This window comes from Eurosta solidaginis, chromosome 5 (assembly GCF_040869045.1).
Source record: "Eurosta solidaginis isolate ZX-2024a chromosome 5, ASM4086904v1, whole genome shotgun sequence".
Lineage (NCBI taxonomy): Eukaryota > Metazoa > Arthropoda > Insecta > Diptera > Tephritidae > Eurosta > Eurosta solidaginis.
In genome coordinates this window covers 235,689,184-236,664,358 of record NC_090323.1, presented here as the reverse complement: position 1 = coordinate 236,664,358, position 975,175 = coordinate 235,689,184, and the positions used below count along the sequence as shown (strand labels likewise).

The 975,175-nt window shown below is 37.8% G+C and overlaps 14 protein-coding genes and 3 long non-coding RNA genes across 35 annotated transcripts; 9 read left to right on the top strand and 8 right to left on the bottom strand.

Annotated features, from left to right (window-relative positions):
• Nucleotides 1-7,196: 7,196 nt before the first annotated feature.
• Tmc (Transmembrane channel-like) lies at nucleotides 7,197-142,429 on the top strand. The gene is made up of 19 exons (XM_067757311.1): nucleotides 7,197-7,296; nucleotides 68,252-68,412; nucleotides 69,794-69,855; nucleotides 82,502-82,753; nucleotides 88,274-88,401; nucleotides 90,524-90,628; nucleotides 100,074-100,262; nucleotides 100,481-100,611; nucleotides 104,487-104,597; nucleotides 118,514-118,608; nucleotides 118,763-118,859; nucleotides 120,197-120,289; nucleotides 120,468-120,623; nucleotides 123,511-125,086; nucleotides 139,218-139,322; nucleotides 139,435-139,616; nucleotides 139,684-139,860; nucleotides 139,923-140,245; nucleotides 140,308-142,429. The coding sequence occupies exons 1-19, from the start codon at nucleotides 7,294-7,296 to the stop codon at nucleotides 142,023-142,025; spliced, it is 5,664 nt and encodes a 1,887-aa protein (XP_067613412.1). The 5' UTR covers nucleotides 7,197-7,293; the 3' UTR covers nucleotides 142,026-142,429.
• An 18,924-nt stretch (nucleotides 142,430-161,353) lies between these two features.
• LanB2 (laminin subunit gamma-1) lies at nucleotides 161,354-231,528 on the top strand. Of its 2 annotated transcripts, none has more exons than XM_067788965.1 (16): nucleotides 161,354-161,483; nucleotides 180,428-180,720; nucleotides 215,416-215,549; nucleotides 215,661-215,788; nucleotides 215,857-216,161; nucleotides 216,305-216,614; nucleotides 219,056-219,467; nucleotides 219,530-221,806; nucleotides 223,453-223,660; nucleotides 223,738-223,841; nucleotides 223,906-224,039; nucleotides 224,105-224,220; nucleotides 224,291-224,377; nucleotides 230,442-230,612; nucleotides 230,678-230,807; nucleotides 230,875-231,528. In XM_067788965.1, exons 2-16 carry the CDS (start codon nucleotides 180,553-180,555, stop codon nucleotides 231,084-231,086), a joined length of 4,896 nt encoding a protein of 1,631 aa, XP_067645066.1. In that variant the 5' UTR covers nucleotides 161,354-161,483; nucleotides 180,428-180,552; the 3' UTR covers nucleotides 231,087-231,528. The 2 variants fall into 2 exon arrangements, with proteins under 2 accessions (XP_067645066.1, XP_067645067.1); XM_067788966.1 differs by having other exon boundaries at nucleotides 161,375-161,515.
• A 5,311-nt stretch (nucleotides 231,529-236,839) lies between these two features.
• Cyp40 (Cyclophilin 40) lies at nucleotides 236,840-242,763 on the top strand. Of its 3 annotated transcripts, none has more exons than XM_067788956.1 (6): nucleotides 236,840-237,032; nucleotides 237,094-237,338; nucleotides 237,399-237,587; nucleotides 239,678-239,806; nucleotides 239,892-240,170; nucleotides 240,263-242,763. In XM_067788956.1, exons 1-6 carry the CDS (start codon nucleotides 236,957-236,959, stop codon nucleotides 240,479-240,481), a joined length of 1,137 nt encoding a protein of 378 aa, XP_067645057.1. In that variant the 5' UTR covers nucleotides 236,840-236,956; the 3' UTR covers nucleotides 240,482-242,763. The 3 variants fall into 3 exon arrangements, with proteins under 3 accessions (XP_067645057.1, XP_067645061.1, XP_067645058.1); XM_067788960.1 differs by having other exon boundaries at nucleotides 236,864-236,998; nucleotides 237,059-237,338; XM_067788957.1 differs by having other exon boundaries at nucleotides 236,898-237,032; nucleotides 237,083-237,338.
• On the bottom strand, nucleotides 242,046-712,144 carry fry (Protein furry). Of its 10 annotated transcripts, none has more exons than XM_067788943.1 (39): nucleotides 711,921-712,144; nucleotides 666,498-668,107; nucleotides 666,294-666,431; nucleotides 658,954-659,294; nucleotides 658,758-658,896; nucleotides 653,071-654,213; nucleotides 650,463-650,589; nucleotides 649,444-649,657; nucleotides 649,184-649,366; nucleotides 643,871-644,014; nucleotides 611,573-611,740; nucleotides 593,972-594,121; nucleotides 588,788-588,957; nucleotides 583,736-583,890; nucleotides 579,844-579,954; nucleotides 579,543-579,697; nucleotides 573,811-573,971; nucleotides 300,425-300,547; nucleotides 290,848-290,981; nucleotides 287,022-287,120; nucleotides 284,047-284,181; nucleotides 281,632-281,803; nucleotides 278,936-279,041; nucleotides 268,761-268,902; nucleotides 267,116-267,261; nucleotides 266,867-267,032; nucleotides 265,315-265,438; nucleotides 264,428-264,934; nucleotides 260,564-261,109; nucleotides 258,108-258,244; nucleotides 257,834-258,049; nucleotides 255,472-255,978; nucleotides 254,786-255,400; nucleotides 254,269-254,298; nucleotides 251,941-251,991; nucleotides 250,738-251,703; nucleotides 247,749-247,994; nucleotides 247,305-247,671; nucleotides 242,046-246,450 (listed from the first exon to the last, which is right to left on the bottom strand). In XM_067788943.1, exons 1-39 carry the CDS (start codon nucleotides 711,964-711,966, stop codon nucleotides 246,254-246,256), a joined length of 10,887 nt encoding a protein of 3,628 aa, XP_067645044.1. In that variant the 5' UTR covers nucleotides 711,967-712,144; the 3' UTR covers nucleotides 242,046-246,253. The 10 variants fall into 10 exon arrangements, with proteins under 10 accessions (XP_067645044.1, XP_067645045.1, XP_067645046.1 ...); XM_067788944.1 differs by having other exon boundaries at nucleotides 300,425-300,544; XM_067788945.1 differs by lacking the exon at nucleotides 254,269-254,298.
• CNMaR (CNMamide Receptor) lies at nucleotides 310,927-550,707 on the top strand. Of its 2 annotated transcripts, none has more exons than XM_067788955.1 (8): nucleotides 310,927-311,075; nucleotides 379,717-380,761; nucleotides 414,539-414,681; nucleotides 421,535-421,683; nucleotides 437,828-437,946; nucleotides 465,454-465,572; nucleotides 473,266-473,336; nucleotides 548,604-550,707. In XM_067788955.1, the coding sequence occupies exons 2-8, from the start codon at nucleotides 379,973-379,975 to the stop codon at nucleotides 548,708-548,710; spliced, it is 1,497 nt and encodes a 498-aa protein (XP_067645056.1). In that variant the 5' UTR covers nucleotides 310,927-311,075; nucleotides 379,717-379,972; the 3' UTR covers nucleotides 548,711-550,707. The 2 variants fall into 2 exon arrangements, with proteins under 2 accessions (XP_067645056.1, XP_067645055.1); XM_067788954.1 differs by having other exon boundaries at nucleotides 310,927-311,245.
• On the bottom strand, nucleotides 329,127-359,894 carry LOC137252858 (collagenase-like). Of its 2 annotated transcripts, none has more exons than XM_067788963.1 (2): nucleotides 359,710-359,894; nucleotides 329,127-329,741 (listed from the first exon to the last, which is right to left on the bottom strand). In XM_067788963.1, the coding sequence occupies exons 1-2, from the start codon at nucleotides 359,880-359,882 to the stop codon at nucleotides 329,177-329,179; spliced, it is 738 nt and encodes a 245-aa protein (XP_067645064.1). In that variant the 5' UTR covers nucleotides 359,883-359,894; the 3' UTR covers nucleotides 329,127-329,176. The 2 variants fall into 2 exon arrangements, with proteins under 2 accessions (XP_067645064.1, XP_067645063.1); XM_067788962.1 differs by lacking the exon at nucleotides 359,710-359,894 and adding an exon at nucleotides 329,874-330,152.
• On the bottom strand, nucleotides 338,700-339,907 carry LOC137252857 (collagenase-like). Its single transcript, XM_067788961.1, has 2 exons — nucleotides 339,628-339,907; nucleotides 338,700-339,496 (listed from the first exon to the last, which is right to left on the bottom strand). The coding sequence occupies exons 1-2, from the start codon at nucleotides 339,894-339,896 to the stop codon at nucleotides 338,932-338,934; spliced, it is 834 nt and encodes a 277-aa protein (XP_067645062.1). The 5' UTR covers nucleotides 339,897-339,907; the 3' UTR covers nucleotides 338,700-338,931.
• Nucleotides 343,859-345,914, bottom strand: LOC137233835 (collagenase-like). The gene is made up of 2 exons (XM_067757309.1): nucleotides 345,643-345,914; nucleotides 343,859-345,510 (listed from the first exon to the last, which is right to left on the bottom strand). Exons 1-2 carry the CDS (start codon nucleotides 345,909-345,911, stop codon nucleotides 344,943-344,945), a joined length of 837 nt encoding a protein of 278 aa, XP_067613410.1. The 5' UTR covers nucleotides 345,912-345,914; the 3' UTR covers nucleotides 343,859-344,942.
• Nucleotides 712,145-726,601: 14,457 nt separating the features above from the next.
• On the top strand, nucleotides 726,602-728,847 carry LOC137233825 (uncharacterized). The gene is made up of 3 exons (XR_010947570.1): nucleotides 726,602-726,746; nucleotides 726,809-726,912; nucleotides 726,970-728,847. It is a non-coding gene; the product is annotated as an uncharacterized lncRNA (long non-coding RNA).
• A 6,731-nt stretch (nucleotides 728,848-735,578) lies between these two features.
• On the top strand, nucleotides 735,579-738,006 carry LOC137252844 (uncharacterized). The gene is made up of 3 exons (XR_010953672.1): nucleotides 735,579-735,709; nucleotides 735,780-735,928; nucleotides 737,179-738,006. It is a non-coding gene; the product is annotated as an uncharacterized lncRNA (long non-coding RNA).
• Nucleotides 738,007-744,022: 6,016 nt separating this feature from the next.
• LOC137252843 (RNA guanine-N7 methyltransferase activating subunit) lies at nucleotides 744,023-744,737 on the top strand. Its single transcript, XM_067788934.1, has one exon. It carries the CDS (start codon nucleotides 744,163-744,165, stop codon nucleotides 744,604-744,606), a length of 444 nt encoding a protein of 147 aa, XP_067645035.1. The 5' UTR covers nucleotides 744,023-744,162; the 3' UTR covers nucleotides 744,607-744,737.
• ecd (ecdysoneless) lies at nucleotides 744,711-747,559 on the bottom strand. Its single transcript, XM_067788933.1, has 4 exons — nucleotides 746,968-747,559; nucleotides 746,683-746,891; nucleotides 745,830-746,603; nucleotides 744,711-745,773 (listed from the first exon to the last, which is right to left on the bottom strand). The coding sequence occupies exons 1-4, from the start codon at nucleotides 747,269-747,271 to the stop codon at nucleotides 744,925-744,927; spliced, it is 2,136 nt and encodes a 711-aa protein (XP_067645034.1). The 5' UTR covers nucleotides 747,272-747,559; the 3' UTR covers nucleotides 744,711-744,924.
• A 17,310-nt stretch (nucleotides 747,560-764,869) lies between these two features.
• On the top strand, nucleotides 764,870-770,605 carry oxt (Xylosyltransferase oxt). The gene is made up of 3 exons (XM_067788932.1): nucleotides 764,870-766,005; nucleotides 766,285-766,448; nucleotides 767,168-770,605. Exons 1-3 carry the CDS (start codon nucleotides 765,198-765,200, stop codon nucleotides 768,983-768,985), a joined length of 2,790 nt encoding a protein of 929 aa, XP_067645033.1. The 5' UTR covers nucleotides 764,870-765,197; the 3' UTR covers nucleotides 768,986-770,605.
• Nucleotides 770,606-784,035: 13,430 nt separating this feature from the next.
• Nucleotides 784,036-785,083, bottom strand: Elp5 (Elongator complex protein 5). Its single transcript, XM_067757284.1, has 3 exons — nucleotides 784,964-785,083; nucleotides 784,298-784,904; nucleotides 784,036-784,224 (listed from the first exon to the last, which is right to left on the bottom strand). Exons 1-3 carry the CDS (start codon nucleotides 785,010-785,012, stop codon nucleotides 784,125-784,127), a joined length of 756 nt encoding a protein of 251 aa, XP_067613385.1. The 5' UTR covers nucleotides 785,013-785,083; the 3' UTR covers nucleotides 784,036-784,124.
• Nucleotides 785,084-799,929: 14,846 nt separating this feature from the next.
• LOC137252838 (uncharacterized) lies at nucleotides 799,930-803,200 on the bottom strand. 2 transcript variants are annotated; one of them, XR_010953671.1, is made up of 3 exons: nucleotides 803,103-803,200; nucleotides 801,139-801,353; nucleotides 799,930-801,059 (listed from the first exon to the last, which is right to left on the bottom strand). It is a non-coding gene; the product is annotated as an uncharacterized lncRNA (long non-coding RNA). The 2 variants fall into 2 exon arrangements; XR_010953670.1 differs by having other exon boundaries at nucleotides 801,139-803,036; nucleotides 803,103-803,169.
• On the top strand, nucleotides 802,510-887,438 carry LOC137252837 (plasma membrane ascorbate-dependent reductase CYBRD1). 4 transcript variants are annotated; one of them, XM_067788929.1, is made up of 4 exons: nucleotides 802,510-802,863; nucleotides 873,005-873,208; nucleotides 880,239-880,602; nucleotides 885,252-887,438. In XM_067788929.1, exons 2-4 carry the CDS (start codon nucleotides 873,010-873,012, stop codon nucleotides 885,412-885,414), a joined length of 726 nt encoding a protein of 241 aa, XP_067645030.1. In that variant the 5' UTR covers nucleotides 802,510-802,863; nucleotides 873,005-873,009; the 3' UTR covers nucleotides 885,415-887,438. The 4 variants fall into 4 exon arrangements, with proteins under 4 accessions (XP_067645030.1, XP_067645029.1, XP_067645032.1 ...); XM_067788928.1 differs by lacking the exon at nucleotides 802,510-802,863 and adding an exon at nucleotides 811,573-811,864; XM_067788931.1 differs by lacking the exon at nucleotides 802,510-802,863 and adding an exon at nucleotides 811,585-811,689.
• A 5,774-nt stretch (nucleotides 887,439-893,212) lies between these two features.
• ACXD (Adenylyl cyclase X D) lies at nucleotides 893,213-916,067 on the bottom strand. Its single transcript, XM_067792021.1, has 21 exons — nucleotides 915,867-916,067; nucleotides 912,856-913,189; nucleotides 912,656-912,802; nucleotides 912,430-912,589; nucleotides 911,992-912,362; nucleotides 911,803-911,927; nucleotides 906,228-906,266; nucleotides 904,577-904,721; nucleotides 904,372-904,508; nucleotides 904,012-904,303; nucleotides 903,866-903,937; nucleotides 903,679-903,803; nucleotides 900,326-900,544; nucleotides 899,998-900,244; nucleotides 897,784-897,873; nucleotides 897,444-897,712; nucleotides 896,924-897,018; nucleotides 896,703-896,854; nucleotides 893,935-894,097; nucleotides 893,614-893,874; nucleotides 893,213-893,535 (listed from the first exon to the last, which is right to left on the bottom strand). Exons 2-21 carry the CDS (start codon nucleotides 912,958-912,960, stop codon nucleotides 893,213-893,215), a joined length of 3,537 nt encoding a protein of 1,178 aa, XP_067648122.1. The 5' UTR covers nucleotides 912,961-913,189; nucleotides 915,867-916,067.
• Between the last annotated feature and the right edge of the window lie 59,108 nt (nucleotides 916,068-975,175).

The window sequence follows — 975,175 nt, the reverse complement described above, 5'->3', positions numbered from 1 at the left end:
ATCCCATCGTCCTTTTTCATCTAAGAAAACAAAGATTCCCTCTATAGCTAACGTACGCTGTCAGGTCATTCGTTGTTATTATACCCAATTGAGCAGAGCTCACAGAGTATACTAACTTTGATTGGATACCGGTTGGTTGTACAGGTATAAAGGAATCGAGTTACATATAGACTTCCATATATCAAAATCATCAGGATCGAAAAAAAAATTTGATTGAGCCATGTCCGTCCGTCCGTTAACACCATAACTTAAGTAAATTTGGAGGTATATTGATGAAATTTGGTATGTAGGTTCCTGAGCACTCATCTCAGATCGCTATTTAAAATGAACGAAATCGGACTATAACCACGCCCACTTTTTCGATATTGAAAATTTCGAAAAACCGAAAAACTGCGATAATTCACTACCAAAGACGGATAAAGCGATGTAACTTGGTAGGTGCGTTGAACTTATGACGCAGAATAGAAAATTAATAAAATTTTGGACAACGGGCGTGGCATCGCCCACTTTTAAAAGAACGTAATTTAAAAGTTTTTCAAGCTGTAATTTCGCAGTCGTTGGAGATATCATGATGAAATTTGGCAGGAACGTTACTCCTATTACTATATGTATGCCTAATAAAAATTAGCAAAATCAGAGAACGACCACACCCACTTTAAAAAAAAATTTTTTTTAAGTCATATTTTAACAAAAAATTTAATATCTTTACAGTATATAAGTAAATTATGCCAAGATTCAACTCCAGTAATGATATGGTGCAACAAAATACAAAAATAAAAGAAAATTTCAAAATGGGCGTGGCTCCGCCCTTTTTCGTTTAATTTGTCTAGGATAATTTTAATGCCGTAAGTCGAACAAAAATTTACCAATCCATGTGAAATTTGGTAAGGGATTAGATTCTAGGACGATAACTTATTTCTGTGAAAAAGAGCGAAATCGGTTGAAGCCACGCCCAGTTTTTATAGACAGTAGACCGTCTGTCCTTCCGTTCGGCCATTAACACGATAAGTTGAGCAAAAATCGATGTATCTTTACTAAACTCACTTCACGTACTTATCTGAACTCACTTTGCATTGGTATAAAAAATGGGTGGACGACGGCCACTTTTTCGATATCGAAAATTACGAAAAATGAAAAAAATGCCATAATTCTATACCAAATACGAAAAAAGGGATGAAACGTGGTGATTGGATTGGTTTATTGACGCAAAATATAACTTTAGAAAAAAACTTTGTAAAATGGGTGTGACACCAACCATGTAAAGTAGAAGAAAATGAAAAAGTTCTGCATGGCGAAATAAAAAAGCCTTGAAATCTTGGCAGGAATACTGTTCGTGGTATTACATATTTAATAAATAAATTGGCGGTATCCGACAGATGATGTTCTGGGTCACCCTGGTCCACCTTTATGGCGATATATCGAAAAGGCGTCCACCCATAGAACTAAGGCCCACTCCCTTTTAAAATTCTCATTAACACCTTTCATTTGATACCCATATCGTACAAACAAATTCTATAGTCAGCCCTGGTCCACCTTTATGGCGATATCCCTAAATGGCGTCCACCTATAGAACTTTAGCCCACTCCCTCGTAAAATACTCTTTAATACCTTTCATTTGATACTCATGTCATACACACACATTCCAGGGTTACCCTCGGTTCACTTTCCTACATGGTTATTTTCCCTTATGTTGTCACCATAGCTCTCAACTGAGTATGTAATGTTCGGTTACACCCGAACTTAGCCTTCCTTACTTGTTTTTAACTAGTATCGACCTTTGCAAATTCCATCTAAAATCAGAGTTAGCCGAGACTTACATACTTTCGTCTAGTTCTGGCAAAAGTGTTTCAATCATGCATGAAAATATGATGATATCATCATCCACGCAGCTGCAGAAGAAGGGACTAATCAAACATTTTTGTGACGTACCGCAGGGATTCTCATTGATATGTGACTTGGGAGGACCCGAATCCCCAAGAATGTAATAGACTTGATGAGCCCAATGTTTTTGGCAGACTGCCTGCCTACGGATCTGAACAGAAAACTTCTTCATATCCTGCAAAGTTAGTGTCTGCACATAGTTTGCAGAAGTTGACTCGAGACTCAGCTGTGCAGAAGCAAACCACAGGTGGCCAGAGGGACTTCGAATACCCGACAGACCTAGATATCCGGTTCAGTTGTGTCTACGCGGATTAAGAGTTTTGAATGCTAGTTTTCCGAGAGATCGGTATCCCAGAATATTTCGAGGCAATTGCGAGGAAGCTAATTGTAGGTTTCAAAGTATCTAACTATAGTAGCACTGGATATCATCCCACTCACCGCATACGTAATCGCGACTACCCCAGATTGCAACAAGATGCAGTATTGCTCCCTTCCAACTTCAACCCTTCCCTGAAAGAGCTGATCATTCCAAGGAATGACTGTGTTGAAGCTTGCACTGGAGACAGGCGTCGCCACACAATATTCTGTCTTGCCTGAGATCAAGTGGACAGTGGTAAGAATGCTGTGATGCACGAAATCAGAAAAGCCCTAGTGCTAACATTACATTTTAAAAAAGTCACTCACGTCTCCAGGCGTTTATCTTTATGGACTTCAGCAGTTAAGTTAGACTCACCGTATTCAGTGCGTTTCACCAGAGGGTCCTCGTCGACTCGATGGTCCTTAAAGCAGTAAAAGACAACCTGATCTTCACAACGGTTTTCACACATTCGAAGGAGGCCTGAAAGCGGGAACCTTACATATATATCTCAGTTTGTTTAACTTGAGTTTTTGGAGCAATAACCACAGATGACATCAAGGATACGGCAGTCCTTGATGTTGCATTAGCAACTGAGTTTCACGATCTTTTAGTAAGGAACTGGGAACTGTCGAAAAAATCTCATGTATTATCATCGTAAAACTCTTCATATAGACAGGTCTACCGTATCACTTAAGTCTCTAGAAAAATTCATACTAGCGTACAAAGCTGTCTAATATCAAAGAGTAGAAAAATGTTTCCTTCGTAGAGGGATACAAACTTTGGCGCCCTGTAATGGAATTGACAGTTCGTCTAAAGATCTCTTTTAGAACCTCTATGAGAGAATATTTTAAAAAAGCTTACGCGTTGCAAAGACAAAAATTCATCAATATCATGTAAGTCAATTAAAGCTCCCAGAACTTAATACGGTTTGTGGGGATTGAGGCCAAGAAACATGCAAATAAGGTTCTTGTTAAGCACATTGTTCGAAGGATCAGCAGCTGAGCCTTGAAAATTGATATAGATTCTACTTCCCGATCGGTCCTGGAAGGGCAGCGCAAGCAGGAGAAACGACGCCATGTGCTGCGCGCTAATGAAGAAAATATTAGCCAAAGAAAAGGTTACCTGAGTACTAGATATTTTTTTCCGCACGAGTCTCCGAGATTAGATTGTTCTTATGCTGAAGAATTGTCGCCACGCCTAGGTTAAACAATTGCGTTGAAGAAGTAGTAAATATCGCTAGCATCCCCTTGAAAAATTTCCTGAACACAACATCTTCAATCAGCGAGTCTAGGTGCTGAACAGCTGCACAACAAGGTAATAGCAGTGTCCTTCTTGTTAACATACTTTGTTCTGAGAAGGAGTTTTAATCTCCTAAATAGAAGTTGAAAAATAAAGTCCTCTCTTGGCAAACGAAAATCATACTCTACAAGTCACTTACTGTACCCGTCCTGCTATATGGTGCAGAAGCATGGACCATGACAACATCAGATGAAGCGGCTCTGTGAGTGTTCGAGAGAAAAGTTCTTCGAAACATTTATGGACCTCTACGCGTTTGCGATGGCAAGTACCGAAGAAGATTTAACAATGAGCTGTACGAGCTCTACGCCAACATCAACATAGTGCAGGGAATTAAAACGCAGCGGCTGCGCTGGCTAGGCTATGTTATGCGAATGAAAGATGACGCTCCGACCAAGAAAGGGTTTCTATCGGAACACGCCCATTGAAGCAGAAGTAGAGGACGTCCCCCACTGCGCTGGAAGGACCAGGTGAAAAAGGATTAAACTCCCTTGGTGCGTCGGCAGAGAGAAAAAGAGATTGGCGCGCCTTGTTGGAAGGTCGTAACCATTTAAACGGTTAAACACCAATTAAGTAAGTAAGTTTCTGTACTGCGTTACTCCTTACTATTACCTAAGTAGGAACAGCAGGGAAGTGAAGCACGATCATTGGTAAAGGCATACGAAACTACACCGTCAGCTTCAAGGTAGACTCAGTTTTGGTGGCAAGTATCTATTCGGAGTATCTATTATAACATAATAGCTATAGGTAAAAAGGGCTCCGGATAATACCGGAATCGGATGAAGGTTATTAGTAAGAAAGTAGTCGTATAACAGACGGAAATGCGGGAATAATAAACTTGTCCAAAGATTTTTTCACAGTCAATCGCAACACCTTACTTCAAGACCTGGAAAGGTGCAACCTTCCGCCAACGTGGACCGCAAATTGTTTAGGTAGACGACAGGTATTAGTCTAGGTCACAAGCGTAGCATCAAAACAAAAAAGAACTAAACATGGGATGCCTCATGTCTGTGTGCTATTCCCATTTTTGTAAAATTTTTATATTACGAAGATCCCTCTCCCACCATAAAGAGTTGCCATTTTTCCCTTTCACGAGGACTTTACGATAATGGTAACAGGTTCTGGCCGCTACATTGACGAGCTTTGCTGTATAATAAGCAAGCATAATTTTACCAATTACCGACCAACCCCTCGTCGACCTTATTTACAAAGTGGATAAAGCAAATGTCAGTAATTCACTACCGGCTCTCTGGTACCCAAAAATACAGCGAGTGACTTTCGGTTATGACCTGTATTTCGGTTGCATGAACCGCAACTGCATCCAAAGTTTAGAGCCATAAACAAAACCTCAAGTATCTCGCTGGCAGCACTTAGGGCAAAGACAAAAAAACGAGCAGTTGGCCAGACACTTATGCCACCAGTCTCCGATATGGTCGTCGAGCTTAAAAGAAACAAACTGTAGAATTCTGCAGACTTATGCTCTTAACTGCGACAATATGTCTTTTTATTTCATTATTTATAGTGGGGCGGGGAGACCCCCCCCCCCGCCCCATAAAGGGAATGCTGAACAAATAGCTCCCGTTAGATGCTCAGCTACGTGGGCATCCTAAAAGGCATTGGATTGAAATGACACCGCTGCCCAGGAACATAAAAGGCATATCTGATAGCATTACGAAGAAATCCGACACACATAAATCTAGTATTTTGAACCAAAAACGGCCCTTAGAGTTATCCACAAAGAGTCGGCCAATAAATGGCCGGCGAACCGCGCCCTCAATATCAAATACCCGGAAATCGCAGTTCAGGAAAGCAGACTTCCAAGGAAGACATGCCCCACTCCGGCACAACTTCACCTGGATACTGTAATAGGTTAAACGCTTACTTCTCCAGAATCAACCCTGACATACGCAATATATGTCCTGCATATAACACCAACAATTTCTTCAACTACAGTGTGGAACCAACGGTTTTAATATCGATATCTGTTTAGTTCAATTTAAGTTTCCTTGGACTTTCGTTACAGAATATCGATGAAAACTTGTACGTTAGGTTAAAATGAACTGGCCGGTCAATAGAGACCTCACATAGACTGAATTTGTCCATAGTGTTACCAGAATTTGTTTGACGACCAAACGGAAGAACCCCAGTCAGGAACCAGGACTTATGTTACAGAACAACTCCGTCCTCTTGGCAAATACTAGAAGTTTTCTAGGACCTAGATTAATTGCTGCCTCGAGATCTGGCAGCTTTGCCGCCCTAACAACTGAAGCCTTCTGCTACAATTTCAATAATACTCCTTTTTATTTTCCCTACAAATTTGCGGAATCGGACCTTTATGTATTATGCCGACTCTGAGCGGTATTTGCAAGGCAGATGAATTTTCACTGAAAAGGTTTCTATGGCAGAAATACATTCCGAGTGCATGCCAAATCACTTCCGAAGGCCGACTCCGATTAGAAAAACTTGTTTCTGAATTATTGATGTTACTTTGCCCGGTAGCTGAATCCAGGATCCTCGTTGTAGTGGCGGGGAGCACGTACCACGACGACGGCCAGCTTTCGAATAGATACGGGTTTTGCAATGAAATCTTGAAAAAAGTTATTGTCTGAAAATAATTTAATTTTCGTGATCATCGATTAAGTAGCTTTTGTTAATTTTTATACTCAGCTGAGAAGAGCTCACAGAGTATATTAATTTTGTTCGCATAACGGTACCCCCCAACGGCATAAACTAATCGAGATATATATAGATTTCTATATATCAAAATGATAGGGGCGAAAAAAGAAATTTTTTAGCCATGTCCGTCCGTCTGTCCGTAAACACGATAACTTGAGTAAATTGTGAGGTATCTTAATGAAATTTGGTATGTAACTCCTGGGCACTTATCTCGGATCGCTATTTAAATTAACGAAATCGGACTACAACCACGCCCACTTTTTCGATATCGAAAATTTCGAAAAACCGAAAAAGTGCTAATTCATTACCAAAGACGGATAAAGCGATGAAACTTGGTAGGTGGGTTGACCTTATGACGCAGAATAGAAAATTAGTAAAATGTAGGACAATGGGCGTGGCACCGCCCACTTTTAAAAGAAGGTAATTTAAAAGTTTTGCAAGCTGTAATTTGGCAGCTGAGTATGTAATGTTCGGTTACACCCGAACTTAGCCTTCCTTACTTGTTTAACTTGTTGCTATTTGGCTAAGCGTTTTTGGAATCAAAGCTAGACCCAGTATAAGTCATTGCTATAGCCACTGTGCATTTTCCATTCTTTGCAAGTTTTTTGTTACCATATTTTATATCTAATTAATGGGTCTATGTAAAACTATAACACACCCATCCACTTGCTTGTGCTAATAAAATGTAGTAGCGTCCTTATTAAACGCGATAAAATCCTCGTTTTTATGCACGTGTTCTGTTTATGTGTAGATATGTATGTATATATGCATCTAACATTTAAACAAACTCGCACATAAACAAAGTTAATTGAAATTCATTTGAAAACATGCACATCGAACAAGAATGTAAAACATTCAGAAAATTGCATTTCCAATAACGGTTCATTACAACGCCAGCACAATTCGTATTGATATTCCTATTTGAAAACAGTGCAGTTTGAATTCGCATCGTTGTGGTCAGATATCAATGGCACGGATGGCTTAGCCGGAATACGCGAATTTGCATTTATGTACGTACATCGCTGAAAGTGAAATTTCATATTAATTCAAAGGCGAGGAAAAATTGTGAATGCAGTTTGAAAATGGTAAAAAATTGTTGCTCTACTATAAATTATTTATGAAAAAATCAGTGCTGAACACTGACATGGTGAACGTTGTGGGTACTTAAAATGTTTTGTTAACAAGCAAGGAAGTCCAAGTTCGGGGGAAACCGAACATTATATATACAGCTCTGTGATACCACATATACTTATATTTAAGATATATTCAATTACAAGAGGTTTGCTCGGCTGACAAATTTTTTGACAATTTCAGCCATTTTGCTCCCAAATCGAATTGATATCCGTTAACCATGATACAAAAAATGGAGGTAGTTCCATTCAGTGTAACGTTAGCCACTTGACTTTTGCGGGGACAATGACAATTTCACCAAAAACGAGCTACCAGATTGAAAAATGTTACGAATTTTTCTAATTTTGATGGATACCATATTAACGGATACGACTAAATTACTTTCATAATTATTTTAAATAAAAAAGAAAGGGAATATAGCCTTATTAAGTGTCCGTACATATGCTCAGAACATGTTGACAAAATTTACACGTTTGTGAATTGATTGCACAAAGTAGGTCCTTATAAACCGAAACCGCAATTTCTAAAGAGTTTAGCATACGTAAACGCATGAAATTGAAATTGAATAAATTGGATACAAGTCCACATGCTCTGTAGCTCTGCAGGTTACCACTAGTTATGAGAGTTCTTTTGCGCGTTGTACCAGGGGTCACTTTGGGGAAAGCCCCTCCTATACACATTATGTGCCCTTTTAGCATTAACATGGATGTGGAATCCCACAAACGTAACAAATTAATTACCTACCACTCCCTGCAGACTTTGGAGGTACACTTTTTCTCAACATGACTTGAGAAATATCCACTGTAGAGGTATAATAATAGAGCCATGCTAGAACAACAGGATTTTTCGTGTATTTTTTCTGTCTAGGGGTCAAGCTGCCATAAAGATATGAGTCATTATCCACAATTTTTCAATAAAATTGTATGTTTTACTGATTCTCAATAGATATGTATGCACATAAATCGTGCTAAAGCATATTATTATTGTCTCAGATGACCATTGCGTTTTCATGCTGAAGGAAATTTCTATCCCGAAAATCCACAATTTCGACTTAAACAGTAATGGTATGGCAACGCTTCTAGCGAAAGAACAAACATTATGAAACTTCAAAAATCCCCAAATACGTCAAAAAATTTTGAGTGAAACTACCTTCTTTTTTATACCATGCCGTTAACTGTGTTGTTTGCGATTTTTCGAAATATAATAGTAGTAGAAACAGGAAGCACTCAGTTTACAAATACATGATAAGTACTGAACTGCATAATTCCTTACACTGAAAGAAATGGTGCTAGTAAAATCAAAAAATATATTCTGTTGTTTTTGACTTAACGGAGATTCGGTGAAATTGATCGAATTACGGTAAATTCGACCGAGTTCTTTGTCAAACGAACAAATTAGTTTAGTCATTTGAACAGAACAGAAATTGTCGCTCTTAAGTTAACAAAATTCTGTAAAATTGACAGATTCCTAATCAATCTAACTGATTTTTTTGTTAACACAACTGATCTCACTGGTCATTTCAACAGCGATCAACAGTCAATACATGAACAAATTTCAAAGAGAATTTTACGCTCACTGCGCTCTCTACTTTGTACTTATGACAATAGTGCCACTTGTTAAAAAAAAAAAAAAAAACACCAAAATAAGAAAACCATCAAATCGAAAAAACACACAAAATGGAAAAAAAATTATAATTTTTCAGTTATCAATACAAAACGAAAAGCCCTTTTTTGAATTTACTGTGCAAAAAATTATGATATACCGGGACACCTATTTATCGGGTACAAGTTTGCAACTTCACCTCCTAGCGAAATGCAAAATTGTGCCCTCTTGTTGCAAAAGTTTTGTTTGAACGAACAAGATTTTTCCAAAGTTAGTAACATTTTGTTCAAGTTTTTACGAATTTTCACTCACGCGAACGTATCTAATAAGATAATAAAAAACGTCCTTTTTTAATGTTGATGTTTCAGACAACATAAAAGTTTGAGTTGTTTTGCAATCGTTTCAACTTAAAGTGTTACGAAAATTAAACTTGCCGAATTACATGTAAGGTTACTCCAGTGGTGAATTACATTCCTGCGATTTGATTTTTTACTTTTATATAACTTACAAGTTCTCTATTAAAATGTTACGTCAAACATTTATACTAAAAGTTTTGTTGGAAACAATCAAGTGTGGCAACTACATGCGAGAGAGGATATTGAGAATGAGCTAAGCTGCAACTGAAAGAATTGAGAAACAGTTTTGTGACTACTATTTCCATTTCTATTTGCAAAGCGAAGTTCAAACCTATAAATTAAATAAATTATAAAATATAAAATTTGGTGCAAGTATGTTTAATAAAACAAAATAATAAAGTGTATAATGTGTGCCAGCATATTTGATGTAAGCCCAATTGTAGTTCGTTTAGTAAGTGCCACCGTGGTGTGATGGTAGCGTGCTCCGCCTACCACAACGAATGCTCTGGGTTCGCACCCCGGGAAAAGCAACATCAAAATTTTAGAAATAAGATTTTTCAATTGAAGACAATTTTTCTAAGCGGAGTCGCCCCTCGGCAGTGTTTGGCAAGCACACCGAGTGTATTTTTGCCATGAAAAGCTGTCAGTGAAAACTCATCTGCCTCGCAGATGCCGCTCGGAGTCGGCATAAAACAAGTAGGTCCCGTCCCCCCAATTTCTAGTAAAAATTAAAAAGGAGCAAGACGCAAATTGGATCGGCCTTAGATATCTTCGGAGGTTATCGCGCCTTACATTTATTATTTTTTTTTTTTTTGTCGGAACAATTTTTTTTTGTTCATTTGACTACTAAAACGGTCAATTACGAATCAACGATTTGTGCGCAGTTGATTCAACATCTTGTTGCGATGGATAAAGATTGACAGAAATTTCGGTTGAATTGACACGTATTTCGTTTGATTTTACTAGTCTTTTTCTTTAAGTGTAGAACAATTCTTTTTTTTAATTTTATGGTGAATTTATTACCTATGCCATTGTCTATTAGTGTGGCTGAACAAAGATTTTATGAAAAGTACTGACAACAAGAAATCGTGCACATTCGTAAACCTATAAACATACGAAACCTAAACCAATTCAAAATTCAGCGTTCAACGTCAAAAACTCCACAAGTGAATCGATTTACGTAAAAATGTCATTAGTAAATAAAGAGAGTGCCATACCGGAATGCACTCAATGAGCATGTTAACTTATTCATTCCTTATGTTCGGAATATTCGTCTCCCTTTAAGAATTTGGGGAATCGGTTTATTTTTGGAACTTTATGTATACAATTATTTGATATATTCGGACCTCGTAAGGTAGTATCAAACGAACGTGTTCCGAATATTCTAAATTAACGGTTTATCCGTAATTTTTTCATGAATACTTAACGGGAAAAAGCTTTCTGAAATTTCAAAATAAAAAGGTGAATACTCCCTGTGTAGCAGGACCGCACAAAAACTTAACCCTTCTGTCAAATTCAAGGAACGAATATAAAGTTCTAAGACAATAAGCCATTTTCTTTTATTTTTTATTTGGCAGTTCATTGCGGATGCTGACTAGATTATCACCCAATATCGGCTGCCTGTTCAAAATCATCCTATGTCAAAATATTTTTCAAAAATTTCCATTTCAGGATTTGTCACAAAAACGCCCTATACGAGAATTAGATTGAAGAACGTCTTATCTCAGAATACTTTTCATTAACGCCCTCTGATGTCAAAATGCATTGAACTTATACCCAGATAGGGATTTTTTGAAACAAATTTTGAGATAGCGTGTTTTTGAGAAAAATTCTACCGTACCGCATTCTTCAAACATATTCTGAAAGAATGACCAAACCAACATAACTCTTTATCATTTCACGAAATATTGAGTTGTGAACTATTTCCCCCAAACCCTGTTGGCATTTACATGTTATCTCTACTAATAGACTACTAAAGGTACTTTTCTACTACAATTTTCACTGAAGGGGATTGAATTATTCCCCGTTTTCCTTAATTCCTAAAATCAACCCATCCAGATTTTTCAATTTGGGAGTGTCAAACCTCTGTCATCATTGGAGAACAAACCTTTATAAATTGAATCATGGTCAAGAACTCTCAATAATATCAAAGCTGAAATATGCGAAAAAATATATTTTTAAGCGATTTTATTTAACTTGACTTGGCAGGCCGGCCGCATGGCCGGCTGCACGGCCGTTGTGAACGAATTTTGTAATTGAAATTAAAGTAACTTCCCGATAAGCTACAACCTTGAAACTTGGAATATAGTTCACTACCCGATGACAATGCAATAACAAGAAAAAAAACTCCAATAAGTGGCGCATGGATCGAAATATTTAAAAAAATCGTTTTTGTGGTCTGATTTGGTTCATATTTGAAACACATAATATATACATGGATCTAAAGAGAGCTATGAAAAAAAAACGCCGTTAGGTGGCCCAAGTTACATGAATTAATAATAATACACTGAAAGAAAAAGACTGGTAAAATCAACCGAAATACGGGTCAATTCAATTTCTGTCAATTTTCATCCATCGCAACAAGCTGTTGAATCAACTGCCCACAAATCATTGATTCGTAATTGACCGATTTAGTAATCGAATGAAAAAAAAAAGTTGTTGCGACAGCTTTGTATGAAAGCACCTATGTTGCCATATAAATAAATAAATGTAAGGCGCGATAACCTCCGAAGAGATTTTAGGCCGATTGGCGGGACGCGATCTACTTGCTTTGTGCCGACTCCGGACGGCATCTGCAAGGCATATTAGTTTTCACTGAGAGCATTTCATGGCAGAAATACACTCGGAGTGCTTGCCGAACACTGTCGAGGAGCGACTCCGCTTAGAAAATGTTTCTTCTATCTGAAAAAGCTTCTTTCTAAAATTTTTATGCTGCTTTTCCCGGGGTGTGAACCCAGGGTCTTTGTTGTGGTAGGCGGAGCACGCTCCGATCACACCACGGCGGCCGCCATAAAAATACGTAAATATGTGAATACATAAATTCGCATGCTTGCTACATATACATACATATGAATATAGAAATGAAAATAGTAGTCACAAAACTGATTTTCAGTTCTTTCAGTTGCAGCTCGGCTCATTCTCAATTTCTTCTCTCGCATGTAGTTGCCACACTTGATTGTTTCGAACAAAACTTTTAGTATAAATATTTGACATAACATTTTAAAAAGAGAACTTGGAAGTTATAGTAAAGTAAAGAATCAAATCGCAGGAAGGTAATTCACCAATGGAGTAACTTTACATGTAATTCGGCAAGTTTAATTTTCGCAAGACTTTAAGTTGAAACTTTTATTTTGTTGGAAACATCAACATTAAAAAAGGATTTTTTTTATTATCTTATTAGATTCGTTCGTGTGAGTGAAAATTTATAAAAACTTGAAATAAATGTTACTAACTTTGGAAAAATCCTGTTCGTTCAAGCAAAACTTTTGCAACAAGAGGGCGCAATTTTGCATTTCGCTTGGAAGAGAAGTTGCAAAATTGTACCCGATAAATAGGTGTCCCGGTATCTCATAATTTTTTGCACAGTTAATTCAAAAAAGGGTTTTTTCGTTTTGTATTGCTTTCCCATTTTGAGTGTTTTTTCGATTTGATGGTTTTCTTATTTTTGTGTTTTTTTTTAACAAGTAGCACCATAAGTACAAAGTAGAGAGCGCAGTGAGCATACAACTCTCTTTGAAATTTACTCACGTATTGACAGTTGATCGCTGTTGAAATGTTCTGTAAGACAGTTGTGTTAAGAGAAAAAGCAGTTAGGTTGATTGGGAATCTGTGTAATTTACAGAATTTTTTTAACTTAAGAGTGACAATTTCTCTTCTGTTGAAATGACTAAACTAATTTATTCGCTTAACAAAGAACTCGGTCGAATCAACCATAATTCGATCAATTTCACCGAATTTCCGTTAAGTAAAAAACAACAGAACCGATTTGTTGATTTTACTAGCACCATTTCTTTCAGTGTACGAAAAGCTAGAAAATAATTAAATAGGTCCTAGGTACTAGTCATCACACTCCTCATCAATCTATCAGACAATTAAATAAAAGCGTTGAACGCATCAAATTTCTATCGATAGTCATATATAAGACCAACTGAACCTTATTCAGGTTATGCTACGCCCCACATTTTTAGAAATTTCACGCATCCAACGCTTTTATTTAATTGTGTGATCAACGGTCTAGATTGCTGAGGAGTGTGATGACTAGTAACTAGGACATATCTAATTATTTTCTAGCTTTTAATATTATTAATACTTAATGTAAGAATTGTTTTCATTAAAACTGTTTAAACAATTTTTTATAATTATTTTATCTTCAAGTTTTTAATCTTTATTTAATTGCCTATTATTTCTCCTCCTATTTAGTTCATTTAGTGACTCATTGTTACTAGGACTCTTTCCTGACAATTTGTTACAATTTTGGTCCTCAATACATAATCCTTCCAAAGACTCTACTCGACTCGGTGCCGCGTATGGTTGTCCTCCTCGAAATGCAAAATATTTTGATGTCAATTCTACCGGACTGTATGGAATATTTGTTCCAAATATGAGCCAAATCGGACCACAAATACAAGTATTTTTAATACCTCGATCCTTTCCGCACCTAGCGGGATTTTTTTTCGTACGTCGCTTTCTATTCATGTATGTAATATGTGTTCCACATATGACCCTAATCGGACCAGAAATATGATTTTTTTGAATATCTTGATCATTGCGCCACCTATCGGAGTTTTTTTATACTCAGTTGAGCAGAGCTCACAGAGTATATTAAGTTTGATTGGATAACGGTTGGTTGTACATATATAAAGGAATCGAGATAGATATAGACTTCCATATATCAAAATAATCAGGATCGAAAAAAAATTTGATTGAGCCATGTCCGTCCGTCCGTCCGTCCGTCCGTCCGTTAACACGATAACTTGAGTAAATTTTGAGGTATCTTGATGAAATTTGGTATGTAGGTTCCTGAGCACTCATCTCAGATCGCTATTTAAAATGAACGATATCAGACTATAACCACGCCCACTTTTTCGATATCGAAAATTTCGAAAAACCGAAAAAGGGCGATAACTCATTACAAAAGACAGATAAAGCGACGAAACCTGGTAGATGGGTTGACGTTATCACGCAGAATAGAAAATTAGTAAGATTTTGGACAATGGGCGTGGCACCGCCCACTTTTACAAGAAGGTAATTTAAAAGTTTTGCAAGCTGTAATTTGGCAGTCGTTGAAGATATCATGATGAAATTTGGCAGGAACGTTACTACTATTACTCTATATGTATATGTATATAAAAATTAGCAAAATTGGATGAAGAACACGCCCACTTTATAAAAAAAAATTTTTTAAATTCAAATTTTAACAAAAAATTTAATATCTTTACTGTATATAAGTAAATTAAGTCAAAATTCAACTCCAGTAATGATATGATGCAACAAAATACAAAAATAAAAGAAAATTTCAAAATGGGCGTGGCTCCGCCCATTTTCATTTAGTTTGTCTAGAATACTTTTATTGCCATAAGTCGAACAAAAATTTACCAATCCTTCTCAAATTTGGTAGGAGCATAGATTCTATGACGGTAACTGTTCTCTGTGAAAATGGGCGAAATCGGTGGAAGCCACGCCCAGTTTTTATACACAGTCCACCGTCTGTCCTTCCGCTCGGCCATTAACACAATAACTTGAGCAAAATCCGATATATCTTTACTAAACTTAGCCCACGTACTTAACTGAGCTCACTTTTTCTTGGTATAAAAAATGGGCGAAATCTGACCATAACCACGCCCACTTTATCGATATCGAAAATTACGAAAAATGAAAAAAATGCCATAATTCTATACCAAATATGAAAAAAGTGATGAAACATGGTAACTGGATTGGTTTATTGACGCAAAATATAACTTTGGAAAAAACTTTGTAAATTGGGTGTGACACCTACCATATTAAGTAGAAGAAAATGAAAAAGTTCTACAAGGCGAAATCAACAGCCCTTGGAATCTTGGCAGGAATACTGTTAGTGGTATTGCATATATAAATAAATTAGCAGTACCCGACAGATGATTTTCTGGATCACCTGGTCCACATTTTGGTCGATATCGCGAGAACGCCTTCACATATACATCTAAGGGCCACTCGCTTTTAAAACCCTCATTAATATCTTTAATTTGATATCCATATCGTACAAAAACATACCAGAGTCACCCCTGTCCCACCCTAATGGCGATATCTCGAAAAGGCATCCACCTATAGACCTAATGCCCCCTCCCTCTTAAAATGCTCAGTAACACCTTTCGTTTGATACCCATATCGTACAAACATTCTAGAGTCACCCCTGGCCCACCCTAATGGCGATATCTCGAAAAAGCGTCCACCTATAGACCTAGTGTCCACTCCCTCTTAAAATGCTCAGTAACACCTTTCGTTTGATACCCATATCGTACAAACATTCTAGAGTCACCCCTGGCCCACCCTAATGGCGATATCTCGAAAAGGCGTCCACCTATAGACCTAATGCCCACTCCCTCTTAAAATGCTCAGTAACAGCTTTCGTTTGATACCCATATCGTACAAACATTCTAGAGTCACACCTGGCCCACCCTAATGGCGATATTTCGAAAAGGCGTCCACCTATAGAACTAAGGATTACTCCCTTTTAAAATACTCATTACCACCTTTCATTTGATACCCATATCGTACAAACACATTCTAGAGTCACCCTGGCCCACCCTAATGGCGATATCTCGAAAAGGCGTCCACCTATAGACCTAATGTCCACTCCCTCTTAAAATGCTCAGTAACACCTTTCGTTTGATACCCATATCGTACAAACATTCTAGAGTCACCCCTGGCCCACCCTAATGGCGATATCTCGAAAAGGCGTCCACCTATAGACCTAATGTCCACTCCCTCTTAAACTGCTCAGTAACACCTTTCGTTTGATACCCATATCGTACAAACATTCTAGAGTCACCCCTGTCCCACCCTAATGGCGATATCTCGAAAAGGCGTCCACCTATAGACCTAATGCCCACTCCCTCTTAAAATGCTCAGTAACACCTTTCGTTTGATACCCATATCGTACAAACATTCTAGAGTCACACCTGGCCCACCCTAATGGCGATATCTCGAAAAGGCGTCCACCTATAGAACTAAGGATTACTCCCTTTTAAAATACTCATTACCACCTTTCATTTGATACCCATATCGTACAAACACATTCTAGAGTCACCCTGGCCCACCCTAATGGCGATATCTCGAAAAGGCGTCCACCTATAGACATAATGCCCACTCCCTCTTAAAATGCTCAGTAACACCTTTCGTTTGATACCCATACCGTACAAACATTCTAGAGTCACCCTTGGTCCAGCTTTATGGCGATATCTCGAAAAGGCGTCCACCTATAGAACTAAGGATGACTCCCTTTTAAAATACTCCTTACCACCTTTCATTTGATACCCATATCGTACAAACACATTCTAGAGTCACCCCTGGCCCAACCTAATGGCGATATCTCGAAAAGGCGTCCACCTATAGACCTAATGTCCACTCCCTCTTAAACTGCTCAGTAACACCTTTCGTTTGATACCCATATCGTACAAACATTCTAGAGTCACCCCTGTCCCACCCTAATGGCGATATCTCGAAAAGGCGTCCACCTATAGACCTAATGCCCACTCCCTCTTAAAATGCTCAGTAACACCTTTCGTTTGATACCCATATCGTACAAACATTCTAGAGTCACACCTGGCCCACCCTAATGGCGATATCTCGAAAAGGCGTCCACCTATAGAACTAAGGATTACTCCCTTTTAAAATACTCATTACCACCTTTCATTTGATACCCATATCGTACAAACACATTCTAGAGTCACCCTGGCCCACCCTAATGGCGATATCTCGAAAAGGCGTCCACCTATAGACATAATGCCCACTCCCTCTTAAAATGCTCAGTAACACCTTTCGTTTGATACCCATATCGTACAAACATTCTAGAGTCACACCTGGCCCACCCTAATGGCGATATCTCGAAAAGGCGTCCACCTATAGAACTAAGGATTACTCCCTTTTAAAATACTCATTACCACCTTTCATTTGATACCCATATCGTACAAACACATTCTAGAGTCACCCTGGCCCACCCTAATGGCGATATCTCGAAAAGGCGTCCACCTATAGACCTAATGCCCACTCCCTCTTAAAATGCTCAGTAACACCTTTCGTTTGATACCCATATCGTACAAACATTCTAGAGTCACCCTTGGTCCACCTTTATGGCGATATCTCGAAAAGGCGTCCACCTATAGAACTAAGGATTACTCCCTTTTAAAATACTCCTTACCACCTTTCATTTGATACCCATATCGTACAAACACATTCTAGAGTCACCCCTGGCCCAACCTAATGGCGATATCTCGAAAAGGCGTCCACCTATAGACCTAATGCCCACTCCCTCTTAAAATGCTCAGTAACACCTTTCGTTTGATGCACATATCGTACAAACACATTCTAGAGTCACCCCTGGCCCACCCTAATGACGATATCTCGAAAAGGCGTCCACCTATAGACCTCATGCCCACTCCCTCTTAAAATGCTCAGTAACACCTTTCGTTTGATACCCATACCGTACAAACATTCTAGAGTCACCCCTGGCCCACCCTAATGGCGATATCTCGAAAAGGCGTCCACCTATAGACCTAATACCCACTCCCTCTTAAAATGCTCAGTAACACCTTTCATTTGATTCCCATATCGTACAAACACATTCTAGAGACACCCCTGGTCCACCTTTATGGCGATATCTCGAAACGGCGTCCACCTATGGAACTAAGGATCACTCCTTTTCAAAATACTCATTAACAGCTTTCATTTGATACCCATATCGTGCAAACACATTATAGAATCACCCCTGGTCCACCTTAATGGGGACATCTCGAAAAGGCGTCCACCGATAGACCTAAGGCCCACTCCCTCTTAAAATGCTCAGTAACACTTTTCATTTGATACCCATATCGTACAAACAAATTCTAGAGTCAGCCCTGGTCTACCTTTATGGCGATATCCCTAAATGGCGTTCATCCATAGATCTATGGCCTACTCTCTCTTAAAATACTCTTTAATACCTTTCATTTGATACACATATTATACAACCACATTGCAGGGTTACCCCAGATTGATTTTCCTTATTTTGTCTCCATAGCTCTCAACTGAGTATATTATGTTCGGTTACACCCGAACTTAGCCTTCCTTACTTGTTTCATATTAGTTTCAAGCTTGTAGCTTATCGGAAAGTTACTTAAATTTTAATTACAAAATTCGTTGACAATGCTGGCCTGCTGGCCGGCCGCTGCACAGAGTCAAGATAAATAAAGCCGTTTAATAGCTATCTCGGTACGAGTATCTGACCAGGCAAAATAAGTAATTTCAAACAAATTTACGCATTTTATTGGAACTTTAAATCATAAAATAATATTATTCTAATAAATGTGGGCAACGTCACGCCCATTTTCCAAAATTTTCCAATTTCTATTTCGCACTATAAAGTTAATTCACTCGCCAAGTTTCGTTACTTTACCAATATTTGTTATGAATACAATGTTGCGTTTTTCGAAGTTTTCGATATCGAAAAAGTAGGCGCAGCTATTATATAATTTGAATAATTTTTCATACTAATATATTTTGAGCTCAAATAAATCCGTGTACTAAATTTGGTGAAGATATCCCAATTTTTGCTCAAGTTGTCGTATCAACTGGGGCATGGCCCAATCAAAATCTATATCGATGCTGATAAACTGTTCCGTTATCCAATCAAACTTTAAAAAACTATCTGCAACATCAGATAACTTTATACAAATGTCATAAATAAAAATCAAAAATAAATCATATACGAAATACTCATATAATACTACAATCATATGCTAGCAATTAGTTTTCAAATCGAAGTCAAAGCAAAATTTTCGTAATTGTCATTTAGAGGTTTTAATTTTTGATTTAAAAACAGGTTATTGAAGTTTCTGTTGATGACAATATTTATCTTCCCGTTGTTCAATTAAATGTTTGTAAGAGATAGTAATTTCGAAGTGTAATTGGGAGTGTTTTACAATATGCCTATATTAGAAGTTTATAGTATTGTAACGAATTTTGGAAAATTCTGTTATTTGGCACCTTCCTCGTTCGAATCGATGAACTGTCGAATAAATAACTCAAATATTCAGTATAGCAATATCTCCTTTATTTACAGCTCTACTTTAGTAGTAGTACTTCACAATTACAATACACGCGTCATTCACTAAAAGCGGGCAAACGACAAACTGATTAATTATTCATCAGCTTGCGCTGCTTGTATACTCTCGGTTACCTCGTTGGCCCATTTCTATTAAGGTATATAACTTCACGAACAGCTGCTTATTTATTTCTCCTTTATATATCTAGTACTCACTTTATGCTTGTATATGTGTGAGTAAATACCCTGCAAAAAATGCGATTAGTGTAGGAAGAATCCGTGATGAGTCGCAAAGGAGTATGCGCCCAATGCCAGTTTTGATCTCTTTCTATGAGTTGAACTGTTTTGTTTGAATATGTCCTATGAAGAGACTAATTGTACTCAGTTATACCAAAAAGGATAGGATCGATAGGACCAATCCACTTTGTACATCTGTATATGGGAACATATGAAGACTAAGCCATTTTCTTATCTATAAGGACTCAAATAGAGATCACTCGCATTTCTAACCCCAATGGTAAAATAATGATACCCTAATGATAGTGGAGGCTTTCCTGTGTCAAAAGACGCGTATTGACCCCGAGAACAATAATCCGAAGGCGGAAAAGAAAAATTGTACCTGGTGTGGTGATAAAATATTTTGCCCGATCCAAGAAGATTAGTGAATATATCACTAATGCTTACATTAGTTTGAACATTAAAACATCTCCGAAATAAAAACTAATAATAGATGACAAAGAATGTAAGGAGAGATGTCAAGCTGAGCCCATGATTTGAACGCTGAAGCGCCGTAAAACAATTGTTAATAAGCCGCCGCAAAATGTTAAGGCAGCAGAGATAGTGAAGGAACTTATAAAACAAACAAAAATTTTTAATGAGGATTCCTTTTTGATTTTTACAATTTCTGCGATAGCCTTTAGCATGGCTACTGAACCTTCTGCTTTGGAATACTCCTGTTCGATGCCTCATAAACCTCTGAGGTTTATTGCTCGCTTTTGCATTACCAGTCGAAGGCTTGAGTGTGAATTGTTAGCAAGATGCGTTTGGTTCCAACAAAACTTTATCGTACTTGACCATAGTTTACCAACGCCGCTAAAGACGCCTGAGCAGGGGCTGTCGGACAAGGCCTATTTGTACCCCTATGGGTAATTTCGGGCAGGTCCTCTCTGTACCCCTACGGGTACTGGCGTACAGATAATTTTTCTACTCTGATTTATACCCTTAAAGTGTAGTATTCGATGGTCCCCTGGCTATATGTTTGCATGTGAAATATTCTCTTCTTAAATGTATGTGTGGCTGCTTGCTTTGATATTTACATGTACGAATGTGTGGCTTCCTGTTTACTGTTGTTGTGCATTTATGTAGTAATATAGTGATATATCGAAATGTTTATATTCTCTACAATATTATTAGTACTTTAGTTCACAGGTTTTTATTTTAAAACAAGTAAAGGTGTCTAAGCTCGGATGTAACCAAACATTATATAGCAGGCATGCTTAACCAACGAACAGATATAATTTCGTTACGATAATTAACGTTAATAAACGAAGCAAAGTCATTTCGTTTCGTTTATTAACGTTAAGAACGACAAATTAACGAAATGATTTTGTTTCGTTTTCTGCCATATCAAAACGAAATCAAATCGTTTATGTTGATTATTAATTTCAAACTATGCTGGCAAAGCTGATTGATGGCGGAGTCATTAAAGGTGAAAGCATTAGCCGAGCTGATTGCAACTTTTCTCATGAATTTTGACAGTACGAACATTCCTCAGAGTATTTTTGACATTACCACCAACGAATTACACAAACAAATTACATGGAGTTTGTGTGTATGCCCGCTAGTCGTTACCACCTTATGGCTTCACCATGGCTATAGCATTGCCAGCACAATTCAAACATAAATTATCACGTTTTTATTAACGTTTTTAACGTTAACGAAAGCTTTTCGTTTCGGTTAAAAACGAAATACAATTTATCTTGATAATTTCTTTATCGATAATATTTCGAAGTGTTTCAACGGAAACGGTGGAAGTCTTTTGATAAACGATTAGCTTAACGTTAAGGTGCATCCCTGTTATATACTCAGCGTGAGCTCCAATTGCACATTTCATTTCAGATAAATTACTTTTCTACACAACACCTGGCACCGCCCGTTTGAAAAAAATTTCTCAACGTTTCCTCTTACAATAAGTGAAATATCATTGATTCAAAACAATTTATTGCTAAGTTATAGCTTATCATTCTACTCGGCGACCCTTTTAAACGTATTTTATATCTAAGTTGCCGTGGCCTTTAACGGATCCCGTCCATTTTTACCAGAAATATTTTCTACTATAGGGAAAATTCGTGTACCAAATTTTATTACGATCCGTTAATTTTTCTTCGAGTTATCATAAAAGGGGCGGTGCCACGCCCCTTTTTTAAAATTAGAAGTTTAACCTATTTATTGTTATAAATCCACTTGGGAAATGAAATACCATTGATATAAAGCTCTTTTTTGCAAAGATATAGCTTATTTTATTCGTCCACGACCCTTTCAAAAATCCTTTATATAAAAGTGGGCGTGGTCCTTAACCGATTTCGTTAATTTTCAAAGCATTCCTCATAGTAAAGGCAGCCTCTCTGCCGAATTTTGTTACGATAGGTTTATCGATTTTTGATTTATGATTAATAATATTTGTAAAATTGATTTTATCACAAGTGGGTGGTGTCACGCCTATTTTAAAAAATGTTTTCAAATTATTATCAAGAGTTTCAATATCAGTCCACATGTCAAATTTCAAGATCTTAGGTGTATTATTTACTAAATAATCAGGTTTTTTGTGTTTTCCAAAATGTTATATATATATAAATTGAGCGTGGTTTTCATCCGATTCAATATCAATCTATTCTGTGTCCAGATAAGCTCCTGTACCAAGTTTGGTGAAGATATCTCAATATTTACTCAAGTTATCGTGTTAACGGGCAGACGGACGGACATGGCTAAATCAAATTTTTTTTCGACACTGATGATTTTGATATATGATAGTTTATATCTATCTCGATTCATTTATACCTGTACAACCAACCGTTATCCAATCAAAGTTAATATAATCTGTGTGTAAAGCACGCTGAGTATATTGATGTCTTCAAAGATAAAGAAGAGGATATTACAAATAAACACTATTTTTGTTCTCCCTATTTTTCAAATTCAAATGTATTTACAAAATGTTCAAAAATAGTTGTAATTTTACAGCTTTTGAATCCTATTTCCTGTCGCGTCTTGTTACAGGATATTGACCTAGATTCAGTGAGACACCAGTTTCACAAAGCGCTCAAACTAAATTTCGGGGGCATATGAAGAGGCCTCCGTATAAGATTAGCGGATTGTAGTGTCAGAATTGAAGTTTGCAAGTTCATTGGAATCGTTTGGTGATGTTCCTAAGAATTGTAGCTTACTTCTTATGACGACTAATAAAGTGACGAAAAATTTTCTTTCACCTAACCTAATACGACCTGCCGTTTCATGGTTAAAGCACTAAAATATCAAAGTTTAAGATTATGGTATGTTAATACAAAACCACCTTCAGATACAGCTTTAAAGCTAAAGTGAAGCCAAAATTTCGAGTATTTTTTTAGTTTACGGCCACTACCAGCGATACTTACAGGTCTTTAATAGGATGAGCAGAAAAATGTCGGGTTTCGCGGCTTTCAATAGTAAACCACAATTAATGAGCTGCACTTTCAAGAGCTCACCGTCAAGATTTCAGAAATTTTAAGAGAGCAAAAAAATTGCATTAATTTTTCAAATAATATATATATGAACGACTTTTTTTTTTTGTAACGGGTAGGGTAGCACGACCGATAACTGACAGTGGAATTACCCTCTTTCTTGTACCATAGTAGCAACCACGGTTGCCACAGCCGGTTTTCATTTGGGACCAAAATTTGTCGAAAAATAGGACCAAATTTCAAAAAAAAGCACCAAAATTAGTTTTCATTTAGTGGTAAACAAAGAATGTAATAATCAATAACTTAACAAGTACAAAACAACACGACGTTACAAACAAACAAAATGTGCTTCAATTAAAATTGATGATAATTATTGATGATGATAATTAAATACATTTTATCACATATGGGCATATTTTCCAGTCTTATACACATATCAATGTGTATATATTTAAAAACTTAAGGCATATATGTTTATAATATATTCTGGGCTACATCGAAAAAAACGTATAATAAAAACAGTTTTATATAGCTCATTGTATAATTTTTCTAGGACCAGCCTATGTCTTTCACCGACCAAACGTAATGAGGACCTGGGTTTTGCGTATAAATTTCTTTGGCTAACATTATGTGGTTGATTGAAATAAACTCCAATTTATTGCGCAATTTGGTTTTAGTAAGAGAAAATTCAAAAAATGTTCGCTCTGCGGCCGCCGAACTATGTGGCACACTCAGTAAATCATATACAAAACCAAGCAATTCTTCAAAACAATTTTCGTTCATGCCATTTCTATTAAAGCTTACCTTTTCCCAAAAAGCTAAAACGTCTATATCAGGCTTAAAATCACAATTTAACAGTCTTAAAAGCTTACATTGTGTAACAATGGTATCTTGATCGCTCTTTATCAAGTACGTAAAGTTATTTATTAACGGTATTATAGAAGTTTCGGTTACTGCTAATACCTTGTCGGGAGTAATTGGACATAAAACTTGTATATCACATCTAGAAAAATTAAAGCGTTTTTGCATTTGCTTTAAGAGTTCAATATCCCTACAAGAAACGCTGATAGTTTTACTAATACACTCACACTTGTAATTGACAATGCTGATCCTGCGATGACGTAAACATTGATACTCAAATTTATGTATGTTCCTTTGTTCGCTCACGCATGTCCGCATGTTCCCAAAGACAGCCTATAATCATGAAAAAGGAATCAAACTGGGAAAGCTTCGGACACCTGGTACAGAACAAAAGAACATACAGCAGATACCATTATGCATGTGAGACAGATACATAATTCTCAAAGGAATTTTATGTATGCGAGAACAGTTAATCCGATTTAATCATGTTGTCACTACTGACTGTCATATGACAATCAAATGAATATTACTGTTGTTTTGTTATTTTTTAAATTCCGCCATTTTCAACCGCCGAAAACCATATAAAAAATAAGTTTAAAAAATGAAAAAGGGAGCATTTCAAAGCTCCATGCTAAAAGAAAAAAATCGAAAATAATATTAAAAAATACCAACAGCTGTCGGAATGTATGGGGCGCACTCAAAAAATTGTTTTGTTATTTTCTGAATTTAAATTGAACATTCTGAACTCGAATTCTTATAAAACTATTTATTTTAAACAAATAAAAAACACATATGCTTTTATCACGTACAAAATTAAAAACGTAATGAAATAAAGTAAATAAAAAGCAAAAAGCCTTGTTTCATTTTTGGCGGAATATAACAATGGTCATTTATGATAGTATAACAGTCAAACTTGATATCTACAGTAAACTATCATTTATGACACTTTTTGATAGTTAGAGTGTCAGCGCTGATCCAGGAAAAGGAATGAGAGTGAGCAGTACGGCTATATACTTAATCAGTAGGCCATGTTGGTGTATAAGAAGGAGACCAAAACTCACACGTACACAGTTGTTTACATCACATTTGCGCAAGTCCCCTTAAGTTCGTGATAGAAAGTTTGTATGAGGCGCTGATCGTTAGGTTGACATTGCTGACAATCAGATGATAGTCATATGATAGTCAGTATTCTTGTAGGGATATAATATAAAATATTTTTTTTTACCGCAAGTCGTTGTACATCTGTAAAGTTATCGCTTTCAAGAAATATCGCTTTCAAGAAATTCCAACAAAAATATTTTTTTAATTCAAGATAGTAAGTTTTATCACTTAAATCAAAATTGTTTAAGCATGCAATAAGGGAGTGTAGTAGTTTTAAACAAAACGCCAAAATATTATACCATATACACATAAAAACCCGTAGTTTATTTTTTCAATTTTGAATAGCAAATTAACAACTGTCAAAACAAAACAAAATATGCAAAAAAAAAAAATTTAAAACGAAAAAAAGTTGTTCAGGATCCGTAGCTTTCATTTGCAATAGCGACGTCTCCAACACCAAAATTCTGAACTCCCTTATTTTTTATGTACTCATTATGCATGAAGTTGCTCACGATAAGCTTGAAGTGTGCTTCAATTTGATGGTATAGGAATGCCAGACGAATCTTTTCTGATTGGAACTCTTTATTTAAGGTATTTATAATTTTATGAATATAGGCGAGCATCAGCATATGTCACCTGGAATCATGAAACGACCCTATTGTGCGAAAATACCGTTGTTCACTTTTTGATTGATTCTTATAGGAAAAATCGCATTTATAGCCAAATCGGACCACAAATAAGATTTTTTGAAATATTTCGATCCATGCGCCAGCTATCGGAGATTTTTTTCTTTCTTTATTTTAATTACAAAATTCGTTCACAACGGCCGGCCGCTACACAGAGTCAAGCTAAACAAAAACTTTAAACGCGTTTTTCTCGAAAACTTGTTTTCGCACAAAAGGGTCGTTTCATGATTCCAGGTCACATATACGCTTTTATTTCGAGATCTGACATTACATTTCCTAATTGTATTGCGCTAATACTGTTTTCACACAGAAACTTTATGATCTCATTTCACCTTCTAATGAAATCGTAAATTTTTTGCTTTCACACAGAAGTAACTGCTCGATTAGTATGAAGGATGAAATGTCAAGCGAATAAAATGACAATGCTATATGACAGACAATCATGGCGAAACGATACAAGGTGGCAGCATGGTGACATACCTGCAAACATAAAAATTCCATGTACTTGTAAATTCGATGGACAAATGTCAAAATCGCACTGCGCCGGTAGTTGATGTATCAAATCAAATAAAAAAGGTTATAATCAGCTGTTCGATGCGGCCACCTTGTATCGTTCCACCATGTAGACAATGACATTTACTTTGACAAATGACATTTTTAAGCACTGAACACACCAAAAACTAAGAAGGGGAAGGCTGCCAACAGAGTTGCATTGTGCTTTTGACTTCATTAGGCATTCGATTAGCTACTAATGAAATAATTATAGATTCGAATTTTGTAGGGAAGATTGAGCTCAATAAGCGTCTTAATGTAGAAAATTGCCTTTATTATTCAATAAGCCGTCTACGCCACTTACTTCGAGACACGCACAATGTTACACGACAAAGCGTTTTATGCAGTGCACGGACTTTACCACTTTATTGGTAGATCTGCCAACTTTTTGGCCCATTTTCATTTTCTACCACTTCTACCATCAAAGTCCAAAAATCTACCAAGATTTCAATATGTTCGCATTGAAACCAAATACTGCGATCATTAGGTAAACGTATTTAATTGCCGAGGACACCCAAATAACATTAAGAGGTGACACTAACGAAACCAACCAATTTTGAAAAATTTGTGCACAAATTCAGACAAGAAATAAATTTTTTTATGAAATAAATGTAGTAATGCGCACGTAAATATTTTGCTGCGCTATTTTCATCAGTTTTTGTAAACGAAATGACGAAAATAAAAAAAAATTTTAAGTAAGCGATAACATGCCGAAGTCGGTTATTTTGTGTCAGTATTTATTTATTTTTACGTAAATTTTCGTCAGCATTTCAAGCTCGAAATACAGGAAAAAAGCAAGTAGGCATAAGCTATATATATATAAATGTTTTGTTTTGTTTACATGTTTTTTTAAAAGTGTCATTTCTGTGAAATGTGCTTTGTTTTACAATAAACTTTGAATTGTTTTGTACAAATAGAAACTGTAGCTATTGTTTTCTTGGAAAAAAAATCGACCAATTTCTAACACTATTTTCATTTTTCGTCTATCAACATTCTCTTTTTAAAAGTACGCGCACTGGTTCTCACCAATAGCTATCGTTTCTGCTGGTGAGAGTTACTGAAAATCGATTACCATTCACAGGGTGTTCAAACAAGCAAATTTTTATCAGCGTTGCGTATTGTTATGAAAGTAAAAAAATTCAAAAGTCAAGTTCAAAGTACCAAAATCGTGACGGCTCGCCCAAAAAGGACCAAAATTGAAAAAAAGGACCAGCGGACCAAACGGGGTTGGAGCGGACCAAATTTGGTTCAAATGGACCCAAAGTGGCAACCGTGGTAGCAACATAAGTTTGACAAGAAAAAACCGGAAATTCTAATTAACTGAATGTAGCGAAAAAAAAAAATGTGTGCTCAGTAGCTGGACGTAAAATCCAAACTATAGAATGTACCAAAAAAAACTCAACACAGTTGTGTTTGCTGAAAGCTCTCTTTATTAAACATTATGTGATGTTATCATTTTTGTTTGCAGCACGCATGACATTTCTTAACGTAACAAAAATAAAATGACATTACTTAACGGTAGCAACAGAAATTTATAAAATTGACTTTAAGAACACTCCTTGATAAATTAGCGTTTCAAGTTTTTCTATGCCAAACATTAATTATGAAGTCACGAAATAAGAGATAGAGGTAGGTTGACTAAGAAAACGGAAGAAAGAAAAATAATCAAATTGGCATAGGTGCAATAAGGTAGATATGTATGTGCGGATCTTTGTGCACATTACGTGATTTTGAAAAGTCAATTGTCACGTTTTTTTTTTTAAGTACCATTGAAGAAAGCATTTTTAACAATTTTGTTGTTATTGAATTAGCACTAACAATAATGTTTTGTTTTTTAATTTTTTATATATTTTTTACGAATTGAAAAACATTATTGTTAATCTTGCAAATTAATAGGCCTTTAAAACAATATTGTTATAATTATCCATCAGGAAGTGGTGAAATGGCACAATGGCATTATGGCCAAAGTTCACAATGGGCAAATGTCGAATGTGTTCGGGCCTGTTTTCGGGCCTGTTTTCGGAATATGTTACGTTCCTGAAAAATATATGATACTAACTGTAATGACAAGCAAATTTTTTCATGATCTTGGAAATGCTTTACCCATAATGATGCGACACATACCCTTCGAGAAATAATTCATTAAATGTGTTCACTTTCTTTTCGGAACAGCCCTTAAGGAGTAAATACTTTTTTCGCTCTAATTTTTTGGTGTACTATTGGTATAGGTAAAATTCTCTGTGGCAAAAGTATCTTCTCATGTTTTAAAATAAATCAAAGCAATAGAAAAACTATCAAATATGGACGAAACAATAGAATTTCGTAAACATGAATATTAAATTTGCAACATCTGCTTTCATATATGTATGTACATATATTCCACATCCTTCAAAGGCAACTACCAACTTGCACAAATATTTGTTGTAAAAAATAGAAGTTAAAGTGTGTCAAATGTAACTGTGAGTATGTACAAACACTTAAATGGCTGAGTATTTGTTGTGTCATTGCTGGCAGCTTTATTGGTCAAAATGGTATTTTACTGTACCCATCATAAATTTTGCAATTTTGAATAAGGCTATAAGAATAGCTCATATATCTAGCTCCTACATCACGTTATATGAACGAAAAATCTCCTGTTCCAAATCACCAAATGAATTTTGCAGCGGAGAAATATAGAGTCTCACAGACTAAGAAACGAAATATGAAGCAGTAATCGATCTCCTATGGTGAGATATCTCAAAGCAGAATAAATTGGCTAACTCTATTGCGTCTATTCGTTTCGTCAAAAGACCTATACTAAAACGTTTAACAGTCCTTATTCCACGCGATTGTTTATATGATTTTTTGTTGGGTATTTTTACCCACAAATACATGTATATGTATGTAGTTATATGGATGTATAGAATATTTGCCTCTAACCTCACGAAAGTTACTGCAGACAAGCATTTCGAGGTGTTGGTCAACGCATATTTTTTTGTCTTGTTTGAATGCCATAAAAATTTACGGATAGCGCAATTCCAATACAAGCCTATGCCAACAAACACCCGCCAAAAAATGTAGAAGGTAGATTTCATTGACTCCAAATGCTTACAATAGTTGCGTTCCAATGAAGCGTGATCCAGATACGGATAGAAACTTAACATACAAATGCAACAACAACACTGTGATCCTGACATCTATCTGGGTCAGTTTCGGATCAACAGGGTGGCTATGTTGATTTGGTTTTTTATGGACAATTTTTGATAGCATACCCTCGTTTTTGGTAGCACTTACAGTCATATGCACTAGGATATCCGATATTTCACATATTTTTTCCACTCCAAAATCCATACATTTAAACTTAAAGTCTGAAAACTAATTATTAAGGCCATAAAATAATTACATTACATACATTTTAAATCATGATAAAAAACTATACATTTTTTGTATCAAAAATACAAGAACCACAACGTAATGGCAACTGCTTTTTGCACAAAGCTCTTGACAGAAGTAAAATTTTGAATATCAGCCTTAGGACGAAAGTTATTTAGTTCAAAGCATTTCTTTTGGTACCTCTCCCGACAGTTCTGGACGTGTTTCCGCTTTCGACCTCTTTGTTAATCATTAGTACTCTAGCTTTAACCCTCCGATTAGCGGTGAATAAATTCAAAATATCTTAGCGTTGTTGTCTGGCCAGACGAAATTTGACACTTTGAAATTTCTCTACAATTATTTGAATTTTTATTAAAATTTTGAAGAAAACTCGTCGCACACTGTGATTACCCAGAAATAAGTTTGAATTTTTATTGATAAATTTTGAAATGAATACGAAGTATTAGGTCTGATAGGCTCAAAAATATGTTCGTCTAGCCGGACGACAACGCTAAAATGTGGCGTAGTCAGCTTTGGTACAAAAAAAAAGAAAAAAATTAAAAGAAAAAAATTAAAAGAAAAAAATATCGGTTTCCGAATTATTATAAAGACCGCCTCTAAGCTTAAAAAGTCACTAAAGCTTTTCATGATCGGGTGGGTAGAAGTTAAGTTATTATCGAAAATAAAGCCTTCTTGTTTGGCCACACGCCACAATCTATCGGAGGGTTAAGTGTAAAATCCCATTCAATTTTATATGGAAAATATATAGCATTTGTAGCATTTTTTAAAGAACTAATAATACTAGTTATTAGTTTGATAATTTGTTTTAGCTTTTTATGTAAAATTTTATCGAGCGATTCGGGGAAAAATAGTTGAAAATAACAGGCACCCTATTATATGTACACATTCGTTGAGTGCTGCCAACTCTCATAGTACTGAACCTGTCCTTCAAAAAACGTCAAAAAATGCGAGTACTCCATAAATAGTATAAGGAATACTCCTTTAAGATTATAGGAGTGCTCCAAAACTAAGGAGAGGAGTAGGTGATCCCATTCTCGCTTTGTTTGTAAGTATTCCATAGGGTACATACGTGAGACTACTTTCCAAAGTACTTTCACTGTAATACTTCATGGAACACCCACAGAGGATCATATGCCAAAGTACTCCAACAAAACTACTGTATGGAGTATCTGCGTAACAGTACTCTCTAAACTGCTCCTGAAATATTACTCCATGGAGTACAGACAAGAGATTACTTGCGAAACTGCTCTCAACACATTACTCCTTGGAATACCAGCAAAAGAGTACTCGTTAAACTACCCTCGATGGATTACCTAATGGAGTACCTACAAGAGATTACTTAAGAAAGTAATCTCAAAGCATTACTCCTTGGAGTATATGGAAGAGTACTTTTAAAACCATCGCTAGAGAAGAAGCCACCCAAAATAAAACATAAAATTTATAAAAAATCATATTAATTTCTTTATTCACGCAAAAGCTAAAAAACATAAGAATATTCGTAGTAGCTAGGAGAGCTGACCAATTCCTTAACCTCTGATCCTGCGGCATAATTTAGAGTTTCAACTTGGAACGTCGCATTTTCCCTCTCCATTTTCGGAATACGCCTTTTGTGACGTGCGCTGTATTCCATATTTTACCTTTATATATTTGGTTATAATTATTTTATTTATTTTATTTTTCACTAATAAAATTGTTTGTCTTTTAAATTAAATTCACTCCGATAATTCTTTCCGACACAATTCCTCTTTGAATATTTCTCTATACTATAGTAGGTATACATAAAACCAGTTGCGCGGTTGCATTTTATCAGAGTTGCCATACCAAAATTTTTTTATCAGTTATTTGTATGCAATATTTTACTTTTGGCAACTCTGTTCGATCGTCATCGTGTCGTGATCGGTCATTAAAACACGAGCAATGATCGGCTGATTTTTGCAGGGTGGTCGTTCCAATGAGATTTGATCGTGATCCAGAACTCGATGACTCAATGGAACATTACTAATTTGAGGACACAGCTGAAGACGGAAAGAAATTACTCTAGTAAAATCACAAATTTGGGTTTATTGTTCTAGAATTAACACACGTTCGGTAAAATGTATCGCATTTTGGTAAATTCAACTGAGTTTTTTGTCAATAAAGCAAATTTGTTAGGCATTTTAACAGTAGAGAAACTGTTGTCTCAACATTCTGTAAAAATTACGGATTATCAATCAATCTAACTGATTTTTATATTAGAACAACTGGTTTCATGAGTAATTACAATAGTGAACTGTCAATATTATGCAAATACATCAGCTTTTAATTGAAGCTTAGGCCCACCGCATTCATCATTTTGTTGCCGCAGAAATCTTTGTCATATAAACATCCTTCCCTGTTATTCTTACATTGACTAAAATAAGTTAACAGTTTTCATTTGTATTCTTAGGGCGACAGTAGTAATTTTTCTAATGAAAAGAGCTTTGGCTTACGTGTGATTAAACTACTTTTTGTTAATTTGATCGTTGAAGTAGTGAACTCAGAATCAACAATTTGTTCGAAGTTGATTCAACAGCTGTTTGGATTAGTAAAAAAATTTCAGTTGAATTGCTCAGTTATTGAGTGGATTTTACCATTGTATACAATAATCCTTATCCACCTTATTATCAGACATTCGGTTTACTTTAATGGTTACTTTATATATGGCAGTTAAGCCAAGTATGTTTAGAAAGGCTTGACTAAAAGGCGATTTAATACCTACTGCTTGTACTGCAAATATAACAAAAATAAAACAATTGAATACAATAAACTAAAAATAAGGACTATGGCGCTAAAGTGCTGTTTCGTTTTATTTTCAGTTATTTCTTAATGAAATGATTTTTTGGTGGGTATTCAATTCAGATAAAGTGGTTAATATAAAATATGTTGTCTGTAACTGTTTTTCTTGGCTTTGTCTATGAAATACGGCAGAGTGTGTTGGATTAAAGGAAAATGATAAAGCAGAATGTAATCGAAACAAGTAAGGATGGGATGGGCTGTGCCGGCGACCTCATACCTTTCATGAATTTAGCAGAACAATAATTTGTTGAAATTTAATTTCATAATTAAAATCTGAACAATCAGTTGACCGATATTGACGATTTTTTTAGACAATAACTTAAGACATGTGTGTAAGCATCTTGTGAGATGCCATACCAGAAGTGATAGACGCAGTCAGAAACGGCGAGACAATGTGCCTCAGAGCAATACCGAAAGCCTTGCTGGTCATTCTGTACTCAAAAAAAGCTTTTAACTCAGTCAGGTCGGATGCTTGAGATACTCGCTCTATGAAGGTACGTCACTATCTGTCAGAATTTTGAAGCTGCGAGCTTGTACAGCTTTAATTAAACTGGCTGATCATGGTCTTCAATTAGCAACAGTAAAAAGGAAGGTTGTCTTCCTCACGAAGAGGCGGTTTCCAACTATAAGTAGTATGAAGGTTGGGGCTGGCATATAAAGACTCGAATCATTTCATTCGAGGAGCCTGCGAAAGGGCTGCACACTTAAGGAAGCATAAGGAAGCTACTTATATTAGCCTGAGACTCTTCACTCTTATAAAACAAAAAAAATTAAGGTGCGATAACCTCCGAAGAGATTTTAAGCCGAGCTTGTTTTCCAATTGGCGTAGTGCTCTTTTTAATTTTTTCAACAAATTGGCGGCACTGGGCCCACATGTTTTATGCCGACGTCGGACAGCATCTGCAAGGCACATAAGTTTTCACTGAGAAGCTTTCCATGGCAGAAATACACTCGAAGCGCTTGCCAAATCACTGCCGAGGGGCGACCCAGTTAAGAAAAACTTTCTTCTAATTGAAAAAACTTGTTCCTACAATTTTGACATTCGAACTTTTGTAATACCCCACCTACGCATACGGACGTTCTTGTAACTGCTCCTTGTCTTTTTGGTTGACCTAGTTCTTCTAGAATGGAAAACATAATGGAACATTACATCTGTTTATGGCAATAAATAATTATATGTGTACATTAGGGTGGTTCAGAAAACCTACATATTCAAAAATTTCATTTATGCTCACTCATAGAAATGTTACTTTTAATTATGAACTCTTGCCTTTAACTAAAAAAAATAGTATTCAAACATAATTTGATACAAATTCTATGAATATAGCTAACGCTTTGTATTAATTGGGTACAAAATTATTGACATCGAAATTACCTCAAACTGACCTGCTCGTAATATGATGTCAAGTGTGTTTCTACTAAGTCACATATACGACTAAAAGTCTATACTTTCTATGAACATAGCTAATATTTTGTTTTAAAAAATATAAAATAAATGTAATCAGCGATAGCCTTCGAAAATATTTGATACTATTTGCATTGTGCTTCTATTAATTTTTCCTACAAATTGACGAGACAGGACCTACATATTTTATGCCGACTCCGAACGGCATCTACAAGCAAATGAGTTTTCACTGAGAGCTTTTCATGGTAGAAATACACTCGGAGTTCTGCCAAATCACTGCTGAAGGTCGACACTGCTTAGAAAAACTATTTTCTGAATGAAACAACTTTTTTCTTAAATTTCCTTGTTGCTTTGCCCTGCCCGGAGCATGAACTCAGGATCTCGGCTGTGATAGGGTGGATTGCGCTTCCACTACACCACGGTGGCCGCCACTTGGTAAACGTTGGGTCTTAATGACCGTCATCAAAAATTGACTCCAATCGACCCGCTGGTCATTCGTTGTCAAATGCGTTTTTCTTATGTCAATTAAGCAGTGTGTGGTCAAAACCTGACCTAAAATTTTGTATCCATTTATTACAAAAGTCATTTTATCATTTCATCCTGTTTCACATATAGGACGCCAGTTGGCAAACGAAAAAATTTCCAAAACTTTTGCAAATGAAATTTATATGTCAAATTTGCCATACCGGTGGGCAGTTGCCATTTTCACTTATTTGCCATTTTTATTGTCACTTCGAAATCAAAGCTGACGGCATTAGCAATTGATGCTCCATGTCAAGACGTTGTGTATGTTATGAAAATATTTGCGGTCAAAGGACTGGTTCAAATTTGTCCTTTGCGTCATTTTGCGACTTGGGTTGCGCCAACAGCTGACTTTGAGCACAAACGTCCTAACTGCCGTGTTCTCAACACAATGGCAACGTCAAAGCAACACAAGAATTTTTCAAACACTTACATTTCTGCTTGCGTTGTCATTCTATTTTTTATACTCAGCTGAGCAGACTTCGTAGAGTATATTTTGTTCGCATAACGGTACCCCTTAACGGCATAAACTAATCGAGATATATATAGTCTTCTATATATCAAAATTATTTATGCGAAACAAGATATTCATTTACCCATGTCCGTCCGTCCGTTCGTCCGTCTGTCCGTAAACACGATAACTTGAGTAAATTTTGTGGTATCTTAATTGAAATTAGTTATGTAAGGTTCTGGGCACTCATCTCAGATCGCTATTTAAAATGAACGAAATCGGACTATAACCATGCCCACTTTTTCCATATCGAAATTTTCGAAAAACAGAAAAAGTGCGATAATTCATTACCAAAGACGGACAAAGCGATCAAATTGGTAGGTGTGTTGACCTTATGACGCAGAATAGAAAATTTGTAAAATTGTGGACAATGGGCGTGGGACCGCCCACTTTTAAAAGAAGGCAGTTTAAAAGTTTTGCAAGCTGTAATGCCAGCCAGCTGAATATGTAATGTTCGTTTACACCCGAACTTAACCTTCCTTACTGGTTTGTCTTCAGTTTGAAAAACATCTTTTTTTCGAATTAAATAAAGTTATTATTTAAATTTTTTAACACGATTTCTTATTTTTTCGTGCTTTGTGGAAATAAAACTTTTAGATCACGTTATTTCAAACGATTAAGATCGCTGAAGCGACATAAAGTTTCATAGGTAAATAAAACCACTCTAATGTTTGTTTACTACATAGATGTGAAGCTTTAGAAAAATAGCTAAACAAAATACATAAAATATTAATATGAGGTTCTTATTTAAAAGTAACATGCCAACGAAATCTTCTGCAGATGTCACCTGCCATTCAAAGGCCTAAACAAAGGCATTGATATCGGAATTTTCTGTTGTCCTTTAGTACACGACACACGCGTGACTCCACACATATGCATTTAGTTAATACATTTATACCCCGCAGGGAAACCAAAAACTAAACAGGCATAATCATAGCTCTGGGCTAGAGCGTACTTCACTTACTATGTTTATCATAGTATCCGATTAATATCGAGCTCTAACTACAGTTAAATTCAAGCTAACTTCTATTAATTTTCACAAGATCTATTACTTAGTCCTCTCATACTACTGCTCTTGATGTTTAGTTAGCTAACGACTTACTTGCTGTTATTTAGTTGGTGGTTAGTAGTGTTGCAGTTCCATTGCAACTAGGTCCTTAGGGGTTCGAGCACCGGAAAATTTGGAGTTACCATTGGTAGCAGTTTTTGATGCTGACATGTCAATGTATGCTATTTAATTAAAACGAGCCGGACCGCTGCGCATCTTGCGCAACCAATATAAAAATCTCTTCAAATATCAACAGAAATCAGCTGTTCTCTCAATTAGTAAAAATTTACAGCTTGCGCTGCCATCTGGGGTATGTTCGCAACTGTCGGTAAAGCAGTGCAAATATTCACAATAATGCCATAGTACAAACAGGGGGCCTACTCTGTATTGCGATGCGAAAGGCAGTGCGATGCGAAAATAAATTGCGATGCGAAAGGTAATTGGAACTCTGTAGCGCTATCGCATCGCTAACAATGTCGCTTTTTTATTTTTCGCTAATTTTTTGCTTGAGTATGCATCACTGACCAAACTCAAAGAAAGAGAACAAAAGAAACAAGGCGATTACAATTTCGGCAAACGATTAATTTTTGTTGAAAAAATTAAAAAAAGGATTCTGTAGCATTATGGAACGATTTAAATGAAGAAAGGATTGATTTAAATGAAGAAATCTTCCCAGTTCAGAAATTGAACTGGAAGAAGTGAACGTGATAAATACAGAAAACGTGGAAAATCATAGAATGGGAAATATTGCTAGTTGTATCAGAGAACAAATAAAAAATTACATGATTTCAAATAGAAATGCTTTATAAAAAAGTGGTTTCGATTTAATTGTTATTTATTTATATATTTTAAGTCCACTAGGATTACAAATTGTTGCTTTTGTGTTTGTTTTGTTTTTTGAGTTGTCCTATATATTTTTAAATGAATATAAAGATATAAATTTATAAAATCATCAATCAATACTTACATATTTGAACAATGCGAATGCCTATTACTTGTAGCAAGAAAAATGCGAAAATTAATGCTGTTTGACATTCGCTTTCGCTTTACAGAGTGCCGGCAATGCGAAAAGGGAGAAAAATTGCAAATGGGCAAAATGTGAATGCGAAAGTCAAAATATACATGCGAATGTCAAGATACAGAGTACCGATTTTGCGATTTCGCGTATTTTTTCTTTCGCATCGCAATACAGAGTAGGCCCCCAGGTTTCTTTGTGTGCTCACAATCGTTTATTTTTAACAAATTATTTTAATGAAATATAGCTAAACAAAAGCACTACAACCAAAAATGTCCAAAGCTCGCTAATAGCCGGAAACTCATTCTTTAGAACCAAAACTTTATTTATATATTTGGATTCCAAATAAGAGCGAAAAAGGGACCCATACATAAAAACCGCAATTAGAAATAATATATATGATGATGATTATATTAAATTAATTAATTTTTTCTAACCGTTGAAATGGTTATGGTCATCCAACGAGGCATGCCAGCGCTTCTTTGTTGGGTTAACTGGCGCCCATTTGGTCTCACCAAGGGAATTTAAATTATTTTCCTTCTGGTCCTTCCACCGGAGTGGGGCCGCCTTCTACATCTGCTTCTGTAATCGGGTTCGGACTAAAATACTTTCTTAGTCGGGGCATCGTATTTTAAACGCATATCATGACCTGACCAGCGTAGCTGCTGCGTTTTAATTTGCTGGACTATGTTGATGTATGCGTTTTGCTCGTACAGCTCATCATGGAATCTTCCTTTTTACTCGCCACCGCGAACACGTAGAGGTCCATAAATCTTTCGAAGAACTTTTCTCTCTTCTGTTGTCACTGTCCGTGCTTTTGCACCATATCGCAGGACGGGTACGATAAGTGACTTGTAAAGCATGGTTTTCGTTTGCCGAGAAGAGACTTTTCTTTTCAATTGCCTAGCTAGCCCGGAGTAGCGATTGTTGGCAGAAGTAATTCTACAAAAAATTACAGAGCTGGTGTTCTTGTTGTTTGTGCTAATGCTGGTTCCCAAATAAACGAAGTCTTTTGATTCTTCTAATATAAATCCTAATAAGAGTTAAAAATATTTTGAGCAATACGTATTGTAACGAATTTAGGGAAATCCTGGTTACTATGCACCTTCTGCTAATGTTCGAATCGCTGAACTGTCGAATAAATAACTCCAATATTACAAACTAGTCTTTATTTAGAATACTTTGGGAGTAGTTCACACTTATAATTCACTTCAAAACTAATAGCGTGTTTAAATAAAACTGATTAGGTTTTCCTCAGCTTGCGCTGCTTTTATACTCTCTGTTGCCTCGCCGCATATTGCTCCTAAGGACTAAACGTTTCATCTCCTAGAACTGTTGTATATCCTGCTTGGTAATTTAGATAAATGCATGTGTATGTGTGAGTAACAACTTCGGCTCCTCTGATAACTACATATGTCTATGTGAGATAATTTCTTTGTTTTAAGCCTCTGCTTATGTGTGTGAAATATTCTTCATCGGCTTGTATGTGTAAATGTACATAAGTTTGGCTGCTTGCTGTATTTACTAACAGCATAATGATGCTAATATTCGCCACAGTATCTTTAAAACTTTGTTTAAGTAATTATATTCTGAACTTATTATGTAATAAATAAATAATCGCGAAGTGATAATAAATTAGTCCTAAAATAGTTTCCAAAATTTCCCGAAACGTTTTAGAAGTTTTCCCGTAATGATACCTAAATAATCCTGAAATGATTGTGAAATTCTTCCAAATAAGAACCGAAAAAGTCTCAAAATGGTTACGAAAATCATCCAGAAGTGATACTTTATTTGCCTAATAATTGGATCGAAATAGTTTTAAAATGACTCTAAAATAATTCCGAAGTGATCCCGAAGTAGTCTCGAAGTAATTCCATCCTCTACAAAGTGTAAATGACGTTCGTCAATCCGTTCAAAAGTGACACTAAGCTCCGTGATGAGTCCCCGTTTTATTATATGAATTGATGGGCCTTAATTTTTATGGAAATAATATATAGTACCCGCTTTTGCTGCCCATTTTTTTCTTTTACCGCACTTTCACGGATATGGTTACAAATTTTGCTTTTAAGATCGCGATAATAATTATTTTATCATTATTATTGTTATGATAAATTTTTTTCTTAATTGAAAAAATTAATCATAGCAATTATAATGATAAAATAATTATTGTTAAGCTTTGAGCTCGATTCGAACCCGCGATCTTACAAATCAGTAGGCCGATATAACAACAAAAATTGTAAATTTTTTTTTATTCAGTTTTAATATACATAAATCCCGTTTTACGGCCGACCGTTAAGTAGTTTTCATAGCAGTTTTTTGGCGACTTATCTAGTAATAAGTAGACGCCAGTTGGCAGAGCGGAGAGGCGACTGATGCGCGTTGTTCGACGGCCATAACCGTTTAAACGGTTAAGCACCAATTAAGTAAGTAGGTAGACGAAATTTGGCGACATAGTGGGAAAAAACATTGATAACTCTGGTAACAATACCGCGCCAAACATCCAAACTTTTAATTTGGATCCAAGCAAAGGGCAATGCGGTGGACATACCCTACAGGGTATGCACAAAATCACACATAAAAATGCCCGCATATGTTTGAAACTGTGTGCTCTAATTTAATGGTGATAAACTTTGAACAGAAATAAAATATTTGTATTTTTCTACTGTCTTTTTATCCTTTGGTTTTGCCATTTAACTTTTTTTAAGCATTTAATCGAAAGAAATCAATCATGGCCTTTATTCTTTATTCTTTAATCACACACAACTGCCAATAGTTATATGCATGATATCTTACACACTAACATTTTAAATAAAAGCTTATAATATTGAAACCTATTCATGTAGGCCTTCATATCGAGTTACCTGGTTATTAAGTGATAATTTTACACAACACATAAAAATACTCAAAAATAAAATAATCCTTAACCAGTTAAGTAGATAACTAAGCTGAAGTTTATAACCAGATAATATTTGAAGAAAAACAATATTCGGAGTACTTATAATAGGTAAAAAACATATACAGTGAAGAAATAGAGAGAGAGGTATACAAATCATTTGGCAAAGTGTTGCATAACTTCGTGTTTGAACCGGGTTGTGGTTTTCAAACCTCTAATCGCTATTGGTAGATTATTCCAAAGGCGAATTGTGAAAACGTAAAACTGTCGCTCGGTAACCGAGCAAGTATATTTCGTGCTACAGATAGCGAGTGATCGAGAGGATCTCATGAAACTAAAACGCTCCTTCAAATAATCTGGCTCATATGTAACTATGACTTTATGTAATAATATTAAGTATCTGAGTTTTAAGAGATTTTCAAGTGAGATGGAAAATATTTTTAGAGCAAAAGTTGAAATGTGATCATAACGTTTAACACTGTAAATTTACCTAGCCACGTTGTTGTATAGGATATTAAGTTTCCTCCTACCCATGATATCACAGCTATATAGCAATGTCGGTATAAGATACGCTTTAGCTAGGAGTAGGCGAATTTTAGGTTGTGTGGATTGCTGGACACTCCATAGTGATCTCAGCATTCCATACACGTGGCCTACATTAGCGATTATTTGGTTGTTCCATGTTAGCGTTCTATTGAAAATCACACCCAGATTTTTTATAGTGTCTAAATTTATTATTGCAGTGTTATTCAACTTTATCTCGTGAAAATTTTTGAGGTTAATACGTTTTTTATATATTGCGATACATTGGGACTTGTTCAAGACTAGGGCATTATAACAGGCCCAAGTGTAGATCTGATCTAGGTCGATGTTTATGTTCCCAATGCAAGCTTTTATGGAATCTAAGGGACAACCAAGATAAAGTTGAACGTCATCTGCATAGATATGAATGTTACAATGCTTTATAACATCCACGATATCATTTATATAAAGCACAAATAAAAGTGGACCGAGAACTGATCCTTGAGGGACACCTTTTGTTACATTCAAAAGTTTCGATGTTGAGTCTCCCATACTTACGGCTTGTGAACGACCGAAAAGGTAAGTTTGAACTAGTCTCACTGACGATGAAGAGAAATTATACAATTTATTGAGTTTTATGCATAAAAGTATGTGATCTACAGAGTCGAAAGCTGTGGAGTCATCAAGTAGAGTAGAAATGTTACGTCATTTTTGTCTATATTTGATCTTTTATCATCAGTGATCTTTAGAAGAGCTGTGGTACAGCTCCTGTTAGGTCTAAATCCAGATTGATACTGGCTAAGCAGAAAGTTATTATTAATGAAGTAACAGATTTGATTGTGCATTAGTCGTTCAAGAACCTTAGATAAGAGTAGTAAGATGGCAATTGGCCTAAAGTCGCCATTTGGTTTCCTACCCGAAATGATTTTAGATTTTTTCCAGCAGTCTGGAAAACTCGACGTAAATAAAATTGTGTTGAAAGCGTAAGTAAGGTATGGTAAGATCTTTGGGACTAAGCACTTCAAAAACTTCGGGTGAATCCCGCCTTTTGGCTACTAAATATGTTGAATGAATAAATTTTTACAATGGTTATTCAATATCTTCATGATTAACGTCATTCTTTTTCTATCGACAAAGGACAATTATATTGCGACCGGCAAGGACGACCTTAAAGTAATGAATTTTACAATTTGTATTCCTCGGACTAAGTACAACAAACCATTGGTGCATCTGATTTATTTCTCCCGTAGATATGAGCGATATGGGCAAAGGCCTTGTGTGAATTCTTTATGAAAGCACCAAACAGTCGGACTTTAGTGTCGGAAAGGTCCCGAACTTAATCTGTATTCTGAAGTTTACGATCCTAATTGGCTTTGCGTGCGTGTATTTTCTTGTCAAGAGAGTATCGCTTTCACATTTTCACTAACCAATTCAAGCGGATTGGTATATAAGGACTGCGTTTGCAAAAATTGTCACTCACGAAATTCGAAATAAGGCAGTTGGCCTTTTTTTTTAACCAGTACTTCATTCCTCTTTTCTGTCACCTCCTATATAAAGAATTTAATGATATTTTTTAAGGCTTTGCAGCCTGCTGAATGTATCGAGTTCTTGACTGCCTTCTTTTTTACATCAATTTTGCGTTTTGAGCAATGTAGAGTTTTATTCAATTGAACAGCGCTCTGTACAGCTTAGCGGATTTGCTCCTTGAAGCATCAAAAGCTCACATTCCTTTGGATAACATTTTAGGGCAATTTTTTTGTAAAAGCATGGACAAAGGTCTAGCCAGAAAAAGGAGAAACTTTGGTTTACCAATCTCATGGCGTTTTATTTTCTTAAATGCTGGCCTGTAGATTTTTCTAATCTCTCCCCCTTGGGTTTATGTGTTCCTTTTACAAAAAATGTTCCACTGAATAAGAAAAGGGGTATCATTACCTACAAATAGACCCATTTTGCATAGCGCTAGGTGACCTAGCTGAAGTGTTATAATTTAAGATTGCAACATGAGCGTAATATTTTTTCCAGAAAAAAAAATTCCATTAGAAAAGTCTGAACACCTATCTAAAGCAATACTTCTTTACCATTGGAAGTTTATACGTGTTCCTTTGGCTTGAAAAATTGTTTTCTTTCGCTAGACTAACTGATTGCCTGCAGCAAAATGGATTTCGGAAGAAGTTTTGGCTGTATTTTTTATATACTGAAACTTACTGCCTAAATTTTCGAGAGAGTTTTTGAAAGTAAAAATGTTGACCTTGACCTAGACACCACCTACACAATGAGGTGAGAGTGCTCCACATTAGGAAGATAAATCAAATGCTGAACAAACAGTTTCTGTTGAATACCAAGAAACCTGGGCATCCCATCAGATATCTGACTGAAGAGGCCACACCTCCTATGGGCTTAAGAGGGCATCCCCGTAAGCATTATGAGGAAAAACAGCACCTGAAAAGAAGCCCTATGAAGCAAAAAAACATAAACAGGTCCTCAGTGATATCCACAAAGAGGCGTTCTTAAAGAAAAAGAACCTGAACTAGGAAAACGCGCGTCACTCCAGCCCAACTTCGATCTGGGTATTGTTACAGTTTAACCTATTACCTATACAGATTCAATCCCGACATATATAGTGTATGCTCTGCATGCAATGTGTCCCCACATATCACAAACCACCTCTTCAATTGCAAAGCGAAACCAAGATTGGCATGCAAGACTTTCGGTTTCCCTTTTTTGTTTCTTAAATAAAGTTGTGTTATATAACTTTCCTCATTCAAACTTCCAAAAGTCGTGAACTATCTTATAGGAATTATTTTTTAAGAAATCATTCACAAGACATATACCCTTTTTGGTTTGGCCATCCAAAAAGATGTATACATACGCAGATATACATACATATTTATTTAAACGTTTTCCATGCTCAATAAAATATAAAGAGACGTGCGGCATGTGGGTATAGAAGCAATTCACTCCTTTTCTTAGAAGGTACAAAATATGCTGGTCAACTTTTTTTGTATTTATGAATCGATGCTCCAACTAAACAGGAAATTGCTTGGTTATAACTTTTCGAACACATTGAATATATGCCATGTATGTGTATGCGTTCACAGGATGTGAGGATATGAAATTGTTGTATATAAACTTTACTAAAAGCATTTGCTTGTCCTTTTGTAAAATGACTTTAGTTTGAATAAATTTAGTTAAATGGGAAATCCAAATGATTTTCCAGCAGTTGCGTAATAAATTTATATTGGAAATGCTTAGGAATGTGCAGAATCGCATATCTTAATATATAAAAAACACGTGTCATACAATTGAGGCCAATGGACTCCTAAACTACTGAACCGATTTTGAATTTGTTTTGCACCCTGTGTGTAGTTTGATCTAACTTTAAATATAGGATAGGTGACTGGGTGACTAGTGTCTCGAGATATAGGCCAAAAAGTGGATCCGGGTACCCCTATAATGTGTTTATAGAATATTGATATCAAATGAAAGCTGTTGGTGAGTGCTTTAGTACAGAGTAATATATTATCCAGAGACGGACTAGGACTGTGATTAGGAGTGTGAGACTCGGAATGGGACTGGGACTGGGACTGGAATAAAATACATACCACCTTCTGGGACAGGCAATAAGGGATGCAGAAGAATGAGAAGACGAAGTTGGAGATAGATGAAGCGAAAAAAACGGAGGGAGGAGTGAATAAAAGGATTGGGAAAAAGTGAAGAGGGGGGAGGGCAGAGTCAGGCGGAAAAAGCTTATTAAAATATATGCAGATTGGTCAAATTTAGGGCAGGACAACGTCTGCCGGGTCTTCTAGTAAATAAATAAAAATAAACAAATACTTGGCGCAATATACCTCCGAAGAGATTTAGGCCGAGCTTCTCTTCCAATTTGCGTCGTGCTCCTTTTCATTTTCCCTACAGATTAGCGGTAAGGGACCAACATGTTTTATGCCGATTCCAAACGGAATTTGCAAAGTGGATGAGTTTTCACTGATAAGCTTTTATGGCAGAAATACACTCGGAGTGTTTGCCAAAATAATTCCGAAGGTCGACGCCGATTAGAAATGTTTTTCTCTCATTGAAAAAAACTGTTTTCTAAATTTTGATGTTCAGGAGTTGAACCCAGGACCATCTGTCTGATAAATGGAACACACTATCACCACATTACGGCGGTTGCCAACCTCATGTATGCAGGTCTTCAAAAAAAATCCCACAAGAAACTTCAAAAAAGGCTCAAGTGATGTTATCGCTTTTGTAATATGGGGAATGTTGAATACGCAGTTTGCACCTTAACTGTTATTGGTATTTTCTGCTGACGACCGTTGCAATCGTTTAAGAACTATTATTTAAGGTCTAGCGCCAGCAATGTCTGGCCGCATTCAAGAGAAGGAACTACTCAGCGGCTAATTGTTGCCCTTGTGGATGCAAACGACAAGTTTAGGTTAAGTTCAAGTGGCTGTCGCGGAGGCACACATACGCCGGTGTTAGCAGTCCTGTTAAAATAAACCATTACCTCTCCTCCGCGAAGCATTTGGAGGATCAGATAAAGGCTACCAAGTTCTTGATATCATTCTCCAAGGACTGGCGTAGATTATCCAGAAAGAAAGCTATCAGGCAGCGCTGTCTAGCACTACTCAACGCTTTCTTCCCTTCGTCATCCTCACAGAATAAATGGCAGCGCACTCGTAGCATTAAACGTGACAGGATTTTCTAAGATCCCAATTTAGACAGGAATGCTAAGATGTTCGGCACTATGTGGTACGTAGCCATCTATCGTTGTCTTGACGGTAGATATAGCCCTTTAACATAAGCTTGCATGTGGAAAAGGGTACTTCTAAGCGATCCTTGTCGGGAATAATCTGCTTGGTCCTCCCTCGCAAGTTCATCTGAAATCAAGTCTCCCTCAATTCCTTTGTGTCCGAACACCCATCTCTTGAAGAGAACGGCGACAGTTTAGTGTTACTTCAGAATTTGATGAGTAAGAGTTAAGAGATTCCATTGTAGGTTCGTTCTCACCAAAAATATTCTTGCTGATAGTGCGTTTTCCTATCCAAATCATAAATTCCATGATAGCAGATACTTTTGTCTGGAAGACACTACACGAGTTAGGTAGTGCCAAAGACAATTGGACGTCTCGGCCTTTTGAAAATGCCCCTCCTCCAAACCTACAATTAAGCTAAGATTCATCTTCGGACCTCGCCACTACACCAGACTTCAGACTGCTTCCCTACTAAGCACAGGGAAAAAACGAAAGACGAGCGATAATTTAATGAACTTCAAGTGGGTTGGCAAACAACGCTATATAAAAATGACTTTGTAAGTACAATAAAAGACAATATGGGGCTTCTATATAAATAAATAAATAAATGTAAGTTGCGATAACTTCCGAAGAGATTTTAGGCCAACCTTCTCTTCCAATTTGCGTGGTACTCCTTTTAATTTTGCCTACAAATTGGCGGGACGGAACCTACTTGTTTTATGCCGTCTCCGAACGACATCTGCAAGGCAGATGAGTTTTCACTGAGAAGCTTTTCATGGCAGAAATACACTCGGAGTGCTTTCCAAACACTGCCGAAGGGCGACCTCGCTTAGAAAAATGTTCTTCTAATTGAAAGAATTTGATGCTAAAATTTTGTTGTTGCTTTGCCTGGGGCGTGAATCTTCGGTGTGGTAGGCGGAGCACGCTACCATAGACCACAGGTGGCCAGCAGAATTTCGAAATCGCTACAGCCATCTTCACCCGATTCAATTGTACCGATACGGGCTAACAGATCCGCTTGACATTGGCCGGGGATATTACTATGACCCCGGACCCATATAATCGTAATCAAAAAATAGTTCAATGCAATCGCAAGTGACGTCAGGCACTCCCAGAGCACGCTCGATCACACTATGGTTGCAGTAAAGGCCTTGATAACAGATCGGCTATCAGAGTAGATGTAAAATTCCCTTACCGTAGTAGCACTGCATAGCATTTCATCCACCGCACCCTTAATCGCAGTAACTTCCACTTAGAAAATACTGCAGTGTTCAGCTAACTTAAACTTGTATCTTATATTTGGATCTTGATAAAAGATCACTCACCAACCTTTCCGTCCAACGTCGACCCATCCGTGAAGAAGTTAACTAGTTACCTGCCCCAGATGAGTCCCTATCTCCGTACTTTTCTCGGCGGAATGACTGTTGTGATCATGTTGCATATGGAGCAGTTATCGGCAGACAATCTTTTCGAGGGATAATGTCGAACCTGGTTAGAAGGCTAGACTTGCCGAAGACAGAAAGCCCATAGCCCGTATCACGAAGCCTGACCAATGACCGGGCCGCGGTCGCCTTTCTAATCTAATATCAGCTCGATGTATGTTCAACATGACATTTAATGCCAAGTTAGGTGTTGTTCTAAGAGCACCGTTGATACCAACCAGCGCCGTCCGTAGAATAGGCATCGAATGAATTTAAATTTAAAACATAAAAATATTTAGCTTTACATTTTCATGATTGAAATTCTCACCGCCCTTCCTCAAACTGAAAATAAAATATAACAAGATTATTATAGCAGATTGTGCATGAATTAATCATTTCCCAACAACTCTCAACATATCATAATATTCTGCAATTTTATTTATTTCCATAACGCACCGACGTCAAACAAAAATCCTACATTCATCTCAAATAAAAAAGCATAAAATTCAGTAAATTCACCACCACAGATAATCGTTATTTGGCAAATTTCAATATTTAGCCTCAAGCCCTTTGTTTGCTTTGTCTTCTTGTAATGCGTTTATTATACTCGTTTAACAATTACCCGAGGCTAAAAGAACACTTTGGGCAAAAACGGATATTACAGTCCATTGAATTTCAATTGAAATAAATCTCCATGTATGTTGTACACGAGATAGGATATCCTTACAAAAAAATGTATTTTCCCTCCCATTTACATAATAATAAATTTGTATAATAAATCGTTTGAAAAATGAGTGCCAACAATGAGTAGTCAACAAGGACGAACATTCTTAATCCGATAAGCAGTTCAAGTACTTATCAACATTTTATGCTGGTACCAATATTCGACATTTCACACATGAATGCTTTATTTAAGAATGGAATTTGAAAATTCGTTAAACAAAATTTAAATTCATACAAAGCCTGCATCATTTTAAAAAAGTAATCCTTCTTAAAGTCTACTTTTTCATTGTACGCAACAAGCACCATAGGAAAATTCATCCTCAACGATACACCATTTACCAACGGGTTGAGGTAGATCAAATTCGTGCCGACCCCCAACTTGATAACTTTTTCTAATGAGCTCTAGCGTATAAAGATCCACAAAGTCAGTTTGTTTTTAACACGCTTTTTTAGCTTGGCCTGTATGTAACGGAATCTTTGAGCTTAATTTTCACCAGTTTCTAGAAGTCTGATTAATTTCAAACTTTGCATACGTATCAGGGATCGATGACAATGCATTAATGTGATGGTGCGGTGACATAAGGTCAACGGCCATAAGGTCAATGGCCTTATTACCACTTTGAATGGCCATAAGTTTGATTTGAACTTTGCACACGTGTCAAGGCTCGATGACAATGCATTAATGTGATGGTGTGATGACATAAGGTCAACGGCCATAAGGTCAATTGGCCTTATTACCACTTTGAATGGCCATAAGTTTGATTGAAACTTTGCACACGTATCAGGGCTCGATGACAATGCATTAATGTGATGGTGTGGTGACATAAGGTCAACGTCCATAAGGTCAATTGGCCTTATAACCACTTTGAATGGCCATAAGTTTGAATGAAACTTTGCACAGGTATCAAGGCTCGATGACAATGCAATAACGTGATGGTGGGGTGACATAAGGTTAACGGACATAAGGTCAATTGGCCTTATTACCACTTTGAATGGCCATAAGTTTGATTGAAACTTTGCACACGTATCAAGGCTGAATGACAATGCAATAATGTAATGGTGGGATGACAAAGGTTAACGGACATAAGGTCAATTGACCACCGAAATGGCCATAGATTTGAAACCTTGCACATAATGCGAAAAACGCACTACTACCTTGAGGCGCGCGCCCGGATATACCACCCCAATCAGCGTGACGGCGGCCCTATAGAGGTTTACCGACCTGGCGTTGTCACAGGCAATTAGCTTGACATTGCCCTGGAACCACCCTGCATCGGTGTAATATGGCAGTGGACCAGGGTTGTCTTTCTTAATCTTAACCGCCACCGTAGCGGGCGTGGCCTCGATCCTGGCGGCTTGGATCCTGCCATCTTCGCTGCTCTCATCTATAATGCCAATGATCTGCAGACCCTTGGCAATTTCGGCGAAAGGCCGCGTCCAGCCCCCTGCTTCTTGGCCCTTTTCGGTGCCGTGCGGTTGGATTCATCCATGGACCGCTGGCGTTTCGAGGTTTCATCACTCTCGACTAAAACTTTTAAAATTACCTGAACTAAAAAATTAAAAATAAATAATAGTTTAAAAAACATGAAAAAACACGCTTTTATAGCAAACCGAACTAAAAAATAGAAAATAATTTTCAATTAAAAAGAGTTTATATAACAGTAGTAGAAGGTCAAACAATCGTTTATAGTTAATCACCTCAAAATAAAATTATAATAAAATTTTAGTTATTAACTGAGTAATTTAATTCACAGTAAAAAGTGTGGGGTGCTTGATATTGAATGTTACAATCATTCTATTGGCAACTATCTGAGAGGAAAGTTATGAAATGTAGTCAAATGCACCCCATGCTTTTTACTGTGAATTAAACTATTCTTTTAATAACTTAAATTTTATTATAATTTTATTTTGCGGTGATTAACTATAAATGATTGTTTGACCTTCTACTACTGTTATATAAACTCTTTTTAATTGAAAATTATTTTCTATATTTTAGTTCGGTTAGCTATAAAAGCGTGTTTTTTTATTTTTTTAAACTATTATTTATTTTCCTTATCAAAGACCTTAGTCTTTATACTCAAACCATTACCTTAGGGCCGTCAAGATGCGCATCGTGGTTGACATAGAAAAATTTTCATTCATGGACCTACTTCCTGTAAAGACTGTAACCTTACTTTACAGCAACGCAGTAGAAATAGACCAGCAGTGCAACAGACAACGAATATCAGGTGACCAAAAACTTACAATGGCAATTCACTGATGTTTAAAGTAGCTATTGTATTACGCTGCCGTGTCTGAACGAACGGTACATACACACGACGAACTTGCTGTTAGAACAGCAGAGCTCACAGCTGGACATATCAGCATTCACTGAGATAAGCATTACAAGACAAATGCCTATCGATCGACTAAGTGATAAAGGCCTTGCGGAAGAGTGAAACAACAATCTCAGTAGGCCTTCCTTTAAAGCCGCCATTCCCCTTTTATCGTAATTTATTCGAAGAAATGCGCGAGCGCTTTTTGCCGACAATTTATAGTGCATTCTTCAGTAGACAAGGCCAGACTTCGTGCAAAAAGACGGGCAAATAAACACTAAAACGACGTACCCATTACCATCACCCCCACAGAGGTTGAAGAAGATATACACAAGGCCAAGCCCTCTAAATCAATAGGCCAACACGGAATAAACTGCCTAACGCTGAAGTCCTTTGTAATTCCCAAACAATGGAAAATTGAAAGGATAATTCCACTACTAAAGCCTGGAAAACCAGCTAAGTGCGGCGGGTCATATCGTCCGATATCACTCTTTTCGCCAGTATGGAAGACATTTGAAATCGTCTTGCTCCCTCATTTCGCCGCGATATAAGATAAATTACGGACTAATTCTGGAAAACACCACTCAGAGAATGGTGCTCGCGGCACTTAACCTGTCAAAAGGTTTTGACACAGTCAATCACGTCACGCTACCCCAAGACATAGAAAAATGATCGACCGCAAATTATGTGAATGGTCTGCAAGCGTCGGCTCTTTTTAGGAACGAAATCTCAAAGCTTAGGCAAATAAAACAGGGGGTATCACAGGGTGGTGTCCTATCCCCGCTTCTGTTTTAGTTTTATAAATCAAAACTTTCTTCCGCACCTGAAAGAATTACAATCGTTTCCTATGCCGACGACTGCACCATTATGGCAACGGGATCTTCCCGGTCTTTTTAGTTTCATCACCTAACGTAACCTGGCATTACCACCAACAAAAGCCACGGACACTTTGTGTACGACTTTGAAGGAACAGATGATGAAAATATTTGACGTTCACGTCGATAGTAGCGCTACCGGCTATCAGTCACCCAAAAATCTTTGAGGTAATCTTCGATAACGGCCACCGTGGTGTGATTGTAGCGTGCTCCGCCTACCACACCGTATGCCCTGGTTTCACGCCCCGGGAAAAGCAACATCAAAATTTTAGAAATAAGGTTATTCAATTAGAAGAAAATTTTTCTAAGCGGGGTAGCCGCTCGGCAGTGTTTGGCAAGCGCTCCGGGTGTATTTCTGCCATGAAAAGCTCTCAGTGAAAACTCATCTGCCTTGGAGATGCCGTTCGGAGTCGGCATAAAACATGTAGGTCCCGTCCGGCCAATTTGTAAGGAAAATCAAGAGGAGCACGATGCAAATTGGAATACGGGCACCAGTTTGGTCGCTTGACCTTAAAAACACATACTTGAATAGCCTTACAGGCCTGTCGAAATGCTGCAATCAGAACTACAACGAGAGGTTTCCTTATGATCCCCGAACACCACCTACATAGTGAGGCCAAAGAGCTCAACATTGAAGATTATAACGAAGTTCTTTGCTAAACTGCCAAAACCAGGACATCCTCGCAGGTACATACTTAATCTAGCCCTACATCCACGGAGGTCAGAGGAACATTTCCATAAGCACAATGACGAAATCCGGCACCTGCCAACAAAGTTATTTGATCCAGACAAGCATAAGGAAGCCCTAAGCAAAATCCACACAGAATCGGTAAACGCTTTTGCCAGGATGCGCCCGGTGAACCGTGTTACACTATCCTACTCTTGCAGAAAAAGAAAGCATATTAGCAAGGCAGACTCAAGTCACCCTGGCCCAACTTCTTTGTGGATCCTGTAACTGGTTAAACTCTAACTTATCCAGAATCAATCCCGACATAAGTAATGTATGTCCTGCATGCGATGTGTCCCCACATGACACCAAACACCTTGTCAATTGTAATGTGGATCATACGCCTCTACCACCAATCTCCTAACTGTCCTTGTTTAAATTGCCAGTTTCGTTGGACTCCCATTAGAGGACTTTCCTGCCAATTTGTGAGTATTCGTGCCCATTGACTGGCGCGAAGCACTGTTAACACAACAACCACGAGTACATCTGTTTTTCTTTTAGAATAGTTGACCCGACTGTTTTTTTAAGTACTATGTTAAATATAGGTATAATCCTTAAGAACAGTTTATTTACCAACTCAAAATCAAAAGAGTGAAAGACATTACAAATGAGTCATTGGCACGTGCGACCTCAGTTCAAATACTTGAGCTCACACTCATACACTGCAAGCTTTTATTAATTTTCTTCATGCCTTTTATAATTATGTTTTTAATTAAATAAATGAAGCCGCCTAAACCACAAACATTTGTTTTCACTTTTACGTGTTTCAAATTCCTTAGAATTATTAGTCGCGTTTTTAAGCTGTCTGTGGCAAAGAGGCTTGCTTTTCATATTCCAAATAAATTGCTAGTCTCATATACCACATTTATGTATTATAAACCTCAGCTACATAGCACTGAAACCAAAAAAAGGCGCTAGTTCTGAGGAGTTGCCGAAATATATGAGCAATAGGGTCTGTCTTTATGTGTTAAGCATTGATGGTATATAGCGAAAGTTCGTTGGCAGCCAGCCTTTACCAGAAGCAGTTTAACACCACAAAACCTCACTCACGACGCCAGCGACGCCAATACGAATTAAGATAGTGGGTTTGTGGTCTTTTTTCATCAACCCTTGCGTGTTTGATTTTCATTAACATGCTGCTACCAATGACTAGCGTAATAAACTCCGTTAGTTGCCTCTACAGATATTCATATTGTTATTGCTATCCGAAGCGACTTGGGAAGTCCAGATGTGTGGAATGAAAAGATATTTGAAAATGTATCTATACCAAAGGCATTTACCGCATGTTGTGTGTTCGATGAGCTGCTCTTTAAAATATGTGTAAGGTGCACACTCATGACGGCATGCGAGCTTATCTGAAAACGTATTCGCATCATTTCATACATCTACATAGATACGGAATGACCCAATATGAGTTCGCTTGGATAACAAGAAAAATACCAAAAAATATTTTTTTTATCTTAGACGTTCAATGGGTTATGTTCTCCTTTTCAAAGGAACATTGAGAGCAACGGGAAAGCATTGAAACTTACAAAGAGAGTGCGCTGGTTGATACGAGGACATCAATATGCATCTTCCACTCACACCAATCAAAATTAATATAAATAGCAGATTCCAAGAGATAGCCGTCTCCCGCTATTACTCCTCACACAACTGCAAGATAACCACGCAAACTTAGCCGACTTACGATAGTAGGTGAACAAAAGATCTGCTAAATAGGTTCAGAAAAGAAATATTTAGGACCACTGCAAAGATTACGGGACAGCGGTCGTTTTGGCCTGATGAGGAGGGAAAGAAAAAGTCACTCACCAGATAAACAAATAACTTTGATTTACTTGTCTCCTTAGTCTGTTACTTAATTACTTACTTATTTGTGGCTTAACCGTTTAGTCGATTACTGTCGTTCCACAAACGCGTTAGTTGCTTCAGCGCAGGCGCCATTTGGTAACACCAAGGCAATTTAAATCGTTTTCCATCTGGCCCTTCCATTTTGGACGAAATATAATCTTTATTAGCGTAACATGAGCTAGCTACCTTAGCAGCTGTGTTTTAATTCGCTGCACTATATGATGTCTACATAAAGCTGGTACAGCTCATCATAAGAACTTTACTCTAGAATACTCCTAGAGGCGCCTCATCTAATGTTGTCATGGTCTTTATTTCAGCAGCATATAGCAGGACGTCTTAAGTTCAATAGTTTCCGCTGTAGTTTGAGTGAAATTTTAGTATATTATTTCGTAGGCTACCGAATTTGAGCAATAGCCTGTAGACTAAAGCACTCCATACCATAGCTGGCATGATAAAGCACTTACGTTTTATTTTGAATAACTTGGAAAAATGTCCGATCTTTTCCTGAATCATTTTAAAACTATCTCCGTATAGTTCTCGATTGTTTTTAAATAACTTCGGAATTCTTTGGAGATAATTTGTGGCTATCTCCTGAACAATTCAATATAATTTTTGAAACAGTTTCGATATTGTTGGCGTCCTTTAAACGATCAAATCGAACCTGTTCTTGTTATAGCGATAAAGATACTCCTCAAAGGTTTTGTAGAGTTTTATCGATGTTGATAGTCCTTTGCCCGATATAGATCCTGTCGATCCGGTAACAACCACTATTGCGGGACAAGCCCCGATCTCGGAAACGTTTTTGTATGACCACATTGAACTTTCTAGATATTCCCTAGCCCCACCCTCAAGTTCTGTTGAACTTAGGGTCACCAAAGCCTCGGCTGCTAATGAAGCAGGATTCGCCATGGGTAGGTGAGGTTGACAATTGGGTTGTAGAAGCTATATAATGCGCTTGCAACCCCTTTAAAGGCTTTCACTACACAACCCCTTGAACCATTTGGGTATTTTAGTCGCCTCTTACGACAGGTATATTCTAAGCCCTCTTACCCGCTGGGGTATCGAATTGGGTATATTTGGGGATGGTTTCTAGATTATTTACAGGAACGTTGTGGCAGTACATTCGGACCATTATGGCATAATTTTGGCTGTTTCGGGACTATTTTCTGGATAAATTTGTTTATTGCGAATTATTGTTGAAAATATAAGAAATACGACTGCATATAAATGGAATTTAATTTTTCAATTTAAGCAAATTTTATGTTTTTTGCTACGCGAGGATGGAGCTGCGGGTAAAGGCTACATAAAGAACTAAAATTCCATCAACTTTAAAACACCACCGAGGAAATGGTAGGGCAGGCGTGTTGATCTTCCAGATTAATGCTACATCTATAAGGAAATACATTGCTACCATATCCACAACCAGCAGAAAGGGTAAAATCCAGAAAGTTTCCAACATTGGCCAAGAGACTGATCTAATTTATAACATTAATCATGGTTCTTAATAGGGTATAGTAGACGAAAACCCTTCTGGTAGTTCTATAGACATGTTGAGTCTTTTTGATGGAAAAAGTTGACTTCAAATATTGTGCAACAATCAGCAAATAGGCGAACTTTTATTAAACTCATCGCAAATCCATTACAAGCATGTCATATAATACTCATACGCCATGGTATACGCAATCATTCCAACGCATTTTCAACTCTTACACAACCCGACGAACTTGGCACTCATACATGCAAACATAAAAAAAATTGGATGTTTCGTACAAATTTTGTTGTTTTAATACACAACCAACCGCAATTCAAATCGACTAGAGACGGCTCAACATTCATCAGATTCATACACAAAATGATAACGGTCTTACCATTAATATCAAAGAAAAGCAACACCAATCCCATTCCATTAAATTGGCATTGAAGTGTCATAGCTTTGAATAAGAGTTAACTTTGCTGCAGACAGCGCTGTCGACGTCGCCCTAAATGGCTTTTGCGATACTACAGCTCATTCGTCTTCTTTCTTGCCTTTAAATGAATAAAAATATTATTTGTATGATTGTATGTATGCAATTTCTTCGTTTATGATTTTGTTTTTGTTGTTGTTGTTGTTATTATTATTATTATTGTGTTCACTTCGTAACTGTCTAAGCATGTAAGTTGATTATCCTTTATCTGGGCGCGTATACATTTTTTTATTTTCCTTATTTGAATACTTATAATAAACACCTTAATCAACTCACACACACACACACACACACTACACACTCAACAACATTCCAATTGTGCGAGTTTTGCGACTTTTGTAAAATTGTCAGAATCAGAATTTGCATATGTAGTGGTGTGTTGTATAAAGAAGGTAGCAAATTTGATTGGCGGTTGTTGACTCGCGCTGTCCTCTTTGGGTGTGTGTGTGTGTGGTATTTTAGCTGAGATAGTTAAATTCATATTCATTTACATTTGTTTTTGTTATTAGACAAATTTAATTCAATGTTGTTGGTTTGATTGTAACTAGAAAAAAAAAATTTATCAGAAAAAGCAAATTTGAATCGCAGCTCTGCCCTGTTTGCTTACGTCGATTGGCATGTTATGGTGTGCCCACCGATCTGTTGTGGAATATTCTTTGTATAAGCTTGAATTTGGTATTCAGTCTGCGCAGTCAAGTGTTAGCGACCACTTCAAATCGTATTCGAACTGAAAAGCAATCGGAAACGGAAATTGAATTTATAGACATTGGTGATTTTATAACTCTTTTTTTTACTACACATACGTACATACATATATGTTATACATAAGGCTAACGTGAACAAATTTTTTACATTTTTAAATTGCTAAAATAAAAATTGAAAAAAGAAAATAACAAATTGAAAAATCAAAGAGAAATTATGAACATACAAATTTAAAGTGATTAATAAAGTATTAAGAAATTTTAACTTTAAGTGATGAAATGGAACTGAAAATTTTAAACTTGACAATTCGAAAACTAATAAATGGAAATTATTCGACGAAATATTAATTCAAGTATTTTTTAAGGCTTACATAATTATGCAATTAATTGAAAGTTGAAATAAACTGAAAATAAAGCAGACGAATTTAAAGTAAGGTAATCTACAAACATAAAAATTCCAATTTATTGTCATATACTTGCAAAAGGATTGAGGCCAATATTCTTTGCTAATCTGCGCAGTGCCATTTTTTAATTTTGCTGACAAAATTACGGGCTATTCCTGTTTTATTTCGACTTTGAACAAAATCTGTAAAGACGATGAAATTTTACTAAATGCTTTTTATTGCAGAAGCACTCGGAGTGCTTGCGAACCGCTGCCGAGAAGCGACCCCGCTTAGAAAAATTTGTTCTTATACAATAACTTTTTTGAAAATATATTGATGATGCCTTTCCTAGGAATTGAACACAGCACGTGTAGGCGAGCATAATATTTTACAACAAAAAGGTTCACTGCTAGGGATCAAGTCCCAAAAATCTCACGATTATTGGACTTCAGTCATGGGATTGTTGAAAACATCGTTTTAATATCCATTTAAATAATTTAAAACTTGTTCCACAAATATTCCAAAATATGAAAATAAGCAAAGCAAGCACTGGGTGACAAAAAATATAATAAAACGGTGGCAAGTTTTTTTGTTATTTTATTTATTATAAGGTTTTTTTCTGCTATATTAACGACGAAAATCCAAATAATTTTTATAACTAAAACAAAACACCACTATACTTTTTCGAAGGTTTCGACGTGATGAACTTGAGTCTGAGTCAAAACAGTTCCAGCATTACAAGGTTTGCAGATATCCGACCCTAAAAGCTCAAAAACCTCAAAAAATATAATAAAGATAACTTTTCTCCGGACAGACCTACTCATACTCTGCGAAATACAGCTTTAAGAAACTCTATATTTGCTTATGATAGTTCGTCGTCAACGTGTTGCAATTCGTTAAGGAGTTGCAATTTTCGTCAAAACCCATTAAGAAATCTATACAGGCTAGGTTTCGCGACAATCCCGGGGGATCCCGGTATTGATTTTTCAGAATCCGAAAATACCGGGAGGCAGTAAATCCAAAAATGTTCATCACTTATTTATAATAATGCCGTTTCCTTTTAACTCACATTCAAAAGTTAGCGCTGGAAGAGATCTCAACACTTTTAGAAAAAACAAGTAAGGAAGGCTAAGTTCGGGTGTAACCGAACATTGCATACTCAGCTGAGAGCTTTGGAGACAAAATAAGGGGAAATCACCATGTAGCAAAATGAATCTAGGGTAACCCTGGAATGTGTTTGTATGACATGGGTATCAAATGGAAGGTATTAGAGAGTATTTTTTGAAATGGAGTGGGCCAAAGTTCTATGGGTGGTCGCCTTTTCGAGATATCGCCAAAAAACTGAACCAGGGGTGACTCCAGAATGTGTTTGTACGATATGGGTATCAAATTAAAAGTATAATTAAGGTTTTAAAAGGGCCACTCCGTTAGTTGTATATGTGAAGGCGTTTTCGAGATATCGAACGAAATGTGGATCAGGGTGACCCAGATCATCATCTGTCGTGTATCGCTAATTTATTTATATATGTAATACCACGAACAGTTATCCTTCCAAGATTCCAAGGGCTTTTGATTTCGCCCTGCAGAACTTTTTTATTTTCTTCTACTTAATATGGTAGATGTCACACCCATTTTACAAAGTTTTTCTAAAGTTACATTCTGCGTCAAAAAACCAATCCAATTACCATGTTTCATCTCTTTTTTCATATTTGGTACAGAATTATGGCATTTTTTCATTTTTCGTAATTTTCGATATCGAAAAAGTGGGCGTGGTCATAGTCGGATTTCGGCTATTTTTTATAGCAAGATAAAGTCAGTTCAAATAAGTACATGAACTAAGTTTAGTAAAGATATATCGATTTTTGCTCAAGTTATCATGTTAACGGCCGAGCGGAAGGACAGACGATCAACTTTGTATAAAACTGGGCGTGGCTTCAACCGATTTCGCCCATTTTCACAGAAAACAAGTATCGTCATAGAAGATATTCCCTTACCAAATTTCACAAGGATTGGTAAACTTTTGTTCGACTTATGGCATTAAAAGTATTCTGGACAAATTAAATGAAAAAGGGCGGAGCCACGCCTATTTTGTAATTTTCTTTTATTTTTGTATTTTGTTGCACCATATCATTACTGGAGTTGAAGTTTGACATAATTTACTTATATACTGTAAAGATATTAAATTTTTGGTTAAAATTTGACTTTAAAAAAAAATTTTTTAAAAAGTGGGCGTGTTCTTTATCCGATTTTGCTAATTTCTATTTAGCACATATGTAGTGATAGTAGTAATGTTCGCGCCAAATTTCGTCATAATATCTTCAACGACTGCCAAATTACAGCTTGCAAAACTTTTCAACTACCTTCTCTTAAAAGTGGGCGGTGCCACTCCCATTGTCCAAAATTTTACTAATGCGTCATAAGGTCAACCTACCTCTCAAGTTTCATCGCCTTATCCGTCTTTGGTAATGAATTATCGCATTTTTTTTGGTTTTTCGAATTTTTCGATATCGAAAGTGGGCATGGTTATAGTCCGATATCGTTCGATTTAAATAGCGATCTGAGATGAGTGCCCAAGAACCTACATACCAAATTTCATTAAGATACCTCAAAATTTACTCAAGTTATCGTGTTAACGGACAGACGGACGGACGGACGGACATGGCTCAATAAAATTTTTTTTCGATACTAATGATTTTGATATATGGAAGTCTATATCTATCTCGATTCCTTTATACCTGTACAACCAACCGTTATCCAATCAAAGTTAATATACTCTAAAGCACGCTGACTATAAAAAAAAAAAACAAGTAAGAAAGTTTAAGTTCAGGTGAAACCGAACATTATATACACAGCTGTGTAGTTGAAACAATGTTGTTGTTTATGATTTCGGTAATTTTCAAAGCAAACAGTTGTCGCTGTGAAAAAATGTGTATGCAAAATTTCATTCGGATTGGGAGATTATTGTTCGCCTTATCGCATTAAAAGTAATTTGGAACGAGTAGCAAAAAAAGGGGTGGGTTCTTAGCTCAACTATATCACTACTGAGGTAGAGTATCAGCCCAATGTAGTTAAATATCACAGAGTTATTGGAAAATTTGTTAAGGTTAGACCTTTAGGAAAAGTAGGCGTCGTCTTTAACTGAAATCGGTTACCTTTACTTAGTCTAGATAATTTGGCAAGGCTAGTGTCTCTGCCAAATTTCAATGTCATATCTTTAACAGCTTTTGATTAACGGTTTGTTAAACTTCCAAATTTTCTTCTTCTAAATGTGGATGGTACGACGCTCATATTCCAAAATTTGTTGGAATATATGTTTTGCTTCATAGAACTAATCTAACTACCAAATTTCATTAGCTTAGTGGTATTCGTTTTTGAATTATTTCATTTTTTCCATTTTTCTAAATTTGAAATTCGTTTTGAATACCAATCTATTTTGGGTCCAAATAAGCCCGCATACCCAATTTGGTGAAGATATCTCAATATTTGCTCAAGTTATCGAGTTAATAGATGGACAGACGGATAGACAGACAGACGGAAATTTTTTTTTGATGCTGATGACTCATCAAAACCCTATCAAAAAACAGGACCTATGTTATAATATAAAAAAATTAAGCACTGCCTTTATATAAATGGACAAAGATCTGCGAAAAATGTCTCCTTACATAAAGACATATTCTTGCTTAACTTTGATTTTGACATTTTTTTTTTCTCGTACGTTGTGGCAGCGCACTGCCCTCAAGTGGCCCGATGAAACCAGGCTAATCCTGTTTTTTTGTTTTTTTTTAATTCATACATACTTTTTTTTTTTTTTTTTTTTTTGTATCCTAATTTTTTTGTTACCGAGTCTTTGAGAGGCAGTGGCTTCTTAAGTGCCGAGATCTAAAACCGCTCAGCTACAGAGAAACTCATCAGCTGAGAAATATAGATTCACAAAATACAATACACTAAAAGTATAAATATAATTTTTTAATTTTTTTATGGCAAAGAGCGAGTCCGAAACATCAAATGCAAGGTAATTAGTAACGATTGCTTCGAAAAGCTAAGGGATAGCGGAGAGCTTTGCTATTCCGCGATAGTTTTCAATAGACGACTTGCTTCCTTTTTTATGGAGTGGGATAAGAAGAGATTCCTTCCAAGCTGTCGGGAAAATGCCATTTTTTAAAGAGAGGTTAAACAGATCAGTAAGGTGCTGGTAAATGTATTCTGCACATTTTTTAAGAAAACATGTTGGGATCAAATCAGGACCGTATTTGAAGGATTCTTTTAGGGTCTTTAGATGTAGTAGAACATCTTCAGGCAGCAAATGTGGGGCATATATTGAGTTACTAGAATGGAGCTCATACGGATAATTTGTAGGTGATGAATCAACCACAGCAGAGTAATTAGAGTGAAAGAATTGAGCGAAGAAGTTTGCAATCTCTTGATCGTCGCTGGAAATGCTATTTCTAAACTTCATGGCAGAAGGAAATCCGTTAGTTCTGCGTTTAGAATTTACGAAATCATAAAAAGGCTTCGGGTGGCAAATAATGTTTCTTTTAATTTTACATATGTAAGCTTTATAACACTTTTTATTAAGTTCAAAATACTTATAACGGAAAATAGCGTACTGTGCATAATGAGAATGTAAACCGGTTCTCTTATATAATTTGAATAAACGTGATTTCTTCTTTTTTAAAGCTTTTAAATCTTTAGTAAACCAGGCTTGCACTGGTTCAATGTACGAGCATTTGCTTTTGGGCACATGTTTTTCAAATAAAGTATAAATGGTTTTATTAAAATGTAAAACGTTTTCCTCTACGTCCTCTTTATATCGAGGCCACGTTATATCAGAAAGTTCTTTATTTAAATTGTTGAAATTAGTTTTGGAATAATTAGAGCATCTGGTAGAGACACGTGTTTTGTTAGTGCAGCCGATTTCGTTGCTTATGATTTCGTAAGTTATCTCAAGAGAAGGATGGTAAACGTCTTCTGGCAAAACAAGAGGTTCACACCGATTTATAGAAAATTTAGATATGTCGTCAACAAATGCTAAGTCTAAGAATTTTCTGTACTTATTCGGAAAGAAGTTGATCTGATTAAGGTAAAGATCAGTAATTCTATCCAAAAAGTCATTGTTAGAAATTGCAAAAATATTTATGAGAATTAAAAATATAAAGGTGGAGCGCAATTGATTGACTAATAATATCTTCTTTCCTACCAACTTTCCAATAAAAGTAATATGCGCTCCCCTTTTATATTTTTACTTCTCATATATATTTTTTTAATTTCTATGTCAAAATTTAAAAACCAAAGTTTAGCAAGAATATGTCTTTATATAAGGAGACATTTTTCACTGATTTTTGTCCATTTATATAAAGGAAGTGCTTAAATTTTTTTTATTTTATTTTCATTTGTTATTAATACAATTTAGATTAAATTTTTAGAAAAGATTTTGTCAGCACTTCTTAAGGATGAAATTCACTTTTATGTGGTTTTTATACATAAATACGTTTTGGATAACCCTTTAACGTGATATCTCTGTAACTTAAAAAGGCATATCGCCAATATTCAATAGAAAAGGCTTACGCAACGCCAACCTAGGCCTTCCATATCTTTTCTAAAAGCTTTGTGTTGTCTTTCGATAGTGATATCTCGAGAACGGTTAAAGATATAGTGATAAAACTTGGTACACATCTTTGCTGTCCAAAAGAGAATTTTCCAATATAAAATTTAAAAAAAGCGTCAAAATCTGTTTATAACCACATTCAAAATCTTATATTACTATGTCGCCCATGCGTATTTGTTATTTTTTAACCAGAACCTACGATTTCCCGAACATATTCGAGAAGAGATTTCTTGCGAGTCTCGCTTTCTCGCGAGATTCTCGAATCTCGATTTACTCGTAAGGCTCGCAAGATTTTGGAGTCTCGAATTACTCGTCAGGCTCGCTAGCTTCTCGACATTCAACTTAATCGATTCATTGGCTGTTTTATATAGAGCTTACGATTTCTTCTGCAAAACCAGAAGTAAAAACCCCGAAATGTGCAGAATATTGCCAATGCAGCGACTGAATTGTAAGTCGAGAAGATCGCGAGTATTACGAGTAATTCGAGATTCGAGAATCTCGCGAGAAGGTGAGACTCGCAAGAAATCTCTTCTCGAACATGTTCGAGACATCGTAGGTTCTGGTTAAAAAATAACAAATACGCATGGGCGACATAGTAATGTAAGATTTTGAATGTGGTTATAAACAGATTTTGACGCTTTTTTTTAATTTTATATTTAAAAATTCTCTTTTTGACAGCAAAGAGAGATATTCGAGAATTTTTACGAGAAGCCGTAATCTTGGTGTTTCGTTGAAAGATAAAATATTGCAAACGAACTTTATGCATAATAAATATGTTTTGAGTTAAATGTCATAGGAAGCAATATAATCAACAAAAAAGTCACAATAAAAAAAACCAATTGTATAAATACTGTCCATAAAGCGATTAAGTAAAAATGTCGAGAAGCTCGCGAGATTTACGAGTACTTCGAGACACGAGAATCTCGCGAGAAGTTGAGTTCTCGATTTCTCGGGTCTCGAAAATCTCGCTTGTGTTCGAGAAGAAATCGTAAGCTCTATTTTTAAACAGCGTTTACTTGTACACAAGAATGTTGTAACTTTGATGGAATAACGGTTTTGCGTAATGGGGTAAAGCAATCGAGATCATAAATTGTTGATCGAACCATGTACGTTCGTCGTTAACATGATAGCTTTTGTAAACATTTAGACATCTTTACGAAATTTGATATAATTATTCGTGCCCATAATAAATCGGAATTAAAAATCCGTGAAATCGAGCGATAGCCACGCCCACTTTTTCGATAATGAAAATTTCGAAAAATATAATAAATTTATTGATTCAAGGTTCGATTTGAGCTCAAGGCCAGAACAATAATTTTTTTCTAATGATAATAATTCTTATTTTTTTAATTTTTCTAAATTTGAAAAACTGTCTTTTGTTTTTGGAATAGTAAGTAGAAAATTTTTTTCTCGTTGATAAAAAGGAATAGAAGTAGCAAATTTGCCAGTCAAACAAACCACCGCTGTATAGCTAAATGCATAAAGCGTACTGATGATGAAGGCTTAGCACCCTTCGAAATGGATCTATCTGCGCAGCTATGGCAGGTTGTCTGAAAAATTTTCTACTTACTATTCCAAAAACAAAATACAATTTTTCAAATTTAGAAAAATTTTAAAAATAACAATAATTATCATTAGAAAAAAATTATTGTTCTGGCCTTGAGCTCGAATCGAACCTTGAATCATTTATCAATAGGCCGATAAAAACAAAAACAATTATAATAAATTTCATTACCAATTACCGATAAAATTATCAAACTTAACGGTGAGTTGATTTAATGGAAAATGGACGTGGCACCGCCCTGAACTAGAAGCAGACATTTTAAAAGTTGCTCAAGCTGTAGATCACAAGCCGTTTAAGATATCATGTTTAAATTTGGCTTTCAGGTAGTCCTTTCCATTATATGAGCACTTTTAAAATAAACAAAAAGACTTTGCGACTACGGTATATATCTAACAGTTTCTTGTAAAAATGGATGAAACCGGTCGCCTTTTATACCCAGCCGTGCGTCTGTATTTCACGATAAAGTGACCAAAAATTTTATTATCCTTACCAAATCTAGTACATAGGCTTCTAAACCCAAAATATGTTTACATTGAAAATAGTTGAAATCAGATAATCAGTACGCTTACTTTTTCGATATCGAAATTTTCGAAAACTGGTAGAGTGATGAAACTTGGCGAGTGGAATAACTTTATGACGCAATGTGAAAATTTAATGAATTGTTGGAAAATGAGCCTCGAACATTAAATTGGAGATAAACAAGTAAGGAATGTTAAGTTCGGGTGTAACCGAACATTACATACTCAGTTGAGAGCTATGGTGACAACATAAGGGAAAATAACCATGTAGGAAAATTAACCGAGGGTAACCCTGGAATGTGTTTGTATGATATGTGTATCAAATCTAAGCTGTTAATGAGTATTTTAAAAGGGCGTAGGTCTTAGTTCTATAGGTGGACGCCTTGTTGAGATATCGCCATAAAGGTGGACCAGGGGTGACTCTAGAATTTGTTTATATGATATGGCTATCAAATGAAAGGTGTTAATGAGTACTTTAAAAGGGAGTGGGCCTTAGTTCTATAGGTGGAAGCCTTGTTGAGATATCGCCATAAAGGTGGACCAGGGGAGACTCTAGAATTTGTTTGTACGATATGGGTATCAAATGAAAGGTGTCAATGAGTATTTTAAACGGGCGTGGGCCTTATTTCTATAGGTGGACGCCTTTTCGAGATATCGCCATAAAGGTGGACCAGGGGCTACTCTAGAATTTGGTTGTACGATATGGGTATCAAATGAAAGGTGTCAATGAGTATTTTAAAAGAGCGTGGGCCTTAGTTCTATAGGTGGGAACCTTGTTGAGATATCGCCATAAAGGTGGACCAGGGGCGACTCTAGAATTTGTTTGTACGATATGGGTATCAAATGAAAAGTGTTAATGAATATTTTAAAAGGCAGTGGGCCTTAGTTCTATAGGTGGACGCCTTTTCGAGATATCGCCATAAAGGTGGACCAGGGGTGACTCTAGAATGTGTTTGTACGATATGGGTATCAAATGAAAGGTGTTAGTGAGTATTTTAAAAGGGAGTGGGCCTTAGTTCTATAGGTGGTCGCCTTGTTGAGATATCGCCATAAAGGTGGACCAGGGGCGACTCTAGAATTTGTTTGTACGATATGGGTAACAAATGAAAGGTGTTAATGGGTATTTTAAAAGGGCATGGGCCTTAGTTCTATAGGTGGACGCCTTTTCGAGATATTGCCATAAAGGTGAACCAGGGGTGACTCTAGAATTTGTTTGTACAATATGTGTATCAAACGAAAGGTGTTAATGAATACTTTAAAAGGGAATGGTGGTAGTTGTATATGTGAAGACGTTTTCGAGATATTGACCAAAATGTGGACCAGGGTGACCCAGAACATCATCTGTCGTGTACCGCTAATTTATTTATATATGTAATACCACGAACAGTATTTCTGCTAAGATTGCAAGGGCTTTTGATTTCGCCCTGCAGACCTTTTTCATTTTCTTCCACTTAATATGGTAGGTGTTTTGCAAAGTTTTTTTCTAAAGTTATATTTTGCGTCATTATATCAATCAAATTACCATGTTTAATCCCTTTTTTCGTATTTGGTATAGAAATATGGCATTTTTTTTATTTTTCTTAACTTTCGACATCGAAAAAGTGGGCGTGGTCATATTCGGATTTCGGCCATTTTTTACACCAATACAAAGTGAGTTCAGATAAGTAAAGATAACGGAGCCACGCCCATTTTGAAAATTTATTTTATTTTTGTATTTTATTGCACAATATCATTACTGGAGTCGCATGTTGACATAATTTACTTATATACTGTAAAGATATAGGATTTTTTGGTAAAATTTTACTTTAAAAATAAAAATTTTTTAAAGTGGGCGTGGTCGTACTCCGATTTTGCTAATTTTTATTAAGCATAGATATAGTAATAGGAGTAACGTTTCTGCCAAATTTCATCATGATATCTTCAACGACTGCCAAATTACAGCTTGCAAAACTTTTAAATTACCTTCTTTTAAAAGTGGGCGGTGCCACGCCGGTTGTCCAAAATTTTACTGATTTTCTATTCTGCGTCATAAGGTCAACCCACCTACCAAGTTTCATCGCCTTCTCTGTCTTTGGAAATGAATTATCGCATTTTTTCTGTTTTTCAAAATTTTCGATATCGAAAAAGTGGGCGTGGTTATATTCCGATATCGTTCATTTTAAATAGCGATCTGAGATGAGTGCCCAGGAACCTACATACCAAATTTCATCAAGATACCTCGAAATTTACTCAAGTTATTGTGTTAACGGACAGACGGACGGACGGACGGACGGACGGACATGGCTCAATAAAATTTTTTTTCGATACTAATGATTTTGATATATGGAAGTCTATATCTATCTCGATTCCTTTATACCTGTACAACCAACCGTTATCCAATCAAAGTTAATATACTCTGTGAGCCCTGCTCAACTGAGTATAAAATTCAAAAGCCCTTGATATCAAAAGGGCCTACGGAGACGAGTCGGTCCGTCATCACACCTTACTCGTAAAAAAACGTAATATGCTTGTGTGTTAAACACAGTAAATTGAGAACCTCATACGACTCATACGTTTTTAGTACTAGTACAATATCATCACCTAATTACGACTATCGTACAACAATATCTTCAGTTTTTCTCATTTACGATAGTAATTTTTAAGGCCCAAACACATTCGACTTTTGCGTCGTTCTTACGCTGCGTCAACATCTGACTTTGAACACGCTTGTTGTTGTTGTTGTAGCTGTGCTTCGCTCCATCCAATAGGCATGACCGATCACAAATTTTCATCAATATCCTTTAACGGGGGTCCAAGGAAACTTGCAGTTTCAACAGGGGTTAAACATAGTGAGAGGAGTATTAGGGACGTTGGTACAACATTGCAATGGAACCATCTCAGGTTGATGTCACGGAACCATCTCTTGTTGGGGTCACATTGCAAGCAGGACATACATTTGGTATGTCGGGGTTGACTTTGGATAGGTAAGAGTTTAACCTGTTAAAATACTCAGATGAAAGTTGAGATAGAGTGACGCGCGTTTCCCTGAGAGGGTGCGTTCCTCTTATGCTAGTTCCGGATATTTTTCTTTAAGTACTGGATTCGCCGGGCAATTCCTGTCATAGACGTCGGACCCCTGTTTATGAATATCGCTGAGGATCTGCTAGTGTTTTAGTTTGATACGACTGTGTTCGCAGGTGCCGTACTTCCTCATAATGCTTACAGAGATGACCTCTTAAGCTCCTGGTAGGTGTGGCCTCTTCAATCAGATGTCTATTGGGATGCCCAGGTTTCGGGGTATTTAACAGAAACTGTTTTTCAGCATTTCATTTCTATCCCTACTGGGGAGTACTCGTGCCTCATTTTGTAGATGCTGTTGTAAGTGGTAGTGACCGTTTATTTGTCTTTACCCCAAGTGATGCCGGCAAGAAATATGAGGATTTACTACCGCTCTGGATTTTAGATACAATTCTGATTGCATTCTCGGCAAAAAGTAGATCCTAATCGAATTGGGTGTGACCAATATTTTTGGATGTAGGATAGCCGGTAGCGTAATTCCATCGACTTGGATGTCTAATATGGTCACCAACTCATACGGCTGGACTAAGAGTCTGTTTCCCTGACCTACTCTTATGCTAATGACGGAAAGAGCGGTAGAAAAAGATGTGGACAGGAGCTGCTGCTCGGTAGTGACGGAAAGAGGGGTAGAAAAAGACAGAGACGTGTCCTGTTCTCCCTCAATTCAAGCGTAGTCAACCATAACTTACCCCCAGAGTGACGACGTTTTCCCCATCGACGCAAAAGACGAATGGGTTCGGGCCTTTAGTTTGATATGTTTTTCTGTGAGATCGTGGGGTTATTTTAAAACTTATTTTTAAGTAATATGGTTAAGTATCTTCAAAAGTCGGTATTGGTGTGGTGATGGTGCTTCGAGTGCTTCCTCAAGTGCGCCTAAAGGATCTTTGCTTGATAGTTCCAAATTTGTTTGTAATAACAAGATTTTACAGTTATAATATCAAACATTTGTATTGAAGTAAAGTTGAGATCATTTCAAATAGAGCCGTTGGTTCGCTTGGCATATTTATTCACTCCCAAAGTTATAAGAGAGCATAAATTATAAAAGATCGTTGCTGTTAGGGAAATTGTTCGGTGGTGCATTTTAAACTTTTCCAAAAGATCTAATAATCTTCCGAAAGAAGTTTAACATTTACAAATCAAAATTAATGCATTGTTGTGGGTTTATCCGTTTATATCTTATTATTTAAAAAGAGTTTGTTTTTTAAGGATATCACATCTCCAACTGGCGGCACTAACTCGCCCCATCAGCTATCTGTTACCTGGGCCACACCGCCTTACGATATCAGCGAAACCGAAAGGAGACAAATATCAACACATCAATACGTTGATACAGGAGATGGAAACATTTTTAATGGCAGACTAAGGGGGTGAGTACAAATTTTTTGAAAGAGCGACGACGATAGTTTATGTTTATAAGACCACAGCCTTTACTAGGATTTTCGCGTGTTGTGTAAAGAAGTTTTCAAAGAAATTTTCGTAAAATTTTATTGTGCGCCGCTTTCGTAGATAGTGTATCAGAACTAATTGCTTCCGATTAAAATAGAACCCACAGCGTTTGAGAACAAGACGGGGAAATTACTCCTTTTTTCTTCCCCCCTTCTTCTGTCATTCTTTATTTGAATGAGTGATTGTATCACGTTTTTTGTATCCCCCATATCCGACATGTTTCAGTGTCTTAGATCTCACGCTATCAAGGGTAGAGGATGCGCCGTATTTAGAAAACAGAAAGTTATCTGACAAATCTTCCCTCTTAGACGAGAAATGGATTTGGTGGACCAACTAGAACTAGATAAAATAGTGGAGTTCAAGCACACTTAAATAACATCCAGTAACAAATCCATCTAGAATAATGTGCTTTAGAAAGATATTTCCACCCTGGCGGAACGGGAAATTCCAAAGGCTTAGAACAGCATTAAGTAAAAGATTTAAGTAGTGTGGCAACCATAGAAGGAGAAGCACAAAAACTTCAAAAGAGCTGTAAGCATTAATAATCCAGAAAGAGACTAAGAAAGAGAAAGAGCTAGACGAAGATAGAGATATAGGGATATATGGAAAAGAGGAGGGAGAAGGAGAGGGAGCTAGATAGAAAAACAGGGATAGAAAAAGTGCTGAGATAGAAAGGACGAAGAGAGAGGAGTGAATAAAAGGATAAAGAAAATGGGGAGAGAAGGATGGAGAATTAGAAACAAAAACTTATTTAAAAGTTTTGCAGCTAGACAAATGCAGAACAACGTCTGTCGGATATGCTAGTATTTCTATGTACATAGGTTTTGATAAAATGACTACAGTAGTAACAGTATTAAACTGTTATTTATTCTGAAAATATGTTTCGCCATTTTCTTACATAGATCTAAAGCTCTTATAAAAGCAGTATTATGAAAACGAACATTGGACCCCCACCACCCATCTCACTTAAAAGTACGCTGATACTAAAATGTTTACCAACTTTTAACCTTAAATTTTCAATTCAAAATTGATACGTTTTAAAGTAATTTGTGTATATGTAACTACATACATATGTTTACTTATTTAATTTATATAGATGGATGTCTGGTATGACTTTTTGACCTTTTTCACCCAAATGAAGTTTGAATATGTGAATAACAAATTTTTACTTGCCGATTGTCATGTCAACGCTACAATATTTTATCTCAAACCATTTTTCTAAATTTATTTCTTTTCAAAACCAACCCGGATGCATGTAAACACGCACAAAACATTTTTGGCCGACAAACGGAAATCGCATAGATTTAGCTCACAAGAAGAAAAACCATACGATTTGTCTGGCAGTTTATCAATTGATGGTTTCGGTAAGTTGTTGAAATTTAATCGAGCTTAAATTTTATATGTTTTATACTACATACCCATTAGGCTCACAAACGAGAAAGGAGAAGTAAAGACGTGAAAGTAAAATTTATCGGAATAACATAAAAACTTGAGCACAATTGTAGAGATGAAAATTTTCATCGATATTCAGACAGTAACATTCATTTTTTATACCCAGCTGCACTTGTATACAGGGTATTATAACTTTGATTGGATAACGGTTGGTTGCACGCGTATAAAGCAATCGAGATAGATACAGACTTCCATATATCAAAATCATCAGTATCGAAAAAAAATTTGATTGAACCATATCGGCCGGTCCGTCCGTCCGTCTGTCCGTTAACACGATAACTTGAGTAAATATCTTCACCAAATTTGGTACACGAGCTTATCTGGACCCAGAATAGATTGGTATGGAAAATGAGCGAAATCGGATGATAACCACGCCCACTTTTTATATATATAAAATTTTAGAAAACTCAAAAAACCTAATTATTTAGTAAATAATACACCTAGAATGTTAAAATTTGACATGTGGATTGATATTGAGACTTTTGATAAAAATTTGGAAAAAAATGTTTAAAATGGGCGTGGCACCACCCACTTGTGATAAAATAAATTTTACAAATATTATTAATCATAAATCACAAATCGTTAAACCTATCGTAACAAAATTCGGCAAATAGGTTGCCTTTACTATAAGGAATGTTTTGAAGAAAAATTAAAGAAATCGGTTATGGACCACGCCCACTTTTATATAAAAGTTTTATAAAAGGATCCTCGGCGAATAAATTAAGATATATCTTTACAAAAAAAGAGCTTTATATCAATGGTATTTCATTTCCCAAGTGGATTTATAACAATAAACAGGAAGAGCTTCAAATTTTAAAAAATGGGCGTCGCACCGCCCCTTTTATGACTAAGCAATTTTCTATGTTCCGGGAGCCATAAGTCGAAGAAAAATTAGTTCACAATAGAACCATATGTATGTATATGGGGTATTCCATCCCATTTCGACCAATTTTGAACCCGACCCCTTTAAAATTGGCTGAAAGTTTTTGTTCTTTTTCTAGCTTACGAAAGACGTTTTTCAGAATTTTTTCAAATTTTTTCATCCAACTCAAAAAAAGTTATGAATTTAAAAAAAACACCGTTTTTGTTTTCAAAATGCTATAACTTTTTCAAAAATTGACCGTTTGGGATCTTTGTTATTTTTAAATTTATTTTTAATTGTACTTTTCGGAAAAAATAAAAAAAAATTTTTAAAGTTTTTTTTTCAAAAATTTCAGTTTTTCGAGATTTTTCGAATTTCACCATTTTTTTTCTCATAAAAACTTCAATCAATTCTGCAATCATCCCCACTAATCCCGGAGTGGACCGAGTTTTTTTATATTTTTTTTTATTTAATTGAAAAAAAATTTCAAAAATAAAATTTTTTTTATCAATTTTTTTTATATATCAAAAAAATATAAGAAAATGATTTTTAAGTATTCTTTTCTTTATATATTATGATAATCTACGATTAAAATAACCAGGATTAATGACTGATACAGTAAATATGTAAGTTTTCTAAAAATAAGGTAACATGTATAAAGAAAAGAATACTTAAAAATCATTTTCTTACATTTTTTGTTATATAAATGAAATTGATAAAAAAAAATTTCAAAAATAAAAATTTTTTTTCAATTAATTTTTTCAATTAAATAAAAAAAAATATAAAAAAAAATCGGCCCACTCCGGGATTAGTGGGGATGATTGCAGAATTGATTGAAAAAAAAATGGCGAAATTCGAAAAATCTCGAAAAACTGAAAAATTTGAAAAAAAAAACTATAAAAATTTTTTTGTATTTTTTCCGAAAAGTACATTTAAAAATAAATTTAAAAAAACAAACATCCCAAACGGTCAATTTTTGAAAAAGTTATAGCATTTTGAAAACAAAAACTGTGTTTTTTTAAAAATTCATAACTTTTTTTGAGTTGGATGAAAAAATTTGAAAAAATTCTGAAAAACGTCTTTCGTAAGCTAGAAAAAGAAGAAAAACTTTCAGCCAATTCTAAGGGGGTAGGGTTCAAAATTGGTCGAAATGGGATGGAATACCCCATATGTATTATTGCGCAGCCTTGTAACACATTAAGCACACACAACAAACAACAACAGCATTTCAAGTGTAAAGCTGGGTATGTAAAAGGGTGGGTCAATTTGTATGGACGAAAGTTAACCGATATCATGTCATCGATTTCTCGATAGGATTTTGGGTTCAGAAAAAATATCCACCACGCATACCCAAAAAATAATAATTTTCGAACCTGCGAAATTTCATTTTTTTGACTTTTTTCGACTTAATGTTTAAGGTTTTTTTCATGACCTACTAAAAAAATGTTGATATGATATGCTAAAGAAATTCTAATTCCTGAAGCTGAAGAAATCGAATTTCTTTGTGTTCATACCAAACTCTTATCTATGCATTTGTACATTACTATTAGCTACGTTCCTCCGCAATCTGACCTACAGTTATACAACAAACACGCTTCGATTATAATGTCTGTGACTTCTTTGGCTACTTCTTCTGACTTGATTATAGCTCTTGGTGATTTTATCTACCATGTGTAACGTAGAATGTGATTGATGGTTGCTTGGTTCCCTGTTCTTCTCGAGAAATCTTTAACGAGTTCTTAAACAACCTTGCAGATAGTGGGCTTTTTCAGGTTAACGGCATTCTGAATAAGTTTGGTAAATGCGTGGACCTAATATATGTCAGTGATAATTCTAGATTCTGTTTAGTCCGAACTGACCCGTTGGTACTGCTTGAAGATGTATATCACCCTGCATTGGAGTTAATTGCTGAAACCTTTAGTCTTCCAAAACAACGTAATACCTATAATAATTCGTCTTCTGCTAGGTTTTATTTAGGAAAACTACCTTCAGGAAGTTAAGAAGTGAGCATTCCGTTATGGTTTGGCCCGACTATAGTGGAGATGTTGACGAGAGCGTTCATAATTTTACTAGTGCTTTACACCTGATATTCCGTAAATACTGATTGGCGCACCAAGGAACTAAACTGCTCAGAAAATCAGAAAACGCGATGTTTTAAGAGATATAAAAAATCTTTATTTTCAAATGACTATAGCAGATATTCTATTCTACGTCATAAATATAACTCTTTGAACAAAGAGTGTTACAAAGACTACATTAATAAGTTGAAGCTGCAACTTTCCTCTAATCCCAAGTTGTTCTTCAATTTTGTTAACACTAAACGCAAGACTACTGGTTTCCCATCCGTCGTGAAATTTAAAAACTTGGTTTGAAGTGACGATGCAACAGTTGTCGATATGTTTGCTGTTTTCTTTAAATCAAAATTACGTGCCAGTCCAGCCGAATGTTCTTTTCAGCTCGCCACTGCTTTGCGGTGTACGAGCCCCTTCGATATCCTGTAACGACGAGTTTTTACACCAAGAAAACCTAAAATCTTCTTATGCTAGTAGTCCCGACATCATTCCTTCTGTTGTTCTAAAAAGTTGCGCAGAATATTTTTATCGTCCCTTAACGAATATTTTTAATGCTTCTCTAAAGCAAGGTGTATTTCCCTGTTTCTGGAAAGAGTCTTTTATTATACCACTGCACAAAAATGGCAGTAAATCATGTATTGCAAACTATAGAGGCATTGCAAAACTTAGCGAAATACCTAAATTTTCGAAGCCATTATAACTAAGCAACTAGCACATTCAGTTTCTCCTATCATTAACCCAGCTCAGCATGGCTTCTGCAAAGGAAAGTCAACTGAGTCGAACCTGTTGGAATTGACTACTCATGTCTCCAGAAACTTTAGAAATAACCTACATACCGATGTAATTTACAGGGATTTCAGCAAAGCTTTCGATAAGTTTCCAACACTATTCTCACCTATAAACTTAATGGTTTGGGGTTTCCATTTCAACTTCTGAGTTTGATTACCTCTTACTTAAAAGGAAAGAAACAAAAGGTGTTATTTAAAAACAGCGAATCTCTATTCATTAGGGTTACTTCTGGCGTACCGCAAGGTTGTCACATTGGTCCTTTGCTATTTTTGCTATTTATTAATGATCTTCCAAGCGCGTTAACTCATTCCAAGATTTTGATGTATGCTGACGATGTAAAGCTTTTTAAACCTATACTCACTCCGGAAGACAGAGCGCTCCTTCAAGAAGATCTCGATAGTTTAGTCAAGTGGTGCAAAATTAGTTATGAGCCTCAACCTAAATAAATGTAAATTCATGAGTTTTGGTAGAAAATAATTTCAAGTGCACAATTACAGAGTTGGTGACTACCGGCTGGAGCAAGTCACTAGATTTATTGACCTGGGTGTTATAATGGACCCAAAAGTTGACTTTAAACTTTATTTTGAAACTTGTGTGACCCGATCGAATGGAGTTCTTGCTTTTGTTAAACGATGGTCTAAGGAATTTAATGACCCCTACGTTACAAAATCTCTCTTAACTGCTTTAGTGAGACCTATATTAGAGTATGCATCAATCGTTTGGAACCCGCGGTATCAAATCCATCGTGACAAGCTTGAATCGGTTCAAAAACAATTCCTACTTTTTGCTTTGAGTCATTTGGCGTGGGATCCAACAAGAAATCTTCCCTCTTACAACAGTCTGTTAAAGCTTACAATCCTACCTTCTCTCGATACTCACAGGGAAATGCTTGGTGTGTTGTTTAAGGTGAAATTATTGAGATGAACGGTGAATAGCCTGTTTTTACTTACTTAGCGAGATCAAATTTAATGTTCCCATGAGGCTTTCAAGGCATTTCCATCCGCTTTTTTTGAGCACATGTAGGTCGAATTTCGAAATGCGCGAAGCTCTTCGTTGTTTGTGCCTGGATTTTAACAAGCATTATAGTAATTTTGATACGTCGGACTCGCTTTTCAAAATAAAGAGGTGTATTTTATTTGAGTTAAATTAGTATATATGTATACATATTTCAAATATCTAACAAGTAAGAACGGAACTGTCTTCGGCTGTGCCGAAGACTTCATACCTTTCATGAATGGGGCTGAACAATAATTTTATCCCGCTCGTAATCTCCGAATAATCGGATGTATAAGATAAGAAATATATAGTGAACAGATCTACATACCTTAACGATTTTTAAGATAAATATAAAATAAAAAATAGGTAGGTAATCTGTGTGAGGATGCAAAGCTTCACGTTTTTTGTGGTCTGCATGTAAAAACTATGAGTACGAATCACGTCTTTCAAAAATATATGACGTAAACGTAACTATTTGATGAAATTTGATGAATTTTGAAGCCTCTAGCCGTAAAAAAGGGGCAAAAATGACAGTTTATATGAAGTATATAATATATATACCACCGATCTCTATGATTTTTTCAGACAACAATATATGCTATATACGTAAGCAATCGGTGAAATTTGAAGCTTATAGCTGTTAAAATGGGGTAGAAATTGCGTAAAGTTTCTTATCTGAACAATCGGTTGTATGAGATATATACTATATATACAACCGATCTCTATGATTTTTTCAGACAACAATATATGCTATATACGTAAGCAATCTGTGAAATTTGAAGCTTATAGCTGTTAAAATGGGGTAGAAATTGCGTAAAGTTTCTTATCTGAACAATCGGTTGTATGAGATATATACTATATATACAACCGATCTCTATGATTTTTTCAGACAACAATATATGCTATATACGTAAGCAATCTGTGAAATTTGAAGCTTATAGCTGTTAAAATGGGGTAGAAATTGTGTAAAGTTTCTTATCTGTACAATCGGTTGTATGAGATATATACTATATATACAACCGATCTCTATGATTTTTTCAGACAACAATATATGCTATATACGTAAGCCATCGGTGAAATTTGAAGCTTATAGCTGTTAAAATGGGGTAGAAATTGCGAAAAGTTTCTTAACTGAACAATCGGTTGTATGAGATATATACTATATACAACCGATCTCTATGATTTTTGCAGACAACAATATATGCTATATATGTACGTAAGCAATCGGTGAAATTTGAAGCTTATAGCTGTTAAAATGGGGTAGAAATTGCGAAAAGTTTCTTATCTGAACAATCGGTTGAATGAAATATATACTATATATACAACCGATCTCTATGATTTTTTCAGACAACAATATATGCTATATACGTAAGTATTCGGTGAAATTTGAAGCTTCTAGCTGTTAAAATGGGGCTAAAATTTGCGAAAATATATATATATACTATATATATATACTATATATACCACCATATATATACTATATATACCACCGATTTTATGATTTTTTCAGACAACAATATATGCTATATACGTAAGCATTCGTTGAAATTTGAAGCCTCTAGCTCTTAAAATAGGGCAGTAATTACGAAAAGTTCCTTATCTGAACAATCGGTTGTGGGGGATATATACTATATATACGACCGATCTCATCAATTTTTTCAGGCAACAATACGTGCAATATACAAAAGTATATGGTGAAGTTTGAAGCTTCAATCTGTTAAATTGGGTAAGATATTACAAAAATCCTCTTTTTCTGAAAAATCGGTTGTATGGAGGATATATGCTATAGTGGTCCGATCCGGTCGGTTCCGACAAATGTCGAATCGGACACCCAAATACACCCGCTCACCAAATTTTATCAAGATATCTCAAAAATTGAGGGTTTAGTTTGCATACAAACAGACAGACGGACAGACGGACATGGCTAAATCAACTCAGCTCTTCAACCTGATTATTTCGGTATACTTAATGGTGGGTCTACCTATTTTCCTTTAAGGACTTACAATTTTCGGTTTCGTGACGAAATTAATATACCATTTCATTTTCATGAAAGGTATAATTATATCTTACTGTTACTCCATTTTATGTATATATAATATAGCAGCTCTTTCTGAGCGGTTCGCGTCAGCTCCCTTCTGAGCACCTCTCGTTTGCCCCCTACTGGGCATATGTATACAAAACTCATACCCTATTGTAAAGTTAAGTTATTTATTTAAATTATCGCTCATATAATTATACATGTCACTTCTTATTATCAAATATGTAACTATAACTCTTAAGATCGTTTATTTAATGTGCAGTGTATTCGTTTTGTATAAGACATACTAATTTTAAATGTACTGCTATTTGCTTTTAGTCTGTTTAAATTGCTCAAATTGTAGACTATTAAATAAATAAATAAATATATAATACCCTGTCCGACCCAAAAATGTCCGCTAAAACCCTTGTCGATAACAATTTAAAAAAAAAACAATACATGAAAATTTTACAATGAAATGAAAATTTTTTAGTAGGTCATGAAAAACCCCTTAAAAATCAAAGTCGAAAAACGTCAAAAAAATTAAATTTCGCAGGCTCGAAAATTATTTTTTCGGGTACGCGTGTTGGAACTTTTTTTCCTGAGCCCAAATCCTATCGAAAAATTGATGGCGCGATATCGGTTAAAAATCGACCCAGTCTAGTAAGTAATGTTCGGTTTCATCCGAACTTAGACTTCCTTACTTGTTTTTATTTTAAGTTGTTGCAGCGTGAATCGATATTCCTCGTCGTCGCGCTCTATTTGTTCAAGTCCTACATTTGTTCAAGGACTATGAAAAATATTCAATCTTACAGTTGTATAACAATAAAGTCTCTAAATAAATGGGTCTCATATCATACCAAAGGTGTATCTATGTGGAATATATGTAGATGCTATCTGTGCTTGAAGATTCATAAATTCCCAAGGGAAGGCCCTTACAGTGTTCATAACACACCCAAGCCTTCATCAAGGCTCCAAGAGGAACACCCTGCACGACTTTTTGTTTGAGGAGCAGCTTGGCTCAAGTGAGCTCATTCGAGTGCTAAGCGTGTCCACACCGTTTCTAAGAGCAGAACCTCAAAGACCATGGAAAGTTACTTCTAAGCGCTTTATCTTCTAATTTTAATTGAACACCGCAAGAAAGTCAACACATTTTTCTCCCAACTCTCTCCCCAACTGCATAAACATAGTATAGCGAATAATACTTCTAGGTCCAGAGCATAATTCTTCATTCACATAATAAGGATTAGCACAGAAAGTTCTTCAAATTTAGAACTCTCCATAAGATTGATTGTTCTGCCAAAGTTCACTTTCAATAAAGTGTTTCACAATGTTAGGTTAGGTTGAACTGGCCGATACGTAGACTGAATGAGTCCGTAGTGTTACCACAAGTTTGTTCTAACGACCAAACTGAAAAACCAGGACCTATGTTATAAAATAACTCCGTCCTCTTGGCAAATAATAGAAGCTTCCGAAGACTTAAGCCACTTGCTGCTTCGAGATCTGACAGCTGTATCACTCCTAATAACTGGAGTCTTAGCCTGGCAAGCGTCCACAATGTTAGTTACAAAAAGTCGGCAAACCGCACAGGATCACCCTAAGACACTGCCAGAAGATTTTGCGTTTAAAGGCAGGTGGCCTAATGAGGAACAGCCGGACAACTCAGTAGATTTCCAGTTGGATAATAATAATGTCACACGAATTAATCAAGGAATTGACAATAAAACGTACAATAAGAAAAATGTCCATAACAAAGTGAGAAACGGGCGTCAAAAAACATTTCCTTTGCTCTGGTACTGAGTTTTCCCGCTTATAGTTTGGAGAGCACATTGCTAATTCGGAAAATTCCATCCAGATAGAAAACTTTGGCAAAAGGTACTGGCTTGGCAGGCTAGCTGTAAATGCGGGCATTAAACAGAGCCACTCTTTACGATTGGATCCGTCAACGCAGAAATTTACGTGAAACAGTAGCTTCAAAAACGCCTTCTGTTATTCCTAAGTTGTCATAATAGTCCTATACTTTGGCCGGAATTGGGCATACCTATCGATAATAAAGCAATAAGTAGCCGATTACTCGGCGATAACAATCTGATAACAAAAGGATAACCTGACGATAAATCGATAATAAGCCATCAATAAAACAATAGCTTGTCATAATCGGTTGTTACCAATAAGAAGCTGGCCAAGCTCTTCACGAAAAAATATGGAAAAAAACTGTAGTTCAAAATTAACCCCTGGGCAAGCTTTAATTAATTTAAAACATGCCCACACCTTTTTTAGGTTATCTTGTGCACCTTTTTTTCGCACAAAAATGGCCGAGACACACTGAAGTTTTTCATATAGATCGCAATCGCCAGTAACAACGCCAAAATCGCGCAAGATGTTGTGTTTGTAAATATGAAGGAACTTCAGACTTAACAACTGAATGTTTTTTTTTTCGCCTAACCCATTCACACGCAAAATTTCGCGAAGCACTGTTATAAACATTCTTCCTATACAAGAAATATACTTGCTAACATATTTTCTGTTCTATTGATTTATTTAATTACAGTTTTTATTTGTGAAAAATGTTAGAAAAGTTATCAACGAGTGGGAAAAATAATTGCACTTACAAAGTGTGCCAGCACCCTTAGCCAAAGAAAATGTCAAATTCTTCTTCTTATGCTTTGCTTGCAACAAAAGTTGCAAGTTGGCTACTTTTTCATGTCCGATGGCGCCAGTGTCGCTCAATCTACCGTTCTCCATAATAATACGTGCAATCTACTCATAATGCATAAGATTGAGTTAAACGCATCTATATTGTAACAAATTTAGTTCAATTCCGCTTATTTGCAACCTTCTACTAACGTTCGAATCACTAAACTGTTGAATAAATAACTCCACTATTCAATAATGCAAAATGGCCTTTTTTCAAGTACTTCGCCATAACACTACTACTTCTCGGCAGATAGCGTGCTTAAATCAAACTGAGTCCATGATTGCTCAGATTGCGCTCTTTTATACTAGGCGTTTCCAGAATTTACTTAGTTACCAGCTATAAAATTATAACTACAGATGCACGTGTATAGCTTCTCATATGCGCGTGTATATGTGAGTGATACTTGCACAAATTATTGCCTACTTTTGGGAGTATCTCACATATATTCATGTGTTTGTGCGTTGCTCTCCGCTGCTTGTTATGTGTAGACATAATGATTAATTTGGTTATGTGCATACAAGTCACTGCTCAGTATCGGCTTAGAGATGATAGTATCCCTTAGTGTTGCTAGTATTCGTCACAATATGAAAAACTGCGTATGTGACGCAGCTTAAAGAGTTGTTAACCCCATCGGCTGCATCATCTTTTAGGCACGTTACACCACATCTATCAAGTTTTTCAGCGCACGTCCTTAAATAAAAGCTTTGGTGCATTTACCCAAGTGCTCACTCAATAAAACAAACACAATTTTAGACACACTACTGTCGGCTGTGCCGAAAATTTCATACCTTTCATGAATAGGGCTGAACAATAATCTTATTCCATTCGCAATATCCAAATAATCGACTGATAAGATAAGAATAAGAAATATATAGATAAGTATAATATAAAACAAGTACATGTGTCTAAGTTCGGATGTAACCGAACATTATATACTCAGCGTGAGCTTAAATTGTACATTTCATTTCAGATAAATTACTTTTCTACATAACACGTGGCACCGCCCTTTAAAAAAAAATGTCTCCCCATTTCCTCTTACAGTAAAACTTGATAAGTTAAATATCATTGATTCAAAACTATTTTTTGCTAAGTTATAGCTTATTTTTCTAGTCTACGACACTTTTAAATTTGTTTTATATCTAATTTGCCGTGGTCTTTAACCGATCCCGTCCATTTTTACTAGAAATATATTCTGCTATAAGGAAAATATATGTATCCAATTTTATTACAACCCGTTAATTTTTCTTCGAGTTATGGCTCCCGAAACATAGAAAATTGTTTAGTCATAAAAGGGGCGGCGCCACGCCCATTTTTTTAAATTTGAAATTTTTCCTATTTATTGTTATAAATCCACTTGGAAAATGAAATACCATTGATATAAAGTTCTTTTTTGCAAAGATATAGCTTAATTTTTTCGTCCACGACCCTTTTAAAAATCTTGTATATAAAAGTGGGCGTGGTCTTTTACCGATTTCGTTAACTTTTCTTCAAAGCATTCCTTATAGTAAAGGCAACCTCTCTGCTGAATTTTGTTACAATAGGTTTTACGATTTTTGATTTATGATTAATAATATTTGTAAAATTGATTTTATCGCAAGTGGGCGGTGGCACGCCCATTCTAAACAAATTTTTCAAATTTTTATCAAAGGTCTCAATATCACTCCACATGTCAAGCTTCAACATTTTTGGTGTATATACTAAATAATCAGGTTTTTGTGTTTTCCAAAATGTTATATATATAAAAAGTGGGCGTGGTTATCATCCGATTTCGCTCATTTTCAATACTAATCTCATTATTCGCTCAAGTTATCGTATTAACGGACGGACAGACATGGCTCAATACAATTTTTTTCGATACTGATGATTTTGATATATGGAAATATATCTCGATTCCTTTATACCTGTACAACCAGCCGTTATCCAATCAAAGTTAATATTCTCTGTGTGCAAAGCAGGCTGAGTATAAAAATAAGACTTTGTGTGTGGATGTAAGGTTTCAAGTTTTTGTGGTCTGCATTTAAAAACTATGACCACGAATTATTACAACAGTATATGACGTAAGCGTAAGTATCGATGAAACTTGAAGCTTCTAGCCCTAAAAAATGGGACATAATGGCAGTTTATACGGGTTATATACTATATATACCACCGATCGCTATGATTTTTTCGGACAACAACATATGCTATATACGTAAGCATTTGGTGAAATTTGAAGCTTAACTAGCTGTTAAAATGGGGCAGAAATTACGAAAAGTTTCTCATCTGAACAATCGGTCGTATGAGATATATACTATATATACCACCGATCTATACAATTTTTTCGAACAGCAATATGTGCAATATACGAAATAATATGGTGAAGTTTGAAGCTGCTATCTGATATGACAATAATTCTCTTTTATGAAAAACCGGTTATGTGGGGGATATATGCTATAGTGGTCCGATCCTGCCGGTTCCGAAAAATGAATCGGACACATAAATATACCCGCTCACCAAATTTTATCAAGATATCTCGAAAATTTAGGGACTAGTCTGCATACAAACTGACAGACAGACAGACGGGCATGGCTAAATCAACTCAGCTCTTCATCCTGATCATTTCGGTATACTTATTGTTGGGTCTATCTATTTTCCTTTAAGGACTTACAATTTTGAGATTTGTGATGAAGTTAATATACCATTTCATTTTCATAAAAGGTATGAAAACCAACCAAGACGATAAAATATATCCGTAGGTGGTAGACTTCGCCTCGAGTGTAAGACAAACATAATACCCAATGTATGTATGATAATGATATGTCACAAAATACACGATTTTCTACTTACGTGTATAGATTTTTTATTACGTATTTCCTTTCAGTTATTTGTTTTATCTCGCAATGTCTGTTTAGGCACACAAATGTCTCAGCACGCCAAAACTTTAGCTAACGCGCAAACCATGAATATCGACATATTTAAATTCATACTTTAATGCCTTTCCCGTCTACACACTCCCATCTGAGACACCGACCCTAACTTATTTCCCTTCCTAGTTTTATAATGCTAACAGATACGAATATCCAATCTAAACGTAATTACATATTGTCACGAATACCTATTATTTACTCTCCTTATTTACTTACAGACTCATCACCACAAGGTCAAGTGAATGACAATTACATAGTCAACGAAAGTAATAACAACAATCATAGCGATGCTGAAGACGATGAAGAGGATTATTCGCAGTCCGTTACGGCTATAATTCAACGACGCGCCAGTGTACGTGGTTACAGGGGTAAGCGGGGTAGTCGTTATTCGCGCAGAGCTTCCAGTCCAATGGATCATCTGATGGATACTGTTGAGCGGCGACGCTCCAGTATCTATACATCAAGTTCAGGCAAGTGGGCAGTGATGCGCAAATAAGTCTTTTGTTTTTTGCTTTATCTTTTTCCGCTTGATTTGCTGCATTATTTTTTTTTCTCATTTGTATTTACTGCATAAAACGTACAACTTTATAATCTCTACCATCTTACATCTGCACTTCCCATATACAAATATATCCTGACTATTTTACGACCAAAAGTGTATTACAATCTCATTTCTTTTTGCTCACGCAAAACAAATCGTAAAAAGTTAAACCGCAAATTAGGCCTATAAATAAACAGAAATACATGAAACAAGTAAGGAAGGCCAAGTTCGGGAGTAACCGAAAATTACATACTCAGCTGAGAGTTATGGAGACAAAATAAGGGAAAATCACCATGTAGGAAACTGAACCTAGGGTAACTCTGGTATGTGTTTGTATGACATGTGTATCAAATGGAAGGTATTAAAGAGTATTTTAAGAGGCAGAAGGCCATAGTTCAATGGATGGACGCCATTTAGGGATATCGCCATAAAGGTGGATCAGGGCTGACTCTAGAATTTATTTGTACGATACGGGTATCAAATGAAAGGTGTTAATGAGTAGTTTAAAAAGGAGTGGTGGTAGTTGTATATGTGAAGGGGTTTTCGAGATATTGACCAAAATGTGGACCAGGGTAACCCAGAATATCATCTGTCGGGTACCGCTAATTTATTTATATATGTAATAACACGAACAGTATTCCTTCCAAGATTCCAAGGGCTTTTCATTTCGGTCTGCAGAGCTTTTTCATTTTCTTCTACTTAATATGGTAGGTGTCACACCCATTTTTCAAAGTTTATTTCTAAAGTTATATTTTGCGTCAATAAACCAATGCAATTATCATATTTCATCCCTTTTTCATATTTGGTATAGAATTATGGCATTTTTTTCATTTTTCGTAACTTTCGATATCGAAAAAGTGGGCGTGCTCATAGTCGGATTTCAGCCATTTTTTACACCAATACAAAGTGAGTTCAGATAAGTACATGAACTGAGTTAAGTAAAGATATAAGCAAACATCGAGCTCAAGTTATCGTGTAAACGGCTGAGCGGAAGGACAGACGGTAGACTGTGTATAAAAACTGGGCGAGCCTTCAACCGATTTCGCCCTTTTTCACAGAAAACGGTTATCGTACTAGTATCTAAGTCCATATCAAATTTCACAAGGATTGGTAAATTTTTGTTGGACTTATGGCATTAAAAGTATCCTAGACAAATTAAATGAAAAAGGGCGGAGCCACGCACATTTTGAAATTTTCTTCTATGTTTGTATTTTATTGCGACATATCATTACTGGAGTCGAATGTTGACATAATTTACTTGTATGCTGTAAAGATATTAAATTTTTTCAAAGTGGGCTTGGTCGTTCTCCGACTTTGCAAATTTTTATTAAGCATACATATAGTAATAGCAGTAACGTTCCTGCCAAATTTCATCATGATATCTTGAACGACTGCCAAATTACAGCTTGCAAAACTTTTAAATTACCTTCTTTTAAAAGTGGGCGGTGCCACGCCCATTGTCCAAAATTTTACTACTTTTCTATTCTGCGTCATAAGTTCAACTCACCTACCAAGTTTCATCGCTTTATCCGTCTTTGGTAATGAATTATCACACTTTTTCGGTTTTTCGAAATTTTCGATATCGAAAAAGGGGGCGTGGTTACAGTCCGATATCGTTCATTTTAAATAGCGAACGGTGGCCACCGTGGTGGGATCGTAGCGTGCTTCGCCTACCACACCGTATGCCCCAGGTTCACACCCCGGGCAAAGCAACATCAAAATTTTAGAAATAAGGTTTTTCAATTAGAAGAAAATTTGTCTAAGCGGGGTCGCCCCTCGACAGTGTTTGGCAAACGCTCCGGGTGTATTTCTGCCATGAACAGCTCTCAGTGAAAACTCATATGCCTTGCAGATGCCGTTCGAAGTCGGCATAAAACATGTAGGTCCCGTCCGGCCAAAGAGAAGCTCGACCTTAGATCTCTTCGGAGGTTATCGCGCATTATATTTTTTTTTTTTTATTAAATAGCGATCTGAGATGAGTGCCCAGGAAACTACACACCAAATTTCATCAAGATACCTCAAAATTTACTCAAGTTATCGTGTTAACGGACAGACGGGCGGACGGACATGGTTCAATCAAATTTTTTTTCGATACTGATGATTTTGATATATGGAAATCTATATCTATCTCAATTCCTTTATACCTGTACAACCAACCGTCATCCAATCAAAGCTAATATACTCTGTGAGCTCTGCTCAACTGAGTATAAAAATAAATATTCCGATCTCATTTATTGTTATGCAAGTTAAATGCTCATATACGAGTGAAGGTTCGTCTGTTTGTTTGTCCTTAAAAATTTATTAGGTTCGAAACCTACATGTATAAATGTCGGAAATCTTTGACAACGCACGGCAGCCGTAAGAAACCAGTCCCGACAAAAAAAATTGGTACGTGACCCATATTTTATACCTTTCATAAGTGTTAGTATCAGAAAAATATTATAAAGACCCCCCAATAAGTGTAATGAAAACCATTAGCTTTTACTGGTTCTTTGCTTTCGTTGAATGCAATCTTAATCTGAATACAATTTTAAAAGCAATGAGTATAAACAGGCCCTCAGCCTAACGCAAAAGGGGTGAGCAAAATCGTATGACGGTAAATTTTCGATGTTCCGAAGAAGAGGCGCGTCACTCTGGCATAACTTCGAAGAAGACGAGGTTGTATTTTGTTTATCTACTACACAGTTGTTGGAAACAACAGAAGCTTTTAATTATACCATTAGAACAGATAAGTATTTCCCTACATAATCTAAATGTTATCAGGACATCGATGACATGGTCGCCGTTTTCGTTCTTAAAAGAGTTTGCTCGAACTTAAAACCTTCCCCCCGTAGCGGAATTTTTTGGCAAAATTCGCAGACCTTATACCTTATGGTTAGCAGCTCAAGCTCCTCATACTCACGCCTTACTATTTATTTCTTCCTGTAAAGGCGTCTTGCTATCCTTTTGGAACTTCCCCCTGCGGGCTAGGGGCCAAGAAGTTACCGGCGGCAGGTATACCGATCGTAAAAGGCGATTATAATACCATAGCTCTCTGCACTGTTATTTAAATTAGTTTATGTTGATCATTTAAGATCTTCATGTTCTAAACTAACTGTGCACCCTAACCTTAACAAATTGACGTCATCTTATTAGTGACAAAATAATAGGCGAACCAATCCGGGATGTTTACTCGAAAAGGAGCAGAGTGGAAGCGGTGTACCGCCTGCGCGAGCCTATGATGGTCGTTGAAAACTGTGTCATTTGTAATCTGATAAAATGTATCGTATGATGTTTGTACTCAGGTTCGAACTCCTACCTTGAGAATTCGGATTAATCGTGGGGGTTGTGGTTTAATGTCGTATTTTGGATTCCTTTGGTCCATCCTGAATATGACAGATTAACTTTCGTTGAAGTTGACAATAAAGCATACTTAATGAAGCTATGCAGCCGCTTCTTCGTTGGAGTCCGCAGTAAAGTATTCTGGTCGGAGTTATGCGGTCGCTTCAGCCTTTGAATTAGAAAATAAAGCATTCTCTTCGGAGTAATGCAGTCTTATTCGATGGAAGGTTGGCATGTACTTTACTAGTGGTATTTCCACGTATGTAAACTGTCTCAATACTCATTCTTTTCTAAGCACAAAAATGTCAAAGACTCTTTTGCGGAAGGTCACAGAAAAGGCTGATCACATCCCAAAATTGTGCATGGAGTTTAAAAACGCTGTTTGAAAATTGGGTGTTACAAAGACGTATAAGCGTATGACTATTGTCCGAAGAGATCTAAGGCCGAGCCTCTCTTCCAATTTTCGTCGTGCTCCTCTTGATTTTCCCTACAAATTGGCCGCACGGGACATACATGTTTTATGCCGACTCCGAACGGTATCTGCAAGGCAGATGAGTTTTCACTGAGAGCTTTTCATGGCAGAAATACATCCGGAGCGGTCACCAAACATTGCCGAGGGGCGACCCCGCTTAGAAAAATTTTCTTCTAACTCAAAATCCTTATTTCTAAAATTTTGATGTTGCTTTGCCCGGGGTGTGAACCCAGGGCATACGGTTTGGTAGGCGGAGTACGCTACCATCACACCACGGTGGCCGTGTTTGTTGATTACAGTTGATAATTGTAAGACTGGGTCTGTGCCCCCATTTGATCTTAAGTAATTGTACTATTACCTGTGATTAATGAAGATGTATCTTGCGAGTAAGCGTGTTAAGTACTTGTGATTAATCATGATCTGATGACTTGATCGTCACTTGACTTGATGGTCATGGTGGAGTTTCCTTACAACCGGATGGCGGGAGCTTGATAGACTCCATATCATACCAAGGTAAAAAATTGTGACTGAAACATCCGATTACAAGTTAAGTTGGTACCAATGATTCGGCCAAGAAGTGTTGAGGAGGGCAACATGGAGCCAATAATTGGGCCGCTGATCATGCGATTAGATTCATGTCTGACACCGTGGGATTGAGTCATCAACTGACAGGTACTCACGTTAAGCACCTATCGTAATATCCTTTTGGACTCGCGGTAACGTTCGCTCTCTCTTTTTGCTGCGTTCGATTTTTACGTATCTTTTCTTTCGGCTGCAATGCGGCATTCTTCATCGTACCACTTGTTTTCCGATGTTTGCCGGTATCTAATTTTTTCTATAGTTGCCAATAGCTGTTCGTCCCTTTGCATAGCTCCTTAATATTGTGACGAATACTAGCAACACTAAGGGGTACTATCATCTCTAAGCCGATACTGAGCAGTGACTTGTATGCACATAACCAAATTAATCATTATGTCTACACATATGTCCATAAAAGCAGCAGTAAGCAACGCACAAATACATGCATATATCTGAGATACTCCCAAAAGTATGCATTCATTTATGCAAGTATCACTCACATATACACGCGCATGTGCTATGAGAGAAGCTACAAAATCGTGCATCTGTATTTATAGCTGCGAAATTTATAGCTGATAACTAACTACTAAATTCTGGAAATAGAAGCGCCTAGAAATATGTCGGCGAGGAAACCAGACAGTATAAAAGCGGCAACAGTTGAGGCACGAAAAGTCAGTTTGATTTAAGCACGCTATCTATCGAGCAATAGAGGTATTATTTTGAAAGTAGTCTAATAATTAATTATTCTTACCTACATACAAGTCAAAAATTCAATCAGAATATAGATTATAGATATTTAAGGAAAGTGCAAAGTCATCTGCACAGCCGAAAACAGTGCCGTCCTTACGTGTTTTCCTTTCACTTTTGTTAAATGTGAGTCGTACATTTAATGTTAGGCTTTCGTTTTTATTTCTCCTCCGTATGCGGTGTAGACAAAAAAACAAAGAACCGCCTACGACCATTTAGGGCGTTTTTTATGTGACGATTTATTTTCTTTTCCGTGCCCGTACTACGAAGTACACTTATAAATAAATCATGAGAAGATAAAGAAAATTAACAACAAAATATATATTACAGATGAGGGCACAAATCAAGAGTCAACTCAAGAGCAAATATTTGAGAATATTCGTTTACATAAAGAAGTTATACAATCAGTAAAACTACAACCATGGCCGATGAGGAAAAAACTCAAATTAGTGCGACAGGTAAGTGAACACAAAAACAAAAAAAAAAAAAAATAGTAGCACAGGTCTTTTTGTTATATTAAACCTGTATAGTTGAGGAAATTTTCAGCACAATATATTTTCCATACATCTTTAAAGAAGACTAAAAATGTAAGGCTTTGTTTAGAATATTTTTATAGATGCCAATCACGTCTGATCAGCACATTTTATCGAATTTTTTCATTGGCTGCTTAATATATTTCCATCACGTCAAACTGGAAAGAGGAGACTGACTTTACGACAAAAGAAGTTTGGCTCATTTATTGTCATGACGCCTTGCAACCGCCCTTGGGGAGTGTTATTGATGTTGATGATCCTTTTCCGGATACAAATTCTGTACGTTTTGGCAACAAGCACCATAAAGCTACTAGCCCGACCATCTCGGGAACGATTTGGTATGACCACATGAAACCTTTTAGGCCATACTGCACTCCCACGCCCTAGATCCTTGAGGAACTTTGGGTCGCCAGAGCCTCGGCTGTTAAAGAAACAGGATTCGCCACGGGTAGATGAGGTTGACAATTGGGTTGGAGAAGCTATAATTGCACTGGAAACAACTTGAAATGGTTGCGCTAAACAACCCGTTAAATCAATTTGATATTTCAGCCGCCTCTTACGAGAGGGATACCTGCCGCGGTATATTCTAAGCCCCTAACCCACTGGGGACACCTCCCTGGTCTTCTTTTGGGGTGTGTATGGGATATAAAAGGCCGGAAATGAAAAAGAGAATCAAAACAAACTTATAAATATGTTCGTAAAAACGAAGTACAAAGAAAAATGGGTGCTTGCACTGATGTACTTCTTAGGTACTAAAAAGTAGTTTTTAATTGAGTGATAATAATTAATTATAATCATCATTGCTGAAATTAGAGAAAATAAAAGCTTATTTTTAACAAGCACAAAGAATATAGGCCTCCCTGCCTCTCCATGCACCAATGTATTGAAATTTCCCGTCCCGTCTTTCCACCGTTACTTCTCAGCCACTAGTCCTGGACCATACCTACTCCGCCTTGTTCAAGTCAGAGCAAGAAATTAGCTGAAGCAGCCTCAGTGTGCTGAGGACTGAATTGACCTATAACCATCATCTTCCCATCATTTTTTGAGAGCTTCTCAGCTACTGTTTTTTTTTTTTTTTTTAATAAAATTTTTATTTATATATACTCGTAAAGGCATGACGAGTATGGGGGGAAATAGGTCAGCTGGAACATATCCCCCAATATCCCAGAAAGACTAATTACAACTAAAGGGCGGCAGATATCTGGAGGTCCCCTTATAAGACACACTAAGGTAGTACTATTCATCCTATGAGCGATGAGAATATGAGAATAACACACGGAATTACGGGTTTTATCGAGTTGCCGTCCTTATATCCGCCATATTCGACAAAAAAAAAGCTTGGCGCACCTAATGCAGGATGTGGCTCTTCGTCACGTATAGATGATCTTGGACTAAATAATAGAACAATCCCTGCTCCATGAGGAACATGGCCCTAAATGAAAGTGGATAGGGGTACCGGTGGAAGCTGGGACAAGAAGGGGAATCAGGTTATACGGGGAGAAAAAGTCGCCGCGTAAGTTTTACCACGTGTCATCACGCGGAAGCTCCAACCCAACATGGGGAGGAGGGTGCAAGCACCTACCAGTTGATTTATTGTGATGACCCCGGCGTGAGCGAGGTATCCCCATCAAATACACCCTGTGAGGCCCTCACGTACCGGCCAATTCAATCCAGCCTAAGCAAATTTAATTTATGCCTGCTTTTATTTAGTTTAGAGCGACTTGACATATTGAATAAATACAAACTTTTGTAATTCACACCCTAAGGACAATAAGTATTTGTAGTGTTTAAGTATTACCAATTCAATGTAATTTTCCAACTTTTATCAAAATTTAGAATTCACGCAAACAAAAGTGTACAAAATTCAAATGTCATTCAAATGTCAAATGCAGCTGGACCCTTCGAGCTCATGATTAACGCTTACTTTAATATTCTAAACAAATAATTCTGAGAACAAAATAAATATTTTAACTTTTTCACTTTTCATCTGTGGCCTCTTACTTACAAAACACTTGGGAATATGGTGAAATGTGCGGTTAAATTTTAGGCCAAAACATATGTGGCCCGTCACGAAGGAGCGCTGCAAGAACGTTTCGCTATGTCGCGTAGTACAAAGGATTTATGGGCGAGGTTTAAAATTTTAATGGCTGCGGTAAGTGTTTTTCTTTATCAATCACGCATACACGCACACACATAAACTCTAGACATCCGGCACTTTGCCGAGTTGAAATGCGTCAGTAGCACATAAAGTAATTTAGGTTATGTTACGTTTTTGCACATTACCTTCACACTTTTATTATGTTGTTTATTGTTTTTAGTTTTGTTTGTCTACATTAGAATTTGCAAACGCATATGTTTACATACGTGTGCGTTGTTATGTTAGTGTGTGTTACGTGAGCATGAATATCCGCAAACTTGTCAACAACCCGGTAACACGCAAACGGTTTTAAAGTGCGCTTCACTCACCGGCACTTAAAGTGTGTCACGTGCCACATATGGCACCTTGCATATATACATACATATGTAGGCAAAGCTCTACAATTTCCCCCTTTCTTATTTGCTCGTTACTTCCAATGCAAATTATGACTGAATTTCCTTTATTCTATCACAATGTTGCAATTTCCCTCCAGCTGTTGCAAATTCATTCAAAAGCGTGCTGTTACATACACATACACCCGCTATTTAAAAATATAAATTTTTTTTATATACACTCAGCCAACAAATGGGCAAACCTCAACATTAACGTTTTTGCATTCACTTCCTGACGTTAGGGGTTTTTTGACTGTCACCAATGCACACTAGGGTTATGATTATACTCAGTTGAGCAGAGCTCACAGAGTATATTAAGTTTGATTGGATAACGGTTGGTTGTACATATATAAAGGAATCGAGATAGATATAGACTTCCATATATCAAAATAATCAGGATCGAAAAAAAATTTGATTGAGCCATGTCCGTCCGTCCGTCCGTCCGTCCGTCCGTTAACACGATAACTTGAGTAAATTTTGAGGAATATTGATGAAATTTGGTATGTAGGTTCCTGAGCACTCATCTCAGATCGCTATTTAAAATGAACGATATCGGACTATAACCACGCCCACTTTTTCGATATCGAAAATTTCGAAAAACCGAAAAAGTGCGATAATTCATTACAAAAGACCGATAAAGCGACGAAACTTGGTAGATGAGTTGAACTTATGACGCAAAATAGAAAATTAGTAAAATTTTGGACAATGGGCGTGGCACCGCCCACTTTTAAAAGAAGGTAATTTAAAACTTTTGCAAGCTGTAATTTGGCAGTCGTTGAAGATATCATGATGAAATTTGGCAGGAACGTTACTCTTATTACTATATGTACGCTTAATAAAAATTAGCAAAAACGGAGAAGGACCACGCCCACTTTCCAAAAAAAATTTTTTTTTAAGTAAAATTTTAACAAAAAATTTAATATCTTTACAGTATATAAGTAAATTATGTCAAGATTCAACTCCAGTAATTATATGGTGCAACAAAATACAAAAATAAAAGAAAGTTTAAAAATGGGCGCGGCTCCGCCCTTTTTCATTTAATTTGTCTAGGATACTTTTAACGCCATAAGTCGAACAAAAATTAACCAATCCTTGTGAAATTTGATAGGGGCATAGATTTTTTTTTTTTTTATAACTGTTTTCTGTGAAAATGGGCGAAATCGGTTGATGCCACGCCCAGTTTTTATACACAGTCGTCCGTCTGTCCTTCCGCATGGCCGTTAACACGATAACTTGAGCAAAAATCGATATATCTTTACTAAACTCAGTTCACGTACTTATCTGAACTGACTTTATCTTGGTATGAAAAATGAACGAAATCCGACTATGACCACGCCCACTTTTTCCATATCGAAAATTACGAAAAATGAAAAAAATGCCATAATTCTATACCAAATACGAAAAACGGGATGAAATATGGTAAGGTAATTGCATTGTTTTATTGACGCGAAATATAACTTTAGAAAAAACTTTATAAAATGATTGTGACACCTACCATATTAAGTAGAAGAAAATGAAAAAGTTCTGCAAGGCGAAATAAAAACCCTTAAAATCTTGGCAGGTATTACATATATAAATAAATTAGCGGTATCCAACAGATGATGTTCTGGGTCACCCTGGTCCACATTTTGGTCGATATCTGGAAAACGCCTTCACATATAGAACTACCACCACTCCCTTTTAAAACTCTCATTAATACCTTTAATTTGATACCCATATCGTACAAACTCATTCTAGAGTCACCCCTGGTCCACCTTTATGGCGATATCTCGAAACGGCGTCCACCTATGGAACTAAGGATTACTCCCTTTTAAAATACTCATTAACACCTTTCATTTGATACCCATATCGTACAAACGCATTCTAGAGTCACACCTGGTCCATCTTTATGGCGATATCTCGAAAAGGCGTCCACCTATAGAACTAAGGCCCACTCCCTCTTAAAATACTCATTAACTCCTTTCGTTTGATACCCATATTGCACAAACGAATTCTAGAGTCACCCCTGGTCCACCTTTATGGCGATATCTCGAAAAGGGGTCCACCTATAGAACTAAGCCCCACGCCCTTTTAAAATAATCATTAACACCTTTCATTTGATATTCATATCATACAAACAAATTCTAAAGTCACCCCTGGTCCACCTTTATGGCGATATCTCGAAAAGGCGTCCATCTATAGTACTTAGGTCCACGCCCTTTTAAAATACTCATTAATATCTTTCATTTGATACCCATATCGTACAAACGCATTCTAGAGTCAACCCTGATCCACCTTTATGGCTATATCCCTAAATGGCGTCCACCTATAGAACTATGGCCCACTCCCTCATAAAATACTCTTTAATGCCTTTAATTTGATACACATGCCATACAAACACATTCCAGGGTTTCCCTCGGTTCATTTTCCTACATGGTTATTTTCCCTTATGTTGTCACCATAGCTCTCAACTGAGTATGTAATGTTCGGTTACACCCGAACTTAACCTTCCTTACTTGTTTTTTTTTAGATTTAAACGCTGTTGTGGCAAACGATGAACTTTTGTATAAAAATCACGAAAATAACATTAATTTCAATAAATTCTAAAAAAAAACGTTACGCGCACTTCGAAATTTGTATCAGTATGAGGAAAATTTGCATATAATTTATTCTGTACTGCATATGGTTTACAATATTCAACTTTTCGTTACCTTAAATTTCTAAATTACTGTTTATGAACTTGTAATTGAGATATTTATCCGTTTTGCAAGTGCTGTGAATCTCTTCCATCAGTTTTACAGCTCGTTCAGCCACCATATTTGAACGAGGAATATCGAGCACAGAAGGTTACGCTTTCCAATGAGTAGTAAAAGACTTCAAAGCCTTAGCACATTTCAGTTTAGCGACAGCAGCATGTAACTCGTCGTATATTTCCTCTGAATAATGCTGATTTGAAGACCATGCCTTTGCCCATGCATTTGCTATAAAGTCACAGATAAATTTGAGCTGATATCTCCACTTTGGAATGAGAAAATAAGCAATCAATGCAAATATTTCTCGTGAATTCCACCTAGCACTATGAAGGGACGGTAGCTTTCGCCATTTGAGTAAAGGCCATTCTTTTTTCTTCTGGTAGTAATTATACCCCTCACAGAGGTCGAAAAAAAACTTGAAATCATCTCTCCATCCCGGGTTTTTAACTGATAATGTAACTTGTATGCCCACATAGTTATTTTGAATGTTATCATATTCTGCCAACACGCCTTCAACGAATTGATAATTGATGCTGGGTGACACCGATGTTGTTGGAAACAAAAAATCCATTAGGTGACGCAGAACAAGGTCGAGAATGTGATGTTGACAGCCTATGAACTGAGGTGCCTCTTGCCCGATTTTTCGGAACTCTGTTTGAAGTTTGAAAACTGTCCCATTCTTGCTTCCGGTATTTACTACAGTTGTGTCAGATATACTCATTTTGATATTTCTCCATGCATTATACTCATCCAACAAGGAACGCAAAGGAATAAAGATGTCCTTAGCTGATCCGCTGTTGCAAGGCAAAATTCCAAACTGTATAGTTCTTTTAGAATTTTTGAGACAAACCACCTGATATTCCCTATTTTGTATTCTTTTTCTATCAAAGTGCAGACAAAATTTCTCTTCAGAGAGAAGCTCTTTAATTCGGACTTTTACATTTTCTGCATCCTTGATCACTCGACGCCAAATACACGATTGCGACGGTTTTGGAACTTTTATTTCGTCTTTAGCTAATTTTTGAAGAACTGTTGCCACTTTTCTTGTTCACACATGCAATTCTGATACTACCTTCGCTGCAGATTTTGTTGGTTCATACTTCCGTTTCATGGGGACGCACTCTTCCACATCGTTCCAATCGGTACTGTTAATATCTTCTTCAGAACTATCATGGTCGGTTGTAAAATAAGTACTTGGTTTGTTGACTTATCGGATTTCCTAGTTCGTTTAGATGGATGAATTGTTTTCTTTGAGGCCTCTTTCTCAGTTGTGTAACCTACTCGGCCGAATGATCCGATTTGCTTTTGATAAAGCTCTTTGTCTTCCCTGCACAGCCAATTTCCGGTCACTTTCGTAATATCAAAAAGAGTTTTCAAGTTTTCTCAAATTTTTCGCTCTTTCGCTTTCTATGAGCTTAAAACGATTTTATTAACTTGCCAACCTTAGTATAAACCTGTGGTCTTGAGAGAGAAGGGAAATTGAGCTTCTGCCAAAGCTTCAACAATTCTTTTGCTATTTTTCTTACTCGATTTTCTCGGCCCTTTTCTTCATCGAACAAGCCTAAAAATCTACCTACGCTATGATTTCTTAAAGGCATTTTACACATAACCCCATCCAAATCTTTTTTGACTTCAGGTATCATGGGACAGCGCTTTGTAGTTAATTTTAAATTTTTTTTCCATATTTCTGCTCCTGATTCCACTAATGAGTTTGGCTGTTTATTCTTGAACATGTTTTAAATCTAAAAATATAAAAAATATGATGATAAATATATTTTAAGAATTTTGTAAAAAAGGAATTTTGAGAAATTTTCGTAAAAAGGCACTATTTTAGGTGCAGAAATCTATTATTTCAGAATGTTTTTACTAAGAACTTTTTTTCTATGTTATTACAGTAAAACATATTTGTGCCTTTAAGCTGATTTGCATCGTTTTTAGTATAAAAATTGTAGACAAGGAGCTCTTTCGGTAGATTGATATACTAGGTATTGCCTTGCAGCCGCCTTGTAAAAGAAAAATAGTTTGCCCGTAACGTTTTTTCACAATCTAACAAAAATGTTACCAATAATGTAATGATTAGACAAAAGTTCATCGCATGCTACCACAGCACTTTGGAAATTCAGAAAAAGGTGCCAAAAATCATAACCCTAATGCACACAGCAAACACAGCAACTGCAGCCAATTGCTACTTGTTGTTGTGGAATCAAGTTGGTCACATAAATGCTTTAAACTTTTAAGTCATCATAAATGCAGTGAAATTGTCACGACATGGCATGGGTGATGTTGCAAATTTTATGGTATTTGCAACAAGTTCAACACAAAGAATGGAGAGCGAGCTTGTAAATGTCAGTAAAAATTGTGTATCGGGAGTGGTGGACATAAAAATGTAAACACTTACATAGTATTTAGTCACTTGTTCGCTTGTTTAATTGGTCTGATGAATTTTGTTTTACACAATTAAGGGGCATATTATGTATAACGCAATGAGTCATATTTCCACGTGTGTACTAAAATTCGTAACATATAAGAGCAGTTATTCACTACAGTGAATGACAGTAAACCTTTGTGAAATTTTTGGTATTATATAGTGGTTAATGTGAATGCCAGTGACTACGACGCAAAGTGTCACGGCGTCATACATAATGTGGCCATTAGTCGCAAAATTCGAAAGTAGTTTTGAAGTACCTTGATGGCATTCAGACAGGATTGGTCTTCACATTCTATGGCCATAAGAACTGCGAAACATTGAGCATGTCCGTTTGACTTCGGGTTTTGCAAAATGTTTAGTATCATGGTAAAATCTTAATTCAATGGTTAATTTGAAAAACGTTGTTAGCGACAAAATTTTAAGTTTTTAAGAAGAGGAGAGAGCCGGCTCTAAGCCAAACGGTAGAGTTGGAGGTGGAGTATACTCAAGGGAGCTTGAGCTCCAGCACTCCTTCATACTACCCGACCACTGCAGCGTATTCCACGCAGAAGTTTCAGCCGTTCTGGAAGCCGCAGTTAGGATAGGGACACACATTGTCAACAAAGAAATCTTTACTTTCAGCGACATCCAGGCTGCCATAAAATCTCTTGGCTCCTACTCGTTCAATTCTGGACTAACACTAAACTGTCACTTGTCGCTTCAAGAGAAAAGAAAGGTTGAAGCCCATAGTAAATCGGCTGATGGAACTTTATCAGTGTGGCTTCAAGCAAAATTAATCTACCATCGACCAGATTTTCACTATGCATCAAATCTTGGAAAAAAGAGTTGGCACACCTCTTCGTCGATTTAAGAGCACGAAAAGGAGCTGCCTACATGCCGCTATGTCTGAGTTTGTTTTCTTCACACAGCTGTGCAAAAGACGTTGAGCAACACCATCAGCTCAGGCAGAATTGGGAAGGAACTCTCTGAGCCGTTCTAAACTAAACGAGGTTTTAAACAGTGTGACTCCCTATCGTGCGGTTTCTTTAATTTGATGCTGGAGAAAACAATATAATAAATGCTGACGATATTGATATCATCGGCCTGGGCACGTAAGTTCTGCTTACTGCAAACTGGAAAAAGAAACGGTAAAGATGGGTTTGTTGTTGAATGAGGCAAAACGAAGTACCAGCTATCATCGAGCAAAGATCCAGAAGCGACTGACGCGCCTTGTTGCGCGGCCATAACCGTTTAAACGGTTAAGCGCCAATTAAGTAAGTATGTATGTAAAGGACCCGGTATTAATACAAACAACAATGTCAGTCTAGAAATCCATCGAAAACCTACGCTTGTCAATAAATGCTACTTTCGATTTGGTATGCAATTGAAACGTTAAATCTTCTCTCAGCAAACGAAAGTTAAGCTCTACAAATCACTCACTTATCGTGCGAGTCCTGATACATATATGGTACAGAAGCATGGATCATGGCAACATTAGATGAAGCGACTCTGGGAGTGTTCGAGAGAAAAACTCTTCAAAAGATTTACGTACCACTGCGCCTTGGCGACGGCGAGTAAGGAAGAAGATTTCAGTGGCTGCGCTGGCTTGGCCATGTTACGCGAATGATTAATCGGAACCCGTCTACGGAAGCAGAGGTAGAGAGCAGCCCCTACTCCGCTGGAAGGACTAGGTGGAAAATGATTTAAATTCCGTATATTGTAACGATTTTCCGTCATCCATTGTCAAATTTGGTTTTGAGCCAAACCGGTTTCGGCGTTGTGCCATCATCAGTGTCGATTTTCGTTCTGATCTGTTGCTGTCATTTGTCCTGTATTTATAGTTCGTAGGTACATGAGCAGCTATTGTAAAATTGATGCTTGTGTATATTTAGTTTTGTGTATGTGCTGTGTGTTCATTAAGAACCGAGGGTGGTTTTTACTGATCGTTTTGTGTGGCTGACTGAGGCAGGTAAAATTCCGTAATTTTAGTCGTTTGACCCTCTTTGTGAGTTTGTTGTTTTGGTGCGTTAATTGTTTTGGGTTTATTTGTTGTTGTGTGTTTGTCTGTTTTGATTACTTTGTTTCTTGTAAACAAGTTTTAAAGGCTCGAATATTGTGTCAGAAATTGTGTTTATCAGCTCGTTTATTATTCTACTCTCGAATGTTTTCTGTTTGTAGATTTCATGTTTTCGAGTACGTTGAGACGTCGACCTTTTGCTTGTATGTAAATAACCCTAACTGTTTTATTGATGTTTGCTGGGGAACATTCATTCTCGACCATGTGATTCGCGAAGTTAGACTCTGGTATAATATTTGGATTCCGTATTTTTTTGTTGTAATCTCTAATATGTTCTCTGAACCTCGTTCTTATTTGCCGTCCTCTTTGTCCTATGTAAGATATATATTGGTGTGACCAATTGGCGCACAAGCGACTGGCGTGTCTTGTTGCGCGGCCATAACCGTTTAAACTGTTAAGCGCCAATTAAGTAAGTAAGTGAGTAACCAGTCGAAAACATCATTATTTGAAACGTCCCGTATGTGTGCATACATCCGTATTTTCGTTCAAATAATTACGAGCCGTACCCGCGCGCATCTTGCGCAACCAATATAAAAGTTTCTTATCAAATATCAACAGAAATCAGTTTTTCTATCAATCAATTAAAACATACAGCTTGCGCTGCCATCTGGCGTATGGGAGCAACTGCCGGTAATGCAGTGCAAATATTCAAAATAGTGCCATAGTATAAATAGATTTCTTTGTGTGCTCACAATCGTTTATTTTTAACAAATTATTTTAATAAAATATAGCTAAACAAAAGCACTATGGCCAAAATTGACCAAAGCTCGCTAATAGCCCGAATCTCCATCTTTACAACCAAAACTTTATTTATAGATTTGGATTCCAAATAAGAGCGAAAAAGGGACCCGTACATAAAAACAGCAATTAGAAATAATATATATTGTTACAAATATTAGCAAAACTAAGGGGTGCTGTTATCTCTAAGCCGATGCTAAACAGTGATATCACCATAGATCAATCATTACGTATCTACATAAACGAAACAATAATTGCGTCTACACATATGTACCATGTACGTATACGAGCAGCAGAGAAGCAATGCACAAACACATGCATATATCTGAGATACTCCTGAAAGTATGCAATGAGAGAAGCTATAAAATCGTGCAATTGTAGTTACAGCTGAGAAATTTGGGAGCTGATGGCAACTAGTAGATTCTGGAAATGGAAGCGCCTAGAAGATGCAAACGTTGAAATCAGAGAGTATAAAAGGCAGCAAATGTAGAGGCGCTGGAATTCAGTTTGAGTTGAGCTATCAAGCAGTTATTGATTAAGCACGCAATCTGTCGGGCAATAGTAGAGTTTCATTTAGGATATCAGTCAGTTTGGTTATTAAGCAAGCTAGTTGCAAAGTATAAATGTTATTATGAAGTACTTTAATAAGGGCCATTTTTCCATTATTCAATATTGGAGTTATTTATTCAACAGTTTAGTGATTCGAACTTAGCAGAAGGGCAAATAAGAGGATTTGCAATAAATTCGTTACAATATGAATATGTATAAATTTATTGATTGTGAGGTTATGTTCAACCACTGCGATATGACGCTGTGCCAATCAATGTCAACACATTTTACGTTTGGCGAACCTTTTCATAGAATCGCATGAACACAAAATATGAGTTTTACTTCATAAATGTAAAAACTTTTGTAAAGTTATAGGTTTAACACACGTATACATATATATTTGCTCGTGCTATTTACTTATATACTAGTTCTATAAAAAAATAAAATAAATACTAACATATCGAGCCTTTACCGCCAAATTGGTGTAAGGGACATATTATGACCTGTGATATATTCACTAGAGCAATTTTTAATTATTTATTATACTTTCGCCTTATTTTTGCAGCGTTGGTTGCATTGGAAACGCGAAACCGTCAGCTTTCTCACCGTTTTGATTCCATGGGAGTTGCGCATCAAAGAGATCGAATCGCATTTCGGCTCCGGCGTTGCATCACATTTCACCTTCCTCCGCTGGTTAATGTGGGTGAATACAATGATGGCCATACCGTTAGTGGCATTCGTAATTGGACCCGAGGTAAGATTTTAAGCACTTCCTTACGCACTGAAAAATTTCAATATTCACATTAATGTCGAGTTTTCGCTTTATGCCATCAAATTTATATTCCTCTTTGTATTTCTGTTAGCTATAAATATAAACTTGCTACTCATCGTATTTAGCTCGTCAATGTCGTCTACTTACTGAGTCGTTGTTCATTTATCAAAAAACAGGTTTTTTCTTTTACATTTTCACAGTATTTTGCAACGAAAAAGGACGAAACAGATCCACGCAAACGTATGACCGAACATGAGTTCAAAGTGGCTGGCAATTTTTTCACATACTGGGAGTTCGAAGGTTATATTAAATATTCGCCAATGTTTTATGGGTAAATATTGTACATCCGTATATAGAAATGAATATTCATTCATAATATTCTGCAATACTAATTGTATAAAATAAATAAATGTAAGACGCGAAGAGATTTTAGGTCGAGCTTTTCTTCCTATTTGCATCGTGCTCCTTTTTAATTTTTCCTACAAATTGGTGGGACGGAACCTACTTTTATGCCGACTCCGAACGGCATCTGCAATACATATAAGTTTTCACAGAGAGCTTTTCATGACTGAAATACACTCGGAGTGCTTGCCAAACATTGCCGAGGGGCGACCCAGCTTAGATACATTTTCTTCTTATTTGAAAAATTTGTTTCTAAAATGTTTGATATAGCTTTGAGCGGGGCGTGAACCCAGGATCTTCGGTGTGGTAGGCAGAGCACGCTACCATTACTACAGGGTGGCCACAATTGTATCACAGCAGGAAATTTTAATAGGTAAGGTTATAGGATTTACGGAATCACATGACTTTTGTCCGTCCAGAGACCGTTCAACACAGGCCATTCAACAAGGCTAAACAAGCGCTGGAGTGGTACTACCTCCTGTCAAGTAGTACCCTGTCTGGTTGATGTGCTGCCCCAAACCCAAGCCTTACCGCGTCCTTCCTGTGCACTCCGTCCCCTATCAGATCCGCTTTTGAAGATAACTAGACCTAATGACGCCTGTCATAACTAAGCGCTAGCGTGTGGTAATCAGACGGCGGAGCCACACCGGGAAGCATTCTAAATCAGATCCAACCCCTTCGAATAAGCTGAAGTTTTACGTGTGCAAGGACCAAAGGTAGTTGGTTTAGGAGCACATTAGGTGGATCAGTTGGACAGGACTTTGGGGCACCTTTTAACTTTCGGAAGGCTGGTCTCTATTCATATTTTTGATATTGTACTTTTTGTACATGACCGCTCACCATACTATAGCCCCATGTGTTAGTGATGTTCCGACTACGTCTGTGTATATATAAATTGTTTCTGCTGACAAATATTTTACATAAGTTGAAGACTATATACGCCAAATTGACCCTTTGAGTGTGTGAGGGTCGTACTATTTAGAGAGAGTAGTCGAAACTGTAGTATTTTTAACCGACTTCATGTTAGCTAGTACTTCCTTATTTTCCAACTTTTATTCTATATTGTAAAAGGCTTCCTCTATATCTATAAAAGCTGCAAGAATATCTTCTTTAGGGATCCATTTGTGGTAACCATGAGATCATGGTGGGCAGTTTTGGTAGAGTTTTACTTCATGTATTCATATTGTGCTATAGAAAGCTTGGATCCATTAGAGGCGGACCCTATGTAGATGTCTAAGAGACTTTGAAAAATCTTTAGCATGAAGGAGGTAAGACTTATGAATTCATGTGTTCTTCTTCACCATGCTTTGGTTAAGAAAATGACTTTAACCCTTTGAGAAATGTAGGATAAAATTATGCCCGAATGTGTACCATTCCAGCCAGACAATTATATGCTCACCAAGTTTCTGTAGCAGGGACCGGTGATTTGAATGCGAGAAACTTTTGATAAAGAGTCTTGCTTTTCCCCTTTCAATGACGGAGCCCAGCAGTCTTTTCGAAGGAAGCCGTAGGTTCTGCATTAGCTGAGAAACAACCCCATCCCCCCCCCCCCTCAAGCGAAGTTACTGTGTTGATGTGCGATTACCGCAGGTACTAGGTCCCACCCAAGTTCATTTATACATGTACGTTGAATTGGTAACAGGACAATACCCAATGGAAGTATATATCATGCGACCAAATTTTTTGCACGATTCCCGCCGCTTATTGGCAACGACGGCGTTTCCGACTTTATCCAATCTCTATCCCATGCTTTTCTGGAACTTTTTCCGGCTCTCTGGCTCAAACATCTAGCTCTTCTTCTTCTTCTTGTAGCGCTAATACACTACCGCAAGATTTTGGGAAGTGTTATCGATTTTGATGTTCCTTTGCCATTAAGGTACTTGTTTGCCTTCTTACCAGGCTCGACTTTATGCCTGACAGTACAGACTATTGTGTACCGATAACTGCTCCCTGTGCAACCTTCACTCCAATCATTCCTCCGAAGGAGTAATGGAGAAAGGGACTCATATGGGAAAGGGGACCAGTTAACTTGTTCACCGAAGTTGAACGGAAAGGTTGGTGGGGGGTTTTTGCCAAGAGCTAAATGTAAGCCGCAAGTTTAAATTGTCGGATCACTGCAGCGTCTTCTAAACGGAAGTTTCTGCGTTTAAAGATGCTACTGGATGAAATGCTATCCAGTGCTACTATGATTAGCGAATTTAATATTTACTCTGATATCCAAGCCGTGGTCTGGGAGTGCCTGAACTCGCTTGCGATTGCATCGAACTCGTTAATCATTAAGATTATCTGGGTCCCGGGCCATAGTGATATCCCGGGCAACTTTCAAGCTTATCTTTTTGAACGCATCGGTACAATTTATACCGGATGAATTTGGCTGCATAATTTAAACCGGATTTTGGGATTCCGCTGGCCACTTGTCTCAGCTCCTGCATGAATGGTACGTCTAAATATACTGAAAACACCATCTTGCTCCAGCTGTATGGATGATGATGAAGTGGAATCATCGAGGCACTTTATGTTTGATTGCCCAGCAATTGCCAGAACTAGACGAAAAAAATTCCGTTGCGACTCACTTGAATCTCTGGAGGATTTACCCAAGTTTGAGACTGGTCTCATTAGAAACTATATCGGTGCTACCCGCAATGATTTTCTAAGTAGCTAAAGCTACGTTGCCGTTATTTTATGTGGTCCTTTATACAGACCTTCACGCTGTCCTAGTTGGCAGCTAGCACCTAAGCTAAGCAAGTACCTTACCCAAAAATCAAACAGCGATCTTGACGATTTTTTCAGACAACCGGCTATGCCCAATACGTAAACTTGTGGTAAAATTTGATGTTGCTAGCTGTTAAAATGAGGCAGAAATGGGGTAGAAATGGCGAAAACCCTCTTATTGAACAATCGGTTGTATGGGAGATATATGCTATAGTGGTCCGATCCGGTCGATTCCGACAAATGTCAAATTTCTCATCAAAATATGCCTGCTTACCAAATTTCATCAAGATATCTCAAAAATTGAGGGACTAGTTTGTGTTCAAACAAACGGACAGACGGACGGCCGGACGGACAGACGGGCATGGCTAAATCAACTCAGCTCGTCCCCTGATCATTTTGGTATACTTATTGGTGGGTCTAACGGAAACATATACATAAAAAATGATTTGGAGCCTTGAAAATGAAAAAAATCGATTTCAACCAAAACAAGTCCCAAAAACCAAAAAAAAAAAATTTTTAAAAACTGTTAATGCCAACGCTTTTATCGCATAATTTTAAGTGGGATAGGAACCATGAGACAAATTCGTTTTATTTGGTAACACTTTTGCACGTTTCTGAAAAACCTTTAAAAAAAAGCCGAAAAAATAAATTGTTTCACCAAAACACTCCTCAAAACCAAAAAAATATTTTTTTTTTTTTTTTCAAAAAAGTGTTATCGCCAAAGTTTTTAGCGGACAATTTTGAGTCGGACAGGGTATACATGAAAATTTTAAAATCAAATGAAAATTTTTTAAGTAGGTCATGAAAAAAACCTTAAAAATCAAAGAAAAAAAGTCAAACAACTCAAATTTTGCAGGCTCGAAAATTATTTTTTTGGGTATGCTTAGTGAAACTTTTTTTCCTGAGCCCAAAACCTATCGAAAAATCGATGGCGCGATATGGGTTAACTTTCGTCAATGAAAATCAACCCAGCTTAATACATATGATTACTCGCTTAAAGTTTTCCTGCATGGCTGCATTTGTCATAATCAAAGTCTTCATTTGTTTGCAAAATTTCAACATTTTTCAACTTTTTTCTTTCCTTCTTTGCAGTTATTACTCAAATATATCTGGAGCCAGCACGCTGGGCTACAAATTACCAATGGCGTACTTTTTGACAGCTGTTGTTGTTTATATTTACAGCTTTGTTGCTACGTTAAGAAAGTGAGTATTGCAGTAATATGTATAAGAATTTAAATTACGAATAAAAGTAAATAGTTACAGTGTTCCTTATTTCGTCAAGCTTCTTTTGAGAGGAATATCACTTTACCACGGGTGCGTGCCGTTTCGGAAAAGCCGTACCTTAGCTCATTTTTGAGAAAATGCTCTACCTTAACATTGTATTGAATAACGGCATACTGCAGTCACTATTCGGTTGAACAGCGTAGTATCACAGAAAAAACCCCTGAGCATAAATTCAATACTATTTGATCTCGGACAGGGCCTTTTTCAATCGAATTCTTAAATTGGGAGTTACTAAATAAAATTATTCATCCAAATTCTCAGCTAAGACATTTTCAAAAAAAATATTTGATAGGGCTTTTTTCAAACAATTTTCAAATCAAATTTTAGTTGGCTAAAGGTTTTGTTGTTGTTGTAACGAAAAGGACACTTCCCGAAGGTCTTGGGAAGTGTTATCGATGTTGATGGTCATTTGCCGGATGCAGGTCCCGTACGTTCCGCTACCAAGTCCGACCACCTCGGGGACGATTTGTTACGACGACATGCGACCTTCATGGCCATAACGCCATCCCACCCCCTAGATTCATAAGGAGTTTGGGGTCGCCAGAGCCTCGACTGTTAACGAAAAAGGATTCGCCACGGATAGGTGAGGTTGACAATTGGGTTTGGACAAGATATATATTGCGCTGGCGCCCTGAAAAGATTGCGCTACACAACCCATTAAATCTATTTGGTATTCTAGTCGCCTCTTACGACACGCATACCTACCGCGGATATATTCTAACCCCCTAAACCGCTGGGGGCAAGTTGGCTAATGACTGAAAACTCTGAATTCTTCTAGAATATCAGATTCTTCTTCCTTCTTACGTTCAATGTGGAAGTAAGATCTATGTAGAACTTACTGAATATATTCATAGTGTTGCAGGAATATCTAATGGTAAAAACATTCTAAAATGCATCGAATGTATTTAAATTTGTTGCATAGCATTATGTAGGAATGGGATGCCATCCTCGAATTAAGTGACACGGCATCCACACATATACCGTATTCATTACAAGTCACTAAGGATTTCCCTCGGACGCTCACCATGAACCTAACCTTTTAGTTATGTCATCAACATTAATAAGGAACGCCATCTATCACTGTTTCGCGATAACTGGTGACAATTGGGAGCTCCAAGGAAGACAAATTCTTCATCTAGCTGACTCTTCCAATCTCAACGGAGATCTAGTCCTCTGCCTCTTAATTCGGATGTTCACAGAAATACCTTCTTAACCGAACGCATTCGTCCACTCGCATAATATTACCTCGCGGGGGAAAGCTTTGGGGGTTTATTCTAGGACACTATAAGAGCAATTTCATCTTCTCTGGACACCATTCCTGATTCCAAGCCATACTTCAAGACAGGTAGTGATGAGCAACTAGTTGACCGTGATTTTTGTTCGTCGAGAGAGAACTTTACTTTTCACTCGCTTACTAATCAAAGTAGCACTTGTTGCAAGGAGTTATTCTCCGTTTCACCTATAAGCGGGCAGTGCATTTGCTGTTAATACTGGGGCCAAATCGTAACATCCGTGATCGTATAACTCGTCACGTAAAAACATGATTTTTGGATTATTACTACTTCGGTCGTAATTTTGAATCGCAACATACGTGACGAGTGATTGAACGTACACGTTACGTTCCACTTTCATTCGAGCACAAACTGGCGATCGTATACACACACAAATTTTATTGAAAATGTAAGAAAATTTTTAAAATATTTGAATAAAAAAAAATATAATAAATTTCAATGTTATTACATATTAACAAAGGTGGGATTCAAACAAGCTTAATCCAAGCCAAAAGAAAATATTGCCGGAATTCATGGCGAGACGCCCGCTTTGCTATCGGCTTACTTCAAATTTAACTTCTCCAGAAAGTAACTAAAAGCTTCGTAAGTTAAGCGAAATCTCTTCCAGAAACTGCAATAATTTTTTGTTACAAAGGAATAATACATAAATGACATGCTTACGCTTTGTTCGATAAGTCCAAATGGTTACATTGGGTCCACAGCAGTTATTTACTTTTTTTATACTTTTGGCAACCAATTTGACAGTTCAAAATCTATTGTGAGCTAAAAATACAATCCAAACTAATGTGGATCGTAAAATTTATTGTGAATTCAAAAGAAATTACGTTCCGTTTGCTATCGTATGTTATAATCCCATTTTGTGTATACGTTTGACTTATCACGTAATTTTCTTTCGTATGTTTTCCGATCCGTGATCGTATTGTCACGGATATTAACATCACTAAGTTATACCATCACTAAGGCGATACCAAGGCCACGATAAGCAGTATTTACGTCAATAATGAAATCATGTATACACATATATATGGCAGCCGAAAGATGTCACACACAGATGCATTTACTTATACGCCTATGTATGCGAGAGAGACTGTAAACTACATACATTCACATCAATAATTCAATCATTATGTATCTACATAAACGAATAAATAATTGCGTCTACCCATATGTACGTATACGAGCAGCGGAGCGGCAATGCACAAACACATGCATATATCTTATCTGAGTTGTCACAAAGAGAGCAATAATTTGTGCACGTAGTTGTGGCTGGCGATTTTGTAGCCGAAACTAACTAGTAACTTCTGGAAATCGAAGAGCCTAGAAGTATGCAGCGTAAACTATAAAAGCGGGGCAGGCGAGTAAGAAGTAATTCAGTTTGATTTGAGTTGTCAAGCAGTTACGTCTAAAACGATATCTAGCGAGCAATAGCAGTATTATTTTGAAAGTCAGTTTCATTTAAGCTATCAGTTTGGTTATTAAGCTATTCGTTGCACAGTTTGAGTGTTATTGTGAAGTATTTTAATAAAGGCCATTTTTTCCATTATTCAATATTGGAGTTATTTATTCAACAGTTTAGCGATACGAACCTAGCAAAAGGGCAAATAAGAAGATTTGCAGCAAATTCGTTACAATTGGTGTCAGAAGAGGAATTGTTGAATAAATTCTAGGGGACAACAAGGACATGGCAAAGTTAAGTGAATTGAAGATCCCGCAACTGAAGAAGGAGTTGGAGAACCGTGGATTGAATACAACTGGCATTAAACTCGAACTTCAGGCACGACTACGAGAGGCAATGGAATTAGAAGGAATTGACGTGGAAGAGTATGTCTTTCATCTTGATGGCGATGAGACAACAAAATTGGAGGAGGAAAATGAAACACCGCAGACAATGGCGAACACAGACTTGAAGATGATATTGGCTGCAATATCGGCACAAATGTCCGAAATGTCATCACAAATATCCACCAACATGTCATCTCAACTGGAATCGCAAAAGACAGATATAATATCTAAGATGGAAACACAACTAGAAGAACAGAAAACGTATATGTCATCACAGATGGAATCCCAAGAGACACGTATAACATCAAAGATTGAAGCACAAGAAACGCGTATTTCGGAAATGTCAGCACAAATTTCAGCACAGATATCATCTCAGATCTCCACACAACAGGAAGCCCGTATATCATCTAAACTGGAAGCGCATATGGAAGAAAAACTAACCCAGTTTCATGAAGGCTTCAGTGGTCGACAGGATAAAATCGAGGCCGAGGTGGATGCTTTGAGAGGGCGTATCGAGCAGTTACAACTAAATCGTCCAGCAGTTTCAGCGAGTAATCCAAAGGTAAAAACACCATCCTTTGACGGTTCTGTTCCTTTCCAGGTCTTTAAGCTACAGTTTGAGAAGACCGCAGCGGTGAACAACTGGAATGTGGAAGATAAAGTTGCCGCACTCTTCGTGGCATTGAAGGGGCCAGCAGCGGAAATCCTACAGACGATTCCCGAAGGAGAGCGGAACAATTATGAAGCATTGATGGCTGCTGTAGAACGACGTTATGGAAGCGAGCATAGAAAACAGATATTCCAAATTGAGTTGCAAAACCGCTACCAAAAAGTAAATGAGACATTGCAGGAGTTTGCTTCAGATGTTGAAAGATTGGCTCATCTCGCAAATGCGGACGCACCCGTGGAATACACCGAGAGGGTAAAAATCCAGAGTTTTATAAATGGTATACGAGACGTGGAAGCGAAGCGAGCTACATACGTAAACCCAAAACTGACATTTGCTGAAACGGTATCACATGCATTGACCCAGGAAACGGCCTCACTATTGAGTAAACCAGCATACAAAGCTCATCGTGTGGAAGTGGAAAGACCAGATTGGGTAGACACAATTTTGGAAGCACTGAAAGGATTACAACAGAAAAATGCCGGAGTGATTAAATGTTTCGTGCGTCAACCCAGGTCATATTGCACGACATTGCAGCACCGGTTCCAATAGCTCCAACAATGTGGGTGGCCGTAAACGCAGAGCTGAAGGAGATGAGCAAATCTCCAAGTCCACTCAATCGTTAAACTAAAGCGAGTCAGCCGCAAGGGGCGACAGCTGGCTCCCTCAATTGAATGCCCCATAATCTCTATCTCACAAATTGGAAGAAGGTCAAACAATCTTACTGTCGGAAGACATGTGGATGGAAAGGAACATTTACTGACTGTAGATACGGGTGCATCTCATTCCATCATTCGAGCGGATTTAGTCAACAAGAAGATAACACCATTGCATGGAGCAAGATTGCATACAGCCACTGGAGAAGACAGCACGGTTCTAGGAGAAGTATCATGTGAAGTCGCAATTGGGAACGTCACGGTAGTACACAATTTTATAGTGGCGGAGATTGTTGATGAAATCATAATTGGAGTGGACTTCTTTATCGACCAGGGCATCAAGATCGACATGCAAAGCAAGACGATGCGATATGAGAACATGGATGCACCACTTAATTTCGGCTACGAGAGAGGCTACAGCAGTAAACGAGTACTGGTGGAAGAGAGTCTGCGAATACCACCAAAATCCGAAGCAGTCATCTGGGCAAAGGTTGATGGAGATTGTGGGACAAACAAATTGTGGGTTGTCGATGCAGCAAACAAATCAGCACTGAACATACTTTTAGGAAAAAACCTGGCTATGACAAAACAAGATGGACGTATTCCGGTAAGAGTACTCAATGAGTTCAATTCACCACTCAAACTGACTAAAGGAGCTATTTTGGGAAGATGCCAAGAGGCTGAAGTAGTTATTAACTGTGAACGGCTCCAGGAACACATTTCAGCTAGTAATACTAATCTTTCAAATGACATCACGGCATGTACGCAGGGGCTAGAGGAAGCATATCAGAGTAAGGCAAAACAACTGCTCCTAAAGTACGCGAACATATTTGACCAGGATGGTTCTAAACCAGGCCGCACCAACGTTGTGAAACATCAAATTGACACTGGAGATGCGAGGCCGATCCGTCAAGCTCCACGTAGTGTTCCACTGGCGAAGCGGGAATTTGTGAGTCAAATTATACAAGAAATGAGCGACAGCGGCGTCATGGAACCATCAGCTAGTCCCTGGAGCTCACCGGTAGTACTTGTAAAGAAGAAGGATGGAAAAATGAGGTTTTGCGTGGACTACCGGAAGTTGAATGACGTTACGAAAAAGGATAGCTACCCATTGCCAAGAATTGACGATACTCTGGACTCGCTCTCTGGTACGAAATGGTTTTCCACACTGGACTTGAAAAGCGGCTACTGGCAAGTGGAGGTAAAGGAGGAAGACAAAGGGCAAACAGCCTTCAGCGTCGGAGATGGTCTTTGGCAATTTACAGTAATGCCCTTTGGACTATTTAATGCACCAGCTACTTTCGAGAGACTCATGGATCAGGTATTGAAAGGACTACATTGGAAAACATGCTTGGTGTACCTGGACGACATCATCGTATTGGGCAAGAATTTCGATGAACATCTTAAGAACTTGGAGGAAGTTTTCAAAAGAATAGCTGGCGCTGGTTTGAAGTTAAGTCCCAAAAAAGTGTGCGCTGTTTAAAAAGGAAGTAAATTATTTGGGTCACAAGGTAACGAAAGAGGGCATCTGCACTGCGAACGAAAAGATAGAGGCTGTAAAGGATTGGCCAAGACCACAGAACCTACATGAATTAAGAAGTTTCCTTGGGCTGTGCACATATTACCGCCGATTTGTACAAAATTTTTCCAGCGTATCCCATAGCCTCCATGAGCTTACAAGAAAAAATAAAGCTTTTGAATGGAAGAAGGAGCAAGAAGTGGCTTTCCAAACATTGAAGGAGCGTTTGTGCACTGCCCCTATGTTAGCATATCCGATTCCAGGAGCAACATTTATTCTAGATACAGATGCGAGTGGATATGCTATAGAAGGCATTTTATCACAACTGGTCGATAGACAGGAGAAGGTAGTTGCATATTACAGCCGTTCGATTGGAAAACCAGAGAGGAACTACTGCGTTACGCGGAGAGAGCTGTTGGCATTGGTAGAGTGCGTTAAACATTTTCACAAATACCTCTACGGCCAGCGATTCCGTGTCAGGACAGATCACGCAGCTATAAAATGGCTACTGCAATTCCGTAATCCGGAAGGATAATTGGCACGGTAGATCGAGCGACTACAAAGCTATGACTTTTCCATTGAGCATCGAAAAGGTAGTACCCATGGAAATGCCGATGCAATGTCACGAAGACCATGTAGTTTGGAATGCAAGCACTGTTCAAAAGCCGAGGCTAAAGAAGACATTATAGATGTCCGGCTAATGACTATAACATGTACAGATGAATGGGACAAGGAACAGCTAAGAAAGTGCCAGCTAGAAGATGCAGATCTGTCACGTGTTATGCAAGGGCTCGAACGAAATGAAAGACCAAACAGAGAAGAGATGTCAGCAGAGAGTCCCATTGCGAAGTCATATTGGGCACAGTGGAACAGTTTAGAATTGATATCTGGTTGCCTTCATCGAGTATGGGAGAGTGAGGATGGTAAATACAAGAATAAACTGATAGTTGTTCCCAGAAAGAGGATTCCTGATGTGCTCAGCGAGCTGCATAATGGTCCAAGCGGAGGTCATCTTGGAATCACGAAGACGCTCGAGAAGATTAAACAGAGATTCTATTGGGTTGGTTGCCGTCAGTCGGTCACTGAGTGGATTGCGAACTGCGAGGTTTGCAGCAGAGCGAAAGGGCCCAGAACACGAAGTCATGGCCAGATGAAGCAATATAACTCAGGTGCGCCATTTGAAAGGATCGCTATGGATGTTGCCGGTCCTTTTCCTACTAGCAACGGCGGAAACAAATATGTACTGGTAGTTATGGATTATTTCAGCAAATGGCCAGAGGTATACCCAATCCCAAATCAAGAAGCGGAAACGGTAGCAGAAGTGTTTATAAACAATTGGGTTGCAAGGTTTGGTGTACCAATGGAGTTACATTCTGACCAAGGCAGGAATTTCGAATCAGCTGTGTTCCAGGAAATGTGTAAGTCATTGGGCATTCGAAAAACACGAACAACTGCATTGCATCCTCAATCCGATGGTATGGTAGCACGATTCAATAGAACATTGGAGGAGCACTTAAGGAAAGTAGTGGACAAGTACCATAAAGAATGGGATACCCGCATACCATTATTCTTGATGGCTTACCGATCAGCAGTGCATGAGACAACGGGCCAAACCCCTGCAAAAGTAATTTTTGGCAATGACCTTAGACTGCCAGCTGATTTGAAGTTTGGGATAGATGCCAATGCGGAGAAAAATGCCAGGAAATCCACTAGTGATTTGGAAGAAGAGCTAAGAGAAATACATGATCTGATAAGGCAACGAACAAAGATTATGAGTGACAAGATGAAAGCCAGATATGATAAAGCAATTAATTCAGAAGGTTTTCAGGAAGGAGATTTGGTGCTGTTATACAACCCGCAACGAAAAAAAGGTTTGTCCCCGAAATTGCAGTGTAATTGGGAAGGCCCATACAAAGTTGTAAAACGGATCAACGATGTAGTGTACCGCATACAAACCATCGGTAAACCACGAACCAAAATGAAAGTGGTCCATTTGGAAAAGCTGGCAACGTTTAGATCGGGAGATTTGTCTGATCGGGACGATCAGACTTAGGTGGAGGGCAGTGTCACGGATATTAACATCACTAAGTTATACCATCACTAAGGCGATGCCAAAGCCACGATAAGCAGTATTTACGTCAATAATCAAATCATGTATACACATTTATAAGGCAGCCGAAAGATGTCACACACAGATGCATTTACTTATACGCCTATGTATGCGTGAGAGACTGTAAACTACAAACATTCACATCAGTAATTCAATCATTATGTATCTACATAAACGAATAAATAATTGCGTCTACACATACATATGTACGTATACGAGCAGCGGAGCGGCAATGCACAAACACATGCATATATCTTATCTGAGTTGTCACAAAGAGAGCAATAATTTGTGCACGTAGTTGTGGCTGGCGATTTTGTAGCCGAAACTAACTAGTAACTTCTGGAAATCGAAGAGCCTAGAAGTATGCAGTGTAAACTATAAAAGCGGGGCAGGCGAGTAAGAAGTAATTCAGTTTGATTTGAGTTGTCAAGCAGTTACGACTAAGACGATATCTAGCGAGCAATAGCAGTATTATTTTGAAAGTCAGTTTCATCAATTTGGTTATTAAGCTATTCGTTGCACAATTTGAGTGTTATTGTGAAGTATTTTAATAAAGGCCATTTTTTCCATTATTCAATATTGGAGTTATTTATTCAACAGTTTAGCGATATGAACCTAGCAAAAGGGCAAATAAGAAGATTTGCAGCAAATTCGTTACAGTATGTTACGATTCGAGCCCTGGTTCCCAGATAGACGAAGTCTTTCACAATATCGAATTTGTGTCCTCCGCGTGTGTTTCTGCCATGAAAATCTCCTCAGTGAAAACTCATTTGCCTTCCTGATGCTATTCGGTATCGGAGTTAAACAACGTCCAGCCAATTTTTAGGAAAAACTAATAGAGGCACCATATAAATTGGAAGAGAAGCTGGGCCTAAATTCTCCTCGGAAGTATATTGTGCCTTGCATTTATATACACATACAATTGTGCACAATCGTTTAAATAAAAAAAAGAATATACATATCTTCTTTATTAAATATGATAATATCGCAAGATCTTGCGTCATTTGTCTTGAAAAGCCCCATTCCTCCTGGATTAAAGCATTTATTTTACTTCTTCGGGCTTTTTATGTACAACAAAGCAGTAAGTGCACAAACAAAAATTTATTATTAAAGATGATAAAAAAATTTTAAGGACTACCTTTATATAAATGGACAAAAAAATAGAAGGCAATTTTTCCTTTAATACAGACATAGTCTTGTTGAATTTTGACTAAAAAACTTTAACAATAGCTCCTGTAAAAGAATTTTGGGATTTAAAACTATAAATGTGGAGCGCAGTCTTTCAATTTAAGGCAAACCATGTGCTTGGGATTAACTAATTGATTATTTAAAATTTAAACACGCGCTCTACCTTTTTAAATTTTCAATCCCAAAATACTTTTACAAGAGCTATTGTTAAAGTTTTTTAGTCAAAGTTCAACAAGATCATGCCTATATTAAAGGAAAAAATGCCGTCTATTTTTTGGTCCATTTATGTATATAAAGGTAGTCCTTAAAATTTTTTTATCATCTTTTTATTTTAAATTTTTTAGTACTGCCTACAAAAAAGGCAATTGCAACTTTGATTAGTAATATAAGTAATTCCTAAGTGAAAATTCTTATTTTTATTTATTTGTTCAAAATAGCAAGATTTAAGAGAATTACAGCCTGATTTTAATGTGGTAGCAACTTTCTTCACCACGGCTACTTTCTTCATGTGGTAACTTTTGTACCCTTTTGGTATTCTGCCCGCGAAAGTAGCCGGATAATTGTTTAACCACTAAAATAGGTGGTAACATCGATGTAACCACACAAAAGCTGTTGTTTAGAAAAAGGCAATACTGAAAAATAAAGAATTGTGAGCGCAAATAAGTAAACATAATAGTAAAAAAGTGTTGCCTCTTGCTATACATATCTGTTTCCATGTACTTTCACAGTATATATTACAATATAGCTATGTAAAAACGTATGGATGTATGCACATATGTATATATACATCGTCCCGTTTATTCGTTAACATCGTATCTATGAGTGACACATTTTCGGTAAAGCCATGGCGGAACCATACACGGTAGCAACATGGTGACATACCTACAAACATAAATAAAAATTCCATGTACTTCGTTTTTGTAAATTCGATGGACAAATGTCAAAATCGTACTGCAACGGAAGTTGATGTATCAAATTAAATAAAAAAATTTATGACTTATCTTGTTTGGTTGATTTTCCGACAGGGTGAGACATGTCTCAAAACCAAATTTTACAAGGGATGATGGAAAATCGTTCCAATATACATCAAAAATGTTTATATTCAGCTGTCCCATGCTGCCACCTTGTATCATTCCGCCATGGGTAAAGCGAAGAAAACCAACTTTTAAATTTCACCACAGACATTGGTGAGTTTTTCGGTGATGACAGCATTACCACTTTGGCCAGAATTGCGAATAAAGGAACTGGTAACGATTTTCGGTTACATAATGTTCTGGGTACTATTTTACCGGTAACGCTAAGAATCGGGCCGTTAGTGGAATTTTCGCTGACAACACTGGCGAAAACAACAGAATTCCACATCGCATCATAACAAGAGATTTCCACCTCGTTTGCACAGATGAAAATCGTGGTGAAATACGCATACGCCTGAAAGTCTAAAAGAATCGTGGTGAAAGTCGCGTATGCCTAAAAGTATGCAAGGACGTGCATTGAGTGCCTTCAACGAGGTGGAATTCTACAACGCCTGCAACACTCAGGAGGCTAGCCAGGAAGGTATGGCTTAATCTTCTAAATAGTTCGACCTGTGCGTTACGTAGCTCAAATTTTTTGATCAAACATTGCACTGTCACCGAGTTTTAAACTACATTTCAAGTTTCAAGTTGCAAATCGATTGCACGATTCCCAATTTAAAATTAGTTTTCTCAATATCTCGATCCATGCACCACCTAGCGGAATTTTGTTGATAAAATATTGCATTGTCAAAATTTTCCGAAACCCTCTCAACATAATCTTCAAATTTAGGGGCGAACATTGGCAACTTTTTTTCGACCCAGTCTAGTGTGTAAGCAGCAATGCTTTGTGTAGGTATATTTAAATGTGTTATGAATAAATAAGTTAATATATTGTAACGAATTTACTTGCAAATCCTCTTATTTGCAATCCTCTGCTAAGTTCGAATCACTAAACTGTTGAATAAATAACTCCAATATTGAATAATGGAAAAATGGCCTTTATTAAAGTACTTCACAATAACACTTATACTTTGCTACTCGCTGGCTTAATAATCAAACTGAATGATAGCTCAACTCAAACTGAATTTCTTCTTACTCGCCTGCACCGCTTTTATAGTTTACGCTGCATACTTCTAGGCTCTTCGATTTCCAGAACTTACTAGTTGTTTCGGCTACAAAATCGCCAGCCACAACTACGTGCACAAATTATTGCTCTCTCTTGTGACAACTCAGATATGATATATGCATGTGTTTGTGCATTGCCGCTCCGCTGCTCGTATACGTACATATGTGTAGACGCAATTATTTATTCGTTTATGTAGATACATAAAGATTGAATTATTGATGTGAATGTTTGTAGTTTACAGTCTCTCGCGCGCACATAGGCATATAAGTAAATGCATCTGTGTGTGACATCTCTCTGGGCTGCCTTATATATGTGTATACTTGATTTGATTATTAACGTAAATACTGCTTGGCATGGCCTTAGCATCGCCTTAGTGATGGGATAATTTAGTGATGCTAATATCCGTGACAATATGTATATATGTATAATTAACTTCAAAAAAAGTTACAAATTTCGGAAGATCCAGGAAGTTGAAAGAGTACAGACACAAATTGTAAATATGAACTTTTCAAGTTTAATAAATGTAATAATTAGTTTCTTACGAAAGATGTTTTTTATAAATAGTCCACACATATCTTTTTGTAGCAGTGCCATACATACATATCATATCTTTAGTGTAAGTGGCATCATCGACTTTCGTGTTCACTGTGAAATTCTACGTACATATGTATGAATTTACAATATTCGCGAACGAGAAGAGAGAAAGAACTAAAAGAACAAATAGAACCGAAATCGAAGATCTAGTTCACTTGTTCAGTTGAGAGACCCGGTCAATTGAACAAGTTCAGAACGAAATGACCCAACTCTACTACCAATTAAAACCTAACGTCCCACGGCCCGCGCAAATCCCCGTACCTGAGACCGCGTTTAGCATTTTTCGTGTACGGGTGCGCGCTACGTGAGCTCCGTGGCTACTCTCACGCTAATGGGCTAGGCATTCGTCTTCTCGTTTACTGATAAATATATGCCTCACATATGTGTTGACCGTATCCCATCTGTCGCTTCGGCAGGTCATGTTATTGGTGGCACTGCCCGGGGATAGGTCGCCAATTACCTGTTCAACCTTCCTTCCCTGATCAGAGAAGTGTCCGCATTAGAAGAACGTGCGGAGTACATTGTCTATTTTCCCACAGTACAGGCAGTTCGGGTTATCAACCTTGCCCATTCTGTGCACATATTTGCGGAAGTAATCGTGTCCGGTTTAGAAACTGAGTCAGGTAAAAGTCTATTTCTCCGTGTGGTCGCTTCAACCATGGACTCAGTTCAGGGATTAGTTCCATGTAGTAGCTCATCAACAAGCCTTCTCCGGCTTAGTTTGCCTTGGATAAAGCTAATCACTATTGAGTTGAGTTTTAGCCTTTGCAACAGAAAGTGCGGCTCTAAAAATGCTGCAACTCCAGATCCAGGGACATGGTTCAGCTTTTGTGAATTACACAGGTAGCACATTCCAATTTTTCCACTGGATTGCTCGTTTTGGTTCGCCCTGAGTACTTAATTTCCCCAGTACCTCTCGTCTTTTGGGAAGCATTCTCGGTAGGGGACCGTTACCACAGCGGGGCTAATCACATGAGTATCGGGACAGTTGCTAGCTACACTTGTAAAAACAGCGCTGAAGTCTGAGCTTAATAATTATAAATTAATTACTCAAAGGTAGCGGCTAATTCAGAACAACCTACCACTTACATGGATAAGTTCGCGTTCAAGAGGTCTGCAAATAGGGAAAACGTAGGACACAGATGCGGTATCATGCCCCTGATATTTTTTAGAACTATCATGTAGGGCGGACTTCATGACGTCTTCCCTGAGCTTCTCCCATTTTTGTTTTTTGCCTTTCATGATAGCTGTTTTTAACTATGTTCATCTTATAACCCCCAGCAGTTTAGGGAGCTTAGAATATACCCGCGGCAGGCATGCCCGTCGAATAAGGCAATTAAAATGCCAAATTAATTCATGAGGTTGTGTAGCGCAACCTTTTCAAGGTGTTGCCAGCGCAAAATATAGCTTATCCAACACAATTTTCAACCTCACCTACCCGCAGCGAATTATGTTACTTTAACAACCGAGGCTCTGGCGACCCCAGGTTCCTCATGGATCTAGGGGATGGGAGGGCAGGATGCCCTTGCAGGTTTCATGTGGTCATACTAACTCATTCACGAGATGGTCGGTCTGGTGCCTTAATGGTGTTTGTTACCGGAAAGTATCGGAAAAGGACCATCAACATCGATAACACTCCCCAAGGCCTTCGGGGAGTGTCCTTATTGCTACAACAACAACAACGTTCATCTTTTTTTGTATACCTCTGCTTCGACGTTTGCTTATTGCATGCGCCCTAAAAATTCATTAAATACCGCAACTAGTCTGGCTATTACCTTTCATTTCCATGTTATATCTTCGACTGCAATATTACCGTTTGAAAGTGTGAGACCGAAAGGACAACCCTAATGTAGATTCTCATTATATGATATCTCATCCTTTTTTGTAGAATGGCGGAAAATTCTAGAAATTCCAAACTTTCGCTAAAGGATGATGAATGTCAATTTACTTGGAAACTTTTCACCGGCTGGGATTTCATGATTGGTAAGTTGGATAAATATCAAGTTTGACTCTCCTTCTCTCTCTTCTTGTTGACAGTACATTTTGGATGTGTTATTATCTATTAATTTATGTAAAAGCACACTTGCGCCTACTTGAGCTCTGTATTGCTTTAACATTATTTTATTTAATATTTTAGGTCACGCTGAAACGGCGCACAATCGAATTGCATCCGTCGTAGTAGGTTTCAAAGAAGTACTACTTGAAGAAGCGGAAAAGAAGAAGGATAACCGCAAGTGAGTCGTTAACTTAATTAGTTAAACACGCGCAGTATATTTCTCTCGTTTCAAATAGCAAAGCAAATTTCTTATTTCGCAGTCAGCGTTAGGCCCAGTTTTTCAGTACAAGTTCAACTCAGTTTGTCAGTTAAACTACGATTAAACATATTCTGCAGTTTTTCAGTCTACTTTAACTGAAGTTTGAGCTGAGCTTAAGCGGCCGATCTGGCAGGGTTAAACTCTAGTTAACCTGCCATTTATTTGCGTTCATTTGAAATGGCGTCGAATATACCCAACAAGCATTTAGGCTTGAGTGCCATTAGAGCTCGTATTGATAACTAGGCATACTTCTAAAATCTCAAGAGTTGTTTCGAAACAGTGGCTCTACTCGAGAATCATAGCATACTCAGCAAAAGAGAGAATTTTTCATAAAGCAAAAAATGCTATTATTAAGTTTAAAAAATTTAATTCCCAACTTGTATATAATTTATATAATTTATTTTTGACTAATTATGCGTCATTATTGCTATCAACCAGGTGTTTATTTCTCTCAATAAACAGCTGTTGGTTTTGGTGGTACCACCTTGGAGATTTTTTTCAACTCCACTTCAACTCGATATCCAGTGTAGGATATAGACTGGAGAAATGTGTTGAATATTCCTTTAAAAACTGTACATTTCTCAAAATCTCTCGAAAGTTGGATATTAATTGGAAAATATTAATGACGTTGGAGATGAACTCGAAAATTCTAAATTTTAAAAAATTTCTCAAAGGTTGGTAGTGATTGGAGAATGAAGTTGGATATCAACTCGAGAACTTTCTGGTTTAAAAATAATTAGATAGATATTTCGCTGCAGAAATTAGTTTTCCATGTTTGTTGGGTAAACAAAATCCAGCTGTTGTCGTATCTATAAATTATTTAAAAACAAAAAGGCACCTCTTGGAGACCAATTGTACAGCGAACAACGGGACATTCATATGGCTTAGCAGCTAAAGGCTTGCACTGATATGAATGTTGGAGATTCGAGTTCAACGCTCAGCTCCCGAAAAGCTAGCTGATGAAGAAGTGAAATTCAGAAACATGTCCTAGTAACCATCGCCGTTTGTAAACTTACAATTTTTCTCTAATATCAATTATAAATTATTTAGATAATAAAAAAACCAATGTTGCCGCATAAAAAGCCAACCCCAAAGACGGCATTAAACTGTTACTGAAAAACTGCTGAGTAGTTCAACTGGAGTTTAAATTTGACTAGAGTTTAAGCAAACTTAGTTTAAGCTAACTACCTAAAAACCGGGCCTTAAAACGCTAAATGTACATACATACATATTTCCTTGTTTCCTTAAATTCCCAGTTGGCGTATAATCCTACAACGTATTTTGGTAAATTTAGTGGTGATGGGTCTTTTGGCTGCTTCCGCTTACACTGTCGTCACGCTGGTTAATAAGTGAGTATGGCATTTGCTGTTTTATCTGCCTACCGATTTTTGTATCGTATAGATTTTCTTTTTATGCAACATGCGTACGATATTTATTGCAAATTGAATTTTTCATAGCTACATATACATGTGTATATTTAGGAAATGTCAACTTTTTTTGGTTTGTTGTTGCTTTTTTGTCACACAGCTCGGAGCAACTGGCGCGTAATGGCAATATGTTGAGTCGGAATGCGGTTAACATCACCATTACACTTTTGGCATTTTTCATGCCGATGATATTCGACGCTCTGGGACTATTTGAGAATTGGCATCCACGACAACAGTTGCGTTTGCAGTTGGCACGGTGAGCTATATAAATAAATATATATATTTTTTTTAGGGTTGTTAAGGTGCTGCAAACTGCGCATTCGAATAATGGGACCGTCTGATTGATTTTGAATCGAAGTTATAACGAAAGCTGATATGCTGATATCTAGGTATGTGGGCAAAATCTTCAACGTAAAATAAATCGGATTATATTGAACATTGCGGACTGCGCTGTTCGGTTGCATCAAAGATGTACTCTATTTAAAAAATAAAAGCTCTGAGACAAGCGAAAAGAACATACAGAAACTTTTATACTGTCGTTCGAAAGTATAGACAACACAGCAAGGCTACGACGACAGGAGCTCCGAGCTATATGCGAACACCTGATAGTATATGGACTAGCACAGAAGGGTAATATTTGAGCGTTGCTCCTGGATAAAATTTTTTCGGAAAACCTGCATAACCCACATGCACATACAACAAACCTAGCTGTAAAGTTATGTGGGCAACAAGAGCTTCCAATCTTTCAAGGCTGCTGGATCAGACGCGATTGTCTTCGCATAGCTGAACTCTTTAGAGATAACAGCTAACTGACTTCTGCATATTCACTACACCTGTTTGGCTCTCAACTATAGTTCGTGTGCGTGTCTGAGGGTTATTTTCGCACCCAGCGGTTGGGGGGTTAGAATATACACGCGGTAGATATATCGTAAGAGGCGACTAAAATACCAAATATATTCAAGGGGTTGTATAGCGCAACCCTTTCCGGTTGCCAGCGCAATATATAGCTTCTCCAAACCCAATTGTCAACCTCACCTATCCGTTGCGAATCCTGTTTCATTAACAGCCGAGGCTCTGGCAACCCCGAGCTCCTAACGGATCTAGGAGGTGGGAGTGCGGGATGGCCTAGAATGTCGCATGTGGTCATCACAATTCGTTCCCGAGTTTGTCGGGCTTGGTACCGGAACGTGCCGGATCTGGATCTGGCAAAGGAACATCAACATCGATAGCACTCCCCAAGGCCTTCGAACAGTATCGTTATCGCTGCAACAACAACAACATGGTTGTTTTCATTCCTAAGGCTGGGAAAGGCTCTGATTAGAAGCCAAACAAATACAGACCAGTCAGCTTTCGGTCTGCGTACTCAAGACGCTTGATAGGATAGTTAGCAACCTTCTCATACAACTATCTATGGAAGCTGCGCTTTGCAGCTTCGTTAATATTACAGACACATTATTGTCTTTTGACCTATCTAGTCATTGAAGTTGCATTCAAAAAATATAAGCCTAAACGCCGTTAACAACATCCCAATGAATCTGAGTGTAATTAGTTCCCTAGTGGCGCTGATTGATCAACAACTCAAGGGAAAGAAAATACTTACATCATTGGGAAGTCTGATATAACACGCTAGGCACCTAAAAAAGCAAGTTCGTTCTCTCTGATGCAGGTAGTATTATGAAAAGTTTCCTTGTGGGCCTTCCCAGGCATGCTCAGCGTCGATTTCAATCAAATCGAGTTTATTTTCTACACTAGACGGTACGAAATACCCCTCTTAAACGTAGCGGAACTAAATGGTGAGCGCCTAAATCTGGCTAATATGCTGAACTGGTAGAACAGATTCGGTCAGCGTGAAAAGTAAGCGTATTTCCTCTTAATAAATGTAGATGAAATTACACAGCGAATATTCGATCCATGTTCCTGAGCATGACGTCAAAACGAAATTTTCGGGGAAAAGTGCACAGATTTTGTGTGAACTAAGGAATCGTCGTCGTACCCTTGGTTGTAGCACTATACCGTGCAGTGGAAAGTTCAGCCTTGCATCGTTCGGGTCGTTCAATTTAATTACGAAAACCAACGGAAACTCTAGTATACCAACCAATTAAAATGTTCTTCCCCAAGGCGCAGACCGCCCAACATTTCCGGACAGCAACTTTATGGTAAAAATTCCTAAACTAACACTAAACTGTCACCGATCTCTTCAGCGAATGGCCCAACAGAACCGTATACAACTCACATGGTTCCCGGGACACTGGGAGAAACTGTATCGCATATGAATTTGTTAAGCCGTGCCCTGCAAAGCAGATTATTCTTGATAAAGAATACTAAGGTATACCCTTTGCCACATGCAAATATGGCGACGAGACCCAGGGTGTCGAACATCTTAGAAAACCAGACAAAATGGGATATGAGGAGACCCGGCATGCTTAAATATTAAGTAGTGGTAAAATTTATACACTTCTAGGAGTAGTAACTGGGCACTGCCTCATTAGTAGGCGTGCAGAAAGGCTAGGAGTTTCGCATCGTTGTTGTTGTAGGAGTTGTACAGGTGAAGAAGAGGAGGAAATAGTGCATATACAACTGTCCGGCGTAAAGTGGTTCCAAATAGCACTGCATGGAGCTCCCTATCTGTATAATCTTCACCAAGTCACCACATCGTGGATTTAGTAGCCTTTATGAGGTCCTCGAAGTGATTCAAAGAGGATAGATAATGGTGTCTTTTTTTTTGGTATCACAACCGGCCACTTGATATCGGCTTATGTGTGCCTCAGCGTTAGCCATATTGAGCTAACCTCAATAATAATAACAAGGCGCGATTAGGCTGCTTACAAGGGGATTAAGGACGATTCTCTTCCCATTTGTTTTGAGAACGCTAAGTACCTCAAGTGTTTCTCAAGTCGTCATCCAACATTCGAGTTTTGAGAACAAGGGTAGTTCTCTAATCTTCGTTTTCTAACTTCAGTATTTCTTGGGTTATCTTTTGGATGTGTTATATTTAAGTAATAAGTATGTAAGGTATTTCGACTGCTGAGTGAAATATCATCCTATATCCTTAGCATAAGCTCTCAATCATTTATGTTAAACATGAGGGATGTACATGCCACATGTATCAATTAAACTAAAATTTCATTTTATTTTCCTTCCAGCATCATGATACTCAATATGCTCAACTTGTATTCGCTGATGTTCTCCTTCATCTACAACATCAACAGCAAAGAAGGACCATTGCAAATGCTCAAGGAGCGTTATGATAACTCAACCAGCGAAATGAATGAGTTAACGCAACTAATTGATGGTCTTAAATATAACAGTAATAACGCCACAACGATTGGTCTGGCGCTCACAGATTTCAATACGACATCCAGCAGCGCAGTTATTAGCAGTACCACAGCTGCTACAACGACACTTTATGGCTTTGCCACGCGTTTGATTTGCCGCAATATAACGGTGAAATGCTCAAAACCAACACGTATCAACAATAGAAATTTTACAACAGCAACAACATTATTGCTACTCAACTTAACCACATCTTCACTTATACCACAAACAACTAACGAGCCGAGTACTTGGCCCACATGGAGCACCACGGATGCCAACTTGTATCCTTCCACTATTGAAATCGATACAGCACTGCCAACAACACAGCGGGATTGGCGTACGACATACTTCAGTACAACGAATACGGCAGCCAACACCACCCCCTCAACCGCAGATATAACATTGACCGCAATAATAGATTACACCGAAAGCTCAATGCAAACAGAAACAGAAATTACAGATTTAACTACGACATCACAGACCACATCAACTACAACCACAGCACCAGGTAGTGATGATTTCTTTGATTACATGGACTATTTTGTGGGTATGCCACTTGAGCTCAAGGAACCGTTGGATGTAACAACTGAAAATGTGCGAGATTCGATAAATGAAAAAAACATGCAAGCATACAGGCGCAAGCCTAGACAAGCTGTGCCAGCAACAACTGCGGATAAGACAACACAAAATTCGACGCAAGACGTAGTAAGAGACGAAGACGACAGACGCATTAAGGCACTGGTCATACGAGCCAGTGATGCAAACAATAAAAACTACATTAATGACAGTTCAGCAATTTCTGATACCTCTACAATGCCCGCTACTACAAGAATTGAGTATGTCAGCTATCCAAGTACAGTGGTAGTTAAGCCGCCGGAACAATACGAGCTCTCCGATACGTCACGGAATGATTCATTACTAACGTTGCATGTAAATACGAAATTATTGGATGAAGTGCTGGCTTATTTTACAAGCTCAACATCGACTACTGAGCCACGTACGACAAAGTTAGTTACCACGACCACCACAACAGCTGCTCCAACTACAACCACCACCTCACCCACAACGGAATATGCAAGCAGTAGCACGACGCCATACTTTATAGCCGAAGACGATATAATAGACGAATCCACTGACACCATCAATTTAGATGCAAACGAGTTTGATGAAGATAATTTTGAATTTTGCATACGCACTATATGTGAGCCAGAGGATGCTTTTAGTACCACCGAAATAGACTTAACTTCTACATTACCTACAACAACACTAACACCCTTGGAAAGTTATGAATTGAAATTGGTTGAAGTAAAGCTCGATATGCAGGAGGTGCAACGAAATTTGACAAGCATGTGCTGGGAGACGTCATTGGGTCAAGAGCTTGCAAAGGTTATCGTATCGGATGGGGTAAGTATTCGGAAACTCTCTTCTTTCATGGAAGTGAAAAGCAATTACATTAGTTCATACATATTAATATAAATTTAGTTCTACGGAGTAAAAAAGTGGATGTGGGATGAATTAGTAGTCATCGGGTAAAAGTTATCCCATAATTGTTCCAATAGACAATTAGGCTTCACTCGCATTAGGACTAAAGTTGAAAACAAAATTCGTCTGCAAGGATGGACGAAACGAAGTGCGTGGATGAGCATCGGTTTTGAATGAGGGGGAAGACGTTCGGCGAATACTACGCATTAACCAAGCACCAAGAGAAAAGCGGTGATGCGTGGAGCGGCTTTCCTATATGGGGTACTTACTACCAGTTATGGTGACTCTGCTTGCCCGCCAGAAGTAATAAAGCAGTTGTGCGCAGGAAATCTCTGCGTGAGAACCTGGCTGAGAACATAATGGCGTACTTAGTTGCTAAGGATGTTTTCTCGAATTCTGAAGTGGATCCCAGGTAGAGCTTTCCGTTTTAGTTCTGGAAGGGTATTTATTTCAGGCTGGTCCAGAGCATAATTTTTTATCGGCTAAGATTTTGTGGAGGGGGGTTGAATAACTGGCTCTGTGGATCGGCAATTTGGATTCTGCTTTAATTAATGTCGAGCACCAATATATAATGAAAAGCATTGTTCAATTTACACCCCAGTAGTTGGTTTGATTCCAGAATCAGTTGAAATGAAAATTCTAATGTAAAGTTTTCCTTCAGCAGTTATCGGCCGCCTAACTTTGCAATTGCTGCTCGAAGTTGGAGTATTTCATTTCATTTTTTTGTGGGTAGGAATTTAAGTGCAGGAAACCTCAAATAATGGAAGGAGCTGGGTCAAAAACTCTTGGGGGCAAAATTCGCCACGAACCATTGTTATAAGTATTTAAAGTCATCAGCACCCTGACTGGCAATCTACAGTAGGTTTAAGCGACGAACTCGATGTCAGAATATCGTAATGAATTTAATCGCTAAAGTTGTAGGTATCAAGGATTGCGTTGAGGAAGATGAGACCTCTGCCGCTGTTGTTGTTGTTGTTGTAGCGATAAGGACACTCCCCGAAGACCTTGGAGAGTGTTATCGAGTTGATGGTCCTTTGCCGCTGTGTGATTGGGTGATGTTCGCGTGAGAGTAAATGTCACATCATTATCCTATGAAAAGTACAATAAATGGGGTTCGTCTAAAGACTATTAGGTCTAGCCAAATGTATTACGGTAATCATATAAAGTAAGGAAAGTCTAATTGCGATATAAGATTTGTGTTCGGAAAAAAACTAGCCATGTGGGTATTTCGGCTCACGCCTGTATACGAGCATCTCGCCGTGATTCTGCTTTAAGCTACAGACAGAAAATGATGCAGATAAACACTCATTCTATGAAAATCGAGGTAAAGCAGGCGATTTCTATTAACATAAGGGTGTGTCCTAACGATATTCATGCCAAGGGAAAGAGGAATGGGCCTCAACGTTACCAAATTCATACTCTACGATATATCTCCGCCCAGTTAGAAGATATTAACTGACTTCCTCGCTCCCGAAATATGGTCATTGATAATATCAGGTATCAACATAAAGTGACCAACCTATTTCAGCATCTTGTGATCGACTGCGGTCATAGATTTAGCGTTGTCCTGGATATTTAAAGTTTTTTTTCTATACCCTCTTGGGCAAGGTCAGATAAGGATAGGAGTACTCTTCAGTCATGCCTAGTTATATGATGCTCACAATTCAATGTTACATGAAGCACATTACTTTTCGAGCTCCCAATATCGGTTCTGACCACTATCTCCCAGGCCAACATCCGCACACACCTGCGGTGAGCGAAAATCGTTGGAAATGTGTTCAACTGACCGGTCAATAAAGATCGTACATGAACTGAAAGTGTCCATAGTATAATGGAACTGGGCACTATATGCATATTTCTAACTAAATCCATACCAACACTGTCGTCACTCTAGGCAAAGAGGATAAATTAACAAGAGACATCACTTAACATGTTTGCTTCGAACCCAAACTACTTGCTGATTTAGATTGAGGTTATAGACATTTCTTTTTATGGCTGTTCGCAAAACCACGGCGAAAACCACGGTTGCCACTTCGGACTCTGTTTGGTGCGTTGGAACCTTTTTGTAAATTTTGGTGCTTTTTAGTAGCCACGATTTTGATATTTTTGTCTTTTTCACTACTGCACAGACTCAAAAATCGTTCAATCATTTAATTGTAGCAGAACAAAGGCAATTCCGGCACATAAAGAAGTAATGTTGGATTTTCCAAAAAACAAATTTTGTAGATAGTTGATGAAACAACGGACTTATCAGAACGAGAAGTCAAGTTTTGGTGGTTAGATATTTCGATCGATTAACAAACAAATTTCGTCATGGATTTTAGTCACTAGTTGAGCCTAATAAAAGTGATACAACACTGAATTAAAAATTTATTTCAAAATCACGTTGCCTCTTGGTAATTTTATAAAGCTTGCCATTGATGGACCCAATAACATGGCCAGCGAAAAAATTAATTGAAAACAAAATTTTACATTTAGTGCATTCAGGCGAATCGACTTGAACTAGGTAACATGCCACTCTGTAAAATGGCTGAGATTGTACCCCTTTTCTTATTGTGTACGAAATAATGCCCCGATTTTGTTATGCCCCGATTTGTATCCTGCCACGACTTTGTTATAAGAAATGATCTCATTAATTCTCATACATCAGATGATGAATAGCACTGTGATATTGAAATATTTTGATACTTATTTATGTATATGGCGGCCGCCGTGGTGTGATGGTAGCGTGCTCCGACTACCACACTGTATGCCTTGGGTTCACACCCAGCGCAAAGCAACATCAAAATTTTAGAAATAAGGTTTTTCAATTAGAATACAATTTTTCTCAGCGGGGTCGCCCCTCGACAGTGTTTGGCAAGCGCTCCGAGTGTATTTCTGCCATGAAAAGCTCTCAGCGAAAACACATCTGCCTTGCAGATGCCGTTCGGAGTCGGCATAAAACATGTAGGTCCCGTCCTGCCAATTTGTAGGGAAAATCAAGAGAAGCTCGGCCTTAGATCTCTTCGGAGGTTATCGCGCCTTACACTTATTTATGTATATGGGCAAATCTGGGTTTCTGACGCGACATTTTCATGCATTTTATGAGAATCTTCGCGAAGCTTAGGCGAAATTTTACTTTCCTTAGACGAGAGGCTGATGCTCGTAGATTAACGAATGCGAAAATGTTAACTCAATTAACAACACTATATGACATTGAAAATATATTCTTTTCAAGATATACCTCAAGTTTTAGGTCTAGTTTAGTATACAAATCTGCATACTTGGATCATATACGCCCTCAAAATCCCGAGTTGGGGTCCAAAAACCCCTTCTAATAAGCGGAGACATCTACTGTCATATAACTTTCCATCTGTTTATTCTTCCATGTATTTTTACGTCATTGAGATGAGTAAATTTTTTGTAACGATGCAGAAATGTAGGTTTAATTGGCAGAAATATAGGAGAAACAGTATAAAATAAACCCAAAATTTGAATTTTTGCATTTTGAGTAACCGTTTCATTTACTATTTTGGTTGTCACTAATCGACAAATATTTTCACTGCATTCATACACTACATTCAAAAGAAAAATGCTAGGTAATTTGACTGCTTCCTTTTGTTTGTGCATATGCAATTGCTGAATACACCAACCTCAAGTAATCTTTGAAACATTCATCCTAGACTAATCGCATTTTTTGCAGAGCTGTTATGGTTTTTATAAAAAAAATTAGTAAAACTCTTGAAAAGTTGCCTTTAACTTTTAGCTTTTATTCTTAGCTTTAAAAAAATTTATTTCGCTTCTTTTAACATTTAATTTTTGTTCATAAAGCTTTTTTCTCCAAAGAAATTGTAGCAACACTGCTCTAGTGATTTGACATGCGGCGAAAATTGAAACGAAAAGTGGGAAGCAACTGTCAGAAACCCCAATCTCTTGTAGCGAGTGTTTGATATCAAACATACGAACTGACGTCTCTTGTTATGTATGCTCTTTGCTTTAGGTTCCGAAGAGCAACTTGTATGATGTAGAAGCTGTTTAACGAATGCTGCAAGTTTCTACTACCTGCTATCTCACGTTCAGGAATTAGTGTATCATGATAAAATTCGGTACATTTATATAGCTTATAAGTATTTGTAATAAAAGTGGGCGAAATCAGTAAATAACTGCAGTGTCAAGAAGTTCAAACTCAATCCACTATACGACAGCTGAGTATATAATATGCGATTACTACCGAACTATGCAACTCTTACTTGATTTTCTATAATTTAAAACCACTTAGATGTAAAAAATCTCAAGTTTGTAAGTGTAATTCCGCTGCATACAACACGTCCGCATAGTAAAAGCAAATTCACCCAATAAAACTTTTCGAAAGTCATCAAAACTCGATCAGCTAAGGAAAATGACTGACAATAATGGACAAAATATGAAATTCAATTTAGAAATTTCTGTTGATTTGCAAATCACAAAGCTATGCATAAAAGCCTGTCAATCGTAGATGACATTCAATATTCCTTTAACTTACAACTCAAGTTCAAAGTTCACGAATGTCCATAAACATTGAGGAAAAGTTGAGCTGGCAAAGAGTTTGAGTATGCTAATGTTGTAAATTGAATGGCTTTTGTGACAAAGTTTTGGCGGCAATTTTAAAGTTAATTGTAACCTACATACATATATTTCCTTTTCACAACACACTGTTGTGATAATTTTTTTTTTATAATTATCGATCATTAAAGCTTTACGCATTTGGCAATAAACATTTACCGAAAGTTTAAATGTTGGTATAGGATGTAGTTTTTAAAGTAAACTAGAAGACCAGGCAAACGTTGTTCTGCCCTAAATTTGGCCTATCTGCATACATTTTAATAAGCATTTTCCGTCTGACTCTGCCCTCCCCCCTCTTCACTTTTTCCTAGTCCTTCTATTCACTCCTCCCTCCGTCTTTTTCGCTTTATCTATCTCCATCTTTGTCTCGTTCTATCTCTTTCTCAATCTCCTTCTCTCTTTTCTCTTCTGTCAATTTCTTCTCATCCTTCTGCATCCCTTATTGCCTATCCCAGAGGGTGGTATGTATTTTATTGCAGTCCCAGTCCCAGTCGCACTCCGAGTCTCGGATGATGTGCTATACTTGATATCATTTGCTATAATATTTTTTATTGATAAGCACGTTGTTTAATTAAACACCAACCAATTACACGGAAGTATATCCGCACCACCTGAAAATGTGAGTGCCGGTGCGTATACGTAACATTTTATTATTACGTATAAACAAATAAAAAAATTTGCAATAAAATAATATTGCGACTATAAACTGAGATATATGTATATAACCTATCCTATATTTCAAGTTAAATCAAACTACACAAGGGGTGCAAAGCAAATTCAAAATCGGTTCAATAGTTTAGGAATCCATCGGGAACAAACATAGTGACACGTGATTTTTATATATTAAGATGAGAAAATACTTATTATTTAAGAATTCATGAGCTTAACACCGGCTTATAATAATTGAATATTCAATTATTATGTTTTCTAAGAGAACCTGAGAAGAAAGAAAGAAACATTTACTGGCATATTGCGATGGTACCATTTCAAAAACCGCCACGAATTCATCATCAGGAAATTTCGTAATGTTATCAAAGGTTTCCCGGAGATTCGAACCGCGAATCACACGGTGAAACTGCAGTTGCCTTAACCACTAAGTAAATGAGTGGCGGCCACCGTGGTGTGATGGTAGCGTGCTCCGCCTATCACACCGTATGCCCTGGGTTCAACTCCCGGGCAAAGCAACATCAAAATTTTAGAAATAAGGTTTTTCAATTAGAAGAAAATTTTTCTAAGCGGGGTCGCCCCTCGGCAGTGACTGGCAAGCGCTCCGGGTGTATTTCTGCGATGAAATGCTCTCAGTGAAAACTCATCTGCCTTGCAGATGCCGTTCGGAGTCGGCATAAAACATGTAGGTCCCGTCCGGCCAATTTGTAGGTAAAATCAGGAGGAGCACGACGCAAATTGGAAGAGAAGCTCGGCCTTAGATCTCTTCGGAGGTTATCGCGCCTTACATTTATTTTTTTTTTTTTAAATGAGAAAAGTGAGCGGGTTACAAAAGAAGCTAGCTAGATAGAAAGAAAGAAAGTGTTCCAGTACAAAATGGAAACTCAGAAAGCAAGTTAATGATGTTAGATGTAGATAGCTTCTCTGCAATGGTGACCATGTCAGCTTGCAGCGCCCCTTTTCCTTCTAATGCCCAACGAGGGGAAGGATAGTTTCTCAAAAGCATCGATTCGCCTTCGGGTGGCTTTGCACCTACTAAAATACCAGACATTTTTCCAAACTTACATCAGCCCTTGAACATGATAATGTGCAATATTTTTAGCCAACAAATCACAAATCTCCATAGGCTTTTATGTGGAGTACAAACAGCTGCTCGATTATCATGGGATATGCAAACCTGGATACCAAACATGGACGATTTACGTCATATCTTTTGAAGGACAGCACCAAGTGATGAGCTATTATGTTAACGCATAAATCGGAAAACATCAAAGCAATTTTTGGTATCACCAGCACCAAGTCCTCCAATATCATAAGCTTTCACAACATCACTATTGCTCACTGTACTAAAACTCATTGTCTTTGAGGAGATTGGCTAATAAAAGCATTTTTCAGGCCCATTCTGTCCACATTATCTATTCCCGAAATAAGAAAAAGATACCCTTCCTGAAACGTACGAAACCAGATAGCTATCCTATATTCTTAATGTCAGAGGTCAAATACTAGAAAAATTAAATATCGGAGCCACTAACAAACAAACTATAGATGTAGCAACGTCTTGTTAGAGTTCCATCCCCACAATTGTTTGATTTCTACAACACAAAACTCTTATTCCCACCAGAAATCATATCCGTAGCTTATACGAACGATAGTATCAAAGACCATCTATGTATGCTTTAAAACAAGCATGCGTGTCCTGTGAATATCAAGTATCGAATTCCCGTCCATCCTATACACACTGAACTGCAATTGCCGACGAAGAACTGAGCCGCAACAAGTTAAGTCACTTGCAGGTCGCACCTATGGAAAATTTTCAGAAACATTGCTAGAAAGGCAATCGTCGTGCGAACCGCGCACTCGTGAATTCAGAGCAATGCCGTCCTGTGATGTTTGAGCATCATTTACACAGCTAGACAGTGCAGTCACTAATCGGCATATCTCAGTAGAGAACTGCTTCCCGCAGATCCGCCTCTGTGGTGTGTAATGGAACACCACCTAAAGGACTATGGTGAGATCCAGCAACATATAACGCCAATTTCTATATGGGATGAGTGAATGCTTTAAGCTCTAGTCCGGAGATTGCTGTAATCAGAGAGAGAGAGAGAGAGAGTGCCACCTAAGCAAAAAGCAAAACACCACTCTGGGTGATATGGTATCTGTGTGTTAGATTAAACTGGAAAAAATTTTACATATTCCTTCCCAGTCTAAAAGCTGATATATCTGATGTACACTCCCCATGAGAGGTGTCCCCACACGATACAAGCCATTGAATCATTTGCTTTGAGGGATGAACTTTTCTTAGTCTGGCTTGTTATAAATAAAATAAATATAAGGCGCGATAACCTCCGAAGAGATTTTATGCCGAGCTTCTCTTCCAATTCGCGTTGTGCTCTCTTTAATTTTTTTTTACAAATTTGAGGGACAGGACCTACTTGTTTTATGCCGACTCCGAATGGCATCTGCAAGGTAGATGAGTTTTCGCTGAGAGCTTTTCATGGCAGAAATACATTCGGAGTACTTGCCAAACACTGCCGAGGGACGACTTTGTTTAGATAATGTCCTTCTAATTGAAAAAAATTGTTTCTAAAATTTTGATGTTGCTTTGCCCGGGCGAGTACCCAGGAACTTCGGTGTGGTAGGGGAAGCACGCTATCATTACATCACGGCGGCCGCCGATTCGTTTCCGTTTGTTCAGCCTTGCCTTAGCGGAACTTGATGGCAATGTTCTGAGCGAACATACCGAAACAAACCGAAGCACTGTTATTGTTTTAGGATTTGCTTGTTTCCGACAGCCGTGGTGTGGAGGAAGCGTGTCGCCAACCACACCGACGGTTCTGGATTCAAGTCCTGTGGAAATCAATAACAAAATATTTAATAACAACTTTTTTTAAGCCGGTCGCCTCTAGGCACTGGTTTGGCATACATTCTAGGTCTAAATACCTCACTGGTCCCAGTCTCCGCAACGAGTTACAGCTTGACTCACAGCTCTGCTGAGCACATATGTATGCTAGCCCTCTGACTATTTCCGGTGAACTGATTCGACTGACAAGCATAATATCTACATCGTGCATAAGAGAAGAACAATATATTATATTTAAAGCATCTTCAAAGCACAATGTCTTTTGGTTAGAATTGATCTCAGCAAGCAAGTGCAAGTCAACCTTCACCTATTGCTCCCTACTTAATGGAAGTCTCTCCCTTCATCTGTTGCCAAATAGGGGTATCGGGAATAATTTTTTTTTTGGGTGGCCAGAACACATCCGTTCTGCACAACATAACCTAGCCTGAGAACATTATGTTCATATCTCGATACACGCCGTTAGCATCAGTGAAATGATCTTATGTTTTTAAACCGTTTTCCTCAACTCCTTTAAGGCTTTCCCATCTTCTCCTGATGACGTCCATAATTCCGAAAGACTTCAGTAGTGTAACTTGGAGGATTAGGATCCTTTACACGCGACGACCTACATGGACAAAGAGATACAAAGTCTCGATTCTTTTATCGTGGATCTTCAGTCTAGGTATAATGAACAATTATTCGGTCACAGGTCAGAAGCCACAGTGTTAAGATCCAATCAGTTTGTCGACTTTGTTATGGACGTCTTTCGATTCAGTCAGTTCACTACTAGGTATTCCAGTACGAGAGTTATTCTTGACGGCACCCACCTGCACAAGCAGAAGAAGATGGAAGCCTTATTTCATTGAAAGCATTTAGGAAATTCGATTTAAACGATCATAGTGTTTCTAACTGGCGCGCTTTTTTGGACGGCTTAAATCCTAAAGCGTTAACTAAGGTAGTAAGTAAGATTATTGCTGCTTCAATCTTTCAATCTGCATGCACATAACCAACACTTCGCCTCTGTCTTTTAACACAGTCCTTTTGCCATCTTTTTACATTTTTGAACATATGGTCGTATATTCATCTTCATGGATTGGAGTATCAAAGTAGTTATCCCCTCGTTTTTCAGCAGCAGTTCCGTCCATAAATTAAGCGCATACTCTACGTCGGCAGTAGGCAGTTTTCCGGTCTTGCTGGAAACCTATGGTCTTCGCAGCGGCGGTATATAGTAAGTGAGGAATATACTTGTACTGCTCGGTGACATAGTCAAAACTACACTCGGAGAGTACATGTGCAGCTTCTCGAGGGTTCCTTTTTTTACTGCACAGCGTCGTTAGCATTAAGGAAAATGCCACAAACGAACGACCCTAATTACCATAATGCCACTAGAAAACATTGGAACCATTCAAATTAAACAATTGTCAAAGGAATTTTAGGGACACTTCTTCATTATGGGGTATTTGCTGATTAACTTCATTTTGTAAACTCGGCATTATTCTTTTTCTAGTAGCGATAAAAAACTCCCCGCAGGTTTTGTGAACTTTTATCGAAGTTGGTGGTCCTTTGCCCGATATAGATTCTGTACGCTACAGAAAATATCACGATAAAGATAATATACCGATCATCTTGGGAACGACATTAGCTCTGCATTGTTAAAATGTTGCGAAGTTACTTATTAGAGCCAATGGGCTCAGGACTTTATGGTAAATTTTTTTATATTGCATTCCTACACATTAATTGGGACTTATTAAGCCCTGACCATAACAACACATATAGGGGAACTTTCCCTGGAATTTGTACTGGCTCTGGACGCTCCGTATCCTGCACTGTTTGCCTGACTGGTTGGTATTTCACCTAGTTTGTTGTTTTCCGGCATGGTAGCTATTTGTTGTTGTATAAATATTGTGAGGAATACTAGCAACACTGAGGGATAATCGTTATGTCTACACATATGTCTATACAAGAAGCGGAGAGCAACGCACAAACACATGCATATATCTGAGATACTCCCAAAATTAGGCAATTATTTGTGCAAGTATCACTCACATATACACGCGCATCTGTAGTTATAATTTTATAGCTGGTAACTAAGTAAATTCCAGAAACGCCTAGAAGTATGGAACGAAGAAATCGAAGAGTATAAAAGAGCGCTATCTGAACAATCATGCAAGCAGTTTTATTTAAGTACGCTATCTGTCGAGAAGTAGTAGTGTTTTTGTGAAGTACTTGAATAAAGGTCATTTTGCATTATTGAATGGTGGAGTTATTTATTCAAGAGTTTAGTGATTCAAACGTTGGTAGAAGGTTGCAAATAAGAGGAATTTCAGTAAATTCGTTACAAATATGGATACACTTTTTACTGAATAGATTTGCCATAATGATAATTAAAACACATTTCCAGCTAAGTCAAGTACTTGTACGAGTGCTTCACGCTTGGGCGCTTATAAGTACATATTATGCTTTTGCATAATTAGCTACTTAACTTCACCTTTCACATCCTCATTTCGAGCGTAAATGCAGAAGCCTATTAAATTAAACTTGTTTACATTCAGTGTTGCAATTTAAGGCATTCTGAGGGAAAAAGGATTCAGGAAGCAGGATTCTAAATATAGATATGAGGTTGCAGGTAAGGGATATCGCAGACCTGTATCTAAAGCAAGTAAACTAAGAAATCATGAATTTTAAGGCAATCAAAAATAGCTAGTTTCTTAATTTTTTACCGACTGCCTGGTATAATCGATTTAATAAATGGTCCACTTCTCAATACGAAAATGAATATTAAAACACGTTATCGCATATGGGAAGGACGTGTAGTTTTGTAGCATTTTGCTCAGTCGATCGCTCCAGAGAATTGGGAATTTGCAATCTATATCCTTGTTCAGTGAACTACATCTGGGTCGATTTGATTCATTTTGTTTGCCGTTTCAGTGTAGGTTAGGTTAGGTTGGACTGGCCGGTTAATAAAGACCTCATATAGACTGAATGTGTCCATAGTGTTTCCAGAATGTGTTTGACGACCAGACGGCACCAAATAAGGTGCCAGAACATATTGTAACGAATTTTAGGAAATTCCGCTTATTTGCAACCTTCTACTAACGTTCGAATAACTAAACTGTTGAATAAATAACTCCACTATTCAATAATGCAAAATGGCCTTTAATGAAGTACTTCACAACAACACTTCAAACTCCTTCGTCATGCCTCAGCTGCTGCTTTTATACTCTTTGGTTTCCTCGTTGACATATTTCTAGGCGTTTCTATTTCTAGAACTTGTTACTTGTTTACCAGCTATACAATTACCAGCTATAACTACAGATGCACGCGTATATGTGAGTGACACTTCCACCGATGATTTCCTACTTTTGGGAGTATCTCAGATATATGCATGTGTTTGTGTTGTTCTCTCCGCTGCTTGTATGGACATATGTGTAGACATAATGATTAATTTGGCGGACACCGTGCTGTGATGGTAGCGTGCTCCGCCTGCCACACCGTATGCCCTGGGTTCGCACCCTGGGCAAAGCAACATCAAAATTTTAGAAATAAGTTTTTTCAATTAGAAGAAAATTTTTCTAAGCTGGGTCGCCCCTCGGCAGTGTTTGGCAAGCGCTCCGGGTGTATTTCTGCCATGAAAAGCTCTCAGTGAAAAGTCATCTGCCTTGCAGATGCCGTTCGGAGTCGGCATAAAACATGTAGGTCCCGTCCGGCCAATTTGTAGGGAAAATCAAGAGGAGCACGACGCAAATTGGAAGAGAAGCTCGGCCTTAGATCTCTTCGGAGGTTATCGCGCCTTACATTTATTTTTTTATTTAATGATTAATTTGTTTATGTACATACAAGTGTGGCAGCTTGCTTTATTGTTGTGGTGGCGTCATTCACTTAGTTTCAGATTAGTGATGTGAGTATCACTTAGTGTCACTAATATTCGTCACAATATGTTATATAATAACTCCGTCCTCTTGGCAAATATTAAAAGTTTTCTAGGACCCAGCTTAATTGCTGCCTCAAGATTTGGCTACTCTGCTGCCCCCAATTGACCTGGCGAGCACAGGACATGAACACAGAACGTGCTCAACCGTTTCTTCTTGCATTTCACACTTCCTACACTTGCTGTTACTGACGAGGCCTAACTTATAAGCATGTGACGCCAGAAGGCAGCATCCAGTCAGTATGCCCATCGTGAGCCTTAAGTCTTCTCTCTTAAGAAATATAAGCCACCTTGTGAGTGTAATATCGTCTACCCAAAAGATTGCAGCTGCAACATACACACTAATACGCTTGTTTTTGAAAACTGCAATTAGTCTGGGCATGTCCCTTCTTTTTGTCTTAGAAAAGGCTGAAGGCCGCATATAGTTGTATAAAAGCTACAGACTTCGACTTTGATAACACTTAGAAACGCAAGCTGTACCTCCGCTCTAAGCAAGCTCACCGATAATATAATTTTCCCTTATGTATAATTTTCAAAAACACGCAGAAGTGAAAGCAGCTAGCTAATAAAGCGTTGGACTTTGCCGGCTGGTAACTGCTGAGCCAAGACTCGAAGGCTCTCCGATAAAATAACCAAGCACGCCCTATTTCGTCTACTGACCGCAACCAGCGTGGCCTTGCATATTTCTTGAATATGCAAGATCTCAGATAGGGAATTCACATAGATGTATGCAAAAGCAAAATTATTCCAAAAATTCTACTGCACAGCCCAATTGGAGTTAACAATGTAAACTTAAATGTTGAATACCTGTACGAGACCACTATTTTCCTTATTTTTCCTAATATCACAGACTATCCTGTTGTTAGAAGAGAATACTGTCACAGAACAGATGTAGTTCATGGGATAAAGGGGGCTGTGCAGCGCAACCCTTTCCCCCTCGCCTACCCAATACGAATTCTATTCATTTAGCAGGCGAAGCTCTGGTGACGCCAGGTTCCTCCGCGATAGAGGCGTTGGGTGACCTAAAAAATTCCACGTGGTCGAATCAAATCGTTCCCTCGATGGTCAGGCCAGTACCTTATTGGTGCTATTTTCCAGAACGCACCGGATCAATATCAGGCAAAAGACCATCAACATCTATAAAACTATCCGAAAACTCCGGGAAGTCCCCTTATCACTACAAGAAGAAGAATTATATGTAGTTCATTTTGGTTTTTCTACTCTTGTCTTTATACATGAGCTGAATAGAACCTTGCCTACCATTGTACTTTCGGTTGAGTTACCGATTTGTATAAAACATGGCCGCAGACCTGATTTTTTCCTACCATTATTTTGGTGGCATACGAACCGAATCGTCTCCGTATATGGAATTGTATTCACCATCCGGAAAGTTATGCAACGCCTAATGATACTACAGTCCTCAAAGGAATACATGATCCTGCTACCAACAGAACTTATCTTAATACTATCTAACTGCGAGTCTGTGTCAACGGTCAGAAATTTGATATTATTGAGCGCATTCTTTGAATGAACGGTGACCTTTGCTTACTCAGTTCTCTACTTACTGAAGTTGGTTCTGTTTGACGGCTTTTACTTGTGTTGCAAATATGAAGCATTCTTCTTTGTTCTTCTTATACATCCTAGGAGGGACTCCAACAGAACACTTTCCATAAAGTCGTAGTAGATAGAGGATATAGTAGGAGCGTGTATGTGCAATCACATAATATGACCTACCTAGCAAAGACTTTGGAAGTTCATTAGCTGCACTATCCTCATATCAGCGTAGAGCTCATACAGCCCGCTCTTTCGATACCCGCCTTTGGAATCACCAGCTAGATGATAGATCTTCCGGAGTACTTTTCTCTCGAGCACTACAAGAGCTATCTTATACTCTCCCTATACCGTCTATAATATTTTTTCGGGCGAAGCCGCGTGTTTAGTCTAGTTTTTAATAAGTTAGGTCTCACAAGTCAAAGCCATCGAAAATTCGTGTCCTCACTCAAAATATTAATGCAATTTATATATTTATTCTCACGCAGCTATTGTCTCTCTTTGCTCCCCTCTGCGTCGACTTTCTGCGCGCACTCTTCGTTCGTTATCTTAACAAACATTGGTGCTGGGACATGGAGAAAACATTCCCGCAGGTAAAAGGCCTCGAATATACAAAATTTTAATGCAGCTGATTTACAAACTTATAATTTGGTATCTATAACTTTTTATAATGTAAATACTCTCTCTTTCTCATTCGATCTATAGTATGGAGATTTCAAGATCGCTGAGAACATTTTAAATTTGATCATCAATCAAGGGCAAGTATGGATGGGTATTTTCTTTTCACCCGGTTTGGTGCTGATAAGTTTGGTCAAGTTAATGATATTAATGTATTTCCGTTCGTGGATCGTACTGACGTGCAACGTACCACACGAAGTTGTTTTCAAGTGAGTAAAAGTCGAGTACTTTAGCGTTCGCCGCAGAATCCTACACTAAAACCTCTTTTTTGCACAGAGCATCCAAGTCAAACAATTTCTACCTCGCACTGCTGCTAACTATGCTCTTCCTATGTGTACTGCCCGTGAGTTATGCGATTGTATGGTTGCGTCCCTCATGGCACTGTGGTCCTTTTTCGAACTACAATCGTATATCAGAATTTGTAACAAACGCGACAAGGGAAGCTCTGCCTAAGTAAGTTAAAAAAAAATATTTCCACTACACGTCTTGATAATATTTGTAAAATTCCCATTTAGGGAGCTCCATCGTCCCCTAAGCTATTTAACTTCAGCGAGCACAGTGATACCATTACTACTACTACTCATCCTAATCATTTATTACCTAGTCTCACTAACGGGCGCATTGCGAGAGGCTAATCAAGATTTGAGAACCCAACTGCAAAAGGAGCGTGAAGAGGAACGCAAAAAAATTTTCAAAGTGCCTGAGGCAAAACCGTCCGAGAATAGTGCAGCAGCATTAAGCAATAGATGGCGTAAAGTGCTTGAAGCTTCATCGCCGGTCACGCCTACGCCACCACCAGATTTCGAGAGTGAAGAGTACAAAAACAGAGCTAGAAAAGGTTAGCTTATGAGATTAGGAACTTAAATCAGTTCTAAATCTTCTTTTTTTTACTTTTTCTAGAACTAATTTCACGCATAATGAAAGAAGCGCTACGCAAAGGATCAGCAACCTCAGACGATGATTCGGTGAATAGACATGGACGGGATGATGACGATACGGATACTGAACATCATGAATCATTGCCGCATGACGAAGATGGCAATGATAAAAGTATTAGTTCAACAAAATTGCAACAAATACGACGAACACGTAAGCCTTCGCTGGTAGACATCGTACAAATTACACGAAGCGAAAGAGAACGTGAGCAGAGAGCGTCTATGTCAATGAAGGGAAGAAGCAGGAGTGTAAAAAGAGACAGAGACATGGAAAGAGAAAGAAGCAAGGACAGAGAAAGAGATAAGAAAACTGAGGAAGATAAAAGTAAATTTAATGAACTAGAAAATGATAGAGATAGAGACAAAAATATGAAAGCAGTTAACGAATTAGAAAATGGAAAGGAACAAGGTAAAGTAAGCGAACGGATGAAGGAGAAAAGTATTATGCGTGGAAAGAGTAAAAGTATGCACAGGGGTAGGCATCAAAATCGTGAATTTAAGAGAGACAACGCTACCGGTGAGCGTGATTGCGAAAGCAAAGTCATTCCACCTAAAAACGATATAGATACCGACAACGATCCCGATACTAATACACGTATAGTTAACGAAAGAAGGCAAAGTTTGCTGCGCAAAAGGCACGAAGACGAGAAGAAACCGAAAAAACTCGGCTCTCCTCCACCCTACAAGAGTGCGAGTTCAGAAGAGCAAACTACACAAACCCCACCTACTAGCGCCGATCCAAAGAAAAGTAATTTCCAGATTATCAACGAGAAGAAATCGTCATCTAATGAAAAAGATCAACAAACACCATGGCGCCGCGCCTTCAGCGTACGTGGTGGCACTTTCAAATTTCGTCGTCCAAAACTCAAACCTATTGGTTCACCCACAGAGCCCAATATATTCAATTTTGATGAAAACACGCTAGAAACTACAAACAATGGCAAAGTTGATAGAGCAATAGTTCGGCCAAGAAGTGCATCTCCGTACCGATTTGGTGATGGTCTGACAACACCCACATTTGTTAATCCCGAAAAGCTTTTAAATCTTTCACGTCAAGGGCGTAAGAAGATTGGTACACTTTTTGCGTTTGTGCGTGAAACCGTTAACACGAAATGGAATGAGGAAGAGCAGCAAACGCCGGATGGTAGCGGTGGTCCGAACACGCCAAAGTTTCCACTTTCTATTGAGTCACCTCCAACAGACAATAACAATGACAACAACACAATAGCAATCGAAATACCACCATCTCCTGAGATAGAAGCGATAGCTAAACCTAGTTTTCCTACAATCCATGAAATCGCTGTAATAGCAAAAGATAGCGAGCCAAGTAAAGGTTTTTCAATAAAAAATATCTCTTTAGAAGATGTGGAAAAGGTAGATAAGCCGACTCCCATCAACTATCCACCACTGAGTGCATTTCAACGTCGCAAACCTTTCGAACGAAAGCAGGCAACACGTCAGGACTCACAAAACTCAGTGTGGTCAGATAATATACCAACAATAACAATAAGTACAACGGGAAGTGATGAGTGTATTGATGAAGCAGATACGGAGAAGAAATTAGTACCAGTAGCTGCAGTCACACCGCAAAAGGAGAGCGTCGTTATGACGGTGACAACTTCAGCACCATCGACTCCTGATCCCAATGTCAAAATTAATCATATTAATATAGATGACAAATAAATTTTTGTAGTTTATAGGATTTTTGAAAGCTCCTGAGTGCCTTAGCACGGAATTCGTACTAAAGCTAATGCTTGATGATTTTAATAGCGCTTTCGGGAATACTCGTGCTTCCCGAAGTAATAATATGTAGGCATTTATTGTAATTTTGTATGGCACATAGTCAAACTAATCTTCCGAAATAATATTGATACTTAATTTAGTTATATATACAGATGTTTCTTTCTTTCCACGTGCTTCGGTTTTGTCAATTGGCTTGTCCTCTCGACTTGGCTCACCAGTCAATCAACTTGAAAAAATGCAAGGTTGTTATTATAAAGGTGAAATTTTCACAAGGCAGGCTTAGTTGTAATCAATACACGGTACGACACTTGACAAGAATAAGAACTTAAGAGACTTGTCGAGCTTTGAAGACAGCTCAAAAATTTCCGGCGGCGTTGTGCTGTCAATAATTGTTGGAAGACGACTTTCGTTAAATGTAGATAAAGCTCGAACTAACTTCCCAGCTAACAGAACGATTGGAAATTGGAAGCAAATGTACTTTCAAAGCAATACATTTAATAAGCGCTCTGAATTGAAAGTTAGAGTGGAAACCTTCACATCATAATCAGCACCTTAAGGCAGTGATGACAAAGCTGCACCCGAGGCCATATAGCTAGGTACATCAAAACTTTTGCGTTTGTGCAAGTTGTAGCATTTCGTACCGAACATTTGTGCGTTAGTTCTGCGATTGTTCGAAACTAGAGCGAATTGCTGCCGGGAACATCGGTATACTTTATGTAGCCACCATATATATGTATATGGTGTATTCACCATTCACTAAAGTGCATTCACCACGCAAGAGTTGAATTTTTCTAAGAGTGCATTCACCTTCAGTAAGGTTTTCGACTTGACTTAGCAGTGGAGAATTCTGCGGGAACCCAGTAGGAAATTACAATTAACTTTATGTAGTAATAACTTGAAGAATTAACATCTAAGACTGCTTTGCGCTGAAAATTTTGTAGACAAATCAGAAATATATAGCATAACGTCGAAACTGTAGTACAGTAGTCGCTCACAAATTAGAACCTTTAGTAATCAGAATGTCCAGAAATTATAATCAACTTTTTCAATACATTACACGATCTGAAATTAGGATCGAAAATTCAAATTTCTGAGCGTATTTTGCTTTTTGTTGCAAAATAGATAAAAAAAGGTGAATCCCCAATTTGTTCATCTTACGCTCGGTAGTCGTTGGATTTTATTCACGGTTATGTACAGTTTTTGTTAGTTTTTGTGTGAAATTTGATGCGCGTGCATAGAGTTTTTGTTTGTGTAAAAGTAAGAGTAATTCGCTGAAATGCCAAATAAACGTAAGAAAAATACTTTGTCCTTGGAAACCAAAGTTCAGATCTTGGAAAAACTTAACAAAGGTGTTCAAGGGAAGCGGTTAGCCCTAGAACTTGACGTGACGCCATCTGCAATCAGCTATATCAACTCGAATAAACCATTCATTTTAAACGTTGTTTCTAATACCTATCATGAGGCTAACAAAAAATCATTGCACATCGCTGAATATTAGTTATGAAGTTTTTTTTTGTTTTTTTTTTTGGCTTTTTTAATGTGTTTCGATAGATCTTTTATGTATTTTTAATGAAAAAATATATTTATTGTAATTGGAATTTTTGTTTTTTGGACCTTTTTTGCTTTAGCATATAAAAAAACATGTGATATGTATTGTACTGGATTGTTATCTTATGTTTTCTCGCTTTTATGAATAAAATTAAATAAGACAAAATTTCATTGTAGTTTTTTAATGCAAATTGACTTAATTTTTAAGGTTTTATACAAATAAAAAAACGTCCAGGAATTAGAATTTTTCAGAAATCAGAATCACCCTAAAAACAAAGTGGTTCTAATTTGTGAGCGTCTACTGTAGAGAAATTATCATTTATTATACTGGACAACAAAATTAAACTCTTTTTGCTGATGATTGACTTTCGAAACATCACTTGTTCAGTTTTATGCTGCTAATTCCTAAAGCGGGAGTCATTGGTGCCGTATGTCGTATCGCTGTAGTCGTATCCCTAACGTAATCAGCTGTTTATCGTTACGACGGTAAACCAAAAGCAATTGGTATCATAGCCAACCTTACGACCTTAGCAGCACCAATAATCGATTGCATTTATTCCCATAAGGTTGGTCGAATCAGCTGTTATAAGGTTACCGATACGGTTACCGATAAAGCACCAATGTCTGCAGATTAAGGCCGTTTACGGAAGTATGTTAAGTACGCCTTGCAGGGTGAACAAAAGTCAGCTGTTATGTTGGCTTTCGTATCTATTTCACAAAAGGTTTTTAAGATTTGTTTTACATGAGTCGATACATATCAAACCTGCCTAAAGGGCTAAATAATGGTGACTTATAAGTTATAACCATAAAGCCATAACCAGATAAAACAGCTGATCGAACCTACCTTATGGAAATGTAATCGATTAATGGTGCCATACCATAACGCTAACGCCATAACCATACCATAGCCAACCAATTGGTTTTTGGTTTTTCGGCATATCCATAACCTAAAAATATTTGAGTTGCTGTATTTATTAACTTTTTGTATATTTTATTTCTTGTTTTGGATACGTTTTGACTAAGAGACTTATTTTTTGTGGAATATGTTTGTAATTTTTTGCGTTTTCTTCATTTCTGTGAAATTTTAACGATTTTTAGGTTAAGGCACCATTAATCGACCATATTGGAGATGGATATGGATACGGGTATGGTTACGACTATAGCGTTAGGGTTAAGGAAGTTTAATTTGGCCTTAAGGCCGCCCCTATTATGAGACAAATTCGATCTTCGACTGTGATCGAAAGCGCTGATCGAACGAATTTTCATTCGGTATTAAGACACTCATTCGATAAAAACTAGTGTCATTGTTAGATGATTCGATATATACAACCGTTCAGAAAATCACATTCCCATCAGCTGTCAAATAAAATAGAAGCAAAATTATTTATCATGAAGAAAACAGCTTAAGAACTGGAACTAGCCAGAAGTAGAAAACGGCTGAAATGAATGTAAACGCGCAACTGTAGTTACCTAAGCATTGCAACTTTCTAAATATGTTGTTATATGTGTTAAAAACTAAACTTCATACTGACCATAGAAGCGTTCATGGACTTGCTATCCAGTAAAGATGAATGGCTGCAACAATGCACAAGAGCCATTTTGCACTAGGAATTGCCTGTATGAACACCACTCAATTTAAATCGAAATTGCCTCAATTTATTTTTCTATTTGAACATAGTATTAGGTAGCAAAAAAGTAGAAGATAAACACAAGAAATTTACATTTCAAACAATTTTCTTCTAGTTCAATCGATCGTCGACAACAAACTTCTATTCGATTAAAAATTAGATACACAACGAAAATTTCGACAGCAATGAGTTCGATTTTCGATGTTGGGTAGCCAACGTAGATCGAAGATCGAAACGTGCTCATAACAAGTCCACCATAAGCCAATTTTGGAAACCGACGGATCTTTCTGTCTGCGTAATATAATTTATGTAGCTATTGAAAAATTGTATAATGTTTACTTCATAAATATTAAAACCATTTAGCGAAAAAAAAAAATAAAAAACAAGTTAGGACGGGAATGTCTTCGGCTGTGCCGAAGACTTCACACCCTTCATGAATGGGGTTGAAAAATAATCTTATCCCGTTCGTAATCTCCAAATAATCGGATGTATAAGATAAGAAATATATAGTGAACAGATGTACATACCTAAACGATTTTTAAGATAAATATAATATAAAAAATGGCAAAAAACCCCATTATCTTGAACGATCGGTTGTATGGTATATATATTATATATAGCTCCGATCGAAATGATTTTTACAGGAAATCTTCTATGATGTTGTTACGAATATTAGCAACACTAAAGGGTACTGTAATCTCTAAGCCGATGCTAAGCAGTGACTGTATGCACATCAATAATTCAATCATTATGTCTGCACATATGTACGTACACGCAGCGGAGAAGCAACGCACAAACACATGCAGATATGTTATCTGAGATATGCAATTATAATTGTCGAAGTGTCGCTCACAAATACACGCGCATATGAGAGCCATTTTGCATTATTAAATATTGGAGTTATTTATTCAACAGTTTAGCGATACGAACGTTAGTAGAAGGTTGCGAATAAGAGGATTTGCAGTAAAATCGTTACAATATATAAGAATAAATATCACCAAGTTTAACGTTTTTATATTGGAAATTAAGGGTGAAATTGCCAAAAATCTTTCTATCTGAACGATCGATTGTATGGGATATATACTATATTTAGCTCCGATCAAAGTGATTTTTTCAGGATATCTTCTATGATATATTAGAATATATATCACCGAGTTTCACGTTTATACTTTCTAAAGGAAATGGAAAAGGCAGGAATGACCAAAATCGTCTTAACTGAACGATCGGTTGTATGGGAGATATATGTTATAGTGGTCCGATCCTACCGGATCCGACAAATGTCTAATATAATACAAAAATGCATACTTGCGCCAAATTTCATTGAGATATCTCAAAATTTGAGGGACTAGCTTGCGTTCAAACAGAGAGACGGGCGGACAGACGGACATGGCTATATCAAATCAGTTCGTCGCTCTGATCAATTCGGTATACTTAATGGTGAGTCTATCTTCTATATTTCTCAACGTTACAAACATCGGACCAAAGTTAATATACCATTTCATGTTCATGAAAGGTATAATTAAGCCGTGTTTGAAATAAAGCACTTTTAACGTTAGATTTAAGCGCGTTTGAAATAAACCGTATGGACTTAGTTGATTTTGAAAGAAAATTGATCTGGAGTTAAGGTGTTTTGAAAAGTGTATTATTAATTGAAAGGTAGCAAATAAATATTATCTTCTTTTTTGCTTTATTCGAAGGCAAAAATTGAATACAATCGCCATTTTCATCCATTTTTCTTTAAACGCACTTACTTTTTAACCGTTCAGCTCTAAACAATTCGTAAATTATGTCACAAGATACAATAACAGAGCGCACTACTTACTATTGGCTTAAATGCACTTATGTAATTTTCATTCACAGGTACGGTAGGACTTAGTCAGCTTTGACATAAATGGCTTAACTATAATACATTTTTAGTCTAATCAATATGACTTGGTCATATAAAATCTCGAAATATGTAATATGTGGACTTAGGCAGTTTTGATATGTATCGACTCACAAAGTTTTCACAATTTTCGATTCAACTGTGTCGAAATTTTCTGAAGGATTGCTATCCTCCAGTTAAATCCTGACTTTATTAGAGATGGTGAGTACATATCTTCAAGAAGCCTATGTCTGAATTATCTGAGCCAGTTTTATCACTTCCACTTACAAGTCAAAGCCCAAGCCAATAAAGGCGGATTTACATAAAAGCTGGCAAGGCTGATTCGCTTTGCCCCTTTGACGCTTTGTAGATCATATCTCGACAAACAATAAAAGTGATTGTGCTATTGCACAATTGTAAATCTGCCCAATGCTTTTTTCCAAAAACGCTGGAGAGGCCAAACAGGGCATCTGAAGATGGCCCTTCACAAAGACGTGACCCTTTTCGAGAAATCACCGAGCTGCAAGCAGTGACGCCCAGGACTCTATAGTGCAGTGGATGACTCGGTATTCTAGTAGTAGAGTAGTTTTATAATATGATGACATATATACTGATCACAGCTGAATTTCTTCTTCTGATGTTAATTACCGAGCAGAGTAACTGCCTGGTCCTTTTCCCGAGGAAAAAAATATCGTCCTTCAACTTGTCCGAACTGACTGATACAAAGAAATATATCTCCTTAGAAATCAAATATCGACACCAATCTTAGCTGGATAAAGTTATGACAGGTATTACGCAAAGGACCTTTTTGAAGAACTGGAATTTGTTGCCGTAAATCATTCATGGTATACTAACATATGCTGCTTCCTGGTACAGGCTTAGTCAAAAAGAGTATGCAATTGAACGTTGGAGATGTGCAATGATCTCATGTTGGCACAATATGTGGACTATTAAACGGTATCCAAACTGACAAAACTCTGACATGGACTAATAATGTTAGTTGGTAAGTTCCATGCATATAATAAATAGAAAATTTCACACGAGGAATGGGAGATGAGATTTGTGAGTGACAGGAAAAAGTCTAGATTGAAAGCTCTAAAACGAAAAGGAAGCTTCTGCTGGACTTTACACAATATTACTGATTTCGCTACACCTGTGTGGTCTATACCAAGGAAACACTACCTGCTGTTAAAAAAAATAGGATATGTGTTGACAGCCAAGTTAAGGTATAACGATGTTAGCATCCACACTGAGCTAATCGAAACCTGTACGGAAGTGTCGATCAACACTCTATAGTAGTTAATATTGCAAAAAATTGCAGATAAGATGGACACGAAAGGGTCCGAGACAAACATAAACTTGCCCGACAACTCTTTACGGCCACCATTGGGCGATCTCATTGGGAAAATTGAGGAAAACACTGTTAGGGCAAATAACTTTTTATATACCAACGCGGATGATAGAGAGGTCTTAAGGTCCCTATTATCATGTGTGGATAGGAATAGGACAAACGTAATTCGCAAACGAGAGTTTTCTGTCGAACTGTTGTACATACGTACGCATATGTATTCCATGGATAACGAGCGGCTATCTTACAAAGAAAAGTAAAACAAAAGGATACGTACAGTAACCAAGTGGCAGAAGTGCTGGTTAAGTTTTCCCAGCTCTAAATGGCTCTAAACTTTAAATTGTATTGGTACACTCCCCGAAGGTTTTGGGGAGTGCTATCGATGTTGTTAGTTCCTTTGCCGGATATAGACCCGGCACGTTTCGGTAACCAGTACAATTAAAGTACTGTCCACACCATCTAGGGAGAGCTTTTATATGTGTAGGATACATTCATACTTATTTGTTACGGAATTTGCCGTGAGTAGGTGAGATCGCTCACTGGGTTTGAGAAGCTGTGAAGCTATAAAGTTTTGTATTGCGCTAAACACACACTTTGAATCCCTCAAAGAACCTAATCGTAGAATGAAAATTATTTTCGGCACCCGTGCGAATATTTGTTCGTATCTGGCGGTGACATCATTTAAAGTTCCCTGGATCGTCTATACCTAATATAATTTCCACTTTTTATAGAACATCTTGAAAGTGAAACAGAAGTGTCTTAAACTGAATATTTGGAATGCGTAAGATGGCACAACGAACTCTTATCAGTGCTTCTAATGTTTGTCATCCGATAACCTTTAATACCCTCTTTAAATAAAGCGCCGAATTCGAATGAGAGCCGAAAAATAGAATAACGCATTTTCACGTAATTGATTCACTTTAAAATTTTCATTCATACTACATACATATACTCAAGTACATACCTTCGTAGATATTAGACTGGCTCTAAAATAAGTTGCAAATGACCACACATAAATTTTAAACTACATACTTATATTGTATTTTTGTGTAACTTCGTTATTAATTTGGCCGCATACATACTGCGTGTTCGAGAGAAAAGTTCATCGAAAGGTTTATGGACCTCTACGCGTTGGCAATGGCGAGTACCGAAGAAGTTTTAACGATGAGCGGTACGAGCTTTACGCAGACATCAACATAGTCCAGCGAATTAAAATGAAATGGCTAGGTCATGTTATCCGTATGAAAGATGACGCTCTGGCTAAAAAAGTATTTTTATCGGAACCCGCTTATGGAAGCAGAGGAAGAGGGCGGCCCAGCTAGAAGGACCAGGTGGAAAACGATTTAAACACCCTTGGTGTGACCAATTGGCGCCAGCTGGCATAGCAAAGAAGCAACTGGCGTGCATTATTGGTAGTGAGTCCTTCCACTTACTCATATTCACATTTAACACTATATAATACCAAATTATTCACAAGGGCACTGCCCTGTTGTCCTAGCAGTAGCAAGATACCCAAATCGACAAACATTTTTTCATAGGCCTATAGCCACGCCCATAGTCAAGCCTTTTCGTTTGATACTTCTCAATGCATTTAGTTTACAATTTAGGAAATGTTGGGAAAACGTATATCCTAAAGTCTGCAGTGTGTGGAAGGGAGCTTTTGCTGTAAAGTCAGGTTTGATATTTCTCAATGCCTTTAGTTTGCTACGGATAGAAGGACGCCACCTCGAAATATCATAATTAGTGGCAGACCTGCATAACCAAAGGGTAATGTTTACTGACACTCACTGACGTGAGTAAACGCTCTTATGTTATAAGAGTTTCGGTTGAAAGAAGAAAACATGACCATTTATCTCTCAAGACCCTCTCACATAGTTTTGTCTTAAACACAACTTACAGCACCTGAAAGTATGCTTCTTGTTTCGCAAACTAGGAATATAACTCGGATCGGCTCAGTCTAATACATTAGTGTTAAGTTAGCTAGTCTTTTACAAAGTCACTACATAACTAATTGATAATTGCCATAACCAACGATCGCCGAGCAAAAACCTGGCTGATTAATGCTTTGTTGCTAAGAATTTTTTTTGATATAAATAAAAACAAAACAAAATTTTAAATAAACTCCGATTGAAGATCAAGCTTAAAAGCTTAGGTAATTGACAACATACATTGTTTATTGCCAAGCAAAAATTAAGTATATGTGCTGTCTCAATTGTTTACTTCATAAACTTGATGTGATTGCTGTGTTTAAAACTCTGAGTACTATTTAAATAGTCGATTATTGAACGCAAATAAATCATAGTACGGGTATAAAGTGGTGCAACTCGTCAGGACGCCAAATCGGGGGCGCCAATGGAGATCAAATATTCCTCCACTTGTCCCTATTAACTCAGTGGATTTCTCCTCCTTCCTCTGTTTCCAAATAATTACGGATAGAGGTGCTTCGGAGAGTTTTGTTCCCACCGACACCGACTGTGACATCGAGTCATGCATCAGGACAGACATGATGGGAGCGTGGCTTTTGTTTTTCTATAGGGGACTAAATTTTTCAATTGCCTACCCTTCCCAAAGTAGCAGTTGTTGGTAAGAGTTATTCCCTATTAGATTTCTAAGCTGCCATTGTTTTCACCGTTAATGCTGGTTGTAAGAGAGGCGAAGTACTTCTTACTTACTTACTTAATTGGCGCTTAACCGTCTAAACGGTTATGGCCGTCCAACAAGGCGCGCCAGTCGCTCCTTCGCTCCGCCAACCGGCGCCAATTGGTCACACCAAGGGAGTTTAAATCGTTTTCCACCTGGTACTTCCAACGGAGTGGGGGCCGCCCTCTACCTCTGCTTCCATAGGCGGGTTCCGATAGAAACACTTTCTTGGCCGGAGCATCATCTTTCATTCGCATAACATGGCCTAGTCAGCGCAGCCGCTGCGTTTTAATTCGCTGGACTATGTTGATGTCTGCGAAGTACTTCATGGTTTCGAATTTGAACGTGACGTTGCGGTGGCCGTGCTATGAAAGTAGCATGCTCGCCTACCTTAACGAAAGTTCAGGGTTCAAGTACCGGGAAAAACAATATAAAAACACTTTTTGAAAAGCCGAAAATCATCTGCCTTGCATATATCGTTCGGAGTCGGCACAAAAAGAACTAGGTTCAGTCTCATAAAATTTCTAGGTAGAACTTAATAGAATCACGTCACAAATTGCAAGAAAAGCTTTGCTTAAATCTTCTCGGAGGTACTTATGTATATCGGGCCAACTACTATTAACAACACTTTTTCACCTTTTTGCCAACCCAGAGAAGGTACAACTTACGGCGCTTTTATTAAAGCCAATTATATCAATATCGTCGGCATACCGGGAGAAGTTAGCTACGTGATCGCTGAGCTTAACAGAAACAAACTGGAGGAGGCTGCAGACCCGCTAAATTACCGCGCTTCAAACTTCTTCTTATAAGGTCATAACCTCGTCTACAGAATGAGTCAGGAACACTCTCCATAAAAGTGAAAAGCGAAATGTTGAACAAACAGTTTCTGCTGAGTTTCTTGAAATGCAACAGACAACTGATTGAGGCGCTCCGTCTAGGAATATAAAGGGACATATTTGCATCGTAGAGATCCGGTACAAAATAATACAGCAATTTGAACCAGAAGAACATAAAAAGACCTCATCCACAAAAAGTTGACGAAGTATGTTGCGTGGTCCTAAAAATTGCAGCAGACTTCCCAGGGAGACGCACGTCCCTCTGGCCCAGCGTCGATCAGTTTACTGTAATAGTTTAAGCTCATATATATCTAGAACCAACTCTAAAAATCGCCAAATATGTAATACAGCATACAAAAAAACGTCTGTCGAATGCCACTTTCGAAGTTGGCATGCATCAATCGCGTCATCACTGGAAACGCCATTTTACTCACCGCAGTCCAACATTGTATGTCTTTGCACACTATGGGAACAAAACTCCAAAGAGCTTAGAGCAGAGTGTATAAGCAGTCTGTCGAATGCCACTTTCGAAGTTGGCATGCATCAATCGCGTCATCACTGGAAACGCCATTTTACTCACCGCAGTCCAACATTGTATGTCTTTGCACACTATGGGAACAAAACTCCAAAGAGCTTAGAGCAGAGTGTATAAGCAGTCTCTGGAGAGAATCGAGACAGGGAGAAGCATACATCTATATTGGGTCCCAGGGCATATGGGAATAGATGGAAATGAAAAAGTGGATGAAGTAACTAAAAAGGGCGCATCCCTTGAAGCTTGCTCCGTAGACGTCCCAATTAGATTGGGCGAGATTAAGCGAAGGCTAGATGTGCACATGATCGACTAGGCGGGAAAGGCGTGCGTTTGCGCGTGCGGGCTGTAAAGTGTCGAAGATTATGTGTAGGTCTTACACCCTTAGACTAACAAAGTTGTTTCTATCATTAAAAGAAGACGACTGTAGACTCATGACGGTTATTCTGACTGGCCACTGCCTTCTGGCATCACATGACTTTAAATTAGGCTTGGTCAGTGATGGCAGATGTAGTAAGTGGGTTTGGGGGAGGAAAGCAGCAAGTGACTTTAGTCCTACGAAGCTGCTAATATTTGCCAAGAGGACGGAGTTATTTTATAACATAGGTCCTGAGCAGAAAGGATCCTCTTCTTTCCTACGCTTATCTAGATACTCCTTGAAACCGTCGTGTACACTCAATAACTGCGTGAGGTGGTAGTTTAGTTTGCCGTGCTTCCGCTAGTACCATTCTAGTATATTCCGAAATAACATGAAGGTCCAGCGCCCTTTCCTCTATTCTCCCCACTATTCTTGCCACCTAACTGATGTTCATGACTTTGCGTTTTTCATGGCATCTTCAGATGGTCAGCCGATTCCAATGCCATATAGACTGGTCAATTCATTTAACAGTAAATCTGCTGGGACTTTTCGAGATAAAAGCAGGTCGCATCGTCGGACACCGTCCGATACGCAGATGCTGTATGTATAGCCGTAACACGGTAGGCTGCTGTATCTCTTTTTGGTGGATCATTTCAGATCCGTGTAATACTGGTGCTGCATATAACATTGTCAAGCTGGTTACGTTGGATAAAGTTGACAGGCAGCTTCGCCTGCGCCGCTGATGTTGGCCATTATTCTCGTTAGGGCTCCACTAACTCTAGATACTTCCTTTCCCTTCGCCCTAAAGTGCTCCTTAAAAGTTAAGTTTGAGTCACTGTTTACTCCTATTTCAAGAAAGGCTTTGACTTTATTTAATAAACTTCTATAGTTAGGACAACCTCATCCACAGTTCCCTTTGAGTTAATCAACACCACTTCTGTCTTATTGCTTGTCTGTTCCAGTCCCATGTTCGTCAGCCATTCCTTTATTCTTCCCACGGTGTCATTACATAATGCTTGGAGCAGATCCAGCTTCTTCGTCACTGCTACTATAACAATATCATCTTCATAAAGTGCTTTCGACGCCTTCTTCACTCTCTCCTGCGCGTTGAGCTTCCACTATAACTTTTGTCTAAGATATTTGGTACAAGGTTTGACCTGTAGAGTCACACCTTCTAGCTGAACTTTTTCGGGATCTGGCATTAGCGCTCAACCAGACATTAGATGCACAAGTATGAATATCCCAAATCGCCCGATCCCTCAAAGAGCTAATCATTGGAAGTCACTTTCCACATATGTGAACTGCAACGTCGTCTGCGTACGCCGTAAGTTTGCGGGTCCCACATCCAACCGCATGGGCAGCTGGTTGATGCCCAGCGTCAAAAGAAGAGGTGACAATACTCCGCCCTATGGCATGCCATTGTGGCCTCATACAATCCCCACTGCCAAGTAATCTTCCTGCAATTAAGCATGCAGCCGATCCATCTGGTAAGGGCTTGATGTACTTCTATGTACTTAAGACCGTCGATGAATGCCTGTTTATAGACATTGTATAAAGCCCCGACAAGGCCTTAGTAGGCTCCTATGGAGTACTTCTTGTATTCCAACACTTTCCCTATGTTCATAAACACCCTATGCAGTCCGTGTCTTCCGACTTGTCTTCGGTGTACGCTTGTTGGGTATTGGAGAACAGTTTTTCAACAAGGCTGGACTTTATACTCACATCTATCAGCCTCTCAAAGGTTTTGAGTAGAAATGATGTTAAGCTGTAGACCTTGAGATACATATGGCTGATATTTCCCGGCTTTATCGTCCATATGTACTCGGACGAACTTTTTCAAAGTTCATACTTTTTTATACTCAGCTGAGCAGAGGTCACAGGGTATAATTTTTTTATTCGCATAAGAAATTCATTTAGCCATGTACGTCCATCCGTCTGTCCGTAAACACGATAACTTGAGTACATTTTGAGGTATCTTAATGAAATTTGGTATGTAAGTTTCTGGGAACTCATCTCAGATCACTATTTAAAATGAACGAAATCGGACTATAACCAAGCCAACTTTTTCGATATCGAAAATTTCGAAAAACCGAAAAAGTGCGATAAGTCATTACCAAAGACGGATAAAGCAATGAAACTTGGTAGGTGGGTTGACTTTATGACGCAGAATAGAAAATTGGTAACATTTTGGATAAGGGGCGTGGTACCGCCCACTTTTAAAAGAAGGTAATTTAAAAGTTTTGCAAGCTGTAATTTGGCAGTTGTTGAAGATATCATGATGAAATTTGGCAAGAACGTTACTCCTGTTACTATATGTGTGCTAAATAAAAATTAGCAAAATCTGATGACAAACACGCCCACTTAAAAAAAAATTTTTTTTAAAGTCAAATTTTTACAAAAAATTTAATATCTTTAAAGTATACAAGTAAATTATGTCAACATTCAACTCCAGTAATGATATAGGCAACAAAATACAAAAATAAAAGAAAATTTCAAAATGGGCGTGGCTCCGCCCTTTTTCATTTAATTTGTCTAGAATACTTTTAATCCATAAGTCGAACAAAAATTTACCAATCCTTGTGAAATTTGGTAGGGGCATAGCTTCTACGACGTTAACTGTTTTCTGTCAAAAAGCGCGAAATCGGTTGAAGCCACGCCCAGTTTTTACTAAACGTAGTTCACGTACTTATCAGAACTCACTTTATCTTGGTATTAAAAATCGGCGAAATCCGATTATGACGATGCCCACTTTTTCGATATCGAAAATTTCGAAAAATGAAAAAAATGCCATAATTCTATACCAAATACAACAAGTAAGGAAGGTTATGGAGACAAAATAAGGGAAAATCACCATGTAGGAAAATGAACCTAGGGTAACCCTGGAATGTGTTGTTCGTACGATATGGGTATCAAATGAAAGGTGTTAATGAATATTTTAAAAGGCCGTGGGCCTTAGTTCTATAGGTGGACGCCTTTTCGAGATATCGCCATAAAGGTGGACCAGGGGTGTCTCTAGAATTTGTTTGTACGGTATGGGTATCAAAAGAAAGGTGTTAATGAGTTTTTAAAAGGGCGTTGGCCTCAGTTCTATAGGTGGACGCCTTTTCGAGATATCGCCATAAAAGTGGACCAGGGATGACTCTAGAATGCGTTTATACAATATGGGTATCAAACGAAAGGTGTTAATGTGTATTTTAAAAGGGAGTGGGCCTTAGTTCTATGGGTAGACGCCTTTTCGAAATATCGATATAAAGGTGGACCAGGGGTGACTTTAGAATTTGTTTACGATATGGGTACCAAATGAAAGGTGTTAATGAGTATTTTAAAAGGGAGTGGGCCTTAGTTCTATAGGTGGACGCCTTTTCGATATATCGCCATAAAGGTGAACCAGGGGAGACTCTATAATGTGTTTGTACGATATGGGTATCAAATTAAAGGTATTAATGAGGGTTTTAAAAGGGAGTGGTGGTAGTTGTATATGCGAAGGCCTTTTCGAGATTTCGACCAAAATGTGACCAGGGTGACCCAGAACATCATCCGTCGGGTACCGCTAATTTATTTATATATGTAATACAACGAACAGTATTCCTGCCATGATTCCAAGGGCTTTCGATTTCGCCCTGCAGAACTTTTTCATTTTCTTTTACTTAATATGGTAGGTGTTACACCCATTTTACAAAGTTTTTTTCTAAAGTTATATTTTGCGTCAATACACCAATGCAATTACCATGTTTCATCCCTTTTTTCGTATTTGGTATAGAATTATGGGGTTTTTTTTCATTTTTCGTAATTTTCGAAATCGAAAAAGTGAGCGTGGTCACAGTCGGATTTCGGCCATTTTCTATACCAATACAAAGTGAACTGAGTTTAGTAAAGATATATCGATTTTTGCTCAAGTTATCGTGTTAACGGCCGAGCGGAAGGACAGACGATCTACTGTGTATAAAAACTGGGCGTGACTTCAAACGATTTCGCCCCTTTTCACAGAAAACAGTTATCGTCCTAGAATCTAAGCGCCTACCAAATTTCACAAGGATTGGTAAATATTTGTTCGACTTATGGCATTAAATGTATCCTAGACAAATGAAATGAAAAAGAGCGGAGGCACGCCCATTTTGAAATTTTCTTTTGTTTTTGTATTTTGTTGCACAAAATCATTACTGGAGTTGAATGTTGGCATAATTTACTTATATACTGTAAAGATATTAAATTTTTTGTAAAAATTTGGCTTTAAAAAAAAATTTTTTTTAAGTGGGCGTGGTCGTTCTCCGATTTTGCTAGTTTTTACTAAGCATACATATAGTAATACAAGTAACGTTCCTGCCAAATTTCATCATATCTTCAACGACTGCCAAATTACAGCTTGCAAAGCTTCTAAATTACCTTCTTTTAAAAGTGGGCGGTGCCACTCCCATTGTCCACAATTTTACTTATTTTCTATTCTGCGTCATAAGTTCAACCCACCTACCAAGTTTCATCGCTTTATCCGTGTTTGGTAATGAATTATCGCACTTTTTCGATTTTTCGAAATTTTCGATATCGAAAAAGTGGGCGTGGTTATAGTCCGATATCGTTCATTTTAAATAGCGATCTGAGATGAGTGCCCTGGAACCTACATACCAAATTTCGTCAAGATACCTCAAAATTTACTCAAGTTATCGTGTTAACGGACGGACGGATGGACGGGCGGACATAGCTCAATCTAATTTTTTTTCGATACTGATGATTTTGATATATGGAAGTCTATATCTATCTCGATTCCTTTATACCTGTACAACCAACCGTTATCCAATCAAAGTTAATATACTCTGTGAGCTCTGCTCAACTGAGTATAAAAAAGGGATGAAACATGGTGATTGGATTGGTTTTTTGACGCAAAATATAACTTTAGAAAAAACTTTGTGGGTGTAACACCTACCATATTAAGTAGAAGAAAGTCACCCCTGGTCCACCTTTATGGCGATATCTCGAAAAGGCGTCCACCTATAGAACTAAGGCCACTCCCTTTTAAAATACTCATTAAAACCTTTCATTTGATACCCATATCGTACAAACACATTCTAGAGTCACCCCTGGTCCACCTTTATGGCGATTTCTCGAAAAGACGTCCACCGCTAGAACTATGGCCCACTCCCTTTTAAAATACTCTTTAATGCCTTCCATTTGATGCCCATGTCATACAAACACATTCCAGGGTTACCCTAGGTTCATTTTCCTATATGGTGACTTTCCCGTATTTTGTCACCAAATCTCTCAACTGAGTATGTAATGTTCGGTTACACACGAACTTAGTCTTTCTTACTTATTTGGTCTACAAAAATATTTCGTAACTCTAATGCGCTACATAAGTTTTGTTTATACAGTTGAAGATATGAGTAAACATACATTTTCTTTATTATTATTTAAACAATAAAAATCTGTATGTACAATGATCATTTTAGTCTTCGCCAGATTCATGAGCTAAGTTATTTTAGTTTGCGTTTATGAATGTTTTGATAAGCGCTTGCTGTGGGAGAGGAAGTAAGATCTCGTATGTATGTACATATTCAGATTTTTTAGCTAAGAAATAAGCACTTTATATAAAAGAAAAAAAATCGGGCTGTATTTATATAATTGTAAACTTTGTGTGCAATACCATAAATGAGACTTTACGCCAGTGTCGAGTTGCCATTTGTACAGCATCAAGAAATAAGATCACCAAAGCAATTTCATTACGATATATACAAAATATGTACATACCTTGCGAATGAGGGCAATAACAACAAAAATGCTTACTAGGCATATAATGTAGCTCGTAAAAAATGTCTATTAGCTAAGCATTTTTCAATGCAACAAAATAATATTAGACTATGCTAGACTAATAAATGCTGAGCTCTGCAAAAAAAGCTAAAAGCTGATATGATAGAGCATGCAGTCTAGAAATGCACCAGGACCTGATAGATAACCCGCAGAAGCAAAAAGATGGAAACAAAGACCTTCACCGTAAGATTGCAGATAGCGCACGGCGTGCCAATATCGCAAACCAAAGAAGACTTCGACTCCCATCGTCATTTCGGTGAGTATGCATGCTTGGATAGCTGGAAAAGTTAAACAAAGACTGATGACCGGCATTGAGTAGAGGTGCGATTTGACTTATTGGTACGCTTGTTGTTGTTGTAGCGATAAAACTAATCATTGCAGGTTTTGGGGAGTGTTATCGATGTTCATGGTACTTTGATGGATATAGATCCCGTACGTTGTGGTAACAAAGCATCATTAAGTTACAAGCCCGACCATCTCGAGAACAATTCAATATGATCACGTTCAACCTTCTAGGCTATCCAGCTCCCATCCCCTACTTCCTTAAGAAACTTGGGGTCACCAAAGCAAAGCTGCTCAAGAAACAGTATTCGCCTCCGTTAGGCGAGGTTGACAATTGGGCTGGATAAGTTATGAATTACGCTACACAGCCCCTTGAATCATTTCAATATTTTAGTCGCCTCTTACGACAGGCATACTTGCATCGGGTATATTCTTAGCCGCCAAACCCGCATTGTTCACGCTGGACATAAGAAATACCTTCAACTAAAGCACTCTTGCAAGATATCTCCATATATACTTCTTGTATAAAGAAAGTACCTAAAAGATCGTTAGATCACGTGAAAGGTGAAAATAAAATGCGGTGCAGCTCCTGGAGAAATTAGAAATACGTATCTCTGCTGCATACCTTGGAGTGAGACAAGATAGCATGGTCACTACCAAGGGGCATGCGAAAACACAGCCCACATCAGTTGGGCAAAGGCCGTTTATAAAAAAGCTTCTTGCATCTCATTTGGTCTCTTTACTTTTGTAAACTACTACGATTAGCTACAGCTTACCGCCCTGTTTCTACAGATGCCATTCTGATCGTTTCGAGTACACTTTCTCGCTGTGGAAAGCAAAGCAAGCTAAAGAAGCAGCTCTAAGATGTTGCAGCCACGCAGGCGCTAGAGGAATTTCTACATTTTAGGCAAAGTGGAAACCTCGATCTGCCTAATCTGTGGACATAAATATAACGTATACCAAACCTTCTGCGAATGTGGTACTAGTTGCGGAAAGTGGTCATGTTATGGAATGTTTGGTTTTTGTGCATAGTCCTGCAAGAGAAGATTGTAGTGTCACATTCGGAGAGCGTCGCTGCTTTCTAGGAATTGCCTTTTCAGCACGAAAGCGCCATGGATCATACCGTAGGTAAGTTCAGTTAGCATATCAGTCTAAAGATTCCACTTCTTGATAAGTGCTAAATAGCTACAAATATAACAGATGTGGAATGCTTCCCTAGCGATAGAATATTTGAAAGGCAGTAGAACTGTCTTGAAACGAAAACACCATGCCTAAAATCTATTTTATTTTTCTTGTTTGTTTGTTTGAAGAGTTTGAAAATTATCTGCACTGATATTGGATTAAGGGACCTCCTTTTTGAAAGGCAAGCACACGACCCGATATACCACAGTTGAAACTGAAGACTCCGTTATCTGAGACTGGAGTATCAGGTCCTTCATTTCCCCATTTTTATTTGCCTCATAAATGAAGTAGACTCTGAAAATCACTTACCTGGTTCAAGTTGTAATACCCCTGCAACTGAATCCCAATGTCTCAAGCATTGCATTTCCTTTACCAATCTGGTGCTGCAAACTAAATATTTCGAACTGTTGGAAAGTTAAACAGTTGTATCATATCATACGAATATCTCGAACGTATGTTCAAGGATATCTCTCCTCGGAGGTAGCTAGTTCAATTTCGTCGCAGGGTACAATACTTGCACGTCTACTTTTAGCACTCTCAAAGGGAATAATACTTCGCCTCCGTAGAGAAGTAAGCTCATATAAAGTATATTCTACTAATTAGCAGAAAACACTTCATGCCGTTGGGGTGGGTCATCTCATTGTAACACTTGTCACACGAATCCAAGGTAAAGCTTGTGAACAGCCATTTGCTTCAAGACCCCCGGTAGCCATGAACTTGGACTATGGTGTCTCACGGTACCACACCACTGGATTATCGCATCCCGTTTATGTATTGGTCAAGTTGACTACAGTAAAGTATATATTCAGACCACTTTCATAACTCTTGAGTTTCACTGTTTCAGTTAAGATTGAATTAAGTATTCAAAAGTACAAAAACTCATTCTAGAGCTGGCAACCATATGCATGTTTATACTCATAAATACATATTTTTGTGTGTATGTTTGTACATATGTATGTTACTAAGTCCATGCCGCCAACACACAAAACCAACTCAAAACTCATTTATCTACAAACTATACCAAAAACAACATATACTCGATCGACCATATGTATGTACGTTCGCACCGGATGGATTTTGTGAGACGTCACAATCAAAGTATACACTGAGATGCGGCATGGGGCGAGACAAAATGCCTCAGTGAGCCAGAAACGTCTCAGCAACGCTGCGCAACAAGCCAACCAACCAAGCCCAAGATACTATAGCACGGCGAAGTACATAGTTTGCTAGAGATCTTGCAGAGTTTCATTGAGTTCGACAGCGAGTAGTACAATTTAGTTGAGCATTGGACGTCGAAGTAAACGGACGAATTATTTTGGAACGGAAAGGATTGCACAACGGGACGGTTCGGTGTGTTGGGAGTGAAGTGAAATAAGAAAAAAAGGTTTTGTGAAACTGATATCTTCAAAGAATTATGTATGTATGTGTGCATATGTGTGTGTGCGGGTGAATTTGATTGTCGGTCTTTGACTGTCTGATTGACAGCGGATACTCGTACGGGCAAACTGTGAACCACATTTTAATGAAGTTCATGTAAAAGAACAAACGAAGCTATTGTTGATCTCGAGTTAAAGACATAAAAATTAGTTCAACAAAAAGAGTTCTGAGCACTAAAATCGCTGGAATAAAATTGAAATAATTTTTCTTGGATGTAAAATTTTGGTGAAATTCAGTACTTGGAGCATGTGAAAATTGTTTATAAAAAATCCTAAAAAAATTATTTTTCACACGAATTATGGGCATTGAATGTAACTGCAATTGTGAAAAAATTTTCAATTCCATACAAATTTATGTGCCATGTGTGTGAATGCATTCATTTTATGGAAAGATATTAAAAAATGTCTACAATTACACGGCAATAAGCTCGTGGAACCGAAATTCTATTCAACCCAAACCGAAAAAAGACCGAAAAATCGAAATCCAAAAAAAAAAAAACAAATAAGCGAAAAAATAAGTGCACGTTCCGTAAGACTGCAGTAAAGCAACAACAATACAATTACAGCTGCGAGCATAAAACATGATCTTTTATTTTTATCTTTTCTTTTATTTTTTGTTTTAGGCATCTTGCAAGTCGAAATTAGCTGGCGAATGTACTGCATACCTCAGTGCATTGCGTCTCTCGATGCATTTTTCCCTGCATTGCTAATGAGCGTGACGAGCGAAATGAGAAGTTAAAGCGAGTTAGGGCTGAATAGTGTTGTGATCGTGTTGTCTGTGCAACTATCTCCAAAACGTGTCTGCTACCTGTGTAGCTCAGAGAGGCCAATACACGCCAATTGGTGAAGGTGCTCAATTGAAAAATATCTCAATACGGTGAAAAATAAGTAACGATAAGTTACAAATGTGTTGACCAAAACAAAATATACAATAAACATGTGGATAAACAGAAGTTATGACGAAAAACAAACCGGAAATTTTATTTGAAGTGGGCAGTGTGTGTGGATTCGTCAATGCATTTTGGAAATAAAAAATTTTATATTTACCACGCCGTGTGAAAAATTCAAAAATTTCACTTAACCTTTAAGCACTCGATCTAAAATCCCAAATATAAAATAACCTAAGCTTACTTTTAATTTTGCCAATTATAAGATGAAGTATTCAGATTTCAAATTTGGTGTAGAACTGACTTAAAATTAATGTCTAAAATCTCTTCTTTTTTTTTGTCTGAGGAGTTGGAAAGATCCCTGGCACTTCCGTTTTGAAAGGCAAGCACACATCAAACATACATTTGGCACAGGAGAATATTTTGAGACTCCGCATAGACTAGGCTAGATTGAACTGGCCGGTTAATAAAGACCTTACAGTGTGACTGATTGTGTCCATAGTGCTGCCAGAATTTGTTTGACTACCAAACATAAAAAACCCCAACTAGGTACAAGGACTTATGCTATGAAATAACTTTGTCCTCTTGGCGAATGCTAAAAGTTGTCTAGGATCTAGCTTAATAGCTGACAATGTGGCCCAATAAAACCAAGCTAATCCTGTTCAAGTGTCCGCACCCCGTGGGAACGCCATTAGGCATAACGTCACGGGGGGAAAGGCGATTTAGCCGCCACTACCTCGTATGCGCATTTCTCTGCGCTCCCTTTCAGCATGCATCAATTTCGTTACTACAATAAAGGCCATCTTGCTCACAGCAGTCCAACAGTCTATTTGTCCGCACATTCGTGGAACTAAATTCCTAATGGAAGGCTCCTCTCCAAAAACTTTGTGTACAGACAGTCTTTCGCCGTGAACACGAGGGCAGTGAAACATTACATGTTCTGCGCTTTCCCATTTGGAGGGACAGAAAGGATCCTCCTCTATCACACGCTTATGTAGATATTCCTTGAAGCCGCCGTGCCCGCTCAATATCTGTGTGATGTGGTAATTTAGTTCACCGTGTTTTCGCTCGTACCATTCCGCTATATTTTAGACTAGCATGCGCCAGCGCCCTTTTCTCGAATCTTCCCACCGTTCTTGCCACCTAACTATTGTTCGTGACCTTACGCTTTTCTTAGCATCTTCAGATGGTCGGCCATTTCACTTGAGATTAGATCTACTGGGATTTTCCTGGATAAAACATGGATCGCGTCATCGGACACCTACCAATAAGCACATGCTTCGTATAGCAGTAATGCGGTAGGCTGCTAATATATCTTTTTGGTGGACAATTTTAGATCCGTGCCATACTGGTGCTGCATATAATATTATAGAGCTGGTTACGTTGGATAATAGCTGACGGGTAGCTTCGCATGGGCCGCCGATGTTGGGCATTATTCGCGTTAGGGCTCCACTAACTCCAAAAACTTTCTCCCCCATTGCTCCTTAAAAGTTAGTTTTGAGTCAATGATTACTCCTAAATATTTCAAGGAAGACTTTGTATTTATTTGATAGTCTCCTATGGTTAGGACCAACTCATCCACAGTCCGCTTTGAGCTCACCAGAACCCCTTCTGTCTTATTGCTAGCCATCTCCATCCCCAAGTTTGTCAGCCATTCCTTTATTCCTCCCACGGCGTCATTACATAATGCTTGGAGCAGATCAAGTTTCTTGGCCACTGGCGAATACTAAAATTTTTCTAGTAGCTAGAGTCTTGCTCGCACTTCCTACATCTGCTGTTACTGATGAGGCCCTACTTATAAGCATGTGACGCCAGAAAGCAGTCTATTTAGTATGCTCATCGTGAGCCTTGAATCTTCTCTCTTCAGATATATGAGACTTAGCTGAAATTATTTAGCACTTTTCTTCGAATAAGAGCCCATTTACATTGAAGGAAGGAACAAGACTCCATTAAGAGCCACATGCGCTCATTTATAACAAAATTTCCCTCAGAAATTAGCCCTTTTCATAACTCTTAACGGGAAACAAATCTTTCTATGCAGACACACTCTAAGGAGTCATAAAAAAGTGTCCGAAGTGACTTCGAAGCCGATGAATCTTTATATTTGTACTCTGGTGCGACATTGCATTCCTTTTTTCTGAACGTTTTATGAAGCTTTATAGACAATTTTTTACCAAATTTTCCATGTTTCATTATAAAGAAAAAATAGCCGATCTGTGATGACCTCGCATAGACTGAATGAGTCCATAGTGTTACCAGAAGTTCACTCAACAACCAAACTGGAAACCCAGAAACAACTCCGTCCTACCAGCCGCTTCTAAATCTTGTAGCTGTGACACTGCTAATAACCGTAGTACAGACCTTGGGTACGCAGAGCACGAGCACAGTAAGTGCTCGATCGTTTCTCCCTTCAAGCCGCAGTTCTTACATATGCTATCACGGACGAGGCCAAATTGAAAACCTTGTGACTGCAAAGGGCATAGTCCAGCTATCATAAACCTACTGTCCTCTCTTCTTAGTGATAGGATAAGTCTAAGATCGTAAGGCCTGTAAGTGATCTTCGACACTTTGAAGCCCCGTTCTCGGGTCCACGAACTCCCTGCTTCGTCGAGCATATCCAACTCTCGCCTTGTTGAGTTTTGTCCAATCCGGTTGGGACGTACACGTTACAGACATTGAGGAAAGCACTCTTTTCGGCTAGCACATCAGCTTTTTCATTTTTGTTGCCCGGGGACTCAATTAAATGTATTTTTCTGTTTATCCAGACTCTTTCTAGGGATTGCTTACACTAAAATACACTTTTAAGTATTGTGATATGCGAGATTATTGCCTTAAATGCTGCTTTTTAATATAAAAGCTGTAGCGGCTGTAGATTTTACAATTTTCCTTCAGTGTCTCTACCACTTTTGTCACGGCTAGTACTTCCAACTAAATAGTAATCTGGCAGGTTGTAGAATCTGTTTATTTCCGGATCAGCACAGTAAACCGCGGACCATTTCCATTACTTTGGAAACATCGGTGTTCACGATTTTTTTTTTTTTCGTTACGCCAATCCCAAAGCCTCTATTTATTCAGTAGCCTTTTCCGAAGCAGTACGATATTACCTTTGATCTCCCTTGTTTTCAACGGCTCGCTTATAATAAAAATTTTCTCAGCATGGAAGAATAGTTAATGAGACTAAAAAAGAAACGAAATCAGATGTGAGAGCCTAATGAAGCATCCACTAGCTTTCTGTGCCAACAATCCTATTTAAAAATTTCCTTACTACCTTGTCTAATTTTTCCGTCTGTATGTTCAAATACAACTTCCCGCATCACACTGTCGTTAGTGCGTATATGTCATTGCCCATAGAAGAAGCATTTGGTCGCATTCATCCTCGCTGCCGTATAAGCATGGTAGCGCAGAAACGCTTTATGATGAAATGTAGTTCAAAGTAGTGACCACAAAGATTTGACGGGGTAATATCTTCCACCATTAATTAAACTGCATAGCTCGGACTTTAGAAATGCGAGTGCAATGGGCTTCTACTTCTTATTCTTGTAGCGATAAAGACACTCCATAAACGGGGTAGCTTTATCTATGTTGATGGGTCTTTGCCAGAATGGACTGCGGTGCGCTGCGATACAAACCCGACCAACTCTGCAATTCACCCCTCCGTACGCGAGGAACTTGGGTCGCCAGTAAACACATATATGATACATTCATATTTGGGACAGTATTAGACTTGCTCTGGCAAACCGTTGAAGTGGCCGCGCTACAAAACACTGAATCCCTGCAGTAGTCATCGCATATACCTAAAGATTGTTTGTTTTTTTCCAGTTCGTTGAAATTTTTTGTTACATCCATCCACCTTCACAGTAAACTTTAGTAAACCATAATTAAGTTTACTCTTCATCCGCCATGGCACAAGGTTTCGCAGGGAATAGCTATCATGCCTTAAACTCAGCGTTGCCATATATATTTTTTCCAAGTCGTCAAACGCCGCCCAAAAAATCGTCAAAAATCGTCATATCTATGGCAACAACCAAAGTCGATTTAGGACGAAAATGGGTTATTACCAGGTGTCGTACGACGAGATCGCCGGTTTCATTCCACAATATTATCTTTAAAAGCGCTTTCCTGAAAATTGTCTTTGGTTGTTATTTCTTGTTGCTATATATAACATATAAAAGTCTTTTTAATTTATTTCGTTTTATTTTATAAATGACAAAAACGTCTTAAAAGATAAAGATAATTTGCGGTTCAATATTATGACAGGAAAAGTTATTTAATTTTAAATAATCTTTAGCTCCAGGCTAACAATAATTATTTTGTCTTATTATTGTTATGATACATTTTTTTTCCTTCTTCTATTATAATTTAATTAAAATATGTTTTCATTTAAGAAAAAATTTATCATAACAATGATAAGATAAAATAATTATTGTTAGGCCTTGAGCTCGATTCGAACAAGCGATTTTACAAGTCTGTAGGCCGATATAACAACAAAAATTGTAATCTTGAGCTTTTAATGTATCAGTTTCCAGACGGTTTCGGATTTTTATTTTGTTTAAATTTATTTTAGAAAAATTCGTTCTACATTTGCTGATGAGTATGACAATCACATTACATCTGCAACGAATGCAGCGTATGTAGTGTCAGATCTTTTGGTAATAGAAATAGTTTTCCAGAAAACTTCTGGGGGAACCTTAGAAATGTCTTCAAAATATGTCTTAAATTCTAAAAACTTCAATTACCTATACTCGCTATCAATATCCTGAACAATTTTCTGATCTATTGTGTATGATGAATGTTCAAGACCAGATGCAAAGAACAACTTTTTTGGGATCCATGAAACTTAAGTTTTGTAGTACAACGTTGTTAAAATAAAAACGCTTTTTAATTTGATCATACAGTTCACTATAAAAATAACACAATCTTGTTTAAATTTGACTTTGTCTTGCTCGGAAATGTTAGAGGCAGTCTTAAATCGTCATTTTTCATTACAAAATCGTCCAAGCGTCGTTCTAGTTGAAAATCGTCAAAATACGACGGCGTCGTCAATCTGTCAACACTGCTTGAACTGCAGGAAGTTCATACTCGGGATTGAGCTAAGTAGTGCAATTTTAACTGCTTGTTGCACAACCACACCAATATTGTGTATGTTCGTATGTGACACTGCAGCATACACATGTAGTTCTGTACATTTACAAGCACAAGTCACATCATAAGGCTTATCTTAAAAGGAACTGAGTCGTGCCGCTGTAGAAAGCAAAAGTAATAAAAGCAATCAATTTCAAAATGAAAACACAAAATCTGAAATAACCCAACAGCGGATGTGCGTTCTGAATGAATCGCCGCCTCATTATTTCTTATACTTCCAACTTAATCTGCCAGCGAATTTAATAATGACTGCATTACTTAATAACTATGTTAGATTTGTGAGATGTTATCAGTTCTAAAGTTTGTTCCATATAACCCCTTTTTTCTTCCACATGAAATGAAAAGTGCATAGTTTATTCGAGATATGAAAGTATTAAGGTGACTTAACCTTGTAGGGAAATAAAACGGAGTAAAAATCGCGAACATACTTAAATATTCGTTATCTTTACTCAATTGGGATGTACAAAGGATAACTAAGTTAAAAATGAACTATGTAGTTGATGAATAAGTAGGTGGAATCACCTTGCTTTTTGTTGTGTAGTACCCCATTTCTTAGGACATTACTTTAGTAACGACTAATTAAGTTCAAACATACTTACTGCGCGTTACCCTGCGCATTCCTCAGCCAAACTTGCCTGCTACAGATATGTTGTGTTGATGATGTTGCTGTTTTATTAGAAAATCCATTCCATGATGGTTTTGGGGAGTAGCCGCCAGAAACTTCGGGTCCTGTACTAGAAACTTTAGGTATTAATGTTTAGGATCGATACTACTAAGGTCGTCTCACCATTTTACTATGTGCCAAGGTGATATACCTATCTACATATATCACTGTACTAAGATCGAGGGAGGCAGTGAAATGAAAGCGAGGAGGATGTAACCAGAATAACCCTCTGACTATAGTCACGGTAGGTATGCCTGCCGTAAGAGGCGACTAAAATACCAAATTGATTCAAAGGGTTGTCTAGCGCAAACCTCTCAACCCAATTGTCAACCTCACGTACCCGTGGCGAATCCTGTTTCATTACCAGCCGAGGCTCTGGCGACTCCGCACTCCTTTTGGATCTAGGAGTGGAAGGGCGTTATGGCCTAGAAGGTTGCATGTGGTCATACGAAATCGTTTCCAAGATGGTCGGGCTTGTACCTTTATGGTGCTTGTTCCCGGAACGTACCGGACCTTCATTCGGCAAAGGACCATCAACATCGATAACACTCCCCAAGGCCTTCGGGGAGTGTCCTTATCGCTACAACAACAACACCACAATGTGGTTGTGGGCTAAAAAAGAAAAATGTGGCACTTCTTAGTATCTTTACGAGTATATTCAAAAAAATTAGCAATATTGTCTTGAATAGCGATGATATCATCTGTTTTAGTGTGGCGGAAATGCACAAAATACCTTGCAAGCTGAAATGCATTAATCTGTACACTCAGAGAAAAATGGTTGTAAATCGAAACAAAACAACTCTAAAACAAAGAAAACCCGTGGAAGAAAATCTGTTAAAGAGGGGTTTTCGTAAGCATTAACCACGGTCTGGTTTGAGAACATATTTGTCATATACATCGTTCGCATTCTACGAATAGTCTGGTCTTGATAAACGTGTGTTTCTTTTTTTTTTGAAATTTTTTTAATTATAAAAAAAAAAAATATTAAATAACAAATTAAAATTGAAAATCCAACTTTTTAACCCACAATTATAACATTTCGTAAAGTGGTTGAGAGTTACCTGTACATGAACGATAAAATGAAGTAAATGAAAAGTATATTTTCGTACCTATGCTGCCTTTATAAGAACTATAAGAACCGATGGTTGATATTTCAAAAAAAAAGTTCGGTTTCTAAGGCGAAGTAAAAATAATAAAGGATGAAGAGAAAAATACTAAAGTTTGGTGAGGTTCGAACTCGTGATCCTGCCATCGAAATCTCACCATCATAGCCTCTAGGCTACTACAGTTGCTTAGCAAGGATTCAACAAATATGAATGTATCATACAAATATTTAGCAGGCAAGGCTCTGGCAACCCAAAGTTCCTTATATAGTTAGAGCATGGACAGAACGCCACTTTTCTCTCAGTGTACATATATTTATTCTGGTGTATTTTTTGTTCATATTACTAAACATTGCACTTGAGCGTTGCAATGTTGAACTAATTAAAGTATTTAAAAATATTTTTAAATTAAAGATTAAAATGTTGGAATTCTCTATCTAGTATATGGTACAAGTTCATGCAAATGCTTAAAAGCATATCCACATATTTATGACAGTATATTACCACCAGTGATGTCATGATGCTGTTACGTTGATTATGTAATTTTTATGTACTTCTTCCTAGAACCAATTATGGCTGATTGCTGTAGACTGCTCGAAACTCCGTTCGAACCATTTGGTTCTGCAGAGGGATATGTTGATATCGTTTACCGAGCACCTTGCAATTTCCTGAAGTTCTAACAGTATATAACTACAAATAGATTCAAACCTTATGTGTGCTAAAGCTGATCGTCCCCAAAGGGAAACGTGAATGTTTCTTAGCAACAATTGCCGCAACTCCTACGGTTAGTGTCCCGTGACTGGGTAGCAATTCTAAAAATTTATTTTCTTGCCCAATTAAGCAAGTCAGAGGACGTGTATCCGTCACCACGTCTCCCCCCTCCCCCCAGGCTCTTTTAAAGGGAATATCACCTTATAAAACCTGTCAAAACTCAACTAGGATACATGAAAGTCTGATTTCAGAGGATCACCCGGAAACCTACTAAAAATACGGCTTAGGCTATACTGCCTCGAGTGGGACTTATCCAGTTTATCTACCGTTGCAGCTTCGTATGTGTTAAAATACAAACACAACTGTTTAAATAGCACGTTTACTGGTCCTAGGAATATCTGAAAGCTGCTCGCTGTACTGTGATTGGTGCTGGCCACCACATCATTCTCCCATATTTTAGAATGGTTCTGATGACGGCCATATCACGAGTTTGAGCTTAAGACCCTAGTTTCCGGCGAATATTTTTTGACACGAGTACATTGTCTAGCTAAGCGCGCTGCCTATCTCTAAGGGCAAATATCTAACTCTCGCCGTGGAGAATGAGAGGGCATTACCGTTAGAGAGATATCGCGAGGTTGCCAAATTTAGCGGTTTCGTGGAATTTATTTTCTTAAAGCTGAGAATGGGCACAGTTCTAGGAAATACGGTCACTGTGAAAAAGCGTGAAAGTCGCTGTCTTCAGCTTTTAATAGTCCCAGTGACTCACAAACATTGTGAAAAACATTTTTATAGGGTCTTTCATTCACATTAGTTTGCATTTTAGTAAAATAAAGTTGGCTTGACGTCCCTCGATATTGCAGCTTGAGGAGAAGTTGAACTAGTTGTTTCATGAAAACCTATCTTGAGGATAGCTTTCATACAATTTTTATGTGACGTTTTAGATGATAAAGAACAAATGTCCGAGTATTTAGGGTGTTCAATTCTCAATAGTTAATTAATGTGTATCTGTAAAGCGGAAAAAATTCGTAAAAATTGTGTTTTAACAAAGAATATAAAGTGAAACATGCCACTTTGAAAATCTTTTTAGAGGTCAAGCTAATTATTGTATTGAAATGAAGCATTATTTTCCGATTTCTGCAATCATCAAAATTCCCCCACCCTAATTCTTTTGTTTCTTTTAGTTAACCACTTTTTAGCAAATAATTGAAAAGAATTAAAGGTAATTGAAAGTATTTGAAATAGTTGGACATGAATTGGAAAAAGGTGTATTGATTACAAAGTACCAGTAAAAAGTAATTGTACTGATAGTTAAATTTTTAAATTACTAAATATTTGCAAATTACCAATTTTTATTACCAAGAAAATTCATTACTGCACAGCCTGCTATATACCTATACATATATCCACAGGTCAGTGATTTGCTTTGATAATCGGACTCTTAAAACCTGAACATTTTTTTATACTAAAAACCGTTCAACACAATCGGGTTTTATGGAAAATACCCTACGAAAATATTACATGTCCTTTGTTTCATATAATAACACTGGTTTACAGCCCAAATGCACCACAGACGCCATTATGAAATTCCTATGTAAAATCACCCCCTGATTTCGAAAATCAAGGTTATTTTTAATTCTATGGTAACGTTTTTGAAAATGTGATAAAAATGTGTACTTTGCGAGGAAGGATCTCGAAAACTTTTTATTTTTTTGCAGATTTGTTTTTTCTCTCTAAGTTCTGTTTTATTACAAAAAAAAAATAAGCTTTCATTCAACAAAATCTATGGACAAATACAAAAATTATAAGCATTCATGTAAATATTCCCATTTAATACTTAAGTACCCTACTGGTACGTATGTGCGAGTATTCGTATAACAGTTTGTTAGTTTTTGCAGATTTTTTTATTTTCTCTCTAAGCTCTGTTTTATTACAAAGAAAATAAGCTTTTACCCTACTGGTACATATGTGTTAGTATTCGTATATCAGTTAGTTAGCGAATATTAACACATATGTACCAGTAGGGTACTTAAGTATTAAATGGATATATTTACTTGAATGCTTATAACTTTTGTATTAGTCCATCGACTTTATTAAATGAAAGCTTTTTTTTTTGTAATAATACAGAGCTTAGAGAGAAAAAAACAAATCTGGAAAAAAAGAAAAACTTTTCGAGATCCTTCCTCGCAAAGTACAAATTTTTTTATATTTATACAAAAAAAAAAATGGAAAAAATCCGTAATGATTGTTCGTTATCTTTGAATCTGCAGGGCCTAGCAAAAAGTGTTGTATGCACAGTTTATAGCAAATTTTATTGCTTTTTAAAAGCTCAACCCGTTTTGGAATTGCTCAATTCTTTCTTGATATATATATGATTTAGTGGACCAAAATTTTTTTTTTTGGAAAAAACCGTTATTCGTAAATATATCAAAAACGTTACCATAGAATTAAAAATAACGTTGATTTTCGAAATCAGGGGGTAATTTTACATAGGAATTTCATAATGGCGTCTCTGGTGCAGAAAAAAATTGGAATTTGTGATCCAGTGCAATTAGACCTGTGGCCCGTTTTTCAGAACATACAAGTAATACAAGAGAACTTCTTCAAAGAAAAATTTGTTGGAACGGGCCCCTTTTGGAATCAGGTATAGTATACGAATTTTACTCGCTTTACATTAGTCTACATTTTTTGTTTGTCCACATATAATTTTGCTAAGTTTATCCCGTAATTGGTCTACTTCGTCATCATAACAATACTGACTATCATATTGAGGCACTGATCACGTCACTGCAGTCCACTAGCTATAACATCATTATACCAAAAATGTTCAAACATTTCAATTCAATATTTACTCATTTACTTGTTTGTACTTTTAATAAGAATATTTTCAATTCATAACGCGCTCCGCCGGTGGATTTTATGTTTGTCTGTTTGATTTGATAATTTGCAGTCAGTCAATCAAAAACGGCATGAAGAGATGAAATCATCAACATACGCTAGGGTATGTGCTCATGTGGTATACTAGGGTGTTCCTTATCTGGGCGAGAAAATATATTGTTTTATTCACGTAATTTTGGCTTCATAGCCGGTACGGTAAGATTTAACTTGCAGTGCATCGCACTATCGCAGAACTATTTTATTAAGAGGCGGTTCTTAGTTTGTCCCCCGCTTAGATTTAAGGGCTGTGGGTACAACTACGGTAGCCAACTATTCCGTTGTGCATCCGATTAGCACCATTTAGAATGTAGCGATTAAATATGTAGGCGAAACTGTCGTTTTGCGAAAGTATCTAGCATATTTTTCGGCATTTTTGAGCTACAGAGGTAAACAAAACCCAAGTTCACTTTTTAATAGCAAATTTAACTAAAAACAGCCCAGTTGCAAAGCGGCAAATTATCTTTCTCATCAATCAGGTTACAAGCTTTGGTAGGTTGCTTTCAATAGCGGCAGCTCGTGACTTCTCGGCATTATTCGGAAGTCACAGATCGCTTCGGAACCTATTTTTATTGACGTAGGTACAACTTCCCGGATCAGTTCGGATATCTTTGCATATATCTGAAGCTTTTTGGAACTGTTTTTGTTTGGGAGCTTTGCGGATTACCGTCGAGAATATTTTAGGTCCAATTTGCTATAATTTCTAGGCTATTTTAAGGAAGAGGTTCATTGGCTTGTTATCGGTTACAACCGATTACTACGAGTTACCAGTTGCTTATCGGCTTGTTATTGAAGTGTAGTTGACTGTTATCGATAACAATGCTATCGACGATTTGTACGCTTGTTATCGGCTATAAATTAGCTACGAAATATCGGTTTCTTATCAATAATTTATCGACTTGTTTTTGATTCGTTATCGCCGCTTCATCAACCAAGAAATTGTGTTTTGGGTTTGTTTAAACACAGGACACTGCAGCATCTTTTTGAATTCGATTCCCAGATCTTATATGTACACTAGGTAATTTGTAGATAGAATTAACAAGTAAAGGTGTCTAAATTCGGGTGTAACCGAACTTTATATACTCAGCGTAAGCTTCAACTGAACATTTCATTTCAAATAAATTACTTTTCTACATAACACGTGGCACCGCCCCTTTAAAAAAATGTCTCCACATTTCCTCTTACAATACAATTTGATAAGTGAAATATCATTGATTCAAAACTATTTTTTGCTAAGTTATAGCTTATTAGCTAGTCCACGACCCTTTTAAACTTGTTTTATATCTCAGTTGCTGTAGTCTTTAACCGATTCCGTCTATTTTTACTAGAAATATTTTCTGGTATAAGGAAAATATGTGTACACAATTTCATTACGATATGTTAATGTTTCTTCGAGTTATGGCTCCCGAAACATAGAAAATTGTTTAGTCATAAAAGGGGAGCGCCACGCCCATTTTTTAAATTTGAAGTTTTTCCTATTTATTGTTATAAGTCCACTTGGAAAATGAAATACCATTGATATAAAGCTCTTTTTTTGCAAAGATATAGCTTATTTTATTCGTCCACGACCGTTTTAAAAATCTTTTATATAAAAGTGGGTCCATAACCGATTTCGTTAATTTTTCTTCAAAGCATTCCGTATAGTAAAGGCAACCTCTCTGCCGAATTCTGTTACGATAGGTTTAACGGTTTTTGATTTATGATTAATAATATTTGTAAAATTGATTTTATCACAAATGGGCTGTGCCACTCCCAAATGTTTCCAAATTTTGATCAAGAGTCTCAATATCAGTCCACGTGTCAAATTTCTACATTCTAGACGTATTATTTACTAAATTATCAGGTTTTTTGTGTTTTCCAATATCATGGGATGATGCTGGACAAACTCGTTTATTTGATCTAAATGGACCACCGTAATGTCATTAGGAGCCCGCACATATGGTCTTAAGTCTGCATTGCCATATGGACATTAATATATATACTTGGACATATGAGTGCGTCGTAACCGGGCGAGAATAAGTCCATTTGTTTATGTATGTATGCACATTTGTTTATGTATGTATGTACACATATATCTAAGAGTGCGCCACCCATTTTCAGATGTGGGTATATATACAATGAAAATTACCCTCTACTAAAGCACTTATCAACAGCTTTCATTTGATATCCATATTCTATAAACACACTCTAGGGGTACCCGGGTCCATATCTTGAAAACGCCTTCACATATACAACTAAGGGCAACTCCCTTTTAAAACCCTCATTAATACCTTTAATTTGATACCCATATCGTACAAACAAATCCTTTAGTCACCCCTGGTCCACTTTTATGGCGATATCTCAAAAAGGCGTCCACCTATAGAACTAAGGCCCACTTTCTTTTAAAATACCCATTAACAGCTTTCATTTGATTCCCATATCGTACAAACACATTCTAGAGTCAGCCCTGGTCCACCTTTATGGCGATATCTCGAAAAGGCGTCCACCTATAGAACTTAGGCCCACTTCCTTTTAAAATTATCATTAACACATTTCATTTGATACCCATATCGTACAAACAAATTCAAGAGTCAGGCCTGGTCCACCTTTATGGCGATATCCCGAAATGGCGTCCACCTATAGAACTATGGCCCACCCCCTTTTAAAATACTCTTTAATACCTTCCATTTGATAGACATGTCATACAAACACATCCCAGGGTTACCCTAGGTTCATTTTCCTACATGGTGATTTTCCCTTATTTTGTCTCAAAAGCTCTCAGCTGAGTATGTAATGTTCGGTTACACCCGAACTTAGCCTTCTTTACTTGTTATTACTACCTTTATATTAAGTCCCTTTCATGTTTGTCCGCTCATATCCATACGAATTTTTTACCCACGGAACAGTCTTTTTCGGTAACTTCCCGTTGAACTAGACACTTGATACTTAGAACATAGTTAAGATCTGGGGAACATTACAATGCAAGTGAAAAAAATCAGCTAGGTGGCGCATGGATCGAGATATACAGAAAACTAATTTTAAAATGGAAATATTGCGATCGACTTTTAACTAACTTCTCGGTGAACCAGAGACTTGAAACTTAGCACATAGTTTGCGAGTCGATGTCACTACAATTCGTGGAGGTATGCCCCCCCCCCAAAAAAAAGGTCAAGAGATCCGAATTTGGTTCAGAAATTAAAATATACACTTATTATTATTTTATTACTAGCAGACCCGGCAGCCGTTGTTCCGCCCTAAATTTGGTGTATTTGCATACATTTTAATAAGCTTTTTCCGTCTAAATCTGCCCCCCCCCCCCTCTACACTTTCTCCTAATCTTTGCAGTCACTCCTCCCTCCGTATTTTTCGCTTCATCTATCTCCATCTTCGTCTCATTCTATCTCTCTCTCAGTCTCCTTCTCTCTTTTCTCTTCTCTCACGTTTTTCTCATTCTTCTTCATTTCTTATTGCCAGTCCCAGAGGGTAGTATGTATTTTGTTCCAGTCCCACTCCGAATCTCAGTCTCAGAGTCAATCTCAGCCCTAGTCCTAATTCCAGTCCCAGTCCGTCTCTGTCTACTTCCCGGAAAAAGGCATCGTAAATACTAATATAGGCAAATTTATATACCAAATTTCAGGCAAATCGAATAGGACGTATGCAAATAGGTATGTGGGTATTATTAATTCATGTCTTTATGTCGGCTTCGCATGCATATTTATCAGTTTTGACAGGTTGATGGGACTAAATCGAATATCACAATGAAAATTACTTTAAAGCTCTCAGCAACAGCTTTCATTTGATATCCATAATACACACACATTGGAAGGGTATCCGGGTCCATGTTTTGGCCTATATCTCGCGACCGTAGTCACCCAGCGGTGTAAAACTTACTCTGTACTAAAGCACACATCAACAGCTTCAATTTTATACCCATAATGTAAAAACACATCCTAGTGTTAACCTGATCCACGTTTTGGCCTACATTTCGGGACCCTAGTCACAAGGGGTATGAAAATTACCCTCTACTAAAGTACTCATCAATAGCTTTCATTTGTTATCCATATTCTATAAATACATTCCAGGGGTACCCGGGTCAACGTTTTGGCCTATATCTCGAGACCCTAGCGCCCCCAGGGGTATGAAAATTACCATCTACTAAAGCACTCATCAACAGCTTTCATTTGATATCCATATTCTATAAACACATTCTAGGAGTACCCGGGTCCACGTTTTGGCCTATATCTCGAGACCCTGTGCGTCGATCGCAACCAAACCTATGTGCAAACCACCGCATTAGGCATACGTAACTTATCTTCAAGTCCAAGGTGTGCAAATAATACTGGCAAGGAAATCTTTATTTTCAAGGATAGCCAAGCGGCAATAAAATCCATTGGTTCCTATTCATTCAACTCCGAATTGACACTAAACTGTAGCCGATCTCTTCAGGAGATGGCCCAACAGAACCGTGTACACCTCACATGGGTCCCTGGACACAGGGATATAGAGAGAAACTGCGCGGCAGACAAACTTGTTAGGCAGGGTACGACCAGACAGATTCTTCCTGACAAAGAACGCCTAGGTATGCCTTTTGCCACTTGCAAGCTAATGCTAAAAGAGTATACCTACAGTCAAGCCAACGAAAGATGGCTACTAACCCCGGGGTGTAGAACATCAAAGCAATCCTGGCCTAAATGGGATACTAAGAGATCCCGTCACGTATACACCCTAAGCAGGGACAAAATCTCCTCACTTGTAGGAGTTCTGACTGGGCACTACCTCATCGGACGGCATGCGGAAAGGCTAGAAGCGCCCTTTCGACGATGCTGCAGAAGTTGTAAAGAAGACGAGGAAGAGGAAACGGTGATGCACCTTATCTGCAACTGCCCGGCGTTAAGTGGCCCCAGACAACGCTGTCTGGGAGCTCCCTTCCTGAGCAATCTCCGCCAGGTCTGGGAGCATGATATAAGGGACTTGGTAGCTTTTATCAGGTCCTCGAAATGGATCGAAGAGGAGGGCTAACGGTGTCTTTCTATGGTACCACAACGGGCCAACTGATACTGGCCTATGTGTGCCCATGGGGCAGCCACTACTACCTAACCTAACCGAACCTAACCTAGGTATACATACATACTTTCGAAAATACTTAGAAATCGAAAGCTTACATTTTGGTAATATTAAGCGCTGTACGGAAATCAAAAGCAAACATTCAAGAAAAATTTAGCATTTTTCTTGAGAATGAAAATAGCAGTAGGCACAAAATTTTGGCATTTCACGATGCATGGTAATTTATACATGAATACCGCTTTTATAAAAATAAAACAAAATTTATGAAATTTTTTGATACCAAAGAAGTCCTTGCCCATGATTTACTCACAAGAGGTTTGCTCGACGGACAAATTTGTTGACAATCGCAGCCATTTTGCTCCCAAATCGAATTGACATCCATTAACTGAGTTGTTTCTTTGTGATTTTTCGAAAAATATTAGTAGTAGAAATAGGAAGCAATCAGTTTACAAATACCCGATAAGTACTGAATTGCATAGTTCATAAGAACATTTTTTTAAATTTTATCATGAATTTATTAACTATGGCATAATCTATTAATGTGGCTGATCATAGGTTTTATGAAAAGTACGGACACTTTCGTAAACCTATGAACATACGAAACCTAAACCATTCAAAATTCATCGTTCAACGTGAAAAACTCGACAAATAAATCGATTCACGTAAAATTGTTATTAGTAAATAATGGAGATGCCAAATGTCTCATTGAGCATGTTAACTTATTCATTCCGTATGTTCGCAACCTTCGTCTCCATTTAAGAATTTGGGGAATCGGTTTATATATGGAATATTATGTATATACTTATTTGATATATTCGGACTTCGTGAGGTAGTATAAAACGAACGTGTTCCAAATATTCTAAATGAATGGTTTATCCGGAACACTTCCATGAATACTTAACGGAAACGATATTTCAGAATAAAGAGATGAATACTTCCTGTGTAGCAGGACCGCACAAAAGCTTAACTCTTCTGTCAAAGTCAAGACCGGCATATAAAGTTCTAAGGCCCGGCTTTTCAGTGTGAGTTTAAACTCCAGTTAAAGTTGACTATAGTTTAACCCTGCCACTTCGGCCGCTTAAGCTGAGATGAGCAGCAAAATTTATTGTTATCGAACAAAGTGGCAAGGTTAAACCCTAGTCAACTTTAACTGGAGTTTAAACTCACACTGAAAACCCTAGCCTAAGACAATAAGCAATTTTCTTATATATTTTTTTTGTCAGTTCATTGGGGCTGCTGAGTAGAGTATCACCCCATGTCGGCGCCCTAGCTAACATAACTATTTATAAATTCACGAAATATTTAGTAGAAAATTAATTATATCCCCTAAAACCAGTTGGCATTTACCAATTTATAATCACTTCTAATATACTACTAAAGGTACTTTTTTACTACAATTTTCGCTGAAGGGGATTGAATTATTCGCCGTTTTTCTTAGATCGTAAAAGCAACCAGTCGAGATTTTTCAACTTGGGAGTGTCAAAGCTATGCCATCATTGGAGAACAAACCTCTAGTAATTGAATCATGGTCCTTGCCAACTCGCACTTGACACAAAATAAAATTATTGACGTTTTTCGAAATTTACTTAAGTTTTAAATTATTCATAGCTCAATTATGTATATGGTTGGCTCATCTCATCGGCTGATTTTATTTTTTTCCTTTCACTGGTATAGGGATTGTAAAAAGAGGATGGCAAACGCAAAATGTAACCAACACATTGACAATTATTTTTTGTCGTAAAAATGTTGTGTGAGTTTTTTACAGGCTTCAAAATTCCAGAACTACTTAACCGATATAAATTATTCCTTTACGTATTGTTTCCCGTAGTCCCGGGATCATTTTTAGCGACAAAAAAATTAGATGATGCCTAATATCTATCTACTTGGCCGCTTGTGATCTCAACCTTTAAATGTAAATATACAAACAACTAAGACGTGCTAAAAATTGCTGCTGCACAGTGTTGTGCTTGCTTTGTTTTAAGTTTTTATTTTCTTTCATGATCTTGCTCTTTGTTTGATTTGGAGGGATTTTATTTAATTTTTTTTTTCGGCTCAACTTCAAAATAAATCTGTATGCCTACATATGTGTGTACCTATCCATGTGTATGGGCAGTTTAAATGTGAAATTGTATAAATGAATTATTATAAACAATGAACAGACGGTCCGGTCAATTTATAAATACGATTTTTAAAAATCTAAACAAAATTTGTAAAAATTAAAAGCAATGTTATGTGTGTATAGAGTTTGACTGGTCCAAATACATACATATATACATAGAAATAAACATATAAGAAAATTTTTATTGTAAATTGAATGAGTGAGCAACGTTGAGTTTTTTGAAAAGCATAGCAACAGTCTCCAATGCTCTATTGCTTAAGTTGTGCTTAAAATTAAAAACATTTATTTTCAGTGCATATCTTCGTCGCCATGTGTTAAAAAAAAATTGTAAAAAAAATATAATTGAGTGATCAAATATTTTCGAAAATAATAACTAAGTGTTAATCATAAGATTGTGTAAAATTGCAAAAGTTCGAAATGAGACTTAACAAATGGTGTTCGTTCGCTAAGCGGAGACAACTTTTAAGTGCCACTGTATTTCTGTGCCTATTCTTACAACATGCACCAACTTCAATGGCTGCAAGTCACGGCGCCACCACATTCATGCCCGCTTTGGAATGCTACGATCATTATGGTCGACCGCAGGTAAGTTTGATTTAGTCTTTTTTAAATAAGGTTTTTTTTTTTTTATTTTATTTTGATAACCGGTATAGGAGTTAAACGGCTTGTCCATCTAAGCCGATAAGATATATAAGGTCCGATAGCCTTTGCCCCCATAACTATCACTTTCCGTTTCACCATCATATTTTGGTTCCACGCGTTCCAGAAAAATTAATCAGGATTTGCTTTCCATGTAAAGTGGTCATTCTAAATCGTTCCCGAGATGGTCGGGCTAGTACCTTAATGAAGCTTATTACCGGAACGTACCAAATCTGCATCCGGCAAGTGACCATCAACAACGATAAAACGCCCCAAAACCTTCGAGAGTGTCTTTGTTGCTACAACAACACCAACAACTGCATCTCATTGCGAAGTTATAGCAAGCATCAGTAAAATGTGTCAAAAAATTTGCTCATAAAACAACAAAATGCAACTAAAGAATATGAAAACAATTGCTTAATCGTTTCTTTAGCGAGCAAGAAAAAGCGAGTCCCCCTTATGCACTACTTTTGTACACCCAAAAAAAAAAAATTAAAACTTCCTTAGAAAACGGAAAATGGGATTGATTTTTGCCATTGAAATTTTTCCTCAATTGATTATGCGAATCTTTTTATAATGACGAAAATATCGATCGAGTATATAAGTTTTTTCTAAATTCCTATGGTGCAAAATCACTCCCATTTAAGAGAAAAAGTTTTTTGTGTGTACGGATGTTAATGTTTTCCTACTTTCGCTATGTCCCTTATTTTAGCGGCGAAAGGTTGGCGGAATAAGTTGAAAATTTTACATAATTAGTAGCTAACTAAATGCAAATTAAATGCGAGAAAAAAAAATTTATAGCTTTACAAATTTTTTTTTTATGACATTCTGCGCTAAAATAAGACTGAAGTTAGCGAAACCAATCGGCGAAAGGTTGGCGGAATAAGTTGAAAATTTTACACAATGAGTACCTAATTTAGTGCAAATTAGCAGTGAGAAAAAAAAATGTATAGCTGTACAAATTTTTTTTTTAATGACATTCTGCGCAGAAATAAGACTGAAGTTAGCGAAACCAATCGGCGAAAGGTTGGAGGAATAAGTTGAAAATTTTACATAATGAGTACCTAATTTAGTGCAAATTAACTGCGAGAAAAAAAATTTATAGCTTTACAAATTTTCTTTTTATGACATTCTGCGCTGAAATAAGACTGAAGTTAGCGAAACCAATCGGCGAAAGGTTGGCGGAAGAAGTTGAAAATTTTACACGTATGAGCAAGAGGATAAATATAATAAGAGCCGTCACTCGTTATTTTTGAGGCATTTACTCGATGTAAACTGTGAGGTAGTCGCTACTTTTTTTTTGGGCGAGATGTTTATAATTGTCTTCTACATATTTTCATGGGGTATTTGTGTTTATTTTTCCGACTGTATTTAATTAGTTATTTAATTCTCTTTCCAAAAAACACGTTTGCATAAAGTGACAACACCGCATGGATAAATGGAAGACAATTCAAAAATGTCCCTCATAAAACAAAAGTAGCGACTACCTCACAGTTTACATCGAGTAAATTCCTAATAAATAACGAGTGGCGGCTCTTATTATATTTATCCTCTTTGGTACGAGTAGGCGGCCATCGCCGTGCGTTAGTCATGGAGAAAAGTCGTTGAAGTTGTATAGCCTCACAGGTGAAATGTTAGGTTGAAAGTATTGATACTTGGCAGCTTCAGCGGCTTACTGGGATGTCACACAGTAATTCATAAGAAATTAGTCATTTGCGCGGCGGCGCCATGACGTATGTATGTTTATACCATATACATAGATCTAAATCAATCAATTCCACGGACGGCGCCTTGGAACATACATGTGGGCACTTCCATGGTAACTCACGTTACATCAGAGACAAAATTGTCCGCGCTTAATTTGCACTTACTTAGCTATTAATTATATCAAATTTTCAACTTCTTCCGCCAACCTTTCGCCGATTGGTTTTGCTAACTTCAGTCTTATTTCAGCGCAGAATGTCATAAAAAGAAAATTTGTAAAGCTAAAAATTTTTTTTTTCTCGCAGTTAATTTGCACTAAATTAGGTACTCATTGTGTAAAATTTTCAACTTATTCCGCCAACCTTTCGCCGATTGGTTTGGCTAAGTTCAGTCTTATTTTAGCGCAGAATGTCAAAAAAAATTTGTAAAGCTGTACAGTTTTTTTCTCGCAGTTAATTTGCACTAAATTAGGTACTCATCATGTAAAATTTTCAACTTATTCCGCCAACCTTTCGCCGATTGGTTTCGCTAACTTCAGTCTTATTTTAGCGCAGAATGTCAAAAAAAATTTGTAAAGCTGTACAGTTTTTTTCTCGCAGTTAATTTGCACTAAATTAGGTACTCAATTATGTAAAATTGTCAACTTATTCCGCAACCTTTTCGCCGATTGGTTTCGTTAACTTCAGTCTTATTTCAGCGCAGAATGTCATTAAAAAAAAATTTGTACAGCTATACATTTTTTTTTTCTCGCAGTTAATTTGCAATAAATTAGGTACTCATTATGTAAAATTTTCAACTTATTCCGCCAACCTTTCGCCTATTGGTTTCGCTAAGTTCAGTCTTATTTTAGCGCAGAATGTCATAAAAAGAAAATTTGTAAAGCTATAAATTTCTTTTCTCGCAGTTAATTTGCAATAAATTAGGTACTCATTATGTAAAATTTTCAACTTCTTCCGCCAACCTTCCGCCGATTGGTTTCGCTAACTTCAGTCTTATTTTAGCGCAGAATGTAATAAAAAAAAAAATTTGTAAAGCTTACATTTTTTTTTTCTCGCAGTTAATTTGCACTAAATTAGGTACTCATTATGTAAAATTTTCAACTTATTCCGCCAACCTTTCGCCGATTGGTTTCGCTAACTTCAGTCTTATTTTAGCGCAGAATGTAATAAAAAAAAAAATTTGTAAAGCTTAAATTTTTTTTCTCGCAGTTAATTTGCACTAAATTAGGTACTCATTATGTAAAATTTTCAACTTATTCCGCCAACCTTTCGCCGATTGGTTTCGCTAACTTCAGTCTTATTTTAGCGCAGAATGTAATAAAAAAAAAAAATTTGTAAAGCTTACATTTTTTTTCTCGCAGTTAATTTGCACTAAATTAGGTACTCATTATGTAAAATTTTCAACTTATTCCGCCAACCTTTCGCCGCTAAAATAAGGGACGTACTTTCGCTCTCTGATGGATGAGGCATCAGAATATATTTGTATAGGTAACTTAACCTAGATTAATCTAGGCTTGTTCCATTAGGAAGTATGAGATTCCCAACTGGCCCACTCCATATGAAGGAGACGGATAATCTCCACGGCACTTTACGCATGTAAAATAAATCGGGGGGCACTTGAATGATATCACCTTCTTCCTTTCACTCTGTATTTACGGCGGAGGTCAGGTCCATCCTTTAATATGGGATCCTTGTTTGCTGAACAACCAATCAAACATGTACATATATTAAACAATTTATGGAAGTATGCAGCTCTTCAATGTTAAGCTTGATGGGGGACCTGAAAACTATCGCGACAGCAGCACTAAATGGCATACCATACATCCCATCCGCAGAGCAAGTGGCCAAGTCAGCTTGAGGCCCGCCCACGTGCGTAAAGCTGGCAGACCCAAGTGCTCAAAAATAAGTTTAAGTTGTTTGAGAATTAAGTGCATTTTAGGTGCAATTTAGGGCCACAAAAGATAATTTAGGTGCTCATTTGGTTTTCGAGATATTCGCAAAAAAGTGTGGGTCTGCTAGGTTAACGTCAAGCTAGCAGACCCACAACTTAAATTTCATTTTATTTTAAAAAAAAATATATCAAAATTAGGAGCTATTTAGGTGCTTTTTAGGGCCACAAAAGATAATTTAGGTTTTCATTTCGTTTTCGAGATATTCGCAAAAAGGTGTGGGTCTGCTAGGTTAACGTCAAGCTAGCAGACCCAAAATTTAAATTTAATTTTTTTTAAATAAAAAGTATATCAAAATTAGGAGCTATTTAGGTGCTTTTTAGGGCCACAAAAGATAATTTAGGTTTTCATTTCGTTTTCGAGATATTCGCAAAAAGGTGTGGGTCTGCTAGGTTAACGTCAAGCTAGCAGACCCAAAATTTAAATTTCATTTTATTTTAAATAAAAAATATATCAAAATTAGGAGCTACTTAGGTGCTTTTTAGGGCCACAAAAGATAATTTAGGTTTTCATTTCGTTTTCGAGATATTCGCAAAAAGGTGTGGGTCTGCTAGGTTAACGTCAAGCTAGCAGACCCAAAATTTAAATTTCATTTTATTTTAAATAAAAAACATATCAAAATTAGGAGCTATTTAGGTGCTTTTTAGGGCCACAAAAGATAATTTAGGTTTTCATTTCGTTTTCGAGATATTCGCAAAAAGGTGTGGGTCTGCTAGGTTAACGTCAAGCTAGCAGACCCAAAATTTAAATTTCACTTTTTTTAAATAAAAAGTATATCAAATTTAGGAGCTATTTAGGTGCTTTTTAGGGCCACAAAAGATAATTTAGGTTTTCATTTCGTTTTCGAGATATTCGCAAAAAGGTGTGGGTCTGCTAGGTTAACGTCAAGCTAGCAGACCCAAAATTTAAATTTCATTTTTTTAATTTCACTTTTTTTAAATAAAAAGTATATCAAAATTAGGAGCTATTTAGGTGCTTTTTAGGGCCACAAAAGATAATTTACGTTTTCATTTCGTTTTCGAGATATTCGCAAAAAGGTGTGGGTCTGCTAGGTTAACATCAAGCTAGCAGACCCACAACTTAAATTTCATTTTATTTTAAATAAAAAACATATCAATATTAGGAGCTATTTAGGTGCTTTTTAGGGCCACAAAAGATAATTTAGGTTTTCATTTCGTTTTCGAGATATTCGCAAAAACGTGTGGGTCTGCTAGGTTAACGTCAAGCTAGCAGACCCACAACTTAATTTTCATTTTATTTTAAATAAACAGTATATCAAAATTAGGAGCTATTTAGGTGCTTTTTAGGGCCACAAAAGATAATTTAGGTTTTCATTTCGTTTTCGAGATATTCGCAAAAAGGTGTGGGTCTGCTAGGTAACCGTCAAGCTAGCAGACCCAAAATTTAAATTTCATTTTTTTTAAATAAAAAGTATATTAAAATTAGGAGCTATTTAGGTGCTTTTTAGGGCCACAAAAGATAATTTAGGTTTTCATTTCGTTTTCGAGATATTCGGAAAAAGGTGTGGGTCTGCTAGGTTAACGTCAAGCTAGCAGACCCAAAATTTAAATTTCACTTTTTTTAAATAAAAAGTATATCAAAATTAGGAGCTATTTAGGTGCTTTTTAGGGCCACAAAAGATAATTTAGGTTTTCATTTCGTTTTCGAGATATTCGCAAAACTTTTTATTTAAAAAAAAATGAAATTTAAATTTTGGGTCTGCTAGCTTGACGTTAACCTAGCAGACCCACACCTTTTTGCGAATATCTCGAAAACGAAATGAAAACCTAAATTATCTTTTGTGGCCCTAAAAAGCACCTAAATAGCTCCTAATTTTGATATACTTTTTATTTAAAAAAAGTGAAATTTAAATTTTGGGTCTGCTAGCTTGACGTTAACCTAGCAGACCCACACCTTTTTGCGAATATCTCGAAAACGAAATGAAAACCTAAATTATCTTTTGTGGCCCTAAAAAGCACCTAAATAGCTCCTAATTTTGATATGTTTTTTATTTAAAATAAAATGAAATTTAAATTTTGGGTCTGCTAGCTTGACGTTAACCTAGCATACCCACACCTTTTTGCGAATATCTCGAAAACGAAATGAAAACCTAAATTATCTTTTGTGGCCCTAAAAAGCACCTAAATAGCTCCTAATTTTGATATATTTTTTATTTAAAAAAAAATGAAATTTAAATTTTGGGTCTGCTAGCTTGACGTTAACCTAGCAGACCCACACCTTTTTGCGAATATCTCGAAAGCGAAATGAAAACCTAAATTATCTTTTGTGGCCCTAAAAAGCACCTAAATAGCTCCTAATTTTGATATATTTTTTATTTAAAATAAAATGAAATTTAAATTTTGGGTCTGCTAGCTTGACGTTAACCTAGCAGACCCACACCTTTTTGCGAATATCTCGAAAACGAAATGAAAACCTAAATTATTTTTTGTGGCCCTAAAAAGCACCTAAATAGCTCCTAATTTTGATATACTTTTTATTTAAAAACAAGTAAGGAAGGCTAAGTTCGGGTGTAACCGAACATAACATACTCAGTTGAGAGCTATGGAGACAAAATAAGGAAAATCAATCTGGGGTAACCCTGGAATGTGGTTGTATAACATGTGTATCAAATGAAAGGTATTAAAGAGTATTTTAAGAGAGAATAGGCCATAGTTCTATGGATGAACGCCATTTAGGGATATCGCCATAAAGGTAGACCAGGGCTGACTCTAGAATTTGTTTGTACGATATGGGTATCAAATGAAAGGTGTTACTGAGCATTTTAAGAGGCAGTGGGCCTTAGGTTTATCGGTGGACGCCTTTTCGAGATGTCCCCATTAAGGTGGACCAGGGGTGATTCTATAATGTGTTTGTACGATATGGGTATCAAATGAAAGCTGTTAATGAGTATTTTGAAAAGGAGTGATCCTTAGTTCCATAGGTGGACGCCGTTTCGAGATATCGCCATAAAGGTGGACCAGGGGTGTCTCTAGAATGTGTTTGTACGATATGGGAATCAAATGAAAGGTGTTACTGAGCATTTTAAGAGGGAGTGGGCATTAGGTCTATAGGTGGACGCCTTTTCGAGATATCGCCATTAGGGTGGGCCAGGGGTGACTCTAGAATGTGTTTGTACGATATGTGCATCAAACGAAAGGTGTTACTGAGCATTTTAAGAGGGAGTGGGCATTAGGTCTATAGGTGGACGCCCTTTCGAGATATCGCCATTAGGGTGGGCCAGGGGTGACTCTAGAATGTTTGTACGATATGGGTATCAAACGAAAGGTGTTACTGAGCATTTTAAGAGGGAGTGGGCATTAGGTCTATAGGTGGACGCCTTTTCGAGATATCGCCATTAGGGTGGGCCAGGGTGACTCTAGAATGTGTTTGTACGATATGGGTATCAAATGAAAGGTGGTAATGAGTATTTTAAAAGGGAGTAATCCTTAGTTCTATAGGTGGACGCCTTTTCGAGATATCGCCATAAAGGTGGACCAAGGGTGACTCTAGAATGTTTGTACGATATGGGTATCAAACGAAAGGTGTTACTGAGCATTTTAAGAGGGAGTGGGCATTAGGTCTATAGGTGGACGCCTTTTCGAGATATCGCCATTAGGGTGGGCCAGGGTGACTCTAGAATGTGTTTGTACGATATGGGTATCAAATGAAAGGTGGTAATGAGTATTTTAAAAGGGAGTAATCCTTAGTTCTATAGGTGGACGCCTTTTCGAGATATCGCCATAAAGCTGGACCAAGGGTGACTCTAGAATGTTTGTACGATATGGGTATCAAACGAAAGGTGTTACTGAGCATTTTAAGAGGGAGTGGGCATTAGGTCTATAGGTGGACGCCTTTTCGAGATATCGCCATTAGGGTGGGCCAGGGTGACTCTAGAATGTGTTTGTACGATATGGGTATCAAATGAAAGGTGGTAATGAGTATTTTAAAAGGGAGTAATCCTTAGTTCTATAGGTGGACGCCTTTTCGAGATATCGCCATAAAGCTGGACCAAGGGTGACTCTAGAATGTTTGTACGGTATGGGTATCAAACGAAAGGTGTTACTGAGCATTTTAAGAGGGAGTGGGCATTAGGTCTATAGGTGGACGCCTTTTCGAGGTATCGCCATTAGGGTGGGCCAGGGTGACTCTAGAATGTGTTTGTAAGATATGGGTATCAAATGAAAGGTGGTAATGAGTATTTTAAAAGGGAGTAATCCTTAGTTCTATAGGTGGACGCCTTTTCGAGATATCGCCATTAGGGTGGGCCAGGTGTGACTCTAGAATGTTTGTACGATATGGGTATCAAACGAAAGGTGTTACTGAGCATTTTAAGAGGGAGTGGGCATTAGGTCTATAGGTGGACGCCTTTTCGAGATATCGCCATTAGGGTGGGACAGGGGTGACTCTAGAATGTTTGTATGATATGGGTATCAAACGAAAGGTGTTACTGAGCATTTTAAGAGGGAGTGTACATTAGGTCTATAGGTGGACGCCTTTTCGAGATATCGCCATTAGGGTGGGCCAGGGGTGACTCTAGAATGTTTGTACGATATGGGTATCAAACGAAAAGTGTTACTGAGCATTTTAAGAGGGAGTGGACATTAGGTCTATAGGTGGACGCCTTTTCGAGATATCGCCATTAGGGTGGGCCAGGGTGACTCTAGAATGTGTTTGTACGATATGGGTATCAAATGAAAGGTGGTAATGAGTATTTTAAAAAGGAGTAATCCTTAGTTCTATAGGTGGACGCCTTTTCGAAATATCGCCATTAGGGTGGGCCAGGTGTGACTCTAGAATGTTTGTACGATATGGGTATCAAACGAAAGCTGTTACTGAGCATTTTAAGAGGGAGTGGGCATTAGGTCTATAGGTGGACGCCTTTTTTAGATATAGCCATTAGAGTGGGCCAGGGGTGACTCTAGAATGTTTGTACGATATGGGTATCAAACGAAAGGTGTTACTGAGCATTTTAAGAGGGAGTGGACACTAGGTCTATAGGTGGACGCCTTTTCGAGATATCGCCATTAGGGTGGGCCAGGGGTTACTCTAGAATGTTTGTACGATATGGGTATCAAACGAAAGGTGTTACTGAGCATTTTAAGAGAGAGGGGGCATTAGTTCTATAGGTGGACGCCTTTTCGAGATATCGCCATTAGGGTGGGACAGGGGTGACTCTGGTATGTTTTTGTACGATATGGATATCAAATTAAAGGTATTAATGAGGGTTTTAAAAGCGAGTGGCCCTTAGATGTATATGTGAAGGCGTTCTCGTGATATCCACCAAAATGTGGACCAGGTGATCCAGAAAATCATCTGTCGGGTACTGCTAATTTATTTATATATGCAATACCACTAACAGTATTCCTGCCAAGATTCCAAGGGCTGTTGATTTCGCCTTGTAGAACTTTTTCATTTTCTTCTACTTAATATGGTAGGTGTCACACCCATTTTACAAAGATTTTTCCAAAGTTATATTTTGCGTCAACAAACCAATCCAGTTACCATGTTTCATCCCTTTTTTCGTATTTGGTATAGAATTATGGCATTTTTTTCATTTTTCGTAATTTTCGATATCGATAAAGTGGGCGTGGTTATGGTCAGATTTCGCCCATTTTTTATACCAAGAAAAAGTGAGCTCAGGTAAGTACGTGGGCTAAGTTTAGTAAAGATATATCGGATTTTGCTCAAGTTATTGTGTTAATGGCCGAGCGGAAGGACAGACGGTGGACTGTGTATAAAAACTGGGCGTGGCTTCCACCGATTTCGCCCATTTTCACAGAGAACAGTTACCGTCATAGAATCTATGCTCCTACCAAATTTGAGAAGGATTGGTAAATTTTTGTTCGACTTATGGCAATAAAAGTATTCTAGACAAACTAAATGAAAATGGGCGGAGCCACGCCCATTTTGAAATTTTCTTTTATTTTTGTATTTTGTTGCATCATATCATTACTGGAGTTGAATTTTGACTTAATTTACTTATATACAGTAAAGATATTAAATTTTTTGTTAAAATTTGAATTTAAAAAAATTTTTTTTTAAAAAGTGGGCGTGTTCTTAATCCAATTTTGCTAATTTTTATTTAGCACATATAGAGTAATAGTAGTAACGTTCCTGCCAAATTTCATCATGATATCTTCAACGACTGCCAAATTACAGCTTGCAAAACTTTTAAATTACCTTCTTGTAAAAGTGGGCGGGGCCACGCCCATTGTTCAAAATCTTACTAATTTTCTATTCTGCGTCATAACATCAACCCATCTACCAAGTTTCGTCGCTTTATCTGTCTTTTGTAATGAGTTATCGCACTTTTTCGGTTTTTCGAAATTTTCGATATCGAAAAAGTGGGCGTGGTTATAGTCCGATATCGTTCATTTTAAATAGCGATCTGAGATGAGTGCTCAGGAACCTACATACCAAATTTCATCAAGATACCTAAAAATTTACTCAAGTTATCGTGTTAACGGACGGACGGACGGACGGACGGACGGACGGACATGGCTCAATCAAATTTTTTTTCGATCCTGATTATTTTGATATATGGAAGTCTATATCTATCTCGATTCCTTTATATATGTACAACCAACCGTTATCCAATCAAACTTAATATACTCTGTGAGCTCTGCTCAACTGAGTATAAAAAAATGAAATTTAAATTTTGGGTCTGCTAGCTTGACGTTAACCTAGCAGACCCACACCTTTTTGTGAATATCTCGAAAACGAAATGAAAACCTAAATTATCTTTTGTGGCCCTAAAAAGCACCTAAATAGCTCCTAATTTTGATATACTTTTTATTTAAAAAAAGTGAAATTTAAATTTTGGGTCTGCTAGCTTGACGTTAACCTAGCAGACCCACACCTTTTTGCGAATATCTCGAAAACGAAATGAAAACCTAAATTATCTTTTGTGGCCCTAAAAAGCACCTAAATAGCTCCTAATTTTGATATACTTTTTATTTAAAAAAAATGAAATTTAAATTTTGGGTCTGCTAGGTTAACGTCAAGCTAGCAGACCCAAAATTTAAATTTCATTTTTTTTAAATAAAAAGTATATCAAAATTAGGAGCTATTTAGGTGCTTTTTAGGGCCACAAAAGATAATTTAGGTTTTCATTTCGTTTTCGAGATATTCGCAAAAAGGTGTGGGTCTGCTAGGTTAACGTCAAGCTAGCAGACCCAAAATTTAAATTTCACTTTTTTTAAATAAAAAGTATATCAAAATTAGGAGCTATTTAGGTGCTTTTTAGGGCCACAAAAGATAATTTAGGTTTTCATTTCGTTTTCGAGATATGCGCAAGGGTCTGCTAGGTTAACGTCAAGCTAGCAGACCCAAAATTTAAATTTCATTTTTTTTTTAAATAAAAAGTATATCAAAATTAGGAGCTATTTAGGTGCTTTTTAGGGCCACAAAAGATAATTTAGGTTTTCATTTCGTTTTCGAGATATTCGCAAAAAGGTGTGGGTCTGCTAGGTTAACGTCAAGCTAGCAGACCCAAAATTTAAATTTCATTTTATTTTAAATAAAAAATATATCAAAATTAGGAGCTATTTAGGTGCTTTTTAGGGCCACAAAAGATAATTTAGGTTTTCATTTCGCTTTCGAGATATTCGCAAAAAGGTGTGGGTCTGCTAGGTTAACGTCAAGCTAGCAGACCCAAAATTTAAATTTCATTTTTTTTTAAATAAAAAATATATCAAAATTAGGAGCTATTTAGGTGCTTTTTAGGGCCACAAAAGATAATTTAGGTTTTCATTTCGTTTTCGAGATATTCGCAAAAAGGTGTGGGTATGCTAGGTTAACGTCAAGCTAGCAGACCCAAAATTTAAATTTCATTTTATTTTAAATAAAAAACATATCAAAATTAGGAGCTATTTAGGTGCTTTTTAGGGCCACAAAAGATAATTTAGGTTTTCATTTCGTTTTCGAGATATTCGCAAAAAGGTGTGGGTCTGCTAGGTTAACGTCAAGCTAGCAGACCCAAAATTTAAATTTCACTTTTTTTAAATAAAAAGTATATCAAAATTAGGAGCTATTTAGGTGCTTTTTAGGGCCACAAAAGATAATTTAGGTTTTCATTTCGTTTTCGAGATATTCGCAAAAAGGTGTGGGTCTGCTAGGTTAACGTCAAGCTAGCAGACCCAAAATTTAAATTTCATTTTTTTTTAAATAAAAAGTATATCAAAATTAGGAGCTATTTAGGTGCTTTTTAGGGCCACAAAAGATAATTTAGGTTTTCATTTCGTTTTCGAGATATTCGCAAAAAGGTGTGGGTCTGCTAGGTTAACGTCAAGCTAGCAGACCCACAACTTAAATTTCATTTTATTTTAAATAAAAAACATATCAAAATTAGGAGCTATTTAGGTGCTTTTTAGGGCCACAAAAGATAATTTAGGTTTTCATTTCGTTTTCGAGATATTCGCAAAAAGGTGTGGGTCTGCTAGGTTAACGTCAAGCTAGCAGACCCACAACTTAATTTTCATTTTATTTTAAATAAAAAGTATATCAAAATTAGGAGCTATTTAGGTGCTTTTTAGGGCCACAAAAGATAATTTAGGTTTTCATTTCGTTTTCGAGATATTAGCAAAAAGGTGTGGGTCTGCTAGGTTAACGTCAAGCTAGCAGACCCAAAATTTAAATTTCATTTTTTTTAAATAAAAAGTATATCAAAATTAGGAGCTATTTAGTGCTTTTTAGGGCCACAAAAGATAATTTAGGTTTTCATTTCGTTTTCGAGATATTCGCAAAAAGGTGTGGGTCTGCTAGGTTAACGCCAAGCTAGCAGACCCAAAATTTAAATTTCATTTTTTTTAAATAAAAGGTATATCAAAATAAGGAGCTATTTAGGTGCCTTTTAGGGCCACAAAAGATAATTTAAGTGCTCATTTAGTTTTCGAGATATTCGCAAAAAATAAAATGTTTGGTTTTTTTATTATAAGTATACCGTGCAGCAGCGCACACTTGAGGGACATAAATACATATGTATGTACATATAATTTTAAATGGAAGGAATGTTGCAACTCAACATGAGAATAGATTTTCTTGTGCTTATTAGGTAGATAAGTAAAAACACTTGATGCAGTAGCGATCATAACGGAACAGTTTTTTGTGCAACAGTTAGGGATATCAACACAAGCGGCGGCGCCGGCGCCTTGTTTTGTACAAATGGCTCTGTGTGCTTACATACAATCAAATTTCAATGTGTACCCAACAAGCATTTCTGCAAATCTTTAAAAAAAAAACTTACAAGTAAGATTACTATGACAAAAGATATGCTTATAAGCGCTTTAAGTATTAAATGTTTTTTAAGTATACTTTTATAAGCGTTGAGAGCAAATCTTAATTGATCAGTCATCCTTAAAATTAATACGCGCAAATGTTTACATAAAAGCCAGAAAAAACTATTCGTCAATGATTTCCAACTCGAACAAACTATGTATTTTCATAAACGATTGTACGTGAGAGAGAATGTGTGCATGTAAACCGCTTCTTCGATTTGCTATTTTGTTATTTTTAAAAACATTAATAAGAATGCTTGTTGGGCTATTATTTTATATTTATTTTTCTTTGAAATAATTTTTTTCCAACACATATGTAGCCGGCAAGATTTTTTGTCAAACTGGTTAGTCCTATCGCTTGAATTGTCGCAATTCAAATTTTGCCGCTGACAGAAGCGAAAAAAATGAGAAAAGCCAGGTAAAAAACACATTTTTGGGAAAGCCCAAAAATGTTAAAGGACATACATACATGCAGCGTTGCCATAAGTGAAGATTTATCCATGAACTAAAGATTTGTTTAGCCGTTTATGGTAAGAAATCTTCAAATTAAGATTTTTTTTAGATTTCCAGAAATAGCACTGAAAAAAATTGTCACAATAAATATTTTTATATTCGCCAAAAGATTTTTCTTTTCGACTAATTATAGGCTAACTTCCTTCTGGCCTCTACTTTTCTTGAAAACGCTTTCTATTTTTATCTAAACACTATCAGACCCGGCAGACGTTGTTCTGCCCTAAATTTGGCCTATCTGCATACATTTTAATAAGCTCTTTCCGTCTAACTCTGCCCTACCCCTCTAGGGGTACCCGGTTCCACGTTTTGGGCTATATCTCGAGACCCTAGCCTCCCAGTTGTATGAAAATTATCTTGTACTATAGCACTCAACAACAGTTTTCATTTGATATCCATATTGTATAATCACATTCTAGGGGTACCCGGGTCCACGTTTTGGGCTATATCTCGAGACCCTAGCCTCCCAGTTGTATGAAAATTATCCTGTACTATAGCACTCATCAACAGTTTTCATTTGATATCCATATTGTATAATTACATTCTAGGAGTACCCGGGTCCACGTTTTGGGATATATCTCGAGACCCTAGCCTCCCAGTTGTATGAAAATTCCTGTACTATAGCACTCATCAGCAGTTTTCATTTGATATCCATATTGTATAATCACATTCTAGGGGTACCCGGGTCCACGTTTTAGGCTATATCTGGAGACCCTAGCCTCCCAGTTGTATGAAAATGATCCTGTACTATAGCACTCATCAACAGCTTTCATTTGATATCCATATTGTATAAACACATTTTAGGGTACCCGGGTATACGTTTTGATCTCAAGACCCTAGGCACGTAGCGAAAAAAAGGTAGACGTTGGCCGATTCTCAGACCTACCCAATATGCTCACAAAATTTCATGAGAATCGGTTCAGCGGTTTCGGAGGAGTTTAGCCTCTAAAACCGTGACAGAAGAATTTTATATATTAGATTTAATGTAAATTTGGTCGCAATAAAAAAAACTGAAGATTTATAGTGAACTTCATCTGGCAACGCTGCATATATGACAGACCAGTAAGTGACCAATTTGTTACTCTGATTATAATACTTAAGTGTGAAGAGTATAGAGATTGCTACATTGCATCTTGTACGTAATTTACACAGTTTATTGCACAAGTGCGGCATAATTTTTTTTGGAAGGGTTGAAATTGTTAAGATGCATTGCAAACAATAGCCTAGTGTTTACAACAAGTACCGATATGAACCCCAAATATATGTCCCTCAAGTGTGCGCTGCTGTACGGTATACTTTAGTATGTTGTAGGTACATATGTCGTGAAAATGGTCAGTGAAATTCAAATGGTCCACCATACAAAGAAAATCGAAATTGCGTTACTTAATTTACTATCGTATCATCCTTTGATCTAGACGGTTCAGTTAAAAAGTGCATGCAAATTTTATTCTATTTGATATATTAAAAATACATATGGACTCTGAGTTTTATTCTTTATTTAAATCCTAATATCTATTTGAACAATGGCTTCACGTTCCCGCGGTAAGCTGTGAACACGAAAATAGCAATGGAAATTACTAACGTTATTTTTATTTTTTTTTTTTTTCGCTAATTTTAGAAAAAAAAAACTTTAATGAATTGTATAACCAAAAACATGTAAACTAATTTCGAAAACATTCAAAAATTCGAAGGGTATTAAAAAATCTTCAAGAAAATTTCGTACTTTTTATTTAATAATTCTTTTTATTCCCTCTTTGTATGGAAGATTTCAATAATCAATGCGAATTTTGAGAGACTTCAAGTTTGCACTTTATCGGACTAAAATTGATTGGACTACAAAACTGCATATTTAAAAATATTCTGAAATTCTAAATAAAAAATTCGCGATTTCCATGAAGATTTCTTAACACCTTTCGAATTTTTGCAATTCTCCGAAAATGTTTGCGAAATTACTTTACATGTGTTTGGTTATACAATTCATTAAAGTGTATTCCAAAATTAACGAAAATAAAAAAATTTTAAAAATTAAACCTTAGTAATTTCCACTCCTATTTTCGTGTTAACAGTTGTATTACACTGGCACATAAAAAAAGTGGTTTGTAAATTTGACTAAACCCTTGTATATATGTATAAGTATTTCGGGCGCTGATTCCGAATTTTAGTCAAATTTATCAATACACCACCAAAATCTTGAGATAATTATAAAAAGTGATAAGTGCATAAAATCCGGTTATGAAAAAAATTCGATTAAAGTAAACAATCGTGTTTAAATGAATCCTCTAGGAAGGCCCCTTGTGACAGATCTCGCAGTGTTACACGAAATACTGATCGAAAATAAAAAAAAGATAGTGAAAGATAATGGAACAATTGTCGGTCGATTTCATGAAGCGTGGATGGAGATCGCTGAACCTTATCGCGACTTCCTCACAAAACAAAATTCTAGTAAACAAGCAAAGACTCCAACAGCGATCTACACATACGTTTCGTGCAATAAAAATAATATTAAAGACTGCTTAGGCGTCAATCAACGAATCGATGGTGACGATGACGTGAATGACATGAGTGAAATTGTTGAAAGGACTACGGGCGATTCAACATTTAACTCGATCGAATGTCAAAGTGATGCTTTTCAATTTTTAATACATGTCCCTGGAACTGAATTTGATAAAGTTACCGAAGTCCGAAAAATTAAAGACCGATTACGAAAAAACACCATCAGGAATCGCATTAAATTGAAAAAAGGTAAGTTCGTCAATCATAACTACAGTAAATAACTTTAATATTTGGTTTTTTCATTCACATGCCTTTGATACCTATTGTATATTTTTCTGAATTATTTCGAAAGTGTGCTCTTTTTTCGCATCCTACTTTAAAGTGTGCATTAACATGATATTGCGAAGATACAGCTGAACGCGGACACGGAAGGAAAAACTAAAAAAATTAAAAATTTCACTTAACTTTAATAATTTAATTTTTTGTATACTCCAGCCAAACATTGGGAAAAAATCTCACCGAATCTGAAAGATTAATAGGAACTCCAAAGATGTGGTTTTTAATAGGCCATCTAAATCTTTGGGTACATAATTTTACAGTATTTATATTACCCAGTTCCCGTTCATTATCCCTACAATTTTTCTTTTTTTCTCTTCTGGGTAAATTGGTCTTTAATGGGAAACTTCTTCAATATGTTTCACAAATAATAGTAAAGCGTCGAAACAGCAGCGCTTTATATCGACAATAATGCATAAACTCTGGTATGCAATGGTTTGGGGTGTATTTTATCAAAGAAACAACAAATTTAACTTTTTATGAAAATGCTAAGAATGAGGACGGTCATTTTGTACTGTACTGTAATAAGATAACTATTGAATGAAAAAAGTTGATATATTGGGAAAGTATATCGTTGGCTTCCTGAGCAAAAGTGCTAAGTCCACTTTTTATGAAAATTTAGATTTTAAAGCAGTAAGATAGCAAAGCTTAAAATACATCATTTACAAAAAAGAAGTTAGCGAAATGTTTTTCTTACTTGCTGTATAAATATGCTAAGGCCAAAAAAAAATGTTTTTAATAAGAAAACGTGATAAGTCCGGGCGAAAACTACGTTATTCAGTTTATTTAATAGAATTTAATAATATTTTTACTATACCGCATTTATTACCTTGACTTATATCTGTAACATTATAAACCTATCTTGCCGACCAGATATGTCGGCAAAATATGTATGTATATATGTTGTTGTTGCTGTTACAACAGTACTTCGCCCCGTTTGATAGACACTAGCAGTCATCGGAATCGTCTTACGGCAGCTCAAAGAATCTAGCAACTTCAACAGGGTTGGACCACAAAGAAACTGCTGTTATATGCGTTAGAGTCACATCGCAGTAGATAAAATGGATTATGTCATGTGGGGACACATCGTATGCAGGACATATATTGCGTATGTCAGGGTTGAGTCCGGATAAGTAAGAGTTTAACCTGTTACATTACTCGGATGGAAGTTGAGCCGGAGTGAGAAGCGTGTCTCTGGGAGTCTGCTTTGCTCTTCTACAAATATTTGGTTCTTTTCTCGGATAACGGGGTTAACCGGGCGTGACTAGTTAAAGGAATTTACCTACTCTGTACTCACTTTCCTTCACAGGCTCATTCCATTTCAAGACACCCGGTCCCCACAGGACATGATTTTTGGTTTCGATGAAATTTTAATATGTTGTACTTTGGTCAAAATAATGAAACACGTGTTTTTTTTTTGCCTCAAAAATTTTTTTTTTCGGATTTATCGGCAATTGATTTCCATAAAATGCAATCGGTATTTTATTTACCTATTTCTTCAACTGTCAAAAACTTTGTCAAAAATTAAAGATTTTTTCTTTGAAATGTTCGTTATTATATTTACTTTTATATAACTTTATAAACAATAGCATATAATTAAAAAAAATTTTTTTTTAGTATTTAGTAAAAATTTATGACTTTCCAAAAATTTTTTTTCTCAAAAAATGTTATTTTTTTTTTGTTTAAACTTTTCTATATTGAGCGAACAGTGCATATTTCAACTTGGCTGGATGCCTATTAGCCGAAACTCGTTTAAACAAAAAAGAAATAACCGTTTTTTTGAAATATTAATTTTTGAAAAAAAGTTATAAATTTTTACTAAATACTAAAAAAATAATAAAATTAAAAGTAATAGCGAACATTTCAAATAAAAAATCATGAGAATCGGTTAATTTTTGACAAAGTTATTGACAGTTGAAAAAATAGGTAAATAAAATACCGATTGCATTTAATGGAATTCAATTGCCGATAAATCCGAAAAAAAAAATTTTTGAGGCAAAAAAAACACGTGTTTCATTATTTTGACCAAAGAACAACAATTAAAATTTCATCGAAATCAAAAATTATGTCCTGTTGTTGTTGTTGTAGCGATAAGGTTGCTCCCCGAAGGCTTTGGGGAGTGTTATCGATGTGATGGTCCTTTGCCGGATAAAGATCCGGTACGCTCCGGTACCACAGCACCATTAAGGTGCTAGCCCGACCATCTTGGGAACGATTTATGTGGCTACATTAAACCTTCAGGCCATTCCCCCCTTCCCACCCCCAAGTTCCATGAGGAGCTTGTGGTCGCCAGAGCCTCGTCTGTTAGTGAAACAGGATTCGCCGCGGATGGGTGAGGTTGACAATTGGGTTCGGAGAAGCTATATATTGCGCTGGCAACCTGAAGGGTTGCGTTACACAACCCCTTGAATCTGGTATTTTAGTCGCCTCTTACGACAGGCATACCTACCGCGGGTATATTCTGATCCCCTAACCCGCTGGGGCAAAATCATGTCCTGCCCGGACCGGGTGTCTTGAAACGGAATGAGCCCACACAAAACAGCCAAAGTATGAGCTACGGAGAAGTCTCCCTATTCTCCTAGGAGGCGGAGCCGCATCAAACAGTTGTCGGTTCAGCAGGAACCGCTTGTGCAGCATTTCTTATGATTTTTAATCTGGAGGCAGTTGCTAATGCATATGTGTTGAAGCAGATACTACTATCGAGCGTCGCACATTGGACTTTTAGCTGGTTGACAGTCAGTAGCGTAATGTCATCGACGTGGATGTCCAATTGTTGTATCATTTGCTTAGATGTATGTGTAAAAGATACAGAAGAGATTACAAATTAAAAAAGTGGACTTAGCACGTTTCCTAACGAAGCCAACGATACGATACATATTTCAGAAAAATATAAAATATCTAAGGCGTGTCAATGAAAAAATCGTATATTAAAGTTATTCCTTGTAGTAAAATCTGTCTATTATGTTTAATAATCTTTTAATAATGACGCTGAATCTGCGCGCGGGGAAATATTTTATCATATCTCATACCTATTTAAATGAATAAATAAGCGATTGTCTTTGCATGTGTGGGTAATCAGGACATAGCAAATTAAGTGTAGAAGAAACTTTCAAAGGACATATCAATACAATTCCCTGCAAAAAACGTGAGTACTCTATAAACCGTGTAAAGAATATTCCTCAAGGAGTATAAGAGTACTCCACAACTTATCCTCATTCATGTAAAAAATGTGGTCCAATTTACATTGCGATGTCCTAGGCCAGGATCACCAACTCTCGGAGTAGTAGTAATATATATTGTAATCCCATATGACAAAAATGGAGCACGTGATCCAACGTTTTTTGCAGGGTTATAGCTGTCATAATAGAAACTACGGCGCTCTAGCGGAGGGCCCGATTTTTTTGACGGCACGGAAGCTTCGAAATGTTTTTCGTTTGACTAGAGTTCTAACGTTCTAAAACCGCCCACGGCTTGTGTGTTCTATTTTTTCCCTTACAAATTTACATGGTTATTTACATGTTTTGTATAAAAAGATGGAGATGCAAGCGATGGGTTTTTTTTATTGAAATTTCGTTTATAATGTCAGCCCATTTAAATCTAAGTGATATGTTTTATTATTACTTTTACATAGATGAATGGCCAAGATGGATTAATGAGCGTATTTTTAATCACACACGGAGGCGGTGTGCGTATTATTTTAAATACCAATATTTGAATGCTGAAGGTGATAAAGGCCATTTACAAGGCAGTTGCGACTGCGGAACAAGCATTGATGTTTTTCTTCGCCGCAATACTGAAAATGTGATGACTTTGCAATGCTGCATTGTTGGTGGATCGGGAGAAGGATGTGGTAAGGTATATTTGAGAGGCGAAGAGAGGAAACGAATTGCCAAAGAGTTAAATCATAAGTCCGCGAAAATTTATCGAACAGAACAAGCGGAGAAACTGATGAACGAAAGAGAGATAGAGCCAGCTACAATTCCGAAGGGTCCAGTTTTGCGGACTGCAAGGTCCAAATATATTGCCACAACACATCTCAATCCCGATCCACTAACGTCGCTGTATTTATTAAAATCAAGAGAGCTCAAGGACAGCATATATAATATCTCCTATTCACCGTTTTACATACATTACTCGACAAAACACCAGGACACTGTTTATCGCAATCTGTGTCGGAAAGAAGAGTTCTCCATAGCAATCGATGCGACAGGATCGTTGGTCCATCCAATTAGCTTTCCGGACAAACAAAAATCTGCCCCAATTTTTTTATATCTTATTGTTGGCCGAACGCCTGAAGGCTCCACACCTATTGCTCAAATGTTGAGTGAGCGTCACGATACCAACATGATTCATCACTGGTTGCGGGAGTGGATTACGAACAGTGGTTTAGACTATCCTCCCGAGGTAATTTGCGATGGAGCGAGAGCACTTTTAGGAGCAGCAGTACAAACATTCACTCGTTCATTTACTTTAAACGAGTACGCTGAGTCCATGATCGATGCCAACAATATGCCGCAGTGCTATAATCGCTATGACGTAGCTCATTTTATCAAAAAATATGCCAACTTTTGTGCCGAAAAGAGGAAAGAAATCAAGCAATTTTATCTTGCATGTATAGGGAAATTAATTCTATCTCGAACTCTACAAGAAGCAAAGAGAATATTTTATGCAATTTTAACGGTGGCATCTAGTGATTATGGCGGCAATGAAAAGTGTGCTATTGAAAAACCGAAGCCGTCAGCATGCAAAGAGCAATTTGATTATTTAGCAGCAATTTTGAGTAAATCAACTAAAGATGATTGTTTATCTAAAATTCTCGAGAATGAAAATATTATAAAAAGCACACATGGCGAGCCAGAGATTGAGGAAACTGGAACGAATTGGTGGCATTCTTGGGCTTTTGCAATACAAAACGACGTAGAGTCGGCTATCTTTAAGTCTCCAGGAAGCGAACTCAACGCGTATACATATTCAGACTTCGTGAAGTATCTAATGAAAGATATGCCAACATTTCCAATGTGGTCTTGCATCGTACGTGATGATTTTGGATACGGGCGAGTGCCTGCATCAAGCGCCCACGTCGAATCAGAAATAAAGAACGTGAAAACGCTCCTTTTTCAGCAAGAGAGATTGCCAGTTAGAGTTGACACGTTTGTCCAAAAACATATTAAATATGTCAGTGGCACGACAAAGCTGTATGATAGTCAAATGCAGACACATCATCAAGAAAAATCCCACTCTAATAGTTCGGAAGTGGACAGTATCGACAGCGAGAGTTTAAGAGGGCAAACGGTAAATGATGATGTGGAAATGAATGAGATAAACAGCAATGAGTGTGTGGTAATGATTTCAATAATTAATTTTCATATACATATCTGCGTGCGATTACCTAACTAATGAAATCCTATATTCAGGTATGCCACGAGATGTTGGAATGTGGTAGTCGGGAGAAAATCATGTGTATAGGATGCTCTGGCTTGATAAATAAATATATTGACGGCAAGAACAATTTCGACTCCTGTGAAAAATCAGTCAGTTCTATTTCTAAAAAGCCTTTGGGCGACCTGATAATTGATTGCAATACACAACTTAATGCAATTGATTGCCCTGCCTGCAAGAACGGCCATTTTCCTAGTGGCGCTCATCGATGTATCGTAAGTTTTTAGTTTCATCATTGATGTTATGAGAAATATTGGTTTGAACTGTCACTAAAACCACTTTTCTTGGGAATTTTGAGTCCCAGAAATTGGCTGCACATTGTTTTAACAAAATGTTAGTCCATCTGTCCGCCTATGAAATATGAAAAAAGCGCTCATAAATAATTCTTTAACTATGAGGGTAAAGAAAAAGTATTATAAAAGTTCTTCGAAGAAAATTTAATTCTCTAAAAAAATCTTGCATGTAATTTTTCATATCTTGCTTAGTTTTTAATATATAGTGAAAATGAAAAAGCGGAAAGACATTTTGCTTAACCCATCTAATCGTAAAAACGGAACATAATTTAAAAATTATATTACCAATGTTTTGCAGATTTGTAAAACAGCAGTTCATGCACTCACTGAATGTTCTCAACCATATGGTGATGAAGAAGGTCACGGTGAAGCACGAATTTGTAGGAATTGTGTACAAAGTAAAAATAATGAGCACATCCTACAGTCGAGACTTGTAGAAAATTGGGGAGGTCAAATTTTAAAAGACAAAAATTCAAGGTCAAAAAAACCTGACGAAAAACAAAGACGCAACTTATATTTACAAAGCACATTTCCTTTACAAAGATTGCAAGAAAAGGCAATTATTGCGAAACTGCCAATTATCAGGAACGGAAATGATAAACGCTTGCGTGCGATCAAGTCTAACAAAGAAAACATAGATGTTATTAATACATGTGCTTTTGATGCTTTGTTTCAATTATTTATCTCCGCATCGTTCGACTCGGATATGTTTTACGAAGAGATTGTGGAGAAATATGCAGAGACCAATTTATTTTTTAAACTAGTCCAAGAAACAAGGCTACGAAAAATTACTCCTGCCACATACAAACTACGCCAGCAAATTCTGACTGAATTGTTTCACAAAGAAACTAACAAAGTCTCACAGTGTTCCGTCGTTGATTGTAACACCACAACGACTGCACTGTGTAGAAGAATGTTAAACTTTGTTCCGTGCTTTGCTGAGACCAAAATATGTTCCGCTGAATGCAAACAACAAAAATCAACAAACACAATATTAATGGTATCAGATAAGTGTCTGCTTGCACACAATTCCAATAACTCCATTGAAGAATACATCAGCTTACAACCAACGGTATGTCCAAAATGCGGAAAACAACAAATAAGCAATATGGAGATTACAGGTAACTTATTTAATACATTTTATTTTATAATTAAGTAGAGCTACATTTTGTTTCTTTTTTTCAGCGGGCATGGTGTTTTTTGAGGTCATCAAAGAATACGACTCGGACTTGACAGATCTTGATCCCCTGATCATTTTAAAAAACATACCGAAAACCTTGAAATTATCGTATATGAAAAAGGCAATGGAATTGCGTGGAGTAGTGCATTGGATTCCACCAGTCCTAAATACGAGAAAGTCGAACGATTTGTCAGCGATTGGACATTACATTGCTTATTGTTACCGGAACGGCTCATGGACAGAGTGCGACAAAAAAGAAATAAAGAAATCCGATCAGAAAAAAGTTACGCCACAATTATTAATGTATTCTCTATAATAAGTTGAGAGACACAAAATTTTGTTAATTAAGATATTAACATATATTTTATATATCATCCCTATATACTGGTATATATATGGGGTATTCCATCCCATTTCGACCAATTTTGAACCAGACCTCTTTAGAATTGGCTGAAAGTTTTTCTTCTTTTTCTAGCTTACGAAAGACGTTTTTCAGAAGTTTTTCAAATTTTTTCATCCAACTCAAAAAAAGTTATGAATTAAAAAAAAAAACACCGTTTTTGTTTTCAAAATGCTATAACTTTTTCAAAAACTGACCGTTTGGGATCTTTTTTTTTTTAATTTGTTTTTAAATGTACTTTTCGGAAAAAATTCAAAAACATTTTTAAAGTTTTTTTTTTGTAATTTTTCAGTTTTTCGAGATTTTTCGAATTTCGCCCTTTTTTCTCATAAAAAACTTCAATCAATTCTGCAATCATCCCCACTAATTGAAAAAAAAAACTTAAAATTTTTTTTGTATTTTTTCCGAAAAGTACATTTAAAACAAGTTTGTAAAAAAAAGATCCCAAACGGTCAATTTTTGAAAAAGTTATAGCATTTTGAAAACAAAAACGGTGTTTTTTTTTTAATTCATAACTTTTTTTGAGTTGGATGAAAAAATTTGAAAAAATTCTGAAAAACGTCTTTCGTAAGCTAGAAAAAGAAGAAAAACTGTCAGCCAATTCTAAAGGGGTCGGGTTCAAAATTGGTCGAAATGGGATGGAATACCCCATATATATATATTAAGGTGATTCAAAACAAATTTTCATTGCTCTTTTTTAACTCTTACTCTGTAAAATGTTTCTATTTCATGCAAAAAATCCTCACGAAACATGAACCCTAGGGCTCAACTCTTCGGGGTCGATACCTTTATTTTAGTTTCCCATATAATTAACATGGAAAAAAAATATTTTTTGGTTTAAATTGAACTTACACATAATTTACGCAATTTTTTTACAAAAGACTATTTATTTCCCCAAAACTGATTCTTTAAGGTTTACAAAATTTTAAGACAAAATATGATTATCTTTTCAAAAATACTAGTTGCAGCAATTTAAAAATTAGTTATTACTTAAAATTTGGTTATTTTTAAATGACTATAACTATTATTTTTGTAAAGATAATCATACTTTGTCTTAGAGATTGGTAAAGCTCAAAGACTCAACAAAACTGCGTAAAGTATGTGTAAATTCTATTTTAAACAAAAAAGAATTTTGCCCATGTAAATTATATGGGAAACTAAAATAAAAGTAGCGACCCATAAGAGATGAGCTATAGGATTCATGTTTGATGAGGATTTTTTTACATCACATAGAAAAAATTTAGAGAGTAAGAGTTAGAAAACAGAACTCAACGACTTTTTTTAAGCACCCTAATGTATACTTTATTTCGCGTTTTATAGAAAATAATTATCTACGTTTAAAACTCTCAAGTTTATTTATAAAATAAACAATTACAGCCTTCAAAAGGTGAAAACATCAAAAAAATTTTGAACTGTATCTTTCTTATTTCAAAAATAAATTATGGCGGGCGCATTTTCTTTTGCAGTGGTATAAATATTACAAGGAAAACCGATGAGAGCCGAAATGACGTCAAAAAAAAAAATTTTAAATTCTCACTGCTCTCACATTTTTATTTTTTTATACTCAATTGAGCAGAGCTCACAGAGTATATTAACTTTGATTGGATAACGGTTGGTTGTACAGGTATAAAGGAATCGAGATAGATATAGACTTCCATATATCAAAATCATCAGGATTTAAAAAATTTAAAATGAACGATATCGGACTATAACCACGCCCACTTTTTCGATATCGAAAATTTCCAAAAACCGAAAAAGTGCGATAATTCATTACCAAAGACGGATACAGCGATGAAACTTGGTAGGTGAGTTGAACTTATGACGCAGAATAGAAAATTAGTAAAATTTTGGACAATGGGCGTGGCATCGCCCACTTTTAAAAGAAGGTAATTTAAAAGTTTTGCAAGCTGTAATTTGGCAGTCGTTGAAGATATCATGATGAAATTTGGCAGACACGTTACTCCTATGTATGCTTAATAAAAATTAGCAAAATCGGAGAACTTGACGTTAAGCTAGCAGACCCACACTTTTTGCGGATATCTCGAAAACTAAACGAAAACCTAAATTATCTTTTGTGGCCCTAAAAAGCACCTAAATAACTTCTAATTTTGATATACTTTTTATTTAAAAAAAAATGAAATTTAAATTGTGGGCCTGCTAGCTTGACGTTAACCTAGCAGACCCGCACCTTTTTGCGAATATCTCGAAAACGAAATGAAAACCTAAATTATCTTTTGTGGCCCTAAAAAGCTCCTAATTTTGATATACTTTTTATTTAAAAAAAAAATGAAATTTAAATTGTGGGTCTGCTAGCTTGACGCTAACCTAGCAGACCCACACCTTTTTGCGAATATCTCGAAAACGAAATGAAAACCTAAATTATCTTCTGTGGCCCTAAAAAGCACCTAAAAAGCTCCTAATTTTGATATATTTTTTATTTAAAATAAAATGAAATTTAAGTTGTGGGTCTGCTAGCTTGACGTTAACCTAGCAGACCCACACCTTTTTGCGAATATCTCGAAAACGAAATGAAAACCTAAATTATCTTTTGTGGCCCTAAAAAGCACCTAAATAGCTCCTAATTTTGATATGTTTTTTATTTAAAATAAAATGAAATTTAAGTTGTGGGTCTGCTAGCTTGACGTTAACCTATCAGACCCACACCTTTTTGCGAATATCTCGAAAACGAAATGGAAACCTAAATTATCTTTTGTGGCCCTAAAAAGCACCTAAATAGCTCCTAATTTTGATATACTTTTTATTTAAAATAAAATCAAAATTAAGTTGTGGGTCTGCTAGCTTGACGTTAACCTAGCAGACCCACACCTTTTTGCGAATATCTCGAAAACGAAATGAAAACCTAAATTATCTTTCGTGGCCCTAAAAAGCACCTAAATAGCTCCTAATTTTGATATACTTTTTATTTAAAATAAAATAAAAATTAAGTTGTGGGTCTGCTAGCTTGACGTTAACCTAGCAGACCCACACCTTTTTGCGAATATCTCGAAAACGAAATGAAAACCTAAATTATCTTTTGTGGCCCTAAAAAGCACCTAAATAGCTCCTAATTTTGATATATTTTTTATTTAAAATAAAATGAAATTTAAGTTGTGGGTCTGCTAGCTTGACGTTAACCTAGCAGACCCACACTTTTTTGCGAATATCTCGAAAACCAAATGAGCACCTAAATTATCTTTTGTGGCCCTAAATTGCACCTAAAATGCACTTAATTCTCAAACAACTTAAACTTATTTTTGAGCACTTGGGTCTGCCAGCTTTACGCACGTGGCCCGCCCGTATGGTCATAGTAGTATAGCGGGAAAACATACTTCATGGTTACGTTGCTGAGCTTATAAGAGCTCGAGATGGAGGGTTGCGCAAGCTTACGGAAATGGCAAAACAAAGATACACGTGTACCAATGAAACGAAAGGGGTTAGCTCTTCTGTGTACTGTGCCAATCTAGAAGTTAGGATATTCTACAAACTGCCATATCATTTTATTGCAATTCAGGACTGTAAGCCGTAAAGGTTGTGTAAATACTGAAAAAGGTGTGCTTAAATAACTTTCGCCTGAATATTTAGTTACTAACAGCAAGGCGGCTATAAATGCAATAATACTACATACACATCTTTACTGTGCTCCTGGTCAGATGAGCTTACGTGTTAATATAAGGACGGAGGATCTGGCAAAGGAGAGAGCATAACTCGAAACTTTTACGTAGACGTCCTATTCAGATTGTACTTCTATCTATCTTCTATTGGTCCTGATCCAAACCGGTTAAGGGATGTCGCACAATGGTTAAAGTTCATAATTTAATATATTCAGTCTTCATAGCGTAATCTGAGCTTGGAACCCTGTGCAGCACGCCCGAATTATTTCGAGTATTGACTAAAACTTATATGTGATATTTTTTGACCATCATATTACCGCTTAAATGGTATACATATTAGTAAGTGACTGAAAATGTAGTAAATAATATCAGTTCCTGCTACAAAGGTAGTTTTTGGACTGTGAAAAGTGAAAGGTCAACGGAATCATCAGACCGTAGTGCAACATATACTGGCTTTGGCTTTTAAAGATTCTATCAGATAATCGGATTAAGGCTTAAGTTTAGGCTCACCGACCACTGAGACATCTTGAAAGGGAGTTTTACATCCACTCAGATATTGAGACGGCTAGTAAAACAGCGGGCTACAAAACTGTGCGGCAGAATGTAGGCGGCGAGTACTCCAACTCGCTCTCAGTGGCATCGGGCTACTTGTTTATGAAGAGGAAGATCTTAGGCAAAGGATATCGATAGAGACTTTGAAACACTTATAGGCGCATGTAGATTGCTTTTGAAGAATTGGCCGATCTCGAGACAGCCAAGCAAGCACACGATCCCTCTGAAATTTGTTTGATGTCTTGCACTCAACAGAATCACTTCTGTTCACTAAACTCAATCTCTCAGTGTTGATTGGAGCATTGATGGGAAACGTCCCGATGGAAATCCATACCCTGTGGATAACTATTCTGGACAACCCAATCTGTGTGTTTTTTACATGCATGCTTGATTGTCCAGGTTTTGCAGGGAAAATGCGTATATATGTCAGTGTGAATGTATACGTATCCCCAGAGGAAATATCGAGAATTCAACGTTTGCCTTTTCCACAAGACTAATATTGCTACCCAGAAATTCATTTAAAGATAAAAAAAACCGGTGTAAGTATTCAAGTGAGCAGCTTTCACCTAGTTGGGACAGCGGCCATCCAACTAACCTAACTTAATAAGAATAATAAGAAAATAATTTGTTTCGATAGAAGTAATTTCTCTCTACAGTGCAGTGTATGAGGCTATTCTTAGTAAACTAACACAAACAAAGTAATCATCACTGTACTGTTCACAAAATTGTTTAATTAATTTAAATTATTATGACTCATACAATCTAATTTAATACGAGTATATCAATTGACATTGTTGGTCATTCGCGCAGCAAAATAATCAAAGTGTTTTCAAAATATCAGCTTAAAAGAATCAAATTCCTTCAACGACACATATGTGATGATTGCAATTCGAAAGACCGTGGGGGAAGTAGCTGCCTTTTCGACAACCAAATTGTGGAATACTGCTAATATCACTCCTTGCCTTTCCCATGCTGTCCGTTTCTGTTCATAGACAAACCTTCTGTTGCGATATCTATGATAACAGTACATAAGTACTTTTTTATGTCCTCGTTCACAGAAAGGCTTACTTTTCTAACCCCTGCTCAAATGGGATAGTCCCTTGGCAGGGGTTTAGCAAGCATTCCGAGTGTAATTCTACCATGAAACGCTTCTCAATAAAAAAACTACATCTAGGTCCGCCAATTTGTACGAAAAAATTAAAGGAAGGACGCCATCAATTGGAAGAGAAGCTCGGTCTTAATTTTCTTGGAAGTGTGTCATGCCAAAATTATTATTATTAATATTCATCATCCTCATCATTAATTGGCACCAGCTATGCATTTTTCGCTATTACTGACGCCAGCTCAGCGGAGAGCTTCCCTTTCCGCTGTTTCCATGTACGAGTTTGGATAACATGACCTAGCCAGCGAAAGTTTTGGGTTTTTATTCGTTGCACTCTGTTCATATCGCGAACGATTTGATATACCTACTGTGAGCCTTCTTGGTCACCGTTAGAAATTTGAAGTCGCCGGAGCCTTGTCCGCTAAATTCATTCATATACGTATGTAAATGGATTTTCCTTGGGTAGGTGAGACTTATAACTAGGTTAGATACACAGCTTATCTATAAAGCTATATCGTGTCCTTTGAAACTCAAACACAAACCCTTGAATCCCTTCAAGCAGCTTCAGTCTTTCGAGGCTGATTGCGAGATAAAGTATATTTGTAAGATCGCATTTATTTTGAAAGAAAGCGAGGTAAACTTAAGTTCCAATTGGATTATAATAGACCCTAGTCGTTTTTGCGATGCTTATTTAGCAAAGTAGAACAATTACTCAAAGAGATGCAGAAGGAACTATTGCGGCAACGACATAGCCCGAAAGCAAAATGTTTAACTGTGTATTGCCGCAAGAGCTATTTCCTAGCACAATCGTTACGTTGCTTACTTATTTCATTAGCGCTTGACCGTCTAAATAGTCTTTCTACATTGGGATGACTGGCGCATATTGGTAACACCAAAGGAATTTAAATCGCTGAGTGGAGGTCGCCCACTTCCTCTGTTTCTATAGGCGGTTTCCTATAAGAATGTTTTTTTTCAGGCGGAGCAGCATCTTTCATTCGCATAACATGCCCCAGTGTAGCCGCTGCGTGCTAATTCGCTAGACTATGTTAGTATCTGCGTCATGGTCGGTGCTTCTGCACCATATAAAAGGACGGGTAGGACAAGTCTCTTGTAGAGCACTAAGTATTATCGTTTGCCAAGAGAGGACTTGACTTTTCATTTGCCGACTTAGTCCATTTATTGGCTAGAGTGATTCTTGGCACCCAGCACTTGTGTAGTTGCCAAGGTGCAAATGCGCTGTCTCTTTGCTTGCCCGGGTATTTCGGCCGATTATGTCAATGTCGGCAGCATACGTCAGTAATTGCGAGCTCTTTTAGAATATTGTTCCAGAGCGGTTAAGAGTTGCAGCATCAAATTAAATAAATCGCACCTAGTTTGGTTTCAAACGTCTCGTAGAGGTCCTTCCCACTTCAGACTGAGCTGGTGTTGTGGCTCAAGGTCATTTTGCACAACCGTACAAATTCAGACGTAGCTGCATATATGCGATATACAGAGGCTGATTCTGCCATAGTGGACGCAGTTTACAGGCTACCCCTTCTTGTGGACTGGGCAAAGAACACATAGATGCCAACCGTCGGGTATGCACTCCTTCGACCATGTTTTGCTTAGAAGTTGATACATGCGCCTTACCAACTTCTCGCTGCCGTATTTGGGAAGCTCAGCAGGAAATACATCAGCGCCCGCAGCCTAGTTGTTCTTTAATCTGGTTACTGCTATTAGTCCTTCGCCGAAGGCGGAAGGAAAACATTTATTACATCATCATCGGTTGCGGGCTCGAGTTCATAATTTTCCCAGGGGCGTCTAAGAGCTCTCTCCATTTAGGAGGACAGGGAAATGCTCCCACCAGAATCTAAGCCCCAACCATTAGGTTACCGAGGTTTCGATATCGAAAATTTCGAAAAACCGAAAAAGTGCGATAATTAATTACCAAAGATGGATAAAGCGGTGAAACTTGGTAGGTGGGTTGACCTTATTACGAATCTTAATAAATAAAAACAAATTAAAAAAAAAAAGATCCCAAACGGTCAATTTTATAAATTTATAGCATTTTGAAAACAAAAACGGTGTTTTTTTTTAAATTCATAACTTTTTTTGAGTTGGATGAAAAAATTTGAAAAAATTCTGAAAAACGTCTTTCGTAAGCTAGAAAAAGAAGAAAAGTTTTCAGCTAATTCTAAAGGGGTTCAAAATTGGTCGAAATGGGATGGAAAGACTCTTCTGTATTAAAAAAAATGTCATAGTACCTCTAAATCGCGCGCCCAACGCTTTTATTTAATTGTCTGATCAACGCCCTAAGTTGATAAGGAGTGTGATGACTAGTACCTAGGACCTACCTAATTATTTTCTAGCTTTTCGTATTATTATTATTTCATGTAAGTATTGTTTTCAATAAAACAGTTTAACTTAAAATTTTTTTTTAAATTATTTTATTTAATTTTTCTGTTTTTCGCCATTTTTTTTTTTTTTCTCATAAAAAACTTCAATAAATTCTGCAATCATCCCCACTAATCCCGGAGTGGGCCGATTTTTTTTTTATATATTTTTTTATTTAATTGAAAAAAAAAATTTCAAAAATAAAAATTTTTTTTTATCAATTTTATTTATATAACAAAAAAATGGAAGAAAATGATTTTTAAGTATTCTTTTCTTTATATATTATTACATTATTTTTAGAAAACTTACATGTTTACTATGTCAGTCATTAATCCTGGTTATTTTAATCGTAGATTACCATAATATATAAAGAAAAGAATACTTAAAAATCATTTTCTTACATTTTTTTTTGTTATATAAATAAAATTGATAAAAAAAATTTTATTTTTGAAAATTTTTTTCAATTAAACAAAACAAAATAAAAAAAAAAAAAAAAATCGGCCCACTCCGGGATTAGCGGGGATGATTGCAGAATTGATTGAAGTTTTTTAAGAGAAAAAAAATGGCGAAATTCGAAAAATCTCGAAAAACTGAAAAATTAAAAAACAAACTTTAAAAAAAAAAAGATCCCAAACGGTCAATTTTTGAAAAAGTTATAACATTTTGAAAACAAAAACGGCGTTTTTTAAAAATTCATAACTTTTTTTGAGTTGGATGAAAAAATTTGAAAAAATTCTGAAAAACGTCTTTCGTAAGCTAGAAAAAGAAGAAAACCTTTCAGCCAATTCTAAAGGGATCGGGTTCAAAATTGGTCGAAATGGGATGGAATACTCCATATATAAAAAGAAAGGTTAAAATGTGTGTTAGTTGGTCGCCGGTGTTTGAAGAGATGCATCCGTCGATTTTGTTCAAACTTTCACACAAGTTGCGTAAACCTCACGCGGTGGTTACTAAAGGTACAGGGTCTCGAGATATAGGCCAAAGCGTGGGCCATTGAATGCCTAGACAGTGTTTATACAATATGGATATCAAATGAAAGCTGTTGATGAGTGATTTGGTACAGATTAATATATTATACAGAGACGGACTGGGACTGGGATTAGGACAAGGACTGGGACTCGGAGTGGGACTGGGACTGGGACTGGAATAAAATACATACCACCCTCTGGGACAGGCAATAAGGGATGCAGAAGGAATTGAGAGAAGAGAAAAGAGAGAAGGAGAAGGAGATTGAGAAAGAGATAGAATGAGACGAAGATGGAGATAGATGAAGCGAAAAAGACGGAGGGAAGAGTGAATAAAAGGATTAGGAAAAAGTGAAGAGGGGGGAGGGCAGAGTCAGACGGAAAAAGCTTATTAAAATGTATGCAGATAGGCCAAATTCAGGGCAGGACAACGTCTGCCGGGTCTTCTAGTAGAATTATGAAAATAGAAAATTAGTAAATTTTTGGAAAATGGGCGTGCACCGTAATTTAAAAGTTTTGCAAGCTGTTATTTGGCAGTCGTTAAAGATATCACGATGAAATTTGGCCGAAACGTTACTCCTATTACTATATGTGTTCTAAATAAAAATTAGCAAAATCGGATGACGAACACGCCCACTTAAAAAAAAATTTTAAGTCAAATTTTAACAAAAAATTAAATATCTTTACAGTTTATAAGTAAATTATGTCAACATTCAACTCCAGTAATGATATGGTGCAACAAAATGCAAAAACAAAAGAAAATTTCGAAATGGGCGTGGCTCCGCCCTTTTTCATTTAATTTGTTTAGAATACTTTTAATGCCATAAGTCGAACAAAAATTTACAAATCCTTGTGAAATTTGGTAAGGTCTATGGCGATAACTGTTCTGTGACAATGGGCGAAATCGGTTGAAGCCACGCCAAGTTTTTATACATAGTCGACCGTCTTGATAACTTGAGCAAAAATCGATATATCTTTACTAAACTTAGTTCACGTACTTATCTGAACTGTCTTTATCTTGGTATTAAGGATGGGCGAAATCCGGCCATGATCACGCCCATTTCTTCGATATCGAAAATTTCGAAAAATTAAAAAAATGCCATAATTCTATACCAAATACGAAAAACAGGATGAAACATGGTGATTGGATTGGTTTTTTGACGCAAAATATAACTTTAGAAAAATCTGTGGAAAACTAGAAGAAAATGAAAAAGTTCTGCAGGGCGAAATAAAAAGCCCTTGGAATCATGGCAGGAAGACTATTCGTGGTATCATATATATATATATAAATTAGCGGTACCCGACAGACGATGTTCTGGGTCACCCTGGTCCACATTTTGGTCGATATCTCGAAAACGCCTTCACATATACAACTAAAGGCTACTCCCTTTTAAAACCCTGTTGTTGTTATTGTTGTAGCGATAAGGCTACTCCCCTAAGGCCTTGGGGAGTGTTATCGATGTGATGGTCCTTTGCCGGATACAGATCCGGTACGCTCCGGTAACACAGCACCATTAAGGTGCTAGCCCGACCATCTCGTAAACGATTTATATGGCCATATTAAACCTTAAGGTCATCCCTCCCTCCCCACTCCCAAGATCCATGAGGAGCTTGGGGTCACCAGAGCCTCGTCTGTTAGTGAAACAGGTTTCGCCGCGGATAGGTGAGGTTGACAATTGGGTTTGGAGAAGCTATATATTGCGCTGGCAACCTAAAGGATTGCGCTACTTTAATCTGCTATAATCGCCCTTTACGACAGGCATACCTACCGCGGGTATATTCTGCCCTCCTAACCCGCTGGGGACTTTTAAAACCCTCACTAATACCTTTAATTTGATACCCATATTGTACAAAGACATTATAGAGTCACTCCTGGTCCACCTTTATGGCGATATCTCGAAAAGGCGTCCACCTATAGAAATAAGGCCCACTGCCTTTTAAAATACTCATGAACACCTTTCATTTGATACCCTAGGTTCATTTTCCTACATGGTGACTTTCCCTTATTTGACAAAGAATGAAGGAAAATAGTTCCAAAAAACGTCACCCTTGGTCTACAATTTGGTCGATATTTCCCAAACGTATGTGATATGGAATTAACAACACCATCTACGAAACGCTACGAAACCAACGCAGCTAAGCTCTCAGCTGAGTATGTAATGTTCGGTTACACCCGAACTTAGCATTGTTTTAGTTAGTTTATTTTTTAACTCAATAAGAACTATTATTTTGGATTTAGAAAAAAATTAAAGAATTCTCAAAATGAAAAGATAACTGCTATATATGTATTTGTAAACAAAAATTAAGTTAGTAAAAGTGTTAGATACTATCGTTGATTTCGTATATAAAAAATTCTTAAATAATAATAACATACTTAACGATTTCTTTATATAACTTATAATTATTATTATGACTGCATATTTTTATACAATCGTATGTTTTTTTCTTTTAATTTTGCAGAAATGTATGCCGGAGTTCATAAATGCCGCTTACCAACTCCGGATCGAGGCAACAAACACCTGTGGCGAAAATGGTGACAATCATTTCTGTATACAAACTATGAATCCTAATCATAAAAACTGCGAGTTCTGCAGGTATGTTGTAATTGTTACTGCAAACATTGTCTTTATAAAACATACCTAAACATATTTACGAATTGCCACAGAAATATTTTCACTGCAATCTTAAAATGACAAATTTTCCAGGTATGAAGAGCACAGCCCAATTTATCTAACAGATCTGCACGATCCACAAAATCCCACATGGTGGCAGTCCGAAACAATGTTTGAGGGTATTCAACATCCCAATCATGTGAACTTGACACTGCATTTAGGTACGTCACTAAAGCTGACGACATTATCACTTATCCTACGTAAATATTTGTGCTTCATTTGCTTACAGGCAAATCATATGATATCACTTATGTGCGCATACTCTTCCGTTCACCACGCCCCGAATCATTCACCATATACAAACGTACCTCGGAAACCGGCGAATGGATACCCTACCAATACTACAGTGCAACATGTCGTGACACATATTCAATGCCTGATTCGCGTGTCATTTTGAAGGGCGAAGTCGAAGCGCATGCGCTTTGTACCAGTGAATATAGTGATATATCACCGTTGCGTGACGGTGAAATCGCCTTCTCCACACTTGAGGGACGACCAAGTGGTATCATATTTGAACGTAGTGCAGAATTACAGGTAAGAAATGCAAACACAGCAAATAATTTTAGGTTTGTTTTACGAGGAAAATTCGAACTGCTGTAAAACAGTCACACACAATCAAAATTATCACTCATTACTCGCTGTCTCTACATTACTCTTTCTCTTTATTGTTCTCGTAGGAATGGGTTACAGCTACCGATATACGCATCACCTTGGATCGCCTCAATTCATTCGGTGATGAGCTCTTTGGCGATGCACAAGTACTCAAATCATATTTCTATGCCATTTCTGATATTGCCGTTGGCGCACGTTGCAAGTGTAACGGTCATGCGAGTAAATGTGTTGCCAGTACCGGCATGCATGGTGAACGCACGTTGGTTTGCGAATGTCGTCACAATACTGATGGACCGGATTGTGAAAAATGTTTGCCATTGTACAATAACGTCAAATGGAAAAGGGCAACATCAACTGAAGTCAACGAATGTAAAGGTAAATTGAGTTGAGATGAGTTGGACGAGGGGTACGAAATAACAAGACATGCGGTGCATGTGCAATGTGTGTGAGTAAACAGGATTATTTAGTTACCATAATTGGAGTGGTAGTAAATAATGCAGTAGCTATCCATTGACTTATGACCCGCAAATAATTTATTGTAATAATTTATCTTTCTTTTCTATTTCTAAAACAAATAATACCCAACTGTGAAAACAATTTAAAGAAACCTATGTTCTAAGTAGGTAGGGCTATGATCTACATTTTTAGAAAAAGTGTCCTTATGATTAGCTTTGGCTTAAAAAAAAACAAAAATGTAAGGCGCGATAACCTCCAAAGACATTTGAGGCCGAGCTTCTCTTTCAATTTGCGTAGGGCTCCTTTTAATTTTTCCTACAAATTGGCGGAACAGGACCTACTTGTTTTATGCCAACTCCGAACTGCATCCGCAAAGAAGATGTGTTTTCACTGAGAGCTTTTCATGTCAGATATACGCTCGGAGTGCTTGCCAAACACTGCCGAGGGGCGACTCCGCTTCGACAAATATTCTTCTAATTGAAAAAACTTGTTTCTAAAATTTTGATGTTGCTTTTCCCGGGACATGAACCCAGGCTCTTGGGTGTGGATGGCTTTGCACGCTACCATCAGACCACGGCGGCCGCAATTGTGCTTATAGCACTGTACAAAAATACAGCACTTTCCAGCTATAAACCCTTGAGCTACTAAAGCGTGTGCGAATTACTACGTTTGAATAAAGCTGTCGAGCCTTCTGCTGATGTCGTTCCCTACATTCTGTACATTCCAATGAATTCCTCTTATCTTGTTTATCTAACGGAGATCTTTTACCTGTCTTTGTCCACTTCGTCATTACTGAAACCTGTCTTTGTCCACTTTGTCATTGGAAACAGATCAGATTGGTACTTCCTGGGAAACGAAATAATAAACTAGATATCTTTTCTTTCGCCTGTCAGAAAATATTGAAGACCGTAATGCTCGCTTACTACACCAATAATCTGTAGAACTCAAACAAAGGTCATCTATGTCGAGTAGGATCAAAACAGAGGTGCTACCGAATTTTTATTTCCTTAATATCAAAACTTTCTTCATGCTATAAAGACTGATTGATCACTTACCTTGCTTTTTCGTATGACTCATAAGATTGCATTGACCTCTGGTTTGATCTTCAGATTACGTTGGGAGTTGGTACTTACCGCGTTTTCCAGACACAGCCCTGCAATTTGACTGCAGAACTGCTTTCTCAGCCTTGAATTTAATAACAATTTTTTTTTTTTTTCAAAAATTAATGCTCGGTCGAAGTACGAATATTTCCGCCTACACGGTTGTTCTTCACATTCGGCAAAAGTCTGCAAAATGTTGCATGGACGGAACAGCCGATAATGTAACTAAAAGTTACACCTAACGTGAAGAAATAGTACGTTGGGGGAACATGGAAGGCCCATACTCGCAAATCAGTCACACCTTTTGATACGCCATGGATGTTCTCCCAAGGTCCAAAGGTACTTTCAGCGCTTTTAAAACTATTCTTCTTGATCGATTCATGTCAACTGGTTATATTTTTTAAATTTCTCAAATAATTTTTGGAATCCATATATTCTCCTCCTTTTCAGCTATTATCTCGTCAGAAAGCCCCTTTCATTGATGTATCACTGTCGCTTGGATAATTTAAGCACTTACCAACCTAAGCCCTCTCCCTTGATCCTTGGCTGTTTTTTAGAGTGTTATTTCTCTTAAAAATGGTCTATACCTTGTTGTTGTTATTATAAAAGCTAAACTGTTTTCGAAGTAGCAGTCCTTCGTAAGATATAGGCCCAGTTCATTCCGGTATATAGACGCGACTGCTGTAACAACGTTCATTTCACTTCTTCGATATTTACATCAAGAATGTCATTAGTAAGAAAGCATTTTGATCAATGTTATGTGGTCCAGATCCGGAACTAATCCAAGACCTAAGCTTTGTACGTCAAAAATTAAGATCTAATTATACCCTGTTTTCATATGTAACACATTTCTTAGAACCTGCATTATATATTTCGTCAATTCTCTACATCGGACTTATTTCAATGGATGGACACTGTACATATCATAGATCACTGGTAAATGCCGTTAATCTGAGTTATTGGGTGGTTACTGCGTATAATAAATGTAGCACAAAAGCAATAGCTTATCAACTAGACAACGGAAAAGTTTAAGATGCGTAAAAACTTCCTTTTACTCGCCTTAATACTGACCTGGCTAAGAGCATTTGCGGTTTGGGTTCATCCAAGGAATCAATATCATTGGGACTATTCGCTAGAAACCAATCGTTTTAATTTCCATACCACGAATTGGTATTTTGTAAATTGTAATAAGCAGACGCCTCGAATAGATCGTAATAGACATGAAAGTTTAAAACTGTTACTATTTTTTCACCTTTCTAGCTTGCAACTGCAACGGTTTTGCTGATAAATGCTTCTTCGATGCACATCTTTTCAATGTAACGGGACATGGAGGTCACTGCTTGGACTGTCGTGAGAACCGTGATGGCCCTAATTGTGAACGTTGCAAGGAGAACTTTTACATGCGTGAAGATGGTTATTGTATTAACTGTAATTGTGATCCCGTTGGCTCACGCTCACTGCAATGCAACAGTCAAGGCAAGTGTCAGTGCAAACCTGGTGTAACTGGCGAGAAGTGCGATCGTTGTGATAATAACTATTACCAGTTTGGACAGCATGGTTGTCAGCCCTGTGGCTGTGATCCACGTGGCTCTGCAGAAAATGTGCCTTCATGCAATGCGGATACAGGCATTTGCCATTGCAAAGAAAACGTGGAGGGTAAACGTTGTAATGAGTAAGTACCTTCCGAAACTTTAGATGCTTACTGCAGTAACAACAACAACTTTTTCCTTACAGATGCAAACCTGGCTTCTTCAACTTGGATCTTACAAATCGTTTCGGCTGCACACCCTGCTTCTGCTATGGTCACACATCTGAGTGTCAAACCGCTCCCGGTTACTCTGCTGTTTCTGTTACCTCAAACTTCAATAAACACAAAGAGCGCTGGACAGCCATTGATCTTTACAATCGCGATGTGGATATCAAATATAATCAGTACAGTCGCAGTATTGGTACAACGGCACAGGGCAACGAATATATTTACTTCCTGGCACCCGAACGCTTCCTTGGTGATCAACGCGCTTCATATAATCGTGACTTGAAGTTCAAATTGCAATTGGTTGGCCAAATTGCTCCGAGCACCAGCGCTAGTGATGTTATTTTGGAAGGCGCCGGTACTAAAATTTCTCTACCAATCTTTGCGCAAGGTAATGGATTGCCCGATCAAACTGTGAAGGAGTACTCTTTCCGCTTGCACGAACACCGCGACTATCAGTGGCAACCAAGCCAATCATCCCGTGGTTTCCTATCCATACTTTCGAATTTGACAGCGATTAAGATACGAGCCACCTACGCGGTGCAAGGTGAAGCCATTTTAGATGATGTTGAATTGCAGACAGCACATCGTGGAGCTGCCGGACAACCAGCTACTTGGATCGAACAGTGCACATGTCCAGAGGGTTATTTGGGACAGTTTTGTGAGTCTTGCGCGCCAGGTTATAGACATAGTCCCGCACGTGGTGGTCCGTTTATGCCTTGCATACCATGTGACTGTAATGGACATGCTGAGATTTGTGACTCGGAGACGGGACGTTGCATTTGTCAACATAATACAGCGGGTGATAATTGCGATCAGTGTGCGCGTGGTTACTATGGTAACGCTTTGGGTGGTACGCCCTATGACTGCAAACGCTGCCCCTGTCCAAATGATGGCGCCTGTATGCAAATAAATGGCGATACTGTAATATGTACTGAGTGTCCGATTGGCTACTATGGGGCACGTTGTGAAATGTGTTCGGACGGTTTCTACGGTGATCCTACAGGTCTCTATGGCACAGTACAGACGTGCAAAGCTTGCGATTGTAATGGAAATGTAGATCCGAATGCTGTGGGTAATTGCAACCGCACCACAGGCGAATGTCTTAAGTGTATACACAATACTGCGGGCAAACACTGTGACCAATGCTTACCAGGCCACTTTGGTGATCCCTTGGCGCTACCACATGGGCAGTGTGACCGTTGTAGGTGCTACCCGCCAGGCACGGAGCAAAACCAAGATGGTATTACACAGTGCGATCCGGTCACTGGGCAATGTCATTGCAAGCCGAATGTAATTGGACGTGAATGTGACGAATGCCAGCCAGGCTATTTCAATATTATGTCTGGCAATGGTTGCGAGAACTGTATGTGCGATCCCGTTGGTAGTTACAACTCTACCTGCGATAAGTTGACCGGGCAATGCTTCTGCAAGCCAGGCGTTGTTGGACTGCATTGTGATCAATGCGAAGTATATCATTATGGATTCTCCACCGACGGTTGCAAGCCATGTCAGTGTGATGAAAGTGGCTCCAAAGGTTTCCAGTGTGATCAATATGGTCAATGTCCTTGCAATGACAACGTTGAGGGTCGTCGTTGCGATCGTTGTAAAGAAAATAAATACGATCGTCATTTGGGTTGTATCGATTGTCCCGATTGCTATAATCTCGTCCAAGATGCGGCCAATGAACATCGCGCTAAATTGAGAAACCTTAGCTCGACTTTGGATGAAATTGCGCGTACGCCGGTAACTAACGACGAAGAGTTTGAGGCAAAACTGAAGACGGTCCAAGAAAAAGTTGATATTCTTTTGACAGATGCCAAGTATGGTGCTGGTGAAAGTGGCCAAACATACGCCGAGGTTCTTGATGATTTACATAAACGTTTGAGCAATATACGCACTCATCTTGTTAGCGCCGATGAATTGCAGGATAAGGCCAATGATGAAATTGAAAAGGCAAGACAGAATTACACCAATGCTCATGATATTATAGAGGCTGCCAAAAACGAACTGCAGAACGCTTTGAATTTGCTAAATGATGATGGCGCACAGGCTCTGGCTAAAGCTAAGAACAAATCTGTGGAGTTTGGCGTGCAATCTGATCAAATATCGGATATATCGCGTGAGGCTCGCGCTTTAGCGGATCGTTTAGAGTCGGAAGCGCAAGTCGATTTGAAGAATGCTAAAGATGCCAATGAAGCGGTGGAGAAGGCTTATGAACTGGCAAAAAGTGCAATCAATCTGCAGCAGAAAGTTAGGTAAGTAGCCAAATAGTCCGAAGCGTAGTCGAATTAGGGCGAAATGGGTTTTAGAACTTATAAAACTTTCTACAAATACCAGACCAGCTCTATGTCTGTCGGGGTCACGTTGCTGTATTTTGATAGTCCCGCGGCATAGGTAAAGATGTACTTGACAGCTGCGAATTCTACGAATATTTGGAAACATACCTTACAGTGCTTGTGGCATATTTTTTACACGGGCTGTGCGTTCGACTACTTGCATTGTAGGGCTTTATGTAAATTTTTTTTTTTGCATTGTAGGGCTTTATGTAATTTTTTTTTTATAATTTTCCCACAATACGTATCGACGGATTTCCTCCCCATATAGGTACTTCCCCCGGTTGGAGAGGCCTTGTCTCCAATCCGTGTCTAAAGCCTGGTTACATGTGAGACTACCGCGTTTGTTTACATTCCTAATTTCTACAGTTGGAGAGGCCTTGTCTCCAATCCCTATGTTTGCCGTTACCTGTATGTTCACTACCTCGGGCCACACGGTTGAAGAGGCCTTGTCTCCAATCCGTGCTTTATTCCTTCACCTGGGGCCGTTTTCGAATGGTTGAAGAGGCCTTGTCTCTGATCCGTCGCCTGGTTTACTATTATATTACCTATATTCCGGTCTTTTCTTGTTTTATCATTCTGTCGGCCAAATGCAGCACTTCATCCTCCTCATAAAAAAAATAAATAAATGCAAGGCTCGATAACCCCCGAAGAGATAAGGATAAGCGTTTTTCCAATTTCCAAATTTTGATGTTGCTTTGACCGGGGCTTAGATCCAGGATCTTCGGTGTGGTAGGTGAGGCACGCTACCACCACACCATGGGGACCTGAAGTTTTCACTTTTGTGAATCGGAGAACAAACTCCGCTTTTCAATGCAGAACTCTAGTGGCTGTGAGTCTGCTTATACTTCACTAGCATCCATGCCGAGTTCAAGAAGTTTTCGAAATTTGGCTGATGTACTAAGCTCAAAAATTAAATTCAGCTGATCCAACCTTATCCCTCAAGATGCTGGGTATCGCTCTGTATTCTTTGTGGGTTGCTTTCTAGCAGTCTAAGCAAGTGATTACCAATAATGCTGGATCTAACCTTATTGTAATTGTCTATTGAGTGGAAAATATCTTTAATCCGAAGAGTTATCTAAATCCCCCAGGCAGGGACTCCCGGGTTGTCCTGTTTAAGCAAGAGCTGTTGTTCTTATTGTTTCCGCCCATTTTAATGTCCATGTCGTACAGTCTTCCTACCAAATTTTTTGTCGTTCGTTTTCTTTTAGTCCGTTTGTTCTTGTTTTAGTAGCCGTTTCGGCTTCGACCAGCAAGACAAGTGTTAGTTCAAATTCGGCTTGCATAGAGAAGGCAATCGCTGTTCACCATCCAACCCTCGTCATGGGCAATCCAACATCGAATTCATATAAAATATAAGGCTTCATCTGAGTTCAAGTAGGACATTAAAACCCCGCTCGCAAGTACCCCCAACCTCTATTCAAGAGTTTCAAATACAATACCCAACCTATTTCGCCAGGAGAAGAATAATGATACAGCTATAAATATGACTGCACTTCCAGCTTCCGATTTATCAAACTGTTTTGTTATTTTATTAAATATTCATTTTTGTATCCTTACTTACCTAGCGACGAACTACGTTCCGAGGTACGACTGGAGCTGAATACTGTGAAACAATCGCTAACAAATGTAGCACAAACGACCAAGGAAGCTCTACGGAAAGCGAACGAAGTTTACGACGCCGCATTAACCTTACTAACCGGTGTTAATGGATTGACTGCACCAGAAATAGATATTAAAAAGCTCAAGAAGGATGCTTTAGCCGCAAATGAAGAGGTATGTAGGCTGATATAGATCTATGTATGTACGTATGTTTCGAGTGTCGATGAGTATTTTATACATTGTTTATTTAGGCCGATCGCTTACTGAAGCGGGTAAATGATGTTTCCAATAGTAACGGTAATATATTTGCTGACTTCGATGAAGAATATGAGCTCGCCGATCTTCTAGTTCAAAGGTATATTTCATACTAACCCATTAAAATGTAAGAGCTCACAAAAAATGCATTGTTTTCTTTAAAGAGCAAACGAACAAAAGGAAGATGATATTAAATTATTGAAGGACGCTCAGGACGCATTCGACAAGGCTACAAAAGCTGTAGATCAAGGGGACAATACACTCAAAGAGGCCAACAACACCTATCACACGCTTGCTGGTAAATTCATTATTCGTCTTACCTTTATATTAAGATAGGTATATTACCTAAAATTTCGATTTCAGGCTTCCAGGCCGATGTACAGATGTCATCCGAAAAGGCTAATTTGGCATTAAGAACTGTACCAAGCATAGAACAGGAAATCGAAAATGCTGAACAGCTAATTAGACAAGCAGGAGAGGTAAAGTATCTGCAGCTTAAATATAAATATTGAAATTATATTAAAGCAGTTTATCTCATCCTATATTTAGGCTTTGATGGGTGCAAATAGAAATGCTCTTGAAGCTAAGACCAACGCTCAACAGGCGCAAGAGAAATATGCCGAACAAGCATCCAAGGTAAATCAATTTGTTTTTACGCCCGACATTTAAGATCTCGCGCTTGTTGTGGTTGTTATAAGCGTAATAGCAACTCCGGTAGGTTTACGGGAATTGGACCGATTAGGGCAGTATTTTGCGGTCTTTTGTATATGTATATTTACTCAGTTTATTTAATATGAGTGGATATGAATATTACAATATAAAATGTGTTGAGTTAATACTAAAGAATAAAAAAGAACGAAAAAGAATAAGCAAAACAGAGTTGCCAAAATGATAGTAAATTAATTCAGTGTGTGGCGTTACCACTTCGTTTCATACATAACATTTTTCCTTCCTCTGCAGGAGTTAAGGTGAGAATGGGACTCTCGGTTTCCTTAGTCTGGTCGACCGCCGGGGGGCTGCCGGCGTCTCGCTTAGTTCCGGATCTCTTTCCGGTGTCGCCTGCCGTGCTGGTGTTGAATGCGATAGCGGTGTATCGTCCTGTATTATTGTCGTGTTGGGAGTAGAGAACCCTTCCAAATCTTCTTCTGATCCCAAAGATATATTTTGTGGTGATTCTATGGGTGCTTCGACTTCTTCGTGGTTTTCTACTATACCCGATGCAGCTGTGCCGTTCTCTTTAGCTGCAACTCTCGTTTCATGATAATTCACTTCCGGTGTTGCTTTATCGGGCCCCGCGTGTGACTTCCGTATTTGGTCTACATGTCTTTTTATCATTTTCCCATTGAATTGTATTTGATAGTGAAGATCCCCTAGACGGGCGTGTATTGTTCCTTTGAGCCACTTAGAAATTCGCGGGTTACCCGACAGGAAGTATACATTTTGATTTACCTTGAACCTTGGGCCATGTTCTCGATATCATTGTCAATGCCCGGCCAGTATATGAATGAGCGGGTGATTCCTTTCATCTTGACAATCCCTAGGTGTGATGTGTGTAAATTGTCAAGCAGTTTGGCTCTGTACTTTGGTGGAATGACGACGCGATGCTCGAACATCAAACATCCTGATGATAGCTTGTAACCCACTTCTGGGGACTTGTATCCTGTCCTCTTCAAGCATTGACCTGTTTCCAGCAGTTTAATTATTTTACCCAGTCGCTCGTCTTTTCTGGATTCGTTTGCAGTTTTGTCGGGTCTTAATGGTAATTAGTTGATTTGGCGAATCACAAAGTTGTCGAACTCGTCGTATTCGTCTGGATTATCCGTATATGCCTGCCGCACCTGTCCCACCTGTAATGTTTGCTGTCGTAGAGGATGGGCCCGTGAAAGATAGTCGGCGTTAGCGTTTGCCTTTGAATTTTTATACACCACTTCGAAATCAAATCTTCTCAGAAAGTCTGCGTAATTAGCCATTCTGCTAATGCAAAGTACTGGTAGAGATTTGTCTGGTTGTAAAATTTGTGACAACGGTTTATGATCTGTGATTAGCGTGAAATGACGCGCGTATAAATATTTGAAAAATTTCTGAACTGCCCATACTATTGCCAGTGCCTCTTTGTCCATCTGTGGGTATAGCTGTTTTGCAGTATTCAGTGTTCGACTTGCGTATGCAATGGGTCGTTCAGTTCCGTTCTCTAAGCGATGTGATAGCACCGCTCCCAACCCTGTTTGACTCGCGTCCGTCGCTAGTAGAACCGGTAGTGCCGGGTTGTAGGGTATCAAGACTTGTGGAGAAACCAGCGCCTGTTTTAGATACTCAAAGGCTGAATTTGCTTCTTTGGACCAGTGAAATTTTTCGCTTTTCAGCATATCGCGCAATGGTCGCGCTCTCGTCGCCAGGTCTGGGATAAATGCACTATAGTAAGTAGCTTTTCCTAAAAACAGCTGTAGCTCCTCCACATTCGTTGGTTTGGGGCTATTCAGTACAGCTTCAATGTGTTTGTCAGATTTATGCACCCCCTGTTCGTCGATGCGATGGCCTAAAAACTCCACCGATGGAGTAGCAAAAACACACTTTGACTTATTTAAGCGTAGACCATTGCATTTGATGCGATTTAGCGTTGTCGCCAAAACCCTCAGCAGCTCTTCAAAATTTTCCGCGAACACCAAGATGTCATCAAAGAAATTTAAAACGTTTGGCACTCCTTACAGGAGCGTCTCCATTTTTCTTTGCCAAATAGCTGGAATATTTGCTGCCCCATATACCGCACGAGTCGCTCGTACTAATGCGTGTGTAGCTGTGTTTAATGTCAAAACATGTGCGAAATATCGTCGATCGTAAGGTGTGTATATGCGTCGGTTATATCCAAGTGACAAAATATCGCCGCTTTTTCAATAATCATTCTTGGATTAACCGTTGGCTTGTAATTGCCAGTGATGCGAATATCTCCATTTTTTTTCGCGACTACTTGTGTTGCTGAAGCCCATTCCGAATGCTCTACTCTCACGTAAAAGCCAGACTGGATTTTGTGATATATTTCCTTGGCATACGCCTCTCTCAATGCCATTGGTATTTCGCGTGCTCGTGCGAACACTGGTGTGGCTCCCGCCTTCAGCTTCACTTTTGCAGGCGCCCCTCTCAACTTACCCGCTGTCGTGTCAAAGACTTCTTCGTAACTTGCAGTGAGATGTTGCAGCCGTTCTCGTTGGTTTTCTGAAAGTTTTTGCGCGGTTGAACTTATAGAGTTAATTTGCCTGGCTGACGAAAATAGCTCCGAAAGGTTAATTTCACGTGCGAATTGTGAGATCCATTCTCTGCCGCAAAGTGTATCGAAATCTTCTTGGACAACATACTGATTCAGGCGCCGCTTAGTCGTCCCCATTGATGCGGTTACTACAACCCTACCCATGCAGTTCACTCTATGCCCCGTGTAGCTTGTAAATCGTCTATCTGTTTTTAATAATCTGAAATTCGGTTTTATAGTGCGAAGAGTTTTATAATTAATAATGGCGCATGGGGCACCCGTATCAAGCTCCATCTGTATTTGCTTTCCATCGATATTTACGTGAAGCATTTTTCTGTCTACTGCTTTACATACATTAATGCTGTTCAGCTGCTGAACTGGTTCGAGCTCATCCTCTGAAATCTGATCTAGTTTTGCCTTGCACACTTTTACAATGTGGCCCAATTTTCCACACGAAAAACATTTGGAGCTATTGAATTTGCAGTCTTTTCTGCTGTGTTGGCCCCCACATCCGTAACAATTTGCGGATTTTTCTTTTGGCTTCTTGGTCAACTTTTCAGCATTTGCATTTCTTTTTGTTTTGACTGGTTCGTATCCCAGTTTAAACGTTGGTTCACTTGGTTGTTCCCACTCTGTACACTTCAGATCTGTTGTTGCACTTTGTGTTAGTTCGATTGTGTGCGCAATTTCGTATGCCTCAGTAAAATTGTTTGGTTTTTTACTTATAACCTCATTGCAAATATAGCGTGACTCCACGCCATACAGTAACTGCTCTGTTAACATCCTATCCAAAAAGTCGCCATATTCACAATATGCAGCGTCCTTTTTTAAACGAAGTGCGTACTCGGCAATCGATTCGCCTTTTTCTTGCTTACTTTGTCTAAATTTGATAATTTCAGCATACTTGTTCCGTGAGCCATCAAAATGGCGAATTAACACAGTTTTTATTTCATTGTATTTCAGCGAGTCTGGCGTCTTTGGGCTAACAAGTATTTTTAGTGCGGCGTTCAGCTCTGCCCCATATGCACGAGTACGAATTTGTGTTGTTCCTCTTCTGGAACTTTGCTCAGCTGTAAGGCCCGATCTACGTGTGTGAAAAAATCCTGCACTGAGGATTTGTCTTCTGACTTGTATTCTGCAATACTAAACGGTGGCGGTTTAGTTGCTGCCCGCTGATTTGCATCTGCCCCAGCACTGTGGGACGCCCCCTCTACAGCCTCGCGAATTGCCCCTGCCAATGCATCCATTACCCTCTTCAAATCTTCCGGTGTGAGGCTCATCTTTTTAATCCCACTTTTGACACCACTTTTGTATATGTATATTTACTCAGTTTATTTAATATGAGTGGATATGAATATTACAATATAAAATGTGTTGAGTTAATACTAAAGAATAAAAAAGAACGAAAAAGAATAAGCAAAACAGAGTTGCCAAAATGATAGTAAATTAATTCAGTGTGTAGCGTTACCACTTCGTTTCATACATAACACGGTCAGAGGCGAAACACTGATAACACAACACCAACATAGCGTCAAAACGCCCAAAGCGAAACTCAAAAGGTCGGATGTGCTTTAGAATTAAACTTCTCAGCTATTCTCCGGTGGGTTTTTAGCAGGCATGCTTAACGAACGAAACGATATCATTTCGTTACGATAATCAACGCTAATAAACGAAACGAAGTCACTTCGTTTCGTTTATTAACGTTAAGATCGTCAGATTAACGTTAATTTGACGTTCTTAACGTTAATAAACGAAACGAAGTGACTTCGTTTCGTTTATTAGCGTTGATTATCGTAACGAAATGATATCGTTTCGTTCGTTAAGCATGCCTGGTTTTTAGCGCGAATTCGAATTGAGGTACCTTTTTCTGAGGTTGTATTTGTTGTTCTGGTAGCCGCCAAAAGTCTTAAGTGGCAGTCCTTTGTCTTTGCTTTCTGGCACGGAGAGGCAAGCACTGACCATTTAATGCTTGTTCTGTGGTAAAAAAATTGGGCATCGTTCTAAGTAGATCCAAAAAAGTGTGCCGGTGTACACAACCATGATTGGGATCAAAGCTAACCTCATCATATATAAGTAAAACAATATGCCAAGCTAAAGACTAATCTAAACTCAATCTTTCGTGTGCAATACGACTAATGAAACCAAAATTAATGTAAAGTAAGACAGTGATATTTCATTGAAAGATGTAGGTCACGGTAATGTGATAAGTTATGCGTGATGGTAACGCGATAAGTTACGCGAAAAGGGTAGTGTTCTGTTGGAAGCCCAGTCAAAAACTCGTGGAAATTGAAATGTAAAACATGGATCGAAATATTCTACCTATTTTTCATTGTACTACTATTGAGAGTTCCAATGAAGATCTTCGAAAAGAAGTTCTGAAAATTTATAACTGCCACAGGGTTGCGGGTGTCAGAGTTTAATTCATGGCGCAGACAAGGGGATTGTTTGTAACAGATAAAGTAAAGATACTTCATATGCGGGACATTTTTGCATTGGGTGTGTCTGCGTCCAGTAGGGATACTCAAGTTGCATGCGTACTTCGATCTGAATAAACTTACCTATTGCGATTGAAAGCGGGCATACCCAATATTCATATTCTCCACATGTGAAGTACCTCATATCATCATCTTTGGTAGGTCTCACCAAAACCTTCGGGGAGTATCCTTCTTCTTATTCATGTACCGATGAAGACACTCCCCGAAGATTTTGGAGAGTATTATCGATGAGGGTCCTTTGACGCATATTGATCTGGAACCTTCTGGATATTAGCATCGTTATTATAATAGCTCAACCACATCGGGAACGATTTGATAATTATAAGCCCCTTACTCAACCCCTGTGGTCACACCTTCTAGTGTCATATTTTTCTACTAGGCCTCTATAGGCAGTTGCTTCATACCCTTTTTCTGCCCAGAAGATATAGAACTCAGCGGGTTATGGGGCTTATTATATAACCGCGCCGGGAATGCCTGTCCTATGAGGCGACTAAAATACCAAATTAATTCAAGGGGTCGTGTAACACAACTCTTTCAAGGGCTTGCATGCACAATTTATAGCTTCTACAACCCAATTGTCAACATCACCTACCCGTGGTGAATCCTACTTCTTTAGCAGCTGAGGCTCTGGCGACCCCAAGTTCCTCCTGGATCTAGGGAGGGCGGGATAGCCTAGAAGGTTTCATGTGGTCATACTCAATCGTTCCCGAGATGGTCGGGCTAGTACCTTAATGGTGGTTGTTACCGGAACATAACCTTCGGGGAATGTCCTTATCGTTACAAGAACAACTACATGAATCTTGAGAATTCTCATTAGTTACTCCGTACGGTATATTTCGTGAGCACTGATAAAGCCACCGCTTTCTTGTCACCAATATAACTTGCATTGAGATATCAAAGAGCTAAAGAATATTATACGAAAACTAATTTTGAAAACATTGTTTTTCGTCTTCTTATCGTTTAGGATGCCGAAATAATTCGTAAAAAAGCAAATGATACCAAAGTCAACGCCCGAAAGCTGCGTGATGAAGCTGATCAACTCAATCATCGTGTTCAAATTACTGAGAGCAGTATTGCAAAATTGGATGAATCGACAAATAAAGATGATAGCCTCGTAGACGATGCTAAACGAAAGGTGAGAGAAAGAATATGAAAAGAAAAATAGCATAGCCCATCAATTTTTCTCTATCCCTATTTCAGGTTGGACAAGCAAAGGCTGGCACCCAAGAGGCACAAGGTCAAATTGATAAGTCCATACAAGAACTGGACGATATCAAAGAAGAACTCGAGAATCTTAAAGATATCAACGTCGAAGATTTAGATAAACTTGGTGAGCACCCTTAACTTTCAATCTCATTTTACCAACTCCAATATTTATTCTCTGTATTCTCACACAGAAAATCGACTCGATCAAGTTGAGCTCGAACTAAATCGCGTAAACTTGACTGGACGTATCGAGAAGTTCCGCGATTTACGTAATGCGCAAAAGAAGTGGATCGATAAATATGAAAAGGATTTGTATGATTTGCAGGAGCAAGTGGCAAATGTACATGCCATAGCTCAAGCACTTCCAAATGATTGCTATTCACGTAGTCGTCTAGAGCCATAAACGTTCTGTGGGACGAACAATCACTGCCCAAGTAATCTTACAGCCAAACACCGTAACAAAATAGAATCGAATAGATTTTACAAACTCTCAATACAAAAGAGTATCTTCAAATGAAGCCTTTGTGGAATGAACAGTTGAAAATCCAAATAATTTTTAGTATCTAATATGAAAATATTTTAGTAAAAAAGAAACTAAGTTAAGCTTTAAAGTATGTTTAAATTTTTATTATAATTTTTTTCTATGCACAACTTTTACTTTTTAAGTTTGTTATTCTCAGTACGAACAACAAAATATACCTTCAAATATTTTTACATGATCGTATTCATTCGTTATAATATTCGATTAAATTTGTATAATGTATTTTACTAACACCCTGTACTAATTGATACCTATTAAATAAGCCATACGAATAATAAATAAAGGGTGTATCAAAATGACTCGAATTTTGATTTGCGCGAAACTTTAAAAAGAAAATAAAAATGTAGGGTTTCGAGTGATTTAGATTTAGTTGCAAGGGAGCCCAGATATGTATTTTGACCCGGTTCTCAAGTACTCGTTAAATAAGATGAGTTAACATAATAATATTATTTAGATATCACTCAAAATGATAGTTAAACTTAACTGCTACCACCACTATAACCGTAAAGCCTTAATACATGAAGATTTTCCCGCGTTTCTTGGCTTTGATGGTAATGAAACGTGTTATCACTTTCTTCGCTACAAACCGCTCTATGTAAATCTGGTTTGAAGGTGTTATAGTCAGCGAGAACGTCATCAAATCCTTGGCCGTGAATGTACGGTACCCGTAACTGTACCACGACTTTGCCTATTTACTCATTTAATGCTTAATCGACTATGTTACAAATCACGCCTGTCACTTCTATTTTTTGCTAGTTAGCACAAATTTTAGATTCTAAAGAGATCTTATATCCTTCGTTCTTTCTAACGGAGTGTAGCCTAAGATAAGTGTAGCTTCTTGGCCGCATCATTTGCACAACGTACAAAACAACCACTAGTTATTGATTAGTTTTATTATTTTGATTGTTGTGTAGAGCTCATACAGCTAATCGTAAAATCCCACTTCGGTAATTACCGTCGCCAACGTATAGGGGCTGTAAATCTTTAGAAACCCTTTTATCTCGAAAACTTCCAGTACCGTCTAATTTGTGGTGGTCAGCGCCTATGCTTCTGCTCTTATAGCGCGCAATGGGTACGATAAGGGACTTGCAGAGCTCAATTTGCACTTCAATTGTCAGCTCAATCGAAAGTAGCATTTGTTGGTAGAATTCATTTTAGGCTGGACTTCTAGAATTATGGATAAACGGAGCCCTTCACTATTTCGAAATTCAGACTGCAAACAGTGACGCGGCTGCTGAGACGTAAATACGCTTAATCTTTGCATTATGATTGCAGGAACCCAAACCAATCTTTCCCGCTTGGAGTAAGCGGAACTTATCGCGTTCGTGTTAAAGCCGATTATGTTTATGTGAACAAAATATGCCAATAATTGCACAGGCTCGGAGAGGCCGCTCCTATTTCTGACTAAGCATTAGAAGTTACTCAAGCATTAGAAGTTACTCAACGTATAGGCGCTGTCGCAAAATTTAATTTAAAACGAAAGAAGAAGATATGATTTATGTACGGCTTTTTTCGAGTACTTGGCGCATAGCTCTGATAAGGTCCAATCAGCCCGTTTAAAGTGGGCTTCTATCTTTTACACAGTATGCTTGATAGTACTTTGTATGCGATATTGATATAATTGATTCCGCCACAGTCAGCTGGGGAATAATACAACGCCGCGAGCTTCACCATGACAATAACTGTAACTGTAGCCATAACCGTACAAGTAATCGTTACCGTAATAGCAAAAACATACTAATAGCCTTTATTAGACCCGGATTTCGGTTTAATTGACGCTGGTTCCCCACCAAGACTGATTTTCTACGGGGTTCGGTAGGTATGGGAGCTGTCTTCGGTATGATAAGAAAATTGTTCCAGGCGAATTTAATGCTTGAACGATCAAGGTAGACGTCTTTATTCCACCTAGTCACAAGTTCAACATCAACGACTTCCCAATGTTATGAGGCTCATTGACTTTTCCTGGGCACTAAACCTTACCAGGGGGCAGTTATAACTCCATCAATTGTTTTACCTGTTCACTAACCTGGAATATAGGTACTTATTACCAACTTAAATCACTAGGACAGAAAGCACTCATTTGTATTCCGAAGTTTGTCCACCCATTATTTCAGGGCAGGTTTTCGCCCTCATAGTAAAGTGGCTTGGAGCGTTGTCTTGTGTAAAGGTATTGTTAACATTTTTTGTGCTACTAAATACCATTCCTCTAAGCAAGAATAAATAATTTTGTTTGTTCAATAACTAGCAGCCCCCTGAAGAAGAAAAATTGTGTTTTGGCATCTAGCAGGATTGCTTAAATTAGCCTTATTTTATCTATTCTTAAAACTTGATGCACTAGTGGAAAATTTTTCCCACATTTATTAAAATTTTGCTGCTAGGCAGTACACAGTTGTTAATACCTTAGCAACTGAATATTTTTAAATTTAAATAAATCGGAAAACTGTGAACGCACTGTAAGGAAACCAAAACATCGACTAATCGATTTCAGGTTTAACAAATCTTTCGATAAACAAATGCTGTCACCACTAGAGTTGGACTCGAATCGATTTTTTAGAGAATCGGTTTTTCCGATTCGATTCTCAAAAAAATCGATCTAATCGATTAAATCGAGCTGAAAAAACGTTGATTGCTGCTCAATTGTTTACCAAGGTTGTACCTCTAAATAAAGCTCGCCAGTTTCTTTTTCTTTTCGTTGACTGAAGCTCTTTGGCAACATCAGGGAGTGCCACAGGGTTATTCACTTGACTTATTTTCTTTTTTTTTGTTCGACACTGATGATGGCACAACGCCGAAACCCGTTTGTCTCAAAACCAAATTTGACAAGGGATGACGGAAAATCGTTCTAATATAAATCGTTATTCACTTGTTGCTCCTATCAGAGTGAGATTAATAGTGTATTTGATACATACTTTCTGTGTTTTTTCCAGATATTCCAATTTTGTGCTCAGGCATTTCTTCATTTAGTTCTGCCTTCTCTGAAATATTAGCTTAGAAATCAAAAGGAGAACAACTTTTGGCTATAACCTTCTATTAATCTCTCATCATAGCTGCCGTATCGAGAGTCGATGGCATATCTCTTTGAAGTGTTCAAGAGAAAAGCCATGTATATGAATTATGGTCATCTCCGTTGAACCAGCCAATAGGTCTTGTTATGGGAATGCATGAAGAAGTTTCGACACAGCAAGTATTTCTATCGGCACTCGTATTTGGAAACAGATGAAGCGGAAGACCTCCGCCAAGAAGACTTGATCCCCCTTGGTGTTCGCAAGCCGGGATAGGTACGCTGACTTGCGCAACTTAGGCAATGTCAAAATCTCCTAGGCGGGCAGCGCTAATTGCTGGAGATGATAGAATTTCTTCATATTTCTCCTTTTACGTTATAGTTCATGGTTTTTAAAAAAGTCGAACCTTTTGAATATTTAAACACTACTTTATTTGGTCGGTGAACATGCGCCAATAAAGCTAAATTTATAAAAAAATCACGTTTTTATAAAATAAATATGAAATTGTACCTATTGTTGATTAAAGTGATAAAGACTTCGAAGGCTAAAAAAATCGAACGATTCTAAAAAGAAAATCGATTTTTCATTTCTTAAAAAAAGATCGATTGAATCGATTAAAAATCGAATCGAAATCCAGCTCTAGTCACCACTGTAGTTATCATCCGGTGGCAAAATCATGAGCCAGATAAACAATTTTGCATGTAAATGCAACAACAACGATTTGAGCCAGATAAATCCAGATAGAAGTCTGGTTCAAGTTGTGAGCCAGATAATTTGTTAATTACTTCTTTTTAAGTTGGAAACGCGGCCTTTAATATACCTACCTTTTCAAAAATAGATGTCGCTGCTTAGCCTTGCGCCGTATGAGTTAAATGACAAACAGCGGCGACATCTGCCTATCACATTTAACGTCTGCGAAAATTTCACGACATCTGCTTTTCAAGTCTCTCAATGATCCAGAGCATTCCCGTGAGAATTGAGCGTGAGCCGGAGCTGTAAAACTCACTGAAAGACGGCATGTGTTTACCTGTAGAACAGTGTAGTGGTGGGTAATGACACTATTTTTTTAGTGTTAACACAGTAGCACAGGCACACTTTGCAGTGTTAACACATTGTGTTGACACAATTTTGTTATAACTGATTATCGAAAGTCGATATGAGTGTAGGCACAATATCAGAGCACAGTACTGTGTTACTTACCTCTAACGCCACGTTCGACGCCCGCCATGTAGAAGAGTAAATCATGGCAACATTTATCTTCTTTCATACTCCAATTTTTCAAAGTCATATCATCTGATCAAGAGGATAGTAAGTGCCCCTATGGACACCATTTTTCTATGAAAAAATCAAAATAAAATAAAAATTATGAGAGCGCAGTGATAATTTTAAAATCTTTTTAAATGTCATTATCCTCTCACCGGTTTTATCTTGTAATATTTGTATCATGTGTATAAATAAGTTTTGAGTGAAGTGTCAATGGAAAGCAATACAATCAACACACACGCACAATGGACTATGTATGTATGTGCACTTCCGATCTGAGTGTCATTCTCTGTGCTATAGAGCGTGTTACTGTGTTATGAGCATTTACCAGTTTGAGCGGCATTGCACAGTCAGCTTTGTGCCATCGAGTGTGCCACTGTGTTATAAATTAAGCCGGAGTCATTGGTGCCGCTTGTCGTATCGCTGTAGTCGTATCCCTAACGTAATCAGCTGTTTATCGTTACGACGGTAAACCAAAACCCAATTGGTTGGCTACGATACGGTTACGACTTTAGCGGCACCAATAATCGATTGCATTGATTCTCATAAGATTGGTCGAATCAGCTGTTATAAGGTACCGATACGGTTACCGATAAAGCACCATTGTCTGCAGCTGTATGTCGTATCGCTGTATCCGTATCCCTAAAGCTGGAGACATTGGTGCTTTATCGGTAACCGTATCGGTAACCTTTTAACAGCTGATTCGACCAACCTTATGAGAATCAATGCAATCGATTATTGGTGCCGCTAAAGTCGTAACCGTATCGTAGCCAACCAATTGGGTTTTGGTTTAAGCCGGAATCATTGGTGCCGTATGTCGTATCTCTGTATCCGTAACCCTAACGTAATCAGCTGTTTATCGTTACGACGGTAAACCAAAACCCAATTGGTTGGCTACGATACGGTTACGACTTTAGCGGCACCAATAATCGATTGCATTGATTCTCATAAGGTTGGTCGAATCAGCTGTTATAAGGTTACCGATACGGTTACCGATAAAGCACCAATGTCTCCAGCTTTACCGTCGTAACGATAAACAGCTGATTACGTTAAGGATACGGATACAGCGATACGACATACGGCACCAATGAATCCAGCTTAACGTAATCAGCTGTTTATCGTTACGACGGTAAACCAAAACCCAATTGGTTGGCTACGATACGGTTACGACCTTAGCGGCACCAATAATCGATTGCATTGATTTTCATAAGTTTGGTCGATTCAGCTGTTAAAAGGTTACCGATACGGTTACCGATAAAGCACCAATGTCTCCAGCTTTAATCGATGTGTGCGTGTGCGTGCCGCACATTACTGAGTGTTAACACTATAACACAGCACAGTGCTGTGTTACTCAGCCTTAGAACAGTGGTGTAGGACTTTTGCTGTCACTACCATTTCAATTGAGCTATTCACGCTAATTTAGGAACAAAGTTGATTGGTAAAGTGCTCGTTTTTGCGTTCGAAGTCATGAATACTTTATTGCAGCCAGTTTGTGATACAAATCCCTTGGTATTCTTAGACATAACAATCGGCAACGAATTTGGTAATTTGTGCCTCCCTAATTTATAGGTAATTTTCTCTAAACCTCAATAGTTTTCCGGCAGCTGGACGAATGATAATTGAGTTACGCAAAGATGTTGTACCCAAATCAGCAGAGAATTTCCGTGCGCTCTGCACCGGAGAAAAGGGTACTGGGAAAATGGGCAAACCATTGCATTATAAAGGAATACGTTTTCATAAAGTTACACGAGTGTATGTGGCACAAAGTGGTGACGTAGTTAACAATGATGGGAGCAGTGGTGAGAGTATTTATGGGCCTGTTTTTGAGGATGAAAATTTCAATTTGCCGGTGAGTGGAATTGCGGTAATGTGCTAAAGGCGTATTGTGTTAACGTATTCTTATTAACAGCACGATGAAGGAGCCATAAGCATGGCAAACTATGGTGAACCACACTCAAACAATTCACAGTTCTTTATTGTTTCGGTATCCTGCAATAATCTCGATGGCACAAATGTTGTTGTCGGCAAAGTATTACGTGGTTTGTCCATCATCTCTGATATGGAGCTGGTCGCTGATGATGATGGTTCACCCAGTGAGGTAAGCATTATCTTTACAAGAATTACATATTAGTTTGGATATTGCTGGTAAAAAGTTAACTTCGGTTATTATAATGGCATAGAAGTCAACGACTGGGTAATACTATACGACAACACGACACTCCTAATACACGTCCAAAAAAGAAATAGAGGTATCAAAAGACTCGTTTTGCATCCAGAATCGCGAATCCGAAGCGGAAGTCAAAAATGTTGGGTATATCAAAATTCAAGAGATATTCGCAAAAGAAATTGAAAATTTTCATGTGGTTGTTATATTTTTGTTGTACCCACCCAGGGTAATTTTTTATGAGCGCGGCCGAAAGCCGCCAATGCATAAAGGTGTTATACACAAAAATACTATGGATTCCAGTTTCGGAACAGTCCGGGGTCATTTTTCGGATTTTCTTTAAGTCAATATCTTTTGAACGAGCAAAAATTTTTATTTTGCGCCTTCGGATTATTGTTTTCGAGGTCAATACACGTCTTTTGACACCTATCTCGGTATTCTTGGACGCGTATTAGCAGTGTCATGCTGTCGTATAGAATTTACCAACGATTGTTGTTAGTGTATATACCGGTAAATTAAAAAACTGGTCCTATTCGTTCAAAAAATCTGTTTGCTTTTGGCTTTTTTCTTGTTTTACCTATTTTTGTTTTTTTTTTTTTTCATTTTACATTTTATTCTGGATGATAATAAAAAATTACGGAAGAATAGCCACATCCCTGTCCATTTCCAAATTAAACTCTATCAAACACTCGCAGTTGAAACTCCCAAGGTAGCCGCGCGTCACTCTAGCTCTCCACTTTGATCTGGATACTGTAATAGTTTAAATTCTTATGCAGAATCAACATGCTGTTATTGTAGCAGTGCTTCGCCCCACCCAATAGGTGCGACCGATCACAAATTGTCATCATTATCCTCTAACGGCAGTCCAAGGAAACTTGCTGCTTCAACAGGGGTGGACCATAATGTGAGGGGTGTTAGAGGCGCTAGTTCCACATTACAATTAAAGAGATGGTTGGTGTCATGTGGGGACACATTGCAAGCAGGGCATACATATTGTATGTCGGGGTTGATTCTGGATAGGTAAGAGTTTAACCTGTTACAGTATCCAGATCGGAGTTGAGCTAGTGACTCGCGTTTACCTGGGGAGTGTGCGTTTTACTTCCGCAAGTTTTGGGTACTGGATTCACCGGGCAATTCCTGGCATAAAGGTCCGACGCCTGTTTGTGGAGTTCACTGAGGACCTGCTTGTGTTTTTTTTTTGCTTCATACGGCTGAGGTCTCAGGTGCCGTATTTCCTCATAATGCTTACGGAGATGACTCCTTAAGCCCCTAGGCGGTGTTGGCTCATCAATCAGATGTCTGTTGGGATGCCCAGGTTTCTGGGTATTCAACATCGACTCACCCATAGTGAAACCAACGCTTCTAACACCATTACTGGTCCAACCCTGAAAGTTTCCTCGGGTTCAAGTAAGAGGATAAGGATATGGGGGCGGGGGCGTAACAAATTAAATGGGATTACACTGAAATGACAGCCCTCGGTCGGAAAAATCCCGAGTCGCTCCGGTACATAGAGCCGGCTGCCTTGGCATGCGGTAACTACGTGCAGAAGAGGAAAGCGTTCTCCCTAGGGAGAAGCGCGTCACTCTAGCTGAACTTCGATCTGCATACTGTCAACAGAATAAGCTCTTACATATCTAGAATCAACCCCGACATACATAATGTGAGTAGTGCTTGCAACGTTTTCCCACATGATAACACCTCTCTCACTCTGGTCCACCCCTGTGGAAACTGCAAGTTTCCTTGGACTCCGGTAAGAGGATATTGATGACAATTTGTTCACGGTCGCACCTATTGGATGGGGCGAAGCACTAATACAACAACAACAACATAAATAAGACTTTAAAACCTACGGGTAATGTCTATATCTATAAAAATAAAAACATTAAGAAGGAAGAATAAGTTTAATTATTTTTGCAAAAGCAGTTTGCTTGTGAGAAATATTGTAGATTACATAGTCAATTGACTTTACTTAAACTTCGCAGAGGTAAAACGATATAAGTATGTACAATATGTATATTTTATAGGAAATTGTTATAACTGATTGCGGAGAAATACAGCCTGGAGAGGATTGGGGATATCACGATAATGATGAGACGAATGATAAGCTCCCCCCTTACCCTCGAGATTGGGACAAAAAATTTGACGTTTTTACTGTGAGTAATCAAGTCTAGCACTGAGTTAAAAATTCATTACAAATTAAATTTATATTGCCAAATACATCTATGTGCCTCTTAAAAGGCGCACGAAATGGTAGACTTGCTAACTAGCATACGTTCTGCTGGTAATCATTTTTTCATGCAACAGCGATATCATGAAGCGCGTAGAAAATATCGCAAAGCGAACCACTATTACAATTTACTGCGTACACGATTTGAAAAGCCAGAGTTTAAGCATCTTTCTTGCAACGAAGAGGATCTGAAAAAGTTAGATGCCTTCTCAGTACTCAATCAAATTAATATGGCTGCTGCTGAATTAAAATTGGAGAAATATAATGGTGCAAAATATGCATGCACAGAAGTACGTGTTGAACATTAAATTAAACATCCCATTTATGTCTTCCATTTAATATATATTCGCTTTTCTCTCTTTCTTTTATACATATTCTAAAGGCGCTGCGTCTTGATAGTGAATGCAGTAAAGCATACTTCCGTCGTGGTCAAGCAAATTTAGCTTTAAAAAATTATGAAGTTGCTATAACTGATTTGAAAAAGGCGAATGAATTAATGCCTGGTACTAAATCCATTCTAAACGAGTTAGCTAGAGCCAAACAGCTACTCGCCAACTACAATCGTTCACAAATGAAAGCTTTGGAAAATCTCTTTAACTAAACTGATACTGGCCTTACTTAAAAGCAGATGCTGCTAAACTTTTAACATATATATAAGAAGCTATATAGTTTTTAGATGTGTGTACAACTATGTTACATTTTTTTTACTTTTTATACGAATTATTTAGCTGGAAGCTAATATAGATAGATAGATAGTTAATTGAGGATAGCACTGCGACCATTGGTCTATTGTGCCCTCTTCTGCTTCACAACACCTCATCCAAGCCGACATCTCTGATGAACCCTAGCAGTTCACCTGGCTTGAGGAGGAGAGCTAATATAAGCACATGTTAAATGTGATGCATGCTATATGTTTCTACATGCACAATGTAAATGCCAAAGTTAGATTATTGTATTCTATTCCAAAAAAATATTAACGAATTTGTGTTACTAAGAGCTTAGTAACATAATGAGTGGTGCAGTTTGTAAATAAAAGAGTTATATAAATTTAAGAAGCTATTGATAACTACATTATTCCCAGAATGTTAATTAAATGTTGGTTCATAACGTTCTCTAACTTCCCTTCCGTGATTCATTGCGACGTTGGCTTAAAATGTTAGAATACGCGCTTTGGATTAAGTCAAGAAGTCGTCAGGCTGGTACCAGCACCATGTTCTTGACACTCTTCTAAAATTTAGGGGAGTGTATTTGCGGCTACAGCAACAACAATTAAACATAAAACCAACATATCAAATTTTATCTCTATTACACAACCCTACTTTTATTGCAACATGAATGGATTGAGCGATGTTTTACATCACCTGCTGCAACAAGAACTCAACTTTTTGTATAAACACGTTCAGTTGAGAACGTGCCAACAAAGGTTCGTAAAAGTCATGATTATATTTAATGATACTAATGAAAGCGGTACGAAGTAAAGCCTTAAAATTGAAAATTCAAATTCGTTAAGAATGGAAACGAGCAAACATTAAAATTTTAATATTGGCACAAAGTCGGTAAGCATTTCGCCTTTGACGGGCATATTTTGAAGTTGAAGTTTATAAAATAAAATATAAATATGGTTAGTTTAATTTACAAGGTCCTTAACCAACAAATTTAAAACTTGATGGGAGTAAAAATCGTTTTATGCATGCAGACATAGATTTTCAAAAGTGGAACTACTCCGTTGTTATTGAAACTAATACCTTAATATTTTTAGGGAAGTTATATTTTAATATACCACAAAAAAATCTGTGTAAAAGACACTTTCGAGAAAACAGTTAGTGAACAAATTTAACGTTATTTAGAAAGTTAATGATTTAGAGAAAACATAATCTTCACGGGTTTTATATTATATGTTGATCTTGCCATCTCGGCAGGAAAATCATTTTGTATTTCTTTGCGGCATTTAGCTTCCGGCTTTTCTATTTGTAAAGCTTGATTCAGGGTCCGTGGCCGGAAACAATTTTGTTTACATTTTATTAATTCTTCAACTATCTTTCGGTTAATATGCCTTAACAGCGTTCGTACAACAACGGATTTTTGAAGTAAGTAAATTAAACAGATATTTCTCTTTCTTAGTTACTTACTCTGCTCTCATCCATTTTTAATCAAACTCATCTAAGTAACTTGCTACTTGTCTACAACTTTTTTATTAGCAAAGTGATTACTACCATTCACCCCTATTCTGCATTTCGATTACATTCCTGTTCTTCGCTCCGCTCTAATCGAAGTTAGGTATACTGCATTACGACGGAATCGTAACGAGAAGAGGAAGAGCAAATGATTTTTCGAAAGCACCTGTTTGTACGGAATGTGTGAACATTGGAACAAAATAAATTTAAGAAAATTTGTAAAAAACACTGAAAAACGTTTATATTTTAGCAGCTTGCTTTGGCATATAACTGGACCTAATGAACAGACAAATTGTAGCTGTCTATTATAATGGAATCTATAGCCGCGGCATTATTTGGGGAGTTGGAAAGCAACGCATACGAAAATGGCCAGGTGAGAATGCAAAGACAAATATTGCGAGATTTGTGTAATCCATTTGAGGTGAGTGACTAATTCTAAGAAATTGAACTTAAAAGTGGTAAAGTTTAATGACTTATTTTCTTATTTAAGCTAAAAAAAACTTTCGACTTAATAAGGATGCTTTGAAGTATGTGTTAGATAATTTTGCGGGGCAAATACGTCCAAGGATTTCGACATCGACATGTTTTTTTTTTTGACCTGGAAAAATATAAAAAACAATCATCATCAAGCCTTCTACGTTTCTTAACAAATTTTACTTACATTTTTGTTAAAATTCTGTTATAAATTAATAAAAAAATAAAAAGAAAATATTTTTCCGCCAACTAATTTGTAACTTAGAAAAACGGAACTACGATCGGAATGCAGAATAAACAAAATCGAACGATTCGAAGATGGATCGAAAGAGATTGAAACATAGAATACCAAAATTGACAAATCGAAAAAATTCCAATCCAAGTCGAAATGCAGAACAGGGTTGATTAAATTTAGGAAATTTCAATCCAATTTAAAAAATAATAATATATTTTTTTTAATATGCAAATATTTTTTTTAAATTAAATTGTTATATAAACTCAAAAAAAAAAAGAAGATTAAATCGCTTTACATAATTTCTCTTCTCCGCTCAGAAATCGTTTGTTTGCTTTTTAGAAAAAATGTTTACCACATATAATTAGAAATTCAATAATAATTCCTTTTAACAAAAACTAATTCTGCAACTAAATTATTTTACATGTTATATACTAAAAATAGTAAACCACTTGCGTTCACGGTTGCCTACACTTATATGTACACCTACATCGCAATAATAGCAGTAATAATTTAAAAACAAATTTATACTTTTTGTTTTGCATAAATTTTTGATGGCACAACCTATATGCCTGTTTAGTGAACCCAAATTCACGAAAAACAAATAAAGTGTTTATTAGGATGGTCCTTATTTTTTGACTTTTAATAAATTAACGGGCACCCTGTAAAATCATTATTTACTCAACAAGTAAGGAAGGCTAAGTTCGGGTGTAACCGAACTTTACATACTCAGCTGCCAAATTACAGCTTGCAAAACTTTTAAATTACCTTTTAAAAGTGAGCGGTGCCACGTCCCTTGTCCAGAATTTTACTAATTTTCTATTCTGCGTCATAAGGTCAACCAACATATCAAGTTTCAACGCTTTTTCCGTCTTTGGTAATGAATTATCGCAATTTTTCGGCGTGGTTATAGTCCGATTTTGTTCATTTTAAATAGCGATCTGAGATAAGTGCCCAGGAACTTACATACCAAATTTCATTAAGATACCTCAAAATTTCCTCAAGTTATCGTGTTTACGGACAAACCAAGATCATTTTGGTATATAGCAGTATATATCTATCTCGATTAGTTTATGCCGTTACGGGGTACCGTTATATTCAGCTGAAAATACTGATGGCGTATATATATTTTTTTAAGGTGTTTAGAGGTCGCTACCGAAGGTCAAACTTAGAAAAATCATTGTTATGATATAATGGACAGAAAAAAAACGGAAATTAAGTTTTTAATGTAGGTTTTCAAAATTGTCTGCTTGTAACCTTAAGGATTATCTAAGTTATTTTGGAACAAAAAAATCGTTGATATTTACTAGAAAATGTAAAATAGTAAATAGTACCGTAAAATAACCATGCGCGAACCGAAATTCAATCCTCGGATATTCTTAAAAAAAAAAATTTTGAGAAAAATACTGAAATAGTTTCGCAGGATAGAGAACCAACTGAGATGGTGCCCTGCACAAAAAAAAATAATAATAAAAAAAATTTTCGCCTGTATAAGAACCAACCTAATGGTAATTTGAAATATTCTTTATTTGATTTTTATTACTTAAGTATTCAATTCATAAATTACAATTTAGATTGTCTAAGAGTCAACGCTAATTTTGGGAAAAATTTGAACTTGTACTTTACAAAATTTACAATCTATATGCCAACAAAAAATTTTGAGCACATTTTGAGAAAAATTTCTAATTCTTTTGAAAATAGCTTTGAAAGTGATTTACATATGAGGTTTTTTTTCTAAAGCTTCAACATTTTTTCTGCACGCTTATTTGATATTTTTTTCTAAGCGAGTAAACAAATTTTGAAGCTTTAGAAAAAAAGCCCATAACTTCCGTTCTATAATTCATTCATTTCTTTTTTCTAAGGTTAACAAATATAAATAGATTTAATATAAAAAAAACCTTCATAAAATTCTTCCAAATTTTCGAATTTATTTCAAGTTGCTTTTATAGTTGATTTACATAGGCCTTGTTTTATAATTCATTGGCTTTTTTACCAAAATTAACAAAAGTAAATAAATGAAAAAAAAAAACGATAAAATTTGTTTCCTTTATTATTGCGCGCGCGGGTTTAGGTATGTACATTAGACTGGGTCGATTTATTAACCGATATCGAGTCATCGATTTTTCGATAGGACTTGGGCTAAGGAAAAAAATTCCACTACGCATTCCCAAAAAAATAATTTTCGAGCCTGCGAAATTTCATTTTTTTGCTTTTTCGACTTTGATTTTTAAGCTTTTTTTCATAACTTTCTAAACAAATTTTCATTTGATTGTAAAATTTTCATGTATACCCTATCTGACCCAAAAATGTCCGCTAAAAACGTTGGCGATAACAGTTTTTTGAAAAAAAAAATATTTTCTAGTAAGTCATGAAAAAAACCTTAAAAATCAAAGTCGAAAAAAAGTCAAAAAAATTCAATTTCGCAGGCTCGAAAATTATTTTTTTGGGTAAGCGTAGTGGAACTTTTTTTTCTGAGCCCATATCCTATCGAAAAATCGATGGCGCGATATCGGGTAACTTTCGTCCATACATATCGACCCACCCTAATGTGCATATACATATATACAGCTGCGAACATGAAAATAGCACTAAAAATTTGTTTTGGTTAAGTGAGAGAAACATTTCGGTGAATTGTGTAACCAAAACAATGAAATCCATCTTAAAAACGTTCTCAAAAAGATTCCAATGTTCAAGAAATATTTTAAAATGCATGTAAATTTCAAAAAAAAAAAAAAATATGCGTTCTTATGGAATTAAAACGAAATAACTCTCCGTAAAAACCGTCAAAAATTAATGTGAATTTTGAGAGACTTATAACTAAAGTAAAAGTAAGACTAAAATTAATTGGGTTACAAAACTACATACACATCAAAAAAATAAAAATAAAATAGATGACAAATTCTAAATTTTTATGTCATTTAAAAACCATCATTCATCATTTCGAACTTTTCGAAAACATTTTTGAAAATTGCTGTGCATAGTTTAAGTTACACAGTTTACCGAATTCTTTTCTTAAATTCAAAAAAATAAATGGTAAAATAATTATTACTGCTATTTTCGGTGTTTGCAACTTTAATTGATTAATGCACACTCATGGATAATAAAATAGGTTAAAAATAAGAATATAGCTTTTGCAAGTTATCTGTCTATTTTATTTTTGTTGACATTAATTAAAGTTATAATTTGCATTTAAATTTAAATTGAAAAAGATGTCACGCGACGAATGTATGAAATTTAAAATGAAGGTTACTGAAATTTAAATTTTGATCCTGTTTTATTGTTCATGAGCGTATGTACAAACTTTCGTGGAGCATAAAATTTCCATTCTTTTTATTAATTCAACTTAACAATGTCACGAACTTTTGCTCTTATTTATATTAAAAATTTTCTTATTTAATTAAATTTATTTCAAATATTTTTTCGATTTTTTGATTCATATTAAAATGTATTAATACTAAAATGGAAACATTTATTCTGCGAGAAATGGTGATCTTCATAGATTTGTTACAGTATCAGTGCTCTCTGCTCTATTCGCCGCAATGGCAGCTGCCGCCGCTGCTGAACTATTTGAGTAGCTTTTCATATTGATTTCCATGGTGGTGAGTGCGCTGGATACATGATACAAATTCTCTGATAATATTGCATAAACCTCGAATAACTCAGAATCAGATTTGGAAACGACGAAAGCCTCTGTTAAAAGAATATACAAAAAAGGCAAATCAGTAAATAAAAATAAAAAAATTGTATATGAAAATGCTTCAGAAAGTTGCCGGAGTAACCACCAATTCACGAAAGCTTTAAAAGTTAAACTACACTCTCATGACTGCGTGAGAGGAAGTCCCATCTCGCAGTTTAGTATAAGAATGCCCAGCTGAGGTAGAGCGTTATTTACCTGTATTCTGAATAACGATAAGGTGTTTTTAAATAGGCTATTCTTTCTTTTGGAGAATGGATAAGGAAACCGAAATCAGAAAGGGAAACAGAACCTGAACCCAAAAGCCAAAACCAGGCCGAAATAAAACCAAAATCGAATATTAAAATGGACCGTTTGCTATTCTGTATTTTTCTCGCTTTTATTAATGGCAGAAATCGAGAAGTTTGACTTTCCGTACATTCGGTTTATAATAAGAAGTATGTTTGACGTCTTTAAACGGTTATATGAGCAACTTAACCAAATATTGTACAAAAGTAATGACTTGTACAAAAAAATATAATATATCGATAACATTTTGTGAACGAATTCGCTTCAATGGACTACAACTTACGACTACCATGAGCAGGCGAATCCCGTTTCACTAACAGACAAGGTTCTGGCGACCCCTCCTCATGGAACTTGGGTGTGGGGAGGGAGGCATGGCCTGAATGTTTAGTGTGGCCATATAAATCGTTCCCGAGATGGTCGGGCTAGCACCTTAATGGTGTTGTGTTACCGGAGCGTACCGGATCTGTATCCGGTAAAGGACCATCACATCGATAACACTCTCCAAAGCCTTCGGGGAGTAACTTTATAGCTACAACAACAACAACAACATGAGCATACTTACCAGTTCGATCTTTCATTATACTATAGGCATAAGCATTCAAAATAATAGACATTTCATCAAATTTCAAACGACTATCCAAATTATTATAGCTAAAGATGGTCAAGTTGGGATTTGATGCTGTCATTTGTGAGATGCGCTTATATTGACGCACGTGCGTTATGGCTGCAGACCATTTCTGTAATTCGATTAGTTCCTGCAATGCTGCTTCGAATTCCTCACTAGTCATGGGTATGCCTGGTGAGGGGGTGGGTGTGTGTTCGCCTTCGGTGGATGTAGATGCTGCTTCGAAGCATTCGAGCTCTGATTCGCTGACACTGCGTACTAAAGCATCGCGTACTAGAGCATACAAATCGGATATGTCATTCATCTGTAAATGGATGAAAGGACAATCAAAGAATTAAAGGCGTCGCATGTGATTTTTAAAACGTAAATAATGCTACTTACATTTTCGTTAATTCTGAAATGATTTACGACATTCGATGAGATTTTATGATTTGATTCGATGAGCAATAAAAGTTGAAACATTAATTTATATAAAGCGCGTCCCAAGTCTAAAACCACCTCAGAGGAGGCTGGATCGAAAGTCATATAACCGATATTCGTGCTCGTTGCCAACTCCATGCTAGACGCAGCCATATCTGCTTCATTGAAGAGTGATAACTTACACGACGATTTCACCGCATCCAGGCACTAAAAAAGCAACAAGTAATATAATTGGGTAAGTGCGGATGTACTGAATTAATAGCCGGTTTTTTTACGTGCATATACATATACACTTGAACTTTATATGGACCACTCCACTTCCGATTTTGGTATGCATTATACGCAATGACCGTAAAAGGTTATGTGTCCACTATTTCACTATAAACTACTACTATGTGTAATTGCCGATGAGAGTTTTTGTTTAGTCGCAAACACAGATGTATATGCAGGTAAAAAATACATGGGCAATGTTTCATCTTATATCATTTAACTATTTTTAATCGTTATAGCTCTTAAGTATGTATATTGACCAGTGATATTGAGTATATTTGGGGTTTCTAAGTCAAAGTTAAGAATTTTTTGAAAAGAGGATAGTGCAACTCGCCTCCCACGAAGACAACGTCAGTTTATATTTCATGTTCAGATTGTTTAGCTTTAAGACCATGTCAATTCTATCCCGTCCCGTTAGTGCGACAACTTTTCGAATGTTTTGAGATCGATACGGAACTTTTTTGAAGCACTTCGATTATTCGGAATCGCCTCCGGGACTATTTAGAGATCGTTAAGGAAGCATGTTGGGACTATCTCCGGATCTTTTTCGGGCTATTTTTGAAAATTTCGTGATTGTATTCGGACTATTTTAACTCTGTTTAAGCGACTTAAACTATGAACATTTTTCGTTCGTTTGTTTCAGTAGCCATTGAGTGTGCTTGTAATTCTCAACTGGTTAGTGAAATATTCTAAAGACATAGTTTGAGTTTTTTAATTAAAATCGAGGTTCTTCGGATGGTGTGCTAATACATCAGAGCCCAGTGCTCGCCTCCATATCACACTTTGAAGGGGTTCTTCAAATAGAAGATGAGGTGGCTCATTAGAGCGAAACCTCAGAGTGCCCAACGCTCGCCCCAAATTAAATAAATAGAGGTTCTTCGGATGGTGTGCTAATACATCAGAGCCCAGTGCTCGCCTCCATATCACACTTTGAAGGGGTTCTTCAAATAGAAGATGAGGTGGCTCATTAGAGCGAAACCTCAGAGTGCCCAACGCTCGCCCCAAATTAAATAAATAGAGGTTTTTCTTGTAGAAAATGGGGTGCCAATACCTCAGAGCCGTCCCGTGCTCGCCTCCATATCACATTTTAAAGGGTTCTTTAAATAGAGGAGGAGGTGGCTCAGTAGAGCGAAGCCTCAGAGCCCCCAGTGCTCGCCCCCAAATTAAATAAATAAAAGGTGTACTGATGCTATGCATACTCCCATGACTTAAACACACCAATAACACTAAAACTACCCAACTTAATAAACTGAATCCCTTAAAATAAACACAAATAAATAAATAAAGGTGTACTGATGCTATGCATCCTCCCATGTCTTAAATACACCAATAACACTAAAACTACCCAACTCAATAAATGGAATACATTAAATCAAAAACCCCATAAACTCAATACAGTCCATTAATAATAATAATTTATAAATTTAAAAAAAAGGAATGCTTGGTGGGAGTTGAACCCGCAACCCCGGGCGTTTGGTTGGGTACGTCAGCCACTGTGCCACGACTCATACGCTTACAAGCACATAAAATTACTCATTTATAACTCTTATTAAACTGCTCGCCCTCAATTGCCCAAAGCTTAGACAAACTCTATTTCTGGATCATTTCGGGCTTAGTTCCTGATCAATGGGAACTATTTGAGGATAGGGTCCGGGTATTTCCTGGATAATTTCGAGGATTACAGGATTTTTTCGGGATCAAATGGGAAGTATTTAAGATTTATTCGGGATTCGGCACTATTTGTGAGCATCATTTCGGAATACTCGAGACAATGGGATAATTTGGAACCATTTCGGAGTGTTTTAGGGTTATCGAGGGACTATTTCGGACCTAATTCCGGGCCATATGGAACTATTGCGGACCATTCATTCATTAATTAATTGACGCCAATTTTTATCTCGCTTGGTAACAAGTCAAGCTAGCTATCCCTTACCCCGATAACTGACGCGAATTGGGGGGTCCAAGGGCAATCAAGTCTTCTTTCTCCTGCCATCTTACCGCCAAGCCTCTCCTAACTCTGCTTCCAAATACGGGTGTCTATAGAAATACTTTGTTGGCTGGAGCATGTTCGTTCATTAGCATGACGTGACGTGGCCAGCGACGTCTTAATGCTTTTATCCGTTGCACCATCTTCAGTTCCTTCGATACTTGCCTTCGGCACCACGGATAGACCCACACATTTTTCAGAGAACTAGTTGACTTCGCAATCATCTATCTATCTATCTTCAAATTTAACTTGATATGTGGGTCAGTTTTGTGACGAAAAATATAAATTTTGTGAAATTTTCAAGATTTACAAGCCGTAAATCAAAAGCCGTTGCTATATATAGACTTAGCTAAATCGGTTGAGGACCAAGTCCACTTTTTAAAATAAAACCTGCATACAGTTTTAACCATAATCAACTTGACAAGGCATGTAACTTCATAACCATTATGAATGTGTTAGTGCAAAGCACGGAAATTAGGGAAGGGGTGCGAAGACCTGGAAGTTACCACGTATCAAGTTCACACGACAGTTTGGGACCTGGTTAGTTTCAAGGTCTTTTTTTACAATTTTCCTAAGTTTTAACATTGGATAAGGAAAAGGGAGGCATGATCCGATTTTAGATTGGCCAAGCATAAATAACTGGTATATATGTCTATCTGCTAAAAACTATTTCTTCTCTACATTACAACTTACCTCCAGCACTTGATCTTTACGGTCGAAGAACGTTTCCAAATGCTCTTGCACCTCCAATACATTAAAGCGCAGTGTTTCGAAGAGACGTGGCGTTGTCGTCTGTGTATCACTACACCAAACGCGTGGCGGATCAGCACGCGAGCTGAGCAAATCGGTAAAAAGTGAGATGCGATTGCCGAGCTGCGAACCAATTCCCGTGAAATATTTCTTTGCCTCCTTCGAAATACTAATCGTTTTGAAGGTAAGCTCTTTAATAAGACGATATAATTGCATCAACAACTCGGATGTATGCGCTGACGGTTGATTAATCAACATCGATTGTAATTGCTTGCGCCAATTCTCCTCAGCCTCATCACGTATGGGAGCGCTAAAACGTATAATACCTGGTAAATGAGGCGAAGCATTACAGGGCGTAATATCGCCCAAATCACCAGCACTTGAACCGCTTGTATCGCTGCGTGAAACCGAATTCCGACGACGACGTTCACGTAAACTTAATGAGGTAGGCGGTCCAGCATTGTAGGCCGATTTCATGAATGATTGACGATGATCTTCATCGATAGGTGACTCTGATTCGCCATCTTCATCTGAGGAGTCGTCGGCAGTTTGGCGACGACGCTTACTCAAAATTGGCGTCTTCTCGCTAAAACTGTCCTCTAATGCAGACGAATGCCCACCCTTAATTGAACTACCACCACCGATGCCACTACCGCACGTCAAACGCTCCTCGTCGCCCTCGAAGAGTTGATGACGTCGTACGCCCCAATTGAAATTGTCCGTCGACTCGCCAGCAATACTATCCTCGTATTCGAGAAAATCAAAGTCTTTGAAAACGGTGAAGTCGGGTTGGCCATCATCACGTCGCGAACCACTACTGAGATCACCTTGTGGACCAGAAGTTTCCTCGGTAGAGGATGCAGCAGACGAATGGCGCTCCATCAAGTCGGAGGATTGACTGAAGATTACCTACACGGGAAGACAATAGAATAGAGTAAGAGATTGTTTGTGCCAAATTTCGTTAAGTTGCACAACAGACAAAACTCGGTAAATGCAAATACAAATACGGTGGTGTATTTTCATGTGTGCGTTTTTTTTTTAAACATCCGTTGCATAGTTAAACAAAAGAGATCTTAAATAACGCTATGAAAACGAGTAAAAGACAAACAGTTGAAAACAATGTATGAATGTAAAAAGAAAGCTTACGCTGTGTCGTGCTGCTATGGATCCAGTTAAGATCGATGGACTCAGCGATTGCTTCCAACAGTCGAAGCGCAGAAATTGTAAGTAAGTGAAGATTAAAGTAACAAAAACGGTAATATTGAAATCATATTTTAATTCAGTTTTAAATAAAGCAAAGCGATTTGCGAGCGGGTGCATATTAAAAAACAACGCAATGAAGCCTACAAACTGGAGCATAACTTATACCAATATATGAATGTATTTATGCAGCCAAACTTCTCCTATTGCAAATTTCCACGAGACCAGAAAGTTGCTCATTATAAAGAACTGATGATATTTCATTTTAAATAAACCGATGGCATCAGCTAAGGCTGATTAATTTGGCTGATATGCTCATCATGAATACCGATGGTAGTGAAGGTACAAGTTTTATAAAATTGATGAAAAATATGTATTTTTGTGTTAGTTGTTCCAACACATGAGCAACACAACCAGAGGCTCTCCAAGCCGTTCCAAACTGCGAACGGAGTGCATCGAAGGCGATTGATTCGATGAGCTGTATGAGGCTCACCCAGACAGGAACGTGCAATGATTAAACGCCCAAAGGTTTTGTTGGCTAAATGACGTTTTGGGAATGGACGGAAATGCTCCGGTCCAGATTGTATTCCTTTAAACACCCGTTTTTTGTGGAGAACTTGACAGAGTGTCAAGAGACAGGTGAAAGGAGATTGGTCACCTTTGGTGCTCTCAATTCACGTCAATTATTCCCGAAACATGGATAGCTAATGTGGCTTAATACGCAACAACCAAAATCTTGAAGACGGAGCACCAATTAATGAATTGCACTAAAAGGATGTATATACGCTCCCGGGTATATTTGCTGCACCATACTGTCAAGACGCTCACCCAACAATACTGGGCACTCCAATACTTGCTTTGAATCTCCCCGGCCACACTGCCAAACAATACAGCTAAACTGTAACGGCTTAACTGGGGACATGACCGAGAAAGTCGATTTCATGACAAAGCATAACATCCGCATTGCTGTGGCGGCTTAAGAGATGACCATCTAATCTGCAACGGCTCTTTATTCCCGCTAGAATAATTCCGTAAAGCCTAACGGAGATTGACAGGAGACCGTGAACCTATAAGACAGCAGTAAACTGGGCGACCCTCACAACGCTACAGATGCGCACATAAACATAAACACAATGCCAACTACCATCAAGTAGTTGGGTGGTCCCGTTAGTAAAGCCTGGTAGACAGTAGCTAAGATACTTGAATCCGTCCTGTTGCCTTATTTTACCACAAAGTTACATAGCACTACCACCGTACAAAATGCCATTACCACTCAAATAAATTACCAACTGAATCAAAATCATCACTTTAGAAGAGTACTTGTAGCGCTAGACTTAAAAAGCCAAGCCTTTGACAAAGTCAATCGTAGTCTTGAAATGTAGAATGCAAACTATTTCAATGTCGGCTGGCATCACCTCAGGTTAGGAACGAAACATCCAAATCAAGAAGAAATAAAAAAACATCCCAGGGTGGTATTCTATACATACTTTATTTCATTTCCCTCCCTCACTAGAAGGAGTCGCCATTGTTCCATATGCCGATGACTGCACGATAATGGCAAACGAGGTTTTGCCATTCCATAGATAAGCTATGCTTGTCTTTTTAGTTTCTTCATGTTGTGTAACTTGGCATTATCTCTGGGCGGCCTTATTTACGACATGGAGGATGCAAATGTCGATAGTATTGGAAATCCACGTCTATAGCATTACGCTACCGACTGTCAGGTAGACAAAAATACAGGACGTGACGGTCGATAGTGACCTACAATTCCATGAGCATTAGGGTGGGTCGATTTGTATGGACGAAAGTTAACCGATATCGCGTCGTCGATTTTTCGATAGGATTTGGGCTCAGGAAAAAAAGTTCCACTACGCATACCCAAAAAAATAATTTTCGAGCCTGCGAAATTTTATTTTTTTGACTTTGATTTTTCAGGTTTTTTCATGACCTACTAAAAAAATTGTCATTTGTATACCCTGTCCGACCCAAAATGTCCGCTAAAAACGTTGTCGATGACAGTTTTTAAAAAAAAAAAATATCCGACCAAAAAAAAATTTTTTTTTTTTCAAAAAACTGTTATCGACAACGTTTTTAGCGAACGTTTTTAGTATACTAGTATAATAAAAGCAAAAGCAAACAAAATATAGAACAAACAAAGAGCGAAAAAAGCTTTTACAAGCTTAATACACAACAAAAAAGCTACACAAACTAATTGCAACAAATTTGTGTTAGAATAGGCTACCATATTCGAAGAAGTTTGGTTCATACTCCTACCTTTGAGCAAATAGAGTTAATGAAATCATCCTGAAACAATTTTGATATGGAGCAATTATGGTTTGTATGTAGGTATGTATATATATCACGATAGGAATTTAACATGGAAATAAAATAAGAAATGGTAAGCGGATTTACAAGTTAATAATAATTTATGAACAATCAAATAGGATATATGTCAGTATGTATGAATATTGAAATGATTTTCGAAGAAAGGGAATTAAAAAAAAATTAACAAAATTAGCTAGATTATAAAAATATAAGAAATATTACCATGCAAGTTCAAATAAGTAAAGGAGTAAACAAGTTTAAAACATCTCCAGCTGGTGACTAAATGAAAGCTATCATAATAACATAAAAAATTAAACTGTTCAAAGAAATAGCTGACTATAATGCTAAACAGCAATAGCGCAGCAAGTCGGTGCATAGTAAGCAACCGAGCACTTTTACTTAGCTTCGAATTAGTTGAAAGTTGCATTAGATTAAGCGGCGTTAAACTTAGGCTAAATATACTTACCGATGGCGATTTTGGCAATCCCACACGCTGACCACACGTGGTCAATAGATTTACCAGACATTCGCGCACTCTTCCTTGCGACATCCACGGACGCTTCCAACCGCTTAGTGAAGCTGAGTCGGCTGGTGATAAACTAGCGCTACGACGCGGTGAATTTGGTGTACCCACTGCGCTATTATTATGTTGCAAGTGTCCACCACCACCGGAGGCGCCATAATTGCCCTGCCCACTGGCAGTTATACCCCCAGCATTATTACGCGTTTGTGCACTAATAGGTCCAGCATTATTCAGAACTGTAGCACTACTTGCCGTTGTTACAGTAGTATTTGTTGAGGCATTCGATGAGTTAGTGCCTCCACCTATTATGGTGGGATTATCATCAGTCTTAAGTAGGATCCGTCGTCCAATTAGTGGTGTTTGTGATACATCGAAAGTAAACTCCATCGTGCGTCCAGCAAGTTCCTTTTTACAGAACATATCCGAGTCCGGATATGCGCCATAGAAAGAGAACGATAAACCGACGCTACAACCTTCACTTGGCGGCACCACTTGTAGTGATGAACTGCGCGTCACAATCAATTTGAGTATCTTTAGCGCATCCTTCCAATTCATGGTCTGCAAAAAAGTTGGCATGCACAAATTATGTGAATTGCTATATAATACTAGAAAGTTGTATTCGAACTTACATCCAAATATTTGCCAATAGCGCGCAGCAAATCGCTATTAATCTGTTGCGCTTGCGGCGCGGAGAGATCAACATAATGCAGCATACAATGTATTACATTTAACACCGGCACCTGTATTTGTTGTGGTCCCTTCTCTAGCACCTCAATCAGAAAGGCTAGCATATGTAAGCCCATATGCGCGTATGTATCATGTAGATATTTCACCACACATTTTGTCCATTGAAATGATTCTTTGCAAAACGTCTTGCGGCTATAGAGTGTCATCACAGTACCGAGATTCTCCAATTTGGCTCCAAGTTCTGAGGATACATGTGCAATATTTTCAGCACTACGTATACAAATCTCATTGGCATCCTCGTAGTGCAACAACATGTATGGCAGTAAGGATATGACATTCATGGGGAAAGCACAGCTTTGTGTTGGATCGCATACTGGTAAGTTGAGTAGCGGCGCGAATTGGGAGAGCAATGTGATGGTGGGTTCGTACGTTGAGGTGTGAGTGCAGCCCTAAAAGAAAGAAGAACCAAACTTGGAGTTATTGGATTCCAACTTGTTGTGTAGCCCAACTCAGCCGACACATTGATTACAGATATTGTCATCAGAACCATTTAAAGCGATTATCTAAAATATCTGGTTTCGACAGACGGACATTACAGAATATAGAATAAACTAGTGCTAATATGTAGCGCCGGTAGCTAATGATTGTGGTTCAATAACGGTGTTAATAGCCCAACCAGTCACATATTTTTCAGCTCCAAACACCTGAAGCTTGCTGTAACGATCAAAGCCGCTGTTCAGACAAATTTGCTACAACGCGCTACCTATACCCAGCGACTATATTGGCGATGCTTAGTTCAAAACAGTGTCAAGTTTTAGGCTTGCTTTTGTTTGTGAAAATAAGATATTGTAACTTTTGAGGGTTTGAGAGTGTTAACAAAGTGTTGTTTTACCTCCACCCAGAAGTGTTAGCCGTTTAATTTAAGGAATGGTTCACAATTTAACTTACAATTGTACAATCAACTGAATATGCGAATATTTTGACTACTTCAGGTAAGGGAGAGAGCTTCGATTTGTAGAGGGGATAAGACTCTGAAGCTCTTCTAAGTTTTGCGTGTCAACCCCTCAGGTAGTTCGCCGACAACTTTTTCAACTTCGACAAGCGAAATTCCGCGGGTTTGGGCCTATCGACTTCTGAGTGGCATATATCTCGACTGATAGCTCTATAATGCCTTATATCCAAATATTTTTTATCAATGTTCTATATCGGAATTCGGCTGAAGAAAGCCCTATCTAGGGCGTTGATTCTATCACACGTGAAAATGTATTGAATTTAGGCTCAAATAGAGCGCTTTTTGTAACAAACTATGAGATAGGAAGTTTTGAATGAAATTCTGCAGTAGAAAGTTCTTCAACTAAAATTATGAAATAGGGCGGTTCCGGTGATTTTCATGATCCCTGCAGTATCAGTTTTGGTTTGGTCTCAATTGTGGTTTCAGGCCAGCTTTGGTTTAGGTTTGGGTTCCGCCTTCGTTTTCACTCCCGGCTTGTGTCGATTTTCGATTCGGGTTTCGGTCCAGCTTAAGTTCCAGATTCGGTGACGGTTTCGGTCCAGTTTAAGCTCCGGACTCAGTGGCGATTTCGGACCTGGTATAGGCCTCGATTTCGATCCGGTTCGGTCCATTTTCGATCCTTATCCCTGTTACGCTTTACGTTTTAGTTCAATTACATTTTCGGTACCGAGTTAGTTTCTGGTTTCGGTTGCGGATTTGGTTCAGTATCAGTTCCGGATACGGATTCTTCTTCCTTTTCTTTCCTCTCCTTTCCTATTCCCTTTATTTACTGAATTTTCCTTCTTTCCATTTCATTAACTCCTTTCTTTTTTTTAACTTTGTTCCTTTTTAATAAAATTACTACGAGCAATGATGTTTACAAATAAAAAGGCTGAGCTGTGCCGAGCGATCTCGAATTAACCCCAAGTGAACCGGCATCGGGATAATGTTCTTTTTTTATAAGGGGCGAGGTTCGTCATTGTGTAACTATTCCAACATGGGTGCTAATTAATAGAGAAAATTCATTATAATATGGGACTTAGGGTGAAAAGCATTAATCTCGACCTATTTGCATGCTCGACTCAACCTCAAATCTCTTAGATGAGATATATCCTTTACTATTAAAATGTCGATGTTGTCAATATTGGCGATATCTTGTGAGGTTTTTCACATAAAAACACGATTTTTTCCAAAACTTTAGTTACGCGGTTAATGCAGAAATGCGAATATGAACGATATATATCCCAAATCACAAATTTATAATGTATTTCCCTAGTATCACCTTTCCTAAAAAAGTTTGAGATTTAATTTACCTTCAATAAAAGCGCATGCACTCCCGGATAACCAGCCCATTTAAGTTGTTGTTGGAGTTTCTCAACTTTATCACGAGCATCAGGACGATCCAGCGGTAAACGATGTAGAACTCTTGTCAATAAGCGCACAGCCAAAAGAAACTCATATTCATAGTCACTCTCCAATAATGAGACGGAAAGCCAAAAAAGTTGTGCCAATATGGTCATTTTATCATCCTGTGGAAAAGCAGATGTTTTAATTCAACAGTAACAATAAAATATTTAGGTACATTACCTGTGTAGCGCTATCGCCCAACATCTTTAAACTTTGAGCACTACGTGAACGTGAAAGTGCAGATCCACCAAACTTTGCAGCATTCCGTTCTATTTCCGACATACCCGACATGCAGGAGGCACGATTACGTAATTCAACTGCAAATAAATAGATTTTATTGTAATAATGATTATGCGAACTGAAGAGGGCGGTATTATTCCAATTGGGCATGAAAATGCTACCTAAACACAGATTAGAGCTTCGCTAGATTTTAAATCCATTAAGCATGCACTGGCCAGTTTTTGTGAGAGTTCTTCGTCATTCTCAATTTCCATACTCATCGTCATCATCATTAAGTGACACTTAACTACCTAGACGAATTTGGGCCGAAGTTTTTTTTACCCATTTGCGTAACGCGACCTAACCGCCCATGCCTTGAAGACTTTATTCGCTGCTGTTCATGTCCTCTTGTTGCGATGAGGAGACCCCCGAAGGTTTTGGATACAGGAACGTAGCACTCGTTAGCAAGAATGATTACCCGTTGGATTCATAGACTGACATTGTTTTCGCAGAGCCGTGAATGACAATACACGGCGGCTAAGTCTCATCCACAACACATACCCGATACTACTATTCGCCTGCATTACCATGCTTAAAAGCTACGACAGAAACCATTTGGAAAGGTCATATTGAATTAATATCTCATGAGCAGGGCTAGGCCGATGTAGATAGACATGGCATTGAGTGATGTTGTATAAAAGCAACCACCTTCAGTAGATTCAGTAGTCTATCAACTGAAGCCAAGAGCGTTATCTATATAGATCTGAAGCCTTCATCTATTTCCTCGGAAACCGATGCCAACTCTGAACACCAAAACGTTCCTAGCACGATCATTGGCGCTTAACGTTTAAAAATATTTTGACGTTCCAACAAATCGGTTTGCCACTTGTCGTAATTAGAGATTTAAAGAGATTTTAGCTCGCTCTCCTTTTGGTAGCTCCAACTAAGTGGAGCCTTCGCCACTCTTTGCTTTCCTAAGCGAGGCCCGATCAGAATACCCTCTAGAGCATTTTCGTGCATTATTTTATTACAAAGTCACACTAGAGGCTACGTGGACTCGTAATAGCAACCATCGGCTGGCACCGATGTTTGTTTTTCTTGTTTGGTAGCGATTAAGACGCTTCTCCAATGCTTTGTAGAGTTGAAAGTAATCGGCCGGATATGCTCCTTTGTAGGCATCATCTAGGTAACTTTTCGCATATGGAATCTTGTATTTGTTGTAGCAGTGCTTCGCCCATCCAATAGGTGCGCCCGATCACAAATTGTCATCAATATCCTCTAACGGGAGTCCAAGGAAACTTGCTGTTTCAACAGGGGTGGACCATAATGAGAGGGGTGTTAAGGGCGTTGGTTCCACAATACAGTTAAAGAGATAGTTGGTGTCATGTGGGGACACATTACACATTTGGAATCTTACTCATTTCCGCTAACGCAAACAATCATGCGCCTTCATAAGTTGGTGGTGGCGCAGTGTTCTATATTCCCCAGAGATGGCCCCGGCCTGCCTCTATCTAATACGACACTAGTTGTGAAATTATTTTTCTTTCTCTTGATACTTTCACTGCTATCCACACCCGCCAGCAAGAGAACCATCGACTTTACCGGTTCTTAACCGTGGTTGGTGTTCTTTAACTGCAAACATGTTTCTCGTTGCCTTAGGTAAATAAAAAAATAAATGTAAGGCGCGATAACCTCCGAAGAGATCTAAGGCCGAGCTTCTCTTCCAATTTGCGTCGTGCTCCTCTTGATTTTTCCCTACAAATTGGCCGGACGGGACCTACATGTTTTATGCCGACTCCGAACGGCATCTGCAAGGCAGATGAGTTTTCACTGAGAGCTTTTCATGGCAGAAATACAATCGGAGCGCTTGCCAGACACTGCCGAGGGGCGACCCCGCTTAGAAAAATTTTCTTCTAATTGAAAAATCTTATTTCTAAAATTTTGATGTTGCTTTGCCCGGGAGTTGAACCCAGGGCATACGGTGTGATATGCGGAGCACGCTACCATCACACCACGGTGGCCGCCGTTGCCTTAGGTAGCGTTACGAATATGAGCTGTCCTTTGCCGGGTTGATTGCGGGCTAGTATCAGCCCGCTCATTGAGAGCAATTTTTTTGATACTTCGAAGGTTAGGGTCTGGATTTAGTCGCCTCTTACTATACTTACGATAAGCATAACTTTATTGGTTTCTATGGCTGCTAGAAAAGTTCCTGTTTTTAGCAGTCATCCCATGAATGGCGCCTGTTTTAGGTGTCGACTTTAAAGGCCTTCGGTGTAAGCAGGTTGCACTTTTCCACAGTCCAAATTTTGCTTTTACAGTAAGTGCTTAAAGGTTTGGTCGAACTGGAGGAGCTTTAACACTACATACTAAGGCAAAATAGTTCCGCCTGAAAATACAATAGCTCTAAGAAGGCTTACCTTGTTTATCGCATGGTGAATTGGTGCTCTTTCGTGCACAATACGTCACTGAATAGCTGGTGCTGCGTGCATGGCTGGGCATCGAGAAATTCGGAGATTGTGGTGCAATACCGCCGGAAGGTGATTTTTTTCCAGGTAAGATTGAGTTCGGTCCACCATCTTTATTGTTCAAATTAGGTGTACTTTTAAAAATATCTTTCATCACATCCAGCGGACGAAAGTCCGAATCTAAACTATCTACAGCCGCCTCCAATGTTAACAGTAATTCAGTTACATAGCCTTGCATATCTTCACCCTGTTCGGCAACAGTTTCGACCAAACGAGATAATATATCCGATAGCATACGCGAATTTATGGGCACATTTAGAGCGCGAAATATTTGCAAACAACGACCAGCATAATGACGTGACGAGCAAGATAAGCCCAATTGTAGTGCAGTTTGTGCCCAGCGCTCCGCAATGCGCGCCTGTGGATAACTATCGGCAAATACTTTAACCATATGCTTAAGGAAGCAACTAAGCTGTTCGGCTGACTTCACCATCCACACTGCAAAATTTGAGCAAAAGTAAGAAGTGTAAGCATTTGCAAAGTGAAAATTATGTGAGAAACGTACATGGGCATATTGCACTACATGTAAGGATGACGAAAAAAGAAAATTTTAGCGATATGAAGACGAATCGCATTTGCAATATTCTACAAAATTTGATTTTTTTAAGGGCCCTGGCATATTTTGACTGGATCATATCTATTTCCATCGATTATTCGTGCCTTAACATTAAAAATTTTTGTAATTTTATAAAAAAGAAAAAAGTGAAAAAAATTCTCTTAGCATGTGGTTATGACTAGATCGTTACGGTGTCAATAATTATCGACTGCTTTGTTTTCCATAAGGTTGGTTTGACCAGCTGTTTTATATGGATATGGATGGGGCAAGTATGTCAGGGCCTTAACCAAAAAAAATATTCCTGATCAGTAATCTATTTTATTTCGACTGACAGCATAATTTTATCTTGGAATTTAAAAGCTTTCGGAAAATCGACATCGTAAGTTTTTACAGTAATGTGACATCGACTGCCGGCAAAAATATCAGTAGGAGATAATGTAATCTCACTTGAATTACCAATAAAATATTGTTTCCATTTTTTAGTAATACAAATCAACTAAAAGTAAAAACTCATAAATCAGAGTTTACTAAAAATGATTACTATATAAAAAAAAATTTTTGTAAGAAGTAATGCGGTTTCTTTGCATTATCAGTGAAGAATATTGCATACGCATATTGAAAAAATACAGTAGAGTAATTATATTACGAATGTGTAAAACTTAACTGAAAGTGAAACTTTATTTAATTTAATTCAAATTATTTCGAAAGTTTTACAATTTATTGAAGAAAGGTGAAAAATAAAATTGGTACTTAGGCATAAGTTTCATTACATAAACATTTTACTACTAACAGTAAATATTTGACTAGCAATTACATCAATTTCTTTACATTATCAGCAAACTGTTTCGATTGTCGGAAAAAATTTCAGTGGGACATAATGCGATTTCATTCGAATTATTATTTTAACTTGAATCTTATTTGCATTACTTGAAAAATTTTACTTATGGGTGTAGACTAAAAAACCTTCTATAAGCAATATTGCACTCTTATTCCATTAGCAGTGGAAAATGTTGCATACGCTATATTAACCGATAAATTGCTATATGAAGTACACAATTTTCATGATTCAAGCAAAGTTTTACTAGATTTAAAAGTTAAGATAGTGCAATTTGATTTGCATTACTAGTTAAGTTGTATCTCTTATCTAAAAAAAACTAATCCAATTTAATTTAAATTACCTGTATAATTTTACTGTAAAAGTATTAATGACAGCATAATTTGATATGCGTCAGCAATATTTACTGACCTTTTTTAAATCTATATATATAAAAATCAAATTCTGTGTGTATGTTCGCTATAGAAACGTATTGCCCACACTTCAATCATCACCAAATTTTGGTTATAGGTTCCTTCGATCAACGGGAAGGTTTTATGCTAAAAATAATTTCGATATATAAAAGGGGCGTGGCACCTCCCATACAAATGGAATCTTTGGTACGGCATAACTTTGAAGGTATACATGCCAGAACATTGAAATTCAGTGAGGAGTTATATGAGGCCAATCCCTAACACCAACAAGAAAATGTGGAATTGGGAAAAAGGGGGCGTGGCACCTCCCATACAAATGGAATATATCATACTGCATATCTCTGGATGTAGTAATGGTAAGATAATGAAAATTGGTAGGGAGCTATATGACGTTAAGTCCTAACACCTCCAGTAAAATTTGGAATTGGGAAAAAAGGGGCGTGGCACCTTCCCTACAAATGGGATTTTTCAGAACTATGGCTGCCGTACAAACTTAGGTTATTTTAACACCTAAAGTTTGACTGCATTGTTGAGTTTGGCTGTTATTCCTTTTGGACGTTTAGTAATCTGTCGCCGTTAAAAAAATTTGTTAGCTTCAGTCTATCTACATATTCTATAAAAATAAAATTCTGTGTGTGTTCCCTATGGAAACGTATTTCCCACACTTCAATCATTATCAAATTTTGGATATGGGTTCCTTCGATCAAGACGAAGGTTTTTCATATTTCAGAATTAAGAATTTTAAATACAATTTTTTTTGTGGCTATGGGTACGAGCAATCAATCTTAGCTCCCAAAATTGATCATGTAATCAATGATCGCGTTCAAAACTAAATTCCTGGTGAAGTGACGAAATATAAATAGATCGACACAATTACAGATGAAGATCAAATTGTGAATTATCCAATTGAATTTTTAAACTCTTTAGAACCACCTGGAATGCCTGCGCATATATTAACTTTGAAAATTGGCTCACCAATCATGCTTCTTAGGAATTTAGACCCAACAAAATTGTCCAATGGAACCAGACTTTGCGTTAAGAAATTAATGCCGAATGTAATCGGCCACCGTGGTGTGATCGTAGCCTGCTCCGCCTATCACACCGTATGCCCTGGGTTCAACTCCCGGGCAAAGCAACATCAAAATTTTAGAAATAAGATTTTTCAATTAGAAGAAAATTTTTCTAAGCGGGGTCGCCCCTCGGCAGTGTCTGGCAAGCGCTCCGATTGTATTTCTGCCATGAAAAGCTCTCAGTGAAAACTCATCTGCCTTGCAGATGCCGTTCGGAGTCGGCATAAAACATGTAGGTCCCGTCCGGCCAATTTGTAGGGAAAAATCAAGAGGAGCACGACGCAAATTGGAAGAGAAGCTCGGCCTTAGATCTCTTCGGAGGTTATCGCGCCTTACATTTATTTTTTTTTTTTTTTATTTATTGACAAGTTTGACTGTAGCTGTGTTTTACTGCATTTTTTTTTTTTGTTTTTTTGCATTACAACAGAAATTGACTGAAAATGCCGATTACAAACTTTAAATGTTAAATGGACTTTAAACTGACTTAAGATTGGTTTTACCAGCTTTTTTTTAATTGTTAAATTTGACAAAGTATTACAGCTTACCAAATTTATCACAAATGAAACCACATTGCCAATTAAACATTATTTTTACTAGAAGTTATTCGGAATACAATATAATTTTACTGGTAAATAAAAATATTTCCCAGTAAGTCATTAAGAAAGCACTAAACATTTGCACGCAAAGCAAAATTTAATGCATTATCTACAAGCATTATACGTGAAGCATAAACCACCAACTGAAATCTATGTCTATTACCCAAACAATTTTATAAGTAATGCAAATTAACTTTCATTATCAGCAAAATTGTATTGCAAATGGAAGAGCATCAACTTTGCGTTGCATTATGCCCATGTATGATGCGAAAATTTACAAACATACCTTTAGCAGTGATATCCTCATAGTTCCACAACGGCTGGCAGGCATCTTGCGCCAGAAACTTAAGTAAACTTTTGATTACATGCGAAATTAGCATGGTCGGACCTGGTTGTGGTGGTGTATTCTCATCGGTTATTATCAATGGAACTTCTGAGTTTTCTGACGTATTCGGATTTATTTGTAAGTTTCCAACATTTAAGATAACTTGATGATGTTGACCTGATTGTTGATTTTGTTGTTGTTGCTGCTGTTGCTGTTGTTGGTTTTGTTGTGCTGGCGTCTGTAGTTGGGTATTAAGTGGCGGTGGCTGTTGCAAGTTTGTATGTTGCACCTGTTGCTGCTGCGTTTGTTGTGTTGTTGTATAATATGTTGCATGCACAGCTGTTATTGTTCCAGCCATTGCTGCAGCGCTCACATTGTGGCTGATGGCATGAATAACACTTGAATTCGAGACAGGCAAAGTGCTTGGACTTACGTTGTATAAATAACTATCGAATTCTTGATGAGATTCTAATTGAAAGTGTAAAAAGAGTGAAAGTTTCACTTTAATAATATTTTTTTACATCAGCAAGATTTTAAGTGTGTTAAAATTAAAGAAAGTTATGCTGGCATGTTCTGCCGTTTACTTTTGAGTGTAATTCCTCCTATCTAGATTTGCGGGTTACAGCTAGCGAATTCGAGTAAAAGCGAAATGCATAAGACGTTGGATAAAATCAAGAGAAATGGTTGCACTAACTTACACTTTCATCTCGGTTCTATTTTGTAAATAAAATAGCAGATACCCGAACTCAAAGTTTACAACGCCACGTGGTATGGTGTAGAGTTGTGGCCTTAAGTTGGTCCTCAACTTGTACAATCAATAATAATAAAAATAGTATAACTATAAATACCTGTAAACACATTGTCTATTACGGGCAATGATGGCACCGATAAGCCCAAGTCAAGCTTTGTTGTTTCGCTATTCAATAAAATCCGAGCGACAGTCAGATGATCATTATGTTCAGCTAAAACGATCTAGAAAGACAACAAAGTAGAAACGTTGGTAATTTGGGACATCAATGCGAATTGAAGCATATTTTTTGTCAGAAAATTGATCCCAATTATTTTGTTCCACATAGTCCCTCTCTTCCTGTTCTCATTCCTCTACTGCATGCTCTAGCTCACCATATCCCTTTCCTCCTGCGTTTCCTCCTCACTTTTCCAATTCAACTTCGATTCCCTCTCAGACCCTATTCGACCTTTCTTGTTTACTTACTTAATTGGCGCTTAACCGTTTAAACGATTATGTCCGCCCAACAAGGCGCGCCAGTCGCTTCTTCGCTCTACTAACTGACGCCTCTTAACGGAGCGTCATCTTTCATTCGCATAACATGGCCTGAAAGCAACTGAGGTAATTTCAGTTTTGTGTTATCGTGATTTCGAAATGGTTCCGAAAGGCTGTTGTTGTTGCCGTGTTAACGATAAAGACACTCCCCGAAGGTTTTTGGGAGTGTTATCGATGTTGATGGACCTCTGCCGGATATAGGTCCAAGATAACAAGCCCATTAAGGTACTAGCCCGACCATCTCGGGAACGATTAAAATGACCACATTAAAACTTCTAAGGAATTCCGCCCCACCTGCTTGTTCCATGAGTAACTCAGGGTCAGCTCCTCGCGTGCGAAATATATGTATGATACATTCATATTTGTCACAAGATTCCACTCGCTTAGGAGGGGTTGACAATTGGGTTGCGGAAGCTCTGAAGCTATAAAGCTTTGTTTTGCGCAAATGAACCCCTTGAATTCTGTTCCAAAATCCTCTCATAATTTTACAATGCGACCCCGAAAAACAACCAATAGTTTTCCGAAACGAGCTCAAGTAAAAAGTTACGAAGCTTTATTCGATCCAGCATTTGCCACGAACCGAGAATACTTCCGAGCTACTACCATAACACTCTACGGTACGTGTTACTGGCAGGAGTAAGTGGATAAACTGTATTTAATATGGACAATACTGTAATCACACGATGCTGCGATACTACGTGGTTAAAATGACGTCTATAAAACATGTACTCGTTGTTGTAGCGATTAAGACACTCCCTGAAGTTTTGGGGGAGTGTTATCGATATTATGCTGATGGACCTTTGCCGCATATAGATCCAAGATAACAAGCATCATTAAGGTACTAGCCCGACCATCTCTGGAACGATTAATATGACCACATTAAAACTTCTAGGGAATCCCGCCCCCACCCCCTAGTTCCATGAGGAACTTGGGGTCACCAGAACCGCGGCTGTTATTTTTGTTTTTTTTTCAATTCCTTTTGGAAAACTCTTCATAGAAAATATAAGGGTTCTTGAAACTGGCTAAGCACATAAAATTCTACTTTTTGTAGTCACACATATGTAAGTACATCTTCAACTTAACAAGTAGACATAAGAATAAAAAAGCAAACAACTTACCAACAAATTAATACAAAGCTGCTTACAATGATCCCGCACAATCACGCGCATATGATCAAGACCCAAAAATAAAATATGCAACATCAATGGTAAATGTAAGGTCCAATCAATACCAGGAATACCATCGACCACAATGTCTGTTAACAACATGACGGCAACGTTACAGCTAAAGGAATATAAATATATACATACAAAGGTTATTTGCAAATAAAGAAATATAGCGGAAAGTATACGAAAGTTGCTACTAACCGATGAAAACCGCTAATTGGCAGGCTGACGTCTGGTAGAAATTCAGTAAGCGGCGCAAAATACCCACCATACTCAGGCATCGGTAAGGGATGTGGGGCCAATGGTGCGTCTGCTGAACGCAACTCAACGTTCTCCTCCTGACGCAACTGTTAATAAGAAGATATTACGTCAGCTATGCAAACATATTTACATGCGTATGTATATATGTACATATATGGGGCTTTCCAGTGCTACTTGTACAAACGATGGATTTTGCGTTACCGAGGTCGCTGAAACTTATATCCTTTGTAGGTACACAATTTATATGATTTATTTAAAAAAATTATTTGTGCTAATGTGAATATAAGAGTTAACGAAAGTCGTGATTTTTTTCTTTTAATATTTTTTTTAGAGCTTGGCAAAAAATTAAAAAAAAAAATCACCATCATATTACGAGGTCAGACCTTTAATTTATGTTTCTGGGAGTGGTATCTTTGATCCCGAAATAGTCCCGAAATTATCTTGACGGGATCCCGAAAACCATCCAGAAATGATCCGGGAAGGATCCCCAAATGATCCCCGAATACTACAAAAAAATAACTCTGACAGTATCCCGGACGCATCCCGAAAACTATTCAGAAATGATCCCGGAAGGGTCCCAAAATGATCCCAAAATAGTCCCGAAATTACCCTGACGGATCCCGAAAATCATCCAGAAATGATACCGGAAGGGTTCCCAAATGATCCCGAATGACCCTCACGACATCCCGGATGAATCCCGAAAACTATCCAGAAATGATGCCGGAAGGGTCCCCAAATGATCCCAAAATAGTCTCGAAATGACCCTGACGGGCTCCAGAAATGATCCCAGAAGGATACCGAGAATGTCCGGAAATCCTCTCGGTTCATCCGTTCTTGAGTTATAAATAGTGTAACTAACACCACTTTCTATTATTATATAGTAAGTATGTATATTAGACTGGGTCGATTTATTAACCGGCGTCATCGATTTTTCGATAGGATTTGGGCTCAGGAAAAAGGTTGCACTACGCATACCTAAAAAAATAATTTTCGAGCCTGCGAAATTTCATTTTTTTTTTTACTTTTTTTCGGCTTTGATTTTTAAGGTTTTTTTCATGACCTACTAAAAAAATTTTCATGTATACCCATACGAAAAGTCGATTGTATGGGAGATATATGCTTCGGTGGTTCGATCCGGTCGGCACCGACAAATGTCTAATCGGATACCAAAATATACCAGCTCCCCAAAGTTTAGCAAGATATCTCAAAAATTGGGGACTATTTTGCGTTCAAACAGACAGACGAACATGGCTAAATAAACTCAGTTTGTCATTCTGATCATTTCGATCTGTCTCTTCTCCTTTAAGGACTTACATTTCTCGATTTCGGACCAAACTAAATATAGTCTTTCATTTTCATGAAAAAAACTAGTCTTATTTGTCAACAAGAATCGAAGTGTGAGAAAAGTTATTCAAATTCCAGCGAAATGGTGAATGCAAAATAAATCTGTAGGGTAAGTTTGCATGAAATTGCCCATATGTGAATATGTATTTGTGCATATAAAATTGATGAAAAAATATATATATATTCTTCTTAAGGCAAACAAAATCTTAATTAATATTTTTTCTTATTTGATTATTCTTACCTCAGCATCATTAATGAGGATGTCTTCGGGTCGCGGTAATATTGATGGTCCAGACGCTGCACGTATTTTATCAGCACCGCGAGGTGGACGATTGTTTGTGGTTTGTGTAAAGGCGCGTATTCCGCTATCGGATTTACATGTGCTGCAGGAAAGAACAAAAGTAATGCAAACGATAAGATTTATGGCACAAAATCACGGCGGTAAAAATAAACAAATCAAATTTATTATAAATAACTTTGTCGACAGACGGGCAGAGCACGAAATTGTATTATTTTAGATCCATCCCCAATAAATATTCGAAATGCATTTTGATTATTTCGAAAAGGCTGCAGTTTGTAGAAAATTGCCAAAAACATTACAAAATTCAAGTTAATTATAAAAGTTTAGGTGATTTAGTTTGCACTCCCGGATTAACGTTTGCGTTCCTGAGATGAAGATTGATACCCTGCCGAAATAGTGTAAGACAACTACTCTAAGAAACAGTTTCGCACTACAGGTTTAATGACTACCACCAAAGTGGTGCAAAACGGTGTAGATTTGGGGTTATTTGCAGTAAGTGTGAGTTTTAAAGTGTACACTTTTTCTTCATATAATTTGTATGAAAGAAAAGTGTACATTTCAAAACTGACACTGAAAGCACCCTCTGGGCAGTTGGTAGCCAACATTGTAGCGACAGCGCTTGAGTCTGAGCTAAACGTATTTGAACGAAATACTCAAAGTTTCCGATTATTTCAGAACCACCTGGCTGAAACAGTTAGGAACGCGTTAAAAAGGTCTACAAAAAGTGACATTATAATGTTAAAAGTTTCAGTTGAAAGCACTGTGAGGGATAGAATTAAAACTAATACCGCCTCTTAATGCGGTAGTTCTGCCCTAGCTCGGAACTAGTTTCGCGTCAGCGTATTTAAAAAATGTGATTGTAACCTTGGTATATAAAACCATTTATTTCTTTAATTTTTTTATTTATGTATTTATTTATTTACTACGGCTTTCCTAAGCCTAACTTAAATCTATTTTACATGTTTATAATTGTCTTCTGGACTATGCAATCTAGAATAGTTACATCTATGTCCTACCTTGGAGTACTATGGATGGGAGACTTCCAGATCATGCGAACAAAGTGTTGTGCTTGTGTAGTATGTAGGCATTTTACGCATGTTAGTAAAGCGCGAAGGCAACATCTGCACGGTGATGCGTTTCAGTATGTGCTTCGGCAACCTTTTTTGTATGCGTACAAGAGCTTGGAAGTCTTGGCCCTACATAGCAGTATAGTTTCGCTGCACTTCTATCGATGCTATGGAAGTCCGCCTGTCCAGCACTAAATTGGTAGTGTTCTGCAATAATTGTACAATTTTTGTTTAAATATTTTGGAATGACATGATTTAATATCATTCGGTAGTTCATTATAGGAGTTAAGACCTTTATAATACAGATTACATTTGTCTGCTTCAGTTTTATAAGCCGGCAGATTAAAATCATTTTTATTACGAGTATTTACAGAGTGCATATCTCTTACATATTTTATATTAGTCCTCAAATACGATGGCAAAGTTCCTTCTATTATGTTTTTAATAAATTTTATGGTATAATAAAAAAGTGGCTGTCTAATGCTAAGCCAATAAGAGAGCATAGCATGTCTCTGATAGGTGTGTCATACCGTTTTTTGAGAATGAATCTCATAGCTCGGTTCTGTTGCTTTTGTAGCTTGTATATCTGACTATCTCGCATGATGAAAAATATAGTTGGGCAATAAATAAAATAAGGTTCGATTATAGATCTGTAGACGATGATTTTATACCTTCTATTTAAATATTTGCAGGTTCGTTGTGTAAAATATAACTTTTTCGCAATTTTTCCTACCGTATAATCCACATGCTCGTTGAAATTCAGCTTATCATCTATTTTTATTCCCAAGTATTTTATGGTGATGACTTTTTCAATTAGTTCGTTATTTATATTTAAGTTTTGTAGCTCACTGTTTTGAAAATTGCGTCTAGATATAACCATAAATTTCGTTTTATTGACATTCACTTTTAGTCTGTTTACGCATAACCAACCATATACGCTGTTAAGATCTTCTTGCAGCTTAGCATATATTTCAGTAATATTGTTCCCACTTATCATCAACAATGTATCATCAGCAAACAATTTTATTTCACAGTGCTTAATGGAGCTAGTTATATCATTAATATATATATTGAACAGTATGGGTGCCAGCACAGACCCTTGAGGTAGACCAACAGGTACCTCCCTTTTATCCGATACGGACGTTCCAATCACTGTTCTTTGGTATCTGTTAATTAGGAAGTCTTGAAACCATTTTAGTTCTATACCAGAAACGCCAATGTAAGAAAGCTTTTTCAGCATTAAGTTTTGGTCGATCGTCTCGAATGCACGTTTTAAATCCAAAAACACAGCTAATATGTGTTTTTTTCCTGCTTAAGTCTTCTTTCCAGTTAGCTACAACCAAATTCAAAGCACTTTCACAGGAATGTTTCTTTCGAAAACCAGATTGTTGAGGTATAGTAATTACATTATCTTCTAAATATTTTACCAGCTGATTTTTTACCACTGTTTCCAAAATTTTTTCATCACATTGTAACGTGTTAATAGGTCTTATCTCCTCAGCTTTGATGGTATTTTTAACTTTCTCTAATGGCACAACTATAGAAGATTTCCATACTCTAGCAACAAGACCTTTATCTAAGCTCTCATTAACAAGTTTAGAATAGAAAAAACCTGTATACGTTATGGAGTCTTTAATGACTCCTTCCGACACAAGTTTCTTCCCTCCAATTTTATTTTTAAACTTACTTACTATATCAACTATTTCTGAAGTGGATACTTTCTGAAACTTAAAAACATTAGGGCCATTTTGCTCATCTATAGTACCTTCATTACTAAAAGAAGTAGGAATATTCATACTATCAATGAAATAGTTATTCAAAGACTGCGCTATTTCATTTTCCTCTGTGTAGAGTTGTTCGTTTATTTTAATTTTTTAATACCATTGTTTTCTTTAGCCATGCTTATGAAATTTTTCAAGTTTTTCCACATAACCTTACTATCACCAGCACTATGGTTCATTTTGTTTTCCATGTACTTGGCTTTTTTTATCGTAATTAGCCGTTTGTATTGGCGTTTCGCACTATAATATTCACTCCATTCTCCAGTGGATAGGCTGATCTTGTAAAGATTTAGCTTACGTTTATTTAAGTTAGCCAGCTCAAAATCATACCACTTGTTCATAAGTTTGACACTGACTTCTTTAGAGTATGTCAGGGTGGTCACTGCGCTTGATAGCGTATTATATAGGAATGTTGCCTTATTTTCGATGCTCAGATTTTCAAAGTCAGTGTAGTTAAGCTGTCGTAATTCATTAACAAGGCTGTCGCTTGTATAATTTTCCCAGGAAATTATTGTTCTCTTCGTTCTCATCTCAAATAGTTTATGTAATTTGATTTTGAATTTAATCGTTTCATGATCTGAAATCTGAAACTCTTCTAATTTTAAACATGATATAGAGCTACTATCTATAAATAACAAGTCGATCTGTCTTATCGCCTTTTCGTGTATAAAAATCTATTTTTTGCTCCATAGCAAAGGATCGAAATAAGTCAACTAACTGTTTACTATAAGTTGTGCTCTTGTAAAGGTTTATATTGAAATCGCCCACAAAGATAATATTATCCTGTGTTACGCTGTTATTATTTAAAATGTCGTATAAGTACGTTATAAATTCTGCATCACTCGAGCTCGGTGAGCTATTTGATATTTGGGGAAAATATTTTTAACGTTTAGTATAATACACCAGATGTTCTTGTTTAATGTTCTGTTGTAACTCATTGAGTATTCAATTGTTTCATTTATATATATTAGCACACCGCCTGTGTGCCTGCTGTGGGAATCGCACCGTACAAGTTTATATGTTTGTATCTGTAGCTCTTGATTCGTTATTTCTTCAGTCGAACAAGTCTCCAAACAAATTATTAAATGTGGTTTATGTACATCTATCAGACGCTCTAGTTCAGCTTTATTGGCGACGATACTGCTAATATTTAAATATATACAATTTAACTCCTCTGGTATTCGTTGCTAAACTCGTGCCTTATTTCTTGGCTGCGAATATTTTTTATACTCCGGACAATCTTTGCTGAAAGCGTAATGACTAACATCGACGTCAATAACTTTTTTTTGAACAAGATCGCTACAGTTTACACATTTAACAATGTTAGATGTGCACTCTTTGCTATCATGGGGTCCAGCCCATTTGCTGCAAGCTACTTTATTCGTGCACTCAGCTGCTTTGTGCTTATATCCCAGACATTTAAAACACCTCAAAACACTTATATGCTCGTAAGCGACGCAAGTATCCCACTCTATATATAGTTTCTTTTGTTGCAACACATTATCGAATGTTACTGCATCTGTTTCCACTAACGCAATGTAGCTTACTTCTCTACGATTGGTATTTTCATACAGTTTTAACACTTTAAAATCCTTTCCGTTACATGAGTCATTTTGCTTAGTTAAGCATTCTACCAAACGCTCATTGCTAACTTTTTCAGTTAAACCAACAATTTTTATTTTCTTTTTTATTTCATCCTTATTTTTTGTTTTCTCTGCTTCGTAATCGTTTCCAATACCTTCTCTTACCTTTAGCTGGACTTTTTCACAGGCGTCTTTATTTTTACATTCTACAATAATGGCACCACTATTTACTTCTTTAACATTTTTAACAAGGCCTTCGGTAGGTTCGACAACTTTTTTTAGAGCTTCCTTGGTTTCCTTAGCTTTTTTGCCCTTCTTTTTCGGTTTAATGACAATTTTATTCTCATTTACTGAAGCGACCTGAGCATAAGATAGTTCTTCTGGCTGATCATTTGCCACGCGTAAATCGTTAAGCAATTCATTGCTCTTTTTTAATTCATAAATCTTTTACTATCTCATTCTTCATTGCAATCAATTTTACTTCTATGTTATGCTCTAAAAGGGAGTTGAAGTCCGTAATAATGCTATTTTTAATCTGGGAGAATTTATTACAAAATATCTACTCGACTATCTGTTTAATATCAACGGCTTTCATTTTTGTTTCTTCGCATTTATTAATCAAATATTTGATTTCCACAAATTTAGTATTGGTATCCGATAATGCACATATATTACAGAACCATTTTATGTTCATATTATCTTCTATTATCTTTTTTTCATTTCTTTTAATATTACTGCATTTCAAGCAGAAACTATAGCCACACCCACCAGAGCATGCTACTATGTCATCTACCTGAAGCAGTTTCGCAGTACATTCTTTGCACTCTGCTGGCATTGTAAATGTATATCTTTATAAGCAAATGTAAAGGATATGCAACTTTAAATATTCGCAAGACTGGTTTGAAAAATATACTAAAAAATATGTATAAATATATATTTTTCTACCGTGATGGCAGCCCTGTTTTAAGGGCGAATTAATGGTGACTTATAACCATAAAGCCATAACCAGATAAATCAGCTGATCGAACCTACCTTATGAAAAGGAATGTAATCGATTAATGGTGCCATACCATAACGCTAACGCGATAGCCAATCAATTGGTTTTTGGTTTCTCGCCACATCCATAACCTAAAAATATTTGAGTTGGTGAATTTAATAACCTTTTTTAGATTTTCTTCATTGTTTTGGATACGTTATGACTAAGATACTTATTTTTTGTGGAATATGTTTGTAATTTTTTGCGTTTTCATCATTTTTATGAAATTTTCACGATTTTTAGGTTAAGGCACCATTAATCGATCACATTGAGATGGTTATGGATATGGGTATGGTTACGACTATGGCGTTAGGGTTAAGGAAGTTTAATTTGGCTTTTAGGCTGACACGTTTCACTCTTTTATGTCTTCCACTTGCCCTTTCTATCATTCACCTTTGTAAACAAATTCAGTGCTTATCGGGCGCTAACAGTTTTTGGTGTGGTGAAAGTGACCTACTAGAATTTTGTTACGCTCCGCTGCTTTCCACCGAAGTTCGCGCATGCAATATCTTTATATTCAAAAATTTTTGACAGCATATAGCTTTTGCAAATTACTAACCACCTAAATACTCCACTCTCCCAAACTATGTTTTTAGATTTGTCCACTTGAATACAGCTTCCCGCACCTGTTGTTAGATGTTGTACGTTTTTTTTAGCGCTTTTGTATGTTGTTTACTATTTTTTTGTTTAATAAAAACACGGAGCACGTATCAAAACGACCGTCTTGTTCTTCTCTTCTACCTACGTATGGTATACCTACCATAACTATTCATCATTTATACTTACAATAGCATATGATTTCAATCGAAATACCTCATAAAACAGCGTTTCAGAAGTCCCATAGGAGTCAGTGTACGCCTAACACCTGCTCTTTGAGCGCAATGCAACTCTCCGCCACCATCGTTGTTGCGAGATCGTAGAACGAAAGAGCCTGCCTACAGTTGCTAACTGATAGAAATAATGCCTGAACATTTTAGCAAGATCGCCTTCATTTCATATGTATTTTATATGGCAAACTTATAGCAAAATAGCGAAGTAGATTAGAAACCAAATGATATGAAACTATTTTGGGATTGTTTCGGGACCATGTCAGGATAATTTCGGGACCATTTACTGTCTTAGGACGATTTCGGGACTATGTCGGAATTGTTTTAGATAATTTGGGGATTATACTCCCGATTTTATTACAATTTTAATTATTTTGGGATACTAAGTATTTAGGAATAATCTCGGTACTATTTCGAGATTAGATCAAGGAACATTTCGGGTGGTTTTTGGGATTTGCATCACAACCATTTTTGTTTTAAACTGTTCATCATACCTCTTAAAATAGTTATAACCCTGGATTAATTTGGCCTTGACCAATAATATTTCTTAAATGCGTCATATAGGTATATTAGAGTGATCCTCAAACATCGAATAAACGTTTTTCAGTCTTAACCCTTAAATTGTAATACTCCATACATGCATGCATGGAGTACTCGCAATTTTTGCATGGGTGTAGTGATTACTTACTTACTTACTTAATTGGCGCTTAACCGTCTAAACGGTTATGGCCGTCCAACAAGGCGCGCCAGTCGCTCCTTCGCTCCGCCAACCGGCGCCAATTGGTCACACCAAGGGAGTTTAAATCGTCTTCCACCTGGTCCTTCCAACGGAGTGGGGGCCGCCCTCTACCTCTGCTTCCATAGGCTGGTTCCGATAGAAACACTTTCTTGGTCGGAGCATCATCTTTCATTCGCATAACATGGCCTAGCCAGCGCAGCCGCTGCGTTTTAATTCGCTGGACTATGTTGATGTCTGCGTATAGCTCGCACAGCTCATCATTAAATCTTCTTCGGTACTCGCCATCGCCAACGCGTAGAGGTCCATAAATCTTTCGAAGAACTTTTCTCTCGAACACTCCCAAAGCCGCTTCATCTGCTGTTGTTATGGTCCATGCTTCTGCCCCATATAGCAGGACGGGTACGATAAGTGACTTGTAGAGTATGATTTTCGTTCGCCGAGAGAGGACTTTACTTTTCAATTGCCTACCTAGTCCAAAGTAGCATTTATTGGCAAGATTGATTCTTCGCTAGATTTCAGTGCTGATGTTCTTGCTAGTGTTGATACTGGTTCCCAAATAAACGAAGTCTTTTACTATTTCAAAATTATGGCTGCCAACAGTAGCGTGGTTGCCAAGGCGCGTATGCGCTGACTCTTTGCTGGATGACAGCAGGTACTTCGTTTTGTCCTCATTCACCATCAAACCCATCTTTACCGCTTCTGTTTCCAGTTTGGAGTAAGCAGAACTAACAGCGCGGGTGTTTAGGCCGATGATATCAATGTCATCAGTATATGCCAGTAATTGCACGCTTTTATAGTATATTGTTCCAGTGCGGTTAAGTTCTGCAGCTAGTATAATTTTCTCCAGCATCAAATTAAAGAAATCGCACGATAGGGGGTCACCCTGTCTGAAACCTCGTTTAGTTTCGAACGGCTCGGAGAGGTCCTTCCCAATTCTGACTGAGCTGATGGTGTTGCTCAACATCATTTTGCACAGCCGTATAAGTTTTGCGGGGAAACCAAATTCAGACATAGCGGCATATAGGCAGCTCCTTTTCGTGCTGTCGAAGGCGGCTTTAAAGTCGACGAAGAGGTGATGTGTGTCGATTCTCTTTTCACGGGTTTTTCCAAGATTTGGCGCATTGTGAAAATCTGGTCGATGGTAGATTTACCAGGTCTGAAGCCGCACTGATAAGGTCCAATCAGCCGGTTCACGGTGGGCTTCAATCTTTCGCACAATACACTTGAAAGGACCTTATATGCGATATTAAGAAGGCTGATTCCAACCGTCGGGCATGCACTCGTCCGCCCATATTTTGCTAAGAAGGTGTAGTGATTACAATCGTTAAAAACGAGCAATGATCGGCTTACAATATGTTCGTGTAGAAACATGAGTTGGTCCATTGCTGCATTACAGTGGAGTATAATGATAAGTACTCCAGTGAACCACATGATCCGACGATTTTTGCAGGGATATATATACATCTGTTAATGTCTCTAGGAGTTTGAGCAGAAAAGATGTCAAACTAATAGGCCTGTAATCTTCCGAGTGCATATGACCGGTTCTTCTCACTTTCGGTACGAGGATTACTCGAACCGTTCTCCAAGATTGCGGGACGTAGTTCATCTACATGCATCCCTCAAATATTGTTCTAGGCCATTATACATTCGTTGGAATATCCCATCTGGACCGAGTGATTTTAAAATATTGACATACGTTTTTTATAGCCCATTCCATTTTGGTATTTGATGGATATCAACTTGAGAACTACGAGATGTTTTTTCGGTGTACCTGTGATTTTGTCACAGCTACTGAAATATCACAGTACATTTCAGCGACAGTTTAGAAGGAATAACTGTGACAGATTGCCTGTCACAGCATTTATATCCCGTTACCAATCACGTTTACAAATAAACTCAATCATAGACTAAAATAAAGCTATGATCACAGGAACAAATCGCTTCTATGCTATGAACCAATACAATGAGCGTATTATTTAAGCTGCGACTGAATAACAGTACATGTCCCAGAAAATGATACAGTGGCGGCTATAGAAACACCCCCGCAACAGAATATAACCACTGTAAAATCGATGGTCGCAGTAATAGTAATGTTAGGTATGTATATATATGCTACTAGTGAGTGCGTTAGTAGAGGCTGTTCCTTAGAGTTTTTCTGTGACATCTGCTACTTATTCGCAACACAATCCGTAAGGAAAAATATAAATTCATTTCCTCTGTGGTTTTTGTTTTGATTCAGTCACAGTAACGAGTAAAAACCGCTGTGACTGAGAGGTCACAATCACATATAACGTTGTTCCTCAAAAAACAGGGGATCGGCCAACATTAATTTGCGGAAATATGGATAATGAAACCATCACATGGGACATCGACATAATTAAGCGATTAGAAATTCATTATGCCAGCAACACAGTTTATTATATTCGCAACATAGTTATTTTGTTTTTGTAGAAACTAGGAAACAGCTGAAGTAGGCAAGGAAACAAATACAAGCAGTTTGGCCTAGTGGTTAGTTGCTCTAGATTTCATGTCGAGTTATTCTTGGTTCAAATTTCGGTAAAACTTGGAATAGTACACATTACAAAATTGTCTGTCATTGATTACGTGGCGGTTTTCGAAATAGTGCCATCACAATATGCCAGTGATACTTACATATATGACACTATTTTATTTTTTCTTGGATTCCAAGCTTAAAATACTATCATCGGAAAGTTAAAATGCAAAAGCAATTTCTAAAGAGAGCAAGAGAGACCAATATTGCCCACAAAATGAATAAGTTTGACATCATGGTTCAAATAGTATATGGTTGGCTCATCTCTACAACATCATACCTTTGCTCAGATTGCCAAATATCAATGCGTGTTGGTCTTAGACGAATGGGTATGGAAAGAAAACATAAAACCTTGCAATTCTTGTGTGTAGTAAGAAAATATTGTCAATGTGTTGGTTGCATTTTGCGTTTGCCATCTCTTTTTGACAATCCCAACTCCAGTGAAATAAAAAAAAATAAAATCAGCTGATGAGATGACCCAGCCATATGGTTGAGACATGGTTTGACATGTTATTGTTGAGACAAACTTACCCCGTTTTTATAGGATCTTCACCACTATGACGTTTAGTATGAATTGTACCTTTTTCTACGATCAAATCCTGTATACGTGAGTCATTGATACCACCAACTGCTTGCCCTAAAAGAAATAAAAACCCAGTTGGAAATGTATGTATAAAACATCAATATTTCAGGCAAAAATGTGAAACTGAAACATTGTACTACAGGTTCTGATCTACAAAAAAAGGACTAATTTTAATAGAATCAAAATAAAAGTTGTGTTTGTGGGACTGTCCGAAGAGATATCCACCAATTTCCAAATAGTATACATCTTTCCAAAAAAGATTGGGGGGGGGGGGGGGGGGGGGCTAAAGTGTTAATGCTGATTTTGAAGGAATATGATGAGTTACTTTTGTAAACACCAACTCGGTCCCTCTCTAGACAATAGGCTCTACCAACTTTAGAGCCACAGTCTACGGCGACTTTTAGAGATGGTTCTTAACCTGATGGAAATGTGGGGAGGGATATTTTTTAAAAGTATCCTCCAGCCATTAGTATCACTATGACCCAGTCGGCCTAACTATTAGACTGGGTCGATTTATTAACCGATACCGCGCCATCGATTTTTCGATAGGATTTGGGCTCGGGAAAAAAAGTTCCACTACGCATACCCAAAAAATAATAATTTTCGAGCCTGCGAAATTTTTTTGGGGAAATTATTCAATTTCTATTAAATATTTAGTGAATTCGTAAAGTTATGTTGGTTTGGCCATTCTTTCAGAAATTGTTTGAAGAATGCCGAACGTTAGAATTTTATTCAAAAATACACTATCTCAAAATTTGTTTCAAAAAGTCCCTATATGAGCATAAATTCAATGCATTTTGCAATAAGGGGGAGTTAATAAAAGCATTCTGAGATGAAGCATTCTTCAATCTAACTCTGATATAGGGCGGTTTTGTGACAAATCCTGAATTGAGAAATTTTTGAAAAATATTTTGAGATAGCATGATTTTGAGCAGGCAGCCGACATGGTATGATACGCTATTCAGCAGCCGCAATGAGCTGACAAAAACAAAAATAAAAGAAAATGGCTTATTGTCTTAGAACTTTATATTCATACCATGACTTTGACAGAAGAGTTAAGCTTTTGTGCGGCCCTGCTATACAGGGAGTATTCATCTTTTTATTCTGAAATTTCGGAAAGCTCTTTACCGTTAAGTAGTGGAAGCGTTCCGCATAAACCGTTAATTTAGAATATTCGGAATACGTTCATTTGATACTACCTCACGAGGTCCGAATATGCATAATATTCCAAATATAAACCAATTCTCCAAATTCTTAAATGGAGACAAATGTTCCGAACATACGGAATTAATAGAACAGACGGCCGACTTTTAATACGCCACCCCCCTATATCGAGAGAAGTGGCAAAAACGCGTATTGACCTCGATAACAATATTTCGAGGGCGGAAATGAAAATTTTAGCTCGTTCAAAAGATATTGACGAAAAACCGAAAATGGCCCCGGGTTGCGTTGGCGGCTTTCAGCCGAGCTTATAAAAATTACGCCGGCCGGTCCACCAATGAGGTGGGATCAGAATTAAATGCGTGCAAAATCCCTTTGTACACAAAATCTTTTTCAGCGCACAAAAACATTACAACAACCACATGAAAATTGCTAAATTTTACTCCAAATATCTCCGGACAAAGATACAATTTTTCTTTTCCGCCATAGGATTATTGTTGTCGAGGTCACCTCTCTCGATATTTTTGGACGCGTATTAGCAGTAGACTCCTGTTCTAGACTTTTACCTGAATAAGTTAACATGCCCAATGAGTACATTTCGTTATGGCATCTCCACTATTTACTAATGACATTTTTACGTGAATCGATTTAATAGTCGAGGTTTTGACGTTGAACGATGAATTTTGAATTGGTTTAGTTTTCGAATATTCATAGTTTTACGAAAGTGCACGATTCCTTGGTGTCCGTACTTTTCATAAAATTACCTATGTCCAGGCACACTAATGGATCATAGCATAGTTAATAAATTCTTCATAAAATTAAAATAAATGTTCTAAGGAATTATGCAGTTAAGTACTTATCGGGTATTTGTAAACGGATTGCTTCCTATTTCTACTACTAATATTCTTCGAAAATTCGCAAAGAATCAACACAGTTAACGGATGTCAATTCGATTTGGGAGCAAAATGGCTGCAATTGTCAAAAAATGTGTCTGTCGAGCAAACCTCTTGTGATTGAATCATGGGCTCGAAATTTATTTTTTTGGGTATGCGTATGTCCCAAATCCTATCGAAAAATCGATGGCGCGATATCGGTTAACTTTCGTCCATACCAATCGACCCACCCTACTAACTATGCCCCTTTGCTTTTCGTAGAGCAACTATATATGAAGCGTAAAATCTTTAAACCAAATTAGATGTGCTTTGTTAGATTCGGTGTTTCACCTAAAAATAATATCCCACTTACAAAGGAACTTATTAAATCCAAGAGTCAACAATCGCAAAAAAATTTTCAAATGAAATGGCAAGGTAAATTGTGGCGACAAGTACACACAACTAAGCGTACATTAATTTGTGAGAAAATTGAGTATTTCACCCACATTATAATCATGAACGACATACATACTTATAAATTTAAATTCCTATAATAGATATGTTTATACAACACTTGAGGCTGAATGTAAATTATGACTTCTTGCGCTTACCGTCAGCGGAATGACTGGAAGCTTTCCGCATGCTTGTTAACCGATAAAATGGCGGTGTCTCGGTGCGTTCAATTAAACAATTAAGCGTTTCCACAGTTTGTAGTTCTACCATCAGTTCATCCAGCAGGCGATCGGGGCAGGTGCGGGCAAGATATAAAGCAACTCGTTTCGCCTATTTGTATTGTAAATATGCACACGTACAACAATGTGGTAAATTATAAAATAGCTCACATAATTAAACAATAAGGGAGTTCAGGATTTTGTACAAATGGTCTTGCATCATAGCATTGGAGAATGGTGGAGCATATTTTTTACAATAACATAACAAAATACACGGCAATACACTTGCTACGTAATTGCAAATACGCTACATCAAAATCCGTAGTTTATTTTTTCAATATTCAATAGCCAATCAGCACTTTCAATACAAAACGAAATGTGGAAAGAAAAAAGTTTAAATGAAACAAGTAAGGAAGGCTAAGTTCGGGTGTAACCGAACATTACATACTCAGCTGAGAGCTTTGGAGATAAAATAAGGGAAAATCGCCATGTAGGCAAATGAACCTATGGTAACCCTGGAATGTGTTTGTATGACATGGGTATCAAATGGAAGATGGTAATGAGTATCTCAAAATCAAATGGAAGGTGGTAATGAGTATTTTAAAAGTGAGTGGGCCATAGTTCTGTAGGTGGACTCCTTTTCGAGAAATCGCCATAGAGGTGGACCAGGGGTTACTCTAGAATGTGTTTGTACGATATGGGTATCAAATGAAAGGTGGTAATGAGCGTTTTAAAAGGGAGTGGGCCTTAGTTCTATAGGTGGACGCGTTTTCGAGATATCGCCATAAAGGTGGACAGGAGTGACTCTAGAATGTCTTTGTACGATATGGGTATTAAATTGAAGGTATTAATAAGGTTTTTAAAAGGGAGTGGCCCTTACTTGTATATATGAAGCCGTTTTCGAGATATCGACCAAAATGTGGACCAGGGTGACCCAGGACATCATCTGTTGGGTACCGCTAATTTATTTATATATGTAATACCACGAACAATATTGCTGCCATGATTCCAAGGGCTTTTGATTTCGCCCTGCAGAACTTTTTCATTTTCTTCTACTTAATATGGTAGGTGTCACACCCATTTTACAAAGTTTTTTCTAAAGTTATATTTTGCGTCAAATAACCAATTTAATTATCATGTTTTATCCATTTTTTCGTATTTGGTATCGAACTATCGCATTTTTTTAATTTTTCGAAATTTTAGATACCGAAAAAGTGGGCGTGGTCATAGTGGGAGTTCGCCCATTTTTATTACCAAGATAAAGTGACTTCAGATAAGTACGTGAAATAAGTTTAGTAAAGATATATCGATTTTTCTTCAAGTTATCGTGAAAACGGCCGAGCGGAAGGACAGACGGTCGACTGTGTATAAAAACTGGGCGTGGCTTCAACCGATTTCGCCCGTTTTCACAGGAAACAGCTAGCGCCATAGAAGCAATGCCCTTACCAAATTTCACAAAGATTGGTAACTTTTTGTTGGACTTATGGCATTAAAAGTATCCTAGACAAATTAAATGAAAAAGGGCGCAGCCACGCCCATTTTGAAATCCGATTTTGCAAATTTTTATTAAACACGCATATAGTAATAGGAGTAACGTTCCTGCCAATTTTCATAATGATATCTTCAACGACTGCCAAATTACAGAAAAACTTTTAAATTACCTTCTTTTAAAAGTGGTCGGTGCCACGCCCATTGCCCAAAATTTTACAAATTTTCATACGGTCAACCAACCTAACAAGCTTCATCGCTTTATCCGTCTTTGGTAATGAATTATCGCACTTTTTCGGTTTTTCGAAATTTTCGATATCGAAATATCGAATATCGTTATTGTCCGATTTCGTTCATTTTAAATAGCGATCTGAGATGAGTGCCCAGGAACTTACGCACCAAATTTCATTACGATACCTCAAAATGTACTCAAGTTAAGGTGTTTACGGACGGACGGACGGACATTGCTAAATGAATTTCTTTTTTCGCCCAGATCATTTTGATATATAGAAGTCTATATCTATCTCGATTAGTTTAGGCCGTTACGGATTACCGTTACGCGAACAAAATTAATATACTCTGTGAGCTCTGCTCAGCTGAGTATAAAAAGTTGCTCACGATCCGTAGCTTACATTTGCTACAACGTTTCCAGCGTCAAATACACAAAATTCTGAACTCCCTTAATGCCGTTAACTATGCAATAATATGTAAAATGCGCCGAAAAAGCTTATTTGAAATCTTGAATGCAACTACACACAAACAATTGAATTGACTTCTGTATGAAATTGCAAATTAGAGTAAAAGTAATTGCTTAAATAATTAAAATACATAAATGGTAGCAAACATTTTCATATGAATTCCACTTACATATGGCAGAAGTTCATTTGGAGCCATGCCACTCATTATAACCAAATATCGTAATATGACCTTGAGATTGTTTGGCCAGAATTGGCAGAGTGTACCCCATAGTTCTTCAATGTCACGTGGATGGGTATCAGAAAACTGAAAAAAAAAATTTGAATATGGAGCGTTAATTGTGCTACTAAGAAGTATGTACACTAGACTGGGTCGATTTATTATGCGATATCGCGCCATCAATTTTTCGATAGGATTTGTGCTCAGGAAAAAAAAAGTTCCACTACGCATACCCAAAAAAAAAATTTTCGAGCCTGCGAAAAAAAAATGGCGAAAGGGTAAATTTTTCGACCAAAACACTCTCCAAAACCCAAAAAATATTTAATACTGTTATCGCCAACGTTTTTACACACAGTTTTTTTTGGGAAAAAAAATATTTTTTGCGCTTTGGGGAGTGTTTTGGTCGAAAAATTTATCCATTCGTCATTTTTTTTTCGCAGGCTCGAAAATTATTTTTTTGGGTATGAGTAGTGGTACTTTTCTCCTGAGCTCAAATCCTATCGAAAAATCGATGGCGCGATATCGGTTAACTTTCGGCCATACAAATCGACCCAGGTTAATATACACTAGTGTGCCCTAAATATTTAATTAAACGTCACAGCAAATCGAGGGCTGAGTAGAATTTTACCCTATCTCGGCAGCCAGTTCGAAAACGAACAATTTCAGAATTCGGTTAAAGAATGCCCTATCTCAGATTTTCTTCATAAATGGCCCAGCAGTCGTATTGAATTTATGCTCAGATAGGGCGTTTTTGAAATAAATTCTAAAATAGCCCGCTATTCAAACGTTTTCTCAAATAGGGTATTTCCGAAAGGGCAGCCGAGGTAGGGTGATATTCAAAGCAGCAGTCGAAATGATCAAACTAATAGAGGTAATTGATAAGTGTTTTAAATTGTGCCTTAAAATGATACATTTCAAACATAAAAATAATATGAAATTAGTTCCTTTTCTAATCTACCAACCCTCTATTCCAGGGTGTTATGCGGTCCGAGCATATTGGATGGGTAACAGCCTTATACCGCCGATTCTTTATACACACACTTTACATCACACAGCTGAGCCCACATTGATGGGCAGATGGTTTACGACCAAGATAACCTCAATAATTTCAACAGGTAAGAAGGATGAGGAAAAGAGGAAATAGTGTCGCAAGCCGGTGAAGAAGAAATCACGATAAGTGATGATTCAAACGCGGATAAAAAGGAATGTGTGCAGTCAGTGTGCTTGGTAAAGGTCTGCTAGCCTGGACAAAGAACAACAATAAGGACGGTAACGAGACTATGAGTTTAAGATAGCCCTTTCACATACCAAACTGCATTAAGAATTATGCAGCGTTTGGGCGCTGTGGTCGACTCAACCGACCGCAATGCGAGCGCTTGGCATAAGCCCGGGAGACAGTGGAAACAGCCCGAAAGCAGCGCACTGACAAAGACTTGGATATGAACAATTCTCGATTCTGCATCCATATTGAGGGGATTCTTCCTTTAGAAGGAAGACCCAGAAGAGGGAGGGCATACACCCTAGTCGCAGCACTACGAGGCAAGCCATCTGGAATAACAGGACCTACACGTTTAGGACTAAAAGACAAAGGGAAGGTCTTAGTATCTAAAAACCAAACTAAGAAAAGACGAATAGGTTATTAAACGGTGGCAACGACGAGGCTCCACGCTGCTCACGGGTTTTATCGATAAGATGATGAACAAATTTGCGAAGCAGTCTCTGATCGTAGAGCTAATATATTGCAGCAACCCCAAAGGGCAAATTTCTTTTAATTAAGCGACCTTAAAATTACTGAAGATAGTTGCCCCATACCTTCAAAACCAAGAAGGCGCATGGTTAAAGGTGGTGGATAGAGCACTTGTCAACACCATACCAAATGCCAAGGTTATGATACAACGACCGGGGAAGCCCGAGGACGGGGTATTCTCTTTATGCAGTTTCAAAACCTGTATATATATACAAACACAATGTATCCCCCTGCAGAGGGGAGCATGCATTTTTCAAATAAACAAGGAATCGGATGTGTTATGGAAAAGAACCTGCAAAACGAAAAAAAAAACACAAAAACAAATCAATGAGAGTTAAGTAGCATCGATCGAGCTCATCCTGACTCTTGTAGAGGGTTTGCTTGATGTGGGGCTGATGCAGGAGCCATGGTTCTCATCTTGAGTAAAGGATTTTAGACTCAGCACGCACGGAAGTTCTTGTGGTAATAGCAACATAGCGGAAAAAGAACAGCCCGTGGATCGAAGAGCTGAAAAGGTTGGTGGACCGGGATGGGATAACGACATGCCATAGGCGTGGATGCGAATGCGCGTCACAGCGTTTGGGGTGGGGACGATAATAATTATATAGGTGAGTCCCTCTTTAGTTACATTCCACCAAAAAGTCTTTACATATTTTGAACTAACGCCAGGAATTTGCTTGATATCATATTAAGTTCTAAGCATAATGTATGACACGAGGGTCCTTGACATGCCGCCTCTCTCAGAACTAGTATATTTCAGATTCAGCATTTTCCTAAAGAGGATGAAAAAGGGGAAACCATATCGAAACCGCAGGGATAAGGCCTTGGTGAAAATCACAGAAATATGTACCGGCAAGTCCTGGGCAACTCAAAGAGGTTGCCATCGTCGAAGAGCTGGTGGAATCTAGAGACCATATACGAAAGGCGCTGACAACTGGGCATAACACAGTCTGTCCTCTAAGAAGATTCAAGGTGGGATAGAGATTTCAGTCTTCTTGGTGGGCAGGTAAGGTAAAATCCGTGACAAAAGTCGCGGAAAAGCGAGGTACGACATATCATGTTGCTTCAGCCTGAACACTTATTTTTAGAGCGAAAGCTATTAATTATGGGATTTTAGCAAAAAGCTTAATTAGAAAATACCGGTCACCATAATACGCATTTAAATACTTTTTTAACTTACCTTAACTGTTATATAGAAAAGATTATTTAATATCATTTCAGTAGCCTCCGTAGATCCAGTGCCTTCTCTACGTCCTTGTGTACCAGAATCCGGGAAATACTGAAATAAATTTGATTAAATATTAAATACCGATAGAATGGTTACACTTATCCTCATTCAAGCCGACAGTTAATGCAAGTGATATCATCAGTTATGTATCAAAAAAATGCGAATATTTCCCCATCTCTTATTCATTGTTATACGCTAGTAAAGACAAATACAAATTCTAGCTCCTTAGTAAGATGCAGTTTTAAACGTGGGGTTTCGACTTCAATCTATAGTAAATTACTAGACTCTTCTATATGGCCAACCGATGTTAAAGTAAAGCCGTTTCGTTTTTTTCAAAAGGGCAAAGGCCACACACTCAACCCCTAGTAAATAATCCGGAAAATTCAATTTTTAATAATATAAATATTTACTACCAAAATATCTCGGGATGAGAACTATGGTTAAAGTCATACATGATAAACAGAATTTTATTTGTTGAAATCGAGAATATTAGGTCCTATGAGTTCTTGGCAACCTTTGGGGTGCCACAAGGTAATATTCTCGGTCCAATCTTGTTTGTTATTTTCACTAATGACGTCGCTTATATTTAAAGCATTCAAATTATTTACTTTATGCTGATGATTTGAAACTGTTTAGGCGTATCACCACTGTATCTGATGCATTACTCCTACAGAGAGATTTGGATGCACTTAATGTGTGGGCTCTTAATAATCATCTGAGAGTTAACAGTAGTAAATGTTGGTATATCACGTTTTCTAGATCTACTAGTGCGCTTTCGTCAACATACTATATCGCTAGTACATATCTTCCCTCGGTCAAAGAATTTCGTGATCTTGGTGTCATTTTCGACTCTTCGTTCACTTTCGTTAACCATGTTAACTATCTTATACCAAAAGCTTATGCTAACTTAGCTTTTTTACGGCGTTATGCGAAGGATTTTAAGGACCCATACACTAAGAGTGTATTGTATAATTCATTAGTGCGATCTAAATTAGAGCACGCCTCTATCATATGGAATCCCATTTACAGCACATACTGTGCTAGAATTGAAAGGGTTCAACGTAAATTCATTCGATTTTCCCCCCTACCCCTTCATTTTGTTAATTCCCTACCACCCTATATAAACATGTGCATGCTTATAAACGTTATGCCACTGCATGCCAGACGTTCAGTACAACATTTAGTGTTTATTTACGATATTATCTCTGGTTGATTGCTCAGCTCTTTTGGGACAGTTAACTTTTCTTGTTCCTAGTAGATCTCCACGCACTCATAATATATTCTACGGTGCAGTTCTGAGAACCAATTACCTTAGCTTTGCCCCTCTCATAAGAGGCCTCGAAGAGTTTAATAAAATTTCTAGAAGGCTAAATCTTGACTTTGCAATGCCCAGGCCTTTGTTTAAGTTACATATTGAGTCTTACTATCGAGAAAATTTATCTCATCCTTGAAATAATTTTAGTTATTTAGTTTTAAGTTAATTTGCAAACTTGTGAATCTAGTCAGTAAGGTTTCGGCCATTGAATCAATAAATATGAATATGAATATATATGAATAACACAGTTTTCTATTAAATTTTCAGGGGATCGAGACACCCGAGATTGTATCGTAAGCACTAGTTTATAGTAAGTATGAATATAATAGGGCGGAACAGGCTAAACCATAAGTTGCTGATAACTTAAAGAAATGAAAGGTTCTTGAAGAAAAATCGGCATTTACAAGGTCTGCCCGGGGCCCTGTTGAAGGTATATTACGCTGTCACTGCTTTCTATGACCTATTCTCTAAATTCTTTTTTAATTTAATTTGGAGTCGAGAATTAACTCAAGTTTTTTGCATTTAAAAAGACTTGTCGTTATGCCGTTCAGTTTCGGCGAGTGGAATGAGCCAATTTTTGTTTTTCTAATGAAAAGAACAAGCTTCGTCTTTGTGGGCGACAGGACGCCTCTTTGAGGGGTGTCTCTGATGTTAAGTTACATTGATTACCGTATTCCTGAGCATAGAGTCAACGTATGCAACTGTAGAACTTTGGGTTACAGGTTCAGATGACCTTCGTTTTAACTTTATTGAAGAATATGCCTTGTCGACGAAGCCTTTCAGAGAAGAGATATCTCGATGACGCTAGCTATCTTGTGAGGAGCGCTATATATTATGATGCTATATATTATTTCAAGCCATACAAATCGCCCCGGACTAACAAACGTGTATACCAATGGCTCCAAATTTGCGGAAGGGGTCCAGTCCTCTATTTCCTGTGCCAGAAATACGTAGATTCTACAGGCTTTCAGTTTCCTTTAGTGTCTTTCACCGTGAAAAAAGCAGCAGAAATTCTGAACAAAGCGCGCTTAAGCTACAGTCGCGTCAATATACGTATGTATATATTTATGGTTAAGCGTTCATTAAAGCAATAATGTAACCCAGCACTTCATTCTGAGGTTTCCCGAAATGCAAACAAGACAGACTTTGCTCAGGCCGCAACGTACATCTACACTGGGTTCCCGCTTATAAAAGGAAAGAAGTTAACGAAAGGGCCGCTGTGTTGGTAAAGCAGGGTGCAGCACTCGACGAATAAACGGCAGACGAACCAATCCGCTTGGGAGAAATCTAATGCAGATACGAGCATTATATTATCAGTCAAGCAGGAAAGGCATGGATCGATGCGCGGGGCTGTAAAGTTTCGATGATCATGTACATACGAGAAAGTTGCTGGTATCTCTAAAGAGCGAACAAGAAGGCACTGCCTTTTGGCGTCACATGCTTATAAATCAGACCTGTTGTTGTTGTTGTTGTTGTAGCGATAAGGTTGCTCCCCGAAGGCTTTGGGGAGTGTTATCGATGTGATGGTCCTTTGCCGGATACAGATCCGGTACGCTCCGGTAACACAACACCATTAAGGTGCTAGCCCGACCATCTCGGGAACGATTTATATGGCCACGTTAAACATTCAGGCCATCCCTCCCTCCCCACCCCCAACTTCAATGAGGAGCTTGAGGTAGCCAGAGCCTCGGATAGATGAGGTTGACAATTTGCTTTGGAGAAGCTATATATTGCGCTGGCAACCTGAAGGGTTGCGTTACACAGCCCCTTGAATTTGGCATTTTAGTCGACAGGCATACCTACCGCGTGTATATTCTGACCCCCTAATCCGCTGGGGATATAAATCAGACCTTGTCAGTTACAATAGATGTAGAAAGTGCTGCAGAAAGAAACGTTTGATCCCGTGTTGTGTTCATGCCCTGTGCTTGATTGGTCAAGGCTCTAGCTACTAAGCTAGCTCCTAGAAACTGTCTAGCATTTGCCAAGAGGGCGACATTTTGTTTGATTTACATTAGCCATGGTACCTACCTAATTGGATTTTTCCGTTTGGTGGTCAAATAAATTTTGGTAACACTATGGACAAATTCAGTCTATTTGAGGTCTTTATTGATCGCGCAGTTCAACCTTACCTAAGGCCTATTTTTCGTTGGTACTTCTAGTCTGGAGTCATTAAATGCAAACACTGCAATGAAGCATTTAGTTTACTCAAAAAAGTAACCTTCGTTAAATATAGAAATAATTTCTTTGGTGAAAAATTATTTGAACTTTCCTTTAGAGAGGCATTTTTTTGTTGAGTGTAACTTCACAATTTGTAAGCAATGAATGGCTTTAGCTGTCATACCCATGGCCATACCAATTTTAGCACTCTTAATATTCGCATTTGCTTTTATCAAATATATGCCATTCGTAAGAACCACGATGCCTACATAAATATTAAAATCTTTTTACCCTTAACACACTTACCATAATGTAAGATAACGGTGTTGCGGGTGGCACACTAGTCGCAACCAGCTCCATATTATGTAACCATGGCAACAGACATTGTATTAGCAAAGCACGAACATCTTCTCTCGCCGTTTGGAAGCGATGTGTTATTTCTACAAATATATATTGAAACAGAAATAATACAAAACAAGTAAGGAAGGCTAAGTTCGGGTGTAACCGAACATAACATACTCAGTTGAGAGCTATGGAGACAAAATAAGGAAAATCAATCTGGGGTAATCCTGGAATGTGGTTGTATAACATGTGTATCAAATGAAAGGTATTAAAGAATATTTTAAGAGAGAGTAGGCCATAGTTCTATGGATGAACGCCATTTAGGGATATCGCCATAAAGGTAGACCAGGGCTGACTCTAGAATTTGTTTGTACGATATGGATATCAAATGAAAGGTGTTACTGAGCATTTTAAGAGGGAGTGGGCCTTAGGTCTATCGGTGGACGCCTTTTCGAGATGTCCCCATTAAGGTGGACCAGGGGTGATTCTATAATGTGTTTGTACGATATGGGTATCAAATGAAAGCTGTTAATGAGTATTTTGAAAAGGAGTGATCCTTAGTTCCATAGGTGGACGCCGTTTCGAGATATCGCCATAAAGGTGGACCAGGGTTGTCTCTAGAATGTGTTTGTACGATATGGGAATCAAATGAAAGGTGTTACTGAGCATTTTAAGAGGGAGTGGGCATTAGGTCTATAGGTGGACGCCTTTTCGAGATATCGCCATTAGGGTGGGCCAGGGGTGACTCTAGAATGTTTGTATGGTATGGGTATCAAACGAAAGGTGTTACTGAGCATTTTAAGAGGGAGTGGGCATGAGGTCTATAGGTGGACGCCTTTTCGAGATATCGTCATTAGGGTGGGCCAGGGGTGACTCTAGAATGTGTTTGTACGATATGTGCATCAAACGAAAGGTGTTACTGAGCATTTTAAGAGGGAGTGGGCATTAGGTCTATAGGTGGACGCCCTTTCGAGATATCGCCATTAGGGTGGGCCAGTGGTGACTCTAGAATGTTTGTACGATATGGGTATCAAACGAAAGGTGTTACTGAGCATTTTAAGAGGGAGTGGGCATTAGGTCTATAGGTGGACGCCTTTTCGAGATATCGCCATTAGGGTGGGCCAGGGGTGACTCTAGAATGTGTTTGTACGATATGGGTATCAAATGAAAGGTGGTAAGGAGTATTTTAAAAGGAGTAATCCTTAGTTCTATAGGTGGACGCCTTTTCGAGATATCGCCATAAAGGTGGACCAAGGGTGACTCTAGAATGTTTGTACGATATGGGTATCAAACGAAAGGTGTTACTGAGCATTTTAAGAGGGAGTGGGCATTAGGTCTATAGGTGGACGCCATTTCGAGATATCGCCATTAGGGTGGGCCAGGGTGACTCTAGAATGTGTTTGTACGATATGGGTATCAAATGAAAGGTGGTAATGAGTATTTTAAAAGGGAGTAATCCTTAGTTCTATAGGTGGACGCCTTTTCGAGATATCGCCATTAGGGTGGGCCAGGTGTGACTCTAGAATGTTTGTACGATATGGGTATCAAACGAAAGCTGTTACTGAGCATTTTAAGAGGGAGTGGGCATTAGGTCTATAGGTGGACGCCTTTTCGAGATATCGCCATTAGGGTGGGCCAGGGGTGACTCTAGAATGTTTGTACGATATGGGTATGAAACGAAAGGTGTTACTGAGCATTTTAAGAGGGAGTGGACATTAGGTCTATAGGTGGACGCCTTTTCGAGATATCACCATTAGGGTGGGCCAGGGTGACTCTAGAATGTGTTTGTACGATATGGGTATCAAATGAAAGGTGGTAATGAGTATTTTAAAAGGGAGTAATCCTTAGTTCTATAGGTGGACGCCTTTTCGAAATATCGCCATTAGGGTGGGCCAGGTGTGACTCTAGAATGTTTGTACGATATGGGTATCAAACGAAAGCTGTTACTGAGCATTTTAAGAGGGAGTGGGCATTAGGTCTATAGGTGGACGCCTTTTCGAGATATCGCCATTAGGGTGGGCCAGGGGTGACTCTAGAATGTTTGTACGATATGGGTATCAAACGAAAGGTGTTACTGAGCATTTTAAGAGGGAGTGGACACTAGGTCTATAGGTGGACGCCTTTTCGAGATATCGCCATTAGGGTGGGCCAGGGGTGACTCTAGAATGTTTGTACGATATGGGTATCAAACGAAAGGTGTTACTGAGCATTTTAAGAGGGAGGGGGCATTAGGTCTATAGGTGGACGCCTTTTCGAGATATCGCCATTAGGGTGGGACAGGGGTGACTCTGGTATGTTTTTGTACGATATGGATATCAAATTAAAGGTATTAATGAGGGTTTTAAAAGCGAGTGGCCCTTAGATGTATATGTGAAGGCGTTCTCGCGATATCGACCAAAATGTGGACCAGGTGATCCAGAAAATCATCTGTCGGGTACTGCTAATTTATTTATATATGCAATACCACTAACAGTATTCCTGCCAAGATTCCAAGGGCTGTTGATTTCGCCTTGTAGAACTTTTTCATTTTCTTCTACTTAATATGGTAGGTGTCACACCCATTTTACAAAGTTTTTTCCAAAGTTATATTTTGCGTCAATAAACCAATCCAGTTACCATGTTTCATCCCTTTTTTCGTATTTGGTATAGAATTATGGCATTTTTTTCATTTTTCGTAATTTTCGATATCGATAAAGTGGGCGTGGTTATGGTCAGATTTCGCCCATTTTTTATACCAAGAAAAAGTGAGCTCAGGTAAGTACGTGGGCTAAGTTTAGTAAAGATATATCGGATTTTGCTCAAGTTATTGTGTTAATGGCCGAGCGGAAGGACAGACGGTGGACTGTGTATAAAAACTGGGCGTGGCTTCCACCGATTTCGCCCATTTTCACAGAGAACAGTTACCGTCATAGAATCTATGCTCCTACCAAATTTGAGAAGGATTGGTAAATTTTTGTTCGACTTATGGCAATAAAAGTATTCTAGACAAACTAAATGAAAATGGGCGGAGCCACGCCCATTTTGAAATTTTCTTTTATTTTTGTATTTGGTTGCATCATATCATTACTGGAGTTGAATTTTGACTTAATTTACTTATATACAGTAAAGATATTAAATTTTTTGTTAAAATTTGAATTTAAAAAAATTTTTTTTTAAAAAGTGGGCGTGTTCTTCATCCAATTTTGCTAATTTTTATTTAGCAAATATAGAGTAATAGTAGTAACGTTCCTGCCAAATTTCATCATGATATCTTCAACGACTGCCAAATTACAGCTTGCAAAACTTTTAAATTACCTTCTTGTAAAAGTGGGCGGTGCCACGCCCATTGTCCAAAATCTTACTAATTTTCTATTCTGCGTCATAACGTCAACCCATATACCAAGTTTCGTCGCTTTATCTGTCTTTTGTAATGAGTTATCGCACTTTTTCGGTTTTTCGAAATTTTCGATATCGAAAAAGTGGGCGTGGTTATAGTCCGATATCGTTCATTTTAAATAGCGATCTGAGATGAGTGCTCAGGAACCTACATACCAAATTTCATCAAGATACCTCAAAATTTACTCAAGTTATCGTGTTAACGGACGGACGGACGGACGGACGGACGGACGGACATGGCTCAATCAAATTTTTTTTCGATCCTGATTATTTTGATATATGGAAGTCTATATCTATCTCGATTCCTTTATATATGTACAACCAACCGTTATCCAATCAAACTTAATATACTCTGTGAGCTCTGCTCAACTGAGTATAAATACATTTAAGTGCAACGGTTAAACTATTTATATTAATGCTGGAAATGTGTGTAATAGGCTTAGCACTCATCTAAGTTAATGTAAACAAGTAAGGTATGCCATCGGATGGAATATTAAAGTCTTCATTTACTAAATGTAAAGTATGTTTAATAGAAAAGTTTGAAAAATTTAAATTTGCTGTACCTAATTTTACCTAAAGTAGACACTGAATTAGAAGTGACACCGGTAATGTTAATAATGTCGTTTGTATTTACGGAAATGTTACTGTCTATACATGATATTTTTATTAAAGAAATGTCTGCTTGAGTGTCTACTAAGAAAGAACAAAATTTTTGTGAATCGCTAAGTTGTAATTCTATGAAATCTGAATAATTTAGGTTTAAACAATAGATGCCTATTGGTGAGGGAAATTCGATTACTCGGTTCGTTCGTCCTCCCCCAGTGTTCGCTCCTGAGGGGCACTGGCTTTTAAAGCGCGAACGTTTGCGTTTCTACCTCTACCGTTGGATGATCTCGAACTGTTACCTCTATTGTTACTATTGTTTGAATTAGGATTTGTATTTGAACGCGTATTATTATTCTTATTATTCTGGTATCTATTTCCGTTATAATTCCTATATCTTTGATTAATGTTGCAGTTATAATTACTATTGTATGAAAATGAACTATTATTATTTCTATAACCAGTATAGCCGCGATTTGGGTAAAAACCTCGATAACTACCACGTGAATTTCTAAATGTGTTGTTACCACGTGATCGAAAAACTAAAACCTGGCGTTCAGTTACTTCGTTGTTTTGTTCTACAATTAATTTCGCTACTACGTCTTTCGGATAAGTAAATGCCGTTGAGGCTAAAATGGTTTTGACCAAATTGGATTTTGCGTTTAAACGACACACGTTAACAGTTTGTTCGACTGCCATTTCATGAGCTTTCGCTTGAGTGATCCCTTCAATAATAAGAGACCGCTCAAGTGAGTCAGCTAAATCTTCAACTTTTTTTTGCAAAATCTGTGTAATTGTTATTGCTAACGTGCAACGCTGCAATTCTCCCTGCTACAACTTTCGAGTTGTCTGGTTTGATCCTACTACGTAGAGCTGTTTTAATTTCATTAACTGAATTTACTTGTCTTGGTATTGCTTCACGGTCTTTACCCTCTAGTTTTGATTTTAAGAACGCTATAAAAGTATCAGTTAAATCTGCAGTAGCGAATTGTTCAAGTAATGCCATTTTGTCTATAAAAGAATCAAGTGCTAGAGGATCACCACTGTAGTTTTCTCTAATAGAATTAGCACATCTGTTAATGAAAATTCTCTTTTCCTCAGGTGTTGCCATGGTTTGATTGTTAAGATCTGGAGCTGAATTAGCAGAAGGTGAGGCCACGTTTGTACTATTTGGATCGTTAAGATCTGATTTAAAAGTAAAAGAAGTTGAAGGTTGGTTTGCACTATTTGAATCGTTAAGATTTGAATCTAAATTAGAAGTTGAATTTTTAATGGAAGAATTTTCGAAGCCTGGAAAACCTGTTTACAAAGAAAATCAATTTTCCTGGTTTGAGACTTCTTCGGTCGAGGATGAAGCTAAACTTTCGTAGCTTGAGGCTGAATTATCGGAATCGGATTCTGAGTCTGAATTTTTTTTTCACTTGCTTACCACTTCTAAGGTACATATGTAGTTATCAGAATAGCACAAATAATTCAGTTCAAACTATGAAATTAATGAAGTACTTATTTGAATGTCTGAATTCTTTGAAGTTGAAATGTTGAGGAAAAAGAAAAATAAATTTTGTATAAGAGAACTGATTTGCAGGTGAATAGTCACTAAAGAAGTATTTAACAATTTATTGGAAGAATTAATTAAAACTGCAGTAAACTTGTATGAAAATCTGTAAAGGTAATTGAATTTAAAATTTGCACAAAAGTATATAGGTATTAATTGGTAAAAATCTCAAATTGTGATAAACTTGTTCAAAAATCCATTTATATTCACGCTTTGTTCAAAAAAAAAGATCATATATTTTCACGGACGCACCGCTTTATAAAAAAATCTCACTTCGCTTTTCACGGGACTACCGCATATATCGAAAAAGTTAATTGGTTTTTAACAACCCACCGTTTATATAAAAAAATTCAATTGGTTTTTCACAAACCACCGTTATGTCAAAAATCCAAAATTTATATAAAATGCGAAATTATTTTAATTGAAATGCGAAGGCACCGAATTTAATAAAAAAAAATTTAAAATTTTAATATACATACATATATACGTTTAAAAAGAAAAAAATGTTAAATACATATATATACATATATATAATATATTGTACTGCTTCGCTGCCGCTAAAATTATGGCTGCCGCTGATGCCACCAATGCTACTGCTGCCGGCGTTGTTTCTGCTGCCGAAGTCGCTGCTGGTTTCTCTGCTGCTGATGTTGCTGCTGGCGGTGGTGGTGGTGTTTAAAAATGGCGATGTTTTACTGTTGGCTAGTGGTCTCGGAGGGCGCCGCCTCCACACCGTGGTTGTTTTCCCCAGAATTTTCCGCAGGAGCTTAGCGTGGCGGTCGCTTCTCGCCACGATCCGTTTTAATGAAAAACACCTAATTTGGTTTTCAATGCTATAAGCACTTTTATTAATTTAATTTTTCTTATTTACGCTGGACAACACGTCCGGTCACTTCTGTTGTAAAAATTTATCTTGTCTGTATAACATTTTTCTGTCAGTGACGTGGGCTGCAGCTGCATTTGACATGCGCGTTGCCAACTGCCCGCGCCTGTCAAATGCAACTAAAGCTCCCCACACATAGCTTATGTTATATAACGGATGTGAGTTTACTTTATCCTTACACAGGACTGTCTTCGGCTGTGCCGAAGACTTCATAGCTTTCATGAATGGGTCTGAACAATAATCGTATCCCATTCGTAACCTCCAAATAATCGGCTGTATAACATAAAAAATATATAGTGAACAGATGTACATACCTAAGAGATATTTAAGATAAATATAAAATAAAACAAGTAAATGTATCTAAGTTCGGGTGTAACCGAACATTATATACTCAGCGCGAGCTTCAATTGAACATTTCATTTCAGATAAATTACTTTTCTACACGTGGCACCGCCAGTTTTAAAAAAATGTCTCCCCATTTCCTCTTACAACAAAACTTGATAAGTGAAATATCATTGCTTCAAAACTATTTTTTGCTAAGTTATAGCTTATTATTCTAGTCTAAGGCCCTTTTAAACTTATTTTATATCTCAGTTGCCGTGGTCCTTTAAACGATCCCGTCCATTTTTACTAGAAATATTTTCTGCTGTAAGGAAAATATGTGTACCCAATTGTGTTACGATATGCTAATTTTTCTGCGAGTTATGGCTTAAGAAACATAGAAAATTGCTTAGTCATAAAAGGGGCGGTGACACACCCATTTAACAAAATTTTTGTGTTTTCCAATTTAATGTTGTATTTCAATTTAGAAAGTAAAATTCTATTGACACAAAGCTCTTTTTTGCAAATATATAGCTTATTTTATTTGTCAACGACCCTTTTAAAAATCTTTTATATAAAAGTGGGCATTAGGGGTTAAGCACCCGATTTCGTAAATTTTTCTTCAAAGCATTCCTCTTAGTAAAGGCAACCTCTCTGCCGAATTTTGTTACGAAAGGTTTAACTGTTTTTGATTTGTGATTAATAATGTTTGTAAAATTGATTTTATCACAAGTGGGCGGTGCCAAGCCCATTTTAAAAATTTGTTCAAATTTTTTTCATGACTCTCAATATCAGTCATTTCAGCATTCTAGGTGTATTATTTACTAAATAATCAGGTTTTTGTGTACCTAAATTTTATATATACAAAAAGTGGGCGTGGTTATCATCCGATTTCGCCCATTTTCAATACCAATCTATTCTGGGTCCAGATAAGCTCGTGTACCAAATTTGGTGAAGATATCTTAATATTTACTCAAGTTATCGTGTTAACGGACAGACGGACGGACATGGCTCAATCAAATTTTTTTTCGATACCGATGATTTTTATATATGGAAGTCTATATCTATCTTGATTCCTTTATATCTGTACAACCAACCGTTATCCAATCAAAGTTAATATACTCTGTGTGCAAAGCACGCTGAGTATAAAAACAGGTAGGTACTTGGTGTGAGGATGCAAATTTCACGTTTTTTGTGGTCTGCATGTAAAAACTATGAATACGAATCACGTATTTCAACAATATATGACGTAAACGTAAGTATATGATGAAATTTGATGAAATTTTAAGCTTCTAGCCGTAAAAAAGGGCAAAAATGACAGCTTATATGGGGTATATAATATATATAACACCGATCCCCATGATTTTTTCAGACAACAATATATGCTATATACGTAAGTATTTGGTGAAATTTGAAGCTTCTAGCTGTTAAAATGGGCAGAAATTGCGAAAAGTTTCTTATCTGAACAATCGGTTGTATGATATATATACTATATATACCACCGATATCGAAAAAGTGGGCGTGGTCATAGTCGGTTTTCGGCCATTTTTTATACCAAGATAAAGTGAGTTCAGATAAGTACGTGAACTAAGCTTAGTAAAGATATATCGATTTTTGCTCAAGTTATCGTGTTAACGGCCGAGCGGAAGGACAGGTGGTCGACTGTATGAAAAAAACAGGGCGTGGCTTCAACCGATTTCGCCCATTTTCACAGAAAAGAGTTATCGTCATAGAATCTATGCCCCTACCAAATTTCACAAGGATTGGTAAATTTTTGTTCGACTTATGGCATTAAAAGTATTCTAGACAAATTAAATGAAAAAGGGCGGAGTTGAATGTTGACATAATTTACTTATATACTGTAAAGATATTAAATTTTTTGTTAAAATTTTACTTAAAAGAATTTTTTTTTTTTAAGTGGGCGTGTTCTTCATCCGATGTTGCTAATTTTCATTTAGTACATATATAGTAATTATAGTAACGTTCCTGCCAAATTTCATCATGATATCTTCAACGACTGCCAAATTACAACTTGCAAAACTTTTAAATTACCTTCTTTTAAAAGTGGGCGGTGCCATGACCATTGTACAAAATTTTACTAATTTTCTATTTTTCGTCATAAGATCAACCCACCTACCAAATTTCATCGCTCTATCCGTCTTTGGAAATGAATTATGGCATTTTTTCGGTTTTTCGAAATTTTCGATATCGAAAAAGTGAGCGTGGTTATAGTCCGATATCGTTCATTTTAAATAGCGATCTGAGACGAGTATCCAGGAACCTAGTTACCAAATTTCATCAAGATACCTCAAAATTTACTCAAGTTATCGTGTTAACGGACAGATGGACGGACGGACATGGTTCAATTAAATTTTTGTTCGATCCTGATGATTTTGATATATGGAAGTTTATATCTATCTCGATTCCTTTATACTTGTACAACCAACCGTTATCCAATCAAAGTTAATATACTCTGTGTGCAAAGCACGCTGAGTATAAAAAACCATTATGGCCGCCGAGAAGAGACATTTTTACTTTCTTATAGTTTTATCATGATAAAGCTGATCGACAAATAAATTTATCAAATATTACTAGTTGTGTTCATATAGCAGTGTGTGTAAACGGATATAATTTTACACATTATAAATTGATATGCTTTAATTAATCCCCTTATTGTTATTTTCCATGTGTGTATACTTTCTTTTGATACTGACTGTATATGGCGTGTTTTATGTACACTTGAGTATAAATACCACAATACTTAGGCGAAGGTTTATTTCAACACTTTCTTTTCGTTTACTTACCAGAAAACATTGACATTGTTAATTCAGGACGCAGTTGAGCCAATTGTTTTGAGAGGAAACGCTGCGAACGACAGTAAGCGCTACTAAGTAATGTGTCCAAAGTGCCCACTTTGTTGTCATCTTCTGAAAGAAAATCAAATAGAAAAAAAATATTAGCTCATAAAGCAAATAGAGACTTACGCGCCCATATGCCGGCCCTGAGTGAATGACAATCTTCATAGAAAATTTCAATTGTTCATATAATTCATAATTTCAGAGAAAACAAAACTATAAAAATTGTCAGTCAGTCACCGAACGCCAGAATATGAGAGTTAATTTAATTTAAAAAAAGTAGTGCGTATGTATATAATGAAATATACAAAGTATGCACCTAATTTCGTAGTCATTGATAAAAATGTAAAGCTGACCAAAGGACGAAAAAATAGATTTTCGTATAAAATTATGCTGAGGCACGTCCGCGTATTTTGGTGCTTTGAACGATGGTAGCGGCGCGACTGGTTACGATAACAATTCAAACGGCATTGCTAGCATTGCTTCATTAAAGCTTTCATGGAAAGTCATATCGTATGGCATATCGTAAGAGTCCTTCTGGACCGAGTGCAAGATGACCGAGAGAATTTGTGATATCATATTTTCCTATGCAATCATTCATTTTTATTACTAATTCGGCGCCAATTTAACTTTGTATTGCAAAGATATTCTGTGAGGAATTTTTAAAAGCCGCAATCATTTCTTGTTCCGAGTTTTCTAATGCATCAACCTTGACCGTCATTTCTACAGTGCATAGTATATGTACATATGTATGTACTGAAGAAATAACATATTTTCTTACTATGAGCTTACTTTAAACATTTTACCTGCTCTTGGCTTTAGTATTAAAGAACTATTCAAGATACGTTTAGACCTTGAACAAAGCATATTTTCGGGAAAAATAATTCAGTATTTCACCAACAGGTAAAAGGAGAACGTGAGACTTCAATTTCATTGCTTTTGTTAGCTAGAGATGCATTAAGCGTGTAAGATGGGTTTCGTCGAAGGCTGGAGTAGCAATCCAGAGGCAAGAAGGCCCTGTTGTAGTTGTTGTTGCTGTAGTGATAAGGTTACTCCGCTTTGGGGAGTGTTATTGATGTGATGGTCCTTTGCCAGATACAGATCTGGTACGCTCCGGTAACACAGCACCATTAAGGTGCTAGCCCGACCATCTCGGGAACGATTTATATGGCCACATTAAACCTTCAGGCCATCCCTCCCTCCCCACCACCAAGTTCCATGATGATTTTGCTAATTTTTATTTAGCACACATATGGTAACAGGAGTAACGTTCCTGCCAAATTTCATCATATCTTCAACGAGTGCCAAATTGCAGTTTGTGAAACTTCTTTTAAAAGTGAAGGGTGCCACGCCCATTGTCCAAAATTTTACTAATTTTCTACTCTGCGTCATAAGGTCAACCCACGTACCAAGTTTCATCGCTTTACCCGTCTTTGGTAATGAATTATCGCACTTTTTCGGTTTTTCGAAATTTTCGATATCGACAAAATGGGCCGATTTCATTCGTTTTACTGGGTAGCGTTATGCGAAAAAAATTAATATACTCTGTGAGCTCTGCTCAACTGAGTATAAAAATAATAACTACCCCGACCACCTTATACACGAATTAATCAACCAGGAAACCATGAAAAACAGCAACCAACACAACATACCAACCAACATACATACCGAAATTTAGTGCAAGCATCGATCACAATATACTCGAACAACAAAACATCACACTAGCCTACAGGTCCAACAATACATTATCCAAAATATACACAAGAACAAAATCTCCAATAGACAAGCAACAACAAAACAACGTCATATATAAAATTGAATGCATGGGAAAAGAAAACCAGCAATGCGATAAAGCATACATTGGGACGACAAAGCGCGCACTAGGTATTCGCATTGCCGAACACGAAGCAGACATAAAAAAACAAAAACCCACTACAGCCCTATCACAACATATGATTAGCAACGGCCATACAGCAGATTTTACCAACACGACAATTATTGATAGGAGAAAAGAGAAATGACGAGATATACCTTGGAAAGCTTGCACATTTTAGAAAACAGAGAAAGGACCATGAACAATAAGGAAGATAGCAATAATATTGCCGCAGCATACATGCTTTGTCTAAACAGAAAACAAATTAGTTATGACAAGACTACCACACAAGGTGGTACTGATAAGTAAATGTTAATATTGTCCGATATTGTTGTAAATGTAGAATTTTTGTTTACTTTAAAACTACTGTGTTAATTTATATGTATGTGCTTTTCAACATAAAATATTTTTGTTTGTTTATTTAATTTGAAAATAAATAGTGTTGCCCCTGAGGATGCTGAAATATTCAGCGAAACGTCGGGCGTAAGGTGAATTAATCGTTTTATTTGCACCAGCATAAATTAGATCAGACTAGCCTACAAATCATAAAAAATAAAAATTATTGAACTGATCGCAAAAAATCCAACAAGAAAAATATTTAAATCAGTAAACTAGGCAGCTCTGGAATAAAAACTCAGAGATTTTTCTGCGACAATTTATTCTAAATAAAAAATTAATTCAACTAATACTTATCTTATTTCTATCTTATGCTCGTGGGAGTTGTATCACAGCAATTTTTTCCGCTATGTTTTCCGCTGCGGATATATGTCAAAAATTCTTCCTAAAATCCCTGAATTAGTGTCGTTAAAAAAACTCAAAATTAGCAGTATATGACGCCAATAAGGCTCATATATAATATCGGAATGAGGCCTGTATAAGACTGAACATATGTTAGAGGAAAAATATGAGCGTGCTAGAAGTCATATAGCATTCGCTTCAGGCTCCTAAATGAGCTCATAACGAGTGCAAGCAATTCAAAGTTTGGACTCTTTCAGACTAATTGTTGACTCCGAGTGTTTGCTGAGTTGTTTGTTTAAAATCAAAACGAATTTTTTTTAATTTCAAATGACGTATAAATTTAATTGCTGAATTGTAATTCCAAGCAGCCTCAATTCAAATGATTTTTAAATACCCAAAAAAAGATAAAACGAAGGAATATTCCGGGTATTTTCCTGGTATTTACCAGAGCTGTAAAAAGATTGAATCAATTGAGTGTGCATTCTCTCAGCATTCTTTTCAAATTTGTGATTTTTTGGTTGTATATTATTAATCTCCATTCATGAATGGCTTAAAATACTTTCAACTCAAAGCCAAAGTGTGTGTTATTGAATGGTAAAATATAATTCAATATAGAGTGTGAATGTACGAACCATTCCCAATCTTTATTGAATGTAAACTTTAAATGAATGCACACTTTTTTCCATTCAGTACTAAATACTTTTTCGCCAAGGTTATTTTTTGGTATACTTTCATTGCCATCAGATATGTTAAATCAATTTAGGAGTTGGGTGCAAAAAAGGCGTAAAATTTATCAATAGAAATAATAGCCCCTTCTAATTATTCAAGTAGTTTAATATTTAAGAATTCATGAGCTTAATACCGGCTTATAATAATTGAATATTCAATCATTATTTTTGAAAAGAAAGAAACATTTACTGGCATACTGCGATTTTAACATTTCATTAACATAATCATAATCAGTCAATTTCCAATGTTATCAAAGGTTTCACCGAGATTCGAACCGCGAATCACACGGTGAAACTGCAGTTGCCTTAAATCATCGCAATATGCAAGTAAATGTTTTTTTTTCAGTTTTCTTAAACTTCGTAAAGACAATCTATTGATTTCTTGCTATATGTCAAAATGGTTCCATATGTCCCAATAGAGTAAATTGTGGATATTTTTTGTCGATAATATAACAAAAACAGATCTTTGAGTTTAAGTCATTTAAATTTAAATACATCATAGTACATAGGTCTATCGGCGATTTCGTTGGAGCTTCCTAATTCCGACAATTTCGATAAATATATGTCTAATTCCATGGCATCGTCCTACAGCGATTCAGGCTTCTTCTATTCATCTGAGTCACCTTCCCAGTTTTCCTTCATATGTGCCACAAAAAAAATGCTTCATTGGCAGAACTCTTCAGAGGTTATTAATTTCCCTCCCCACAAAGAGACAGACTGGCTCCATCGGACTACAGTTTTTTACAGCTGATGTTTTCACAGTGTTTGACGGAATATAAATATAGGACCCAAGTGATTGAGAAGGACCATTAGTCTCTCTGCCTATTTGCATGGCATTTGTAGGTTGAATTCTATCTTACTTGAGCAGATGTTTATTCAAAGTTAATTTTCTTTGCTATTAAAAAGCTACAACTACCTACCTACTATTTGACCATAAACCGCTAGGAAGAATATATGAAGGAATTTAAGAGCTTTTATAATATATAACTATCAATTATTTAATCAACAATTGAGGCCGTTCAAATGTAGATTAGTACTTTTTCATGCAAGCATTTTATATGGCACATTGGCAACACCTTTTTAGAACGATGACAATTTTCGGAACAGGGATGTTGAAATCTTTGTCATTTGCTTTTTTTTTTATTAAATTTTTAGGAAAATTTCAATAAGAATACTTTTCCAGTTAAATTCATTGTGCTTTATTACCATTTAAATATCGGTCATAATTGGTCATTACGGACAATAATTAAATTTTTGTGTAGATATTTTGAAGTGGCTTTAATTAAATGCAACCATGTGATATTTGAGCGGGTTTTGTGCATGTACGACATTTTTCATAATTGATTGGTACTGGAAAAGTGTGTGCAGACTCAGCAAAGGTTGCATTCATTTGAATGCTTATTCTGTGTTGAAAAATGTTTGTGTTTCATTCAATTACTTCATTCTTTCTTCGAATGAGTTCAGGAGTGCATTCTTTTTTTCCACTACTGAATGAAGAATGGGTTAACTTTTAAGGAATGAATGAATGAAGCGCAAACATTTTTAAATCAATGATTTAAAATTTCAAATGATTGCACAGTTTTACAGCTCTGGTATTTACCCATAAAAATGGTAAATATCCGGTAGAATCCCAACTCTAACTATATGAAACACAAAAGCATAATTTACACGCACTCTTTAAATGATTCTCAAAAATATTCTTACGACAAATAAAATTTTTTACACGTGTTGGCTAGATGTTAATTCCGCATTGTCATATCAATTTTTAAAAATAAATAAAATTAAGGCAGCAGAAAAAAACAGGAACAAAAATATATTCTTCGCTGAACATCTAAAAAAATTCTTCACTCTTACAATAACTCTGTTAACACAAATAAATATTGAATAGAGGTCAAAGTAAAAACAGATTACTGGAAATCAATTGTAGAAGACCGAATAGCAACATATTTGACATTTCAACTGAGCTAATGATGGCAACCGTACAAATATTTGAATTAATTATTCACGCATCAGCGCACCAAATAAAGAATCAAATTTTTCGTTATTATAATAGGCTTTGAGCTGCGTGGGAACCATGGCTGCTAAACATTAACATTATAGTAATAAATTGGCTTCAAATCTTATACATACATAGATCTAAAGATATTCGTAATATTCATAACTAGGTATTGGTAGTGAGCTCCCAGGTACTAGAAACCTGAACAGAAAACTTGACTTTGTAGTAAAGTCACAGTTGTCAAAAAATTCGCCAAGGTCATCAGAAGAGTTTTTTAAAAAATTTCTATATTGATAAAAATATTTTTTCTAGAATCTCGCAGGTCTCGCAAAAGCTTCCTTTATTAATGTTGAGCTTGTTATCCATAACTTAAGTTATGACCATGCAAATTTGACGTCAAAAGCTTTAGGCAAAAACATCACAAAAACCCTGGTATTTGAATTTGTAGATAAGAAAATGATTGAATGAATGTTGGCGAGAGCAAATAATGGAAATTTAAAAATCAAACTCACGCATACAATATATATATGTATATGTACGTACATATGTGCAATGTATGTGCATACATAGCAAAAATACATATTCCCGAAACCAATCCTTATTTGGAAACAAATGGTGATGATACCTGTTGATGCGTTCTTGTATTGACATAAAGGTCGGGTGATGCATGGATACATAACCACATTTGTACATTAGACCGGTTCAATCCACATATAAAATATATTGTAACGAATTTACTGCAAATCCTCTTATTTGCAATCTTCTGCTAAGTTCGAATCACTAAACTGTTGAATAAATAACTCCAATATTGAATAATGGAAAAATGGCCTTTATTAAAGTACTTCACAATAACACTTATACTTTGCAACTAGCTTGCTTAATAACCAAACTGACTGATAGCTTAAATGAAACTGATCTATTGCCCGACAGATAGCGTGCTTAACTGAAACTGCCCATAGCGCCTCTACCACTGATGCTTTTATACTCTGTGATTTCCTCGTGGCATCTTCTAGGCGCTTCCAGAATTTACTTGATTAGTTATAAATTTCTCAGCTACAACTACAGATGTATAATTTTTATAGCTTTCTCATACCCTATGCGCTTGTATGTATGAGCGAAACTTCCCAATCACAATTGCATACCTTTAGGATCATTTCAGATAATATATCTGCATGTAATTGTGCGTTGCTCTCAGCTGCGTGTACATACATATGTGTAGACATAATGATTGATTCGTTTATGTAGATACATAATGATTGATCTATGGATGTGCATGCAAGGCGCTGCTTAGCATCGGCTTAGAGATGGCAGCACCCCTTAGTTTTGCTAATATTCGTAACAATATTAAAATTAAATACTTGATGCGATTTACCTCCAGCGAAATTTAGGTCGAGCTTATCTTCCCATTCGCGTCGTGCTCCTTTTTAGTTTTTCCTACACATTTGCGTGTCCCATTTTGTATGCCTACTGCGAGTAGCAGCTGCAAGGCAGACGAGTTTTCACTTAGCTTTTCATGAGGGAATTACACTCGGAGTGTTTGCGAAACCAAGGTAAAAAAAAGCTCTTTTCTAAAGATTTTGATACTGCTTTCTAAGGCCTTGACCCCACCACATCACTGTGATCGCCATAATATATAAGAGTTTTAAAAAACAAAAAACAAAATATTTTAAACTCGTAGGTAAAGTTAGATTGAGGTGGCTGGTCAGTGGAGACCTCACAAACCCTAAACGAGTCCATGGTGTAACCAAAAGTGTGCTCAATGGCCAAACTGAAAAATGCTATCCCAAACCAGGACCTATGTTATAAAATAACATGCTGCTTCTAGGTATGTAGGCAGTGCCACCATTAATAGCTGGAGTCTTAGCCTTGCGAACGCAGGTCACGAGCACAAATTGTGCTCGATCCTCCTTCAACCCGCACTTCCTACGGATCCAAGCACTGACAAGGATAACCTTTAAAGTATGTGACAGCATGAGGCAGTGTCAAGTCAGAATACCTAACGCCTACGGTATAAACTTTGATGCACCCTTTTTAGTTAACTCATCCGTTTTTTAATTTCCATTCATTCCCATAAGCCCAGAGACTCAATATAGATGTATATTTTACCCTCCTCTTGATCCCTTTCAGGGATTTTTTACACGCTAACACACTTTTAGATGTTGTGCTATGAGAGATATATATAAAGATAGGTTTAATTGCTGCCTGGCTGTCAATGAATGAATTAACGCGGATGTAGTTTAAGCTATTTTCCTCCAGTGTTTATACTGCTTTATTCGCGGCTACAACTTCCACCTGAAAAACACTACAGTGGTCTTGCTTGTTTATTTACAGATCTGCGCAGTATACCGCAGACCCTACTCCTACCATTAGCAAGTTGAGAACTAAATAGTCTTTCAGGGCTCTCGTTATGCTAAGCTTTAACAGCCTACATACCCCTTCTAGTTGGTTTAAGGTACTTTTTTTTATGAGTGACCTCCAACCATACAGGAACTCCTTAGTATAGGATGGGCTTAACAAGCGCTGTAAATATTCAATGAGAGAGATAGAGTGCGACAGGCCTCACATGCACCTCAGCATTCTCTTATTTCGAAACACTCTCCACGTTGAGCATCCACGACGATTTGGTGTCTAGAATCATACCAAGACATTTGGTACAAGATTTCTTCTGCAGGGTCATACCTCCTAGCTTAGGCCTAGACCAATTCGGGATCTTATACCTCCTAGTATATAAGACCACATCCATTTTCTCCGCGTTGGCGCCTAATCCGGCATTTGATGCCCAGGTATGTATATCCCGAAGCGCCCTATCCATAAAATAGCTAATTGTTAATATGCACTTTCCACTTATGCTATGTTTGACGGGTCCCACATAAAACCGCCTGAGCAGTTGGTCGATGACCAACGTCGATAGCAAAGGTGACAATACTCCGCTCTGTGACGTGACCCTAACCACCAATTTTGTGGCCCCACACAGCCCCCATTGTAAAGTAACCTTCCTGCAATTAAGAATGCAGTCGATCCATCTGGGTGAGGCTGGACGTACTACAATGTACTTAAGACCCCCATGATCGCCTGTTTAGAGACATTGTTAAAAGCCCCGGCAATGTTTAAGCAGACTCCTAAAGAGTACTCTTTGTATTCCAAGGCTTTTGTTTATGTTTATAACCAGTGCAGTGACTATCGACTCGGTTTTGTTGTACTCATCTTTTGTTGGAGAACAGTTTTCCTTCCATAATGAACTTTATATATATGTACATCTATCAGCCTCCCAAAGGATTTAGCAAAAATAATGTTAAGGTAATGGGACTGTAGTTTTTGGGATACATACAAAGGACACGAGCAGTTCTCCAAGAGTTGGGTACATGATTCAGTCTCATACACCTGTCGAATATTGTTTTAAGCTATTCCATATTTTCAAGCCATGGCAGGTAAAATGCCATCTGGGCCAGCGTTTTTAACATAGAAATAATCTTCACTGCCAATTCGATCTTGACAACAGTCTGCTGGCTTTTTTATATCATCTCCCGATTGGAAATGAGCGTCGAAAAGCTCTTTAACGTACTCTTCGTTACTAAATGGTCATTCCCCACACAAACATTTTTCAATGAGGCTCTTCGCCTTGTGTATTTCGCGCTTCGACCCGTCCTTTTCCTAGGTTGTCAACCTGGAGCACGTCTTAATATGATATCATTCGTTAAATGTATTATACCAATGAACTCCATGGAGACGCTTGAAAGGGCGGACAGCTCAAGAACATTGCAAGTTTGTTAGCACAAAAGCTGATGTTCGCAATCAAAACAGACACCCGACGTTGGGCGCCAAATTGCATGTTGGTTTATTTGGAAGTGTTAGTGATATCTGAGCAACAGCTATGCAATCGGAGAGCGATTTGGGCTACCATATGGCATCTATTCAATTTACTAACTTATATAACGCCGGAATAGATAAATCTTAAATATTCATATTTTCAACTTAAAAACAAAAGTAGCACGGTGGCTGCAGTGGTGTGGTGGTAGCGTGCTCCGCCTACCACACTGAAGATCCTTGGTTCACGCCCCGGGGCAAAGCAACATCAACGTTATAGAAACAATTTTTTTTCAATAGAAAAAATTTTTCTAAGCGAGATCGCCCCTCGGCAGTGTTTGGCAAGCACTCCGAGTGTATTTGTGCCATGACAAGCTTCTCAGTGAAGCCTCATCTGCCTTTCAGATGTCGTGCGGAGGCGGCATAAAACAAGTAAGTCCCGTTCCGCCAATTTGTAGGAAAAATTAAAAGGAGCACGAAGCAAACTGGAATAGAAGCTCGGCCGAAAATCTTTTCGGAGGCTATCGCGCCTTACATTTATTTATTTATTTATTTACCGTTTGAAAGTTAGTGAGCCTAAATGCATGACTTTTTACGCAAAATTTGTTTAAGTTCAGTCCCTCTCTTTAATCAGAGCAGCTAACTCTGAGCTAATAAGATAACTTACTGTTTGCAACATTGATATATTATAAAATACAATGTTGCAGCTTAAGTCCATCACATCTTCGTTGGGTATATAGAGCATTTCCGAACACATTTTTAAAAAGTTCGCTTCTCAGGCATCGGCTGATAGATGACGTTTACGATATGGTAGGCGTAAACTGTAGACTCAGCCGTCGACCGTTGTTTGATGTACAAGGACTTTATGCCGGCTACTTTGATAAACACTTCAACAATAACAATAACAATGCCGGTAGGCAAATAAGTGAAATTCAAAATACTATAACACAGATATATGTATACATATATATGTATGCATGTGTGTAGTTACCTACTTATAGAAATAAACAAACTGTGCCATTATCCTTGTAGCAGAAATTACCAAATTATGAATGAATTACAATGAAGTGATTATGCGCAGGCGCAAAGAGAGCATAGAAATATTGCGATTTAGCGCGATGGTTATGGTAAGAAAATACGAAAATGCTTTTACGATATTCCCAATGAGCTCCACTATGCAATTCAATCATGCATAGCGGCGAGGATATATAAATTGACTACAAAATTCGTAGTATTTCGCAAAATTGCTTCAGTTCGATTTGATAAGGCGGTTGGCATGTATTAGAAGCCAAAAGCGGGTGAACGCGCGGACTTTTACTTAAATACGATATGCAAATTATTGTTACACTTGACCTGTGTGAAATTGTGATAAATAATAGAAGTTAAAAAAATAAACACATTTTTTTTTAAACTACCAACTACACACAAATATATCCGTACCATCTGTGAAGACGGGCACCGGTGCGTATACGTAACATTTTTTTATTATTTGGTACAAACATATAAGTGAAACGAGAAAATTGTACTGAAACGATCACAAATTTCTTTGATGCAATATAAAAATTAAAAAAAAAAAAAACAAAGTTCATTGCAAAACCAGCTGCTTCCCAAATTGTATGCATTTAGAAATGGTTTGTGTGATTTCATTTTAGTTTTTAAAAGCAAAATATTTTAAAGGACAAAAATCTAATAAAGTATACCTTAAATTTTTAATTGTAATATAATCAAGTGAAAAAAAATTAAAAAAAAAAAAAATCCACAATAAATTAAAAAAACAGTTCTTAAAAGTTGAAACCTTAGCGTAAAGTGCTTAAAATTTTAATGTTAGAAAATATTATTTAAAATATCTATCAAAAATCATTGCGAATTTTGCGACATTTCAAACTGCTTTGTCTGCCAAAAAGTAAATGGACTGCAAACTCAAAAAGTTACTTAAATTTCTAAATAGAGATTTTGAAATATTCGTAAATACATATTTAACCGGTTTAAATGTTTTTGATATTCAATCTGCTAATCAGTAATGTGACTTGCAAATAATATTTGCTGCTATTTTTTCAAAAACGTGCTATTTCAGCAAACTTTTAAAAAACGCACTGTCTCGGAGTTTTACTAAGGGCCGGTTTCTTAACTTAGTTAAGTCATATTTTAAAATTTTTCTGTTTCACCACCAATGCTTAGCTAAGTCACAAATTAGCCTACCTGTCAGCTGGCTCATTCTCGACTTTCAACAGTGTTGCTGTAGTACAAATTTTGAGTCGAATTAAATGGCAGTATTTATACTTATTTTATGATGCAAATATAGCAACCACGATATTATAAGCAACTGACAACCGTAACTGACAATATTTCAAATTCACTGGGTGGCGTGTAATAAAACCGTAGCCAAAAATACTACTATGTATAAAACAGCTGATATGGTTTTTGTATGTCAAATGAGTTTAGTAGCTAAGTTGGTGAAACCGAAAAAAACTTAGCCTCAAATCTGGGCTAACTTATGTTGCAACTAAGTTTTAGCCTAAGTCAAGTTGGTGAAATCGGCCGTAAATGGCGCCCTATTTCAGAATTCGGTACAAGACGTCCTATTTCATTATGAATTCAATACGGTTTAAGCTGAGATAGGATGTTTATGAAAAAAGGCTATCTTCAATCAAATTATGAGATAAGGCGTTTTTAAAACAAATTCTGTGATGTTTTCGAAGAAGCAGCCGAGGCTGCGTAATGTTTTATTCAGGTTTCGACAATTAAGACTAAGCTAGGGCGCTCGTTCGCAATTTCGAGAATAATCGTTTTGAAATACAAATTTTATTTATGTACATACTTTTCCTTAATAACACTGAAATCAAAGTGGAAAACTCAAACCTTTACAAAATTTAAATTTATCAGGCTTGCTTTGGAAATCCGCTTTAGTTAAATTTTCGTTTTCTGGAAAACGAACTTTAAGTTATAGTCTGATGTGTGCGATAAGCGATATCTATTCTCATCTGTTAATGGGATAACATGCTGATTGACAAGTTTCATATGAGCTTCCATGGGAGATCCTAAGCGGGTTGTGCGCTGAAATTGGGACCCGCCACGTAAAATCAAACTCCAATTAAAGACTCGTATAAAGAGAGAACCCTTTTTTGTTTTGCCATTTAAATCATAGACCTGCAATATCCGTTTCATTAATGGGATTGGCGACAATTCCCGGCTGGGCAATGTCAGTGAAAGCAAAATTTGACATTACCGCCATTCAATAAATGCGACGGACGAAGCAAGAAAAAATACATCTAAATGCCGTGACAACTACGGGAGTGGCTATGCAAATAAGATCAGTTTCAGTGTTGTATTTGTGGTGGGAAAGAGTAAAAGTAAATCTACCAACGACAAAGTGTTCACACTATACGCCGGAGAAAACCTGCGATAAAATAATTGACACACATCACTTCTTCGTCGATTATAAAGTCACCTTCGACAGCACGAAAATGAGCTGCCTCTATGCCGCTATGTCTGAATTTCGTGTCCCCGCAAAACCTTACCGGTTACGCATTATGATGGCACGTAATGGTTGGCATGTCGTGTTTGGGTTATGTGCCCATCTTTTTGCACGACGCACGGTGGGGAATTTGATCATTCTAGCTGGCCAAATTAAAGTAGCATTTATTTCTGTTAAAAAAGTGGTTACCTCACTTCAATGTTATGAAAGGAAATATTATACAGAAGATTAAAGGTGTGCCGCGCAGAATTACTATGGATCGAGCCCCGGTTTCGGAGGGACCAGGGGTAATTTTTTGGCATTACATGAGATATGTATGTCAGTATGGGTATCAAACGAAAGATATTTTACTCCCCATTTCTATTGACATTTTTAAGTAGGGTTCCCACTTAGGGTTGCCACCGCACCTTCTTTTTTATAATTCTTTGTATATCCACTATCATCTCGGAAACGGCTTAACCGATTTGAATCAAATTTGGTACATCGATATAGTTTAAAATTTGGAGGATGTTTCCACAAGGTTGCCACCATTTTTAAGTTAAAAAAATTGCATCAAATATGCCAATAATGGTATCAGTCTCTTACAAAATTGATTAGCACTCAAAAAATCGCGGGTATGCGCAGCCGTTCTTGTTATTAAACTTTGGAACAAACACAAGCTTATGTATCGCCAAAAAATTACTGACATGATATGCCATGGAAAAAATATACATATATATTTTTGTTTGCAAGGTTTTTAAAGAAAACAAGTAAGGAAGGCTAAGTTCGGGTATAACCGAACATTGCATACTCAGCTGAGAGCTTTGGAGACAAAATAAGGGAAAATCACCATTTAGCAAAATGAACCTAGGGCAACCCTGGAATGTATGTGTATGGCATGGGTATCAAATAGAAGGTATTAAAGAGTATTTTAGAAGGGAGTTGGCCATAGTTCTATAGGTGGACGCCTTTTCGAGATATCGCCGTAAAGGTGGACCAGGGGTGACCCTAGAATGTGTTTGCACGATATGGGTATAAAATTAAAGGTGCTAATGATGGTTTTAAAAGGGCCCTTAGTTGTATATGTGAAGGCGTTTTCAAGATATCGACTAAAATGTGGACAAGGGTGACCCAGAACATCATCTGTCGGGTGCCGCTAATTTATTTATATATGTAATACCACGAACAGTATTCCTGCCATGATTCCAAGGGCTTTTGATTTCGCCCTGCATAAATTTTTCACTTTCTTCTACGACGTGGTTTCAACCGATTTCGCCCATTTTAAATTTTTGTTCGACTTATGGCATTAAAAGTATTCTAGACAAATTAAATGAAAAAGAGCGGATCCACGTCCATTTTTTTTATTTATTTTTACATTTTGTTGCACCATATCATTACTGGAGTTGAATGTTGACATAATTTACTTATATACTGTAAAGATATTAAAATTGTTTGTTAAAATTTGACTTTTAAAATTTTTTTTTAAATGTTGGCGTGTTCGTCATTTTTTTTTATATAGCACACATATAGTAATAGAAGTAACATTCCTGCCAAATTTCGAATTGATATCTTCAACGACTGCCAAATTACAGCTTGCAAAACTTTTAAATTACCTTCTTTTAAAAGTGGGCGGTGCCACGCCCATTATCCAAAATTTTACTAATTTTCTATTCTGCGTCATAAGTTCAACCCACTTACCAAGTGTTATTGCTTTGGCCGTCCTAGAAATAAATTATCGCACTTCTTCGGTTTTTCGAAATTTTCGATATCGATTTCGTTCATTTTAAATAGCGATCTGAAATGCGTGCCCAGGTACTTACATACCAAATTTCATTAAGATACCTCAAAATTTACTGAAGTTATCGTGTTTACGGACGGACGGCTATGGCTAAATGAATTTATTTTTTATCTCGACTAGTTTATGCTGTTACGGATTACCGTTATGCGAACAAATTTAATATACTCTATGAGCTCTGCTCAGCTGAGTATAATAATATTGAGAAATGGTAGTATTACAAGTAGAATAACTCAGTTAAAACATGCGGTATAAAAAATCTAACAAATGAATTAAAAACATATTTACCTGTCCTAAAACAAAATGTAACTAGATTTGATTAAGTCTAAACAAGAGAACAAGTATTTAGGTTAGAAGTGTATATTGCTTTTTAATCCAAAAATACATCGAACTCCATACAATTTTTATACAACTTTAGACGTGCGCGGCCAGCTCCGTTAACGTTGCAGACGGCTTTTGGGTTATGTATACTATTCAGTGGACATCTAGAAACGCTAAGGAGTATATTTAAAAAAAAATTGGAATATTTTGAAAATCGAGTTTTGGCCAGCTAGATTGATCAAATACCCCACCGAGCGACGTCAAGCCTTGTGTACTAAAAGATGCATTACAAATTGCCGATAAAAAGCGCTCGCTTGACAATTTTGTTCTTTTTTTAGATTCCCTATGACAAGGGTAGCAAGTTTCCCGAGTTTTGTGATGTAAGTTATCATCCATTTTTGATTTTTAAGCAATAATATTGCAAAATTGATTTTTTGAATCTGCATTATTTGCTGTATAATCACGCTATTGGCGTCAAACGTGGGCCTAGTTATCGTTCCATTTCGCTCATTTTAATTAGCGATGGGAATTTACAAATAAATATTGAGATATCTCAAAATTTACTCAAGCTGTCGTCTTTGCAGTTGGATGAACGGATGTACGTGGCTTAGTGAATTTTTTTGCCATGGTCACTTACATCAAATTAACGTTAATTTGACGTTCTTAACGTTAATAAACGAAACGAAATGACTTCGTTTCGTTTATTAACGTTGATTATCGTAACGAAATGATATCGTTTCGTTCGTTAAGCATGCCTGACTTACATACATACATAACATGTATCTATCTCAAAAGTGAGCAAACCATTAAACGCGTGTGAGAGCTTTATTGAGCTTTATCACATACAGCCTCACACAGCCATTAAAAAAGCTCATTTACATGCAAATAAATTTCGCTTGCTCGAATAATAATTTGTTCGACGTTCAGCATCTAAGCAAACACGAAAAGCATTTTCAGTCCATGCTGGGCCAAAAAATTTCTAATATCATGTGCAAATCCTACGACGTTAGATTCACATAGGTGCTCATATCTCTAAGGAGACAAGACCTAAGGCTCAGGATTGGCATACTCAGCAAATAAGTTAGGCCTCGTCAGTAAAAGCAGATGTAAGAAGGATGCACTGCAGGAAGAAACAATTGAGCACGTTCTGTGTTCGGGTAATGCGCTCGAGAGATCAAGGTGCCAGCTACTAGAGGCGACAGAGTTGCCAGATCTTGAAGCAACAATTAAGCTGAGTCCTAGAAATTTTTAGTATTTTCCAAAGGGATGGAGTTATTCCTTAGAATAAGTCCTTTTGCCTAATTTTGGGTTTTCCGTTTGGTCGTCAAACAAATTCTGGTAACACTATAGACACTTTCAGTCTATGATGGGTTTTTATTGACCGGCCAGTTCACCCTAACCTAACCAGCGTTTAAGCCAGAAAGTAAGTTGTTAAATAAAAAGAAATAAATGTAAGGCGCGATAACCTCCGAAGAGAACTAAGGTCGAACTTCTCTTCCAATTTGCGTCGTGCTCCTCTTGATTTTTCCTACAAATTGGCCGGATGGGACCTACATGTTTTATGCCGACTCCGATCGCTTAGAAAAATGTTCTTCTAATTGAAAAACCTTTTCCCTAAAAGTTTGATGTTGCTTTGCCCAGGGTGTGAACCCAGGGCATACGGTGTGGTAGGCGGAGCACGCTACCATCACACCACGGTGGCCGTTGTTGCTGCTGGAGTAAGTTGTTGCCGCTGCTTTAATCGCTGGACAGTTGTTTATGTATCAGCCTGGCGGTGTTTTTGTTCTTCTTGTATCGAACTTACCTATTCAGTCTTAAATGGTAAAGTTAAAGTCGTTATTTCAAATCCCAAAACATTTCGGTATTAAGAATTCAAAGGTTTTCAGGTATGGCGAACGTTTTACCACATTCTCATTTTGTAAATGTATATGTGTGCTCATCACTGATCTACCTCGATAAGTTACTGCCATAAGAAGCTACCATTATGGAGACAAAATGTTTATACTCTGAAAGCTTTTCTCAACTGAGTATAAAAACAAGTAAGGAACTCTAAGTTCGGGTGAAGCCGAACATTACATACCCAGTTGTACACTTGAAATGCTGTTGTTGTTTGTTTTGTGTGCTTAATAGTGTTACAAGGCTGCGAAATAATATATATACATATGGTTCTATTTAAACTAATTTTTCCTCGAGTTATGGCTCCCGAAACATTGAAAATTACTTAGACAAAAAAGGGACGGTGTCACACCCATTTTAAAAATTTTAGTGTTTTCCAATTTAATGTTATAGCTCAATTTAGGAAGTAAAATTCTATTGATACAAAGCTCTTTTTCGCTAATATATAGCTTATGATTTTCATCCACGACCCTTTTAAAAATATTTTATATAAAAGTGGGCGTGGTCTTTAACCGATCTCATCCATTTTTTCTAGAAATATTTCCTGCTGTAGGGAAAATTAGTGTACCCAATTTTATTACGATCCGTTAATTTTTCCTCGAGTTATGGCTCCCGAAACAGAAAATTGCTTAGTCGTAAAAGTGGCGGTGCCACGCCCATTTTTTTAAATTTGAAGTTTTTCCTATTTATTGTTATAAATCCACTTGGGAAATGAAACACCATTGATATAAAGCTATTTTTTGCAAAGATATAGCTTCTTTTATACGACCCTTTTAAAAATCTTTTATATAAAAGTGGGCGTGGTCCTTAACCGATTTCGTAAATTTTTCTTCAAAGCATTCCTTACAGTAAAGGCAACCTCTCTGCCGAATTTTGTTACGATAGGTTTAACGATTTTTGATTTATGATTAATAATATTTGTAAAATTGATTTTATAAGTGGGCGGTGCCACGCCTATTTAAAAAAAATTTCCAAATTTTTATCAAGAGTCTCAATATCAGTCTAAACGTCAAATTTCAACATTCTAGGTGTATTATTTACTATATAATCAGGTTTTTTGTGTTTTCGAAAATGTTATATATGTATATAAAAAGTGGGCGTGGTTATCATCCGATTTCGCTCATTTTCAATACCAATCTATTCTGGGTCCAGGTAAGCTCGTGTACCAAATTTTTTTTTTCGTGTTAACGGACAGACAGACGGACGGACATAGCTCAATCAAAATTTTTTGCGACACTGATGATTTTGATATATGGAAGTTTATATCTATCTACATTCCTTTATACCTGTACAATCAACCGTTATCCAATCAAAGTTATAATACCCTGTGTACAGGTATAGCTGGGTATAATAATCAAAATAAGATATTCAGAACCCTGTAGCCCTGCAGGTCTGCGCTAGACATGAGAATTCTCATATCCGCTATTGCAGGGGCAGACCCCGTCAATACACATTATATGCCCTTTCTACACGTTATTTGAGGTGGCGTCCAGTATAAAACTAAAGACCTTGAGAAATATCACGGCCTTGCGCTTGCAATAAGGTCATCCAGCGGCACACTACGACTTGATAAGTGGCATGGTAAAAAGAACATGAGAAAATGCTTGTCTAACTGGGTGTCTTGTCAGTGTTCAAACGACTAGGAAATGTTTTTGGTATGTGAAACATGTGAAAATAAACGTGTTTCTTGTATGTCTAAAAATTTTATAAAAAGTTCAAACTAGTGACGTGGTCTTACTTAGTATTTCTTTCCGTATTAATAAATAAAATAATAAAAAAAAAATTGTTTAGTTAAACGGTTTTATTTAAAACAATACTTACATGAAGTAATAAAATACTAAAAGATAGAAACTAATTAGGTAGGTCCTAGGTATAGTCATCACACTCCTCATCAATCTAGGGCGTTACTCAGACAATTAAATAAACGCGTGAGGCGTAACATAACCTGATTAAGGTTCAGTTGGTATTTTATATATGACTATTAATAGAAATTTGACGCATCCAACGCTTTTATTCAATTGTCTGAGCAACGCCCTAGATTGATGAGGAGTATGATGAGTGGTACCTAGGACCTACTTAATTATTTTATAGCTTTTAGTATTATTATTACTTCATGTAAGTATTGTTTTCAATAAAACCGTTTAACTTAAAAATTTTGTTTTCAAATTATTTTCTTTAAAAGTTTTTAATTGCCTATTATTTTTCATTCTATTTATTTCATTTAGTGACTCATTATTACAAGGACTCTTTCCTGACAATTTGTTACAATCTAGGTCCTCAATACATAATCCTTGCAAAGACTTTACTCGACTCTGAGCTACGCATGCTTGTCCCTCCTCCAACTCCAAAATATTTTGATGTCACTTCTACCGGACTGTATGTAATATTTGTTCCAAATATGAGCCAAAGGACATCATGGGTCGCTTTCTATTCATGTATGTATTATGTGTTCCAAATATGGACCAAATCGGACCACAAACACGATTTTTGTGAATCCTTGCGCCACCTAGCGGCGATTCTTTTTCTTATTATGTATTGCATTGTCATCGGGTTCTGAACTACATTCCAAGTTTCAAGCTTGTAGCTTATCGGGAAGTTACTTAAATTTCAATTACAAAATTCGCGCCAGCCAGCTAACCAGCCAGTCAACTAACCAGCCTGTCAAGTCAAGCTAAATAAAACCGTTTAAAAAACAAGTACGGGCGGGACTGTATTCGGCTATGCCATAGCTAATGGAGCTGAACAATAATATGTTGAATTTTAAAAAATTCATAAAATCTATACAATCATTTGAATGGCATATACACTGTAACGAATTTAGGGACATTTCGCTTATTTGCAACCTTCTGCAAAAGTTCGCATCGCTAAATTGTTGAATAAATAACTCCAATATTCAATAATGCAAAATGATCTTTATTAGACTACTTTGAGGGTACTTCACAATAACACTTATACTTCACAACCAATAGCGTGCTTAAATCAAAACTGATTAGCGATGCCTCAGCTTGCGCTGCTTTTATACTCTCGGTTCCCTCGTTCACCCATTTCTCCTAAGGTCTATTAATTTCGTGAACTTCATGCTTGGTTACCAGCCATATACGTGTATATTTGTAGTTTGTAACTATATGCGTGTGTATATGTGAGTACTACTTCGGCTGATGATGGCATGCGTTTGTGAGTATCACTCCGCTGCCTTGTATGCATGTGTATAAATGATGATTGATTTATTTACGTACATACGAATGGCTGCTTAGTGTCGGCTTAGTGATGCAAGTATCGCTTAGTGATGCTAATATTCGTCACAATACTATATATATGACTGATCTCAACGATTTTTTCGGACCACAATGTATGCCTTATTGTAAACATCCTGAGAAATTTCAAGCTTCTAAGTCTTTAAAATGAGGAAGGAATTACATAAAACCTCCTATCTGAACAATCGGTTGTGTGAGATATATATTATATGTATGACCGATCTAACACATTTAAAAAAAAAATGTATGTGTTGCAAATTTATAGAAATACCTTATGAAACAAAGCAAGTTAATGTAAATTTTTAGAAACTTAGAGATCTATTGTAAAACATTCATTCAATAAAAAATATTAGATAAAGCAAGAGCAAACGATAAATTTACTACAATTTTCAGAAGTGGGATGGACACGCCTAATTGTGATATTTTAAATAATTTAAAATCTTATACAGTCGCGCAATTGAAGACAATGCTGCGCAAATTTGGAGAAGAGACTAGTGGAACAAAAAATGAATTGATGATTCGTTTGGCTAGTTTGCCAAATTTAGGTGAATTTCTGCCTGTAGAAAACATTGAAATCAGTAGAGCAAATAGTCACGCATACGATGTCGAAAGTATTAATACAGGCGATGCAAGTGCTAACAATCATACCGTAGTGTGTGAGGATGATGAGCGTTACGTGTGTGCTGATGCATGTGATGCGGGACGTGATCGTAATCAAGAAAGGGAAAATATGGAAGAAAATGGATTACGTAGTCAGAAAAATGAGTGGGAGTTATTTAAAAGAGAAATAGAACTGATGAAACGCGAAAATGAGTTACAGAAAAAGGAAAACGAGTTGCGAACGAAATATTGAGAAAGGCTAATTGCGAACAAAGTCAAAATGATTGTGGAATAAAAGCAAGTTTAGGAGCAGGTTTTGCCAGTACGAACAATTTTATGTTAGTAAAAGAAATAATCCCTGAATTTTCCGGAAACGGTGATTATTTCCAGCAATGGGAAGCTCAGTTAATGAGTGTTCAGAAGGCATACAATTTGAACGAAAATAATATGAAAGCACTCATTTCCATTAAGTTGAAGGGTCGAGCTTTAAAATGGTTTTATTCGCGATCTGATATAATGTCAATGAGTGTTGCAAACTTACTAATAGAAATGCAGTTATTATTTGAAGATCGCTCAAGCCGGTTAGTCTTAATGAAAGAGTTTGAAACAAGGAAATGGCAGAGTAATGAGTCATTTCAGGAATTTTTCAACGAAAAGTTGATTTTATCTAACAAATTTACAATTAATGATGCTGATTTAATAGAACACATTGTAGAGGGAATTCCTGATTATTTTTTGCGATCGCAAGCAAAAATGCAACGTTTTAAAAATAAGCAAAGTTTACTTCAAGCTTTTCAAGGACTTAAACTACCTAATAAAAACGAGTAGATGATAATTTAAATAACAATACTAATACAAGTCAACAATCAAAGCTGAGTAGATGTTTCAACTGTAATTCCCTGGGACATTTGGCAGCCGAATGCCGCAAGCCAAAACGCGAAAAAGGAGCATGTCATGTGTGTGCACAAATGGGCCATTATGCAGTTGAATGTCCTAAAAAGAAGATCCATCATGTTGACAATCAAGATAACAAAGATCCTGATGATTATGTAAGATATATAAATTATAGTTTTATTAGGGATGGATATAATTTTTGTTCAACATTAGGTACCTTAATTGACACTGGTAGTCCCATCAGCTTTATTCGACAACAGTTCGTGCCTTATGTTCTTCTTTTAAAAAATTTTAATTCTGAAGCGCAATTTTTCGGAGTAAATAAAAGTCAACTTCAAATAGTTGGCAAACTAAAATGTATCATTTCGTATAATGAAAAAGATGTAGATTTTTTTTTGTATGTCGTTCCGGATGACACAATGACATATCCGGTAATTTTAGGAAGAGATTACTTGAAAATTACTAAATGCGAATTAAAAATTTATCCAAATATATGTAAAAAAAAAAAGAATATAATTATGAAAATGAGTGTTATAATTTAATGAAAATAAGCATTGAGGAAAAGGATACATGTATTGATAATGATGAGATAAGTTATGATACGAAAAGGAAACTTGATAAAATATTTAAAGAATGCTATTTGTGCTGTGAACGCCCTGATGAACCGGAAACTACATGTGAAATGAAAATTTTTTTGAATAATGAGAAGCCTTTCCATATCCCTCCACGAATACTAGCTTATAATGAAAAGGAAAAACTTCAAGAAATATTAGATAACTTATTGCAGAAAAATGTGATTAGGCCTAGTAGATCGGAATACTGTTCACCAATTGTATTAGTGCGGAAAAAAACTGGTGAAATACGGCTCTGTGTAGATTACAGAACTTTAAACAAAAATACATTGAAAGATAACTATCCGATACCATTAATTGACGATCTTTTAGATAGATTAGTTAATAAAAAAGTATTTTCTCTATTAGATTTAAAGAGTGCATTTTACCATGTACGAATGAACGAAGATTCTATAAAATACACCTCGTTTGTATCTCCTTTGGGCCAATACGAATTTTGTAGGATGCCATTTGGGCTTAAGAATGCCCCTTCCACTTTTCAGCGTTTTGTAAATTATGTATTTGATGATCTCATACGCGCGGGAAAAGTTGACATTTATTTGGACGATATAATGGTTGCAACAAGTACTGAAAATGATCATTTAGAGATTATGAAGGAAGTATTCGATAGATTGGTGAGAAACAAATTGGAACTAAGAATTGATAAGTGTAAATTTATGAAATCGGAATTGAGATATTTAGGTTATTGGATTACAAAAGATGGTATTAGGGCCGATAAAAATAACGTAGATGCAGTTAAGAATTTCCCTATTCCAAGAAATAGTAAAGATGTGTATAGCTTTTTAGGACTCTGTTCATATTTTAGGAGGTTTATTAAAGGGTTTTCAATTGAAGCCATTGTGTAACTTAATACGAAAAGATGTTAGTTTTAAGTTTGGTGAAAAAGAATTGGAATGTTTCGAAAAATTAAAGATAAAATTGATGGAAGCACCTACATACATTATGTATATATGATCCAAAGGATGAGACTGAATTGCATTGCGATGCAAGCTCTCGAGGGTTTGGCGCTATTATTTTGCAAAAGAAAAGGGATGGGAAATTCCACCCAATTTTTTACTTTTCAAAACGTACTACTGATGCAGAAACCAAGTATCACAGTTTCGAATTAGAAACTTTGGCGATAATTTACGCATTAAGGAGGTTTATAATATATTTACAAGGGTTAAAATTTTGCATTGTTACTGATTGCAATTCATTAACGTTAACGTTAAACAAAAGGGAAGTGAATCCTAGGATTGCGCGATGGGCTCTGGAGCTTGAAAATTTTAACTACAAATTAGAGCACCGTAGTGGTACAAGGACGCGACATGTGGATGCGTTGAGTAGGATTTCTAATGTCTTAGTTTTAGAAGAAAATACTTTTGAGCAGAATTTATCAATTTGTCAGAATAGAGACAAGATAATTTTACAAATTATGAAAGAGTTCGAGAAGAAGGAAAGTAAGATATTTGAAATGAGAAATGGCCTTATTTATCGCAAAGTAGGTAAGGAAATTTTATTTTATGTACCACAAGAAATGGAAGGAAACATTCTACGACTTTATCATGATGAAATGGACATTTAGGATGTGATAAAGTTTTCCATGCAATATCTAAAACCTATTGGTTTCCTAAATTGAAAGAGAAAATTCAAACACATATGCGAAATTGTTTAAAGTGTATTACATTCTCTAACAAAAATGGTTCTCGCGAAGGACTCTTACACAATATCCCGAAAGGGAATGTACCTTTTGAAATGATACATATAGATCACTTTGGTCCAATATTGTTAAAGAATTGTAAAAAAAAAAAATGCATATTTCTAGTGGTCGATGGTTTCTCAAAATTTTCAAAGCTCTTTGGAGTACGAACTACAGGGGCTAGTGAAGTTAAAAGTTGTCTAATGTCATATTTCCATGCATATAGTAGACCGAAATCTTTAATATCGGATAGAGGAAGTGCCTTTACTTCAAAAGAATTTCAATTATTTATGGACACAAATAATATAAAACATATTAAAATAGCTACGGGATCTCCACAAGCTAATGGACAAGTAGAGCGAGTAAATCGTATTATAGCTCCAATGATTTCCAAAATTACTAATGCTGGAAATGCATATAGTTTGGATAAAGTCCTGCCGAACATTGAATTTGTTTTGAATAACACTTTTCATCGAAGCATAGGAACAACACCTAGTATTATATTATTTGGTATACCACAAAAAGGAGCAGTAATAGATTTTATAAAAGAAAAACTCGAAGAGTTTTATATAAACGAGGAAGAGAGAGATTTAGAAGAGATACGGTTTAGAGCAGCAAAAAAATATAGAAAAGTGTCAGAAGTATAATAAATCTCAAAAAGATCGGGGTAGGATTTTAAAAGCTTACCACGAAGGAGATTATGTCATGGTGAAGAATTACATAAATATTTCAGGGGCATGTAAAAAAATGGCTCCAAAATTTAAAGGACCTTATAGAGTAGCGAAAGTTCTGCCAAATGACCGATAGTTGTTAAAGGATGTTGAAGGATTTCAAGTTAGCCAGGTTCCATATGAAGGGATATGGGAAGTAGCAAATATGAAGTCTTGGTTATTAAATAAAAATCAGGAAAGAATCAGGGCGATTGCATGTCAGGATGGCCGAACTGTTGCAAATTTATAGAAATACCTTATGAAACAAAGCAAGTTAATGTAAATTTTTAGAAACTTAGAGATCTATTGTAAAACATTCATTCAATAAAAAATATTAGATAAAGCAAGAGCAAACGAAAAATTTACTACATATGCTTTATATGTAAACATTCTGTGAAGCTTTAGTCTTCTAGCAGTTAAAAAGAGAAATAAATGACAAAACCCTATTATTCACAAAACCGGTTGTATGGGGGATGATATATGCTATAGTGGTCCTATCTGGTCACACTTACTCCGCCAAATGATTAACTGGTCACCCAAATATACCAGCTCACCAAATTTCATCGAGATATCTCAAAAACTGAGGGACGAGTTTGTGTTCAAACAGACAAACAGACGGACAGACAACAGGGCTAAATGAACTCAGGTCGTCATCCTGATCATCTCGGTATACTTATGGATGGGTCTATCAAGTCTTTGTTATGGACTTACAATTTTGAGATTCGTTACAAACTAAATATACCAATTCATTTTCATAAAAGGTATAAAAACGTGAAAGAAAATGGAGACAGTGTAGATTCAAATATAAGGTTTATAAAATCTTTAACTCATGAAACTTGCAAATGTAGACATAATTTTAACAATTAATAACAGTCACTTGAACTCGGAAAAATATTTACTTAAGCACAGCTAAAACTTAGACAGTGGTATATTGTACAAATTTGCCTTAAACAAATAATAAATGATATGAAAGTGTTATTTTTGCAATTCTGCGTCAGATTGTTAAGATCTGATCACAAGCTTGAAATTTATCAAATAATTAGGTATATATCATATATAGTATAGATAAGTAGCTATGACCATGAAAGCTGTGGCATGCACACAACGAAAAACGTAGATTAGCATTTTTTCCTTGTTTTATATTTATCGAAAATGTCGCTTACGTAAATCTCTTCTCTATATATTACACATCTTATACAACTGAATATTCGTATATAACGAATGAGATAAGATCATTACTCTATTCATTACAGCTCCATTCATAAAAGGTATGAAGTCTTCGGGACAGCCGAAGACGGTCCCGTCCTTACTTGTTAGTATTTAGATCCAACTTATTGATTTGTCATATGTGAACAGCAAGTCGCTGTTGTGTGGTGATAGCATGATGAGCCTTTCACACCGAATGTTGAGGGTTTAGGACTCGGCAGACGTAACTTTGGTCTATCTGCATGACTTTTAAGAAGTTTTTACCTCTTACTCTCCTTCTCAATCTCTCCCCTTCTTATTATCCTTTTATTCAATCCCCTCCCTGCGTCTCTTTCTCCGTCTCAGTCTTTTCCATCCCTTCTCCCGCTCTATCTATACCTATATCTCTATCTTCGTCTGATTCTATTACTTTCTCAGCTATTTCTACTTCCTTCGTTTTTCTTCTCTTAGTTCTTTTAATTCTTCTATTTCTCAAAAAAAAAAAAATAAACAAAGTTGTGTATAGAAAAAAACTTAAGTGTTGGACCACCCTTACCCTTTTGGGGTAAGAAAAATAGGTAAGATACAATTCTAAAACTCACTCAATATGGTCACAAAATTTCATTAGAATCGGCCGTTTCGAAGGAGTTCAACAACAAAATAGCTTTTCAGCAGTTCTTGCGGATAAAATTCACACTGTTTTGTTTTTACGAGTAATGTAGAACAACACCACAAAGTGCTGTTTTCAAACCAAAACTTTTTTGAGTATATCCCTTTCAGACCCATGAGCAAACTACTTCCGCGATTTTTAAAATTGTTGGTTATATTCCTGTTTCTGTACTCCAGAAATGGAAATAACTAATTTCAGAAGTTAGTCCTATGTCCTTCCTTTACCCTAAGGACTCGCATGATGCATGTGGGCCCATCTTGCATTAAAAAAACGTGATTATTCAACATTGCTGATTTCGGAAAAATATTTATTTGTCAAAGTAATATTCTTTGAAACAATTTTTAGGCTTGGAGAAGCATAAAAAAATATTACATTTTTCACATCTAGTGCGTGTACACTTTAAGACTACACATTTTTGCGGAATTTGAGTCCTCCTCGGGTGCCCAATGATGAAATCCATCTGGACGTTTTTCGTTATATCGATGCTCTACAGGAGGCAAAACTTCTTCTTCATTTTCGTTATCTGATTCAGAAAACCATTCCATGTTCTTGTTTTTTTCGATGCAAACGGGTGCTTCGGCTACAGAAAGCCGAAAAGCTAAGAGGTCTAATGTATCTTTCGAAAGAGTTTGAATTTTAGGACAGTCTTGGCAATACTCCATCCATGCGTTACAACTAGCCAAATCAATAAAATGAATTATGACTTTTAGTGGCCACTTCCTCGTTTTAAAAAAGGTACGATATTCCATTAGATGGTCGCAGATCTCAACACCGCCCATCGATATATTATACACTCTAACAACGCTTGGGCATGCAACTTGTATACATTTCTTTTCTTTTTTGCACCATCGCTTAACATCACAACTGGACTACATCCAAATGCAGAAGACACTAATAATATAGATTTAGAATCCTTCCATTGCACGTTAGCATGTTTATCATCCTCCATGTCTCCTCTTTTCATTTTTCTTTCTTCAGTTATAGTGATACACTTAACTCTATTTTTCACAATCGTTCCAGTAGCGAATATTCCCCTCGCCAAAACTCGATCTAAAAGAGGCAGAGTTGTAAAATACCTATCAAAAAATACTTTGGAACCTTTAGGAAGAGTTTGTATAAGTCGCAAACTCCTAGATCTTCTTCTGTAATTGACGTGGTTTTGTCTTGATATATCCTAAAATTCAGCACTGTCCCTTCTGATGTTGGGAGCTTTTCAGTTTTCAGTCCGATACATTTTAGTTTGTTTGGTAGGCTTTGTTTAACCGGGCAACGGCCCGTATATAGAATCATTTGTTCGTCAATTGAATACCAAATATGCTCGTTCCTAGGAATAGGGTTCGCAGTTATCTCCGTCAGTGCTTTCACACGGCAAATAAATTTTGTCCAGCAGCTCGTCATCACTGCTGAAATCTTCCAAATCGGAATCTAATAAAGCTTCAAGAATATCTTCCTCTGTCAATATTTCTAAAAAAAATGTATATACTTTAAATGACATGAGGCCCAATGAGCACAATTGATGCGCGTCAAAAAGTTATGATCGAAAACTTCACTATTAGATTAAAAAATTGAACATTCTTTTTTAATACTAAAATTTAGTATATGTTTAGCTAACTAATGCATAATTCACTTTAAAAACACCGCTAGTTGATTTTTAATTAATATTACAAATTAGTTGAGCGGCTCATATTCACGAATGACGAAATCACAATTACCACGATGCAATTTGCGAGCCAGCGGTCCCTTACTGGACAGAGCAGTTTTAATAAATAATAAATATAAATGATTCTTTCAAGGTCTCTAATTGCAATAAAAGATCTTATTCAGGTCATAAATGTGGAGCAGAGATTGAGTTACTTGGATGCAGTTTATAGGGATATTTCCCAGGCGAAGCAGTCTCTACGGAATAGTAAGAAATGTTTTCTTTAAACTTCATAGCGCAAGGGAAATCCTTTATCGTACGTTTAGAATTTACAAACCATAAAACGCATCCTAAATAATTTTCTTTTTCATTTTACAGAAGTAAGCTTTATAGCACTTTTTATTAAGTTCTAAATACTTATGACGCAGTTTAGCATAACGAACGTAATCCCAATGTAAATCAGTCTTCTTATATAATTTGAAGTAACATGACTTTTTGTAATGAAAGGATTTTAGTTCTTTAGTGATCCAGGATGGCACTGGTTCATCGTGTGAACAAATACGTTTGGAAACATACTTTTCATATAAAGTATAAATGATAGTATTAAAATATAAAATGTTCTAATCGACGTCTGCATTATGTTGAGGTCAAGTTATTTTAGAAGCTATCACGCACTAAGTAATTCAATTTCGAGAAAAACGTGACTTTTTCGATTATGCCGAGAGGGTGCCGTGATGACTCAACCCTGTCAGATTAACTATTTTTTATAATTTATACTTTTTATTATAATTTTTTTTATTTATAATTTTTAGGAATACAATCACATTCTATTATTTAAAGCGTAAGCCCCGTATTGTTTCGAATCCAATCCAAGTAGGAAGTGACACGAGTATATAAAGCTGGTGAATCACTTTCACATCCTTTGCTTGAACAAAGCGACATAATACCGATTTGAAGCTTTGAAGATGCCAACACCAATGGGCCACCAGAATCACCACTACAAACTCCAATACGATTGGCAGTTGCAGTACATATTTTTTCGTTATCGATCGTAGTTGAACCATATTCTTCAGCACATACTTCGTTCGTGACCACTTTAAAAGTGGCAAACTGTAAAACAGGTGAATACACTGTGGATCTATCAGAGGTAACACCCCATCCAGAAGCCACTACAGTTTCACCAATGTAAGTGGAATAGCTTGAATCACATTTTTGTAGGGACACCGGTTGAATGGCATCTGAATAAATTACAGCTGGAATTTTGATCAAAGCTATATCATTTCTAGCAGGTTTCCTATTGAATGCGGGATGAACTTTAATGTCACTTTTGTCTACCTTCATGCGTACAATGGCATCTAAATGAGTTATGCTGCCTAAGTATACGATCACCTTCACAGCACTGAAATTAAAAGGATTGACTAAATCTGATTGCGTATAAAAAGTACGTTATTGGGTGATTAGCTTATTTATTTTTCTTTTCGCCAATTTTCTCAAACCCTACAGCATACAGTACATATAATTCAAAACTTACATTGAAGTACAATGAGCAGCCGTCAGCACCCATTCATGGCTTATTAGAGATCCACCACAAGAGTAAAAATTTGTACCATCATAGAACAACAAACCAGCTTGATAAGGAAATTTATTAGCAGCAGCCGTTTGACCATTTGCTATACGTGAACTTAGAACTACCTTTTTCACCATAGACCCCAAGCGTTCACGTTGTGTATTTCTAGATCCCCGAATTTCAAACGCCGAGGCGATGCATAATAGAAGCGACAAAGCTATCAACGATTTCATGTTGCTGCTGTTCAAGCAAATTCAGACTGACTAAAGCATTGAGTATTTTGGTTTATTTATAGTATAGTTAAGTGGCGTACTATGGAATTATTTACATAGTTTTGCCACAAAAGTATGTATTCCGAAAAGGCACAGCACAGTATTTGCTGGATATAAGTACCATTAAAAATGCATGAGATGCAGTAGTAATAAGCGGAAACTGCTTATATAAAAACCGACTTTTAAGCACAGACTATGCTTGTACTGATATTCTCGTTAACTCGCATTTTTTTAAGGCCGTTTTCGTCATCTTCGGCTAAGGCTAACTGAAACTTTATTTGACAAAAATCGTAAGTAGATCTGTCAGAAAAAGTACAAGTTAGCATTAACTGGAGCCGGTAAATAATCCGTTAGCACGCAAAATTGTATGCGCTCATTAAGCTTTTGTTTAGAAAGAAAAACCAACAAAATATGTATCCATTTTAGAATACAAGAACTTAAAAACAATACTAGCACTTGTTTACAAAATTTCATAAATATTTTTATCTAAAGCCCGGGTTTTCAGTACAAGTTCAACACAGTTTGTCAGTTAAACTACGCTTTAAGCTTATTCTACAGTTTTTCAGTATACTTTAAATGAAGTTTAACCTGAGCTTAAACGGCCGATCTGGCAAGGTTAAATAAACTACACGTCATCAAATATACGTCATCATCACACGTTTTTTTTTGTTGCAATAGCTGTCATTTAAAGAAATGTACTGTAATGGAATTCAACACACTACTTTTTCTAACCTCGCCTAATACTCCTGTAAAACTAAATGCTATTTGAAAATAAAATAGAATTCTGTAACAATTCAATACTTTACACTGCTCAAATTTTATATGATCAACTTCATAAGGTTGACCTAAAAACTGTATTTGACAATCTTGAAAATTGTAACGGCGACGCCTACTAAGGTCACTCGAAAATCTTTGCATCGTCTTCAAAAACGCTTGAAGCTGTTGTGATATTATTTATACTTTACTTTTCAAGGGACCGCGGCCACCGCGGTGTGATGGTAGCGTGCTCCGCCTACCACACCGAATGCCCTGGGTTCACACCCCGAGAAAAGCAACATCAAAATTTTAGAAATAAGGTTTTTCAATTAGAAGGAAAATTTTTATAAGCGGGGTCGCCCCTTGGCAGCCCTCACTAGGGTAGGCACCTTGTCGTTGGAATGAGGGCTTAGCCGAACTCCATAGCGCCCGACTATGAGGCGGAGCTGTTTAGGACTGACATCTACGCCGTTTCGCCTCATAGGAGGGCGGCGGGATGTCGGTGACCAAGAACTGCCAACCCCCTAGTCCAGGGTGTTATGTGGACCGTGCCTATTGGACGATTTGCAGCCAGGGGATAAATACAGCTGTATTCGAACGGAGCCTTCCCGATACCGGGCCACCTCGGGAAGTATTAATGGCCTTACCACAGTAAGGGGCGCTGCTGTGGCGGACGGTTCTTTCCCCGTATATATTACTGGACCGCTGAGCCCGCCTTGTCGGGCAGGTGGTCGTACGACCAAGATGAACGACTCATTACCTGATTGTAATAAGGACGATGTAAAGAGGAGAACTGAGTCGCAATCCAAGGACGACACATACGACTCGGGGAGCGAGAGTAGTGCTGATTCAATGAACACCGTGTTGGAGAAGCACACAAATGAAAACGGAGTAGAAGAGTGGAGAAGGGTACGGAGCAGTGGAAGCAAACAAGCTCTCTCGCAGTACCGTGCAGCACTAAGAATTGTACAACGCTTGGGAGCAGTGGTCGACGCAACAGAAGTGGAGATCGAGCGCTTGGAATGGGCCCATGAAGCAGTAGAAGTAGGTCGAAGGCAGTTCAAAAGGTTTGCTGCGACAAACCCTCGGTTCTGCAACTGGTACGAGGAGGAAGAAACGTCGAATGGCAGAATGAAGAGGCAACGTTCGGCGGAAGGCGACAAGCCTGCTTTCAAGAGGCAGAAAGGACCCAGGCCCTAGAGCCGCGAGGCAGGGCAGTCGCATAAACAAGACAAGTAGGCCCAAAGTTGTAAGACAGATGGGCTCCAATAGCGAGGTAGCAACTACCTCGAAAGCTGCGAGTCATAGGGAATTTCCAATTACGGAAGTAGGAGATAAGCCAAAGGGAGATAACGCTAAGACTCCGGCTTTCTCGGAGGCGCTAAAGGGAGTTAACGCTAAGACTCCGGCTTTCTCGGAGGTGCCAAAGGGAGATAACACTAAGACTCCTGCTTTTCCCGAGAAGATGAGTGATGTGGCAAAGCAGTCACTGACTGTGGCGCTGGTTGATCGTAGCAGTCCTTTCGGACAAATGACTACTGAACGGTAGAGATCTGTGAAAAGGGAGCTTATTAGCTTAATGCTTAAGCTGATGCGGGAACAACCAAGTAAGCCCCTTCCAACCTTTGATTCGGGGGGATGGTATGATGGTGTGAAGATGATAGCGTGCGACAACATACCGAGCTTGCGGTGGCTGGAGGAAGTGGTTCCAAACCTCCAAAGGCAAGGCACGAACGCGCGGTTTGAGGTGGTGGATAAAGCACAAATCCCCACGGTACCAAAAGTTAAGGTATAGATACCATGCGTTATGAAGTCGGAGGATACACTGCGACTTCTGCAGAATCAGAATCCGAACATACCGACATAGGATTGGAAGGTACTTACTGTATCTCGGCCTACCGAGGATGGTCAGTTCTACATCTTCCAAATAAACAAGCAGTCGGAGGATATTTTGTACACGCAGCTTGGCAAAATGTCCTTTGGCACTGGCAAAATCTAGATGCGACTCAGGAAAAGAAGTCCCGAGGATAAAAACCCTAACACGCTAGAGGTGGTCCTCAAAAGCCTAAGGGAAAAAAGACAGGTGGAGGTCCCCGACGTCACCACGAACATGCTAGAAGAGGACCAACCGCTAAATGGTGCTGTGACTCGCACAGAGGAACACCCGGCACAACAGTCACGAGAGGCTGAAGGGGGCCTCGAATACTCTAAACCAAAAGGGCAAGGGGAGGACGACGACGTCAAGACGAAGGTGCTGGAGTGAGACAAACAGCCTAATGGTGCTGCGAGTCCTACAGATAAGCCTCCAACACAGTAAAGTGACGTCGAACGAACTCCTCCTAACCCTTGAGAAGGGTTCGTTTGACATGGCGCTGATCCAGGAGCCGTGGATCTCATGGGGCGGAAAGGTTTCTGGACTTAGCGCGCGGGTTTGGCGTTTACTACGCGCAAACGGAAGGACGGGTGCGAGCTGTAGTAATGGTAAGGAAACAGCTGTATTCATATATACTGCCTAATTACACCACTGAAGATATCGTAGCGGTGGCCGTTGAGCAAAAGAATAAGCAGGCATTTATCCTGGCGTCCTGCTACATGGCCCATGCTGCGGAGGTTCCACCGATGGAGTGCAAAAGGCTAGTACAGGAGGAACGGCGCAATGGGCGGTTGGTCATAGGCGCAGATGCAAATGCGCACCACAATGCAAGGGGAGGAGCAGATACGAACGAGAGAGGCGAATCTCTGTTTTGTTACATCCTGCAAACCAATTTGTAGATAGCCAACAGGGGAAATCTCCCTACATACATTGGTCCAACATCCAGCAATGTTCTGGATATTACATTGAGCTCCGAGCGTGATATATCAAGGTATGATTGGATGGTTCTTGATAGACCATCCTTCTCCGACTATGCGTATATCAGCTTCAGCATCCCCCTAAAGAGGGCAGAGAAGGGAGGAACCTTTAGAAACCCTAGGTCAACGAACTGGACTAAATTCCAGGAACACTTGGAAAAAAAACTGGGACAGCCCAAAGAGGTTGCTAATGTAGAGGAACTGGAGGAGTCGAATGAATTATTAAAAAGGACGCTTATGAGTGCGTATAACAAAGATTGCCCTCTAAGAAGATTCAGAGGAAAAGCAAAGCCGCCATGGTGGAGCAATGAAAAGAGATTTCTCGCGAGTCTCACCTTCTCGCCAGATTCTCGAATCTCGAATTACGCGTAAGGCTTGTGAGATTCTCGAATTACTCGTAAGGCTCGCGAGCTTCTCGGCATTCAACTTAATCGATTCATTGCTGTTTTATATAGAGCTTACGATTTCTTCTGGAGCACAAGCCAAAATGTCCGCAAAACCACAAATAAAAAACCCCGAAATGTATAGAATATTGCCAATGCAGCGACTGAATTGAAAGTCGAGAAGATCGCGAGTATTACGAGTAATTCGAGATTCGAGAATCTCGCGAGCCTTACGAGAAATTCGAGATTCGAGAATTTCGCGAGCCTTACGAGTAATTCGAGATTCGAGAATCTCGCGAGAAGCCGTCTTCTTGATGTCTCGTTGAAAAATAAAATATTGCGAACAAAATTATATGTATAATAAATATGTTTTGAGTTAAATGTAATTGAAGCAATATAATCAACAAAAATGTTACAAGTAAAAAAAAAACAAGTGTATAAATACTGTCCATACAACGATTAAGAAGATTTACGAGGACTTCGAGACGCGAGAATCTCGCGAGAAGTCGACTTCTCGATTTCTCGGGTCTCGAAAATCTCGCTTGTGTTCGAGAAGAAATCGTAAGCTCCAGTTATTACTGAGCTTACGCTGCTTTTATACTCTCGGTTTCCTCGTTCACCCACTTCTCCAAAGGTCTAGTAATTTCGCGAACAGTTGTAGCTCATGCTTGGTTACCAGCTATATACGTGTATATTTGTAGTTTATAGCCATATACGTGTGTATGTGTGAGTAACTACTTCGGCTGATGACTACATGTGTGTGTGTGTGTGATATCTCTTCACTTCGAACTTCTGGTTATGTGTGCATGTACATAAGTTGGGTTCCCAAAATTCGAACTGTGGCTGTGTGAGTAAAACTAAAATCATCTTATTGGTAGTGGTTTCGTTGTTGATGAAAAATCAATGAAGTGTTGTTGTTGTTGTTGTAGCAGTGCTTCGTTCCATCCAATAGGTGCGGCCGAGTATGCGTTCCTCTTCTGCAAGTTTTGGGTTTTGGTCTTTGAGTACAGGATTCACCGGACAATTCCTGGCACAGAGGTCCGACGCCTGTTTGTGGAGTTCACTGAGGACCTGCTTGTATTTTTTGGCTTCATACGGCTGTGTTCTCAGGTGCCGTATTTCCTCATAATGCTTACGAAAATGACTCCTTAAGCCCCTGGGCGGTGTTGGACCATCAAACAGATGTCTGCTGGGATGCCCAGGTTTCTGGGTATTCAACAGGAACTGTTTTGTTAGCATTTCATTTCTCTCCCTGATGGGGATTATTCTCGCCTCATTGTGTATATGGTGTTCTGGGGAAATAAGAAGACAACCCGTGGCGGTTCTGAGGGCAGTATTTTGGCAGGCCTGTAGCTTCTTCCAGTTTTAGGCTTGGCAACCATATCGGGGACGCGTAGCATGCAATCGGCTGGCCAATTGCTTTGTAAGTAGTAATGAGCGTTTCTTTATCTTTTCCCCAAGTACTGTTAGCAAGATATTTAGGGTTTTATTACGGCTCTGGATTTTCGGTACAATTGCGGCTGCATGCTCACCAAAATTTAGATCCTGATCAAACGTCACACCCAAGATTTTGGGGTGTAGGACAGTCGGTAGCGTAGTGCCATCGACGTGGATGTTCAAAATGGTCGACATTTGGGACGTCCATGTTGTAAATAAGGTCGCGGAGGATTTAGTCGGTGATAAAGCCAGGTTCCGCGAGACGAAAAAAATGGAGAAATCAGAAAGGTAGCCGGTTATTTTGTTGCAAAGCTCATCGATCTGTGGGCCCGGGCCTGTGGTCATTATTGTGCAGTCATCGGCGTAGGAAACGATAGTAACTCCTTCTAGAAGTTAAGCAAAAGTGGGAATAGGGCACCACCCTGTGGCACCCCTTTTTAATTATTCTTGGTTTTGATGTTGCGTTTCTAAATTGCACCGATGCCTGCCGACCACCCACATAACTTGCGGTCCACCTTTTAAGACTTGGGGGAAGGGTGGACCCTACCAGGTCTTGCAGTAACGTGCCATGGTTGACCGTATACTGTTTTATGGTGGGGGTTTTGGTTTAAACCGCAATTTATCTGTATCATGAGGTAGGACGTATGCACGCATGTTTGTTAACACTCAAAAAGTAATTCGTAAATATGCCATATAAATACTTCTTTATTGCTTGAGTCTGAGGACAAATTTACACAAAATAAATTGTTAACATGAAACTATTAAAACATTCGGCGCATGAGCGTTTGTTTCTTTTCTTGTTTTTATCTTTTCGTAAATGCGCAAACAAACAATAGCCTTACGCGATGTTGCTACTCTGCCGGTTCAGCGACAACTAAAGCCGAATAAAGGCGAAAGAGAATAATAATACGTGTGAAGTGGCGCCTATAATTATTCAACTAAATGGTCACCGCAGGCTTACTGTATTTGTTGTTGTTGATTATTTACTAACAGCTTAGTGATGTCAACATTCGCCACAGTATAATAAAAATGTTGCTAAGGAGTTTTGGAGAACTATTTGATTTTTCAATTAAATTTGCTATACCAATTTTATTTTTTAATTTGATTTCTTTCAAGCTAATACTAATTATAAATTCTTCCACTTAAGTACACATTTCAAATATATTAGCATTGAAAATTAATAAGGCTTGGATTAACGATCTTCCATGGAATGCCCGTACTATTAAATTTTCATTGTTTTTCATTCGCCACGCGTAAGCAAAATACGTTCAAGCACCAGCGATCGTGGCTGCCAACGTGCCAAATATGAAATAAACGCGCAAAAAATACTTTCTCAGAAGATAAACATTGGAGGGACTTTTAGCAATAGGAAAAGACATTTTTGCTCAATGCATGATACGAATTTTTACAATAAATAAATAAATAAGTGCAAGGCGCGATAACCTCCGGAGAGATTTTGGTCCGAGCTTGTCTTCCAATTTGCGTGGTGCTCCTTTTTAAGTTTCCTACAAATTGGTCGGAATTTTTATAATGAAGAAAATGTCCATGTATATTAGAAAGGGGTTTCTTTTGTTTTTAGAAAAATTTTATTGTTTTTGAGAGGAAACTCCTAGTGCTAAAAAAAATTCCCCTTGAATCCATAGTACAGGTATACAAGTAGGATATGTAGCAGCACGCACATACACAGCCATGCTCACCTGATAAAATGCTTGTTCTTGTTCATTTTTTTTGTGGATGCTATTTGGCACTGTTGTACTTCTTAGGTCCAATAAAATTGTAGTAGCTGCTAACGAAAACTGCGTAATATTTTTATCGTAAAATAACAAAGAAATGCCCTTATTTACTTTCAAACGAGCACTTAATTACATCCCTATTTAAAATCCATATGTTTTGGAGAATTTTAATTAACAAATTGTGATACTTTATTACCGGGGACGATTGCTAAAACACGACCAAACCCGTCGGGGGAGGTATTAATAGACGCGTTTTTGCCTCGCTTCCAATAATTCCAATACTTTTTCGCCTTTGGACTATTGATAACAGGACAAAACGCGTCTTTTCATTTATCTTTCCACATTTTTGGACGGGTTATTCCGGTCAACCTCGGTTTCAAACTGTTTTTCGCGGAGAACTTTTGAACGGGTAGAAAAACTTAACACCCGTGTTTGTATTCTTAATACTGGAATAACTACGAGTCCTCAGATATCCCAATTCAAGACTTTTGTATAATTTTCTGTAGGACCCATATAGGTGCACTACATTTTCATACTAAATTCGTTCAACAAATTTACCATCATAGCAACGCATATCTGATATTCCGCTCCTTTTTTTGTTTCCCTGTGTTGCTTCCAACGACAGCAACCCCGGCAATTTTGACACTTCGTTCAATGTCAAACGCATGTTCCACGCTGGTTCCACTAAGTTCCACAATAGTTTGACACTGACCGAAGTGTCAAACTGCAATGTGTTAGAAAGAGAAAGGAATTGCTTCCTCCTCATACATATCATACTTGTAAACCTGTACTATACTTGAATCATTTACTTGGATGCAGTTTATAAGGATATTTCCCAGGCTAAGCAGTCTCTACGGAATAGCAAGGAATGTTATCTTTAAATTTCTTAGCGTAAGGGTAACCCTTTGGCGGCCACTGTGGTGTGATGGTAGCGTGCTCCGCCTACCACACCGGATGCCCTGGGTTCAAACCCCGGGCAAAGCAACATCAAAAATTTTAGAAATAAGGTTTTTCAATTAGAAGAAAATTTTCCTAAGCGGGGTCGCCCCTCGGAAGTATTTGGCAAGCGCTCCGGGTGTATTTCTGCTATGAAAAGCTCTCAGTGAAAACTCATCTGCCTTGCAGATGCCGTTCGGAGTCGGCATAAAATCATGTAGGTCAAGTCCGGCCAATTTGTAGGGAAAATCAAGAGGAGCACGACGCAAATTGGAAGAGAAGCTCGGCCTTAGATCTTTTCGGAGGTTATCGCGCCTTACATTTATTTTTTTTTAAGGGTAACCCTTTATCCTATGTTTAGAATTTACAAACCATAAAAGGCGTTCCAATAATTTTTATCATTTTACAGAAATAAACTTTATAACACTTTTTATTAAGTTCTATATACTTATAACGCATTTAGCATAACGAACGTAATTCGAATGTAAACAAGTCTTCTTATATAATTTGAAGTAACATGACTTTTTGTAATGCAAGGATTTTCGAGAAAAACGTGACTTTTTAGATTATGCCGAGAGGGTGCCGTGATGACTCAACCCTGTCAGATTAATTATATGTTATAATATTTTTTAGAAATACAAGCACTTTCTATTATTTAAAGCGTAAGCCCCGTATTTGCTTGAATCCAATCCAAGTAGGAAGTGATACGAGTATGTAAAGATGGTGCACCACTTTCACATCCTTTGCGTGAACCAATAGACACAATACCAATTTGAAGCTTTGAAGATGCCAACACCAATGGGTCACCAGAATCACCACTACAAAGTCCAATACGATTGACAGTGGCAGTACATATTTTTTCGTTATCGATCGTAGTTGAACCATATTCTTCAGCACATACTTCGTTCGTGACCACTCTAAAAGTGGCAAACTGTAAAACAGGTGAATACACTGTGGATCTATCAGAGGTAACACCCCATCCAGAAGCCACTACAGTTTCACCAATGTAAGTGGGATAGCTTGCAGCACATTTTGGTAGGGACACCGGTTGAATGGCATCTGAATAAATTACAGCTGGAATTTTGATCAAAGCTATATCATTTCTAGCAGGTTTCCTATTGAATGCGGGATGAACTTTAATGTCACATTTGTCTACCTTCATGCGTACAATGGCATCTAAATGAGTTATGCTGCCTAAGTATACGATCACCTGCACAGCACTGCAATTGAAAGGATTGACTAAATCTGATTGCGTATCAAAAGTACGTTATTGGGTGATTAACTCATTAATTTTTCTTTTCACATTTGTCTCAAACCCTACAGCATACAGTACATATAATTCAAAACTTACGTAGAAGTACAATGAGCAGCCGTCAGCACCCATTCATGGCTTATTAGAGATCCACCACAAGAGTAAAAATGTTTACCATTATTTAACAACAAACCAGCTTGATAAGGAAATTCATTAGCAGCAGCCGTTTGACCATTTGCTATACGTGAACTTAGAACTACCTTTTTCACCATAGACCCCAAGCGTTCACGTTGTGTATTTCTAGGTCCCCGAATTTCAAACGCCGTGGTGATGCATAATAGGAGCGCCAAAGCTATCAACGATTTCATGTTGCTGCTGTTCAAGCAAATTCAGACTGACTAAAGCATTGACTTTTTTGGTTTATTTATAGTACAGTTCAATGGCTTACTATGGGATAGTATGCAATATTTTGTCATAAATAAATATATTTCGGTAATTCACAATAAATAGGTATTTCGTTGGGCAACAATCGAGATTTTTATTTTATTTCGATTACGGATACTTCGTATAGATTTTAACCTTTCACCTTAACTCCAAAGTTTCAATCGCGCAAGAAAGAACAGAACAGTGATACTAAGAGCAAGAGTTAAGCTACAAAGAAAGGCGAGAGACAGATTGAGCGAAGGCCAAGAAAGAAGAGAACGGTGACAGTAAGGGCAAGAGTTAGACTACATAACAATGCAGAGATATATTTAGGGAAATAGGCACAGGGAAGTATAACTATAGTTTATTTCGGAATAATTTTTATATTAGAATTAAACGTAGTAAGGCAACGGACGTTATGCTAGTGAAATTAAAAATACATTTTAATTAGTTTTATGTATATTATATGAAAATTTTATTTTAATTATATTTTCAAACTTTAAGACCTGTGTTGCCCTTAAAACAATCTAAGTAGTGATGAGCACGAGTATATCCATTTAGTAATTCAACATCGAATCCCGCGGCTGTGTTATATTGTAACAAATATTAGCAGCATCAAGGGATACTGTCATCTCTAAGCCGATGCTAAGCAGTGACTTGTATGCACATCAATAATTCAATCATTATGTCTACACATATGTACGTACACGCAGCGGAGAAGCAACGGCCAAACACATGCAGATATCTTATCTGAGATGCTCCCAAAAGTATGCAATTATAATTGTGGAAGTGTCGCTCACAAATACACGAGCATATGAGAGCTATACACGTACATCTGTAGTTATAATTATATAGCAATAGCTAAGTAAATTCTGGAAGAGCCTAGAAGTATGCAAACGAGGAATCACAAGTATAAAAAGCCGCCACAGTAGAGGCGCGACAATCAGTTTGATTTCTATCTGTCGAGTAGTAGCAGTGTTATTTTTTTGAAAGTACTTTAATAAAGGCCATTTTGCATTATTGAATAGTGGTGTTATTTATTCAACAGTTTAGTGATTCGAACGTTAGAAGAAGATTACAAATAAGAGGGTTTGCACTAAAATTCGTTACAATATGATGCAATACCAACTAGAATATTTGAAGATGTCAGCACCAATGTACCACCAGAATCACCAGCACTAACACATACACAACTGGGAGTAGCAGTACAAGTGCTACCTATATGAAAGATTCACCATAGGCAGCTATACATGCCTCGTTCGAGATTACTTTAAAATTTGCAAACTGTAAAGTCTGAGAACCAGCGGTTGCATTAGAAATTGTACGGCACCATCCAGCAGTAACAACCGTCTCGCCCTCTTAGTTAGGATTACAGGAGCGACAAAGCTATGATCGATTTAATATTTCTTTAGTTCAAGACTGATAAAAGTAATGGTAATTTTTTCTTATTTATAGTATAGTTAAGTGGCGTACTATGGAGTTATTTGCATACTTAGTTTTGTCACAAAAGTATGTATTGCGAAAAGGCACAGCACAGTATTTGCTGGATATAAGTACCATTAAAAATGCATGAGATGCAGTAGTAATAAGCGGAAACTGCTTATATAAAAACCGACTTTTAAGCACAGACTATGCTTGTACTGATATTCTCGTTTACTCGCATGTTTTTAAGGCCGTTTTCGTCATCTTCGGCTAAGGCTAACTGAAACTTTATTTGACAAAAATCGTAAGTAGATCTATCAGAAAAAGTGCAAGTTGGCGTTAACTGAAGCCGGTGAAAAAATCCCTTGGCACGCAAAATTGCACGCGCTCAATAACATTTGGTTTGAAAAGAAAAACCAACAACATATGTATCCATTTTAGAATACAAGAACTTAAAAACAATACAGCACTTGTTTACACAAATTTTCGTAAATATTTTTATCTTAACCCCAGTTTTTCAGTACAAGTTCAACTCGGTTTGTCAGTTAATCTACGGTTAAACTTTTTCTACAGCTTTTCAGTATACTTTAACTGAAGTTTAAACTGAGCTTAAGCGGCCGATCTAGCAAGGTTGAAGTACACGTCATCAAATACACGTCATCATCACACGGTTTTTTTGTTGCAATAGCTGTCATTTAAAGAAATGTATTCTAATGAAATTCAACACACTACTATTTCCGACCTCGACTAATACTCCTGTAAAAAATAAATACTGCTATGGTTCATCGACTTCGCTATTTCCCGAAATATTTTCATATCCAGCTCAAAGTTTAAAATTTAAAAATCCATAAAGCTGCATGGCAGTCATCCGATCGAAAAATACGGAAGGTTTCAAACCCGGGTCAAATTTCTGCCAGAACGAAAAGGGCGATCTGGCAACTAATGTTCAGGGAGTGCGCAGATTCTCTACGTCTTCTTAAAGAGAGGCAGCGTTGTAGCACCTAGGGATGTTGATAATAATTGCTACTGGATCATTCCACCGTTGGTACGGGACAAATCGTACACATTTTTTTCATTTTTAGGTGTTAACTAAAGAAAAACTATAACTTTTTCACACAACGTTTTTAGTGACTTAGGATTGTATGGTACACGTGCAAATAAAAATAGAAACCTGCTCTTCAAATATTTCTATATGTGCATAAAAAATCGCAAAAGCATCCGTTTGTACGGGACACCAGTAAGTCAGGTGAAACTGCAGCGAAATTATTAATATTAACAAAAATTAAAAGCAAACATATTTGCTAGTAGTTGTATCAAGATTTGTTAAAACAACAAACAAAATTTAAAAATGTTTATACGAAAAAAAAATTGTGTTTACAAATAAATTGTTTTTACGCGTCACATGTGCACTTTTCAAATTCGATTTCCCCCTACACTTATATGTCGTAGCGTGCTCCACCTCCTCCAAAAATTCTGGGTTCAAACTACAGGCAAAGTAACTTCAAATATTCAGAAACAAGTTTTCTCAATTAGAAAACTTTTTCTAACCAGAGTCGCCACTCGGCAGTGATTTCGAGTGGATTTCAGCAATAAAAAATTTCTCAGTGAAAGTTCATCTCACCAATTTGTAGGAAAAATTAAAAGGAGCACGACGTAAATTAGAAGAGAAACTAGGCCTAAATTCTCTTCTGGAAATTTACTCCTGTTTACTTATATTCACATACATATGTATTTCAGGTACAGGCTTAGTCCATGTAGAGAAACAAAATGTTCATTTGTTCAGCTGATTAATATTAAGGTATAACAAAAAGGTTGCTAATGAGTTTTAGAGAACTATTTGATTTTCAATTAAATTTGCTATACAATTTTTTTTTAATTTCATTCCTTTCAAGCTAATACAAATTATAAATTCTTCCACTTAAGTACACATTTCAAATATATTAACATTGAAAATTTATAAGGCGAGGATTAACGATCTTCCATGGAATGCCCGTACCATTGAATTGTCATTGTTTTTCTTTCGCCACGCGTAAGCAAAATACGTTCAAGCACCAGCGATCGTGGCTGCCAACGTGCCAAATATGAAATAAACGGGCAAAAAATACTTTCTCAGAATATAAACATTGGAGGGACTTTTAGCAATAGGCAAAGACATTTTTGCTCAATGTATGATACGAATTTTTAATTAAATAAATAAATAAGTGCAAGGCGCGATAACCTCCGGAGAGATTTTGGTCCGAGCTTGTCTTCCAATTTGCGTGGTGCTCCTTTTTAATTTTCCTACAAATTGGTCGGAATTTTTATAATGAAGAAAATGTCCATGTATATTAAAAAGGGGTTTCTTTTGTTTTTAGAAAAATGTTATTGTTTTGAGAAGAAATTCCTAGTGCGAAAAATCCAGAAAAAACCCGTTCCCAGATCAGTAACCCAATAAAGACGAATCGAATTCTAATGCATTTCTCTAAGGTTTCATTATATCAAATACTTTTATTTGGTTATAAGCTTATCTGTTAAGAATGAACATATTTCAAAGGCTTTTTTTATTATAATAAATTAAAACCGTACTTAAAATTTGAGCTCAGCGTTGGTTTGAGGTACGGATGACGAAGCGTTTTCTTCATGCCATACAAATAGCACTTCAATAGTCTATTCGCTTTCCTTTTCTAAGTTTTTTTCTACCTTTATATTAAGTCGCTTTCATGTTTGTCCCCTCATTTCCATACGATTTTTTGACCCACGGAAAAGTCGTTTTCGGTAATTTCCCGTTGAGCTTGACACTTGATACTTAGAACCTAGTTTAGATCTGACAGACTTTACAATGCAAGTGAAAAAATATCCGCTAGGTGGCGCATGGATCGATATTTTAAGAAAATTAATTTTGATTTGGGAATCTTTCAATCCTATAGACTTGTAACTTAGCACATAGTTCGACACCCGGTGACAATACAATTTATAGAAAACAAAGTTCCGCTAGGTGGCGTGCTAGTCAAGATAACTGCACATCCTTTAAAAACAGAGGGAATCTTGGGATCGATTTTCGAGTAACTTTCCGATGAGCTAGAGCCATGAGACTTGGGCCGTAAGTCAGAACCCGTTGACAGTGCAATATTTTATCAAAAAAAAAAATCCGCTAACTTCCTGGATATCTAGAGACTTGAAACCTGAAATGTAGTTTAAAACTCGGTGACAGTGCAATGTTTGATCGAAAAATTTGAGCTACGTAACGCACAAGTCGAACTATTTAGAAGATTAGGCCGTACCTTCATGGTTAGCCTCCTGAGTGTTGCAGGCGTTGTAGAATTCCACCTCGTTGTAGGCCCAACTCAATGCACGTCCTTGCATACTTTTAGACATATGCGACTTTCACCACGATTCTTTTAAACTTTCAGGCGTATGCGAATTTCACCACGATTTTCAGCTGTGCAAATTAAGTAGCTGACAAACGAGGTGGAAATCTCTAGTTATGATGCGAGGTTGTTTTCGCCAGGGGTTATCAGCGAAAATTCTACTAAGTCTATTAAATCTTGCTATTTTGAACAAATAATTTTTAGGAATACAAGCACTTTCTATTATTTAAAGCCTAAGCCCGTATTTGCTCGAATCCAATCCAAGTAGGAAGTGACACGAGTATGTAAAGCTGGTGCACCAGTTTCACATCCCTTGCTTGAACCAGTAGACACAATACCAATTTGAAGCTTTGAAGATGCCAACATCAATGGGCCACCAGAATCACCAGTACAAATTCCAATACGATTTACAGTGGCAGTACAAATTTGTTCGTTATCGATCAGAGATGAACTATATTCATCAGTACATACTTCGTTCGTGACCACTCTAAAATTGGCAAACTGTAAAACAGGTGAATACAATTTGGATCTATCAGAGGTACAGCCCCATCCAGAAGCCACCACAGTTTCACCAATGTAAGTGGGATAGCTTGCAGCACATTTTGGTAGGGACACCGGTTGAATGGCATCTGAATAAATTACAAATGGAATTTTGATCAAAGCTATATCATTTCTACCAGTTTTCATATCGAATGCGTAATGAACTTTAATGTCACATTTGTCTACCTCCATGGGTACAATGGGATATAAGTGAGTGATGCTGCCTAAGTATATGAACACCTTCACAGCACTGAAATAGAAAGGATTGACTAGATGTGATTGCGTATCGAAAGTACGTTATTGGGTGATCAACTTATTAATTTTTCTTTTCGCCAATTGTCTCACACCCTAAAACATACAGTACATATAATTCAAAACTTACGTTGAAGTACAATGAGCAGCCGTCAGCACCCATTCATTGCTTATTAGAGATCCACCACAAAAGTAAAAATGTTCACCATTATTTAACAACAAACCAGCTTGATAAGGAAATTCATTAGCAGCAGCCGTTTGACCATTTGCTATACGTGAACTTAGAACTACCTTTTTCACCATAGACCCCAAGCGTTCACGTTGTGTATTTCTAGGTCCCCGAATTTCAAACGCCGTGGTGATGCATAATAGGAGCGCCAAAGCTATCAACGATTTCATGTTGCTGCTGTTCAAGCAAATTCAGACTGAATAAAGCATTGACTATTTTGGTTTATTTACAGTACAGTTCATTGGCTTACTATGGGATAGTATGCAATATTTTGTCATAAATAAATATATTTCGGTAATTCACAATAAATAGGTATTTCGTTGCGCAACAATCGAGATTTTTATTTTATTTCGATTACGGATACTTCGTATAGATTTTAACCTTTCACCTTAACTCCAAAGTTTCAATCGGGCAAGCAGGAACAGAACAGTGAGACTAAGAGCAACAGTTAAGTTACAAAGAAAGGCGAGAGACAGATTGAGGGAAAGTCAAGAAAGAAGAGAACGGTGAGAGTAAGGGTAAGAGTTATGCCCCTATTACAGATTACAACTCAACTTGTCAAACAAAAAATGTCGGTTTGTGGCATTACCCTTTACAGATTTGTGTTGGTGTAGTTGTCAAAGACATCAAAATCTGACAACTGATTACTAGCAGTTGTCTCATACAATTTTGCAGTTGTTTGGAAAAAAGGTAACGTTTTACAAGACGGTTCACCACCTAATTTTTAACAAAAATTTTCAAAGTTGATACCAAAAGAAACGTTTCGACTTCTGTTTTTAGAATCCGAAAGCAAGAATTAAAAATTTTATTTCTGTCATATCATTTCGGCTCACATTTTCATATGGTTGCTGTATTTTTCCAGCTTTACACACCAATGCAGAAAGGTGTTGGACCCACCCAGGGTTATTTTTACAAATCGCGACCGAAGGCCGCCAACGCAGAAAGATTTTTTGTGCAAAAAAAGCTATGGATCGGGCCTCATATTTTGGACCCTCTCGGGCCATTTTATGGGTTTTTGAAAATATCTTTCGATAGAAATAAAATTTTTAATTTGCGTTTTCAGATTCTTAAAACGGATGTCGAAATGTGCCTTTTGATACCACCTTTGATAGTTTTTGAAAAAAATTAGATGAGGCACCTTCTTGTAAAACGTTGCCGAAAAAAAATTAAAAAAAAAAATGGGAAGAGAGTAATTAAACCTTTTTTAAATTAATTTAAACAAACTTTATAATCACCAATTTTGTACACATAAATAAAAAAATAAATGTAAGGCGCGATAACCTCCGAAAAGATCTAAGGCCGAGCTTCTCTTCCAATTTGCGTCGTGCTCCTATTTCTTTTCCCTACAAATTGGCCGAATGATGAGTTTTCACTGAGAGCTTTTCATGGCAGAAATACACCCGGAGCGCTTGCCAAACACTGTCGAGGGGCGACCCCGCTTAGAAAAATTTTCTTCTAATTGAAAAACCTTATTTCTAAAATTTTTGATGTTATTTGCCCGGGATTTGAACCCAGGGTATCCGGTGTGGTTTTTGACCTTCTGGAGCGACATACCGAAGTTTGACGAGGCAGGGCGCAGTTCGGATGTAGCCGAAATATGGTAAATTATGCGAACGTAAGTCCCATCGATACTACCCACTACTCCTGGGAATCCTGTTTTAGAGTAAAATGCGGTTTTTGTAGCGCTTTGCTCTGGAGTCATATGGGTTTTAATCCACTTCGCACAAATATGCTTCTCAATATCTAAAACCTCTTTATTAACTGTAGATGTTGTCCAGTCCAACACTAAAATCATTTCCACAGCATTTTTGAAATCTGCCGTCAGCAAGGAGTGTAGTTTTAAAAAAGGGGTACAGCCGTCCCTCGAGCAATATTCTTCCTTACTTAACCGAAAATAACTTACAAATCTGCAAAATAACTTCATTAGAAGCTCATCATTTGTCACTTAAACGTTTTCTTACTTGGTGCTTGGTAGTTCCAAGTGATTGGAGTGATCATGCGAATTATTTCCGTTTTCGCGACATGTCACCAAAATTTTCGTCGTTATAAAATAAATTTAATATTATTTAATTGATATCCATTTTGCTATTAATAAAAAAATCACTTTTGCAAGTTGAGTTGTAAACCGTAACAGGGGCAATAAGCTACACAAAAAATGCAGAGACATATTTAGGGAAATAGGCGCAAGGAAGTATAACTAGCTTATTTCGGAGTAATTTTTATATTAGATTTAAAGGTAGTGAGGCATCGGACGTTATGCTAGTAAAATTAAAAATACATTTTAATTAGTTTTATGTATTGTGGCGAATATTAGCAACACTAAGGGATACTATCATCTCTAAGCCGATACTAAGCAGTGATTTGTATCTACATAAACAAATCAATCATTATGTCTATACATATGTACATAGCGCAGAGATGCTCACAAAAGTATGCAATCATCAGCAAAGTAGTTCTCACACATACACATGCATATATCTGAGATGCTCACAAAAGTATGCAATCATCGGTGGAGGTGTCACTCACATATACACGCGCATATGAAAAGCTATAAACGTGCATCTGTACTTTATAGCTGGTGAGTTTATACATAGCTGGTAAACAAGTAGTAAATTCTAGAAGAAGAAACGCCTAGATGTATGGGAACGAGGAAACCGAAGAGTAGAAAAGCAGCACCAGCTGAGGCATGAGCATTCAGTTTTGATTTAAGCACACTATTGGTTGCGAAGTATAAGTGTTATTGTGAAGTACTATAATAAAGACCATTTTGCATTATTGAATATTGGAATTATTTATTCAACAGTTTAGCGATACGAACGTTAGTAGAAGGTTGCAAATAAGCGGAATTGCACTAAATTCGTTACAGTATATTATTTGAAAATTTTATTTTAATTATATTTTCAAACATTAAGACCTGTGTTGCCCTTAATCCAATCTACATAAGTAGTGAGGAACACGAGTATATCCATTTAGTAATTCAACATCGCATCCTTCGGCTGTATTATATGATGAAATACCAACTTAAATGTTTGAAGATGTCAACACCAATGCACCACCAGAATCACCAGCACTAATAGATACACAACTGGGAGTAGCAGTACAAATTCTACTAGCATATATGAAAGATTCACAACAGGTAGCTGTACATGCTTCGTTCAAGATTGCTTTAAAATTTGCAAACTGTAAAGTCTGAGAACCAGCGATTGCATTATAGCTCCCACACATAAGCACTTTTTCATATAGATGAGTTTAACACAAGTTTATGCATTATGAGTAGATTGCACTCATTTTTATGGAGAATGGTAGAATGGGTAGCCATCTCCCAAATTTTGTTCCAAGCAAATCATAAGAAGAAGAATTTGACATTTGGTTTGGCTAAGGGTGTTGGCACACTTTGCAAGTGAAATTATTTTATTAAAAACTGCAATATAACAATCGATCACGACACAAAATATGTTAGCAAGTATTTTTGCTGAATAGGGAGAATGTTTACAACAGTGTTTCGCGAAATTTTGTATGTGAATGAGCAAGACGTAATAAACTTCAACTGCTAAGTCTGTAGTTCCTTCATATTTACAAACGCAACATCTTGGTTGATTGTGGCGATGTTATTGGAATGCATAAGCTTGTGTTAAATGCATCTTTATGAAAAATGTCATTGTACCGCGGTACCATCCAGCAGTAACAACCGTCTCGGTCTCTTATGTAGGATGACAGGAGCGACAAAGCTATGATCGATTTCATATTGCTGCTGTTCAAGAAAATTTAGACTGATAAAAGTAATGGTAATTTTTTGCTTATTTACGGCCCGATTCTTAGCGTTACCGGTAAAATAGTACCCAGAACATTATGTAACCGAAAATCGTTACCAGTTGTTTTATTCGCGATTCTGGCCAAAGTGGTAACGCTGTCATCACCGAAAAACGTCTGTGGTGAAATTTAAAAGTTGGGTTTCTTCGCTTTACCCATGGCGGAACGATACAAGGTGGCAGCATTGGACAGCTGAATAAAAACTTTTTTTATTTAATTTGATACATCAACTTCGGCGCAGTACGATTTTGACATTTGTCCATCGAATTTACAAAAACGAAGTACATGGAATTTTTATTTATGTTTGTAGGTATGTCACCATGGTGCTACTGTGTATGGTTCCGCCACGGCTTTTCCGACGATGTGTCACTCGTAGATACGATGTTAACGAATAAACGGGACGATGTGTATATACATATGTGCATACATGAATACGTTTTTACATAGCTATATTGTAATATATACTGTGAAAGTACATGGAAACAAATATGTATAGCAAGAGGCAACACTTTTTTACTATTATGTTTACTTATTTGCGCTCACAATTCTTTATTTTTCAGTATTGCCTTTTTCTAAACAACAGCTTTTGTGTGGTTACATCGATGTTACCACCTATTTTAGTGGGTAAACAATTATCCGGCTACTTTCGTGGGCAGAATACCAAAAGGGTACAACAGTTACCACATGAAGAAAGTTGCCGTGGTGAAGAAAGTTGTTACCACATTAGAATCAGGCTGTTATAGTATAGTTAAGTGGCGTACTATGGAGTTATTTGTATAGTTTTCTCACAAAAGTATGTATTTAGGCAAACCGCAGCACAGTATTTGCTGGATATAAGTACTATGCATGAGCTGCAGTAGTTATAAGCGGAAAGTGCTTACATAAAAGCCAGCTTTTAAGCACAGACTATGCTTGTACTGATATTCTCGTTAACTCGCATGTTTGTAAGGCCGTTTTCGTCATCCTCGGCTAAAGCTAACACTTTATTTAACAAAAATCGTAAGTAGATCTGTCAGAAAAAGCACAAGTTAGCGTTAACTGGAGCCGGTAAATAATCCCTTAGTACGCAAAATTGCACGCGCTTAATAACACTTTGTTTGAAAAAAACAACACATGTATCCATTTTAGAATACAAGAAATTAAAAACAATACTAGCACTTAAACCTTTTATAGCCGGTTGATTGGCTATTAATTAATACTAGCACTTGTTTACACAAAATTTCGTTAATATTTTTATCTTAAGCCCGGGTTTTCAGTACAAGTTCAACTCAGTTTGTCAGTTAAACTACGCTTAAACTTATTCTAACTGAAGTTTAAGCTGAGCTTAAGCGGCCGATCTGGCAAGGTTGAAGTACACGTCATCAAATACACGTCATCATCACACGTTTTTTTTGCAATAACTGTCATTTAAAGAAATGTATTCTAATGAAATTCAACATACTACTTTTTCTGACCTCGACTAATACTCCTGTAAAAAATAAATACTATTGGAAAATAAAATATAATTCTGTGACAATTCAATACTTTACAAGAGATTTCCGTCATTTATAAGGCTACACTGCTCAAAGTTTATATGATCAACTTCATAAGGTTGACTTAAAAACTGTATTTGACAATTTTGAAAAAAGTCATGGCGACGCCTACTAAGGTCACTCGAAAATCTTTGTTGCATCGTCTTCAAAAAGGGTTGAAGATGTTGTGATATTATGTATACTTTACTTTTCAAAAGAGAGTTGCCCTAGACAAGAGTCACAAAATCGGTTTTCACGCCTACTTTCTATATAAAAATTAAAAATACACATATAGAACACACATACAAATCTGTAGTCTGTACCGCTTCTGTCCATGTATTAGGCGATGTAGAAATTTATATTGTTCACAAAAATACATTTAAACAGCGATTTCAGATAATAATAAATGGAATGTGGTTCATCGACTTCGCTATTTCCCGAAATATTTTCATATCCAGCTCAAAGTTTAAAATTTAAAAATCCATAAAGCTGCATGGCAGTCACCCGATCGAAAAAACGGAAGGTTTCAAACTCGGGTCATATTTCTGCCATAACGAAAAGGGCGATCTGGTAACTAATGTTGAGGCAGTGCGCAGATTCTATAGGGAAGTTATCTACGTCTTCTTAAAGAGAGGCAGCGTTGTAGCACCTAGCGATGTTGATAATATTAAAGCCGCTCTTCACAATAATTGCTACAGAGCATTCCACGGTTGGTACGGGACAAAATCGTAAACATTTTTTCATTTTTAGGTGTCAACTAAAGAAAAACTATAACTTTTTCACACAAAGTTTTTAGTGACTTAGGATTGTATGGTACACGTGCAAATAAAAATAGAAACCTGCTCTTCAAATATTTCTATATGTGCATAAAAAATCGCAAAAGCATCCGTTTGTACGGGACACCAGTAAGTCAGGTGAAACTGCAGCGAAATTATTAATATTAACAAAAATCAAAAGCAAACATATTTGCAAGTAGTTGTATCAAGATTTGTTAAAACAACAAACAACATTTAAAAACGTTTATTCGAAAAAAAAATTGTGTTTACAAATAAATTGTTTTTACGCGTCACATGTGCACTTTTCAAATTTCGATTTCCCCCTACACTTATATGTCGTAGCGTGCTCCACCTCCTCCAAAAATTCTGGGTTCAAACCACAGACAAAGTAACTTCAAAAATTCAGAAAACCTTTTCTAACCAGAGCCGCCACTCGGCAGTGATTTTGAGTGGATTTCAGCAATAAAAAATTTCTCAGTGAAAGTTCATCTGTAGGATCAGTCCCACCAATTTGTAGGAAAAATTAAAGGGAGCACGACGTAAATTAGAAGAGAAACTAGGCCTAAATTCTCTTCTGGAAATTTACTCCTGTTTACTTATATTCACATACATATGTATTTCAGGTACAGGATTAGCGGATCGCTATTTAAAATGAACCAAATCGTACTATAACCACGCCCATTTTTCGATATCGAAAATTTCGAAAAACCGAAAAAGGGCGATAATTCATTACCAAAGACGGATAAAGCGATGAATCTTGGTAGGCGCGTTAAACTTATGACGCAAAATCGAAAATTAGTAAAATTTTGGACACCGCCCACTTTTCAAAGAAGGTAATTTAAAAGTTCTGCAAGCTGTAATTTGGCAATCGTTAAATATATCATGATGAAATTTGGCAAGAACGTTACTCGTATTACTATATGTGTGCTAAAAATTAGCAAAATCGGATGACGAACACGCCCACTTTTTAAAAAAAATGTCTAAAGTCAAATTTTAACAAAAAATTGAACATCTTTACAGTATAAAAGTAGATTATGTCAACATTCAACTGCAGTAATGATATGGTGCAACAAAATACAAAAAAAAAAAAAACATTCAAAATGGGCGTGGCTCCGCCCTTTTTCGTTTAATTCGTCTAGAATACTTTTAAGGCCATAAGTCGAACGAAAATTTACCAATCCTTGTGAAATTTGGTAGGTGATTAGATTCTATGACGATAACTGTTTTCTGTGAAAATGGGCGAAATCGGTTGAAGCCACGGCCAGTTTTTATACACAGTCGACCGTATGTCCTCCTGCATGGCCTTTAACACGATAACTTGAGCAAAAATCGACATATCTTTAATGAACTTAGTTCACGTACTTATCTGAACTCACTTTATCTTGGTATAAAAAATGGCCGAAATCCGACTATGACCGCGCCCACTTTTTCGAAATCAAAAATTACGAAAAATGCCATAATTCTGTAACAAATATGAAAAAAGAGATGAAACATGGTAATTGGATTGGTTTATTGACGCAAAATATAACTTTAGAAAAACCTTTGTAAAATGGGTGTGACACCTACCATATTAAGTAGAAGAAAATGAAAAACTTCTGCAGGACGAAATCAATCTTACAAAATCGATCTTACAAATCAGTAGGCCGATATAACAACACAAATTTTTAATACATCCCAGAGCACGGGGAAAAAGTGTCAATAAAATATGACACTATGGCAGCATTGCCATCAAACAAGTCCAATTTTCACATCCATTCTACAACAGATGTCGCAGTGTTGTGAATATCAATTGGCACGAACCAGAATAGAAGTAGGATTAATGAAGACAAACAAAAAACCGCTGTGATGGCTGAATGGTTATAGCAGCGGCGCCTAAACGTTGCCGATGAAGGAATTTAGCAGTTCCCGAAATGGATCTATACAACGAGCTTTGGCAGTTGTCTAAATTTTTTCTTTCTTCTATTCTAATTTAAAAATTTTTTCAATTAAGAAAAAATTTATCATAACAATAATAATGATAAAAAATTATTGTTAGGCCTTGAGCTCGATTCGAACCCGCGACCGAAATCAAAAGCCTTTGGAATCTTGGCAGGAATGCTGTTGACTATGACATATATAAATAAATTAGCGGTACACTCAGAGAAAAACGGCGTTCTAAAATCCAGCACCACCGGACTCAATTAAAGATTTTCATGTTCTTACTTTTTTGTTCTTGAAACACGACCAACCTGTTCTCAAAACAACAACCTTGTTCTTGAACTGACAACCATTTTCTTGAAAAGAGAACGGCTGGTGTTAAAATATGAACAAATGTTCTATTAATGAGAACAATGTTCTTAAATTAAGAACAATATTCTTAAATTAAGTTCAAGTAAAAAGAAGCGGTAAAATTCATGTGTACTACAATGTTAAATGCAACATTTGGCGCAAGCTAGTAAGCAGTCGTAGTGGCCCAGCGGTTATGATGCATATTATGCATTTTTTCTTAAATTTTTTATTTATGACAAAAAAATTAGTATTAATAAAAAATAAATGGGTACCTATTGAAAAAAAATACTTGCCCCTCCCATCAATGATCAAGCCCAAACCGTTCTTGAATTGAGAACGAAAACTGTTAAATCGACCGCAAGTCGTTCTCGAAGCGTGAGAGCGAAAAACCTTATTTTAAGCACAAATAGTGCTTGAAATGAGCACAGAAGGTTCACACATCAATACCAAAATGGTCATAAAATACTAACGGTGTGCTTGAAAAAACTGTTCTTAAAACAAGCCCATCGGTCACGAGTTAAGAAAAAACGTACTTAACAGACTTTTGTCAACGAATGTTCTTAACTTTGAACTTGTTTCGTTCCTTTTAGAACGATTTATTCTCTGAGTGTACCCGACAGATGATGTTCTGGGTCACCCTGATCCATATTTTGGTCGATATCTCGAAAACGCCTTCACATATACAACTAAGAGCCACTCCCTTTTAAACCCCTCATTAATACCTTTAATTTGATACCCATATCGTACAAACACACATTCTAGAGTCACCCCTGGTCCACCTTTATGTCGATATCCCGAAATGGCGTCCACCTACAGAACTATGGCGCACTAAAATACTCTTTAATACCTTCCATTTGAAACCCATGTTATACAAACATATTCCAGGGTTACCCTAGGTTCATTTTGCTAAATGGTGATTTTCCCTTATTTTGTCTCCAAAGCTCTCAGCTGTGTATGTAATGTTCGGTTGAACTTAGCATTCCTTACTTGTGCTTTGCACACAGAGTATATTAACTTTGATTGGATAACGGTTGGTTGTACAGGTATAAAGGAATCCAGGTAGATATAGACTTCCATATATCAAAATCATCAGTATCGAAAAAAAATTTTATTGAGCCATGTCCATCCGTCTGTCCGTTAACACGATAACTTGAGAAAATATTGAGATATCTTCACCAAATTTGGTACACTAGCTTATTTGGACTCAGAATAGATTGGTATTGAAAATGAGCGAAATCGGATGATAACCAAGCCCACTTTTTATATATATAAAATTTTAGAACACAAAAAACCTGATTATTTAGTAAATAATACACCTAGGATGTTGAAATTTGACATGTGGACTGATATTGCGACTCTTGATAAAAATTTGAGAAAATTTTTGAAAATTGGCGTGGCACCGCCCACTTATAAAATCAATTTTACAAATATTATTAATCATAAATAAAAAATCGTTAAACCTATCGTAACAAAATTCGGTAGAGATGTTGCCTTTAGTATAAGGAATGCTTTGAAGAAAAATTAACGAAATCGGGTGCTTAACCCCTAATGCCCACTTTTATATAAACGATTTTTAAAAGGGTCGTAGACGAAAATATCTTAGCGAAAAAGGGCTGTGTGTCAATAGAATTTTACTTTCTAAATTGAATTATAACATTAAATTGGAAAACACTAAAATTTTTGAAAATGGGTGTGGTACCGCCTCTTGTATGACTAAGCAATTTTCTATGTTTCGGGAGCCATAACTCGAAGAAAAATTAACATATAGTAATGAAATTAATTACATATATTTTCCTTATAGCAGAAAATATTTCTAGTAAAAATGGACGGGATCGGTTAAAGACCACGGCAACTTAGATATAAAACAAGTTTAAAAGGGTCGTAGACTAGAATAATAAGCTATAACTTAGCAAGAAATAGTTTTGAATCAATGATATTTCACTTATCAAGTTTTGTTGTAAGAGGAAATGGGGAGACATTATTTTTAAACGGGCGGGGTCACGTGTTATGTAGAAACGTTATTTATCTGAAATGAAACGTAAAATTGAAGCTCACGCTGAGTATATAATGTTCGGTTACACCCGAACTTAGACACCTTTACTTGTTAACTAAAAGTTCGTGTTTTTTTGAATTATGACACTATTGAAGTAAATGAGTGATATATGTACATATATGTACGGGTGGTATAGGCCTACTGGGGAACCGAGCACCCAAAACTAACTTCGGTAGCGCGCCAACGGGGACCTCCCGAGTGGTGTGGAAAAAGCTATTTTTCAATTCAATTTAAAGTAATTTCACCATAATTCTATGTCAATTTCATTTAATTTTACATATTTTTTATATATTTTATTTTTATATATTTTATATATTTTTATATAGGAGCTCCATACCAAAACGTTATAAATACATTTGAAAAGTTTGTAGAAAATTTAAGAAAATTCAATCAAAAAGTACAACGTCTTAGATCAAATTCAAAATTTTAATGAAAAATTTAAGTAAGTTAGACCAGTTTGTTATATTTCCACTCACTGCTTAACTATTAACGCATTATTGCACTAGCCCCAACACTGGATGCATATACTGAGTTGAAAAAAATACAAGTTAATCGAATTTCGCCCACAGGCGATACTAGTTGAACATTAATAAGGTGAGCAGTACGAAAATCGGCGAGAATTAACGATTTTCCATAGAATGGCCGTACTATTGACATTGTCATTGTACTTCTAAGCCAGATTTTTATTCGCCACACGGAAGGAAAATACGTTTAAGCACTAGCACTTTCTCATAAAATAAACATTGGAGGAATTTCCTGCAATAGCAAAAGACATTTTTGCTTAATTTATGATATGAATTTTTACAATAAATAAATAAGTGCAAGGCGCGATAACCTCCAGAGAGATTTTGGTCTGAGCTTGTCTTCCAATTTGCGTGGTGCTCCTTTGGACTTTGCCCCAGTTCCACCAACCTCCCCAGCCCCTCAACCGTGGATACACCACTGGTTTAAGGAGAAGTTAAACAGATCAGTACGAAGCTGGTAGATATATTCTGCAAACCTTTTGGAATTAAATCAGAGCCGTATGCTAAAGATTCTTTTAAGGTCTCTAGTTGCAATAAAACATCTTCAGGTCATAAATGTGGAGCAGAGATTGATTTACTTGGATGCAGTTTATAGGGATATGTCCCAGACGAAGCAGTCTCTACGGAATAGTAAGAAAGGTTATCTTTAAACTTCAAAGCGTAAAGAAAACCCTTTTTCCTACGTTTAGAATTTGTAAGCCATAAAACGCATCCCAAATAATTTTCTTTTTTATTTTACAGAAATAAGCTTTCTAGCACTTTTTATTAAGTTCTAAATACTTATGACGCAGTTTAGCATAACGAACGTAATCCGAATTTAAACCAGTCTTCTTATATAATTTGAAGTAGCATGACTTTTTGTAATGCAACGATTTTAGTTCTTTAGTGATCCAGGATGGCATTGGTTCATCGTGTGAACAAATACGTTTGGACACATACTTTTCATATAAAATATGAATGATACTATTAAAACATAAAATGTTCTAATCGACGTCCGCATTATGTTGAGGTCAAGTTATTTTAGAATCTATCGCGCACTAAGTAATTTAATTTCGATAAAAACGTGACTTTTTCGATTCTGCCGATAAGCCAGATATATATGGGGTATTCCATCCCATTTCGACCAATTTTGAACCCGACCCCTTTAGAATTGGCTGAAAGTTTTTCTTCTTTTTCTAGCTTACGAAAGACGTTTTTCAGAATTTTTTCAAATTTTTTCATCCAATTCAAAAAAAGTTATGAATTTTTAAAAAAACACGGTTTTTGTTTTCAAAATGCTATAACATTTTCAAAAATTGATCCTTTGGGATCTTTTTTTTTTTAAATTTGTTTTTAAATGTACTTTTCGGAAAAAATATAAAAAAAAATGTTAAAAGTTTTTTTTTAATTTTTCAGTTTTTCGAGATTTTTCGAATTTCGCCATTTTTTTTTTCTCATAAAAAACTTCAATCAATTCAGCAATCAACTCCACTAATCCCGGAGTAGGCCGATTTTTTTTATATTTTTTTTATTTAATTGAAAAAAAATTTTCAAAAATAAAAATTTTTTTTTTATCAATTTTATTTATATACAAAAAAATGTAAGAAAATGATTTTTAAGTATTCTTTTCTTTATATATGTTACATTATTTTTAGAAAACTTACATGTTTACTGTGTCAGTCATTAATCCTGGTTATTTTAATCGTAGATTACCATAATATATATAAAAAAAGAACACTTAAAAATCATTTTCTTACATTTTTATGTATATAAATAAAATTGATAAAAAAAAATTTTATTTTTGAAAATTTTTTTTTCAATTAAATAAAAAAAAATATAAAAAATAATCGGCCCACTCCGGGATTAGTGGGTATGATTGCAGAATTAATTGAAGTTTTTTATGAGAAAAAAAATAAAAAATGGCGAAATTCGAAAAATCTCGAAAAACTGAAAAATTAAAAAAAAAACTTTAAAAATTTTTTTGTTTTTTTTCCGAAAAGTACATTTAAAAACAAATTTAAAAAAAAAAAAAGATCCCAAACGGTCAATTTTTGAAAAAGTTATAGCATTTTGAAAACAAAAACGGTGTTTTTTTAAAAATTCATAACTTTTTTTGAGTTGGATGAAAAAATTCTGAAAAACGTCTTTCGTAAGCTAGAAAAAGAAGAACAACTTTCAGCCAATTCTAAAGGGGTCGGGTTCAAAACTGATCGAAATGGGATGGAATACCCCATATACAAGGCTGCCGTGATGGCTCAACCCTGTCAGATTAATTATTTTTTATAATTTATACTTTTTATTATAATTTTTTTTTATTTATAATTTTTAGGAATACAAGCACATTCTATTATTTGAAGCGTAAGCCCGTATTTGCTCGAATCTAATCCAAGTAGGAAGTGACACGAGTATGTAAAGCTGGTGCATCACTTTCACATCCTTTGCGTGAACCAATAGACACAATACCAATTTGAAGCTTTGAAGATGCCAACACCAATGGGCCACCAGAATCACCATTACAAAGTCCAATACGATTGACAGTGGCAGTACAAATTTGTTCGTTATCGATCAGAGATGAACTATATTCATCAGTACATACTTCGTTCATGACCACTCTAAAATTGGCAAACTGTAAAACAGGTGAACACACTGTGGATCTATCAGAGGTAACACCCCATCCAGAAGCCACTACAGTTTCACCAATGTAAGTGGGATAGCTTGCAGCACATTTTGGTAGGGACACCGGTGGAATGGCAGCTGAATAAATTACAGCTGGAATTTTGATCAAAGCTATATCATTTCTAACAGTTTTCATATCGAATGCGGGATGAACTTTAATGTCACATTTGTCTACCTTCATGCGTACAATGGCAGCTAAGTGAGTGATGCTGCCTAAGTATATGAACACCTTCACATCACTGAAATTGAAAGGATTGACTAGATCTGATTGCTTATCTATAGTACGTTATTAGGTGATTAACTTGTTAATTTTTCTTTTCGCCTATTGTCTCACATTCCAAAATATACAGTACATATAATTCAAAACTTACTTTAAAGTACAATGAGCAACCGGCAGCACCCATTCATTGCTTATTAAAGATCCACCACAAAAGTAAAATCTTTCACCATAATTTAACAACAAGCCAGCTTGATAAGGAAATCGATTAGGAGCAGTCGTTCGACCATTTGCTATACGTGAACTTAGAAATACCTTTTGCACCATAGACCCCAAGCGTTCACGTTGTGTATTTCTAGGTCCCCGAATTTCAAACGCCGAGGCGATGCATAATAAGAGCGACAAAGCTACGATTTCATGTTGCTGCTGTTTAAGCAAATTTAGACTGAATAAAGCATTGACTATTTTGGTTTATTTATAGAATAGTTAAGTGGCGTACTATGGAGCTATTTGCTTTATTTTTGTCACAAACGTATGTATTTCGGCAAGCCGCAGTATTTGCTGGATATAAGCACCATTAAAAAGGCATGAGATGCAGTAGTAATAAGCGGAAAGTGCTTACATAGAAAGCGGCTTTTAAGCACAGACTAGGCTTATACTGATATTCTCGTTAACTCGAATGTTTTTAAGGCCGTTTTCGTTATCTTCTGCTAAGGCTAACTAACACTTTATTTGACAAAAATCGTAAGTAGATCTGTCAGAAAAAGTACAAGTTAGCGCTAACTGGAGCCGGTAAATAATCCGTTAGTACGCAAAATTTTACGCGCTCATTAAGCTTTTGTTTAAAACGAAAAACCAACAAAATATGTATCCATTTTAGAATACAAGAACTTAAAAACAATACTAGCACTTGTTTACAAAATTTCATAAATATTTTGATCTTAACCCCAGTTTTTCAGTAGAAGTGCAACTCAGTTTGTCAGTTAAACTACGCTTAAACTTATTCTACAGTTTTTAAGTATACTTTAACTGAAGTTTAAGCTGAGCTTTAACGGCGCCCCTGCTGTACTTCACGTACCAGTTATTTGTGTTCGTTCGGACTACCTGCTCATTGCAGCGACTTCCAAGCAGAAGTAGCAGCTAGCATGGAAGACGCGACTCAAATACACAAAATACCGGCAAGGAAATCTTTATTTTCAGCGATAGCCAAGCGACAATAAAATCCTTTGGTGCTCCTATTCATTCAACTGCGAATTGGCATTAAACTGTCGCCGATCTCTTCAGGAAATGGCTCAACAGAACCGTGTACACCCCACATTGGTCCCGGGACACAGGGACATAGAGGGTAACTGCGCTGCAGACGAACTTACTAGGCAGGGTACGACCAGACAGATTCTTCCTGACAAAGAACGCCTAGGTATGCCTTTTGCCACTAGCGAGTTAATGCTAAAAGGGTATACCTACATTCAAGCCAACTAAAGATGGCTACTAATCCCGGGGTGTAGAACATCAAAGCAATCCTGGCCTTAATGGGATACTAAGAGATCCCGTCACGTATACACCCTAAGCAGGGACAAAATCTCCTCATTTGTAGGAGTTATGACTGGGCACTGCCTTATAGGACGGCATGCGGAAAGGCTAGGGGCGCCCTTTCGACGATGCTGCAGAAGTTATAGAGAAGACGAGGAACAGGAGACGGTGATGCACCTCATCCACAACTGCCCGGCGTTAAGCGGCCCGCTGACAAGGCTGTCTGGGAGGTCCCTGATGATCCCATGATATAAGGGACTTGGTAGCTTTTATCAGGTCCTCGAAATGGTTCGAAGAGGAGGGCTAATGGTGTCTTTCTGTGATACCACAACGGGCCAACTGATACTGGCCTATGTGTGCCCATGGGGCAGCCACTACTACCTAACCTAACCTACCTGTGTTCGTTCGAAATGGTGTCGAATATACTCAACAAGCATTTGGGCTTGAATACCATTAGAGCTCATGTTGATAACTAAGCATACTTCTAATAGCCCACGAGTTGTTTCAAAACAGTGGCTCAACTAGAGAATCATAGCGTACTCAGCAAACGAGGGAACTTTTATAAATCAAAAAATGCTATTATTAAAGTTGAAAAAATTTAAAACCCCCACTTGTGGTTCTTTGACTGGATTTAAATTTAAGATTCCATACTACAGTATTTTCATGAAAATAAAATAATATATATGTGACCCGGTCTATGAAAAGGTGGCTTATGACTCAAAAAAAAAAACAGCTGTTTCTCGCAATTTCTTTTTAGAGCCACCTTTTCATAGACCGGGTAACATATATATATATAATTTATTTTTGATTAATTATGCTATTACTGCTATCAACCAGGTGTTTATTTCTTACAGTAAACAGCTGCTGGTTTAGGTGGTACCACCTTGGAGATTTTTTTTCAACTCCACCTCAACTCGATATCCAATGTGGGATATCAACTGAAGAAATGTGTTGGGTATTCATTTGAGAACTGTACATTTCCCCAAATCTCTCAAAGGTTCGATAATAATTTGGTAATGATAATAACGTTGGAGATCATCTCGAGAACTATCTGGTTTAGGAATAATTAAATTATGATGTTGGATATCACCTCCGGAGTTAGATATATATTTCGCTGGAGAAATATTTTTTCCATGTTTGTTGTGTAAACAAAATCCAGCTGTTGCCGTATCTACAAATTATCTAGATAATAAAAATGTTGCCGTACAAAAAAGTCTACCACAAAGGCGGCCTTAAACTGTGACTGAAAAACTGGTCAGCAGGTTAACTGGAGTTCAAATTTTACTAGAGTTTAAGCAAACTTAGTTTAAGCTTAGCTTAATCAACTACTCAAAAACCGGGTCTTATACTCAAATGCGTATATTAAGAATATAAATATTATATATATTCTTGAAATTATAGCTGTTGGGCACAGAAACACGACTCTATGAACTTCTGACGATTTTGTAAATGTAAATTTAACATTACACATTTTCGGGCAACGTTTTCATAGAATAAATTGTGCATGGGAGAAAATTAAAATTTAAATTTTATTTGCAGCCTAATTCTAAATATTTACTCAGAGTTTTATTTTCGCTGATTTTTTTCTATTACCGCGGAAAAATTCCTCCAATTGTTTCTCCAAGAGAGAATTAATATTGTGGATTAGGAATTTGGAATTTTGTTCAAGAAATTGAAAAGTTTAATCATTGTGGCGAATTCCTTTATGCAGTTCTTAAGAAGCCCATATAAAATGACGGTCAAGAAGTGCTTAAGAAAAATTTCGCCGATCTTTAGCAGTACGCGGGTCTAAAGAAATTTCTATAATTATTTTCTGAAGATTTTTAGGAACAAATTCACATGCCAACTCTGGTTTTGCTAAGAAATAATCGATTATGCATTGTTTCGTAAAGAAAAAGTCACATTTCAGAAGGTAAACAAAGTAAAATATTTACTAAAATCAATTGAAATTCACCATTCTACACACAGAATGAAACAAGTTCAATTTGAATCTTATCTTTTCCATTTCTTTCCTTGTTTTTCCAGTTCAAAATTAAAAACATTCGTTGACAAAAGTCTGTCAAAAGTCTTAACTGGTGACGGATGGGCTTGTTTTAGGAACAGTTTTTCCAAGCACACCGTTAGTATTTTATGACCAGTTTGGTATTGATGTGTGAACCTTCTGTGCTCATTTCAAGCAACATTTGTGTTTGATTTAAGATTTTTCGTTCTTAATTCAAGAACGGTTTGATTTTGTAGCGAATTCTGCGGATTTCTAATAATTATGCACCTTCTGCTAACGTTTGTATCGCTGAACTGTCGAATAAATAACTCCAATATTCAGTATTACAGTATTGGACTTTATTTAGATTACTTTGGGAGTACTTCACAACAAAACAAAATAAGTCAGTTACTTCACAATTATATTTCACTTCACAGCTAATAGCGTGTTTATATCAAACTCATTACTGATTCCCCAGCTCGCGCTGCTTATATACTCTCGGTTTTCTCCTTCACCCATTTCTCCTAAGGTTTAGTCATTTCGCGAAAATTTGTTCGAGAACAATTGCATCTCATGCTTGGTTACCAGCTATATACATGTGTATTTGTAGTTTATGCCTTTCTACTAGCCATATGCGTGTGCATGTGTGAATAACCACTTCGGCTGATAACTACATGTGTGTGTGTGTGAGATATCTACTTCGAGCTACTTTGGCAGCTTACTGTATTTGCTGTTGTGATTATTTACTAACAGCATAGTGATGCTAATAATCGTCACAATATATTTCTCTTATTCTTATTTGATGATGTTATCTGCGTATATACAAAAAAAATTCACAATAAGTTTGAGAACTACCTGTGCATATATAAATGGAAATCGAATTAAACGAAAAATAGGAGTTAAAAAAGAGATAAATGAATTGTTTTAAAAAATTTAAGAGATTGACGGTGATCGAACTCGCGCCACGCGACCGCAACCGCAACATCATAACCACTGGCAAAGAGGATAAAAATATATTATTTATTATTTTGCCACTGAGCCACTACGAATCCTTGACAGCTTGTGCCGAATGTTGCATTTAACATTGTAGTGCATACGAATTGTACCGTTTCTTTTTTCTTAAACTTAATTTAAGAACATTGTTCTCATTAATAGAAGATTTGTTCATATTTTAAGACCAGCCGCTCTCTTTTCAAGAAAATAGTGTCAGTTCAAGCACAAGGTTGTTGTTTTAAGAACTGGCTGTTAGTTTTTCAAGAGCAAAAGAGTAAGAACATGAAAAGCTTGAATTGAGTCCGGTGGTACAGGATTTTAGAACGATGTTTTTCTCTGAGTGTATGTGTATGGTGCGTGAATCACCATGCCTCGTCAAACGTCAACATTTCTTGGCTGCTCCTATTTCCTTGCGAAAGAAAAAAATCAGCTTTTACTTTAAGACACGTCGGAGCCATACAAGATGGCATCACGGTGACATGCGTACAAACGTAAATATAAATTCCATTTACTTTGTTTTTGTTAATCGATGGACTAATGTCAAGATCGTGCTGCGCCAGAAGTTGAAGTGTTAAATCATGTTAAAAAAGTACAAATCAGCTGATTTCCGGCTGTCACTGTTCCTGGTTCCGCCATGCTTTAAAGCCGCGTAGAGCAGAGTTGGATTTCTATTCGATTTAGAATCGATTCAATCGATCTTATTTGGGAGTGAAGAGTCGATTTTTTTAGAATCGTTCGATTTATTACGGCTTCGAAGTTTGGATCATCTTACATTAAAAAAAGGCACAATTACATATATATTTATAAAAATGTGCAGAAAACATACTTTTTTGTGATCTTAAACAAAAAAATTCTCGTGTCACAGTATTTGTGGTTGAAATCCCTCGAAACGACGCGACGATTCTCATGAAGTTTTGTGAACAGCGAGCTCTTAATTTTTTTGTTTACAAAACTTTTTATACCTACAACCCTCTGGGGCTGGAACTAACAATGGAACTTGGGCTGGGACTGGGACTAGTACCCTGACTGGGACAGGGAATAAGGGATGGAGAAGAATAAAAGGAGCTAGAGAGAAGAGAAACGAGGGAAAGAGAAAGAGACTGAGAAATAGATAGAGCTAGATGAAGTTAGAAAGGTGGAGATAGATGGAGCGAGGGAAGAAGGACAGCGAGAAAAAGGATGAAAAAGACGATAAGAAAGAAAGAGACGCAGAGAGAGGAGTGAATAAAAGGATAAATATAAGGTGGAGAGAGTGGGAGGGAGTTAGGTTAGGTTGAACTGGCCGGTCCATAGACTGAATGAGTCCGTAGTGTTGCTAAAGTTAATTTACGACCAAACTGAAAAACTCTATCAAAAACCAGGACCTATGTTATAAATTAACTCCGTCCTCTTCGCAAATACTAGAAACTTTCTAGGACTTATTCCACTTGCTGCTTCTGGACTGATAGCTGTATCACTCCTAATAGCTAGAGTCTTAACCAGGCAAGCGCATGGCACGAGTACAGAACGTGCTCGCTCGTTTCGTCCTCCAACCCGCACTTTCTACATCTGCTTTCACTGACCAGGACTAATTTAAAGGCATGTGACGCCAGAAGGCAGTGTCCAGTCAGAATACCCTCATGAGTCTACAGTCCTCTCTTTTTAATGATAGAAGCAACTTCGTTAGTCTAAGGTTTTAAGACCTGCACATAATCTTCGACACTTTACAGCCCCGCGATCATGTGCACCTCTCGCCTTCTCTTAATCTCACCCAATCTAATCGGGGCGTCTACAGAACAAGCTTTAGGGGATGCGCCCTTTTTAGCTAGTTCATCCGATTTTTTCATTCCCATCTATTCCCATATGCCCTGGGACACAATATAGATTACCAGTCCCGATTCTTTCCAGAGCTTATTGCCTTAATTGCTGTTTGGATGTCATTATGAAAGTTAACACGGCTGCAGTTTAAGCTTTTCTCCTCCAGTGTTTCTACTGCTTTGTTACCGCTAATATTTCCGCTAGATCTGGCAGATTGTAGGATCTGTTTACTTCCTTATTTCCGGATTAGCACAGTATACCGCAGACCCTACAGGTTCCACTACTTTGGGACCACCTGTGTACACATGTATCGCCCGTCCGCCATTTGAGCACCCTTGCGCCAACCATCGACCTCTAAGAGACTCCTCGAATTGCAGATAGGTAATCATGTAGTCTGTTCGTCATGTAATTGATGACGCTATGCTACTATGGCTGCATGATCTGTGTCCAAACTGCCCCGAGGCAAGGAGCCTCGATGCAGTTGTTAACGCTGTGTTCTTTGGTACCAGGTCTACAGGTGGAATGTGCAGAATGGCATACAGAGCAGCCGTCGGGATTGTTTTTAGTGCTCCTGTAATGCTAAGCACTGATAGCCTGTATACCACCTACAATTTTTTGACGTAGGTTCTTTTTTGTGTGGCTTTACACCAAAGAAGGACTCCATAGTATAGATTAGGGCTTACAATCGCTGTAAATACCCAATGAGAAAGAGAGATAAACCCCACGTACACCGCAGCATTCTTTTACATGCATAAAATGCCGTCGAAGCCTTCTTCCACGTTGAGCTTCCACGACAGCCTACTGTCTAGGAGGATTCTTAGATATTTTGTGCAAGGTTTCTGCTGCAGAGTCACCCTTCCTAACTTAGGTCTGGTCCAAATCCAATTCGACCTCTTAGTAAACAAGACCATATCCGTCTTCTCTGGGGTGGCTGTCAACCCGTCATTAGATGCACAGGTGTGAATATCCCGAAGCGCCCGATCCATCAAAGAGCTAATCGTTGTAAGGCACTTTCCACTTATGACAATTTCAACGTCATCTGCGTAAGTTTTACAGGTCCCTCATTGCACCGCCTGAGTAGTTGGTTTATGAACAGCGTCCACAGCAGAGGTGATAGCACCTCTTGCTGCAATTTAACATGCAGCCGATTCATCTGATTAAGGCTGGATATACGTTAATGTAATTAAGCCCATCCATGATCGCCCATTTAGCAACATTGTTGAAAGCCTCAGCTATATCTAAGAAGACTGCTAAAGCATACTCCTTATATTCCAGGGCTTTCTCTATGCTTATTACCACCCTATGCAGTGCGGTGTCTGCCGACTAGCCTTTGCTGTGCGCATGTTGAGTTGCGTAGAGCAGCTTTTCATCCACGTTGGACTTTATGTACACATCTATCAGTCTCTCAAAGCTTTTGAGCAGAAATGATGTTAAGCTAATGGGCCTGTAGTCTTTGGGATACATAGCTACACGAGCAGTTCTCCAAGAGTGCGGTACATGATTCTGTCTTATGCACCCATCGAATATTATTTTAAGCCATTCCATGAACGCTCCACTTGAAACTTGTAGCATGCCCGGTGATATAAACTTAGCGAACTTCTTCACCGCCCAATCGTTCTTGGTATCAGTCACCAAGCCCTACTACACGCTCTGTGTTCGAAGTGTGAATGCTCTCTGCTGGGTACAAACCTCTCGAATTTTTTTGTCATGCAGTTCATACAATATTTTGTTTTAAATGATGCAGACGAATTGACGAAGGAACTAAGTGATAAAATTTGATAATAAAATTTGCTACTCTTTATGTATTTTATTTTTATTTTTTTTACGAGGAGGAAGCATCGAAAGCCTCATAGTCAGTGTGGGACTTTAACCGCACTAAACCTCCTACCGTCTGAGTACCATTTACCCCCGGTACTACCGTCAAGTATTCCGTCGGGAGGTAGATTAAGCACTAAGCTCTACGTCTGTCGGGGTCACGTTGCTGTAGTTAGATAGTGCCGCGGTATGGTTAACGCTGGGACTGCCACGCCCTGCTTACTACCTGAATGTGCTTGACGCATACCACTTCTACGAATATTTCCAAGCCTACCTTGAACACTGTGCATATAGTGCTTGTGGCATGCTTGTGCGTTCGACTACTTGTATTGTAGGGTTTTATTTTTTATATATGTATATATGTGTATATAACTTATATATGTATAAATAGAAATTTTTTTATTTTTTTTTTTTTTTTATTTCAATAGGTTGTTCCGTTTTTCATTTAATTTTTTTTTTCCAGAATACGTAACGGGGCTTTCCTCGTACTTCCACCGGTTGGAGAGGCCTTCTCTCCAATCCGAGTATAAACTCTGATTACATGTGAGACGTTTTCCCTCATACTCGTTGTTTCTACAGTTGTCTCCAATCCGTAGGTTTGTCGTTGCGTGTATGTTGACTGCTTTTGGTAGCACGGTTGAAGAGGCCGTGTCTCCAATCCGTGCTTTATTCCTTCACCTGGGGCAGTATTCGAACGGTTGAATAGGCCTTGTCTCCAATCCGTCGCCTGGTTTACTATTACATTACCTACATATATTACGGTATTTTCTTATTTTATCATTCTCACGCCGCTAATTGTACGGAGGCCTTGCATCCAATACGTGCTCAGCTCGATCCCCTCCACCTTAGCAATTTGTTATCCACCCACACAACTCGACTGTTCAATGTTCGCTGCTGCGCCGTAGCCTTTCAAGACTTCGTAGACACTTCATTATTTCCGCTATTACATCGCATGCCGCGGACCATTTTACCTTGCTTTGTAGCATGCATCCAACAATTGTTTCAGGAGTGTAATCCTCTCCAAATACTCTTTATGTAATCACATTTGTATGTATTAAATGAAAATATGTATGTACATCTTACTTACACTTGCCGAGAACGCTTCCAAGAACTACAAACTTCAAATAAAGCCTCTTTATTGCTTTTTAATATGCTTTTAACAATATTTATATAGCATTTAATTTATCATTTGAATTTCGTGAGTGCCGGTCTTTCTCGATAATAAGCTTACGCTTTTAGACTCACAAACATTTATTCATAGTTTTGAAGCAAACATTTTGTTTTTGTTCAAGCAGCTCATGTGCATTAAATTATCTTCAGTGCATCCTTTAAGGGAGGACATATTTGTAAAAGTAATTAATTATTTATTAGATAAAAAAAAGTTGAAACGTTTTCGCAGGCGCACAAAGAACTTGACACTTCCATAGAATATAAAAGGTACGCCTTAGGCGTCTTCTTAAACATTGCCGGGTCTTCCAACAAAGTCCCCGAACGGGCGAACAGGTATGGGTATGCCATAGGTTACCAGATTTCTGTGGAGTTTTTCAGGCCGTGACCAAAGCAGTAGAAACACTAAAGAAAAATAGCGTAACTGCATGAAATGCAGACGCGTGAACTTTGATGATTTTAACAAGTAAGGAAGGCTAAGTTCGGGTATAACCGAACATTACATACTCAGCTGAGAGCTTAGCTGCGTTGGTTTCGTAGGGTTTCGTAGATGGTTTGTAAGTGGTTTTTAATTCCATATCATATACGTTTGGGAAATATCGACCAAATTGTAGACCAAGGGTGACGTTTTTTAGGAACGATTTTTCTTCATCCTTTGTCAGATAAGGGAAAATCACCATGTAGGAAAATGAACCTAGGGTAACCCTGGAATGTGTTTGTATGACATGGGTATCAAATGAAAGGTATTAAAGAGTATTTTAAAAGGGAGTGGACCTTAGTTCTATAGGTGGACGCCTTTGCGAGATATCACCATAAAGGTGGACCAGGGGTGACTCTATAATGGGTTTGTACGATATGAGTATCAAATTAAAGGTATTAATGAGGGTTTTAAAAGGGATTGGCCCTTAGTTGTATATGTGAAGCCGTTTTCGAGACAACGGACAAAATGTGGACGAGGGTGACCCAGAACATCATCTGTCGGGTACCGCTAATTTATTTATATATGTAATACCACGAACAATATTCCTGCCATGTTTCCAAGGGCTTTTGATTTCACCCTCCAGAACTTTTTCATTTTCTTCTACTTAATATGGTAGGTGTCACAACTATTTTACAAAGTTTATTATAAAGTTATATTTTGCGTCAAAAAACCAATCCAACACCATGTTTCATCCCGTTTTTCGTATTTGGTATAGACTTATGGCATTTTTTTCATTTTCCGAGATTTTCGATATCGAAAAAGTGAGCGTGGTCATAGTCGGATTTCGCCCACTTTTATTACCAAGATAAAGTGAGTTCAGATAAGTACGTGAACTAAGTTTAGTAAAGATATATCGATTTTTGCTCAAGTTATCGTGTTAACGGCCGAGCGGAAGGACAGACGGTCAACTGTGTATAAAAACTGGGCGTGGCTTCAACCAATTTCGCCCATTTTTGCAGAAAACAGTTATCGTCCTAGAATCTAAGCCCCTACCAAATTTCACAAAGATTGGTAAATTGTTGTTCGACTTATGGCATTAAAGTATTCTGGACAAATTAAATGAAAAAGGGCGGAGCCAAGCCTATTTTGAAATTTTCTTTTAGTTTTGTATTTTGTTGCACCATATCATTACTGGAGTTGAATGTTGACATAATTTACTTATATACTGTAAATATATTAAATTTTTTGTTAAAATTTGACTTTTAAAATTTCTTTTTTTTAAGTGGGCGTGTTCGTCATCCGATTTTGCTAATTTTTAGTTAGAACACGTATAGTAATAGGAGTAACGTTCCTGCCAAATTTCATCATTATACCTTCAACGCCTGCCAAAGTATGCAAATTACAGCTTGCAAAACTTTTAAATTATCTTCTTTTAAAAGTGGGCAGTGCCCCGCCCATTGTCCAAAATTTTACTAATTTTCTATTCTGCGTCATAAGGTCAACCCACCTACCAATTTTCATCGCTTCATCCGTCTTTGGTAATGAATTATCGCACTTTTTCGTTTTTTCTACATTTTCGATATCGAAAAAGTTGGCGTGGTTATAGTCCGATTTCGTTCAATAGCGATCTGAGATGAGTACCCAGGAACTTACATACCAAATTTCATTATGATACCTCAAAATGTACTCAAGTTAAGGTGTTTACGGACGGACGGACGGACATGGCTAAATGAATTTCTTTTTTCGCCCAGATCATTTTGATATATAGAAGTCTATATCTATCTCGATTAATTTATGCAATTACGGGGTATGATTGTGCGAACAAAATGAATATCCTCTGTGAGCTCTGTTCAGCTGAGTATAAAAAGCACTCGGAATAAGGAAAAGTATACATCATGGGACCGTGGGTCATATTGGAAACTGATGAAAATCAAAAAGCGGATAAGCTAGCTAAAAAGTGCGCATTCCTCCTTGAGAAAATTGGGCGAGATTATAAGAAAACGAAAGTCCTACATGATCGACAAAGCAAGAAACGCGTGGAACCAAGCGTTAGGCTGCAAAGTGTCTCATGTGTACGTCTTATGACCTTAGACTAGCAAAGTTAATCTTATTATTTACTTAACAAATCAAGATGGGTATTCTGACGGGGAAATGCCTTTTAAATTAGACATCGTCTTTGATAGCAGCCGTAGAAAGTGCAGGTCGCAGAAGGACTCGCTAGACTAAGACTTAAGCTATTAAAAGTAACATAGGTATCAGATCTAGAAGCAGCAAGAAGCATAGGTCCAGAAGTCTACTAGTATTTGCCAGCTACGCCAGCTATTGTATAACATAGGTACTGGCCCTCGACAGGGTTTTTCAGTTTGAACGTTGTATATGTGAGTATATGTCAGTTCTTCACGAAAGGGCCGGTCCAACCTAACCAAACCTAGACACATTTCTCAGCGTGGCTAGAACGCAACAGCTAACACAACACATAATTTGTTCATAAACAAAGAGTGTCTCACGGTACTTAAGGTTTTAACACTTTCGCAATAGTCATTAATAATAATCTATGAAATATATTTATGAATACTTGTAGAACTTACTTTCCCGAAACTTGCCAATAAATAAATTGTTTATAATGCCTTTTGTTAAAATTTCAAAACAAAATTTCCCAAGCATCTCTTTATTCATGGACACATCTCCATGGATTTTGCATCGCCAATATCATTAATTCAGACGGCTTTTCGCATCCTTCGAACAATTTTAAATTAGCAGCTCGCAGTACATGACAATTTAAATTGCTTAACTTTTTAATTCCCATGGAGAAATAAATTGTTTACTTTTTAACCTTGTTGTGTTTTTGTTACATATAAAAGTACAGCAGCGAACACGAAAATAGTAGCGGAAATTCGTCAATTAAATTTGTCTATTTTCGATAAATTAAGAAAAGAAAGTATGAATTTTGTGACGAAACTGTGCAAAACAATCTTTAGAGGTTTTCGAAAAAATAAAATTCGAGAAAAATTTACGAAAATTTTGAACTTTTTATGTAGAATGAGTGACTTTAAATTTGTTTGCAGCTTTTTTCCCAATTAATTTTAGTCTTACAACCTTAGACTAACCAATTTGCTTCTATCATTAAAAAGAGAGCACTGCAGACTCATAACGGATATTCTTACTAGACACTGCCTTCTGGCGTCACATGCCTTGAAAGTAGGCTTGGTCAGTGATAGCAGATGTAGGAAGTGCGGGCTGGAGGATGAAACGATCGAGCACGTTCTGTGCTCTTGGCTTGCGCTTGCCAGGCTAAGACTCCAGCTATTAGGAGTGATACGGCTGTCAGAACTAGAAGCAGCAAGTGGCTTAAGTCCTAGGAAGTTTATAGTATTTACCAAGAGGACGGAGTTATTTTGTAACATAGGTCCTGGTTTTTGATAGGGGTTTTCAGTTTGGTCGTTAAAACAAACTTCTGGTAACACTACGGAATCATTCAGTCTATGTAAGGTCCTCAAGGGCCGACCAGTTCCACCTAACCTAGCCTCAGTCATACAAAGTACATGTTGTAGATCTCTCCAAACTCGAACTGAATTTTGAAAATTTTTCTTTTTCGATGTCTATATATTTTTTTCATACGCATTTTTCATTTTTCAAAGCCATCCGGCTTTATTTTTCATATGGAATAGAATCTGCATCACACTTCGGAACAAAATAGTTTTAGAATGTTATGCCGCCTTCGGTAGCATCATCACCCCACATTCATATAATAACGACTACATACGGCTCAACTGTAACAGCGATCAGCAAGCGAATGAGAATGCACAGATAAAATGCAATTAATCACTTGTAAACATTTTAATCGCGCGACAGTCGCCTACACGCGAGTGCGCAGACTTCTCAGACTGTTTATAAAGACTTATACTTAGGCTAGGTTGAACTGGCCATCCATGAGGACCTCACACAGACTGAATGATTCCGTAGTATTAACAGAAGTTTGTTTTAACGACCAAACTGAAAACCCCTATCAAAAACCAGGACCTATGTTATAAAATAACTCCGTCCTCTTGGTAAATACTAGAAGCTTCCTAGGACTTAAGCCACTTGCTGCTTCTAGATCTGACAGCTTTATCACTCCTAATAGCTGGAGTCGTAGCCTGGCAAATGCAGGGAACGAGCATAGAACGTGCTCGATCGTTTCCTCCTCCTACATATGCTATCAATGACCAAGCCTAATTTAAAGGCATGTGACGCTAGAAGGCAGTGTCCAGTCAGAAAGACTTATCATTAAGTAGATATAATTTGCATTTGATAGATCATCAAAGGCGCGACCTACGATAAGGGAAGTCTATAACGCATATACTTAGCGTGAATAGATGAAATTGCCTTATCTTGCACAGATCCGCCACTTTTGATATGTAGATGACCTCGGTCAGCCACTGATTTTCGGTGTGTCCGGAGATCAGGCGTGAAGGAGCCTAGCTCCTACCTACTACTTCTCCCACACACAGGTGCGTCCACCGCCATCTTACATACGAGCCAGTACATAAATTCACTACTTATCATCGATTTCACGAACCATCGGTTGCTTGAAAATCGAGCCACAACTTCGTTGCCTTGGAACTTTCTGGACAACGATTTCAGCAACTTTAAGTAGTTACGAAGTTAATTCACAGTTTCGTCATCTACAACTAGCGGGTTATCGATTTCACCAGCAACCATTTGCTTGGAAATTGATCAAATAATTCATCATCTGCGCATAGCTGATTCACCACTCCTGTCATCCGATTCGCCATATATTACTGGCAGGACATACATTTCTCCAGCCACCGGTTGCTTGGAAATCGATCAACTGATTCGTCATCTTATCCACCTACATTCTCCTATTCGCCATCTACGCCTCGCCGGACATGGATTCCACCATCCACCGATTGCTTGGAAATCGATTAACCGATTCATCATCTGTCCCTCGCCGTCTTACCAATTCTATTCACCGACAATCCACCAATCACCAATTCGTCATATATGACTCGCCGGGTATCGATTCCAACAGCCACCGATTGCTCCATTTGTCATCGCCGATTCACCTATTCTATCTCTCTGCCACGGTATCTATGTGTACGTCTGAGCTAAATACTACCAAAAGTATGGTATATTCATTTAGAAGGAAAAAGGGTGCCTGCCTTTTCGACTCTAGATTGCTTAAGTGCTACCGGCTTCGACGAAAGCAGCTTTACAAGAACTTTTTACTTTGTTAGGCTAAAACTTATCGGGCTAAAAAAACTGCGTACTCAAAAGTATTTAGAAAACTGAATATGATGTTCGAGGTTATATTGGTTTTTCGATTTTATTCGGAGACATTCTTGAGATTGGTTAGCACAGAGTCAGTTACAAATTTCATAAAAGTTTTTTTCTTGAATTATTGAAAATAAGGAATTCATTTCATGAAATTTTCTAAAAAAATTCTCACTGCTATTTTTGTGCTCGCAGCTACACATAAGTACGTTAAGTAGAAAATCACTGTTTTTGACTATTTCAAATTTAACTACAAACATAAACTCAATTAAATTGCGCTTGATAACTTTTTTTTATTATGGTAATAGGATTAGTTTAGATTATGTACAGAATTGTAAGTGCCTAAGTTATATAAATGGTCATTTAAATAAAAGCATTAAATGGTTCAATCATTTGTGCAACACGAAGATAACAAACCAAAAATAAGTAGCTGTCAAAAAGATTCAAAGTTTTAAAGCAACAGCCAACAAACCGACGAAAGAACGGAACAATTTAAATAAAAAAATAAGAAGTAAAGGTGTCTAAGTTCGGGTGTAACCGAACATTATATACTCAGCGTGAACTTTAATTGCACATTTCATTTCAGATAAATTACTTTTCTACATAACACGGGGCACCGTCCGTTTAAAAAATAATGCCTCCCCATTTCCTCTTACAATAAAACTTGATAAGTGAAATATCATTGATTCAAAACTATTTTTTGCTAAGTTATAGCTTATTATTCAACCCTACGACTAAATTTGTTTTATATCTAAGTTGCCGTGGTCTTTAACCGATCCCGTCTATTTTTACTAGAAATATTGTACACGAAAGGAAAATATGTGTACACAATTTTATAACGATCCGTTAATTTTTCTTCGAGTTATAGCTCCCGAAACATAGAAAATTGCTTAGTCATAAAAGGGGCGGTGCCACACCCATTTTTTTAAATTTTAATTTTTTCCTATTTATTGTTATAAATCCACTTGGGAAATGAAATACCATTGATATAAAGCTCTTTTTTGCAAAGATATAGCTTATTTTATTCGTCCACGATCCTTTTGAAAATATTTTATATAAAAGTGGGGGTGGTCCTTAACCGATTGCGTTAATTTTTCTTCAAAGCATTCCTTATAGTAAAGGCAACCTCTCTGCCGAATTTTGTTACGATAGGTTGAACCATTTTTGATTTACGAAAAATTGATTTTATCAGAAGTGGGCGGTGTCACGCCCATTTTAAAAATTTTATTTACCACATGTCAAATTTCAACATTCTAGGTGCATTATTTACTAAATAATCAGGTTTTTTGTGTTTTCCAAAATGTTATATACATATAAAAAAGTGGGCGTGCTTATCGTCCGATTTCGCTCATTTTCAATACCAATCTATTCTGGGTCCAGATAAGCTCGTGTACCAAATTTTGTGAAGATATCTCAATATTTACTCAAGTTATCGTATTAAAGGACGGACAGACGGACGGACGGACATGGCTCAATCAAATTTTTTTCGACACTGGTGATTTTGATATATGGAAGTCTATATCTATATCGATTCCTTTATATCTGTACAACCAACCGTTATCCAATCAAAGTTAATATACTCTGTGTGCAAGGCACTCTGAGTATAAAAAGTGGGCGTGGTTATCATCCGATTTCGCTCATTTTCAATACCAATCTATTACGGGTCCAGATAACCTCGTGTACCAAATTTGGTGAAGATATCTCAATTTTTACTCAAGTTATCGTGTTAGGGACAGACAGACGGACGGACAGACGGACGGACGGACATGGCTCAATCAAAAGTTTCTTCGACACTGGTGATTTTGATATATGGAAGTCTATATCCATCTCGTTTCCTTTATACCTGTACAACCAATCGTTATCCAATCAAAGTTATAATACCCTGTGTAAAAGTACAGCTGGGTATAAAAATGAATGGAAAGTGAGTGACGACAAAACGAGCGCATTACTTCCAACTTCATGCTGTGGGTGGAGCGGCCTGGGCAGTGAAAAAGTGTGTGCGGAAAAGGTAAACAAAATATGAATTAAGTGCAGTGTAGGAAAAACTAACGAAGTCAGGCCCTTGAGCAATAGCAACAAGTTTGTTAAAAAACCAACGGATGTGTTACAATGAAGTTTATAGTGCTTCATAGGCATAGTTGCCTGACGCTTTTGTGCATCCATTTAGTAAGCCACATGCGAAGGTACGCAGCCTAAAAAACATATCGCGAATGAAATTACCTAAAATATACTTTTAAAATATATGTATATATTTCTTTCTTAAATCAATGAGATATGTGCGTCTAATCTTAATACATAGAATTTTCGTGTCACGTTGTTTGACCGCGATGGACTCCCAAACTACTTAACCGATTTTAATCAAATTTGCACACCGTTTGCAGTTTGATCCAACTTGAAAGATAGGATAGCGTTTCTGTGAAGTTTCTTTTCGGGAAGTGGACCAGGAACCGATCAATTCAAACAAATTCTATTCATAATATGATTTGTCTCAGAGTTGGTATATAGGTAGCCCTTTGCCTAGATAAGTATTTTCGAGACTTTTTCCGGGAAATGGAACAAGAACTGACTGGGACTGGGACTGGGACTGGAAACAAGGGTTGGGGAAGAACTAGAGAAATCCCCAGCGAGTAAGGGGCTTAGAATATACCCGCGGCAGGTATACCTGTCGTAAGAGGCGACTAAAATACCAAACTGATTCAAGGGGTTTTAAAGCGCAACGCTTTCAAGGGATTGTCTATATATAGCTTATCCAACCCAATTTTCAACCTCTCCTACCCGTGGCGAACTCTGCTTCTTTAACAGCCGAGGCTCTGGCGATCCCAAATTCATCACGGATGTAGGTGGTGGGACGACGGTATGGCCTAGAAGGTTTCATGTGATCATACCAAATCGTTCCCGAAATGGTCGGGCTAGTATCTTCATGGTGGTTGTTACCGGAACGTACCGGATCTGCATCCAGCGAAGGACCATCAACATCGATAACACACCCAAGGTTTTCGGGGAGTGTCCTAATCCCTACAACAACAACAACAATAACTAGAGAGAAAAGAAAATAGGGAAGGAGAAAGGGATAGAGTTAGAGTTAGATGAAGATAGAGATATAGGTATAGATGGAGCAAAAAAGAAGTGAAATACGGAGGGAGAAAGAGACGCAGAAAAGAAGAAAGGCAGAGGGGGGAGTGAATAAAAATATAACGAAAAGGGGAGAGAGGGGAAGGGAGAGTAAGATATAAAAACTGCTTAAAAGTTATGCAGATAGATCAAAGCTAGAGCAGAACAATGTCAACAAAATAAAGAAATAAAAATAAATAAAAACTTTGGCTTCTTTTACGTCCAAGCTAAAATAAAAATGTGTAGACAATTATATATGTATAGATAGGTTTTCTCAAGTAGTAGTGAAGGCCATTACAAAAAATAAATATAATATCAATCTGATAACGTTACGTGTGTTTGCATAGCATCATGTTGTTATGTTGGGAAAACCAATTGGCCTCAAAAGAACTGAGTATTACTCGGATTTTATTTCGCGAGCAAATGAACGAAGAGAGTTGTATAGCGCGAGAATCAGCAAATATGAGTTCGTAAAAACGCTGTTGAGTTATTGCAAGCCATTTACAGCTCACACATTTCGCACTTTATATCTTTGAAACTTTCAGGAACTAGAAAAAATTTCATACGTACCACGTTCTGTGTTCATGTCCTGCGCTCGCCACGTCAAGGCTGCAGCTGTTAGACTCGGCAGAGTTGCTAGATCTCGAGGCAGGAATTAAACTTGATCCTAGAAAACTTCTGGTATTTGCCAAGAGGAACCAGTTATTCTCTAACACAAGTTCTGGCACCTGATTCGAGGTTCTACGTTTGGTCGTCAAACAAATTCTGGTAACACTATGGACACATTTAGTCTATGAGAGGTCTTTATTGACCGGCCAGGTCAACCTAACCTAACCTAACCGCTCTTGAAACTCATTTTGCAGCACATTATTTATATTTCATTACAAAAATATACAATTAACGAAATGTATTGAGTTTATTAATTTTTTAATGACAAAAGACCAGCCAGTTCAACCTAACCTAATATTAACATTGTAAAACTATTGGTTCAGAAAAAAGCGTTAGCAAATGACAAAAGCACAGAAATGGTCTCGTACCGTACTTCTAAGAATCAACTACTTAAGTGAAGGTTCTCACTTTTGTATTAAAGTTGTTTTTAACAAAGCCAAACTTAGCGCACGGGATGAGATATTTAGAAACGGAATTTTGGGATTGATTTTTATGTAAGTTCGCATTGAGCTACAACTGTAAAACTTCAGAGATAGGATAAGGCGCCGAGAAAATTTAAGATAAGGAGAAAAAATTCCGTTAGGTGGCGCAAGGATCAAAATTTTTAGATAAGATTTTGGAAATTTGGTGTTTTGAGATCGGTTTTAAAGTAACTTCTCATTGAGCTACAAATATGAAACCTCAGAGACAGGTTAAGACACCGTGAAAAGGAGTGAAAAGGAGAAAAATTCCGTTAGGAGGCGCACGGATTGCAAAAATTTGATAATAATTTGGAAATTTGAAACCGGGTTTTAAGTAACTTCTCGATGAGCTAGAGCCTAAAAATTTAGAGCTTAGTTCAGAGGTCGATGACAGCCGATGACACAATACAAAAAGTTTCGCTAGGGGGCGCACGGGCTGAGATATTTAGAAAAATCAAACGGGACGGAGGGAATTTTGGGATTGATTTTTATGTAAGTTCTCATTGAGCTACAAGCGTAAAACTTAAAATATAGGTTAAGACACCGAGAAAATGTAAGAAAAGGAGAAAATAAAAATAGAATAAAAAAATTTTAAGCACCTTCCTTTATATAAATGGACAAAAATCAGCGAAAATTTTCTCCTTATATAAAGGCAGGACAACTTTAATTTTAAAATTTTGACATAGAAAATGCAAAAAAGGTGGAGCGCAATTGATTGACTAATAATATCTCCTTTCCTACCAACTTTCCAATCCAAGTAATGTGTGCTCCACTTTTATATTTCATAAATATTTTTGCAATTTCTATGTCAAAAATTAAAAATCAAAGTTTAGCAAGAATATGTCTTTATATAAGGTGACATTTTTCGCTGATTTTTGTCCATTTATATAAACGAAGTATTTACAATTTTTTTATTTTATGTTTATTCTTCTTTATATTCAGAATTCACGCATCAATGCAAAATGCAAAAAAAAAGAATTGACAAAGCCCAGACTTTTTAAAAATTGTGCTATCAAATTAACTTTGCAAAAACAAATCATTGCTGAAAATAACACTAACGAAAATGATAAAAAAAATTGAAACCGATAGAAATCTGTCAAATTCACCACAGTGATAAAAACATATTTCGACAATGAAACCAACGAAATTTGTGATAATTAGTAAAATTCGAAACAGTGAAAAATATTAGCAAAGAATAATGGAAACGCCGGTACCACGAATCGAGTGGATGGACGCTGTAACGTTGAACTATTTTGGAGTGACAACTGAACAAAGCTTATACAATGAATATCACCAACGAGTACAACCTACACCAACAGCAACAACATCGTCTCCAACTGTATCAATATTTGACGCTTTTATGCTACCCAACAACACGCACAGCAATGGCACTACTAATCTTACGAATATTATCAACATTGGCACAATACCCACAATCAATAATAGCAGTATTTTTAGCATCACCTTCGATGACAACGATGAAATGTTAGCCGTTTTCGAAAAAGTCGGCATTTTACTGAATTACTATTATGTACCTTTCCTAGTTCTAACCGGCAGTTTGGGTAATATTCTATCCGTTTTTGTTTTCTTCAAAACTAATTTACGCAAATTATCATCGAGCTTTTATTTGGCTGCACTGGCTGTTAGCGATACATGTTTCCTGCTGGGTCTTTTTATGCAGTGGCTTAACTTTGTTGACATTGACATTTACAATCGTGATTTTTTCTGCCAATTCTTTACATTCTTCAGCAATTTGGCATCTTTTTGTTCGGCATGGTTTGTCGTTGCATTCACCGTTGAACGTTTTATCGCTGTCGGTTATCCGCTGAGGCGGCAGACAATGTGTACGGTGAGGCGTGCAAAAATTGTACTTTTCGCATTGACAACTGTGGGTTGTATACATTGTACGCCCTATTGGCTATCATCGGCCTCACTTTATTCACCCAAGTTGGAGACAGTTTTATGTGATATGAATCCAGAATTTAAGGTAAGTTGAGGCAACAAAAAACAATATGAATGTTTAGGTGTATTTGCGTTGGAAATTTTATCACACTACATAAACACGATTTTGATTAACATTTACGGGCCGTACCCGTGCGCATCTTGCGCAACCAATCTAAAAGTCTCTTATTAAATATCAACAGAAATAAGCTGTTCTATCAATCAATTAAATCTTACAGCTTGCGCTGCCATCTGACGTATTAGAGGAACCGCCGGTAGGTAGGTAGGTTGAACTGGCCGGTCCATGAGGACCTCACATAGACTGATTCGAGTCCGTAGTGTTACCAGAAGTTTGTTTTAACGACCAAACTGAAAAACCCTATCAAAAACCAGGACCTATGTTATAAAATAACTCCGTCCTCTTGGCAAATACTAGAAGCTTCCTAGGACTTAAGCCACTTGCTGCTTCTAGATCTGACAGCTGTATCACTCCTAATAGCTGGAGTCTTAGCCTGGCAAATGCAGGGCACGAGCACAGAAAGTGCTCGATCGTTTCCTCCTCCAACCCGCACTTCCTACACCTGCTATCACTGACCAAGCCTAATTTAAAGGCATGTGACGCCAGAAGGTAGTGTCCAGTAAGAATACCCGTTATGAGTCTACAGTCCTCTCTTTTTAATGATAGAAGCAACTGTGTTAGTCTAATCTTCGACACTTTACAGCCCCGCGCTTGAACCCACGCCTTTTCTGCTTGGTGGATCATGTGCACCTCTCGCCTTCGCTTAATCTCGCCCAATCTAATTGGGACGTCTACGGAGCAAGCTTCAAGGGATGCGCCCTTTTTAGCTAATTCGTCCGCTTTTTCATTCCCATCTATTCCCATATGCCCTGGGAGCCAATATAGATGTATGCTTCTCCCTGTCCCGATTCTCTCCAGAGACTGCTTACACTCTAACACGCATTTAGATGCTGTGCTATGAGAGATTATTGCCTTAATTGCTGCTTGACTGTCAATTAAAAGTTAACACGGTTGCAGCTTAAGCTATTCTCTTCCAGGGTTTCTACTGCTTTGGTTACGGCTAATATTTCCGCTTGGAAAACGCTACAGTAATCCGGCAGCCTGTAGGATCTGCTTAATTCCGGATCAGCGCAGTATACCGCAGACCCTACTCCTTCCACTATTTTGGAACCATCGGTGTACACATGTATCGCCTCGTCCGCCATTTGCGCACCCTTGCGCCAACCGTCCACCTCTATTGTGGCCTTGAGATCTCCCTCAAAGTGCAGGTAGGGAATCATGTAGTCTGTTCGTCTTGTGACTGAGGACGCTATACTACTATGGCCATATGGTCGGCGCTCAAGCTGCCCCGAAGCATCGAGCCTGGTTGCGGTCGTTAACGCTTTGTTCTTTGCTACCAGGTCTACAGGTGGAATGTGCAGAATGGCATACAGTGCAGCCGTCGGGGTTGTTTTCAGGGCTCCCGTAATGCAAAGCATCGATAGTCTGCATACCCCCTCTAATTTTTTTAGGTATGTTGTTTTTTGTGTGGCTTTCCACCAAACAAGAACTCCATAGTATAGAATAGGGCTTACAATCGTTGTAAAAACCCAATGAGAAAGAGAGGGCGATAGGCCCCACGTACACCACAGCATTCTTTTACATGCATAGAGTGCCGTTGAGGCCTTCTTGACCCTCTCCTCCACGTTGAGCTTCCATGACAGCTTACTGTCTAGGATGATTCCTAGATATTTTGTGCAAGGTTTCTCCTGTAAGGTCACCGCTCCTAACTTAGGCCTGGTCCAATTTGGGACCTTGTACCTCTTTGTAAACAAGACCATATCCGTCTTCTCCGCATTGACTTTCAGCCCGACATTAGATGCCCAGGTATGAATATCCCGAAGCGCCCGATCCATCAAAGAACTAATCGTTGGAAGGCATTTTCCACTTATGACAATTGCAACGTCATCTGCGTAAGCCGTAAGTTTTACGGGTCCCTCATCGAATTTCCTGAGCAGTTGGTTGATGACCAGTGTCCACAGCAGAGGTGATAGCACCCCTCCCTGCGGCGTGCCCTGTCCACTGATTTCGTGGCCTCGTACAATCCCCATTGTGATGTAATCTTTCTGCAATTTAACATGCAGCCGATCCATCTGATTAAGGCAGGATGTACTTTAATGTAATTAAGACCATCCATAATCGCCCATTTTGCAACATTATTGAAAGCCACGGCAATGTCCAAGAAGACTCGTAGAGCATACTCCTTATATTCCAAGGATTTCTCTATGCTTATTACCACCCTATGCAATGCGGTGTCTACCGACTTGCCTTTGGTGTACGCATGCTGTGTTGTGGAGAGCAGCTTTTCATCCACGTTGGACTTTATGTACACATCTATCAGCCTCTCAAAGGTTTTGAGCAGAAATGATGTTAAACTAATGGGTCTATAGTCTTTGGGATACACGTGACCGATCTTCCCCGCCTTTGGTAGAAAAGCTACACGAGCAGTTCTCCAAGAGTGCGGTACATGATTCAGTCTTATGCACCCATCGAATATTATTTTAAGCCATTCCACGACCGCCCTACTTGAGACTTGTAGCATGGCCGGAATTATACCATCTGGGCCCGGCGATTTAAACTTAGAAAACGTCTTCACTGCCCACTCGATCTTGGTATCGGTCACCAAGCCCGGCACCACTAGCTCCGTGATCGAAGTGTGAGTGATGTCTGCTGGTTCTTCTAAACCGTCTCCCGATGGGAAATGTGTATCGAGAAGCACCTCAAGGGATTCCTCACTATCACGTGACCATTCCCCGTTCTCTTTCTTTATTAGTCCCTGGACTATGTTTCCCTTTGCTAGGACTTTTTTCAACCGTGCTGTTTCACTGGAGCACTCCATGTCCGTACAGAAACTTTTCCATGAGTTTCTCTTCGCCCTGGTAATTTCACGCTTGTAGATCCTCAGTAGATCCCTGTACTCGTCCCGACACGCTTCGCTTTCCGCGGTCTTTGCGAGTTTAAACATTTCTTTTACCTGTCTTCTTAGAAGACTCAGCTCATTGCTCCACCATGGCGCCTTTGCTTTTCCTCTGAATCTTCTTAGAGGGCAAGCTTTGTTATACGCAGTCATAAGCGTCCTTGTTAGGAATTCATTCGACTCCTCCAGTTCCTCTACATTAGCAACCTCTTTGGGTTGTCCCAGTTTCGTTTCTACATGTTTCTGGAACCGCCGGTAATGCAATGCAAATATTCACAATAGTGCCATAGTACAAATAGATTTCTTTGTGTGCTCACAATTGTTTATTTTTAACAAATTATTTTAATAAAATATAATAATGCCCAAAGCTCGCTAATAGCATGAATCCCCATCTTTACAACCAAAAAATTATTTATACATTTGGATCCCAAATAAGAGCGAAAAAGGGAGCTGTACACAAAAACAGCAATTAGAAATAATATATAACATGATTATCGGTTAATGACCGAAACATTGAGACAATTGTTCTGAAATAAGACATTTTTTAAATCAATGCGATATTTAAAGCTAAATTTTGAATCTCGTCTACAGTGTTTAGCAACCATGGCTGTGGATTTCTGTAACGTCGGCAGTAAATTGAGTCAAAAAAAGTTGTAAAATCCCACCCTCAATTTTAAGCTTATATCATAATTTTCGTCTTGAGAAGCTCTATATTTTTTTTGACTATTCTTTTGAGCTCTTATGCCATTTATATATAGTTTTATCCATTAAACCAGTTGTAGCCCGTTAAAGCTAAAAATTGACCTTCTGGAGGCAAGCAAATTGTCGGCTATGCGATGACATAGTCGTAGTAGCAGTGGCCTAGAAAATGGGTCTGCTTTAAGCATTACGTAGTGATGTCGTAGGAAGAATAAAGGAGTGACTGACGAACATGGGGGTGGAGATGTCTAGCAATAAGACAGAAGTGGTTTTGGTGAGTCTAAGGCGAACTGTGCGTATGAGTAAGTCCTAACCAAAGGAGCTTATCAAATAAATTTAAAGCATTGCTTGCAATATTTGGGAGTAAACATTGACTTAAAACTAGCTTTTAAGGAGTACTTCGGGGCGGTGGGAGTGCAGCCCTAACGCGAATAATGCCCCACCTCAGCGGGCCCGGCGAATCTACCCGTAAGCAATTATCTAAGGTAACCAGCGCCAGTAAGGCACGGATCTAAAATGAACCACCAAAAAGATATACTAGCAGCCTACCGTATTACTGCTATACGAATAGCATGTGCTTTTCCGACGGAGTCCTACGACGCGATCCTTGTTTTATCTCGGAACATCACAGTAGATCTACTGTCAAGTCGAATAGTCGATCTGTATGGCATTGGAATCGGCCGAACATCTGAAGATGCTAAGAAAAGCGCAAGAACACAAACAATAGTTAAGTGGCAAGAACGGCGGGAAGAATAGAGAAAAGTACGCTGGACCTTCTTGTTAGTTCGAAATATATTAGAATTATACGAGTGGAAGTACGGCGAACTAAACTACCACCTCACGCGAAATTGAGTGCACACGGCGGTTTCAAGAAATATCTACATAAACGGGGGTCAGAGGAGGATCCTTTCTGTCCACACTGTTTCAACGAATTGGAAAACGCAGAACACGTAATGTTTCATTGTCCTCGTTTTCGCGGCGAAAGATTTTCTGTACACAAAGTTTTTGGAGAAGGGCGTTTCATACATTGTTAGACTGCTGTGAGTAAAAGGGCGTTTCTAGTGATGATTGATTGCCGAAAAGGGGAGCAGAGAAATGCGCATGCAAAGAAGTGGCGATTAAATCTCTTGTGTGGATGGTCCTTTGCCGGCTATAGATCCGTTACGTTCCGGTAACAAAGCACCATAAAGGTTCTAATAAAAATTAATATGACCTCATTAAACCTTCAAGGCCAATCCAGAAACAATCTAAATATTATCCAGATTTTCAATGAAATCCGAGGAAACAGCGGTAAATAATGGAGTCCTGAAATCTTAGCTAAACGGCTTGCAGATCGACATACGTATTTAGAGAATTCTTGAGACATTAGAATGCATTGTGGTCGGCTTTTACGAAACTTCACGATGAGCTAGATATTTGAAACTTGAAACATAGTTCAGAGATAGAGGAAAATAATGCATTCAGAATAACCATTACAATTGCTAGGTAATCCTTAATCTATTAATTTAAACTTTCAATTGAAAGATGATCATAGTTACTACGTTCCTGGGATGAAAGCAACTTAAAGACTGTGACGAACAAATCTCAATAAATACATTGCGTAGGGTCGATCTATTGTCTATGATATTGATAATGTGCTAACTTATTAAGGGGGGATAATTGGTAGTCGTTCCGGGTGTGTAGACGCACTGGAGGGTTTGTCAGTGAAACTCTCACTACACGTACGGTACGATCACTTCAAAAAAGGGTCTTTGAAACAGATTTATAGCTTTAGTATGGCAGATGTTTGCAATTATCTTTATTCTATTCTAACTAAAACAATTTGTCAACTACGAAGAAATTGATTGCAATCACATAAGTTATTGTTGAAGCTTTTCGAATAAATTTTCTCCTGTTATGTTTACTAAAATAATTATATTAGATCTTCGATTAAATGGTTGAAATGGCTCATTCATAACTTGGCTAACTCGACCCCGTCTACAAATTTTCGATGAGGCAATTGAATTAAGTAACTGTTAAAATGCTAATCAATGAAAATAAATTTAAATTGATTAGTTCAGATTATATGCAATAACATAAAATGAAAGTGAAAGCCTCAATGTAAATATAAATTGGTTTTTCTTCTTTGTTTTGTGGTTGCATTAATGGATGCATTAAGCTGGGTCGATTTATTAACCTATATCGCGCCATCGCTAATTTTCGAGCCTGCAAAATTTGAGTTTTTTGAGTTTTTTTCTTTGATTTTAAAGGTTTTTTTCATGACCTACTTAAAAAATTTTTATTTGATTTTAAATTGTTCATGTATACCCTGTCCGACTCAAAATTGTTCGCTAAAAACTTTGGCAATAACAGTTTTTTGAAAAAAATAAAAATATGTTTTGGGTTTTGAGGAGTGTTTTGGTGAAAAATTTATTTTCTCGCCATTTTTTTTAAGGGTTTCTTCAGAAACTTGCAAAAGTGTTGCCGATGAAAACGAATTTGTCTCATAGTTCCTGTCCCACTTAAAATTATGCGATGAAAATGTTGGCATTAACAGTTTAAAAAAAAATTTTTTTTTTTTGTTTTTGGGACTTGTTTTGGTCGAAATCGATTTTTTTCATTTTCAAGGCTCCAAACCATTTTTGGACAAGCTGAGTTCATTTAGCCATGTCCGTCTGTCCATCCGTCTGTCCATCTGTCCGTTTTTTCACCAAAACACTTCTCAAAACCCAAAAAATATTCTTTTTTTTTTTTCAAAAAACTGCGGACAATTTTAAGTCGGACAGGGTATACATGAAAATTTTAAAATCAAATGAAAATTTTTTAAGTAGGTCATGAAAAAAACCTTAAAAATCAAAGAAAAAAAGTCAAAAAACTCAAATTTTGCAGGCTCGAAAATTATTTGTTTGGGTATGCTTAGTGGAACTTTTTTTCCTGAGCCCAAAACCTATCGAAAAATCGATGGCGCGATATGGGTTAACTTTCGTCCATGCAAATCAACCCAGCTTAGTATGCATGCTTCAGTTTTCTTTTCAATTTAAATTGTACTCTCGCAGACAAAAGAGATTTTGGTGAGATGATGACGTAAGCACTTGCAGTCAAATTATCCTTTTGTTGCACACACACATGTGCAGGTACGTATGTTTGTACAGCCGCAAACGCGAAAATAGTAGTGATAACCCTTAGCAAGTTTTATGAAGTCTTCTTCTCTTTTGTTTATTTTCGTTTTGTAACATAACCAATTTAAATACAAAAAACATGCAAGTTATCATCTGACATTTCTTAATATGATATAATAATATTCGAATTTTCAAACTTTTAGGAATTGTTTTTCAGATTAATTAGCATAGTTTCATTTGAACAATTCATTGAAGTTTTTTCTAAAATTTCAAAATTGCCGTGCAGATTTTTAACATTCCGAGTTTTCGATTTTTTTTTAACATTTTTGAGATTCTGTAGTATAGTTTTAGTTTTTTCTAAAATTTTAAATGTTCATGCAGATTGTTAAACAATGCGAATTTTCGAAATATTTCGAAAACATTTTAATATTAATTTGCATAGTGTTAGTAACACAAATCGTTTTTTATACTCAGTTGAGCAGAGCTCACAGAGTATATTAACTTTGATTGGATAACGGTTGGTTGTACAGGTATAAAGGAATCGAGATAGATATAGACTTCCATATATCAAAATCATCAGGTTCGAAAAAAAATTTGATTGAGCCATGTCCGTCCGTCCGTCCATCCGTCTGTCCGTTAACACGATAACTTGAGTAAATTTTGAGGCATCTTGATGAAATTTGGTATGTAGGTTCCTGAGCAGTCATCTCAGATCGCTATTTAAAATGAACGATATCGGACTATAACCACGACCACTTTTTCGATACCGAAAATTTCGAAAAACCGAAAAAGTGCGATAATTCATTACCAAAGAGGGATAAAGCGATGAAACTTGGTAGGTGGGTTGAAATTATGACGCAGAATAGAAAATTTGTAAAATTTTGGACAATGGGCGTGGCACCGCCCACTTTTAAAAGAACGTAATTTAAAAGTTTTGCAAGCTGTAATTTCGCAGTCGTTGGAGATATCATGATGAAATTTGGCAGGAACGTTACTCCTATTACTATATGTATCCCTTATAAAAATCAGCAAAATCAGAGAACGACCACGCCCACTTAAAAAAAATTTTTTTTTTAAAGTCCAATTTTAACAAAAAATTTAATATCTTTACAGTATATAAGTAAATTATGTCAAGATTTAACTCCAGTAATGATATGGTGCAACAAAATACAAAAATAAAAGAAAATTTCAAAATGGGCGTGGCTCCGCCCTTTTTCATTTAATTTGTCTATGATAATTTTAATGCCATAAGTCGAACAAAAATTTACCAATCCTTGTGAAATTTGGTAAGGGCTTAGCTTCTAGGACGATAACTTATTTCTGTGAAAAAGAGCGAAATCGTTGAAGCCACGCCCAGTTTTTATACACAGTCGACCGTCTGTCCTTCCGCTCGGCCATTAACACGATAGCTTGAGCAAAAACCGATATATCTTTACTAAACTCAGTTCACGTACTTATCTGAACTCACTTTGTATTGGTATAAAAAATGGCCGAAATCGGACTATGACCACGCCCACTTTTTCGATATCGAAAGTTACGAAAAATGAAAAAATGCCATAATTCTAAACCAAATACGAAAAAAGGGGTGAAACATGATAATTGGATTGGTTTAAATATAAATTTAGAAAAAAACTTTGTAAACTGGGTGGGACACCTACCATATTAAGTAGAGGAAAATGAAAAAGTTCTGCAGGGCGAAATAAAAAACCCCTGAAATCTTGGCAGGAATACTGTTCGTGGTATTACATATTTAATAAATAAATTAGCGGTATCCGACAGACGATGTTCTGGGTCACCCTGGTCCACATTTTGGTCGATATTTGGAAAACGGCTTCACATATACAACTACAACCACTCCCTTTTAAAACCCTCATTAATACCTTTAATTTGATACCCATATCGCACAAACACATTCTAGAGTCACCCCTGGTCTACCTCCATGGCGATATCTCGAAAAGGCGAACACTCATAGAACTAAGGCCCACTCCCTTTTAAAAAGACTCATTAACACCTTTCATTTGATACACATGTCATACAAACACATTCCAGGGTTTCCCTCGGTTCATTTTCCTACATGGTTATTTTCCCTTATGTTGTCACCATAGCTCTCAACTGAGTATGTAATGTTCGGTTACACCCGAACTTAGCCTACCTTACTTGAAAATATTTTTAAAGCTTCTCGAATTTTGGATTTTTTCGAAAATGTGTTTGACATTAATATGCTATGTTTCAGTTCCAGTTGCACAATTCATTGACTTTCAAACAGTTTCGAATTTTTGAGTTTCTTCGAAAACGTTCTCGAGATTAAGATTATTTTAAAAACATTTTAAAAGTGTCAGTTAAAACAATTTATTGAAGTTACAAACTTTTGAAAAATGTTAGAATTTTTTAGAAAACGGTTTTTAGATTTATTTGTATTTAATTTTTTTTAAGGCTTAGGCCTAATCGCGGGCTGTCAAGGCTCAAAGATAAGATCGTGTGTATGTCTTACAACTCTAAACTAATAAAGTTAATCCTATTATTAAAAAGACAGGACTGTAGACTGATAACGGAAATTCTAACTGAACTCTGCCTTCTGACGTCACATGCCTTTAAATGAGGTTTGATCAGTGATGGCGGATTTAGGAAGTGCGGGTTGGAGTGGGAAACGGTCGAGCACGTTTTATGCTCGTGCCCTGCACTTGTCAGGGCAAGACTGCAGCTATTAGGAGTGATACAGCTGTCAGATCTAGAAAGAGCAAGTGGCATAGGTTCTAGAAAGCTTCTAATATTTGCCAAGAGGACGGAGCTATTTTTTTGAAACCACTCAAATCTAAAAATTTTACATAAATATCACACTCTTGTCAATTGCCATTTATGTTAAAAAGATAACCTGCCCTTTCAGTACGGCACTATACATAAATATTCCAAAAAAAGGTTTCAAAAGAATTCACACAACACATTCGCTATACTTTTTATGTCCTATCCCTTATTCCATCTTTTTTTTGCACAAAAGGATGCGACAGCCGCACATTTTTAACGAATTATATAATTAGGCAATTAACTTTAAATTTTGAAGCTTAAACATAATTCATTTTAACAATTCTCGACACATCTAACGCAAAATTAAAGACGTGTTAAGAAATATGTAAATTAGAAATAGGGTTAATATAATTTTTAATCCCTTCAAACGAGCTGTAATTGAAGACATAGCATGCTTTTTAGGCAATCGCGATTCGTGGAATTTATGCTTGACATTGCGAAAAAGCTCAACGGCGTAATTGAACTTGGCACATAAATTATGTGTAAGCATATGAGTTCTTTAGCCACAAACATGAGTACACTCAAACAAGTAAGGAAGGCTAAGTTCGGGTGTAACCGAACATTACATACTCAGCTGAGAGCTTTGGAGACAAAATAAGGGAAAATCACCATGTAGGAAAATGAATCTAGGTTAACCCTGCAATGTGTTTGTATGACATGGGTATCAAATGAAAGGTATTAAAGAGTATTTTAAAAGGGAGTGGGCCATAGTTCTATAGGTGGACGTCGTTTCGGGATATCGCCATAAAGGTGGACCAGGGGTGACTCTAGAATGTGTTTGTACGATATGGGTATCAAATTAAAAGTATTAATGAGGGTTTTAGAAAAGAGTGGCCCCTAGTTGTATATGTCAAGGCCTTTTTGGAGATATCGACCAAAACGTGGCCCATGGGACCCAGAACATCATCTGTCGGGTACCGCTAATTTATTTATATATGTAATACCACGAACAGTATTCCTGCCAAAATTCCAAGGGCTTTTGATTTCGCCCTGCAGAAATTTTTCATTTTATTTTACTTAATATGAAAGGTGTCGGACCCATTTTCAAAGTTTTTTCTAAAGTTATATTTTGCGTCAATAAACCAATCCAATTACAATGTTTCATCCCTTTTTTCATATTTGGTATAGAATTATGGCATTTTTTTTTTCATTTTTCGTAATTTTCGATATCGAAAAAGTGGGCGTGGTCATAGTCCAAAATAAAGTGAGCTCAGATAAGTACGTGAACTAAGGTTAATAAAGATATATCGATTTTTGCTCAAGTTATCGTGTTAAGGGCCGAGCGGAAAGACAGACGGTCGACTGTGCATAAAAACTGGGAGTGGCTTCAACCGATTTCGCCCATTTTCACAGAAAACAGTTATCGTCATAGAATCTATGCTCCTACCAAATTTCATAAGTATTGGTTAATTTTTGTTCGACGTATGCCATTAAAAGTATTCTAGACAAATTAAATGAAAAAGGGCGCAGCCACGTCCATTTTGAAATTTTCTTTTATTTTTGTATTTTCTTGCACCATATCATTACTGGAGTTGAATGTTGACATAATTTACTTATATAAAGATATTCAATTTTTTGTTATAATTTGACTTAAAAAAAATTTTTTTTTTAAGTGGGCGTGTCCGTCATCCGATTTTGCTAATTTTTATTTAGCACATATATAGGAATAGGAGTAACGCTCTTGCCAAATTTCATCATGATATCTTCAACGAATGCCAAATTACGGCTTGCAAAACTTTCAAGTTTCCTTCTTTCAAAAGTGGGCGGTGCCACGCCCATTGCCCAAAATTTTACTAATTTTCTATTCTACGTCATAAGGTCAACCCACCTACCAAGTTTCATCGCACTTTTTGTGTTTTTCGAAATTTTCGATATCGAAAAAATGGGCGTGGTTATAGTCCGATTTCGTTCATTTTAAATAGCGGCCTGAGATGAGTGCCCAGGAACCTACATACGCAAATTTCATCAAGATACCTCAAAATTTACTCAAGTTATCGTGCTTACGGACGGACGGACATGGCTAAATACATTTTGTTTTTCGCCCAGATCATTTTGATATATAGAAGTCTATCTATCTCGATTAGTTTATGCCGTTACGGATTACCGTTATGCGAACAAAGTTAATATAATATGTGAGCTCTGCTCAGCTGAGTATAAAAATAGAAAGAAAAAAAACGAGTGTACTTATATACGCGTGTGAGAACTTATACTTCTTTGGCATCATTAAATAAAACTGGTCTGCTCCGCGGAAAAAACAAGTACCGCTTTTCTAGGAGAAACTTAAGGCCGAAAGGAGGGTGGTTTGGAGGTTATAATATTGGCCGGTAGGACGAATAAGAGACACTTCATGTCCAATATTGCAAATCTGGTAAACGAAGTACAGAGAGTGCATAAACTATGGATTCGGCTCTCCCTCTAAAGATGAAATACTGAAGCAGATGCCGCATTCGAGTCAAATACGACCTAAAAACCTTGAGAAATGGTGAATTACTCGAAGTAATATTTGAACATAAGGCGAACAATTGGTATACGAAACAAATTAAGACGGCCTTACGACACGTACTACAGGCTAACTCTTTAGGAAGACCATTTCAGAGCAGAAAGCGAGCTTACAAGAGCGTAGCAGCTATGTGGAAAATCACTGGTTGGGTTAGGTTGAGCTGGCTGGTACATGGGAACCTCCCATAGACTGAATGAGTCCATAGTGTTACAAGAAATTTGCAACTGGGTAGTGTGTCGGTCCAATATTTAACGATATCGTATACTACTAAGACCGTATGGTATGTATGTGCTCAAGCTGCCTCGAGGCCTTGAGTCTCGTTGCAGTTGTTAGTGCTATGTACTTCGCTACCAGGTCTACAGGTGGATGTGCAAAATGGCATGCAGTGCAGCCATCGGGGTTGCAGTGCAATAACGGGGTCCCGTTATGTTAAGCATTAATAGTCTGCTACAACAACAATAACAACAACAGCCTGTATAGCCTTTCAAATTTTTTGAGGTACGCTCAATCCGACTTATGATACCCAGGTGTGTATCTCCCGAAGCGCTCAATCCATCAAAGGACAGAGTCACTAACAGCTTCACTATGATTCGGAAGAACTTCGCGACAGGTTCAATACTAAATCAAATCGTTTTACTTCCGCTTTTTATACCTTTCATGAAAATGAAATAGTATATCAATTTTGTCCCGAATGTCAAAATTGTAAGTCCTTAAAGGAAAAGAGATGGACCCACCAATAAGTATACCGAAATGGTCAGGTTGAAGAGCTGACTTGATTTAGCCATGTCCGTCTGTCTGTTTGTATGCAAACTAGTCCCTAAATTTTTGAGATATCTTGATAAAATTTGGTGAGCGGGTTTATTTAGGTGTAAGATTAGACATTTGTCGGAACCGGTCGGATAGGACCAGTATTGCATATATCCCCTATACAACCGATTTTTCACAAGAGCATTTTTGTCATATCTTCCTCAATTTATCAGATTTATCAGATATCAGATTGAAGCTTCACACTTCACCATATGCTTTCGTTTATTATACATATTGTTGTCTGAAGAAATCATAAAGATCGGTCCGATTGTTCAGATAAGAAACATTTTCTATGCCATTTTAACAGCTAGAATCTTAAAATTTCACCAAATACTTACGTGTTCGGCATATATTGTTGAGATAAGTGATTCGTGGTCAAAGCTATTTCATTCAGACCGCAAAAAACGTGTAACTTTGCATCCTCACACAAAGTACCAACCTATTTATACTCAGCTGAGCAGAGCTCACAGAGTATATTAACTATGTTCGCAAACTGGTAGTCCGTAACGGCATAAACTAATCGAGATAGATATAGACTTCTATATATCAAAATGATCTGGGCGAAAAAAAGAAATTCATTTAGCCATGTCCGTCCGTCCGTCCGTAGACACGATAACTTGAGTAAATTTTGAGGTATCTCGATGAAATTTGGTTTGTAGGTTCCTGGGCGCTCATCTGAGATCGCTATTTAAAATGAACGAAATCGGACTACAACCTCGCCCACTTTTTCGATATCGAAAATTTCGAAGAACCGAAAAACTGAGATAATTCATTACCAAAGACGGATAAAGCGATGAAACTTGTAGGTGCGTTGATCTTATGATGCAAAATAGGAAATTAGTAAAATTGTGGACAATGGGCGTGGCACCGCCCACTTTTAAAAGAAGGTAATTTAAAACTTTTGCAAGCTGTAATTTCGCAGTCGTTGAAGATATCATGATGAAATTTGGCATGCACGTTACTCCTATTACTATATATGTGCTAAATAAAAATCAGCAAAATCGGATGACGAACATGTCCACTTTTAAAAAAAAAATTTTTTAAGTCAAATTTTAACAAAAAATTTAATATCTTTACAGCATATAAGAAAATAATGTCAACATTCAAATCCAGTAATGATATGGTGCACCAAAATTCAAAAAAAAAAAAAATTTTAAATGGGCGTGGCTCCGCCCTTTTTCATTTAATTCATCTAGAATACTTTTAAGGTCATAAATCGAACAAAAATTGGCCAATCCTTGTGAAATTTGGTAGGTGCATAGATTCTATGACGATAACTGTGTTCTGTGAAAATGGGCGAAGCCACGCCCAGTTTTTATACACAGTCGACCGTCTGTCCTTCCGCTCGGCCGTTAATTTGAGCAAAAATCGATATATCTTTACTAAACTTAGTTCACGTACTTATCTGAACTCAATTATTCTTGCTATAAAAATAGCCGAAATCCGACTATGACCACGCCCACTTTTTCGATATCGAAAATTACGAAAAATGAAAAAAATGCGTAATTCTTTACCAAATATGAAAAAGGAGATGAAATATGATGTATATTAGAACGATTTTCCGTCATCCATTGTCAAATTTGGTTTTGAGACAAACCGGTTTCGGCGTTGTGCCATCATCAGTGTCGATTTCGAACGAAAACCAAATTTGACAAGGGATGACGGAAAATCGTTCCAATATACATCATTTATCCACCCTGTCGGAAAGTCAATCAAACAAGATAAGTCAGATGAAATATGGTAATTGGATTTGTCTATTGATGCAAAATATAAGTTTAGAAAAACTTTGTAAAATGGGTGTGACACCTACCATATTAAGTAGAAGAAAATGAAAAAGTTCTGCAGGACGAAATCAAAAGCCCTTGGAATCTTGGCAGGAATACTGTTCGTGGTATGACATATGTATATAAATAAATTAGCGGTACCCGACAGGTGATGCTCTGGGTCACCCTGATCCACATTTTGGTCGATATCTCGAAAACGCCTTCAGATATACAACTAAGGGCCACTCCCTATTAAAACCCTCATTAATACCTTTAATTTGATACCCATATCGTACAAACACATTCTAGGTTCACCCCTGGTCCACCTTTATGGCGATATCCCGAAATGGCGTCCACCTATAAAACTATGGCGCACTCCCTTTTAAAATAATCTTTACTACCTTCCATTTGAAAACCATGTCATACAAACACATTCCAGGGTTACCCTAGGTTCATTTTGCTAAATGGTGATTTACCCTTATTTTGTCTCCAAAGCTCTCAGCTGAGTATGTAATGTTCGGTTACACCCGAACTTAGCCTTCCTTATTTGTTTTTATTTATCTTAAAAATCGCTTAGGTATGTACATCTCTTCATTATATATTTCTTACCCTATACAGCCGATTATTTGGATATTACGAATAAAACTTATTCCATTATCCTTATTATTGTTCATGAAAGGTATGAAGTACCAGCCCCGTCTTGTTTTGCTACACCATACGCTTGTGCATTGGCTTGTTATGCTTGCCTGCAGTTTTGTTTCATTTCATAATCTTCTCTTAGCGTTAATAAAATCTTAATTAACCTTATTCGTATGTTCTTTGAAGATAAAATGTGCGAACATTCATATTCAGTGTATTTCTTTACTTTTAAGATATATCCTTTAGAAATAATGCTCTAAAGTACTTTCATTTGAATACTTCAATTATTACAAATATTCCACCAAAAACCGCAAATTATTTGTAAGGCAGGGAAAGCATTTACATACTCAGCTTTAATTTACCCATTTTAAAGTTACTAAACTATGTAAATTGCTATTAACTAAAGAATTAAAATGAAATTTATAACTTTTACTTTGTTAATGGTTTAGCAAACAATATGAATATTTATTTTAGTAGTTATGCCGGCACATAAATATTTAGAAGGTTGCAAAATTTTATGAGCGATCACAGATTCCTCGTCATATTAGAGGAGTTTCCTTGAATAAAAACTTAAATTTGTATGCACCAATAAAAATAAGAATTCAAGCAATGCTGTGCTCTTATGCCATGAACGTTCTGATAACTAATACGCACATTCTTGTACTTAAGTGCGTCTTTGTCTGAGCTATTTACACTAATTTACATAGATAGAACTTATACAAACTTATACAGCAACGAACTCGAAAATAGGACTGCCAATTATTATAAAATTTCGTCAAGTAAATTTTTTTATAGTTTGAGATAAAACTTCCGTAGTTTGTAACTGAAACTATGCCAACCAATCTGAAAAACATTTTCGAAAAATACTATCAAAAAGCAATGGGAATTTTAAGCGACCAATAACTTGCACTATATTGGACTAAAAACAAGTAGGGACGGGACTTCATACCGTTCATGAATGGGGGAACAATAATCTTATCCCATTCGTAATATCCAAATAATTCGATGCTATAAGATATGAAATATATAGTGAACATATGTACATACCTAAAGGATTTTTAAGATAAATATAAAATAAAATATAAAATAGGTAGGTACTTTGTGTGAGGATTCAAAGCTTCACGTTTTTTGTGGTCTGAATGAAATAGCTATGACAATGAATCACCTATCTCAACAATATATGACGTAAACGTAAGTATTTGATGAAATTTGAAGCTTTTAGCCGTTAAAAAGGGGCAGAAGTGACAGTTTATAGGGGTATATATTATATATACCGCCGATCTCTATAATTTTTTCAGACAACAATATATGCCTTTTACAGGTTAACAATGTTCCAAATAGTAGAAATAAAATGCTGGATTTAGTTTAGATTTATCCCTTACTCAAATCCCACCTTTATCCCTTCCAGAAGACCCTCTGCACCCTACGCTTGATATACCACTTGATATTAGCCTATCCCATAAGATTCAAGTACAACCTCGTCCCCGATCTAAATGTTTCTACAAAGCGAATTTCATTTTGCTCACTGATCTGTTGGCTTCCAATGATTGGTCGGATCTCTATGCCTGCACTGATGTCGATTCGGCAATCTCTATATTTTACAGTACGCTTGATGGCTTCTTTGATACGTGCATTCCTACTCGCTATACCCTGTGTTGCCCCCTTGGTTTTCAAGGCAATTTATCAGACTTAGTAACATTAAATCTAGGCTTTATAGGACCACTATGTTTTTGAGTGGACTATAATTTTAAATAAACAAATGAATAAATATTCGTAAGCATTCAGTGAAATTTAAATGCTCTAGCTGTTAAAATGGGGAACTAATTACGAAAAGCTTCTTATATGAAAAATCGGTTGTGAGGGAAATATTCTATATACGACCGATCCATTTTTCAGACAAAGATATATGCAATATACGGAAGCATATGGTGACGTTTAAAGCTTCAATCTGATAAATTAAGGAAGATATGACAAAAACCCCCTTTTCTAAAAAATCGGTTGTATGGGCGATTTATGCTATAGCGGCCCGATACGGCCGTTTCCGAAAAATCTCTAATCGGACACCTAAATATATCCGCTCACAAATTTATCAAGATATCTCAAAAATTGAGGGACTAGGTTGAATACAAACCGACGAACACGGCTAAATCAACTCAGCGCTTCATCCTGATTATTTCGGTATACTCAATGGCGGATCTATCTATTTTCCTTTAAGGACTTACAATTTTGAGATTCGTGACAAATTTAATATACCATTTCATTTACATGAAAGTTATAATGATGATGATTGATATCCAGAAAACTTCAAATAAAAATTAAGAATTTTCGAAAATTTTTCTAATATTTTCGAAATAGTTTTTGACATTTGTTTGCTGTATTTCAGTTACAAAGTTTATAGAAATATTTTCCTTAATTATTTAAAAATAAAAAAATATATAAATTTAATTGACGCAATTTGCTAAATCTGCTAGTGCTATATATTAGCGTGTTTGCTGCTGTATGTATGTATAATTGACCGTGAGAGAGTCGCTTATTTAGCACAAATATAAATGGCTCCTTTTCAAGGGTTTACGTTAGGACTGCTATTTTTCAGCTTTTCCGTATGGCAATCCCGGAATCTTAAAACTGACGTGTTCATTAATTTTAAACAACTCATTCTTCAAAAGCGAATTCAAAATTTAATGAACATGAACAACCCAAAAAATAAAGCAAGGTCTCTTTTCATACGGAGGTTATGGTAGTATTCATCCCGAAGCCTGGGAGAAAAATTAGTTTTGAACTGGGAAGGAGAACTAGGCGATGCTATGAAGGAGGTGTACTTTCTCCACTCTTGTGTATTTAGTCATAGATGATCTCATCCAGTTACTACAACCCAATATATTTGACATAAAAGGGTATACAGATGGCTTAGAAATCTGTATCACAGAGATGCCGAGAAAACAATATAAAATCGCATGTCACAAACCCAACGCATCATGGAAAGGTGGTGTGATACCAAAGGATAGGCTAAAGGATAGATTCCACCCAAGTTTATGTGCAAAGGTACAGCTTCCCGCCTTATTATAAAGTTTGGAGCCGTCAGTATATATGTATATGAAGCCCAATGCTCAGGTTTGGTCAAGGGACCTTCTATTAATTCTAACAAAACTGTCCTATTGCCTCTTGTCCAGAGAAGAAACTATCGATGCCAGAACCATTCCAGGGTGGCACCAGAATCCGCTGCTCAATGGAAGGGGTGTCTCCGGACTGCAAGCAAAGCAACAGGAGCGTTCTTTCCCTGCACTCGACTCGATGGCAAAACATGGTGGGCTTTTCCCAAAATGGTATACTGGACGTTCAATATAGGTGTAAAGGACAGCAATAACAAAATCAAGCAAACTGCATCCCTGCTGATGCACTAAGTGCCTTAGTGGTAATACATACCTTCCTTCCCTATCCTAACGTCGAAAAGGGCGACACTTGCAGCACTAAGACTTCAAAATATCTCTGAGCTAAAGAGCAGAAGTATGACAGTGCATATGAAAGTAATAGGAAAATGCATATGAAATCCCAAATTACAATTACGCGATGCATAGCCTCTAGGCTCAGAATACCACGCAATTTTGAGATGTCCATTGTGGACAGAAGCTTTTAGGAAACGTGTAATCTATATACTGACCCTGACTGAGAGGTCGGGTTCACAAATCAAAATAATGTTGGAAAAGCGAAAGCTGGCATCTCTAGGCCGCACCTCAAGAAACCGATTCCAATGGAATTCTACCGCACTATATTTCACTCATAGAACTCATTGAAACTGAAGAAGTTTGCAATTGAGAATGTGTACGAAGATTCTTATCTTCGAGGAGTGTCTTCAGCCAGACAGCTTTAAAAACCTTGCAGTCTTACACAACTACTTCTAAGCTAGTGAATGAATGCATTGATCTAGGAGCCAAAAACAAAGTTTTAATAGAATGGATTCCCAGGAATCAGGGACATGAAAGTAGTGAGTAAACAGACTGCCTAACCAATCAGGTAGTCATAACAGCAGTGTATGCTCCAGAGCCCTCCTGTGTACGCAAACACATACTGAAGGAAATCGTAAGTTACTGGGTAACTGAGCACTTCAGACAACACTAAATTGGATGCCCAGAGGAAAAAAGCCTAGTTATTTATATTTCCAGTAACACAGAATTTTCGGGACTTAAAAACACAGAGCCTCAGGATTGTCATCCCCAGCTTTATTGATTTGCTTTGACAAATACAAATGAATCGGAAATTAAATTTGCTTGCACTTCAGACAATTAGAAAATGAGAAATCTAAAAAAAATTATCTACGTCGCAATCAGTTCCTCAATTGATACATTTTTGTAATATCAACAAGTACAGAAGCTTAACATATTGTGGGGTATATGATTACGTTTTTCATTTTTAGAAAATAAGGAAAGCAAAGGAGAGGACAAAGGAAAGGCATAGAAGCAAAGAAATATATGGGAGGGAAAAGTCAAAAAGAAATTGGGGGAGAGAAAGGAATGGTTAGAGGTCGAAAGTCTTTCGAAGAACTTTTCTCTCGAACGCTCACAGAGCTGCTTCATCTGATGTTGTCATGGTCCATGCTTCGGCACCGTATAGCCGTAGGCGTACAATAAGTGACTTGTAGAGCATGATTTTCGTTTGCCGAGACTTACTTTTCCGTTGCCTACACAGTCCCAAGTAGCATTTAGTGCCAAGAGTGATTATTCGCTTGATTTCAAAGCTGATGTTATTGTTTGTGTTAGTGCTCGTTTCCCAAATAAACGAAGTCTTTTACTTTTTCGAAATTATGGCTGCCAACAGTGGCGTGGTAGCCAAGTCGCATATAGGCTAACTCTTTGCTCGATGACAGCAGATACTTCGTTTCGTCCTCAGTCACCGTCAGAACTCATCCTTTCCGCTTCTTTTTACAGTTTGGAGCAAGCAGCACTTACGGTATAGGTGTTCAGGCAGTTGATATCAATGTCATCAGCATAAGCCAGTTATTGCACGCTCGCATGATAGGCGGTCACCCTGTATGAAACCTCGTTTAGTTTCGAGCGGCTCAGAGAGGTCCTGACTGAGCTGATGGTGTTGGTCAACGTAATTTTACACAGCCGTATTAGTTTTGCGAGGAAATCGAACTCTAACATAGCGTCATCTGGTCGCTAGTAGATTTACCAGGTTTAAAGCCGCACTGATAAGTTCCAATCAGCCGATTCACGGTGGTCTTCAATCTTTCGCACAACACGCTCGACTTGGCACCATGGCGGTCGGCTATCGATACTCAACAACAACTTGTCGCGTCGGTTGTTATCGTTAAGAAGCTGACACGGCACTTCTCTAAAAAGTCCGAAATAATTTTTTTCTGGCAAAGTTACCTCTGTTGTGGGTTAACTTTAATCCCTGCGAGAGCTCAAGTTAATTTTTCAAGCTTCACGAGTACTTGGTAATCACGCTTTATTTTATAAGCTCAGAGTCATCTGATTTGGTGGAAACTCTAGCACACAACTTATACACAATTGGGTTCGCTGGAATCACTACAAAACGAGTTAACTTTTTGGTTTATAATTAATCAGTTTGACAAGACTGCATCACAAAATTGAAATGCAACATGGCCTGTTGAACGGTCTGCTTTTATATTGGTATTTAATTACTAGGCTGTGCTGATAGTTTCCAATTGGTGTCAGTTATCGTAAGGAGAGACGGAACATCACCGCTCCTCATTTATTGCAAGGTTAGGGTCATTCTAGCTTTTATTTCACAAGTTTACTCCTACTCACTGAAGTGAGTAAATGCTGTTATATATTACGAGCCGGACCCCTGCGCATCTTGCGCAACCAATATTAAAGTCTCTTATCAAATATTGGCAAAAATCAGCTGTTCTATTAATATTTAACTTACAGCTTGCGCTTCCATCTGGCGTTTGGTAGCAACTGCCGGTAATACAGTGCAAATATTCACAATATTTCCAGAGTACAAATAAATTTCTTTGTGTGCTCACAATCGTTAATTTTTAACAAATTATTTTAGTAAGATATAGCAAAACAAAAGCATTACGACCAAAATTGCCCAAAGCTCGCTAATAGCCTGAATCTCAATTTTTACAACCAACACTTTATTTATAGATTTGGATTCCAAATAAGAGCGAAAAGGGGCCCGTACATAAAAACAGCAATTAAAAAAATATATATTGTTACGAATATTAGCAACACTAAGGGGTACTGTCATCTCTAAGCTGATGCTAAGAATGACTTGTATGCACATCCATAAATTAATAATCATTATGTATCTATATAAACGAATCAATCATTATGCCTACACATATGTACGTACACGCAGCGGAGAAGCAACGCACAAACACATGCAGATATCTTATCTGAGATATGCAATTATAATTGGAAGTGTCGCTCACAAACACACGCGCATATGAGAAGCTATAAAAATTGTGCATCTGTAGTTATAGCTGAGAAACTTATAGCAGATAACCAACTAGTAGATTCTAGAACAGAACCGCCTAGAAATGTCAACGAGGAAACCAAACACTATAAAAGGCAGTAACAGTAGAGGCGCGGGAATCAGTTTGATTTAGGAAGCCACCTGGCGAGCAATAGTAGTGTTGTGAAGTACGTTATATTGTGCAGAACTTTAATAAAGGCCATTTTGCATTATTGAATAGTGGAGTTATTTATTCAACAGTTCAGTGATTCGAACGTTAGCAGAAGATTGCAAATAAGGAGAATTGTAGTAAATTCGTTACAATACGATAATACGATTTTTGGTTTACATGGGATAGAAGTGACTCGTTAAAATAAATAAATGTAAGGCGCGATAGCCTCCGAAGAGATTTTTGGCCTGGCTTCTCTTCCAATTTGCGTCGTGCTCCTTTTGATTTTCCCTACAAATTGGCGGGACGGGAACTACTTGTTTTATGCCGACTCCGAATGGCACCTGCAAAGTAGATTAGTTTGCACTGAGAAGCTTTTCATGGCAGAAATACACTCGGAGTGTTTTCCAAATAACTGCCATTGGCGACCCGCCTTAGAAAAACTTGCTTCTAATTGAAAAAACGTTTTTCTAAATTTTTTATGTTGCTTTGGCCGGGAGTTGAGCCCCAAAGGGAAATTTAATGGTTAAACAGAGCTCACATTTTGCTTCATTGTAACTTGAAAGTTTTTTGAAGTAAATTTTTAATACAAATGTGCCACCACCCTATTCTATCTATGTAACTTCTCTTATAATTCTGAGCAAATCAAAATTGACGAAATTGTACATAAATAGGTGACAATTTATTTTGATGGGAGTTTGCACGTGGGCGTTCGTGTGTCAGAGGAAATGGCAATTGAACCATTGTGTTTTTTATTTTTAGCCTGTAATCGACATAGAATTTTTCGAAAAATTTCGAACTGTTTACTAATTTTTTTGAATTTTTTCGTGTATGCAGTTTTGTGGCCCAATCAAAAAACAAAAGTCTTTCTGCACAAATATTCTTTCGCAAGACAAAAATCATCCTTTGACTATGGGCCATTCAGTCTTTCGCAAGGCAGTTTGTATTAGAGATATACGCCGCCGCCGCACAGTGGTCGGTCTTATATGGAGTTGGTGGCCAAAAATACTTCCAGTAGAGATATCAACGTGAAACTTTGGTCAAGGCTTTACAAATATGTGAGAAATATTTTTTCATAAAATTGGTGCGGGTGATACCTTCATATACCGACCCACAACCACCCACTTTCACCGCATGAATACAAAAAGTGAGTAGATGTGGGGCGAAAAGTGGTAAGACATTTCTATCGCAAATATAATGTTTAATAGGATTAAATAAAGAAATTAAAGTTGTTGAAAGATCTTGCATACATAACAATAATAAAACAACAAACACACACAAAAGTTTACATTTGCATATCATTGACTGAATAAAATAATATCGTATGTCACCTGTGAGCACATATAACATACGACAATAATTTATCAGACGCTATCAGAAAATTGTCGCAAAACATAGTCAGTGGCAGAAAGTGGCAGCTGATATTAACACTTCAGAATCTTAAGACTTTGACTAATAATAAGATATTAGTCCCAACGTGAAGATCGGTGAGGAACCCAACTAAAACTTTTGCGGAAATTGAAATATTTTTGCAAATAAACACTAATAAAGGCGCTGGTGAAATTTTAAATAACAAAAAACACAACAATCTAAATACACTAAAATTATTTCGAAATGAAGTAAATACCTTTGACTTCAATATTAATTTTTATTTGTTTCCACATATATGTTTTTTAACTAGCTTAAACTTGCACTTTACTTTTAACTTGCTCACACTGCAAAAACCAACTAATACCATAACCTCACTTTTGTAGCTATTCTTAAGGAGTACAGTTCGTATACAACAAAAACAAATATACCTTTTAGAAGGCTGTTCTAACAAGATACTTCAAACTGTTCTAATAACGACACATTTCGTCACAAACTTTTCACTTTGATTTTTATACTCAGTTGAGCAGAGCTCACAGAGTATATTAAGTTTGATTGGATAACGGTTGGTTGTACATATACAAAGGAATCGAGATAGATATAGACTTCTATATATCAAAATAATCAGGATCGAAAAAAAATTTGATTGAGCCATGTCCGTCCGTCCGTCCGTCCGTCCGTTAACACGATAACTTGAGTAAATTTTGAGGTATCTTGATGAAATTTGATATGCAGGTTCCTGAGTACACATCTCAGATCGCTATTTAAAATGAACGATATCGGACTATAACCACGCCCACTTTTTCGATATCGAAAATTTCGAAAAACCGAAAAAGTGCGATAATTCATTTCAAAAGACAGCTAAAGCGACGAAACTTCGTAGATGAGTTGAACTTGTGACGCAGAATGGAAAATTAGTAAAATTTTGGACAATGGGACTTTTAAAAGAAGGTAATTTAAAAGTTTTGCAAGCTGTAATTTCGCAGTCGTTGAAGATATCTTGATGAAATTAGGCAGGAACGTTACTTCTATTACTATATGTACGCCTAATAAAAATTAGCAAAATCGGAGAAGGACCACGCCCACTTTTAAAAAAAAAAATTTTTTAAAGTAAAATTTTAACAAAAAATTTAATATCTTTACAGTATATAAGTAAATTATGTCAACATTCAACTCTAGTAATGATATGGTGCAACAAAATACAAAAATAAAAGAAAATTTCAAAATGGGCGTGGCTCCGCCCTTTTTCATTTAATTTGTCTAGGATACTTTTAACGCCATAAGTCGAACAAAAATTAACCAATCCTTTTGAAATTTGGTAGGGGCATAGATTTTATGACATTAACTGTTTTCTGTGAAAATGGGCGAAATCGGTTGATGCCACGCCCAGTTTTTATACACAGGCGTCCGTCTGTCCTTCCGCATGGCCGTTAACACGATAACTTGGGCAAAAATCGACATATCTTTAATGAACTTAGTTCACGTACTTACTTGAACTCACTTTATCTTGGTATGAAAAATGAACGAAATCCGACTATGACCACGCCCACTTTTTCGATATCGAAAATTACGAAAAATGAAAAAATGCCATAATTCTATACCAAATACGAAAAAAAGCATGAAACATGGTAAGGTAATTGGACTGTTTTATTGACGCGAAATATAACTTTAGAAAAAACTTTATAAAATGGTTGTGACACCTACCATATTAAGTAGAAGAAAATGAAAAAGTTCTACATGGCGAAATAAAAAACCCTTAAAATCTTGGCAGGTATTACATATATAAATAAATTAGCTGTATCCAACAGATGATGTTCTGGGTCACCCTGGTCCACATTTTGGTCGATATCTGGAAAACGCCTTCACACCACTCCCTTTTAAAACTCTCATTAATACCTTTAATTTGATACCCATATCGTACAAACTCATTCTAGAGTCACCCCTGGTCCACCTTTATGGCGATATCTCGAAAAGGCGTCCACCTATAGAACTAAGCCCCACGCCCTTTTAAAATACTCATTAACACCTTTCATTTGATACCCATATCGTAAAAACATATTCTAAAGTCACCCCTGGTCCACCTTTATGGCGATATCTCGAAAAGGCGAACACCTATAGAACGAAGGCCCACTCCCTTTTAAAATACTCATTAACACCTTTCTTTTGATACCCATATTGTACAAACAAATTCTAGGGTCACCCCTGCTCCACCTTTATGGCGATATCTCGAAACGGCGTCCACATATGGAACTAAGGATTACTCCCTTTTAAAATACTCATAAACACCTTTCTTTTGATACCCATATTGTACAAACAAATTCTAGGGTTACCCCTGGTCCACCTTTATGGCGATATATCGAAACGGCGTCCACCTATGGAACTAAGGATTACTCCCTTTTAAAATACTCATTAGCACCTTTCATTTGATACCCATATCGTGCAAACATATTCTAGAGTCACCCCTGGTCCACCTTTAGGGCGATATTTCGAAACGGCGTCCACCTATAGAACTAAAGCCCACTCCCTTTTAAAATACTCATTAACACCTTTCGTTTGATGCCCACATTGTACAAACAAATTCTAGGGTCACCCCTGGTCCACCTTATGGCGATATCTCGAAACGGCGTCCACCTATGGAACTAAGGATTACTCCCTTTTAAAATACTCATTAACACCTTTTTTTTGATACCCATATTGTACAAACAAATTCTAGGGTCACCCCTGGTCCACCTTTGTGGCGATATCTCGAAATGGCGTCCACCTATGGAACTAAGGATTACTCCCTTTTAAAATACTCATTAACACCTTTCATTTGAAACCCATATCGTACAAACGCATTCTAGAGTCAACCCTGATCCACCTTTATGGCTATATCCCTAAATGGCATCCACCTATAGAACTATGGCCCACTCCCTCATAAAATACTCTTTAACGCCTTTCATTTGATACACATTCCAGGGTTTCCCTCGGTTCATTTTCCTACATGGTTATTTTCCCTTATGTTGTCACCATAGCTCTCAACTGAGTATGTAATGTTCGGTTACACCCGAAGTTAACCTTCCTTACTTGTTTTTTTTTATTTTTGGCCTATGGAACCGACCACTGTGCGCCGAATATAAAAAATTCTGGCGCGGCGGCGGTGTTGGCGCGTTACTATATTTTCTACTCTTTTAAGACTGTTTAGGCCATTTATTGTTCATCTCGTAAATTGGTCCGATATGGTCAAAAGAGGTATCAGGGGATGCGCATCACTGCCAGTTATAAAAATGCAATTGCGAAGTTTAACACTTTCTAACCGTTCAAGAGTTATTTGAGAAAACAGGCGATTTCAATGCCAGCTTAACACGGATTTCGTATCACCGAATTCACCAAGTTATTAAAACAAAACACTAAAAGAAAAGTTATATAATAAATTTAAATGATCACTTCGCATAATTCTTTTAATAAATTAATATAGTACAATAAATTTAAATAAAATGTCCCAGGTTAGGTTAGGTTGAACTGGCCGGTCCATGAGGACCTCACATAGACTGATTGAGTCCGTAGTGTTACCATTAGTTTGTTTTAACGACCAAACTGAAAAACCCTATCAAAACCAGGACCTATGTAATAAAATAGCTCCGTCCTCTTGGCAAATACTAGAAGCTTCCTAGGACTTAAGCCACTTGCTGCTTCTAGATCTGACAGCTGTATCACTCCTAATAGCTGGGGTCTTAGCCTGGCAAGTGCAGGCCACGAGCACAAAACGTGCTCGATCGTTTCCTCCTCCAACCCGCACTTCCTACATCTGCTATCACTGACCAAGCCTAGTTTAAAGGCATGTGACGCCAGAAGGCAGCGTCCAGTCAGAATACCCGTCATGAGTCTACAGTCCTCTCTTTTTAATGATAGAAGCAACTGTGTTAGTCTAAGGTTGTAAGACCAACACATAATTTTCGACACTTTACAGTCCCGCGTTTGAACCCACGCCTTTCCCGCTTGGTCGATCATGTGCACATCTCGCCTTCGCTTAATCTCACCCAGTCTAGTTGGGTCGTCTACGGAGCAAGCTTCAAGGGATGCGCCCTTTTTAGCTAGTTTGTCCGCTTTTTCATTCCCATCTATTCCCATATGCCCTGGACCCAATATAGATGTATGCTTCTCCCTGTCCCGATTCTCTCCAGAGACTGCTTACACACTAACATGCATTTAGATGCTGTGCTATGCGAGATTATTTCCTTAATTGCTGCTTGACTGTCAATATAAAAGTTACCACAGTTGCAGCTTAAGCTATTCTCTTCCAGGGTTTCTACTGCTTTGGTTACGGCTAATATTTCCGCTTGCAAAACGCTACAGTAATCCGGCAGACTGTAGGATCTGCTTATTTCCGGATCAGCACAGTATACCACAGAGCCTACTCCTTCCACTACTTTGGAGCCATCTGTGTACACATTTATCGCCTCGTCCGCCATTTGCGCACCCTTGCGCCAACCGTCCGCCTCTATTGTGGCCTTAAGATCTCCCTCAAAGCGCAGATAGGGAATCAGGTAGTCTGTGCGTCTTGCGATTGATGACGCTATACTACTATGGCCATATGGTCGGCGCTCAAGCTGCCCCGAGGCACCGAGCCTGGTTCCGGTTGTTAATGCCATGTTCTTTGCTACCAGGTCTACAGGTGAAATGTGCAGAATGACATACAGTGCAACCGTCGATGTTGTTTTCATGGCTCCCGTAATGCTAAGCATCGATAGTCTGCATACCCCTCTAATTTTTTGTGGTATGTTGTTTTTTGTGTGGCTTTCCACCAAACAAGAACTCCATAATATAGAATAGGGCCTACAATCTCTGTAAAAACCCAATGAGAAAGATAAGCAGCACGTACACCCCCGTTGAGGCCTTCTTCACACTCTCCTCCACGTTGAGCTTCCATGACAGCTTACTGTCTAAGATGACCCCTAGATATTTTGTGCAGGGTTTCTCCTGTAAGACCACCCCTCCTAAATTGGTCCAATTTAGGACCTTGTACCTCTTTGTAATTAAGACCATATCCGTCTTCTCCGCATTGACTTTCAATCCGACATTAGATGCCCAGGTATGAATATCGCGAAGCGCCCGATCCATCAAAGAACTAATCGTTGGAAGGCACTTTCCACTTATGACAATTGCAACGTCATCTGCGTAAGCCGTAAGTTTTACGGGTTCCTCATCGAATCGCCTGAGCAGTTGGTTGATCACCAGCGTCCACAGCAGAGGTTATAGCACCCCTCCCTGCGGCGTGCCCCTGTCCACTGATTTAGTGCCCTCGTACAATCCCCATTGTGATGTAATCTTCCTGCAATTTTACATGCAGCCGATCCATCTGATTAAGGCGGGATGTACTTTAATGTAATTAAGACCATCCATAATCGCCCATTTAGAAACATTATTGAAAGCCCCGGTAATGTCCAAGAAGACTCCTAGAGCATACTCCTTATATTCCAGGGATTTCTCTATGCTTATTACCACCCTATGCAATGCGGTGTCTACCGACTTGCCTTTGGTGTACGCATGCTGTGTTGTGGAGAGTAGCTTTTCATCCACGTTGGACTTTATGTACACATCTATCAGAAGTGTGAGTGATGTCTGCTGGCTCCTTTAAACCGTTTCCCGATGGGAAATGTGTGTCGAGAAGCACCTCAAGGGATTCCCCACTATTACGTGATCATTCCCCGTCCTCTTTCTTGATTAGTCCCTGGACGATGTTTCCCCTTGCTACGACTGTTTTCAACCGTGCTGTTTCGCTGGAGCACTCTATGTCCGTACAGAAAATTTTCCATGAGATTCTCTTCGCCCTCGAAATTTCACGTTTGTAGATCCTCAGTAGATTCCTGTACTCGTCCCGACACGCTTCGCTTTCCGCGGTCTTTGCGAGCTTAAACATTTCTTTTAACTGTCTTCTTAGAAGACTCAGCTCATTGCTCCACCATGGCGGCTTTGCTTTTCCTCTGAATCTTCTTACAGGGCAAGCTTTGTTATACGCAGTCATAAGCGTCCTTGTTAGGAATTTATTCGACTCCTCCAGTTCCTCCACATTGGCAGCCTCTTTGGGTTGTCCCAGTTTTGTTTCTACATGTTTCTGGAATTTAGTCCAGTTCGTTGACCTAGGGTTTCTAAAGGTTCTTCCCTTCCCTACCCTCTTTAGGGGGATGCTGAAGCTAATATACGCATGGTCGGAGAAGGATGGTCTATCAAGAACCAGCCAATCATACCTTGATATATAATGCTCGGATGTAGGGACATTTCCCCTGTTGGCTATCTCCATGTAACTAAATAGAGATTCGCCTCTCTCGTTCGCATCTGCTCCTCCCATGCATTGTGGTGCGCATTTGCATATGTGCCTATGACCAACCGCCCTTTGCGCTCTTCCTTCTGTATTAGCCTTTTGCACTCCCAAGTCGAACATATCTTCAAATTGTCCGCAAGTTGTTAAAAAAGCAAATTACCCGAAAAAAGGGCCGAATTTTATATCCCTTGGCTGAAAGAATAAGCGAAATCAGTGATGCGAATTCTTTTAGTAGGCTCCATTGGTTTAAATTCTCCTTTGAAATGATTCTCAGCTCATACTCAAGTTGCATATACATATCTTCAACACGTATGAGAAGGGTTTGAAAAATCACTTCATTTGCTTAACTATAAAATAGCGCCTGAAATCTTAAATTTGATTTTCACACTTCGTCATTCAACAACCAAGTCTCCCGGTTTGACATTTCCTAAAGTTGGCTGCCCTATCCCCAGCTAGTCCCTTGGAGTGAATCACATTGTATACAGCCTATCAACCATGTTTAAATAGGACCTACACGTGACGGTTCATATTACAAATGTGAATACGTAGGCACATTTTTTAACCAGATTAGGCTTCTTCCTTCGCAACAACACTCAAAGTGGTGAAGCAAAAGCTTTCTCAAGACAGTCGAACAAATTACCGGGTGTTCTACTAACCTAACGTGGGGGATAGTCGAACTTGTCTGAAAACTGAAGGCGGTCATCCATAATGAGCTCTTATATCATAAGGCAGGAAACGAAGACTATTGAGGTCAATGTATCGAACACAAACGTCTGCAAATTTTGGTCTACATTTTTAAACATTTATCCAAGGTCCTTGTACAATTTTAATTATGTAGATGCGCCAAGGTTTATACGATTTTCATCCATGAGTTACATAATGATATCCACTTAGACTGCTTATGATTTCGAGGGCGGCGTACTTGACCGAATAGTTACTCCCTAACGTTTCGAGGTGTTTTTTTTTGGTGTAACCCGAAAGCATAGCGCGACAAGAACATCCGTCAGAAACTCTTCGGAGCTACACCTAGAGCTTCTAGAAACCTGAAGTCGACGAAGGTATGAGTTCGAAATCGCAGTCCTATGGTTTCCGTGCTAGCATACGGTATAAGGGCCAGGATGCGTGGTAGCGACTGGTGGTCGGGATTCCTACTGTTCGCACGTCGGGAATTGTAGCTCTTAAAAACAGCCGAAAAAACTGAAGCCGCCCTTTGGCGCGATCAACAATAAGCTAGCATTGATGCTAATCATTAATACTGTGCTACGAGAGTCATGACTATTAGTAGATAAATGATAGCAACCGTATGTCGCCTTTGTGCGTGACCAGCAAGGGGCCACAAATGATTTAAAGAAATCGTGGCGACGACGGGTAATAGATTTAGCCCAGAACAACTCCATCGGTGAACCTTCGCCACAAAAGTTTGACCATTTTAAGTATTTCTCCCTCTCTCTGCGAGGAGCTACTCCCGAAATTTTTTGAACAATCCACGAGATTTTGAGTCAAAAGTCGCTAATCTTTCCGAAATGGCCGAAACGTCGACTTCCTTAAATACATATAAACATATTTTTTTTTAAATTTTCGCTTTACAAGACTCCCAGATATTCATCCGCAAGTTAATAATATTGTTCCAGATCGTCAAAAATATTATTGACGTCAGCAGTATGTTTCCACATTCATTATGTGATACTCTGAAGTCCAGCCATTCAATTCAGAGGTTTACGCCGATCACTTTGTCGGCGCGCAGCCAGGATGCCGCCGCCGGTATATAATAGAGCCTATTAAGCCGATTAAGTGACCGGCGTAAACCCCTAGTTTGTATGATATGCTACTAAGACGGTCTTAACTATGCAATCCTAGCAGTTTCTCTTGCAATTATATATAAAAAAAATAATTATTAATTGAATATAATAATATTATTGAAAAACATGGAACAAATAACCGGACTAAGCAACAATAAAACTTAAAAATAGAGATAAAAATTAAATATTTTAAAAATATATAGCAACGTTATAAGGAGGTCCTGCTTGCAAAACCTAGCTAAAAAGTCTAAGATTATAATATTGTAGTGAACCTTGGTTAATTTTTGATTATTTTACACTTTCTGTTATCGTTCGAATCGTTGAACGGTCGAATAAATCTCTCAAAAATTCAGCATAGCAAAATGTCCATTATTTACAACACCACTATGGTAGTTGTACTTCACAATTAAATTACTCGCGTACTCCACTTATAGCATGTTAAAATCAAAACAGATTCCATAATTTTGACTGCGCTGCTTTTATACTCTCATATCGTCTCGTTCACCTATTTCTCACAGGGTCTATACTTTTCGCGAACAGCCGTCTCGAAAAAGTGCTTATATATTTCTCGTTTCTGTATCTCATAGCGCCTTATTTCTTGTTTCAGTCTTCTATACATATATGGGTGTATATGTGTCAGTAGTATTGCGCTCATTATGGCTGTTTACATTTCTGTATATCATATTCACTGTTGCCGTCTATTTACATATGATTAGTATGTGCAGTAATCGCTAGATCTCATATTCTCTTTTGCTTCCTATGTATATGTGTCTGGCTGTTTGGCATAGTGAAATATTGAAACTGCTTATATTCGCCACAATATATTTTTTGTAAAAAAAAAATTTCAACCAATACATAGTTGAAGCCGTTATGTTACAAAATAACTCCGTCCTCTTGTCAATAGAAGTCTATGCTAATTGCTGCCGCAAGACTAATTCACTAAGACCCTGAAAATGTTTTTGTTAAGTCCCGGGAGAGACATCATCAATGTCTTAGAAAAATTTGTTCCTCAAGTCTTTTGGCAAACACTCCGAATCTATTTCTGCCATTAAAAAATGCTTCTCAGCGAAAATACATCTGCATTATAGATTCGGTTCGGAGTCGGCATAAAAAACATGTAGATTCCGTAGGAAAAATTCGAAACGAACACGACGCAAATTGCGGAGGTATATTGCGCCCTGTATATATTGTCACGAATATTAGAATCACTAAGTGATACTCACATCTCATCGCTAGGGTGATTCTAAGCAGTATGTGCGTAAATAAATAAATCATTATGTACACATTACGACAAGCAACATTTACATACACGCAGTGGGGAAATTCACATAAACACATTAACCGTCGTTTACCCACATGCATACAAGGCAGCGAAGAGATAACTCACATACAGATGAACATAGTCAGTCAACAGTCAGAGTATTACTCACATATATACACGCATATGCCTATGGGAGAGTCTATAAACTACAAATAGGTATACATATATGTAGCTCAATTACTAAACAAGTAGAACATTCTACAAGGAGAAACATCTGGAATATCCCAACGATGCAGAAAAGAGTATAAAAGCGGCAAAAGCGGCAAAAGCGGAGTAGTCTGACTTGAGTTTGATTTAAACACGATAACAGTTGTGAAGTATAAATGTTATTCAAAATAGTCTAATAAAGACCGTTTTGCATTATTAAATATTTGATTTATTTATTCGACAATGTAGCGATACGAACGTAAGAAGCAAGTTGAAAATAAGCGGAGTTACAGCAAATTCGTTACAATATTTTATTTTTGCTAACCCTTGTTGTTGTTGTTTTGCTAGCAATACATACACGCAATCGAAGAGGATTTTGAGGAGTGCTATCGATGCTGGTGTGATATTTATTAGCTACGTTCCGTGGAACTAGCACCATTAACGTCCTATATTGGGATCGAATTGATAAACCACATTGAACTTTTTAGGTCATCCCACCCGCACCTCCTTCTCGTGTAGGTGAGCTTGCCAATTAGGTTGAAGAAACTGAATCTTATTTTCCTCGATACGGAAGCCTTTCATAAATTGATTCGATGAGAATATTCCTTTTCACGACAGAATTTTGACAGCTATTAAGAAAACGAATATTCTCTGCTCTTGCTGTTTTACAGAGTCTAGTCTTTACACGACTTAGGTACGAAACTTTGTTAGTCCGTCCATATTCATTAATTATTTGACGTTAAATCGATTTTGTTCTTTGGGTAGCAAGTACATCATTCACGTTACGACGTGATAAGTGACGCTAAATTGAAGCAGTAAGGGTGAGCATGGCTTGCTGCACTTGTCTCTGCTAGTATGAGTGGAGGTGGTCTTCCCCTTCGTCGGCTGCCAAATAATGCGTGAAATTTGACTCATTAAAATTGTCTCACTTGGGTATGCACACAAACACACATCTACATTTGCATTTATCTATAGCATTCTAATTGCAATTTCAAACATTTATTTTCAGGTACTCATGACATATTGGAACTACTGGGATACAGTAACGGTATTTACAGTGCCATTTGCAATTATTTTTGTGTTGAACACAATCACTGGTTGTAGAGTATGGAAATTTGCAACCGTCCGACGTTCACTCACAGTGCAAAAGAGGTAATTACAACTTAATTTATATATTTTACAATAATGTCTACATTAAGGCGGATCTGCTTAGCAAATACTTGAATTTACAGTAGCCTACAGAAAAATATCAGTGAACATTTTTATCAAATTTTTTCAATTAAATTATTAATTTTTTCGACATTTTATGAAAAAACTTCTATCGATTTTGTAACTGAAAGAATGCAAACCAATCTTAAAATCGTATTCGAAAAAATTTCTAAAATCGATAAAATTTTAGGAAATGTCTTAAATTTTATTTGGAATTTTCTAAATTTTTTTAGCACCCAGTTTTTAGCTAAATCAATTTTAGTCTAACAAAGTACATGTTATTTTTGCCGAAGGGTGCTTAAATTTTTCTTCCATATGAAAACAAGTTTTTTATTTACACTTTGTTAGGAGGGAAATTTAAAGCACTCTTCGAAAAAAGACTGCCAAAACAATGCGAATTTGGTTTGCCCTATAACTTATTTGTTCGACTTGTTTTTTCGAAGACAACTTTTTCAGTTAAAAAGTGAAGAGAAAATTTCCTTAAAATATCGACATTAAATGAAACAAGTAAGGAAGGCTAAGTTCGGGTGTAACCGAACATTACATACTCAGCTGAGAGCTTTGGAGAAAAAATAAGGGAAAATCACCATGTGGGAAAATGAACCTAGGGTAACCCTGGAATGTGTTTGTATGACATGGGTATCAAATTGAAGGTATTAAAGAGTATTTTAAAAGGGATTCGGCCATAGTTCTAAACGTGGGCCAGGGGTGACTCTAGAATGTGTTTGTACGATATGGGTATTAAATTAAAAGTATTAATGAGGGTTTTAAAAGGAAGTGGCCCTTAGATGTATATGTGAAGGCGTTTTCGAGATATCGACCAAAATGTGGACCAGGGTGACCCAGAACATCATCTGTCGGGTACCGCTAATTTATTTATATATGTAATACCACGAACAGTATTCCTGCCAAGATTCCAAGGGCTCTTGATTGCGCCCTGCAGAACTTTTTCATTTTTTTCTACTTAATATGGTAGGTGTCACACCCATTTTACAAAGTTTTTCTAAAGTTATTTTTTGCGTCAATAAACCAATGAAATTACCATGTTTCATCTTTTTTTTTCCTATTTGTTACAGAATTATGGCATTTTTTCATTTTTCGTAATTTTCGATATCGAAAAAGTGGGCGTGGTCATGGTCGGATTTCGGCTATTTTTTATACCAAGATAAAGGGAGTACAGATAAGTACGTGAACTAAGTTTAGTAAAGATATATCGATTTTTGTTCAAGTTATCGTGTTAACGGCCATGCGGAAGGACAGACGGTCGACTGTGTATAAAAACTGGGCGTGGCTTCAACCGATTTCGCCCATTTTCACAGAAAACAGTTACCGTCATAGAGTCTATGCCTCTACCAAATTTCAGAAGGATTGGTAAATTTTTCTTCGACTTATGGCATTAAAAGTATTCTAGACAAACTAAATGAAAAAGGGCGGAACAACGCCCATTTTGAAATTTTCTTTTATTTTTGTATTTTGTTGCACCATATCATTACTGGGGTTGAATGTTGACATAATTTACCTATATACAGTAAAGATATTCAATTTTTTGTTAAAATTTGACTTTTAAAAAACATTTTTTTTAAAAATGGGCGTGTTCTTCATTCGATTTTTCTAATTTTTATTTAGCACATATATAGTAATCGTAGTAACGTTCCTGCCAAATTTTATCATGATATCTTCAATGACTGCCAAATACAGCTTGCAAAACATTTAAATTACCTTCTTTTAAAAGTGGGCGGTGCCACGCCCATTGTCCAAATTTTTACTAATTTTCTATTCTGCGTCATAAGGTCAACACACCTACCAAGTTTCATCTCTTTATCCGTCTTTGGCAATGAATTATCGCATTTTTTCGGTTTTTCGAAATTTTCGATATCGAAAAAGATACCTCAAAATTTCCTCAAGTTATCGTGTTAACGGACAGACGGACGGACATGGCTCAATAAAAATTTTTTTCGATACTGATGATTTTGATATATGGAAGTCTATATCTATTTCGATTCTTTTATACCTGTACAACCAACCGTTATCCAATCTAAGTTAATATACTCTGTGAGCTCTGCTCAACTAAGTATAAAATACTCTCACTGACAAAATTCTATAAATAGTTTCAATTATTTTTTTCTGCTCGCTGCTGTATAACGCGATATTAGTGAAAAATTTACAACAAAAGTTTGAGCAAGAACGGAGTTGGTGGAAGAAAGGGGGCTTCAATACTTTGAATGCTCATGTTGTTATTGTTGTCGTTGTTCTTTTCGAAAAATATTCCGCGAAGGAAAATTGCGGATGTGCACAGTCTCTGTTCCGGATATGAATCCGGTACCCACCGTTTGGTACCACCCTCACTGCCTATGCAGATTTTCATCACCCCCTACATCCCTTGGTGCTGTGGATTTTAGTCGGCTTTAAATGCCAATAGATTGTTATATCGTTGGATTGCATTGTGCGCCACGAAGCCAACGCAATTCAAAGAATGCTGTGATAATTTTGTTCATCAAAAATTTGTTTTATTTTTACTTCATAAAAAATAGGAGCACCCTAATCTAAGCGAGTATATGCGTTCCTTGTACCATTTCAAAAATTTATTAAAAATTTGGTACAAAATTCAATTTTATGAAATATACAGATAATTATGTGCATGTGCGACTAGAAGAATTCACATACATTCATACACATCTTCCCTTCGCACACGACCTTTAAAGCTCAATAAATTCTAAATAGAATAGACTAAATTATCTACATACCAGCAGCCACTGCAGAATATGCTGTACCAATGATTCCTCTCACAAAGGTGGCAGCGCTAGAATGTATTGCCTTAAGACAACAAAGGATGAATGCAGACAATTAGTTAGTGCAACCCGACCTGAATACTAAAATTTGAAAATGAACTGAAAGCAGTTCACCAATCATTCTCCAGTCTTGATATGTGACGTAAGTTTTGAAACACCTGGGAATGTTAAGTGTTTCTTCATATGATTTTCCCAACTCAGAAGGGTCTTCTCTTTCTTCTGCTGGCCGCTGAGTTGTTGAAGTACTTTCTGCACAGGAGCTTGCTAGTCAACACCAAACACGCAGACTGACCAGTAATCACTCGAAGGTCTATCTCATTTCCCATTGTTCTCTCTCATGTGTTCAACGAGGTTTCTGCTTCTCACGTGCTTAAGCCAACGTAGCTCTTTCTATAAAGGGTGCTTGTCGAATTTCCAGACTACTTCAGGCTACTTTTTTTGGACCAATTATCTAGCACTTAGGAGCTGAGCGGCTTGGGTCTGTATCTTCTCCATAATCAAGTTACGGAACCACGAACAGGTCAAGTGGTGTTGCTCAATGCCATTTGGCACACCCGCATAAAGTTAGTAGGAAGCCAAAATATCAAGAGCTTCATTTTGGTCATCAAACGTTTTTGATCGGAATACCGATTATATATGGTCGACTATTTTAAGAAAGATAATAGAAATTCTGAGAATGGCTCGGTACCTCAAAAGTTTAGCGGGAACAAAATAAACGGTTCTCGCTAAAGACGCCCTGGTATCAGTATCCAATCCATGTCTGACAAACATCGGTACACCCGTTTATGCATTTTCGGGTGAATTTGCCGTTAATGTAGCAACAAGATGAGGTCTTAAGAGCAGCTCAGATAATAAAAGTTCGTTTTATAATGGAACCGAAACTTCGTTCTATCAATCAGCAGTCTGCGACAGGATCGGAGCGCACTTATTAAAACAGGAAAGCCAGAGGCTTCCACTCCGCCGTGAGGACCAGGTGTTATCTCTTCAGGTTGCCAATTTTATCAGGAAGCAAAAAGTGATTATGTTGGACGTCAAAAGTCGATAAGCGCCCTGTAAAAAAATGTGGGACAGTCCACACAAACGACTATTTCGCGTTACAGGTAAAATAACTACCACATAAGCGGGTAAGCGGGACAGTTGGTAGCAACACTTATGTATACCAACTGCGCATAAGTCTGAGCTATATGTCTGTTCCTTAATATGATAGTTCTGCCCTAGTTCAGAGCTTGTGAGATTCGCTGCAGGGAAGTAAACTGAAACTTTCCAACATGGAATAGTGGTAAGGGGTTTGTCTACCTTAAAGAAAGGTGTTCGTATATGATGTTAAGTAAATCTTACCGACTTCCTGACTCAAGCAATGTCTTTTAGGCGAAGTTGTATGCCATTTTTTTATATACTATTGGACGTTGGGGTAGCGTACTACCCTCAAGTGGCCCAATGAAACCAGGCTAATCCTGTTCATGTGTCCACCCATTTAGTCATAACGTCGCGTGGAGGAAAGGCGATTTAGTCGCCACTACTTCATATGCTCCCTTTCAGAATACATCAATTTCGTCATAACTACAAAGGCCATCTTCCTCACAGCAGTCCAACAATATATTTATCCGCACATTCGAGGAATTAAATTCCTAATGGAAGGCTCCTCTCCAAAAACCAACCAGTATGCCATAGTCTTAGAGATATACCTTTGTTACAGCCATGGTACATCAAAGGCATTGGAACCTGATCTGATAAAATCTCATATTGCACGAATGTGTTGAACCTCCATGGTGTCGAGAGATCACCTTAATGTTTGTTAGGTCCCCGGCCCAGTAATATTGAAGGGAATAAATTTGCTGATGAGACGGATAAGAAAGATTCTGAGAAGGATTTTAAAGCGTCAGAGAGCTCGAAGTGACCTCTGAAGGATTTTCTGCTAAAAAAAACTAGCTTACTGCGCACTATTTGCCAAAGTTATGAGATCTACGGGTCCTTATGGCCATGTTTTCCTCTAAAATCTGCAGTGTGAGTCTTGAAAGGCGTCATCACAGCTCACTGAGCTATCCAACCGATGGTTCCATGATGATTTATACCAACAAGCTTCCTCTGCAGAAGCTGTCAGGGTTGAGGAGAGGAAAAAAACGAGATTAGCCGCTCTGACGGACAGCAGTCAGGATGACACAAATTTCTGAGTGAACCATTTTGCGGGAAAGGAAGGCTAGATATTTTGCTCCCACTTAAGTTCATTTAAGTTGGTTAAAAATATTTGCGAGAGAAAGTGTGGGAAGTTCCTACATATGTACGCGTAATCAAAGGTGATCTTTGTTAACTCGTATTTCTCTTGAACTATATCCATATGGCACACTATTGAGGTTCGAAGTAATTCGGTACTTTGCGTGCATTGCTCGTCCAAACGGTGTCAATTGGCATTAATTCGCTTTTGAAAGAGACCTAATGTCAATATTAATAGTTTCAAATCCGAAAGATAATTAATTTTATAAATATGTTGCAATCAACATCACTGGCATTAATTCTCTTTACAAAAGCGACGAATTAATGTCAGAACTTCTTATGCACCGCACCGCCGTATTATGATACGATATTCAAATATTTTTTCGAATTAATTTTAGACACAAAAATTTTGTTTTTGTTTTTTTCTTTTCAAAATTGTCCTTATTTTGGAAATTAATGCTTATACGTGTCTCGTATCATAATAAATAAAAATTTGGAATTAAAAATCGCGCGATTTTTTATATTCATAGAGATTAAAGCGAAAGAAAATAAGTAAGGAAGTCTAAGTTTGGGTGAAACCGAATATTACATACCCAGCTGTACACTTGAAATGCTGGTGTTGTTTGTCTCGTGTGCTTACATAGAAAATTGCCTAGTCATAAAAGGGGCGGTGCCACGCCCATTTTTTTAAATTTGATGTTTTTCATATTTATTGTTATAAATCCACTTGGGAAATGAAATACCATTGATATAGAGCTCTTTTTTGCAAATATATAGCTTATTTTATTTGTCCACGACCCTTTCAAAAATCTTTTATATAAAAGTGAGTGTGGTCCTTAACCGATTTCGTTAACTTTTCTTCAAAGCATTCCTTATAGTAAAGGCAACCTCTCTGCCGAATTTTTTTTTTTTTATTAAGTTTGGCGATTTTTGATTTTTGATTAATATTTGTAAAATTGATTTTATCACAAGTGGGCGGTGCCACGCCCATTTTAAAAAATTTTAACGTTCTAAATAATCAGGTTTTTTGTGCTTTCCAAAATGTTATATATATAAAAAGTGGGGTGGTTATCATCCGATTCGCTCATTTTCAATACCAATCTATTCTGGGCCCAGATAAGCTCGTATACCAAACTTTGGACGGACGGACATGGCCCAATGAAATATTTTTTCGATACTGATGATTTTGATATATGGAAGTCTATACCTATCTCGATTCCTTTATACCTGTACAACCAACCGTTATCTAATCAAAGTTATAATACCCTGTATACAAGTACAGCTGGGTATAAAAATACTAAAGATTTGAACGGCTAAAAACCGCAACGCAATTCACAGTCGTGTTTCTCTCAGCTCATTGTTGCGTGGGCGGCGTTAGATAGTCTCAAAGCGAACCTACATAAGTCAATTCACATTAGTTCCCTTTCGGATTTGGAATTAATGTCAAAAAGACAGCCCACACAATTTTTGTGATTGTAGCAGCATAAGCGTGCCAAGAATAAAATGAAATTCAGAAACATTCGATTATTGAATACAAAAACAAAAACATTCAAACAGTAATACATCGGCTCTCTGATGTTGGTGAGTGTACTTTGCTTGTAGTAGCAATTACATATGTACATATAAGCATTAGCACAATGTTAGTATTTGCTTTGCTTTATGATTCTCAAGAGAGCATAGGCCACCATGTCGTATGAGTAATATTTAAATTTAACATCAGACAGCATATTTCAGAATAACGTAGTAGTGAATCCCATAATAGCTAATTAATTATTTTATAATTATTAACTTTATAGAAGAACGCCACATATACCAAGAGATACTCGGATATTATCAGCATGCAATTCATCATCGCTAAGACGACAAAGATCAACAACACCTTCATATTCCACGACACACAGCAATGAGCAACAGCCGGAAGTGAAAGTGCTTAGACGAAAATCAGGTGAGTAAATGTAGGGAATAATTTAAGGTTTTTTAATCACTAGCGTTTGTGAACTCTCATGAACTTTTTAAGAAAGTATTAACTAATTAGACTCAAGCTTAGACAGCTAAAATATGAATATCGAACTGCGGTAAAATATAATCGTCATGGAATTCTACTAGTTAAACTCTGTAACGGTATATTGCAGGCATGTTATACACCTGCGTGACGAAAAACATTAGTGGCAACTTTTATCGAATCTGGTCAATTAAATTCTTTTTTTTATTTTCGCTTTTTGAAACTATGCATACCATTCTCAAAAAAGTGTTCGAATATATTCGAAAATTTACGAAAATTTCGAAGTTTTTATTTCAAGTTCTCCAAATTTTTTGAGTATGCGATTTTATAGCCTAGTCAACTTTAGACTAACGAATAGGTCGCTTAAAATCGCATTGGTTTCGGAATTGTGTCCATATTTTCTTTCATATAAAAAATGCAAATTTTATATGAAGAAAAATTTAACACACCTTTCGCTAAACAAAAACTGTCAAAAATCAATGCGAATATTGAGTGACCCATAATTTGATTATGAATGATTTGCAAACTGAATGCTCAAAAAATATTAGAGCACCCCGAAGCTTTCGCGATTCTTCGAATTTTTTCGAAAAAGGTTTTTGAGGATGGTTGGCATAAATTCAGTTACAAGATTTATTGAAGAATTTTCTTAAAATACCGAAAAAAATTAGATGAATTTATACTTAATATTTAAGAATTCATGGTTGGCGGCCACCGTGGTGTGATGGTAGCATGCTCCGCCTACCACACCGTATGCCCTGGGTTCACACCCCGGGCAAAGCAACATCAAAAATTTTAGAAATAAGGTTTTTCAATTAGAAGAAAATTGTTCTAAGCGGGGTAGCCCCTCGGCAGTGTTTGGCAAGCGCTCCGGGTGTATTTCTGCCATGAAAAGTTCTCAGTGAAAACTCATCTGCCTTTCAGATGTCGTTCGGAGTCGGCATAAAACATGTAGGTCCCGTCCAGCCAATTTGTAGGGAAAATCAAGAGGAGCACGACGCAAATTGGGAGAGAAGCTCGACCTTAGATCTCTTCGGAGGTTGTCGCGCCTTACATTTATTTATTTTTTATTTAAGAATTCATGAGCTTAACACCAGCTTACAATAATTGAATATTCATGATGAATTTAATTGACGGAATTAGATGAAAATTGCCATTAATTTTCTGTTTGCTGCTATTGATTTTGCATTTGAGTACCGACATACCTTTCGACTTAGGCGGTTGATATCGATTTGAAATCAATCTGCAATGACCTCGCGTGAAAGCTTCACGTTTTCTACTACCCTTCCCACCTGCTCTTTTGAGTAATCTTGGACTTAGAAATCTAACTAAGAAACCGGAGCCTATTGTGCGCTCATCAAGTGAGATTATGAAAACAGAATTTTAGCAATCCCGAAAGAACAGCTTTACGACGAGGAGTATGGATTTGCCTCGTTTAGGCAATATATGAAGGGCTTAGAACTAAAAGGGTCTAAGTAACATCGACGTTGAATTGAGATAATTAAGGTTAAAGTAAATTACTTATTGTAAATTCTGGGTAAATGCGTTTGAAATGATTGCTGTCTAAATGGATGCAGGTTAATCAACTAATTCAAAGGATGTATACTGCAGATGGAAAATAACTGTAAATTTCCAAAAATGATTGCAAAAATTTCCAAAAATTATTGCAAAAATTTCCAAAAATTATTGCAATAAAATTTCGAACGTTGATTGCTCGGCCAAAATAACATGCAGAATTTTTTCGAGTATGCAGTCTTGTAGCCCGTTTAGTTTTAGCATAATAAAGTGCTAAACTTAAGTTCGTAGGAAGTCTCGCTGATTTTTGGCAATTTTTTTTTCTGGACCCAAGCGCACTTAGACCCTTTTGGCTCCAAAAATTGTTGCAATAAAATTTCGAACGTTTATTGCTCGGCCAAAATAACATGCAGAATTTTTTCGAGTATGCAGTTCTGTTGTTTAGCACTTTATTATACTAAAATTAAACGGGCTACAAGACTGCATACTCGAAAAAATTCTACATGTTCTTTTGGCCGAGCCATTAAATTTTATTTCTTGGAGGAGCGCGCTTAGATCCTTTTGGCTCCAATCATTAATGCAATAAAATATAGTACGTTTTTGGCCTGGCAAATATATGGCACTAAAATGTCCAAAATGGCTTTGATCGCATTGTCAACAGATAGACACTATATTAAATATACAAATATGGGTGTAACTCAATTTTTAAAAAAATGTCACTTAGATCCTTTTGGTTCTGAGCCCTTCATATGTAGTTATGATCTGAAATTTAGTGTGCTGCCAATGCCAATATTAGTCTTAAAATCTCGCATGAACCATCATTTGAATGTTTTAGATATGAAACGTGCAAGTGCAATGACCTTTTCTGATCCCTACGATACGAATCTTATTACTAAAATTTAATAGGGGTACTCATGAAAGCATATAAACTTATAAGGTGTAAAATTACGTCCATTTACACACGCTGTGATATGAACGCCCCTAGTAATATTCTTGATAAACTTAATTGTTTATCAGCTGTATTATTGGCAAACAAAATGTTTTGATTGTTATACAAATTAAAAAATGCCAAGATTAAGTGAAAAATCAAAACTAAAACGTCTTTACTAAGATATACTTGTAAATGACTTGCTGATGTTGGAGATTTCTGATGAAAATGCCTGCTGTAATGTCTGCAGGGTTGCATTCCTTTGAGTTTACCGCGTTTACACAATGAAATGTGCGCGTAAATTTATACAAATTGTGTAAATGATTTTTCATACAAAATTTGACAGCTCGTTTACCCACTAGATAAATTTATACGTTTACACACTTTATAAGGCATTTATAAGGTTACATGAGTCCCCCTAATATATATGAGGGTGTCCTTCATGGGCTTACGACGCTCTCAATCGGGTAGATTTATGATCACTGGGTCATACAAATGCTGTTTTGCACACATAGTTTTTGAAAAGTGAGTGGTGCCAAGGTCCAGGGCAATAAAATGTTGAATGTGTTTGGAAATTCCCTATAAGCGATTTTAAAAAGGATTTTTGTTTAACTTGTCGGGACTATTAAGGCCATTTTGTGACTGGCCTTTATATTATTGCGATTTGAACGGGCGGGTGTGGATTATAAATTTCATCCTTTTGTATTTTTTAAGTCTTGATTATGATATACACGTAACAAGCTCAGTTTGCCATATGTGTCCAGCTATTTAAATCAGGAGTGGGTTAGAGTGGGAGGTGATGATAGACAGAGAAAGCGTAGGAAGGAAATGGAGAAGGGAAAGATGCGACCGGGAGGGAAACAGATAAGAAAATTAATAGTAATAAGAAGAATAGGAAGAAGTTGTGCAACAGGTAGAGAAAAGCAAACTTGAACTGTGCAGGGGAAAAAGAAGGTAGAGATAAGGGATGGCTGGTACAATTTTTTAAACGTAGGAAACCAATTTTCTGGCAAGACAACTTTTGCTGCTACTATAGTGATTTAAAACAAGTTTCAAGAAGCGTTGACTTTATGTTTTTCGTTCTCGCCTAGTTCCAGTATAAAAGGGCTGTGTGTAGCTTTGAGTGCTGTTTCTTAAAAAAATAAGAACAAAAAAAAGTTATGGAGTATTTACCATTTCGGGGTATGAAAGAGAAATAAGAGTCGATTCTCAAGCCTACAAAAATTCATAAGAATCGTTCGAGCCGTTTCGAAGGAGTTCAACCACAAACACTGTAACACGATAATTTTATATATAAGATTCTTTGCCTATATCTCGTAAAGGGGTTGAGATATCGCAAAAAAGGTTTGATTTCGTATATAACCACTCATCAGCAGCTTTCATTTGTTATCCACAAATACATTTGAAGAATACCTGGGTCCATGTTTGGGGTTTCGATACCCTAGTGGTCTAGTGATCGGAACCACGTTGTTAACATTACCTAGGTAACAATAAATAATCATGCGAGTGGTATTTACATATACATAGATTTTTAAAAAGAAGAATTCAAACGCACCAACTTTATGTAGGTATGGGGGTAGGGGTAAGGCCTCCTAATAGAGTTTATACGCTTTTGTTATCACGTACAAATAATGTATTAATCCATTAGTTGATTAACGCATCATCTGTACTTTTATAAATACATAATATGCATCGTATTCACATATAATTTGTAAATAATTAAGTTACCAATGACTTTTATAAAGTTCTTATTTATGGTGACCAACTGGCCAGAAAAAAAAATTGTGAGAATAAACTTTTCCTTCTGCGCTTCGAGGGCGATCTTATGGCCACAATAGAGGTGGACTGTTGGCGCAAGGGTGCTCAAATGGCGGACGAGGCGATACATGTGTACACAGATGGTTCCAAAGTAGTGGAAGGAGTAGGATCTGCGGTATACTGTGCTGATCCGGAAATAAACAGATCCTACAGGCTGCCGGATTACTATAGCGTTTTCCAAGCGGAAATAGTAGCCGTAACCAAAGCAGTAGAAATCTTGGAAGACAATAGCCCAAGCTGCAATCGTGTTAACTTTTATATTGACAGTCACGCAGCAATTAAGGCTATAATCTCGCATAGCACAGCGCCTAAATGCGTGTTAGAGTGTAAGCAGTCCCTGGAGAGAATCGCGACAAGGAGAAGCATACATCTATATTGGATCTCAGGGCATATGGGAATAGATGGGAATGAAAAAGCGGATGAACTAGCTAAAAAAGGCGCGTCCCTTGAAGCTTGCTCCGTAGACGTCCCAATGAGACTGGCCGAAATTACGCGAAGGCGAGAGGTGCACATGATCGATCAAGCAGGAAAGGCGTGGGTTCGAGCGCGGGGCTGTAAAGTGTCGAAGATTATGTGTAGGTCTTACAACCTTAGACTAACAAAGTTGCTTCTATCATTAAAAAGAGAGGACTGTAGACTCATGACGGGTATTCTGACTGGACACTGCCTTCTGGCGTTACATGCCTTTAAATTAGGCTTGGTCAGTGATAGCAGATGTAGGAATTGCGGGCTGGAGGAGGAAACGATCCAGCACGACCTGTGCTCTTGCCCTGCGCTTTCCAGGCTAAGACTCCAGCTATTAGGAGTGATACAGCTGTCAGATCAAGAAGCAGCAAGTGGCTTAAATCCTAGGAAGCTTCTAGTATTTGCCAAGAGGGCGGAGTTATATTATAAAATATGTCCTGGTTTTTGATAGGGTTTTCCAGTTTGGTCGTTAAAACAAACTTATGGTAACACTACGGACTTATTCAGTCTATGTGAGGTCCTCATTGTGGTTATATGAAAATATGTTGTTTAGACTTCCCGTGTAACCACTAGGCGTATACGCGACTTTCTCGTATTGAATATACAGATCTGACTAAATTAATAAATTTCTATTTAATATATATTATTTTATAAAATGTAATTTTTATTTTGATAGATATTTATCTTTTATTAAGTTTATATTCAACACAATTTCTTTTTGTAATGAAAATTTTTGATAATCACAAAATCAATATTGAATATTAAAAATTGGTAAAACATTTCAAAATTACAAAATTCAAAGTAACTTAAACACAAAGTTAAATGAAAATAATAAGAATCCTACATGACTCCCCCTTCCAGAGAATTAACATTAAATAAATTAAATGTGACTTTCTTTTTTGTTTTAATGTTATTGTGATGAGTGTTAGGGTTGTTAGACAACGTTTCAATAATCGCTGGTTTTAACCTGTCAATCGGGATAGTTTTGATTTCATTATCAATTTCTATTTTAAAATACTTTTTGTTTTTTTTTCAAGTACCTTGTATGGACCTTCATACAGTTGTTGTAAAGAACGCTTATTAATTAAACGAACAAAAACAAATTTACATGGATTTTCAGATGTTGGAACAATAAGTTCACCGGGTAATCGTAAATTTTGTCCAAGAACCATTTCAGCCGGTGTAGCCGAAATATCTTCTTGAAATGTTGATCGCAAGCCCAACAGTATTAGAGGTAGCTCTCCATACCAATCCCTGGTTCCATTTGTAGCCATTAAAGAAGATTTCAATGCCTATGAAATCGCTCTACCATGCCATTCGCTTGAGGATGATAAGCTGACGTTGTAATTTGATGACTGCCTAATAACTTTGTTAATTCTGTAAACAATTTTGAAGTAAATTGAGCACCCTGATCAGTAGTTATTTCTAGAGGTACACCAAACCGAGATATATATTCACGTAAAAATTTATTTGCAATTGTTTCTGCAGAAATTTCTCTTAATCCGTATGGTTCTGGCCAACATGTGAACCTATCGATAATAGTCAAAATATAGCGATGTCCCTTTGAAATAGGTAAAGGTCCTACAATATCTAAATGAAAATGTTCGAATCTTTTGTTCGGTATTGAAATTTTACTAACTGGTGATTTCGTATGTCGATAAACTTTAGATTTTTGACAACTAATACATTCTTTGGACCGTCTATTAATTTCTTTATTCATGTTTGGCCAAAAATATTTTTTTGTAATTAGACGTCGAGTGGCTTTAGTACCCGGATGTACTATTCCATGTAACTTATCAAATACTGTTTTTCGTAAATTATTTGGAACGAACGGTCTAGGATAATCTCCAGATGATTCACACCATATATTGAAATTTAAAACAGGAATTTTAACTAATTTTAAATTTTGAAATGATTGTTGAGATACAAGGTTGTTTAGTTCATCATCTTGTTGTTGTTCCTTTTCTAAAATTTTAAAATTAAGTTCTGATTTTTGAATTGTTTCTATTTCAAATGCCCTAGATAAAGTATCGGCTACCACATTTGCTTGTCCAGTAATATGCTGGATATCACTTGTAAATTGTGCAATAAATTCAAGATATCTGGTTTGTCGTGGACTACGTTCAGTTTTTGAATTTAGAGCGAAAATTAAAGGCTTGTGGTCAGTAAACACAGTGAATTCTCTTCCTTCTAACAGGTATCGAAAATGCTTAATATTAAGATAAATTGCTAATAGCCCTCTATCAAAAGCACTATATTTCATTTCAGCTGGAGAAAGTTTCTTCGAATAGAATGCGAGAGGCTCAGATTTATTGTTAAAATTTTGTTGTAGAACACCACCGACAGCCGTATTGGATGCATCTACAGTTAAAGTCAATTTTGCATCTTTGCTAAAATGATTTAACAAGATCTTAGATGCAAATTTATCTTTAATGCAATCAAACGCTTTAATAGATTTATCATCCCAAACTAGAATTTTGTCTCTTTTTTTACTTGATTTGTTAATTAAATCATATATAACTCCAGTAAATTCTGCTAATTGTGAAATATATCTATGGTAATAATTAACCATACCAATAAACTTTTGCGTTTGTTTAATGGATTTTGGTAGTTCAAAATCTCGAATAGCTTTTATTCTATCTTCAGATGGACGTATTCCTAACTCAGAGATAGTATGCCCTAGAAAATCAATTCTAGTAACACCAAAAATACATTTATTTGGTTTAACATTCAAACCATATTCAGACAAACGTTCAAAAAGTATACGTAGATCTTTAAAATGTTGCTCTTCACTCTCACTTGCAACTAAAAGATCATCAATGTACGTGAAAACAAAATCTAATTAACCTACAACTTCATTTATGAATCTTTGAAAAGTTTGTGCTGAGTTCCTCAAGCCGAAAGGCATTCGAATGAACTCGAACATACCAAAAGGAGTAGTAATCGCTGTTTTGTAAATATCTTCTTCTGCCATTGGTATTTGGTGATACGCTCTAACAAGATCCAACTTTGAAAATATCTTTTTATTTCTTAGATTCATATTAAAATCTTGAATATGTGGTAAAGATAGCGGTTAGGAACAGTAACAGTATTAAGTCTTCTAAAATCACCACAGGGACGCCAATCATTACTCTCTTTTTTTGGTACTAAATGAAGTGGTGATGCTACAGAGGAATTTGATGGTCTACAAATTCCAGTTTTTACAAGAAAATCAAATTCAGTTTTAGCTACCTTAAATTTGATTGGGTGTAAACGTCTGGGTTTTGAGAAAGGAAGATTACCTCCTGTAACTAATCTATGAACTGTGGTATGTTTAACTGGTTTTGAATAATTTGGCTCTTCTATAAGAGAAGGAAATTCTTTCAACAATTTTGTGTATTGATTTTCTACTGAACAAAATTTTGTTAGAGAGATGTTACAATAGTACGAAATTGTGTTAACTGATAAATTTGTTAAAGGATCTATTAAACGTTTGTTTTTAATATCAATAAGAAGTCCATATTTGCATAAAAAATCTGCACCTATAATTGGTTTTGCTATATCAGCGATCAAAAACACAAAAGGAAATTCTCTCCTTAAACCTAAATTAACATTTATAAGTTTTTTTCCATATGTAAAAATCGTTGAGCCATTAGCTGCTGTTAAGATAATATCAGAAAATTTTTTTGTACACGAGAATTTTGAAACTGGAAGCACTGAAATTTCTGCTCCACTATCAATCAAAAAATTTAATTTATTTTCTTTGTCAAATATAAATAAACGACGAGTTGATACTTCTGAAATTCCATTATTCGTCGCTGCAACAACGGAACATTTTAGTTTTTTGGAGTACTATTTTTCACAAACGCACACGGTTCTTCACATCTCCTAGCTTTATTTCCGAATTTGTAGTGATATCTACATAACCAGTTGGGATTATCACGAGATTTTTACGATATCTAACAGGACTTCTATAACTATTTCTACTTGTTGAATGTGATCTTGAATAATTCTGATTAATTTCTTTCCTAATTTCACTTAATTCCAAAGATAATTTTTGAAAATTTTCACAAATTAAAGATGTTGTCTTAACCAAATTAGTAATAATAGCATTTTCTCCTTTAGAATTTTGAGAATTGTTTATCAAAGCAACTTCATTTTTACTGATAACTTCCCAAACGTTATCAGCTAATTTGGTTAGATCATTTATGTCATTGGAATTTGAACTTGGTAAAATTACATTCAAGTTTTTGGGTAATTTTCGCATCCAAAGTTTCTTTAAAACTTCTTGGCTAAAATTAGAACCAGAAAGTAGAACTAAAGATCGGTAAAATTCCGAAGGTTTGCGATCACCCATTTCAGAATCGGACAACACTTTATCTAATTTCGCATTCTCACTTATGGAATGCCTTTCAATCAAAATTTGTTTTAATGCAGAATATTTATTTGTTTCTGGTGGATTTTGAATAAAATCTAAAATGGTCATTATGACTTCCTGACGTAATGCAGTAATAATATACTCATATTTAGTTGTTTCTTGAGTAATTTTTTTGGTATTAAACTGCATTTCAGCATGTATTAACCATGCTTCAGGACAATTTGTCCAAAATTGAGGAAGTTTTACTGAAGTAGAAAAAATTTCATTATTGTTTTGATTCGCATACGGATTTATTAGATCATTTTGTGAAGAACCATCTTCTAAATTGATAAGCGTATCGTTTATTTGTTGTGTTGATGTAGATGAATGTCTGTGGTGTGTTGGTGTATGATACATAATAAATTATATTAATTGAAATAAAATCTCAGAAATAGATGTTATTGATGATAATTAAAAATAATATTTAAGATCTCTGGAAAAGAGCGTTTACAATTTAAAAATTTTTACCAGATAAAAATAAATAAATCTTTATTATTGACCAAAAGAAAAATTAATAGTATGTAAATTTATATCTGAGTAATTGAATTACGCAGAAGTGATATTAAATTAGAAAAAGAATAACATTAATACATAAATGATATTATAAAACAATATTAAATATGACTACCAACGTTTCACTACCACCAATCTTTTACGCAAACAACGTTCAATGTTTGTGTTTCTTTTTCTGTGTTATATGTATTTGCGTTATTTTGATTTAACACTTGTCAACTACATACAATCCAAGATTCGATAATGACGTTGCAATTGTGTAAAAAGCATTATTGGTAATGTTCTGATGCTTTTATTGCTTTTTTTACACTTAAATAGAACACAAAAACGGCAAAGTAGTTCCAAAGGAAGTTCACTGCGTTAGGCTAACGTTTCCGTTTTTGTTATACAAGAACTATTTGTATTTCAACTTGTTAGAACTTTATCAGTTATGGTGTCACTATCTTTTCAGCTCTGATGTGGCAAAATGTGCTCTAGATTTTAATTGAATTGAATGTCCGTTTGTAATATTAGTACTTCTATGTTATCTTTTCAGCTCTAGTGTGGCAAATCGAATTGAACATCCGTCTGTAATATTAGTACTTCTATGTATCTGCAACTGAACTCGACAAAAGGCGGGATCGCCAATTGTGGTTATATGAAAATATGTTGTTTAGACTTTCCGTGTAACCACTAGGCGTATACGCGACTTTCTCGTATTGAATATACAGATCTGACTAAATTAATAAATTTCTATTTAATATATATTATTTTATAAAATGTAATTTTTATTTTGATAGATATTTATCTTTTATTAAGTTTATATTCAACACAATTTCTTTTTGTAATGAAAATTTTTGATAATCACAAAATCAATATTGAATATTAAAAATTGGTAAAACATTTCAAAATTACAAAATTCAAAGTAACTTAAACACAAAGTTAAATGAAAATAATAAGAATCCTACACTCATGGACCGGCCAGTTCAACCTAACCTAAACTTTTCCTTGATGCTAATGCTACGGTGACCATAAACATGTTTTGAAAATGGTCTTAGAGGAGTTACAACACAAAATAGAAGTACAAAATAGGAGTACAAAATAAATATCCAAATTGCAAGTCTCCTAAATGCTTTCCAGTTCTACAAGTGAAGCGTAGCTCTACTGATGAAAGAATTATTGCAATTAGAATAAGTTGGATGTTTTTAGAAATGTCAACTTAGGGGCACATTATGTATGGCGCAACGAGTCGTATTTTCTTGTGTGAACCAAAATTAGTATGATATAAGAGTATTCATTCGCCTTTGTGAAATTTTTGGTATTATATAGTGGTGAATGCGAATGCCAGTGACAGCGACGCAAAGTTTCAAGGCGTCATACATAATCTAACCCTTAATTTCCATTTAAAAAAACCTAACAAATCTTATTTACATTTTATAGTGAAAAGCGCCATAAAGCAAATAATAAAAATAATGGTCACCGCACCCACCCGTGCATTTGTATGTATGTTAAAATAAACGATGAATGTCCCGCTATGTTCACACACATGTCGTTAAATATTATGGAAAACTTATTGGCATATCCATATAAATAAAAATTCTGAAATTTCTTATTAAGCGCAAATGACAAACAAACAAGCGTCCATACAAATACTTGATAAAGAACTTTGTAAAAGAAAAATAGAAAAAACAAACTCGCATTTATAATACACTCATTCAAGACTCATTCGAGACCAGCACACTGAATTGGGTTGGAAAAATTGCGTGTTCATTCGCTGATTGGTGATGTCGTACTGTCAATACATTTCTAATGAAAATTTCCAATGAAATAGCTAATAACATTACAAATATGTGTGTATATGGAGTATCAGGGGCGTAGCGACGGGGGGGGGGTTACCCCCCTTGCCTCAGGATCATTGGAGTTTTTAGGGCGTTACAATTCAAATATTTGATGTTTTTACGTCTATGTTAATAAATTTCTTTATAATTCTGCTACGTATTTACTTTGTTGGTGATATTATATTTTTAATATGCAAGCATATATATGTACGAAGTCAACACTTATATTTTAATCATATTCTATTTCATAATAATTCTGCAATTTATTAAATATACAAATGTACATCTTAACTTTTACTATAATTTCATAAAGAGGTTTCCTTGTAAATTTGCCTAACGACCATCTACATATATATCAGAGAACAGCAAAAATCGGACACAACAACGTTCGATTACATTCGGCAACATGATCGTGTTCAATGATCCAACTTGCTTAAACGAACATAATCGACACTGATTTAAAATCAACCAACCTATTGCATGCGTGAATATAATCAATTCAGGCGTTTGCTCGTTTGCCTCAACCGCGATTACATTCATCGGAATGAAAAGGCAAATATGAAAACTCTATGCGTCTGAATATTTGCATGATTCTTCTGCCCTTACGTCACGGCGACAAGCTACATATAAACATACATATAAACATTGCTTACGGTGCTATTTGTTTGCCGAAATGAACGATACTGCTCTGATTTTATTCTCCACATTTAAATAATATTAAATTTACAGCATTTTTTCGAAGTACACATTTCCTATTTTGAAATATAATGCAAATTTGACATTATTTTCCATGTGGAAAACACATTATTATAATGTAATATCTACATTTTTTTCATATCAAAAACACACTTCAAAAACGTAAAATTCAAATTATTTGATAAATGAAAAACTAATGTGTTTTTCACATTTTAAAATGTAAAAACACATTAGTGTTTTTTCCGTGTAGATATGACTTTTTTAGATTAAATTTTTTTCTATTCGATCAGTTTCTTTCTTTTGAATTTTATATACGTATACGTTAGATCTCATGCATAGGCTCAAAAAGCATGAATTCTACTTATTCCTAAAGGAGGTACCTCGGTTTTTTTTATCAATTTATCTATGATTAATATTACAGGAATGCGATTCTTTGGCTTTTCCTAATGTTCACATGTTGTTGAAAATCTTGTATACGCTTCCAGTAACAACGGCAACGAACGAGAGATCTTTTTCAACTCTTAGGCTGATTAAAAACTATTTGAGAAACACGATGGGTAAAAATCGATTGAATGGCTGTGCATCACTAAGCATCCACCGTGATCAAATTGTTACCGTTGATGAAGTTTTAGATGAAATGGCAAAGAAAAGCCGACGCATGTGCTTGAGTTTTTAATGTAACCTTTTTCATATCATATTCTAAATACACGTACTTTAATGTTAAAGCTAAAGACAATTTTGTTTTATTTATTTAACTAAAAAAAAAAAATGTTAACCCCCCAGGCAATTTTCTGGCTACGCCCCTGTGGAGTGTGTCTTTACCACCAGTTTGTCTGCTTTAAGCAATAAGTTGCCAGGAAATCAGAAAGAAATTTTGTCATCTCAGTTGCACTATATTATAAAAGATGTTTAATTTGCACTAAAAACGAATAAATAGCTATTAAAATAATTAAAAACGCGTGAATCTCAAATACTCGTGAAGTTTGATGCGTACATTTACAGATGTGCGTCTAGAAAACTAGTGTTTTGACGCTAACTAGAGCTAGGAAGTCTAAGTTCGGGTGAAACCGAACATTACATGCCCAGCTGCACACTCGAAATGCTGTTGTTGTTTGTTTGTGTTTTGTGTGCTTACTAGTGTTAAAAGGCTGCGCAATAATACATATTAACTTGGGTCGATTTGTATGGACCAAAGTTAACCGATATCGCGCCATCGATTTTTCGATAGGATTTTTTCTTTCCTTTTCATTCCATTCGATTTCGTTTCGTTCAGTTTTATTTTGTTTTGTTTCATTTCCTTTCCAGGACTATCACCATTTTTCATCACTAATTTGCGTTTTACCACCTGGGCTATGGAAGTTATGGAAATCACCCCATCTTCGCGATCACTGCCGGTGATGTCCGTATCAACAAAAAATAGATCAAGCCTCCATATGCCTCTCTCAACTCAGTGGCAAATATACTCCTTGATCTGCTATTAAACACGATTATCGATAGGGCTATAGCATCCTCTACGTTAGACCTCATCTTATGTCCAAAGACAATTTCCTCACTAACCCACAAGCGTCACATTACTTTTCTTAATATCGTATAAGGAATATATCGCGCAACGCTCTTCTATCTGGCTGGGTGTGAAGGAGAAACAATAGTTGCGTTCCAATGAAGCGTGATCCAGACACGGATAGAATTTTTACATGCAAATGATGTGATCCTGATATATATCTGGATCGATTCCGGGTCAACAGTGTGATTTTATGTGCAAAATATTTGACAGCACATGCACTCTGTACTTTGTAGCACTTACAAACATATGCACTAGGGCATCTGATATTTAACATATTGTTACGAATATTAGCAAAACTAGGGGTGCTGCCATCTCTAGGCCGATGCTAAGCAGTGACGTGAATTCACATCAATAATTCAATCATTATGTATATACATAAACGAAACAATAATTGCGTCTACACATATGTACCATGTACGTATACGAGCAGCGGAGAATCAGTGCACAAACACATGCATATATCTGAGATACTGCTGAAAGTATGCAATGAGAGAAGCTATAAAATCGTGCAATTGTAGTTACAGCTGAGAAGTTTGAGAGTTGATGGCAACTAGTAGATTCTGGAAATGGAAGCGCCTAGAAGATGCGAACGTTGAAATCAGAAAGTATAAAAGGCAGCAAATGTAGAGGCGCTGGAATTCAGTTTGATTTGAGCTATCAAGCAGTTTCGATTAAGACGCTATCTAGCGAGCCATAGCAGTATTATTTTGAAAGTCAGTTTCATTTAAGCTATCAGTTTGGTTATTAAGCCAGCTAGTTGCAAAGTATAAGTGTTATTTTGAAGTACTTTAATAAAAGCCATTTTTCCATTATTCAATATTGGAGTTATTTATTCAACAGTTTAGTGATACGATCTTAGCAAAAGGGCAAATAAGAGGATTTGCAAGTAAATTCGTTACAATATTTTTTCCACTCGACAACCCATAAATTTTAACTTTAAGTCTGTAAACATATTATTAAGGCCATAAAATAATTACATCACATTCAATTTAAATCATGATAGAAAAACTATACATTTTTTTAATTGACAAATACAAGAACCACAACATTATGTGAAATTGATTTTTGCACAAAGCTCCTCACAGAAGTAATTTTTAATATCAGCCTTGGAATGATAGTTATTTAGTTCAAAACGCTTCATTTGGTAATTCTCCCGACATTTTTGGACGTATTTTAACTGTTTTTAAGTGCACAATCCCATACAATTTATATATGGAATAAAATAATTTTAAAAAAATTGTTGAGTTAGACGGTTTTATTTAAAACAATACTTACATTAAGTAATAACAATACTAAAAGCTAGAAAATAATTAGGTAGGTCCTAGGTCATCAGCCTCCTCATCAATCTAGGGCGTTGATCAGGCATTAAGTAAAGGCGTTGGAAGCGTAAAATTTCAATTGATAGTCATAAATAAGACCAACTGAACCTTAATCAGGTTATGCTACGACCCACATTTTTAGAAATTTCACGCGCCCAGTGCTTTTTTTAATTTTCTGACCAATGCCCTAGATTGGTGAGGATGGTGATGACTAGTACCTAGGACCTACCTAATTATTTTTTAGTTTTTAGTATTATTATTGTATTATTATTACTTAATGTAAGTATTGTTTTCAATAAAACCGTTTAACTTAAACATTTTTTTTAAACTATTTTATTTTCAACTTTTTAATCTTAATTGGCTATTATTTCTCATTCTATTTAGTTCATTTAGTGACTCATTATTACAAGGACTCTTTCCTGATAATTTGTTACAATCTAAGTCCTCGAACTCTTAAAGTATTTTGATGTCACTTCTCCCGGACTGTAGAACTTGCACCTTATAATGTGTGCACATTCGTTGAGTGCTGCCAACTCTCATAGTACTAATCCTGAGATTTTATCGCGATCCAGAGCTCGAAGACCTAATAGAATGCTACTAATGATTTTTGGCGGCGCCGTATCTCTTCTATCAAAAATTAACAACTTTTTGTAAGTTAAAATTAATTGCTTAGGAAAATTGTTCTGCACTCTGGCTGCGAAATTAAACATCCACTGGAAGAAGTTCACGAAAGTTATGTTTACACATGATAAATGAAAATATGTAACTTTGCTACTCATTGCGCTTTCAAAAGTTGGAAATTTAAATATGAACATCCGAAAAGTGCTTTTTAAAAGTTTTTCTACACGTTTCGGTTACTAATTTACTATACTAAGTCATACAAAACTTTTACAGGATTTGTTAAAGGGCGCACGTGTTAAACTTTAGATTACCGGCGTCCATAAGCAAACAAAGCATATAAAACACACAATACATTTTTTAGTACTTCTACGTATATATAAATCCATATGTGTCAACTCTTTTTATGTTTTTTGTTTTCCATTCATTTTCTACTTACAGAACGACGAATTTCCAATTCATCGCAACTGAAAGTAACAAAGATGCTTTTGATTGTCTCCACAGTTTTTGTGTGCCTAAATTTGCCGAGCTGTGTGATGCGCATTAAAACCTACTTGGAGGTAAGTACTAACAACAATACAAACGCTATCAATAAAAATTCAATCAAGGAATGTATGCAGGGTTGCCACATATATTTTTTCGTTGTGAAAAAGGACTCAATTAAATTATTAGGAAATTTTAAAATAACATCGACTTACTTACTTCCATCTACTTACATCGACACACAAAATAAAAAAGATATCTGCACACTGAAAGAAATGGTGCTAGTAAAATTAACAAATCGGTCCTGTTGTTCTTGACTTAACGGAGATTCGGTGAAATTGATCGAATTATGGTTAATTCGACCGAGTTCTTTGTCCAGCGAACAAATTAGTTTAGTCATTTCAACAGAAGAGAAATTGTCGCTCTTAAGTTAACAAAATTTTGTAAAATTGACAGATTCCTAATCAATCTAACTGATTTTTCTGTTAACACAACTGAACTTACAGGAGATTTCAACAGCGATCAACTGTCAATACGTGAGCAAATTTCAAAGAGAGGTGTACGCTCACTGCGCTCTCTACCATCAAATCGAAAAACACACAAAATGGGAAAACAACAGAAAACTAGTTTTTCAGTTATCAATACAAAACGAAAAAACCCTTTTTTTTTTGAATTTACTGTGAAAAAAATTATGAGATACCGGGACACCTATTTATCGGGTACAATTTTGCTACTTCCCGTCCAAGTGAAATGCAAAATTGTGCCCTCTTGTTGCAAAAGTTTTGCTTGAACGAACAGGATTTTTCCAAAATTAAGTAGTAACATTTTGTTCAAGTTTTTATAAATTTTCACTCACGCGAACGAATCTAATAAGATAATAAAAAAAGATCCTTTTTTAATGTTGATGCTTCCGACAAAATAAAAGTTTGAGTTGTTTTGGAATCGTTTCAACTTAAAGTGTTACGAAAATTAAACTTGCCGAATTACATGTAAAGTTACTCCAGTGGTGAATTACCTTCCTGCGGTTTGATTCTTTACTTTTCTATAACTTACAAGTTCTCTTTTTAAAATGTTACGTCAAAAATTTATACTACAAGTTTTGTTCGAAACAATCAAGTGTGGCAACTACATGCGAGGGAAGAAATTGAGAATGAGCTGGACTGCAACTGAAAGAATGGAGAATCAGTTTTGTGACTACTATTTTCATTTCTATATTCATATATATGTATATGTAGCAAGCATGCGTATTTATGTATTCACATATTTACGTACGGGCAAAGCAACATCAAAATTTTAGAAACAAGCTTTTTCAATTATAAGAAAAATTTTCTAAACGGGGTCTCCCCTTGGCAGTATTCGGCAAGCACTCCGAGTGTATTTCTGCCATGAAATGGTCTCAGTAAAAACGTATATGCCTTGCAGATACCGATCGGAGTCGGCATAAAACCATAAGGTCCCGTCCCGCCAATTTGTAAGAAAAATTAAAAAGGAGCACGACGAAAATTGGGAGAGAAGTTCGGCCTAAAAACTCTTCTGAGGTTATCGCGCCTAACATTTATTTATTTATATGGAAACATAGGTACTTTCATACAAAGCTGTCGCAACAACTTTTTTTGTTCATTTGACTACTAACAATTACGAATCAACGAGTGCGCAGTTGATTCAAAATCTTGTTGCGATGGATAAAAATTGACAGAAATTCCGGTTGAATTGACGCGTATTTCGGTTGATTTTACGAGTCTTCTTCTTTCAGTGTAAGCCTGGCTTTACACATGCGAGGTGTAGCAATTTATATATCGCGGAATTTTGCAATAAAAAAATAAGAAAAAGAAGTTTTAGGAAAAATGTTACTAGCTTCACAATATTCTTCCTCCAAATCTATAAATTGATTCCAACCTTTCGCCCATGATTCGAAGCACCTTTGGTAGTCCTCCGAAGTAACCCCGTTTAGCACCACGGTTTTAGCTGCTTGGAGCTACGGAACGCCGCCATAATGAGTTCCTTTGAGGTGCGACTTTATCGGTGTGAATTATACGCAAGGTTGGGACGCCTTTTTCTTAAAAAAAACCTCTTAAACTCCGAACGAGGAATGGACCGGTGCATTGTCGTGGTGCAAGATCCAGTCATCCTTGGCGAGTTCGGATCGGACGATAGCACTTGTTCGAGACAAGATTATCAACATCTCCTTCCTCGATCAGTGCACCTTATTCCAGCACCCCTATATATGCAAGAATGCGACCTAGACTCAACGCACTTCATGTCTGGGTCGATGCCGCTTTAATAGATAATAACGGCTTAGTAACGAAATTTCTGCAACACCGACTAAAACTGCGTCAGGACTACGACCGTACACGCTATCAACAGGCATTTGTGTGCCCACGCGGTCCTCGTTCACAGAGTGACTCGCTTCTCCACGGAGCTGAAATTTATCAACAATGTAACATACGTTTCGTAACTATACCGGATACTAAGCTGACGGAAATAGGACCTCTGAACTTGCATAGGCTAAAATCTACATCATAGGAAAGTATGTGAGAGGAAACAAGGGCGGCCTAGAATTTATCACACTTCTATCATAAGGGCACTACCCCAAACTGTCAAAGTTAAACTATCCGAGTAGGCGATATCTAACTCGAAATTATTTAGATTTACACACCTTGTCTCATCTTTAATCGGAGTGGATAACGCCCAACATAAGTGCGTACCACACCGGCGAAAATCACGTAATCCTTGACAACTTGAACGCACAGTATGACCTCTGACATTGAAATTTGCCAGCCTATAGTAGGGGCCAGAATGTTGGAGAACAAATCGATGATACGCCCTTTAGCGCGGATAATGGTTAATGGACAGTTCGCCAAATATATACATCTTAAGCGAGGAGCTCATAAACTGGTCGCCCGCTCTGCACCTACATTAACTTTGTAAAAGGTAAATGGGATAACCTCGCAGCTGAAGCTGAAGCCCTAATGAAGGAACATAATCTTGCGCAACGGCCAAACACATGTGGCCCTCATATAAGGGAGCTAGCTGCTTATCACTTAAACTGAAAATTCGCTCCTGGTGATGATGATTTTATTCCTGACACCTAGTACGACTCTGATCCAGGTAGCTTCCCACTCAAAACCTTCCCCTCGTATATTGGTGAGGAACTCCGAAAAGAAAAGAGAGATTGCATAAAAAATAAGCTCTATCGATATCTTCTACCTGGTCGTCCTTTAGGTCGATATCAGTAGAAATAAGGAAATTGAAATAGAAAACGAGCTATGTTAATACCTTTGTTAATACGTTCCATTTGGTACCCGCAACGCGAAAAGTCATCCAGCAATACAGAAGAGTAGTACCAAAAGCGTTAATAAAGAGTACTACGGTTGTTTCAAATTGAATGAAGCGGCAACTCTGGAAATATCAACATTCCATGTCTTTGCATAAACACCATTGTGTGCATGTGTGCTGAACAAATTTTATGCCTTGATTGTTTACTAAAACCAATGGCAGTTATCATTCGCGAATTAAGGGAGGGTTTAGTTTAGGGGTTAAATACGCCTTTTGGAGTGAGATCTTTTGCTTTTTTACGTTCAAAGCTCGAACCTTATTAGAGATAAAAAATATTACAAATTTTTTCGTGGAGTAACGGTGTCTAAAAATCCAATCTTTCTTTTCCGCGATTCGCGAGACATTACAAAAAAAGGAGACAAAATTTTCGCTTCATGTCGCACCGGTCGAAAATTCATAGAGACTTGATATATGGAAAATCGTACTCATCCGATTAAATTGTGCGTTAAATTTTTGAGAGACTTTCCATTGCGCTAAAAACTTGATGCCTTAGACGTAGTTGAGAGTTCGATGACAATGCTTTGAGGGGGAAATTCCAATAGGTGGCGCTCGGGCGAGATATTTAGAAACTTTTGCTTTTGATTTTTTTTACCAGTTCAAGAGTTAGAATGATTTTTGTCTGGAGACATAGAATTTTGGAAACTTTGCTTCCAATATGAGATTATTTCCATCAAGTTTTAAAAAACTTCTGATTGAGCTACAGAATTGAAATCTCACGAGTAGTTCTGAAGGCCAACACACTGCAACAAATGACGAAAACATTACGCTAGGTGGCGTACGGTTCGAGATAAAACAATGCATACGGGAATTGGAATCTTTCGATCGATTTTTATGTAACATCCTAGGCTACAAGTTGCTGGAAATTTTAAGAGTATTTTAGTACCTAAAGGGACAGCTATACCTAACACTAAAATTTGCGCTAGGAGGCCCAGGGATCGAGGTATTAAGGAAAATAGTACGGAAGGAGAGTGGCAATCTTGCAATCAACTTTAAAGCCACTTGCCCTTGAACTGCAAATTTAAAATTCCATATATAGTTCAGAAGCGGCAGCCGTGTGATGGTAGCGTGCTCCGCCTGCCACACCGAAGAGTCTGGGTTCACGCCCCGAGAAAAGCAACATCAAAATTTTAGAAACCAGTTTTTTCAGTTAGAAGAAAAATTTTCTATGCGGGGTCGACCCTCGCCAGTGTTTGGCAAGCACTCCGAGTGTATTTCTACCATGAAAAGCTGCCGTTCGAAGTCGGCATAAAACAAGCAGGTCCCGCCCCGCCAATTTGTAGTAAAAAGTTATAGGAGCAGGACGAAAAGTGGAAGAGAAGTTCGGCATAAAATCTCTTCGGAGGTTGTCGCGCCTTACATTAATTTTTTTTGTTTTATATAGTTCAGAGCACCGATATAAACCCACATCGGGTTAGGGGGCTTAGAATATAGCCGCGGCAGATATGCCTGTTGTGTAGCGAAACCCTTTAAAGGGGATGTCAGCGCAATTTATAGCTTCTCCAGCCCAATTGTCAACCTCACCTATCCATGGCGTTTCTTGTTTCTTCAGCAGCCGAGGCTATGGCGTTCCCAAGTTCCTCCTCGAAGTTGTGGGTGGGGGCCGGTATGGCCTTGAAGATTCAGTATGGTCTTATTTAACTATTCGCGAGATGGCTGGGCTTATAACTTAATAGGTTTTGTAACCGGAACATGCCCAATCTATATCCAGCTAAGGATCATCAACATCGATAACACGCCACAAAGCCTTCGGGCAGTGTATTTATCGCTACAACAACCACAACAATAACAACCGACACAAGGCAATAAAAGGGGAGAATAAAAGGGAGATATAATAATGCGGGAATGTACTTTTTGTATGATCACCAGTTGAAAGCGATTTTAAGGGTTCGGGTTGCTGTAAAATAACATTAATTTTCAGATTTTCGTGATAGCAACGGATGCCTTTTGATTCATCTTTGAATTCCAGACCGGAACAATATGGACACACAACGGGCATGTTGTCTAAGGCAATGGCAGGATCATTTGCATACATCCAACGCGGCAAAAAGAGTTCCAATAGCTCTTCTCTCATTTAACCTTCGCTTAGGACGCATATTCGAATGTATTACCGCCAACCGTGGACCGTTTCTTGTGCTGACACCTACATGAATGGAATTTGCGTCTTGTCATTTTGATGTGGCTTACGGACGCCATCAACATACAACATACATTTGTCGTATTATTCTAGTAAAGTACAATTTTTATACAATTAAAAATCTTTTCTGTGTTAAATTGATTGTCAGAAAGGAAATCTGTGAATGAAAACATTAAAAGCGCGAAATCAAACAAAAGTTTGAATTATCATGTGAAAAACAAACCCAAATAAACACAGCTTGGGCCAAATGCATTTGCATATACAAAAGAGAAGTCATTTGAACTCGACACTGAGTTCACCTCTTTGTTTTCGTCACGGTTCACCTTTCTTTCTCATTTTGTTATTTAGCTTTTATCTACTAGAATAGGTTTTAGATGCTCAAATTATGATGAAATCAACAACGCACGCGGCAAACCAATTTGCTAGCCCACTAAGCGAAAGGCAGTGATTTACGAGTCACACAATCACAATTCTTGCCGCTATAGCATTGAATACGTTCATGGGCGAGACACAATCTACTTTTTCATTATGCGTGCAACGCGATCTTATGCGTGGCAGTAACATCGGCACAATCACGCAAGATGTTGGTTGCGTTTGTAAATATAGAGGAACTTCAGCAATTGAAACTTATTTCGCCTTGCCCATTCATATACAAAATTTCGCATAGCACTAATACTTGCTAACATATTTTGTCTCCCATTCTTTTGTTAAAATGCAGTTTTTTATTGTGAAGAACATTAGAAAGTACTAAAGAAAGGGAAAAATAATTTCGCTTGCCAAGTGTGAAAGCACTCTTAGCCAAAGCAAATGTCGAATTTTTCTTCTTATACTTTACATATAGCAAGAGTTGAAGATTGTCAACTTTTGAATGCCAGATGGCGCTAGCGTCGCTTGATCTGCAGCTCTTCTTAAAAATACGTGCGATCTATTCATCATACATAAGATTGCGTTGAACGCACATATATCAAAAAATATACTGTGACGCGACCATCATACGCCTTGCGTAGGGTAAAAAATCTCAAAACTTAATTCGTAAACATTTCAAAAAGGGTGGGCTAGCTTTTATTTGAAGTAGCTTTCTTTATAGAGCCAAATATAGGATATTTTTTAATAACAGTTACAGCCCAATACGTTCATTAGCATTCGAGATTGGTTTTTCCAAAATTTAAAATTGGATTTATAATATTTAAAGAAATGTGAAAAAAAATGTATTAATATTCTACTTCAGTCATAAAATGAAAATCCACTCCCCATACCAAAATTCTATATTCGCCACTGGTAATTCTACTTTCAGTAATCCTCTAATGTCCTATCAAAGTGACTTAATTAAGACCGCGATCAATATGTAACAAGCATTATTGGCGTCAATCCTATTTGCGGAAGCGTAATTAGTGAAATAACTACATGCACGTAATCAAAGTATTAGTGTATTCGTCAGTATACACGCTATAACACTTGGTTTTTATCATTAACTGTCATAGGTGTGTGTGCATGCATTAGTGTGGCCTTGAAATTCATTTGAGATAGGTCGCAGTATGCCTATTTATTCATTCCAACAAGTGGATTCGTAGTTTCGATGTCCTGCATGCCATACAAATCGCCATTTTCCATTATAAATACGCCTACATCTCCGTTTTAATATATATTTCATATTTCTCCCCCATCTCCCACCTTTCCCAATAGTTAAAAATAATGCTCTCTCTCGTCTTACCGCTTTCGCAGGCACCAAGACAGATGAAGTCCTAGAACACGTGTTTTTTTGTTTAGCTCAGTGGACGGAGGCCCTCGCGACATGGATATGATGGCAGCGCAGAAATCATGTGAACCACTGAATGTGTGCGGCAATCACTGCTTCAATTCCGAAATGTCTGTTTAACGATTTTTCTTAGATATCAATAAACTACTTTTCACATTTAATTTGCTCTTCGCTCTCGTTATTGGTATTTATTTCATTAAACTAATTTGAAGTACTTCGAGTACCAACTGCTATTATTTTTTATTATATTGTCCTGGCAACATTTTTACCGATATAATAGAAAGGGAGTAACAAAAGTATGATGGGATAGTAAAATATGACCCAGCAAAATATTTAGTACACTAGCATAAGCTGAAAGATCGGCACATTGTTACAAACTTGATCCTAAATTTTAAAGTATTAATGAGCTTAAGCAATTGTTCAGGCTTTTTTGGCCTAAACTGGAAGTCTCAATTTACTACCGCGTTGTTTTTTTTTTTTAATCTTGTTCGGTTTAAATTTTAAGCTTAACTGAACAATAAGATTGGTTTTGAAACAAAACTAATATTATTAAAAAATCTAAAAGGAAAAACTTTTAGACACTTCTATATTTAAAAGAAAACTAAAAACTTCAAAGATTTTGTTGAAAATAAAAAAATTGAGAAAAGCAGGGCGCCATTTTTAAATGTTACATCCTTTTTTTCCAATTCGTTTAAAAAATTAAATTTCTAAAAATGTGAGGCTCAGTTGGTCTTACTATAGAAATTTGAAGCGTCCAACGCTTTTATTTGTTTAACCAACGCCCTAGATTGATGAGGAGTGTGATGACTAGTACCTAGGACCTACCTAATTATTTTCTAGCTTTTAGTATAATACTAAATACTTAATGTAAGTATTGTTTTCAATAAAACCTTTTAACTTAAATTTTTTTTTCAATTTTTTGTTTTCGTGATTTTAGTCTTTATTTAATTGCCTATTATTTCTCATTCTATTTAGTTCATTTAGTGACTCATTATTACAAGGACTCTTTACTGACAATTTCTTACAATCTAAGTCCTCAATAATAATCCTGTCCCTCCTGGAACTCAAAAATATTTTGATGTCACTTCTTCCGGACTGTATGTAATATTTGTTCCAAATATGAGCCAAATCGGACATCGTTCGTCGCTTTCTATTGATGTATGTAATATGTGTTCCAAATATGAGCCAAATCGCACCACAAATACGATTTTTTTAATATCTCGGTTCTTGCGCCACCTGGCGGAGATTGTTTTTCATATGTCGAATTCTATTCACATATGTGTTCCAAATATGAGCCTGTGGTCCGACCACATATACGGTTTTTTTTGAATATCTCGGTACCTATGCCACCTAGCGGCGATTTTCTTAGGCCGCTTTCTATTCATGTACGTATTATGTGTTCCAAATATTAGCCAAATCGGACCACAAATATGATTTTTTTAATATCTCGATCCACCTGGCGGATATTTTTTTTGTCATAGTCGCTTTCTATTAATGTATGTATTATGTGTTCCAAATATGAGCCAAATCGGACCAGAAATACGACTTTTTTTTAATATCTCGATCCTTGCGCCACCTGGCGGAGATTTTTTCTCATGTGTCGTATTTTATTCATTTATGTAATTGTGTTACAAATATGAGCCTAATCGGACCACAAATAAGATTTTTTTAATATCACGATACCTGCGCCACCTAGCGGCGATTTTTTCATAGGGCGCTTTCTATTCATGTATGGATTAAAAAAATAAATAAATGTAAGGCGCGATAACCTCCGAAGAGATCTAAGGTCGAGCTTCTCTTCCAATTTGCGTCGTGCTCCTCTTGATTTTCCGTACAAATAGGCTGGACAGGACCTACATGTTTTATGCCGACTCCGAACGGCATCTGCAAGGCAGACGAGTTTTCACTGAGAGCTTTTCATGGCAGAAATACACACGGAGCGCTTGCCAAACACTGCCGAGGGGCGACCCCGCTTAGAAAAATTTTCTTCTAATTGAAAAACCTTATTTCTAAAATTTTGATGTAGCTTTGCCCGGGGTGTGAACCCAGGGCATACGGTGTGGTAGGCGGAGCATGCTACCATCACACCACGGTGGCCGCCAGGAGGTCATGAAAAAAACCTTAAAAATTAAAGTCGAAAAAAAGGAAAAAAATGAAATTTTGCAGGCTCGAAAATTATTTTTTTGGGTATGCGTAGTGGAACTTTTTTTCATGAGCCCAAATCCTATCATCCTATCGAAAAATCGATGGCACGATATCGGTTAATAAATCGACCCAGTCTAATGTACATACATCCATAAGTATGTGTTAAATAAAGGAATTATTAGAAAATGTGTTGATCAAAGAAATTCAATGACCCTTACTTTACCAAAACGCTTTTCACCTCATTTGTTATCAGATTCAATGTTATAAATTGGAATTGGTTCAAAAACAGGTAGATCCGCTAAGGAAGCTTCCTCCCTACCACAGCTGCTTAAAACTTATATATTTATGGTAAAACTTGCAAGCGGGTTGGCAAGTAGCCCGTTCTTGCTTGGGGAGATTATGTTTAAGATTCCCTTCAGGCCGTCGAGACATTTCCAGCCACTTTTCTTAAACACATGCAGATCAATTTTTGAATGGAACGAACCTTTCCATTGCTTATGCGAAGATTTTAATTTTACATTTTTACAATTTTAAATCCTCTGACTCGCTCTTCCTAATTAAAAATCATAAAATTGTTGCCTTCAATAAAAAAAAAAACAGTTTTTAGAGTTGGTGGCTTGGAAACGCGTCCTTTCCAACCTCTGATACAGCGCATCCAAAATTTCTATTTGAAAGTTGTACTCTGCTGCTCGTTATCACGTCCATTCCGACAACTACCATTTGCAACCCAACTTCATAGAAAAAAAAGTTTTTCAAATTATTTGAAATCACCGGTAGCCTTTAGCCGTATAAAACTTGCACTTTATAATATAATTAAAAATTATTATAGAGTTAAAATTAAACCTTGGATAAATAACCCATGAAACAAAATGCTAATCAGGAAAAATATGAAAAAGCAGTTTTCTATTTTCCACGTTCAACCTTTTTCTGCTCTTGAGCCACTGTGGACATTCATGAAAAACAATTTCTATCTTTGATCTGACGAAACCATGTTGCCAACTATTCACTAATATCAGTTCTGTATGCGCCAATGCTGGCTGCATACGAGACAGCCCAACGCATCAATCTTGCATCAGCCAATTGTAAATTTCATTGTTAGTGCACATTATGATTTGTACTGTGAAAATGGTACTAAGTATCTGATGTATGAGCGATTACAATAGAAAGACAAACGGACAAAAAGGAAATTTTCTTTGGCTTTAAAAATCATAGAGGAACCTCATTCCCCTTGAAAAACTATGACAAGACACTTATGTACATACTACAAGAGTTGTCGCCCATATTTTTCAGCTGACATCACTAGCAATATATTGACAAAATGTTTTTGAAGAAATAACACATCATGTGTTACCAGTATTTAACTATAATTACAAAATTATTACTTCCAACTCTCTAATGGGCTTACGCAACCACATAATTTTCCTTAATTAACTTGCTGTTTTAATAACTTTCACACTTGGTGACTTCAAGTGCAAATTAAAAAAAAAAAGCATGTGTCTGGTATGAGACATGAACTGCAATCTCAGTTCAAATGTAAGTAATAGGCAGTAGGGACCTTCAATGTTATGGTTTTTATAAGAATTTAATAAATTTTCGTAAGGAAAGCTTGCCGTTGAGAGGTTACCCTGAACCCACAGGGTTCTCAGATTAGTTTTCTGAGCTTTTGTTAATAAATAAAAAACACAAACAGAATCTAATCTTATAGTGTACGTAGACAAGACGAACTGCTTTCTGTCACCGCACTTTCGCCGTGTCAATCATATCACTTTTAATGGCTGGAGATTTAAAACCGCAGAGGACTTAGTCTGGGCTCTTTCGCAGCTAGCACTTACACCAAAAATAATGTGGGCCTTGAAATGTTATGCAGATTTACGCATGCCAAGCGGTAATACTTCACAAGAAATATTTTACAATTCTGTTCAACTTGGGGTTGGGTTGGTAAGGTGATTTTCACTCTCCAGCGTCGCAAAATTTTGTATGACATAGGTTAGGTTGAACTGGACCTCACATAGATTGAATGTGTTCGTAGTGTTGGACGACCAAACAGAAAAACCCCAATTAGGTGTGACGACTTATGTAATAGAATAACATTTGTCCTCTTGGCAATACTAGAAGTTTTCTGCCTCGTGATCTAGCAACTCTGCCGCCCATAATAGCTGGAGTCTTGATCTGGCCAGCGCAAGACATGAGCGCAGAACGTGCTCAACCTCTTCTTGCTGCAGCTCGCACTTTCTACTTTTGCTGTTACTGAGGAGACCTAACTTATAAGCATATACTGCCTGTGTCCAGTTAGTATGCCCATCATGAGCCTTATGTATTTTCTCTACAGAGATATGAGCCAATTTGTGAGTATAATACCGTAGGATTCGCATATTATCTTAGGCATTTTGCAGCGCCGAGTTTATGTCCACGCCTTTCCTGCTTCATGTATCATATGCAACTCCTGTCTCATTTTGGTTTCTTCCTAACGGATTGGGACGTCTACCGCAGATTCAGCGAGTGCTGCACCCTCCTTTGCCAACTCATCGGCCTTTCCGTTACCTTCCATCTCTTCATGACCGGAAACCCATTATCTATAGATGTATAGTCCCGCCTGAGCGAAGTTTTTTCCATGCTTATTTGCATTCCAGGAGACTTCTCGACCAAGAACTGCGTGAGATTGTTAGCTTAATCGCCGCCTGACTATCAATATATATATTGATGCGACTACAGCTTAAGCACGCTTCTTCCAAAATTGCTGCTGTTTTCTTCACGGCCGAAAGGCACTGCACTAATCTTTGTATGACATAAATGTTGATTCCTATGTTAAGGTATTTCTCAAATTGAAACCTAAATAAATCTATACAGTGAAACAACAGTTGGATAGTGACCGTCGACGTTCTAGAAATCACGATTTATATTTTAAAAATATTCGCGCGACGTTGTTTTTTTTTTTGTTTTTCGTTAAGACGGAGTAGGCAATTGATAAGTTAAGGCCTCACTCGATTAAAACCTATGGGAGACATACAGAAAATACTCTGGCGTTTAATACATATTTTTCGATACGTCACGGTATCAAAAACCAAACTTGGTAGAGGCTTCTGCTTCGTTATGAGGGTCCAATGAGGACACAACTTTATGGCGACCGTGGTGGTGCTAGCGCGCCCCTCCTGCCTTCAGTGAGGTCTGCGGTTCAAGTACTATGCAAAGCTACATCAAAAAACCTTGCAGCTGCCAACCGTATTCTGCACAAAACATGTCCCTTCTCCTCGGAGGTACATATATCGCGCCAAGTATTTATTTTAAATTATGGTATTAAAGAAGGATTGGCTAGCTTGCTTTTTAGGTTAGTTCTGATTCTTAAAAAATTCAATTCGTATCAATATAAAAGTGTGTAAAACAATACTTACTTATTTGGTACTACTTTTATAGCGAAGTGAATATTGTTGGCGTAACATACCTGAAAAGAAAGGAAAAGGGTTAGCACCAGTTAAATTTTTTGATATAAAAGAAAAAAAGTTAATTAAGTAGATTCACAAACCGATTTCACAAGGTATTAATACAGAGATAAAAATGGATGGAAGATGATGTGGAAGAAGCAAAGGAGTAAGTGGGGTGAGAGGAGAGAATGAGTAAAAGTGAAGGATAGAAACTTCTTGAAGGCCTTTTAAAAGTATGCTTAAGAGGCTTTTAAAAGTCACAGGGAAGAGAGAGAGAGGAGGAGGAAGAGGGAGGAGGAAGAGGGAGGGGAGTGAGAGTGAGGAACAAAGAGAGAAGAAGCAAGAAAGAGGGAAGGGGAAGAAGTGAGAGGGGCGGGAGAGGAAGGAAAGATGAATAGGGAGCAGCATTCGAACCCACACTCTTTAAAATTTTTTCAAGATATGAACGATGTGGCTTTGTTTAAATTTCGTACCTTACATGAAAATTAAATGGTTAGCTAAGTTTGTCACGAATATCAAAATTAAAGGTGAAGATATGGACCTCCCAATAAGTATATTGGAATGTCTGCTTTTCTGATATAATGTAGATACGCCTTGAGGGTACAAATTGTCGTTGGCATTCTCTATCGGAAATGCTATTGCAAGGATTTTGGCCTGAAATATAAAAGGGTAGCATCCCATTGGTATCAATTTTTTTAAGTTCCCCCAAAGATATCATAAAAATCTATACCATCAACAAATTTCGATCCATCCGTGAGCCAAACCACTGAGTCAGAGTCCATACATGGATTACCTGTTTCCCAGCGAACACTGGACACAAAAAACAGCTGAAAGTTCAGTAGGATCATATTGTAGAACAGGGAAGGGAGGTATTCCAACTTAGCCACTTAATGCATTAGCGGGGTACAATCTCATAACACCGCTTAGGTCGCCTAGTAGCTGTTGTTGTTGCTGTTGTTGTAGCAGTGTTTCGCCCCATCCAATAGGTACTACCGATCACAAATTGTCATCAATATCCTCTAACGGAAGTCAAAGGAAACTTACTGTTTCAATAGGGGTGGACCATAATGAGAGGGATGTTAGAGGCGTTTGTTCCACATTACAATTAAAGAGATGGTTGGTGTCATGTGGGACAAATTGCAAGCAGGGCATACATTTTGTATGTCAAGGTTGATTCTGGATAGGTAAGAGTTTAACCTGTTACAGTATCCAGATCGAAGTTGCGTTAGACTGACTCGCGTTTCCCTGGGGAGTGTGCGTTCCTCTTCCGCAAGTTTTGGGTACTTTTCTTTGAGTACTGGATTCACCGGGCAATTCCTGGCATAAAGGTCCGACGCCTGTTTGTGGAGTTCACTGATGACCTGCTGTGTTTTTGGCTTCATACAGCTGAGTTCTCAGGTGCCGTATTTCCTCATAATGCTTACGGAGATGACTCCTTAAGCTCTGGGCGGTGTTGGCTTATCAATCAGATGCCTGTTGGGATACCCAGGTTTCTGGGTATTCAACAGGAACTGTGTGGTTAGCATCTCATTTCTCTCCCTGATGGGCAGTATTCTCGCCTCTGCTTCCCAAGGTAGTCGGTTCTATGTACCAGAGCGACTCAGGATTTTTCCCGACCAAGGACTGTCATTTCAGTGTAACCCCATTTAACCCCCACTAGTACCTGTTATTTGTTTAATTTGTTAAATACACTTCATTCCGTGGTCTACGGCCACCATTACAAGCAACCGTAAATGAAAATTGGCTTCATAGCAGTATTAAATGACCACTATTAAGCTTTGCCTCCATGCCTTGCCATAAAGTTGGGTGCAGGCGAAGAAAGCCTTTGTTGTTTTGGCCAGGGTTGCCTAAAGATGAGCATTTTGCGTGAGGCTTATATACAGTCTAATTCCTGCTATTTTGCTTCTGTTGGAAAACTAAAGCCGATTTCACTGCAAACCCGCTATCCTGCAGCACTCTACTTCGCAATAATGTTTGATAGCTTCGCACAGAAGTACTCCATATATGAAAAGATGTGGAAAAATTTGTAATAAATTCTTTAGTTTGCACACAGTTTTTTTTTTGTTTTTTGTTTCTCAAGCTCTCGATAACATTTTACCCCAGCGTAATTAGTATAAATAAACAAATGCCTGATCTTTAATTAAGTGTTCACCATGGCGAAACCAACCAGGTGACGACCGGATATTGGTACTTTTTTAATATGCTTTGAAACTTCAACTTGCGGCGCAGTACGTTTTTGACATTATTCCATCGAATTGCAAAAACAAAGTGAACGTAGTTTTTATTTATGTTTGTTTGTATGTCGTTCTGCCGGTACCTTGTTTGGTTTCGTCATGGTGTTGACATTACTGTCATCACATGCTGAGGTCATTGTAAAGGTTTACAAGTAAAATATGTATCAGCTGTTCGTTCACAGCTGCGCTCACCTGACCATAATGTTTGTTCTATCTCATATTTTGTGGAGGTTATTCGGCAGCGTTGTACTACTCTGGTACAAAATAGTGTTTTCTACAGGTAGTGTAGTTGTGTGTGTAGTAGCTGTATTACTGTTTTTCGCAGATAAACTTTGAACGGGGCGAACAACTTGACTTCCGTGTTTGGACTCTTAATGGTGATATAACTACGCGTCTTTGGATACCCTATTCTACGACTTCTGTAGGTCTCATATAATGCACTATATATATTTCATACTAAATATGTCTAACACAATTTACCATCACAGCAACCCATTTCTGAAATTCCACTCCTTTTTTCGCAAGTTATTGCATCCCTGCGTCGATACCGATGGCAGCAACCACGGCAATTTTGACACTTCGTTCAGTGTCAAACGCACGTTCCACACTGTTTTAACACTTCGGTCAGTGTCAAACGGCGTAGTGTTAGAAAGCGAATTAAGCAAACATATCTTCTTGTAAACCTTTACAATGGATGGCGTAAAGCAGGGATGGGCCCATTTTCGGCTCCTAAATCATTTGTAGTGCCAGCGAGTGCTAGGTGAGACGTTTGTGTGTTTTGGGGTGTTAGGGGAGTAAAAAAATACATTGGAAATATTGTACGCTTCGTCTTAAACGGTATTCATCGCAAGAAGGTTGCGGAAACACTAAAAAACTGAAATGAAAATATTCTCTCTCAACCTCGAAAACCAATTCCCAAACAGTTTTGCAATAGTACGAAAACAAAAACATACATTTTTTGGCAAGAAATACGCAAAACGGAATAACCACAGAATGAAGTCGACTTTATGTTAAGCAGCGTATTATTGACATTCATTTCGGCTTCACATACATTTAATTATATGCAAGCCGATTCATTTTGCGATATATACATAAAAGTATTTAAAAAAGTATTTTTAAAGTAGTAGCATTAGAGGAAGTAGTAGTAGAAAAACGTACTAATGCACGTTTCGTATACAATCGTGGGAAAACGAAACCCTTTTCAAACTTGTTGGCAGTGTTGCCGTGAGTATAGAAAAAACTGTGTCAGTTTACAAATAAAAAAAAGGTACCAGTCGCATAAGCAACGACTAATTTTACCAGTTTTATTATAAACATAACTGCTTTCATTTATAAATTTCAAATTATGGAGGAATTTTCAAATCTCTTCAGCTCACATACGTATATCGTTAAATCCACACTGCAAAAATTGTTGGAGCATGTGTTGCATGTGTGTTTAATTTATGGTGACCATTTTTCTAACTTGCTTCTTTATGATATGAATTATAAAGGAACTTTTAAAATTACAACTGAAAATTCAGTTCGAGTTGTGAATCACAAAAGCGACATTAAATATTTGTGGCCTTTAGTGCGAGCGAAGCCGCCGGTAAAGGCTAGTTTATCCTAAAACGCTTAATAATTTGAACATAATAAGAGCGGTGGCAGCTCTATTTTCTCACTTTATCAATCTTATGTGTGTTTGTATATTATTCTCTTTCTGTGTTCTTCGCCCCACATACCTGCACTTGATCGTCCCTCACCTAGCACTTAAATGTGCAAAGCGTGCCCGTATGAGCAAAAGGCTCATACGAGCCGTTTTACCCATCGCTGGTGTAAAGCTTTGGAGAAGTTTATAAAACATGTGTGCGCTAAATTTCAATCGGTCGGTTTCACTATTATATGAGTTCATATATACAGAAGAGAACATGAAAATAGCAGTGGAAAATTTCCACAAATTACGTCAATCGTCCTTCTTTTCATATTTTCGAAAATATAAGCACAAATCTTCTATGCATTTTTTAGCTGAAATTGTGCAAAGCAGTGTCAAAAACGTTTTCGAAATTTCGAGAAAATTTCTCGAAAAGTTTGAATTTTTTATTTGCAATTTTCTGCTTTTTTGAGCATACACTTTTGTAGTCTTCAATTTTAGCCCCATAAAGTACAAGTTATATGTAGGTCTTTTAAAACTCGCACTGTTTTTTGGTTTTTTTTTTTTTTTCAAAAGACTGCTTCAAATTTTCTTTCACATAAAACACAAAGACATGGAAGAAAATATAAATTAAAAATTTTTTTAAAACGGTCTTTAGATTGGTTTGCATAGTTTCAGTTACAAAATTCATAAACGTTTTTTATTTAAATTATCGAGAATAAAAAAGGAGTTCAGTTGACGACTTTGATAAAAATTTTCACTGCTATTTTCGTCCCTGCTGCTGTATAATCTAATTTGTTAAATTTATTTGGATACTTAGTTCATAAATGATTTTGGTCAAAAGCGCAAACCGTAAAAGAGCATCATAAAATATGCAACAAAGGAAAGGAAAAGTAATAGATTTGCAAATATTTCCCATTAGGTGTGTCCACGTCTATATTAGTCGGTCGTAAAATTTTCCATTTACCCTAAAATATTTTTTGATTGAATGATTTACGTGGGTCAAAGATAAAAGAAATTTACTTATGTGATCACCCTTGAAATTGATAAACTTAAAGAAATGTTTGTTAAATTTCATGCACATGTGGGTTTGGTTTATTAATTCATAAAAAATTTAAAATTAGGCTATTTACGCAGATATCTTTACTCGCTTATATACGCACGTACATACACTGCGTAGGTATACTAATCTGTCAAGTAGGTAGGTAGGTTGAACTGGCCGGTCCATGAGGACCTCACATAGACTGATTGAGTCCGTAGTGTTACCAGAAGTTTGTTTTAACGACCGAAATGAAAAACCCTATCAAAAACCAGGACCTATGTTATAAAATAACTCCGTCCTCTTGGCAAATACTAGAAGCTTCCTAGGACTTAAGCCACTTGCTGCTTCTAGATCTGACAGCTATATCACTCCTAATAGCTGGAGTCTTAGCCTGGCAAGCGCAGGGCAAGAGCACAGAACGTGCTGGATCGTTTCCTCCTCCAGCCCGCAATTCCTACATCTGCTATCACTGACCAAGCCTAATTTAAAGGCATGTGACGCCAGAAGGCAGTGTCCAGTCACAATACCCGTCATGAGTCTACAGTCCTCTCTTTTTAGTGATAGAAGCAAGTTTGTTAGTCTAAGGTTGTAAGACCTGCACATAATCTTCCACACTTCACAGCCCCGCGCTTGAACCCACGCCTTTCCTGCTTGGTCGATCATGTGCACCTCTCGCCTTCGCGTAATTTCGGCCAGTCTAATTGGGATGTCTAAGGAGCAAGCTTCAAGGGATGCGCCCTATTTAGCTACTTCGTCCGCTTTTTCATTCCCATCTATTCCCATATGCCCTGGGACCCAATATAGATGTATGCTTCTCCCTGTCCCGATTCCCTCCAGAGACTGCTTACACTCTAACACGCATTTAGATGCTGTGCTATGCGAGATTATTGCCTTAATTACTGCTTGACTGTCAATATAAAAGTTAACACGGTTGCAGCTTAAGCTATTCTCCTCCAGGGTTTCTACTGCTTTGGTTACGGCTAATATTTCCGCTTGGAAAACGCTACAGTAATCCGGCAGCCTCTAGGATCTGCTTATTTCCTCATCAGCGCAGTATACCGCAGACCCTACTCCTTCCACTAATTTGGAACCTTCGGTGTACACATGTATCGCCTCGTCCGCCATTTGCGCACCCTTCCGCCAACCGTCCACCTCTATTGTGGCCTTAAGATCTCCCTCAAAGCGCAGATAGGGAATCATGTAGTCTGCTCGTCTTGTGATTGATGACGCTATACTACTATGGCCATATGGTCGGCGCTCAAACTGCCCCGAAGCACCGAGCCTGGTTGCGGTCGTTAACGCTTTGTTCTTTGCTACCAGGTCTACAGGTGGGATGTGCATAATGGCATACAGTGCAGCCGTCGAGGTTGTTTTCAAGGCTCCCGTAATGCTAAGCATCGATAGTCTGCATACCCCCTCTAATTTTTTGAGGTATGTTGTTTTTTGTGTGGCTTTCCACCAAACAAGAACTCCATAGTATAGAATAGGGCTTACAATCGCTGTAAAAACCCAATGAGAAAGAGAGGGCGATAGGCCCCACGTACACCGCAGCATTCTTTTACATGCATAGAGTGCCGTTGAGGCCTTCTTGACCCCCTCCTCCACGTTGAGCTTCCATGACAGCTTACTGTCTAGGATGATTCCTAGATATTTTGTGCACGGTTTCTCCTGTAAGGTCACCCCTCCTAACTTAGGCCTGGTCCAATTCGGGACCTTGTACCTCTTTGTAAATAAGACCATATCCGTCTTCTTCGCATTGACTTTCAACCCGACATTAGATGCCCAGGTATGAATATCCCGAAGCGCCCGATTCATCCAAGAACTAATCGTTGGAAGGCACTTTCCACTTATGACAATTGCAACGTCAGCTGCGTAAGCCGTAAGTTTTACGGGTCCCTCATCGAATTGCCTGAGCAGTTGGTTGATGACCAGCGTCCACAGCAGAGGTGATAGCACCCCTCCCTGCGGCGTGCCCCTGTCCATTGATTTCGTGGCCTCGTGCAATCCCCATTGTGATGTAATCTTTCTGCAATTTAACATGCAGCCGATCCACCTGATTAAGGCAGGATGTACTTTAATGTAATTAAGACCATCCATAATCGCCCATTTTGCAACATTATTGAAAGCCCCGGCAATGTCCAAGAAGACTCCTAGAGCATACTTCTTATATTCCAGGGATTTCTCTATGCTTATTACCACCCTATGCAATGCAGTGTCTACCGACTTGCCTTTGGCGTACGCATGCTGTGTTGTGGAGAGCAGCTTTTCATCCACGTTGGACTTTATGTACACATCTATCAGCCTCTCAAAGGTTTTGAGCAGAAATGATGTTAAGCTAATGGGTCTATAGTCTTTGGGATCCACGTGACCGATCTTCCCCGCCTTTGGTAGAAAAGCTACACGAGCAGTTCTCCAAGAGTGCGGTACATGATTCAGCCTTATGCACCCATCGAATATTATTTTAAGCCATTCCACGACCGCCCTACTTGAGACTTGTAGCATGGCCGGGAATATACCATCTGGGCCCGGCGATTTAAACTTAGAAAACGTCTTCACTGCCTACTCGATCTTGGTATCGGCCACCAAGCCCGTCACTACTAGCTCCGTGATCAAAGTGTGAGTGATGTTTGCTGGCTCTTCTAAACCGTCTTCCGATGGGAAATGTGTATCGAGAAGCACCTCAAGGGATTCCTCACTATTACGTGACCATTCCCCATTCTCTTTCTTTATTAGTCCCTGGACTATGTTTCCCTTTGCTAGGACTTTTTTCAACCGTGCTGTTTCGCTGGAGCACTCTATGTCCGTACAGAAAATTTTCCATGAGTTGCTCTTCGCCCTAGTAATTTCACGCTTGTAGATCCTCAGTAGATCCCTGTACTCGTCCCGACACGCTTCGCTTTCCGCGGTCTTTGCGAGCTTAAACATTTCTTTTACCTGTCTTCTTAGAAGACTCAGCTCATTGCTCCACCATGGCGGCTTTGCTTTTCCTCTGAATCTTCTTAGAGGGCAAGCTTTGTTATACGCAGTCAAAAGCGTCCTTGTTAGGAATTCATTCGACTCCTCCATTTCCTCTACATTAGCAACCTCTTTGGGTTCTCCCAGTTTTTTTTCTTCATGTTTCTGGAATTTAGTCCAGTTCGATGACCTAGGGTTTCTAAAGGTTCCTCCCTTCTCTACCCTCTTTAGGGGGATGCTGAAGCTGATATACGCATGATCGGAGAAGGATGGTCTATCAAGAACCATTCAATCATACCTTGATATATCACGCTCGGAGCTTAACGTAATATCCAGAAAATTGCTGGATGTTGGACCAATGTATGTAGGGACATTTCCCCTTTTGGCTATCTGCAAATTGGTTTGCAGGATGTAACAAAATAGAGATTCGCCTCTCTCGTTCGTATCTGCTCCTCCCCACGCATTGTGGTGCGTATTTGCATCTGCGCCTATGACCAAACCTTTGGCCCTTCCTCCTGTACTAGCCTTTTGCACTCTATCGGTGGAACCTCCGCAACATGGGCCATGCAGCAGGACGCCAGGATAAATGCCTGCTTATTCTTTTGTTCAACGGCCACCGCTAAGAGATCCTCAGTGGTATAATTAGGCAGCATATATGAATGCAGCTGTTTCCTTACCATTACTACAGCTCGCACCCGTCCTTCCGTTTGCGCGTAGTAAACGCCAAACCCGCGCGCGCTAAGTACAGAAAATTTTCCTCACGATGAGAGCCACGGCTCCTGGATCAGCGTCGTCAAGGGTTAGGAGGAGTTCGCTCGACGCCACTTTACTGTGTTGGAGGTTTATCTGTAGGACTCGCAGCACTATTGGGCTGTTTGACCCCCTCCAGCACCTTCGTCTTGACTTCGTCGTCCTACCCTGGCCCTTTTGGTTTAAAGTATTCGAGGCCCCCTTCAGCCTCTCGTGACTGTTGTGCGGGTGTTTCTCTGTGTGAGTCACAGCACCATTTAGCGGTTGGTCCTCTTCTAGCACGTTCGTGGTGACGTCGGGGACCTCCACCTGTCTTTTTTCCCTTAGGCTTTTGAGGCCCACCTCTAGCGTGTTAGGATTTTTATCCTCGAGACTTCTTTTCCTGAGTCGCATGTAGATTTTACCAGTGCCAAAGGACATTTTGCCAAGCTGCGTGTACAAAATATTTTCCGCCTGCTTGTTTATTTGGAAGATGTAGAACTGACCATCCTCGGTAGGCCGAGATAAAGTAAGTACCTTTCAATCCTGTGTCGGTATGTTCGGATTCTGATTCTGCAGAAGTCGCAGTGTATCCTCCGACTTCATCACGCATGGTATCCATACCTTAACTTTTGGTACCGTGGGGATTTGCGCTGTATCCACCACCTCAAACCGCGCGTTCGTGTCTTGCCTTTGGAGGTTTGGAACCACTTCCTCCAGCCACCGCAAGCTCGCTATGTTGTCACACGCTATCATTTTCACACCATTATACCATCCCCCCGAACCAAAGGTTGGAAGGGGCTTACTTGGTTGTTGCCGCATCATCTTAAGCATTAAGCTAATAAGCTCCCTTTCCACAGGTCTCCACTTTTCAGTAGTCATTTGTCCGAAAGGACTGCTACGATCAACCAGCGCCACAGTCAGTGACTGCTTTGCCACATCACTCATCTCCTCGGGAAAAGCAGGAGTCTTAATGTTATCTCCCTTTGGCACCTCCGAGAAAGCCGGAGTCTTAGCGTTATCTCCCTTTAGCTTATCTCCTACTGTCGTAATTGGAACTTCCCTCTGACTCGCAGCTTTCGAGGTAGTTGCTACCTCGCTATTGGAGCCCATCTTTTTTACAGCTTTGGGCCTACTTGTCTTGTCTATGCGACTGCCCTGCCTCGCGGCTCTAGGACTGGTTCCTTTCTGCCTCTTGAAAGCAGGCTTGTCGCCTTCCGCCGAACATTGCCTCTTCATTCTGCCATTCGACGCTTCTTCCTCCTCGTACCGGTTGCAGAACCGAGGGTTTCTCGCAGCAAACCTTTTGAACTGCCTTCGACCTACTTCTACCGCTTCATGGGCCCATTCCAAGCGCTCGATCTCTACTTCTGTTGGGTCGACCACTGCTCCCAAGCGTTGTACAATTCTTAGTGCTGGACGGTACTGCGAGAGAACTCTTCTTCTTCCTCTGCTCCGTACCCTTCTCCACTCTTCTACTCCGTTTTCATTTGTGTGCTTCTCCAACACGGAGTTCATTGAATCAGCACTACTCTCGCTCCCCGAGTCCGACGCATCGCTTAATTCGTATTTGTCGTCCTTGGATTGCGACTCTGTTCTCCTCTTTACATCGTCCTTATTACAATCAGGTAATGAGTCGTTCATCTTGGTCGTACGACCACTGTCAATCTGTCAAGTAAATTTGAGCAAATTTTTTTTCATATTTTAGAAACGCCAAGAACTTGTTTGCTTCGATATATTTTAGTTTTTTGACGATTTGCAATCAGTCATTTTACACAACGCTTTAAGCATGTGGTGACAATTGACCCAAAGGGGACTAGTGGGTAAAACGGTCAGCAACTTTTAAGAAACTTTGTACTTGTATGAAACATTTTCCCAAAGTTCTATGCATCAATTACCAGACTACCTGATTCCATATCTGAGCTTCGAGGAGCCACAATGGAGGTGGATGGTTGGCGCAAGGATGCTAAAATGGCGGACGAGGCTATATATGTGTACACATATGATTCGAGAGTAGTGGAAGGAGTAGGGTCTGTGGTATACTGTGCTGATCCGGAAATAAACAGACCATGTAGCGTATTCCAAGCGGAAGTATTGGCCGTAACCAAAGCAGTAGAAACACTTAAAAAAATTAGCTAAAACTGCAACCCTGTTAACTTTTATATTGACAGCCAAGCAGCAATTAAGGCAATAATCTCGCATAGCACAGCATCTAAAAGTGCTATAGTGTAAGCAGTCTGTGGAAAGAATCGAGACGGAGAGAAGCATACATCTATATTGGGTACCAGGGCATATGGGAATAGATGGGAATGAAAAAGCAGATGAACTAGCCAAAAACGGCGCATGCCTTGAAGCTGGCTCCGTAAACGTCCCAATTAGATTGGGCGCGATTAAGAGAAGGCGAGAGGTACACACGATCGGCCAAGCGGGAAAGGCGTGAGTTCAAGCACGTGGCTGTAAAGTATCGAAGATTATGTGTAGCTCTTACAAACTTAGACTAACAAAGTTGGTGATGTCATTCAAAGGAGAGGACTGTAGACTCTTAACGGGTATTCTGACCGGGCGCTGCCTTCTGGCGTCATATGCCTTTAAATTAGGCTTTGTCAGTGATAGTTGATGTAGGAAGTGCGGGTTGGAGGAGGAAACGGTCCAGCACGTTTTATGCTCGTGCCCTGCGCTTGCCAGGCTAAGACTCCCGCTATAAGGAGTGATACAGCTGTAAGCTCTAGAAGCAGCAAGAGGCATTAGTCCTATAAAGCTTTTGGTATTTGCCAAGAGAACCGAGTTATTTTATAACATAGGTCCTGGTTTTTGATAGGGTGTTTCAGTTTGGTCATTAAAAAAAAATATGTCTACGGACTCATTCAGTTTACGTGAGGTCCTCATGGACCGGCCAGTTTAACCTAACCTAACATATGCAAAAATTTGGAAAATTTATCGAATTTAGTTTTGTTCATGTTCTTACAAAAATTTATAAGAAAAGAAAGTTATCGAAGACTTCAACAAGATCTCAAGGTTTTTAATAGTTTTCGCTTGTACAGTTAAAATAACTCTGAAATAAAACGACAACTCATGATAAGCAGCAAATGTTTAGCAAAGCCCTAGATTGCACAAATCTAGAAAACTCATACGGGCAATTTTCGGAGGTTAAGAAACCGGATAGTCGCCGATTAATGGTAAATAAAAAAGACTAGCAACAAAGCTCGCCACTGTCAAGCGAGTGCAATAAGTTTTATATACTTTTAGCCCATTTAAGTCACCAGGACCGGATAGGATTTACCATTGTCTGTTACAGAAGGGAATAAAGTATAAAACCCCAGCTTTATCTATGTAATATAAGGTATCTATCTTGCTCAGCTACATTCCAAACAGTTGGACAGAGGTTAATGTAGTATTTATACCAAAGCCAAGAAAACCCGAGCAACTGCTATCGTTGTATGAACCAATAAGCCTCAGTTCGTTTCTCCTAAAGGGAATGGAAAATATTGTGGATCAGCACATTAGAGAGGTTCAACAAAACAAACTCCTTCTGTGTAGGAATCAATTTGCCTATCAATCCGAAAAACCCACGTAGACGGCTAATCAATGCGTTACGGAAAAAATTTAAAAGGTTTTGCAGTCTAGAAATATATCCCTATGCGCCTGTATTGACATTCCAGGGGCTTTTGATAACATGAAAAGCAATCAAGCCATCGAACAAGCTATGATAGGCAGAGATATAAGCCCAAAGAGTATTCACTGGGTGCTATCCATGCTAAAGATAAAAATCAGCCTGCAGCTGGAGCGACAACTAAGTCAATTGTAACCACTAGGGGATACCCCCAAGGGGATTTACTCTCTCTTCTCTTGTGAATCCTAATCACAGATGATCTCCTTCAGTTACTGAAATGCAAAGACTTTGACACAGAAGAGTATGAAGATGCCTTAGTAATCTGCATTAAAGAATGTACGAAGAAGCAATATCCAATCGCTTACAACAAGCCCTGCGCATCATTGAAAGGTGGTGTGATACCGAAGGACTGCCTATTAATCTTAGCAAAACTGTTCTAGTGCGTTTTACACGGAAAAAATCTATCCATGTTAGAGCCATGCCTGGGAGGCACCAAAATACGACTTTCAATGGGGTTACACTGAACAGAACCCCCACGAGGAATGCTCACCTAGATGCTACCTTGAATAAAGCAACAAGAGCCTTCTTTGCCTGCACTCGACTCTATGACGAAACATTGGACTATCTCCCAACCAGGTAGACTGTATATTTAATACTGTTGTGAAGCCATAAGACACCCATGTCTTCTTAATTTGATGGCCGAAGATCACACAGAGAACAATAGCAAAATTAAGCAAACTGGTGCGATGACAACATCCCCTGCTGACGCACTTGTGGCTTGGAGGAAATACCTACCTTCCCTACTCTAATAGAGAAAGAGGCAACACTTGCTGCACTATGACTTCAAAATATTTCTGAGCTATAGAGCGGAGACATGACAGGACATCTAAAGGTAATAAAAAAATTAATAGGCCCATACGCTCAGAATCTCTCGTGGCTTTGAGTTGTTTATTGTGGCTAAAGCTCTTTGGGAAACATGGTATCCATATACTGACACTGATTTAGAGGATTGATTCTCGGATGGATCAAATTTTGATGACGGCAAAACAGGAGCTAGTATCTTAGGTCCGAACTTCAAGAAATCTATACTAATGGGAAGCTAATACAAAATTTTTAATGCAGAAATGAACACAATAGCAGCTTGCGATAGAGAGTCTCTAGAAAGAGGCTTATCCTCGAGGGGTATTACATTATTTCAGACAGCCAGATAGTCTTGAGTTCCTTGCTGTCCTACAAAATTACTTCTAAGCAATTGGATGAGTTCATCAGGGGCATGAAAGTAATGAATGGGCAGACTACTTTATCCAGAGTTCCACCCTGGCACTTGGGCTTTACATAAAATTCTCAATTCAAATGGCCAAAGTTAAGAAAAATAAACCCGCCTTGCTTAATGAGCCATGTAAATTTTTCTGTATGCAGCTTACTAAAATTGGCGTTAACAAATTGCTAGACATACAGTAGCGGGCACTAAAATAGCAGTGGCAATTTTAATCAAATTTCGACAACCAAATTCTTTTTCTAATTTTCGATGATTTAAGAAAAATATTCAGTGAATTTTTGTCTGAAACCATGGAAATCAATCTCAAAAATCTTTTCGAAAATAATCGAAAAGAAAAATAAGCTGAACTTTTTATTTAAAATGTTTTAAATTAAGCAATTGTGTAGCCCAATCAATTTTAATCTATCAAAGTGACACTTATAGGTCTCAAAATTAGAACAGATTTAAAAAAAGAATCAGAAAGATCTTTCAGATTTTATTGCAGGTAAAAAATAAAGTATGGAAAATATCTTAAGCACCCTTCCAAAAAAAAAAAAAAAAATGTATCAAAAATCAATACGATTTTTGAGAGCTATAACTTTGATGGTCCAAAAAGTGTCGGGCTACAAAACTATATACTCAAAAATATTCCGAAAACTAAAAAGTTCATTAAATTTCATTAAATTGTTTTGAATTTTTTTTTGAAAACGTCTTTGAAATTTATTTGCATAGTTTCAGTTACAAAATTTAAAGATATATTTTCCTAAATTATCGAAATTAGATAGAAATGGTCACTGCTTTTTTCCTGTGAACTACTGTAGGTGAAATTGTGATACTTTGAAGAACAACCGAAGGACTAATTTATTTTATAATTTCTCAACACATGCGAGCTTTGACATTTACATTTGTTAAAATAAAATAAATGCAAGGCGCGATAATCTCCGAAGAGATTTTAGGCCGAACTTCTCTTTCAATTTGCGTAGTGCTCCTTTTTACTTTTTCCTACAAATTGGCGGAACGGGACCTACATGTTTTATGCATCTGAAAAACAGATGAGTTTTCTCTGATAAGCTTTTCATGGCAAAAATATGCCCAGAGTGTTTACCAAATCACTGCCGAGAGGCGACCATGCTTAGAAAAACTTTTTTTCTAATTGTAAATTTTTTTTCTAAATTTTCGATGTTGCTTTGAACTCACGATCTTCGGTGTGGTAGGCGGAGCACGCTACCACCACACTACGGCGGCATTAATAATTCGAAAAAAAAAATTTATTTAAGCATGTGTGCTGTAACTTGTTCTTAATAATTTTTTGGTACTAAATTCATTGTTTTTTTTTTAGACGCAAACATCAACCAACGCAAAGACAACAGTGATTCTGCAATATATTTTCCAGCTGCTTTTCTTCACAAATTTCGGCATTAACTTTGTGCTCTATTGTGTGAGCGGGCAAAACTTTCGGTAAGTAAATATGAATTTATAATATAAACATACATACATACAATGCGTTTCACTCCAGCCTACGAGTTTGCAAATGATAGCTTTATACTCTTGATACCAGCTTGGCCTATTTCTTTAGAGTCTATCTACCAAAGCAAAATTTCTTTGTTGCTTACTTTAAATTAAGTCAATTCATGATCAATAATTTGTGGAATTATTTTTGTAAGAAATGGAAGGTGAAATTCAAAGTTTTCTGAAACTTACATTTGGGGATAACTATTTCAATAATTTGGCGGCCGCCGTGGTGTGATGGTAGCGTGCTCCGCCTACCACACCGAAGATCCTGGGTTCACGGCCCGGGCAAAGCAACATCAAAATTTTAGAAAAACGACTTTTCAATTTGAAGACAATTTTTCTAAACGGGGTCGTCCCTTGGCAGTGTTTGGCAAGCACTCCGAGTGTATTTCTGCCATCTCAGTGAAAACTCATTTGCCTTGCAGATGTCGTTCGGAGTCGGCATAAAACGAGTAGGTGCCGTCCAGCCAATTTGTAGGAAAAATTATAAAGGAGCACGACGCAAATTGAAAGAGAATCTCGGCCTAAAATCTCTTCGGAGGTTATCGCGCCTTGCATTTATTTTATTTTAATAAATGTAAATGTGAAAGCTCACATGTGTTGAGAAACTATAAAATAAATTAACCCTTCGGTTGTTCTTCAAAGTCTCACAGTAGTTAACAGGACAATAGTAGTGGCCACTTCTATCAAATTTCGATAATTTAGGAAAACACATCTTTAAATTTTGTAACTGAAACTTTGCAAATCAATTTCAAAGACGTTTTCAAACAAATTTACAAAATTTGCAAAAAACGGGAAAATATAACGAAAATTTCTTTTTATCTAGAGTTTTCGGAATATTTTTGAGTATACAATTTTGTAGCCCCAGTTATAGGTCTCAAAAATGGTATTGATTTTGGACATTTTTTTTTTTTTGAAGGGTGCTTAAGATATTTTTCCATACGAAGAGCGCATAATTTTATTTTCTACCTGCAAGAAAATCTGAAAGACCTTCCGAATTTTTTTTTAATCTATCCTAATTTTGAGACCTATAAGTGTCACTTTGATAGATTAGCATTGATTGGGCTATAAGATTGCATAATTTTAAATAAAAAGTTCAGCTTATTTTTCTTTTCGATTATTTTCGAAAAGATTTTTAAGATTTATTTCCACGGTTTCAGACAAAAAATTGACTGAATATTTTTCTTAAATCATCCAAAATTAGAAAAAGAATTTTGTTGTCGAAATTTGATTAAAATTGCCACTGCTATTTTAGTGCCCACTACTGTATTTCTAGCAATTTGTTAATTTTAATATTTATTTTTTTTTTACACAGCTGAGCAGAGCTCACAGAGTATATTAACTTTGTTCGCATAACGGTAATCCGTAACGACATAAACCAATCGAGATAGATATAGACTTCTATATATCAAAATGATCTGCGCGAAAAAAAAATTCATTTAGCCATGTCCGTCCGTCCGTCCGTAAACACGATAACTTGAGTAAATCTTGATGAAATTTGGTTTGTAGGTTCCTGGGCGCTCATCTCAGATCGTTATTTAAATAAAAATTCCTTGCGAGTTTTTTCACTTCTCCCTTTCCTCCTAATCTGAACAATGTTCGAAAAAGCGGAAACCGGTTATGGGAGAAAAGTAGGTATTATGAATGAGAGTGAGAGGGAGCTTTCTCTGCCATATCTTAGGAGTTTTTTCACTTGCTAAATTAAAGGGAATGCATCAAAATAGTTAAAGGAAATTGGTTCTTTTAAGAAAGAACACTTGTTTGTACAAATTTGTGCTAAAATATGTATGTACATTCTACCACAATATTCTCACTGTTAATACAACAACAACAACAACCACAATATTCTTTATTTTAAGTCGAAAAGTATATCATAAGCATCGGAAGAGCTCTTGGTATATTTGATGTAGCCATCCAGAAATTGCGGAAGGATTTTTTAAAAAGGCTTAAATAGATTTTCACGAAAGGCGAATTTAACTCGACTTGACCGCCAGAAAATTGCTTTGCTGAATGAAAGTGGGAAACTCCGGCGGATTTGTGTTATCCCGCCGTCTTCTTATGCTCCTCTGTTGATGTTGCTGTGGCACCAATTCATTACTCATTTCAGTGAATAGCCCATGAAATGCAATAATGTGCATTGTTTATACTTTATTTCTTAATTTCAAACAAATTCGCGAGAATAATTAAACTTTTCAATTTTTTAAACAAAATAAGAAATGCGCAACGAATTGTTTCAATTGAAAAAACATATGACTTCGAAAATTCGAAATTCCTATTCCCCAATTAGTCTTCTCCCTAGGAGAAAAGAATTGGAGGAATTTTTCCGCGGGAATAAAAAAATCCGCGAGAACAAAATTCCGCGAGAATATTTAGCATTGGTTTGAAAATGAACGCAATCGGAGTACAACCACGCCCACTTTGTCGATATCGAAAATTTCGAAAAACCGGAAAAGTGCGATAATTCATTACCGAAGACGGATAAAGCGATGAAACTTGGTAGGTGCGTTGACCTTGTGACGCAAAATAGAAAATTGGTAAAATTTTAGACAACGGGCGTGGCACCGCCCACTTTTAAAAGAAGGTAAATTAAAAGTTTTGCAAGCTGAAATTTGGCAGTCGTTGAAGATATCATGATGAAATTTGGCAGGAACGTTACTTCTATTACTATATGTATGCTTAATAAAAATTAGCAAAATCGGATGACGAACACGCCCACTTTAAAAAAAAAAATTTTTTTAAGTCAAATTTTAACAAAAAATTTAATATCTTCACAATATATAAGTAAATTATGTCAACATTCAACTCCAGTAATGATATGGTGCAACAAAATACAAAAATAAAAGAAAATTTCAAAATGGGCGTGGCTCCGGCCTTTTTCAATTAATTCGTCTAGAATACTTTTAAGGCCATAAGTTGTACAAAAATTTACCAATCCTTGTGAAATTTGGTAGCTGCATAGATTTTATGGCGATAACTGTTTTCTATGAAAATGGGTGAAATAGGTTGAAGCCACGCCCAGTTTATATACACAGTCGACCGTCTGCCCTTCCGCTCGTCCGTTAACACGATAACTTGAGCTCAAATCGATATATCTTTACTAAACTTAGTTCACGTACTTATCTGAACTCACTTCATCTTGGTATAAAAAATAGCCAAAATCCGACTATGACCACGCCCACTTTTTCGATATCGAAAATTACGAAAAATGAAAAAAATGCCATAATTCTGTACCAAATATGACAAAAGAGATGAAACATGGTAATTGGATTGGTTTATTACTTTAGAAGAAACTTTGTAAAATGGGTGTGACACCTACCATATTAAGTAGAAGAATATGAAAAAGTTCTGCAGAACGAAATCAAAAGCCCTTGGAATCTTGGCAGGAATACTGTTCGTGATATGACATATATAAATAAATTAGCGGTACCCGACAGATGATGTTCTGGGTCACCCTGGTCCACATTTCGGTCGATATCTCGTAAGCGCCTTCATATAGGCCAAGGGGCTACTCCCTTTTAAAACCCTCATTAATACCTTTAATTTGATACCCATATCGTACAAACACATTCTAGAGTCACCCCTGGTTGACCTTTATGGCGATATCAGGAAATGACGTCCACCTATAGAACTATGGCCCACTCCCTTCTAAAATACTCTTTAATACCTTCCATTTGATACCCATGTCATACAAACACATTCCAAGGTTACCCTAGGTTCATTTTCCTACATGGTGATTTTCCCTAATTTTGTCTCCAAAGCTCTCAGCTGAGTATGTAATGTTCGGTTACACCCGAACTTAGCCTTCCTTAGTTGTTTTTTTTTTTCAACCCACATATGCAATTTCGTATATTGGGCCGCATCACTTATTGAATAATCACGTTTTAAGTTTTTAAAAAATTTTGTCTATAACATAGAGCACCTGGCAGACTTTGCTCTGTACGAAAATTTGTTGGCCTACATTTCGAAAGTGAGCCTCGCTTATCTTCTTCACTCTGCCAAATATTGTGGTGATTGAAGCATGTCAAATTCTCTATCACATTCTACTTTTTCTTCTATTTTATTCTTGTCCGTATTCCACTAAACTTCTCCCACTCATACTTCCCCACCCAATCTTACTCCAACACTCACTTATAATCCCACTTCTAATCCCCCACTTGCACTCTCTGTATATCTAATATAGAACATCTGCTTCACATGGCCGATTTCAATATCTTTATATCTATATACCACAACGAAGCTATATGGCACTAGCATAGGTAAAATTTTTAAAATCGCAATCATCTCTACTTATATCTTTCCCTTCCTTTATATTAGGTCGGTTGAATGATTGTCCGCTTTTCATACAAATCTTGTAATCGATTTTTAAGTAACTTCTCATTGAGCTACAAACGCGAAACTTTACACAAAGGTTAGAACACCGTGACAATGCACCAAAAGAAAAAAGATCCGCTAGGAGGCGCACGCATCGAAATAATTAGATAAGAATTTGAAAATTTTCAAACCAGCTTTTAACTAACTTCTCGATGAGCTAGAGACTTGAAATTTCAAACTTAATTCAGAGGTCGATGACACGAAACAAAAAGATTCGCTAGGGGGCGCACGGGATGAGATATTTAGAAAAATCGTACGAAACGGAGGGAATTTTGGGATTGATTTTTATGTAAGTTCACATTGAGCTACAACTGTAAAACCTCACAGATAGGATAAGGCGCAGAGAAAATTTAAGAAAAGGAGAAAAAAAATAAAAATAAATATTTTAAGCACTTCCTTTATATAAATGGATAAAAATCAGCGAAAAATGTCTCCTTATGTAAGACATATTCTTGCTAAAATTTGAGTTTTAAATTTTCACATAGAAATTGCAAAAATATTTATGAGAGGTAAAAATATAAAAGTGGAGCTTGGATTGGAAAGTTGGTAGGAAAGGAGATATCAATCAATTGCGCTCCACCTTTATATTTTTACTTCTCATAAATGTTTTTATGTCAAAATTTAAAAATCAAAGTTTATTTTATTTTTATTACATCTGTAAATCAACTCAATCAGAATGCGACATCTTTGTTTTCATGCTGATATTACGATTTTAGTAAACATAGAGAAGGGTGGATTTAATTTTGATTCGCACTATGCTTGGATAATATAATAAAATTCAGACACGTGCCAAATATTTTGGTGATTGAAGCATGTCAAATGGCTTAAGAAATTGTGTGTGAATAGATTAGAAACAAAACACCAACAAATATATGCATTAATATATATATGTACGCATAACATGTTTAGAACATTTTTTCGCAGTCATTATCTTAAGTGGTTCTTATATCTGTCTGGTTATATGTAAATAATTGAGTTAAGAGAAATAATATGAACTACATACAGTATTACATGAGAAAGATGTCAGGAAGGTACTTTATGTTGGGTGTAGCAAGTCATGACAGATATAGTCTTCCGCTTCCTATCTCTCCCAACGAAGTGGTTGTCTCCCTCTCTCTCTCTCCCTCTCTGCTCCCAAATGTGGATGCCGATAGGAAAACTTTCTGGGGCTGGATCGTATTCATCCGTTTGCATGACGTGACATAAAGCTCCCAATAGTCCTTTCCGAATGCTCAAAGGGCTATGACATCCTCTCGCGACAACGTTAACGAATACGATCCATACATCAGGAGAAGCAATTGAGACACATTAAGAGTATGTTGTTTTTGCTCGAAAGAGAACTTTTATCTTTAATTTCCACTCAATTCCAAGTAAGATTAGCAGTTAAGGAACCTCTTCCTTTCACTTCTATGACGCCGGATGCCCTAGAAGGTTTACTGTGGTCATATACTGTGCTCTTATTTTGTTAGGGTTCGTGACACCTCCACTTGATCCTGGATTGACAGATTGCTCTTCAGCTTTCGACAAAACTCACCTCATAGATTAACACTAAACTTAAGAAGCTCAAAGTAAATAGGCAGACCTTATTTTTAGAAACCTTAAACGATTTTAAAAGGCAAACACAACTCGTCTGCTGAAATCTCCCCCTTGGCACTCGCCACCATAAAAACGTTGTTTTGAATGAAAAGTGATATAAGCAGCTTTATCTGCGGTGACGATGAAATGTTCTTAAGTTAAGGCCATACATACACAAGTACGTGCATTAGAGTGTACATTTTTTTAATAAAGCGTTCAGCTTGAAATTCGCCCAAATTTTGAAAATTTCAAAAATAATTTTATATCGACTGCTGAGCAGAATATCAGCCTATCAATGCTGCCGTTTCAGAAAAAGCCAATTTCAGAATAACGCAATCTCTCAGAATCCGTTTTAAAAACGAGCATGAATTCCATACATTCTGGCATAAGAATGGGCGTTTACGAAAATTATTCTGATATGGCGTGATATTCTAGGTGTATTGATATAAAGCCGTTGTTACAACCATTTTACAAGGCTAAAAGATCTATTGGCTGTATGACCACTTCAAATGGTCACAAGGTTAATTGACTTTAAACCATTCTTAACTTGAATTTAAAGCCCTTTCGCAGATTTTCCCTTTAGCTTTTAAGCATTTCAAGAAAAAACCATAACCATAACTGCAATTCAGCAGCTGTTGATATTGCAATACGCGGAGATGCGAAACAAAATAATTGAGCTTTTACCACTTGAGAACAAACAAGTAAAGGTGTCTAAGTCCGGGTGTAACCGAATATTATATACTCAGCGTGAGCTTCAATTGTACATTTCATTTAAATTACTTTTCTACATAACACGTGGCACCTCCCATTTAAAAAAAATGTCTCCCCATTTGCTCTTACAATAAAACTTGATAAGTGAAATATCATTGATTCAAAACTATTTTTCGCTAAGTTATAGCTTATTATTATAGTCTACGGCCCTTTTAAACTTGTTTTATATCTAAGTTGCCGTGGTCCTTAAGCGATCCCGTCCATTTTTACTGGAAATATTTTCTGCTATAAGGAAAATATGTGTACACAATTTCATTACGATCCGTAAATTTTTTTTCGAGTTATGGCTCCCGAAACATAAAAAATTACTTATTCATAAAAGGGCGGTGCCACACCGATTTAAAAAAATTTTAGTGTTTTCCAATTTAATGTTATAATTCAATTTAGAAAGTAAAATTCTATTGATACAAAGCTCTTTTTCGCTAAGTTATAGCTTATTATTTTCGCCTACGACCCTTTTAAAAATCTTTGATATAAAAGTGGGCGTGGTTTTACCGATATCGACCATTTTTTCTAGAAATATTTCCTGCTATAGGGAAAATTTCTGTACCCAATTTTATTATGATCCGTTAATTTTTCTTCGAGTTATGGCTCCCGAAACATAGAAAATTGGTTAGTCATAAAAGGGGCGGTGCCACGTCCATTTTTTAAAAATTGAAGTTTTTCCTATTTATTGTTATAAATCCACTTGGTAAATGAAATACCATTGAAAGATATAACTTATTTTATTCGCCCACGATCCTTTCAAAAATCTTTTATATAAAAGTGGGCGTGGTCCTTAACCGATTTCGTAAATATCTTGTTAAATAACGGTCACCCTAATGTGCATTTTCATTCAATACTATCAAATTTTATTACATACTCCCACATACCTATTCGATATTACTTAAGCCTTAATTTTCTCACTACATCTCTCTTTCAGAAAAGCAGTTATTAGCATGTTTCGGCGAGTTTCATCGTCAACACAAAGAGAAGGCATCACTCAAGTAACAGGTGGGTTTCCGCAAAATACTGGCTAGTGTTACCTCTTATTAGCCCACGAACAATTCTAGAATGAAATTCTTAATGATCCTTCATTGTCTTGCTGTAGATAGGTATGTATATTGTGACGAATATTAGCATTACTAAGCTGTTAGTAAATAATCACGCAACAACAAAAAATGAAGCAGCCACTCTTAGGTACATGTACACATTAAGCTAACAAAACTTATGTAGAAATCGACGAAGAGCTATCTCACATACACAGATGTAGTCATCAGCCGAAGTAGTTACTCACGCATACGCACGCATATGGCTATAAACTACAAATATACATGAACTTATATAGCTGGTAATCAAGCTTGAGGTAAAACTGTTCGCGAAATTACTAGAACTTAGGAGAAATGGGTGAGTGAGGAAACCGAGAGTATACAAGCAGCGCATTCTGAGTAATAATGAATTAGTTTTATTAATACGCGCTATTTCGAAGTACGTGATATTGAAGTATAATTGTACTACTCCCAAGGTAATCTAATAAAGACCAGTTTGCAATACTGAATATTGCAGTGATTTATTCAACAGTTTAGCGATTCGAACGTTAGCAGAAGGTTTGAAATAAGCGGAATTTCCCAGAATTCGTTACAATATATAAACAGTTGCAAACACGGAAATTTCAGTAGCAATTTTTATCAAAATTAATCAATTCATTTTTTTTTTCATTAGTTAAATTTTTAAGTAAAACTATTCTAATCGATCTTATACAGTTTTCGGCCACGAACTTCGAACTTTCTTGTAAAAACGGCGAACTGATGACCGATGTCCAAAGGGCTTGGATTATTGAGGGAATACTTCTCTAAGCCCTTTATTGGAGAGAGCAATGAAAAACCCGCAACCGATGATTATGGAATAAATGTTCCCCTCTCGGCTATGTTGAACACAGAATAGACATAACCAGATTAAACAAGGAAGGAAGGCTAAGTTCGGGTGTAACCGAACATTACATACTCAGTTGAGAGCTATGGAGACAAAATAAGGAAAATCACCATGTAGGAAAATGAACCTAGGGTAACCCTGGAATGTGGTTGTATGACATGTGTATCAAATGGAAGGTATTAAAGAGTATTTTAAGAGAGAGTAGGCCATAGTTCTATGGATGGACGCCATTTAGGGATATCGCCATAAAGGTGGACCAGGGGTGACTCTAGAATATGTTTGTACGATATGGGTATCAAATGAAAGCTGTTAATGAGTATTTTGAAAAGCAGCGATCCTTAGTTCCATAGGTGGACGCCGTTTCGAGATATCGCCATAAAGGTGGACCAGGGGTGTCTCTAGTTGTACGATATGGGAATCAAATGAAAGGTGTTACTGAGCATTTTAAGAGGGAGTGGGCATTAGGTCTATAGGTGCACGCCTTTTCGAAATGTCGCCATTAGGGTGGGCCAGGGGTGACTCTAGAATGTGTTTGTATGATATGGGTATCAAATGAAAGATGGTAATGAGTATTTTAAAAGGGAGTAATCCTTAGTTCTATAGGTGGACGCCTTTTCGAGATATCGCCATAAAGGTGGACCAAGGGTGACTCTAGAATGTTTGTACGATATGGGTATCAAACGAAAGGTGCTACTGAGCATTTTAAGAGGAAGTGGGCATTAGGTCTATAGGTGGACGCCTTTTCGAGGTATCGTCATTAGGGTGGGCCAGGGGTGACTCTAGAATGTGTTTGTACGATATGGGTATCAAACGAAAGGTGTTACTGATCATTTTAAGAGGGAGTGGGCATTAGGTCTATAGGTGGACGCCTTTTCGAGATATCGCCATTAGGGTGGGCCAGGGGTGACTCTAGAATGTTTGTACGATATGGGTATCAAACGAAAGGTGTTACTGATCATTTTAATAGGGAGTGGGCATTAGGTCTATAGGTGCACGCCTTTTCGAGATATCGCCATTAGGGTGGGCCAGGGGTGACTCTAGAATGTTTTTGTACGATATGGGTATCAAATTAAAGGTGGTAATGAGTATTTTAAAAGGGAGTAATCCTTAGTTCTATAGGTGGACGCCTTTTCGAGATATCGCCATAAAGGTGGACCAAGGGTGACTCTAGAATGTTTGTACGATATGGATATCAAACGAAAGGTGTTACTGAGCATTTTAAGAGGGAGTGGGCATTAGGTCTATAGGTGGACGCCTTTTCGAGATATCACCATTAGGGTGGGCCAGGGTGACTCTAGAATGTTTGTACGATATGGGTATCAAATGAAAGGTGTTACTGAGCATTTTAAGAGGGAGTGGGCATTAGGTCTATAGGTGGACGCCTTTTCGAGATATCGCCATTAGGGTGGGCCAGGGTGACTCTAGAATGTGTTTGTACGATATGGGTATCAAATGAAAGGTGGTAATGAGTATTTTAAAAGCGAGTAATCCTTAGTTCTATAGGTGGACGCCTTTTCGATATATCGCCATAAAGGTGGACCAAGGGTGACTCTAGAATGTTTGTACGATATGGGTATCAAACGAAAGGTGTTACTGAGCATTTTAAGAGGGAGTGGGCATTAGGTTTATATGTGGACGCCTTTTCGAGATATCGCCATTAGGGTGGGCCAGGGGTGACTCTAGAATGTTTGTACGATATGGGTATCAAACGAAAGGTGTTACTGAGCATTTTAAGAGGGAGTGGGCGTTAGGTCTATAGGTGGACGCCTTTTCGAGATATCGCCATTAGGGTGGGCCAGGGGTGACTCTAGAATGTTTGTACGATATGGGTATCAAACGAAAGGTGTTACTGAGCATTTTAAGAGGGAGTGGACATTAGGTATATAGGTGGTCGCCTTTTCGAGATATCGCCATTAGGGTGGGCCAGGGGTGACTCTTGAATGTTTGTACGATATGGGTATCAAACGAAAGGTGTTACTGAGCATTTTAAGAGGGAGTGGGCATTAGGTCTATAGGTGGACGCCTTTTCGAGATATCGCCATTAGGGTGGGCCAGGGTGATTCTAGAATGTGTTTGTACGATATGGATATCAAATTAAAAGTATTAATGAGGGTTTTAAAAGCGAGTGGCCCTTAGATGTATATGTGAAGGCGTTCTCGCGATATCGACCAAAATGTGGACCAGGTGATCCAGAAAATCATCTGTCGGGTACTGCTAATTTATTTATATATGCAATACCACTAACAGTATTCCTGCCAAGATTCCAAGGGCTGTTGATTTCGCCTTGTAGAACTTTTTCATTTTCTTCTACTTAATATGGTAGGTGTCACACCCATTTTACAAAGTTTTTTCCAAAGTTATATTTTGCGTCAATAAACCAATCCAGTTACCATGTTTCATCCCTTTTTTCGTAGTTGGTATAGAATTATGGCATTTTTTTCATTTTTCGTAATTTTCGATATCGATAAAGTGGGCGTGGTTATGGTCGGCTTTCGGCCATTTTTTATACCAAGATAAAGTGAGTTCAGGTAAGTACGTGGGCTAAGTTTAGTAAAGATATATCGATTTTTGCTCAAGTTATTGTGTTAACGGCCGAGCGGAAGGACAGACGGTGGACTGTGTATAAAAACTGGGCGTGGCTTCCACCGATTTCGCCCATTTTCACAGAGAACAGTTACCGTCACAGGATCTATGCTCCTACCAAATTTGAGAAGGATTGGTATATTTTTGTTCGACTTATGGCATTAAAAGTATTCTAGACAAACTAAATGAAAATGGGCGGAGCCACGCCCATTTTGAAATTTTCTTTTATTTTTGGATTTTGTTGCATCATATCATTACTGGAGTTGAATTTTGACTTAATTTACTTATATACAGTAAAGATATTAACTTTTTTGTTAAAATTTGAATTTAAAAAAAATTTTTTTTAAAAAGGGGCGTGTTCTTCATCCAATTTTGCTAATTTTTATTTAGCACATATGTAGTAATAGTAGTAACGTTCCTGCCAAATTTCATCATGATATCTTCAACGACTGCCAAATTACAGCTTGCAAAACTTTTAAATTACCTTCTTGTAAAAGTGGGCGGTGCCACGCCCATTGTCCAAAATCTTACTAGTTTTCTATTCTGCGTCATAACGTCAACCCATCTACCAAGTTTCATCGCTTTAGCCACCTTTGGCAATGAATTATCGCATTTTTTCGGTTTTTCGAAATTTTCGATATCGAAAAAGTGGGCGTGGTTATAGTCCGATATCGTTCATTTTAAATAGCGATCTGAGATGAGTGCTCAGGAACCTACATACTAAATTTCATCAAGATACCTCAAAATTTACTCAAGTTATCGTGTTAACGGACGGACGGACGGACATGGCTCAATCAAATTTTTTTTCGATCTTGATTATTTTGATATATGGAAGTCTATATCTATCTCGATTCCTTTATATATGTACAACCAACCGTTATCCAATCAAACTTAATATACTCTGTGAGCTCTGCTCAACTGAGTATAAAAACAATAAGACCTCCGGCGTTGTTGAATTGGCTGCGAAGCTATTCAAATATGGTGTCGAAGAGATTTTAGACGCATGCATCAACTTCTATGCAAAATATGTTCGGAAGAATGCATGCCCCGCTATTGGATTCTAAACGTTCTTCATCAAGTCCACAAGAAGGGGATCATGAAAACTGCGCCAACTACCCGACGACATTGATATAATCGGCCGAGCACCCTGCATACTGGAAAACAAAGCAGAAAAGATGGGTTGAATAGGGACAAAATCTAGAAACTGCTATCATCAAGAAAAGGGTCAGCGCATTTACGTCTTGGCAACAACGTCACTGTTGGCTCCTATAATTGAGAAGATCAAGCTCTACAAGTCAAAGCCTGTCCTGCTGTATGATGCAGCAACATCTGCATTAACAACATCAGATGAGGCGGCTGTATGGGCCTCCAGGTGTCGGCGACGGCGAGTGCCGAAGAAACTTCAAACAAAGCGGCTACGATAACTAAACCATGATATGCGAATGAAAGATGATACTCCGGCTAAGAAAGTATTTTTGTCGGAACCCGCCTAAGAAGGCAAAGGGACAGGGCGGCCCCCACTCTGCTTGGAAGACCAGGTGGAAAACAATTTAACTTTCCCTGCAATTACAGATTGGCGCCAAGTAGCTCAATCGTGACGAAAGTGAAAATTAACATAAATAAGAGGCGTAAAGCATTTTCGCGCTGACTAGGAAACTGGCGCTTAAATTTCGAAAATGACAAATTAAAAATACGTTCGACCATATGGAACATTTGGTGACCGCATGTGCTTGGCTTTTGTTATAATCAGTTGAGCAGAGCTCACAGAGTATATTAACTTTGATTGCATAACGGTTGGTTGTACAGGTATAAAGGAATCGAGATAGATATAGACTTCCATATATCAAAATCATCAGTATTGAAAAAAAATTCGATTGAGCCATGTCCGTCCGTCCGTCCGTCCTTTAACACGATAACTTGAGTAAATTTTGAGGTATCTTGATGAAATTTGGTATGTAAGTTCCTGAGCACTCATCTCAGATCGCTATTTAAAATGAACGATATCGGACTATAGCCACGCCCACCTTTTCGATATCGGAAATTTCGAAAAACCGAAAAAGTGCGATAATTCATTACAAAAGACCGATAAAGCGACGAAACTCGGTAGATGAGTTGAACTTATGACGCAGAATAGAAAATTAGTAAAATTTTGGACAATGGGCGTGGCACCGCCCACTTTTAAAAGAAGGTAATTTAAAACTTTTACAAGCTGTAATTTGGCAGTCGTTGAAGATATCATGATGAAATTTGGCAGGAACGTTACTCCTATTACTATATGTACGCTTAATAAAAATTAGCAAAATCGGAGAAGGACCACGCCCACTTTAAAAAAAAAAATTTTTAAAGTAAAATTTTAACAAAAAATTTAATATCTTTACAGTATATAAGTAAATTATGTCAACATTCAACTCCAGTAATGATATGGTGCAACAAAATACAAAAATAAAAGAAAATTTCAAAATGGACGTGGCTCCGCCCTTTTTCATTTAATTTGTCTACGACACTTTTAACGCCATAAGTCGAACAAAAATTAACCAATCCTTTTGAAATATGGTAGGGGCATAGATTTTATGACGTTAACTGTTTTCTGTGAAAATATGCGAAATCGGTTGATGCCATGCCCAGTTTTTATACACAGTCGTCCGTTTGTCCTTCCGCATGGCCGTTAACACGATAACGTGCGCAAAAAACGATACACTAAACTTAATTCACGTACTTATCTGAAGTCACTTTATCTTGGTATAAAATATAGCCGAAATCCGACTATGACCACGCCCACTTTTTCGATATCGAAAATTACGAAAAATGAAAAAAATGCCATAATTCTATACCAAATACGAAAAAAGGAATGAAACATGGTAAGGTAATTGGATTGTTTTATTGACGCGAAATATAACTTTAGAAAAAACTTTATAAAATGGTTGTGACTTCTACCATATTAAGTAGAAGAAAATGAAAAAGTTCTTCAGGGCGAAATAAAAAGCCCTTAAAATCTTGGCAGGTATTACATATATAAATAAATTAGCGGTATCCAACAGATGATGTTTTGGGTCACCCTGGTCCACATTTTGGTCGATATCTGGAAAACGCCTTCACATATACAACTACCACCACTCCCTTTTAAAACTCTCATTAATATCTTTAATTTGATACCCATATCGTACAAACTCATTCTAGAGTCACCCCTGGTCCACCTTTATGGCGATATCTCGAAAAGGCGTCCACCTATAGAACTAAGCCTCACGCCCTTTTAAAATACTCATTAACACCTTTCATTTGATACCCATATCGTACAAACTCATTCTAGAGTCACCCCTGGTCCACCTTTATGGCGATATCTCGAAAAGGCGTCCACCTATAGAACTAAGGCCCACTCCCTTTTAAAATACTCATTAACTCCTTTCGTTTGATACCCATATTGCACAAACGAATTCTAGAGTCACCATGGCCCACCTTTATGGCGATATCTCGATACGGCGTCCACCTATGGAACTAAGGACTACTCCCTTTTAAAATACTCATTAACACCTTTCATTTGATACCCATATCGTACAAACGCATTCTAGAGTCACCCCTGGTCCACCTTTATGGCGATATCTCGAAAAGGCGACCACCTATACAACAACCACCACTCCCTTTTAAAACCCTCATTAATACCTTTAATTTGATACCCATATCGTACAAACACATTCTAGAGTCACCCCTGGTCCACCTTTATGGCGATATTTCGAAACGGCATCCACCTATATAACTAAGGCCCACTCCCTTTTAAAATACTCATTAACACCATTCGTTTGATGCCCATATCGTACAAACGCATTCTAGAGTCAACCCTGATCCACCTTTATGGCGATATCCTTAACTAAACTATGGCCCACTCCCTCATAAAATACTCTTTAATGCCTTTCATTTGATACACATGTCATACAAACACATTCCATGGTTTCCCTCGGTTCATTTTCCTACATGGTTATTTTCCCTTATGTTGTCACCATAGCTCTCAACTGAGTATGTAATGTTCGGTTACACCCGAACTTAACCTTCCTTACTTGTTTTATACTCAGTTGAGCAGAGCTCACAGAGTATATTAAGTTTGATTGGATAACGGTTGGTTGTACAGTTATAAAGGAATCGAGATAGATATAGACTTCCATATATCAAAATCATCAGGATCGAAAAAAATTTGATTGAGCCATGTCCGTCCGTCCGTCCATAAACACGATAACTTGAGTAAATTTTGAGGTATCTTGATGAAATTTGGTATGTAGGTTCCTGAGCACTCATCTCAGATCGCTATTTAAAATGAACGATATCGGTCTATAACCACGCCCACTTTTTCGATAACGAAAATTTCGAAAAACCGAAAAAGTGCAATAATTCATTACCAAAGACAGATAAAGCGGTGAAACTTGGTAGGTGAGTTGAACTTATGCCGCAGAATAGAAAATTAGTAAAATTTTGGACAATGGGCGTGGCACCGCCCACTTTTAAAAGAAGGTAGTTTAAAACTTTTGCAAGCTGTAGTTTGGCAGTCGTTGAAGATATCATGATGAAATTTTGCAGAAACGTTACTGCTATTACTATATGTACGCTTAATAAAAATTTGCAAAATCGGAGAAGGACCACGCCCACTTTTAAAAAAAATTTTTTTAAAGTAAAATTTTAACAAAAAATTTGATATCTTTACAGTATATAAGTAAATTATGTCAACATCCAACTCCAGTAATGATATGGTACAACAAAATACAAAAATAAAAGAAAATTTCAAAATGGGCGTGGCTCCGCCATTTTTCATTTAATTTGTCTAGGATACTTTTAATGCCATAAGTCGAACAAAAATTTACCAATCCTTTTGAAATTTGGTAGGGGCATAGATTTTATGACGTTAACTGTTTTCTGTGAAAATGGGCGAAATCGGTTGAAGCCACGCCCAGTTTTTATACACAGTCGTCCGTCTGCCCTTCCGCATGGCCGTTAACACGATAACTAGAGCAAAAATCGACATATCTTTACTGAACTTAGTTCACGTACTTATCTGAACTCACTTTATCTTGGTATAAAAAATGAACGAATTCCGACTATGACCACGCCCACTTTTTCGATATCGAAAATTACGAGAAATGAAAAAAATGCCATAATTCTATACCAAATACGAAAAAGGGAATGAAACATGGTAAGGTAATTGGATTGTTTTATTGACGCGAAATATAACTTTAGAAAAAACTTTGTAAAATGGTTGTGACACCTACCATACTAAGTAGAAGAAAATGAAAAAGTTCTGCAGGGCGAAATAAAAAACCCTTGAAATCTTGGCAGGTATTACATATATAAATAAATTAGCGGTATCCAACAGATGATGTTCTGGGTCACCCTGGTCCAGATTTTGGTCGATATCTGGAAAACGCCTTCACATATACAACTACCACCACTCCCTTTTAAAACTCTCATTAATACCTTTAATTTGATACCAATATCGTACAAACACATTCTAGAGTCACCCCTGGTCCACCTTTATGGTGATCTCTCGAAAAGGCGTCCACCTATAGAACTAATCCCCACGCCCTTTTAAAATACTCATTAACACCTTTCATTTGATACCCATATCGTACAAACATATTCTAGAGTCACCCCTGGTCCACCTTTATGGCGATATCTTGAAACGGCGTCCACCTATAGAACTAAGGCCCACTCCCTTTTAAAATAATCATTAACACCTTTCGTTTGATACCCATATTGTACAAACGCATTCTAGAGTCACCCCTGGTCCACCTTTATGGCGATATCTCAAAAAGGCGACCACCTATACAACTACCACCACTCCCTTTTAAAACCCTCATTAATACCTTTCTTTTGATACCCATATTGTACAAACAAATTCTAGGGTCACCCCTGGTCCACCTTTATGGAGATATCTCGAAACGGCGTCCACCTATAGAACTAAGGCCCACTCCCTTTTCAAATACTCATTAACACCTTTCGTTTGATACCCATATTGTACAAACGCATTCTAGAGTCACCCCTGGTCCACCTTTATGGCGATATCTCGAAAACGCGACCACCTATACAACTACCACCATTCCCTTTTAAAACCCTCATTAATACCTTTAATTTGATACCCATATCGTACAAACAAATTCTACAGTCAACCCTGATCCACCTTTATGGCGATATCCCTAAATGGCGTCCACCTAGAGAACTATGGCCCACTCCCTCATAAAATACCCTTTAATGCCTTTCATTTGATACACATTTCATACAAACACATTCCAGGGATACCCTAGGTTCATTTTACTACGAGGTGATTTTCCCTTATTTTGCTCCATAGCTCTCAACTGAGTATGTAATGTTCGGTTACACCCGAACTTAACCTTCCTTACTTGTTTTTTTTTTCGACTTTGATTTTTAAGGTTTTTTCATGACCTATCGGACAGGGTATACATATGAACATTTTTTAGTAGGTCATGAAAAAAACCTTAAAAATCAAAGACGAAAACAAGTCAAAAAAATTAAATTTCGCAGGCTCGAAAAAGATACAGATAATATAATTGAAATAGGGTAGAACATGATAGCAGATTGCGCCTATTGGCCCCATTACTGATACTTAGCATAGACTTGACTTGACTTGGCGTAAACTCGGCAACTTAGCCTTGATTATACTCCACTTAGCGCATACAATCTGGCATCATAATCAATAAATGACAATTTGTATGACAAAATGTCAAAATGAAATGGAAACAAACAAATCAAACGTCACTTAGAACTTACATACATAGAAAATCAAAATTCAACAGACTTCTAAGTCAAGTTAAGTGTTGCTAAGTTTTGAGTAATCAGTAACATGCAATGTTCATTTAACAGAACTGTGACAGTTCTCAAGCCAATTCAAGTCTATGCTAAGTATCAGTAATGGGGCCTTAAGGGTGCGCAAGTCTACCTCCACCTGCTACTTTCAACCTCTGAACTCAGTGCGGGTCTTATTTACTTACTTAACTGGCGTAAGGTGCGTCAGTCGCTTCAACGTTGTGCTGGCTGGTGTAAATCTCCTGCTTCCAAATAAAGGTGTGGAAAGCAGTACTTTCTGGACTGGAGTATTTTAATCGACTAGCATAAATTACATAATCTCTAACATCTTTAATCAGTGCGCCATGTTCTAATCCGCCTTCTGCTACCTCTCTCGATATATGTATGTCGCCGGCATCACATTTATCGCGAATATTCCCTCCCATCATAAATAGGGGTGAAAATCAGCAGCTAGAATTATGGTCTCTAGTATTCCGTCAAATAACTCTCACGATAGGAAGCCATCTTGTCTGAAGCATCGCTTATCTTCGAATGGCTGGGAGAGGTCCTCCCCCAGCCTTATGTAGCTTCTGGCCTTGCACTACATTCAAGCAACGCTGCTGTTGTTGTAGCAGTGCTTCGCCCCATCCAAAAGATGCCACCGCACACATATTTTCATCAATATCCTCTGGTGGGAGATCAAGAAAACTTGCAGTTTCAACAGAGATGGACCAGAATGAGAGGGTAGTTAAAGGCGTTGGTTCCACATTGCAATTAAAGAGATGGTTGGTCCCATGTATGGGCACATTGCAAACAGGGCATACATTATATATGTCGGGGTTGATTATGGATAGGTATCTAGATCGAAGTTCACTTAGAGTGCACGTCTTCCTACCGAGAATGCTTTCAGACAAGCAACACTGGCAAAAGCTGCTTTGAAGTCGACATAAAGATGCTGCGTGTCGATTCTCTTATCGATGCACTACTTCAGAATTTTGCGTATTGCACTTATCTGATCGACAGAAAATATACAAGATCTAAAGTCGCACTCATGCGGTTCAATCCGATCGTCGAATTTATAGGCGATAATAAGCACAATTACTCGGCGGAAAACGGCTCATCTGCGTCATCGTCCCTGCGAATCGGGTAGAGCACGCTTAAATTCCAATCTAAAGACATGCCCTCGTATGACCATATTTTTATTTTGGAGTTGAAGTATGCGTTTAATCAGCTATTCGCCTTCGCGTTTAAACAGCTCGGCGGAAAATTAGTTTTTACCCAACGACTAATTATTCTTTAGCCGACATATTGTCACGCTTACTTCGTCATAGTAGCGTGGCAGAAGGTATATATGTTCTGCTACCAGAGATTCTAAAATAGGTTTCGTCAGCTCTCCCGCTAAATAGTAATAAGGAGTTGTGTTCCCTCAATCACGTCACGTTGGTTACCGTCGTGATTGAGGTACTACTATTCCGAATGGAACTTGCTAGATCTTGAAATCTTCCTGCATCTGTCTTAAATTTTAGAGCATATCGCACTCAAGGCGATCGGCCTCACGTTTCTATCTGTTAACAGGCTTACATTTTCCCATGTGAAATTAATCTCCTTAAGGACTTACAATTTTCCAGGATCGGACCAAACTTAACATATCATTTCATTTTCATGAAAGGAATAAAAAGGGTGCGTGGCGGTCTGCCCAATTTATTTCGGTTTTGGTTTTGGGGAATTTTTAAGTTGGGGATTTTTTATATGGGAATTTCGGTACACCGACGTGCATGGCACCTCCCATACAAACCAACTTTTAACATTACTCATATTTTCGAAACCATTTGTAACTACTACTGCGAAACTTTTTATCCGATTTGCTCGAAGAATCAGACCTCATTCCTTGATTTTATAGGACAATATTTTTTTTCTGGAAATGAGCTATATACCGATCTATGAAGATAATGTTATATATGATTCGATTCGCTTGAAATTTGGCGCTTGGGTAGCCTCTGTTATTATTTGCGATGCCTATTTTTTGAGAAACGACCAGGGCCGCACGGTTTAATAATATATTTTTTAAGACGCGGTTTTCTTCTTTTCTCAATATTTACTAACTTGAAACAATTTTATTTATGATTAATGAAGGGGAGGGGTGCAGGTAGATTTACATTGGGAGAGATGAGGAAGCTAAAAATAAAATAAGATTGGAAGGGGATAGAGACGCGGAGGGACAAAGACGCAAGAGTGACAGGAAACGGCAGGGATAGAACCAGATTGAAAAAGCAACAGTGGGAGGGAGGAGGTGGGGAAGAGGGAGAAGGAGAGGAAGAGGAAGGCGAGGAAGAGGAAGACGAGGGAAAGGAAATTGATAAGAGAGAGGCATAAGTTTAGTTTAAGAAGAAAAAATGAAGTGGGATAAAGGTAAGTGGAAGTGGGGAGTAGGAGTGATACATGTAAGAATTCACAAATACCAACATCTAAGCAAAATTGCCTTTCCAAAAATAGCTAACATCATGTAATATGTATATAAAAATACTTTTGAATTTTCTCCCAACAAAGTGCGCAGCAATCAAATATTAAACTCAGTTGAGCAGAGCTCACAGAGAATATTAACTTTGATTGGATAACGGTTGGTTGTACAGGTATAAAGGAATCTAGACAGATATAGACTTCCATATATCAAAATCATCAGGATCGAAAAAATGTGATTGAGCCATGTCCGTCCGTCCGTCCGTCTATCCGTTAACACGATAACTTGAGTAAATTTTGAGGTATCTTGATGAAATTTGGTATGTGGGTTCCTGGGCATTCATCTCAGATCGCTATTTAAAATGAACGAAATCGGACTATAACCACGCCCTCTTTTTCGATATCGAAAATTTCTAAAAACCGAAAAAATGCGATAATTCACTGCCAAAGACGGATAAAGCGATGAAACTTGGTAGGGGGTTGACCTTATGACGCAGAATAGAAAATTAGTAAAATTTTGGACAACGGGCTTGGCACCGCACACTTTTAAAAGAAGGTAATTTAAAAGTTTTGCAATCTGTAATTTGGCAGTCGTTGAAGATATCATGATGACATTTGGCAGGAATGTTACTACTATTACTATATATGTGCTAAATAAAAATTAGCAAAATCGGATGAAGAACACGCCCACTTTTAAAAAAAAAAAATTGTTTAAGTAAAATTTTAACAAAAAATTTAATATCTTTACAGTATATAAGTAAATTATGTCAACATTCAACTCCATGAATGATATGGTGCAACAAAATACAAAAATAAAAGAAAATTTCAAAATGGGCATGGCTCCGCCCTTTTTCATTTAATTTGTCTAGGATACTTTTAATGCCATAAGTCGAACAAAAAATTACCAATTCTTTTGAAATTTGATAGGGGCATAGATTTTATGACGTTAACTATTTTCTGTGAAAATGGGCGAAATCGGTTGAAGCCACGCCCAGTTTTTATACACAGTCGCCCGTCTGTCCCTCCGCATGGCCGTTAACACGATAACTAGAGCAAAAATCGACACATCTTTACTGAACTTAGTTCACGTACTTATCTGAACGCACTTTATCTTGGTATAAAAAATGAACGAAATCCGACTATGACCAGGCCCACTTTTTCGATATCGAAAATTACGAAAAATGCCATAATTCTATACCAAATACGAAAAAAGGGATGAAACATAGTAATTGGATTGGTTTATTGACGCGAAATATAACTTTAGAAAAAACTTTGTAAAATGGTTGTGACACCTACCATACTAAGTAGAAGAAAATGAAAAAGTTCTGCAGGGCGAAATAAAAAGCCCTTAAAATCTTGGCAGGTATTACATATATAAATAAATTAGCGGTATCCAACAGATGATGTTCTGGGTCACCCTGGTCCACATTTTGGTCGATATCTGGAAAACGCCTTCTCATATACAACTACCACCACTCCCTTTTAAAACTCTCATTAATACCTTTAATTTGATAACAATATCGTACAAACATATTATAGAGTCACCCCTGGTCCACCTTTATGGCGATATCTCGAAAAGGCGTCCACCTATAGAACTAAGCCACACGCCCTTTAAAAATACTCATTAACACCTTTCATTTGATACCCATATCGTACAAACATATTCTAGAGTCACCCCTGGTCCACCTTTATGGCGGTATCTCGAAAAGGCGACCACCTATAGAACGAAGGCTCACTCCCTTTTAAAAATACTCATAAGACCTTTCATTTGATACCCATATCGTACAAACAAAGTCTAGAGTCACCCCTGGTCCACCTTTATTGCGATACCTCGAATAGGCGTCCACCTATAGAACTAAGGCCCACTCCCTTTTAAAATACTCATTAGCACCTTTCGTTTGATACCCATATCGTACAAACAAATTCTAGAGTCAACCCTGATCCACCTTTATGGCCTAAATGGCGTCCACCTATAGAACTATGGCCCACTCCCTCATAAAATACTCTTTAGTGCCTTTCATTTGATACACATGTCATACAAACACATTCCAGGATTTCCCTCGGTTCATTTTCCTACATGGTTATTTTCCCTTATGTTGACACCATAGCTCTCAACTGAGTATGTAATGTTCGGTTACACCCGAACTTAACCTTCCTTACTTGTTATTGAGAATACATGAACCAATTTTATTTATGATTAATGAAGGAGGGGTGCAGGTAGATTTGCATTGAGAGAGATCAGAGAGCTAAAAATAAAGAAGATTGGAAGGTGACAGAGACACGGAGAGTGACAAAGACGGAAGAGTGACAGGGAACGGCAGTGATTGAACCATATTGAAAAAACAACAGTGGGAGGGAGGAGGTGGGGAAGAGGGTAAGAATTCACCAATAGCAACAGCTTGCATTTCCAAAAATAGCTAATATGAATATAAAAAAAAAATACTTTTGAATTTTCTCCCAACAAAGTGCGCAGTAATCAAATATTTGCTTTTTACTTATTCTTGGAAAATATATCTTTCTTCCATAGTACAAATAATTTATAAAATATTGCCTTTAATGAACGCACAGAAGAGTATTGACCAACTAGGCGTATGAGTAATTTAAAATATGTACCTATGCATTATTAGGGTGTAGCAAAACAAAATTTTCTTTCGCTCTCACCCGAAAGTTTCACAGAATTTATCCAAACAAAAGTACTGTTAGAGGCGAAAACTAGAATTTCTAACACTATTTTTGATTAGCTAAAGATATTTAAGAATTAGTGAGCTCAACACCGTTAAATAATAATTGTTATTCAATTATTATTTTATAATAATTGTTATTCAATTATATTTGTTATTCAATTATTATTTTTGTTATTTTTGTTTATTGGGAAAACTGAACAGAAGGAAACATTTACTGGCATATTGCGATGTTACCATTTCGAAAACCGCCACGCCATCATCGTCAAGCAATTTCGTAAAGTTTTTATTTATTCCACGAGGTTTCACAGGGGATGGAACCACGGTCAAACTGTTGAAATCACAATCGCCTAGCCATTGGGCTATTGCGTTGTATTTGCTTTCTTTACTAATTTCAGTTTTATCTCATATTCACGCTGTCGCACAATTTGAGATATTCCTGCCTGGCGACCGCCGTGGTGTGATGGTAGCCGTGCTCCGCCAATCGCACCGAAGATCCTGGTTTCACGCCCCAGTCAAAGCAACATCAAAATTTTAAAAACAAGTTTCTTCAATTAGAAGACAATTTTTCTAAACGGGGACGCCCCTCGGCAGTATTTGGCAAACACTCCAAGTGTATTTCTGCCATGAAAAGCAGCCGAAATATTTGTGTGAGACTTTCGTGTCTGCCTTCAAAAGAACATCAAAATTGCTATTCAACTTTTTTTCTATTTGCAATAGTTTAGTTGAAAAATACAAATGTTCAGTTTCAAAGATCTGTAGAAATTTCATTATCGAGGATAAAATATTTTGTTCAGAATTTATTAATTTTATCAAAAAAAAAGTTCTTAATACTTTTCAGGACAAAATAATTACAAAAAACCCTAGTTCACATGTTATTTATATGGCAAAACTTCAACTCCCGTGGGAGACCTTTAAAATTAAAACTAAGAACTCCGCCTCCAACAGATTTTTGTTATTACATAATCTCCGATATTTTCGGGTGAGAGCGAAAAAAACTATTATAATTTTTGGCACACCCTAAAGCATTGATATGTATGTGCATTACAACACCCACAGAATGTATGGGATATGCAAAAGTATCAAATTATTTCCCTCCCCACACATTTGCTGAAAGAATGTGGATAAAAAATAAGATCTGTAAAAAAAACTGGTCATCTGTAGTAAAAAATTCCATGGAAATTTAACCTAAAGGCTAAAAATGCACTAAAAAATTGTATATGTCTTAATTGGCTAATATCCATAAACCAGTAATTTTAGGAGAAATAATGACTTTTATTTAGATTGGAGTCAGGAGTAAATTGCCCATATAACTATTGTACCTGCGAGTGCCCTTTCAAGGACTTTTAATAAGTCGAAGTTATTTTTTTTTTTTTTTTTTTTTTTTTTTTTGTAATGGTCAAATAAAATACATGTAAAATAATAGATAGATAAGCTATACACCGTTTGGTAGGATATTAACCACATTTTAACATTGCATTTTAATTTTATTAACATTTTTGCAATGGTGGCATGGCGTAAAACTAAGTAAAAACGGTTTTTAAATTTCTAAAAATATACAGAATGAGATAATTCAGGGGTAAAGTTCTAATCCTCTTCACTCCTCCTCCACTAATCCATTACACAAGTTTACAAATTCAGGTCAACTTTTGGATCTGAGCAGATAAGAGCGATTCTTAACTATATTTGATATGCTGAATTCGAATCTGCATTCAGTTTTTCAAGATTGATTCTAGTTTCCGAGATCTCGCATGATAGCACCATTGTGCTGTTATAGCAGCTTTTAAATCGTGGCACTGCTTGATAAGTAAGTAAAAATGGCAGAATGTTCATAAAAGTATGAACATATAACTACGCCGCTCTAAAATAAGTAAATTTATACAGTCCAATAGAATTTAAGATAATATTGTCATACATACATACTTACAAAACAAACAGGATAAAGTACCTAAACCTATCACACATACACACACATATGTACACACATACAGTCCACTTGAGGAAAGATAAGTATAAACAACCCTCATACAAAACAGATGGTTTCTTAATATTCAAGCAATTCCCTTGAACAAACAAACAATAGAATCAATAGAACAATAGAAGCAAACAATAGAATAAACTAAGAAGACATTAAAATTAGTCCTTTGTCTAACATTAGATACACAAACGCACTTACAAGTATAGTTACGTTTAGGAACATAGTTTTAAGATTTAATATATAAGCAAATGTAAAATAGTTTAAGACTCAGAATTAAAATATATTCTAAACCATCAACACCATTATATAAAAATAAAAATGCAGAGACAGTGTTGCAAAGTTGATCCAAAGTGTTTTTGTTACATTTGTGGTGGTTATATGATTAAAAAAAGTGGCAAAATAATAACAAATGCGCTCAAAGATGCGTATCTGCACTACTTTGGTTTCAGCGTAGCAGACACTCGTAAGTCATGGAGGCCGAAATTTATTTGTAACGCATGCAAAACAAAGCTGTATAAGTGGTCATCGGGAGAACGTGAGTACTTTTCCTTTTCAATGCCAGCGCTCTGGAGAGAACCTAAAAACCACAAAGATGATTGCTACTTTTGTTTGATGAAAGTTACGGGTATAAATGCAAAAAAATTAGCAAAATATAATTATCCTGATCTATCATCAGTATCCAAGCCAGTTCCACGTACTGCTAATGATCCATTGCCAGTTTATCGAAGTATAAGTGCAAACGTCCTGGAAACTTTAACTCCATCACCCCCGAGCAGTGAAAGCGACTTTGTCATGGAAGGGCCACATTTAATTTTGCAAGATGAACTAAGCGATTTGATTCGTAATTTGAATTTGTCCAAACAAAAAGCAGAGTTGCTATATACAGAAACACTGTATATACAGAAACAGAAATGAGGCACTTCGACCGTTCTTCAAAAAAGAAGACAACATAAGTTTCTGTAACGATATTAATGGTTTATTTAATGAAACGAATGCACCCTACGATCGAAACCAATGGCGTTTATTCATTGATGGTTCCAAATACAGCCTAAAAGCTGCTCTTCTCCACAACGGGAATAACAAACCATCTATTCCGATTGCTCATGCAGTACAAACGAAGGAATGCTACGAAACAATGCGGAAGATCCTGTGCTTCATCAAATACAATGATCATAAATGGAAAATATGTGGTGATCTAAAGGTATAAACATTAATTCCAATTAAATCGAAAACATTTATTTTAATATTATTTCAACAGGTTATTGGCATCTTAACTGGGATGCAATCTGGATTCACCAAATTTTGTTGTTTCTTATGCTTGTGGGATAGCCGCGCAACTGAACATCATTATGTGAGGAAAGAAAGGCAAAGTCGTACTCAATATGAGCCTGGACAGCAAAACGTCTCCGCTGAACCACTTGTAAATCCACAAGATATTTTCCTGCTACCTCTTCATATTAAACTTGGTCTTATAAAGAACTTCGTCAAAGCATTAAACCGTGAAGGACCGGCTTTTCAGTACTTAGTCAAGTTGTTTCCTAAATTGTCATATGCAAAAATCAAAGAAGGAATATTTGTCGGACCTGATATTAGAAAACTAATGGCTGATAAAGAATTTACAAAATGTTTAACGCCCGATGAAGCAGCCGCGTGGGCATCTTTTCAAAATATCGTTCACCACTTTCTTGGTAATCACAAATCCCCTAATTTTGAGGAAATTATTGGCGATATGTTGGAAAATTATCGCAAGATTGGAGCTCGGATGTCTCTAAAGATGCATTTTCTGCATTCCCATCTCGATTTTTTTCCCGAAAACTTGGGTGATACGAGCGACGAACAGGGAGAGCCGTTACACCAAGATCTAGCCAACATTGAAAGACGATACCAAGGATTTTGGGATGAAGGCATGATGAGCGACTATTGTTGGACTCTAATACGCGAAACAGATACTAAACAATACAAAAGGCAAAGTTTCACCAATCTTCATTTCTGATTTGTTACTTTTAAGTTAATAAAATGAATATTATTTGACAAAAATCTTAAAAAATGAATTTATTGACTATATTAAAAACTAGAATCAATCTTAAAAAACGGAATGCAGATTCGGATTCAGCGTCATAAATTGACTTAAAAACCACTTTTAGTTGCCCAGATCCAAAACCGTGTATACTTGTGTTATTTTGCATGTATTTTATTTGACCATTGCAAAAAAATAAAAAATAAAAAATTAACTTCGACTTATTTAAAGTCCTTGAAAGGGCACTCGCAGGTACAACATTTATATGGGCAATTTACTCCTGACTCCAATCTAAATAAAAGTCCTTATGTCATTATTTCTCCTAAAATTACTGGTTTATATATATTAGCCAATTAAGACATATACAATTTTTTAGTGCATGTTTAGCCTTTAGGTCAAATTTCCATGAAATTTTTTCACTACAGATGGGCAGATTTTTTTACAGATCTTATTTTTTATCCCCATTCTTTCAGAAAATGTGTGAGGAGCGAAGAAAATTAGCACTTAATTTCTGTGGGTGTTCTAATGTGCATACATCCAAACGAAGAAGTTACTCATACGCCTAGTCGTACTAAAAATGTTTACATCGCATGCTAGCTTAACATTTGCTCATTGAGAAAACCTCTTACGAGTGCCTAACTCAAATAGTCGTCGAATATTGTGACTTAAAAGTGATAACAACTAAACACGGTCACGTAATAGTAACACATCTTTAAAGTGTTAGTAATAAGAAGGGTGGGTAACAACAACTTTTCATTTAGGCTTATGTACGCTAATCGGGTTTGTTCCATTTTATGTTATAGCAGTAATGAAGGTTCAAATCGCTAGGGAACTGTATGCCTAAATACATGTAGACTGCTGCCTACATAATTTGTTATTCATTTTGCAAATGTTTTTATACTCAGCGCTCTTTGCACACAGAGTATATTAACTTTGATTGGATGACGGTTGGTTGTACAGGTATAAAGTAATCGAGATAGATATAGACTTCTATATATCAAAATCATCAGTATCGAAAAAAAATTTGATTGAGCCATGACCGTCCGTCCGTCCGTCCGTCCGGTAGCACGATAACTTGAGTAAATATTGAGATATCTTCACAAATTTGGTATACTAGCTTATCTGGACCCAGCATAGATTGGTATTGAAAATGAGCGAAATCGGATGATAACCACGCCCACTTTATATATATATAAAATTTAGGAAAACACAAAAAACTTGATAATTTAGTAAATAATACACATAGAATGTTGAAATTTGACATGTGGACTGATATTGAGACTCTTGATAAAAATTTGGAAACATTTTTTAAAATGGGCGTGGCACCGCCCACTTGTGATAAAATCAATTTTACAAATATTATTAATCAAACACCGTTAAACCCTTCGTAACAAAATTCGGCAGAGAGGTTGCCTTTACTATAAGGACTGCTTTGAAGAAAAATTAATGAAATCGGTTAAGGACCACGCCCACTTTTATATAAAAGATTTTTGAAAGGTTCGTGGACGAATAAAATAAGCTATATCTTTAAATGGTATTTCATTCCACAAGTGCATTTATAACAATAAATAGGAAAAACTTCAATTTTTAAAAAATGTGCGTGGCACCGCCCCTTTTATGACTAAGAAATTTTCTATGTTTCGGGAGCCATAATTCGAAGAAAAATTAACGGATCGTAATAAAATTGGGTACACAAATTTTCCCCATAGCAGGAAATATTTCTAGGAAAAATGGACGAGATCGGTTAAAGACCACGGCAACCTAGATAAAAAACAAGTTTAAAAGGGTCGTAGACTAGAATAATAAGCTATAACTTAGCAAAAAATAGTTGTAAGTCAATGATATTTCACTTATCAAGTTTTATTGTAAGAGGAAATGGGAAAACATTTCTTTTTTAAGCGGCGGTGCCACGTGTTATGTAGAAAAGTAATTTATCTGAAATGAAATGTACAATTGAAGCTCACGCTGAGTATATAATGTTTGGTTACACACGCACTTAGACACCTTTACTTGTTTGCTATAATAACTACATTTTATATCATTATTTGAGTTTATACGATTGCCATAGACTCATTAGACCGTTGAATTTCTGATATTCTACGTAAGCAATAACAATGAAGACAATCACGCTATGAATGACAATTTGTCGCCTATTAAATTGCTGCCTCGGTATGGGTACTGGTACATCAGTAGTGCTAGTAGTGTTTGCCAGCTGACATCATATCGGCTTGGATAACAAACACTGTAATGCAAACATATTTTGGGCCATACTTTAAACAGCCCCTTTAAATTACTGTACATTCGTATTACATACACACAACATGTTCTGCAATTGACCTATTGGTGAACCGTGTAAAGTTAGCTAAACATTACAACAACGCGTGCAGAATGACTCTTCTGGATTAGCACTAAAATAAATCTGAAAAAATGTTGGTTTATTTGGCTGAAGAGGAACAAGACTACCTGCCATATGCTATACTTGCCCTTGCACTTAAAAAGTAGACATGAAGCATCGCTCAGTCACTTGATTGCTCCTAAAAGATGGCATGAAACGCATTCTGTGCCGAAAAAAGTTTTACTTTATTGATTATAGAGAAAAGTTATAAAAGTTACACATGGCGATGGTTACTAGGACATGTTGCTGAATTTCGCTTCTTCATCAGCTACATAGCATTACGGGAGCTGAGTATATTTTTTTTTTTTATCCAATCAAAAATGTTTTCTGTTTTATTTAATAAATTGGGAAAAAATTAAAAAAACGTGACGTCTTGACGGACAAGGCGACAGCTGTTTCGATTATACCTTGTAAGTCTCTTCAAAGCCTTTTCTCCCGGGAGTGGGATTTGAACTCGCACTCCTGCGATGGTTGAAGTGTTACAAACGCATTCAGCCACGTCATGCCTTAGTTGCTGTAAACTTTATCCCAATTACCTTTCTTGTATATTTTATTATTTACAGAATCCTAGATCTATTTGGCCAATGTACCCCAAAAACTGCAATCGATGACTAACATTTTTTTTATGTGTTCTGTATATAGCCGTATTAAGATTTTTTTAATTAAGGTTTCTCTGGTCGAGTAATCACCCGCAACGAATTATTCAATCGCATGAAAGCATCAGATGCGGAAAGTATTAACGAGCAATTAAACAGTTTAGACAAAGCTTGGGACCTTATTCAAAAAAAGATACCGTTGAAACTCGAAAGAGACATACGTCGTTTGAAATCCAAGATGATGACCTGCCTGATGAGCCCTAAAGAATGATAACTAACCATGTGACTGGACTTCTGTTACAAATAACAGTGTATCGGATTGGGATACGAGTTTTAGCTTTAGTATTGATTATTTACTAGTCAGGTAATACCGCACATGTAAGCCATGTATAGAAATTCACTATTTCTCCGCAGGCTTAAATTTTTTTTGATAATTACTTAATAAATTGTGTTAGAATTCTCGATGCCAGGCATATAAAAATAAATGCCAAAAATCAGCGAAACGTGCGATCTGCTTGTAAGTTGTACATTATTATACTAGAATGAATTATTATAATAGAATGTCCGTAGACTTTTTTGGACCACTGTATATAATATAACTGAAATCACCATGAGTAACATAAATAAACTATTTAAAGCCGAAAAATAATTTTGGCAGCCCAGATTGCTCAAATACCTATATGTGCAACGTTGTGTATTTGTATGAATGTTTTTTTGTTTTCATTGGCTCTCAAATCGGCAATTTACTGAAAAGTAAAGAATTGCAAAGTTTACAAACGCCGAAGGTTACTAGGACTTGTTTCTGAATTTCGCTTCTTCACCAGCTAGCTTCTCGGTAGTTGAGTATTGAACTCGAAATCTCCAACATTCATGTTGTTGTTGTTGTTGTTGTAGCGATACGGTTGATCCCCGAAGGCTTAGGGAGTGATCGATGTGATGGTCCTTTGCCGTTTACAGATCCGGTACGCTCCGGTAACACAGCATCATTAAGGTGCTGGCCCGACCATCTCGGGAACGATTTATATGGCCACATTAAACCTTCCGGCCAATCCGGTATTTTAGTCGCCTCTTACGACAGGCATACCTACCGCGGGTATATTCTAACCCCCTGACCCGCTGGGGTCTCCAACATTCATACTTTATGCTAGTGTAAAGGCTAATAATAGTGAACAGCAAAAAGGGTCTATAAATGCATTTGTTGTGCCAAATAAAAAATATATGTGACCCGGTCTATGAAAAGGTGGTTTATGACTAAAAAAAATGTTTCCACTTTTTTTCTGGTTTCGATAGTCTTTGAGACGCTCTTTCACGTGGTGACAACTAGAAAGTCAGAAACTGGTTTGTGCTTTGCCTTTTGGGCATGACTGTTCATAATGCAAAAGAAAAACTACTAAAAAACTGAAGAAATGCATTGTTTATCTTTAACAGCTGTTTCTCGCAATTTCTTTTTTGAGTCATAAGCCACCTTTTCATAGGCCGGGTCACATATGTTGTTAGTGTATCAGTGTATTTTTTATTTGACAAACTTATTTTTTAGTCCATAAAGGAAACGGAAGAAAAATCATTTTAAGCGTCTATAAATATTCCACACAATTAGGCTTAAAAAGCATATAGAATTAGTATGTACCTAAAGCGAGCGGTGGGGAAGTCATATGGCTGAGGGGTTAAAGGCACTAGTATAAAGTATGAATGTTGGAGATTTCGAGTTCAATACTCAGCTCCCGAGAAGCTAGCTGATGAAGAAGTGAAATTCAAAAAAATGTCCTACTAACCATCGCCATTTGTAAACTTTGCAAAAAAAAAACAAACTAAAACAAAAACATCTTCCAGTACAAGCAACTCATTAACTGAATTAAAAAAAGAGCAGTTGATTTACGACTCACACAATTACACTCCTATACCGCTGCAGCACTGATTTTGAGTTCGTTCCTAGCAATGCTGCGCGTAGTGTAATTTTTTTAAACCTAATTCTTAAATACTTTAGAAATAGGTGGGCTAATTATTATTTTAAGTACCTACACTGAAAGAAAATAGCGGAGAAAACAAACCGAGTTACGAGTCAACTCAACAGATATTTCTATCAATTTTTAATCGTTGCAAATCTATTGAATCAACTTTGAGCAAATTGTTGATTCTGAATTGAGTATTTCAACAGTCACATCAAAATCAAAAAAAAAAACCTTCACCAAATGAAAGCCACACCTCTGTAAAAAAAAATACAAAATTTGCAGGGTTAAGCCGTTTTTAAAAACCGGGGAATAGCCCGAAGGTGGTGAGTGGCGCTAAGGGCGTTTGTCTTCTTTCTTTTTGACCAAAGCAGTGAAAAAGCGTTTCTAAATTAACTTTCTGCACTGAAATCCGCGCCGCGATCAGGCCAAGTTTTTCTCGCAAAATATCAACTATTACTTTATTGGGCAAAATGTATTCAATAAAGAGTGATCCATCGAATTGCGTAATTTGCAATTAGCAGGGTTTGTGTGACGTATTAATGACCAACAATAATCGCCGAACATACCCTCATCCCAAAAACATTAATGGTTTTTTTCGATTCTTTGTAAATCCTGGTTAATTCCGTCTCAGTTTTCATGGTTAGGCTCGCACAACCTATCAGTGAAGGAACTCAGATGCGAATGAAGGAAGTAAAATTTAAACGAGTCTTGCGGCTATGTTACGGCAATCCTTCCAGAGATCTACGATAATTTGTTCGTAGTCGACACTTTTGAGGAGCAACCAATGCAGCCTCTTCCGTGGAAGTCAAAGATTTTCGTCAGTGATCACTTTCCTGATAGCTGATCCCACAAAAACTCCTCTGATTTTCGCTTAAGAAACAGCTTGATCAGATACTGGTAGATCGCCTTGACCTGATACTTCACAAACGTTCACAAACAAAATACTCTGCACTGACTTTACAGGAATTTTGGCGTTTTTAAATTAGTCACCATACGGTGAATTTTCCAGCTGCGTTCCACGCTCAATCGTTACGGGAACGCTCTCGATCATTGAGAGACTTCAGAAGCAGAGTTCCTGATATTTTTGTACGTATGAGTTGTGATAGGCAGATGGCGTGTTTATGCTTTATTTTGAACATAATAGTCAAGCAGCTACATCTATTTTTGAAAGATTCGGTTTATAAAAGGTAGCGTGACCAAACATAACAAATTATCTGGCCCACAAATTAAACCAGACATCTATCTTGCTTAACTCATGTTGCTCTGTTTACATGCAAAACTGTTTATGTTGCCAATTTTAAGAAATTCTCTATAAATCTTTGCCTCCGTTATCGTGCGAATCACTGAACTGTCAAATAAATACACTCCAATATTTCGTATATCACATACTCGTGAGTGCCTGCTCGGGCGCCGGTTAACAAACCCATGTGCTCAAAATTTGTAAATTCAGAAATAAAACAATGCAATTCAGCGCTAATTCAAATATTTATCAGTATGCAGTCATTCTTAAACAAAGCGAAAATTTTAGAGCAAATGTCAATAAGCACTTCTTTTACCTTTACTTCAACAAAAAAAATCCCATGTTGAGCTACTATGTTAAGGCAATTAATGTATTTGCTAAAGTAATATATGAAAATATGTAATCAAATAATAAACGTTTATTATCACAAATAAAACATTCAAGGAGAAGATACTCGTCAAGATTTTGGTAAAACTCCAGAGCTTTTGTCAAAAACCAAATATTTGAGAATTTAGACTATGAAAAGGCCAAACAATGGCAAAGTACTGACAAACTAAATGCACACAAGAATGCGCATATACTAGCGTACACAAATATACATTAGGGTGGCCCTTATAAATCCAATTTTGTTCTCCGTTAGTAGCGATTAAGCGAAAGATTTATTTTTAATATATTGCGTCTTCATAGGGTAATCTCATGAATGTGATATTATTGGGTATTCCGTTAATCTGAGAAAAAATGGTTGGTTTGGGTTATATGGGCACCCTAATATACAGCAGCGAACACAAAAATAGCAGTGGCACTTTTCGTTAAATAAAATTTTATTTTCATTTTCGATAGTTGAAGAAAAAACTGCTATGCATTTTGTTATTGAAACTGTGCAAACCTTTCTCAAAAACGTTTTCGAACAAATTTGAAAATTCGAGAAAATCTAACGAAAATGTCACACTTTTAATTAGGAGTTTTCTGGATTTTTTTAGTATACAGTTTTGTAGCTCAATCAATTTTAATCTCAAAAAGTACAAGTAATAGGTCTCTCAAAAGTGGTATTGATTTTTGGCAATATTTTTCAGAACGGTGCCCCATGTTTACTTCTTTGGGAAGGGCGCTTAGCTTTATTTTTTTGTAAGCAAGAAAACCTGAAACACCCTTCGGATAAAAAATCTTCAAAACTCTATACTCAAAAAGTTCAGAAAAATCTAAGTAAAAAGTTCGAAATTTTCCTAAAACTGTCTCGTATGTTCGACCTTTTTCAAAAACGGGTTTGTCATTGCTCTGCATAGTTTTAAATGAGAGAAAATAAAAAAAGAATTTAATTGACGAAATTTGATTAAATCGCCGCTACTGTACATAAGTAGATACATAGCAAATATTACGGTCAGCTATAATTTTGCAATTTTTTCTTTAAAAAAATCCAAAAATGGCTTCCTACATCGAATTTCTGCCACTTCTTATCGACACCTTTAAACTGAATATGAAAAACCACATTGGTGAAAATTGATGATCGGCGGCTATAAATTTTGGAACTACACGTAGATTTTATATAATAATTGTTTTGCAAGTTAGGCCCAATGAGCCGGGCGTGCAACATCCGCTATGCTCAAAAATTAGTTCCAGTATCATTTTAGAAAAAATGGGTAAGTAAACTTCGGGCAAGACATGAAGCGAACCACTATGAAAACGGACATAAGCTGATAGTCCAAATGGGTGATAGTACTCCAGCATTCAGCCTGATGTGAGAGAGAAAAATTATTTAAAAAGCGAGACACCATATAAGAATTGCTTTGCGAAAATTACCATCTATATCTGAGCAGAGCTCACAGAGTATACTAACTTTGTCCGCATAACGGTACCCCGTAACGGCATAAACAAATCGAGATAGGTATAGACTTCTATATATCAAAATGATCTGGGCGAAAAAAGAAATTCATTTAGCCATGTCCGTCCGTCCGTCCATCTGTCCATAAACACGATAACTTGAGTAAATTTTGAGGTATCTTAATGAAATTCGGTATGTAGGTTCCCGGACACTCATCGCAGATCGCTGTTTAAAATGAACGAAATCGGACTATAACCACGCCCACTTTTTCGATGTCGAAATTTTCGAATAACCGAAAAAGTGCGATAATTCATTACCAAAGAAGGATAAAGCGATGAAACTAGAGCAGAATAGAAAATTAGTAAAATTTTGGAAAAATTTTGGCGGCCACCGTGGTGTGATGGTAGCGTGCTCCGCCTACCACACCGTATGCCCTGGGTTCACACCGCGGGCAAAGCAACATCAAAATTTTAGAAATAATGTTTTTCAATTAGAAGAAATTTTTTCTAAGCGGGGCCGCCCCTCGGCAGTGTTTGGCAAGCGCTCCGGTGTATTTCTGCCATGAAAAGCTTTCAGTGAAAACCCATCTGCCTTGCAGATGCCGTTCGGAGTCGGCATAAAACATGTAAGTCCCGTCCGGCCGATTTGTAGGGAAAATCAATAGGAGCACGACGCAAATTGGAAGAGAAGCTCGGCCTTAGATCTCTTCGGAGGTTATCGCGCCTTACATTTGTTTTATTTTTATTTTTTATTTAAAAGTTTAGTAAGCTGTAATTTGGCAGTCGTTGAAGACATTATGATGCAATTTGGCAGGAACGTTACTCCTATATGTGTGCTAAATAAAAATTGACAAAATCGGATAACGAACACGCCCACTTTTAAAAAAATAATTTTAAAAGTAAAATTTTTACAAAAAATTTAATAAATTTACAGCATATAAGTAAATTATGTCAACATTCAACTCCCGTAATGATGCGGTGCCACAAAATACAAAAATAAAAGAAAATTTCAAAATGGGCGTGGCTCCGCCCTTTTTCATTTAATTTGTCTAGAATACTTTTAATGTCATAACTCGAACAAAAATTTACCAATCCCTGTGAAATTTGGTAAGGACATAGCTTCTATGACGATAACTGTTTTCTGTGAAAATGGGCGAAATCGGTTGAAGCCACGCGCAGTTTTTATACACAGTCGACCGTATGTCCTTCCGCTCGGCCGTTAACACGATAACTTGAGCAAAAATCGATATATCTTTACTAAAGTTAATTCACGTACTTACCTGAACTCACTTTATCTTGGTAATAAAAATGGGCGCAATCCGACTATGACCACGCCCACTTTTTCGATATCAAAAATTTCGAAAAATGCCATAATTCTATACCAAATATGAAGAAAGGTATGAAACATTGTATATGGATTGGTTTATTGACGTAAAATATAACATTATAAAAAACTTTGTAAAATGGGTGTGACACCTACCATATTAAGTAGAACAATATGAAAAAGTTCTGCAGGGCGAAATCAAAAGCCCTTTGAATCATGGAAGGAATACTGTTCGCGGTATTACATATATAAATAAATTAGCGGTACCCGACAGATGATGTTTTGGGTCACCCTGGTCCACATTTTGGTCGACATCTCGAAAACGCCTTCACATATACAACTAAGGGCCACTCTTTTCTAAAACCCTTATTAATATCTTTGATTTGATACCCATGCCGTACAAACACATTATAGAGTCACCCCTGGTCCACCTTTATGGCGTTTTCTCGAAAAGCGTCCTCCTATAGAACTATGGCCCACTCCCTTTTAAAATACTCTTTAATACCTTCCATTTGATACACAAGTCATACAAACACATTCCAGGGTTACCCTAGGTTCATTTTCCTACATGGTTATTTTCCCTTATTTTGTCTCCAAAGCTTTCAGCTGAGTATGTAATGTTCGATTACACCCGAACTTAGCCTTCCTTACTTGTTTCCTTTCAATTTACTCAATTTGGAAAATTTTTTCAGAATACGATTGGAAATACCTGCCAGAAATTAATCATGTTAACATCTTTCCGCTAGACGTTTTTATTTATTAAAAATGAAAAACTAACTTAAGCTTGTTGCTTGTAAAATTACTGTATTTGAGAAATTTTTAGTACGACTCCAAATTTCTGTTATAAAAACTGCCTGGAAACCAAAGCTGGCCAAAAACTCAGCTCCAGGAGGGATCACAAAATTCGATAATGAATAGGTCGTTACTTGGAAGCTTGATTCCGGTAGAAAAATAGCTATCAGTGGCCAAAACAACAAAAAAAAACGTTGCCGTTTTTCACAAAAAACCCAACTATTTGAGAAGAAAGCTCACGCAGAGAGTGACTTTTTGCTAGCCTTTTGCAGCTTACACAGCGAGGTGGTTAGTATTAAGGCCTTCAATCTGAAGAGAGCTCCAGATGAACTATCTGCAAACCGCACGGAGCCCAAGTAAAGTGTCAAGAACTATGCACTTTTTTTTCGAAAACTCTTCTTTGGTTTCTCCTACTTTTCACAGCATTCAAGTCTAGTGGTTTATTTAAAAAAAAAAATTCTTCCCTAATCCCACTTGCACCTGCGAAGGAATATATTTTGAAGCCATAAACTTCCAAAAATAACGAAGAAGTGCTTGGAGAACGTATGAAGCATTTTTGTAAGATACTCCAAGGTTTCTTCTTTTATCTGGCTGGGGCTTTGTCTTAGGTGAACTGGCCGGTCAATAAAGGCCTCGACTGAATATTATAGTGTTATCTACTTTGTACTCTTTACTTTAATTTTTAAAATAATTTTAATTGAGTTTTCGTGTTAACTTAAAATTTTGAATAACTTCAAAAAAAGAAAATTCTAATTAGTTGGAAAATATCTAAACTCAAAAATAAACAAAAATAATATTTTATACTTCAAATAAATAACATAATATTTTTAAAAAAATAAATATTTAAATATTTGGTTAACCACCAAATATATTGGCGATTCTACCAACGGACCTAAATGTTTATATAAGTCTATATGTGATACAATCACTGAATGTCACGCTTTACGTATCACAAAGCTATTGACCAATAAAATACCGCAAATAAAAGTGCAACTAAGTGACGTGCTACCAAAGAAAATTTGTTTAAAGTTACCTGGACCAATTACAAGCTATCTACCGGTTTCAGCAAATGTACACACGGTCCTGCTCCGAATCAACACATCCTTGAATGCTGTTTAATATAAATTTTAAAAGTATATTCAGTGCATTTTCATACAACAAGAACAACCATTAAAATTTAAATAAAAAAATCAATAACCGAAATTAACAGGATGAAATACGCATCCATCTACCCTCAACATTTGTGCGGTACATCTGTTAACACTAGTGAAGAAATCAACAATTAAAACAAATATCGAACAGGATGAGTACCGTTATGTGATATAGAAGAAAGAATAAAAAAAAACCGCTGGAACTAAACAAAAATAACTTTGATAGAAATAATAAAATAGTTAAAAATGCAACAAAAAATTGTGAAATAATTAAAAAATTTAATTTTTGAGTGATTTTTCGCAACACATTGCAACATATTTTTAAGTTACGCAATATAAAACGCTTAAAACGAGAAGTGTAAATACGCTAAAACTCATTTTTAAAAATAAATGCCAGATCAAAACAATACTGTCACTGTTTTAAATACAACCACAGCTGTAGAAAATTGATCCAGCATTACTCAGGAAGTTTCATCTACAAAATAGTGTCACTAACCTCTCCCTACATTTCATTCGTATATCCAAGTATTTTAACATTCAACAAGCAACATCGTCATATAGTGTACCGTTTATTGGAACCATTCATGATCTTTAACGTCCTCTACACAAATAAGAGCATCATTATATTTTAAAGCCATTGCATATTTAAATTTATCAATCAACTCTTCCATAGTAATAAATCGTAAATATAAATTTTAAATAATTTTAACTTTTTCTAAATACAATTTTTATTTTAATATTAAATTAAAATTTCAAATTTATTTTAAGATTTTTTTTTATATCTTAAAAATTTTAATATAAGTTATTTAAATTTATTTATTTTTTATATAAAATTAAATATTGTATTTAAATTGTTAACTCCCTTTCCAAAAAATTCTTAAATATTTTCTTATTTTCAAATTTTTCATTTAAATTTCTTTTCATATGGTTCTACGTTCACCAATACGAACTCGTAATTTTACAAATTCAGAAAATCAAAATATCAACCATACAAATAACATCATGACTCACAATACAACTCAAAATTCTAACATTAATACAACACAAAACAACATCTCTAAAACAACACAAAATACTTCAACACAAGATAACTTTACAAATTTTCCTTCTACTAAATCTATTAAATTACCACAATTTTGGCAAGATTGTCCTGATGCCTGGTTTTTGCTTGTTGAAGGACAATTTGAAATTAACAATATCAATGATGACAATTTAAAATTTCAAAATGTTCTAATTACTCTTCAACGAGATACTATATCTAAAATTTTAGATGTTATTAACCCTCCTCCTCTTTTTAATAAATATGATACAATCAAAAAAGTTCTATGTGAAAGATTTTCTCTTAGCGAAGAAAAACGATTAGAACAATTATTTTCAAAAACTGAACTTGGTGATCGTTCACCATCTGAATTATTCAGATTTATGAAATCACTTATAGGTTCTGCCTCCATAGTTAGTCAAGAATTACTCTTTAAATTGTGGATTCGTAAATTACCACAAGAAATACAAATTCATTTGACTTCCAATAATAATCAAAACAGAGATGAAATTATTATTTTAGCTGACAAACTTTTTGATTTAATCAATAAACCTCATTCTTCCAAATCTCCTGTAGTCTCAAGTATAAATAATAATATTTTAGAACAATGCGTTAAAAATTTAACTGAATTAACCACGGCTATTTTTCAAAATTTAAATAAAATTTCTAATGATATTAATCAATTACAAATCCGTTCAAGATCTAAAGATAGAAATAGATCTAAATCTCGAAATTTTTCAGGATCAAGAAATTTTTCAAACAATCGTAATTTTACTTCACAAACAAATATTTGTTGGTATCACAAAAAATTTAAGAATAACGCTCTTAAATGTATACCCCCATGCAATTTTAATCAAAATCACAATTCAAATTCCGAACAAAATTTAAACTGAAACGATCCATTATGACGGTGACGGATAATGGAACTATTATTAAACCTACTCGTCGCCTATTCATATTTGATAAATTCAATAAACTTAATTTTCTTATCGATACAGGTGCAGTTGTATCAGTTATTCCTTTTTCTAAATTTAAAATTTATAAAAGAAATTCGGATCTTACTTTGACTGCAGCAAACGGTTCTTCAATTGAAACTTTCGGTACAAAACTACTTAAAATTGATTTAGGTTTAAGAAGAGATTTTGAATTTCCATTCATTATTGCGAATATTGATACACCAATTTTAGGAGCAAACTTTTTAGAAAAATTCGGAATTATTGTCAATATTAAAAATAAAGAAATAATGGATTCTACTACAAAAATTAAAGTTACTGGATCTTCTGGATTTTCTGATATTTTCTCACTAAAAATTCCTATTGTCGAAAATAAGTTTTCAAAATTACTTAATGAATTTCCATCTATTACCTGTGAACCAGATTATACTAAAAAAGTTAAACACCATACGGTTCACAGGATAGAAACAAAAGGTATTTTACCATTTTCGAAACCCAGACGTCTTGATCCAATCAAACTTAAAATTGCTAAAGCTGAATTTGAATTTTTAGTTAAAACGGGTATATGCAGACCCTCAAATTCTCCTATTGCATCTCCACTTCATCTCGTTCCTAAAAAAGAACCAAATGATTGGAGACCTTGCGGAGACTATCGAAGACTTAATTTTATTACTACACCAGATCGGTATCCTTTACCACATATTCACGATTTAACAATTGATTTAAAAAACAAACAATTTTTTTCCAAAATTGATCTTGTGCGTGCTTACCACCAAATTCCAATGGCAGAAGAAGACATTCATAAAACTGCAATAACTACCCCTTTTGGAATGTTTGAATTCGTAAGAATGCCTTTCGGTTTACGAAACAGTGCTCAAACTTTCCAACGCTTTATTAATGAAGTATTTTCTGATTTCGATTTTGTATTTACATACATTGATGACATTCTTATTGCCAGTGATAATGAAGATCAACATATAAATCATTTAAAATCAGTTTTCAAAAGACTTGAAGAATATAATTTAAATATTAAACCTTCAAAATGTACTCTCGGTGTAAATAAATTAAATTTCTTAAGTTACGAAATTTCAGGCGAAGGTATTAAACCATCTTTAGATAGAATTGAAATCATAACAAATTTTGAAAAACCAATTTCTATAAATAAATTACAAAAATTTTTAGGTATGATAAATTACTATCACAGATATATTAAAATGTTAGCAACAGAACTTAGTCCTCTGCATGAAATGTTAACACATGCAATTAAAAACAAACTCAAACAATTAAATTGGACAAATGAAACCACAACAGCTTTCGAAAATGTTAAAAAACTTTTTACCAAAAATACTTTACTTACACATTTCGACAAAAATGGTACTTTATCATTAGCAGTAGATGCATCAAATGTTGCTATTGGAGCAGTTCTTCAACAAACTAGCAATAATATACTAGAACCCTTAGCTTATTTTTCAAGAAAACTAACTACAACAGAAACTAAATATTCAACATTTGATCGTGAACTTTTGGCAATTTATAATTCAATTAAACATTTTAAACATTTTCTTGAAGGTAGAACTTTTACAATTTATACTGATCATAAACCTTTAATTCATGTTCTAAATTCTAAAGTAGATAGATCTCCTCGTCAACTACGTCATCTTGAATATATTGCTCAATTTACAAATGATATTCAATATATACGTGGAAAAGACAACATAGTTGCCGACACACTTTCCCGTATTCCAGAAATAAATGCAATTTCAACTCAAGATATAAATTTAGAAACTTTATATAAAGAACAGCAAACTGATACATTTTTACAAAAAACCATTTCTGATCCAAATTCTAAAAATAATTTAAAAGAAATTCATATTCCAATTATTAATTTAAACATATGGTGTGATGTTTCTCTACAACCTTTTCGACCTTATGTTCCACATTCTATGAGAAGAATTATATTTGACAAAATTCACTCATTATCTCATCCAAGTATAAGAACAACTAGAAAATTAATTCAAAATAAATATTATTGGCCTAACATGCGTAAAGAGATTAACGATTGGACTTCATCTTGCATCAATTGTCAAAAATCCAAAATTTCAAGACACACTAAATCTCCTATCCAAAAAATTCAAATACCATCAGGCCGTTTTGAACATATTCATATGGATATTGTTGGACCTCTTCCAGTTTCAAATGGAAATTGTTATATTTTAACAATTATTGACAGATTTTCACGTTGGCCTGAAGCTTATCCGCTTAAAGATATTTCAACAAATACTATAGTAAAAACTTTTATTCAAAATTATATACCACGATTTGGTATACCATTAAATATTACAGTAGATCAAGGTTCACAATTCACCTCAAAATTTTTTACAGAATTAACTAAACTTTTAGGTTCTCATAAAATTCATACATCTCCTTACCATCCCCAAGCAAATGGCATGATAGAGAGATTTCATCGAACTTTAAAAGCAGCAATTATAGCATCAAACGACTCGGTTCATTGGTCTGATATTTTACCATTCATTCTACTTGGTTTACGAACTTCTATTAAAGAAGATTTAAAATGTTCATCTGCTGAACTTGTTTATGGCCAAACACTTAGAATACCTGGTGAATTAATTATTTCAAATAGTAATAAAGAACATGATTTTTCTAATGACGCTCTTCATAAAATAAGAGAATATTTTTCGCTTGTTCGTTCTAAAGTGTTTCATCACAATAAAGAAAATTTTTTCGTTCCTAAACAATTAGAAAATTGTGAATATGTTTTTGTTAAAGTTCTTCGTAAATCTAATTTAGAATCACCTTATGAAGGACCTTTTAAAGTTATCTCTAAGAAAAATAAAACATTTACAATTCAATACAAAAATACTATTAAAAATATTTCAATTGATTTACTTAAACCAGCAAACATACTTATTAACACTAATTTAAATACAAATACATTAAACAACAAAAAACAAAAAAAGGTTACTTTTAATATTAATTAATAATTTGTTTGTTTCAAATTTTCTTGGAGGGGGAGTAAATATAGTGTTATCTACTTTGTACTCTTTACTTTAATTTTTAAAATAATTTTAATTGAGTTTTCGTGTTAACTTAAAATTTTGAATAACTTCAAAAAAAGAAAATTCTAATTAGTTGGAAAATATCTAAACTCAAAAATAAACAAAAATAATATTTTATACTTCAAATAAATAACATAATATTTTTAAAAAAATAAATATTTAAATATTTGGTTAACCACCAAAAATATGTTCACAGTACTACGAGAATTTATTTAACGACCAAATGGAAGAACCCCAATCAGTAACCAGGACTTATGTTATAGAATAACTCCGTCCTCTTAGAAAATACTAGAAGATTTCTAGGACATACATAGCTTAACTTCTGTTTCGCGATCTGCCGCCCCTAGTAGCTGGAGCCTTGACCTAGCCAGCGCAGGACATGCTCACAGAACTAACTCCTTCGCATGTGAACCAAGTTAGTATGCCAATCGTGAGCTTAATGTATTCTTTCTTTAAAGATATGAGTATTCATTGAGAAGATGAGTTTTCACTGAAAAGTTTTTCATAGCGTGGAAAACTTGTATCTAATTAAAACATTTTTTTCCAAATTTTGTTGCTGCTTTACCCGGGAGTTGAGCCCAGGATCTTCGGTGCAGTAGGGGCAGCAAGCTACTACCACGGCACGGTGACCGCCTATAAGCAAATACAAGTAAAGTAGAATTCCTAAATTCATCAAAAACAACAAACAGTTTAATTGAATTAAAAAAATGTAATAAAAAGGCAAGCACCTCGTGCAAATAAGCAGAAAGCAAATGTTAACAAGGATAACAGTTTCTTTCGTATGTGACTCTTCACTTTCAATTTTAGCCTTTTTTTCCTTACTTGGACTGCATGTAACACAGCAACAAATGAAAATCAAAAAAGTACTTGAAATCTGCGATGTGGTTCGAATAGCAATAGAAATGCGATTTTTGTTTGAAAATTAAATTCTAAGTGTTGTAGGCAAATAAACTTAGATATATAAATTTATCTTCTATAAATTCTACAGATTAAGTATGAGGTAGCTAGCAAAGGTAACGTTGAACTGAATACCCAATTCATACACAAGGACCAGCCAGCTATTTGATAAAAAAGCATGAATGGTAATATCAGCAGTTAAAAAATGTCTTCTATTTTATTTTGGAAGATCGGTCTTTGATAAGGTTTTTCAGAATGACTGTTATCCCTCCAAACCCGGCAATCTCCGGAAGCGATGCCTCGCTTAATGCACAACTGCGGCATCGCAGTGATAATGAAGGTCCTCTAGAAACTAGTGAGATTCCTCACCACTCGTCGCTTACCTTCTATTTAGATCTCCCAGCTATTCTAATAGAAAAGGACTTCTCGAGAGGATGATTCTGGGATTCAAGGCGCTCTAACTGCGATTAAAGTGCTTTACAGCTTTCACAACTCATTTGCCAACCTTTCCTTTCCAAATTCCTCATGGATCTAGAAGGTTGTTGCTGTTTTGGCAGTGCTTCGCCCCACTACTCACAAATTGTCATCAATATACGCTAACGGGAGTCCGAGGAAACATGCAGTTTCAACAGAGTTCGAAGTTGAGCTAAGACGTCTGTCTCCCTGGGGAGGTTGCTTTCCTCGACTGTTGGTTTAGGGTATTCCATTTTGTGCCGAATCTCTTCATAGTGATTGCGGAGATGACTCCTTGAGTACATGGGAGGCAAGCCCTATTCAATCTTATGACTGGTGGGATGCCTACGTTTCTGGGTATTTTAGGCTCGGCGGCCATATCGGAGGGGAATAGCATACAAGCGGCTGGCTAATTGCTTTATTAGTGGATATGAGCGTTTTCCAAAGTGCTTACAGCGATAGACTTGAGGATTTTTATACGGGTCTTAACTTTAGGTACAATTGCGGCTGCATGCCCGCCAAAGTCTGACCGAACGTCACAACCCAGTATTTTTTGGTGTAGGACAGTCTGTAGCATAATACTATCATGGTGGCTGCCCAATATTGCCAACTTTTCCGATTTTCTCTAGCACCTTTGGCCTTTTGTCCAATACATTTGATTACCACAGAGCCTCCCATACAAAAAGAGCACATTTCGCTCATCGAGGACGGACATATCCCGCGTGCTCCCTGTGGCGGGTGCTTTCCTCGACTACGAGTTTAGGGTATTTCACTTTGTGCCGAATCTCTTCATATTGATTGCGGAGATGACTCCTTAAGTTCATGGGAGTCAAGCCCTATTCAATCTTATGACTGGTGGGATGCCTAGGTTTCTGGGTATTTTAGGCTCAGCGGCCATATCGGAGACGAGTAGAATACAAGCGGCAGGCCAATTGCTTTATTAGTGGATATGGCCATTTTCCAAAGTGCTTACAGCGACAGACTTGAGGATTTTTATGCGGCTCTTAACTTTAGGGACAATTGCGGCTGCATGCTCACCAAAGTCTGACCGTACGTCACAACCCAGTATTTTTGGGTGTAGTACAGTCTGTAACACAATACCATCGTGGTGGCTGCCCAATATTGCCAACTTTTGCGCTTTTCTCTAGCACATTTGCCCTTTTGTCCAATACATTTGACTACCACAGAGCCTCCCATACAATCAGAGCACAATTCGCTCATTGGAGGACGGACATATCCCGAATGCATCGTGAACGACGAACACAACTCTGATTCTTTTGTATTTGTCACCTCTTAAAAGAAGTTTTTTCTTGGGTTCACAAATACCTCCGCGGGAGTATATTTACCCTCTGAAAAAACACGGCACTTCGGTTACCTTTCTGTTTCACTGCTGGATTGCATCGTTCTGTCTACGACTACACTTCTAGACTTGTTAAAATAAAACCCAATTATATAAAATCCTTAGTTGTACATCAAATTATATTGTGACGAATATTAGTGTTTCTAACATCACAATACTGTTAGTAAATAAACACAACGACAGTAAGCCATAGAAGGCAACGAAAAATATTTCACATACATAACCAGCAGCTTGAAACTAAGAGATTATTTCACATATACATAGTAGTAGTCAGCAGATAAGAGCGAAGAAGAAAGGAAAACAATCACACATCATGGTATCATCAGCTAAGAGCAGAAGCTGTTACTCACACATACACACGCATACAGCTAGAAGAAAAACATAAACTACAGCTATACATGTATAAAGCTAAATAACCAAGTATGAGATTCAACTGTTCCAGAACGCATGTTCGTGAAAAGTCTAGACCTTAGGAGAAATAGGTAAGCGAGGCTAACTGAGAGTATAAAAGCAGCGCAAGCTGATGAATCAGAAATCAGTTTGATTTTAACACGCTTTAGTAAAGTACTCGATAATTGTAATTGTGAAGTAGTACTCCTAAAGTAGTATAAATAAAGAACGTATTGTTATATTGAATATTTGAGTTATTTATTTGTTCAAGGATTCGAACTACAATAGATGGTGATAGATAATCAGAATTTCCCAAAATTCGTTAGTTATATTTATTTGCTAAGTTAAATTTTACACGATCCCAGAGGTCTCGTTTATATAACACGATCCTAACATTTCTTATTTGCTTCTCGATTGGCATATGCCGAATTCTACTGCTAAAAGTAACAGTAAAACTAATACATACCAGTATTTATTGGTACTTTTCGTGGTAAAAAAAAAAAGATAGAATCCGCAGAAATAACTCTGTGTGTATGTAGCTTTCTTCGTTGCTATGTACGGTTTTAACAAATTAAACATATATGTAGATATGCACATTAGGATAGGTCGATTTAGTATTACGAAGCCAAATATTTGCAAATAATTAAAAGTTTCAATATGATTGCACTGTATTTTGAGCAAATACAGAGAAAAAGTGTTCTTCAAAACAAATTCTGAAAAACGACGATTTTGAAGAGTATTCTGAAATGGCGGCAAACGGAGTTAGGGCGAGACCGGATACTGAGCACCTTTGTAGGAGTTTAATAATATAGTTATGTATAGAAGGATACACATATGAGCTTATGTTAGAAGTAGTATTAAGTTCTCTTAATTTAGTATTAAGAGAGAAGTTAACTTTAATTAGTTATAAGGATACCGTTATTCGAAATTGTTAACTCTTTGAACATTGGCATAAGCTCCATTCGAATTTCGGTTTAGATCAGATGTAAAGTGAAGCTCGTGAAATAAAGATCATTTTAATCGACTTTCCGTCTACATCATTATTGGCGCAGTCAACGGTTGAACTTACGGCTCGTGGAAAATTAGTTATTAATAAACCACATGTATTTAAATTTCGGAAAGAAATAAAGTATATTTTAATTGCAAAAGTGCTGTTGGTTATTTGAACAAAAAAAAAAAAAAACTTTAACGAAACCAAACGTATGATTTTGAAATACAGACTGAAATGAGAAAAACAAAAGAAGTGTATAAGTTTGTGGCTCATTTAACTTTATATAATTTCAAACATTGATTTTAACAAAAAGCTGCGAAAAAAAAAAAAAAAAAAAATTCAGAAAAATTAACGTTAATAATAACCCGTATAGCGAAGTAGCGTTTTAAATCGAAAAACAAGAAACAAAAGCTACAACAAAATTTAAAGGACAGTCCAAAGTTCAGTGAATTGATCATTTAAAGTCATTTAAAGGTCAAAGGAATTTTAACAGAAGTTCGAAAATAGTCAAAGATTTAAAAGGCACAAAGTCGTTTAGAGGGAAAACTCATCAGTCAATCCAGCTAAAGTAAATCAGAGCAGAGAACTTCCTTTTCCAATCAAACAACAACAAGCAAGCATAGGTAGAGAGAAGCCAATTATATTGAGAAGCAGCAACATCTACAACATAGACTTATGAGAAGTACACGAAAAACTTGAATTTCGAAGGGCAAGAAGCTGCAAGAAACCGAAAATGGAAGGCCTGGACATAAATGTTAGATTTAAGTTAATAACAGCAAATATTAATAACATTTCAAGTTTCAATGGCGATAGAGATGCGCTCCTAATTTTCCTACAGAGAATAGATTCGATGGTTCCAATTCTCGATTCGTTTCCATTAGATTATCGTTGTTTAATTATGGGTAGCGTTAAAGATAAAATTGTAGGTGATGCAAGGAGATCTTTGTTGGTCAATGGAAATGCGGATAATTGGCCAGATATTAAACAAATTTTAATTGACAATCACGGCGAAAAAGATTCCGTAGATGACCTTATTGATAAAATTAGAACTTGCCGTTGTGATTCAACAATCGAAAATTTTTACAAAAAATTAAATACATTATTATGTAGGTTAAACAATGCTTTATATTTTAGCAACGAAAATAATCCAGTAATAAATAGTAACAGCAATGCCAGAATTGCTTTACATACATTTAAACATGGTTTACCAGAGCCAGTTAAGAGCATTATAATTAGCAGGAATCCATCAAACCTTAAAGAAGCTTTTGATGTTATAAAAAAAAATGGTTATTTAATGTACACAACCAACAGTCATTATTCTGTTAGTAACAGAGCACAGCACGTAGGTAATGTACAAAGCGCAGATAGGAACGTGGAACATAACAGAAGTAGACAACAGCACAGGCAAGACAGCAATAGGTATTTTAATGATATCGGAAGCAGAGCAAATGTACGAAACAATTTGGAAGGTAACAGACACCAACAACACATGCAAGACAACAGGTATTTTAATGAGTATCCAAGCAGAGGAAATGAAATCGAAAACGGAAATGGACGTGAATTGAGACAAAATCCAAATACACAAACATCTATGCAGTCAAGGAGAGCGCATAATTCTAATATGCAAGCAGTGAATGGTAACAGAAACGTGGGTAGGTATACATTTGGACACACAAATAATTCACAAAATTCATACATAAATAATACTCAACATCGCAATGATAACGAGTCTATGGAAATAGGTACAAATGAAATGATGCAAAATTTTCAAGCACTAAGCCTAGAAGATTACCCTATATAATAATTAATACAAAGATAAGAAAACTTAAATTTATTATTGATACGGGTGCAGAATTCAGTGTCATAAACCCTAAAGTTTGTAGCCCTAAATGGAAAATGGACTCACCGGATTTCACACTAAAAGTATTAAATAAAAAAGTCAGTACTAATACTTTATATAGGATACCACTATTTAAAGAATTCAATAAACCAAATACTTTTGTTCAATTCTTGGAAGTACCATTTCACACATACTTTGATGGCATAATTGGAAATAATATTCTGTTTGATCTTAATATAATATTTGATTATAAAAAGAGAATGTTGTTAACAGACAGTGCAAGTGTGCCAATTTATTTCAACGAAGAAGAAGAATCTTCTTATGATAAATATTTAAATAATGAATTGGTACAGGTTTTTACATGCGAGGAAGAAAAAAATGAAAAGTCCTTAAATAGTTTATTTTCTGAACACTTAAATTCGAAAGATAAGGCGATGCTAAAATCTGTTTTAAATAAATACACTGATCTTTTTTATAAGGAAGGCGAGAATTTGACCTTCACAAACGAGATTAAGCACAGGATTATCACAAAAACAGATGTCCCGATATACAGCAAACTTTATAAATATCCTGCTGTACACAGAGCAGAAGTCGATAGGCAAATTAAAGATATGCTAAATCAAAAGATAATAGTTCATAGTAATAGCCCGTACAACGCGCCTCTTTGGGTTGTACCAAAAAAAATCGATAGCAGCGGAACTCCAAAGTGGCGAATCGTTATTGATTATCGAAAGCTAAATGAGCAAACGGTAGATGATAGGTTTCCTATTCCGAATATGGAAAACATATTCGATAAATTAGGTAAATGTAATTATTTTAGTACAATTGATCTCGCGAAAGGGTATCACCAAATTGAAGTTCATCCAGATGATAGGGCAAAAACTGCGTTTTCAACCGCTGATGGTCACTATGAGTTCAATCGCATGCCATTTGGGTTGAAAACTGCTCCAGCCACCTTTCAGAGGCTAATAAACTACGTATTGAGGGAATACATAAATAAAATTTGCGTAGTATATTTAGACGATATATTAATCTTTTCTACTGGATTTCAAGAGCATATCGACTCTATACAAAAAGTTCTAAATCAGCTACGCAAATCAAATTTAAAAATACAGTTTGACAAATGCCATTTTGCTGCAATATCAACGAAATTCTTAGGTCATATCATTTCTGTTGAAGGAATCAAACCCGATCCTTCCAAAATTGAGGCAATTAGTTCCATGAAATTACCGCAAACTGAGAAAGAAATTAAACAATTTTTAGGTATAACCGGCTATTATCGGAAATTTATTCGCGATTATGCGAAAGTAGCATTACCGATGACTAAATTTTTAAAGCAAAATGCAGTAATTGACGTTAAAAATAAAGACTATATTAGTTCATTTGAATCTTTAAAAAAATTATTGACTAGTGATCCAGTTTTACAGCCACCTGATTTCGCGGAAAAATTTATTTTGACCACGGATGCGTCCCAATTTGCCATAGGTGCTGTATTGAGTCAGAAAAATCATCCAGTTTGTTATGCCTCGCGCACCTTAGCTGAACATGAAATACGATATTCAACCATTGAAAAGGAACTTCTAGCTGTAATTTGGGCTGTGAAATATTTTAGGACGTATTTGTATGGACGAAAATTTCTAATCCAAACAGACCACAAGCCTTTGACATGGTTACATAATATTAGAGAACCTAATATGAAATTACAAAGGTGGAAAATTTTTCTAAATGAATATAATTTTGATATTTGCTATATTAAAGGCAAAGATAATAAGGTTGCTGACGCATTAAGCAGATATTTAAGAAAATCAAACGACGACAATAGCGTTGACATTTTTAATAACGAGCAAATTGATTTTGCTGATACTAACATAGATATTCGCTCTACAGATGCAACTGTCCACAGTGGTATTGAGGATAATTTAAAATACATTTTTATTACGGAAAAAAGTGTAAATTATTACAAAAACCAACTTTATCTTAGTTACGGTGATACAGAAAATATTTTTACAGAAACTGTTAATAAAAAAAGTCATACTTTTGTCGTCATTAACGAGTCTTCTGATTTAGTAAATATATTTAGTAAAATACTTTTGAAAAAGGGCATAATGTGTATATATTGCGAAGATGATGATCTTTTCATAAAGTTTCAAGATATTTATATTAATAATTTTCAAAACAGCAGCTTAATTTTGTACAGATCAGTTACTAAGTTAGTAGAAATTACAGACAAAGACGAGATTTTAAGTTTAATTGAAAACGAACATATTCGAAACAATCACAGAGGAATTAAAGAAGTTTTTTACGAATTAAAAGATCGGTATTTTTATCCCAAACTTTATAAATTGATCACAATAGTAATTAATAATTGCAAAACTTGTCAGCTCGCTAAACACGATAGAAAACCACTAAAAATTCCGTATCAAGTTACGAAAAATCCAACTCACTTTAATGATATTGTGCACATTGACATTTGGTATCCAAATAGAAATTGTATGTTTTTAACCACAATAGACAAATTTTCCAAATATGCAACTTTTCACAAGTTAAATGATAGGAATTGGATAGCGATATTGGACGCTTTAAGACAGCGTATACAGTTTTTAGGAAGAATGAATACAATTGTTTTTGATAACGAAAGATGTATGTTACACAGTGCTGTCGCTTTGTTCTTGAAAGAAAATAATATCGAAGTTCATAAAACTACGCCATACCTTAAAACAGGCAATGCCGATATCGAAAGGTTGCATGGTACATTAAATGAGCACCTGAGAATAATGAACGTGGATAAAAAGAAGAAAGGTTTAGAGTTAGAGGAGAAGCTTTTTCAAATATTTAATATTTACAATAATACAACTCACACTACAACAAATAAACGTCCTATCGATTTTATAATTAAAAATTTTGACAAAGATTACATTCAAGACTTATGTAAAAAATATCAAGATGAGAAGGCTAAACGAATAAATAAGCTTAACGAAAATAGAAATCAACCAACTGACCAACAAGATAACCTTGTTAAAACCAGAAAAATTGCAAAAGCTGAACCAAAATATAAAGAACTTGATAACTATGTTAAGGAAGGGAATTATGTTTTGGATACATCTACTAAGCAAAATAAGAAATATTATAAATCACAATTGAAAAGAAAATATAATTATCAAACCACTAGTTAAAGAAACAAGAGAATTTTGAAATATTAACAATGTTTTAAAATATATGTAACTAAAATTATTATTTTTTTTAATATCTTACCATTGTCGAATTGTTTTTAACATTTCTTTTCTTAAATAAGAAGACTGTGTTAACATTTTTAATTTTTATTGATAACGTTTGCAGAGACGCAAACATCTTAGGGTGGAGGAGTTATGTATAGAAGGATACACATATGAGCTTATGTTAGAAGTAGTATTAAGTTCTCTTAATTTAGTATTAAGAGAGAAGTTAACTTTAATTAGTTATAAGGATACCGTTATTCGAAATTGTTAACTCTTTGAACATTGGCATAAGCTCCATTCGAATTTCGGTTTAGATCAGATGTAAAGTGAAGCTCGTGAAATAAAGATCATTTTAATCGACTTTCCGTCTACATCATTATTATATGCTCGGAAAGAATATTTTTCAATTATCATACCCTTTTCGTAGCTGAAAACTCATAAGATGCAGGTTATAGCATACGTCATTTGTTTTAATTTTAATTTCAATGTTAAAATCGTCAGTACATTACTGACTTTGTTGTCGAAATGGACGCGGTGCCTATCAATTTTGAATCTTGTTTAACTGATTAATAATGCTGTCGGTATGGACGTGATTTCGAGCCGCAGGTGTACAATTATCACAGAACAATTAGGGCTGCACTATTATTGCCTCTACTGGGGACGATCGTCATCAACCAACTGGTAAGACAGTTTTATGAGGCACCCGTCAAACTTACGGCTTACGCAGATGACGTCGCAATTGTCACAAGTGGAAAGTGCCTTCCAGCAACTAGCGCTTTGAAGTATCAGGCGCTTCGAGATATACATACCTGACCATCTATTGCAGGGTTGTTGGCCAATGCGGAGAGGTACAAAGTCCCAAATTGGACCAGGCCTTACTCGGAGCCTGCAGGAGAGACATTGCACAAAATATCTAGGAATCATTAAAGATAGGAAGTTGTCGTGGAAGCTCAACGTGGAGGAGAGAGTAAAGGTCTCGACGGCACTTTATGCATTTAAAAGAATGCTGAGGTGTACGTGGCGTCTAACGCCTCTCTGTATACTATGCAGTCCTTGTTTGGTGGACAGCCACACAAAAAGGAAGCTACATAAAAAAAATTTTAACGATGCTCAGTGCTTCGTAGCAGCTTGAGCGGTGATTATACCGCCATAGTAGTATAGCGTAAGCAATTACAGGATGAACAGACTACCTGATTCCGTATCTGCGCTTCAAAGGGCTTCTTAGACTAAAAATACATGTGGACGGTCAGCACAAGGGTGCTCAAATGACGGACGAGGAGATACACGTGTTCACTGCTAATCCGGAAATAAACAGATCCAACAAGGTGCCAGATCACTGTAGCGTTTTTCAGGAGGAACTAATAGCTGTAACCAAAGCAGTTGAAACACTGGAAGAAAAAAGCTTAAACTGCAGCAGCGTCAACTTTTATATTTACAGCCATCGCATAGCACAGCATCTTTTTTAGAGTGTAAGCAATCCGTGGAAAGAATCGGTATATGGAGAAGCATACATCTATATTGGGACCCAAGGCATATAGGAATACATAGATGGCATTGAAAAAGCGGATAAACTAGCTAAAAATGGTGCATCCCTCGAAGCTTGCCACGTAGACGTCCCAATTAGATTGGGCCACATTAAAAGAAGGCGAGAGTTGCACATTATCGACCAAGCTGGAAAGGCGTGGACCCAACACATTCTTGTTGATGACACGTTGCTTTAGAAGACAAGAGGATTGAAATGTTAACAAAAGTGCTTGAGTATACATATATGTATGTATTTATATTAGAACTTACGATTTCTCGAACATGTTCGAGAAGAGATTTCTCGCGAGTCTCGCCTTCTCGCGAGATTCTCGAATCTCGAATTACTCAAGAATGTCGAGAAGCTCGCGAGATTAACGAGTACTTCTAGACACGAGAATCTCGCGAGAACTCGAGTTCTCGGGTATCGAAAATCTCGCTTGCGTTCGAGAATAAATCGTAAGCTCTAATATATATATGTCCATCCTAAGGCAGAATCAACTTTTCACATCGGACTAATTCGCAACTTAAACGTATTCACAATATTGTTAATTTGACAAAGCCCGACGTCTGCGATATCATTTCAAAAGACATTGGCAAGAGCCTGAGGAGATCCAGGAAATAAAAAGATATCGATAATGTTGCTGTGTTGACCTGCCTGCTGAAAAAACGTTAAAAAAGTAAACGCGATTTTAAGGATTAATGGGAAATATGCGGTGCCAGTATTGTTAAGTCAAAGTAAATTTCAAAACAGGGCAGTGTTACTCTTTATAATAGGTTATTTTTTCACCTTAATACTCATAAATACATATCTATGAAAGTATGTATCATGTGTATGAACAAACAATAAACCAAATTTAGAAAGATTCAATCAACATAAAAGGGCAAATAATTGCCACTTTGGGGCGATAAAGTTAGATAAGATGAAAAGAAAATTTTTGTTTGCTTCAATAAAGTTAAGACGTGGCCCCACTTAACATAATTTCACATAGTACGTGCAAATACTCAAACATTTTTTATGCAAGACATACAATATATGTGACCCGGTCTATGAAAAGGTGGCTTATGATTCAAAAAAGAAATAACGAGAAACAGCTGTTAACAGCTGTTTTTTTTTGAGTCATAAGCCACCTTTTCATAGACCGGGTCACATATGTTGATGAATGTGAATACTATCTGTACAATACAAATCGAATTTTTATTTGAACTAATTACTAACTGCAGAGTTTGCTTACATTAATGATGTATTTTATCTTGATAAACTCTGTCTAAATGTACTAACAAATAAATATGTTTTTACAGCTAAACACACCTAAAAATGACATGACCTTGAAACATTTACTACATAAATACTTAAGTATGTAAGTGTATACCCAGAAACCTGGGCATCCAAACAGACATCTGCTTGATGAGGCTACACCGCCCAGGGGCTTAAGGGGTCAACTCCGTAAGTATTATGAGGAAATACGGCACCTGAGAATACAGCCGTATGAAGCAAAAAGCAAAAACAGGTCCTCAGTGATATCCACAAGCAGGCGTCGGACCTCTACGCCGGGAATCCGGTACTTAAAGAAAAATACTCAGAACTAGCAGAGGAGGAACGCACTCTCCCTAGGGAAACTCCCGTCACTCTTGCTCAACTTCGTTCTGGGTTCTGTAACAGGCTAAACTCTTAACTATCCAGAATCCACCCCTACACTGAAAGAAATGGTGCTAGTAAAATCAACAAATCGGTTACGTTGTTCTTGACTTATCGGAGATTCGGTGAAATTGATCGAATTATGGTTAATTCGACCGAGTTCTTTGTCAAGCGAACAAATTAGTTTAGTCATTTCAACAGAAGAGAAATTGTCCCTTTTAAGTTAACAAAATTCTGTAAAATTGACAGATTACTAATCAATCTAACTGATTTTTTGTTAACACATCTGATCTCACTGGTCATTTCAACAGCGATCAACAGTCAATAGATGAGCAAATTTCAAAGAGAATTTTACGTTCACTGCGCTCTCTACTTTTTACTTATGTATGCTGTGTACTATATGTATGCACATATTTACGTATGTATATGGTGGCCGCCGTGGTGTGATGGTAGCGTGCCCCGCCTACCACACCGAAGACCCTGGGTTCACACCCCGGGCAAAGCAATATAAAAATTTTAGAAATAAGGTTTTTCAATTAGAAGAAAATTTTCCAAAGCGGGGTCGCCACTCGGCACTGTTCGGCAAGCTTACTTACTTAATTGGCGCTTAACCGTCTAAACGGTTATGACCGTCCAACAAGGCGCGCCAGTCACTTCTTCGCTTCGCCAACCGGCGCCAATTGGTCACACCAAGGGAGTTTAAATCATTTTCCACTCGGTGCTTCCAACGGAGTGGGGGCTTCCATAGGCGGGTTCCGATAGAGACACTTTCTTGGCCGGAGCATCATCTTTCATTCGCACAACATGGCCTAGCCAGCGCAGCCGCTGCGTTCTAATTCGCTGCACTATGTTGATGTCTGCGTATAGCTCGTACAGCTCATCATTAAATCTTCTTCGGTACTCGCCATCGCCAACGCGTAGAGGTCCATAAATCTTTCGAAGAACTTTTCTCTCGAACACTCCCAAAGGCGCTTCATCTGCTGTTGTCATGTCCATGCTTCTGTCCCATATAGCAGGACGGGTACGATAAGTACCTTGTAGAGTATGATTTTCGTTCGCAGAGACAGGACTTTACTTTTCAATTGCCTACCTAGTCCAAAGAAGCATTTATTGGCAAGATTGCTTCTTCGCTGGATTTCAGTGCTGATGTTGTTGCTAGTGTTGATGCTGGTTCCCAAATAAACGAAGTCTTTTACTATTTCGAAATTTGGCTGCCAACAGTAGCGTGGTTGCCAAGACGCAGGTACTTCGTTTTGTCCTCATTCACCATCAAACCCATCTTTACCGCTTCTTTTTCCAGCTTGGAGTAAGCAGAACTAACAGCGCGGGTGTTTAGGCCGATGATATCAATGTCATCAGCATATTCCAGTAATTGCACGCTTTTATAGTATATTGTTCCAGTGCGGTTAAGTTCTGCAGCTAGTATAATTTTCTCCAGCATCAAATTAAATAAATCGCATGATAGGGGGTCACCCCGTCTGAAACCTCGTTTAGTTTCTAACGGCTCGGAGAGGTCCTTCCCAATTCTGACTGAGCTGATGGTGTTACTCAACGTCATTTTGCACAGCCTTATAAGTTTTGCGGGGAAACCAAAGTCCAAATTCGTTCGGCAAGCACTCCAAGTGTATTTCTGCCATGAAAAGATCTCAGTGAAAACTCATCTACCTTGCAAATGCCGCAACACAGGTACTTTCGTACAAAGCTGTCGCAATGACTTTTTTGTTCATTTGGCTACTAAAACGGTCAATTATGAATCAACGATTTATGCGCAGTTGATTCAACATCTTCATGCGATGAACAAAAATTGACAGAAATTTCGGTTGAATTGACCCGTATTTCGGTTGATTTTACCAGTATTTTTCTTTCAGTGTACATACAAAATATATGCCCTGCTTGCAATGTGTCCCCACATAACACCAACCATCTCTTCAATTGTAATGTAGAACCAGCTCCTCTAATACGCCTCTCATTATGGTCCACCCCTGTTGAAACAGCAAATTTCCTTGGACTCCCATTAGAGGACATTGATGACAACTTGTGATTGGTCGCACCTATTGGACGGGGAGAAGCACTGCTACAACAACAAGACATGCTGATATAGTCTCGCTAATAAAATACAGATACTTATATAATTTTCGAAATATTTCAAAAAAAAAATGCTTAGAAATTTGTTCAAAGCGTTATACAATTCATTCAAATGTTTTTTCTTAATGTATTTGCTAGATTTTGGTGCACACATATGTGCACACATACACGTATTTATTTACGAATTCATAATTACGTATTTACTAATATGTATTTTTGTACATATTAATATCTCTAATTGTTCTCGAGGTTGAATTTATTAGAGCATGAAAGGGATAAAAATCAAAAAGCAGCTATTAGCTAACAAACCTTATGCGGATTTTAATTAAAACATTTGGGTGTTATCAATGCTACGGTTCAGTAACTTTCTTATTATTCAAGTGTGACATATACAAACAGAAAAGCACAAAGCATTCACAAATGTTTTAGGAAACAGCTCCCCCTACTTTTGAATGGACTGATTTGATTGGGAGGAAATTACAAAAATAACGTTACTCGAAGGGAGTCGTCTGGTAAGAGGAAACGTGAAACCGAAAATGTGAGTGCAAGCTCATAAATTCGACCAGAGGAACCAGCAAGTGAGGGAATGTTTTATAATATTTTAACACATTTAGGGAAATTCCGCTTATTCCAAATCTTCTGCTAACGTTCGAATCACTAAACTGTTGAATAAATAACTCCAATATTCAATAATGCAAAATGGCCTTTATTAAAGTACTTCACAATAACACTGATACTTCACAACCAATAGCTTGTTTAAATCAAACTGATTCGTCGTGCCTCAGCTGGTGCTACTTTTATACTCTTCAGTTTCCTCGTTGGCATATTTCTAGGCGTTTCTAGAATTTACTACTTGTTTACCAGCTATAAACTCACCAGCTATAACTACAGGTGCACGTTTATAGCTTCTCATATGCGCGTGTATATGTGAGTGATACTTGCACAAATGATTGCCTACTTTTGTGGGCATCTCAGATATATGCATGTGTATGTGTGAGAAATACTTTGCTGATGATTGCATACTTTTGTGAGCATCTCTCCGCTGCTGGCATGTACATATGTGTAGACATAATGATTGATTTGTTTATGTACATACAAGTCACTGCTTAGTATCGGCTTAGAGATGATAGTATCCCTTAGTGTTGCTAATATTCGTCACAATATATAATATAAAGCTAACAATAGCGCAGTAGAAATGTATATTTTATTGTATGTTCACTGTTTAAAGTTAATAACAATAAAAATAATGATGGTGAAGCAATAACGACAAATGAATGTGAGGATAACAGGCAAAACAGCCCCGGGATAGGTGTTAGGTCCCGACATCTGGAATTCTACTTACGATAGCATCCTCTTGCATATGCCGGAAAGAACTTTTCGTGTTGCTTTCGCAAACGCCATGGCTGGCATAATCACAGCGCGGAATTGCGAGCTGGCACAATTTAGATAGATGAATCAATGCCCATGGTCTTCAGCTTGCTACTGCGAAAAATGATGTCGTGGTTCTTGAAGAGATAAGTTGCCACCTTAGTCAACATGATGGTTTTGAACCAGCAAGTGGGAATGATCTGCACGAAATACTTTGAGTCGAGCCTAGGTAGCAAGATAACCACTTTTAAGAGATCTGCGAGAAGACTGCGCAGATCATTGAGATTATAAATCGATTAATAGCAAACAGGCAAGCCAAGGCCACGGATAAGATAGCTGTGTCGTGCTCTATACTTTTATATACTGCCGAAGTGTATTTTTTTCTAAGATAGTTTGATGTTTTTTCCCGGGAATTTTGAATGAATTTTTTTTCGCCGGAAAAATTCAAGTCCCGCGAAAACAACATCAAACTATCTTAGACTTGAACTCAGGGCCATCGATGTGGAAGAGATCACGCTACCTCCATACCATAACGGCCGCCTCAGTTTGCAATTTTCTTATAGCGCGTTAAAATCGATCTAATTGTACTTAATGTCATACTTTCTAGCCGCCCTTTTATTGTCTGGTAAATGGATAAGCTATAGTAACAGTTTTCACACCTAGATGGCACTGCTCGTCCGTATAATAAATTAACACTTTAATATAAATTCAACGCAATCGACTTAAAAAAAATAAATAAATTTAAGGCGCGATAACCTCCGAAAAGATTTTAGGTCGAGCTTATCTTCCAATTTGCGTCGTGCTATTCTTGATTTCCCCTACAAATTGGCCGGACGGGACCTACATGTTTTATGCCGACTCCGAACGGCATCTGCAAGGCAGATGAGTTTTCACTGAGAGCTTTACATGGCAGAAATACACTCGGAGCGCTTGCCAAACACTGCCGAGAGGCGACCCCGCTTAGAAAAATTTTCTTCTAATTGAAAAACCTTATTTCTAAAATTTTGATGTTGCTTTGCCCGGGGTGTGAATCCAGGGCATACGGTGTGGTAGGCGAAGCACACTACCATCACATTACGGTGGGTGTCCTTTTATAGTCGGGTAGAGTAAAAGCTTTTGGGTTTGTCCACCTGTCTCTGGATTGTTTGCGTATCCTGTTCAAGAACTTTTGTTATAACCATTTGGGCTTCGACTTTTCCTCATATTCCTGTACACGTGTATACATATGCGCAGTTTTCTTCGTTATCCCTCTTCTGCTCACTTTTTCGATGTTGTTGAAGCAGCATTTATATTGGTGGGTGGAATTCTTGATTTATGCTTTGAGTAGGCAGGTATTTATAGTCTTCTTAGAATATTCCAATTGCAACCAATTCCTTTTAACTGATGATTGCCTAATTTGTGTAACTGTTTTGTACATATTTCATTGCATTACAATGGTAAAGATAAATGGCCATACAATACTCGCATTTGTTAGTGAAATGTGGCAAGTAAATAAATCCTTCTAATTAAAACATTGTTAATGATAAATGACGGTAGCTCTTCTTGGTGGCTCAGACATAGTTAATACAAACATTCCACAAGACAAAACCTTCAACATATGGATTACGATTTATTTTCGTATGATTAAGATAGAGTTACATAAGTGTCTGTGGAAAGATTATGAGATGAAATATAGTTACTGTAACGAACTTTAGGAATTTGCTGATACACCTTCTGCTAACGTTTGAATCGCTTAACTGTCGAATAAATAACTCCAACATTCAGTATTGCAAAATGGTCTTTATTTAGACTACTTTCGGCGTAGTACTTCACAATTATACTTCACAACTAATAGCGTGTTTAAATCAAACTAATGCTTCGGCTTGCGCTGCTTTTATACTCTCGGTTACCTCGCTATAACGATAAATGGGCATCCTTAAGTCTAGACGTTTCACGTTCTTGCCTTCTAGAACAGTTGTATCTCATGCCGGGTTATAGCCATATGCGTGTGTATATGTGAGTAGCAACTTCTGCTTTTAGCTGATGACTACATGAGATAATCTCTTCACTATGAGCTGCTGGTTGGCTGCTTTGTGGCATTCTTCGTTGTGGTGTGTGTGGCTGCTTGCTTTAATGTGTACATGTACATAAGTGTGACTGCTTGCTGTTTTTGTTGTTCTGATTATTTATGCATAGTGATGCTAATATTCACAATAAATTTCTATTCCCTTTAAACACTCTAGGAGCGCTCATAATTTAGTAATCCTATATGAACTTCAGAAATATGTTCATATAAAAATCTTGAATGACTCGGATATGATGAAAAGTGTTAGCCTTATGCCAAAAGTGTTCAGAAAATAACGCAACTTCAGAACGAATTCTCATATTTTTTTTGGAAAAAATTTCGTTCAAATTTAATTTTAATATAATCATAGCGTTTTTTGTTCTCTTTTAAAATAGGGATGGACACTTTTTCTTTCATGGACGCTTTGCGCAGTAATTTCTTAATAATTCGCATATTAACAATGTTTGTTAGTATTTTGGAATTTTTTGATTGCAGCAACACTTGCTTCCGCAGTGTGTCGATCTTTCGTATGTCTTAAGTATACCCCACCTTTAAGGTTCGCCATTCCAAATTTCGTACTTTCCGTCAAGGCTTTCCAAAAGACTATACCCTTTTCCATTCCCAGAGGTAGAAAGCCAGCCACTCTTAGTCCCTTACGTAATACATAAAAATTATTCCGAAAAGAGTAATATAAAAAGTAAATTATGAGCATAATTGGAGTCTGGTCGAACTTTTATTTAGGAGTCTGATCGATAACTATTTAGGAGTCTGATCCAAATCCTAGTTACGCTGACATAATTTATGAAATAAGGCTCACACCGGGCGACCATGGTATAGTCACTAATTTCGGGCTCTTGAATGAGCTCATAAATAGTGCAAGTGCTCCGATTTAGATGTCTTCTTTGACACATTTTTAACTACGAATGTTTACTGGGTTGAAGTATGTTATATGCATTAGGGTGATTTAAAAAAATGGTTTTGTTGTTCGTATGTCGAAACTGGTATCTAAAAATATGAGCCCTTAATATTGAATCAAACGTTATGAAGTGCATTGGAAAAACTGCGCTCAAGCCGGACCGTACATTTTTACTGGGTTCCCGTTTAGAAAGGAAACGAAAAGGCCGATGTGTTGGTAAAGGAGGATGCAGCACTCGCTGAATCGACGGTTTACTTCCCAATCCTTTTGGGAGATATCTAAGGGGGATAAAAGTTGCATGTGATCCACTAAGCAGGAACGGCGTGGACAGAAGCGCGGGGTTTCCAAATTTTTAAGATCGTATACAAATCCCACGATATAAGACTCACAGAGTTGTTCTTATCTTTAAAGATAGACGACTTAAGGCTCAAGATGGGCATACTAACTAGGCCATGCTTTCTGCCATCACATGCTTGTAAGTTAGGCCTTGTCAGTAACAGCAGATGTTAGAAGAGCGAGCTGCAGGAAGAAACAATTGAGCACAATATGTGTTCACTCCCACAATTGAGCACAATATGTGTTCACTCCCTGCGCTCGCGATTTCAAGGTTCCAGCTGCCAGATGACGAGGTAGGAAACAACCTGGTTCTATAAGATTTCTGGGACTTACAAGAGGACGAAGGTATTCTGTAACATAAGTCCTAATACCTTATTGGTATTTTTCCTTTTGGTCGTCAGGTCGTAAAAAACTTCTGGTAACATCATGAACACATTTAGTCTATGTTAGATCTTTATTGACCGGCCAGTTCAAACTAGCTTAACCTTCCGCATGAATAGGAACAGCCTTAATATAAAACGCTCAGACTTTCCCAAGCCTTTTTGGGCATTTAAGCGAAGTTTTTAAAGAATAAAGAAGAAAATTTTTCAACACCCCTATAAATATTTTGGAATTTGCAAGCAATTTGAATATTATTTAAAATTTGCTAACTTCGAGGTCAAAACGGCCTACACAATCGAGTACACTAACAATTAATAGAGACAAACAAACAAACCATAATAACGTATTAATTAAATTTTTCGCCTATTTCGTCTTTCGTAAGTATTCTACTCTGCTCCTCGCACATGTATGCAACAGGAGGGTCGTATTGTCAAGCCACAAACCAGTGTATTTGAGTTCAAAGAATTTAAATATATAATATGATTGGATTTTAAAAAATAAAACGCATAAACGTGCTTGGGTGAACTTGTGAAACGCTTCTCAAAAAAAATTTTTTAAATTTTTTTCAATTTCGTTGCTTAATTTCATCTTTTTTCAACATCGATATTTTAAGATAAAACGTTCAGGAATTTTGTAACTAATACAATGCGAACAGATTTTAGAAACATTTCCGAATATATTCGAAAATTCGAGATAAATTTTCGAAAATTTTAAACTTTCTTAGGGGTTTCCATATTATTCTTTTTTTTTCTTAGTATGTAGTTTTGAAGTTCAATCAAATTTAGTCTTCCAAACTTCAACTACTTTTTCTATACAAAATCTGAATTATAATTTTGATGATTTCGGGATGGACGGAATTCCACGCATTACAGTACAAATACGTTGGTAGGTTTGAGAGCATATGTTTCCAAGCTACTTATCTCCTTTCTTGTTTACGAAAATGAAAAATCCTCAAATTAATTTTTGTAAACGTTTTGTATATCATTGCATATGTTGTCGGAATGTATGCGGTCCAGAGCACCACCGAATCTCGCCGGTGCAATAAATAGACAGCAGAAGTTCACTGAGTTGAGTATCGGCAGGGACGTGACTCAGACCAGCTGATCACATCAATAAACAAAAATTTAGCTGCGGTGCCTGGGCAACTGTAAGGAACGCGCTTTCAAGCCAACGGCTCGAATCATTGGCTTCTATTATTTAAGATAACAAGTGTTTGCCTTTTAATCAAGAATGAAAAGCAAGTCAAAGGAATCTAAATACATAAGTGAAACATTTTTTGAAAACCGGCTACTAGCAATATAATGGTTTGTGCGAATCAAAATAAAGTATATATATTATTAAATCTGCTACTTTTTCCACATAAAATTTAAATTATAATATGGATGGCGTTGGGATGGGCGGTATTTCGAGCGCAACCGTACAAATGTCTTTGCAGGTTTCAAATAATTAATTTACAAACTATTTATCTTGATTTTCAAAAACTGAAAATGCTATAATTGATAATTTTTTGAAACGTTTTATGGATAATTTTTTGAAACGGAATGGATGCGATCCTGAATCACACTAGTATGATAAACGGACAAGTAAATTTCACTCGAGTTGAGTATAATTTATGACGCTGTCGGCAAAAACGTGAGTCGGAGCAACACACCACAACTATCAAAAAACATTTGAGATACGTTGCATGAGAGGTTGAAAAGGACGCGTTTTCAAGCCATGAGCTCGAATCATTGGTTCCTAAAGTTGAAGTCTTGGTTATCGGTGTTTAGTAGTGAATTATCGCATTTTATCGATTATCGAATATTCGAGATCGAAAACGTGGGGTAGTTGTCATTCGATATACCTATTTTCAATTACAATCTATGTATTCTGTGCCAAGATAAGCCAGTACTTATATCAAATTTCTTAATAAAAAGATGATAAAAAAATTTTAAGGACTACCTTTATATAAATGGACCAAAAAATAGAAGGCAATTTTTCCTTTAATACAGACATAGTCTTGTTGAATTTTGACTAAAAAACTTTAACAATAGCTCTGGTAAAAAAGTTGTGGGATTTAAAATTATAAAGGTGGAGCGCAATCTTTCAATTTAAGGCAAACCATGTACTGGGGATTAAATAATTGATTATTTAAAATTTAAACACGCGCTCTACCTTTATAATTTTAAATTCCACAACTCTTTTACAAGAGCTATTGTTAAAGTTTTTTAGTCAAAATTCAACAAGACTATGTCTGTATTAAAGAAAAAATTTCCTTCAATTTTTTGGTCCATTTATATAAAGGTAGTCCTTAATTTTTTTTGATCATCTTTTTATTTTCAATTTTTTAGTGCTGCCTACAAAAAGGCACTTGCAACTTTGATTAGTAATTTAAGTAATTCCTAAGTGAAAATTCTTATCTTTATTTATTTGTTCAAAATAGCAAGATTTAAGAGAATTAGGGGAATTTTCGCTGACAACACTGGCGAAAACAACAGAATTCCACCTTGCATCATAATAAGAGAATTCCATCTCGTTTATCAGCTACTTAATTTGCACAGCCGAAAATCGTGGTGAAATTCGCATACGCCTCAAAGTCTAAAAGAATCGTGGTGAAAGTCGTGTACGCCTAAAGGTATGCAAGGACGTGCATTGAGTTGGGCCTTCAACGAGGTGGAATTCTACAACGCCGGCAACACTCAGGAGACTAGCCATGGAGCTATGGCCTAGTCTTCTAAATAGTTCGACTTGTGCGTTACGTAGCTCAAATTTTTTGATCAAACATTGCACTGTCACCGAGTTTTAAACTATATTTCAGGTTTCAAGTCTCTAGATATCCAGGAAGTTAGTTAAAAATTGATTGCAGGATTCCCAATTTAAAACTAGCTTTCTCAATATCTCGATCCATGCGCCACCTTGCGGAATTTTTTCGAAAAATATTGCATTGTCACCGGGCTCTGACTTACGGCTCAAGTTTCATATCTCCAGCTCACCGGCAAGTTACTCAAAAATCGAATGCAATATTTCCCTCGTTTTTCAAGAAATTGTAGTTATCTCTCTTAGCGCGCCACCTTGTGGAATTTTGTTTTCTGTAGATTGTATTGTCGCCAAGCCTCGAACTGTGCGCCAAGTTTCAAGTCTCTAGGTCATCGGGAAGTTAGTTAAAAATGGGTTGAAAGATTCCCAAATCAAAATTAATTTTCTTAACATCTCGATCCATGCGCCACCTAGCGGAATATTTTTGATCAAATATTGCATGGTCATCGGGTTCTGACTTACAGCCCAAGTTTCATGTCTCTAGCTCATCGGGAAGTTACTCGAAAATCGATCGTAAGATTCCCCCCGTTTTTAAAGGATTTGTAGTAATCTTGACTAGCGCGCCACCTAGTTGAACTTTGTTTTCTATAAGTTGTATTGTCACCAGGCATCTAACTAAGTGCCGAATTTCAAGTCTCTAGGTAACCGGGAAGTTAGTTAAAAATTGATTGAAAGATTCCCAAATTAAAATTTGTTTTCTTACTATCTCGATCTATGCGCCACCTAGCGGAATTTTTTTGATAAAATGTTCTGGTTCTGACCCACGGCCCAAGTTTCAAGTCTCTAGCTCACCGGCAAGTTACTCAAAAATCGATCGCAAGATTCCCTCCGTTTCTCACTGATTTCTGGTTAACTCATTTAGCATGCCACCTAGAGGAATTCTGTTTTCTGTTTTCTGTCACCAAGCCTCGAACCGTGCGCCAAGTTTCAAGTCTCTAGGTCACCGAGAAGTTAGTTAAAAATGGATTGAAAGATTCCCAAATCAAAACTCATTTTCTTAATATCTCAATCCATGCGCCACCTAGCGAAATTTTTTGATCAAATATTGCATTGTCACCGGGTTCTGACTCACGGGCCAAGTTTCAAGTCTCTAGTTCAAAGGGAAGTTACTTAAAAATCGATCGCAAGATTCCCTGCGTTTTTTCAGGGATTTTCAGGGATTTTCGTTTATCTCGATTCGTCTGTCACCTGGCGGCATTTTGTTTTCCACGAAATGTAGTGCCATCGACTCGCAAACTATGTGCTAAGTTTCAAGTCTCTGGATCACCGAGAAGTTAGTTAAAAGTCGCAAAATTTCCATTTTAAAATTAATTATCTGTATATCTCGATTCATGCGCCACCTAGCGGATTTTTTTCACTTGCGTTGTAATGTCTCCAAGATCTGAACTATGTTCTAAGTATCAAGTGTCTAGCTCAACGGGAAGTTATCGAAAAAGACTTTTCCGTAGGTCAAAAATTGGTATGGAAATGAGGGGACAAACATGAAAGTGACTTAATATAAAGGTAATAAAATATCTCAATTTTTACTCAACTTATCCTGTTACAGGGCGGACATGGCTTAATCAATATAGTTTCCGATGCTGATAACTGATGTAAGGAAGTCTATATCTATATCGATATCTTTATGCCATTACGTACAATCGTACCCGTCTTGTACACAAATCGATATATTGATTAAGCCATGTCCGTCCTATAACAGGATAAGTTGAGTAAAGATTGAGATATCTTTAAGAAATTTGATATAAGTACTGGCTTACCTCACTGAGTATAAAAGAGTTTAAATTTGCATGCGGTTTTCGAACAACTTCTAGAATTTTAAAACTTTTTAAACTTATTTTTCATAGCTTTACGATAGTTTAAGAAAAACTTCCATGAATTTCGTAATTATACAAACCAATCAACCAATCTCAAATTTTCAATGATTTTTTACAATATTTTTTCCGAAGGATATTTTAGATTTGCATTCATACTAAGAGTATGGAAAAATCAATACGAATTTTGAGAGACTTATAACCTGGCCTTTGTGAGGCTAAAATCCACAAAGCTGCATACTCAAAAAAAATATAACAAATTAAATTAAAAAAAAAATAAAAATATTCAGAAAACTAAACTATATGATCGAAATTTTCGTAAATTTTTCATAAAAGTGTTTTCTTACAATGTGAAATTTTAAAAGAAGAACCACAAAATTTGATTCAAATTTACACTGTTATGTTGTTGTTGTTGTGGTTGTAGCGTTAAGGACACTCCCCGAAGGCCTTGGGGAGTGTTATCGATGTTGATGGTCCTTTCCCGGATGCAGATCCGGTATGTTTCGGTAACAAGCACCATTAAGGTACTAGCCCGACCATCTCGGGAACGATTTGGTATGACCACATGAAACCTTTCAGGCCATAACGCCCTCCCACCCCCTAGATCCATAAGGAACTTGGGATCGCCAGAGCCTTGGCTGTCAAAGAAACAGGATTCGTCACTAGTAGGTGAGGTTCATAAATAGGTTGCAGAAGCTATATATTGGCTGGCAACCCCTTGAAAGGGTTGCGCTACACAACCCTGAATCAATTTGGTATTTTAGTCGCCTTTTACGACAGGCATTCCTGCCGCGGGTATATTCTAAGCCCCCTAGTCCGCTGGGGTGGACTCGTACTCATTCACCTTTCTTTTGTTTCTTTACGCGTATTTTGGCAACTTGAATGGCTGAAATATTTATTTTTATTGCTTCAATTTGATAAATTACATTACTCCAAAGAATTCCACATCAAAAAAAGTCCATGAATGGATGGTACAATTACTGCCATTTTTTATATATTTTTTGCTGCTTCTCCCCGCATGATACGAAAATGTGTTCCTGTATGAACATTGAAGCGAAAAATATTTGAAATTTCTTCACCTCTTCCTACACACATTGTGAATATTTATTAATTCCATACATTCACCTTTCTTTTGTTTTGTTTTGTTGTTGTTTTTTGCATCTCTAAAAGCCGTGTCCCGCCGTGTTTTTTTTTTTTTTTTTAATTTTATTATTCAAAAGAATTTCTCTTCAAACAAAGTCTTAATTAAACTCATGGTTCAACTATATGGTTGGCTCATCTGTAAAGCAAGAAAATATGTCTGTTCAAATTGTCGAAATCTGTGTACTGGTGTTGGTGCGAATGGTATGCAATGGAAACATAAAACTTAGCAGATTTTGTATGTGTAAGAAAATGTTGCCAATGTGTTGGTTTCATTTTGAGTTTGCCATCTCCTTTTGACAACCCCATCGGCTATGCAATGAAATAAATAAAATCAGCTGACGAGATGAGCCAACCATATAATTGAACCATGATTAAACTCAAACGTTTAGCAACTACAATGACTGCTATGTTTGTAAAAAAAATGTCCTTTTCTATTATTTGAATAGAGCCACCTTTATACATATTTTTGCACATAAATATCTTTTTTCATTTGAAAATAACACCTAAATTTGTGGAAATTTTTCAAGGGATATGTCCACATTTGTGTCATAGACATTTTTATTGATCTATAAATTGGCGGCCGGCATTAGCCACAGCAGATAAATTTTTGATAGCGAGGTGATATGGAAAACTACTCTTGAGGATGAGCAGGAAAATAGCAGGAAAAAATATAACCAAATTTAACCAATTACACAAAACAATTTCAAAAAGTAAGGAAGGCTAAGTTCGGGTGTAGCCGAACATTACATACTCAGCTGAGAGCTTTGGAGACAAAATAATGGAAAATCACCATGTAGGAAAATGAACCTAGAGAAACCCTGGAATGTGTTTGTATGACATGGGTATCAAATGGAAGGTATCAAAGAGTATTTTAAAAGGGAGTGGGAAATAGTTCTATAGGTGGGCGCCATTTCGGGATATCGCCATAAAGGTAGACTAGGGGTGACTCTAGAATGTGTTTGTACGATATGGGTATCAAATTAAAGGTATTAATGAGGGTTTTAAAAGGGAGTGGCCCTTAGTTGTATATTTGAAGGCGTTTTCGAGATATCGACCTAAATGTGGACCAGGGTGACCCAGAAATTACTCTGTCGGGACCGCCAATTTATTCATACCACGAACAGTATTCCTGCCAAGATTCCAAGGGATTTTGATTTCGCCCTGCAGAACTTTTTCATTTTCTTCTACTTAATATGGCAGGTGTCACACCCATTTTACAAAGTTTTTTCTAAAGTTATATTTTGCGTCAATAAACCAATCCAATTACAATGTTTCATCCCTTTTTTCATATTTGGTACAGAATAATGGCATTTTTTCATTTTTCGTAATTTTCGATATCGAAAAAGTGGGCGTGGTCATAGTCGGAATTCGGTCATTTTTTATACCAAGATAAAGTGAGTTCAGATAAGTACGTGAACTAAGTTTAGTAAAGATATATCGATTTTTGCTCAAGTTATCGTGTTAACGGCCGAACGGAAGGACAGACGGTCGACTGTGTATAAAACTGGGCGTGGCCTCAACCGATTTCGTCCATTTTCACAGAAAACAGTTATCGTCATAGAATCTATGCCCCTACCACAATTGTTTATAACGCTAACGAATTTAAAAGTGTTTGCATTTCATACAACAGAGGGTATTACACTATTACCTTCGTAGCAGAAAAAATAGATGACATATCTATGTGTATCTCTTCTTTTAAACGATACCCAAATAGCAAAAATTCAATAGATTTACTTTTTGCGGCGTAACGAAGTAAGCCGGGTACTTGCTAGTATAAATATAAAGCTAATATAACAGGAAATTTCAATTGAATTGTCATTTTAAAAAGCTGTATAAATATTTTGTATTTTTCCTCATTAAGGCCATTGAAATTTTAATTAGGCACTTCAAGCCAAAAACTAACTCGAGGTCGAGTAAAAAAACATAATAGCATTTCGGAAACAAATAAAACGAATTAAGTTTACGCTTTGTTCTTTTTATAAAAATATAAAGCTAATATACATAATAAGAAATTTCTATAGAAATGTCATTTGAAAAAGCTGTATAAATATTTTGTATTTTTCATTTGAAATTTTTCATTGAAATTTTAATTAGGCACTTCCAACCAAAAATTTACTCAAGGTAGAGTAAACAAAAATGCCTCTGTATTAATTGGTTTAACTTAAATATACAAGTATTTTTATTTTTCAAATCTAGAAGGAAACGGGTTTGCTTATTTTTTGTTTACACGACCCAATTAGGTATAAATAGCGCCCACAAAATTGATATCGGTGTACTTTATATTTAAAAAGTGGTTGAAATAGTATTAAAATAAAATGTATATACGCAATTACGCACTTTTGGTTATCATATTTAGCGGCAGTTTGTCTTTTACTAGTTCGGAATTTCGCATTGTAGGGGGCTCTCCTTGGACCATAGAGCAGAGCCCTTACCTGGTATCAATATGGTATGAGGACAGAAATCGTTGCGTAGGTTCATTGATCACTTTGGACAAGGTGTTAACAGCTGCGAATTGCGTGGCAAAATTAAATAAGGACAAATTTACTGTTGCAGCTGGGGTAACGAATTTATGTCATATATTATCAACTGGACAAAGTCGCAGTGTGGCCAGGATAATTGTTCCAGATCATTATAATTCCGAAACAAAAGATATGGATATAGCTTTGATGATATTGTGTTCGCCGTTTGACAGGAGTAATACAATAGATACAATAACATATTGCCTAGATGTTTTAAGTGCTAAAACGCTAATGCAAATTAGTGGATGGGGTTGGTCAACTCCAAACAATGGGATAACTACGGATATACTCCAAGCTACTAACTTGACTACAATAACACAGAGGGCGTGTAACAATCGTTATAAGGTGACAGGTAAACGTATAAAAGCATCAATGATTTGTGCTGCTGCGAAAGAATCTGATGCGTGCAATGAAGATGCTGGGGGACCGGGCGTTGTGAATAAACAAGTTTATGCGGTGGTATCACATAATATGGGTTGTTTGCAATCCAATTTACCGACTGTTTTAACAGTTTTCAGTAATCCAAGAGTTCAGGGATTTTTAGATATGGCACTGGCCCAGACGGCTTAATGTTGAAATACAACTCTGTTCACAATTCACATATTCATGCAACCTTGTAAGATGTCAAATTTCTATTCAACATCTTTTCTTCTTCTCTTGACTTTCAACAAATAAACTTCGTATTATATTTCGTGTTCAATAGAACTACTTTGTATTAAACTTAAACATGTGTATATTGATTTTGCTTGGTGCAGAGGAAACTTCCACAGTGCTAAGTATACCATAAACTACAAAAGTTCAACACTTTATAAATGCAGGGTTTTGTTATAACTCGACTCCTGAATGTAAGATCACCCTAACTCGGTTGAGTACCCCATTTCAGAACTCTTTTTTCATAAACGCTGCAGGTCGCTTCAAAATATATAGAATTATGCTAAGATAGCTCTTTTCGAAACGGTAGCTGAGGTATGGAGATATTTCAATCAGCAGTAGAAATTACGATATTTCTTTTTGTGTTATATATAAATAAATGTTTATAATAGCGATTTAAAAAAACAAGCATTTTTTTTATTGTATGCAACGAAAGTGTGACACATGCAAATGCTTTAGGTTGTAAGATCAAACTTTATTCTTAGCTTTAAAGTTCCCTCTTTAATGAATAGAACATGAGATAAGAAGAAAATTGCGGAATAAGTACTTCAAGGCCCTGGCAAATTCGTATAAAACAGCTGCTGCAAACAACTTTATGGAAATCAATGTATTATGTTATTGACGCCATAGCATGATAACCATACCGTAGCTAAGCAATTTGTTTTTGGTTGAAGTGCATAGCTGAGCCTAGCCTAGCAGTTCATCATTAATTAACTAATTTCTTTCAAAAGTCAAAAAATCGCTTAAAATAGGGTCAAATATGAAAAGATGTTTGGAATATTTGCTGCTTTTAAAATTTGTTTATGAAGGAAAAATTTGAAAAGTTGGAGCAGTATCGTGCATTGAACGTCTGATTACAAGGAACAAAGCTATACCAAAAAAAATTCCTACTCTTTACGAAACTTCACTGGGGTTGATTTTCTTTCCACTGCACGTCACTAATCGTACGTATTTTATCGTACATGGCATGACCACATTCATGAAAGATTAAGATTAAACAGTTCTACATTTGCAATTATACTGTGACTTTAAAAGACCATACAATCTATGTTTTGTCCTAAAAAGCAATATCAGTTCCAAATAAATTATTTATTTACATCTATAGACGTTTACGCTTACACTTTATGTGGACTGCTAAGCGTCAAACTTTAAATACACCTCTGAAATTGCTGCGCATAAAATTAGTACTACTAAATTTCAATACACATTATACTCAGATGTAACTGAAATATGTGTCTATGTTTCATCTCTACACTAATTCTATGTATCACCTCTTAAAATGGTGCGTCTCCACTATTCGTCGCAATTGATTCAGCTATATGTTATACATTATGGCCACCAGAGGTTTGTGTCTCCGATTTTAGGTACACCCTGTTCTGTAGCTAGTTATTTAACCACTGCCGCTAGATGGGTCTCCTAAGCATTATCTAAGCGAGTATAAGCGTTTTTTTTTACGCGCAAATGTAAACGTATACGCTTGTAACAAAAAAAAAAAACACGGCTATTATAAGTGTAGATAAAGTTATGCACTTAGCAGTCCATATAAAGATTAAGTGTATATGTATATACATGTACAAAAAACCCTAGCTAATACTATCAAAATTTAAACATACAGTTTTAGAAAACCATTTTTCATTTGTAATGTTAAAGTAATATGTAATAATAATTGCACATAGCCATATTCAAAAAAAAAGTGCTAAAGTTACTTGCAGTTTCTTCGAAAATATAAAGAAACTGCAACTAACACGGGCGCTATTTTTTTCCTCCAATTACAACACGACAATATCTTAGAGCGGTCTACCTCCGAAGAGATTATAGTCGAGAGTGTTGCCTTTTCATTCTTCCTACAAATTGGTGGACCTACCCTGCAAAAATTGCCTATTAAAATTAAATGAAAAAAAAAAGAAAAAAAAGTTGTTTATTTATATACTAGCTTTACCAGGCGCACGTTGTAACGCCCGAGATCGAATGGATGTTGCGTTATTTTTTCTGTTTTGTTTGTTGATAATTTAATTTATTGTTCTGTAAATTTAGTTGAATTTTGTACGCATATTTGATGAAATTTTCTGCTAAAACATTTTATTCTTGTATCTTATTGTATCTTATTTTATATTATTGTATTGCTTTTACCGCTGATGATTGTTGCTTTGATTACATTCCGAAGAAGCATGACTGGTGAGCCAATTTTCAAAGTTGATATATGCGCAGGCATTCCTTTTGGTTCTAAGGATAATTCACAATTTTGTCTTCATCTGTAACTGTGTCGATCGATTTATATTTCATCACTTCACCAGGAAATTGATTTTGAAAGCGATCATTGATTTTGTTAACATGATCATTTTTGGGAGCTAAGATAGTTCTTTCGCATAGCCAAAAAACAAAAACATTTAAATTTAAAATTCTTAATTCTGAAATATGAAAAACTTTCGTCTTGATCGAAGGAACCTCGAGCCAAAATTTGGTGATTATCGAAGTATAGCAAACTCGTTTTCATAGGGAACACACACAGAATTTGATTTTTATAGAAGATGTAGATAGACTGAAGCTAAACAATCTTTTTAACAGCGGCAGATTACTAAACGTCCAAAAGGCATAACAGCTAAACTCAACAATGCAGTCAAACTTTTGGTGTTAAATTAACTTAAGTTTGTACGGCAGCCATAGTTTTTCCCCATTTTACTGGAGGTTTTAGGACTTAACGTCACATAGCTCATTACCAATTTCAATTATCCTACCATTACGACATCCAGATATATGCAGTATAATATATTCCATTTGTATGGGAGGTGCCACGCCCCCTTTTTCCCAATTCCATATTTTCTTGGTGGTGTTAAGGATTGACCTCATATAACTCCTTACTGAATTTCAATGTTCTGGCATGTATACCTTCAAAGTTATGCAGTACCAAAGATTCCATTTGAATGGGAGGTTCCACGCCCCCTTTTTCCCAATTCCGCATTTTCTTGGTGGTGTTAGGGATTGACCTCATATAACTTCTTACTGAATTTCAATGTTCTGGCATGTATACCTTCAAAGTTATGCAGTACCAAAGATTCCATTTGAATGGGAGGTTCCACGCCCCCTTTTTCCCAATTCCGCCTTTTTTTGGGGTGTTAGGGATTGACCTCATATAACTCCTTACTGAATTTCAATGTTCTAGCATGTATACCTTCAAAGTTATGCATTACTAAAGATTCCATTTGTATGGGAGGTGCCACGCTCCCTTTCTCCAAATTCCGCATTTTCTTGGTGGTGTTAGGGATTGACCTCATATAACTCCTCATTGAATTTCAATGTCCTGGCACGTATACCTTCAAAGGTATGCAGTACCAAAGATTCCATTTGTATGGGAGGTGCCACGCCCCTTTTATATATCGAAATTATTTTTAGCCTAAAACCTTCCCGTTGATCGAAGGAACACATAACCAAAATTTGGTTATGATTGATGTGTGGCAAATACGTTTCCATAGCGAACACACACACACAGAATTTAATTTTTATATATATACTAGCAGACCCGTCAGACGTTGTTCTGCCCTAAATTTGGTCTATCTCCATACATTTTAATAAGCTTTTGCCGTCTAGCTCTGCCCCCCCCCCCCCCCTCATCACTTTTTCTTAATCCTTTTTTTCACTCCTCCCTCCGTATTTTTGCTACATCTATCTCTATTTTCGTCTCACTCTATCTCTTTCTCAGTCTCCTTTTCTCTTTTCTCTTCTCTAGAGTTTTTCCCATTCTTCTTCATCCCTTATTGCCAAGCAAATCGAATAGAACGTATTTAATTAGTTATGTGGGTATTATTAATTCATGTCTTTATTTTGACTTCGCATGCACATTTATCAGTTTTGCCAGGTTAATACAACTAAATCGAATATCACGATGACAATTACTCTATAGCACTCATCAACAGCTTTAATTTGATACCCATAATGTAAAAACACATCGTAGTGTTACCCTGATCGACGTTTTGGCCTATATCTCGAGACCCTTCACAAATAGGTATGAAAACTACCCTGTACTAAAGCACTCATCAACAGCTTTCATTCGTTATCCATATTCTATAAACACATTCTAGGGGTACCCGCGTCCACGTTTTCGCTTATATCTCGAGACCCTAGTTACCCGCGGGTACGAAAAATACCCCGTATCAAAGTACTCATTCGCTACCCATATTGTACAAACATATCCCAGGATTACCCACGTCCACGTTTTGATCTCACGACCCTATCCAGAACGGGATAAAAATTAGCCTATGCCTGTCTCCTGGTTCTAAGCTACCCCTCCACCAATTTTCAGCCAAATATGTTCATCCGTTACTTCCTCTTCAATCACTCTTTATCTATTAAAAAAAAGCGCATCAAAATCCGTTGCGTATTTTTAAAGGTTTAAGCATTCAAAGGGACATAGGGACAGAAAAAGCCACTTTGTTTTATACTATGTAGTTTCAAGCCTCACTCAAAAGCAATTAGCGCGGACAGTTCACAGCGAACAAACACACATACGCATTTTTTGATAAAAATGTTACATTTGTTTAAACAATTTGGCTGATATAGGAAAGGAATCAAGTATTTTTTTGATGCAGATCGAAGGTAAATATTTCAAAGTTTTAGTGAAAGGTAGAATTTTACAAATCCATCTTTCCGTTTATGAGTTATAGCTGTGTAAACAAAAATTTTATGATTTTTTACTACATTTTGGCAATTTGCTACCCCGCTATAATATATCCCTTCAAATTATATCAACTGTACCATCTCACGTAGCTAAGCTTTCAAATGCAAAAAACCGTTTTAAAATCGGAGCATTCTGTGCGAAGTTATGTGCATACATGGCATTTAGCGACTTTATTTTATATAGATGGCTAAACCGATTTGGGATTTCAAAATCAACTAACCATCATCTCTCCTTCCAGTATCTTTCCTAAAAATATCATGGCAATCTGTCGGGCCGTTCTCGAGTTATGGAGTGACAATCAAAATGTACACTTCTTTTTATATATATAGATATACATATGTATATAAAAAGTTCACAAGGATTGGTAAAATTTTGTTCGACTTATGGCATTAAAAGTATTCTAGATAAATTAATTGAGAAAGGGCGGAGCCACGCCCATTTTGTAATTTTGTTTTATTTTTGTATTTTGTTGCACCATATCATTACTGGAGTTGAATGTTGACATAATTTACTTATATACTGTAAAGATATTAAATTTTTTGTTAAAATTTTACTTTAAAAATTTTTTTTTTAAAAAGTGGGCGTGTTCGTCATCCGATTTTGCAAATTTTTCTTTAGCACACATATAGTAATAGGAGTAACGTTCCTGCCAAATTTCATCATGATATCTTCAACGACTGCCAAATTACAGCTTGCAAAAATTTTAAATTACCTTCTTTTAAAAGTGGGCGGTGCCACGCCTATTGTCCAAAATTTTACTAGTTTTCTATTCTACGTCATAAGGTCAACCCACCTACCAAGCTTCATTGCTTTATCCGTCTGGTAATGAATTAATGGTAATGAATTATCGCACTTTTTCGGTTTTTCGAAATTTTCGATATCGAAAAAGTGGGCGTGGTTATAGTCCGATTTCGTTCATTTGAAATAGCAATCTGAGATGAGTGCCCAGAAACCTACCTACCAAATTTCATCAAGATACCTTAAAACTGACGCAAGTTATCGTGTTTACGGACGGACGAACGGACAAGGCTAAATAAATTTCTTTTTTCGCCCAGATCATTTTGATATATAGAAGTCTATATCTATCTCGATTAGTTTATGCCGTTACGGATCACCGTTATGCGAACAAAGTTAATATACTCCGTGAGCTCTGCTCAGCTGAGTATAAAAACGGCCTCGAAATAATACAAAATTCAAAGCTAGCTTGGAGCGACTTCAACTAAATGTATTACCCTACAAAACTGCACACTCCTAAGTTTCTAATGGCCGTTTTTAGCATCTTCAGTTAGTCAATTATATATAACTTATCGAAATTTTCGATTTCTTCCTGCTAATTGAAGCTTCGGCTGTCAGTTAGAATCAAGGAAAAAGTGTAAACAAAAGTCAGCGGTTTTGCTGATTTTCGTGTAATCACAATAGATGTTTGCGATATGTTTTACAAAATATTCACAATTATTGGTTTAACTGGCGGTTGGTCACCCTGTGGTGGTGGTGAAATGGAAATTGTCAAATAAAGCTCTCAATAGGCTACTATCCTGCAGTTAAATCTTAATTTAACGAGGAATGCTGAAAAAGACCCTGAGTTAAATTTTATATTTAGGGCCCGGTTTTTCAGTAAAAGTTCAACTCAGTTTGTCAGTTAAACTATGCTTAAACTTATTCTGCAGTTTTTCAGTCTACTTTAACTGAAGTTTAAGATGAGCTTAAGCGGCCGATCAAGCAGGGTTAAACTCTAGTTAACCTAACATTTATTTGCGTTCGTTCGAAATGGCGTCGAATATACCCAACAAGCATTTGGCTTTAGTACCATTAGAGCTCATGCTGATAACTAGGCATACTTCTAAAATCTCAAGAGTTGTTTCGAACCAGTGGCTCAAGTCAAGAATCATAGCATACTCACCAAAAGAGGGAATTTTTGTAAAGTAAAAAATGCTATTACTAAAGTTGAAAAAATTTAATTAACAACTTGTGGTTCTCTAACTGGACTCAAATGTAAGATTCCATACTACAGTATTTTCACGAAAATAAAATGAAATTATATAATTTAAAAAATAAATAAATGTTAGGCGCGATAACCTCCGAAGAGATTTTATGCCGAGCTTCTCTTCCAAATTGCGGCTTGCTCCTTTTAATATTTCCTACAATTTGGCGGGACGGGGCCTACTTGCTTTATTCCAACTCCGAACGGCATCTGCAAGGCAGATAAATTTTCGCTGATAGCTTTTCATGGCAAAAATACAGTCGGAGTGCTTGCCAAACACTGCCGAGGAGTGACCCCACTTAAAAAAAAATTTGTACTAATTGAAAAACCTGTGTGAACCCAGGATCTTCGGTGTGGTAGGCAGAGCACGCTACCACCACGGTGGCCGCCTATATAATTTATTTTTGATAAATTACGCTTCATTACTACTATCAATCTCGTGTATATTTCTCACAATAAAAAGCTGTTGGTTTTGGTGGTACCACCTTGGAGATTTTTTTCAACTCAATCTCAACTCGATATGCAATGTAGGATATCAACTGAAGAAATGTGTTGAATATTCATTTGAGAACTGTACATTTGCCTAAATCTATCAAAATTAGGATAATAATTGGAAAATATTAATGACGTTGGAGATCAAATCGAAAACTTTTAATTTTACAAAATTTCTCAAAGGTTGGATAGTGATTGGAGAATGAAGTTGGATATCAACTCGAGAACTATCTGGTTTAAGAACAATTAAATAATGATGTTGGATATCACTTCCGGAACTAGATATATATTTCGCTGGAGAAATTTTTTCCATGTTTGTTGGGTAAACGAAATCCAACTGTTGTCGTATCTACAAATTATCTAGATAATTAAAAAACCAATGTTGCTGCACAAAAAGCATTCCCCAAAGGCGGCCTTAAACTGTGACTGAAAGAGCTTAAGCAAACTTAGTTTAAACTTGGCTTAACCGACTACTAATAAACCGGGCCTAAATTGATTAAATTGATCTTATAACCATCGGAAGTTGACCTTATTCCCTTGGCCTAATGTCACGCTACCCATACAACCACATTCTAGCGAAGATCACATTGTCATAAGCCAATAAAATGTTGCAATTTTATTTGTTGTACTTAAAAGCAAATATGACACGTATAGGTGGATTGTAAGTGGAATTGAAGCTGTGTTAAGGCAGTTTGAAAAAATTATGTGGAAATTTGCATGAATTAAGCGTGTATTATTGCCCTAATTGCTTTAAATGTATGAAAACATTTATTTGAAGCAATTTTTATTTTATAATTTATTTAATAATTTGGGAAAATTTTAAAGAACGTGACATCAGGACGGACAAGGCGACAGCTGTTTCAATTATACCTTGTAAATCTCTTCAAAGCCTTTTCTTCCGGGAGTGGGATTTGAACCCGCACTTCTACGATGGTTGAAGTGTTACAAATGCATTCAGCCACGTCATGCCTTTAAATAAATTATTTGGAAATGTTAGGTTCAAAGTATAGATAGATTGAGAGACATGCCAATCCATTACACTGTATGACACCAAAAAAATACCTGGGAAGTCATACCATTTTTCTAGTAAATCTCGAAGAGCTAAGAATTACTGCATATAAGATTTTCCCCGGACACCCCCAAAACCATGAATTATGGGCAAAATACCTATTTCGTACCTTTGGTCTCTTGCGAGACAATAACTTTGTTGGCTATAACCCGATTTTCAGATTTAGAACTCTGCAATGGCATATTTGTCAACTAGGAAAACATAACACAACTGTGAAAATTTCGCCAATTAATTTCAATTTCAATTTATTAATTACACTATGCGACAAAAACAACTTTTTTTCTGGGTATTGGACCAAATCAACTGTTTTGAGGAGATTGCGGCTTAAGTATATATATATAAAGTTCGAAACTCTACATTTCGAAATTTTTTTTTTTTTGTTAACGCGTTCAGCAAATTAAAAAGGTAAAAATGTGGTCGTGGTCCGCTCTTTTCCCTTATATGAAGGGTTGAATACTTTTTTGAGAAATTTAGTATAACAGCTGTTATACGAGGTCAAAAGTCAGATAGTCCCATGATAGTGGCTACTACTTTCATGTCTGCACTGGAATTGATCGTACAGTAATTTTTCAAAAAAAGAATTCAGCCCTGCAAATAAAAGTAAAAGGCGGACCACATTTTTACTTCTTTAATTTGCTGAACGCGTTAACAAAAAAAATAAAATTTCGAATTGTAGAATTTCGAACTTCGAACTTCGAAAGCCCACATATAATTTTTGGATGCTAACTTCGAAAAACGGAGATAGTACTTTGTCTACATAAACCTCAATCCCTACAAAAAAGTGTGTTTGGTCCAATACCCAGCCGGCTGTTGCACAGTGTTATTTGACATTAGCGCATTACGAATATCGTTATAAAGGTGGACCAGGGTTGACTCTAGAATGCGTTTGTACAATATGGGTATCAAACGAAAGGTGATAATGAGTATTTTAAAAGGGAGTGGGCCTTAGTTCTATAGGTGGACGCCTTTTCGAGATATCGCCATACAGGTGGACCAGGGGTGACTAGAATTTGTTAAACGGGCGTGGGCCTTAGTTGTATATGTGAAGGCGTTTTTGAGATATCGACCAAAAATGTGGACCAGGGTGATCCAGAACATCATGTCGGGTACCGCTAATTTATTTATATATGTAATACCACGAACAGTATTCCTTCCAAGATTCCAAGGGCTTTTGATTTCGCCCTGCAAAACTTTTTCATTTTCTTCTACTTAATATGGCAGGTGCCACACCCATTTTACCAAGTTTTTTTCTAAAGTTATATTTTGCGTCAATTGACCAATACAATTACCATGTTTCATCCCTTTTTTCATATTTGGTATATAATTATGGCATTTTTTTCATTTTCCGTAATTTTCGATATCGAAAAAGTGAGCGTGGTCATAGTCGGATTCCGGCCATTTTTTACACCAATACAAAGTGAGTTCAGATAAGTACGTGAACTGAGTTTAGTAAAGATATATCGATGTTTGCTCAAGTTATCGTGTTAACGGCCGAGCGGAAGGACAGACGGTCGACTGTGTATAAAAACTGGGCGTGGCTTCAACCGATTTCGCCCTTTTTCACAGAAAACAGTTATCGTCCTAGAATCTAAGCCTCTACCAAATTTCACAAGGATTGGTAAATTTTTGTTCGACTTATTGCATTAAAAGTATCCTAGACAAATTAAATGAAAAAGGGCGGAGCCACGCCCATTTTGAAATTTTCTTTTATTTTTGTATTTGGTTGCACCATATCATTACTGGAGTTGAATGTTGACATAATTTACTTATATACTGTAAAGATATTAACTTTTCTTTTAAAATTTGAATTAAAAATTTTTTTTTTTTAAAGTGGGCGTGGTCGGTGTCCGATTTTGCTAATTTTTGTTGAGCAGACATATAGTAATAAGAGTAACGTTCCTGCCAAATTTCATCATGAAATCTTCAACGACTGCCAAATTACAGCTTGCAAAACTTCTAAATTACCTTCTTTTAAAAGTGGGCGGTGCTACGCCCATTGTCCAAAATTTTACTAGTTTTCAGTTCTGCGTCATAAGTTCAACTCACCTACCAAGTTTCATCGCTTAATCCGTCTTTGGTAATGAATTATCGCACTTTTTCGATTTTTCGAAATTTTCGATATCGAAAAAGTGGGCGTGGTTATTGTCCGATATCGTTCATTTTAAATAGCGATCTGAGATGAGTGCCCAGGAACCTACATACCAAATTTCATCAAGATACCTCAAAATTTACTCAAGTTATCGTGTTAACGGACAGACGGACGGACGGACGGACGGACATGGCTCAATCGAATTTTTTTTTCGATACTGATGATTTTGATATATGGAAGTCTATATCTATCTCGATTCCTTTATACCTGTACAACCAACCGTTATCCAATCAAAGTTAGTATACTCTGTGAGCTCTGCTCAACTGAGTATAATAATAAAAGCTAGAAAATAATTAGGTAGGTCCTAGGTACTAGTCATCACACTCCTCATCAATCTATGGCGTTGATCAGACAATTAAATAAAAGCCTTGGGCGCGTGAAATTTCTAAAAATGTGAGGCGTAGCATAACCTGAGTAAGTTTCGGTTGGTCTTACTTATGACTATCAATAGAAATTTCACGTGTCCAATGCTTTTATTTAATTATCTGATTAACGCCCTAGATTGATGAGGACTGTGATGACTAGTACCTAGGACATACCTAATTATTTTCTAGCTTTTATCATTTTTTTACTTAATGTAAGTATTGTTTTCAATAAAACCGTATAACTTAAAACATTTTTTAAATTATTATTTATTTTTTTTTTTAATATTTTGATATAGAGTATTAGCTGGGGTAGCGTGATATTCCACCCAGTCATCGTCGATTAAATAAACAAAGACTTCTATAGTTTATAATAACAAGTTCTCAATTAATCCATTTTACTTATAAGCAAAATGTTTATGTGTTTTTTATTTGCAGTGTCCGAATATTGTCGTAATAGTGGTAGAGCAAGCGCTTCCACGCGCCGGCGAGTTGTGGCACAACAATACTGGAATGAGATACACGAACTTAATTCACTCAAATAAATTTTAAGCTTAAATAGTAAGAAGTTGTGAATTCATATTTCTATGGCTTTCCGGCATAGCCAAAAAAGTCACTCACAGCTGTTTTCGAGAAAATCGTCCTTAAAATTTTTAGAGTACACTTGCCCGTGCAGCTGTTTGGTTGATGTTATGAACTGAATGTAGGATATTCCAGTGTAAATTGATATTTTCTGGAACGGCCAACAGTTACAGATATCGAATCCCGTACTAAATCAACATCAAGAAAAATTTGACTTTTCCGGTTATGCAGGCAAGCCACAAATTTAGTAAGGGCTATAAGCCTTCAATGTGAAAATAAATTATAATAAGTTGGATTGGAACTCTTGTAAGCTTTTTCAACATATTGAGGAAACAATTTTAAATATCATGTAAATTCTTTTAAGAAATAAAGAAATTTCTAATATTCACTTTGACCCGAGATTTATGTACCTATATAGAATAGAGTTGTTAACTTTTAGATAAATAAAAATGTAATAAGTACAAATTTAATACTACATACAGCAACGAACAGGGGGATTAAAAGAAGCACGACGCGAATCGGAAGAGAAGCTTCACCTAAAATTTCTTCGGAGATTATCGCACCAGCACAAAATCTGTGCTAAAACATCCTATAAAAGCCTGTACAGAGTATGACTTCGAAATGGGTCGAATCGAAAACTACCCCTGAGTCCTTTACCTCGTTATTAGTTGAGAGTGGAGATGCGTCCATGCGATTTGGAAGGGGTTACATGAAAGCATTTACCAACATTTAGCGGCGAATCATTCGCACTACACCAGGCGGCGATGGTGTCCAGATTCGGCTGAATCTTATCCTCGGCAGAGGAATTTGAAATTGTATTGAGAAACTTTAGCCATCTGCGTATAACAGAAAGTTGGCGTGGTGGAATCAAGTGGAAATGTCGTTTACGAAAATTACAGACGGTAATGACCCCAGGAAGCTACATTGTGGCACACCCGAAATGACCGTAAACGAATTAGAGTTAGTAAAGGTGTGACCTTATCCAACATAAAAAACAGGCCAATTTATAAAGCAGGATTAATGGCTTACTCTATCAAATGTTTTTGAGATAATTGCAAAAGACCCGAACACATGCGGCTTTTGCGTCGCTTTGCCGCTGGCGTCACTTTGAAAGAACGCACGTTGAAAGTTTTCCTGCCACAGTGAACGCTAAAAGAAAACTATAATTTTGATTTTTCGTCATTCAAAAAATGTATGTATGTAAATAACAAATATGTTAGTTTAAAAAAGAAAATATTTGTGTAAATTGAATCCAATTGATTGAAAATGGAATAAAATCAAGCAAAATTATAAGACTACAATGACATTGACTAACAACGATAGCACAACGTAATTTTTTTAATCCCTTCTGCGTTACTTTGGTGTTGCCGTTGCGTTGTTTGCGGATTACGAACAAAGCCATGGAGACGTTTGTGTTCAAAATCAGCTGCTGTTGCAGCGAAAGAGCCAAAACGACGTAAACATCGAATGTGTTTGGGCCTTAAGTTAGTCACACTGAATCGAATCTACCGGACATGAAGCCATGCTTGTCAAGATTAGACGCCTGACAGCAAAATATGTAAATTTTTTTGTTTCACAATATGCTCATATAATTTTGAAACAGTAGGCAATTTTATTCGTATTAGCGCTCTTTACATTTGATTTTATGTTTTGTTTGACAACTGTCAATAATATTGTTATTCATTTGAAAACCTGTAAATAATTAAAAAAAAAAAATGTAAGGCGCGATAACCTCCGAAGAGATCTAAGGCCGAGCTTCTCTTCCAATTTGCGTCGTGCTCCTCTTGATTTTTCCCTACAAATTGGCCGGACGGGACCTACATGTTTTATGCCGACTCCGAACGGCATCTGCAAGGCAGATGAGTTTTCACTGAGAGCTTTTCATGGCAGATATACAATCGGAGCGCTTGCCAGACACTGCCGAGGGGCGACCCCGCTTAGAAAAATTTTCTTCTAATTGAAAAATCTTATTTCTAAAATTTTGATGTTGCTTTGCCCGGGAGTTGAACCCAGGGCATAAGGTGTGATAGGCGGAGCACGCTACCATTACACCACGGTGGCACCTGTAAATAATTAATGTTAATTAAATGTCATGATGAAATTAATATTCAAGTGTTCTCATCCCGTTGACGTTTTCCCTTATTCTGACAAGTTCCGCATGCATAATTTAGAGGGTTGTCTATCATACATAACTGCCTTTGAATTCTACTACGATCGGAGTGGATTTTACTATACGTTTTGAAATATAATAACTATGTACATAAGCCACTACCAGAATTTTTTAGACATAAACATAAACATAACTTTGTATTCCCCAAAAGAGTATAGACAGAAAACTTAATTTTTTGAGGAAATTTGTACGAAAAATTTAGTACTTTTGTCGTACAAGTAAGTACTGGCAAATATAGCTGCCGAAAAAGTGAGGTTATGTTGCTGACATCACCTTTATAATTTGATCATGATTAAATGTAATTACATAAATGTCAATTTTCATTTAGATTAAATAAAATATGTAATTTCAAATTTGTACAGTGCAGAAAAGTAGAATTGGATGTTTTAATTTAAATGGGACATACATATTTACGGTAATGTATAGAAGCACATAGGACTTTGTGGAGCTTTCAATTCAAAATGGATGAATTAGTTCACCACTATAGCTTCCAAGCGGTCTAGTTGGGGATTTAAAGGGTTGTTAAACGCCATATGAAGCTTAAAGCGTTTACAGCTTCCCCAGCCCAATTGTCAACCTCACCTACCCGAGGCAAATCCTGCTACAAATGTGAATGTATCATACACATGGTTAACTGGCGACCTCGAATTCTTCATGGATCTAGGTTGTGGACCCCTGGAATGTTCAATGAAGTCATATTAAATTATTTCCGTGATGATCGGGCTAGCACCTTAATGCTGCTTGTTTCCTGGAAGTACCGAATCTACAATCCGGCAAAGAACCATCAATATCGATAACACTCTCCAAAAATTTTCGGTGAACGTATTTACCGCTACAAGAAGAAGAAGCGGTAAGGGGGGCAGCAAAATACTTTTCATATTCCGTTACAATACCACATCATACTTTTAGTTGGATATCATGCCATAAATTTGCGCTCGAAAAAGGTTAAATTATCGAAAGCATCGAACAGTTTACTATTTTTTATTTTATTTAATAATTTGGGAAACATTTAAACAACGTGACATCAGGACGGACAAGGCGACAGCTGTTTCGATTATACCTTGTAAATCCCTTTTCTTACGGGAGTGGGATTTGAATCCGCACTCCTACGCTTGTACTATTTTTTATCGATTAGGTATCGACGTGTTATCAATTATTCATCAAAAAGTTATCGATACGATATCAGCCCGTTATCGAAAAGCTGCCGATTTGGTAGCGAAGAGTTATAGATTTGCTATCAAGGAAGTATAGGAAAGTTAGGCAATTTGTTATCGATTATGTATGGAAGATTTATCGAAAACGTATCGATATGTAATAAAAACGTTAAAAAAATTGTATCAAAAACTAGTTATCGAGCTGTTACCAATTTTTTATCAGCGTGTTAACGATTACTTGGCGATTTGTTGTCGAAAAAGTTTGTTATTTATATGCTAACGAGGACTCATCGGTTTGTTATGTAATAGATACCGATAAAGGGGAGGGTGGGGCCGTGTGTAGAAGTCCACGAAAGTGGGGAAAGCTTCTGACCGCCATTCACCTGGGAATGGCCAGAGCGATTCTTTTGCATGCGGTTCAAGCAGCTCACTACTGCCGGTCGCTTGCGGCCAAGTATCCTCTGGGTAGCCGCTAAACACCCGTTCAGCGGTGAGCTAATGTGAGAAGGCGACAACCTGGCTAGGCCACTCTGACATAATCGGTTTAAGGGCTAGCCGGGGGAGATTTCATCGGCAGCGTCTGTACACCTCTAGGTGCGGCTGCAAGCGGGCGTCTGTCTTGGAGCAAGCGGCTCGCTATATAAACGTGCCAAGTAATATTTTCACCCCCGCTGAGCGGGTTGTGCGCTGGGCTTGGGACCCGCCACGTAAAACCATACTCCAATGAAATATAACAACAAGCCTCGGATAAATACACTCTCTATTGATGACGACCATGGCAAATGTTTGAAGGACAATGAATTGAGGGCATGCACCTGGAACGTCCGCTCCCTGAATGGGATTGGTGCAGATGCCCGGCTGGTTGATGTCCTCGTCAAAGCAAAATCTGACATCACCGCCATCCAAGAAATGCGTTGGACGAAGCAAGGAAGAAAGAAGATCAAAAATTGTGACATATATTGGAGTGGCCATGCGAATAAGCGCAGTTTCGGCGTCGGATTCGTGGTGGGAGAGAGACTTTGTCGCCAAGTGCTGGCGTTCACGCCTGTGGACGAGCGTCTCGCCGCTATTCGAATAAAAGCAAAATTTTTTAATATATCATTCATCTGCGCCCATGCGCCGACAGAGGAGAAAGACGATGAGGTGAAAGACACTTTTTATGAACAATTAGAACGCACATACGAGCGCTGCCCCCGTCATGATATAAAAGTCGTGCTTGGCGACTTTAACGCCAGGGTGGGCAAAGAAGGTGTTTTTGGCCCTACAGTCGGAAAGTTCAGCCTACACAATGAAACTTCTCCTAACGGACTGAGGCTGATTGACTTTGCCGGTGCTCGAAACATGGTCATATCAAGCACGAGGTTCATGCATAAAAAGATACATCAAGCTACATGGCTGTCTCCTGATCGAAATACTCGCAATCAGATCGATCACGTTGTGATAGACGGACGGCATGCCTCCAGTGTTTTAGATGTGCGAACGATCCGAGGACCTAACATCGATTCGGACCATTATCTCGTTGCAGCCAAAATACGCACCCGCCTCAACGCGGCTAAAAACAAGGAACAAAAAACACAAGGAAAGCTAGACGTCGAAAAGCTTCAATCACAACAGACGGCCAATGATTTCGCAACTCGACTCTCACACCTGCTCTCTGAGGGCACAACTCATCCTGAAGGAATACAGGAGCAGTGGGAGCATATCTCCAAAGCACTTCATACTGCCGCCGAGGAAAAAATTGGTTACCGGCGGCCACGAAAAAACAACTGGTATGATGAAGAATGCCGCGTTGCAACCGAAAGAAAAGACGCTGCCTACAGGGCTACGTTAAAAGCGAGCGCGACAAGAGGAGTGTGTGAACGCTATCGTGAGTTGAAAAGGGAAGCGAGACGCCTTTTCAGGAAGAAAAAAGCAGAAGCAGAAAGGCGTGAGTGCGAGGAGCTTGAGCTGCTAGCCACCAGGAATAACGCCCGAAAATTCTACCAAAAAATACGGCGACAGACGGAAGGTTTTAAGACCGGGGCAAACTCCTGTAGGAATGAAAACGGCGACCTTGTAACTGATGTCCAGAGAGTGCTTAGATTATGGAGGGAACACCTCTCTGCTCTCCTAAATGGAGGCAGCAATCCACCGCGCAGAGATGAAGAACCCGATCCCGCAATCGATGATGATGGAATATATGTCCCCCCGCCCGATTATGACGAAGTTAGAATAGCAATAACCAGATTGAAAAACAACAAGGCCGTGGGCGCTGATGGATTGCCTGCGGAGCTATTCAAGTTCGGCGGCGAGGAGTTGGTAAGGCGCATGCAGCAGCTTCTTAGCAAAATATGGGCGGACGAAAGCATGCCCGACGGTTGGAATCTAAGTGTTCTTTGCCCAGTCCACAAGAAGGGGGATACTGCAAAATGCACCAACTATCGTGGAATCAGCCTTCTTAATATCGCATATAAGGTCCTTTCAAGTGTATTGTGCGAAAGATTGAAGCCCACCGTGAACCGGCTGATTGGACCTTATCAGTGCGGCTTCAGACCTGGTAAATCTACCATCGACCAGATTTTCACAATGCGCCAAATCTTGGAAAAAACCCGTGAAAAGAGAATCGACACACATCACCTCTTCGTCGACTTTAAAGCCGCCTTCGACAGCACGATAAGGAGCTGCCTATATGCCGCTATGTCTGAATTTGGTTTCCCCGCAAAACTTATACGGCTGTGCAAAATGACGTTGAGCAACACCATCAGCTCAGTCAGAATTGGGAAGGACCTCTCCGAGCCGTTCGAAACTAAACGAGGTTTCAGACAGGGTGACCCCCTATCGTGCGATTTCTTTAATTTGATGCTGGAGAAAATTATACTAGCTGCAGAACTTAACCGCACTGGAACAATATACTATAAAAGCGTGCAATTACTGGCATATGCTGATGACATTGATATCATCGGCCTAAACACCCGCGCTGTTAGTTCTGCTTACTCCAAACTGGAAAAAGAAGCGGTAAAGATGGGTTTGATGGTGAATGAGGACAAAACGAAGTACCTGCTGTCATCGAGCAAAGAGTCAGCGCATATGCGCCTTGGCAACCACGCTACTGTTGGCAGCCATAATTTCGAAATAGTAAAAGACTTAGTTTATTTGGGAACCAGCATCAACATTAGCAACAACATCAGCACTGAAATCCAGCGAAGAATCAATCTTGCCAATAAATGCTACTTTGGACTAGGTAGGCAATTGAAAAGTAAAGTCCTCTCTCGGCGAACGAAAATCATACTCTACAAGTCACTTATCGTACCCGTCCTGCTATATGGGGCAGAAGCATGGACCATGACAACAGCAGATGAAGCCGCTTTGGGAGTGTTCGAGAGAAAAGTTCTTCGAAAGATTTATGGACCTCTACGCGTTGGCGATGGCGAGTACCGAAGAAGATTTAATGATGAGCTGTACGAGCTATACGCAGACATCAACATAGTCCAGCGAATTAAAACGCAGCGGCTGCGCTGGCTAGGCCATGTTATGCGAATGAAAGATGATGCTCCGGCCAAGAAAGTGTTTCTATCGGAACCCGCCTATGGAAGCAGAGGTAGAGGGCGGCCCCCACTCCGTTGGAAGGACCAGGTGGAAAACGATTTAAACTCCCTTGGTGTGACCAATTGGCGCCGGTTGGCGGAGCGAAGGAGCGACTGGCGCGCCTTGTTGGACGGCCATAACCGTTTAGACGGTTAAGCGCCAATTAAGTAAGTAAGTAAGATACCGATAAAACTTCAATATAAAATCGGTGACACATCTGTAGGACGTCGATAACAAACCGATAGGAAGTCAATAAGAAGCCGTGACGATAACAATCTGATAATAATCCATGGCCGTGGTGTGATGGTGGCGTGCTGCGCCATCCACATCGAAGATCCTGGGTTCACGCAACATCAAAATTTTAGAAACAAGTTTTTTTAATTAGAAGAAAATTCTGCTAAGCGGTATCGCCCATCGGCAGTGTTTGGCAAGTACTCCGAGTGTGTCTGCCAGTAAAAGATCTCAGTGAAAACTCATCTGCCTTACAGATGTCGTTCGGGGTGGGCATAAAAACAAGTAGGTCCTGTCCCGCCAATTTGTTGGAAAAATTAAAAGATGGAAGAGAACGTCGGCCTAAAATCTCTTCGGATGTTATCGGGCCTCACATTTATTTAGATTTTTTAGATAATAAGCCGATGGTAAAACAATAACTTGTCGGTATCAGTTGTAAGCGATAATAAACCCACTAAACTCTACACAAAAAGCCAACATTTTATTTGTTTCTGGTAAAGTTTCCTCTGCTATGGTTTATCTTCAAGCCCTGAGCGAAAGCGTCGTTTGGAAATGAGACAGGGTCAGATGTAAATACGAAAGCTTCATATGGAAATGAGAATAGACAAGTGTAAATGTGAAAGCATAAACTGAATTTGCGAAAGTGTCACTTGTAATTGCAAAAGGCTTGTACATTAATTTATTCGGTGTGGTATCAGTGTCTGGAGGGCTGTCGATAGACCGAAAAAGAGGTCCGTTTAGCATGAGCACATGCGCGAACAATTTAAACGACTCAGTTTTGGTGTACGAGTACGGACCATGCCATAGCGGTAACTGATGCTTAAAATGCCCAAACGGAAGTGCTGCATTTAGCACCACATTTAACTGATCCCCACCGAGACTCTCTAAGTAAAAGTAAAAACGTAAGTGCGGGACACATGACAATACCGACGACAAACGTCGTTTTTATGTAGAGCAACACCTGCAATGTTCATGTATGGAGAGTAATCGGTAAACGGAACGAAGAGATCAGCAACTGAAGGAGGCAGCACGAGAGCATTCCAGCATGCAACATTGTTTCATGGAAACGCTCTCTCACTCCAAGATATGCCAGTCGGAACACAGGCCATTTCCCCTTAATTGTTATTATCCTTAGACGCTTTCGCAATTATATCTGCAGCTTTCTCATTTATATCTGACGCTTTTTTCATTTACAACTGAAAATGATGTATATCAAAACTCTAAATTTTAATACTAGTTCGGAACTATCGAAATAGTACCAACAAACGAACTAGATCTATACTAAAAATGTATTAGTTAGTTGGGAAACTATCGAAAAAGTGCCAATAAAAGAGCTAGTTCCAAAGTGGAAATATGTATCTAGTTCGGAGCTACAGAAAAGGTAAAGCAGCGGGGACCGTTTCTACCGCCTAGAACAGCGCCATGTTAAATCCACCTGTTGAAAGCATGTAAAAGAGATAGATGAAGAACTAGTAGTGGTTCAGAATGCACTAGAAGCGCACTAGTCTTGATCTAGAGATTTCTCGTACAGGGATGATGTACGAGTATGAACTTTGATTTATTGTGTCTCTTCTATCACACTTAACGCAAGCAGAATATACACTAATTTAATAAAGTGCTGAAATATGATAATATTGACGAGACAAACAAACCTATGATATCTTATTTAGCGCGGCAATTGAGAATAAATTGATTGAGAACAAATTTCAAAGCTTACAAACCTGCTCAATATTAGCCAATCACTAAATGAAACTTGAGACTCGCTTGCAAAAACGCATATACATATGTACATATCGTTAGCTTAATTCACAAAGGCCCTTACCAACAAATTATAAATTTCATCGGACAAGCAAAAAAAAAAAACAAATCGTTTAATTTTCACATTCACCACATGTAGATATGGCTTTTATAGTGTCGTAGCTCCTTTTTCGTTGGTTGTAACGCCTTCACAATGTTACATAGGGTGAATTTTGATATATCATACTAAAATCTATGGAAAAATCTGTTGCTTAGAGCTTTTGTGTATTAAGCTAACGATGCACCGAAAGAAATGAAATTAGTAAAATCAACAAATCAGGTTTGTTGTTCTTGAATAAACAGTTATTATATTGATGGCAACGGAGTCCTTTTTCAAGAGGAAAAACTTGTATGATAATTTCAACAGAAGAAAAACTTTTGATCTCAAGTGAACAATATTCTGTAAATATTTGTAGATTCTCAATCAATCTAACTGATGTTTCTGTTAAAAGAACTGCTTTCGTTGGCCACTTCAACAGCGATGCAAATGCATAAGATAATTTTCAAGAGAAACTTACTCTCACGGCGCTACTCTGTCCTTATGCCTATCGGGCCACAGAAATCTCTGTCATAGCAATAGCCACTGTTATATTTTAACAGATTATATTGCTATTTTTTGGGAGACGGTAACAATTGTTAGTTAACAGACCAGAACTAGGTGGTCACTAGACTGGGTCGAAAAAAAAGTTGCTAATGTCCGCCCCTAAATTTAAAGATTATGTTGCGAGGGTTTCGGAAAAAAATTTTTAAATTTTTTTTGATACTTCGAAATACAGCCGAAAAGGTTTTTTCGTTGTAACTTGGTTATTTGACGTCCGATTTTTAAAATTGATATGTCATTATTTTGGCCTTGAGAAGCTTCACATTTCCGTTTAATGTCCTTTTAAGCTATGAAGTCGTTTTCACATGATTAGGTCACCTAACAAAGTTGTACCCCCCTAATGTATCCTTTTTTCCTTACCAAACAAAAGTACTTAAAAATTCAAGAAAATGTTGCTTTGAAACCATATTAGTAAAAGATTTAATTAAACAAAGTACTATCTCCTTTTTTCGAATTTAGCCTCCGAAACATAGATATCGGCTTTTGAAGTTCGAAGTTTTAAATTTTTTGTTAACGCGTTCAGCAAATTGAAAAAGTAAAAATGTGGGCGTGGTCCGCTCTTTTCCCTTATTTGAAGGGCTGAATTCCTTTTTTGAGAAATTTAGTATAACAGCTGTTATACGATGTGAAAAGTCAGAAGTCAGAGTCTTACTGTATTCAGAAGTCAAAAAAAAATAGGTGAATTTGTCGCATAGTGTTATTATTGTAACGAATTTAGTGCAATTCCTCTTATTTTCAACCTTCTACTAACGTTCGAATCACTAAACTATTGAATAAATAACTCCACTATTCAATAATGCAAAATGGCCTTTATTCAAGTACTTCACAATAACACTACTACTTCTCGACAGATAGCGTGCTTAAATCAAACTGATTCCCTCGCGCCTCGGCTGCTGCTGCTTTTATACTTTTTTGGTTTCCTCGTTGACATATTTCTAAGCGTTTCTATCTTTAAAATTACCAGCTATAACATAACTACAGATGCACGTTATAGCTTCTCATATGCGCGTGTATGTGTGAGTGATACTTCCACAGATAATAGCCTACTTTTGGGAGCATATCAGATAAGATATATGCATGTGTTTGTGCGTCTCTCTCCGTTGCGTGTACGTACATATGTGTAGACATAATGATTGATTCGTTTATTTAGATACAAGTGACTTCCTGCTTTATTGTTGTTGTGGCTTCATTTACTTAGCATCAGACTAGTGATGTGAGTATCACTTACTGTCACTAATATTCGTCACATTATTATAAATACGAAACAACAGGTTTGACTCACTTATTTACTTTGACACTTCCCCTATTCGTGATATTTTTCCTTCAAAAATATCATTAGTTTCAGGGCTAACTATACTAAGAATCAGGTAAAAAATAACAGTTGCAATAAAAATTGAAAATGCTATAACTTCTTTGTTTATTATTTTAGTAATATGGTTTCAAAGCAACATTTTTTTGAATTTTTAAGGACTTTCGTTTGGTAAGAAAAAAAGGATACATTAGGGGGTACAACTTTGTTAGCTGACCTAATCATGTGAAAACGACTTCATAGCTTAAAAGGACATTAAACGGAATCGGAAGCTTCTCAAGGCCAAAATAGTGACATATCAATTTTAAAAATCGGACGTCAAATAACCAATTTACAACGAAAAAACCTTTTCGGCTGTATTTCGAAGGAACAAAAAAAATAAATAATAAAAATTTCGGAAACCCTATCAACATAATTTTCAAATTTAGGGGCGGACATTGGCAACTTTTTTTTTGTATGGGGACCAACCCAGCCTAGCGGTCACCGTGGTGTGATGGTAGCGAACTTTGCGTACCACATCGAAAATCCTGTGTTCAAGGCCTAGAAAAAGCAACATCAAAATCTGTAGACAAGAGTTTTTTTATGTTTTGTATTAAAATTTTTTTAACAAAGCTGTGGCTTATATTTGATGATATTTTGTTTGTTCATTTTACTTTTTAAAGCTCAATCCAGAATCAGCCATTTGTGCGATGTTGATTCAACAGCTTTTTGCGATGCATACAAATTGACATAAATATCAGTTGAATTGACCCGTAATTCGGTTGATCGCACCAGTTTTTTCTTTCAATGTAAGTATATACACATATGGGTTTATATATTTAAGTAGTAATAAAATACCTAAGCTAAACGGCCATCGATTATATTAGAAAGTTTCTAATTACATCGTTCAGCCGTGAAAGTGTAAGCAAACATTGCGCAATAAAACAATTACTAAAGAACAGTGAGTCGAATCGAGTGCTATGATGTGAAGTGAAACGTGAGGTTTGAAGAAAGTTTTCAACTTTAAGACTGACACATTTAATTTTCTGATGTGTAAACATCTTCCTTCATGGTAATGCAAGCTGAAGCGGAGTGTTTGGAGGTGGTATGCTACAAATATGGGAGAAATTGGAATGTGAACGTAAATGTTTTACTACAATGTAGCGTAATGTGGGAACAATAAGAGCAAAATGAGGCAACAAATCAATTAATGGAAATTAATGAAGGCGGAAAAACAAAACTGATTTATAAAGAAGAAAGTGAAACGAAAAACTAAAAGAAGTAAATGTGAACAAGATGAGAAGAAGAAGAGGGAAAAGAAAAAGAGAAGTACAATAACACTGACAGTAATGATGTGCATGATTGTGACGATGCTTGCCGTCATCGTCACGGTTGCGAAGCAAATGCATGGCCAGAAAAGGCGAGGAAAGGAAGAGAACGGCACTGGAAAGAAAGAAAAAAAAGAAAGAGAAAACAGAGGAAAATAAATATTAGAAGACAAAACCTATGCCTGAACTGAAACTAGCGCGCGCGTTTTCATCGATAAGCTATCGGTATGTTATCGACAGGATATGAGCGTGTTATCCATTTCTTACAAACGAGTTCTCGGTTAGTTGTCAGTGTTTATCGACGAGGTATAGACAAATCAAAATTGTTATTAATTTGCTATTGACATTTTTACCGAAAAGTTATCGATATTTCATTAAAACGTCAACCATTTGTTTTCGAAAATTAAGCGCTTTGTTACCGATTTATTAACGAAAAGATATAGACTTGTTTACGAAAAGTTATCGATTCTTTATAGAAAACGGTTAGATTTGCTATCGTACTGGTACCAATTTGTTATCGGCGTGTTATAGATTTGTTATCGATTAGATACCGATAAAGCTTCAATATAAAACCCATGGCACATATGTAACCCGTCGAAAACAAAACGAGAAAAAAAACAAAATGAAACCGATGCCTGAGCTATAGCAATCCGATAACACGACGATAATTTGGCTATCGATAGTAAAACAGTAACCTGTTGTTATCGACTGTTACTGCAAAGAAGCCGACGAAGCTCTTCTCAAAAAGCGCGTAGTTATTTGTTTCTGCTAAAGTTATCTCCGCTATGCCTTAATTTCAATCCCTAAGCGAGCTATAGTTAATTTGAAAACATTAGTTTTCACCTGCATATTTACGCCTCAAACATCACGAGGACTTGTAACTCACTCCCTTTTTCTTATTCTTTTTGAGAGACTCGTTTGAGTTATGTCCCGAAACAGTACCGAAGATAATGCCGAAATGATTTTAGGGTTATCCTTCAAAATTTTTCCAAAATCTATCTGGGAACGATTCCGAAAATGTACCGTATTAATATTGAAAAGCTATTGCGAAATTAATAAATAAAATTATCTCGAAGTATTTCCGTAACCCATATTCGCATATCTAATTACATATTTAAATAGTGTAAATAAGTGGCAGGTTTAAAATGTTTACCTAAGTAAGAAAGTTAATATCGGTCATACGGGTTTTTATATATAAAAGAAATAATGGGCATTGGTGGTTAAGATTGGGTAGACCCGTTCGTTTTCATCTTTCTATCTTTGATTTTGCTTGTATTGTTGGGAGTTTCTCACACCTTAAGTTTTCTCGTACTAAAGCTCATATTCTACGTAGCCTAACTTAACTTTTTTTCCTTTCCTTTCTTTTATTTTTTCTCTCTTTTTTTACCATTTTTGTTCTTTATTTGTAACAGTCAGGTACCCATACCCACCGTCACCATTATACACATGATTATCGTCATCATAATTATCATGCCTCATCTTCTCTTCCATCTTCTGAATAATTCGTTTTTCCTTTCCTTATTCACATATTGTGCGTCAATTTTGCAATTAGTCAGCAATTTAACGGCATAAGCAACGCGGTCGTGCAGGTAGCGTTTTTATTTTTCAAGATAGCGCGACAGTTATCGTCGTACCAGTTATTGTTCCGGGCTCGCTGAAACCCTATTGTGTCCACTGAGACATTTCTGCTAAAATTTCAGGTTTCGATAGTTGGGGTGATGATTGCTCTCAGTGAGCAGGTATGTGAGCCGAGTGCAGTAATTATCAGCTATCGTGAGTAAATTCTCAACACCAAACTTTCAGTGTAGCACAGCGCACACCTTCATCGGCCCTATGGTAATCTTTGTTGCCACAATGTAATGGTCCGTTCTGATATTTGTGCCGCGATATTCGTGCCTAAAGCCGACTGGTGCTAGGCTTGCCGTGAATGACAGTACTTGGTGAAGAAGTCTCTTCTTTTTCCTGCTTTTCCCCATCTATCGCGTTTCCGGTTCAGCGGTGATATCTTCACGGGGAATCATCCGATCAGGCATCAATAGCTTCGTTTGAGTCTCTGGACATTTCAAGTGCATACACTTAAATAATCTTTGCTCAAACGTTTGCCTTGGTCACCATCCGAAAAAAAGGATATAACAACACGTTTTATTTTTCTGTTATCGTGTTCATAATTAATTTCACGCGATGATCGAAGCGAAATAGAAAATAAGGTGGGATTCTGTATTACAGAGCTTTTAATGCCCTAGTTAGATCACAAAGAATAATAGGAAAATTTGTATGCGCGCAAATTTACAACCCATTCAATTCTCATTTAAAAACCTCAGTTTTGTAAAGCCACAGCATATTGCTTGTATTCATGAAACACAAATATTTGAAATATTTTTTGGGTAGTGTGAATAAAACGCAAACAAGAGTTTTTCCTTCAATATTTCAGTAAATTTACATGATTTTATTCGAAGAGAACTTCAAATTCTATGAAGCAGAGGGCATTTGCTTTTATTCACTCGGCCTAAGGAAAACGCAGCCGCTTATAAAAAAACATGGCGCACATGTGTATGTACAGCAGCGAACACAAAAAAAGGTGTGGCAACTTTTATCAAGTTTCTATAATTTAATTCTTCTTTTTTAGTTCCGACAATATAAGAAAAAATGTTTATGAATTTTGTAACTGAAACTACTTAACTAAGCAATCTCAAAAACGTTTTCGAGGCAATTCGAAAAGCTGAGAACATTTCGAACATTTTATTTCAATTTTTTCAGTATGCAGTTTTGTAGCTTAATCAATTGTATACCAATTTTACACAGAAACTCATTTCAGTCAAGGTTTGGTTTAATGAAATCATTAAGCTTTCCCTTTCACGCAGGGCCGCTTACTTCATTAAAGACTTGGTTTCCCCCAAAAGCGGTGCCGCTATTTTACGACAGCTCTAAGAGCTGCCAATATACTCACGGTTTTCAGTGGCACCGCTTTGTTGGAAACTACGAACAGTTACGGCAGACGATTTACAAAACTTAATTTTTCATTTTTGCGCATTTTTTTTACCTTTATGTTAAGTCGCTTTCATGTTTGTCCCCTCATATCCATACGAATTTTTGACCCACGGAAAAGTCTTTTTCGATAACTTCCCGTTGAGCTAGACACTTGATACTTAGAACACATGTAGTTCAGATCTGAGAGAAAAAATCCGCTAGGTGGCGCACGGATCGAGATATACAGAAAATTAATTTTAAAATGGAAATTTTGCGATCGACTTTTAACTAACTTCTCGGTGATCCAGAGACATGAAACTTAGCACATAGTTTGCGAGTCGATGGCACTACAATTCTTGGAAAACAAGATGCCGCCAAGTGGCAGACGAATCGAGATAAACGAAAATCCCTGAAAAAACGCAGGGAATCTTGCAAACGATTTTTGAGGAAAATTAATTTTAATTTGGGAATCTTTCAATGCGATTTTTACCTAACTTCCCGGTTACCTAGAGCCTTGTAACTTAGCACATAGTTCGACACCCGGTGTCAATACAATTTACAGAAAACAAAGTTACGCTAGGTGGCGCGTTAAGTGAGATAACTACAAATCCTTGAAAAACGAGGGGAATCTTGCAATCGATTTTTGAGTAACTTCCCGGTGAGCTGGAGATATGAAACTTGAGCCATAAGTCAGAACCCGGTGACAATGCAACATTTGATCAAAAAAAATCGCTAGGTGGCACGCGGATCGAGATAGTAAGAAAACAAATTTTAATTTGGGAATCTTTCAATCAATTTTTAACTAACTTCCCGGTTACCTAGAGACTTGTAACTTATCACATAGTTCGAGATCCGGTGACAATACACTTTATAGAAAACAAAGTTCAGCTAGGTGGCGTGCTAATTGAGGTAACTACAAATCCCTTTAAAACGAAAGGAATCTTGCGATCGATTTTTGAGTAACTTGCCGGTGAGCTAGAGACTTGAAACTTGGGCCGTGAGTCAGAAACCGGTGACAATGCAACATTTGATTACAAAAAAAATCGCTAGGTGGCACGCGGATCGAGATAGTAAGAAAACAAATTTTTATTTGGGAATCTTTCAATCCATTTTTAACTAACTTCCTTCCCGGTTACCTAGAGACACTTAGTTAGATGCCTGGTGACAATACAACTTATAGAAAACAAAGTTCCGCTAGGTGACGCGCTAGTCAAGATAACTGCAAATCCTTTAAAAACAGGGGGAATCTTGCGATCGATTTTCGAGTAACTTCCCGATGAGCTAGAGACATGAAACTTGGGCCGTAGGTCAGAACCCGGTGACAATGCAATATTTTATCAAAAAAATTCCGCTAGGTGGCGCATGGATCGAGATATTGAGAAAACTAGTTTTAAATTGGGAATCTTGCAATCGACTAACTTCCTGAATATCTAGAGACTTGAAACCTGAAATATAGTTTAAAACTCGGTGACAGTGCAACGTTTGATCAAAAAACTTGAGCTACGTTACGCAAAAGTCGAACTTTTTAGAAGATTAGGCAATACCTTCATGGCTAGCCTCCTGAGTGTTCCAGGCGTTGTAGAATTCCACCTCGTTGAAGGTCCAACTCAATGCACGTCCTTGCCTTCTTTTAGGCGTACGCGACTTTCACCACGAACTCAATGCACGTCCTTGCATACTTTTAGGCGTACGCGACTTTCACCACGATTCTTTTAATTTCACCACGATTTTCAGCTGTGCAAATTAAGTAGCTGACAAACGAGGTGAAATTCTCTTGTTATGATGCGAGGGGGAATTCTGTTGTTTTCGCCAGTGTTGTCAGCGCAATACCTCTAATTCTATTAAATCTTGCTATTTTGAACAAATAAATAAGATAAGAATTCTCACTTAGGAATTACTTAAATTACTAATCAAAGTTGCAATTGCCTTTTGTAGGCAGTACTAAAAAATTAAAAATAAAAAGATAATACAAAAATTTTAAGGACTACCTTTATATAAATGGACCAAAAAATAGAAGGCAATTTTTCCTTTAATACAGACATAGTCTTGTTGAATTTTGACTAAAAAACTTTAACAATAGCTCTTGTAAGAGAATTTTGGGATTTTAAATTATAAAGGTAAAGTGCGTGTTTAAATTTTAAATAATCAATTAGTTAATCCCAAGTACATGGTTTGCCTTAAATTGAAAGATTGCGCTCCACCTTTATAATTTTAAATCCCACAACTTTTTTACCAGAGCTATTGTTAAAGTTTTTTAGTCTAAATTCAACAAGACTATGTCTGTATTAAAGGAAAAATTGCCTTCTATTTTTTGGTCCATTTATATAAAAGTAGTCCTTAAAATTTTTGTATCATCTTTTTATTTTTAGTTTTTTTTTTTATTATTTATTTTAAGTGAACGTACAAGAAAAAAATTTGTAATTCAAAAATGTTTTTTTTTTTCACAAATCATATATTATTTCTAATTGCTGTTTTTATGTAGGATTCCTTTTTCTCTCTTATTTAGAATTCAAATCTATAAATAAAGTTTTGGTTGTAAATTTGGAGATTCGGGCTATTAGCGAGCTTTGGGCAATTTTGGTCGTAGTGCTTTTGTTTAGATATATTTTATTAAAATAATTTGTTAAAAATTAACGATTGTGAACACACAAAGAAATCTATTTGTACTATGGCACTATTGTGAATATTTTCACTGCCACCGGCAGTTGCTACCATACGCAAGATGGCAGCACAAGCTGTAAGTTTTAATTAATTTATAGAACAGCTGATTTCTGTTGATATTTGGTAAGAGACTTTTATATTGGTTGCCCAAGATGCGCACGGGTCCGGCTAGTAATTTCAATTATTTGTTCACCATTTTGACAATAGCGGTGGCAAAAAACGGCCATGAACGAGCTTCTACCGTCATTTCAGCAGTAATATTTTATGCCCTGGCGCAAACTTACGTTACGGTGAACCTCCCCGTCTTCTTAGTTTCCACATAATTATTTTCTACAACAAACTTTACCACTCTACCGCTATATAGCGGCACCACTTTCGAGGAAACCAAGCCTTAAGCGAAAATCTGTCAGCTGGTCCAAAAATATTGCACTGTTACAAAAAATAGTTAAAATGGATAGCTACTGTTTCCTCCTTAACTATAACAAGTAAGGAAGGCTAAGTTCGGGTGTAATCGAACATTACACACTCAGCTGAGAGCTTTGGAGACAAAATAAGGGAAAATCACCATGTAGGAAAATTAACCTAGGGTAACCCTGGAATGTGTTTGTATGACTTGGGTATCAAATGGAAGGTGTTAGTGAGTATTCTAAAAGGCAATGGGCCTTAGTTCTATAGGTGGACGCCATTTCGGGATAACCAGGGGTGACGCTAGAATGCGTTTGTACGATATGGTATCAAATGAAAGGTGTTAATGAGTATTTTAAAAGGGAGTGGGCCTTTTCGAGATAACGCCATAAAGGAGGACCAGGGGTGACTCTCGAATGCGTTTGTACGAATGGGTATCAAATTAATGGTATTAATCAGGGGTTTAAAAGGGAGTGGTCCTTAGTTGTATATGTGAAGGCGTTTTCAAGACATCGACCAAAATGTGGACCAGGGTAACCCAGAACATCATCTGTCGCTGCCGCTAATTTATTTATATATGTAATACCACAAACAGTATTCCTTCCAAGATTCCAAGGGCTTTTGATTTCGCCCTACAGAACTTTTTCATTTTCTTCTACTTAATATGGCAGGTGTCACACCCGTTTTACAAAGTTTTTTCTAAGGTTATATTTTGCGTCAATAAACCAATCCAATTACCATGTTTCATCCCTTTTTTCATATTTGGTATAAAATTATGGCATTTTTTTCATTTTTCGTAATTTTCGATATTGAAAAAGTGGGCGTGGTCATATTCGGATTTCGGCCATTTTTTATACCAAGATAAAGTGAGTTCAGATAAGTACGTGAACTAAGTTTAGTAAAGATATATCGATTTTTGCTCAAGTTATTATGCTAACGGCCGAACGGAAGGACAGACGGTCGACTGTGTATAAAAAATGGGCGTGGCTTCAACCGATTTCACCCATTTTCACAGAAAACAGTTATCATCGTAGAATTTATGCCCCTAAAAAATTTCACAAGAATTGGTAAATTTTTGTTCGACTTATGACATTAAAAGTATTCTAGACAAATTAAATGAAAAAGGGCGGAGCCACGCCCATTTTGAAATTTTCTTTTATTTTTGCATCTTGTTGCACCATATCATTACTGGGGTTGAATGTTGACATAATTTACGCATATACTGTAAAGATATGAAATTTTTTGTTAAAATTTGGCTTAAAACAAATTTTTTTTAAAAAGTGGGCTTGTTCGTCATCCGATGTTGCTAGTTTTTATTTAACTCACATATAGTAATAGGAGTAACGTTCCTGCAAAATTTCATCATGATATCTTCAACGACTGCCAAATTACAGCTTGCAAAACTTTTAAATTACTTTCTTTTAAAAGTGGACGGTGCCACGCCCATGGTCCAAAATTTTACTAATTTTCTATTTTGCGTCATAAGGTGAGCCCACCTACCAAGTTTCATCGCTTTATCCGTCTTTGGTAATGAATTATCACACTTTTTCGGCTTTTCGAAATTTTCGATATCGAAAAAGTGGGCGTGGTTGTAGTCCGATTTCGTTCATTTTAAATAGCGATTCGAAATGAGTGCCCAGGAACCTACGTACCAAATTTCATCAAGGTACCTCAAAATTTACTCAAGTTATCTTGTTAACGGACAGACGGACGGACGGACGGAAGGACATGGATCAAATTTTTTTTCGATACTGGTTATTTTGATATATGGAAGTCCATATCTATCTCGATTTCTTTATACCTGTACAATAGGGCGGGTCGATTTAAAAATCGCTCATTGCTCTGTGAAAATCGTATTCTAGGGATCAAAATAAGAAACTTTGCCGAAGGAACCATACCTCTAAAACGAATTCTGATGCCCCCCCCCCCCCCCTTTGGGTCGAACTTTTGGGTGGGGGCAATTTCAGTTCTACCTGCTGTGTCTTGTGGTGGCTTAAAAAAACAACAAAAGCAATTTTACGATCTACAATTGTGTCACAGTGATACCTTCATTTTTTTAAACGGTTGAATAAAAAACTCACACAACTATGTCTACGACATGCAAATACATCACAGTGATGCCTTGGTTTTAAAAGGCGGTTGTAAAAACGCTAATTTCTAATAATTTTTTTTAATTTCTTTTCTATTACTAAGTTAAATTCATTTTTTCATTTACATATGTTCTGACTAAATAAATTTCTAAATAAACTCCAAAAAGAAAAAACATAGGCATTTCAAAGTGGGATTTTTCAAAATTTGCCCCTACGACCAAAAGGGGGGGACATCAGAATTCGTTTTAGAGGTATGATTCCTTCGGCAAAGTTTCTTATTTTGATCCCTAGGATATGATTTTCACAGAGCAATGGGCGATTTTTTTGCCTCCCCACAAATCGACCCGGCCTACTGTACAACCAACCGTTATCCAATCAAAGTGAATATACTCTGTGTGCAAAGCACGCTGAGTATAAAGACCACAAAATTCCCAAGTCCTCATTAATGTTGCATCTAACCAAAGATGTGTCTATTTTTGAAAAAGCTATATTATATTTTGTGCAAATGCGCTGAAAATAAAATCTCTTTGTGTTTCTCTATTTTTCGTTGATTATTTATATTATTAATTTTTGATTAGAAAAAACTTTCAAAAATCAATACGAGTTTTGAGACATTTAAAATTTGCACTTTTCAAACTAAAACCGTTTTCACACAGAAACTTAATCGAATCACAATTCTATTTAATGAAATAATTAAGTTTCCCTTTTCATACAGGGCCTTTGCCTTCATTAAGCGAACATCTGTCAGCAGCCCCAAAAAAAATATTTCGTTTTTACAAAAAATATTTATAATAGAAAGCAGCCGTGTCGTTTTTAATTATAAATGCAATCAAAATAAAATGCATGCGCAACTACCCATAGATGTTGCACCTAACCAAATACGTGCCTATTTTCGAAAAAGCCATATTATCTATTGCAGCGAAAATTAAATTTTGAATTTTTTCTTGTTTTTCTATTTTTCGTAAATTATTGAAAATTATTTATTTTTGATTGTCATTTGCTGCAAAGCACCAAGCAAAGCCCACTGAATTTTTTACTCGATTAGGCATTCAATAAAGGATTAATGAGATAATTAACAATATATATTTTGCATGGAAGATTGAGTACAATAAGGACTTTAACGTAGAAAACTTGACTAATTATTTCATTAAGCCTCCGTGTGAAATGTTTCACTGGATTAGGCATTCAATAAAGCAATAATGAGATAATTAAGAATTTGTATTTTGTATGGAAGATTGAGCAAAATTAGGGCTTTAACGTAGAAAACTCGACTAATTATTTCATTAAGCCTCTGTATGAAATTTTTCACTCCATTAAGCATTCAATAAAGCAATAATGAGATAATTAAGAATATATATATTTTGCATGGAAGATTGAGTACAAAAGGACTTTAGCGTAGAAAACTTGACTAATTATTTCATTAAGCCTCTGTGTGAAATTTTTCACTCGATTAAGCATTCAATGAAGCAATCTTGAGATAATTAAGAATATATATTTTGCATGGAATATTGAGTACAAAAGGACTTTAGCGTAGACAACTTGACTAATTATTTCATTAAGCCTCTGTGTGAAATTTTTCACTCGATTAAGCATTCAATGAAGCAATCTGGAGATAATTAAGAATATATATTTTGCATGGAAGATTGAGTACAATAAGGGCTTTAACGTAGAAAACTTGACTAATTATTTAATTAAGCCTCTGTGTGAAATTTTTCACTCGATTAGGCATTCAATAAAGCAATAATGAGATAATTAAGAATATATATTTTGCATGGAAGATTGAGTACAATAAGGGCTTTAACGTAGAAAACTTGACTAATTTTTTCATTAAGCCTCTGTGTGAAATTGGCATAAAATTGATTGGAGTACAAAGCATATACTCCCAAAAAAATCATAAAACTTGTAATTAGAATGTTTGAAATGTTCGTAAAATTTTCTCGGATTTTAAAATTTTTTCGAAAACGTTTTTGAAATTGGTTTGCATAGTTTAAGTTACAAAAATCATGAACGTTTTTTCATAAGTAATAAAAATAAAAATTATTTAAATGATAAAATTTGATAAAAAATGACACTGCTATTTACGTGTTCGCTGCTGTAAATATAGTAATACAATGAATTGGATGTGTGACAGTTTGTAAAAGAAAGTTTTGTTTTTTAGAAATTCTTGTAGACTGCTTTGATACAAGTTTTGATTTTGGAGGCCAATTACCTTGTTCTTGTTTCTGTTAGGGCTATTTTAACTACAATGGCAAAATTTACATAAATACACACACAGGTAAAGTTTCTTTTCACTGTCTCAAATTGTCATAACCCTGCAAAAAATCGTGCAATTAATCCCTAAAGAGATTGGTCTCCGACTGATCTCTTTTGTCTACATTTGGGCATAATTGATCCCCTTTAGTCCCTTTCGGGTACAGTTGGGATTAGTCAGGTTGAAAGCTATGTAGCCCATTTTAAGAAATATTGAAAAAAAAGGCAACGAAATGAGTAAAATAAATAAGATTACAGGTGATTGAATCGAATTATTTAATATAACCGAACCTTACGACTACGCCGGAGTTAGGGTTACATTTTCGAAGAATATTTTTTATTCAGTTTTGAAAAGCGGGCAAACAACTTGCATCAAATAGATTTGGTGGTTTGGCAAATCCTTCGACTGTGTCTCTCATGGCAGAAATTTCGACTGGACCCTATTTGTGTTCTTATGAACAGAAAAGGGTTCCCACATGGGTACAAAGGGGATTAGTTCTATCGTTCCCTTTCGAGTATAAATGGGTACAATTAGTCTCTTCATAGGACATGCTCAAACAAAAGTTCAACTCATACAAAGTGAACAAAACTGACATTGGTCGCATACTCCTTTGCGACTCATCCCTGATGACGCTTCCCAAGGCAGCCGGTTCTATGTACCGGAGCGACTCGGAACTTTTTCCGACCAAGGGCTGTCATTTCAGTGTAACCCCATTTCGTTGTTTGATGGGCCAATGTTTATTATGTTTGGGTTATTTTATATAAAAGCTATTAGGCCGGTGGTTTTTAAGCGAAAAACTAAGTTTTCCTTTATCCTCCTACGCGTTTCGGTACATTTTGTACCTTCCTCAGGGAGATCTGTTTTTATTAATAACATAAAACAATTATTTTCAACAACATTGAGAATTTCACTTACATTACATTCAATTAAATTTTAAAAAAATGTTTGTTTTCAAAACTATATAAATCTATTCGCGCTGCATCCTTTTCGTTGCTCATCTCATCACACTGTTTGCTTTTTGATTGCTGTGAAGTAAGCACAGTTGATATTGTCTACGTCCTCTTTGAAGTTCACACAGTCTTTTATTCTTTGTTGTATTCGCAAGCCCTCTAGTGTTAGCCTTGTTTTTGTTCTTCTTTCTGTGTCCAATATACGCGCATTCGAAAAATCAGCTGAGTGATTGTGTATTGATAGGTGTTGCGAAAGTGCCGTAGAGGTCTTTTTGTTTCTTGCGTCTGCTTTGTGTTCGCTTATTCGTATTCCTAATGATCTTTTTGTTGCCCCTATATAAATTTTGTTGCAGTCTTCGCCAGCTTTTCCCTTGCATTTGATTTCGTATATCACATTATGTTGTTGCTCCTTTTCGATTGTGTATTTTGTTCGTGTAAAAAACAAAAAATTTTTATACAAAATTATACAAAATTTATATATGGACAACAAAAAGATCATTAGGAATACGAATAAGCGAACACAAAGCAGACGCAAGAAACAAAAAGACCTCTACGGCACTTTCGCAACACCTATCAATACACAATCACTCAGCTGATTTTTCGAATGCGCGTATATTGGACATAGAAAGAAGAACAAAAACAAGGCTAACACTAGAGGGCTTGCGAATACAACAAAGAATAAAAGACTGTGTGAACTTCAAAGAGGACGTAGACAATATCAACTGTGTTTACTTCACAGCAATCAAAAAGCAAACAGTGTGATGAGATGAGCAACGAAAAGGATGCAGCGCGAATAGATTTATATAGTTTTGAAAAAAAAAAATTTTTTAATTGAATTGAATGTAATGTAAGTGAAATTCTCAATGTTGTGTAAAATGTTTCTTTTGAAAATAATTGTTTTATGTTATTAATAAAAACAGATCTCCCTGAGGAAGGTATAAAATGTACCGAAACGCGTAGGAGGATAAAGGAAAACTTTGCTTTTCGCTTAAAAATCACCGGCCTAACAGCTCTTATATAAAGTAACCCCATTTAATTTGTTGCTTCCTTGGTCGCACCTATTGGATGGGGCGAAGCACTGCTACACCAACAACAACAACAACGCATCCCTGATTCATCCTAGACTAATCGCATTTTTGCAGGGAACCATCACACATTTATACATATACATACATATGTGTGTATGCATATATGAATAAAATGACCGTTACCCTTTTTTGAGGACACATAATTTTGCACTTCGCTGTGGTTTTTTATAAAAAGGAAATAGTTGTTTGGCAGACAAAAATTTAAGGAACATTAATTCACGTTTAAACCTTGATGATACCATCTCATTTTTAAATTATGCAATAAATTCTCACTTAATTCATGTCGTAATCATATCTACAACGTTTGCATGTAAGGTAGTCTCGTTTACACACGATATCACTTAATAACATTTTATTACACTTGCACATTTATTTACATTGTTGTTATGTATTTTTGTTGTTGAAAGCCCATGTAAACGATACCTTAAAGAGCAAACGAGTATCTCATGTGCCACCACTACTCACGCGATTAGATAATACATTAGCTTACTTCAAGGACGGGAGTGTGTCAAACATACCTTTTTCATTATCATTGTGTAGCGAAGCAACACTGCCAAAGAATCGTTTATCCAAAATTTGTAGTAATTGCAAAGCTGTAGAATGCACTTCAACACGCGGACAACCTGTCATTAAGAGTGTAACTGTGATGACAGATGTGTAGTGGTCACACGGATATTCCCTGAAAATGAAACAAAGAATAATAAAAACAAATTATAAAAACCGTAGGTGTTTAAAAGAATTGTATTATTTCACACTAAGGAAATTAGTTACGTGCGAGTGGAAATTGCAGATTTGAGGCAGATTTAGGCAAAAAGGTCTGTTATTGTTCGCTTCTTAAACAAACAACAGATGTTTAGCTGTGTAGAAATGGAAGGGACAGGAATGAAAAACATAAACATTTTTGTTGTTGCTCTTGTTGTGTTAACAACGCTTCGCCCCGTGCAATAGGTGCGACCACTCACAAATTTTCATCAAAGTTCTTTAACGGAGTTCAGGAACGCTAGCAGTTTCCACAGGGGTTGACCATAGGGAAGTTGCTGTAAGAGGTGTAGGTTACAAATTACTATTGGTATATCGTAGATAGATTTCGTATGTCAGGGTTGATGCTGGACAAGAAAGAATTATAACTGTTACAGTATCCAAAATGAAGCTGGACAGAGCGATTCCTATCTCTATTGGTAGTCAGCTTTCTTCGTATGCAAAGATTGGATAGTGTATGTTGATGACGGGATTTAAGGATGCGACCTAGCAAAGGCGTTTACCGAATCTGTGTGGTTAGCCTTAGGGCCTCCTCGTGCTTGTCTGGTCCAAACGGTTACGTAGGCAGGTGCAGATGTCTTATCGTTGTGCTTACGGAGATGTTTCCTTATCCCTCTTGTAGGCGGGGCTAGATCAAACAGATGTTTGCTGCGATGTCCTGGTTTGTGACATTTTAGCAAGAGCTGTCTGTGCAGCCGCCGTGGTGTGATGGTAGCGTTCTCCGCCTACCACACCAAAGATCCGGGGTTCACGCCCCGAGAAAAGCAACATCAAAAACTTTAGAAACGAGTCTTTTCAATTAGAAGAAATTTTTTCTAAGCGGGGTCGCCCCTCGACAGTGTTTGGCAAGCACTTCGAGTGTATTTCTGCCATGAAAAGCTCTCAGTGAAAACTCATCTGCCTTGCAGATGCCGTTCGGAGTCAGCATAAAACAAGTAGGTCCCATCCCGCCAATTTGTAGTAAAAAAGAAATATTAGCACGACGCAAATTGGAAGAGAAGCTCGGCCTTAGATCTCTTCGGAGGTTATCGCGCCTTAGACGTGAGGCATACATACCTAGGCAGCTCTGAGTGTAGGATTTGGGCAGGCCTGCAGCCTTTTCCAGTGTTTATATTTTTGTTTCATCATATTTTCCCGAAGTGCTGTCGGCAAGCGATTTTGTTTTTTTTTTTTTTTTTGCGGCTTCGTACTTCAGATACAATTTCTGAGGCAAGTGCCTTGAAGATAAGATTGTTATCGAACGTTACCCCAATATTTGCGTCATCTGTTTCTTCCACGTCCTCAACAGAGTGGCCGCGGATTTGGTCGGTGATATAAGACAGCCATTTATTTTAGAAACTATTTCCTCTATTGAAGTGCCAGATCCTGTTGCCATTATAGTGCAGTCGTCGACATAGGAAATGATAATAACTCCTTCTGTTGGGGAAGTATGTTTTTGTATGTAGAAATTATGGAACATCACCCTGTGGCTCCTCCTGTTTAATTCTTCTAGGCTGTAAGGTTTCGTTCCTAAATTTAACCGACATTTGCCGACCATTCAGATAATTTGCGGTCCATGTTGTTAAACAATGGGAAAGAGATGAACTTTCTTTGCCATGAAGTAGTGTGCCGTGATTGACTGTGTCAATAGCTATTGACTGGTCAAATACCAAGTACCGTTCTATGATGGGGTTTTTGCTGGTTCAGTTCGTAATTTATCTAGGTGTTTATGGCGTTTAGAACGGTTTTGCGGAAGCTATGCTGATGAGTTGCTAAGCGAATATTTCCAGTAAAATGAGGGAGCGGGACAACATAGAACTTCAACGACAAGTTGAAAGCGTGCTTCAGGTAGCTTACTCCTCCTCTTCTTGTTGTTGTTGTAGCGATAAAGATACTCCCCGAAGGCTTTGGTCAAGTATCGAACGATGATTTGCTTCAAGAATACAAAAAAATTTCGGTGTGAACGCTGTTGTTCTAGAAGTGGCAAGCTAACACATTTGAGAAAAAGTGTACCCTTTACCATGAAGTACGTGGCTGGACGCCCTTGATGTCAGCGCTAAGGTGGGATATTTCTCAAAGCCTTTAGTTTGCTATATGTGGTAGGACGCTGCCTCCACATAACGTGTATGTGCGGAGGTTGTCCCTGCCACAACGGATATACGAGTTCATATGCCTAGTGGGAGAGCTGCAGAACTACAGGAATGTTTGACAGTTGGGTGACGGGTGGTGAATTGTGTATGGTCAGTCGGAGGATTTCGGAGCTGGTGAATTGCAGATGATTGATAAGGGTCTAAGTAGAATGGTTTACAATGAAAATTTGAGGTTCGGTCGGTGCATGGTAAAACAGTAAGTGGTTGTTGATTAGTGCCAAAACAACCGGTGCAAACAGATCGGTTGTAAAATAATTAGTGGATCGGTGAATGATGAGCTAATATCCAAACAGCCGATGAATAAATGAAATGGAAGTTCAAATTTATTCGGTTTCGGTTACAATCCTTAGGTCGCTTATCAAACAAAATAGTTGGTAACCCAAGTTACCACCAGAAGTAAATATTGAGACCAACAGATTTGTGTAGGAAAAGGTAGAAATGGTATGCACTGCACAAGATTACAGACCTAAATAGCGAAACCGCATCCTGGGTTCAAATCTCGAGCAAAGCAGCAGCGACAATTTAGAAAAAAAAATTGTTCCAATTAGAAAACAGTATTTCTAAACGCGGCCGCCCCTTGGCAGTGATTTGGCAAACAATCCGAGTGCATTTCTCTCACGAAAGGCTTTCAGTGAAAATTAACGGCATCTGCAGTTCGAAGTCAGCATAAAACAGACGTCGGCAAATAGTGGAACAATTGGGCACACTCAATTCGCACGTATTCTTATTCTCTTTAGTTTAGTAGTCCCTGAGCTTTTGGCACAGTAACATCGATTGTGTGCGCCGTTCGCAATGTTGACGAATGTTGTCCATATGTATATTAGGAGTACATATTTTGTAAAGACAAATATGTATTAGGGGTGTTTATTGTGCAAAAAACTGTATCTTAGGATAAACCTTTATTTTACTGATTGGAATTGGCAAAATAGAAAAAAAAACATAACAAACGATTTTGTCTTTTTGCTTGCTAATAAGCGAATGAACAACGCAAAACGATGCCTCAAGTGATGTGCGCGATCATCGAGCTCTCACTAACACATCTACATTTTCATTTTGCTGACGTCTGACATAAAACATGTAGGTAAATTTGCAAGAGAAATTAATAAATATCACGACGCCAAGTGGAATCGCCAAGTACTTAATAAATTATACTTATATATTAGTCATAATTAAATGTTTGAGAAGTTTACACATTCGAGGTAAGCGTTTGTCTAACGAATGAAGTGCATTGTGCATTTATATTGTATATCTTGCAGATCGTTAATTACGGTGGGAGTGTATATTATGTTAACAAGAGGTATGATTGCTTGTAATGCTCATTGATATATACATATACATATTTCTTGTTTTTTTTTGGGAGTGCCACGAAATCCCCCCAAAAAAATACCCACCCAAACACAAAATCCCCAAAGAAAAAAAAATACCCAAACACATAATCCCCAAATTCAAAATCCCCAAAACCAAACTCCCCAAACACAAAATCCCAGTGCTATGATAAACATCAAGACCGTGTAAAAAATAGCAATATCTCTTTCCTCTTTCATTCATATTTATGTATGTATAACTATATATTATTATTTTTACTTATCCATATATAGGACTTCTAGTCGCTCTAATTCGAACAAGCTAACAGAAGCGTGTACTACGCAGAAGGATATCACCGTGCCACGGTTATACCACACACCCGGACTTGGCATGGCGTAGCCCAGGGTTATTTTTTATAAACGCGGCCGAAGGCCGCCTATGCAGAAAGTTGGTATGGAAAATTAGCCTTTTTTGGTCGCGACGATTTTAAACCTAATTTGAATTTATTTCACACATAAAATGGGGATTTTGTGTTGGGGATTATGAGTTTGGGGATTTTGATTTTGGGGATTTTGATTTTGGGGATTTTGATTTGGGGATTTTGTTTTGGGGATTTTGATTTTGGGGATAACGTGGTAGACCCTTTTTTTTTGTATAATTTGTTTATTTGCAATCTATTTTACAATAATAAGCAAATTATATAACAAATGACTAAGAAAAGTGACTTATATTATTGAACTCCATTGAGGTCAATAATAATATATGTGCTTACAATTATGCAACTTACATAAATGTATGCTTATATCCAGACATCTAATTTTAATATTTTAGTTTTACATTTAGTTATTAAAAGCTAAAGGGAAGGTCTAATACATGATGATATATACATATAATTATAAAGTAATCAAAAAAATTTCGTTTCATTTCTACTCTTTTTCTGCGTCTTTCATTTCTCTGTAGTTTTACTCTTCTTGCTCCCTCTATTTATTTCTCCTTCAATAGCCTTCTTCATCGTACTCTCTAAGCCTTCTTTCTGTATTCTTCTCTCGCCCCTTGTTTCTTAAATTTCACCCTCTATTGCTAGTTTCTTCGCTCGCTTATTTTCCACACTTCTACCACTCCTTCTCGTTTTTCGTTCCCCTTTTCCATTCACTCTCTCTACCTCTTCGGCCCGCCACGCTTTCCAACGCCCTCACATGCTCCCTTCCTTTTTCCTCTTCCATACCACCTCCCCGTTACTTTTCTACTAATTTACACTTGCTATTTACTTATTTTTTTTTTGTTACTATTCGCCTTTCCGTACTCTCTTCCTCTCATCTCCTTTTCCTTACCGCTCCTCTTATTTTTCGTCCTCCTCTCCCACGTCCTATTTTGTTCCTTTCCATATTTTTCACTTTCCTAACGTTTTTCACACTCTGATACTTTTTTTTCTTTTTCTGTATCGTACTCCCACACTTTCTATTCACTGATCTTTTTCTTTTTCTATGTATTTTCTTTACCTTTGTATTTCCCTATCTCCTCTAAATTGCAAATCTACCTCCTTATCCCCCAGTTTCCTCCCTTTACCTCTTCTCTTGCATCGACTTTCCGTTCCATCTCCTCTTCTCATACATTTCCTTCACATATAGGATCACTATGCAATGAATTGAATATCTACTTCAAATAGTTGTGGAAATATGATGCAACTTGGTTTTACTTCAAAAGGGGGCAAGGCACTGCCCACTTTCGCAAAATTGGATGCTATTTAATCTCTAATAAGCTATGGCTGATCATTTACTTGTCTACTTACATACTTTATTCGATTCTTCAGCAACCTAGTTCCATTTCTCTTCCGTATCCTCCTAGCACTCATCCCTCTCATATATAGGGAAACTATACCTACCCGAATTAAATAAAAACCGTTGGATCAGCTCGGAGAACACCGCCCACATAGTTAAAACCAAAAATGAGACAAACGACTTTTCATAAATTCCAGATCTGGAGGGCAGGACGTTCCCACTCCATCTCAAAATTACAGCACAATATACGTGTAATAATCGTTTTTGGAAAAAACTTACCTTGCGCTAAATATCGATGCCAGTGCCAAGAAACAAGCGTCTGCTTCACGAGATGTTGATGTATAGCAACGATCTATGACCCACTCTAATAACACACCACTATCTGGATTTGATTCAAGTAACAAAACAACTGTATCACGAGCTAATAGATAGATCTGTCAAAAGAGAAAGAAACAGAACGAGCGGTTCATTGTTACGTAATGGATATATTAAAAAGGAAAGAACTGGAAATTTTTAAAGTATTCAAATAAAGAAACTAACTACAGTTAAGTGTAAAAGCTAATCAATTATATCAGCTTACCTTTTCATCTTTAGATGTCAGCAACATGTCCAGCCATTCATAAATTATACCATAATCCGAAAGGTATGGCGGATGAAATATATGCCCACAGCAAAGTAAAGCGGATAGTGCCTGCACAAAGAAAGTGTTAAATAAAATAATTTTTAAAAAAAATGTTTAAGTTAAACGGTTTAAGGCTACAATAGAGGCGGACGGTTGGCGCAAGGGTGCGCAAATGGCGGACGTGGCGATACATGTGTACACCGATGGTTCCAAAGTAGTGGAAGGAGTAGGGTCTGCGGTATACTGCGCTGATCCGGAAATAAGCAGATCCTACAGGCTTCCGGATTACTATAGCGTTTTCCAAGCGGAAATATTAGCCGTACCCAAAGCAGTAGAAACCCTGGAAGAGAATAGCTTAAGCTGCAACCGTGTTAACTTTTATATTGACAGTCAAGCAGCAATTAAGGCAATAATCACGCATAGCACAGTATCTAAGTGCGTGTTAGTGTGTAAGCAGTCTCTGGAGAGAATCGGGATAGGGAGAAGCACCCATCTATATTGGGTCCCAGGGCATATGGGAATAGATGGGAATGAAAAAGCGGACGAACTGGCTAAAATGGGTGCATCACTTGAAGCTTGCTCCGTAGACGTCCCAATTAGATTGGGCGAGATTAAGCGAAGGCGAGAGGTGCACATGATCGACCAAGCGGGAAAGGTGTGGGTTCAAACGCGGGGCTGTAAAGTGTCGAAGATTATGTGTAGGTCTTTCAACCTTAGACTAGCACAGTTGCTTCTATCATTAAAAAGAGAGGACTGTAGACTCATGACGGGTAATCTGACTGGACACTGCCTTCTGGCGTCACATGCCTTTAAATTAGGCTTGGTCAGTGATAGCAGATGTAGGAAGTGCGGGTTGAGGAGGAAACGATCGAGCACGTTCTGTGCTCGTTCCCTGCACTTGCCAGGCTAAGACTCCAGCTATTAGGAGTGATACAGCTGTCAGATCTAGAAGCAGCAAGTGGCTTCTGTCCAAGAAGCTTCTAGTATTTGCCAAGAGGACGGAGTTATTTTATAACATAGGTCCTGGTTTTTGATAGGATTTTTCAGTTTGGTCGTTAAAACAAACTTCTGGTAACACTACGGACTCAATCAGTCTACGTGAGGTCCTCATGGACCGGCCAGTTCAACCTAATCTAACCTAAACGGTTTTATTGAAAACAATACTAACATTAAGTAATAATAATGCTAAAATCTACAAAATAATTTGGCAGGTCCTCGGTACTAGTCATCACACTACTGATCAATCTAGCACGTCGATCACACAGGCAAATAAAAGCATGGGGTCGAATGCTAATACGCGTCCAAAAATATCGAGAGAGGTGTCAAAAGACGATTAACTTCGACAGCAATAATCCGAAGGCGGAAAATGAAAATTTAGAAGTTGGAAATTTTCATTCGGTTGTTGTAATGTTGTTGTGCACAGAAAAAACTTTGTGTATGAAGGGATTTTGCACGCATTTAATTTTGACCCCACCCCATTGCTGAACCGGCCAGTGCAATTTTTTTTAAGCGCGGCGGAAGGCCGCCAATGCGAAAGGTATTCTGCGCAAAAACACTATGGATCCCTCCCCCGGTTTCAAAGAGACCCGTCGTTTTTCGGTTTTTCGTTAATATCTTTTGAACCCGTATTAGCAGCCGACCTCTGTTCTACACTATTACCCAAATTTCTATTGAGCGTCACTCATAACTTTAAAAATGATATTTTCATGTGTGTATAAGTAAGACCAACTGAACCTTAATCAGGTTATGCTACGCCTCACGCTTTTAAAAATTTCATGCGCCAAACGCTTTTATTTATCTGTCTGATAAACACCCTAGATTGATGAGGAGTGTGATGGCTAGTACCTAGGACCTACTAATTATTTTCTAGCTTTTAGTATTACGAGCCGGACCCGTGGCATCTTGCGCAACCAATATAAAAGTCCCTTATCAAATATCAACAGAAATCAGCTGTTCTATCAATTAAAACTTACACCTTGCTCTGCCATCTGGCGTATGGTAGCGACTGCCGGTAACGCAGTGCAAATATTCACAATAGTACCATAGTACAAATAGATGTCTTTATGTGCTCACAATCGTTTATTTTTAAGAAATTATTTTTATAAAATATAGCTAAATAAAAGCACTACGACCAAAATAGCCCAAAGCTCGCTAATAGCCCGAATCTCTATCTTTACAACCAAAACTTTACTTATAGATTTGAATTCCAAATAAGAGCGAAAAAGGGACCCGTACATAAAAACAGCAATTAGAAATAATATATATGATTATTACGTAATGTAAGTATTGTTTTCAATAAAACCGTTTAACTTAAACAATTTTTGTATGTTTGTTTTAATGGTGTGTTCAGTTTATACTTAAATATATTAAAAATTCATGACTTTAAAACCGGCTTATAATAATTGAATTAGAAAACATAATAATTGAAATTCAATTATTATAAGCCGGTGTTAATCTCATGAATTCTTAAACGATTTTTTTTTTAATTATTTTATTTTCAAGTGTTTATCTTTTATTTAAATGCTTATTATATCTCATTCTATTAAGTTCATTTAGTGCCTCATTATTACAAGGACTCTCTCCTGACAATTTGTTACAAACTAACTACTCAATACATAACCCTTCCAAAGACTTTACTCGACTCAGCGCCATGTATGCTTGTCGCTCCTCGAACAATTTTGAATGTTGTTGTTGTTGTAGCGATAAGGATACTCCTCGAAGCTTGGAAAGTATTATAGATGTTGATGGTCCTTTGCCGGATGTAGATCCGGTACGTTCCGGTAACAAGCACCATTAATATACTAGCCCGTTCATCTCGGGAACGATTTGGTATGACCAAATGAAACCTTCTAGGCCATTCCGCCCTCCGACTCCCTAGATCCATAAGGAACTTGTGGTCGCCAGGTAGGGTAGGTGTCGATATGAGCTGACGATACATCTGTTTGATACATTTGAGTTCAACAAATTCAGTAATGCATCCGATTGCGCCGTTCACCAATACTTTCGATACATCAATATTGGACCGCAACATAACTTTTGATCCTACAAATATTTCAAGTTTAGCTGGTAAGTCTTGGTTATATCTGCTGGTATTATATTAGCTGAATTCAAGTTATCTGTAGTTCGGGTGGCGTCTATTAGCTGGCACTGAGCTTTTCTTTTATTTCATAAAATGATTTCTAATTTCTGTATGTAATATGTGTTCCAAATACGGCCAAATCGGACCAGAAATACGATTTTTTGAATACCCCGATCCTTGCGCCATCCTGCGGGGACTTTTTTATAACTCACTTTCTATTTCTGTGTGTAATATGTGTTCCAAATATGAGCCAAATCGGACCACATATACGATTTATTAAAGTATCCCGATCCTTGCGTCACCTAGCGGAGTTTTTTTTTCTTTTTATGCATTGTCATCGGGTTCTGAACTATATTCAAGTTTCAAGCTTGAAGCTTATCGGCAAGTTACTTAAATTTCAATTAAAAAATTCGCCAGCCGCCTTCCACAACGTAGATCCTGGGTTCACGCCCCGGGCAAAAGCAACATCAAAATTTTAGAAAAAAGTTTTTTCAATTAGAAAAAAATTTGTCTAATGGTGTCGCCCATCGGCAGTGTTTGGCAAGCACCCCGAACGTGCTTCTGTCATGAAAAGCTCTCAGTGAAAACTCATCTGCCTTGCAGATGCTGTTCGGAGTCGGCATAAACCTCTCTTCGGAGGCTATCGCGCCTGACATTTATTTTTTATTTATTTAATAATAAAAACAACACTATTAGCATGTAACACAGTTATACCTCCTCATATGTATATTTTTTTATGTTTTAAAAATGTATGTATATGTAATTAATTACCTGCAAAGCACTAAATTGTAATTTTTCCTCGTCTGGCGTCTGGCCAATTTGCGAAGTAAATCCGAGTGGTTTTGAAAACGATCCACACCATGTAGCAAATAAATTGAAGAGATTTCTTTTTAACTCGCGTGTTAGAAGTGTGCCACACGACTCCACTAAAATAAGAAAACATTTTGAAGTTAATAGAAAGTTTCGATAAGAGCTCCGTGAATATATACGGCGTCCTCCCAAGAAATGCCTTAAACACAAAAAAATCCTAGCCATACTAAATAAACAGTGACTTAGTTAAAACCGAAGTTCACTGAGTTTTCATAGAGGGAATTAGTGAACAGTATTCAGATCGCGTTGGCAAATTTTATGAGAGGGTGGGAAAAAAGGTGTCTTTGGCGCAACAATCAGGAAATTGAGCTTGAACAATTAGACTATACTCAAAGTTCATCTCAAAAAATGTGTAATGAACACGAAGATATGGGTCAGTCCTTAAGATATTATAAATTGGCTTGATTTACCCGAGCTCTTTGACTACTCATCTTTTCGCTAGGCAAACATCTTAGAGCCACGTAAATGCTCTTCCACGGTTTTAATGCAGACAGAAGCCCAAAGTCAACGAACTGATTGGAACTTATCAGTGCCGCTTTATACGTAGTAAGTCTATTCGATCAGATTTTTACGATATGCCAGGCCCTGTAGAATACTTATGGTACGTGCCATCTTTTTGTTGACTTCAGGAGTTGCTTGTTAATGCTTTGTCTGCATTAAAGTTCTCTGCAGAGCTAATAAAGCATTGCTGAAGACTTTGACCATATCCATAAGGAATGTGAACTGTCCGAGCCATTCGAAATCGAACTTGCCTTCAGTCAAGCCGACTCCCTTTTGTGCGATTTTTTAAGCTAATGTTGTAGTTACCAAATGCGCCATAAGATCTGTCTTCTCTAGCTTGGATAAAGAGGCAAAGAAGTGGGTCTTGATATGAGTGACGACAATAAGAAGTACTTAATGTTCTCGAACAAATAATCGCGGCGTTGGCGCCTTAGCAGTCGCGCCCCTTTTGACTGATAGAAACCAAACGCTTGACAACTCTTGCCAACAAAAGTTACTTTGAACTAAGTAGGCAACTTAAAAACGAAGTACTCTCTTGTAGAAAAAAATCACGCTCTATAAGTCTCTCATTGTTTCTGTCCTGATGTATGGAATCCTGAACGGTGTCGAGAGATGATGGGATGGTTCTTGCAGTGCTCGAGAGAAAAGCTCTCAGCAAGATTTATGGTCCTATCGGTGACCATGCCCAAAGCAGGCAGAGGAAAACATGAATTCGCTAAAGGCTACATATCCATAAGTCGTACCCTCTTCATGCTAAGGTTCTGAAAAGGCTCTTAGATAGCTTTCTATGGCAGAAAATGCATACATGAAGGGCAGGTCTACTGAAACTGCCTTCCATGATCTCATTATATATTATAGTACCCTTTTTAAATATAGAAAGAGCCTTTCACAATGTAGAGCGATGTTACCAATGCCCTGGGTATAGTTCGCTTAAGCAACCATATCTGCCAATGGACGCAATCAGTGCTGAAAGATTCGGTAATACAAGCTGCCTATAGCTTCAATGGAAGCAGATTTATGGCTACAGCGTGCCCGTTATATTAGTATTCTCTCTTCTCGCGACTGGTGTGTTTACTTTTTATTTTGACTATTTAACTTGTTCAGGAGGTACCCTTTGTACCGGGCCGAAGCGTGGTATCGCCTTTCGGCGCCGCATTGTGGACCAAGTCTCGCCAATGGGTGTTTGTAGAGTTTTCATATTTCCTGTCGCTACTGAATAGTACGTACCACTCAGCGTCTCTTCAAGTTGAGTTTTGCCGTTCTGTATACCCACGACACACTTTTTAGGTTAGCTGCAGCAATCTGCACAGTACACAGCATCATCCTTATATAGTCGAAGGGATCGCCTTGTTTTTTCGTTCTAAGTCCAGCACCATGCATGGGGTTGTAGACGCACCATTTTTAGCTCTTAGCAGTCCATAGGTGGAACGGGAACCCACTATATTCTCTCGGGGTGTCCCTTCCTGCCTTCTGCGTTGAGTATCATACTTCAAGGATGATAGAGCAGCCTGTTCCGCCAATACCATGCTGGCGTGTTTAACTACACTACCGTTCTTACCATCATTGCTATTTAGGTTTATAGCACCTTATGACATTATTTACGGCAAAGATTATGACTATATACTCTAATTCCATACTTTATTGTTTAACTGGACAAACAAAATGAAGTTTTAGCTTTTATTTTTGACTTAAAATACATCAAATAACAAAAAGATAAAATGTTTCTATTTGTCTTGTCAATGGAATTTACGCAAAATAAAAATTGTTCTTGAAACCTGCTTATCCATTATTTCAGAAATAATTCGATATCGTAACACCTACTTTGCCCTACTATACTACTATATATTTGTGAAAGTATGTCTGTATGTATGTTTGGACTTGCAGCCTAAACCGCAGAATGGAATCGAACGAAATTTTGCCACGACATACCCTGAATGCGTCAATCTATGGTAGGCTATATAAAAAAAAAGTTTTCGACAAGGGGGCGTGGCACCTCCCATACAACTGGAATTTTTCGTAGTCAATATATTTGAAAGTATTAAGGCTAGACGAATGAAATTAGGTGAGTGGTTATATGAGACCAATCCCTACCCCATCCAGAAAAACTGGGTATAACGAAAAAGGGGGCGTGGCACCTCCCATACAACGGGAATTTTTCGTTGTCAGTATATCTGAAAGTATTAAAGCTTGACGACAGAAATTAGGTGAGGAGGTATATAAGACTAATCCCTACCCCCTCGGGGAAAATTGGGGATAGCGAAAAAGGGGCGTGGCATCTCCCATACAAATGGGGGTTGGGATTAGTCTAATATATTAGTCTATATAGAACTGCTTTTATTTATACCCGAACGACGTCGGGTACTCTGCTAGTAAAAAATAAAAATAGACGTTGGCCTACAAAATGGGGTGTACATACATAAATTTAAGGGAACACATGGGCTTTATTTGGAGCAACATTCTAAAAAAATCAAACCAACCAATACGAACCGATTTCGATCTTTTTACTGTTGCTTAGGCCCGATTTTTCAGTAGTTGGTTAAGCTTAAATTAAGTTTGCTTAAACTCTAGTCAAATTTAAACTCCAGTTGAACTACTGAGCAGTTTTTCAGTTTCAGTTTTCACCTTTCAGGGCCGCCTTTGGGGTAGGCTCTTTTGTAAGGCAACACTATTTTTTTATTATCTAGATAATTGTAGGTACGGCAACAGCTGGATTATGTTTACCCAACAAACATGGAAAAAATATTTCTCCAACCTCAGAAAATATATATCTAGTTCCGAAGCTGATATCTAACATCATGCTCCAATTATTCTTAAACCAGATAGTTATCAAGTTGATATTCAACTTCATTCTCCATCACTATCCAAACTTTGAGAAATCTTGTAAAATGTATAGTTCTCAAGTTAATCTCCAACGTCATTCTCAAATTATTTTCTGACCATTGAGAGATTTTAAGAAATGCACAGCTTCCAAATACATATCCAACACATTTCTCCAGTTCATATCCTACTTTAGATATCGAGTTGAGGTGGGTTGAAAAAAAATCTTCCCCGAAGTGGTAACACCAACGCCAACAGCTGTTTATTGTGAGAAATAAACACCTGGTTGATATGCTAGGAAGCGCTATTAATTAAAAATAAGTTATACATAATTTATTTTATATTCGTGAAAATACTGTAGCATTGTAATCTTATATTTGAGTCCAGTGAGAGAACCACACATACATAAATACATTTTGGGAACTATCTTTTTTTCACCTTAAGTAATAGCATTTTTTGCTTTATAAAAAATTTCCTCTTTTGCTCAGAACGTTATGATTCTCAAGTTGAGTCAGTGTTTCGAAACAACTTTTGAGATTTTAGAAGCATGCCTTGTTATCAATATGAGCTGTAGTGGTACTGAAGCCCAAAATTCGTGTTGGGTATATCCGACGCCATTTCGAACGAAGGCAAATAACTGATAGGTTAACTAGAATTTAACCCTGCCAGATCGGCCGCTTAAGCTCAGCTTAAACTTCAGTTAAGATAGACTGAAAAACTGCCGAATAAGTTTGAGCGTAGATTAACTCACAAACTGAGTTGAACTTGTAGTGAAAAACTGGGCCTTAAATAAATAGTATTTACTGCCCTACAAAAGCAATATATAACTGTGTATGTATTGTAACTGTGTATGTAGTGTAAATCTTAAACACATATTACCCTGTAAAAAATCGTGCAATTAATCCCTAAAGAGATTGGTCTCCGATTGCTCTCTTTTGTTTACATTTGGTCATAATTGATCCCCCTTAGCCCTTTCGGGTACAGTTGGGATTAGTCAGTTTGAAATCTATGTAGCACATTTTAAGAAATATTAAAAAAAACGGTAACGAAGTTAGAAAAACGAAAAAGATTACAGGTGATTGAATCGAATTATTTAACAAAAATGCGGAGCCCTATACCAAACCTAAATTACTAGGACTTAACGACTACGCCGGAGTTAGGGTTAAATTTTGTAAGAATATTTTTTATTCCTTTTTGAAAAGCTGGCGAACAACTTACATAAAATAGATTTGTTGGCTTCGCAAACCCTTCGATTGTGTTTCTGCCATGAAAAATGCGATTGGACCATATTTGAGTCTTTGTTCTCATATGGGTACAAAGGGGATTGATCCTATCGATCCCTTTCGAGTATAAATGGGTACAATTAGTCTCTTCATAGGACATGCTCAAACAAAAGGGAACAGTTCAACTCATATAAAGAGATCAAAACTGGCATTGGTTGAATATTCTTTTGCGACTCATCCCGGATTCATCCTAGACTAATCGCATTTTTTGCAGGGAAGTTACAAGCAAACTTATATGCCAAGAAATAATCATAAAAACCTATATGAATTCTGCCTGGATTGTCTACATTTTACTGCTTACTTTTGGAAATTCTGTTAGCTTTTTACAAACAACATACATATAAAAACTTACGTGAGAAATTCTTGATCATTTTACGTATGAAATTGCAAAAATGCGCTTTTACTTCACGAATACTGGTATTGTCTTTATCGGTTTCGGCCAATAAATATTGAATTGCTCCCTCAATATATTCCACAAATGTAGGGTGTAAGGACATCGTATCTCGTTCCAGAACACATGTACTATTATATATCAAAGTACATAAAAGGAGTTAAAAAAACAAATAAATAAGTATAAAAGTTTATAATTTTATAACTTTGTAGAAAATATACAAACAAAAACACATTCACGAGATATTCCATCAATTATAAAAAATATGCGCAACTAGTCTACAAATGCACGACTGTAAAACTAACAAAACAATGCAAGCGATTCGGTTCCCCAGAATTCCAAGCTGTCGGAACTTCCGACCCCTGTATTTGGGATCAAAGCTTCGCAGCATCTCTAATTCATATTGCGCTATCTATACGTATAAATGTACCTATACTGACAGAAAAGGGATTTTTTTGTGTCGTTTTCAACAAAAATTTCGAAAAAAAATATCGAATTCAAAACAGTAAATTTTCAAAATTTTCACTACGAATTTTTTAGAAATTTTCAGAGTATATAATTTTTTAGCTCATTGAATTTTTGTGAAATAAAGTGCTTTAAGGAGCATTTTCTTGTTTTAAAAAAGTTACGTTCAAGAGTTTATATGGAAGAAACTGCCCAGCTCTGCTGTCAAAAAAAAAATTACAAAATACCGAAAACCGTTTAGGCGATTAAGATTAACACTTTATTGCATGAGCTACGAAACCGCATTTTCAGAAAAATTCTCAAAGTTTTGGGTGAAAATTTTAAAATTTTACTTAAGATTCTTATTTTGATTTTGGAATTTATCGTAAGATCTTAAACTTTAACTTATATTGATTTTATTGCATATTTGTACATCTATCTATCTATATATCAATAATCTATATCAATCTGGCTGATGAAGAAGTGAAATTAAGAAACATGTTCTAGTAACCATCGCCGTTTGGAAAATTTGCAATTTTTCTCTAATATCAATAACAAGAACAATTGTATAAAACAATATGATCTATATCTATAAATCTTCTAAAATAAAATCGCTAAATATGGTTGTTCGCTCATCACTTCACAGAGAATGCTCCGATTTTAAGGGGTTTTTTGTATTTGAAAGCTTAGCTACGTTAGATGAACATTTTCAATATAATTTGAAAGTGTATATTATAGGGGAGTGGCAAATTGCCAAAATTTTGTAAATTATTGTTTACACACCTATCAGGCATTTATCCTGGCGTCCTGCTACATGGCCCATGCTGCGGAGGTTCCACCGATGGAGTGCAAAAGGCTAGTACGGGAGGAAGGGCGCAAAGGGCGGTTGGTCATAGGCGCAGATGCAAATGCGCACCACAATGCGTGGGGAGGAGCAGATACGAACGAGAGAGGCGAATCTCTATTTTGTTACATCCTGCAAACCAATTTGCAGATAGCCAACAGGGGAAATGTTCCTACATACATTGGTCCAACATCCAGCAATGTTCTGGATATTACATTGAGCTCCGAGCGTGATATATCAAGGTATGATTGGATGGTTCTCGATAGACCATCCTTCTCCGACCATGCGTATATAAGCTTCAGCATCCCACTAAAGAGGGTAGAGAAGGGAGGAACCTTTAGAAACCCTAGGGCAACGAATTGGACTAAATTCCAGAAACATGTAGAAACGAAACTGGGACAACCCAAAGAGGTTGCTAATGTAGAGGAACTGGAGGAGTCGAATGAATTCCTAACAAGGACGCTTATGACTGCGTATAACAAAGCTTGCCCTCTAAGAAGATTCAGAGGAAAAGCAAAGCCGCCATGGTGGAGCAATGAGCTGAGTCTTCTAAGAAGACAGGAAAAAGAAATGTTTAAACACGCAAAGACCGCGGAAAGCGAAGCGTGTCGGGACGAGTACAGGGATCTACTGAGGATCTACAAGCGTGTAATTACCAGGGCGAAGAGAAACTCATGGAAAAGTTTCTGTACGGACATAGAGTGCTCCAGTGAAACAGCACGGTTAAAAAAAGTCCTAGCAAAGGGAAACATAGTCCAGGGACTAATAAATAAAGAGAACGGGGAATGGTCACGTGATAGTGAGGAATCCCTTGAGGTGCTTCTCGATACACATTTCCCATCGGGAGACGGTTTAGAAGAACCAGCAGACATCACTCACACTTCGATCACGGAGCTAGTGGTGCCGGGCTTGGTGACCGATACCAAGATCGAGTGGGCAGTGAAGACGTTTTCTAAGTTTAAATCGCCGGGCCCAGATGGTATATTCCCGGCCATGCTACAAGTCTCAAGTAGGGCGGTCGTGGAATGGCTTAAAATAATATTCGATGGGTGCATAAGACTGAATCATGTACCGCACTCTTGGAGAACTGCTCGTGTAGCTTTTCTACCAAAGGCGGGGAAGATCGGTCACGTGTATCCCAAAGACTATAGACCCATTAGCTTAACATCATTTCTGCTCAAAACCTTTGAGAGGCTGATAGATGTGTACATAAAGTCCAACGTGGATGAAAAGCTGCTCTCCACAACACAGCATGCGTACACCAAAGGCAAGTCGGTAGACACCGCATTGCATAGGGTGGTAATAAGCATAGAGAAATCCTTGGAATATAAGGAGTATGCTCTAGGAGTCTTCTTGGACATTGCCGGGGCTTTCAATAATGTTGCAAAATGGGCGATTATGGATGGTCTTAATTACATTAAAGTACATCCTGCCTTAATCAGATGGATCGGCTGCATGTTAAATTGCAGAAAGATTACATCACAATGGGGATTGTACGAGGCCACGAAATCAGTGGACAGGGGCACGCCGCAGGGAGGGGTGCTATCACCTCTGCTGTGGACACTGGTCATCAACCAACTGCTCAGGCAATTCGATGAGGGACCCGTAAAACTTACGGCTTACGCAGATGACGTTGCAATTGTCATAAGTGGAAAATGCCTTCCAACGATTAGTTCTTTGATGGATCGGGCGCTTCGGGATATTCATACCTGGGCATCTAATGTCGGGCTGAAAGTCAATGCGGAGAAGACGGATATGGTCTTGTTTACAAAGAGGTACAAGGTCCCAAATTGGACCAGGCCTAAGTTAGGAGCGGTGACCTTACAGGAGAAACCTTGCACAAAATATCTAGGAATCATCCTAGACAGTAAGCTGTCATGGAAGCTCAACGTGGAGGAGAGGGTCAAGAAGGCCTCAACGGCACTCTATGCATGTAAAAGAATGCTGGGGTGTACGTGGGGCCTATCGCCCTCTCTTTCTCATTGGGTTTTTACAGCGATTGTAAGCCCTATTCTATACTATGGAGTTCTTGTTTGGTGGAAAGCCACACAAAAAACAACATACCTCAAAAAATTAGAGGGGGTATGCAGACTATCGATGCTTTGCATTACGGGAGCCCTGAAAACAACCCCAACGGCTGCACTGTATGCCATTCTGCACATTCCACCTGTAGACCTGGTAGCAAAGAACAAAGCGTTAACGACCGCAACCAGGCTCGATGCTTCGGGGCAGCTTGAGCGCCGACCATATGGCCATAGTAGTATAGCGTCCTCAGTCAGAAGACGAACAGACTACATGATTCCCTACCTGCACTTTGAGGGAGATCTCAAGGCCACAATAGAGGTGGACGGTTGGCGCAAGGGTGCGCAAATGGCGGACGAGGCGATACATGTGTACACCGATGGTTCCAAAATAGTGGAAGGAGTAGGGTCTGCGGTATACTGCGCTGATCCGGAATTAAGCAGATCCTACAGGCTGCCGGATTACTGTAGCGTTTTCCAAGCGGAAATATTAGCCGTAACCAAAGCAGTAGAAACCCTGGAAGAGAATAGCTTAAGCTGCAACCGTGTTAACTTTTATATTGACAGTCAAGCAGCAATTAAGGCAATAATCTCGCATAGCACAGCATCTAAATGCGTGTTAGAGTGTAAGCAGTATCTGGAGAGAATCGGGACAGGGAGAAGCATACATCTATATTGGGTCCCAGGGCATATGGGAATAGATGGGAATGAAAAAGCGGACGAATTAGCTAAAAAGAGCGCATCCCTTGAAGCTTTCTCCGTAGACGTCCCAATTAGATTGGGCGAGATTAAGCGAAGGCGAGAGGTGCACATGATCCACCAAGCAGAAAAGGCGTGGGTTCAAGCGCGTGGCTGTAAAGTGTCGAAGATTATGTGTAGGTCTTACAACCTTAGACTAACACAGTTGCTTCTATCATTAAAAAGAGAGGACTGTAGACTCATGACGGGTATTCTGACTGGACACTGCCTTCTGGCGTCACATGCCTTTAAATTAGGCTTGGCCAGTGATAGCAGGTGTAGGAAGTGCGGGTTGGAGGAGGAAACGATCGAGCACATTCTGTGCTCGTGCCCTGCACTTGCCAGATGTCAGATCTAGAAGCAGCAAGTGGCTTAAGTCCTAGGAAGCTTCTAGTATTTGCCAAGAGGACGGAGTTATTTTATAACATAGGTCCTGGTTTTTGATAGGGTTTTTCAGGTTGGTCGTTAAAACAAACTTCTGGTAACACTACGGACTCAATCAGTCTATGTGAGGTCCTCATGGACCGGCCAGTTCAACCTACCTATAATTTCAAAACGGATGGATCGATTTTAACATTTCTTCCTTGAAATATTTATATTCGTTCTGCATAAAAAAGTAAATGGTTCCTTTCTAATATAAGCAAAATTGTTTAAACAAAAGTTAAATTTTTTTCAAAAAAGCAAATATGTTTGTTCGCTGTACGAGCAAACTTGCTTTGAGTGGGACAGCGTCACATATGAACATACATACATACATGTTGAATTAGATCGAATGATGAAACAAAGTTAAGGCAGAACAACGTCTGACGGGTCTGCTAGTATTTTTGTTAGAAAATTTCGAAATATATTTTGCTTTAGCAAAACTATGTGAAAACAGTCCTTGTGTCAATACTTATTTCCGTAAGTGTATATATTTCCAAACACACTGTCTGAATATTCTTAATGAGTTCCATAATAAAATCATCCAAATTAGATAAGCATACATATAAATAAATGTCCTTAAAAGCTACTCACATTTTCTACTATTAGCAGCTACTCATTCTACTCTCTTGAGATTTACTTACATGCGTACGTATGTACATGTGTGTGCATACTTACCTAACACCAAATGTTCCATTTTCGGCAATTTTTTCCAATACACGAACCAATTGCAAACGCAAAGCATCACGACGACGTCGACGCCGCATATTTTCTTGCTTTCTATCGACAGCTTCACGTATATAAACAACTAACTCCTCCATTAAATCTCTAAAAGGAAAACAAAAATCAAAAGGTTGAGTGCAAGCAATGAATGGTTGACATACATATTAGGGTGGGTCGATTTGTATGGACGAAAGTCAACCGATATTGCGCCATCGATTTTTCGATAGAATTTGGGCTCAGAAAAAAGTTCCACTACGCATACCCAAAAAATAATAATTTTCGAGACTGCGAAATTTCATTTTTTGACTTTTTTTCGACTTTGATTTGTAAGGTTTTTTCTTACTAATAAAATTTTCAAAAAAAAATTTTTTTCAAAAAACCGTTATCGCCAACGTTTTAGCGGACATTTTTGAGTCGGACAGGGTATACATGAAAATTTTACAATCAAATAAAAATTTGTTTAGTAGGTCATGATAAAAACTTTAAAAATCAAAGCCGAAAAAAAGTCAAAAAATTAAATTTCGCAGGCTCGAAAATTATTTTTTTGGGTATGCGTAGTGGAACCTTTTTCCTGAGCCCAAATCCTATCTAAAAATCGATGGCGCGATATCGTTTAACAAATCGACCCAGTCTAATACATATATTTTTATTATATTCAACTGAGCAAAGCTAGGCCGTAACGGCATAAACTAATCGATATAGATATAGACTTCTATATATAAAAATGATCTGGGCGAAAAAAGAAATTCATTTAGCCATGTCCGTCCGTCCGTCTGCCCGTAAACACGATAACTTGAGTAAATTTTGAGGTATCTTAATGAAACTTGGTATGTAAGTTCCTGGGCACTCATCTCAGATCGCTATTTAAAATGAACGAAATCCGGCTATAACCACGCCCAATATTTCGTTAACGAAAATTTGGAAAACACGAAAAAGTGCGATAATTCATTACCAAATACGGATAATGCGATGAAACTTGATAGGTGGGTTGACCTTATTACGCAAAATAGAAAATTAGTAAAATTTTAGACAATGGGCGTGGCAACGCCCACCTTTAAATAAGGTAATTTAGAAGTTTTGCAAACTGTAATTTGGCAGCTGAGCATATACTGTTCGGTCACACCCGAACTTAGCCTTCCTTACTTGTTCATCTAATAAACAACAAAAACAAAAAACAAAGAAAAGTGAAAAAGGTTGTCTCACACTCTTCTCAACAGTTTTTTTCTTTTTGTTCACTTTTATAAGCAGTTGGGAAGCATTTGCAATCGATTCCACGCCGGTAATGTTTGAGATGGGTTCAAAAACATATTTCTCACTTTGAGAACAAATTCTTCGCAAACTAAAGTTTAAATAAAAATAAAATAAAAAAAAATTTTAGCACTTCCTTTACATAAATGGACAAAAATCAGCGAAAAATGTCTCCTTATATAAAGACATATTCTTGCTAAACTTTGATTTTTAAATTTGGCATAGAAATTGCAAAAATATTTATGAGAATTTAAAATATAAAAGTGGGGCGCACATTACTTGCATTGGAAAGTTGGTAGGAAAGGAGATATTATTAGTCAATAAAGTGCGCTCCACCTTTATATTTTTACTTCTCATAAATATTTTGCACTATGTCCAAATTTTAAAATCAAAGTTTAGCAAAAATATGTCTTTATATAAGGAGAAATTTTTCCCTGATTTTTGTCCATTTATATAAAGGAAGTGCTTAAAAATTTTTATACTCAGTTGAGCAGAGCTCACAGAGTATATTAAGTTTGATTGGATAACGGTTGGTTGTACATATATAAAGGAATCGAGATAGATATAGACTTCCATATATCAAAATAATCAGGATCGAAAAAAAATTTTATTGAGCCATGTCCGTCCGTCCGTACGTCCGTTAACACGATAACTTGAGTAAATTTTGAGGTATCTTGATGAAATTTGGTATGTAGGTTCCTGAGCACTCATCTCAGATCACTATTTAAATTGAACGATATCGGACTATAACCACGCCCACTTTTTCGATATCGAAAATTTCGAAAAACCGAAAAAGTGCGATAATTCATTACAAAAGACCGATAAAGCGACGAAACTTGGTAGATGAGTTGAACTTATGACGCAAAATAGAAAATTAGTAAAATTTTGGACAAAGGGCGTGGCACCGCCCACTTTTAAAAGAAGGAAATTTAAAATTTTGCAAGCTGTAATTTGGCAGTCGTTGAAGATATCATGATGAAATTTGGCAGGAACGTTACTCTTATTACTATATGTACGCTTAATAAAAATTAGCAAAATCGGAGAAGGACCACGCCCACTTTTAAAAACAAAAATTTTTTTAAAGTAAAATTTTAACAAAAAATTTAATATCTTTACAGTATATAAGTAAATTATGTCAAGATTCCACTCCAGTAATGATATGATGCAACAAAATACAAAAATAAAAGAAAATTTAAAAATGGGCGTGGCTCCGCCCCTTTTCATTTAATTTGTCTAGGATACTTTTAACGCCATAAGTCGAACAAAAATTAACCAATCCTTTTGAAATTTGGTAGGGGCATAGATTTTATGGCGTTAACTGTTTTCTGTGAAAATGGGCGAAATCGGTTGATGTCACGCCCAGTTTTTATACACAGTCGTCCGTCTGTCCTTCCGCATGGCCGTTAACACGATAACTTGAGCAAAAATCGATATATCTTTACTAAACTCAGTTCACGTACTTATCTGAACTCAATTTATCTTGGTATGAAAAATGAACGAAATCCGACGATGACCACGCCCACTTTTTCGATATCGAAAATTACGAAAAATGAAAAAAATGCCATAATTCTATACCAAATACGAAAAAAGGGATGAAACATGCTAAGGTAATAATTGGATTGTTTTATTGACGCGAAATATAACTTTAGAAAAAACTTTATAAAATGGTTGTGACACCTACCATATTAAGTAGAAGAAAATGAAAAAGTTCTGCAGGGCGAAATAAAAAACCCTTAAAATCTTGGCAGGTATTACATATATAAATAAATTAGCGGTATCCAACAGATGATGTTCTGGGTCACCCTGGTCCACATTTTGGTCGATATCTGGAAAACGCCTTCACATATACAACTACCACCACTCCCTTTTAAAACTCTCATTAATACCTTTAATTTGATACCCATATCGTACAAACAAAGTCTAGAGTCACCCCTGGTCCAGAAAGGCCCACTCCCTCTTAAAATACTCATTAACTCCTTTCGTTTGATACCCATATTGCACAAACGAATTCTAGAGTCACCCCTGGCCCACCTTTATGGCGATATCTCGAAACGGCGTCCACCTATGGAACTAAGGATTACTCCCTTTTAAAATACTCATTAACACCTTTCATTTGATACCCATATCGTACAAACGCATTCTAGAGTCACACGTGGTCCATCTTTATGGCGATATATCGAAAAGGCGAACACCTATAAAACGAAGGCCCACTCCCTTTTAAAAATACTCATTAACACCTTTTATTTGATACCCATATCGTACAAAGAAAGTCTAGAGTCACCCCTGGTCCACCTTTATTGCGATACCTCGAAAATACGTCCACCTGTAGAACTAAGGCCCACTCCCTCTTAAAATACTCATTAACTCCTTTCGTTTGATACCCATATTGCACAAACGAATTCTAGAGTCACCCCTGGTCCACCTTTATGGCGATATCTCGAAAAGGGGTCCACCTATAGAACTCAGCCCCACGCCCTTTTAAAATAATCATTAACACCTTTCATTTGATACCCATATCATACAAACAAATTCTAAAGTCACCCCTGGTCCACCTTTATGGCGATATATCGAAAAGGCGAACACCTATAAAACGAAGGCCCACTCCCTTTTAAAAATACTCATTAACACCTTTTATTTGATACCCATATCGTACAAAGAAAGTCTAGAGTCACCCCTGGTCCACCTTTATTGCGATACCTCGAAAATACGTCCACCTGTAGAACTAAGGCCCACTCCCTCTTAAAATACCCATATCGTACAAAGAAAGTCTAGAGTCACCCCTGGTCCACCTTTATTGCGATACCTCGAAAATACGTCCACCTGTAGAACTAAGGCCCACTCCCTCTTAAAATACTCATTAACTCCTTTCGTTTGATACCCATATTGCACAAACGAATTCTAGAGTCACCCCTGGCCCACCTTTATGGCGATATCTCGAAAAGGCGTCCACCTATAGAACTAAGGCCCACTCCCTCTTAAAATACTCATTAACTCCTTTCGTTTGATACCCATATTGCACAAACGAATTCTAGAGTCACCCCTGGTCCACCTTTATGGCGATATCTCGAAAAGGGGTCCACCTATAAAACTCAGCCCCACGCCCTTTTAAAATAATCATTAACACCTTTCATTTGATACCCATATCATACAAACAAATTCTAAAGTCACCCCTGGTCCACCTTTATGGCGATATATCGAAAAGGCGAACACCTATAAAACGAAGGCCCACTCCCTTTTAAAAATACTCATTAACACCTTTTATTTGATACCCATATCGTACAAAGAAAGTCTAGAGTCACCCCTGGTCCACCTTTATTGCGATACCTCGAAAATACGTCCACCTGTAGAACTAAGGCCCACTCCCTCTTAAAATACTCATTAACTCCTTTCGTTTGATACCCATATTGCACAAACGAATTCTAGAGTCACCCCTGGCCCACCTTTATGGCGATATCTCGAAACGGCGTCCACCTATAGAACTAAGGCCACTCCCTTTTAAAATACTCATTAACACCTTTCGTTTGATGCCAAATTGTGCAAACAAATTCTAGGGTCACCCCTGGTCCACCTTTATGGCGATATCTCGAAACGGCGTCCACCTATGGAACTAAGGATTACTCCCTTTTAAAATGCTCATTAACACCTTTCATTTGATACCCATATCGTACAAACGCATTCTAGAGTCACCCCTGGCCCACCTTTATGGCGATATCTCGAAACGGCGTCCACCTATAGAACTAAGGCCACTCCCTTTTAAAATACTCATTAACACCTTTCGTTTGATGCCAAATTGTGCAAACAAATTCTAGGGTCACCCCTGGTCCACCTTTATGGCGATATCTCGAAACGGCGTCCACCTATGGAACTAAGGATTACTCCCTTTTAAAATGCTCATTAACACCTTTCATTTGATACCCATATCGTACACACGCATTCTAGAGTCAACCCTGATCCACCTTTATGGCTTTATCCCTAAACGGCGTCGACCTATAGAACTATGGCCCACTCCCTCATAAAATACTCTTTAATGCCTTTCATTTGATACACATGTCATACAAACACATTCCAGGGTTTCCCTCGGTTCATTTTCCTACATGGTTATTTTCCCTTATGTTGTCACCATAGCTCTCAACTGAGTATGTAATGTTCGGTTACACGCGAACTTAACCTTCCTTACTTGATTGATTTTATTTTTATTTTCTCCTTTTCTTACATTTTCTCGGTGTTTTATCCTATCTGTGAAGTTTTACAGTTGTACCTCAATGAGAACTTACATAAAAATCAATCCCAAAATTTCCTCCGTTTCGTACGATTTTTCTAAATATCTCATCCCGTGCGCCCCCTAGCGAATCTTTTTCTCTCGTGTCATCGGCAGTCATCGTCCTCTGAATTAAGTTTGAAATTTCAAGTCTCTAGCTCATCGCGAAGTTACTTAAAACCCGGATTCAAATTTTCAAATTCTCATCTAATTATTTCGATACGTGCGCCACCTAACGGATTTTTTTCTTTTGCTGCATTGTCACGGTGTCTAACCTATGCGTAAAGTTTTACGTCTGTAGCTCAATGAGAAGTTACTTAAAAATCGATTGCAAGATTTGTATGAAAAGCAGACAAACCTTAAACCGACCTAATATAAAGGAAGTAAAAAAGGATTTAAAAAAAGTGTTAAGCACTTTGTATAAATGGATCAAAAGGTGGCAGAAAATGTGTTCTTCAGCACAGACATAATGTTGCTTAATTTTGATTTTGAAATTTTGTCTATAGCTATTAGCCGCTTTCAGCGAACGCTATTTTTATTGATACGTTGCAAACATGTTTCTGTCAGTTGAGTAACAGAAAATGTGTTCATTGCCAAATGCAATAATTATCCTTAAATTTTAAGGAAAAGGACTTCTTAAATAACACTGGTTTACAGCCAAAATCCACCAGAGACGCCATTATGAAATTCCTATGTAAAATTACCCCCTGATTTCGAAAATCAGGGTTATTTTTAATTATATGGTAACGTTTTTGAGATATTTACGAATAACGGTTTAAAAAAAAAAAATGGGTCGACTTAATCATATATATCTCAAGAACGAATTGAGCACTTCCAAAACGGTTTGAAGCTTTTAGAAGGTAATAAAATTTTCCATAAACTGTGCATACAATACTTTTTGCTAGGCCCTGCAGATTCAAAGATAACGAACAATCATTACGGATTTTTTCCATTTTTTTTGTAAAGATATAAAAAAAATTTGTACTTTGCGAGGAAGGATCTCGAAAACTTTTTATTTTTTTGCAGATTTGTTTTTTCCCCTCTAAGCTCTGTTTTATTACAAAAAAGATAAGCTTTCATTCAACAAAATCTATGGACTAATACAAAAGTTATAAGCATTCATGTAAATATTCCCATTTAATACTTAAGTACCCTACTGGTACATATGTGATCCAGTGTAACTTCCACACATCACTATTATAATAACAGGATCAATTTTATACATAATTCATAACCAACACTTTAAAATGTCAAAGAGCTGTTAGATAGCCGAATAAACACGCTGAGTGAATTGTGAGAGTTAAAGCCCCGTCACATAAGCAGTTTTTCATACAGAAGCGTTTATGCATTATGAGTAGATTGCATATATGTTTATGGAGAACGGCAGATCGAGCGACACTAGCGACATCTGACATGAAAAAGTAGCCATCTTCCAACTTTTGTTGCAAACAAAGCATAAGAAGAAGAATTTGACGACACTTTGGAAGTGGAATTATTTTTCGCACTTCTTGGTACATTTCTAAAAGTTTTCACAGTTAAAATCTGCAAATTAATAGAGCACAAAATATGTAAGCAGGTATTTTTCTTGTATAGTGTGAATGTTTATTACAGTGCTTCCCGAAATTTTGTATGTGAATGGGCAAGGCGAAATAAACATCAATTGCAAGACTGAAGTTCCCTTATATTTACAAGCGCAACATCTTGCGTGATTGTGGCGATTGCGTTGAACGCAGCTATGAATATGAAAAAACTTCTTTGTGGCTCAGCCATTAAAGCAGTGAACGTAGAGCGCGATTTGCCGAACTCAAGGAAACAATTACTTCAAGACCATCTACATTCGAAACTTGGCACTAAAGAAGATATTAAAAGTCTTTAAACCAGAAATCGCAAATAACAGTTCGTTATTTAATAAACACTCTTTAAATAACTATTAAATTCCTACTACTTCTGGTTAAAATTTCTCACAGAGAAAGACTGTTTTGTAAGCAAAATAAAGGGAATGTTCAGTGAACGAGAAAAACCGATAACCGAAAATATATAAATCATGCTCTGTTAATACGTAGTACATACTAGGGCTGGAACTATCCGCATATTGGAATATCCGTTGACACGCATAAAATCCGGACGGCATGGATATCCGGTTAACACTCGTATTTGAAACTATCCGGATATCCGGATTTATGAATATCCGGTTAATAACCGTATTTTTGGATATCCAGTGGAAGCAACAAATTGATGTACCATATATGTTTATTTAACATTAATAAAAATAAATTCGTGGGTCATGTAAATCAATTAATGGTATTTTTTCACAATATAAACAAATGGCACTGTTCTTATTTTCACTTGTTTGTAAAATTGTAGCTTTTTAATTTTTGAGGTTTATTTAATAATCTACCATGGTTCAACTATATGGTTGGCAAATCTGTGCAATAACAAAATATGTCTGTTCAAATTGTCAAAATCTGTGTATTGGTGTTGGTGCGAATGGTATGGAATGGAAACATAAAACTTTGCAGTTTTTGTATGTGTAAGAAAATGTTGCCAATGTGTTGGTTTCATTTTGAGTTTGACATCTCCTTTTGACAATCTCATCGACCATGCAATGAAATAAATAAAATCAGCTGATGAGATGAGCCAACCATATAATTGAGCCATGATAATCTACAAACATATTTTGTGAATAATTTTTCGATGTTTGCTTCGTTCAATTCTGATATGCCGATATTCAACTTTTATATTCCACTATCCGGACATACGGATATCCGGATTTTCCATTTATGAATCCGGACATACATACATACATATATGTTAGCTTACGGAGTAGCTGTAAACGAATAACATACTCATGAATTATTTATGTGCTTTCGCAAATACGGCATACATTTATTCAGGTGTAAATGATATATGTAAATGTAAAGGAAGGAAAAGAAAATAAAAAGAATAGCGAAAAGGAAAGGATAAAAAGCATTATCGATGAGTTATTGGATTGTTAGCCACGGTTCATGGGCATTTTCTGCGTTTATTTATATATCATTTATTATCGGTCCATTATCGGCGAGCTATAGACGATATATTTGTTATAGAAGAGTTATAAATTTGTTATCGAAATCAAATGTTATTAACGACTTATGGGTTAAATATCGACACTTTATCGAGAACATATCGATACGATTTGGAAAAATTATCTATTTTTCGTCAGCAATTCGTTATCAATACTATCGGCGTTTATCGAAGAGTTATCAGTATATTGCCGCTGAATTTTTTATAGCAAAAACGTCGATTTGTTTTTGAAAAACTATTGATTTGTTAAAAAACAAATATCAATTTATTGTGACGAATATGAGTGACACTAAGTGATACTCACATCCCTAGTCTGATGCTAAGTAAATAAAGTCACAACAACAATAAAGCAGACAGTCACTTGTATCTAAATAAATGAATCAATCATTATGTCTACACATACGTACGTATACGCAGCTGAGAAGCAATGCACAAACACATGCAGATATCTTATCTGAGATGCTCCCAAAAGTATGCAATTGTAATTGTGGAAGTGTCGCTCACAAATACACGCATATGAGAAGCTATATACGTGCATCTGTAGTTAAAATTAAATGGCGGTAACTAAGTAAATTCTGGAAGCGCCTAGAAGATGCCACGAGGAAATCACAGAGTATAAAAGCACCAGCGGTAGAGGCGCTGCAATCAGTTTTCATTCAAGCACGCTTTCTGTCGGGCAATAAATCAGTTTCATTTAAGCTATCAGTCAGTTTGGTTATTAAGCAAGCTAGTTGCAAAGTATAGGTGTTATTGTGAAGTACTTTAATAAAGGCCATTTTTCCATTATTCAATATTGGAGTTATTTATTCAACAGTTTAGTGATTCGAACTTAGCAGAAGGTTGCAAATAAGAGGATTTGCATTTGCAGTAAATTCGTTACATTATTACCGAAAGGTTACCAAAAAACAGCTATTTCGAAATCAAACCGATATTTTTGCTATAAGAAATTCACCTACGATATACTGATAACTCTTCGATAACAGTTTTTATAGATAACAAGTCATATCACGTCAGTAATATGCAAATGACAATTCAACAACAATAACAACCCTATCACTTTTCGTATTCATAAATGAATTATTTCTAACCACGGTTGCCACTTTGGTACATTTGAACCAAAAAAAAGTCGCGCCCAACCCCATTTAGTCCGCTGGTCCCTTTTTTACAATTTTAGTCCTTTTTTGGCAGTAGCCACGATTTTGGTACTTTTCATTCCTAATCACTGGTATAAAAATGCACAACACTGCCCACAAAATCTGCCACAGTTTCAGTAACCCATATTCATACAAAACTCTTAATTTACTTCAATCGAATTCTAACCACAAAAAATTTTCCCACTGTCGGATCAATAAAATGTAAAAGAACAATGGCTTTTCACCTAGGAGATAATTTAGACAAGGCATAACAAAAAAGTGTTACATCTTGTAGCAATACATTGTCGTTAATTTTTCGTTATACAACAGACTTATCAGAAAGAAGTCTTATTTTGGTGGCTACATATTTCGGTCGGTTATTAAACACTTTTCGTGACAGATTTTCGTCAGTTGTAGAGCTCAAAAAATGTGTTTCAAATGCACGTATGCCTTCAAGAAAATTGGCAGTGCTTGCCAGTAATGGAGCCGTTACGATGACCGGCCAGTTAAATGAAATGAAAACTCAATTTAAGAATGGAACTAATTTGTTTTATATTAAGTTTACTTGCCTCTCGCTCTTGTGAAGTAATAACTAAAAAGTAACACTTGAAAAATTGTTTCCAAAGAAGTCCGATATAAGAATTTAAGGACTTCCAGGACTATTGTGGTATTAGAAATATTGCCAAAAAAAACGCCAAGTTTTCTAAAGTTATATTTTGCGTCAATAAACCAATCCAATTACCATGTTTCATCCCTTTTTTCATATTTGATATAGAATTATGGCATTTTTCTCTTTTTCGTAATTTTCGATATCGAAAAAGTGGGTGAGGTCATATTCCGATTTCGGCCATTTTTTATACCAATACAAAGTGAGTTCAGATAAGTACGTGTAATAAGTTTAGTAAAGATATATCGATTTTTGCTCAAGTTATCGTGTTAACGGCCAAGCGGAAGGACAGACGGTCGACTGTGTATAAAAACTGGGCGTGGCTTCAACCGATTTCGCCCATTTTCAAAGAAAATAGTTATCGTCATAGAATCTATGACCCTACCAAATTTCACAAGGAGTGGTAAATTTTTGTTCGACTTATGGCATTAAAGTATTCTAGACGAATTAAATGAAAAAGTGCGGAGCCACGCCCATTTTGAAATTTTCTTTTGTTTTTGTATTTTGTTGCACAAAATCATTACTGGAGTTGAATGTTGGCATAATTTACTTATATACTGTAAAGATATTAAATTTTTTGTTAAAATTTAACTTTAAGAATAATTTTTTTTTAAAAAGTGAGCGTGTTCGCTATCCCTCTTTGCCACGCCCATTGTCCAAAATTTTACTAATTTTCCATTCTGCGTCATAAGGTCAAGCCACCTACCAAGTTTCATCGCTTTATCCGTCTTTGGTAATGAATTATCGCACTTTTTCGGCTTTCCGAAATTTTCGATATCGAAAAAGTGGGCGTGGTTGTAGTCCGATTTCGTTCATTTTAAATAGCGATCTGAGATGAGCGCCCAGGAACCTACATACCAAATTTCATCAAGATATCTCAAAATTTACTCAGGTTATCGTGTTTACGGACGGACGGACGGACATGTCTAAATTAATTTCTTTTTTCGCCCAGATCATTTTGATATATAGAAGTCTATATCTATCTCGATTAGTTTATGCCTTTACGGATTACCGTTATGCCAACAAAGTTAATATAATCTGTGAGCTCTGCGCAGCTGAGTATAAAAAATCATCGAAACGTTATAAAATTTTTAATTAAAATTTGTGCTTTTATTTGAGATTTGGTACTTTTTTCAATGTATTTTGGTCCCAAATAAAAACGTGGTGCGGCAACCGTGTTCCTAACCCTGCTAAATGCTTCAAAAATAGTCCCAAAATGATCTCGAAGTAGGTGCTAACTTAATCCCAAAACTATCGCGAAATGGAACCGCTCCTCAAATCAAAGTTTGTTGATACTAGTGTTTGTATTTTCTACTCCAGAGCAGCAGTAGCAGCACAAATATGCTCTACTACTGCTCCAGCTCTTAGCATGAACGGGGCATAGAGCACGGTTGCCACACCATGTTTTCATTTGGGACCAAAATTCATCGAAAAAAATTACCAAATCTCAAAGCATGGACCAAATTTTTGTAGTTTTAATTAGCTTCCAAACAATACGGTAATTCACGAAAGTGTCGAAGTTTTTGTAAAATCTTTGATTTTAGGTTTTGGTAAAGTACAAAGTCACACACACTTTCATTCTAACAAAAAGTCTTATATAAATAATTGTTTTAACGAAAAAAATTAGAGCAAACCCGTACCGCAAGCCAAACTAGGTCTGTTTTATTTACATAAAAATCTTATTTTTAAACTGAATTACTCCAGGGCTCGGTTGCATCAATTTTATAATAAAATCAGACAAAAAGTTAAAAAAAAATTGTTTCCAATAGCTGGGTGCTGCAAGTTTCTTAAATTTGATTATTTACTCTTCCGTTTACCAGTGCACCCTCACGCTTCAATTTTCCCATCTATGGCCTAGATTCAGTAAGTGCGGGTTTTGAAATGTACATTACTTCCATATAATTTGTGGTAGAGAAAAATGTTCATTTCAAAACTCACATAAATTGAATCTAGCCACAGTCCTCAGATTTACTATTGAAAAGTATTAAAAGTTTGAACTGTGTAGTAATGGTCGAATTTTCCTTTGACGAAGTACGAGAAATTAGTTATTATTAACAATGTTATTATTAAAGTTTCTGTGGTTCTGCTCTCCAACGGGAATAATTTGGCACAAAGCGTTTATATCAGATCTACGTTGGAAATTTGTAGAGTTATCGCTTTCAAAAAATATTTCTACCTTACTACCAATAAAAATATTCCTTGGGTTAAGATACTCAGTATTCTAAATGATGTACATTGACATTTTTTAAATATCCAATATTTTGATTATATCATTGCACCTAAATTTACTCATTTTGATGGAATAATATCAGCAGACTAAATTTTTCTGATTGAACTCTTTAGCGCAGGTCGGAAATATATAGAAACTTTTAATTCTGTAACTGATATTGAATTTGACGGTTGTATAGCAAAAATGCTACTAACTTCCAGACACAAAAAATGAAAATATAGCCGCATCGCAGTGTGAAGAACATAATATTCCAACCTAAAACTCATCAATTTGTTTTGTGCTGTGTGATAAAAATTTGAACATAAAACGTTGGTAAGTGCACTTAATGTAAAACAAATTAGTCTCATTAATTTATTTAGTTTTCAATACAAGAATGTCTTCATCAGTGGAAAACTCCGTCAAATTACTTTGAGATATACGTGCGTTTGCAAAAACTTTTTTTAAGCTAAAACAGTGACAAAAGTTTATCACGAAAAGTTTTTGAAAACCAATCAAAATATCTAGCCACCAAAACAAGATTTCTGATTGACCGCTTGTTTCATCAACAATTAACGAAAATTGGTTTGGTTCAAGATCCAACACTTTTCTAAACTATCTGCTAGGTGAAGTGTCATTGTTCTGCTACATTTTGTTGACATCAATTTTTTTTGTAATAAATCCATTGAGGTAAATTATAAACTATATAAGGGTTAATGAAGGTGTGAAAAATTTAGTGGGCAGTGTTGAACACTTTTTCCTCAGTGAAAACAAAAAATCTTGATTACAGCCTAAAAAGGACCAGAATTGGAAAAAAGAGACCAGCGGACCAAATGGGGTTGGAAAGGACCATTTTGGTCCAGATGGACCAAAAGTGGCATCCGTGCCATAGAGTAGAGCCGTAGCATAAAAAAGTGATACAATTTCTTATGCTCTGCTACGAGCTACGTCGTGTTTTGGAGCGGAGTAAATAGCAGAATAAAAACTCCAAACGAAATGCTATTTGTAGGGGAGAGAGATCAAAAGTGTGTGTTTTGTTGATGGAGCTGATGAAGCGTTGTGATCTTCTTGACTTTGTACTTGTGGTTTTGTTTGTCGGTCTTTAAGTTGTTGTTGTAGCTTCTTGTTTTTGTTGTTATTACATTTCATTCTGATACTCACCTCTGTTCCCACGCCGCATTTCATGTTGTTATATATAAAGTAACGCGAGAAAAGGCAAAGTTTTGCATAACTATTCCCAACAAAAGGCAATAAACTTTTTTTTGCTCCCGCTCCACTACCAATAGCATTTCGTTTGGAGTGTTCACTCAACTATAAGCTCCGCTCTAAAACACAACGCTCGTAGCAGAGCATAAGAAATGCTATTACTTTTTTATACTACGGCGCTGCTCCATGCTCTGTTTATGTTCAGAGCCGGAACAATAGCAAAAAAAGAAAAAAGTCTACAGTAATATAACATTTTCAATTACTTACTTAAGTATTATGGAAATTGCAACCCTTGTAACTTAACGTGTCATTTCCTAAAGTTAACATGCTTGGCATGCACGATTGTATATTTCATAGCAATATACATAAATACATTAGACCGATCGACATAAGGCCTTCTTAAACCTTCCATGAAAATGAAATGGTATATAAAGTTTTTCACGAATCTCAAAATAGTAAGCCCTTAAAAAAGAAGAGATAGGCCCACCAATAATTATACCTCAAATGATCGCGATGATGACTATGTTGTTGTTTTTGTTGCAGCGATAATGACTGGTCTCAGCGACGGGAACCCTCCGACGGGTTTAATCGCACGTCCAGTCCCAGGGCCACAACAGCACTTGCGTCCTGGCCTCCGTCAAATCAGGTGCACTTCAAAATACTGCAGTTAAACTGTAATGGGTTAACTGCGAACATCACGGAGATAGTCGATTTTATGAAGCGGAACAACATACATGCTTTGCAGACCTGCCCTGGGTATAACGTCCACAGAAAAGATCGCGCGAGTGAAAATGGAAGCGGTCTCGCATTTATCACCCACCACCCAGTGCAATATAATCTATTTAATCCCGCATCGGCCGCAGGAACAGTGTCCTGGAACGTCAAGATATATCTGTCCGCTCAGGCGAAATCATCAACATCTACATCCCTCTTGTCACCTGTTGCCCCAGTTAATACTGCCCTGACATCAGCGCACTACTCACTGGCGATAACCGCATTATCTCAGGCGTTTTCAATGCCCACCACGATCTATGCCATTCTAACTTACAGGCGGACAGCAGGGGCGAAATCGAATAGAAGAAACGACGTTCTGCACCATAAACAGATACGCCCCCATTTGTATGGTAGGAAGTTGTCACAGTTCGCCAGATATATCAATCGTGAGCGCAGGACTAGTAAACTGCGTCAACTGGCAGCCGATGGTAACATTGGCATCCGACCACCTACCGATACGCCTTTCGCGCCAGCGTTCTGTCGACTTCATCACCACTGAAAAACGCACTTTCATCAATTTTAAGAAAGGAAAGTGGGATGATTGCAAAACTTATACTGGCAATCGTTTTGCTGCCTTTCCTATCCCGACTGATGCCCTACAAGGGGAGCGTGCTTTCCGCGGTCATTGAATCCGCTTCGGCTCGTTTTATTCCCGCCGGAAAAATCCCGGAAATCCGGCCACATTTTCCATCGGAGGCGGCAACTCTAACGAGAGAACGTGACCTTATAAGACATCATGACCCCAGAGACCTCCAAATAAGATATTTAAACTAACGCATCAGATTGCTTGTGGATGAACACAAGCGGGCGAAATGGGAGGATCACTTAAAAACGTGTAACTTCACTGCTGGTGTAGATATGCATGGTAAAGCCCCTATCGAACCCGACGAAGCGATAATGTGCTGTCGAGAGCTGTCACTGTCCACCTTCGTCATCCCCGAAAAATGGAAAATAGCCAGGGTGGTTCCGCTATTAAAGCGATTGGAGAATCTTATCATCCCATATCTCTCCTATCGCCAATAACCAAGACACTGGAAGCCATTCTGCTTCCCTGTTTCACTGCAAATTTGCGTCTTGCCAATCATCAACATGGCTTTCGAAAACTACATACAGTACCACCGCGCTAAACGCCATTAACACGCAAATAAATTGCGGATTAAATCAAAACCCCCACCATAGTACATGTTACGTTAGACTTGTCAAACGCTTTTGATACGGTCAACCACGGCACGTTACTGCAAGATCTGGAAGAGTCCTTTCCGCAAGTCTCAAAAGGTGGGCCGCAAATTATCTTGTCTAAGCCAAGAAGAATTAAACAAGGGGTGCCACAGGGTGGTGTCCTATCCCCACTTTTGTTTAGCTTCTATATATCAAAGCAACCTTCACCACCAGAAGGAGTTACTATCGTTTCCTACGCCGATGACTGCACAATAATGGCCACAGGCCCAGGCCCACAGATCGATGAGCTTTGTAAGAAAATAAACAACTATCTCCCTGATTTCTCCAGTTTCTTCGCCTGGCGAAACCTGACAATGTCACCGACCAAATCATCGGCGACCTTATTTACAACATGGACACTGCCAATGTCGACCATATTGGACATCCGTGTCAATGGCATTACGCCTCCGACTGTCTTACACCCAAAATTTTTAGGTGTGACGGTCGATCAGGATCTACATTTTAGAGAACATGCAACCGCAATTGTACCTAAAATCCAGAGCCGAAATAAAATCCTCCAAGCTCTTGCCGGCAGCACTTGGAGTAAAGACAAAGAAACACTATTTACCACTTTCAAAGCGATATGGTCGCCAAGCCTAAAGGTTACCCACTGGAAGAGAATACAGACCTGCCAAAACACTGCCCTCCAACCGCTACGGGCTGTCTTGTTATAACCACAGTACACCACCTACACAATGAGGCGAGAATACTTCCCATTAAGGAGAAAAATGAAATTCTGAACAAACAGTTTCTGTTGAATACCCCGAAAGCTGGGCATCACAACAGACATCTGATTGATGAGGCCACACCTCCCAGGGGCTTTGGAGGTTATCTCTGTAAACATTATGAAGTAATAGGGCACATGAGAACACAGCTGTATGAAACAAAAAAGCACAAGCAGGTTCTCAGTGATATCCACAAACAGACGTCGGTCCTCTATGCCGTGAATTGCCCGGCGAAGCAAGTACTTAAAAAAATACCCAGAACTCACAGAAGAGGAACGCATTCTCCCTAGGGAAACTCCCGTCACTCTAGCTCAACTTCGCTCTAGTTACTGTAACAGGCTAAACTCTTACCTATCCAGAATCAACCCCGACATGCAAAATGTATGTCCTGCTTGCAATGTGTCCCCACATGACGCCAACCATCTCTTCAAATACAATGTTGAACCAACGCCTCTAACAACACTCCTCTCACTATGGTCCACCCCAGTTAAAACTGCAAGTTTCCTTGACTACCGTTAGAGGACATTGATAACAATCTGTGATCGGCTGTGCCTATTGAAGAGGCGAAGCACTGCTACTACAACAACAACAACATGACGAGCTGAGTTGATTTAGCTTTGCCTGTCTATCCTTCTGTCTGGTTGAACGCAAACTAGTCCCCCAATTTTTTAGATATCTTGATGCAATACGGTGAGCGGGTATATTTGGTTGTCCGATCAATCAATCAGAAACGACCGGATCGGATCATTATATCATATAGCTCCTAAAAAAACCGATTTTTTGGATAAGAGGGCGTTCGTCATTTCTTTTTCATTTTGCTCGCTAGAAGCTTGAAATTTCACAGGCTGGGAACATATAAGGCATACATTTTTGTCTGAAAAATTTCTTATGATCGCTCATATACATAATATATATGTCATGCAACCGATTGTTCAGATAAGAGGTCTTATGTAATTTCTTCCTCACTTCGGTAAAAATTTTTGCCACCGGCCAAAAAAAAATTTTAAACGAACGGTTTAATACAAATATCAATCAAATTAATATTAGATTTTACTTACTTTAGGGCTTCGTGATTTATCATGCCAAGCGCATTAACGGCCGCATCACGCACATCAACCACCTCACAACGCAGCAAAGGTACAACCAGCTTATAAAGTGCTTGAGGTGATGCTGAACCCATCACGGATTTATCACTTCGATCTGCATTTAAAGAGTCAGGAGACGAGCTAAAAAGAACGCATATGGAATATATTAAATTATTAGAACGATTTTTAATTGCACTTGATATGTACTTATGTATGTGTGGTGTAAAAATTTATTTTATAATATTTACAGTTGTGGTCAAAATTTTAGTAGTGCTTATACAAATTTTATTTAAGTGGCCAACTTTTTTTATAACAAAAATTTTTCGATATTCACTGTAAAATACATTAGACTGAGAAGTTGGCTTCAAAACATGCAATAAATTGTTAAATTCGTATGAAATTTTAATTGCAACGGCTTTTTAGTCACTCAAAATCTTAGTGCGAGAAGAGGTGTATAAAAACTTGAAATATTATCGCGACTTACTTTATGAAAAATTTAAAAGGAACGGTGAGTTTAGTTTACTTAATTGATATTATACAAATAATGACCAAATTTTTATTACTCTTTATTCAGTAATGTCCAAAAAGAAAAATTGCACATCTGAGCAGCGCGCCCTCATAAACAAAATTTATTGCTGATGGCAAAATTTATGTGGAAGTGCAAAATATTGTAACGAATATTAATATCACTCAGCGATACTACCATCGCTAAGCCGATACTAAGCAGTATGTACGTAAACAAATCAATCATCATCTACACACATACATACAAGGCAACGGAGAGATACTCATAAATACATGTAATCATCAGCGGAAGTAGTACTCACATATACACACGCATATGCCTATGCGAGAGGCTATAAACCAGTGAGCTGCAATTATTCATCTTTTAAGGTTATTAATGGACTAACCAAAAAATGAGTATTAGTACGTATACAAACAACGAATATCAAGCACTTATATCAGACATCGGCGTTTCATAGATCAATTGATCAGACAAACAGGTTACGCTCTTCACACAGACAGGTTGCGCTCTTTGCTTACCAAATGATTTAGTCGTCGCTGAACAAGTGGCGTAGCAACATCGTGTGTGGCTATCGCATGTTTGCGCTTTGCATATTGCGCATCAATAAAATGGGAGCCTTTGTTAGTTGCTGTCTAACAAGTGACTGACATGAAAACCAATTCGTTAGCGCGATCAATGCGCTCTCACGTACCTATACACTTGCATTTACAAATCTGCCTGCGCTTGACTTATATCCACTAATACACATTTACATAGTCATGCTTCGTAAAATGAATAACCGCTCATAAGCCACGAAGCAGTTCAGTACTCAATTGTCTTATTGAGCAAGAAAGTCAACTGTGTTTTACGGAAACACTAATTGGAATAAGTAAGATTAACAGTGCAATAAAATGAATAGTCGTATCAGTCTTCTGACGCTAGCAACACAACGATGTATGTACACGAAACTAAACTGAACACAGCGCTAAAGAAAAACCGATAATAAACGAAGTATACAATGTATTACACACGAAACCAACGTGCTACTGAGTTAAAGCGACTATGATTTCAGTTTATACTGAACAATGTCATATATGTATGGGACATATGTGTTGCACTCGTATGTATTTTCTTTTTTATGTGCTAATCGCTCATAGTATTTTTCTGTACTTGACTAAGTACACATTTAGATACAATTTTTTGGCTCATGACTAAGTGCATTAATTTTATTAGTTCTCAAAGCAGATCTCTGCTATAAACTACAAATACACATATGTACATATAGCTGGTAACCAGGTAGAAGATTCTAGAAGGAGAAACGTCTAGGCATTTGGAGAAATATGCGGACTAGGCAACAGAGAGTATAAAAGCAGAGCAAGCTGAGTAGTCAGTAATCAGTTTGATTTAAACACGCTATCAATTGCGAAGTGAAGTTTAATGTGAAGTATAATTGTACTACTCCATAAGTAGACTAATAAAGACCATTTTGCAATACAGAATATTGGAGTGATTTATTCGACAGTTTAGCGATTCGACCGTTAGTAGAAGGTTGGAAATAAGCAGAATATCACAAAAATCGTTACAATATCATTGGTTGCTCACCAAAAATGGTACGTAATTCCATCAAATACCAACCAAGTGGCCAAAAGCGTAGAAGAAAGCCAACAATATCAGTAAGAGAAGTTAAGTCCGTTTATACTCGAAGCAGTTTAAAGTAAGATTAAAGATGCTTTTAAAGTGTCTTCAAACGTTAAGGCTGTTCGTCGGCGTTCGCGTGAGCACGAACTGGGTGCCCACAGTCGAAGAAAAGTACCGTTGTACCAAGGGCTGCCATTTCAGTGTAACCCCATTTAAATTCTTGCGCCCCTCCCACAAAATTTCATACTCGGAACAGCTCATTGCAAGCGGTACCACTCCATACCCTCCTGCTCCGGGAAGGTATTGAACCTAACCCCGGTCCCAGGCTGTGGTTCAGCTGCATATGAAGGAGTTACAATAATTTCCTCTGCCGACGATTGCACGATTAGGGCAATGGGACCTAGCCCTTCAATTGATGAATTAGTTTCTAAAATAAACAGCTATCTCCCCGATCTTTCTAGTTTCGCGCAACCTGGCATTATCGCCGACAAAATCCATGGCCACTCTGTTTACGACGTAGAAGGAACAGATGCCGCAAAGATTGGACGCTCACGTAGATGGTATCACACTACCGACTGTCAGTCAATCGAAGATCTTAGGTGTAACATTCGATAATACTTTAACCTTCAAGGCTCATGCTACCGAAATTGTATCTAAAGTACAAAGCCGCAGCAAAATGCTCAAGTCGCTTGCCGGTAGCATTTGGGGAAGATATAATTACTAACTACTTACAAAGCAATTGGCCGGCCGCCACCTCCATAGTGAGGCCAAATTTTCGCAAACCACGACACCCTAGCAAAGAACTGCTTGATCTAGCCCCGCCTCCACGGGGGTTAAGGGAACATCTCCATAAACACCATGTCGACCTGCCAACACAGCCGTTTGATCCAGAAATCTAGACAAGCATAAGCAGGCCCTATATCCACACAGAATCGGTAATAGCCTTTGCCAGGACGCGCCCCGTGAACCCTGTTATTAATATGCAATATCCTACCCTTGCAGAAGAAGGAAGCACACTATTGAGGGATACACGAGGTACCTTAACCCAACTTCGTTCTGGATACTGTAACAGGTTAAACTCTTACTTGTCCACAATCATTCTCGACATACGTAATGTATGCCCCACATGACACCAACCATCTTTTCAATTGTAGTGTGGAACCTACGCCTCTAGCACCAATCTCCCTAATGACCGCCCCTGTTGAAACTGCCAGTTTCCTTGGACTGCCGTTAGAGTACTTTGATAACAATTTGTGAGTGGTCATGCCCATTTAATGAGGCGAAGCACTGTTAACACAACAACAACAGACTTCGATTTGCGAAAGAACATTTCGATTCTTGACTTGACTTGACTTGACTTAATTGGCGCTTAACCGTCTAAACGGTTATGGCCGTCCAACAAGGCGCGCCAGTCGCTCCTTCGCTCCGCCAACCGGCGCCAATTGGTCACACCAAGGGAGTTTAAATCGTTTTCCACCTGGTCCTTCCAACGGAGTGGGGGCCGCCCTCTACCTCTGCTTCCATAGGCGGGTTCCGATAGAAACACTTTCTTGGCCGGAGCATCATCTTTCATTCGCATAACATGGCCTAGCCAGCGCAGCCGCTGCGTTTTAATTCGCTGGACTATGTTGATGTCTGCGTATAGCTCGTACAGCTCATCATTAAATCTTCTTCGGTACTCGCCATCGCCAACGCGTAGAGGTCCATAAATCTTTCGAAGAACTTTTCTCTCGAACACTCCCAAAGCCGCTTCATCTGCTGTTGTCATGGTCCATGCTTCTGCCCCATATAGCAGGACGGGTACGATAAGTGACTTGTAGAGTATGATTTTCGTTCGCCGAGAGAGGACTTTACTTTTCAATTGCCTACCTAGTCCAAAGTAGCATTTATTGGCAAGATTGATTCTTCGCTGGATTTCAGTGCTGATGTTGTTGCTAATGTTGATGCTGGTTCCCAAATAAACGAAGTCTTTTACTATTTCGAAATTATGGCTGCCAACAGTAGCGTGGTTGCCAAGGCGCATATGCGCTGACTCTTTGCTCGATGACAGCAGCTACTTCGTTTTGTCCTCATTCACCATCAAACCCATCTTTACCGCTTCTTTTTCCAGCTTGGAGTAAGCAGAACTAACAGCGCGGGTGTTTAGGCCGATGATATCAATGTCATCAGCATATGCCAGTAATTGCACGCTTTTATAGTATATTGTTCCAGTGCGGTTAAGTTCTGCAGCTAGTATAATTTTCTCCAGCATCAAATTAAAGAAATCGCACGATAGGGGGTCACCCTGTCTGAAACCTCGTTTAGTTTCGAACGGCTCGGAGAGGTCCTTCCCAATTCTGACTGAGCTGATGGTGTTGCTCAACGTCATTTTGCACAGCCGTATAAGTTTTGCGGGGAAACCAAATTCAGACATAGCGGCATATAGGCAGCTCCTTTTCGTGCTGTCGAAGGCGGCTTTAAAGTCGACGAAGAGGTGATGTGTGTCGATTCTCTTTTCACGGGTTTTTTCCAAGATTTGGCGCATTGTGAAAATCTGGTCGATGGTAGATTTACCAGGTCTGAAGCCGCACTGATAAGGTCCAATCAGCCGGTTCACGGTGGGCTTCAATCTTTCGCACAATACACTTGAAAGGACCTTATATGCGATATTAAGAAGGCTGATTCCACGATAGTTGGTGCATTTTGCAGTATCCCCCTTCTTGTGGACTGGGCAAAGAACACTTAGATTCCAACCGTCGGGCATGCTTTCGTCCGCCCATATTTTGCTAAGAAGCTGCTGCATGCGCCTTACCAACTCCTCGCCGCCGAACTTGAATAGCTCCGCAGGCAATCCATCAGCGCCCACGGCCTTGTTGTTTTTCAATCTGGTTATTGCTATTCTAACTTCATCATAATCGGGCGGGGGGACATATATTCCATCTTCATCGATTGCGGGATCGGGTTCTTCATCTCTGCGCGGTGAATTGCTGCCTCCATTTAGGAGAGCAGAGAAGTGTTCCCTCCATAATCTAAGCACTCTCTGGACATCAGTTACAAGGTCGCCGTTTTCATTCCTACAGGAGTTTGCCCCGGTCTTAAAACCTTCCGTCTGTCGCCGTATTTTTTGGTAGAATTTTCGGGCGTTATTCCTGGTGGCTAGCAGCTCAAGCTCCTCGCACTCACGCCTTTCTGCTTCTGCTTTTTTCTTCCTGAAAAGGCGTCTCGCTTCCCTTTTCAACTCACGATAGCGTTCACACACTCCTCTTGTCGCGCTCGCTTTTAACGTAGCCCTGTAGGCAGCGTCTTTTCTTTCGGTTGCAACGCGGCATTCTTCATCATACCAGTTGTTTTTTCGTGGCCGCCGGTAACCAATTTTTTCCTCGGCGGCAGTATGAAGTGCTTTGGAGATATGCTCCCACTGCTCCTGTATTCCTTCAGGATGAGTTGTGCCCTCAGAGAGCAGGTGTGAGAGTCGAGTTGCGAAATCATTGGCAGTCTGTTGTGATTGAAGCTTTTCGACGTCTAGCTTTCCTTGTGTTTTTTGTTCCTTGTTTTTAGCCGCGTTGAGGCGGGTGCGTATTTTGGCTGCAACGAGATAATGGTCCGAATCGATGTTAGGTCCTCGGATCGTTCGCACATCTAAAACACTGGAGGCATGCCGTCCGTCTATCACAACGTGATCGATCTGATTGCGAGTATTTCGATCAGGAGACAGCCATGTAGCTTGATGTATCTTTTTATGCATGAACCTCGTGCTTCATGATATGACCATGTTTCGAGCACCGGCAAAGTCAATCAGCCTCAGTCCGTTAGGAGAAGTTTCATTGTGTAGGCTGAACTTTCCGACTGTAGGGCCAAAAACACCTTCTTTGCCCACCCTGGCGTTAAAGTCGCCAAGCACGACTTTTATATCATGACGGGGGCAGCGCTCGTATGTGCGTTCTAATTGTTCATAAAAAGTGTCTTTCACCTCATCGTCTTTCTCCTCTGTCGGCGCATGGGCGCAGATGAATGATATATTAAAAAATTTTGCTTTTATTCGAATAGCGGCGAGACGCTCGTCCACAGGCGTGAACGCCAGCACTTGGCGACAAAGTCTCTCTCCCACCACGAATCCGACGCCGAAACTGCGCTTATTCGCATGGCCACTCCAATATATGTCACAATTTTTGATCTTCTTTTTTTTTTCGATTCGCCTTCGGCTAAATGATGCAACATTTTATGGTCGGACGAGTCGAACATTGTCATGTATGGTGGAAAAGGATCACGCCGATATGAAAGCCGGCCACCTAACAACAAAAACCGTAAAGCACGGGGGCTCCAGTATTATTGTCTGGGCATGTTTTTCTTGGCTACGCATGGGATCCATTCATTGGGTTAAGAAAATTATGAGTAGCGCTTCACTCTAGGACATCATGCTGCCAGATGCCAGACACGAAATACCGCTTGTTTGGATCTTCCAGCAAGACAATGACCCGAAATATATGAGCAAAGTAGCAAAAAGATGGTTTCAGACTTGAGCTAAATAAACGTCATGTAATGGTCGCCACAATCACAAGATATAAACCCCATTGAAAATTTGTGGGTTGTTGTCAAGGCGGCAGTACCCCAACGCAAGCCAACATCGAAAACGCAACGATGGGAAGCTGTAAAAAGCGCATAAGAGTCGATTTCGGATGAAATATGCCAATTACTTATTGACTCCATGCCACGTCGCTGTGCTGCAATTATTTGGGCTATAAGAGGAAGCAATTGATTTTTTTTTATGGAGGCGATTACAGGTACTTCTTTAATCCCTTCTTTTTTAAGTATGTCCACTACTAAGATTTTGAACACAACTGTATGTATTTCTACTTGAGTATTTCTTTTTTTTATCAGTCAATAAAAATCATCTCAAATGTTGTTATTAAAAGGATATTCCTGATAACCAACGTGCATACAACTAAAAGCACATCGAGAAGTATATTTAACTTAACAATTCCACTGAGCTTAACAAAATGTGAAATGATAGCAATTAAAATAATTGTAATAATAACACAAGAATAATACCAAAATAATCAGATATTCAAAACGCAATAAAATTGTTTGCCCCTAAAGCGTGTATTGATAATGTACTTAATGGCCCGTAATCATAGTCGCTGACTAAAATACTGTTTAGTTAAAATTTTGCCTAAATTAAAAATGAGATTTAAAATTTTGACCTGTCATAGTCATATTAAACACAGTTTTCAGCTAAAATAAGCATGGACAGGGTATCCGCATGAAAAAAAGGCATTGATTGGCGCTATGAAGAAATTTTTTTAGAAGTTCTAAAAGTTCACCCTATTCCTTACAACCGTGGTTACTTGACTCCACATATAAAAAATGTTAATTTGTTACTTGACAAGAAGTCTCAAAATACCACAAAATTTGTCAAAGGAGTACCTGAAGACGCGTTTTGATGCCAGGAATCATAATCCGGTGGCGGATAATTACACTGGATCACGAATTCCAATTTTTTTCTGCACCAGAGGCGCCATTATGAAATTCCTATGTAAAATCACCCCCTGATTCCGAAAATCAAGGTTATTTTTAATTCTATGGTACCGTTTTTGAAATATTTACGAATAACGGGTTTTTCCAAAAAAAAAAAAATTGGGTCCACTTAATCATATATATCTCAAGAACGAATTGAGCAATTCCAAAACGGTTTGAAGCTTTTAAAAGGTAATACTTTTGTATTAGTCCATCGATTTTGTTGAATTAAAGCTTATTATTTTGTAATAATACAGAGCTTAGAGAGAAAAAAACAAATCTGCAAAAAAATAAAAATTTTCGAGATCCTTCCTCGCAAATTACAAATTTTTTTATATTTTTACAAAAAAAAATGGAAAAAATCCGTAATGATTGTTCGTTATTTTTAAATCAGCAGGGCCTAGCAAACAGTGTTGTATGCACAGTTTATAGCACAGTTTATTACCTTTTAAAAGCTTTAAACCGTTTGGGAATTGCTCAATTCGTTCTTGAGATATATATGATTAAGTGGACCCAATTTTTTTATTTGGAAAACACCGATATTCGTAAATATCTCAAAAATGTTACCATGGAATTAAAAATAACCTTGATTTTCGAAATCAGGGGGTGATTTTACATAGGAATTTCATAATGGCGTCTCTGGTGCATTTTGGTTGTAAACCAGTGTTATCATTCAATTCTATTTAAAGGTTATTAGCAAACGTTTTGTAAAAATTAGCTGTTTTCTATTAGCCGCCTATTTAAAATTGGGAGCGCACTCTGTTATTTGAACATGAACATACTTATTTAAAGATTATTTCAGGCATGCTTAACGAACGAAACGATATCATTTCGTTACGATAATCAACGTTAATAAACGAAACGAAGTCATTTCGTTTCGTTTATTAACGTTAAGAACGCCAAATTAACGTTTCGTTCGTTAAGCATGCCTGGATTATTTATATAATTTCGTTCTTAAACAATTATTTAAATCTCGCAACAGAAAGGAAAGGTAGTTAAAGCGGATTTGGGCTCCTTAAAGCACAGAAATTGACAAGGCGACTCACTCATGCAATCGTATTAATGTTGAATAATTTTTCCTAATGCATCATGTCACAGAAGTGATATCCGCAAAATGGGGATGAAGGCACAAAATTCGTTATCAATTCAATTTGTACGCTGTTTAAAAATTGACGTAGTTGTACATGACGCACCTTCAAAGTTTGGTTGCTACAATGAACTTAATAATCTGTTACCGATTACAAAAATATAAAATTGAATATTTGTATGTATCTCAAAAGAAAATTTGCTTTCAAATTGTATGAAAAAGAAAGTGACAGATTTTTTATAAAATTTAACGTTGCTGTTGCGTTGTATCCTAGAACGTCGTAAAGAAAAGTTCTTTGCATTAGGACAGTGTGACGGCCAAAATGATGCAAGCCTTAAATGTAAGTTGGCCCTAACCGTTAAAGCCGTTTAACTTAATAGACCCGAAACCAAATAGGGATATAGCTAACCTCGATGTTTTATACTAAGTATGCAGAAAGTTCAATGATAATCAAGTTAAATCAAATTTAGGTTTGTCTTCGCAAAATAAGCATAAATAAAGGGAGTTTAGTATAGTTTTCTATGGGAAAGAAGTAGAATGTTGAGCCATTGTACATGGACCTGCAGAGTGTAAGTCCTTTTCACATTAGAAATTCATTGAACTCAAGTCGATCATGACATAGACTAAGAGGTGAAAAAGGACGGAAGTAGTCTTAAAACTTTTTGTTGTTAGCTCTTGTAGTATTTCATGTTTTATTTCACGATTTCTTTTAAGAGGAATTGGCAAATCTAAGGGGAATAGATGACACAAAAGGAAATGCCAGCAGAATTGAATTCAAGAATTCTGTAATGTAATTCAATCATCAGAAGTCGGAAATAAGAAATTGTTCTTTTATTAGTAGATATTCACAAAAAGCCGAAGAATTACCCTCAAACGGCTGCGAAACTGGTTGAATTTGTGTCCGCGCAAAACGCCTTTTTAGTTAATTCCTTTCTGTGTACAACAATATCACCAAAATTACACCTACCACATGAAAGTCTTGAACTTTTTTTTTTTGCAAAAATCTCTTGACAGTAAAAATATTACTTTGCCGCCTTCGGATTATTGCTTCCGAAATTAAAACGCGTCATCTGACACCTCTCCCAAAATGTTTGGACATATATTAAAAATCGACGTCTGTGGTAAATAATTCCTTCCATTGAATACTTCATTGAATACTTATTTCTATATTTAATGCCAAAATCAATATAGGATGCTACTTTTTCCTCAAAAGATACTAAAATATCAAAACTCACAAATAGGAATGAATGCGGAATAATCTTAATTGAAGATTTCGCATATGTGGAGCCAAGTAACCATCGCACATTTTAAAATTGTGTAATTTTCGTCACAAATATAATAATACGCATTCTAGCGATAATAAATTAGTTGCTGACGTATATTTGCTTGTCGGGGAAGCCTTGTTCCAATTCCATTTAAGTTCATCGCGTTTAAATAGCAAATTGTTTATTTTCTAGCAACTTTTGACAGCAGACCGCCAACTTAAAATCTATTTTAAAAAATTAAAATCGCTCTCATGTCATTTTAAATTTAAAATACTTTTTCAGAGATAAAATAGTGTTTAAGTGGATTATAACAGACTTGGAATGATACTTAATTTAGAACCATTATTAAACCAATAAAACTCTATTTTATTTCGTCTATGACTACGAGCCAATGAAATCGTTGGTGACCCATAAGGCATAACAACGTAATGGGAATTACTGTTTGTTATTTGAAGTCAAAGCAAAATTATAAAAATTTTAAGTTCAAGTAGGAGAAAACTAATTCGAAATTGTGTAAAATAAAAAACAATAAGGAAGTTCAGAATTTTGTGTATTTGGTGTTGGAAACGTGGCTACAGCAAATGAAAGCTACGGATCGTGAACAACTTATATTCGTTTTAAATTTTTAAATTTTAATTTGTTTTGTTTTGACAGTTGTTAGTTCGCTATTCAAAATTGAAAAAATAAACTACTGCTCTCAATGTTGCGTATTTGCCATGATGTAGCAAATATATAGCCGTATAATTTGTCGGCGTTTTGTGTAAAAATACTACACCAGTTTGCGAATACAATCATGCTAAACCATTTGCACAAAATTCTGAACTCCCCTAATATTTTTGTTTGGTAATTTAATAAGCATGCATTAGCAAATAGTGCATGCTAATAAATGAAGTCTAGCAATAACTATAAAATATTGCAACGAATTTACTGTAATTCTGCTTATTAGCAACCTCCTACTAGCGTTCGAATCACTAAACTGTTGTATAAATAACTCCACTATTTAATAATGCAAAATGGCCTTTATTAAAGTATTTCACAATAACACTTATACTTCGCAACTCATAGCTTGCTTAAATCAAACTGATATTCGTGCCTCAACTGTTGCTGCTTTTTATACTGTTTGGTTGTTGACATATTTCTAGGCGCTTCTATTTCTAGAATTTACTAGTTAGTTAGCTATAAAATTTTCAGCTATAACTACGTTTATAGCTTCTCATATGCGCGTGTATATGTGAGTGATACTTGCACAAATTATTGTCTACTTTTGGGAGTATCTCAGATATATTCATGTGTTTGTGCGTTGTTCTCCGCTGCTTGTATGGACATATGTATAGACATAATGATTGATTTATTGATGTGCATACAAGTCACTGCTTAGCATCGGCTTAGAGATGATAGTATCCCTTAGTGTTGCTAATATTCGTCATAATATTATAAAAGGAAACACTACACCAGAGGCCTTAACACATCAAAGACAAGAGCTTTACTGCCTCATTCTGTTTGACGATATCGTCTGCAAAACGATCATCGTTCGTGTGTTTGTATTATGAATTGCAATACGATAGACAAAACGATAACAGCTGACTTTTACGTAACGATAGTGCTCGATTGGTATCTGTATCTGGTTGAAAATGAGCGGCACGAACAAAAAAAGTGAGTATTATTAATTAATTAGTTACTATTTTATAAAAAAACTTGTATTTTATATTAGAAGATTCAAAAAAGACCACAAAATTTCTTAGCGCCTTACCATAGACTCAACCAAATAGTCCGAATACAGTACATGTAATTTAACTGTACTATAACACTGGTGGAAAAATAGCACTTTTTGTCTATTGCATGGAGTTTTTCTTTTGTTTTTCATTAATTTTGGGTCGCTCATTTCAAATCGACTCGAGTTTTTAGAATATGGGTATCAAACAAAAAAATACAGTAAGGACGGTACTGTCTTCGGCTGTGCGGAAACTTCATACCTTTCATGAATGGGGCTGAACAATAATCTTATCCCGTTCGTAATCTCCAAATAATCGGACGTATAAGATAAGAAATATATAGTGAACAGATGTACATACCTAAACGATTTTTCAGATAAATATAAAATAAATAAAAAGATGATAAAAAATGTTTACCTTTATATAAATGGACAAAAAAATAGAAGGAAAATTTTCCTTTAATACAGACATGGTCTTGTTGAATTTTGACTAAAAAACTTTAACAAAAGCTCTTGTAAAAGAATTTTGGGATTTAAAACTATAAAGGTGGAGCGCAATTTTTCAATTTAACGCAAACCATGTACTTGGGCTTAACTAATTGATTATTTAAAATTTAATCACGCGCTCTACCTTTATAATTTTAAATCCCAAAATTCTTTTACAAGAGCTATTGTTAAAGTTTTTTAGTCAAAATTTAACAAGACTATTTCTGTATTAAAGGAAAAATTGCCTTCTAATTTTTGGTCCATCTATATAAAGGTAGTCCTTAAACTTTTTTTATCATCTTTTTATTTTCAATTTTTTAGTACTGCTTTCAAAAAGGCAATTGCAACTTTGTTTAGTAATTTAAGTAATTCCTATGTGAAAATTCTTATCATGATTTATTTATTCAAAATAGCAAGATTTAAGAGAATTAGTGGAATTTTCTCTGACAACACTGGCGAAAACAACAGAATTCCACCTCACATCATGACAAGGGAATTCCACCTCGTTTGCACAGCTGAAAATCGTGGTGAAAGTCTAAAAGAATCGTGGTGAAAGTCGCGTACACCTAAAAGTATGCAAGGACGTGCATTGAGTTGGGCCTACAACGAGGTGGAATTCTACAACGCCTGCAACACTCAGGAGGCTAACCATGAAGGTACGGCCTAATCTTCTAAATAGTTCGACTTGTGCATTACGTAGGTCAAATGTTTTGATCAAACATTGCACTGTCACCGAGTTTTAAACTATATTTCAGGTTTCAAGTCTCTATATATCCAGGAAGTTAGTTAAAAGTCGATTGCAAGATTCCAATTTAAAACTAGTTTTCTCAATATCTCGATCCATGCGCCACCTAGCGGATTTTTTGATAAATTATTGCATTGCCACCGGGTTCTGACTTAAGGCCCAAGTCCCATGTCTCTAGCTCATCGGGAAGTTACTCGAAAATCGATCGCAAGATTCCCCCCGCTTTTAAAGGATTTGCAGTTATCTTGACTAGCGCGCCACCTAGCGGAACTTTTTTCTATACTTTGTATTGTCCCCAGGCCTCTAACCAAGAGCCAAGTTTCAAATCTCTAAGTAACCGGGAAGTTAGTTAAAAAATGGATTGAAAGATTCTCAAATTAAAATTTGTTTTCTTACTATCTCGATCCGCGTGCCACCAGCCGATTTTTTTTATCAAATGTTGCACTGTCACCGGGTTCTGACCCACGGCCCAAGTTTCAAGTCTCTAGCTCACCGGCAAATTACTCAAAAATCGATCGCAAGATTCTCCTCGTTTTTCAGGGATTTGTAGTTATCTCAATTAGCACGCCACCTAGCGGAACTTTGTTTTCTATAAATTGTATTGTCACCGGGTCTCGAACTATGTGCTAAGTTACAAGTCTCTAGGTAACCGGGAAGTTAGTTTAAAACGGATTGAAAAATTCCCCAATTAAAATTCATTTTCCTAATATCTCGATCCATGCGCCAGCTAGCGGAATTTTTTAATAAAATATTGGATTGTCACCGGGGTCTGACTTACGGGTCAAGTTTCATATCTCCATCTCACCGGGAAGTTACTCAAAGATCGATTGCAAGATTCCCTGCGTTTTTTCAGGGATTTTTATCTCGATACGTCTGCCACCTGGCGGCATTTTGTTTTCCACGAATTGTAGTGCCATCGACTCGCAAACTATGTGCTAAGATTCAAGTCTCTGGATCACCGAGAAGTTAGTTAAAAGTCGATCGCAAAATTTCCATTTTAAAATTAATTTTCTGTATATCTCGATCCGTGCGCCACCTAGCGGATTTTTTTCACTTGCATTGTAATGTCTCTCAGATCTGAACTATGTTCTAAGTATCAAGTGTCTATCTCAACGGGAAGTTACCGAAAAAGACTTTTCCGTGGGTCATAAATTCGTATGGAAATGAGGGGACAAACATGAAAGCGACTTAATATAAAGGTATAAAATAGGTAGGTACTTTGTGTGAGGATGCAAAGTTTCACGTTTTTTGTGGTCTGCATGTAAAAACTATGACTACGAACCACGTATTTCAACAATATATGACGTAAGCGTAAGTATTTGATGAAATTTGATGAAATTTGAAGCTTCAAGCCGTAAAAAAGGGGCAAAAATGACAGTTTATATGAGGTATATAATATATAACACCGATCTCTGTGATTTTTTCAGACAACAATATATGCTATATACGGAAGAATTTGGTGGAATTTGAAGCTTCTAGCTGTTAAAATGGGGTTGAAATTGCGAATATATATATATCCTAAATTCGATCATTTATTTTTATGAACAATTAGAACGCACATACGAGCGCTGCCCTCGTCATGATATAAAAGTCGTGCTTGCCGACTTTAACGCCAGGGTGGGCAAAGAAGGTGTTTTTGGCCCTACAGTCGGAAAGTTCAGCCTACACAATGAAACTTCTCCTAACGGACTGAGGCTGATTGACTTTGCCGGTGCTCGAAACATGGTCATATCCAGCACGAGGTTCATGCATAAAAAGATACATCAAGCTGCATGGCTGTCTCCTGATCGAAATACTCGCAATCAGATAGATCACGTTGTGATAGACGGACGGCATGCCTCCAGTGTTTTAGATGTGCGCACGATCCGAGGACCTAACATCGACTCGGACCATTATCTCGTTGCAGCCAAAATACGCACCCGCCTCAGAGCGGCTAAAACCAAGGAACAAAAAACACAAGGAAAGCTAGACGTCGAAAAGCTTCAATCACAACAGACTGCCAATGATTTCGCAACTCGACTCTCACACCTACTCTATGAGAGCACAACTCATCCTAAAGGAATACAGGAGCAGTGGGAACATATCTCCAAAGCACTTCTTACTGCCGCCGAGGAAAAAAGTGGTTACCGGCGGCCACGAAAAAACAACTGGTACGACGAAGAATACCGCGTTGCAACCGAAAAAAAAGACGCTGCCTACAGGGCTACGTTAAAAGCGAGCGCAACAAGAGGAGTGTGTGAACGCTATCGTGAGTTGAAAAGGGAAGCGAGATGCCTTTTCAGGAAGAAAAAAGCAGAAGCAGAAAGGCGTGAGTGCTAGCCACCAGGAATAACGCCCGAAAATTTTACCAAAAAATACGGCGACAGACGGAAGGTTTTAAGACCGGGGCAAACTCCTGTAGGAACGAAAACGGCGACCTTGTAACTGATGTCCAGAGAGTGCTTAGATTATGGAGGGAACACTTCTCTGCTCTCCTAAATGGAGGCAGCGATTCGCCGCGCAGAGATGACGAACCCGATCCCGCAATCGATGATGATGGAATATATGTCCCCCCGCCCGATTATGACGAAGTTAGAATAGCAATAACCAGATTGAAAAACAACAAGGCTGTGGGCGCTGATGGATTGCCTGCGGAGCTATTCAAGCAAAATATGGGCGGACGAGTGCATGCCCGACGATTGGGATCTAAGTGTTCTTTGCCCAGTTTACAAGAAGGGGGATACTGGAAAATGCACCAACTAGCGTGGAATCAGCCTTCTTAGTATCGCATATAAGGTCCTTTCAAGTGTATCGTGCGAAAGATTGAAGCCCACCGTGAACCGGCTGATTGGACCTTATCAGTGCGGCTTCATACCTGGTAAATCTACCATCGACCAGATTTTCACAATGCGCCAAATCTTGGAAAAAACCCGTGAAAAGAGAATCGACATACATCACCTCTTCGTCGACTTTAAAGCCGCCTTGGACAGCACGAAAAGAAGCTGCCGCTATGTCTGAATTTGGTTTCCCCGCAAAACTTATACGGCTGTGCAAAATGACGTTGAGCAACACCATCAGCTCAGTCAGAATTGGGAAGGACCTCTCCAAGCCGTTCGAAACTAAACGAGGTTTCAGACAGGGTGACCCCCTATCGTGCGATTTCTTTACTTTGATGCTGGAGAAAATTATACTAGCTGCAGAACTTAACCGCACTGGAACAATATTCTATAAAAGCGTGCAATTACTGGCATATGCTGATGACATTGATATCATCGGCCTTAGCACCCGCGCTTTTGGTTCTGCTTACTCCAAACTGGAAAAAGAAGCGGTAGAGATGGGTTGGATGGTGAATGAGAACAAAACGAAGTACCTGCTGTCATCGAGCAAAGAGTCAGCGCAAACGCGCCTTGGCAACCACGCTACTGTTGGCAGCCATAATTTCGAAATAGTAAAAGACTTCGTTTATTTGGGAATCAGCATCAACACTAGCAACAACATCAGCTCTGAAATCCACCGAAGAATCAATCTTGCCAATAAATGCTACTTTGGACTAGGTGGGCAATTGAAAAGTAAAGTCCTCTCTCGGCGAACGAAAATCATACTCTACAAGTCACTTATCGTACCCGTCCTGCTATATGGGCAAAAGCATGGACCATGACAACAGCATATGAAGCGGCTTTGGGAGTGTTCGAGAGAAAAGTTCTTCGAAAGATTTATGGACCTGTTGGCGATGGCGAGTACCGAAGAAGATTTAATGATGAGCTGTACGAGCTATACGCAGACATCAACATAGTCCAGCGAATTAAAACGCAGCGGCTGCGCTGGATAGGCCATGTTATGCGAATGAAAGATGATGCTCCGGCCAAGAAAGTGTTTCTATCGGAACCCGCCTATGGAAGCAGAGGTAGAGGGCTGCCCTCACTCCGTTGAGAATCAAAATTCTTTAGCTAAGTCTTGCTGTATCTATGCAAGCATCCCAGCAGTCTACTACTACTAAGCTTATTAGTGATAATACTCCATCTCGATTCGTTAAGGGTCCTAGTACTGGTCGTATGACTTTAAACTCAAATTTGTCCTCCAATGGATTGGACCACTCACTTGATTTGTCGTCTACTATTCGTACTATTCCAAATGCTCCAACACATACTGCTTCTTATGTTTCCGAATGGAAAACTAATAATAAATCTAAACGAAAGCCTCGTAAACAGCCTTTACTTGTTGGATCCAGCCACAGTCAGCATCTTGGTGTCGTACGATCGATGAAGTGGCTCCACATATCCTCGTTCTTGCCTAGTGTAACTTCCGACAATATTATATCTTATGTTTCTAAAGATGCCTCAATTGAGAAGCGGTTTCTAGTGTTCGCTAAGCTCGTGAAGAAGGATGTTATTGAAGGTGATCTAAAGAAAGTCAACTTTAAAATGGGTGTTGAAGATTGGTGCTATGAGAGGGTGTTAAATGCCAACATTTTACAGAAATCGCGCTTCTTCAAATTATTCAAAAGGTCGGGCTCTCACTCCGATTACTTGCAGTACTCTATTCTGCGTCATAAATATTTTGAATCAAACAAAAAGTGCTATAATACATACATCTGCAAGATGAAAAGGAAAATAACTTGCAATCCGAAAGCCTTCTATGGTTTCGTGAACTCCAAACGAAGGGTTAAAGGGTTTCCGTCTGCTTTAAAATACCAGGAAGATTTGTCTAGCGAAGACCAAGATATTGCTAATTTCTCTGCACAATTTTTCAAGTCCAACTATTCCGCTGAACTTAACTATTTTTCAAATGAATATCCATTTCAACTTAACTCACTTAAGACAGCTAATATTCCAGCAATATTTCCTCATGAAGTGTTTTCATATTTAACGTCTTTGAAGAAATTTTACAAGTACGGTCCTGATTTAGTTCCCACTTGCTTTCTTAAAAAATGCGCTGAATACATTTATCAACCCCTAACTGATTTATTCAACCTGTCCCTAAAACATGGATTTTTTCCTTCTGCTTGGAAGGTATCTTTTCTCATACCCCTCCACAAAAGTGGCAGTAGGTCGCGTGTAGAAAACTACCGAGAAATTGCAAAGTTGTCGGCCATGCCAAGGTTATTTGAAGCTATAGTTACCAACCAGCTAACTTTTTCCATTTCTACTGTGATTGTAGAACAGCAACATGGATTCTGTAAAGGCAAATCTACCACTACTAATCTACTTGAATTCACAACTCATGTTTCTAATGGATTTAAAGAAAATCTTCACACCGATGTTATTTATACCGATTTCAGTAAAGCATTTGACAAAGTATCCCACTCCTTACTTATCTACAAGCTTAATCGGCTTGGTTTCCAACCTGGTCTCACCCAGTGGATCTCGTCGTATCTCTGCGGTCGAACGCAAAAAGTTATTTTTAAAAATGCTCTTTCTAATGTCATTGATGTTTCTTCTGGCGTCCCACAGGGCAGTCAGCTAGGTTCAATTCTGTTCTTGCTATTTATTAATGATATTTGTACCACAATAAAATATTCAAAAATCCTAATGTATGGCGATGATGTAAAACTTTTTAGGTCTCATGCGTCTACCGAAGAACATCCCTTGCTTCGAGAGGATTTAAACTGCCTAGTTACCTGGTGCAACGTGAATTCAATGCCGCTTAACCTCAATAAATGTAAATTCATGTCCCTCTCTCGAAGATCTTTGTCAGCAGCCTCTTATGTAATTAATAATTTTTTTCTTTCATCAATAAACTATTTTGTGGACTTGGGAGTCACGATAGATACTAAACTTAGTTTCAACCTTCATATTAATGGTACTGTCAATAAGGCTAGAGGTGTTCTTTCATTCGTGATACGGTGGTCCAAGGAATATAGTGACCCTTATGTAACTAAAGCACTTTTCACCACTTTAGTTAGACCAATATTAGAATACGGATCAATTGTCTGGAATCCTAAATATCCAGTTCATGCAGATAGACTTGAATCAGTACAAAAGCAATTTGTACTTTTCTCTTTAAGAAATTTTCAGTGGGACTCTGCGTATAATCTTCCCCCTTATACTAGTCGGTTGAAGCTTATCAATCTTCCAACTCTTGCAAGTCGTAGAGAAATGCTAGGCGTAATATTTATGGCTAAACTACTGAATGGATTGATTTCTAGCCCAATTCTCTTAAACGAAGTAAACTTTAACGTCCCATCACGAGTGTCAAGACATTACAAACCTCTTCTTTTGAGGCAGTGAGAACTAATTTCGAATTAAATGAACCTTTTCGGTGTTTGTGTCATGATTTCAACACTCATTCTAGCTCATTTGATATAACGGATTCACTTTTTACCATACAGAAAACTGGCCTATCCTATCTTAACTCGTAACAAAAAAAAAAAATAAAAAAAAATAAAAATTTTACGTACTAAAATGTTCACTTACTTAACAATGTAGTATATGCATAATTTCTAACTGTTTTTATAATACTCAGCTGATGATTTTTATTATGTAGCTGAGCAGTTTAAGATATCAACGCTTAACAAACCTCCGCCTATCAACAACTCGGCAAAAGCAAAAACAAATCCGCGCGTCATGCGGATGCGCCCCTCGCGTCGGTTGGGCGGGCTTTGAAGGGTATTCATCCGTTGGGTATTATTATTATTATTATTATTATTATTATTATTATTATTATTATTATTTGGCCTGCGAATGTTAAACTTCGTCCCTTCCAGTTTTTTCGAAAGGAGGTGGTGTCACCACTCAAACCATAACGGCCCAGTCTCCGGTCATAATGCGCAATAAGCCCTTGAAAATATATTTTCATAACGTGTCTGGTTTAAGAACAAAATCTAAAGTACTCTTCGATTTGAGCTCTCACTCGGACTATGATATTTTGGTTCTTATTGAGAGCTGGCTCAATGAAAGCTTTTTTAGCAACGAATTCTTCGATCCTAAGCTCTATAATGTTTTTAGGAAGGACAGAGACTTCGCGAAAACCAAGACTTCAAGAGGTGGAGGTGTACTCATTGCATTTTCCACAAAATATCGCTGTTCATTGGTTCCCTTGGCAAATGGGGACTCGCTCTTAGATCAACTTTGTGTATCAATTTGCGGCAGCTCTAAACTTCTAATCTGATCATCGTAGATTCCGCTGTCTAGTGCTGATGGACTTTATAAAGCACATATTGATAATATTTTAGCTTTATTTACTAAGCATTCTAACAGTAATTACTGTATTCTTGGTGATTTAAACCTGTGCAATATAAGCTGGAATAGACTAGATGATAGTTTTTCTTTGTTTCCTAATAATGTTACTAGTTTCGCTGACTCATAAGTTATTGATAATTTGTTAAGTCTTAATCTTGTCCAGGTTAATAGTTTCATTAACAGACTTAAAAAATTTGGATGTTATATTTATTAGCGATAATATTAACTTTTCATTAAATGAGTGCCTGACCCTTTGTCGGCTGCAAATCAACATCATGTTCCACTAGTGTGGAATTTTATAATTTTAACTCTATTTGTGAAGATAACCATTCTACTAGTATTTGTTTTAAAATTGCGATTTTGATTCTGTCAACTCTGAAATGTCCTCTTTAGACTGGGATTGTGTTCTTTTTAAATTTAAAGTTAACAGCATCTGCAAGAGCATTATTCCTATTAATAAAAAAAGATCTTATAAAAGTCCATGGTATACTAAAGACTTAAAGAAACTAAAAAATTTAAGAAACAAATTTTATAAAAAAGTAGAAGACCCGGCAGACGTTTTCCTGCCCTAAATTTGGCCTATCTGCATACATTTTAATAAGCTTTTTCCGTCTGACTCTGCCCTCTGCCCCTCTGCCCCCCCCCCCCCCCAATCACTTTTTCCTAATCCTTTTATTCACTCTTCCCTCCGTCTTTTTCGCTTCATCTATCTCTCATCTTCGTCTCATTCTATCTCAATCTCCTTCTCTCTTTTCTCTCCTCTCAATTTGTTCTCTTTCTTCTGCATCCCTTATTGCCTGTCCCAAAGGATGGTATGTATTTTATTCCAGTCCCAGTCCCAGTCCCACTCCGAGTCTTAGTCCCAGTCCCACCGAGTCTCAGTCCCAGTCCTAGCCCTAATCCCAGTCCCAGTCCGTCTCTGGATAATATATTACTCTGTACTAAAGCACTCATCAACAGCTTTAATTTGATATCCATATTGTATAAACACTGTCTAGGTATTCACTGGCCCACGTTTTGGCCTATATCTCGAGACCCTAGTCACCCAGGGGTATGAAAATTACCCTCTTCACAACTAAAGACTCTCCTGAATTAAAAAAATGTCATAGTACCTCTAAATCGCGGGCCCCCTCAGAAAAATTTGCAATAAAATAATATTGCGACTATAAACTGAGATATAACCTATCCTATCTCTCAAGCTAGATCAAACTACACACGGGGTGCAAAACAAATTCAAAACCGGTTCAGTAGTTTAAGAGTCCATCGCGGCTAAAAATGTTGTGACACGTGTTTTTTATATGTTAAGATTTAAGTCTTCGGGCTCTTCTTCCCATAGAGATCTATATCTGCGTTACTCGAGGGAGTTTAAATCCATGAGTAAGGTGCTACATAAAAATTATGTTCAGAAATATGAAACTGAAATCAAAACGAACCCTAAAGCGTATTGGCTTTATGTTAAGTCTAAAAAGTCGTGTTCTATTATTCCGTCTGATGTATTCTATAAAGAAACCATTGCTTCGACCTCCTATTAGGCTGCAAATCTTTTTGCGAACTTTTTCAGTTCCAACTTTGAGTCTGACATTGAAGAAACTGATAACCAGGGCCCAGTCGTTGACTCTGCTATCATATAATATAATAATTGATGACGTAACAGATGGCATTAGGAATATTAGTTACACAACACAGACTGATGTCGATGGTTTATCGGCCTGCCTATTTAAAAATTGTCCAGCTTTTGCTTACCCTCTTTTAATTTTACTCAATAAATCGCTTGGTAGTGGCGAATTTATCAATGCTTGGAAGATTACTTCTATTACACCTATTTTTAAAAGCGGTAACAAGAATGATATTTCCAATTACAGACCCATCTCTAAATTATCTATGGCTTCTAAATTATTTGAGTACATCGTTAAACAGAAAATGTGGTTTGCCGTGAAGAGCTTGATATCACCTAATCAGCATGGCTTCCTGCCAGGAAGATCTACCACGACAAATGTAGCTAAATTTTCAGAATTCTGTTTATCAGCTTTTGGTAACCGTTGTCAAGTTGACACCATCTATACGGACTTTTCGAAAGCTTTTGATAAAGTTAGTCACTTGCTTTTATTATCCAAACTAGGCAGTTTGGGATTTCACTCAATTTTTTTATCGTGGATAAATGACAATACTTCATCACGTTCTTTTATTGACTCCTCTGGTGTTCCCCTGGGTAGTATTTTGGGTCCGGTGCTCTTTATTATTTTTATAAATGAAATATCAAGCTGCTTTCGACACTCAAGATTTCTGTTATATACTGATGACCTGAAAATATTTACGGCTATCACCAGTCACCTGGACTATGTTAAGTTACAAGAGGATCTTAATAACGTTGTAGCCTGGTGTAATAGTAACCGATTACGTTTGAACATAAAAAAGTGTTTTCATATTTCGTTCTCAAAATCTCGTTCTCCTATTCCCACCTCATACTTTATCGAGGACTCTCAACTTTGCTCCTTTAGAAAAACTTTGGATCTCGGTGTTGTCTTTGACTCCAACTTCTTATTTCTTTTCTTCTTCATTTATTCGCCGTTTTGGCTCAGATTTTTAGGACCCTTATACACTGAAATTATTGTATACGAGTTTGGTACGTTCAAAGTTAGAATATGCTGTCTTTATCTGGAGACCTTATTATGATTGTCATATCAATAGGATTGAACGTATTCAAAAATCCTTTATTCTATTCGCTCTTCGGTCGATTGGATTCATGGATCCGTTACCTTCGTACACTGCTAGATGCCAGCTAATTAACTTAAAATTGTTATACTCCAGAAGAATCATTCTGTCACTTTCTTTTGTTTATGACATAGTTCGTGGAACTATTGATTCCTCTGCCTTGCTAGAACGCATTTCATTTTCATATCCCAGCCCGAAGCTTGAGGAGTAATGACATATTTTTTATTGATCGAGTTAGAACAATGCATGCCTTTAATTCTCCTATTCTAAGAGCATTAAGAGAATTTAATTTGTTGTCAAGTGTACATGATGTTGATTTCTCTCTACCAAAAACTAAATTTAAATTGTTATTAAATAGGATCGTTAATTAATTTGTAATTTAATGTTTTTATTCTACTTAGTCTGTATGAAAATGTATATTTTCTAGATGTCTTAAATAAATATATATATAAATATATACAAATATATAAATATATATACAAAAAAAATGCATATTCCACCGATCTCTATGATTTTTTCAGACAACAATATATGCTAAATACGTAAGCATTCGTTGAAATTTGAAGCCTCTAGCTCTTAAAATGGGGCAATAATTACTAAGTTTCTTGTCTGAACAATCGGTTGTGGGGGATATATACTATATATAGACCGATATCATCCATTTTTTCAGACAACAATATGTGCAATATACGAAAGCATATGGTGACGTTTAAAGCTTCAATCTGATAAATTGAGGAAGTATGACAAAAATCCTCTTTTGCTGAAAAATCGGTTGTATGGAGGATATATGTTATAGTGGTCCGATCCGGCCGGTTCCGACAAATGTCTAATCGGACACCTAAATACACCCGCTCACCAAATTTTATCAAGATATCTCAAAAGTTGAGGGACTAGTTTGCATACAAACAGTCAGACGGACAGACGGACATGGCTAAATCAACTCAGCTCTTCATCCTGTGGCGTTGCGGTTCATCAGCTGCGGTGAACTGTATGGGGGTAGCGGCTTACCAATAGTATCCAAATAAATAAACGAATGCTGACTCGAAACGATATTCATTAATTGTATAAACTAACAATATGTATTTATTTATATTAAAATGGTTTAGAACACAATGAATTCTGCTGGCGGTAGTTGCAAGGATAAGTCAGTAAGTAAGTAATAACAACGAAAAAGATATAAAGTAAATGTCAAACATATGATTGTTATGCTTGCGCATTAACCCTTTATAAACTAAAGTATAATATTATAAATATTGTGATTATGAACTCAACATACCGCCGCCCTTGAACTATCTAAATATAAGCAAGATACGTTCAAAATTAAGATTACAATGCAGAGTTAGAAAAAAAAATATTGGAAATATGCAAAAAATAAAGTTGAAAATTTTTGATTTCATGATGACGATTCTTTCTCTTCGCAAAATAGATCTGCCTTTGTTGGGAGGAGGCATAATTTAGCAATCGGCCGAACGTATTCTCCGTTAGCAGTCTTTACTGTCACGACTCGCACGCGACCATCAGCTCCAGGATGACATCGTGTTACCCTAGCGAGTATCCACTTTGTGGGGGGAGTAGTTTCACTAAATACAGCTACAACATCTCCTTCTTCGAAATTGCGTGAAGGACGATGCCACTTGGTGCGGCGCTGCAAACTGACGAGATACTCGTCTCTCCAACGACGCCAGAAATGCTGTCTTGTGGCAGATATTACCTGCCATCTCTGACCCTCAGGTTCTGGGATTGACTTGAGCGGTTCACCAATGATGAAATGACCAGGAGTTAAGACTTCCAAGTCGCCAGCGGTTGTAGTGTTGTCACAAAGGGGTCGAGAATTTACGCACGCTTCGATGTCAGTCAATAGAGTGTTGAATTCCTCGTAGGAAAGCAGAGTTTCCCTTAATGCGCGCTTTAAGTGATATTTTACTCGTTTTATGCCGGTTCCCCAATAACCGCCCATGTGTGGTGCAGATGGTGGATTGAAACGCCACTAGATGTTTGAATCGGCAAAGAACGATTGTAATCTGGTATCAGCCATACACTGCTGAAATGCGGTTCGCAGTTCCTTTTCAGCACCAACGAAATTTGTGCCATTGTCTGACGACATGTGCTTGCAGTAGCCTCTGCGGTTGATTTAGCGATGTCCGTCTGTACGTTTGTCTGTTTGTATGCAAACTAGTCCCTCAATTTTTGAGATATATTGATGAAATTTGGTGAGCGGGTATATTTAGGTGTCCGATTAGACATTTGTCGGTACCGCCCGGATCGGACCACTATAGCATATATCCCCCATACAACCGACTTTTCAGAAAAGAGGATTTTTGTCAAATCTTCCTCAATTTATCACATTGAGGCTTCGAACTTCACCATATGCTTTGGTATATTGCACATATTGTTGTCTGAAAAAATGGATGAGATCAGTCGTATATATAGCATATATCCCCCACAACCGTTTGTTCAGATAAGAAGCTTTTTTTAATTACTGCCCATTTCACCAGCTTGAACCTTCAAATTTCACCGAATGCTTACGTATATAGCAAATATTGTAGTCTGAAAAAATCATAGAGATCGGGGGAATATATCGTATGTATCCCATACAACCGATTGTTCAGATAAGAAACTTTTCGTAATTTCTGTCCCATTTTAAAAGCTAGAAGCTTAAAATTCCACCAAATGCTTACGTATATAGCATATATTGTTGCCGTATATATGGTATGTATATGGTATATGCCACAGCCGAAGACAATCCCGCGCCTTGTTGGACGGCCATAACCGTTTAAACGGTTAAGCGCCAATTAAGTAAGTAAGTAAGAACACAATCCCATCCTTACTTTTTTATTATAAGTTCACAAGCACAAAGAATTCAAAGAGTTTTGTTTTATTTGTGGCGCGTACATATTCAAGGAATTTCATATGAATCCGCCAGACCTAGTGAAGCGGGCTTATATGGACTTATTCGATTCCCCAAATGAAATTGATAACAAACCCTGGATTCCAAGTTTGTATTAAAAGTTTTGTTGAGTCATTACGCTTATGGGCAAACAAAAAGGCCTTTTTTTAACTCCGGGACCATTACAGCGACTGTTATTTCTGTGTGGTAAACATAACAGGCATACAAATCAGAAATCACTCTAAATGGATTTATACCAACCTACTGACTGTTGGCGTGTAATATTACCACTGCAAATCAAATTTGGTCTTATGAAACAATATGTAAAGGCCTTAGGATAAAGTGGTGAATGTTTCATCGCATTTCTAAATCATTTCCAAAACTGAGTTCTGAAAAGGTGAAAGCTGGGATTTTTTGTGAAAACTAATTTGTGACCCAGAGTTCAATAGCCCTATGAAACCATTTGAAAAACCTGCATGGGACATCAGTATCTCCATAGCCATTAGGACCATTCTCAGTGAAAAACAGGGGGAGCGTTTTCACTTGGACCTCCGCACTATGGGAGAGCGATACCAAGAAGAATACTGCTGCAGCATTCAGAACAGTGTTCACGAATCAACTCATAAACGAAAATCTTTTAAAATAATTACTCACTGTAATTAATAATAATAAAGTTTATTTATTAAAAAAAAAATATTTTTATTAAAAACCTTATTATTAAATATTTGGGAATATTAGAGCTGCTAGAGAAAAACGGCTTCTACATTTGAAATTAGGGTAAAAAGTACTTTTACAAGCATGCATAATCTCCAGTGCAACAGAGCCTGTGTTAAAATATTTTTAGTTAAAATAACAGCAACAGTTTGCTTTCTATTTTACTTCCTTATATTAAGGCCTTTTAATATTTGTCCGCAAATTTCAGTACAATCGGGGAATCTTGCAATCCATTTTGGAGTAACTTCTCGTGGGCTTAAAACTTGGAACATAAGTACTTCAGAGCCCAACGACAATGCAACATGAAATTAAAAAAAAAACTTTCGCTTGGAAATTTTACTTTTGAGCTAGAGACTTGAAAACTTGCAACATAGCTTAAGAGTTCTATTGGAATACATTAGTTAGGATAATAAAATCTACTAGATGGAGCAGCAAACGGGATATTTAAAGATCTTTAGAAGTATCTTAGGAGCATGTGGAACATTGTGAACGATTTTTAAGCAGCTTCTCATTAAGCTAGAAACTTGAAACCTTACTTATGAAAACGAGCACCGTGAGAATGCAACAAAATAAAAAAGATGGCGCACGGGTCGAGATAAATAGAAAATTCATACAAGACTAGGAATTCCGGGATAGGTTTTTAAATAACTTCACAATGAGGGTTGGGATTTGAAACTTGGATTATGGGTTAGAGTTCTATCAAAATTCAATATTTAGTACACAAAATTTTACTGGAAGGGGCAGGGATCTAGAAGATCTCTAAATGATCTTTATAGAGAGCACGTGGATTCTTGCGGTCGGTTTTTAAGTAACTTCTCATTTAGCTAGAGACTTGAAACCTTTACAATGCGCAAGGGTCGAGATAATTAGGAAATTCTTACGAAATTTTAAAGATTGGAATCGGTTTTTAAAGAACTCTCTGTTGAGCTAGACGCTTGAAGCTTTATGCAATATAAAAATCCTATTGAGGTACAGATTTGGAACTCACAGGTACTTAAGATGACCGAGGCAAGATGCAAAAGTTTGCATTATTTTTTACGTGAATCTAGAATTATTCTAATACAAATTTTGCAAGCGAAACCCCGACATTGTCGCTGCCGTCCATTTTCCATGTTTTACCTCATGCTTTGCATCTCTTGGAGGCGTTTTTAGTGCAAACTCAATGTCAATACGCCGCACTATGGGATAAATTGGAAAAAGTTGTCTCAAAATCAAATTTCTACACAACAGTTAAAGTACGAACAATCGAACAAAAAAGGTTGAAAGGCCAATTTTATGCCAATGTGGAAAAATCAGATATTGATTGAATTTTTAAAACTGAACATTGCAAAATGCTTTACAAAAAAAATGTTATTATTAGAAATAATGTTAAAGCTGTTTTTTCTCACAAATCAATCTTACTATTGATTTTGAGATGCAGAACTCGAGTATATAAAAAAAGCATAGATTACAACACAGATTTTCCCTTTAAAGACTGCCAAAGTTCATGACATTTATAGGTTTTTATTGCATTTTATATGAGCTAACATTTAACTCGTTGCAAATTAACTCGAAATTTCAAGAAATTCTCCGTTAAGCAAAATGTTTTTTATTTACAACTCTACTGTGGTAGTCCAAATCGATTAAAAATGTATGTTATAGTATATGAATCCAAGGCGAATTCAGTACCAGGTGTTGTTATCCCAACAGCTGATTGCTTCTTCTTGATTATTTTCCATACATCGCCCTGTAATTTAATATGTCAGTTAATCGAAATCAATGAAATTTTCTTTGACTCGACATTCTTCTGAATTCGCTTTGCCACCACCTGGTGCATAAGAATGTCAAGTCAAACAAATTTTTTCACTGATTTCGATTAACTGACATCTTGTTGTACAAAGCATGGTAAAGAAAATGATCAAGAAGAAGTAATCAGCTGTTGGGATAGCAACACCTGGTACTGAATTCGCCTTGGTATGAATAAAAAACTCAAATAATTCATATGAAAAAACAAGGCGAATTCAGTACCAGGTGTTGTTATCCCAACAGTTGATTGCTTCTTCTTGATAATTTCCCATACAACGCCCTGTACTTTAATTAGCCAGTTAATCGAAATCAATGAAAATTTACTTTTGACTTGACATTCTTCTGTACGGCGAATTGGTTGAACTCGCTTTGCCACCACCTGGTATGGATTCGCCTTGTAAAAAATGGTCAAATATATAATATTAAAAGCAAATAGTTTAGTGAAGGTAGAACTTTCGTAGTTAACTACATATTTTACCCAAATGTAACATTTTAATTTACCAGCTTGCGCTATTTCCTTTTAACAGTTGCCCTACTCTTCTCTGCCCTGACCTGCTCAGCACTTATATTGGGTTCGATAAACGGACCTATGATTTAAAGGAAAAAAGTAGATTTCGTTTTTCTTTTTTATTAAAAAAAAGTGGGTAAAAAATTAAATAAAAATGTTTTTTGCAAAAACGTTTTTCAAAGTTTAAATTTTTTCATATCAGCGGAAAATTGGCCTTTCGGGCGCTTTTTGTTTGCTGGAAAATTTGATTTTGAGAAAACTTGTTTCAACTTACCCCGCATTGTGGCGTAGATGTAAGCCGCTAAACCGCTAACCCACTTAGTAGGACGCTATGGAGTTCGGCTAAACCCTCATACTATCGACAAGGTTCCTACCCTAGTGTGGGAGTTTCGCATCAAACATATGCAGCCCAATCCTAAATATTCCCTCGGAATTTTGTTCTACCGAATTTTTTTATTCCCGCAGAAAGATTCCTCCAATTTTTTTCTCCTAGGAAGAACAATAATTGGGGAATAGAAATTTCGAATTTTCGAAGTCAGCTGTTTTGTCAATTGAAATTTCGTTGCGCATTTCTTATTTTGTTTAAAAAATTGAATAGATTAATTATTGATGCGAATTTGTTTGAAATTAAAAAATTAAGTATAAACAGTATTGTATTTCATACGGTATTCGCTGAAATGAGTAATGAATTGGTGCCACAGCAACATCAACAGAGGAGCATAAGAAGAAGAAGATGGCGGGATAACACAAATCCGCTGGAGTTGCCTGCTTCCATTCAGCAAAGCAATTTTCTTGCGGCCAAGTCGAGTTGAATTCGTCTTTCGTCATATGCAAAAATCTATTTAAGCCTTCTTTAAAAATCCCTGCGCAATATCTGCATGGCTGCATCATATATACCAAGAGATCTTCTACTTTAACTTTTTTGGTGCATTCCCTTTAATTTAACAAGTGAAAAAACTACTAAGAAATGGCAGAGAAATCTCCCTCTCGCTCTCATTCATAATTCCTACTTTTCCCCCATAACCGATTTTTGCTTTTTCGAACATTGTTCAGAATGAGAGGAAAGGGAGAAGTGAAAAAACTCACGGAATTTTTATTTAGAATACGAGGAATGGGAGATGGGTAGACATGGGAAAGAGGTATATACCCAAAATGGTAAATACCCGGTAAATTGGTTATATATGGTAAAAATGGGTAAATACCCAAATATTTACCCAAAAGAAGGGTAAAAATAATTTTTTTGAAAATATGGGAAACAAACACACAAATTCAATCCAAAACGTACCCAATTTGTCCTATATTGGTGGGTAGGTATCCATTACGCTATTGGTTGGATTAGTTTTAATCTGTAATCCAGCTTTTTTGAAAAATATTTAGCCAATAATACATGCCGTTGGAAAAATTTTAGTTTACCCAGTAAACATTTTAGGTTAAAAAAGAGTCGGAAAAATATCTAAATTGGAGCGGTTACAGTCGGTATATGCTCATTTGGGAGGCCGAAACCAAAGTATTTCCTTCTTGCAATGGTCGTCCTATATGAGCCTATTAACGTATATCATTTGAGCCTAAATAAGAGTTCGACATAAGTCTTAAAAGGCATTTAAACAGCTCATATTATACTCTACTGGAACTCTCCGACGTCATTTTTAACTCTAATAAACTCTGATTATCTGATGATCTGGCCTATTTATTAGGCATCGTCAGCGCTTATTGGGGTCATATATAGTTCGACACACCTGGACAGAGCATGGCAGCTTTGTCACATTAAAAATGTCGAGAACCGTCGATGAGCGGAAAAACGTCGATGCTTATACAAAAAAAGAATAGCAAGGTAACAATAATGTACAAATGTAATTCATTTTGTATTTAAATGAAAAATTGTCGTAACAAAGTTTCAAAATTTGTTCCAAACTCGCTGTGACGAACATAAATAGTTGGTAAATGATAATTTTTGCATGCCAGGTTATGAGCTTTTAAGCCGTTAAATAAAAGGTAAGAATTAAATTTTCTTTTACCCTCCTAAGCGTTTCGACGCTTTTCTGATTCCTACATTGCTCACTTATTTTTTACTCGTTTCGGATTCTTAAATTATGAGCGCCGTGAGCATGTTTGAGGGGTAGCTTTGTTTGCGTAAATATTGTACCATATAAACATTCTCTTAGAGTTTTGGAGTTCAATATGGGTCCGAAAAATATCAGCTTCAAAAATACTATCACCTTAGGGCCTATTATGACTCCAATTTGATGAAATTATGAACAAACGAAAAATATTTAAATCAGTAAACTAGGCAGCTCCGGAATAAAAACTCAAACATTTTTCTGCAACAATTTATTCTAAATAAATAATTAATTCAACTAATACTTATTTTATTTCTATCTTATCCTCATGGGAGTTTTATCACAACAATTTTCTCCCCTATGTTTTCCGCTTCGGATATGTGCAAAAATTCTTCCTAAAAGCCCTCATTAAAGAACTCAAAATTAGCAGTATATGAGGCCAATAAGGCTCATATATGATATCGGAAGAGGCCTGTATAAGATTTATGTTAGAGGCTCCTAAATGAGTTCATAACGAGTGCAAACGATCCAAAGTTTGGACTCCTTTCGGACTAATTGTTGCCTCGGAGTGTTTGCTGGGTTGTTTGTTTAAAATCAAAACGGAAATTTTTTAATTTCAAATGACGTATAAACTTAATTGCTGAATTGTAATTCCAAACAGCCTCGATTCAAATGATTTTTAAATACACAAAAGAGATACAAAAAAGGAATATTCCGGGTATTTTCCTGGTATTTACCCATAAAAATGGTAAATACCCGGTACAATCCCAACTCTAGAGATGGCAAAAAAATCGCAAGGATTTTTTGTTTAGAATTGGGCTGATGGTATTTTTGTTTCTGCATAGTTCTAATGTTCGAACTCTCCTCAAGCTGTGCAAAAAATTATCTTATCCCGGCCAACGGTTCAAAAACGCGTTATCGCATGAAAATGTTTGAAGAATAACTTTTCAGCAGATAAAGGACGTTTTGGAACAAATATTGGGATACATCGTGCTTGAACTGCTTTCGAAAATGGAACGTTCGTTCAATAAATTCTAAAAGAGGGCAATTTCGAACTGAGAGTCGTTATATGGTATTCTTATTTTCAACTTGTGTATTGTACATAAATCTTAGTTCTACAACATATCGTAAGCTTAACTCGCAAAGGCTTTAATCAACAGGAGAAGCAAAAAACATTTTATTTTCACATTCACTACAAGCGAGAATGGCATAACTCTGTAGTTACTTTTACTAAGGGTGTAATCTAAGATATCATACCAAAATCTGTGAAAAACAAAATTTCGAAAAATCTGTTGTTTAGGCCTTTTGTGAATTAAACTAACGTTATGTATGTCAGTAACAACTTACTATGAATAACGTTGTGCATAAAAGCTCTATTAAATTTCTAAATTACTAAGCATTAAGTAACTACAAATTTAATGTGCCCAATAAAACTACATAAAAAAAACCTCTTGTAAAAGTGTTAAATATGTATAAGATTCTGTTGAAGCTTTTTTTTTTTTTTACTTTTTTTTTCATTACCCAAGTCTTTTCTGTCGTGCCTCCTTACGGCCATAAGATAGCGGCAGCGTAAAGCGTGTAACAATGCCTTCGGGTCCAAATACGTTCGACGGTATATTATCCAAGGAATCGGATAGAGAACGTGAGTCCGATTGATCTTGTAAACTAAAATTATTAATTAATTGATTTGTGGATGGATAGTTTTGTTGTTGTTTACATTAACAAGAAACTGGCTACACAACGCTTGGCATGTAATGAAAACTTTTTGCGGAAATGCGATGACGACATCTCTTTTAAAGTGAGTAGGGGGGACATTGGTTCATGATACGGATGGTTTCATGTATCGTATAACATTCGTGTTTTTTTTTAACGTATGCATATGTATGTGTGTTCGTTCGTGTTTTTTTAGTGGTATGAAACGTCTTGTTTAGTATCACATTTAATATCGAATGATGTAATGACTGAAGAAGCTAACTAAATGATAATTGAGAGTAAAATAATATACATATATATGTACGTGCGTAGATATTTACTTTGATTTGCCAAATTCCAACATTTAATAAAGGCGTGTTGATTTGTTATTAGATATAGTAGATAGATACAAACATGCATACACCATAGTAAATTTTTGGACAAATATACCCTAAACGGTCTATACGATGATGGTTGAGATAGATCGAACAATCATTAGCAAAATTTCAGTTGCAATAATGAGAATACATAGATTTAGATCTGCAACTGAGGTACAGCCGTTTTATTCAATTTGAAAAATGCGACAGAAGATGAAACTACACACAACCCGCTTTCAAGGGATGATAGAAAATCGTTTCAATACACATGCAGCCATTAGGTTATAGTTGTAACAATAATCAATATCCTTACTTACAACGTGCTGGCTCAAGGACTCCTAAATAAAGGCTATACAGAGCTGGCAACAAGGGTAATCTCCGTACTTGTATATCGGCTGAAGCAGATCGTAATGGTATATTTGTACCGATATTTGATTATGATAATATTACAGCGATTAGGATGCTTTTATCTGGATCACAATCACCAGGATATAATACCATCCAAGAGATACAGACAGTTTCAAATCAGCGGATCGCAGTTCTAGTTGTCGGAGATCACGCAAATGCCGGCTATAACAGCGATATACCTCCGATCAGGCCGATACGGTACCTACATGTTTTATGTCGACTTATGAGTTATCGCTGAGAAGCAGTTTTCACTCGGGAGTGTTTACCAAAACAGGCGTGCTCCGCTTTGAAACTCAGTTTTCTTATCTAAAATACTCTCAAATTGTTGCTATTCCGGGGACTTGAACACAGGCCATTCGGTGTGGTAGGTGAGCACGCCTTTATTATAAGAATCCGAGACAGGTACTTTTCCTCACCCCATTGACTTTTTTATTCAGCGACCTTATTGTTTCTGTGATGGTTTTAAAATACTCCTTCTCTGACCCATGTCCAACGCCTAAATACATACTGCAACGAATTTTCCGAATCTCTGATTATTATGCACCTTCTGTTAACGTTCGAACAGCTGAACTGTCGAATAAATAACTCCAAAATTCAGTATGGCAAAATGGTCTTTATTTACAACTCTACGTCACATTTACAATTATAGCTTACTTCACTGATAGCGTGTTTAAATCAAATAGATTCATTATTCCTCAGCTTGTGCTGCTTTTATAATCTCTGCCTCGTTCACATATCTCTGCAAAGGTCTAGACGAACAAACTTCTCGAAAAGCTGCTTATTTATTTCTCCTTTATGTATGTGGTATGTCTTTTAATTATATGCGTGCATGTGTGAGTAATAACTTCTGCTCTTAGGTGATGAGTACATGTATGTATGTGAAATAGTCTCTTCGCTCTTAGCTTCCCTGTTTGCTTGCATGTGTGGTTGTTTACTTTTCTGTTGTGCATTTATTTACTAGCAGCACAGTGACACATCGAAATTGCTAACATTCGACACAATACAATATATCTGGAAGACGATCAGGGGTACTACCAGAAACTTATTTTCAAGAATTTAACGGGAAAGGCGACCATATTGGAGACGCGTAGCATACAAGCGACCGGTCAATTGTTTTATAAGTGGATATGGGCGTTTTTTTATCTTTGCCCCAAGTGCTGCCGGCAAGAGAATAGAGGATTTTGTTACGGCTCTGAACTGTAAATACAATTGTGGCTACATGCTCGCGAGATTGAAGGTTCGGGTCGAACGTGACCCCCAGTATATTTGGGTCTAGAACAGTCGATAGCGTAATGCCATCGACGTGAATGTCCAATATGGGCAGCATAAGCTTTGTAAATAAAGTCGCCAAAGATTTGGTCGTTGACATTGCTAGATTTCACGAGGTGAAAAAACTGAAAAGTACTAGGGAGATAGCTGTTAATTGTAAAGCATAGCAAATCAATGGATATGCCGGGACCTATTGTCATTATCGTGGCGTACGAAAAAATGGTGACTCCTCGATATGTAAAAATTAAACAAAAGGGGGATAGGACATCCCCCTGTGGCACCTTTAGTTTGATTTTTCTGGCTTTTGCTGTTACGTTTCTGAACTGCATCAATGCCTACCGACCACACAGATAATTGAAATGTATTTGTGCGTGATGACGTTTAACTATCGGAAGCCATGCTGATGATTAGCAACTCGCAGGTTTGCAGTTAAATAAGGGAGAAGGGCGGGTTCCAGTGTCCTGGCTACTGGCGGTAGGAGAGTTTTGGGCGATATGAGTCTCCTAAGTTAGACGGTTTTAAGTTTTGCTATTGCTTTGCTCGAGACATGCGATGAACAAAAATATAAAAACTTATAATAAAAACAAACTTATAATAAAAAAAAATTTTAATTGCTTACAAAAAAATACGTGAACGTATTTGAAAAGCAAATGGACAATCCCCGCTTTGCAATTACAACCAACAATCATGGTTAGTTGTTGTTGCTCCTACTGAACAAAAGAAAATGTTTTCCGGTTATTCTTGACAATTTTTTTTCGACGAGTGTTTTAGAACTCCTCCAATGCAAGAGATTTTTATTTAAGATGTTTAAGAATTAATGAGGATAACACCGGTAATTAATTATTTATACTCAATTGTTATTCAATTATTATTTTCTTTTTTTTTTTGGGAAACCTGAAAAGAAGGAAACATTTACTGGCACATTGTGATGGTACATTTCGAAAACCGCACGTTATCATCGTCAGAAAATATTAAGTAAAATTAAACACACCATTAAAAATACAAACATATTTACTTTATGAATATGGATATGGAAGAAAATCTTAAACACCTTTCGAGTCGAAAAAAAAATTGTCAAAAATCACTGCGTATTCTGAGAGACCAATAACTTGGACTATATTAGACTCGAACTGAGTGGGCTATAAAGCTGCATACTCGAAAAAATTTAGAGACCTCTAAATAAAAAGTTTAAAATGTTCGTAAAATTTCTAGAATATTCTAATGTTTTGGAAAACGTTTTTGAGATTGTTTTGCATAGTTTCAGTAAAAAAAATTCAAAGCTTTTCCTTCAAATGTCGAAAGTAAAATTACAAGTATTCAGTTGGCGAAATTTGATTAAAGTTGCCACTGCTATTTTCTGTTCGCTGCTCTAAGTGTAAAATCAAAATTGTGGGCCATGAGCATGTTAATTTATATTACTATTGGGTCTTGGAAGAAGGCACTTATTTATTGCCTGCAGCAAAAGTTTATGTGTTATATATCGACCCATCTTTATAAGTCGTAACTTAAAAGTTTAACGAGGTCCTTCCTTCAACGTACTTTTGTTAACGATGCAGCGACCTTTAATAACAAAACTAACAAGTAAAGGTGTCTAAGTTCGGGTGTAACCGAACACTATATACTCAGCGTGAGTTTCAATTGTACATTTCATTTCAGATAAATTACTTTTCTACATAACGTGGCACCGCCCGTTAAAAAAAAAACTGTCCCACATTTCCTCTTACAATAAAACTTGATAAGTGATTGATTGATTCAAAACTATTTTCGCTAAGATATAGCTTATTATTTTCGTCTACGACCTTTTTAAAAATCTTTTATATAAAAGTGGGCGTGGTCTTTAACCGATCTGGTCCATTTTTTTCTAGAAATATTTCCTGCTATAGGGAAAATTTGTGTACCCATTTTATTACGATCCTTTAATTCTTCTTCGAGTTATGGCTCCCGAAACATAGAAAATGGCTTAGTCGTAAAAGGGGCGCTGCCACGCCTATTTTTTAAAATTTGAAGTTTTTCATATTTACTGTTATAAATCCACTTGGGAAATGAAATACCATTGATATAAAGCTCTTTTTTGAAAAGATATAGCTTATTTTATTCGTTCATGACCCTTTTAAAAATCTTTTATATAAAAGTGGGCGTGGTCCTTAACCGATTACGTTAATTTTTCTTCAAAGTATTCCTTAAGTAAAGGCAACCTCTCTGTCGAATTTTGGTACGATAGGTTTAACGATTTTTGGTTTATGATTCATAATATTTGTAAAATTTGATTTTATCACAAGTGGGCGCTGCCATGCCCATTTAAAAAAAATGTTTGTGTTTTCCAAAATGTTATATATATAAAAGGTGGGCGTGGTTATCATCCGATTTCGCTCATTTTCAATACCAATCTCTTCTGGGTATAGATAAGCTCGTGTACCAAATTTGGTGAAGATATCTCAATATTTACTCAAGTTATCGTGTTAACGGACAGACGGACGGGCATGGCTCAATCAAATTTTTTCTTCGATACCGATGATTTTGATATATGGAAGTCTATATCTATCTCGATTACTTTATACCTGTACAACCAACCGTTATCCAATCAAAGTTAATATACTCTGTGTGTAAAGCACGCTGAGTATAAAAATGTTTACAATACACTTAATGAATAGAATTATAATACACTAAGCTAATTATGTACCTACACTATGTAACTATGTTCAGTGAACATAAAGTGGGGAGATTGTTATCAAAATGTATATATGTATATTGATTTATAATAAATATAACAATATAAATAAAATACAACGATATTGCGTGCTCATAAAATTAAGAGAAATAAAAAAAACTAAGTTTTATTCGTATGTAGTTTAAATATACCCTACACCATTTACAGATAATGTTTATGTAACTTGGTATAAATCAAATAAAAAATGTATGCAAACTAAAAATAAAATTAAAATACCAAAATTAAAAGCAACAACTTAATAAAATGTAACGAGAGTCGATCGATAATTATTTGATTATGTTATGAGGATTTTGTTATGGGTTTTACTATTGATTATCTTTAAGCAAAATAATTACATATAATGATATATTGACAACTCACCTTAAACTCAAATCAGGTGAAGCACAACGTACCGCTACGCTGGGTATTTGTGGCACTAAACGCATAGCACACGCCACTTGATTACGCCATAATTTCAAATAGAGATCTTTTTGAGTTTCGGTTGGCACTTTTTTTGCTGGTGCTGAGCCGCGCAGTAAAGATGCGCGATTATCACTCACGGGTCTGCGAGTAACAGTAAATCAAGATTAAATTATTTTCATAAAAATTGAAACACTACAATAGTTAAGGTATGAACATACGTTGGATCAATTACACTATAAAGTGTTGTTACACGTGAATAGCAAATAGGCCAAGCTTGCGCAGCAGCAGATGGACATTGCTGTAGAATACGATTACGTTCCAAGAAACCAAACAAAACGACAGACCACGGATCGAATTGTTGTTGTTGATGTGTTGTACTGCCTTGTGATAAATTAAGCGTTGATGTAGAGGACTTTGATGTATCTAAGGAAACTAAAAGATCATTTAATAAGTTAGAGTTGAGCAATTTTAAAATAAATTTAATTTATACTTATTATTTAAGAATTCATGAGCTTAACACCGGCTCATAATAATTGAATATTATAATACTTGAACATTCAATTATTATGTTTTCTTAGAGACACTGAAAAGAAAGAAAAAATCATTTACTAGCATATTGCGATAGTACCATTTCAAAAACCGCCACGTAATCATCATCAGGCAATTTCGTAATGTTATCAAATGTTTCACCGAGATTCGAACCCTGAATCACACTGTGAAACTGCAGTTGCTAGTGGTTAAGGCAAATGCAGTTTCACCGGTTCGAATCTCGGTGAAACCTTTGATAATATTACGAAATTGCGTGATGATTAATACGTGGAGGTTTTCGAAATGGTACCATCGCAATATGCCAGTAAATGTTTCTTTATTTTATAATTTTTTTAATAATTTGGGAAAAATTTAAACAACGTGACATCAGGACGGACAATGCGACAGCTGTTTCGATTACATATAGTGTAAGTCTCTTCAAAGCCTTTTCTCCCGAGAGTGGGAGTCGAACCCGCTTTCCTACGATAATTGAAATGGTTTTAAACGCATTCAGCCTTAGTTGTTGTAAAGTTTTTCCCAATGTTTCTTTATTTCTTTTCAGTTTCTCTTAGAAAAACATAATACTTGAATATTCAATTATTATAATTGAATATTCAATTATTATAAGTCGGTGTTAAGCTCATGAATTCTTAAATAATAAGTATAAATTGAACACACCATTAAACAAACAAACATAAATTTAATTTACCATCTGTAAGTCCAGCCATCCAAACGCCACTCGTACGTTCGGAAATCCATTGCAAATCGATAGCGTTAGCATTGAGTATAGCAGTTTTCTCCGAAGGTGGTAAATGTGGTAGGCATTTTTCTAAGACCTGAAAGGATTATATTTGTGAGTGTGGTGTTTACAAATACGTTAGCAAACACAAAAGGCTTTGCACATGCATTTTTTTTTTATAAGTTTGTATTTTCAGTTAGGGTAGGGTGAACAAGGCCGAAACCGAGTTAATTTGAAGCCAAAAATTACAATGTATCACGGAAAAACGTGCCAAAATAGTCCTTAAATTATTCCACTTCGTCAGCCTCAGTGACGCAGCTGAAAGTTGGTAGATTCTGCAATTTTCGAGCAACAACGTGATTTGCAAATTTGACTTCTCAGTCGTAGTGATTTTTCTTTCCACTTACTATGTAGTGATAGAAGAGCAATATGATCTAAATAGCAATTAAAAATCACGCTTACAATATGAAACAATGAATTTTTAATTTGTTGTTTTTGTTGCAACAGTATTTCGCTCTGCTTACCCGATACGTCCTCCGGCGGCCCCCATGGTGTGATGGTAGCGTGCACCGCCTACCACACCGAAGATCCTGGGCTCAAGCCCCGGGCAAAGCAACATCAAAATTTAAAAAAAGAAACAAGTTTTTTCAGAAGAAGAAAATTTTTTCAATCTGGGTCCCCCTCTGCAGTGTTTGGTAAACACTATGTGTGTATTTCTGCCATGAAAAGCTTCTCAGTGAAAACTCATCTGCGTTGCAGATGCTGTTCGGAGTCGGCGGTTAACAAGTAGGTCCTGTCCCATCAATTCTGGCACTAGCATCCCTTGACTTTCCGCAGCATGCGCTGGTCATTAGAACTATATAGGTATTAGGGATGTGAACTGCATCCGAATTTTTTAACTATCCGGATAAACCGGATATTGGAATAACCGGATAGCTAAGCAAAAAATCCGGCTATCCGGATATCCGAATTCGTAAAGCTGCTAAGCTCCCGAAAAGCTAGCTGATGAAGAAGTGAAATTCAGAAACATGTCCTAGTAACCTTCGCCGTTTGTAAACTTACATTTTTTTGTTTGTTATTAATGTTAAATATACATATGCATATGGTACATAAATTTGTTGCTTTCACCGTATATCCAAAAATACGGTTATTAACCGGATCTTCATAAATCCGGATATCCGGATAGTTTCACAAACGAATATTAACCGGATATCCACGCCGTCCTAATTTTATCCGTGTCAACGGATATCCGGATATTCGAATAGGCAGATAGTACCAGCCCTAATAGGTATGTTTGCGACTATTCAGCACTTTCTGTCTAAATGTTTGGCTTTAGGCGGAACATTTTAGTATCGCGTGGAATTCACCTCACTTCAAACACGCTTAACATTACAAACATTCGTTCATTGACCCAGATAACTACTATGAGTTCATTCGCGTTTGCCAAGTCGCCTAATGCATTAATGCGTCATACCCAAATTGCTCAAGTAGGAATCATATTGACAATATGTAGGGTAATATAATAATTCGCTGACAAAGCATTTCTCACTATTAAGTCATGCACCTCTAGTATGTAAATATTAATGTAAGAATGTATATATGTATAGGTTAAGAACTTTTGTATAAATAGGAAAGAATTTATTCAATAAAAAAGATATATCATTCTGACGCTAAACTTCAGCGCTTCAATTTTATTATTATTCGGAAATATTACAACATTCCTAAGAACCTTCGGAAGCCCTGGAAAGTCTAGAGACTCGGAAATCGAGATTTCAAATGGTCTTGATTTTATTAACAACTTTGGTTATTTGTTGCAATTCCTCGGCATAGATTTAAAACCTGCTCAGCGCCATGAAAAATTCTACGTAGTAGGCAAAAAGGTATTCAAATGTTTCATTGAAATCATAGAAGGAAAGCTAAACATAAACTTGGGTAACTTCGGTAGGAGCTACTTCATAGTGTTACTGTTTTGCCTGATTGATGTGGTATCTCCTGCTCCACCAAACTGCATCAAAAAGTACAAAAATGGAGCTTACGGAGAATGTTAACATTCTTAGCAGACTGTATGCTCGTTATTGCTAGTTTCGAAGAGTAAAAGGACTATCAATATCAATAACACTTCCCAAAACCTTCGGAGCTATGATCTTTACAACAACAACGTATCCACGCTCCGCGAACCGCACATAAAAGTACTAACACGATCACCACGGGAACGGTTTGAACTTTTTAAGTCACCAGACCCTCGTCATCTAAATTTTTCTTAGCTTACATTCATATTTGTAACGGGGGGAAGCTACATATATATTGTGCTTAGACAACCCCTATTGCGTATCTACAATTGGTCAGCTTCATTTCTTCTATTGGTCTCTACATCTGGCCATACTTAAAAGCTTGCGCACAGTTTTCGTTATTACCAAAAATTCATTCAAAATAAATACTACTCATCACATATGCTCTTAAGCAAGCCCTCCTTCAAGAATATCCATTTAACAGAACTGCATACAGTTCATACCTTTCGCTTATAGATACAGTTTGGACAGCATCTGTATGAACTTGAAATAGTATCTAATTCACTTACCTGTGGGCAGCATTTGTCTATTACATCGATCACAGGAGGCTCCGTCTCTGGTATACCAAGAGCTTTCATCAAATTCTTTACTTCCTTCAGAATCATTGCTGCCAACTTGCGCAAGAATGGCCGGTAATTACAAAGCAGCACCAGAGCGAATCCTTCCACGAAATGTAGAGTTGTTATCAACGGAATTTCATTCTTCTTCGCTGCATCACTAACATTTACCACAGTCGCTTGTGTTATGCTAGACATACCGCTTGATGTTATGCTCGACGCGCTACTTGAATTGGTATTCACGCTCTTGACATTACTGGCACTCGATAGTTGACTAGTTGCAGTATCTTTACCACCTGCAACCACACCAGTTAATGCACCTGTTGCTGCTACTGTAACACCACCGGCAGTAGCACGACCAGTTGTAACATTTGTAGGAGCATTTGCAGCACCACCAACAGTGCTAATTGTAGTTTTGAGTGTATTAACGCTCGTATTGCCATTACCATTGACATTTATTGCACAACGCCAAATATTTAAAAATACAAATAGCATACGCGTACAATTTTCTAATAATTGCGGATAAGTGTCGGTGACATCGCGCACTAGAAACTGTGTGTAACCGTGCACGACATCCTGACGCCAATCCGGAAAGTCCATAACCAGAGTTTGTAATGATTGATGTGTTAGTATGCGTAACTCCTCATCCATATGTACCGTTAGACGCGATAAAAGATCCACTAGCTCTTGCGCAGTCATTGTTTCTGGTATAAGGCGTGGTACAGCTGCAACGCATGTACGAAAGAGATCTATTCGCGGTTTACGTTCACCCGAAAGCATTTCATCGGGTTCTTTATTTTGATTTTGTGTATTGGTCATCATTAAGGGGCGTCCATAGTGTACATCTAACGCACGTAAAATGTCTACGAAAACTCGACGCACATGTGGAAAGTATGTCGACATACCAATACTACGCGCTGTATCATCTGTCAGCATTTTGTTAAGGTATGTCTTCTTAACACGCAATGTATTACCGGAGGGTAAAACGGGCACAGTACGTGGCATAGGAGGTTCACCGTCCTTTTGTTGTAAGGAATCAGCTACTACAAGAAATGCGCGTAGACCAATGCTCATGCGTTCGGGATTCAAAATTAACTGAAAGAAGAAAAGGTTAAATTAATTAAGTTTTTTATTTAAAAGAGCACCCTGTAGTTTTGCAGGTCAGTTATTGGGCTTGATAATTCGTATACCCGTTGTAGCAGAGGTAACCTACGCCTATACACATTCTATGGTTTTTTAACATAGGCATGCCATTAGAGGTGACGTCCTTCCACACATAGCCAAGCTTAATACCTTGAGAAATATCACACACATGCCCTTACAGCGAGAGCGCCGTGCCAAAAACTGCAGACTTTAGGGTACACCTTTATGTTGAGAACATATTGGAAGCTAAATGTCTTGAGAAATATCCACCGAAGAGACTAGGCAATGGGCATTGTTATTGGGCCATGACAAAGTGCTTGTCGATTGGGGTAACTTACCACTGCTGGAAACAAGGGCAGGTTGTTGTTGTAGCAGTGCTTCGCCCTATCCAATAGGTGCGACCACTTACTAATGCTCATCAATGTCGTATATTGGAACGATTTTCGGTCATCCCTTGTCAAATTTGGTTTCGAGACAAACCGAACGAACGAAAATCGACACTGATGATAGCACAACACCGAAACCGGTTTGTCTCGAAACCAAATTTGACAAGGGATGACGGAAAATCGTTCCAATATACATCATTTATCCACCCTGTCGGAAAATCAACAAAACCTAATAAGTCATGAATGTCCCCTTACGGGAGTTCGAAGAAACATGCAGTTTCAACAGATTAGAACCAGAGAGATAGGGGTGTTAGAGGCGTTGGTTCCACATTTCCATTGAAAATATGATTGGTGTCATGTGGTGACACATTACAATTGGGAAATACATTGGGTATATCGAGATTGATTCTGCATAAGAAAGAGTTTAAAGGGGGAGGAGGTTGCTTTCTCTAGCTGCTAGTTTAGGGTATTTGTCTTAAAGAACTTGGTTCACCGAGCAGCCTCTGGCATAGAAGTCCGACGCAATTTCATGGAGGTTTCTAAGGCCTTATCATAGTGCTTATGACCTCCTAAGTTCCTGGGAGGTATGGTCTCTTCAATCAGACCTCTGTTGGGATGCAAAGGGTTCTGGGTATTCAGCAGAAACTGTTTCTTCAGCATTTTGTTTCCATCCTTTAGGGGGAGTATTCTCGCCTCATTGTGTAGGCTCGACGACCATACAAGCACAGCATACAAGCGGACGGTGAATTACTTTACCGGTGGTTATGACAGTTTCTTTATCTTTGCCCGAAGTGCTGCAGGCAAGAGACTTGAGGATTTTGTTGCGGCTCTGGACTTTAGGTACAATTGCGGCTGCATGCTCGCCAAAATGTAGATTCTAATCGAATCTCACACCCAGTATTTTTAGACTATATATTTCCGAAGGATTTTGATGCGATGAATCGAAATCTGGGCTCAAAATTGCTCTATCAGCTCTGATTTTCGAGACATCCTAACCTAAAAGTGCAAAAACCACAGTTTGAAGTTATGTAGCCTTGCAGATGTTTTCTTCCAACAAAATTAAAGAATGGCATTTTTTCTTCTTCTTTCAAACGACGTTGAGTTTATATATGTATTTTTAGAGGAATTTTCCTTTTTCCATAGGCTAATCCGATCTAACCGCTGATTAGTGCAAATGAAACATTCCACTATATTTCCCGACGTTTCGCTAAAACTTTTTTAGCATCTTCAGGGGCATTTCCATTTTATTTTCTGGTGAAAAAAAAGAAATTACAGATATGAGTTTTAATTTAAGAGGCCATTACAAACATATCTACTTGGTAATCACGCGCAGATACATACATACACATTCGCGTAGATACATACACAGACATATAACATAGTCAATAGACTCACAATATATAATTTACATTAGAAATTGCACAATTTTACATTAAACAACTACACTTATTAAACGTGAAAAACATAGAAATAAAAATATCGGTACCAGCTCTTGTGGTAGTGTTGTCAATACTAAAGTCTAAATTCTTTTTGTTTATCATGTAAACATAAAACATATGACGAAGCTATTTGATCCGTATCTTCCTTCTTATTTATTGTTTTCTCTCTTTTTTGCAGTATCCTAAGGCTTTCCAGTGTGTACCTAGTTTTTTCCCTCTTTTCTTTGTCTAAAAATCTTGTGTTGGCAAAATCAGCTGTGTGTCTGTTATATGTTGCGATAGGGCGGCGCTGTTTTTTTGTTTTTTGATGTCCGCTTTATGTTCTGCTAACCTGGTACCCAAGGCTCGCTTTGTCGTTCCAATGTACACTTTGTCGCAGCTTTCGTTTTCTTTTCCCTTACATTGTATTTGGTAAACAACATTGCTCTGTTGTTGGATATCGATGGCACTTTTTGTTTTTGTATAGACTGACGACAAAGTGTTGTTGGATTTGTATGCGAATACGATGTTCTCGTCTTTCTTAAATTTGTGGTCAATGTTTTCGCTCAGCTTAGGTATGTAAGTGACGCTATAGTATTGTTTGACAGTGTTAGCTGTATCTTTGGTTTCTTTGTTATGTCTTTGCCCATTTATTTTCGCAAGTTTCGTTTCTATTAATTCGCTTATTAAGTGTTCGGGATAGTTGTTATTCTTCAGGATCACTCTGATGTTCTTTATGTTCGCCTGGTGAAATTGCTTTTATTGTTAATATTTTGTCTATTAGATTGTTGGCAGTATTTATTTTATATTTTTTGGGCTGTGATGAAAGATAATTTATGAGCCGTTCAGAGGAAGTTGGTTTGGAGTACCAGTCTAGGAGGAGTTCTTGGTGTTTTCTATAGATGCGTACGTCCAGAAAAGGGATGCTTTCATTTTCTTCCATTTAAAAGGTGAATTGGAGTTTAGTATGGTACTTGTTTAGCGTTTTTAGGATTATGTCCACGTCATTTCGTTTGATGATTGCCAAAATGTCGTCAACATATTTTGCTATGAATTTAATGTCAATATTGTGTTTGGATTTCAGCTCCGAGAGGGTATTGTCCAGTAGATCGTCCATCACGCAGTCAGCTATTGTTGGGGAAAGGGGGTTTCCCATGGGCATTCCGAAGATCTGGGAGTAGAGCTTATTATCATACATAAAGTAGTTATTGTCTTTTAGGCAAAAATCAAGCATGTCTTGAAATTTATTTTTTGGGATATTTGTCATATTTTTAATCTTGTCCCATTTGTTCATTATGATCCTGGTTGCTAAATTCGTTGGTAAATTGGTAAACAGAGACACTACATCAAACGAAACTAGTACATCATCTTCACACACACACATGTTCAATAATTTTTCTTTAAGCTAAAACGAATTTTTGATGTTGTATTCCTTGGATATTGTTGTTTTGATAATGTCACCGACATATTTTGAAAGTTTGTAGCAAGGGACTTGGACAGACGAAACAATTGGACGTAAAGGGGTTTCTGGCTTATGTATCTTCGGCAAGCCATACAACCTTGGTGCCGTCGCTGCATTGCTGGTTAGTTGATACTTTTCTCGTATAGTGATATGTTTGTTTTTGTGGAGATCGTCCACTATGTTGTTGTTTTTCCTGTCAAGTGCGTTTGTTGGATCATTCCTCATTGATTTATATGTGTTTCTGTCCTCCAGAATTTTGTTCATTTTTCCGTGTATTCTGATTTGTATATTGCAACTGTTTTATTGCCTTTGTCGGCGTCAGTAATGATGATGTTGTTTTTGTGTGTTTTGAGCAGGGCTTTCGTTTTCTCCAATGCTTGCAGTATGAATTTTTCCGCTGCGTTGTTCTTGATGTTCCGTTTGAACATAAGTATCCTAGTGCTTAGTTCGTTTCTCGCTATTTCTTTTTCTTTTTCATCACTCAAGGTCTGTATAGTTTGCTCAAATATCATTTTTTTCGCTGAGATATCGCATTTTGAAATTTTCATGTTTCTAAATTTTCCTACACCCGAAAATCGATTGCTTGCGGTAATGATAGGGGTGGTTTCTAGGGGTTAGGGTTGTGTGTGGTTTGGGAGCCGAGGTTAGATAGTGTAGGGGTGTGGTGAGTTAGCACACTTATGGTGTGAGACAAAATTTTAAGAAAAATAAGACTCAATTCAAGAAAATTAGTAATCAACTATATCATGTCTATGTCATCTCAATCGATTTTCAGGTGTAGGAAAATTTGGAAACATGAAAATTTTAAAATGGGATATCTCAGCGAAAAAAAAATGATATTTGAGCAAACTCAATGCCATTTAAAGGAAGACTTGTGTTTAAAGATGTCATCGTTTAATTTTGGTGAAAGAAAACATCTGCAAGGCTACATAACCTCAAATACGGGCAAACATTTTTGCACTTTCAGGTTAGGACATCTCGAAAACCAGAGCTGATAGAGCAATTCTAATACCAGATTTGGCTTCAGCGCATCATAAACCTAGTCTAGTTTCTTGGTCTGAATGTTGGTTAAATTTTCTTGGCCTGTGTTATTGTTAGCTCTACAGAGATTACAGTTGTTGAAGTAGAGGGATTGAACCACGAAAGTCTATGACTAACAGAAAATGTATGAAGGTTTCTTCTGGAGAGTAAGGGGTCAGCAACTCAAAATTTTTTTAATCATTTACGTACCTTAATTGATCGTCCAACACAAAGCAGATCGTAAACAATTTCACGCATAGCAAAATCCAAGCGCTCTTGCGCTATGAATTGTATTATTTTCACAAAAATATTGAGTGGAGTATCGCGTGGCACAACACCTTTCGAACCTCTGCAAAATGATGAAATAATTGAAATAAATAATGCTTTCTGAACTCTAATTACTTACTTTGGGAACAGCGAATTAACAATACTTTGTAGTCGTGAATGTGTTGCCGAATTGGATTCGCATTTAATACGTATCATATAAACCCACAAAAGGCGATAGAGTGACTCAAGCGCTACTCGACTCATTTTTGAATCACGATTTTTCAAATTACTTAAACACATTGCCAAAAAGTAATGCCAATTTGAAAGGAAAAACGTTTTTTGTGAAACACATAGCAGACAAGTTACTAAGGGAAACAAAGCCAAACGATGTTTGGATTTTGTTGAAGCGTCCAATGTTTGTACATACAACAGCTCCACGAAATTTTTTACGCAAGGAACATTTACCTCATTTTTCACAGCCTACAAAGAAAAAATTAAAAACGTTAGTAAGTAATTGATAAGTTAGACAACAAGTTCCTCATGGAACTAGGGGGTGGGGGCGGGATGGCCTAGATGGTTTAATGTGGTGATATAAATCGTTCCCGAGATGGTCGGGCTAGTACCTTAATGGTGCTTTGTTACCGGAACGTACCGTATCTATATCCCGCAAAGGACCATCAACATCGATAGATAGATAGATAGATAATTAATTGCGGATCGCACTGCGCCTTTTGGTATATTGTGCCCTCAGCTACTTCACAGCACCTCATCCAAGCAGACATCTCTGTTGAACCCTAGCAGTTCACCTGGCTTGAGGGATCTGATGTGAGAATGCTCTGCCATGGTGAGCCCATAAACTTAGCCGTACGTCTTGAGATTGCGTCACACTCCAGGAGGATATGGTACGCCGTCTCCGCTGATCGATCACAAAATCGGCATGTGGTTTTCGATATTATACCCAGCTTTTGCATGTGACTCTTCAGTCTACAGTGTCCTGTAAGAATAGCCGTTAAGATTCTTAAGTTATCTTTCGAAAGGCCTATTAATGCCCTATATCGAGTTGTACTGTAACCCCCTAACAGTAACTTAGATTGTCTTAGGCCTGGCATAGTGCGCCAGTGTTCTTCCCTCTTTTCCCTTTCTTCTAATAATAGATGCCTCCTAATTTCCTGCGGGCCTACTGGCAGGAACGGCTCGGGACCATCGTGTCGTTGCTGCCTGTCTTGCCAGGCTCGTTACCCTCAACTCCCCTGCGGCTAGGAACCCAAGCCAGCAGTAGTTCGTTGTGTGCTCCTAGTTGATTTAGCTTTACAACGCACTCAAGGACCAGTGCTGATTTTATTTCAAACGCTGAGATTGCTTTTAGGGCGGCCTGACTGTCACTGAGTATGGCAATTGTTTCATTGGAGTATTCGCGCTGAAGGTTCAGGTCGGTGCACTGGATTATGGCGAATGCTTCCGCTTGAAAAGTGCTCAGGTATGCTCCCATGGGTGTTGATATCTTGGCTCTGGGCCCAACGACTCCAGATCCAATCAACATCGACTCCCTAAAACCTTCGGGGAGTGTCTTTATCGTTAATACAACATCAACACCAAGCAATTGATAATCCTGCTGACGTTAATAGGGCAAATGTTTAGCATTGTTTTGAATATATTTGTGAATAAAACGTAATTAAAATATTTGGAACCTGATTTCTAAACACAGTGCATACATATGTGGCATTCCATAGTGACTCAAACTTAAACTTTACATAATATCTCAGTAAATAGTATTTATAAAAGTTTTGCAATTTTGTTACTTAAAGGCGAGTACCATTGGAATATGGTGACCTTTGACTTAGTCGGTACTGTGACGAAAAGATGACAGGCAGGAAAATCTTAGGCGTTTATAGTGTAAAGTAGAGCTAACACTTTAGGGAAATCATATTAATACACTGGGCTCAAAACGCGCGGAAGAACTTTCACTATGGGATGCGATGTGAGTCACGTGGTTGAACGAGTTGTCTTTCTCGTAGTATCTGACCTGGCGAAAGCTGTAGACATGGTCAACCACCCTACGGTACTCCAAGGCAGTGTCTAAAGAGGTGGATAGCAACTGATTTGAATGGTCTGCGAAATTCAGGAACCGAAATTAACAAGGATTATGCATCAGGTCACATAGGATAGAGGCACCATCCCTGCAACAAATTCTTGTATGCTTCAATATACATGCTATCATATAACTTGCATTAAAACGGGCGAATTTTAAGTTAAATTACTCCAGTGGAGAAATATCCATTCGCGGTGGTGTTTTACTGTAATTCCGTTCTTTCACTGTTGTTGTTGTTATGTTTAACACTCAAAAATTGTCATCAAAGTCACAGGAGTCCAAGACCACAGAGAAGTTACTGTTAGGGGCAAAGGTTTCACATTACAATTGAAAAGAAGGTTGGTCTCACGTTTGGACACATCGCATACGCATCCCGTATGTCGTGGTTAATTCTGGACAAGTAAAAGAGTTAAACCAACATCAGAACGAAGTTGTGCCAGTGTGACTCATGTCCCCCTTAGTGGTGTGCTTTCTTCTTCTACAATGTTAGGATAGTGTATATTGATAACGGTCTTCACTAGGCGCGTCCTAGCAAAGACGTTTATCGATTCTGTTTGGATTTTGTCTATGGCTTGCTTATGCTTGTTTAGATCAAACGGCTGTGTAGGCAGATACCGGATCTCCTTGAAGGCTGGGCTATATCAAACAGTTGTTTACTAGGGTGTCACGGTTTGTGACAGTTTAGCAAGAACTTGTGTTCAGCATTTCGTTATGCTCCTTAATGTTGAGGTCTATGGCCTCATTATGTTGATGTTGTTTAGGGGTAATAAGAAGACATCCCGTGGCAGTTCTGAGTGCAGCATTTTTGCAGGTCTGCAAACTTTTCCATAGTATGTTTTTCAGACCAGAGGCCAAATCGTAACATACGATCCGTGATCGAATGCCGTTTTTTAAATAACAATAGCTCCGAAATGGTGTATCGGATTAATGAAATATGTGAACTATGAACAACGCGTACTCACTATATCCATAAAATATTATTATTTTTCCAGATAGTTGGATAGCTTAATTTTTATTGCTCGAGTGAATATAGTTTTCGATCCGTAATCATATGTTACGATTCCATAGCAGGTGACCAGACTGGTGACGCGTAGCACGTAAGTCGTTAGAAGCGCTTCTTTACCTTTTCCCCAAATGCTGCCGGCTTGAGGATTTTGTTGGGACTTTGTACTTTGGATACAGTTGCGGAGGCATGCACTTTGAAGGTGAGTGTGTTATCGAATATTACCCTTAAGATCTTTCAGTAAGTGACAGACGGTAGCGTAACACCATCAACGTGAAAGTCCAATATTTGCGTCATTCGTTCCTTCCATGTCGTAAACAGAGTAGCAGTGGATTTGGTCGTTGATAGTAACACGAATTCTTATTCTAGAAACAAAATCATCTTTTCAAGGGCCAGGTCGTGCAGTCGTCGGCGTAGGAAATAATAATAACTCCTTCTGGTGTGAAAGGTAGCTTTGATATGTAGAAATTAAACAAAAGTGGGGAGAGAGTACCACCCTGTGGTACCACCTGCTTAATTCTCCTAGGTTTTGAGGTTTATTTCCTAAGTTGATAATTTGCGTTCCATTCTTAGACAAGGAGGAAGGGGTGAAACTTTTATGTCTTATAGTAGCGTGCCGGGGTTGACTGTGTCAAAAGCTTTTGACAGGTCAAGTGCCACGAGCACTGTCCTATGATGTGGTTTTCCTGGTTTCCGTAATTTATCTGGGTGTTTATGGCGTTAAGCGCGGTGGTAGTACTATACATTTTGGGGAAGCCATGCTGGGGGTGGATAAGCGATGATTCAGAGTGAAATGAGGGAACAGGACAGTTTCCAATGTTGTCACCACTGGCGTGAAATTTATAAAATTATTCTCAAATTCTTGCACAGTGTTATATAAACTTCCATTACTAACGAGTTTCAAAAACAGCTCTATATCCGTTTGATTGGCGACCACCAATCGTCCTGGCTTCAGGAAATAGTAACATCGAAAATTTAGAAAAAAATGTTTTCCATTAGAAACAAAAATTTCTAAGTGGGATGGCCCCTCGGCAGTGGTTTGGCAAGCACTCCAAGTGTATTTCTACCATGAAAAGCTTCTCAGTGAAAATTCATCCACATTGCAGCTGCCGTTCGCAGTCGTCCCGCCAATTTGTAGTAAAAACAAAAAAGAGGACGACGCACATTGGAAGCGAAGCTCGGCCTAGATTTCCTCGGAGGAAAATCGCGCCAAATATTTTTTTTATCTATTTTGATTGTATCCGTTGCGCTAATTACACTGAACAGCAGCCGAATTATATTTTCTGTGGAATAAATATAATATGTCAACTTTATCTAATTTTATTTTTTTTATTTTTTCAACAGTTGTTTCTATGTGCTCCTGTCGCTATTTTGAAAGGCTATTCAAACCATGATACAAAAACTGGAGGTAGTTCCATTTAGTGTGACGTTAGCCACTTGACTTTTGCGGGGACAATGACAAGTTCACCAAAAACAACCTACCAGATTGAAAAATGTTATGAATTTTTCTAATTTTCATGGATTTTATATTAACGGATACGACTAAATTACTTTCAGACTTATCTTAAATAAAACAGAAAAAAATTACCCGCATGCGGTAGAAATATTTTAATATGAAATATCAGCCTAGAAAAGAAGGTTTTTAATAAGTTTTTCGAGCTCCCGAAAATTTCTTTGCTGGAAGAAACATGGATCGAAGTATACAAATCAAGCCTTCTTGAGTGTTCGTACGTTTGCTAAGGACATGTTAATAAAACATACACGTTTGTCAATTGATTGGCCAAAGGAGGTCCTTATGAACCGACACCGCAATTTCTAAAGAGTTTATTTAGCATACTTAAACACTATTTTTATGAAATTTAATGGTTATAAATTGGCGACAAGTCGACATTATTTATTTAATATATAATTCAAGCGTAGCGCTTGAGGAGGAAATTGTTAAACCAGGGAAGAACATTTCCCTGTAGCTCTGCAGGTTAGCCTAAACACATGTTCCCCTTTAGCATTGACATGGATGCGGCGTCCTACAAACGTAACATATTAACCACCTACCACTCACTGCAGACTTTGGAGGTAAACTTTTTCTCAACATGTCTTGAGAAATATCCACTATAGAGGCATGCATAATAGGGCCTTGCTAGAACAGGATTTTTCGTGTATTTATTTCTGTCTAGGGGCAAGCTGCCATAAAGATATGAGTCATTAACCAATGTATGAGTCATTATCCACTATTTTTCAATAAAATTGCATGTTTACTGTATTCTCAATCGATATGTATGCACATAAATCGTGCTAAAGCATATTATTATTGTCTCAGATAACCAATGTGTTTTCATTCTGAAGGAAATTTCCATCCCGAAAAACCACAATTTCGTCTTAAACAGTAACGATATGGCAACGCTTCTAGCAAAACAACAAACATTATGAAACTTCAAAAATCACCAAATACGTCAAAAAATTTTGAGTGGGACTGCCTTCTTTTTTATACCATGATTCAAACGAAACATCCCAGCCAGCATTTTTTGAAAATTTTCATCAAAAAATATTTAAATATCATACCCCAAGATGATTAAAAACGTTCAAATTTAAAAGCATTTTCTGTTCGAAAATTAATGTATCGTCAGGAGAAAAATGTAGCTTAAATGTGATTATTCTTAAATAATCATTTATGATTCCTATTTCGAAACGCTTTTTATTCATATTTGATATCATTGTAAAATTTAGCTGTAATTGTTTTAGAGTAATATTTGACTGCTTTTCACAGTAATTTTCTGATCATATTCGTGAACATATTTCAATCGTTTTGGCTGAGATTTTTTAACGATGCATTTATTCTTCATATCTCATTCAAAATAAGATACTACATAATAAACTTATTTCATCAGGGAATGCAGAAGTGAGCTATTTGAATCCAGGTCAATCGCAAACAAACTTGACCGATATATACCTGCAACTACAACATCCAACATCAGCTATGATCGTCCATATCTTAAAATACGATACGGTACGGGATGTTGAAGACATATCCAGGTACATATGTCAAGAGAGTTTCACTTACCTGGAGTTCAAATAGCTCACAACATTTGTATTGTCCAACTATTATGCATTTTCTGGGAAGCCGTAGGTGGAGAAATGGTTGGGGAAATCTTCGGTCACGAGCGGCATTTGCATTATATTGTCTTGAAGAATATCTTAATAATAAAATTTTTATATACATATTGTAACGAATTTACTTGCAAATCCTCTTATTTGCAATCTTCTGCTAAGTTCGAATCACTAAACTGTTGAATAGATAACTCCAATTTGTAATAATGCAAAATAGCCTTTATTAAAGTACTTTACAATAACACTCAAACTGTGCAACGAATAGCTTGCTTAATAACCAAACCGATTGATAGCTCAAATGAAACTCTACTATTCAAAATAATACTACTCTTGCTCGCTAGATAGCGTCTTAGTTGAAACTGCTTGACAACTCAAATCAAACTTAATTCCAGCGCCTCTACAATTGCCGCCTTTTATATTCTTTGATTTCAGCCTTCGCATCTTCTAGGCGCTTCCAGAATCTACTAGTCAGCAGCTCTCAAACTTCTCAGCTGTAACTACAATTGCACAATTTTATAGTTTTTCTCATTGCATACTTATAGGAGTATCTCAGATATATGCATGTGTTTGTGCATTGACTCTCCGCTGCTCGTGTACGTACATGGTACATATGTGTAGACGCAATTATTGTTTCGTTTATGTAGATACATAATGATTGATCTATGGATGTGAATTCACGTCACTGCTTAGCATCGGCTTAGAGACGATAGCATCGCTCAGTGCTGCTAACATTCGTTAAAATATGTATATATTTTTTCTGTACTTCATGATTGAAAAAATGTGTGTATGTGAAGAAAATAAGATTTTCAATGAAAAGAAAATGTTAACAAGTATAAAATTCATTATTCAGTCAACAAATATAGTCAGATAAGGTTCAGAAAGCTGAATTAAAAATGATTATAAATTTTTAATCACCTAAAGTAAACACATTTGATTCAAATATGATTCCAAAATGTGATTGAAAAGCTATATTTAGTTTTTGATCATCAAGGGTAAGCATATTTGATTATTCTTTCTGTTGGTTTTTATGAAATATTAAAATTAATTCATCAAAGGAATTCAAAAATGATTCTAAAAAGCGATCAAAAAATGATTTTCAGTTTTTGATCGCCAAGAGTATTCATATTTGATTATTCCTTTTGTTCAGTTGTATGATAACTCATTATTTAGTCAGAAGGAGTAATCAAATTGTATTGATATGTAGGGAAATTCAACATTTAAGCGCCTAAATGCTGAGTGGGTTATATAAGCATCAATTACAACTAATTGAGTTGATACTTACCGCTGCTACTGGAACTAAAATCTCTACAAAAAGACCAGCCAGCGCATGTTTGATGTCCTTATCCTTAACTTCAAGAAAATACTGACCACATTCGTGCATAAATTGAAAAGAGGCCTCGAACTCCTCAATTGGCACCATCTGCATATAAATATTGGAAGAATTGAATAAAAACTTACAAACATACAAATCCACAAACCAATTTACCTTAACACGAAAGAATTTCATACCCATCAGCAGACTTATTATACTCTGCGTTGTCGTATTGGAAGCCTCTTTGCCGCGCAACTCCTTCAATTCGCTCATAAAACGTTTTCGCACCGACGAGAAACGACTCTGTGCCAAAACGCCAATAACCTCAGCATACAAATCAGCAATCATATGGATATTGTGCGCATTTGGATTATTTTGTAAACCTTCTTTGTACTTGAAATGTTTGAAAGCTAAATTTTCTATATTGCGTATGAGATCCTCATGACCCGGGTGAAATGGTAATTGTTTGAGTATTTCAATAAGCGCTAAACAAAATATGAACTCCACGGCAGCTTCACGCCGTTGTAATTGAAATTCTAAATCGATTGTGGTGGGTGGTTTTGGGGTGGGTGCATTCGTATTCCTCTCCAAACGTTTGAGATCATTTTTTATTTCACCATCTGAAAGTTGACGACGATGCCAAGCCAAGAGTGTTTGCAATAATGAGGGTAAACAATGTTCTGCAACTGAACCGAGTGCCGATAGTAATTGATCGAATTGTTGATCTTCGCCACGCTGCAACAATTTGGATAAATGTTTATCAGCACTTTCGAGCATAACCAATTCGATTTTCTTTTCTGCTTGCACTGTGAAATCGCTAAATAAATTACGCATCACAATTTCGCCGGGACGTGGTGGTGGTGCGGGCATTTCGTTGCTGCCACCTACGCCCACAGGCATTTGTGCGCCACCACTTTGCATTAATGGCATTTCCACTAAACTTTGTGTATACGATGGTATGACGTTGATGATGGATGTGCGTGAGTGTGGACCCCAGGGAAGGAGCGCTTGTCGCGGTGGTATAATAATTGCTACTGAATTTCCAAGTGTGGTAGTGTTGGCACTACTGCTGCCGCCGCCACTTGCTATTGTCGGCGCTGTCACTGATGGTGTTGAAGTTACAATTGTTGCTGTGTTTTGTGGTGTTCGACCAGCTCCGCCGCTGCCACCGCTAACGGTGCTACTATCATTACCAATGTGACTAATGCCAATAGTACTTCCGTTGTTGGTGCTATTTATACCACTGCTATTATTTGTTGCTGTCTTATTATCTTTAACATAAATGCTACCACCATCTGTGATGATATGCTCTTGTGACTCTGTTATGACACTACAATCAATATTGAAATGTTGTGTTGTTGTTGGTATGTTTGTCTCATCATCAATCGTCTGATTGCTGGCAGTGTTTATTGGTGAGTTCGCACCTCCACTGCCGCCGCCCCCAGCGACTACTCCTCCTCCGCCGGTGCCCTCTCCCCCACTTGTACGTGAAGATTTTGGAGTTGATGTATATTCGTTTGCTGTTGTTGTTGTTGCTTGTCGTTGTGGTTGAGTGCTGATATTGACTCCACATCCAACTCCGCTTGCGCTTTGATGTGTGTTACTGTTATCGCTTGCTGTTTGCTGTATATGCTGTTGTTGTTGTTGCAGATAACCATCGTCGTTGTGGTGGTGAGTTGGTGTAACAGCGGTTGGACTGTGATTCGGTGAATTTAGGATTCCAATAACATTTTGTTGTGGTGCTGACGTCAAAGTTACATTTTCATTTGAATCTTGATTCCCACCTAAAGGGAATAAGAAAAAAAATGAAATGCTTGTTTGCAGTGAATTAAGAATCCTTACTTAAATATTTAAATCTGGTTATTCTTGTGAAATCATTAATCTTGTTAGGGTTTTTTACCAATGAGCAATTTGCTTTGTACCACCTTTAGGTTCTTCAATAAAAATGTGAGGGGGCAATTTGTTTTAGCGGAGGAGAGACACGTTCTAATACTTTAAATGGGTCGGAGAAGTTGGAACGCTTGGTCGATCATGTGCAACTCTATTCTCTTAATCTCGCCCAGTCTAATCGGGACGTTGTTATTGTTGTTGTTGTAGCAATAAGAACACTCCCCGAAGGCCTTGGGGAGTTTTATCGAGTTGATGGTCCTTTGCCGGATTCAGATCCGGTACGTTCCGGTAACAAGCACCATAAAGGTACTAGCCCGACCATCCCGGGAACGATTTGTTATGACCACATGCGACCTTCTAGGCCATTCCATCCTCCCACCCCCTAGATCCATGAGGAGTTCGGGCTCGCCAGAGCCTCGGCTGTTACTGAAACATGATTTACCACGGATAGATGAGGTTGACAATTGGGTTTGGAAAAGCTATGTATTGCGCTGGCAACCTGAAAGAGCTGCGCTAGACAAACCCCTTGAACCCGGTATTTTAGTCGCCTCTTACGATAGGCATACCTACCGCGGCTATATTCTAACCTCCTAACCCGCTGGGGCCTAATCTTAATTGCTTCTAATCAGGACGCCACCCTTTTTAGCTAGCTCATCCACTTTTTCATTCCCATATAGTCCCATGTGCCCACGGACCCAATGCCCTCTCTCTGCTTTGGTTACGGCTACAGTGATATGACAGCTTGTAGTATCTGTTTATTTCCGAACCGGCACATAATACCGCAGGTTTTATTCCTTCCATTACTTTGGAACCATCGGTGTACACGTGCATCGCCTCCTTTGCTATTAGGACTGCCTTGCTCCAACCATCTACGTCTATTGTGGCTCTAGGAACCCCTTCGAAGTGCAGGTATGGAATTAAGTATGTTCTTTGCCACCAAGTCTACAGGTGTAATGTGCAGAATGGCGTACAGTGCAGCCGTTGGGGTTGTTTCCAGGCTGCCTTAATGCTAAGCATTTATAGCCTGCATATACCCACCCCCCCCCCCCCCCCTGATTTTTTGATGTACGTTCTTCTTTCTGTGGCTGTCTACAAAAACGACACCATAGTAAGGAATATGCTTTACAATTACTGTAAATACCCAATGAGAAAAAGAGGGCGGCAGACCCCACGTACACCACAGCATTCTTTTACATGCATAAAATGCCGTCGAAGCCTTCTTCACCCTCTCCACCACGTTGAGCTTCCACAACAACTTACTTTAAAGAATTATTCATAGATATTTTTTACAAAGGTTTATCCTGCACTGTCATTCCTCCTAGCTTAGGCCTGGTCATATTCGGAACCATGTATATCATAATAAACAAGAACATACAAGTATTCTCAGGTATGAATATCCCAAAGCGCTCAATTCATCACAGAGCTTATTGTCAGAAGGCGCTTTTCAGTTGCGACAGCTGCAACATCATCTGCATACGCCGTAAGTTTGACAGGTCCCTCGTCGAACCGCCTGAGCAGTTTGTTGATGAACAGCCTGCACAACAGCAGAGGTGATAATACACCACTCCGCGGCGTTCCCCTGTGCACTGATTTCGTTCCCTCATACAAACCTCATTGTAAAGTAATCTTCTTGCTCGTACTGATTGTAGTTAAGACCATTCATCCACTATCGCCCGTTTACGGAATATACCATCTGGGCCGGGAGTCTTCACCGCCCATTCGATCTTGAAGGTCACTTAGCCCGGCAATACCCGCTCCGTGATCGGAGTGTAAGTGCTATGTGCTGGTAAAAAGCGTATCTGAACTCTTTGACAACGCACTGGACATTAGTAAAACTCAATAGAAGTGAAATAAAGGTAAGTCGTATCGCAGTATGACGACGGAGTTTTAATAGCCGCATCAAAACTGTTACCCCCACATTAAGCGAAATCCTAGAAGTCATGACTTGGAGCTTTCAGGCCGGTGAAAGTGTGCTCAGTCTAGAAAATCTTACAATTTGAACTACCTTCGCTAAAGGGCACCGAGCTGTCCCTTTTCCCAAAGGTGAAATACCTCGTCGTCTGAGTAGATAAACGTACATCGCATTCTACTCCTACAAAAGAATATTCAGCTGGAACTGTATCCTAAAACCAAACCTTAGGTAATCGTTCTACGATTCTTACTTAAATACGGGGCGACAGTATGGTGGTCTGCTCTAGCAAGGCAGTACAATATGAAAAGGTTAAACAAGATACAACGGACCGGTCGTGTCCGACAGACATCACATAATCTCGCACAATTCCCGGTGGAATTTTACGCTTGACATTGTAACAGGATAAGCCGTAAGTTTTGGGGAGTTTGGGTGCTGAAACGGGAAGTTGTTGAGTCCCAGTTGTAGCTTGAACGGGTTTTATAGGAGCAGATACTTCTCGCCTTTTCTGGAGTTTTACAGAAAGTTTGAGGCGCGTTTCCTCTTCCAATTTTCACTATCCTATCATTACTACATCCAGAGATATGCAGGATGATATATTCCATTTGTATAGGAGGTGCCACGCCCCCTTTTTCCCAATTCCACATTTTCTTGGTGGTGTTAGGGATTGACCTCATATAACTCCTTACTGAATTTCAATGTTCTGGGATTTATACTGTAACGAATTTACTTGCAATTTCCCTTATTTGCAATCTTCTACTAAGGTTCGAATCACTAAACTGTTGAATAAATAACTCCAATATTGAATAATGGAAAAATGGCCTTTATTAAGGTACTTCACAATAACACTTATAGCTTGCTTAATTAAATCGAACTGATTGATAGCTTAAACGAAACTGATTTTTTTCCTCCACTGTTGCCGCCCTTTTATACTGTCCGACCTCCTCATTGCATATTTCTAGGCTTTTCTAATTCCAGAACTTACTAGTTAGTTATAAATTTCTCAGCTACAACTACAGATGTATAATTTGTATAGCTTCTCTCATACCCCATGCGCTTGTATGTGTGAGCGACACTTCCACAATCACAATTGCATACCTTTAGGAGCATCTCAGATAAGATATCTGCATGTGTTTGTGCATCTCTTCTCCGCTGCGTGTACAGAATTATTAAATTATTGATGTTCATTCACGTCACTGCTTAGCATCGGCATAGAGATGGCAGTACCCCTTAGTGTTGCTAACATTCGTAACAATACCTTCAGAGTTATACCGTACCAAATTTTTCATTTGTATGGGAGGTGCCACGCCCCTTTCATATATCCAAATTATTTTTAGCCTAAAACCTTGCCGTTGATCGAAGGAACCTATAGCCAAAATTTGCGGATGATTGAAGTGTGGAACATACGTTTACATAGGTAACACACACACAGAATTTGATTTATATATATATATATTTTATCCAGCATATCTCTTGTAACTAGTATTCGAGCACAGAAATTCTAGTTATTTACGCTTTATTGCTAAGCTATATATATGAGGTTTAAAGCGGTAGTGCGAGTTTGAGTGGAAATGGTAATGCGAAAAAAGGGTAGGCCAGAGGCGTGGTTGCTTGATTGGCTGCTGTGCCGCCCATATTTCTCCTGAAACCAATTGCTGCTATTTTAGTGTGGCTAGTCGGTACTCCGTTCGAACCATTTCGTCCGAACAATGAATCTGCTGATATTTTTTTACAGAGCATTTAGCTACTTCCTTAACTTCCGGCGGTATACAACTGCCCATATGTAGTTAGAAACTTGGTGTGCGATAGAGCTGGGTATTCACAGAGGTAGTGCGCGGCGTTTTTGCTGCCCTCCTCACCGCGGATCCTGCAAATGTTGTTAATTGGGGTCCCCAATAATGGCATGCAGGCCAAGCTGCCAGTGTGCCGTGATTGTGGCAGTGATCCAAAAGATTTCTTTCTTTGGCCTATTTAGTAGGTCCTGTGTTCTCCTACTATTGGGATTCGTCCTGTTTTGGTTGGTTGTCTTATAGGTGTCTGGTGAGTACCAGTTGGAGACTGCTAACACCTTGAATCTGCTATGTGTGCTTCTTTTGATTGATGTAAGTGAGACAAGAGACACCCTGCAGTCATCCAATAATAACCCCGAAGTGATCCTCGAAGGACGACCAAATTACCCCGGAAGGACCCTCAAACAGTTCCCAAAATCATCATGAAAAGGCCCGAGACACCCCCAAGAGATTCCCGGAAATCATCCCGAAATCACCACCGGATCACCCCGGGAGGACCCCAAAAACGTGCCGAAATTACCTCGAAATCATTCTCAAATGACTCCGGGAGACCCCCTGAGTATCCCCTAAATCATCGAGAAATCGCCACCAAATGGTACCGGGAGGACACCACAATTTTCCCGAATTACCTCCAAATTACCCCCAAAGGAACCCGGGAGGACCCCGAGGGAGTCTCCGAAATTATCGCGAAATTACCCCCAAATGATCCTGAAATGGCCCCTAGAGTCACTAAAGTCTTCCCGAAATGAACCCTAAGTGATCCCGAAACTACATCCAAATGACCACGGGACGGTTCAGATTGAGTCCCTAAAATCGTTTCGAAATTTCATCATTCGCCTAGGCAAATATCATTAGATTTATAACGATTTAAAAATAGTTAAATAGAACTATATGTGCGCCTCTTTCTCAGATAGGTATAACAAGCAGATCTTTCCAGAATATTAGCTATCTTTGTGTCAAATTTGTTTCCAATCTGTGCAGCCCATTTGGCCGTGCTTATGTTACAAAGGAATCTAAACATCTCATAGACTTAAAAAATAAATTTATTGTAATAGAAACCATCACTAAACGACCCTAACGAACTACCCATCTGTTGCGAATATATCAGTTGAAACTGTCGATACTCTATTTAAAAGTTTACTTATTTAAAAATTTTAGCACTCAAGTGAAAGCGTGTTAATTTTAATAATATTGTAACGAATTTGCTTGTAAATCCTCTTATTTGCAATCCTCTGCTAAGTTCGAATCACTAAACTGTTGAATAAATAACTCCAATTTGTAATAATGTAAAATGGCCTTTATTAAAGTACTTCACAATAACAAACTGTGCAACGAATAGCTTGCTTAATAACCACACTGATTGATAGCTCAATGAAACTCTACTATTCAAAATAACACTGCTATTGCTCGCTAGATATCGTCTTAATCAAACTGCTTGACAACTCAAATCAAACTGAATTACTTCTTACTCGCTTGCCCCGCTTTTATAGTTTACGCTGCATACTTCTAGGCTCTTCGATTTCCAGAACTTACTAGTTGTTTCGGCTACAAAATCGCCATCCACAACTACGTGCACAAATTATTTATCTCTCTTGTGACAACTCAGATAAGATATATGCATGTATTTGTGCATTGCCGCTCCGATGTTCGTATACGTACATATGTGTAGACGCAATTATTTATTCGTTTATGTAGATACATAATGATCGAATTATTGATGTGCATTCACGTCGCTGGTTAGCATCGGCTTAGAGACGATAGCATCGCTCAGTGCTGCTAACATTCGTTACACTGCCCTCCACCTAAGTCTGATCGTCCCGATCAGACAAATCTCTCAATCTAAACGCTGCTAGCATCGCCAAATGTACCACTCTTCTATTTCGTGGTTTCCCAATTGCTTGTATGCGGTAGATGATATCACTTATCTTCTTCACAACCTTGTACGGGCCTTCCCAACTGCACCGAAATTTGGATGGAACACCTTTCCGCCGGTGAGGGTTGTATAACAGTACCAAATTTCCCTCCCGGAAACCTTGCGAATTATTTTCCTTGTCGTACCTGTGTTTCATCTTACTACTCATTATCCTCGATCGTTCCCTCGCACTCTGTTGCTCGGCCAATGAAGAACTACTTCGCAGAGCTTGCGCTGGACGGATTTGCTTTGCATAATCAGTATCGTTCCGACGCTTCACAAGAGTAGTGTGCCTTGGCTTGAAACCACCATTCCATTCTTTCTTCGTTTTAGTACGTCCGTTAGGGCTTTTCAATGCCAGTGTTTCTCTCACAGGTACCTTCGGTTTTGATTTGTTTGGCCCATTTGTTCCATCAACCTTTACCTTTGAATTTCGTGGCCTTCGTCGAGTCTTCTCCACCAGTACCCGATTACTGCTGAACCCTTTTTCCAAACTAAAGTTAAGTGGCACATCTTGGTTCTCATAACGCATCACCCTTCTCTGCATATCGATCTTGATGTCATGGTCAACCAAGAAATCCACTCCCAATATAACTTCATCAACAATCTCCGCCACAACAAATTTGTGTAGAACCATGACCTTCCCAATCAATACTTCACATATCACTTCTCCCTGAACTTGGTTATACTCGCCAGTGACCGTACGCAACTTTGCTCCAGGTAACGGTTTTACTCTCCTGTTGACCAAGTCAGATCGGATCAAGGAATGAGATGCGCCCGTATCTACAGTCAGTATTCGTTCGTTGCCATCCACATTCCCTCTGACGGTAAGACTGCTCGATTTTCTACTAATTTGCGACACAGATATCACAGGCCATTCAATAGCCGGGACAAGTTTTCGTTCTTTACATCCGACACGCTCTTGCTCATTTCCGCCAGCTTTGCGTTTACGGCCACCCACATTGTTGGAACTATTAGGACCAAGATAGCAATGCCGTGCAATGTGACCTGGGTTGCCGCACTTGAAACATTTAATAACTCCGGCATTTTTCTGTTGTGATCCCTTCAGTGCTTCCAAAATTGTGTCTACCCATTCTGGCCTTTCTACTTCTACACGATGAGCCTTATATGCTGGTTTACTTAATAGGGAGGCAGTTTCCTGAGTCAATGCATGTGATACCGTTTCAGCAAATGTCAGTTTTGGGTTCGCGTATGTAGCTCGCTTCGTTTCCACGTCTCGTATGCCATTTATAAAACTCTGGATTTTTACCCTCTCGGTGTATTCCACGGGTGCGTCCGCATTTGCGAGATGAGCCAACCTTTCAACATCTGAAGCAAACTCCTGCAATGTCTCATTTGCTTTTTGGTAGCGGTTTTGCAACTCAATTTGGAATATCTGTTTTCTATGCTCGCTTCCATAACGTCGTTCTACAGCAGCCATCAATGCGTCATAACTGTTCCGTTCGTACTCTGGAATAGTCTGTAAGATTTCGGCAGCTGGTCCTTTCAATGCTACGAAGAGCGCGGCAACTTTATCTTCCACATTCCAGTTGTTCACTGCTGCGGTCTTCTCAAACTGTAGCTTAAAGACCTGAAAAGGAACAGAACTGTTAAAGGATGGTATTTTTACCTTTGGATTACTCGCTGAAACTGCTGGACGATTTAATTGTAACTGCTCCATATGACCCTTCAAATCATCGACTTCTGCCTGAAATTGAGCGATTTTTGCATCCTGCGCTTCCAGCTTTGATGTTACCCTTGCTTCCTGTGCTTCTAACTGTGAAGACATTTGTGCCACCTGTAATGATAAGCGCTCTTCTTGTTCTTCCATCTTTGATGTTATGCGTGTCTCCTGCGATTCCAGTTGGGATGCCATATATGTCTTCTGTTTTTCCAATTGCGTTTCCATCTTGGATGTTATACGGGTTTCCTGCGACTCCAGTTGTGAAGAAATTTGTGTCGACATTTCTGAAATACGTGTTTCTTGTGCTTCAATCTTCGATGTTATTCGTGTATCTTGGGATTCCATCTGTGATGACATATACGTTTTCTGTTCTTCTAGTTGAGATGCCAGTTGAGATGTTATATCTGTCTTTTGCGATTCCAGTTGAGAAGCCACTGTCGATGCTTGAGCAGATATTGCAGCCGAAATCATGTTCAAGTCTGTGCTGGTAACCGTCTGCGATGTTTCGTTTTTCTCTTCAATTTTTGTTGTCTCCTCGCCATCAAGGTGAAAGACATACTCTTCCACATCAATTCCTTCTGCTTCCATTGCCTCTCGTAGCCGTGCCTGAAGTTCAAGTTTAACGCCGCTTGTATTCAATCCACGGGTCTCCAACTCCTTCTTTAGTTGCTGGATCTTCAATTCACCGAACTTTGCCATGTCCTTGTTGTCCTTTGGAATTTATTCAACAATTCCTCTTCTGATACCAATTGTGACGAATTTGCTTGTAAATCCTCTTATTTGCAATCCTCTGCTAAGTTCGAATCACTAAACTGTTGAATAAATAACTCCAATTTGTAATAATGTAAAATGGCCTTTATTAAAGTACTTCACAATAACAAACTGTGCAACGAATAGCTTGCTTAATAACCACACTGATTGATAGCTCAATGAAACTCTACTATTCAAAATAACACTGCTATTGCTCGCTAGATATCGTCTTAATCAAACTGCTTGACAACTCAAATCAAACTGAATTACTTCTTACTCGCTTGCCCCGCTTTTATAGTTTACGCTGCATACTTCTAGGCTCTTCGATTTCCAGAACTTACTAGTTGTTTCGGCTACAAAATCGCCAGCCACAACTACGTGCACAAATTATTGCTCTCTCTTGTGACAACTCAGATAAGATATATGCATGTATTTGTGCATTGCCGCTCCGATGTTCGTATACGTACATATGTGTAGACGCAATTATTTATTCGTTTATGTAGATACATAATGATTGAATTATTGATGTGCATTCACGTCGCTGGTTAGCATCGGCTTAGAGACGATAGCATCGCTCAGTGCTGCTAACATTCGTTACAATATAATGAGAAATTTAAGAATGTCTATATGTATTTGTTTTTGTAATTAAAATTAAAAACAAAAAATCGAATACCTACACAAATAAAAGAAAATTTCGTTAGTAGATGAAGTTTATTTTGAATTATCTTTACTTTTATATATGTTTACATTAAATCATTCACCTCTCACTAACAAATTGGTTTCAGAAAGAGCTGTGAACGAGCCGTTTTTCCCGATCAGAGGTTAGAGGCGTTGGTTCCACATTACAATTGAAGAGATGGTTGGTGTCATGTGGGAACACATTGCAAGCAGGACATACATTTTGTATGTCGGGGTTGATTCTCGACAGATGAGAGTCGAATCGAATCAAATCGAAGCTGAGCCAAAGTGACGCGCGTTTCCCTAAGGAGAGTGCGTCCCTCTTCTGCTAGTTCTGGGTATTTTTCTTTAAGTACTGGATTCGCCGGACACAAACTATTATAACGAATTTCTGGAAATTCCGCTTATTCCAAACCTTCTGCTAACGTTCGAAACGCTAAACTGTTGAATAAATAACTCCAATATTCAATAATGTAAAAAATAGTTTTTATTAGACTACTTTGAAAGTACTTCACAATAACACTTATACTTCACAACCAATAGCGTGCTTAAATCAATACTGATTACTGACTACTCAGCTTGTGCTGCTTTTATACTCTCTGTTGCCTTGTCCGCGTATCTCTCCAAATGTCTGGACGTAACTCCTTCTAGAATCTACTACTTGGTTACCAGCTATATGCATGTGTATTTGTAGTTTATAGCCTCTCGCATAGCCATATGCGTATGTATATGTGAGTACTACTTCGGCTGATGATTACATGTGTTTATGAGTATCTCTCCGTTGCCTTGTATGTAGATGATGATTAATGTGTTTATGTAGCTTGCTTTAATGTTTTTGGTGTTGTGCATTTATTTAGTGATGTGAAAATTCGCCACATTATATAGTCCGAAACAGTCCACAAACTATATAGAAAATATACCGAGGTAGCCTTGAAACGATTCCGTTTTACGTATGATGGATTAAAACACAAAGTACGTTTTTCGCTTCAAGGGTTTATCCTTCGTATTATGTTGTCTGAAATAGGATCTTCAAAACATGTCCAATGTACAATGCCTAAATTTATGAAAACTGAAATGTAATGACATAACCATTACTGGTTTGAAAAACACTTTCGAATATAAAATTTCTAACCACATATACCTATGTATTATAAATATACAAAACAAGAGGTAAAAATAAATCAAAACGAATATGAACCCCCAGCCGATAAGGGGGCCTAGAATATACCCGCGGGAGGTATGCTTTTCGTAAGAGGTGATTCAAGGAGTTGTAGAGCGAAACCCTTTCAAAGGGATACCAGCGCAATTTATAGGTTCTCCAACTCAATTGTTAACCCCACCTAACCGTAGGGGCGGCCTAGAAGATTCAATGTGGTCATATTAAATCGTTCCCGAGATGGTCGGGCGTATACTTTAATTGTGCTTGCTGCCGTAACTTCCAACATCTACATATATCCAGCAAAGGGCCAACAACATCCATAGCACTCCCCAAAACCTTCGGGGAGTATATTTATCGCTACAACAACAACAACACTGAAGATGGCACAGCGCCAAAGCCGATTTGTTTCCAAACCAAATTTGACCAGGTATGACGGAAAATCGTTCCAATATAGGATAAATTAACCGTCCTGGCGGAAAATCAACCAAAATTAATCAAATATGAGCCATCAATATGCTGTTTTAATTTTGAGATTTGAGAATAAAGTTTGTTTTCAATGGCCCTCGATTTGAAATTTATGAAAAATGTTAACTGGGTTACATTTACGACGTTACCATGACGTTAATTAAAAATTATCTAATTTTACCTCAAATACACTTCCAGGTTTTTTTTTTAGTTTCTTTTATTTTTCTTTCTCGATAGTCTTTCACATTTTATCAAAAGCAAAGCAGATCAAAAAACTTTAGCATTCTTTATTTGCTGGGTGTGACAACAAAACAAAAATGTATTAATTAGCATCGCAAGCGCACGCTGAATTGAATGAAACGCGAAGATTTTGCTGCGTGTCGTTGTTTTACAAACAAAACAAAAATTATGAGCTCAGCAAATGACAAAAATATGACGCATTTTACCACACACCGGAGCACCCGCTATTGATTTGGATTTCGTAGCATTCAAAAGTTGCGATAGGCTATTACATTAGATACATACAAACACACACATATAAATGTACACTGGTGTGCAAAACAAAATCAGCAAATAACTATTTAAAAAATGACACTTTCTTTCACCTTACTCTTTGGAAATTGTCTAGTATGCGCTTTCGTGTCCGTAAAAAGTCGGATCAACATACCGGATTGACTAAGGTTTTACTCAGCCATGGGCTGTTATTTCGGTATATACCTCTTATACTATCGCATTTTGGTATTTGTTGTTGTTGTTGTTGTTGTTCTAGCGATAAGGACACTCCCCGAAGGCCTTGGGGAGTGTAATCGATGTTGATGGTCCTTTGCCGGATGCAGAGCCGGTACGTTCCGGTACTAAGCCCGACCATCTCTGGAACTATTTGTTATGACCACATGCGACCTTCTAGGCAATAGCGCCCTCCCACCTCCTAGATCCATGAGGAGTTAGGGGTCGCCAGAGCCTCGGCTGTCAATGAAACAGGATTCGCCACGGATAGGTGAGGTTGACAATTGGGTTTGGAGAAGCTATATATTGCGCTGGCAACCTGAAACGGTTGCGCTAAACAACCCCTTGAATCTGGTATTTTAGTCGCCTCTTACGACAGGCATACCTACCGCGGGTGTATTCTAAACCCCTAACCCGCGGAGGTATACTATCGCATCTCATCCTTGCTTGAAGTTTATGAAAAAGCACAGCCACAACAACGCACTTTTTTAATTTTTCAAGGTGTGTCAACCCTAGACTTCGATTTCACTCTCGGTATCACTCCAGCTTGTAAATTATCCAATCTTCTATATAAAATTCTCGTGTCACAGTATTTTTCGGTGAACTCCTGAAATTTTGTGAGCATATGGGGTAGGTGTAAGTATCGCCCAACATCTATTTTTCATGCCTCTAAATATTAAGGGTGTTCCAGCCTTTAATTTTTAACTAACCACAATTTTTTATGAACAGCATTCAATACTGGGACTGGGAACAAGGGATGGCGAAGAATAAAAAGAACTAGAGAGAAGAAAAACGAGGGAAAAAGAAAGAGACTGAGAAAGAGATAAAGTTAGACGAAGGTAGAGAGATACATATAGATGGAGCAGGGGAGGGAGAAGGAGAGGGAGCTACGTAGTATACGTAGATAGACAACGGGACGCCTAGAAAGAGAAAGGCAGAGGGTGGAGTGAATAAAGGATAAGGAAAAGGGGGAGAGTGGGGAGGGAGAGTAAGAGGTAAAAACATCTTAAAATTTATGTAGCTAGATCAAAGTTAGGGCAGAACAGCGTTTGCGGGTTCCGCTAGTAAACCAACAAAACTGTGAAGCTTTTCGTTCTTTTTAACACGCTTATATTAGATTCGCTTGTATGTATGCTTATTTGTAATTCTATAGGCTTGTATGGATGTTGTGCTTTATAGCGGATACACGAACCTCTGTGCTACGGCATGTTTTTTTAGTTTTTTTAAACTATATTTATTTATTTAAATTCTTATGGCAACAGTGTTAGTTTTCTACGCGCCATTTAAATAATGTAAATGCATATACCAGTGGTGCACTCGAGAGCTTCGGAAAACTATTCGGCGTTCACCTACCAGTCGTGTGAGCTCAGCAACAGAGATTCAGTGAAGCAAGCAGTCAATCAGTTTTAGTTTGTACTTGATGGCCTGATATGAAACATTCATTCTCTCTCAGTTCGTTTCCAGGAATGGGTCTTAAATATCAGCTGTCGGTTCGTTCGATTGTAAACAATTGTTCGTTTCCAAGAATGCGTCTTAGATATCAGATGGCTACAGAGTTGCCTAAAATTCCCCCAAAAAACTCCAAGAAATCCGTTCGGTTTCATTATTTTTGAATAAATCAGCAAGTAAGCTGATAAAAACTTATTGAAATTTATAAAGAAGGAAAAGTTTTGTAAAAATATTTTGCGGTAGATAAGTGAAAAAATATGCAATAATATATTTCGATCGCGTTGCTTTGCTTTGATGCTCTGGCAACGCCATAAGATAACAATGAACGGTTAGCCCCTGTCTTCGAAGCGACCAAAACGTATATGTATATCCACATACAATAAATAAAATAATAAAAAAAATATAATTTAAACGGTTTTATTGAAAACAATACTTACATGAAGTAAAAATATATAAGCTAGAAAATAATTAGGTAGGTCCTAGGTACTAGTCATCACATTCCTTACCAATCTAGGGCGTTGATCAGACAATTAAATAAAAGCGTTGCACGCGTCAAATTTCTAAAAATGTGAGGTTTAGCATAGCCTTATTAAGGTTCAGTTAGTCTTATATAGTACTATCAATAGAAATTTGACGCGTCCAACGCTTTTATTTAATTGTCTGATTAGCGCCCTAGATTGATGAGGAATGTGATGACTAGTACCTAGGACCTACCTAATTATTTTCTAGCTTTTAGTATTATTATTACTTCTTGTAAGTATTGTTTTCAATAAAACCGTTCAACTTAAAAAATCTGTTTTAATTATTTTATTTTAAAGTTTTTACTCTTTATTTAATTGCCTATTATTTCTCATTCTATTTAGTTCATTTAGTGACTCATTATTAGAAGTACTCTTTCCTGACAATTTGTTACAATCTAAGTCCTCAATACATAATCCTTCCAAAGACTTTACTCGACTCTGCGCCACGTATGCTTGTCCCTCCTCCAACTCCAAAATATTTTGATGTCACTTCTACCGGACTATATGTAATATTTGTTGCAAATATGAGCCAAATCGGACCACAAAAACGATTTTTTTGAATATCTCGATCCTTGCGCTACCTAGCGGCGATTTTTTCATACGTAGCTTTCTATTCATGTATATATTATGAGTTCCAAATATGTTACTTAAATTTCAATTACAAAATTTGTGCCGGCCAGCCAGTCAAGTCAAGCTAAATAAAACCGTTTAAAAACGCAAAAGATTTATAAGAAATTACGAAATAAGATCCACTTTTATTTTAACGAACGCAAAAAGATAAAACTTGGTGAAGTATCTGCGTTGTCGTCCGCATAAAGCAGTAAATGAAACATGTTGCGTTAACCTAAATGTCAAAAATGGAATGTCTCAACGCGCCACAAAAACAGGGCCTTTATCCATCCACTTACATCAATGCGAAGACTAAGAGGACACATTTTTCACCAATCGAAATTTGCTACCAAAACCCGTTTCGTGTGCACCCCTCGGAGAAAGGTGTTGTCACAGATAAATTTTCCACGTGTGAAAGAGAGTTATTTTTTCTTCGGATTTGTAATCCTGACATAAATTAGAGTTTTTTGATATACCATTTGACAAGTTTGAGTAAATTTTCGGTGAAAATCATAAATTAAACCTTTACCATGTTAAATACCCCAAAGTTATTCTGAAATGGCCGATTTTGATTTTGAGGATGATGGCATCTATGGCCAATATTATTAAAATGAAATTTTCACGCGCTCTCAGAGAGCGATGAGCTTCATATCAGGTCAGGCTTCGGCATTTAGTGGCACAATTGTGCACACTCAATTCACACGTATTCTTACTCTCTTTAGTTTAGTAGTCACTGAGCATTTGGCGCAGCAATATCGATTGTGTGCGTCGCTCGCTATGTTGACGAATGTTATTAGCAAGCAACGATCGTTTGTTAATGTTTTCAATGTGCACAAGCGAAAACTATTTAATGTTGACCAACCCTTTTGCGCAAATACAATGGCGCATAATCATAGTCAAACTCAAATAGGTTTCAAATTTAGTTTCAGCTTTTTTGACAGATAGCTTATAGAAAATTATGTCAAAAAGTTCCTTTCTAATAAGAGAATGAACTACGGAAAACGATGCATCAAGTGATGTGCGCTATCATCGCGCTCTCACGAACACATCTGCATTTGCAATTTGCCGACGCCTGGTTTAGGTGGAGCATAAACTCACGCATGAGATGTTTACTGCTTGAAGCACTGATGACCTGATACAGGCGTCGTCAAATTGGAAATGCAGATGTGTTAGTGAGAGCGCGATGATAGCGCACATCACTTGATGCATCGTTTTCCGTAGTTCATTCGCTTATTAGAAAGGAACTTTTTGACATAATTTTCTATAAGCTATCTGTCAAAAAAGCTGAAACTAAATTTGAAACCTATTTGAGTTTGACTATGATTATGCGCCATTGTATTTGCGCAAAAGGTCAACATTAAATATTTTTCGCTTGTGCACATTGAAAACATTAACAAACGATCGTTGCTTGCTAATAACATTCGTCAACATAGCGAGCGACGCACACAATCGATGTTGCTGCGCCAAATGCTCAGTGACTACTAAACTAAAGAGAGTAAGAATACCTGTGAATTGAGTGTGCACAATTGTGGCACTAAATGCCGAAGCCTGACCTAAACACAACATCCTACTACAAAAACATTTGCGTGTGTTCGAAGCTCTGTCGGCGTTGTGCAGCACTGGCTTATACGATTGTGCACGAAACCGGCCATAACAAAGAAAACACAAAACCCTAAAATCGAATGATCATTACCAGAATAATAATAGCAAATTTTCAAGATATGCTTGTCTAAAAAATACCTTGCGAATGTGAATTAAACACACTTTGCGTCACAAATCTTCTGATATAGTTAGGCACATCTAAACATACCATTGTATGTAACTAGAAGTGTAAGTACTACAGATGTACTAGGTGCGGAAATTACGCATTTGCGGAAATAGGTATATTGGAGCATACGTGCATATTGATGTAACTATTATCATTAAGGTGTGCTATTTTAGTTTTTCTCATGGTCCCACATGAGTCTTAAGAAATTATAGACTTGGCAAAATCAAAAATTCAATTTCTCATTCTCAAGGTCCCACATGAAATCTATTCCCATATGCCTGGGACCCAATATAGACGTATGCTTCTCCCTGTGCCGATTCTCTCCAGGGACTGCTTACACTCTAACACGCATTTAGATGCTGCGCTATGCGAGATTATTGCCTTAATTGCTGCTTGACTGTCAATATAAAAGTTAACACGATTGCAGCTTGGGCTATTTTCTTCCAGGGTTTATACTGCTTTGGTTACGGCTACTATTTCCGCTGGGAAAACACTACAGTAATCCGGCAGCCTGTAGGATCTGTTTATTTCCGGATCAGCACAGTATACCGCAGAACCTATCCTTCCACTACTTTGGAACCATCTGTGTACACATATATCGCCTCGTCCGCACCCTTGCGCCAAACGTCCACCTCTATTGTGGCCTTAAGATCGCCCTCGAAGCGCAGATAGGGAATCAGATAGTCCCAGTTATCCCTAAGTATCACAAACACCAAGGCGAGATGACCAGATACAGTACCGAAATGAACCTAGGTTAGGTTAGGTCGAACTGGCGGGTTCATGCGGACCTCACATAGTCTGAATGAGTGCGTAGTTTTACCAGAAGTTTGTTAAATGACCAAACTGAAAAAAACCTATCAAAAACCAGGACCTATGTATGTTATAAAATAACTCCATCCTCTTGGCAGATACTAGAAGCTGTCTAAGACCTATGCCACTTGCTGCTTCTAGATCTGACAGCTGTTACACTTCTAATAGTTGAAGGCTTAGCCTGGCAAGTGCAGGGCACGAGCACAAAACGTGCTCGATCGTTTCCTCCTCCAACCCGCACTTCCTACATCTGCTATAACTGACCAAGCTTAATTTAAAAGCATGTTAGGCCAAAAAGCAGTGCCCAGTCAGAACACCCTTCATGAAACTACATTCTTCTCTTTTTAATGAAACGAGCAGCTTTGTTAGTCTAAGGTTTTAAATTTTTCACATAATCTTCGACACTTTACAGCCCGGTGCTTGGACTCACGCCTTTCCCGCTTGGTCGATCATGTGCACCTCTCGCCTTCTCTTAATCTTCCCCGATCTAATTGTGACGTCTGCGGTGCAAGCTTCAAGAGATGTGCCCTTTTTAGCTTGTTCATCCACTTTTTCATTCCCATCTATTCGCATATGCCCAGGGACCCAATATAGATGTATGTTTTTCCCTGCCCCGATTCTTTCCATGGATATCTTACACTATAACACACTGTAAGATGCTGTGCTATGCGAGATTATTGGCTTAATTGCTGCTTGGATGTCAATATAAAAGTTAACACTGCTGCAGTTTAAGCTATTTTCCTTCCGTGTTTTTACTGCTATGGTTACGGCTAGTGAAATGAACCTAACAGAATCCCAAAATATTCCCGAAATTATATCGAAAACAATCCCGTAATAGTCCGAAGTGATCCGGAAACAAACAAAATAGTTCCGAAATGGTTTCAAAAACAAACTCGAATTTCTCTAAGCTAATCTGGAATCTGTCCCGATATAGTATCTAAATGTTCCAGAAAACAATCTCGAACTAGTCCCGAAATTATGCCGAAAATATTCCAGAAATAATTCCTTAAACGATAAACGTTTCTAAAGTGAAACCGAAAATAGTCCCAAAAACAAAATCTGAACAGAACCAAAATATTCTCGAAATTATCCGCAGTTAGTCCAGAAATGATCCCAAAGTAGAACAATTAAATAAAATAACAAGTAAGGAAGGCTAAGTTCGGGTGTAACCGAACATTACATACTCAGCTGAGAGCTTAGTTGGGTTGGTTTCGTGAGGTTTCGTAGATGGTTTATAAGTGGTTTTTAATTCCATATCACATTCGCTTGGGAAATATCGACCAAATTGTAGACCAAGGGTGACGTTTTTTGGAACGATTTTCCTTCATCCTTTGTCAAATAAGGGAAAATCACCATGTAGGAAAATGAACCTAGCGCAACCCTGGAATATGTTTATATACCCATCTCATATCATATCAAATTAAAGGTGTTAGTCAGTATTTTAAAAGGGAGTGGGCCTTAGTTCTATAGGAAGCCTTTTCGAGATGTCGCCATAAAGGTGGACCAGGGGTGACTCTATAATGTGTTTGTACGATATGGATATCAAATTAAAGGTATTAAATGAGGGTTTTAAAAGGGAGAGGCCCTTAGCTGTATACGTGAAGGCGTTTTCGAGATATCGAAATGTGGACCAGGGTGACCCAGAACATTATCTGTCGGGTACAGCTAATTTATTTATATATGTAATACCACGAACAGTATTCCTGCCATGATTCCAAGTGCTTTTGATTTCGCCCTGTAGAACTTTTTCATTTTCTTCTGCTTATATGGTAGGTGTCACGCCCATTTTACAAAGCTTTTTCTAAAGTTATATTTTGTGTCAAAAAATCACTCCAATCACCATTTTTGATCCATTTTTTCGTATTTGGTATAGAATTACGGCATTTTTCGAAATTTTCGATATAGCAAAAGTGGGCGTGGTCATAGTTGGATTTCGCCCATTTTTAATACCAAGATAAAGTGAGTTCAAATAAGTAAGTGAACTAAGTTTAGTAAAGATATATCGTTTTTGCGCAAGTTATCGTGTTAACGGCCGAGCGGAAGGACAGACGGTCGACTGTGTATAAAAACTGGGCGTGGCTTCAGCCGATTTCGCCCATTTTCACAGAAAACAATTATCGTCATAGAATCTATGTCCCTACTAAAATTCACAAGGATTGGTAAATTTTTGTTCGGCTTATGGCATTAAAAGTATTCTAGACGAAGTAAATGAAAAAGGGCGGAGCTACGCCCATTTTGAAATTTTCTTTTATTTTTGTATTTTGTTGCACCATATCATTACTGGAGTCGAATGTTGACATAATTTAATTTTATACTGTAAAGATATTAAATTTTTTTTTTAAATTTGAATTTAAAAAAAAAATGTTTAAAAGTGGGCGTGTTCGTCATCCGATTTCGCTAATTTTTATTTAGCACACATATAGTAATAGGTGTAACGTGCCTACAAATGTCATCATGATATCTTCAACGACTGCCAAATTACAGCTTGCAAAACTTTTAAATTACCTTCTTTTAGTGGGCGGTGCCACGCCCGTTGTCCAAAATTTTTCTAATTTTCTATTTTGCGTCATAAGGTCATTGCACCTACCAAGTTTCATCGCTTTATCCGTCTTTGGTAACGAATTATCGCACTTTTTCGGTTTTTCGAAATTTTCGATATCGAAAAAGTGGGCGTGGTTTAGTCCGATTTCGGTCATTTTAAATAGCGATATGAGATGAGCGCCCAGGAACCTACATACCAAATTTCATCAAGATACCTAAAAATGTACTCAAGTTATCGTGTTTACAGACGGACGGACAGACGGACGGACATGGCTAAATGAATTTCTTTTTTCACCCAGATCATTTTGATATATAGAAGTCTATATCTATCTCGATTAGTTTATGCCATTACGGATTACCGTTATGCAAACAAAGTTAATATACTCGAGCTCTGCTCAGCTGAGTATAAAAATTTAAGGCGCAATAGCCTCCTCGTGCTCCTTTTAATTTTTCCAACAAATTGGCGGGACGGGACCTACTTGTTTTTATGCCGATAGATCTTTTCATAGCAGAAGTAGACTCGAAGTACAATTATGATGCCGAATGATCCCAAAATTATCACGAGATATATCCTCGAAATAATCGCACAAACTATTCGCAATCATCGCGCATTTTTACAAGGACAGTACCACAACTATCCCGAGATATTTCCAATATGCTTCTTAAAGCTTCATAAATGATCCCAAAGCAGTATCGAAATGATTCTTCATCCTTCTCCGAAATTGCTTGGACCGCGACCTATATTACCCATACACTTAATATTTTTGGTCAAGGTCAAGATATTTACGAGTTATGACGATGAAAAAAATATCTAAAGAGTTAAAGTAGATCCTTCAAAACTATTGGCTGTCAATACTTGGTGGAACCCGTGTGGTGGCACTCACCTTCTTCGTAATCTGTTATTACGAAAGTTTTAATGCTTCTTGCAAAAAAATGTTTCTCGTAAACGAGTCACACCAATATACATACATGTTATATTTGTAAATACGGAAACAACCCAAAGGATTGAAAAGCATGCGGCAAAACACGGAAAGCTTTAAATTTTCACTACCTTCTTTTACACTTTGTAACAATCAAATTAGTCACTTTTTTCTGCACACAAATTGTGTAATAAATGTGTAATTTTATTATGATTTTGCAACCTTTTTGGTAAATTTGAATATTTGCAAATCTTTTGCAACACAAATTTTGAACTCAATCCGCTTCAATATTACATTTGTATATATTAGTATAAATGAACTTATATATTTAATCTGGTTATGTACCGTGGATATTATTAAAATTTTTGTCGGAATAAATTGTTCGATGAGAATAAAAAATGTTAAATATTGTACAATGTATGTATGTAGGTATGTAGCATACGAAAACCGACCGTTCAAGACATGCAAATGGGACCGCAGCTAATCATAAACTATTGCCGCTAAAATAAACGTTGAAAAATAAAGGCAAACCTTTGGAGGAACAAAAACAAAAACAATAAACGAAAACAAATTAAGAACAAAAGATCGGGTAAAACTGAACATTATATACCCAGCTGTAGGCTTATCGCAATTATAGCAAATATTAAATACTGTGGCGAATATGTGCAATTTCGATACATCACTATGCTGCTCGTAAACAAATGCCACACAACAGTTAGCCGTACACACACATACATAGAAGACAACGAAGAATATTTCTCACACATAACCAGCTGCTAGAAGCGAAGCGAATATTTCATACACACATAACCAGCAGCTAACAGCGAAGACGCAGTAAATTGCCCCCAACGGGTTAGGGGATTAGAATATACCCGCGTCAGGCATGCCTGTCGTAAGAGGCGACTAAAATAGCAGATTGATTCAAGGGGAATATAGTGCAACCCTTTCAGGGCGTTGCCAGCACAAAATATAGCTTCTCCAACCCAATTGTCAACGACACCTACCCGTGGCGAATGCTGTTACTTTAACAGCCGAGGCTCTGGCGATCCCAAGTTCTTCATGGATCTAGGGGTGGGAGGGCGGTGTGGCATTGAAGGTTGTTACCGAAACGTACCGGGTCTGCATCCGGCAAAATACCATCCACATCGATAACACTCCCCAAGGCCTACGTGGAGTGCCCTTACCGCTACAACTACAACATCGCAATAAATTGCGCATATGGCCCTACATAACAGATACATTAACCAGAATTAAATAAGCAACTATTCGAAACGGCTGTTCGTGAAAAGTCTAGACCTTGGGAGAAATAGGTTAACGAGGCGAACTGAGAATATAAAGACAGTACAGTGCATGCGATGGTCAGTCAGTTTGATTTTAACACGCCATAATTGAAGTACGCGAGTAGTTTAATTGTGAAGTACTACTACCAAAATAGTGTAAATAAAGAATTTGTTTACAATACTGATGATCTGCTATTTATTCGACATTCAGAGATTTGAACGATAATAAAAGGGCAGAATAATCAAGAATTTCCTAAAATTCGTTACAATACCATGCAGGGAGACAAAATTCCAAAGTAGAAGTCGGCTTCTTTGAAATTGCAAATATTGCGCTGAGAACACAGCACGATCATTGGCATTGTTTTCGAACTCCTTTCTTACTTTGAATGTGCCCGTTTAAACAATTAAGCACCAATTAAGTAAGTAAGTAATGGAAAATAAATCCCATATCGTCATTACGGAGACCTTTTATGATTCATATATGAAATGATGTTTTCTCTTGGGTACTGCTTGTCTGTATTTATTATAATTCCAATTCAAAAAAAGTATGGGTGTCCTTAGTAGGGATGAAACGATATCATGACAATAGCATGGAAAAAAGTATCGATACCTAATAAATATGTGACAGAATGTATCGATTCATACCTACTTTGTTACTTTTTTTGTAATACATAACTTACAACATGGGTTGACTGCTAAAGACGTACAAAACATAAGGAGCCTTAAAAGACCGGTTTTGGCAGCGCTTTCAATAATCCAAAGGCGGAAATCAAAAATTTTACTTCTGGCAAGAGATATTTGTTAAAAACAATGGAAATTTCCAATGTGTTTATTGTATTTTTCATGCTTTTATTAAGCACACATATGCCTCTTGAAGAAAAACTGTGAAGAAAATCTGTGGATCACCTATATCGGTGTTAGGCCCATTCGGGGCTATTGTTTAAAGTGCGGCCGCGCTTTTAAAGCTGTCGGGCATTTTTTATTTATTATTATTTTTTTGTTTTGCTATTGAATTCAAGTCCCAGTGTTAAGGCAGTTTTTAATAAATTTAATAAATTATAATTAAATTAACTTATGCGGGAGTATCGCGGGTTTACCACGAAAGAAATGTGGTTAATCGTATTTCGACCGATACCTACTCAGCGCAAAAGTCTCGACTACAAACTGTCTTGCTATCGGATCAAAAGTATCGATACCTACTTGTATTTACTACTCTTAGGTCCGGTTTTTCAGTACAAGTTCAACTCAGTTTGTCAGTTAAGCTACGCTTGAACTTATTCTGCAGTTTTCAGTCTACTTAAATGAAGTTTAAGCTGAGCTTAAGGGCCCGATCTGGCGGGGTTAAACTCTAGTTAACCTATCGGTGATTTGGGCTCGTTCGAGTACAATTAGAGCTTATGTTGATAACTATCATGCTTCTAAAATCTCAAGAGCTGTTTCGAAACAGTGGCTAAACTTGAGAATCATAGTGTAGTCAGAAAAGAGAGAATATTTTATAAAGTGAAAAATGCTATTACTTAAAACTTGTGGTTATTTAACTGAACTCAAGTGTAAGATTCCAATACTACAGTATTTTCCCGAAAATAAAATAAAATGTAATAAAATTTATTTTTGACCAATTACCCTTCATTTCTGCTGTCAACCAGGTGTATATTTTTCACAGTAAACTGCTGCTGGTTTTGGTGGTACCACCTTGGAGATTTTTTGTCAACTTCACCTCAACTCGATATCCAATGTAGAATATCAACTGGACAAACGTGTTGAATATACATTTGAGAACTGGAAAAAAAATTCCACTACGCATACCCAAAAAAATAATTTTCGAGCCTGCGAAAAAAAAATGGCGAAAGGGGTAATTTTTGGACCGCGTAGTGGAATTTTTTTTCCTGAGCCGAAATCCTATCGAAAAATCGATGGCGCGATATCGGTTAATAAATCGACCCAGTCTATTGGATAGTGATTTGAGAATGAAGTTGCATATCAACTTGAGAACTATCTGGTTTAAGAATAACTGATGTTGGACTTCACCTCCGGAACTAAATATATATTTCGCTGGAGAAATATCTTTTAAATGTTTGTTGGGTAAACAAAATCCAGCTGTTACCGTATCTACAAATTACCTAGGCAATAGAGGGTGGGGCCGTGTGTAGAAGTCCACGAAAGTGGGGAAAGCTTCTGACCGCCATTCACCTGGGAATGGCCAGAGCGATTCTTTTGCATGCGGTTCAAGCAGCTCACTACTGCCGGTCGCTTGCGGCCAAGTATCCTCTGGGTAGCCGCTAAACACCCGTTTAGCGGTGAGCTAATGTGAGAAGGCGACAACCTGGCTAGGCCACTCTGACATAATCGGTTTAAGGGCTAGCCGGGGGAGATTTCATCGGCAGCGTCTGTACACCTCTAGGTGCGGCTGCAAGCGGGCGTCTGTCTTGGAGCAAGCGGCTCGCTATATAAACGTGCCAAGTAATATTTTCACCTCCGTTGAGCGGGTTGTGCGCTGGGCTTGGGACCCGCCACGTAAAACCATACTCCAATGAAATATAACAACAAGCCTCGGATAAATACACTCTCTATTGATGACGACCATGGCAAACGTTTGAAGGACAATGAATTGAGGGCATGCACCTGGAACGTCCGCTCCCTGAATGGGATTGGTGCAGATGCCCGGCTGGTTGATGTCCTCGTCAAAGCAAAATCTGACATCACCGCCATCCAAGAAATGCGTTGGACGAAGCAAGGAAGAAAGAAGATCAAAAATTGTGACATATATTGGAGTGGCCATGCGAATAAGCGCAGTTTCGGCGTCGGATTCGTGGTGGGAGAGAGACTTTGTCGCCAAGTGCTGGCGTTCACGCCTGTGGACGAGCGTCTCGCCGCTATTCGAATAAAAGCAAAATTTTTAATATATCATTCATCTGCGCCCATGCGCCGACAGAGGAGAAAGACGATGAGGTGAAAGACACTTTTTATGAACAATTAGAACGCACATACGAGCGCTGCCCCCGTCATGATATAAAAGTCGTGCTTGGCGACTTTAACGCCAGGGTGGGCAAAGAAGGTGTTTTTGGCCCTACAGTCGGAAAGTTCAGCCTACACAATGAAACTTCTCCTAACGGACTGAGGCTGATTGACTTTGCCGGTGCTCGAAACATGGTCATATCAAGCACGAGGTTCATGCATAAAAAGATACATCAAGCTACATGGCTGTCTCCTGATCGAAATACTCGCAATCAGATCGATCACGTTGTGATAGACGGACGGCATGCCTCCAGTGTTTTAGATGTGCGAACGATCCGAGGACCTAACATCGATTCGGACCATTATCTCGTTGCAGCCAAAATACGCACCCGCCTCAACGCGGCTAAAAACAAGGAACAAAAAACACAAGGAAAGCTAGACGTCGAAAAGCTTCAATCACAACAGACTGCCAATGATTTCGCAACTCGACTCTCACACCTGCTCTCTGAGGGCACAACTCATCCTGAAGGAATACAGGAGCAGTGGGAGCATATCTCCAAAGCACTTCATACTGCCGCCGAGGAAAAAATTGGTTACCGGCGGCCACGAAAAAACAGCTGGTATGATGAAGAATGCCGCGTTGCAACCGAAAGAAAAGACGCTGCCTACAGGGCTACGTTAAAAGCGAGCGCGACAAGAGGAGTGTGTGAACGCTATCGTGAGTTGTAAAGGGAAGCGAGACGCCTTTTCAGGAAGAAAAAAGCAGAAGCAGAAAGGCGTGAGTGCGAGGAGCTTGAGCTGCTAGCCACCAGGAATAACGCCCGAAAATTCTACCAAAAAATACGGCGACAGACGGAAGGTTTTAAGACCGGGGCAAACTCCTGTAGGAATGAAAACGGCGACCTCGTAACTGATGTCCAGAGAGTGCTTAGATTATGGAGGGAACACTTCTCTGCTCTCCTAAATGGAGGCAGCAATTCACCGCGCAGAGATGAAGAACCCGATCCCGCAATCGATGATGATGGAATATATGTCCCCCCGCCCGATTATGACGAAGTTAGAATAGCAATAACCAGATTGAAAAACAACAAGGCCGTGGGCGCTGATGGATTGCCTGCGGAGCTATTCAAGTTCGGCGGCGAGGAGTTGGTAAGGCGCATGCAGCAGCTTCTTAGCAAAATATGGGCGGACGAAAGCATGCCCGACGGTTGGAATCTAAGTGTTCTTTGCCCAGTCCACAAGAAGGGGGATACTGCAAAATGCACCAACTATCGTGGAATCAGCCTTCTTAATATCGCATATAAGGTCCTTTCAAGTGTATTGTGCGAAAGATTGAAGCCCACCGTGAACCGGCTGATTGGACCTTATCAGTGCGGCTTCAGACCTGGTAAATCTACCATCGACCAGATTTTCACAATGCGCCAAGTCTTGGAAAAAACCCGTGAAAAGAGAATCGACACACATCACCTCTTCGTCGACTTTAAAGCCGCCTTCGACAGCACGAAAAGGAGCTGCCTATATGCCGCTATGTCTGAATTTGGTTTCCCCGCAAAACTTATACGGCTGTGCAAAATGACGTTGAGCAACACCATCAGCTCAGTCAGAATTGGGAAGGACCTCTCCGAGCCGTTCGAAACTAAACGAGGTTTCAGACAGGGTGACCCCCTATCGTGCGATTTCTTTAATTTGATGCTGGAGAAAATTATACTAGCTGCAGAACTTAACCGCACTGGAACAATATACTATAAAAGCGTGCAATTACTGGCATATGCTGATGACATTGATATCATCGGCCTAAACACCCGCGCTGTTAGTTCTGCTTACTCCAAGCTGGAAAAAGAAGCGGTAAAGATGGGTTTGATGGTGAATGAGGACAAAACGAAGTACCTGCTGTCATCGAGCAAAGAGTCAGCGCATATGCGCCTTGGCAACCACGCTACTGTTGGCAGCCATAATTTCGAAATAGTAAAAGACTTCGTTTATTTGGGAACCAGCATCAACATTAGCAACAACATCAGCACTGAAATCCAGCGAAGAATCAATCTTGCCAATAAATGCTACTTTGGACTAGGTAGGCAATTGAAAAGTAAAGTCCTCTCTCGGCGAACGAAAATCATACTCTACAAGTCACTTATCGTACCCGTCCTCCTATATGGGGCAGAAGCATGGACCATGACAACAGCAGATGAAGCGGCTTTGGGAGTGTTCGAGAGAAAAGTTCTTCGAAAGATTTATGGACCTCTACGCGTTGGCGATGGCGAGTACCGAAGAAGATTTAATGATGAGCTGTACGAGCTATACGCAGACATCAACATAGTCCAGCGAATTAAAACGCAGCGGCTGCGCTGGCTAGGCCATGTTATGCGAATGAAAGATGATGCTCCGGCCAAGAAAGTGTTTCTATCGGAACCCGCCTATGGAAGCAGAGGTAGAGGGCGGCCCCCACTCCGTTGGAAGGACCAGGTGGAAAAAGATTTAAACTCCCTTGGTGTGACCAATTGGCGCCGGTTGGCGGAGCGAAGGAGCGACTGGCGCGCCTTGTTGGACGGCCATAACCGTTTAGACGGTTAAGCGCCAATTAAGTAAGTAAGTAAGTAAGTAAGTAAGTAATAAAAAAACCAATGTTGCCGCACAAAAAAGAATACCCCAAAGGCGACCCTAAACTGTGACTAAAAAACTGCTCAGTAGTTTAACTGGAGTTTAAATTTGACTACAGTTTAAGCAAACTTAGTTTAAGCTTAGCCTAACCAACTACTGAAAACCGGGCCGTACTAATCCGTCGTCGTATAAGATGGAAAGCTTTGCATGAAAAAAAATCCATTTTGTGCGAACATGGGTCACTTTGAGCGATTAAAGGAACAGACCCAAAAATAGAATGTCCTCGTGTTCCAGTGAAACGTGAACCAGATACGGATAGAGATTTACAATGCAAATGCAACAACAATGTCATCCATATGGTTCACATTGTTGTTGCATTTGCATGTTAAATCTCTACCCGTATCTGGTCCATGTTTCATTGGAACACGAGGTGTGTTAATGGTAAGTAAACTGTAGCTATGTTAAAGGGCTTCAAATTTTTAAAACCATTATGAGGCACTATTTCGTCATGTCTTTTGTCAATTCTGGTTTAGAGACAGACCGTTTCAGCTTTTTGCCATCTTCGGTGGCCTTTTTCGTTTTGTAATTTATACGCGAAATTTTCTTGACTTCTGTTATAACATTTTCATGTGGTTTTAAAAATGTGTTGTAAAAGATTTCTATTATCCAATTGGCCTTTTCTGTCCTCCATGAAATAATCGGCGCATTCGCGCCATGGAAGCCACGTCACTGTTGACAGATATAAATTCGAGACTGTGAACAATTTCGTATATTTAGGAACCAGCATTAACAGCAACAACAATGCCAGCTTAGAAATCAAGCGGAAAATATGTAGCTCTTGCCAACAAGTGCTACTTTGAACTGAGAAGGCAATAGAAAATGGCTGCTCCATCGATTAACAAAAATCGCGCTCTACAAGTCGCTTATCATACCTTTTCTGATGTATGATTGTAAGATGAGATGGCTGTCGGAGGGTTCCGAGAAAAAAAGTTTTCCGGAAGATGTATGGTCTTGTCCGTGTTGCCGACGACGAGTATCGAAGTAGGTATAATGACGAGCTGTATGAGCTTTACGAAGATATGACGGTAGTGCAGTGAATAAAAACACAAAGGCTTCGCTGCCTAGGCCATGTAATGAGAATGGACGAAGACGCTCCGGCCAAGAAAGTATTTCAGTTCACATCGCTGTTTAAGGAAGGCGGACTACTACACTAAGTTGGGAGAGGCAGGTGGCAGAAGACTTGACCTCCCTTGGTGCCCTCAATTGGCGTCAAACGGTCAAAATCGCGTAGGCGGTTAAGCGCCAAATAATGATGATGATGAATTGGCCCTTTCTAAAATCCAACTGCGAATTGTGTAGTGCAGCAGAGTATATAAGAGTTGAATAAAGCGATAAAAACGAAGGCTGGCAAAAATCAGAAAACAAAACAGCAATCAAAAAATTATTTCAAAACGAGCTAACACAAAAACAAAACACACAATTACTACACTATACACGCTAAAAACACCACAACGTTGAAAACGACGCGCGCAAAAACAAAAAGACAACAGAAAAGAAAATAAATTATAATATGTAGAGAAGAAAGAAGCATTCAAAACAAAGTGAAGGCAAAAAGTGTCGATTTAGAATTATTATTAACACTAGCGAGCTAGACCTACAACCAATCAAATCAGTACGCAGCGCAATCACAAACTCACAACCATTGGCGTATGCGAAAGTCAAATAGCAAGCATTTTATTTCCAACATTTTTGTGAGACTCATACACCACACCGCACTTACTTACTCATCACCTGATTATCGTAATAAGCCGGCACTTTTATTTATCCGGCATACAATTTAAAATTGCTTTTAAGCGTAAAAAATGTGGAAGAGGGCTAAAGAGAAAGTTTACATGCTCAGATGTTTTAGTTTAATTTTACGGTCAATTGTTGTAGTACCGCGTTACTTTCAAATTCTCATAGTCCGGTACTAACTTGCTAAGGATTTCTATTTCCCGACTTGTTCTCAGAGTTCAATAACCGAAACTTGCAGTTGAGGAAAGCAGAATCTCCAGAGATTCACTCTGGCACAACAGCGATCTGGATACTATATTATGCTCAGCTCTTTCTTATCTAAAAGCAACCCCGACATACGCGATGTATGTCCTGAATGTTATATGCCTACATGTTTGTCAATTCTCAGTTTGAGATACATTTGAGAATCATTCCAGTTCTCACATTTCAAACGTTAGTTTTCAAATGTATTTCAAATAACCGTTGATAGCATTCCCAAGCTAAAAGGTTCATTTTTACTATGGAATTTTTCTTTATTTTGAAATTGAGAATTTTTGGATTCTCAAATTTTTCTCAAACGAGAATAAAGCGAAATGGAATCCACTGTTTTGCCACTTTCGGTAAGCAAATTTATTATTTGCCTCACTCCACTTTTAACTCGTTTAGATTTATACATAATGTAGTACAATATCACTTAATATTATTAAAATGTATAAATACTGACTTATTTTTTCACTTTATATCCAACTAAACTATCCAAGTATGCAAATTAGAGATCGACGAATTATCAACGGCACTATCGGCGACACTATCGATAGCATTAATGTAAATTAAGCATGTTGTACTATGTTTTATTTTATTTTAGGATTTCATGAACACTTATTATGTACTTTAAAATTTAGACACATTGGCGCAAAAAGTATTCACATTATTATTTTCGAAAATATTCCATGATATCGATGGTTTTCAACCAGAATGGAACGAAATGCAAGTATATATCAAATCATTCTAGTTGAAGAACAACGTTTGAGAAAAAGTTGAGAAAATATTTATTTTCAAATGATTAATAATGCTGAATATCAAACTGAGAATTGATGTTTTCTCAAACATATGAGAGAAAAAAATGTTCAAGTATGTCTCAAATTATTCTAAAGTTGAAGATCGACTTTTGAGAAATAGTCCAGAAAATATTTTGTTTCAAATGATAAAAAATGTTGAATATCAAACTTAGAATCAATGTTTTTCTCAAACATTTGAGATTTTTGGTTTTTGTTATTGATATTAGAGAAAATTTGTAAGTTTACAACGGCGATGGTTACTAGGACATGTTTCTGAATTTCACTTCTTCATCAGCTAGCTTTTCGGGAGCTGAACATTGAACTCGAATCTCCAACATTCATATCAGTGCAAAGGCACTGACATATGAATGTCCCGTTGTTCGCTGTACAATTGGTCTCTAAGAATTGCCTTTTTGTTTCTATTCCTTTTGTTCACCATGTAGGCACATACATTGAAGATGTGAAATTCACAAACATGTCCTAGTAACCATCGCCGTTGTAAACTTACAATTTTTCTCTAATATCAATAACAAAAACCATTGTATAAAGCAATATGAGCAAAGCTCGCTAATTAAATACATTTGAGATTTTTGTTTTCAGTGTTTGTTGGGTATGCACCGTTTATTGCTGTGTACATGTATATGTGTGTGTGTGTGTATGGTCTCTTTCTTCTTCGCTCGTAGCCACGGTTGCCACTTTGATCCATTTGGACATGGACCTTTCTCAATTTTGGTCCTTTTTAGGCTATAACCAAGATTGTGCTACTTTTGTTTATTTTTCACTGAGGTAAAAATGTACAACGCTGTCCCTTATATAATTTTCAATTTACCTCAATGGATTTCTTACGAAAAAAATAACTGTCATTAAAGTGTGGTAGAAGAATGGCACTTCATCCAGGATATAGTTTAGAAAAGTTTTGGATCTTGAAGCAAACAAATTTTCGTTAATTGTTAATGAAACCAACGACCAATGAGAAAATTTTGTTTTGGTGGCTAGATATTTTGATTGGTTTTCAAATACTTTTTGTGATAGATTTTTGTCACTGTTTGAGCTTAAAAAAAGTTATTGCGAATGCTCGTGCACCTCAAAGAAATTTGATGGTGTTTTGCCACTGATGAAGCCATTCTCGAATTGAAGTGCACTTGCCACTCCCTTAATTTATGTTCAATTTATGCATGCAAGCATACCGATAGATATTGAGAGTTTGTGAAGCCAAAACGTACCCAAGAAAAAGTGACCCTTAACAAATTTTTACAAAGAAATCCTATGTAAAAATTTTGAGAGTGTTACTTTTCGCTTGATGTGTCGTTCCTTTTTTTTATCTTTGTGTCTGAAAGTTAATGGCGTTTCTGCCATACCACGGTCTAATTCAGTATCAGTTACAGAATGAAAAATTTCTATGTATTTATTTCCGGCCTGCACTAAAGAGTTCAATCAGAAGAAGTTCGTCTACCGACATTATACCATCAATATAAAGCACGTTTTGAGTAAAATAGGGTACAATGATTATATTGTGGCGAATTTTAACATCACTAAATAAATGCGCGACAAAAAAACATTAAAGCAAGCTACATAAACACATTAATCATCATTTACACAAATACTGACGCACACACATGTAGTCGTCAGCAGAAGTAGTTATTCACCCATACACACGCATATGGCTATAAGAGAAATATAAACTACAAATAGATATACATGTATATATCTAATAACCAAGCAAGGGATACAATTGTTCTGGAATACAGTTTCGCGAAATGACTAGACCTTAGGAGAAATGGATGAACGAGAAAACTGAGAGTATACAAGCAGCGCTAGCTGAGGAATCAGTAATCAGTTTGATTTAAACACGCAATTATTTATGAAGTATAAGTGTTATTGTGAAGTACTCTCAAAGTAGTCTAATAAAGACCATTTTTCATTACTGAATATTGGTGTTATTTATTCGACAATTTAGCGATTCGAACGTTAGCAAAAGGTTTCAAATAAGCGGAATTTCTCTAAATTTGTTTAATATGAAAATATTGGAGATTTAAAAAATTTCAGTAAACGCAATGGCAATAATCAATATTAATATCTTTATTGGAGGTAAGGCAGATACATATTTTGGAAGCGATTACTTTACTAATGCTCAACGTACACCTGATATAAACGCTTTGTGCCAAATTATTCCCATTCATCATTACACATTTGAAACTTTTCAATGGTTAATCTGAGGACTGTTACTGGATTCAATTAATGTGAGTTTTGAAATGTATAAAACGAATTATATGGAAAAAAGTGTACATTTCAAAACTCGCACTTACTAAATATAGGCCATAGATGGTAAAATTGACGCGCGAGCGAAGAGTATTGGTAAGCGGAAGAGTAAAGAATTAAATTTGCATGTCATTAATTCAAAAATTGGAACTCCCGGCTATTGGAAACTATTTTTATAGGACTGTTTTTATGATAAAATTGATACAACCGATATCTGGAGAAATTTAGTTTAAAAAAAAAATTTATGTAAATAAACTGAACTAGTTGGGATTTCGGCATGGGTTTTCTTTAAGGTTTTTCGTTAAAATATATATTTATATAAGGCTTTTTGTTAAAACGAAAAAGTGAGTGAGTGAGAGTACTGTACCACAAACTGAAACTAAAGATTTTACAACGACCGCACCTGTCACTTTGGACTACACTTTAGACAAGAAAGACATGTAAGCGACAATAAGACGCCAACTCCGTTCAAAATCGAAACATTACTGGCTTATTTATAATCACTACCGCTACACACTTGTCAATAGAGACTTCGCAGCCCCCAATACCCATCTGGCCTATGGAAAAAGCAAATACAAAACTTTTCACGTTTACGACTGGGTCACACAGCTGTAACACATGAACACCTCTTGAAAGGCGAACCTCCGCCATAATGCCAACTATGTGCAGACAACCTCTCTCTACAACATATATTCTCACAATACCCTGCTCTAGAAACAGCCAGGAATCAACACTTCAACACCAATTGGATTGATCTCCTCAAGACACCTACTAAAGAGAACATACAAAAAATAAACAATTTCATCAACCACATCACTAAACTAAATCACTGAACAAAACTTTTCAATTTGTCCTAGATCACTTATAATCCACCGTGGCCACCATGGTGTGGTGGTAGTGTGCTCCGCCTACCACACCGTATGCCCTGGGTTCACACCCGGGCAAAGCAACATCAAAAATTTAGAAATAAGGTTTTTCAATTAGAAGAAAATTTTTCTAAGCGGGGTCGCCCCTCGGCAGTGTTTGGCAAGCGCTCCGGGTGTATTTCTGCCATGAAAAGCTCTCAGTGAAAACTTATCTGCCTTGCAGATGCCGTTCGGAGTCGGCATAAAACATGTAGGTCCCGTCCGACCAATTTGTAGGGAAAATCAAGAGGACCACGACGCAAATTGGAAGAGAAGCTCGGCCTTAGATCTTACGGAGGTTATCGCGCCTTACATTTATTTTTATTTATTTTTTTAATTATAACTTCTAGTTTTATAATAAACTTTACCTAAACATTATTAAATAGAGCTTATAGCCCTGGCAGCTAATGCTCATTATGTGTTAGCCAATTAATTAATTTAATTAGTTTATAAATAATAATAATAATAATACAACGAATTCGACACATTTTTGAATTGCCGAATTGTTTGTAAGCCAATTAAAGAATACAAAAATTTGATCCATTTCTTTGAGATTTGGTCCTTTTTTCGATGAATTTTGGTCACAAATGAAAACATGGTGTGGCAACCGTGCTCGTAGCTTTGCTGTTTCCATGTGTGTGTGGCTGCTTATTTCGCTGCTTTTGGGTATTTATTTACTAGCAGCATAGTGACTTACTGAAGCTGTTAATATTCGCCACAATACATATATTTCTTCTGTACGTGTGTTTGTGACTGAACTCGTCCTAAACGACTGGACCGATTTGAGATAAGTTGTATGCGATTCATGGCGCGATTTCCTTGAAGTTTGCTACAGAGGTACTTGCTTGACTAGTCTACTATTTGAGAAACTTTATTTCCGGAAAGTGAACGAGTGCTCGACCTTTATAACAGTATAACAGTATTTATGTTGCAATTTGTTTAAGATTTGGTACAGAGGTCTAGCTAAATATTTGAGCGACTTTTTAAAAAATCTGATTTTTTGTGGCATTGGCTTGAAACTTAGTAGATGGATTCTTATTCGACAAGCTAAATATTTGGAAAACTTTCTTTCCAGCATGTGGACCAGGGACCAACATATTCCAAAAAAAAATAATTTTGGTGCGATTTGTTGAAATTTTGTGTAAAAGATACAATCAGGACTGTCATGAAATCCAATTGTCGGAATCGGATTTAAAACCGACAAAATAACTACTTTGGTGTCATGAAATCCAATGTTATCGGTTTAATGTTCGAATTGGAATTAGTGTCGGTTTTAGGTGTCTCAGAATCCGATAATATCGATTTTGCTATTGGAAACAATCCAATCAGTTAAATGCTGTTGGATTTCATTTTTTCCTAGTTGTACTTCTCTTGCAGTTGAGTATTTTCTAAAAATGTAAGTAAATAAAGGTTTATTTTATAAAAATAAATGTAAGTTTACATATACTTTCATTCTTAATAGGGGAACACATAAAAATTCAATGCAAAACAGTATTTTGACTGAATTTATGGAGAAACATCCAGATATTGCAAAGGGCTTCACGAAGCCCTCATCTAAAATCGTTGACTCATGTTAGAGTCCTTGCTAACTGATCTTTGATAGGATCCTTCAGCTAAAAAAAGCACATAGCAGCTAGTTGCAGCACTGGCAGAACTGACAGAAGCGAGTTAAGTCTCCTTCAATGGTGTTCAATACCATTCGGAAAGCCTCTTTGTTTATGCGATAGTATGCAATGTAACTGCAAATACACTAGAAATATTTAGAAACTCACATTAAGAAATATTTTTAATTACGCTCTCTCTTGAATTGCTGCGATCTCTCAAAATTTTCCTTTTCACCTTCTCGCAACTTTCTTCTTCCAATAATATAAATGCTACAACTGCTGATGCCATTTTGATGTCAATAAATTTGTTTATTGCTGTTTAAATGCACAAAACAACTATTTTATAAAATTTTGCCAAAAGAATTAACATCAAAATTGCCGGTGCATCGCAAAACAGCTGATTTGAACATCGCTTTTATTTACATTCGAAAAGAGCAAAACCAATACAGTTTTATGACACCAATTTAAATCAATATTGGATTGTAATTCCAACAAAACGCAAAACCGACTTGGGTTCCATGACAGCCCTGAATATGAAAAATTGCTTTGTTTACTTGGAGAGTAGTAGCATCGCAACAAGCAATGTTATCGGGCAGGAGAACGGGTCAATTATCCATCTATATCTTATAAATCTGCGTTATTTTCATATAGTTTCGTGGTGTTGTATGCAAACAAATATATTGAAGCAGGTATTTGGTATAGAGATTCCATATATGAGGAAATTGTGGTGAGATAGAGTGGGAGTGGGAGAGCGAGAATGGAAGTGGGAGTGATAGTGGTAGTGGGAACGGCAGTGGGAGTGAGACTGAGAATATGTTTGGGAGTGGAAGGTAAAGAAATGGAATAAGGGATGGACAAGAATAATAAGAACAAGTATGGAAGGTTAAGTTCGGTTGTAACAGAACATTACATACTCAGTTGAGAGCTATGGTGACAACATAAGGGAAAATAACCATGTAGGAAAATGAACCGAGGGTAACCCTGGAATGTGTTTGTATGACATGTGTATCAAATGAAAGGTATTAAAGAATATTTTATGAGGGAGTGAGCCATAGTTCTATAGGTGGACGCCATTTAGGGATATCGCCATAGAACTTGTTTGTACGGTATGGGTATCAAATGAAAGATGTTTATGAGAATTTTAAAAGGCGTGGGCTTAGTTCTATAGGTGGACGCCTTTTTAAGATATCGCCATAGAGGTGAACCAGGGGTGACTCTAGAATTTGTTTGTACGATATGGGTATCAAATTAAAGGTATTAATGAGGGTTTTAAAAGGGAGTGGTGGTAGTTGTATATGTGAAGGCGTTTTCCAGATATCGACCAAAATGTGGACCAGAGTGACCCAGAACATCATCTGTCGGGTACCGCTAATTTATTTATATATGTAATACCACGAACAGTATTCATGCCAATATTTCAAGGGTTTTTTATTTCGCCCTGCAGAAATTTTTCATTTTCTTCTACTTAGTATGGTAGGTGTCACACCCATTTTACAAAGTTTTTTTTCTAAAGTTATATTTTGAGTCAATAAACCAATCCAGTTACCATGCTTCATCCTTTTTTTGTATTTGGTATAGAATTATGGCATTTTTGTCATTTTTCGTAATTTTCTATTTCGAAAAAGTGGGCGTGGTCATAGTCGGATTTCGACCATTTTTAATACCAATACAAAGTGAGTTCAGATAAGTACGTGAACTGAGTTTAGTAAAGATATATAGATTTTTGCTCAAGTTATCGTGTTAACGGCCGAGGGGAAGGACAGACGGTCGACTGTGTATTAAAACTGGGCGTGGCTTCAACCGATTTCGCCCTTTTTCACAGAAATAAGTTATCGTCCTAGAATATAAGCCCCTACCAAATTTCACAAGGATTTGTACATTTTTGTTCGACTTATGGCATTAAAAGTATTCTAGACAAATTAAATGAAAAAGGGCGGAGCCACGCCCATTTTGAAATTTTCTTTTATTTTTGTATTTTGCTGCACCGTATCATTCCTGGAGTTGAATGTTGACATAATTTACTTATATACTGTAAAGATATTAAATTTTTTGTTAAAATTTGACTTAAAAAAAAAAATTTTTTTTTAAAACTGGGCGTGGTCGTTCTCCGATTTTGCTAATTTTTATTAAGCATGCATATGGTAATAGGAGTAACGTTCCTGCCAAATTTCATCATGATATTATCACTATGACAGTTTTGGATGACCAACTTTATTGAATTCAGTTTAACGAATGACTTCATTTACATTTCATAAAATGATACAACTTAAGCTCAGAACAATATTTGAGTACAAAGCAAAGAGAGAACGAATATATAGAATGAATGAGTAGATAATAATAGAAGTGAGAGGACAGGGCTGCCAATGAACATGAAAGTGCACGATGACAATATCTTCAACGACTGCCAAATTACAGCTTGCAAAAGTTTTAAATTACCTTCTTTTAAAAGTGGGCGGTGCCACGCCCATTGTCCAAAATTTTACTAATTTTCTATTCTGCGTCATAAGTTCAACTCACCTACCAAGTTCCATCGCTTTATCCGTCTTTGGTAATGAATTATGGCACTTTTTCGGTTTTTCGAAATTTTAGATATCGAAAAAGTGGGCGTGGTTATAGTCCGATATTGTTCATTTTATATAGCGATCTGAGATGAGAGGAACATACATACCAAATTTCATGAAGATACCTCAAAATTTACTCAAGCTATCGTGTTAACGGACGGACGGACGGACGGACATGGCTCAATCAAATTTTTTTTCGATCCTGATGATTTTGATATATGGAACTCTATATCTATCTCGATTCCTTTATACCTGTACAACCAACTGTTATCCAATCAAAGTTAATATACTCTGTGAACTCTGCTCAACTGAGTATAAAAATTAAAGATAAGGTAGAAGAGAATTGGATAGGTAGTAAAAAGGGGAAGCTCAATTTCTAAATATAGGCAAATCAATTTTCGAACAGAACAAAGTCGGCCGGCTACTCTAGTTTCTTTATAAATTTTTTTGAAGCAGATTGTCTTCTATCTTAGTGGTGAAGTTGAAATGAATTTAGCTTAAATTCATGCAATTTTCCAAATAATTTTGCGAATTTATAATAAAATTTGAATAAAATAGGTTACTTCGATCAAGACGAAGGTTTGTCATATTTCAAAATTTTAAATTAAAAAATTTTTTTTGGCTATGCGAACGAGCAATCTTAGCTCCCAAAAATCATCAAGTTAACGAAATCAATGATCGCATTTAAAACCAAATTCCTTGTGAAGTGACGAAATATAAATTGATCAACACAGTCACAGATGAAGATCAAATTGTGAATTATCCAATTGAATTTCTAAACTCTTTAAAACCACCTGGAATGCCTGCGCATATATTAACTTTGAAAATTGGCTCACCATGCTGCTTCGGAATTTAGACCCACCAAAGTTTTGCAATGGAACCAGACTTTGCGTTAAGAAATTAGTGACGAATGTAATCGAAGCAACAACCATCAGCAGTAAAAGCGACGGTGAAGATGTGCTCATTCCAAGGATCCCAATGATTCCTACAGTTTTTCCATTCAGTTTTAAGCTCTGACAGGTGCCTGTACGCCTTGCTTTTGCAATTACAATCAACAAAGCACAAGGAAAATTGCTCACTGTTGCAGGATAAAATTTAGAGAGTCCGTGCTTTTCCCATGGCCAGCTATATGTTGCTTGCTCTAGTTGGAACGCGAAAAAATTTGCTCATTTTGAACCGAACGAAAAAACCAAAAATATTGTGTATCCACATGCATTAGAATAAGATACAATAATAAAATGTTTTAAACGAAAATTTCACCAAATATGCATACAAAATTCAAATCAATTTACAGAACAATAAACTAAATTATCAACAAACAGAAAAAGTAACGCAACATTCATTCGATCTCGGGCGTTACAACGTACGCCGGGTAAAGCTAGTGATCATATAGGAGTCTTTTATGAATCCGATATGATATTGGTTAGCAAACAAAGCAACTTTGGAACAAATTTTCACATTTTATTTTGAAAAAAATTTGTTTTATATTCAATTTGAATCATTGTTTACTAAGATTTACAATGATTTGAATAAAATTATAGTTTCTAATGTGTCTTACTGTTCCTATTATAAATTGGCATGGACGCTTCTATCTAATCATCTCCGTAATGATCAGCATATTAACAATGTAAGTATTTAGAGCAAAACTGCCTACGAGGTATGCGTGGTTGGTATGTCGAGGCTGTCTTTAGTTAGGGCTGACGTCGTTATCGTCCAAAATCCGCCCTGATCTATCACGATACGAATTGGGAGTTTTTTTAATTACTCCGGATGTTTACTGGGCTATAATTTGAATGAAAAATTCGAAAAGTTTTTCCCTGCCATGTAAATTTTTTTTGCCACTTAGCAAGTTTTTACTATAAATCGACGATATAAAATTTGGTCCCGATAGGAAACAGTTAGGAGGTGACGCGCATGGGTCAAAGTTAAAACTGCTCTATGGACATTAAGATTTAATTCGAATTTTAATACCCTAAATGGAAAATATACCGATTCTGTGTGGATTTTGCCTAGTGCCTTCATATACTGGTCTGGACCAAACGGCTGTGCTGGCAGGTGCTGGATCTCATCATAGTAGTTATGGAGATGTTAGCTTAACCCTCTTAGAGGTGGGCCTAGATCAAGCAGTTGTTTGCTATGGTGGCCAGGTTTGTGACAACTAAGCAAAAACTGTCCAGCATTTCGTTGTTGTTGTAGCAGTGCTTCACCCCACCCAATAGGTGCGACCGATCACAGATTGTCATCAATATCCTCTAACGGCAGTCCAACAGGAGTGGACCATAATGAAAGGGGTGTTAAGAGGCGTTGGTTCCACATTACAATTGAAGAGATGGTTGGTGTCATGTGGGGATACATTGCAAGCGGGGCATACATTTTGTATGTGGGGGTTGATTCTGGATAGGTAAGAGTTTAGCCTGTTACAGTATCCAGAACGAAGTTGAGCTAGAGGGACTCGCGTTTCACTGGAGAGTATGCGTTCCTCTTCCGCAAGTTTTGTGTACTGTTCTTTGAGTACTGGATTCACCGGGCAATTCCTGGCATAAAGGTCCGACGCCTGTTTGTGGAGTTCACTGAGGACCTGCATTTGTTTTTTTGCTTCATACGGCTGAGTTCTCGGTGCCGTATTTCCTCATAATGCTTACGGAGATGACTCCTTAAGCCCCTAGGCGGTGTTGGCTCATCAATCAGATGTCTGTTGGGATGCCCAGATTCTGGGTACTGAACAGGAACTGTTTGGTTAGCATCTCATTTCTTTCCCTGATGGGGAGTATTCTCGCCTCATTATGTAGATGGTGTTCTGGGGGCATAAGGAGACAGCCCGTGACAGTTCTGATAACACTCCACACAACCTACGGGGAGTGTTATTATCGCTATAACAACAACAAAAACAACCAGAACAACCTCGACCATCTTAGGAACGATTAAGTATGACCCTATTGAAACTTTATAAGCTATCCCGGCCTCCTACCCCCAGATCCATGAGGAACTTGGGGTCGCCAGAGCATTGTCTGCTAAAGAACCAAGATTCGCTACTGGTATGTGAGGTTGACAATCGGGTTGGAGAAGCTATTATTGCACTGGCAACTAGAGATATACGCCGCCGATAAACGCCGCCGCCGCCGATTTTGGTCGTGTTTCGCACGCCGCCGCAGAATGTCAAAAATATCGGCGCGGCGGCGCGGCGTCCGGCGCGTTACTATATTTTCTACTCGTTTAAGACTGTTTAGGCCATTTATTGTTTATGTCGAAAATTGGTCGGATATGGTCGAAAGTGGTATCAACGGATGCGCATCACTGCCAGTTATAAGAAACTAATTGCGAAATTTAACTCTTTATAACTATTTAAAAGTTATTTAAAATAACAGGCGCTTTCGATGTCAGCTTAACACGGACTTTGCATCACCCAATTCAACAAGTTATTAAAACAAAACACTAAAAGAAATGTTATATAATAAATTTATATGCTCACTTTGCATTTTTGAAAAAATTAATAATGAACAATTAATTCAAATAAAATGACCCAAGGCGAACATGTTTTTAAATTGTCCTCAAGAATAAGCGAAATCAGTGATGCATAATCCTTTAGTAGGTTCTAGGGGCATAAACACTCCTTTGAAATTATTCTTACCTCATTCTTAAGTTGAGGATATATATAATTATGAGAACGGTTTGAAAAATCACTAAGTCTTGCATTCAAACATCTGTTGTTTATTTGCGAAACTATACAATAGCGTCTGAAATGTTAATTTTGATTTTCACACTTCATCCTTCAACACCCAAGTCTCCCGGTTTCATATTTCCTAAAGTTGGCGGCCCTATCAAAAACTAGTCCCTTGGAGTGAATCACATTGATTATAGCCTATCAACCAAGTTTAAATATCACCTACACGTTACGGCTCCTTTTACAAATGTGAATACGTAGGCACATATATCTACCAGGTGAGGCTTTGTCCTTCGCAAGAACACTCAAAGTGGTGAAGCAAAAGCTTTCCCAAGACAGTGGAACTAATGACCGTGTGTGATACTACCCTAACGTAGTGGACAGTCGAATTTGTCTGAAAACTGAAGCTACGCTGTCATCCATAATGAGCTCCTATATCGTAAGGCCGGAAAACAGTAGTTAACAACTTTCAACTTAAAATCCGTCGACTTTCATTCTAAATTTGATTTAACAAAGACTATTGAAATCAATGTTGTGAATACAAACGTCTGCAATCTTTGGTCTACATTTTAAAAATTTTATCCAGGGTCCTTGTAAAATTTTAATCATGTAGATGCACCGAGGCTTATGCGATTTTCACCCATGACGCAATGACATCCACTTAGACTGCTTATGATTTTGAGGGCGGCATCCTTGGACGAATAGTCACTCCCTAACGTTTCAAGGTGTTTCTATTGTGTAGCTCGGCAGCATAGCGCGACAAAAGCATCCGTTGTAAAGTCTTCGGAGCTACACCTAGAGCTTCTAGGAAAGTGACGTCGACGAAGGTATGAGTTCGAAGTCGCAGTCCTATAGCTCCTGTACTGACATATGGTGTGAGGCTCAGGTGGTGTGGTAGCGACTGGTGGTAGGGATTCCTACTGTTCGCACATCGGGAATTGAAGCTCTTAAAAACAGCCGAAAAAACTGGAGGCGCCACGAGAGTCATGAGTATTAATAGACCATTAATAGCAACCCTAAGTCGCCTTTATGCGTGACCGCCAAGGAGCGACAAATGATTTAAAGAAAGTGTGTTCGCGACGATTATTAGGAGTTAACCCTAGGTGAAACTACGCTTTGCACGAGATATACAAGCAAAAGTGTGACTATTTTATGTATCTCTATTTCTTTTCAGCAGACGTAGCAGTACCAATTCCAAAGACCGGGGTTAGGTTCAAAGCCTCTCTGGAGCAAGCGAACGAGGGACAATCCCTTCGCAAAGAGCTACTCCTGAAAATTTTTGAACGGTCTGCGAAGTTTTGATGAAAAACCCCGGATCTTCCCGAAATGTCCAACACGTTGATTTCCTTAAATACATATAAACAAAACCTTTCCTAAATATTATTTTTTTAAATAGAAAAATCAAGCTTTTAAGGTAAGAACACCGGCGTACGCCGGCGCGCCGCCTCCGCCGTCGCCGCCGGTATATAATAGAGCCTACGCCGCCGCCGCCGATAAAGTGATCGGCGTAAACCTCTACTGGCAACCCCTTGAAAGGGTTACCCCACACATCACCTTGAACCAATTTGGTATTTTTGTCGCCTCTTACGACAGGCATACCAGCCGCGAGTATATTGTAAGCCCCCTAACCCGCTGGAGTGGGCTAATTCCTTAAAGTGCTTGTTACCGAATCTACGTCAGACAAAGGACCATCGACATCCATAACACTCACCAGTACCTTCGGGGAATGTCCTTATCGCCACAAGAACAATAACAGGTTCGCTAGGTATGTAAGTGGTGTTCACTGGTCATAAGGAGTTGGCAGTTCTGATTGCAGCATTTTGTCAAGCCCAGTATGTATTTTTAAGACCGTGCGACCAAACTGGTGACGCGTAGCACAAGGGCGGCCGGCCAGTTGCACAATGTTTAATACTCCTTGGCTTTCAGGTTACGTTCCTAAATTGAACCGACGCTTTCCGACCATTCAGATAATTACCGGTCCATGTTTCTAGACAAGGGTGGACGGGTGATCCTTCTATCCCCGAAGGCCTTGGGCAGTGTTATCGATGTTGATGGTCCCTTGCCGTATGCAGGTCCGGTACGTTCCGCTAACAGGCACCATAAAGGTACTAGCCTGACCATCTCGGGAAGGATTCTGTATGACCACATGAAACCTTCTAGGCCATCCTGCCCTTCCACTCCGTAGATCCATCAGGAGTTTGGAGCGCCAGTGCATCGGCTGTTAATGAAACAGGTTTGGCCACGGGTAGGCGAGACTGAAAATTGGGTTGGAGAAGCTATATATTGCGCTGGCAACCCATTGCGAGGATTGCGCTACACAACCGCTGGAATCAATTCGGTGTTTTATAGCGGAAGGAGTGATATCGGTGCACATGACTCGCTTTCAATAGCTGGTTTTCCACGTATTAGCAGTGTAATTTCCCATTGTTCTAGAATGATAAAGGACTTAAACGAAAACTTGAAAACGTACGTTGAAGTCCGGTTTTATTTTGTGTTATTTGAACAATGCTTTTGAGAATAAATCTGCTCGACATACATATGTACTTGAGGGAAGCAGTTAGGAAACCAGCCAAGAGAAAAAATGCTATAACCCAAGCACCACTTCCTAAAAATTTTAGGTTGATTTGTTGCAATTTCACTAACAATAATTAGCATCAATTATAATACATATATATGTGGCTACGCGCTTGCAAGTATAATGAATCATTTCTTAATCAACCATTTTGCATTTAAGTAAGTTTGGCTTTATAAGCATATGCCATTCAATTTTCCTCCCCACAGCGGGTTAGGGGGTCAGAATATACCAGCGGTAGGTATGCCTGTCGTAAGAGGCGACTAAAATACCAGATTCCAGGGACTGTGTAGCGCAACCCTTCAGGTTGCCAGCGCAATATATAGCTTATCCAAACCCAATTGTCAACCTCACCTATCCGCGGCGAATCCTGTTTCACTAACAGACGAGGCTCGGGCGACCCCAGGCTCCTCATGGAACTTAGGGGTGGGGAGGGAGGGAGGGCCCAAAGGTTTGATGTGGCCATATAAATCGTTCCCGATATGATCGGGCTACCACCTTGATGGTGCTGTGTTACCGGAACGTACCGGATCTGTATCCGGCAAAGGACCATCACATCGATAACACTCCCCAAAGCCTTCGGGGCGCAACCTTATCGCTACAACAACAACAACCAATTTTCCTGTGAAAAAATGGGGGCGGTGTCACATGCGACTTCCATTGTTTAAATGCATTATGCGCTATTTTAATTAAGTTTCGTGTATTTCTAGACTTTGTTGAAAGATCAAGTTTTGGTTTGCATGCAATTACGTTTGTTACAAATAAAATATTGCACACAAAAGCCACCTACCACAAATTACTCGGTCTTCTTCGAGAAATGCTTCAGTGCCATCCATTCTACTTTTTGTAGTTTTTTATTATTTCACACACTCACTTTAATATTTGAGAGAATACGCGTATTTAAATTAGCAAATATAATTCGTGTATTTGATGTTTTTCGCAAACTACCCAAAGTTATTTATAAAGGATTTGCAAATTTGTCTGTCTCGGAAGTTCAACTACAAAAGCAACCATTTTTTGTTCTTCATACTTTGACAGTTCACAAATTTTTCGCTGTCAGCTTTTTGTTTCTCTTCTTGCATTGTGAATTCGTCTTTTTCTTTGTTATAACGAATAAGATCACAACAAAATATGGGAGAAAAGATTATTTTTTCAACAAAGAAGACAAGATTTGCTTTCTTATATTTGTTATGGTAACGCATCTACAGTGGAATCAGTAAGGAAGGCGGTCGGCATGATGTGTTGGTGCACAGTGGCTAGTCATTGTCGGCTGGGGCGGGTCCTTGCCAACCTTACTGTTCCTGCGCCATAAGCAGAAAAATGTTCCTATCATGCCTATCAAAACGAGCAGCTGTCAAATTCAAAAAAAACCTGGCAGAAGCGCAGAGACCGACTCAAAACGCTTATCAATACAAAATAAAACAACATCCGGCTGAACCGGATGTCACGGACAGACCGTTAACATTCCAAAAATTTAAATTCAAATTCAAAAAAAAAACTGACGCAAAAATACTACCGAACCGGACATGGCCGGTTACTAACGCTGAAAATCAAATTCAAAAAAAAAACCGCTGAAAAACCAAACAATAACAAAAAAGCTGAAAAATTTAAAAATAAAAAGAAAAGGGCCGAATATACATAGGGGGCGCCGCGGGTGGTGTTGCGACGCCCGGTGCTTTATCCCACCCTCAAATAACCATGGCCACCGACGCACCTAAATTTTCGGTGGCCCCTTACCTGTATACCTTAGGTGCCCTCTAAAAGAAAGGAGACCTCAGCATTCCCATTTACAATTTAGATTTATTGACAGTTCATACTAATTAATAACTTATGCATTAAATTTTTAGGATTCTATCGAGAATTTCTAAGTTTCACATGTGATGCTAGAGTTTACGTTTATTCCGAATTACATTTACATCGCATACAATTATTCGGATTCAACTCCTTATATGTCTTACAGCCTAGTGGTTTCGTATATAGTGTAGAAAATATTTTGAATGTACTAAATATCTTTTGGTTTTTAATTACTAGTGCAATTACATTAAATTCATTTTTATGTATTTCATTTAATTTGGGGAATTCTTCCTCTTCTTCCTTTTTTTTTTTTGTGCAAGGGTTCATTCGCGACGTTATTTGAAAATACAAAAAAAAACGTCTGAAACGAGTTTATTGTTCCAGGTTCAAAAGGACATCACTCCCCAACCCTTGTTGCATCTCGGTTATAACTCTCGCAGAAAGGCCTATGTCGCTAATGTGTAATGCATTACCCATTTACATGGCTTTCGCAGGTAAGTATATAAAAAAAATTTATGGTTCCGAGTGACACATTCAAATATGTAAGGTACTATATATACTAGTGACACTATTCTGTAACTCGACTGGAATAAAATTATTTGATTCAAATATGTAAGGTACTATATATACTAGTGACACTATTCTGTAACTCGACTGGAATAAAATTATTTGCAGAACTCAAACTTTCATAATTTTGGTTTTCTATTTCTTGACTGTATTGACCTTTCACAAGCTTTACAGAACAATGGTTCTTATTCGCAAGATTGCAGAACGGGTTTTACATTGCACTTATCCGACGGGTCAACAGAGTTAAGAGCACCAAAGTGTCCGAATGCATATACCGTACGTTCGAATCGAGTTACAGAAAGGGGTCTTTAGGTTCATTAAGCGTGCTTGGAATGAATTACAAAAATTTGAAACGATAATCTGTAAGTGACGAATTTTATCACTTCACATAGATACATAATACAATTTCACCGAGTTGGAACGGACTCACCCAGTTTCAAACGTTGTTGTTGTAGTTGGTGTTGGTACTGTTGTTGTTGCTGTTGCTGCTGCTGAACCTGCTGCTGCTGAGTGTGCGTATGTTGCTCAGATGTTGCTGGCTGGCGTTGATGAGGTGTGATTATCGTGCCATTAGGTAGAATGTTATAGGGCAATGCTTGACCATTGGACACCACCCAATATTTGCTCAGCTCGTTTAGATGATGGTTTTGCGTTTGTTGTTGCAATTGTAATTGTTGCAATTGTTGTGTATCATTAATATGTTGCTGTGGTGAATGGCGCTGTGTTTGTTGATATGTCACTCTAGGAGTGGTACGTCTGGCGTCTTGGCATATGACGGTGCCGGGGTCACTGGATATGGTTGGTGCTATTGCAGTTGGTGTGGATGGAAATGACACCGCTAAGCCAACACCACTATTGCTAAGTTGAGGAACCGTGTATATTACGTGGCAATCGTTGGGAATATTCCAACATTCCCGCGCTCCTCGCATACGCGGAGAAGGCAACGCCGATGCCTTCCAATTACTATTTATTAGTATTCACGATGTTCGGGAATTTAGCACGTCCTGAGAGTAGGTTAAAACGGTTTCAACGTGGCCACCGGCTAGCTTACTTCGTTTTTAATTGAATTCACTCATTTCGGAGACAATTTTCGGGTTAAAACGTTAAAATGTAAACTTCCCGTATGTAGCTCCTTAGCCTTTCAAAATTTGGCTATGTATATAAGCACGGCTTTGAGGAATTCCGAAAATACGATGAACATATGTAGAGGAGTGTTTTACGATTGCTATAAACCGCCCAAATTTTGATGGTGAACTATCTGTATTTGAGAACGCGCTCGTCAGTTCCACCAACTATATGTGGATGCACTTAAGTATCCTGTAATTTTTCACTTGACCACTTTTTGGTCACGAGGGTTGTGTGCTCTACCGCTTCAGACCGCCAGCAAAAAGGAAAAGGGAGTTTTTTCTTCCTCGGAAACTCGTGGTGGTTTTTTCTTCTTTTTTTCTCCCCGTCTTCTAGTGATGGCCGGTCTGTCTGTTCCCTTCTTTTCGATATTTTTCTTTTTATCGCCACTTTCACCACATCGCTAGGTGTGTTCGCGTGAACACGCTCCCAAGGGGATCATGGCCGTAGACCGCAGCAGCAGACCGTAACAAACCTGCTTCGCTTTGAAGACCTGACGATGAAGCGAACAGGGAACCGGATCATCTGTGGGAAGCCATTGCCAGGGATCTCCGACGACAAGCAACGTGGGGCACGACTCACCCCTGAGATAAGAGTCTCAAAGTCCTACTACGGAGCTAGCCGGGCAACATAGGTCTGTCAAAAAAAAAAATTAAGTCAAGTTGGGAATAATTTCTGTTTCCTAGTTATAAGGGCTTTGCGGCAATTAGACATTTGTTATGGAGAACTCGTCAAAACTCCGAAAGGTTTTAGTGGTTATCGCCCCCACAAAAGGCAAGACAAAAAAAAATAGACATTTTGATATGGAGAACTCGTCCAAACTCCGAAAGGCTAGTCCGACCTAAGCGGGACTGCCAGGGTGTTCACGGTCCTCGGTGAGTACGCGCGTGAACATCCTATGAGGTCAGTGCTCGGGGAGAATACTGGGCGAGATGTCCCCGACCGCCAAAACGCCCAGACAAAAAAAAAAGGTCCAATTGGTGGGTGTATAAAAAAAATCAAATTGTAAATTGGCAAAAGAAACGTTTTCTAGTTCATTGCGGGCGAATGTCCGACGCGTGAAAGCGACCTATCAATTTCCCGTTTAGGTCCTCGAGATCATACAATGCGTTGCCTATTTTTCGAAGCACGCGACACTTCAGGTATTTGGGTAGGAATTTGGCATTAATGCCCTGTTTAAAATTACTTAAGGCAAAGTTTCTCCGAAAAACTTCCTGACCTTCCTTATAGTTGACGTGTCTAGAGCGCTTGTTATAGGTGGTTACTCCCCTATCTTTGGCCTGATCTAAATTTCTACGGATCTGCTCACGAATATTAGTCAACTTGTCAGCTCGGCTTACTACCTTGACCTGGTCTTCTCGAAGGCTGCCGAGTTTCCCTAAAATGTTGTACGTTGAGGCATGTTGGACCATGTTTTGGCCATATAATGCAAAGTATGGAGAACACTGAATCGCCGTATGAAAATCACTTCTTAAAACTGATAAAATTTCGGGTATATGCTTATCCCAATTAGTGTGGTCAGGTTTATCCTTCAGGAAAATCCTAATCTTAGAAACAATTTCTCTATTGACGCGTTCGGATGCGTTCGCTTGGGGAGAATATAGCCCCGTCCTCACGTGCGTCACCCCGTAATTTACTAAAAATTGGTTCATTTCCTTCGAAATAAACTGTTTACCATTGTCACTGTGAATAAACTCAGGGACCCCTACAGCCGGAAAAATTTCTGAAGCGAAGTAATTTATAACGTTAACAGTGGTAGCTCTCTGCATGGGCTTTAGCCAAACGTATTTTGAAAAATGGTCTAGTACTATGAAAAGAAATTGATTTCGCCGCTTAGATCTCGGATACGGCCCTAGAAAGTCGCAATACAACCGCTGAAATGGCCTTTCGGATTCAAAGGCACTCCCTATAGGTGGTCTCGACTGCTGGTTGGTGGGTTTTACCGTTTTGCAGGTGTCACAACGCTGGACGTAGTCCCTGACGTCCTTAGCCTGCTGCGGCCAGAAGTACTTCTGCCTAACACGTTCTAAGGTTTTCAGCCATCCGCCATGGTAACTCCGGTTAGCGTCATGTGCTAATCTCACTGCTTCCTCAGTCAACCCTTTTGGCAACCATAAACGCCACAGCGAGTCTTCTTCCCCTTCCATCCCCTTACGAAACTTAACTCTTTTGAAAATTACACCGTCCACCACTCGTAAATCCGGAAGTGATTCCTCGTTTTCGGTGACGGTCCGAATTAAGTCTAAATACTCCTTGCTGGCGAATTCGGGAGAGACTAAGTCTATTTCTCCGGGTGTGGTAGTGAAAGTTAACTCGTCAACGTCAAAACGCGACAGCGCGTCTGGTACTACATTCAGGGTGCCCTTACGATGTTCCATTCTAAAATCGTATCTTTGCAGTAAGAGTGACCATCTCGCCAACCTCCCGCTCAAGTCTTTTTGTGTCATCAACCACTTGAGACTGGAGTGGTCCGTAACAATCCGAAAAGGTAATCCTTCGACATAGGGTCGGAAACGCTTCACGCTAATTATGGCTGCAAGACATTCCAGCTCGGTTACTGTGTAATTGCGTTGAGCATTATTCAGCTTTTTCGACACGAATGCGATTGGATGCTCAGCGCCATCATCATCGACCTGAAACAATACTCCGCCAACACCTATTTTGGAAGCGTCACATTGTATCACGAATTCCCTTGAAAAGTCTGGTTGGGCCAAGACAGGCGCCGAACTCAAGGCTACTTTTAGTTTTTCGAACGCCTCTATAGCTTCAGGAGTGAGTTTAAACGGGCCTGCTGACTTGCGGAGACAGTCGGTCAAGGGACCTGCCAAGTCCGCAAAATTGGTAATAAATGCTCGGTACCAATTCGCCATGCCCACAAACCTACGCACTTGCCGAGGGGATTTAGGGATCGGGAAGTTTTGTATTGCTTCTACTTTTCCCGGATCCACCTTCAGACACCCGCTGCCTATCAAATACCCTAAGTAGCGTATTTCTTTCTGACAAAATTTACTTTTTTCCACATTTATTGTCAGACCTGCATCTCTCAAACAGTTCGCCACTTCTGCTAGCAATTTTAGATGATCCTCAAAATTAGTGCTACATACCATCAGATCGTCCAGGTAGACAAAGACGTTCTCTCGCAGACGCGAAGGGATCGCCTTGTCCATCAGCCTACTCATAGTCTGCGGTCCATTGCACAGACCAAATGGCATCATCTTGAAGTGGTACAGAGGCCTCCCCGGAACTGCGAATGCTGTTTTTTCCTTCGAGGACTCTGTCAATTTGATCTGGAAGAACGCGTCTTTCAGATCAATGCCACTAATAAAATGCGTATCTTTCAGTCTGCTCAATAAGCCGTTGATATGAGGCAGGGGGTACGAATCCTTCTTAGTCACCGCGTTGACCTTTCTCGAATCTATACACAGCCTGACTTTGCCTGGTTTCCGGACCAGTACTACAGGACTACACCACGGGGAGTTGGATTCTTCTATAACTCCTAACTGTAGTAACCTGTCTAGTTCTCTAAAAGCTTCGGCTTGCCTCGGCGGCGAAAGAGGAAAATGCTTGCTTTTTATAGGCACAGCATCACCGGTGTCGATGTGATGCTCCACTAATTTAGTTTGCCCTAGGCCTAACTTCTCGTACGAAGGAAACGTCTCGATGACTTTTCGCAATTCTGATTTCTGTTCTGGTGACAATTCATGGAGGTTAAGTTCCTCTTCCTTTTCAAGCCTAGTCTCTAAACACTCTACGCTCGGGAATATTTCGGGAGCTAACGCAAATGCTCTCCAAAAATCGACCCCGAAGTATGCTTCTTGGAGCAACGAGGGAACAAGGTAAAAACGAATAATCTTTGTGATATTTTTAAAAGTGACCGGTAGGGATACTGAGCCTAAAATTTTTTGCTTGTTGCCGCCCGCGGTATATACGAACGCATGTAAGGGCTGATATTCGAAGCCGTTATCCTCTAGGAATTCTACTCCATTTTTCCCTAAGATGGAGACGTTGGCTCCCGAGTCTAACAACCCTACAAGAAAACTATTTTTAATTCTAGCCTTTACTAAAGGCCTTTCGTCCTCTGTAAGCGTTAACGTGGTGGCTTGCAGCAGTCTACGCTCCTGTACTCTCCGGTGGTATCTCTTCCTACACTTCAAAATATTGTCCGATACCGGATATTGGTCAAAAATGGTATGTCTCATTTGTTCATACCTATCCTCCCTTTCTTTTAGGGTTGGGAAAAGTTGCGTTTGGCACGCGACATCCCTATGCTGGCGTCGCAGGATTTTGATTTGCTCGCCCATCGTGAAAGAGGACGTTCGACTCTCGGATTCAGAACTATTCGAATCGTCAGTACTATCGGGGAAGGTTATTATTACAGTCGAGGGTTCTTCTGCCAGGGTACTACTGCACCTCGGAAGCTCACCACCTCCATGCAGAGATTCGCCCTCTGGTTCAGCGCACGGGACGACGCCTCGAGCACTGGCTGATGTGGGAGCTATGAAGCCGAACGAGGTTCCCCCATCTTCTCGCTCGGGTACTGGTTTCCCTGCCTGCGATGGTCCCTAGGGCATTTAGGAGTGAATACACCCTTATACCCACATTTAAAACAAAAAGGACTTTTTATGGGTTCCTCGCAATATATATAGGAGTGCCCCATTCCCTGGCAATTCCAGCACTGGATTCCCGAGTAGTCCGGTCTTCTGCTGCGTCTATATTCCAGCGCCTCTATCTGGGGATCTATCTCACCGTCCTCGCCGTCCATCTTCGCGTCCGGGGTTGTCACGCGTGCTTCGCTTACATGCCGTCCTGGGTAAATGGCTCCCAGCAGCTTGCTCTCTTTCAGCACTTGTTCACCTCGGCGTGCTACATCGCGCAGATCATGGAGGTTCCTTACGTCCGCATTAAAAAGCATTAGCTTAAGGCTACTGTTGACGTTCCTTTTTATTATGTCAATCAGTAGAAGCTCTGACATCGGCTCCCTTAAGCGCGCGTTCAAGGAGATTATGTCCGCGTGAAACACGTCATAACACTCACTTGCCTTTTGCTTGCGCATGGAGATCTCCATCATGATCTCGTGGTCCGTTTTCAAGGTGCCAAACTCTCTTTTTAAGGAGTAGCACAAAAAGGCATATGTCGCATTTGGGTTTTGTTTTGTGAACAGCCAGTACCATTCTTCGGCTCGTCCCGAAAGGAATAAGTGGAAACTGGCCATTATTTGTTCGTCAGGGCATTGTGTGCGCTCACACAAAGTGTTTAATTTGAAGAGGAAATCGCTTACACTCCCAGTGCCGTCGAATGCGATTTTCCACTCCTGCGGTTTTACTGTTATGCTGCTTGGAGTCGGGTACATTGGCGGTACTACCGATGGCAATGGGTTACGGTCCATCCTGCTTGCGTTCCTGTGTTGCTGGTGTGCTTGCTGCGTGGATTCGAGAGCGGCGTTGAGCTGGGCCATGTTGGCTCTAATTGAGCCCATCTCTCTCCGCATTTCCTCCTGCGAAGCCTGGAACAGTTGGTGTAGCACGTCCACCCACGAGCCTCCACGAGTGGCTTCGTCCTGCATTCCTAGGAGGTTCGCCTGATCGCTGGTAGCGTCCCCAAAATTTCCAACCTCTTGATTTGGTGGTAAGGCACCCGCTCCATCTGGTGCATAGTTCGACACATTGGTCATTATCCCCGAGATGTTGTGTGTGTTTAGCAGCGATGCATTTAAATTGCTGGTGCTTACAGGTATGTCCAGTTTGTCGCGGTCGTCGTTCGGGCCCGAGCCTATATGAGTCCCCGCGGGATTTCCGTATTGCCCCCCTACTGGGGTATGCACCACCAAAGGACGCTTGGCCTTGGAGGTAGCCCCCCTATTACCGACCCGGTTTTGGTTTCCCCGGAACCCTCCAGCACTCCCGAACGGAGTATTTCGCCCCGGTTGGCCGAACGATTGCTCGCGTGACATAATCAAAAATAATTATATAAAAAAAAATGTAGCTCGTTACGTAGTAGTTAAAAAAACTTTTGCCGCGTAGCGCAGTTAGGGGTCAACAAAAAAAAATCAGAATTCCCCCCTTTTACCTTATATTTTAGGCGATGCCTTGAGAAAAAAAAATGTGCATATAAAAATTACGCGAGGAGTTGAGAAAACTTGGTAGCAATTGTAATGGGAACGCTGACATCCCATTCCCAGAAGGCACTTGGGCTACAGGTTGAGAAAAAAAAAAAAATTTACTACAAACACATTCATACTTGGCCCTAGTGCTCCCAACCGCAGTGCGAGGGGGTCTTAAGGCCCCCCTCCGAGACTGGTTTGAGGCCACTAGGGTCACTCCAGGCACACACGGGTTGGTCTCAACACGCCCAGCCGCAACGCAGGGGCAGTCTCCAGGGGCTTGCCCCTGGGACTGGTTGGGGGTGTTGAGGCCTCCCGTTCATTTTTACTGGACACCCCTCCTGCCTCCGCCGCAATGGGTGGAGCGGTTTCGGAACCGCTCCCCCAGTCTGGTGGGACAGGAAGGAGTGCCACTCTGAATCCCAGCTCAACCCGTCACAATCCAGGTGGCACTATGTGTTGCCACCTGAGACGTGGGATGAGCTGGGGTCCTACAACACATACACTCACACACTCATACCAAAACGATACAAAATTCGGCAAGGAAAAGAGAAAAAAAAAAATTTTACATTACAAAAAAAAAACCCAATTAGCGGACATATAATTTTCCATAGCCGACTGCGGACAACATTCCGGAAACACAAAAACCCACTTACAAAAAAAATCAAGTGCGTTTAGCACTACCTCACTGGGTGAAATACAAAAGTCCGGAGGACAAGACGTTCAGTCCGTGGCTCCTTCCGCTACTGCCCCCGATGACCAGCCCGGACAACCTGATCCGTCTAACCATCCCACCGCAACGTAGGTGGCAGCTCTGTGGCTGCTCACTCGGACTGGTGGGATGGTCAACTTCACAGGTTGACCCGACTGACCCCCGCGGTCAGCGCTTCAGGCGCCACGTTGGGCGCCATCTGTTATGGTAACGCATCTACAGTGGAATCAGTAAGGAAGGCGGTCGGCATGATGTGTTGGTGCACAGTGGCTAGTCATTGTCGGCTGGGGCGGGTCCTTGCCAACCTTACTGTTCCTGCGCCATAAGCAGAAAAATGTTCCTATCATGCCTATCAAAACGAGCAGCTGTCAAATTCAAAAAAAACCTGGCAGAAGCGCAGAGACCGACTCAAAACGCTTATCAATACAAAATAAAACAACATCCGGCTGAACCGGATGTCACGGACAGACCGTTAACATTCCAAAAATTTAAATTCAAATTCAAAAAAAAAACTGACGCAAAAATACTACCGAACCGGACATGGCCGGTTACTAACGCTGAAAATCAAATTCAAAAAAAAAACCGCTGAAAAACCAAACAATAACAAAAAAGCTGAAAAATTTAAAAATAAAAAGAAAAGGGCCGAATATACATAGGGGGCGCCGCGGGTGGTGTTGCGACGCCCGGTGCTTTATCCCACCCTCAAATAACCATGGCCACCGACGCACCTAAATTTTCGGTGGCCCCTTACCTGTATACCTTAGGTGCCCTCTAAAAGAAAGGAGACCTCAGCATTCCCATTTACAATTTAGATTTATTGACAGTTCATACTAATTAATAACTTATGCATTAAATTTTTAGGATTCTATCGAGAATTTCTAAGTTTCACATGTGATGCTAGAGTTTACGTTTATTCCGAATTACATTTACATCGCATACAATTATTCGGATTCAACTCCTTATATGTCTTACAGCCTAGTGGTTTCGTATATAGTGTAGAAAATATTTTGAATGTACTAAATATCTTTTGGTTTTTAATTACTAGTGCAATTACATTAAATTCATTTTTATGTATTTCATTTAATTTGGGGAATTCTTCCTCTTCTTCCTTTTTTTTTTTTGTGCAAGGGTTCATTCGCGACGTTATTTGAAAATACAAAAAAAAACGTCTGAAACGAGTTTATTGTTCCAGGTTCAAAAGGACATCACTCCCCAACCCTTGTTGCATCTCGGTTATAACTCTCGCAGAAAGGCCTATGTCGCTAATGTGTAATGCATTACCCATTTACATGGCTTTCGCAGGTAAGTATATAAAAAAAATTTATGGTTCCGAGTGACACATTCAAATATGTAAGGTACTATATATACTAGTGACACTATTCTGTAACTCGACTGGAATAAAATTATTTGATTCAAATATGTAAGGTACTATATATACTAGTGACACTATTCTGTAACTCGACTGGAATAAAATTATTTGCAGAACTCAAACTTTCATAATTTTGGTTTTCTATTTCTTGACTGTATTGACCTTTCACAAGCTTTACAGAACAATGGTTCTTATTCGCAAGATTGCAGAACGGGTTTTACATTGCACTTATCCGACGGGTCAACAGAGTTAAGAGCACCAAAGTGTCCGAATGCATATACCGTACGTTCGAATCGAGTTACAGAAAGGGGTCTTTAGGTTCATTAAGCGTGCTTGGAATGAATTACAAAAATTTGAAACGATAATCTGTAAGTGACGAATTTTATCACTTCACATAGATACATAATACAATTTCACCGAGTTGGAACGGACTCACCCAGTTTCAAACGTTGTTGTTGTAGTTGGTGTTGGTACTGTTGTTGTTGCTGTTGCTGCTGCTGAACCTGCTGCTGCTGAGTGTGCGTATGTTGCTCAGATGTTGCTGGCTGGCGTTGATGAGGTGTGATTATCGTGCCATTAGGTAGAATGTTATAGGGCAATGCTTGACCATTGGACACCACCCAATATTTGCTCAGCTCGTTTAGATGATGGTTTTGCGTTTGTTGTTGCAATTGTAATTGTTGCAATTGTTGTGTATCATTAATATGTTGCTGTGGTGAATGGCGCTGTGTTTGTTGATATGTCACTCTAGGAGTGGTACGTCTGGCGTCTTGGCATATGACGGTGCCGGGGTCACTGGATATGGTTGGTGCTATTGCAGTTGGTGTGGATGGAAATGACACCGCTAAGCCAACACCACTATTGCTAAGTTGAGGAACCGTGTATATTACGTGGCAATCGTTGGGAATATTCCAACATTCCCGCGCTCCTCGCATACGCGGAGAAGGCAACGCCGATGCCTTCCAATTACTATTTATTAGTATTCACGATGTTCGGGAATTTAGCACGTCCTGAGAGTAGGTTAAAACGGTTTCAACGTGGCCACCGGCTAGCTTACTTCGTTTTTAATTGAATTCACTCATTTCGGAGACAATTTTCGGGTTAAAACGTTAAAATGTAAACTTCCCGTATGTAGCTCCTTAGCCTTTCAAAATTTGGCTATGTATATAAGCACGGCTTTGAGGAATTCCGAAAATACGATGAACATATGTAGAGGAGTGTTTTACGATTGCTATAAACCGCCCAAATTTTGATGGTGAACTATCTGTATTTGAGAACGCGCTCGTCAGTTCCACCAACTATATGTGGATGCACTTAAGTATCCTGTAATTTTTCACTTGACCACTTTTTGGTCACGAGGGTTGTGTGCTCTACCGCTTCAGACCGCCAGCAAAAAGGAAAAGGGAGTTTTTTCTTCCTCGGAAACTCGTGGTGGTTTTTTCTTCTTTTTTTCTCCCCGTCTTCTAGTGATGGCCGGTCTGTCTGTTCCCTTCTTTTCGATATTTTTCTTTTTATCGCCACTTTCACCACATCGCTAGGTGTGTTCGCGTGAACACGCTCCCAAGGGGATCATGGCCGTAGACCGCAGCAGCAGACCGTAACATATTTTTATAAATAGGATATTAACATCGTTATAATTTTACTTTGACCACGATAAAAAGAATTTACTGACAATGATGTTAATTATTTTTGTGGTAAATTTTAGTTGTTACCACGTTTAAAGGCAATTAAAAGGATCAGAGAAGGTCGATTTTCTCTGCAAGGACGTATTCTGTTGTTCTGTTGCTTTTCTTATTCGTAAATATTTACGAATAGTGCAAGACTGGAAAGCGCATTGACAACAAATTCACAATGGCCGCAGGTTTGTTCTTTTTTAATTAATATTCACAATTTTGCAGTGCTGTGGTTCTCTCGTGAGTCTCTCTGAATTCAAAGTCGGTGTTTACAAACGAATATTTTTTTTGCTGATTATCGGTAAATTTTCCCTTGCTGTTGTGCATCCCAAACACATTTAAGGCCAATTAATGTTCACTTATTACCGTATAACCATAACGAGATAAAACAGTTGATCGAACCTACCTTATGGAAATCAATGTAATCGTTTAATGGTGCCATACCATACGGAAACGCCATAACCATATCATAGCCAACCAATGGGTTTTTGTTATCTCGCCATATCCATAACCTAAAAATATTTGAGTTAGTGAATTTAATAACTTTTTGTAGATCTCATTCATTGTTTTGGATACGTTATGACTAAGACACTTTTTTTTTGTGGAATATGTTTATAATTGTTTGCGTTTTCTTCATTTTTATAAAATTTTTAAGATTTTTAGGTTAAGGCACCCTTAATCGATCACATTGGATATGGTTATGGATATGGGTATGGTTACGACTATGGCGTTAGGGTTAAGGAAGTGTTTTCAACAAAGTGTGATTAAATTCGACAGTTCTCTCCTTACGAACAGTACTATAATGTCAATTTGAAACTAGTATTATACCTATATGACAGTACTTTATTTTAATGTATTTTTTCTTGTATTTTATCTTGAATTTTTTGTCGCACTCCCTCCTAATACGGCTGCAGTAGTGGTGTAAGTGTGTAAGCTATATTCCAAAAAACAAAGAAAATACACGAAAAATATAATCTAGTTTGTTCAAAAGAAACGAGTCAATTTGTATTTCGTTAGGTTTTTTGACATTCAGTTGTTTTTTCTAATTTTTTCTGACAAATCAAAATTTTTGCGTAATCATAGTCGCTGATTAATATACTGTTTATTTAAAATTTTGTCTAAATGAAAAATGGGATTTAAAATTTTGATCTGTCATAGTCATGCGTAATCTACAATAAATCGTCAATAGATATTCTGCGTGTTTACATATTCTATCCTAAGGAACTATCAAATGTTCACGTTTCCCTTTTATTTTGTGTATCCAATTAGATATTGCACTCTTGATGTGGAACTTTTTCAATAAAAAAATCCGCATCTCTAAATTTTTACTTTCAGCCCAATTCAAAACAAAAATTCCATGTGAGTTTTTCTCCCCTCCGCAGCAAAAATATAGTCAAATTGATAAGGACGCATATGCTATTATTTTCGGTGTTTACAAATTTTACCAGTACTTGTATGGTAAACGTTTTATACTAGTAACGGACAATAAACCGATTTCACAAATATTTTCACCGCATAAGGGCTTGCCCCAGTTGTCAGCCACAAGAATGCAGGGCCCGAATCGCCACATACGATCACGGATCGAAAACTATACGAAAGACAATTACGTGATACGTCAGACGTATGGGTCGATTGGCATTACCACATACGAAAGCTATCGTATCGTAATTCATTCTTAGTTCACAATCTATTTTAAGATCCACATCACTGTGGATTTTATTTTTATGTCACAATAGATGTGGAAATGTCAAAATATTTAAAAATTTTAATAAACAAACGAAATTTCAAAATGGATGTGCACTTACTTTTCTATATAAGTTCAAGTGATAGTGAGGAAGATGAAACAGTAGCACGGAGGCTACTTAGAGATAAAAGTGATCCTTTAGCTTTACCACAAACTGCGTAAGTATGTGTCAAATAAAGTTTTACAAGTATACAAAAATGTGTGTTTTGCAGATTCTTGAAACGATTTAGATTATCTAAAGAGGCTTTCCAGTTTGTACTTGATGCCTTAAATTTGAAGCAGTCGGATGCAAAAGCGGTGCCTCCAGTTCTACAACTAGCTGCCACACTTTCTCTTCTAGGAAATGGCGGGTATCAGCATTGTGTCGGCAGTGATTATTTGGTTGGAATGTGCCAGAGCACTGTGTCAAAGATAACATCCCAAGTTATTCTCGAAATGGAGAACAAGTTGTGTCCACAAAATATACAATTTCATTTAAACGAAACTTCGGAATGCAAGCAATGGTTTATGGATAAATACAAAATACCTTGAGGTAGGCAAACGTTCAATTCCATTTATTAAATAAGTTATTTAATTGAATATCTACTTTTACAGTCATCGGTTGCATTGATGGCACACACATCGGCTTGCAAAGACCATCTGTGGATGAGCATATGTACTTTAATAGGAAAGGATACCATAGTATCAACGCCATGATAGTGAGTTGTTGCTCATTTTCTTTATTCTTTGTACTAACTATATAAATATTTTGGCAGATGTGCGATCACACCTATAAAGTTTTGGCAATCAACTGTCAGTACGGTGGTGCGGCTCATGATTCCTTCGTTTGGAGGCATTCAGATCAACGACGAGTATTGCTCTCTTATATTTGTATTAAATTTTTGTATATTTATATATTTGTACTCGCTTTCGGTTGCCGGTTTGTAATCGAATAACAATACGAACGATCGAGTGCAATTGTCTCTCGTTCACGATTGTCGCGATACCGATTTACGATCCACAAAGTACGTTCACGTATGTAGTAATCCAAAAAAGTGACATTTTACATGACGGATCGTACGATCACGTATGTCATAATCCGAAAAACAAGTTTTTACGTGACGAGTTATAGGATCACGTATGTGTCGATTCGGGCCCAGCACTACGCAATATTTCTGGCACATTTCGATTTTGAAATTCGATTAAAACGATCCAAGGATAATGCTAATGCGGATGCAATGTCGCGATTACCGATTTCTGAGATTAATGGAAAGATGGAAGAGGTAGACATGGTTGAGCAGGAGATGATAGATAATCTACTGGTTACAACCAACGAGTTAAGAAAAAACTGAAGAGGACGGCGAAGTGAAGATTCTGCTACAATGTCTGAAATTGGGAAAAGATGCGGACCCAAAACATCGTTTTGGAATCACTCAAACAGAATTCAGTCTACAACACGGTTGCTTGATGCGAGGTTTACGAGTGTATATAACAGCACCCTTACGAAAGAAAACTCTGGACGAGTTACATTGTGCGCATTTTGGAATTAGCAGGATGAAGAGCCTGGCAAGAGCATACTGCTGGTGGAACAGAATGGACAAGCACATTGAGGACCTTATCTCGAATTGTTCAGAGTGCCAACTTTCTAGACCAAACGCAAAGCTAGTAAAGCCGGTTCACAGCTCGGTGGTCCTAATGAAACCGTTTGAAAGAGTGCACGCCTATTTTGCAGGACCATTCATGGGTAAATACCTTTTCATTTTAATCGACGCTCTCAGTAAATGGCCTGAAGTACACGTTGTACCGAACATGACAACGAGTACAATGATTCAGAAATGTCGAGAAATATTTTCCACGTTTGGAATCCCCGACGTTTTTGTTAGCGATCACGGAACGCAATTCGTTTCCAGTAAATTCGAAAAGTTTTTGAAACTGAATGGGATTATCCACAAGATGGGAGCTCCATTCCATCCCGCAACTAACGGGTGGGCGGAAAGGGTTGTCCAAACGATAAAAAACAAACTTATAGCCTCGAAATGCAACGCGACAGACATGAATTGCGAATTGACATAGATCCTACTTGCATATAGAAGGGCAGTTCATCCAGCTACACAGTCACCATCCATGCTTATGTTGGGTCGACAAATAAAATCGCGCATAGATTTACTACTTCCACAAAACGCAGGAAACCCTAGCGAACGTAAAATTGTAGAAGCAAAATTTTCGATCGGAGAGAGAGTGGCGGCACGCGAGTACCTGGAAATGGAAAAATGGCGTTTTGGAAGGTTATGGAGGTGTTAGAAGAGTTGCGTTGCAGTATTCGATTAGACGATGTTCGTATTTGGAAGATACACCTTAATCAGTTAAGAAAAATCGGTAGTAAGACGAGCTTGGAAGTAGAGGACGACCAAATATCTGCTTCGAAACCTACAAAATCTCGGTTTGTATATCCTAATCCTAACCAAGATAAATATTTCATTCTAGGTTCGAGCCAGATACCGAAATCACAGCCCTTATTGATCAATGAGTCGTCGCCACCAAAGCCGACAACATAAGGAGCGTCAAACTCTGAAGGGGAAGCCAATAAAGAAGTCGAAATAAGAGAGGCAGTAGAGACTCTAGTAAACATTGAAGGTGACAATTTACGCCGACAATCAAAACGAACACTGAACATGCCACTGCGTTTCCGACAATCATAATTCCAAATATAAAATACAAAATAGTCATAAATTTCATTTGTTCCATTTTCCATGTCAATGTAAATGTACTCAGATTTATAAGCAAGGAAGCTTAATCCTTACACTAATGCCATATGAACTAATAAATAAGGGAGGGATTAAGGAGGGGGAGAAGTGTCATATATAGGGTATAAAAATGTGCGTATAAGAACGTAACAAAATGCAACCCTTTAAGAGTAGAAGTCAAGATGTAATTAGTAATAAGAGTAATGTACGAAAACAATGAATAAGTGGTCAGTCACTATCCAGAAAGCAAACTACCACCCTATTATGAGCTCATACGATACACGATAAACGCTTGCAATCTGTTCTACCGTATTATGAAATAAATTCTAGCGTGTGAAACCCGAGTGTTAGCGTTTATCGTGGTATTGCCATACGCTAACTATCGCATATGCTGTTCAATTTTCTACGCTAGCTATCGTTGATAAATTTTTCCACTATACGTTGGGAACTATTTAAATAAAAGTAAATATAAAATTATTACATAATCCAAAAGAATCCAACTATTGCCTCATTCCCAACACTCTGTTGCAACACCCTGGGCAAGAAACCTTAAAGTGGCACAAACCTTTAAAATATTTGGGATGGGTGACCTATTTTTACGGGCGCGCAAACTACCTTCTATCTCTGTTAAGACATAAGGGCGCATTACTGATACTCAGCATAGACTTGACTTGGCTTGAGAACTGTCACTTACACCCCTATTATGAACTCATACGATACACGATAAACGCTTGCAATCTGTTATACCATATTATGAAATAACTGCTAGCGTGTGAAACCCGATCGTTAGCGTTTATCGTTTATCGTGGTATTGCCATACGCTAACTATCGCATCAACTGCACAATTTTCTACGCTAGCCATCGTTGATAAATTTTTGCACGATACGTTGGGAGCTATTTAAATAGAAGTAAATATAAAATTATTACAAAATCCAAAGGACCCAACTAAAACCTCATTCCCAACACTCTGTTGCAACACTCTGGGCAAGAAGCCTTAAAGTGACACAAACCTTCAAAATATTTGGGATGGATGCCCTATTTTTATGGGCGCGCAAACTGACTTCTACCACTGTTAAGACATACTCTGAAGTCTACTTTGTTTATTACATTTTTTTTACTCTTAGTATGTCAAGTACTTACAGTGTAGAGTTTATTTCAAGAAGATTGGAAGCATCTCTCAATTTTCTTTTTTCTATGGCTTTATGCAAATTTCGTCAATTTGTTCATTTGAGTTTATATAAAAGCAACATACATACATAGATAGCAGAAAACATTTTATTATTACAGCCTTTAAAAACTTTTACCACTTTTACGTACAAGCCAATTGAATTGTTAGTATTTACGTTTTGTTTTGCTATCTGTTTCGTATAGATTCACAAAAATTTGTAAACAAAACTCTGCCCTAATTCACAATAGTACATCTATCGGGCGTGTGGAAATCGCAATATGAAAGCTGATTTTTTACGATACGCTAGCAAGCGTTTATCGTCTATCGTATGAAAATTCATAATAGGGGTGTAACAGTTCTTTTAAATGAACATTGCATGTTACTAATTACTCAAAACTTGGCAACACTTAACTTGACTTAGAAGTCTGTTGAATTTTGATTTTCTATGTAACACCCCTATTATGAACTCATACAATACACGATAAACGCTTGCAATCTGTTATACCGTATTATGAAATAAATTCTAGCGTGTAAAACCCGATCGTTAGTGTTTATTGTTTATCGTGGTATTGCCATACGCATCAACTGTTCGATTTTCTAGGCTAGCTATCGTTGATAAATTTTTGCACGATACGTTGGGAGCTATTTAAACAAAAGTAAATGTAAAATTATTACAAAATCCCAAGGACCCAACTAAAGCCTCATTCCCAACACTCTGTTGCAACACCCTGGGCAAGAAGCCTTGAAGTGGCACAAACCTTCAAAATATTTGGGACCGATGCCCTATTTTTATGGGCGCGCAAACTGACTTCTACCACTGTTAAGACATACTCTGAAATCTATTTTGTTTATTAAACTTTTTTTACTCTTAGTATGTCAAGTACTTACAGTGTAGAGTTTATTTCAAGAAGATTGGAAGCATCTCTCAATTTTCTTTTTTCTATGGCTTTATGCAAGTTTCGTCAATTTGTTCATTTGAGTTTATATAAAAGCAACATACATACATAGGTAGCAGAAAACATTTTATTATTACAGCTTTTAAAAACTTTTGCCACTTTTACGTACAAGGCAATTGAATTGTTAGTATTTACGTTTTGTTTTGCTATCTGTTTCGTATAGATTCACAAAAATTTGTAAACAAAACTCTGCCGTCATTCACAATAGTACATCTATCGGGCGTGTGGAAATCGCAATATGAAAGCTGATTTTTTACGATACGCTAGCAAGCGTTTATCGTCTATCGTATGAAAATTCATAATAGGGGTGTAAGTTCTAAGTGACCCATGGTTCAATTATGTACAGGTTGGCTCATCTCATCAGCTGATTTTGTTTATGTCATTGCATGGTCGAAGGGATTGTCAAAAGGAGATGGCAAACTCAAAATGAAACCAACACATTGGCAACATTTTACTTACACATACAAAAACTGCTAAGTTTTATGTTTCCATTCCATACCATTCGCACCAACACCAATACACAGATTTTGACAATTTGAACAGACATATTTTGTTGCTTTACAGATGAGCCAACCTGTATATAGTTGAACCATGAAGTGACCTTTACATTTTGAGATACCATTTGTTTGTTTCCATTTCATTTTGACATTTTGTCATACAAATTGACATTTATTTAAAAATAAATTTCAACGCTGATTATGATGCCAGGTTGTATGCGCCAAGTGGATTATAATCGTGGCTAAGTTGCCAAGTTTACGCCAAGTCAAGTCAAGTCTATGCTAAGTATCAGTAATGGGGGCTATACTCTGGCATCAATTTTGTTTATTCAACTTTTTCTTTACTTTTAGTATGTCAAGTACTTACAGTGTAGAGCATGATTCAATCACAAGAGGTTTGCTCGACAGACACATTTTTTGACAATTGCAGCCATTTTGCTCCCAAATCGAATTGACATCCGTTAACTGTGTTGTTTCTTTGGGAATTTTTGAAAAATAATAGTAGTAGAAATAGGAAGCAATTAGTTTACAAATACCCGATAAGTACTTAACTGCATAATTCCTTACAACATTTTTTTTAATTTTATGATGAATTTATTAACTATGCCATGATCTATTAGTGTGGCTGAACATCGGTTTTATGAAAATTACGGACACCAAGGAATCGTGCATTTTCGTATACCTATGAACATACAAACCTAAACTAATTCAAAACTCATCGTTCAACGTCAAAACCTCGACTATTAAATCGATTCACGTAAAAATGTCATTAGTAAACAATGGAGATGCCATAACGAAATGTACTCATTGGGCATGTTAACTTATTCAGGTAAAAGTCTAGAACAGGAGTCTACTGCTAATACGCGTCCAAAAATATCGAGAGAGGTGACCTCGACAACAATAATCCTAATCCTAATGCGAAAGAGAAAAATTGTATCTCTGTCCGGAGATATTTGCAGTTGAAGTTGGCAATTTTCATGTGGTTGTTGTAATGTTTTTGTGCACTGAAAGAGATTTTGTGTACAAAGGCATATTGTACGCATTTATTTTGATCCGACCGCATTAGTGGACCGACCAGGGTAATTTTTTATAAGCTCGGCTGAAGGCCGCAACCCGGGGTCATTTTTCGGTTTTTCGTCAATATCTTTTGAACGAGCTAAAATTTTAATTTCCGCCTTAGAATTATTGTTATCGAGGTCAATACGTGTCTTTTGACACTTCCCTCGATATTTTTGGGCGTTTATTAAAAGTCGACCTTCTGTTCTATTAATTCCGTATGTTCGGAACATTCGTCTTCATTTTAGAATTTGGATAATCGGATTATATTTGGAATATTATGCATATTCGGACCTCGTGAGGTAGTATCAAATGAACGTATTCCGAATATTCTAAATTAACGGTTTATCCGGAACGCTTCCATGAATACTTAACGGAAAAGAGCTTTCCGAAATTTCAGAATAAAAAGGTGAATACTCCCTGTGTAGCAGGACCGAACAAAAGCTTAACTCTTCTGTGAAAGTCAAGGTAGGTATAAAGTTCTAAGACAATAAGCCATTTGCTTTTATTTTTGTTTTTGTCAGTTCATTGCGGCTACTGAGTAGCATATCTCCCAATGTCGGCTGCCTGTTCAAAATCATGCTATCTCAAAATATTTTTCAAAATTTTCCCAATTCAGGATTTGTCACAAAATCGCCCTATATTAGAGTTAGATTGAAGAACGATTCATCACAGAATACTTTTCATTAACTACCTGTTATGACAAAATGCATTCAACTTATGCTCATGTAGGGAGTTCTGGAAACAAATTTTGAGATAGTGCATTTTTGAATAAACTTCTAACGTACGGCATTCTTCAAACAATTTCTGAAAGAAGGACCAAACCAACATAACACGAAATATTTAGACAAAAATGTATTATTTCCCCAAAATCTTTTGGCATTTATAAATTTATTATCACTACTAATATACTACCAAAGATACTTGTCTACTACAATTTCACTGAAGGGGATTGAATTATTCCCCGTTTTCCTTACTTCGTAAAAGCAACCCGTCCAGATTTTTCAATTTGGGAGTGTCAAAGATCTGTCATCATTGAAGAACAAACCTCTAGTAATTGAATCATGAGTGTAGAGTTCATTTCAAGAAGATTGGACGCATCTCTCAATTTTCTTCTTTTTGTGGCTTCTATGCAAGTTTCGTCAATTTGTTCATTTGAGTTTATATAAAAGGTAACAGAGGTTGCATAAAACATTTTATTATTACAGCTCTTAAAAACTTTTGCCACTTTTACGTACAAGACAAATGAATTGTTAGTATTTATGTTTTATTTTGCTATCTGTTTCGTATAGATTCAGAAAAATGTGTAAACAAAACTCTGCCGTCAATCACAATAGTACATCTATCGGGCGTGTGGAAATCGCAATATGAAAGCTGATTTTTTACAATACCCCTGCAAAAATTGTTGGATTACGTGTTCCATTTTCTTCATGTTGGAGTACTCTAACAATACTCCTTTGCAATGCGTTTGCGGACTACCATCAGCCGATCCGTGATCACGACCGTGATCACGACACGATGACGATCGAACAGAGTTGCCAAAAGTAAAATATTGCATACAAATAACTGATAATAAAATTTTACTATGGCAACTCTGATAAAATGCAACTGGTTTTATGTATACATACTATAGTACAGAGAAATATTAGTTTCTTTATTCACGCAAATGCTTAATAACATAAGAATATTCGTAGTAAAAAATATAAAAGTTGTATTGCCCCTCTTCATTTACCTTCATTTTAAATTAAATTCACTCCGATAATTCTTTCCGACACAATTCCTCTTTAGTACTTTGGCATATGATCCTCTGTGGGTGCTCCATGGAATACTACAGTGAAAGTACTTTGGAAAGTACTCTCACGTATGTACTCTATGGAATACTCACAAACAAAGCGAGAGTGGGATCACCTACTCCTCTCCTAGGACATCGCAATGTTAATTGGAGCACATTTTTTGTATGAATACAGATTAATTTTGGAACACTCCTATACTCCCAAAGGAGTATTCCTTACATTATTTATGGAGTACTCGCGTTTTTTGAAGGGACGTTATCAAGCGTTTATCGTCTATCGTATGAAAATTCATAATAGGGGTGTATATTATTTTGAAAATGAAGTTCAAGCTGTTTAAAAAGTTTATATTTAGCTTCAGTTGATAAATTTTTTATATTAGCCGTGTTTTTAAACACGCGTATATCCGTTTACGCTTAAACTTTATATGGACTGCTAAGCGACAAACTTTAAATACACCTCTGAAATTGCTGCGCATAAATTTTGTCCTACTAAATTTCAATACGCATTATACTCAGATGTAACTGAAATATGTGTCTTTGTTTCACCCTCTACACTAATTCTATGTATTTTATGTGTGTCCACAATTCATCGCAACTGATTCAGCTATATGTTATACCCTATGGCCATCAGAGCGTTGTGTCTCCGCTTTTCGGTACAACCTGTTGCTGTAGCTAGATGGGTCTCCTAAGTATTATCTAAGCGAGGATAGGCGTTTTTTTCACGCGCAAACGAAACGTATACGCGTGTAAAAAAACACGGCTATTATCATACGTAATTTTATCAGCCCCACCTGCCGTGGATTTCTTTTACTCTAAATGTGTAATAAAATTGTCAAACGATAACTCTAATTGATCAGTAGAGATTTGTGTATCCACTAATGGAACAATATCATTCATACACTGAATCGATTGATTTTTCAACAAGCGTAAATAATTGTAATTATTTTCATCATTCCAAATATCAAATTTATTTCCTTCTCTGCCATTAATATTTGATATAAATCTCAACGATTCTTTACTATTTGGATTATAATTTACTTCCTCAATTTTGCTTAAAAAATTTTTCCTTTTCTCCTCTTTAACAGCTACTTTCCATTCATCAATTGCCTTTACTGCATCTTGTATGTCAACTATTCTATTTGAAAGATTCGCTTTTTTCCTTTTAGCTAACAAAACTCTATATAATGTACTAAGTTTTTCACACCACCAGGTTTTCGGAGTTCGTTTTACTTTGTTAAAATCAATAGTACATTTTTTCCTAGCACCACAAAAGGCTTTTTGAAAAGACTCCAAGTCAGTGAAGGTTAATTCATTTAATACTTTTTTAAATTTATGTTGAGATATAAAGTACTTTGGTTTCCTTTCTATATTAGGTATTTCTATAACAATTGGACGATGTCTACTTCCACCAACATAAGCATGATGACAATACCACCCTACATATGTATCTATTCATATTAGAATGATAGATCCAAAACCGATCCACCACTGGGAAAAGTCTTAGATCCATCATACAAACATCGTAAGTTAACTTTATCAACTTCATTAGCCAAAATTTTACCTTTTGAATATGTAAAATTACCACCCCATCTAGAGTTACGCGGATTAAAATCTCCCATTAAAAATACATTTTCCTGGCTACTTAGAAAATTCAGTAATTTATTAATTTCTTTTTCAAAGCTGTTCACCGTTGTTTGAGGATTTAAGTAAATGGTACATGTAGTTATATTTTCTTTCAAATTCATAGTTTTGGCAATAATAATATCTAAATGCGTTCTATAACTAATTCTTTTATATTTAATGTCCTTTTTAAAGCCAATAGCCACACCTGCATATCCATCAGATCTTGTTTTTTTAATTATTTTAAAGTTTATAAGATTATGATTAATAACTTGTTCATCATGCGAGAAAATTTCTTGCAGACAAACAATGTATATGTCATACTTGTTATTAAATATATCAACATAACTTTTATTAGCTTTAAGACTTTGAATATTATACTGGATAATCTTTATCGTGACTGCCATTATTAACAAAAGAAAGTCTACTATTAACATCCTGCTTACAAATGTTTGAAATTAGCTTAACCAATGGTTCATCTTCATTTATTTTGAATTTTTTAATTAGCAAAGTTATAAGTTTTCAATTTCATCAACTCTGTTCCAATTAGTTGTTTTGAAAACAGTTTGAGATGACTCTATTTTCTTTCTATCTGAGATTTCTAATATTTGTACATTTTGTTAGATAATTCTATGTATTTCTTATTTATTAATGATTTGTTTAAAGTTCCATCAAAATTTTGAATATTAGAATCTATATAGTTAAGATCCTCCAATACTGAAAGTTGACTGATATTTTTTATTGCATGTCCATATGTTTCATTTGCTTCTCTCCTTGAAATTCTTTTACAAGTCATTATTTTCATAATTTTCTGCTCATTAAGCCGTTTTTGACAATTTCTGTTATTTAACGCATTGTGTCCCTCCCCTCCACATAAGATGCATTTATTTGTATCATTATTGCATATGTTTTCACATCCTCCTATCTTCCCACAAATGATGCATCTCTTCTGAGATTTACACGCTAACTTTGTGTGCCCCAACCTACCACAATTATAGCATTGGCGCTCTTTCGGGATATAATGTTGACTCTTCAGAATAACACAAATAATTTTAATGAATTGCGGCAACTCGCTGCCTTCAAAAATAATCTTTACAGCATACTTTAGTAAAAATTGCTCTGATTTATTTGGATCTCTCCTTGTAATTCTAGAAATCTCCATAACTTTAAGTTCTGATTCAATATTTTCCATGATATCAGTATTCGTAAATTATTTTACAAAAAATTAATAATAAAACAACAACAGAGGAATACAAAATAAAGAAAACACATCAATTACAAAAACTTAACATCTGACAACTCATACTGTTTTTGGTTACCCTGGCCATACGGGTGGATTGCTCGGCCACACAAAGTGGAAAAAAAGAGATACTAACTATTTAACTACAAATAACACCTGTAAAATTATGGACACATGCTGATATATACATTGAAATCACGGATACAAACATATATTATTTGGCAACTTATACTGTTTTGATTACCCTGGCCATATGGGTAGATTGCCCGGCCATACAAATTGAACACCAAAAAAAAAAATATATATTATTCTAAAGCGGTGACATTTTTCTTCAACATCAAATTATAGAAATCCCACAATATGTGGCCATCCTATTTAAAGTCTCGGCTTACAGATGGGAAATGGAGCTCAATGACACCTCAAGAGCAACTTCTTTTCACGCTATTGAAGGCGGCCTTAGATTCAGCAAAGAGGGAATTGTGGTCAGTTCCTCTTTCAAAAGTTTTGTACAAGATTCAACTCAAGGTTTAAACCAAGATGGGCTGCAAAGGTTCACACAATATAGTATCAATTGTATATGGTAGCGAAGGTCAACTGCTGACACACGTCCAAAAATTTCGGCAGAGGTATCAAAAGGCACGCTTTGGCCCCAGCATCAGTAACCCTATCAAATGATATTAGCAAAAACCAAAAAATGCACCCAATATCTCCAAAGCAATAGAATTTTTAAACGGAACACCTTTTTCGCACTTCTAACACATGACGTAAATGCCGCCAGAATATCAAGAGACGCGCCTTGACTTCATCAATAGCATCAATAACCCTATATCATGAAATTAATAAAACCCGAAAAATTTCCCCGATCTATTCGAAATGGGAGGTGGAAGCTAAATGCTGAACACCCTTTTACATTGGGCAGAGCTGTAAAACTGTGCAATCATTTGAAATCATTGATTTAAGAATGCTTGATCTTCATTCATTTCTTGTTAAGGAATGTGGCTTAAAAGTTAACCCATTCTTCATACAGTAGTGGAATAAAAGAATGAACTCCTGAACTCATTCGAAGAAAGAATGAAGTAATTTGATGAAACACAAACATTTTTCAACACAGATAAGCATTCAAATGAATGCAGCCTTTGCTAAGTGGTCACACACTTTTCTAGTACCAATCACAAATCACACACAGAAGATTCCGCATTCACGAATTCAAAATTGCTTCGTTCTGCGCATCTACGTCACACTTCACTGCTTGAGCGAATGAAAGAAAGAAAGAGAAAAAAAGAGCTAAAGGAAACTGACGTAAAAATTGCTTATAAAAACAGCTGATCTTTTGTTTACATGCGCAATTTTGTGTGTGTGATTTGTGAGTACCAATCAGTTATGAAAAATGTCGTTCATACACAAAACCCGCTCAAATATCACTTGTTTGCATTTAATTAAAGCCACTTCAAAATATCTACACAAAAATTTAATTATTGTCCGTAATGACCAGTTTTTTCGATATTTAAATTGTAATAAAGCACAAAGAAGTTAACTGGAAATGTATTCTTATTGAAATTTTCCTAAAGATTTAATAATAAAAAAAGCAAATGACAACGATTTCAACATCCCTGTTCTGAAAATTGTCATCGTTCTAAATAAGTGTTGCCAATGTGCCATATAAAAGGCTGGCATGAAAAAGTACTAATCTACATTTGAACGCCCTCAGTTGTTGATTAAACAACTGAAAGTCATATATTGTAACGAATGTTAGCAGCACTGAGCGATTCTATCGTCTCTAAGCCGATGCTAAGCAGTGACGTGAATTCACATCCATAGATCAATCATTATGTATCTACATAAACGAAACAATAATTGCGTCTACACATATGTACCATGTACGTATACGGGCAGCGGAGAGTCAATGCACAAACACATGCATATATCTGAGATACTCCTATAAGTATGCAATGAGAAAAACTATAAAATTGTGCAATTGTAGTTACAGCTGAGAAGTTTGAGAGCTGCTGGACTAGTAGATTCTGGAAGTGCCTAGAAGATGCGAAGGTTGAAATCAAAGAGTATAAAAGGCGGCAATTTGTCGAGTCTTCTCCACCAGTACCCGATTACTGCTGAACCCTTTTTCCAAACTAAAGTTAAGTGGTATGTCCTGGTTCTTATAGCGCATAATTTTTCTCCGCATATCGATCCTGATGTCATGGTCAACCAAAAAGTCCACTCCCAATATGACTTTATCAACGATCTCTGCCACAACGAATTTGTGTAAAACCATGACCTTCCCAATTAAGACTTCACATATCACTTCTCCCTGGACTTGGTTATACTCACCTGTGACCGTACGCAACCTTGTTCCAGGTAATAGTCTTATCTTCTTGTTGACTAAATCCGCTCGAATAATGGAATGGGATGCACCCGTATCTACAGTCAGTAAACGTTCCTTTCCATCCACATGTCCTCCGACAGTAAGATTGTTTGACCTTCTTCCAATTTGTGAGATAGAGATTATGGGGCATTCAATTTAGGGAGCCAGCTGTCGCCCATTGCGGCTGACTCGCTTTAGTTTAACGATTGAGTGGACTTGGAGATTTGCTCATCTCCTTCAGCTCTGCGTTTACGGCCACCCACATTGTTGGAGCTATTGACCCCGGTGATGCAATGTCGTGCAATATGACCTGGGTTGCCGCACTTGAAACATTTAATAACTCCGGCATGTTTCTGTTGTGATCCCTTCAGTGCTTCCAAAATTGTGTCTACCCAATCTGGTCTTTCCACTTCCACACGATGAGCTTTGTATGCTGGTTTACTCAATAGTGAGGCCGTTTCCCGAGTCAATGCATGTGATACCGTTTCAGCAAATGTCAGCTTTGGGTTTGTAGCTCGCTTCGTTTCCACGTCCGGTATGCCATTTATAAAACTCTGGATTTGTACTCTCTCGGTGTATTCCACGGTTGCGTCCGCATTTGCGAGATGAGCCAACCTTTCAACATCCGAGGCAAACTCCTGCAAAGTCTCATTCGCTCTTTGGTGACGGTTTTGCAACTCAATTTGGAATATCTGTTTCCTATGCACGCTTCCATAACGTCGTTCTACAGCAGCCATCAATGCTTCATAAATGTTCCGTTCGTACTCTGGAATCGTCTGTAAGATTTCCGCTGTAGGCCCTTTCAATGCCACGAACAGTGCAGCAACTTTATCTTCCGCATTCCAGTTGTTCACTGCTGCGGTCTTCTCAAACTGTAGCTTGAAGACCTGGAAAGGAACAGAACCGTCAAATGATGGTGTTTTTACCTTTGGATTGCTTGCTGAAACAGCTGGGCGGTTTAGGTGTAACTGCTCCATACGACCTTTTAACGCTTCTATTTCGGCATCAATTTTTTCCTCGAGTTGTAAAATTTTTGCATCCTGCTCTTCCAGTTTCACAAAGAGCTGCGATGATACCTGTTCCGAAATTTGTGCCGACATTTCAGATATACGTGCCTCTTGTGCTTCCAGTTGAGATGCCAAATATGTCTTCTGTTCTTCCAATTGTGATGTTATACGGGTTTCCTGCGATTCCAGTTGGGATACCATATACGTCTTCTGTTCTTCCAGTTGTGAAGAAATTTGTGTTTCCTGTGCTTCAATCTTCGATGTTATTCGTGTCTCTTGGGATTCCATCTGTGATGACATATACGTTTTCTGTTCTTCTAGTTGAGATAACATATACGATGTTTGAGCAGATATTGCAGCCAAAATTATGTTTAGGTCTGTGTTCGCCATTGTCTGCGGTGTTTCTTCCATTTTTGTTATTTCCTCGCCATCAAGATGAAAGTCATACTCTTCCACATCAATTCCTTTTGCTTCCATTACCTCTCGTAGCCGTGCCTGAAGTTCAAGTTTAACGCCGCTTGTATTCAATCCACGGCTCTCCAACTCCTTCTTCAGTTGCTGGATCTTCAATTCTTTGAACTTTGCCATTTCCTTGTTGTCCTATGGAATTTTGTCAACAATTCCTCTTCTGACACCAATTGTAACGAATTTACTTACAAATCCTCTTATTTGCCCTTCTGCTAAGTTCGAATCACTAAACTGTTGAATAAATAACTCCAATATGTAATAATACAAAATGGCCTTTATTAAAGTACTTCACAATAACACTCAAACTGTGCAACGAATAGCTTGCTTAATAACCACACTGATTGATAGCTCAATGAAACTCTACTATTCAAAGTAATACTGCTCTTGCTCGCTAGATAGCGTCTTAATCCAAATCTGAAATCAAACTGAATTCCAGCGCCTCTACAATTGCCGCCTTTTATACTCTTTGATTTCAACCTTCACATCTTCGAGGCGCTTCCAGAATCTACTAGTTCAGCAGCTCTCCAACTTCTCAGCTGTAACTACAATTGCACAATTTTATAGTTTTTCTCATTGCATACTTATAGGAGTATCTCAGATATATGCATGTGTTTGTGCATTGACTCTCCGCTGCCCGTATACGTACATGGTACATATGTGTAGACGCAATTATTGTTTCGTTTATGTACATACATACAGGCCTGTTCTGGATTCCGATTCCGATCAATTTTTTCGGAATCGAAATGGATTGGTGTTCTCAATTTCGATTCCGACCAAAAATTATCGGTTTGAAAAGTATTGCCTCTGAGCAGTCGGAATGAAAATTAATTGGCAGATTATACACAAATGTTGCGATATTTGTCTTTCAAATAATTTTTTTTAAATTCTTCATTTTATTTGGAAGAGTTGTGTGTATTTTTGGTTTAAATTTGAGTTAAATTGGCATAATAAATCTTTCTTTAAAAACTTCTATCAAGAAATCTATTAGGCAAACAAATCGATGCTGATCGAAATGAAGTCGACCTGTTCTGAATTCCGATCCAGCGCATTTTTACGATTCGCACGCACAACAGCACGTATTCTTGCGTCTGCGCATCAAAAACCATATCTGCAGGCATTTTTTAATTAAAATAAAATTCTATGATACTTAAACCAAAACACATAAACAAAAACAGCTGATTAAACTGGTTACCGAATCGGAATGAAAACGATTCGAAATCGACTTCGAATCGATTTTTTACAATCGGAATTGAGAACACCAAATAGAAACCGAGTCGGAATCAATGTCGTTTTACTTTTCATTCCGAGTCGGAATTCAGAACAGGCCTGATAATGATTGATCTATGGATGTGAATTCACGTCACTGCTTAGCATCGGCTTAGAGACGATAACATCGCTCAGTGCTGCTAACATTCGTTACAATATAATATATATTCCATACAACCGATCGTTTTTTGCCATTTTTTATTTTATGTTTATTTTAAAAATCGTTTAGGTAGGTACATCTGTTCACTATATATTTCTTATTTTATGCATCCGATTATTTGGAGATTACGAACGGGATAAGATTATTGTTCAGCCCCATTCATGAAAGGTATGAAGTCTGCGGACCAGCCGAAGACAGTCCCGTCCTTACTTGTTTTTTTTTTTGTGACATATGTAGGAAAACTAGGAAGGTGACCCAGGTGAATAGAAAGTGTGAATCGAAATCGCCGATAGACCTATGTACTTTGATGTATTTAAATATAAATTACTTAAACTCAAGTATCTGGTGCCCTATTCAGTAACTGTGAGTTTTAAAATGTACACTTTTTCTTCACATAATTTGTATGAAAGAAAAATGTACATTTCAAAACTCATAGTTACTGAATAGGGCCTCTGTTTTCTTGTATTATCGACAAAAAAAACATCCACAATTTACTCTATTTGTGTTAATTTACAAAATCCATTTTACTACAATAACAAAATAAGTAGTATAGAACCATTTTGACATATAGCAAGAAAGCAATAGATTGCCTTTGCGAAGTTTAAGAGAAGCTGAAAAGAAAGAAACATTTACTGGCATATTGCGATGATTTAATGCAACTGCAGTTTCACCGTGTGAGTCGCGGTTCGAATCTCGGTGAAGCCTTTGACAGCATTCGAAATTGACTGATGATGATTATGTGGCGGTTTTCTAAATGTTAAAATCGCAGTATGCCAGTAAATGTTTCTTTCTTTTCAAAAATAATGATTGAATATTCAATTATTATAAGCCTGTGTTAAGTTCATGAATTCTTAAGTATTAAACTACTTGAATAATTATAAGGGGCAATTATTTCTATTGATAAATTTTACGCCATTTTTGCACCCAACTCCTAAATTTATTTAACATATCTTATGGCAATAAAAGTATACCAAAAAATAACCTTGGGGAAAAAGTATTTAGTACTGAATGGAAAAAAAAAGCGTGATTCATTTCAAGATTACATTCATTAAAGATTGGGAATGGTTCCTACATTCACACTCTATACTGAATTATACTTTACCATTCAATTACACACACACACTTCAGGTTTGAGTTCAAGTATTTTGAGCCATTCAGGAATGGAGATTTATAATATGCAACCAAAAAATTACAATTTTTTAAAAGAATGCTGAGAGAATGAACACTCAATTGATTGAATCTTTTTACAGCTCTGGCATTGGGGCCTTCTTCCACACATCGAGAAAATTGTGCATGTGTGGCCGTCAACATCAAATATCAAAATCTTCATGAACGGATTGTGTCCAAAGCAATTTTTCTTTACGCCTCACGTATATAACGTTTTGTACGTGATTAGACCATAACAGTTCAGCTGTTGGGAGTTCACAATGTATTTGTTTATGTACATTGATTGTGACCAGGCAAATTTGTTTTTCAATTGTTTGTTGTGAATGGATAACAGCTGCTTTTGACGTTCTCCATTGCTGTTCAACTATATCAGTGATTGGAAATATTTTATTTAGCTGTTGTGACTTGGCCGAAAACCTTTTTAATATAGTTTTTAATTTTTTTACTAACGCATGCAATAGTAAATATGGTTGACCCAAATCGCAAGATCAATCGTCTCACAGAGAAAGATATCGAATTTTTAGACGAATGCCAGGAAGAATTCGAAAATCGTTTTACTAAGCATGATGAGGAATTCGCTTTGCACTGCTCTAAACCACTACCAGATCCACCCATTATAGAAAATTGGGGGTTTTCAGGAACAGGTAACAGCTATCGCGGTGGCGGACAACGTAATAATTATGGTGGCAACCGATATACACGGGGTGGCTGGAATAAACGTGGTCGTGATCGTGGATATCGTGGTGGCGGAGGTGGCAATCAGTCCTACCGAAACAATTACAGACATTTCAACAATAGAAACCCCTATGATAGGAACCAACGTAGAGAAAACGAACAGGAAGAGCCTAAACGTGAACCAATCAATATACGACGTGACTATGGAAATTTTGTACGTGCATCTAAAGAATAATTATTGACTTCTAGTGTTATTATGTTTTAAAAATGCTTTTGCCCTTGTTTCAAATATTTTATATGTCATGTTCTTTTGTAACAAAATTAAGATAAAACTTCATATATGAAAGATTGCAGAAACACATTTATTTTCGTGCTGGGGCGAGATTTTCAAAGTGATGGGTGACTTCTTACAATTAAGTGAATGGGATAGAAAATTTTAAGGTAAATATCTAGAAGCCAATGGCTTTAAATTAAGTAAGCATTAATTTTGTAAATACTAAAGTGTAATGAAAAACCAACATGCGAAGAATTTTCTTGCACGCTTGGTCTTGGTTTATACACGTGATTCTCTCAAATCGTCGGGCGCTTCATCATCACTATCAAGTGCTGCTACTGCTGTGGACATACCTGATCCCATAGCGCTTAATAAATTTGTAACTGGACCAGGTCCACCCAATTGTGATTTGTAACTACCAACAATATTTTTTAGGGTATTCACATTAATATTAATCGGTTGAAAGGTTTCGATATCATCGAAATCATCATCATCTATGCCCTTAGCTGCATTTAAAGAGGTCTTCTTTTCAACAAATGTTTGACCAATAGTGGTATTAGCAAGTTCTTTATCCATTTGATCCATATATTTCTTAATATGAATATCTACACTTTTGTTCGAATTTGTCATTGTTTCGAAATGGTGTTCCATATTATCATCTTCATAATCGCTCATTTCCGAATTGGAATCCCATTTATCTTCAGGTATAAATAAATCCAAAAAGTTTCGTAAATGCGTGCTATTGTCGTCAGATAGTTGTGCATTTATCGTTTTTTGTTTGGAATTATTTGCTTTGTCTGTTTCGAGTATGAGCGAGTTACGATTGCATGCTTTACGCATAGAATAATTTTTCTTAAGTTTTGTTTTCATATCAACATTATTTGCATTTTGTGTCTTGCTAGTACCCGGTTCGTTTTCATCTGTATCTGAGTCAGCGTCGTCACCATCGTCGTTATCAATACCTTCATAAGTTGATTCTTTGTCCAAAAAATCAGCAATATTTTTTGTAAATTCCTCTGCATTGATACCACCATTCGGTTTGTAAAGTTTTTTCGGACCATAACGCTCTAGAAGAATGGCATCCAATTGATCAGAGCTGATATTTAACCAATCATCAGAGTCGCTTGGCTAAGAAGGAACGATTAAAAATAATATCAATATACTTCAATAGAAAACATGAATACCTCTAAATTATTTTCTGCCTCACGCAAGTGATCTGCGTTTGTGTTTATATTTTTCAGCAAGTTTAATATTTCATTTCCCACCAATGGTGCAGTGCGAAACCTTAGGTTATTTTGATGGAAATATATCCAGGCATCATTTGAAAGCTTTTTGTATTCCAAAGAGCCTTCTAAAGTATCACGAAAATAGCCTTTCGATGTCAGACTTTTGACATAAGCCCGCCAGCTAGGTTCATTCTCTTCACGTGCGGCACTTTTAGCTTGTGAAGCTAAAATTTCAAAACCGCATGCAATTTTTATACCAATAATTTGTTCTTTATATTCTTCTGTATTCGTAGATGTCGTCAATGTCCAACCAACTTTTCTATCAGGTTTGTAATTGGTGTGCATAAGCATAGCATAAAGACACCGTGTAAATCGAACATTGGTTCGTATGCATTGTTCAGGGGGAAAATAACGCATAGAGCGGCAAACTTTTAGATCAATCGTATCACGTTCACAAAAAGCTCGCACGGCTGGTGCGATCAATGATGGCATCTCTTTGAGTAGCGCTGCGACACCCACAGGCAAACGAACTATTTGACGATGAATTGCTGAGTTGGTATTCTTACTAAAATCTTGTATACGTTTGTCTATGCATTCTTGAATTTCTTTAGACACACAGTATAGTGTAGAGCTTTGCCTGATTTTTTCTATGGCTACATTGACTGGCAACGGTTTAGTAGAATTTGATGGCGAATTTTGTACCAACTGCAAATGACCATCAGCTATATAAACCTGTAAAGTTTTGATTTTTGTTTTTTTTTTTAACGAAATCTTTTTATATATAGGTGCATATAAGTAAAAGTTTACAAACCCTTTGTTCACAACTATCTGGGTTGGCCCATTGCGGTAGTGCTTCTGCAGCTTCAATCAGAAGAAACTCGCCATCCGCATCTACAACACGTGCAATGCAACAGGCTATCCCACGTGTAAGCTCATATAGAAGATATACGATAAACCATTCATCCTCAATGTTTTCGCCATAATGCGTAACGCCATGCAGGTGCGGGGGCAGTGGTAGAGCTAATTGTGTTTATGAAACAAATATGAAAACAATTATTAATAGTTTGTATTATGCGATTAATTGTGCACTTCGCACCTGCTGGTGCACCATTATTGCTTTCGTTGTGCTCGTCATTCAGTAGTCTTTCTTGCGCACACTCTGTGCGCATTTGTAAATAAAATTCATCTTTGTGCCAAATATAGCCATATTTTTCAACGCGTTTCTTCACAATTTCCATGCATTGCGTTTCAAATGAAGCTAAATGTGTTGTGAGCTCCATCAAATATGCACTATCCTCTTGTGCAAAAGATAATTTATCAGGCAATTGTGGGAATAGAAAATATTCCACATAATCGTCATCACGGACGAATTCCAATTTGCATTCAGGCAACTTCGCCATGATTTCAATTTGTAACTACTCCTTTGAAGCACCGTAAGCTTGGTTCAATTAAGTGTAAACTTGTATGGCTCAAATCACCAAATTTATTTATTTATTTATTTTATAACCACATATCCCAAGGAACTGCAAACTTTTGTATCCTTTGTGTTTTGTGGATTCCATAGTGTACCTATACCAAGTGTGTTCACTAAGCGATAAACGTCAAAACTACAAACAGCCTCGCTCACCTGATGGAAATATCAGGTCTAGAGTCGCATTTTTGGTCTCAACGACAACATTTTTGTCTACCAATCGTCTCGACTTTTTCAATTTTTCAATCGTTCGGAGCATTCGGTAATGGTATCCATTTAGAATTCGCTGTCATTCCGAATCCAGCGAGTGCCTGTCAGAATGCTTGACAGATAAGTCAACACACTTGTACTTGTACAATGGTGGATTCATAATTCACTTTGCCACCACATTCACATAACAATCATTGTGAATTCCTACAAGTTTTTTGAAAATAACATTCTCAATAGTCAAAAGGATTGTGAATTCACAATGGTAAAAAGCCTGGATCACCTTCACAAATCACCTACCCTTTGCGATTTGTGGATCACCTCATGGCTCCATATTATTTCATATTTCATATTTCTTTATTTCAGTCTATGGCATTTAAAGCCCTTACAGACTAGATAACAATGTTAAATTAAAACTAGATAATTATTTAATAGTATAGTACATAAGTTGGGTATAGACACAATAAAACTTACATGCTATGAAGAGATTGACCAGCACATTTATCTGTTTGAAAAGATATCAGTAAGTATTGTTTTAAAAGTAAACTTAGAAAGAGCAAAATCAATAGCTGAAGAATCAGAGATGCGATTAAAGTCAGTCATAGCTCTAAGCAAAGGTGCGTTTGAGGCATAGAGGGTTCGGACACAATCCGTATAGAAAATAGGTATATTACGAAGAGGCCTTATATGGATATGGAATCGGAGACTCCTGAGGCGACAAGGTGCATCAACTACACCATTAATGATGTCATAAACAAACGTGAGCGATATGACAGTTCTTCTGCATTCCAGGGACTCTAATTTGATAAGTGAGCACCTGGATTTATAAGATAGAATCGGTTCAGAAAAGTTCATCGAGCGCAGCGCGAACCGAACAAACGCTTTCTGTACACGTTCAAGCCTAACAATATGGCATTCATGATACGGCCTCCAAATAAAACAGGCATATTCCAGCTTCGAACGAACTAGTGCAGTGAACAATAACTTGAGGGTGTAGGGATCCGTGAAGTCTGTGCAGGAACGCCTAATAAAAGCCAGAAGTGGATACGCCTTAGCAATAGTAGAATTTATATGGTTGGCTCATCTCATCAGCTGATTTTTTTTTTAATTTAGCTGGTATAGGGATTGTCAAAAGGAGATGGCAAACGAGTAATGCGACCATCACATGGACAATTATTTTCTGCCATGGGGTAAATTTTTTATAAAAAAATTGTTTCATATCACTTTAAGTTATTTTTTTAGTGAATGCATTTAATTTATTTTCCCACAACATACAAGATTTGCAAAGATGCGCCTAAAACCAACACACAGTTTTTGACAATCTGAACAAAGGTATGCTTTTGCTGTAGAGATGAGCCAATCATAGTTGAACCATGGATCACCTGTTAAATTGCCGTTGCATAACTTAAATCATATTTGTAGTCGACTGGTATATTGCATTATATAAACAAACAAAATTTTCTATATTTGTATGTAGTCAAATTTTCTGTAGACACATGTAAAAGAAAAGTTGGTGTGAAACACAAACGGGCAATCCCATGATTCAATTACCAGAGGTATTTTCTCCAATGATGACAGATCTTTGACACTCCCAAGTTGAAAAATCTGGACGGGTTGCTTTTACGAAGTACTGAAAACGGGGTATAATTCAATACCCTTCAGTGAAAACTGTAGTAGAAAAGTATCTTTCGTAGTATATTAGTAGATAGATAATAATAATTAGTAGTGATAATAAATTTGTATATGCCAAAAGTTTTTGGGGAAATAATTCGTTTTCTTCTAAATATTTCGTGAATTAATAATGGTTTGGTCGTTCTTTCAGAAATTGTTTGAAGAATGCCGTTCGTTAGAATTTTATTCAAAAATGCACTATCTCAAAATTTGTTTCAAAAACTCCCTATATCAGCATAAGTTCAATGCATTTTGTCATAAGAGGGATTTAATGAAAAGCATTCTGAGATGAAGCGTTCTTCAATCTGACTCTAATATACGGCGGTTTTGTGGCAAATCCTGAATTGGGAAATTTTTGAAAAATATTTTGAGATAGCAGAATTTTGAACAGGCAGTCGACATGGGGTGATACGCTACTCAGCAGCCGCAATGAACTGACAAAAACAAAAATAAAAGAAAATGGCTTATTGTCTTAGAACTTTATATTCCTACCTTGACTTTGACAGAAGAGTTAAGCATTTGTTCGGTCCTGCTACACAGGGAGTATTCACCTTTTTCGGAAAGCTCTTTTCCGTTAAGTATTCATGAAAGCGCCCCGGATAAACCGTTAATTAAGAATATTCGGAATACGTTCATTTGATACTACCTCACGAGGACCGAATAGATTAAATAAGTATATACATATTTCAAATATAAACCGATTCCCCAAATTCTTAAATGGAGATAATGTTCCGAACATACGGAATTAATAGAACAGAGTGTCGACTTTTACTAGGGTGCCCAAAAACATTCAGAGAAGTGTCAAAGAACGCGTATTGACCTCGATAACATTAATTCGAAGGCGAAAAAAATTGTTTAACTCGTTCAAAAGATATTGACGAAAAAACGAAAAATTACCCTGGTTGCGTTGGCGGCTTCAGCCGAACTTAAAAAAAACAAGTAAGGAAGGCTAAGTTCGGGTGTAACCGAACATTACATACTCAGTTGAGAGCTATGGAGACAAAATAAGGAAAATCACCATGTAGGAAAATGAACCTAGGGTAACCTTGGAATGTGGTTGTATGACATGTGTATCAAATGGAAGGTATTAAAGAGTATTTTAAGAGAGAGTAGGCCATAGTTCTATGGATGGACGCCATTTAGGAATATCGCCATAAAGGTGGACCAGGGCTGACTCTAGAATTTGTTTGTACGATATGGGTATCAAATGAAAGGTGTTACTGAGCATTTTAAGAGGGAGTGGGCCTTAGGTCTATCGGTGGACGCCCTTTCGAGATATCGCCATTAAGGTGGACCAGGGGTGACTCTAGAATGTGTTTGTAGGATATGGGTATCAAATGAAAGGTGGTAATGAGTATTTTAAAAGGGAATGGGCTTTAGTTCTATAGGTGAACGCCTTTTCGAGAAATCGCCATAAAGGTGGACCAGGGGTGACTCTAGAATATGTTTGTACGATATGGGTATCAAAGGAAAGCTGTTAATGAGTATTTTGAAAAGGAGTGATCCTTAGTCCATAGGTGGCCGCCGTTTCGAGATATCGCCATAAAGGTGGACCAGGGGTGTCTCTAGAATGTGTTTGTACGATATGGGAATCAAATGAAAGGTGTTACTGAGCATTTTAAGAGGGAGTGGGCATTAGGTCTATAGGTGGACGCCTTTTCGAGATATTGCCATTAGGGTGGGCCAGGGGTGACTCTAGAATGCTTGTACGATATGGGTATAAAACGAAAAGTGTTACTGAGCATTTTAAGAGGGAGTGGGCAATAGGTCTATAGGTGGACGCCTTTTCGAAATGTCGCCATTAGGGTGGGCCAGGGGTGACTCTAGAATGTGTTTGTATGATATGGGTATCAAATGAAAGATGGTAATGAGTATCTTAAAAGGGAGTAATCCTTAGTTCTATAGGTGGACGCCTTTTCGATATATCGCCATAAAGGTGGACCAAGGGTGACTCTAGAATGTTTGTACGATATGGGTATCAAACGAAAGGTGTTACTGAGCATTTTAAGAGGGAGTGGGCATTAGGTCTATAAGTGGACGCCTTTTCGAGATATCGTCATTAGGGTGGGCCAGGGGTGACTCTAGAATGTGTTTGTACGATATGGGTATCAAACGAAAGGTGTTACTGAGCATTTTAAGAGGGAGTGGGCATTAGATCTATAGGTGGACTTCTTTTCGAGATATCGCCATTAGTGTGGGCCAGGGGTGACTCTATAATGTTTGTGCGATATGGGTATCAAACGAAAGGTGTTACTGAGCATTTTAAGAGGGAGTGGGCATTAGGTCTATAGGTGGACGCCTTTTCGAGATATCGCCATTAGGGTGGGCCAGGGGTGACTCTAGAATGTGTTTGTACGATATGGGTATCAAATGAAAGGTGGTAATGAGTATTTTAAAAGGGAGTAATCCTTAGTTCTATATGTGGACGCCTTTTCGAGATATCGCCATAAAGGTGGACCAAGGGTGACTCTAGAATGTTTGTACGATATGGGTATCAAACGAAAGGTGTTACTGAGCATTTTAAGAGGGAGTGGGCATTAGGTCTATAGGTGGACGCCTTTTCGAGATATCGCCATAAAGGTGGACCAAGGGTGACTATAGAATGTTTGTACGATATGGGTATCAAACGAAAGGTGTGACTGAGCATTTTAAGAGGGAGTGGGCATTAGGTCTATAGGTGGACGCCTTTTCGAGATATCGCCATTAGGGTGGGCCAGGGGGACTCTAGAATATTTGTACGATATGGGTATCAAACGAAATGTGTTACTGAGAATTTTAAGAGGGAGTGGGCATTAGGTCTATAGGTGGCCTTTTCGAGACATCGCCAATAGGGTGGGCCAGGGGTGACTCTAGAATGTTTGTACGATATTGGTATCAAACGAAAGGTGTTACTGAGCATTTTAAGAGGGAGTGGACATTAGGTCTATAGGTGGACGCCTTTTCGAGATATCGCCATTAGGGTGGGCCAGAGGTGACTCTAGAATGTTTGTACGATATGGGTATCAAACGAAAGGTGTTACTGAGCATTTTAAGAGGGAGTGGGCATTAGGTCTATAGGTGGACGCCTTTTCGAGATATCGCCATTAGGGTGGGCCAGGGGTGACTCTAGAATGTGTTTGTACGATATGGATATCAAATTAAAGGTATTAATGAGGGTTTTAAAAGCGAGTGGCCCTTAGATGTATATGTGAAGGTGTTCTCGCCATATCGACCAAAATGTGGACCAGGTGATCCAGAAAATCATCTGTCGGGTACTGCTAATTTATTTATATATGCAATACCACTAACAGTATTCCTGCCAAGATTCCAAGGGCTGTTGATTTTGCCTTGTAGAACTTTTTCATATTCTTCTACTTAATATGGTAGGTGTCACACCCATTTTACAAAATTTTTTCCAAAGTTATATTTTGCGTCAATAAACCAATCCAGTTACCATGTTTCATCCCTTTTTTCGTATTTGGTATAGAGTTATGGCATTTTTTTCATTTTTCGTAATTTTCGATATCGATAAAGTGGGCGTGGTTATGGTCGGATTTCGGCTATTTTTTATACCGAGATAAAGTGAGTTCAGATAAGTAGGTGGGTTAAGTTTAGTAAAGATATATCGGTTTTTGCTCAATTTATTGTGTTAACAGCCGAGCGGAAGGACAGACGGTGGACTGTGTATAAAAACTGGGCGTGGCTTCCACCGATTTCAGCCATTTTCACAGAGAACAGTTACCGTCATAGAATCTATGTACCTACCAAATTTGAGAAGGATTGGTAAATTTTTGTTCGACTTATGGCATTAAAAGTATTCTAGACAAACTAAATGAAAATGGGCTGAGCCACTCCCATTTTGAAATGTTCTTTTATTTTTGTATTTTGTTGCACCATATCATTACAGGAGTTGAATTTTGACTTAATTTACTTATATACAGTAAAGATATTAAATTTTTTGTTAAAATTTGAATTAAAAAATTTTTTTTTTAAAAAGTGGGCGTGTTCTTCATCCAATTTTGCTAATTTTTATTTAGCACATATATAGTAATAGTAGCAGCGTTCCTGCCAAATTTCATCATGATATATTCAACGACTGCCAAATTACAGCTTGCAAAACTTTTAAATTACCTTCTTGTAAAAGTGGACGGTGCCACGCCCATTGTCCAAAATCTTACTAATTTTCTATTCTGCGTCATAACGTCAACCCATCTGCCAAGTTTCATCGCTTTAATTGCCTTTGGCAATGAATTATCGCATTTTTTCGGTTTTTCGAAATTTTCGATATCGAAAAAGTGGGCGTGGTTATAGTCCGATATCGTTCATTTTAAATAGCGATCTGAGATGAGTGCCCAGGAATCTACATACCAAATTTCATCAAGATAGCTCAAAATTTACTCAAGTTATCGTGTTAACGGACGGACGGACGGACGGACGGACGGACGGACATGGCTCAATCAAATTTTTTTTCGATCCTGATTATTTTGATATATGGAAGTCTATATCTATCTCGATTCCTTTATATATGTACAACCAACCGTTATCCAATCAAACTTAATATACTCTGTGAGCTCTGCTCAACTGAGTATAAAAATTACCTTGGCCGGTCCACCAATGAGGTGTGATCAAAATTAAATGCATGCAAAACCTTTGTACACAAAATCTTTTTCAGTGCAAAAAACCTTACAACAACCACATGAAAATTGCCAACTTCAACTGCAAAAATCTCCGGATAAAGATAAAATTTTTCTTTGCCGCCTGCGGATTATTGATTATATTATCGAGGTCACCTCTCTCGATATTTTTAGATGCGTATTAGCAGTAAGCTCCTGTTCTAGACTTTTACCTGAATAAGTTAACATACACAATGTGTAAATTTCGTTTTGGCATCTCCAATATTTACAAAGACATTTTTACGTGAATCGAATTAATAGTGGAGGTTTTGACGTTGAAAGATGAATTTTGAATTGATTTAGGTTTGGTATATTCATAGGTTTACGAAAGTGCACGATTTCTTGGCGTCCTCACTACATAAAATTACCTATGTTCAATATTCAGCCATACTTATAGATCGAGGCATAATTAATAAATTCACTTGTAACGAAGCTTTTTCGTGCCCCGTTGCTTCTTTGATATTTGCTGGGGTATACTCGCCGTGCCCAGGGTTCGTTTACAATAAATTTGTATTAAAGGGGCACCTTGCAAATCGATTTAATATAAAAAACTTCACTCTCTTTACTGGTTCTAAATTCTATAATATAAAATAAAACGTGATTGTATACTTCATTTTCAATTTCACTTGGATTATCTTGCGGTATCCTTGATTGCGGTGGCGGGCCTTAGCGGTCCGGCCGTATTCCGTTAGCTGGGTCCCGTTAGTATGTGGCGTCAGTGCCTTGACGCGCCTTATGACGGCGTCTCTCTCTGCTGCGGTGCTCTGTCGCGCCTTACGTCGGCGTCTACTTGTATTGCTGAGGCGATGCTCTGTCGCCGTGTTCCGTTAGACGGATCCCGTTAGTATGTGGCGTCGGTGCCTCGACACGCCTTATGTCGGCGTTTACTTGTATTACTCTGCTGCGCCTTGCGTCGGCGTCTATTTGTATTGCTGGTTGCTGAGTGATTCTCTGCCACGCCTTGCGTCGGCGTCTATTCGTATTTGCTGGGCGATACTCTGTCGCGCCCTACGTCGGCGTTTACTTGTATTGCTGAGGCGCTGCTCTGTCGTGCCCTACGTCGGCGCTTACTTGTATTACTCTATCGGTGTACCTCTGTTGCGCTCTGCCGCCGCGCTTGGCGCTGCCTTACCCTGGCTGTGCTATGCGTCGCCGCGTTGACGTGACCTCTGTCGGCGTACCTCTGCTGCCGCGGTTCGCGCTGGCTTACCCTGGTTACGTTGTGCGTCGGCGGACCTCTGCTGCGCTTTGCTGCCGCGCTCTGCGCTGGTTTACGTGCGTTGCCGCTCTGTTGCAGCCTCTGCCGGCGTACTTCTACTGACGGAGGTGAGCGGGTGTCACCTGTCGCGGTTGCGCGTTACTGTGGCGGGGCCTTTGGTCTCTGGGGGTGATGCGTAGAGAAGATCAACCGCAATCACCATTCCACGACTCGCTCCTATGAAGTGGATTCCTATTGCATAGAGAAGGTCAACTGCAATAGGAATATACTTCGCTAGTAGCTCTGGTCACGACCACAGCTCCGTGCTGACTGACTGCTGGTTTACGTGCGTTGCCGCTCTGTTGCGGCCTCTGCCGGCGTACTTCTACTGACAGAGGTGAGCGGGTGTCACCTGTCGCGGTTGCGCGTTACTGTGGCGGGGATTTTGGTCTCTGGGGGTGATGCGTAGAGAAGGTCAACCGCAATCACCATTCCACGACTCGCTCCTATGAAGTGGATTCCTATTGCATAGAGAAGGTCAACTGCAATAGAGATATACTTCGCTAGTAGCTCTGGTCACGACCACAGCTCCGTGCTGACTGACTGCTGTGCTGCTGTGTCGCTCCTTTTATGGCTGTTGTGTTTGGTGTTGCTATCTCAAATGGTTGCGTTGCCATGGTCACCGTGTTGCTGTTGAATGTTGCGAGCGCTCGTTGTGTTGCTGAGATTTGTTGGTTGGCCATGTTGCTGTTAAATGTTGCGACCGCTCGTTGTGTTGCTGAGACTGGTTGGTTGATCGTGTTGCTAGAGCCTTTTGTGGCCACTTGTTGTGTTAATGTCGTGTCAAATATGTTGTGGGGTCGTTTTGTGTGGGCCAAATTAATGAGGATTTATTTGGTCCTCACACTCCCCCCCACTTCAGAAATTTAGCCCTCGGTGCCCAGTATTCGTATGCGGGCCCTGCCTTTTACCACCGTGATGGTGTATCTCCGTGTGCGAAAACTTACGCGGGAGCGTCCTTTGCCTTTGGCGATGCGTCGGAAAATGTCTCGCACGCTTTCTGCAATTTTCGGGAATTGGTTTAGCGTTGGTCCATCCGCGTCGTGGGCCTCGATTATCACCTCTTGGTGGCCTGCTGTTGTTTAGTTTGGCGTTATGGCTCTCCATCTTGGGTTGTTGGTTTTTTTTTTTTTTTTTTTGGAAAAGAAATTCGTAGCAAAAGAACGTGTTGTCACCTCGGTGGTTTGCGATAGAATGACCGGTGCTTGCTTATCCTCCCATCCTTGATATTAATTAGATTATTTTCCCTGAATTTATTTTAATTTCCCGCGATGGTCTCTGCTGCATAATATGGCTTTAGCTCCCCAATATTGACCGTTTTCTCCTTCCCGCCGTTGGTTTTTCGTACTTTGAGTATCACTGGTGATACATATTCTAGGATCTGGTAGGGTCCGTCATATTTGGGGGCCAACTTTGCCGCGAAATTTTCGCCGGCCTTGGAGAGATGGTGTTCCTTTGCGAGCACTACTTCGCCGACTACGGGGGTCCATTTTCTCCGCCGTAAATTGTAGTGCCGTGCTTGATCTGCCGCCGCTCGTTCCATGTTCTGCCTCACTGTTCTGAATGCCTCTTGCATTCTGTCAGATTTCCCTTCTGCCGTTGTGGTAGCTGTGCCCGTCCCCAGGTTGACCTCGTCAAACAATGCCCCTGGTAGTCGCGGTTCCCGTCCTTGTACGAGGAAGGCTGGACTGTATCCTGTGGACGCGGTCACACTGGTGTTGATGGCCAGCTCGATTTCTGGGAGACGGTCGTCCCATCTGTTGTGCTGTGATCTGGTGAGTTGTGCTATGATTCTCTTCATTGTCCTGTTCGCCCGTTCCGTCGGGTTTTCTTGCGGGGTGTAGGGCGCCGTGAATTGTTGTCGTATCCCCATTTCCCTGAGGTAACGCTGCCACATTGTGCTGGTGAACTGGACACCGTTGTCCGATATCAGTATCTTGGGAGCACCAAATCTTGTGAGGATGCGTTCTCTGAACGCACGGCGTAGGCCTTCTGCTGTCGCACGCCTCATGGGGACCAGTTCCACCCATTTGCTGAAGCGGTCGAAAAATACTAGTAGCATCGTGTTCCCGTGTTTGGATCGTGGGAGTGGTCCAACGAAATCGACGCATACCGTGGCGAATGGTTCTTGGGCCACTTGTGTGAGCATCTTTCCGGCCGGCTTTTGCTGTGTTTCCTTGTACTTCTGGCAAGACTCGCACTGTCGTACGTATCGACTGATGTCCCGAAACATGCCGGGCCAGTAGTACCGGTTGGCAATCCGCGCTACTGTCCGGCGGATGCCCATGTGTCCAGCGCTTGGTATATTGTGATTTTCTTCTAATACTCGTTGTCGCAGTGGTGTGGGTACACAAAGTTTCCAAGGTACCGCTTCCTCATCTTGTGTCCGGCAGGGAATATGGCGGTACAGTTGTCCATCTTGTATCATGTAGTCAGAATATTTCTCGGGGTTAGTGCGTACTTCGCCTACGCGCTTGTGCCACCACTTGCATTGTGGCTCTGTTGTCGTTGCTAGGCGTAGGGTCTCCAGTGGCTGCCGTGATAGTGCGTCCGCTACCAGGTTCAGCTTCCCTTTCCTGTACTCGATGTCGAAAGTGTGTTGTTGGAGCTCCAAGGCCCATCGTGCTATACGGCCTGAAGGGCTTTCGATGGAGTTTAACCACTTTAGAGACATATGGTCCGTGATTACCTTGAATCGGTATCCTTCCAAGTATGGCCTCATCTTGCGTATTCCCCAGACTATCGCGAGGCACTCCTTCTCGGTGGGCGAGTAGTTGGTTTCCGCCTTGTTGAGTTTCCTGCTGGCGTAGGCGATCACGCGTTCTCCGCCTTCCAGGTCCTGTGTCAATACGGCACCCAGCCCGAAATTGCTGGCGTCCGTTTGTAAGGTGAAGGTTTTGGTGAAGTCCGGGCAGGCAAGTATCATTGCTTCCGTGAGCTTTTGCTTTAAGACTTCGAAGGCCTCCTGTTGTTCGGCCCCCCACTTCCAGTGTTTGCCCTTTTTCAGCAGGGTTGTGAGTGGTTGGCTGATCGTGGCGAAGTCGGGTACGAAACGTCGGTACCAGGATGCTATACCGAGATATTGGCGTACCTCTTTCACGTTCGTTGGTGGCTTCAAGTCTTTGATGGCTGCGACTTTCTCGGGGTCGGTGTGAATTCCCTTGTCGCTTACTAGGTGTCCTAGGTATCGGATTTCCTTCTTGAAGAATTCGCATTTCTCCGGATTTATTCTGAGGTTGGCGCGCTGTAGTCGTAGCATTACTTCTCTCAGATTACGATTGTGCTCCTCCACAGTGGATCCTATGACGATTATGTCATCGAGGTATGCGAAGGCGTGGGTTCCATTTCGGGCCCAATAACCTGATCTAGTGCTCTTTGAAACGTTGCGGGTGCAGAGTGTAGGCCGAAAGGCATAACGCGCCACTGGAATAATCCGCGTCCCGGTACTGTGAAAGCTGTGTAGGGCCGGCTCTTGGGCTCCAGTGGTATTTGCCAGTAGCCGTTCTTCAAGTCCAAGCTGCTGATGTATTTCGCTCGTCGTAGTTTGTCCAGGATGTGTTGTATTCTGGGTAAGGGTTATGCGTCGGGTACGGATCGGGCGTTGAGCTGCCGATAGTCCACGCATAACCTCCACTTCCCGTTTTTCTTCTTGGCCAGTACGATCGGTGCGCTGTGTGGGCTACAGGATGGCTCGATGCATCCTTTCTGGAGCAATTCGTCAACTTCGCTGTTGATGATTGTCTGCATGGCTGGGTTGCGTGGGAAGTAACGTTGCTTGATGGGGCGTTCGTCCGTCAGGACAATCTTGTGCTCGGCTATTGTCGTCACTCCACTCATGCTCTCGAATTTTCGGAGTTCCTTTGCTAGAAAACCGCGCACTCGTTCCGCTTCTTCTTGTATGCCGTCGTCGTTGTTTTGCATAATGCCGTCGTGCTTGAAGTTACTGCTGCTCGGTGCTGTTATACTCTGAATGGTTCCAGATGAGGCTCCAGGGGTGTCGTACCCGGCGTTATCAGTTCTTGATGATGTTGAATTTTGAATAGTCCCATGGCTGTCGTACCTGGCGATATCCGTTCTGGCTGATGGTGTACTTTGAATAGTCCCAGGGCTGTCGTACCTGGCGATATCCTTTCTTGATGATATTGAACTTGGAATAGTCCCAGGGCTGTCGTACCTGGCGATATTCGTACTTGCTGGTGTTGTTCTCTGAATAATATCTGGCGCGGCTCCAGGATTCGGTGTGTGCTGGGCAAGGGGTCTGGTTAGTACGAGGTGGCCTTCTCCACATGATATGGTGGCTCCCATGCTTCCTAGCGTATCTAGGCCCAGTATGATGTCGTCGAACGCTCTGGGCATGACGTGTAAAACTGTGTGGAGTGACGCTTCTCCGAGGCGTACCTCAGTCCTTATGGCGTCGAAGATGGTAGTGCTAGTCCCATTTGCCATCGTTATTTTGATGGCCACTCTCACCATTTCTCCGCTTCCCGAGTTCACCACACGTTCTGCTAAGCTGATCGAGACGAAACTTCTTGATGCCCCTGTGTCGATGACCGCCTCGGCTGATTCCGCGCCGAGCTTGGCTACGGCGTAGAGGCGACCATGCTCTTGGTACATTGTTACCGCCGTTTCAGCGCTGGGTTCCTTGGGAATCGTTACTGCCGTTTCGGCGCTAGGTCCCTGACGTCGGCGGCAGCATTCGATGGTTCGTATATCGTTGCGGCCATATTCCCAGCAAAACATTTTCTGTGGGTTTCGGCACCTATTGGTGTCATGTCCTCGTTCGCCGCATCTCCTGCATACGCCGTTGGGGTCGTATCTCTGATTGCCTGGAGGCGTGCGGTTCGTTAGATTCGGTGGTGGTGGTGGTTGTGTTGCAGGTTTTGATGGTGACATCCGGGTTGTGTCACTGGCGATGTGTCGCGTAACTTCGCGGTGATGTCCGCCTGATGATCTTCGATAGTCCTCGCGTATGTTCTCGTATTCTTCGGCAAGTGTCAGGAGCTCTGCGAGATTAGTGAAGTCCCTCCGACGGATGTAAAGTTGGTAATCGGGGTGGCTGTTACGGAAGATTCGTTCCAGCCGCTGTTCGCTGGTGTATCCTGCGTGTCTCATCAAGCTCTGGATTCCTAGTACGTAGTCCTTATACCTCTCCTTGTTGTGCTGCCTTCGTTGGCGTATGTCGTCGTCGAGCCGCTCGAAGTACCTGGCTGGTAGGAAGAAACGTAAAAAATCCTTTTTGAAGCTTGTCCACTCTCCCCAGTGCGCATTGTTATTGCGGTACCATTGTAGCGCGGCGCCCCCTAGTAGCTCGGGCATGGTTTTTGGCAGGAGGTCCACGTTTAGCGCGTATACTTCGGCTAACTCCTCTAACCGTTCGATGAACGCTAACGGGTCCCGTCCCCCTTCATACTTTACGGACCACTTTCTTACCTGGTCGATGATGGGCGCGAACACCACGGTCGGTGCTTGAGTTACCTGGCATGTATAGTTCATGGCTGGTGCCGTCATTCCCGCTGGTAAGTACGGTTGCGTGGGTTGATGGTGCCGTAATTTATGATGGTACGTGCTGTTGTGTGGGTACTGTACTCCTGGGAGGAAACGCGAATTGAGGTTGTTCTACTGTTGTAACGGCGACCTTCGGTGTGCCTCCTCCGTTCGACGGAGTCGGTGTCTTAACCTCATTTACGTCGCTCATGTGCGTAGTTTCCTTGTAGATGGTTTGTAGGGATAAAAATTGTTCGTGGATTGCCGATTCCGTATTTGCCTTTGAGGCCAGTGCTGCTATGCGCTTTCGGATTACTCGGGTGGTACCTGTCTGCTCAATACCCAATTCCTGTGTGATGGATATCAGCTGCTCCTTTGAAATTGTGTCTAACCAGGTGGTATCGATCTGGTCGACCATTTTGTGGTTAGGTTTCTCGTCAGGAATGTTCCTTCTGACGTGGTAACGATTTGCAGGGTCCCTGCTCGGGCGCCAATTGTAACGAAGCTTTTTCGTGCCCCGTTGCTTCTTTGATATTTGCTGGGGTATACTCGCCGTGTCCAGGGTTCGTTTACAATAAATTTGTATTAAAGGGGCACCTTGCAAATCGATTTAATATAAAAAACTTCACTCTCTTTATTGGTTATAAATTCTATAATATAAAATAAAACGTGTTTGTATACTTCATTTTCAATTTCACTTGGATTATCTTGCGGTATCCTTGATTGCGGTGGCGGGCCTTAGCGGTCCGGCCGTATTCCGTTAGCTGGGTCCCGTTAGTATGTGGCGTCAGTGCCTTGACGCGCCTTATGACGGCGTCTCTCTCTGCTGCGATGCTCTGTCGCGCCTTATGTCGGCGTCTACTTGTATTGCTGAGGCGATGCTCTGTCGCCGTGTTCCGTTAGACGGATCCCGTTAGTATCTGGCGTCGGTGCCTTGACGCGCCTTATGTCGGCGTTTACTTGTATTACTCTGTGATTCTCTGCCACGCCTTGCGTTGGCGTCTACTCGTATTTGCTGGGCGATACTCTGTCGCGCCCTACGTCGGCGTTTACTTGTATTGCTGAGGCGATGCTCTGTCGCGCCCTACGTCGGCGCTTACTTGTATTACTCTGTCGGTGTACCTCTGTTGCGCTCTGCCGCCGCGCTTGGCGCTGGCTTACCCTGGCTGCGCTATGCGTCGCCGCGTTGACGTGACCTCTGTCGGCGTACCTCTGCTGCCGCGGTTCGCGCTGGCTTACCCTGGTTACGTTGTGCGTCGGCGGACCTCTGCTGCGCTTTGCTGCCGCTCTCTGCGCTGGTTTACGTGCGTTGCCGCTCTGTTGCGGCCTCTGCTGGCGTACTTCTACTGACGGAGGTGAGCGGGTGTCACCTGTCGCGGTTGCGCGTTACTGTGGCGGGGCCTTTGGTCTCTGGGGGTGATGCGTAGAGAAGATCAACCGCAATCACCATTCCACGACTCGCTCCTATGAAGTGGATTCCTATTGCATAGAGAAGGTCAACTGCAATAGGGATATACTTCGCTAGTAGCTCTGGTCACGACCACAGCTCCGTGCTGACTGACTTTGCTGCCGCGCTCTGCTCTGGTCTACGTGCGTTGCGGCTCTGTTGCGGCCTCTGCCGGCGTACTTCTACTGACGGAGGTGAGCTGGTGTCACCTGTCGCGGTTGCGCGTTACTGTGGCGGGGCCTTTGGTCTCTGGGGGTGATGCGTAGAGAAGATCAACCGCAATCACCATTCCACGACTCGCTCCTATGAAGTGGATTCCTATTGCATAGAGAAGATCAACTGCAATAAGGATAAACTTCGCTAGTAGCTCTGGTCACGACCACAGCTCCTTGCTGACTGACTGCTGGTTTACGTGCGTTGCCGCTCTGTTACGGCCTCTGCCGGCGTACTTATACTGACGGAGGTGAGCGGGTGTCACCTGTCGCGGTTGCGCGTTACTGTGGCGGGGCTTTTGGTCTCTGGGGGTGATGCGTAGAGAAGGTCAACCGCAATCACCATTCCACGACTCGCTCCTATGAAGTGGATTCCTATTGCATAGAGAAGGTGAACTGCAATAGGGATATACTTCGCTAGTAGCTCTGGTCACGACCACAGCTCCGTGCTGACTGACTGCTGTGCTGCTGTGTCGCTCCTTTTATGGCTGTTGTGTTTGGTGTTGCTAGCTCAAATGGTTGCGTTCCCATGGTCACCGTGTTGCTGTTGAATGTTGCGAGCGCTCGTTGTGTTGCTGAGATTTGTTGGTTGGCCATGTTGCTGTTAAATGTTGCGACCGCTCGTTGTGTTGCTGAGACTGGTTGGTTGATCGTGTTGCTAGAGCCTTTTGTGGCCACTTGTTGTGTTAATGTCGTGTCAAATATGTTGTGGGGTCGTTTTGTGTGGGCCAAATTAATGAGGATTTATTTGGTCCTCACACACTATAACATTAAAAAAAATGTTCTAAAGAATTATGCAGTTAAGTACTTATCGGGTATTTGTAAACTAATTGCTTCCTACTTCTACAACTAATATTTTTCGAAAATTCATAAAGAAACAACTCAGTTAACGGATGTCAATTCGATTTGGGAGCAAAATGGCTGCAATTGTCAAAAAATGTGTCTGTCGAGCAAACCTCTTCTGATTGAATCATTGGGCAATCTTTAGCACTACAATTTATTAACCGCGAACAAAAAAACAAACCTTTCGTCCTTTGGTATGACAATAGATTTTAAGAAATATTTTCCTTTTGGAGGAATTGACACTGATAGAAATAGGAAATACCAAAGACTTTTATATTCATAAGGGACACTAGTTTGTTTGTTTTGCGAAATTCATGTCAAATATCCAATATGGCAGGTATTGAAAAATTGCCTTCTGCACATATTTGTGGACTTTATATATTGTGATTGTAGGAAATAGGATGACTAAATATTAATTTAGGCAATTCTTCTAACAGACCTAAATACCCCATAAAAATATATAGATGCAATTTCAAAATACCCGTAGACGTGAATTTCGCAAAACATGTCTTTGCCAAAACTTCACAATAGCTCGCTTAGCCGTGTTTTTATGTTTGCGCGTAAAAAAAACGATTATCCTCGCTTAGATAATGCTTAGGGACCCATATAGCGGCAGTGGTTAAATAACTAGCTACAGAACAGGGTGTACCTAAAATCGGAGACATAAAGCTCTGTTGGGCATAATGTATAACATATAGCTGAATCGGTTGCGATGAATAGTGGATACACACCACAAATCACCTACCCAGATTGCGTATTCACGAGTTCAAAATTGCTTCGTTCTGCACATCTACATCACAGTTGACTGCTTAAGCGAATAAAAGAAAGAGAGAAAAAACAAGAGGTAAAGGAAAACGACGTATGAATTGCCCATAAAAAACAGCTGATCTTTGAACATAGAATTAGTGTTGACGTGAAACATAGACACATATTTCAGTTACATCTGAGTATAATGCGTGTTGAAATTTAGTAGGACTAATTTTATGCGCAGCAATTTCAGAGGTGTATTTAAAGTTTGACGCTTATATAAAGTTTAAGCGTAAACGTCTATAGATGTAAAAAAAAATACATCTATCATTGACGATAATATTGTAACGAATTTAGTGCAATTCCTCTTATTTGTAACCTTCTGCTAACGTTCGTATCGCTAAACTGTTGAATAAATAACTCCACTATTCAATAATGCAAAATGGCCTTTGTTAGACTACTTTCAAAATAACACTTCTATTGCTCGCCAGATAGCGTCTTAAATCAAACTGATTGTCGTGCCTCTACTGTTTCTGCCTTTTATACTGTCTGGTTTGCTCGTTGCATGTTTCTATGCTTTTCTATTTCCAGAACTTACTAGTTAGTTATCAGCTATAAAGTTACTCAGCTGTAATTACAGATGCATGATTTTATAGCTTCTTTCATCCCCCATGCGCGTGTATATGTGAGCAACACTTGCACAACCATTGCATACTTTCGGGAGTATCTCAGATATATGCATGTGGTTGTGCGTTGTTTCTCCGCTGCGTGTACGTATATATGTGTAGACATAATGATTGAATTATTGATGTGCATACAAGTCACTGCTTAGCATCGGCTTAGAGATGATAGTATCCCTTAGTGCTGCTAATATTCTTCACAATATTTTAATTTCGCTGTCGCAAACTCCACGTCTTCTACATCTGCACAAACATATTTGGGAACATCTGAATCTTAAGACTATTGTGAATGAATTTTCAGTCATGATTGACATTTCTGGAATCACCAGTTGTCCAAAAAGTGCTTTTTCCTTCTTCATATTGCAAAATAGGATGTTATTAAAAAAATGTGAAAATTGTAAAGAAACTTTTATTGAAAGAGTACTTATCAACAGGAAGTTCCGACTAAGCTACCCCGCAGTAAATCGTCGGATTACTTTCGATATCATTGAAACGGCCATACCACTGTCATGTCTTATGCATTATATGCACCTACCACTAGCACCTCCGTCAAATTTGTTTTATTAAAATATCCTTTAAAGGCTACTACCAGCGCATCGGTGCATCCAAAAACTTTACAACTGACACACAAATTAGTAATGCTCTGTGACTAAAATGTCTGACTACATAGCATTCCGGTGGTTTCGGCGCTATAAACTTTTCTTCCTGTTAGGTGTTCTCATTTTGGGAGTGCAAGTGTTTCTAGCATACAAATCGCTAAATATATCTAACTCCAATGGAATCATGACCACGAAAAATTCATATTTAGAAGCCAATGCTGCGGCGCTGGCGCATGCCAATAATCAAGCAAATAAACGATCGTTTGATAATGACTTTGGAAATGAGCGGGCTGTTAACTATAAACAAGATAAAGCTGCACTTAAGCTAAAACAAACATCATCATCAATGGGAAACAACCGCATTAACGATGCTAGTCAACTCATAATTAATACTGCACGTTTTGAAATTAAAATAAATTGTAATATTACTGCCAAGGAAGCGATGTCGGCAATGCAACGCGCGCGAAGTCTAGAATGTCGAAAACAAATTGCTCAAACTGCATGTGCTATTCAATTGGGAAATTTTTATGCGAAAAAATTACCCAACCACTGTCCCACTGGCAATCATTCAGCGAATACTGCGCTCGGTTGCTATCAAGATGACAAGGAGTTTCGCCTACTTTCTGGTTATTTTATCAATTATAAAACCACGAACACGCCACAAAAATGCATACAACTTTGTCTACAATCGGGGTTTCCATATGCGGGTGTACAATATGCTAGCGAATGTTTCTGTGGTGCTGATTTGCCATCTGCGTCAGCGAAATTGCCAGACTCTAGTTGTAACATGAAATGCTCGGGGGATCCACGTGCGCTGTGCGGTGGTTTTTTTAGTATTAATATTTACGCAACTGGGATTACAAGTAAGTGGCTTCTATGTTGTTCTTTAAAGTTTTAATGTGACACAGCTTATATTTGTATCAAAGGACATATACTTATGCAAGCATGTTTTTAACCAATTAATTACCTTTTCAATTTATTTTTTTTTTGTACAATTTCATTCAGTTCATAAATCAATTTGAGCTCACTGCTTTTAAGCATTTCTGCTATTCTCTTCGTCCCTCGTCACCCCTCACTAATTATGCATTGTCGTCTCTGCATAACAAATAAATCAAGTAACTCGTTTGTTTGTTAATTTACAGAGTTTATGCCGCAGAACGCCGAAAACAGAAATTCGCGCACACAGACTGAGGGTGTACGAATTGCATTTTTGTTGACGCTTAACGGACGTGCTTTGCGCCAAGTGTATCGTTTAATTAAATCACTTTATTCGCCATATCATGTATTCTATATACACGTAGATGCGGTAAGTAAGATAACAAAGCTCATTTATGCAATGCATTTCCTTAAATATTTTTTTTTTTCAATTTCGTAAACTTTTTTTTTCAATTAGCGTGAAGCTAATTTCAGATTTTAGATCTGAAAATATCATCGCTACGATATGCGCATAAAACATAGCGATTTCCTTTGGGAAATAGGCCCCTGGATATTCTCCCTCCAATCGGGAAAATCGGAGAGAATAGTTGACAATCAACAAGTGTAGAGAGGATCTAAGAGCATGCTACTTCTCTCCAAGAGTGCGAGCAAATTTTAGAAACTGTTAAAACCTTTTCTACTAATTCAAAGCTGTCTGCTTGATACATATGTATCTTAAATGGTGGGAAGGTCTTTTAAAGGGACCTTATTTTGTTTTTCTATTCATGGAAAACCGCATTGTTTGGCAAGCACTCCATGTGTATTTCTGCCATGAAATGCTTCTCCGTGATAACTCATCTGCCTATATCAGAATTCCGGTGCGGACGTGTTATCTCAGTAGTAAATGTGAGCTTATATTGAGTTATTATCGAATTTTTGCAAACAACATTTTATAGAGTGCTCTTCAAACAAATTCAGATATAGTGTCTTCAATTGTTTTCTTAGATTGGATGTTGTTGAGCAGAGTGGCAATATGGTTCAATCTTCAACATAGCCCACGATTTGTATTAAATATGTATCAAACTCTTTGTTTTATATCTCTCTCTTTAGCGCCAGTCATACCTCTACCGCAAATTGATGGAATTGGAATCGAAATTTCCAAACATTCGGTTAGGCCGAAAACGTTTCTCAACAATCTGGGGTGGTGCATCTTTACTGACAATGTTGTTGCAATGCATGGAGGATCTCTTAGCTTCTAAGTGGCAATGGGATTTTGTTATAAATTTAAGTGAGAGTGATTATCCAGTTAAAACTATAGATAAACTCGTGAGTTTTCTAACCGCTAACAAAAATCACAATTTTGTAAAGAGTCATGGACGTGAAACACAACGTTTTGTACAAAAACAAGGCTTAGATAAAACCTTCGTCGAATGCGACACACATATGTGGCGCATTGGAGATCGACAACTACCCGAGGGCATACAAATCGATGGCGGTAGTGATTGGGTAGCACTATCACGACCATTTGTACAATACATTATTACCGAATCCAAAAATGATACGCTTTTGCATGGACTTTTAACAATCTTTCGACACACTCTACTGCCGGCTGAATCGTTTTTTCACACGGTATTACGTAATTCACGTTTTTGTAATTCTTATATAGATAATAATTTACATGTGACGAATTGGAAGCGTAAACTTGGCTGTAAGTGTCAATATAAACATGTAGTGGATTGGTGCGGTTGCAGCCCGAACGATTTCAAACCCGAAGATTGGCCAAGACTGCAGGGAACTGAAAATAAAATGTTATTTTTTGCACGAAAATTCGAACCAATAATTAATCAGGCTGTACTGTTACAATTGGAAGAATGGCTTTATGGAGCGCACAATAAAGAAATGTTGAATTTGCAGAGTTATTGGCAATCCTTTTACAATGCAGCTGATCCTCATACAACATCAGCCGATGACGTAATACAGACAATTGGTAATAGTTTGATACGTATAATAGGACGTCATGTACAATTGCAACCTGGACAACTCGACGAGCTTACGCATTATTTATACAAAGACGAGTATAAAGGCTTCCTGATGCGTTATCGAATGCTAGACACTGTACAAAATCACACGTACGCATTTGAGACACGCATAAGACCAGCTGTATATGTGAAATATGCAAAAAATTCAAAGTTGGCTAAACGCTTACGCTATTTCGAGGTCGCGTCTGATTTCGATCTGAAAGAACAAGTATCACGCAATTTCGCCAAAATGCTGGGCCCATTTACTGAGCTTGTTATAAGTTTTACATTAAACGGTGCTGCAGCGGCAGCGACACCAAATGACGCAGCACATTCGTATAATCTTACATTGTTATGGATTGATCCGTTAGGGCGTTTGCAAGATTACAACGAACTTCATATAGAAGATTCACAAACGGATGCAATTAATTACTCGAAAGCTTTGCTAAAACATCCAATAATGCCAGGAATTTGGACAGCTAAGCTAATTGGACGTTCTGCTATTTATGCGCAAACGAAATTTCTTGTCACTCCTTTAACTTTAGCAGGCGGCAAACCTATTAAGCCAGAGCGCGCTAAGATCGTGAATGGGGGCGATGGCGCCGACACTTCATTACCCAACGATTTTGTAATGCCAATTGAGTGGCGTCAACATTTACCTATGTCATTGGATGCGCAAAGGCTTAAGAAGGAGCTGTCGAAAGCTCAACGCAGTGGCGTAGAGCTGCAGTTATGGGTAGATGATTTAGTGGCGAAATTCTTTTTTGTACGCGAATCTTGTGCTGTTGAAGAAAATGGTGTACATGTGAAATTTGCTGCTCAATCACCTTTGCATTTGTGTGGTGAGACACCGTGGAGTTCGTTGGCGCCGGATCCAAAGAGTGATGTTTACGCTTTGCTCAAAAGTTGATGAATGCTTTGGTTTATATAGTTGGTTTTTATATGTAAATTAATTTTAGTATGTGTGTAAATATGTATTAAGTATATTGCATTTTAATAAGTTCTATAATTTATATATATGTATATAAACTATTTATATTTCGGTGGCTGGGCGTACACTTGTATTAAGTTAAAATTTTGATATGCGCATATTTTTTTTTTTTTTTGACGCCAATAGTTTGTGCATCTGTGGTAATATCGAAGAGAGACCCATCTTGTACAAAAGCCTTGATTATTTTGTGCAAACAATTTAAGGCTTATCTAGCTACCCATTTGGTCAAAATAACAGACCCATCTGGCGTGTTTGAGCCCTTTTCAAACCTTACTTTGGATATGATAAGTTACTTTTAGTACAAAACTATAGGGTTGGTCTAGCACAACCAACTTATAATAGTGTTAAAAACGTTAAATAAGTTTTCGAAAAAAATGCACTTACCACAAGTGTGTATTTAGCCATCTATAGGTACACTAGCAGTTTCTAAACCATAAAGCCATACTACATATTTGTAATTCTTTTCAAATATCTTTCAAAAATACTTCATATTGTGGGGATGCAGCGAACTTTTTTACGTTATAATGTACGTATTAATAAGTGTATATGTATTTATAAATATTTTTAAGCCATTGCGTCAAACGTTATATATATTTTTTCATTTTATAATTTAACTTTAGTACATACACGTGTGTACATATAAATGTGTATATGCTCTATGTAGTGAAAAACATCAAAAAATAAAAAATATTGTAAACATAGTTATTTAAAAAATATTAGAAATTTTTTAAACTCAAAGCGCATAGAAAATTAAATAAAAAATTTAGTATTAAGATATTAATCATGTTATTATTATATGAAACGAAATTTCTCAAGTGTACCAACATTAGTTCATAACTAAAACTTCGAAAATAATATAAATTTGGCAAAATTTCCAAACTTCGTTTTTAGCATATTGTCGTATATATGTAGATAAAAAGACCTTTCTACCTAAAAAGCTCAATCATCGAATGTTGTTAGAATTGAAAAATTTTATCTCATATACATTTCACGTACCTATCAGCGATTAAGTTGAAGAACACCCTACAGCGCCTATCCTGTCGAAAACGCCCTATATTAGAATTCGGTTGAAACAAGACCTACCTCAGGATAGATTTCAAAAACTGAGAAAATGTGTATCGGTATGAAAATGAGAATTCAGTGATTGGGTGGTTTCTAATAAATTTTAAGTTAAAAAAATTCTGAAATAGATGTTCCTTCTTCGAGGTGACATCTGTGATAAGACGATATTCCACTCAGTCGTCGATATATACAAATGGTGTCATAGGTAAAAACTTAGAAACCAGAGTTTTTAAATTTTAAATTTTTTGTAAATTGTTTTTATTTATTTTATTTACATGCATACTTATGTTTTGTGATACAAAGTGGAACAAACAATTATTTAAGTTTATTCAGGGAGCGAGTTTTGTAACTAATACGTAATTAAAAAAAAAAAAAAAACTAATGAGCACTAACTTTTAATCATTATTTATAAGTTGTAATAAAACTATTAACTTTAATTTCTCTGAAACCAATAATAAATATATATATATAAAAGCAGGTAAAGGTGTATATGTTCGGATGTAATCGAACATTATATAATCAGCGTGAGCTTCAATTGTACATTTCATTTCAGATAAATTACTTTTCTACTTAACACGTGGCACCGCCCGTTTAAAAGAAAAATGTCTCCCCATTTCCTCTTACAATAAAACTTGATAAGTGAAATATCATTGATTCAAAACTATTTTTTGCTAAGTTATAGCTTATTATCCTAGTCTACGACCCTTTTATACTTGTTTTATATAAAAGTGGGCGTGGTCCTTAACCGATTTCGTTAATTTTTTTTTTCAAAGCATTTACAGTAAAGGCAACCTCTGCCGAATTTTGTTACGATAGGTTAAACGATTTTTGATTTATGATTAATAGTATTTTTAAAATTTATTTAATCACAAGTGGGCGGTGCCACGCCCATTTTAAAAAATGTTTTAAAATTTTTATCGGTAATAGTCTAGTTGAGGGGTCGACTGCTAATACGATACCAAAAATATCGAGAGAGGTGTCAAAAGACGCGTATTAATCTCGAGAACACTAATCCGATGGCGGAAAAGAAAAATTTTATCTCTGTCCGGAGATATTTGCAGTTGAAGTTGGCGATTTGCATGTGGTTGTTGTTGTGTTTGTACCCACAAAAAAAATTGTGCATCACCGTGGCGGTAGCCACGGTTATACCACACACCCGGACTTGGCATGGCGTAGCCCAGGGTTATTTTTTATAAGCGCGGCCGAAGGCCGCCAACGCGGAAAGGTGTTCTGCGCAAAAATACTATGGATCCGACCCCCGGTTTCGGAGGTACCCGCGGGTCTTTTTTCGGTTTTTCGTTAATATCTTTTGAACGAGTTAATATTTTTATTTTCCGCCATCGGATTATTAATACTGATGACAATACGCGTCGTTTGACACCTCTCTCGATATTTTTGGTAGCGTATTAGCAGTCGACCCCTCAACTAGACTATTACCTTTTTATCAAGAGTCTCAATATCAGTCCACACATCAAATTTCAACATTCTAGGTGTATTATTTACTAAATAATCAGGGTTTTTGTGTTTTCCAAAATGTTATATGTATAAAAAGTTATCCGATTTCGCTCATGTTCAATATTTTATTTATTTATTTCTTACAGCTTATCTAAGCCTAGCTTATACCTATATATAGTAATTAACATATAATCTAATTAAATTTATTTATCTGCATCTATTGACTGCACAAATGGAGTGAGAGATGGGTAGCTGACGAACGACACCAATGCAAGGATTTTACCAGTTGTATCTGACGCTGTTAACGTATTTAAAGTGCGAAGGCAACATCTGAACGGCGATGCACTTACTAGGATGAGTGATGCGTTACAGTATGAGCTTCGGCTACTTTTTCATACGTGGGAAAGCTTCCTTGTGCCAGCGTAGAGTAATCGGGATGTATGCAATGCTATTGATGATTCCAAAGTTTGCCCATCTTGCACTAGAATGGCAGTGTTCTACAGTAATTGTACAATTTGCGTTTAAATTCCCTTATGTTACTAAATTTAACATCATTTGGTAATTCATTGTAGAATTTTAATCCTTTATAGTACAAATTATATTTGTTTGCTTCTGTTCTATAAGCAGGTAGACTAAAATCATTTCTTCTTCTTGTATTTATGGAATGAAGATTTCTTACATATTTTATGTTACTTTTCAAATAATCAGGCAAGTTGCCTTCTATTATGTTTCTAATAAAATTCATCGTATGATAAAACATTACCTGTTTAATGCTTAGCCAATTTAGAGTGGCGAGCATATCTCTGATAGGTGTGTCATAGCGTTTCCTAAGAATAAATCGCTTCCCAAGGCAGTCGATTCATTTCAGTGTGACCCCATTTAATTTGTTGCGTCCCTCCCACAAATTGTCATCCTCCCAGCAGCTCCTTACAGCAGGACTGCACCATATTCTCTTACTCCGGGAAGGCATCGAATCCAATCCGGGTCCGTCTCCTGACCCCGGTCCTGAGAAATGGTTTTGCTGCATCTGCCGGAAAAGAATCTTTTTAGGACGGTCATACTCTGTTCAGTGTGTCTCGTGCAAGGGATGGTTGCATCGGACAGGTTGTTCTGGGCTTGATCCCAAAACCCGACGTCCACGTAACTTTTAAAAATCTTGTGTGGCTCCTTGCTGTTCACGCCCAAGGGCGTCCCGTAGTCTACGCCTAAGCGGCCCCTCTACCTTCCAGCAGCCCCGCTGCTCAGCAAGCCACAACAAGTACCCGCTGCTGCTCGCGCCCCACGGCGCCAACAATTCAAACAGCTGATACCACTCATAACTAGTACCTTCGTAGTAGAGTTGGTAGCAATGCTGAGCATCAGCCCCTGCCCCCGTCTTCTCCCCCCTCTTCCGGCAGCAATCGTGCAGGTCAGGGAAACAGACTCTTAGCCCCTACCTCCGTTTGCACCGTCTGCCAGCGCAGAATATATAGGTTTGCGACATCCGCCCAATGCAGCTCCTGCCTTGGGTGGTGACACTTTACTAGATGTTGTGGTCTCCGCGACGGCAACCCCCCGACGGGTTTCATCGCGCCATGTTGCCAGGTCGCAAACCCAAATCATCCGGGTACCCCAATGCTTGCCCAAGGACGCCCAGTCCCAGGGCCACAACAGCATTTGCGTCCTGGCCTTCCACAACCCAGGCGTAGTCACCCGTCACTCACCCCCAGAGTGGCGGCGTCTCCCCTTATGTACTTCAGAATTCTGCAGTTAAACTGTAATGGACTAACTGGGAAGATTGCGGATATAGTCGATTTCATGAAGCGGCACAACATCCGCATTGCTGCGATTCAAGAGACTAAACTCACAGCAAGATCTGCACTGGGTATAATGTCCACAGGAAAGACCGCGAGAGCGTAAATGGAGGCGGCCTCGCGTTTATCATACACCACTCTGTGCAATATTATATATTTGATCCTGGCATCGACCGCAGGGACAATGTCTTAGAACGTCAAGGCCTATCTGTCCGGTCAGGCGATGCAAACCTAGAAATCATCAACATCTACATCCCTCCTTCCACCTGTTGCCCCAGTGGATACCGCCCTAATATCAGGGCCTTACTCACTGGCAACAATCGCATTATCTTAGGCGATTTCAATGCTCATCATGATCTATGGCATTCAAACTTGCGGGCGGACAGTAGGGGTGAGATGTTGGCGGATCAAATATAAGAAACGACGTTCTGCACAATAAACGGAGACGCCCCCCCCACGTATGGTAGGAAGCTGTTACAGCTCGCCAGATATCTCACTCGTGAGCGCAGAACTCGTAAACTGCGTCAACTGGCAGCCGATGGTAACATTGGCATCCGACCACCTGCCCATACTGATTTCGCTCGAGCGTACCGCCGACTTCATCGTCACCGAAAAACGCACTTTCATAAACTTCAAAAAAGGAAAGTGGGAAGAATATAAATCTCTTACAGACAACTGCTTTGCTGCCCTCCCTATCCCGACTGATGCCCGTCAAGGGCAGCGTGCCTTCCGCAAGGTCATTGAATCCGCCTCGGCACGTTTCATTCCCGCCGGGAGAATTCCCGAAATCCGGCCCCACTTCCCACTTATAAGACAGCTTGATCCAGGCGACCCCCAAATAAGGGATATAAACCAACGCATCAGATTGCTTGTGGACGAACACGAAATGGGAGGAGCACCTAAGAGGTTGTAACCTCTCTACCGGTGTGGGTAAACTTTGGCCCACCGTAAAGTCCCTATCGAATCCGACTAAGCACAAAGACAAAGTTTCCATCGCCTTTGGCGACAAAGTGCTGTCGGATGCGAAAAAATGCGCGAGCGCTTTCTGCCGACAATTTATAATACATCCTATGGTCGACAAAGATACACGGAGAGCCAATAGACACGCACATAAACACAAATTCAGCCAGCCACCAATCACCATCACCGCTAAAGAGGTTGAAGACGCCATTGGTCGCGCTAAACTATCCAAAGCAGTGGGCCCAGACGGCATCATGCCGATGCTTAAAAGCTTAGGGGAAGAGGGTTTCAAATATTTAGTGCATGTCTTCAACCTGTCTCTTTCCACCTTTGTCATTCCCGAGAAATGGAAAATGGCCAAGGTGGTCCCGCTACTAAAGCCTGGGAAACCAGCTAACATAGGTGAGTCGTATTGTCCGATATCTCTCCTATCGCCAGTGGCAAAGACGCTTGAAGCTATTTTGCTCCCTTATTTCCAAGCAAATTTGCAGCTAGCCCCTCATAAGCATGGCTTCAGAAAACTCCATAGCACTACCACCGCGCTAAATGCCATTAGCACCCAGATAAATTGCGGTTTGAATCAATACCCCCACCATAGAACAGTAGCGCTAGACCTATCAAAAGCTTTTGATACGGTCAACCATGGCTCGTTACTGCAAGACCTGGAAGGGTCTACCCTTCCCCCATGTCTTAAAAGGTGGACCGCAAATTATCTGGGTGGTCGGCCGGCATCGGTGCAATTTAGAAACGAAACATCAAAACCAAGGAGAATTAAACAAGGGGTGCCACAGGGTGGTGTCCTATCCCCACTTTTGTTTAATTTCTACATATCTAAGCTACCTTCACCACCGGAAGGAGTCACAATCGTTTCCTACGCCGATGACTACACAATAATGGCCACAGGACCAGGCCCAAAGATCGATGCGCTATGCAATAAAATAAACGGCTACCTCCCTGATCTCCAGTTTTTTCGCCTCGCGAAACCTGGCATTATCACCGACTAAATCTTCCGCGACCTTATTTACAACATGGACGTCCCAAATGTCGACCATTTTGAACATCCACGTCGATGGCACTACGCTACCGACTGTCCAACACCCCAAAATCTTGGGTGTGACGTTTGATCAGGATCTACATTTTGGTGAGCACGCAGCCGCAATCGTTCCGAGAATTCAGAGCCGTAACAAAATCCTCAAATCCCTCGCTGGCAGTACCTGGGGAAAAGATAAAGAAACGCTCATGACTACATACAAAGCAATTAGCCAGCCGATTACGTGCTACGCGTCACCCATATGGTCGCCAAGCCTAAAAATTACCCACTGGAAGAAACTACAGGCCTGCCAAAATACTGCTCTCAGAATCGCCACGGGCTGTCTTCTTATGTCCCCAGAACACCATCTGCATAATGAGGCGACAATACTCCTGTAGGGTTTTCTACTTGAGTTAAATATACTTTATTTTTGTAAATTATTTTTGAATTATTTTATTTTGTATATTATTTCAAAATGAAAATTTTATTGATAGTTATTTTAAAAATTTAAAAATGTAAAGATATTTAATTTAAGTAATAATTAAAGATTTATTAAAATATATAGTTAAGGTTTTCTACTTGAGTTAAATATACTTTATTTTTGTAAATTATTTTTGAATTATTTTATTTTGTATATTATTTCAAAATGAAAATTTTATTGATAGTTATTTTAAAAATTTAAAAATGTAAAGATATTTAATTTAAGTAATAATTAAAGATTTATTAAAATATATAGTTATTACTATATAACTCCCCATCAGGGAGAGAAATGAGATGCTGACCAAACAGTTCCTGTTGAATACCCAGAAACCTGAGCATCCCAACAGACATCTGATTGATGAACCAGCACCGCCTAGGGGCTTAAGGAGTCATCTCCGTAAGCATTTTGAGGAAATACGGCACCTGAGAACCCAGCCGTATGAAGCAGAAAAACACAAGCAGGTCCTTGGTGAACTCCATAAACAGGCGTCTGACCTTTATGCCGGGAATTGCCCGGTGAATCCAGTACTTAAAGAAAAGTATCCAAAACTCGCGGAAGAGGAACGCATACTCCCCAGGGAAACGCGTGTCACTCTTGCTCAACTTCGTTCTGGATACTGTAACAGGTTAAACTCTTACCTATCCAGAATCAACCCCGACATACAAAATGTATGCCCCGCTTGCAATGTGTTCCCACATGACACCAACCATCTCTTTAATTGTAATGTGGCACCAACGCCTCTAACACCCCTTTCCTTATGGTCCACCCCTGTTGCAACGGCAAGTTTCCTTGGACTCCCGTTAGAGGATATTGATGACAATTTGTGATCGGTCGCGGCTATTAGGTGGGGCGAGCATTGCTACAACAATAACAACAACAATCAATCGCATAGCTCGGTTTCGTTGCTTTTGCAATTTGTAAATTTGGTTATCTCTCATAATGAAGAATAATATTGGACAATATATGAATTGAGGTTCGATTATCGATCTGTAAACCATTACCTTGTACCGTCTACTTAAGTACTTGCAGGTTCTTTGCATGAAATATATCTTTTTGGCTATTTTCCCAACCGTGTAATCGATGTGCTCACTAAAGTTGAGTTTATCATCGATTTTGATTCCTAAGTACTTGATAGTACTGACTTTGTCAGTAGCTTCGTTGTTTATATTTAGAAGTGGTAACTCATTGTTTTGAAAATTCCTTCTTGAAATAACCATAAATTTTGTTTTGCTTATATTGAGTCTCAATCTATTCGAGCATAACCAATCATATACTCTATTTAAGTCTTCTTGTAATTTTATATATATTTCAGCAAAAAGTTTAATATCACAGTACTTTAGAGAATTGGTTATATCATTAATATAGATATTAAACAATATAGTTACCAGGACAGACCCTTGCGGAAGTTCAACAGGCACCTCTCTTTTTTCAGACAGGGATGATCCAATTACAGTTCTTTGACTTCTCTTCATGATAAAGTCTATTATGGGTCCAGATAAGCTCATGTAGAAAATTTGGTGAAGATATCTCAATATTCACTCAAGATAACAATATGTGAAAATTAAACCAAGCATACCAGAAATGATATCATCACTGGGTTGTACAAAAGATTCTTAGTAAAGTTCCAGAAGCGCTTGGATCTTTAGTAAAGTTAAAATGTTATGAATGGTTAAATACAATCACTCGCTTCCAGTACCCGAGCTTATCAGCATTTTGAATGAAACTAAGTGTGATATCTTCTGCATAGACGTCAAAATTCCAAAGTGATTGGATCACCTGATTTGTAATTGACTATCGCTGTCTCATTCTGTATCTCTTTCAATCACCCGCTGAAGATAGGCGGCCCTATAAATAAAATAATAAAAAACTAAATGTAAGGCGAGATAACCTCCGAAGAGATCTAAGGCCGAGCTTCTCTTCCAATTTGCGTCGTGCTCCTCTTGATTTTCCCTACAAATTGGCCGGACGGGACCTACATGTTTTGTGCCGACTCCGAACGGCATCTGCAAGGCAGATGAGTTTTCACTGAGAGCTTTTCATGGCAGAAATACACCCGGAGAGCTTGCCAAACACTGCCGAGGGGCGACCACGCTTAGAAAAATTTTCTTCTAATTTAAAAACCTTATTTCTAAAATTTTGATAATGCTTTGTCCGGGGTGCGAACCCAGGGCATACGGTGTGGTAGGCGGAGCACGCTACCATCACACCACGGTGGCCCTATGCGCCGCCATATTGAACACCCTGTCAAAACGCTAAAAAGTAGCCATATTGAATATCCTGTCAGGCAGTTGACAGATATCACACTTAGTTTCATTCACAATGCTTATCAGGGGATTCAAGGGGTTGTATAGCGCAATATATAGCTTCTCCAACCCAATTGTCAACCTCACCTTCGAGCGGCGAATCCCGTTTCACTAACAGACGAGGCCCTGGCGACCCCAAGCTCCTCATGGAACTTGGCGGTGGCGAGGGAGGGATGGCCTGAAGGTTTAATGTGGCTATATAAATCGTTCCCGAGATGGTCGGGCTAGCACCTTAATGGTGCTGTGTTACCGGAGCGTACCGGATCTGTATCGGGCAAAGGACCATCACATCGACAACACTCCCCAAAGCCTTCGGGGAGTAACCTTATCGCTACAACAACAACAGCTTATCAGAAAAATACTCATATATATTCCTGACGCTTATAAAAACAACAGGTTTTTGCGCAACCGGTTTAGGAAAAGTTGAAATTAAGTTATCGGGCGATGTGAACAATCGGTCCAAGCTAATGTGAAACAAAATCAATGTAATGCTCATAAGCATTGGTTTAGAATCCGTTTAGCGCAGCTCTGTGGACGTTCTTACAAGAACTGCTTTTGCTTTCACAGCAAGTGGTGCTCATTTCATATGACAACGGAATGTAACGAGCTACTGAGCGGAATCGTAAATATTCTTTCCTCGAGGTGAATCCCGTAAAACATGGCGATAGCAAGATACTTTTAAAAGAATGGCTCATATTAAATCCTTTCTGAGTTAGCATATAAAGGTGTCAGTTGGCGAGCGTACTGGACAAAATTAAAATGAATAAAAATGCAAAAGGTTTTGCTTCACAAAATAGGTTAAACGAAGTTACCATACCACTTTTGGAAACCACACTGGAATTTTAAAATAGCAGATAAAAACACTTGGCGCTATTTACTACCGAGGAGAGTTGAGTACTCTCTACTCTACTTTTTATACTCAGTTGAGCAGAGCTCACAGAGTATATTAACTTTGATTGGATAACGGTTGGTTGTACAGGTATAAAGGAATCGAGATAGATATAGACTTCCATATATCAAAATCATCAGTATCGAAAAAAAATTTGATTGAGCCATGTCCGTCCGTCCGTCAACACGATAACTTGAGTAAATTTTGAGGTATTTTGATGAAATTTGGTATGTAGGTTCCTGGGCACTCATCTCAGATCGCTATTTAAAATGGACGACATCGGACTATAACCACGTCCACTTTTTCGATATCGAAAATTTCGAAAAACCGAAAAAGTGCGATAATTCATTACCAAAGACGGATAAAGCGATGAAACTTGGTAGATGAGTTGAACTTATGACGCAGAATAGAAAATTGGTAAAATTTTGGTCAATGGGCGTGGCACCGCCCACTTTTAAAAGAAGGTAATTTAAAAGTTTTGCAAGCTGTAAGTTGGTAGTCGTTGAAGATATCAAGATCAAATGTGGCAGGAACGTTACTCCTACTATATGTATGCTTAAAAACATTTTTTTAAAGTCAATTTTAACAAAAAATTTAATATTTTTACAGTATATAAGTAAATCATGTCAACATTCAAATCCAGTAATGATATGGTGCAACAAAATACAAAAATAAAAGAAAATTTCAAAATGGGCGTGGCTCCGCCCTTTTTCATTTACTTTGTCTAGGATACTTTTAATGCCACAAGTCGAACAAAAATTTACCAATCCTTGTGAAATTTGGTAGGGGCTTAGATTCTAGCACGTTAACTGTTTTTTGTGAAAAAGGGCGAAATCGGTTGAAGTCACGCCCAGTTTTTATACACAGTCGACCGTCTGTCCTTCCGCTCGGCCGTTAACGCGATAACTTGAGCAAACATCGATATATCTTTACTAAACTTAGTTCACGTACTTATCTGAACTCACTTTATCTATATAATAATATATAAAATGGCTGAAATCCGACTATGACAACGCCCATTTTTTCGATATCGAAAATTACGAAAAATTTAAAAATGCTATAATTTTACATCAAATATGAAAAAAGGGATGAAACATGGTAATTGGATTGGTTTATTGACGCAAAATATAACTTTGGAAAAAACTTTGTAAGATGGGTGTGACACCTACCATATTAAGTAGAAGAAAATGAAAATGTTCTGCAGGGCGAAATCAAAAGCCCTTGGAATCTTGGCAGGAATACTATTCGTGGTATTACATATGTATATAAATAAATTAGCGGTATCCGAGAGATGATGTTCTGGGTAACCCTGGTCCACATTTTGGTCTATATCTCGAAAACGCCTTCACATATACAACTACCACCACTGCCTTTTACAACCCTCATTAATACCTTTATTTTGATATCCATATCGTACAAACACATTATAGAGTCACCCCTGGTCCACCTTTATGGCGATATCTCGAAAAGGCGTCGACCTATAGAACTAAGGCCCACTCACTTTTAAAATACTCATTAACACCTTTCATTTGATACCCATATCGTACAAACGCATTCTAGAGTCACCCCGGTCCACCTTTATGGCGATATCCCGAAAAGGCGTCCACCTATAGAACTATGGCCCACTGCCTTTTAAAATACTCATTAAGACCTTTCATTTGATACCCATATCGTACAAACAAATTCTGGTCACCGCTGGTTCACCTTTATGGCGATATCTCGAAAAGGCGTCGACCTAAGGAACTAAGGCCTACTCCCTTTTAAAATACTCATTAACACCTTTCATTTGATACCCATATCGTACAAACGCATTCTAGAGTCACCCCTGGTCCACCTTTATGGCGATATCCATATCCCGAAAAGGCGTCCACCTATAGAACTATGGCCCACTCCCTTTTAAAATACTCATTAACACCTTTCATTTGATACCTATATCGTACAAACAAATTCTAGTCACCCCTGGTTCACCTTTATGGCGATATCTCGAAAAGGCGTCCACCTATAGAACTAAGCCCACGCCCTTTTAAAATACTCATTAACACCTTTCATTTGATACCCATATCGTACAAACAAATTCTAGTCACCCCTGGTTCACCTTTATTGCGATATCTCGAAACGGCGTCCACCTATAGAACTAAGGCCCACTCACTTTTAAAATACTCATTAACACCTTTCATTTGATACCCATATCGTACAAACGCATTCTAGAGTCACCCCTGGTCCACCTTTATGGCGATATCCCGAAAAGGCGTCCACCTATAGAACTATGGCCCACTCCCTTTTAAAATACTCATTAACACCTTTCATTTGATACCTATATCGTACAAACAAATAATAGTCACCCCTGGTTCACCTTTATGGCGATATCTCGAAAAGGCGTCCACCTATAGAACTAAGCCCACGCCCTTTTAAAATACTCATTAACACCTTTCATTTAATACCCATATCGTACAAACAAATTCTAGAGCCACCCCTGGTCCACCTTTATGGCGATATCCCGAAAAGGCGTCTACATATAGAACTAAGGCCCACTCCCTTTAAAATACTCATTAACACCTTTCATTTGATACCCATATCGTACAAACAAATTCTAGAGTCAGCCCTAGTCCACCTTCATGGCGATATCCCTAAATGGCGTCCACCTATAGAACTAAGCCCACGCTCTTTTAAAATACTCATTAACACCTTTCATTTAATACCCATATCGTACAAACAAATTCTAGAGTCACCCCTGGTCCACCTTTATGGCGTTATCCCGAAAAGGCGTCTACATATAGAACTAACGCACACTCCCTGAACTAAGCCCACGCCCTTTTAAAATACTCATTAACACCTTTCATTTAATACCCATATCGTACAAACAAATTCTAGAGCCACCTCTGGTCCACCTTTATGGCGATATCCCGAAAAGGCGTCTACATATAGAACTAAGGCCCACTCCCTTTAAAATACTCATTAACACCTTTCATTTGATACCCATATCGTACAAACAAATTCTAGAGTCAGCCCTAGTCCACCTTTATGGCGATATCCCTAAATGGCGTCCACCTATAGAACTATGGCCCACTCCCTCTTAAAATACTCTTTAATACCTTTCATTTGATACACATGTCATACAAACACATTCCAGGGTTACCCCAGGTTCAATTTCCTACATGGTTGTTGTTGTTGTAGCGATAAGGTTGCCACCCGAGGGGTTTGGGGAGTGTTATCGATGTGATGGTCCTTTTCCGGATACAGATCCGGTACGCTCCGGTACCACAGCACCATTAAGGTGCTAGCCCGATCATCTCGGGAACGATTTATGTGGCCACATTAAACCTTCAGGCCATCCCCTCCCTCCCCACCCTCAAGTTCCATGAGGAGCTTGGGGTCGCCAGAGCCTCGTCTGTTAGTGAAACAGGATTCGCCGCGGATAGGTGAGGTTGACAATTGGGTTTGGAGAAGCTATATATTGCGCTGGCAACCTGAAGGGTTGTGCTACACCCCTTGAATCTGGTATTTTAGTCGCCTCTTACGACAGGCATACCTACCGCGGGTATATTCTGACCCCCTTACCCGCTGGGGTGATTTCCCTTATTTGGTCTCCATAGCTCTCAGCTGAGTATGTAATGTTCGGTTACACCCGAACTTAGCCTCCTTACTTGTTCCTACATAATTTATGCTGACTCTGAACCGCTTTTGCATTTTAGCAAAGCTTTTCACGACAGAAATACACTACATTCCGCAGTTGGGCCTGAGTATTTTCCAAACCACTGCCGAGGTTGGATCCCCCTTTTTGTAACTGAAACATTTTTTTCTAAAGATTTTGATGCTGCGTTTCCCAGGCCTTGAACACAGGAGTATCTGTCCGGTATGCAAGCACTTTACACCACACTACACAGTGGCCTACATTGATCTCCGCCCTATCAATGCTTTGGGAGTCTTTATTGCTTATTGAATGGATATTAAAATACAGTCTTACGAAGTTTTCCCAGCAGGTAAGACATATGTACATGCTTTAGTTGAAAAATTTTTTTAGTATATTTAAGTTAGATATGTTGTGAGGTTAAGCACTGCGACCTATTGGCCTATTCTCTCCACAACACCTCGTCCAAACATAGTTCTCTGAGAAAATCCAGAATGGTTCTCGGCTTCAAAGAGTGTATGTGACTACTTTCTAATTTTGGTGATCTTAGAATCCTAAGTCGTCCATCACGATGCGTTCTGCAGTCTCATCTTCGCGATCACAGATGCGACAGAGGCTACTACCCCAGCGGGTTAGGGGATCAGAATATACCCGCGGTAGGTATGCCTGTCGTAAGAGGCGACTAAAATACCAGATTCAAAGGGCTGTGTAGCGCAACCTTTTAGGTTGCCAGCGCAATATATAGCTTCTCCAAACCCAATTGTCAACCTCACCTATCCGCGGCGAATCCTGTTTCACTAACAGACGAGGCTCTGGCGACCCCAAGCTCCTCATGGAACTTGGGGGTAGGGAGGGAGGGAATGGCCTGAAGGTTTAATGTGGCCACATAAATCGTTCCCGAGATGGTCGGGCTAGCACCTTAATGGTGCTATGGTACCGGAGCGTACCGGATTTGTATCCGGCAAAGGACCATCACATCGATAACACTCCCCAAAGCTTTCGGGGAGCAACCTTATCGCTACAACAACAACAACAACAACAACACAGAGGCTACTAGACGATATCCCCAATTTATGCATGTGGCTCTTTAGCCTGCAGTGACCTGTGAGTATGCCTGTTAAAATTCTAAGGCTACTTTTTGGGAGGTTAATCATGGCTTTATATCGCTTAGAATTGCACCCTCCTATTAGTGCTTTGCCTGCCGAAGTCCTGGACTTTCGCGCCAGTGTTGTTCTCTTCTTGCCTGAACTCGACCCTTATTGCGTGTATAATATACTATAGTGTCTTCATGGTGCTATTGTATCTTCAACAATTTTTCTTAGAATCATCTGTAGATTACGTTTTTGCTATACTTCTGATGGAAAACAGTTTTACCCGCTCTAGTGTATAGATATTTAAGTTACTCATAATTTTTTTTCTAACATATTTAATGACTAAGAAATTATGTTAGGAACATTTTAAATACAAAGATCGTCATCTGGATCTTCCTCTTCTTCATCAAAGTCATCGGCAGCATCGGGAGTGTATATAATTGAGCTTTCTTTTGCTTCGGATGTTCTATAAAATAAAGAGCAACAAAACAAAAAAAAAACATGGCATTGATATGCAGTGTGTCAATAACTTAACTTACTTTTCGTAAGGTAATTTTAGTGTATTTCGTGCCACAATTTCCTCTTCATTCAATTCTATTTTAAATGTCGCTGCAACTGTATTCGCTATTGGTGAAGAAGCTCGGGCCTGCGGCCTCTGCAATGCATTCTGTTGGGCGTCAATTAGAAATTCATTTTTTGTTTTTGTATAAAGGTAACGTTTCCTGCTGACACTACCACCACTTTTTCGCGTTAAAACACTTAACGTATTGGGTGTCTCCAGATGTAGCATAATATCAGCCAAATATTCAAAAGCAGCTAATAAATATTCCTTGCGTGGATGCATAACATTGGCTGGTGTCAGCCATATAAATACACGATCCACTTGCTCGCAAAGGCGTAGTTTATGTATAAATTGTATGATGTTTTCAAGACTCTGATGGCACAGTAGATCTGCAAGTGGTGGCAATATGACATTACATTTATCTTTTGAATTTATACATTTTCTGCCGAAATCTGCAAGTGTAGACCAATTTCTTAGCGCCGGACTGAAAGGCAGTGTTTTTACGGTTAGTTTTTCATCGTATCCTTGCTCTCGTAAGAGTTGGCACAAAATACGATTTGAAATTTTCTCTTGGCCGGTTTCATCTGAAATAATTATTGGTTAATAAATAAGTATAATTGCATAAATAGTAATATTAGTTTACCAATAATAAGAACAACACGTTGACTCGTTATTATCAAATTTGAAAGCATATTTTTGGCTAAAATTCAGAAATCGAAGTATTGATAAAGCATCAGCATGCTAATTTAGAGCTGGATTTCCATTCGATTTTTAATCGATTCAATCGATCTTTTTTTAAGAAATGAAGAATCGATTTTCTTTTTAGAATAGTTCGATTTTTTTAGCCTTCGGAGTTTTGATCATCTTTCAGCAACTGTACCTATTTCATATTTATTGATAAAAACCTGCAAGAAATTTATTTGTTGTAATTTTTTTTATAAATTTAGCTTTATTAGCGCTTATTCACAGACCAAATAAAATAGCGTTTAAATTTTCAAAAAGCTCGACTTTTTTAAAAACCATGAACTATGACCAGGAGCGTGCGCAGGAATTGTCTAGGGGGGTGGGGGGAGGGGGTGGTGGGTCTGAACATATGGAAGCTCATAAAGTTCATTTAAAAATATACATATAAAGATACAAAATTGCATACTTCTTTACTTTTGAATGAAATAAAAAAAGCAAAAAATAACATATTTATTGGTTATCAGTCAACAAACGGCCTCGTCCATCTACCAGTTTTAATGAGAAAAATTCAGTCGTTGTAAGCCCTGGGGGGAGGGTGCCATCGACTCTCGATACCACAGCTATGATGAGAGATTAATAGAGGGTTATAGCAAAAGGTGTTTTCTTTGTGATTTCTAAGCTAACATTTCAGAGAAGGCAGAACTAACTGAAGAAATGTCTGCGCACAAAATTGGAATATCTGGAAAAAATACAGAAAGCATGATATTTAAGTATCGAGTACACTATCAATCTCACTTCTATGGGAGGAAGCAATGAATAACCCTGTGGTGCTCATTGATGTTGCTAAAGAGCCTCAGTCAACGAAACGATAAAGAAACTGCCGAGCTTTTTTAGCGGTACAACCTTGGTAAACAATTGAGCAGAGTCAACTATTTTCAGCTCGATTTAATAGATTAAATCGATTTTTTTAGAATCGAATCGAAAAAATCGATTCTCCAAAAAATCGAATCGAATCCAGCTCCAGCTAATTTATTTATATATTTACACAACCGCAATTGTCTTCTTCTTTGTGTTGTTAGCATTCACCGTAATTTTGTCCTGAAAGGGCCCAATTGGAAAAGAAAATTTGTTTGCAATCAAAGGGTGGCTACACTTCTACCGTACCTCGGTAAAAGTCTAGAACAGCGGCCGACATGTAAGAATTGAAGAAGATTATGGTCAGCGCAAACCTAACCCCAGCGGTTTAGGGGGCTTAGAATAAACCCGCGGTAAGTATGCCTGTCGTAAGAGGAGACTAAAATACCAAATTGATTCAAGGGGTTGTATAGCGCAAGCCGCCCAAGAGGTTGCCAGTGCAATATATATCTTCTACAACCCAATTGTCACCCTCACCTACCCATGGCGAATCCTGTTTCATTAACAGAAAGGGCGGGATGGTCTAGAAGGTTTCATGTGGTCATACCAAATCGTTTCCGAGATGATCCGGCTAGTACCTATATGGTGCTTGTTACCGTAACCTATCGGATCTGCATCCGGCAAAAGACCATCAACATTGATAACACTCCCCAAGGTCTTCCTGCACTGTCCTTATCGCTACAACAACAACAACAACAGGGGCTATCTGGGAGGGGTATTTAAGCGCTATTCAAAGCTTTATAGATTCATAGGGTAAACGTCTAGAACAGCGGTCGACTGCTAAAAAGCTTCCAAAAATTTTGGAAGAGGTGGCAATAGAAGTGTTTCGACCTCAGTGTAAAAATGCGAAGGCCGAGCAAAATTGGTAAAAGCCTAGAACAGGGGTCAGTAGAGATGTCAAACGACGTGTCTTGACAACAGTATTTATAATCCGAAGGGGGAAAATAGATATTTTTACACCTTTCTGCGATGGCGGCCTTACGCCGGGCCCCTCCTAAAGCGGGGGTGGGTACCATAGTTTTCTAACTCTTTCAGAAGATATTACGAAAAACGGATGGGATCTTTAGTATTTTTTCGCAGAACATCTTTCTGCGTTGGCGGCCTTACGCCGGGCCACTCCTAAAGCGGGGGTGGGAACCATAGTTTTTTGTGCAGAATACCTTTATATCTTAGCGGGCTTCGGCCGCGTTTATAAAAAATTGCCATGGCCGGCCCACAAACAGTGTGGGATCAAAATGAATTTTGTACTGTGTACAACGAAATTACAACAACCACACGAAAAGTGTCAGCTTCAATAGAAAATATCTCCTGACAGGGTTAACATTATTATTTTCCGCCGTCGGATTATTATAGATAATGAGGTCAAAATGTGTCTTTTGACACCTCTCACGATATTTTGAGTTTTCCTTTTCACAACACCCGCAACTAAATTGTTAACCTCGCCTACCCTAGGGGAATCTCGTAACGAGGCTCTGGCGACCCCGAGTTCCTCATGGAACTGCCATGGCCTAGAAAGTTCAATGTGGTCTATCAAGGAAAAGTCCATCAACATCGATATCACTCCCAACAATTTTAGGGGAGTTTCTTTATCGCTACAACAACAGCAACAGCTGTCTACTGCTAGTAGGCGTTCACGGCCACGAAGTCCATCATGGTATGCAAACGTCTAGCAGAAAATCGTGGAGATGCAGCCCACCGGTCCTGAAATGGATGTAAACCATGATAACCTATGGCTCGATAGCCTGGGCATCAAGAACAACTCGAGCTAAACCGCTGATAAAACTTCAACGATTGGTGTGATTGGGGGTACTCCAACGAAACAATCGCTATACTGAGAATTAATGTCAGCACTGGACCTTGAGTGCAAGGAAAACCTAAATCAATTAGAAGTACGCAACGCAGTACTGTTGGCCTGCTTTCCAAGGCAAGGGAGGGCAATGTGCTGGCGGACAGCCTGGCCTATCGACCTATAGGTCCTGACCCGCTTCTGCCAGTCGGCCCACAAGAAATTAGAAAAAAGGGAAATCTAAGTTACTGCTAGGAGGTTATAGTAAAGTTCGCAATAGGGCAATAATGGTCCTCTCGAAAAATAACCTAAGAATTCTAACAGCTATTCTTATAGGACACTGTAGACTTAACAGCCATATGCAGAAACTGGGCATACAATCGAATAACACATGTCGATTTTGTGGTCGATCAGCGGAGGCGGCTGAATATTTCCTTTTGGAATGGGACGCAATCTCAAACACATGGCTAAGTTTTTGGGCTCACCATTGCCAGAACATTCCCACATTCAATCCCTCAAGCCAAGATAACTATAGGTTTCATAAAGGAAGTCGGCTTGGATGAGGCGCTGGGAAGGAGATGAGGGCACAATGGACCAATGGTAGCAGTGCAATCCTCAATAAATTATCTATCTACCTCAATATCAATAACCCCAAAGCGAAAAAAATTTTGCTTTGCTCAAAAAATATTCACGAAAAGCGGAGAAGTGAGCCCGGACCTTTCCTAAACCGGGGCTGCGCTCAATAGTATTTTCGTTCTGCGTGAAAACAATCGGGGTCATCGGTCGCGCCTATATAAAATTACCCTGGGCGGGTCCAACAGCGGTTTGGGATCAAAATAAAATCCGTGTAAAACACTTTTATCACAATTGTTTTTCTGGGTTGATTGTATTTCTTTTTTTTTCAAAAAACTGTTATCGCCAACGTTTTCAGCGGGTCGGACAGGGTATACATATGAAAATTTTTTTAGTTGGTCATGAAAAAAACCTTAAAAATCAAAGTCAAAAAAATGAAATTTCGCAGGCTCGAAAATTATTTTTTTGGGTATGCGTAGTGGAACTTTTTTTTTCTGAGCCCAAATCCTATCCACAATACTATATATATGGCGGCCACCGTGGTGTGATGGTAGCGTGCTCTGCCTATCACACCGTATGCCCTGCGTTCGCACCCCGGGCAAAGCAAATTCAAAATTTTTGAAATAAGGTTTTTCAATTAGAAGAAAATTTTTCTAAGCGGGGTCGCCCCTCGGTAGTGTTTGGCATGCGCTCCGGGTAAATTTCTGCCATGAAAAGCTCTCAGTGAAAACTCATCTGCCTTGCAGATGCCGTTCGGAGTCGGCATAAAACATATAGGTCCCGTCCGGCCAATTTGTAGGGAAAATCAAGAGGAGCACGACGCAAATTGGAAGAGAAGCTCGGCCTTAGATCTCTTCGGAGGTTATCGCGTCTTACATTTATTTATTTATACTATATATATGTATTAAATAACATATGCCACGAGTGATTCCGGCCGAGTAAGATTTTAACCTGTTACAATATCCAGAAAGAAGTTCAGTCGGCTCAGAAACAGCTTGTTCCGCATGTCCTTACGATCTTTACTATTGCGCACTTCCTCGTTGTGTAAATGGTGAACAGACATCATAAGGGGTCATCCCGCGGCTGTTCCGAGTACAGAACTGAGAAAGGTCTGCTACTTTCTGTGGTGGGTACTTTGTAGTTGAGAGCCTATAATGGGATGTGTAACAAAATAACCTCCAGCAAATTGCTTTGTATACCATCAACAGTGGTTCTATGTCTTTTTTCCAAGTGTTCCTAGGAAGCGACGGATGTTTTTGTTGGAACTCTGCACTTTCTATGCCGTCAACGCCGAGGTGGGAAAACTAGAGAATATATCTCTTTTATTTGGTGTACAGCTAATCTATCGAAAGGCCATGGTCAGTCAGCAAATTGGTTGTCTGTATAAAAAAATCTATCGTGACTTCTTCTAGAAATTGCAGTTTGCATATGTGGTAAACACAAAGTTGGTGCGTATTGTGTGAAATGTTGAAGCTCGTGAATCGGATGATTGGACCTTAACAGGGACTTTTCAGGCCTGGTAAATCCGTCGTCGACCAGAGTTTCACTATGCGCCAAATCTTGGAAAAAACTCGAAAAAAAAAGAATTGGAACACATCACATCATCGTCGATGTAAACAAAAAGAGGTGCCTATATGCCGCTGTCTGAATTTGGTTCCTCCGCAAAACTTATACGGCTGTGCAACATCAATAGTTCAGTCAAAATTGTGATAGACCTCTGTGAAAGAAACTGGAAAAAGAAGAGGGGGAGATAGGTTTGATGGTGAATGAATACAAAACGAAGTACCTGCTTTCGCCTTGACAATCACCACTCTGTTGGCAGCAGTAATCTCAATACTTCCTTTATTCGAGAAGCATTAACACAAACAACAAAATCAGCTTTGAAATTCAAGGAAAAGTCTCTGGTCAATAAAGATTATTTTGGACTAGGTAGGCAATTGAAAAGTAACGACCTCCTTCGGCAAACTTAAAACATGTTCTACAAGTCACCTATCGTACCCGTCCTGCTATAAGGAAGTGTTTGACTGACAAGTTTTTCGAAAGATTTACGGACCTCTACGCTTTGGCGACGGCGAGTACCGAACAAGGTTTGATGATGAGCTGTACGGGCTTTATGCAGACATCAAAATAGTCCAGCGAATTAAAACACAGCGGCTACGATGGCTAGGCCATGTTATGAGAATGAGAGCTAAAAAAGTATTTTGGGCTAAAAAAGTATACTTATCGGAGCACGCTTATGGGAGCAGAGAAAGAGAGAGGCCAATTGGCGCCAGTTAGCAGAGCGAAGCAATGACTGGCCCGCCTTGTTGGACAGCCATAACCATTTAAACACCAATTAAGTAAGTAAGTAAGTAAACAAAAGTGGGAAAAGGATGTGACACCCCCAATTTAATCCTTCTTGACTAAGATGTTTCGTTTCTAAAGTATTCAGACGCCTGTCTGGTATTCAGATAGTTGGCACCTCTTTACACAAGGGGGGGGGGGGGGGGGGGGGATGACAGATCTGTCTTAGAGTATGGTGCCAAGGCTGACGGGTTCAGAAGCTATTGAGAGTTCAAGTACTGCCCGGTCGATTGGTTTTCATTAAGTTCATTGTTTATCGACCTTGTCAACTAAGCGATCTATCACAAAAATGTGTCGCCAAAAGCGAGTAATGATATGGTCGTAATATTTTGACAAGTTTGTCGAAGCTTTCGCGGTTGATTTGAGATTGGAAACACCTGCAGTCTTGGAAATAAAGTTGTCGCCAAGATGGCATTCCATCGCTAAGGTAGTAGGCTGTATTACATTCCTACCAATACTTAGAGAGCCGCGAATAGACTTTCTGGAGATGTTAAAGGTAGCGATGTAGATGGGTGATCCATCGAACGAATCAGAATCACAAGGCCAGTGTGCTCGGATTCAGCCTACTTAATTGCGCATATGAGGTTCTGTGTAGCGACAAAATAATTGGACCTTATAAGTGTGACTGACGACATGGTAAAACTACCATCATCAGATATCCAAAGGGTTGATAGGGAAGATCACCTAGAAGGTTCAATGTGGTCATATTAAATCGTTATTGATATGGACGGGCTAGTACCTTAATGGTGCTTGTTACAGAAACGTACCGGAGCTACATATATCCGACAAAGGACCATCAATATAGATAGTACTCCCCAAATTTTCGGAGAGTGTCTTTATCGCTACAACAACAACAGCGAGATCTTCACAATAAGCCGAATCGTGGAAAACTCTCAAGATAAGAGTCAGCAGGCACCATCGCTATCTATGTTGACTTCAAAGCGGCTGTTGACGTCGATACTGGGAACATTCTACAATTGTGCGAAACTCGCGAAAAATTAATTTCAACTTTCATTCTCAATAAAATTTCGATTAAGTATAACGTAAACAACAGACCCTATATAAATATTATTTTCACATCATTAGGTAGTCTCTTGTTACTCTTTCTGAAAATCCATTAATTATGAAAATTGGCTTTATAGCGGAAACTTGGTGGCACACTTGACGTGGCATGACTCAATATACAAATGTACGCAATTAGATAGATACCTGTTGCTTCAGATATGTAGCTCAAGAGAACTACTGACAACATAAGATATAGTTCTCAAAAATCATGCGCAATATGCGTTAATATCTCTTAAAAATGTTTGTGAATTAAATACAATTGTTCTTATTTAAGGAAATTTATACTGTACATATCGAGCCCTTCCCGCAATTTAAGTGTAACCAACAAAAAGTAAATTTTACAGTAGAAGGTTTTTTGTAATTATCTTCTGACAAAAAATAGCTACTATAATGAAATTTGGTATGTGTATAAAATATTTCTTGAGCCTACAATTAAGACTTCGGTTTTGGCCCACACTGTACCGAAAGTCCTGTTATCTGTACTTACGTTTTTTTTGCTGTCATGTTGGCTCACATTCCAAACACTATTTTGTTGGTTACCTTAAATTTTAAGTTATTCAATTATATTTTTCAGATTACATAGGGGCACATTAAAGGCGTATTTATTGTAATTTTTTAGTACATACATACATTTGAAATTAAAGGGAACTTATACAATTCCAAATTTGAACACAATATATTAAACAGTATTGTTGTAAACAAAATAATTCAGTCATCTTCGTCTGTCTCAGGCAATATATCTATTATCTTTCCAGTATGGGATAAGCTAATATATTCATAGTGAAATTGTTTTGGTATGATATTCTTTTCGCAAAGAGCTTTTAGGTCGTTATATTTTGAAGATGAAATGTGTAAGAAGTGATCATACAAGGTAACAGGACCCTTACTAAGTATGAAAGAATTTCGTCTTAACCGCACAATTGTACTGAGATCGTATACCTTTTAACCTTTTTTTAAATAACCATAGGGTAGTTTAACCAATGGAGAATTTTTTTCGAAGATAGCGCAACGCAAAGACGTAAATGACATTTTAACTGAAGCTGGAAGCAAAGCTTTAGAAAAGGTTTTCCAATCTTTAAAATCCGAATTATGAATTGAAATGCATGTATAATGTTCTGGTATAGTTCTTGCGTTCGAAATAAGTGTATACCATTCGCTTGGAGCCCAAAAATTTCTATCGCGAATAAAAGACTCAATAGTGCTATGTATGGAGTCCACGGGCATCATGGCATGCCCAGGCAACAGGTAAGTTAATTTAATATGTTTTATGTTAGCAGCCTTCTCTAAGAAATATACTACCATTGCTTGCATAGCTCTGTTCCTGTTCTGCCCAACACAACTATCACAATATAGACTTATATCAGAATGAGTCCCCCTTTCATCCGCCCTATTTAAGTATTAGAAAATTGCACTGGAAATTTCGTTACATCCACGTTTTCCATCCGATTCACCCCATTAAAAGCAATTACCGTTTCTTGTGCCGTTTTCGTAAACGCTTTCATTATAAAAAGCATATTTTCTTGAATAGAAAAAGTTTACGCTTTTTCCGTGTGGTGTATTTAATACTTTCTGAAGGTCGAATCTGGCGCAGATATACGTCCCATTCTCTTTGATTTTTCTTTGGTCCTCTAAGAAAATTTCTTTTGATTTATCTCTGTCCCGTATGTGCATATAGGATTTGGGCTCAGGAAAAAAGTTCCACTAGCATATACAAAAAAATAATTTTCGAGGCTGTGAAAAAAGGACGAAAGGGTAAATTTTTCGACCAAAACACTCCCCAAAACCCAAAAAATATTTTTGTTTTTAAACTGTTATCGCCAACGTTGTTACAAATTTTTTGAAAAAAAAAAATATTTTTTGGGTTTTTGGGAATATTTTGGTCGAAAAATTGACCCTTTCGACATTTTTTTTTTCGCAGGCCTGAATATTATTTTTTTTGGGTATGCGTAGTGGAACTTTTTTTTTTTTTTCCTGAGCCCAAATCCTATCGAAAAATCGATGGCGCGATATCGGTTAACTTTCGTTCATACAAATCGACCCAAGTTAATGCATATACCAGATTTTTTGCATACACACAGACCCTGGCAAAGTTGACAAGTCCTATTACCTTAGTCATAACCGGTTACTTATTGGTGCTTTAAACTAAATAAGGATGTTAAAAATGCGATAGTTTCATAAAAAAACAAGAAAAAGCCAAAAATTAAAAGCAAATTAGTTGTGCCATTAGTCAATCAGTCAACACGTATCCAAAACAATAAAAATACCCCCCTATTGTGAGTGTCGAACGTCGTCCTACCACTGAGCGATAATCTTCATACTGGACAAAAATTATGTTATATACTTCGAAATATAAAACAACATCAAAACCTGTTTCGTATAAGATTACAGTTTATAATGGTTTAAAGATTTGGCGATTAACCTCCATAGTAAAAAAATTAAAGGGAAAATATGGAATCGACAAATAGTTGATTCTATTGTATTTTTGTAGGATAATATTTAAAAAGTTAATAAATTCAAGAACTCTATGGCCTGGCAATCTTGTCATATCCATGTCCATATCCATATAAAACAGCCGATCCAAACAAACTTATGGAAATCAATGGTAATAGTCAATGGTACCATACACCCAGAGAAAAAAGCATGAAATTCTAAATATTTTCACTTAGATTTAACTATTTCTACCAATAGTTTTGCATTAAATTGTAATTTCGTCAATCTAACTATGTATGCACTTAAAATATCTTTTGATCATCAACATTGTGTTTTCAAGGATGAAAATACTTGAACCAAATTAGACAACATATTTGACTTAAAGTGTTCTCATATTTAACCCAAGTATAATTCTACCATTATTAAATATTTACGTATTAGTTTTAGGTATTTTCATACTATTTTAGCAGAATAAATATGTATTTTTTTAATTTAAGGTGTTTGGTATTCAAACTTACAGCTTCTCATATTTACATAAAGCAAAGTTAAAATGAATAGGAAAGTATTTAATTTTCTAAGACGGTTTTTATCTGGGTGTAGCATAATGCCCTAGCCATAACCATACCATAGCTAACCAATTGGTTTGGTTCACGTTCACGTTCAAAAAGAAGTGTATGGATGGCTTAAGGGGGTTTCAGTCGTTAAACGTATATTGCGTTGTTAAGGATTGGTGTATTGTTTTCGTCATCTCCTGAGAAGAGCTTCCTTCAGATACCTATTACCTGCGCCTATCAACAACTCGGCCAAAACAAAACCCGTGCATTATGCGGACGCAACCCTCGTAGAGCTTTGGAGGGTACTAATCCGTTGGGTTTGTTATAATAATTATTATTATTTTGTTATAAAGGCCAATGTAGTATAGACCCGGGTTTTTATTTGTTTACTGTGTACATAAAGCTCGTAGGAGCGCATGTTGTCCTATGTTTGTAGAAAAAATGCTGCATCCACTCTGGGGGAACATAAGATATAAAGTAAACGTATCATATTTTCGATGGTTTCGTGCCATAATAATATATGTGTATATATCGTTGGAAAGATAAAGAGAATAGTGAATTCCTACAAATGAAGAGCCTTTCTATTCCTCGATTGCCATACCTACCTGCCAAATAAAGCTGACAGGGAGAACAGCTGCCGGGAATTGCCAGGTTTGCCTGTTTGCTCGCGGTAAATAAATTGAATTGCCATGAACTGCCCATTTGTGTTTCAAACCGACTTTTCTTTTAAATGTGTCTATAGAAAGTCAGACTACATATTAATATTTATTTATTTAATCTAGTCAATAGAGAATATATGAGCAGCCAGTTAAGCAAACATTTTAAAATATGTAAATAATGCAATATAACAGTCTTTTACAAACATTTTTGAAAACCCCTATAGAGCAAATGATTTAAGTAATCGAACAGCGATTTAACAAGTGATGCAGGCTGTCTACGTTTTTCAAACATTCGCCACTTGTATGAATTCACAATATAAAAGAGTAAGTTTCTTTTTTAGCTTACAGACAAAATTCTAAAATTGTGTGTTTTCAAGAAAAATAAGAAATTAAAATAAAAAATATTCGATGAAATTTTTTTTCCACTTTCATTGGAAACGTAAAACATTAGATTAGTTTTGAGCTAAAATAAAATAATTAAACAAATTTTTTTTAAGTTAAACGGTTTTTTTTGAAAACAATACTTGCATGAAGTTATAATAATACTAAAAGCTAGAAAATAATTAGGTAGGTCCTAGGTACTAGTCATCAAACTCCTCATCAATCTAGGGTGTTGATCAGACAATTAAATAAAAGCGTTGGGCGCGTGAAATTTCTGAAAATGTGAGGCGTAGCCATGACAAGAAAAAATTAAAATTTAGGTACATTCTATTATTGAATACAAAAACAAAAACGTTCAATCAGTAATATATCGGCACTCTGGTATTTGGGAATGTACCTAGCCTTTTGTAGCAATATAGGAGTATTACATATATGGGCGTAGCATAACCTTATTAAGGTTCAGTTGGTCTTATATATGACTATCAATAGAAATTTGACACGTCCAACGCTTTAATTTAATTGTCTGATGACTAGTATCTACCTAGGACCTACCTAATTATTTTCTAGCTTTTAGTATTATTATTATTTCATGTAAGTATTGTTTTCAATAAAACCGTTTAACTTAAATAATTTTTTTTAATTATTTTATTTTCAAGTTTTTATTCTTTATTTAATTGCCTATTATTTCTCACTCTATTTAGTTCATTTAGTGACTCATTATTACACGAACTCTTTCTTGACAATTTGTTACAATCTAAGTCCTCAATGCATATATAATCCTTCCAAAGACTTTACTCGACTCTGCGCCACGTATGCTTGTCCCTCCTCGAACTCCAAAATATTTTGATGTCACTTCTACCGGACTATATGTAATATGTATTTGTTCCAAATATGAGCCAAATCGGACATCATAGGTCGCTTTCCATTCATGTATGTATTAGGTGTTCCAAATAAGAGCCAAATCGGACCACAAATACGATTTTTTGAATATCTCGATGCTTGCGCCACCTAGCGGCGATTTTTTTCATAGCTCGCTTTCTATTCATGTATGTGTTATGTGTTCCAAATATGAACCAAATCGGACCACAAATACGATTTTTTGAATATCTCGATCCTTGCGCCATCTAGCGGCGATTTTTTTCATAGCTCGCTTTCTATTCATGTATGTATTATGTGTTCAAAATATGAACCAAATCGGACCACAAATACGATTTTTTGAAATATTTCGATCCATGCGCCACCTATCGGAGCTTTTATTTCTTATTATTGCATTGTCATCGGGTTCTGAACTATATTCCAAGTATCAAGCTTGTACCTTATCGGGAAGTTACTTAAATTTCAATTACAAAATTCTTTCACAACAGCCGTGCAGCCGTGCGGCCGGCCTGTCAAGTCAAGCTAAATGAAACCGTTTAAAAAGAGCAAGTTTCTTTTTTAGCTTACAAAAAAAGTACTAAAATTGTGTGTTTTCAAGAAAAATAAGAAATTAAAATAAAAAATATTCGATGAAATTTGTTTTCCACCTTCATTGGAAACGTAAAAAATTCGCTTAGTTTTGCGCTAAAAAAATATTAAGTTTGCTGTTATCGAAAAAAAAAAAAATTTAATAATATTTGAAGTTTTCCTATAGAAAAATATTTTGGAGAAATAAAAAATTTCGGGTGGCACACTTGCGAAATTTTTCCCGATGTATATATGTACATATATACAATGAAGTTTTTTACAAGCCATGCAGATAAAGTTAAAAAAATTAATAATATTTTTAATGTGTGGGGATTATTTGTATTTGTAAAATTTGCAAAGTAAATGCACTCATTGTTTCTTATATTACAGAACAATTTGTATACAAATTTATTGAATAATCTCGCATGACATCATATAAAGCTGAAAACATACCACAAGAGTGTAAACAATAAAATACAAAGATATGTGGATCTTCTTAGTAGAATTTTATAAAAATTTAAATATACATATGTACATATGCTTATACCTAAATATACCAAAAGGTATATACTGATAAACATACTTAGCACGTTTATGTATGTAGTACAATATTTGCAAAGATTTGCAGGCAGAGACGTAGCAACTCATTTTTGTTAGGAGGCCCGCAAAGAAACGAAATCCATTGACATCAATTAAAAATGAAAAAAACTCTCGCGACACACCTTAGAGGAATTTTCGGCTGATCTTTTTTTCAATTTGCGTCGTGCAACATTTAAATTTTTCCTACGAAATAGCAGGACGGGATCTAAAAGTTTTATGCCGACAACGAACAGCTTACTGAGAAGTTCTTCATGGCAGAAATGCAAGCGAAGTGTTTACCAAACCACTGCCGTAGGGCAACCCCGGGGTGGCTTTCCGTAATTCGATATCGAGCAGAAACGAGTATCGAAGTATCGTTTTTGCTTTCAATAACAAAAAATATCGTCGCGTTGTATCGAAATTTCGATATAAACAGCTCGACGCCACTTTTGATTTCGTTTTTCTTTTTCGCAGCTATTAACCGCATCAAAATGTAAGTTAAATTTTTAATATTTTTGTGATTTAAAATATTTGATATTTATTTACATAGGAGCGAACAAACAAACGTTGCTCAACTGAAGCTACTAGTTGAATTTATGGAAAAACATAATGCGTTAACTAAAAATTGCTTACAAAAGACTAATAACGGTCGCGCGAAGAAAAAACAGTTATGGAGCAAATTAACGGACCTGCTAAATAGTAACGGTACTCCTCTAAAGGCGACGCAGGCATGACAGAAAGTGGATTGTGGCATTAGAAATTACACAAATTCTCTTTGAAAATGTATTGTTTGCGGTAACAACATACCTTTATTTCTTCTAGGTATGGACTGACTACAAATATAATACGAAACGCAATCTAACACAACGCATGAACAGTTTGAAAAGAACGTGCGATGGTTCATATGATGCAGTTTCTTTAAACAACACGGAAGAACGGATAATTGCCGTAGCAAAAATAAATGAACATTTGTTAGGAGTTCTAGGCGCTACGTCACATGGAAGCAATACAGATCGTCCTTTCTCTTCTAAGCAGTCGGAGGAAGCATTCATAAACGACTGCTTTACAGCAATTTCAAGCGCAGATAATTCCTCTAGCAACGACGAGAATAAAGCGCCAAGTGAGTCGCCAAGAGAAAATATAAGTTCAGGATCAGAAAGCGATAACGAGCCACCACAAAGTTCCAGAGCAAGAAAACTTACAGATCCAAAAATGAAAATTATTGGATAAGAAATTGATAATCAGGAAAAATTTCAAATTGAAATGTTAAGGCTCTTAAAAGAAAGCAACGAAATTATTTATGGCACACAGTTTTTGACAGGCACAAATCACTTTTCAAACACTTCCCAAAATATGAGAACGAGAGTGCCTTTGTCGAAATACGGAAACCAAAACGGCCTCGTCAAGGGTTCGATATCGAATTAGAGTATCGTACCGACGATTGTCGACCATCGAATTACGGAAACCCACCCCCGTATTTTCTTTTTTAATTTAATTGGTTTTTATAAATTTTTTGCATGGAAATGTAGTTAAGACCCAATTCGTAGACAAACCTTTTGTTCGTTCCAACAAGAGGCATCATAATTTCAACGGCAAAGTGCATATGTATGAAGTATGTGTAGATCGACTCAGCAAGAGTTTAGTTATTAGGTCCATTGTAAAGGTTTACAAATGATTAGGTCAATCCATAACACCTCCAAAATAGGAACCGAAGCAACTGCTATACATAGTTATGTGGCATATTTTTTACAATACACTAACAAAATACACGGATATTTATTTCTGACGTCAAGGCAAATAAACACGCAACATCAAAAACCGTAGTTTTTTTTCAATATTGAATAGCAAACCAACAACTGTCAAAACAAACCAAAATATGCAAACAAAAATTGAAAAAGTGGTTCTCGATTCGTAGCTTTCATATTCAGCTATATCAACGTTTCCAACATCAAATATGAAGCAGACAAAAAAATATTTTTCATGGTAATTTTGAAAGCTTAAAAGCCGTAGGTAAAATAAAACACAATTTCATTGGTTTTTAATTTGTCGATATTTCGGCTTCAATATGAAGCCATCTTCAGGAAGATGTGATAATCCTTGATTGACGACAAATTAAAAGTCAATGCAATTTTAAAAATTGTGTTTTTTTATAAAATTAATACAAAATATTTTTTATGTTTACTAAAAGAAAAAAAGTTTTTCTTTTCTTGTTTATTTATTATTTTAATAAAGAACAAAATAATTTATTCGTCACTCAAATAAAATTTCTTTAAATAAAAAAAAAAATATCTGTATTAGTAAATTTTTTGCCAACTGTATACATAGAATATCTACATCTAACAAATTTGTGGATTTTTTAAAAGTAATTCATAGTTAATTAAACTAAATAAACTTGATGGGCATGGATGGATTGCTCTCAGTAGTACATCCATATTTTGAAGAATTTATTAATACAACTTAATAAACTTGGTGGGCATGGATGGATTGCTCTCAGTAATGCATCCATTTTTTTTAGAATTCATCAGTGCTGAAGATCTGTGATTGTCTTTCTTTTCAGGCGCGTGAAATTAGTTGGTCTTGCTGAAAGGGCTAGAATGAATGGTTTGGGGTGAGTTAGAAGCTTCGTGTTCTATGAAACAGCATACTTTTTGATTTCTTCGGCTATTGTTGGAACCTTTAGATCCCGGTGTAGCTGGTTGTTAGTCATATAGTAGGGTGCGTTTACAATCATTCTAAGGGTTTTCGATTGGAATCTTTGGAGAATTTCTATGTTTGAGTTTACTACAGTTCCCCACATTTGTATTCCATATGTCCAAATGGGTTTTATGATGGCTGAGTAAAGCAGGACTTTGCTATCAACTGATAATTGTGAATTTCGGTTCATAAGCCAATACAGATTTCTTAGTTTGATACCAAGGGTTTTTCTTTTGTTGAATATGTGGGTCCTCCAGGTTAATTTTCTGTCGAGGTGCATACCAAGGTACTTTGTTTCGTCGCTTTGTGGTATATTAATATCGTTGAGTTTAACGGGTGGGCAAGTGTTACGTCTCGTGGTAAACGTCACTTGAACGGATTTTGATTCATTGGGTTTGATCCTCCATTCTTTCAGCCAATGGGTAATTTTATTTAAACTTCCTCGGAGCTTGAATGAAGCCACGCTAGGGTTAGGGTCAACGGCCCGAACCGCAGTATCATCAGCAAACGTGCCCATAGTGACGCCTTCTGCTATTGGGAGGTAATACGTGTAAAGTAGATAGAGTATTGAGCCCATTACACTGCCTTGCGGGATGCCTGCTAAGCACTTATAAAGGGCAGTCTGCTCCACACCTTGTTTTACAAAGAAAAAACGATATTTTAGATATGATGGTATAAATAAGAAGTAGTTTATAGGGAGGGTGTATTTTACTTTATAGAGTAGTCCGTCATGTCATACGCGATCAAAAGCTTGTGAAATATCTAGAAAAGCAGCTGTGCAGTATTTTTTCTTCTCAAAAGCGTCGTATATTTGCTCGGTGAGTCTGCAGATACGTAAGGAATATACTCCCCATGACACAGGAAGACGAGCTTACCTTGAGAGTATCCACAGAGCTTACGTAGAGCGTTTCGGTGAGATAAAATATACTGAAAGTGAGGTAAAATGCATGAGTAGTGGAAAAATGGGTTATAGTGTGTAGGTTGATCTTCACAAGAAACTATTTCAATACTTAGGCTGTGTGCGAGTTTGCCTAAATTACTACCTAAATACAGAAAAAACCTAAATCACTGGAAACTGTCGACAAGGCAGTGCAAAAGAAAAAATTTAGAATTTTTTTGAGCATACTTTTCAACTTAAATTTATATGTCAAATTTCAAAAGAAACAATTTTTCATTTTTCGTTTTGTTTTGTTTTTAAAATTTTGTATGCAAATAAAAAATGTTTGTCCATTCATTAAAAGTACCAGATATATCAGAGGACGAGGATTCATGCTGCAGTTAATGTCCGATCGTTTGTTGAAGATGAAGAAGTGGTGGTCTCGAATGGATTCGTGCTGATATGAGCGGCACAAGAATCAAATTATTATTATCAAATATGGATCGCAATCTGCACATACATATTTGGCAGAAGTGTATACTAATTGGTCCAATTGGCTTTCATTCAACAAAAGCGATGGTTATTGGTGGCATGTATAATCGTAGTTAGATCCACTTCAAAAGTTGGCAAACGTCCCTGTCCCTGGAATCTGCTCCACGCCACGACGGTAGGCAAAAACACCCATATAAGCCGGAGCGAATGCCTTTGTCTTGATATCCAGTAAGACTAACCGTAGATCTCCCTTGACCGCTGGCCTGTCTAAGTATGCAAAACCACTGCAAACACAATAAAGTTAAATATTTGAAATTTTTCCCCGCATAAACAAACAATTTATATCGTCAAATAAACTCGCACAGTTTTGACAATTTTTTCCTAAATTCTTGCAGTGCTGGAAAGTTCCAGTGGAATATTAGTTTAGGTACCTAAAATTTAGGCGAACTCGCACCCAGCCTTAATAGATTTATACTAAAATATCTCTATCAGAGAGTAAACAACCCGATTAGTGCGTAAAACATCCACTCCTTCAACGTAATTAAAAACAGTGCATGGGGTCAACCACCCGCTTGCCCGGTAGCGACATCATTGTTATTCGCTCGAATAAAAACAAGTAAAACCTTCTCAGCGCCAACCAAAGAGCTGTCGGTGGTTTCTGCTTCCATTACACCAACATCTGTATCTTTCAATGCTTTGCTTTAGTTGCGCGCGTCTACCAGCTGACAGCACGTTCGTCAGAACAATTTAGTAGTTCTCGCTTCACGTGAAATCAGTCTCTCCCAAATTGCGTTCCGTTTATAATAGAATTTAATTCATTGCTTTTTTCAATTTGCGATCGTTTAGTTTAGTTAATATAGCAAACTTTTCAGAATTTATGCAATTTTATCGGAATTACGTGATTTACATTTTTCCCAACGTTTTTATAAAAACATAAACAAATAATAACAAAAGATATTTATTAGTTTTAACAAACAGGCTGTGAAAAAGTTTGTGGTTAGCAGATAGAAGATAGCGTAAAAGTGTAAAAGATACATTGCTAGTATTCTATAGAAATTTAGATTTGAGGTAAGTTGTAAATAAAGCTGTGATTCCCATGACAGCGATCTTATTACATTTAAGCCACGTCAATTACGTTTAAGCCGAGGTAGATCGCGAACTGAGCTTGTGGTTTGCAAGCTTAATTGCCTGGAAACGCTTTAGTTGTGTTTGTATGGATGCAAATGTGTACGTGGATAGTGCTGCGCGATTAATCGTTAATATAAATACCAATTTGTATTGATGTGTTAACAAATAACTTTGCTTACCTTTTAAGCATGAAATTTGCAAATTGTAAGCTTGTATTGTAAACTGTGAGGTGGAGTTAATATATACATATGTAAGGGAGATACTCAGTAAGTGACATACTAAACCAGAAAAACAAAAACACCGGAAACTGTTTTTGTTTTTTTTTTTTTTAACAAAGAGAGGGGGAGACCTACGCACAGTTGCATTTTTGCTTGGTTTAGACGGGAAAAAGTAAAAATTTAACTAACTGATATACGAATACTAAAACATATGTACCAGTAGGGTACTTAAATATTAAATGGGAATATTTACATGAATGCTTATAACTTTTGTATTAGTCCATCGCTTTTGTTGAATGAAAGCCTATTTTTTTTGTAATAAAACAGAGCTTAGAGGGGAAAAAACAAATATGCAAAAAAAAAAAAAAATAAAAAGTTTTCGAGGTTCTTCCTCGCAAAGTACAAATTTTTTTTTATATTTTTACAAAAAAAATGGAAAAAATCCCTAATGATAGTTCGTTATCTTTGAATCTGCAGGGCCTAGCAAAAAGTGTTGTATGCGCAGTTTATAGAAAATTTTATTACCTTTTAAAAGCTTCAAACCGTTTTCGAATTGCTCAATTCGTTCTTGAGATATATATGACTAAGTGGACCCAATTTTTTTTTTTTCATAATGGCGTCTCTGGTTGTTGTTGTTGTTGTTGTTGTAGCAATGCTCGCCCCACCTAATAGCCGCGACCGATCACAAATTGTCATCAATATCCTCTAACGGGAGTCCAAGGAAACTTGCCGTTTCAACAGGGGTGGACCATAAGGAAAGGGGTGTTAGAGGCGTTGGTTCCACATTACAATTAAAGAGATGGTTGGTGTCATGTGGGGAGATATTGCAAGCGGGGCATACATTTTGTATGTCGGGGTTGATTCTGGATAGGTAAGAGTTTAACCTGTTACAGTATCCAGAACGAAGTTGAGCAAGAGTGACACGCGTTTCCCTGGGGAGTATGCGTTCCTCTTCTGCGAGTTCTGGATATTTTTCTTCAAGTACTGGATTCACCGGGCAATTCCCGACATAAAGGTCCGACGCCTGTCTATGGAGTTCACCAAGGACCTGTTTGTGTTTTTTCGCTTCATACGGCTGGGTTCTCAGGTGCCGTATTTCCTCAAAATGCTCACGGAGATGACTCCTTAGGCCCCTAGGCGGTGCTGGTTCGTCAATCAGATGTCTGTTGGGATGCCCAGGTTTCTGGGTATTCAACAGAAACTGTTTGGTCAGCATCTCATTTCTCTCCCTGATGGGGAGTATTCTCGCCTCATTATGCAGATGGTGTTCTGGGGGCATAAGAAGACAGCCCGTGGCGATTCTGAGAGCAGTATTTTGGCAGGCCTGTAGTTTCTTCGAGTGGGTGGTTTTTAGGCTTGGCGACCATATGGGTGACGCGTAGCACGTAATCGGCTGGCTAATTGCTTTGTATGTGGTCAAGAGCGTTTCTTTATCTTTTCCCCAGGTACTGCCAGCAAGGGATTTGAGGATTTTATTACGGCTCTGAATTCTTGGAACAATTGCGGTTGCGTGCGCACCAAAATGTAGATCCTGATCAAACGTCACACCCAAGATTTTGGGGTGTAGGACAGTCGGTAGCGTAGTGCCATCGACGTGGATGTTCAATATGGTCGACATTTGGGGCGTCCATGTTGTAAATAAGGTCGCGGAAGATTTAGTCGGTGACAATGCCAGGTTTCGCGAGGCGAAAAAACTGGAGAGATCAGGGAGATAGCCGTCTCTGGTGCATTTTGGCTGTAAACCAGTGTTATTGTTCTTCATTGCATAATCTGCTGTCAAGCTGTGAGTTGTTGATGACGCGCTACGTAGAGCAATTTACAGAAGTGAAATAACGCGTGATTTAAAATTAAATAAAGCTTTGTGGTGAAACAAAAGCTAAAATATTTTTTAGTTATTTAAAATCTACGCGTAATTATTTAATTTTGCAAGTGTTTAAAGTTTTTTGGTTGAGTATTTTTTACGAAATTATGAGTATTTTAATGTGTATTATTTTTGTTCTGAAAATATATAAAACCGTGAAAGGAAAAGCCTGCCAAAAGTTTGAACCACGCTGAACCATAATAATTTTTGTATTTTACAATAACTCAGTAATATTACATACTAGCAGACCCGGCAGACGTTGTTCTGCCCTAAATTTGGTCTATCTGCATACGTTTTAATAAGCTTATTCCGTCTAACTCTGCCCTCGCCCCCCTTACTTTTTCCTAATCTTTGTATTCACACCTCCCTCCGTATTTTTCGCTTCATCTATCTCCATCTTCCTCTCATTCTATTTCTTTCTCAGTCTCCTTCTCCTTCTCTCTTTTCTCCTCTCTCAAGTTTTTCTCATTCTTCTTCATATCTTATTGACAGTCCCAGAGGGTGGTATGTATTTTGTTCCAGTCCCATTCTGAGTCTCAGTCCCAGTCCCACTCCGAGTCTCAGTCTCAGTCTCAGTCCCAGTCCTAGTCCTAATCCCAGTTCCAGTACCATGCGTTTGATAGGCATATTTTATAAACGGATTTTACTATTGCCCCTCTTCACATTTTGTGTGAAATCTCCGAAATAATTTGAGATATTGAAATAGATTTCACATCACAATGTAGTACTAATTTCTACCTTTCGCTTGACACCCATGTTGGAAAAACTAATTTTGGGTCACATTTGGGTAAATAACTCTGGAACCGGATAAGATATCCTGATGAAAGATGTCTTAAATTTTAGGATAGACGTCTAATAATATAATAGTGAAGGTCATTCAATTCAATGGAGCAGTTTTTGTGTGTGGTGGGCATATTGAAAAAAAAAAAAAAACATTTTGGTTACCCTTGGTTCACATTTTGGGCAATAACTCGGGAACTGGGTGAGACATCCAAATGAAGGTTATCCTAAGTTTTAAGTTAGATGTCATGTGATAGAATGGTGAAGTTTCATGCAATTCTAACCAGTAGTTTTAACGTGATGTACGGACATACAGACAGACAGACAGACAAAAATTCTAAAAATTGTAGATTTGGGTTCCGTTGGTCCAACAACGACCTCTCCTCTAAGTTTTTCTGGAATATCTTCAATGTACAGACATCAACCTGTTACAATTTTATTATATGTAGAGATAATTCAAATGATTCTTCATCCCCGTAGGTCCTCGTTTTGATATAATGACGATAACAAAGAGGGATTGCAGAACGTGGCCAAAAGTAGAATGTGGGTTGCAGAACGTGGCCAAAAGCAAAAGGATAAAGCCGTTTTAGACCACGTGTGTACTGTTTTAGAGGAGGAATAAATAGAGACGAGGGATTGTATGATGAATGCTGCAGTAAAGTTAGCATTTTTTTTATCAAAGCTTCATATGAGATGGAATTACACCAAAGTTAATTTTCTGGGAAAGTTTGCTTCATGGCTTGAAGAAAATAAGAAATTAAAATATAGGTATGTTCAATTGTGAACAAAAGAACGAGATAAGGCTATAAGAAAGTTTTTGTTTGGTGTAAATTCGAAATTTTGGGAGGGGGTCCTACCCCCAAACCCTCTACCCCCTTCGCCTATCCTCACTGAAGGGGGGTAAGGCATTCAAACATCTAAACTTGGTTTAAATAAAATATATTAATTTTTCGCGTCTAAATCATGTAAAAATGCCACTGTGCTACGCTGACTTGGTAATGGTGGAGGAAGAATTAATCTCTGTTGGTGCTCTTGATAAACGCGAAACATAACTTGCGAAGTTTATAATAACGATGAGAATACTTATGGCTAATAGTTTATATCTAAGTTGCCGTGCTCTTTAACCGATCCCGTCCATTTTCACTAGAAATATTTCCTGCTATAGGTAAAATTTGTGTACCCAATTTATTACGATCCGTTAATTTTTCTTCGAGTTATGGCTCCCGAAACACAAAAAATTCCTAGTCATAAAAGGGGCGGTGCCACGCCCATTTTTTGAAATTTGAAGTTTTTCCTACTTATTGTTATAAATCCACATGGGATATTAAATACCATTGATATAAAGCTCTTTTTTGCTAAGATATAGATTATTTTATTCGTCCACGCCCCTTTTAAAAATCTTTTATATAAAAGTGGTCGTGGTCCTTAACTGCTTTCGTTAATTTTTCTTCAAAGCATTCCTTGTAGTAAAGGCAACCTCTGCCGAATTTTGTTACGATAGGTTTAACGATTTTTAATTTATGATTAATAATATTTGTAAAATTGATTTCATCACAAGTGGGCGGTGCCACGCCCATTAAAAATTTTTTTTAAAATTTTTATCAAGAGTCTCAATATCAGTCCACACGTCAAATTTCAATATTCTAGGTGTATTATTTACTAAATAATCAGGTTTTTTGTGTTTTCCAAAATGTTATATATATAACGTGGCGTGGCTATAATCCGATTTCGCCCATTTTCAATGCCAATTTATTCTGGGTCTAGATAAGCTCGTGTACCAAATTTGGTGAAGATATCTCAATATTTACTCAAATTATCGTGTTAACGGACATACGGACGGACGGACATGGCTCAATCAATTTTCTTTTTTCGATACTGATGATTTTGATATATGGAAATCTATATCTATCTCGATTCCTTTTTACCTGTACTACCAACCGTTATCCAATCCAAAGTTAATATACTCTGTGTGCAAAGCACGCTGAGTATAAAACACTCTTCACCGCAACAACCACCGCCACTGTGTAGATGACGGTAAATCTTTCGAAGAACTTTTATTTCGAAAACTCTTAATGTTGTCCCATTTGTTACTGTCGGCGTCAATGTTTTGGCGCTATATAGCAGGACAAGTACGATCAGTAAATCTTTATTTTGGTTTATCGAGAGAGGCCTTTACTTAACAATTGCTCACCTTTTTAGCATTGGTGCTTGTATATAGTTGGTTTCCGAGGAAACAAAGGCCTGTACTTTTTCGAATTTCAAGTGCTGACTTTTCGCCTGATTACAGCAGACACTTCGCTTCGTCCTCGTTCACCAATGAGCTCATCACATGCTAAAAATTCGTGAAGCAACGGAAATAAATTGTCACGATCAGCTGAATTAGCAGAGCTACACTTCCACACCGTAATTTCTGTGGCAATTTGAAAAAAAAAACAACCTATTTCGAATTCGGATAATGACGATACATAGACCTATATCTGAAAGGCTAGCCGCAATTCACCATTGTGACTTCCTACATTTTGTAGCAGCCATTTGGCGCTAGGGCTATGAGTAAGTAACTCAGGAAGATCTGTAACGGATTTCTGTTATGAAGCCAGAATATCACTTTTATCCTAACTCGAAATATGTTGTTTTTTTTTTCAAATTGCCACAGATTTTATGCAGGGTAAAAGTGTAACGCTTTTACGTTGAGAGCAGGGAACAATTTTCACAAAAGAACGAAATACCCCGTAAAGAGTTGCCTATTTTTTAGAATGGAACAAAATATATTTTCAACCCTTGCGCAACGCTTTTGCTCAAAGATGAAAGCACGGTTGCCACACGAAATTTCCGGTTAGGACCAAAATGCATCGAAAAAAGAACCAAATCTCAAAATATAGGAATTTTTCTTATTAATATTCAATAAAAAAAAAAAATAAATGTAAGGCGCGATAACCTCCGAAGAGATCTAAGGCCGAGCTTCTCTTCCAATTTGCGTCGTGCTCCTCTTGATTTTCCCTACAAATTGGCCGGACGGGACCTACATGTTTTATGCCGACTCCGAACGGCATCTGAAAAGCAGATGAGTTTTCACTGAGAGCTTTTCATGGCAGAAATACACCCGGAGTGCTTGCCAAACACTGTCGAGGGGCGATTTTGATGTTGCTTTGCCGAAAATTTTGATGTTGCTTTGCCCGGGAGTTGAACCCAGGGCATACGGTGTGATAGGCGGAGCACGCTACCCATCACACCACGGTTAATAATAATAATAAAACCAGTTTTGCATTGTTCAGTGTATTGTATCATGGCTCAAAGGTTGAAGACCTTTTTATGCATTGTTGTTTGAAATAAATTCAAACTTATAGCACGGCTTGATTTTAACAAGATGCGCTTGATATGTTTTTGGGCTATGTTACGCCGAACTATGTAGCGGACTTAATCATAAATTAAGTTAAGCAATTATATCGTATAGTACAATACAGTACAGTTCAATAGTTTTAAGATTTTCGAGTTGAACTTTTTCTGTTTGGAACTATTTATCTGCGGTATGAGCAACGTCACTTGCTTACAGGTACGAGGAAGGAATAAAGCCGAATTTCCTGCCACTGGTTCTCAATGCGTGAGTCGACAAGTAACAGAAATGCAAAATATTAGTATGGCATAACACCACAATAATCATGAAATTCTTTGAACTAGTATGTGAGAAAAATATGTATGCGAGAAAAATTTACATATCGACGTATAACACGATATTTAATGAATTGTCCGGTGGATTCTCAATCAGAAATCTAGCCTGATGATGAATAAAGGCTTCTCATCTCTCCAGTGGGGCCTGATCAACATAGTCAAGCTGTGCAGCATGATCGGCTAAGAGGACTTCTGACTTAAGGGATCAGGTATGACACGGCCAAAGAGCTTGTCAAGGAGTATATGCTTTAGTGTTCCGATCTGGTCGGTTCCGACAAAATTTCATCAAGGTATCTTAAAAATTGCGTTCAAACAGACGGAGGGACAGGCGGACAGTGCTAAATTAACTCAGATCGTCTTTCGATCATATCGCTAATCTCATATTCTCCTCTTAGAAGTTACAATTTTGAGACTCAGACCAAACTTTATATTCTATTTTATTTTCATTAAAGGTATAACAAGTTTATTCGATTTGGTTGAAGAATCAAATTACAAATATAAAGTATCTTAGATTTGGCTGGAGGTTCAAATCACAAATATAAAGTACTAGCTTATGCCCGTGCGTTTTACCCCACGTTTCTATAAAAATATGCAGGCTACGCGTAACTGGCCGTGGGTAAAACATGAGTTGGTAAGATTGACTTCTGCTACAGCTAATGACTTCTTGTATGATATATTTATATTTGTAACAGGATTCCCCTCGCGTAGGTGAGGTTGATAATTGAGTTGCAGAATATATAGCTCCTTACCAATTTTCACTATCCTACCATTACTACATCCAGAGGTAAGCATTATGATATATTCCATTTGTATGGGAGGTGCCACGCCCCCTTCTCCCTCACCCCACATTTTCTTGGGGTGTTAGGGATTGACCTCATATAACTCCTTACTGAATTTCAATCTTCTAGCATGAATACCTTTAGAGTTATGCATTATCAAAAATTCAATTTGTATGGCAGGTGCCACGCCCCTTATATATATCGAAATTATTTTTAGCCTATGACCATCTCTGGAAGGTTTCTAGTAGGTTGTTCAAATTTGTTGTAATCGGTCTATCCGTTTAGGACGCAACTCGATCTATACCTACATACATACATATATAATTTGAATTTTATATATATAGATAGATAGATAGAAGATGAGGATAGACTGAAGTTAACAAAAAAATTTAACGGCGAAAGATTACTAAACATCCAAAAGGAATAACAGCCAATCAATTCTGTAGTCAAACTTTAGCTGTTATAATAACCTAAGTTTGTACGGCAGCCATAGTTCTGAAAAGTCCCATTTTAAGAAGGTGCCACGCCCCCTTCTCTCCCAACCCAAATTTTCCTGGGGTGTGGGGGTTTGATCTCATATAACTACTTACTGAATTTCAATGTTCTAGCATGAACCTTCAGAGTTATGTAGTACCAAATATTTATTTTGCATGGGAGGTGCCACGCCCCTTTTCTGTATCGATATTATTTTTAGCCAATGACCATCCTTGGAAGGTTTCTAGTGGGTTGTGCAAATTTGGTTGTGATCGGTCGATCCGTTTAGGACGCAACTCGATCTATATCTACATACATAATTTGAATTATATATATATATAGATTTTGATTTGAACGAAGAATCCAATCGTAAATATATTTGGTTTGTGATTTAAAGATGGATTTTATATCAAACAGGATATAGAATCACGCACACCTGATTAACACGATGCGCAATGAGGCAAGTTTGGATCCGTGGGTTGCATTTTTACCGTAATAAAAAAAAGTACCAAAGTCGTGGCTTCTTGCCTTAAAAAGCTCAAAATTGACGAAATGGGACCAGCGAAACAATCGGGGTTGGAAAGTACTATTTTTGATCCAAATGGACCAAAGTGGCAACCGTGAATGAAAGTGCAAACAAAAGAGAGCACAGCTGGGTAGGAAAGTTGCTATCGATTACTAAGCTCTCTTTGCCTCATTAATATTTGAGGGTGCAACTCCACAATTTTTGGGGGAGCTTAGCGAGTGTAACCAACATATGTTTGGAAAATTGTGAAGGCGATGCAGACATTTGTTTTTGGCGAAAGTCATTGCAGGTCCTCTGAGATAATTTTTTTTACGTATCCTTTTAGTTGAGCGCAGAAGCATTGCGTCATTAGTCGAAGAAAGTTAAACCATTTTTATGTAACAAGCGCAAATATTGCCTGTTGCTGATAAAGCTCAATATTGACAAAAAAAAAAAGTATATAAGATTTTATCATTTGATTGTGTGAGTTTTTTTAATTAAACTGTGTAGCTGTAAGCATATGGAAGGGCAGTGTATTTGGCACTTATGTATTCAGCCATTTTTTTGAATTATAAGTTTCCACAGTAAAAAGCGAGATTTATCAAGTAGTGAGACAAAATAAAAATTTCAACCATGAAAATTCCAATTTTCGTTATCGGTAAGTGAAATTATTTTTTTTAGATTTTTTAATAAATGTTGCTTGAAAAGGGTGTGAGAAACGGGGTGTGTGGGCAAATTTGTTCCGATACCACCTTCTACTCGATAACTGTACTAATTTCAAAGAATCGCGGAAAGTAATCGATGCCAAAAAATGTATCGAAGGAAAGTACCCGATACTTACTCGAATCGTAGTCATTGAAAAACTCAGTAAAACTATTGAGAATTATATCGTTACTTCGATATTAAAGCAACTCACTCAAACTAGCAATTACCTCGTTAATAATTGCATGAAAACCTCGCAAATTAAACGTTTTTACGAGTTTACTTGAGCTGCCCTAACATTGGATTATGGCGAAAAAATTCGGTAAACTCTATGGAAAATATATGGTTCATTTCCTCATAAGTTTAGGACGGTCAAAATAAGTTACGTTCTAGATTCTTAATCCTCAATACGCTTCTCTAGAAACCCCATCAAAAAAGGAGGCCCACTTTTCAGGTCAAATAAGCAAAAAGCTTATTTATGAGTGAAAGGCAATATTCTCAAAATATATCGTTTTAAAGTAGCATTTCTTAATGTGATATACTGAAGTCCAAAGCCGACGGACGGAACGGAACTTATCAGTACCGCTTTGGACGTAGTAAGTCTACTTTGGACCAGTTCTTTACGACCCACGGTAAGATATCGATACGTGCCATCTTCTTGTTGACTTCAAAGCAACTCTCGATAGCTCGATAAGGAGTTGCTTTGTCTGTATTTAAGTTCCCTGCAGAGCTAATAAAGCATTGCCAAAGACTTTGAGCCAATCGAAAACAAACAAGACTTCAGACAAAGCGACACCGTATCATGCGACTCCTTTAAAATTATGCTGTACTTACCAAACGCGTCATAAGTTCAGTTTTCTCTGAACTGGATAAAGAAGACAAAAAGTGGGTCTTTAGGCGAATCAGGACAAGACGAAGTACTTGTCGTTTTTGAAGAAATAATCGGCGCGTTGGCGCCTTACCAGTCACGTCCCGCTTGACTGATAGCAAACAAACGCAGAACAACTCTTGCCAGCAAGTGCTATTGTGAATTGCGTAGTCAACTGAAAACTAAAATCCTCTCTTGAAGAAGAACACCACGCCCTATAAATCTCTCTCTCTGAACCTGCCCGGCTGTATGAAATCATGGACGGTGCCGAGAGATAATGGCTTGGTTCTTGGAGTGCTCGAGAGAAAAGCTCTCAGCAAAGATTAATGGTCATGTTGGTGATATCGACGGCAAGTATGGAAAGACGGTTAATGACAAGCTGTGTGAGCATAAGGCAACAGTAAGCAACTGCATGGAAACGCTTTGCAGAAGCAGATGACTTTTTGATTGAATTTTTATGCAAAGGACATAATTTCCCAGTTGGTTATGATGATAAGTTCTTCACGAGAACAAAAACTTCCCAAATGCGGGGCATTTTCATAGAGGAGCCAAAAGTTGCCAAATTTCGCAATAAAATCAAAACAAAATTTAAAATACCGGAGGCGTTATTCGACATGAGTAATCGATACCTCGAGACTGTGCTCACATACTCGTAAAAGGAAATCGAATACGAAGAATACTTGATACTTCAGCAAAGTGCTATTTACTCGTAGTTAGATAGATAGATAGATAATTAATTGAGGATCGCACTGCGACCATTGGTCTATAATGCCCTCAGCTGCTTCACAGCACCTCATCCAAGCCGACATCTTTGATAAACCCTAGCAGTTCACCTGGCTTCAGGGATTTGATGTGAGAATACTCTGGCCATGGTGAGCCCATAAACTTAGATTTACGTTTTGAGATTGCGTCACACTCCAGGAGTATATGGTCCGCCGTCTCCGCTGATCGATCACAAAATCGGCTTGTGTTGCTCGATATTATACCAGGCTTTTCCATGACTGTTCAGTCTACAGTGTCCTGTAAGAATAGCTGTTAAGATTCTTAGGTTATCTTTCATACATATGAGAACGAGAACAAATACAAAGTTAAACGAATATAGGGAAAAGCTATTTAAATATTGAAATAAATAACAAAAAAATTTGCAGACTCACACATTTGTACATTTATGTTTGGTATACAAAATTTATTCCAGCACAGCAAAAATGCCGGGTGCATATGCCCTTGTGCTAATATATTTTGAACAGTGAATATTAGGTAAAACAATTACAACGCATTTAAAACAGAAAAATATAATAAAAATTATAAGCAAATCGTGTTCGTCGTCCGTCTGACAGCACGATAACATTACTTAAACAAAAATTGCCCATTGCACTCAATGACGACTGAATATGCGCAAAACACCCGTTTGAGTAGCATGTCGATTGCATTACCTCAACGTTGTCCCCTTTAAGGCGAGGTTCACTAAACTCTCACAATGCAAAGCTAAAACAATGTACCTCTTAAGTGACGGGTTTGCGGGGAGCCAACAAGGCCTAAAAAGCTGCATTTACTTATTTTTATGGTTTTACGCCTCTTCTGCTAGGCGGAGTATATTAATTTTGTTCGCATAACGGTACCCCGAAACGGCGTAAACTAATCGAGATAGATATAAACTTCTTTCTATATATCAAAATAATCTGGGCGAAAAAAGAAATTCATTAGCCATGCCCGTCTGTCCGTTTTTCGTAAACACGATAACTTGAGTAAATTTTGAGATATCTTGATGAAATCTGGTATGTACGTCCCTGAGCACTCATCTCAGATCGCTATTTAAAATGAACGAAATCGGACTATAATCACGCCGACTTTTTCGATATCGAAAATTTCGAAAGCGATGAAACTTGGTAGGTGGGTTGTAGAGGTTTACGCCGATCACTTTATCGGCGGCGGCGTGGGCGGCGCGCCGGCGTACGCCGGTCTTCTGCTTTTTCTATTTAAAAAAAATTGTATTTAGGAAAGATTTTGTTTGTATGTATTTAAGGAAATCAATGTGTTGGCCATTTCGGAAAGATCCGTGGTTTTTACCTCCAGATCTCGCAGACAATTCAAAAATTTTCAGGAGTAGCTCCTTGCGGAGGGATTGTCCCTCGTTCACTTACTCCAGAGAGGCTTCGGCGACTTACGGTTGCTATTAATGGTCTATTAATACTCATGACTCTCGTGGCACAGGGCGCCTCCAGTTTTTTTCGGCTGTTTTTAAGAGCTACAATTCCCGATGTGCGAACAGTAGCAATCCCGACCACCAGTCGCTACCACGCCTCCTGAACCTCACACGATATGCCAGCACAGAATCTATAGGACTGCGACTTCGAACTCATACCTTCGTCGACGTCATTTTCCTAGAAGCTCTAGGTGTAGCTCCGAAGACTTTCCAACGGATGCTTTTGTCGCGCTATGCTGCCGAGCTAAACCAGAGAAACACCTTGAAACGTTAGAGAGTGACCATTATGGATGACCGCGTAGCTTCAGTTTTCAGACTGGTTCGACTGTCCACTACGTTAGGGTAGTAGCACACGCGGTCATTATTTCGACTGTCTTGGGAAAGCTTTTGCTTCACCACTTTGAGTGTTCTTGCGAAGGACAAATCCTCACCTGGTAAATATATATATGTGCCTACGTATTCACATTTGTAAAAGAAGCCGTAACGTGTAGGTGATATTTAAACTTGGTTGATAGGCTATAATCAATGTGATTCACTCCAAGGGACTAGTTTTGGATAGGGCCGCCATCTTTATGTCAAACCGGGAGACTTGTGTGTTGAAGGATGAAGTGTGAAAATTAAAATTAACATTTCAGGCGCTATTATATAGTTTCGCAAATAAACAACAGATTTTTGAATGTAAGCCCAAATGATTTTTCAAAACCTTCTCATACGTACATATATCCTCAACTTAAGTATGAGGTAAGTATTATTTCAAAGGAGTGTTTATGCCCCTAGAACCTACTAAAGGATTTTGCGTCACTGATTTCGCTTATTCTTTCAGCCAATCGCAATATAAAATTTTTTAAAAAATCGGCACTTTTACCTTGGGTAATTTTATTTGAATTCATTGTTCATTATTTTTTGGAAAAAATATGCACAGTGAGCATATAAATTTATCATATAACTTTTCTTTTAGTGTTTTGTTTTAATAACTTGGTGAATTGGGTGATGCAAAGTCCGTGACATCGAAAACGTCTGTTTTTTTTAAATAACTTTTGAACAGTTAGAAAGAGTTAAATTTCGTAATTAGTTTCTTATAACTGGTAGTGATGCGCATCCGCTGATACCACTTTCGATCATATCCGACCAATTTTCGACATGAACAATAAATGGCCTAAACAGTCTTAAACGAGTAGAAAATATATTAACGCGGCGGACGCCGCCGCCGCCGCGCCGATATTTTTGACATTCGGCGGCGGCGTACGAAAAACGACCCTAATCGGCGGTGGCGGCGGCGTTTATCTCTAGTGGGTTGACCTTATGACGCAGAATAGAAAATTAGTAATATTTTGGACAATGGGCGTGGAACCGCCCACTTTTAAAAGAAGGTAATTTAAAAGTTTAGCAAGCTGTGATTTAGCAGTAGTTGAAGATATCATGATGAAAATTGGGAGGAACGTTATATGTGTTAAATAAAAAGTAGCAAAATCGGATAACGAACACGCCCAATTTTAACAAAAAATTTAATATCTTTACAGCATATAAGTAAATTATGTCAACACTCAACTCCAGTAATAATATGGTGCAACAATATACAAAAATAAAAGAAAATTTCAAAATGGGTGTGGTTCCGCCCTTTTTCATTTAATTTGTCTAGAACACTCTTAATGCCATAAGTCGAACAAAAATTTACCCATCCTTGTGAAATTTGGTAAGGGCATAGCTTCTATGACGATAACAATTTTTTGTGAAATTGGGCGAAATCGGTTTAAAGCCACGCCCAGATTTTATACACAGTCGACCTCCTGTCCTTCCGCTCGGCCGTTAACACGATGACTTGGGCAAAAATCGATATATCTTTACTAAACTTTGTTCACGTACTTATATGAACTCAATTTATCTTGGTATTGAAAATGGGCGAACTCCGACTAAGACCACACCCACTTTTTCGATATCGAAGCTTTCGAAAAATTTAAAAAATGCTATAACTCTATACCAAATACGAAAAAAGGGATGAAACATGGTGATTGGATTGGTTTTTTGATACCAAAATATAACTTTAGAAAATACTTTGTAAAATGGGTGTGACACCTACCATATTAAGTAGAAGAAAATGAAAAAGTTCTGCCGGGCGAAATCAAAAGCCCTTGGAGTCATGGCAGGAATACTGTTCGTGTTTTACATATACATATAAATAAATTAGCGGTACCCGATAGATGATGTTCTGGGTTATCCTGATCCACATTTTGGTCGATATTTTGAAAACGCCTTCACATATACAACTAAAGGCCACTCCCTTTTAAAACTCTCATTAATACCTTTAATTTGATAGCCATATTGTACAAACACATTATAGAGTCACCCCTGGTCCAACTTCATGGCGATATCTCTAAAAGGCATCCACCTATAGAACTAAGGCGACTCCCTTTTAAAACACTTTTTAATACCTTTCATTTGATACCCATGTAATACAAATAATTTCCAGGGTTACCCCAGGTTAATTTTCCTACATGGTGATTTTCCCTTATTTTGTCTCCAAAGCTCTCAGTTGAGTATGTAATGTTCGGTTACACCCGAACTTAGCCTTCCTTACTTGTTATTACTCATTTGCTTTACACAATTTCTTTGTAGCAATAGAGATGGAAGGTAGGCGCAAAAGCACACAAATGGCATACGAGACTATACACGTGTATACCGAAGGTTCCGAAGTAATAGAAGACCCTACTCCTGTGGTGTGCTGCCAGATCACTGTAGTGCTTCTTAAGCCGAAGATGTAGAGGTGACTAAAGCAGCAGAAATACTAGAGGAAAATAGTTTAAAATACAAACCCGTAAATTTTTATATTCACAGCCAAGCAGTTAATAAGGCTCATTGCCTTAGAGTACAAGCAATCCGTGAAAAGAACCGGGATAGGAAATCAATGAGCTAACTAAACAGGGCGCATCACTCGAAGCTTGTTCCGAAAACGTTTCAATCAGATAGGGCGCCAATGAAAAAAGGCGAGAAGGCTACACATGATTGACCAAAAGTGGAACCAGGCGCGGAAGTGTCGAAGATCATGTGAAGGTCTCACAACATTTGATGAATAACATTACTGTTATCATTGAGAAGAGGTGACTGTAGGCTCATGATGGATATTTTGACTGGACAGTTCATTCTGGCGTCACTATTAAAACAGGCCTGCTCAAGGGGAGGAAACGATGGAGCACGTTTTGAGCTCGTGTCCTGCGCTCACAAGGTTACGACCCCAGCTATTAGCAGTTGCCGCCGTGGTGTGGTGGTGGCGTGCTCTCGCGTCTACCACACCAAAGATCATGGGTTAAAGCCTCGGCAAAGCAGTATCAAAAATATAGAATAAAAGTTTGTTTTTAATTAGAAAACGTTTTTTTAAGCGGCAAGTCCTAGGACGTACTTCTGCAATGAAAAGCTTCTCAGTGAAAACTCATATGCCTTGCAGATATCGTTCGGAGTCGGCATAAAACATGTAAAAAGGAGCACGACGCAACTGGGAAGAGAAGCTCGGCCTAAAATCTCTTCGGAGATTATTCGCGTCTCACATTTATTTTTTTACTCATATCATTGAAAAGAGGGGATTGTAGGGACTCACAATGGGTATTTTGACTGGACACTGCCTTCTGGCGTCACATGCTTTTAGATCCCGCCTAGTCATGAGGAGGAACAAACGTTTTGAGCTCGTGTCCTGCGCTCACAAATTTAAGACCCCAGCTATTAGGTCTTGCCGCCGTGGTGTAGTGGTAGCGTGCTCCGTCTACCAAGCCGAAGATCCTGGGTTCAAGCAACATCAAAAATTTAGAATACAAGTTTTTTAATTAGAAAAAGTTTTTCTACGCGGCAATTTCTCCGAGTGTGTTTCTGCCATGAAAAGCTTCTCAGTTAAAACTGAAAACGTCGTTCAGAATCGGCGTAAAACATGTAGGCCCGTCCCGACAATTTAAAGGAAAAATTAAAAGGAGTACGACGCTATTTCGAAGAGAAGCTCGGCTTAAATCTGTTTGGAGGTTATCGAATTTATTTTATGAGAAAAATAAAAATTAAAGGAACGGAGTAGGTTCTCGTTTCTGAGAGGGCTTTTCAGTTTGGTCGTTGAACAAACTACTGGAAACATCATGGACATTCAGTCTATAAGATGTACTCACGGATCAGACAGTTCAACCTAAACGAAACCAGTAATCGAACCCGAAACCCATTTAAGTACCACGGCAGAAATAAAATGTATGCATACGGATAACACCCCTCCCTATTGTGTCCGGTTTTTGCAGTGCATACTTTAAATGCAGTTGAAGTTGAGCTCAGTTTAATTTGGGCGCAAGCAAGGTCAAAACTTTACCCGTTTCGACAGTTTCGGATAGCGTGTATCCACTGTCTTATATATCTTTGTCTTAGACCTGGTTTGTTAATTTCATTGTGTTAAAGAATATTTGTTGTTTAATGCTCATCCAATTTAAACTTAGAAGCATGTCTTTTATAGGAGTATCATAACGTTTGCTTAAAATAAAAAAATTGCATGTGAAGAGACTATCTTCATTTTTATTCTTAACTCCATATCGGTAATTAAATAACTAGATTTCCCATATAAATTTCTCACTTCGATAATCGATAGTTATGGATAAGTTTCAGAAATGGTGATTTGTGATATCGATGGTGCTACTACCATCTCTAAGGTGTAATATCTAAATGGAAGCACGAAATAAAAGAGAAACGTGAAAATTTGGCAGGTAATAATCTTACTTACTTAATTGGTCACACCAAGGGAGTTTAAATCGTTCTCCACCTTGTCCTTCCAGCGGAGTTGGGGCCGCCCTCTACCTCTGCTTCCATAGGCGGGTTCCGATAGAAACAGTTTTCTTGGGCGGAGCGTCACCTTTCATTCGCAGTTAATTAACAGTTAATAATATAGTTCCTAGATTAACCAACAAACTTAAAATTGTACAAGAGAAGTAAAAAACATTTTATTTTTAAATTCACTACAAGTAAGTGTAGCCTTTTAAGAGCAGCATGACTTCCTTATTGTTGGTTTTTACGCTTTTAAATTTTTACAGGGGATATACTTTTATATATCATAACAAAATCAATAAAAACATGTAGTTTCGAAATAATTGTTGGGTAGGACCTCTGCGAATTAAGCTAACAAACCCCGCGTCCTAATCCAGATCAGGTAGAAATTTACATGTTAAAATTGTGTCGGGATCTGGATCACGGTCCATTGGAACGCGGGGAATATGTAGATGTACATATGTATATTGTATGAAAGAAAACGATCGTAGGGTCTGTTAGCAATGCTATTGCACAAGTACGGATAAATATTGGAACACAAGCAAATTTTCATATGCAGGTTTTTACACAAAGCCATATTTATATAGTGTGTGAAGGGGACTAAAGCCTCTTCAGATATAAAAAAAAAATCAGGGAGGAGCAGTTTCTTAGTGCACTTGTGCAAAGCAATATGGTTTGCTGGCCAACATAATCCTTGCGCATTAAGATGTATGAAGATTACTTTAGATTACATAGGCTCCACGTCACTGAGTACATGGAAAAGAATGCTGGGGTGTACGAGATGGGAAGCTCTTGTGAGATAACAAAGGAAGATGAAAATATTAACCAAATTAGGAAACCGGATTGCCTGAAGTATATTTCCACAAGACATCAAGAAAAACTGCAGCATTAAGTGCAAGTGGAACACAATTTCAAGGGCTTTGAAGCGTGTAGGCTTGTAGACTAAGATTAAGGGGGTAGCTAAACGAGCCACTGCACTTTATATACTCTCAAATAAAGAGGTACTTAACAGCCGAAGCTCTGGTGACACCGCACTCCTCATGGAGCTATGGTGTGGGAGTGCGGTATGACCTAGAAGGTCGCATGCGGTCATAACAAATCGTTCCCGAGATGTTCGGACTTGGTACCGGAACGTACCGGATCTGCATCCGGCAAAGGACCGTCAACTCGATAACACTCCCCAAGGCCTTCGGGGAGTGTCCTTATCGCTACAACAACAACAACAACAGGACAGCTAGTAAAGTTGGCTTAACGTCAAACTTCGATTTCTAAAACAAAATTTAAAACTAGAAAGTAAGTAAAGGTACATTTTTTGTCGACTTGGGACGTACGTTAACGGACGGCGACGTAAACTTATTTGGGAAGGTTAATCCAAGTTTTATCACATTAGCAATATTCGCTAACGAATTATCTAATTTATTCGAAATTTTCCATATCGAATAAATGGGCGTGAGTAGAGAACGATTTCGCACATTTTCACTACCAATCGACTCTGGGCCCAGATAAGCCTATCTTCAACTTTCGTCATCTCCAATCGTGCTCAAGTTACATTGTTATTGGACGGACAGACGACATCTAATTTATTAAGTGGACTTCGCACGTTCAATAGTTTTTATACCTTACATGAAAATGAAATGATATATTAAGTTTGTCACGAGCCTCAAAACTGTAGAAAGGTTTTTTTTGTCATATCTTGCTTAATTTGTCAGATAAAAGCTTACAATTTCACCAAAGGGTTTCATATCTCACACACATTATTGTTTGAAACAAGTAAGAAGGCTAAGTTCGGGTGTAACCGAACATTACATACTCAGCTGAGAGCTTTGGAGACAAAATAAGGGAAAATCACCATGTAGGAAAATGAACCAAGGGTAACCCTGGAATGTGTTTGTATGACATGGGTATCAAATGGAAGGTATTAAAGAGTATTTTAAAAGGGAGTGGGCCATAGTTCTATAGGTGGACGCATTTTCGAGATTTCGCCGTAAAAGTGGACCAGAGGTGACTCTATAATGTGTTTGTACGATATGGGTATCAAATAAAAGGTGTTAAAGAGTATTTTAAAAGGGAGTGGGCCTTAGTTCTATAGGTGGATGCCTTTTCGAGATATCGCCGTAAAGGTGGACCAGGGGTGACTCTATAACCAATAAACCAATCCAATCACCATGCTTCATGGTGGTCATGGGCGTGGTCATAGTTGGATTTCGCCCATTTTTAATACCAAGATAAAGTGAGTTCAAATAAGTAAGTGAACTAAGTTTAGTAAAGATATATCGGTTTTTGCTCAAATTATAGTGTTAACGGCCAAGAGGAAGGACAGACGGTCGACTGTGTATAAAAACTAGGCGTGGTTCAACCGATTTCGCCCATTTTCACAGAAAACAGTTAGCGGCATGGAAGCTATGGCCCTACCAAATTTCACAAGGATTGGTAAATTTTTTCGACTTATGGCATTAAAAGTATTCTAGACATATTAAATGAAAAAGGGCGGAGCCACGCCCATTTTGAAATTTTCTTTTATTTTTGTATTTTGTTGCACCATATTATTACTGCAGTTGAGTGTTGACATTATTTACTTATATATATACTGTAAAGATATTCAATTTTTTGTTAAAATTTCACTTTATAATTTTTTTTTTAAATGTGGGCGTGTTGGTGATCCGATTTTGCTAATTTTTATTTAGCACACATATATAATAACACGAGTAACGTTCCTGTCAAATTTCATCACGATATCTTTAACGACTGCCAAATTACAGCATGCAAAACTTTTAAGTTACCTTCTTTTAAAAGTGGGCGGCGCTACGCCAATTGTCCAAAATTTTACTAATTTTCTATTCAGCGTCATAAGGTCAACCCACCTACCAAGTTTCATCGCTTTATCCGTCTTTGGTAATGAATTATCGCACTTTTTCGGTTTTTCGAAATTTTCGATATCGAAAAACTGGGCGCGGTTATAGTCCGATTTTGTTTATTTTAAATAGTGATCTGAGATGAGTGCCCAGGAACTTACATCCCAAATTTCATTAAGATACCTCAAAATTTACTCAAGTTATCGTGTTTAGGGAGGGACGGACGGACGGACATGGCTAAGTGAATTTCTTTTTTCGCCCAGATCATTTTGATATATAGAAGTCTATATCTATCTCGATTAGTTTATGTCGTTACGCATTACCGTTATGCGAACAAAATTAATATATTCTGTGGGCTCTGCTCAGCTGAGTATACAAATCGTAGAGATCGGTAGAATATATAGCATATATCTCATACAACAGATTGTTCAGATAAGATGGTTATCGTAATTTCTTCCTCATTTTGAAGATAGAAGTTTCAAATTCCACAAAATGTTTCCATTTCTTGTTGTACGGGAAAATCGTAGAGATCATCCTTATATAGAGTAAATACCGACTATTCAGATTAAAAGTTTTTCGTAATTTCTGCCACATTTTAGCAGCCAGAAGCTCCAAATTTCACTACATGCTTACATATATGGCATATATTGTTCTCTAGAAAACCGTAGAGATCGGTCAAATATAGAGCATATGTATGTATATCCCATACAACCTATTTTTCAGATAAGAGCTTCACTGTCATAGCTTTTTCATGTTGACAACAAGAAAGGTGAAACTTTGTGTTAGGATTACCGATCTATTTATGTAGCTTAAGTACGTACATCTGTTCTCTATATATTATATAAGTATGTGTCTTATACAGCTGAGAGGCGTGTAAAGCGTTAATGGTTATCAATGGTAACGGTTCTCGGGGCCCTCGGGTCAGAGACGATATCAGCAATCCTGGTTGGGCAGTGTAGGGAGATCGCCATGATTCTGGCGAGCCGGCAGATCGTTACCCTGATATGGGTGCCGTGGCATCGAAACATACAGGGTAACAAGATGGCGGATGAGCTGGCATGGCGTGGAGCGGCTCTTGATGTCTCAGGAGCGAAGGAGGCCCTTGCACCCCTGGGACTCATCAAGGATCGCATCTCACAACGATCAATAGCTGTCCTTAATGTCCTGAAGATAAACAGAAGGGAGATAACCAGAGTAGTTGTGGTGCTCACGGTTCATTGGACAATTGGGGTACACACGGCACAGATGGGACTGGAACACAATACCTCGTGTCGCAGTTGCAAGCGTCCGAAGGCGGAGGAAACGGTTGAGCATCTGCTGTGCGAATGCCCAGCACACTGTCGAAGCAGAATAAATTTCTTGGAAAGCCGTTTCACCAGAACTCAAGGATGTTAGGCCGGGAGAGCTTCTCTAATTTATAAACTCCATGGGACGGGTTTCCCTAAGGCGCTTGAAAATGTTTATTAGTCTTCTTAAAACACCCTTTCATTGGTCAACTCACGAGTTTGTGGTATTAAAACGGCGCATGAGCGCTACTTGGAGCCAATTGGGACTCGCCACTCCAACCAACCAACAATCTTATACAGCCGATTATTCGGATGTTACGAATGGGATAAGCTATTTGCTCGGCTCCCTTCATCAAAGGTATAAGCTTTCGGCAGAGCTGAAGACAGTTCCGTCCTTACTTGCTTTACTTATTTTGCATTCCTCTCCAATTTTCTTTTCTCGTGTTATAGCAGAGACGGAGGACTTACTCCCGAATAACATTTTTTTTATTTGCGCTTAGTAGCAATTTTAAACAGCTGCAATGATTTGTTGATCTCCCCGCCTAATTTACATTTGGAGCAAAGTTACGCAATTTAGTCGGTTCACCAATAACCAGGCATCTGCTGGCTTCTCCGATATTTATGTCTCATAGACGCATCAAAACTATTATTCGGTAAAGTTTAGTAAGTGTTTTTGCTAATGGTGGAAAGTCGAAGTTCGTTTTGATAGTTGAAGCACAATTTTAAGGCTTTAGTCCAGTACCATACTCTAAGGTGTCAATATCTCCACTGATATATACATTCTTTGTTTACATATTTACTTTAATCTGTTACCAGAACACTCAAATTTTCAATTTGTTATCAATTTCGTTTGGATTCTATGTAAACATATTTCTGTATGATATGTTTGTTTCTCAGAATATTTGTTTATCAATATGGATGGTATATTGACTTTCAAGGTGGATCCACTCAACATTTTTAAGGCCGGTCCACTTTTGTTATACATTTTTAAAACTGCTAAATTTTGTTTTGATTTTCAATGCGGAAAAAGTAGAGTTTACATTTGAAAAGCAGGTGGTACGAAAGGTACACACACGAACGCTGTTGATTTTACATATCAGCTGAATCTTTTGATTAAACAGAGACTGACGGATGAGAGCCCCATATGCTAAAAATATCTGAACCCTGTTTGCAAATCTTGACTGAAAGTGAAGCGGGCAATACCGAAGTGGCTTTTTTTCAAGTCAATTTTAACCTCTCGACAGGTGTAAAAGAGATACATTCATTAACTGTTATCCAAAATCTTATAAGTGGAAATGACATCACAAATATTTAGAGAACGCGCTTTCTTTGCGGAGGTGATTATATTTTGCCCGACCTTCTCACAAAATTAACGTCCGCTATATGGCTCCTAACCAAGGTAATAGTCCAGAGTGTTAGTTTTGAAACTAATCAAATGACCCGTACTATCCTTACTGGGAGCTTGCGGCATACCTTTACGTTCTACAATTTTTGTGTAGGAAGACTGCACTTGACCATACATTGAACTCATCTATCAAAGTGAAGCACTGTGCAAAGGTTTTTATATAAATCGGCCTTTAGTTATTTCGCCTCAATACAATTTTTTCGTTTCGGTATTGACTATTTGGCTTTCTTAACTTTAATTCTTATTATTAACAGAACATTTTTTCTAATCTAATAATCACCAAAAATAATACTTAAGTACATATCGGCCATCTAACTTAATTGAGATATGTTATGGGTTTTTTATACCTTTCATGAAAATGAAATGGTATATAAATTTCGTCGCGAATCCCAAAATTTTAAGTCCTTAAAGGAAAATAGATAGACCGTAAATATACCGAAATAATCAGGATGAAGAGCTGAGTTGATTTAGCCATGTCCGTCTGTCCGTCTGTCTGTTTGTATGCAAGCTAGTCCCTCAATTTTTGAGATATCTTGATAAAATTTGGTGAGCGGGTGTATTAGGATGTCCGATTAGACATTTGTTGGAACCGGCCGGATCGGACCACCATAGCATATAGCCTCCATACAACCGATTTTTCAGAAAAAGGGGATTTTTGTCATATCTTCCTCAATTTATCAGATTGAAGCTTCAAACTTCACCATATCCTTTCGTATATTGCACATATTGTTGTCTGAAAAAATTGATAAGATTGGTCGTATATATAGTATATATCACCACAACCGATTTTTCAGATAAGAAACTTTTCGTAATTACTGCCCTATTTTAAGAGCTAGAGGCTTCAAATTTCAACGAATGCTTACGTATATAGCATATATTGTTGTCTGAAAAAATCATTGAGATCGGTGGTATATATATTATATACCCCATATAAACTGTCATTTTTGGCCCTTTTTTACGGCTAGAAGCTTCAAAATTCATCAAATTTCATCAAATCAGGGGCGCAGCGACGGGGGGGTTTGGGGTTTATTTTTTTATTTATTTAACTGAAAAAAAATTTTTTGATACCCATATCGTACAAACAAATTCTAGAGTTAGCCCTGGTCCACCTTTATGGCGATATCCCTAAATTGCGTCCACCTATAGAACTATGGCCCACTCCCTCATAAAATACTCTTTAATACCTTTCATTTGATACACATGTCATACAAACACATTCCAGGGTTACCCTCGGTTCATTTTCCTACATGGTTATTTTCCCTTATTTTGTCTCAAAAGCTCTCAGCTGAGTATGTAATGTTCGGTTACACCCGAAATTAACCTTCCTTACTTGTTTATTTTATATTTATCTTAAAAATAGTTTAGGTATGTACATCTGTTCACTATATATTTCTTATCTTATACATCCGATTATTTGGAGATTACGAACGGGATAAGATTATTGTTCAGATATTCGGCACAGCCGAACACAGTCCCGTCCTTACTTGTTTTTATTTTGATTTGATTGGTGAGTAATATAATTTAGTGACGAAGCGACAATTTCGTAATGGCCCTGATTGTATGCGCGTTATGTTCAACATTTTATTGTTTTCCCTTTATTAATAAATAAAAATGAGATTTTGTTTTGACTCAACTATAGATATGTATCTATAGAAGAAACTTGGTGCGTACTTCCTTATCACACTAATTTTTACAATGGCCACACTACACCTCTAATTCGTGATTTACTCTGCCTTTTGTCATTAAGACGCCAATTTCCAGCGATCCACGTCAAATTCTAAACATAATTTTGAGTGGTAACATTTATGAAATTCTGTAAATCTCTTCCCCTAACTGATTTAAGGCCTTATCTCAAATGCATTATATAAAGTTAAGCGTTTCTGGTCAAGTAATTAATACATCGTATCCTCAGGGACGGGCAAGTTCAACGTAACCTAATCAATACATATTATCTCTTTCCGATCCCATAACTTATCTTAGAATTCATTTATAATTACTTTTTTGTATTATTAAACAACTTTTAGGCTTCACATATTTTCAAAAAATTTTAAACACATATAAAAGTTAATATTAATATTATTATCAGGCATGTTCTGCGAATCGTTTCCGGTTAATATTTTAGGATTGTTTTGTAATCGTTCGCCGTGTTCTGTGAATCGAACGTTTTGGTCTTTTCATTTGAACACGGGCAAGCTGGGTTTTTAACCAGTTTTGTAATAGGCCACATACGTGGCAGAACAGGAAGAAACTGACAACTGAGTGCGCTGTGTTTATTTCAATTATGCAGAAACGCTATATTGGCAACGTATACGTTGTCGAATCCGTCGTACTCTGACTGTTATTCTCTTTTAATGTAAGTTAAGATAATATTAGTTTATCTGATGCTGCTTGATTACATGAAATAATTAAACAAAATACTTGTATAGTTTTTGGGAATAACCGTAGTTAAGATTTTTTGTGAAGAATATATTTCCAAAAAATTGCATAAAAGGAGAAATGAATTTATGTTGAAGGGAGTTTCTCAAATATTTGCAATATTGAAATGTGGTTTGTTGATATAAATTAAAAAGAAAATTACATTTTTCTTATTTGTACAACAGCCACCTTACATACTATGATACACTCCAGTTCTTCGCCATTGCGTACGCGTTTCAGAAAAATTGATGTTCAAAGCTACGTAATGGTACTAATTAATATTGATACCACATTTTTGGCAAATAAAATTGTTTACGGCAGTTTTTATGTGTTTCTGTCTATGCGACGTACCGGTGTCAGTCGAAAGAGAGGTACGTTTTAACGGTGACGGAGAGTATCTCCCGAGCCTTTAAACGACCGTTTAAACTTGACGTATCCATATTCATATAAAACAGCTGATCCAACCAACTTTATGGAAATCAATGCAATTGCTCAATGGTGCCATACCATAACTTACTTACTTTTACTATTTTCACACAGGCGGCTTATTGAATAATAAAGGCAGTTTTCTACATTAAGACGCTTATTGAGCTCAATCTTCCGTACAAAATTCGAATCTATAAGTATTTCATTAGTAGCTAATCGAATGCCTAATGAAGTCAAAAGCACAATGCAACTCTGTTGGCCGCGTTCCGCTTCTTAGTTTTTGGTGTGTTCAGTGCTTAAAAATGTCATTTGTCAAAGTAAATGTCATTGTCTGCATGGCGGAACGATACAAGGGGGCAGCATAGTGACATACCTACAAACAAACAAAATTCCATGTACTTGTAAATTCGATGGACAAATGTCAAAATCGTACTGCGCCGGTAGTTGATGTATCGAATCAAATAAAAAAGGTTATAATCAGCTGTTCCATGCGGCCACCATGTCATGATTGTCTGTCATATAGCATTGTCATTTTATTCGCTTGACATTTCATCCTTCATACTAAGCGAGCAGTTACTTCTGTGTGAAAGCAAACAATTTACGATTTCATTAGAAGGTGAAATGAGATCATTAAGTTTCTGTGTGAAAACAGTATTACTTACTTACTTAATTGGCGCTTAACCGTCTAAACGGTTATGGCCGTCCAACAAGACGCGCCAGTCGCTCCTTCGCTCCGCCAACCGGCGCCAATTGGTTACACCAAGGGAGTTTAAATCGTTTTCCACCTGGTCCTTCCAACGGAGTGGGGGCCCCCCTCTACTTCTGCTTCCATAGGCGGGTTCCGATAGAAACACTTTCTTGGCCGGAGCATCATCTTTCATTCGCATAACATGGCCTAGCCAGCGCAGCCGCTGCGTTTTAATTCGCTGGACTATGTTGATGTCTGCGTATAGCTCGTACAGCTCATCATTAAATCTTCTTCGGTACTCGCCATCGCCAACGCGTAGAGGTCCATAAATCTTTCGAAGAACTTTTCTCTCGAACACTCCCAAAGCCGCTTCATCTGCTGTTGTCATGGTCCATGCTTCTGTCCCATATAGCAGGACGGGTACGATAAGTGACTTGTAGAGTATGATTTTCGTTCGCCGAGAGAGGACTTTACTTTTCAATTGCCTACGTAGTCCAAAGTAGCATTTATTGGCAAGATTGATTCTTCGCTGGATTTCAGTGCTGATGTTGTTGCTAGTGTTGATGCTGGTTCCCAAATAAACGAAGTCATTTACTATTTCGAAATTATGGCTGCCAACAGTAGCGTGGTTGCCAAGGCGCATATGCGCTGACTCTTTGCTCGATGACAGCAGGTACTTCGTTTTGTCCTCATTCACCATCACACCCATCTTTACCGCTTCTTTTTCCAGTTTGGAGTAGGCCGATGATATCAAAGTTATCAGCATATGCCAGTAATTGCACGACTTTATAGAATGTTGTTCCAGAGCGGTTAAGTTCTGCAGCTAGTATAATTTTCTCCAGCATCAAATTAAAGAAATCGCACGGTAGGGGGTCACCCTCTCGTAAACCTCGTTTAGTTTGGAACGGATCGGAGAGGTCCTTCCCAATTCTGACTGAGCTGATGGTGTTGCTCAACGTCATTTTGCACAGCCGTATAAGTTTTGCGGGGAAACCAATTCAGACATAGCGGCATATAGGCAGCTCCTTTTCGTGCTTTAAAGTCGACGAAGAGGTGATGTGTGTCGATTCCTTTTTCACGGGTTTTTTCCAAGATTTGGCGCATTGTGAAAATCTGGTCGATGGTAGATTTACCAAGTCTGAATCCGCACTGATAAGGTCCAATCAGCCGGTTTACGGTGGGCTTCAATCTTTCGCACAATACTCTTGAAAGGACCTTATATGCGATATTGAGAAGGCTGATTCCACGATAGTTGGTGCATTTTGCAGTATCCCCCTTCTTGTGGACTGGGCAAAGAACACTTAGATTCCAACCGTCGGGCATGCACTCTTCCGCCCATATTTTGCTAAGAAGCTGCTGCATGCGCATTACCAACTCCTCGCCGCCGTACTTGAATAGCTCCGCAGGCAATCCATCAGCGCCCACGGCCTTGTTGTTTTTCAATCTGGTTATTTCTATTCTAACTTCGTCATAATCGTTTTACCATAACGCCCTAGCTATAACCATACCATAGGCAACCAATTGCTTTTTGGTTTTTCGCCATATCCATAACCTAAAAATATTTGAGTTGGAGATTTTAATAAATTTTTGTAGATTTTATTTATTGGTTTGGACGTTTTGACTAAGAGACTTATTTTTTGTGGTATATGTTTGTAATTTTTTGGGATTTTTTTTTTAATGAAAATTTCACGATTTTTAGGTTAAGGCACAAATAACTGATGCCAATTGATATGGATAAGTACAAATATAGTTATGACTATGGCGTTATGACTATGTCAACTTTGCCACACCTTTAAGGGTTATCGTTTTCTGTTTTGTTAAGAGCCAGTTACTTGAGTGCCAATGTTTTAGCAAAAGCTGGCAAACTTACCCAGTTCTATGCCCAACTATGATATGTGACGCTAACAGCGGGAAAACGGCCTAACCCCATACAGAATTCTGGATTAGGCCGAATATTCGTATCATATGTTGACGAAATTATTTCAGACAAAAATATACCACTAGCTCCATCTTTCGAGTAGTAAAAGAGTATGGTGTATGCTGTTTAGGATAGCATATGTTTATGCCTAGGAAACAAGTTAGGAAACAGTTTTTAGCAAAATTTGTGTTTGTGTTTTGGCAGCATGTTGCAATTATTGTACCCGTCGAAACGCTGTCGTTGCTAAACCGAGAACAACTAAGTATCCCATTTAATTTGATACGTGCCTCTCCATTCCGTGTAGTGAATGTCACCCGATCATTCCTTCATACGCATCCCAGTTAACGCGTTTTCTCGTCCAATTTGTTCACACCATTTCCCTACACAGCGAATATAAATAACTGCGTCTTCTACGCACTAAGTGTTGAATCCCGAGGATCAAAAACATAATCCGCCTCGTCACCCACAATTCCAAAACCCGCACGATATTCCCCAAACGGTCTCACACCCAACTTATGAAAAATCTTCCCTCGTACTCTTTCGAAATACTCTTATCAAACCTTCACCTGGCATTTTATACAAACAGCCGCTCCTCATATGGGCGGACTGCGTTGTGTCAAAAGTTTCAAAATATCAAGTACATGTATGTAGATAATTAATGTAGCTAGCTAATCTAACATACTTATTGATTTCATAAATATTTACCTCTCCTTAGAGCAAATTTCCATAACTCTAAACTATTTTTATATTAAAATATAATAAATCTTAATATCTACATAAACATATATTAAAGTATATATTAAAGGTCAATTAAGAACTAAGTTAATATTCTGAAATTTTGAACTAATGCGTGCTATCTGGCTTTCTAATTGAATACTCATCGGTTTGCAGCACCTACTAAAATTTCTATTATCTTATATGAGGGTGTGAATCCCCCTCCCCCAGCGGGTTAGGAGGTCAGAATATACCAGCGGTAAGTATGCCTGTCGTAAGAGGCGACTAAAATACCAGATTCAAGGGGCTGTGTAGCGCAACCCTTCAGGTTGCCAGCACAATATATAGCTTCTCCAAACCCAATTGTCAACCTCACCTATCCGCGGCGAATCCTGTTTCACTAACAGACGAGGCTCTGGCGACCCCAAGCTCCTCATGGAACTTGAGGGTGGGGAGCGGGGGATGGCCTGAAGGTTTAATGTGGCCACATAAATCGTTCCCGAGATGGTCGGGCTAGCACCTTAATGGCGCTGTGTTAGCGGAGCGTACCGGATCTGTATCCGGCAAAGGACCATCACATCGATAACACTCCCCAAAGCCTTCGGGAGCAACCTTATCGCTACAACAACAACAACAACAACAACAACAACAACAACAGAGTGTCAATCAGTTCTCCGCGTTATCTACACATTGTGATAATTTGCTTTAATCGCCAGTTAGATAAAGGTATGTGATCTATCCATGGTCATAAGCGAGAACAACCTATGTCGACTGCCTGGCTATGTAGACCAAATATTAATAGCAAACTCAAAACTTTGCGAATTTCATCGAACAATTTTAAATTTTTTTTGACTTCGAATCACATGCAGCTTTATAATGAAAATCGGCAGTAAAACTTTTGCAATTTGGAAGTTCTTTAAGTACACTTAGGCTGTTATCGCTTGTGACCACAGATATATACATACATAATTGCATTTATTAAAATATGTACTATTAAGTAGTACATATCCATTTGCGCATTAAACTACATTTTTACATATGTATGTACATTTGTATGTTTGTATTTCTGATAACACTCCCCCACATCTAAAGTACACCACCCCAGCAGTAAAGCAAATATTACCGACTATCTCACAACTAGTATGAATTCCACAAGATGGTCGTCCGAGTTTATATTGGGAAAATCAAGGTTTGCCTCGTCCATCGCGTTATGTAGTCATTAAACCATTTACCATGGTTATCGTCAGAAAAGCTCGATACGCTTTTGAATTCTTAAACTTTGATCGAACCCATTTTTTCTAGTACCTAAACCATTCCCAAATCATTCCTAAAATAAACCCGAAACAAATTTAAAAACACTCCCGAACTGCTTCGGCAATACTTAAAACAATAGCGAAAAGGTCTTCAAACTGTACCGATAGAGTCCGGGAATAGTTCTAAAGGGCAAACATAGTACCGAAATGGTCGCGAAATAGTATCGGACTGATACATGTAACAATTCCGAAATGATCCCGGAAAGTTTTCTAAATAAATGATCACGGAATGATTCCGATACAACATCAAATTATTCTCATATACAATCCTGAAACGATCCCAAGATAGTACCGAAATAATCCTAAAATAACCTTCAAATGAGCCCGAAAACAATCCCGAAATGAGTGGAACTAGCTCCGAAATTTTTTTGAAATGGTTACAAAATAGTGTGAAGCGATTCCGAAATTATTTTGAAATTTTCCGAAACTTTACTGAAATTGAAATTTTCAATTCAAATTTCGAAAGCGCCAACTGGATTTCGGTAAATGAAAAATAAAAACTATGTATATTCACGCTGTCAAATCCAATTGCCTGTTATTATTATAAGAGCGTACAATTACTGGCGTATGCTGACGATATTGATAATATTGGCCTTAGTAAATGAGCCGTGAGCTCTGCCTTCTCCGGATGAGATGAAGAGGCAAAAACATGGGTCTTGCGGTTAATGAGGAGAAGACGAAGTACTTGCTGTCACCCAAGAAAGAATCGGTGTACTCACACCTTCGCAGCCACGTTAATGTTGATGGATATAAATTGGAGACTGTCAAGGACTTCATAAATCTGGGAACTTACATTAACAGAGAAATAAAATGTGGGTTGAGGGAGGCAAGTGGAGGAAGACTTGACCTCTCTTGGTGCTCTAAACTGTCGTCAGTTATCGCGAAACAGGGAAAGTTGCTTAAGCGGTTAAGGATCAATTAATGATGATGATGAATTGTCTGTTCTTCACTATTTCAAATTGATTTTAAAAAACTCGAAAGTTATTTTGGAAAGGATGAATGATTTTAGAAAAGATATAATTTGATCTTTTTAACGTTTTCTAAAATCCAACTGACGTTTTCTAAAACCCCATGAACTATTCTCAATTCCAATTTAGCCTTTCTAAAATCTGAGAATGATGTAGATACAATTCTGAAATGCCCACACTCAATGCAAGCAGTAGGATCAGCCAGAACACACCGACCAAACCTTGGAGGCTGCAAAAATAACTTTGAAAAGTTGTTTCTTTTTGGAACTATTTCCATTTCAGTTACAAATCTTGTTGCTGACTAGTTTTTGTTGGGGCCAGAGTGGTTTTTTACCGCAGAGATGAGAGACGAAAGAGTGACACAAATTGACTAATATTTAAATCGGTTAATTGTATATGCATGTCATTTTTGTTTACACCTGACTCTCAAACCTCTCAAATCTCATAAATAATTAATATCGCTTGCGATAATAGTAGCTAGCTAAAAAATATCGCATGCAAGTTTTTTTTTGTATGCTTATTGTTTGTTAGCCCTTCTAATTACAGTATGTGGGCATATAAATAGTGCCTTCTTGTTTTTTGGGAAATCGTCTCATGTGAACAGAAGAGCTTGTAATAGTGCAAGGAGCCAAGAAACGGCAGATGGTGTTAAGTGTAGGGCAGCGAGTCCCGAAGATCTTTTGTAGCCCCGGGACTTCGGGCTTTGAAAATGACAAGCCCCGATATCCCGGGATTTGTCAGAATTAACAAACACTCATATCACAATGTTTCAAAAATAATTCAATACCAATTTTATAAACACATAAAATATTATTTACGTTTTAAACGAAAATGAATAAATTGTGTTGTACAGCTTGTGTTACATATGAAAGTTCAGCCAAACACTCCATTTTAAAAGAAGTAAGGAAGTCTAAGTTCGGGTGACACCGAACATTGCATACCCAGCTGTACACTTGAAATGCTGTTGTTGTTTGTTTTGTATGCTTAATAGTGTTACAAGGCTGCGCAATAATTCATATACATATGGTTCTATTCTGTACTAAGTTTTCTTCGAGTTATGGCTCCCGAAACATAGAAAACTGCTTAGTCACACAAGGGGCGGTGCCACACCCATTTTTTTAAATTTTAAGTTTTTCCTATTTATTGTTATAAATCCACTTGGGAAATGAAATACTATTGATATAAAGCTCTTTTTTGCAAAGATATAGCTTATTTTATTCGTCCACAACCCTTTTAAAATCTTTTGTATAAAAGTGGGCGTGGCCCTTAACCGATTTCGTTAATTTTTCTTCAAAGCATTTCTTATAGTGAAGGCAACCTCTCTGCCGTACTTTGCTACGATATGTTTAACGATTTTTGATTTACGATTAATAATATTTGTAAAATTGATTTTATCATAAGTGGGCGGTGCTACCCCATTTAAATTTTTTTTTTTAATTTTTATCAAGAGTCTCAATGTCCAGTCCACACGTCAAATTTCAACACTCTAGGTGTATTATTTACTAAATAATAATTTGTTTGTGTTTTCCAAAATATTATATATATATATATAAAGTGGGCGTGGTTATCATCCGATTTCGCTCACGAATCTATTCTGGGTCTAGATAAGCTCGTGTACAAAATTTGGTGAAAATATCTCAATATTTACTCAAGTTATCGTGCTAACGGACAGACGGACGGACGGACATGGCTCAATGAATTTTTTTCAATACTGATGATTTTGATATATGGAAGTTTATATCTATCTAGATCCCTTTATACCTGTACAACCAACCGTTATCCAATCAAAGTTATAATACTCTGTGTACAAGTACAGATGGGTATAAAAACATATCAGAGCATCTAAAGTATAATTTGAAAGGCTAGATACTAACTTGTTACACATACAACAGGCAGTTGAGAAACATCTTTCAGACTCCACACTAGTAGAGGAATTTGTTGATACACCACGAGATCGCCCGGATAAAGAAATGCCTATTTCCTTTGAAATTAGATCACTGATATTTGCTAGGTATAAAGATGGTGGCCGCCGAGGGTTCAGGGTTCAACTCACGGGAAAGAAACACCGAAAATTTAAAAAGGTTAGTTATAACTGTGTTTTTTATTACGTGCATATACATATGCACTTAAATTGTGTATGGGGTTCTAAGTACACAACTTTGTCCACACTTATAAAATAGGTGTTTATGAAATCAGGGTCCGTATCGTGTGTTACGATTCTTATGGAAATCAAGTTTTCACCCAAACATTAAGTCAAAATAGCTCTGAAATCGTAAGTCCGAATAACGGCATATGTGAACTAGAGACTTCGCGTACTACTTAGATTTATAATTTATCATAATTTGTATAAATAGTTTGGCAGTTTCATATTTATAAATTGAGTTAAGAATGGATTACGTAACGAATCGTAACACACGTTACGGACTCAGTACTTCCAAGTTTCATTATGTAGTTTTTTAAACTTTTTTAATGTTATACTATCCCTAATTAAAAAACTAAATGTTGACAGAGGAAATGTAAGTAATGGGCGCTTTCAGCGAACATAAATGTTGATCCATCGTTGAGTGATAATTTTCTGAAAGCACCGTTGAGTATTTTTTGCCCACTCAACATTCGCTCTATCTCGGCTACGTAACAGTGCTTTAAAATTGTATAGTATTGGGTATGAATACAACTTTTCCTCTTAATATTATACTGAAGTGTGAAAAATAATTTTAAAAACCCTTTTCCTTAAAATTTAATGGTGACTATTTTATTTGGCAGTTGGTTGTTCGGAGAACAAATTTTCTATTGCTCAAAGGCGGTGCCACAATGACATTTTTCATATAGATGCGTTTAACACAAGCTTATGCATTCCAATAACATCGCCACAATCAACCAAGGTGTTGCGTTTGTAAATATGAAGGAACTTCAGACGCGGCAATTGAAGTTTATTACGCCTTGCCCATTCACATACAAAATTTCTCGAAGCACTGGTATAAACATTATTCCCTTACAAAAAAGATACTTGCTAACATATCTTGTGTCGTATTCATTTGTTATATTACAGTTTTTACCTGCGAAAAATGTTAAAAAATTTACCAACCAGTGGGAAAAATAATTTCACTTGCAAAGTGTGTCAACACCCTTAACCAAAACAAATGTCACATTCTTCTTCTTATGCTTTGCTTGTAACAAAATTTGGGAGATGGCTACTTTTCAATATCAGATGGCGCCAGTGTCGCTCATTCTACCGTTCTCCATAAAAATGCGTGCAATCTACTCATAATGCATAAGCTTGTGTTAAAGTCATCTATATGAAAAAGTGCTTATGTGTCGGGGCTTCAACTGACATGTCCGCAATGTATCAAAAAATCTTGTTCGCTGAAATAGCCCAATGTAGTTCTATTGTTTTGACATTTACGGGGTAGTGCTGCCAAGTGTTTTATTGAACTATGCGTAATTATCGATGAGCTTTTTTTATACTCAGCTGAGCAGAGCTCACAGAGTATATTAATTTTGTTCGCATAACGGTAATCCGTAACGGCCTAAACTAATCGAGATAGATATAGACTTCTATATATCAAAATGATCTGGGCGAAAAAAGAAATTCATTTAGCCATGTCCGTCCGTCCGTAAACACGATAACTTGAGTTAATTTTGAGGTATCTTAATGAAATTTGGTATGTAAGTTTCTGGGCGCTCATCCCAGATCCATATATATAATACTTCTATATCAATACCTTCCTATCTTCCTAATGTGCAAATTTTCTGTCAATCATTATTTGCTGAAACTGTGCAAATGTATATTCTGCGCATGCGCGGGCTTAGTTAGTGTTAGTGAATTGTAGTAGCGTGTAAAAAAGGTATTAAATGGGAGACAACGGGTCATTATCTCCTTTACCCAACTTCTGCATACTAATTGTTACAAAATCTCAGTTTAGTCGATTAAACAATGAAAAGGTCAACAAATACAATACAAGGCTTCATGTATTTATTATTTAAACATGGGCTGCAGCCATTCAAAGTACATTATTTACATAAATAGTAAAAAAAAAAAAAAACAAGGCAAAGAATTAAAATTTTTGAAATGAACAAACGATATATAAACGTTTTCAAAATTTTACTTATTTTGAGTTTTTTAATGAAGTAAATTTTTGATAAAGTAAACAAAATATGAGTACTGGGCTGGCTGCTATTGGGGTTGAAAAAATATCAATTTTGTAAATTTTTTTCTAACATACTCTTTTTCGTCCGTGCTTTTTTTCGTTTCAAAAAACAAACGAATATCCAAATAAAAACGTATTACTTCCTTACACAGCTGCGTCCGGTGATTATTAAAGATGTCATTGCTAAATAAATTTTCGATGGCCATGATACTATTTGAGAATGCATCACTTGTCTTAAAGTTTTCTCTGACACTATACAAATATTACATATGTCCACAGATGATGCGACAAACGGACCTTTATTTGTGTGCGCTGAAAGTAAAAGCATTTATTCACCTATCAATTTCCCTTGACATGTGGAACATTTTATTTTCTTTTGTACCTTCCAAGCAACACAGCCAGCAATATAACGAACAACATTGTCCACATATACAGACAATCCCCACATCGTATTAACATAAACATTTGCTAACTCGAATCTATTACCTCGCTATTTTTTTTAAGAATACTAGTAGACACTGATGATACCTCTAGAATGGATACGCCGTCGAAGGTACAATTCCCACTTTCAATCGCACTAAACTCGTGCCTTACTAAGAGTCATCTATATGCACTTTTAAATTGAACTGCATTGGGATTGTTGTTGAAACCCCCTCTTGCCCTAACTGCACCAAAAGAGGTTTCCAGGAAGTCTTGTGAAAGCTTATAAGTTAAAAGGTATGTCATGCCAAAATGTTTAAGCTTCTCAAATAGTGGAAAAATATTTCTTTAAGCAACGATCATACCAACAAATCTTGTTTTCCGGCCAGATTGAACCAGAAGAGTGCCATTAGCATCTCGTAATGAAGAGATATAATCCTCGAATCCCTGCGCGTGCGTCTTTAAGTTGCAATATAACTCGTCTGAATTCATGCTTAGAAAAATAATTTTTGCAATTGAGTATATCGGTGATAGATGGCATACATATATATATATATATACTAGGGCGGGTCGATTTAAAAATCGCTCGTTGCTCTGTGAAAATTGTATTCTAGGGATCAAAATAAGAAACTTTGCCGAAGGAACCATATCTCTAAAACGAATTCAGATGTCCCCCCTTTGGGTCGAACTTTTGGGTAGGGGAAATTTCAATTCTACCTGCTGTGTCTTGTGGTGGCTTAAAAAAAACAACACAAGCAATTTTACGATCTGCAATTGTGTCACAGTGATACCTTCATTTTTTAAAACGGTTGAATAAAAAACCCACACAACTATGTTTACGACATGCAAATGCATCACAGTGATGCCTTGGTTTTAAAAGGGGGTTGTAAAAACGCTAATTTCTAATAATTTTTTTTAATTTCTTTTCTATTACTAAGTTAAATTCATTTTTTCATTTACATATGTTCTGACTAAATAAATTTCTAAAGAGAAAAATAAACTCCAAAAAGAAAAAAACATAAGCATTTCAGAGTGGGATTTTTCAAAATTTGGCCCTACGACCCAAAGGGGGGGGCATCATAATTCGTTTTAGAGGTATGGTTCATTCATTACCAAAAACGGATAAAGCGATGAAACTTGGTAGGTGGGTTGACCTTATGACGCAGAGTAGAAAATTAGTAAAATTTTGGACAATGGGCGTGGCACCGCCCCCTTTTAAAAGAAGGTAATTTAAAAGTTTTGCAAGCTGTAATTTGGCAGTCGTTGAAGATATCATGATGAAATTTCGCAGGAACATTACTCCTATTACTATATATGTGCTAAATAAAAATTAGCAAACTCGGATGACGAAAAAAAAAATTTGTTTAAAGTCAAATTTTAACAAAAAATTGAATATCTTTACAATGTATTAATAAATTATGTCAAAATTCAACTCCAGTAATGATATGGTGCAACAAAATACAAAAATAAAAGAAATATTTCAAAATGGGCGTTGCTCCGCCCTTTTTCATTTAATTTGTTTAGAATACTTTTAATGCCATAAGTCGAACACAAATTTACCAATCTTTGTAAAATTTGGTAAGGGCATAGTATCTATGCTGGTAACTGTCTTCTGTGAAAATGGGCGAAATCGGTTGAAGCCACGCCCAGTTTTTATACACGATAACTTGAGCAAAAATCGATATATCTTTACTAAACTTAGTTCACGTACTTATCTGAACTCACTTTATCTTATTTATTTATTTATTAGTCTACAAATTTTACAATTAATCAGACTAAATATAATTACGGATTACAGAATAAATTACAGAAACATACAAATTGAACAAAGTTATATTAAAGAAGTAAGGAAGGTTAAGTTCGGGTGTAACCGAACATTTCATACTCAGTTGAGAGCTTTGGAGACAAAATAAGGGAAAATCACCATGTAGGAAAATGAACCGAGGGAAACCCTGGAATGTGTTTGTATGACATGTGTATCAAGTGAAAGGCATTAAAGAGTATTTTATGAGGGAGAGGGCCATAGTTCTACAGGTGGACGCCATTTAGGGATATCGCCATAAAGGTGGATCAGGGTTGACTCTAGAATTTGTTTGTACGATATGGGTATCAAATGAAAGGTGTTAATGAGTATTTTAAAAGGGAGTGATCCTTAGTTCCATAGGTGGACACCGTTTCGAATATCGCCATAAAGGTGGACCAGGAGTGACCCTAGAATTTGTTTGTACGATATGGGTATCAAATTAAAGGTATTAATGAGGGTTTTAAAAGGGAGTGGTGGTAGTTGTATAGGTGGTCGCTTTTTCGAGATATCGCCATAAAGGTGGACCAGGGGTCACTCTAGAATGCGTTTGTACAATATGGGTATCAAACGAAAGGTGTTAATGACTATTTTAAAAGGGAGTGGGCCTTAGTTCTATAGGTGGACACCGTTTCGAAATATCGCCATAAAGGTGACTCTAGACTTTGTTTGTACGATATGGGTATCAAATGAAAGGTGTTAATGAGTATTTTAAAAGGGAGTGATCCTTAGTTCCATAGGTGGTCGCCTTTTCGAGATATCGCCATAAAGGTGGACCAGAGGTGACTCTAGAATACGTTTGTACAATATGGGTATCAAACGAAAGGTGTTAATGAGTATTTTAAAAGGGAGTGGGCCTTAGTTCTATAGGTGGACGCCTTTTCGAGGTATCGCAATAAAGGTGGGCCAGGGGTGACTCTAGACTTTGTTTGTACGATATGGGTATCAAATTAAAGGTATTAATGAGAGTTTTAAAAGGGAGTAGTGGTAGTTGTATATGTGAAGGCGTTTACCAGATATCGACCAAAATGTGGACCAGGGTGACCCAGAACATCATCTGTTGGATACCGCTAATTTATTTATATATGTAATACCTGCAAAGATTTCAAGGTTTTTTTATTTCGCCCTGCAGAACTTTTTCATTTTCTTCTACTTAATATGGTAGGCGTCACAACCATTTTACAAAGTTTTTCCCAAAGTTATATTTCGTGTCAATAAACCAATCCAATTACCATGTTTCATCCTTTTTTCGTATTTGGTATAGAATTATGGCATTTTTTTAATTTTTTGTAATTTTCGATATCGAAAACGTGGGCGTTCCGAATATGACGGATTTCGTTCATTTTTTATACCAAGATAAAGTGCGTTCAGATAAGTACGTGAACTAAGTTCAGTAAAGATATGTCGATTTTTGCTCAAGTTATCATGTTAACGGCCATGCGGAAGGACAGACGGATGACTGTATATAAAAACTGGGCGTGGCTTCAACCGATTTCGCCCATTTTCACAGAAAACATTTAACGTCATATAATCTATGCCCATACCAAATTTCAAAAGGATTGTTAAATTTTTATTCGACTTATAACATTAAAAGTATCCTAGACAAATTAAATGAAAAAGGGCGGAGCCACGCCCATTTTGAAATTTTCTTTTATTTTTGTATTTTGTTTCACCATATCATTACTGGAGTTGAATGTTGACATAATTTACTTATATACTGTAAAGATATTATATTTTTTGTTAAAATTTTACTTTAAAAAAATTTTTTTTTAAAAGTGGGCGTGGTCCTTCTCCGATTTTGCTAATTTTTATTAAGCGTACATATAGTAATAGGAGTAACGTTCCTGCGAAATTTCATCATGATATCTTCAACGACTGCCAAATTACAGCTTGCAAAACTTTTCAATTACATTCTTTTAAAAGTGGGCGGTGCCACGCCCATTGTCCAAAATTTTACTAATTTTCTATTCTGCGTCATAAGTTCAACTCACCTACCAAATTTTCTTCGCTTTATCTGTCTCTGGTAATGAATTATTGCACTTTTTCGGTTTTTCGAAATTTTCGATATGGGCAGTGGGCGTGGGCGTGGAAAGTGGGCGTGGTTATAGTCCGATAGCGTTCATTTTAAATAGCGATCTGAGATGAGTGCTCAGGAACTTACATACCAAATTTCATCAAGATATCTCAAAATTTACTCAAGTTATCGTGTTATCGGACGGACATGGATGGCTCAATCAAATTTTTTTTCGATCCTGATGATTTTGATATATGGAAGTCTATATCTATCTCGATTCCTTTATACCTGTACAACCAACCGTTATGCAATCAAACTTAATATACACTGTGAGCTCTGCTCAACTGAGTATAAAAATATGTATATATATTTTTAATTCAGTTGTCGGGATGGACTGTGATGCCGAGCAACGGAATTGATTATTAGTGCTGTCGGAATGGACCTGATTTCGAGCAGCTGATGTATATTTAACACACAATAAGTAGGGCTGCGATACGTTTCAAAAATGGGCAAAATCCGACTATGACCCCGCCCACTTTTTCGTTATCGAAAATTTCGAAAAATGAAAAAATTGCCATAATTCTATACCAAATACGAAAAAAGGGATGAAATATGGTGATTGGATTGGTTTTTTAACTTGGGGAAAACTTTGTAAAATGGGTGTGACACCTACCATATTAAGTAGAAGAAAATGAAAAAGTTCTGCAGGACGAAATCAAAAGCCCTTAGAATCATGGCAGGAATACTGTTCGTACATACATATATAAATAAATTAGCGGTACCCCCAGATGATGTTCTAGAGTCAGCCCTGGTCCACCTTTATGGCGATATCTCGAAAAGGCGTCCACCTATAGAACTATGGCCCAATCTCTTCTAAAATACTCTTTAATACCTTCCATTTGATACTCATGTCATACAAACACATTCCAGGGTTACCCAAGGTTCATTTTGCTACAAGGTGATTTTCCCTTCTCAGCTATGTAATGTTCGGTTACACCCGAACTTAGCCTTCCTTACTTTTTTAGTCGCAAATGTAGATGTATATACATACATGATAAAAAAAAACGCGGCTAATGTTTCTTAATGAATGACTGTATATATCATTTATCGTTGATACATTTTTGTTTAGTGTTTCTATATCTCCGACGTTAGACTGTAGTTGCCATAGGTGGAGAGCGACTAGACGACAAGTACCTGCATAGTTTACGCTATTAACGGCTATCGCGTTTGGCTGGTGTGACGGGGTTCATGCCCAAACAGCAACAGCCAGGCGATTCAGTTGCAAGAAAGTCGTTAAAACGTTTTGTTGGTGCGCGTTGTTGTTAGCATTTGGAAGTAGATTTTTAGTAATGGTTTGTTTTTTTTAATAAAAACGCATTAAATGAACGCGAAATAAACTTGAAATATCAAATCGATTGCTGGCATTGCGAATGCATAAGTAGACGATTTATTTGCGTTTGGTTTTTTTCCTTAACAAACAAGCGAAGCGAAATTGCAAAATTATACCACACGAAAAAACATAAAATAAATTACAAAAAATTTAGTAATTAAGTAAAACAGAAGGCGCATTAATTGCCCAGTCAATTGTTGTTATTTTATTTTAAATATTTATTGTTGGCAGTTGGTTGGTTAGTTTGCAGTGTTGAGTTGCGTGCGACATACGAAGCCAAACGTTGCACAAAACGTTAAAGAAAATAGAAACCAACAAAAAAATTAAATATCTATAGTACATATATACAAAAAAAAAAAAAAAAAAAAAACAATAAACGAACAAAAAGTTTAATAAATCGAATTAAGTGGAAATTATAGAAATCATGCCGTCCAAAAACGCAAACGATATTGAAATCGGCAGCAAAGTAGAAAATGCTGGTGCCAACGAAAATGTGGAAAACGTTAGCGGTGATACGACCGATAATGCCGCACCTCCATCAACAACCGCAGCACCCACTGCAGTTGTAGTTGTTGCCGCTGCCAAGTCAACGCCGTCCGCCGATTCGGCAAATACAATGGCAACGAATGGCAATTCAAATGCGAAAAATGCAACAAGCAGCGATACAACTTCTCAATTGCAAGAGCAACCGAAACAAGAATCAACTGTCATGCAAGCAAATATACAGCCAATGCAGCAATCCATTGCAGGTAAAAAGTGCACTCACTTACATGTTAACTTTGTAGTAGCTAATCTGCAAAAAATCGTGCGCGTAATCCCTGAAGAGAGTGGTTTGCGATTGTTCTCTTTTGTCCTCTTTAGGTAAGGTTTGACTTAGTCGGTTTGAAATTTATGTAGCCAATTTTAAGAAGCAATAAAAAAACGGCAGTGAAAGGCGTAAAATGAATAAAAATAAAATAAAACAAGTAAGGAAGGCTAAGTTCGGGTGTAACCGAACATTACATACTCAGCTGAGAGCTTTGAAGACAAAATAAGGGAAAATCACCATGTAGGAAAATGAACTTAGAGTAACCCTGGAATATGTTTGTACGATACGGGTATAAAATGAAAGGTGTTAATGAATATTTTAAAAGGGTTTTTAGTTTTATAGGTGGACGCCTTTTCGAGATATCGCCATAAAGGTGGGCCAGGGGTGACTCTAGAATGTGTTTGTATGACATGGGTATCAAATGGAAGGTATTAAAGTGTATTTTAAAAGGGAGTGGGCCTTAGTTATCTGACTCTATAATGTGTTTGTACGACATGGGTATCAAATTAAAGGTATTAATGAGATATCGACCAAAATGTGGACCAGGGTCATACAGAACATCATCTGTCGGGTACCGCTAATTTATTTATAAATAATACTAACTGTATTCCTGCCATGATTCCAAGGACTTTCGATTTCGTTCTGCAGAACTTTTTCATTTTCTTCTATTTAATACGGTAGGTGTCACACCCATTTTACAAAGTTTTTTCCAAAGTTATATTTTGCGTTAAAAAACCAATCCAATCACCATTTTTCATCCCTTTTTTCGTATTTGGTATAGAATTATGGCATTTTTCTCATTTTTCGAAATTTTCGATATCGAAAAAGTGGGCGTGGTCACAGTCGGATTTCGGCCATTTTTTATACCAGGATAAAATGAGTTCAGATAAGTACGTGAACTAAGTTTAGTAAAGATATATCGATTTTTGCTCAAGTTATCGTGTTAACGGCCAAGAGGAAGGAGAGGTGGTCGACTGTGTATAAAAACTGCGCGTGGCTTCAACCGATTTCGCCAATTTTCACAGAAAACTGTTATTGTCACAGAATCTATGCCTCTACCAAATTTCACAAGGATTGGTAAATTTTTCGAAATGGGCGTGGCTCCGCCCTTTTTCATTTAATTTGTCTAGAATACTTTTAATGCCATAAGTCGAACAAAAATTTACCAATCCTTGTGAAATTTGGTAGAGGCATAGATTCTGTGACAATAACAGTTTTCTGTGAAAATTGGCGAAATCGGTTGAAGCCACGCCCAGTTTTTATACACAGTCGACCGTTTGTCCTTCCGCTCGGCCGTTGACACGATGACTTGAGCAACAATCGATATATCTTTACTAAACTTAGTTCACGTACTTATCTGAACTCATTTTATCCTGGTATAAAAAATGGCCGATATCCGACTATGACCACGCCCACTTTTTCGATATCGAAAATAAAGAAAATTTAAAAAACTGCCACAATTCTGTACCAAATACGAAAAAAGAGATGAGATATGGTAATTCGATTGGTTTATTGACGCAAAATGTAACTTTAGAAAAAACTTTGTAAAATGGGTGTGACACCTACCATATTAAGTAGAAGAAAATGAAAAAGTTCTACAGCGCGAAATCAAAAGCCTTTGGAATCTTGGCAGGAATACTGTTCGTGGTATTACGTATATAAATAAATTAGCGGTACCCGACAGATGACGTTCTGGGTCACCCTGGTCCACACTTTGGTCGATATCTCGAAAACGCCTTCACATATACAACTAAGGGTCACTCCCTCTTAAAACCCTCATTAAATTGATACCCATATCGTACAAACACCTTATAGAGTCATCCCTGGTCCACCTTGATGGCGATATCTCGAAAAGGCGTCCACCTATATAACTAAGGATTACTCTTTTTTAAAATACTCATTAGCACCTTTCATTTGATACCCATATCGTACAAACACTTTTTAGAGCCACATCTGGCCCGCCATTATGGCAATATCTCGAAAAGGTGTCCACCTATAGAACTAAGGATCACTCCCTTTTAAAATACTCATTACCACCTTTCATTTGATACCCATATTGTACGAACACATTCTAGAGTCACCCCTGGTCTACCTTTATGGCGTTATCCCGAAATGGCGTCCACCTATAGAACTATGGCCCACTCCCTTTTAAATTACTCTTTAATACCTTCTATTTGATACCCATATCATACAAACACAGGGTTACCCTAGGTTCATTTTCCTACATGGTTATTTTTCCTTATTTTGTCTCCAAAGCTCTCAGCTGAGTATGTAATATTTGTTTACACCCGAATTTAGCCTTACTTACTTGTTTGTATTTTTCTACAATACAAAAAAAAAAATCAAAAATATTGTATTCGAATTTGAAAAAAATATGAATCGGTAAAAATTCACTTCCGGGTAGAAAAAGAACTTATCCGCCACTCACTACCCACAGGGGTACCAAGAGGAACCTCGTAAAGTACATGTAGAGGTATACAAATTACTATAAAAACGATCTGTCCGACAGGACCTGTAGGGGTATAAAGAGGACCTGTCGAAAAATCCATGTAAAAGTAAAAAAGAGAGTGAAATGTGATATAATGAGGACCAGTCGTACACTACATGGATATCATCGGCTTAAACACCCGCGCTGTTAGTTCTGCTTACTCAAAACTGGAAAAAGAAGCGCTAAGGATGGGTTTGATGGTGAATGAGGATAAAATGAAGTACCTGCTGTCATCGAGCAAAGAGTCAGCGCATACGCGCCTTGGCAACCACGCTACTGTTGGCATCCATAATTTCGAAATAGTAAAAGACTTCGTTTATTTTGGAACCAGCATCAACAGTAGCAACAACATCAGCACTGAAAACCAGCGAAGAATCAATCTTGCCAATTAATGCTACTTTGGACTAGGTAGGCAATTGAAAAGTAAAGTCCTCTCTCGGCGAACGAAAATCATACTCTACAAGTCACTTATCGTACCCGTCCTGCTATATGGGGCAGAAGCATGGACCATGACAACAGCAGATGAAGCGGCTTTGGGAGTGTTCGAGAGAAAAGTTCTTCGAAAGATTTATGGACCTCTACGCGTTGGCGATGGCGAGTACCGAAGAAGATTTAATGATGAGCTGTACGAGCTATACGCAGACATCAACATAGTCCAGCGAATTAAAACGCAGCGGCTGCGCTAGGCCATGTTATGCGAATGAAAGATGATGCTCCGGCCAAGAAAGTGTTTCTATCGGAACCCGCCTATGGAAGCAGAGGTAGAGGGCGCCCCCACTCCGTTGGAAGGACCAGGTGGAAAACGATTTAAACTCCCTTGCTGCGACCAATTGGCGCCGGTTGGCGGAACGAAGGAGCGACTGGCGCGCCTTGTGGAATGGCCATAACCGTTTAGACGGTTAAGCGCCAATTAAGTAAGTAAGTAAGTAAGTAAGTCGTACACTACCCGTTCAGGCATAACCAAGTACAATTGATCTCTCCATAGGACATGCTGGACCCTTTGCAACTTATACGGTATTCATTCTAGACTAGTCTCGTTTTTTCAGGGTAGTTACATATATACTACTCGTCGACGTAGAGTGTTGCGCCATCGCACAAGTTTTGGTCAAATGAATATTTTGTTTAAATGCATGTTTGACTAGCTAGGTCCCATGTGGCATAAAAAGTTATCGGATCTCTTCTTTTCATTATAATGCTCTCTTGAGCTCAGCAGTCGTTTTTTCATAGTTTGGTTAAACGATAAGCATAGTTCAAGGTACTAAAACTCGATTAGGAAATAAAATTATGTGAAACACACTTAAGAAACGAAAGTGACTTTGGCATGATGTATAGAACTCTTCAAGCCCAAACTAATGAGATCAGTTTTCGAAATCGGATGTAAAAAACCAAAACAAGCTAGGCAGGTGAAGTCAGTAGGTAGGAAAAAAGCGTTGACCGAAATTTTCGAGTGAAAAGTAACAGTTAAACGTTTTAATAAAACGGAAATGGAATTTTCAAACAATTCATTAGATATTCTTGAGCGAAGGACCATAAAAATTTATGACAGATTTTTTTTTAAGAATAAAGGAGGTGATTTGAAATTAATAACATATTTATGCAGGTCATAGTTGGGCACATTGCACTGAATTTTCATTTCCCCTACCACTAAATTGTTTCACTACTAAATTTTTTCCACAGCTAAATTTCCAATACCCACTGCCATTAAAAATTTAGCGCTGGATCATTATGTTTTCTTCCAACTCGGCAACGACATCTGTCAAACATAGTTGGTGGTAGTGAAATTGAAAATTTATTGCACTGTGCCAAACTATGATGTAGGTACATAATTCAATATTAAAGTTAATTTGCACTTTGGGCTGGTACTTTGCGCAAATATGAAATAAAGGTGAAACGCAAAAGCACTACGAAGTATGGTAAAAACAACGCGGGATGATTAAAGAAAATGTGCAGAAGTTGCCACAGCTTCAGTGATTCACTCTTAAACAGAGGTGCAAAAACAATTGGCAATATTGTAGATATTCTAATAGTTAAGAGTCATTAAAAAGTGTCTAGCAGGTAAATAACACCGTGCTCGCTACCGTGGTACCTTTAAGAGCTTGTAAGGTTTGTTGATCAATTAAGACCTCACATACATTGAATGTGTCCAGAGTGTTGCCAGAATGTAATTGGCGACCAAATGAGACAACCCAATTAATCATAATGACTTATGTCATAAAACAATTACATCCAAATACTGGCAGAAATTGTAAAGGACCTAACTTAATTGCTTCCTCGAGGTCTAGTAAAATTGTCTTCTCTCTCTAGGGATAGGAGCAGCTTTATTGATCTAATATCATAAGATTCTACACATGATCTTAGAGCTCCGCACTTGAAACGGCGCCTCTTCTGCTAGTTTGATCATATGAAACTCCGGTCTTCTTTTGATATCTTCCAAACGAATTGTGTCGTCTACCGCATATACATACATATATGTATACTCATCGGGCTGTTCATTACCAGGGCACTGTTTGATGAAATGCTATGTAAGATTATTGCCTTAAGGACCACTGGATATCAATACCCATATATATATACCTACGCGATTGTAGAAACAGTATAAAACCCCTTTTAATAATTTGGCACCATTGATCGACACGTATTTTTTATTTTAGCATCCTTGCGCCAACCCTCTAGATTTCGTTCGAAACTTCAGAACAGGACTATTAAGTCAGTTCTACCTGTGTTAAATGGCGGTATATTTTCATGGCCTTATGACTCGTACTCACGCTGCTTAGCCTTTTTGCAGTTTTTAACGCTATATTCTTTCATTGTTATTCCTCGACAGCAAAAATTGAATTCGTGCCTCAAGGTCACCTAAGCACAAAACATACCCTTTAAACAAAGAGCCCCACTGAAGGGGCTTCTTAGTGAATGTCGTATGTTGAAAGACATTTTCGCTAGAAAAATTGTCCACTGGGCAATCTAGAACCTTGTATATGACCATTCAAGTTTTGAGGTTAATATAAAAATTGAACATTTTATATACGGTTTAGCACAGTGTAATTACTTTGGCAACGAATAGATAAAGTAACGGTTGTACCTAGATTTGATCTATTTCGCACGACTGCTATCTGAATATTAGATATAAAAATTGGGTTTGATGAAATTCTAATCGCAGAACTGTCAATATGAACAACGAAAATTGAGATAAAATGTTATTTTCGTGTGTTTAGAGTTCAGTCGTTTTTGAAGTGTTCACACTTGAATAGCTAAATTTTAGTGAAACAAAAGCATACAACTGGAAGTGGTGAAGCTATTTTCTGAGGCTCGTGGTTAGTAAGAATAGAAAGAACTCGTCAAGTATCAATATAACATCTGTTTGTGTGAATGTATATGAGAGTCCTATATACGCACGTAAAATAAAGTTAAAAACTTAAAAATTATACCAATCTGAGACCGGTTTAAATGATTTTTCTTATGCTTTGAAAGTAGGCTGACCATAAATTGTACAATCCTCAGAAGGACTCGTGTATATCTGTGAAAGTTTCATTGACGTCGCGCAATTTGGTTTCCGGAATTAACTCGAACCTGCGTGCCGGGTTTCATTCTATTCCAATTAGCAGGGGCGATATGTGTTATGCCAACAGATGCAGTTTTACTGAAAAGCTTTATCCCTTGACATGAATTTGGGACCTTCGATTTGGTAGACGAACACACTACCTTCATACCATGGCGTCAGCTGCATATATAGTACAGAGAGTTGCTTTGCCTGTATGTTTCCATCCGCATCACTCAAAAGTAGATGAGGGGGTCTCTGCCTTGCCTGAGCGACGCATTATCAGGAAATGTGAATCGAACTGTCTGACATAATGAGGGTACTCCTCGAGAATAAGCCTCTATGCATACACATATGTGACCTGGAATCATGAAAGGGACCTATTGTGTGAAAACCAGTTTTCGAGAAAAACGCGTTTAAAGTTTTTGCTTAGCTTGACTCTGTGTAGCGGCCGGCCATTGTGAACGGATTTTGTAATTAAAATTTAAGTAACTTCCCGATAAGCTACAAGCCATAAGCTGGAATATAGCTCACAACCCGATGACAATGCAATAATAAGAAAAAAAAAAAAATATTCGATAGGTGGCGCATGGATCGAAATATTTCAAAAAATCGTATTTGTGGTCCGATTTGGCTTTAAATGCGATTTGTGGAAAGAGCGTTAAATTTCCTATAAGAATCACTCAAAAAGTGATCAACGGTATTTTCGCACAATAGGTCCCTTTCATGATTCCAGGTCACATATATATTTAACAAAAATTTTAAATTCCGATGTCATTACGCCATAGATATAGATATGAGAGAAAACTAATATTTAAGAAGCCAATTCAACAATTTTAAGAAGTTTTGTATACATATCTGTTTGTAAGTTCTACATGTTACTCAATGCAATGTATTGTTAGAAGTTCATCTTAAAATATAGGATCCAATTTATGGAATGCTCTACATTTACTCTTTTGACAGTTTTTATTAAGATGCGCCGCGAAGCCTCAGACAGTCACGTGCATCTACTTATATGTAAATAAATTTAAATCTTTTTAATCAGAGTTCCTAGAAAAAATATGACTTTGAAATGTGTTCATCAATCAAAGTGTCACATAAATATTCGCATTGCTCTACTGTGCCTCGCCGTCTCCATTGTTACCGCCCTCCTCTGACACTTGGCTGTTAGTTACTGCAACAAGTAGTTTTAACGGCTGCTGCGCCGCAGTAAAAGTTGTTTTGCCGGCTTGCAAGAGCACATTTCTACAAATATACCCATGTATTTAGTATGTATGAGTGAAGTCTAGCGCATGCACACAATTAATATTTTTTCTACTTAAAGTGAACATTTGTTTTAAAAGTTTAACATGTAAAGTTGTAGTTACACATCAAAAAATGTGTAAGTAGTTGTAAGCATAAAGGAATGTTTGAAAGCAGCCTTTATTTTATTTGACACGGACGACATACTACTTCCTACAAAAGCAAGTCCACTTAAATTGCCTGGCACTATTTGGCATCTTAGTTGACGGCTGACGATTATCTGGAGACGTTGGAAACGGCTCTAAAATGACTTATGTACGGAGTCAGCCCTACACAGGCATGTCTCCAATAAACTGTAGAGAGAGAGAGAGTTAAACCTCATGCCAGAGGACATGAATCAGTGCACGGACTTTACCATAGTATTGATAGATCTGTCAACTTTTTTGTTGTATTTTAGTTTCCTCCATTTCTCTTGCCAAAGGTAAAAAATCTATCAAATACTTTTCGGAAACAAAAATTCTCAAAGGTTCATTCTCAATTTGATTTCCAGCAAATGATTGTACAAACTCTTCTCCAACGTCCATTTTCAACTCGAGTAGAACTTGTGCAACACTTGAGAAGGATATTTCGATTTATTTTCGTTATGGCCATATTTGGGATGGGTTCTAGAATAAGCATGGTCAAACAATTTGGCTAACAGAGCCAAACAATATCAATAAAAATTACAACAACTTCCCTCTCGGACTACCAACAAATGATTCTAATAAAATTATAAGAGCAGCATGTGCAGGAGATCGATGTTCTTGCTGTTCGTGTGATTGCGTGGCATACCGCCACCAACGCAATTATAAGTTGTGAATTTAATTTGAATTTTAAAGTATACTGTGATAATTTTGCGTTTTTTTCTACTGGAATCAAGTTTGTTGTTGTTGGGAGCCAAAGTGAATGAATGTCAATCGATGGACTTGTCGCTCATTTGAATTTTAAATTATGTTGTATGCTTTTCCACGGAAATCGATTTGGTTGTTGTTGGGAGCCATATAGAGCCAAAAGAGCCATTGCGAGAGCACCCTTTCTTCAAGGGCATGCTATAATTGTTTTCTGTGTTATTTTACTACAAACGATCTGGTTGTTGTTGAGAGGCAGCCGGAGCCAAAAATTGCTTAAAAACCCTTGCTTTGGATTTTAAAATTTCTCAAATTGCGAAGTATTATAACAAGTTGAGTTATAAAAATAAGGACAGTTCCTATAAGTTGAACAGAATAGCTTATTGTTCAGGTCTTCGGTTAGTTTCTTATCTGTAGGTAGGTAGGTTGAACTGGCCGGTCCATGAGGACCTCACATAGACTGATTGAGTCCGTAGTGTTACCAGAAGTTTGTTTTAACGACCAAACTGAAAAACCCTATCAAAAACCAGGACCTATGTTATAAAATAACTTCGTCCTCTTGGCAAATACTAGAAGCTTCCTAGGACTTAAGCCACTTGCTGCTTCTAGATCTGACAGCTGTATCACTCCTAATAGCTGGATTCTTAGCCTGGCAAGTGCAGGGCACGAGCACAGAACGTGCTCGATCGTTTCCTCCTCCAACCCGCACTTCCTACACCTGCTATCACTGACCAAGCCTAATTTAAAGGCATGTGACGCCAGAAGGCAGTGTCCAGTCAGAATACCCGTCATGAGTCTACAGTCCTCTCTTTTTAATGATAGAAGCAACTGTGTTAGTCTAAGGTTGTAAGACCTACACATAATCTTCGACACTTTACAGCCCCGCGCTTGAACCCACGCCTTTTCTGCTTGGTCGATCATGTGCACCTCTCGCCTTCGCTTAATCTCGCCCAATCTAATTGGGACGTCTACGGAGCAAGCTTCAAGGGATGCGCCCTTTTTAGCTAATTCGTCCGCTTTTTCATTCCCATCTATTCCCATATGCCCTGGGACCCAATATAGATGTATGCTTCTCCCTGTCCCGATTCTCTCCAGAGACTGCTTACACTCTAACACGCATTTAGATGCTGTGCTATGCGAGATTATTGCCTTAATTGCTGCTTGACTGTCAATATAAAAGTTAACACGGTTGCAGCTTAAGCTATTCTCTTCCAGGGTTTCTACTGCTTTGGTTACGGCTAATATTTCCGCTTGGAAAACGCTACAGTAATCCGGCAGCCTGTAGGATCTGCTTAATTCCGGATCAGCGCAGTATACCGCAGACCCTACTCCTTCCACTATTTTGGAACCATCGGTGTACACATGTATCGCCTCGTCCGCCATTTGCGCACCCTTGCGCAAACCGTCCACCTCTATTGTGGCCTTAAGATCTCCCTCAAAGTGCAGGTAGGGAATCATGTAGTCTGTTCGTCTTGTGACTGAAGACGCTATACTACTATGGCCATATGGTCGGCGCTCAAGCTGCCCCGAAGCACCGAGCCTGGTTGCGGTCGTTAATGCTTTCTTCTTTGCTACCAGGTCTACAGGTGGAATGTGCAGAATGGCATACAGTGCAGCCGTCGGGGTTGTTTTCAGGGCTCCCGTAATGCAAAGCATCGATAGTCTGCATACCCCCTCTAATTTTTTGAGGTATGTTGTTTTTTGTGTGGCTTTCCACCAAACAAGAACTCCATAGTATAGAATAGGGCTTACAATCGCTGTAAAAACCCAATGAGAAAGAGAGGGCGATAGGCCCCACGTACACCCCAGCATTCTTTTACATGCATAGAGTGCCGTTGAGGCCTTCTTGACCCTCTCCTCCACGTTGAGCTTCCATGACAGCTTACTGTCTAGGATGATTCCTAGATATTTTGTGCAAGGTTTCTCCTGTAAGGTCACCGCTCCTAACTTAGGCCTGGTCCAATTTGGGACCTTGTACCTCTTTGTAAACAAGACCATATCCGTCTTCTCCGCATTGACTTTCAGCCCGACATTAGATGCCCAGGTATGAATATCCCGAAGCGCCCGATCCATCAAAGAACTAATCGTTGGAAGGCATTTTCCACTTATGACAATTGCAACGTCATCTGCGTAAGCCGTAAGTTTTACGGGTCCCTCATCGAATTGCCTGAGCAGTTGGTTGATGACCAGTGTCCCTGCGGCGTGCCCCTGTCCACTGATTTCGTGGCCTCGTACAATCCCCATTGTGATGTAATCTTTCTGCAATTTAACATGCAGCCGATCCATCTGATTAAGGCAGGATGTACTTTAATGTAATTAAGACCATCCATAATCGCCCATTTTGCAACATTATTGAAAGCCCCTTATCTGTAAGTTATCGAAATTCTCGTTTTCCTCATGCCAACTGAAGCGTCAACTGTCAGTTAAGTGTAAAGAAGTGTTCTGGTTTTTCATACGACTTCTGGTAATATTTTGAACTCCGTCTTTCAGAGAAGGCCGGCAAGGTCAACCTAACCTAACCTACAATATTCAAACAAAATATAGCTTGCATTTAATAATAACACAATTGACGGTTTACGTAAAAAAATATATTTATTTTATTGTTATTTATGTTCTTAACATTGTACCTATCTTATAAAAGTTTAAACACGTTTCGAAGATTTTTGAAAAACGTTTAAAACTTTAAAATTAGAAACCCATAACGCAGCTCTGTAGTCCATTAAATTTAAGGTTAGCCAGGTCCATATTTTAAGTAGTTTAAAAGTAGCCCTCAGTTTTAGAATCCTTTTTTCTGAAGGCAGTTGCACTTATCTCCCTCCACCCTCTTCGAATGTACTTCAGAAACTATTAATGTTGTTCAGAAACGGTAAAATATTATTCAGAATAATCGTTTGTAATTGAGAAACGCTAAATTTGACTTCAGGGTAGTAAAATATATTTCAGAAGTCGTACAATGTACTTCAGAGTAGTCAAGTGTACATCAGAAAACGTAATATGAATTTCAGAATAATCAATTTCAACTCAGAATAGTAAACTGAACTGCAGAAATCGTAAATGTTTCTATAGAATCCACTTAATGTGCTTCAACTGCACTTCAAAAGTTTTGTTACTGTACTTCAAAATCAGAAAATGCTATTCAGTGAACGGCAAACCAATTTTTTGATGAGCTGTAGGTTGATTTTGAAACACATTTTACGGTTTCTGAAGTACAACTAACTTTTATGAGGAACAATTTACGGGGTCTGAAGTACAATTTCCCATTTAGGAAATACAGCTGACTATTCTGAAGTGTACCTTTTACCCGCTTATTTTGAAATCAATTTTACTGTTTCTGAAGTACAATTGATTATTCTGAAGTACACAATGCTTAGAACTTAGATTTGTATTGAAATATTGAAATTAAAGTTTCTAAAGAGCGGTTCGGGGTGTACGAACTAACCGTAGTAAACACTACTTAATATAACAAAAGGTATCTTTAAAAGCTCATTTTAAAATGCGTATGGCATATAAAAACATTTTTATTTTTGAATTTTGCATAATTGAGAATGTTGGCTCATTTTCACCAAGAAAAAATCGACAGAGACAGAACAAATAGCTGAAGGCAAAAATGAGCAGACATCATTCCTGGGCATTCAAAATGAGCTCCAACTACCTCGACTGTGCTAAAATTCCCACATTAGCACACTGGAATATTTTATACCGATATTCCTGGACTGGGTCTTTCGTTTTTTAAACGGTTTTATTTAGCTTGGTTGGCCGGCACGAATTTTGTAATTGAAATTTAAGTAACTTCCCGATAAGCTACAAGCTTGAAACTTTGAATATAGTTCAGAACCTGATGACAATGCAATAATAAGAAAAAAACTCCGATAGGTGGCGCAAGGATCGATATATAAAAAAAAAAATGTGTGGCCAGATTTGGTCCATATTTGGAACACATTATACATACATGAATTGAAAGCGACGTATGATGTCCGATTTGGCTCATATTTGGAACAAATATTACATACAGTCCGGTAGAAGTGACGTCAAAATATTTTGTAGTTTGAGGAGGGACAAGCATACGTGGCGCATAGTCGAGTGAAGTCTTTGGAAGGATTATGTATAGAGGACTTAGATTGTAACAAATTGTCAGGAAAGAGTCCGTGTAATAATGAGTCACTAAATAAACTAAATAGAATGAAAAATAATAGGCAATTAAATAAAGAATAAAAATTTGAAAATAAAATAATTAAAGAAAAATGTTTAAGTAAACGGTTTTATTGCAAACAATAATTACATGAAGTAATAATAATATTAAAAGCTAGAAAATAATTAGGTAGGTCCTAGGTACTAGTCATCACACTCCTCATCAATCTAGGGCGTTGATCAGACAATTAAATAAAAGCGTTGGACGCGTCAAATTTCTATTGATAGTCATAAGTAAGACCAACTGAACCTTAATCAGGTTATGATACGCCTCACATTTTTAGAAATTCGTTGTTTTCAATAAAACCATTTAACTTAACAATTTTTTGAAAATGTTTTTTTTTTTGATACTTGAAAATACAGCCGAAATTGTTTTTTTTTTTTATAACTTTATTTTATTTTTCTGAGATACTCTCAATATAAGCTTCAAATTTGGGGGTGAACTATTACAACTTTTTTATGCCGTATTGGGACTAACCCAGTCTGGGTATTCTCATGCAAAGTAGTGGTAGTAGTCAAAATTTTAATATTTTTAAGGTGACAATTTTTTGGCGGGTAACTAAATTTTTGTATGAATTGTTTGAGATAGATTAAATGCGGTTAGGCGCGTTTGCCTCTGAAACGTCGATGTTCGCGTTATTTTGCGTTCAATTTCACTTTTCTCACTTTTGGTACAAAAATTTACAAGTTGTTCGTGTTGTTATTGTTGTAACAGCTGCATATTGAAGTTTCCATTATTTTACAATGTTAATTTTGCCAGCTCAGCATTGCTTCGAGCTTGTTCATTGTTGTTATCTCAAGTAAAAGTAATGAGAGTCTGTCGGTCCGTAGCCCGTAATCGTATTTCCTTTAGTTGTATGCATGTATGTTTTTTTATTAATTAAAGTCTATAAATTAATAGCAAATATTTGATGTGTCATGCACATATTATGTATGTATGTATGTATATTTACAAATAAATATGTTTATATGTATTAGCGCACATGCTAGCATGACCACGCCCATGTTACTTTGCATACTCCCATTAATGCATATTTCCAAATGTACTTACATATGCACATACGAACATACGTGCACTGTATGGATACAAATATTGGGTGTAAATATGTATGACTACGACATTCTGGGAAAAGTTAAGTAAACATAATATCATATTATGTACTTTAATAAGTAAAAGTACTACATTTAGTTTGTTAATGTTTTTTTTTTTTTTTTTTGGTAACGTCTAAATAAAAAATAGTTACATAAGTTTTCACAGAGGGCGCTAAGTTCCCAAAATGTTTCACAAATTAATGTAAAATTTTAATGGTTCTCCCATTCATTTGTCACTCAATTGTTTGTGACACCTTTGGCACTTATTGACTAACCGCATTTCAATAAAGAACTTTGCACTCGCTGTGTGACCCAGAAGTAAATATAAATTTTTTATTAATGGCAGCTAACTGCAAGTAATTCGGTACTTATTTAGGTATTTTCATGGGCGTAGTCCAATCAAAAGTAAGATTCCCCTAATTTTATAAGTATTACTGCTATGCCACACCAGAAATAATTGCGTTTACTTTATCCAAATTGTTTTTTTATAAAACGTAGTATCTTATCATGTCCCTGTCGAAATGTTACGGAAAATATTAAAAATGTAAATTGGAAATATCATAGGGCTAACGTCTATAATTAGTTGCTTAGCATTTGGAATAATATAGGCAATCTCCATATGGTGCCTTCGCCGAACTTTCTATCCGGGAATCAACTAGAGAGAGTTTATTGAGATTGTAAATGACTACAAGTATCTGGGAGTTCTCTTGAATTACAAACTATCCCTTACAAAGCACCTCGAGGCAAAACTAGCTCAGATTAAAACAGCGATAAATGCTACCCGGTCAAAATACATAAATAACTCTCGCATTTGTATCTCAAATAAGATGCAAATTTTAGAGGCAGCATGTAGGTCCACTATGTTTTATGGTGCGCAAGTCTGGGGTGTTGATAAGTTTGAATGCGTAGAGAAACTACTTCGCTTCTTTTTAAAAAAGTAAATTTTTTTTTACCAGCTAATACACTAAACTCTATGTTACACCTTGAATAAGGTTTATTGTCGTTATTCAGTCACACCTTACGCATTCACATGCTTTATATTGCGCGATGTTTAAGTTTGCCAGCAAATAGACTGCCCCGAGTTGTAGCTGAGGAGACAGTGATACAAGGGTCGTACTGGGTCAAAAAGTGGAGACACGTTTATGAAAGTGTCGAGCTTAATATGAGCATACCAAGTTTACTAGAGAAATTGATTCAAAAAGAGTTTGCAGACTATGCCGATAGTTCTTTTCAGTCGTCACATGATCTTTACTCCGACTTGCTCCCTATGTACTCTACTTATTTTAACGATGAGTATTCTGCATACGCCATAAGTCTGATTTTCCGAGCAAGGGGTGGCTTGCTAAATCTTAATGCTCGATGTTTTAAAAATGTTTTTTCCAAAAACTGTTCTATGTGCAATTTATGTGTAGCTGAAGACACCTATCACTTCATTGGGATATGCCCTATATATAAAGACATACGGTTCAATTGTTTTGGTGAGAAGGTTTTAGAACTGCAGAAGCTGGTAAATATCCTAAGGGTTATAACTATAATTCACTCTTGTTTATAAAAGAAATTGCCTTAAGTATAGAGAACTTATTGTCAACGAATTTTCATAAATTGGTTGTTTAGTTATAAGTGATATTAAGACACACAACATTTATTGTTATTGTCTGGAATCTTTATTTATTTTATTTTTATATATTTATAGTTTAATTCATTTTGCTTTACTTTTGTAATTACTAGTCGAAAGAAAATAAATAAATCACTACTATTACTACTACTCAACTAGAAAAAATTGCTTAGCTTAGGTTGAACTGGCCGGTCAATAAATACCCCACAGAGACAGAATGTGTCCATGGTGTTACCAGAAGTTGTTTGACGCCCAAACGAAATCTCCGAATACTTATTTTCCAGGACTGACTTACTTAATTAATTAGCGCTAAAGCGTTTAAACGGGTACACTAGCGCCAATTGCTTAAACTAAGGGAATTTAAATCGTTTTCCACCTGGCCCTTCCAGCAGAGTGTTGGCCGCGCTCTTCCTCTGCTGCCGTAGGTGGTAAAAAATAGGTACTTCCTTAGCCAGAGCGTATTTTTTCATTCCCATAACATGGCCGACGCTGCGTTTTAATTCACTGGACTATATTGATGTATGCATAACGCTCGTACAGTTCATCATTCAATCTTCTTTGGTACTGACCTTCGCCAACGCGAAGAGGTCCGTAAATCTTTCGAAAAACTTTTCCCTCGAACACACCCAGAGCCGCCTCATCTAATGTTGTCATGGTCAATGTTTCTGTACCATAAAGCAGGACGGGTAAGATAAGTGACTTGTAGGGAATGCTTTTCATTTTCCAAGAGACGACTTTACCTTTCCATTGCCTACCTAGCTAAAAGCAGTATTTATATCCAAGAGTTTTTTTACTCTCTTTTTAATGTTGGTTCCCAAATAAAAGAAGCGAAAATGCGATGTCTCTTTGCTTGATGACAGCAGGTACTTCATTTTGTCCTCATTTACCATACAAATACATGCAAAAGAGTCGCCCTGGCCATTCCCTGGTAGTGGCGATCAGAAGCTTTCCCCACTTACATAGGGCTGTCCCCCATTTCTTTAATTGATTTCGCAATGACACAACTCATTCCCCGGTGACTTTTTAAAGTGGGAAGATGTATGAGTTTCAGACGTTTAGAATAGGGAGTAAGCTTCCGTCCACACTCCAATTTATCACAACGAACCTGATAACTTGAGTGTCCTAGAAAAGCATAAGGACGTGGATTTCCGTAGGTTGAGTGATAGGGCATTCACAGAGCACAATAAATAAATAAATGTAAGGCGCGATAACCTCCGAACTGATTTTATGCCGAGCTTCTCTTCCAATTTGCGTCGTGCTCCTTTTTAATTTTTCCTACAAATTGGCGGGACGGGACCTACTTGTTTTATGCCGACTCCGAACGGCATCTGCGAGGCAGATGATTTTTCACTGAGAGCTTTTCATGGCAGAAATACACTCGGAGTGCTTGCCAAACACTGCCGAAGGGCGACCCCGGTTAGAAAAATTTTCTTCTAATTGAAAAACCTTATTTCTAAAATTTTGGTGTTGCTTTGGCCTGGGTGCGAACCCAGGGCATTCGGTGTCGTAGACGGAGCACGCTACCATCACACCACGGTGGCCGTCAAGAGCACAAGTCAACCTGATAATTTAGGTCGGCCTGAAGGCGTCATCTATCCTCTTGTGTTTGGATAGGCATCATCAATTTAAAATCATCGGCGTGCATAAGCTGTTAAATTTGACTGAAGATTCTATGCAACAGATTTGAAGAAATCAACCAAACAAGATAAGTCAGATTTGAAGCGCCTAAAATCGATTAAAGGTTACTCATTAGACTGGGTCGATTTATTAACCGATATCGCGCCATCGATTTTTCGATAGGATTTGTGCTCAGGAAAAAAAGTTCCACTACGCATACACAAAAAAATAATTTTCGAGCCTGCGAAAAAAAAATGGCGAAAGGGTAAATTTTTCGACCAAAACACTCCCCAAAACCCAAAAAATATTTTTTTTTTTCAAAAAAATGTTATCGCCACCGTCTTTACAACAGTTTTAAAAAAAAAAAAAATATTTTTTTTTTGGGTTTTGGGGAGTGTTTTGGTCGAAAAATTTACGCTTTCGCCATTTTTTTTACGTTGGCTCGAAAATTATTATTTTGGGTATGCGTAGTGAACTCTTGTTTCCTGAGCCCAAATCCTATCGAAAACTCGATGGCGCGATATCTGTTAACTTTCGTCTATACATATGGACCCATGTTAATTCTCATACGGCAAGTGGAGCTGTCTTCACAAGAAAATAAAAAAAAGTTTTGAGACAAGCAAACTTTAAACGGGCGTATGGAACTACTCTAGCTTTGGTCTTTTATCAAACTTATTTTTGGTTCATAACTTTCGATTTCATTTTCTGTGAAACAAAGTATATACATAAATATATAGACTAATACATATACTATGTATTATTGTATATCTATTATTTTAGCAAAAATACGTGCCATGTTATTTAGAACATAACAACTTAGTTTCTGAATATTTTGCAAAGTTATATTGATTGACAATAGCCCTGAAGAGCATGACAATAGAAAACATGAAAAAATTATTCCCACACGCTTGAAACTGGGTACGCAATAACCTTGAAATCTTGAATATTTGGCAGCTTAAAGGTAGGTAAATAAAATCTAAAAACTAAAAGCGAGTACACCTTCATGACGCCTATGTAATTGCGCTGTTGGTATTTACATGGGTTCATTTTCCTTTATGAGTATTTTGTCTACTTACATACATTTAAGTGCATACTTACATACTTACATATATACATAGGTATGTAGAATATTGGCATACACACATATCTACATATTCATACAGACAGGTGCTACCTGCTGAATAATAATATCTTCATTATTCAATTGTTAGTTAACATTCCCATATTTATTGTTTTGTTGTTGACTTAGTAAAATCACAATTATGCATGCATACTTTATAAAGCAAAAGGAAAAACAAAACAATTTAAAAACTTAGTTATATATGGTAAACAAAAGCATATCAGCGTATATATACTGTACGTATCCGTTGTACCCGATATTAGGCAGTGAACTCATAATCGACGAAACTACTCTACAAACAGAGACATAGTCGCTTCAAACGACACACGACAGTCGTGACAATGGTGATTGTTGACAATGTCGAAATATGTGCATAATTGAACAATTTGCTAGGGATTTAGTTTAGATTTTAGTTAAGTTTATTCAGTCTATCGCTTGCCAATAAATGCTCCTCCCTAGACGAACAAAAATTACGCTCTACAAGTCATTCATCATACCTGCCCTGATGTAGGGCTCGAAATCGTGGACGGTGTCAAGAGAAAATGCGGTAGCTCTTGGAGTGTTCGAGAGAAATGTTCTCCGGAAGAATTATGGTCCTGTCCGTGGTGCCGACGCCAACTATCGAAGGTGGTATAATGATGAGTTGTATGAGCTCATGATCAGTATGAACTCATGACGATAGTACAGAGAATAAAAACCCAAAGGCTTCACTGCCCAGGTCATGATTCGCGAATGGACGAAGCCGCTTCACCCAAGAAAGTTTTTCAGTGGACACTGTAGTGTAGAAGCAGAGGAAGAGGGAGACCTTTACTGAGTTGGGAGAGGCAGGTGGGGGAAGACCTGACCTCCCTTGTTGCTCTCAATTGGCGTCAGCTATCGCGAAATAGGTATAGCTGTCGTGACTTGTTACGAAACGTCCAAAATCGCTTAGGCGAATAAGCGCCAATTAATGATGAAATGATTATTTAGTGTTATATACATCTGTATTTAGAACGTCAGAGATCCTTTTTCTTTGGGACAAATATCAGTTTCCTCTTACATTGACCATCCTCTTCCTATATTCAATGCAAGCAACCGTATATCATTTGTGCCAATTAACTTTCTGGATTATGAAACTGCAGGAGAAATTTCAACGCTGCATGCTCTGTCCCGAAGCATGAACGCTGCCCATAGAGGTACTTGTGAAAATGTTTAATGGACTCTACCAGTGCCAACAGCTCACCGTGTAATGCAATAGTTCCTCTCTGGTTTTGCAATTGATCGGCTGGAATAGGCAACTACCTTCTCCTGTTCTTCGACCACCTGTGACAAAACGCCTTCTATAGTATATCCACTCGCATCTGTAGGCAGAATTTTGTGGCGCTTAATTTCGGACCAGCATAAGGTTTTCTTTGGAAAATTTCCTTCAACGTTTTTAGGGTGTACCTCCAAACTCTTTTCTAATACGATTATGCCGCCTAGGTACACCAAGCATGTTTTCCAGTGTAGTGCTCTCAGTACTTGTAATTTTGAGCAATTGCCTAGGTTAGGTTAGGTTGGGTGGTAGCTTCCCTGATAGGGGAAGCTCACTTGGACAACATGACGGTCCGTTGTGATACCACAGCAATTGCCTAATTTTAAATGCATTAAAGTCGAAGATCTTTAGAAGACCACAATAACACATATTTATACTCAGCGGAGCAGAGCTCACAGAGTATATTAATTTTGTTCGCATAACGGTACCTCGTAACGGCATAAACTAATCGAGATAGATATAGACTTCTATATATCAAAATGATCTGGGCGAAAAAAGAAATTCATTTAACCATGGCCGTTCGTCCGTCTGTCCGTAAACACCATAACTTGAGTAAATTTGAGGTATCTTAATGAAATTTGGTATGTAAGTTCCTGGGCACTCATCTCAGACCGCTGTTTAAAATGAATAAAATCGGACTATAACCACGCCCACTTTTTCGACATCGAAAATTTCGAAAAACTGAAAAAGTGCGATAATTCATTACCAAAGACGGATTAAGCGATGAAACTTGGTAGGTGGGTTAACCTTATAACGCAGAATAGAAAATGAGTAAAATTTTGGACAATAGGCGAGGCACCGCCCAATTTTAAAAGAAGGTAATTTAAAAGTTTTGCAAGCTGTAATTTGGCAGCTGAGTATGTAATGTTCGGCTACATCCGAACTTAGCCTTCCTTACTTGTTTTAGCTAATTAGCGTCATTATTAGGGATAACAACCTTTCCAATAATTCTCGCTGAATTTCAATCAAATCACTTAGGTTCATCCTTCTTATAGCCCATATATTGGTAATGACAAACGCCTCTTCACTAATTATTATTATATTAGCGTTACGTTTGCAATAATAAAAAAATAGAAAGTAAATTGATGATAATAAACTTGTATCAGTTCAACGTGTCAACTGTCGCAACATTTCGGTACTGGTGACTAAAAAAAGCCACAAAAATAAAAAATTTTTATATGTATATAAGACTGGGTCGATTTATATGGACGAAAGTTAACCGATATCGCGCCATCGATTTTTCGATAGGAATTGGGCTCAGGAAAAAAAGTTCCACTACGCATACCAAAAATATAATTTTCGAGCCTGCGACATTTTATTTTTTTTTTTACTTTTTTCGACTTTGATTTTTAAGGGTTTTTTCATGACCTACTAAAAAAATTTTCATATGTATACCCTTTTTTTTCCAAGAAACTGTTATCGCCAACGTCTTTAGCGGACATTTTTGGGTCAGACAGGGTATACATGAAAATTTTACAATCAAATGAAATTTTTTTAGTAGGTCATAAAAACAAACCTTAAAAATCAAAATCGAAAAAAAGTTAAAAAAATGAATTTTCGCAGGCTCGAAAATTATATTTTTGGTATGCGTAGTGGAACTTTTTTTCCTGAGCCTAAATCCTATCGAAAAATTGATGGCGCGATATCGGTTAATAAATCGACCCAGTCTAATGTATATAGAAATAGACCCCTAATTTTATCAGCTACTGGGTTTCAACATTGACATATCCCATTTGAAAAAATACACGAAACAAAGTATGAATTACATATGCGCAAAAACAAAGGTAATAAAATTTGATAACAAAAATTATGTAGATATAATTTATTTATTAGGTACCGGCAGATGGAGCATTCCACGGTTGGCACGGGACAAATCGTACGCACTTTTACAGTTTTCGTCCTTAAAGACAAACCATATATGTATATATTGATAAGTTAGAATCTTTATTGTATCAATATTGAGAAATAAGAACTTGCTTTTGAAATATTTGTGCAAAATCCAAAATAAGCATGTAGGAGACAGCAAAAACTCACATCCTTCCTGGTATTAGTAATACAGGTTGTAAAGACAGCTTTTTTTTCTCGGACGTTGTGGCAGCGCACTGCCCTCAAGTGGCCCGATGAAACCAGGCTAATCCTCTTAATTTTTTTTAATACATAATTATACTCAGCTGAGCAGAGCTCACAGAGTATATTAATTTTGTTTTCAATTATACTCAGTTGAGCAGAGCTCACAGAGTATATTAAGTTGGATTGGATAACGGTTGGTTGTACAGGTATAAAGGAATCGAGATAGATATAGACTTCCATATATCAAAATCATCAGGATCGAAAAAAAATTTGATTGAGCCATATCCGTCCGTCCGTTCGTCCGTCCGTCCGTCCGTTAACACGATAACTTGAGTAAATTTTGAGGTATCTTGATGAAATTTGGTAAGTAGGTTCCTGAGCACTCATCTCAGATCGCTATTTAAAATGAACGATATCGGACTATAACCACGCCCACTTTTTCGATATCGAAAATTTCGAAAAACAGAAAATGTGCAATAATTCATTACCAAAGAAGGATAAAGCGATCAAACTTGGTAGGTGAGTTGAATTTATGACGCAAAATAGAAAATTAGTAAAATTTTGGACAATGGGCGTGGCACCGCCCACTTTTAAAAGAAGGTAATTTAAAATTTTGCAAGCTGTAATTTGGCAGTCGTTGAAGATATCATGATGAAATTTGGCAGGAACGTTACTCCTATTACTATATGTGCCCCTAAAAAAATTTACAAAATCGGAGAAGGACCACGCCCACTATAAATAATTTTTTTTTTAAAGAAAAATTTTAACAAAAAATTTAATATCTGTACAGTATATAAGTAAATTATGTCAACATTCAACTCCAGTAATGATATGGTGTAACAAAATACAAAAATAAAAGAAAATTTCAAAATGGACGTAGCTCCGCCCTTTTTCATTTAATTTGTCTAGGATACTTTTAATGCCATAAGTCGAACAAAAATTTACCAATCCTTTTGAAATTTGGTAGGGGTATAGCTTTTATGACGTTAAATGTTTTCTGTGAAAATGGGCGAAATCGATTTGAAGCCACGCCCACTTTTTATATACAGTCGTCCGTCTGTCCTTCCGCATGGCCGTTAACACGATAACTAAAGTTCTGCAGGGCGAAATAAAAAACCCTTGAAATCTTGGCAGGTATTACATTATAAATAAATTAGCGGTATCCAACAGATGATGTTCTGGGTCACCCTGGTCCACATTTTGGTCGATATCTGGAAAACGCCTTCACAAATACAACTACCACCACTCCCTTTTAAAATACTCATTAATACCTTTAATTTGATACCAATATCGTACAAACGTATTCTAGAGTCACCCCTGGTCCACCTTTATGGCGATATATCGAAAAGGCGACCACCTATAAAACTATGGCACACTCCCTCATAAAATACTCTTTACTGCCTTTCGTTTGATACACATGTCATACAAACACATTCCAGGGTTTCCCTCGGTTCATTTTCCTACATGGTTATTTTCCCTTATGTTGTCACCATAGCTCTCAACTGAGTATGTAATGTTCGGTTACACCCGAACTTAACCTTCCTTACTTGTTTTTATTTATGTACATATGTTTTTGTAATTTTTAATTTTTATTGTTACCGAGTCTTTGCGGCAGTGGCTTCTAAAGCGTCGAGATCTAAAACTGCTCAGCTAGAGAGAAGCTCATCAGCTGAGAAATGTAGATACACAAAATACAATAGATTAAAAGTATATATATGATATTTTAATTATTAAGAGAAGATAGAACAGTTTTTTTATGGCAATTATTCTCGAGTAAGAGTTATAATCTTCATACAAACACAGAGAAGGAACGTTTAGTTGGAAATGGGTTCTGCATTGTTTAAGAGTTATAGGTTTATAATGCCTTGAAACCCGGCATGGAACATTCAAGTTTACTTCGTTCAAAAGAAATGGGCTTGAAATCGATCCATTTAATAGTTTAGCCATAAATATTACTCCTAGCATTTCTTTTCGACTTGCAAGGGTAGGACAATCTATTAGTTTTAACAGATTAGTGTAACGAGGAAGATTATACGAGGAGTCCCATTGAAGATATCTCAAGGCGAAAAGTAAAAACCTGTTTTTGAATTGATTTCAGTCTATCCACATGAACTTGATAACGCGAGTTCCAAATTATCGATCCATATTCTAATATCGGTCTAAGCAATGCTGTAAAAAGGGTTTTTGTAACGTAAGGATCTCTAAACTCTTTTGACCGTCTTTTCACAAATGCAAAAACTCCTCTCGCTTTATTGACTGTGGCATTAATATGAGGGTTGAAAGGAAGTTTGGAATTCATTGTAACTCCCAAGTCGACAAAAACATCAACGCTTTCCAGAGTTTGGCTATTAATTGTGTAAGAAGCTGGCTGTACGTTTCCACGTGAAAAATACATGATTAACATTTTTCTATGTTGAGCGGCATATAATTCGCATTACACCAAGTACCTAAACATTTAAAATCCGACTGGAGCACAGAACGTTCTTCAACCGACGCGTATAACTTAAAAGGTTTTACGTCGTCGGCATACATTAAAATTTTAGAATATTTTACAGTATTGGAAAAATTGTTTATAAAGAGGGTACATCGATGACATTCGAACAAATGTTTTTAAAAATTACTCTCTGAGTTCTGCCGCAAAGATAGGTGGAGATCCAGCGAGTTAGGCCAGGTTGAAAGCCAACCAATTGGAGTTTATAGACAACTAGAAGACCCGGCAGACGTTGTCCTGCCCTAAATTTGGCATATCTGCATACATTTTAATAAGCTTTTTCCGTCTGACTCTGCCAATAGCATAGGGATATGGAGAGTTTTGCTATTCCATTCTAGTTTTCAATAGACGACTTACTTCCTTTTTTTATGGAGTGGGATAAAAATAGATACCTTTCAAGCCGTCTGGAAAATGCTTCTTGGCAATAGGAATACCGTTGTCGTCATAGCGTTCTTACACTTGTCACGGCAACGGGAGTATGCTACGGATTAAAGGTGATGACTGTGTGTGATGATATTTTGCTTGCGTGTTGCAGTGCAGACGGCATTGCGGCCCCACGTTGGGCTCCAATTACAATATTTTAATTTCAACTAAATAAAATACGTTGCGAACTTTTACCAACCATTTTGTTTTAGCTTTTTTGGAATTAAAATATTTTATTATTTGAAATAAAGCTACCTTTAGTAGTACTTGTGTAAAGATTTAAAATGATAAAAAAATGTAAATATGATAATTCCAAAAAAAATTATAGACTAAAATCTGTACTGTTTTTACGGGACACGCGTATTTGTACGAGACATGTAGGAAATTTATTTTTCAAACTTTGATTTCCTCATATCCGGAATATAGAAAAATTGTTGCTGGGGTTATATAAAGCATTGCTAATACGTGTTAATTTGCTTCTATTACTCCAAGATAGTAAGTTCCCAGATATCAGTGTAACGATCTTTGTCGACCGCATTCGAATTCAACGTGATAAAACCATATATCGTGTCTCTTTTTCCCGGGTCGCTGGGTACAGCGATATTTAATTGAATGCATTTGCAGATAAGATGGCTAGGAAAGGTTCCGAACTAGACATAAGCGAGGTGAACAGCTCCGTACGACCACCGCTGCGCGCCACCATTCTTTTCAAGCTAAAAAAAATCTGCAGTGAAAGTATTAATGCGTGTAATCACAGGTCATTGCACTATTGCACCAAAGCGCCAACGGTGGTACATACTAACTAGCTTCATCTGCAGAAACTGAAGGGGAGTCGATTCATCACTTTCTCTACCAATGTCCAGGACTACAAACAAGAGGACTCAGATTTCTGGTCGCACGGTTTTCCGACAGCCTGGCAGGTTGGGAAGGTGGATCTTTTACGTCTACTCAAGTTCATCAGCGAAAGCAAGTGCTTCTTTGAGAACCATTAGAAAATAATCTAGAAGGGCATTCTAAATGGACAAAAAACGCCGTCTTAGCCGAACCTAGCCCAACCTTTTACCATTTATTTATTATACGTGCAATTAACATATTCCAGGTATAGGTTTAGGGTCCGTTTCCAGAAATGAACATTCTGATTTTGTTCGGCTATTTAATATTCAGAAAAAAATGGCTGCTAAAGAAACTAAAGTTTGTGCGTATGTGGGGTTTTTCTACACCGTTTTTTTATTATTTTTTTAATTTCATGATAAACTTTAATTATTCTTCATCTGCACACTGAAGTGTGATATATTTAAAATATATTTTTTATTTAAAAATTAACAATGAGAGAAATATGAAAATGGACCAAAATTTACGGTTTTCTATGGAACGCTCGATGGGAAAACCAAAATACAACACTAGAACGAAATTTGATTATTTAATTAAATTAATGGGAAACAAATTTTAGCTAAATATTTATAAATGCACCACAAATGTTTATATCCACACGTACACTGCATTCAAAAATTGTAACAAAAACTTCGTGATTGCGAAAATTTTTGACCTCTTAACTGACCTTCAAAAATAGTGTGCTTTAATATATTCCTGTCCAAATTATGAATGCTATTGTTAAAATTTCGAATCAAAATTCATCGACACTCTCTTAAGCTAAGAACTAATTTTCTGCTGCTTCGTTCCATTCATGTAGAGGTGTTAAAAATTTATTTTGTCATATTTTCACTTTTTCTAGTATGACCTTTAAAACCGTGCCCCACCTATCAGAATATTTTATCTCCCATCCTGCACTGCCTCTGGGCTCTGAAAGGTGTTTGAGTTAAAAGTTTCTAACTTTCCGGTTGCTACAAAATCCATTAATGGATTCTAAATTTTTTGATCTGGGTTTATTATCGGAAATATGGATTTCAAATATTCTTGATTTTATAAAAAACTAGCAGACCCGACAGACGTTGTTCTGCCCTAAATTTCGTCTATCTGCATACATTTCAATAAACTTTTTCCGTTTAAATCTGCCCTCCCCTCTTCACCTTTTCCTAATCCTATTATTCACTCCTACCGCCGTCTTTTTCGCTTCATATATCTCCATCTTCGTTTCGTTCTATCTCTTTCTCAGTCTTCTTCTCCTTCTCTCTTTTCTCTTCTTTCAAGTTCTTCTCATTCTTCTTCATCCCTTATTGCCAGTTCCAGAGGGTGGTATGTATTTTGTTCCAGTCCCACTACGAGTCTCAGTCCCAGCCCTAGTCCTAATCGCAGTCCCAGTCCGTAAGGATCGTAAATACTAATATAGGCAAATTTATATACCAAATTTCAGGCAAATCGAATAGGTCGTATGTAAATAGGTATGTGGGTATTAATAATTCATGTCTATATTTGGGCTTCGCATGCACATTTATCAGTTTTGCCAGGTTGATGCGACTAAATGAATATCACAATGAAAATTACTTTAAAGCTCTCAGCAACAGCGTCCATTTGATATCCATATTACACACACATTCTAAGGGTATCCGGGTCCACGTTTTGGCCTATATCTCGAGACCCTGTGCGTCGATCGCAACCAAACACCTGTAATAACAACCGCTTGAGGTATACGCAACTTGTGTGAAAGTTTGAACAAAATCGACCGACGCATTTCTTCAAACACCGGCGACCAACTAACACACATTTTAGCCTTTATTTTTATATATATAGATTCGGGCTGTGTAGTACATATCCGATGTAGCACTGAGTTCAATTTTTTATAAAATCAAGAATATTTGAAATCCAACTTCCGATAATCTACCCAGATTTTCCAAAAAGGGCCTTCGAAGGTCCTCAAATGTGTTCTAGCTAGAGCCAGGCATTTGCATAGAAAATGCTCAACAGTCTCTTTTGCAGTTTCGTCATTAAAACTTCTGCAGTGGTCACTATGCGGAAAACTGAAAATAGAAGCAAGGGAAAGGGGGGAAAGGGCAAACACTCCACCAACCGCCCACTTCTAGGATGTTCTTCCAACATGACGGAGCTTGAGATCTGATTGTTAGCACGACGAATTTAGGTCTAATTTATCCGGTTGGGACAAACAGCCTTTTCGTATAGATGGCACTTAAATGTTTTCTGCAGCAGAGGAAGGAACCTTTACTTAGCTATCTTTAGTTGGAGATATTTATAGAGCATGCAATCAAACACATCTCGATCAGCAACGTTTTATCTCAGCTAACCACAGAAATCCAGAGTGCACGTGTGGACTGATATTGAGACTCTTGGTAAAAATTTGGAAAACATTTTTTAAAATGGGCGTGGCACCGCCCACTTGTGATAATATCAATTTTAGAAATATTATTAATCAAAAATCGTTAAACCTATCGTAACAAAATTCGACAGAGAGGTTGCCTTTACTATAAGGAATGCTGTGAAGAAAAATTTACGAAATCGGTTAAGGGCCATGCCCACTTTTATATAAAATATTTTTAAAAGGGTCGTGGACGAATAAAATAAGCTATATCTTTGCAAAAAAGAGCTTTATATCCATGGTATTTCATTTCCCCAGTGGATTTATAACAATAAATAGGAAAAATTTCAAATTTTTAAAAATGGGCGTGGCACCGCCCCTTTTATGACTAAGCAATTTTCTATGTTTCGGGAGCCATAACTCGAAGAAAAATTAGTTCAGAATAGGCCGATATTGTGACGAATACTAGCAACACTAAGTGGTATTTTAATCATTTCTAAGCCGATACTAAGCAGTGACTCGTATGCACATCAACAAATCAATCATTATGTCTACACATATGTACGTAAACGCAGCGGAGAAGAGACGTATAAACACATGCATATATCTTATCTGAGATGCTCCGAAAAGTAGGCAATTATCTGTGGAAGTGTCACTCACATATACACGCGCATATGAGAAGCTATACACGTGCATCTGTAGTTATAATTTTATAGAAGTAATTAAGTAAATTCTGGAAGCGCCTAGAAGTATGCGAACGAGAAATCAAAGATTATAAAAGGCAGCAACAGTAGAGGCACGACAATCAGTTTGATTAAGCACGCCATCTGTCGAGCAATAGAAGTGTTATTTTGAAAGTAGTCTAATAAAGACCCTTTTTGCATTATCGAATATTGGAGTTGTTTATTCAACAGTTTAGTGATTCGAACGATAGCAGAAGGTTGCAAATAAGCGGAACTGCAGTAAATTCGTTAAAATATGTACATATATGTATTATTGCGCAGCCTTGTAACACTATTAAGCACACAAAACAAACAACAACAGCATTTCAAGTGTACAGCTGGGTATGTAATGTTCGGTTTCACCCGAAGTTAGACTTCCTTACTTATTCTTTATATATATACATATGTTAACATATTCACTTTGTGCTAAGTATGTATGTTATGTTTAGACTGCATTGCTCCAATTTTACCAACTGAGTATAAGTTTATAAGTGCGAGCATATAACTCTTATAATTACTAACAATTGTTTAGTTCTATTGATACAATTTGATATACCTATGTATGTAAAGATGTCATGTAAACAAATAAATATTTATAATACACACTATTGTATTATTGAATTGCTTGTAGTAGCTCAGTACATACATAAATACCTACGAATACTTATACATTACTCTTCTTTAATTACAGGAAAAATGGATGATGACGCCACGCTGACAAACTTCAAAGTTTTATATTTGATTGCACAATTATGCGGCATAACGATGATCATTTTGGTTATAAGTTTGGTTAGCATACATTTTGGTGGCGTGGGCTGGACTGCCAATCCCAGACTTGAATTCAATTGGCATCCAATATGTATGACAATCGGCCTAATATTCTTATATGGCAATTGTAAGTAAACGAAAATAACTGTTTTGTGTTTAATATTCAATAAAGCTAAGCGTATTAGATATAAATGTGCAACGAATTGAGCAAGTTTTGCCTAAGCACTTACCGTTTTTATTTGGCTTAAACAGTAGTGCATACAATCATGTAAAGGGTGCTCAATTTAGAGGTATATAACTTGAGATTCAAATAGAAGGTTTGGAGAAACCACTTTAGGCTCCAACCCCACAACCCAACTTTTTATTTAGTACTTGTAGGGTAATATTTTTGTAATCTTAACAAACGTTAACAAGCGAAATGTAGATCAGCAATAAAAGCAAATTTATGAATATCTTCTTATTATAAACAAGTGTACCCGGAAGACTTTGTCCTGCCCAAATATTCGTTTGCCTCGCTTCTCCTCTTCACCCTCTTAACCATTTCCATCTACTTTATCTTCAACTTGTACATCTCCTCTCATTACCACTCCCTTTTCCACTTCCACTCTAATCTCACTCTCACCCCACCTCAATTTCCTAATATATTGAATACCTGCTTCAAATAATTGCAGAGATTCAGCGAATTTAATGTTTCCTAACTTTTCACTTTTCCAATTATTTTTATACTCAGCTGACCAGAGCTCATAGAGTATATTAATTTTGTTCGCATAACGGTAATCCGTAAAGGCATAAACTAATCGAGATAGATATAGACTTCTATATATCAAAATGATCTGGGCGAAAAAAGAAATTCATTTAGCCATGTCCGTCCGTCCGTCCGTCCCTAAACACGATAACTTGAGTAAATTTTGAGGTATCTTGATGAAATTTAGTATGTAGGTTCCTGGGCACACATATCAGATCGCTATTTAAAATGAACGAAATCGGACTATAACCACGCCCACTTTTTCGATATCGAAAATTTCGAAAAACAGAAAAAGTGCGATAATTCATTACCAAAGACGGGTAAAGCGATGAAACTTGGTGCGTGGGTTGAAATTATGACGCAGAATATGAAATTAATAAAATTTTGGACATTGGGCGTGGCACCGCCCACTTTTAAAAGAATGTAATTTAAAAGTTTTGCGAGCTGTAATTTGGCAATCGTTGAAGATATCATAATGAAACTTGGTAGGAACGTTACTCCTATTACTATATGTGCGCTAAATAAAATATAGCAAATCGTATGCCGAACACGCCCACTTAAAAAAATTTTTTTTTTAAGTCAAATTATAACAAAAAATTTAGTATCTTTACAGTATATAAGTAAATTATGTCAACATTCAACTCCAGTAATGATAAGGTGCAACAAAATACAAAAATGAAAGAAAATTTCAAAATAGGCGTGGTTCCGCCCTTTTTCATTTAATTTGGCTAGAATACTTTTAACGCCGTAAGTCGAACAAAAATTTACCAATCCTTGTGAAATTTGGTAGGGGCATAGATCCTATGGCGGTAACTGTTTTCTGTGAAAATGGGCGAAATCTGTTTGAATTCACGCCCAGTTTTTATACACAGTCGACCGTCTGTCCTTCCGCTCGGCCATTGACACGATAACTTGAGCACAAATCGATATATCTTTACTAAACTTAGTTCACGTACTTATCTGAACTAACTTTATCTTGGTATAAAAAATGGCCGAAATCCGACTATGACCATGCCCACTTTTTCGATATCGAAAATTTCGAAAAATGAAAAAAAAAAATGCCATAATTCTATACCAAATACGAAAAAGGGGATGAAACATGGTGATTGGATTGGTTTTTTGACTCAAAATATAACTTTGGAAAAAACTTTGTAAAATGGGTGTGACAACTAACATATTAAGTAGAAGAAAATGAAAAAGTTCTGCAGAGCGAAATCGAAAGCCTTTGGAATCATGGCAGGAATACTGATTGTGGTATTACATATATAAATAAATTAGTGGTACCCGACAGATGATGTTCTGGGTCACCCTGGCCCACATTTTGGTCGATATCTCGAAAACGCCTTCACATACACAACTAAGGCCCAGTCCCTTTTCAAACCCTCATTAATACCTTTAATTTGATGCCCATATCGTACAAATTCCAGAGTCACCCTGGTTCACCTTTATGGCGATATCTCGAAAAGGCGTCCACCTATAGAACTATGACCCACTCCCTTCTAAAATACTTTTTAATACCTTCCATCTGATACCCATGTCATACAAACACACTCCAGGGTTACCCTAGGTTCATTTTCCTACATGGTTATTTTCCCTTATTTTGTCTCCAAATCTCTCAGCTGAGTATGTAATGTTCGGTTACAACCGAACTTAGCCTTCCTTACTTGTTCTTAACTATCCTTGAATCATAACAAACGAAACAAAAACAAAAAACATCGAAATCGGTCAAGACGTTTTTGAGTTTCATTGAGGCTAACGCACAGTAATTCATTTTTATATAGGGGGAGGTCCTACGACCCCTGAGAACATTTACTTTGAATAATTTGTTAACCGTTTTATGGCGCTTTTTCGCCAGTTGGGTGGTGCTGGTTTTGCGCCCCTTGGGAACAGTAACTTTTAATTATTTTTATCCGTTATAACTTGGCAAGCAATTGAAAAGTACTGACCTCTCTCGGCAAACGAAAATCATGCTCTACAAGTCATTTATCGTAGGCGTTCTGCTATATGGTGTAGATGTATGAACCATGACAACATCAGGGGAGTCGGCTCTTTACGCGTTGTATCGCAGAAGACTGCGAATGAAAAATGATCCGGCTACGAAAGTATTTGTATCGGAACTCGCCTACGGAATAAGAGAAAGAGGGCGGCCCCACTGCGGGAAGAAACAGATGGTAAACAATTTAAGGTCCCTTAGTGGTATCAATTAGAGCCAGTTAGCACAGCGAAGAAGCGACCGGTCCGGTTTTTTCTACGGCCAGAACCATTTAAACGGTTATTGATTTTAAACAGTGATATTAAGTCTACTGGTTTTAGCAAAGTCGTGCTGTTACTCTCGTATTCAATTTGGAACTATTTACAGATTTTCGGGACTTCTTGGTTACAATTTCGCAGTAATTTCGGGATTGTTTTTGTCATCACTTTAGATTGTTTTCTGAATCGATTCAGAACTCTTTCGAAGTGAATTCGATCATTTCGAAACTATATCCGGATTATTATGCGCTTATTTTCGGGATCGTTCGATATAATTTCAAGACCCTCCCGATTTCGAGGCTACTTGGGAATCATATCGGAGGGATTGCTATGATGCGAGTTTGCTTACGGAACAGTTTCAAGACCGTTTAGGGGCCATTTCACAAAAAAGTGTATCAGGGGAGTACTAGACCAATCATTTTAAAAACCACAACATATCTTCCTTAAATGGGCTCTCTCGGAACCGTTTTCACGATCATTTCGAGAGGATATCGCAATAATTCTATGTTGTATGTATTTTCTTCATTCGGACTAGGTATAGGCTAGTGTAATAGAAAGTTTTTAATGAAAAATTGGAATATGATAAGTTTCTAATAATATATTACTTACTTCCTTAATTGGCGCTTAACCGTCTAAACGGTTATGGGCGTCCAACAAGGCGCGCCAGTCACTCCTTCGCTCCGCCAACCGGCGCCAATTGGTCACACCAAGGGAGTTTAAATCGTTTTCCACCTGGTCCTTCCAACGGAGTGGGGGCCGCCCTCTACCTCTGCTTCCATAGGCGGGTTCCGATAGAAACACTTTCTTGGCCGGAGCATCATCTTTCATTCGCATAACATGGCCTAGCCAGCGCAGCCGCTGCGTTTTAATTCGCTGGACTATGTTGATGTCTGCGTATAGCTCGTACAGCTCATCATTAAATCTTCTTCGATACTCGCCATCGCCAACGCGTAGAGGTCCATAAATCTTTCGAAGAACTTTTCTCTCGAACACTCCCAAAGCCGCTTCATCTGCTGTTGTCATGGTCCATGCTTCTGCCCCATATAGCAGGACGGGTACGATAAGTGACTTGTAGAGTATGATTTTCGTTCGCCGAGAGAGGACTTTACTTTTCAATTGCCTACCTAGTCCAAAGTAGCATTTATATATATATTATTGTGATGATTATCTGCAGTCGTGGTGGCAAGCAGAGGCACCATGTGTCGGAGGCATGTGCTATGCAGAACTTTACTTACTTTAGTATTTATCATGCTTCACCTTTTTAAACGGTTTTATTTAGGTTGACAGGCTGGCTGGTTGGCTGGTTAGATGGCTGGCACGAATTTTGTAATTGAATTTTAAGTAACTTCCCGATAAGCTACAAGCTTGAAACATGGAATATAGTTCAGAACCCGGTGACAATGCAATAATAAGAAAAAAATTGCCGCTAGGTGGCGCAAGGAGCGAGATATCCACAAAAATCGTATTTGTGATCCGATTTGGCTCATATTTGGAACACGTAATGCATACAAGAATAGAAAGCGACCTATGAAAAAAATCGCCGCTAGGTGGCGCATAGATCGAGATATTCAAAAAAATCGTATTTGTGGTCCGATTTGGTCGATATTTGGAACACATAATACATACATGAATAGAAAGCGACCTATGATGTCCGATTTGGCTCATATTTGGAACGAATATTACATACAGTCCGGTAGAAGTGACGTCAAAATATTTTGGAGTTGGAGGAGGGACAAGCATACGTGGCGCAGAGTCGAATAAAGTCTTTGGAAGGATTATGTATAGAGGACTTAGATTGTAACAAATTGTCAGGAAAGAGTCCGTGTAATAATGAGCCACTAAATGAACTAAATAGAATGAAAAATAATAGGCAATTAAATAAAGACTAAAAACTTGAAAATAAAATAATTAAAAAAAATTTTTAAGTTAAACGGTTTTATTAAAAACAATACTTACATGAAATAATAATAATACTAAAAGCTAGAAAATAATTAGGTAGGTCCTAGGTACTAGTCATCAAACTCCTCATCAATCTAGGGTGTTGATCAGACAATTAAATAAAAGCGTTGGACGCGTCAAATTTCTATTGATAGTCATATATAAGATCAACTGAACCCTAATAAGATTATGCTACGCCTCACATTTTTAGAAATTTCACGCGCCCAAGGCTTTTATTTAATTGTCTGATCAACGCCTTAGATTGATGATGAGTATGATGACTAGTACCTAGGACCTAACTAATTATTTTTTAGCTTTTGGTATTATTATTATTTCATGTAATTATTGTTTTTAATAAAACCGTTTAACTTAAAGTTTTTTTTTAATTATTTTTTTCTGTTACTATTCTGCTTTTATTATAAATGTGAAAGTGTGTTTGTTTGTAAAGTTTTTAATCAATTACCCAAAGGAATTGTCATTAAGCTTTGCACTCGTATGAGTCATGAATAGATTAAAACAATACACTATTTATTATTTTGGAAAAAAAGACAGTGCCAGGCCCCTGAAGATGACAACCCTAGTATCTGACCACTTGCCCATTATTATTGTTAGGGCTCAATGCCCTGCGGCTTTTATTTAGATCTACTACGCTTAATATTTCAGTATTCAAAATTTTAATTCAATTTATTATCACAGTCACGCCACCTAGATGGCAGAGTCTTTGCCTTGACAGAGCGACACATTCGCAGAGAACGTGAACGGCGTTTCATCCTCCAGCTCACAAAAACGACAGATTTGTGTGTCCGATAGACATAACTTACTAAGGTGATATCGTAGACTACAGTGACTAGAGTGAGAGTTCGTAGGACCTCTCTGTTCAGATTAATGAGTGTGGCTAATAATCTAGTTGCTGGGACTATAAACAATTGAGCTTATCTTTACTCTGGGAATTCAATCCCATATTGTCTGAACTGCTTTGTTCCACAGCTACTTATGGTTTCCTTAGTATGTATCTTTGTGAGTCCGCAGAAGAGCTCTGTACCATAGAATGCTGCTATAGTATCCTGCTTGGCTAGGTAGCCTGCCTGTTCATTACTTTAATGTCCCTGATGTCCGGGAATTCATACAAACAACTTTTTTTTTTTGCTCCTAGATCATTTCAGACTCAAGTGCATTCATCCACTAGCTTAGAAATAATTGTGCAAGACTGCAAAGCACTTTGGATTGCCTGGTTGGCTGACATAGTGAGGATACTCCTTGAAGACAAGCCTCTCCGTAGTTATTCTCTGCTGAAAACTTCAATTGAAGGGGTTGATAAGCGCAATACAGAGCTTCATAGCTTCAGAGCTTCCGTAGCCCAATTGTCACCTACGCGAGGGGAATCCTGTTACAAATATGAATGTATTATACACATATTTAGCAGGCGACCTCAAGCTCCTCATGGAACTAGGGGTGGGTGGGTGTTGGAGTGCTATGGCTTAGAAGGTTTAATGTGGTCATATTAATCGGACTGGTGTGATGGTAGCGTGCTCCGCCTACCACGCAGAAGATCCTGGGTTAACCTCAAGGGCAAAGCAGCATCAAAATTTTAGAAGCAAGTTTTTCAATTAGAAGAAAATTTTTCTAAACGGGGTCGCTTGCCAAACACTGCCGAGGGGATTTCTGCCATGAAAAGCTCTCAGTGAAAACTCATCTGCCTTGCAGATGCCGCCCGGAGTCGGCATAAAGCAAGTAGGTCCCGTCCCGCCAATTTGTAGGAAAAAGTAAAAAGGAGCACGACAGAAATTGGAAGAGAAGCTCGGCCAAAAATCTCTTCGGAGGTTATCGCGCCTTACATTTATTTCTTATTTTTAAGATGATCGGGCTAGCACCTTAATGGTGCTTATCACCGGAGTGTACCGGATCTTTATTCGGCGAAGGACCATCAACATCGATAAATATGTACATACACTCCCCAAAACCTTCGGTTCGTTAATACAACAACAACTGCAAACTTCTATTGCATGGTTTTTGCCTGGAAAATAGTGGTGTAGCATCTTAGTGGTATCGATTTCTACCGTTTTCCGTCGTCATATTTTGATCCATCCATAAACCAGACAAGAGTTTAAACATTTCCTTTCTGCTTTCAAAGGCCACCAACTTTCACGTGTTCTTGATCCATCTGCTTTTAACTTTTAAGAAAAATTTTGGTACTAACTATATTATATTTTGTATCATCCTCTAGCTATACTCGTATATCGTGGCTTCCGTAATGTGAACAAGAAGACACTCAAGCAAACGCATGCTGCCATTCACTTGAGCGCGTTTGTCTTCACCGTTTTTGCTCTAATCACTGTTTTCGATTCGCACAATTTGGCTACACCACCAACTCCAAATATGTACTCTCTGCATTCGTGGCTGGGAATGGGTACTGTTATTGTATTCGGCTTACAATATGTGGCAGGATTTACAGCTTATCTAGCACCCGAATGGCGTCAATCGCTCAAGGTCGCCTACATGCCGTTACACATTTATTTTGGACTATTCGGTTTCGTTTTGGCCATTGCAAGTGCATTGATGGGCATCACCGAAAAGGCTTTGTGGGCTATGTAAGTATATCATTGTATTTAGAAAATTACGGATTGCAAACATTTCAACTCAACATGAAAGATCCAGACCTATATGGTAAAACCCTAAAATCACTTAAATATATTACCAGGTTAAATATTTTTTATAACTTCTTTTTTTAAATAGTAACTTTTGACGTGAATGAAATTTACATTCTTGATACTTCAAACAAATGGCTATTTTGGAGCGGAACATACAAAAAACATATCGTTAGGAGCTAGTTTTTAAGCCTTAGCTAAAAAAAGAACCTCAAAGAAGACAGTTTGTTGTTGAGGTGTAAGATGTAAGGCCCCCTGGCCATTTAGGAACACCTTCCACAAATGTTTCTTACTCTTTCACTTTTCTACTTTAGGATGGATCCTCGAAAAAGCAGGCGTGGCGGTGAATTAGAGTAAGACAAAGTACTTGTGGTCCTAAAAGAAATAATCGCTGCGAACCTCTATTGAAGGATATACATTTGAAACGTCTATCTGAGAACTAGCATTAACAGTGAAAATAAAGACAGCCTAGAAAACGAGTGCTACTTTTGACTGAGTGGACGATTGAAAAGTGAAGTCTTTTCTTGACGTACAAAAATCGTGCCCTATAGATCTCTCTCTCTTTCCTGATATAATTCTCGAAATCATAAACGGCGTCAAGACTAGATAGTCGGGTGTTGGAATGTATATTTCGTCATCAATGATTGGTTTATCGAAGAGATCAAAAGGAAGCTGCTGCTTTCCACATTACTGAACGGCTTCGAGCTATTGGCACTTCAGAAGAGAACACGTCACATTTGTACAGCGTACACCGGTTCTAAATGTAGCCTTCGATTATAGCACTGCATCTGGACCAGCCGTTTAAATAATCAGCGGAGCAATATCCATCGACCTTTTAGCTCTGGAAAAAAGAAGGTTATCGGGAGCATGGAAGCAGACGGATAAAAACCGGTGGAAAAATGAAGACGTAGTCAGATGAAAAGCGAAACTGATCACTGATGCCAAACCATGCAGAGCCAGAAGCTTTTGCGAGGTAAACTATTGGGTTACTCAAATGCTCTCCTCACATGCGTGGTGAGACGGACGCTCGTTTATAGCCGTGAATGACAGTATTTGGCAGCGAAGTATTTTTTTCACCGCAAAATCAATACTGGGCCTAAGAATTATTTTCCCTTTCCATGACCACTACAATAGAAGCCGCAATACCTTGGGCATGATAGGCGCTACCACCACACCACGGCATATGCACATAGTGCAGCGAACAAAAGCCCGCAGCCTTCGATTGCAAGGTCAAATTATGCCAAACGCTGAAGAGGATCCATCCAGCCCAGCAAGTATTTTTACTTACCGGCACACATATTTGGAATACGGGACGACCTTAACTAAGTGAATAAACAGCCTTTGGCGACACTTTATGCATGTAAAAGAATGCTGGGGTGTACGTGGGGCTTATCGCTCTTTCTCTCTCTCTCTCTCTCTTGGATACCATAGCGATTGTAAAGCCTATCATATACCATGGAGTCCTGATTTGCTGTGTTAACAACTGCAACGAAGCTTTAGCGCAACTTGATCGCAGACCATACTAACATAGTGTATACACTGAAAGAAATGGTGCTAGCAAAATCAACAAATCGGTTCTGTTGTTCTCGACTTAATGGAGATTCGGTGAAATTGATCGAATTATGGTTAATTCGACCGAGTTCTTTGTCAAGCGAACAAATTAGTTTAGTCATTTCAACAGAAGAGAAATTGTCGCTCTTAAGTTAACAAAATTCTGTAAAATTTACAGATTCCTAATCAATCTAACTGCTTTTTTGTTAACACAACTGATCTCAATGGTCATTTCAACAGCGATCAACAGTCAATACATGAGCAAATTTCAAAGAGAATTTTACTACGCTCACTGCGCTCTCTACTTTGTACTTATGTATGCTGTGTACTATATGTATGCACATATTTACGCATGTATATGGCAGCCGCCGTGGTGTGATGGTAGCGTGCTCCGCCTACCACACCGAAGACCCTGGGTTCACACCCCGGGGAAAGCAACATACAAATTTTAGAAATAAGGTTTTTTAATTAGAACAAAGTTTTCCTAAGCGGGGTCGCCCCTCGGCACTGTTCAGCAAGCACTCCGAGTGTATTTCTGCCATGAAAAGATCTCAGTGAAAAATCATCTGCCTTGCAAATGCCGCAACATAGGTACTTTCGTACAAAGCAGTCGCAACAACTTTTTTTGTTCATTTGACTACTAAAATGGTCAATTACGAATCAACGATTTGTGCGCAGTTGATTCAACATCTTGTTGCGATGGATAAAAATTTACGGAAATTTCGGTTCAATTGACCCGTATTTCGGTGATTTTACCAGTCTTTTTTTTCAGTGTAGCATCATCAAATGTTGTACGAACATTATACCCTATTCCATATCTGCGCTTCGTTTGATCGATTGGAGCCACCGTAGATGTGGAAAGTAATGGATGGAGTGGGGTTTGCGGTATACTGCACTTCTTCGGATATAAACAGAACCCCCAGCTGCCTGCTCGCTGTAGTGTTTTTCAGGTGGAAGTAGTAGCCGTGACTAAAGCAGTAGAAACACTGGGGGGAATAGCTTAAACTATAGCCGCTTGAATTTTGACGTTGGCAACCAAACAGCAATTAAGGAAATAATCTACCATGGCATAACATGAAAAGAATCCGAATTGTGGAGATGCATACATTTCTATTGGGACCCATATGAGAATAGATAAAAATTAAATGCTATACAAGGTGGATCCCTCGAAGCTTTTACTATAGACTTCCCAATCAGATTGGGAGAGATTAAAAGAAGGCAAGAGTTGCACATGATCAACCAACCAGAAAATATTTTATAACATAGTTCCTGGTTTTTGATAGGCTTTTTCAGTTTGGTCGTTGAGGGAACTACTCGTAACATTATGGATTCATTCAGTCACGAACCGGCCTGTTCAACCTAATCTAACCTTCACTAAGTTTAAACAAGTAAAGGTGTCTAAGTTCGGGTGTAACCGAACATTATATACTCAGCGTGAGCTTCAGTTGTACATTTCATTTCAGATAAATTACTTTTCTACATAACACGTGGCACAGCCCGTTTAAAAGAAAAATGTCTCCCCATTACCTCTTACAATAAAACTTGATAAGTGAAATATCATTGATTCAAAACTATTTTTTGCTAAGTTATAGCTTCTAGTCTACGACCCTTTTAAACTTGTTTTATATCTAAGTTGCCGTGGTCTTCAACCGATCCCGTCCATTTTTAATATAAATATTTTCTGCTATAAGGAAAATATGTGTACACAATTTTATTACGATATGTTAATTTTTCTTCGAGCTATGGCTCCCGAAACATAGAAAATTGCTTAGTCACAAAGCGGGCGGTGCCACACCCATTTTCAAAAATGTTAATGTTTTCCAAGTTAATGTTATAATTCAATTTAGAAAGTAAAATTCTATTGATACAAAGCTTTTTTTTGCTAAGATATAGCTTATTATTTTCGTCTACGACCCTTTTAAAAATTTTGTATATAAAAGTGGGCGCAGTCTTTAACCGATCTCGTTCATTTTTTTTAGAAATATTTCCTGCTATAGGAAAAATTTTTGTACCAAATTTTATTACGATCCATTAATTTTATTCATAAAAGGGGCGGTGCCGCACCCGTTTTTTAAATTTGAAGTTTTTCCAATTTATTGTTATAAATATTCTTGAGAAATGAAATACCATTGATATAAAGCTCTTTTTTGTAAGGACATAGCTTATTTTATTCGTCCACTACCCTTTTAAAAATCTTTTATATAAAAGTGGGCGTGGTCCTTAACCGATTTCGTAAATCTTTCCGCAAAGCATTCCTTATAGTAAAGGCAACCTCTCTGCCGAAGTTTGTTACGATAGGTTTAACGGTTTTTGATTTATGATTAATAATATTTATAAAATTTATTTTATCACAAGTGGGCGGTGCCACGCCCATTTTAAAAAAATTTTCAAATTTTTATCAAGAGTAAAATATATGTCCACGCGTCAAATTTCAACTTTCTAGGTTATTATTTACTAAATAACAAGGTTTTTTGTGTTTTCCAAAATATTATATATATAAAAAGTGGGCGTGGTTATCATCCGATTTGGCTCATTTTCAATACCAATCTATTCTGGGTCCAGATAAGCTCATGTGCCAAATTTGGTGAAGATATCTCAATATTTACTCAAATTAGCGTGTTAACGGACAGACGGATGGACGGACGGACATGGCTCAATACAATTTTTTTTCGATACTGATGATTTTGATATATGGAAGTCTATATCTATCTCGATTCCTTTATACCTGTACAACCAACCGTTATCCAATCAAAGTTAATATACTCTGTGTGCAAAGAACGCTGGGTATAAAAACAGATGGGGTAAGACATGATCTCCCTTGGTGCTCCCAATTCGCATCCGTTAATGCTGCATAATCATGAGTTTAAAAAATTTAAAATGGCCAAAGCAAAAAGATATTTGAAGATTTCAGCGTGTCACATGGTCTTTCAAACCGAATTGAAATCATTTTGTTAACATAAAACTATATATTATTTGCAATTATTTCCTATACAAACTAAATTAACTATTAATTCTTTTTTCTTTACATACTTCTTCAACAGTCCTGATTACTCCGGATTTTCAAGTGCTGGTGTTTTGGCCAACTGTCTTGGTTGCTTATATGTAATTTTCGGTGCTTTGGTTGTATATTTGGTTACTGAGTCATCATACAAACGGAAGCCATTACCGGAGGATACAATTTTGTTGACGGGATCAAATCAGTAAATATTGGAAAAGCGAGTAATTTCGAATGAGGGGGGCGTATGGGGTAATGACTGGAATGCAAAATAGTTGAAATGCTCTTCCTGTTTTTACGTTTTTCATCGTTTACGTATTTCTATTTGAGCAGTGTTAAGAAAACGAGACAAATTCACATAAGGAATGAAGATGAATGTTACAAAATGTTTTTTTTAGAAACGCACATAAAGAAATACCATGATTCAATCAGAAGAGGTTTACTCGACAGACAAATTTTTTGACAATTGCAGCCATTTTGCTCCCAAATCGAATTGACATCCGTTAACTGTGTTGTTTCTTTGCGATTTTTCGAAAAACATTAGTAGTAGAAATAGAAAGCAATCAGTTTACAAATACCCTTTAAGTACTGAACTGCATAATTCCTTAGAATATTTATTTTAATTTTATGATTAATTTATTGACTATGCCATGATCTATTAGTGTGGCTGCACATAGGTTTTATGAAAAGTACGGACACCAAGGAGTCGTGCACTTTCATAAACCTATGAACATACGAAACCTAAACCACTTCAAAATGCATCGTTCAACGTCAAAAACTCGACTAGTAAATCGATTCGAGTAAAAATGTTAGTAAATAATGGAGATGCCATAACGAAATATTGGTACATTGAGCATGTTAACTTATTAATTCCGTGTGTTCGGAACATTCGTCTCCATTTAAGAATTTGGAGAATCGGTTTATATTTTGAATATTATGTATATTCGGACCTCGTGCGGTAGTATGAAACGAATGTGTTCCGAATATTCTAAATTAACGTTTTATCCGGAACACTTCCATAAATAGTAACGTAAAGGAGCTTTCCGAAATGTCAGAATTAAATACTCCCTGTGTAGCAGGACCGCATAAAAGCTGAACTCTTCTGTCAAAGTCAAGACCGAAATATAAAGTTCTAAGACAATAAGCCATTTTCTTTTATTTTTTTTTATTATGTCGGCTGCGTTTTCAATATCTCAAAATATTTTTCAAAAACTTCCCATTATTAGAATTAGATTGAAGAACGCCTCACAATGCTTTTCATTAACTCCCTCTTATATCAAAATGCATTGAACTTATGCTCATATAGGGAGTTTTTGAAACAAATTTTGATATAGTGTATTTTTGAGTAAAATTCTAAAGCAACATAGCTCTTTATCAATTCACGAAATATTTAGTAGAAAATGAATTATTTCCTCCAAAACCTGTTGGCATTTACAAATTTATTATCAGTACTAATATACCACTAAAAGTACTTTTCTACTACAATTTTCGCTAAAAGGGATTTAATTATTACCCGTTTTCCTTACTTCGTAATATCAACCCGTCCAGATTTTTTAATTTGGGAGTGTCAAAGCTGTGCCGTCATTGAAGAACAAACCTCGAGTAATTGAATCATGAAGAAATACATACAAACAAATATTAGGTGCTTCTTCTAAGTTCAAAACGTCGGTGCTTAACTTAAGTATTTTTTACGTTTTTTTTTAAGTTTATTTAAATATATACACACATATTTATATACATACGCATTAACATACATACAGTTCAATCTAATTTATTAAAATAAATACGGGCTTGTGATTGCCAATTCTATGTAGCACAAAATCTGTGGTGCTTTTCTAAATACAAATTGCATTGCATACAAATATTCGCATGAAAAAACATATGAATAAATATATAATTAAATTTCGAAAGCGCCGTGTATCATTTATAACAAATAAAAATTTTCTCAAACTGAAGGAAAGCTTGAAAGCTATATGTCTGATATACTGAGCTTTAAAGTCTTAAAACGGTTAGAATTGAATTTTTATATATCTTTTTTATTTAATTTTGAGTACATGCATTTTGATACCTTACACAACTATGTACATACAAATATATACAAATTTACCTATGTGTAGATAATATATACAAAATAAAAAGTCCAAGGTGTTGTTGGATGTATTCATGAATTACTTATGTAGACACTTTTATGTATATGAAAATATAATAAATAAATATATTGTATAATGAATTATGTATATTGTTTCCTTTCTTTTTGGATCCTTTGAGTTTTCCTCGTCGTTTTACTCCTGGCGGTTGGAAGTCTTTTGTTTCGCAAAAAAATTGGTTTGATACATTTTAAAATTAAGCCTCGCAAAAGGGAATCTCTAACTTTCCCATTCTTTCCTACTTTATCTTCAATTTTTCTAATTATTTTGTCTATCTCTTTTTCCATTTATCTCCCTACCACTACCACTGCCATTCTCACTTCCACTCCCACCCTATCCCACTCTCACACCCACTCCCATTCCTGCTCACGGTGCTTCCCCGCCTTAGCGATTTTGGCCGTTTCGTAACAAGTCCCGCAAATATCCCTATTTTGCGATCACTGACGCCAATTGAGAACACCAAGGGAGGTGAAATCGTCCTCCACCTGCCTCTCTCAACTCAGTGGAGGTCTCCCCGTTTTCAAATTGCTTCCAAATAGCGGTGTCGGCTGAGATACTTTCTTGGCCGGAGCGTCTTCGTTAATTCATAAAACATGACCTGGCCAGCGAAGCCTTTCAGATTTTATACGCTGCACTAGGGTCATATATGCGTAAAGCTCTTCCAGCTCATCATTATACCTTATTCGATACACGCCGCCAGTATTTCGGACAGTACCATAAATTTTCCAGACAACTTTTCTCTCGAACACCCCAAAAGCCATTTCATCTTCTCTCGATGCCGTCCATGACTTCCAGCACAAGTATGATGAGCGACTTATAAAACGTGATTTTTGTTTGTCGAGAGAGGACTTTACTTTTCAATTACCTACTCAGTTCAAGGTAGCACTTGTTGGCGAAAGTTATTCTCTGTTTGATTTACAAGTTGACATTGTTTTTGGTGTTAATGCTGGCTCCCAAATAGAAAAAATCCTTCGCAGTCTTGAATTTATATTCGTCAACGGTGACGTGGCTGCCAAGGTGCAACAGCAAGTACTTCGTCTTTTACTTATTTACCGCAACACTCACTATACTCGCTCCTACTCCCACTAAACATCCTACTTCCACTTCTAATCCTACTCCCACAACAACTATTTTACCAACTCCTTTCCCTTTCTCAGCTAAATTTCCTCATCTATGGAATATACATAGCTTATATCCAATACATTCTTCACCTGAGCGACCGATTTCAATATCTTTGTTTATATAAACAAATACGAAACTATGTGAAACTAACGCAGGTAAAATTTCTAAAATCGCGTTTATTTTTATACACAAGATATATGTAGAGAGATAGTTGTTCTCCTGCCCGACAATATTCCTCTTTGCGATGTAAGTACTCTCCCAGTAAACAGAGGCATTTGTCATAATATAGCCTATGCAAAAACAAATTTTTATCTTCTTTCCTCTACCTCCTCTCCGTGTTTGATTCCGGTCTTCCCTAGGCATATTCTCCCTTTCAGATTCTCGATTTTTTTCTCTCCCAGTTCCTTATCTCTCCCTCAGCCACCCTCTATTTTTTTCATCTCCTTCCTTTTTACTGCTTCGTCCTGTATCAATTCTCTTTATTGCCCTCTCCAATTTCCACTCCTATCTCTTATTTTCCCTTTTCGAAAGGCTTCCTAAATAATACATACGCCATTAATAGGATAATTTACAATATCTCCGATCCTGGTCCACTTTCTGGAAAGATATGTTCCTCAATAATTAACTTGGTCAAAGAGGTATCCCTGCACCGCATTTCAAGCAAATAGCAACATAAATTAGATTTTTGGAAGAGGTCGGTCTCTGGTCCACTTCCGGGAAAGAAAAGTTTCTCAAACAATAAGCAAGTCAAGGCGGGAGGTATCCCTTTGCCAAATCTTAGGCAAAAAGTAGCATACATAAATATTATTTATCACAATGGGAGAGGCCTGGTCCGGAAAGAAAATTTTCTCAAATAATAAGCTAATCAAGGATGTATACCTGCACCGTATTTCAAGGAAATTTCATCAAAATTGATTCAGTCATTTCGAAGGAGTTCAGCTACAAACACACGTACAGAAAAAATATATCCCTGCAAAAATCCGATTAGCTTAGGATGAATCCGGGATGAGTCGCAAACGAGCATGCTACTAATTCCAATTTTGATCTCTTTGTATGTTGAACCTTTTGTTTGAGCATGTCATATGCAGAGACTAATTGTACCCATTTATACCCGGACGGGAACGATGGGACCAATTCTCTTTGTAGCCATATGGGAACAAATGAAAACTAATCCCTTTTATCATCCACTAGATTTCGTTTTCATATGGTACGGGGTGAACTACATTTTAAATGCTATATTAAAACCTGCAAAATGGGCTACATGGTTTTAAAACTGACTAATACCAACTGTACCCAGAAGGGACTAGAGGGGATCAATTATGCCCCAATGTAGACGAAAAAGATCAATCGGGGAACACTCTCTTTAGGGATCAATCGCACGATTTTTAGCAGGTAAAATACATTGTCAAAAAATAGCTATTATATCAGGTGCGCCTAAAAGCATGCCGCATTACTTTTATGGCCGCCACAAACATATATTACTATACTCATTTGAGCAGCGCTCACAGAGTATATTAAGTTTGATTGGATAACGGTTGGTTGTACAGGTATAAAGGAATCGAGATAGATATAGACTTCCATATATCAAAATTATCAGGATCGAAAAAAAATTTGATTGAGCCCTGTCCGTCCGTCCGTCCGCCCGTCCGTTAACACGATAACTTGAGTAAATTTTGAGGTATCTTGATGAAATTTGGTATGTAGGTTCCTGAGCACTCATCTCAGATCGCTGTTTAAAATGAACGATATCGGACTATAACCACGCCCACTTTTTCGATATCGAAAATTTCGAAAAACCGAAAAAGTGCGATAATTCATTACCAAAGATAGATAAAGCAATGAAACTTGGTAGGTGAGTTGAACTTATGACGCAGAATAGAAAATTAGTAAAATTTTGGACAATGGGCGTGGCACCGCCCACTTTTAAAAGAAGGTAATTTAAAAGTTTTGCGAACTGTAATTTAGCAGTCGTTGTAGATATCATGATGAAGTTTGGCAGGAACGTTACTCCTATCACCTTATGTGTGATAAATAAAAATTAGAATCAAAAAATTTTTTAAAGTAAAATTTTAACAAAAAATTTTATATCTTTACAGTATATAAGTAATTTATGTCAACATTCAACTCCAGTAATGATATGGTGCAATAAAATACAAAAATAAAAGAAAATTTCAAAATGGGCGTGGTTCCGCCCTTTTTCATTTAATTTGTCTAGGATACTTTTAATGCCATAAGTCGAACAAAAATGTACCAATCGTTGCGAAATTTTTTAGGAGCATTGCTTCTATGACGATAACTGTTTTCTGTGAAAATGGGTGAAATCGGTTGAAGCCACGCACAATTTTTATACACAGTCGGCCGTCTGTACTTCCGCTCGGCCGTTAACACGATAACTTGAGCAAGAATCAATATATCTTTACTAAACTCAGTTCACGTACTTATCTGAACTCACTTTGTATTGGTATAAAAAATTGCCGAAATCCCACTATGACCACGCCCATTTTTTCGATATCGAAAATTGCGAAAAATAAAAAAAATGCCATAATTCCATACCAAATACGAAAAAAGGGATGAAACATGGTAATTGGATTGGTTTATTGACGCAAAATATAACTTTAGAAAAAACTTTGTAAAATAGGTGTGACACCTACCATATGAGGTAGAAGAAAATGAAAAAGTAGTGCAGGGCGAAATAAAATACCCTTGAAATCTTGGCAGGATAACTGTTCGTGGTATTACATATATAAATAAATTAGCGGTATCCAACAGATGATGTTCTGGGTCACCCTGGTCCACATTTTGGTTGATATCTGGAAAACGCCTTCACATATACATCTACCACCACTCCCTTTTAAAACCCTCATTAACACCTTTAATTTGATACCCATATCGTTCAAACACATTCTAGAGTCACCCCTGGTCCACCTTTATGGCGATATCTCGGAAAGGGGTCCACCTATAGAACTAAGGCCCACTCACTTTTAAAATACGCATTTACCCCTTTCATTTGATACCCATATCGTACAAACAAATTCTAGGGTCAGCCCTGGTCCACCTTTATGGCGATATCCCTAAATGGCGTCCACCTATAGAACTGTGGCCCACTCCCTCATAAAATACTCTTTAATACCTTCTATTTGATACCCATGTCATACAAACACATTCCATGGTTACCCTCGGTTCATTTTCCTTCATAGTTATTTTCCCTTATGTTGTCACCATAGCTCTCAACTGAGTATATAATGTTCGGTTACACCCGAACTTAACCTTCCTTACTTGTTTTTTTTTTTTCGTTCCAGGCGAATCGCAGATGACGAATCAGTGGATTGGTGGATGTCGGTGAATATTACCATCATCATATATATTATTTCTAATTGCTGTTTTATGTACGGGTCCCTTTTTCGCTCTTATTTGGAATCCAAATCTATAAATAAAGTTTTGGTTGTAAAGGTGGGGATTCGGGATATTAGCGAGCTTTGGGCAATTTTGGTCGTTGTGCTTTTGTTCAGCTATATTTTATTAAAATAATTTGCTAAAAATAAACGATTGTGAGCATACAAAGAAATCTATTTGTACTATGGCACTATTGTGAATATTTGCACTGCATTACCGCCAGTTTCTATTGTACGCTAGATGGCAGCGCAAGCTGTATTATACGCTAGATGGCAGCGCAAGCTGTATTGTACGCTAGATGACAGCGCAAGCTGTAAGTTAATAGAAGAGCTGATTTCTGTTGATATTTGATAAGATACTTTTATATTGGTTGCGCAAGATCCGCACGGGCCAGGCTCGTTATATATATTGGTCAATTGACACTGCGCAGGTGAATCGGTTGACCGATTTCCAAGCAACCATCGATGTGCAGCGAATCGCAGCTGAGCAATTGTCTAAGTATTATATGTAGAGTATGTCACCAGAAAAAGTTGAGTTTATTCCATTCAATTTGTTTTTCTTTAAAGGCAAAATTTATGAGCGATTCGTATATACTTTAATCCTTCGAACGCAAAACCTATTTGAAATGCCTGCCTTTAAGAGCTTAAAAACCCGACGTTGACTGAATTTGTTCATAGTGCTCTTTAACCCGCATATATTTGGAAGTACTTATAGCTTTATGTGGTAGTATAGTTTGGTTTTTATAAGACTTTCGGAAACAACTTGCTTTCTCATATATTTGCATACCGTGAAAGCTAAATGAAATGGAAATGGCTATTAAAATTTGCTCAGTAGTTCAGAAGAGCAATTTTTAATCTCCCAAATTTGTCCTCTCCTATCGTCCCTTTGCTCACTTGGCTTTTAAGTGTGACCTCAGCTTGAAAGTAAATATCGGAAACGACTTCGTCGAACATGACCCAGATCTGGGGTTCAAGGGGTTGATAAGCGCAATTTATGGCTTCCGCGACCCAATTGTCAACCACACCTGAGAGAGGCGAATCCTGTCACGAAATGTATGTATCATACATATATTTAGCAGGCGATGATCTGGTGACCTCAAGTTCCTCATGGCATATAAGATTCATGGCGTATAAGGTCATATTAAATCATTCCCGAGATGGTCGAGAACGTGCCCGATCTTATCCGGCAAAAGACCGCCAACATCTACAACACTCCACAAAACCTTCGGAGAGTGTCTTTATGGCTACATCAATAACAATAAAATGATCCAGATCTTTAAATGTATTTAGTTTTTATTCATAATTTATTTCAGCTTAAATATCGAAATAACTTAATATCTAAATTTTTAACATACAGTCGTCTCTTCTTCTTTTATCGTATCTATAACCATAGAAGACTCTTCACGAATTTTTACAAAATTTAAAGATTCATCTACATTCACAAAATATGTCGGAATATGACCACGCCCCTTAACGTATGTTAGCCCACGATATGTACATTTAACATTATAGGATTGTAATATTTCAGCTGTAGCTTGTGTGACTTGAATGCAGCCTGCTATACCCGTAGAGTCCATACGTGACGCCATATTTACTGCATTACCCCAAATATCATAATGAGGTTTATAAGAGCCTACAACACCCGCCATCATGGGACCATTCGAAATACCTAAAGGGAAAGAGTGTAAAATTTAAATAACAAGCTTTCAATAGCTATATCCGCATTTTATAGATATTAAAATATTACCAATACGCAAAGCTCCTCTATCCTCCTCGGTATCTTCACATTGCAGGTTTTCAATGTTAAACGACCGCATTGTACGCATAAGATCCAATGCGAATTGGAGCATCACAAATACAACATCATTATATTCTTCAGATTTATTGATAGTCTTCTGGTGACCTTCGTATTCTTGCAGTCGTATGTTTTGTACTTTGGCCTGAGCACTGGTTGTAGGCATGTCATCTTGGATTTGTGTTTCCTCCTCAATGTCAAGTTGCCTGCTTGCTTTATTTGAATATATTTAAAAATCATACACTTATAATTGTTATGTTAAACTCTACTTACAATAGTGGCTTCTCCGTCCATTTGGTAGCAGCGAAGAACTTCGGTAGGCACTTTGAGTTTTCCGGTGCTCCGAACGTTTTGGATCCAAGCCACATGCTGCCATGTAAGTCCAACCGGCAACTTTAATTTTTTCTACTTTTCTTGTACCTCTATAAGTGCTTAGCTGAAATTGAAGAAGTAACCAGATAAAGCTGTAGACTAAAGTATCGTGTAATGAACTCCCAATCACTCCATAAAAGTCAAAAAAGAAGAGATCTACATATATGTATATACAAAACGAAATAATGTTTGGTTGATGTTACTGAAACAGCCGGCAGATAGGAATACGGTACGTTCGGATTCTGGAACCCGACTTTCGTTGGAACTGAAGTGTTTGGTTATTGAACAGGACTCGCTGGAAGACCATATTTGAAATCTTTGTTAAAGGCTAAGCATATGCCCTCTTGACACCTGAAATACAACTATGCAGACCGTTGGAAAACTATTTACTAACTATAAGGAAACGAGTTTGCAAAAGAGAAGTTCTCTCACCGGATCATGGAGTCTTACTCTGAACTCGCTTTTTAATCGTGCGAACAACTTTTTGTTGTTATTTAACCAAAAAAAGACTTTTCGAAGGTTCAGGGAGTATTATCGATATGGGCAGTCATCGGCCGCATATGAAACCGGTACCTTTAGCTAATAGAACCTTCTGGTACTGACCCGTCTGCCGCGGGAACAGTTTTTTTGCACCTCGAACCTTCCCACCTACTGATTTCAGTGGCCTTGTACAACGTGCATACCGCGTAAATATTTCTGGTTTCTAAGCTGGATCGGCGAAGGAAAGATGTTGTAGTTGTTGCAACCGTAAAATACTCCCCATGTTTACCGGTTAGCCCCCTTTAACCCTTAGTAGTGTGAGTTTTAGTTGCCTCTAACGACAGAAACGCCTACGGAGGGAACGCTCTTATCACCCGTATCCGATGTGGACGTATGCTTGAGCGCCGGAAAGATCGTTCCATAGATTTTTTAACACTTTATAAATGAGATTGTTATATTTTATTTGGTATTACAACAGACCTTCATGTTGTCCAAGTTAGCTTCCCCTACCAGATCAACGCCACCTAACCTACATATTGTATATCTGCGGCAGTATCACTTGACGCTTTTTTAATCGTTCAGCACAATAGATTTCAGATCTGCTCAGGATCTGTGGTGGTTATAGGGACCAGAGAAAATATTGCATCACAAATAAACTTGCAACACAAGTCACTACCAAGGCCTAAGTAGGAACATCCTATAGAGCACCTTCCACAGTCCGGCTCATAGTAAAATAAAACATCGTAGGTTAAATGTGGCCTTCCAGATAGGATTGTTGAGGTTGACGTGATGAATGAACTCCGCTTCATAAGGTTTTTTGGTTGATTCAATAAGAGAAAATAAATCTTCGAGAATTGTCGAGAACAGTCGTAGGCTGGGGTAGCAGAGCCACATGGAGGAGGAAGCGGACGTACAATCGGTGGAAAATGTCCAAGCTGCTGCTTGAATTGGAAATCTGATGGCGGATGCCAAACGGACAATGAAAGGGGTAAGCTTTTGTTCCGTTGACGGACTTCCCAGAACTACGGGTAGAATCAGTGACTATATCAGCATCTGGCTGGTGTCCATGGGAAAGATTTATAAATTGTGGTAGACTATGACGGCGGGATTGGTGGAAGGTGTATGGTTAAGCGAGTAGCGATATCAGAACAACCGCTGTGCCAGTGACCTACGCGTCCAGACAACCAATGGATGTATGGTTAAACAATCGACCAGTGAATGGTGAGTCTGTAAGCCTATGCCTAAAAACTGGTGGGGGGTGAATCTAGATATATTCAGTGGTATTGCCCCGTACGACACCGCTGCACCAACGCACTGCGGAAGCGAAAGTACGAGCCGTAGGTTTCGAATGCTCCCGTTTCTTTCACCTACCAAATCTAGTTTGTCTCAGTTAAGTACAAGGAAAGAATGTAAACAAAAGTCAGCTGTTAGTTTATTTTTTGTGTATTCATAATAGATTTTTCATCATTTAATTTTTTGTTCTACAAAATATTCACAATTAGCAATTTAACCGGGGGTTGGTCACCCTGTGTTGGTAAAAACGAAAATGTCAAATGAAGCTATCTGATAGATTGCTATCCTCTAGGTAAAATCTAGCGTAACTGAAGATGGTGAAACCGGCACTAAACCTTATCAAATAGCGCTTTCGATAATTTCTCAATCGCATAATGTGCATACTTAAATTAAGGTATAACATTATTGAGAAGTTTGCGTATTCGAGGTTGGCGATTGTTTCCTCAGCCAGTGGGTGCGTTTGTTGTTTTGACTAGAGGTTTGTTGCTACTGTAGCAGTCTAGCGGCTCGGGGTGTAATTCCTCGTTATGCTTTTGAAAGTGGCATTACTAACTTTTTATTGAGTTGCACTGTGTGCCGCTTGTGCCACTCCTACCTGCCTATTTGAGTTAAATAGTGTTTACAAATGGATCTGAAATACTAAAGCTGAAAGGAGTATAACAAACCTGACCTAAATTATAACATCCACGCACTCAAGGTAGCGAACTGACCGGTTAAGACCATCTGCCACAAAACTACCAAGTTCGTTTCTCCACTTGATCTTTGCGATCATGTGGCAGTCATTGCAGAGCCGCTGCTTCATTTAGACGATTTGATGCAGCCGCTCAACTTAGATCAGCTAAACTCTCTGGATCGATTTCTATATGAGTATCTCAAAGTATATATTACGAGCTTACCACTTCATCAAAGTCACAAATAATTTCATTCAAGACTCGAATTCCCACTTGTTCTGTATCATAATTACGTATTGTTGCAAAGATAACGGCCACATTATCATAAACCTCATAGTAGAGTTCGTTCGTCATTTGTCGGGACATATATATATCAGCTGAAATTATATAAACATCAATTCAATTTTACTTTAGTTCTTATGAGACTCAAATGAAATATTTCATACCAACATGAGATGGTAAAATATTATTGATGAGAATGGAAATGGTTTCATTTGTAAATTTTGCATCATACTGCTTCTCTAGCAATTGACGTTTCCAACTGAAATTTAAAAACAAGTTCCAATATTCTCAATCGATCCGTTGAATGTTTGTCAATCTCATATTTTGTAGGGTCTACGCACAGAAAGTCAAAGTCGAGAGTCAGTTCCGATGTGTTAGTGAAAATATTTAAGTTAATAATTTGGAAAAAATTTAAACAACGTGACATCAGAACGGACAAGGCGACAGCTGTTTCGATTATACCTTGTAAATCTCTTCAAAGCCTTTTCTCCCGGGAGTGGGATTTCACCCGCACTTCTACGATGGTAAGTGTTACAAACGCATTCAGCCACGTCACGCCTTATGAAATATTATAGTATTAGTCAGTCTGGCTGACTCGTGAAAATCAAAATGACGGCGCGTCAACACATACACAGCTGACTCGCGAGTCAGACGCACCGTTTGTAGGCCGTCCCTGTTACTCACTTGTAATCAACTTTTGCAATAAATTCTGTTTGCCTATCCATCAGATGAAATATACCCAATGTGACACACATTACAAATATATGAGAGTACTCTGGATACAGATGATCGTTCGTGCTCAAACTCTGACCGTATATAGAATTATATGATAGGGTTACCACAAATGTATAAAAAATCAATATAATAATGCCAACACTGAATTTGAAGACAAAAGGGATGCGGGTAAATAAGAAGGCTATGCATGTGCTCAATATAAAGCATTCGGTGACGGCCTAAAATAAATAAATTCGATAAAAAATAATTCAAGAATGATCTAGAAAATTATTTAAAAACTTTAACATACCCAAGCATTAAAACTGGATATCCTATTCCGGACCCCACCGTAAGGTTGTTCAATCGCATCCTTCACTTCTGCATAATTACCAGAATCTAACTGTAAAAGTAAACATTTATATTGATCTCTATCGACTTCTTAGGAGAGTAGTCTTCAAATAGCCGTGTAAGCTATCAGTTGTTACATAGTAAATGGGTTGATCCCATTATGGCCATGAAGATGACAGCAAGTTGTCTGAGGATTAGGAGTGCTCTGCCTTTCAATTTTCGTAGACCCATGCTTTCATTTAGGTCGTTAATCGATCGTCTTGAGCTGAGTAGTAAAGTCCTCCCTTGACGAACATTAATTACGCAATACAGGGCGCTCATCAAACTCGGAGTGATGAACGGTATCGAGAGATGATGAAATGACTTTTGGAGTGTCCGAGAGATAGGTTCTCCGAAAGATTTATGGTTCTGCCGACGGTGAGTATCTAAGTAGGTATAATGGTGGGTAATTTGAGCTTTACGCAGATATGAAGATAAAAGGTCAAAAGCTTCGCTGTCTAGGACATGCTATGCGAATTGACAAAGAATCTCCAGCCAAAGAAGCAGAGGCATTTGGAGACAGAGTAAGATGTGACCACCACTGAGTTGGAGGGGTAGGGGGTGCAGTTGGAGGAAGACTTGACCTCCTAATTGGGGCCAGCTACAGCTGAAGGGACTGGTTACGATATGGCCTAAATCGATCAGGCGGTTTCGCACCAAATAATGATGATTATGATAGAAGCTCACTTGCACAACATAAATGTCCGTTCGAACAACGCATAAGATAACTGAAACTTAAGCTAAAGCTATTTAGAGAGAGATACGATATACAAGTTTCGATTAAGATTGATATCGACTCTAATAATTATACCGGGAATATGAAAGAGCCGAGACCGAAATATTATCACCTAGGTCAAAAGGTGGAAAGTCAAGCTTCAAGTGTCTCGATGATTCCACCTCAACGTGCTGCAGGCAGCAGCAGCAGGAGGGAGCTTTCTATATGTTAAGACGTTTTGCATGAACTTTGATTGGACAGTGACCCGTCATAACCCTAATTACCATTGATAGATAATTTCGGCACACCGATTCTATCTACTTCTGGCCAGAAGGATCCTGCTACTCTGCAAGAATCGTCCAGGATTTTGCTTAGCTGACTTGAAGCCCATATTTCCAGACAGGACCCCAGGTGGAGAGGGCAACTTAGAATTTGCTACAGTCTTCAATGCGAGAGATCAGTGTGACCAGGCGATGGTACAGTGATCGGATCAGTTAAACTTGTGACTTACATTGACCTCCTGACGAAAAACCACTCCTTCAACCTTCACATGCATCTTTCACCAAGTTGGTTAAACAGTTCACTGCCTCACACCTCTCTAGAAAGAATGACTGAGGGGAAACTTGCATAGATTGGTAAGAATGCTAAAATACCCGAAGGAAGAAAGCCCATGTCACAACGTGTGATTAGCGACCGGCACCGGTGCATTGCCCTTAATATCCACCGGATGTATAAAGAGGTTGGCATCCACTACCAAAGTAGAGTTGTTCTAAGAGCGCCATTGATACCAACCAGCGCTGTGTGATGTACCGACACTAACATTTTGGTAATGCTTGCTGTGTTCAGAGCGTTCCGTCAGACTCTAACCCCATTGATCAGGAACAGGCTAACTACCACCCCATAAAGCCAATATACTCCCATTGGCGAGAGCCCCTAGCACTTACAGATCGCTCTTCCAGCATTACACGGCAACCGAGGCCTTCCTCACTATTTTTTCCACATTGGGCCTCCAGGTCAGTTTCCTGTCCAAAATATTCCTTAAATATTTAACGCCCTCAATCGAGGGAGTCCTGAAAGGGAGAATGATGAAATAGACCACAAATAATTCAGCCGTTTCATTTAACTGAATAAGTGAGGGCTCCTAACCGTATCCACACAGAGTTGATGCCTTCTTTTAAGGTGCCTATCTAAAGTCACCTCTGGCATACGTGACATATGTGTCGCATGCGGTGTATCCCCACAGAAACAAACCATTCAGTTAATTTCAGCGTGGAACCAAGGCTTTCAATGGCAACTTCTCTAAAGCTAGGGCATTAAAAAGGCTGTGTAGCATAACTCCTTCAAGGGGCGATTGGAATGAAATTTTATAAAACCAAACAGTTAAAATCGCGACAAGTAATGCTAAAAATAGCAATGTCATACCAAATGTAAAAGGACACCAGTTGAATGTAAACCCAGAACGACCAAATATATGATGCACCGCACAATAACATTGCTCTGAACGCCATCTGAAAGTTTATAGAGCCATTTGCTTAGGCTTCGATTCGGTTTGGAAGAGTCGGCTTCGCTAAAAAACATTAGCCAAAATTTTTTATACCATACCATAACCAATAGGAGGATCATTATTATATTGCTGATAACTACGAGAGTCCAAAAAGGAAACGCTTGCCTGAAAAAATGTAGAGTTCATATGAGATTTAAGTGACTAATCGAAAAACCCTTTAAACTTACAAAACTAAACTTTACTTACGTGGCATTAATCGCTTGCATAACAATTGCACAGAGTAGTGTGATATAAGAAACCAGTAGACTGTATTTGAGCATAATGTCTGGCTGCTCCATGAACATAACCTCCCAACGCCAATCTTTGAAAAATAAACATACTGCCGTTATATTACGTCGATAGCATTGCTCTTCCTTCTCGTCCAAGGTTAAACGTTCCTCATGACCAAAACAAATCCTTGAGACCCTAATCAAATTAAATATCAACCAATTAGTGTGCGCATATATCTGTCAAGAATAAAACCTAGAGGGAGAAAACCGAATTGGGATGGAATCTATGGCACAGATTTTTGGTGATTTATGGAACATAAATATTATCCCGAAGCCGATGCCTCGAAAAGATTGCGTGAAAATTCCCATATGCGTCCCCATTTATATAGTGTTAATAATGTAACGAATTTAGGGAATACCAATTTTTAAGCACCTTCTGCTAACGTTCGAATCGCTAAACTGTTGAATAAATCACGCCAATATTCGGTATTGAAAACTGGTCTTTATTTATATTACTTTGGAAGTAGTACTTCACAATTATACTTCACAACCAATAGCGTGTTTAAATCAAAACTGATTAATCATTCCTCAGCTTGCACTGCTTTTATACTCCCGGTTTCCTCGTTCACCCATTTCTCCTAAGGTCACCCATTTCTCCTAAGGTCTAGTAATTTCGCCAACAGTTGTAGCTCATGCTTGGTTAGTTACCAGCTATATATGGAGATGTATATATGTATGTAGTCCATGCCTCTTCCGTAGACATATGCGCGTATGTGTGAGTAACTACTTCGGCTGATGACTACATATTTGTGTGTGAGATATCTCTTCGTCGCCTTCTACTGCTGGCTGCTTTATTGTTGTTGTGCATTTATTTAGTAGCAGTTTAGTGACGCTAATATTCGTCACAATATGCTTACATGGCGAAGGTATGTGAAACCTTTCGAGTGCTTTTCGGCTATGAAGAGCTGGGCAGGAATAACTCATCTACCTTAGCTGACATCTTTCGTAGTCGTTATAAAAAATATAAGTAACCAGTTTAGAATACCAAAGCCACGTTAAAGATGGGATGACAGGTCAAACCAGCAGCTGCCACTAACCTAGTCGCTCTGGTTTTTCCCACTGTTGCAGCGTGCAGAGATTATGTAGTAATCTTATTAAAACTTCACTTGTTCTCGATTCTGCTCTCGTTTCAAGGTAGGTTTGGGTCGTATCTAGGTCTAAACTACCTACTCGATGGATATCTAAATTCGATTTGCAGAAGTAAGAAAGAGGATAGTGTTTAATAAAACCGAAAAATGAGTCACAGCAAGACCCTCGCCTTATGCCAAGGAGCAGGTTTCTGCGCTGCAGTGTTATAGCGTTCTACTGAGTTGACTTATTCAAAATAGAGTGAGAGGCCAAAAACTAATCGGCGTATGGATTTTCGCAGAGGTAAGTCCTAGGACTATTTTTATCTTTAGCTGCGCTACCTTGTTTTTTTATTACTTCTTCTATGTAACTCTAACTAGGAGGAGCACTATGGGGATAGTGTTAAGGCTAAGTTTCTGCGTCTATGCCACTCCCCCCGCAGCAGGCCCAGGGTATTTCCGTTAATCTAAAGTGTTTTGCGAAATGCACCCATTGGAATACTTGCAACCAAGGGGTATATTCAGCTGTATTTAAAAGAGCCTTTCCGATGCCAGTTCGCTAGGAAAGTAACTGTTTCTTACAACATAAGAGGCCCTGCTGCGGCGGATGGTTATTTTGCCCCATAGTTATTAATGGAATGCTTAGATCGCCTTCTCGGAGAGTAATCGTATGAGTCAGATTATTAATTCAGAAACTTTGAACGACGGCATTTGAAGTAGGTCGAGGTAGGTTGCAGCAAAGAACTTTTTTGCGAAGAATCTCCAATTCCCCCACCGAATTTAGGAGGCGGGAAGAAGAGGGAACGTTTGTGAAATGCATGTCTGTATGCGGTAAAACGGTTTTGGGAAACGCCCAAGTCAAAGGATCATAAGGCAAGCCAACCTCGATGGTATGAATACTACACTGGGTCGATTTATTAAGCGATATCGCGCCATCGATTTTTCGATAGGATTTGGGCTCAAGAAGAAAAAGTTACACTATGCATACCCAAAAAAATAATTTTCGAGCCTGCGAAAATTTTACCCTTTCGCCATTTTTTTCGCAGGCTCGAAAATTATTTTTTTGTGTATGCATAGTGTAACTTTTTTTCTTGAGCCCAAATCCTATCGAAAAATCGATGCGCGATATCGGTTAACTTTCGTCCATACAAATCGACCCAGGCTAATGATTACACTAACGAGAAGCCATGTAAGTTGTTAAGTTGATAAGGTCTAAAATAGCATGATATTTAAATGGTTGGAGGGTACACCCACAGGGAAAGTAAATGTTTGATGTGGATGCAGCGCATTGCGGAAACCGCTGCGCTCTGGAAAGTACGTTTGTGCGGATATCGAATACACCAGTGACATAGTGAGGTTTACGAAAGCGAATCTAGCAGAGATGTAGTTCCGAAAGAAAAGTGGAAGCATTACAAATATTAGCAATGGGGAATGATATGGAAGAGGTGAGAAACAAAACTCGTGGATTCCTTACGGCATGTTACCTGCTATACTGCCGATGGCAAGAGTATAAAAAAATTTAAGGCGCAATAACCTCCGAAGAGATTTAGGCCGAGCTTCTCTTCCACCGCCGTGCTCCTTTTAATGTTTCCTACAAATTGGCGGGACGGGACCTACTTCTTTTATGCCGACACCGAACGGCATCTGCAAGGCAGATATTGCTTTGCCCGTGGCGTGAACACAGGATCTTCGGTGTGGTTGGCGGAGCACGCTACCATCACACCACGGCGGCCGCATGGCAAGAGAAACGGTTGTAAAATGGCGCAAACAAAATCTTTGAGAGAGAGAGTTGCATTAAATTAGATCTCGTTTCAAATTAGTCATCTGCAGTCCAACGACTACAGGCTAATTAGTTGAATATACATTTTTTACTTTATCCCATTTCGTGCTATAAAGACCCCCGCTTGTAGCTGCACTCTTTACAACCACACGCTGTCGCTGATGCTGACATTTCCCGGGCATCAAGGGAAGGTCTCGTGGTGAGCTTGCTAGGTTGGCGCCTTGTCACATTAGCGTACTACCAAACATGTGTACGTTGGTTACATATAGTATGGATGGAAATCGTCCAGCAAGTAGTGTGTTAAATGATTCGCAATGCAAAAAACCGCCCGGACATTCCCAGGTAAACGACGATCAAGACGATTCAAGATTTAGCACATGAATCTATCTAAAAATCTTACTAAACACTTAAAACTTGTCTTACTGTATTCTACCGAATGGCATCTTGTCCACTTCACGACTCATCTCCAGAGTTGCCCGATTTCGTATTTGGTTATATTGACTTATGCTGTTTTGCATGAAATTTGTGGAGCCACCACTTCTGGATTCCTGATAAAATATGTATATATATAAATATTTGAACATCTACAAATAAAGTTAATCAAACTCACACCTCCATGTTTAAACTCGAAAGGTTTTCGCATCGGTGCTGCCGGGCGTCGCATTGTTATAAAATTCTTAGCCTGAAATATGAATGAACTCCGTTTAGAATAATTAAAATTGATAAATAAGTTTATACAAATCCTTGCATACCTACCCTTGCTGATGGCGGCTTTATAAGAAAAGTACGTATATTATATTTTTGCAATACGGGATCTTCACTTGCCTTCACCGTGCCCTCTTCATACATAAACTCACCGTCTAATTGTTGCAATGTCTCACTACTCACATGCACTCGACCAGCCTCGCCGGTGGACTCCAACCGGTTAGCTATATCAACATCCTTAGACCAAATGTCGAATTGCCATTTGTTGGCACCAATAACGCCAGACAATATATTTCCTGAATGTACGCCAATTCGCATATCAATATCCAGCTTCCGTTTCGATCTGAAAGTCGTATATAAGGGATATAAGAGAAGTAAGTGCCGTGATTTTTCGGTGATATCTTAAATTACCTTACATCACGTATATCGTTGATCATGCGCAAGCCAAGGTAAACACACGATCTCGCATGGTACTCATTAGGAATTGGGACACCAGCTACACAATAATAGCAATCACCAAGAAATTTAATGCGCAATACATCGTACTCCTGCGCGAAAGATATGCCTTTAGCCTTGTTGGATTTTAGGTGGACTAAATTCATTTAGTATGTCTTACCTGTGAAGCTGTATCAAATTTTACAAAGAGATCATGCAATGTCTCCACTAACGTTTTAACATCGAGCGTTGTTGTAAGGTACGTATAGTTTACAACATCCGCGTAAAGGATTGAGACATCATCGTGTGGTTCAATAAAGAGTTTTCTATTGGAAAAACAATTGACGGAAAAATATAGTGAAACAATATTTTGGCGGTGGTCAAGATGCCCCGTTTCAGAATAATTGAATATGGTCTATTTGGGTATTTGAATGGTGAATCAACAATTAACCCTGTTTAGCCAGCATATCAGGCAACCTATTTTGAGTTTAGATACTTCCTTAGTAATGATAATAAAATAAATAGAGTTTAAAACAAGTATATGTGTCTAAGTTCGGGTGTAACTGAACATTATATACTCAGCGTGAGATGCAATTGTACATTTCATTTCATATAAATTACTTTTCTACATGACACGCGGCACCGCGGAGACTAATGCCAAGCTTCTCGTCTAATTTAAGGTACGCTGCTTTTCCACTTTCCTTACTAATTGCTGAACCTACCGGTTTTATGCCAACTTCGAGCTACATCTGCCAAACCCGACGATTTTTCTGTTAAGTCAAATGGTAGAAATACGCTCGAGAGGCTTGTTAATTTTCTAAAACATTTCCTCCGAGGAGACTAATGCCCAGCTTCTGCCACTGCGCGAAAACTGATCAGGGAAATAATACCTGAACTAAACCACTTGTAGAAGCGAACATCTCCAGAAAATGGGAAACATAGAAAACTCGAACTGCCTATACTGCGAAATATGTTCATATATACAACGTCGCCACGCCTTCTTCGAAAGAGAACTGTTGTCTCAACAACGAAAGAGGGTAGCAGAGAAACTTGACGACATGGCCTGCGCAAGTGACAGATGAGGTACAGTCGGCAGATAAGTAAGCCCTACTCACAACCAAAGCAACGCGAAATGCATTGTCAGTAACGGCATGGGAAGTTACGTGCTAGTTTTCAAAAGAGAAAGGTAGCCCTTCACTCGCGGAGTCTTAAACATTAAACAGAGTCAACGAAGGGTTTTGAGTATATGTTGATAATAATATTACGCATTGTGAGTTCATACAAGTGGCAAATGTTTGAATAAACGTTAACAATAGTAAACAGCCTTGATCACCATTTAAATCGCTCTTTGGATACTTAAATAATTTCCTCATTAACATTTCTCGTTCTCTACTTACTAGATTTTAGAAATAAATATTAATATGTAATGAATATATTAATATGTAAAAAAATAAAGGTTGGTTTGAAACACAATTGGGCAATTCATGGCACTTAACTGCGAGCAAAAAACAAACCTTTCTTATGTTAACCCCATCAGCTATTATTTGACAGGTAGGTATGGCCATGGACAAATGGAAAGATTTTTTTTGTAGGAATTCACAATGCTACTATGGCAGAAGTATACTCTGAGAGTTCGTCGTCTACTGCTACTATGTGCACGCGCTCCTAGGAAACAACTTTTCGATTTGTTTGTTGCTAGTGAATTAATTTTAGTTAGAAGCTTGATAGAGGTAAGAGGAATGAAAATATATAAGCTAACAGGGAAGACTTTTAAATAAATAAGACTTTATGAATAAAATCTTCACATTAGGTATATGCTTTTTATTACTAACTCGGTATCTGGTTGCCGCCATAAAGGAGTCGGTGTAGATCTGGAAATAAAGAGAAAAGTTTTACTAGAACCAAGTATATAACATCAAGTTTACATACTAGACCTAATTTACATATAACAAGAGTATCTTAATTTTCGTACATAGCTCCCAATCGTCAATTAAGCCCAGTTTTTCAGTACAAGTTCAACTCAGTTGGTCAGTTAAACTACGCTTAAACTTATTCTGCAGTTTTTCAGTCCACTTTAACTGAAGTTTAAGCTGTGCTGAAGCGGCCGATCTGGCAGGGTTAAACTCTATTTAACCTATCGGTGATGTGCGTTCATTCAAATTGGCGTCGAATATACCCATCAAGCATTTGGGCTTGAGTACCATTAGAGCTCATGTTGATTAATAGCATACTTCTAAAATCTCAAGAGTTTTTCCAAGCAGTTGCTCAACTTGAGAATCAGCGCACTCAGCAAAGGAGAGAATTCTTTATAAAGCGAAAAATGCTTTACGTAAGTTGAAGAAATGATAGTTCCCAACTTGTGGTTCTTTAACTGAACTCAAGTGTAAGATTCCAATACTACAGTATTTTCACGAAAATAAAATAATATATTTAATTTATTTTTGATTAATTAGTAATTAGTAGTAGTAGTAGTAATTAGTAATAATTAATAATTACGCTTCATTACTGCTTTCAATCAGGTGTTTATTTCTCAAAATAAATAGCTTTTGGCCTGTGGTAGTACCACCTTGGAGATTTTTTGTCAACTTCACCTCAACTCGATATCCAATGTATGATATCAACTGCAAAACGTGTTAAATATTCATTTGAGAACTGTTCATTTCTCAAAATCTCTCAAAGGATGGATAATAATTTGAAAATGCTAATGACGTTGGAGATCCACTCGAGAACCATAAATTTTAAAAAATGTCTCAAAGGTTGGATAGTGATTGGAGAATGAAGTTGGATTCGAAAACTATCTGGTTTAAGAATAACTAGATAATGGTGTTGTATATCATCCCCCGAACTAGATATATATTTCGCTGGAGAAATATCTTTTAAATGTTTGCTGGGTTAACAAAATCCAGCTGTTTTCGTATCTACAAATTATCTAGATAATAAATAAAATAATTTAAAAAAATTTTTAAGTTAAAGGTTTTATTGAAAACAATACTTAAAAATAAAAATAAATGTAAGGCGCGATAACCTCCGAAGAGATCTAAGGCCGAGCTTCTCTTCCAATTTGCGTCGTGCTCCTCTTGATTTTCCCTACAAATTGGCCGGACGGGACCTACATGTTTTATGCCGACTCCGAACGGCATCTGCAAGGCAGATGAGTTTTCACTGAGAGCTTTTCATGGCAGAAATACACCCGGAGCGCTTGTCAAACACTGCCGAGGGGCGACCCCGCTTAAAATTTTGATGTTGCTTGGTCCGGGGTGCGAACCCAGGGCATACGGTGTGGTAGGCGGAGCACGCTACCATCACACCACGGTGGCCGCCAATGATCAACTACCACCTAATTATTTTCTAGCTTTTAGTATTATTATTACTTCATGTAAGTATTGTTTTCAATAAAACCGTTTAACTTAAACATTTTTTTTTTATTATTTTTTTATATTTGAAAAAAAGTGAGTTATTTGGCTTGTTTTGCAAATTTCTAGATTTTATCTGTAGAGATATTCCGAACAAAAAATATTTCTAAGACCACATTTACGCATGTCTTAATCTACAATAACTCACAGCAGTGGCGTGGGTATCCTAATAACAAGGAAAATAGCAGACAGCATCATTGAATGGGTGCCAATAAGCCCTAGTATTCTGATACTGATGCTGCGTATAAGGGCAAGGAAGTTGATCATAATGAATGTGTACGGGCTACCGAGAACCAAAGCGTGGAAACAAAAAATGAGTTTTTTAATACGCTAAGCGGCTGCGTAAACAGATACGTACGGCAAGGTGACATATTTATGATGGTAGGCGATCTTAACGCCAAAGTCGGATCCGAAAATGCCGGGCTGGAAACATACTTGGGTAAACACAGCCCTGGTATCCGGAATGACAACGGAAGCAGGCTCATCGACTTTTGCTGCGAATATGATTTGGTAATCGGCGGAAGCTTATTCCCACATAAACCAGCCCACAAAACGATATGGACGTCTCCCGACCAACGTGCTAAGAATCAAATTGATCACATACTGATAAACAAGAGATGGAGAGCATCGTTGCTAGATGTGCGCGCTAAAAGAGGCGCGGAAATTGGTAGTGATCATCACATGGTAGTTGGTAGTTTTAGAATCAAAGAAACTGCAGTACAGAAAAGTCTACAGAAAATGAATAAGAAAATCGATATAGGAAAATTAGAGCACCAGGAGTTCGGCAGTAACTTCAATGCGGCAGTGCGAGAACGTTTCGAGCACGAGTGTACAAATGATGGTATGAAGCGCTGAACATGGTTAACAATATATATCAAGAAGTTGGTAGCAGCATCCTTTGATACAAGAATAGAACAATGAAAGTATGGTTAAGTAACGACACGTGGACTCTAGTGCATCAGCGCCGACAAATCAAAGAATCCCTTCTCAGATGGGAAAATAATACATATCCAGTTGAAGCAAGAGAGTTATGAGCAAACTATAAAGGAAAATGCGAATAAATAAAGAAGTTAGCTCGAAAGGATAAGAGAAAATGGGTTGACGCATTATCAAGTCGAGCCGAGACGGCACCTAGACTAAATAACATGAAGGAACTATATGGCTTTAGCAGAGAACTCACTGGGAAGCATTATAATGGACCAAAACCAATTAAAGATACAAATGGAAACATTGTCACTAACAGTGAACAACAAATGAAGGTATGGGTGGAGCACTTTAAGCGGCGTACGGCAGGGTTGTGTACTCTCTCCGCTTTTGTTCATCGTGGCATTGGATGAAATTATGAGGCGTGCGACAAACGGCAGGCATGGAATACAGGGGACACCTTTCCATCAGTTAGAAGACTTAGAGTATGCAGACGATGTCTGCTGCTAAGTCACTGAGGCACAGGCCTACAATATAATTTCGAAGCCGTGGACAGATACGCCAAAAGGGCCGCGCTAAGTATCAATACAAAAGTCATAAAATGTGGTTATAATGTTTTAGCAAGACCAACAATGTTCACTGTCGATGGAAACGAAATTGAATGTGTAGAATACGCAGTTTACCTCGGCAGTATTATCTCAAATAGAAGCGGTGCGGACGAGGACGTTACATCCCGCATAAATAAAGTAAGAGCGGCTTTCGGCCAACTGACAGAAGTATGGAGGTCCAGTCATGTATCATTGAACACTAAGCTGCGAATTTTTAATTAAAATGTTAAATCAGTGCTCTCTTATGCTTGTGAGACGTGGAAAACTTCAAGCTTAATTGAGAAGCGCCTGCAAGTTTTTATTAATAAATGCCTACGCCGAAACCTGAAAATTCGATGGCCCGAAACAATAACAAACGACGAATTATGGCGAAGGACAAGCCAAATAAAAGCAGCCACTGAAATTTCAAAACGAAAGTTTTCGTGGATTCGACACTTGATTAGGAGGCCTCCAGACAATATAGCAAAGGCAAGCATTGCGGTGGAACCCGCTGGGAAGCAGAAGACCCGGGGCGCCAGCGAAAACCTGGAGTAGAACTGTCGATAAAGAATTGGAAGATGCAGGTTACACGTGGAATGATGTCACGAGGATAGCACCAAATAGAATAAGATTCAAATAGGTTGTCGAGACCCTATGCTCCAATAGGAGTTAAGGAAGGAAAGAAGAAGAAGAATCTACAACAAATCGTCAACAGAAAATCACACATTTACATATGTTCCATTCCTGGGAGCTAGATTATTTTCTGTTAAATATTCACGTGCATCTTTTATTTTGTGCTTCCAATACTACACGAGATCATTAGAGATTACACTCTAGAGGTGGTACTTTTTCCATAAAAAAATCCGTATCTCTAAAATTTGTTCATAAATACCGATTATCGAGGGGTGAAATTTATATGGGAAATCTAGTTATATAATTAACGATTAGGAGTTAAGTACGATAATGAAAATAATCTCGTTAGATGTAAACTAGGTATAACAAAAGAGATTGGAATAGGGTTGAACATATACAGAATAGCAATAACCAGATTGAAAAACAACAAGGCCACGGGCGCTGATGGATTGCCTGCGGAGCTATTCAAATACGGCGGACAAGTGCATGCTCGACGATTGGAATCCAAGTGTTCTTTGACCAGTCCACAAGAGAGGGGATACTGCAAACTGCACCAACTATGGCGGAATCAGCCTTCTTAATATCGCATATAAGGTCCTGTGAAGTGTATTGTGCGATAGATTGAAGCTCACCGTGAACCGCCTGATTGGACCTTATCAGTGCGGCTTCAGACCTGGTAAATCTACCATCGACCAGATTTTCACAATGCGACAAATCTTGGAAAAACCCCGTGAAAAGAGAATCGACACACATCACCTCTTCGTCGATTTTAAAACCGCCTTCGATAGCACGAAAAGGAGCTGCCTATATGCCGCTATGTCTGAATTTGGTTTCCCCGCAAAAATTATACGGCTGTGCAAAATGACGTTGAGCAACACCATCAGCTCAGTCAGAATTGGGAAGGACCTCTCCGAGCCGTTCGAAACTAAACGAGGTTTCAGACAGGGTGACCCCCTATCGTGCGAGTTCTTAAATTTGATGCTGGAGAAAATTATACTAGCTGCAGAACTTAACCGCACTAGAAAAATATACTATAAAAGCGTGCAATTACTGGCATATGCTGATGACATTGATATCATCGGCCTAAACAACCGCGCTTTTAGTTCTGCTTACTCCCATCTGGTAAAGATGGGTTTGATGGTGAATGAGGACAAAACGAAGTACCTGCTGTCATCGAGCAAAGAGTCAGCGCATATGCAACCACGGTACTGTTGGCAGCCATAATTTCGAAATAGTAAAATACTTCGTTTATTTGGGAACCAGCATCAACACTAGCAACAACATCAGCACTGAAATCCAGGGAAGAATCAATCTTGCCAATAAATGCTACTTTGGACTAAGTAGGCAATTGAAAAGTAAAATCCTCTCTCGGCGAACGAAAATCATACTCTACAAGTCACTTATCGTACCCGTCCTGCTATATGGGGCAGAAGCATAGACAATGACAACAGCAGATGAATCGGCTTTGGGAGTGTTTGACAGAAAAGTTCTTCGAAAGATTTATGGACCTCTACGCGTTGGCGATGGCGAGTGCCGAAGAAGATTTAACGATGAGCTGTACGAGCTTTAAGCAGACATCAACATAGTCCAGCGAATTAAAACGCAGCGACTGCGCTGGCTAGGCCATGTTATGCGAATGAGAGAGGACGCTCCGGCCAAGAAAGTGTTTCTGTCGGAACCCGCCTATGGAAGCAGGGGTAGAGGGCGGGCCCCACTCCGCTGGAAGGACCAGGTGGATAACTATTTAAACTCCTTTGGTGTAACCAATTGGCGCCGGTTGGCAGAGAGAAGGAGCGACTATGTTATAAAAATATTTAGGGTATTTTCTACATTCATATATTTTCACATACCCTCCATCTTCGTGCGTTGATCGTCTGTCTTTTTTAGTTTGCTTCATGTGTTCAATACGAATCTTCACGTCCTCTTCAATTTTATTAGCGATCTGCGCGGGAATGATACTCAGAAGCAGGCTTTTCTGAAACATAGGAGGAGTGCTGTTGTTGATTTAAGTTTTCGCATAAATCTAAATTCAATTATACCTCTTGATCTCTAGCCGCTTGCAATACCAAATTCTCTTCGACACATTGTCGCTTGTCCAAAAATGTAGTACGAATAGCCACTTCACGTGTGAGGCGAAAGAATAACCCCAACATATTAACACAAGTCATAAATATGCCTTCAGATATAATTCTTGCCAGATCAATATCTCGTGTACCATCAATGCGACGACGATAGGTAACAAACGAAAAAAGTATTATATAACATATTGACACAGCCACGCCCAATATTAAAGCATGTGCATCATCAGCGATTGGCATAAATATATATATGGCATATATAATAAAGCTGTAGTAAGTGGGTACGGTAATATTGTAGTCCGTAACAGCGCGATAAACGGGCACCGATATGTCTGACGCAAAAAAAACGAAACAATCGATTAATTGAGAATTTGTTGAAAACGTGTTTTGCCCCCTTACCCATTAATACCAGCGATGATATCGCTAACCAAACTGTTGCGAATGTTAACCATTCATAACGTTTATTGAAATTCAAACGAAAATGGAAGAATAAAACAGCCAGAGTGACGAATGTACATCCCATATAAATTCCGATATCAATATATGAATCGTGATACTTCTGGAAGATGAATCATTTAGAATGTTATTTCATTCAACTCAAACTATTTTCGCAAACTGTGCTTACACTTGCTGAATACGATATAAGAAGTAACAGAGAATGAACTATTGCAATAAATATGAGTATAATTATAAAAATTCCTAGATGACTCAATCGCAAACGGTTCATGTATGATATATAGTATTGTTCCACCTCAAGATTACGACATTTTCTCTAAAAGTTTAGAAAAGCATTAATATTTGGATTATCGAACGATTCATTTTTACCTTTAAATAACCGAGTTCCCACTTCTTATGATTAACCAATTTCGTTTCATGATCCTCATCATGATCTTTGAATTCTTCAGTTGATGACTCCAGAAACGTATTCATGTTTCTTGCCTTACGTTTTGGACCTAGCTCTCATATTAGCACTTTTGCAGCATATCTGAACTAAGCAGTTTATTCGTTAATCAGTTTAAGGTGTTTTATCTTCGTGAAAGAGGCGTGGAATAATCAAGGCCATTTAATGGTAAAGTTTATATAAATTTCTTTAGAATGTTTTCCAAAACGCTCACTTGATGGCCTCCCGATAGTTTCAGGAAACTCGAGGACCCCTTTGCTGCTTAAAAATTAAATGATGTACGACCAAGCAATTTTCTGAGTAGCAAAACAATAGCAAAAAACATTGATTGCACTAAATGATACGAAAAACAAGTTGAAGTACAGTATCTGAGGAGTCAAGCTGAGATTTTTTTCATTCATTGGAAACCGAACGAAAATATTGGATACCGTCCTGCTTCATCATTTCACTGTGAATCTTCGCCTAGCCACTCAAAAGCTTTTGACACAGTCAACTACTGCACGCTACTCCAAGGCAAAGAAGGTTCATCCCTTCTCCCTTGTCTAAAAAGATGGACCGCAAGTTATCTAAATGGTGGTGAAGCGTCGTTCCATTTTGGGAACGAAACCTTAAAACCTATGATAATTAAACAGGTAGTACCACGAGGTGGTGTCCTATTCTCCATTCTGTTTAAACTATATGTATAGCAAAGCTCCTTTCCCCACCATCATTTCCTAACACGACGACTGCAGGATAATGGCAACGGAACCTGACTCTCCAATAGACGAATTAGTTTCTATAATAAACAGCTATCTCTCCAGTCTTTCTAGTTTTTTTCGCCTATCACCGACCGAATCCACGGCCAATCTGTTTGTTACGCGGAAGAAACAAATGACGCTAATATTGGACTTCCACGTCGATGGTGTTACGCTGCCAACTTTTGGTCTTCCAAAGATCTAAGAGGTAACGTTTGATAATACCTCAGTACAAAGTCCCAACAAAATATTCACATCACTTGCCGGCAGCACTTGGGGAAAAGAAAAAGAAACGTTTCTTACCACGTACAAAGTGACTGGCCAGTCGCTCATGTGCTACGCGTCACAAGTTTGGTCGTCTGGTCTTAAAAACAGATACTGAAAAATGCTGCAGGCCTGACAAAATTCTGCACTCAGAACTGCCACGAGATTTCTTCTTATGGCCACTGAACATCATCTACATAGCGAAGTTAAAGAGCTGAATATTAAATATCATGACGAAATGAAAAACAGACAGTTTTTGGTTAGTTTTCACAAACCTGGACCCCTAGCAAACCATTGCTTGATCTAGCCACGCCTCCAAGAGAGGTAAGAGAACATCTCCATAAGCACTTTGATGAGATTCAGCCACTGCCAACGGAGCCTTTTGATCCAGGCAAGCATAAGGAGGCCCTAGGTAAAACCCGCCCAGAACCCTAGCCAAAATCCACGGTGAGCACCGTTATCAACAAACACTATCCTACCCAACTTCGTTCTGGATACTGTAACGTCTTAATTTCTTACTTGTCCCGAATCAATGCAAGGCATGTCCTGCAAGTGATGTGTCCCCACATGACAAAAACAATTTTTTCGATTATAATATGTAAATTATACATCTAACACAAACTTCCCTATGGTCCACCCCTGTGGAAACTGCTAGTTTCCTTGGATTCAAGTTAGGGGGTTTTTATGACATTTTATGAGTCTTCGCACACATTGTATGGGGCGAAGCACTGTTCTCACAACAACAACATGAGGAATATTTTGACCTCACAGTGAGGGTGGTATTCAGGTGACATAAGAAGACATCCTGTGACAGTTCTGAGCACGGAGTTCTATAGTGCCTGCGGTTTCCTAGAGTGTGTTTTTTTAAGCCCAACGGCTATATCGGACACCCATAGAATACAAGTGGCTGGCCAATTATTTTGCGACAAGCTAAGAGCGGTCCTTTGTCTTTGCTCCAAGTATCAACGAGGGACTTGAAGATCTCATCAATGGAGGGGTCAGGACCAGTTGCCGCTATCGTGCATTCACCAGCATACGACAGAGTAGTTCAGGAAGGGATATTCGTTATGTAAAATTTAACTTAAGTGGGGATAGGACACCACCCTGCGACATCCCTCGTTTAACTTTCCTGGATTTTGAAGTTACGTTTCTGAACTGGACGGATGCCTGCCAACAACACAGTCGACATTTTGAGACTGGGAGGAATGGAAGACCCTTCTAAGTCTTACAATAACGTGCTGTGATTGTCTGTGTCAAAGGCTATTGCGTTATCCACTGGATAGTGTCCCTGCTGCCGATCGGGATCAAATAGATAATATTGAGTGATAAATGCAATCCAACCTCCATCCCTTCTCATGGACGTTCTATGGACGCTGTAGGCAGAGCAAGTGTGTAAAGCAGAATCTGTAGTGAGCTTTGCCTCTTGGCTGGTAACTTTACGCATGAAGCGGCTCACTTCATGAAATCGACTACTTCCGTGAACTTCACAGTAAACCCATTTCAGTTTATGTGCGGTATTCTGAAGTGCAACTGTGAAGACGGAGTTACTCTAGAGGTGAGAGATGGATGAGTGCGCCTTTGTGTGATAAATCTAGGTCGCACGTGCTGTTGTGACCCTGGGAGTTGTCAATGTTTATCAAAAGATTTTATCTTTGCCATCTTTTCACATAAAAAATTACAAAAGCTTCCAACTATACACCAACTAAATATTTATTTCAAAGTTCGCAAAGTATCGCCAAGCTTCGAGCTTTTGGGGATCACTGGCAATGTTAATCTAATAATTATTTTACCTATTAAAAAACTTTATTTAATACAACTTTGATAAATCATTTATTTCAAGTTCTCATAGGAATTGGGGTAGTAAATGTTGTTATTTTTAATTTATATGCACATTCCACAGACAAAATATTATTGCCATTTGTATTGATCACAATTACTTAAAATTTAAGCATTTAATTCAACATAAAATACGGTAACTGGCCGACACACTTTGCTGAGGATCTTTCCCAAATTATCAAACACTCAACATTTTGTATCGCATTGATAAGAAAGCCGAAGTACGACGAATCAAAATTGGTAATAAACACTGCACCGTGATTTTTGACCGATATTTCACGTATTGTAAGGCGATTAGATTATTTGCGTACCGTGACGCTCCGAGTCTGATGAGACACTAAAGTTGTTGAAGCTCTTGGATTTCTGATTTAGCTCTTCACCTGTTATCAATTACAAGTGTGGAACTTCTTTGGAATTGGTTAAGTGGAACACGACAAGCATTTGTAGAGAATTGGGTATGTGACGGTAAATTTTGATAACACGTGGAAAGAAGATTGTTAATGATAAAGTTCTGTAGACTTTTGAGTATCAGAAACTTTCGATTGCAATATTGCGCCGCATTATGCGGAAACTTGTGCCTAATTTGTTGTTAATCATCATCATTAATTGGCAGTTAACCGTTTGAACGATTTTGGCTGTTTATCAAGCAACGCTAGTCATCACTGTTTCGCAGCAACTTACGCCTATTGGTAGCAAGAAGAGAGGGGAATCTGTAAGTTACCTCGACCAACTCAGTCGCTATCTTCCCTTCACTGCTGTCAAATATGGATGTCGATACGAAGACTTTGCTGTAAACAATTTGCAATGCAAGGTTAAGTTAGGTTGAACTGACCGGTCAATGAAGACTTCACATAGACGGAATGTGTCCATAGTGTTACCAGAATTTGTTTAACGACCAAACGGAAGAGCACTAATCTGGTGCCAGGACATACGCTATAGAATAACTCCGTCCTCTTGGAAAATACTGGCAGTTTTCTAGGACCCAGTTTAATTGCTGCCTCGAGATCTGACAACTCTGTCGCCCCTAATAGCTGGAGCCTTGACCTGGCGAGTGCAGGACACGAACGCAGAACGTGCTCAACCGTTTCTTCCTGCAGCTCACACTTCCTGCACATACTGTTACTGACGACGCCAGACTTACATATAGGCATGTGGCGCCAGCAGGCAGTATCCAGTCAGTATGCCCATCGTGAGCCTTAAGTCTTCGCTCTTCAGAGATATGAGCCACTTTGTTACTGACGAGGCCAGACTTATAGGCATGTGGCGCCAGCAGGCAGTATCCAGTCAGTATGCCCATCGTGAGCCTTAAGTCTTCGCTCTTCAGAGATATGAGCCACTTTGTAAGTCGAATATCATAGGCTTTGTACATGATCTTATGAATTTTGCAGCCCCGCGCTTTTGTCCACGCCCTTCCTGCTTGATGGATCATATGCAACTCTTGTCTCCTTTTGATTTCTCCCGAGCGGATTGGGACGTCTATCGTCGACTCAGCGAGCGTTGTATGATATGCTAATCATATATACTCTGCATACCCTCTTAAGTTTTTTGGTATACGTATTCTTTTGTTTGGCTGTCCACCAAACAAGAACCCTATAGTAAAGTATTGCTTTGACAATTGCCGTGAATACCCAATGAGAGAGTTTGGGATAGATGCCCCACGTACATCCTTGCATCCCATAGAGGGTTTCTTATTATCTTTATATATATAAAAATCACGTGTCACTAGGTTTGTCTGCGATGGACTCCTAAACTACTGAACCCATTTTGAATTTGTTTTGCACCCCGTGTGTAGTTTGATCTAGCTTGAAATATAGAATAGGTTATATCTCACTTTATGGTCGCAATATTATTTTATTGCAATTTTTTTATTTGTTTATACATAATAATAAAATGTTACGTATACGCATTGGCAATCACATATTCAGGTGGTGCGGATATACTTCCGTGTAATTGGTTGGTGTTTAATTAAACAACGTGCTTATCAATAAAAAATATTATAGCGAATGATATCAATTATAGCACATAACCAGGCTCGCCGAGAGGGTGGGGGATTAGCCCCGGGCCCGGGGTTTCTGAGGGGGTCCGCGATTTAGAGGTACTATAACATTTTTTTTTTAATTCAGGAGAGTCTTTAGTTGTTCCATGTGCAATTTTTAAGCCGAATTTCAAAAGCAACGAAAATCTGTATTTCGTTTTAATACTATAGTGAAGTGTGAAAAATAAAAATTTATATATATAAAAAGAAAGACTAAAATGTGTGTTAGTTGGTCGCCGGTGTCTGGAGAGATGCGTCGGTTCAAACTTTCACACAAGTTGCGTAAAACTCACGCGGTGGTTACTACATACGTTTGGTTGCGATCGACGTACAGGGTCTCGAGATATAGGCCGAAACGTGGACCCGAGTACCCCTAGAATGTGTTTATAGAATATGGATAACAAATGAAAGCTGTTGATGAGTGCTTTAGTACAGAGTAATATATTATCCAGAGACGGACTGGGAGTGGGATTAGGCTAGGACTGGGACTGAGACTCGGAGTGGGACTGGGACTGGGACTGGAATAAAATACATACCACCCTCTGGGACAGGCAATAAGGGATGCAGAAGAATGAGAAGAAATTGAGAGAAGAGAAGAGAGAGAAGGAGATTGAGAAAGAGATAGAATGAGACGAAGATGGAGATAGATGAGGCGAAAAAGACGGAGGGAGGAGTGAATAAAAGGATTAGGAAAAAGTGAAGAGGGGGGAGGGCATAGTTAGTATTTTTCTTCCAGGGTTTGCCCCTCCAAGTTTAGGCTTAGTCCAATTAGGGATCTTATACATCCTAGTAAATAATACTAAAGCGGTTTTTTCCGAGTTGGCGGTTAACCCGACTCCAGATGCCCAGGCATGTACATAACGAAGTGCCTGATCAATCAGCGAGCTAATTTTTGTTAGGCATCTGCCGTTTATGATGACTGAAAACGTCATCTGCATATGCCGTAAGCAGAGACAATATTAACATAGAGACATTGCAGGGACGAAAAATAGTGTGAAGCAAGCTTCACAAAACTTCTGGTAGGTCACATTCACCACTTACCACAGGAGAACTTGTTAAACTACCACTGTCTGTATTTATTATTTAACAATTATATGTACACTTTTTATTCAGCTAATGTGTTCAGAATACACACGTTTTTACCTTCCAAAACTACAATCGGTGTATTTTGTGTGCTTAAATTATGTTAAAAATCGTGTTAAAATTTGTGGTGTGGTGGAAGTGACCTACTAGAATTTTGTGAAGCTCCGCTGCTTTCCACTGAAGTTCCCGCATGCAACATCTTTATCTTCAACAATTTTGCCGTAATACGGCCCATACATGACGCAAATATAAAACGACGAAATTTGTGCAAATGAAAATTTTGACATACACGGCTCAAGAACACTGCGCAATATTCATTTTTAAAGTAGCGCAACAAATGAAACATGTATTTTAATTGTATTTAATTGTATAAAAAAGGCACTAATTGTATAAAAAATCACTATTTTCCACAGTGCTGGTAATTCACGGTATAAGTCGAAAAACTCGCACAGAAGCGTTTATTTTCCATTGTATTTATAAAATATATATTTTAATTGCAAGACCAGCTCAACTCATTGCAGCACTGCGCAATATTCATTTTTCAACTAGCGCAAAAATTAAACATGTGTTCTAATTGTATACAAAATTATTATTTATTATTGATTTTATGTGAATTCCTGTTACAAGCTAGAGATGGCCCTTGCGCCTTCGATATTAACATTTTTAAGCAATAATTACTGATGTTATATTATCAGGAACCACAGGTAAACTGTGTAAGATTCACCACACACGAAGAAAAAAGCATGTGCAATATTTGCAGCATGCGTAAATATCAAAATCGTTTTGATTTTAGCGCAGTTCTCTGCGCAAATAGCGCAACCAGTGCACACACCAGGCAAATCCTTGTGCAAATTGGTAATTGGCACAAGGATACTTGAGCCGTGTAATTGGCGTATAAGTTTGACTGGTCCCAACCAGCGGCCACAGCATTCGTGACAAAAAGTAGCCGAAGCTCATACTGTAACGCATCGCTCAACCAAATGAGTGCATCGCCGTTCAGATTGCGCCTTCGCACTTTAAATACGCTAACAGCGTCAGATACAACTGGTAAAATCATTGCACTGGTGTCATTCGTCTGCTACCCATCTCTCACTCCATTTGGGCATTCAATAGATGCATATAAATAACTTTAATTAGATTATATATTAATTACTATATATAGGTATAAGCTAGGCTTAGTATAGGCTGTAAGAAATAAATAAATAAAATAAAATAGTAAACAAAAATTTTAAGTTAAACGGTTTTATTGAAAACAACACTTACATGAAGTAATAATAATACTAAAAGCTAGAAAATAATTAAGTAGGTCCTAGGTACTAGTCGTCACACTCCTCATCAATCTAGGGCGTTGATCAGACAATTAAATAAAAGCGTTGGACGCGTAAAATTTCTATTGATAGTCATAAGTAAGACCAACTGAACCTTAATAAGGTTATGCTACGCCTCACATTTTTAGAAATTTCACGCGCCCAACGCTTTTATTTAATTGCCTGATCAACGCCCTATATTGATGAGGAGTGTGATGACTAGTACCTAGTAGTGGTTTACGCCGGTCACTTAATGGGCGGCGGTGGCGTAGGCTCTATTATATACCGGCGGCGGCGGCGTACCCGGCGCGCCGACAAAGTGATCGGCGTAAACCTCTGAATTGGATCGCTAGAATTCAAAGTATAACATTGTCCACAACTAATGAATGTGGAAACATACTGCTGACGTGAATGGTATGTTTGACGATCTGGAACAATATCATTAACTTGCGGATGTAGATCTGGGAGGCTTGTAAAGCGGAAATTTAAAAAAAATAACATTTAACATTTCGGAAAGATCCGCGGTTTTTGCTTCAAAATCTCGTGGATCGTTCCAAAAATTTCGAGAGTAGCTCCTTGCGGAGAGAGGGAGAAATACTTTAAATGGTCACAGTTTTTTAGCGTAGTTTCACCGAAGGAGATGTTCTGGGTTAACTCTAATATCCGTCGTCGGCACGATTTCTTAAATCATTTGTGGCTACATGCTGGTCACGCACAAAGGCGACTTACGGTTGCTATAAATTATCTACTAATAGTCATGATTCTCGTGGCACAGTTTTAACGATTAGCATCAATGCTGGCTCATTGTTGATCGCGCCAAAGGGCGACTTCGGTTTTTTCGGCTGTTTTTAAGAGCTACAATTCCCGACGTGCGAACAGTAGCAATCCCGACCACCAGTCGCTACCATGCATCGTGGGTCCTTATACCATATGCCAGGACAGAATCCATAGGACTGCGACTTCGAACTCATACCTTCGTCGACGTTACTTTCCTAGAAGTAAGGTGTAGCTCCGAAGACTTTCTGACGGATGCTTTTGTCGCGCTAGCTACACCAAAAAAAAACACATTGAAGCGTTACGGAGTAACTATTCGGCCAAGGATGCTGCCCTCGAAATCATAAGCAGTCTAAGTGGATATAATTGCGAAACACATGGGTGAAAATCGTATAATCCTTGGCGCATCTACATAATTTAAAATTTACAAGGACAGTGTATAAAAGTCTTAAAATATAGACCAAAATTTGCAGACGTTTGTGTTCGATATATTGATCTCAATACTCTTCGTTTCCGGCCTTATGATATAAGAGTTCATTATGGATGATCGCCTTCAGTGTTCAGACTAGTTCGACTATCCCCTACGTTAGGCTAGTAGAACACCCGGTAATTTGTACGACTGTCTTGAGAAAGCTTTTGCTTCACCACTTTGAGTGTTCTTGCGAAGGAAAAAGCCTAAACTGGTTAAAAAATTTTCCTACGTATTCACATTTTTAACAGAAGCCGTCACGTGTTGGTCATATTTAAACATGGTTGATAGGCTATATCCAATGCGATTCACTCCAAGGGACTAGTTGGGGATAGGGCCGCCAACTTTAGGAAATGTTAAACCGAGAGACTTGAGTGTTGAATGATGAAGTGTGAAAATAAAAATTAAGATTTCAGACGCCATTTTATAGTTCAGCTAATAAAGTGTTTGTTCAACCCCTTCTCATACGTGTTGAAGATATGTATATGCAACTTAAGTATGAGCTGAGAATCATTTCAGAGGAGAATTTAAACCACTGGAGCCTACTAAAGGATTTTGCATCACTGATTTTGCTTATTCTTTCAGCCAATCGGGATATAAAATTCGGCACCTTTTTCGAAAATTTGCTTTTTTACCAACTTGAGGACAATTTGAAAATATGTTCGACTTGGGTCATTTTATTTGAGTTCATGGTTCCTTATTAATTTTTTGAAAAAATTTTGTAAAGTGAGCATTTAAATTTTTTAAAAAACTTTTCTTTTAGTGTTTTGTTTTAATAACTTTGTGAATTCAGTGATGCGAAATCCGTGTTAAGCTGGCATTGAAAGCGCCTGTTTTCTCAAATAAGTTTTGAACGGTTAGAAAGTGTTAAACTTCGCAATTGGATTTTTATAACTGGCAGTGATGCGCATCCCTTGATATCCCTTTCGACCATATCGGACCAATTTTCGAGATGAACTATAAATGGCCTAGACAGTCTTAAAAGAGTAGAAAATATAGTAACACGCCGAACGCCGCCGCCGCCGCCGCGGCGCCGATATTTTTGACACTCGGCAGCGCCGTGCGAAAAACGTCGCTAATCAGCGGCGGCGGCGTATATCTCTAGTACCTAGGATCTACCTAATTATTTTCTAGCTTATAGTATTATTATTATTACTTCATGTAAGTATTGTTTTCAATAAAACCGTTTAACTTAAAAAATTTTTTTTTAATTATTTTATTTTCAAGTTTTTAGTCGTTATTTATTTGCCTATTATTTGTCATTATATTTAGTTCCTTTAGTGACTCTTTCCAATTTGTTACAATCTAAGTCCTTAATACATAATCCTTCCAAAGACTTTACTACACTCTGCGCCACGTACGTTTGTCCCTCCTCCAACTCCCAAATAGTTTGATGTCACTTCTACAGGGCTGTATGTAGTATTTGTTCCAAATATGAGCCAAATCGGACATGGTTTTTTTGAATATCTCGATCCTTGCTCCATCTAGCGGCCATTTTTTCATAGGTCGCTTTCTATTCCTGTATGTATTATGTGTTCCAAATATGAGCTAAATCGGACCACAAATACGATTTTTTTGAATATCTCTTATTATTACATTGTCATCGGGTTCTGAACTATATTCAAAGTTTCAAGCTTGTAGCTTATCGGGAAGTTACTTAAATTTCAATTACAAAATTCGTGCCAGGCAGCCAACCAGCCAGCCTGTCAAGCCAAGCTAAATAAAACCGTTTAAAAATAAAATCCCACCCTGCGGCGTTCCTCTGTTTACGAATTTCGCAGCTTAATGCAGTCGATCCAATTTGTTAAAGCTGGATGAACTTCAATAGAGTTGAGACTGACTATTATTGCTCTAGGGCATATTCCTGTAATATCGACTCTTCACTATTGTATGACCATTCCCCGTCGTCCTTTTTTATCAGTCCGTGGAATGCATCTACTTTAGATAGGACTTTCTTCAATCGCGCCGTTTCGCTGGAGGTTTCTATGTCGGCACAGAAATTCTTCCATGAAACCCGCTTTGACCTGTTGATTTCACGTTTATAGATCCTCATCAGATCCCTTGCAATGCAAACATTTGATAAAATCTACCAAGAAATAAGACCGATTCAAATCGCTTTCCAAGGCAGCCGGTTCTACGTACCGGAGCGACTCGGAATTTTTCCGGACCAAGGGCTGGCATTTCAGTGTAACCCCATTTAAAATATTACGTCCCTCCCACAAATTGTCACCCTTCCTGCAGATCCTTTCAGCGGGACTGCATCATATTGTCCTTCTCCGGGAAGGTACGAACCCAATTCGGGACCTGTACCTGATTCCGGTCCGGAGAAATGGGTTTGCTGCGTTTTACGGAAAATAGTCTTTTTAGGACGATTACGCTCTTGTCTGTGTGCCACGTATAAGATATGGCTACACCGGACGGGATGTCCTGTGCTAGACCCCAAAACCCGTCGTTCTCGTAACTTTTAAAAATCTGTTGTGGCACCTTGCTGTTCACCCAAGGGCGTCCCGTAGTCAGCGCCTTAGCGCCCATCCACTACCCCCTAACAGCTCCGCCGTTTAGCAAGCCACAACAAGTACCCGCTGCTGCTTTGGCCCCACTGCGCCACCAGCTCATACAGCCGTTCCTACTCATAACTACAATCTCAGTAGCAGAGTAAGTAGCAATGCCGAGCATCAGCCCTTGACCCCGTCTACTCCCCCTCTTTCCGGCATTAGTACACGAGTAGGTCAGGGAAACAGACTCTTAATCCCTACCACCTTGTGCACCGTTTGCCAGTACAGAATATATATGCTTGCGACATCTGCCCAATACAGTTCCTGCCTTGGATGGTGCCACTTTCATAGATGTTCTGGTCTCAGCGACGGGAACCCCCCGACGGGTTTCATCGCGAGATGCAGCCAAGCCGAAAACCTAACTACACCAAGTACTCCAATGCTTACCCAAGGGCGTCAAGTCCCACGGCCAGAACAGCACTATCGTCCTGCCCTCCCTCAACTCAGGCGTAGTCCTCCTTCACTTACCCGCAGAGTTACGAAATCTTCTCTATAGCACTTCAGAATACTGCAGATAAACTGTGGGGTTCACAAGGAAGATCACGGACATCTGCGCACTGGCGAAAATCGCATTATCTTAGGCGATTTCAATGCCCACCACGATCTGTGGCGCTTTGATCTACAGGCGGATAGCAGGGGCGAGATGCCAGCTTTGGTGATTCGACGCGCGAATATTTTTTTGTTATAATTATATTATTTGTTATTTAAGTGGACTGTGTGTTATTTTAGAGAGAGAGGTCGCTATGTACCTGTTACACCTTGTATGTATTCATTGGGGGGCACTGGGGGCTCTAAGGTATTGGCTGCGGGTTGAGCTCCTTATTTTGCTTTGAAAAACTCCCCTTCGGGATATACATTTGAAACTATGTATTTAGAATATTTCACTAACCAGTTGACAATTACAAGCGCACTCAATGACTAACGAAACAAACGAAAGAAAATGCTTTAAGTCACTTAAACATGCGTCAACTGGCAGCCGATGGTAACATTGGCATGCGACCACCTTCGGCTACGATTAAAGCCTAAAAGTCACTTGGATAATCTTGCAGCATGTATGGCTACACGATCTTTTCGAAGATCAAGCACGGTATCATGTAAGCGGTCTGTTCGACCCAGGGGCGGATTAAAGATTTACGAGGCCCGGGACTAAAATGATTATGAGGCCCACTTAAGGGGAGCAAAATATGATCATTTTTTTTAAATAAATGAAAACTGTTATAATTATTTTTATAATTTATTCTCGCAAATATTTTTTCTATATTAAAAACTATAAATTATTATACAATTAAAAATATTTTTCTCTTGATTTTGCTCTGGCAAAGTCACTTCTCAAATCATCAAAATCAATTGATTCACAAAGCTTGTTTTATCCACAATGCTAGGCAGCATCCGGTGGTAAAGTCACAAATCACACACACAAGATTGCGCATTGCGCATGTAAACAAAAGATCAGCTGTTTTTTATGGGCAATTTTACGTCATTTTCTTTTAGCTCTTGTTTTTTCTCTCTTTCTTTCAATCGCTCAAGCAGTCAAGTGTGACGTAGATGCACAGAACGAAGCAATTTTGAACTCGTGAATGCGCAATCTTATGTGTGTAATTTGTGATGCCTAGTAACACACTCGGCAGCACAGAGAATGACATTCAAACTGTAAAGGCTCCATTACTGATACTTAGCATAGACTTGACTTGACTTTGCGTAAACTTGGTAACTTAGCCACGATTATACTCAGCGCATACAATCTGGCATCATAATCAATAAATGTCAATTTGTATGACAAAATGTCAAAATGAAATGGAAACAACAAATGGCATCTCAAAATATAAACGTCACTTAGAACTTACATAGAAAATCAAAATTCAACAGAATTCTAAGTCAAGTTAAGTGTTGCTAAGTTTTGAGTAATCAGTAACATGCAATGTTCATTTAACAGAACTGTAAGTGACAGTTCTCAAGTCAAGTCAAGTCTATGCTAAGTATCAGTAACATGCCAACCTAATAAAACCGCACTGCGTTTTTTTAGCGCACGCAAACAACTGGCGTTTTTGCCCTAACCCAAATAAGCATGCGTCGCGACAAGTAAAGCATGTGTGCAAAAGTCAAATCTAAATGTCACGCAGAACAAAAATTGGAAATCGAGCTAGGTTTTCACGCAGCAAATTCAATTTGGGTCGCTCTCATACAAGTTGTATGTGCATGAGACATTTTTGACAGAAAATGACTTGCGTGTGTTTATATTAGGTTGGCATGTAATGGAGCCTTAAGTGCACATAGCAAAGTTGCCACTTTGGTGCATTTGGGCCAAAAATGGTCCTCTCCAACCCCATATAGTCTTTTGGTACTTCTGTTTCTTGTACAACACTGCCCACAAAATTTTCCACACCTTTATTAACCCTTATATAATTTTACTTACTTCAATGATTTTCTTACCAAAAAATTGATGTCATTAAAATGTAACAGAACAATGGCATTTCACCTAGCAGATAATTTAGAAAAGTTTGGGATCTTGAAGCAAACCAATTCTCGTTAATGGTTGTTGAAACAAGCGTCTAATGAGAAAATCTTGTGTGGTGACAAGATATTTCGATTGGTTATCAAACACTTTTCGTAACAGATTTTTGCCACTATTGGAGTTAAAAAAAAAAAGTTGGTGCAAATGCACGTCAACATCAAAGAAATTTGATGGAGCTTACCATTGATGAGACCATTCTTGAATTGAAAACTAAATTAAAGCATGAGACTAATTTGTTTTAAATAAGTGTACTTTCCACCACTCCCTTAATTTATGTTCAAGTTATTTTGTGAAGCAATATATCGGCGTACCAAACAAAAAGTGACCCTTATAAAATTTTTACAAAAAAATCCTATTTAAAAATTTTGAAAGTTTGGCTTTTCGTTGGGGGTGTCGGTATTTTAATTTCTCTTCGCCAGTAGCGAAGACATTGGAAACCTTCCTGCTCCGTCAGTTTACTGCGAATCTTTGCCTATCCACTCATCAGCATGGTTTCCGCAAAATGCATAGCACTACCAGCGCTGCGAAAACTTTTGACTCAGTCAATCACGGCACTCTACTCCAAGATATAGAAGGTTCACCATGTCCCCTTTGTATAAAAAGATGGACTGCAAATTATCTGAACCTAACCGACCAAATCTACGGCCACTCTGTTTTGCGACGTGGAATATTGGACGTTTCCCGTCGATGGTGTTGCGCTACCGATTTTCAGTCACCCAAAGATCTTAGGGGTAACATTCGGTCACACTCTCACCTTCAAGGCGTATGCCATCGAAGTTGTATCTAAAGTACAAAGCCGCAACAAAATCCTCAAGTCGTTTGCAACTAGTGTTTGGTTTTCATCAACTTACTTACTTCGTTTTATCCACATTGTACTTATCTCACCTTGTACTTTACTAACCGTACTCCTAAAATTTATCGATTAATCTTAATATCAATCATTCATCAGCACTACTTGTTAACCACCACTACTTTGAACAAAACAAAAGATATTAGCAGCAAAATTCAATCGTGTTGAGTTTTTATTTATTTTTAATGCACTAAAGTCAAGGTAGTGAGTTCTTTTTTCTATTAATGTATCCAACATTAAATGGTGCCGAAACCCGGGAATAACTGATTCTACAATCATCCCACATCAATTGCCAAACTTACCAGCTAAGTAAAGAAAAGTAATCACGTGGATTACCTAACCTCTTTATATCTATACACTTTATAAAAATTTCTAAAATGGCCACCGTCGATACGCTTTTGTTGCGTATTGAAGCAGTTCTTAATTTGAGGCCTCTAACCTCTATCCCAGGACCCAGCTGACTTCACAGCGCTTACTCCGAGTCACCTCATTCGAGGTGGCCGCTATTAGCCATTCCTGAGCCAAACGCGGAAGACCTCTCCTTGATAATTCGATGGGAAAAACTCAAGTCGCTTTATCAGCAATTCAGCCGAAGCCGGAAAGAGGATTATCTGAAGGACCTTCAGAAGCGATATTAATGGCAAATGCCACAGGGAAATCCTTAACCAGGCGACCTCGTCGTAATCAAAGAAGTTTCGCCCACACCCACCAAGTGGTGGCTGGGACGAATCGAGAACGTGGCCTCAGTTAAACTGTGCTTTCTTCCAACGGAGCACTCTCCGCGCACAGCGCGATAACTTATATACGTTTCCTTTGTATAACTAACTTTCCGTATTAACTTTCCGTTTATCATCCGCTGTACCCAACTACTTCTTGTTTCTCTATCTGCCTTATACTTTCAGGGCGGCACACACCAGTCATCCAGGCCGGCATTCCCACTGGCTCCCACGGCATAGACCGATAACTGCCTTCAGTATTAGCTCTGCCACCACTACCACGGACCTGCCCGGCCTTTAAGGTGATGCGGCCACCACAGCGTGCAACAGTGTCCAGGGCACAGGGCTATTGCTTCAATTGCCTGCGGGCAATGCGACTCAAGAGGAAATTGCATAATTTGCGGTTTGGCATACCACACCCTCCTGTACGGTTGGCCGAAAGTCAACATGGGCAGCACAAATCCGAAGCTCAAACGGAAGAAGAAGCTCACCTGCGCCTGTAGTGTCCAAAAGGCACACGCCAAGAAAGAAAACGGTGGCACAACCCAAACCCGAAAAGACGGCCAAGCGCACGTTAGGAAACACTCCCCAAGGGCTTCAAACGTTGCAATTCCAACGGCGCAATACGGCCAGTCGTGCGTTAGGAACCACTATCCACGCCTTGCAGGAACTGCAGATGGTGCTTACCAGCACCTTCCTGCAGGGCGGGCAGGATGCCGAAGCCGACTCCATCCATATTTCGACGGCTGCCTGTGCCATTCTTATGCGCAGCCGTGCGCTGCGAATTGGAAGGCACAAACACTCACGAACTGCCATCGACGTGATCAAAAGTCTGTGAAAAGTGCCAGTGGATTATAAAAGAGTCACTGAATTATTTCCATTAATTACCGATGAATAAAAAGAAAAGTTCAAATCATATATGCAATACTCCTATATTGCTACAAAAGGCTTACATTCCCAAACATCAGAGTGCCGATATATTGCTGTTTAAACGTTTTTGTTTCGTAATCGAATGTACCTAAATTTAAACTTTTTCTTGTCACACTTATGCTGCTACAATCTAGAGCTTACGATTCCTCGAACTTGTTCGAGAAGAGATATCTCGCGAGTCTCGCATTCTCGCGAGATTCTCGAATCTCTCTAACCATAATTTTTGGTCGCTTCAGAAAGAAGGCTGCTTTTAGTTACGGTGGCAGAAAATTCAAAGTTAATTTTGAAGTAGAAATTATCATCTTTTGTTTCCCAATGAAGTCCAAGCGCTTTAACAAAATTTTCGGAAGTTACCTCGAATGAGTGATGCTTATCAATGTGGTCTAGTGGAATAGATTCCAGCAACCCTGCCGAGTTAGAGTTCCACTTCCTTAGGTTGAAACCACCACTTTTGATAAGCATCGTCAGCTGTTGGTATAATTCGGTTACCTCTTGAATAGAGTCTCCACATGAAAGTATATCATCGACGTAGCTGTCAGTTAAGAGGATCTTACTTGCAAGAGGATATGAGCTCCGCTCATCATTTGCTAGCTGATGTAGCACACGTATGGCCAAGAAAGGCGCTGAAGTAGTACCGTAAGTAACTGTGCAGAGTTTGTATATTTTTATTGGTTTTGTAGGAGCGTCTCTCCATAGTATACATTGGAACAGCTGGTGTTCTTCACAGATATTGATCTGTCGAAACATTTTTTCTACGTCGGCGGTAAAAGCTATGCGATGTAGTCTCCATCGAGACAATATAAGCGGCAAACTATTTTGTAAAGCAGTTCCTGCAGCGAGTTCCAGGTTAAGGGAGTTTTGGTTTTGATGATGATTTCCGCCATCGCATACTACCCTTAACTGAGTAGTACTGCTGCTGTCTCTCAAGACACCGTGATGACATAGGAAATATGAGTTAGCTGGAAGATCTTGCGGATAGTTTCCGATTTCCTTCATGTGACCTAAACGAACGTACTCCTCCATAAAGTCTCTATAAAGCCTCGAAAACTCAGGTTGAGATCTGAATCGTTTTTCGAGCTGATTCAGTCTTCGAAAGGCGTTAAAATTGGTGTGACTGAACGTTGGTAACTCATTTTGCAAAACAAGACGTTTGAATGGCAAGTGGACTTGATATCGACCAGTGTCGTCACGAGAGTGACTTTCCAAAAAATGTTTCTCTACTGCAGCTTCCTCAGTAGAAATTAACGGAAGATCCACCATATCTTCTTGTTCCCAAAACAGACACAGTTGGTTATCGATGGAATCGATTGACGATAAATTTGCAGAAAGATTGCACTCATTAAAATTGGTTTTTACAGGACCTGAAATCATCCACCCAAAGTAGGTTTCTTGCAGTAGTAAACCATTTTCACATTTTATCATTCCCGAGAGCAAAATGTTACAATAAAGCTCAGCACCCAAAATAAAATCGACTTTAGATGGAGAATTGAATTCTGGATCTGCAAGGAATACGTTTGGTAAATCCTGCAGGTAATTGTGATCGATTGCAGTAGGAGAGTATGTTGTAACCCTTGGCAGTAAAACAAATTGGCATTCTAGATTAAAGTGCTTGTTGTAAGCTGACCGCAAACTTATGTGGGCAGCCCTTCTTGTTGTAAAAAATTGAGAATCTCCAATACCCGAAATATTTGCAGTAACGTTACGTGTATTTAATCTTAGCAATTGAGCTGCATGGATGGAGCGGTTTTTTTGAAGTGGGTTTTAAAACTTTTTACTGCAAATTCCCAAAGGTCGCCCATATGAGGGGCACTGGGTGGAATACACTGCCAATTTATTCCCCATAGGGGCATATTTCGGACAATATCCGCAGAGCATTCGTGAAGGAACTTAGCGAAGTCGCGTTCAAGTGCGCGCTGAGCGCCAATGAACGTTTTGCCATTGTCGCTAATCATTTTTGAGGGATTACCTCATCTGACAACGAATTGCTGTTATTCGACGCCCTTTCAAAGAACTAAAAATTAAATTAATACATATTGTAATGAATATTAGCAGCACTAAGGGATACTATCATCTCTAAGCCGATGCTAAGCAGTGACTTGATGCACATCAATAATTCAAACATTATGCCTACACATATGTACGTACACATCTGAGGTGCTCACAAGAGAGAGCAAAATTTATGCAAGTATTACTCCCGCGCATAAGGGAAGCTATAAACGTAGTTTTCGCTGGTGATTTTGTAGCTGATAAGTAACTAGTAAGTTCTGGAATGGAAAAGCCTAGAAGTATGCAACGAGGACGCCAGACAATATAAAAGGCGACAACAGTAGAGGCGCGAAAATCAGTTCCATTTAAGCAAGCTATTAGTTGCGAGTTATAAGTGTTATTGTGAAGTACTTTAATAAAGGCCATTTTGCATTATTAAATATTGGAGTTATTTATTCAACAGTTTAGTGATACGAACGTTAGTACAAGGTTGCAATAAGAGGAACACTAAAATCGTTAAAATATGTACATATATCAATTTGTTGAATTGGATAGAAAAAAAAATTGAAACAAGTTTGTAGAGGAAGTTATAAATTTTCTTCATACAACAGAGTTGTTTTAGAGGCATTATGTCAAGATCCCACAAACTGTTGTTGTTGTTGTAGCAGTGCTTCGCCCCATCCAATAGGTGCGATCAATCACAAACTGTCCTCAATGTTCTCTAACGGGAGTCCAAGGAAACTTGCCGGTTCAACAGGGGAGGACCATAATGAGAGGGTGTTAGAGGCGTTGGTTCCACAATGCAATTGAAGAGAAGGTTGGTGTCATGTGGGGACACATTTCAAGCAGGCCAGACATTTTGTATGTCGGGGTTGAATCTGGATAGGTAAGAGTTTAACCTGTTACAATACCCGGATGGAAGTTGAGCTAGAGTGACACGCGTTTCCCTAGGGAGAGTGCGTTCCTCCTCTGCTGGCTCAGGGTATTTTTATACTCAGTTGAGCAGAGCTCACAGAGTATATTAAGTTTGATTGGACAACGGTTGGTTGTACAGGTATAAAGGAATCGAGATAGATATAGACTTCCATATATCAAAATCATCAGGATCGAAAAAAAAATTTGATTGAGCCATGTCCGTCCGTCCGTCCGTTAACACGATAACTTGAGTAAATTTCGAGGTATCTTGATGAAATTTGGTATGTAGGTTCCTGAGAACTCATCTCAGATCGCTGTTTAAAATGAACGATATCGGACTAAACCACGCCCACTTTTTCGATATCGAAAATTTAAAAAAAACCGAAAAAGTGCGATAATTCATTACCAAAGACAGATAAAGCGATGAAATTTGGTAGGTTGGTTGACCTTATGACGCAGAATGGAAAACTAGTAAAATTTTGGACAATGGGCGTGGCACCGTCCACTTTTAAAAGAAGGTAATTTAAAAATAAAAGCTGTAATTTGGCAGTCGTTGAAGATATCATGATGCAATTTGGCAGGAACGTTATTCCTATTACTATATGTACGCTTAATAAAAATTTGCAAAATCGGAGAAAGACCACACCCACTTTTAACGAAAAAAATTTTTTAAAGTATAATTTGAACAAAAAATTTAATATCTTTACAGTATATAAGTAAGTAAATTATGTCAACATTCAACTCCAGTAATGATATGGTGCAACAAAATACAAAAATAAAAGAAAATTTCAAAATGGGCGTGGCTCCGAACTTTTTCATTTAATTTGTTTAGGATACTTTTAATGCCATAAGTCGAACAAAAATTTACCAATCCTTTTGAAATTTGGTAGGGGCATAGATTTTATGACATTAACTGTTTTCTGTGAAAATGTGCGAAATCGGTTGAAGACACGCCCAGTTTTTATACACAGTCATCCGTCTGTCCTTCCGCATGGCCCTTAACACGATAACTTGAGCAAAAATCGACATATCTTTACTGAACTTAGTTGACGTACTTATCTTGGTATAAAAAATGAACGAAATCCGACTATGACCACGCCCACTTTTTCGATATCGAAAATTACAAAAAATGCCATAATTCTATACCAAATACTAAAAAAGGGATAAAACATGGTAATTGGATTGGTTTATTGACGCGAAATATAACTTTAGAAAAAACTTTGTAAAATGGTTGAGACACCTACCATATTAAGTAGAAGAAAATGAAAAAGTTCTGCAGTGCGAAATAAAAAACCCTTGAAATTTTGGCAGGTTTTACATATATAAATTAATTAGCGGTATCCAACAGATGATGTTCTGGGTCACCCTGGTCCACATTTTGGTCGATATCTGGAAAACGCCTTCACATATACAACTACCACCACTCCCTTTTAAAACTCTCATTAGTTCCTTGAATTTGATACCAATATCGTACAAACTCATTCTAGAGTCACCCCTGGTCCACCTTTATGGCGATATCTCGAAAAAGCGACCACCTATAGAACGAAGACCCACTCCCTTTTAGAAATACTTATTAACACCTTTCATTTGATACCAATATCGTACAAACTCATTCTAGAGTCACCCCTGGTCCACCTTTATGGCGATATCTCGAAAAAGCGACCACCTATAGAACGAAGACCCACTCCCTTTTAGAAATACTCATTAACACCTTTCATTTGATACCCATATCGTACAAACAAAGTCTAAGTTGCGATACCTCGAAAAGGCGTCCACCTATAGAACTAAGGCCCACTCCCTTTTAAAATACTCATTAGCACCTTTCTTTTGATACCCATATCGTACAAACACATTCTAGAGTCAACCCTGATCCACCTTTATGGCGATATCCCTAAATGGCGTCCACCTATAGAACTATGGCCCACTCCCTCATAAAATACTCTTTAGTGCCTTTCATTTGATAGACATGTCATACAAACACATTCCAGGGTTTCGCTCGGTTCGTTTTCCTACATGGTTATTTTCCCTTATGTTGTCAACATAGCTCTCAACTGAGTATGTAATGTTCGGTTACACCCGAACTTAACCTCCTTTACTTGTTCTTTATGTACTGGATTCGCCGGGCAATTCCAAGCATAGAGGTCCGGCGCCTACCTTTGGATATCACTGAGGACCTGCTTGTGCTTTTTTGCTTCATACGGCTGTGTTCTCAGGTGCCTTATTTCCTCATAATGCTTACGGAGATGACCCCTTAAGCCCCTGGTTGGTGTAGCCTCATCAATCAGATATCTTTTGGCATTCCCAGGTTTCTGGGTATTCAACAGAAACTGTTTGGTTAGCATTTCATTTCTCTCCCTAATGGGGAGTACTCTCGCCTCATTTCGTAGATGGTGTTCTGGGGACATAAGAAGACAGCCCGTAGCAGTATTTTCGCAGGCCTGGATTTTCTTCCCTTGAGTAACCTTTAGACTTTGCGACCATATCGAGGACGCGTAGCATGCAATCGGCCGGCCAATTGCTTTGTAAGTGGTAATGAGCGTTTCGTTATCTTTACCCCAAGTGCTGCCGGGAGAGATTTGAGGATTTTATTACGGCTCTGGATTTTCGGTACAATTGCGTATACATGCTCTCCAAAATGTAGATACTGATCGAACCTCACACCCAAGTTTTAGGGTGTAAGACAGTCGGTAGCGTGGTGCCATCGACTATATGTTCAATATGGTCGAGATTTGGCGCGTCCATGTAGTAAATAAGGTCGCCGATGATATAGTCGAAGACAATGTCAGGTTTCGCGAGGCGAAGGGGCTGGAGAGAGTAGGGAGGTAGCTGTTTATTTTGTTACAAAGCTCAACGATCTGTAGGCCTGGGACCGTGGCCATTATTGTGCAGTCATCGACATAGGAAACGATAGTAACTCCTTCTGGTGGTGAAGGTAGCTTTGATATGTAGAAGTTAAACAAAAGTTGGGATAGCACACCACCCTGTGGACCCATTGTTTAATTCTTCTAGGTTTGTATGTTACGTTCCTGAATTGCACCGATGCTTGCCGGCTACACATATAATTTGCGGTCCACATTTTGAGACTTGGGGGAAGCGGAGACCCTTCTAGGTCTTCCAATAGCGTGCCGTGGTTGACCGTATCAAAAACGATATCTCCAAAAGGCATCCACTTATAGATTTAAGGCCCACTCCCTTTTAAAATACTCATTAACACCTTTCATTTGATACACATATCTTACAAACAAATTCTAGAGCCACCCCTGGTCCAACTGTATGGCGCTATCTCGAAAATGCGTCCACCTATATAACTAATGCCCACTCCCTTTTAAAATACTCATTAACACTTTTCATTTGATATCCATATTGTACAAACGCATTCTATAGTCAACCCTGGTTCACGTTTATTTCGATATCCCGAAAAGGCGTCCACCCATAGAACTAAGGCCCATTCCGTTTTAAAATACTTATTAACACCTTTCGTTTGATACCCATATTGTACAAAGGCATTCTAGAGTCACCCCTGGTCCACCTTTATGGCAATATCTCGAAAAGGCGTCCACCTATAGAACTTAGGCCCACGCCCTTTTAAAATACTCATTAACATCTTTCATTTGATACCCATATTGTACAAACGCATTCTAGAGTCACCCCTGGTCCACGTTTATTGCGATATCCCGAAAGGGCGTCCACCCATAGAACTAATGCCCATTCCCTTTTAAAATACTTATTAACACCTTTCGTTTGATATCCATATTTTACAAAAGCATTCTAGAGTCAACCCTGGTCCACCTTTATAACGATTTTCCGAAAAGGCGTCCACCTATAGAACTAAGGCCTACTCCCTTTTAAAATACTCATTAACACTTTTCATTTGATACCCATATCGTACAAACAAATTCTAGAGTCACCCCTGGTCCTCCTTTATGGCGATATCTCGAAAAGGCGTCATCCCATAGAACTAAGGCCCACTCCCTTTTAAAATACTCATTAACGCCTTTCATTTGATACCCATATCGTACAAATAAATTCTAGAGTCACCCCTGGTCCAGCTTTTAAAATACTCATTAACATCTTTCATTTGATACCCATATTGTACAAACGCATTCTAGAGTCACCCCTGGTCCACGTTTATTGCGATATCCCGAAAGGGAGTCCACCCATAGAACTAATGCCCATTCCCTTTTAAAATACTTATTAACACCTTTCGTTTGATATCCATATTTTACAAAAGCATTCTAGAGTCAACCCTGGTCCACCTTTATAACGATTTTCCGAAAAGGCGTCCACCTATAGAACTAAGGCCTACTCCCTTTTAAAATACTCATTAACACTTTTCATTTGATACCCATATCGTACAAACAAATTCTAGAGTCACCCCTGGTCCACCTTTATGGCGATGTCTCGAAAAGGCGTCATCCCATAGAACTAAGGCCCACTCCCTTTTAAAATACTCATTAACGCCTTTCATTTGATACCCATATCGTACAAATAAATTCTAGAGTCACCCCTGGTCCAGCTTTATGGCGATATCTCGAAAAGGTGTCCACCTATAGAACTTAGGCCCACTCCCTTTTAAAATACTCATTAACACCTTTCATTTGATCCCCATCTCGTACAAACAAATTCTAGAGTCACCCCTGGTCCACCTTTATGGCGATATCTCGAAAAGGCGTCCACCCACAGAACTAAGGCCCACTCCCTTTTAAAATACTCATTAACACCTTTCGTTTGATACCCATATCGTACAAACAAATTCTAGAGTCACCCCTGGACCACGTTTATGGCGATATCCCGAAAAGGCGTCCACCCATAGAACTTAATGCCCATTCCCTTCTAAAATACTCTTTAATACCTTCCATTTGATACACATGTCATACAAACACATTCCAGGGTTACCCTAGGTTCATTTTACTACGAGGTGATTTTCCCTTATTTTGTCTCCATAGCTCTCAACTGAGTATGCAATGTTCGGTTACACCCGAACTTAGGCTTCCTTACTTGTTTAAAATGCTTTTATTAGCTTGGCCTGTATCTATGTAACGGAATCTTTGAGCTTAATTTTTACCGGTTTCTAGAAGTCTGATTAATTTGAAACTTTGCACACGTGTGGTGTCATAAGGTCAATGCCCATGAGGTCAGTTGGCCTTATTACCACTTTGAATGGCCATGAGTTTGATTGAAACTTTGCACACGTATCAAGGCTCGATGACAATGCATTAATGTGATTGTGTGGTGACATAAAGTCAATTGGCCTTATTACCACTTTGAATGGCCATAAGTTTTATTGAAAATTTGCACACGTATCAAGGCTCGATGACAATGCATTAATGTGATGGTGTGGTGACATAAGGTCAACGGCCATAAGGTCAATTGGCCTTATTACCACTTTGAATGGCCACAAATTTGAAACCTTGCACATAATGCGAAAAACGCATTCCTTTATTAATGATAGAAGTGGATGCATGGCACATCTACGAAAGAGCATACTGGAGCCCTTTTTAACACACTTGTATTAGCTTGGCCTGTATCTATCTATGTATCTATGTGTCCATGTATGTATGTAATGGAATCTGGAGTGGAGCCGAGAGCCCCGGTAATGCAGAGCTCCGAACTCCATTGCACCTTTTGAAGCACGAGGTGCCCTTGCTTCTACTGATAATAGCGGATCTAGAGAGGACAACTCGATAAAACCCGCATCCCTGAGTCATTGTGCCGAGCTCAGGGGAAGGGAGGACCCTCTTAAGGGTCAAGATCGGTACACAACGGTGACGAACTGGATTGTTAGGGACTTTGGTTTTGACTATGTTTAGGAATTGATGACTTCGGGCTGGTAGGTGCGGTATTCTGCCACCTTAGTAGGTCGGGGTGAAACCCTATCGAAACGGCTGGTAGGCTAATGCTGCACCTGCCTACGTCCCGTTAAAACCGTGGCAGGCCTCAAGGTACGTTGCGGCTCCGTCGCCGTTAAGTTGGAGGTGTAGGTGCGTCAACCCTCGCGTGGCCTCCCTGCGTAGCATAGATAACCACGAGACCGTTGAAGGGCGACTACACAATCGGCTCCGGATAGCGGCCTTGAGGGGGGACTTTTTAGAATGGACACGACTAACACAAATCCGCCAAGGATGGGGTGCGGAAGAAGAGCGGTTTTGATGGAAATCCGTCAAATCAATCTTCAGCACTCCAAGTCGGCTTCCACAAATTTATTGCTCTGCCTTGAAAAAGGCGGGGTGGATATAGTCCTTGTTCAGGAGCCGTGGCTGAGTAATAACGGCAGTAAGATTTCTGGGTTAAGGACTGGAAAATTCAACACCTTGGTCCATGGGGAAGCAAGTAGGCCTAGATCCTGTGTGCTTGTTAAAAAAGAGATTAAAGCTTTTATTCTCTCTAATTTCAGCAATGCTGACGTAACCACGGACTGCCTCGAGCGAGGAAGTAATGAAATGTGGGTGGTCTCAGCGTACATGCCCCACGGGGACGTAGCGGGACCACCACCTGCGATACTGGGCGAAATCACCGCTGAAGCAAGGCGGAGAGGTGTTGGCGTGATCATCGGTGCCGATGCTAATGCCCATCATAGCATCTGGGGAAGCTCGGATACCAACACTAGAGGTGAGTATTTATTTACTTTTAGTGTAGGTGAGGGACTTTGTATATGTAATAGGGGGAATGACCCGACTTTTATTACTGCGGTAAGGGGGAGGTCCTGGACCTCACCCTGGTTAGTAGAGAACTGGAAGGTCGGATATCTGGCTGGAGGGTTCTCAACGAGCACTCTTTCTCTGATCACCGATATATTCAGTTCTCGGTGAACGAAGAACGTCCCTGTAAAATATCTTTTAGGAACCCTAAAAGTACTAACTGGGACTTTTATTGTAGGAAGGTGGGAGAGCTATTGCCTGCGGCGCCTACCGTTAGTTCGGACCTGTCCGAATTTGAGATAGACGTTCTGGTGGAAAACTTCACCTCGGTAAGCAATAGCGCCTTTCAGCTGTCCTGCCCATTGAAAATTTACAGGGGGAAGGGCAAGCCGCCCTGGTGGTAGCATTCTCTTGACGTCGGCGTTCAGTCGGCGGCTCTTGAACAGAGCCAGGAGGAGTAAATTACCCTCGGACTGGGAACTCTACAAGGTGAGTCTGGGGATTTATAAATATGAAATAAGGATAGCCAAGCGAGATGCATGGCGAAGCTTCTGCGAAAACGTAGAAGGCTGCAATGAATCCGCGAGGCTTAGAAAAATACTCTATAGAGTAGCGAGGAGTCCCTAAGGCTTTTACTGGACAATCATTTTCCCGATGTCTCAGTTGCGCAGGGATCTTCGCCTGCATGGTCGGCGGTCGTTGGCCATGCAGAAGTGCCTGCCATTCCAATACAGGAAAGTCAAATAACCTGGTCTATAGGGTCGTTCAAGCCCTATAAGTCTCCGGGCCCGGATGGAATAATTCCTGCGCAACTTCAAAAGCCTTTGGGGATTTCCTGCCGCTGGTTGGCCATCATCTATACTAACTGCCTCAGGCTTAACTATATCCCGAAGTCTTGGCACACGGTTAGGGTTATTTTCATTCCGAGGCCGGCAGAATGAGAGCTCATGTATCACCTAAGGATTTCAGGCCAATCAGTCTCTCGTCGTTTCTTCTTAAGACGTTTGAGTGGTTGATTTAACTGTACCTACGGGAAAGGATACCTCGGGGGTTACTGTCGGCTTCACAGCATGCGTCCTGCAAGGGCAGATCGACGGAAATGGCTCTCCATTCGATTGTAAAGCAAATAGAGGGGTCCCTAGAACACAAAGAGTATGCTCTGGGTGCCTTTCTAGACATCGAGGGGGCTTTTAACAATGTCTTACCGGGGGCAATCGAAAGAGCTCTGTTGGGTTTAGGAGTCGAGGCGGCTCTGGTTGAATTTATTAGCAAACTTCTATGCGGCAGAATTGTCGCAGCGGAGTGGGGAGGGGCCATAATTAAGAGGAAGGTGTGCAGGGGTACGCCACAGGGGGGTGTCCTATATCCTCTCCTCTAGGTTGTGGTAGTCAGCGAGCATCTTGTGGAGCTGGAAGCCAATGGTTGTCGGGTGGTTGCCTATGCAGATGACCTCGCTATCCTAGTCAGAGGCAAATTTCTGGACACCGTGCGCGATGTTCTGCAGGGCTACCTGGATACTGTGGCTAGGTGGGCTGAATCATGTGGATTGGCGGTCAACCCGGGAAAAATGGAATTGGTTCTTTTCACAAGGAGATATAAGATGCCCGATTTCAGAACTCCCTCGATTGGAGGGGTACCGTTGGTACTTTCTGATAGGGTCAAATATTTGGGGATTGTTTTGGACAAGAAACTGTCCTGGAGACCCAATGTGGAAGATCGGGCCAGGAAGGCCGCCATTGCCTTGTACTGCTGCAGAGGGGCTATCGGAAAAAGATTGGGACTCTCGCCAAGAGTAGTACACAGGCTTTATGAGATGGCGGTCAAACCGATTCTGCTATATGGGGTGCTGGTCTGGTGGAAAGCACTGGACACGAAGAGCACCTCCAAAATGTTAGTGTCAGTGCAACGAACGGCGCTGATCGGTATCAGTGGCGCTGTCAGAACAACACCTACCTTGGCACTGAACGTCATGCTGAACATACACCCAGTAGATATTGCGGGAAAGGCGGCCGCGGAAAGGTCGTTGGTCAGGCTACGTGATATGGGATATGGACTTTCTGACCGCGGACACTCTAGCCTTCTTACCAGTTTTGACTTTATCCCGGACAGAACGGACTATTGTATGCCGATAACTGCTCCCTATACAACCTTCACCCCAGTCATTCCACCGAGAGAGGAGTGGGGAAGAGGAATTATCTGGGGCATGGGACCGGTTAACTTGTTCACGGATGAGTCGAAGCTGGACGGAAAGGTTGGCGTGGGGGTCTTTTGTCAAGAGCTAAATTTAAGCCGCAAGTTTAAGTTGGCTGATCACTGCAGTGTATTCCAAGTGGAAGTTGGTGCGATTAAGGATGCTGTGGATGGAATGCTATCCTGTGCTACTACGGTTAGGAAATTTAACATCTACTCTGATAGCCAAGCCTCTATCAAGGCCTTGAGCTCAACTACAGTACGATCGAGGGTGGTCTGGGAGTGCCTGACCTCGCTTGCGATTGCATAGAATTATTTTACAATTTAGATTATCTGGGTCCCGGGCCATAGTGATATCCCGGGTAACTGTCAAGCGGATCTCTTAGCCCGCATCGGTACAACTGAACCGGATGAAGATGGCTGTAGGGATTTCGGGATCCCGCTGGCCACCTGTGGATTGCTCCTCCATAGCTGGGCCTCGAGTCAGCTCAGCTAACGTTGGGCGGACACCACGTCTTGCAGGGTAGCAAGATCTTTCTGGCCGAAAGTGGATGGCAGGAGGTCTGCTGAAATAATTGGGTTCACTAAGGCTCACCTATCAATGGTCATTGGGGTTTTGACAGGGCACTGTCCCATGGGTATCCTGCGGTACGTCTCAATATACTGGAAACTCTATCCTGCTGCAGCTGTATGGAGGATGATGAGGTGGAATCACCAAATCACTTTATGCTTCATTGTCCAGCTTTTGCCAGAACTAGGCGAAAGTACTTTGGTCGCGACTCACTTGGATCTCCCGAGAATTTATCCAAAGTTGAGATCGGTATCATTCGGAGCTTTATCGTTGCTACCCAACGATTCTCTAAGTAGCTAGATCTAAGTCACCGTTATATTTGGTGTATGTGGTATCACAACGGACCTTCGTGTTGTCCAAGTGAGCTATCCTTATCAGGGCAGCTACCACCTAACCTATCCTATCCTACGGGGTACCGTTATGCGAACAAAATTAATATACTCTGTGAACTCTGCTCAGCTGAGTATAAAAATAAGAAAAGTATAAAAATTCATCAATTTAAAGAAATTTTTTAGGAAACGTTTTTTTTGTTTCATTGTGCATACTGTAAATTTCACATACAAATCACATCAATGATCAAGCTTAAGTACATACTCGTTAATAAATACTGAAAAGAAAATTTAAAACAAATTTTAAGTTCAGCAGTCTCGTTGCCGATTACCGGCCAAAACATGAGTAAAATTAGGTTGAAAAAAGCGGCGTATCCGTATATGGGTTTTAGCCCAAATTTATCAAACGCAAACAGACGAGCAGCCTAGTGCTCAACCCATCTCCCTTACTGACTTTGAGGCTTTCGATGCTTTCTCCAAAGAAAATAAAGGGTGCGCGAACTTATGTACACGTTTTACTTCTTTGTCATCTTAAAAAGTAGTTTCTAATTGCATGCAATGTAAGCCCGAGGGAGCCCCTAAAACCATCCCGGAATGTTCCCCAAATAACCCCGAGGGAGTCCCCAAACCATGCCGAAATAACCCCCAAACGACCCCAAGGGAATACCCAAAAACATAACGGAACGGCCCTCAAATAACCTAAAGGGAGTACCCAAAAACATACCTGACTGACCCCAAATGACCCCAAGGGAGCACCCAAAAACATCCCGGAATGACCCCCAAAATGACCAAGAGGGAGTCCCAAAACCATTCCGAAATGACACCCGAATACCTCAAGAAATGCTTGAAAAAAAAAGTAGCTTGTTTTTCATCAATCAGAAAATTCAAAATAATGAATAATTTTTAATTTTGATTTGTTTTATATCAAGGCCTGTTAGCATTCCTCTTCGCATATCGTATAAAATCTTTAACATCATTATTATTTATACTTGTATATATAGCCGGATAAAAGCGGTTGAAAGGTTTTACCATAATTGATAGCACCGCATAAAGTTTATCATCCGCAACGGCAGGTGCACCAGCATCTCCCCAACACACACCACTTACCCCCGCCGGATCTTTTAAACATATTGCTGTTGTTGGGAAATTTTTCTCTACCTCCGCAAAATGAGGCGCATAACAATCCCTACATTGGTTGAATGGAAATACTGCAAATTCAGCTGATTGGAGTATATCATAAGAGGCCTCAATGTCGGGATGTATCGAACCCCATCCACTAACTCGCAATTTTACGCCGGGGTTTAACTCAGTTTCGCATAAATTTATTGGTTTTATTTGTCTGCTCTCCGTAAATTCTCTTTTCAATGCAATCACAGCTAAATCCATTTCTACGAATTCCGGATTAAAATCACATGGACGAAATATACGCCCTGCTTGGCGGTTTACTCCTCCTATTTTTAAATTGGATGTACCAGCTTTAACAGTGAAGTGATCTCCGGTTGAAGTTCCCACGCAAGATTTAGATGTAAGCACCCTCGTTATGGAGATTAAAGTACCAACACAGCGATAATCGTCGTCATAAAATATTGCCACCACATGCCTGCTACTCTGTACATTCCAATTAAAGGCACCTACAATGCGATTTTCCGAATAGGTATTAGTCAAAAGACTGACAAGGATGACAAACATCAAACAAACGATCGCGAAAGACTTGCGTAAATACATTTTAGTTTAATAAGATAGATTTTCAATCGATTTTTAAGTGTAAAGTGAGGGAAGTTGGAATTTGTGGGTGCTATTTATACAAAAATTTGTTGTGTAAATAAAAATGAGTTTTGAATTGGAAAAAAGACAGCCTGCTAAATTTGTGTGATTGTAGCCGCATAATACTAGGTTTAAACACACACCAAATTGGCAATTTATACTATTTGGGCAATTTATTACGCAATTTGTCATATAATAAATTGTAATAATAAATTGCCAATTTAAAAAAAATTGCGTAATAAATTGTTTCAAACTGCAAATGCAACATTGTGTTTATTGAGTATATTTAAACGTCAGTTACGCATGGCTGAACTATATGGTTGGCTCATCTCATCAGCTGATTTTATGTCTTTCATTTCACTGGAGTAGGTATTGTCAAAAGAAGATGGCAAACTCAAAATGAAACCAAAACATTGACACATTTTCTTACAACACACAAAAATTTCATAGTTTTATGTTTTCATTCCATTTCATTCGCCTAATATCAACACGTACATTTTGACAGTCTGAACAAAGGTATGTTCTTGCTGTAGAGATGAGCCAACCAGCTATCAAATTACTATTGTGTAAGCTAAATCGAGTTGTATGAACAGCACTTAATTCAAATCAAAATTTCCTCAATTTATTTTTCTGTTTGAACATAGTATAAGTGTGACAAGAAAAAAATGTAATTTAGGTACATTCCATTATTCAATACAAAAACAAAAACATTAACACAGCCATATATTGGCACTCTAATGTTTGTGAGTGTACACAGCCTGTAGTAGCAGTATGACATATACATAAATATGGTAATTGGTGGGTGCCATGGTGTGGTTGTAGGGTGCTCCGCCTATCATACCGAGGATCCTGGGTTCAACTCCCGGGCAAAGTAGCATCAAAAGTTTAGAAAAAAAGTTTTTCTAAGCAGGGTCACCCCAAATAAATTATATATTAACCGTGTTTTTATTTACACGTCTCTTTGCCATAGTGTATAACCTATAGTTGAATCGGTTACAGTGAATAGTGAACATATACCATTTGTAGAGGTAATACATAGAGATAGTGTAAAGGTAAAACGTAGACACACATTTCAGTTGCATCTGAGTATAATGCGTATTGAAATTTAGGAGTACTAATTTTCTGCGCAGCAATTTTAGAAGTGTAGATAAAGCTTAACGCTTAGCAGTCCATATGTAGTGTAAGTGTATATGTATATAAGTGTAAAAAAACACAGCTTTTATAAAAGGGTTGAACTCGCAGTATACCAGTTTTTTTGGCGAGTTGAGTCCAGAAGAACAAATCGGAGGAATTTACCACACGCCGCCCACTATTTTTCGTGTTTGACAAATTCAACAAATGCAAGCCGCGGCGAGCATATTTTCGCCGCGCGAAAAATGAGAAATGCCAAATACAAATAAATATAATGAATAAAAATGATCTTATCTACTTTGTTACCTTTGGGTAAAATCTATGCCGAAATCGGGTTGCTTTTTGGCAAACAATTACTTCACTTGTTCACTTCCACCAACTGATTTTAACCCCGGCGGCCTTTAAATCCTTAGGTGTGAGGCAATTAACAAAGTTTCATTCATAATATTTGATAATGTCCTCGCCCCGCTGCGCGCGCAACGTTTAATGTCGAATACCGACATATTTATTTATTTTTTATATTTTTCTTCTTTGTATTCAATTCAATCCAAAATCAACAAAAAAATCAATAAAAAGCTGTTTAAGTTGTTTAACTTTCTATGGTCACCCCTCGGAAGTGATTCGTCAAACACTCCGGGTATTTCTGCATGAAAAGCTTCTCAGTCAAAATGCACCTGCCTGCTGATGCCGCTCGGAGTCGGCATAAAACATTTAGGCCCAGTCCCGCCAATTTTTAGGGAAAATTAAGAGGAGCACTACGCAAATTGAAAGAGAAGCTCGGCCTTAAATTTACTCGGAGCCTTGCATTTATTTATTTAATTGTTTATTTATATACGATGATGGAAAAAATAATAGGGACAACTAAGTGCGAAATAATAAATTAATTATAGTATAAGCAGCAGTTCAATATCTCTCTTTGAATAGTGCACCCTATAAAAATAACAGTTTAAAGTTGTTCTTTTGCGAAAAAGTGAACCAGTAGAAGTTTGGCTTGGAAAATAGGGACAAAAATGTTTATTGATATTTTTGCATTATAAATGTTAAAAACTGCGTTGTTGAAGCCCTATAAAATTGCACTTTTATGGGGTATGGAGCACTAAGAAAATATTTTAGGGAAAATATCGGCACTTCAATTTAGAATTTAGGATTAGTATTTGTAATGAAAATTAAACTTACCCCTGCAGAAAATTATACTCACCTGTGAAAATTTTACAAACATTAATTTTTTTAAAAACAAAAATTAAGACCTTAAAAATCCCTGTGAAAAGAGTTGCAAAAGCAAACATATAGATGGATGTGTTTATATCCACAGTAGAGCGTGCAAAATTTTTAGAAAGTGCTGGACAAAATCAAATCCACACAATCTCATTTTTTTGATAACGAGCAGTAGACCTGCATAGGTGGTACACCTAAAACAAAAAGAAAACAACAACACCAACACACTATTCCAAGGAAGATATTGAAGTTCTGCTGATACTATTCATTTAGTATTTGGCAGTAAAGTGTCCCTATTCTTTTTTCCATCACTTTAAGTATTTGCACAACTGAATTGATATATTAATTTGAGAACGATTATGTGATATGTATACAATAACAATACTTTTAATGAGTAAATAGAGAAAAGTACAAAGGGTATACTTAATTAGTTCTATCTGTTTTCAAACTGCTAATTAGTTCTATTGTATTCTCCTGTCACAAAACCATAGTTGGGGACAGTGCACTAGATCTTTAGCAACAACACTGCTCTAAACTATGTAAGTGGGTTGACATAATAAAGATCTTGTATTAAGTGTTAACAAGCCGGACCCGTGCGCATCGTGCGCAACAAAGAATGTTTTATGAACGTATTGTATATAAAAGTCTCATATCAAATATCAACATAAATCAGCTGTTCTATCAGTCAATCATCTTTCAATAAAAACTTTCATGCGCTTGCGCTGCCATCTGGCGAATGATATCAAATGCCGGCAATGCAGTATTAGTTCTTATCAAATATTCACAATAGTTCCAAAGTACAAATAGATTTCTTTGTGTGCTCACAATCGTTTATTTTTATACTCAGTTGACCAGAGCTCACAGAGTGTATTAACTTTGATTGGATAACGGTTGGTTGTAGAGGTATAAAGGAATCGAGATAGATATAGACTTCCATATATCAAAATCATCAGTATCGAAAAAAAATTTGATTGACTAATTGGACTATGTTCTGCGTATAACTCGTACAGCTCATCATTAAATCTTCTTCGTTACTTGCCATCGCCAACGCGTAGAGGTCCATAAATCTTTTGAAGAACTTTTCTGTCGAACACTCTCAAAGCCGCTTCATCTGCTGTTGTCATGGTCCATGCTTCTGCCCCATATAGCAGGACGGGTACGATAAGTGACTTGTAGAGTCTGATTTTCGTTCGCCGAGAGAGGACTTTACTTTTCAATTGCCCACCTAGTCCAAAGTAGCATTTATTGGCAAGATTGTGTCTTCGCTGGATCTCAGTGCTGATGTTGTAGTTAGTGTTGATTCTGGTTCCCAAATAAACGAAGTCTTTTACTATTTCGAAATTATGGCTGCCAACAGTAGCGTGGTTGTCAAGGCGCATATGCGCTGACTATTTGCTCGATGACAGCAGGTACTTCGTTTTGTCCTCATTCACCATCACACCCATCTTTACCGCTTCTTTTTCCAGCTTGGAGGAAGCAGAACTAACGTAGCGGCTGTTTAGGCCGATGATATCAATGTTATCAGCATATGCAAGTATTTGCACGATTTTATAGAATATTGTTCCAGAACGGCTAAGTTCTGCAGCTAGTATAATTTTCTCCAGCATCAAATCAAAGAAATCGTACGGTAGGGGGTCACGCTGTCTGAAACCGCGTTTAGTTTTTGACTGAGCTGATGGTGTTGCTCAACATCATTTTGCACAGCCGTATAAGTTTTGCGGGGAAACTAAATTCAGACATAGCGGCATATAGGCAGCTCCTTTTCGTGCTATCGAAGGCGGCTTTAAAATCGACGAAGAGGTGATGTGTGTCGATTCTCTTTTCACGGGTTTTTTCCAAGATTTGTCGCATTGTGAAAATCTGGTCGATGGTAGATTTACCAGGTCTGAAGCCGCACTGATAAGGTTCAATCAGGCGGTTCACGGTGGGCTTCAATCTTTCACACAATACAATTGAAAGGATCTTATATGCGATATTAAGAAGGCTGATTGCACGATAGCTGGTGCACTTTGCAGTATCCCCCTTCTTGTGGACTGGGCAAAGAACACTAGATTCCAATCATCGGGCGTGCATAAGAAAAATTACTTCCATATTTAAACCATGTACATGCGTACTAATAGCTTTTCCGTTGGCAAAATCACTTTGCTTTTGGTTAATAACATATAACTTCAAAAATGTTATCATTTCCATGTACGCACAAGAAATTTCCCTATGTGGGCACAATAATTCTGTTATTCCTCTGCCAAATAAAAAATCAGTGGTGAATTCCTTACCCGCGAATTACGCCGCCCCTTCCTTCACATCATTTGCGTGTTGCTCGTTCTCATTATTCAATTTCTCTAATAGGGTCTAATTCGCCATCGTTGAAGAACTAATTTTTCTTAACTGATAGCGTCAATTGTGGGGCTACTAGTTTTTGGGTTGTAGTGACGTACTAAGGCACAGATTTCATTCGTCCACTTCAGGCGTTTGGCTCATAAATGTGGTTTTAAATGCACATACATAACTCCTTTACACCAAGTAACGCACCTCAGGCTTACATTAATTCTTATGTATGGAGTTGTTTTGATTTAGATTTCATATCGCATAATAGGCTTTGATATTCTAACGAAAAATGCGGGACGGATTTGGATGAAATTTGGCACACATATAGCCAATAGTCTAGAAGGATCTACTGTTTTTGAAGAGGGGGAGGGCTCCGCCCTCTAGGAATAGTTATAATTTAATTATTATATTTTTTCGTCTTTGTGACTGAATCATGCCAGAACGGCTGCACGGATTTTGATGAAATTTGGGACACAGACAATAGTCTACTGGCGACATTTTTATCGAACAAGGAAAGGGCAGGGTCCCACGACCCCTTCGAATAATTACTTTTTAATAACTTTTACACAATATAACTTTACGTATGCTGACCTTCACCCATCAATATTACAAAAACAAAGGGTCGAGGGCTTGCAAAGTGAGCAGTGACACCCTCCGTCCTCACCCGCCCCCCTTCCCCTCTTCTCTCCTCTGGTGTAAAATCCATAAATTGTTATAACTTAATATAAATTTTCTCCTAAATCAAAAATGTTTGGTATCTGGCTCATAAAGATCGAGATTTAAACAATTTTGAAAAACGATCGGTGGTGCTCTCCTTCTCTTTCCGCCATACGCCTTCCTTCAATTGTTTTTATTAGCACGCTTTATTAGCGTTACATGTATGCTTGTTTCTTCATTCGCTTCAACGTGCCTGCTGCCTTATTAACATGCTTTTATAATTAGCATCACCTTATTTGCAATCCGTCAGGGTCATATCGCGACCCTTCCGGGAATATTTCTGGATGGTTTACGGACTCTCCGTGATCATTTGTGGATTGTTTTCGGGATTCCATTAAGGAACCCTTCCGGCATCTTTTCTGGATGGTTTTCGGGATGTGTCCAGGATCTCGTGAGGGTCATTTCGGACTATTTCGGGATAATTTGGGGACCCTTCCGGCATCATTTCTGGATAGTTTTCGGAATTCGTCCCGGATCCCGTCAGGGTAATTTCGGGAATATTTCGTTTCATTTGGGGATCCTTCAGGGATCCTTTCTGGACGGTTTACGGAATCCCGTCGTGGCCATTTCGTGACTTTTTCTGGATTATTTCGTGTTCATGTGGGGAGCCTTAAGGCATCATTTCTGGATGGTTTTCGGGAACAATCTGGAATCCCGTCAGGGTTATTTTGAGATTTTTTCGGGATATTTTCGGGGCCCTTCCGGCATCATTTCTGGATGATTTTCGGGATTCTTCCGGGATCCTGTCAGGGTAATTTCGGGACTTATTTGGGACTATTTCGGGATCATTTGGGGACCCTTCCGGCATCATTTATGGATGGTGTTCGGGATCCCGTCGGGGTCATTTCGGGACTATTTCCGGATCATTTGGGGACTCTTCCGGTATCATTTATGGATGATTTTCGGGATACGTCCGGGTACCCGTAAGGGCCATTTCGTTAAATTTCTGGATAGTTTTCCATCCGTCTGGGTACCAGTCGGGGTCATTTCGGGAATTTTTCGGCATCATTTGGGGACCCTTCCGGCATCATTTCTAGAATGGTTTCCGCGATCCAGTCGGGGATCATTTGGGGACCCTTCCGGGATAATTTCTTTATAGGTTTCGGGATCCGTCCGGGATTCCGTCCTACAGTGTTCCGTAAAGAACAAGCTAGCTGGACAAAAACAAAGTTTTTATTCCCAAAATATTGTAATGGAAAATGAAAGAAAACAACAAAATAACGGGATTTTTGCACACATTTGTTTTTTTTTCGCTTATTATATTTTGTAGCAGGAGTGAACCAAAACCAGGATTCGGCAATACCAATGATGGTAATAATGCTCGAAGGTTTTTCGAAAATTCTGAGGCTAGTGCTGAGATTACGGGATTGGATGTAACGCTCATCAAGAGAGTTCATAAAATCTTAGTGCATAGTACTGATATTATAAAATCAGCAATTTTGCCTATTGGCTATTGGTCAACTGAAGAAGCACAAGAAGCCCGTAACAAAGATTTGAGACGATTCAGGGATGATAACACAGAAAAGCAGTCGCTTGTAGCCACGAATAGAGATCTTATGATCTTATGAATACGTTACTTGTAACATCGGATCTCTTAGTTAACAGCTTAATGGAGATACCCAAGAAAAAATTTAAAAGCCTGCCTGACTTCAGAAGTCTTACATTTACTGTCCTCCGCTAATGTTGAGAAGCCAATAAATACCACTGTTGTTTCAAGCTTTCACAGTAATGATCCTCATGACTATTCCATAAGTGACTCATCGAATGACAGTGACGATAATGAATGGTAACATAATTATAAAAGAAAACTTACGCTATAACTTTTTCCTTGGGTAAATAGTAAAGTAAAGTAAAAAGAAGTTAAATTTTAGAAAACAATAAGAAACAAGTAAGGAAGGCTAAGTTCGGGTGTAACCGAACATTACATACTCAGTTGAGAGCTATGGAGACAAAATAAGAAAAATCACCATGTAGGAAAATGAACCTAGGGTAACCCTGGAATGTGGTTGTATGACATGTGTATCAAATGGAAGGTATTAAAGAGTATTTTAAGAGAGAGTAGGCCATAGTTCTATGGATGGACGCCATTTAGGGATATCGCCATAAAGGTGGACCAGGGCTGACTCTAGAATTTGTTTGTACGATATGGGTATCAAATGAAAGGTGTTACTGAGCATTTTAAGAGGGAGTGGGCCTTAGGTCTATCTGTGGACGCCTTTTCGAGATATCGCCATTAAGGTGGACCAGGGGTGACTCTAGAATGTGTTTGTACGATATGGGTATCAAATGAAAGGTGGTAATGAGTATTTTAAAAGGGAATGGGCTTTAGTTCTATAGGTGAACGCCTTTTCGAGAAATCGCCATAAAGGTGGACCAGGGGTGACTCTAGAATATGTTTGTACGATATGGGTATCAAATGAAAGCTGTTAATGAGTATTTTGAAAAGGGGTGATCCTTAGTTCCATAGGTGGACGCCGTTTCGAGATATCGCCATAAAGGTGGACCAGGGGTGTCTCTAGAATGTGTTTGTACGATATGGGAATCAAATGAAAGGTGTTACTGAGCATTTTAAGAGGGAGTGGGCATTAGGTCTATAGGTGGACGCCTTTTCGAGATATCGCCATTAGGGTGGGCCAGGGGTGACTCTAGAATGTTTGTACGATATGGGTATCAAACGAAAAGTGTTACTGAGCATTTTAAGAGGGAGTGGGCATTAGGTCTATAGGTGGACGCCTTTTCGAAATGTCGCCATTAGGGTGGGCCAGGGGTGACTCTAGAATGTTTGTACGATATGGGTATCAAACGAAAGGTGTTACTGAGCATTTTAAGAGGGAGTGGACATTAGGTATATAGGTGGACGCCTTTTCGAGATATCGCCATTAGGGTGGGCCAGGGGTGACTCTAGAATGTTTGTACGATATGGGTATCAAACGAAAGGTGTTACTGAGCATTTTAAGAGGGAGTGGGCATTAGGTCTATAGGTGGACGCCTTTTCGAGATATCGCCATTAGGGTGGGCCAGGGGTGACTCTAGAATGTTTTTGTACGATATGGGTATCAAATTAAAGGTGGTAATGAGTATTTTAAAAGGGAGTAATCCTTAGTTCTATAGGTGGACGCCTTTTCGAGATATCGCCATAAAGGTGGACCAAGGGTGACTCTAGAATGTTTGTACGATATGGGTATCAAACGAAAGGTGTTACTGAGCATTTTAAGAGGGAGTGGGCATTAGGTCTATAGGTGGACGCCTTTTCGAGATATCGCCATTAGGGTGGGCCAGGGGTGACTCTAGAATGTTTGTACGATATGGGTATCAAACGAAAAGTGTTACTGAGCATTTTAAGAGGGAGTGGGCATTAGGTCTATAGGTGGACGCCTTTTCGAGATATCGCCATTAGGGTGGGCCAGGGTGACTCTAGAATGTGTTTGTACGATATGGGTATCAAATGAAAGGTGGTAATGAGTATTTTAAAAAGGAGTAATCCTTAGTTCTATAGGTGGACGCCTTTTCGAGATATCGCCATAAAGGTGGACCAAGGGTGACTCTAGAATGTTTGTACGATATGGGTATCAAACGAAAGGTGTTACTGAGCATTTTAAGAGGGAGTGGGCATTAGGTCCATAGGTGGACGCCTTTTCGAGATATCGCCATTAGGGTGGGCCAGGGGTGACTCTAGAATGTTTGTACGATATGGGTATCAAACGAAAGGTGTTACTGAGCATTTTATGAGGGAGTGGGCATTAGGTCTATAGGTGGACGCCTTTTCGAGATATCGCCATTAGGGTGGGCCAGGGGTGACTCTAGAATGTTTGTACGATATGGGTATCAAACGAAAGTTGTTATAAAAAAAAAAAAAAATAAATGTAAGGCGCGATAACCTCCGAAGAGATCTAAGGCCGAGCTTCTCTTCCAATTTGCGTCGTGCTCCACTTGATTTTCCCTACAAATTGGCCGGACGGGACCTACATGTTTTATGCCGACTCCGAACGGCATCTGCGAGGCAGATGAGTTTTCACTGAGAGCTTTTCATGGCAGAAATACACCCGGAGCGCTTGCCAAACACTGCCGAGGGGCGACCCCGCTTAGAAAAATTGTCTTCTAATTGAAAAACCTTATTTCTAAAATTTTGATGTTGCTTTGCCCGGGGTGCGAACCCAGGGCATACGGTGTGATAGGCGGAGCACGCTACCATCACACCACGGTGGCCGCCAACGAAAGTTGTTACTGAGCATTTTAAGAGGGAGTGGGCATTAGGTCTTTAGGTGGACGCCTTTTCGAGATATCGCCATTAGGGTGGGCCAGGGTGACTCTAGAATGTTTTTGTACGATATGGATATCAAATTAAAAGTATTAATGAGGGTTTTAAAAGCGAGTGGCCCTTAGATGTATATGTGAAGGCGTTCTCACGATATCGACCAAAATGTGGACCAGGTTATCCAGAAAATCATCTGTCGGGTACTGCTAATTTATTTATATATGCAATACCACTAACAGTATTCCTGCCAAGATTCCAAGGGCTGTTGATTTCGCCTTGTAGAACTTTTTCATTTTCTTCTACATAATATGGTAGGTGTCACACCCATTTTACAAAGTTTTTTTCCAAAGTTATATTTTGCGTCAATAAACCAATCCAGTTACCATGTTTCATCCCTTTTTTCGTAGTTGGTATAGAATTATGGCATTTTTTCATTTTTCGTAATTTTCGATATCGATAAAGTGGGCGTGGTTATGGTCTGATTTCGGCCATTTTTTATACCAAGATAAAGTGAGTTCAGATAAGTACGTGGGCTAAGTTTAGTAAAGATATATCGGTTTTTGCTCAAGTTATTGTGTTAACGGCCGAGCGGAAGGACAGACGGTGGACTGTGTATAAAAACTGGGCGTGGCTTCCACCGATTTCGCCCATTTTCACAGAGAACAGTTACCGTCACAGAATCTATGCTCCTACCAAATTTGAGAAGGATTGGTAAATTTTTGTTCGACTTATGGCATTAAAAGTATTCTAGACAAACTAAATGAAAATGGGCGGAGCCACACCCATTTTGAAATTTTCTTTTATTTTTGTATTTGGTTACATCATGTCATTACTGGAGTTGAATTTTGACTTAATTTACTTATATACAGTAAAGATATTAAATTTTTTGTTAAAATTTGAATTTAAAAAAATTTTTTTTTAAAAAGGGGCGTGTTCTTCATCCAATTTTGCTAATTTTTATTTAGCACATATATAGTAATAGTAGTAACGTTCCTGCCAAATTTCATCATGATATCTTCAACGACTGCCAAATTACAGCTTGCAAAACTTTTAAATTACCTTCTTGTAAAAGTGGGCGGTGCCACGCCCATTGTCCAAAATCTTACTAATTTTCTATTCTGCGTCATAACGTCAACCCATCTACCAAGTTTCATCGCTTTAGCCGCCTTTGGCAATGAATTATCGCATTTTTCCGGTTTTTCGAAATTTTCGATATCGAAAAAGTGGGCGTGGTTATAGTCCGATATCGTTCATTTTAAATAGCGATCTGAGATGAGTGCTCAGGAACCTACATACCAAATTTCATAAAGATACCTTAAAATTTACTCAAGTTATCGTGTTAACGGACGGACGGACGGACGGACGGACGGACATGGCTCAATCAAATTTTTTTTCGATCCTGATTATTTTGATATATGGAAGTCTATATCTATCTCGATTCCTTTATATATGTACAACCAACCGTTATCCAATCAAACTTAATATACTCTGTGAGCTCTGCTCAACTGAGTATAAAAAGGCACATATGGCTGAAAAAATATTATACTTGTAATAAATGACTACATATGAAACTGAAAATATTAGAAAATAATTTTGTCCAGCTAGCTTGTTCTACACGAAACACTGTGCGTCGGGGTTATTTCGGGACTTTTTCGGGTGTATTCCATAATCATTTTGGGATCCTTCCGGGATCATTTCTGGATGGTTTTCGGAATCGCGTCAAAGTCATCTCGGGACTACTTCGGGAGCATTTGGGGACCCTCCAGGCATCATTTCTGGATGGTTTTCGGGATTCGTCCGGGATCCCGTCAGGGTCATTTCATGACTATTTGAGTACCCTTCCGGCATCATTTCTAGATGGTTAATTCGGGATTTTTCGGGACCCTTTCGGTGTCATTTCTGGATAGTTTTCGGGGTTCGTCCGGGATCCTGTCAGGGTAATTTCGGGACTTTTTCGGGAGTATTCCGGGATCATTTCTGGATGGTTTTCTGGATCCCGCCAAATTCATCTCAGGACTACTTCGGGATCAATTGGGGATCCTTCCTGCAACATTTCTGGGTAGTTTTCGGGATCCGTCCGGCATCCCGTGGGGGTTATTTCTTGATTTTTTCTGCACTATACCGAGATCATTCGGAGACCCTTCTGGGACCACTTGTGGATGGTTTTTGGCATCCGTGCGGGATCCAGCCGGTGACATTTCGTGACATTTTCTGGATTATATCGGGATCCGTCCGGGATCCCGTCAGGGTAATTCCGGGAACACTTGGGGACCCTTCAGGGATCTTTTCTGGACGGTTTACGGGAATCCCGTTGGACTCATTTCGTGACTTCTTCTGGTTTATTTCGGGTTCATTTGGGGCGCCTTCCGGCATCAGTTCTAGATGGTTTTCGGGATCAATCTGGGATCTTGTCGGGGTCATTTCGGGTCTCTTTCGGGATCATTTGGGACCATGACGGCGTCATTTCTGTATGGTTTTCGGAATTTGTCGGGGACCCTGTCAGGCTAATTTCGGGACTTTTTCGGGATCATTTAGGGACTCTTCCGGCATCATTTCTGAATAGTTTTCGGGTTCCGTCCGGGATCGCGTCGGGGTTGTTTCGTGTTTTTTTCTGGACTATGTCGAGATCATTCGGATACCCTTCCTGGATCATTTGTGGATGGTTTTAGGCATTCGCGCGGCATGCCGCCGGTGTCATTTCGTGACTTTTTTTGGATTATCTCGGGATCCGTCCGGGATCCGTTGAGGGTAATTTCGGTACTATTTCGGAATCATTTGGGGACCCCTCAGGGATAATTTCTGGATGGTTTTCGGGAATTTTCCGGGATCCCGTCAGGATCATTTCGAGAATATTTTGGTATCATTTTGGGACCCTCCGGGAGCATTCAAGGGCCCTTCGGAACTGCAACTTGCTGCAAATTATTCGTGATTAAAATTCGGTATGTTTTATCTTTAATATCTAATACAGCTTTTTCGTTCTATTTTTGAGTTTTTTTTAATTAATCCCGTAATGAACTGTTATAACTATAATTACTTTTTTTGCAATATTTTAACCCACTAAAAATCAACAGTACTCTCATCTAAAAAATTCTCTTTGGTTTTGGCTAATTGTAGTTACACTCCTTTGTTCTATGAATAGTCATTCCTTCACCCCTGTCACATCAATTAATTTTACTTAAAAACAAAATGTATTTTTGTAATTCGAAAAAACTCTACTATACTATTCACGTTAGCGTGCCTTTCAGGTTATCAGCTTATTTAGTTATTTTTTTATTCTATTCCAAAACTAAAATGCATCTACAAAAATAATTTTTAAACAGATAACTTGTTAAGCAAGCTAACGTGAATAGCCCATATATTTTATTTTCTCTTTGCGGACGGGGCCGCGGGTAAAGGCTAGTACATATGTAAACAACTCATTACTAGGAAAGTTTCTTTTGAAAAACTAAAGCAAGTGTTTTGTTAAAGCTGAGCTCATTTAATTTGGCAGAAATATGCATAAGTACCTTAAAAAATTTGTTTGTTCAACTAATTAAAAAAAAAAAAAACAAGATGTTTTTGTACTATTCCTAAAATCTATAAGAAAGTGTTTGTTTTTTTTTTATTCACAATACCCAATTTTGTATAAATCGCGTCAACAAAATTTATCATGTAGTACTTTATACTTAAAAGCAGTTCGGAAACAGATAAAACTAATTAAATTGACACTTTGTTCCTTTCTGTATTTATTCATTAATAAAAAATAAAAAAAAATGTGTAAGTTAAACGGTTTTATTGAAAACAATACGTACATTAAATAATAATATTACTAAGAAATAGAAAATAATTAGGTAGGTCCTGGATACTAGTCATCACACTATTCATCAATCTAGGGCGTTGATTTTCTAAAAATTTGAGGCGTAGCATAACTTTATTAAGGTTCAGTTGGTCTTACTTATGACTATCAATAGAAATTTGACGTGTCCAACGCTTTTATTTAATTGTCTGATCAAAGCCCTGTATTGATGAGGAGTGTGATGACTAGTACCTAGGACATACCTAATTATTTTCTAGCTTTTAGTATTATTATTACTTCATGCAAGTATCGTATAACTTACAATTTTTTTTTTCAATTATTTTATTTTCAAGTTTTTACTCTTTATTTAATTGCCGATTATTTCTCATTATATTTATTTCATTTAGTTATTTATTATTACAAGAACCCTTTCCTGACAATTTGCTATAATTTAAGTCCTCAATACATAATCCTTCCAAAGACTTTACTCGACTCTGCGCCAAACCTGTAAAAAAAGTACCAGTACAAGTACAAGTATCTGTACCTCAGTACCATAGTAGCGCAACTAACAGCTGATCGGTGAAAATTCGCACATTCACACGCACAGTTCTCGGCTTTGTTTCAAAAAAAAAAAAACTTTAGATTATTTAGCCTAAATTTTAAAGTGAGATAATGATAACCAACTGATGTATATATAGAATATATAAGGCGTTTTTGTAGTTATTAAAAGAACCTTTTTATTTATATTAAAGTTTTTATCATTTTTTTTTTCAACTTAAGTTTAACAATTTCTTTATTTCGTGCATATAAATACAACCATGTGCATATATGTTTTGATTTTACCTTTCATACACATTCGTATTTGCCCTTCTCATTATTTCTAAATTCATAAACAATGACTGCGGATATTCTGTGTGATTTCTCGAAAAAATTTATTATTTTTGTGAAATTTTATACTTAATCTGTGGTATTGTGGTGGTCAAAAAGCCTTTATGCAACAATACTTTACCTTACAACGCGACAATGTATTTCGTAATGTCGAAGTACTTATATACATTGTGAATCAAACTAAGTTTGATATCTTATCTGTCAACTGCCTGACAGGATGTTAAATATGGCTACTTTTTAGCGCTTTGACAGGGTGTTCAATATGGCGGCGCATAGGGTCGGCTATCTTCAGCGGGTGATAGAAAGAGATACAGAATGAGACAGCGATAGTCAATTACAAATCAGGTGATCCAATCACAACAAGGCCGTGGGCGCTGATGGATTGCCTGCGGAGCTATTCAAGTAAGGCGGCGAGGAGTTGGTAAGGCGAATGTAGCAGCTTCTTAGCAAAATATGGGCGGACGAGTGCATGCCCGACGGTTGGAATCTAAGTGTTCTTTTTCCAGTCCACAAGAAGGGGGATACTGCAAAATGCACCAACTATCGTGGAATCAGCCTTCTTAATATCGCATATAAGGTCCTTTCAAGTGTATTGTGTGAAAGATTGAAGCACACCGTAAACCAGCTGATTGGACCTTATCAGTGCGGCTTCAGACTTGGTAAATCTACTATCGACCAGATTTTCACAATGCGCCAAATCTTGGAAAAAACCCGTGAAAAGAGAATCGACACACATCACCTTCTCGTGGACTTTAAAGACGCCTCCGATAGCACGAAAAGGAGCTGCCTATATGCCGCTATGTCTGAATTTGGTTTCCCCGCAAAAATTATACGGCTGTGCAAAATGACGTTGAGCAACACCATCAGCTTAGTCAGAATTGGGAAGGACCTCTCCGAGCCGTTCGAAACTAAACGAGGTTTCAGACAGGGTGACCCCCTATCGTGCGAGTTCTTTAATTTGATGCTGGAGAAAATTATACTAGCTGCAGAACTTAACCGCACTGGAACAATATACTATAAAAGCGTGCAATTACTGGCATATGCTGATGACATTGATATCATCGGCCTAAACACCCGCGCTGTTAGTTCTGCTTACTCCAAACTAGAAAAATAAGCAGTAAAGATGGGTGTGATGGTGAATGAGGACAAAACGAAGTACCTGCTGTCATCGAGCGAAGAGTCAGCGCATATGCGCCCTGGCAACCACGCTACTGTTGGCAGCCATAATTTCGAAATAGTAAAAGACTTCGTTTATTTGGGAGCCAGCATCAACACTAGCAACAACATCAGCACTGAAATCCAGCGAAGAATCAATCTTGCCAATAAATGCTACTTTGGACTAAGTAGGCAATTGAAAAGTAAAATCCTCTCTCGGCGAACGAAAATCATGCTCTACAAGTCAGTTATCGTACCCGTCCTGCTATATGGGGCAGAAGCATAGACCATGACAACAGCAGATGAATCGGCTTTGGGAGTGTTTGACAGAAAAGTTCTTCGAAAGATTTATGGACCTCTACGCGTTGGCGATGGCGAGTACCGAAGAAGATTTATTGATGAGCTGTATGAGCTATACGCAGGCACTGCGAATTAAAACGCAGCGGCTGCGCTGGCTAGGCCATGTTATGCGAATGAAAGATGATGCTCCGGCCAAGAAAGTGTTTCTATCGGAACCCGCCAATGGAAGCAGGCGTAGAGGGCGGCCTCCACTCCGTTGGAAAAACCAGGTGGACAACGATTTAAACTCCCTTGGTGTGACCAATTGGCGCTGGTTGGCGGAGCGAAGGAGCGACTGGCGCGCCTTGTTGGACGGCCATAACCGTTTAGACGGTTAAGCGCCAATTAAGTAAGTAAGTAGATCCAATCACTTTGGAATTTTGACGTCTGTGCAGAAGATATCACACTTAGTTTGATTCACAATGCTTATATGTATACATATGTATTTGATGTGGAAGCTTGCATTTGAGAACACGGTTGCCACTTCAGTCCATTTGGACAAAAAATGGTCCCTTCCAACCCTATATGGTCCGCTGGTCCCTTTTTCTCAATTTTGATTCTTTTTCGGCACGGATTTGGTACTTTTATTTCCTTTTCAGAAACAAAAATTCAAAACGCTAAAAAAAATTTTCGCAAAACTATTATCCATATATAATTTTCAATTTACTTCATTGGAATTCTTACCACGAAAATTGTTCTATCAATAAAATGTAGATTGAGAATGACATTTCACCTGGGAGATAATTTGGGCGAACCATTAAAAAGGATGTGTTGAATACTCGGGCAAACACATTGTCCTTAAATTTTGATGAAACAATGGACTTATCAGAAAAAGACTTGTTTTACTGGTTAGATATTTCGATCGGTATTCAATTATTATACAGTTGAAACTTTTCGGACGCTTCATTTTTAGTCTGAGCTCGAAACTCACACTTACTGATTCTAGGCTCTGGTATTAAGTTTTAACTTTTAGGCCAAATATAAGCATCTACAAAAATAGTATTAACACAATTGCTTATACGCCAATTACACGGCTCAAGTCTACTTGTGCCAATTACCAATTTCCACAAGGATTTGCCCGGTATGTGCACTGGTTGCGCTATTTGTGCAGAGAGCTGCGCTAAAATCGAAATGATTTTGATGCGATTCCCATTTGCACAAATTTCGTAGTTTTATATTTGCGCATGGCTTTTGTGTCTTGTATGGGCCGTATTACTTTCATTTACGATTTATTGAGTTTGCTACAACGCAAATTTTTTAACCGTTCCCTACTAAAGCCTATCTGCGGTTTACATTTTAATTCATTGCAATCAAGCAAAACTAGGTTCACAACGTTTGATTGGTGAAAGACATAGTCTTATCTTAGAAATTTGAAAATGTAATACCTAAAGGTACACTTTATTTTTGTTTGTGTAGATCTAAACTAAAGCCAAGTGTTTCCTTTATTAAAATTTTACATAGGAAACCACTGAAAATTCCTACATTTTTTGCTTTTTACAACAAATATGACACTCTAATAACATGTGGAATTGTTTGTATACCTATAAAATAAACTAAAATCTGGTCCTTTTTTTAACGTCTGGTCCCTTTTTTCGATAAATTTTAGTCCCAAATGAAAACATGGTGTGGCGACCGTGTTTGAGAATGCACGTGATAAGGGTGCACTTTCCGAACCTAAATTGTTTTAATAATGAAATAGTAGTATACAAGCGACTGCCATAATAGTAGACATGTACATGAATATTATGAGCAAAGTTTAAAACTAAACTAGGCTTATAAGCTGTAATAAATAAATAAATTAATTAATTAATATCAATGGTATTTCACTTTCTAAATGGAATTATAACAAGAATATAGAAAATATAAAAAAACAAGTAAGGAAGGTTAAGTTCGGGTGTAACCGAACATTACAAACTCAGTTGAGAGCTATGGTGACAACATAAGGGAAAATCACCATGTAGGAAAACGAACCGAGGGTAACACTGGAATGTGTTTGTATGACATGTGTATCAAATGAAAGGTATTAAAGAGTATTTTATGAGGGAGTGGGCCATAGTTCTATAGGTGGAAGCCATTTAGGGATATCGCCATAAAGGTGGATGAGGGTTGACTCTAGAATTTGTTTGTACGATATGGGTATCAAATGAAAGGTGTTAATGAGTATTTTAAAAGGGAGTGATCCTTAGTTCCATAGGTGGACGCTGTTTCGAGATATCGCCATAAAGGTGGACCAGGGGTGACCCTAGAATTTGTTTGTACGATGCGATGTACGATTTTTGCGAATATCTCGATCCATGCGCCACCTAGCGGCGATTTTTCATAGGTCGCTTTATATCCTTGTATGTATTATGTGTTCTAAATATGAGCCAAATCGGGCCACAAATACGATTTTGGTGAATATCTCGATCCATGCGCCACCTAGCGGCGATTTTTTTACAGGTCGATTTCTATTCTTGTATGTATTAAGGGTTCCAAATATGAGCCAAATCAGTCCACAAATACGATTTTTGCGAATATCTCGATCCATGCGCCACCTAGCGGCGATTTTTTTCTTATTATTGCATTGTCATCGGGTTCTGAACTATATTCCAAGTTTCATGCTTGTAGCTTATCGGGAAGTTACTTAAGTTTCAATTACAAGATTCGTTCACAACGGCCGTGCAGCCGTGCATGCGGCCATGCGGCCTGTCAACTCAAGCTAAATAAAACCATTTAAAAAACTAAAAAATCACGCTTTTATAGCTCACCGAACTAAAAAATAGAAAATAATTTTCAATTAAAAAGAGTTTATATAACAGTAGTAGAAGGTCAAACAATCGTTTATAGTTAATCACCTCAAAATAAAATTATAATAAAAATTAAGTTATTAACAGAATAATTTAATCAGAGTAAAAAACGTGGGGTGCATTTGACTACATTTCATATATTTCCTCTCAGGTAGTTGCCAATAGAATGATTGTAACATTTAATATCAAGCACCCCACGCTTTTTACTGTGAATTAAATTATTCTGTTAATAACTTAAATTTTATTATAATTTTATTTTGAGGTGATTAACTATAAATGATTGTTTGACCTTCTACTACTGTTATATAAACTCTTTTTAATTGAAAATTATTTTCTATTTTTTAGTTCGGTGAGCTAGAAAAGCGCGTTTTTTTAGTTTTTTTAAACTATTATTTATTTTTAATTTTTTAGTTCAAGTAATTTTAAAGGTTTTAGTCGAGAGTGATGAAACCTCGAAACGCCAGCGGTCCATGGATGAATCCAACCCCACGGCACCGAAAAGGGCCAAGACGCAGGGAGGCTGGACGCGGCCTTTCGCCGATATTGCCAAGGGTCGGCAGATCATTGGCATTATAGACGAGGCAGCGAAGATGGCAGGATCCCGAAACAACAGTGGAAGTGGATCGAGGCCGCGCTCGCTACGGTGGCCGTTAAGGTTAAGAAAGACAACCCTGGCCCACCGCCATCTTACACCGATGCAGGTTGGTTCCACGGCAATGTCAAGCTATTTGCCTGTGACGATGCCAGGTCGGTAAACCTCTATAGGGCCGCCGTCACGCTGATAGGGGTGGTATATCCGGGCGCGCGCCTCAAGGTAGTGGAAGCTATTATGGAGTGACCATATAGTGAGCGATCCAAGAAGGCAGCAGGAGAGCTGTTCACCTGCAAGAGGGCATTTGGCACCTCCTGGGGATTCTCCCCTAAGGTGACCTACTGGATTTACACAGCCATTGTGAGCCCGATTCTTCTTTATGGTGCCTTGGTCTGGTGGCCTGCACTAGCTAAAAGTACCTATCTTAAAATGCTTCAAAAGGTGCAACGGAGTTCGGAGCTCTGCATTACCGGCGCTCTCGACTCCACTCCAGATTCCGTTACATACATACATTGATACGTAGACAGATACAGTCCAAGCTAATAAAAGCGTGTTAAAAAGGGCTCTAGTATGCTCTTTCGTAGATGTGTCATGCATCCACTTCTATCATTAATAAAGGAATGCGTTTTTTGCATTATGTGCAAGGTTTCAAATCTATGGTCATTTGGGGTGGTCACAAGTTCAATTGACCTTATGTCCGTTAACCTCATTTCACTCCACCATCACATTATTGCATTGTCATCGAGCCTGGATACGTGTATAAAGTTTCAATCAAACTTATGGTCATTCAAAGTGGTAATAAGGCCAATTGACGTTTTGGCCGTTGACCGTATGTCACCGCACCATCTAATTAATGCATATTCATCGAGCCTTGATATGTGTGCAAATTTTCAATGAAACTTATGGCCATTCAAAGTGGTAATAACGCCAATTGGACTTATGGCCGTTGACCTTATGTCACCACACTATCACACTAATGCATTGACATCGAGCCTTGATACGTGTGCAAAGTTTCAATCAAATTTATGGCCATTCAAAGTGGTAATAATGCCAATTGACCTTATGCCTGTTGACCTTATGTCACAGCAGCATCACATTAATGCATTGTCATCGAACCTTGATACGTGTGCAACGTTTCAATCAAACTTATGGCTATTCAAAGTGGTAATAAGGCTAATTGACCTTATGGCCGTTGACCTTATGTCACCGCACCATCACATTAATGCATTGTCATCGAGCCTTGATACGTGTGCAAAGTTTCAATCAAACTTATGTCCATTCAAAGTGGTAATAAGGCCAATTGACCTTATGGCCGTTGACCTTATGTCACCACACCACCACATTAATGCATTGTCATCGGTCCTTGATACGTATACAAGGTTTCAAATTAATCAGACTTCCAGAAACCGGTGAAAATTAAGCTCAAATATTCCGTTACATACAGGCCAAGCTAATAAAAGCATGTTAAAAATTGAAGCCGAATGTTTTCTAAGAGGGACATTTTTGAGTTGTCTCGCATTTATCCATGCGATATAGGCACCTTGTGCAACTGTGATTTTCGGAAAGAGAATTAATTAATTAATTAAATACAGTCAAAAAAAAAAAACAAATCCCCTCGAAAATATATAGAAGACATTTTATGCACTTCTCGCCCCAAAAAAAACAGCGACTACCTCTTAGAAAACATCGAGAAAATGGCCGCGAGTAACGAGTCACGTCTCTTATCATAATTTATCCTCTTTGGTTTTATTTCTTTTTGCTTTCTAATATGAATTTTACCCATATTCAATAAACATTTATAACAGGTGTTGTGCATTTTGATTTTCCATTTATCAATCTAACTGACATATTTTGTCAGAAAAAGTACTTTCGTATACTTGCAAGTATTTCGTAAGTATATCTACTTGTTCTTTCGGATTCGAAATACAATTACTGTAGTACTTATACTTTGTACTAGGATTGAAGAACTTGAGTACTTGTACTAGTTTGGCACGAGTACAAGTATGTACTCAGTACTTTACAGGTCTGCTCTGCGCCACGTATGCTTGTCCCTCCTCCAACTCCAAAATATTTTGATATCACTGTTTGTTCCAAATAGAAGCCAAATCAGACATCATAGGTCGCTTTCTATTCATGTATGTATTATGTGTTCCAAATATGAGCCAAATGGGACTACAATACAATTTTTTTGAATATCCCGGGTCATCGGGTTCTGAACTATATTCCAAGTTTCAAGCTTGTAGCTTATCGGCAAGTTACTTAAATTTTAATTACAAAATTCGTTAACAACGGCCGTGCAGCCGGCCTGCCAAGTCGAGCTAAATAAAACCGTTTAAAAATACGGCTATTGTACACACAGGGACGTAGAGAGAAAATCCTGGCCCGGGACTAAACAATTTACGGGCCCCCTATAAAATCCACTATACATTTGATTAATTTGAAATAATGACGTCTTATTTATGAATCATTATTAATGGATTACATCAAAAAAATTTTTTGCCACATCAACTAAATGATTTTTCGACTAAGAGCTGAAACTAAAATTAACACAGAATATTTACTATTTATATTATTTTATTGTAACGTAGAAATACAATTCTCTTTTAACAGCCACATATTGTTTCAAATAATCTTTTCTAGTTATTTGGTAACATTTTAATACATTTCTAATACATTTAATCATGATTATAAATTTTAATTATTCTATATAGAAGGTTCGGATATCAAAGAGTGGCTTTTCTTGCTTTTTTGGGTGCAAAATTTTTCATAATAATATCAAAATTTAACTGTCTTGCCAAAACGAATTCAACACAAAGCGTGGCAAGTCCAAAAACTCACTCTTTAGATCAACACGATCTATGAAAGTTTTTGATTCTTGAAAGGACGCTGAAGAAACGTTCTGCAGCTACAGTGACAGGTATAGTGCAAAAGATACGTAAAGCAACACAAATGTTGGGGAAAATTGTATACAGATTTTGAACATATGTAGATGGCATTTAGCAATTTCAATGGTGACAAACCTTTATCAAAATTTGCTTCGTAAATGTGTTTCAAGTGAATTATTTCGCATTCTAAGCTTTGAGAAATGTCCGACTTATATTTTGCTACAAATTTTGCTGCGCTCGCCCGTACCGTAGTTTCATCCATGTCTTCAAATTGCCACAAATCGCTCAAATTTCTCATAGCTGCAAATCGTTCAGAAAGGGCAGTGAATACCGAATCAGAGATCATCAGGAATGTATTGCTTTTAAAATCAGACTCTGAATCATCCGTAATCATCTCATTTAAATTATCTTCAGAACGTCTTTTGGGGTTTCTCTTTCGAATGTCCGGAAACTTTTGCGAGATGTTCAATTGAGTAGCAACTCTTTTGCATTCGTTGAAAGTTGTTTCCCATTGCTTCCTGATCAACTTTAAATCAGGTCGCTTTCTGTTAATAAGGCATCTAGATGCCGGACCTCAACATCTATGGTGGCGTCTTTAGCTTGGAGGACCACATTTCTTTCATTAATTGTAGTCAGTATTTTGAACCAAATTGAGGACAGCAAGATACATTCGAACTTGTTGATGTATATGAGAATGCCTATAACATCGCCGTATGCTTCCGCAGTAAAATTTGGCTTTTGGCTGAAAGACTATGAAGAGAGCTCGGTACATTTTTTTTTAGGATGTCCCATCGTTGTGGAGTGCTGCTGAAAATAGTAAAATATTTTTGTACATCTCCGAAGAAAGTAATTGCAGCCGTACAACATTCTGCAGCATCAACACCACATACACTGAGACTGTGGGTTGCACAAGGCGAGTAATCAGCATTCGAGTTTTTGTCGAGAATGTGACGTAGTGCTCCGTTGTAAACTCCTTTCATATTGGCGCGGTTATCGTACCCTTGTGCACGACAATCTTTTAATGGGATTCATGTTTACCTAGAGTATGGCAAATTAGATCAGCGATTTTCTGACCAGTTTTTTGGTTACAATTCACGAAAGCCAAAAACCGTTCTTGAATTGTAAAATTTGTTGTTTTCGAATTGAAATGGAGTTAGCGCAAAATGCTTGGCTTTCTTGATCTAATATAGTTTCCCTCACGTGCTTTGCACAAATTTCTATAAAATCGTTCTGAACGTCTGGGGAAAGATAGTGAACTTGTAAACGTTTGTGCTGCCGTTGCGAAATCCTAACATTCTCCAAATGATCTCTAAGTATCAGATCATAATGGCTTATGAAATCTTAGAAGCCCAAAATATGTCCATTGTTTCGTTCACCAAGATATATACTTTCGCCTTTGAAAGCTAGGCGTCTTTCAGCCAAAAATAAAATAGTGTCCAAACTTCTATATAAAATTTCTTTCCACTTTTTCGTTTCAGTGATTAGCTGTTCATTGATAAGGGCATTAATTGTAGCCTGCTTTTGAATTAGATTTTGTAAAGATCGCCATTGAATATAATATTTAATGTGATCTTGAGTATTTTCGTGTGATAACAGCTTATCGTATAGTTTCTTCCATACCTGGAATTTCGAATATCCGCCAGGACAACAAATTTTAGGTTGATTTAAAGTACTGGTGCTTAACAGACGACATGGTAGGCAATAAAAAGCATTGGCACTGGCACTCCACACTAACCAGTCACGCTCTAATTTCTCTCCGTTTGGCAAGATTCTGTTTAACAAAGTGGTAGGAAATCCCTCGTCATGACAGTCACGTGTAAAAATAACAGGACACTTTTCATGACCTCGACGAACTATTTCGTTGACTTCTTCAGATCGCAAATACTGATTATTCACGGTACCGATATCGAAGTCGTTTAAATAATCTGGACGTTGATACAGAGTTGGTGGAAGACATTTTGAAAATGAACCTTCATCAGTATCACCACGAAACTTAACGATTTCGGATTCTTGTAAATATAGATATTTGTTTGATGTTCTTATTGTCTCCTCACTGTTCGAAGGCCCATGCAAAAAATCAATATCCGTTTCTTTTGAAATTCGGCTTAAAATTTGAACATGGAACTACTAAAGACTCTCCTGAATTAAAAAAAATTTCTTAGTACCTCTAAATCGCGGGCCCCCTGAGAAACCCGGGCTTGGGGGAATGCCCCTTCCCCCTCCCCTCTCGTTGGGCCTGTGTACACATATCTAATTAATAACACAATTCAAGTTTGCGAATACATATATAAACAACTCATTACTAGGAAATTTGCTAAAGCAAGTGTTTTGTTAAAGCTGATCTCATTTCATTTCGCAGAAATATACATAAGCACCTTAAAAAATTTGTTTTTTAAACTAATTAAAAAAAAACAAGATGTTTTTTTTGTACTATTCCTGAAATCTATAAGAAACAAGTAAGGAAAGTTAAGTTCGGGTGTAACCGAACATTAAATACTCAGTTGAGAGCTATGGTGACAACATAAGAGAAAATAACCATGTAGGAAAATGAACCGAGGGAAACCCTGGAATGTGTTTGTATGACATACGTATCAAATGAAAGGCATTAAAGAGTATTTTATGAGGGAGTGGGCCATAGTTCTATAGGTGGACGCCATTTAGGGATATAGCCATAAAGGTGGATCAGGGTTGACTCTAGAATTCGTTTGTGCAATATGGGTATCAAACGAAAGGAGTTAATGAGTATTTTAAAAGGGAGTGGGCCTTAGTTCTATAGGTGGACGCCTTTTCGAGGTATCGCAATAAAGGTGGACCAGGGGTGACTCTAGACTTTGTTTGTGCGCTATTGGTATCAAATGAAAGGTGTTAATGAGTATTTTTAAAAGGGAGTGGGCCTTCGTTCTATAGGTGTTCGCCTTTTCGAGATATAGCCATAAAGGTGGACCAGGGGTGACTTTAGAATATGTTTGTACGATATGGGTATCAAAAGAAAGGTGTTAATGAGTATTTTAAAAGGGCGTGGGGCTTAGTTCTATAGGTGGACGCCTTTTCGAGATATCGCCATAAAGGTGGACCAGGGGTGACTCTAGAATGAGTTTGTACGATATGGGTATCAAATTAAAGGTATTAATGAGAGTTTTAAAAGGGAGTGGTGGTAGTTGTATATGTGAAGGCGTTTTCCAGATATCGACCAAAATGTGGACCAGGGTGACCCAGAACATTATCTGTTGGATACCGCTAATTTATTTATATATGTAATACCTGCCAAGATTTTAAGGGTTTTTTATTTCGCCTTGCAAAACTTTTTCATTTTCTTCTACATAATATGGTAGGTGTCACAACCATTTTCTAAAGTTATATTTCGCGTCAATAAAACAATCCAAATACCTTACCATGTTTCATCCCTTTTTTCGTATTTGGTATAGAATTATGGCATTTTTTTCATTTTTCGTAATTTTCGATATCGAAAAAGTGGGCGTGGTCATAGTCGGATTTCGTTCATTTTTCATACCAAGGTAAAGTGAGTTCAAGTAAGCACGTGAACTAAGTTCATTAAAGATATGTCGATTTTTGCTCAAGTTATCGTGTTAACGGCCATGCGGAAGGACAGACGGACGACTGTGTATAAAAACTGGGCGTGGTATCAACCGATTCCGCCCATTTTCACAGAAAACAGTTAAAGTCATAAAATCTATGTCCCTACCAAATTTCAAAAGGATTGGTTAATTTTTGTTCGACTTATGGCGTTAAAAGTATCCTAGACAAATTAAATGAAAAAGGGCGGAGTCACGCCCATTTTGAAATTTTCTTTTATTTTTGTATTTTGTTGCACTACATCATTACTGGAGTTGAATGTTGACATAATTTACTTATATACTGTAAAGATATTAAATTTTTTGTTAAAATTTTACTTTAAAAAAATTTTTTTTTTAAAAGTGGGCGTGATCCTTCTACGATTTTGCTAATTTTTATTAAGCGTACATATAGTAATATGAGTAACGTTCCTGCCAAATTTCATCATGATACCTTCTTTTAAAAGTTGGCGGTGCCACGGGATTGTCCAAAATTTTACTAATTTTCTATTCTGCGTCATAGGTTCAACTCATCTACCAAGTTTCGTCGCTTTATCTGTCTTTTGTAATGAATTATCGCACTTTTTCGGTTTTTCGAAATTTTCGATATCGAAAAAGTGGGCGTGGTTATAGTCCGATATCGTTCATTTTAAATAGCGATCTGAGATGAGTGCTCAGGAACCTACATACCAAATTTCATCAAGATACCTCAAAATTTACTCAAGTTATCGTGTTAACGGACGGACGGACGGACATGGCTCGATCAAATTTTTTTTCGATCCTGATTATTTTGATATATGGAAGTCTATATCTATCTCGATTCCTTTATATATGTACAACCAACCGTTATCCAATCAAACTTAATATACTCTGTGAGCTCTGCTCAACTGAGTATAAAAATGTTTGTTTATTTTTTATTCACAAGACCCAATTAGGTATAAATGTGTCAACAAAATTTATCACGTAGTTGGTTGGTTGGTTGGAGTGGCGAGTCCCAATTGACTCCAATTACCGCTCATGCGCCGTTTGGATACCACAAACTCGTGAGTTAACCAATGAAAGGTTGTTGTAAGAATAGTAATAAACATTTTCACGCACCTCAGGGAAAACCCCGCCCCTCTATGTCCATCCCGTGGAGTTTATGAATTTGAGAAGCTCTTCCGGCCTAACATCCTTGAGTTCTGGGAGGCTTTCTAAAAAGGGCTTTCCAAGAAATTTTATTCTGCTTCGACAGTGTACTGGGCATTCGCACAGCAGATGCTCAACCATGTCTATCGCCTACGGACGCTTGCAGCTGTATTGTGTTCCAGTCACATCCGTGCCGCATGTACCCCAATTGTCCAATGCCCCGTGAGCAAAGCAACTACTCTGGATATATCCCTTCTGTTCATCTTAAGGACTGATACAGATCGTTTAGTTATATAGTGGCCACATGCTCTTGGAAACTTTACAGTTCCGCAACCGATTCCACCTATTGTTGGCCTCACCCAACCAGTGCTGGGAGATGCGACCCTTGATGAGTCCCAGGGGTTCAAGGGCCTCCTTCGCTCCTGAGACATCAAGAGCCGCTCCACGCCCTGTCAGCTCATCCGCCATGACTCATGGCGCTCCCCCTACACTGCCCAACCAGGTCTGGTGATATCGCCTCTGACCCGAGGGCCCCAAGAGCCGCCTGGTTATCGGCGGAATTGGCTACCCTATTTCTGTTCTTTTTGATATCCATTAACGCTTTGCACGCCTCTTGGTTACCGAAAATCTCAGCTTGAAACACACTTGCCGAGTCGGGAATCCGCATACATAGGAAATGGGCGGCACAGTCGCAAATACTCCCGCTCCCACTCCGCAAGCCATTTTAGATCCGTCCGTGAAAACCGAGATGTTGAATCTCTGAGTGATCCCCCCATCTTTCCTATCTTTCATTGTGTGGAGGAGAATTGTGTAGTTTGTGTCAAAGACTTTTCTTGGACATATGTAGTCCGTTTTTAGCAAGATTCAGGAGTCGTTAATATTGAGCAGGATACGGCCGTGCCCGTATGTACGCTCCCTCCAAAGGCCCAAATCCCGAAGTCTTAGGGCCCCTTGAGATACCGTTTCCTTGATATAGAAATCTACCGGTGGAACATTGCATTTCACGTTTAAAGCTTCCGAGGGGCACGACCTAATTGCCCACTTGATCGCTCCGCAGGCAGATCGTTGAACTTTCCCTAGCATGCTAATTATGTATTTCACCTCTACCTCCTTCTACCATACGAGTGCCCCATATGTCAGAATTGGTCGAATAACTGCCTTATACATCCATGCCATGAGGTCTGGCCTCGGACCCCACTTTTTACCTAGCAGTCCTTTGCAGGCATACATAGCCCCGTAAGCTCTTTTGACTCTGTGCTCTGTGTTAAACCTCCAGTTCAGCTTTGGTGTTAAAAAGATTCCTAGATATTGGCCCTATCAAAAAGATTCAACTCCTGGCCATCAAGAGTGGGAAGGTTAGAACTTGGGATTTTCGTCCTAGTGGTGGAGTACTAGTTCTGTCTTTGAGGGGTTAACGCTTAGTCCGGCGGTCTCCGCCCAACTGCTCAGCTTCCTCAGGGATCCCTGCATGATTCCACTAATAACATTGGGACGCAGACTTTAACCCCATCCCTGTTGAGTTGACGAAGTATGTTGTCTCTCACGCAAAGCCAGAGCAGGGGTGACAAGACCCAGCTCTGAGGGGTCCCTTTCCACTGATATGCTGTGACCTCAATAGCCCCCAGTTGAGCGCTTATCATTTTGGACCGCAGATCCGTCCCTATCCAGTTTATGATAGGGTCCTCTATTCCGAGTACGTGAAGAGCGTCTTCTATTTCTTCCAGCCGGAGATTATTGAAAGCTCCCTCTATGTCCAAGAATTCAGCCAGGGTAAATTGTTTGTTTTCGAAAGACGACTCTACCTTGTGGACCACTTCATGTAAAGCAGTCTCTGTTGAGCGGTCCCTGAGATAGGCGTCTTGCGCTGTTGATAGCCCCGATGCATTCAACCTACCTCTAATGTGGAGGACCAGTAGTCTTTCAAACGTATTTGGAACAAACGAAGAAAGACTGATGGGTCTGAATTCCTTAGGCTCTTCACGTCCCCTCTTATTGACCTCTGGAATGAAGACCACCCTGGTCCCTCTCCAATTCAGGGGCACATGATTAAGTCGAATGCAAGCTTTAAAGATGCGTTCCATCCAGGGTATCACCAGAGAGAAAGTCTTTTGTAGCATCACTGGGAATATGCCATCCAGCCCTGGGGATTTGTATGGCGAAAAACGGTTGATAGCCCATTCTATCTTTTTTCCGTTATACGTCCATTTATTAACCGGATGTAGGTATTACCCCTGTATACTCCCTCGGTTCGATTTGGCTGGAACTACAGCCTGGAAAGTGCGTTTTTACCAGCAGCTCCACTGTTTCAGCGGAGCCCCTCGTCCATGATCCATCTTCTTTCCTCAAGAAGGATGGGAAGGATTTTTCCTTCGAGAGAATTTTACCACTTCTCGTAGATTCTCTAGTTGACTCGATAGAAGAGCAAAATTCTATCCAGCATTCGGCCTTTGCCTTCTGAACAGCTTTTTTGTAGCACCTTTATACAGCTCCTTTAAACATCTCAGGTTCAATTCCACCAGGGGGTATACTTTTTACTAAAACTAGTTGGACGAGCTATCCGGAGGGCAGACCCTAAGGCCTCCTACAGTTTGCTAATGTTAGCATCAAGGTCCTCCACTGATGAAGTTTCCTGTGCCGAATGCCTCCCTTGCCTATTTCCTACCACTTTGACGAACTTCCGCCAATTGGTCCTCTTTGGATTACGATAGGGAATAGAAATTTCTACATTAAGGCAGATATTGAATAAAGTATGGTGAATGAAATCTGAACAAACTTACTGTTACAATATTAGCAACACTAAGCCTATGCTAAACAGTGATATCATGCACATCCATAAATCAATCATTATGTATTTACATAAACGAATCAATAATTACGTCTACACATATGTACGTATACGAGCAGCGGAGAAGCAACGCACAAACACATGCATATATCTTATCTGAGTTGCTCACAAGAGAGGGCAATAATTTGTGCAAGTATTACTCAAATGAGAAGTTATAAACGTAGTTGTGGCTGGCGATTTTGTAGCTGATAACTAACTTGTAAGTTCTGGAATGGAAAAGCCTAGAAGTATGAAATGAGAAATCAAAAAGTATAAAAGGCGCGACAGTAGAGGCGAGAAGTCAGTTTCATTTTAGTTATCAATCAATTTGGTTATTAAGCAAGCTATTCGTTGAAAAATATAAGTGTTATATAGTGAAGTACTTTAATAAAGGGCCATTTTTCCATTATTCAATATTGGATTTATTCATTCAACAGTTTAGCGATACGAACGTTGGCATAAGATTGAAAATAAGGGGAATTGCAGTAAATTCGTTACAATTGGTGTCAGAAGAGGAATTGTTGAATAAATTCTGAAGATTGGGAATACAACTTGGACATGGCAAAGTTGAGTGAATTGAGGATCCAGCAAATAAAAAGGAGTTGGAGAACCGTGGTTTGAATACAACCGGCAATAAGATCGAAATTCAAGCACGGCTACGAGAGGTAATGTAGTCGCAAGGAATTGATGTGGACGAGTATGTCTTTTATCCTGATGGGGACGAGATAACAACAAAAATTTAAGAGAAAAACGAAACATCGCAGACAGTTACGAGCACAGACTTGAACATGATTTTCGCTGCAATATCTGCACAAACATCGACAGTAACATCAATGTCGTCGCAAATCTCAGAAATGTCGTCAGAAATAACATCGAAGATTGAAGCACAAGAAACGCGTATGTCAGAAATGTCCATACAGATTACATCGAAGATTGAAGCACAAGAAACGCGTATGTCAGAAATGTCGTCAGAAATAACATCGAAGATTGAAGCACAAGAAACGCGTATGTCAGAAATGTCCATACAGATTACATCGAAGATTGAAGCACAAGAAACGCGTATTTCAGAAATGTCGACACAGATTACATCGAAGATTGAAGCATAAGAAACGCGTATGTCAGAAATGTCGACACAGATTACATCAAAGATGGAGGTCGTATACAAGATTTGCAATTAAATCGCTACAGTTTGAGAAGACCGCAGCAGTGAACAACTGGAATGCAGCTCTATTCGTAGCATTGAAGGGGCCAGCAGCCGAAATCCTACAGACGATTCCCGAAGGAGAGCGGAACAACTATGAAGCATTGATGGCCGCTGTCGAGAGACGTTATGGAAGCGAGCATAGAAAACAGATATTCCAAATTTAGTTGCAAAAGCGCTACCAAAAAGCAAATGAGACATTGCAGGAGTTTGTTTCAGATATTGAAAGATTGGCTCATCTTGCAAATGCGGACGAACCCTTGGAATACACTGAAAGGGTAAAAATCCAGAGTTTCATAAATGGCATACGAGATGTGGAAACGAAGCGGGCTACATATGCGAATCCAAAACTAACATTTGCTGAAACGGTATCGCATGCTCTGACTCAGGAAACAGCCTCACTTTTGAGTAAACCAGCGGACAAAGCTCATCGCGTGGAAGTGGAAAGGCCAGACTGGGTAAACGCCATTTTGGAAGCATTGAAGGGCACGCAGCAGAAGAATAATGATGCAGTCAAATGCTTTAATGCAACACCAACCCTAACAGTTCCAACAATGTGGGTGGTCGTAAACGCAGAGCAGAAAGAGATGAGCAAATCTCCAAGACCACTCAATCGTTAAACTAAATCGAGTCAGCCGCAAGGGGCGACAGCTGGCTCCCGCAATTGAATACCCCATAATCTATATCTCGCAGATTGGAAGAAGATCGAGCAATCTTACTGCTGGAGGACATGTGGATGGAAAAGAACGTTTACTGATTGTAGATACGGGCGCATCTCATTCCATCGTTCGAGCGGATTTAGTCAACAAAAAGATAAAACCAAAGCTTGGAGCAAGATTACATACAGCCACGGGAGAGGACACTCAGGTAATTGGAGAAGTAGGATGCGAAGCAGCAATTGGGAACGTCACGGTGCTACAAAATTTTATAGTGGCAGATATTGTTAATGAAATCATAATTGGAGGGGACTTCTTAATCAAGCAAGGCATCAAGATCGA

Excerpts from the sequence above, each read along its gene's own strand:
- Tmc (XM_067757311.1), top strand. Across the intron at positions 90,629-100,073 it reads TTAAAATTTTAATGGCTGCG|CGTTGGTTGCATTGGAAACG; the intron begins GTAAGTGTTTTT and ends TTATTTTTGCAG. Across the intron at positions 139,861-139,922 it reads ACAAGGGAAGCTCTGCCTAA|GGAGCTCCATCGTCCCCTAA; the intron begins GTAAGTTAAAAA and ends ATTCCCATTTAG.
- LanB2 (XM_067788965.1), top strand. The coding sequence starts at position 180,553 with ATGAGACTTAACAAATGGTGTTCGTTCGCTAAGCGGAGACAACTTTTA. Across the intron at positions 223,842-223,905 it reads GCCGATCTTCTAGTTCAAAG|AGCAAACGAACAAAAGGAAG; the intron begins GTATATTTCATA and ends TTTTCTTTAAAG. Across the intron at positions 230,613-230,677 it reads TAGACGATGCTAAACGAAAG|GTTGGACAAGCAAAGGCTGG; the intron begins GTGAGAGAAAGA and ends TCCCTATTTCAG.
- Cyp40 (XM_067788956.1), top strand. The coding sequence starts at position 236,957 with ATGAATACTTTATTGCAGCCAGTTTGTGATACAAATCCCTTGGTATTC. Across the intron at positions 237,033-237,093 it reads AACAATCGGCAACGAATTTG|CTGGACGAATGATAATTGAG; the intron begins GTAATTTGTGCC and ends GTTTTCCGGCAG. Across the intron at positions 237,588-239,677 it reads ATGATGGTTCACCCAGTGAG|GAAATTGTTATAACTGATTG; the intron begins GTAAGCATTATC and ends TATATTTTATAG.
- LOC137252858 (XM_067788962.1), bottom strand. The coding sequence starts at position 330,142 with ATGAAATCGTTGATAGCTTTGTCGCTTCTATTATGCATCGCCTCGGCG. Across the intron at positions 329,742-329,873 it reads GCTGCTCATTGTACTTCAAT|TGCTGTGAAGGTGATCGTAT; the intron begins GTAAGTTTTGAA and ends TTTTAATTTCAG.
- LOC137252857 (XM_067788961.1), bottom strand. The coding sequence starts at position 339,896 with ATGAAATCGTTGATAGCTTTGGCGCTCCTATTATGCATCACCACGGCG. Across the intron at positions 339,497-339,627 it reads GCTGCTCATTGTACTTCTAC|TGCTGTGCAGGTGATCGTAT; the intron begins GTAAGTTTTGAA and ends TTTCAATTGCAG.
- LOC137233835 (XM_067757309.1), bottom strand. The coding sequence starts at position 345,911 with ATGAAATCGTTGATAGCTTTGGCGCTCCTATTATGCATCACCACGGCG. Across the intron at positions 345,511-345,642 it reads GCTGCTCATTGTACTTCAAC|TGCTGTGAAGGTGTTCATAT; the intron begins GTAAGTTTTGAA and ends TTTCTATTTCAG.
- CNMaR (XM_067788955.1), top strand. The coding sequence starts at position 379,973 with ATGGAAACGCCGGTACCACGAATCGAGTGGATGGACGCTGTAACGTTG. Across the intron at positions 421,684-437,827 it reads AGTGCTTAGACGAAAATCAG|AACGACGAATTTCCAATTCA; the intron begins GTGAGTAAATGT and ends TTCTACTTACAG. Across the intron at positions 473,337-548,603 it reads AGGCATCACTCAAGTAACAG|TGTCCGAATATTGTCGTAAT; the intron begins GTGGGTTTCCGC and ends TTTTATTTGCAG.
- fry (XM_067788943.1), bottom strand. The coding sequence starts at position 711,966 with ATGGATGGCACTGAAGCATTTCTCGAAGAAGACCGAGTAATTTGTG. Across the intron at positions 654,214-658,757 it reads GTGTTGGACGATCAATTAAG|TTAATTTTGAATCCCGAACG; the intron begins GTACGTAAATGA and ends TTCTTCTTTCAG. Across the intron at positions 258,050-258,107 it reads TGGGCGATAGCGCTACACAG|GATGATAAAATGACCATATT; the intron begins GTAATGTACCTA and ends GCTTTTCCACAG.
- LOC137252843 (XM_067788934.1), top strand. The coding sequence starts at position 744,163 with ATGGTTGACCCAAATCGCAAGATCAATCGTCTCACAGAGAAAGATATC.
- ecd (XM_067788933.1), bottom strand. The coding sequence starts at position 747,271 with ATGGCGAAGTTGCCTGAATGCAAATTGGAATTCGTCCGTGATGACGAT. Across the intron at positions 746,604-746,682 it reads CAGATAGTTGTGAACAAAGG|GTTTATATAGCTGATGGTCA; the intron begins GTTTGTAAACTT and ends AAAACTTTACAG. Across the intron at positions 745,774-745,829 it reads AGGCAGAAAATAATTTAGAG|CCAAGCGACTCTGATGATTG; the intron begins GTATTCATGTTT and ends GTTCCTTCTTAG.
- oxt (XM_067788932.1), top strand. The coding sequence starts at position 765,198 with ATGTCTGACTACATAGCATTCCGGTGGTTTCGGCGCTATAAACTTTTC. Across the intron at positions 766,006-766,284 it reads TTACGCAACTGGGATTACAA|AGTTTATGCCGCAGAACGCC; the intron begins GTAAGTGGCTTC and ends GTTAATTTACAG. Across the intron at positions 766,449-767,167 it reads TCTATATACACGTAGATGCG|CGCCAGTCATACCTCTACCG; the intron begins GTAAGTAAGATA and ends CTCTCTCTTTAG.
- Elp5 (XM_067757284.1), bottom strand. The coding sequence starts at position 785,012 with ATGCTTTCAAATTTGATAATAACGAGTCAACGTGTTGTTCTTATTATT. Across the intron at positions 784,905-784,963 it reads ACGTGTTGTTCTTATTATTG|ATGAAACCGGCCAAGAGAAA; the intron begins GTAAACTAATAT and ends TAATTATTTCAG. Across the intron at positions 784,225-784,297 it reads CTAAAATTACCTTACGAAAA|AACATCCGAAGCAAAAGAAA; the intron begins GTAAGTTAAGTT and ends TTTATTTTATAG.
- LOC137252837 (XM_067788927.1), top strand. The coding sequence starts at position 843,938 with ATGCCGTCCAAAAACGCAAACGATATTGAAATCGGCAGCAAAGTAGAA. Across the intron at positions 844,263-873,004 it reads AATGCAGCAATCCATTGCAG|GAAAAATGGATGATGACGCC; the intron begins GTAAAAAGTGCA and ends CTTTAATTACAG. Across the intron at positions 880,603-885,251 it reads GAAAAGGCTTTGTGGGCTAT|TCCTGATTACTCCGGATTTT; the intron begins GTAAGTATATCA and ends CTTCTTCAACAG.
- ACXD (XM_067792021.1), bottom strand. The coding sequence starts at position 912,960 with ATGAATACGTTTCTGGAGTCATCAACTGAAGAATTCAAAGATCATGAT. Across the intron at positions 897,713-897,783 it reads TATCCAGTTTTAATGCTTGG|GCCGTCACCGAATGCTTTAT; the intron begins GTATGTTAAAGT and ends TATTTATTTTAG. Across the intron at positions 896,855-896,923 it reads TATTTTACCATCTCATGTTG|CTGATATATATATGTCCCGA; the intron begins GTATGAAATATT and ends ATATAATTTCAG.